This window comes from Ranitomeya variabilis, chromosome 6 (genome assembly GCF_051348905.1).
Source record: "Ranitomeya variabilis isolate aRanVar5 chromosome 6, aRanVar5.hap1, whole genome shotgun sequence".
Classification (NCBI taxonomy): Eukaryota; Metazoa; Chordata; class Amphibia; order Anura; family Dendrobatidae; genus Ranitomeya; species Ranitomeya variabilis.
Window position 1 is genome coordinate 383596319 of NC_135237.1, and position 1153433 is coordinate 384749751.

The following is a 1153433-nucleotide window of genomic DNA, read 5'->3' on the forward strand; positions in this document are numbered from 1 at the left end:
TTCATTTGGTGCCCTTGCCTAAGTTGCCGTCCTCTTCCGAGTTGGTTCCTCTGTTTTTTCAAAATGTGGTTCGCTTGCATGGTATTCCGGAGAATATCGTTTCTGACAGGGGGACCCAGTTCGTGTCTAGATTTTGGCGGGCGTTCTGTGCTAGGATGGGCATTGATTTGTCTTTTTCGTCTGCGTTCCATCCTCAGACTAATGGCCAGACTGAGCGAACTAATCAGACCTTGGAGACTTATTTGAGGTGTTTTGTGTCTGCGGATCAGGATGACTGGGTTGCCTTTTTGCCGTTGGCGGAGTTTGCCCTCAATAATCGGGCTAGTTCTGCCACTTTGGTTTCGCCTTTCTTTTGCAATTCGGGGTTTCATCCTCGCTTTTCTTCTGGTCAGGTGGAGTCTTCGGATTGTCCTGGAGTGGATACTGTGGTGGATAGGTTGCATCGGATTTGGGGACAGGTGGTGGACAATTTGGAGTTGTCCCAGGAGAAGACTCGGCATTTTGCTAACCGCTGTCGTCGTGTTGGTCCTCGTCTTCGTGTTGGGGACTTGGTGTGGTTGTCTTCTCGTTTTGTCCCTATGAGGGTTTCTTCTCCTAAGTTTAAGCCTCGGTTCATCGGCCCGTATAAGATTTTGGAGATTCTTAACCCTGTGTCCTTTCGATTGGACCTCCCGGCATCTTTTTCTATCCATAATGTCTTCCATCGGTCATTATTGCGCAGGTATGAGGTACCGGTTGTGCCTTCCGTTGAGCCTCCCGCTCCGGTGTTGGTTGAGGGTGAATTGGAGTACGTTGTGGAGAAGATCTTGGACTCCCGTGTTTCCAGATGGAAACTTCAGTATCTGGTCAAGTGGAAGGGCTACGGTCAGGAGGATAATTCTTGGGTGACAGCCTCTGATGTTCATGCCTCTGATTTGGTCCGTGCCTTTCATAGGGCTCATCCTGATCGCCCTGGTGGTTCTTGTGAGGGTTCGGTGCCCCCTCCTTGAGGGGGGGGTACTGTTGTGAATTTGGTTTTTGGGCTCCCCCGGTGGTCGCTGGTGGTACTGGACTTGTGTGCTTCACTTTCTCTGTTCACCTGTTTCCATCAGGATGTGGGAGTATCCTATTTAGCCTTGCTGCTCAGTTATTCTAGTGCCGGCCATCAATGTAACCAGAGCCTTTCTGTTGCATGTTCCTGCTTCTAGACTACTATCAGCTAAGTTGGACTCTTAGTCCTAAGTTTGTTTGCATTTTTGTTCCAGTTCACAGTTATGTTTTGTTTCTGTAGCTGGAAGCTCTTGTGGGCCGAAATTACCACTCCGGTGTCATGAGTTGACACATGAGTCTTAAAGTAATTTCTGGATGGTATTTTAATAGGGTTTTCAGCTGACCGTGAAGTTCCCTATTGTATCTTCTTACTATCTAGTAAGCGGACCTCGCTTTGCTGAATCTACCTTCATACTGCGTATGTCTTTTCCTCTGAACTCACCGTCAATATATGTGGGGGGCTTCTGTCTCCTTTTTGGGGGAATTTCCCTAGAGGTAAGCCAGGTCTGTTTTTTCCTCTATTAGGGTTAGTTAGTTCTCCGGCTGGCGCTGGGCGTCTAGGGATAAAACGTAGGTACGTCACCCGGCCACTGTTAGTTGTGTGGTAGGTTTAGCTCACGGTCAGCTCGAGATTCCATCACCCAAGAGCTAGTCTGTTATTTAAGTTCTCTGACGTTCCCTTGCCATTGGGAACCATGACATACGGGCACCTCATAGTCCGCCATACAGCATTATGGGCAACCACATAGTCCTCCATACAGTATTATTGGCCCCATATAATGCTCCTCCATGCAGTGTTATGGGCACCTCATAGTCCTCCATACAGTATTATGGCCAACCACATAGTCAGCCATACAGTAATATTGCCCCATATAATGCTCCTCCATACAGTATTATTGGCCCCATATAATGCTCCTTCATACAGTATTATGGGCACCTCATAGTCCTCCATACAGTATTATGGCCATCCACATAGTCTTCCATAAAGTATTATGGGACCCCGCTCCTCCATACAGTATTATTCATCCCCGCTCCTCCATACAGTATTATGGGCAACCACATGGTCCTCCATACAGTATTATTGGCCCCATATAATGCTCCTCCATACAGTATTATGGCACCTCATAGTCCTCCATACAGTATTATGGCCAACCACATAGTCCGACATACAGTATTATTCGCCCCATATAATGCTCCTCCATACAGTATTATGGGCACCTCATAGTCCTCCATACAGTATTATGGGCAACCACATAGTCTGCCATACAGTATTATGGGCAACCACATAGTGCTCCATACAGTATTACGGGCACCTCATAGTCCTCCATACAGTATTACGGGCAACCACATAGTGCTCCATACAGTATTACGGGCACCTCATAGTCCTCCATACAGTATTATGGGCAGCCACATAGTCCGCCATACAGTATTATGGGAAACCACATAGTCCTCCATACAGTATTATTGGCCCCATATAATGCTCCTCCATACAGTATTATGGGCACCTCATAGTCCTCAATACAGTATTATGGCCAACCACATAGTCCAACATACAGTATTATTTGCCCCATATAATGCTCCTCCATACAGTATTATTCGCCCCATATAATGCTCCTCCATACAGTATTATGGGCACCTCATTGTCCTACATACATTATTATGGCCAACCACATAGTCCGCCATACAGTATTATTGCCCCATATAATGCTTCACCATACAGTATTATTCGCCCCATATAATGCTCCTTCAAACAGTATTATGGGCACCTCATAATCCTCCATATAGTATTATGGCCAACCACATAGTCCTCCATAAAGTATTATGGGCTCCATTAAATGCTCCTCCATACAGCACATCATGGGCCCCCTGCTCCTACATACAGTATTGTGGGCCCCTGTTGTGAATTCTGTTCTTGGGCTCCCTCCGGTGGTTGTTAGTGGTAGTGCAGTGGTCTCTGGATTGTAAGCAGGGCAGGTGTTTCTGCTTATTGCAGCTCTATTAGGTATTTAGGGTTTTAGGATCCTTCAATCCCTGCCAGTTGTCCATTGTATCTTGGAGGGATTGCATCTCTGTCTGGCTCCACTTGCCCTGCTGATATTTCTGCTAAGATAAGTGTCTTGTTTTTGTTCTCTGTAGCACGCATGTAGTGTGCTTTTATGTGCAGTGCAATCTATTGTGTTTTTTGTCCGGCTAGACTTTGGATTTTTCTGTCATGCTGGATTCTTTGGAGATGCAGATATACATCTTATGTCTTTAGTTAGATGTAGTAATAGCATATTCTGCTGTGGATTTTTCTAGAGTTTTAATACTGACCGCTTAGTACTCTGTCCTATCCTTTTCTATTTTAGCTAGAAGTGCCTCTTTTGCTAAACTCTGTCTTTTCTGCCTGTGTACGTATTTCCTCTTAAACTCACAGTCAATATTTGTGGGGGGCTGCCTATCCTTTGGGGCTCTGCTCTGAGGCAAGATAGGATTTCCCATTTCCATCTTTAGGGGTATTTAGTCCTCCGGCTGTGTCGAGGTGTCTAGGCCATGTTAGGTACATCCCACGGCTACTTCTAGTTGCGGTGTCAGTATTAGGATTGCGGTCAGTACAGGTACCACATACTCCAGAGATAGTCTCATGCGGCTCCAGGGTCACCGGATCATAACAGTACAACTGGCCAACAATGAGATAAATGCATCTCAGAAGAAGGGAAGAAAAGTGCTGAGCCATTTTTTTTCTGTAGTCTGTTTTGTCTTTCCTTCCCTCTTTTCCTCTGGGTGACTGAAGAGCTGTGTGCTAGCATGGATGTTCAGGGATTAGTTTCTCGTGTAGATCAACTGGCTGCTAGGGTACAGGGTATTTCCGATTATATTGTTCAGACTCCGGTTTTAGAGCCGAGGATTCCTACTCCTGATTTATTTTTTGGGGACAGGTCTAAATTTTTGAGTTTTAAAAATAACTGTAAACTGTTTTTTGCTCTGAAACCTCGTTCTTCTGGTGATCCCATTCAGCAGGTGAAAATTGTCATCTCCCTGCTGCGTGGCAATCCTCAGGATTGGGCATTTTCCCTGGAATCTGGGAATCCTGCCTTGCTTAATGTAGAAGCTTTTTTTCAGGCTCTAGGGTTATTGTATGATGAACCAAATTCTGTGGATCATGCTGAGAAGACCTTGTTGACCCTGTTTCAGGGTCAAGAAGCGGCAGAATTGTATTGTCAGAAATTTAGAAAATGGTCTGTACTGACTAAGTGGAATGAGGATGCTTTGGCGGCAATTTTCAGAAAGGGTCTTTCTGAATCTGTTAAAGATGTTATGGTGGGGTTTCCCACGCCTATTGGTCTGAGCGATTCTATGTCTCTGGCCATTCAGATTGATCGGCGCCTGCGTGAGCGCAGAGCTGTGCGCGCTGTGGCGTTGTCCTCAGAGCAGATACCTGAGCCTATGCAGTGCGATAGGATTCTGTCTGGAGTGGAACAACGGGGATTCAGACGTCAGAATGGGTTGTGTTTTTACTGTGGTGATGCTTCTCATGTCATTTCGGTCTGCCCTAAGCGTACTAAGAGGATCGCTAGTTCAGTTACCATTGGTACCGTACAACCTAAATTTCTGTTATCTGTGACATTGATCTGCTCATTGTCGTCATTTTCTGTCATGGCGTTTGTAGATTCTGGAGCCGCTTTGAACTTAATGGACTTTGAATTTGCTAGATGTTGTGGTTTTCCCTTGCAGTCTTTGGAGAACCCTATTCCTTTAAGGGGCATTGATGCTACACCTTTGGCTAAAAATAAATCCCAGCTTTGGACACAGGTGACTATGTGCATGGCACCAGCCCATCGGGAGGATTGTCGCTTTCTGGTGTTGCATAATTTGCATGATGCTATTGTGCTGGGTTTTCCATGGTTGCAGGTACATAATCCAGTGTTGGACTGGAAATCTATGTCTGTGACTAGTTGGGGTTGTCAGGGAGTTCATGGTGACGTTCCTTTGATGTCAATCTCCTCTTCCCCCTCTTCTGAAATTCCAGAGTTCTTGTCTGATTTTCAGGATGTGTTCGATGAGCCCAAGTCCAGTTCCCTTCCACCGCATAGGGACTGTGATTGTGCTATTGACTTGATTCCAGGTTGTAAGTTTCCTAAGGGCCGACTTTTCAACCTGTCTGTGCCTGAACATACCGCCATGCAGAGTTATATTAAGGAGTCTTTGGAGAAAGGGCATATTCGGCCATCTTCTTCACCATTGGGAGCGGGATTTTTTTTTTGCCAAGAAGGATGGCTCCTTGAGACCCTGTATTGATTATCGCCTCTTGAATAAAATTACAGTCAAATTTCAATACCCTTTGCCTTTGCTTTCCGATTTATTTGCTAGGATTAAGGGGGCTAGTTGGTTTACTAAGATTGACCTTCGAGGGGCATATAATCTTGTTCGTATAAGGCAGGGTGACGAATGGAAAACTGCGTTTAATATGCCCGAGGGCCATTTTGAATACCTTGTGATGCCTTTCGGGCTCTCAAATGCTCCATCTGTTTTTCAGTCCTTCATGCATGATATCTTCCGGAATTATCTTGATAAATTCATGATTGTATATTTGGATGACATTTTGATTTTTTCCGATGATTGGGAGTCTCATGTGAAACAGGTCAGGATGGTATTTCAGATCCTTCATGATAATGCTTTATTTGTGAAGGGGTCTAAGTGTCTCTTTGGAGTGCAGAAGGTTTCTTTTTTGGGCTTTATTTTTTCTCCCTCATCTATAGAGATGGATCTGGTTAAGGTATAGGTCATTCATGATTGGATTCAGCCCACGTCCGTGAAGAGTCTTCAGAAATTTTTGGGCTTTGCTAATTTTTATCGCCGTTTCATTGCTAACTTCTCCAGTGTGGTTAAACCCCTGACCGATTTGACGAAAAAGGGCGCTGATGTGACAAATTGGTCCTCTGCGGCTGTCTCTGCCTTTCAGGAGCTTAAACACCGATTTACTTCTGCCCCGGTGTTGCGTCAGCCAGATGTTTCTCTTCCATTTCAGGTTGAGGTGGACGCTTCTGAGATTGGGGCAGGGGCCGTTTTGTCTCAGAGGAATTCTGATGGTTCCTTGATGAGGCCATGTGCCTTCTTTTCCCGAAAGTTTTCGCCTGCTGAAAATAATTATGATGTCGGCAATCGGGAATTGTTGGCTATGAAGTGGGCTTTCGAGGAATGGCGACATTGGCTTGAGAGAGCCAAGCACCGTATTGTGGTCTTGACCGATCATAAAAATCTGATTTACCTCGAGTCTGCCAAGCGGCTGAATCCTAGACAGGCTCGATGGTCTTTGTTTTTCTCCCGTTTTGATTTCGTGGTCTCGTATCTTCCGGGTTCTAAGAATATTAAGGCTGATGCCCTCTCTAGGAGCTTTTTGCCTGATTCTCCGGAGGTCCTTGAACCGGTCGGCATTCTAAAGGAAGGGGTGGTCCTTTCTGCCATCTCCCCTGATTTGCGACGGGTTCTTCAGGAATTTCAGGCTGACAAACCTGACCGCTGTCCAGTGGGGAAACTGTTCATTCCTAATAAATGGACTAGTAGAGTGATTTCGGAGGTTCATTGTTCTGTGTTGGCTGGTCATCCTGGTATTTTTGGTACCAGAGATTTGGTTGGTAGGTCTTTTTGGTGGCCTTCTTTGTCACGGGATGTGCTTTCTTTTGTGCAGTCCTGTGGGACTTGTGCGCGGGCTAAGTCTTGTTGTTCCCGCGCTAGTGGGTTGCTTTTGCCTTTGCCGGTCCCTGAGAGGCCTTGGACGCATATTTCTATGGATTTTATTTCAGACCTTCTGGTTTCCCAGAAGATGTCGGTTATCTGGGTGGTTTGTGACCGGTTTTCTAAGATGGTTCATTTGGTGCCTTTGCCTAAGTTGCCTTCCTCCTCTGATTTGATTCCATTGTTTTTTCAGCATGTGGTCCGTTTGCATGGTATTCCGGAGAATATTGTGTCCGACAGAGGTTCCCAGTTTGTTTCTAGGTTTTGGCGAGCCTTTTGTACTAGGCTGGGCATTGATTTGTCTTTTTCTTCCGCATTCCATCCTCAGACAAATGGCCAAACCGAGCTAACTAATCAGACTTTGGAAACTTATTTGAGATGCTTCGTGTCTGCTGATCAGGATGATTGGGTGGCTTTCTTGCCATTGGCCGAGTTTGCCCTTAATAATCGGGCTAGTTCGGCTACCTTGGTTTCGCCTTTCTTTTGTAATTTTGGTTTTCATCCTCATTTTTCTTCAGGGCAGGTTGAGCCTTCTGATTGTCCTGGTGTGGATTCTGTGGTTGACAGGTTGCAGCAAATTTGGGCTCATGTTGTGGACAATTTGGTGTTGTCTCAGGGGGAGGCGCAACCTTTTGCTAATTGTCATCGGTGTGTTGGTTCCCGGCTTCGGGTTGGGGACTTGGTCTGGTTGTCTTCCCGTCATGTTCCTATGAAGGTTTCTTCCCCTAAGTTTAAGACTTGGTTTATTGGTCCTTATAGGATTTCTGAGATTATCAATCCGGTTTCTTTTCGTTTGGCCCTTCCGGCATCTTTTGCCATCCGTAATGTTTTCCATAGATCTTTATTGCGGAAATATGTGACGCCCGTTCTTCCCTCTGTTGATCCTCTGGCTCCTGTGTTGGTTGATGGGGAGTTGGAGTATGTGGTTGAGAAGATTTTGGATTCTCGTTTTTTGAGACGGAAGCTTCAGTACCTTGTCAAATGGAAGGGTTACGGCCAGGAGGATAATTCTTGGGTTTTTGCCTCCGATGACCATGCTGCTGATTTGGTTCGGGGCTTTCATCTGGCTCGTCCTGATCGGCCTGGGGGCTCTGGTGAGGGTTCGGTGACCCCTCTTCAAGGGGGGGTACTGTTGTGAATTCTGTTCTTGGGCTCCCTCCGGTGGTTGTTAGTGGTAGTGCAGTGGTCTCTGGATTGTAAGCAGGGCAGGTGTTTCTGCTTATTGCAGCTCTATTAGGTATTTAGGGTTTTAGGATCCTTCAATCCCTGCCAGTTGTCCATTGTATCTTGGAGGGATTGCATCTCTGTCTGGCTCCACTTGCCCTGCTGATATTTCTGCTAAGATAAGTGTCTTGTTTTTTGTTCTCTGTAGCACGCATGTAGTGTGCTTTTATGTGCAGTGCAATCTATTGTGATTTTTGTCCGGCTAGACTTTGTTTGGATTTTTCTGTCATGCTGTATTCTTTGGAGATGCAGATATACATCTTATGTCTTTAGTTAGATGTAGTAATAGCATATTCTGCTGTGGATTTTTCTAGAGTTTTAATACTGACCGCTTAGTACTCTGTCCTATCCTTTTCTATTTTAGCTAGAAGTGCCTCTTTTGCTAAACTCTGTCTTTTCTGCCTGTGTACGTATTTCCTCTTAAACTCACAGTCAATATTTGTGGGGGGCTGCCTATCCTTTGAAGCTCTGCTCTGAGGCAAGATAGGATTTCCCATTTCCATCTTTAGGGGTATTTAGTCCTCCGGCTGTGTCGAGGTGTCTAGGCCATGTTAGGTACAGCCCACGGCTACTTCTAGTTGCGGTGTCAGTATTAGGATTGCGGTCAGTACAGGTACCACATACTCCAGAGATAGTCTCATGCGGCTCCAGGGTCACCGGATCATAACAGGCCCCATGCTTCTCCACACAGTATTATGGGACCCTGCTCCTCCATACAGTATTATGCATCCCCGCTCCTCCATACAGTATTATGGGACCCCGCTCCTCCATACAGTATTATGCATCCCCGCTCCTCCATACAGTATTATGGGACCCCGTTCCTCCACACAGTATTATACCCCCCCGCTCCTCCATACAGTATTATGGGACCCCGCTCCTCCATACAGTATTATGCATCCCCGCCCCTCCATACAGTATTATAGGACCCCGTTCCTCCACACAGTATTCTGCCCCCCCGCTCCTCCATACAGTATTATGCATCCCCGCTCCTCCATACAGTATTATGGGACCCCATTCCTCCACAGAGTATTATATGCCCCCCGCTTCTCCATACAGTATCATGGGAGCCCACTCCTCCACACAGTATCATGGGACCCCGCTCCCCTATACAGTATTATGCCCCCCCGCTCCTCCACACAGTACTATGCCCCCCCGCTCCTCCACACAGTATTATGGGACGCTGCTTCTCCACACAGTATTATGCCCCCCCACTCCTCCACAGTGTTATGGGCCCCCCGCTCCTCCACACAGTATTATGGGACCCCGCTCCTCCATACAGTATTATGCATCCCCGCCCCTCCATACAGTATTATAGGACCCCGTTCCTCCACACAGTATTCTGCCCCCCCGCTCCTCCATACAGTATTATGCATCCCCGCTCCTCCATACAGTATTATGGGACCACATTCCTCCACAGAGTATTATATGCCCCCCGCTTCTCCATACAGTATCATGGGAGCCCACTCCTCCACACAGTATCATGGGACCCCGCTCCCCTATACAGTATTATGCCCCCCCGCTTCTCCACACAGTACTATGCCCCCCCGCTCCTCCACACAGTATTATGGGACGCTGCTTCTCCACACAGTATTATGCCCCCCCACTCCTCCACAGTGTTATGGGCCCCCCGCTCCTCCACACAGTATTATGGGACGCTGCTCCTCCACACAGTATTATGACCCCCCGCTCCTCCATACAGTATTATGGGTCCCCCGCTCCTCCACACAGTATTACGCCCCCCCCAGCTCCTCCACACAGTATTATGCCCCCCAGCTCCTCCATACAGTATTATGGGCCCCCTGCTCCTCCACACAGTATTATGCCTGCCCCCGCTCCTCCACACAGTATTATGCCCCCCCACAGTATTAGGCCCCCCGTACAGTATTATGCCCACACCCCCCCGCACAGTATTATGCCTCCCCCCGCTCCTCCATAATTATGAGCCCCAGACATAAAGAAAAAAAAAGTACTCACCTCTCCCGTTCCCGCCACAGGTCCGGTACACTCAGTGTCTCTCTGGCTCTGCAACACTCAGGACAGAAAGGCTGAGCGCGCAGTGATGATGTCATCGCACCCTCTGCCCTGAGACGTCGCAGAGTCAGAGGGCACAGAAGACACTGCAGCTGCCGCCGGAACCAGGAGAGGTGAGTATTAGAAGGGGGGCCCGATGCCAGCGCTGGCACCGGGGGGGGGGGGGCCCTGGTCGTGACAGTGGTCAACGCTGCCCGAAGATTTAAAGGGCATGCGTCCCTTTTTTTCTTTCTTCCTCCTCCACCTCTCTGGGGCGGGGCCCACCGGCATTTCACCGGTGTCCTGGTGGGCCAGTCCGACCCTGAGTAGAAGGTCTGATGGAAAGACTATTAGATAAAGAAAGAGCAGAGCAGCTAAGAGCACAACATAGATGTGCCAATTATTACCCTCCACCAGCCTTGTCTACTGTATTCACCTGCACTTGTTAACCTAGTTTTCTTTACCCCCTTGCCAACTAGGCTGTTTTTGCAGTTTCTTCTTCTTCTTCTTCTTCTTCTTCTTCTTTTTCCTCCTCTTCCTCCTCTTCTTCCTCTTCCCAAACACAAGAAACGACATTTTGGAGCTCAGACTTTGATGACATTTTGTGTGGGTGCCATGTCACATTTACAGAGTGCTTGAGGTGCCAAAACAGTAGAAACCACCCACAAAGTGACCCTATGTTGGAATTGATCTAGTGTTTTCCTGGTCTGTGAAATTTATACAGAACTCATGTGTATAATGTCACTGGTGATCACTGTATTACCTGTACACTGACACTATACACAGAGCTCCTGTGTATAGTGTCACCGGTGATCACTGTATTAGCTGTACACTGACATTATATACTGTATACGATTTACAGAGCTCCTGTGTAAAATGGCACTTATGGTTATACTAGTATTGTGTTTTTTTATTAATTACCAGTGTTGCAGTATACGGTCACTATGTGGTCCAGCCATGGTGTGGCAGTGTTTGTCCCTTGTATGTGGTATTATTCAGTCACTATTTGGTGGTAGCATGTGGTCCGGCCATGGAGTGGTGGTATTTGTTTATTGTACAGTATGTGGTACTGTTCGGTCACTATGTGGTGGTAATATGTGATCTGGTCATGGTGTGATGGTAATTGATCCTTGTATGTGATATTATTCAGTCACTGTAGGGTGGTAGTATTTGGTCCGGCCATGGTGCGGTAGTATTTTTCCCTTGTATGTGGTATTATTCGGTTACTCTGGGGTGGTAATATGTGGTCCGGCCATGGTGCAGTGGTATTTGTCCCTTGTATGAGGTATTATTCTGTCACTATGTGATGATAATGTGGTCTGGTCATAGTGTTGTGGTGTTTGTTCCGTGTATGTAGTATTATTCGGTCACTGTGTTGGTAATATGTGGTCCGGCCATGGTGTGACAGTATTTGTTCCTTGTATATGGTATTATTGTTAATTTTAAAAAAGTGTATGTGACACATTCCCTGAAAGATAAATAAACAAAAATATACCTAAAAAGAGTACAGGATATTTTAATAAATGTTTAATAGGTTAAAGTAGGGCCCGGCCAAAAGAGTCTATCTTGTCGTGGTGGCGGCTTAAAAAATCTTTTGGCCAAAACAAAAGCTGATGGCTATGTGTGTGATTTGGTGTTCAATGGGAACTGTTAATATATGATTACGGAGGACATGTTGCAGAAGTGGAGTTCTTCCAAGAGTGGGTGGTGGGACTGTGTAAGGTTGGAGGCGGAGTTGAGGTGGAGCCTGGGCAAAGTCTCACGGGGGCCCAAAAATGTTGCCAGTATGGGGCCCTAAAGGTCCTGGTGGCAGCCCTGCATGCTCTATGTGAAGAAAAGAAGGAAAACCAGCTCACCCCCCTGTGGCTTCACTTCTGGAGTCCGTGATCAACGCTGCTGCAAGAGCTCAAGCAGACAAGGAAAGGGAAAAGATCCAGCTCACAGGACACCTATCTCCAGTAATATTACAAATTCCTTTATTCCAAAATGATTAAATCATTTAGCTATCCAAGTAAGTGTTTGATAGCATATAGAGCTATATACAATATATATATATATATATATATATATATATATATATATATATATATATATATATAGTCCATGCTAGTGGATGGGGGAACATGCGGAAAATGGCTATGGTTACCAGACGCGTTTCAAATGTTGTCCATGTTCTTAAACTTAGTATGAATCACCATGTTTAAGAAAGTATGCCCATGTGTCAGACCTTTAGTGTGAACAGTGGAGCAGATTCCTAGCAGATAGAAGAGTTTACAAATCCGCAACAAATACACAATACATTTGCAAACAGAATCCACATTTTACTTGATTGTATTATACAGTAAATTGCTGCAGTTTTGCAGAATCCACACCACCAAATCCTGGCAAACATGCCACGACAAGTGGGCACATGTGTGACAGTTCTTCCACAAATATTGGCCTATATACGAGAGCTGATAAAAGGTAAAGCACACAATGATTACCAGAAACAGTAACTTCGTATCTGGAAACAACATATGCAAGTACATACGGGGGAGAGAAGAACAGTTACAGAAGTAGCATAGGAAAAGGCAAAGAATGAAACAAAAACAGGCATTTAAGTCCGGAAGCAATAAAATGAATATTGCCTATAAGAAGAAAATGCCGCAGGCTGTACATTAAATGGCAGGCTGACTTTAAAGAACATAACTGCAAATAAAATCTATTCTTGCTCAATAAAATGTCACATCGTACTGTAACACAACAGGGGTCTCCAAACCAGACCTCCTAAAGTGTCAGCGCATACAGCCTGGAGTGTAAGTGTATAGATAATGGTGGCCAATAAGAGCCTAGATGAGTCCGGAGACAACCAACGCCTGTCGTACGCAGACATACTGGGAGTCTTATACATAATGGACATGTGGCCGAAAACAACATAATCAAAATGTGCAGTAAGAAAATCTCATATAGTAATTATATAGCAGTAATGTAAATGTAAATTATTCAGATAGTATCTGCTTGCTCCCAGCAGGGCTCCAGCCTGCGGCATTTTACTGTTTGCGTTTTCATTACAATATTAGGGATTTGTGTCAGGCGAATTGGAGGGGGCAAGGCTTGTGTGGCTAAACTTTAGGGTCACCATGGCTAATTCTGGGGATAGCACACAGTGTGGAATACTCTGACAGGCATTATGGCTGATCTAGATTGTGTGCCCAACAGGGAGAGTGAAGATAATGTCTGTAAGGTGCTGTGGAATATGATGGTGTAATATAAGTATGTAAAATATATACTGATAGTGCCATAGATAACCCTGATGGGCACTGTGATTGATACTGGCTGTACTAAAGCTGACAGTGATGGGCACTGGTTTATACTGGTTGTATTATAGCTAACAGATAGAAATAGATTGGCACTGCTATAGAGCATTGCAGGATTGGCTGGTAAAATTGGTGTATGCACTAGTTTCTGTGCTATGAAAGTGGAGCGCCCCCAGTAGGGCTATGGGGTACTCGGAGCCGGGCCCTTCGGTTCTCGGCAGGGATGTCACGGGGGCTGACCCGGTCCGTGGCTCTAGGGACGTCCGTTGTAAATGGGGGAATGGTCTTTAAAGGGGAAATGTTCGTGACACCACCTATGGTATTCGGTCAGGGTGACTGACGCTGCTTAGGGGTCCGCTGGGGATGATGTGATGGCAGCTAGATGGTATACCTTCCCACAGGTGAAGTGTATCCCCAGGGCTTCCCAGAGTGTAGATGGTGGATGGTGGATGATGTAAGGCGCAGTGAATAACGAGGACACAAGGTTGCAGTCTCTTTACATTTAATGAAGGCTTCAGCATCCACAGTCCAGGGCACAGACCACAGGGTAGGCAGAGTCCGGCCGGTCTGAAGGCAAATCCAGAGTTCCCTTATCCAGGTGGAAATCAGTAGCCTTCCTCTAGCGCCTGGGTGTTGTAGTACCTCCCTGCTGAGCTTATCGGTAAGGTTCTCACAACTGATGTTGGTGTTCTAGATGTTATTTCTCCTTCTCTCTGTCCCCCTGATGGAATGGATAGGACAAACCCGTATGACTGGTGGCCTGAGGCTTTTTACAGGCACTCTATCATGCCCCGGCCCCCACAAGTTGCCACCGTGCCTCCTGGGTATGGATCGGGCAGCTATCATGGAATTAACTGTCCTGCCGGTCTCTGGAGCAAGGCTTGGAGACATGTACTCCCTTGGTGTTCTGGTTACCGGATTCTGCGCCTCAGAAAGGAGGCAGCCTTTTGCAGGGCAGAACTCCTTCTGCATTCCTCTCTTTGTGCTATGACTTCGTTTCTCACCCTCTACAATACAGTTCTCTTTCGTGTCCTTCCTTAGGATGCTGCCGCACGTGGGGCAGGCGCAGCTCCGTGGCCTTCTGTCTAGGCCTCTGACAGGATCCCACCCCTGTCAGGGACCCCTCTGTCTGCAGCTCTTTGATATTCCTCCTTCCCTCTGGCTGCCCGACAGGGTGCTGCCTGGGTGAAGCCCAGTCAGCTTCTGCCTAACTTCCTATCCAGCCCACCAGTTTTACCTAATTGTGAGGAGTGCCCTAATAGATAGGAGCGCAGCTCCCTCTGGTGGACTGGAGTGTGAAGTGTGTTGTGTGGTTTGTGATACCTGGTAAAGAGATCTCCTTTATTGCCTTCAGATGTAACATCACTCCTCCTGGTGGAAGAATGACATTACTGCAACGACCAGAACTCTGGGGCGCTGCACTAGCCTCTTAAAGGGAACCTGTCAGCAGGATTGTGCACAGTAACCTACAGACAGTGTCAGGTCGGCGCCGTTATACTGATTAAAATAATACCTTGGCTGATGAAATTAATCAATATAATGGCGCAGACCTGACACTGTCTGTAGGTTACTGTGCACAATCCTGCTGACAGGTTCCCTTTAATGTATATGGCAGCTGTATGTATAGCTTTTCTGGACCAGATGTTTTGCCCAGTGCGTGTACTTCTAACCTGTTTTTTTCCAATTGTACAGTGCATCATGGAAGGTTAGTGATTACATGTGACCCCTGTGACCTGGCTACACGTGCATGTTAGAAGGCGCGCACATGTCCATACGTGTGGTGTGAAATGTACAGTGCTCCGCTCACATATTATCTATGAATTGCTCCATCTCCTGGGATCTTTTTGCCTTTCTTACTCCTGGGGAGGACTATGGATATGGATGTGATTTACAAATCTCAGTTTACACATTATGGGCTGCGCACAACTTGGGATTCCTCTGCAGTTAGCACTGATGGAGCTGAGCAGTGATCATTAGTAAGATGGGGCAGGGATCAGGAGCTGTGTGACCGGAGCAGCAGCCTGGCATCACTGGGCACTGACACAGCCATCCTCCTCCTCAGCACTGCTCAGCTGTGGAACAAGTGCAGCTCCATCCCGGGGGCTCCTGTGCTGGGACCCTTCCAGGCTGACAGCATAGAAAGAAGGCGGAACAGTGTGTCCTCAGGACAATAGCTCAGCTCAGGGCTCCGGCACACAGGCACCAGCCGCACACTGAGGTAGAGGGGTCCAGCAGTGGGGGCTTTACTTGTGGTGCTGCCCCCTCATCCCCCCACTGACAGCAGTGCACAGGCGGAATCCTTACTCTGAACATGGCACACTCTCACTGATCTTACCATGAGAATATTCCCTGGCAAATGGCTGAGAATAAAGATCTGCAAAAAGAACACTGTCCTCCTCCTGCTCTTCTGGGCTTCTTGCTGGATTTTCGTGAGCACTTTTCTGTTTGTCCACAGGAGCATGTTCTCAGATCGCTGCACTGATGAGGAGAGTAAGAAGATCCTGGCAGGACTGGTATGTAGCCCCCTCCTGGCCATAACTGATGGGCACCAGCTACCCCTGGGCCCACTCATGCCCTGGTCAGAGCACTTCCATGGCAGGGGGTGCTGGGGTCTCTCACATAGGATTCCTTCCCATAAGTAACTTGCTTGGAGTTTGTGGGATTAGTCCAGGATGCCACCCGAATCCCTAATCATGCCCTGTGTGTATGGGAGTAATCCCCATAGTCCTGTCTTACCAATATTCAGTGTTGCTTATTTGATTGGTTGTTTAAGTAATTGACTAATGTCTTCTAGGAGATGTGACTGACATTACTATGGTGGTATAGTGTGTAATGGGGAACTAAGAGATGGATGGATACAGAAGTGGCTCTTTGTAGCTATCTATCATCTATCTATTATCTATCTACAGTGGGGGAAATAAGTATTTGATCCCTTGCTGATATTGTAAGTTTGCCCACTGCCAAAGACATGAGCAGTTTATAATTTTAATTAATTTTAAGGGTAGGTTAGTTTTAACATTGAGAGATAGAATATCAAAAATAAAATCCAGAAAATCACATTGTATACATTATATACATTTATTTGCATTTTGCAGTGATAAGTATTTGATCCCCTACCAACCATGAAGAGTTCTGGCTCCTACAGACCAGTTAATGCTCCTAATCAACTTGTTACCTGCATTAAAGACAGCTGTCTACATAGCCACCTTTATAAAAGACTCCTGTCCACAGACTCAATTAATCAGTCAGACGCTAACCTCTACAACATGGGCAAGACCAAAGAGCTTTATAAGGATGCCAGGGACAAGATCATAGACCTGCACAAAGCCGGTATGGGCTACAAAACCATAAGTAAGACGCTGGGTGAGCAGGAGATAACTGTTGGAGCAATAGTAAGAAAATGGAAAAAATACAAAATGACTGTCAATCGACATCGATCTGGGGCACCATGCAAAATCTCACCTCGTGGGGTATCCTTGATCATGAAGAAGGTGAGAGATCAGTCTAAAACTACACGGGGAGAACTTGTTAATGATCTCAAGGCAGCTGGGACCACAGTCACCAAGAAAACCATTGGTAACACATTACTCCTTAAAGGTTTAAAATCTTGCAGTGCCTACAAGGTCCCCCTGCTCAAGAAGACACATGTACAGGCCCATCTGAAGTTTGGCAATGAACACCTGGCTGATTATGTGAGTAATTGGGAGAAGGTGCTGTGGTCAGATGAGACAAAAATTGAGGTCTTTGGATTTAACTCAACTCGCAGTGTTTGGAGGAAGAGAAATGCTGCCTATGACTCAAAGAACACCGTCCCCACTGTCAAGCATGTAGGTGGAAACATTATGTTTTGGGGTGTTTCTCTGCTAAGGGCACAGGACTACTTCACTGCATCAATGGGAGAATGGATGGAGCCATATATCGTAAAATCCTGAGTGACAACCTCCTTCCCTCCGCCAGGACATTAAAAATGGGTCGTGGCTGGGTCTTTCAAGACAGTGACCCAAAACATGCAGCTAAGGCAACAAAGAAGTGGCTCAAAAAGAAGCACAATAAGGTCATGGAGTGGCCTAGCCAGTCTACAGACCTTAATCCCATAGAAAATGTATGGAGGGAGTTGAAGCTCCGAGTTGCCAAGCGACAGCCTCAAAATACTAATGATTTAGAGATGATCTACAACGAGGAGTGGACCAAAATTCCACCTGACGTGCACATGCACAAACCTCATCATCAACTACAAAAAACATCTGTCTGCTGTGCTTGCCAACAAGGGTTTTGCCACCAAGTATTAAGTCTTGTGTGCCAGAGGGGTCAAATACTTATTTCTCACTGCAAAATGCAAATATATTTCTATAATTTATACAATGTGGTTTTCTGGATTTTATTTTTGATATTCTATCTCTCAATGTTAAAATTAACCTACCCTTAAAATTATAGACGGTTCATGCCTTTGTCAGTGCGCAAACATACAAAATCAGCAAGGGATCAAATACTTATTTCCCCCACTGTATCTATTTATTTGTAAGTGTTACAGTTACACTAAGTATTGGAAAGTGATTCTTGTTGCACAATGTTGCAGCACACCGGATCTTACTTGGCAATGTGTATAATACATGTGAGTGTTAGTAAATACTTGCATTTGTTTGTTTTATTTCTCTTTTTAGGTTATTTTTGTATGAAAAATGTTAGAAAGTTTTATCAGTGAAAGTAGAGAGGTTGCACCTGATGACCACTAGATGGCACTGTATGGCCCTTATGGCACAGCGGGATAAATTGGGATAGAGCATCGTTGCTGTACAATGAAGGCACTAGCCCCCCAAGCGTTTTGGAGATACAACATTTTAGAAGCGATTATTGGCTTTCAATCACAATTTTGTGTAGTTGTTGTTTTCTTGCGATTGTTTTGTTTGAATGGATTTATAAGGAAGCAGTGATTCCTTTTGCCCTTTCAACTCCAATATGCAGCGGAGTTCAGGGCGACAGTTTCGGCTCAGTCACACGACCGTGTTCCTTTTTGGTTTCTCTTAAAAAGGAATTATTAAAAATGGAAGGCTCCAGCATGCCATCTGTTGTAAGGAGAGATGAGAGAATAGATGTGCAGGACTCCGGTCCATCAGCCAGGTCAGTTTGCCATGGCCACAAGGGGGCAGCCCTGCGAGCCGCCGCTTACCTGCTGGAATCCCTGGCGCAGCATCATCGTTGTGGCGTGATGGCGTCATGAATGTATGATGTCATGCTGAGCCTGCAAAATCAGAAGAAGCACTGGGGAAGTTGGCAGGAAATCTGCGGCTCGCAGCGCTCCCATCCAGGGGCCACTGAATACTGACATGGCCTCCGCACCAGGGCCCCACGAATCGGTTTGCTCATCTCTGGTTTCAGTGGAGACTCATAGACTTTACATGACCACGTCTGATTAGAAAAATTCCGCCATGTGAAGGCTGTCCGAAACGTATTTCATTTGTTGTTGTTCTACATTCCTCTTTAAGAACACAGATGAACATATAGGAACAAATATATTAAATAATTTTGGCACCTTAGGGGACTTTTACTGACTCCTTATTTCCTTGCACTCTGCTAGCCGCAGAATGAGTGAACTGAGAATCTGTCAGTGAGCTCCTTCTGATAAGAATCTGTAACTTATTTTTATGTAACTCTTTTCTGACCTCCTATGTATTGATCTATGATCACAAATCAGCTGAACATAAATTTCTGCAGCCACTCTGTCACTGCTGATTTCGAGCCTTGACAGTGTGCAATGTCAGCAATAGTCGCGGTCACCTGCCAACTAACATCTTTTCCTGATTAAGAGAAGCAGTTGAGAATCTAGCCGGCATATGATCGGAACTGTGAAAATCAGACACTTGGTGTCATGTGTTGTCTTCTGAAGCTGACAAAGGAGAGCAATTCTTATAGCGTGTATATTGCTCACTGTCAGGCTAGGACACTTTATAGTCACATAGAGTGACTGCAGACGGTACACACCTGGAAAAAAGCTTTAACTTTGATGTTTTCTTAAATTGGCTTAGAGGAGCTCAGATAACAGAGTTACAAACCATTCCTAGCTCACTGACACATTCTTAGCTAACTCATTCTGCAGCTTGCAATGTGCGGGGAAACAAAGGGCCTGTAAAAGCCAAGTAGTGCAACATTTTTTATGAAACCCAATTGAAAAAACTATCCTTAGCCTACAATATATGCATTTTTTGGAAACAAAAATGTTTTCATATCCTTTAGGTCTCTTTCAGACGTCCGTGATTTTTTACGTTTTCAAAAAAACCGTCTGAGTTTCATCAGCATTTTGGATTTGAGTTTCTTCAGTATTAGGTCAGTGTTAGATTTTTGCATCAATGTTTCATCGGTGATTTTCACATATAGAAAGAGTAATAAATAAAGGACAAAGCATCTAATATACATCACAGTGTTAGTCACGGGCCGCACATGGCTGCACAATGACGCCATCTCTGTGCTGTTTGTGATTTTCACAGACCCATCCATGATCAAAAACGGACTTGTCTCTGTGATTTTGTATGGCCACAAGGTCCGGAAAAAACCCACCGACGTGTGAACAGCCCTTAGACCATAACGTTATGTGTTCTACAGTGGGTACAGAAAGTATTCAGACCCCTTTACATTTTTCACTTTTTGTTTCAATGCAGTCATTTGGTAAATTCAAAAAAGTTCTTTTTTTTCTCATTAATGTACACTCTTCACCCCATCATGACTGAAAAATAAACAGAAATGCAGAAATGTTAGCAAATTTAATTAAAAAGAAAAACTGAAATATCACATGGTTATAAGTATTCATACCTTTTGCTCAGACACTCATATTTAAGTCACATGCTGTCTATTTCCTTGTGATCCTCCTTGAGATGATTCTACTCCTTCATAGAAGTACAGTTGTGTTTAATTAAACTGATAGGACTTGATTTGGAAAGGCACACACCTGTCTATATAAGACCTCACAGCTCACCGTGCATGTCAGACCAAATGAGAATCATGAGGTCAAAGGAACTGGCCAAGGAGCTCAGAGACAGAATTGTGGCAAGGCACAGATCTGGCCAAGGTTACAACAGAATTTCTGCTGTACTCAAGGTTCCTAAGAGCACAGTGGTCTCCATAATCCTTAGATGGAGGAAGTTTGGGACCACCAGAAGTCTTCCTAGACCTGGCCATCAGCCAAACTGAGCAATCGTGGGATAAGAGCCTTGGTGATAGAAGTAAAGAAGAATCCTAAGATCACTGTAGCTGAGCTCCACAGATGCAGTAGGGAGATGGGAGTCAACTAAGTCAACCATCACTGCAGCCGTCCACCAGTCGGGCCTTTATGGCAGAGTGGCCTGACGGAAGCCTCTCCTCAGTGCAAGACATATGAAAGCCCGCATGGAGTTTGCTAACAAACACATGAAGGACTCCCAGACAATGAGAAATAAGATTCTCTGGTCTGATGAGATGAAGAAAGAACTTTTGGTGATAATTCTAAGGCTGCTTTCACACATCAGGTTTTTGCCGTCAGGCACAATCCGGCTACTTTTGAAAAAAACGGATCGTTTTTTTTCTGCCGGATCCTTTTTTTTCTCATAGAGTTGTATTAGCGCCGGATTGCACCTGATCACCACATGTTTCATCCGTTTTTTGACGGATCCGTCTAAAATTAGTTTTCCGGCGGCCGGAGAAAACGTTCATAGGTAAGTTTTTTCTGTGCAGCAAAAAAACGCCAAGCGACGGTTCCAGCGATAAACGGATGAAACTGACATGTGAAATGATGAATCTGGCTTCTGAATCCGGTTTTCCATGCATTCTCCATACAGTCATGCAAAATTTCCATTCTGGGGTCTCTCTCTCTCTCTCTCCTTTTCCCAGGAACAGGAAGTCCAAACTCTCTCCCAGGGTTCATTTAAAAAAAACAAATCCGTTGCATCAGTTTTTCACAATTTGCAAAGGATCCGTTTTTTTTACAAATTTGACGGATCCTGCCTGATGGCAAAAACCTGATGTGTGAAAGTACAAGCCTAAGCGGCATGTGTGGAGAAAACCAGGCCGTGCTCATCACCTGCCCAATATAATCCCAACATTGAAATATGCTGGTGGCAGCATCATGCTATGGGGTGTTTTTCAGCTGACGGGGACAGGACGATTGGTTGTCATTGCAGGAAACATGAATGCGGCCAACTACAGGGATATCCTGGAAGGAAACCTCTTCCAGAGTGCCTTCCAATAAGACAATGACCTTAGCTAAGCACACAGCTAAAATAACAAAGGAGTGGCTTCAGAACAACTCTGTGACCATTCTTGACTGGCCCAGTCAGAGCCCTGACCTAAACCCAATTGAGCATCTCTGGAGACCTGAAAATGGCTGTCCACCAACATTCACCATCCAACCTGATGGAACTGGAAAGGATCTGCAAGGAAGAATGGCAGAGGATCCAACCAGGTGTGAAAAACTCATTCCCAAGAAGACCCATGGCTGTATGAGCTCGATGAGCTCAAAAGGGGGCTTCTACTCAATACTGAGCAAAGGGTCTGAATACTTATGACCATGTGATATTTCAGTTTTTCTTTTTTTTAAAAATTGCAAAAATTTGTACATTTCAGGTTTTTTTTCAGTCAGAGTGCAAGTCTGAACGAGACCTTAAAAATTTAATTTGCTCTATTTAGAAGAAAAGAAGATACTGGAAGAAAATAACAAATGAAAGCTTTCTAGGAGCTGATTGCAGTTGATGAATATTATCTGAGATTAGGACCAGATGTTTCCCCCCATGTGGGGTGTCTGTGCTTCGTACTAGGTCGGGCTCTGTTTCTGTGTAGCTTTAGTACACTTACCACATTACAGCATAAAGTGGATGTTCAGTTGTGAGCTCACGTTTTACAGCAATCATTACTACACCATGGGTATTGCTATTTATTATTTTTAACGCTGGCTGTTTGGTTGTTTTTCTCTTCTACATCAGCAATGATGAGTGACTGCAGCTTACTTGATTGAATTGTTTTATGCACATACAAAATGGAAAATTTTAGAAAACTTTAGAAATGCATAGCAAGGGCTCATTCAGACGTCTGGTTTTTCTGTACTATTTCTATCCGTGTTTTTCACTGCTATGTAGTATAGACTTTGGGGCTGTTCAAGTGTTTGACTTTTTTTTGCAGACGTTTGTCAAGGAGACATGTCTGATGTTGATCTGAGAGTTGGGTCAGAATTGTCAGTGCAAGTCTGAATTTGCAAGTCATAAAAGAAAAATCAGACAGCACTGGGATGCCATCTGTAGGTTGTCTATTTTTCATAGACTGTTTGAAGGTAGAGAAACTGCTGTTGTAAGCATTGAATGCAAATGATAGCATTTCTGTTGTAATGTTTAAAGCTAAAATGGATGGTTTTGTCATGTTTAGAAAGTTAAAGCTCACCTGCAGAACAACATGGTGATGGTTTAGTGGCCCCAAACCTACTGACAGGTTCCCTGTACAACACAGAATTGAAAGATATTTTATCATTGTACATGTGTTAGGCTCATCTTGTGAGGTGGATTTTCCAAGCCCAAAATCCGGATGGGCATATGGACCACAGGCGCTGGTGCAGCAGGTAGGTGAGGCACGCGGAGACATGTAGCAGAGGTACTGGAGACTGCAGGCGGACAGGAGACTGAGAAAAGGTCATTGAGATATTGGAATCTGCAGACAGGAGACATCATGGAGACTGTAGACAGGCAGCAGAGGTTCTGGCAGCCTCAGGCAGACAGGAGACGTCCTGAAGACTGCAGACAGGTAGCAGAGGTTCTGGTAGCTTCAGGCACACAGGAGACATCCTGGAAACTGAAGGCAGCTAGCAGAGATCCTGGAAGCTGCAGGAAGATGACATCATGGAGACCGCAGACTGTTAGCAGAAGTGCTAGACGCTGCAGGCAGAAAGGACTCAAACACATGTGTGTGTCTTGTTGAGCCTTATTTAGTCTCAGGCAGATGATCACATGGGGTTACGCCGGGCCATCTGCAAAGTCTGACGTGGCGCACAACATGGTTTAGAGGGCTGGGTTGAGGGAATCAGAGCCCAAATCTAGGACAGGTATGTAACGACATTTGTTATTTCAGTTCTGTTGCCCATAGCAAATATTATTTATTTGATAATATTTGATATTATACCTTCTATTGAAAACATTTCCTATATTTTCCAATTTTCTATACAGCAGTAGCCTCATACAGTAGGTCATTATGTTTCAACGTGGCTTTTGGCATGATATGCGTCATTGGCAGCTTGTATTGCTATAAGTAGATTATATGTAAATGTATTTTTATTTTGATTGTTTAGCAAACTAAAGCTGCATCACCACCGACCCAATTACTAGCATAAATTACTAGTTACATTGTGACTATCATGTTAGCACTTGCGGACTGAGTAAAACTGAGTAAAACTCTATGGCTGGAATAACTATACTGTATGTTTTCTTGGAAAACCTATCTGCTATTCACTTGCTGCCAAAAGGGATAAAGAAAGGACAAGGTCTATAAATTAGAACAAACCATGATGTTACATTCCCAGGAATGAGCAGTCAGGGTCAGATGGGTGGCTCACATAGCTGCTAATGCAAACATGGCTAGTTTTATACCACACATGAAGCTGTCAGTAAAGTGGCGTGCTTTCCTCTCCTTTGACTATTTTTAATGGGAGTCTGTCACCAGGTTTTTGTCACCTAATCTAAGAGCTGGATAATGTAGACACGGAGACCCTGATTTCAGCAATGGGTCACTTACTGAGCTGCTTGCTGTAGTTTTGATAAAAATCACTGTTTTATCGGTTCACATGATAAAATAGAGTCTGCTTATTTGGCACATAGTCTGGGTGTGGCGGTAAGAAGACCTCCTGTGCGATGTCTCCAGACTAAGCCGGTATGCTGGATGCTATCCAACCTGTATGTCCTGAACTGTCTCTAAAATGACTTTGTTGGAACTGTTTAATTTGTTTTGCCTGCACTGAAATGCTGTTTATCCCCAACTTTCGAGTTATCTTCGGCCTCAGGCTATGTGCCCATGTTGTGGATTCGTGTGTGGATTTTTCCACTCTGCGTTTTACCTGCGGATTAACCGCAGATTTCCTGAGTTTTTTGTGTGGATTCCACCTGCGGTTTTACACCTGCGGATTCCTATTGAGGAGCAGGTGTAAAACGCTGCAGAATCCGCACAAAGAATTGACATGCTGCAGAAAATAAACTGCAGTGTTTCCGTGCAGTATTTTCCGCAGCATGTGCACTGCCGATTAGGTTTTCCATAGGTTTACATGGTACTGTAAACCGCATGGAAAACTGCTGCGGATCTGCAGCCAAATCCGCAACGTGTGCACATACCCTCAGAGGTCCCAGGTGGGAGATATCATGTTTTCTATCACAGTTTTACCACTATATTGAGATGAAACATGGCCTGAATAGCTTCATACATCTGAGCAGTATTACGTTGGAAGTGTTAGAATGGCCTAACGGTGATGTATGTGAGTGAATGAGTTGTGTTTGTCTCTTTGCTATGATGCCGAAAATATATCTCCCATACACATCAGATCAATGCAAACCCCAATATTCATCACTGACCACTGACTTCAGAAAGTCTGAGGTAATTCTTTTGAACAGAGGAAGCTCCTGCCTCGGAAGTGTACTTCTCTGACTCTGAGTATAGGAATTCTAGACTTAGTGACTGGCACTCAAAGCAAATCTATGTTGTAATTACCTAGTCACAGCAGGAGGTCCTGCAATGAGGGTTGAAGTGTTAGTTCTTTTCATTTCCCCAGTTACAATTAGTTCCTCACTTCCCTAGTTATACTTAATCCCATATGTTCAGGGTAAGGGTGATATTTCCCCTTTACGGAGATGTCTTTATGGATTTTACATTTTTTTTCTATGACAGTTAAGTGGTTCTAGAAAATTAGGCTAATTGAGGCAATGTGTAAACCAGTCATGGAAGCAGGGGAAAGAAGACTAGGCTGACCAGTTAGAGGCACGTGTACTACTGTATATAAGCTGGGCACATCAGGAGGCTATTTTTATATACTTAGTGCTAATACATTCGCACAGGAGCGTCATATTCCCGGCCACGATGTGAGCCACCGAGTAGTAAAAAGAGTAAAGGGCGAAACGCGTCAAGACGATATGACATAGGTGCTTGGGACTGTAACATCACTTTCCAGCACCAGTATTAGTTACGTTCTACGAGTCCCTGAATGAATATAAAGGGCAGTGTGTGCTTTAGGGAAGGTGTGTAAAAGGAATGGATAAGAACAGAGGTGATCTCTCCACAGACTCTAAATCATAGGCAGTGTATTATCGTATTATCTATATAATTGACACTAGTTTAAACTGTTGGTACAGATTGGGGTCCTGTGAGTTTCAGTTTAAATATATTGTACACGAACAATCCTTTTCATGTGAGAGGTCAATGTGCAATAAGTTAACCAGTAAAGAATATTTTACTTTCATAATCGAACTAAGTTCTTCCTTATCTACCACAACGATCTGGGGTCCCTATACCATCCTACAGTATGCAACCTGAGTAAGAATTATCCGAGTAAGTCAACACCCCAGGAAAGCCCAATACTTGGTGTTAAGGGCAGAAACACAACTTCTCAGCCAATGCGCTTCCTTGCTAGGGCCTTGCATGTATAGACATCTTACTTACTAATACAAATTGTCTTTTCATAGAGGAAGGGGACTAGAACTCTAGTGCCGCCTATTGGAAGAATCTCAATTTGCAGACACTGTGTTTCGGGGTACTGCCCCTCGTCAGTGCAAAGTGGAGATCTGGTTTGGCTGATTGAGAGGCGTCTGACCGGGATCCAAGAAGTATCAGACGCCTCTCAATCAGCCAAACCAGATCTCCACTTTGCACTGACGAGGGGCAGTACCCCGAAACACAGTGTCTGCAAATTGAGATTCTGGTTTGGCTATTATCCTAAGTCAGGTGACAAGGCTCGTTAAAGGGTCGACATTGACTGTTAGGATTGCTACTTCCAATAGGTGGCACTAGAGTTCTAGTCCTCTTCCTCTCTGAAGAGACAATTTGCATATTTCGCAGAGGAGCATTGCGGCTTTAAGTCTCCTCACCTCGACATGCTTATCATGTCACTCTCCACAAGGAGAAACGATGCTTCTTGGATCCCAACTCACTAATACAGAAAGCAGAAAGTCATTGACTTCTGAGCAGAGAAAGGCAGAAGAAAATGCTGCAAGCAGCATGGTGGTTTTATTATTATTGGACTTATTGCAGTGGCATTGCAATCTTTACTTTTAATATATATATCATGAACCTTGCTCCTATTTCTCCCTCCTTAAATTATACTTGCAAATATAATCCAAAGCCATAATAAGTCTTTCACATAAAAAGAAAAGATCATTAAAATTCTTATATGTGCACAATAACAATGACATTTTTATTACAAAAGAATTCACGTTGGCATGATATACAAGGAGACATGAGAAGAATGATAGAACATAGGCTTTAAAGTTTGACACGTTGGTTCACCTTGCAGCTACTTATCAGACTGTATAAGGGAATATATTAGGAAATACATAATGCCAATTTATCATAATTGCTCTCTTTGACTGGGTTATATATCATACAGTGCTGCTGGAGAATAAATGAATCTACAACGTACTGACAGACCGAATGTTAGGGCTCATGGCTTTATTATGGCTGTGTATTATACAGAGCTTTTTATTGTACCTAGCTAGGTCTTTAATTTCATATTATTTGATAATTGCATATGATTCCAACAGGAAAAAACTGGCATGCTCCTGTTACATACACGCCCTGACACGCTTTCATGATATCAGTTTAGACAGTGAACACCGCTGCCCTGTGCCACCAAGTAGCGTAGCAGCAGAAGAAGCAGAACTGATATCACTCGGCAGCACATTCCCTACTCCGCTTCTGATCCCAAAATGGGTGTGTCCTCTGGGCAGCGCATTTGTTGTCAGCAAAGTTCCCTTTTATTGCTCCTCGTTCTGGATGGCGTGACCACTGCCCAGCCGTATCGTAAAGTTTTAATTTATTCACTCAGGCCTTGATGGCCAGTCAATAGCTGAACATAAGCAGCACCAATTACTGAATGTTACTGGCCAATAGGAGCGCATGCTGCCTTATTTCAATCTTGTTGGCAAGGTCATAACTTTGCTAGTTATAAGGTTTGATATTACTGTTCTCTGATTCTGATACCTGGTCTGGTTTGTTAACACTACATTTTCTGTCTGATCTTTGAATTATTTTTACCTATTGCCTACCCTTGACGGAATTCTCTTACCTGTCAATTTGTACACTGACTGTACTCTCCTAGTTCTGACCATTGCTATCAACCTAACTTCAACCCTGATTTCTGATTTTGCACTGTTTATGTCCTTCTGGTTCTCATTCGGCTTCTGGACTCTTTTTTGCTAACCCACTCCACCAGCCAGTAGCTACTTCGTAGACGTAACCCAGGGGCCATTGCAGTAGATACGAGATTCCTCTACATTGGTGAAAGTGTGAAGCCTGAAGCATTCTTTGTGACCTCCTCAGTGGAATAGCTAGAGCAAAAACTGTCCGTGAAAGCCTCCTTTAGATTTTCCAGAACATCACAGCTCTATTAGAGTTTGTATGTTCTGAGGTATTTACCCTTAGGCCGGCGTCACACTTAACGTATTAAAAATCGGTCCGATTCTCTCGGGCCGAGAGTCGCACAAGTGTTCTCTGTATGGTCATCTGTGTGTAATCCGTTTGCAATGCGATGATACGATTTCCTCGCATCTATGTATCCGTATGACATCCGTATGCAATCTGTATGCAATGCGATTTTAACATGAGCTTTTACATACAGCAGTTCTCTGTCATTTACACATCATTTTAAAATGAAATATTCTTCAAAACACACACACACACATATATATATATATATATATATATATATATATACATACACTGTTAAAAAAAAAAAGGAACATTACACTCCCTGACAGAAGTTATGTCGCTTATCCATGTTATGTAAATTAAAGCTTATAACCTGACATTAAATTCATCTATTGGTTGTATAAATGATTCTTTTGAAAGCTGAAACTCTCCAAAATGCGGTTTAAGTTAAGAAAATAAATTGTCAGCAATGCAGAAATATTGATCAGTTAATGGACACAGAGTGGTCAGATTTTGGCAAGACAAATGTTTTGTCACCTGGTCGTATAATGCACCTAATCCTAGTTTAAATCCTCACCTGTGCTCAGTAAATGATCAGTTAATTAGTGTGTGTGTATGAAAAGAAACTCAGCACCCCAGATCTTCACTTGAACTGCAACTTGAGCTCTGAAAACATGCCAAAAATCCACCCTGTGACCAAAGCCTGGATTATCAAGAGGCTGAAGACCAGATCCACTGCAGAGGTGGCTGGCAGCTTTAATGTGTCACAGCATGAAGTACCAAGAATGAAAAAAATGATTTGAAGAGATTGGAGATGTGTTTGACAAGCCCAGGTCCGGCAGACCCCACAAGACAACTGCTCAGGAGGAACGTTTGTTGGTTAGAAAATCCAAAGCAAGCCCCTCTTCCACTGCAGCAGAGCTCCAACAGGCCTGGTCACCTCAAGTCCCTGTGTCAACTAGAACAGTTTGTAGGATTCTATCTCAAAATTACTTCCATAATCAAATCAGTGCTCAGAAGCCAGCACTAAACAAAAGGCAAATAAAAAACCGTGTGACATTTGCAAAGTCCCACAGCCTGCTAAACAGATGGACACTGGAAAAGTGGCAGAAGGTGGAGTTCTCTGATGAAACTTCAGTAGAATTACACTACAGCTGCCGCAAATACTGCAGGAGACCTACTGGAGCCCATAAGGATCCAAAATACACGCAGAAAACAGTTACATTTGGTGGTGGAAAGATCATGGTCTGGGGTTACATTCAGTATGGGGGTGTGCAAAACATTTGCAAGGTGGAAGGCAATATCAATAGCCTAAAATATCAAGAAGTATTAGCTACCTCTTATATTCCAAATCATGAAAGGGGTCAAATTCTGCAGCAGGATGGTGCTCCATCTTATACATCCATCTCTACAACAAAGTTCATCCAGGCAAAAAAGGTCAAGTGCTCAAGGACTGGCCAGCCCAGTCACCAGACATGAACATCATTGAGCATGTTTGGGGTAGGATGAAAGAGGAAGCTTGGAAGACAAAACCAAAGAATCTAGATGAACTCTGGGAGGCATGTAAGACTGCATTCTTTGCTATTCCTGATGACTTCATTAATAAATTGTATGAATCATTTTTGAACCGCATAGATGCAGTCCTTCAAGCTCATGGAAGTCACACAAAATATTAAATATGACTCTAATAGCACCACAACATCATTCACCAATGTTATGCAACATATATTTGTATTTTAAGTTAATTATTTGTTTGAATAACACATTACTTTCTGTGGGCGACAAAACTTTTGTCTTGCCAAAATCTGACCATTCTGTGTCCATTAACTGATCAATATTTCTGCATTGATGCCAATTTATTCTCTTAACCTAAACCACATTTCAGAGGGTTTCAGCTTTGAAAAGAATAATTTATACAAACAATGGATGAATTTAACATCAGGTTATAAGCTTTTATTTACATAACATGGATAAGTGACATAACTTCTTTCAGGGAGTGTAAAATCCCACATCCTAGATATCACTAAATAAAATACTCCAGTTGTAAATCTTTATTCATTACATAATGGAATGTGTTGAGAACAATAAAACCTAAACATTATCAACGTAAATCACAACTAATATCTCACAGAGCTCTGGAATTGGAATGATGCTTAAAATCAAAGTGGAAACTGAAGTTACAGGCTGATCCAGGCTGAGTGGAAATGGCTCAAGACAAGGAAATAATGCTCAGTAGTGTGTGTGGCCTCCACGTGCCTGCATAACCTCCCTACAATGCCTGGGCATGCTCATGATGAGGCGGCGGATGGTCTTCTGAGGGATCTCCTCCCAGACCTCGACTAAAGCATCTGCCAACTCCTGGACAGTCTGTGGTTCAACATGACATTGGTGGATGGTACGAGACATGATGTCTCAGATGTGTTCAATCGGAATCAGATCTAGGGAACAGGTGGGCCAGTCCATAGCTTCAATGCCTTCATCTTGCAGGAACTGCTGACACACTCTAGCCACATGAGGTCTGGCATTGTCCTGCATTATGAGGAACCCAGGGCCAACTGCACCAGCACATCATCTCACATGGGGTCTGAGGATCTCATCTTGGTACCTAATGGCAGTCAGGCTACCTCTGGTGAGCACATGGAGGGCTGTGCGGCCCTCCAAAGAAATGTCACCCCACACCATTACTGACCCACTGTCAAACCGTTCATTCTGAAGACTGTTGCAGGTAGCAGATCGCTCTCCACGGCGTCTCCAGACTCATGTCTGTCACATGTGCTCAGTGTGAACCTGCTTTCATCTGTAAAGATCACAGGGCGCCAGTGGCGAATTTGCCAATCCTGGTGTTCGGTGGAAAATTCCAAGGCTCCTGCATGGTGTTGGGCTGTGAGCACAACCTCCATCTGTGGACATTGGGCGCTCGGACCATCCTCATGGAGTCAGTTTCTAACTGTTTGTGCAGACACATGCACATTTGTGGCATGCTGGAGGTCATTTTGCAGGGCTCTGGCAGTGCTCCTCCGGTTCCTCCTTGCACAAAGGCTGAGGTAGCGGTCCTGCTGCTGGGTTGTTGCCCTCCTACGGCCCCACCACATTTCCTGGTGTACTGGCCTGTGATGTGGTCTTTGGTCCTCACCTGCAGAACCACTCCTTTATTGAGTGTGTCTTGATAATTGCCAATAATTTCCATCTGTTGTCTATTCCATTTGCACAACAGCATGTGAAATTGATTGTCAAACAGTGTTGCTTCCTAAGTGGACAGTTTGATTTCACAGAAGTTTGATTTACTTGGAGTTATATTCTGTTGTTTAAGTGTTCCCTTTATTTTTTTTAGTTTAGGGTCACTTAGAAATGTCCTTATTTTTTAAAGAAAAGAACAGTTTTTTCCAATGAAGCTAACATTAAATGATTCAGAAATACACTCTATGCATTGTTAATGTGGTAAGTGACTATTTTAGCTGCAAACATCTTGTTTGTAGTGCAATAACTTCATAGGTGTATAGAGGCCCATTTTGAACAACCATCACTCCAGTGTTCTTATGGTATTTTGTGTTTGCTAACTGTGTAAGAAGGCTAATGGATGGTTAGATTACCCTTGAAAACCCTTGTGCAAGCATGTTGGCACAGCTGAAAACAGTTTGGCTGATTAGAGAACCTATAAACCTGACCTTCCTTTGAGCTAGTTGAGAATCTGGAGCATTACGTTTGTTGGTTTGGTTCCATTAAACTCTATAAATGGCCAGAAAAAAAGATCTTTCATGGGAAACTCGACAGTCTTTTCTTGTTCTTAGAAATAAAGGCTATTCCATGCAAGAAATTGCCAAGAAGCTGAAGATTTCCTACAATGATGTGTACTACTCCCTTCAGAGGAGAGCACAAACAGGCTCTTACTAGAGTAGAAAGAGAAGTGGGAGGCCCCGGTGCACATCTGAGCAACAAGACAAGTATAAGTACAGCTCCAGCCTGGACCAACCAGGCTGTCTACACAACTCTTAAGGAGAGCAGTAGTAATCAGCTGGAAGAGTATAGCCCCTATATATAAAACATAACTTTTACTAATGATAGTTAAAATTTGAACAAACAAATAATACCCAATAAACAAAGGTGCTCACGACGAAAACTGTGCAGATAAAAAACTGGTTGGATCTCACCAATTGCAGATTGGAGTGCCACATAGATGAATGCGGGTCTCCGGGAGGGTCCAGCAATAAAACGTAATGGAGCAATGTGTAAAGGGATGGGGAACCGTTGTCTAATCCCCTGTCGTGCCCCAGCATTGACTCCTGTCCTTACAAGGACAGGCCCAGATGAGCCCTATACTGGACGCCCCCCACCAAGTATGTTAAAAAGTAGCGCCTCCCAAGGGGTAGTCACCGGGAATGGTTTTCACTTCACAAGTGTGCCCTGTCAGGTTTAATAAGTGGGATTTCTTGCCTTATAAATGGGGTTGGGACCATCAGTTGTGTTGTGCAGAAGTCTGGGGATACACAGCTGATAGTCCTACTGAATAGACTGTTAGAATTTGTATTATGGCAAGGAAAAAGCAGCTAAGTAAAGAAAAACGAGTGGCCATCATTACTTTAAGAAATGAAGGTCAGTCAGTCCGAAAAATTGGGAAAACTTTGAAAGTGTCCCCAAGTGCAGTGGCAAAAACCATCAAGCGCTACAAAGAAACCGGCTCACATGAGGATCGCCCCAGGAAAGGAAGACCAAGAGTCACCTCTGCTTCTGAGGATAAGTTTATCCGAGTCACCAGCCTCAGAAATCGCAGGTTAACAGCTGCTCAGATTAGAGACCAGGTCAATGCCACACAGAGTTCTAGCAGCAGACACATCTCTACAACAACTGTTAAGAGGAGACTTTGTGCAGCAGGCCTTCATGGTAAAATAGCTGCTAGGAAAACCACTGGTAAGGACATGCAACAAGCAGAAGAGACTTGTTTGGGCTAAAGAACACAAGGAATGGACATTAGACCAGTGGAAATCTGTGCTTTGGTCTGTTGAGTCCAAATTTGAGATCTTTGGTTCCAACCACCGTGTCTTTGTGCGACGCAGAAAAGGTGAACGGATGGACTCTACATGCCTGGTTCCCACCGTGAAGCATGGGGGAGGAGGTGTGATGGTGCTTTGCTGTTGACACTGTTGGGGATTTATTCAAAATTGAAGCCATACTGAATCAGCATGGCTACCACAGCATCTTGCAGCAGCATGGTATTCCATCCGGTTTGCGTTTAGTTGGACCATCATTTATTTTTCAACAGGACAATGACCCCATACACACCTCCAGGCTGTGTAAGGGCTATTTGACCAAGAAGAGGAGTGATGGGGTGCTATGCCAGATGACCTGGCCTCCACAGTCACCAGACCTGAACCCAATCGAGATGGTTTGGGATGAGCTGGACCGCAGAGTGAAGGCAAAAGGGCCAACAAGTGCTCAGCATCTCTGGGAACTCCTTCAAGATTGTTGAAAGACCATTCCCGGTGACTTTTTTGTTAAGTATATAATTCCACATGTGTTAATTCATAGTTTTGATGCCTTCAGTGTGAATGTACAATTTTCGTAGTCATGAAAATACAGAAAAATCTTTAAATGAGAAGGTGTGTCCAAACTTTTGGTCTGTACTGTATATATATATATATATGTGTGTGTGTCTTATTGACATGTGTATATATATGTATTCTACGTGTATATTTCTATTCTATCTATTTTGTTCTAACCTGTCAGAGTGACTTTACTGTACACCGCACATGAATTACCGGCTTTTCAAAGGACACCAGTGCGGCACAAGCATACTGCGAGTGCTGTCCTTTTTTTTTTCTTGCACCCATAGACTTGCATTGGCGAGACTCGGCCAATTAAGCTAAAATCGCAGCATGCTGCGATTTCACTCGCACGTAGAATACGCCCAAGATAAAAAATGGTGATGTGAGCTTCCCCATAGACGTTTTCTCCCATAGCACTCGTCCGTGTTATACGCTAGTGTGACTCCGGCCTTAGAAGAATTGTCTATACTAACGCACCGAATTTTTTTTTTTTTTTTTTAATTACTGCACAATCTTTGTGCAGTGTACATAAGACTTGCCTATTAGAAATTGTCCACTTGCAGGAGCGTGGCACGTATCTGAAGTGTGAAACAAGGGTGTTCAAGTTGTGGAACTTCCAGTGAAAATTCCTTTTTTCCCACTTGATCTGGGGATCCCCCTCTTATTACCTCCATATGTACTAATATAACTTATAGAAATGGTCTGTACAAAGAGGAACACCTTTTTATTGTATTCCCTAGAGAAGATTTAAGATGAACTTGTGCTTTAAATGAACACCTAGGAAAAGGCGAGAAGAATTTTTGCATATTCCTACAGTTGCATAAAATAATTATCTAAAATTTGGTAAAAATGAAAGGACTCAGTTTTATTTCTAGTCTTAAAACTTAAGTATGAGTTCCTTTTCTTCCACTATTAAGGTGTTCAAGAAACAAGAAAAGGCATAGCCTACGGCTATTGAGCTGTAGCTTAAGTAATGGATACTGAGGTCAGAGGCGACAGACTTCAGGTGCAAGCTTTTTGTAGTATGTTTTTGTCATTTTGTGTTAAACTACAGGTCTGGGAAACAGAAATTGCACCTTTTCACTTATGTATTACACAAGTATTATGTATGAGCTTGGACATATGTTATTCTCTACCTATAAAGAGGCCTGATAATCGAGATCTCTCACAGTCCAGATACTGTGCCCAATGCCTAATCTAACAGATGTTTCGTGGGTGCCATACACTCAATGAACATGGCTTGCTGGTGAATTATTTCTTCTGCAATATACTCTTTACTTTTTATTAGCATGCAGATTACAAACTTTGTGAGCTCATGTACGTGGGTGTTCAGTACTAGATAACATATGGCACCAATAGACACAATGGGGTACATTTACTAAGACCATCTAATTTTTTAGACAGTGTTAACTTGGGCTCAAAAGCTTCAGAAAAACTCTTCTGTAATGTACGTAATATATGGATATGTACTGTATGACAAACGATACATGCTCTGTACAGAAAGCAGCGATTGAATAAGAATCGTTTTAGAACTGGGAATAAATCATGGGTTCACAGTGGTTAATAGCCACAGACTAATATAGGATGATGCACAAGCAGTCACACACGTCTGACTCTTCAGTGTGACATTCCCCTGTTTTTAGCTTAGTCTGTAGTTTATCTTAATAGTGCAGGATGTTGCCCCGGGTTCATTGTGTTAAAGGTGCAGAAAATGATATTCTATACTCTTGATTAGTGAAGCAAATCACTCAGAAGCAGACTGCAGAAAAAGTGTTTTCCTGCTCGAGGCCTGCATAAATAGTACAGGTCAGTAGAAGCCATGCCTATGACATATTCGTCATAGAATATCTGTAATTCCAAACTGTTTTTAATCTTAGGTCCAAAAATAATATTTAAATTTGATTTCCATTACAGTGGGTGTGAAACGATTCGCAGGTCCTGGTCTATCAGCCACTTAAGTAATCTGTATTCCCTGTATCTATCTATCTATCTATCTATCTATCTATCTATCTATCTATCTATCTATCTATCTAGTATGGCAAGTATACTATACAAAGTAAACTCAATTATCTGGACACCTTAATTATTGTTGTTAGATGTCTCAGCCACAGTAATTGCAAATAGGTGCATATAAGCACACAGCCATGCAATCTCCATAGACAAACACAGGTATGGGTTGTATTGTACAGCTCTATGACATTAAACTTGACAAAGCCATTGAGGAAGTTTTGTAGCCTACACCTCATCAATGCAGATTACACGTCGGACCTTCTTGACCAAAGTCACAATCCAATCTCAAAAATTCTCCTTTTCCTGAATGGTCACAAATTTCCAAGGACACGTTGCAAAATCTCGTAGAAAGCTTGGTGGCTGTCACATACTTTTGGCCATGTAGTGAATATGACTTACGGTAATTTATATATATACCTTGTATGCAGAAGAGGATCTTTAATATATTTGCCTAGAAATATTGTCTATAGTATAAATTACTCCTAATGAATATTTCCCTCTTTAAATTAACCTGAACTTAAATGACCTCTTCATCAATTTTTGATTTTTAGTGAAACAATATAACTAAGGACATCTATTATTGATCAATTCATAAGTGTTCAGTTTTAAATTCAGAATTTTTGCCACTAATTACCAGAGTATATCATGTTTTTATTGCATTTATTATGATTAAATATTGTTAAAGCAATGACCTATTATTGACAACTATAAAATTGAATCTCAAAGTTACAATTAGCTTTTAGTTTGATTGCTTAAGTGACTATTGCACTGCCAGGAATCATCTTCTGTATTAACTTCAGAAAGTAAACCTATAGATGACACAATGTGCTTTATTTGGAAGCTATGTCATGCATTTCTTTTACTGAATTCTGTTTCTTTTGTGACCTGACAAATACAATTTAGAATTATATGGTCGAAACTAGTGTAAGCCAGATTAAAGCTGATTTCATATGCCTGACATTTATAGACCGAGCATGGACCACAGTGTCCGCAATGGCCACTGGCACTTGACCTGACCATACCAGCCTCATAGGCATATCTGGGGCTGTTGAGATCACTATTTTATGGTTGTGGTTACTTTGAGGAGGCTGAATACTTCAAAAGATTATTATACTCAAAGGAGACACAAAAGTGTATTTGTCACAGATACACCCAAGATGGCACAGAATAAATGAACAATAATATAACCTCCTATCCTGGACACCTGTTAACTTCACAAACTGTCCCAACTGTTTCATCAACTCAGGCTGTTGTACACCCTAAGGCCCTTAATCTCAAGGCGTCCACTTTGTTCATTCTTCCATAAGTTCATTTTCTCAGGGTATGTCAACAACTGAATGAACTATTTTGCTCAGCTGTAGCACACTGCAAAAGTCAATTCTTTAAGCTACTCCTCTGGCCTCTAGACAACCAGTCCTATGCTGAGCTCATTCCTAGTGCTCTCAGAGTTGGTGCATTTAACTTTACTGACTGGACATAGAATAGATCTGCACTCTTGATTCCCACCAAGTTGACATAATCTAGCACCGCCTAACTCCACCAAGGCCAGTGATACTGTCAGTCAACACTGCTTGAACGTCAGTCTCCACTGTTCATCTGCAAATATCCTCCAAAATTAGTCTAAAAAACCCTCGGTCTTGTAAGTGGTTGCTGAGCCTTCTCTGATGGCTTGCTAGTAGTGTTGAGCATTCCGATACTGCAAGTATCGGGTATCGGCCGATACTTGCTGTATCGGAATTCCGATACCGAGATCCGATATTTTTGTGGTATCGGGTATCGGTATCGAAACAACATTAATGTAAAAATGTGTAAAAGAAAGAATTAAAATAAAAAATATTGCTATACTCACCTCTCCGACGCAGCCTGCACCTTACCGAGGGAAGCGGCAGCGTTCTTTGTTTAAAATTCGCGCTTTTCTTTCCTTTACTGAAGTCCCGGCTTGTGATTGGTCGCGTGCCGACCATGTGGCCGGGACGCAACCAATCACAGCAAGCCGTGACGTAATTTCAGGTCCTTCAGGATTTTAAAATTACGTTCCGGCGTTGTGATTGGTTGCGTCGCAGTCACATGGGCAACGCAACCAATCACAGCAAGCCGTGACGTAATTTCAGGTCCTTAAGGATTTTAAAATTACGTCCCGGCTTTGTGATTGGTTGCGTCGCAGTCACATGGGAGACGCAACCAATCACAAGCCGTGACGTCACGGGAGGCTGGACACGCGCGCATTTTAAAATGGGCGCGTGTCCAGCCTCCCGTGACGTCCCGGCTTGTGATTGGTTGCATCGCGATCAACCAATCACAAGCCGGGAGGCTGGACACGCGCGCATTTTAAAATGAGCGCGTGTCCAGCCTCCCGTGACGTCCCGGCTTGTGATTGGTTGCCTCGCGGTCAACCAATCACAAGCCGGGAGGCTGGACACGCGCGCATTTTAAAAAATTTAAAATGCGCGCGTGTCCAGCCTCCCGGCTTGTGATTGGTTGACCGCGACGCAACCAATCACAAGCCGGGACGTCACGGGAGGCCGTGTTTGGGGGCAGACAGCTGGAAGGACAGGACCCGGTATTATCAGCGGGGTAGAGCTGCCCCCACCGGTATACACAGCGACCGCCGCTACAGCAGAGGGGCCGGTAATAATCCGACGGAGAAAGAACAGAGATTGAGAGGGAAATTCGAAACCAGCAATTTAAAATGCGCGCGTGTCCAGCCTCCCGGCTTGTGATTGGTTGACCGCGAGGCAACCAATCACAAGCCGGGACGTCACGGGAGGCTGGACACGTGCTCATTTTAAAATGCGCGCGTGTCCAGCCTCCCGGCTTGTGATTGGTTGACCGCGAGGCAACCAATCACAAGCCGGGACGTCACGGGAGGCTGGACACGCGCTCATTTTAAAATGCGCGTGTGTCCAGCCTCCCGTGACGTCACGGCTTGTGATTGGTTGCGTCTCCCATGTGACTGCGACGCAACCAATCACAAAGCCGGGACGTAATTTTAAAATCCTTAAGGACCTGAAATTACGTCACGGCTTGCTGTGATTGGTTGCGTTGCCCATGTGACTGCGACGCAACCAATCACAACGCCGGAACGTAATTTTAAAATCCTGAAGGACCTGAAATTACGTCACGGCTTGCTGTGATTGGTTGCGTCCCGGCCACATGGTCGGCACGCGACCAATCACAAGCCGGGACTTCAGTAAAGGAAAGAAAAGCGCGAATTTTAAACAAAGAACGCTGCCGGTTCCCTCGGTAAGGTGCAGGCTGCGTCGGAGAGGTGAGTATAGCAATATTTTTTATTTTAATTCTTTCTTTTACACATTAATATGGTTCCCAGGGCCTGAAGGAGAGTTTCCTCTCCTTCAGACCCTGGGAACCATCAGGAATACCGTCCGATACATGAGTCCCATTGACTTGTATTGGTATCGGGTATCGGATTGGATCCGATACTTTGCCGGTATCGGCCGATACTTTCCGATACCGATACTTTCAAGTATCGGACGGTATCGCTCAACACTACTTGCTAGCTTTTCTTCAAAGGACCCTGTACACAGCTTTTCAAAGACTGCAATCACATCTAATTCATGTCAGTTTAGGCTAGTCATGCTCTAAGTTTGCCATGATTCCTACAAGTGGAATAGGCCCAAGATTGATCGTAGCTTCCTTAGGTTCTTCAGAATGACTGTAATTACTCTTTTCTTATTAATGCCAATCCTTTCTTTTTCTTAACCTCCATACTCTTTCTAGCTGCCTCTTTTGTAAAAAGTGAGAACAGCACAGAAAAAACAAATTCTGGGTGCAAAGCCTCTTTTGTGGCTACATGGTTGTGAACAACATTAGTGCCACCGCATGCAACTTTCCCATGTGAACCAAGCTCCTTTTCAGTTTACCATATCTCTTGTGTTAGTGACTGACAGCCCAAAAGACTGGCGAGCTTGGCAAGTCAGGGAGATAAGGATCCGGCATGGTCGATTTCGGTCTGCCTATTCTTCTGTTCTCGGTGATATAAGCTGATGCCAGAGGAGTCTGATAGTGGCTTCCTCATAGAAAACACAGGATCGCTCAGCCGAACCAGTGCTCCTATGTATGGAAGTGACAGTGGAGCTAGCTATTGGTCAAATGCTCACCTGAACCATTGTTTGATTTGCATATTTTTATTGTGTATGTAGGAAATTGGTCAGTACATTCAAAGAAACAGGTAAGCAACAATAAAGCATACTAATGCAGACCATATGAAGCAAACATGGAGAGTCTACAGTCCCACCCTCCGTATAGATAGGAGTATAAGTGTCTCATTAGATTATAAAAGGTTTGTTTGCAATCTTCAGCTAGGAATATGTTTTGGTACAATTAATAAGTTTTTTTGTAAATTTGCATAATTAATTATTAGTGATGAGCGAATATATTCGTTACTCGAGATTTCCCGAGTACGCTCGGGTGACCTCCGAGTATTTGTAAGTGCTCGGAGATTTAGTTTTCATCGCCGCAGCTGAATGATTTACAGCTACTAGCCAGCATAAGTACATGTGGGGGTTGCCTGGTTGCTAGGGAATCTCCACATGTAATCAAGCGAACAGATGTAAATCATTCAGCTGCTGCAAGGAAAACTATGTCTCCGAGCACTTACAAATACTCGGAGGACACCCGAGCGTGCTCGGGAAATCTCGAGTATGGAGTATATTCGCTCATCACTATTAATTATCCTAAAACAAATTATTGTATCAATTCTTTAACCCCTTCCCGACGTTTGACGCCACGTAGGTGTCATGAAAGTCGGTGCCAATCCGACCTGTGACGCCTATGTGGCGTCATGGAATGATCGCGTCCCTGCAGATCGGGTGAAAGGGTTAACTCCAATTTCACCCGATCTGCAGTGACAGGGGGAGTGGTACTTCAGCCCAGGGGGGGTGGCTTCACCCCCCCGTGGCTACAATCGCTCTGATTGGCTGTTGAAACTGAAACAGCCAATCAAAGCGATTTGTAATATTTCACCTATAAAAATGGTGAAATATTACAATCCAGCCATGGCCGATGCTGCAATAGCATCTGCCATGGCTGGAGACCCTGATCTGCCCCCCCCCACTGCCACCGATTGCCTCCCCAGTCGTCCTTTCTGCCCCGTCCTCCTGTCCGCTCCCCTCCGTCCTCCTGTCCGCTCCCCCGTCCTCCTGTCCGCTCCCCCCGTGCTCCGATCCCCCCCCGTGTTCCGATCCCACCCCCCCATACTTACCAAGCTCCGATGTCCCTCCCGGTGTCCGTCTGTCTTCTCCATGGGCGCCGCCATCTTGGAAAATGGCAGGCGCATGCGTAGTGCGCCCGCCGAATCTGCCGGCCGGCAGATTCATTCCCTGTACATTTTGGTCGCTGTGATAGGTTCTAAACGATCAAAATAAAAAAATAGTAAATATCCCCCCTCTTTATCACCCCCATAGGTAGGGACAATAATAAAATACAGAAAATATAATTATTTTTGTTTTTCCATTAGGGTTAGGGTTAGGGGTAGGGTTAGGGTTGCACTTAGGGTTAGGGTTGCACTTAGGGTGAGGGTTGCACTTAGGGTGAGGGTTGCACTTTGGGTTAGGGTTGCACTTTGGGTTAGGGTTGCACTTTGGGTTAGGGTTGCACTTAGGGTTGCACTTAGGGTTAGGGTTGCACTTAGGGATAGGTTTGCACTTAGGGTTGCACTTGGTGTTGCACTTAGGATTCCACTTAGGGTTAGGGTTGCACTTAGGGATAGGGTTTCACTTAGGGCTAGGGTTGCACTTAGGGCTAGGGTTGCACTTAGGGTTGCATTTAGGGTTAGGGTTGCACTTAGGGTTGCACTTAGGGTTAGGGTTGCACTTAGGGTAAGGGTTGCACTTAGGGTTGCACTTAGGGTTAGTGTTGCACTTAGGGTTAGGGTTCCACTTAGGGCTAGGGTTGCACTTAGGGCTAGGGTTAGAATTAGGGTTAGGGTTAGAATTAGGGTTAGAATTAGGGCTAGGGTTGGAATTAGGGTTAGAATTGGGCTATGTGCACACGGTGTGGATTTGTCTGCGGATCCGCAGCGGATTGGTCGCTGCAGATTTGTAGCAGTTTTCCATCACGTTTACAGTACCACGTAAACCTATGGAAAACCAAATCCACTGTGCCCATGGTGCGGAAAATACAGCACGGAAACGCTGCGTTGTATTTTCCGCAGCATGCCAATTCTTTGTGCGGATTCCGCAGCGTTTTACACCTGCTCCATAATAGAAATCCGCAGGTGGAATCCACACAAAAAACACTGGAAATCCGCGGTAAATCCGCAGGTAAAGTGCAGGGCATTTTACCTGAAGATTTTTCAAAAACGGTGCAGAAAAATCCACACACAAATCCGCAACGTGAGCACATAGCCTTAGGGTTAGGGTTGGAATTAGAGTTAGGGTTGGAATTAGGGTTAAGACTAGGGTTAGGGGTGTGTTGGGGTTAGGATTGTGGTTAGGGTTGGGATTAGGGTTTGGGGTGTGTTGGGGTTAGTGTTGGAGTTAGAATTGAGGGGTTTCCACTGTTTAGGCACATCAGGGGGTCTCCAAACGCGACATGGCGCTACCATTGATTCCAGCCAATCTTGCGTTGAAAAAGTCAAATGGTGCTCTCTCCCTTCCGAGCCCCGGCATGTGCCCAAACAGTGGTTTACCCCCACATATAGGGTACCAGCGTACTCAGGAGAAACTGGACAACAACTTTTGGGGTCCAATTTCTCCTGTAACCCTTGGGAAAATAGAAAATTGCGGGCTAAAAAATTATTTTTGAGGAAAGAAAAATGATTTTTTATTTTCATGGCTCTGCGTTATAAACTTCTGTGAAGCACTTGAGGGTTCAAAGTGCTCACCACACATCTAGATAAGTTCCTTTGGGGGGTCTAGTTTTCAAAATGGGGTCACTTGTGGGGGGTTTCTACTGTTTAGGCACATCAGGGGCTCTGCAAACGCAACGTGACGCTCGCAGACCATTCCATCAAAGTCTGCATTTCAAAACGTCACTACTTCACTTCCGAGCCCCGGCATGTGCCCAAACAGTGGTTTTCCCCCCATATGGGGTATCAGCGTACTCAGGAGAAACTGGACAACAACTCTTGGGGTCCAATTTCTCCTGTAACCCTTGGGAAAATAAAAAATCCTGGGCTAAAAAATTATTTTTGAGGAAAGAAAACTTATTTATTATTTTCACGGCTCTGCGTTATAAACTTCTGTGAAGCACTTAGGGGTTCAAAGTGCTCACCACACATCTAGATAAGTTCCTTTGGGGGTCTAGTTTCCAAAATGGGGTCACTTGTAGGGAGTTTTTACTGTTTAGGCACATCAGGGGCTCTGCAAACGCAACGTGACGCCCGCAGAGTATTCCATCAAAGTCTGCATTTCAAAACGTCACTACTTCCCTTCCGAACCCCGACGTGTGCCCAAACGGTGGTTTACCCCCACATATGGGATATCAGCGTACTCAGGAGAAACTGGACAACAAATTTTGGGGTCAAATTTCTCCTGTTACCCCTGGGAAAATAAAAAATTGCGGGCTAAAAAATCATTTTTGAGAAAAGAAAAATTATTTTTTATTTTCATTGCTCTGCGTTATAAACTTCTGTGAAGCATTTGGGGGTTCAAAGTGCTCACCACACATCTAGATTAGTTCCTTGGGAGGTCTAGTTTCCAAAATGGGGTCACTTATGGGGGAGCTCCAATGATTAGGCACACAGGAGCTCTCCAAACGCGACATGGTGTCCGCTAATGATTGGAGCTAATTTTCCATTCGAAAAGCCAAATGGCGTGCCTTCCCTTCCGAGCCCTGCCGTGCGCCCAAACAGTGGTTTACCCCCACATATAGGGTATCAGCGTACTCAGGACAAAGTGGACAACAACATTTGGGGTCCAATTTCTCCTGTTACCCTTGGAAAAATAAAAAATTCTGGGCTAAAAATCATTTTTGAGGAAAGAAAAATTATTTTTATTTTCACGGCTCTGCGTTATAAACTTCTGTGAAGCACTTGTTGGTTTAAAGTGCTCACTATGCATCTAGATTAGTTCCTTGGGAGGTCTAGTTTCCAAAATGGGGTCACTTGTGGGGGAGCTCCAATGTTTAGGCACACAGGGGCTCTCCAAACGCGACATGGTGTCCGCTAACGATTGGAGCTAATTTTCCTTTCAAAAAGTCAAATGGCGCGCCTTCCCTTCCGAGCCTTGCCGTGCGCCCAAACAGTGGTTTACCCCCACATATGAGGTATCCACGTACTCAGGAGAAATTGCCCAACAAATTTTAGGATCCATTGTATCCTGTTGCCCATGTGAAAATGAAAAAATTGAGGCTAAAAGAATTTTTTTGTGAAAAAAAAGTACTTTTTCATTTTTACGGATCAATTTGTGAAGCAACTGGGGGTTTAAAGTGCTCACTATGCATCTAGATAAGTTCCTTGGGGCGTCTAGTTTCCAAAATGGGGTCACTTGTGGGGGAGCTCCAATGTTTAGGCACACGGGGGCTCTCCAAATGCGACATGGTGTCCGCTAAAGATTGGAGCCAATTTTTCATTCAAAAAGTCAAATGGCGCTCCTTCCCTTCCGAGTTCTGCCGTGCGCCCAATCAGTGGTTTACCCCCACATATGAGGTATCAGCGTACTCAGAACAAATTGGAAAACAACTTTCGGTGTCCAGTTTCTCCTTTTACCCTTGGGAAAATAAGAAAATTGTTGCTAAAAGATAATTTTTGTGACTAAAAAGTTAAATGTTAATTTTTTCCTTCCATGTTGCTTCTGCTGCTGTGAAACACCTGAAGGGTTAATAAACTTCTTGAATGTGGTTTTCAGCACCTTGAGGGGTGCAGTTTTTAGAATGGTGTCACTTTTGGGTATTTTCAGCCATATAGAACCCTCAAACTGACTTCAAATGTGAGGTGGTCCCTAAAAAAAATGGTTTTGTAAATTTTGTTGTAAAAATGAGAAATCACTGGTCAAATTTTAACCCTTATAACTTCCTAGCAAAAAAACATTTTGTTTCCAAAATTGTGCTGATGTAAAGTAGACATGTGGGAAATGTTATTTATTAACTATTTTGTGTCACATAATTCTCTGGTTTAACAGAATAAAAATAAAAAATGTGAAAATTGCAAAATTTTCAAAATTTTCTCCAAATTTCCGTTTTTTCACAAATAAAGGCAGAAATTATTGACCTAAATTTACCACTAACATGAAGCCCAATATGTCAGGAAAAAATAGTCTGAGAATCGCTAGGATCCGTTGAAGTGTTCCTGAGTTATTACCTCATAAAGGGACACTGGTCTGAATTGCAAAAAATGGCGAGGTCATTAATGTCAAAATAGGCTGGGTCATGAAGGGGTTAAGAAATTCTGGGATATATCTGAAAGTTCAGCTAATCACAATTCTATGCAAATAGTCCTAGCACATATGTGTGTATGTTATAATTATTGCTAATCTAGTATGTAAATTGACACTACAATACATAATTACCTATACATGATGTATATATACATGATAAATATATATACTTAATATTCATGTTTCCTAATTTTTAATCTTTTATTTCCCATGCGTAGTGCAATGATTACAACACCAGAGCTGTGACCGGAGATCTATGTGAAGATCTATGTGTGACTGAAAAACTGATGTATAAGCACTGTCTATATTACCAACGGGGAAAAAAAGTTCTACAAGCTGACTGGCAAGGCATATCAATAATCCTGAAATCCAAAAATGATGCCTTTTTCCAATTCCAAGCTCCAGTCTTCTTGGATGAATCTGATGCTCAATCTCTTACAGACACAGAACTTTTGGTAATGGTAGCTGTGGAAATTAAAAATACTCTGGGTTTGGACTTGCCTAACAGCACTTTACTACCTCTGTGGCCTGAAATTAAACATAGTCCTAACTGGAGAGTAGAACTTGCAAGTATGTGGTCTTTATACCAACAAGAAGAATATTTAATCTTTAATTTGCTTCAGGACTTCAGTAGACATGTCCTACGTGTGGTTGGGACCTGTGGACATTTCTATGCAGTAGAGTTTCTCAGTGCTGGACACTCCTGGAAACAAAATCTATTTTCCTTGGAAGAAGTTGTTGGTCAGTGCAAAACAGGTGAGGAAAAGATGAACGCTCTCCTTGATATTGCCATCAGTTTCTTAGATATGGTACATCAGTTTGACAACGAGTTTTCTCATCGGCTCCACCTTTGTGATGTCAAACCGGAGAACTTTGCTATTAGAAGCGACCTCACTGTAAGTTTGTTTCCTTGCAATAACAGATCTACCTCTCCCCTGCTGAAAAACCTGCACCACATACCCAGATTTAAAGAAAAAAAAGAGAATGCAAGATGGCTTAAAGTGGCTGCACGGGACTGAGATGCTGATAACTTAAAATTAGGATGGGTCATAAATATCAGATTGGTGGGGGTACGATACATTAGGTCCACAGGACTGGTGTATCACTATTCTGAACACTGAGCAGCCGACATTACTGTGTACTGTGGCTCAGATCAAATTGTCTTCAGTGGTACCCGAGCTGCAGCATCCAAGAACGGCTGCTCAACTGTGCACTGATTGTTGTGTTCCAGCTCTGTACACTTTTGGCTGACTTGGCTCCAAGTATCAACTGAACAGTGGGGGTGACGAGTATCGGACCCTCACCAACCTGATATCGATGGACTATTAAGAATAGGTCATCAATATCTTTGCCGCAGAAAACCGCTTTAACTCCTTGCACTCTCACAGACACACATATGTGGAATGATTACCACAACTAGAGTATAACGGCTTGTGCAGGGATTTTGGCATCAGTATCTTGGCTTTAAAATTATACCAGTTTGAAATTGATAATTTTATTAATATAGCACCACGATATTACTCAGCACTTTACAATTATTGGCTCTAGATGGAGATATTCAGGAGCAGCATGAAAAGTTTCACTTTATGGATCTGTGTAATGAAGAGTAGGGAGGAGAGAGTGACAAGTTAGAGCTGATAGGAAAAGTGCCACCAAATTGACACTGAATGATCTCCCTGGAAGCTATCCAGACAAGACTTCATGGGAGACATTCACCAGAATTGTGCCTTGAAAATGATCAGACTTGTCCATTTTGATCCTTCACCACTTTTATAAAAAGTATGTGCAGCTAAGGTTGCTCAGTTTCCGCATGGACAGGCTGAGATTTAACAAATTTATTATTCATTATAATTCTTATTATTAAGTTCCTCTATGAAATTACTCCAGTGAGTTTTTCCTAAGAACTGTTTTAATATAGTGATTTTAAGAAAACGTGACCCCTGATTGAAAAATTTACTAGAATCTGGATCGAGTGATTTTTGGTCTGTTGTGTTCCGACAATTACATGAAGATATATGCATGTAGACGTAAGTGGTATGTCTGGACTCTGCACATCTTGAACCTTTATTTTTCATCGGAGTTGTTTGCCAATTTTCTGCTTGAGTTAGTCTTTTAGTTGCAAACATAAATGTTTATGCAAGTTTTACAGAACATCATGCTAATACGAAAAATTCATGGTATTTATGTACATATTCCTTTAATTCAACCCCATAAATTAGTCCAACTGTATGTGGACAATAGGGAAGACAATTGTGTTGCATTAACGATTGGAAAAAGAAATGCTTCTTTCTCTTAACTGCATTATTTTAATAATGTGTACAGATCTTATGGTATCAGCAATATTGAGTAATATATTTGCAGTTATAGCCAAGCAAATTAACAGGGAAAAACACTTACATTTTGGCTTTGAAAAACCTATTACATAATTATATTGAATATTTCATATTGAATGATACATTGATGTATTTCTTTTAGTTTGAAGAGTCTGAAAAGGAGATTTAAAAAGTAACTATTGGGAAAAAGTATTTAAAACAACAAAGTCATTACCCTTTGAAATGTGACCTAAAGGGTTTGTTTGCAGCTTTGTCGTAGGCAAGAAGTAAACAGTGTAAGGAGCTGGAACAGCACAGGTCCCACTTCACTAAGGGATGAGCTGCAGTGTTTGGGAACGGCCATTACACCGTGTACGGAACTGTGCTATTTCAGCACCAATCCCAGTGTACATACAGCTAGAGCTACTAATAACTGATTGGTTGGGGTTCCGGTTGTCAGACACCTACCAATCTGATGGTAGTATCTCAGAGTTAAGGTTATGTGCATATGAAATTTTATTTGAGAAGATCAAGACCAAAACGGTTCTCATGCAGAAACCACTTCAGGAAATGATCCTTATACAGTATGTGGTGTATTCTTAATTTTTTTTTTATTCTTTATTTCAATTTTCAAATAACAGAACTGGTGTTCAGGATGAAATTAACGTTTAAATGCATGAGATAAAGAGTGATGCATGTTGCAAATAGTATATCACACCATTTAAGTCTCTACTATAACAAATCATGAGCATAACAATGATACAAAAAACATTGAGAAAACAGTTTCAGGACTAAGAAAAAATAATCCCTTGTTACTGCCCTACAATGTAGAGAAGACAAAGGGGTTAGGTATTATGAATTAAAGAGATGTGACTTAGGACCTCATAGTATACATTGTCTGGTAAAGAGATTATGAGAAGAGAGGAAGGATGTTAGTTTCTTTATAAAAGGCTAAGATGGGTTGTTACTCAAGGTAACGGACTCGACCACTGCTGCGCATGCAAGGGACCCAGGAGGGGGGGGGGGGCTAGAGAAGATACAGCGTATCCCAGACATGGGCCAAAAAAGATGAGAGACTAGAGAAAAAAAAAAACGACAGATATGAAGGGTAAGAGGCAAAGAGCAATTGGGAATTTTATTTGAATTTTATTGAAGGGCTTGAAAAAAGTTAATCCAATGAAGCCACGAGATTTGAAATTTTTCATGCGTGCATGATTCCCAACTAGACAACTCTTCTAGACAATATAAATCATGTACTTTAGCAATCCACTCCTTCAAAGTAGGGGGGGACAGCTGTTTCCAGCGTAGAGAAATCAATTGTTTGGCGGCTGCCAGCAAAAGAGAAAATGTCTTGAGGAGTAAGGTTACGTTTCGTGTTTTCTTAATTTTTTACATCCTGAAGGTGTTTTTTTGTAAGCATATTATCATTATCATTTCCTGAAGTGTTTTGTTGACATTTTCTTGAAGCTTATTAAAAGTTTTTTTATGGATTTTGAAAAACATGCACATAGATGCATGTAAGTAAGTATATAATCCTATCAGACGTATGTGCCCAAAGTATGTGGACTTATCCTTAGCATATACCATGGGTGTCATGATCTCTGCAGGCAGAGATCATAGCAAGCCTATAGAGGGACAAGCTCTCGGAAGATGGAACTATACTGACCATGAACTAAGCCTGCCGCGCAACTAGAAATAGCCAGGTAGCATTTCCTATTTATTGCTAGATGCCCAGCTCTGGCCTAAGACCTAAATAGCTAGCAGAGGGAAATATAAGACCTGGCTCACCTCTAGAGAAATATTCCCAAGAAGACAGTAGTCCCCCACATATAATGACGGTGAGTTCAGATGAAACAACAAACGCAGCAGGAAAATAGTCTTAGCAAATTTGAGGTCCGCTTACTAGATAGCAGAAGACAGATAGTATACTTTCATGGTCAGCAGAAAAACACTAACAAAACACCATCCAGAGATTACCTTAAACTCTGGCATTAACTCATAACGCCAGAGTAGCAATCCCTGATCAACGAGAGCTTTCCAGACACAGTAACAAAACTTCAGCTGTGAACTGGAACAAATAGGCAAAATGAAACATGGACAAAAGTCCAACTTATCTAGTAGTTGTCAGAAGCAGGAACAAGCACTGAGAGGCATCAGATAACATTGTTGACCGGCAAGAAACCACCAGAGAAATGAGCTTAAATAGCGACACCCACTACTGATGGAACCAGGTGAAACAGGAAAGAGGATGACAAGTCCAATTCCACAAGCGGCCACCGGGGGAGCCCAGAATCCAAATTCACAACAGTACCCCCCCCTCAAGGAGGGGGCACCGAACCCTCACCAGATCCACCAGGGCGACCAGGATGAGCCCTATGGAAGGCACGAACAAGATCAGAAGCATGAACATCAGATGCATTGACCCAAGAATTATCCTCCTGGCCGTAACCCTTCCAGTTGACCAGATACTGGAGTCTCCGTCTGGAAACACGAGAGTCCAAAATTTTCTCCACAACGTACTCCAACTCACCCTCAACCAACACCGGAGCAGGAGGCTCAACTGAAGGTACAACAGGTACCTCATACCTGCGCAATAACGACCGATGAAAAACGTTATGAATGGAAAAGGACGCAGGGAGGTCCAAACGGAAAGAAACAGGATTAAGAATCTCCAATATTCTATAAGGGCCGATGAACCGAGGTTTAAACTTAGGAGAAGAGACCCTCATAGGGACAAAACGAGAAGACAACCACACCAAATCTCCAACACAAAGCCGAGAACCAACACGACGATGACGGTTGGCAAAACGCTGAGTCTTCTCCTGGGACAACTTCAAATTGTCCATAACCTGCCCCCAGATGTGATGCAATCTCTCCACCACCGCATCCACTCCAGGACAATCCGAGGATTCCACCTGACCGGAGGAAAATCGAGGGTGAAACCCCGAATTACAGAAAAACGGGGACACCAAGGTGGAAGAGCTGGCCCGATTATTGAGGGCGAACTCTGCCAATGGCAAAAAAGCAACCCAATCATCCTGGTCAGCAGAGACAAAACACCTCAGATATGTCTCCAGGGTCTGATTAGTCCGCTCGGTCTGGCCATTAGTCTGAGGGTGAAAAGCAGACGAAAAAGACAAATCTATGCCCATCCTAGCACAGAATGCCCGCCAAAATCTAGACACAAATTGGGTACCTCTGTCAGAAACAATATTCTCAGGAATACCGTGCAATCGGACAACATTCTGAAAAAACAGAGGAACCAACTCAGAAGAAGAAGGCAACTTGGGCAGAGGAACCAAATGGACCATTTTAGAGAAACGGTCACAGACCACCCAGATGACAGACATCTTCTGGGAAACAGGCAGATCTGAAATAAAATCCATCGAGATGTGTGTCCAAGGCCTCTTAGGAATAGGCAAGGGCAACAGCAGTCCGCTAGCCCGAGAACTACAAGACTTGGCCCGAGCACAAATGTCACATGACTGCACAAAGACTCGCACATCTCGTGACAGGGAAGGCCACCAGAAGGATCTTGCCACCAAATCCCTGGTACCAAAAATTCCGGGATGGCCTGCCAATGCAGAAGAATGTACCTCAGAGATGACTCTACTGGTCCAATCCTCCGGAACAAACAGTCTATCAGGCGGACAACGATCCGGTCTATCCGCCTGAAACTCTTGCAAGGACCGCCGCAGATCAGGAGAAACGGCCGACAAAATTACTCCCTCCCTAAGGATACCTGTGGGTTCAGCATTACCAGGAGAGTCCGGGTCAAAACTCCTAGAAAGGGCATCTGCCTTAACATTCTTAGAACCCGGTAGGTATGACACCACAAAATTAAAGCGAGAAAAAAATAAAGACCAGCGCGCCTGTCTAGGATTCAGGCGCCTGGCAGTCTCAAGATAAATCAAATTTTTGTGGTCAGTCAATACCACCACCTGATGCTTAGCCCCCTCTAGCCAATGGCGCCACTCCTCAAACGCCCACTTCATGGCCAAAAGCTCCCTATTCCCAACATCATAATTCCGCTCTGCGGGCGAAAATTTGCGAGAAAAGAAAGCACAAGGCCTAATGACGGAGCAGTCGGAACCTTTCTGCGACAACACTGCCCCAGCTCCGATCTCCGAAGCGTCAACCTCAACCTGAAAAGGCAGATTCACATCAGGCTGACGTAACACAGGGGCAGAGGCAAAACGGTGCTGAAGCTCCTGAAAGGCCTCTACAGCATGAGGGGACCAATTAGCAACATCAGCGCCATGTCTGGTCAAATCAGTCAGTGGTTTAACGACATCCGAAAAACCAGCAATAAATCGGCGGTAAAAGTTGGCAAAGCCCAAAAATCTCTGAAGACCCTTAAGAGAGGAGGGCTGAGTCCAGTCACAAATAGCTTGCACCTTGACGGGATCCATCTCAATGGAAGAGGGAGAAAAAATATACCCCAAAAAGGAAATTTTCTGGACCCCAAAAACGCACTTAGACCCCTTCACACATAAAGAATTAGACCGCAGAACCTGAAAAACTCTCCTGACCTGCTGGACATGAGAGTCCCAGTCATCAGAAAAAATCAGAATATCATCCAGATACATTATCATAAATTTATCCAGAAAATCGCGGAAAATATCATGCATAAAAGACTGGAAAACTGAAGGGGCATTAGAAAGACCAAAAGGCATGACCAAATACTCAAAGTGGCCCTCGGGCGTATTAAATGCGGTCTTCCACTCATCCCCCTGCCTGATCCGCACCAAATTATACGCCCCACGAAGATCAATTTTAGAGAACCACTTAGCACCCTCTATACGAGCAAACAAATCAGTAAGCAATGGCAATGGGTATTGGTACTTAACAGTGATCTTATTCAGAAGCCGATAATCAATACATGGTCTCAAAGAGCCGTCCTTTTTTGAGACAAAGAAAAACCCAGCTCCCAAGGGAGAAGAAGATGGACGAATATGTCCCTTTTCCAAAGACTCCTTTATATATTCCCGCATAGCAGCATGTTCCGGCACAGACAGATTAAACAAACGACCCTTTGGATATTTGCAACCCGGTATCAAATCTATGGCACAATCGCACTCACGGTGCGGAGGTAACGACCCAAGCTTGGGTTCGTCAAAGACGTCTTGATAATCAGAGAGGAACTCAGGGACTTCAGAGGGAATGGACGACGAAATAGAAACCAAAGGTAAGTCCCCATGAATACCCTTACATCCCCAGCTCAACACAGACATTGCTCTCCAGTCCAAGACTGGATTGTGAGACTGCAACCATGGCAATCCCAGTACCAAATCGTCATGTAAATTATACAGCACCAGGAAACGAATAATCTCCTGGTGATCCGGATTGATACGCATGGTTACTTGTGTCCAGTATTGTGGTTTATTATTAGCCAATGGGGTGGAGTCAATCCCCTTCAGAGGAATAAGAGTCTCCAAAGGCTCTAAATCAAAACCACAACGATTGGCAAAGGACCAATCCATAAGACTCAGAGCGGCGCCAGAGTCAACATAGGCGTCCGTGGCAATGGATGACAAAGAGCAAATCAGGGTTACAGACAAAATAAACTTAGACTGAATGGTGCCAATGGAAACAGACTTATCAAGCTTCTTTGTACGCCTAGAGCATGCTGATATAACATGAGTAGAATCCCCACAATAGAAGCACAATCCATTCTTCCGTCTAAAATTCTGTCGCTCGCTCCTGGACAGAATTCTATCACACTGCATACTTTCTGGCGTCTTTTCCATAGACACCGCCAGATGGTGCACCGGTTTGCGCTCCCGCAGACGCCTATCAATCTGAATAGCCATTGTCATGGACTCATTCAGACCTGCAGGCACAGGGAACCCCACCATAACATCCTTAACGGCATCAGAGAGACCTTCTCTGAAAGTAGCCGCCAAGGCGCACTCATTCCACTGAGTAAGCACAGACCATTTACGGAATTTTTGGCAGTAAACCTCAGCTTCGTCTTGCCCCTGAGATAGTGCCATCAAAGTTTTTTCTGCCTGAAGTTCCAAATGAGGTTCCTCATAAAGCAAGCCCAAGGCCAGAAAAAACGCATCCACATCGCGCAACGCAGGATCCCCTGCTGGCAATGAGAAGGCCCAATCTTGAGGGTCACCCCTGAGCAAGGAAATCACAATCCTAACCTGCTGAGCAGGGTCTCCAGCTGAACGAGACTTCAGGGACAAATAAAGCTTACAATTATTTCGGAAATTCTGGAAGCTAGCTCTATTCCCTGTGAAGAACTCCGGCAAAGGAATTCTCGGCTCAGATACTGGAGCATGTACCACCAAATCTTGTAAATTTTGTACTTTCGTGATGAGATTATTCAAACCCGCAGTTACACTCTGAAGATCCATTATTGTCAGGTGCACACAGAGCAATACAGAGATTAGGAGGAGAGAGAGAAAAAAGACTGCAGCAAGGCAAACTGGAGGAAAAAAAAAAAAAAAAAAAATTCCAGCAGACTTCTTATAACTCTCCTTTCTCAACCTGGGTGTTTAACACTTTATGGGCCGGTCAAACTGTCATGATCTCTGCAGGCAGAGATCATAGCAAGCCTATAGAGGGACAAGCTCTCGGAAGATGGAACTATACTGACCATGAACTAAGCCTGCCGCGCAACTAGAAATAGCCAGGTAGCATTTCCTATTTATTGCTAGATGCCCAGCTCTGGCCTAAGACCTAAATAGCTAGCAGAGGGAAATATAAGACCTGGCTCACCTCTAGAGAAATATTCCCAAGAAGACAGTAGTCCCCCACATATAATGACGGTGAGTTCAGATGAAACAACAAACGCAGCAGGAAAATAGTCTTAGCAAATTTGAGGTCCGCTTACTAGATAGCAGAAGACAGATAGTATACTTTCATGGTCAGCAGAAAAACACTAACAAAACACCATCCAGAGATTACCTTAAACTCTGGCATTAACTCATAACGCCAGAGTAGCAATCCCTGATCAACGAGAGCTTTCCAGACACAGTAACAAAACTTCAGCTGTGAACTGGAACAAATAGGCAAAATGAAACATGGACAAAAGTCCAACTTATCTAGTAGTTGTCAGAAGCAGGAACAAGCACTGAGAGGCATCAGATAACATTGTTGACCGGCAAGAAACCACCAGAGAAATGAGCTTAAATAGCGACACCCACTACTGATGGAACCAGGTGAAACAGGAAAGAGGATGACAAGTCCAATTCCACAAGCGGCCACCGGGGGAGCCCAGAATCCAAATTCACAACACATGGGGTAGCTGGTTAAGCTTTTTTTCAGTTAAGGCTTCTGTTGGAACTGATGAAAATACGTATTTCAGACAAGCCTCGCACTAAGTAGGATATGACTGCACAAAGTGCTTATAGTGAGAGTGGCATTCTACCCAGGGTTGTCAGGTAAACATCTGGAAACACCTTCAATGACTCTTCCATATTTACACAAATGCTAGTGTAGAGCAGTTTTCTTTTTAGGCACACTTTACCGCTTCCATTTAGATTTAAGATCCCTTTTTGTATATGTACAGAGTCTAGGCTCAGGCTCACATGTTATTACACTTTTCATCTATGTCCTGTTATCAGATGATCAGTCTCTTTTTCATGGTTCATAAATAGTTCATATGATCTAATTTTTTACCTTACTATGTTTTTATTTATAATCTCACTGTAGAACTTGAACCTGTCATCTTTCATCTGCCTAACCAATTAAATTCCACAGTGGATATTAACTGCGGCCTTTAAATGGTTAAACTGCATAACGTTATCTCTCATCATGGCAGTTTTAGGTGATGGTAGGGGGTACTAACTGTATAAATACAGCCAACGACCACCACATATGAAGTGGGCTCAGCTTTTGAGTGTCCTCCATACATTCCCTACTGACATCACATATCACAAATGGATTAAATTCACTGAAGTGAATGGTTATAATGGCACATGTCAAGTTAGAATATGTTTGTAAGTGTAAAGTCTGCCGGCGCCTCCGCAAGGTTCACATCCTCCCACCATGCAGGCATGCCAACTTACCCACTGTACCATCCTCCTGAGCTGCCTCCTCATTCCCTGTGCATGCCGCTTTTTTAATATATGCATATTGAAGTGAAGAACACCCTCCACAACATTTTTAACAAATTTTCAACTCACATATATTCTATGTTTTGGCTATCTTCTTTCAGAAGACCATGGCCCGAGTCATCAAAGCTTTTATGCCAGAATTCTGACAATAAAAGATTTGAAAAGTCTCACAATTTTGGCACAATGCGAGACTGTGTTAAAATTTTGCAACTTCTGGCGTTCTCATGACATTTTTGGCCACCTCCGAAAAAGTGAGCAGACATGTGGTGGGTCGGGTATATGACAAAACTTCTCATCAAATTCATGATAAGTGACAGTGTTCCTTATGCCACAAATGTTACTCTAGACTCCAACACACCTCCTCATCAAAACCAATGTAAAAAACACCAGTCTTGAAGAATCAGGGCCCAAACCTTTTAGACAACCATATTTTGCATGGTCTCACATATTATTCATAAATGACAAGCAAATCTACCACAAGCATGTGGTTATCAAAGCATCAGGTAAGAACATAATGTTATTCAAATGTATTACATATTACCAGTGAAAATTGTTCCCGGTACCGGTATTGCATTCCTTTTAGGATTTATACAACTAAAGATTGAAGTGTGCTATTTGACTCAGTACTAAATGAAATTAAATATACGGTATGCTTGTTACTGTGGCTGAACCAATTTAATAGTCACAATGAACTATTCGGTAGATGTGCCAATGCTATATTCTTGTTGGCTTGCAAAGTCATGACTATGTAAGATTGAAAATCTATCACTTAATTTCTTCAATCTTGATCCACACCCTTCACTTGGATTTCTCCAGTGTTTTGTTGGATAAAATGACAATGTTTTCATTGCTAATCTTAGGATTCATCCTCAAAGTATGTGCTCATTTTTATTCCATTGCATAAAGGAGGAAGGATCATCAGTGAGCACAGGCGAAAATCTTTAACTCTTGTCAAGGAGAATATACATTTATTATTATTATTATTATTATTTATTGTTATAGCGCCATTTATTCCATGGCACTTTACATGTAAGGAGGGGTATTCTTAATAAAAACAAGTACAATAATCTTAAACAATACAAGTCATAACAGGTACAGGAGGAGAGAGGACCCTGCCCACGAAGGCTCACAATCTACAAGGGATGGTTGAGAATACAGTAGGCGAGGATACAGCTGGTCATGCAGCGGTTTGGTCAATCGGTGGTTACTGCAGGTTGTAGGCTTGTCGGAAGAGGTGGGTCTTCAGTATTATTATAAAGTATACATATATACTTATCTAGGCACAGTAATATAGAGGAGTGCAAACAGCTCCGAGTATTTAGTAAGGTAGAGTGCTGGGTTTTATGGCAAATCTGAAACTGTTGCACAAGTCCTGTGTAGCAGAATGACCTGCAGCATCTGCAGGGATGGCAACAAGAGTCCAGAGACCCTTGAAATGGCGGGAACCGACGGACCAGCTATATTATCAATAAGGGAGCGCTGAGCTCATTTCTCAGAGCTCACACCGTGATTCCCCCTCAGGTACCTCCAGGATATAGCTGCACTGCTCCGTCAGTCCCTCCAAGAGCAAAGTCCACAGCTTCCATGTGTTTAGACAAGATCTGTTTGTTCACCTTTAATATTTTCATTGAAGCTGTAGAGTTTCATTAATATAGAATAGTGTTTATGTATTTGTTAGCAGAAATAACTTGACCATTGATAATCCCATAATGAGCAATACCATTATCATTGTTCCTCTCTTGCTTACATACCTTATGCTACCATATCAAGAATGGTTGTGCATCACAGTTTAGGTATCATGGCTTTTCTATATTTGCTAAGGGTACCGTCACATTAAGCGACGCTGCAGCGATAGCGACAACGATGTCGATCGCTGCAGCGTCGCTGTTTGATCGCTGGAGAGCTGTCACACAGACCGCTCTCCAGCGACCAACGATGCCGAGGTCCCCGGGTAACCAGGGTAAACATCGGGTTGCTAAGCGCAGGGCCGCGCTTAGTAACCCGATGTTTACCCTGGTTACCAGCGTAAAAGTAAAAAAAACAGCCAGTACATACTCACCTGCGCGTCTCCCAGCGTCTGCTTCCTGACACTGACTGAGCTCCGGCCCTAACAGCACAGCGGTGACGTCACCGCTGTGCTTTCACTTTCACTTTAGGGCCGGATCTCAGTCAGAGCAGGAAGCAGACGCTGGGAGACGCGCAGGTGAGCATGTACTGTTTGTTTTTTTTACTTTTACGCTGGTAACCAGGGTAAACATCGGGTTACTAAGCGCGGCCCTGCGCTTAGTAACCCGATGTTTACCCTGGTTACCAGAGTAAAACATCGCTGGTATCGTTGCTTTTGGTGTCAAACACAACGATACACGGCGATCGGACGACCAAATAAAGTTCTGGACTTTATTCAGCGACCAGCGACATCACAGCAGGATCCTGATCGCTGCTGCGTGTCAAACTAAACGATATCGCTAGCCAGGACGCTGCAACGTCACGGATCGCTAGCGATATCGTTTAGTGTGACGGTACCTTAAGTCTATGAAAAGATAAGATTACAGATAGTAACTTTTTTTGAATGTTTCTGTATTCAGTGTATCACACATAGTCCTATGCTTAATTACATAATATCATGTTTCTAGGTGTTAAATTAAAGGCATATTTCTCATCAGTTACTTTTTTTTAGAACAGGCTACTATGCGGGGGGGCGTGGCTTGCTGGGGATCAGGAGCAGACCTGTGGCACGGGAGCTCCTGCAAAATCCCTCATTATTAGCGGCATATTGCTTACTTTTTGGGAGGAAACCCCTCTAAACCTTATCTAAAGCGATCAGGAACAGGACGCAGGATAAAAAAACGGATTTAATGAAGGCACAAATGATACCAAGACATGCGGACCCCAGCCGCGACCCTGTGGCGGGCCTGCACACACAGGAGAACAGACATCTGCATACGACTGTGCCATTGGGCCCCAGATCAAATTCGGCTATAAGAAGTCCGCAGGACGGGCGCATATCCACAGCGGCCCCCGCACTGAAAACCAAGGGACCCCCCAGTGTTTCTGCACGGACAGGAGCTACCTCCATGAACAGGCCTAAAGCCGCGGCCACGCCTGAACCAGAGGGGCCGAGAAGGAGAGAAGCTATAACTCCGCCCACGACTCCGCCCACAGTATACGGCAGCCACACTCCTAAAGAGAAGAACGGGAACCCGGCAGCAGGAAGAACCACGGGGAGGCCGCTACTACGGATGACTCCCGCCCTGAGGTACACGGGACCCTCTACCCAGCTTTCCAGGACAGGCACGACCTCCAGGAATGGACCGAGATCTGCAGCCCTGCGTGTGCCGGTGGGGCGGGGAGGTAAGCGAGACACTAAAGCCCCGCCCACAGCTCCACCCACAGTACACCGCAGCAGTGCTCCCAGTAAACGGAGCCCTGACCCGGCCGCAGAAGAAACAGCAGGTGAAATATCGCCACAGGTGGCCCCCGCTCCGAGGCACATGGGACCCTCTTTTCCATCCCCGGGGACAGGCAGGATCTCCGGGATTGACGCTGCGGCTCTGCACACACCGGCGGAGACGGGGAGAGGGAGAAGGAGCAAGGCCCCGCCCACAGCTCTGCCCACGGCACACAGCATCTCCGCTCCTAAAAGTCTGACCCACAGCCTCAGGTAGGCTCTCACTGCAGGCGACTCCCACTCGGGGGTCACGGGGGTCCTGTGCTCCGTACTCTTGGACCGGCGTGGCCTCCGAGAAAGATCCAGGGGCTGTGGTCCTTCATATGATGGAGGGGCCGGGGAATGGCAGAAGAGATGAAACTCCGCCCACAACTCAGCCCACGGCTTGCAGTGATACCGCAGGCAGAGTAGCAAATAGGAAGGCTGCAAGCCGCGCACTAAATTATGATGCCCCTGCATTTGTACACCAGCCCAGACACCAGGAGATAGAGGGGCTCGGGACTAAAGGTCCTAATACAGCACCGACTAGGCCGGATACTGCATCACAAACAAATCGCTACCTACAAGCAACACCATTACAGAGACCAGCGATGGTACCAATCAAGCGGGGGACTACATCACAGAAACCACATGCTCTTACCCCAGTATAGAGGGGGCGAGAACTACAGAAAGTCTTCCCACTGAATTATTTATAGACAATTTATTGAAGGATTTCTGTGACCATTTTAACAAAAAATTGGAGGAACAATCCCTAATGCTAGATAAAGTCATACTCTCTTTTAATCCGCCAAGCACTGGATCATCTCGTACGGATACAGCACCTGAGTCATACATAAAGGATGCATTGACATCCATTGCGGAAAGCCTGGATTCCTCCTCGTCCTTGTCTTCCTCAAGGTCTTCCCTCCGCGATCATTCTTCATCAACACATGATTCATACGCTCCTTCTGTACACTCTTCAGACAGCAGTATGGAGGACTTAACCCCCGGGAGATGTGATCTTCCCCATTCGGATCTTTTACCGGCTCCTCCTGTGTCCTCAGCTTTACTAGAAAGTCTGCAAAGAGACATAGACTCACTCAAATGTAACTTGGCAATTCTCGAAGATCATAGACGTAGAAGCAACGTGAAAATCAGGGGAGTTCCGGAGTCCGTTAAACCCCCCCACTTGAAAAACTATATTCACAAAATGATCTCTAAATTTATTCCTGACATCAACGATCCCAATATCATAGAAAGAGTCTACCGAATTAAAAGACCTATGTCCCTCCCATCAGATGTGCCAAGAGACATTATTGTCTCCTTTTTCCCAGCCCGGGTTAGGGGTAAACTGTTTGACCTCGCCTCTGAAAAAAGCTTTCTGCTCTCCTCATATGGCGACCTGACATTCTTCAGAGACTTGTCCAAAGACACTTTGAAAAAGCGACGAGATTTTTCACCAGTTACACGGGAGCTCCGGAGGTTCCATTTTGCTTATTCTTGGTCGCTTTCCTCTACTCCTTTGGTGAAGCTCTTGACCGGAACTGTACATATTGCATCCCCTTTGGAGGGTTTGTCCTTCCTGCAGCAACATGGTCTGAAACCTTCTGAAACCCACAAGGGTCCCACCTGAATTGTAGTCCTGTTCTACACATATTGTCATCTGTTATTGCTACACCTCTTACGGGTTATGGATGTGTTCCGTCGCAATAGTTAGCCTTGATTATGAGCCAGACATTTTTGCCGCCCACATAGTTGCAGGGTCACCCAAGGGTGTTCCCGGACATGATAAGCTACAATATAACATACGTTAAGCTTGGAGTTCACGACAGGCCTTCGTTTTCTATTACCTATTGATTAATATTGTCTTAGATGCTTACTTAGCGAATCTGCACAGTATTTCTTATGTCATTTTAATAGCTTACTGCGTTATTTTATTTCACCTACTATGTTTATACTAACCTACTATATGATCGCCTGTCTCCCCTACTGCTATAGGGGTTTATTTTCCTTTCCACCATATCCCTCCCCTTCCCATTTGTCCCTTCCTGACCTACCCCTCCCAGTTAAAAGTTAAAATCCCAATACAAATATTTGAAAAAGAACAGGCTACTATGCAAATAACCTTAGCTAATGAAAATATTGATATCTACAGTGTAGCAAAGCCAGATAAGCTAGGGTTAAATCCTAGCTCTCCAGGTTCTGATTAGGCGCACCTAACTAGCTCACCATATAACCTGGCTAGGTGTTCACCTTAGTCAATTGGGGGAAGCTGACTAGAGTGAAATGTATTGGAGCTGGAGAAAGAGATAAGCAAGAATCCCTCGCTAGGAAGAGCCTGCATCGGCACTTTGCAGAGAACCGCAAGTATCAGTGGTTTCTTTTGACAGTAGCACTTGTGTTTGACCTAACTGGGACTAGCTCAGTGGTGAATAGCTAGGGTCTGTTCTGTTTAGTTACCACCTGGACAAGGCTAGGGATTTTGTGTTTATGATTTTGTATTGGTATTGTGTAACCAGACCAGTGGAAATAAATGTCACATTGTTTTGACCCAAGAATCCAGTGCCTATGTGTGTTAGGGCTGACGGAATGCACCGAGTAAATATTGAGATAATATAGGTGCTTTTGCAGCCCGTGGTCCACCGTGCAGGAGTGGAACCTGCTGCTAGTATATGGCAGCACTATATGGCGGTACAACGCCTGAATAGACACGGGTTCAGGCACCCAGTCTATATAGGAGCGAGCTCTGTTGCTTCACAGAGTCGCCGAGATTAGGATAACGCTGTGCCCTGTTAACCTCACAGAGGATCACAGCTAACTAACAGAGCAGGTAGCATACAGTGGTCATACCGTCAGCATACCACACAAACAACTCTTCTCCAGAGGTGCTGGAATTCTAGTGGCTATACGCCAGCCCTAAATTCACAGACACAAACTCCTCTCCGGAGGTGCCGGAATTCTAGTGGCTTTACAGTTGACCCTGAACATATGCAGACACAGACCTCAAGGTAGCTAAGCTCATAAACATAGGTTGATACTAGCGCATGGCCGTGCGGCCATGTGAACCTTTTGTAGAGAGAGCTCTCCAGGACCTTCCTAGTGGTCCAATAGGAACCGCTTCAGGACCTGAGCATGTGACCCCCGACTTCCAATAAGAGGTCATCCCCTGGGCATGCTCAGTAGTGGAAAAGCAGGACTTAGTCCCAGGGGCATCTGCTCGCTGCAGAACAGTGCTGGCTACAATGGCTGAGCCTGGAAGATCAGCAGCAACCAAGCGCACAGTATCTGCCTGAGCCAGATGCTGGGACCAATGTCTCTGCTGAGCAGGCTCCACTGTGGCTGAAGAAGAATGGGAGACCGCAGCGGAGGTGGCTCAAGATTCCCCCTGTGCAGCAGCGGGAACTCGACACCTAACATTACCCCCCCTTAAGGCCCCCCTCTTTGGGCCTTGCTAGTCTTAAAGGCAGCAATGAGTTGCGGAGCCTGAGTGTGCTCAGCAGGCTCCCAGGACCTGTCCTCTAGGCCATAGTCCTTCCAGTCCACCAAATAAAATTTTCTGCCACGTACCACCTTACACCCCTAGATAGCGTTCACTTCATAATCATCCGTAAATGAACCCGATGTCCCGGCAGATGACTCAGAAAACCGGGACATGTGAACGGGCTTTAGAAGAGACACATGAAAGGTGTCGGTGATACCTAGGCGTGGAGGAAGGGCCAGATGGTAGACCACAGGGTTAACCTGTTCCAGGACCATGAAGGGACCCAAGTAGCGAGGTGCAAACTTAGTGGACTCGCAGCCTGATGTTACGGGCGGAGAGCCACACTAAGTTGCCAGGAGCAAAGGTCAGAGCGGGGTGCCGATGTGCATCGGCGGAGGACCTCATTCTCTCCTTGGAGGCCCGGATGGCATCCTGAGTGCTGTCCCAAATGTCCCATGCCTCCACAGCCCAGCCCACCCTGGAATCAGTGGAAGACATGGGTATAGGCACAGGAACCCGTGGATGCTGGCCGTAATTAAGAATGAATAGGGTCTGACCAGGGGAGTCGGCTACGGCATTGTTTAGCACAAACTCCGCCCACGGTAGCAATGATGCCCAGTCATCCTGCCAAGCAGAAACAAAATGTTGCAGATATGTGACCAAGGTCTGGTTGGCCCTCTCTACCAACCCATTTGTCTCGGGATGGTATGCTGAAGAGAGATTCAGCTCGATGCTGTGTAGACGACAGAGCTCTCTTCAGAACCAAGACGCAAACTGGGGACCCTGTTCACTGACAATTTTGTTCGGCTTACCGTGTAGGCAGAAAATGTGTTTTATAAACAACACTGCCAAGGTCCGTGCAGAAGGTAGCCGTGGAAGAGGCACCAAGTGCACCATTTTAGAAAATTGGTCAGTGATAACCTAAATGATGGTGCAGCCTTGGGACTTAGGTAAACCCACCACAAAGTCCATCCCGACCATCTCCCAGGGCATGTCTGCCACCGGTAGGGGGTAAAGTAACCCAGCTGGCTGTTGTCGAAGAGACTTATTCTTGGCGCAGGAGACACATGCCCGAATATAGTCTCCAACGTCATGGGCCATATGCAGCCACGAGTATGTCCTCGCCAGAAGCTCAGATGTCCTTTTGGTCCCAAAGTGTCCACCCACCCTGGACGAGTGAGCCCAAGAGAGGACCTTTGATGGCACAAAAGTCTTGCCCGAGGGCACAGACTCTAGCAAAACCAGAGCCACGGTCCTCAGAAGGGACAATAAGCCGAGGTTCCTCCTCCTCCACTGAGGACAATACGGAGCGGGAGAGAGCATCGACACGAATGTTCTTCTCTCCAGAGAGAAAATGGAGAGTGAAATGGAACCGGGAGAAGAACAGGGACCATCTGGCCTGGCGAGAATTTAGCTGCTGGGCAGCCTGTATATATACTAAATTCTTGTGGTCGGTGTGAATTTGGAAGGGAAAGCGAGCCCCCTCCAGAAGGTGTCTCCACCCTGAAAAAGCCAACTTCATAGCTAGCAACTCCCTGTCCCCGATTGAATAATTCCTCTTCGCCGGTGTGTAGGTCTTAGAGAAAAAGAAGCAAGGATGCTTCCGACCTTGAGCATCCTTTTGGAATAGGACTGCTCCAGCACCGACAGATGAGGCATCCACCACCATTATGAAAGGTTTATCTACATGGGGATGATGTAGAATGGGAGCGCTAGCAAAGTGGGACTTAATAGAGAAGAAGGCCTTGGAGACCTCCTCCGACCACAATTTGGGATTTGCTCCCTTTTTGGTGAGGGCAACCAAGGGAGCTACCAAAGTTGAGAAGTGGGGAATGAACTGGCGATAGTAATTAATGAACCCCATAAAGCGCTGCACCGCTTTGAGAGAATGGGGTTCCTGCCAGTCCATCATAACCTGAAGCTTGGCAGGATCCATAGCCAATCCCTGGGTGGAGATGATATAGCCAAGGAAAGGCAAGGACTCCTGCTCAAACACACATTTCTCCAACTTGGTGTAGAGGGAGTTTGCCCATAGGAGGTCGAACACTTTGCAAACATCTCTCCGGTGGGAGTCTATATCTGGAGAGTAGATGAGAATATCATCCAGATAGACTACAACCGAGGTGGAGAGCATATCCCGGAAGATATCATTCACAAAGTCTTGGAAAATGGCAGGAGCATTACAGATCCTGAAGGGCATCACCAGGTATTCATAGTGCCCGTCCCTGGTGTGAAATGCCGTCTTCCATTCGTCCACCTCACGAATGCGAATCAGGTTGTAAGCACCCTGCACAACAAGTTTAGTAAATACCCTCGCTCCCCGCAACCTATCGAATAGCTCTGATATCAGAGGCAGAAGGTATTTGTTCTTAACGGTGATGGCGTTAAGACCCCTGTAATCAATGCATGGACGTAGTTCTCCGTTCTTCTTCTGCATGAAGAAGAACCCAGCTCCTGCAGGTGACACTGACTTCCTAATGAATCCTCTTGCCAGATTCTCCTGGATGTATTGGGACATCGCCTCCGTCTCTGGGAGAGACAGGGGATAGACTCGACCCCGAGGAGGCTCTGCACCAGGCAAGAGGTCAATAGGACAGTCATAGGGGCGGTGGGGCGGAAGGGTCTCTGCAGCCCTCTTGGAGAATACATCTGCATAGGGCCAATAGTGCTTGGGGAGAGAGGAAAGATCTGTGGGTACTTCAGTAGTAGCAACCTGAACGCACTTCCTCAGACATCTGCCCTCACAAGATTCACTCCATCCCAAAATTCTCCCTGAGGACCACTCTATATGAGGGGAGTGGTAACGTAACCAGGGTATCCCTAGCAGAATCTCGTCTATTCCCTCGGGAATGACAAGAAGGGAAATAATCTCATGATGGGATGGAGACATAGATAATGAAAATGGGATGGTCTGGTGTGTTATTTGTGAGGGCAGTGTCAACCCATTCACCACTCGTACAGTCACCGGCTTGGCGAGCATCACCAGGGGTATTGCGTGGCATTGGGCGAAGGCAGAGGACATAAAATTCGCCTCCGCCTCAGAATCCACGCAAAGCACGACTGTAAGAGTGGATGGGCCTATGGTAATTGTCGCCTTGAAGGATAGTTTGGAGGAAAACATCGCCGTGTCTAGTGTACCTCCTCCAACAACCACTAGACGCTGATGTTTTCCCGACCGCTGGGAACATCTGGAGGCAAGATTTCCTGACTGCCGGCAAACATGACAGAGCTTGAGTGCACGAGCGGTCCGAGACTTAGATCCCGCTCGTGATACCTCCATGGCCTCATGTGACTCGGATGCCCGGACCGGAGATTCCAAAGGTTTGGCTAAGGTGAGAGCCAGCCAAAACCTCTGCCTACACTGGGCTCACTCTAACCTTCGCTCGCTCGAGGTCAATGCGAGTTGATACAGTTAGCTCCTCCAGTGTGGCGGGAATCTCCCTGGTGGCCAAAGCGTCCTTCACATGGTCAGCCAGCCCTCTCCAAAATATAGGTCTGAGGGCTTTATCCGGCCACTCCAGCTCAGATGCTAAAGTCCGGAAGTGGACGGCAAAATGGCTGACCATGGATGAGCTCTGGGTCAATGCCAGCAGTTGGAGCGCCGTATCATGGGTGACTCGAGGTCCTAAAAAGACCTGTTTCAGAGTGCTCAGAAACAATGGAGCACTCTGCACCACATGATCGTCGTTCTCCCACAGTGGCGTAGCCCACTCCAACGCCCTGTCCGACAAGAGGGATATAATGAATCCCACTTTAGCCTGCTCTGAGGGGAAACATGTAGCCAGGAGCTCAAGGTGTATCGCACACTGGTTCACGAATCCACTGCATGACTTGCTATCGCCAGAGTACCTATCTGGCAGCGGGAGGCGGGATAAGGTCGGAACAGAGGTGGCAGTGGACAAGCTAGCTGCAGCCACGCTAGCAGCCTGAACAGCTACTGCGGTAACATCCACAGCTGAGGTTGTGTGCTCGAGAGCCTCCAACCTGCCCTCCAGCTGCTGGATGTACCACTGCAGTCGCTTTTCGTCCGCCATACTAGCCAGACCCTGGCTCTAGTATACTGTTAGGGCTCGCGGAATGCACCGAGTAAATATTGAGATAATATAGGTGCGTTCACAGCCCGGGGTCCACCGTGCAGGAGTGGAACCTGCTGCTAGTATATGGCGACACTATATGGCGGTACAATGCCTGAATAGACACGGGTTCAGTCACCCAGTCTATATAGGAGCGAGCTCTGTTGCTTCACAGAATCGCCAAGATTAGGATAACGCTGTGCCCTGTTAACCTCACAGAGGATCACAGCTAACTAACAGAGCAGGTAGCATACAGTGGTCATACAGTCAGCATAGCACACAAACAACTCCTCTCCACTGAGGTGCTGGAATTCTAGTAGCTATACGCCAGCCCTAAATTCATACACAAACTCTTCTCTGGAGGTGCCGGAATTCAAGTGGCTATACAGCCGACCCTGAACACATGCAGACACAGACCACAAGGTAGCTAAGCTCATAACCATAGGTTGATACTAGCGCATGGCCATGCGGCCATGTGAACCTTTTATAGAGAGAGCTTTCCAGGACCTTCCTAGTGGTCCAATAGGAATCGCTTCAGGACCTGAGCATGTGACTCCTGACCTCCAATGAAAGGTCGGCCCCTGGGCATGCTCAGTAGCGGAAAAGCAGGACTTAGTCCCAGGGGCATCTGCTCGCCTCAGAACAGTGCTGGCTACAATGCCTGAGCCTGGAAGATCAGCAGCAAACAAGCGCACAGTATCTGCCTGAGCCAAACGCTGGGACCGATGTCTCCGCTGAGCAGGCTCCACTGCGGCTGAAGAAGAATGGGAGATCGCAGCGGAGGTGGCTCGAGATTCCCCCTGTGCAGCGGCGGGAACTCGACACCTAACAATGTGAAAGTTACCTAATGCCTACCTGAGAGGATGAATCCCTACACTATGGATATAAGCTCTTGTGTGGTTATGAAGCTTTAATGGTATGGAACAAAAATTAAAAGGCTCAGCTATTTAGCACAGTCTTCCTGTCATGGGTGTGTCAGATGCTGCAAACAGTCGCTCTGCATCTAGCTTAGCTGTAGAAGGTCTCTGCGTTTGGCATTGCAGACGTCGTCTTAATCCTTCTGACTTTTGGACCCAGTGGCCACCTCCCTCTGGCTCTAATTGACACACCTGGACCTGGGTGTTTATAGACTCCCAGTCTGCTTCAGGAAGTCACCAGTGATATTCACATTTTACCTTATGAAGGCTTGGAGCAATGGCAATCAGGTAACTTCTTCTCTTGTGCTGTTGGAGGACGTTTGGTGTTAACTCTAAGTCTACTCAAGATAAGTTGCTTCCCCCTTGTTTGTCTCCCTTCTTCTCTTTAGTGTACAATGGGGACTGACCAGCGCTCATCCCTCCTACTCAGGTCCTAGCTAGGGATATACTCAGCTTAGGTTCCTGCTCGGCAATTGTAGTGCAACCAATATAGGTATGGTAGGGGAGACAGGGTACTATTAGATCTGCCTAAGGGACTCTACTTCCCCTTTCCCTAGCATTTAGGCTTCATTCTCCTCTTCCCCTTGTGTTGCACTTAGTCTTCCTGCACTGTGCGTGACACTTTCTTAAGAATACCTTACACTTTTATACTTAAAGCTCCTTTGCAGATACATGAGTCTCTCTATCTACTCTTTAGCTGGATCCTGCACTTAAGCTGTTCGGTTACAGAAAAAGGCACAATGACTTCAATGACATATAGGGTAGAACAATGACCCCAAGATTTTTTCCCCCTGAATCCAAGAATTATAACTGAAATGCATAAAAATAATCTTTGTAATCTCTTGTTTGTTTTTTTTAATTTGTTGGTTTGGCTTCTAGAATTTTATTTATCAAAGTTCTTAGCAAGCTACAGAATGCCGTTCACAATAAAACTGTCAGATTAGCTGCCTGAAAGATCAACTCACCAGCTCTTCTCTTTTTTCTCCTGAATGATCTTGTAAGCTGACTTATGATTAAATCAAGGTGAAAATTTTTATTTTTTCATATCAAATGATATTTCAGGAGAGGAGAGTGAGGAGCTAGAGAACAAAGACATTAGACAGTTAATCTCAAGTACTCCCTGTGAATGACATTCTGCAGCTGGGTATGTACTCTGAATCTGTGATATGTCAAAGCTGAAAAAAAATATTTTTAATAAAATTTAACTAAAATATTTTTAAACAAAATGCATGTTAGTGAAAATTTCCCAAAGATGTCCATGCTTTATTTTTTAAATATTGTTCACATGGTCAATACTATAGCTGTGACATCTCCACCTGGACCTGCTCTTGTGATAGCTTCTTTTGTCACAAGGCACTGCCCGATTCATCCTGTGTGCAGCACTGGTGATGGAGGACACCAGACGCTCTGGGTAGTGTAGATATTGTCCAGCCACAAAGGCAAATGTGACTGGGACCTTTAGTGCCATCCAGACTGGCAGAATGGTTGTGTGTGGTGTTCAGAAAGAGTAATTATTTCCCTGCTGCGACCAATGGCACAGCACCACACCCTACTAAAGCTTCCAGCTTATTACTACAGTGGACAGTTAGAGATTTACTGGCTCTGGGGCACTTACGTTGTTGAACTTCTGTTTAGCTTGTTTTATACTCAGACTGTAGAGACCCCGATGTAGCGCACCAGGGCAATAATGCAACAGACATGACTTAATGGGTGAAAATCTGTCATCGTCAAATACCCTGTTGCACATTCACAGGCAAGTCGTCCAACGATCCGTAACATATTAATGCATCCTTTCTTTTCATTTAACTGCTGCTGTGACTTGTAAATCTAGGAGAAATTACAAATGTAATAACAATTGTATAAAAACTGGAAGGAGTGTGGGTCAAGGACCTCCAGGACCTGAATGGGGTAAGAGGAGGAGACTGGGCCAGTGCTGTCTCTTAAACCGAAGGGAAGGGGCTGTTATTGGCTAAAACAGGGGAACATACTAAAACTACCCTGAACTATAGGGGTGGGAAGAAAGGCACCAACAAGATCCCATAATGCATCTTTCTTATATAGTACAGCGCCTACCAGACTGCAGAGACACCAATGCAGCACATCATGGAGTTTTCCTTCCCACATCTACTGTATAATAACTAAATAAGGCAACAGACACGACTTGATGGGTGAAGGTCGGTCACAGCTTTATTATTTTGCTTCAACAGTCAGAAAGGCACTTAACTCTTATAACCATGCTCATCGCCAAATGCGCCGTTTGCAAATTCACAGGCAAGTCAGCAAATGAGCCATAACATATCAATATGTCCTTTCTTTTCATTTAACTGCCATGGAGGATTAGGTGTACACCTATCCAGGACTCTGACCCCCATCCATCAAAAGCAGCACCTGTTTGATCCCGTCCTGAAGGTCAGACAAGAAGATGCCGGGCTCAATGTTTGTCAGGTACATGTCGACAGGCCTTATCAGAGTGGAATTATTGCCTTCGAGCTGACGGTGACATACTACAACACCAAATCTTTCCTTCACAAATTTTGACATGTGGGCATTAATCTTACGCCTGGTGGGTTCAATGGCCATCTCTGGCTCCCTGTCATACTCCTCTGGGGACAATTGCAGACTATACTAATATGATCTCAGGGAAAAAACATTAAAATGTTCCATATCTGACTAGGCATAATGTGCTTGGATATCTGAGTGCTCGGATGTTCTGAGCATTATCCGGTGCTCAAATTTCAAACTCGAATCCTTGCATATTTGGCACCTGTTACACAGCCAATAAGCATTTGTGAATTGCCTGTGAGTTACTGTTTACTGTAATGCTGTAACCATCTTGGTAGTGGCATTACTGTGATTAGCTGGCCGTATGACATCAGGGGTTATAAAAGGAAAGGCATCTCCATGCTCGACACACTAACGCCATTGCACAGCTCAGGGACAGTTATTATTGGAGGGAAAGAGTGCTTGTTCAGGGCTATGTGTGCACACTTGAACAAATCAGATTCATCTAGCATTGATACTTGTGCTGAAGCTGAACCCTCAGATTTTGATTTTGTCCTAAGTCACATTTCAAGGGTCGTTAAAAAGTCAATGGTGACTTGTAGGATTGCTGTTTCCAACAGATGGTGCTATAAACTTCAAGTCTTCTTCCTTTCTGAAGAGGCTATTTGCATACTGTATATAAGGCAAAATGTATAAAGGATTTTTTAAAAATAATAATTTAAGTATGCCATTATTGAAATCTGTAATAAAATATTGGAAATGTCAGTATAATTTATGAAGGAAGCAAGAACTGCCAAAATATAATGGGAGAGGGACTCAGATACACCCTGTATTAAGAGATAAAGGAGGGCCTCATACACAGTCTGTTCAAATTTTCATGTAGTGGTACTCCTAGTCTTATAAAAACTATGCACTAAGTGAAAAGCCTATATAAAATTACAAGCAGGGTAATCAATAAACCCCTGAAGGCACCAACTGTAGTACCTCATTCAAATATTGTGAACAAAGTGTAGTTGTGGTACTTCTACACTCATAAAAGCTGTGCACACAGTGCAAAGTCTGCCAGAATTTACAAACAGGGTCATCCATACACAACTGAAGACACCAACTGGAGTGTCTCATAAAGAATTAAGATAGTGTAGTTGTGGCACTTCTACACTTGTAAAGGCTTTGCACAAAGTGCCCAGCCAGGAAAAAATGATAAGTAGGGTCATCCAGTGACCCTTTAAGGCAACAACTGGCGGGTCTCATTTAAAGATTGAAGGTTAAAAACACTTTATGTGCTGCTGTCATCTGGTGTTGTTGAAAAGTTGAGAGTGAGCCTGTCAGTAATTTCTGTTGACAGCTGAAAGTGCCTGTCTCTTTTGAACCACCCCGAATGCACTAAAAACCCGCTCAGGCAAGATACTAGCAGAAGGGCAGGACAACAGCTCAAAGGCATAGAGGTACAGCTCATGGCAAGCGTTCAGCAGTGAAAGCAGATGGCGGTATACAGTTCAAATCCTCTTCCTCTCTGAAGAGGCAATTTGCGTATTAAATGTCCCAGATAACCATTGCACGACATATAAGCCAGAGCTGGTATGTCACTCTCCACAAAAATAGATATTACTCCTTTGGCCTTATATACATGTCATTATACAGGAAGGAATGTTTATTAACATTTTTCCCTGTAAACTCAAATTTCTTGTAAATTTTTGAATGTTTTATTGAGAGTCCTTAAAATGAAGTAAAAGTGTGACACCATTGTTCTCCGCCGTGACCTGGGAGTCAGAGATGCTTCCAGGTGTCTTCCCCATGCTGTTCTTCCATTCAGCACTTTTTCTATCCTTTTTAATATTTTCACTGCCACCCAGACCTCTTTGTAGAGTCTCCCAGAAAAATACTCGGATTTCCCATTGACTTCCATTATACTCGTTACTCGAAACGAGCATCAGAGCATTAGGAATTGCTCAGTTCGAATAACGAGTATCCAACCATTTTAGGGCTCACTCATATCTATGTCTGACCTTATCATTGTAATTAGCTCAGCTATTCTGTATGAGCAAAGGTTGTTACCCCTGCGTGCAGTACCAATACCAAGACCATTTGCCTCTCTCGCAATCTCAACTGTCGTGAATTCCATTCTTGGGCTCCATCCTGTGGTTGCGAATGGTATTTTTGGGAGTTCTGCTCTTGGGCTCCCTCTGGTGGTTTCAAGTGGAACTTAGCAGCTGCTGTCACTAATCGGTTCCCTGGCCTTGTTATTTAACTGGGCCTTTGGCTGTAGTTGATGCCAGCTGTCAATGTTTTTCCTGTGGATTCAGTCCTTTCCTGGAAGTTCTCTGTTGGCCAGTCCATTTCAGCTTAAGATAAGTTCTGCTAGTTTTTGGGTTTTTCCCTGCTTATGACCTTCTGTTCAGTTTAAGTTATGTCTCTTTTGTCCAGCTTGTCATTATGAAATATTCCGGCTAGTTGGAAGCTCTGGGGTTGCAGATTTGCCCCTCCACACCGTGAGTCGGTGTGGAGGTTATTTTTGTAAACTCTGCGTGGACATTTAGTTTTTATACTGACCGCACAGTAGCCTTTTCTATCTCTGTCTATTTAGATAGCATTGGCCTCCTTTGCTAAAAATCTAGTTTCATTTCTGAGTTTGTCATTTCCCTCTCCACTCACCGTTAATATATGTGGGGTGTTGTGATCCTAGTGGTAGAGGATCTCAAATATACAAACTAAGTCTGCTAACACAAAAACTAGCTCATAGGGAGGTGGTAACTAGGCTGACCGAATATCTGATCCTAGCACACAACTAACAGTAGCCAGGGAACGTGCCTACGTTGATTCTAGACGTCTCGCACCAGCCAGAGAACTAACTAACCCTTTCAGAGAAAATAAGACCTCACTTGCCTCCAGAGAAGGGACGCCAAAGATGAAATACAAGCCCCCAACAAATAATAATGGTGAGGTAAGAAGAAAAGACAAACGTAAGTATGAACTAGATTTAGCAAAGTGAGGCCCACTAAATAATAGCAGAAAATAGAAAGAGAACTTATTCTGTCAGCAAAAAACCCTATCAAAATATCCATGCTGAATATCCAAGAACCCCCGCACCGACTAACGGTGCAGGGGGAGAATATCAGCCCCCTAGAGCTTCCAGCAAAAATCAGAATCACATTGTAACTAGCTGGAACAAAATATCAGAAATGCGGATAAACAAAAATAAGAAAGCAGGACTTAGCTTATCTTGCAAAAGGCAGGAGACAGGAGCCAAAAGACTAGACTGGTAACATCGATTCCAGGCACCATACTGAGTTTCCAGGAAGTCTAAATAGGAACACCCAGGCCAAACGACCCAGGTGGGTAAAAACCTGGAGACAGACAATCCAAGTGTCATACCGCTAGAGAACACAAGAGGGAGCCAAGAAATACAATTCACAACAGTACCCCCCCTTTAAGGAGGGGACACCGAACCCTCACCACAACCACCAGGATGATCAGGATGAGCCGCGTGAAAAGCACGAACCAAATCGGCCGCATGAACATCAGAGGCGACCACCCAGGAATTATCCTCCTGACCATAGCCCTTCCATTTGACCAGATACTGAAGCCTCCGTCTAGAGAGACGAGAATCTAAGATCTTCTCCACCACGTACTCCAACTCGCCCTCAACCAAGACCGGAGCAGGAGGGTCAACCGCAGGAACCACAGGCACAACATACCGCCGCAACAAAGACCTATGGAACACATTGTGAATGGCAAATGACACCGGAAGATCCAAACGAAAAGAAACTGGATTAAGGATTTCCAAAATTCTATACGGACCAATAAAGCGAGGCTTAAACTTAGGAGAGGAAACCTTAAGAGGGACATACCGAGAAGACAACCAAACCAAATCCCCAACACGAAGTCAGGGACCCACACCGCGGCGGCGGTTGGCAAAACGCTGAGCCTTCTCCTGTGACAATTTCAAGTTGTCCACCACATGACTCCAAATCCGCTGCAATCTATCCACCACGGAATCCACCCCAGGACAGTCAGAAGATTCAACATGCCCCGAGGAGAAACGAGGATGAAAACCAGAATTGCAGAAAAATGGCGAAACCAAAGTAGCGGAACTAGCCCGATTATTGAGGGCAAACTCAGCCAATGGCAAAAAGGTCACCCAATCATCCTGATCCGCAGAAACAAAACATCTCAAGTAAGCCTCCAGCGTCTGATTAGTTCGCTCTGTTTGGCCATTAGTCTGAGGATGAAAGGCAGATGAGAATGATAAATCAATGCCCATCTTAGCACAAAAAGATCGCCAGAACCTGGACACAAACTGGGACCCTCTGTCAGACACGATATTCTCAGGAATGCCATGCAAATGAACCACGTTCTGAAAGAATAAAGGAACCAGATCGGAAGAGGAAGGCAACTTAGGCCAGGGCACCAAATGGACCATCTTGGAAAAGCGATCACACACCACCCAGATGACAGACATACCTTGAGAAACCGGAAGATCTGAAATGAAATCCATGGAAATGTGTGTCCAGGGCCTCTTCGGGACCGGCAAGGGCAAAAGCAACCCGCTGGCACGAGAACAGCAAGGCTTAGCCCGAGCACAAATCCCACAGGACTGCACAAAAGAACGCACATCCCGCGACAAGGAAGGCCACCAAAAGGACCTAGCCACCAAATCTCTGGTACCAAAAATCCCAGGATGCCCTGCCAACACCGAGGAATGAACCTCAGAGATAGCTCTGCTGGTCCATTTATCAGGAACAAACAGTCTATCAGGTGGGCAAGAGTCAGGTCTTCCAGCCTGAAATCTCTGCAACACACGTCGCAAATCAGGAGAAATGGCCGACAAAATTACTCCCTCTTTAAGAATACCAGCTGGCTCTGAGACTCCCGGAGAGTCAGGCACAAAACTCCTAAAATGAGCATCTGCCTTCACATTCTTCGAACCAGGCAGGTATGAAACCACAAAGTCAAAACGGGAGAAAAACAACGACCAACGCGCCTGTCTAGGATTCAGGTGCTTAGCAGACTCGAGATACATCAAATTCTTGTGATCAGTCAAGACCACCACACGATGCCTAGCTCCCTCGAGCCAATGACGCCACTCCTCAAATGCCCACTTCATGGCCAACAACTCCCGATTACCCACATCATAGTTCCGCTCTGCAGGCGAAAACTTCCTAGAAAAAAAAGCACAAGGTCTCATCACAGAACAACCAGAGCCTTTCTGCGACAAAACAGCCCCTGCACCGATCTCAGAAGCGTCTACTTCAACCTGAAAGGGAAGTGAAACATCAGGCTGGCACAAAACAGGCGCCGAAGTAAACCGGTGCTTCAGCTCCCGGAAAGCCTCTACGGCTGCCGGAGCCCAATTAGTCACATCAGAAACTTTCTTGGTCATATCCGTCAAAGGTTTCATAACGCTAGAGAAATTAGCAATAAAACGACGGTAGAAATTAGCAAAACCCAAGAATTTCTGAAGACACTTAACGGACGTGGGTTGGGTCCAATCGTGAATAGCTTGGACCTTGACTGGGTCCATCTCCACTGTAGAAGGGGAGAAAATGAAACCCAGAAAGGAAACCTTCTGCACTCCAAAGAGACACTTTGAGCCCTTCACAAACAAAGCATTATCACGCAAAACCTGAAACACCATCCTGACTTGCTTTACATGAGAATCCCAATCATCAGAAAAAACCAGAATATCATCCAGATAAACACTCATAAATTTATCTAGATACTTCCGGAAGATGTCATGCATAAAAGACTGAAACACTGAAGGGGCATTAGAAAGCCCAAAAGGCATCACCAAGTACTCAAAATGACCTTCGGGCGTATTGAACGCAGTTTTCCATTCATCTCCCTGCTTAATGCGCACAAGGTTGTACGCACCACGAAGATCTATCTTGGTGAACCACTTAGCACCCTTAATCCGAGCAAACAAGTCCGACAACAGTGGCAAAGGATACTGAAATTTGACCGTGATTTTATTCAGAAGTCGATAGTCTATACAAGGTCTCAAAGACCCGTCCTTTTTGGCTACAAAAAAAAATCCCGCACCAAGAGGGGAAGAGGATGGACGAATATGTCCCTTCTCTAAAGACTCCTTTATATAAGAACGCATTGCAGCATGTTCAGGTACAGATAAATTAAATAAACGTCCCTTAGGAAATTTACTACCAGGAATCAAATCTATAGCGCAGTCACAGTCCCTATGCGGAGGATGGGCACTGGACCTGGACTCACTAAATACATCCTGATAGTCCAACAAATACTCCGGAACTTCAGAAGGAGTAGAAGAAGCAATAGACACCGACGGGGAATCGCAATGAATTCCCTGACAACCCCAACTTGACACAGACATTGCCTTCCAATCTAAGACTGGATTATGGGTCTGTAACCATGGCAGACCTAAAACGACCAAATCATGCATTTTATGCAGAACAAGAAAACTAATCACCTCCCGATGTTCAGGAGTCATGCACATGGTCACTTGTGTCCAATACTGCGGCTTATTCTCCGCCAATGGCGTAGCATCAATTCCTCTAAGAGGAATGGAATTTTTTAAAGGCTCCAGGACAAAATCACAGCGCTTGGCAAATGACAAGTCCATAAGGCTCAGGGCAGCACCTGAATCCACAAGCGCCATAGCAGGGTAGGAAGACAATGAGCAAATTAGAGTCACAGACAAAATAAACTTAGGATTTAAATTACCAATGGTGACAGGACTAATCATCTTTGTAAGGCGTTTAGAGCATGCCGAGATAACATGTGTAGAATCACCACAGTAAAAACATAACCCATTCTGACGTCTATGATTTCTTCGTTCAGCTCTAGTCTGAATTCCATCACATAACATTGAGTCAGGTGCCTGTTCAGACAGCACTGCCAGAGGATTAGCAGATTTGCGCTCCCGCAAACGCCGATCTATCTGAATGGCCAAAGCCATAGAATCACTCAGACTTGTAGGAATGGTAAAACCCACCATCACATTCTTAATGGCTTCAGAAAGGCCATTTCTGAAAATTGCGGCCAGAGCACACTCATTCCACTGAGTGAGCACGGACCATTTCCGAAATTTTTGGCAATACACTTCAGCCTCATCCTGGCCCTGAGAGATAGCCAGCAACGCTTTCTCTGCCTGAATTTCAAGATTGGGCTCCTCATAAAGTAAACCGAGCGCCAGAAAAAACGCATCAATGTTTGCCAATGCCGGATCTCCTGGCGCCAATGCAAAAGCCCAATCCTGAGGGTCGCCGCGTAAGAAAGAGATAACAATTTTAACTTGCTGAGCTGAGTCTCCAGACGAACGCGGTCTCAAAGATAGAAACAATTTACAATTATTCCTGAAATTCCTAAATTTAAATCGATCACCAGAGAAAAGTTCAGGAATAGGTATCTTAGGCTCTGACATAGGACTGCTAGTAACGAAATCCTGAATGCCCTGCACTCTTGCAGCAAGCTGATCCACACTAGTAATCAGAGTCTGAACATTCATGTCTGCAGCAGAGCTTCAAGCCACTCAGAGAAAAAGGGGAAGAAGAAAAAAAAAACAAAAAAACTCAGAACTTCTTTTCTTTTAATCCCGCTTCAGCAATGCATTAATGGCCTGGAATTCTGTTGTGATCCTAGTGGTAGAGGATCTCAAATATACAAACTAAGTCTGCTAACACAAAAACTAGCTCATAGGGAGGTGGTAACTAGGCTGACCGAATATCTGATCCTAGCACACAACTAACAGTAGCCAGGGAACGTGCCTACGTTGATTCTAGACGTCTCGCACCAGCCGGAGAACTAACTAACCCTTTCAGAGAAAATAAGACCTCACTTGCCTCCAGAGAAGGGACCCCAAAGATGAAATACAAGCCCCCAACAAATAATAACGGTGAGGTAAGAAGAAAAGACAAACGTAAGTATGAACTAGATTTAGCAAAGTGAGGCCCACTAAATAATAGCAGAAAATAGAAAGAGAACTTATTCGGTCAGCAAAAAACCCTATCAAAATATCCATGCTGAATATCCAAGAACCCCCGCACCGACTAACGGTGCAGGGGGAGAATATCAGCCCCCTAGAGCTTCCAGCAAAAATCAGAATCACATTGTAACTAGCTGGAACAAAATATCAGAAATGCGGATAAACAAAAATAAGAAAGCAGGACTTAGCTTATCTTGCTAAAGGCAGGAGACAGGAGCCAAAAGACTAGACTGGTAACATCGATTCCAGGCACCATACTGAGTTTCCAGGAAGTCTAAATAGGAACACCCAGGCCAAACGACCCAGGTGGGTAAAAACCTGGAGACAGACAATCCAAGTGTCATACCGCTAGAGAACACAAGAGGGAGCCAAGAAATACAATTCACAACAGTGGGGGCTATCTTTCCTTTGGGGGTTTCTCTGAGGCGAGATAGTTTTCCGCTTCCATCTTCAGGGGTAGCTAGTTCTTAGGCTGTGAAGAGGCGTCTAGGCAGAGAGGAACGCTCCACGGCTATTTCTAGTGTTGGTGTTAGGAGTAGGGATTGCGGTCAGTAAAGCAACCACCTCCTCAGAGCTAGTACATTATTTGTTTTACCCACCAGGTCATTTCAGTGCTGCTCCGTAATCACTAGGTCATATCAGTGATTGCTGTCTGTGGAGCTGCCACCTCCTCTGAGCTTATCCATGATTGGTTTTACCCACCAGGTCATCTCAGTACCGCTCCGTACCCACCAGGTCATAACACTCAACCTCTTGAGGAGAGCTTTGAGGCCATTGCAATTCTCTAATACCTCTCCAGTTGAAATCAACTCCCTGGAAACAAAGCCCAGATTCCACCCGCATTGTTGACATTCAGCCCGTTGCGCTGCTCAAAATATGTAGGAATGGCCAAACGGCCCAATTGTTGACCTGAAGACACCTAGGAATAGAAATGAAAGAGCATTAAGTTAACAAATCAGGTCTTATATACCTTGCAAAACAATGAGAGCACCAGCAGTCTATACTCTGAACTTCCATTTCAGGTAAACTTGCCCTACAACTACCTACCTGTGGCCGTTCCTATGTGAAAAGAGTGTGTCCCATAATCCTTTGGCTGAGCTCCAGCAACTATTAAACATTAATTAAAAATGTACTGAAACTGGTATATCATGAATGGGGAGCCATACAAATGGAACAAGAAAAAACTACCTCTACAGCTAACAAGTAATTAGTTGCCAACTAATTTGACTGGGCAAACTAGGCCCTATACCGAATGCAACAGCATACAAGTGTCCTTACCCATTGGAACAGCTTTTAATATGTGAATATGGAGATGTATTGCGTTATCAGCTACAACCACATCTTCAGAAAGTAAACCAACGCTTGGGCTATTTTTTGATCGTAGAAACAGTTCACTAATACGTAATGCTCCAAAAAAGGAAATTCCAAACGCAACACAGACAAGAGTGTTGACTAATTGGAAATGGCATATTACTGCCATGAGAGAAATAATACGGCTCAACAAGGATAAAGACATGGGGCGTCTACATTATATGCTGGTTTGAAACTTTATCCAGCCCTTCAAAGCCTGTCTAATAATTCGATTTACTAACATTTAGTAACAACTGGCCATTCTAGTAAATGGAAATAAAATGCCACACCCGATAAGCGCTGTTGTGCTGATGACCCTGATATACCCGTACTGAGGAGCTGTAAATTAACTCAATAGTTACATCCAATTTGAATATATAACAATTGTCCACAGGTCTACCCTCAATTAAGGGGCACCACTCCTCCTATGCCTTACCATAATCCTGCCATGAGGCAACAGAGGATTGGGCTAGTGGCATCAACTGTTCGCTATTAAATTCCAGAAGGAGGGGGGCAGGGCAAGCCCAACGGATGGTCATTGGGGAAGAGCTCTCTGAAAACCTGCCAATTAAAATTTGACAATGAGTTAGCAAGGGTGTTATTAACTTAAGGGACATGCCGAGCCTGGAACCATATATTGTGGTTTAAACATAACAGTGTGAGCTGGCGGGGAAGACCCAGTACAGAAACAGAAGAGGAAGACATATGGTTTATGCAACGCATCACATTGGCATTTTCTGATTGAAAACAAACTTTCTTATTTGATTGATACCCACTCCAAAGTTCTACCGCTGCTATTATAAGAAATAGTTCAAGAAAGGTGTAATTTTGGCACATTCCTTGCTCCTTCCAATAAGTTGACCATAAACCTGCACACCACTGATCACCAAAAATCGCTCCAAAAACACGTGTGACAGTTAATGGAATGTAAAAACTTTTTCCAAATTTCCAAGTCAGCCAGTAATGACCTGTTAATTCTAATTCTCTGACCGGGCTGTGACATGCCTTTTTTTTTTGCTAATGACAGACAGCAAAAGAAGACGCTGCCAACAGGCATAACAGGCATAACCTGACAGGCAAAAAGCAGTAAACCCAGTAATGATTGCATATGCAGGAGTGTTGCCTTCCTTATGGAACAGAAACATTCAAACAGATGCAGGTTTTTTTTTATCTTGCCTGATATCTTACAGGGTGGTAAGAGGACCAACAGTTTTTTGGACTACAAAGGAAAAGGAACACCAAAATGTCATTAAATCATTTTAAATTTATCAAGTAAATACTGACCTAAATTAGAATTTTTTCGACTGACGAATAGGAATTCATCCAAATAATGGATGATGTACCTACTGCCAGTTTCGGACATGATGACCCAATCCAAGAAGGAACTGGATAATTCAAAATAGTAATATGAAATGGAACAACCCATTGGTAGAGATGGTCGGACTGGACCCTTAGTTGTTCGGGTCTGGGAGGTTCGGCGGAACAGTGAAAAAAGGTTCGGCTCAGGTACCATAACAGAACCCGGACCTCATTCACTTGAATGGGGAGCCTGAACATGCAGTGTTTGCCACACTGTCATGAACATGACACCACTACAAACATTACTTCTGATCGGCGATAAAATCATTACTGCTGGTCAGACAGCCACAGTTCCCATGCTGTCAAATAATCGGAGGTAAAAAGATAACCTCCGGTCACTGGCGTCGGCTGATGGAACTACTGCTCCCATCAACCTACGCCTGTTACTGCTAATAACAGGGAGGGCAGACTGCAGCTGATGGGAGTATTCATCAGCCGGCGCTGTAAATAAGTAATAATAATAAAAAAGTGGGGGGCTCCCCCATATTTTTGATAACCAGCCAGGCAAAACTGGCAGCTGGGGGCTGCAACCCACAGCTGTCAGCATTAGCAAGGTTGGTTATCAAGAGTAGAGGGGTCCCCACACTGTTTTTTAAATTACTTAAATAAATAATTTAAAAAAACAATGTGTGGTCCCCCCCCCCCCCCCCCCGTTTTTGACAAGCAGCCTTGAAAAAGCAGACAGCTGAGGGCTGGTATTTTCAGGCTGCATTGATATTACCCCACCCAGCCTAAAAACAGCAGCCCTACAGAAAAGGCGCGTCTATTGGATGTGCTAATTCTGACGGTTTGCCCGGCTCTTCCCACTTGCCCAGTAGTAGAGGCAAGTGGGGTTCATATTTGTGAGGTTGATGTCAGCTTTATATTGTCTGGTGACATCAAGCCCACAGCTTAGGAATGGACAGGCATCTAAAAGACACCTATCCATTTTCTAATCCTATAGTTATATTGTAATTAAACACACAGCCAGGATAAAGTTCTTTAATTGAAAGATTGACAGACTCCTTTAATTATTCTAAATTAAATTATACTCATGTCATTGACCATTAAATTGAATCCTTTGTCTCCTGTAATAAAACAAAAATAAAAAAAAACCAACCATATTCCTCACCTGTCCGTCGTTCTGTCCCACGCCATAATCCATGTCTGAGGGATAAACAGTTTTCAGCCTGGACTGTGCCAAGATGCACAATGTATTCATTATGTCAATGTATTCATTATTTTAAATATTATTTCTTGTACCTTCATCTAAATGAGACCACAGGGAGCTAATCCCACAGAAAAATGCATCCTTGTGTACACTAGCCCAATGTGTTATCACTTTATTATTAGTCATTACTGGACTGGCTGGCGCGAATAATTGCTCTAGTAATGCCTTAAGGCCAGAAACCAATCCGGAATCTTCACTTTTCCCTTTTTCCAATAAATCACACTCACCCATGTCTGCAGCTGGAGGAGGGACTCAGACTAAGGGTACCGTTACACTAAACGATTTACCAACGATCACGACCAGCGATACGACCTGGCCGTGATCGTTAAGTCGTTGTGTGGTCGCTGGGGAGCTGTCACACAGACAGCTCTCCAGCGACCAACGATGCCGAAGTCCCCGGGTAACCAGGGTAAACATCGGGTTACTAAGCGCAGGGCCGCACTTAGTAACCCGATGTTTACCCTGGTTACCATTGTAAATGTAAAAAAAAAAAACCAGTACATACTCACATTCCGGTGTCCGTCAGGTCCCTCGCTGTCTGCTTCCCGCACTGACTGTGAGTGCCGGCCGTAAAGTAAAAGCAGAGCACAGCAGTGACGTCACCGCTGTGCCCTGCTTTCCAGCCGGCACTCACAGTCAGTGTGGGAAGCAGACGGCGAGGGACCTGACGGGACACCGGAATGTGAGTATGTACTGTTTGTTTTTTTTTACATTTACAATGGTAACCAGGGTAAACATCGGGTTACTAAGCACGGCCCTGCGCTTAGTAACCCGATGTTTACCCTGGTTACAAGCGAACGCATCGCTGGATCGGTGTCACACACACCGATCCAGCGATGACAGCGGGAGATCCAGCGACGAAATAAAGTTCCAAAAGATCTGCTACGACGTATGATTCTCAGCGGGGTCCCTGATCGCTGCTGCGTGTCAGACACAGCGATATCGTATGGATATTGCTGGAACGTCACGGATCGTACCGTCGTACAAAGTGTCACTGTGAGACGGTACCCTAAGGGAGAAACTCTGGCACCAGGATGGGCAGACTTATAAGGTAGGTCCAGGCTGGAAGCCCTGGGGGATGCCATTGGTTTAGCCAGGTCAGAAGCCCTGGAGAATGCCCTCAGCTTGCGTCTTTCACCAGGAGGACAATGCTGGTGATCGAGGCTCGCTGACGCAATGAACGACTCCAGTGATGATAGAGAGCTCCATCTCGAGGACTGGAATCTGAGCCACTTCCTGTGGGATCTGAACCTCTGGCTCGAATGCTTGGAACGTTTACTGCGCTGACCTGAAGGACGTTGTCTATGATGGTGGTATGAAGAAGTGGAAGAGAAGGAAATAGATCTATGGTGTCTACGTGTGTCCCGTCTACCTCTGTGGGGAGGGGCAGTAAAGGCAGGAGCTTCTAAATTAATATCAGAGGGAATAATTGAAGCTATAGGGACAGCAGAATTAGGGGTTAATGAATCCTTTTCTAACTGAGCATCACTGTGCATGCCCAAAGATGCTGTGAGCACAGTGTTGCTGGGCTAATATGAGTCTGCCAATATTCTGTTAATCTGGTATTTATTTCAGCAGGCAGGGAGTTAGATGGCTCCTCTATAGAACCAGAGGTGGAACTACTATTTCTTGCACCCATGATATTTAACTGTAGCACAGACACTGAAGGGGTATGTGCAGGTGGTCATGTGGGTGGCTGATATGCAGGAAGAGTGGCACTAAATGAGAGATGCTGATGCCAGGGCAGAGCAGAAATGAGACTTGGCACCGAAATTTGAAAACTAGCTGAGAACAGTGTGCAGCGAGAGAGAACCAGGATAGAATGGGCGAGTCTAAACTCCCTGTATGAAGTGCATGAGAGCTCCCGGCCGCTAGCAGAGCGGGGAGCTATCTCTTAGATGCAAAGGAAGGCGGGAATGACTTGGGGACCACCAGCCTTCAGACGGCACCATTCCTGCAACTGGGGGTGAGTGTCAACTCAGTTGGGGGTGATCGGTTACCGACAGCAGGGGGGAGCATTAGTTGGGACAGGGAGATGAGTGCTGAGTCCTGAGATTAGGAATTGCAGCCAGTGCTCACCTTCCTGTGCTACTTGTGCACGCAGTAGCACGATTAAGGGATCTAATATGACGATGACCTCCGGGATCCCAATGGGGAAGAGGAGGAGACTGGTTCAATGATGACTCTTAAACCACAGGGAAGGGGCTTTACTAGCCAGTTAGGTTTGTTATTGGCCAAAACAGGGGAGCATACTAACACCACCCTGAATTATGGGTGTGGGAAGGAAGTCACCAACAAGATCCCATAAAGATAGAGGCATTGCAGTCAGAGACACTTTCCTTATAGAGTACAGTGCCTTCCGTTCTTCTGTTGGTCCTTTTATTTCTTCTGATGTATGATTCTGTCCCTTGTCTTCACTACTGATTCAGAACCACCAACCTGACTATTCCTATCAGCCTGCTCCACTGGCCAGCGGCTACTCTTAGGACTCAACCCAGCTCCCTGTGTAAATCCTCATCCCTGTCCAAGGTTTGAATGGTGAAGGCCAGAGCTCCCTCAGGAGCTGATAGAGTAGCTATTGTAAAGTTTATCCATAGAACCCCTATTTAGAGCTGTCAGGCGACCACGGACAGAGCCTTAGTACAATAACTGTATGTACTGCAGCTGATTGTTACTGCACTTGCATTAACATCCATTTTTCCATTGTAAACTGTGGGTGGCTTAGATTTTTATTGATCTGCACATTTGACAACATAAAATTGGGATACTGACTTGACTGCTTAGATTTTATGTTTGGCATAAAGACCAGTACATTACAAGCTAGTTCACACAGATCATTCTAAGTTTGAAGTATGGAAAAAAAGGAGGATCCGTGGCATAAGATCGTGGTCACAGAGTTTGTGACCGGGACTGTGCGGGTGAGGGGTCTGCCAATGCCAGTGCAAACTTCAACTGGATGTACATGCAGGTGACTGGGGGAGCATGGCAGTGGCATCAAGAGCTCCCGTCGCTTGCATGCTGAAGTCAGCTGCTGGCTTTAGAAGAGGACGCCGCTTGGCAGGGGAGCAGAGCAGAATTATTTTTTTTCTATGCATTAAAGGTTAGCTGCAGAATAGTAGACATATGTACTAGGATGGGGGACATATGTACTAGGCTAGGCCCAAGATGGGGGACAAATCTGCCAGGAAGGAGCTAAAGATGCAACGTGTATGTCCTTATAGTATTTTGAACGCTACAAAAGCCCATACATTAGACCAACGTGCGATTGGGGGCTCAGGTCCAAATCTTGCACCGATGCCCGTCAGACTCTAATTACGCCACTGAGCAAGGTGTTTAGCAAAAGAAAGTATTTCCTTTTGCCTTCTTCTAGAAACCAGAAACAAAACAAAATACTGAAAGAATTACATAAATCTGAAATGTGCTTGTGTCATCTAGTCCAGACATATTAAACAAATTCATGTTTTTCCTGAATTAACTTAAAAACATGGAAACTTGGCGAAACAATAGGGCACATTTCCTCCACAATAAAGCAGCAACAACCTACTTTTAGAATCCTTGATTATGTGTTCAACTGCAAACTAAAAGATTTACTCTTTTGAGGGCACAATGAGACATTGTATTTAATAACCACCATCTGTAGACAGAATTTCTCCTACAATGGAGACTGGGTGACCTCCTTGCCCGCAACATGTTTTGTCTAATTCATCCTTATTTCAGATGAATGCACATTATTCATACAATATACTGTAAAATACACATTTTTTTACAATGCAGCCTCCAAACTAAATAGCTAAGACTGTAACTTTTGGCAGAGATTAATGTCTTTATTTCCTTAGTCAGATTACACTTTCTTGCAAGGTGCGTTATGGCTCAACAAATCAGCCAAATTCATCCTTACACTCAAGCAGCTGCATCTGGACTAGCCTTCTTATATGGAAAGGCAATACTGCTGCAAATATTAGAATAAGTAATTACAGGGCAGATCAATCCTAGTGGAAGCTTTGCTCATTCATAAACAGATTGAAAGAAAAATGTTGAGAGGCACATTATCTAGATTGCTGCATGTAATTGGATGCTGCTCTCATCTGCGCTGGTCTAGAGTCATAAGAGCGGATGACCCTGCTTCACTAGTTTATTCGAAAAATACAAATGATCCTGTGTAGAAAACTGCAAGGACATAAATTTACAGCAGTCCCATTCACAGGCCATTTCCCTTAAGATAAAAAATGACTTGTAAATAAAAGTCCTTGACTTGTGTCCTTCCATAAAGACAGGGTAGCCTTAACTTTCCAAGACATCCATTGCCTTGTGACTTATAGCCATGGAGAGAAGAATTTAGTTACAATATAAATACAAACATCTAAAGCCAACAGAATTCTTAAATCAGCTGTATAGATAAATTAGAACAACACAAGTTAAAATCTGTATAAAATAAGTAAAGTCCTTACCATGGTGTAAATACAATGAAACCTCTAGAGACCACCAGTGAAAGTTGCATGGAAAACTGGTCTTCTGGGGGGTGGTCTTGAGAAAAAAGATGGCTGGCATACATAGTAGCAAATAGAGAAATGGTTGCACTCAATTGTACTAAAGCAAATGAATGTGTGACACATGAATTGTGAATAGCAAAATGGCTTGTGAAATATATGAAAAAACACATGAGATGCTTAGCACAAAATTCGGCCAAAAAATGTGAGCCCATCTACCAACGTCAAGGTAATCTCATGGATCGGATGGGTCCCTGACCTGACTACCTAGTGTGAACACTTACCTCTGGCTAATGTCATGAAAAAGCCTGTATTTATAGGCAGGTCGGATTTTAATTACATCCAAACACATTTGATTCCGACCTTCCTATAATTGCAGGCTTTACCATGTTATTAGCCATAGGTAAGTGTTCACACTAGGCAGTCAGGTCAGGGACCCATTCGATCCATGAGATTACCTTGACGTTGGTGGATGGGCTCACATTTTTGACCAAATTTTGTGCTAAGCATCTCATGTGTTTTTTCATAGATTTCACAAGCCATTTTGCTATTCACAATTCATGTATCACACATTCATTTGCTTTAGTACAATTGAATGCAACCATTTCTCTATTTGCTATGTAAGTCTTTTTTGGTTAGCACCAGTTCAGACTAGTTCTTTGTTCAGTCAGTTTATCATTACTTTCTATGTTATACATAGTATATGGTGGAACGCTGACAGATAAAATCCGATTTGGAAAAAAAGTGGTCCTGAAGAGGTGGTTGGCGGGAGAGGTTTCACTATATTACTTATCTGAAAGTTAGCCATCACATTGTTCATGAAGTCCTGTTTGTAGTCAGCATAGTGTTGAGCAAGATTAGTTAAACTGAATGATATACAGATGTGTGGGAAATTATTGAGCATATTGTATTCCTTTAATTGAATTGTGCCTCTTTCTACTCTTAGTGTTACAGTTGGAGGTTCAACTGAAAGTGAACCTGTCGGCAGGATTGTGCACAGTAACCTACAGACACTGTCAGGTCGGCGCCGTTATACTGATTAAAATGATTCCTTGGTTGATGAAATCTGTCTTGTGGTTGTTGTTTAATCATTATTAAACAACAGGCCTGTGGCGGCGGCCTGTGGGGGGTCTTCATGTGGTGCTCTGATTAGGTATTCATCAGTATGGCTTATAAGTTATAACAGGCAATTGATCCCTCACTGATCTGCCCCCTAGTTTACATGCATAGAGTATGACTTAAAAAAAAATCACATTCATCAGGCAGGCTGTAGTGTAGCATGATAAGGTGGATAATATGGCTGTTTTCATTTTATTTATACATATGGCTGTGTTGGAAAAAAATTATCTTAGTCAAAATGGCGCCGCCTCCGGCACCTGCGCAGTAGCATCTATCGCGTTCTGATAGATCTCATAGATACTACTGTGCAGGTGCCGGCGCCATTTTGTCAGAGAAAATCTTGATGGAGCCTAATTTTTTTTTCCTTTTTAGTAGACTGGTTGCAGAATCTTCTGTGACTAAAATCCATCCCATACTTCTGAATGAGGTTTCTCTTCCAACATATGCATGGATCTTTATAAACTTAATACACATGTATGGAACATTTTTAGAAATTTCTGCATCAAATCTGCCATTTGTGTTGTCTACCAGGTGCTCAGACATATTGTTGATTGGATAGAAAGATTACTGGTTGGGGCTGCAGAAAACCCATTGGTCATGGTAGACATACTGTAGTTGCTAATGACAAAGTCAGAGATAGACGGTCCTTTAAAATTATTTCAGAGAGCTATGAGAGATTGCGAAGTCCAGGACCTCCAAGGTGGTATTTTCAGAAATAATTCCAGTGCCGCAAACATCACTAGAAAGATGGTGGAACTTAAGCAATTAAAGAGAACCTGTCACTTGGTCAAAAGTCTCTAGTTTTTGCTTTTATTTTTTTTTTTCTTGCTGCTCTCTAAGCAGTCCGTTTATAATTTATTTATTTTAATCTGCCATGTGGTTCCAGAGACATGAGCCTTTTCATTTCATGCAATTTTTGCACTGGGATTCTCAAACAAAGTGTCATCAAAAAGGAAGTAGCAGAAAAAAGCAGTTAGATAGTGTACTGAGGGAAGGATAGGGAATTCTTAATTAAAGTATATTAGAAAAAAAGATTAGAGTATAACATAATAGAATTTAGGATGAAAATAAAATTTAGTTTTGGACCACCCCATTTAAACAATGCGCACCCATCCTGTATTATATAGTGCCCTCTTGTTATATAATTTTTTCTTATTACATAGTATCCTCTATCATGTATAGTGCTATGTTATTTATTGCGCTGTGCATAAGGGAAAAAACTGTCTCTGTCATTTTGCGTGTGCACAGGTCCACCAGAACCCCTGTGTTAATCATGTCACTGATCACATGATCTATCAAAGGGCATCATATGACATGTCACATGATACATCATGTGCTGTGGGGGCCCACACCCTCTAAACTGCCCGGATCACTGGCAACTCTTAATTCGACCCTGGTAGCACTAATAAATATTTAAAGAGTAGCTTCACTTTTGGTCGATTTTTTTCATATGTTTTAGGCTGTGTTATTCTGAGGAGGTCAGTGGGGTCTTGGACCTGAGTCACCCACCAATTGCTCCCTGCATAAAAAATGACACTCACACTATCCCACTTATGGTGATGGCCTTCTCTAACATTGTGCCTACATTATGAACTCTAACCTCCACACTGTCCTCTTCTTCAGTGCCTCTTCCAACAATGCCCCTTCTTTACACTGTGACCCCTCTTCACACATTGTACTCCCTCCAAATTGTGCCAACACAATGTCCCTCCTTTTGTATAAAAAGAGAAAAACTTTTCAGCTCACTCAGTAGAAACATTAGTCTGTAGTCCACACAATGTCTGAGCAAGGAAAAAACATCTCTGTCTGACGTTGAAACTTGTGCACATGGAAAGAAAAGTCCAGCTCCAGGAATAAAAAGGATCAGCATGCTGAAGTCTAAGAGTGCCGTTTGTGCTCGAAACGCATCCAGCGACTACATGGTAGCTTCCATCCAAATGAGGTAATTTTTCGCTTGTCAGCAGTTTTCCAAATTTTAATATGTTTAAATAAATTTTTGATACTTCTTATTCCTGGAGCTGGATTTTTCTTTCCATGTGCACAACCTCCTTTTGTATACTGCCTCCTATACTGTGGCCTTACTGAATCTTCAATTCCACTAAGGAGCACTTATCTTCCCCTCCTTTGTTGCGCTCTATCACACACAGTCTGCACCCCCATTTACCCTCCACACATCCAGTACCCCTATTTACTCACCACACACAGCCATTTCCCTCATGTACCCTCTGCACCCTATGTACTCACCATATACAACCTGCACTCCCATATAAAGCATATACAGCCTGCTTGCCATGAACCCGCCATATACAGCCTCTACCCTCATATACAACCTGCACCCCATGTACCCCCATATACAGCCTGTACCCCCTATGCAACCTGCATGGCCCCATATACAGCCTGGACCCCATTTGCAGAGTACACATCGCATATACAACCTGCCCTCCCCCATATACAACCTGCGCCCCCATAAGCAACCTGCATGGCCCCATACACAGCCTGGACCCCATTTGCAGACTACACATCCCATATACAACCTGCCCTCCCCCATATACAACCTGCACCCCCATAAGCAACCTGCATGGCCCCATATACAGCCTGGACCCCCCATATGCAAACCACAAAAAGAGGACTTAAAATCCTCTAAAAATCTATTAAAAGAACACCAGAAAAAAGGCAGAGATGCTTACCAGCCCAGGCCTCAAAACAAATGCATGAGGGTGCAGTATACATACGGACTGTATCTTGTTGTGCACTGGTGTACCAAACGGCCAATCCCTGATTGTAGGCTGGATGTCTCATCGGTATTACTGCACCTGTGTAGCCGCCATCTTTAATTGGGTCCATAGCACCCTGATGCATTTGTTTTGAGGCCTGGGCAGGTGTTTTTTTTTATAGATTTTTGGAGGATTTTCAAGTCCTCTTTTTGTGGTTTTGATGTTAGAGTAGGACTCACAAAACACGACTCTTGACCCTTGCGAGCTTCCGTATTTTGGCCATAATATCAACTAATACCTCACATATATTGCTATGTGTTTTTTGCACTTTATATTTTTTCACTGTGCAGTTGGGCCCAGATGGGGATGCATTTTAGTTAGCACTGGGCAGCCCGCCTGGGCGTCATTAATAGGCTGTGAGCCAGATGCTCTATGTGTGAACATTGCCACACACAGACTGTATCTTTTTGTGCACTGGTGTACCAAACAGCTACCCACTAGGGTTGAGCGACTTTCATTTTTTAAAGATCGAGTCGGGTTTTGTGAAACCCGACTTTGTCCAGAGTCGAGTCGAGTGCAGTCGGTCGATTATCGCTAAAAGTCGGGGATCAACCGAAACACGAAACCCAATGCAAGTCAATGGGGAAGCATAGTCGGCAGTGAGTGGAGGCCAGGAAAACACCTACAGTGCCCATTTTAACCCCTTCATGACCTTGCCGTTTTTTGCAATTCTGACCAGCGTCCTTTTATGTGGTAATAACTCAGGAACGCTTCAACGGATCCTAGCGATTCTGAGATTGTTTTTTCGTGACATATTGGGCTTCATGTTAGTGGTAAATTTAGGTCGATAATTTCTGAGTTTATTTGTGAAAAAAACGGAAATTTGGCAAAAATTTTGAAAATTTCGCAATTTTCACATTTTGAATTTTTATTCTGTTAAACCAGAGAGTTATGTGACACAAAATAGTTAATAAATAACATTTCCCACATGTCTACTTTACATCAGCACAATTTTGGAAACAAATTTTTTTTTTGCTACGAAGTTATAAGGGTTAAAATTTGACCAGTGATTTCTCATTTTTACAACAAAATTTACAAAACCATTTTTTTTAGGGACCACCTCACATTTGAAGTCAGTTTGAGGGTTCTATATGGCTGAAAATACCCAAAAGTGACACCATTCTAAAAACTGCACCCCTCAAGGTGCTCAAAACCACATTCAAGAAGTTTATTAACCCTTCAGGTGTTTCACAGCAGCAGAAGCAACATGGAAGTAAAAAATGAATATTTAACTTTTTAGTCACAAAAATGACCTTTTAGCAACAATTTTTTATTTTCCCAAGGGTAAAAGGAGAAACTGGACCACGAACGTTGTTGTCCAATTTGTCCTGAGTACGCTGGTACCTCATATGTGGGGGTAAACCACTGTTTGGGCGCATGGCAGGGCTCGGAAGGGAAGGAGCGCCATTTGACTTTTTGAATGAAAAATTGGCTCCAATCTTTAGCGGACACCATGTCGCGTTTGGAGAGCCCCCGTGTGCCTAAACATTGGAGCTCCCCCACAAGTGACCACATTTTGGAAACTAGACCCCCCAAGGAACTTATCTAGAAGCATAGTGAGCACTTTAAACCCCCAGGTGCTTCACAAATTGATCCGTAAAAATGAAAAAGTACTTTTTTTTCACAAAAAAATTATTTTAGCCTCAATTTTTTTCATTTTCACATGGGCAACAGGATAAAATGGATCCTAAATTTTGTTGGGCAATTTCTCCTGAGTACACCGATACCTCACATGTGGGGTAAACCACTGTTTGGGCACATGGTAAGGCTCGGAAGGGAAGGAGCGCCATTTGACTTTTTGAATGAAAAATTATCTCCATCGTTAGCGGACACCATGTCGCGTTTGGAAAGCCCCTGTGTGCCTAAACATTGGAGCTCCTCCACAAGTGACCCCATTTTGGAAACTAGACCCCCCAAGGAACTCATCTAGAGGCATAGTGAGCACTTTAAACCCCCAGGTGCTTCACAAATTGATCCGCAAAAATGAAAAAGTACTTTTTTTTCACACAAAATTTCTTTTAGCCTCAATTCTTTCATTTTCACATGGGCAACAGGATAAAATTGATCCTAAAATTTGTTGGGCAATTTCTCCTGAGTATGCCGATACCTCATATGTGGGGGTAAACCACTGTTTGGGTGCACGGCAAGGCTCGGAAGGGGAGGCGTGCCATTTGACTTTTTGAATGGAAAATTAGCTCCAATCGTTAGCGGACACCATGTCGCGTTTGGAGAGCCCCTGTGTGCCTAAACATTGGAGCTCCCCTACAAGTGACCCCATTTTGGAAACTAGACCCCCCAAGGAACTTATCTAGATGCATAGTGAGCACTTATAACCCCCAGGTGCTTCACAGAAGTTTATAACGCAGAGCCGTGAAAATAAAAAAATAATTTTTCTTTCCTCAAAAATGATTTTTAGCCCAGAATTTTTTATTTTCCCAAGGGTAATAGGAGAAATTGGACCCCAAATGTTGTTGTCCAGTTTGTCCTGAGTACGATGATACCCCATATGTGGGGGTAAACCACTGTTTGGGCGCACGGCAGGGCTCGGAAGGGAAGGCACGCCATTTGGCTTTTTGAATGGAAAATTAGCTCCAATCATTAGCGGACACCATGTCGCGTTTGGAGAGCCCCTGTGTGCCTAAACATTAAAGCTCCCGCACAAGTGACCCCATTTTGGAAACTAGACCTCCCAAGGAACTAATCTAGATGTGTGGTGAGCACTTTGAACCCCCAAGTGCTTCACAGAAGTTTATAACGCAGAGCCATGAAAATAAAAAATAATTTTTCTTTTCTCAAAAATGATTTTTTAGCCCACAATTTTTTATTTTCCCAAGGGTAATAGGAGAAATTGGACCCCAAAAGTTGTTGTCCAGTTTCTCCTGAGTACGATGATACCCCATATGTGGGGGTAAACCACTGTTTTGGCACACGTCGGGGTTCGGAAGGGAAGTAGTGACGTTTTGAAATGCAGACTTTGATGGAATGCTCTGCGGGCGTCAGGTTGCGTTTGCAGAGCCCCTGATGTGCCTAAACAGTAGGAACTCCCCACAGTTGACTCCATTTTGGAAACTAGACCCCCAAGGGAACTTATCTAGATGTGTAGTGAGCACTTTGAACCCCCAAGTGCTTCACAGAAGTTTATAACGCAGAGCCATGAAAATAAAAAATGTGTTTCCTTTCCTCAAAAATATTTTTTTAGCCCAGAATTTTTTATTTTTGCAAGAGTAACAGGAGAAATTGGACCGCAAAAGTTGTTGTCCAGTTTCTCCTGAGTACGCTGATACCCCATATGTGGGGGTAAACCACTGTTTGGGCACATGCCGGGGCTTGGAAGGGAAGTAGTGACGTTTTGGAATGCAGACTTTGATGGAATGGTCTGCGGGCATCATGTTACGTTTGCAGAGCCCCTGATATGCCTAAACAGTAGAAACCCCCCACAAGTGACCCCATTTTGGAAACTAGACCCCCCAAGGAACTTATCTAGATGTGTGGTGAGCACGTTCAACCCCCAAGTGCTTCACAGAAGTTTACAACGCAGAGCCGTGAAAATAAAAAATCATTTTTCTTTCCTCAAAAAAGATGTTTTAGCAAGCAATTTTTTATTTTCACAAGGGTAACAGGAGAATTTGGACCCCAATATTTGTTGCCCAGTTTGTTGTGAGTACGCTGATACCCCATATGTGGGGGTAAACCACTGTTTGGGCACACGTCAGGGCTCGGAAGGGAAGTAGTGACATTTGAAATGCAGACTTTGATGGAATGGTCTGCGGGCGTCACATTGCATTTGCAGAGCCCCTGATGTGCCTAAACAGTAGAAAAACCCCACAAGTGACCCCATTTTGGAAACTAGACCCCCGAAGGAACTTATCTAGATGTGTGGTGAGCACTTTCAACCCCCAAGTGCTTCACAGAAGTTTATAACGCAGAGCCGTGAAAATAAAAAATAATTGTTCTTTCCTCAAAAATTATGTTTTAGCAAGTAATTTTTTATTTTTGCAAGGGTAACAGGAGAAATTGGACCCCAACAGTTGTTGCCCAGTTTGTCCTGAGTACGCTGGTACCCCAAATGTGGGGGTAAACCACTGTTTGGGCGCACGTCGGGGCTTGGAAGGGCGGGAGCACCATTTGACTTTTTGAACGCAAGATTGGCTGGAATCAATGGTGGCGCCATGTTGCGTTTGGAGACCCCTGATGTGCCTAAACAGTGGAAACCCCTCAATTCTAACTTCAACACTAACCCCAACACACCCCTAATCCTAATCCCAACTGTAGCCATAACCCTAATCACAACCCTAACCCCAACACACCCCTAACCACAACCCTAACCGCAACACAACCGTAACCCTAATTCCAACCCTAATCCTAACCCTAATCCCAACCGTAACCCTAATCCCAACCCTAACCACAACTGTAACCCCAACACACCCCTAACCCTATCTGTAACCCTAACCACAAGCCTAATCTTAACCCTATTTCAAACCCTAGCCCTAATTCCAACCCTAACTCTAATTCCAACCCTAACCCTAAGGCTATGTGCCCACGTTGCAGATTCGTGTGAGATTTTTCTGCACGATTTTTGAAAAATCTGCAGGTAAAAGGCACTGCGTTTTGCCTGCGGATTTACAGCAGATTTCCAGTGTTTTTTTGTGCGGATTTCACCTGCGGATTCCTATTGAGGAACAGGTGTGAAACGCTGCGGAATCCGCACAAAGAATTGACATGCTGCGGAAAATACAATGCAGCGTTTCTGCACGGAATTTTCCGCACCATGGGCACAGCGGATTTGGTTTTCCTTAGGTGTACATGGTACTGTAAACCTGATGTAAAACTGCTACGAATTCGCAGCGGCCAATCCGCTGCGGATCCGCGGCCAATCCGCTGCGGATCCGCGGCCAATCCGCGGCCAATCTGCTGCCGATCCGCTGCAGATCCGCTGCCAATCCGCGGCCAATCCGCTGCCAATCCGCTGCGGATCCGCGGCCAATCCGCTGCCAATCCGCTGCAGATCCGCGGCCAATCCGCTGCGGATCCGCTGCCGATCCGCTGCGGATCCGCGGCCGATCCGCTGCGGATCCGCGGCCGATCCGCTGCGGATCCGCGGCCGATCCGCTGCGGATCCGCGGCCGATCCGCGGCCGATCCGCTGCCGATCCGCTGCCGATCCGCTGCGGATCCGCTGCAGATCCGCTCCGGATCCGCGGCCGATCTGCTGCGGATCCGCTGCGGATCCGCGGCCGATCCGCTGCGGATCCGCGGCCGATCCGCTCTGTGCGCACATGCCATAACCCTACCCCTAACCCTAACCCTACCTGTAACCCTAACACTACCCCTAACCCTACCCCTAGTTCTAACCCTAGTTCTAACCCTAACCCTAGTGGAAAAAGAAAAAAAAATATTTTCTTATTTTATTATTGTCCCTACCTATGGGGGTGATAAAGGGGGGGGTTTATTTATTATTTTTTTATTTTGATCGCTGTGGTAGAACCTACCACAGCGATCAAAATGTACCTGTAATGAATCAGCCAGCCGGCAGATTCGGCGGGCGCACTGAGCATGCGCCCGCCATCTTGGAAGATGGCGGCGCCCAGGGAGAAGACGGACCGACTTCGGGAGGCTCGGTAAGTATGAGGGGATGGTGGGGGGGTGGATCGGAGCACAGGGGGGGGGATCGGAGGACGGGGGGAGCGGACAGGGGGACGGAGGGGGGTACCGGACAGAACGGAGGACTGGGGAGGAGATCGGGGGCGGTGGGGGGGGCCAGAACATGATTTCCAGCCATGGCAGATGCTATTGCAGCATCGGCCATGGCTGGATTGCAATATTTCATCATTTTCATAGGTGAAATATTGCAAATTGCTCTGATTGGCTGTTGCACTTTCAACAGCCAATCAGAGCGATCGTAGCCACGTGGGGGCAAAGCCACCCCCCCTAGGCTGAAGAACAACTCCCCCTCTCCCTGCAGATCGGGTAAAATAGGAATTAACCCTTTCACCCGATCTGCAGGGATGCGATCATTCCATGACGCCACATAGGCGTCATGGGTCGGGAAGGGGTTAATGCCAAAAGCATCCATTCTTGTTTCTGAAGCTTGTCAATCTTAATTAACTTTATAATAATAGTTGTTCAATGGAACTTGGGGGTCATTTGGCAAAAGTTGTGGGGGGTAGGGCTGGTTCAAGGTTTTAGTGGGCCCAGGAATCGTGGACTACGTCACGGCGGTGGAGCAGGGAGAGGTAAGTATTTCAATGTTGCAAGTGCTGTGATCCTGAGCAAGCAGGGGGGCACACTTGTTCGCATTGGCACTGGCACAGGGCCCCTCAAAGTACAGCGGTGTGTTTGCACGGCGGCGGCGCCTCCCACCAGCAGCGACACTTTTGCGTACTCTGAGGGGCCCTGTGCCAGTGACGTCGCCAACGAGTATGCCCCCCCCACCTGATGAAGGAACCTGCACTTTCATCTGCACCTTCCTCTTTGTCCCTGTGTAAGGTGGTATAACATGCGGGAAGGGGAACCTTACTTTCAGCAGGGTCAGATTCTGGCTGTGTAGAGTGCAAGGGGAATGTAGTGGTCTAGGTCAATGTACCAGCAGACTCATCTAGCAGTGGCTGGGCAAAGGGCAGGATGAGGAGGAAACAGATATAGGGCCAAAGAATAAAGTAGGCTAAATGCAGTTCAAAATTGGTAACAGGACTAAACAGGCGGCATTGCTTTGTTCAGTGGAGTAGCAAACCCAGGAGCAGCAGACACTGTTTTAAGGGCCCAAACACACTAATAGGCCAAATGCAGTTTAATATCTGATACTTTAGGCCAAAAGCCTAAGACTGAAGCTCAGCTTTATTCAGTTGAGGGCAAACACCAGGGAGGGGCAGACACCGTTAGTAGGCCCTAACCACCAATTTTTAAAAACACAGCACTTAATGAGAGCCAGAAGGTTGAAGCTCAGCTTTATTCAGTTGAGGACAAACACCAGGCAGGGGCAGACACCGTTAGTAGGCCGTAACCAAAGTTGAAGGCCAAATGCAGTTTAATATCTGATACTATAGGCCGAAAGCCAGAAGGTGGAAGCTCAGCTTTATTCAGTTGAGGGCAAACACCAGGGAGGGGCAGACACCGTTAGTAGGCCCTAACCACCAATTTTTAAAAACACAGCACTTAATGAGAGCCAGAAGGTTGAAGCTCAGCTTTATTCAGTTGAGGACAAAAACCAGGCAGGGGCAGACACCGTTAGTAGGCCGTAACCAAAGTTGAAGGCCAAATGCAGTTTAATATCTGATACTATAGGCCGAAAGCCAGAAGGTGGAAGCTCAGCTTTATTCAGTTGAGGGCAAACACCAGGGAGGGGCAGACACCGTTAGTAGGCCCTAACCACCAATTTTTAAAAACACAGCACTTAATGAGAGCCAGAAGGTTGAAGCTCAGCTTTATTCAGTTGAGGACAAAAACCAGGCAGGGGCAGACACCGTTAGTAGGCCGTAACCAAAGTTGAAGGCCAAATGCAGTTTAATTTCTGATACTATTGGCCGAAAGCCAGAAGGTGGAAGCTCCGATTTAGACGGTGGAGGACAATTTGAATTAGGGACTGCAGACAGACTTAGTAGCCTGTCCCCTGTGGACCATGCTTCCACCACATTAACCCATTACGCCTTAATGGACACGTAATCTTCCGTGGCCATGCCTACAGGTCCATGCGTCTGTTGTCAGGTGCACCTTTGTACTCACAGATTGCCAGAGTGCATGGACAATGCGGTCTTTTACATGCTGGTGGAGGGTTGGGATGGCTTTTCTCGCAAAAGAAGTGTCGACTGGTTAGCTTGTAGCGTGGTACAGCGTAGTCCATCATGGCCTTATTAATAGTAAATAAAATATATAACTAGGCTCTATGAACTTTTAAATAGGTTCCAGGGGTACACGGGCAGCATTGGTGTGGTCAGTGGAGGAGTATTGCAAGTAGGGGCCGCAGACAGGCTATCAAAGGCCTAAAATAACAAACAATAGGCAGGCATGGCAGTTTTAAATCGGTTACATGGATACACAGGCAGGCAGCATTGTGGTCAGTGGAGGAGTATTGCAAGTAGGGGCCGCAGACAGGCTGTCAAAGGCCTAAAATAACAAACAATAGGCAGGCATGGCAGTATAAAATCGGTTACATGGATACACAGGCAGGCAGCATTGTGGTCAGTGGAGGAGTATTGCAAGTAGGGGCCGCAGACAGGCTGTCAAAGGCCTAAAATAACAAACAATAGGCAGGCATGGCAGTTTTAAATCGGTTACATGGATACACAGGCAGGCAGCATTGTGGTCAGTGGAGGAGTATTGCAGGTAGGGGCCGCAGACAGGCTATCAAAGGCCTAAAATAACAAACAATAGGCAGGCATGGCAGTTTTAAATCGGTTACATGGATACACAGGCAGGCAGCATTGTGGTCAGTGGAGGAGTATTGCAAGTAGGGGCCGCAGACAGGCTGTCAAAGGCCTAAAATAACAAACAATAGGCAGGCATGGCAGTATAAAATCGGTTACATGGATACACAGGCAGGCAGCATTGTGGTCAGTGGAGGAGTATTGCAAGTAGGGGCCGCAGACAGGCTGTCAAAGGCCTAAAATAACAAACAATAGGCAGGCATGGCAGTTTAAAATCGGTTACATGGATACACAGGCAGGCACTCCAGGCAGCATTGTGGTCAGTGGAGGAGTATTGCAAGTAGGGGCCGCAGACAGGCTATCAAAGGCCTAAAATAACAAACAATAGGCAGGCATGGCAGTTTTAAATCGGTTACATGGATACACAGGCAGGCAGCATTGTGGTCAGTGGATGAGTATTGCTGGTAGGGGCCGCAGACAGGCTATCAAAGGCCTACAATAACAAACAATAGGCAGGCATGGCAGTTTAAAATCGGTTACATGGATACACAGGCAGGCACTCCAGGCAGCATTGTGGTCAGTGGAGGAGTATTGCAAGAAGTGTCTGACACAGTTAGTACTCCCAAAAAATAAATAGATGTTAATGTCTCGCAAAACAACTATAAATAAAAAAAAGGGTGGCATGCTTAGGTACAGGGGTGGGCTCATCTGCAGAGTTTATGACAAAGTAATTTGGCAGTAAATTAGTATATACTGGTGTCAATATAGGACACTGACCCAGACTACTGTAACTATCATCATAGATGTCAACAAATTGGTATTGATTGTCAGTGCCAGGCATTGAATGATGTCAGCGCATAGACTAAACATTGGTGGAGCTGTGCGAGATAATTTGGCACGTGGTAGAGCACAGTTTGAGCTGGGGGGGGAACTCTCTTGTGGCCGACGGTACCGCCCCAGGGCCCCTCATGTTACAACGGTGTGTCTGACGTTGGGTGCGCACCACCACCGCCAGAGACACTACATTGTACTATGAGGGACCCAGTGGCAGTGCCGTCGACCAAAAGCGAGCACACCCACCTCTTCTGACAAACAGCACTGTAACTAACGGGTGCTTGCGCCAAGTGTCGAGAGTGAGACAACGGCCCCGTGGGGGGAGTTTTCCCATTGGGGGATGTGTAAACATGTCGTATGCTGGTCAAACAGCTGCTGCAAATTAAGAGATTTTAACACTCAGTAAGACCAGTCCACAAGCAAGACCTTTTTATAGGAAAGCTAGGTGTCAGCCGGGAAAGGTGGGGCAAAATAATTTGAAATCCAGGAGTGGTTCATTTTAATGAAGGTGAGATCATCCACATTTTTGGTAGCCAGACGAGTCCTTTTTTCGGTTAATATTGAACCAGCAGCACTGAATACTCTTTCTGATAGCACACTAGCTGCTGGGCAAGCAAGCTCCTGCAAAGCATATTCTGCCAATTCAGGCCAGGTGTCTAATTTGGATGCCCAGTAATAAAATGGGAATGACGGTTGAGGGAGAACATCAATAAGGGCTGAAAAATAGTTAGTAACCATACTGGACAAATGTTGTCTCCTGTCACTTTGAATAGATGCTGCAGTACCTGTCCTGTCTGCGGTCATTGCAAAATCACTCCACAACCTGGTCAGAAAACCCCTCTGTCCAACGCCACTTCTGATCTGTGCACCTCTAACACCTCTGCCCTGTAGCCCCCTGCAGCTCGTGTGAGAACCATCACCGGCGCTGTGTGCTGGGAATGCCTGAATCAAGCGGTCTACAAGAGTAGCTTGTTTGGTTGCTAATATTTGTTCGAGGTTCTCATGTGGCATAATATTTTGCAATTTGCCTTTATAGCGAGGGTCAAGGATGCAGGCCAACCAGTAATCGTCATCGCTCATCATTTTAATAATGCGTGGGTCCTTTTTGAGGATACGTAAGGCATAATCCGCCATGTGGGCCAAAGTTCCAGTTGGCAAATCTGCGGTTGTGCTGGTTTGAGGGGCAGTTACAGGCAAATCTACGTCACTTGTCTCCCTTACAAAAACAGAACCCGGCCTTGCAACGCCACTAATTTCTGTTGGCCCAGGAGAAGCTTCCTCATTAAAAAAGTACTCATCCCCATCATCCTCCTCGTCCTCCTCATCCTCTTCGCCCGCTACCACGTCCTCTACATGGCCCTGACTAGACAATGGCTGACTGTCATCAAGGCTTTCCTCTTCCTCGGCTGCAGACGCCTGCTCCTTTATGTGCATCAAACTTTGCATCAGCAGATGCATTAGGGGGATGCTCATGCTTATTATTGCGTTGTCTGCACGAACCAGCCGTGTGCATTCCTCAAAACACTGAAGGACTTGACACAGGTCTTGTAGCTTCGAACACTGCACACCTGACAACTCCATGTCTGCCATCCAACTGCCTGCCCGTGTATCCTCCCACAAATACATAACAGCACGCCTCTGTTCGCACACTCTCTGAAGCATATGCAGTGTGGAGTTCCACCTTGTTGCAACGTCGATGATTAGGCGATGCTGAGGAAGGTTCAAAGAACGCTGATAGTTCTGCATACGGCTGGAGTGTGCAGGCGAACGGCGGATATGCGAGCAAAGTCTGCGCACTTTGAGGAGCAGGTCGGGTAACCCCGGATAACTTTTCAGGAAGCACTGCACCACCAGGTTTAAGGTGTGAGCCAAGCAAGGAATGTGTTTCAGTTGGGAAAGGGCTATGGCAGCCATTAAATTCCTTCCGTTATCACTCACTACCTTGCCTGCCTCAAGATGTACAGTGCCCAGCCATGACTGAGTTTCTTTCTGCAAGAACTCGGACAGAACTTCCGCGGTGTGTCTGTTGTCGCCCAAACACTTCATTGCCAATACAGCCTGCTGACGCTTGCCACTAGCTGTCCCATAATGGCACACCTGGTGTGCAACAGTGGCAGCTGCGGATGGAGTGGATGTGCGACTGCGGTCTGTGGACGAGCTCTCGCTTCTGCAGGAGGAGGAGGAAGAGGAGGAGGGGGGGCCAACGCCTACAGCCAACTCTTTCCTTGACCGTGGGCTAGGCAGAACTGTCCCAATATTGCTGTCCCCTGTGGAGCCTGCATCCACCACATTCACCCAGTGTGCCGTGATGGACACGTAACGTCCCTGGCCATGCCTACTGGTCCATGCATCTGTTGTCAGGTGCACCTTTGTAGTCACAGACTGCCTGAGTGCATGGACGATGCCTTCTTTAACATGCTGTTAGAGGGCTGGGATGGCTTTTCTAGAAAAGAAGTGCCGACTGGGTAGCTCGTAGCGTGGTACAGCGTAGTCCATCAGCGCTTTGAAAGCTTCGCTTTCAACTAACCGGTAGGGCATCATCTCTAATGAGATTAGTCTAGCAATGTGGGCGTTCAAACCCTGTGTACGCGGATGCGAGGATGAGTACTTCCTTTTCCTAACAAGAGTCTCATGTAGGGTGAGCTGGACTGGAGAGCTGGAGATCGTGGAACTAGCGGTGGTGCCGGTGGACATGGGTGAGTGAGAGAGGGTTGGAGATGGTATTCTTGCCGGTGCCCTACATGCAGTGTTTCCTACTACTAACCTGGTGATTCCCTGACTGCTTTGGCCTGGCGACGAAAGCTGCACAGATACTGCAGGTGGTGTGGGAAATGGTCGGCTTACAGGGAGGGAAGGGATGTAGCGTTGCTGACTAGCTTCATTGGCCGAGGGTGCTGCAACCTTTAAGGACGTTTGGTAGTTAGTCCAGGCTTGCAAATGCATGGTGGATAAATGTCTATGCATGCAACTTGTATTTAGACTTTTAAGATTCTGACCTCTGCTTAAGGTAGTTGAACATTTTTGACAGATGACTTTGCGCTGATCATTTGGATGTTGTTTAAAAAAATGCCAGACTGCACTCTTTCTACTATCGGATACCTTTTCAGGCATTGCAGACTGAGCTTCTTTAACCGGATGGCCACGCTGTCCTCCAACTGGTTTAGGTTTTGCCACGCGTTTTTGGCCAGATACGGGCCCGGTAGATGGAACCTGTTGTGATGTTGATGCCTGCTGCGGCTCCTCCTCCTCCGCTTCAGAACTACTGCCGCCTGCACCCTGTTCCCCCAATGGCTGCCAATCGGGGTTCACAACAACAACAACAAGAGCTCCATGGAGTAACCTGTTGTGTCGACTGACGCATCCTTCACTGTTGTTTTTAGTGAAGGACACAAGGAAGCGACTTGTTCCTGACCGGGAGCATCCACTGACAATGCACTGCTCTGACATTTGGCACTTTCTGAGGAGGAGGCGAAAGAGTTAGAGGCAGAGTCAGCAATGAAAGCCAATACTTGTTCCTCCTGCTCCGGCTTCAAAAGTGGTTTTCCTACTCCCAGAAAAGAGAGCGTTCGAGGCCTTGTGTAGCCAGACAACGAACCTGGCTCAACAACTCGAGACTTAGGTGCTGTACTGCTTTTACCACGACCACCTGATGCTCCACCACCACTACCATCATTACCAGCTGACAATGACTGCCCACGGCCACGACCTCTTCCACTAGACTTCCTCATTGTTTGCAAAACGTAACCAAAGTAACGCTATTTGTTACTGTAAAACAACTTATCAGGTGAACTCAAACTTCTGTAGGATTTATATATACCTTTATAGGTGCCTGACACTGAAAGGAAAATCAGGCCCAATGTTACACACTAGGTTTTCTGTGCCCCAATAATTTGAGACAGATGGCACACACAGGACCAGCACTCAAGCAGAAATGCCAATCTTAATCTCCCACTATTTTTTTTTTTTTTTTTCTGGGAGAATTTACCCTAAAAAAACAAAAAATGGCCAAGTATTACACAGTGTTTTCGGTGCCACACAATGACAGACAGATGCCACACACAGCAATGGCACAGAGGTAGACCTGCCAATATTTATCTCCCACTAATTTTTTTTTGGGAAAAGGGAGAATTTAGCAAAAAAAACAAAAAATGGCCAAGTATTACACAGTGTTTTCGGTGCCACACAATGACAGACAGATGCCACACACAGCAATGGCACGGAGGCAGACTTGCCAATATTTATCTCCCACTAATTTTTTTTTTGGAAAAGGGAGAATTTAGCAAAAAAAAAAAAAAATGGCCAAGTATTACACAGTGTTTTCGGTGCCACACAATGAGAGACAGATGCCACACACAGCAATGGCACGGAGGCAGACTTGCCAATATTTATCTCCCACTAATTTTTTTTGGGGAAAAGGGAGAATGTACCCAAAAAAAAAAAAAAATGGCCAAGTATTACACAGTGTTTTTGGTGCCACACAATGACAGACAGATGCCACACACAGCAATGGCACGGAGGCAGACTTGCCAATATTTATCTCCCACTAATTTTTTTTGGGGAAAAGGGAGAATGTAGCAAAAAAAAAAAAAAAATGGCCAAGTATTACACAGTGTTTTCGGTGCCACACAATGAGAGACAGATGCCACACACAGCAATGGCACGGAGGCAGACTTGCCAATATTTATCTCCCACTAATTCTTTTTTTGGAAAAGGGAGAATGTACCCCAAAAAAAAAAAAAGGGCCAAGTATTACACAGTGTTTTCGGTGGCACACAATGAGAGACAGATACCACACACAGCAATGGCACGGAGGCAGACTTGCCAATATTTATCTCCCACTAATTTTTTTTTGGGAAAAGGGAGAATTTAGCAAAAAAAAAAAAAAAATGGCCAAGTATTACACAGTGTTTTTGGTGGCACACAATGAGAGACAGATACCACACACAGCAATGGCACGGAGGCAGACTTGCCAATATTTATCTCCCACTAATTTTTTTTTTTGGAAAAGGGAGAATGTACCCCCCCCCAAAAAAAAAAGGCCAAGTATTACACAGTGTTTTCGGTGCCACACAATGAGAGACAGATACCACACACAGCAATGGCACGGAGGCAGACTTGCCAATATTTATCTCCCTGCAGTTATCTCAGAAAAGTATGGCAGGCAGCTATAAAAAGGACGGCTGCACACAAAAGTGTGGACAAACACACAAGATAGCTGTGCAGAAAGGAAGGAAAAACAGGATTTGGGCTTTGAAAAAAGCAGTTGGTTTGCACAGCGGCGTACACACAGGCGCAGCAACGCAGCTATCAGGGTCAGGGAGCCTTCTAGTGCAGCCCAATGAGCTACAGCGCTGAGGAAAAAAAAATTTAGCTTCCACTGTCCCTGCAATCAAAAGGTGGTGTTGGACAGTGGAAATCGCTACAGCACAAGCGGTTTGTAGCTTTATGTACCCTGCCTATCACTATCCCTGCTTCCGAAGAAGCTGCAGCAACCTCTCCCTACACTCAGATCAGCAGCAGTAAGATGGCGGTCGGCGGGAACGCCCCTTTATAGCCCCTGTGACGCCGCAGAAAGCAAGCCAATCACTGCAATGCCCTTCTCTAAGATGGTGGGGACTGAGATCTATGTCATCACGCTGCCCACACTCTGCGTCCACCTTCATTGGCTGAGAAATGGCGCTTTTAGCGTCATTGAAACGCGACTTTGGCGCGAAAGTCGCGTACCGCATGGCAGACCCCACACAGGGATCGGCTCGGTTTCATGAGACGCCGACTTTGCCAAAAGTCGGCGACTTATGAAAATGAACGATCCGTTTCGCTCAACCCTACCACCCACTGATTGGAGGCTGGCTGTCTCATCGGTATTACTGCCCCGTGTAGCTGCCATCTTTAATTGGGTCCACTGCACCCTGAGTGCATTTGTTTTGAGGCCTGGGCAGGTAAGCGCTCCCCATATACAGGCTGCACCCCCATATACAACCTGCATGGCCCCATATACAGCCTGGACCCACCCATATTCAGCCTGCACCCCCTATACAACCTGCATTGCCTCATATACAGCCTGGACCCCATTTGCAGACTACACGTCCCATATACAACCCGCCCTCCCCCATATACAGCCTGTACCCCCATATGCAGCCCCTGGGTGCCTAAAGGGTGCCCTGGTCTTAGGTAACAATCCTCATTGGTTTTTCTGTGTTGAGCACGGAAGCTCTAATCTCTGATTACCATTGTAATACAATACACTTTAGCGCAGTTTGGTGGCAAGTGGGGTAAAGACTTTACAAAGATGTTTAGTCCTGATAACAGCCTGTTAAAACCTGGACAATGTGTAGATCACTCTGAGCTTAATTTTATGTGATGAAACTACCATAAGACTAAGCAATTCCAGCTGGGGATCAGATGTTTGGTTTGGATTCAATTCAAGTTTTAACTTGTTCTTTATAACCAGCTGTAAAAGCTTGATACGGTCCTTTGCGAGTAAAAGTATGCCATTATTAAGCTCATCTACATTATAGAATTGTTTTTTTTAATGTAAGAAAGAACACAAGACATGTAATTCACCCTCCATCTATCGCACCTAATAAATACAGAGGCCATAAATTAAAGCTACTACTCCAAAACGTATGTTTCTTGTCTTTCTCCTGTCTTTGAATAAGTCAAAGACTAAAGTGACCTTCTTGGTACCCCATGATTAATATATTAATTTATGCAACAAAAACAGTAGAAACTGCAGGAGAATACTTAAAGAAAAAAAATGTGTAGTAAACCAGGTCGTTCCAAAACTCCTTTAATCATGAATACAATAGTCCTGATTTCTTGAAATTTTGGCATATGACAAACTATTTTTACCTTCAAAAAAGAGTTTTATTTTAGATCCTGGACAACCTTAAGTCAGACCATGCCCCGTGGAAAACTGTGTATTGTTGAACCACCTTCATAGTAAAAAAATGTTTTTATCTACAGTTGTCAGCATTTAAAGCCAAATTGTTGTTGTTAAAAATAAACTATCACATGTGCATACACGACGAGTGGCATCATTTATGGCCATTATGCCATTTTTAACATTTTTCACAATTTTTTTCTTCTTTAGGCTTTATCTATAATTGTCAGTGTTTCTTCTGCTAGTGAGTCAAGACTAGTTGTTACAATGTCTCCCATATACTGAATACCCAGAGAAGAGATGATCCTTCTCTCTTGTAGTACTGCACATGGTAACTGTGAATCCAGCACTGCTTGCAATATAAGACTCTTAACTAGATCTTTCAGCAGCACCTCCATGTGTCTCTACCTCTGTCTCTCTCAAACAGCTTCACCCTCCATAGTCATCCTATGGGGTAATTGTAGACTAATTTCTTACCGAGAATATAATCAGTCTCGTCTCTAATGACAGATTTTCAATAGCCATGATCAGTTTAGGAGAGAATGAAGTATATATTTTTAAAAGGATATAGTAGAAAGTGTATTATATTTGCTTGTACTGTCAAGTTATGCAAGACACAGAGCGGTAGGATCAATGAGTATCCCTGCATCGCATTATTAACACTGGAAAATTAAAAGGCCGACTATACTAATGATAATTAAAACGAATTTATGTCTTAAAGGATTTTGTCCAATATACTGGCTTTCTCTTTGCAGTGCTACCACTATGTACTGCTTCAAAGGTGCTATTATTTTGTTGAAAAGAAGACTGGGCTATGTAAGAACCCGCTTCAATTAATGTAATTAACATATTGCTTGTTACAATTTCCAGATCGTCCTTGGCTCTGCTTCCTGCCTTTGTCTCACTCTGTACCAACCAGAAAGAAACCAAGTCTTATAGCTTAATAGAAACATTATTCCTGTCCATGAAATACATAATGAGGCATCTAGTCTCATTCTGGATTTTAGTTCTCTGTTTCTAAATTGCAAAAAAAATCGTAATATGGATGAACTTAGACAATCAGTAACAGTCTGTTCGCAGGATACCTGGGACTCCCAGCAGTTGCAACCCTGTAAATAATATTGTACCATTTATGACCATCAGTCATCTTACAGGCAAAATTATAACTTGACTGCTGTTTCTACTGTGTTTTTAATAATCAGGGTCTTCTGATTATATAAAGGGAAACTGTCGGCTCCCTAGGATGCCTAAAATCATATCGCATGTCTTTATTCAAACCTTAATATATTTTCAAGCAAAGCCCTTTTGGTAGCTTTATGCTTTATCACAATAAAATCATTTTTATAACTTGGCCTGGGATATGCTAATTAGAAGATGACTATTCATGGGTGTACTGTTTTCTCCAGAGTAATTGTTCCATGAAACATTGTATGGAGGACAAGGGCGTCTAGGGGAGGGAGAGTGAGCTCACCGTTACAATGATGGACGTATGTGGAGCGCCCGCTAGGACCATGGGGTACTCGAAACCGGGTTCGACGGTTCTTAAGGGGGTAATCACGGTAGCAGTGACCCAGTCTGTGGCCCTGGGTATCCAATAAGAGTCAATTAAAGGGGAAGGGGCAATACAGTTTCTAGGGAATTTGTTCATAATGCCACCGTTCGGCAATGGATGGCCGACACTGCGGTTCCGGTCCACTGGGACAGCTGGTGATGCAGTAGAGTTGGTACAGCTCTCCACAGGTAGAGCTAGGCCCCAGGGCAGTGATGGTGTTAAGTGTGATGGTGGATGTTGTGGTGCAGGGAAGGTGGCGCAGAAATAATTCAGAGGACACAGCAGGATGCAATTTCCACACTTTACTCACAGTTATTTATGCAATCCCCTGCCAGGTGCTGTGTCCTCTGGGTCTGTGGTCCAGTCAGCTCTCTGGTAAATTGGGGTACACTTTGCCAGAACCCCCTTCTTATGTTCCTTTCCTGGCCATCTCACTGTGCTGGCTCCTGCCTCTCCTGCCCTGCACCTTCACACACAAAACAGCAGCCTTGGATCCTGTCGGGCGATGTCCTCTTGGTCCCCTTGATCCTATATGGCTGCCTTTTCAGCGAGTGTGTGGTTGTGGCACGTACAGATACCACAGCCTCCAGCTGGCTAGCTGAGCTTTGTAGTTCTCCACTAGTCTGGGGGCTGGTTCCCCCACTGCGACCTGGTCCTTCCACCCAACTACAGTAGGCGTGGATACGGGCCCCACGGGTGGATTCCTCACTACCCGTGCCCCTAGAATCCCTTCTTCCTCTCTCACTCTCTGGAACTTATCTCTCTCTGTCCTCTGGTGCTGGGACGAGCTCCTCACTCCTCAAGTCCCCAGCTTCATCTGTCTAACTCCCTAACTAACTCCTCCCTCTTGTTTCCATGGCAACTCCTCAACTGTTACACTCTCCACCTACACCTTCTACCTAGTCCTTCCCTGGCCTGGAGAGGTCTAGTGTTGGATGCTAGTGTGTGGGCACTGTTAGTGTCCCCTCCTTACCCTAGAGTGGAGTACCACACCTCTGGCTGAGGTGCAGTACTTCTGTGGGGAATAAACCCTCAGGGGCGCCGCATATGCAGTTCATTGTCCCGCACGGAACAGCCCAGTGTGCGGTTTGAAGAAAAACAAGGAAAGATGAATCCAGCTTATAAGTAAGGCTTTCATTAGCGGAAACGCGTAGGTCTAATTTCTGCACTACTGGACGATATGCACACTCTCTACATTTATTTTTAGGTGAACAAATAAACGTGGATTTTACTCACTTCAGTCGACTTGGTTCCGCTGGATTCATTGTTCCTGATGAAACATTGTATCACGCCCCTTTGTGCATGAATGCCATGATTTCCAGGACTTATCTTCACCGCCAGCTCTTTGCATATGTCTGCCTCCGTGACATGGGCAGTGAAGCTGAGTGTAAGAACCAAATCTTCACCGCCAGCTCTTTGCATATGTCTGCCTCCCTGACATGGGCAGTGAAGCTGAGTGTAAGCACCAAAGCTTCATCGGCGCACTGCACATTTGAGGGAAGCAGTGGTGATATACAGTAGGACACATCCAGCCATGAGATTTGCCGAGCTGGCGGTGATGGGTGGCTGAGCCTGGCATCATCACTAACTCCTTTGGCATGCACAGTACATTGATGAAGTCAGGGGGCATACACCCAGCTTATTGCACATTGCCAGGGAGACAGAGATGACACCGTTATTACAAATCATGTCACTCACGCCCTCAGGGGGGTGATAATATGATTAGTGGGACGATTAGTCTGAGGAAAACAATGACCCAATGACAAGTCACACAGTAATTAGCATATCACAGACCAAATAACAAAAATATTTTATGGTGATAGACAAAGTAATAATTCAATATTGGGTAAAGTCTAAGGGTACTGTCACACAGTGCAATTTTGATCGCTACGATGGCACGATCCGTGACGTCGCAGCGATCGTATGATTATCGCTCCAGCGTCGTAGACTGCGGTCACACGTTGCAATCACGGCGCCGGAGCGATGCCGAAGTCCCCGGGTAACCAGGGTAAACATCGGGTTACTAAGCGCAGGGCCGCGCTTAGTAACCCGATGTTTACCCTGGTTACCAGCGTAAACGTAAAAAAAACAAACAGTACATACTTACATTCCGGTGTCTGTCCCCCGGCGTTCTGCTTCTCTCCACTGTGTAAGCGCCAGCCGGAAAGCACAGCGGTGACGTCAGACGTCACCGCTGTGCTCGCTTTCCGGACGGCCGGCGCTCACAGTGCAGAGAAGCTGAGACGCCGGGGACAGACACCGGAATGTAAGTATGTACTGTTTGTTTTTTTTACGTTTACGCTGGTAACCACGGTAAACATCGGGTTACTAAGCGCGGCCCTGCGCTTAGTTACCCGATGTTTACCCTGGTTACAAGCGAAGACATCGCTGGATCGCTGTCACACACAACGATCCAGCGATGTCAGCGGGTGATCAAGCGACGAAAGAAAGTTCCAAACGATCTGCTACGACATACGATTCTCAGCAGGATCCCTGATCGCTGCTGCGTGTCAGACACTGCGATATCGTAACGATATCGCTAGAATGTCACGAATCGTACCGTCGTAGCGATCAAAGTGTGACTGTGTGACAGTACCCTAAGATACAGAATAGAGCGGCACCAGGTAAGGAATCTTCACAGGTCGTGCGATAGGGAAGCATATGAAACTCACAGCTGGACCAATAGCAGTTAATGCATATAGGGAGGTGCTCAGCATTTGTGATCGAGAGTAGAACTTTCAAAATGTAACCAAAATGTAACAGATGCGGCACTCACCCAGGAAATGCTGAGATCAATGTCCTTTATTCGCCGTGTGCAGCTTTAGACATACATGGAGAGGTGGCAGGAAAGTGTGTAGGGTGCGGGGAGACAGAAGCGGACGACGGCCGTTTCACGCAAGTGCGCTTCCACGGGTCCACTTGCGAACTCTAGGTAGGGTTGGGGTCACACTTGAGTGTGCAATGCCAGAAACTCGCATGAGTCTCTCGCCTCAATACCCGGCACACCCGCCGGCTCTCGGGACCGGAGCGTGTGGCTGCATGTGTTTCTATGCAGCTGTACCCTCCGGTCCCGAGTGCCGGCGGCAGTGTCGGGTATTGAGGCGAGGGACTCGTGCGAGTTTCTGGCATTGCACACTCAAGTGTGACTCCGCCTAACACATACTCTCAGCAAAGTATTAATGTAATACAATTTCCCTTTAATGTCAGTGTGTGACTTTTGTACAATGAATGACAAGCAAATGCTTTGTTTGATGCCCAGCAGCATTTTGGAGTAAAAAACTTTGCACATTTCTGCTACAAATATAAAACAGTTGTGGAAAAAATACATACCGAGCCACTTTATGGACACATAAAAAACTGGCCAATGTTAAAAAATGACACAGAAAAATGATCATTGTGTACACATAGACCATAGATAAAACTAAATGTAGCTTGCTTAATGAGGAAAATTTTCTCGCTAGAGATGCCGTCAGCATTCTGGAATTTCAGCTGCTCATCTTGGAAAGTAAAACTTGGCCCAGTTTGTGACCCCAAGCTGCACATAACATCAGTTTACATATAGATAACTATTTCAATGTGGTTACAGCCAAAACTCTTAAAAATAACAACTCAAACTTCCAATAGCCAGGGCCAAATTGCAGAGGTCTCATCACTTGATATTTAGTTGACCGCAGGTAACAGGTTTCTGCTTGGCTCTTAGTTGTGTGACTTCACATATTTTATCTACATTCTTCCAGTCTTCTCTGCTTGTTTTTTGGCACACCAGAGCATTGCTATGTACAATATGTTTTTTTTATAGTTTTTTTTTTTTTAAACTTTGGACCAAATTTATAAAAACTATCGTAGCTAGCTTTTTATGCTGTTTTAATACAGGATTAAAAATGCAAACATTCGCATACCCAAAATTTCGGGCTTCAATCCTTTATTTTCCATCAGTCTGGGGTTGCTTCAAAAATGTGTGCTACTGCTCAGCAACAATTAATATTAGGGATGAGCAATTTGTTTTGCTCTGCACTGACATCTAGTCTGGTCCTCAATGACAACCGGTCTTCACGTCCGTACCCAGCATCCTAAGCCTGTCATTCTGGACATATCTGGCGCTTACTAGAATCAACGATGTTATGGCATTATGTGAGACTTCAAAGAGCGTCATGATGTATGTGATGATATCATCATATTGTCACGGGGCCTAAAACACAATGGTATTACCAAGAGAATCGGATTATACGCCAGATAACGGCAAAGAAAATCGAACTGTTGATCTCAAGTTGGCATATTCTGATGATATACCATCAAAAACTCACATGGAAAAACTTACTTAAGAGCATAGAGAAAAAATAGTGATAGTGATGGTTGCCTAGTCATAATAATCTAGCCATTGGGTTGATGTTCCATAGATATTTCATTGCAGAAGGAATGGGGCTGTAATTTCTATATGGTATAAGCACAACAGAGAATAGAGCCATGAAAGTCATAACCTGCTTGTCATCCTGTTGTCATTTACTTCCGAATGTTAGACTTGTGATATAATATTGAATTATTATTTTGATGTAATTTTTTCTATATCGTTATCTATAGTATTTAAATAGGCATACCGTGCTCAGCAATAATGAGTACAGCCCCTTTGATAAGTAAGATTTTAATTAATGTCTCACTTAACAGGAGAACAGAGATGGGCAAACCCAAACAGTAAAGTTCGGCGTCCATACCGAACACCTACTGTTCGGCCAGGGACATCATACACGGACTTCACCAGGAAGTCTGTATTACTGTTTGGGTTCAGCTGCCCGAACACCAGGTGTTTTTCGTGCTGTCTTGTGCATGACAGCGCGGCAAACACCGCTTCTGATCGGCGGTGAAACCATCCCCGCCAGTCAGAGAGCTGCAGTTCCCACACTGTCAAAAGACAGCATGAGCGCTCAGCTGTGATTGCAGGTATAAAGTTTACCTCCGGTCACTGAAGGGTCAGCTGATGGGACAGCTGCTCCCATCATCCGACACCTGCTGCTGCTCTTAACAACGAGAGCAGGAGCGGCGGATGGGAGTATTCATCAGCCCCCACATGTACTCAGCCTGGCTAATAGCTGTAAATCATTCAGCTGCGGCGATGAAAACTTAATCTCCGAACACTAACAAATACTCGGAGATCAACTGAGCGTGCTCGGGAAAACCAGAGCAACAAGTACACTCGCTCTTCACTACTAGTTATTAAGAATAGAGGGGTCCGCACTCCATATATTTTAATTATTTAACCCCTTCACGACATGCGCCGTACTAGTACTGCACATGTCGTGTCTCCCCCTTTGATGTGCTCCGGCGCTGAGCCCACATCAAAGTCGCGACATGTCAGCTGTTTTGTACAGCTGACATGTGCGAGCAATAGCGGCATGTGGAATTGCGACCCACCCGCCGCTATTAACTAGTTAAATGCCGCTGACAGCGGCATTTAACTACCGCTTCCGGCCATCGAGACGGAAATGCGCGCATCGCCGTCCCCCGTCATGTGATCGGGGGTCAGCGATGCATCGGCATGACAACCTGAGGTCTCCTTGAGACCTCTATGGTTGTTGATGCTGGCTTGCTGTGAGCACCACCCTGTGATCGGCACTCATAGCAAGCCTGTAATTCAGCTGCATAGGAGCGATCTGATGATCGCTGCTATGTAGCAGAGCCGATCCAGTTGTGCCAGCTTCTAGCCTGCCATGGAGGCTATTGAAGCATGGCAAAATTAAAAAAAAATGTTTTAAAAAATATGAAGAAAAAAAATAAATATAATAGTTTAAATCACCCCCCTTTCGCCCCATTCAAAATAAAACAATAAAAAAAATCAAACATACACATATTTGGTATCGCTGTGTTCACAATCGCCCGATCTATCAATTAAAAAAAGGATTAACCTGATCGCTAAACGGCGTAGTGAGAAAAAAAATCAAAAAGCCAGAATTACGTTTTTTTGGTCGCAGCGACATTGCATTAAAATGCAATAACGGGCAATCAAAAGAACATATCTGCACAAAAGTTGCATCATTAAAAACGTCAGCTTGGCACGCAAAAAAATAAGCCCTCACCCGACCCGAGATCCCGAAAAATGGAAACGCTATGGGTATCGGAAAATGGCACAATTTTTTTTTTAGCAAAGTTTGGAATTTTTTTTCACAGCGCTCATGCAGCCCCACTGAAGGGCACTGCCACCACAAAGTTTCACTGTAGACACAATGCATTTTACTTTTTATTCCTCACATTTGTGACACTATAGAGTTTTGAAGCCTTAGGTTACTAAAATATTTATCTTTGTCTCATCCATCCAGAATATAGAATCCCAATAGTCTTCCTATTTTTTAGCATGGGCCCTTGTAAATTGTTGGTGTTCTTTTTATGCACAGGCTTTTGTGAGGCTTCCTACGTGGACGACACTCATGCATGGCATTCCTCTGCAGTGTACACTGAATGTTGTCAGTGGAAACAGCCACCCCAGTTTGGTTTTTAACATTTTTAGCTAACTGCAGTGAACTTTCATGTCAGTTTTCTTCAACCCTTCTCATCAGAAGACTCTCTTGTTGGGTGTTAATTTCAGTGGTCAGCCTAGATGTTTCTCTACAATTGTTGCAATTCCAGCTTTGTTACATTTTTGTAGATCTTTTGCTACACTATTCTGACTGATAAGAAAGCATTCTTGATTTTTCTTATAGCCTTCACCTTTGTTGTGTAAAGACATTTTTTTTCTCAGGTCTTGTGACATTTCTCTTCCATTTGGGGCCATTGCTGACAGCATGAAATGGGAAGGGGTTTTCTTTGTTAGGTAATGCTCTTTTGTAGTGAACTGTCTACTGGACAATGAATAATAATCAATAATTAGACTTAACTCTGGTTGAATTCTTGTTAATTAGAATTTTGTTGTCTAAACTTTTGCCTTGCTCCTAAGACTTTCATTTGGGTGTTATCATTTTACTAACATGGTCTTGAATGAATTTGTTAGAAAAATAACATTTTGGGGTATGCAAAATAACATATCTTGATTACAATTAATGGTACATATTGTGGGAGTATTTTGTAGTATGGCATCCCAAGGAAAATGTTGATTATGAAAGGAAACTAAAGGTTTTATGACAACTCTGTTAGGATGTACTCATTTATGCTGAGCACTGTATCTCTAAGGTGAATTATATTCCTACAAAAAAAGCTGTAAAGAACAAAATAATAAATAAAAGTGCTTGTTCTTTCCCACAAAACAGGATTAGATAAAACAGCCACTGAGAAGAACCCATATATTTATGGATGTCATATAGGTCCATTCATTGTGGACATTCTTGTGTCATCTGGAATTGACGTCTCCTTGTACATCAACCCATTAGACATGAAAGAGTTCCCACTGTCTGGAAATGGTTGGAATTTACTATATGCCATGTAAAATCTAATAAATGGGGCACGTTAGTAATTGTCATATGTTTTGGTGCTTCAAATAATTATTTTATAACTTACTTCATTGTCATTGCACAAGTAAATGCAGAAAAATCAAGTTATGATTCAACTCAACTTGTAAACTCTTAAGTTCAGAATCAATGATTCTTTCATATAAACCAGAGACATTCCTGTAGAAACTTGTGTCTGGAGTTTGTCTAAGGAATGTGACATGTAAAGGTTGTCATGAAGAATACAAATGACTAGGCCTTTCATTCATGTTGTATGTTATTGATTGCAGGTGGTGGCCATTGATATGGATATGGCATTTTTTGAACCTAAAATGCAGAACATACTGGAGCAGAAATGTACATCTGATAAGGACTGCAATTTCTTTGACTGTTTCTCAACTTGTGACTTAAAGACTTACATGTGTGGAGCACAAAGAGAGAATAGCAATCTACAAGTAAGTGGTTTACAAGCAAAGTACAGATATATGTTGTGTTATTTAATACTGCTCATTTTTCTAATATTGACTCAAAATAAATATACTGTAAGTGTAGGTTTCATTATGGTTGTCATTTGGTTAAAGGGGATTTCTCTTAATAAACTGGTAAAATTGCAAAATGATTAGAAGAACAAACAATTTTGCAATAATCCCCTTATTTAACAATCCACTCCGTTAGCTTTAATTTTATAGTTTATTTCTCATTGCCTAGGTTACCAGCCACTTCTTCAGTCTATCAGAGGTGGCTGGTTTCCAAGGCAAGGAGCACACACTTCCAAGCTTTTTGCTTTACAGATTGCAAGCGCTGCTCTGAAGCTGGTCAGGTCGCTGGATTGAGCCAGCTTCATTTGCCCTTCATTCCTCTGATGCTGCAGAGGCAGCTTTGCCTTAAAGAGCGCACAGTTTAGGCCAGCGCTGCAACTGTGCAGCAGAACGAACTGTCAATCTACAAGAAAGCTCCAACCCTTAGCAAGAAGAAAGCCTGGAAATCAGGGAGCAGTGAGCTGTTAAACAAAGAGGACGAGAGCGACCATTTAAAATGTTAAAGTAATTAAAGAGAATAAAATAGTAATACTTGTTTTGTGGTATTTACCGGGATACTAAATGTAAGTTCTGGAAGCACATATTTTTGCAAAGAGAAAAAAACCATCTAATCTTAACCCTCTTTATTTTGATATGGTTATCATCAGAGGGGATAGCATTTAAGTAAGAATGGGGAATTGTGTGCCTGTTGTTCTGTTGCAGAGCAGTTAAGGAAGCTTTCTGTTGCAGCAAGCAGCTTCACATGACTAAAATGAGATAAACTCATACACAGCATATCACAAAAGTGAGTTGATACCACACATTTTTGTAAATATTTTACTATATCTTATATATATATGGGATTACACTGAAGATTAGTGATAGGCGAACGGGCCAGACGGGTCCAGCAGGTTTGGCCAAACACCAAAAAAAATGTTCGGTACCCAAACCCAGACCACAATCAGATAAATGGGGCCTGAGCATCTGCATGACAGCACAGCAAACATGGACTCTGATCGGCAGTATGGTCATTACCGCTGGTCAGAGAGCTGCAGATCCCACGCTGTCAGATGACAGTGTGAGCCAGCAACTGTGACCAGCAGTAAAAAGGTTACAACTGGTCACAGGTGTCTGCTGATGAGAGAGTACTACTCGCATCAGCCTATGCCTACTGTCGCTGATGGCAGCAAGAGCAAGCGCCACTGATGGGAGTATTCATCAGCTGGCACCTGTGCTATAAATAAATGTAAAAAAATGACGTGGGGTATCTTCTATTTTTGATAACCAAAGTAGGCAAAACTGACAGTTGTGAGTCACAACCCTCATCTTTCAGCTTTATCATGGCTGACTATCAAGTATAGAGGTGTCCCATACCGTTTTTAAAATTAATAAATAATAAATAAATAATTTAAAAAAACGGCGTGGGGTCTTCCTTACTTTTGACAACCAGTGAAGCTAAAGCAAATAGCTGTGGGCTGGTATTTTCAGACTGGGGACTCCGAAGGTGCCATGAATATTGCCCCCACAGCCTAAAAATAGCAGCCTGCAGCCACCCCAGAAATGGCGCATCTATTTGATGCACAAATTCTGGCGCTTTGCCCGACTCTTCCCATTTGCCCTGATGTGGTGGAAAGTGGGGTTGATGTCAGCTGTTTTATGGCCGCTGACATCAAGCCCTCAGGTTAGTAATGGAGAGGCATCTATAAAATGCCCCAATTACTAACACCATAGCTAAATTATAAAAAAGAATCAGTCAGATTAAAATCCTTTAATTGAAATAATGACACAGACTGAAATAAAAATAAAAATGCACAGTTGTGCTCACCTTTACGCCTAATCCATTGAAGCCATTGTCACCTGTAAAAGACAGAAAATAACAAACAACCATAATACTCACCCATATGTCTAATTCACCAATGTACATGTCCCCTGGAAAAGAAGAAAAATAATAAACAACCATCTTGTCCGACGTGCAGATAATCCAAACTGTCCCATGACGATCCAGATGGTTTGGAGAACAAAACTGAGTGTTCACAAGCCTGCAATCACATATAGTGACTGAAAACTTGTAATTTAAGATCGGACAACCCCTCTAACCATTGAGCTTCAATGCCCAAGGACTTTGGATTTAAATATTGGACAGAACAAGGTAATTTAATATGAGCAAGCCATTAAAAATGTTGCTATTATTTTCTTTTTGCTATTTCTGTATTATTTTAATAGTTCTGAAAATAAATAATTAGAGTAGTTTGCAAGGGAATAAATGTTAGCTCCTATGGAATGTAATGCAATGCAATAAATGGAAATTTGAGACAGGGCTTGATACATGCCCACCATGAGTCTACCATAATATTGGTGTAACAATGTGGCACAGGGACCTTTTTGCCCCCTCATTTTTAGTTCTGCTGCCCCTCTTATAGCTATGCCTCTAACAATTTATTGAGTAAGGTGTGAATGTGCTACCATTGAGCTTTTGTAAAAATGAAAATGATTAGCACTAAATGGGTTGAGCTGGAAAACTCTGTTCTTAAGACCTGTTTTTTTGAGCTTATGCCTCCATGGTTAAAAGCTATAATAAATCCATTCTGGAATCATCAAAAGAAACCCTATCCATTATGTATAAGCTAATAAAGTCTAGATGACATGGAACTCATGATGTGAGAGCTCTCCATGTGCCATCACACGTGCCTTTTAGTTCTCAGAATGACAGTAGATGTAAAATAGATCTACCTTTGTTACTGTGAACACTAAACAGCAAGAGTGATGCAAAGGCAATACTCAGATGGAACAGCGGATTTCTCGTAACACTTTCAGTTCTATAATAAGTCAAACTAATAAAATGCAACTCCATAAATACATCACAAATTCATACAATAGAAATGAAAATAAATAAATATCAAAAATGACAATCTGTGCAATTCTATAAAGAAATGCTGTACATACAGAACATCAAAATACACATTATATAATATACGGTAGATACTTCTCACATATACATTATATACCTGCATTCTCTATGACTGCTTCACGCAGCTTCATATTACAGCATCTTGGCCACTTGTGGAGAAACAGCATCAGGTCGATACACTGCCCACTCATCACTTCTTTACAATACATGCTGTTTATTGATTATTTTAAAATTTCCTCAGCACACAGTCTCTGCACTTTTGGCCTCCAGGCCCTGTTTAATATCATATTAAAATCAGTTTTTCTCCAAAGAGTTCTGCATTTTTTTGGAAATCAGCCCAGATGGATAGAAATGGCTTAGCTATTAGCCACAATTAGCTGCCTGCAGTGATATTTCATATGTGGCACTTTATATTTAGCTGAAAATAAAGCATCCACAGCCATTACTACTCTGCGAGCTATACTTTGAGAATGGACAAATAAAGCAACAAAACAATCCACTCTCTTATCTTTAACTCAATATTATATCCAAAGGGGAAGTTAGTGGCAAAAACATTACTTGTAAATTGTAATTAAAATGAGTTTTTGAGTATGCAATATCCCACAGTAAAAGTACTGTAAAATATGTGTATGTTAATGTAACCATGCACAGCAATATTTACAGTGGGTATGGAGAGTATTCAGACGCCTTTAAATTTTTCACTCTTTGTATCATTGTAGCCATTTGGTAAATTCAAAAAAGTTCATTTTTTTCTCATTAATGTACACTCTGCACCCCATCTTGACTGAGAAAAAACAGAAATGTAGTAATTTTTGCAAATTTATTAAAAAAGAAAAACTGAAATATCACATGGTCATAAGTATTCAGACCCTTTGCTCAGACACTCATATTTAAAGGGAACCTGTCACCCCCAAAATCGAGGGTGAGCTAAGCCCACCAGCATCAGGGGCTTATCTTCAGCATTCTGGAATGCTGTAGATAAGCCCCTGATGTATCCTAAAAGATAAGAAAAAGAGGTTAGATTATACTCACCCAGGGTCGGTCCCGGTCCCGGTCTGGTCCGATGGGTGTCGCGGTCCGGTCCGGCGCCTCCCATCTTCATCAGATGATGTCCTCTTCTGGTCTTCACCCTGTTGAGGGCAGAGCAAAGTACTGCAGTGCGCAGGCTCCAGGCCTCTCTGACCTTTCCCGGCACCTGCGCATTGCAGTACTTTGCTCTGCCCTCAACAGGGCAGACAAAGTATGCCTGCGCTGGAGCCGCAGCATGAAGACCAGAAGAGGACGTCATCCTATGAAGATGGGAAGCCCCGGACCGGACCATGACGCCCACCGGATCGGACCGCCCGCCCAGGTGAGTATAATCTAGCCTCTTTTTCTCATCTTTTAGGATACATCGGGGGCTTATCTACAGCATTACAGAATGCTGTAGATAAGCCCCTGATGCTGGTGGGCTAAGCTCACCCTCGATTTTGACGGTGACAGGTTCCCTTTAAGTCAAATGCTCTCCATTTCCTTGTGATCCAACTTGAGATGGTTCTACTCCTTCATTGGACGCCAGCTGTGTTTAATTAAACTAATAGGACTTGATTTGGAAAGGCACACACCTGTCTATATAAGACCTGAGAGCTCAAAGTGCATGTCAGACCAAATGAGAATCGTGAGGTCAAAGGAACTGGCCAAGGAGCTCAGAGACAGAATTGTGGCAAGGCACAGATCTGGCCAAGGTTACAACAGAATTTCTGCAATACTCAAGGTTCCTAAGAGCACAGTGGCCTCCATAATCCTTAAATGGAAGAAGTTTGGGACCACCAAAATTCTTCCTAGACCTGGCCGTCCAGCTGAACTGAACAATCGTGGGAGAAGAGCCTTGGTGAGAGAGGTAAAGAATAACCCCAAGATCACTGTGGCTGAGCTCCACAGATGCAGTAGGGAGGTGGGAGAAAGTTCCACAAAGTCAACTATCACTGCAGCCCTCCACCAGTCAGGCCTTTATGGCAAAGTGGCCCATTGGAAGCCTCTCCTCAGTGCAAGACATATGAAAGCCCGCATAGAGTTATGAATATCTTCAACTAGAGACTTCACTGGTCAGTCACTGTATCTCCTGGACACTTAAGCAATACACTGAAACTATATGCAGAGCACTTGTGTATAATGTAACTGGTGAGCCAGTTACTTACCTGTACACTTACACTATACACTGTATATTATGGACAGAGCTACTGTGTATAATGGCACTTATGGTAATTTTAGTATTGTCTTTTTTTTTTTTTACTAATGATCAGTATTATAGTATTCGGTCACTATATGGTGGTAATATGAGGTCTGGTCATAGTGTGACACTAAGTAAAGAAAAATGAGTGGCCATCATTACTTTAAGAAATGAAGGTCAGTCAGTCTGAAAAATTGGGAAAACTTTGAAAGTGTCTCCAAGTGCAGTGGCAAAAACCATCAAGCGCTACAAAGAAACTGGCTCACATGAGGACCGCCCCCGGAAAGGAAGACCAAGAGTCACCTCTGCTTATGAGGATGTTTATCCGAGTCACCAGCCTCAGAAATCGCAGGTTAACAGCAGCTCAGATTAGAGACCAGGTCAATGGCACATAGAGTTCTAGCAGCAGACACATCTCTACAACAACTGTTACAGTAAGTGGCGACTTTGTGCAGCAGGCCTTCATGGTAAAATAGCTGCTAGGAAACCACTGCTAAGGACAGGCAACAAGCAGAAGAGACTTGTTTGGGCTAAAGAACACAAGGAATGGACATTAGACCACTGGAAATCTGTGCTTTGGTCTGATGAGTCCAAATTTGAGGTCTTTGGTACCAACCACCTTGTCTTTGTGCGACACAGAAAAGGTGAACGGATGGACTCTACATGCCTGGTTCCCACCGTGAAGCATGGAGGAGGAGGTGTGATGGTGTGGGGGTGCTTTGCTGGTGACACTGTTGGGGATTTATTCAAAATTGAAGGCATACTGAACCAGCATGGCTACCACAGCATCTTGCAGCAGCATGCTATTCCATAAAAGGAATCCTCCATCGCTTCCAAGCATGACATCACTCTCCCCATGAGGAAAGCAATGCTACTGTGACGACCAGGACCCTGGGGCACCACACAACACCTGACACCCCATAGAGTGAGTTCATCTTTCCCTGTAAGTTTACAGGATGAGTGTGTCCAAGGCCCCCGACATCTATATTGAAATTCCCACAGGCCATTACAGTAATCCCTGCCTAGGCTAGCCTGCAGCCTCAGCGGTTATAACCCTTGATAACATGCATGAATATAAAATATATTTAATCCCTTAGAGTGTCATGGAGCAGAACATCAGCTCCACCATTACTACAGATATATGAATTTAAAAAATGAATATTGTATGAGGGAAATTAGGTGTCTCAATTTGTTAAGGCAATCATAGTTGGGGTCATTTCTTGTGGGGCTTTGGAATTGTCACTAAGGCCATGTGCACACGTTCAGGATTTTTCGCGTTTTTTTCACGTTTTTTCGCTATAAAAACGTGATAAAAACGCTAAAAAAATGCTTACATATGCCTCCTATTATTTACAGGGTATTCAGCATTTTTTGTGCAAATGTTGCATTTTTTTCCACGAAAAAATCGCATCGCGGAAAAAAAAGCAACATGTTCATTAAAAATGCGGAATTGCGGGGATTCCGCACACCTAGGAGTGCATTGATCTGCTTACTTCCCGCACGGGGCTGTGCACACCATGCGGGAAGTAAGCAGATTATGTGCGGTTGGTACCCAGGGTGGAGGAGAGGAGACTCTCCTCCACGGACTGGGCACCATATAATTGGTAAAAAAAAAAGAATTAAAATAAAAAATAGTGATATTCTCACCTTCTGATGGCCCCCGAAGTGTTCCCGCCTCTCCCGTGCATGCTCTCTCTTCCGTTCCTATAGATGGTGTGGTTCAGGACCTGTGATGACGTCGCTGTCTTGTGATTGGTCGCGTGACCGCTCATGTGACTCACGCGACCAATCACAAGTCGCGACGTCATCGAAGGTTCTGAACCACACCGGCATCTATAGGAACGGACGCCGCTGAGATCGGCTGTCTGCAGAGGGTGAGTATAACCATTTTTTTATTTTTTTTATTATTTTTAAACATTCCATCTTTTACTATAGATGCTGCATAAGCAGCATCTATAGTAAAAAGTTGGTCACACTTGTCAAACAGTATGTTTGACAAGTGTGACCAACTTGTCAGTCAGTTTTCCAAGCGATGCTGCAGATTGCTTGGAAAACTTTAGCATTCTGCAAGCTAATTACGCTTGCAGAATGCTAAAAAAACCGCGAAAAAAACGGAAAAAAAACGCAAAAAAAAAAATGCGGATTTCTTGCAGAAAATTTCCGGTTTTCTTCAGGAAATTTCTGCAAGAAATCCGGACGTGTGCACATACCCTAAAATGAAGGAATTTCATTAGGGTTTCGTAGCTGGCTTGGGTCATGACTAGTGTTGAGCATTCCGATACCGCAAGTATCGGGTATCGGCCGATACTTGCGGTATTGGAATTCCGATACCGAGATCCGATACTTTTGTGGTATCGGGAATCGGTATCGGGATTAATATCAATGTGTAAAAGAAAGAATTAAAATAAAAAATAGGGATATACCGTATATACTCGAGTATAAGCCGACCCGAGTATAAGCCGACCCCCCTAATTTTGCCACAAAAAACTGGGAAAACTTATTGACTCGAGTATAAGCCTAGGGTGGAAAATGCAGCAGGTACCGGTGAATTTCAAAATTAGAAATAGATACTCCATACCATTCATTATGGCCCCATAGATACTCCACATAAAGCTGTGCCATATATACAATGCTCTGCACCGTTGCCCCATAGATATTCCACATAAAGCTGTGCCATATATACAATGCTCTGCACCATTGCCCCATAGATAGCTGTGCCATATATATAATGCTCTGCACCATTGCCCCATAGCTGTGCCATATAGTGCTCTGCACCATTGCCCCATAGCTGTGCCATATAGTGCTCTGCACCGTTGCCCCATAGCTCTGCCATATAGTGCTCTGCACAGTTGCCTCATAGTTGTGCCATATAGTGCTCTGCACCGTTGTCCCATAGCTGTGCCATATAGTGCTCTGCACCGTTGCCCCATAGCTGTGCCATATAGTGCTCTGCACCGTTGCCCCATAGCTTTGCCATATAGTGCTCTGCACCGTTGCCTCATAGCTGTGCCATATAGTGCTCTGCACCGTTGCCCCATAGCTGTGCCATATAGTGCTCTGCACCGTTGCCTCATAGCTGTGCCATATAGTGCTCTGCACCGTTGCCCTATAGCTGTGCCATATAGTGCTCTGCACCGTTGCCCCATAGCTGTGCCATATAGTGCTCTGCACCGTTGCCCCATAGCTGTGCCATATAGTGCTCTGCACCGTTGCCCCATAGCTGTGCCATATAGTGCTCTGCACCATTGCCCCATAGCTGTGCCATATAGTGCTCTGCACCGTTGCCCCATAGCTGTGCCATATAGTGCTCTGCACCGTTGCCCCATAGCTCTGCCATATAGTGCTCTGCACCGTTGCCCCATAGCTGTGCCATATAGTGCTCTGCACCGTTGCCCCATAGCTCTGCCATATAGTGCTCTGCACCGTTGCCCCATAGCTCTGCCATATAGTGCTCTGCACCATTGCCCCATAGATAGCTGTGCCATATAGTGCTCTGCACCGTTGCCCCATAGATAGCTGTGCCATATAATGCTCTGCACCATTGCCCCATAGCTGTGCCATATAGTGCTCTGCACCATTGCCCCATAGATAGCTGTGCCATATAATGCTCTGCACCGTTGCCCCATAGCTGTGCCATATAGTGCTCTGCACCGTTGCCCCATAGCTCTGCCATATAGTGCTCTGCACCATTGCCCCATAGATGCTCCACATAAATCTGTGCTGCTGCTGCTATAAAAAAAAAAAAAACACATACTCACCTCTCTTGCTTGCAGCTCCTCGGCGCCATCTTCCCGGCGTCTCTCCGCACTGACTGATCAGGCAGAGGGCGGCGCGCACACTATATGCGTCATCGCGCCCTCTGACCTGCACAGTCAGTGCAGAGAGACACCGGGAAGATGGCGCGGCGCCCGGCGTGTGGAACGAGGACAGGTGAATATGTCATACTTACCTGCTCCCGGCGTCCCGCTCCTTCCCCGGACAGCTGTCTTCGGTGCCGCAGCCTCTTTCTCTATCAGCGGTCACCGGCACCGCTTCATTAGAGAAATGAATAGGCGGCTCCGCCCCTATGGGAGGTGGAGCAGCCTATTCATTTCTCTAATGAGCGGTCCCACGTGACCGCTCAGGGGAAGAGGCTGCGGCACCCGGAGACAGTGGGACGTGCAGGGGGGGGCGCCAGGAGCCCCGGAAGCAGGTAAGTATATGACAGTGCTCACCCGCCGACCCCACCACCGATCATGACTCGAGTATAAGCCGAGAGGGGCACTTTCAGCCCAAAAATTTGGGCTGAAAATCTCGGCTTATACTCGAGTATATACGGTACTCACCTCTCCAGCAGCCCCTGGACTTTACCGCCGTAACCGGGAGCCGTTGTACCTAAGAATGCGTGCTTGAAGGGCCTTAGATGACGTCACGGCGCTCTGATTGGTCCATAGCGGTCGCGTGACCGCTACGCGACCAATCACAAAGCCGTGACGTCACCTAAGGTCTTTCAAGCGCTTGAAAGACCTTAGGTGACGTCATGGCTTTCTGATTGGTCGCGTAGCGGTCACGCAACCGCTACGCGACCAATCAGAAGCTGCGGACGTCTTCTAAGGTATTTCAAGCGATACTTGGTGTCCCATTGACTTGTATTGGTATCGGGTATCGGTATCGGATTAGATCTGATACTTTGCCGGTATCGGCCGATACTTTCCGATACCGATACTTTCAAGTATCGGACGGTATCGCTCAACACTAGTCATGACTAGGGTTGAGCGAAACGGATCGTTCATTTTCATAAGTCGCCGACTTTTGGCAAAGTCGGCGTCTCATGAAACCCGACCCGATCCCTGTGTGGGGTCGGCCATGCGGTACGCGATCTTGGCGCCAAAGTCGCGTTTCGTATGACGCGTTTAGCGCCACTTTTTCAGCCAATGAAGGAGTGTGGGCAGAGTGATGACATAGGGGTTAGGGGTGTGCACGGCCATCATCATTTTATCGCTTGTGCGCAGTAGGGATTTGCAATGTTAACACGAGATTTTCTGTGCTGGGACGGAGGGGGGGGGGGGGGGGGAGAGAGAGAGAGAGAGAGAGAAGAAAAAAAAAATTAAAAAAAATCCCCATTGACGTGCACAGGGTTTCGTGTTCCGGCCGATCCTCGACTTTTCGCAGTAATCGGCCGATTTCGCCCGACTCGACTTTTCAAAAAGTCGGGTTTCGCAAAACATGACTCGACCCTAAAAAGGTCAAAGTCGCTCAACCCTAGTCATGACGGCTACAAATACAGGGGTGCTGTAAACAGGAGTGAAAGGATGTGGATTTTAGGGAAATATATTGTGATGCATATAAATTGGTTTGATGAGCAAGTAATTGTAGGACTTTTGTGGAAACATAAATTGGAAAAATTCAAGTGGGGTCAAATTGGTGACATCTAATTTTATTCCACGGGTTGCATTAAAAGGGGGAGTTTGAACGGAACATGCATTGTGGGGATACCACAGTGGAGGGGGGACTGCAGGACTTGGTACTGCCTCTGACTATTCAGCAATGACAACAGACTCCGCTACAATCAGGCTGTGGAATCCCATGGAGGAAGAGGAGTCATCACTGTCTAAAAACTGTTCTACTTCGGAAGCAGATTCAGTTTCACTGCTGGAGCAAAGCAGAGAATATGCCTGCTCCTTGGTAAACATTCTGTAGACCATAATTTTATTTTATATGAGTGACTAACAAAAAATAAAAAGTAATATAATCTATCACTAGTAAGCCTAACATAAGTAGTATTTTTTTAAAATCTTTTTTTTACTTTAAACCTAACCCTAAAGCCTAGCCCTAAGCCTAACCATAAAGCATAACCCTAAAGCCTAACCCTTACCCTAACCCCAGCTAAAGACAAAGAAAGAAAAATTATAAAATAAAAAAAAGTAAAAAATTTAATCTGACTAGGGATGACAAATATTGGGGTTTTGATCACTGTGATAGGGTCAATCACAATGATCAAAAGTCACAGACTACCCAGGGAACCCTCGACCTCCTGGTACCTCTCCACTAGGCCTACCAGGTCATCTGCATTTTGGGGATCTCCCTGGGCAACCCAGGACTGAATCGGCTTCTGCAGAGAGTTCATAAACCGATCCATGACCATTCTCTTGACCATCTGGGCTGGGTTCAAGTCTCTGATTGCAACCACTCTGGACCTGGTGCAGAAAATCAAACATTTGTGACCGGGGAGGTTTATCACTGTAAAAGTCCCAGAGATGGGCCCATTGTCCCCTGACTGCCAGGGTTATACCAAGCTGAGCCATGATCTCAGCTTTAAGTTTGTCATACTCTTGGCGTCTTGTGGGGCCAAATCAAAGTATGCCTTCTGTGGCTCTCTGGTCAGGTACGACGCTAGAACCTCCACTCACTTCTTCTGTGGTAGTCTCTCATGTTCCGCCACCCTCTCAAACATGGCCAGGACTGCCTCGACATCATCCCCGGCGTCTTGTGGGGCCAAATCAAAGTATGCCTTCTGTGGCTCTCCGGTCAGGTACGACGCTAGAACCTCCACTCACTGCTTCTGTGGTAGTCTCTCATGTTCCGCCACCCTCTCAAACATGGCCAGGACTGCCTCGACATCATACCCGGAGTCATCTTTTGCAATGCCCCTCTCATGGTTTTTCTCACCTGGGTCTCGTCACTTTGGCCTGGAGGTGGTGCTGCTTCTCTGAGAATCATGTTAGAGGGAACATCACCTTGATTTTAACCATATCAGCATCTATGATGCAAGTACAGTTGAATGCGTGATGCGATGGGGGGGCGGAGTCGTTACTGATTCATGGGCCCCATAGTGGCCGCATGCTTTGCTGCTATTAGCGGCACACCACTGGGTGGAGGCCCCATGGGGAGTGTGGGGCCCTAGGAAAATGCCTAGCTTTGTCTGCCGCTAACACAAATCATTTGCCAAAGATATCAATGCAAGTTATCCACAACATGGGACTTAGGCTGGTTTCACACTTGCGTTTTTGTCTGCAGCGTTTTTTGCAAAAAAAACGCATGCGTTTTTTCCCCCTATATTTAACATTGAAAACGCATGCGTTTTTTTGTATGCGTTTGGTCGCGTTTTCAAACGTTTTTTTTCTGCATGCGTTCATTTTCAAAAATGCAACCTGTAGTATTTTTTTGCGCGTTTTTTTTACCGCGAAAAAACGCATGCGTTTTTTCACGGCAAAAAAAATGCATTGCTGTCTATGTAAACGCATGCGTTTTTAAGGCTACGTTCACATTAGCGGCGGGCGCCGCAGCGGCGCCGCATGCGTCATGCGCCCCTATATTTAACATGGGGGCGCATGGACATGCGTCGCACTTGCGTTTTGCGCCGCATGCGTCGCTGCGGCGCCCGCGTCCGGGCGCAGAGGACGCAGCAAGTTGCATTTTTGCTGCGTCCAAAATCAATTAAAAAAAGGACGCATGCGGCGCAAAACGCAGCGTTGTGCATGCGTTTTGCTGCATTTTTGTTTGCGTTGTGCGCTGCGGCGCCGACGCTGCGGCGCACAACGCAAATGTGAACGTAGCCTAAGCACATGCGTTTGTTTGCGTTAAAAACGCATGCGTTTTTATAGAAAAAAAACAGAAAACACTGAAAAGTCACCCACCACCATCAAGGTGATAAAGGGATCCAAACCCTAACCCTAACCCTACCCCAAACCTCACCCCTAACCGTTTATTGAACATTTTCTGACAGTCATAGTGCCACATATTTCAGTGCAACGTATTTCAATGCCACGTATTTCAATGCCACGTATTTCAGTGCCACGTATTTCAAGGCCACGTATTTCAATGCCACGTATTTCAGTGCCACGTATTTCAGTGCCACGTATATAAGTGCCACATATTTAAGTGCCACGTATTTCAGTGCCACGTATTTCAGTGCCACGTATTTCAGTGCCACGTATTTCAGTGCCACGAATTTAAGTGCCACGTATTTCAGTGCCACGTATTTAAGTGCCACGTACTATAAATACTATAACTACGTGGTTATACGTGGCACTTAAATACGTGGCACTTATATACGTGGCACTTAAATATGTGGCACTTAAATACGTGGCACTTATATACGTGGCACTTAAATACGTGGCACTTAAATACGTGGCACTTAAATGCGTGGCACTTAAATACGTGGCACTTGTATACGTGGCACTTAAATACGTGGCACTTATATACGTGGCCATTGATTAGGGTTAGGGGTAGGGTTAGGGGTAGGGTTAGGGGTAGGGTTAGGGTTAGGGGTAGGGTTAGGGGTAGGGTTAGGGTTAGGGTTTTTTGGTTTTTTCTTGTTTTCTTGTGTTTTTCTATAAAAACGCATGCGTCTAAAAAACGCATGCGTTTTACCGCGTTTTTTCACACATGCGTTTTTTTTAAAAACGCATGCAGATAAAAACGCAAGTGTGAAACCAGCCTTATATGCAACTTGTTTATTTACATAAAGTATAACATGTTCTGGAGAGGGATGACTCTTTTCGGGGTGGCCATCCTGCTTTTGACAGGACAGTGATGAGTTTGACCTGGAGAATAATTTCTTGATAGTATTTTTGATAATTTGTGTTGGAATATTTTACACCCGGTCCAGGTCTCGTACCTTTGTGGGCCCCAAGCTGTCCTGCTGCAGCCCCTGTTTCCTCTCTTCCCCCTGCTTCCTGTAGCGCGTCCAGCAGGTCCTCGGGTAGAGTGCTTAAGTCGCGCGTGCTCCCTGTCTCTTAAAGACACAGCGCACATTTTTAAAAAAGTACTTCTGACCAATGGCGTGTTAGTAATTACTATTTCTAGCCCCTCCGCCATAGGGAGGGTGCCGGAGCAACAAGTATCCTTTGTTGCTAGCTTACGGTTTCGGCTAGTGTGTGCTTTTGCTTCTGAAGTGTTCTGCCAGTGCTCCGCTTACACTGTTTGTCTCCACAGACTATCAGCTACCTGTTACCCGGCTATCCTGGACGACAACAGTTCTGTCCATGCTAGTTCTGTCACATCCCGCCATTCAGCCATCTGCACCTCTGGACAACGCCAGTACCACCTGTGTCAGCTCCACGACATCTGTTAACCCTGCTTGTCTGTCCCACTGGGACAGCTGCAATGTGGCCAGGGTCCAACTGGAGGTAGCACCCGTGTCCTCCAGGCATTCCACTCCGACCCTGTATGAGGGGTCTTATCAAGGGTGTCTGGGGCTCACGTAGTCATGCCCCCTTTGGAGCCCCCTGGACCATGGTCCCGAGGTTCCACAAAAATATCAATAAAAAAACGAATATGAACTTCACCACCTGTGCCTCCGCTTCCATTCATTACATGATTATGAGCATTTTAAATATCAATAAAAAATTTGAGTTTTATGTAGTCATTGCCATTATGTAGTGATTGCCTGTATTACCATGATTTTTCTAGATCACTTTATTAACCTAATGCTTGTTATTTATTGCTGGCTGTGTCTGACTAATTGCTGTGATGTCTCATTAATGAATGCACGTCATATACTCATGTTTTAACAATGCAAGCACCATCAGCTTAGGAAGCATATTACTTTCAGACCACCTGTACATGGCTTCTCAGCTGTTGACAGCTGTAGATGTTGTGGTCAACCAATGACAGCAGGGATGTCATAGCTTTATAGAATTTTGGCAACAGGGTCAGAACCACAACACTGGCAGCTGACACCATACTGAGAGCCATATCACTGGTACTTGGCACTGGGTCGAGATCATATGACACACAAGTTCTTGGCACTATGGTCTGCATTGTTTCCCAGTACTAGCAAAATATCATTTTAGCTTGGCACTTTTCAAACTAAAATTCTCAATTCAGTTTTTCAGTGTGTTTTTATTATTTTTTCAAAACTGATATGGTATGACACCACCACTTATAATTGAATGTATTTGTAAGAGTGTTCATAATTGCTTTGCCATCCTCTTGCAAAAATTTTAAGCACTTATGCCAGCTGAACTCCACTGGTATGTTTTGGCTGTCCAGAACTGAGATATTCTTTACTGTTTCATATGGATAACTATTAACCATGTTGTGGTGGTTATCTATTCCATGTCATTTGATACATTATGCATTTTCCATCTGCAATGTGCTATTGTTAGTTAGTATTGCGTCATTTCAGTTATTTACACACAGTGACATCTATCTGGTGTCTGATGGTTATTACTGACATTTATATGCGCAGGGTGCAACTGAGTTGAGATGGATGTGCAACAAAATGTGAAACATTGCTTGGGTGATTCAAGTGAATGATTATCACATGAGAGATATGTCCAGTTGAGTATTGCCTAGGAAGGATGCTGATGGTAAGAGTGAGAAGATCTAGGTGTTTCTATCTAGAAGCAAGGGTTGTGCTGTGGCCTTTGGGAGCTGTTGTGACATAGTTGGGAGAGAATGCGTTGTTGGATTAGTCGCCTAAGTGCATCCACACCCTCTGATAACAATGCAGTCACCAGAAAAAGACATTATTAATCTGCGATTAATCTGCAAGTTAATAGTGTTATTAACCTGCCCAGGACCCGCACTTAGCCAAACCCTGTACCAAGAAAATTAACTTTATTCACCCGGCAACATTCCGATTTCAGTCGCTGGGGCGGCACCAGTACTTTTTCAGTCACTGCTCTGAGTATACAGAGTGATGGCTCTAACCACAACCCCGGACCTGACTAACAGCTGGCCCCAATGCAGAGCGAGAGTCAGTCATGGCCGGAGGTGACTGAACACCACATCATTTTCTCCCCACAGCGCACGGCTAAGTGTGAGCACAGAGCATAACTCTATTAACCTGAAGATTAACCACATGCAGACAGGTAGGATGAATAGCGCAAAGAAGCAGCAGTGAGTTACCTGCACTACAGTTAGCTAGCAAGTGTGGATAGCACTTGTTACACAAGCTGCTCTACCCCACAGCTATTGAGAGGGCCACAGATGAGCATGCAAAACTGTTCAGCCTAAACAGCAGTGCAACACCAATACCTATGTTATAAATAGAGAGGGTGAGGATTACTACCAAAAAAGGGAGCAGATAGGATTGTTTCTGTGGGGTTAGGGTGCATCAGCCAATAAGCAAAGCTTAGCAAAGTACAGGGGCAAAGAGATAGCGTACACATCAGGAAATCTGTATAGACACCTGACTGTGAAGAAGGTTAGGTCAGAAGTAAGTAAGTGAAAAGGGGCTTAAATCGGAGCAGAGAATGAGTGTGCTGTGCTGCAGAGAGTGATACAGACGAGTAAATAAGGAGCTGCTGAGGAGATTGCACAGACTGTACACGAGTAAATAAGGAGCTGCTGAGGAGATTGCCAGCACGCTATGCAAAATATTGCAAGTGCCAATTCACTGTTGTAAATATCAATTGTCTACCTCTGTTTATACAGAGACTTGTGAAATGATGGAAACCACCAAGCTCATTGCCTCTTGTAAGGCTCTGTAATCACCACATTTATTGCCTTTCATGAGTAGAGCTGTTATTGAACAGTCTCCTGTGCACGCCTGCATTTCTTTTGGCATCCTTGAGGTGAAAACCACACTACCACCAAAAGCCATGATCCTATATTCTTAAAAATGCACACCACCACCAAACATACCCCTTACAAATGTAATAAATTAATACAAATGATGGTGTTGGTTTATTATCATTTGGGGACCTATGCAGATATTGGTAAGATACCTGTTGGATTCAATATTCTTTTTGTGATTACAGAGCAGATTAATAGAGGAGTTTATTTAAAATTGGAGTAATTTACGATGAGCACCATTTAGGTAATAATCATCATTAGGATTTACATCCTGATAAATCTTTTGTGGACTAAAAACAACATTGGTTCAGAAGTGGCTCTCCTTGGAGAAGTGACAGAAAATATTCATTAATGCGTAATGCTCAGTGTTACTCCTAAAGCTTAGTGTCACGTACACACTTCTCAGTGCGCGATGTGGGGTGCGCCAGCATGATATAATTCATCCTCTCACTCAGTCTTGCACTCAACCGCTGTTATAGGCTATAAAGTGAGCATAAATCACACCCCGTCACAGTCCACACCCGGCTACACAACATGCTGCCATTACTCATCAAATACATGGGGTGATGAGTCCTCAAAATATGCTACTGTCTGACAATCAAAAATGTCACACACTCTGTGAAAGGCTATGGATTCCTTAGCGCATATAAGGACCATACAAGGACCAAACTTACTAAAGTTATAAGCTTTAATATAAAAAATACAGTGCTTTCAAATGTACATACGGTAAGTGCTCTGAGACCCAGCGTTGCCACCACTGAGAAGAATCCTTTGTTTTTAGGCCACTGCCTTCACAGTCACTATTTTCCATAAGGTTGTACTCTAGAATAGATAAGGCTCCCTCTTTAAATATAGAATAGAAATGTGCAGATTACTGTAAATTTGGTTTTGATGAAAGACAACACTCAAGAATACTCCTAGGAATTATCTTACAATAAAAAACATGTCAGCAGACAAGGAAATCAATTTTATACTGCCCGATGACACCTTGTTATTAGATTAAAATATAAAACCTTACATTTGTGAAAGATTTAGTTTATGGAAATCTCATCCATCTCAAAGAAAGGAAAGACAAAAACAAAGGTTATTATGGTACAAAATCTGTAATGGGATGTTTCGAGATTCTGAAGTTCTGAAGGAGAGGTTATAAAGACAATTGATTTTATGTGCTTGACATTTTTTTTATTTCATAACATAATCTATTAAATTTTTCTTCTTCTAGGTCATCTGTGACAAGATATTCCGACGCTGGTTTACTCTTAGTATTATGGGGTCTGTGCATCCCTTTCCCTTTAAAGCTGAATTACATAAGGCTGTGCAGCAATGTGCTGAATCTACAAATATGGAATCACTCTTTTCGGACTTGTATTCATTGCTACAATTGAGTCAAAAACAGTTACATAGAGGAAATGTGTGAACTCTGAAAAGTGATATGACCAGAGAATGGCCATGTGATGTTGGCATTATTTTATACATTTAAAGGCACAAGACATTAAAATAAATAAGTATTATTGGAAAACTGTTAATGTTATGTAGTTTTTACCGATTTATTAAAATCTACCAGCAAAATATTTTAAATGTAAACATTCTAGACATGTCAACTGATTTAGACTGGTCAATGACGTGGAGCATAAACCCAGTTAGGTTAACTTTTGTCAAGTAGGGCTAGATTATAGGGAGGGCGCATATGTATTAATATTTTATGACTCTTTAACAATACATTTGTAACTCAAGAGCTACAATGAAGATAGAAGTCTTGCAGGATCCCCAGCTTTTAGGAAGATGCAAAGTATCTAACCTGGAATTCACTGGCTCATCTACCCTCATAACTGCCATAGATATTAGTAATTATCTCTATATCCATTTACAACATATCTAGACTTCACTTATATTACATATTTATTTTTCAGATTTAAGGTAGGTTTTTATATTTTTTTCATTACTGTAAAATATTGATGTAAAAGTATTTGCTTCAAGATGGCTGCTAATATAACAGATACTGTATGCTACGTATTATTTTGAATTGTTCCAGATTTACCAAAAACAAAATGCCAGACAAATTCAATTGTACAATTCAGTTGAAAACCAAACAAATATTTTCACCTGTAAAAAGAAAATGAAAGTAAAATAATAATAAAAAATAAGTAAAATAATGATGTATAAATATGCACACCATTAAACTACTACTTTGTTGAAAAACCCTTTGAACGTATGACAGAATTGATTATTTTTGGCTTCTTTTATTAAAACACTGGAGGTGCTAAAGTTTTAAGTTGTGTTTGAAATATATGACCAGAGCAAAGCAGCACTCCTAAACCTGGGACACATGCAGTAGATAACCGGAGGACTGTAAATACAGCATGCAAAAGAGCTCTTCCCCTTTAAAATGCATTTTAAATGAGTTATACAGTGACATAGGCGACTTAGACCCTTTAAAAATCATACTAGAACAGTATCAGTTACTGGTGCAGTGCCTTAGAAGAGAACTTTTAATTCACATGCAAATGAGGGGCTTTCAAAGCACCCTTGGGTTGGCCCGCTTCTGATTGACAGAGCTCGCTTTTCAGAGCAAGCACTGTCTAAATGCTGCTGACTTTTGTGCGTATGCATACTGACAATGCCTGTGGCCAACTGTGTGGACAATTTCAAATACTCCTGCTGAAGACACTCACTACACTAATACAACCGAAGCATAGCGAGCGTCTTATAAGAAAAGGAGATGGTGGAGAATAAATACATGGTGCTCCTCAGTTTACTCCATCACTAACTAGGTGATTATCTTTGTGCAGTGTTGGCAGAGGGAGACAAGGAGAAGAATGCTCTCATCCACTGAGTGCACGCGGGCTCAGGCACAGGCGGTGTCAGTGCAGTGCGCATGTGTATAAACGCCAGCAGCCTTAATAGACAATGCTCGCTCTGGTAAGCGAGTCCTGTTAATGACAAGCAGGCGAAGCCCCCAAAATGCAAATGAGGAGGGATAATGGTGCACCAAATTCTTGGCCATGCCAAAGATGCACTAAAGCCCATAAATTTGCATATGGAGTAAAAGTTATTTTCTCAGGGACTGTACCAGTAACATATACAGTTATAGTATGATTTTTTTTTAGGAGACAAGCATCCTATAATGCTTTATAACTCATTTAACATGAATTTTGGGGGTGACCGAATCCCTTTATTATCTTTTCACCAGAAGTGTTGCATTGAGCTAATATTCTCAAATGGTGATGAATTGAAACAGTGAAGAGAATATTCCCAATAGCATTTGTCCTGCCAAAATTACCAGGTGATCCCCAAGCTTTTAGAATAATGGAGAGTAAAGCTTAGCATATAACTCTAATGTTAGTGTTGGTAATATTTTAGAGTGGTCCTATAGCGTTGCTTGTCTCCAGTCATGTGACCATTGTAATGACCCATTAAAATGTCCATAGTAACTTTGTAAGAAGAAACAATATTTTGTTGTCCACCCCTTCCCATCACTCCACCCTGTCTTTTTGCTGCAAAATGATGACTTCATTTTTTCATTAATTTTGCTATTTTTATATTAGGATTAGGGTTAGCCTTAAGTCTCCCCGTAATAACGAAATACAATTGTACATTATAAAAAATATATATTTGGCACTTCCACAATGATATTGACCCATAAAGAAAATAATGGTGGAATTGCTTTGTTTTTATATCCACTCAGAAGTATCAAAATTACTAAATAAATTATATGTACATCCAAATCGTTCCATTACAAGCTATGACTACACTGACAGTACTGGCTATTAGAATATGGTAACAGAAAAAATTACCAGTACTTTATTTTCCATAAAATATGTTTTATTCTTTTAAACTCACCAAAACATACAAAAAGCCAACATACGGTATATGAATGCATCCAACCATAGAAAAAGGTTTACTTGTTATTTTTACCTAATTGTTAATAGCAAAAATGGTATGCAGGGATTTACTCTCTGGTAGGCATTAGGCCTTAGGTAGCATTCACTCAAGCAATGCAGTTTTTATCCAAACACGTGCAGTTTTTATTACTTTGCACAAGTTGCACAGCACCAAAGCAAAATGATAAATATAAATCCCTAGCCTTGTCCAAGCGCTAACTAAACAGGACAGACCCTGGCTACTCATACATGGCTGAGCTAGCTCCAGCTCGATCAAACAAAAGAGCTATTGCCCATAGCAGCTACTGATATTTGTAGTTCTCTGCACAAGGCTTGTGCAGACTCTTCTCAGAGAGGGATCCTGGCTTTCCAACACAAATCCAGTCTGGTGCCCACGGTCTGTGCATTCACCAGATAACAGGTTTGCTTGTGCTACATCCAGCAGACTGACTCCCCAGTCACTCCATTCAGAGAGAGGCACTGGCACATCTCTCTCAGCTGCAGCTCACATCTTGGCTGGACTCTCACCTGCCGTCACACATTCCACTCTGCTTCTTAGAGAAACACTGCATGTGCTTCTATCAAACACTGCAGAACTGTCCTTCCCAGCTACACGACAGGTAGAATTGCTTTGTTTCTAGATGCCCCTTTAAAAATAAAGAACGTCAAATAATAAGTTATTGTACCTCACAATTGTGCTCATTTCAACCAGTCCTGGAGAAAACATGAAAAACATGATGGCCCTAGCAATGCAACTGAAAAAAAATAATTGCTCGGCCTTTATGGCCAAAACTAAGCTGGTGCTGTAAGAGGTTAGAAAGTAAGTCTGCGTCTGCTAATGATAAAAGTGACGGACCAAGCATCATACCTATGTATTCGTGATTTTTTCTAATACTTTAAACCTGCTTTCAACACTTGCAAATGGTTTCACAGACACTTCATCTGTATATATTTAATCCTTTGCATCTAGAGAAAAAGGTCCACTCTATCATAAAGGCTAAATGATTTATAATAGCTATATTGTATAATGCTGCTGCTCCTGATACAGAAAGATGAAGAACAACATGTATGTACTCTTTGCTGAGCTGGCATAAAACACAGGCACTAGAAGAAATTCAACAGCCCCCAAAAGATAAATTGTCAGTCAATTACATTTAGCTTCTTTAACATATCAGTGTCATCGATTTCTTCAGTTGAGTGAATGGATTGCACTTACGATGTAATTAAGAGTGCCTTATGACGGTTCACAATGTGCTTTGGCTTTAAAAATTAAGTAATCCACAAAGCATTTAAGTAGGCCCCATTGATTCAGTCATTTACCATTTAGGAGTTGATAGGAAATTGCATAATGAATTTATCAAAACGATACTTTTACTGCTTCCAGGGAAATAAATATTTAACTTAATTAAACACTGATGTAAATAAATGTAATTAGACATTTGTGTGTGTGCTTAGAATTTCCTTTTCCTCTTCCTTTATAACGATGAGTTGTCTTTATTTTGTTATATAAATAAAACACAATTATGTCGTGAATATCATTATCTGTAATTCCCTAATATATGTGATCTGATGCCAGAACAAGCAAGCTAAGGGGAAAATTGAATATTCATTTTAACCTTTGAGTCTGGAAAAAAACTGTAGACTATTGCAGTTTACCCTGATTGTCCTGATTTCAGATAATGGACCCATAGTGGTCACTGATGGGACATCAACAGCCCCTGCAATATTTCCTAATGACAAGGCCAGTGTAATGCCCCTGTCTTGGCTGGGCTCCGCTCCCTTCCCCTATGGCACCACCCTTTTCTATGCTCTACGTCGGATTCTACATGTTGCTCAGTGTGTTACTGACATCATCTCACTAGGCCTTTTAAAGCACAATTGGACACACCTCTGTGACTGACTATTAAGGCTGTAGGGTGGTCTGCTGCCATGTGTTTGGATTTTACCTACATACATCTTCTAGCTATTATCTCCTCAGACTTCTGTGATTTCTGCAACTCGCAACTAGCTTCTTAAACTGGTACCGTACGTGATGAAGAAAGATTGGTTTTGAAATGCGTTAGTTGCTTTCATAATAAAACATTTTTATTTTTGTAATAACTGCATATGTCCCAGAGGCATGGCTATAGGTTCAGTAGGGGGTTGAAACTTTTGCGATGGCCCCTATCCAGGTAACCAAGATTACAACTACAGTGGCGTGCCATATAGTGGTAAATACCAGTCCTGCAGAACATGTAAGAGATTACAGCACAGTTATAGATGGTGACTTACAGCTGACATTCTTTCTTATGGGGTAGTTCACTTTTCCCGTCATTTCCATCTTGACCAGACAACCATAACATTTCTTCCAGGCAGGACTCAGCTGCAGAGATTACAACAAAGACACATTTGACTTCTCACATTTCCAGCACCCTCCCCATGTATCCCCAACCTGCATAAATTCCTCATTCTGCTGATACCCCAATGCTGAGCCACTGCTGCTGAATGTGTCCCTATTACTGCACCTGCTGTTTGACACAAATACAGTGATCCTCTTAGCGCCCCATATAATGCCAACCACTGTGCCCTTTACAAATTAAAATGCCTCCTGTGTGCTTTCTAGATGGTAAAATTGCTTCCTAAAAGATTAGAAAATATTAATGCAAATGCCCTGGAAAACAGTGTCCACATTTTGTTCCTAGAAAGTGATAATGCCCCATGTGCACCTTTGACAGTCACAATACTCTGAGTGCCCCGATAATGCTTCTTAAGTGCCTATTTAACTTTTAACAATATCCTCTGAGTCACCCCTATGTAAAGCTCCCCTATACACAATATGATGGGCCCAAAGCTTCCTGTATACAGTATGATGAGCTCACAGCTCCCCTATACACAGTATAATGCCCCCACAGCTCCCCTATAAACAGTATGGTAAGCCCAGAGCTCCCCTGTACACAGTATAATGAACCCCACAGCAGTCCTCACACTGCATAATGGCTTTCATATTAAGTCTTACTCTGTATAATGGCCCCCACAGTAGTCTCTACACCTTTTGATGGCCCCTACAAATTGCCCCAAATTTTAAAATAGCCCCCACATTAGCTCCATGCTTTATAATGGCTCCCACACTTTATAGAATCCCCTAAAGTAGTCCTCTAAAGTATCCCCCACACTGTATGAGGGCCCTCCACAGTAGTCCCTACAATGTATGAGTGGCCCCCCACAGTAACCTACACATTGTATGAGGGGCTCCCATATTTTCTTATACCCTCACAGTCACATGATGCCCCAACTGTGCTGATTCAGTTAAAGACAATGGTAACTCTAGGTAGACCCCCATGAGTACGGGGCCTGGGCCCCCCAGTAGCTACCCTACTGATATGTACTATTCAATAGCGCTGCGTCACTTCTGTTTTTTTGTTTTTTTTCACTTTCCATAGATCCATAATAAGGCACCACTCAAGGAGTTATGATGGCGACAATAAAGTTAAATCTTTATAGTACTCAGTGTATTAGGACCTTATACTGTTCAAGACAACCAAGAAGTTGCACATTGCAACTGTTTTGAATTAAATTCCTACAATGACTTGTAAGCTATTGTTTCTTATGGTGCATTGCATTGTCAGTAAAAAAAATGTGTTTGACACTATGATGCCCTTTTCAACTTGTAAACTCTTAGCATTATAACACCAGAAGTTGCTAAATGTTTTCACAGATTTCATATTGATGAAAATTGTTTGAATTCCCCTTTGGACTGTTAGCCTACCCATATCACTACCTAACAGTAAAAATGTCCATTATCTAGAATTTTTAGAATTTCCTAAATTAGCTTCTATAAAAGACTTATAAGCTAGAAGTTGCATATAATATATAAGTAATGGCATTCACTAGCATGTGCTATGTTCACACTAATTTGCTGTATGCATGTTATAGGACATTAGATGACTTTCTGCTTCTCTCCATACACTCAGCTGCAGGTTTCATTCATTCATTACACAGACTAAAATTTAGAATGCTTCTCACTTCACAAAAATGTGAGTAATGTAAAGAACATTTGCTAAAAATACAAAAAGAACATTATCTGTCAGAAAATGTCAAAGTTCTTATTGACTTTAAAATATGGATTTATAAATCTTATTCATTTTTTATGTGGAAGACACTTCAGCCCTCGTGAAGTTTTCAGGGCTTAACTTAACAGTCATTTATCAAGTTTCCTGTATACAGGTTTACAGCTCGAGGTCTAGGAGAGAGATGATTGTTTTGATATATAGCAAAAAGCTTTGAATCTTTTTCCAAGTATTTAGTAATTATTTATACTGTTTATGTGACAGGTGAACTATAGATCTAAAATGCAGTGTAGCTGAATATGAAAATAGCAAGGATTTCTTTTATCAGTCTATTTAAAGAGTCCTGTATTGTAAACATTTTATACTATGAAATATGTTTGACTATGTACTGTATATATTTTCACACACAAATACAACAGGAACAGTGGATCCGCATGAATATACTATAGCTATGTGACTAAAACAAACAACAGACAAGTCAATTAAATTTTAACAAACTGTAGCTTTTCAAAAAATGTAAAGTTTGGGCACCCCTGGTCAAAATTACTGTTATTGTGAACAGTTAAGGTACCGTTACACTAAGCGACTTACCAACGATCACGACCAGCGATCGTGATCGTTGGTAAGTCGTTGTGTGGTCGCTGGGGAGCTGTCACACAGACAGCTCTCTCCAGCGACCAACGATCAGGGGAATGACTTCGGCATCGTTGAAACTGTCTTTAACGATGCCGAAGTCCCCCTGCAGCAGCCGGGTAACCAGGGTAAACATCGGGTTACTAAGTGCAGGGCCGCGCTTAGTAACCCGATATTTACCCTGGTTACCATTGTAAAAGTAAAAAAAAAAAACAGTACATACTCACCTTCTGATGTCTGTCACGTCCCCCGGCGTCCACGCACTGCTGCAGAGAGCTTTCCCTGCACTGAATGTGTCAGCGGCGCCGGCAGTAACAGTGGTGACGTCACCGCTGTGCTCTGCTTTATGGCCGGCTGGCGCTCACAGTCAGTGCAGGGAAAGCTCCCTGCAGCAGCGCGTGGACGCCGGGGGACGTGACAGACATCAGAAGGTGAGTATGTACTGTTTTTTTTTTACTTTTACAATGGTAGCCAGGGTAAATATCGGGTTACTAAGTGCGGCCCTGCGCTTAGTAACCCGATGTTTACCCTGGTTACAAGTGAACACATCGCTGGATCGGTGTCACACACGCCGATCCAGCGATGACAGCGGGTGAGCAGCGACGAAATAAAGGTCTGGACTTCTAGCTCCGACCAACGATATCACAGCAGGATCCAGATCGCTGCTGTGTGTCAAACACAACGAGATCGCTATCCAGGACGCTGCAACGTCACTGCAACGTCACGGATCGTTGTCGTTCTCGTTGAGTGTGACGGTACCTTTAAGCAAGTTGAAGATGAAATGATCTCTAAAAGGCCTAAAGTTAGAGATGACATACAGCTCTGGAAAAAATTAAGAGGCCACTGCAAAATGTTGAGTTTGTCTGATTTTTCTCTTTATAGGTATATTTTTGAGTAAAATGTAAAATTGTTCTTTTATTCTATAAACTTCTGACAACATGTCTCTGAATTTCCAAGCAATACATTTTGTATTTTTTTTCTGACAAAGAAAAATGGTCAAAATTTTAAATTTTAAAAACCCCCCACTGCTTTCAGACCTCAAATAATGCAAAGAAAACAAGTTCATAATCATTTAGAAACAACAATACTAATGTTTTAACTCAGGAAGAGTTCAGAAATCAATATTTTGTGGAATAATCATGATTTTTAATCACAGCTTTCATGCATCTTGGCATGCTTTCCACCAGTCTTTGACACTGCTTCTGGCTCAGAAATGTAAGCAGTTCTTCTTTGTTTGATGGCTTGTGATCTATCATCCTCTTGATTACATTCCAGAGGTTTTCAATGGGGTTCAGGTCTGGAGATTGGGCTGCCCATGACAGGGTTTTGATGTGGTGGTCTCTTAATTTTTGCCAGATATATATCTATATATATTGTACCAAAGCAAAAAAAGGACTCAATTGGTATCACTGCATCAGGAATGACTTGCCCCATAAAACTGTCACACTAGTTAACCCCTTCAACGAACACCATAAAAAGGAGCAAAAAACTGATTTTCATCATGCCGAACAAAAAATGAAATAAAGTGCCATAAAAACGAATGTAAATAAAAATGGTATCACTGAAAACGTCATCTTGTCCCACAAAAAAAGCCAACCTACAGCTCCATCAGCACAAAAATAAACAAGTTATAGCTCTCAGAATATAGTGATGCAAAAATAAATTAACATAATATATAAAAATGTGTTAGCTCTATAGCCTTACTGACCCAAAGAATAAAGCTGCCTTATCAATTGTGCCCAAAAATCATACCAATAAAAGCTCATCCCTCAAAAAACAAGCCCTCACATGACTTTGGCAGCAGGAATATGGAAACATTATAGCTTTCATAATATGGCAATGCAAAAACTAGTTTTTGCAATAAAAAATGCTTTTCAGTGTGTGACAGCAGCCAAACATAAAAAAAATATTAATCTGGTTTACTATTACTATAATCACACCAACCCAAAGATAAATTCCTGGAGGGGCCTAATTTCCTAAATGGGGTTACTTCTGGGAGATTTCTACAGTTTAGGCACATCAGGGGCTCTCCAAACACAACATGACACCTGCAGACCAATCTATCAAGGTCTGCATTACAAAAACATCACTCCTTCCCTTCTGAGCATTGCCGTGTGTCCAAACAGTAGTTTTTCCCCACATATTTGGTATCTGCATACTAAGGAGAAATTGCTCAACATAGTTTGTGGTCCATTTTCTCTTGATATCCTTGTAAAAATAAAAAATTGGGAGATAAACAGGGCAGAGAAGTACGTCTCCATAGAAGTGCAGAAGAAGAAGCAAACAGGAGGGTGGGGATAATAAGAAGATGGGAGGTGTCGGACCAAGACCATTGACACCTATCGGACTGAACCGCCCTGCAGGTGAGAATAAGCCAGGTCGGGTTGGGGGCTTATATACAGCATTATACAGTATTTTATTTCATGCAGTATGCTGTTTGTTTACTGCAGGATATTTGATAATTTTATTTCTGTCTTTGGTTTCTCGGTTCTGCGGGGCTAAGTGTGACCATGCACTTACATGCTGCACGCACACCAGTTTATATCCCAGTTCATACCTTTGGGTTTAAAAACAGAATAATTCAAATTTTGCCTCATCCACTGATCTCTAGTTTTCTGGCATTAAAGAGGCTTATTAATCGGGGAAAACCACTACAATGTTCAGGGCATGCTGGGACTTGTAGTTTATCAACAGCTTGAGAGCCATATGTTGTAAATCACTTGTTCAGAGGTTCTTCATGAAATGTCACTGGTTTTAAAAAGTTAAATTGGGTACATATATCTGTTGAGCATTAATCATAAAAATATTGCTTTTCTTAATCTGCTTTGTTTCTGAAGATTCAAGGTGCATGTCAATTGTATAAAAACACGCCCTTTCCATCAAGCATTAAAGTATATAAAATTGTGCAATGCAGTCAAATCAGGATAAAGAACAGAACATTTTTATTTAACCCCAAAAAGTTCAAAATAGGATTACATACCAATAAAAAAACACAAATCTGAAAACCTTCCTCCCTTGGCTGCAACTCTAGCCATGTCTTCTTCAGAGAACTAAAAATGTAAATCCTACTAATATAAACAGAATAGTCATTCCCAGAGCTTTACACACAGAGTAAAAACATTGTAAGCAAGTCACACATAGCTAAAGAAGTTCAAAAACAGAAAATGAAATTTGCAAATCCAAATATTTTATAGTATATGCCTCGAGGAGATATAGTGAGGTTTTGATCCATCGAGGGATGTTTGTAGCTCGAAACATCACTGAAAAGATTATTAACTTCTTGACTTAAAAAAGTGTGTATCGGCTGCAGAAAATATGCTATATTTACTAAATTCATAGAAGAACAATACAAATTTGTGGACTGAGCGTAAATGGGCCTCAGACAATGGAGATTATCAGTCTCTTACCATTCACCAAAGTGATGACACACTTGAGTTAATTCAACACTTTGCTTTTATTTTCTATCATTCTACTACCTTTTAGGATTATGCAATTGTTCTTATGGGTTAAGCAAGTCAGGACAATGGTTAACTGGCCTTTGAAAATTACTTTTCTGAGCCTGATATATATTCGGAATTGTCACATCCCTTCTATGTAGGTCCTCCAAAATGGAACATTCTGGAGAGGGTGACAATAAGAAGCCTCTATTGGATCTCAATGCTTTTCCCTCAAATTATTTTTTTTTTATTCAATAATGAATATTAAAACATTTCTAAGAGTTATAACATTTAAGGATGCAAACTAAGAACTCATTATACAAACCCCAATAGATTTTCCTACTTTTACCATCTAGCGTATACCCTGTGTTTTTTCTGCTGTGTTTAATAGTTATAGGCAATTGTCATGCTGCTGCAGTCCAGTATAGTGCAACCTCCACCAGGGGGAGCTTGAGAGGGAAGTAAGACTGCACACACAGAGCAGCAGCACAGACGCCACCAAGTGGCGAGAGAGTGGTCAGACAAGCCAAGTCAAAAAAGTTAGAAGCAGAAGTACCAATAGTAGCAGCAGTATACGTGGTCAGGAACAAGCCAGGGGGTTCAGCAACAGTCAGAAGTGGATAAGACAAAGACAGAAGGCAGAAGCGAGTGCGAATATGAGCCAAATCAAAAACCAGAGAATCAAGCCAACAAACAGGGAAACAGTGAGAAAAAGGGCAGACAGAGGGAGTAAACAGACACATGGGCAAGTCAGGGATCACAGCAGGACAGATAAAGAGCTACCAGATTCAGGCTCACACGCCAAAGGCAGAACTATAGCTGACACCACCAGTAGGATGCATCAGAGCTAAATAGCACACCTGAACCCAGAATGAGGCAGAGCAAAGTTAACCCTTGACATGATCCACCTGGAAAAAGGGCAGACAGGAATAAACCCTGGAACGGATCATGACAGCAATGTTTTTCACCAAAATTATAGTCCTTACACTAATCATATACACTCATATTAGGGTAAACACTTCTGACTGAATAGAATATACAAAAAAACAGGTCTAGGGTATGGCCTGGTATTAACCCCTTTCTGATATAAGAAGCACTATCCTGTCGAGGTGGTATGGGCCCGTATGACCACCGACGGGATAGTACGTCATCACCGATCAGCCACCTCATGGGGGGAGCGCGGTCGATCAGGGCCGGGTGTCAGCTGACTATTGCAGCTGACATCCGGCACTACGGACTGCTCCTGGCACATTAACCCACGCAACACTGCGATCCATTGATATAGGGAAGCATTGCGCAGGGAGGGGGCTCCCTGCGTGCTTCTTTGAGACCCTCGGAGAAACGCGATGTGATTGCGTTGCTCCGAGGGTTTCCTACCTCCTTCTCTCTGCATACCCCGGATCAAAAATGGCTGCGGGGGCCTTCCGGGTCCTGCAGGGAGGTGGCTTGCAAGCGCCTGCTCAAAGCAGGCGCTGGCAAACCTCCCTGCAGTGCCTGTCAGATCGCTGATCTGACACAGTGCACTGCAAAGTGTCAGATCAGCGATCTGACACTATATAGTCATGTCCCCCCTGGGACAAAGTAAACAAGTAAAAAAAAAATATTTACAAGTGTAAAGAAAAAAAAATCCTAAATAAAGAAAAAAAAATATTGTTCCAATAAATACATTTCTTTATCTAAATAAAAAAATAATAAAAGTACACGTATTTAGTATTGATGCGTCCGTAACGACCCAACCTATAAAACTGTCCCACTAGTTAACCCCTTCAGTGAACACCATAAAAAAAACGAGACAAAAAACAATGCTTTATTATCATACCGCCGAACAAAATGTGGAATAACATGCGATAAAAAAGATGGATATAAAAAAATGGTACCGCTGAAAACATAATCTTGTCCTGCAAAAAAACGAGCCGCCATACAGCGTCATCAGCGAAAAAATAAAAAAGTTATAGTCCTCAGAATAAAGCGATGCAAAAATAATTATTTTTTATATAAAATAATTTTTATCGTATAAAAGCGCCAAAACATAAAAAAAGATATAAATGAGGTATCGCTGTAATTGTACTGACCCAAAAAATGAAACTGCTATATCAAATTATAACAAACGGTATAAACGCCCCCCAAAAAGAAATTCATGAATTGCTGGTTTTTGGTCAGGGGTGTGGTTAGGGTTATGATTGGGATTAGGGTTGGGGGTGTGTTGGAGTTAGGGGTGTGGTTAGGGTTGGGATTAGGGTTAGGGGTGTGTTGGGGTTAGGAGTATGGTTGGGATTAGGGTTAGGGGTGTGTTTGGGTTAGGGTTTCAGTTAGAATTGGGGGGTTTCCACTGTTTAGGCACATCAGGGGCTCTCCAAACATGACATGGCGTCCGATCTCAATTCCAGCCAATTTTGCATTGAAAAGTCAAACGGCGCTCCTTCCCTTCCGAGCTCTGCCATGCGCCCAAACAGTGGTTTATCCCCACATATGGGGTATCAGCGTACTCAGGACAAATTGCACAACAACTTTTGTGGTCCAATTTCGTGTTACCATTGGGAAAAAAAATTGGGGGCGAAAAGATCATTTTTGTGAAAAAATATGATTTTTTATTTTTATGGCTCTACATTATAAACTTCTGTGAAGCACTTGGTGGGTCAAAGTGCTCACCACACATCTAGATAAGATCTTTAGGGGGTCTACTTTCCAAAATGGTGTCACTTGTGGGGTTTTCAATGTTTTGGCACATCAGGGGCTCTCCAAACGCGACATGGCGTCCTATCTCAATTCCAGTCAATTTTGCATTGAAAAGTCAAATGGCACTCCTTCCCTTCCGAGCTCTGCTATGTACCCAAACAGTGGTTTACCCCCACATATGGGGTATCAGTGTACTCAGCACAAATTGCACAACAACTTTTGGGGTCCAACTTCTCCTGTTACCCTTGGTAAAATAAAACAAATTGGAGCTGAAGTAAATTTTTTGTGAAGAAAAGTTAAATGTTCATTTTCCAAACAACATTCCAAAAATTCCTGTGAAACACCTGAAGGGTTAATAAACTTCTTGAATGTGGTTTTGAGCACCTTGAGGGGTGCAGTTTTGATAATGGTGTTACACTTGGGTATTTTCTATCATATAGACCTCTCAAAGTGACTTCAAAGGTAATGTGGTCCCTAAAAAAAATGGTGTTGTAAAAATGAGAAATTGCTGGTCAAATTTTAACCCTTATAACTCCCTAACAAAAAAAATGTTGGTTCCAAAATTGTGCTGATGTTAAGTAGACATGTGGGAAATGTTACTTATTAAGTATTTTTTGTGATTTATCTCTGTGATTTAAGGGCATAAAAATTCAGATTTGGAAAATTGCTAAATTTTCTAAATTTTTGCCAAATTTGTTTTTTTCACAAATAAACGCAGGTAATATCAAAGAAATGTTACCACTATCATGAAGTACAATATGTCATGAGAAAACAATGTCAGAATCATCAGGATCCATTGAAGCGTTCCAGAGTTAGAACCTCATAAAGGGACAGTGGTCAGAATTGCAAAAATTGTCCCGGTCATTAACGTGCAAACCACCCTTGGGGGTAAAGGGGTTAAAGAAATGGAATCGTATTTAATGTATAAAACTAATATTTTATTGAATCAATTAAAAAAAACAGTAAAATCAGAAGAGGTGCTGAAAACTTGAGGGTGACAAAATCTAATTTTGTATTTACAAGAAAGGTAAGCATATAGCAGTGTTGTGGTTACAAATTCAATCCAGATAACAATAGCAAACTGACATTATCGATATTTACAAAAAAGGGCACATCATATGAGAAAAATTCTCATTTAAATTGGGTTTATCTGGATATTCTTTACAACAAAACCTCCTAGCTATGGATATAGAGGAGATGTAATGATAAGAAGACCTGTCAGGCAGACAGAGGGAGAAGGAGGAACATCGGAGCTGCAGACAGAGGTCCCTGTCAGGGGTGGGATCCTGACAGATTAAGTACAAAGAAAGAAAAAAAGCCAGCTCACCGATATATGCAAGAAGCACGGAACTTCGTCCTGACTCGACGTGATGCAAATCCAAGTAAAAGAGAAAAATGTTCCAGCTTCTTTGATAAAATGTAAAACTTTAATCCATCATATAAAATAGTAGAGGACACACTCCTGGGACAATGCCATATCACAAGTGAAGAAAGCTACGCGTTTCGACCATACGGTCTTTGTCACAAATATGATGGATAAAAGTTTTACATTTTATCAAAGAAGCTGGAACATTTTTCTCTTTTACTTGGATCCTGACAGAGACTTAGCAAGAGATAGCACGTTATGGAGCTGCACCTGCACCTCATTGCGGCAGCATCCTAAGAAAGGACAAGAAATGAAGTATATTGTGGAGAAGTGAGAAACGAGATCACAGCACAAGGAGATAACACCAGGAGGAGTCTTGCCTTAAGACCGGCAACATCCTTCTGAGGCGCATAGCCGGTGGCCGGAACACTGAGGGAGTAATAGGCTCTACGCATTACTTCAAACAACGGCAGGACAGTTAATTCCAAGTTGGCTGCCCAACCTTTAACCTAATGAAGACAACGGAGGCAAATTGTGGGAGAGGGGCGTCTCTAGGGTCCCTATAAAATAGCTCCAGGCCTACCCCGTCATACGGGTCGTCCTATCCATACCATCTGGGGGACGGAGAGAGAATATCAGAAACATACACGACAGTTGTGAGGACTATCCCGTGGTGCTCAGCAGGGAAGTACTACAACACACAGGCGCTAGTAGGAAGGCTACTGATTTCCACCTGCAAAGGGAACTCTGGATGTGCCTTCGGACTGGCCGGATTCAGCCAGCCCTGTTAGCAGTGCTCTGGATTGTGGACGTTGAAGTCTACAGTAAAAGGTAAAGAGACTGCAACCCTGTGTCCTCGTTATTTACTGCGACCTACACCATCATCGTTTACCTTACTGGGAAGCCCTGGGGACATACTTCACCTGTGGGAAGGTATTCCATCTAGCTGCCATAACATCACCCCAGCGGACCCCTAAGCAGCGTCGGTCACCCTGACCGAACACCACAGGTGGCGTCACGAACACTTGACAAACTACATCCTTTAATTGGGCGCCCCTTAGCAGGGCCACGGACCGGGTCAGGCCACCGTAACATCCCCAGAACCGAGACAGAGGGACCCGGTACCGAGTACCCCACTGCCCTGCGCCTTGGGGCGATCCACTGCGAAATATGTTGGCACTATATAAAATACAAATTGTTATTGTTAATATATACAGTAAGTGCTACTCATAAATATGATAAGTGAATGTATAGTGTGAGGCATACATTTTATGTTGGCTGCATATATTTGCTGCCCATGGATCTAGCCAGTAAAAGTAAAATGCGTGGCGTAAAAATTTGTAAAAAGTGTTCATATACTGTATATGCTACTCATACATATGGTAAGTATATATAAAGTGCAGTTCATAAAGGATTGCATAAAGAGTTCATGTTGCAATACTTGCAACCAGATTTCTATCTGACTGTCACTGTCAAATCTAGTCAGTATGTATAATATGCATGGCATATACATTAGCATAGAGATTTCACTTACCGTATATACTCGAGTATAAGCTGAGATTTTCAGCCCATTTTTTAGGCTGAAAGTGCCCCTCTTTTATACTTGTGTCATTGCCCCAGGGGGTCGGCGGGGGAGGGGAGCGGCAAGAGTGGTGGCTGTCACACCATAGTCACCTGCTCCTGGCGCGGTCTCTGCACTTCCCTGCTTCTACGCTGGCTTCTGGCGCCCACAGCTCTTCCTGTGTTCAGCGGTCACGTAGTACCGCTCATTAAAGTAATGAATATGGATGCGACTCCACTCCCATAGGCATGGCGCGCATATTCATTACTTTAATGAGCGGTACTATGTGACCGCTGAACACAGGAACACGCTGCCAGCGCGCTCCGGAGACCATCAGAGAAGCAGGGACTTGCAGAGAGACCACGCCAGGATGGGGTGAGTATGACGGGGTAGGGTGAGCCATGCGATATTCACCTGTCCTCGTTCCACGTGATGACGTGGTTAGTGCGCACCCTCTGCCTGAACAGTCACTGCAGAGACCCAGAAGACACAGCGGTGCGTGGCGGTGGAACGGGGACAGGTGAATATTGCTGGGGGCCTGAGCCAGTGGCAACTCCGGCACCAGGCCCCCATAGCACGCCGATGACCCTGCCTGCACAGGACGAGAGGTGAGAATGTCATTTTTTTTTTTAATCACAGCAGCAGCATACGGGACATATTATTCCATGGAGCATCTTATGGGGCCATCAACCTTTGTGCAGCATTATATGGGAATAATATTCTATGGAGCATCTTATGGGGCCATCATTATCCTTTTATGCAGCATTAAATGGGGCATATTTTAATATGGAGGATCTTATGGGGCCCATCATGAACTGTATGGAGCATTACATGGGGCTCCTGATTTAATATGGATATTCAAAAACACTTAACAATTAATTTTACTTTTATTGGTATCTATTTTTATTTTTGAAATTTACCAGTAGCTGCTGCATTTCCCACTCTAGGCTTAAACTAGAGTCAATAAGTTTTCCTATTTTTTTGTGGCAAAATTAGGAGTCTCGACTTATACTCGGGTCAGCTTATATTTGAGTATATATGCTGTTCATGGGATATAGTAAGTATATATAAAGTGCATGGCATCCAGGTTTGCATCATGAATTCATGCTGCAAAATTACAATCAAGTTGTCAGGATTTGAACCCAGCAGTTCTTGTGCACCAGGTGGCAACCTGTTATGACCCCAATGGCGAGGGTCTCAGAGGAACGTGGAAGTCTGCAGAATACAAAAATCCAGCTCATAGGGCAGTGGTAACTGGGTTGACCATATATCTACTCCTAACGCCAACACTAGAAGTAGCCGGGGATCATTCCTACGTTGATTCTAGATGACACGCGCCAGCCGGAGAATCTAGCTACCCCTAGTAGAGGAAAACAAAGACCTTTCTTGCCTCCAGAGAAGGGGACCCCAAAGCTGGATAGAAGCCCCCCACAAATAATGACGGTGATGTAAGAGGAAATGACAAACACAGAAATGAACCAGGTTTAGCACAGAGAGGCCCGCTTACTGATAGCAGAATAAAGAAAGGTAACTTATATGGTCAACAAAAACCCTATCAAAATCCACACTGGAAATTCAAGAACCCCCGAACCGTCTAACGGTCCGGGGGGAGAACACCAGCCCCCTAGAGCTTCCAGCAAAGGTCAGGATATAGATTTGGAACAAGCTGGACAAAAATACAAAACCAAAACAAATAGCAAAAAGCAAAAGGCAGACTTAGCTGATATAACTGGAACCAGGATCAGTAGACAAGAGCACAGCAGACTAGCTCTGATAACTACGTTGCCAGGCATTGAACTGAAGGTCCAGGGAGCTTATATAGCAACACCCCTAACTAACGACCCAGGTGCGGATAAAAGGAATGACAGAAAAACCAGAGTCAAAAAACTAGTAACCACTAGAGGGAGCAAAAAGCAAATTCACAACAGTACCCCCCCCTTAGTGAGGGGTCACCGAACCCTCACCACGACCACCAGGGCGATCAGGATGAGCGGCATGAAAGGCACGAACTAAATCGGCCGCATGAACATCAGAGGCGACCACCCAGGAATTATCCTCCTGACCATAGCCCTTCCACTTGACCAGGTACTGAAGCCTCCGCCTGGAGAGGCGAGAATCCAAGATCTTCTCCACCACGTACTCCAACTCGCCCTCAACCAACACCGGAGCAGGAGGCTCAGCAGAAGGAACTACAGGCACAATGTACCGCCGCAACAAGGACCTATGAAATACATTGTGAATAGCAAACGACACAGGAAGATCCAGACGAAAAGATACAGGATTAAGGATTTCCAATATCTTGTAAGGCCCAATAAAACGAGGTTTAAATTTGGGAGAGGAGACCTTCATAGGAACAAAGCGGGAAGAAAGCCACACCAAATCCCCAACGCGTAGTCGGGGACCCACACCGCGGCGGCGGTTGACAAAGCGCTGAGCCTTCTCCTGTGACAACTTCAAGTTGTCCACCACATGATTCCAGATCTGCTGCAACCTATCCACCACAGAATCCACCCCAGGACAGTCAGAAGGCTCCACATGACCCGAAGAAAAGCGAGGATGGAAACCAGAGTTGCAGAAAAAAGGCGAAACCAAGGTGGCGGAACTAGCCCGATTATTAAGGGCAAACTCAGCCAACGGCAAGAATGTCACCCAATCGTCCTGATCAGCAGAGACAAAACACCTCAAATAAGCCTCCAAAGTCTGATTGGTTCGCTCCGTCTGTCCATTAGTCTGAGGATGGAAAGCAGACGAAAACGACAAATCAATGCCCATCCTACTACAAAAGGATCGCCAGAACCTGGAAACGAACTGGGATCCTCTGTCTGACACAATATTCTCAGGGATGCCGTGCAAACGAACCACGTTCTGGAAAAACACAGGAACCAGATCGGAAGAGGAAGGCAGCTTAGGCAAAGGAACCAAATGGACCATCTTGGAGAAGCGATCACATATCACCCAGATAACGGACATGCCCTGAGATAGCGGAAGATCAGAAATGAAATCCATGGAGATATGTGTCCAAGGTCTCTTCGGGACAGGCAAGGGCAAGAGCAAACCGCTGGCACGAGAACAGCAAGGCTTAGCTCGAGCACAAGTCCCACAGGACTGCACAAATGACCGCACATCCCTTGACAAGGAAGGCCACCAAAAGGACCTGGCCACCAGATCTCTGGTGCCAAAAATTCCCGGGTGACCTGCCAACACCGAGGAATGAACCTCGGAAATGACTCTGCTGGTCCACTTATCCGGGACAAACAGTCTGTCAGGTGGACAAGACTCAGGCCTATCAGCCTGAAATCTCTGCAACACACGTCGCAGATCCGGAGAAATAGCTGACAAGATAACTCCATCTTTAAGAATACCAACAGGATCAGCGACTCCAGGAGCATCAGGCACAAAGCTCCTAGAAAGAGCATCGGCCTTCACATTCTTTGAACCTGGTAAATACGAGACAACAAAATCAAAGCGGGAGAAAAACAATGACCAGCGGGCCTGTCTCGGATTAAGGCGTTTAGCAGACTCAAGATACATCAGATTTTTGTGATCAGTCAAGACCACCACACGATGCTTAGCACCCTCGAGCCAATGACGCCACTCCTCAAATGCCCATTTCATGGCCAACAACTCCCGATTGCCCACATCATAATTTCGCTCGGCAGGCGAAAACTTCCTAGAGAAAAAGGCACAAGGTTTCATAACAGAGCAACCAGGGCCTCTCTGCGACAAAACGGCCCCTGCCCCAATCTCCGAAGCATCCACCTCAACCTGAAAGGGAAGTGAGACGTCAGGCTGGCACAAAACAGGCGCCGAAGTAAACCGGCGTTTCAACTCCTGGAAAGCCTCCACGGCAGCAGGAGCCCAGTTAGCTACATCGGAGCCCTTCTTGGTCATATCCGTCAAAGGTTTCACAATGCTAGAAAAATTAGCGATAAAACGACGGTAGAAGTTAGCGAAGCCCAAGAACTTCTGAAGACTCTTAACTGACGAGGGCTGAGTCCAATCAAGAATAGCTCGGACCTTGACTGGGTCCATCTCCACAGCAGAAGGGGAAAAAATGAACCCCAAAAAGGGAACCTTCTGTACACCAAAGAGACACTTTGAGCCCTTGACAAACAAAGAATTTTCACGCAAAATTTTAAAGACCAACCTGACCTGCTCCACATGCGAATCCCAATTATCAGAAAAAACCAAAATATCATCCAGATAAACAATCAAAAATTTATCCAGATACTTCCGGAAAATGTCATGCATAAAGGACTGAAAAACTGAAGGCGCATTGGAGAGCCCAAAAGGCATCACCAAGTACTCAAAATGACCTTCGGGCGTATTGAATGCGGTTTTCCATTCATCACCTTGCTTAATGCGCACAAGGTTGTACGCACCACGAAGGTCTATCTTGGTGAACCACTTGGCACCCTTAATCCGGGCAAACAAGTCAGACAACAGCGGTAAAGGATACTGAAATTTGACAGTGATCTTATTTAAAAGCCGATAATCAATACAAGGTCTCAAAGATCCGTCCTTTTTTGCCACAAAAAAGAATCCCGCACCAAGAGGGGAAGAAGACGGACGAATATGTCCTTTTTCCAGAGACTCCTTGATATATGAACGCATAGCGGTATGTTCAGGTACCGACAGATTAAACAGTCTTCCCTTAGGAAATTTACTGCCTGGGATCAAATCTATAGCACAGTCACAGTCCCTATGAGGAGGCAGTGCACTGGACTCAGACTCACTGAAGACATCCTGATAATCAGACAAATACTCCGGAACTTCCGAAGGCGTAGAAGAAGCAATAGACACAGGCAGGGAATCCTCATGAATACCACGACAGCCCCAACTTGAGACTGACATAGCCTTCCAGTCCAGGACTGGATTATGGGTCTGTAACCATGGCAGCCCTAAAACGACCAAATCATGCATTTTATGTAAAACCAGGAAACGTATCACCTCGCGGTGTTCAGGAGTCATGCACATGGTAACCTGAGTCCAATACTGCGGTTTATTTGCTGCCAATGGTGTAGCATCAATACCCCTAAGAGGAATAGGATTTTCTAATGGTTCAAGAGTAAATCCACAGCGCTTAGCAAATGAGAGATCCATGAGACTCAGGGCAGCACCTGAATCTACAAACGCCATGACAGGATAAGATGACAGTGAGCAAATCAAAGTTACAGACAGAATAAATTTAGGTTGCAAATTACCAACGGTGACAGGACTAACAACCTTAGCTATACGTTTAGAGCATGCTGAGATAACATGTGTAGAATCACCACAGTAGTAGCACAAGCCATTCCGGCGTCTATGAATTTTCCGCTCATTTCTAGTCAGGATTCTATCACATTGCATTAAATCAGGTGTCTGTTCAGACAACACCATGAGGGAATTTGCGGTTTTTCTATCACATTGCACCGAATTAGGTGTCTGTTCAGACAACACCATGAGGGAATTTGCGGTTTTGCGCTCCCGCAACCGCCGGTCAATTTGAATAGCCAGTGCCATAGTATCATTCAGACCTGTGGGAATGGGAAAACCCACCATAACATTCTTAATGGCTTCAGAAAGGCCATTTCTAAAATTAGCGGCCAGTGCACACTCGTTCCAATGTGTCAGCACGGACCATTTCCGAAATTTTTGGCAATACACTTCAGCCTCGTCCTGCCCCTGAGACATAGACAGCAAGGCCTTTTCTGCCTGAATCTCAAGATTGGGTTCCTCATAAAGTAAACCGAGCGCCAGAAAAAACGCATCAAGATCAGCCAATGCCGGATCTCCTGGCGCCAGCGAAAAAGCCCAATCCTGAGGGTCGCCCCGTAAGAACGAAATAACAATTTTTACTTGCTGAGCAGAATCTCCTGATGAACAGGGTCTCAGGGACAAAAACAATTTACAATTATTCACGAAATTCCTAAACTTAAACCTGTCTCCGGAAAACAGTTCAGGAATCGGTATTTTAGGTTCTGACCTAGGATTTCTGATAACATAGTCTTGTATGCCCTGCACACGAGTAGCCAGCTGGTCCACACTTGTAATCAAGGTCTGGACATTCATGTCTGCAGCAAGCATAGCCACTCTGAGGTAAAGGGGAAGGAGAAAAAAAAAAAAAAACTCAGAATCTTCTTTCTTATAATCCCTCTTCTGCAATGCATTAAACATTTAATACTGGCCTGGCAAACTGTTATGACCCCAATGGCGAGGGTCTCAGAGGAACGTGGAAGTCTGCAGAATACAAAAATCCAGCTCATAGGGCAGTGGTAACTGGGTTGACCATATATCTACTCCTAACGCCAACACTAGAAGTAGCCGGGGATCATTCCTACGTTGATTCTAGATGACACGCGCCAGCCGGAGAATCTAGCTACCCCTAGTAGAGGAAAACAAAGACCTTTCTTGCCTCCAGAGAAGGGGACCCCAAAGCTGGATAGAAGCCCCCCACAAATAATGACGGTGATGTAAGAGGAAATGACAAACACAGAAATGAACCAGGTTTAGCACAGAGAGGCCCGCTTACTGATAGCAGAATAAAGAAAGGTAACTTATATGGTCAACAAAAACCCTATCAAAATCCACACTGGAAATTCAAGAACCCCCGAACCGTCTAACGGTCCGGGGGGAGAACACCAGCCCCCTAGAGCTTCCAGCAAAGGTCAGGATATAGATTTGGAACAAGCTGGACAAAAATACAAAACCAAAACAAATAGCAAAAAGCAAAAGGCAGACTTAGCTGATATAACTGGAACCAGGATCAGTAGACAAGAGCACAGCAGACTAGCTCTGATAACTACGTTGCCAGGCATTGAACTGAAGGTCCAGGGAGCTTATATAGCAACACCCCTAACTAACGACCCAGGTGCGGATAAAAGGAATGACAGAAAAACCAGAGTCAAAAAACTAGTAACCACTAGAGGGAGCAAAAAGCAAATTCACAACAGCAACCCTTCCCTCTGAGCTATTCAGCTCACTGGACAGTTCCTTGCTAAATCAGATACTATGACCTGTGTTGTTCCTGATGTCTCCAACCTGAGATCCTAAGGTCTCCATCTGAAGTTCCTGATTGGCTCACCCTGTGATCGCCTGATTGAGCACCCTACTTAAACCCGGCACTGCACTTCCTTCTTTGCGAGATTATTGAGCTCCCAGCCTTTAGTCTAGCTTCTTCCCACCTGCTGCTTATCCTCAAAATCCTACTGCTGCTCCGTGTACTGACCTCTGACTATATCCTGACTACGATTCCTGCTTATCCTTCCAATTACATTGCTGCTTGGTGTACCGACCACTGGCTATATCCTGACGATGCTACCTGCTGGTGCTGCCCCTAGTAGTTGCAATATCACTACTCCAACTCAGGTCAGTCCATAACAGAATAATTTCGCACACAAAATTGATTCTGCTGCAGCCCAACTGAGGAAGCAAGTCACTGAATTTCAGAATTTTAGTGCCACATACCAAGAAAAAATTTCTAAGTTGCAAGCACAGGTGTTGGGTCAGCAAAAGGAAATTATTTAGTTGCTGAGGCAACATCTGGATTTGCACAACTCAGGTTCAGAATCAAACACACAACACATGCCGCTGCCCGCAAAAATTCAGTGGGGATCGTTATTATTATCATGGATTCCTTAATCAATGTCGTATCTATTTCCAGATGCAACCTTCTCCATTTACCAGTGATAGGAAAAAGGTTCTTTTCATCATTAATCTCCTGACTGATGAGGCTATTGCATGGGCATCACCTTACGTGGAAAAGAACTCTGACCTCCTAAATGACTTAAGGTACCGTCACACTCAGCGACGCTGCAGCAATATAGACAATGAGCCAAACGCTGCAGCGTCGCTGTTTAGGTCGCTGTAGAGATGTCAAACACAGCAGCTCCAGAACGATGCAGGAGCGATCCTGTGACGTAACGGTGACTCATTTATCGTTCTCACAGGTCGTTAGCTCCATGTAATACATTGCTGGCATTGTTGCTTTTGCTGTCAAACACGACGATACACGCCGACCTGACGACCAACTAAAGTTCTGGACTTCTAGCTCCGACCAGCGATATCACAGCGGGATCCAGATTGCTGCTGCGTGTCAAACACGAGATCGCTAACCAGGACGCTGCAACGTCACGGATCGTTGTCGTTCTCGTTGTAAAGTTGCTGAGTGTAAAGGTACCTTTAGTTTCCTTCATCAATGCTATGGATGAAGTGTTTGATGACCCTAATCATTGTCTACAGCTGAAAGCAAATTGCATACCCTACTTCAAGGGTGGCGCTCTGTATCTGAATATACCTCCAAATTCGGCCGCTGGGTGGCAGACACACCACATGGAATATAGTTGCCCAAAAGAGTCAATTTCGACAAGTATGATCAGAACTAATTAAGGATGAACTTGCAAGATTTGACACCCCTGATAATTTAGAGGACTTTATTCAACTATTCATCCGAATTGATCAGAGACTCATTGAAAGAAGAAAGGAAAGACTGTGAGTATTTGGAAAAGCCTCTAACTACTCCTTTACTTAGCATTAAAACACCAACAGGAAATGGAAAGTGTTCTTGAACCTATGCAAATTAATGCAATCCATAAACCTCTCTCTGCAGAAGAGAAGGAGAGACATACAGAAAATGTATGCCTCTATTGTGGGGGCACTGGACATTTTGCTATCAACTGTCCTAATAAAAGGACCATAGATTTCAGAAATGCCAAATCTGAAAGCGATTTAGACCTTTTTGAACATCCAAATCCGGTTATGTAGACCATCTCATCTGTAATGCAGGATAAAGGCAAAGAGCAATCACCATTGTCTCATTTTGTCATTCCCATACAGGTCATAATTGGGAGCCAAAAAATACAATGATCTGTCATGTTAGATTCTGGAGCAGGAGGAACTTTTATGGAGTTACAATTTACACTTGATAATAACATAGCAAGTTGGACTAAATCCATGCCAATCGATATGGTAACTGTGGATGGATCACCTTTATCTTCTGGTCCTGTTACTCACAAGACAATTAAACTTAAATCTGTATTGAACTGAATAATCATGAAGCTGTTAGTTTCCATCTTATTTTCTCTCCAAAAATTCCAGTTATTCTAGGAATTCCCTGGTTTTAAATCCATAACCCATCTATCAACTGGGCATCAAGGACCATTACCTTTCCCTCTGAGTACTGTAAGAACAATTGACATGCTAATTTATCTGTTCTCAAACAAATTCAAGTATTTGACATTTTTCATCAGAATGATGATAAACTACAGTACTACCTCAGTACCAGCAGTTCAGTGAGGTCTGCAGTAAGAAGAAAGCCAACTGCCTCCTCATCGCTCTTACGACTGTCCCATTGAATTGCTTCCTGGAGCATCCATTTCATTTGGGTGAATTTATAATCTTTCTGAACCGGAATTAAAAGTACTAAAGGAATACCTATTTGAAAATTTAGAGAAAGGCTTCATTCAACCTTCTTCTTCGCCAGCTGGAGCGCCCTTGTTTTTAGAAGAAACAAGGATTCAACTCTGCGGCTTTATGGATTAAAGGGAAAAAATAAGAGTATCATTAAAAATCGCCACCAACTCCCCTTATTTCCTGAGTTGCGATTTTTACCAAACTCGATCTAAGAGAGGCTTATAATTTCATATGCATTCGGCCGATTGATGAGTGGAAAACTGCCAGAACTAGATATAGACATTTTGAATACTTGGTTATGCATTCGGCCTTAGCAATACCCCTGCCACCTTTCAGCACTTCATTAATTATGTTTTTTGAGATTTCTTGGATCGATTTGTCATTGTTTATCTCGATGGCATACTTATATTTTCAGATACCTTGGAGGTGCATGGCAGGCATGTCCAGTTAGTCCTGAAACGTCTACAGGAGAATCAGCTCTATACCAAACCCAAATAATGTGAAATTTAACAAACCAGGACTCAATTCTTGGGATATATCATCTCAAACCTTCTGGGACAGAGTGGTAGTTGATTGGCCTACCCCAATAAATCTAAGACATCCAACGCTTTATAGGATTTGCAAATTTCTACAGAAGATTCATTAACGCCTTCACTCCCTTTTTCATTTTTGCATTTCTGTTTTTTCGCTCCCCTTCTTTCCAGAGCCAAGCCATAACTTTTTTTACGTTCCTGTCAATATGGCCATGTGAAGGCTTGTTTTTTGTGGGATGAGTTGTACTTTTGAACAACACCATTGGTTTTACCATGTCGTGCACTCGAAAACAGGGAAAAAAATTCCAAGTGTGATGCAATTACAAAAAAAATGCAATTCCACAACTGTTTTTTTGATTTTATTTTACCATGTTGAAAAAATGCTAAAACTGACCTGCCATTATGATTTTCCAAAGTTTGTTAAAAAAAAAAAAATTGCGTCATTTTCTGTGACCTGTAACGTCTCCATTTTTCGCGTTCTGGAGCTGGACGAGGGGTTATTTTTTGCATGCCAAGCTGACAATTTTAATTATGTGGTTACGATCTTTTGATTGCCTGTTATTGCATTTTAATGCAATGTGGCGACCAAAAAAACGTAATTCTGGCGTTTTGACTTCTTTTTGCTACGCAGTTTACCGATTGGATTAATTCTTTTTATAACTGGATAGATCAGGTGATTCTGAATGCGGTGATACCAAATATGTGTATTTTTTTGTTGTTTTATTTTGAATGGTGCAAATGGGGGGGTGATTTGAACTTTTATATTTTTTGTAATATTTTTTAAAACATTTTTTTTACTTTTTGCTTGCTTCAATAGTCTCCATGGGAGATTAGAAGCTGCAGTTGTCCAATCGCCTCTGCTACACACCAGTGATGATCAGTTTTTAGAATGATGTCACTTTTGGGTACTTTCTGGCATGTAGACCTCAAAATCACTTCTAGCAGTTTTGTAAATCTTGTTAGAAAAATGAGAAATAACTGGTCAACTTGTAACCCTTATAACTTCCTAACCAAAAAAAAATCTAAATTTTACTAATGTAAAGTAGACATGTGGGAAAATGTTATTTATTAACTATTTTGTGATTCTCTGATTTAAGGACATAAGAATTAAAAGTTTGAAAATTGTAAAATTTCCATTTTTTTTCACAAAGAAACACAAATCACATTGAAGCAATTGCACCACTATCATGAAGTACAATATGTCACGAAAAAAATCTAAGAATCAGTGGGATCCATTGAAGTGTTACAGATTTATGCCCTCATAAAGTGAAGCTGGTCAGAATTATAAAATTTGGCTTGGTCATTATTTGGCTTGGTCACTAAGGGGTTAAAAGACGTTGCTGAAATGTTTGTTTTTTGTTGTGGAATTGTCATGTTTCAGCACTTACAAGAACAAGTTTTTGTATTGTGCTTTTGATTATTATGGACTAAAAGCATACTATAAAAAAACAGCACTAAATCTAAACATCTAAACCAACAATGCATAAATATATATAGATATATAAAAAAGCAAAAAATGCAAATAACTTAGTAGATTGCTTTTGGCTTTAAGACCATGAATCCATTTTTCCACCTTTTGAAGTCCAACAGGAAAACCACAGATCGATTCCGGGAGGTTATGGAAAGTGAGCTGAAGAAGTTATTTGACATCACAGTAAAAAAGAAACATAAACTATGTTCCAAATACAGTCTCTGAAAGAGTTCAGATCATTACACTACATTGTAACAAAAAATGTAAGTTTAGGAGGGAATGGTCATTGTGATGAGCGATGCTGTAACTAGTAGATGACACCTATGTGAACATGTCCTCCAATGTGACATTGACTCTCAAGCATGAAGTGATAAATTTGTTAAGCAGCTGCAGCTTAACTCCTTGAGGACTGAACCACTTTGTAGATTAATGACTGGGCCTCATTTTTTAAATCTGACCAGTGACTTTCTGAAGTTATAACTCTAGAATGCTTCAATGGATCCCACTGATTCTGACATTGTTTTTCGTGACTTACTGCACTTCATGAAAGTGGTAAAATTTGTACAATGTAACGTGTGTTTATTTCTAAAAATATCAGAAATTTGGTGAAAATATTGAAAAGTTCACAATTTTCAAAATTTAATTCTTATGCCCTTAAATCGGAGAGTTTTGTCTCCCAAAATGCTTAATGAATAACTTTTCTCACTTGTCTACTTTACATAAACACAATTTTTGAAGCATAACTTTTTTTTTTGTTAGGAAGTTAGAAGTATTAAAAGCTGATCAGCAATTTCTCATTTTTCCAACAAAATTTACAAAACTTTTTTTAGGGACCACATAATATTTGAAGTGACTTTGGGGCCCTATATGACATAAAAAACCCAAATGTTAAATTATTATAAACACTGCACCCCTCAAAGTCCTCCAAACCACATTGAAGTTTATTAACCTTTCAAGTGCTTCACAGGAATTAATGGAATGTGGAAAGAAAAAATGAACATTTTATGAAAAATTTAATTTAGCCCCAATTTTTTTATTTTCACAAGAGTAACATGAAAGAATGACCGCGAGGTCATCCCAGGTGATTCACGCAATGCATCCCTGGGAATGGAAGCCGCTGCGTGCACCGCTGAGAGGCGGGAGGACTCCGGGGGCCATCAGATGGTAAGTTTTTTATTTTAATTTTTTTTTTACAGAAATATGGTTCCCAAGGGCCTGGAGGAGAGTCTCCTCTCCTCCAGACCCGGGTACCATCCGCACATGAAGCGCTCACTTTACGCATGGGGGGCATAGCCACATGCGTAAAGTGAGCATTTCAATGCAATCCTATGGCTGCTGAATCGCTGCAGTTCCACAGAAATAATGAACATGTTGCGGATTTTACCATATGTGATTGCATGGGAATGCGGTTTTTAAGCGTTTTTATGCGTTTCCGCTGTGGCAAAAAACGCTGCAGAAACGCATAAAAAATGCAACGTGGGCACACAGTCTAAGAAGGGTTTTTGAGATTCTTTGATCTGTGGGGGCATCTGACTCCTAGCACTCTAGTCATACTCATAGCTCAGTCGTACCTGGATAAAATATTAGAGGAATGGGCACATTCATTCAATCAGTAACCAAAGGAGAGACAGGAGTTAATTCTTCCACAACCATCTTTATGATCAAATTCATTCAAATACATGAATTAAATAAAAAATGAAGCATAAAAAACAACTAGGTAAAAAAAGGAAAAGAATAAACAAAATATGAAAATGCCACAGTGCTGATTGATTGCATGTATAATCTATGGTTTAATGATTCATACTTCCAGTAATATTTAAAATTAAATGCACTTTCATGCACAGGTTTGCACCAAGCTAGTATAAATACCATTAAAGTCAATTAAATTTGGACTTTGCAGACACAACATGTCAGTGTAGGTTTATACCACATTGTCAGGAAAGTGTACTATCAGCAAGTGAAGCAAATTAAAATAAAGATTTTCTGTCTGAAGGGAGGGATTGGGGAGAAGGGAGAAAGAAGATAAAAATGCAGAAATGTCTAGAGCGATAATAAAACTGTCAGATGTCTGCATTATAGCCCCTGGAGTAATGGAATTATGCCTACATATTGTTGTTTTCTTTTTGCATGTCCTGCTGACTGAAGAATAAAGTGAAGGCAAAAAACGATATAGTCTATGTAAAGAGCAACAGGAGTAAATGCAATCATACCAAACAATCCCAAGATATATGCATAATGATATCTTTTTACATAAGGCATCATGATTATGGAGGCTGTATGAGGACACACTGAGTACCTGGAATTTCGTATTTTACAACTTTAGGAACTTAGTGCTTCATACTATGATTTATTACAGAGATATAGTCTTCAAGAACAATCCATCCAGATGTGAAAAGTTCTTTAATATGAAATCCAACAAAGCCAATTTCAGTTTTCTTTCTGTAGGTCTTATCGAATCAGACACAAAAATTACTCCTGTAAACTTATAGGTGAAATATAAAGTAAAAAAAAGTATATGGAACGCCCGCCAGGGCCGTGGGGTACTCGGTACCGGGTCCAGTACTTAAAGGGGATGTCACGGAGGCAGCAAAAAGGGAAAGTTCTTAAAGGGGTTTTGAACAAAGTTTGTGTTCGTGACGCCACCTGTAGTATTCGGTCAGTAGGGACCGACGCTGCTTAAAGGGGTCCTATGGGGTGATGTTATGACAGCTAAGATTGTATAACTTCCCACAGGTGAAGTAGGTCCCCAGGGCTCCTGGTGTGTGTAGATGAGGATGGTGAGTGGTGCAGTAAAGAACGGAAAACACGGGTTTGCAGTCTCTTTACCTGGTTTACTGAAGACTTCAGGCAGCCACAGTCAGGGCACCAGATTACAGGTACAGGCAGGGTCCGGCCAGCTTGGAAGCGAATTCAGAGTCCCCTTTACCAGGTGGAGATGAAAGCCTTCCTACTAGCGCGGTGATGTAGTCCCTTGCTGCTTATGGCTTCTGACAAGGTCCTCACAGTTCTCTCTGTCCTCCATAAAGGTGGGACATAAACCTGTATGACAGGTGGCTCGAGCCTTTTACAGGGTCTCTAGCATGACCCGGGCCCTATGCGCCACTGTGTCTCCTGGGTATTAGGATGGACAGGTAACGTTTAGTCCAGCTGTCCTGCTGGTTTCTGCTGTGCCTCTTAGAGTCCGACACAACCTCCCTCGGTCTTCCGGCTACCTCTATCTGCGCTCTCCCAGGGAGGTAGCACAGTCGCAGCTGTCCTCCCCAAAGGGCACTCTCCTTTGCTTTGCTCTCCTGCATGCTCACTAAACGCTGTTCTCCCTTCCGTACTCTCTCAATCCTGGAGCTGCAGCACCTCTGGCTGCACTGCCCCTCACACGTCTCTCTGCCTCAGACTGCTCCAGTCTGCTGTCTGGCACTAAGTAACTCACTTTCCCTCCAGACCAGAATATACATCTAGGGGAGCCACCCACAAGCTGGATCAGAGCTCCCCCTTCTGGTCTGGAGTGTGAACATGTTGCGTGCTTCGTGATTACCTGATGAAAGAGATTTTCATTCATTTCCAAGCGTGACATCACTCTCCCAGTGAGGAAAGCAATGCCACTGTGACAACCAGGACCCTGGGGTGTCACATATATTACACATAAATTACATTAAATTTCCAGTAGATGTGATTACGGCAGTAGTACGACCCCATACAAAAAGTAATAGGGCTTCAATAGAGATACATAATGCATCTACTATATCCCTATGTGTCTCTGAATTTATGTGAGGTCACATAGGGTTTTTTCGTTGGATTTTGTAATAAGTCTAAACTTGTGCACTTTATGACCACATATATATGTACAGAGATCAGAGTAGCCTTAAGTAAATTCCTAGTGTATAAAAATAGCACCAATTCATATGTCCTTGAACCATTGATCTTGTTTGGATCATAATACCCTGGCTGACAAGTCGATCTCTTAAGAGAGCTAACTCAGGTCAAGAGACCACCGGTTAGGCCAGTTTTTGTGATCTAGGCATGGTCAGCGTTGTGTTTGACAGACATGTAAGATCGGCTTAAAAATATCATGGTTAAGTGATTTTTCTTTTTAAATCACAAGCTGGAGGATGTTGTGAAGAATATTATAAATTTAACTGTCAACATTTTCTGCAGGCCAAAGTGACTGCTGCCAGTCTGTTCATGTCCATATTGTGGCCTATAATTTATATATCACTTTTATTTATTTATGATTAACCCCTTTCTGCCATTGGACGTACTATTCCGTCCATGTGGGGTGGGCCCTAATTCCCAAGGACGGAATAGTACGTCCAGCGCGATCGGCCGCGCTCACGGGTGGAGCGCGGTCGATCGCGGCCGGGTGTCAGCTGCCTATCGCAGCTGACATCCGACACTATGTGCCAGGAGCAGTCACGGACCGCCCCCAGCACATTAACCCCCAGCACATGATCGCGGTGTGCCGGCGGTACAGGGAAGCATCGCGCAGGGAGGGGGCTCCCTGCGGGCTTCCCTGAGACCCCCGGAGCAACGCGATGTGATCGCGTTGCTGCGAGGGTCTCTTACCTCTCCTCCCTGCAGCAGGCCTGGATCCAAAATGGCCGCGGCATCCGGGTCCTGCAGGGAGGGAGGTGGCTTACCAAGTGCCTGCTCAGAGCAAGCGCTTGGTAAGCCTGCAGCACTGTAAGTCAGATCGCCGATCTGACAGAGTGCTGTGCAAACTGTCAGACCAGCGATCTGTGATGTCCCCCCCGGGACAAAATAAAAAAGTTTAAAAAAAAATTTCCACATGTGTAAAAAAAAATAGAAAAAAAAAATCCTAAATAAAGAAAAAAATATATATTATTTCCATAAATACATTTCTTTATCTAAATAAAAAAAATCAAACAATAAAAGTACACATATTTAGTATCACCAATTTTGCGTTGAAAAAGTAAAACAGTGCTCCTTCCCTTCCGAGCTCTCCGGTGCGCCCAAACAGGGATTTACCCCAACATATGGGGTATCAGCGTACTCAGGACACATTGGAGAACAACTATTGGGGTCCAATTTCTCCTGTTACCCTTGGGAAAATACAAAACTGGGGGCTAAAAAATAATTTTTGTGGAAAAAATTTTTTTTATTTGCACGGCTCTGCTTTATAAACTGTAGTGAAACACTTGGGGGTTCAAAGCTCTCACAACACATCTAGATGAGTTCCTTAGGGGGTCTACTTTCCAAAATGGTGTCACTTGTGGTGGGATTCTACTGTTTAGGTACATTAGGGGCTCTGCAAACGCAATGTGACTGTCACGATCCAATTTTGGATTTGTGGCAGATCTGGTTTACCTCAGTTTAAGACCTTTTTTCCTTTCTGGTCATTGGGGTTAATGCAGTTCCCCCCCCCGGGTGGCCGCTGGTGTTATTGCATTGCTGCTGGGTCAGCTGATGTTTTTGGTGACCACTCCCTTCATCCTTTAAGAGGTCACCTGGTTCATCAGCTGACTGTCGGTGTTAGTTCATTCTAAAGCGACCAAGCTGGGAGAAGGAGCTTGCTGGGAACTGTTGTTCTACTGCTGCGTCCAGTGAATCTGGTGTTACTTCCTGCTGTTCTGTGCCTTGCAGCATAAGCTAAGTGTTGTTTACCTTTACCTTGTCTGTATTTCCTATATTTGAATTGTTTTGCCCTGTACACATTATAGTGTTTTCCTGTGTGACTGCGGCATGGTGCGTTTATTAGTTTCCCCTGTCTGAGCTTTCTGTAGGGGTTGGTGAGAGGTCTTATCACTGGGTGGCGGGTGGAGGTTTGTTATGATCCTTAGTGGCTGAGGATCACGAATAGACCAGCAAGTGAATAAACTAAGGACAAGCTCTAGGGAGATGGTAACTGGACTGATCGCAAATCTGAACCTATCCAACACAAATAGAGGTAGCCGGTGAACGTGCCTAAAAAATCCCTAGACGTCTCGAGCCAGCCTGAGGAACTAGCTACCCCTAAAGAGAAAGAAAGACCTCGCTTGCCTCCAGAGAAATAATCCCCAAAGATATAGAAGCCCCCAACAAATATTAACGGTGAAGTAAGAAGAAGGCACATACGTAGGGATGAAATCAGATTCAGCAAAAGAGGCCCACTAGTACTAGAAAGCAGAAAATAGAGCAGGGGTCTATGCGATCAATAAAAAGCCCTTACAAAATATCCATCCTGAGATTTCAAGAACCCACGCACCAACTAATGGTGTGTGGGGAGAAACTCAGTCCACTAGAGCATCCAGCAAGCGAGGAAATCACATTTTAGCAAGCTGGACAAGAAAACATGATAAACACTGCTGATCAAAAAAATGAGCAAACAAAACTTAGCTTGTCCTGGATGGACATGGAGCAAGGTAGTCAGAAGGAATCTGAGTAGCACTGATTACATCAACAGCCGGCAACAAGTGGAAGTAAAACAGAGCTATATAGGAACCTCCCAGAGGATAACGAACCAGCTGATAGCCAGAGACCAGCAGGATAACAAACAAAGCCACCAGGGGGAGCCTAAAGCAAAAGTCACACCATACCACCAGTGACCACAAGAGGGAGCCTGAAAACAGAGTTCACAACAGTACCCCCCCCTTAAGGAGGGGTCACCGAACCCTCATGAAGACCCCCAGGGTGATCAGGATGAGCCACATGGAAGGCACGAACCAAATCGGCCGCATGAACATCAGAAGCGACAACCCAAGAATTATACTCCTGACCATAGCCCTTCCACTTGACCAAATACTGGAGCCTCCGTCTAGAAACACGAGAATCCAAGATCTTCTCCACCACGTATTCCAATTCTCCCTCAACCAGCACCAGGGCAGGAGGCTCAACCGGAGGAACCACAGGTACCACATACCTCCGCAACAACGAGCGATGGAACACATTATGAATAGCAAATGATGCCGGGAGGTCCAGACGGAATGACACAGGGCCAAGGACTTCCAGAATCTTATAAGGACCGATAAACCAAGGCTTGAACTTAGGAGAGGAGACCTTCATAGGAACGAAGCGAGAAGACAACCACACCAAGTCCCCAACGCGAAGTCGGGGACCCACACAGCGACGGCGGTTGGCAAAGAGCTGAGCCTTCTCTTGTGACAACTTCAAATTGTCCACCACATGATTCCAAATCTGATGCAACCTATCCACCACAACATCAACTCCAGGACAGTCAGAAGGCTCCACCTGACCCGAGGAAAAACGAGGATGAAACCCCGAATTACAAAAAAAAGGAGAAACCAAAGTAGCAGAACTAGCCCGATTATTAAGGGCAAACTCGGCCAAAAAAGTAACCCAGTCGTCCTGGTCAGCAGAAACAAAACATCTTAAATAAGTCTCCAAGGTCTGATTAGTTCGCTCGGTTTGGCCATTCGTCTGAGGATGGAAGGCCGAAGAAAAAGACAATTCAATGCCCAACTTAGCACAAAAGGTCCGCCAAAATCTAGACACAAACTGGGATCCTCTGTCAGAAACAATGTTCTCAGGAATCCCGTGCAAACGAACCACATTTTGAAAAAACAGTGGAACCAACTCGGAGGAGGAAGGCAACTTAGGCAAGGGCACCAAATGGACCATCTTAGAAAAACGATCACACACCACCCAGATGACAGACATTCTCTGAGAGACAGGGAGATCCGAAATAAAATCCATGGAAATGTGCGTCCAAGGCCTCTTCGGGACAGGCAAAGGTAACAGCAAACCACTGGCACGAGAACAGCAAGGCTTCGCCCGAGCACAAATTCCACAAGACTGCACAAAGGAACGCACATCCCGTGACAAGGAAGGCCACCAAAAAGACCTGGCCACCAAGTCTCTGGCACCAAATATTCCAGGATGGCCCGCCAACACCGAAGAATGAACCTCGGAGATGACTCTGTTGTTCCATCTATCCGGGACAAACAGTCTCTCCGGTGGACAGCGGTCAGGTCTATCCGCCTGAAACTCTTGCAGCACACGTCGCAAATCTGGGGAGATGGCAGACAAAATCACCCCTTCTCTAAGGATACCAGCCGGCTCTGAATCTCCAGGAGAGTCAGGCACAAAACTCCTAGAAAGAGCATCAGCCTTCACATTCTTCTAACCCGGCAGGTACGAGACCATGAAATCAAAACGAGAGAAAAACAACGACCAACGAGCCTGTCTGGGATTCAGCCGCTTGGCCGACTCGAGATAAATCAAATTCTTGTGATCAGTCAAGACCACCACACGATGTTTAGCTCCCTCGAGCCAATGTCGCCACTCCTCAAATGCCCACTTCATAGCCAACAGCTCCCGATTACCGACATCATAATTCCGCTCGGCAGACGAAAACTTTCTTGAAAAGAAAGCACATGGCTTCATCACAGAGCCATCAGGGCTTCTCTGCGACAAAACAGCCCCCGCTCCAATCTCGGAAGCATCAACCTCCACCTGGAAGGGAAGTGAGACATCTGGCTGACATAAGACCGGAGCCGGAGAAAACCGATGCTTCAGCTCCCGAAAGGCCTCCACAGCCGCAGAAGACCAATTAGTCACATCAGAACCCTTCTTGGTCAAATCCGTCAAAGGCTTAACAACGCCAGAAAAATTAGCTATGAAGCGACGGTAAAAATTAGCAAAACCCAAGAACTTCTGAAGACTCTTAACAGATGTAGGCTGCGTCCAGTCATGAATAGCCTGAACCTTGACTGAGTCCATCTCAATAGTAGAAAGAGAAAAAATGAAACCCAAAAAAGAAATCTTCTGGACTCCAAAAAGACATTTTGAGCCCTTCACAAATAAAGCATTGTCACGCAGGGCCTGAAAGACCATCCTGACCTGCTTAACATGAGACTCCCAATCATCCGAAAAAACCAGAATATCATCCAGATACACAATCATAAACTTATCCAGATATTCACGGAAGATGTCATGCATAAAGGACTGAAAGACTGAAGGAGCATTAGAAAGTCCAAAAGGCATCACCAAGTACTCAAAATGGCCTTCAGGTGTATTAAATGTAGTTTTCCATTCATCACCCTGTTTTATACGCACAAGGTTATACGCACCACGAAGATCTATCTTGGTGAACCAACTAGACCCCCTAATGCGAGCAAACAAATCAGTTAACAATGGCAAAGGATACTGAAATTTGACCGTGATTTTATTCAAAAGGCGATAATCAATACAGGGTCTCAGGGAACCATCCTTTTTAGCCACAAAAAAGAATCCTGCACCAAGAGGGGATGAGGATGGGCGAATATGTCCCTTCTCTAAAGACTCCTTTATATAACTCCGCATGGCAGCATGCTCCGGCACAGATAAATTGAAAAGTCGTCCCTTAGGAAACTTACTACCAGGAATCAAATTTATAGCACAATCACAGTCCCTATGAGGAGGTAGAGAATTGAGTTTGGGCTCCTCAAATACATCCTGGTAGTCTGGCAAAAATGTAGGGACTTCCGAAGGAGTGGACGAAGCAATTGACACCACAGGAGCGTCACCATGAATTCCCTGACAACCCCAACTTGACACCGACATAGCTTTCCAATCCAGGACTGGATTATGAGTCTGCAACCATGGTAGACCCAACACGACAACATCATGCAAATTATGCAGTACAAGAAAGCGAATCACCTCCTGATGAACAGGAGTCATGCACATGGTCACTTGTGTCCAGTACTGAGGTCTATTCGTAGCCAATGGTGTAGAATCAATTCCCCTTAGTGGAATAGGGAATTTTAAAGGCTCCAAATCAAAACCACAGCGCCTGGCAAATGACCAATCCATCAGACTCAGGGCGGCACCTGAATCTACAAAAGCATTAACCGGGTAAGATGACAGGGAACAAATCAGGGTAACAGACAAAATGAACTAAGGCTGTAAAGTACCAATGGTGACAGATTTATCAACCTTTTTTTTGCGCTTAGAGCATGCTGAGATAACATGAGCTGAGTCACCACAGTAAACCCATTTTGCCGTCTATAATTTTGCCGTTCACTTCTGGTCAGAATTCTGTCACATTGCATAGATTCAGGTGTCTGTTCAGAAGACACCGCCAAATGGTGCACAGGTTTGCGCTCCCGCAAACGCCGATCAATCTGAATGGCCAGAGTCATTGACTCATTCAGACCTGCAGGCGTAGGGAACCCCACCATGACATTCTTAATGGCTTCAGAAAGACCTTCTCTGAAATTTGCAGCCAGGGCACACTCATTCCACTGAGTAAGCACCGACCATTTCCGAAATTTCTGGCAGTACACCTCTGCTTCATCTTGCCCCTGCGAGAGGGCCAATCATGTTTTTTCAGCCTGGTTCTCAAGATTAGGTTCCTCATAGAACAATCCAAGGGCCAGAAAAAACGCATCCACACTAAGCAATGCAGGATCCCCTGGCGCTAATGCGAAGGCCCAATCTTGAGGGTCACCACGCAAAAAGGAAATGATAATCTTAACTTGCTGAACGGCATCACCAGAGGAACGAGGTTTCAAAGAAAGAAACAACTTACAATTGTTCCTAAAATTCAGGAACCTAGATCTATCTCCAGAAAACAACTCCGGAATAGGTATTCTAGGCTCTGACATAGGACTGTGAACAACAAAATCCTGAATACTTTGAACCCTAGCAGCAAGATGATCCAGACTGGAAGCCAAGCTCTGGACATCCATGTCAGCAGCTGAACTCAGAGCCACACCAAGATTAATAGGAGGAGAGAAGCTAGCCACAGCAGCTAGACACACGGCAACAAAAAAAAAAAAAAAAATTTCTCAAGGCTTCTTTTCTCCTGCTTCTGCCATGCAATTAACACTTTATAGGCCGGCTGTACTGTTATGATCCTTAGTGGCTGAGGATCACGAATAGACCAGCAAGTGAATAAACTAAGGACAAGCTCTAGGGAGATGGTAACTGGACTGATCGCAAATCTGAACCTATCCAACACAAATAGAGGTGGCCGGTGAACGTGCCTAAAAAATTCCTAGACATCTCGAGCCAGCCTGAGGAACTAGCTACCCCTAAAGAGAAAGAAAGACCTCGCTTGCCTCCAGAGAAATAATCCACAAAGATATAGAAGCCCCCAACAAATATTAACGGTGAAGTAAGAAGAAGGCACATACGTAGGGATGAAATCAGATTCAGCAAAAGAGGCCCACTAGTACTAGAAAGCAGAAAATAGAGCAGGGGTCTATGCGATCAATAAAAAACCCTTACAAAATATCCATCCTGAGATTTCAAGAACCCACGCACCAACTAATGGTGTGTGGGGAGAAACTCAGTCCACTAGAGCATCCAGCAAGCGAGGAAATCACATTTTAGCAAGCTGGACAAGAAAACATGATAAACACTGCTGATCAAAAAAATGAGCAAACAAAACTTTTGGATGGACTGGGAGCAAGGTAGTCAGAAGGAATCTGAGTAGCACTGATTACATCGACAGCCGGCAACAAGTGGAAGTAAAACAGAGCTATATAGGAACCTCCCAGAGGATAACGAACCAGCTGATAGCCAGAGACCAGCAGGATAACAAACAAAGCCACCAGGGGGAGCCCAAAGCAAAAGTCACACCATACCACCAGTGACCACAAGAGGGAGCCTGAAAACAGAGTTCACAACAGTACCCCCCCTTAAGGAAGGGTCACCGAACCCTCATGAAAACCCCCAGGGCGATCAGGATGAGCCACATGGAAGGCACAAACCAAATCGGCCGCATGAACATCAGAAGTGACAACCCAAGAATTATACTCCTGACCATAGCCCTTCCACTTGACCAAATACTGGAGCCTCCGTCTAGAAACACGAGAATCCAAGATCTTCTCCACCACGTATTCCAATTCTCCCTCAACCAGCACTAGGGCAGGAGGCTCAACCGGAGGAACCACAGGTACCACATACCTCCGCAACAACGAGCGATGGAACACATTATGAATAGCAAATGATGCCGGGAGGTCCAGACGGAATGACACAGGGCCAAGGACTTCCAGAATCTTATAAGGACCGATAAACCAAGGCTTGAACTTAGGAGAGGAGACCTTCATAGGAACGAAGCGAGAAGACAACCACACCAAGTCCCCAACGCGAAGTCGGGGACCCACACAGCGACAGCGGTTGGCAAAGAGCTGAGCCTTCTCTTGTGACAACTTCAAATTGTCCACCACATGATTCCAAATCTGATGCAACCTATCCACCACAACATCAACTCCAGGACAGTCAGAAGGCTCCACCTGACCCGAGGAAAAACGAGGATGAAACCCCGAATTACAAAAAAAAGGAGAAACCAAAGTAGCAGAACTAGCCCGATACCATACCACCAGTGACCACAAGAGGGAGCCTGAAAACAGAGTTCACAACAGAGGTTTCAGCTTAGTACTGAAACAGGACTCAGGGTCAGGCCTGGTGGCCCAGACATGCACACCTTCAGTGTAAACTCTGGGAGAGGGACAGACAGGGTTTCCCTAGTTTGAGGGATATTGCAGGGGCATGGGTAATCAGCTGTAGTCTACCCAGTACCCCCGTGACATTAACACCGACCATCACATGTTTTCTAGTGAGCCATGGCTCAAATGCAGGCCTTTGCCCAACTGCTCCAGACTCTCACCACTGAGCTCAAGGATCTGCGTGGTGAGGTGGTGCAGCAGCTGCAGCAGTTTTTGGGGTTCTGGGCCTCGGCTCAGGTACAGGCTCTACCAGAACCCAAGATATCTCTCCCTGACAGGTTTTCTGGAGGGAGAGATAAATTTTTGGTTTTTAAGGAGGCCTGCAAGTTATACTTCAGGCTCCGCCCTCGTTCATCAGGGAGTGAGGAACAACGGGTGGGAATCATCGTTTCCCTTCTTAAAGGTGATCCACAATCCTGGGCCTTCTCCCTGCCGACTGCTTCACCATCTCTACGGTCAGTGGACGAGTTTTTTGCAGCTCTGGTGCTGGTATATGGTGACCCGGACGGCGTCTCTTTGGCGGAATCCTGACTCCGTAAGATCAAGCAGGGGGGCCGGCCGGCGGAGGACTACTGTTCAGAGTTCAGGAGGTGGGCCACTGACACACAGTGGAATGACCCAGCCCTTAGGTGCCATTTTGTGCAGGGTCTGTCCCCTAGGTTGCAAGATACTCTGGTACAGTACACCGCTCCCAAGTCGCTGGAGGCCACCATGTTCCTTGCCATCAGGGTGGATAGACGCTTGAGGGAGAGGCATACACCAAATGTGCCCCCTGTAGTCCTTGCTAGGGAGGAGGACACACCTGACCAGGCGGACGAACCCATGCAGGTGGGAGGAGTTGGTTTCCAAACGGGGTTGTCTGGGGTTCACCGTGGTGTAGGGGCATGTTTTTACTGTGGGCAGATTGGTCATTTTATCAATGTATGCCCAGCTCGCGCCAAAATTCCTGTTCCATCTAAAAAGCCGCGTCCCCCTGGTTGTGTGGAAGGAAGCGACCAGGGAGTGTATATTTCCTCCATTTTCTCGTCTCAGTGTACCTTACCTGCTGAGGTGGTTGTTGGTGGGGTAACTGAGAATGTTCCGGTGCTTGTGGACAGTGGAGCAGTAGTCAATTTGGTGGATGCTCATTTTGTCCAGACCCATGGCCTGATGAGTAGGTCACTAGCTAGTCCCCTAAGAGTCCAGGCCATTGACTCTATCCCGCTCAGCCAGGGGAGCACTACCCATGTCGTAGACAATATACATCTGCGTATAGGGGCTTGTCATGAACAGTCCCTGTCATGCTACGTCTTGGAGGGCATACCAACTCCCATGGTCTTAGGGCTCCCTTGGTTGAAAAAACACAACCCGGTCATAGACTGGCGGTCCAGAGAAGTAGTCAGCTGGGGTCAGTCGTGTGAGGACTGCTGCCCAGGAACTATGATCTCTGCCGTCCTTCTACAACCTACCCCTTCTACTCCAGTGGGGGCAGTAGAGGTACCTGAAGGGAGTAGGGGCAAGACTCTACCCTCACTACATTCTAAACCGGTATGTCAGAGACCTCTTAGGAGGAGGGGTCAGAGGAGGGTGGTTGTTCCACCGATGCATAGTGGGGGAGTGAGTTTGGTGACACAGGGGGACGCCTCTGTTGTCGGTTCTGTAAAGAGTTCACCATCTTGTGGCAGACGCATGCGTGAAAATAAACATTCAGGTCCAGACCTGTGTGTGAATGATTACGTATGGGTGTCCACCAAAAATATCAGGTGGAAGTGTGGAACTAGAATCTGGAGTTCAAGGGTAATCGGGCCATATCAGGTGTCAGCCATTGTCAGTCCGAAGACTTACCAGTTGGAGTTACCCTCGGTAATGCCCATACACAACTCATTCCACAGGTCGGCGCTCTGGAGATTTGTGCCGCCTACGTTGTTATCTCCATCGTGCTGTGTCCACCGTAAACCTGAGGGTCAGGTGACTGAGGAGGTGAACTCTGGTGAATCGAGACGTTCTCACTGTAGGTTTTTTACTGGTGAGGACCAGTGTTGAGCGTCCAGAGGCCTCTAATTGAAAGGGGGGTACTGTCACAATCCAAGTTTGGATTTGCGGCAGATCTGGTTTACCTCAGTTTAAGACCTTTTTTCCTTTCTGGTCATCGGGGGTTAATGCAGTTCCCCCCCCCCCCCCGGTGGCCGCTGGTGTAATTGCATTGCTGCTGGGTCAGCTGATGTTTTGAACATCCTCCTTTGACGGAGGGCGACGGAGCAAAGGGACGAAGCCATAGGGAGAGTGCAGGGCATTTGTATATACAGGGGTAGTTGTGGACTGCCCTTGTAAGGGCAGGAGCATTGGGGATAGTTTATTGTTAGCCCCATAGGGAATGACATAGGGACTGTCTTCCCTTCGCCTTCTGGATATCTGCCTAACAAGGGAATATCCGGTGCTCCGTCGCCCTTTGTTGTGGAATTGGTAAGACCATTCCTTTATTATGCTTAAGAAGTATCAGTAGGCATTTCTTACAGTGTGTGCCATTACTGTGTTTTTTTGTGTTCTGTTATGCGACTGACTGTAGTTGCTGTAATCGTACAAACAGTCTTACAGTCCTCTTATATTCCATACCTCAGTAATGTGTTTCTCGTCAGCATTATTGCAGTCGGGATCCTTTTAATCCTGTGAGGGGCTCATCAGTCTCTAGGGACCATTACACCTCATGGTGGAGACTCTGCCCCAGTTTGTGTGTTTAGTTCACTTGGGTGACTTGCTTTTTACGGTACTTTAAACTATTAAAAGTTACGTTTTATATGTATCCCATTTTTGCTAAATATCGGGTTACTAAGCGCAGGGCCGCGCTTAGTAACCCGATATTTACCCTGGTTACCATTGTAAAAGTTAAAAAAAAACAGTACATACTCACATTCTGATGTCTGTCACGTCCCCCGGCGTCCACAGGGTTAAAACTGCTTTCGGCAGGAGCGCTGCTAATGCACGCGCTGCTGCCGAGAGCTTCCCTGCACTGATTGTGTCAGCGCCGGCCGTAAAGCAGAGCACAGCGGTGACATCACCGCTGTTACTGCTGGCGCTGACACATTCAGTGCAGGGAAGCTCTCGGCAGCAGCGCGTGCATTAGCAGTGCTCTTGCCGAAAGCAGTTTTAACCCTGTGGACGCCGGCAGGGGACGTGACAGACATCAGAATGTGAGTATGTAGTGGTTTTTTTTTTTTTTACTTTTACAATGGTAACCAGGGTAAATATCGGGTTACTAACCGCGGCCCTGCACTTAGTAACCCGATGTTTACCCTGGTTACCCGAGTGCTGCTGGGGGACTTCGGCATCGTTGAAGACAGTTTCAACGATGCCGAAGTCGTTCCCCTGATCGTTGGTCGCTGGAGAGAGCTGTCTGTGTGACAGCTCCCCAGCGACCACACAATGACTTACCAATTACCGTTGGTAAGTCGTTTAGTGTGACACCAGCTTAAGTCTGCATTCCAAATGATGCTCCTTCCCTTCTGAGCTCTGCCATGCGCTCAAACGGTGGTTCCCCCCACATATCGGGTATCAGCATACTCAGGACAAATTGGACAACAATATTTAGGGTCCAATTTCTCCTGTTACCCTTGGAAAAATACAAAACTGGGGGCTAAAAAATAATTTTTGTAGAAAAAAAATATTTTTTATTTGCACGGCTCTGCGTTATAAACTGTAGTGAAACACTTGGGGGTTCAAAGCTCTCACAACACATTTAGATGCGTTCCTTAGGGGGTCTACTTTCCAAAATATTGTCACTTGTGGGGGCTTTCTACTGTTTAGGTACATTAGGGGCTCTGCAAATGCAATGTGACGCCTGCCGACCATTCCATCTAAGTCTGCATTCCAAATGGCGCTCCATCCCTTCCGATCTCTCTCATGCGCCCAAACGGTGGTTCCCCCCCACATATGGGGTATCAGCGTACTCAGGACAAATTGGACAACAACCTCTGGGGTCCTATTTCTCCTGTTACCCTCGGGAAAATACAAAACTGGGGGCTAAAAAATATTTTTTGTGGGAAAAAATGTTTGTTTTATTTTTACGGCTCTGCATTATAAACTTCTGTGAAGCACTTGGTGGGTCAAAGTGCTCACCACACCTTTAGATAAGTTCCTTAGGGGGTCTACTTTCCAAAATGGTGTCACTTGTGGGGGGTTTCAATGTTTAGGCATATCAGTGGCTCTCCAAACACAACATGGCGTCCCATCTCAATTCCTGTCAATTTTGCATTGAAAAGCCAAACGGCGCTCCTTCCCTTCCGAGCTCTCCCATGCGCCCAAACAGTGGTTTACCCCCACATATGGGGTATCACCATACTCAGGACAAATTGTGCAACAACTGTTGGGGTCCAATTTTTTCTCTTACCCTTGGTAAAATAAAAAAATTGAGGGCAAAAAGATTATTTTTGTGAAAAAAAGTTAAATGTTCATTTTTATTTAAACATTCCAAAAATTCCTGTGAAACACCTGAAGGGTTAATAAACTTCTTGAATGTGGTTTTGAGCACCTTGAGGGGTGCAGTTTTTAGAATGGTGTCACACTTGGGTATTTTCTATTATATAGACCCCTCAAAATGACTTCAAATGAGATGTGGTCCCTAAAAAAAAATGGTGTTGTAAAAATGAGAAATTGCTGGTCAATTTTAACCCTTATAACTCCCTAACAAAAAAAAATTTTGGTTCCAAAATTGTGCTGATGTAAAGTAGACATGTGGGAAATGTTACGTATTAAGTATTTTGCGTGACATATCTCTGTGATTTAATTGCATAAAAATTCAAAGTTGGAAAATTGCGAAAATTTTCAAAATTTTCGCCAAATTTCTGTTTTATTCACAAATAAACGCAGGTAATATCAAAGAAATTTTACCACTGTCATGAAGTACAATATGTCGTGAGAAAACAGTGTCAGAATCACCAGGATCTGTTGAAGCATTCCAGAGTTATAACCTCATAAAGGGACAGTGGTCAGAATTGTAAAAATTGGCCTGGTCATTAACGTGCAAACCACCCTTGGGGGTGAAGGGGTTAATTTTGTCTTCCCAAGAAAAAAAAATCAGGTTGGCAACTTTGACAAAGGTATTATCCCTTAGAATCATTGCTTCTAGAACAAAATATATGTGTGCATACAAGAACCAGTGCAGTCTGCATGGAAGCACATGGAGATTGCTAATAAATATTGCCAAAATACCATATGTTTTTAAGTGTTTAAAAAAAGTTAAAAAAAACACCATCTCCAAAATCCCAGTTTTTCATTTAAGAAAATATACTTTAAAAAGACACATATGATGTATCATTGTATCTGTAACAACATTTGCTATATTACTATGTCAATAATTATCCCTCATGGAGAATTATTATTATTGTTTATTTTTATAGCAACATTGACTCCATGGTGCTGTACATGAGGAGTGGTTACATACATAACACATACAAATTACAATTAACAATTTATTAGTGACAGACCAATACAGAGGGGAGAGGGCAAGGCTTACATTCTACAGGATAATGGGGACAATGAGGAGGGAAACATTAGGTTCGGGGGTTTCAACAGTTCCAGTGTTGGTGACGCGGCAGCAGGGTCATTGCAGGCTGCAAGCTATTCTGAAGAGATGAGTTTTCAAGTTCCTCTTCAAAGTTCCAAATGTAGGGGATAATCAGACAAGTGCACAGAATTATGGAGGATGAGGAATATGTGGGAGAAGTCTTCAAGGTAATTGGGTGAGGAAGGTACGAGTGTGGAGGAGAGAAGAAGGTCTTGGTAGGACCGTAGATTATGCATGAGAAGATATCGGAGATTAGTTCAGAGATATATGGGGAGACAGATTTGGACGTCTTTGTAGGTCAGTGTTAGCTGTTTGAAGTGGATACATTGAGGAATTGGGAGCCAATGAAAGGATTTGCAAAGGAGAGAAGCGGAGGAGAAGCGAAGACAGGTGGATTAGTCATGCATCAGAGTTAAGGACAGACTGGAGATGTGCGAGAGTGTTATAAGGAAGGCCACAGAGGAGGATATTGCAATAGTTGAGGCGGGAGATGATGAGAAAATCCACTAACATTTTAGTAGAATAATTATTGAGGAAACAACGGATTCTGAAAATATTTTTGAGTTGGAGGTAACATGAGGTGATGAGAGCTTGGATATGTGGTTTAAAGGACAAGGCAGAGTTGAGGACTTCTCCTAGGCAGCGGACTACAGGGAAAAGCGTGATGTTATTTATAGTGATAGAAAGATCATGGTAAGGAAGGTGGGTGACATGGAGGTTGAGCTTTAGAGAGGTGAAGTCTAGGCCAGAGAGGTAGATCTGAGTTTCATCAGCGTATAAATGGTATTTGAATCCATGGAACTTTATCAGTTGTCCCAGGCCAAACCTAAAGATGGAGAAGAGAAGGTGTCCTAACACAGAGCCTTGAGGAACTCCAACAGAGATGGGATTTGATGAGATGAAGAGGTAGTGTGGAAGTGTTAGAGAGGAATGAGATCCAGGAGAGGGCAACATCTCTGATACTGAGGGAAGGAAGGATCAGTAGTAGTAGGGAGTGGTCGACTGTGTCGAAGGCAAAGGACAGATCTACAAGGAGGAGTATAGAGAAATGTCTGTTAGCTTTGGCAATAAGCAAGTCAGTGATAATTTTGGTTAAGGCAGGTTTGGTGGAGTGGTGGGGGCAGAAGTTGGAAGGTTGTTAATGAGTAGGCTAGATGAGAAGGTGGGAGGAAAGTACAGTGTGGGCATGCTTTTCGAGAAGTTTTGAGGTGAACAGGAGCAGTGATATGGGCCGATAACTGGATGTAGAGGTAAGGTCGAGGGATGGCTTCTCCAGTATAGGTGTAATTGTGGCATGTTTAAAGGCAGAGGGGAAGGTACCAGGAGTTAATAAGTTGAAAAGATGGGTTAAGGCTGGGAAAATCATGGTGGTGAGGTTTTGAAGGAGGTGGGATAGGGTGAAGTACACAGTGGGGTGAGGTGTGATTTGGAGAAGAGATGAGTAAGCTTTCCTTAAATGATGATGTAGAGGAAAGTTAGTGGGCAGAGGTCTGGTATACATAAGGGTTGTGGTGATTGAGCAGTAAAGACTTACCAAATTTAGTCGATCTTGTTGAAGTGTACAGCTAAGTCTTCGGCAGAGAGGAGGGCGTTTGAAAGGGGCACTGTTGGGTGGAGGAGGAAGTTAAAAGTGTTGAATAACTGCTTGGGGTGAATTGATAATGAGGATATGAGGATTGTAAAGTATTTCTGTTTAATAGTGGTGAGAGCTGACTTAAATTTGAACATTGCTTTTTTGAATGTGGTGAAGTCTTCCTGTAAATGAGTTTTCTTCCAGTGCCGCTCTGCAACCCTGGACACTCATCGAAGCTTTATAGTGAGGTTAGTGTGCCGGGGCTGTCTACTGATTCGTCGCACTGGAGAGAGGCAACTGAGTCAATAGCTGATGTGAGTGTAGCATTGTAGAAAACAGTGGTGCTGTCTGTGTTGTGGAGTGAAGATATGGAGGACAGTGGAACAATAGAGTTAAAAAGTGTGTTAGTGTCGAGGTGTGTAACATTTCTGCCAGGGGTGGACATACCGCCGGTGTAGCCCAGAGATGGAGGGGGATCCTGCAGGGTGGCTAATAATGAGGGCAATGCACTCGTGTGGGGGGGGGGGCAGGAAGTGATCCCTGCAGCTCCGCTGCCTACAGGAGAAAATGGCAGCAGAGGGCTCTGTCTTTTGCATCCTGCTCAGCGCTTTCTGTCTGACATAGGCGCTCAGCTGGATGAGAGCAGCATTCAGAGTGCATCTGTGTCAGAGATAAAGCTACCAGCGATGCTGCTGCTGCGGGAGAACATGAGAAGAGTTGAGTCGTGATTTTTTTTAACAATACATTGGTGGAATTGAGGGAGAACAATGATTGAGTCGGTGGAGAGGGCAATTATAGAGGTGGTGGAGAGGGCAATGATGGAGGTGGTGGAGAGGGCAATGATAAGATGGTGGAGAGGGCAATGATGGAGGAGGTGGAGAGGGCAATGATGGAGGTGGTGGAGAGAAGAGATGAACAAATTTGATCAGGTCAGGGCTTATTCAGGAAGCTATAGCGCTTAACGAATAAGCTGCAGAGGGAACCCGGCTTCCTGGATCGCTCGGGCTGATCTGCTGTTCAGCTCTGCAGCTGCATGTGTCACGGCTGTGTGACAGTCATGACACATGCATGGAGAGCCTGTTTATTATATAGCTTCCTCTGCTGTTATGTACAGGGTTGTTCCTTACATAGTGTATTCTTGTTATTCACAGCTCCCTGTCTTATTACATAGTCTTCTCTTGTTATATATAAAGTGACTGCTGATGATCACATGACCTGTCCATCAGCTCCTCCAATAGAAAAGAAGCTTTCCCATGCTCCATCATCATTGCATTATATGTTTAACAAGACAGGATGGTGATGTGCCTGCCAGGGTCATGGGGTACCCGGAATCAGATCGGACAGTTCTATGGGGGAGGTCACAGGGCCCTGAGCCGTTTCCGTGGCCCTGGCTGTGTCATAAAATGGAGGATAATTCTGTGGTGTTTGGTCGTGACGCCAACTGTGGTGTTCGGCAATGGGTGGCCTACGCTGCGGTTTAGGTCCACTGAGGCTGATGGTGACACAGCAAAGATGGTTCAGCCCCCCACGGGTAGAGCAGGGCCCCAGGGCAAATATATTTGATTATTCAGATGGTGGTGAACGTTGGGGTGCAGAGAATAAGTGAAGGACACAGAGGTGGAATTTTCTTTACCTTTTACTTGAAAGTCGATGCAATCTGGGGTACCAATTACAGATGACGGATTGAGTGCTGCTTGCCTGGAGGCTTTCAGGGGATCCACCCTACCAGGTGGGGTTGGGGACCTTCCTTCTATGCTCTCTTTTAGGGTCCCTACTGCTTGTAGCTAAGCTGCAGCCCTCTCCTGCATGATGATTTCTAACCTGTATGGCAGACAGCGTGAGCATATTTCATGGGCACTGTCCTTTTCACTGTCAGACCCGGGCTCTTGGTCTGCTACCGTGCCTTGAGGTGTTCAGTGTGGCCAGGGAACTTGCAGTCCCCTGCCCTCCAGATACGGCTGTCAGGGCGTACAGCACCCGTCCAACCAAGGACTCTGGCATCCCTTTTTGTCAGCGCTCCACTCTGGGGTCAGCTAAACGCAATTTTTATTCCCCTGAGATCTTGTCTCTGCTCCTATCCCTTCCCTCTCCACAGATCAACTGCCAACTCTCCTCTCTCACTGTTCTGTCAGGAGGTCCAGCTGGCTCCCATTTCCATGACAACTCTCCTGTTTACTCTCTCAGCTGACTTCTTTCTGACTCACTAACCCCACCAGCTGGCCAGAATTTATAAGGAAGCTCCCGTTTCTGACCTGGAGCAGGAATTGACATGTACACTGTGTTACCTGGCATGGGGACCTTCCTTCTTGCCACCAGGCATCACCCCTAGAGGAAGGCAATGTCACCATGGCAACCGGACTCTGGGGGTGCCCCATCCCCCCCCCCCCCAGTTAAATTCAGTACTCCCGGACTGAGGTAACATAACAAGAACTGTGAGCAACAACAATTAATAAAAATCTACAAAGTTTTAAAAATGTAAAAATTATCGAAACCTAAAAAAAAACAACACAGTTACTGCATCGACCAGTCCTTACGCTGCTGTCCAGAAATTGTCTTTGTCCTTGTACCTGGGGTTTGGTTGGTGGGAACCGCCTTAACCCACATTGTGGCTACAGGGCACTCTGTAGACGGGCTTGGTTTTTCAGCCACGCCGGTGGCTTATTTTCAAGGCCAAGTTGGGGTAACTATTTACAAATAAAGTCCTGACTACACATAGTCCTGTGGCCCAATTGGCCTTCAACTGTTTTTTAGGAATACTCATAAAGTTCATACTGTAAGTCTCTGTAGACTCTCATGCTTAATGGTTGCAGCTATACATTATTATTAACTTATTTACACTATGTATTCTCTATAACGGACAGGGATCTGACCTCTGGTACTACGAGTGGATCTACGCAGTACAGGTATCTCCAATGACTTGACCTGTTCTCTAGTGTCTACTGCTGGTGCAGCGAGTGCACTGGTCACTATGCTTTAAGTGGACCTGTATAGTATTGGTATTCTGGACTGCCTTCTCCTGACTTTTAGACTCACCATGAGACTGACAGATTTGCTGATAGCAGTGGGCAGATTTCCGCTTTCCACTGCAGATGTGGCATCTGTTACTGGAACCATTTCATTAAGAGTCTCTGCTTCATCTGATGCAGTAGGTGTCACGCCGCTGTCGCCGCCTCTCCATACTCACCAGTCTTCGGCGTTCCAGCATGCCTCCTCTCCTGCGGTGTCCTCTTCTCTGCTCTCGCTCCCGGCCGCTCCTCCCCATCGGGCGCGCGCACACACTAGTTTCTTCACTGCGCGTGCGTACCGTTGATCTTCACTGCTGGCACTCCTTCCTCTCCTCTCAATCGTCCTGGAGGATCTTCACCCGGAAGTGCTCCCTCGCATCGATAAGTAAGCAGCTCTCCTCCTTTCCTCTGTGCCAGTAGATCATTTGTGTTTCACATGTGCTCCTGGTCCCCCGCTTCTTCCGCGTAGTCCTTCCTCCTTCTGATCTTGTTCCTCTGCCTTCGGCGCCATACCTGTGTCTCTTCCTATTCCCCCTGGGTTCCTCCGTGCCTGGTCTCCTTCTGTCCTGTACCCCCTGTCCAGTGTCTCTTTGGGTCTCTGCAAGTCCTTCCTGTTTTCCACTAATCTTTGTAGCCGGGCACCTTTATGGTCCTGTGTCCCTGCAGCCACTGCCTATACAGTTCAGCTTCTCCTCACCCCTGCCCTCTCTCCCTTGTCTCTACCTAACTCTCTGTGTCCCTCTAGGTTTTCCTTTTAGTACCACTACGTCTTTTGGTCCTTTTCTGTATAGCCTTCCAGCTTCCGTGGCGATAGTCCCTCACGGGCCTGCCCCTAACTCTCCCTGTATAGGGGGCGGTCCACCAGGTCAGCTCGTCCGTGAGGGGTTCGTCGTCGCGGTCCAGAGGGTCCACTTTACGTTATTTTCCTCGTGCAGCGTCACAGTAGGCTGGTAAAAGGTTAGGACTGGTACTAGATAGCCTGATTCACTTGTGTCCAGGACCGAGGAAATTCTCCAAGGATAGTATGGATCTTCTCTTCCACCACTACTGTGTGCCGAGGGGTCTTGGACTTCCTCTTTGTCTTTCAGTTGATCAGGGCACACTTTTAGATGATCTCTTGAGACTATGAGGTTTCTCCTCCATCCTTGCTGATGAGGCATACCTTGGTGTTATTAAAGTCTGAAGGTATACCGGTGTATGGCTCAGCCTCCCACTGGTCATCTAGTTTGTGAACTCGTCGCTTTCTTTTGAGTACTTGTTCTCCTGGTGTCCAAGGAACTGCAGGGGCGTGTGTGTTGATTGTAATTCCTTTCCTGCCTCTGTGTTGCCTGGGACTTTTCTGCACACATTCTTGCACCTTGCGGTACTGTTGCTGCCGCTCCGTATCCAAGTCTGCATCTGTTGATGTCGTCTCGGGTGTTAAGACTCCCATATCCAAATCAATGCGTAAATTGCAAGGTCTTGCCTTCATCAGGTAGGCCGGAGTGCAATTGGTGGAGCTTACTGGTATATGATTATATAGGTCTACCAGATCTGGCCACTTCTCTGGCCACTGGTTTCATTCTTCCAGAGGTAAGGTCTTCAATAGGTCAATTACCACTTGGTTCATCTTCTCACACATGCCATTTGTCTGTGGATGGTACGGCTTCGTCCTGATTTTATTGAAACCATACATGTTACAGAACTCCTGGAACACTTCTGCCTCAAAGGCTGGACCTTGGTTGGTGAGCACTTGTTCAGGGTAACTGTGCGGTCGACAAAAGTGTTGTTGAAATGCCTTGGCCGCTGTCTTCGCTGTTTGGTCTTTAACCGGCACGACTACTGAGAACCTTGAGTAATGGTCAACGATGGTCAGAGTGTAGGTGTAACCAATCCTACTCGGAGTCAACTTCACACGATCCAGAGCTACCAGTTCAAGCGGCTGCTTCATGATAATTGGCTGTAATGGGGCTCGCTAGCTGTTATGGTTTTTCCTGTGCAGGTTGCATGGGCCACATTCTCAGCACCACTTCTCAATGGCTCTCCTCATGCTAACCCAAGTGAATCTTTCACAAAGTAGGACCTCCAACTTCATCCACCTGAAGTGTCCTGCTCCATCATGGTAAGCCTCCAAGACCATTGGCGCATCCCGCTTCGGGACTACCACCTGCCAGACCAGTTCATGTGTGTACAAGTTGATGTTCCTCCGACACAGCTTACCCTCATAGATGAACAGCTTGCCTCTCTCCTTCCATAGCTGCTGTGCTTCCTGTAGGGCACCTGGACCAGGGTGTGAATCAGCTTGTATCAGCAACTCCTTTACTAGGTGAACGGCTGGGTCACTATCTTGCATCTCTGCTCACTCATGATGTGGTAGTGGGTTCAACGTTGCCTCTCGTACGATATAGCGCTTATTCCTCACCCCTTGGGAGCGCTGGGCCGCAACTGGATGGGGGGAAGGCTGGTAACTTGATTTCTTCCAGTTCTTCTGGATCTTCTCCCCATCTGGTGAATTGTGCATCCTGGACAGTGCATCAGCATTAGCATTCTAATGTCCTGCTCGGTACTTGATGGTAAACTCATAGTTGGACAGCCGGGCCATCCATCGCTGCTCAAGTGCACCTAGCTTTGCTGTTTCAAGGTGGGTTAATGGTTTATTGTCCGTGTAGATGGTAAACTTCGCTGAAGCCAGGTAGTGCTTGAAGCACTCCTATACCGCCCAGACTATGGTGAGGAACTCCAGTTTAAAGGCACTGTAATTGTTGGGGTTCCTTTCAGTGGGATGAAGCTTCCTGCTGGCGTAGGCAATCACTCTCTCTCTGCCTTTCTGCACTTTTGACAGCATTGCTCCCAATCCCACGTTGCTGGCGTCAGTGTAAAGTACAAATGGTTGGCCATAGTTAGGGTAGGCCAGGACCTCATCTCCCTTGAGGGCCAATTTTAACCAGATGAAGGACTCTTCTATCCTTTTGTTCCACTCGAACGGAAGACTTTTGTCCTTGGCCTTCTTGGATTGGCCCACTAGAAGATGTTGCAGGGGTGCAGCTATTTTGGTGAAGTCCTTGATGAATCTCCAGTACTAGCCTACCAATCCAAGAAACTGCCTTACTTCATGAATGGTGCTGAGTCTTTGCCTGACCCGGATAACGGTGACTTTGTCAGGGTCTGATGCCACACCTTCCGTGCTTACCATATGGCCTAGGTACTTGAGCTTGAGCTTCAAAAGGTGACATTTGGATGGCTTTACTATCAAACCAAAGTTGGACAGGGCTTTGAATACCTCGGCCAGGTGCTTCAAGTGGTCGTCATAGGTCTTGAAGAAAACGATGAAGTCAGAATGGTTTCAAAGTTCTTGTGCCCAAGGCAACACTCCAACATCCTCTGGAACATCCCTGGTGCGTTGCAAAGCCCGAATGGCATGTAGTTAAACTTGGAGAGGCCCATTGGTGTCGTGGAGGCGGTCTTCTCTTTATCCGCCTCCACCATGGGAACCTGTCAATACCCACTGGTGAGATCTAAGGTGGAGAAATAGTTAGTGGATCTCAGTGCAGCTAGTGACTCCTCAATTCTAGGTAATGAGTAGGCGTCCTTGTGCGTAATGCTGTTAATTCGTCTGTAGTCAACACACATTCTTATGGTAGCATCTTTCTTTCTAACGAGGACTAACGGAGCTGCCCAGGGGCTACAATTATCTCTGATTACCCCAGCCTCCTTCATCTCTCATAACATACTCTTGGCACATTGATAGTGTGCTGGAGGTACAAGCCGTTACCTCTCTTTAATGAGCGGATGATCTCTGGTGAGGATATTGTGTTGGACCCCTTTTGCCTGCCCACAGTCTAGAGGATGTTTGCTGAAGACCCATTCAAATTCTCGAGCCACCCGGTAAGCCCCATGTTTTGGTGCAAAGGGGTGAAGTCAGTGCCTACGTGTAGCTGCTGACACCAATTCTCCAGCTGCCCTTCAGAGCCATTGTCTTCCACCTGATCGGATGGAAGCAAGGGTTCCGCTGCCTCTATTGCATTGTTGCTGACAGGGAACAGTTTAGCAAGATTGGCAAACCGAGGTAAATGGACCTCTCTCTTCCTACAATTCAAGATGCGCATTGGTACTCTCCCATTGCGGACATCATCTACCCCTCTGGCTGTCAGGATAGTGGGCCTACTATCAGAGTACATGAGTTCTACCAGGGCTTGGTAATCTTGACCCCTGAGGCCTATTGCTGCCCAACACCAAATTAACATTTCACTTCTGGGAGGTACTGCAATGGGGAAAGAATCACTAAGGCTGGTTTCACATTTGCATTTTTTGCCGCTGCGTTTTAGCGCAAAAAAAGCATGCGTTTTTTTTCCTATATTTAACATTAAAAACGCATGTGTTTTTTTGTATGCGTTTTGCCGCGTTTGACGACGCATGCGTCTTTTCTATGCTTGCGTTTTGTTGCAGAAATGCAACATGTAGTAGTTTCTAGAGGCGTTTTTTTGCCGCAAAAAAACGTATTGCTGTCTATGTAAATGCATGCGTTTTTAAGCACATGCGTTTGGTTGTGTTTTAAATGCATGCGTTTCAATAGAAAAAAACAAGAATACACACTGATAAGCCACCCCCCACCATCAAGGTAATAAAGGGATTCAAACCCTACCCCTAACCCTACCCCTAACCCTACCCCTAACCCTAAAGCCGGTAATTCAATTGCCGGCTTTTCATTTCTCCTGCCTAAACCCGACATGATATGAGACATGGTTTACATACAGTAAACCATGTCATATCCCCCTTTTTTTTGCATATTCTACACTACTAATGTTAGTAGTGTGTATGTGCAAAATTTCGGCGCTGTAGCTATTAAATTTAAGGGTTAAATCGCAGAAAAAATTGGCGTGGGCTCCCGCGCAATTTTCTCCGCCAGAGTGGTAAAGCCAGTGACTGAGGGCAGATATTAATAGCCTGGAGAGGGTCCACGGTTATTGGCCCCCCCCTGGCTAAAAACATCTGCCCCCAGCCACCCCAGAAAAGGCACATCTGTAAGATGCGCCTATTCTGGCACTTGGCCACTCTCTTCCCACTCCCGTGTAGCCTGCAGAATAAAGTTGGCATGTCAATTAAACTAAAAAATAAACTGTGTTAAAAAATAACATAAAAAAATTGTAAAGAATTACTGTTTCCTTTGCCCATCCCACATTCAATTTATGGATCCTGGAATGCAATGACGAAAGAATGAAGAAAAATAAATAAAAAAATATATATAAAAGACCAAAATGGGTGTGCACTTAAGAGTTTAAATGGTTGTCTGCTTTAAAAGGTCCATAAGAATGAACGTTCCTGAGAATTGTAAAATATAAATGTAAATATGCCATCAATCAGCCAACAAACAAACCAGCATTTTTTTCTCAGTTGATTGCTGATTTACCGTATTTTCCGGCGTATAAGACGACTTTTTAACCCCTGAAAATCTTCTTAAAAGTCGGGGGTCATCTTATACGCCGGGTATCGTCTTGTACGCTGGGCTCTGAATATCCTGTTCATGACACCAAAATGACACACCCGCCAGGGCCGTGGGGTACCCGGAATCGGACCAGGCAGTTATATGGGGGAAGTCACGGGGTCGTGATCTGTTTCCATGGCCCTGGCCGTGTCATAAAATGGAGGATAATTATGTGGTGTTTGGTCGTGACGCCACACGTGGTGTTCGGCAATGGGTGGTCGACGCTGCGGTTTATGTCCACTGGGGCTGATGGTGATGCAGCAAAGATGGTTTAGCTCCCCATGAGTAGAGCGGGGCCCCAGGGCAAATATATTTGATTGTTCAGATGGTGGTGAATGTTGGGTTGCAGAGAATAAGTGAAGGACACAGAGAGGTGCAGTTTTCTATACTTTTTTCTTGAAAGTAGATGAAATCTGGGGTACCAATTACAGATAACAGATTGAGTCTGGCTTGCCTGGAAGCTTTCAAGGGATCCACCCTGCCAGGTGGGGTTGGGGACCTTCCTTCTGCGCTCTCTTTTAGGGTCCATGCTGCTTGTAGCTAAGCTGCAGCCCTCTCCTGCATGATGATTTGCAACCTGTATGGCAGACAGCATGAGCCTATTTAAAGGGCACTGTCCTTTTCACTGTCAGCCACGAGCTCTTGGTCTGCTACCATGCCTTCAGGTGTTCGGTGTGGCCAGGGAACTTGCAGTCCCCTACCCTCCAGATTCGGCTGTCAGGGCATACAGCACCCACCCAGCCAAGGACTTTGGCGTCCCTTTTTGTCAGAGCTCCGCTCTGGGGTCAGCTATATGCAGTTTTTGTTCCCCTGAGATCTTGTCTCTGCTCCTGTCCATTCCCTCTCCACAGACCAACTGCCAACTCTCCTCTCTCACTGTCCTGTCAGGAGCTCCAGCTGCCTCCCGTTTCCATGACAACTCCCCTGTACTCTCTTGGCAGACTTCTTTCTGACTCATTAACCCCACCTGCTGGCCAGAATTTATAAGAAAGCTCCCCTTTCTGGCCTGGAGCAGGAATTGACATGTACACTGTGTTACCTGGCATGAGGACATTCCTTCTTGCCTTCAGGCATGACATCATCCCTTAGATGGAGGCAATGTCACCGTGACAACCGGACTCTGGGGTGCCACATAGGTATGTAATAACGACAGGGCTCCATATAATCCAATATGTAAGGGACGGTGCTGTATATAACAAGAGAGGGCACTGTGTAATAAGGGATGGCAATATACACAATAAAGGAGACTTAGACTATGGCCGGGGTCATATATGCGAGTGTGATGCGAGAAACTCGCTCCAGTTTCTCGCGTTGAACTCGCAAGTGTGACACCGGCCTATGCAAGATATGTGTTATGATCCTGGTGGTAAGGAACACATGAACTGACCTGATGGGTAAACCAAAAATAAGGACAAGCTCTGGGAATGTGGGAACTTTACTGACCGCAATTCTGATCCTATCAACAAACACTATAGGCAGCCGTGGAGCGTTCCTAACTCGGCCTAGACGCCTCGTTCACAGCCTGAGAAACTAGCTACCCCTAGAGAGAAACAAAGCCTCACTTGCCTCAGAGAAATTTTCCCCAAAGTGTAAGCAGCCCCCCACAAATAATAACGGTGAGATTAAGGGGAAAACACAAACATAGAAATGAAAATAGGATTTAGCAAATGAGGCCCGCTAATAACTAAATAGTCAGAAGATAGCAAGGAATCTGTGCGGTCAGTATAAAATACTACAAAAGTATCCACGCAGAGAATACAAAAAGACCCCCACACGACTCACGATGTGAGGGGCGCAACTCCGCACCCCAGAGCTTCCAGCTAGCAATCAAATAGCATATAAGCAAGCTGGACTGAACTCATAACATACTGAGAAACATTTTCAAAAAGCAATGAGCAAAAATGGACTAGCATAAACTTAGCTTCGCCACGAGGAGACAGGTCACAAGGGAAGTCCCAAAGAGATCTGAACCAGTACTGAATACAACGACAGCAGGCAACAAGTAAAGGTCCAGATGGAGTTAAATAGGCAGCAGGCCTAGCAGGAAATGAGGCAGCTGGAGTCTAGCTACAGACCAGCCGTAACACTAAAAGCCACCAGAGGGAGCCCATGAACAGAACTCACAAAGTACCACTCATGACCACAGGAGGGAGCCCGAGAACGGAATTCACAACAGTACCCCCCCCTTGAGGAGGGGTCACCGAACCCTCACCAGAGCCCCCAGGCCGATCAGGACGAGCCAAATGAAAGGCACAAACCAAATCGGCAGCATGGACATCAGAGGCAACAACCCAGGAATTATCCTCCTGACCATAGCCCTTCCATTTAACCAAGTACTGAAGCTTCCGTCTCGAAATACGAGAATCCAAGATCTTCTCCACCATGTACTCCAATTCTCCCTCGACCAACACCGGAGCAGGAGGGTCAACAGAAGGAACCACAGGCACCACATACCTCCGCAACAATGACCTATGGAACACATTATGAATGGCAAAAGATGCTGGGAGGTCCAAACGAAATGACACCGGATTGAGGATTTCTAAAATCTTATAAGGACCGATGAAACGAGGTTTGAACTTAGGAGAGGAAACCTTCATCGGAACATAACGAGATGACAACCATACCAAATCCCCCACACGAAGTCGGGGACCCACACAGCGACGGCGATTAGCAAAGCGCTGAGCCTTCTCCTGTGACAACGTCAAATTGTCCACTACGTGGTTCCAAATCTGCTGCAACCTATCCACCACAGAATCCACCCCAAGGACAGTCAGAAGGTTCAACCTGACCTGAGGAAAAACGAGGATGAAAACCAGAATTACAAAAAAAAGGCGAAACCAAAGTAGCGGAACTAGCCCGATTATTGAGGGCGAACTCAGCCAATGGCAAAAAAGTCACCCAATCATCCTGATCAGCAGAAACAAAACATCTCAGATAAGTTTCCAAGGTCTGATTAGTATGTTCGGTTTGGCCATTCGTCTGAGGATGGAAGGCCGAAGAAAAAGACAAATCAATGCCCATCCTAGCACAAAAGGACCGCCAAAATCTGGACACAAACTGGGACCCTCTGTCAGACACAATGTTCTCTGGAATACCATGTAAACGAACCACATTCTGAAAAAACAGCGGAACCAAATCAGAGGAGGAGGGTAACTTAGGCAAAGGCACCAAATGGACCATTTTAGAAAAACGATCACAAACCATCCAGATGACAGACATCCTCTGAGAGACTGGAAGATCCGAAATAAAATCCATGGAAATATGCGTCCAAGGCCTCTTCGGGACAGGCAAAGGCAAAAGCAAACCACTGGCACGAGAACAGCAAGGCTTGGCCCGAGCACAAATCCCACAGGACTGCACAAAGGAACGCACATCCCGCGACAAAGAAGGCCACCAAAAGGACCTAGCCACCAAATCCCTGGTACCAAAGATCCCAGGATGACCCGCTAACATTGAAGAATGAACCTCAGAAATAACTCTACTGGTCCATCTATCCGGGCCAAACAGTCTCTCCGGTGGACAACGGTCAGGTCTATCGGCCTGAAACTCCTGCAGCACCCGCCGCAAATCAGGGGAGATGGCGGACAAGATCACCCCCTCTCTGAGGATACCAGCCGGCTCAGAAACTCCCGGAGAGTCAGGCACAAAACTCCTAGACAGGGCATCAGCCTTCACATTCTTTGAGCCCGGAAGGTATGAAACCACGAAATCAAAACGGGAGAAAAACAGCGACCATCGAGCTTGTCTAGGATTTAACCGCTTGGCAGACTCGAGATAAATCAAATTCTTGTGATCCGTCAAGACCACCACGCGATGCTTGGCTCCATCAAGCCAATGTCGCCACTCCTCAAATGCCCACTTCATTGCCAACAACTCCCGATTACCAACATCATAATTCCGCTCGGCAGGCGAAAACTTTCTAGAAAAGAAAGCACATGGTCTCATCACCGAGCCATCAGAGCTTCTCTGTGACAAGACAGGCCCTGCTCCAATCTCAGAAGCATCAACCTCGACCTGAAAGGGAAGAGAGACATCAGGCTGACGCAAGACAGGAGCCGAAGAAAACCGACGTTTCAGCTCCTGAAAGGCCTCAACGGCCGCAGAAGACCAATTAGTCACATCAGCACCCTTTCTAGTCAAATCCGTCAAAGGCTTAACCACACTAGAAAAATTAGTGATGAAGCGACGGTAAAAATTAGCAAAGACCAAGAACTTCTGAAGGCTCTTCACCGATGTAGGTTGAGTCCAGTCATAGATGGCCTGGACTTTAACTGGATCCATCTCGATAGTAGAAGGGGAAAAAATAAAGCCCAAAAAAGAAACCTTCTGGACTCCAAAGAGACATTTAGAGCCCTTCACAGACAAGGCATTGGCACGCAGGACCTGAAACACCATCCTGACCTGCTTCACATGAGACTCCCAATCATCAGAAAAGACCAAAATATCATCCAGGTACTGTAAGAAATGTAAGACTATTCTTACTGAGTGTATTGGGGGACACTCGCTTGGCCGTGATATTCAGCACACGGGCACGGGTTTTTAAAACCAAAACAGTCCATACGGTTTATTACGGTGTCATAAACCGGGCTATGCACAGTTCCTTATGTACATTTCATGAAACACAACAGGCACCAACTGGTGCTATTAACTTGCAGCTTTAAACACTTCATTTACGGCTTTGACTCACGGACACCAAACCTGCTGGATCTCTCACTTCGTTCAGTTATCATGGGTGTCCGTACGCCGAACAGTTCACCAATGTCCCAAGTCAAAAACAGCACATGTGACTCCGGGTCATGGTCTCTACACACGCTGAACCTCACTCCGTTCAGTTGCCGTGGGTGACCACACAGTTCATAGAACTTCACAAGCACTAACAGTCTGTATAGTACCTGATGGGAGCTCCTGCTCCACCTGCTGACTCCTTGTCAGTCCACTCCTCCTGGGGAAACTGCCTTACGGGGTTCACCAACTTGCCTGGCCGGCACACATCAGTCAGTCCAGAGCTACCGAAGGCCGGTAGCTTCCCCAGGTTCCACTGTGTCCTGCTCAGGGATCCGGTCCTCCTCCCAGGACCTCCCACGCCAGCAGGTGCTCTCCAGGAAGCCTCCTCCCAGGTCTTCCAACACAGGAGCACACACGGCCCACACACAGGCCCACAGGAACCATACACAGGACCATACACAGGGCCCTCAGGACCTTCACCACTCAGGTCCACCCACTGGAACCACACAGGAACATGTGACCCACACCCTGGTCACGTTATGTACCTGTAACCACACCCACAGTAATGGATCACATGGCTGGTCACGTGATCCTGACATCACTGCAGGTCTATTCTCACGGCCTCAATACAACTCCGTGCACATACCGGGGAGACCATGCAGCGCCCCCTACCTGTTACAGGGGTCACTGCATCACAGTACACAATCATGAATCTATCCAGATACTCTCGGAAGATATCGTGCATGAAGGACTGAAACACGGAAGGGGCATTAGAAAGCCCAAAAGGCATCACCAAGTACTCAAAATGACCTTCGGGCGTATTAAATGCTGTCTTCCATTCATCGCCCCACTTTATACGCACAAGATTATAAGCTCCTCGAAGATCTATCTTGGTGAACCAACTACCCCCCTAATCCGAGCAAACAGATCGGACAGCAGAGGCAAAGGGTACTGAAATTTGACCGTGATTTTATTTAGAAGGCGATAATCTATACATGGTCTCAGAGAACCATCCTTCTTGGCCACAAAAAAGAACCCTGCACCCAAAGGTGACGAGGACGGACGAATATGCCCTTTCTCCAAAGACTCCTTTATATAGCTCCGCATAGCGGTATGTTCTGGTACAGATAAATTAAAAAGTCGACCCTTAGGGAACTTACTACCAGGAATCAAATTTATGGCACAATCACAATCCCTATGAGGAGGTAGGGCACTGGATTTGGGCTCATCAAATACATCCTGGTAATCCGACAAAAATTCAGGGACTTCAGATGGAGTAGAAGAAGCAATTGACACCAAAGGAACATCGCCATGTACCCTTTGACAACCCCAACTTGACACAGACATTGCTTTCCAATCCAGGACTGGATTATGAACCTGCAGCAATGGCAGACCCAACACGACAACATCATGCAAATTATGTAACACCAGAAAGCGAATAACCTCCTGATGTGCAGGAGTCATGCACATAGTCACTTGAGTCCAGTACTGAGGCTTATTCTTGGCCAATGGCGTAGCATCAATTCCCTTTAGTGGAATAGGGAATTGCAATGGCTCCAAGATAAAACCACAGCGCCTGGCAAATGACAAATCCATCAAATTCAGGGCAGCGCTTGAATCCACAAAAGCCATAACAGAGTAGGATGACAGAGAGCAAATCAAAGTAACAGACAAAATAAATTTAGGCTGTACAGTACCAATGGTGACAGACCTAGCGAACCTCTTTGTGCGCTTAGAACAATCAGAGATAACATGAGTGGAGTCACCACAGTAAAAGCACAACCCATTCTGACATCTGTGATTTTGCCGTTCGATTCTGGTCAGAATCCTGTCACATTGCATAGACTCAGGCTTCTGTTCAGAAAACACCGCCAGATGGTGCACAGGTTTGCGCTCCCGCAAACGCCGATCAATTTGAATGGCCAAAGACATTGACTCATTCAGACCCGCAGGCGTGGGGAACCCCACCATAACATCCTTTAGGGCTTCAGAAAGACCCTTTCTGAAAATCGCTGCCAGAGCACACTCATTCCATTGAGTGAGCACAGACCACTTCCTAAACTTCTGACAGTAAACCTCTGCTTCATCCTGACCCTGAGAGAGAGCCAGCAAAATCTTTTCTGCCTGGTCTACTAGATTAGGTTCCTCATAAAGCAATCCAAGCGCCAGAAAAAACGCATCCACATTTAGCAATGCAGGATCTCCTGGCGCCAGGGAGAATGCCCAATCTTGAGGGTCACCACGTAACAAAGAAATAATAATTCTAACTTCCTGAGCAGGGTCACCAGAGGAATGAGGTCTCAGAGAAAGAAACAATTTGCAATTATTTTTGAAATTCAAAAACCTAGATCTATCTCCAGAGAACAGCTCAGGAATTGGTATTTTAGGTTCTGACATAGGACTGCGAACTACATAATCCTGAATGCTTTGTATCCTTGTAGCAAGCTGATCCACACAAGAGGACAGACCTTGAATGTCCATATCTGCAGCTGAGTCCTGAACCACCCAGAGATTAAGGGGAGGAGAGAGGCTAAACACACTGCAGAGGAAAAAAAAAAACCCCAGAGCTTCTCTTATCCCTCTTTTGCGATGCATTAACACTTTAATGGCCTGCTGTACTGTTATGATTCTGGTGGTAAGGAACACATGAACTGACCTGATGGGTAAACCAAAAATAAGGACAAGCTCTGGGAATGTGGGAACTTTACTGACCGCAATTCTGATCCTATCAACAAACACTATAGGCAGCCGTGGAGCGTTCCTAACTTGGCCTAGATGCCTCGTTCACAGCCTGAGAAACTAGCTACCCCTAGAAAGAAACAAAGCCTCACTTGCCTCAGAGAAATTTTCCCCAAAGTGTAAGCAGCCCCCCACAAATAATAACGGTGAGATTAAGGGGAAAACACAAACATAGAAATGAAAATAGGATTTAACAAATGAGGCCCGCTAATAACTAAATAGTCAGAAGATAGCAAGGAATCTGTGCGGTCAGTATAAAATACTACAAAAGTATCCACGCAGAGAATACAAAAAGACCCCCACACCGACTCACGATGTGAGGGGCGCAACTCCGCACCCCAGAGCTTCCAGCTAGCAATCAAATAGCATATAAGCAAGCTGGACTGAACTCATAACATACTGAGAAACATTTTCAAAAAGCAATGAGCAAAAATGGACTAGCATAAACTTAGCTTCGCCACGAGGAGACAGGTCACAAGGGAAGTCCCAAAGAGATCTGAACCAGTACTGAATACAACGACAGCAGGCAACAAGTAAAGGTCCAGATGGAGTTAAATAGGCAGCAGGCCTAGCAGGAAATGAGGCAGCTGGAGTCCAGCTACAGACCAGCCGTAACACTAAAAGCCACCAGAGGGAGCCCATGAACAGAACTCACAAAGTACCACTCATGACCACAGGAGGGAGCCCGAGAACGGAATTCACAACAGATATGTATGTGTGTGTGGCTGTATATATATCTGTAGCTTTGTCGGAATAAGGTGGGGGCCCAGGCACATTTTTTGCACAAGGCCCCCAATCTGTCAGTGTCCGCCACTGGTTTCTGCGATGGTGAGCTAGATGAAAGACTTGAGGGGCAGGTGAAGTGGACAGAGAAGAGAATGTAAGTAAAATGACACAAACAAGAAAAATGGAAAACAATAATGCAAGAAATAATGTTTTACTCATGCTGTTTCACAAAAAAATTAAATAGTTACCAAAAAGTTGTATTTATAAAAAAAAGGTACCAACCAAAGCTACAGCTTGTAACACAAAACACAAGCTCTCCTAGAGCTCATTAAACTAAAATTATCAAAAAGTTATTACTCTTAGAAAATGATGAAAAAAATATTTTCGTTAAAATTGATTGAATATAGTTTTTTAAAAGTTATTTTCTTGTGAAAAAGTAGCAAATCGTAAAAAAACAATACAGATTGTACATCACTGTATTCATACTGACACATATTAAAAAACTATACCATTATTTATCCCGCATGCTGAAGTCTGTAAGAAAAGAAATATAGAAAACAATACAGATTACTGTGTATTGCATATTCAGCCAAATGCACAAACAAAAGTAAAACGTAAATAAAATGTCATAACTACCCAAAAATGGCAACAGTAAAAAACACAGCTTGTTCAACAAAAATAATGCCTCATACAGCTCTATCTATGGAAAAGTTTCAAAAGCCATAGGTCTAGGAAAATGGTAAATTTCTCCCCTAAATGCATTTTTTTGTATTGATTTTTTTATGTAAAAGCTGTAAAAGAAGAGGAAGCATATATAAATTGGGTAATGTCATTATTGTATTGACCTGCAGAATAAAGTTGGCATGTCAATTAAACTAAAAAATAAACTGTGTTAAAAAATAACATAAAAAAATTGTAAAGAATTACTGTTTCCTTTGCCCATCCCACATTCAATTTATGGATCCTGGAATGCAATGACGAAAGAATGAAGAAAAATAAATAAAAATATATATATAAAAGACCAAAATGGGTGTGCACTTAAGAGTTTAAATGGTTGTCTGCTTTAAAAGGTCCATAAGAATGAACGTTCCTGAGAATTGTAAAATATAAATGTAAATATGCCATCAATCAGCCAACAAACAAACCAGCATTTTTTTCTCAGTTGATTGCTGATTTACCGTATTTTCCGGCGTATAAGACGACTTTTTAACCCCTGAAAATCTTCTTAAAAGTCGGGGGTCGTCTTATACGCCGGGTATCGTCTTGTACGCCGGGTGTATATGGTGGGTGAGGGGGGGGAGTGGTCCTGATGATGACGAGGGGGCGTCTCACAGGAAAGTGCGTGGAGTATCCCCCATTACCTCATCGTAGCGCTGCAGCGTGGGGTCTCTGTGCTGGGAGCGGCGGCTGCTGCTCCTCTTTGTGCCGCGTGGGTGCTGTGCTGTGGGGCGGCGGCTCCTCTTCTGCAGTGTGGGGCCTCTGTGCTGTGGGGCTGCGGCGGCGTATCTTCATGCAGTCAGTCGGGGCTCCTCCGGCATCTCCTTAAAGCTCCATTGCTATGATGCAGTGGCCTCCGGGAAAATGGCCGCTGCTCAGATTCAGATCTCGTCTCCCGAGATCTCGGGACGAGATCTGAATCTGAGCATGCGCTGCCCCCAGCAGCCATTTTCCCGGAGGCCACCGCATCGCAGCAATGGAGCTGCCTCCGGGAAAATGGCCGCTGCTCAGATTCAGATCTCGTCTCCCGAGATCTCGGGACGAGATCTGAATCTGAGCATGCGCCGCCCCTAGCGGCAATTTTCCCGGAGGCCACCGCATCGTAGCAATGGAGCTGCCGGCGGGGCCTCCGGGCTTTAAGAAGATGCCGGAGGAGCCCCGACTGACCGCATGAAAATACGCCGCCGCCGCCCCACAGCACAGAGGCCCCACACTGCAGAAGAGGAGCCGCCGCCCCACAGCACCCACGCGGCACAAAGTGGAGCCGCCGCTCCCAGCAGAGACCCCACGCTTCAGCGCTACGATGAGGTAATGGGGGATAGTCCACTCACACTTTCCTGTGAGACGTCCCCTCGTCGTCATCGGGACCACTCCCACCCAAAAGGCACATATTCACCGGCCCTATAAGACGACATACGGCGTATAAGAAGACCCCCGACTTTTAAGAAGATTTTTTATTTTAACTGGAAAAGTTGGGGGGTCGTCTTATGCGCTGGAAAATACCATAATTCTCACAAGAAAATAATAAATTTTCGGCAGAACGTCGCTTTGTGTCCACAGCAAGTGCTGCCCTCATGATGCAAACTTTATGGGAATGAATGATTGTATTATCTCTGATCCCTGTAACTTTTTACATTTTCACAATAACAACTGCATATAAAACAAGTGTCGATCATCATGTTACATCTTTTATCAGGTTTGTTGAGACAGTTAATCGACAATTTATCAAAATGTTATTAGACGAAGTAATTTTTGTTTAAGTGTTTATTCAGTATATTTATTGATGCTGAGATTTCGGATGCCTAAAAGTTATTTATAGCTATTTCTTATTTTGTTATAAACTGCTCTGTCTATAAACGCATAGACGGTTGTTTCTTCTTGTATATTTTGGAATTGATATTTGGACAGTAGGTCTGCCAGTTATGTCATTATAAGAAATACTGTAAAAATATTGACCAGAGTTAGTGGAAAATGGTAATTTAAGAGCTGTTCAGTAAATAAAGCAAGTATGGGAAATGAGTGCTGCATTGACTATCAGATAGTGCAGCCATTATTCTACTTATTTATTTATTTCGCACCCGTTGCTAAGTTGCTGACAATGACTCTAGTACCAAGACTGCAGCTAGAGCATACTAATGAGCTGGACTGTATCTTTGCTCATTAAAGGCTAGACAAAACTCATTAAACATTCCGTACGAATCTTTTTGCCAAACTTTCACTCCTTTGGTTGCTGACACTGACTGCCAATTGTAGTTTTAAATTATATTGCTTATTTACTGCACTGGAGATTTTCTTGAGAAAAAATAATCCAATCTTGCTTTATAATTATAAACTTCTGACATAAGTGAATGAAAAAAAAAAATAAACATTTTGACCAGTAGTGACATAAGAGATAAGAATGGTACATTAAAGTGTCCTATACATGCTAGACCTTACATGATCAGTTGTATATCTCATTTTATATTGCCATATACGGTAGATTTTAAATTGCCTGGGAGTTTAGCTCCAACTGCTAGAATTGGAGACTACATTTCCCCATAACTTCACCAGCACATCCACAGTCTTGTGCAGCGGGGGCTGATAATCCCATGCATCTATATATGAGTTTCAGAGAATTACTGATAAATGCTATTGGCTGGAATATCTCAATAAACAATAATGTTGCGTGAAACACATTAGACCCTGCACCATATAATCGCATAGTGAAGTACTGAAAAGCTTTTTTTAAGTAAGAAAAATAATTATGAATGTGAAGTGTCTTTTAATAATATAATAATAATCTTTATTTTTATATAGCGCTAACATATTCCGCAGCGCTTTACAGTTTTGCGCACATTATCATCGCTGTCCCTGTTGGGGCTCACAATCTAAATTCCCTATCAGTATGTCTTTGGAATGTCTTTTCTTCCTCCCTTATCTTCTTCCCTTCCTATATTCTTCCCTTCTTCCTCCCTTATTTCTTTCTTTCCTTCCCTGTCTCCTACCTTTCATATTTATTCCTTTGTGAAATAATTTTGAAAAGCCAAGGAAAATATTGACATAACATTTCCTCTTCATATTTCTTAGTTAAATTTTTTGCACCCTTAATTCAAAAGTTATATCTTTTAGTTTTTTGTTTCCCCTGTGACAGGGTCACTGGCACAGTATATGATGGGAGATATGTGTCACTGCACATAATGGTGTCAGTAATGTGAAGCCAGGATTTTTTCCTCCAGCACACTATGTGTTGTGAGTAGGGTTGAGCGAAACGGATCGGACAAATTCAAAAATCGCCGACTTTCGGCAATGTCGGGTTTCATAAAACCCGACTCGATCCTAGTGTGGGTTCGGCCATGCGGTCGGCAATCTTCGTGCCAAAGTCCTATTTCGTATGACGCGTTCAGCGCCATTTTTCAGCCAATGAAGGAGGACGCAGAGTGTGGGCAGCGTGATGACATAGGTCTCGGTCCCCACCATCTTAGAGAAGGGCATGACAGTGATTGGCTTGCTTTCTGCGGCGTCACAGGGGGTATAAAGGGGCGTGCATGCCGACCGCCATGTTACTTCTGCCGATCGTAGCATAAGGAGAGATTGCTGCAGCTTCATCAGAAGAAGGGATATAGTTAGGGAGGGAAGATTAACCCCCAATCCGCTTGTGCTGTAGCGATTTCCACTGTCCAACACCACCTTTTTTTGCAGGGACAGTGGAGGCTATATCTTTGTGCATCAGCTCTGTAGCTTATTAGGCTGCCTTATAAGGCTCCCTGATAGCTGCATTGCTGTTTGCAAAGCTGCTGTGCAAACCAACTGCTTTTTTAAAAGCAAAAATCCTGTTGCTCCTTTCTGCAGTTATCTTGTTTATTTGTCCACACTTTTGTGTGCAGCAGTCCTTTTTGTTGCTGCCATACTTGTCCTGAGATCATTGTAGGGAGATTGAAATTGTACTACAGTCCTTGGATTTTTTCAGATATCTTCCAGCCACTTTCTGCCACTTACATTGTGTTGTGTTATACACTGGGCCTGAGTTGTGGTGCAGTTTCCCCCCCAAAAAAGGCAGATTCAAATTGTCACAAAGTGGATATACGTCAGTTCTGTTAGTTTGTCGTATATCAGCCAGCCACGTTCTGCCACTTACATTGTGTTGTGTTATACACTGGGCCTGAGTTGTGGTGCAGTCTCCCCCCAAAAAAAGGGAGATTTAAATTCTCAACAAGTTTATATACACCTTCTACCTTGTTTTACAGTACCATATAATGGTTGTCATTTTGGTTAGATTTTCCCAAAAATGAGGAAGTCTGGTGAAAGAGCCCATGGGCGGTCGTTGCCAGCTGGTACTGAAGGTGGTGGTGGTGGTGGAACATCTGGTGGTAGTGGGAAAAGCAAAATAGCACCTAAGGCTGGAGGTGTTGAGCCAGCGTCATCGTCTGGCTACACAAGGCCTCGAAGGCTCCCTTATCTTGGAGTAGGAAAACCGCTTTTAAAGCCGGAGCAGCAGGAAAAAGTTTTGGCTTTCCTTGCTGACTCAGCCTCTAGCTCTTTCGCCTCCTCTTCAGAAAGTTCAAAATATAAAAGCAGCGAGTCGTCAGTGGATGCTCCCGGTCAGGAACAAGACATTTCCTTGTGTCCTTCACCCAAACCAAAAGTGAACGATGCGTCAGGCGACACTACAGGTTACTCCATGGAGCTCTTTACACATACCGTGCCTGGGTTAGAAAGGGAAATTGTTAACTGCCCATTACAAGATGAATCGGACATGGAGTGCACTGATGCACAGCCACAGCTAGATTATTATGCTGTTCCATTGACTCAGATCACTACATTGCCCTCGCAGTGTACTCAGCCAGAATCTGACCCTGATGAGACTATGGTACCCCATCCCGAACGCTATAGCACCTTACACGGTGACACAGAGGAAGGTGCACATGACATTGAAGAGGAGATGATAGATGACCCAGTTGTTGACCCAGATTGGCAGCCATTGGGAGAAGAGGGTGCCACTGCCAGTAGCTCAGAAGCAGAGGTGGATGATCCGCAGCAGCCATCTACATCGCAACAGCTGTCATCTGGCAGGCCCGTATCAGGCCAAAAACGTGTGTCAAAAACAAAAACAGTTTTAGGACAAGGTGGCCATCCGGTGAAAGTAGCACAGCCTGCAATGCCTGAAAAGGTATTCGATAGTAGGAAGAGTGCAATGTGGCAATTATTTAACCAAGATCTGAATGATCAGTTATCTGTAAGAAATGTTCAAAGACCTTTAGCAGAGGGAAGAATCTTCAAAATTTAAATACAACGTGCATGCGTAGACATTTAACCAGCATGCACTTGCAAGCCTGGACTAACTAACAAACGTCACGTATCGTTGGTGCACCTGCTCAGAATGAATGTAGTCAGCAATGCTACATTGCTTCCCTCACTGTAAGCCCACCGGTTAGGACACCACCAGCAGCAAATGTGGAGGTATCATCGCAAGGCCAAAGTAGTCAGGGAATCACAAGGTTATTGGTAGTAAACACTGTATGTAGGCCAACATCAAGAATACCATCACCAACCCTCTCTCAATCCTCCATGTCCACCACCACCACCGCTAGTTCCACCATATGCAGCTCTCCAGTCCAGCTCACCCTACAAGAGACTCTCGTTAGGAAAAGAAAGTACTCATCCTCTCATCTGCGTACACAGGGTTTGAACACCCACATTGCTATACTAATCTTGTTAGAGATGATGCCCTACCGGTTGGTTGAAAGCAAAGCTTTCAAAGACCTGATGGCCTATACAGTACCATGCTATGACCTACCCAGTCAGCACTTCTTTGCGAGAAAAGCCATCCCAGCCCTCCACCAGCATGTCAAAGACCGCATTGTCCATTCCCCCTGTATATTTTAACTATCATCTATCATTTCAACAAATTTGTATTGGCAGTGCCATTGAAGGATTTAACAGCACAGACTACACAGTTGTGGAGCAGGGAGAGGTAAGTATTGCAAGTGGTAGAGCACTGTTCGAGCTGGGGGGAACACTCTCTCGTGGGCGACGGCACTCATAGTACAATGAAGTGTCTCTGACGGTGGTGGTGCACAACCAACGTCAGACACACCGTCGTAATATGAGTTGCCCTGTGCCAGTACCGCCGTCCACGAGAGTGTCCCCGCCAGCTCGAACAGTGCTCTACCACTTGCAATACTTACCTCTCCCTGCTCCACCACTGTGTAGTCTGTGCTGTTAAATCCTTCAATAGCACTGCCAATACAAATTTGTTGAAATGATAGATGATAGTTAAAATATACAGGGGCCCTGGCCTCCATTTAGACCAGTTAATACTTTGCGCCTACTACCACTGTCTGCTACTCAGCAGAGGAGCCCACCCCTGTACCTAGCTATGCCACCTGTTTATTTATGAACAATTTTTTTGGCAGACATTTAGCCCACTTTATTATTTGGGCCTACTAACTTAGTCTGCTACTCATTACAATTTTCCAGCACTAAGCAAAGCAATGTCGCCTGTTTATTTATGAACAATTTTTTGGCAGACATTTAGCCCACTTTATTATTTGGGCCAACTAACTGTGTCTGCCACTCATTACAGTTTTCCTCCACTGAACAAAGCAATGCCGGCTGTTTAGTCCTGTTACCACATTTGAACTGCATTTAGCCTACTTTATTATTTGGGCCTACTAACTGTGTCTGCCACTCATTAAAGTTTTCCTCCACTGAACAAAGCAATGCCGCCTGTTTAGTCCTGTTACCACATTTGAACTGCATTTAGTTAATACTTTGCGCCTACTACCACTGTCTGCTACTCAGCAGAGGAGCCCACCCCTGTACCTAGCTATGCCACCTGTTTATTTATGAACAATTTTTTGGCAGACATTTAGCCCACTTTATTATTTGGGCCTACTAACTTAGTCTGCTACTCATTACAGTTGTCCTCCGCTGAACAAAGCAATGCCGCCTGTTTAGTCATGTTACCAATTTTGAACTGCATTTAGCCTACTTACTTTTTTGGGCCTGCTAACTGTGTCAGCCTCTCATTACAGTTGTCCTCCGCTGAACAAAGCAATGCCGCCAGTTTAGTCATGTTACCAATTTTGAACTGCATTTAGCCTACTTACTTATTTGGGCCTACTAACTGTGTCAGCCACTAATTACAGTTTTCCTCCACTGAACAAAGCAATGCCGCCTGTTTAGTCATGTTACCAATTTTGAACTGCATTTAGCCTACTTACTTTTTTGGGCCTACTAACTGTGTCTGCCCCTCATTACAGTTGTCCTCCGCTGAACAAAGCAATGCCGCCTGTTTAGTCATGTTACCAATTTTGAACTGCATTTAGCCTACTTACTTTTTTGGGCCTACTAACTATGTCAGCCTCTCATTACAGTTGTCCTCCGCTGAACAAAGCAATGCCGCCAGTTTAGTCCTGTTACCAATTTTGAACTGCATTTAGCCTACTTACTTATTTGGGCCTACTAACTGTGTCAGCCACTACTTACAGTTTTCCTCCACTCAACAAAGCAATGCCGCCTGTTTACTCCTGTTACCACATTTGAACTGCATTTAGCCTACTTTATTATTTGGGCCTATATCTGTATTTCCTCCTCATCCTGCCCATTGCCTAGCCACTGCTAGATGAGTCTGCTGGTACATTGACCCAGACCACTACATTCCCCTTGCATTCTACACAGCCAGAATCTGACCCTGCTGAAAGTCAGGTTCCCCTTCCCGCATACTATACCACCTTACATGGGGACAAAGAGGAAGGTGCAGATGAAAGTGCAGGTTCCTTCATCAGGTGGGGGGGCATACTCGTTGGCAACGTCACTGGCACAGGGCCCCTCATAGTATGCAAAAGTGTCTCTGCCGGTGGGAGGCGCCACCCGCCGTCAAACACACTGCCGTACTTTGAGGGGCCCTGTGCCAGTGCCAATGCCAATGAGTGGGCCCCCCTGTTTGCTCAAGATCACAGCACTTGCAAAGTTGAAATACTTACCTCTCCCTGCTCCACCGCAATGACGTATTCCGCAATTCCTGGGCCCACGAAAATCTTGAGCCAGCCTTACCCCCCCACAACTTTAGCCAAATGACCCCCAGTTTTCAATGCCTAACTATTATTATAAAGTGAATTAATATTGACAAGCTTCAGTACTAAGAATTTAAGTTTTTTGGCATTAACATGGGCACTGTAGGAGTTGTCCTGTCCTCCACTCACTGCCAATTTTGATTCCCCATTGACTTGCATTGGGTTTCGTGTTTCAGTCGGCCCCCAACTTTACACAATAATCGGCCGATTTCACCCGACCCGACTTTTGACAAAGTCGGGTTTCGCGAAACCTGACTCGATCCGAAAAAAGTAAAAGTCGCTCAACTCTAGTTGGGAGGATTAAATTAAAGTTGCCGACATGGGCTGGTTTTAGGTGGAGACCTATAGAGTAGAAAGGTGTCCACCATATCTCCACCTGCAGAGCCGACACCAGCATGTGTACTGACAGGACCTGGGATAATGTCGCAGTCATGTCATCATCACATGGTCTGGCTTAGATAAGCTTGACTTGAGAGACAGTGTGTGTGTTTGGTTTGGAGAGAGCAAGACTCCAAATGTCAGCTCCAGGTGGAGCGGAATACACCTGGTGGTCTGAGCAGGCAAATCCCTCAGACAAGTGAACTTTGTCATATGTTATCTTTTTTTGTTTTACCGTTATGCCAGAAAGGCTGTTTATTTTGCTGAACGCTGCTATGGTCTATGCTGCCCATAAAAAACCTGCAGGTGATTTACTACAAGAAACTTTCCTGTGTCTACCTTGGGACACAGCTGAGTGTGTCAACCCCTCACATCCCATAGCATCCAGAGGGTAATTAGGTGAATTCACACTTTGAAAACCTCATTGTTTCTAGTATTCAACTAAAGAATCCTAAACTAGTAATATTTTAGGGCATTTATGTTCAATGTTTGTCATGGAATTGACATGTAGCAATCACACATTGTTGACATATCCTATGAAGGAACAATAATCATTGTTTTTCCTATAGGGTCTCCTGCAGTTACTGACAGTCACCATTTCTTTAACCATTTCCAGCAAATGAACGCAACTGTGCAGGGAGGTGTGCCCATGCCATAAGCAGCAGATGGTATCGGTACTACACAGTGGAGCTGCAAGTGCTAGTTTCAATCCCAGCACTTTGCCCCTCACAGGCCACTGTCAGTAGTGACAGCACCATATGAGGGGTTTAACAGATGGAGATCATTTCCTTTCTTACCCAATTGGCACCCCCGTAGCATGATTGCGGGATGCTGATGGGTTGCTATGGCAACAACTAACAAAAGCCTCCATTTCTGGCTCATCCCTATCAGATTTGTGGACCAATAGGTTACCAGTCAAACACTAACAGGTCAGTTAATGATGAACTGCACCACATACCACATATGCAGTATAATATTATTATTATTCAACACAGTCTTGAAAAAGATTTTTTGCAAAAAACGTCAAATGCAATAATGAATACACACTACTACTTAAATAAAGAGTAGAAAAGACGATATAGCAAAATGTTAAAATATTATAAATTTATTGAAATATGATTAAAATGCTATAAAAATACCAAACAAGCTATAAGAGCCACACAGAGGAAGAACACACAGACAAAGACCTATGGACAATGCCAAATGAATATTTATGAGCCAGGTATGATTGAAGAATTAGTGCCACAAATGATGAAACTTTCATGCGCAAACAGATATATAGTCAGCCTGACATGATAATTATAAAAATGATGCAACTTATGTGCAAAACAATGCTACAAAAACTGCCGACTAGCAAATGCTAATAAAGTGTCTGGTGCATCCTACAAACAAATGAAACTGAATGCACCCGCATGTATGAACGGTGCTTATACAAACTGTCAGATACAAATAAATAAATGGCAACTGAATAGCAAAGAGGCTACAAAAAATATGTGTGCACAAAAAATACTAAGTCTGAATAAATATGTGTGCACAAAAAAATGGTAATAATAAGTAGGGTTGAGCGAAACGGATCGTTCATTTTCATAAGTCGCCGACTTTAGGCAAAGTCGGCGTCTCATGAAACCGAGCAGATCCCTGTGTGGGGTCTGCCATGCGGTACGCGACTTTCGCGCCAAAGTCGCGTTTCAATGACGCTAAAAGCGCCATTTCTCAGCCAATGAAGGTGGACGCAGAGTGTGGGCAGCGTGATGACATAGATCTCAGTCCCCACCATCTTAGAGAAGGGCATTGCAGTGATTGGCTTGCTTTCAGCGGCGTCACAGGGGCTATAAAGGGGCGTTCCCGCCGACCGCCATCTTACTGCTGCTGATCTGAGCGTAGGGAGAGGTTGCTGCAGCTTCTTCGGAAGCAGGGATAGTGATAGGCAGGGTACATAAAGCTATAAACCGCTTGTGCTGTAGCGATTTCCACTGTCCAACACCACCTTTTGATTGCAGGACAGTGGAAGCTACATTTTTTTTCCCTCAGCGCTGTAGCTCATTGGGCTGCCCTAGAAGGCTCCCTGATAGCTGCGTTGCTTTGTGTGTACGCCGCTGTGCAAACCAACTGCTTTTTTCAAAGCACAAATCCTGTTTTTCCTTCCTTTCTGCACAGCTATCTTGTGTGTTTGTCCACACTTTTGTGTGCAGCAGTCCTTTTTATAGCTGCCTGCCATACTTTTCTGAGATAACTGCAGGGAGATAAATATTAGCAAGTCTGCCTCCGTGCCTTTGCTGTGTGTGGTATCTGTCTCTCATTGTGTGGCACCGAAAACACTGTGTAATACTTGGCCATTTTTTTTTGGGGGGGGGGTACATTCTCCCTTTTCCAAAAAAAAAATTAGTGGGAGATAAATATTGGCAAGTCTGCCTACGTGCCATTGCTGTGTGTGGTACATGTCTCTCATTGTGTGCCACCGAAAACACTGTGTAATACTTGGCCATTTTTTTTTTTTGCTAAATTCTCCCTTTTCCAAAAAAAAAATTAGTGGGAGATAAATATTGGCAAGTCTGCCTCCGTGCCATTGCTGTGCGTGGTATCTGTCTCTCATTGTGTGCCACCGAAAACACTGTGTAATACTTGGCCATTTTTTTTTGTTGTTGCTAAATTCTCCCTTTTCCAAAAAAAAAAATTAGTGGGAGATAAATATTGGCAAGTCTGCCTCCGTGCCATTGCTGTGTGTGGCATCTGTCTGTCATTGTGTGGCACCGAAAACACTGTGTAATACTTGGCCATTTTTATTTTTTTTTGGGTACATTCTCCCTTTTCCAAAAAAAAAATTAGTGGGAGATAAATATTGGCAAGTCTGCCTCCGTGCCATTGCTGTGTGTGGTATCTGTCTCTCATTGTGTGCCACCGAAAACACTGTGTAATACTTGGCCATTTTTTTTTTTTTTTGCTAAATTCTCCCTTTTCCCAAAAAAAAATTAGTTGGAGATAAATATTGGCAAGTCTGCCTCCGTGCCATTGCTGTGTGTGGCATCTGTCTGTCATTGTGTGGCACCGAAAACACTGTGTAATACTTGGCCATTTTTTTTTTTGGGGGGGTACATTCTCCCTTTTCCAAAAAAAAAATTAGTGGGAGATAAATATTGGCAAGTCTGCCTCCGTGCCATTGCTGTGTGTGGCATCTGTCTGTCATTGTGTGGCACCGAAAACACTGTGTAATACTTGGCCATTTTTATTTTTTTTTGGGTACATTCTCCCTTTTCCAAAAAAAAAATTAGTGGGAGATAAATATTGGCAAGTCTGCCTCCGTGCCATTGCTGTGTGTGGTATCTGTCTCTCATTGTGTGCTACCGAAAACACTGTGTAATACTTGGCCATTTTTTTTTTTTTGCTAAATTCTCCCTTTTCCCAAAAAAAAATTAGTGGGAGAAAAATATTGGCAAGTCTGCCTCCGTGCCATTGCTGTGTGTGGCATCTGTCTGTCATTGTGTGGCACCGAAAACACTGTCTAATACTTGGCCATTTTTTTTTTTAGGGTAAATTCTCCCAGAAAAAAATAAATAAATAGTGGGAGATTAAGATTGGCATTTCTGCTTGAGTGCTGGTCCTGTGTGTGCCATCTGTCTCAAATTATTGGGGCACAGAAAACCTAGTGTGTAACATTGGGCCTGATTTTCCTTTCAGTGTCAGGCACCTATAAAGGTATATATAAATCCTACAGAAGTTTGAGTTCACCTGATAAGTTGTTTTACAGTAACAAATAGCGTTACTTTGGTTACGTTTTGCAAACAATGAGGAAGTCTAGTGGAAGAGGTCGTGGCCGTGGGCGGTCATTGTCAGCTGGTAATGATGGTAGTGGTGGTGGAGCATCAGGTGGTCGTGGTAAAAGCAGTACAGCACCTAAGTCTCGAGTTGTTGAGCCAGGTTCGTTGTCTGGCTACACAAGGCCTCGAACGCTCTCTTTTCTGGGAGTAGGAAAACCACTTTTGAAGCCGGAGCAGGAGGAACAAGTATTGGCTTTCATTGCTGACTCTGCCTCTAGCTCTTTCGCCTCCTCCTCGGAAAGTGCCAAATGTCAGAGCAGTGCATCGTCAGTGGATGCTCCCGGTCAGGAACAAGTTGCTTCCTTGTGTCCTTCACTAAAAACAACAGTGAAGGATGCATCAGTCGACACAACAGGTTACTCCATGGAGCTCTTTACACATACCGTTCCTGGGTTACACAGTGAAACAGTTAACAGGCTATGCCCATTAGAAGTTGAATCGGACATGGAGTGCACAGATGCACAGCCACAGCCAGATTACTATGCTGTTCCTTTGACTCAGACCGGAACATTGCCCTCGCAGTGTACTGAGGCAGAATCAAAACCAGCGGAGACTATGGTGCTCCGTCACGAACGCAATACCACCGGCTTACACGGTGACACAGACGAAGTTGCACACAACATAGAAGAGGAGGTCATAGATGACCCAGTTGTGGACCCCGATTGGCAGCCATTGGGGGAACAGGGTGCAGGCGGCAGTAGTTCTGAAGCAGAGGAGGAGGAGCCACAGCAGGCATCAACATCACAACAGGTTCCATCTACCGGGCCCGTATCTGGCCAAAAACGCGTGGCAAAACCAAAACCAGTTGGAGGACAGCGTGGCCATCCAAAAGCTTGCAGCACCCACGGCCAATGAAGCTAGTCAGCAACACTACATCCCTTCTCTCCCTGTAAGCCGACCATTTCCCACACCACCTGCAGTATCTGTGCAGCTTTCGTCGCCAGGCCAAAGCAGTCAGGGAATCACCATGTTAGTAGTAGGAAACACTGCATGTAGGGCACCGGCAAGAATACCATGTCCAACCCTCTCTCACTCACCCATGTCCACCGGCACCACCGCTAGTTCCACGATCTCCAGCTCTCCAGTCCAGCTCATCCTACATGAGACTCTTGTTAGGAAAAGGAAGTACTCATCCTCGCATCCGCGTACACAGGGTTTGAACGCCCACATTGCTAGACTAATCTCATTAGAGATGATGCCCTACCGGTTATTTGAAAGCGAAGCTTTCAAAGCGCTGATGGACTACGCTGTACCACGCTACGAGCTACCCAGTCGGCACTTCTTTTCTAGAAAAGCCATCCCAGCCCTCCAACAGCATGTTAAAGACCGCATCGTCCATGCACTCAGGCAGTCTGTGACTACAAAGGTGCACCTGACAACAGATGCATGGACCAGTAGGCATGGCCAGGGACGTTACGTGTCCATCACGGCACACTGGGTGAATGTGGTGGATGCAGGCTCCACAGGGAACAGCAATATTGGGACAGTTCTGCCTAGCCTACGGTCAAGGAAAGAGTTGGCTGTAGGCGTTCGCCCCCCCTCCTCCTCTTCCTCCTCCTCCTGCAGAAGCGAGAGCTCGTCCACAGACCGCAGTCGCACATCCACTCCATCCACAGCTGCCACTGTTGCACACCAGGTGTGCCATTATGGGACAGCTAGTGGCAAGCGTCAGCAGGCTGTATTGGCAATGAAGTGTTTGGGCGACAACAGACAAACCGCTGTTGTGAAATTGGATTTTGGGCTCCCCCGGTGGCCACTGGTGGAATTGAACTGGTGTGCATCATCCTCTCTGTTCACCTGTTTCCATCAGGATGTGGGAGTCGCTATTTAGCCTTGCTCCTCTGTCACTTCCATGCCGGTCAACATTGTAATCAGAAGCCTTTCTGTGCATGTTCCTGCTGCTAGACAACTCCCAGCTAAGTTGGACTTTAGTCCTCGTTTGTTTTTGCATTTTGTTCCAGTTCACAGCTGTAGTTTCGTTTCTGTGTCTGGAAAGCTCTTGTGATCTGAAATTGCCACTCTGATGTTATGAGTTAATACTAGAGTCTTAAAGTAATTTCAGGATGGTATTTTGATAGGGTTTTCAGCTGACCATGAAAGTGCCCTTTCTGTCTTCCTGCTATCTAGTAAGCGGACCTCAATTTTGCTAAACCTATTTTCATACTACGTTTGTCATTTCATCTAAAATCACCGCCAATATATGTGGGGGCCTCTGTCTGCCTATCGGGGAAATTTCTCTAGAGGTGAGCCAGGACTATATTTTCCTCTGCCAGGATTAGTTAGTCCTCCGGCCGGCGCTGGGCGTCTAGGGATAAAAAACGTAGGCAACGCTACCCGGCTACTGTTAGTTGTGCGGCAGGTTTAGTTCATGGTCAGTTTAGTTTCCATCCTTCCAAGAGCTAGTACTTATGTTTGCTGGGCTATGTTCTCTTGCCATTGAGAACCATAACAGTTTGACCGGCCGGAAAGGGTTAAATTAATTGACAGAGAAAGGAGAGAAAAGAGAAGTCTGCTGAAGATTTTTTTTTTTTTTTTTTCCCCTTCCCTTCAGTTCTGAGTGTGCTTGTAATTGAATCTCTTGCAAGTCTGCCTATATTGCAGCCTTTCTCTCTCTCTCTCTCCTTCTAATCCTGGAATGGCTCTGTGTTCACCTGTTTAAAATGGATATTCAGAGTTTGGCTGCAGGTTTGAATGATCTCGCCACGAAAGTTCAAAATTTACAAGATTTTGTTGTTCATGTTCCTATATCTGAACCTAGAATTCCTTTGCCTGAATTTTTCTCGGGGAATAGATCTTGCTTTCAAAATTTTAAAAATAATTGCAAGTTGTTTTTGTCCCTGAAATCTCGCTCTGCTGGAGATCCTGCTCAGCAGGTCAGGATTGTGATTTCCTTGCTCCGGGGCGACCCTCAGGATTGGGCTTTTGCATTGGCTCCAGGGGATCCTGCGTTGCTCAATGTGGATGCGTTTTTTCTGGCCTTGGGGTTGCTTTATGAGGAACCTCAGTTAGAGCTTCAGGCGGAAAAGGCCTTGATGTCCCTATCTCAGGGGCAAGACGAAGCTGAAATATACTGCCAGAAATTCCGTAAATGGGCTGTGCTTACTCAGTGGAATGAGTGCGCCCTGGCGGCGAATTTCAGAGAGGGTCTCTCTGATGCCATTAAGGATGTTATGGTGGGGTTCCCTGTGCCTGCGGGTCTGAATGAGTCCATGACAATGGCTATCCAGATCGATAGGCGTCTGCGGGAGCGCAAACCTGTGCACCATTTGGCGGTGTCTACTGAGAAGACGCCAGAGAATATGCAATGTGATAGAATTCTGTCCAGAAGTGAACGGCAGAATTTAAGACGAAAAAATGGGTTGTGCTTCTATTGCGGTGATTCAACTCATGTTATATCAGCATGCTCTAAGCGTACTAAGAAGCTTGATAAGTCTGTTTCAATTGGCACTTTACAGTCTAAGTTTATTCTATCTGTGACCCTGATTTGTTCTTTATCATCTATTACCGCGGATGCCTATGTCGACTCTGGCGCCGCTTTGAGTCTTATGGATTGGTCCTTTGCCAAACGCTGTGGGTATGATTTGGAGCCTCTTGAAACTCCTATACCCCTGAAGGGGATTGACTCCACCCCATTGGCTAGTAATAAACCACAATACTGGACACAAGTAACTATGCGGATTAATCCGGATCATCAGGAGATTATTCGCTTTCTTGTGCTGTATAACCTACATGATGTGTTGGTGCTTGGATTGCCATGGCTGCAATCTCATAACCCAGTCCTTGACTGGAAAGCTATGTCTGTGTTAAGCTGGGGATGTAAGGGGACGCATGGGGACGTACCTGTGGTTTCCATTTCATCATCTATTCCCTCTGAGATTCCTGAATTCTTGACTGAATTTCGTGACGTTTTTGAAGAACCTAAGCTTGGTTCATTACCTCCGCACCGGGAGTGCGATTGTGCCATAGATTTGATTCCGGGTAGTAAATACCCTAAGGGTCGTTTATTTAATCTGTCTGTGCCTGAACATGCTGCTATGCGAGAATATATAAAGGAGTCCTTGGAAAAGGGACATATTCGTCCTTCGTCATCTCCCTTAGGAGCCGGTTTTTTCTTTGTGGCTAAGAAAGATGGCTCTTTGAGACCGTGTATTGATTATCGGCTTTTGAATAAAATCACGGTTAAATATCAATATCCGTTGCCACTGCTGACTGATTTGTTTGCTCGCATAAAGGGGGCCAAGTGGTTCTCTAAGATAGATCTCCGTGGGGCGTATAATTTGGTGCGAATTAAGCAGGGGGATGAGTGGAAGACCGCATTTAATACGCCCGAGGGCCACTTTGAGTATTTGGTGATGCCTTTTGGTCTTTCAAATGCCCCTTCAGTCTTTCAGTCCTTTATGCATGACATTTTCCGTGATTATTTGGATAAATTTATGATTGTGTATCTGGATGATATTTTGATTTTTTCGGATGACTGGGACTCTCATGTCCAGCAGGTCAGGAGGGTTTTTCAGGTTTTGCGGTCTAATTCCTTGTGTGTGAAGGGTTCTAAGTGCGTTTTTGGGGTTCAAAAGATTTCCTTTTTGGGATATATTTTTTCCCCCTCTTCCATCGAGATGGATCCTGTCAAGGTTCAGGCTATTTGTGATTGGACGCAACCCTCTTCTCTTAAGAGTCTTCAGAAATTTTTGGGCTTTGCTAACTTTTATCGTCGATTTATTGCTGGTTTTTCTGATGTTGTTAAACCATTGACTGATTTGACTAAGAAGGGTGCTGATGTTGCTGATTGGTCCCCTGCTGCTGTGGAGGCCTTTCGGGAGCTTAAGCGCCGCTTTTCTTCCGCCCCTGTGTTGCGTCAGCCTGATGTTGCTCTTCCTTTTCAGGTTGAGGTCGACGCTTCTGAAATCGGAGCTGGGGCAGTTTTGTCGCAGAGAAGTTCCGATTGTTCCGTGATGAGACCTTGTGCCTTTTTCTCGCGTAAATTTTCGCCCGCCGAGCGGAATTATGATGTTGGGAATCGGGAGCTTTTGGCCATGAAGTGGGCTTTTGAGGAGTGGCGTCATTGGCTTGAGGGGGCTAGACATCAGGTGGTGGTATTGACTGACCACAAAAATCTAATTTATCTTGAGTCCGCCAGACGCCTGAATCCTAGACAGGCGCGCTGGTCGTTGTTTTTCTCTCGGTTTAATTTTGTGGTGTCCTACCTGCCGGGTTCTAAGAATGTTAAGGCGGATGCCCTTTCTAGGAGTTTTGAGCCTGACTCCCCTGGTAACTCTGAACCTACAGGTATCCTTAAGGATGGAGTGATATTGTCTGCCGTTTCTCCAGACCTGCGGCGGGCCTTGCAGGAGTTTCAGGCGGATAGACCTGATCGTTGCCCACCTGGTAGACTGTTTGTTCCTGATGATTGGACCAGTAAAGTCATTTCTGAGGTTCATTCTTCTGCGTTGACAGGTCATCCTGGAATCTTTGGTACCAGGGATTTGGTGGCAAGGTCCTTCTGGTGGCCTTCCCTGTCTCGAGATGTGCGAGGCTTTGTGCAGTCTTGTGACGTTTGTGCTCGGGCCAAGCCTTGTTGTTCTCGGGCTAGTGGATTGTTGTTGCCCTTGCCTATCCCGAAGAGGCCCTGGACGCACATCTCGATGGATTTTATTTCGGATCTTCCTGTTTCTCAGAAGATGTCTGTCATCTGGGTGGTGTGTGACCGTTTCTCTAAGATGGTCCATTTGGTTCCCCTGCCTAAGTTGCCTTCTTCTTCCGAGTTGGTTCCTCTGTTTTTTCAAAATGTGGTCCGTTTGCATGGTATTCCGGAGAATATCGTTTCTGACAGAGGAACCCAGTTCGTGTCTAGATTTTGGCGAGCATTCTGTGCTAGGATGGGCATAGATTTGTCTTTCTCGTCTGCTTTCCATCCTCAGACTAATGGCCAGACCGAGCGGACGAATCAGACCTTGGAGACATATTTGAGGTGTTTTGTGTCTGCGGATCAGGATGATTGGGTTGCTTTTTTGCCTTTAGCGGAGTTTGCCCTCAATAATCGGGCCAGCTCTGCCACCTTGGTGTCTCCTTTTTTCTGTAATTCGGGGTTTCATCCTCGATTTTCTTCTGGTCAGGTGGAATCTTCGGATTGTCCTGGAGTGGATGCTGTGGTGGAGAGGTTGCATCAGATTTGGGGGCAGGTAGTGGACAATTTGAAGTTGTCCCAGGAGAAGACTCAGCTTTTTGCCAACCGCCGGCGTCGGGTTGGTCCTCGGCTTTGTGTTGGGGACTTGGTGTGGTTGTCTTCTCGTTTTGTCCCTATGAGGGTTTCTTCTCCTAAGTTTAAGCCTCGGTTCATCGGCCCGTACAAGATATTGGAGATTCTTAACCCTGTGTCCTTCCGTTTGGACCTCCCTGCATCTTTTTCTATTCATAATGTTTTTCATCGGTCATTGTTGCGCAGGTATGAGGTACCGGTTGTGCCTTCCGTTGAGCCTCCTGCTCCGGTGTTGGTTGAGGGCGAGTTGGAGTACGTTGTGGAAAAAATCTTGGACTCCCGTGTTTCCAGACGGAAACTCCAGTATCTGGTCAAATGGAAGGGATACGGTCAGGAGGATAATTCTTGGGTGACTGCCTCTGATGTTCATGCCTCCGATTTGGTCCGTGCCTTTCATAGGGCTCATCCTGATCGCCCTGGTGGTTCTGGTGAGGGTTCGGTGCCCCCTCCTTGAGGGGGGGTACTGTTGTGAAATTGGATTTTGGGCTCCCCCGGTGGCCACTGGTGGAATTGAACTGGTGTGCATCATCCTCTCTGTTCACCTGTTTCCATCAGGATGTGGGAGTCGCTATTTAGCCTTGCTCCTCTGTCACTTCCATGCCGGTCAACATTGTAATCAGAAGCCTTTCTGTGCATGTTCCTGCTGCTAGACAACTCCCAGCTAAGTTGGACTTTAGTCCTCGTTTGTTTTTGCATTTTGTTCCAGTTCACAGCTGTAGTTTCGTTTCTGTGTCTGGAAAGCTCTTGTGATCTGAAATTGCCACTCTGATGTTATGAGTTAATACTAGAGTCTTAAAGTAATTTCAGGATGGTATTTTGATAGGGTTTTCAGCTGACCATGAAAGTGCCCTTTCTGTCTTCCTGCTATCTAGTAAGCGGACCTCAATTTTGCTAAACCTATTTTCATACTACGTTTGTCATTTCATCTAAAATCACCGCCAATATATGTGGGGGCCTCTGTCTGCCTATCGGGGAAATTTCTCTAGAGGTGAGCCAGGACTATATTTTCCTCTGCCAGGATTAGTTAGTCCTCCGGCCGGCGCTGGGCGTCTAGGGATAAAAAACGTAGGCAACGCTACCCGGCTACTGTTAGTTGTGCGGCAGGTTTAGTTCATGGTCAGTTTAGTTTCCATCCTTCCAAGAGCTAGTACTTATGTTTGCTGGGCTATGTTCTCTTGCCATTGAGAACCATAACACACCGCGGAAGTTCTGTCCGAGTTCTTGCAGAAAGAAACTCAGTCATGGCTGGGCACTGTACATCTTGAGGCAGGCAAGGTAGTGAGTGATAACGGAAGGAATTTCATGGCTGCCATAGCCCTTTCCCAACTGAAACACATTCCTTGCCTGGCTCACACCTTAAACCTGGTGGTGCAGTGCTTCCTGAAAAGTTATCCGGGGTTACCCGACCTGCTCCTCAAAGTGCGCAGACTTTGCTCGCATATCCGCCGTTCGCCTGTACACTCCAGCCGTATGCAGAACTATCAGTGTTCTTTGAACCTTCCTCAGCATCGCCTAATCATCGACGTTGCAACAAGGTGGAACTCCACACTGCACATGCTTCAGAGAGTGTGCGAACAGAGGCGTGCTGTTATGTATTTGTGGGAGGATACACGGGCAGGCAGTTGGATGGCAGACATGGAGTTGTCAGGTGTGCAGTGGTCGAAGCTACAAGACCTGTGTCAAGTCCTTCAGTGTTTTGAGGAATGCCCACGGCTGGTTAGTGCAGACAACGCAATAATAAGCATGAGCATCCCCCTAATGCGTCTGCTGATGCAAAGTTTGACGCACATAAAGGAGCAGGCGTCTGCAGCCGAGGAAGAGGAAAGCCTTGATGACAGTCAGCCGTTGTCTGGTCAGGGCCGTGTAGAGGACGTGGTAGCGGGTGAAGAGGAGGAGGAGGACGAGGAGGATGATGGGGATGAGTACTTTTTTAATGAGAAAGCTTCTCCTGGGCCAACAGAAATTAGTGGCGTTGCAAGGCCGGGTTCTGTTTTTGTAAGGGAGACAAGTGACGTAGATTTGCCTGTAACTGCCCCTCAAACCAGCACAACCGCAGATTTGCCAACTGGAACTTTGGCCCACATGGCAGATTATGCCTTACGTATCCTCAAAAAGGACCCACGCATTATTAAAATGATGAGCGATGACGATTACTGGTTGGCCTGCATCCTTGACCCTCGCTATAAAGGCAAATTGCAAAATATTATGCCACATTAGAACCTCGAACAAATATTAGCAACCAAACAAGCTACTCTTGTAGACCGTTTGATTCAGGCATTCCCAGCACACAGCGCCGGTGATGGTTCTCACACGAGCTGCAGGGGGCTACAGGGCAGAGGTGTTAGAGGTGCACAGATCAGAAGTGGCGTTGGACAGAGGGGTTTTCTGACCAGGTTGTGGAGTGATTTCGCAATGACCGCAGACAGGACAGGTACTGCAGCATCTATTCAAAGTGACAGGAGACAACATTTGTCCAGTATGGTTACTAACTATTTTTCAGCCCTTATTGATGTTCTCCCTCAACCGTCATTCCCATTTGATTACTGGGCATCCAAATTAGACACCTGGCCTGAATTGGCAGAATATGCGTTGCAGGAGCTTGCTTGCCCAGCAGCTAGTGTGCTATCAGAAAGAGTATTCAGTGCTGCTGGTTCAATATTAACCGAAAAAAGGACTCGTCTGGCTACCCAAAATGTGGATGATCTCACCTTCATTAAAATGAACCACTCCTGGATTTCAAATTATTTTGCCCCACCTTTCCCGGCTGACACCTAGCTTTCCTATAAAAAGGTCTTGCTTGTGGACTGGTCTTACTGAATGTTAAAATCTCTTAATTTGCAGCAGCTGTTTGACCAGCATACGACATGTTTACACATCCCCCAATGGGAAAACTCCCCCCACGGGGCCGTTGTCTCACTCTCGACACTTGGCACAAGCACCCGTTAGTTACAGTGCTGTTTGTCAGAAGAGGTGGGTGTGCTCGCTTTTGGTCGACGGCACTGCCACTGGGTCCCTCATAGTACAATGTAGTGTCTCTGGTGGTGGTGGTGCGCACCCAACGTCAGACACACCGTTGTAACATGAGGGGCCCTGGGGCGGTACCACCGGCCACAAGAGAGTTCCCCCCCCCCCAGCTCAAACTGTGCTCTACCACGTGCCAAATTATCTCGCACAGCTCCACCAATGTTTAGTCTATGCGCTGACATCATTCAATGCCTGGCACTGACAATCAATACCAATTTGTTGACATCTATGATGATAGTTACAGTAGTCTGGGTCAGTGTCCTATATTGACACCAGTAAATACTAATTTACTGCCAAATTACTTTGTCATAAACTCTGCAGATGAGCCCACCCCTGTACCTAAGCATGCCACCCTTTTTTTTATTTATAGTTGTTTTGCGAGACATTAACATCTATTTATTTTTTGGGAGTACTAACTGTGTCAGACACTTCTTGCAATACTCCTCCACTGACCACAATGCTGCCTGCCTGTGTATCCATGTAACCGATTTAAAACTGCCATGCCTGCCTATTGTTTGTTATTTTAGGCCTTTGATAGCCTGTCTGCGGCCCCTACTTGCAATACTCCTCCACTGACCACAATGCTGCCTGCCTGTGTATCCATGTAACCGATTTAAAACTGCCATGCCTGCCTATTGTTTGTTATTTTAGGCCTTTGATAGCCTGTCTGCGGCCCCTACTTGCAATACTCCTCCACTGACCACAATGCTGCCTGGAGTGCCTGCCTGTGTATCCATGTAACCAATTTTAAACTGCCATGCCTGCCTATTGTTTGTTATTTTAGGCCTTTGATAGCCTGTCTGCGGCCCCTACCTGCAATACTCCTCCACTGACCACAATGCTGCCTGGAGTGCCTGCCTGTGTATCCATGTAACCGATTTTAAACTGCCATGCCTGCCTATTGTTTGTTATTTTAGGCCTTTGATAGCCTGTCTGCGGCCCCTACTTGCAATACTCCTCCACTGACCACAATGCTGCCTGGAGTGCCTGCCTGTGTATCCATGTAACCGATTTAAAACTGCCATGCCTGCCTATTGTTTGTTATTTTAGGCCTTTGATAGCCTGTCTGCGGCCCCTACTTGCAATACTCCTCCACTGACCACAATGCTGCCTGCCTGTGTATCCATGTAACCGATTTAAAACTGCCATGCCTGCCTATTGTTTGTTATTTTAGGCCTTTGATAGCCTGTCTGCAGCCCCTACTTGCAATACTCCTCCACTGACCACAATGCTGCCTGGAGTGCCTGCCTGTGTATCCATGTAACCGATTTTAAACTGCCATGCCTGCCTATTGTTTGTTATTTTAGGCCTTTGATAGCTTGTCTGCGGCCCCTACTTGCAATACTCCTCCACTGACCACAATGCTGCCTGGAGTGCCTGCCTGTGTATCCATGTAACCGATTTAAAGCTGCCATGCCTGCCTATTGTTTGTTATTTTAGGCCTTTGATAGCCTGTCTGCGGCCCCTACTTGCAATACTCCTCCACTGACCACAATGCTGCCTGCCTGTGTATCCATGTAACCGATTTAAAACTGCCATGCCTGCCTATTGTTTGTTATTTTAGGCCTTTGATAGCCTGTCTGCGGCCCCTACTTGCAATACTCCTCCACTGACCACAATGCTGCCTGGAGTGCCTGCCTGTGTATCCATGTAACCGATTTTAAACTGCCATGCCTGCCTATTGTTTGTTATTTTAGGCCTTTGATAGCCTGTCTGCGGCCCCTACTTGCAATACTCCTCCACTGACCACAATGCTGCCTGGAGTGCCTGCCTGTGTATCCATGTAACCGATTTAAAACTGCCATGCCTGCCTATTGTTTGTTATTTTAGGCCTTTGATAGCCTGTCTGCGGCCCCTACTTGCAATACTCCTCCACTGACCACAATGCTGCCTGCCTGTGTATCCATGTAACCGATTTAAAACTGCCATGCCTGCCTATTGTTTGTTATTTTAGGCCTTTGATAGCCTGTCTGCGGCCCCTACTTGCAATACTCCTCCACTGACCACAATGCTGCCTGCCTGTGTATCCATGTAACCGATTTAAAACTGCCATGCCTGCCTATTGTTTGTTATTTTAGGCCTTTGTTAGCCTGTCTGCGGCCCCTACTTGCAATACTCCTCCACTGACCACACCAACGCTGCCCGTGTACCCCTGGAACCTATTTAAAAGTTCATAGAGCCTAGTTATATATTTTATTTACTATTAATAAGGCCATGATGGACTACGCTGTACCACGCTACAAGCTAACCAGTCGACACTTCTTTTGCGAGAAAAGCCATCCCAACCCTCCACCAGCATGTAAAAGACCGCATTGTCCATGCACTCTGGCAATCTGTGAGTACAAAGGTGCACCTGACAACAGACGCATGGACCTGGAGGCATGGCCACGGAAGATTACGTGTCCATTAAGGCGCAATGGGTTAATGTGGTGGATGCATGGTCCACAGGGGACAGCCTAATAAGTCTGTCTGCAGTCCCTAATTCAAATTGTCCTCCACTGTCTAAATCGGAGCTTCCACCTTCTGGCTTTCGGCCTATAGTATCAGAAATTAAACTGCATTTGGCCTTCAACTTTGGTTACGGCCTACTAACGGTGTCTGCCCCTGCCTGGTGTTTGTCCTCAACTGAATAAAGCTGAGCTTCAACCTTCTGGCTCTCATTAAGTGCTGTGTTTTTAAAAATTGGTGGTTAGGGCCTACTAACGGTGTCTGCCCCTCCCTGGTGTTTGCCCTCAACTGAATAAAGCTGAGCTTCCACCTTCTGGCTTTTGGCCTATAGTATCAGATATTAAACTGCATTTGGCCTTCAACTTTGGTTACGGCCTACTAACGGTGTCTGCCCCTGCCTGGTGTTTGTCCTCAACTGAATAAAGCTGAGCTTCAATCTTCTGGCTCTCATTAAGTGCTGTGTTTTTAAAAATTGGTGGTTAGGGCCTACTAACGGTGTCTGCCCCTCCCTGGTGTTTGCCCTCAACTGAATAAAGCTGAGCTTCCACCTTCTGGCTTTTGGCCTATAGTATCAGATATTAAACTGCATTTGGCCTTCAACTTTGGTTACGGCCTACTAACGGTGTCTGCCCCTGCCTGGTGTTTGTCCTCAACTGAATAAAGCTGAGCTTCGACCTTCTGGCTCTCATTAAGTGCTGTGTTTTTAAAAATTGGTGGTTAGGGCCTACTAACGGTGTCTGCCCCTCCCTGGTCTTTGCCCTCAACTGAATAAAGCTGAGCTTCCACCTTCTGGCTTTCGGCCTATAGTATCAGATATTAAACTGCATTTGGCCTTCAACTTTGGTTACGGCCTACTAACGGTGTCTGCCCCTGCCTTGTGTTTGTCCTCAACTGAATAAAGCTGAGCTTCAACCTTCTGGCTCTCATTAAGTGCTGTGTTTTTAAAAATTGGTGGTTAGGGCCTACTAATGGTGTCTGCCCCTCCCTGGTGTTTGCCCTCAACTGAATAAAGCTGAGCTTCCACCTTCTGGCTTTCGGCCTATAGTATCAGATATTAAACTGCATTTGGCCTTCAACTTTGGTTACGGCCTACTAACGGTGTCTGCCCCTGCCTGGTGTTTGTCCTCAACTGAATAAAGCTGAGCTTCAACCTTCTGGCTCTCATTAAGTGCTGTGTTTTTAAAAATTGGTGGTTAGGGCCTACTAACGGTGTCTGCCCCTCCCTGGTGTTTGCCCTCAACTGAATAAAGCTGAGCTTCCACCTTCTGGCTTTCGGCCTATAGTATCAGATATTAAACTGCATTTGGCCTTCAACTTTGGTTACGGCCTACTAACGGTGTCTGCCCCTGCCTGGTGTTTGTCCTCAACTGAATAAAGCTGAGCTTCAATCTTCTGGCTCTCATTAAGTGCTGTGTTTTTAAAAATTGGTGGTTAGGGCCTACTAACGGTGTCTGCCCCTCCCTGGTGTTTGCCCTCAACTGAATAAAGCTGAGCTTCCACCTTCTGGCTTTCGGCCTATAGTATCAGATATTAAACTGCATTTGGCCTTCAACTTTGGTTACGGCCTACTAACGGTGTCTGCCCCTCCCTGGTGTTTGTCCTCAACTGAATAAAGCTGAGCTTCAACCTTCTGGCTCTCATTAAGTGCTGTGTTTTTAAAAATTGGTGGTTAGGGCCTACAAACGGTGTCTGCCCCTCCCTGGTGTTTGCCCTCAACTGAATAAAGCTGAGCTTCAGTCTTAGGCTTTTGGCCTAAAGTATCAGATATTAAACTGCATTTGGCCTATTAGTGTGTTTGGGCCCTTAAAACAGTGTCTGCTGCTCCTGGGTTTGCTACTCCACTGAACAAAGCAATGCCGCCTGTTTAGTCCTGTTACCAATTTTGAACTGCATTTAGCCTACTTTATTCTTTGGCCCTATATCTGTTTCCTCCTCATCCTGCCCATTGCCCAGCCACTGCTAGATGAGTCTGCTGGTACATTGACCTAGACAACTACATTCCCCTTGCACTCTAGACAGCCAGAATCTGACCCTGCTGAAAGTAAGGTTCCCCTTCCCGCATGTTATACCACCTTACACAGGGACAAAGAGGAAGGTGCAGATGAAAGTGCAGGTTCCTTCATCAGGTGGGGGGGCATACTCGTTGGCGACGTCACTGGCACAGGGCCCCTCAGAGTACGCAAAAGTGTCGCTGCTGGTGGGAGGCGCCCCCGCCGTGCAAACACACATCGCTGTACTTTGAGGGGCCCTGTGCCAGTGCCAATGCGAACAAGTGTGCCCCCCTACTTGCTCAGGATCACAGCACTTGCAACGTTGAAATACTTACCTCTCCCTGCTCCACCGCCGTGACGTAGTCCACGATTCCTGGGCCCACTAAAACCTTGAACCAGCCCTACCCCCCACAACTTTTGCCAAATGACCCCCAAGTTCCATTGAACAACTATTATTATGAAGTTAATTAAGATTGACAAGCTTCAGAAACAAGAATGGATGTTTTTGACATTAAAATGGGCACTGTAGGTGTTTTCCTGGCCTCCACTCACTGCCGACTATGCTTCCCCATTGACTTGCATTGGGTTTCGTGTTTCGGTCGATCCCCAACTTTTAGCGATAATCGGCCGACTGCACTCGACTCGACTCTGGACAAAGTCGGGTTTCACAAAACCCGACTCGATCTTTAAAAAATGAAAGTCGCTCAACCCTAGTCACCATTACAACTAGAGGCAACACGGGTAGATGAACGAAGGAACACTTAGCTTGAGGAGACCACAGCCATATCACACCAGCAATCCTCCGATGGTCCTCAGGGAAGCCAATAACTTACTATTAGAGTTTCCAACAAGGCTGAGGTAAGTAGAGCTAACACCAGCAGCATGCTGCAGATGCTGAATGAATTTAAACCCTCACCAGACTGTCTAATCAGCAGCAATTGCTGGGTCCTAAAGAGAGATAGATATCGTTCCACATCACAGATACAAAATTTAAGAAGGTGCTTGAGCTTATCGAAATGACCTTCTGCAGCCAGATCCAGGACCAATGTCAGTCACCCCTCACACCCGTGAAATCAGGGTGCAGGACTGTATTACTACGTACTATGTCAGAAAGTGGTTAATATATATTAAATTGGTTGTCCCGGTTTGATAAAAAAGTCTGCAAGCACTCTGAGACTGCTGACTGCTGAACAGACTGCTGAAATGTGACAGTGTGCGGTAATGAAGCAAAGACAGAAGAAGATGAAATGCAAACTGAATTGCTTATGATCACGTTCACAGATGATTAAAGTCTACAAAGATTGTGCTGTGTTTTTCTGAGATATTTGGAGTAGTCCTTATGTAATCAACATTGCCTATGTTGGTTGCATTGGACCATTAAACACAATTGCACATACTAAAAGCTAAATAAGTGCAAATTTAAAAAAGTAGGTAAAGAAGAGAAGAGCAGTAGAGTACAATGCAATTTTTCCTAGAGTAAGTGTAGCATAGTTAGAGATTATTTCCCTTGAGCTACAGAGCCAACATTAAGTTAATAAATGAATAAAACTAATGTTCTTAAAATAAGTAAAAAAAGGTTGTGCTCAAAATCAGTGGTAGACATTACTGCAAAGAAAAACTGTATCTTGTAATAAATAAATTTGTAGTAATAACTGGAGCTTGATTTGTTAGGAAAAACAAAGATAAATAAGGGTAATATGAACGGTTATAGGATCTATAGAGGGGTTGGAGCCATTTGCCCAAGTACATGTTTTTTTTAACAACATGGTTTACACCAGAGGTGTCAAACTGCGTTCCTTGAGGGTCGCCGACAGGTCATGTTTTCAGGATTTCCTTAGCATTCCACAAGGTGCTGGAATCATTCTGTGCAGGTGATTAAATTATCACCTGTGCAATACAAGGAAATCCAGAAAACATGACCTGTTGGCGGCCCTCGAGGAATGCAGTTTGACACCTCTGGTTTACACGCTTTGTTTTGCTAAAATGGACAAGCTGTTTTTATGCATTTATACTCTAGACACACTCTGGATAGTTGAACTCCACACGGCATATACAGTACATTGCAGCCTTCATTTTGAATTAGTTTCAGTGGCACCCTGATTCAAAAAAGGGATCCTAGTACTTCATGCCTCAATGCAGTAAAGTCTCAAAATCAAAAGAAAACATGTTAAGCATTCATTTGTTCCTGTGGCTCTCCGGACATGACTACTACCAGTATGACTTCAGCTAAACAGAATTGCACTTGATTTCTTGATTTCCCTTTTCAAGTCGTATTATAGTGAGTATGAACGATGGATCTGACCTTTAGACACTTGTAATACATAGCAGATGTGAATAATTGCTTAATTAAAAGGCTCTGACTTAAATGTAGACATGTGGATTACAAGTCTACCGACTGGAACAAAAAATAGGAAAATGAAAAACAGGAACTAGACTGTATTCATAATTCAACATCAATGTGCTCTCACTTTACAAGTGGAAGCAATTCCTATAAAAGTAAAACAGGAGTGGGAAAATGAAATACCAATGAAGGACTGTCTTTTATAGTAGCATTATAGTAGCATGCACAGTATTCTGCCACTGAGGCAAACTAAGGGCGGTTTGATATTTATCTACATGCAAATACAGCTCTGGCAAAAATTAAGAGACCACTGCACAGTTTTATAAAAATCAGCTTCTCTACATGTCTGACAGCCATTCCATTCCAGTGTCAGTTGAATTCCAACCAGAGCACACCTCATTCTACTTAACCCCTTCACCCCGAAGCCTGTTTTAAACTTCCTGACCAGGCCATTTTTTTCAATTCTGACCACTGTCTCTTTATGAGGCCATAATTCTGGAATGCTTCAACGGATCCCGGTGATTCTGAGAATATTTTCTCGTGACATATTGTACTTTATGATACTGGTAAAATGTCTTCGATATGACTTACGTTTATTTGTGAAAAAAATGGAAATTTGTCAAAAATTTAGCAATTTTTTAAATTTTAATTTTTATGCCCTTACATCAGAGAGATATTTCACAAAAATTAGTTCATAAATAACATTTCCCACATGTGTATTATGCATCAGCACAATTTTGGAACCAAAATATTTTTTTGTCAGGAAGTTATAAGGGTTAAAAATTGACCGGCGATTTTTAATTTTTTCAATAAAATTTCCAAAACCATTTTTTTTAGGGACACCTCACACTTGAAGTCACTATGAGGGGTCTATATGACAGAAAATACCCAAAAGTGACACCATTCCAAAAAGTGCACCCCTAAAGATACTCAAAACCACATTCAAGAAACTTATTAACCCTTCAGGTGCTTCACAGGAGCTGAAGCAATGTGTAAGGAAAAAATGAACATTTAACCTTTTAGTCACAAAAATGATCTTTCGGCAACAATTTGTTTATTTTCACAAATATAAAAGGAGAAAATGATCCAATATAGTTGTTGAGCAATTTCTCCTGAGTATGCAGATACCCCATATGTAGGGGAAAACCACTGTTTGGATGCATGGCAGGGCTCGGAAGGGTAGGCACACATTTTAACTTTTTGAACGCAAAATTGACAGGAATTGAGATTGGATGCCATGTCGCATTTGGAGACCCCCCTGATGTGCCTAAACATTGGAATCCCCCCACAAGTGACCCCATTTTGGAAACTAGACCCTTTAGCGAACTTATTTAGCTGTGTGGTGAGCAGTTTGAACCTCCAGGCTCTTCACAGAAGTTTATAGCGTAGAGCCGTGAAAAAAAAAGTTATATTTTTTCCACAAAAATGATCTTTTGGCAACAATTTTTTTATTTTCAAAAGTGTAAAAGGAGAAAACGGTCTGCGAAAATTGTTTAGAAATTTCTCCTGAGTACGCCGATATCCCATATTTGGGGGAAAACCACTGTTTGGGCGCACGGCAGGGCTTGGATGAGAAGGAGTGCCTTTTGACTTTTTGAACGCAAAATTGGCTGGAATTGAGAGCCAACGCCATATCGCGTTTGAAGAGACCCTGATGTGCCCAAGAATTGGAAAATCCCCACAAGTGACCCCATTTTGGAAACTAGACCCTTTAACGAACTTATTTAGCTGTGTGGTGAGCAGTTTGAACCCCCAGGCTCTTCACAGAAGTATACAGCATAGAGCTGTGAAAAAAAAATTACATTTTTTCCACAAAAATTGATCTTTTGGCAACGATTTTTTTATTTTACAAGTGTAAAAGGAGAAAACGGCCAACGAAAATTGTTAAGCTATTTCTCCTGAGTACACAGATACCCCATATCTGAACAGGGCTCAGAATGGAAGGAGTGATATTTTGGATTGCAGACTTGATGGAATGGTCTGCGGGCATCATGTTGCGTTTGCAGAGCCCCTGATGTGCCTTAACAATGGAAATCCTCCACAACTGACCCCATTTTGGAAACTATACCTCTGAAGCAATTTATCTAGAGGCATAGCTTTATAGCAATAATTATAATGCTTTTGATTTTAATGGTGTATGAATTTTTAATGTGGTGTTATGTGTAAGATGTGCAGGGTACATCACATTATAAAAATGTGTTGTGTCAACAAGGTATAAACTAATTTTAGTAATTTGGTGGTATGTGGTATGCTTTGAAACAATCGCTAATGCAAAGGCCAGGTTTCTCAGGGCAGGTTTCACAATGGTAAGTTGTGGCCTTTCAGATTCCCCTCTTGGAGCATACTCTGCACCGTTTTTGTGATCGGCCTGTCCTCGCTGTTTGGGGAACCTGTCCTGGGAAATGTTGACCTGAGACAATACGGGCACTATCAGATTCAGAAGTACTGGGGCCCTCACCTCCCCGAGTGCTAAACATTAGCACTCTTAGGGTACTCTTTATTATAACGAAACAGAGAGAAAAAAGTAGAGACATAAAATGTAGAAGAAAAAAATGGAAAGAAAAATCAGATGTAAAAAAAAAGTTTGTAAGAAAAGAAACCAGACATTCACTACACTAATACCCTCCCTATAAATTTATCCGACTCTAATTATTTTTTACAAAAGAAAAATGGACGTCACCAACAGCAACAATGCACTTTTTATGCAAGAAAAAAAAAGCTACTTCCCTACCTATAAAACTACTCTGTACATTTTTTTTTTTCTAAAACAAGATCGGTTGTCACTAACGCTGTGATGCTGGCTATACTAACACGCTACCACTAAAACTACACTGTACAATTTTTTTTTTCTCTAAAAGAAGATCGGTCGTCACTAGCGATGTGGCGCCAGCTACGCTACCTTTGTACGTCTAAAACTACGCTGTACTAACTACTATTATTTTTTTCTAAAATAAAATCGGACATCGCATAGACTGCTAAGTCCGCTACACTAACTAGCTAAAAAAAGAAAAATTCCTGTGGCGCAGTCTCTGATCAGCAGCAATACTGATCAAAGTGCTGCAGACACAGGAAGAGGACAAATGCCCTGCGCAGGATGCTGCACACACAAAAAAAGCGCAAAAAAGTGCGCTAAAAATTAAATTGGGCGGGGGGGTACTGGAACAGGGATGGGTGGGACGTCACCAAACACTGACGCCGGCTACGCTGCTTTGCTATGTCTAAAACTACACTGTACTGGCTACTATTATTTTTTTCTAATAAAAAAATTGGACATCGCTTAGACTGCGAAGTCTGCTACACTAACTAGCTAAAAAAAGAAAAATTCCCATGGCGCAGTCTCTGATCAGCAGTGATACTAATCAAAGCACTGCGGACACAGGAAGAGCACAAATGCTCTGCGCAGGATGCTGGGCACAGGAAAAAAGTGCAAAAAGTGCGCTAAAAATTCAATTGGAGGGGAGGGGGGTACTGGAACAGGGATGGAGGGACTGGGAAAGGGGACGTCAAACACTGACGCCGGCTACGTTACTTTGCTATTTCTAAAACTACACTGTACTAACTACGATTATTATTTTTTTCTAAAAAAATTAAAATTCGGATGTCACTTAGACTGCGAAGTCCGCTACGCTAACTAGCTAAAAACAAAAAAAAATCCCGTGGCACAGTCTCTGATCAGCAGCGATAGTGATCAGAGCGCTGCGGACACAGGAAGACCACAACGCCACGCACACGAAAAGGCGCAAAAAAGTACGCTAAAAATTAAATTGGAGGGGAGGGGGAGGGGGGTACTGGAACAGGGTTGGGTGGACTGGGAAAGGGGTGGGGGAGGTGTTGCTGCTGCTGTGATCACAGGAGTCACACAGCAGGCAGATGGCAGCAGAGAGCAGTCAGATCACAGATTTCAGTGAAGAAGCAGCACTTGGAGGCAGGAGATCACCGGGTTGAACGCATTGGCCACCAATGGATTATCTCTCTCAGGTGAGACAGAGGGGCTTAGACAACCGCTCTGCATGCCAAATCTGAGGTAAAGATGGTGTGCAGGGTGGTGATCACTATTTTAGATTAACCCCTTTGGCACTAATTGGTTGAGCAATAGCTTCTAGCCAATCAGTGCCATAGGGGTTAATCAGGTGAGGTGACGTAGTGATCACCCCATCCACTGTGACGGCTGTGATTGGTGCTTTATTGCCATCTTTGCTGTGATTGGCTGGTGAGAATTCACCAGCCAATCCCAGCGATCACCGAGGTAGGGGGGCGGATCAGCCCCACGTGGTGATGTGCCGGGATGGTCTGCTATCAGGAACAGCAGCCATCCTCACCTGATCACCGCGCATTGCAGCACAGTGACCGGCAATAGCAGCGCCGTACTAGTACTACGGCTTGCGGGAGCACAGTTCCCGCAGAGCAATACTAGTACGGCGCACGTCAGGAAGGGGTTAATGTGCTGCTGATTAGATGATCACCTGAACCAAATCTTATTTATCAAAGGAAAGTACAAAAAACACAGCTGTGGTGTTCACAATCCTCTTGCAATAGGACAAGCTGGATGGCAAAACAAGTGCTAGTAATATCCCAAAAGTAATAAGAATGAAAAAATAACTTTTAACCATGCCAAAGGAGTTGAAAAGAAAAGTCTTGAATGAGAAAAAGAAGGGCTCTATTCTGGCATTACTAGCAGAGGAACACAGGGAGTGTCATGTTGCCTCCATCGTTAAAATGTCTAAGACGGCAGTCCATTACAACAAGGTCAAGCAGCAGACATTGGGGACAACAAAGCTACAGACTGGCAGAGGGCGAAAATGACTCTCCACTGAGGGGAATGACCGTCATCTTATTCGAATGTCACTCAGCAACCACAGGATGACATCAAGTGACCTTTAAAAGGAATGGCAAATGGCATGGGGTGAAGTGCACGGCAAGAGCAGTTCATAACAGGCTCCTAGAGGCAGGACACAAGTCATGTAAAGCTAGAAAAAAGCCTTTCATCAATGAGAAGCAAAGGAGAGCCAGGCTGAAGTTTGCCAAAGACCATAAGGATTGGACCATAGAGGACTGGAGTAAGGTAATCTTCTCTGATGAGTCTAATTTTCAGCTTTGCCGAACACCTTGTTGTCTAATGGTTAGACGGAGACCTAGAGAGACATACAAGCCGCAGTGTCTTACACCCACTGTGAAATTTGGTGGAGGATTGGTAATGATCTGGGGATGCTTCAGCAAGGCTGTAATTGGGCAGGTTGTTCTTTGCGAAGGATGTATGAATCAAGCCACATACAAGGTTCTCCTGGAAAAACAGTTGATTCCTTCTTCTCAGGCAATGTTCCCCACTCTGATGACTGTTTTTTTTCCAGCAGGACAATGCGCCATACCACACATCTAGGTCAATCAAGGTGTGGATAAAGGACCACCATATCAAATCCCTGTCATGGCTAGCCTAATCTCCAGACCTGAACCCCATTGAAAACCTCTGGAATGTAATCAAGAGGAAGATGGATAGTCCCGAACCATCAAACAAAGAACAACTGCTTAAATGTTTGTACTAGGAGTGGCATAAGGTCACCCAAAAGCAGTGTGAAAGACTGATGGAAAGCATGCCAAGATGCATGAAATCTGTGATTAAAAATCATGGTTATTACACAAAATATTGATTTCTGAACTCTTCCTGAGTTAAAACAACAGTATTGTTGTTTCTAAATGATTATGAACTTGTTTTTTGTTTTTTGTTGCATTATTTGAGGTCTGCAATCAATGCATTTTTTTGTAATTTTGACCATTTCTCATTTTCAGAAAATAAATACAAAATTTATTGCTTGGAACTTCAGAGACGTTGTCAGAAGTTTATAGAAAAAAAGTACAATTTACATTTTACTCAAAAATATACCTATAAAGAGAAAAATCAGACAAACTGAAAATTTTGCAGTGGTCTCTTAACTTTTGCCAGAGCTGTATATAAGCACACAAATAAACATTAATGCACAGTTACTTTCTGAACACAGACAAAGTCACTGTAAAAAAATCAAATACCAAAACTATATTGCACCCCAAAATAATTCTGCCATACACTACATACTGTACATGTGTGTAACATAGATCTTCTACTACTACTACTACTACTACTACCACCACTACAACTACTACTACTACTACTACTAGTAAATAATAATAATAATAATAATAATAACACACCTGTAATAAACATGAAAAATTTCAATATGGCCATACAGAAGCTAAATAATACACAGGCATACACACACATTGAAGATCACAGCTTACTTTATATACATTTACACCCATGATTTACATACACAGACTTACATTCTGTAGATTCATACACTGATTACACAAATTCATACACTGATTATATACACGCATACACAGATACAGAAACATACCCTCAGGCAGATTCATAACTTAAATAAACAAATCAATGTTCACATTTAGCACTGTGAGGCAGTGACTGGTGTTACAGGTAGGGGGTGCTATATGTTCGTCCCAGGATGTGCACGGAGATGTATTCAGGCCATGGGAGTACATTGCAGTCACAGGTGTTGCTGTGACTGCAATGAGAAATACAAAGTAGAAAGTAAAAAGTGTTAGTCCTGGACAAGCTATTTGTTCAGGGCAGATTTAAGAAAACCTGCTGGGCTTTTGTGCTTTGAAACGAACTACAGGATGATAGTGGTGCAGTTTGTTTTATTCAAACAGCTACGGAAGCTGAGATGTCTGTCACCCACAACGTACACAGGGGGGCAGTTGCTCACAGCAAAATGTCTCGGAGGTGGACCGGCATGTTTATCGGCTGCAATCCCGAGGATATGGATCCTGGCTGGGATCTGGAGGATATTGTGTGCTGTGCATTATTTGTGAGTTAAGCATTAAAGAGACTTTTGCTTTGACCTTTGCTGGATCACTGCCTCATCACTGCATAGGGTGCTACCACTTCACTACATATGATGGAGAATGCGGGCAGTGTGAACTTAGGCATACCCCAAAGCGTGCTGCCTGTCAGTGATTAAGCCTGCAAAGCTGCAGCTCAAGCCTGCTGACAAAATGGAGGAGCTTCTGAAGCAGTTGGTCCTCAGTCAGCAATGGCAGCAGCAAGAAGTACTGCAGTTGCAGCAGCGGCAAGAAGAGCATTGGCAGCAGGAGCAGCTCCAATTGCAGCAGCACAATCACCAGAAACAGCTGCTGTATCAGCAGCAACAGAAGACAAATGAGCTGATCCTGCAACAAATTGCAGCTCTGCAAGGGGCCTCACCAGCTATCCCGATCCGATCTGAGGCCCGGTACAAAGTCCGGACCGTGCTGAGGAAGATGAGTTCTGAGGACTACATGGAGGCCGTCCTCACCATCTTTGAATGCACTGCAGAGCAGGAGAACTTACCGACGTCACAGTGGGCTGAGGTAGTGGCCTCCTTCCTGATGGGAGATGCCCAGAAGGCTTAGTTGGAGCTCAGTCGTGAGGATGCTCTGGACTATGAGAAGCTGAGAGGTGAGATCCTTGCCCAACTTGTGGTTAATACCTATGTGCAGGCTCAGTGGGTGTACAGTGGTCCTTTGTGGAGTGTCATCCCGCCAGGTCTCAGACATTTGGCTTGCTGCAGCTGGTAAAAAAATGGCTCCAGCCTGAGACCTTAATCCCTCTCCAGATGGTAGAGAGGGTGGCGATCGACCGGATGGTGAGGGCTCTGCCAGCAGCCATATAGCGTTGGGTGGGACAAGGGGACCTGGGCACTCTGAACCAGGTGGTTGGTCTGGTAGAGCGGTATTCAACCACTCAGGACTTTATAAGGGACACTGCTCCACTTTGGCTGTCACGTAAGACCCCACCAGCCCCAGAGCAGGGGAAAAGCCCACAAACCTCTCTTGGGGCTCCAGGACTGAGCCCAAGATGAGGGGGTAACCTGAAGTGAAGGTGACAGAAGTCCCATTTCCCCTAAAACAGTCCCAAGGTATAGCCATGCCGCAGCGATCAAGTGTTGGCAGTCCCAAGGGCCCAGACATGTGGCTGCCAACTGCCCCCTGATATCTCAATCCATGGACTGCTGGTATACTCGCCATATGTCTATGTATGCCCAGCAGTACCACCACTACAGGCACTGCTGACAGGAAACCCCAGCTGTGCCAGGTACTCAAGAACGGGTTTGAAACAAAGGCTCTCCTTGACTCAGGGAGCTTAGTGACTTTGGTCCATGGGTCCCTTGTTGCCGGGACAACCTTAAAGGATCGAAAGTGGAGGTGATGGTATCCATGGGGAAATCCGGTAGTACTCGACCGCAGAAGTTAATTTTTCCACACCATGTGGGGACATTAAACATGTGGTGGGAGTGGTGAAGACCGTTCCATATGGGACTGTGCTGGGAAGAGACTTTCCCTTGTTCTGCTCCCTGTGGGAGACAAGGGTTAACCCTCCCATGGTAAATGTTGTGCCGAGTGCAGAACCTAAAGATCCCAAGTCAGGGATACCTGCCATAGGGGTTGCCAACCTAGGGACAGAGAGTAACCCCATAGGTTCCCCCTAGAGGAATTGTCAGGAGAGGCTGAGGATGTTGTTCTGGGTGCAGAACCTAAAGATCCCGAGTCAGGGATACCTGTCATAGGAGTAGCCAACCTAGGGACAGAGTGTAACCCCGATAGGTTTCCCCTAGAGGTTGTAGCAGGAGAGGTCGAGGAGACCCCACTGAATCCCGAGATGGAAATGTCCCCTGGTAAGTTCGGGACATTTCAGTTCCAGGGTCCCATGCGGAGACGCGCGTATAAAAAGAAAGCAGGGAGGAGCCGGGAATGTGTGGTTGCGGAGGTGACTGGGGACATACGCACGAGGAACCCTCTGGCACTGGCCAAGGATGTGGCAGGCAGTCAGGGTAAAATGGATAGAGCTCTGGCTTGACAGCAGCATCGGGAGGCTCGGGTTCAGGTGCGACGTGGTACGGATGTATGCCCTGAGTTGCCTGGGCGGACCGTGGCATTTCAGCATGACATGGCCGAGGCATGTGCAAGGGTACAGAGGAAATGGTACCAAGTGCCCAAAAGCAGGTACTTAGGTCACGGGATGAGCTGTGGGGTTAGTGAACCGCAAATAAACAAAGTCGAGTCCACCCAAAACTGGCCCAAATCTACTGTCAGTCAATAAAGGGGGCGTGTCTTCTGCAATGGAGAACGGGGAGGTGGGCGGAGTAGTGTAGTGATCACTAGCGGGTTGGGGTATACTCGCTTGGCAGCGATAACACTAACAGGAAGACTGCATTCCTTTAAAAGTTCACTTGGGTTTATTGCTCCATAATCCCAGCAGCACAAGCACAAAGTAAACAGCCTTTAGATCCGGCAAAACAACATAACAATGTCCATGAACAGGTCTTTGCTCCGTCAGACCTGTGGCAACACAGGCCTGGTTATGGTCTAGTATTCAGGCTAGGTCTGGAGCCAAACACACACAGTTCCCCAGGCTCAGAGTTACCTGCTTAAGCGGTCCTCAGGTTTCCCAGCCTGGCTTCATATAAGTCCCGTAAGTCCAGAACCCCATTGCTTCCTGAACTCCAAAGGAGCACTGGACCGCTCCAGTCTTACACATGGGCCTCTTCAACATGTGCTGCACACAGGAAACAAAATACCTTCCTGTCTTTACAGGAGCACACCCTTGGGAGGTCTGTGGTTAGCCAGTCCCACCCATCACTTCTGGTTAACCCTAAATCCAGCCCTTTACTAGAAATACAGGTTTGTGGGACTACAAACCCCAGCAACCTGTCCTAGATTTAGATTGCAGCAGATCTCTCTCTGTGCGATACACACCTGTCTCCTCATAAACCATTAGTTCGTACACCAGAGTGGTCACGTAACAAAGTATGGAGAAGAAACGCAAAGTGAAAAGATTCTTGCGTCAACCAATGGTTCAGGTCGCTACTTTGGTTTCTCAGTACAGTGTCGGGCGGGGGTGTCACAGCGTCATGCAGATGCCCTGTCACGCACCCATGTGGAGCGTATAAGTGTTCAACCCCACAGGTTTGAACAGAGGGAGGGGGTATGTGAGGCAGTGACTGATGTTACAGGTAGGGATCTCTTTATGTTCCCCTCAGGTTGCGCATGGAGACATATTCAGGCAATGGGAGTGCATTGCAGTCACAGGCGTTGCTGTGATTGCGATGAGAAATAAAAAGTAAGTGATAGTCCTGGGCAAGCTATTTGTCCAGGGCAGATTTAAGAAAACCTGCTGGGCTTTTGCGTTTTGAAACGGACTACAGGATGGTAGTGGTGCAATCTGTTTCATTCCTGGCCACGTTTTCCATCTGGCTGAAGGTCACAGGTTGCTTGTAAAAACCCCTGAAGCAGAGGGTTGGGTGTGTCAGGGCCAGAGTCAATTTGGTGGTTGCTTAGAATGTAGAGCAAGTTGGCTCTGCAGAGCTCCACCTGTGTGAGGCAACACAGGCCAGCTGAGCCAAACAGCCAAGGGAGCTGAGAGGTCTGGCACCCATAATATACAAAGCGGTGCAGTTCCCCACAACAACTGGTCTCGGAGGTGGACTGGCGTGTTTATCAGCTGCAATCCAGAGGATATGGTTCCCGGCTGTGATCCAGAGGATATCGTGTGCTGTGAATTATTTGTGGGTAAAACATTAAAGAGACTTTTGCTTTGAACTTTTCTGGGTCACTGCCTCATCACTGCATAGGGTGCTACTGCTGCACTACACCACATACATTCATACAGGCAAGTGTTATAGAAAGAAAAACCTGCTAAATATGACAAGGTGTAATAATTCTCATGAGAACACACTGAAACAGTTTTTGAGGCGTGTGACTGAGCTGGGTGGATACAGGAAGTTTCTTTACTTATTATGCAGCTATATATTCAGGTATTTGCTATTATATAAGAAACTACATTTATGCAAGGCATGCCTATAATAATGAAGGCTATAAATAAATGAACACTTCAGAATTCATTGAAGAGTTTTGGAAATAATATGCCTGTGTGCAGTGTATTACCTAGTTTGTCAGTGTTTGACAGAAGGGTGGCCTACCTTTGATAGACTGAGATGTATGACAAGAGACCATTGTTGCTGGGGTGCCTTTGGACAGACATTTAAATTTCTCAAATGTCACTGTATCTATTAACAGTGGCATTTGAGGGTTTTTTGCCGTCAGGCACAATCCGGCGAATGTTGAAAAAAAACGGATCCGTCACAGATTATGAAAAACTGATGCGACTGATCCGTTTTTTCAACAGATCCGACTAGCTGATCCAGCTAATTGGATCCTAAAAAAATCTGAGCATGCGCAGTTTAAAGAAACGGAATACGGCGCGGGAATCTGTAATTTGACGGATCGGGCTCCTTCCAGTGCCCATAGGCTTCCATTCTAGCAAAAAGCCGGAAGCTGTCCGGATTTTCGCCGCAGACAAAAAATGTAACTTTGTACGTTATTTCCAGACGCCGGACAAACACTTTTCGCTGGACGAAAAGTGAGGCCATCTGATGCAATCTGGCAGTAATACAAGTCTATGAGAAAAAAACGGATCCGGCGGCAGCTTTTGCCAGATCCGTTTTTTCAGAATTCGCCGGATTGAGCCTGATGGCAAAAACCTGATGTGTGAAAGGGCCTTATCTGTGTATTACAGCAGACTCTTGCTACGGATGACACGGACACAAATCCTGTGCCTGTTCATCCCTTGGATCATGGATGCAGATTGTGGTAAACTATTTGCTATCTGGATGTATAGTTACATTTGTTTGCGGGAAGAGGTTAATTGGTTAAAAAATTATCCATCTACTTCAATTATTCATACCTATAAATCCCAGTACTATCTATGTGACTTTTAAAAATATAAATATGTTGGTTTTACCTATGTTTTCTAAATACTATTCTATGATAGTAACTATAACATGCTGTACCTTGAAAAAGTATTCATACCCCGTGAAGATTTCCAGATTTCTTCAGGTTACAGCCACAAACTTAAATGTATTTTATTGGGATTTTATGTGATATACCAACACAAAGTAGCAAACATTTGTGAAGTGTAAAGGAAATGATACCTGGTTTTCTAAGTGATTTAATAAATATAAATTTGCAAATTGTGATGCGCATTTGTATACAACCCGTCTGAGTCAATAATTTGTAGGACTACCTTTCGCTATAATTACTGCTACAAGTCTTTTGGGCTATATCACGACCAGCTTTGCTATTTTCAAGTCTTGCCACAGATTCCCAATGGGATTTTGTTCTGGATTGTGACTGAGCCATTCAAACATAAGAATATGCTTTGATCGAAACCATTTTATTGTAGCTCGGGCAGTATGCTTAGGGTCATTGTCCTGCTGAAAGGTGAACTTATTCTCCGGTCTCAAGTCTTTTGCAGCCTCTGACTGACTGGTTTTCTTCCAGGATTGCAGTGTATTTAGCTCCCTCCATCTTCCCATTAACTCTCACTATCTTCCCTGTCGAATGAAAGCATCTCCACAGCATGATTCTGCCACCACCATGTTTGTTAGTGGGAATGGTGCTTTCAGGTTGATGTGCAGTGTTTTTCATTTAGCGCAAAAAAATTCTACTTTTGTCTCATGCAACTAGAGCACCTTCTTCCATATGCCATGTAGGGGACACAGCTAGCATGTGGAAAAAGGTGCAAATCTTTTTTCCTATTGATGTTGCAAGGATAAGTATTCTACATATAATTTTAAAGGGAGTTTCGGCCTTTTTTCAAATTCTCCAAGAATAGAGATACTTATAAACTGAAGAAGCGAGCTATACTTATCACTGTAATCCACTGCTACTATGATGATGACTGCTAGCTCGGAAGCGATGAGTTTGCAACCTAATCACTGAAGCCACTGCATGCAGAGTCAGGTGATAGGTGGTTGGACTAATTCCAAAGTATTGTAAGTATGGCTTATTTCTTTATTTTATAAGCATTACTATACTGTAAACTTAAAAAATATTTGTATGTATTCTGAAAAAAGATAATTCAGTAACTGAAAAAGACAAATAGCTAGTATTTCTACAGCAAAGAATGAAATGATATTATTCCACTTGGAGTTACAGCACCCTCTTTTGGTCATAGATACAAATTATTATTTTTTTTCTGCAAAGTTACATATTGCTTGAAAAGTACACACTTTCCTATCTTCAAACATATGTCTTGACTAACAACTTTTAGTGCTATGTCACAAATATAGCTAGTGGAATATCAACACCTAGTACAAAGGTTGTAGTGCTTTCCAGTGTCAAGAATGTAATCTACAGTATATATATATAATCACCAGTTGGGACTTTTGGCCACTGTCCCTGAATCCCATAAGGCACCACTCCCACAGAAATCAGTGCAGCCAGGAACATGGCCCCACCCCTCACTGTAAAGACGAGGCTGCTGGTTGCTAGGAGATGGCGGAGGCCTCTGCCGCCTGTAGTGAGAGACAGGATCGCTGACATTACGTGTCCTGTGGCGGAGCCCGGTAATAGGACGGAAGGTAGGAGCCTTGTGTGTCCTGTCCTCACTGATATCATATATACCGCACAGTACACAGCGCAGACTGCGGGCGGCATTAGCTACCACTACACTGATTCTCTGCATATACAGCATGCAATGCTCTGTTTTATATACGAGACTTCCCCCCAATAACTCCCGTGCTCTCCCCAGTGGACAGGTGTTGTCTGGTTACAGGGGAGTAGAGTGGCAACTAATAGCTGACCTTACAGCACCTGCAGAGGCTGTCCCCCTGCTTACACTCGCTGAGGTTGTCCACCCAGCTTAAACCTGCAGAGGCTGCCTCTCCCAGTTTACACCCGCAGAGGCTGTCCCCCCAGCTTACACTCGCTGTGGCTGCCCCCCAGCTTACACCCACAGAGGCTGCCCCCAACTTACACCAGCAGAGGCTGCCTCTCCCAGCTTACACCCGCAGAGCCTGCCTCTCCCAGCTTACTCCCACAGGTGGCCTCTCCCAGCTTACACCCACAGAGGCTGCCACCCAGCTTACAACCACGGAGGCTGCCTCCCCCAGCTTACACCCACTGAGGCTGCCTCCCCCAGCTTACACCCACTGAGGCTGCCTCCCCCAGCTTACATCTAGCTCAGAAACAGGGAGGCCACACCCCAGCTTGCACAGAATGCAACAATACAAAGAAAAAAACCCACAAAAATTGAGCTTAACTTGAGTTGGTACACATGCAGAAGTTAAACGTATGTTCACACTGGCCACAAAACATTAAAACCTACAAGAGAAAATGTAAGCAAAAATCCTGATGTAAATAAGTAAAAAAGCAAAAGTGCATTTAAATAACAGAGTTTTTAGTAATACTGTTTTTTGATCAAAAAATAGCACAAAAGCCATCCCACCGCGTCAAGGTAACTCTGATAGGGACAGTCCTACACTGTCTAATATTAAAACCTTACCATGTGTCAATGTTGACCTCAGTGTGAATAAGGGCAGACAAAAGGACTGGGCCCAACCAGGGAACACCAGACTGGGGAAGACTTATATACAATCTCTAGCTCTGAAACAGGGAGGCCACACCCCGGCTTGCACAAAATGCAACAATACAAAGAAAAAACACAAAAATTGAGCTTAACTTGAGTTGGTACACATGCAGAAGTTAAACGCATGTTCACATTGGCCACAAAACATTAAAACCTACAAAAGAAAAAGTAAGCAAAAACCCTGATGCAACTAAGTAAAAAAGCAAATATATATATATATATATATATATATATATATATATATATATACTAGCTGTACTACCCGGCTTCGCCCGGGTTAATGACTGCTGTTAGCAAAATAGAATGTGTTAACAAAAATTTATTCTGCACACAAAAACCACAAAACAAATAGATAGAAATGTAATTATTAAAAGGCAAAAACTAAGCAAATAGAAGCATTTCACAACATATATTAGCTTTGTTATACTGAGAATGTCTTTGTTGCCTATATTAACCAATCAGAGCTCAGGTTAATTAACTGTAGCAAAATAGAAGCTGAGCTGTGATTGGTTGCTATTGGCAGCCTGATAAATCCCCAGCCAACAGGAAGCCCTCCCCCCTGGCAGTATATATTAGCTCACACATACACATAATAGACAGGTCATGTGACTGACAGCTGCCGTATTTCCTATATGGTACATTTGTTGCTCTTGTAGTTTGCTTATTAATCAGATTTTTATTTTTGAAGGACAATACCAGACTTGTGTGTGTTTTAGGGCGAGTTTTATGTGTCAAGTTGTGTGTGTTGAGTTGCGTGTGGCGACATGCATGTAGCGACTTTTGTGAGATGAGTTTTGTGTGGCGACATGCGTGTAGCAACATTTTGTGTGTTGAGTTGCATGTGACAGGTTAGTGTAGCAAGTTGTGTGCAGCAAGATTTGTGCATGGCGAGTTTTGCGCGTGGCGAGTTTTATGTGTGGTGCATTTTGAGTATGTGCAAGTTTTGTGTGAGGCAACTTTTGCATGTGGTGCAACTTTTGTACATGTGGCAATTTTTCTGTGTGTGCAAGTTTTGCATGAGGTGAGTTTTCCATGAGGTGAGTTTTGCACGTGTGGCGAGTTTTGCGTGAGCCTAGTTTTGCATATGGCGAGTTTTGCATGTAGCGAGTTTTGAGTGGTGACTTTTGTGTTTCGACTTTTATGTGGCGAGGTTGGTGTGTGTGTGTGGTGAAATGTGTGCTGAGGGTGGTATATGTGTTCAAGCACGTGGTAGTGTGTGGCGCATTTTGTGTTTGTGTTCATATCCCCGTGTGTGGTGAGTATCCCATGTCGGGGCCCCACCTTAGCAACTGTACGGTATATACTCTTTGTCGCCATCGCTCTCATTCTTTAAGTCCTCATTGTTCACATCTGGCAGCTGTCAATTTTCCTCCAACACTTTTCCCTTCACTTTTTCCCCATTATGTAGATAGGAGCAAAATTGTTTGGTGAATTGGAACGCGCGGGGTTAAAATTTCACCTCACAACATAGCCTATGACGCTCTCGGGGTCCAGACGTGTGACTGTGCAAAATTTTGTGGCTGTAGCTGCGACGGTACAGATGCCAATCCCGGACATACACACATACATACATACACACATTCAGCTTTATATATTAGATATACCTGTATGTAATCTCCTGTATATAGTATATACCTGTGTGTCATCTCACCTATATATAGTATATATCTGTGTGTCATCTCCTGTATATAGTATATACCTGTATGTCATCTCCTCCTATACATAGCATATACCTGTGTCATCTCCTCCTGTATATACTATATACCTGTAGGTAATCTGCTCCTGTATATAGTATATACCTGTGTGTCATCTCCTCCTGTATATAGTATATACCTGTATGTCATCTCCTCCTGTATGTAGTATGTACCTGTATGTCATCTCCTCCTCTATATAGTATATACCTGTGTGTCATCTCTCCTGTATATAGTATATATCTGTGTGTCATCTCCTCCTGTATATAGTATATACCTGTGTGTCATCTCCCCTGTAAATAGTATATACCTGTGTGTCATCTCCTGTATATAGTATATAGCTGTATGCCATCTCCTCCTGTATTAGCCCTCGTTCACACGTTATTTGGTCAGTATTTTTACCTCAGTATTTGTAAGCTAAAATGGCAGCCTGATAAATCCCCAGCCAACAGTAAGCCCACCCCCTGGCAGTATATATTAGCTCACACATACACATAATAGACTGGTCATGTGACTGACAGCTGCCGGATTCCTATATGGTACATTTGTTGCTCTTGTAGTTTGTCTGCTTATTAATCAGAGTTTTATTTTTGAAGGATACCAGACTTGTGTGTGTTTTAGGGCGAGTTTCGTGTGTCAAGTTGTGTGTGTTGAGTTGCGTGTGGCGACATGCATGTAGGGACTTTTGTGAGATGAGTTTTGTGTGGCGACATGCGTGTAGCAACTTTTTGTGTGTCGAGTTGCATGTGACAGGTTAGTGTAGCAAGTTGTGTGCAGCAAGTTTTGCGCATGGCGAGTTTTGCGCGTGGCGAGTTTTATGTGTGGTGCCTTTTGAGTATGTGCAAGTTTTGTGTGAGGCAACTTTTGCATGTGTTGAAACTTTTGTGCATGTGGCAATTTTTCTGCGTGTGCAAGTTTTGCGTGTGGCGAGTTTTGCACGTGTGGCGAGTTTTGCATGTGGAGAGTTTTGCGCGTGGCGAGTTTTGAGCGGCGACTTTTGTGTTTCTACTTTTATGTGGCGAGGTTGGTGTATGTGTGGTGAAATGTGCACTGAGGGTGGTATATGTGTTCGAGCACGTGGTAGTGTGTGGCGCATTTTGTGTGTGTGTTCATATCCCCGTGGTGGTGTGATTATCCCATGTTGGGGCCCCACCTTAGCAACTGTACAGTATATACTCTTTGGTGCCATCGCTGTCATTCTTTAAGTCCCCCTTGTTCACATCTGGCAGCTGTTAATTTGCCTCCAACACTTTTCCTTTCATTTTTTCCCCATTATGTAGATAGGGGCAAAATTGTTTGGTGACTTGGAAAGCGCGGGGTTAAAATTTCACCTCACAATATAGCTTTGACGCTCTCAGGGTCCAGACGTGTGACTGTGCAAAATTTTGTGCCTGTAGCTGCGACGCCTCCAACACTTTTCCTTTCACTTTTTCCCCATTATGTAGATAGGGGCAAAATTGTTTGGTGAATTGGAAAGCGCGGGGTTAAAATTTCACCTCACAACATAGCCTATGACGCTCTCGGGGTCCAGACGTGTGACTGTGCAAAATTTTGTGGCTGTAGCTGCTACGGTTCAGATGCCAATCCCGGACATACATACATACATACATACATACACACACACACACATTCAGCTTTATATATTAGATATATATATATATATATATACACTCACCGGCCACTTTATTAGGTACACCATGCTAGTAACGGGTTGGACCCCCTTTTGCCTTCAGAACTGCCTCAATTCTTCGTGGCATAGATTCAACAAGGTGCTGGAAGCATTCCTCAGAGATTTTGGTCCATATTGACATGATGGCATCACACAGTTGCCGCAGATTTGTCGGCTGCACATCCCAAAGATGCTCCATACAAGGCAGGATGGATCCATGCTTTCATGTTGTTTACGCCAAATTCTGACCCTACCATCCGAATGTCGCAGCAGAAATCGAGACTCATCAGACCAAGCAACGTTTTTCCAATCTTCTACTGTCCAATTTCGATGAGCTTGTACAAATTGTAGCCTCAGTTTCCTGTTTCTTAGCTGAAAGGAGTGGTACCCGGTGTGGTCTTCTGCTGCTGTAGCCCATCTGCCTCAAAGTTCGACGCACTGTGCGTTCAGAGATGCTCTTAGGCCTACCTTGGTTGTAACGGGTGGCGATTTGAGTCACTGTTGCCTTTCTATCAGCTCGAACCAGTCTGCCCATTCTCCTCTGACCTCTGGCATCAACAAGGCATTTCCGCCCACAGAACTGCCGCTCACTGGATTTTTTTTCTTTTTCGGACCATTCTCTGTAAACCCTAGAGATGGTTGTGCGTGAAAATCCCAGTAGATCAGCAGTTTCTGAAATACTCAGACCAGCCCTTCTGGCACCAACAACCATGCCACGTTCAAAGGCACTCAAATCACCTTTCTTCCCCATACTGATGCTCGGTTTGAACTGCAGGAGATTGTCTTGACCATGTCTACATGCCTAAATGCACTGAGTTGCCGCCATGTGATTGGCTGATTAGAAATTAAGTGTTAACAAGAAGTTGGACAGGTGTACCTAATAAAGTGGCCAGTGAGTGTATATATATATATATATATATATATATATATATATATATATATATATATATAATATATAAAGCTGAATGTGTGTATGTGTGTATGTGTGTGTATTTCCGGGATTGGCATCTGAACCGTCGCAGCTACAGCCACAAAATTTTGCACAGTCACACGTCTGGACCCCGAGAGCGTCATAGGCTATGTTGTGAGGTGAAATTTTAACCCCGCGCTTTCCAATTCACCAAACAATTTTGCCCCTATCTACATAATGGGGAAAAAGTGAAAGGAAAAGTGTTGGAGGCGTCGCAGCTACAGGCACAAAATTTTGCACAGTCACACGTCTGGACCCCGAGAGCGTCAAAGCTATGTTGTGAGGTGAAATTTTAACCCCGTGCTTTACAATTCACCAAACAATTTTGCCCCTATCTACATAATGGGGAAAAAATGAAAGGAAAAGTGTTGGAGGCAAATTAACAGCTGCCAGATGTGAACAAGGGGGACTTAAAGAATGAGAGTGATGGCGCCAAAGAGTATATACCGTACAGTTGCTAAGGTGGGGCCCCGACATGGGATAATCACCACACCACCACGGGGATATGAACACACACACAAAATGCGCCACACACTACCACGTGCTCGACCACATATACCACCCTCAGCGCACATTTCACCACACATACACCAACCTCGCCACATAAAAGTCGAAACACAAAAGTCGCCGCTCAAAACTCGCCATGCGCAAAACTCTCCACATGCAAAACTCGCCACACGTGCAAAACTGACCTCATGGAAAACTCGCCACACGCAAAACTTGCACACGCAGAAAAATTGCCACATGCACAAAAGTTGCAACACATGCAAAAGTTGCCTCACACAAAACTTGCACATACTCAAAAGGCACCACACATAAAACTCGCCACGTGCAAAACTCGCCATGCGCAAAACTTGCTGCACACAACTTGCTACACTAACCTGTCACATGTGTGAGCTAATATATACTGCTGATTTATCAGGCTGCCAATTTAGCTTACAAATACTGAGGTAAAAATACTGACCAAATAACGTGTAAACGAGGTCTAATACAGGAGGAGATGACATACAGATATATACTATATACAGGAGATGACACACAGGTATATACTATTTACAGGGGAGATGACACACAGGTATATACTATATAGAGGAGGAGATGACATACAGGTACATACTACATACAGGAGGAGATGACATACAGGTATATACTATATACAGGAGGAGATGACACACAGGTATATACTATATACAGGAGTGTTGTGAACTCTATTTTTAGGCTCCCTCTAGTGGTCACAAGCGGTACTGTGTAGTGTTGTCTTTCTGCAGGTTGGCTGCATCAGCTGGTTCGTTATCCTGGTTGGTTTCCTATTTAGCTCACCTGCATACTCAGTTCCTTGCCTGCTATCAATGTATGCAGTGCTCTTCAGATTCCTTGTGATTACCTTGCTCCCAGCCTCTCCAAGACAAGCTAAGTTTTCGTCCGTTCATTTTTTGATTATCAGCATTCATCATGTTTCTTGTCCAGCTTGCTAAGATGTGATCTCCTCGCTTGCTGGTTGCTCTAGGGGACTGAGTTTCTCCCCCCACACCGTTAGTTGGTGCGGGGGTTCTTGAAATCTCAGTGTGGATATTTTGTAAGGGTTTTTACTGACCGCACAGACCCCTTTACTATTTTCTGCTATCTAGTATTAGTGGGCCTCATTTGCTGAATCTGTTTTCACCCCTGTGTATGTGCCTTCCTCTTACCTCACCATTATTATTTGTTGGGGGCTTCTATATCTTTGGGGATTATTTCTGTGGAGGCAAGAGAGGTCTTTCTTTCTCTCTAGGGGTAGTTAGTTCCTCAGGCTGGCTCGAGACGTCTAGGATTTTTAGGCACGTTCACCGGCTACTTCTAGTGTGTTTGGATAGGTTCAGATTTGCGGTCAGTCCAGTTTGCCACCTCCCTAGAGCTTGTCCTATGTTTGTTACTTAGCTGGAGTGTCGTGATCCTCAACCACTAAGGATCATAACACAGGAGCAGATTACCTACAGGTATATATAGTATATACAGGAGGAGATGACATACAGGTATATGCTATGTATAGGAGGAGATGACATACAGGTATATACTATATACAGGAGGAGATGACACACAGATATATACTATATATAGGTGAGATGACACACAGGTATACAGGTCCTTCTCAAAAAATTAGCATATAGTGTTAAATTTCATTATTTACCATAATGTAATGATTACAATTAAACTTTCATATATTATAGATTCATTATCCACCAACTGAAATTTGTCAGGTCTTTTATTGTTTTAATACTGATGATTTTGGCATACAACTCCTGATAACCCAAAAAACCTGTCTCAATAAATTAGCATATCAAGAAAAGGTCCTCTAAACGACCTATTACCCTAATCTTCTGAATCAACTAATTAACTCTAAACACATGCAAAAGATACCTGAGGCTTTTAAAAACTCCCTGCCTGGTTCATTACTCAAAACCCCCATCATGGGTAAGACTAGCGACCTGACAGATGTCAAGAAGGCCATCATTGACACCCTCAAGCAAGAGGGTAAGACCCAAAAAGAAATTTCTCAACAAATAGGCTGTTCCCAGAGTGCTGTATCAAGGCACCTCAATGGTAAGTCTGTTGGAAGGAAACAATGTGGCAGAAAACGCTGTACAACGAGAAGAGGTGACCGGACCCTGAGGAAGATTGTGGAGAAGGACCGATTCCAGACCTTGGGGAACCTGAGGAAGCAGTGGACTGAGTCTGGTGTGGAAACATCCAGAGCCACCGTGCACAGGCGTGTGCAGGAAATGGGCTACAGGTGCCGCATTCCCCAGGTAAAGCCACTTTTGAACCATAAACAGCGGCACTGGACTGTTGCTAAGTGGTCCCAAGTACTTTTTTCTGATGAAAGCAAATTTTGCATGTCATTCGGAAATCAAGGTGCCAGAGTCTGGAGGAAGACTGGGGAGAAGGAAATGCCAAAATGCCTGAAGTCCAGTGTCAAGTACCCACAGTCAGTGATGGTGTGGGGTGCCATGTCAGCTGCTGGTGTTGGTCCACTGTGTTTCATCAAGGGCAGGGTCAATGCAGCTAGCTATCAGGAGATTTTGGAGCACTTCATGCTTCCATCGGCTGAAATGCTTTATGGAGATGAAGATTTCATTTTTCAGCACGACCTGGCACCTGCTCACAGTGCCAAAACCACTAATAAATGGTTTACTGACCATGGTATTACTGTGCTCAATTGGCCTGCCTACTCTCCTGACCTGAACCCCATAGAGAATCTGTGGGATATTGTGAAGAGAAAGTTGAGAGACGCCAGACCCAACACTCTGGATGAGCTTAAGGCCGCTATTGAAGCATCCTGGGCCTCCATAACATCTCAGCAGTGTCACAGGCTGATTGCCTCCATGCCACGCCGCATTGAAGCAGTCATTTCTGCCAAAGGATTCCCGACCAAGTATTGAGTGCATAACTGAACATTATTATTTGATTGTTTTTTGGTTTGTTATTAAAAAACACTTTTATTTGATTGGACGGGTGAAATATGCTAATTTATTGAGACAGGTTTTTTGGGTTATCAGGAGTTGTATGCCAAAATCATCAGTATTAAAACAATAAAAGACCTGACAAATTTCAGTTGGTGGATAATGAATCTATAATATATGAAAGTTTAATTGTAATCATTACATTATGGTAAATAATGAAATTTAACACTATATGCTAATTTTTTGAGAAGGACCTGTATACTATATACAGGAGGAGATTACATACAGGTATATACTATATATAGGAGGAGATGACATACAGGTATATACTATATACAGGGGAGATGACACACAGCAGGTATATACTATATATAGGGGAGATGACATACAGGTATATACTATATACAGGAGATGACACACAGGTGTATACTATATATAAGGGAGATGACAAACATGTATATACTGAGGTGAAAATGAGAGGTGTGAGGTGAAAATGAAAAGGTGTGAGTGCAAAATGAGAGGAGTGAGGGAAAATAGTGGAGTGATCGGAAAATGACAGATGTGAGGTCGAAATGACAAGTGTTAGGGGGGAATAAGAGGAGTGAGGGGGAAAATAAGAGGAGTGAGGGGGAAAATGAGAGGTGTGAGGGAGAAAATGAGAGATGTGAGGGGGAAAATGAAAGATGTGATGGGAAAATGAGAGGCGTGATGGGAAAATAAGAGAAGTGAGGTGCTATAACTAACCACAGATATTTACTATGCCCAGGCAACGCCGGGCTCTTCAGCTAGTATATATATAATTGCCAGTTGGGACTTCTGACCTCCGTCCCTGAATCCCATGAGGCACCGCAGCAGTGTCACTTGCGCAGGCACAGTTTGCGGCAGCAAGGCCACGAACTGCACCTGCGCAAGTGACATACACGTCTCCGCTATTCCTGTGCATGTGCAGTAACAGCCACAACTGCGCGCTCTACCCGCACATGCGCGGTAACGACACGGCTGTTACTGCGCCTGCGTGGGGAATATCGGAATTGTTCATTTCACTGCACTCCCGATGCGATAGCATTGGGTCTATTTCTAGTTATGTTATAATGAGCAGTTGCAATCAAAAGTATTGAACCCCTAGTGCAAATTAGGTTTATTTGCATAAATTAGAAACTTTTTGTTGCCAGAACAATTTAAATACCTCACTGTTGTGATCTCAGTATTATTCAACCCCTGTATGACAGCCGTCTTTAGTATTTGCTTGTTATGGCCTGCTGCAAAATTGATGCATAGCCCAACACCAGTGTGTGCTGCAATTGCCTTCTTCAAATCTTATTTTAAACAATTATGGGGTTCAAGTCAGGACACTATGAAGTCCAATGCAGAATCCTCCAGAACTTCTTGTGAAACCAAGCTTTAGTGGACTTTGAGGTATAAATATGATAATTGTTCTATTGAAAAGTCCAAGGACACCCAATGATCAACTTTCTCACAGAAGACATGTTGTTTTCTCCTATAATTTCCTGATATTTCATTGAATTCATCTGGCTTTCCACATGTGGCTTGTTTCCTGTGCCAGTGGAAACAAAGCACCCCCAGAGTAGCACTGAGCCACTGTCATGTTTAATTTATGCAGTATGTTCTCTTTCACATATGTGTAAAGTGTCTGAGAGCAGTAGCCGCGGCCAAGCTTCTATCCGGTTTCTCTCGGACTGGGACACCCCTTGTCTGTAAAGTGTCAGAGTGTGCTGTAGTGTGTAAGGTGCATCAAACTCACTTGTATATTACAGTTCTCCGCTACCACTAGGCTATCGTCCACAGGAGCTGCAGCACACAATGCATGGGACACCATTTTCTTTGCAACAGTCAAATTTTTATTAACAGTCCAAGTTCATCAGGTGAAAGAGTGAAATAGGGCACAGCAATTCAGACTTCCTTCCTCCTTAGTACAACTCCTCTTCTGTCCTGCCACCTGTTCACTATGGATTAGCCCCAAACCCATTGGCTTCCTCAGCCTTAGGGATTCATTTTCCACTACGGCAGTGCTCCCAGGACTGGCCATCAGCCCCCCATGTAACTCCATGTACACCGACCTCGTGATGTTGGAAGACCAGGACCATTCCATGGTACCTGGCCTGAGCTCTAGGCTGCAGGTGCTGTTGGAATGTCCATCAGGGATCTCCATTTGGCCTCCTACTGCCTTAAATGTTTGGCTCATGCTGCCATAGCAAACCACCCCACCTGAACTCCACTATACACTTCACTAGTGTCACGGGAAGCCTAGGTAGGCAAGAGCTAATAACCCAGGCCCCTGCGATTTCCCTCAACTCTGGGAAGCCCTGACTGACCCTTCTCCCAGAGTTTACACTGATGGTGTGCATGTCTGGGCCTCAAACCTCACCCTGTCTCCTGTTTCAACCCTAGGCTGAAACCACAACCCACCACCCAGTGAATAGACCACTCACCAATACCCACAGTTAGCACAGACAAGGATAACGGAAAATATGCACCACGCCGCAGTCACACAGGAATACACTATAAGTGCACAGGGCAAAACAATACAAATAAAGGAAGGAGAAAATATGACAAAGGGAAATACACCACCGGATATGAAACTCTTTCTCCTAGACCACCACTCCAGACCGAGATAACCAAGCACACGACAGAAGCTATAATCGGCGACGCCCAAAGCCCAGCAAAACTATTTAAAGGCAGTGGGCGTGACTCAGCCCTCAACCTGAGTACCAGCCAGATTAACCCCGGATAATCTGGATCGAATCTAACCGGCGCCACTGAGCATATAGTGGACGAATGAGGTATTACCGCTGTCTGTCAGACGCCCTAGTGTGAACAGCATCCGACATGACAACTAGCTGCATTTAACCAGGAAATGCCCCCTTCTTATCAGCACTATTGCCCTCCCACTGAGTTAATCCTATTCTTAACCATTTTCTTTCTTATAACCCTATTATCTTTATTCTATACCTTATGCTATCCTAAGCTATACTCACATTATACTCTAACACTTTATAAACTGTTCATCACCATAATACATTATATCACATTACATTAGACATACGTTACTTTCACATATAAAACCGAATGACGATGTTCACATAGTGCGTCTGGTGTCTTCAGGGGCAGGAACAGGATAAGACAGTCCACATCTTCTCTACATATGCTTCACACTTCCTCATCCACACATACCACTGATTCAAAGGCAAACAGTTCCATTTTATTGCTCTACAGCAGTAGCGTAGCTACCTGGGGGGAAGAGGGTGCGGGCGCCCCGGGCCTGGTGCTCTGAGGGGGCCCTCCCGAAGCTACACTACTGTAACTGTATCGGCATGCACAGCGCGCCGATAGTTACATTCTGCAGCAGAGCAGGGAGAATCAATCTACCTGCTCTGCCGCCCGGCCGCTACGGGCCCCTGAGCAGACGGAGGGCCCCGCTGGGGGCCACCGCCCATCATCGCTGGTTTAGCTGTATTGGCTACATGCCGCTACAGCTGACCGCATTGATGGGTGAAGGAGCACTACGCTCCTTCTCCCATCATCCCTCTGTCAGTGTTGGCGTCTGACGTTGCCGACACTGACAGCGGGGGCGATGACGTCAATGCCCGGCGCCCGAGGTCCAGAGATCAGCAGAAGCAGCGCAGGAAGCAGGAAGAAGAAAGGTATTTTTTTTATGTGTGCTGCCACCTTATTACAAGGGTCTGCCTATGGGGGGGCTGCCTCATTACAGGGTCTGCCTATGGGGATCTGCGGCCTTATTACAGGGTCTGCCTATGGGAGTCTGCCGCCTTATTAGAGGGTCTGCCTATAGGGGTGCTGCCTTAGTACAGGGTCTGCCTATAGGGGTGCTGCCTTTTCACAAGGTCTGACTATGGGGGCTGCCTTATCACAGGGTCTGACTATGGGGGCTGCCTTATCACAGCGTCTGACTATGGGGGCTGCCTTATTACAGGGTCTGACTATAGGGGTGCTGCCTTATTACAGGGTCTGCCTATGGGGGCGCTGCCTTATTACAGGGTCTGCCTATAGGGGTGCTGCCTTATTACAGGGTCTGACTATGGGGGCTGCCTTATTACAGGGTCTATGGGGGCTGCATTATTACAGAGTCTGACTATGGGGGTGCTTATTACAGGGACTGCCTATGGGGGTGCTGGAGGCTATCTAGAGGGCCATCATACAGTGTGGAGATTAGAGTGAGGGGGTCATTATACATTGTTGGAGCCATCAAACAGTTTCAGGGCTACTAAGGTGTCAGTATACCGTGTGGGTGGTACTATACAGTGAGGTGGCATTATATTGTGTATAAGAAAGCATCATGCTGTGTATAGGGGAGCTGTACAGGGCGGAGACTCGGGACATTATTAAATGTAAAGTGGGCACTTATTGTTATAGGGGAACTCAGGTTACTGTGACTGTCAGAGGGGCACACAGGACATTATTACTTTCTAGGGGGCAAAATGTGGGCACAGTTTTCTAGGGCATTTGCACCCAGTATTACTATATTATAGAGGGGTGCTTTAGAATTTAGGGGGCACAGAGAACCACACAGCAGGTGCAGTAATAGGGAGACATACAGCAGCAGCGGCTGAGTATTGGGGTATCAGGGGCAGTAATAGGGAAACATACGGCAGCAGCGGCTCAGTATTGGGGTATCAGGTGCAGTAATAGGGACACATACAGCAGCAGCGGCTCAGTATTGGGGTATCAGGTGCAGTAATAGGGACACATACAGCAGCAGCGGCTCAGTATTGGGGTATCAGGGGCAGTAATAGGGAAACATACAGCAGCAGCGGCTCAGTATTGGGGTATCAGCAGGATGAGGAGTTTGTGCAGGTTGGGAATAGATGGTGATGGCTGGAATATGAGAAGTGAAATGTGTCTTTGTTGTATTCTCTGCAGACGAGTTGTGGCTGGAAGAAGTTGTGTCGGTCTGGGCCAAATGGAAAAGACGGGAAAAATGAACAATCGTCATCAGAAAGGACGTCAGCAGTAAGTCATCTGTAACTGTGCAGTGATCTGTTATATGTTCTGTAGGGCTGGTATCTACCACTGACCATATGGCGGTAATATCCATGTTGGTCGTTATATAGAGATTATCTTCAGTAACATCTGTCATCTGCTGAGGTTCTCTTCCACTATTAGGGTGCGTCACCGAGTTGTAATCAAGGTTACCTGGTTAGGGGCCCACTCAGAAGTTTGGCCCCCCCTGAACCAAAACCCTAGCTACGCCTCTGCTCTACAGGACAGAATCCAAGAACTTCTGTGGCTTCTACATATGTCTTGAGCATATGGGAGCAGACTTTTCTAATTCTTTTGAGTCAGTAAAGAAACCACCAGAGACTAGATGGAGGGGGACATGACTTTGGGATGGGTGGACCGAGAACTCCTGCTGCTTTTGTTTGTATTGCGGTGTAGATTTTAACCCCTTCACCCCGAAGCCTGTTTTCACCTAACTGACACGGCCAATTTTTACAATTCTGACCACTGTCACTTTATGAGGTCATAACTCTGAAACGCTTCAACGGATCTTGGTGATTCTGAGACTGTTTTCTCGTGACATATTGTACTTTATGATAGTGGTAAAACTTCTTCAATATGACTTGCATTTATTTGTGAAAAAAACAGAAATTTGTCGAAAATTATGAAAATTTCGCAATTTTCAAATTTTTCGTTTTTATGCCCTTAAATTAGAGAGTTATATCACATAATATAGTTAATAAACAACATTTCCCACATGTCTGCTTTACATCAGTACAATTTTGGAAACATAATTTTTTTTTGTTAGGGAGTTATAAGGGTTAAAAGTTGAAAAGCGATTTCTAATTTTTGCAACAAAATTTGCAAAACCATTTTTTTTACTGACCACCTCACACTTGAAGTGACTTTGAGGGGTCTATATGACAGAAAATGCCCAAAAGTGACACCATTCTAAAAACTGCACCCCTCAAGGTACTCAAAACCACATTAAAAAAGTTTATTAACCCTTCAGGTGCTTCACAGGAATTTTTGGAATGTTTAAAAAAAATTGAACATTTAACTTTTTTTTCACAAAATTTTTACTTCAGATCCAATTTGTTTTATTTTACCAAGGGTAACAGGAGAAATTGGACCAAAAAAGTCGTTGTACAATTTGTCCTGAGTACGCCGATACCCCACATGTTGGGGTAAACCATTGATTGGGCACATGGCAGAGCTCGGAAGGGAAGGAGCGCCATTTGACTTTTCAATGCAAAATTGGCTGGAATTGAGATCGGAACCCATGTCGTGTTTGGAGAGCCCCTGACGTGCCTAAACAGTGGAAACCCCCACAAGTGACACCATTTTGGAAAGAAGACCCCCTAAGGAACTTATCTAGATGTGTGGTGAGCACTTTGAACCTCCAAGTGCTTCACAGAAGTTTATAATGTAGAGCCGTAAAAAAAAATTAATATTAATTTTCACAAAAATGATCTTTTTGCCCCAAATTTTTTATTTTCCCAAGGGTAGCAGGATAAATTGGACCCCAAAAGTTGTTGTGCAATTTGTCCTGAGTACGCTGATACTTCATATATGGGGATAAACCACTGTTTGGGCGCATGGCAGAGCTCGGAAGGGAAGGAGCGCCATTTGACTTTTCAATGCAAAATTGGCTGGAATTGAGATCGGAACCCATGTCGTGTTTGGAGAGCCCCTGACGTGCCTAAACAGTGGAAACCCCCACAAGCGACACCATTTTGGAAAGAAGACCCCCTAAGGAACTTATCTAGATGTGTGGTGAGCACTTTGAACCTCCAAGTGCTTCACAGAAGTTTATAATGTAGAGCCGTAAAAAAAAATTAATATTAATTTTCACAAAAATGATCTTTTTGCCCCAAATTTTTTATTTTCTCAAGGGTAGCAGGATAAATTGGACCCCAAAAGTTGTTGTGCAATTTGTCCTGAGTACGCTGATACTTCATATATGGGGATAAACCACTGTTTGGGCGCATGGCAGAGCTCGGAAGGGAAGGAGCGCCATTTGACTTTTCAATGCAAAATTGGCTGGAATTGAGATCGGAACCCATGTCGTGTTTGGAGAGCCCCTGACGTGCCTAAACAGTGGAAACCTCCACAAGTGACACCATTTTGGAAAGAAGACCCCCTAAGGAACTTATCTAGATGTGTGGTGAGCACTTTTAACCCCCAATTGTTTCACTAAAGTTTAGAATGTAGCGCTATGAAAATTAAAAAATAATTTTTTCTTTCCACTAAATGATGTTTTAGCCCGCAATTTTTTTTCCCCAAGGGTAACAGGAGAAATTGGACCACAAAAGTTATTGTCCAATTTGTCCTGAGTACGCTGATACCCCATACATTGGGGGGAACCACTGTTTGGGCACACGGCAGAGCTCGGAAGGGAAGGAGCGCCGTTTGAAAAGCAGACTTAGATGGATTGGTCTGCAGGTGTCATGTTGCATTTGCAGAGCCCCTGATGTACCTAAGCAGTAGAAACCCCCCACAAGTGACCCCATATTGGAAACTAGACCCCCCACGGAACTTATCTAGATGTGTTGTGAGAACTTTGAACCAACAAGTGTTTCACTACAGTTTATCACGCAGAGCCGTGAAAATAAAAAATATTTTTTTTTCCACGAAAATTATATTTTAGCCCCCACGTTTTTATTTTCCCAAGGGTAACAGGAGAAATTGGACAACAAAAGTTGTTGTCCAATTTGTCCTGAGTAGGCTGATACCCCATATGTGGGAGGGAACCACTGTTTGTGCGCACGGCAGAGCTCGGAAGGGAAGGAGCGCCGTTTGAAATGCAGACTTAGATGAATTGGTCTGCAGGTGTCTTGTTGCATTTGCAGAGCCCCTGATGTACCTAAACAGTAGAAACCCCCCACAAGTGACCCCATATTGGAAACTAGACCCCCCACGGAACTTATCTAGATGTGTTGTGAGAACTTTGAACCCCCAAGTGTTTCACTACAGTTTATAACGCAAAGCCGCGAAAATAAAAAATATATTTTTTTCCACGAAAATTATATTTTAGCCCCCACGTTTTTATTTTCCCAAGGGTAAGGCTGGTTTCACACTTGCGTTTTTATCTAAATGCGTTTTTTTAAAAACGCATGTGTGAAAAAACGCATGTAAACGCGGTAAAACGCATGCGTTTTTTAGACACATGCGTTTTTATAGAAAAACACAAGAAAATGAGAAAAAAACAAAAAACCCTAACCCTACCCCTAACCCTAACCTGAAATACGTGGCACTGAAATACGTTTATATACGTATATACGTATATAAGTGCCACGATATTTCAGTGGCCACGTATTTAAGTGCCACGTATTTAAGTGCCACGTATATAAGTGCCACGTATATAAGTGCCACGTATAAAAGTGCCACGTATTTCACGTAAATGCCACGATATTTCAGTGCCACGTATTTCACTGAAATATCGTGGCACTTAAATACGTGGCACTGAAATATCGTGGCACTGAAATATCGTGGCACTGAAATACGTGGCACTGAAATATCGTGGCACTGAAATACGTGGCACTGAAATACGTGGCACTGAAATATCGTGGCACTGAAATATCGTGGCACTGAAATACGTGGCACTGAAATACGTGGCACTGAAATACGTGGCACTATGACTGTCAGAAAATGTTCATTAAACGGTTAGGGGTGAGTTTAGGGGTAGGGTTAGGGTTAGGGTTTGGATCCCTTTATCACCTTGATGGTGGTGGGTGACTTTTCAGTGTGTGTTCTGTTTTTTTTTCTATAAAAACGCATGCGTTTTTAACGCAAACAAACGCGTTGAGATCGGACGCCATGTCGCGTTTGGAGAGCCCCTGATGTGCCTAAACAGTGAAAACTCCCCAATTCTAACTGAAACCCCAACCCTAACCCCAGCCCTAACCCTAGCCCTAACCCCAACCCTAACCCTAGCCCTAACCCTAGTCCTAACCCTAGCGCTACTTTCACACTAGCGTTTTTTTGCATACGTCGCAATGCGTCGTTTTGGCGAAAAAATGCATCCTGCAAAGTCATCTGCAGGATGCGTTTTTTCCCCATAGACTAACATTAGCGACATATTGACACCCGTCGCAAGCGTCATGTGACGGTTGCGTCGTGTTGTGGCGGACTGCCGGCAGCAACAAACGTTACATGTAACTTTTTTTGTGCCGACGGTCCACCATTTCCGACCACGCATGCGCGGCTGGAACTCCGCACCTCACAATGGGGCAGCGGATGCGTGGAAAAACAGCATCCGCTGCCCCCGTTGTGCGGCGCTTGCACAGTATGCGTCGGTATGTCGGGCCGACGCAGCGCGACGGCCCCGCACTGACGCTAGTGTGAAAGTAGCCTAACGGGAAAATGGAAATAAATATATTTTTTTAAATTGTATTATTTTTCCCTAACTAAGGGGGTGATGAAGGGGGATTTGATTTACTTTTATAGCGCTTTTTGGGCGGATTTTTATGGTTGGCAGCCGTCACACACTTAAATACGCTTTTTATTGCAAAAAATAGTTTTTGCATCACCACATTTTGAGAGCTATAATTTTTCCAGATTTTGGTCCACAGAGTCATGTGAGATCTTGTTTTTTGCGGGACGAGTTGTCGTTTTTATTGGTACCATTTTCGGGTACATGACATTTTTTGATCGCTTTTTATTCCGATTTTTGGGAGGCGGAATGAACAAAAATCAGCAATTCCTGAAATTCTTTTAGGGGGGGCGTTTATACCGTTCCGCGTTTGGTAAAAAGGATAAAGCAGTTTTATTCTTTGGGTCAGTACGATTACAGCGATACCTCATTTATGTAATTTTTTTATGTTTTGGCGCTTTTACACAATAAAAACTATTTTATATAAAAAAATAATTTTTTGCATGGCTTTATTCTGAGAGCTATAACTTTTTTATTTTTCTGCTGATGACGCTGTATGGCGGCTTTTTTTTTGCGGGACAAGATGACGTTTTCAGCGGTACCATGCTTATTTATATCCGTCTTTTTGATCGCGTGTTATTCCACTTTTTGTTTGGCGGTATGAGAATAAAGCGTTGCTTTTTGCCTCGTTTTTTTTTTTTTTTTTTTACGGTGTTCACTGAAGGGGTTAACTAGTGACATAGTTTTATAGGTGGGGTCGTTACGGACGCGGCGATACCAAATATGTGTACTTTTATTGTGTGATATTTTTTTTATTTAGATAAAGAAATGTATTTATGGGAATTTTTTTTTTTTTTTCTTTATTTAGGATTTTTTTTAATTTTTTTTTACACATGTGGAAAAAATTTTTTTATTACTTTTTTACTTGGTCCCTGGAGGGGACATCACAGATCGGTGATCAGACAGTGTGCACAGCACTCTGTCTGATCACCGATGTGACAGGCACGTTCCACAGGCTTGCCGGCGCCTGCTATGAGGATTCTCAGCAGATGCCGGCAAGCAGGGTCAACTCATGACCCGGAAGGAGTCCCGCGGCCATCTTGGATCCGGGGACTCCTTCCAGGTCACCGGAGCAGCGCGATCTCATCGCGTTGCTCCGGTGGGAGAGCGCAGGGAGCCCCCGTCCCTGCGCGATCCCCCTCTATACCGCTGTCACTATTGTGACAGCGGCATCAGAGGGGTTAAATGCCCGCGATCGGCGATAGCGCCGATCGTGGGCATTGCTGCGGGGTGTCAGCTGTCATATACAGCTGACACCCGCACCCGATCACCGCGGCGCTCAGCGCGAGACCGCGGTGATCGAGCTGCCGTACTAGTACTGCGGCTGTCAGTAATGCAGTGCCGGCAGCGCAGTACTAGTACGGCGCATGTCGGGAAGGGGTTAAACAAGAGTGTTGTTGCTTTAAGCGGAAGTTTAGATGTTTGTGCCTGGTGTATTAGGCCGGCCTCACACTGGGCGTAAGACAATACGCCACGTATTATACGTCCGTACTACGGCCGTAATACGGAGAAATGTTCCCAAAATATTGATCCGTAGTCAGGGTGTGTCAGCGTATTTTGCGCATGGCATCCTCCGTATGTAATCCGTATGGCATCCGTACTGCGAGATTTTTGCGCAGGCTTGCAAAACCGACATCTAATGGATTTATGTGCTCAAATGTTCGGGAAAACATATATACAGTATATATATATATATATATATATATATATATATGTCATTGAGACACATATATATATATTCTGTATTTAGATTTCATTCAGCGCGATATCTGTGAACAGCCGGTAATTCAATTGCCGGCTTCTCATTTCTCCTGCACAAACCCGACAGGATGTGAGACATGGTTTACATATAGTAAACCATCTCATATCCCCTTTTTTTTTGCATATTCCACACTACTAATGTTAGTAGTGTGTATGTGCAAAATTTCAGCGCTGTAGCTGCTGAAATAAAGGGTTAAATGGCGGAAAAAATTGGCGTGGGCTCCCGCGCAATTTTCTCCGCCAGAATGGTAAAGCCAGTGACTGAGGGCAGATATTAATAGCCAGGAGAGGGTCCATGGTTATTGGCCCCCCCGTGGCTAAAAACATCTGCCCCCAGCCACCCCAGAAAAGGCACATCTGGAAGATGCGCCTATTCTGGCACTTGGCCACTCTCTTCCCACTCCCTGTAGCGGTGGGCTATGGGGTAATGAAGGGTTAATGCCACCTTGCTATTGGAAGGTGACATTAAGCCAGATTAATAATGGAGAGGCGTCAATTATGACACCTATCCATTATTAATCCAATTGTTGGAAAGGGTTAAAAAACACACACACACATGATTTAAAAGTAGTTTAATGAAATAAACACAGCAGTTGTTGTAATAATTTATTGTTCTCTCAATCCATCAGGAACACCCTCGCTTGGAAAAATAATAAACGCACAAGATACATACCTTCTGGTGAACCGTCACGTCCCACGAAGTAATCCATCTGAAGGGGTTAACTAATATTACAGGCAGGAGCCCTGCTAAATGCAGCTGTGCTCCATGCCTGTAATCCCCGGCGAATGAGTGAAATGTAGGTCATTGACCTACATTTCCTTCAGTCGCGGTGATGCGCCCCCTGGTGGATGTCCTCATATGACCTGGAGCGTGGGAAAAAGTTCCCAGGCTGCAGTTCATGAGAACATCCACCAGAGGGCGCATCACCGCGACTGAAGGAAATGTAGGTCAATGACCTACATTTCATTCATTCGCCGGGGATTACAGGCACGGAGCACAGCTGCATTTAGCAGGGCTCCTGCCTGTAATATTAGTTAACCCCTTCAGATGGATTACTTCGTGGGACGAGACGGTTCACCAGAAGGTATGTATCTTGTGCGTTTATTATTTTTCCAAGCGAGGGTGTTCCTGATGGATTGAGAGAACAATAAATTATTACAACAACCGCTGTGTTTATTTCATTAAACTACTTTTAAATCATGTGTGTGTGTGTTTTTTAACCCTTTCCAACAATTGGATTAATAATGGATAGGTGTCATAATTGACGCCTCTCCATTATTAATCTGGCTTAATGTCACCTTCCAATAGCAAGGTGGCATTAACCCTTCATTACCCCATATCCCACCGCTACAGGGAGTGGGAAGAGAGTGGCCAAGTGCCAGAATAGGCGCATCTTCCAGATGTGCCTTTTCTGGGGTGGCTGGGGGCAGTTGTTTGTAGCCAGGGGGGGCCAATAACCATGGACCCTCTCCTGGCTATTAATATCTGCCCTCAGTCACTGGCTTTACCATTCTGGCGGAGAAAATAGCGCGGGAGCCCACGCCAATTTTTTCCGCCATTTAACCCTTTATTCCAGCAGCTACAGCGCTGAAATTTTGCACATACACACTACTAACATTAGTAGTGTGGAATATGCAAAAAAAATGGGGATATGAGATGGTTACTATATGTAAACCATGTCTCATATCCTGTCGGGTTTGTGCAGGAGAAATGAAAAGCCGGCAATTGAATTACCGACTTTTCACTAACAGCGCTGCGTATTTCTCGCAAGTCACACTGCAGGTCCGTGTGGAATCCGTATTTTTCTCGCCCCCATAGACTTTCATTAGCGATTTTTTTGTGCAATACGCTGACAAACGCAGCATGCTGCGATTTTGTACGGCCGTAGAAAGCCGTATAATACTGAACCGTAATATACGGCTAATAGGAGCAGCCCCATTGAGAATAATTGTGCCGTATGTAATGCGAGTTTTACGGACGTAGTTTCTGCGCTCTTACGTCCGTAAAACTCGCCAGTGTGACGCCGGCCTTACTGTGAGGAGGGTGGGGCTTATATAGGGAGGCAACTCTGGCTCTCCCTCTTTCTCTCACAGGTTGGACAGGAGGAAACATTAAGGAAACATGTCTGCATCTGCAGTTTCAGGGAGTATAATACTGGGGTTATCACCTCACATTATAGCTGATAGGAGTACGTTCACCTCACACATCATATATTAGTGTAGTATCAGCTCCTACATCATATATGGGATCAATTTTACCTCAGAAATTCATGTAGCCTCCATGTTCCCTCATGTGTACCTCCCTGCAGACATGGCTGATATACTACTCCACATTCATCATGTATTAGTGTAGTCTCAGCTCTTACATCTTATTTGGGAGCAATATTACCTCAGAGATGCATGTAGCTGCCATGTTCCTTCATGGGTCTGTTACAAGCTGCCTCACACACTGCAGAGACAGCTCCTGTGTGACCTCCATACAGACATGGCTGTTGTATCACATTTCTGCTGTATTATACAGAGTCTTCATGAGTTTTGGGTATATGTCTGATAGGTCAGAGCGTGGACACATACAGTGTCTGCTATTGCTAGCGCGGAGCTGGGCAGTTACAGGGACTAGTCACTGGTGAGGGGGAGCAGTAACAGTGGATGGTGTATATATACACCGTATATATATGAGGGTAAGAGGCTGCACTTCATGTCTGTGCTGCTGTGTGCTGATTCCCCCCTTCCCATTTATGGAGTCTGGTGACCTGTATGTGACCTCATCTGTGCTACAGTACAGTCTGATGATGCTGGGTGTACAGATCCAGCATAACAGGTTACTCTCACTATATACAGTATATGTGATATATGAGTAAAGGCTCCATCTCTGTGCAGCATGCTTATCATGTATACAGACTTTGAGTGTATGTTAGATCCCGGGTCTCCAGGTTATTTCCCTTGCTGCACATATAATCTGTGCATGACTTCCAAATCCGTGCTTTATTTCTGGAGATATGGCAGCCTTTAGACCTATTATGTTGCATGCTGTCCTGCCTGATATATCCACCCCCTTTTTCTGTATATCTAAGATGGTGGATAGCACAAGCCTGAGTGCATTACCTGGAGCCTTACTATATATATATTTTATCAGGTGTCAATAATTATTCAGGGAGTAATTCAGCACAGGCGTGGTGGTGAGTGGGGCACTAATAACGCAGCATATGGCGGGCAGTGAGTGGACACTAATAGCTCAGCACATGGCGGGCAGTGAGTGGGCACTAATAACTCAGCACATGGCGGGCAGTGAGTGGGCACTCCTAGTGTGATGCTGCACCTTGCTCTGGAGAACACATCATGGGCCCAGTTTTTCAGCCCTGTATATTGTATGTAGGTAGCGTGACTGACTGGGGACAGAGACCTTGCAGTTTTCTGCACATACACTTATGGCTGCAGGCAGCTTATACTAGACCTACATATTATATTTTCTTACGATGTATGTGCAGCTGGTGGTTAGAGAACCTGTCTGTAACTGCTGTAGAGGAGCAGGTGGCTTCTCCTTTATTGTTACAGCATATAACCATACCTCCCAACTTTTGAAGATGGGAAAGAGGGACAAAGTTTGCGGCGCGCTTTGCGCGCCGCGGCAAATTTTAGGCCACGCCTCTGACCACACCCATTCATAATTAGTCACACCCATATCCACATCCCAACCACACCCATTTAGCACTGCCGATCACAGTTTCATATACAATAATTATAAACAAAAAAATATGGCCACACAGTGCCCCATACTGTATAATGGCCACACATGATGCTCCATACTGTACGATGACCACACATGACGCTCCATAATATATAATGACCACACATGACGCTCCATAATATATAATGAACACACATGACGCTCCATACTGTATAATGAACACACATGATGCTCCATACTGTATGACCGCACATGATGCTCCATAGTGTATAATGACCGCACATGATGCTCCAGACTGTATAATGACCGCACATGATGCTCCATACTGTATAATGAACACACATGATGCTCCATACTGTATGACCGCACATGATGCTCCATAGTGTATAATGACCGCACATGATGCTCCATACTGTATGACCGCACATGATGCTCCATACTGTATAATGACCGCACATGATGCTCCATACTGTATAATGACCGCAAATGATGCTCCATACTGTATAATGACCGCACATGATGCTCCAGACTGTATAATGACCGCACATGATGCTCCAGACTGTATAATGACCGCACATGATGCTCCAGACTGTATAATGACCGCACATGATGCTCCATACTGTATAATGGCCGCACATGATGCTCCATACTGTCTAATGACCGCACATGATGCTCCATACTGTATAATGACCGCACATGATGCTCCATATTGTATAATGACCACACATGATGCTCCATACTGTATAATGACATACAGGCACGCAGCTCACACACAGGCACGCAGCTCACACGCACGCAGCTCACACACGCACGCAGCTCACACACGCACGCAGCTCACAAACACATGCAGCTTTGACACAAATGCATCACACACGCAGCCATCACACACACACGCAGCCATCACACACACACACACGCAGCCATCACACACACACACACACGCAGCCATCACACACACACACACGCAGCCATCACACACACACGCAGCCATCACACACACACGCAGACATCACACACACACGCAGCCATCACACACACACGCGCAGCCATCACACACACACACACACGCAGCCATCACACACACACACACACGCAGCCATCACACACACACACACACACGCAGCCATCACACACACACACACACACGCAGCCATCACACACACACACACACACACACAGCCATCACACACACACACGCAGCCATCACACACACACACGCAGCCATCACACACACGCAGCCATCACACACACGCAGCCATCACACACACACACACACGCAGCCATCACACACACACGCAGCCATCACACACACACGCAGCCATCACACACACACAGCCATCACACACACACAGCCGTCACACACACACAGCCATCACACACACACAGCCATCACACACACACAGCCATCACACACACAGCCATCACACACACACACAGCCATCACACACACACAGCCATCACACACACACAGCCATCACACACACACAGCCATCACACACACACACGCAGCCATCACACACACACACACGCAGCCATCACACACACACACACGCAGCCATCACACACACACAGCCATCACACACACACACACAGCCATCACACACACACAGCCGTCACACACACACAGCCATCACACACACAGCCATCACACACACACACACAGCCGTCACACACACACAGCCATCACACACACACAGCCATCACACACACACAGCCATCACACACACACAGCCATCACACACACACAGCCATCACACACACACAGCCATCACACACACACACAGCCATCACACACACACAGCCATCACACACACACAGCCATCACACACACACACACGCAGCCATCACACACACACACACGCAGCCATCACACACACACACACACGCAGCCATCACACACACACAGCCATCACACACACACACCCAGCCATCACACACACACACCCAGCCATCACACACACACACCCAGCCATCACACACACACACGCAGCCATCACACACACACACGCAGCCATCACACACATCACACACACACAATCTCCTCTGTGATGCAGGGGCGGCTGATGATGTCCATGTGCAGCTCTCTGCTGAAGTCTTCAGTCTCCTGCTCACAGCTCTGCACTATCCCGGCACCTCCCCCGTCTCTCCTTCTCTGCCGGGATAGCAGCTAAGAGCAGAAGCCGGAGCTCCGTGCACACACAGCCAGAGGTAGTGAATCGCTGACCTTTCTTCTTGATTGCTGCAGGCTCTCTCCTTCAGCGTGGCAGCGCCGCACAGGGGGCGGGAGGGGGGGGGGGTGTTGCGCGGGCGGTCAGGAGGCAGCTTTTATAAAAAAAAAAAAAAAACAGGCTCTCTCTACGTCCCGGAAGTGGGCGGGGCTTCACCGGCGGCCGCAAATTCGGGATTTTAAATGCCCGAAGCGGGACAGCGGGACCCCGGTGCCAAAGCGGGACTGTCCCGCTGAAATCGGGACGGTTGGGAGGTATGATATAACACAGCATTGCCCATCATCGAATGTATCTGACCTTATGATAGGACATTTTCCAGTATCAACCTGTAATATACCTTGGTTGTAAACTTACATGGTGTTTTCATCTTCACTTATCCCACATCTTGTGCAGTTGGGGGGGGGGACGTCCTTGAAGCTGGTTATAAATTGGTCTGGGGGATCCATTGGGATATGGATTCCTCTTTTTGGAATTTAATTTGGTTCTTGATCTGGTGAATGGTAGAGGGGATTTTCAGCAAGGGTTTGTTGAATCCTCAGGAAGTTCAAGTGAACATTGGAACCCTGTGGTTGTGGTGCTCCCGAGCCAGTGGGGTAACGGCTGGGAGTAATTGGTACATTTTATGTTCACTTTTTATTTGGTAATCACCAGATCTTATGAGCTTCAAGGACTCCTCCCAGCATGTTAATGTTCTTTATGCTTTGATGTTGTATTGTATGTGTAGCGCCCCCACGGCCGCAGGGTCGAGGGGTACCCGGTACCGGGCCTCTGAGTCTCAGTCCTGGGGTTGTCACGGTGGCTAGACCCGGTCCATGACCCTGCTGAGGGGCGCCCAATGAAAGGTGTGGGTGGTGATGATGTAGTGGTGCGGTGCAGGTCGCGGTGAATAACGAGGACACCAGGTTGCAGTCTCTTTACCTTTTTACTGAAGGTTTGGAGGTACCCAATCCAGAACACTGTTAACCGGGCTGTCTGCGACCGGCCAGTCCGAAGGCACATCAGGAGTCCCCTTAACAGGTGGGAATCAGCGTCTACCTTCTAGCGCCTATGTGTTGTAGTCCTTCCCTGCTGAGCACCCCGGGATAGTCCTCACAACTGATTCTGTCTGTCTCTGATCTTCGTTCTCTCTGTCCCCCAGATGATATGGTTAGGACGCACCCGTATGACGGGGTAGGCCTGGAGTTCTTCCGGGACCCTAGAGTCGCCCCTCTCCCACAGCTGCCTCTGTTGTCTGCTTAGGTGATTTGGGTGAGACAGCCAACCTACAATTGACTGTCCTACCGTGGTTTGCAGTAATGCTTAGAGTCTCTTACTTGCTCGGCGTTCCGGCCACCGACTGTTTGCGCCTCAGAAGGATGTTGCCTCGATCTTACAGCACGACTCCTTCTGGTCCTATCGCCTCTTTGCTGTATTCCCGTTTTTCTCACTGTTTGTCCTTTCTTAGGAATCTGTCAGGATCCCATCCCTGACAGGTCCTCTCTCTAGCTCTTCCCTCTTACTTCTCCTTGTCTTGTTGTCCAACCCCCAGTTTTACCAGTGTGTGAGGAGTGGCCTACTAGATAGAACCACTCCCCCTGGTGGCCGGAGTGTGAAGTGTAATGTGTGTGATACCTGGTCAGGTGAACTCCTTTAGTGCAATCAGACGTAACATCACTCCCCTTAGTGGCAGAGCGACGTTACTGCAACGACCAGGACTCTGGGGTGCTGCACTCCCCCCCGGTTAAATCCAGTACTCCCGGACTGGGAAAACAAGAACAACAATACATGTTAACAGAAAACACACAAAATTTTGAAATATCATAAACAATTAAACATAACAGTGCTTCCCTTTATGGGAGGTGAGGACTCTTGAACGTTGCAAAAGTTAGGTCATGCACAGTTTATGACTCTCAGTTCAGTGGTTGAAACAGCGGGGACCCCGGGTAAACAAAGGGGTCCCCTTTTAGAAGTTTTTGGAGCAATTCACTGTCCATTACTCCGTTTGTCCATTTTAAAACCTGTAACAAAAGATATGTACACAAACATTTTCAACTAAATAGCAGCCCTCATTAATATCTCCAAGTTTTGTAGCGGAGGGGAGTTTGATTCTGAGTGCTGCGTGTAGACCTTCGCAGTGCTGGGGTTGCTATTGGCCTAACAGGGCCCGCTATGCTTGCTACCGCTGGTGTAATGCACTGTCTTCTAGCTACGCTTCTAGTGAGTCTGGGTAGCACTGGCAGGCTGGAGCTCTCAGGGCTGCTGCTAGCAACAGTGGGTACGGCAGGTTCGCTGATAGCAGAGGGAGGATTTGCCAGTTCAACGGTCAGCAAGGCATCTTCAGGTAGGGCTTGTTGAGGTTGCGGGGCAGGATGATCTGGTACCACCATTGGTTCTGGTGGGTTCGGCTGGTGGAACATTAGAACAGGTACCACGATGGCCTGATTTATCTGAGTCCAGGACTGGGGAAAGTCACCAAGGACAGTGTGGATCATCTTCTCCTTTTCTACAGGTGGGGAGGTTCCTGGATCCATTTCCCTCGCTCTCAGCTTATCAGGGCAGGCTTTAAGGTGGTCCCTGGATATCACCGTCGAGGTCTCTCCCCCATCTTTGCTGATGAGACAGACTTTAGTATTGTCGAAATCGGACGGCAGGATGGTATACGGTTCCGCTTCCCATTGGTCATGAAGCTTGTGTAGCCTTCTCTTCCGCTTGAGTACTTGCTCATCCGGCGGCAAGGGAATCGCAGGGGCGTGCTGGTTGTGGTCCCTTTCCTGCTTCTGCCTGGCCTGAGCGAGGCTTCTTTCCACGCACTCCTGTACTTTGCGGTACCTTTGCTGCCTTTCTGTATCCCAATCGGCATCCGGCGAGGTATCTTCGGGGGTTAGGACCCCCATGTCCAGATCAATGGGTAACTCGCTAGACCTTCCTTGCAGGTACGCTGGAGTGCAGTTGGTGGAATTTACTGGGATGTGATTATATATGTCCACCAGGTCAGGCAACTTCGTTGGCCACAGGCTCCGTTCCTCTACGGGCAAGGTCTTTAGTAAGTCAATCACCACCTGGTTCATCTTTTCGCACATCCCATTGGTTTGGAGATGGTACGGTGTGGTTCTGATCTTACACCCGTACAGTTGGCAGAACTCTTGGAACACTTCCGCTTCGAATGCTGGTCCCTGATCGGTCAGTACCTTCTCCGGGTAGCCATGGGGCCTACAAAAGTACTGCTGGAAAGCCTTGGCGGCTGTCCTGGCCGTTAGATCCTTGACAGGCACAAACACCAAAAATCTGGAGTAGTGATCCACGATGGTAAGAGCGTAGACATAGCCTGACCGGCTAGGTGTCAGCTTCACATGATCCAGCGCGACCAGTTCGAGCGGCCGCTTGGTGATGATAGACTGCAAGGGAGCCCGTTGGCTGCCACGGTCCCTCCTTCGTAGGCTACATGGACCGCTCTCTCGACACCACTTCTCAATGGCTCTCTTCATGCCAATCCAATAGAACCTCCCTCGGAGAAGCCTCTCCAGCTTCTTCCATCCGAAGTGTCCGGCTTCATCGTGGTAGGCTCCCAGAACCATGGGCGCATCTTGCCTTGGCACTACTATCTGCCATACCAATTTGTGAGTACGTGGGTCGATGCTTCTCCGGCACAGCTTGCCATCATGGATAAACAGTTTGCTTCTCCCCTTCCACAGCTGTTGGGTCTCCTGTGGATCATCTGGGCCGGGATGCAACCCTGCCTGCGTCAAGAGCTCTTTCACCCGACGGACCACGGGGTCACCATCCTGGGTCTCCGCCCATCCGTGGTGGGGCAGGGGATTCAGCGTGGCATCCGGTTGGTTCTTGTGTCTGTTCTTCACATGATGGGAGTTCTGAGTGGCTTTGGGGCAATGGAATGCAGGCAGCTCCACCTCTTCAAGTGCCTCTGGGTCTTCCCCCGTTTCTGGCAAGTTGGGCATTCGGGACAAGGCATCGGCATTTGCATTCTTGCGTCCTGCCCGGTACTTGATGGTGAAGTCGTAGTTGGACAGCCGGGCTATCCACCGCTGTTCCAAGGCCCCGAGTTTGGCGGTATCCAGATGCGTTAGCGGATTGTTATCTGGGAAGACGGTGAATTTCGCTGAGGCCAGTGTTGTGAATTTGGATTCTGGGCTCCCCCGGTGGCCGCTTGTGGAATTGGACTTGTCATCCTCTTTCCTGTTTCACCTGGTTCCATCAGTAGTGGGTGTCGCTATTTAAGCTCATTTCTCTGGTGGTTTCTTGCCGGTCAACAATGTTATCTGATGCCTCTCAGTGCTTGTTCCTGCTTCTGACAACTACTAGATAAGTTGGACTTTTGTCCATGTTTCGTTTGCCTATTTGTTCCAGTTCACAGCTGAAGTTTTGTTACTGTGTCTGGAAAGCTCTCGTTGATCAGGGATTGCTACTCTGGTGTTATGAGTTAATGCCAGAGTTTAAGGTAATCTCTGGATGGTGTTTTGTTAGTGTTTTTCTGCTGACCATGAAAGTATACTATCTGTCTTCTGCTATCTAGTAAGCGGACCTCAAATTTGCTAAGACTATTTTCCTGCTGCGTTTGTTGTTTCATCTGAACTCACCGTCATTATATGTGGGGGGCTACTGTCTTCTTTGGAATATTTCTCTAGAGGTGAGCCAGGTCTTATATTTCCCTCTGCTAGCTATTTAGGTCTTAGGCCAGAGCTGGGCATCTAGCAATAAATAGGAAATGCTACCTGGCTATTTCTAGTTGCGCGGCAGGCTTAGTTCATGGTCAGTATAGTTCCATCTTCCGAGAGCTTGTCCCTCTATAGGCTTGCTATGATCTCTGCTTGCAGAGATCATGACAGTTTGACCGGCCATTAAAGTGTTAAAGACCCAGGTTGAGAAAGGAGAGTTATAAGAAGTCTGCTGGAATTTTTTTTTTTTTTTTTTTTTTTTTTTTTTTTTTTCTTCCAGTTTGCCTTGCTGCAGTCTTTTTTCTCTCTCTCCTCCTCATCTCTGTATGGCTCTGTGTGCACCTGACAATAATGGATCTTCAGAGTGTAACTGCGGGTTTGAATAATCTCATCACGAAAGTACAAAATTTACAAGATTTTGTGGTACATGCTCCAGTATCTGAGCCGAGAATTCCTTTGCCGGAGTTCTTTACAGGGAATAGAGCTAGCTTCCAGAATTTCCGAAATAATTGTAAGCTTTATTTGTCCCTGAAGTCTCGTTCAGCTGGAGACCCTGCTCAGCAGGTTAGGATTGTGATTTCCTTGCTCAGGGGTGACCCTCAAGATTGGGCCTTCTCATTGCCAGCAGGGGATCCTGCGTTGCGCGATGTGGATGCGTTTTTTCTGGCCTTGGGCTTGCTTTATGAGGAACCTCATTTGGAACTTCAGGCAGAAAAAACTTTGATGGCACTATCTCAGGGGCAAGACGAAGCTGAGGTTTACTGCCAAAGATTCCGTAAATGGTCTGTGCTTACTCAGTGGAATGAGTGCGCCTTGGCGGCAACTTTCAGAGAAGGTCTCTCTGATGCCGTTAAGGATGTTATGGTGGGGTTCCCTGTGCCTGCAGGTCTGAATGAGTCCATGACAATGGCTATTCAGATTGATAGGCGTCTGCGGGAGCGCAAACCGGTGCACCATCTGGCGGTGTCTATGGAAAAGACGCCAGAAAGTATGCAGTGTGATAGAATTCTGTCCAGGAGCGAGCGACAGAATTTTAGACGGAAGAATGGATTGTGCTTCTATTGTGGGGATGTAAGGGTATTCATGGGGACTTACCTTTGGTTTCTATTTCGTCGTCCATTCCCTCTGAAGTCCCTGAGTTCCTCTCAGATTATCAAGACGTCTTTGACGAACCCAAGCTTGGGTCGTTACCTCCGCACCGTGAGTGCGATTGTGCCATAGATTTGATACCGGGTTGCAAATATCCAAAGGGTCGTTTGTTTAATCTGTCCGTGCCGGAACATGCTGCTATGCGGGAATATATAAAGGAGTCTTTGGAAAAGGGACATATTCGTCCATCTTCTTCTCCCTTGGGAGCTGGGTTTTTCTTTGTCTCAAAAAAGGACGGCTCTTTGAGACCATGTATTGATTATCGGCTTCTGAATAAGATCACTGTTAAGTACCAATACCCATTGCCATTGCTTACTGATTTGTTTGCTCGTATAGAGGGTGCTAAGTGGTTCTCTAAAATTGATCTTCGTGGGGCGTATAATTTGGTGCGGATCAGGCAGGGGGATGAGTGGAAGACCGCATTTAATACGCCCGAGGGCCACTTTGAGTATTTGGTCATGCCTTTTGGTCTTTCTAATGCCCCTTCAGTTTTCCAGTCTTTTATGCATGATATTTTCCGCGATTTTCTGGATAAATTTATGATAATATATCTGGATGATATTCTGATTTTTTCTGATGACTGGGACTCTCATGTCCAGCAGGTCAGGAGAGTTTTTCAGGTTCTGCGGTCTAATTCTTTATGTGTGAAGGGGTCTAAGTGCGTTTTTGGGGTCCAGAAAATTTCCTTTTTGGGGTATATTTTTTCTCCCTCTTCCATTGAGATGGATCCCGTCAAGGTGCAAGCTATTTGTGACTGGACTCAGCCCTCCTCTCTTAAGGGTCTTCAGAGATTTTTGGGCTTTGCCAACTTTTACCGCCGATTTATTGCTGGTTTTTCGGATGTCGTTAAACCACTGACTGATTTGACCAGACATGGCGCTGATGTTGCTAATTGGTCCCCTCATGCTGTAGAGGCCTTTCAGGAGCTTAAGCACCGTTTTGCCTCTGCCCCTGTGTTACGTCAGCCTGATGTGAATCTGCCTTTTCAGGTTGAGGTTGACGCTTCGGAGATCGGAGCTGGGGCAGTGTTGTCGCAGAAAGGTTCCGACTGCTCCGTCATTAGGCCTTGTGCCTTCTTTTCTCGCAAATTTTCGCCCGCAGAGCGGAATTATGATGTTGGGAATAGGGAGCTTTTGGCCATGAAGTGGGCGTTTGAGGAGTGGCGCCATTGGCTAGAGGGGGCTAAGCATCAGGTGGTGGTATTGACTGACCACAAAAATTTGATTTATCTTGAGACTGCCAGGCGCCTGAATCCTAGACAGGCGCGCTGGTCTTTATTTTTTTCTCGCTTTAATTTTGTGGTGTCATACCTACCGGGTTCTAAGAATGTTAAGGCAGATGCCCTTTCTAGGAGTTTTGACCCGGACTCTCCTGGTAATACTGAACCCACAGGTATCCTTAGGGAGGGAGTAATTTTGTCGGCCGTTTCTCCTGATCTGCGGCGGTCCTTGCAAGAGTTTCAGGCGGATAGACCGGATCGTTGTCCGCCTGATAGACTGTTTGTTCCGGATGATTGGACCAGTAGAGTCATCTCTGAGGTACATTCTTCTGCATTGGCAGGTCATCCCGGAATTTTTGGTACCAGGGATTTGGTGGCAAGATCCTTCTGGTGGCCTTCCCTGTCACGAGATGTGCGAGTCTTTGTGCAGTCATGTGACATTTGTGCTCGGGCCAAGTCTTGTAGTTCTCGGGCTAGCGGACTGCTGTTGCCCTTGCCTATTCCTAAGAGGCCTTGGACACACATCTCGATGGATTTTATTTCAGATCTGCCTGTTTCCCAGAAGATGTCTGTCATCTGGGTGGTCTGTGACCGTTTCTCTAAAATGGTCCATTTGGTTCCTCTGCCCAAGTTGCCTTCTTCTTCTGAGTTGGTTCCTCTGTTTTTTCAGAATGTTGTCCGATTGCACGGTATTCCTGAGAATATTGTTTCTGACAGAGGTACCCAATTTGTGTCTAGATTTTGGCGGGCATTCTGTGCTAGGATGGGCATAGATTTGTCTTTTTCATCTGCTTTTCACCCTCAGACTAATGGCCAGACCGAGCGGACTAATCAGACCCTGGAGACATATCTGAGGTGTTTTGTCTCTGCTGACCAGGATGATTGGGTTGCTTTTTTGCCATTGGCAGAGTTCGCCCTCAATAATCGGGCCAGCTCTTCCACCTTGGTGTCCCCGTTTTTCTGTAATTCGGGGTTTCACCCTCGATTTTCCTCCGGTCAGGTGGAATCCTCGGATTGTCCTGGAGTGGATGCGGTGGTGGAGAGATTGCATCACATCTGGGGGCAGGTTATGGACAATTTGAAGTTGTCCCAGGAGAAGACTCAGCGTTTTGCCAACCGTCATCGTCGTGTTGGTTCTCGGCTTTGTGTTGGAGATTTGGTCTGGTTGTCTTCTCGTTTTGTCCCTATGAGGGTCTCTTCTCCTAAGTTTAAACCTCGGTTCATCGGCCCTTATAGAATATTGGAGATTCTTAATCCTGTTTCTTTCCGTTTGGACCTCCCTGCGTCCTTTTCCATTCATAACGTTTTTCATCGGTCGTTATTGCGCAGGTATGAGGTGCCTGTTGTACCTTCAGTTGAGCCTCCTGCTCCGGTGTTGGTTGAGGGTGAGTTGGAGTACGTTGTGGAGAAAATTTTGGACTCTCGTGTTTCCAGACGGAGACTCCAGTATCTGGTCAACTGGAAGGGTTACGGCCAGGAGGATAATTCTTGGGTCAATGCATCTGATGTTCATGCTTCTGATCTTGTTCGTGCCTTCCATAGGGCTCATCCTGGTCGCCCTGGTGGATCTGGTGAGGGTTCGGTGCCCCCTCCTTGAGGGGGGGGTACTGTTGTGAATTTGGATTCTGGGCTCCCCCGGTGGCCGCTTGTGGAATTGGACTTGTCATCCTCTTTCCTGTTTCACCTGGTTCCATCAGTAGTGGGTGTCGCTATTTAAGCTCATTTCTCTGGTGGTTTCTTGCCGGTCAACAATGTTATCTGATGCCTCTCAGTGCTTGTTCCTGCTTCTGACAACTACTAGATAAGTTGGACTTTTGTCCATGTTTCGTTTGCCTATTTGTTCCAGTTCACAGCTGAAGTTTTGTTACTGTGTCTGGAAAGCTCTCGTTGATCAGGGATTGCTACTCTGGTGTTATGAGTTAATGCCAGAGTTTAAGGTAATCTCTGGATGGTGTTTTGTTAGTGTTTTTCTGCTGACCATGAAAGTATACTATCTGTCTTCTGCTATCTAGTAAGCGGACCTCAAATTTGCTAAGACTATTTTCCTGCTGCGTTTGTTGTTTCATCTGAACTCACCGTCATTATATGTGGGGGGCTACTGTCTTCTTTGGAATATTTCTCTAGAGGTGAGCCAGGTCTTATATTTCCCTCTGCTAGCTATTTAGGTCTTAGGCCAGAGCTGGGCATCTAGCAATAAATAGGAAATGCTACCTGGCTATTTCTAGTTGCGCGGCAGGCTTAGTTCATGGTCAGTATAGTTCCATCTTCCGAGAGCTTGTCCCTCTATAGGCTTGCTATGATCTCTGCTTGCAGAGATCATGACAGGCCAGGTAGTGTTTGAACCTCTCTGTCACTGCCCAGACGATGGCAAGGAATTCCAGCTTAAAGGAACTGTAGTTGCCAGGGTTCCTCTCCGTGGGACGAAGCTTCCTGCTGGCGTAAGCGATTACCCTCTCCTTGCCTTTCTGGACCTGGGACAGCATGGCCCCCAATCCCACATTGCTGGCATCCGTGTACAGCACAAACGGTTGGTCGTATTCGGGGTAGGCCAGTACCTCTTCTCCCATCAGTGCCGACTTTAAGCAAGTGAAGGATCCCTCCAGCCCCTCATTCCAATCAAATGGGGTGTTCCTCCCCTTGGTCTTCTTTGATTGGCCCACCAACAGGTTTTGCAAGGGCGTGGCCATCTTGGTGAAGTCCTTAATGAACCTCCGGTAATAGCCTACCAGCCCAAGGAACTGCCGGACTTCGTGGAGGTTGCTGGGCTTTGGCCAGTCCTGGATCACCGTGACCTTGTCGGGGTCTGGGGCCACTCCTTCGGCGCTCACCACATGGCCCAGGTACTGCACTTTAGGTTTCAGCAGATGACATTTGGACGGTTTCACCTTTAAGCCAAAGTTGGACAGGGCTTCAAACACCTCAGCCAGGTGCTTCAGATGGTCTTCGTAGGTCTTAGAGAAGACAATGACATCATCCAAATACAGCAGTACGGTTTCAAAGTTCTTGTGCCCCAGGCAGCACTCCATCATCCTCTGGAACGTCCCCGGGGCATTGCACAATCTGAAGGGCATGTAGTTAAATTCGCAGAGACCCATCGGTGTTGTGAAGGCCGTCTTCTCTTTGTCCGCCTCCGCCACGGGAACCTGCCAGTACCCACTGGTGAGATCTAAGGTAGAGAAGTAGTTAGCAGCTTTTAAGGCAGCCAGAGACTCCTCTATCCTGGGCAGTGGGTATGCGTCCTTATGTGTAATGCGATTCAACTGCCTGTAATCAACACACATCCTCATTGTACCATCCTTCTTTTTAACAAGGACTAATGGAGCTGCCCAGGGGTACAACTGTCTCTCACCACCCCAGCCTCCTTCATTTCTTGCAACATGTCCTTGGCACACTGGTAATGAGCTGGGGGTACAGGGCGATATCTCTCTTTTATGGGTCGGTGATCTCCCGTGGGGATGTGATGTTGGATCCCTTTCACCTGTCCAAAATCTAAGGGTTGTTTGCTGAATACCTGCTCGTACTCGTGAACCACCCTGTAGGCCCCCTGTTTCTGATGGGATGGGGTGGAGTCAGTGCCCACATGCAATTCCCGACACCAATCTTTCGAGTGCCCTGCAGAACCGTTGTCCTCCGCCACGTTTGTCGGGACCAAGGGTCCAGCTGTCTGTATCACACTATTATTGACAGCGAACAGTTTGGCGAGCGTGGCATACTTGGTGAGGTGGACCTCTTCCTCCCCACAATTGAGGACACGTACGGGCACCCTCCCCTGGCGGACGTCGACCACCCCCCGGGCTGTCAGGATAGTAGACCTATTGTCTGAATATACGGGTTCCACCAAGGCCTGGTAGTCCTTACCCCTGAGGCCTATGGCTGCCCGACACCATATTAACATCTCACTCCTGGGGGGTATCGCGATGGGGTTTGAATCACTCATAGTGACACGACCAATCTCACCACCAGTCAGCTCTACCTGCTGTCTCTGCATCAGAGCTCTGATTTCTTTTTGCAGGGCGCGTTGTTCACTGTGGCCAGCGGTTTCTGCTACCTGTTGCAACAAAACAATAACTTCTGCAAGACAATTTTCTATAACATTAGTACCGATAGTCATCATGGGATTACATTCTCGGTGATCAATATCAACAATCACAATCCCTTGGGCTTTCAATTCCACCTGCCCCACCTTGATGGTGACCTCTTTATACCCCACTTGTGGCAACGGCTGACCATTACTGGCTATTATGGTCAAATCGTCATCGGGTCCACGAGTAATATCGGTGTCTTCCCAATACCGTTTATAAAGCACGTAAGGCATAGTCGTCACCTGAGAACCGGTGTCCAGCAAAGCGTTCATGGGGATACCGTCAACCACTACAGGAAGAACTGGTCGCCCTCCAACGTATTTGGCTCTCCAATGCTGCGGGCCTGATCGTCCTCCTGGGGGTTGGCCCTTTGCCCCAGGGGTTGCTCGTTTAAAGGACAGTACCTTGCAAGGTGGCCCACCTGATGACAGCGGCGGCAGATGGGTCATCCATCCCGATGGAAGCGATCGTCGTCCCGGCCTCTGGTCGGCGGAGTCCTCCTCTGTCGCATCCAAGGGACATCCTCTGGTCTGGAGGCCAGCTGGATCTTCTCCTTGGGGGCCTCCTGTAGGGACTGCACTGTCTGGGCCAGGGCAGCAACGCTCTTGGTCAGCTCTTGCATCTGGAGGCAGAGTCCTGCAGGGGAGTCGTCCTCTAGGCTCTGGGCATCGGCCTCGGCGGCGACTGGGGCATCCGACGCCACCTCCTGGTGGTATGTGAGAGCGGGACGCCTGGGAGGCACTGCACGGCTGGGCTGTCGCTCCTGCAATGCCTGGATAGCTTTATCCTTGAATTGCGCAAAAGTCAAGTCTGGATTTTGCATGGCCAGGAAGTGCAATTGGCCCCGTTGGTGACTGCACAGGAGCCCCTCAATGAACCGCTCCTTCAGGAGTTTATCCTCATCCTGCATGCTGTCGGGGTCACTCTGCTTAATGGCCCGCAGCGCCTCCTGGAGATTAAGGGCATAGTCCTGTAAGCTATCCTGGGGTCTCTGTTTGCATCCATAGAAAGTCAGTTTAATTTCTGTAGCAGTGCGGGTATCGAAGGTGGCTTTAAGCTTTGCAAAAACCTGCTGTGCAGTTCCCTTATCCGCGGCGGGCCAGGACTTCACTTCTCTCAGAGCCGCCCCGAAGAGTTGGCCGATTATCATATGAACCTTCTGAGGCTCCGTCAGGGGATAGAACTCGAGAAGACTGCAGATTCCTTCTTTAAAATCAGTTAATGTGTGCGACTCCCCGGAGTATTGCGGGAGCCAGGCCGCTCCGGGCAGGTACGGCATAGAGAAGGGCATTATGGCCTTTGTGGTAGCGGCAGTGTCCGACTGGCTGATGGGGGCAGCGGGCTCTGCGGCCACCGGTGGTGGTATTAGGGCTGCGGCTACGTCCGCTACGGGGACCGGAGCTGCCTCTGCGTTCACGGCTGCGACCGCCGCCTCCGCTCCCCCTGACTCAGACATGGCTTTCCCTTCCTCCCACTTCCTCCCACTAACCTGCTGGAGGTCGGAGTTCCTCTTCCGGGGTTGGCACTTTGCCGCGCTTTCTCGTTCCGTGCTTCTTTTTGACCGGTTCCGCCCACGAAGCTAAGGCTCCTCCCTCCGTGCGCGGCGATGGCGAATTGTGGCGGGAACTCTTGGCGCAATAACAATGCACAGTCTTTGCAATAAGTCACAGTCCAAACACAATAAATCACAGTTCCAAGGCACACATGACCTGATTCTTTAGGCTTAAGTAGATCCTGTTCATGACGCCAAGTTGTAGCGCCCCCACACGGCCGCAGGGTCGAGGGGTACCCGGTACCGGGCCTCTGAGTCTCGGTCCTGGGGTTGTCACGGTGGCTAGACCCGGTCCGTGACCCTGCTGAGGGGCGCCCAATGAAAGCTGTGGGTGGTGATGATGTAGTTGTGCGGTGCAGGTCGCGGTGAATAACGAGGACACCAGGTTGCAGTCTCTTTACCTTTTTACTGAAGGTTTGGAGGTACCCAATCCAGAACACTGTTAACCGGGCTGTCTGCGACCGGCCGGTCCGAAGGTACATCAGGAGTCCCCTTAACAGGTGGGAATCAGCGTCTACCTTCTAGCGCCTATGTGTTGTAATCCTTCCCTGCTGAGCACCCCGGGATAGTCCTCACAACTGATTCTGTCTGTCTCTGATCTTCGTTCTCTCTGTCCCCCAGATGATATGGTTAGGACGCACCCGTATGACAGGGTAGGCCTGGAGTTCTTCCGGGACCCTAGAGTCGCCCCTCTCCCACAGCTGCCTCCATTGTCTGCTTAGGTGATTTGGGTGAGACAGCCAACCTATAATTGACTGTCCTGCCGTGGTTTGCAGTAATGCTTAGAGTCTCTTACTTGCTCGGCGTTCCGGCCACCGACTGTTTGCGCCTCAGAAGGATGTTGCCTCGATCTTACAGCACGACTCCTTCTGGTCCTATCGCCTCTTTGCTGTATTCCCGTTTTTCTCACTGTTTGTCCTTTCTTAGGAATCTGTCAAGGATCCCATCCCTGACAGGTCCTCTCTCTAGCTCTTCCCTCTTACTTCTCCTTGTCTTGTTGTCCAACCCCCAGTTTTACCAGAGTGTGAGGAGTGGCCTACTAGATAGAACCACTCCCCCTGGTGGCCGGAGTGTGAAGTGTAATGTGTGTGATACCTGGTCAGGTGAACTCCTTTAGTGCAATCAGACGTAACATCACTCCCCTTAGTGGCAGAGCGACGTTACTGCAACGACCAGGACTCTGGGGCGCTGCATATGCTGTTTTAATTCTTATATTGTCCCCTTCATATATTTGCAGGAATGGTGCTTAATTTCATATTACCTAAGATGGTGGATAGCATAGACTGAGTGGATTACCTGGAGCCGGGCAGTTGGGGGGGTCCTTGAAGTTGGTTGCAAATTGGTCTGGGGGATCCATTGGGATATGGATTCTTCCTTTTGGTATTAAATATGGATTTGGATCTGGTGAAATGTGGAGGGGAGTTTCGGCAAGGGTTTGTTGGATCCTCAGGAAGTTCAAATGAACATTGGAACCCTGTGGTTATGGTGCTCCCGAGCCAGTGGGGTAACGGCTGGGAGTAATTGTTGGTACATTTTATGTTCACTTTATGATTGGTAATTTCCAGATCTTATGAGCTTCAAGGATTCCTCCCAGCGAGCTAAGGTTATTTATGCTTTGTTGGGTTATTGTATGTTTGTTTTAATAAAGGTGTGTATTAAGAAAAAAACAACAACACTTATTTGTTTCTTTTTTAGTGTGTCCTTGAAGCTAATTATGATTTGGTCAGTAGGGGTAACCATCTCAGGAATGGACCCTCTGTTTAGGGGGGTATTCATCATAGTATGACCCTTTGTGTGGAGGAGTAAACATCTCGGGTATGGGCCCCTGGATGGAGGGGTGTACATCGTAGTATGACCCCCTGGTATGGAGGGGTAACCATCTTTGGTATGGCACCCTGGTGTGGAGGAGTGACCATCACGGTATGGCCCCCTGGTCTCCAGAAGCATTTATATCTTACGAGACCCAGTTAGGGTAAAGTCCCAGTGGTCATGGCAATCATATTCTACATGCCTACAAATTAAATTGGGTCCTATGAGCTAGGAACAATAGCTAAAAAAAAAAAAAAATAGGCATGCATTTCAATACGATCTGTAGCTTCAAGGACGCTCTCTTTTTTCATGTGACTTGAGAATGCTGAGGCACAAATTTTGACTGTTTATATTGAACAACTCCTGTTTCTTTCAAGGTTGTAGTCTGGACAATGCAATAATCTGGGGCATTAAACTGAAGAGCAATGTACCTAATATGGGTGCCCTGGAGTCAGCGGGAGTGACTAAGGGAAAAGTAATAAAGTGCATCCCGATGCCCTTGAGCCAGTGGGAGCGGCTAAGGGTAAAGAAATCAAGGGCATTAACACGAAGGGCGATGTGCCTATTCCCAATGCCTTTGTCCCAGTTGGAGAGGGTTAATGGTAATTGTTATCAAGTGCCTGTAAAGCAATTAACAATGGCGTGGCAAGGTTATTAATAATGCCTTCGTAGACTTTTCTGCTATAGGCTTATTTCATTTACTATGTCCAAATATTACAGAAATTGTTTAAATTATTTAATGATCGGTTATAATGTTGATATTATATTGTGTATGGCTTTTAATTACTCCTTGTTTATAGTATCTTTCTCTTTATATACACTCATCACTTTTTGGGTAGTAATAGTAAGTGGGTTTAAGAATTGGTTACTACACAGCCCAACAACTGTATGTAATGGTGGTTTCTAGAACTAAAATCTGTGAATTAGTGAGTTATTAGAGCTGGCTACAATACATGCGGTATAATAGTTTTTGAGGCATGACATGTCATTATGCAGGTAGTCAGACTGTGACTACCCCTTTATTATGGTTTAGTTTCTGCATTACCCATTATAGGATCCACATTGCAGGATGTTTAGCGGCTGTTATTTTGCTGTAGTTACCGTATTGTCGATCATAATTTGGTAGTGTTGCATTGTTAAAATTAATCTGTAGTCCTGGAATTTTGTTACTTATATGCAGTCTTTCCATAGCATGCAGAACTGGTTGATGACTTTATTAGGCATGGGTGATTGATGGGGGTCGAGTCCATTCAAGGTGTCAAATGGTCTCCCTGGTGGCGGTTTAGGAGTCAGGTGGAAGTTGCAGACAAGTTAAGGTGGACTCATTTTTACTAATAGAGGATGTAAAACCTCATGGTGGTGAGCAGGCTCGGCTTTGGTGGCCAGCCTCAAGGACGTTGTAATGGTAACATCAACCAGGGGCGGGCACAGTGGTTAAGCACAGGAGTGAGGATAATAGGGTCATTGGTGCCCTGAAAGTTTACTGGCTCTGCTTGAATGGCAAGCCAGTGCGTGCCACCCCTTTATGGCTGTCTGTCCTGGTGCTGTATGTCAGACAGATGGGGAAATCGCAGTACTTGTGAATCCCAATGTACTAGCACTCCACCTGACTCCTACTCTGATTATTTAATCCTGTGATTTAAATAAAAGCTGTGGCCATTTTTACAACCAAAATAATGTGTTTTGTGTATTTATTTTAGTAAGGAGTGGGGTCCATCCCATATCCAAAAGTCAAGAAACCACCGGAGACTAGATGGAGGGGGACATGACTTGGGGATGGGTGGACCGAGAACTCCTGCAGCTTTTGTTTGTATTGCGGTGTAGATTTTAAGCAAGAGTGTTGTTGCTTTTAGAGGAAGTATAGATGTTTGTGCCTGGTGTATTACTGTGAGGAGGGTGGGGCTTATATAGGGGAGGCAACTCTGGCTCTCCCTCTTTCTCTCACAGGATGGACAGGAGGAAACATTACCCGCCCTCCCGCCCTGTTTATAATCTTTGTCCTTAAACTTTTTAATTATTGCTTGTATAATGATAAATGTTTTATTGTATTTTTGAATTTGTCATTGTATATTGTATATCATGTACCAGGTTCAATTGTATATTGGCTATAAAGAGTTATTTGCAGAAACCTTCTAAGCCCAAGGGAAGGGCAATCCTTGAGCCATGGTTCCCTGGAGGTTTCCTCCACAGGGGGTTTTTCCTCTCCTGAGCGCTGTAGGATGACTCTTTGTGAGTCGGGGGTTTGCCAAGTTTAGTCCCATTAATGCTTTTGCAGGGACTTCTAGTTTTTAAAGTTTACAAAAATGATTTAATTATTTAAAAAAAAAAGTGTCAAATGAGACTTGGAATTTATAACCCGCCACGGCTTTGCGGTTTAGGAGTCAGGTGGAAGTTTCAGACAAGTTAAGGTGGACTCATTTTTACTAATAGAGGATGTAAAACCTCATGGTGGTGAGCAGGCTCGGCTTTGGTGGCCAGCCTCAAGGACGTTGTAATGGTAACATCAATCAGGGGCGGGCACAGTGGTTAAGCACAGGAGTGAGGATAATAGGGTCATTGGTGCCCTGAAAGTTTACTGGCTCTGCTTGAATGGCAAGCCAGTGCGTGCCACCCCTTTATGGCTGTCTGTCCTGGTGCTGTATGTCAGACAGCTGGGGATATTGCAGTACTTGTGAATCCCAATGTACTAGCACTCCACCTGACTCCTACTGTGATTATTTAATCCTGTGATTTGAATAAAAGCTGTGGCCATTTTGACAACCAAAATAATGGGTTTTGTGTATTTATTTTAGTACCTAGGTTTACAGTAGTTATGGTGGTTTTAAGGAGTGGGGTCCATCCCATATCCAAAAGTCAAGGTGTATGCAGTGGTGTTTAAACATGGAGAACTCCAATGGTCAGCATTCACCTTATTGTGCAAATGAACCTGCATTGTCTGCTCTCTCCAAATCCAAACTTTTCACATCCACAGATTGTCCCTGCAGACTTCTCCAATCTTCTGCAACACATCCTAATATGCTGCCCTTAAAAATAAGAGTTTTATTATAATGCCCTCTGCATAAAAATATCTGTTCATACTATGCCCTTAATAAGCCTCCTATGGTATATGGCTTCCACAGTGTCTGTCCTTATCAGCTGCACCAGCCACACTGTTTGCCTTAATGAGCTGTAATCACATATTATTTGTTTGCCATTATCAGCTATAACCGCCACACCATCCACCATTATGAACCTTACTAGATGGTGGCGGACCGATTCTAACGTATCGGGTATTCCAGAATGTGTAGGTAGTATATAGCACAGGCTATGTACTATATTGCACAGTGACGTAGTATATAACACAACCGACGTAGTATATAACAGCTACGTAGTATATAACAGAGCTACGTAGTATGTAACACAGCGTACGTAGTTTATAGCAGAGCTACGTAGTATATAACACAGCCATGTAGTATATAACATAGCCACGTAGTGTATTGCACAGATACGTAGTGTATTGCACAGGCACAAAGTATATTGATCAGCCACGTAGTATATAGCAGAGCCACATGGTATATAACATAGCCACGTAGTATATTGTAGAGCCACGTAGTATATTGCACAGGCACATAGTATATTGCACCGCCACGTAGTATATAACAGTCACGTAGTATATTGCACAGCTACGTAGTGTATTGAACAGCTATGTAGTATATTGGTCAGCGACGTAGTATATAGCAGAGCCACGTAGTATATAACATAGCCACGTAGTATATTGTAGAGGCACGTAGTATATTGCATAGCTACGTAGTATATTGCACAGCCACGTAGTATATAACAGAGCCACGTAGTATATTGCACAGTCGACGTAGTATATAACAACCGACACAGCCACATAGTATATTGCACAGCTACGTAGTATATAACACAGAGCACGTAGTATATTGCACAACCACGTAGTATATTGGACAGTCACGTTGTATATTGCACAGTCACGTTGTATATTGCCCAGGTACATAGTATATAGCACAGAGATGTAGTATATAACAGAGCCCACGCAGTATGTAACACAGCCAACGTAGTATATAGCAATGTGGGCACTATATGCGTGGTTAAAATATATGGCAGGTTCTTCTCGCATAGCATCCTTGGCACCGGAACCTGCCGCTTGCACTGCCGAGGACAGCGCGCGACGTCGGAAGGTGAGAATAACCTTTTTTTTTTATTATTATTATTATTTGTAACATTAGATCTTTTTACTATTGATGCTGCATACGCAGCATCAATAGTAAAAAGTTGGTCACACAGGGTTAATAGCAGCGTTAACGGAGTGCGTTACACTGCGGCATAACAGTCTGTTGACGCTGCCATTAACCCTGTGTGAGCACTGACTGTGGGGAGTATGGAGCGGGCGCTGACTGCGGGGAGTAAGGAGCGGCCATTTTGCCGCTGGACTGTGCCCGTCGCTGATTGGTCGCGGCTGTTTTGCCGCGACCAATCAGCGACTTGGGATTTCCGTTACAGACAGACAGACAGAAAGATGGAAGTGACCCTTAGACAATTATATAGATGTTCTCTGTATCTCCACATTGTCTCCCCACCATGCTAACCTCTCTTAATACTGTGCTCCCATGTCATGCTGCTCCCTCTACATATCCATTCTGTATCTCTCTTAACACTATACTCACATACTACTCACCATGCTACCCTCTCCAAACTGTACTCCATCCTCTCACTGCCCCCCTACACAGTATGATGTCTACTATAGCCCCTCAATATACAATTATATGTCCACCACAGATCTCCCATACAGTAAGATGTCCACTACAGTTCACCAATATACAGTATGATGTCCTCTATTGACCCCTATACAGTATGGTGACCACAGCCACCCAAATTAGCTCTCCATAGAGTATGATATCCACCACAGCCCCCACAGTCCGTATAATGACCCCCACAGCCCAACTATACACAGTATAATGGCTCCCAACTGCCACCCATACCATATGGTTACCACAGCCCACATACAGTATAATGCCCTCAACATCCTTCTATACAGTATGGTTACCACAGCCCCTTGTATAATAACCTCCACAGCACCCTATACAGTATGGTTTCTACAGTATGATGTCCCCACCCAGACCCTATGCCATATGATGTCCCCACAGCCTCCAGTAGAATGTCATGAACAGCCCCTAGATTAACCCCTTCAAGACGCAGCCCTTTTTCATTTTTGCGTTTTCATTTTTCGCTCCCCTCCTTCCCAGAGCTGAAGCGATGGCCGGGGGACCACCACGTGTAATAATTATAGGGGATAACTCTGGAGACTCTTTCCGTGGAACAAGACAACTACAGGACACAGTTTTATAAGTGGTAAAGTCTATATTATCACATGGTGATTCAAACAGGTGCAGAGAGAAACTCAAGTCCACAACACTTGGTGTAAATATTAAACGCAGCTTAGCAGTCTATAGGAAACTTCAGAGGAAAATGCAATCAACCAGAAAGTCTATGAAGCACAGTTATTCTTGAGCATCTTGACATGAATAAATCCTTGTCTTAGTCCAAACAGATAGATAAGCTTATAAGGCAGTTCAAGTAATATCTTAGCTCAACCAGGGAGGCCTGGTTAATAGTCTCAGGTTTTGCAGAGCAGCAAACGCTTACATGTCCAGCAAATGCAGATGGAAGTAAATACGAGCAGCAGATGAAGGAGGATTACTGGAAACTGGTGTATGCAGCAGGAACTCAGAGCAGAGTAGCAGGATCACCACACAGGTTCACAGGAGCAGGTAAATAGCCAGGGAGTAATCAGAGGTCAGGAGCTGGATGCAAGGCAGAATACTCTAGCACAGAATGAAGGCTGGGGTGGAGTTTTATAGCAGGAAGACACAGTGCACATGAGACCAAAGACGCCATCTTGGAAAAGGGCAGTAATGCACAAAAGGTAAAAAATGTTCAGAGTCCTGACACCACGGTGCAGGAAGACTACTGTACACAAGATGAGGTGCAAACAACAAAGGGTAGATTTATTGGAAGGCAAGGGATGAAGTGAATGAGGAAGATGCAGACAGGGGTATACAATGGCAAATGACAATTTACAAGAGTTATAAACGTTATCTTTTCCGTAAAATAGCACGGTGCTCCAACTATTACAGACTCAAAATATGTCTAACCAGCAAATGTAAACAATAAACAGGTGATGATGCTACTCTACATATAACCTCCCTGGCCTTTACTAAGCAGGCCACATGGTTCCCGTGTACTGACTATTGAAGCCTACACTAGGCCCTAACAGGTGCACCAAACAAGAACAAACTTAAGGTGATGTTGGAGAATCAGATCCAGTCCCAGGGGGGCACCCAGCAGTCTAATATGGTGGTGTGCACGGCTTTCTGTCAGCTCTGTGAAGCGTGGTCTTCTTGCTTCTGGATCCTTGGGATGCTCCTGAAAACTGTCAATCCCTTCCTCTGTATCTTTGTGGCTCTCTTGCAGCTATATCAGGGCACAGTTCTTCTCTCTTTCAGCTATCAGCACAAAAAGTCCTCTCTGCAGCAGCCTCAGCTCACACACGCTGCTCCAGCTCCACACCTGCACTCTGCCAGACTAGTTCATTACACCGACTATTGCAGGGGAGATGCAGAACATTCCATCATGCCAGACAAGGGGGTGCAGCCTCTTAAAGTGACAGCGTGTTCCTTATTGTCCATAACAGCACCACCCTCTTACATGCCTCCCTTCTTAATGATGGTCATCCTCGGCCATCACAGCATCAGGGTCAAAGTGTAATGGAGGTACATTCAATGCGGAAACAGCACCTATAGAGGAATAAAGTTGCAAAAACAGACAGAGCACACTGTTCTACATATCGGACTGGTGGAACCCCTGCATTAGACCTCTGGGATCTCCAAAGCTCTTGGCTGTCAGGCAAGGCTTGACTATCTTCCAGAGGAACACTTACTGCAGGAGACATTGTGAGCTCTTGTCTGGTCTCGTCCTCGCATGGCGGTACTGGTACATCCATGGGATTACCGTCTCTGTGTGGCTGAGGACCCCCTACTGTGTCAGGGACGGTCCACCACTCATCATCGATTTCACCATCAGGCATGACAGATTCAGGAAGTGGAGTAGCACCTTCAGGCGACAATGGTGTAGAACAGACCTCAGACCAGCAAGGCCGCAGCATATTTCTGTGAAGTACTCTAGGGGCGGATGCCCCAGTCTCAGTCTGTACCTTGTATACAGGGCCGTTAGCATACACTAGCTCGATAACTTTGTATGGCTGTACTTCCCATCTCTCACTTAGTTTTCTCTTGGGGCATTTCTCTCTGACCAATACTCGGTCTCCAGGTTGGAGGGGTAACTCTTGAGTCAGTTTGTGGCCCGTATGTTCTTTTTCTTGCAGCTGCTGACCCGCCAACCGCCGTATCGTTTGCAATCGTTGCCGATGCTCTTTCACCCATGAGGTGACAGTTTGCTCCATCAGCTCCTCTGGCTGTTCCAAATTCAGCTCAAAGATCTCTCGTCCAGCTCTCCCAAACAACAGTAGATAGGGGGTATAACCCGCGGTGGAGTGGACCCGATTGTTGTAGGTCCAGACCAATTCCGGCAGATAGTCTGGCCAACATGCCTTCTTATCCTCCTCCAACGTTCTCAGCATTTGAAGTAAGGTTCGGTTGAAGCGTTCACAAGCTCCGTTGCCTTGAGGGTGGTAAGGGGTGGTCCAGGACCACTCGATGCCATACATATGATACAATTCTTCCATCACCTTGCCTTGGAAACATGCGCCTTGGTCGGAGTGGGTGCGCTTTGGGCACCCATACAACCGGATGAAGTCTTGACAGATGGCTCGCGCCGCCGATTCCGCAGTCTGATCTCTAGTTGGAGTGACTACTGCGAACTTAGAGAAAAGATCGGTCATTACCAAACAGTATTGCAGCCCCTGGGCCGAGTGTCCCACGAGGAGATAGTCGATCATTAAGACTTCTAGCGGTTCCTTAGTTTGTATGGTTTGGATGGGTGCCCTCTGTTCGGTATTCTTAATGAGGTCACATACTTGACATTGCCGGCAAACATCTTCCACCACAAACTCCAACCGGGGGCAATACACATACCGCTGAAACCATTGGTAGGTCTTTGTGGGGCCGAAGTGTGCTCCAAATTCGTGGGCTTCTTTAGCTACTTCTTGAGCCATTCTTCCTGGGATGACCACTTGCCACCTTACTTCCATATCTTTTGGCTGTTGCCTCTTACGATATAGCACTGACTCTCGCACTTCCAGTCTATCCCACTGGTATAACACACTCCTCATTTCAGAGCCCAGATCATCTCTCTTTTGTTTGCCAGGCTTCCGCTTTTGAGTTACCCACCATTTCATCTGTCTCAGCCCTTCGTCTTCATCCTGAACATGTCCCCATTCCTCATTGGTTCTCCCCAGGGACCGGGGTAATGCGCAGGCCTCCCTTCTTGACTGGGCCGCAACCATTGGGGGCTTAAACTTATGAAAGTCTTGGGTTTCTTCCTCTTCGAGTTGCTCATCAAGATCTCTCACTGGAGTCTCCACAGTCACTCTTGACAGCCCATCGGCATTTACATTTTCGGTAGCAGAGCGATAACGGATGGTAAAGTCGAACTTGGCTAGGCGAGCCACCCACCGTTGTTCCAAGGCCCCCAATTTAGCATTCTCAATGTGGGCCAGGGGATTATTGTCTGTTCGAACTTGAACCTCGATACCTGTCAGGAAGCCTGCAAACTTTTTTGTCATGGCCCACACCAGGGCCAGGAGTTCTAACTGGAAGGAGCTGTAATTGTGAGGGTTTCTTTCGCTTTCTTGCAGGGACCTGCTAGCATACCCGATGACTCTCATGTCCATCCTGTATCTGAGAAAGTACTGCATCGAGTCCATGAAGGCTACCATCTGTGTACAACAGGAATGGTTGATCGAAGTCTGGGTAGGCCAAAATCGGGGCTGAAGTAAGGGCATTCTTTATAGCCTGGAAGGCCTCATCTTGTCCCTGTGCCCAGGGGATGTGCTGGGTCTTCGGCACTCCAGCGGTCCCCCTCAACAACTCATTAAGAGGACCCGCCACCTTCGCGTAGTCTTTAACAAACCGGCGGTAGTACCCAGCGAGTCCCAGGAAGGCCTGGAGTTCTCTCACTGTTCGAGGGACTGGCCACTTCTGGATAGCAGCCACTTTTTCTGGCGAGGGTAGAACTCCATCCTGTGACACTATGTGGCCCAGGTTCTCGATCTCTCCCTTGAAGAGGTGGCACTTCTTTGGCTTCACCTTCAGGTTATGAGCCTGCAGTCTTCCAAGTACCTGTCCAAGCCGGGCAAGGTGTTCTTCGAATGAGGCCGAAAACACAATGATATCATCCAGATAGATCATGGTAGCATCAAAATTTAAGTCTCCCAAACACTTTTCCATCAGCCGTTGAAATGTGCCTGGAGCATTGGAGAGCCGAAGGGCTTCAGGTTAAACTCAAACAGCCCCATAGGGAGGATGAAGGCGGTTTTCTGTTTGTCTTTCTCTGCCACGGCCACTTGCCAGTATCCGCTTGCTAGGTCCAGGGTGGAGAAGTACTTGGCTTTCCCCAATGCTGTCAAGGATTCCTTGATGCGGGGCAACGGATACGAGTCTCGAACAGTGCAGGCATTGAGTTTCCTGTAATCTACACAGAACCGGATGGTCCCATCCTTTTTCTTGAAGAGCACCACCGGGGCTGCCCAAGGGCTCTGACTACTCTGCTCCACTCCTGAATCCAGCATCTGCATTTGGATTTTTTTTACCACTTAAATAAAAAATAACCTAGACATGTTTGGTGTCTATGAACTAGAAATAACCTGGAGAATCATAATGGCAAGTCAGTTTTAGAATTTAGTGAACCTAGCAAAAAAACAAAACAAAAAACACCCATGGGATTGCACTTTTTTTGCAATTTCACCGCACTTGGAATTTTTTTCCCATTTTCTAGTACAAGTCATGGTAAAACCAATGATGTCGTTCAAAAGTACAACTCGTCCCGCAAAAAATAAGCCCTCACATGGCCATATTGACGGAAAAATAAAAAAGTTATGGCTCTGGGAAGGAGGGGAACGAAAACACGGAAAAACGGAAAATCCCAAGGTCATGAAGGAGTTAATGATACCACTTTTGTGCAGATACGTTCTTTTGATTGCCCGTTATTGCATTTTAATGCAATGTCCCAGCGACAAAAAAAAACGTAATTGTGGAGTTTAAAATTTTTTTCTCGCTACACTGTTTAGCGATCAGGTTAATCCTTTTTTTTATTGATAGATAGGGCGATTCTTAACGCGGCAATATCAAATATGTGTATGGTTGATTTTTTTATTGTTTTTTTATTTTGAATGGGGCGAAAGAGGGGTGATTTAAACTTTTATATTTTTTGTATTTTTTTCATATTTTTTAAAACTTTTTTTAACTTTTGCCATGCTTCAATAGCCGCCATGGGAGGTTAGAAGCTGGCATAGCCTGATCGGCTGCTTCATAGAAGAAATGCTCAGATCGCTCCTATGTATCTGAATTCCTGAATTGCTATGAGCGCCGACCACAGGGTGGCGCTCACAGCAATCCGGCATCAACAACCATAGAGGTCTCAAGGAGACCTCTGATTGTCATGCCGACGCTTTGCTGACCCCTGATCACATGACGGGGGTCAGCGATGCGCGCATTTCCAGCCGGAAACGGTAGTTAAATGTCGCTGTCAGTGTTTGACAGCGGCATTTAACTAGTTAATAGCGGCGGCTGGATTGCGATTCCACCTGCCGCTATTGCATGCACATGTCAGCTGTACAAAACAGCTGACATGTTGCGGCTTTGATGTGGGCTCACCGCCGGAGCCCACATCAAAGGGGGAAACACGACATGCGCCATACTAGTACGGCGCATGTCGTGAAGGGGTTAACACCTTGTGTCTCCCCTGTTGATGTGGACTCCTGCCCCTGCACATATCAGCTGTTTTGAACAGCTGACATGTGCCTCTAACAGCTGCGGGTGGAATTGCAATCCACCCCCGGCTGTTAACCTGTTAAGATTGACAGCAGCATTTAACTCGAGCTTCTGGGAAGCGCGCTGGAAATCCAGCCTAACGGTGACCCTGTCACGTGATTGTGGGTCACCGAAGGGTCGGCATTACAACCAGAGGTCTCCAGCAGACCTCTATAGTTGTAACTGATGGATTGCTATGAGCCCGATGGTGGGCGCTCATAGCAAGTGAGCATTACTACTATATATAACTTCCCCTTGAGAAAGCAGGGCTGAGAAGCAGCGAAACGCGCGTCGGGGACTTCTGGTGAGCAGTGCTGCATGTGGTGAGGATCCTTCCGCTCCCCTCTCTCCCCTATACCCATCCGTTACAATTATTTAGCACATGGTACATTTATACGGCCACGGTTTTTATGGGCATAGGTGCAATCCATTAGGTTCAAGTTAGGACATGAGTCCTTGTCCTTTAGGAGGTGTAGGGTTGCGGTGGATTTCTCCCAGTTACCACCGTATTTATTCCTAGACAGGGCACCCATCTTACATGCGGCTTGCTCGTTTTGGTTTTAGGTGTCTTTTTACACATCTGTGATCATTGTTTGTAGTGTGTACATGTTAATTGGTGTATTAATAAAGATTGTTTGTACTATTTTTAAACCAAACTCCTGTTAGTCTCTCGTGTTGATATGATCGTGTAAGGAGGTAAATATAGTGACTAGGTAATTTACGATAGTCACGTTATGAGTCTGGATTTTGTTATATTAGACCTCTATAGTTGTAACTGATGGATTGCTATGAGCCCGATGGTGGGCGCTCATAGCAAGTGAGCATTACTACTATATAGAGGCAATCTGATCATCGCCTGTATGTAGCAAAACTGATCAGAAAACTGCAGCCTCTAGTCTACCATGTAGACTGTTGAAGCAAGCAAAAAGTAAAAAAAAAAGTTTTAAAAATACTTAAAAAATTAAAAAATTCTAATTTTTCGCTCCATTCAAACTTAAACAATTAAAAAAAAAAATCAAACATACACATATTTGACATCGCCGCATTCAGACTCGCCCAATCTATCAAGATATAAAAAGAATTAATCCGATTGGTAAACGGCGTACAAAAAAAAGTAAAAACCCCAGAATTATGTTTTTTTGGTCACCGCACCATTGCATTAAAATGTAATAACGGGCGGTCAAAAGATTGTATACATATCAAAATGGTATCATTACAAACGTCGGCTTGACACGCAAATAATAAGCGCTCACCCGGTCCCAGATCCTGAAAAATGGAGACAATACAGGTCTTGGAAAATTACCTTTTTTTTTTTTAAACAAATTTTGTATTTTTTTTTCACCACTTAACTTATCATAATGGCAGGTCAGTTTTAGCATTTGTGGAACATGGTAAAAAAAAATTAAAAAAAAGTTGTGGAATTGCAGTTTTTTTGCAGTTTCACCACACTTGGAATTTCTTTTCTGTTTTCAGGTACACAATATGGTAAAACCTATAGTGTCGTTAAAAAGAGCAACTCGTTCTGCAAAAAACAAGCCCTCACATGGCCATATTGACTGAAAAATTAAAAAGTTATGGCTCTGGGAAGAAGGGGAGCGAAAACCAGAAACGCTAAAACAGAAAAGGACTTTCTCATGAAGGGGTTAATATTTCCCACAGCCTCAGTAGAAAGTCCCACATAGCCCCCAGTATAATGTTAACTGCAGCTGCCTATACGGCATGACGTCCCCATAGCCACAAGTATAATGTTCCCCACAGCCTCCATATAAAATGATGTCCTCACAGCCCAGGTATAATGTCCCCTACAGCCCCAGAATAATGTCCCCACAGCTCCCAGGACAATATGATGTGCCCACCACCCCCTTTATATTGTCCCCACAGCCTCTAGTATAATGCCCCCCACAGCTCATCATATAATATGACACAGGGTAACAGGGGAATCCCCCGGTGGGAGTGGGCCCCTGTGTAGATCTGGGACCCCGTCCCCACTGTATGGGCAGTACTTGGCATAATTCACTTGATTCACTCTGTACAGAAAAAAGCAGCATCTCATCATCCATTAACTACACTACCCAGCTTATTATTTAGAGATATAGGTAAATTTGTGAACAAAGGTAAAATATAGTAAAATATTTGCATGCAGGTGAAAAGTGGGCCCCCCAAAGTCAATGTTACTGGTGGGCCCTTGTCACCCCAGTCCGACACTGCCCACAGCCCCTCATATAGTATAATGTCCCCAACAGCCCCCAAGTATAATGTCTTCAAAGCACCCAATATAATGTCCCCCACAGCCCTTCATGTAATGTACCCATAGCCCCAAGTATAATATAGCTCCCATTCAATAGCCAATAATATAAGAAAAAAAACAAAAAACTTAAACTCACCTAATCCAAGCTGCTCATTTACTATCTCCTTTTCTATCTTGCATAGCAGATGGTGCTGGATGGCACTATGGAATGATGTCATCATGCCACCTGACGTCCCTTGCTTGGCACGGTCCTTCCACAGGGTTCAGGCCAGAAGTAGCCTGTATCTTGCTGGAGTTGGCGGCAGAGCAGGGAGCTGATCAGAGCTGTTCTTAGCTGTTCTTCTCCTGTCATGGAACTCACATCAATTGTATAGTATGAGTCTTAAAGATGCAAATACAAATTAATGCAGGGATGGAAACACAATCAGGGTGCAGGCGGTGAGCAGTGTTAGTGACTCACTGACACTGCTCACCTGTGTGCTTGTGTCCTGCTGTCAGTGTGCTTAATGCCTGCGGATGAAGGAAGTCGCTGGGAGGCTGCAGGCGCAGCACTGTCAGTTTTTTCTTTTTCAAACTGCGCACCCCTCAGGGAGGCAAGAGGTTGCTCCCTAGGTGGTAGGTGAATGCCTACCCTGCCTACCCCTTGTCCCAGCTCTGTATAAGCCTAGTTTTTCAAACAATTTAACAAAAGATAGATAAGATTATTTTCCACATATAATATAAAGGCAGCATTTGAGAAATGTCATCAAACATAGACAACAGTAAATTAAAGTATTTTTTGTAACAGCGCCATTGAATAAAAAAATCAGGTCCTTTATATACAGGTACATGTATGTGATGACCTACTTTAAGTAAGGAAAGATAAATTCGTAATGGCTAATTCAGTTTGGCATTTTTTGTCAGTGCTAAATTTTGATGCATGAGGCCTAATATATATTTATTTTCTCAAAACAAATGCTACTAGAGTCTCTTACTATGTACACGAAAGGGAGAGATCTGTCAGTCTCCTGTATTGGTGCTGGGAAAAGCCAGTTCCCAGTCGGATCTTCAAAGTATATTTTCTCTGAAGCATTTCAGAGAATAATATATCTGGCTGCAATCATGCTTCCTGCAGATTGGGCAGCATGAATCGCATGAAAGGTTCCCTTTGATGAGGTTGTCCACAAATGAACAACTCCTTCTTAAAGGGAACCTGTCATCAGTTTTGGCCGATATAAGTTACAGCCATCACCTTTCAGGGCTGTATACAGCATTCTATAATGCTGTATGTCTGCCCCCAACCTGACCTGTAAGAGTAGAAAAATAACTTTTATTATACTCACCTGTGGGGCGGTCCAGTCCGATGGGTGTCGCTCTTCTTGGCCCGGTGCCTCCCATTTTAATGCGATCTCATCCTCCTGCTTGCTTTGTGTCGCGCTCCTGCGCAGGTGTACTTATCTGCCCTGTTGAGGGCAGAGCAAAGTACTGCAGTGCACAGTGCTGAGAAAGGTCAGAAAGGCGCAGCGCATGCGCACTGCAGTACTTTGCTCTGCCCTCAACAGGGCAGATAAGTACTCCTGCGCAGGAGTGTGATGCCGAGGAGACTGTGTGGATGATGCAGGGACGCGTCATCCACACGAAGCAAAAAGGAGGGCGGTGATCATAAGAAGATGGGAGGTGCCGGACCAGGACCAACGACACCCATTGGACTGGACCACCCCGCAGGTGAGTATAATAAAAGATATTTTTCTTCTCTTCCAGATCGGGTTGGAGGCAGATATACAGCTTTATAGAATACTGTATATCAGCCCTGAAAGGTGATGGCCATAACTTATATAGTCCAAAACTGATAACAGGTTTACATTCATCTGACATTGTTACGTCATAGGAGTGCTGCAGCCTTCAATTATTAGAATAAAAATGTCACATGTATGGTATGAGACACAGCGTCAACATCACTGGAATGGTGCTGAGCCATGAGGGGAGTAAACCTTTTTCATTATATTTGAGTCACACTAGCACTACATGACAGGGTGTTCAGTGTTAAGCCTTTTTGCTTTTACCATACTGGTTTCCATTTTTTTTTTCATATATAAACAATTTGTTAATGTGTTACTATTAATTTATAATATACAAGCTAAAAACAAGTTGAGGAAGGAACTGGAACTACACAGTTTGTGGGCACTGTCATTTTGTGCTACAATATAAAGTATCTGGAACGCTTGGCTGGGAGTTTTCTCTTTGGACAAATGCACAATCGTAATTGTTCAATCAAAACTACTCATTATAATTATATTACTATATTGTAATTATAATATCATATGTAATTATGTCCACTTTAAACCAATTAAATTATTTAGGACAGAAAGAAGTAATGACTGTACCTGCACTAAAAAGTATTATATTTAATTAGAACAAGAAAAAACAAAAAAGGATCTTTACAAACAATCAGTAACCTTTAAGAATCCTAGGCATTTCTATTGAAAACAATATTAAGGAATTGGACTTAGCAACAAAGAAAATAGACCATTTCATATACTCTCCAATGTGTCAAAATGGTATGTTTAGCCTAGATCGAATGCAATGGTAAATTATTTAGCTACTATACATTTTATGCTTAGGATTGATGAATAAATTGCATGATCTTTGCCACAAGTTGTTCTTTTTTGTCTCTAGTTCTGGTAGAAATACCATGCTGCTTGAGCCAGTCCTGTAGATCAGCGTTGTTGACTTTAAATAACTACAAAATAATATGTTTAGTTACTAATTTGTAAGTTAGTCATATGGTTTTCGCAGTAACAAGTTATTACATTATTGCTATTGATTATATATATATATATATATACACATCTATACATTTATATATAAACATCTGGTAGATGGAGGTTGCACTACTAAGACTAAGATATCTTGAGAATAGGGCTGCACTGCACATCTAGGGAATGGAGAGGTGACCGCTTATGTAAAACTCTCTACATTTATTGTACGGGAGTACCAAAAATTGCAAGTACTTTGCTTGAGGTCCCATTCTTGAGATCCGGTTCCCATTGCTGACTGCAGTCAATTCATTCATTGCATTGACCCTTATATTCACAGATACAATGCACTGTATTTCTTTTCTATGCAAACTGTAAAATGATTAGACATAAACTAAAGGACCCATTCCTTAAGGCTGGTGTTGTACATGCCAGTCTTAATGAAGGGGATTGCAGGAGTAACATCTGCACAAATCGTAGATGACCGATCCTTAATGAATTAGGCACATCTTACAAGTGTCGTGCGCCTCCACCAGAGATAAATTCGAGCTAAGAACTGGAGTATTTTTCTGTCATAACTTTTCTTGAATTCGATGAAAGTTTGTGACTTTCTAAGGTGTTTTACATAAAAAATTATACAGTAAATACCTTAATGAATCAATACTTAACGGTTTATGATTTAGGGTGTCTTAATATTTTACTAATTCAATGAACCTAAATGAAGCCTACACGTATACCTTTTTGTACTTATGTGAAGCCCTGTCATAGGACTTCATAGAAGATTGTTAAATTTACAAAACGCTGTAAAATATAGAATTATTTCAGTATATTGTTCCTTCAATCAAACAATAGCAGTTTCGAAACTCAGAGAAACAAAGAAATACATTGTTGAAAAATAGTTTAACATAGTTTTTAAAAATAAAAATGCAAAAGAAGGTCAAAGATTTAATCACCAATCTCTCATTTTTCCATTTTTTAAAAGAGTAAAAAACATTATCAAAATATTAAGTTATTTATCTGGGTGAATGTATTGAAAAAAAGTCAGAATAGCTGCCTTATTTTGTTAATACTTCTTTCCAAATAAAAATGCATAAACAGTGATCAAAAAGTAACTTATTGCTAGTGATGAGCGAATATACTCGTTGCTCTGGTTTTCCTGAGCACGCTGGGTTGGTCTCAAAGTATTTGTAAGTGCTCAGAGATTTAGTTTTCGTTGCCTCAGCTGCATGATTTACAGCTGATAGACAGCTTGAATACATGTGGGGATTTCCTAGCAACCAGGCAACCCCCACATGTACTCAGGCTGGCTAGCAGCCGTAAATCATGCAGCTGCGTCAACAAAAACTAAATCTCCGAGCAGTTACAAATACTCGGAGACGAACCGAGCGTGCTCTGGAAAACCCAAGCAACAAGTACACTTGCTCATCAGTATTTATAACCCAAAAAGGTACCACTGCAACTCACCCTACAAAAGCAAGCTCTATCAGAGCAACATTGACAGGAAGGTGAAAAATTTATTGGTTTCAGAATTCAGTAGGACACCAAGCCAAATTTAGATTTTTACATTGTTGTTTAACGTATTCACATCCTGGGATTGAGTCCTCAGTAGTGATGAGTGAGCATGCTTGGATAAGGTGTTATACAAGCACTCTGTTGTTTTAATAGAGCATCTTCGGCGCCCTCGAATACTATGTTCGAGTCGTCGTGGCCACATGTCTCGCGGCTGTTAGACAGCACCAACACATTATTATTATACATTTATATAGCACCATTTATTCCATGGCGCTTTACATGTGAAAGGGGAAAATATAGACAAGCACAATAAACATGAGCAATGCAATGCACATATAAGTACAGAAGGAGAGAGGACCCTGCCTGTGAGGGCTCACAGTCTACAGGGGATGGGTGAGGATACACTAAGAGAGGGTAGAGCTGGTCGTGCAGCTGTTCAACAGACTAAGGATCACTGCAGGTTGTAGGCTTGTCAGAAGAGGTGAGTCTTCAGGTTCTTTTTGAATGGTAGGTGAGAGTCTGATGTGTTGGGGTAGAGAGTTACAGAGTATGGGGGAAGCACAGTAGAAGTCTTGTATGCGGTTGTGGGAAAAAGAAATAAGCGGGAAGTAGAGAAGGAGATCTTGAGAGGAACGAAGGTTGCGTGTGGGTAAGTACCGGGCGACCATGTCACAGATGTGCGGAGGAGACAGGTTGTGGCTGGCTTTGTATGTCATTGTTAGGGTTTTGAACTGGAGCCTCTGGACAATAGGAAGCCAGTGAAGGGCTTGGCAGAGAGGAGAGGCTGGGGAATAATGGGGAGACAGGAGGATTAGTCAAGCAGCAGAGTGTAGGATGGATTGGAGTGGTGCCAGAGTGCTAGAGGGGAGGCCAGAGAGTAGTAGGTTGCAGTAATCGACGTGGGAGATAAGGGCTTGCACTGGCTTTTTTGTCGTTTCATGGTCAAGTAATGCACAGATCCGGGAAATACTTTTGAGTTTCAGTGGGCAGGAGGAGGCAAGGGCTTGGATATGAAGCTTGAAAGAGAAGGCAGAGTCGAGGATCACCCCAAGGCACCGAGCATGCGAGACTGGGGAAAGTGAGTAGACATTGATGTTCGAGTCGTCGTGGCCACATGTCTCGCGGCTGTTAGACAGCACCAACACATTATTATTATACATTTATATAGCACCATTTATTCCATGGCGCTTTACATGTGAAAGGGGAAAATATAGACAAGCACAATAAACATGAGCAATGCAATGCACATATAAGTACAGAAGGAGAGAGGACCCTGCCTGTGAGGGCTCACAGTCTACAGGGGATGGGTGAGGATACACTAAGAGAGGGTAGAGCTGGTCGTGCAGCTGTTCAACAGACTAAGGATCACTGCATGTTGTAGGCTTGTCAGAAGAGGTGAGTCTTCAGGTTCTTTTTGAATGGTAGGTGAGTGTTGTGATTTTGCTTTTTGCTCCCTCTAGTGGTCATTAGTGATTTGACTCTGGAGCGTCTGTCTTTTCCTATATCCTCACCTGGGCCGTTAGTTCAGGGGCGTTGCTATATAAGCTCCCTGGACCTTCAGTTCTATGCCTGGCATCGTTGAAATCAGAGCTAATCTGTTGTGCTCTTGTCCTCTGATCCTGGTTCCTGTTTTTCAAGCTAAGTCTGCTTCTTTGCTTTTTGCTTTTGTTTTGTTTGGTATTTTTGTCCAGCTTGTTCCTATCTGTATCCTGACCTTTGCTGGAAGCTCTAGGGGGCTGGTGTTCTCCCCCCGGACCGTTAGACGGTTCGGGGGTTCTTGAATCTCCAGCGTGGATTTTTATAGGGTTTTTGTTGACCAGATAAGTTATCTTGCTATATTCTGCTATTAGTAAGCTGGCCTCTCTTTGCTGAACCTGGTTCATTTCTGTGTTTGTCATTTCCTCTTACCTCACCGTTATTATTTGTGGGGGGCTTGTATCTTGCTTTGGGGTCCCTTTCTCTGGAGGCAAGAGAGGTCTTTGTTTTCTTCTCCTAGGGGTAGTTAGATTCCCCGGCTGGCGCGAGTCATCTAGCGATCTCCGTAGGCATGATCCCCAGCTACTTCTAGTGTTGGCATTAGGAGTAGCTATTTGGTCAACCCAGTTACCACAGCCCTATGAGCTGGATTTTTGTATCTTGCAGACTTACACGTTCCTCTGAGACCCTGTCCACTGGGGTCATAACAGTATGCCAGGCCAGTATTAAATGTTTAATGCATTGCAGAAGTGGGATTATAAGAAAGAAAATTTTGAGTTTTTTTTTCCCTCTCTCATTTTTTTTTTTTTCTTTTCCCCTTTACCTCAGAGTGGCTTAAGCTTGCTGCAGACATGAATGTCCAGACCTTGATTACAAGTGTGGACCAGCTTGCCGCTCGTGTGCAGGGTATACAAGATTATGTTACCAGAAATCCTAGGTCTGAACCCAAGATTCCGATTCCTGAACTGTTTTCAGGAGACCGATTTAAGTTTAGGAATTTCAGGAATAATTGTAAATTATTTTTGTCCCTGAAACCTTGTTCGTCTGGAGACTCTGCTCAACAAGTAAAAATTGTTATTTCATTCTTACGGGGTGACCCTCAGGATTGGGCTTTTTCGTTGGCGCCAGGAGATCCGGCATTGGCTGATATTGATGCGTTTTTTCTGGCGCTCGGTTTACTTTATGAGGAACCCAATCTTGAGATTCAGGCAGAGAAAGCCTTGCTGGCTATGTCTCAGGGCCAGGACGAGGCTGAGGTGTATTGCCAAAAATTTCGGAAATGGTCCGTGCTGACACATTGGAACGAGTGTGCACTGGCCGCTAATTTTAGAAATGGCCTTTCGGAGGCCATTAAGAATGTTATGGTGGGTTTTCCCATTCCCACAGGTCTGAATGATACCATGTCCCTGGCTATTCAAATTGACCGGCGGTTGCGGGAGCGCAAAACCGCAAATTCCCTCATGTTGTTGTCTGAACAGACACCTGATGTGATGCAATGTGATAGAAAAACCGCAAATTCCCTCATGGTGTTGTCTGAACGGACACCTGATTTGATGCAATGTGATAGAATCCTGACTAGAAATGAGAGGAAAATTCATAGACGCCGGAATGGCTTGTGCTACTACTGTGGTGATTCTACACATGTTATCTCAGCATGCTCCAAACGTATATCTAAGGTTGTTAGTCCTGTCACCGTTGGTAATTTGCATCCTAAGTTTATTCTGTCTGTAACTTTGATTTGCTCACTGTCATCTTATCCTGTCATGGCGTTTGTAGATTCAGGTGCTGCCCTGAGTCTTATGGATCTCTCATTTGCTAAGCGCTGTGGTTTTATTCTTGAACCATTAGAAAATCCTATCCCTCTTAGGGGGATTGATGCTACGCCATTGGCAGAAAATAAGCCGCAGTATTGGACACAGGTTACCATGTGCATGACTCCTGAACACCGCGAGGTGATTCGTTTTCTCGTTCTACATAAAATGCATGATTTGGTTGTTTTGGGGCTGCCATGGTTACAGACCCGTAATCCAGTCCTTGACTGGAAGGCTATGTCAGTGTCTAGTTGGGCCTGTCGTGGTATTCATGAGGATTCCCTGCCTGTGTCTATTGCTTCTTCTACGCCTTCGGAAGTTCCGGAGTACTTGTCTGATTATCAGGATGTCTTTAGCGAGTCCAGGTCCAGTGCATTGCCTCCTCATAGGGAATGTGACTGTGCAATAGATTTGATTCCAGGCAGTAAATTTCCTAAGGGAAGACTGTTTAATCTGTTGATACCTGAACATACCGCTATGCGTTCATATATCAAGGAGTCTCTGGAGAAAGGACACATCCGTCCGTCTTCTTCCCCTCTTGGTGCGGGATTCTTTTTTGTGGCTAAAAAGGACGGATCTTTGAGGCCTTGTATTGACTATCGGCTTTTAAATAAGATCACTGTCAAATTTCAGTATCCTTTGCCGCTGTTGTCTGACTTGTTTGCCCGGATTAAAGGTGCCAAGTGGTTTACCAAGATAGACCTTCGTGGTGCGTACAACCTTGTGCGCATTAAGCAAGGGGATGAATGGAAAACCGCATTCAATACGCCCGAAGGTCATTTTGAGTACTTGGTGATGCCTTTTGGGCTCTCTAATGCCCCTTCAGTTTTTCAGTCCTTTATGCATGACATTTTCCGGAACTATCTGGATAAATTTCTGATCGTTTATCTGGATGATATTCTGGTTTTTTCTGATAATTGGGACTCGCATGTGGAGCAGGTCAGGATGGTCTTTAAAATTTTGCGTGAAAATTCTTTGTTTGTCAAGGGCTCAAAGTGTCTTTTTGGTGTACAGAAGGTTCCCTTTTTGGGGTTCATTTTTTCCCCTTCTGCTGTGGAGATGGACCCAGTCAAGGTCCGAGCTATTCTTGATTGGACTCAGCCCTCGTCAGTTAAGAGTCTTCAGAAGTTCTTGGGTTTCGCTAACTTCTACCGTCGTTTTATCGCTAACTTTTCTAGCATTGTGAAACCTTTGACGGATATGACCAAGAAGGGCTCCGATGTGGTTAATTGGGCTCCTGCTGCCGTGGAGGCTTTCCAGGAGTTGAAATGTCGGTTTACTTCGGCGCCTGTTTTGTGCCAGCCTGATGTCTCGCTTCCCTTTCAAGTTGAGGTGGATGCTTCAGAGATTGGAGCAGGGGCCGTTTTGTCGCAGAGAGGCCCTGGTTGCTCTGTTATGAGACCTTGCGCCTTTTTCTCTAGGAAGTTTTCGCCTGCGGAGCGAAATTATGATGTGGGCAATCGGGAGTTGTTGGCCATGAAATGGGCATTTGAGGAGTGGCGTCATTGGCTCGAGGGTGCTAAGCATCGTGTGGTGGTCTTGACTGATCACAAAAATCTGATGTATCTCGAGTCTGCTAAACGCCTTAATCCGAGACAGGCCCGCTGGTCATTGTTTTTCTCCCGTTTTGACTTTGTTGTCTCGTATTTACCAGGTTCAAAGAATGTGAAGGCCGATGCTCTTTCCAGGAGCTTTGTGCCTGATGCTCCTGGAGTCGCTGAACCTGTTGGTATTCTTAAGGATGGTATTATCTTGTCAGCTATTTCTCCTGATCTGCGACGTGTGTTGCAGAGATTTCAGGCTGATAGGCCTGATTCTTGTCCACCTGACAGACTGTTTGTGCCTGATAAGTGGACCAGCAGAGTCATTTCCGAGGTTCATTCCTCGGTGTTGGCAGGTCACCCAGGAATTTTTGGCACCAGAGATCTGGTGGCCAGATCCTTTTGGTGGCCTTCCTTGTCTAGGGATGTGCGGTCATTTGTACAGTCCTGTGGGACTTGTGCTCGAGCTAAGCCTTGCTGTTCTCGTGCCAGCGGGTTGCTCTTGCCCTTGCCTGTCCCTAAGAGACCTTGGACACATCTCCATGGATTTCATTTCTGATCTTCCGGTGTCTCAGGGCATGTCTGTTATCTGGGTGATATGTGATCGCTTCTCCAAGATGGTCCATTTGGTTCCTTTGCCTAAACTGCCTTCCTCTTCCGATCTGGTTCCTGTGTTTTTCCAGAACGTGGTTCGTTTGCACGGCATCCCTGAGAATATTGTGTCAGACAGAGGATCCCAGTTCGTTTCCAGATTCTGGCGATCCTTTTGTAGTAGGATGGGCATTGACTTGTCGTTTTCGTCTGCTTTCCATCCTCAGACTAATGGACAGACGGAGCGAACTAATCAGACTTTGGAGGCTTATTTGAGGTGTTTTGTCTCTGCTGATCAGGACGATTGGGTGACCTTCTTGCCGTTAGCTGAGTTTGCCCTTAATAATCGGGCTAGTTCCGCCACCTTGGTTTCGCCGTTTTTCTGCAACTCTGGTTTCCACCCTCGTTTTTCTTCGGGTCATGTGGAACCTTCTGACTGCCCTGGGGTGGATTCTGTGGTTGATAGGTTGCAGCGGATCTGGAATCTTGTGGTGGACAACTTGAAGTTGTCACAGGAGAGGGCTCAGCGCTTTGCCAACCGCCGCCGCGGTGTGGGTCCCCGACTACGTGTTGGGGATTTGGTGTGGCTTTCTTCCCGCTTTGTTCCTATGAAGGTTTCCTCTCCCAAATTTAAACCTCGTTTTATTGGTCCTTACAAGATATTGGAAATTCTTAATCCTGTATCCTTTCGCCTGGATCTTCCTGTGTCGTTTGCTATCCACAACGTGTTTCATAGGTCCTTGTTGCGGCGGTACGTTGTGCCTGTGGTTCCTTCTGCTGAGCCTCCTGCTCTGGTGTTGGTTGAGGGCGAGTTGGAGTACGTGGTGGAGAAGATCTTGGATTCTCGTCTCTCCAGGCGGAGGCTTCAGTACCTGGTCAAGTGGAAGGGCTATGGTCAGGAAGATAATTCCTGGGTGGCCGCCTCTGATGTTCATGCGGCCGATTTAGTTCGTGCCTTTCACGCCGCTCATCCTGATCGCCCTGGTGGTCGTGGTGAGGGTTCGGTGACCCCTCACTAAGGGGGGGGTACTGTTGTGATTTTGCTTTTTGCTCCCTCTAGTGGTCATTAGTGATTTGACTCTGGAGCGTCTGTCTTTTCCTATATCCTCACCTGGGCCGTTAGTTCAGGGGCGTTGCTATATAAGCTCCCTGGACCTTCAGTTCTATGCCTGGCATCGTTGAAATCAGAGCTAATCTGTTGTGCTCTTGTCCTCTGATCCTGGTTCCTGTTTTTCAAGCTAAGTCTGCTTCTTTGCTTTTTGCTTTTGTTTTGTTTGGTATTTTTGTCCAGCTTGTTCCTATCTGTATCCTGACCTTTGCTGGAAGCTCTAGGGGGCTGGTGTTCTCCCCCCGGACCGTTAGACAGTTCGGGGGTTCTTGAATCTCCAGCGTGGATTTTTATAGGGTTTTTGTTGACCAGATAAGTTATCTTGCTATATTCTGCTATTAGTAAGCTGGCCTCTCTTTGCTGAACCTGGTTCATTTCTGTGTTTGTCATTTCCTCTTACCTCACCGTTATTATTTGTGGGGGGCTTGTATCTTGCTTTGGGGTCCCTTTCTCTGGAGGCAAGAGAGGTCTTTGTTTTCTTCTCCTAGGGGTAGTTAGATTCTCCAGCTGGCGCGAGTCATCTAGCGATCTCCGTAGGCATGATCCCCGGCTACTTCTAGTGTTGGCATTAGGAGTAGCTATTTGGTCAACCCAGTTACCACAGCCCTATGAGCTGGATTTTTGTATCTTGCAGACTTACACGTTCCTCTGAGACCCTGTCCACTGGGGTCATAACAGGTGAGAGTCTGATGTGTTGGGGTAGAGAGTTACAGAGTATGGGGGAAGCACAGTAGAAGTCTTGTATGCGGTTGTGGGAAAAAGAAATAAGCGGGAAGTAGAGAAGGAGATCTTGAGAGGAACGAAGGTTGCGTGTGGGTAAGTACCGGGCGACCATGTCACAGATGTGCGGAGGAGACAGGTTGTGGATGGCTTTGTATGTCATTGTTAGGGTTTTGAACTGGAGCCTCTGGACAATAGGAAGCCAGTGAAGGGCTTGGCAGAGAGGAGAGGCTGGGGAATAATGGGGAGACAGGAGGATTAGTCAAGCAGCAGAGTGTAGGATGGATTGGAGTGGTGCCAGAGTGCTAGAGGGGAGGCCAGAGAGTAGTAGGTTGCAGTAATCGACGTGGGAGATAAGGGCTTGCACTGGCTTTTTTGTCGTTTCATGGTCAAGTAATGCACAGATCCGGGAAATACTTTTGAGTTTCAGTGGGCAGGAGGAGGCAAGGGCTTGGATATGAAGCTTGAAAGAGAAGGCAGAGTCGAGGATCACCCCAAGGCACCGAGCATGCGAGACTGGGGAAAGTGAGTAGCCATTGACATTGATGGATAGGTCCCATGGGGGGGGCACAGTGAGATATTGAAAGATGATGAATTCTGTTTTGTCCATGTTCAGTTTTAGAAAGCGAGCAGAGAAGAAAGCTGAAATAGCAGACAGACATTGTGGGATTTTGGTCAGTAAGGACGTGAGGTTGGGTCCAGATAGGTAGATCTGCATGTCATCGGCGTAGAGATGAGACTGCAAACTGTAGCATTCTATGAGCTGTCCCAAGCCAAAGGTGTAGATGGAGAAGAGCAGGAACCCTAGGACTGAGCCTTGGGGAACACTGACAGACAAAGGGGCGAGGTGAGGAGGTGGTGTGGGAGAGGGAGACACTGATTGTTTGGTCTGTTAGATATGACGAGATCCAGGATAGGGCCAAGTCTGTGATGCCAAGAGATGAAAGAATCTGTAGCAGGAGGGAATGGTCGACAGTGTCGAAGACAATAGACAGGTCCAGGAGAAGGACAACAGAGTAGTGCTGCTTGCTCTTGGAGGTTAGTAGGTCATTGGTGACTTTAGTTAGGGCAGTTTCAGTTGAGTGATGCGGTCAGAAGCCAGATTGTAACAGAGGGAGCAGGAGGAGAGGTAGGAGGACAGTTCAAAATGGACATGCTGTTCCAGTAGTTTTGGGGCATAAGGGAGAAGAGATATTGGGCGATAGCTATACCCAGAGGATGGGTAGAGGGAGGGCTTTTTGAGGATGGGTATGATCTTGGCATGCTTGAAGGATGAGGGGAAGACACAAGTTGTGAGTGAGAGGTTGAAGAGGTGTGTTAAGGTTGGGATGAAGACTGTGGCAAGGTTAGGGATGAATTGGCACGGGAGCGGGTCAATCGTGCAAGTGGTGAGATGTAATCTTGACAGAAGGGTGGAGAGCTGATCTTCTGTCATGGTAGCGAAGCTGGTTTTGGAGGAACAGGGTTGAGCAGCTAAGAGGGGCATTGTGGGCTGCGGGCCAAAGCTTTCTCTGATCGTTTCAATCTTCTGCTTAAAGAAAGAGGCAAAGTCTTCAGCAGAAATGAGAGGAGAGGGTACTGAGGGACTGAGAAGAGAATTGAAAGTGTTGAAAAGCTGTTTAGTGTTGTGAGACAGAGAGGATATGAGAAATGAGAAGTAAGTTTGTTTTGTGGCAGTGAGTGTGGACTGGCGAGGACTGCTTGTATGCGATGAAGTGCTCAGTAGAGCGGGATCGCTTAAATCTCCGCTCAGCAACCCTGGAAACCCATCTCAGTTCTTTGGTCAGGCTGGCTAGCCAGGGTTGCCTGTTGATTGTACGAGTTTTGCTATGCGTCAGGGGGGTGGTCGAGTCAAGTGTTGCTGTTATTGTGGTGTTATAAAAAGTGGCAGCAGCATCTGTGTCATGAAAGGAAGCTATGTCTGTAAGCAGGAGAAGGGACTCAGAGAGAGATTGTAAATTGAGGTGTTTGAGATTTCTGCGATGGTGAGTGAGTTTGTGGAGTGGGGGTTGCGCACTAGGAGAGGAGAGGGAAGAGAATGTCAGTAGGTTGGGGTCAGACAGGGGGAGAGGTGAGTTAGTGAGATTAGTAAGGGTAACAGAGGCGGGTGAATATAAGGTCCAGCGTGTGGCCATCTTTGTGAGTGGCCTAACAAATAGGCAATCCCTGCATGTGTTGCAGATGTCAAACACTCACGAGACATGCAGCCACGGCGACTCAAACATAGTATTCAAGTAAGCCGAAGATACCCTATTAACACATGGGCATATTCGGATAACACTTTTTCCGAGCACGCTTGCTCATCACCACTCACTGGTCCTCAGGTGTTGAGCTGGCTCAGGAGCTGAGTTCCCTCCACACGTGAAAGACGAAAGCTATATTACATAGCTCATGTTGTCAGTGGGGCTAGAGTACTGGCTGCGGCTTTTAACCATTTAAACGCAAGTGTCAACCTCTGCTAATGGTATATATATGAAACGTGCTGATGTCTGTGTGCACTGGCTCCCATTGACTGATGAATTAATATGACTTCAGAGGACCCCTGTCACTATGATCTTGGTCAACCTGTGAAGCTCAGCTATAGGGTAAGCTCCTTGGAGACCAATATTTTTACTTTATAGTGAAATTCTGTGGTAGGGCTATTCATAGGTACAAGTGACCAAATGATCACAAATTGAAGTAAATAATGTAAAAAAAAAGAGAAAAATGCTAATTTTTAAAACAAAATTTAAACGTTCACATCACTCCCTTTTTCCTCATTAAAAATAAAAAGGGGAAAGTATATATACTGTATATACATATACAGTTGGGGAAATCAGTTTTTGATCCCTTGCTGATTTTGTAATATGAACAGTCTATAATTTTAAGGGTAAGTTAATTTTAACATTGAAAGATAGAATATCAAAAATAAAATCCAGAAAATCACACTGTATAAATTTTATGAATTTATTTGCATTTTGCAGTGAGAAATAAGTATTTGATCCCCTACCAACTATTAAGAGTTCTTGCTCCTACAGACCAGTTAGACGTTCCTAATCAACTTGTCACCTGCATTAAAGACAGCTGTCTTTCATAGTCACCTTTATAAAAGACTCCTCTCCACAGACTCAATCAGTCAGACTCTAACCTTTACAACATGGGCAAGACCAAAGAGCTTTATAAGGATGTCAGGGACAAGATCATAGCCCTGTACAAAGCTGGAATGGGCTACAAAAACATAAGTAAGACGCTGGGTGAGAAGGAGACAACCCTTGGTGCAATAGTAAGAAAATGGAAGAAGTACAAAATGACTGTCAATCGACATCGATCTAGGGCACCATGCAAAATCTCACCTTGTGGGGTATCCTTGATCCTGAGGAAGGTGAGAGATCAGCATAAAAACTACTTGGGGGGAACTTGTTACCCCCTTCACCCCCAGAGCTTTTTTAGTTTTTTCATTTTTCGCTCCCCTCCTTCCCAGAGCCATAACTTTTTTATTTTTCCATCAATCTGGCCATGTGAGGGCTTATTTTTTGCGGGACGAGATGTACTTTTGAACGATACCATTGGTTTTACCATGCTGTTTAACAGAAAACGGGAAAAAAATTCCAAGTGCGATGAAAGTGCAAAAAAAGTGCAATCTCACATTTGTTTTTTGTTTGGCTTTTTTGCTAGGTTCACCAAATGCTAAAACTAACCTGCCATTATGATTTTCCAGGACATTACGAGTTCATAGACACCAAACATGTCTAGGTTCTCTTTAAGTGTAAAAAAAAAATCCAAAATTTGCTAAAAAAAAAAAAAATGGCGCCATTTTCTGATACCCATAGCGTCTCCAATTTTCGTGATCTGGGGTCGGGTGCGAGCCTATTTTTTGCATGCAGAGCTGGCGTTTTTAATGATACCATTTTGGTGTAGATACGTTCTTTTGATCGCCCGTTATTGCATTTTAATGCAATGTTGCGGCGACCAAAAAATCGTAATTTTGGCGTTTTGATTTTTTCCTCGCTACGCCATTTAGCGATCAGGTTAATCCTTTGTTTTTATTGATAGATCGGGCGATTCTGAAAGCGGCAATACCAAAAAATATGTGTAGGTTTGATTTTTTTTTTTATTGTTTTATTTTGATTGGGGCGAAAGGGGGGTGATTTGAACTTTTATATATTTTTTATTTTTTTATATTTTTAAACACTTTTTTAAATTTTTTTGGCATGCTTCAATAGCCTCCATAGGAGGCTAGAAGCATGCACTACACGATCGCCTCTGCTACATAGAGGTGAAGCACAGATCACCTCTATGTAGCAGAAATTCAGGGTTGCTTTGAAGGCCGACCACAGGGTGGCGCTCAAAGCAATCGGCCATCAACAACCATAGAGGTCTCAAGGAGATCTCTGGTGGTTATGGCAATGCACCGATGACCCCCGATCATGTGACGGGTCAGCGGTGCGAGCACTTCCGGCCGCGCAGTCGGGAGCGCTAGTTAAATGCTGCTGTCAGAGTTTGACAGTGGCATTTAACTGGTTAATGGGAAGGGTGGATCGTTATTACGCTCGCGCTCATTGTGCGCACATGTCAGCTGTACAAAACAGCTGACATATCGTGGCTTTGAGGTGGGCTCACCGCCGGAGCCCACCTCAAAGCGGGGGTTCTGCCAGCTGACGTACTATTCCGTCAGCTGGCAGAAAGGTGTTAATGATCTCAAGGCAGCTGGGACCACAGTAACCAAGAAAACCATTGGTAACACATTATGCCATAAAGGCTTAACCCCTTTCTGCCTTCGGATGGAATAGTACATCCGAAGGCAGATCCCTTGCTTTGATGCAGGGCTCCGGTGGTGACAAAGCCGGGACATGTCAGCTGTTTTGTACAGCTGACAGGTGCCCACAATAGCAATCGCGATTCCACCCGCCGCTATTAACTAGTTAAATGTCGCTGTCAAACCCTGACAGTGGCATTTAACAAGCGCTTCCAGCCATCGGGCCAGAAATGCACGCACCGTTGACCCCCGTCACGTGATCGGGGGTCATCGTTGCATTGGCATAACAACCAGAGGTCCCCTGAAGACCTCTATGATTGTTCATGCCAGATTGCTGTGAGCGCCACCCTGTGGTCAGCACTCATGGAGCATCGCTCCTATGTAGCAGAGCCGATCAGGCTATGCCAGCTTCTAGGCTATTGAAGTATGGCAAAAGTAAAAAAAAGTTTAAAAAAATATGAAAAAAAAAAAAAAAAAATAACAGTTCAAATCACCCCCCTTTCGCCCCATTCAAAATAAAATAATAATAAAAAAATTAAAAAGGATTAACCTGATCGCTAAATAGTGTAACGAGAAAAAAAATTCCAAACGACAGAATTACGCTTTTTGGTCACCACATCATTGCATTAAAATGCAATAACAGGCGATCAAAAGAACATATCTGCACCTAAATGGTATTAAAAATGACAGCTCGGCGCGCAAAAAATAAGCCCTCACCCAATCCGAGATCCTGAAAAATGGAGATGCTATGGGTCTCGGAAAATTGCCAAAAATTTTTTAGCAAAGTTTGGAATTTTTTTCCACCACTTAGATAAAACATAATATTAATGGCAGGTCAGTTTTAGCATTTAGTGAACCTAGCAAAAAAGCCAAACAAAAAACAAGTGTGGGATTGCACTTTTTTTGCAGTTTCACCACACTTGGAATTGTTTTCCCGTATTCTAGTACACTACATGGTAAAACCAATGGTGTTCAAAAGTACAACTCGTACTGCAAAAAATAAGCCCTCACATGGCCATATTAATGAAAAAATAAAAAAGTTATGGCTCTGGGAAGGAGGGGAGTGAAAAACGAAAGCGCAAAACCGAAAAAAGCTCCGGGCATTAAGGGGTTTAAATCCTGCATTGACCGCAAGGTCCCCCTGCTCAAGAAGGCACAAGTGCAGCCCCGTCTGAAGTTTGCCAATGAAAACCTGGATGATTCTGTGAGTGATTGGGAGAAGGTGCTGTGGTCAGATGAGACAAAAAATGAGGTTTTTAGCATTAACTTAACTTGCCGTGTTTGGAGGAAGAGAAATGCTGCCTATGATCCAAAGAACACCATCCACACTTTCAAGCATGAAGGTGGAAACATTTTGTTTTGGGGGTGTTTCTCTGCTAAGGGCACAGGACTACTTCACCACATCAATGGGAGAATAGATGGAGCCATGTACCATAAACTCTTGAGTGACAACCTCCTTCCCTCCGCCAGGACATTTAAAAATGGGTCGTGGCTGGGTCTTCCAGCAAGACAATGACCCAAAACATACAGCCAAGGCAACAAAGGAGTTGCTCAAAAAGAAGCACATTAAGGTCATGGAGTGGCCTAGCCAGTCTCCAGACCTTAATCTCATAGAAAACTTATGGAGGGAGATGAAGCTCTTAGTTGCCAAGCGACAGCCTCAAAATCTTAATGATTTAGAGATGATCTGCAAAGAGGAGGGGACCAAAATTCCTTCCGACACATGTGCAGACCTCATCATCAACTACAAAAAACATCTGACTGCTGTGCTTGCCAACAAGGGTTTTGCCACCAAGTATTGTTTGCCAGAGGGATCAAATACTTATTTCTCCCTGCAAAATGCATATAAATTTATATAATGTGATTTTCTGGATTTCATTTTTGACATTCTATCTATCTCTCACTGTTAAAATTAACCTACCCTCAAAATTATAGACTGTTCATATCTTTGACAGCGGGCAAACTTACAAAATCAGCAAATGATCAAATACTTATTTCCTCCACTGTATATATATATATATATATATATATATATATATATATATATATATATACGGTATATATATATATTGTGGGAATATAGCTCAGCAGGGATCTTTGCTTTGGCCCAAGCAGGTGGCTATGGAGTCACAATGGACAATAGCAGGCTGGTGAGTTCTACACAGATATGTGCCAGGCGTATTTATTGTGCACACTTGTCATACAAAACATGAAATAAAATGTCTAAGGCCGTCTGGCCACTAACTAACAATAAGGTTCTAACTACAAAATAAACCTACACAACAACAAAGAAGTTCATGCAGTCTTAGGGTATGTTTCCACGGTCAGGATGGCCGGCGGTATCGCCGTAGCGGCGAAGCCGCTCGGCGCTAAGCCCCGCCCCCTTTCTGGGACGCGATCATGCCGGATGTGTTAACTCTTCACATCCGGGATGATCGCTCTCTCCCATAGGGCCCTGTGATATGCCTTGCGGGGACGCTGCGTCCCCGCAAGGTGTACGGACATGCTGCGATCTGAAAAGACGCGCAGCATGTCCGGAGTCGCAGGGCCGCCGCGTGCGGGTTTCCACGCATAGTGGAGACGGGATTTCATAAAATCCCCTCCACTATGCTGGAACATCTGGACGCTGCTTGTTTGACGCTGCAGCTCTGCGCAGCGTCAAACAAGTAGCGTTTCCTGACCGTGGAAACATACCCTTACTGTGTCAGCTCTCCCAGACCAGCAGATCAGACTGAGATCCCAGCAGCTCTTGATTATATCAGCTGAAGCAGTCAGGAGACCAAAACCTGGATTGTATGTGTGGAGGGGAAGCACCAGTCCTTTCCACGCTGATTATTAAAGAAACCAGGACCGGATTACAGTGAAATAAACAGCTTCACAATCAATACTGGGAGACATATGAAATGAAACGGGGAGAAACATCTGTTTTCTAGTACTTCTCCCCTTGGCACCTCACACACCCCCTTCCTCTGTTCAAGCCCGTAGGGTCGGACACAACGAGTTGCCAAGCAGTGCGTTCTAGACAACGCATCTGCATTCCCGTGTGCTGCACCTGCCCTGTTCTCAACGGAAAATTTAAAAGGTTGCAATGCTAAGAACCAGCGTGTCACCCTCGCATTGCCCTCTTTTGCCCGGGACATCCACGTTAGGGGTGAATGGTCCGTCACTAGCCTAAATTGGCGACCTAGCAAATAATAGTGTAAGGTGTATAGGGCCCATTTTACAGCCAGGGCTTCCCGCTCAACCACACTGTAATTCTTTTCTGCCCTCGTAAGCTTTCTACTTAGATAGCCCACTGGGTGTTCTTCGCCATTCACTTCCTGCGACAACACTGCACCGAGACCAACACCAGAGGCATCCATTTGGACAATAAACTCCCGTTTAAAGTCAGGGGCAACCAACACTGGTTGGTCACAGAGGACCGTTTTCAAATGTTGAAAGGCCTCCTCTGCTTCTGCGTTCCACTTTATTGTGATAGATTTCGACCCCTTGGTAAGATCTGTGAGAGGGGCCGCGATGGTGGCAAAATGTTTGATGAACCGCCTATAATAACCGACGATCCCTAAAAAAGCTCCAACTTGTTTTTTGGTGACCGGTCGTGGCCAATTCCGAATAGCGTCCACCTTATTGGTCTGTGGCTTTACTACTCCTCGCCCTATGCTATATCCCAGAAAGCGAGCCTCTTCCAATCCCAAGGTACATTTCTTGGGATTGGCAGTCAACCCAGCAGTTTTTACCGAGTCCAAAACGGCTTGTACTTTTGGTAAATGTGTGTCCCAGTCATCACAAAAGACAATGATATCGTCCAAGTATGCAGACGCATACAGGACATGGGGTTTTAGGACAATATCCATTAGACGTTGGAAGGTGGCTGCGGCACCATGCAACCCAAATGGCATATCACGGTACTGGAACAGTCCCTGGGGCGTGACAAAGGCAGTTTTTTCTTTGGCTGAATCCGTGAGGGGAATCTGCCAATAACCTTTTGTTAAGTCAATAGTGGATATGTACCTGGCCGTACTCAGTCTCTCTATAAGTTCATCAACCCTCGGCATCGGGTAGGCATTGAATTTCGATACCTCATTTAATTTCCGAAAATCATTACAAAATCGAATAGTCCCATCGGGTTTGGGCACCAATACGATTGGGCTAGCCCAACCACTCCGGGACTCCTCAATGACTCCAAGCTCTAACATTTTCTCAACTTCCTGGGCAATGGCTTGTCTCCGAGCCTCTGCAATTCAATATGGTTTTAGCCGTACCCGCGCCTGTGGATCAGTAACAATGTCATGTTTAATTAAGTGAGTACGGCCAGGAAGTTCTGAGAAAACCTCTGCGTTTTTCTGTATGAATTCCTTGGTCTCTCGTTTTTGACTTTCGGACAGTGTCTCTGCAATACCCACTTCTGGCAGTGTTACCTGGGGGTCATTTACCATAGATGGTGGTGCCCTTCGAGGTCCATCATCAAGGGCAGCTCCTGCCATTAGACTCTCCCTGTCCCGCCAGGTCTTAAGCAAGTTTATGTGGTAGATTTGTTCGGTTTTTCTCTTGTCTGGTTGATGTATCTTATAATTCACCTCACCTATTCTGTCCAACACCTCGTATGGGCCCTGCCACTTTGCAAGAAATTTATTTTCTACAGTAGGTACTAATACTAACACCCTGTCTCCGGGTTGAAAGACTCGTGTTCTAGCCGCCGGTTGTATACCGTGCTTTGGGCATGTTGTGCACGTTCTAAACATTCCTTAATTATTGGCATGACTGCCTCAATTCTATCTTGCATAAGCATTACGTGTTCAATTACACTACGATAAGGAGTCACCTCTTGTTCCCAAGTCTCTTTAGCAATATCAAACAGGCCTCTAGGACATCGCCCATAAACTAACTCAAAAGGCGAAAAGCCTGTGGAGGATTGGGGTACTTCAGGTATAGCGAACAGGAGATATGGAAGGAGAGCATCCCAATCCCTCCCGTCCTTATCTTCCACCCTTTTCAACATTCCCTTCAGGGTTTTATTAAATCGCTCCACCAATCCGTCAGTCTGAGGGTGATATACTGAAGTACGCAAGTGGGAGATTTTTAGTAGTTTACATAAGTCCTTAAGTATACGAGACATAAAGGGGGTCCCCTGATCCGTTAGTATTTCCTTCGGAATGCCGGTGCGAGAAAACATATTAACAAGCTCCTTTGAAATTGCTTTCGCATTGGCATTCCGCAGGGGTACTGCTTCAGGGTAACGAGTGGCATAATCTAGTACTACCAAAATGTACTGATGACCCCTGGCAGATTTAACTAATGGACCAACTATATCCATTGCTATCTTCTCGAAGGGCACCTCTATTATTGGTAAGGGCACAAGGGGGCTTCTAAAATGTGACATAGGTGCGGTCAATTGACACGTAGGACAGGACTGACAATACTGGGTCATGTCTCCCCCTAGACCCGGCCAAAAGAAACGTTACATAATACGGTGTTTTGTTTTTTCTCCAGCCAGGTGTCCCCCCAAGGGATGTTTATGGGCCAGTTCCAAAACTACCTGGTGGAAGAACTTGGGCACCACTAGTTGCTCTACCACCACTCCTCGTACTTTGTCTATGTGATACAGCATACCTTGTTGCACCGCCACATGTGGGAACTCATTTTGAGCCCCTGGGTACAATGGTCTTCCCTCAGAGACCTTTACATTTTCCCATGCCCTTGCCAGAGTAGGATCTTGGAGCTGAGCGGTCCCGAACTTACCACGGGCCACCTCAAGACCTGGCATTTCTATAGCTTCCCCTAGTTCATCTGCCTCGCCTGCATATACAGCCAGAGGAGTCTACAGATCTGGGAGTTTCCTCTGAGATGGGCCCCCCTTCATCTTGCTGCAATGGCTCAGGGGCTAGCCCCACGGCACCGTCCTCAACTAGAGTGTCCATGCCATTTTTAAGGCTCCACAAGTCCCAAAATAAGGGAAAGTCTCTCCCTAATATTACGTCATGTCCCATAGACTTTAGGACTGCCGCTTGATGTCTTTTGGTTCCTACTGGCGTGGCAAGGGTGACCCAGGCAGTGGGGTAGTTTTTTATATCGCCATGAATGCCCACGGTTAAGTTTGTTAGGGCTCTAGGGTCCACCAAACTGACATGTACCAGAGTTACTTGACTGCTGGAATCCAAGACGACATTCACACTATGGCCGTCGACCTCAAGGCACCACACGTGTCGTTCATTTCCTGTGAGGACCTCTGCAACACAGACTGACTGTACATATAACGAAAGTCACCTCATAGCATTACAGTCCATTGGCTCTGTAGTCATTAGGCAGTTAGCTGCTACATGGCCAAGCCCGCGACATCACCAACACTGTATAGGTCCTTGCCTCCTCGCCGGGGACCCCAGATAGGGTCTGCTGGCTTGCTGTGAGACCGTACCGCCTACATAGTCCTTTATGGGTCTGCTAGCCTTCATTGCAACATTCTCTTCTTTTGAAGACGAAGTAGGTTTCGCAGGATTTTCTGGCGATTTCTTGGGAGCCCAGCGAGGTGATAATGTCCCTTGGAGTAGGTTTTCAGAAGCATTGTAGCGTTCGACCATATTCACCAACTGGTCAGCTGTAGATTGGTCACCCTGTCCAACCCACCTCTGTATCTTAGCGGGTAAGGACCGCAGGTACTTGTCTAGAACAACACGTTCCACCATCTGTGCGGATGTCAAAGTCTCTGGTTGCAGCCATTTTTTTACTAGATGGACGAGATCATGCATTTGTGAGCGGGCTGGCTGATGCTCCTCAAAAGTCCATAAATGTACCCTCTGTGCTCGTACATATGTGTTTACTCCCAGCCTCACCAGGATTTCGCCTTTTAATTTGGTATAGTCCATAGCATCCACTCCACTTAGATCGTAATAGGCCTTTTGAGGATCTCTGCTCAGAAATGGAGCAACCACTTCAGCCCATCTGTCCACCGGTAAATGCTCACGTTCTGCATTACGTTCAAATACGGTGAGATACGCTTCCACATCATCGTCAGCAGTCATTTTAAGCAGAGTCTTTTGTACAGCTTTCTGTGCACTAGCAACACTTTGTGCACGATCCCCCTTATCTCTGGGCTGTCGAACCAAAGCCTGCTTTATTGCATTCAACTGCTCTTGCTGAATCTGGTTTTGCTGGTCCAGGGCTTGCTGGAAGTAAGTATTGGTCTGCTGTTGTTGAACATTTGCCTGCAATAACTGTTTCACTAGTTCCTCCATATTACTGGACTCTTGGCTCTTCAAAAGCACCGGAGCTTTCAGCCAGGACATGCACAGAGTGCTTTCTCTGCAGACACAGTCCAGTAGCCACAATTGCCAGCATTCGAAACACCATTTGTGGGAATATAGCTCAGGGATCTTTGCTTTGGCCCAAGCAGGTGGCTATGGAGTCACAATGGACAATAGCAGGCTGGTGAGTTCCACACAGATATGTGCCAGGGGTATTTATTGTGCACACTTGTCATACAAAACATGAAATAAAATGTCTAAGGCCGTCTGGCCACTAACTAACAATAAGGTTCTAACTACAAAATAAACCTACACAACAACAAAGAAGTTCATGCAGTCTTACTGTGTCAGCTCTCCCAGACCAGCAGATCAGACTGAGATCCCAGCAGCTCCTGATTATATCAGCTGAAGCAGTCAGGAGACCAAAACCTGGATTGTATGTGTGGAGGGGAAGCACCAGTCCTTTCCACGCTGATCATTAAAGAAACCAGGACCGGATTACAGTGAAATAAACAGCTTCACAATCAATACTGGGAGACATATGAAATGAAACGGGGAGAAACATATCTGTTTTCTAGTATTTCTCCCCTTGGCACCTCACAATATATATATACATACATGTGAATTCAAAATATCCACTTAGGAAGCAACACTGTTTGACAATCAATTTCACATGCTGTTGTGCAAATGGAATAGACAACAGATGGAAATTATTGGCAATTATCAAGACACACTCAATAAAGGAGTGGTTCTGCAGGTGGGAACCACAGACCACATCTCAGTACCAATGCTTTCTGGATGATGTTTTTTTCACTTTTGAATGTTGGTTGTGCTTTCACACTCATGGTAGCATGGGATGGACTCTACAACCCACACAAGTTGCTCAGGTAGTGCAGCTCATCCAGGTTGGCACATCAATGCGAGCTGTGGCAAGAAGATTTGCTGTGTCTGTCAGCGGAGTGTCTAGAGGCTGGAAGTGCTACCAGGAGACAAGCCAGTACACCAGGATATGTGGAGAGGGCCATGGGAGGGAAACAACCCAGCAGCAGGATGCCTAACTCAGCCTTTGTGCAAGGAGGAACAGGAGGAGCACTGCCAGAGCCCTGCAAAATGACCTCCTCCAGGCCACAAATGTGCATGTGTCTGCACAAACGGACAGAAACCGACTTCACGAGGATGGTCTGAGTGCCCAACGTCAACATATGAGGGTTGTTCTCACAGCCCAACTCCGTGTAGGACGCTTGGCATTTGCCACAGAACACCAGTATTGGCAAATTCACTACTGGCACCCTGTGCTCTTCACAGATGAAAGCAGGTTCACACTGAGCACATGTGACAGATGTGACAGAGTCTGGAGATGCCGTGGAGAGCGATCTGCTGCCTGTAACATTCTTCAGCATGACCGGTTTGGCAGTAGGTCAGTAATTGTGTGGGGTTTCATTTCTTTGGAGGTCCGCACAGCCCTCCATGTGCTTGCCAGAGGTAGCCTGACTGCCATTAGGTACTGAGATGAGAACCCCAGACCCCTTGTGAGAACATATGCTGGTGTGGTTGGCCCTGGGCTTTTCCTAATTCAGGACAATGCCAGACCTCATGTGGCTGGAGTGTGTCAGCAGTTCCTGCAAGATGAAGGCATTGAAGCTATGGACTGGCCCACCCATTCCCCAGACCTGAATCCGATTGAACACATCTAGGACATCATGTCTCACACCATCCACCAACATCACGTTGCACCACAGACTGTCCAGGAGTTGGCGGATGCTTTAGTCCAGGTCTGGGAGGAGATCCCTCAGGAGACCATCCGCCACCTCATCAGGAGCATGCCCAGGCATTGTAGGGAGATCATACAGGCACATGGAGGCCACACACTACTGAGCATCATTTCCCTGTCTTGAGGCATTTCCACTGAAGTTGGTTCAGCCTGTAACTTCATTTTCCACTTTGATTTTGATTTTGAGCATCATTCCAACTCCAGACCTCCGTGGGATATTAGTTGTGATTTACGTTGATCATTTTTAGGTTTTATTGTTCTCACCACATTCCATTATGTAATGAATAAAGATTTACAACTGTAATATTTCATTTAGTGATATCTTCTGTAGGATGTGGGATTTTAGTGTTTCCTTTATTTTTTGAGCAGTATATCTGTGTGTGTATATATATATATATATATATATATATATATATATATATATATATATATATATATATATATATATATATATATATATATATATATATATATATATATACTTACCTTGTAATGTCTTCACATCCTGTTCCGTCCAGATGTGTCCGGATCCCAGAATTCCAAGCTCATTTTAAAAATTGTCTGTGTCTAACCATGTGCGGAGCATACCACATCTCCTGGGCAGGGGAGCAAGCAAAAGACAATATTGACATTACAGCAGGTGATCACAGAGGATTCATTCTACCAGGTAAAATATTTCACTGACTGTTTTTAAACCTCACAAAATGTATCCTCTGCGATCTCCTGCTGTAATGTCAGCATTGTCTTTTGCTTCCTTCCCTGCCCAGGAGCTGTGATATGTTCTGTACACGGTCAGACACAGACAATTTTAAAAATGAACTTTTGTTCGTGGGAAAACCACTTTAAAAAGCAAATATCAATGCCAACATGGCTTCTCCTAAAAACTATGCCAATGACAATGAAAGGAAAGCAGCAAAGGCACAACGTCGAAGACAACGACAGGCAAATGAGACTTTTGAAGAGCAACAGCATCGCTTAGACAAAAACAATGCATATAGCACATGCAGTAGACAGGTCAAAGAAGACAGCACAGACAAGAGAAGTCAGAACATGGGGAAAGAGAGAGTGTATAGGTGGGTGAGCACATGGGGGAGGAGAGATTCTCAACGCTGCAAAGCCTGCCCCCAACGTGACATTACTGCCATTCCGATGGGATAGCATCGTGCCTCCATCTAATATATATACATATATATATACTGTATATATAATGTATTTGGTAATGCAACATCCTATCTATTAAAATATGGAGTTGGTTAACCAGAACAGTAAGCACCGTGTTAGGTGTCAAGTTCCTGCCTCTGCACAGGGGGAATCTCGAGCCATCTCCGCTGCGGTCTCCCATTCTTATCCAGCCGCAGTGGAGCCTGCTCAGCGGAGATGTTATTCCCAGCATCTGGCTCAGGCAGATACTCTGCGCCTGGTTACTGCTGTTCTTCCAGGTTCTGCCAATATAGCCAGTACTGGTCAGCGGCGAGGAGTAACTTCTGGGACTAAGTCCTGCTGTCCTTCAACTGAGCATGCCCAAGGGAGGACCTTCCATTGGAGGTCTGGGGTCACACGCTCAGGTCCTGTAGCAGCTCCCATTGGACCACTTGCAAGGTCCTTGTCTGCTGCAGCTATATAAGGTTCGCATGGCCATGCGCTAGGATCAGCTTATGTTATGAGCTTTAGCTACTCAGTGGTCTTGTCTGCTTGTGGTCAGGGTCCGGCTGAAATAAGCCACTAGAATACCGGCACCTCCGGTGAGGTTTGTATGGAGAATTCAGGGCTGGCGTAAAGCCATTAGAATTCCTGTTCCACCGGAGAGGAGGTGTTTGTGTGCTTGCTACTCCCTGACCACTGATTTCTTTTGCTATGTTCAGCAGCTGTGTTCCCCTGTGATGCTAACAGGGCACAGCGTTTTCCCTTCTGTGCGACTCTGTGAAGTAACAGAGTTCGCTTATACCGCCATATTGTGCTGCCATTTGCTAGCAGCAGGTTTGTCTCCTGCACGGTGGACCTCGGGCTGCCAACGCACCAATAATAATATCTAAATATACTCGGTGCGTTCCGCCAGCCCTAACACACCGTAAATTTTAAAAAAATCAAATGCCAGAATTGTGTTTTTTGTCACCTCACCTCCCTTAAAAATGTAATAATACGCACCAAGCATCGTATGTCCACTAAATTGTTATCAATAAAAATTTTCAGCTCAACAAGGAAAAACTAGCCCTCACTTAGCCTCATCAACAGAAAAATAAAAATGTTACAGGTCTCAAAAAATGGCAACACAAAGCAAAAATATATATTTTTTGTGATATTCAAATTTTTTGTCACCACTTAGAAAAAAACTGCATGTGTTTGGTAATGCTATAATTGGACTGACCTAGACAATTATGGTCCCAAGTCATTATCACCACACAATGAATGCCTTAAAAACAAAACCCAAAAAACAATGGCGGAATTGCATTTTTTCACCATTTTGTCACAGTTGAATTTCTTTTCCTGTGTTTCAGTACATTATATGATAGAATGGATAATACAATTCAAATGTACAACTTGTGCTGCAAAAAAAAGCTTTCACACATCTATGACGATAGAAAAATAAAAAAGTTATGACTACTGAAAGAAGGCGAGGAAAAAATAAAAGCGCAAAATAGAAAAATTCCTTGGTCCTCAAAGGGTTAAAGTACTAAAACATAAAACGATATAACTTTAATATTGCCAGAATCATAATGACCTACAGAAAAAAGTTAAACAGGATATGCGAGCAGTAAATAACTGTTCAAATCAAGCCAAGCACTGAATTTGCAAGAAATCGTTCTTTATTCAAATGGTCTTGGCAGGATTGAGTAGTTGTGTATATATTTCCACCCACTTGATTCCCATCTATCTCAGCTTTCCATTGGCTCCTCTAATTCCAGAGCTGTAAATCAATGCACAAACGATATATGAAAAAACAAAAAGATGAATAATTGCACTGTACTGCTCGACAACGCCAAGGATGTCCCAAGAATCTCATTAGCATTTTAGAATAAAAACTTTCTGGCAAACACAGCAATGGATTTAGACACTTAGACTATGTGCACACGTTGCAGACTTACTGTGAATCCGCAGCGTTTTTTTCCGCGCAGAAACGCTGCAGATCCTCAAGTGATTTACAGTACAATGTAAATCAATGGAAAAAAAAATGCTGTTCTAATGGTGCGGAAAATTCCGCACGGAAAATGCTGTGGATTAAAAGAAGGAGCATGTTATTTATTTGTGCGGATCTGCAGCGTTTTTGTACCCATTCCATTATAGAAATCTGCAGGGTAAAAATGCATGAAATCTACACAAAATCCGCAGTAAATCTGCATAAAAAACTCATCAAATCCACACCTGCATTTTCTGCCAAGAGATGCAGAATCCGCACAAAAAATTCCAGAGGCAAATCCGCAAAGTGTGCACATACCCTTCGGGTATGTGTCCACATTCAGGAAACGCTGCGTTTTTGACGCAGCGTTGAGCTGCAGCGTCAAAAACGCAGCGTCCAGATGTTACAGCATAGTGGAGGGGATTTAATGAAATCCCGTCTCCACTGTGCATTAAAAAACGCATGCGTTTTTCCCGCAAATACGCACATGCGGTGCGTTTTTTCAGAACGCAGCATGTTGCTACAATGAGCAAAACACGCAGGAACACCGCAGGTGACCTGCCAGTGACCTCAGGTGCATATTTGGTCAGGATTTTACCTGCATAAAATCCTGACCAAAGCCGGAAGCAAACCTGAACGTGGACACATACCCTAAGGCTACATTCTCACGATGAGCGCTTGGTGAGTTTTTGATGTTTGAGATTTTCTGCACTATTTCTGCACCAAATATAGAAATTATGTTAATTTTATTTTTTTACTGCATTTTTTACATGTGTTTTTATCGCGTTTTTGACACTGTATTTTTTGTCTCTTTTTGGGATCCAAGAAGTATCGTTTCTCCTTGCGGAGAGTGACATGTTAAGCATGTCTAGATGAGGAGACTTAAAGCTGCAATGCTCCTCTGGGAAATATACAAATTGTCTTTTCAGAGAGGAAGAGGACTAGAACTCTAGTGCCACCTATTAGAACTAGCAATCCTAATGGTCAATGTCGACCCTTTAACGAGTCTTGTCACATGACTTAGGATAAAAGCCAAACCAGAATCTCAATTTGCAGACACTGTTTCGGGTACTGCCCCTCGTCAGTGCAAAGTGGAGATCAGGTTTGGCTGATTGAAAGGCTTCTGACTGGGATCCGAGAAGTATTGTTTCTGCTTGTGGAGAGTGACATGTTAAGAATGTCGAGATGAGGAGACTTAAAGCCGCAATGCTCCTCTGGGAAATATTCAGAGAGGAAGACATTGATTGCTGCTTCCAATAGGTGGCACTAGAGTTCTAGTCCTCTTCCTTTCTGAAGAGAATATTTGCATATTTCCCAGAGGAGCATTACGGCTTTAAGTCCCCTCATCTCGACATGCTTAACATGTCACTCCCTGCAAGGAGAAATGATACTTCTTGGATCCCGGGCAGACGCCTCTCACTCAGCCAAACCAGATCTCCAATTTGCACTGACGAGGGGCAGTACCACGAAACAGTGTCTGCAAATTGAGATTCTGGTTTGGCTTTTATCATGTGACAAGGCTTGTTAAAGGGTCGACATTGACTGTTAGGATTGCTACTTCCAATAGGTGGCACTAGAGTTTTAGTCCTCTTCCTCTCTGAAGAGACAATTTGTGTTGTCTCTTTTTGCTGAGTCATGTTTTAACCCCTTAACGACCGCCGATACACCTTTTAACGGCAGCAGTTAAGGGTACTTATTCCTCAGTGCTGCTTTTTAACGGCACTGAGAAATAAGGTTATAGTGCCTCCAGCGTCGGAAAGTCATGAACATGATTTGGGTCGGTTTTTACTGACCCCAGTGTTGCGATCACTGTTATTCACGGAATAACAGCGACTGCAAAAAAAAAAGTCAGATTTCCTATTTATTTCTCTCTTCTCTGATATGATCTTGCACACCAGAGGAGAGAGAAATGGGGTCCCCTGAGCCCCTATGGTACCTCTGGATTCCCCTGGTCCCCCAGCTCTGTCCCCTGACCCTCGGTGACCCTATCACAGTGATTAAAATTAAAAAAAATAGTAAATAAAAACCCCCTTATCACCCCCCTTAGTTGGGTAAAATAGTAAAAATAATACAATAAAAAAAGTATTTATTTCCATTTTTCCATTAACCCCTTTACATCCGAGGGTGGTTTGCACGTTAATGACCGGGCCCATTTTTACAATTCTGACCACTGTCCCTTTATGAGGTAATAACTCTGGAACGCTTCAACTGATCTTGGCGATTCTGAGAAAGTTTTTTCATGACATATTGTACTTCATGTTAGTGGTAATATGTGTTTGCTATAACTTGTGTTTATTTGTGTAAAAAATGGAAATTTGGCGAAAATGTGGAAAATTTAGCAATTTTCAAACTTTGAATTTTTATGCCCTTAAAACAGAAAGATATGTCACGCAAAATAGTTAATAAGTAACATTTCCCACATGTCTACTTTACATCAGCACAATTTTGGAAACAGTTTTTTTTGTTAGGAAGTTATAAGGGTTAAAAGTTGACTAGCAATTTCTCATTTTTACAACAAAATTTACAAAACCATTTTTTTTAGGGACCACCTCACATTTGAAGTCCCTTTGAGGGGTCTATATGGCAAAAATACCCAAAAGTGACACCATTCTAAAAACTGCACCCCTCAAGCTGATCAAAACCACATTCAAGAAGTTTATTAACCCTTCAGGTGTTTCGCAGAAGCAACGTGGAAGGAAAAAAATGAACATTTAACTTTTTAGTCACAAAAATATTTTAGCAACAATTTTTTATTTTTATAAGGGTAAAAGGAGAAAATGGACAGATAAAGTTTTCTGCAATTTCTCCTGAGTACATCGATACCCCATATGTGGGGGAAAATCACTGTTTGGGAGCACGTCAGGTCTCGGAAGGGAAGGAAAAATTGGCTGGAATTGAGATCGGACGTCATGTCGTGTTTGAAGAGCCCCTGATGTGCCTAAACAGTGGAAACCTCCCACAAGTGACCCATTTTGGAAACTAGACACCCCCAGGGAACTTACCTAGATGTGTGGTGAGCACTTTGATCCCCCAAGTGTTTCACTAAAGTTTTTAACGCCCGGGTGTGATAATAAATAATCATATTTTTTCCACAAACATGATCTTTTAGTCCCCAATTTTTATTTTCAAAAGGGTAACAGGAGAAATTGGACCCCAAAAGTTGCTGTCCAATTTGTCATGAGTATGCTGATACCCCATATATGGGGGGAACCACTGTTTGGGCGCATGGCAGAGCTCAGAAGGGAAGGAGCACCGTTTGACAAGTGGAACTAATCTACTGTTTCCTGTTATGTAAATTTAAGTAAATAAAATTAGTAGTGCATGGAGGTGTGATACAATTTGAAACATTCTTTCATACACAGGCCAGGTTTTTCAGGGCAGGTGTCGCATTGTTAAATGGTGTCCTTAGGTATTCCCCTTTTGTAACACACTCAGCACCTTTTTGCGACTTACCTTTTTTTCCAGTTTGCGGGACCTCTCCCGGGAAATGCTGACTTGGTACGATACAAGCACCTTCAGTTCCAGAAGTACTGGGGCCCGCTCATTCCTGTGGGCCAAATATCAGGGCCTTAACCACTACCTCCTGGAACTGAAGGTACAATGTATCGGTGTGGCCTGCACATCGTGACAGCAGGAAAGCGTTGAGCATTGTCATTTGTGCGATGTGCACAGCTAGCTTTTTGTACCGCACCTTGGCCTTTCTCAAAGCACTGTACAGTTTGGAGAGTTGATCAGAGAGATCAACGCCCCCCCATGTTTTTGTTGTACCCCAGTACACAGTCCAGTTTGCAGACCTGTGTAGAGGTATCTCGTACAGTGCTGAGGGCGCTACCATCACCGTGTATGGTAGTCAAGGAAAAGGCATCCCTCTTGTTCTTGTACTTGACCACCAGCAGATGGTCACTACATTGGGCTCTTCTGTCACCCCTTCTGAGCATCTGCCCAAGTAGCGTTTTCAGGAGGCCTCTCTGATTTTTGTGGACAGTACCACAGGCTGTGATACCTCGCACAGAGAGGGATTTGAAGAGTAGGATACTGGTATAAAAGTTATCGGTGTAGAGGTGATAACTTATCCAACAGTGGGTGCACCAAATCCCACACAATTTTCCCACTCTCTCCCAGGACAGGGGGACATTCAGAGGGTTCAATCCTGGTGTTCTTCCCTTCATAAATTCTAAACCTGTGGCTGTACACTGAGGTACTCTCACACAGCTTATAGAGTTTAATTTCATACCTGGCCCTCTTGCTGGACAGGTACTGACGGAATGTGAGCCTTCCCTTAAAATGAGTTAAGGATTCATCCACGCAGATGTCCCTTTGGGGCACATACACTTCAGCAAACTTTTTGTTGAAGTGTTCGATGACCGGCCGATCTTTGAAAAGATGTTCAAAGTTAGGGTCATCTCGTGGGGGACACTGCATTATCAGTATAATGCAGGAATTTGTGGATGGCCACAAAACGCGTCCGGGCCATGACCATTCAGAACACTAGACCATTGTATAAAACATCAACACTCCAATATTGCTGAATTTCTGGCTCCTTCAGGAGCCTCATGTGAAGGACCAGGCCCTAAAACTGCATAATTTCAACTGCATGTACAGGAGGCCAGTTAGAAAATGATGCACCGGAGTTTTGTGCAAAAAATTGTCAAGCATATAAATTAGTTTGGCCCACCATGAGGTTAACAAAATCCTCAGAGAAAAAGAATTTGAAAAAGTCTATCTCTGTCAGGCCGGTGGTGGCAAACTTGATTACTGATTCTGCCACAAAATCAGGAAACAGTGGCTTGTACTTTTTGAGGGGTGAGGTCCATACTGGATCCATAATGGGATGCACTGCTTCATCTTCTGGAATGGTGGGTGCTGCTTCCTCCTCTGTCCTGGATCAACTACATGGCGGTTCAGCAGGACCTGAGGTGGAAGATAAAGAGGAAGAGGACGACAAATCTGAGAAATAAAGAAATGTGGGATCCTCTCACTGGCTATCTGTGTTGGAGGCAAGGAAAGCATATGCCTCCTCCATTGAATAGCGTTGTTGGGATGAATGGGATGAATGGGAGGGAGGACTTTTTTTATGAATATGGTGATTGTGTCAGTACCTCATTTTTAACTGTTGGTGTGTGCGTGGGGGGGATAGTGCTTGGTGTAAACTTTTATTCGAAAAGAAAAAATCTAAAAGAAAAAAAGCACAAACAGGGAGAAAAAATGTCTGTGAAAAGAAAAGTGTAAAACAGCAGGCCAGTGCTCTGATGAGTGAACTGCGTCACTAATCAGAGTTCGGTGGCTACTGGATGTGTGCACAGAAGTGGCGAAAAAGAAAAGTGTCTAAAACAGCAAACACGAGCTCTGATGAGTGAACTGCGTCACTAATCAAAGCTCTGCGGTTGCTAAATTAGCGCACAGGGGTGGCGGAAGGGAGGTGAGAAAGAAAAAAGGAAAACAGCAGGCACGAGCTCTGATGAGTGAACTGCATCACTAATCAAAGCTCGGCGGCTGCTGAACGTGCCCACGGAGGTGGCGCAAAGGGGGGTGAAAAAGAAAAGGGAGCACGAGTGTTGATCGGTAAATTGCATCACCAATCAACGCTCGGCAGATGCTAAACGTGTGCAAGGAGGCGGTGCAAAAAGGGGTAGAGGTTAGTAAAAGAGGGGGAAAGGGAAGGGGGGATGGGGGTGGATGAAGAGAGACCGGGCACGGATCAGAGATCAAAACACTTACAGTTGTTGTCTCTCTTCTTTCTTCTGTCTTGTCTTCTTTCTTCAGCAGGGATTGTGGTGTCACAGGCTTCTGTGGCACCACAAAGCGCAGCAGAACAGGAGATCCTGTAGCGTGGTGACCTCACTGCAGCAACCTTCAACTAGTGTGGGGACCTGCAGTGCAGTCACAGATGACATCGATCACACCAATCAGAGCTGGCCCTGGTGATGCCAGTGTTGCTAGGTAGGCAGCGGCCTAGGATCGGAGCTCACAGCTCCGATCCTAGGCAGGGCACAACGCGGACACACCGTGGCTGTGCCCTGTGATTGGCATGAGCAATGTAATCGTCGATTGTGCCAATGAGCAGCTCCAGACCATGCCTGGCCTTTGCTAGGCACTGGCCTAGGATTGGTGCTCTTACAGCACCGGCAGAGCAAAGAGCAGTCAGACCATAGCTTTGCCCTGCGATTGGCGCAATTGATGTGATCATTGATTGCACTGCACCAATTAGAGCAGTTTTCGGCGATGCCTAGCATTGCCAGGCACCAGCCTAGGATCCAGTAGATCGTACTCTATCCTAGTCTGGGACATCACTGTTTCAGGCAATCTGATTGCCTAAAACAATGAGAGAGGCTGCAATTGGCTGTTCAGAATTGAACAGCCAATCACAGCGATCGTTAGTGCCAGTGGGCGGCGATACCCCCAGTATGACACCTCCATCTACGCACAGGTAAGATGGCGCTGAAATTTTAATGCAATCACCACAACTTTGGTCGCAGTGTCGCATTAAACAAATAACGTAATATTCTGTCCATGGTCAAGCCGGCCCAGGTCACACGGACAGAATATTATGTCGGTTAAGGTTACAGTTGGGGCTAGGGTTAGGGCTGGGTTTAAAGCTTGGGTTAGGGTTGTTGCTAGGGTTAGGGTTGGGTTTACAGCTAGCTGTAAACCCAACAGCTAGGGTTAGGGTTGGGCTAGGGTTAGGGTTTGGGCTAGGGTTAGAGCTAGGGTTAGGGTTGGTGCTACCGTTGGGGTTAGCATTGTGTTGGGGTTAGAATTGTGTTGGGGGTTAGAGTTGTGGTGTTGGGGTTAGGGTGGTGTTGAGGTTAGGGTTGTGGTTAGAGTTATGGTTAGGGTTGGGATTAGGGTTAGGTAGGGTTAGGAGTGTGTTGGAGTTAGGATTGGGGTTAGGGCTGTGTTAGGGTTGGAGTTAGAATTGGGGGGTTTCCACTGTTTAGGTAGATCAGGGGGTCTCCAAACGCGACATGGCGCCTGCCATTGCTTCCAGCCAATTTTGCGTTCAAAAAGTCAAAGGGTGCTCCCCCCTTCTGAGCCTAGCCATGCACCCAGTCAATTTCCCCCACATATAGGGTATCGGCATACTCAGGAGAAATTGCACAACAAATTTTGTGGTCCATTTTCTCCTGATACCTTGTGAAAATAAAAAAGTTTGGTTCCAAAGTATATTTTTTGTGAAAAAAGTAAAATGTTCATTTTATCCTTCCACATTGCTTTAGTTCTCTTGTGAAGCACCTGAAGAGTAAATAAGCTTCTTGAATGTGGTTTTGCGCACCTTGAGGGGTGCAGTTTTTAGAATGGTGTAACGTTTGGGTATTTTCTGTCATATTGACCCCCAAACTCACTTCAAATGTAATGTAACATAGTAACAGTAATTAAGGTTGAAGGAAGACCTCAAGTCCATCTAGTTCAACCCATAGCCTAACCTAACATGCCCTAACATGTTGATCCAGAGGAAGGCAAAAAAAACAATGTGGCAAAGAGTAAGCTCCACATTGGGGAAAAAAATTCCTTCCTGACTCCACATACGGCAATCAGACTAGCTCACTGGATCAACGCCCTATCAAGGAATCTAGTATATATAACCTGTAACATTATACTTTTCAAGAAAGGTATCCTGTCCCCTCTTAAATTTTAGTAATGAATCACTCATTACAACATTATACGGCAGAGTTACATAGTTTCACTGCTCTTACAGTAAAGAATCCGTGTCTGTTATTATGCTTAAACCTTCTTTCCTCCAGACGTAGAGGATGGCCCCTTGTCCCTGTCTCAGGTCTATGATTAAAAAGATCAATCAGAAAGGTCTTTGTACTGTCCCCTCATATATTTATACATTAAAATAAGATCACCCCTTAGCCTTTGTTTTTCCAAACTAAATAGCCCTAAATGTAATATAACCTATCTTGGTATTGCAGACCCCCCAGTCCTCTAATAACCTTGGTCGCTCTTCTCTGGTCCCGCTCTAGTTCAGATATGTCTTTCTTATACACCGGAGACCAGAACTGTACACAGTATTCTAAGTGTGGTCGAACTAGTGACTTGTATAGAGGTAAAATTATGTTCTCCCCTTGAGCATCTATGCCTCTTTTAATGCATCCCATTATTTTATTTGCCTTTGTAGCAGCTGCCTGACACTGGCCACTAAATATGAGTTTGTCATCCACCCATACACCCAGGTCTTTTTCATTGACGGTTTTGCCCAGAGTTTTAGAATTGAGCACATAGTTATACATCTTATTACTTCTACCCAAGTGCATGACCTTACATTTATCCCCATTAAAGCTCATTTGCCATTTATCAGCCCAAGCTTCTAGTTTACGTAAATCATCCTGTAATATAAAATTGTCCTCCTCTGTATTGATTACCCTGCAGAGTTTAGCGTCATCTGCAAATAGGTGGTCCATAAAAAAATGGTTTTGTAAATTTTGTTGGTAAAATGAGAAATCGCTGGTCAACGTTTAACCATTATAACATCCTAACAAAAAAAAATGATGTTTCCAAAAATGTGCTGATGTAAAGTAGACATGTGGGAAATGTTATTTATTAACTATTTTGTGCAATATGACTCTCTGATTTAAAGACACAAAGTTTGAAATTCGCTAAATTTTCAAAATTTTTGCCAAATTTCATTTTTTTCATAAATAAACGCAAGTCATATCAAATTTTTTTACCACTAACATGAAGTACAATGTGTCACGAAAAAACAATCCCAGAATCATTAGGATCCGTTGAGAAGTTCCAGAACTATAACCTCATAAAGTAACAGTGGTCAGAATTATATAAATTGGCTCGGTCATTAAGTACAAAATTGGCTTTGTCACTAAGGGGTTAAACAAAGCTGCTTTGTTTTTTATATTTGTTGTTATTTAGCTTTGACCCATTTTATTGATAGTTATGTGCTGATTACATATGTTTTTCATGCATTTCCGCTGTGGAAATGCACTAAACACACGTGTGTTTTTTACCTGCAGAATTTCTTCACCTAATGTAAGCATACGGCGAAAATAAAAACTCAGCATACCAACAAGTAAATTGATGTGTTGTGGATTTGAAGAAAACACCGCAGTTCAGTTTACACTGAGTAAAATAGGAGCATTGTGGGTATGGGATTTCAATAAATACCATCCACTTTTCTGGAACTGTAGTATGCTGCGTTTTTGATGCAGAAAAAATACGCAAAGTCAAAAACTGACTAATAACTCATCGTGGACACACAATCTAAAGGTATGATTTTTGTTAGAATTATCTCTCTTAGGCCGGGGTCACATTTGCGAGTGCAATGCAAGAAACTCGCACAAGTCTCTTTCATCAATACCCGGCACAGCCGCCAGCACTCGGCTACATAGAAATACATGCAGCCGCACACTCCGGTCCCAAGTGTCGGTGGCAGTGCTTCTTATTGATGCGAGAGACTCGTGCGAGTTTCTCGCATTGCACTCGCAAGTGTGACACTGGTCTTACAATGTGCTCTGCTTGGTACGACAAGTCAATTTGTGCTGATTGACATTGTTTAACATTATTTTTAATGAAAATTGTATGCAGGAAAAAAAAATCAAATTGTAAGCAAAAATGGCAGAATTGCATGTCTTTTTGTTACATTAAGAAGACAACTTGTCCCTGAAATAATAAACCTCAACAAAACAAAAAGGAAGCTATTGCTCTTGAAAGTTGAAATTTAAAAACTAAAGAAAAAAAAAAAAGACCTGGTCATTTTTAAATATATGAGTTATTTGTCATAATAGATTTCTGCATAAATACAGTAATTTATATAATTCTGAATTACAGACATCCTGAATAAAGTCTTTAATATTAAAGGGTATTCCGTACTTGTGACAAGAGTCTGCAGTCACGCTGTCATGATTCCCTGTATCTGCCGGAGGCAGTGGGTGATCAGGTAAGCGCATGTATGTGATTTTCATACTCGCAGTTCATGCTAACTAGATACGCTCGGCTTCTCTTCATAGAAATGACATGGAAGAAGCCAGATTCTTCTAGTCGCCATGTGACTGCAAGTAAGCAAATGACATACAGTACATGCAGTCCGGTGACTGACTGTTCTTCATCAGCAATACCGAGGAAACATGACACAATTCACCAGTCTGCAGTCACGTAGGACTCAGCCTGGACAACCCCTTTAAGTCTTCACTACAATGTACACACCTTATTATCTCTTGCTTGCTGTTCTACATCCATTTTCTTTACAGTTTTACTTGTTTTGTATTTCTTGGGAGGCAATATCAAATTCTCTTCCTGTGAATACATTCGAATTGAATATGAAATTACATGAATTCTGTAAATGTATTTTAGGAAAAGCAGCTTGAAATGTAACAACAATAACAGCAATAAATTTATATAGGTCTATAAGGCTTAGAGCTTATTCACATGTCAGAATTTGTCATCGGTGTTTGTATGAACATACAAAGAAAATCTATAATTGGAAGATTGACACCTGTTCTGTGTTTTGGAGACAATCCTGTTTCTAACATAGAAACACTGATGAAATACTGATCAAAACACTGAAGTGTGAATAGAGCCTTAAATGAACCGTTGCATTAACTCCTTCCTGACATTAAGCATATCCATACGTCATGGTTGGCTGGCATTTGCCGACCTATGAGGCATGGATACATCGTGGCAATTCTGCCCTCACATTGGCTATGAACACGCGATCACCATCGGATGTCAGCTGATTCTGAAAAAAAATCCCTCCCGGATTTCAGCAATATGAACAGCGTTCAATATCTTGCTCAACGCCTGCAAGTGTTAACTTTGGAAGTTGCCAGCTTACATCTTGCTCAACGCCTGCAAGTGTTAACTTTGGAAGTTGCCAGCTTACAACAGCATGTGAGTAATTGCCCTGGAATCCGCTCTGAAGAACCTAAGGAGGGTTTGCCTGAATATTTTTCTGGTAAACGACAGGAATTTTATATATTTAAAAATGCATGTTTACTTTATTTTCGGCTGAGACCCAGGTCTTCAGGGGCTAAATTACAGCGTGTGGGGATTATTATGTCATTATTGTGAGATGAGCTGCAAGTTTGGGCATATTCATTGCATCCGGATGACCCTTGTTTGATGTCAGTAGAAGCGTTTTTTTCTGCTACGGAGGTATTATATGATGATCCTGATTGGGTCACTACAGCCGAGGCAGAACTCAGACGGCTGAAACAGGGTTCTAGCGACACTGAGAGATATTGTACCCAGTTCAGACGATGGTCTGCAGAAGTCAGCTGGAATGATCCGGCACTCAAGAGTCAGTTTTTAGCAGGTTTGTATGACAGGGTTAAAGATTTACTCATTGCATATCCTGCACCAGCTAAGCTTGAGGCTGCTATGCAGTTAGCTATCCGGGTGGATAGAAGATTGAGAGATAGACAGAATAAGGAGAAGTTTTCAATTTTGCTGGATCCAGTCTCTCAGGAGAGTCCTGCTGACTGTGGGGAACCAATGCAACTTGGGGCAATGTCCTCTCATTCCCAGGAAAGGAAAAGAAGGTCCTCTGAGGGGCTATGCCTTTATTGTGATAAGGCTGACCATTTTATTAAGCAATGTGAAGGACGCATAAGCAAGGAAAAGAGAAAAAAAAGGTCAATCAGAGTAACCCTCCCGTTCGCATTGCATTTTTACGGTCGGCAGGAGTTTCTTTTTCTGGTAGTTCTACCTGTCGTGGTCATTCGATTTTCAAGTGATGGTGGACTGTGGTTCTGCACTTAATTTGATTGATCAGCAATTTCTAGACAAGTATAAGATTGATTATGTACCTTTAACATGCCCTTTTCCTGTACTGGCGATTGATAACACTCCTCTGGAGCATGGGTGCGTTTCTTGAAAGGTTACTGGGTTTCCACTCACTGTCAATATGGAACACCAGGAATCTTTACATTTGTTTGCACTTGATAAATTGCCTTTTCCAATTGTCCTGGGGTTACCCAGATTAAAAATGCACAATCCTGTACTGGACTGGTCGTCAAGTACGATAAGATCCTGGGGTCAGGAGTGTTATGGGAAATGTTGTGATGTACACATTGCTGCTGTTGTGAAAAGTGAGTTACCTGAAGCCATTCAGGAATTCTGGAAAGTATTTTCAGAAGTGGAGTCACAAGCTCTACCACCTCAAAGAGATTACGATTGTGCTATTGAGTTTGTCCCAGGTGCTACTCTCCCTAAGAGTCGTTTATTTAATCTGACAATTCCCGAGAGAGAGAAGGAATACCTACAGACTAGTCTTGCTGCAGGTCATATAAGACCCTCTAAGTCTCCTATGGCTGTGGATTCTTTTTTGTAAAAAAAAGATTGGGGTCTTAGGCCATGTCTGGATTTCAGGGAGATAAAATAAGATCACTATGCGCAATCCTTACCACTTGCCGCTAATTCTGGATTTGTTTAACCAATTAGTTGGAGCCAAGTGGTTCTCTACGATAGCTCACAAAGGGGCATATAATTTGCTGCTGGTAAAAGAAGGCGATGAATGGAAGACAGCCTTTAATACCCCAGAAGGTAATTTTGAGTGTCTAGTAAAGCCTTTTGGCCTTACAAATGCTCCAGCGTTCTTTCAAAATTTCTGGTAGAGGTAGATGCCTCATCAGTAGGAGTGGGGGCTGTTCTGTCACATGAAGGAGAGAATGGAGTGCATCCCTGTGCGTTATTTTCTAAGAAATTTTCGGAGGGGGAGCTCAACTATGATGTTAGCAACTGAGAATTGCTGGCTATTAAGCTTGTGTTTGAGCATTGGCAACATTTTTTAGAGGGCGCTAGATATCCTGTACAAGTCTTTACTGATCATAAGAATCTGATCTATCTGGATGCTGCTAAATGTTTGAATGCCCATAAAGCCAGGTGGGCATTGTTTTTTGCCCTGTTCCATTTCTCTGTGACATACATCCCTGGGACAAAGAATGTTAAAGCTGATGCTTTGTCTCGAAGTTTCTCCCCAGCGGTTAATACTGAAATGGAGAAATCTATTCTGCAGAGAGGGGTGGTGGTGGCAGCATTAGGTTCTGAGTTGGAAAACAGCATTCTTAAAGCCCAGGATGTGGCACCAACTAACACTCCGTATGGGAGATTATTTGTGCCTAAAGCCCTGGGCAGTGATACAAACACCTGACCCAAGACCAACCAAGCACCAGAGGAAAAAGACCAGCAGCCAGAACACCACAAGAAAATGGCGGATAGTCACAAACTAAACAGATTCTAACAGTACCTCCCCTTTAACGAGGATCACCGGATCCTCTAGGCCGGGCCTTATTCAGAAATCTCCTGTGAAAAGCCTTAATTAACCTTGATGCTGAGATGTCCACAGCTTTCACCCCTGTAATATCTACCATTAGCTTAGTTTGCTCTCAATAATTATATGTGTTCTTCAGCTGGGTGTTCTCCTTTCTTTTGTTGTACTGGGAAGCATCCATCTTTCGGTCCTTTTTCTAAGATTGTGGCGGCGGTGCCTGAGGAGGAGAGTTTTTCTGGAAATTTGGAAAGGGTTTGGACCAGTGTGCACCATAATCTGAAACAGGCTAATAAGGAGGTCTAAGAAATATTTTGACACGAGAAGAAGGGAGGCGAGGTTTGTTGTTGGGGACATGGTTTGGTGGTCCTCTAGGAATCTGCGTTTGAAGATCCCTTCTAAAAAGTTGGGGCCTAAGTTTGTAGGACTCTTCAAAGTGATTCAGATTGTCAACTCGGCAGCGGTGAGATTAGACATTCCTTCGTCCTGGAAAATTAGTTCAGTTTTTCATGTATCTTTGCTGAAGAAAGTTGACACGCCAGATAAGGTGGCTATTCCATCTGCTCCTCCAGTTGATGAGGACTGCGAGTTTGAAATTTCGCGCATTCTTGATTCCAGGTGGCACAGAGGAGGGTTACAGTATCTTGTGTCCTGGAAGGGTTTCGGTCCCGAGGACAATTTCTGGGTGAAAGCTGTGGACGTCTCAGCATCAAGGTTAATTAAGGCTTTTCACAGGAGATTTCCGAATAAGGCCCGGCCTAGAGGATTCGGTGATCCTCGTTAAAGGGGAGGTACTGTTAAAATCTGTTTAGTTTGTGACTATCCGCCATTTTCTTGTAGTGTTCTGGCTGCTGGTCTTTTTCCTCTGGTGCTGGGTTGGTCTTGGGTCAGGTGTTTGTATCACTCTTTATTAACCAGCACCTGCCTTCCAGTCCTTGCTGGACAACAGTGTTAATCTGCTTGAGTTCTAGTTTGGTGCTTTGTTTTGTCTTCTGGGTGTATAATTTGTGCAGTGCTGGGACCTCTGGTTCTGCTAGTATAGTTTTTGTTTTCAGTTGGTTTCTGCAACCTTCTCTGTTCCTTCTATTAGGAGGTGACCCATTTTTGGACCCAGTCCTTATATCTTTCAGTGACCCCCTTTCCCCTATATATAGGTCTTCACTTGAGATTAACCTAGGATTATCGGTGGGTCTATTTGCTAGGAATGGGTCACCCACTCCATCGTAGGGTATCAGCCTAGTCATAGTGCAGGGTCAGTTTTCCCCCTTCTACCCTATTCCTGTGTTGCAGTTCCATAACAGTAGGCTTTGCAGAGCTCAACTTGTGTGAGGCAACACAGCGCCAAGCAGAGCCAAAAGGCCAGGCACCCTCAGCGTACACGGTGGTGCAGTCGCCCATGGCAACCGGTCACAGACTGTCTGTGTTTTTCCCACAATCTGGAGCATCCGATTTACTTTTCCTGTTTTGTGAATAAGCTGTTTATTAAGAGACATTACTTTGAACTTTTCCTGGGTCACTGCCCCATCATTGCACAGCGTGGATACCACTGCACCATGTATGGTTGGAGAATGCGGGCAGTGTGAACTGAGGCATACCCCAAAGTGTGCTGTGTGTCAGTATTTAAGCTGGCAATGCTACAGCTCAAACGTGCTGACAAGATAGAGGATCTTTTGAAGCAGTTGGTCCTTGCTCAGCAGCAGCAACATGAGCAGCACCAGCAGCAGCTGCAGTGTCAGCAGCAGCAGCAAGAGCAGCAGCAGAAGGAGCAGGAGCAGCAGCAAAAGCAGCAGGAAATATTTAAACAGCAAGAGCAGCAGACAAATAACCTGCTGATGCAGCAGATTGTGGCTATGCAAGAGGCAGCCCCACCAGCAACCTCAATCTGTTCAGAGGCTCGATATAAAGTTTGGTCGGCCTTAAGGAAGATGAGTCCTGAGGACGATATGGAAGCCTTTCTCACCATGTTTGAACACACGACAAAGTGAGAGAGCTTGCCAATGACCCAGTGGACAGAAGTGGTGGCCCCCTTCCTGACAGGAGATGCCCAGAAAGCCTGGACTATGGGAAGCTGAAATGTGTGGGCTCAATTGGTTTTCCAGTGGTGTTTTGTGAAGTCGCATCCTGCCTGGTCTCAGGCATATGACTTGCTGCAGTTGACTAAAAAATGTCTCCAGCCTGAGACCTTAAATCCTTTCCAGATAGTAGAGAGGGTAGTGGTCGACCGGCTGGTGAGGGCTCTGCCAGCAGCCATACAGCGTTGGGTGGGACAAGGGGACATGGGCACTCTGGATGAGGTGGTAGGACTGATGGAGCGGTATACAGCCACTCAAGACTTTATACGGGACACTGCTCCACGTCAGCTGTCACGTAAGGCCCCACCAGCTCAGGAGCCTGGGAAAAGTCCACGAACCTCCACTGGGGCCAATCCGGACCATGCCAGTACTGAGAGGGTATCCCGAAAGGAGAGTGACAACAGACCTGTGTCACTTAAATCGGCCCCAAGGTTCCCCCGTGCCACAGCTATTAAGTTTTGGCAGTGCCAAGGGCCAGGGAATGTGGTTGCCAACTGCCTCCTAACAACTGAACCCATGTACTGCGGGTATACTCGACGGGTGTCTATGTATGCCTAGCCAGTCTGTACCACCATTACGGGCACTGCCGGCAGAGAACCCCAACTGTGCCAGTTATTCATCAACGGGTACCTGACGGAGGCTCTCTTGGACTCGGGGAGCTTAGTGACTCTGGTTCATGGGTCCCTTGTTGCCTGTGACAACCCCAATGGGCGTAAAGTGGGAGTGATGTGTATCCATAGGGAACTCTGGGAGTACCCAACTGTGGAGGTTAGGTTTTCAACACCATGTGGGGAAATAAGACATGTGGGAGTGGTAAAGACTCTTCCGTATGGGACTGTGCTGGGAAGAGACTTGCCCCTGTTCTGGTCCCTGTGGGAGACCAGGGTTAACCCTTCCAAGGTAAATGCTATTCCGGGCATGGAACCCGAAGATTCCGAGTTAGGGATACCTGCCGTACGGGTCGTCAACATAGGGACAGAATGTAACCCTGATAGGATTCCGCTAGAGGTATTGGCAGGAGAGGTCAAGGAGACCCCATCGATCCCTGAGCTGGTGGTGTCCCCTGGTAAGTTCAGGACAGCTCATCTTCAGGATTCTACCCTGGCCTGGGCACAAGAATGGGTGGCTGTAATCAATGGGATAGCTCAGCAACTGGGTGCTGAGACAATTTTTTCTCACATGGCTATCCACCAGGAGTTGTTGTGCTGGGTAGATAAAATCCGTGATGAGGTGGTGAAATAGCTGGTGATGCCCCAACCCTACCGTCGGGCGGTGCTCGATATGGCTCACACCTATATGCTAAGAAGGTATTTGGGGGCCAAAAAGATTCAGGAGCGCATTCTGCAGTGGTTTTTTTTACCTGGTCTCCACGCGGCAGTCCAGAGGTACTGTGACACGTGTTCAGTGTACCAACTATCCTCACCCACTGCGAACTACAGGAGCCCATTGGTACCTCTGCCCAGGGCTGGACTGGCCATTTGGCAATTCTGCCAAATGCCAGAAGGGCCTGTCTGGTCATGGGCTGCCTTGACTGCTACATTGTTAACAGAATCGGTGTTTTCAAGATACCCATACTGTTAAGAGTTGTGACGGAGCACAAAGCTAGTCACTCCGTCACATAATCCAGCAGGCCACGGGTATCATTAGAAATATTAGTCTTGTAGTAAATATTCCTTTCCTCCATGCAGGGTAATATTAGTAATATATCCCATCTGGTGCTTGGGGACGGGGACAACATGGGCCTATGTGATTTCAAATGCCAGGGCTGAATTTCATCCCCAGTCCGTACCTGGCTCTGCCCATCATAGAGGTACCATTTGAGCAGATCACATAGGATCTGGTAGGCCCCATAGTGAAAATCGACCATGGCCATCAACATATTCTGGTCATAGTGAACTACGCCACCCGGTACCCAGAGGCGACACCTCTCCGCCACACATCGGCCAAGCTAATAGCCCGCGAGCTATTTGCTGTGTTTTATCGCCTTGGGCTGCCAAAGGAAATACTTACAGATCAGGGGACTCCTTTTATGTCCAAGGTACCCAGGGAGCTATGTAAGCTGCTCCAGATTAAACAGCTACGCACGTCGGTGTACCACTCACAAACCAACGGGTTGGTGGAGAAATTTAATAAGACCCTTAAGTCCATGCTAAAAAAAGGTGGTAGCCAAGGACGGGAGGGATTGGGACATGTTACTGCCCTATCTAATTTTCGCTATCCGTGGCGTCCATGGTGTTCTCTTCATTTGAGCTATTGTATGGCAGGCACCCGAGGGGAATGCTGAACATAGCTAAGGAGACATGAGAACAGAAGCCAATGCTGCTTCATAGTATAATCGAGCACGTGGCGAGCATGCCGCAAAGGATTGCAGCAGTACGGCCCATAGTAAAAGAGTATCTAATGGATGCCCAGGCAGCGCAGAGCTGCATATACAATAAAGAAGCCACTGTTAGCTCCTTTAAAGAAGGGGACCGGGTGTTGGTATTAGTGCCCACCCAAGAGAGTAAGCTCATGGCCAAGTGGCAAGGGCCATATGAGATACGGGGGAAGGTAATAGAGGTGAATTATAGAGTGTACCAACCCGGAAAAATGAAACCCAAGAAACTATACCACATCAACCTGCTAAAAGTCTGGAAGGACCGGAATTCTTGGTCACTCCAGTCATGCCAACAGGGATCCCTCTGGCACTGGCCAACCACCCAGCAGGGGATCTGGTTAAAATAAATGATGCCCTCACCAAACTGCATCGGCGGAAGACTCGGGCTCTCGTGTAGCGGAATACGGATGTATTCTCAGAACTGCTGGGGTGAACCTCTGTGATACAACATGATAGCTTCTCCAAGCATCGGGTAAGGGTACGGATGAAACCGTACCGAGTGCCAGAAGCCCGAAGGCAGGCCATCGCGTAAAGCAAATGCTTCAGTTGGGAGTCATTGAGGAGTCCCGGAGTGAGTGGGTTAGCCCCATTGTGTTGATCCCAAAGACAGACAGGTCATTACGTTTTTGTAATGACTTCAGGAAATTAAATGAGGTATCTAAGTTTGACCTCTATCCAATGCCCCAGGTGGATGAGCTAGTTGAGAGACTAAAGGAAGCCCAGTACTTCACCACACTCGATCTCACCAAAGGTTACTGGCAGGTCCCGTTAACAGCGTCGGCAAAAGAAAAGACTGCTTTTATCACACCAGAGGGTCTCTACCAGTTTGTTGTCTTGCCTTTTGGGTTACATGGGGCTCTGTCCACATTCCAGAGGCTGATGGACAATGTCTTAGAGCCTCATCAAGATTACGCATCGGCATATTATGATGACATAGTCATCTTTAGTACCGACTGGGATACTCACATGTCCCAGGTACAAGCATTGCTGGAGTTTCTCAGAAAAGTGGGGTTACCAGCAAACCCAAAGAAATGCGTGATAGGACTCATGGAGGCCCAGTACTTGGGTTACATGATCATCAAGGGGTTATCAAGCCCCAAGTGAACAAGATTGAGCCATGCAAAACTGGCCCAAACCCTTAAGTACCAAACAGATGAGGGCATTCCTTAGCATTATTGGGTACTACCACCAGTTTATACCAAATTTGGCTGGGAAATCAGCACCCCTAACGGACCTGTTAAGAGGTAAGAAGACTGTGATGGTCCATTGGAATCCTCAAGCGGAGAAAGCATTCTAGTCTCTGAAGTCGGCATTGTGTGGACAGACGGTCCTCATTAGCCCCGACTTCAAGAAAACCTTTATCGTGCCAACCAATTCCTCAGAGATAGGCCTAAGAGTGGTGCTGCCGCAGGAGGTGCATGGGGATGAGCAACCAGTCACCTACTTGATCATGAAACTGACCCTGACAGAGAAAAATTATAGCGTAGTGGAGAAGGAGTGCTTGGCGATTAAGTGAGCCTTGGAGTCCCTATGCTACTATTTGCTTGGGCATCAGTTTCATTTGGTAATGGACCATTCATCCATCGTCTGGATGAGAAATGCAAAAGAGAGGAATGCCCAAGTCAACAGATGGTTCCTGTCCCTACAAAACTTTAGTTTCTCAGTGGAACATTGGGCAGAGAAATCACAGGGAAATCTGGATGCCCTGTCACGAGCCCCCTGTATGGTGACAAATGTTCAACCCCATAAGTTTTAACAGAGGGAAGGGTATGGGAGGCAGTGACCGGTGTTATATGTGAGGGTTGCTATGTGTCCCCCAGGATGTGCAAATGTGCAAAGAAGCATATGGAGGCCGGGGGAGTGCATTGCAGTCATAGGCATAGCTGTGATTGCAAGGCAGAATAGTAGTGTCAGTCTTGGGCCAGCTATTTGTCAAAGGCAGATTTAAGAAAACCCACTATGGGCTTTTATTTTTTAAATGGACTACAGGATGGTAGTGGGGCGGTCCATTTCTTTCCCCGGCCCCAGGTTTTCCATGTGCGGCCACAGGTTTGTTTGTATAAACCCCTGCAGCAGAGAGTTGGGTGTGTCAGTTTTGGTCTTGCATGCAGGCAGAGCAGGTTTTGCAGAGTTCAACCTGTGTAGGCAACACAGCGCCAAGCGGAACCAAAAGGCCTGGCACCCATAGCGGACACGGCAGTGCAGTCGCCCACGGCAGCAGGTAACGGACTGTGTTTTTTTTTCCCCGGCTGCGATCCGGAGGATCCGATTTATTTTTTTTGATTTGTGAGTACGCTGTTTATTAAAAGAGACTTTACTTTGATCTTTTCCTGGGCACTGCCTCATCACTGCACAGCGTGGATACTGCTGCACCACAGATTACAGTGGGGCAAAAAAGTATTTAGTCAGTCAGCAATAGTGCAAGTTCCACCACTTAAAAAGATGAGAGGCGTCTGTAATTTACATCATAGGTAGACCTCAACTATGGGAGACAAACTGTGAAAAAAAAATCCAGAAAATCACATTGTCTGTTTTTTTTATCATTTTATTTGCATATTATGGTGGAAAATAAGTATTTGGTCAGAAACAAACAATCAAGATTTCTGGCTCTCACAGACCTGCAACTTCTTCTTTAAGAGTCTCCTCTTTCCTCCATTCATTACCTGTAGTAATGGCACCTGTTTAAACTTGTTATCAGTATAAAAAGACACCTGTGCACACCCTCAAACAGTCTGACTCCAAACTCCACTATGGTGAAGACCAAAGAGCTGTCAAAGGACACCAGAAACAAAATTGTAGCCCTGCACCAGGCTGGGAAGACTGAATCTGCAATAGCCAACCAGCTTGGAGTGAAGAAATCAACAGTGGGAGCAATAATTAGAAAATGGAAGACATTCAAGACCACTGATAATCTCCCTCGATCTGGGGCTCCACGCAAAATCCCACCCCGTGGGGTCAGAATGATCACAAGAACGGTGAGCAAAAATCCCAGAACCACGCGGGGGGACCTAGTGAATGAACTGCAGAGAGCTGGGACCAATGTAACAAGGCCTACCATAAGTAACACACTACGCCACCATGGACTCAGATCCTGCAGTGCCAGACGTGTCCCACTGCTTAAGCCAGTACATGTCCGGGCCCGTCTGAAGTTTGCTAGAGAGCATTTGGATGATCCAGAGGAGTTTTGGGAGAATGTCCTATGGTCTGATGAAACCAAACTGGAACTGTTTGGTAGAAACACAACTTGTCGTGTTTGGAGGAAAAAGAATACTGAGTTGCATCCATCAAACACCATACCTACTGTAAAGCATGGTGGTGGAAACATCATGCTTTGGGGCTGTTTCTCTGCAAAGGGGCCAGGACGACTGATCCGGGTACATGAAAGAATGAATGGGGCCATGTATCGTGAGATTTTGAGTGCAAACCTCCTTCCATCAGCAAGGGCATTGAAGATGAAACGTGGCTGGGTCTTTCAACATGACAATGATCCAAAGCACACCGCCAGGGCAACGAAGGAGTGGCTTCGTAAGAAGCATTTCAAGGTCCTGGAGTGGCCTAGCCAGTCTCCAGATCTCAACCCTATAGAAAACCTTTGGAGGGAGTTGAAAGTCCGTGTTGCCAAGCGAAAAGCCAAAAACATCACTGCTCTAGAGGAGATCTGCATGGAGGAATGGGCCAACATACCAACAACAGTGTGTGGCAACCTTGTGAAGACTTACAGAAAACGTTTGACCTCTGTCATTGCCAACAAAGGATATATTACAAAGTATTGAGATGAAATTTTGTTTCTGACCAAATACTTATTTTCCCCATAATATGCAAATAAAATGATAAAAAAACAGACAATGTGATTTTCTGGATTTTTTTTTCTCAGTTTGTCTCCCATAGTTGAGGTCTACCTATGATGTAAATTACAGACGCCTCTCATCTTTTAAGTGGTGGAACTTGAACTATTGCTGACTGACTAAATACTTTTTTGCCCCACTGTACATAAAAGTGCTGTCGTCCACAGTTTTGTGCAGTTCTGAAGAGGACACCACTGAACAAAGGCCAGACGGAGTCCAGAGTAAATCTGCTGTCTCATTATAGTGAATGGATCCCTCGGGGTTTCATCTGTCACATCACCCAGAGATTTAGATGGAAACCCCAAAGTAAGTGCTCAGCGTAGAATGCTGGATAAATGTGATCCCAAACGTTATGTAAAATGTTACCAATAAAAGCTGCAACTCAATCCACAAAAAAAGCAAGTCCCCACTCAGATCTGTCATCTGTTAACAAAAATATAGGGGCTTCCATGTTATTGCTAGTGCAAAGGCTCTGGAAAAGCGCAATGACTCCTCACCCGCCAAAAGAAATTCAGCAAATTCTCCGCTCCCAAATCTAAACGCACCCCCTCCTTTCTGAGCCCCAGTGTGTCTATACCACATTCAGCACCCACATGTTTGACATTTCTGTAGTGCTGAAAGCCCACCTAATTTACAGGTGCATGTCTCCAGAAGCATGAGCTGGGCAGATACAACGTACTGGTCACTACAACGGCAGATTGCAATTTTCACTCAGCAACATCCACTACCGCCTGTTTCTCGAAAGCACTCATAGAGTCAAAATCATCACTACATCTGAAGATAAATTCCCAAAGGGTTATAATTTCCAAAATTTGGTCACTTGAGGGGGGTTCTACTTTTCTAGCACTTAGGGGCTCTTTATATGGAATCCGCAAACTAGTCTAGGAAAATCTGTGCTCCAAGAGGCAAATAGCGCTCCGTCCCTCCCGAGTCACTTCGTATGGCAAAGTAGTACTGTACATCCACATATGGGGTATTTCTATATTCAGCAGAAATTGTGGGACAAATTCTGGTGCTACTTTTACCCATTTCCCAGTGTGAAAATGTAAAACTTGGGACTAACACACAATCTTGGTGGTAAAAATGTAAATTATTTTTTTCTTCACTGCCCAATGATATAAAAGTCTGTGACACACCTGTGGTGTCAATATTATCACTGCACCCCTAGATGAATTCATTGAGAGATTTAATTAATAAAATGGGGTCACTTATGGGGGCTTCTGCTGTTCTGGCACCTCATGGGCTCTGCCAATGTACCATGGCACCATAAAAAAAACGCAGCAAAATCTGCACTGTAATATGGCGCTACTTAACTTCTGAGCTTTGCACTGTGCCTCAAAAGTAGTTTTCAACCACATATGGGGTATTGGTGAACTCAGGAGAATTTGCACAACAAACTTTGCAATCCATTTTCTCCTTTTGCCCTTGTGAAAATGCAAATTTGGAGCTAAAAAATGTATCTGGGAAAAATGTGATTTTTTTTTTATTTTCACGGCTTAACGTTATAAACTTCTAGGAAGCACCTGTGGGTTCAAGATGCTCAATTCACATCTAGATAAGTTCCCTAAGGGGTATAGTTTCCAAAATGTTGTAACTTGTGGGGGGTTTCACTGTTTAGGCACATCAGGGGCTCTCCAAAAACGACATGGCAACCACTAATTATGCCAGCATATTTTACATTCAAAAAGTCAAATGGCGCTGCTTTCCTTCCAAGCCCTGTCGTGCACCCAAACAGTTGTTTTCCTCCACATATTAGGTATCTTCGCACTCAGGAGAAATTGCAAAACAAATTGGACTGAGCAATTTCTCTTGCTACCCTCATGAAAATGCAAAATTTGGAGCTAAAAAAGATTTATCTCGGAAAAATGTGATTTTTTTTATTTTCATGGCTTAACGTTATAAACTTCTGTGAAGCACCTGTGGGTTCAAAGTGCTCAATACACATCTAGATAAGTTCCATAAGGGATCTAGTTTCCAAAATGGTGTCATTTGTTGGACGTTTCACCTGTTTAGGCACATCAGGGGCTCTCCAGACATGACTACAACTAATTATGCCAGCAAATTTTACATTCAAAAAGTGAAATGGTGCTCCCTCTATTCCGAGCCCTGCCGTGTGCCCAAACAGTAGATTTCCCCCACATATGGGGTATCAACATGCTCAGGAGAAATTGCACAACAAAATGTATGGTCCACTTTCTTCTGTTACAATTGCGAAAGTAGAAAAAATTAGGTCTAAATAAAAAATATAGTGAAAGAAAAGTAAATGTTTATTTTTTTCTTCCACATTACAAAAATTCCTGTGAAGCACCTGAAGGGTTAATACATTTCTTGAATGTGGTTTTGAGTACCTTGAGGGGTGCAGTTTTTAGAATGGTGTCATTTTGGGGTGTTTTCTGTCATATAGGCCCCTCAAAATCGCTTCAAATGTGAGGTGGTCCCTAAAAAAATGGTTTTGTAAATCGTTGGTTTTAACTCTGATAACTTCCTAACAAAAAAAAAATATGCTTCCAAAATTGTGCCGATGTAATGTAAACATGTGAGAAATGTTATTTATTAACTATTTTGTGTGATATGACTCTCTAATTTAAGGGCATAAAAATGAAAAGTTTGAAAATTGCGAAATTTGCTAAATTTGCGCCAAATTTCCATTTTCTTCACAAATAAATGCAAGTCATATCAAAGAAATTTTACCATTATCTTAACCCCTTTCTGACCTCGGTTGGGATAGTATGTCCGAGGTCAGATCCCCTGCTTTGATGCGGGTTCTGGCGGTGATCTTGAGACCTCTATGGTTGTTGATGCCGGATTGCTATGAGCACCACTCTGTGTAATTCTGCTGCATAGAGGTGATCTGTGCATCACCTCTATGTAGCAGAGGTGATCGAGTTGTGCCAGCTGCTAGCCTCCCATGGCTATTGAAGCATGGCAAAAGTAAAAAAAAAAATATGTTTAAAAAACAAATATATATATATATTTCGCCCTATTCAAAATTAAACAGTAAAAAAATCAAACATACACATATTTGGTATCGCCGAGTTCAGAATCGCCCGATCTATCAATACAAAAAAGGATTAACCTGATCGCTAAACGGCGAAGCAAGGAAAAAAATTGAAACATCAGAATTATGCTTTTTCGGTCGCAATGACATTGCATTAAAATGCAATAACAGGCGATCAAAAGAACATATCTGCACCAAAATGGTATCATTAAAAGCATCAGCCCAGATCATGAAAAATGGAGACGCTACGGGTATTGAAAAATGGCGCAATATATATATATTTTTTTTTAGCAAAGTTTGGAATTTTTTTCACCACTTAGATTAAAAAAAACCTAGACATGTTTGGTGTCTATGAACTCGTAATCACCTGGAGAATCAAAATGGCAGGTAAGTTTTAGCATTTAGTGAACCTAGCAAAAAAGCCAAACAAAAAACAAATGTGTGATTGCACTTTTTTGCAATTTCACCGCACTTGGAATTTGTTTCCCGTTTTCTAGTACATGACATGCTAAAACCAATTATTTCGTTCAAAGGTACAACTTGTCCCGCAAAAAATAAGCCCTCACATGGCCATATTGACGGAAAAATAAAAAAAGTTATGGCTTTGGGAAGGAGGGGAGCGAAAAATGAAAAAATGAAAATACCCAGGAGCATGAAGGGGTTAAAGTACTGTATGTCACGAGAAAACATTCTCAGAATCACCGGGATCTGTTGAAGTGTTCCGGAGTTATGATCTCATAAAATTACAGTGGTCAGAATTGTAAAAATTGGCCTGGTCACGAAGTTGAAAACAGGCTTTGGGGTGAAGGGGTTAAGAATAAGCAGTTTTTTATGGGTACATGAGGAATTATCAGTATTCTTCTAATTCAGCTCCAGAATGGGCAGAAACTAACTACATCTCAAAGATTGTGAGCTCTTATAGGCAAGGTTCTCACTCCCCAATTAAAGGTGTTGTCTGATCTTAAGGCTGAGTCACACATAACGATATCGTTAACGATATCGTTACAATGTCACGCTTTTGGTGATGTAGCAACAATCCCGCTAACGATCTCGCTATGTGTGACAGCGACCAACGATCAGGCCCCTGCTGGGAGATCGTTGGTCGATGGGAATGATCAGGACCTTTTTTTGGTCGCTGATCACCCGCTGTCATCGCTGGATCGGCGTGTGTGACGCCGATCCAGCGATGTGTTCACTTGTAACCAGGGTAAATATTGGGTTACTAAGCGCAGGGCCGCGCTTAGTAACCCGATATTTACCCTGGTTACCATTGTAAAAGTAAAAAAAAAAACACTACATACTCACATTCTGATGTCTGTCACGTCCCCCGGCGTCCACAGGGTTAAAACTGCTTTCGGCAGGAGTGCTGCTAATATGCACGCGCTGCTGCCGAGAGCTTCTCTGCACTGAATGTGTCAGCGCCGGCCGTAAAGCAGAGCACAGCGGTGACGTCACCGCTGTTACTGCCGGCTCTGACACATTCAGTGCAGGGAAGCTCTCGGCAGCAGCGTGCATTACCAGCGCTCCTGCCGAAAGCAGTTTTAACCCTGTGGACCCCAGGGGACGTGACAGACATCAGAATGTGAGTATTTTTTACTTTTACAATGGTAACTAGGGTAAATATCGGGTTACTAAGCAAGTAACCCGCACTTAGTAACCCGATGTTTACCCTGGTTACCCGGGTGCTGCAGGGGGACTTCGGCATCGTTGAAGACAGTTTCAATGATGCCGAAGTCGTTCCCTTGATCGTTGGTCGCTGGAGAGAGCTGTCTGTGTGACAGCTCCCCAACGACCACACAACGACTTACCAACGATCACGGCCAGGTCGTATCGCTGGTCGTGATCGTTGGTAAGTCGTTTAGTGTAACGGTACCTTTAGGCTACGCTAGCTGACTGCAGACTTATGAATCCTCACATAGCGCGCACTGTGACAGGATCGGGTGGTTATGTGACTGCAAGTATGTGATTTACAAACTTTCGGCCATATTCCAACCAGATTTGTCTGGCCTCTCTTACATTGAGTGAGCCTGCAGCCATCTAATTGGCAAGTGACTGCATGTATGAAAATCACATTCTCGTGGTCACACAAATGCAGATTACAAAGGCAAATCCTCTCAAGCGCACAGTGAATTCGCTGCCAAGACAAGACAACCCCTTTAAGACTTGCATCTTTTACACCAGTCTTAATGAAAGGAGCACTGAAGTAAGATGTGCAAATTCATTAAAAGGCATGCATCTCTTAAAAGTATTTTGCGCATCTTTCAACTGCCGTGCGCCACCTCCAGAAATGTTTGTCAGCCATTTTTGCCATGAAACATGCAACCTTTTTTGCAGAAATTATGATTTATTTGCTGGGTGCGCTTGGCCATGCTCTATAGAGCTTCACCCACTTTTCAAAAAATTGAAAGATCTCATATACAGTGCAGGGAATAGTGGACCTCTTGCTCCACTCTTTCTCCCTTAAAGGAGTTGTTCCATATTGTCTGAATTGCTATATATATTGCTATATATATAAACAGCCGCTACTCACCTCTGGTATCGTTCCAGCAACATCAGCACCTGGTCTCCCGAAGCTGGCATGACGTTGCTATTTCACGTGAGCACTACAGTCAATCAGAGGCTGTTTCACTCTCTCTTCCTTTGGACAAGACTAAAGGCTGAGTCACACATAACGATATCATTAACGATATCGTTGCAACGTCACGCTTTTGGTGACGTGGCAACGATCCCGCTAATGATCTCGTTATGTGTGACAGCGACCAATGATCAGGCCCCTGCTGGGAGATCGTTGGTCGATGGGAATGATCAGGACCATTTTTTGGTCGCTGATCACCCGCTGTCATCGCTGGATCGGCGTGTGTGACGCCGATCCAGCGATGTGTTCACTTGTAACCAGGGTAAATATCGGGTTACTAAGTGCAGGGCCGCGCTTAGTAACCCGATATTTACCCTGGTTACCATTGTAAAAGTTAAAAAAAACCAGTACATACTCACATTCTGATGTCTGTCACGTACCCCGGCGTCCACACGGTTAAAACTGCTTTCGGCAGGAGCGCTGCTAATGCACGCGCTGCTGCCGAGAGCTTCCCTGCACTGACTGTGTCAGCGCCAGCCGTAAAGCAGAGCACAGCTCAACACCCCAAAGTAGTGAGTTGCTGCTGCCCCCCCTTTCACCAGATGTCAGTTGTATCCAAAGGAAGTGAGAGTGAAGCAGCCGCTTATTGGGTGTATGGCATAACAACGTCACACATCCTATGAGAAATCCTGGTGCTCAGAAGTGAGTATAGGCTGTTTATATTTTATACAGGGGAATATAGCAATTAAGCAGTGGAAAACCCCTTTAATGTTAATTTGTATAACTGCATTACTGAGCAGTGAAGCTATGAATCCAGAACTTCTTTAAAGCCATGGATTAATGTGAGTGCACTTCATACAAGTGGCAGAAACCTTGCGTGTGTGCTGTTTTCTCTACTTAGTACAATACAATTTAAAATATTATTTTGATTTGAATTAAACTTTAAATCATTTTCCAAGAGATGGAGCACTGTATGAAAGCAGTGCCTCTATAAGTCACTGTTTATCTCTGCATACCTCACATACATATCAATTAATCTTAGAAAAACATTACAGTACCACAAATCTTTTAGACTTACCTGAATATTCTCTTCCTTTAATTGGCTTGCAGCAATATGCTTATTGGATGTTTTAGTAACACTGTGATCTTCCTTTCTTTTATATGAAATGTTGGCAACTATGTCACTTGCGTAGTTTAATTTGCAGGAATCAAATACTTGTGACTGAGAAGGTTCAGAATTCTTTGAGTTTAAGCCAAATTTATCTTTCTTAGGCTCAATGCTAACTGAAAAGCATGACTGCTTTTCTGAAAAAGGAGATGAACATATAAGACCTGTATTTGTGAATACTTCCTTGTTACTTTTCACTTTTATAGATTTGTGTAATACATTGCATGGTGTCTTCTTCTTTGCATCACAGATCTGAAGTAGTGATGCCTTCCTAGGCATAACATCTCTTACACTGAAGTTAGATGTATTATATATGTTTACCTTATCAGAGATATTAGAAACTACGTTAGTTTTATTTCCTTCAGCAATTTTCGTATTATCATTCTGTTTAAATCTTCCCGTCTTACCATGGAAGAAGGGAACATATTTTTGTCCATTTCCTGAATGAGTTGAGCAAATAGGAGGATATGTATTGGAACATTGAGATCCAAGAGACACTTTGTATGATGTAAAGTGTTGTACATACTGTGATACTGGAGGATGCTTTTCAGAACAAGCTAATGGCTGTTTCAATGGAATCTCCTTCTGAGTTATTTCTGTTTGTTCTGAGATGTTGGGAGCCATTGTTAATTTCATTGATGCTGTTAAATTTGTCAGGTAGTTATTACCCTGGTAATAAAAAATATTTCAGATTACGTCAGTTTTCACTTTTTCACTTTATCTGATAAATAACAGCCATCTTACGTATAATATATAGTCAGGGGTGGGATTCAAATTTTTAACAACAGGTCCTCTAAGTCGCGGCGGCCGGAATTTTGGCCACGCCTATTTTCAATAACCCCGCCCATACTAATAAGCCACGCCCAGTGGCACGATTCACATGATGCTCCATACTGTACAATGGCCACACATGATGCTCCATACTGTATAAAGGCCACATATGATGCTCCATACAGTATAATGGCCACACATAGTGCTCTATACTGTACAATGGCCACACATGATGCTCCATACTGTACAATGGCCACACATGATGCTCCATACTGTATAAAGGCCACATATGATGCTCCATACAGTATAATGGCCACACATAGTGCTCTATACTGTACAATGGCCACACATGATGCTCCATACTGTATAAAGGCCACATATGATGCTCCATGCATACTGTATAATGGCCCCCCCTCCCATCATGTATGCATGGCTCATCTCCCCCTCCCTATATGCATAGGTAACTCATCCCCCCCGTATGCGTGGCTCATTTCCCCCTCCCTGTATGCATGGGTGGCTCAGGCACTGGCTCATCTCCCATCCCCCCTGTATGCGTGGCTCATCTCCCCCTCCCTGTATTCATGGGTGGCTCAGGCACCGGCTCATCTCCCATCCCCCCCCCCGTATGCGTGGGCCACGCATACAGGGGGGGGGATGGGAGATGAGCCAGTGCCTGACCCACCTATGCATACAGGAGGGGGAGATGAGCCACGCACTGGCTCATCTCCCCCCCCCCCGGCGTATGCGTGGCTCATCGCCGGCTCCCCAGTCTCATCTTGTATCATGGCTCCCCGTCCACCGCGGACCTCCTACATGCTCGCCGCCGGCTCCCTTCATCCTCCCTGGCTGCCTGGAATGATTCATGATTCATCCCGCCACCCCCCCCCCATGCGTGGCTCATCGCCGGCTCCCCGACGCTCCCAGTCCCATCTTGTATCATTCATGGGCATGGCTCCCCGTCCTGGCCGTCCACCGCGGACCTCCTCCTCCCCGCCGGCTCCCCCGTCCTCCCTGGCTGGAATGATTCATACTCACCTGAGTCACCTCACAGGCTCACACACCGCGTAGCAGAGGAACGGAATCCTCCACCTCGCTCTGTCCCTGCGCAGCACTGCACCGTCCTCCTCGTCCTGTGTGAGCGCCGCGGTCAGGTGGTAACGGTCATTTAAGATGATGAATATTCATGAATATTCATCACCTTAATGAGGCGCCACCATGTGACCGCTCACACAGGGCGAGCTGCAGTCGTGCATCGCTGAGAGCAGACCAGCCGGCACCGCTGGAGCAGGTGAGGTGAGTATGAGACAGGGAGCAGGAGGCATAAGCGGCGACGGGGGTGGGGGGGGCATTTTCAATTACCGGAACGCTGGCAGATAGAAATTTTAGTAAACGGCTGCCCCGTACCGGGTCGTACCGGCTGAATCCCACCCCTGTATATAGTGTATTTTATTTTTAAATCTGTATCTGAATGTTTTAGAGGCTTATCAATTTTATTATACATTCCTAGTACTTAACCTTTAATGCTTAGACAAATGATGACAGGAAATTCCATATAACATTATCAAGTATAAGGTAAAACTAGTGGTCGCAACTATCATGCAGCCAGATGACCCCCAATATAACATAATGCGAATGGCAGGATAATATCCCAGCAATCTACAATACATGCAAAATAACTAAATAAAGCAACTACAAAAAAACAGATAATGACATATAATGCAAAAAGATCTACATATCATAATATAGTATTAACACTAAAAAATAAAATATGATTTTAAGTGTCTATAGGAGCTAGTGAGGATTACTGCTTGATGTGTCAAACAGTTTCACTTTTGTGAATATTGTTTGTTATGGCACATAACAAATACATAATAACCCCTTCCCGACTGACCTATTTTCCACTCTTATTTTTCATCCACTTCTTCAAAGAGCCTTAAAGGGAACCTGTCATGTCCCCAAACTCTGTTAACATGCATATATGGTGGTAATCTGCAGGTTAATATTGTTCTAAAGCTGTCTGGCTCAGTACATAGTGAACGGCAACTGTAAGCATGGCCTGGCCAATTGATTGACAGCCACCTCTGCACTGATAGCATTCAATCAAAGTTTCGTATTAGAACTTGTTTTTTTTTTGCAATACTAGTTTTAGTTTTGAATGAAACTATTCATTTTAGCTTTCAAGGTACCCTAAAATGGGGAACATGCCAAGTGCATTGAAATGGTGAATAAAAACATTAATTTTGCCATCATATTTTGTGTTTTGTTTTTTACGGCATTCAATGTGTGATAAAAATGACATAAAAACATGATTCTCCAGGTCAGGAAATCTTCACACCTTCGGTATTCAGTTAGCATTTTACATCAGTGTCAGCGGAGGTATCGGTAACAATACTGCTCTTCACAGTTGCCGGATGTGGGAGTGACAGCTGCTAAAGCTTATAGAGCCTCAGAACAAGGCTCCATAGGCTTTAGAAGATGGATTTGGGGAACTTCATGGAAAGCGCTGTGTTGGCAGCAGATAAGTCTCTGTACTGTCCCGTCGTTCAACAGGGAATATATATTTATTCAGCAAAAAAGATAACACAGCTTACAACTGGTATTTTTATAGCTTAGGATCTTAGCATCTATTCTGTCAGCTTGCAAAGTGAAATTAAAATTTACTCCAGCCACACACAAACACACTGATGGAACAGTAACTTCCTGGTTCTTCTTCTTTTTTTTTTAAATAGTTCTGCATTACTGGCATCATAATGTTATTGCTGGAGACAGAAACACATACACCATTTAACGTTAGTAAATAGTAGATGCAATACATACAATAATAATCATTATTCCAACATCGCCATTCAACATCTACTTATCCTATTCATCCCATCGTGGTTCTGAATTCTTCAAATTTGGCTCTTGGAAGTGGCTTTATCATAACATTAGCTATCATCTGATCGGTCTCGCAATAAAAAAATTCAGTTATGCCACATTCTATCAAATCACGCAAATGATGTTTAACATCAATGAAACTCATGCATTATTAAACATTAGTAATTAGTATTTGATGCAATATATACAATAATAAGCATTATTCCAACTCGCTGGACTACGTTGGACCTGCATAAAACTTGGTGAAAGAGGGACATTGTCTTGTTTTTATTTCTCTCTTTTTATGTTTTTCGGGCTTCCAATTGTGGACTACGCCGGATTCTATGGACTACATTGGATCAGGGTGAGATTTATTTTTTTTAATAAATTGTTGAACCAAGGAAAAAGTTGGAGAGTGTTTTTATAAATAAAGTATATATGTGTGTTTTTTTGGGTTAGTAATGGGGGTGTCTGATAGACACCTCTTCACTACTAACAATAGGGATTGAAGTCAGCAGCGTTTTTTGACAATTCACAGCTGACATCAACCCCAACAACCATTATCCCGATTGCCAATGCTCCAGGGGATCAGGAAGAGCCAAAGCAAAGTGCCAGAATTGGAGAATCTCATGTGATGCTCCACTTCTGGGCCAGCTGTGGGTTGGTAATTTTAGTCTGGTAAGGGCCCAATAACCATGGACCTCCCCAGCCTGATAGTATCAGCTTACAGCTGTCTGCTTTTCCTTTACCTTTTTTATCTTATTTATTAGGTTAATACATATACAGTAAGCTACATATGCAAGGCACTAATTATATATCTCACACATATCTATTTATCTATCTATTATCTATTTACCTCATCTAACTATTGATCTCTATCTTTGCACATCTTTAAAATATAAAAATCTGTAATTTCCATTCTGCATTGTATGCTGGTATGTGTCACGTGGTCGGCAGATGGATGTCACATGTATATCATTTGTGTTGCCGGAAAAAAACGGACATGTCTATGTGTGGGTCACAACGTCACACGGTCCATGTGAAAAGACAGACATGTACCCGGCCCCGTCAGTTATAATGGGTGTGTGTGTACATATCTCCGATACGTGTGAAAACAGGTGCCTCACGTACCGGAAACACAGATGTGTGAAGGGGGCCTTATAGTGTACATTGCACAGAATAAATAATTTTATACTTTGATAAAACAGCCTGTTGCAGATATGTCAATATCAAATATTTTTATATATTTTTCATTTTTTAAATGTCTGTATTTATTTTATTGGGGGAAATAGGATGATTTGAATTTTTCTTTCAGATTTTAAAAACTTGTAAATAGTAACCTCGTAAATAGTGAATTTAACAATTTGCTATAAAGTTCAGCTGTTGGGGACTACACCACGCCCATGACTGTTGAGGCAACGCATTAACACACACAATTGTGATGCATAGGGGAGGGGTGATGTCTGATTGTATCAATGCCCCAGTGGGATAGTGAAACTGTAGACTGGGGTGACAGTATTTTTGCCCACAATAAAGGTCATGTGGCCAAAAATTACTCCATGCCAGTGCTACATTCCAGCGTAGTGCAGCTGAATGGGAGCTGTTTGGTGACCTCCTAGTCTTCCACAATATCAAGCAAATTGCAGAAAATTACAAATCCATTTGTTACCAACTTTTGGGGATATCATAATCTGATATCTTTTGCCTGCATTATGCTGAATTGCAAAGGGTGGGCCATGTATATGGATACACCTAAATAAAATGGGAATGGTTGGTGATATCAACTTCCTGTTTGTGGTACATTAGTATATGGGAGGGGGAAAACTTTTCAAGATGGGTGGTGACCATGGCAGCCATTTTCAAGTAGGCCATTTTTTAATGCAACTTTATAAATGGCCCACCTAGGTGTATCCATATAAATGTCCCACCCTGTAGAGTGTTGTGCCTAAAATCTTTATGTATCTGCCATGCAAATGCCATGAACAGTGATTGACAGCAGCATTAAAGAGGTTAAGCAGCAGTTTGCTGTTGTTAGCAGTGGGTGCTACGCCACCTGCACTCAAAGGGCCAAATATGTTAAATGGATGTTGGAAAGAGGTTAAGGTTAAAAGAATATAAAGGTCAGGAGTCAAGTATATTCACATATAGTTTTGTGGAAACAGTTTCAATGTAATGGAATTACTTGTTGCAAAGCTATTGACTGACACACTGACACACACAGACATACGCACACACACACAAAACACCTCAAAGACACACTCTCGGTTGTTCATAGACTCATCTGAAAATACTCCAACACACAGACACACACAACCACATTCGAATACCAGTCATATTGTCACTGACGTAGAAATACTATAGATGTGGAATACAAGCTCTTATAAAAAAAGTTTTTTTTTTGTGATGGTTTCCATTCTTTTCATTAATGTACATAAAGTTTTTGGTGTTTAGAAGTTTACATACCCTAGGTTAGAAATGTATTTTCTATTTGATTCAAGTGCCCCCTTGTGGCTACATTCAGCAACTCCTATACATGCGCCAGTCAGTTTGTGTTACCTGTATTAGAGGTCTTGACAATTCTTTAACTGGATAAAATGGAGTATTAGTCATGTTTACTTGAATGCCACACAGATGAGGCATTTTAGACTTGAGGTCATCAACAAAGGTATTCATAACTCTAGTTAAATCCACTCGTGGAAAAAATTGAATAGGCTGGCTTCTTAGGCAAATAAAAGGATATCTGGATCTGAAGTTAAGGTTGAACAGGTGAACCCACACATGCACAATGACACCAAGTGAACAATTTATAATTTTATATTTAAAAAAGATGAAAATAAAGAATGTTTAAAATCCAACTTTACTTAAAAAAACAAAATGTGTCATCTGCATTCAAAAAATGTATTAAGTTACAAAATAGGTTGAACTTAAGTTAGTCGTAGACTAAATTATTATTTGTACAGTCTATAGGTTTATTTGTGTATTGCCTGCAATATTGATGAATTGCAATATCTCAGCTATAAGCAGCTCCACTCTGTCTCCTACAATGATCAGTGCAGTAAATTAGAAATTGCTTGCAGAGTGTGCTCACATGAATCTTCCAGATCCTGTACTTGGGGAGGGTAGCAGCATAAGTAAAAATAAAACAAAAAACTTAGGTCCATACAAAAATATTATCTTTAATTATCTTTTGGTAGTTTATGATATGTTAACACTGAGTTTTTCAGTAGTTTGCAAAGCAGAAACTTTTGAACTCTTCAGTCAAAATTGGTGTTTTTTAACTCCATGTGGTGTTTGGAGACTTTCCGCTTCAAAAATTCCTGAAAAATACTCAGTGTGAACATACCTTTAAACCCCTTCCTGACCTGTGACACAGTGTATGCGTCACGAAAGTCAGTGCCAATCCAACCTGTGATGCAGCGAATGCGTCATGGCAGGATTGCGTTCCTGTGGGCCGGGTTAAAGGGTTAAATGAAATTTCACCCGACCCGCAGGAACAGAGGGACTTGTACATGAGCCCAGGGGGGTGGCTTTGCCCCCCCATGGCTAAGATCACTCTGGTGACCACTTTGTCACCATCCCCCAGGATCCGATTGGAGCTAGAGTCCATGTGACGCTATCTCTCCATTCAGATGTGGAAGGGCGGAGTAAACCATGGCTGCCTCACTGTCTAGCTTCATGCCGTCCGTGGAAGCTGAACAGCAAGGTGCCTGCTTGCTGCCCCGCCGCATACTGTGATCGCTGCCGCCATCATCGCCGCCGCCATCGTTGCTGACAGGTACTCTCCTCTGCTGCCCTCCGCTCTCCCCACTGTCTGCTCCCTTCCCCCTGCCCTGGTGATCACCCCTGATCACCCCCTGCTGCTGCTTTTGGCTCCATCTGCTGCTGCATCTCCTCAGCCTGACAGCCCCCTCCTGCCCCTGGTGATCGTCCCCCTGCCCCAGCGATCACCCCCTGCCCCACTGATCACCCCCCTGATCACCCCTGCCCCCTGATCGCCCTGCTGATCTCCCTCCTGTCCCGCTGATCTCACCCCTGCCCCTCTCATCTGCCCCCTGCCCCGCAGTTCTGCCCCCTGCCCCGCAGTTCTGCCCCCTGCCCCGCTGATCTGCCCCGCCGATCTGCCCCTGCCCCGCCGATCTGCCCCCTGCTCCGCTGATCTGCCCCCTGCCCTGGAGATCTTCCCCCTGCCCGTGGATCTGCCCCCTGCCCTGCAGATCTGTCCCCTGCCCCATGGATCACCCCCACCCTGCTGATCTGCCCCCTGCCCTGCTGATCTGTCCTCTGTCCTGGTGATCTCCCCCCACCCTGGTGATCACACCCCCACCCCAGTGATCACCCGCTCCCGCCCCAGTTTTGCCATTATGGTTAGAGTTGGGCTAAAGTGAGTTGGGCTAAAGTTAGGGTTATAGTTGGGGCAAAAATTAGGGTTAGGGTTGGGGCTATAGTTAGGGTTGAGGCTAAAGTTAGGGATGGGATTAGGGGTAGGGTTAGGGTTAGGTTTGTGGTTAGGGTTGGGATTAGGGTTAAGGGTGTGTTGGGGTTGGGGTTGGAGTTAGAATTCGGGTATTTCCATTGTTTAGGCATATCAGTGGCTCTCCAAATGTTACATGTTTCCCACTGACCATTCCATCAAAGTCTGCTTTCCAAAACGTCACTACTTCCCTTCCGAGCCCTGACGTGTGCCCAAACAGTGGTTCCCATCACATATGGGGTACCAGCGTACTAAGGACAAACTGGGCAACAACTTTTGGGGTCAAATTTCTCCGGTTACCCTTGTGAAAATAAAAAATTGCGGGCTAAAAAATCTTTTTTGTGGAAAAAAAAGATTTTTCATTTTCACGGCTCTGCGTTATAAACGTCTGTGAAGCACTTGGGGGTAAAAAGTGCTCACCACACATCTAGATAAGTTCCTTGGAGGGTCTAGTTTACAAGATGGGGTCATTTGTGCGGGGTTTTTACTGTTTAGGCACATCAGGGGCTCTGCAAACATAACATGACGCCCGCAGACCAGTCCATCACAGCTTGCATTTCAAAACATCACTACTTCCCTTCCGAGCTCCGATGTGTGCCTAAACAGTGGCCCCCCCACATATGGGGTACCATCGTACTCAGGACTAACCGGACAATAAGTTTTGGGGTCCAATTTCTCCTGTTACCCTTGCAAAAATTAAAAATTGCGGGCTAAAAAATAATTTTTTGTGGAAAAAAAATGATATTTTATTTTCACGGCTCTGCGTTATAAACTTCTGTGAAGCACTTGGGGGGTTCAAATTGCTCATCACATATCTAGATAAGTTCCTTGGGAGGTCTAGTTTCCAAAATGGGTTCATTTGTGGGGGAGCTCCAATGTTTAGGCACACAGAGACTCTCCAAACACGACATGGTGTCCGCTAACGATTGGAGCTAATTTTCCATTCAAAAAGTCAAATGGCGCTCTTTCCCTTCCAAGCCCTACCGTGCGCCCAAAAAGTGGTTTACCCCCACATATAAGATATCGGCGTACTCAGGAGAAATTACCCAACAAATGTTAAGATCCATTTTATCCTGTTGCCTAAGTGAAAATGAAACAAATTAAGGCCAAATGAAAATTTTTGTGAAAAATAAGTACTTTTTAATTTTTATGGATCAATTTGTGAAGCACCTGGGGGTTCAAAGTGCTCAGTATGCATCTAGATAAGTTCCTTGGGGAGTCTAGTTTCCAAAATGGGGTCACTTGTGGGGGAGCTCCAATGTTTAAGCACACAGGGGCTCTCCAAATGTGACATGGTGTCCGCTAACGATTTGAGATAATTTTCCATTCAAAAAGTCAAATGGCGCTCCTTCCCTTCCGAGCCCTGCCGTGCGCCCAAACAGTGGTTCTCCCCCACATATGGGGTTTCAGTGTACTCTGGACAAATTGGACAACAACTTTTGGGGTCCACTTTATTTTTTTACCCTTGGAAAAAGAAAAGAAAAAATTGTTGCTAAAAGATCATTTTTGTGACTAGAGAGTTAAATATTCATTTTTTCCTTCCATGTTGCTTTTGCTGCTGTGAAACGCCTGAAAGGTAAATAAACTTCTTGAATGTGGTTTTGAGCACCTTGAGGGGTGCAGTTTTCAGAATGGTGTCACTTTGGGGCATTTTCATCCATATAGACCCCTCAAACTGACTTCAAATGTGAGGTGGTCCCTAAAAAAATGGTTTTGTACATTTTGTTGTAAAAATGAGAAATCACTGGTCAATTTTTAACCCTTATAACTTCCTTACAAAAAAATTGTTTCCAAAATTGTGCTGATGTAAAGGAGACATGTGGGAAATGTTATTTATTAACTATTTTGTGTCACATAAATCTCTGGTTTAACAGAAAAAAAAAATAAAAAATTTGAAAATTGCAAAATTTTCAAAATTTTTGCCAAATTTCTATTTTTTTCACAAATAAGGCAAAAATTATCAACCTAAATTTACCACTAACATGAAGCCTAATATGTTGCGAAAAAACATCCTCAGAATCGCTAGGATCCGTTGAAGCGTTCCTGAGTTATTACCTCATAAAGGGACACTGGTCAGAAATGCAAAAAATGGCCAGGTCATTAACCCCTTCCCAACCTTTGACGCAGCATATGCGTCATGATCAGATCGCGCTACTGCAGGTCGAGTGAAAGGGTTAACTGTAATTTTACCTGACCTGCAGGGACAGGGGGAGTTGTACTTGAGCCCGGGGGGTGGCTTCGCCCCCCTGTGGCTACGATCGCTCTGATTGGCTGTTGAAAGTGAAGTTTTACTTTCACTTTCAATCAGAGCAATCGTAATATTTCACCAATGAAAATTGGTGAAATATTACAATCCTGCCATGGTCAATGCTGCAATATCATCGGCCATGGCTGGAGACCGCGATCTGCCCCCGCCGCCGCCACCGATCCACTGACCCTGTCCTCCATCCTGTCCTCTGCTCCCCTCCATCCTCCTGTCCACTCCCCCATGTTCTGATCCCACCCCCTGTGCTCCGGTCCCCCCCATACTTACCGACCTCCGGTGTCCCTCCTGGCATCCATCTGTCTTCTCCATGGGTGCCGCCATCTTCCAAAATGGCGGGCGCATGGGAAGTTCGCCCGCCGAATCTGCCAGCCGGCAGATTCATTCCAGGTACATTTTGATCGCTGTGATAGGTTCTATCACAGCGATCAAAATAAAAAAAAACGAATAAACCCCCCTTTATCACCCCCATAGGTAGGAACAATAATAAAATAAAGAAAATGTAATTATTTTTATTTTTCCACTAGGGTTCGGGCTAGGGTTAGGGTTAGGGCTAGGGTTAGGGTTAGGTTTAGGGTTAGGGCTAGGGTTAGGGTTGCAATTAGGGTTAGGGTTAGAACTAGGGTTAGGGTTAGAACTAGGGTTAGGGTTAGAACTAAGGTTAGGGTTAGAACTAAGGTTAGGGTTAGAATTAGGGTTAGAACTAGGGTTAGGGTTAGAAATAGGGTTAGGATTAGAACTAAGGCGAGGGTTAGAATTAGGGTTAGGGTTAGAATTAGGGTTAGGGTTAGAACTAGGGTTAGGGTTAGAATTAGGGTTAGAATTATGCTATGTGCACACGGTGCGGATTTGGCTGCGGATCTGCAACGGATTGGCCGCTGCAGATTCGTAGCAGTTTTCCATCATGTTTACAGTACTATGTAAACCTATGGAAAACCAAATCCGCTGTGCCCATGGTGCAGAAAATACCGCGTGGAAACGCTGCGTTGTATTTTCCGCAGCATGTCAATTTTTTGTGCGGATTCCACAGCGTTTTACACCAGTTCCTCAATAGGATTCCGCAGGTGACATCCGCACAAAAACACTGGAAATCCGCGGTAAATCTGCAGGTAAAATGCAGTGCGTTTTACCTGCGGATTTTTCAAAAACTGTGCCGAAAAATCCTCACAAGAATCCGCAACGTGGCCACATAGCCTTAGGGTTAGGGTTGGAATTAGAGTTAGGGTTGGAATTAGGGTTAAGATTAGGGTTAGGGGTGTGTTGGGTTTAGGGTTAGGCTTGTGGTTAGGGTTATGGTTAGGGTTGGGATTAGGGTTAGGGGTGTGTTCGGGTTAGGGTTGTGGTTAGGGTTGGGATTAGGGGTGTTTTGGTGTTAGTGGTGTGTTGGGGTTAGGGTTGTGGTTAGGGGTGTGTTGGAGTTAGGGTTGTGATTAGGGTTACTGTATGGCTAGAGTTGGGATTAGGGTAGGGGTGTGTTGGGGTTAGTGTTGGAGTTAGAATTGAGGGGTTTTCACTGTTTAGGCACATCAGGGGTCTCCAAACGCGACGTGGCACCACCATTGATTCCAGCCAATCTTGCGTTCAAAAAGTCAAATGGTGCTGCCTCCCTTCCGAGCCCCGACGTGTGCCAAAACAGTGGTTTGCCCAAACATATGGGGCACAAGCATACTCAGGAAAAATTGCACAACAACTTTGGAGGTCTAATTTCTCCTGTTACCCTTGGGAAAATTAAAAAATGGGGGCTGAAAACTTATTTTTGTGGGAAAAAAAATTATTTTTTATTTTCACGACTCTGCGTTATTAATTTCTGTGAAGCACTTGGGGGCTCAAAGGGCTCACCACACATCTAGATAAGTTCCTTGGGGGTCTAGTTTCCAAAATGGGGTCACTTGTGGGGGGTTTCTACTGTTTAGACACATCAGGGGCTCTGCAAACGTAACATGATGCCCGCAGACCATTCCATCAACGTCTGCATTCCAAAACGTCACTACTTCCCTTCCGAGCCCTGACGTGTGCCCAAACAGTGGTTCCCCCCCACAAATGGGGTATCAGCGTACTCAGGTCAAACTGGACAACAACTTTTGGGGTCCAATTTGTCCTGGTACCTTTATGAAAATAAAAAAATTGCGGGCTAAATAAAAAATCATTTTTCTTTCCTCAAAATTTTTTTTTCACGGCTCTGCGATATAAACTTCTATGAAGCACTTGGGGGTTCAAAGTTCTCACCACACATCTAGATAAGTTCCTTGGGGGGTCTAGTTTCCAAAATGGGGTCACTTGTGGGGGGTTTCTACTATTTAGGCACATCAGGGGCTCTGCAAACATAACATGACGCCCGCAGACCATTCCATCAACGTCTGCATTCCAAAACGTCACTACTTCCCTTCCGTGCCCCGACGTGTGCCCAAACAGCAGTTCCCCCCACATATGGGGTATCAGCAAACTCAGGACAAACTGGACAACAACTTTTGGGGTCCAATTTCTCCTGTAACTCTTGTGAAAATAAAAAATTGTGGGCTAAAAAAAAAATTTTTGAGGAAAGAAAAATTATTTTTTATTTTCACGGCTCTGTGTTATAAACTTCTGTGAAGCACTTTGGGGTTCAAAGTTCTCATTGCACATCTAGATTAGTTCCCTGGCAGGTCTAGTTTCAAAAATTGGGACACTTGTAGCGTAGCACCAATGTTTAGGCACACAGGGGCTCTCCAAACGAGACATGGTGTCCGCTAACAATTGGAGCTAATTTTTCATTCAAAAGTCAAATGGCGCTCCTTTCCTTTCGAGCTCTGCCGTGCGCCTAAACAGTGGTTTCTGACCACATATGAGGTATCGATGTACTCAGGAGAAATTGCCCAACAAATTTTAGGATCTATTTTATCCGTTAACCCATGTAAAAATTAAAAAATTAAAGCTAAAAAATGTTTTTGAGAAAAAAAAAGGACTTTTTCATTTTTACGGATCAATTTGTGAAGCACCTGGAGGTTCAAAGTGCTCACTATTTAACTAGATAAGTTCCTTGGGGGGTCTAGTTTCCAAAATGAGGTCACTTGTGTGGGAGCTCCAATGCTTAGGCACACAGGGGCTCTCCAAACGCAACATGGTGTCCACTAAAGATTGGAGCCAATTTTTCATTCAAAAAGTCAAATGGCGCTCCTTCCCTTCCGAGCCCTGTCATGCGCCCAAACAGTGGTTCCCCCCCACATATGGGAAAATAAAAAAAATAGTTGCTAAAAGATCATTTTTTTGACTAAAAAGGTAAATGTTCATTTTTTCCTTCCATGTTGTTTCTGCAGCTGTGAAGCACCTGAAGGGTTACTAAACTTCTTAAAGGTGGTTTTGAGCACCTTGTGGGGTGCAGTTTTTAGAATGGTGTCACTTTTGGGTATTTTCAGCCATATAGACCCCTCAAACTAACTTCAAATGTGAGGTGGTCCCTAAAAAAAATGGTTTTGTATATTTTGTTGTAAAAATGAGAAATAGGTGGTCAAATTTTAACCTTTGTAACTTCCTAGCAAGAAAAATTTTGGTTTTAAAATTGTGCTGATGTAAAGTAGACATGTGGGTAATGTTATTTATTAACTATTTTGTGTGACATAATGCTCTGGTTTAACAGAATAAAAATTCAAAATTTGAAAATTGCAAAATTTTCAAAATTTTAGCCAAATTTCTGATTTTGTCACAAATAAACGCAAAAATTATCGACCTAAATTTACTACTAACACGAAGCCCAATATGTCACGAAAAAACAATCTCAGAATCGCTAAGATCCGTTGAAGCGTTCCTGAGTTACTACCTCATAAAGGGACACTGGTCAGAAATGCAAAAATGGCCAGGTCATTATGGTCAAAATAGGCTGGGTCATGAAGGGGTTAAGGTCAAAACAGGCTTGGTCATGAAGGGGTTAACCCCTTAAGAACAGAGCCTTCTTTGGCTTGAATGACCAGGTCCCATTTTCCGAACTTGAAATGTCAATTTATGCGGTAGTAGCTCTGGAATGCTTCTACTTACCCCACTGATTCAGAGAGAAGGTTTATTCTATTAACTCCTTAACCCCCGGAGCTTTTTTCAGTTTTGCCTTTTCGTTTTTCGCTCCCCTCCTTCCCAGAGCCATAACTTTTTATTTTTCCATCAATATGGCCATGTCTTGGCAAGACAAGTTGTACTTTTGAATGACACAACTGGTTTTACCATGTCGTGAACTAGAAAACGGGGGAAAAAATCCAAGTGCGGTGTAATTGCAAAAAAAGCGCAATCCCACATTTGTTTTTTGTTTGGCTTTTTTGATAGGTTCACTAAATGCTAAAACTGACCTATCACTATGATTATCTAGGTCATTACATGTCTAGGTTCTTTTTTATCTAAGTGGTGAAAAAAAATTCCAAAGTTTGCAAAAAAAAAAATTGCGCATTTTTCAATACTCGTAGAGTATTCATTTTTCATGATCTGGGGTTGGGTGAGGGCTTATTTTTTCCGCTCCGAGCTGACATTTTTAATGATATCATTTTGGTGCAGATATGATCTTTTGATCGCCCGTTATTGCATTTTAATGCAATGTCGCAGCAACCAAAAAAAAGTAATTGTGGTATTTTGATTTTTTTCTCGCTACACCATTTATCGATTAGGTTAATCCTTTTTTATTGATAGATCGGGCGATTCTGAAAGCAACTATACCAAATATGTGTAGGTTTGATTTTTTTTTTATTGTTTTATTTTGAATGGGGAAAAAGGGGGTGATTTGAACTTTAATTTTTTTTTTATTTCTTTCATATTTTTAAAAACATTTTTTTTTTTACTTTTGGCATGCTTCAATAGCCTCCATGGTAGCTAGAAGCTGCCACAACTTGATCGGCTCTGCTACATAGAGGCTATGCTCTATAGACTTGGTATGAGCACCGACCACAGGGTGGTGCTCAAAGCAATCCGGGATCAACAACTGTAGAGGTCTCAAGGTGACCTCTGGTTGTCATGCCGACGCACCGATGACCCCCGATCATGTGACGGGGTCACAGGTGCGTGCATTTTTGGTAGGATGGCCAGAAGCACTTGGTAAATGCCGCTGTCAGAGTTTGACAGCGGCATTTAACTAGTTAACAGGTGTGGGTGGAGCAAAACAGCTGACATGTCCTGGCTTTGATGCAGGTTCACTGCCGGAGCCCACATCAATGCGGGGGATACTGCCTTCGGACGTACTATTCAGTCCGATGGCAGAAAGAGGTTAAATATTGAACTTTATGTTAGTGGTAAATTTGGATTGATGTGGTGTTTTAATAAAAATATCAGAAATGTTAAATGTAGATACAGTTGCTATTTTCAAACTTTGAGTGCTTATACCACTAAACTAAATAATCAAACCATGCACACTAGTTACTGCTCAACATTTCTCATACCTCTATTTTGCATCAGCATAATTTTTCAAATGTCTTTTTAATTTGTCAGTATTAGAAGGGTTAAAATTTAGCGCTTTTTTTCTATATATTCAAAGAAATTTACTAATCCAATTTCTTTTGAAGACCTATTCAGTTTTAAAGTGAATTTGAGAGACTTATGTATTGAAAAACCAATAAAATTGACACCAATCTGAAAGCCACACTCCACGTAATATTCAAACTGCAGTTGGGAAATTTGTTAAACTTTAAGGTGCTTCACAGAAATTTATGTGAAGTGGAATTAAAAATCATTTTTTTACTTAAATGTTGCTTTAGTCCCAATATTTTGATTTTCACAAGGTGTAATTGGAGAAAATGGACGCCACAATTTGGTATGCAATTTCTCACAAATAGGGGAAAATATTTCAAGTGTGGTTAAAACAGTTGTTTGGACACATGTCAGAGCTGAACACAAAATAATTGTTATTTGATTTCTGGAGTGGAAATTTAGATGGAATAAATTGCAAACACCATGTCGCATTTGGAAAACAAGTAAAATATTAATTTAGCCCCAAATAAATATTTTTTTCATAAGGGTAACAGGAGAAAATGACTGCTGTTTGGGCATAATAGTGCTCATAAGGAAAAAAGCACTTTATGAGTTTTGGAGCACAAATTTAGAGCATTTCTGCTAGATAACAGGCTGTATGGTCGCATCATGCAACCTTGCAGCCTGCCATCTTGATGTAGCAGAGCTAGACCCATCATGAAACAAGTGGATTATCATCATCTCTGCGGAAAGATGAGGAATATTGTTGTTTGTTTGTTTTTGTAACGCTTTTGCAGATGACAATGGCGTCGGAGAAAAGGGTGAGGTTGTAAGTATGGTTTAATTAAGATATTATTAAAGGAGTCTGTGTCATTCTTTCAATTAAAGGACTTTCTTCTGGGTGTCTGTGTTTTTACACAATATGCACAATATGACTATGGAGTTAGTCAAGGGGGCGTCTTATTGACAACTCTCCATTACTAACCCCGGGGCTTGATGTCACCTGATAATACAAAGTGACATCAACCCCCCAACCATCACCCCACTTGCCACCGCTACAGAGCAACATAGCCCCCCAGCCATCGGCTTTCCATCTGCTGGTTAAGAAAATTACACGGGACCCCACGCCATTTTTTTCAGAAAAATAATCTTTTATTAATTAAATACATGTACAGTAAGCTGCACACACACTGCACTAATTGTATTTGTCACTGACATATGTATATCTACCTATTCTATGTGTATTTATGATATGCAATCCATCTATTCTATCCTGTCGGCTTCTGCAGTGATTTTACAGTACACTGCTGCTGAATTGCCAGCTTTTCTTCTACCTACCTATGCAATATAAATACATACTGTATATATATGAGTGCTGTTCGATTTTTTTTTTCTCGCACCCATAGGCTTGCATTGGTGAGTCTCGGCGCCAATCGCAGCATGCTGTGATTTCACATGCACGCCGAATAAGCCTGAGAAAATTAAACGGTGATGTGAGCTGCCCCATAGATTAACACTGGGCCGAGTGGTATACAATAATTCCTCGCATAGCACTCATCCGTATTCTATGGCTAGATGGTTTATGTTCACAAGCCAAAGAGGTGCTTGGAGCACAGTGGAAGGGGCCATGCATTCCAGTGCACACTTAACCCCTTAGTGACGAAGCCAAATTTTTGAAATCTGACCAGTGTCACTTTATGTGGTAATAACTCTGCAACGCTTCAACAAATCCCAGTGATTTTGATACTGTTTTTTTGAGACACATTATACTTTATGATAATGGTAAATTTTGGTCAATTTGTTTTGTGTTTAATTATAAAAAATATCAAAAATTTGAGAAAAATGTTAGAAAAATAAACAATTTTCAAAATTTGAATAATTATCCCTTTAATCCAGATAGTCATACCACAGCAAACTATTAATAAATAACATTTCCCACATGTCGGCTTTACATCAGCACCATTTGTAAAATGTTCTTTTATTTTGTCAGCATTTAAGGAGGTTTAAAAATGTAGCAGCAATTTTTAATTTTTTCAAGGAAATTTACAAAATTTATTTTTTTAGCGACTTCTCCATGTTTGAAGTGACTTTAGGGGTCTCATATATTGGGAAACCCCCAAACATGATACCATTTTAAAAACAGCACCCCATGGCATATCAAAAACTGCTATCAGGTAGTTTATTAACCCTTCAGGTGCTTTACAGGAATTAATGCAAAGTGGCATGACAGAAATGAAAATGTGAATTTTTTACCACCTAAATGCCGCTAACTTCTGAAAAGATTACTATAGCTGTCAGACTCTTAGACCACTATTTGGTCGTGAATTGCCATTGCAAATATCAGAACCACAAAATCATGATCTGAGGGCACCAATTGGGATAAAGAGGAAGCCCCCACACTCTGTTAACCATATATAATGATGTAGTCACTATTTACAGCAGCATCTAATGGGTTAAACAGATTTGGATGGTGCAAACACTGATTGTGGCTGATACAGCAAGTTGTGAACTATAGTGTACAGCCAACAGCTGTGGGATTGTCACCTGTGTGCGGATGCTATTCTCTTATATCTCAGGTCAGTTAAAAGACGTATTGGCTGTCATTAAGGGGTGACTCAGAATCGGTGGGAGGAAGGGTTCAATGGACTGCGTGGCTCTGCCCACCATGCTCTGAACACCTCATTTAGACATAAGCACAAAAAATTCTTTTTCTAAAACTATCTAGTAAATTTTGAATCTAAAGGTATGTCTCCAAGAACTGCACAAACTCTTAAAAGAAACTGAAACTATAATTACTTTGATACAGATTTTTGGAATTCACAGATACCCTTTAAATTAAATATCCCATCAACTTTTTGCATTTTGCTTATTTATCGGGTAAATAGCAGCCTGTTTACACTGTGGCTGGCATTATAATGTGACTAGTGTTGGGTGAAACCATTTCATTATGGCACTAACACTAGCCACAGCATAAGGGCCAACCACAAAAATATCTCCATACCCATTAACAGTGCCTATAATGCAGCATAGTGCTTCCGGTCCCTCACCTCTTCATTTTGGCCAACAGGTTTTCTGTTCTTCCTTCATAAACCTTTTTTTGCACCTATTTATTCTTTCTCTTTCTCTGTCCATCTGCCCTGTTTTTTCCCCTCCCCTGATTGCTTTCTCTCATTTCTCTTGTGATCTGCCCCTTCTGTCCTGCTCTCTTCTTCCCTCTTCCAACTTCCAGAGGGCACAGAAGATCTCAAATAATGAAATGGTCCTCACTGGCTAGAGCAGTGGGTGGAGCTCGAAGGGTCGTGGCCCTCAGACATCCAAAGCAGTTTCAGTGCACTAGACTTAAAAAAATGCCACTCCTTCAGTAGAACAGCAGAAAGTCACCTGAGGTGATGTACTCATCTTGCCTCATGACAGATGCCGTCCAGGGCTTTTAGTCCTAATGGGAGCACTGTATTTCACAGCACTAATGAAGAGAGTAACTGGGAGTAATATAATATGGAATATGATCCTCTGACTAGTAAAGTTGAGAAACTCTAGAATAAAGCTTACGTCCTTTACATCCAATCTGCTTATTGGGATCCTGCTCAACTATATTTTAATGTGTACATATATTTATAAAATGTAAAAGTAATTGTCCATACAGTGGATACCTGGTTTGGTCAAAAATATTGACCAGTGTAGGATACGTGAATATTGTCTCTCTGATAAACTTGAAGTAAACACTGCAGTATATCACATCACTTTCAGACATGTATGGAAGCTCATACCCATACTGAGGAAAGATTAAAATGTCATCATTTTGATTTTGAACTCTGCACACCTAGTTTTTCTATACAGTTCACAATATACATCTAGAAACAATATACAGTATATATTTTTGTCCATGTATAGTAAAGTATAAGCATTTTTTTTCTAGAGCAAGTCAATAGCAGACAAATCCAAAAGTATGAGTCTATATTTGGAAAAAAAAAAAAAAAAAAGACTTGATTATAACTAGTCCTGTGTACTATTCAAGCAATGGAATTAAAAGTATATCTAAAATTACATGATATTTTTATATCTAGGTTTTTCCACTAAAATGCATTTTGCAATTAAATAAAATGTAAAATTAAGAAACAACTGAGAAAAGTGTTACCAATGTTTTCCAGTAATTTTGAAAGTCTTTGTAGGATTTCAAAGGACATTCTGGTGGAATATCATGACTTAAGTGTACCACTCTGCCCATCTTCATACTATCATGAAAAATACCAAAAGAAATAAGTTAAACTATATGTAGAGTTGTGTGAGAATTCATATACAAAGAATAGCTCAGACTTCTCCCGTTTATATCCTTATATACCACAGTCAATAGCGACCATGTTATCTTAGTGGACTGAGAGTGACTGCAAAATGTCAGCACAAACTAGGTAGTGTCAGAGAGTGTGGTGACATTGATAAGGGTAATGATAACATCAAATTACCAATCTATTTATACATTTCCAGAAAAACTGACAGAAAAGTGGAAAAATTCAGCATTCAAAGAAATGCGTGTTACATAACAATTATGTTGCCATGATAGCTGAGAGACTACTGAAGGGCCTATAGCACTGCCATACTGGTAAACCAATGAAACCCAGCCTGAACAAATAATATTATGTTAAGGACAGCTTGAGACAAAAAAACCAAGTATAAAATAGTTTAAAATAATGTAGAAGGTTTTATTAAGAATAAAAAAATAACATTAATGAATCTTTAATTATAAAAATAAAAACATTAAAAGATAGTTATCTGGTACCCTTTTTGTCTGTAAAAAAAGACTTTGCACGGCTCCATCAATGGAAAAATAAAAAAGTTCACAAGGATATCGAAAGGAGATATAAAAGGAGAGACAAGGGGCGCAGAGTCTAAGTGTAGATGTATATTCACAGCAAGAAATATATATTGTTGCACTCACCCTTTGGATGTCTTGTATGTATATTCAATTGATCCGTATGATGGATCCACGCCTTATAATATTCCGGTATGCAGCACTATTGCAGGAACTATGCCAGCCTTGATCCAAGGATTGCATGTGAATACAATGGTTAGAAAAAAAAAAAAAAAAAAAAAATTTCCTTTCTTGGCGCTTCCGGAAGACAAGGATGATTTGAAGGTTGAGATAATTTGCTCAATACCAAATTTATTAGGACACTTTAATAAGAACAAAACAACGCGTTTCAGCCCACAACGGCCTTCATCAGGTATTATATGTTCTTTTAAAAATGTTTTAAAAGAATGTTATCTTTATAGACTGGTGACTCCTAATACATAGCAGGGGTGTGCCTGAATTAATTGGGATTAACACTCCACGCCAAGTGAGTCAGTGTGATCTTCAACCAATCCTGGTGTATCAAATGTTATAATGGTATAATAAAAAAATAAAAAAATATATAATAAATATATATATATATATATATATATATATATATATATATATATATAAAAATATACAAGACATATTATAAATTGTAAGGTTACACAGCAAATCCTTTTGAAAAGTATTTAAAAAACTATTAAATTACATATCATCTTAGCAAAATTTAAAAGTTAGATAAGTAGAAAAAAAAAATAAAATAAAATAAATAAATAAATAAATGAAAATAAATAAATAAAAAAAATATAATAAAATGAATGAATGGATTAATTAATAAATATGCAAAACATATTATAAACTGCAAAATTACACAGTGGATCCTGTGATCCTTTCCACACATTTGTAAAACAATTAAATAGCATTTTGGCAGAATTCAGAAGGGAAAAAATATGCACAATACTTATACGCACATACATACATACATATATATATATATATACATACACATACATACATATATATACATATATACACACATATATATATATATATATATATATATATATATATATACACACTTTTTTTTTTTGTCTTTCCTCCTTTTTCTCCCTTCCTCTCTCCCTTTCCCCCTTCATCTTTCATTTACCTCTTCTCCCTCTCCATTGTGAATCTCTATACATTTTCCACTGTTTCATTGAGGCCATCGGGATATAAGGTTTTCAATCGGAAAATCCAATAGGACTCCTTTCTATTTAATTTCTGGATTCTGTTGATTTCATTCTGTGGTATTTGCTCCACAGGGGTTACCTTTATGTCAAATTTTTGGTGATGTTTGACCAGAAGGTGTCTGGACAGACTATGTTTTAAAAACCTTTTTTGGTGTTGTGCCTGTGGCCATTCATACGCAATCGCACTGTCTGTGTGGTGCGACCCACGTATTGAAGGCCACAAGCACAAGTGATCACATAAATGACATAGTCACTATCGCAAGTAAGATGTTGATTTATATTTATGGTTTCTCCTGTACTGCTAGATATAATATAGTTTTGTTTATGACTGATGATGTTGCAGCAGTGACACTTTTTAGATCCACATTTGAAAACTCCAAAAGGATTTTGTATAGGAGTCCCTTTAGTATTTAAAGAGGAAAGGGGTTTCCCCAAATTACTAAGAGCAATGATGTTTTTAATTGTAACTCCCCTCCGAAATGTAATACCGGGATACTTAGGTAACCATTGTTTTAAAAAAGAATCCTTTCTTAGGATGTACCAATATTTATTTAAAATCTGTCTTACTTGCACGCTCCCCTGATTAAAAGCTGTGATGAAATTGCATTCCCATCTAGTATTTTTTTCTATAGTGTTTTCATTTTTGTTTTTGCACGTCTTCATTTGTTCGATGTTTGAACTAGAAGGTTGTTTATTGTTTATGAGTTTCTTGTACAGACACTCATTTTGAGTTTTTTTCAAGTTTGTTTCATAAGCTTCTGTTATGAGTTTTTTCGGGTATTTTTTATCCAAGAACTTTTTTGTCAAAATTTTGGATTGTTCTACATAGTCTGTGTCTACCGTATTATTTTTACGGATGCGCCGACAGAAGCGGGAGCCATTCCGAAAAATAAAAATCTAGTCAAAAATATGAAAAAAAGCCATGTGGAAATTAACAATATCACCAAAAAAAAGGAAGACACAATTCACACTAGACAGAATCTTTCCACACCAAATACATCTATCAGAGCATCCAAGGTTATCAAGGACAACATAATTGTGGAGATTAACCCTTCTCCACTTTCTCTGCTAGACAAGGATATCTCACCCATATTAAATAATTCAACACCCATTGCGATTTTGGTAAAAAATCCTGAAATATCATCTTCAAACATTATCACAAATCTCCCCTCCATTCACGAAGCTTCCAATATATCTCTCAACATCAGTGATCTTACTGTACATGAAACTACTGAATCATCATCCATATTCACCACAGTGTTACAAGCAACCACTCCATCCCCTTCACCTGGCAGTTCTCATGTATCTTTTTTAGAGATATGCCCCACTCTCCCACCTCCATTATCGGAGGTGCTTTTACCCAGACTAGAGAGTCGCTCTCTTTCAGCAACACCGCTACATACTCGGGCAAACAATCCCATAACAAATTATTTTTTACGGACCCCCTCCCAGTCAGCAAAAAGAAAAGGAGGTCCCGAGGCACTAGGGGAAAAGGAACCACCAAAAAAAACATTGACAGACACAGAATCAATAAATCTATAAAAACCAAAACCAAAATGATTCATTCAGATTGCTTCAAAAACATTCTTGAAAACGAAAACTCAGACAAAAATAACACGATAAAAATATTCAATCTGTCAGCACACAATTTGACCACAACAGAACTAAAAATCTTATCAAAGGGTCTAAATTACTGCCCCACACAAAAAGCAAGCGAGTTTGACCTATTCTTGGATCTCAATGAATTTGTTCGAAAACTCACTTTAAAACGTCACTTTGCAATTCAGGAGCGAACAGTAGATACAAATAAACTCACGGATAAAGAACCTGTTGATTTGAATGACCATTGCATTCACAAAGAAGTCCAACAGAGGTCCAACTTTAACCCTGTATATCACAGGGGGAGTAGTTTGGACACTTTTTATACATTAGTAGCTGATGAATTTCGCAATTTAAATTCATCAAAAAGTGTAAAAAATTCCATTGACCCCAAATACAAAGCGAACCGAGTCAAACAGAGAAAAAAATATATAAACAAAGAGAAAAACACTGCAAATAGATTTTTTGATATGAAAAACAATATTTCTAGATCAGAGCAGCAAGCTCTCAAGCAATTAAAAAATAACAAAAAAATAGTCATAAGACAAGCAGACAAAGGAGGTGGAGTGGTGATTCAAGACAGAGAAATATATTTGCAGGAAGCCTACAATATTCTATCAAATGAAAAATATTATAAAAAAGTAAATATGGATCCAGCCAAAACATACAATTCAGAATACCATCTATTTATAAATAAAGCCTATTCTCAACATATTATCAATAAAAAAGAAAAACGTTTTCTGACAAACAAAAATCCAAGCACAGCAATTTTTTACCACTTACCAAAGATCCACAAAAATCCCATAGCACCTCCAGGTAGACCCATTATCTCGGGTATCGGATCTTTGACCAGCCAGTTATCCCATTATATAGACTTACATCTTCAGGATCTTGTAAAAAAACTACCATCTTTTCTACTGGATTCTAACCAACTTATAAAGGAATGTAGTTCCCTAAATTGGGAAAAAGATTATTTCTTTATTACACTAGATGTGAACGCTCTATATTCAAACATAGAACACAATATGGGAATCGAAGCAGTAGCCCACTATCTATCTGGGATTCCAGATATGCCACCAGTCCAGAGAGATTTTCTCACAACAGGTTTAAGATTTATATTGGAGCATAATGTTTTTGAATTTCAGGGTGAGCTGTTCCTGCAGCAATTTGGCACCGCGATGGGGACTCGGGTCGCGCCCAGTTTCGCAAATCTCTTTATGGGGCGATTCGAGTCCTCATCGCCTCTCAGCCAAACACCTTATAAAGAAAACATATTGCTATACAGGCGTTATATAGATGATCTTATCATCTTTTGGAAGGGCACTGAAGAATTAGCAATCTCACTTGTAGAGGAACTCAACAAGAATAATTGGGGCATTTCCTTCACATACAATATAAATAAAGAGAAAATCCATTATTTAGATCTAGAAATCAGTCATTCAGGCGAAAAAATTATAACCAAAACTCACTTTAAAAAAACAGATTCTAATGGTTTTTTGGATTTTCGGAGCGCACACTATTCTAAATGGAAAAAGAATATACCGTTTAGTCAATATCGGCGCATCCGTAAAAATAATACGGTAGACACAGACTATGTAGAACAATCCAAAATTTTGACAAAAAAGTTCTTGGATAAAAAATACCCGAAAAAACTCATAACAGAAGCTTATGAAACAAACTTGAAAAAAACTCAAAATGAGTGTCTGTACAAGAAACTCATAAACAATAAACAACCTTCTAGTTCAAACATCGAACAAATGAAGACGTGCAAAAACAAAAATGAAAACACTATAGAAAAAAATACTAGATGGGAATGCAATTTCATCACAGCTTTTAATCAGGGGAGCGTGCAAGTAAGACAGATTTTAAATAAATATTGGTACATCCTAAGAAAGGATTCTTTTTTAAAACAATGGTTACCTAAGTATCCCGGTATTACATTTCGGAGGGGAGTTAAAATTAAAAACATCATTGCTCCTAGTAATTTGGGGAAACCCCTTTCCTCTTTAAATGCAAAAGGGACTCCTATACAAAATCCTTTTGGAGTTTTCAAATGTGGATCTAAAAAGTGTCACTGCTGCAACATCATCAGTCATAAACAAAACTATATTATATCTAGCAGTACAGGAGAAACCATAAATATAAATCAACATCTTACTTGCGATAGTGACTATGTCATTTATGTGATCACTTGTGCTTGTGGCCTTCAATACGTGGGTCGCACCACACAGACAGTGCGATTGCGTATGAATGGCCACAGGCACAACACCAAAAAAGGTTTTTTAAAACATAGTCTGTCCAGACACCTTCTGGTCAAACATCACCAAAAATTTGACATAAAGGTAACCCCTGTGGAGCAAATACCACAGAATGAAATCAACAGAATCCAGAAATTAAATAGAAAGGAGTCCTATTGGATTTTCCGATTGAAAACCTTATATCCCGATGGCCTCAATGAAACAGTGGAAAATGTATAGAGATTCACAATGGAGAGGGAGAAGAGGTAAATGAAAGATGAAGGGGAAAAGGGAGAGAGGAAGGGAGAAAAAGGAGGAAAGACAAAAAAAAAAGTGTGTATATATATATATATATATATATATGTGTGTATATATGTATATATATGTATGTATGTGTATGTATATATATATATATATATGTATGTATGTATGTGCGTATAAGTATTGTGCATATTTTTTCCCTTCTGAATTCTGCCAAAATGCTATTTAATTGTTTTACAAATGTGTGGAAAGGATCACAGGATCCACTGTGTAATTTTGCAGTTTATAATATGTTTTGCATATTTATTAATTAATCCATTCATTCATTTTATTATATTTTTTTTATTTATTTATTTTCATTTATTTATTTATTTTATTTTATTTTTTTTTCTACTTATCTAACTTTTAAATTTTGCTAAGATGATATGTAATTTAATAGTTTTTTAAATACTTTTCAAAAGGATTTGCTGTGTAACCTTACAATTTATAATATGTCTTGTATATTTTTATATATATATATATATATATATATATATATATATATATATATATATATATTTATTTATTATATATTTTTTTATTTTTTTATTATACCATTATAACATTTGATACACCAGGATTGGTTGAAGATCACACTGACTCACTTGGCGTGGAGTGTTAATCCCAATTAATTCAGGCACACCCCTGCTATGTATTAGGAGTCACCAGTCTATAAAGATAACATTCTTTTAAAACATTTTTAAAAGAACATATAATACCTGATGAAGGCCGTTGTGGGCTGAAACGCGTTGTTTTGTTCTTATTAAAGTGTCCTAATAAATTTGGTATTGAGCAAATTATCTCAACCTTCAAATCATCCTTGTCTTCCGGAAGCGCCAAGAAAGGAAATTTTTTTATTTTTTTTTCTAACCAAAATAAAAAAGTTAGGATATGTGCACACATTGCAGATTTGCCTGCGGATTTTTCTGCACTAAATCCGCAGCTCTTGGCTTAAAACGCAGATGTGGTTTTGATGCGTTTTTTGCGCGGTTTTGATGCGTTTTTGATGCGGTTTTGTATGCGTTTTTGAAAGCTAAATAAAGATGTACTATTGAACAAAAAAAAAGATTTGTCATGTCTTGTCCAACCCACAGTCTATTACACACATAGATAGACAGACAGATAGATAGACAGATAGATAGATAGATAGACAGACAGATAGATACTGTAGATAGATAGATGAAATGAGATAGATAGATGTAGATAAATATATGGATAGTTAGGCTACTTTCACACATCAGGCATAATCTGGCGAGTTTTGAAAAAAACGGATCCGCTTTTTTTTCGGCGGATCCGTTTTTTTCTCATAAAGTTGTATTAGCGCCGGATTGCGCTTGATGGCCTCATGTTTCATCCGTTTTTTGCCGGATCCGTCAAAAGAAACTGTTTCCGGCGGATAGAGAAATCGTACAGAGGATAGTTTTTTTCTGCCCGGCGAAAAAATGTGCAGCGACGGATCCGGCGAAAAACGTATGAAACTGAAGATGTGAAATGATGAATCCGGCCTCCGAATCCGGTTTTTCATGCATTTTTTCCATTGAAACCATGTACATTTTCCGTTCTCTCACCCGGACAGCCCGCAGACCACCCGGACAGCCCGGAGACCACCTGGACAGCCTGCAGACCACCCGGACAGGCCGCAGACCACCCGGACAGCCCGCAGATCACCCGGACAGCCTGCAGACCCCCGAACAGCCCGCAGACCACCTGGAGAGCCCGCAGACCACCCAGACATCCTGCAGACCACCCAGACAGGCCGCAGACCACCTGGAGAGCATACAGACCACCTGGACAGCCCGCAGACCCCCAGACAGCCCGCAGACCACCCGGACAGCCCTCAGACCCGGCACAGAGAGATGGCAGACCCTCGGACAGCCCGAAGACCACCCGGACAGCCAGCAGACCCAGCATGGAGAGACAGCAGATCCCTGGACAGCCCGCAGACCCAGCACAGAGAGATGGCAGACCCCCCGACAGCCCGCAAACCACCTGGAGAGCCCGCAGACCACCCGGACAGCCCGCAGATCACCCGGACAGCCCGCAGACCACCGATCAGCCCGCAGACCACCTGGAGAGACCGCAGACCACCCAGACAGCCTGCAGAACACCCAGACATGCCGCAGACCACCTGGAGAGCATACAGACCACCTGGACAGCCCGCAGACCCCCAGACAGCCAGCAGACCACCCGGACAGCCCGCAGACCCGGCACAGATAGATGGCAGACCCCCGGACAGCCCGCAGACCACCCGGACAGCCAGCAGACCCAGCATGGAGAGACAGCAGATCCCCGGACAGCCCACAGACCCGGCACAGAGAGATGGCAGACCCCCCGACAGCCAGCAAACCACCTGGAGAGCCCGCAGACCACCTGGACAGACCGCAGACCACCCAGACAGGCCGCAGACCACCTGGAGAGCCCGCAGACCACCCGGACAGCCCGCAGACACCTGGACAGCGCACAGACCACCCAGACAGCCCGCAGACCCAGCACAGAGAGATGGCAGATCCCCGGACAGCCCACAGACCAACTGTACAGCCCGCAGACCCGGCACGGAGAGCTTGCAGACCCCACCCACACACACACGCACACAGTCACCACCCACACTCTGCCCACACTCTTCCCCCCTCTCGAACTGCAGCGTTTCCTCCTCAGCTAAACTGCAGATCTTTTTTACATCTGCGGTTTTGCTGCGGAAGTGCCCGACTCAATGCAAGTCAATGGGTGCAGAACCGCTAGAGTTCCGCACAAAGAATTGACATGCTGCGGAAAAAACAAAGCTGCGTTTCTGCACAGTTTTTTCCGCAGCATGTGCACAGTGGATTTGGTTTTCCATAGGTTTACATGGTACTGTAGACCACATGGAAAACTGCTGCAGATCCGCAGCATCAAAAACGCTGCGGATCCGCGGTAAAAACCGCAACGTGTGAACATGACCTTATAGGTCTCAGAAAATAAGGACACACATCAGATTCCTTTTAAAAAAGTTCATAATTTCTAATGGCATTACAATATACAGGGTGGGCCATTTATATGGATACACCTGGGTCAGTCATTTATAAAGTTGCATTAAAAAATGGCTAACTTCAAAATGGCCGCCATGGTCACAACCCATCTTGAAAAGTTTTCCCCCTCCCATATACTAATGTGCTACAAACATGAAGTTGATATCACTAACCATTCCCTTTTTTTTTAGATGTATCCATATAAATGACCCACCCTGTATATACAATGGGCAAAATAAGTACTTTCTCTTTCCCCCATGATGGCACCACAGAGAGAGAGGGATCCACCCTCAGGGAAAGGAAACCTACAGGTAAAAAAGGTGGTACCTCTCTCCCACATCAAATCGGTTTCCTGTCCCTGATGGGGAACCTACAGCATACCTGATCGTCGTGGGATGCCGGGGGTCCATCTGGCTGGTTTCAGGCAACGGGGGGCCCTGCCTCAGATGTGGTGGATTCTCCCTCCCCGAAGGCCACGATTCTGGGGTCGGTGGGCCCTGTGCATGTGTGGGGGAGTGGCAGTGAAGCAAGTATCCAGTCTGCCTCTCCCTAAAATCCATAATGGCCGGTAATAGGTGGCGGTGGCTGCCTGGTGTCATACCGCCGGTCCATGGCCCGGGAGGTGGTTGCGGCGGTCACCTACAGGAGGCCCTGCAACTTCAGGGGCAGCGGCGGCTACACCGGCGCTTCCGACACTCCCTCCTGGAGGCCGGGCACCAGTAAAGTGACGCGCGCGCGCTGGCCGCAAGGCATCTCTGGGAGATCCAGAGTGCGCAGGTCTGCTTAGGAAGAAAAAAAGCAGCTAACCTAGGAGGCCGGTGCTCGATTATTTTTCACCATGAGTGAGAAGGAGCAACCGGCAGAGGAAACTCTGCAGTCCCCTCCAAAAAAACGCCAGCAGCAGTGCCATCACCAACAGCGGCAACAGCAGCAAGACGCCTCTTCTCAGGGTCGCAGTTCAGGATCCCAGCACAGCAGAGGCTCCGGTGGATCTGGAAGACCAACAGCGGTTCAAGTCGAGGAAGCAACTCCTACGCCAGAACTGGTATCCCCCTTGGGAACCGGTATCCTCCCTCGGCGCAAGATTTTATGTTTAGCGGCCTAGAACAAAGGTAACAAAGAGCGTTCCCATTAAATGACAAAATACAAGCTTTAATAAAAAAGGAATGGAAGAGGCCAGATAAAAAAGTCCTTTTAACTTCAAAGAGGAAATACCCATTTGACGACCCTGCTTGCTCTTTTTGGGGAATGGCGCCAAAGTTAGATGTTGCCATTGCAAAAGCCTCTAAAAAATTTGCCTTGCCTTTTGAAGACATGGGGACCGTGAAGGACCCCATGGACAAAAAGGTGGAAGTATTCTTAAAGGGTGGAAGGCTTCCGGAGGGGGGTTAAAACCAGCCATAGCTGCCACATGTACCGCCAGAGCACCAATGGTGTGGCTAGATCACCTAGAGTCACAACTAAAGCATAAATCCCCAAGAGAAACAATATTGGACTCAGTCTCAATAATGAAAGGAGCAGCTGCGTTCCTAGCAGACACATCTATAGACTTGGTGAGACTGGCGGCAAGGTCTGCTTCGTTTTCAAATGCAGCAAGAAGGGCTTTATGGCTCAAGTGTTGGCCAGGAGTCCTACAAACGAAAGCCAAACTATGCTCCATTACCTGCGAAGGATAATTTTTATTTGAGCCTACCCTAGATGACATTCTTGAGAAAGCAGGGGACAAGAAAAAAGCTTGTCCGGGGTTTCCCAACCAATCCTATAGACGGCCTTTTCGGAGCAGAAAATGTATGCGTAGAAGGCCCCCTAAAAATCAAAAAGAAGGATGGGAGGATAAAAAATTTAAGGGAAAAGGCTTCATGTTCAACAAACCTGATAACAAAAAACAGGCCCAATGAAGGTGTGCCCCAGGTGGGAGGGAGGTTGACGCACTTTCTTCCAGCCTGGGAAAAAATATCCGGGAGTGTATGGATAATAAATATAATAAAAACAGGGCTGAAGCTGAAGTTCCAAACGATGCCATCTCATCACTTTATCATGACACCACAAAGGAAAGTAGAGGCCGAACAACTGGGCCTTCAAAAAGAGATACAGAGTCTTTTAACAAAGAATGTTCTGCAGGAAGTCCCAGACCAGGAGAAAGGAACGGGATTCTACTTCCTTGTATTTCTTTGAACAAAACCGGATGGAACTTTCAGGACAATCATAAATTAGAAAAAACTAAACAAGTACCTAGTAACTCAAAGTTTCAAAATGGAGACAATAAAAACCTGTGTGAGAACGCTTTATCCGTCTTGTTTTATGACTGTCATCGATTTAAAAGACGCATATTACCATGTGCCAATCCACCCGGATCACCAAAAATTCCTCAGAGTGGCGGTATTAATGCTAGGGGAACTAAAACATTGCCAATTCAGGGCCCCTCCCTTCGGCCTAACCATAGTCCGGAGGATGTTTACAAAACTAATGGCAGAGGTCATGGCTCACATAAGAGAGCAAACTATATTAATAGTTCCATATCTGGACGACCTCTTGGTAATCGGCGAATCCTCCCTCCATTGTAGTCAACAGTTGGACAAAGTGATGACATCCCTGACAAATAGTGTTGAGCGATACCGTCCGATACTTGAAAGTATCGGTATCGGAAAGTATCGGCCGATACCGGCAAAGTATCGGATCTAATCCGATACCGATACCCGATACCAATACAAGTCAATGGGACTCAAATATCGGACGGTATCCCTGATGGTTCCCAGGGTCTGAAGGAGAGGAAACTCTCCTTCAGGCCCTGGGATCCATATTAATGTGTAAAAGAAAGAATTAAAATAAAAAATATTGCTATACTCACCTCTCCGACGCAGCCTGGACCTCACTGAGGGAACCGGCAGCCTTCTTTGCTTAAAATGCGCGCGTTTATTTCCTTCCGTGATGTCACGGCTTGTGATTGGTCGCGTGCCGCCCATGTGGCCGCGACGCGACCAATCACAGCAAGCCGTGATGTAATTTTCAGGTCCTGAATGCCTAATTCTAGGCATTCAGGATTTTAAAATTACGTTCCGGCTTGTGATTGGTCGCGTCGCGGTCACATGGGCGACGCGACCAATCACAAGCCGTGACGTCACGGGAGGCAGGAAACGCGCTCATTTTAAAATTACGTCACGGCTTGTGATTGGTTGCGTGCCGCCCATGTGACCGCAACGCGACCAATCACAGCAAGCCGTGACGTAATTTTAAAATGCGCGCGTTTCCTGCCTCCCGTGACGTCACGGCTTGTGATTGGTCGCGTCGCCCATGTGACCGCGACGCGACCAATCACAAGCCGGAACGTAATTTTAAAATCCTGAATGCCTAGAATTAGGCATTCAGGACCTGAAAATTACGTCACGGCTTGCTGTGATTGGTCGCGTCGCGGCCACATGGGCGGCACGCGACCAATCACAAGCCGTGACGTCACGGAAGGAAGTAAACGCGCGCATTTTAAGCAAAGAACGCTGCCGGTTCCCTCGGTGAGGTCCAGGCTGCGTCGAGAGGTGAGTATAGCAATATTTTTTATTTTAATTCTTTCTTTTACACATTAATGTTCTTTCGATACCGATACCCGATACCACAAAAGTATCGGATCTCGGTATCGGAATTCCGATACCCGCAAGTATCGGCCGATACCCGATACTTGCGGTATCGGAATGCTCAACACTAGTGTTGAGCGATACCGTCCGATACTTGAAAGTATCGGTATCGGAAAGTATCGGCCGATACCGGCAAAGTATCGGATCTAATCCGATACCGATACCCGATACCAATACAAGTCAATGGGACTCATGTATCGGACGGTATTCCTGATGGTTCCCAGGGTCTGAAGGAGAGGAAACTCTCCTTCAGGCCCTGGGAACCATATTAATGTGTAAAATAAAGAATTAAAATAAAAAATATTGCTATACTCACCTCTCCGACGCAGCCTGGGCCTCACCGAGGGAACCGGCAGCGTTCTTTGCTTAAAATGCGCGCTTTTCCTTCCTTCCGTGACGTCACGGCTTCTGATTGGTCGCGTGCCGCCCATGTGGCCGCGACGCGACCAATCACAGCAAGCCGTGACGTAATTTTCAGGTCCTTCTAGGCATTCAGTATTTTAAAATTACGTTCCGGCTTTGTGATTGGTCGCGTCGCGGTCACATGGGCGACGCGACCAATCACAGCAAGCCGTGACGTAATTTCAGGTCCTGATGCCTATTTCTGCATTCAGGACCTGAAATTACGTCACGGCTTGCTGTGATTGGTCGCGTCGCGGTCACATGGGCGGCACGCAACCAATCACAAGCCGCGACGTAATTTTAAAAATGCGCGCGTTTCCTGCCTCCCGTGACGTCACGGCTTGTGATTGGTCGCGTCGCCCATGTGACCGCGACGCGACCAATCACAAAGCCGGAACATAATTTTAAAATACTGAATGCCTAGAAGGACCTGAAAATTACGTCACGGCTTGCTGTGATTGGTCGCGTCGCGGTCACATGGGCGGCACGCGACCAATCAGAAGCCGTGACGTCACGGAAGGAAGGAAAAGCGCGCATTTTAAGCAAAGAACGCTGCCGGTTCCCTCGGTGAGGCCCAGGCTGCGTCGGAGAGGTGAGTATAGCAATATTTTTTATTTTAATTCTTTATTTTACACATTAATGTTGTATTTTACACATTAATGTTGTTTCGATACCGATACCCGATACCACAAAAGTATCGGATCTCGGTATCGGAATTCCGATACAGCAAATATCGGCCGATACCCGATACTTGCGGTATCGGAATGCTCAACACTACTCAACACTACTGACAAATCAAGGTTGGATGTTGAACCTAGCAAAGTCCAGAATTGTCCCAACCCAAGTACAACAGTACTTAGGGATAATGATAGACTCAATCAGGTAAGAATGCCGTCTCTCGGGGGGAAAACATTTCAAACATGATTCAACTGGTAGCACAACTGAAGGGATCCCCAGTCATCACCTTGCGCAAGGCAATGTCCATACTGGGATCAATGGCAGCCTGTATTCCTGCGGTCCATTGGGCCCAGAGTCATACCAGAGATCTCCAGTGGGAGATACTAGAAGCAGAAGCTCGCTTAAAGGGGGATTTAGAAAAGCGCTTAAAAATCTCCTCACAAACAATACGTTCCCTAGCATGGTGGGTGGATCCAGACAACCTAACCAGAGGTGTTCCGTGGGTATGGCCGATATCTATAACACTGACCACCGACTCGAGTCCTTGGGGTCGGGGGCTCATTTAGACAATCAAATTGCTCAGGGGCCATGGTCGGAGGAGGAAAAACTAGTTTCCTCGAACATGAAAGAGCTTCTGGCAGTGAAATGTGCGCTCAACCACGTCCTAGTCTTCCTCCATTCCCACCACGTAAGAATGCTCTCAGACAACAGGGTGATGGTAGCATACTTGAATCACCAGGGGGCACGAGATCTCGATCACTGATGGAGGTAGCAAAATCTATCTTGTTGTTAGCAGAGACCAATTTGCCTTCACTGACAGCCCTTCATATTAAAGGGACAGAAAATCGGGCTGCAGATTTTTTAAGTCGAACACAGATGAAGCAAGGGGAGTGGGAATTGAACCAGGCAGTATTCAATCACATAGTAGAGCTTTGGGGTCTCCCGGAGATAGATCTATTTGCAAACAGCCAAAACCGGAAGACTTGTGCCTTCTGTTCAATCAACCCATGGGAGAGCTCAGTGACCCTAGACGCCTTTTCAATTCCATGGGATTTTCATCTAGCCTATGCCTTTCCCCCAATAGCGCTAATTCCCTTAGTGTTGAGGAAGATTCGGGAGGACAGAGCAAGGGTGATCATGATAGCTCCCTTTTGGCCGAAAAGAGCATGGTTTCTGTGGCTACGGATAATGTCCATAGCAGACCCTTGAGTTCTTCCAGATATCCCGAACCTTCTGTGTCAGGGGCCGTTAAATCATCTGCAAGTAGAGAACTTGCATATGACAGCCTGGAATTTGAAAGGCAGCTTCGAACCAAGAGAGGATTCTCTTCAAACCTAGTTTCTACTCTCCTGTCAAGTAGAAAACTAGTGACTACTAGGGCATATGGAAAGGTTTGGAGGAAATTTTTGTCAGTTTCGGGTGCCAGTTTATCTGAGGAGATTCCAATTCAGAAAGTGCTACAGTTCCTTCAGAAAGAGCTGGAAAAAGGCTTAGCAACAAGCACACTTAAAGTTCAAGTGGCAGCGCTAGGCGCCCTTTACAACTGCGACTTAGCGGGAAATCGCTTGATAAAGAGATTTATTAAGGCCTCAAATAGATCTAGATCAGTTGTCCACCACACTACACCTCCCTGGGATCTAAACTTAGTACTTTCTGCACTGACTAAAGCACCCTTTGAGCCTTTGTCACAAGCCTCTTTAAAAAATAGTATCCCTCAAAACCTCTCTCCTTGTAGCACTAACGTCAGCTCGCAGAATTAATGATATGTAGGCTTTATCAGCGTACCTGCCTCTAACCACTAGATGACAGTGTAGTCCTTAAGACTGACCCATCCTATCTTCCTAAAGTGGCATCTCGTTTCCATAGCTCTCAGGAAATCTCTCTGCCCTATTTCTGTTCAAACCCCAGAAATAGGAAGAACTCCTACACACACTAGATGTTAAAAGATGCTTAATCCAATACCTGTCAGCCAGGGCCGTATTTGCCACTAGGCACTCGAGGGCACATGCCTAGGGCGGGGACAATGCAGGGGGCGGCACCTGAGCAAGTTTAAGAAAAAAAAATTTTTTTTTTTTTTTTTTTTGAAAGTCCGGGGTCGCCCCACCCAGGGGCGCCGCTATAATGAGGTGAGTTGAGCACTTCACCTCTAGTGGCATCCAGTCCCTCAAAACAGGGGGCGGCAGCGCAGCGCCGCCCCCTGCAGTCAGATCAGATGTGCCGGGTAGGTACTAGCAGTAGCCATAAGCATGCCCAGGCAGCCAGGGAGACAAGCTACTTGAACTAACTAAGCACAGCCTGTGGGCGGGGACTGTGGCTGCTTGCCTGCTACACAGTAGCGTAGCGACTGGAGGGGGCCATCGCCCGGGCCCTGTCACATGAAGGGGCCCACCGGGAGCCAGGGCCACTTCTGTGACATACAGAACACAGCATAGGAGCAGAGCAGTATAATGTCTGCTCTGCTCCCATCTGACGGAGACTCTGCAGGCTGCTAGCACAGTGGCCGGCTGCAGAGTCTCCCCCCTGCAGTGAATGGTTTCGCCCCTTCTGACCTGATCATGAAGCTTTTCCCCGGCTGCAGTTCTTCCCTCTGTGCACGCTGGGATTGGCTCAGGCACTCTGGGTCCTAGTGCCCACATGTTGCATTTCACCTAGACACTTCCTGGTCCTGTCTGCAAACGTTATCAGTAAGTGCTGGGGATGGAACATTTTAGGCTTATTAAATTCAGGTATGTCACTGTGATGTGAATGTGAGACCATTGAGGTATTGTGGGGGCTGAAAGTGGGTGAGGGGGGACAGGGTAATGAGGGGGTGGATGTGAGACCATGGGGGTATTGTGGGGGAGGGAGACAGGGCACTGGGGGGTGAATGTGAGACTATGGGGGTGTTGTGGGCGCTGAAAGTGGGTGAGGGGGACAGGGCACTGATGGGGTGAATGAAAGATGATGGGGGTATTGGGTGCTGAAGTGGGGGAGGGGAGGCAGGGCACTGGGGGGTAAATGTGAGACCATGGGGGTGTTGTGGGGGCTGAAGGTGGATGAAGTGGGACAGGGCACCGAGGGGTGGATGTGAGATGATGGGGGTATTGGGGCTGAATATTATAATGTTTAATTATGATATTATATGTGCTCCATCATGTAATATTTGCTGTCTGGGGAGGCTGGAGATGGGGGGATGGTAGGGGGCTTTTGATACGTGCCACCTGGGTCTTTTATGAGTATTAGTATAAGGAGCCGCATACAGTAACCAAGAGCTGCATCACATTTACAGCACCACTCCAGCATTATTATTTATTTCATTGCTGGAGCGGTGCTGAAAATCCGCGTCCCCTGCCTCCTGTCTGATACTCACCTTCTGGCGTTTTCATCTGTTTTTGTCTCCCCTCAGCTCCGTCTCCTGCAGTTTGTGGCCTGTCCGAGGCTCCAGTGTTTCATGAAGCGGCGCAGAGGTCACTAATCAGTGTGAGTCTGTGGGAGCCTCGTTCTGGCCTCTTTCTCACTCTCAGGCTATGTGCACACGGTGCGGATTTGGCTGCGGATTCGTAGCAGTTTTCCATGCGTTGTACAGTGCCATGTAAACCTATGGAAAACCAAATCCGCAGTGCCCATGGTGTTGAAAATACCACACGGAAACGCTGCTTTGTATTTTCCGCAGCATGTCAATTCTTTGTGCGGATTCCGCAGCATTTTACACCTGCTCCTGTATAGGAATCCGCAGGTGTAAAAACGCAGGCAAAATCCTCACATAAAAGCAGGAAATCCGCGGTAAATACGCATGTAAAACGCAGCACATTTTACCTGTGGATTTTGCAAAAACTGTGCGGGAAAAATGTGCATACGAATCCGCAACGTGGGCACATAGCCTCATAGTCTTACATTGAGCGCTTGTGACATAGCTTCTCACTTCTGGCCAGTCAGAAGCCCCACTCACAAGTTTGAGCGTGCCACAAAATAGTGAATACACCGGAGGATGAGTAAATGACTGGGAATGGGGACCTGCGCTTAAAGCACCACTCCAGCGGTGGAAAAAAACCCTGCTAGAGTGGTGCTTTAATAATTTAATAATAAGCAATTTAATACTATAAAGTTGATAAAGGTTTGGAATATATGTCTGCAGTCACTTTATGTGACTGCAGACTGCCAAATCATGACAGGGAGCTGCGGGCCCATCATACTGTGTATAAGGGAGCTGCGGGCCCATCATACTGTGTATAAGGGAGCTGCGGGCCCATCATACTGTGGTAAGGGAGCTGTGGGCTCATCATACTGTGTATGAGGAAGCTACGGGCCCATCATACTGTGGTAAGGGAGCTGTGGGCTCATCATACTGTGATAAGGGAGCTGCGGGCTCATACTGTGTATAAGGGAGCTGCGGGCCCATCATACTGGGTATAAGAGAGCTGCGGGCCCATCATACTGTGTATAAGGGAGCTGTGGGCCCATCATACTGTGTATAAGGAAGCTGTGGGCCCATCATACTGTGGTAAGGGAGCTGTGGGCTCATCGTACTGTGATAAGGGAGCTGCGGGCTCATACTGTGTATAAGGGAGCTGCGAGCTCATACTGTGTATAAGGGAGCTGCGGGCTCATACTGTGTATAAGGGAGCTGCGGGCTCATACTGTGTATAAGGGAGCTGCGGGCCCATCATACTGTGTATAAGGGAGCTGCGGGCCCATCATACTGTGATAAGGGAGCTGTGGGCTCATACTGTGTATAAGGGAGCTGCGGGCCCATCATACTGTGTATAAGGGAGCTGCGGGCCCATCATACTGTGTATAAGGGAGCTGCGGGCCCATCATACTGTGTATAAGGGAGCTGTGGGCCCATCATACTGTGTATAGAGGAGCTGTGGGCCCATCATACTGTGTATAGGGGAGTTGTGGGGGCCTTATACAGTGTATATGGAAGCTTTGAGCTCACCATACTGTGTATAATGGAGCAGTACATGAGGGACTTAGGAGACATTATTAAATGTAAAGTGGGCACTTCAGCATTATTGTATTGTTATAGGGGCACTCAGAGTATTGCGACCATCAGAGTTGCATATTGTCACAATATGGCGGTAAAATCAGTGTTCGTTTTTGTATATAGATTTATTTTCAATAACAGCGAGGTCATATTCTGAGGTTCCCCTATATTCACAATTAGAGTGCGCAACCGTCACTGTAATTCTCTCGTGCCCCCCCCCTCTGTTCTCTCGTGCCCCCATCTATTCTCCTATGCCCCTGGTATTATGCGCTTGTCACTGTCACTAGAATATAGCAGTGATGCCAGCAGGGTAAATCCGACGTCATAAATTGCTTCCTTAATATGACAATGGTACCAGTCCCCCCTGGCTGCCTGCTGTGTGCCCTCTTTGGTACACACCAGGTAAGCACAGGAGCCGCAGGCAGCAGGAGACTGTGTGACCATGAAGGTAAATAGAAGAGGATGTGTTATGTTTGTATTGTATCCTGCCTGGCATTAAAGGGGTTGTCTGAGATGGGGAAATATACAGTATATACATACTAGTTTATTTAAAATAAATCCTACACAGAGAGATATTGCCCTCCTGTCACCCCCAGGAATTCAGCCACAGACCTCTCTGGTGGTCGACAGCGGTTCTGGAAGTGATGACTGCACCATCTGGATGTCACAGAACAGATAAAACCTGTGATTAACTGCAGCGGTCAGGTGACTGTGAGGCTATGTGCACATGTATTTTTGAGGGCTGCGGATTTTTCCGCAGAGGATTTCAGAAATCCGCAGGTAAAAGGCACTGCGTTTTACCACGGGTTTACTGTGTTTTTTTTTTTTTTTGCGGATTTTGTGCGGATTTCACCTGCGGTTTTACACCTGCAGATTCCCATTATGGAGCAGGTGTAAACCGCTGCAGAAACCGCACAAAGAATTGACACGCTGCGGAATGTAAACCGCAGCGTTTCCGCACGATTTTTCCGCAGCATGTGCACTGCGGATTCCGTTTTCCATAGGTTTACATTGTACTGTAAACGCATGGGAAACCGCTGCGGACCCACAGCGGCGGACCCGCAATGTGTGCACATAGCCTTAGACGCTTCTCTGAAGGGGGGCCTGTGCCAGTCACCTGACAGTTGTGGGCTTTAATTTTCTCTTATTTTGCCAAATTTTCAAAAGAGTAAGGGATGGTCTTAAAAAATAAAATTGAAAACCCCCTATTACATTATTTAGTGATTCTCATTTGTGTCGGTGTTCCCCTCTGGTACCAAAAGTGATGTCGACCTGTGCATTATTTACATGACCGCTGCAGCCAATCACTGACCTCACAGTCATTTGCTGTACATAATAGTACGACCACTGCAGCCTGTGATTAGTGGGGGTCAAATGGTGAAGGCCCCTGCAATCATTATTATTTATCGTACATCTGGATACAGATCTACAGTACGTAGCAATTAAAGGGGTGTTCAGGGTTGTAGACATATTTCTGCACTCTATGTGACTTCAAACTACTGAATGCATGTAAAGAGTAAATGTAATGTAAATTGAATGTAAGTAAAGAGTAAACCAGATTTATTTATACTGATTTTACTATGGGGGGGGGGGCGCCATTTTGCAGTTCGCCTCAGGCAGCATAGAGGCTAGGTTCACCCCTGGCCCCACCCACCCACCTCCGTCTTGGCTGCTGCGGGGGGAGGGGGTCTCGGGCGCAGGGCCGCCATCAGGGCATTACAGCCCTGACTACTGTATGGGGCAGAAATGGGTGCTGTACCTTTAAGCAGCAGGCCCAAGTGTATCACGGTCCTGACGCGGGTTATGTGACACGCTGCGCGCTCTTATGTAGGAGCACTGGAGCAGACTGGAGGTGTGAGAGCCCTCAGGAATACTCCGCAGGTGACGGCACAGACAGTAAGGAGTTAACTGCTGTCAGCCCGAGGATTTCCTGTCTCCTCGGTAACAAGGAACCTTTCTGTGTCATCTGCGGGGGAAGTGTTTCAGTGCTGCACTTCTTGTGCTCTGCCAGTACTGTCCCCCATGTGGTGAGAAGGTGACTGGGGGGTTTGTACAGGGAGCATCAGGGGGGTCTGGGGATATTGGGGGTCTCACCTCTGTGCTTGTCTGCCCCCTCAGATGTTGCCTGTCAGAGGGGGGACCCTGCTAAGGTCCATGGCTGCTGTCTGCAGGTAAGAGCCCTTCTGTCCTGTCTCAGCTGCTGTGGCACTATAAGTCTCAGCATGCACATACAGGGGAGACACAGATTCTGGTGATTTACACGTTTCAAGCTGGAAGACATTTTGCTTTTTTGTAGAGAAGCAGGACGGACATGTTTGTGGGAGACGATACTGAAGTCGGCGGTGAGCAGGGAGAGGAGGCGGGCAGTGTGTGAGGACTCAGGAAGCTGCAGAGAGGAGTGAGGTGAGAGAGGAGATGGGAGTCTGCTGATGTGAGTGAGCAGAGGGGAGGCTGGTAAGGGGAGGAGATGAGAGGCTGGTAAGGAGAGATGAGAGGCTGGTGGGGGAGGCTGCTGAGGAGATGAGAGGCTTCTGAGGAGAGGAGATGAGAGGCTGGTGTGGGGAGGCTTCTGAGGAGAGGAGATGAGAGGCTGGAAAGGAGAGGAGATGAGAGGCTGGAAAGGAGAGGAGATGAGAGGCTGGAAAGGAGAGGAGATGAGAGGCTGGAAAGGAGAGGAGATGAGAGGCTGGAAAGGAGAGGAGATGAGAGGCTGGAAAGGAGAGGAGATGAGAGGCTGGAAAGGAGAGGAGATGAGAGGCTGGTGTTGGGAGGCTGCTAAGGAGAGGAGAGGCTGGTGAGGAGAGGCTGGTAAGGAGAGGAGATGAGAGGCTGGAAAGGAGAGGAGATGAGAGGCTGGTGTGGGGAGGCTGCTGAGGAGAGGGGATGAGAGGCTGGTGAGGGGAGGCTGCTGAGGGGAGGAGATGAGAGGCTGGTGAGGGGAGGCTGCTGAGGGGAGGAGATGAGAGGCTGGTGAGGGGAGGCTGCTGAGGAGAGGGGATGAGAGGCTGGAGAGGGGAGGCTGCTGAGGAGATGAGAGGCTGGTCTCATGCTGTATATGGGGAGGCTGTGTGGGGCTCATGCTGTATATAAGGGGCTGCGGGGGGTTTAAAGATATATAGCGGGTGTCAGCATACTTAATTCTCAATATTAAGTGATACAATTAATACTAATTAATATTGAGTAGAATTATTTTCATGCTATTTCATGCTCCACAACAGTCATGGTCTTTCATCTGGCCCCTCGGGGAAATAAATTGCCCACCCCTGATCTAGAGACATGGAGTGAGAAGCCCACAGACGATAGCAACAGATTAGTCCGTTCTCTCACTAAATTACCCATCCAGCTCTTCACACTATTCTCTCTGAAACGTCCGAGCATTGCAGAGATAAACGTCCCTGTTTGCAGTCTGACTGATGCTGCCCGTGGTTTTGGTAGTATGAATCGACTGACAGGTTGCCCTTAAAAATCTGTCAGCCAAACCGTGCAACCGTGGCAGAATCAACTGACTATGTACTGTGTATGAGATCCACCAGATTCTCACATGACAACTAATGGAAAGGTTTGCTAAGGCTACTTTCACATCAGCGATTTTCTCCGTTCGCGGCAGACACTGCAGTTTTTCCGCATCTGTCGCGTAACATATCACTTACGGGCCGGCCACTCTGCGTTCGGCCTCATTCATTCCCTATGGGACTTGTGGACATGTGCGGCACTTGAGGCGAGACAAAAAAAAAACACTGCTAGCAGCATTTTTTTTTCCTGTTGCTGCAAGTACCGCATTTGCCGGATCGCAGCAAAACCGCAAGTGCCGCAAGTCCCATAGGGAATGAATGAGGCCGAACACAGTGTTGTCATAAGTGATCCGTTACGGATGCGGAAAAACTGCCGGATCTGCCGCAAATGTCAAAAATCGCTGATGTGAAAGTAGCCTAAGTCACTGCCGATAGAGTCTGCATTAGTCATACTCGCCAATGGGGGAGGCAGCACGAAAAGTGCCTAGGGCAGCAGAAACTCTAAATACGGCCCTGCTGTCAGCTACGAGGGAGTGTAGGAGGGATAGATCTCTGTGTGCTTTCAGGGTCCAAACAAAGGACATAAAGCATCGAAGGCCACACTGGTGAGATGGATAAGGGATGCCATCATCCTTTCGTACTCTTCCTGTAATGAAGCCATTCCAGAAGGGGTCAGAGCTCATTCGACCAGATCAGTGGCGACCTCCTGGGCAGAGAGAGAGGGAGCATCAATTGAGCAGATATGTAGAGCAGCCACTTGGTCTTCTCCCTCTAAATTTTTTAAACACTACCAACTAGATCTGATTTCTTCTTCAGACCTCACCTTTGGCAGAAGGGTACTGGAGGCAGTGGTCCCCCCTAATGTACATTCTATGAAATTCTCTCCGTGGTGCCGTCATGGGGGAAAGAGAATATCGTAGTTACTTACCGATAACGGTATTTCTCTGATCCCATGACGGCACCCGTACATTCCCTCCCTTCACGTGTGGGTGTGCACACTAGTATTAGTTATTAATATTTAGTCACGCAGTGCCTCTGATAAGCCTAAAATTAAAATATTTTTGTTTGATAACCATTTAAGTTACAGCTGAAGTTCTGTTAAGGCTCTGTACACCAACTGATGTGGGAGAGAGGTACCGCCTTTTTCACCTGTAGGTTTCCTGTCCCTGAGGGCGGATCCCTCTCTCTCCGTGGTGCCATCATGGGATCAGAGAAATACCGTTATCGGTAAGTAACTACGATATTTATACAGGTAACAAGTTTAAACAGGTGCAATTAATACAGGTAATGATGAATGCAGAGTAGAAGGGCTTCTTAAAGAAAAACTAACAGGTATGTGAGAGAGAATTCTTGCTGGTTGGTAGGTGATCAAATACTTATTGCATGCAATAAAATGCTATTTAATTATTTAACAATCAAACAATGGGATTTTCTCATTTTTATTTTTGGATTAAATATATGATGCATGCATGCTATTGAAAGCTTACCTTGGTAAGACATAGCACCAATTACTTGAGCCGCTTTTTTTTCTTATAAATGAACTATTCCAAGTTAATGAACTCTGAAAGCATTCCGAAGCAACATCAAAATCACACAGCTAGATTGAAAAAGAAATAGCATGCAAAATCACACAGCTAGATTAAAAGAGAATATAGCATACATTTTTCTTAAATAATAGGGAATGGTTATTCATGTAATGTTATGTATGAAAATGCTATGTCCGGGCAGTCCCATAGACAATGAATGGAGCTCTCAGCAATCAGTAACTTATCAATAGCGATGTGCGAACCCGAACAGTAAAGTTCGGCGTCCGTACCGAACACCTACTGTTCGGGCAGGGACACCAAACACGGACTTCACCAGGAAGTCCGTGTTACTGTTCGGGTTCGGCTGCCCAATCAACCAGTGTTTGCTGCGCTGTCATTTGCTTGACTACGAGGTAAACACCACTCCTGATCAATGGGGAAATCCACCCCGCAGGTCAGAGAGCTGCGGTTCCCACGCTATCAAAAGACAGTGGGAGCAATCAGATGTGATCGGAGGTATAAACTTTGCTTTCAGTCACTGGTATCAGCTGATGGGACTACAGCTCACATCATCTGACACCTGCTACAGCTAATTACAGTGAGAGCAGGAGCGGCGAATGGGAGTTTTCATCTGCCGCTCCTGCGCTGTAAATAAATAATAATTTTTTAAAAAATGGCGTGGGTTCTCCTGTATTTTTGCTAACCAGGCAGACAAAACTCATAGCTGGGGGCTGCAACCCTCAGCTGTCAGCTTCAGCAAGGCTAGTTAGCAAGAATAGTGGGGTCCCCATGCTGTTTTTTAAATTATTTAAATAAATAATTTAAAAAAACGGCATGGGGTCCCCCTATTTTTGGCAACCAGCCTTGCTAAAGCTCACAGCTGGGGGCTGTTATTCTCAGGCTGCTAAGGGGCCATTGATATAGGCCCCCCTAGCCTAAAAACAGCAGCCCGGCTCTTGCCCTGTAGCGATGGCAAGTGGGGTTAATATTTGTGGGGTTGATGTCACGTTTGTATTATGTGTAGGTGTCATCAAGCCCATGGCTTAGTAATGGAGAGGTGTTTATAAGACACCTCTCCATACTAATCCTATAGTTATATGGTAAATAAAGACACAGGGAGAATAAAGTCCTTTATTTAAAAAAAATAACAGACTCCTTTATTAATCTCAATTAAACCATACTTACTGCATCTAATCTCATGGTCCTTAATTATATATATATTTTTGTGTGACCGTGGCTGCTCAAATCTTTGGGCATCGCTACATGCGATCTCATCTTGCCCTACTTCAAGTTGACCGGACAAGAGTCCGGAATCTTTAAAGGGAAAACTGAACAGCTCTTCAGAGTCTCCAAGTGCGGGATCAGTTGTCTCAGGGCACTCGGCATGGTGGGAGGAAGGAGGATCAAGGTAAGTAATATCAGGTCCACACTCACGGCTACTCAGACTTGACCGTGTGGAAGACGTGGTTTTGGCTAAGTGACTGGAAGCATTATCCGCTATCCAACCAACAACCGTTCCACACTGCTCTGGCTTCAATAGTGGTGTGCTGCGGTCCCCTAGAAACTGGGATAGGAAGGTCGAGCGAGAAGATGTGGGTACTTGTTGTGTCCCACTTTCAGCTTGGCCACGGCCTCGGCCTCTGCATGCACCATCAGCATCACGTCCACTTCCCCATCCCTTGCCTTGTCCATTTTAAATGGACTACTGAAATATTTTAAAAGTTCAATACAAATGTATTAATTTTGAGAAAACTTATATGTGATCAGTATGCCTTAAAAGCAAGTATTTGGAGACCACAGATAGACCGGGAACCTGAGTGAGATAACAGACTGCTTCAATATGTGGCCTGGATTTTGCTCAATTTTTTTAACCACAAAATACTGTACAGACCAAGTGTAGCAGACCAAAACCTGGAATTTGTGCCTGCAAAGCAAGGATTTGGACACCACAGATAGACAGGGCATCTGACGGAGATAACAGACTGTTTCAATATGTGGCCTGTAATTTTTAACTACAAAATACTGTAGAGACCAAGGGTAGCAGACCAAAAAGTGGAATGTATGCCTGAAAAGCAATTATTTGGACACCACAGATAGACCAGGCGTCTGACTGAGATAACAAACTGTTTCAATATGTGGGCTGTATTTTTTTAACCACCAAATACTGTATAGACCAAGGCTAGCAGACAAAAAAAATGTAATGTTTGCCTGCAAAGCGAGGATTTGGACTCCACAGATAGACCAGGCATCTGACTAAGATAATAGACTGTTTCAATATGTGGGCTGTGTTTTTTTAACCACCAAATACTGTACAGACCAAGGCTAGCAGACCAAAAACTGGAATGTGTGCCTAAAAAGTAAAGATTTGGAGATCACAGATAGACCAGATGTGTGTGGCTGAGATAACAGACTGTTTCAATATGTGGCCTGTATTTTTAAAAATTTTGAAAACAACAAAATACTGTATACACCAAAAGTAGCAGACAAAAGACTGGAATGTAGGCCTGAAAAGCAAGGATTTGGACACCACAGATAGACTAAGCCTCTCACTGAGATAACAGACTGTTTCAATATGTGGCCTGTATTTTTGCATCCACAAAATACTGTATAGACCAAGGGTAGCCGACAAAAAACTGGAATGTAGGCCTGAGAAGCAAGGAATTGGACACCACAGATAGACCAGGCGTCTGACTGAGATAACAGACTGTTTCAATATGTGGGCTGTATTTTATTAACCACAAAATACTGTATAGACCAAGGCTAGCAGACAAAAAATTCAATATATGCCTGCAAAGCAAGGATTTGGACACCACAGATACACCAGGCATCTGATGGAAATAACAGACTGTTTCAATATGTGGCCTGTATTTTTTTTATCCACAAAATACTGTATAGACCAAGGCTAGCAGACAAAAAAATACAATGTATGCCTGCAAAGCGAGGATTTGGACACCACAGATACACCGGGCATCTGACAGAGATAACAGACTGTTTCAATATGTGGCCTGTTTTTTTTTTTTAACTACAAAATATATAGAATGTATAGAAATGTATAGAACAAGGGTAGCAGACAGACAAAAAAGTGGAATGTATGCCTGAAAAGCAAGAATTTGGAGACCACAGATAGACTAGGCGACAGACGGAGAAAAAATGTGGCCTTGATGTTTTTTGGCCCACCAAAATTGTGTCAATGAGTAGGATTTGACACAAAAAAATTGGAGTACTAAAATTGTTAAATATTTAGCGCAATGATATGCGATGCGTGTGGCGTACAAATCACAGTGATAAATATAAGAACTGTAGCTAAATATTTTTGGGCCAGCTACAGATTTTTTGGGCAGCAAAATGGTGTCCAAAAATGTTGTAAGACACTCCAAAAAATAATAGTACCAAAAAAGGCCAGAATTTTCTGCGCACTCAAATAAAAATGTTTAAATTGCTAGATTTTCACTCTCTTATATGGAAATGGCATGGCTGTCGTCTGCAGTGTGACCAAGCAAATAAATGTAGAAAAAAGGGGGCTATGGATTGCTTTCTTTCTAATAAAATTAGCAGGTATAAGGTGCAAAAAAACAAAAAAAACAAAACCTAGCCACGGATACCTGCAGCTACGTATATATAAAATATGCAGCAGCGGACAGTAATGGAGTTTTAGAGGTATGCAGTGAGATCTATATACTCACATACAGTGCCAGCATGCCTTGCACTGATGTGGATATGTGCACATAGACTCCCCTGCCTACCTAGCACTGCATTCTATGTACCCCCGAATTAGCCCTAAAAAGGACTGTTGATTTATTAGGATTTGTGGATTGAATACTAGTAGACCCACACTAACAAAAAAAAGTAAGAATCTGACCCTATCTCAGCAGCAGCTCTCCCTACACTAGCTGAGTCCGGAGCAGAATGTGGCGAGCTGGTCGGGTCCAGGTCTCTTATAGACCTGATGACACTGTGCGGCAAGCCAATCACTGTAATACCACAATAAAGATAGATTCGGTATTACAGTGAGTGGCAGACAATTCCTGCATGTTGATTGGCGCTCTAAAAAGCGTCAAAATTAAAAGGAGGAGACCCGAGCTCCCGCCGAATAATCCCGGAAATACTCGTGCTTGACGAGTACATCGAGCATAGTGATACTCTGGGGAGTACCGAGTAGGAGTAGGGGCGAGCACGTTCGTTCATCACTACCGAGGATACAATAGGTGAAGGTAGAGCTGTTGTGCAGCAGTTTGGTGGATAGGTGGTTACTGCAGGTTGTAGGTTTTTTGGAAAAGCTAGGTCTTCAGGTTCCTTTTGAAGGTTTCCATGGTAGACGAGAGTCTTACAGGTGCTTCTCACGAAAGTAGAGTATCATCAAAAAGTTAATTTAATAATAATAATAATAATAATAATAATTTTATTTATATAGCGCCAACATATTCCGCAGCGCTTTACAACTTATAGAGGGGACTTATACAGACAACAGACATTACAGCATAACAGAAATCACAGTTCAAAACAGATACCAGGAGGAATGAGGGCCCTGCTGGCAAGCTTACAATCTATGAGGAAAAGGGGAGACACAAGAGGTGGATGGTAACAATTGCTTTAGTTATTTGGACCAGCCATAGTGTAAGGCTCGGGTGTTCATGTAAAGCTGCATGAACCAGTTAACTGCCTAAGTATGTAACAGTACAGACACAGAGGCTATTAACTGCATAAAGTGTATGAGAACATGATGGAGGAACGTGATTATGTTGTTGTTTTTTATTAATAGGCCACACAGGGATAATTAGGTTAATGCGTTGAGGCGGTAGGCCAATCTGAACAAATGAGTTTTTAGTGCACGCTTAAAACTGTGGGGATTGGGGATTAATTGTATTAACCTAGGTAGTGCATTCCAAAGAATCGGCGCCGCACGTGTAAAGTCTTGGAGACGGGAGTGGGAGGTTCTGATTATTGAGGATGCTAACCTGAGGTCATTAGCAGAGCGGAGGGCACGGGTAGGTTGGTAGACTGAGACCAGAGAGGAGATGTAGGGTGGTGCTGAGCCATGGAGTGCTTTGTGGATGAGGGTAGTAGTTTTTTACTGGATTCTGGATTGGATGGGTAGCCAGTGTAATGACTGGCACAAGGTAGAGGCATCGGTGTAACGGTTGGCGAGGAATATGATCCTGGCAGCAGCATTCAGGACAGATTGGAGCGGGGAGAGTCTGGTAAAAGGTAGGCCAATTAGTAGAGAGTTACAATAGTCCAGACGAGAATGAATAAGTGAGACAGTAAGAGTTTTTGCAGAGTCGAAAGTAAGAAAAGGGCGAATTCTGGAAATGTTTTTGAGATGCAGATAAGAAGAGCGAGCCAGTGATCGGATGTGGGGGGTGAATGAAAGCTCGGAATCAAGGATGACTCCAAGGCAGCGGGCATGTTGCTTTGGAGTAATGGTGGAACCGCACACAGAGATGGCAATGTCGGGCAAAGGTAGGTTTGTAGAGGGAGAGAACACGAGGAGTTCAGTTTTTGACAGGTTCAGTTTCAGATAGAGGGAGGACATGATGTTAGAGACAGCGGTAAGACAATCACTGGTGTTTTCTAAAAAGGTCGGCGTGATAACAGGAGAAGAGGTATATAATTGGGTGTCGTCAGCATAGAGATGGTACTGGAAACCAAATCTACTGATTGTTTGTCCAATAGGGGCAGTATACAAAGAGAAGAGGAGGGGGCCTAGGACTGATCCTTGAGGAACCCCAACAGTAAGGGGAAGGTGAGAGGAGGAGGAACCAGCAAAACAAACAGTGAAGGATCGGCCAGAGAGATAGGAGGAGAACCAAGAGAGAACGGTGTCCTTGAGGCCGATGGAGCGGAGCATAGTGAGGAGGAGCTGATGATCCACAGTGTCGAATGCTGCGGAGAGATCCAAGAGAATTAGCATGGAATAGTGACCATTAGATTTAGCTGTTAGTAGGTCATTAGAGACTTTAGTGAGGGCAGTTTCAGTAGAGTGTAAAGAGCGGAAACCAGATTGAAGAGGGTCGAGAAGAGAATTATCTGAGAGATAGCGGGTAAGACGGGAGTGGACCAGGCGTTCCAGGAGTTTAGAGATGAAGGGAAGATTAGAGACAGGTCTATAATTAGCGGCACAATTTTGATCGAGGGAGGGCTTTTTAAGTAGTGGATGTATGATGGCATGCTTAAATGAGGAGGGAAAAATACCGGAAGTGAGGGAAAGGTTGAATATTTTTGTTAGGTGAGAGGTGACAGCCGGGGAAAGGGACTGGAGGAGATGCGACGGAATGGGGTTGCTGGTGCAAGTGGTCGGGCGAGAAGATGCAAGGAGCCTGCTTACTTCTTCTTCTGTAACTGGTTCAAAGTCAGAGAGTGAACTAGATGCAGTGGGGGAGGGAGGACAATGCTTGGTATGAAGAGATTTATTTCAGTTCTTCAATACGAAAGGTGAAACTCATTTATTATATAGAGTCATTACAAACAGAGTGACCTATTTCAATTGTTTATTTCTGTTAATGTTGAGGATTATGGCTTACAGCCAATGAAAACCCCAAAGTCATTATCTCAGTAAATTAGAATACTTTATAAATGATTTTAAAATCCGAAATATTGGCCTACTGAAATGTACTGTATGTTCAGTAAATGCACTCAATACTTGGTCGGGGCTTCTTTTGCATCAGTTACTGCATCAATGCGGCATGGCATGGAGGCGATCAGCCTGTGGCACTGCTGAGGTGTTATGGAAGCCTAGGTTGCTTTGATAGCAGTCTTCAGCTCATCTGCATCATTGAGTCTGGTGTCTCTCATCTTCCTCTTGACAATGCCCTATAGATTCTCTATGGGGTTAAGGTCTGGCCAGTTTGTGGGCCAAAAAAGCACAGTGATACTGTTGTTTTTAAACCAGGTATTGGTACTTTTGGCAGTGTGGACAGGTGCTAAGTCCTGCTGGAGAATGAAATTTCCATCTCCAAAAATCTTGTTGGCAGAGGGAAGCATTAAGTGCTCTAAAATTTCCTGGTAGACATCAAGTAGCTTGGTGTGCCTCTCCACTTTTCCTCTGGACTCTGGGACCTTGATTTCCAAATGAAATGCAAAATTTACTTTCATATGAAAGCAACACCTTGGACCACTGAGCAACAGTCCAGTACTTTTTCTCCTTGGTACAGGTAAGACGCTTCTGGTTTTGTCTATTGGTCATGAGTGGCTTGACACAAGTAATGCGACACTTGTAGCCCATGTCCTGGATACTTCTCTGTATGGTATTGGTAACTCTTGAAGAAATGACTCTAGCAGTAGTCCACTGCTTGTGAATCTCCCCCAAATTTTGAATGGCCTTTTCTTAACAATTCTTTCAAGGCTGCGGTTATCCTGGTTGCTTGTGCACCTTTTTCTACCACACTTTTACCTTCCACTCAACTTTCCATTATTATGCTTGGATATAGCACTCTGTGAACAGCCAGCTTCTTTAGCAATGACCTTTTGTGGCTTACCCTACTTGTGGAGTGTGTCATTGGCTGCCTTCTGGACATCTGTCAAATCAACAGTCCTCCCCATGATTGTGGAGGCTACTGAAACAGACTAAGGGACCTTTTTTAAACACTTGGGAAGCCTTTACAGGTGTTTTTTTGTTAATTATTCTAACTTATTGAGATAATGACTTTTGGATTTTCATTGGCTGTAAGCCATAATCATCAACATTAATAGAAATAAACACTTGAAATAGATCACTATGTTTGTAATGACTATATAATATGAGTTTCACTTTTTGTATTGAAGAACGGAAATAACTGAACTTTTTGATGATATTCTAATTTTGTGAGAAGCGCCAGTATATGTTGTGGTAGAGTGTTCCAGAGTAGGGGTGATACGGGGGAGAAATCTTGTATTTGATTGTGAGAAGAGGAGATGAAACAGGAGTAAAGAAGGAGATCTTGTGAGGATACGAGGTTGCGTGCAGGTAAGTACCAGAAGACTAGGTTACAGATGTATGAAGGAGACAGGTTTTGGATGGCTTTGTATGCCATGGTTAGGGTTTTGAACTGGAATCTCTGGGTAATGGGGAGCCAGAAGCGAATGACAGAGGGGAGAGGCCGGGGAATAGCGGGGGGAGAAGTGGATTAGCTGGGCAGCAGAGTTTAGAATAGATTTGAGGGATGCAAGAGTGTTAGAAGGGAAGCCACAAAACAGGAGGTTGCAGTAGTCAAGGCGGGAGATGATGAGTGCATGGACTAGGGTTTTTGCAGATTCTTGATTGAGGAATGTACAGATCCGGGAGCTTGTTGGAGTGGGAAGAGTGAGCAGCCATTTACTTTAATGGATAGGTCCGTTGGGGGGGGTCAAGTGAGATGGGGGAAAGAAGATGAATTCTGTTTTGTCCATATTACGTTTTAGGAATCTAGCGGAGAAGAAGGATGAAATAGACATGGGATTCAGGTTAGTAGGGAGGTGATATCGGGTCCAGAGCATTAGATCTGTGTATGTTTATGTATACGCAACACCTATACTTCGCCTGTTGCTGCATGTGGCTATCTGTGGAACTAACTAGCTAGCATTTCCTGCAACCTCCTTTTTTTGGGACGATATGAATAATTTTGATTAAATAAATTAGGAAAAACAAAAAAATGCAGACATATAATTATAAGGTATTTGTGACACCTGCACAAGGCAAATGAAATCAGCGGGGTGTTGCAATTGCTGGCATTTTGTACATGTACCTTCCTAATGACCATTTCTTGTTAAATCCATTTTGGGAAGTGGTAGAGAAGTTTGTTTAAGAAAATGCGGAAAAAAAATGAAAAACTCCTCACACTTAACTATGTAAGTATGTTTTTCTACATCTGTTTTACTAGTCCAGTTTGATAACCATACATGCCACACCAATACTACGGCCTGTTGTCAAAATTGGCTTTCTGGATGTGGTCCTACCTACTTAACATTTTTTGATATGTGATTTTTGGTGAAAGGGATTTATTTGGGGTGAAAACATTGTCAAAGGTAATTATTGTGTTGAAATAATGTATGTCAGAAGCACCACTACCATCACCAGCACCATCAGTCCAGGTAGAAGTACTACCAAACACAGGTCGAAATTGACCTTCCTTGCCTCCCCTTAAGAAGCGTATTAGGAAGCAGAGGGTATTTTAATGTATTTTTAAATTTTTTGTCTCAATCACAGATATTACCTCATACCGTATTATTGTCAGTAGCCCACCCCTGAAATGAGCGTCACTGATGACGCTTCATTTCAGGGAGGGGCCGAAGGCTGTGACAGTGACTGCAGCCTCCACCTTCTGCTCTGATGATGCTTCATTTGAGTATCCCAGTATGCAATGGGGGATCTCAAATGAATCATCATCATACAGGAAGTAGGGAAAAAAAAGAATAGCAGTTAGACAGTGTAGTAAAGGAACCGTAGGGAATTTTTAAAGCAAGTATATTAGAAAATAACTTAGATGATGGCATCAAATAGATAGGGATTTAGATAAAATTTACTTTAGCCTTCAGATCACCCCTTTAGCATCCTCATCTACTGATTTCTGTCGTCTTCTCATCTTCCTCCCTTATGTTATCAGTTAGCCATATGTGTTCCCAGAAAACACACGTGTCCAGGTGTTCATTTGTGGAAAATCATCTCCCACATGTTTAAGTTCAACACAATTGCTGCCGTACCACATGGATTGTATTGCCTTTTGTGAAATTATAGCATTTGCTCAGCTTCCATGGAAATTACCTAGCTGACACTATTTCTTAAAGACAGCTGTTACTGCTTTCTTCATGGCAGAGACCATGGGCTACTCCATGGAATTGACATTGTGCTGTAAGGTGCACTGATGACAACAGGAATTATGACTAGCGACCTTACATGTTATTCAAGGCCCGTTGAGTCAATGTTTTGAATGATGGTGATGCACTACTGCAATATGGTAAGTAGTGTTGAGCATTCCGATACCGCAAGTATCGGGTATCGGCCGATATTTGCTGTATCGGAATTCCGATACCGAGATCCGATACTTTTGTGGTATCGGGTATCGGTATCGAAACAACATTAATGTGTAAAATACAACATTAATGTGTAAAATAAAGAATTAAAATAAAAAATATTGCTATACTCACCTCTCCGACGCAGCCTGGACCTCACCGAGGGAACCGGCAGCGTTCTTTGCTTAAAATGCGCGCTTTTCCTTCCTTCCGTGACGTCACGGCTTCTGATTGGTCGCGTGCCGCCCATGTGGCCGCGACGCGACCAATCACAGCAAGCCGTGACGTAATTTTCAGGTCCTTCTAGGCATTCAGTATTTTAAAATTACGTTCCGGCTTTGTGATTGGTCGCGTCGCGGTCACATGGGCGACGCGACCAATCACAAGCCGTGACGTCACGGGAGGCAGGAGACGCGCGCATTTTTAAAATTACGTCACGGCTTGTGATTGGTTGCGTGCCGCCCATGTGACCGCGACGCGACCAATCACAGCAAGCCGTGACGTAATTTCAGGTCCTGAATGCAGAAATAGGCATCAGGACCTGAAATTACGTCACGGCTTGCTGTGATTGGTCGCGTCGCGGTCGCATGGGCGGCACGCAACCAATCACAAGCCGTGACGTAATTTTAAAAATGCGCGCGTCTCCTGCCTCCCGTGACGTCACGGCTTGTGATTGGTCGCGTCGCCCATGTGACCGCGACGCGACCAATCACAAAGCCGGAACGTAATTTTAAAATACTGAATGCCTAGAAGGACCTGAAAATTACGTCACGGCTTGCTGTGATTGGTCGCGTCGCGGCCACATGGGCGGCACGCGACCAATCAGAAGCCGTGACGTCACGGAAGGAAGGAAAAGCGCGCATTTTAAGCAAAGAACGCTGCCGGTTCCCTCGGTGAGGTCCAGGCTGCGTCGGAGAGGTGAGTATAGCAATATTTTTTATTTTAATTCTTTATTTTACACATTAATATGGTTCCCAGGGCCTGAAGGAGAGTTTCCTCTCCTTCAGACCCTGGGAACCATCAGGAATACCGTCCGATACATGAGTCCCATTGACTTGTATTGGTATCGGTATCGGATTAGATCCGATACTTTGCCGGTATCGGCCGATACTTTCCGATACCGATACTTTCAAGTATCGGACGGTATCGCTCAACACTAATGGTAAGGTGTTTACTAGTTACCTTCACATCAGGAGATGCTTATCTACTCATCCACATCCAACTTGCCAATCCAAATCTGAATCTGTGATCTCAGATGCCATCCGTGTTGTGCCCATTTTTCACAGACTGTTTGATAGAAGAAGCTTGAGAAACGTCTATCAATTTTTTTTTTCAGCCAAGAAAAACTGCTGAAACTGACCAATCTGTGATGGTAAAATTTGACACGTTGACCAGTCTGATGACACTCATCAAAAACACTGACGAAAAACAGACCATTTTTTGAGAACAAGAAGTCACCCATGAGATGAATAATTCTTGGACCATTTTTTTTTACTTTAAAAAGGGAGTAAGTTCCGTCAGTGTTCTGTATAATTAAAAGGGATGTTGGTTACTATCAGTTTCGATTACCATCCATATACTGTAAATAGTGAAGTCCCTTTGAAATAAGGCAGTGTTTGCATTAATGAGTTTTAATCAAGGTTGGACACTGACCTCAACATCTTATATATGAATTTTCATTGCAAATGGCGGCTTTGCAGTATTTGCAATTCGTTGCTATTAAGTTTTTTGAGAAAAATTTGGCAAGGGTAGCGAATTTGAACTTCACAGGATTTGCTCTTCTCCAATAGTCATGCCACAAAAAAAAATAATTCAGACTTCCTAGAATCATAGAATGGTAGACTTGACTCCTGGGTCATCTGGTCCAACCCCCTGCTCAATGCAGGATTCACTAAATCATCCCAGACAGATGTCTGTCCAGTCTCTGTTTGAAGACTTCCATGGAAGCAGAACTCACCACCTCTCGTGGCAGCCTGTTCCACTCATTGATCACCCTAAATGTCAAAAAGTTTTTTCTAATATCTAATCTGTGTCTTCTCCCATTCAGTTTCATCTCATTGCTTCTAGTCTTTCCTTGTGCAATTGAGAATAAAGATGATCCTTCTACAATGTGACAGCCCTTGAGATATTTGTAGACAGCTATTAAGTATCCTCTCAGTCTTCTTTTTTGGAAGCTAAACATTCCCAAATCCTGTAACCGTTCCTCATAGGACATGGTTTGCAGACTGGTCACCATTCTGGTCGCTCTTCTCTGAACTTGCTCCAGTTTGTTGATGTCTTTTTTAAAATGTGGTGCCCAAAACTGGACACATTATTCCAGAAGAGGTCTGACCAAAGAGGAGTAGAGGGCAATAATGACTTCACATGATCTATACTGTATGCTTCTGTTAATACTTCTCAGGATTGCATTTGCCATTTTTGCTGCTGCATCATACTGTTGACTCATGTTCAGTTTATGATCTATTAGTATACCCAAGTCTTTTTCACATGTGCTGTTGCTTAGCCCTACTCCTCCCATTCTGTATATGCTTTTTTCATTTTTATTGCCCGGATGTAGTACTTTGCATTTTTCCTTGTTTAAAACCATTCTGTTAGTTGCTGCCCACTGCTCCAGTTTATGTACATCTTTTTGAATGCGCTCTCTCTCTCTTCTCTAGTATTAGCTATCCCTCCTAGCTTTGTGTCATCAGCAAATGTAATCAGTCTACCCTCAATTCTTTCATATAAATCATTGATAAAGATGTTGAACAATAGAGGGCCCAGCACAGAACCCTGTGGTATTCCACTTGAGACATTCTTCCAACTGGATGTGCAGCCATTTACGACCACTCTTTGGGTCCAATCATTAAGCCAGATATGAATCCACCTAACAGTTGCCTTGTCCATTCCATACTTAGTCATTTTTTCAATAAGGATGGCGTGAGATACTTTGTCAAATTCTTTGCTGAAGTCAAGATATACTATATTTACAGCATTTTCCTCATCCACACAGAATGCAGCCTCAGTGACACATGGTAACCTCGATGATGTCACTGCTGCTCACTGATGCTATACTCGCAGAAGCTCATTCATCAGTGGTTCTCAGCCTAGACAGTCGCATCTTGGCACGGCAAAGGTAGAAAACTGTTTATCCCCAAACATGGATTATGGCGTGGAACAGAACATTGGAAGATGAGGGATATTGTTGTTTTTCATTTTTACCTCATTAGAGGAGACGATGGCTTCAATTGAATGGGCGTTAGGTGAGTAGAACTGTGTTTGTTATTTTTAGATAAAAAGGAAAAGTATGTTTTGTTTTTATTTCAAATAAAGGACTTTATTCTGGTTGTGTGTTTATTTACAATACAACTATAGGATTAGTAATGAGGGCTTGATGTCATCAGACAATACAAACTTGTCATCAACTCCAGAAATATAAACCTCACTTGCCACCTCCACAGGGCAAGTGGGAAGAGCCAGGCAATAGTGATGAGCGAGTGTACTCATTGCTCGGGTTTTCCCGGGCACGCTTGGGTGACCTCCGAGTATTTATGACTGCTCGGAGATTTAGTTTTCATCGCAGCAGCTGAATGATTTACAGCTAGTAGCCAGCCTGAGTACATGTGGGGGTTGCCTGGTTGCTCGGGAATCCCCACATGTAATCAAGCAGGCTAGTAGCTTAAATGATTCAGCTGCCGCGATGAAAACTAAATCTCTGAGCAGTCATAAAAACTCGGAGGTCACCCGAGCGTGCTCGGGAAAACCCGAGCAACTAGTACACTCGCTCATCACTACCAAGCAAAGTGCCAGGATTGGTGCATCTAATAGATGCGCCTTTTCTAGGTGGTTGCAGGCTGCTATTTTTAGGATGGCCAATATCCAAGGCCCCTTACCAGCCTAAGAATACCAGTCTCCTTTAACAAAGCTGGTTGTCAAAAATGACGGGGACCCCACGCCGTATTTTTAAATTATTTATTTAAATAATTTTAAAAAACAGCGTGGGACTCCTCTATTCTTGATAACAAGCCTTGCCGAGGTTGACAGCTCTGTGTTACAGCCTGCAGTTATCAGTTTTGCCTGGCTGGTTATCTGAAATACAAGGGAACCCATGCTGTTTTATTTATTTATTAATAGTGCAGGTGGCAGCTGATGAATACTCCCATCAGCCGCCACCTACTCTCACTGTTATCAGTTGAATACAACTCTCAACATTGGGGAGAATAATGAGAGCTCCCTTCAGCTGGGGAACAATGCGAACAGAACCGCTGCTTACGAGGCATCGGTATGTGTGGTACTGATGTGGCACATGGATGGCACACGTATTCCAAAAATATTACACACACATACACACAGACACTGATATCTCCGGTACTGTTTTTTCCGGTACCGGAAATATCAGGATGTGTAAAAGAGCCCATATTCTTATTATGGTGATGTCCCTCAGTGCTTGCTTACCTGTGCTTTCCATTCTGTGTATTTATTGTAATTTATGTTTTTATATATATCACTGATAAAGATTGGATTTATTTTACTGGCTTACATTTTTATATTTTGGTGTTTCATCTATGGGTACCTGTGAAAGATCGCTCTGTACTCGGATATCATCACAATGGAGAAGATGGAGAAATTAATTTCTCTGTTTTCTCCATACTTGTAATGTGATTCTCTCATGCGAGAAAATTGGAGCACAGTGCACTGATACTTAGATCAAACAGAGTTTGAGTCATGTGCCATTAGCATAATCAGCCTGATTCTCTGGCATGAGATAATATGCGGCAGTTTAAGCGAGCACTGAATCTGAGATTCTCTGCTGTAATATTCTGCTGTAATGCTGAGAATCATTCCTGTAGTTGTGACCCAGCCCAAGGTTATTGTAAGGGGTATGCTATGGAACATGAGATTCTCCAGCATTGTGCAGTGACCGGAGACTGCCCCATACTGTCCAAGTGGAATCCAGTGGAACTAATGGATGGGGAGCGTGTTGCAGGAAGGATGGGTCTAAAAGGAGCACTGGGTCAAGTGACTTCTGTGACACAGCTACTCGATATAAAAGGCTAGAATAGCAAGGTGGTAAAGGAGTTAGCACCAATAAGTGAAAGCAACAGGACATTTGCTGAGAGGGATATTGCAGTAGAGACCAGCAGAGTGTTGTGATCCAGTAACCGGGATCCAAGCACTGCTTGTCAAGACCCATGAACCAGACCACACCGGTCAAGACTTGAGGCTTAGCCCTTAGCCAGTAAAGACCTGCAAACTAGACTACACAGGTCAAGACCTTAGACCCAGCTCTAATTAGTCTTGGCCTGATAGACGACCATCACAGGTCAAGAACTGAAGACGGGGTGTCGACCCCAATCCAGAAGTGTGTCCACTGTGGTGATCAGGAACCTGTCCGTTACTTACAACGCTGATGTATTATACAGGGTTTGGACTGGGGCTGTGCAGCAGACAGAATGGGGGTTGGCCAGTATGAGGAGGGCCGATAGAGTATTTCTTGACTTTATTTGAAGGACTTGTGGCATAACGGGAAATGCAGGTGACCCCCGCCAGTGCCAGTAATCTAAGTGAACCGTATTAGAGAACCATTTTAGTGGCGTTCTTATTGCTGTGAATGTCACACTTACTAGAAAGTACCTAGGTAGTGTTGAGGATTCCTGCAGGGTTATAGAGTGTTTATAGTCATCTTTACTAATATTGTATACTTTAATATTCTATATTTGAACAATTTACTTCCTATAAAACTAACCCCTCCTATCTGTGTTAGGAAAATAAATAGCAAAGTTGGTTACATCCACATTGTCCTTATCTGCGTGTTGCACTCTAATGACCTGCTCAAAATATCATAGGTTCATGTAGATTCATAAGAGTGTACAAAAAAATCACTCAAAGTTTCAACCAGAGACGTGGGACAATTTTTTTCCCCACTTGTCATTCATGTGCAATGTATGTGCTGTCTGTATTCTATCCATTTTTTTTTTTTATAGCAGAAGCTCTATGTTACAGAATTGCATTGTATCCGTGAGAAACTAATGATATACTTGTAAGGATATGGATATGATGCCCACATTTTCTTTCTTGAAGAAACAAGTTCATTCTTGAAATGTGTTGTTGTGATGTAATGTGAATAGTGTCCTGAGTCTTTTGAATATTTTGTGTCATGTGATATGTTAGTATATAATATAATGTAATGTGTTAGTAATGTACAGTATAGGATGTGATAGGTAGTATAAGATAGGTGACTCTAGTCAGATAGTGACGTTAGGGTAAGGTAAGAGTTAATGTCTGGTACTAGCCCATAGCGGGAGGGGCTTAGCGCTAGGGCAAGTGACAGCTTCCTGCAAATAGTTAGTTGGAGTTTGGAGCACCAAGAGAGCAGTGCTGCGAAAGGGTGATTTACAGTAGAGACAAAAGTTCAGGGATAGTGAGATCCTGAAGAGAGAAAAGAGAGAGGGTGACTAACGAGACAGAGTGTCCTTCCGCAGAAGGGTCCTGAGAACAGGACACCACACCATGAACCAAAAAGCTTGGGACGCAGAAGGGGATGGACCTAAGCAGGACTGGATATGATGGGCTAGTGTGTGTGCCAAGTGCAAGGGTTCCAGGGCACCAGTAGTGGAAGAAACAAGAAGCTGAACCACACAGCAAGTAGGAGACTGGCTGATCAGGACTGTAGCGTTGAAGCTGGGTGGTGGTGAAGTATGGAGAAACCAGTGTGACTCGCTAGCCCTGCAGTAACCTATAATTGGAAGGATGTGTAACAAGTAGTTTGTTACACTACTCGCTACAGGTGGCCTGTATGGTTGCAAGGCCCTCAAAGCTACAACTCACACATCCAGCCAGAACCCACTCTTTCAAGTAGCTCACCGTGGCATGACAGGAGAAGATGAGTGCCTTCCTCGCGCCTACTGCCCCCCACCGTGCTACATACTGTATCTCAGTATAGCATCCGTTTTTTTTTAATGCACCCACAGACTTTAATAGGTGAGTCTCATATGATTTATGGAAGAAACTAGTGTATGCTTTCTCATCTGCACTGCCCAATTGAATAATATTGATCCGAGTGCTGTCCATTTTTTTTACAGAGAGCACTCGGACTGAAAGAACAGTCTTGTAAACAAGCACTTAGGCCATGGACAAGTGTTCAGTATTTGGTCAGTATTTTACATCAGTATTTGTAAGCCAAAACCAGAAGTGAAACAATCAGAAGAATAGTATAATGGAAACACTCTTCCAAATGACAACCCCTACACGCTGATTAGAGCAAGAAAAAAGGGGGGGAAACTAGTATTTTGTACCAAATAAATAAATTTTATTCAAGAAATACAATAAATAATGAACAGAATAATACTGCCAAAGCAGGAATAGGGGATCCTAAGTTAACTTACTGACAACCAGTAGTAGGAAAGGGATTGTAGTACAGCCACCTCATTTGTATAATAAATAAGAATTCAGTAAGGTTAAATTAACAATCACAAGAATCAAAGGCTGTTTTGTAGCCAGGTAAGCTATTCCAATGCATGAAGTATAAAATAGCTCTAATGCACAATTTATTAGACACTGTTCTCATGCGAGGTAATGATATTCAGCAATGTTCTCATGTGAGATAGTGATAGCAGCATGTGGCATGTGGCGATCACCCCTGACGAAGGTGTGATCGCCGAAACGCGCGTTGGGGCGGAGGCGCGTCCCCAGGAGTCTCAGTCCTCTGTGCGGTGGGTACTCTGCGGCAGCGATAATTCATACATTGTTTATACTCCTTGCACATGTCTTTAGCTTGTGATAGTGGATGGGTGCCTTTTTTGTGGCCGTGTTATGGTATTTATACTTCCACTATCAATGCATAGGTGTTGCTTAAAGGCTGTCCGCAGTGCAGTTTCCCAAATGGCTATTTCGCTTATAGGCATATTTCTGTTATGTATATTTTGTTTTTTATTTTTTGTTTTCTCTTTTGCTGATTTTTTCTATAGCCAGTATATTAATATATCACTATTTCTTCAGTGGACGGTTCTTCCTGGGTACGCGCCCCCTGTTATCTATACAGTATTACCTTTGTAGTGTCACTAATTGTCCCTCCTCTCACTTGGTTTTTATTATCACCTAATAAAGTTGATATTTTTGCATTATACTTTGTCGGACCATATATCATCATTTGTTCTGTGTTAGCTTTGTATATGACTATGTAGAGGTAAAGTGTCAATAGTGCAAGACCACAAGTGGGCTCAAAGTGCGTAACTCTGGAACACTTAAATGGATCCCGGTGATTCTGAGAAAACTTTTTTTGTGACATAGTGTACTTTATGATAGCGGTAACATTTATTTGATATGACTTGCGTTTATTTGTGAAAAAAGCAGAAATTTGGCAAAAAATTTTCAAATCTCTCAATTTTCAAACTACATTTTTATGCCTTTAACCCCTTCCCGACATTTGACGTACTATCCCGTCGAGGTGGGGTGGGCCCGTATGACCGCCGACGGGATAGTACGTCATCACCGATCAGCGGCGCTCACGGGGGGAGCGCGGCCGATCGCGGCCGGGTGTCAGCTGCATATCGCAGCTGACATCCGGCACTATGTGCCAGGAGCGGTCACGGACCGCCCCCGGCACATTAACCCCCGGCACACCGCGATCAAACATGATCGCAGTGTACCGGCGGTATAGGGAAGCATCGCGCAGGGAGGGGGCTCCCTGCGGGCTTCCCTGAGACCCCCGGAGCAACGCGATGTGATCGCGTTGCTCTGAGGGTCTCCTACCTCCCTCCTCGCCGCAGGTCCCGGATCCAAGATGGCCGCGGCATCCGGGTCCTGCAGGGAGGGAGGTGGCTTACCGAGTGTCTGCTCAGAGCAGACACTTCGTAAGCCTGCAGCCCTGCACAGCAGATCGTCGATCTGGCAGAGTGCTGTGCACACTGCCAGATCAATGATCTGTGATGTCCCCCCCTGGGACAAAGTAAAAAAGTAAAAAAAAAATTTTTCCACATGTGTAAAAAAAAAAAAAAAAAAATTCCTAAATAAATAATAAAAAAAAAAAATATATTATTCCCATAAATACATTTCTTTATCTAAATAAAAAAAACAAAACAATAAAAGTACACATATTTAGTATTGCCGCGTCCGTAACGACCCAACCTATAAAACTGCCCCACTAGTTAACCCCTTCAGTAAACACCGTAAGAAAAAAAAAAAAAAAACGAGGCAAAAAACAACGCTTTATTACCATACCGCCGAACAAAAAGTGGAATAACACGCGATCAAAAAGACTGATATAAATATCCATGGTACCGCTGAAAACGTCATCTTGTCCCGCAAAAAACAAGCCGCCATACAGCATCATCAGCAAAAAAATAAAAAAGTTATAGTCCTGAGAATAAAGCGATACCAAAATAATTATTTTTTCTATATTTTAGTTTTTATCGTATAAAAGCGCCAAAACATAAAAAAATGATATAAATGAGATATCGCTGTAATCGTACTGACCCGAAGAATAAAACTGCTTTATCAATTTTACCAAACGCGGAACGGTATAAACGCCTCCCCCAAAAGAAATTCATGAATAGCTGGTTTTTGGTCATTCTGCCTCACAAAAATCGGAATAAAAAGCGATCAAAAACGGTCACGTGTCCGAAAATGTTACCAATAAAAACGTCAACTCGTCCCGCAAAAAACAAGACCTCACATGACTCTGTGGAGCAAAATGTGGAAAAATTATAGGTCTCAAAATGTGGAGACGCAAAAACTTTTTTGCTATAAAAAGCGTCGCTGGTTTCACACTTGCGTTTTTGTCTGCAGCGTTTTTTGCACAAAAAAACGCATGCGTTTTTTCCCTATATTTAACATTGAAAACGCATGCGGTTTTTTTGTACGCGTTTGGTCGCGTTTTCAAACGCATGCATTTTTTTTCTGCATGCGTTCATTTTCAGAAATACAACCTGCAGTATTTTCTTGCGTTTTTAAGCACATGCGTTTGTTTGCGTTAAAAACGCATGCATTTTTTCGAAAAAAAAACAGAAAACACACTGAAAAGCCACCCACCACCATCAAGGTGATAAAGAGATCCAAACCCTAACCCTAACTCTACCCCTAACCTCACCCCTAACCGTTTAATGAACATTTTCTGACAGTCATAGTGCCACGTATTTCAGTGCCACGTATTTCAGTGCCACGTATTTCAGTGCCACGTATTTCAGTGCCACATATTTCAGTGCCACGTATTTCAGTGCCACGTGTTTCAGTGCCACGTATTTCAGTGCCACGTATCACATATTTCAGTGCCACGTATCACGTATTTCAGTGCCACGTATCACGTATTTCAGTGCCACATATTTTAGTACCACGTATTTCAGTTGCACGTATTTCAGTGCCACGTATTTCAGTGCCACGTATTTCAGTGCCACGTATTTCAGTGCCACGTATTTCAGTGCCACGTATCACGTATTTCAGTGCCACGTATTTCAGTGCCACGTATTTCAGTGCCACGTATTTCAGTGCCACGTATCACATATTTCAGTGCCACGTATTTCAGTGCCACGTATTTCAGTGCCACGTATTTCAGTGCCACGTATCACGTATTTCAGTGCCACGTGTTTCAGTGCCACGTATTTAAGTGCCACGTATCACGTATTTCAGTGCCACGTATTTCAGTGCCACGTATTTCAGTGCCACGTATTTCAGTGCCACGTATTTCAGTGCCACGTATCACGTATTTCAGTGCCATGTATTTCAGTGCCACGTATTTCAGTGCCACGTATTTCAGTGCCACGTATTTCAGTGCCACGTATTTCAGTGCCACGTATCACATATTTCAGTGCCACGTATTTCAGTGCCACGTATTTCAGTGCCACGTATTTCAGTGCCACGTATTTCAGTGCCACGTGTTTCAGTGCCACGTATTTAAGTGCCACGTATCACGTATTTCAGTGCCACGTATTTCAGTGCCACGTATTTCAGTGCCACGTATTTCAGTGCCACGTATTTCAGTGCCACGTATTTCAGTGCCACGTATTTCAGTCACGTTTAGGGTTAGGGTTAGGGGTAGGGTTAGGGTTAGGGCTAGGGTTGGAGGTAAAGTTAGGGTTGGGGCTAAAGTTAGGGTTGGGGCTAAAGTTAGGGTTAGGGTTTGGATTACATTTACGTTTGGATTAGGGTTGGGATTAGAATTATGGGTGTGTCAGGGCTAGGGGTGTGGTTAGGGTTACCGTTGGGATTAGGGTTAGGGGTGTGTTTGGGTTAGGGTTTCAGGTAGAATTGGGGAGTTTCCACTGTCCAGGCACATCAGGGGCTCTCCAAGCGCGACATGGCGTCCAATCTCAATTCCAGCCAATTCTGCGTTGAAAAAGTAAAACAGTGCTCCTTCCCTTCCGAGCTCTCCCGTGCGCCCAAAAAGGGGTTTACCCCAACATATGTGTTATCAGCGTACTCGGGACAAATTGAACAACAACTTCTGGGGTCCAAGTTCTCTTGTTATCCTTAGGAAAATAAAAATTTGGGGGGCTAAAAATCATTTTTGTGGGAAAAAAAAGATGTTTTATTTTCACGGCTCTGCGTTATAAACTGTAGTGAAACTCTTGGGGGTTCAAAGTTCTCACAACACATCTAGATAAGTTCCTTGGGAGGTCTAGTTTCCAATATGGGGTCACTTGTGGGGGGTTTGTACTGTTTGGGTACATCAGGGGCTCTGCAAATGCAACGTGACGCCTGCAGACCAATCCATTTAAGGCTGCATTCCAAATGGCGCTCCTTCCCTTCCGAGCTCTGTCATGCACCCAAACAGAGGTTCCCCCCCACATATGGGGTATCAGCGTACTCAGGACAAATTGGACAACAACTTTTGGGGTCTAATTTATCCTGTTACCCTTGTGAAAATACAAAACTGGGGGCTAAAAAATCATTTTTGTGAAAAAAAAAAAGAATTTTTATTTTCACGGCTTTGCGCTATAAACTTTAGTGAAACACTTGGGGGTTCAAAGTTCTCAAAACACATCTAGATAACTTCCTTGGGAGGTCTAGTTTCCAATATGGGGTCACTTGTGGGGGGTTTGTACTGTTTGGGTACATTAGGGGCTCTGCAAATGCAACGTGGCGGCTGCTGACCAATCCATTTAAGTCTGCATTCCAAATGGCGCTCCTTCCCTTCCGAGCTCTGTCATGCGCCCAAACAGTGGTTCCCCCCCACATATGGGGTATCAGCGTACTCAGGACAAATTGGAAAACAAATTTTGGGGTCCAATTTATTCTGTTACCCTTGTAAAAATACAAAGCTGGGTGCTAAAAAATCATTTTTGAGAAAAAAAATAAAAATTATTTTCACGGCTCTGCGTTATAATCTGTAGTGAAACACTTGGGGGTTCAAAGCTCTCAAAACACATCTAGATAAGTTCCTTAGGGGGTCTACTTTCCAAAATAGTGTCACTTGTAGGGAGTTTCAATGTTTAGGCACATCAGGGGCTCTCCAAACGCAACATGGCGTCCCATCTCAATTCCAGTCAATTTTGCATTGAAAAGTCAAATGGCGCTCCTTCCCTTCCAAGCTCTGCCATGCGCCCAAACAATGGTTTACACCCACATATGGGGTATCATCGTACTCAGGACAAATTGCACAACATTTTTTGGGGTCCAATTTCTTCTTTTACCCTTGGGAAAATAAAAAATTGGGGGCAAAAAGATCATTTTTGTGAAAAAATATGATTTTTTATTTTTACGGCTCTGCATCATAAACTTCTGTGAAGCACTTGGTGGGTCAAAGTGCTCACCACACATCTAGATAAGTTCCTTAGGGGGTCTACTTTCCAAAATGGTGTCACTTGTAGGGAGTTTCAATGTTTAGGCACATCAGGGGCTCTCCAAACGCAACATGGCGTCCCATCTCAATTCCAGTCAATTTTGCATTGAAAAGTCAAATGGCGCTCCTTCCCTTCCAAGCTCTGCCATGCGCCCAAACAATGGTTTACACCCACATATGGGGTATCATCGTACTCAGGACAAATTGCACAACATTTTTTGGGGTCCAATTTCTTCTCTTACCCTTGGGAAAATAAAAAATTGGGGGCAAAAAGATCATTTTTGTGAAAAAATATGATTTTTTATTTTTACGGCTCTGCATTATAAACTTCTGTGAAGCACTTGGTGGGTCAAAGTGCTCACCACACATCTAGATAAGTTCCTTAGGGGGTCTACTTTCCAAAATGGTGTCACTTGTAGGGAGTTTCAATGTTTAGGCACATCAGGGGCTCTCCAAACGCAACATGGCGTCCCATCTCAATTCCAGTCAATTTTGCATTGAAAAGTCAAATGGCGCTCCTTCCCTTCCAAGCTCTGCCATGCGCCCAAACAATGGTTTACACCCACATATGGGGTATCATCGTACTCAGGACAAATTGCACAACATTTTTTGGGGTCCAATTTCTTCTCTTACCCTTGGGAAAATAAAAAATTGGGGGCAAAAAGATCATTTTTGTGAAAAAATATGATTTTTTATTTTTACGGCTCTGCATTATAAACTTCTGTGAAGCACTTGGTGGGTCAAAGTGCTCACCACACATCTAGATAAGTTCCTTAGGGGGTCTACTTTCCAAAATGGTGTCACTTGTAGGGAGTTTCAATGTTTAGGCACATCAGGGGCTCTCCAAACGCAACATGGCGTCCCATCTCAATTCCAGTCAATTTTGCATTGAAAAGTCAAATGGCGCTCCTTCCCTTCCAAGCTCTGCCATGCGCCCAAACAATGGTTTACACCCACATATGGGGTATCAGCGTACTCAGGACAAATTGCACAACATTTTTTGGGGTCCAATTTCTTCTCTTACCCTTGGGAAAATAAAAAATTGGGGGCGAAAAGATCATTTTTGTGAAAAAATATGATTTTTTATTTTTACGGCTCTGCATTATAAACTTCTGTGAAGCACTTGGTGGGTCAAAGTGCTCACCACACATCAAGATAAGTTCCTTAGGGGGTCTACTTTCCAAAATGGTGTCACTTGTAGGGGGTTTCAGTGTTTAGGCACATCAGGGGCTCTCCAAACGCAACATGGCGTCCCATCTCAATTCCAGTCAATTTTGCACTGAAAAGTCAAATGGCGCTCCTTTCCTTCCGAGCTCTGCCATACGCCCAAACAGTGGTTTACCCTCACATATGGGGTATCAGCGTACTCAGGACAAATTGTACAACAACTTTGGGGGTCCATTTTCTCCTGCTACCCTTGGTAAAATAAAACAAATTGGAGCTGAAATAAATTGTGTGTGAAAAAAAGTTAAATGCTCATTTTTATTTAAACATTCAAAAAATTCCTGTGAAACACCTGAAGGGTTAATAAACTTCTTGAATGTGGTTTTGAGCACCTTGAGGGGTGCAGTTTTTAGAATGGTGTCACACTTGAGTATTTTCTATCATATAGACCCCTCAAAATGACTTCAAATGAGATGTGGTCCCTAAAAAAAAATGGTGTTGTAAAAATGAGAAATTGCTGGTCAACTTTTAACCCTTATAACTCCGTCACAAAAAAAAATTTTGGTTCCAAAATTGTACTGATGTAAAGTAGACATGTGGGAAATGTTACTTATTAAGTATTTTGCGTGACATATGTCTGTGATTTAAGGGCATAAAAATTCAAAGTTGGAAAATTGCGAAATTTTCAAAATTTTCGCCAAATATTCGTTTTTTTCACAAATAAATGCAAGTTATATCGAATAAATTTTACCACTAACATGAAGTACAATATGTCACGAGAAAACAATGTCAGAATCGCCAAGATCCGTCAAAGCGTTCCAGAGTTATAGCCTCATAAAGGGACAGTGGTCAGAATTGTAAAAATTGGCCCGGTCATTAACGTGCAAACCACCCTTGGGGGTGAAGGGGTTAAATCAGAGTCATATCGCACAAAATAAAAGTTGACCAGCGATTTCTCATTTTTACAACAAAATTTGCAAAACCATTTCTTTAGGGACCACCTCACACTTGAAGTCACTTTGAGGGGTCTATATACCAGAAAATGCCCCAAAATGAAACCATTCTAAAACTGCACCCCTCAAGGTGCTCAAAACCACATTCAAGAAGTTTATTAACCCTTCAGGTGCTTCACAGGAATTTTTGGAATGTGGAAGGAAAAAATAAACATTTACTTTTCTTTCACAAACATTTTCCTTTAGACCTAATTTTTTTTTACTTTCGCAAGGGTAACAAAAGAGAATGTAACATACATTTTGTTGTGCAGTTCATCCTGAGCATGCCCCCCCCATATGTGGGGGAAAGCTACTGTTTGAGCACATGGCAGTGCTCGGAAGGGAAGGAGTGCCATTTGATTTTTTTAATGTAAAATATGCTGGAATAATTAGCGGTTACCATGTCGCGTTTGGAGATCCCCTAATGTGCCTAGACAGTGGACATTTTGCCTAGTGATATACCTATCTGATTGTGTGGGGGTATTTTACTCTATTCTGATATACTTTGAAACCCCAGGGTAAAAGATTTATCCCCATAAGTCACCCTTATACATAAAAAATAATGTTTCATATAAATTTATCTTTTTCGATCCCTTACTAATCTCATTTGAAGAAGTCTGCAAAACTATAACTACGTTTCCACAGATACTCTTTGATCAAAAAGGATATTTCCGGGGAAAACGACCTCCCGCGCATGCGCACTGAAATACACAGGACGCCATACAATCTAACACATGGTCCAGACCTGACCTGACTGCTGCACAGCTGGTATGAATTTTCTGAATATCAATTACTAATTGTTATATATATATATATATATATATATATAAGGACGATATGCAACATTCTTCACTACTTACCCTGAGGAAGATACACTCTTGTGTCGATACGCGAGGGTCCATGTACCCACAAAGCCAGACTGCTAAGGGCAGTGGGGTACTCGGTACTGGGTCCTTCTCAGTTCAGTGGATGTTACGGTGGCCCGACCCGGCCCATGGCCCTTTGAGGGGCACCCAATTAAAGGTGTAGTTTGTCTGGTGTTCGTGACGCCACCTGTCGTATTCGGTCAGGGTGACCGACGCTGCTTAGGGGTCCGCTGGGATGATGGAATGGCAGCTAGATCGTATACCTTCCCACAGGTGAAGTATGTCCCCAGGGCTTCCCAGATGTGTAGGTGATGATGGTGGAAGCTGTAAGGCGCAGTGAATAACGAGGACACAAAGGTTGCAGTCTCTTTACCTTTTACTGAAGACTTCAGCACCCACAGTCCAGAGCAATAGTCACAGGGCAGATGGAATCCGGCCGGTCCGAAGGCACATCCAGAGTTCCCTTATCCAAGTGGAAATCAGTAGCCTTCCTACTAGCGCCTGTGTGTTGTAGTACCTCCCTGCTGAGCACCACGGGATAGTCCTCACAACTTTCGTAGATGTCTTTGATGTTCTCTCTCTGTTCCCCAGATGGTATGTGTTACGGGGACGCGGGGTCAGTGGGTGCTCTCGTCCGCTGGCCCGGCTGTCTTTAGCAAGACTGCATGGACCACGGCTCATACCACTGAACGCCCGCTCTATCTCCCAGTGGGCAATACACTACACAGACAACACAGGGTTAAGGTAAAACAGGGTGGCAATACTTTATTAAACCACAGCACACAATAGCAAACAGAACATTCCCAACATGCCTGGAATTGTATGGGTACATGGGCGCATATAAAATATCACTGCGTCTCCTCGTATTTCCAGTATGACATGATGTGAGAGCTCCCAGGGTCGCTACTCCATCTGTGGATGAACGCACAGAGAAGGGGTAATGACAAGCATAGGGAGATGACCAACAACTGTCCATAGAGTCCATACAAGGTCCAAAGCCAGTTGACACGATGTTAGAGCTCCCAGGGTCGCTACTCCATCTGTGGATGAACGCACAGAGAAGGGGTAATGACTAGCATAGGGAGATGACCAAGAACTGTCCATAGAGTCCATACAAGGTCCAAAGCCAGTTGACATGATGTCAGAGCTCCCAGGGTCGCTACTCCATCTGCGGATGAACGCACAGAGAAGGGGTAACAATAAGAATAGGGAGATGACAAGAACTGTCCATAGAGTCCATACAAGGTCCAAAGCCAGTTGACACGAGAGTCACCACCTGGCTTATCTGACCATCTCCATGGAACCAGGCGACCAGCGGGTCCCAACCCTGGCTTTCTCCAAACATATCCATGGTTCAGAGATGGTGACTGGATCAGATCTGTGTCCTTCCAACCGGAGCCGAAAACCCCTAGGTTGTATCCTATAGAATCATAGATCAGTGTCCCTCGTGATGGTGCCATGATGAATTGGCTGCAGTCCTTTCTCTTGTCTGTTGGGTGGTTTGCAGAATGTCTGGCTCTTAGCTCTGTGTTACTTCAGTCTCTTTATACCCAAAGCATGTAAGCTACCCTTAGAACCACCCAGGGTCTTTCAGTCCAACATCAAGAAAAGGTAAACAATGGGGATGGGATTAACCCCTTAATGACCGCCGATACGCCTTTTAACAGCGGCCGCTAAGGGTACTTAAACCACAGCGCCGTTTGGAAAAAGTGAATAGCGCCCCCCAGAGCCGGATTTTCTTTGGGGTCTCGGTTGCCGAGAACATGATTCGGGGGTTTTTACCGACCCCCGAGTTGCGATCGCCGGCATTTAACCGTTTACCGGCGGTCGCAGCCAAAAAAAAAAAACGCGATTTGCCATTTAATTTCTCTGTCCTCCGATGTGATCGCACATCGGAGGACAGAGAAATAGGGTCCTCGATAGCCCGCCAATACTCACCTATCTCCCCCGGTGCTCCTCGTGGCTCCCGATGGGCGCCGCCATCTTTTTCCGGGGAAAAAATGGCGGGCGCATGCGCAGTGCGCCTGCGGCCCGGCACCCGGAAGATCTTTGGGGTCTCGGCTGCCGAGGGTAGCCGAGACCCCAAAGAACATGATCGGGGTCAGTTTTTACCGACCCCTGTTTTGCGATCGCCGGTAATTAACTGTTTACCAGCGACCGCAAAAAAAAAAAAAGCGATCTGTAATTCTCTGTCCTCTGATGTGATCGCACATCAGAGGACAGAGAAATAGGGGGATTCGGGGACCCTATCATACTTACCGGTTTCCCTGGGTCTTCCTGCGTCCTCTCCTGCCGGCCGGCTTCTTCCTATGGAAAGAAAATGGCAGGCGCATGCGCAGTGCACCCGCCATCTGCTGCCATCTGCCGGCCGGCAGGAGAGACACGTTGGGGCTAAAATTAGGGTTAGGGTTAGGGTTGGGGCTAAATTTAGGGTTAGGGTTGGGGCTAAATTTAGGGTTAGGGCTAGGGTTAGGGTTAGGGCTAGGGTTAGGCTACTTTCACACTAGCGTTTTTTGGCTTCCGTCGCAATGCGTCGTTTTGGAGAAAAAACGCATCCTGCAAAAGAAGGAAGGCTGCCGGAAAGAAGCAGGGCTCGTCCGAGGGTGAGTATATACCTAATAGGAATATACTCACCCTTGGCTTCTTTCCGGCAGCCTTCCTTCCTAAGAATGAGCGCGTGAAGGGCCTTAGATGACGTCACGGCTTGTGATTGGTCGCGGCCGCTCATGTGACCGCCACGCGACCAATCACAAGCCGTGACGTAATTCTCAGGTCCTAAATTCCTAGAATTAGGAATTTAGGACCTGAGAATTACGTCACGACTTGTGATTGGTTGCGTGAGCGGTCACATGGGCGGCCGCGACCAATCACAAGCCGTGACGTCATGGAAGGCGCTAAACGCGCTCATTTTAAGCAAAGAAGGCTGCCGGTTACCAGCTGCGATGTCCAGGGGCCTCCGGTGAGGTGAGTATATTAATATTTTTTATTTTAATTCTTTATTTTACACTTAAATATGGATCCCAGGGCCTGAAGGAGAGTTTCCTCTCCTTCAGACCCTGGGAACCATAGTATCCCATTGCACTGCATTAGGTTTCGTGTTTCGGCCGACCCCGACCCCGACTTTTTTATAGGATCGGCCAATTTCACTCGACCCGACTTTTGAGAAAGTCGGGTTTCGTGAAACCGTACCCGATCCTTTAAAAATAAAAGTCGCTCAACCCTAGTGGCCATCCGTCGGCAATACAATTCTATGGACAAAAAGGCATCCTGTGGGCACATTTGCAGGATCCGTTTTTTGTCCAAAACGTCGGATTGCGATGGATGCCCCACGATGCAAGTGTGAAAGTAGCCTTAGGGTTAGCTTTGGGGCTAAAGTTAGGGCTAGGGTTAGGGTTAAATTTAGGGTTAGGGTTGGGGCTAAATTTAGGGTTAGGGCTAAAGTTAGGGTTAGGGCTAGGGTTGGGGCTAAAATTAGGGTTAGGGTTGGGGCTAAAGTTAGGGTTAGGGCTAAAGTTAGGGTTGGGGCTAAAGTTAGGGTTAGAGTTGGGATTAGGGTTAGGGTTTGGATTAGGGTTGGTATTAGGGTTACGTTTGGGATTAGGGTTACGTTTGGGATTAGGGTTGGGATTAGGGTTAGGGTTGGGATTAGGGTTAAGGTTAGGGTTGGGATTAGGGTTAGGGGTGTATTGGGATTAGGGTTAGGTTTGAGGTTAGGGTTGAGATTAGGATTAGGGGTGTGTTGGATTTAGGGTTTTGATTAGGGTTTATGGTTAGGGTTGAGATTAGGGTTGTTTTGGGGTTAGAGTTGTGATTATCGTTAGGGTTGTGATTAGGATTATGGATCGGGTTGAGATTAAAGTTAGGGGTGTGTTGGGGTTAGGGTTGGAGTTAGAATTGGGGGGTTTCCACTGTTTAGGTACATCAGGGGGTCTCCAAACACGACAGCCAATTTTGCGCTAAAAAAGTCAAATGGTGCTCCCTCCCTTCTGAGCTCTGCAGTGCGCCCAAACAGTGGTTTACCCCCACATATGGGGCATCAGCGTACTCGGGATAAATTGGACAACAACTTTTGGGGTCCAATTTCTCCTGTTACCCTTGTGAAAATAAAAACGTGGGGGCTAAAAATCTTTTTTGTGGAAAAAAAATATTTTTTATTTTCACTACTCTGCATTATAAACTTCTGTGAAGCACTTGAGCATTCAAAGTTCTAAACACATATCTAGATAAGTTCCTTAGGGGGTCTAGTTTCCAAAATTTGGTCACTTGTGGGGGGTTTCTACTGTTCAGGTACATCAGGGGCTCTGCAAACACAACATAACACCCACAGACAATTCTATCAAAGTCTGCATTCCAAAATGGCGCTCCTTCTCTTCCGAGCTCTGCCGTGCGCCCAAACAGTGGTTTACCCCCACATATGGGGTACCAGCATACTCAGGACAAATTGGACAACAACTTTTGGGGTCCAATTTCTGTTGTTATTCTTGTGAAAATAAAAACTTGTGGGCTAAAAAATCTTTTTTGCGGAAAAAAAAATATTTTTTATTTTCACGACTCTGCATTATAAACTTCTGTGAAGCACTTGGGCATTCAAAGTTCTCACCACACATCTAGATAAGTTCCATGGGGGGTCTAGTTTCCAAAATGGGGTCACTTGTGGGGGGTTTCTACTGTTTAGGCACATCAGGGGCTCTCCAAACGCGACATGGCATCCGATCTCAATTCCAGTCAATTTTGCATTGAAAAGTCAAATGGCGCTCCTTTGCTTCCGAGCTCAGCCATGCGCCCAAACAGTGGTTTACCCCCACATATGGGGTGTCGGCGTACTCAAGACAAATTGTACAACAACTTCTGGGGTCCATTTTTTCCTGTTACCCTTGGTAAAATAAAAATTTGGAGGCAAAAAGATCATTTTTGTAGAAAAAATGCGATTTTTTTATTTTCACGGCTCTACGTTATAAACTTCTGTGAAGCACCTGGGGGTTTAAAGTGCTCACCACACATTTAGATAAGTTCCTTAAGGGGTCTAGTTTCCAAAATGGTGTCACTTGTGGGGGGTTTCTACTGTTTAGGCACATCAGGGGCTCTCCAAATGTGACATGGCGTCCGATCTCAATTCCAGCCAATTCTACATTGAAAAAGTAAAACGACACTCCTTCTCTTCCAAGCTCTGCGGTGCGCCCAAACAGTGGTTTACCCCCACATATGGGGTATCGACGTACTCAGGAGAAATTGCACAACAACTTTTGGGGTCTAATTTCTCCTGTTACCCTTGTGAAAATAAGAATTTGTGGGCGAAAAGATCATTTTTGTGTAAACAAATGCGATTTTTTATTTTCACGGCTCTACGTTATAAACTTCTGTGAAGCACTTGGGGGTTCAAAGTGCTCACCACACATCTAGATAAGTTCCTTAAGGGGTCTAGTTTCCAAAATGGTGTCACTTGTGGGGGGTTTCCACTGTTTAGGCACATCAGGGGCTCTCCAAACATGGCGTCCGATCTCAATTCCAGCCAATTCTGCATTGAAAAAGTCAAACGGTGTTCCTTCACTTCCAAGCTCTGCGGTGCGCCCAAACAGTGGTTTACCTCCACATATGGGGTATCGGCGTACTCAGGAGAAATTGCACAACAAAATTTGTGGTTAAATTTCTGTTTTTACACTTGTGAAAATTAAAAAAAATGGTTCTGAAGTAAAATGTTTGCAAAAAAAAGTTAAATGTTCATTTTTTTCTTCCACATTGTTTCAGTTCCTGTGAAGCACGTAAAGGGTTAATAAACTTCTTGAATGTGGTTTTGAGCAGCATGAGGGGTGCAGTTTTTAGAATGGTGTCACACTTGGTTATTTTCTATAATATAGACCCCTCAAAATGACTTCAAAGGTGATGTGGTCCCTAAAAAAACATGGTGTTGTAAAAATGAGAAATTTGCTGGTCAACTTTTAACCCTTATAACTCCCTAACAAAAAAAAATGTTGTTTCCAAAATTGTGCTGATGTAAAGTAGGCATGTGGTAAATGTTATTTATTAACTATTTTTCGTGACACATCTCTCTGATTTAAGGGCATAAAAATACAAAGTTTGAAAATTGCAAAATTTTAAAAATGTTCGCCATATTTCCATTTTTTTCAGAAATAATCGCAAGTAATATCGAAGATATGTTGCCACTAACTTGAAGTACAATATGTCACAAAATAACAGTCTCAGAATCAGCGGGATCTGATAAAGCGTTCCAGAGTTATAACCTCTTAAAATGACAGTGGTCAGAATTGTAAAAATTGGCTCGGTCATTAAGTACCAAATTGGCTCTGTCACTAAGGGGTTAAGTATATTAGCATATAAGCACACATCAACAAACAAAGCTCAACACACTCAATGTACAGTCACCACTACAGTCTTAGGGTACTGTCACACACTGCAATTTTGATCGCTACGACGGCACGATCCGTGACGTCGCAGCGATCGTATGATTATCGCTCCAGCGTCGTAGACTGCGGTCACACGTTGCAATCACGGCGCTGGAGCGATGCCGAAGTCCCCGGGTAACCAGGGTAAACATCGGGTTACTAAGTGCAGGGCCGCGCTTAGTAACCCGATGTTTACCCTGGTTACCAGCGTAAACGTAAAAAAAACAAACAGTAAACAGTACATACTTACATTCCGGTGTCTGTCCCCCGGCGTTCTGCTTCTCTCCACTGTGTAAGCACCATAGCCGGAAAGCACAGCGGTGACGTCAGACGTCACCGCTGTGCTCGCTTTCCGGCCGCTGTGCTTACACAGTGCAGAGAAGCTGAGACGCCGGAGGACAGACACCGGAATGTGAGTATGTACTGTTTGGTTTTTTTACGTTTACGCTGGTAACCACGGTAAACATCGGGTTACTAAGCGCGGCCCTGCGCTTAGTTACCCGATGTTTACCCTGGTTACAAGCGAACACATCGCTGGATCGGTGTCACACACAACGATCCAGCGATGTCAGCGGGTGATCAAGCGACGAAAGAAAGTTCCAAACGATCTGCTACGACATACGATTCTCAGCAGGATCCCTGATCGCTGCTGCGTGTCAGACACTGCGATATTGTAACGATATCGCTAGAACGTCACGAATCGTACCGTCGTAGCGATCGAAATTGCAGTGTGTGACAGTACCCTTACACTGTATGTTAAATGGTATCAGTCTGCAAGTCTGTCCTCTTGAACCACCAGACATAAACACTTAAATGCACAAGCCAATGTTACAGATGAAAATTCAGTTCTTATTGGTTTGCAAAAACGTTGCTGTCTGGGTAATTAAGATACAATCTGGTTTCTTCACACTCCTCCCCCATCTTAATTAACCAGACATGGTAGGCTTCCGATCATCCAGTTTCCTTAGAGCATATTCCATGCGCTCCTTACGAAAATAAACTCCATACGCAATTGAAGAGTAACAACTGGTATCCATTGGGTCCACGAATGGCTTCCTCCGCATTCCGTAGTTCCTGCTTTAATTTTATTCAATCTGTTGAAACTGGAACATCTCCTGTAATTTCCATTTCTTGTTGAGGTCATATAGCCACTCTGGTCCTCTTCCCAAGGCCGATTTGGTGGGGTTGGATATAGTGGCATCCAATGCCTGCTGTGCATGCCTCATCAATGGTCTGCTGGGTCTGTCTGTATACCTCCCTTGTTGCGGAGCCCTGGATGGTGTGTGAGAACACCAGTCCCCTGCAGCTCCCCCGGTTCCACCGGGCTGAGTAGTGTCCCACTGCTGCCACCAATGTTATGGAGACGCGGGGTCAGTGGGTGCTCTCGTCCGCTGGCCCGGCTGTCTTTAGCAAGACTGCATGGACCACGGCTCATACCACTGAACGCCCGCTCTATCTCCCAGTGGGCAATACACTACACAGACAACACAGGGTTAAGGTAAAACAGGGTGGCAATACTTTATTGAACCACAGCACACAATAGCAAACAGAACATTCCCAACATGCCTGGAATTGTATGGGTACATGGGCGCATATAAAATATCAATGCGTCTCCACGTATTTCCAGTATGACATGATGTCAGAGCTCCCAAGATCGCTACTCTATCTGTGGATGAATGCACAGAGAAGGGGTAATGACAAGCATAGGGAGATGACCAAGAACTGTCCATAGAGTCCATACAAGGTCCAAAGCTAGTTGACACGAGAGTCACCACCTGGCTTCTCTGACCATCTCCATGGAACCAGGCGACCAGCGAGTCCCAACCCTGGCTTTCTCCAAACATATCCATGGTTCAGAGATGGTCACGGGATCAGATCTGTGTCCTTCCAACCAGAGCCGAAAACCCCTAGGTTGTATTCTATAGAATCATAGATAAGTGTCCCTCGTGATGGTGCCATGATGAATTGGCTGCAGTCCTTTCTCTTGTCTGTTGGGTGGTTTGCAGAATGTCTGGCTCTTAGCACTGTGTTACTTCAGTCTCTTTATACCCAAAGCATGTAAGCTACCCTTAGAACCACCCAGGGTCTTTCAGTCCAACATCAAGAAAAGGTAAACAATGGTGATAGGATTAAGTGTATTATCATATAAGCACACATCAACAAACAAAGCTCAACACACTCAATGTACAGTCACCACTACAGACTTAAGGTGCCTTCACACTAAACGATATCGCTAGCGATCCGTGACGTTGCAGCGTCCTGGCAAGCGATATCGTTTAGTTTGACACGCAACAGCGATCAGGATCCTGCTGTGATATCGCTGGTCGTTGAACAAAGTTCCGAACTTTATTTGGTCATCAGACCGGCGTGTATCGTCGTGTTTGACACCAAAAGCAATGATACCAGCGATGTTTTACACTGGTAACCAGGGTAAACATCGGGTTACTAAGCGCAGGGCCGCGCTTAGTAACCCGATGTTTACCCTGGTTACCAGTGTAAAATGTAAAAAAACCAAACACTACATACTCACCTTCGCATCCCCCGGCGTCCGCTTCCCACACTGACTGAGCGCCGTAAAGTGAAAGTGAAAGTACAGCACAGCGGTGACGTCACCGCTCTGCTGTTAGGGCCGGCGCTCAGTCAGTGCAGGAAGCGGACGCCGGGGGACGCGAATGTAAGTATGTACTGTTTGTTTTTTTTACATTTTACGCTGGTAACCAGGGTAAACATCGGGTTACTAAGCGCGGCCCTGCGCTTAGTAACCCGATGTTTACCCTGGTTACCCGGGGACCTCGGCATCGTTGGTCACTGGAGAGCGGTCTGTGTGACAGCTCTCCAGCGATCAAACAGCGACGCTGCAGCGATCGGCATCGTTGTCGCTATCGCTGCAGCGTCGCTTAATGTGAAGGTACCTTTACACTGTATGTTAAATGGTATCAGTCTGCAAGTCTGTCCTCTTGAACCACCAGACATAAACACTTAAATGCACAAGCCAATATACAGATGAAAATTCAGTTCTTATTGGTTTGCAAAAACGTAGCTGTCTGGGTAATTAAGATACAATCTGGTTTCTTCACAGTATGGATAGGACAACCCGTATGACGGGGTAGGCCTGGAGCTATTTTATAGGGACCCTAGCGTCGCCCCTTTCCCACAATTTGCCTCCTTGTCTTCTTAGGTATTAAGGTTGGACAGCCAACTTGGAATTAACTACCCTGCCGATTTCTGAAGTAATACGTAGAATTAATTACTCCCTCGGTGTTCCGGCCACCGGCTACGCGCCTCAGAAGGAGGCTGCCGATCTTGGGTCAGGTCTCCTCTCGGTATTATCTCCTTGTGCTGTGACTTCGTTTCTCACTCTCCACAATATACTTCGCTTCATGTCCTTTCTTAGGATGCTGCCGCAATGGGTGCAGGCGCAGCTCCGTAATTGTTGTGAATTCCGCTCTTGGGCTCCCTCCGGTGGTTGTAAGTGGCACTTTTGTGAGTTCTGCTCTTGGGCTCCCTCCGGTAGTTTTGAGTGGAACTGCTGCTCCTTGGATTTAGCAGTCAGCAGCTGCTTCCACTGATGGTCTTTCTGGCTCGGCTATTTATCCTGGCTCTATCCTTCAGCCTGGGCCAGTTGTCTATGGTTCCTGGTTGGAATCACATCTCTGCTTGGATTTCCCTGATATTCTGACCAGTTCAGCAAAGATAAGTCCTTGCTTGTTCTTTTGCTGTCCACATATTGTGGACTTAATCGTTCAGCTCTTTCTATGTTTTTTCTTGTCCAGCTTGTCAATATGGATTTATTCAGTTATTATTATTATTATTTATTTATATAGCACCATTGATTCCATGGTGCTGTACATGAGAAGGGGTTACATACAGAATACAGATATCACTTACAGTAGACAGACTAACAATGACAGACTGATACAGAGGGGCGAGGACCCTGCCCTTGCGGGCTTACATTCTACAGGGTTATGGGGAAGGAGACAGTAGGTTGGGGGTTGCGGGAGCTCCGGTGTTGGTGAGGCGAGCTTTGGTAGTGATGAGGAGGCAGCGAGGTCAGTGCAGGCTGTAGGCTTTCCTGAAGAGATGAGTTTTCAGGTTCCGTCTGAAGGATCCGACTGTGGTTGATAGTCAGACGTGTTGGGGCACAGAATTCCAGAGGATGGGGGATATTCGGGAGAAGTCTTGGAGGCGATTGGATGAGGAGCGAATAAGTGTGAAGGAGAGAAGGAGGTCTTGGGAGGACCGGAGATTACGTGAGGGAAGATATCGGGAGATTAGTTCAGAGATATATGGAGGAGACAGGTTATGGATGGCTTTGTAGGTCAGTATTAGTAATTTGAACTGGATACGCTGAGGGAATGGGAGCCAGTGAAGAGATTTGCAGAGGGGGGAAGCGGAGGAGTAGCGAGGAGAGAGATGGATTAGTCGGGCAGCAGAGTTAAGGATGGACTGGAGAGGTGCAAGGGTGTTAGCAGGGAGGCCACAGAAAAGGATGATGCAGTAGTCAAGGCGGGAGATGATGAGGGCATGCACAAGCATTTTAGTAGATTGAGGGTTGAGGAAAGGACGGATTCTGGAGATATTTTTGAGCTGGAGGCGACAGGAGGTGGAGAGAGCTTGGATGTGCGGTTTGAAGGACAGGGCAGAGTCGAAGGTTACTCCGAGGCAGCGGACTTCGGGTACGGGGGAAAGCATGATGTCGTTGATTGCGATAGATAGGTCAGGTAAGGAAGATTTGTGGGATGGAGGAAAGATGATGAGTTCAGATTTGTCCACATTGAGTTTGAGGAAGCAAGAGGAGAAGAAGGAGGATATGGCAGATAGGCACTCTGGGATTCTGGACAGCAGAGCGGTGGCGTCTGGGCCAGAGAGGTAGATCTGAGTGTCATCAGCATAGAGGTGGTACTGGAATCCATGGGACTTTATGAGTTGTCCCAAGCCAAGTGTATAGATTGAGAAGAGTAGGGGTCCTAGAACAGAGCCTTGGGGGACTCCAACAGAGAGAGGGTGGGATGAGGAGGTAGTGTGGGAGTGGGAGACGCTGAATGTGCGGTTGGAAAGGTATGAGGAGATCCAGGATAGGGCGAGGTCTTTGATGCCAAAGGAGGAGAGGATCTTAGTAGGAGGCAGTGGTCAACTGTGTCAAAAGCAGAGGACAGGTCTAGAAGGAGGAGTACAGAGTATTGTCCAGTAGCTTTGGCGGTAAGTAGGTCGTTAGTGATTTTGGTCAGGGCAGTCTCAGTTGAGTGATGGGGGCGGAAACCAGATTGTAGATTGTCGAACAACAAGTTAGATGAGAGGTGGGAGGAGAGTTCAGCATGGACGTGCTGCTCCAGGAGTTTGGAAGCGAATGGGAGCAGCGATATTGGGCGATAGCTGGACATAGCAGTTGGATCGAGGGTTGGCTTTTTAAGGATGGGCGTGATTGTGGCATGTTTGAACGCAGAGGGGAAGGTGCCAGAAGTTAGTGATAGGTTGAAGAGGTGGGTTAGGGATGGGATAAGTGTGGTGGTGAGGTTGAGGAGGAGGTGGGATGGGATGGGGTCGAGCGCACAGGTGGTGAGGTGTGATTCGGAGAGGAGACAATTAAGCCCCCCTTCAGTGATGTTGGATAGGGAGGTTATGGGGTTTGGGCATTGGTTAAGCTGGAAGCTCTGGGAAGCAGATTTACCCTCCACACCTTTAGTCAGGTGTGGAGATTTTTGTAAACTCTGTGGTGGATTTTTCTAGTTTTTCGAGGCGGAGGCTTCAGTATCCTGTCAAGTGGAAGGGTTATGGCCAGGAGGATAATTCTTGGGTTGTTGCCTCCGATGTCCATGCCGCCGATTTGGTTTGTGCCTTTCACTTGGCTCGCCCTGATCGGCCTGGGGGCTCTGGTGAGGGTTCAGTGACCCCTCCTCAAGGGGGGGTACTGTTGTGAATTCAACTCTTGGGCTCCCTCCGGTGGTTGTAAGTGGCACTTTTGTGAGTTCTGCTCTTGGGCTCCCTCCGGTGGTTTTGAGTGGAACTGCTGCTCCTTGGATTTAGCAGTCAGCAGCTGCTTCCACTGATGGTCTTTCTGGCTCGGCTATTTATCCTGGCTCTATCCTTCAGCCTGGGCCAGTTGTCTATGGTTCCTGGTTGGAATCACATCTCTGCTTGGATTTCCCTGATATTCTGACCAGTTCAGCAAAGATAAGTCCTTGCTTGTTCTTTTGCTGTCCACATATTGTGGACTTAATCGTTCAGCTCTTTCTATGTTTTTTCTTGTCCAGCTTGTCAATATGGATTTATTCAGTTAAGCTGGAAGCTCTGGGAAGCAGATTTACCCACCACACCTTTAGTCAGGTGTGGAGATTTTTTTAAACTCTGTGGTGGATTTTTCTAGTTTTTTATACTGACCGCACAGTATTCTGTCCTGTTCTATCTATCTAGCTAGACTGGCCTCCTTTGCTACATTCTGATTTCATTCTGCGTATGTCATTTCCCTCTCCACTCACAGTCAATATTTGTGGGGGGCTGCCTTTCCTTTAGGGATTTTCTCTGAGGCAAGATAGCTTTCCTGTTTCCATCTTTAGGGGTAGTTAGTCCTCCGGCTGTGACGAGGTGTCTAGGGAGTGACAGGAACATCCCACGGCTACTTCTAGTGTTGTGATAAGCTCAGGAACTGCGGTTAGTACAGGTACCACCTCCTCCAGAGCTCGTCCCATGTTGCTCCTAAACCACCAGTTCATAACAGTACAACTGGCCAAAAATGAATTAAATGCATTTCAAAAGAAGGAAAAAAAAGTTCTGAGCCATTTTTTTTTTTGCAGTCTGTTTTGCCTTTTTTTTCCTCTTAATCTCTGGGTGGTTCAGGATTTTGGCACTGGCATGGATGTTCAGGGTTTGTTTTCTCGTGTGGATCAACTTGCTGCAAGAGTACAGAGTATCCAAGATTATGTTGTCCAGACTCCGGCTTTAGAGCCTAAAATTCCTACTCCTGATTTGTTTTTTGGGGACAGATCTAAGTTTTTGAACTTTAAAAATAACTGCAAATAGTTTTTTGCTTTGAAACCCCGTTCCTCTGGTGATCCCATTCAGCAGGTTAAGATTGTCATCTCTCTGCTGCGTGGTGACCATCAGGACTGGGCATTCTCCCTTGAATCAGGGAATCCGGCATTGCTTAATGTAGACGCATTTTTTCAAGCGCTCGGATTATTGTATGACGAACCTAATTCTGTGGATCATGCAGAAAAAACCTTGTTGGCCCTATGTCAGGGTCAGGAAGCGGCAGAATTATACTGCCAGAAATTTAGAAAATGGTCTGTGCTCACTAAATGGAATGAGGATGCTCTGGCAGCAATTTTCAGAAAGGGTCTTTCTGAAGCCCTTAAAGATGTTATGGTGGGGTTCCCCACACCCTCTGGTTTGAGCGAATCTATGTCTCTAGCCATTCAGATTGATCGGCGCCTGCACGAGCGCAAAGTTGTGCACCATATGGCAGTGTCCTCTGAGCGGAGTCCTGAGCCTATGCAATGTGATAGGATTTTGACTAAAGCAGAACGGCAGGGATTCAGACGTCAGAATAAGCTGTGTTTTTACTGTGGTGATTCTGCTCATGTTATTTCTGATTGCCCTAAGCGTACTAAGAGGGTCGCTAGGTCTGTTACCATCAGTACTGTACAGCCTAAATTTCTCTTATCTGTGACCCTGATTTGCTCATTATCGTCCTTTTCTGTCATGGCATTTGTGGATTCAGGCGCCGCCCTGAACTTAATGGACTTGGAATTCACCAGGCACTGTGGTTTTTCCTTGCAGCCTTTGCAGAGCCCTATTCCTTTGAGGGGCATTGATGCTACACCGTTGGCCAAAAATAAACCTCAGTATTGGACTCAGCTGACCATGTGCATGGCTCCAGCACATCAGGAAGATTGCCGTTTTCTGGTGTTGCATAACTTGCATGATGTTGTTGTACTGGGTTTTCCATGGTTACAGGAACATAATCCGGTGCTGGATTGGAAATCTATGTCTGTGACTAGTTGGAGTTGTCAAGGGGTACATTGTGACGTTCCTTTGATGTCAATTTCCTCTTCCCCCTCTTCTGAAGTCCCTGAGTTTTTGTCGCATTTCCAGGATGTATTTGATGAGCCCAAGTCCAGTTCCCTTCCTCCACATAGGGACTGTGATTGTGCTATTAACTTGATTCCTGGCTGTAAGTTCCCTAAGGGTCGACTTTTCAATCTGTCTGTGCCAGAGCATGCCGCCATGCGGAGTTATGTCAAGGAGTCTTTGGAAAAGGGGCATATTCGTCTGTCTTCGTCACCATTGGGAGCGGGATTCTTTTTTGTTGCCAAGAAGGATGGCTCCTTGAGACCCTGTATTGATTATCGCCTTCTTAATAAGATCACGGTCAAATTCCAATACCCTTTACCTTTGCTTTCTGATTTGTGTGCTCGGATTAAGGGGGCTAGTTGGTTTACTAAGATTGACCTTCGAGGGGCATATAATCTTGTTCGTATTAAACAGGGTGACGAATGGAAAACTGCATTTAATACGCCCGAAGGCCATTTTGAATATCTAGTGATGCCTTTCGGGATTTCTAATGCTCCTTCTGTATTTCAGTCCTTCATGCATGATATTTCCGCAATTATCTTGATAAATTCATGATTGTGTATTTGGATGATATTTTGATTTTTTCCGATGATTGGGAGTCTCATGTGAAGCAGGTCAGGATGGTATTCCAAGTCCTTCGTGATAATGCTTTATTTGTGAAGGGGTCTAAGTGCCTATTTGGAGTTCAGAAGGTCTCTTTTTTGGGTTTTATTTTTTCTCCCTCGTCTATAGAAATGGATCCTGTTAAGGTCCAAGCCATTCATGACTGGATTCAACCCACATCGGTGAAGAGCCTTCAGAAATTTTTGGGCTTTGCTAATTTTTATCGCCGTTTCATTGCCAACTTTTCCAGTGTGGTTAAGCCCCTGACCGATTTGACGAAGAAAGGCGCTGATGTGACGAATTGGTCCTCTGCGGCGGTTGAGGCCTTTCAGGAGCTTAAACACCGATTTACTTCTGCCCCTGTGTTGCGTCAGCCGGATGTTTCTCTTCCTTTTCAGGTTGAGGTTGACGCTTCTGAGATTGGGGCAGGGGCCGTTTTGTCTCAGAGGAATTCTGATGGTTCTTTGATGAAACCGTGTGCCTTTTTTTTCCAGAAAGTTTTCGCCTGCGGAGCGCAATTATGACGTTGGCAATGGGGAGTTGTTGGCTATGAAGTGGGCATTTGAGGAGTGGCGACATTGGCTTGAGGGAGCCAAGCACCGCATTGTGGTCTTGACCGATCATAAGAATCTGATTTACCTCGAGTCGGCCAAGCGGCTGAACCCTAGACAGGCTCGATGGTCCCTGTTTTTCTCCCGTTTTGATTTTGTGGTCTCGTATCTTCCGGGATCTAAGAATGTTAAGGCTGATGCCCTCTCTAGGAGTTTTTTGCCTGATTCTCCTGGAGTCCTTGAGCCAGTTGGCATTCTTAAGGAAGGGGTGATTCTTTCTGCCATCTCCCCTGATTTGCGGCGGGTGTTTCAGGAATTTCAGGCTGATAAACCTGACCGCTGTCCAATGGGGAAGCTGTTTGTTCCTGATAGATGGACTAGTAAGGTAATTTCTGAGGTTCATTCTTCAGTGTTGGCTGGTCATCCTGGGATTTTTGGTACCAGAGATTTGGTTGCTAGGTCCTTTTGGTGGCCTTCCTTGTCGCGGGATGTGCGTTCTTTTGTGCAGTCCTGTGGGACTTGTGCCCGGGCCAAGCCTTGCTGTTCCCGCGCTAGTGGGCTGCTTTTGCCTTTGCCAGTCCCTGAGAGGCCCTGGATGCATATTTCCATGGATTTTATTTCGGATCTTCCTGTTTCCCAGAAGATAAAAAGCAAAACAGGCTGACAGCACTCACTGTTCAATAGAGCGCTCGTTCCACATCCAGAGAACCGTCCTGGATTCCAGCAAACCAAATAATGTATAATGAACAGCGCTCCATCCAGGTGTAAAAGTCTTCAAGATGAACTTTATTTAAGCCATGGTTCAATGCGACGTTTCGACCACAACATTGATAAAGACCATGGAGCGCTGTTCATTATACATTATTTGGTTTCCCAGAAGATGTCTGTTATCTGGGTGGTTTGTGACCGGTTCTCTAAAATGGTCCATTTGGTACCTTTGCCTAAATTGCCTTCCTCCTCTGATTTGGTTCCATTGTTTTTCAGCATGTGGTTCGTTTGCATGGCATTCCGGAGAATATTGTGTCTGACAGAGGTTCCCAGTTTGTTTCTAGGTTTTGGCGGTCCTTTTGTACTAGGATGGACATTGATTTGTCTTTTTCTTTGGCGTTCCATCCTCAGACAAATGGCCAAACTGAGCGAACTAATCAGACCTTGGAAACCTATTTGAGATGCTTTGTGTCTGCTGATCAGGATGATTGGGTGGCTTTCTTGCCGTTGGCCGAGTTTGCCCTTAATAATCGGGCTAGTTCGGCTACTTTCGTTCCGCCTTTCTTTTGTAATTTTGGTTTTCATCCTCGTTTTTCTTCAGGGCAGGTTGAGCCTTCTGATTGTCCTGGTGTGAATTCTGTGGTGGACAGGTCACAGCAGAGTTGGACTCATGTGGTAGACAATTTGACGTTGTCTCAGGAAAAGGCTCAACGTTTTGCTAACCGCCGTCGGTGTGTTGGTCCCCGGCTTCGGGTGGGGGATTTATTCTGGTTATCTTCTCGTCATGTTCCTATGAAGGTTTCTTCCCCTAAGTTCAAGCATTGGTTTATTGGTCCTTATAAGATTTCTGAGATTATCAATCCGGTGTCTTTTCGTTTGGCCCTTCCAGCCTCTTTTGCCATCCATAATGTTTTCCATAGATCTTTGTTGCGGAGATATGTGGTGCCCGTTGTTCCCTCGGTTGATCCTCCTGCCCCGGTGTTTGTTGAGGGGGAGTTGGAATATGTGGTGGAGAAAATTTTGGATTCTCGTTTTTCGAGGCGGAGGCTTCAGTATCTTGTCAAGTGGAAGGGTTATGGCCAGGAGGATAATTCTTGGGTTGTTGCCTCCGATGTCCATGCCGCCGATTTGGTTCGTGCCTTTCACTTGGCTCGCTCTGATCGGCCTGGGGGCTCTGGTGAGGGTTCGGTGACCCCCCTCAAGGGGGGTTACTGTTGTGAATTCCGCTCTTGGGCTCCCTCCGGTGGTTGTAAGTGGCACTTTTGTGAGTTCTGCTCTTGGGCTCCCTCCGGTGGTTTTGAGTGGAACTGCTGCTCCTTGGATTTAGCAGTCAGCAGCTGCTTCCACTGATGGTCTTTCTGGCTCGGCTATTTATCCTGGCTCTATCCTTCAGCCTGGGCCAGTTGTCTATGGCTCCTGGTTGGAATCACATCTCTGCTTGGATTTCCCTGATATTCTGACCAGTTCAGCAAAGATAAGTCCTTGCTTGTTCTTTTGCTGTCCACATATTGTGGACTTAATCGTTCAGCTCTTTCTATGTTTTTTCTTGTCCAGCTTGTCAATATGGATTTATTCAGTTAAGCTGGAAGCTCTGGGAAGCAGATTTACCCTCCACACCTTTAGTCAGGTGTGGAGATTTTTGTAAACTCTGTGGTGGATTTTTCTAGTTTTTTATACTGACCTCACAGTATTCTGTCCTGTTCTATCTATCTAGCTAGACTGGCCTCCTTTTCTACATTCTGATTTCATTCTGCGTATGTCATTTCCCTCTCCACTCACAGTCAATATTTGTGGGGGGCTGCCTTTCCTTTGGGGATTTTCTCTGAGGCAAGATAGCTTTCCTGTTTCCATCTTTAGGGGTAGTTAGTCCTCCGGCTGTGACGAGGTGTCTAGGGAGTGACAGGAACATCCCACGGCTACTTCTAGTGTTGTGATAAGCTCAGGAACTGCGGTTAGTACAGGTACCACCTCCTCCAGAGCTCGTCCCATGTTGCTCCTAAACCACCGGTTCATAACAGTAATGCCCTATCTCATGCTTGGCCTCTGTCAGGATCCCACCCCTGACAGGGACCCTCTGTCTGCATCTCAGATGTTCCTCCTTCTCCCCCTGTCTGCCTGACAGGTCCTTGCTGGGTCGAACCCAGGTAGCTTCTCCCTAACTTCCTATCCAACCCACCAGTTTTACTCGTGTGTGAGGAGTGCCCTAATAGATAGAAGCAAGGCTCCCCCTGGTGGACTGGAGGGTGAAGTGTGGTGTGTGACTTGTGATACCTGGTAAGGTGCACTCCTTTAGTACCATCAGACGTAATATCACTCCCCCTGGTGGAAGAGCGACATTACTGTAACGACCAGGACTCTGGGGCGCTGCATTCCCCCCCATTAAATCCAGTACTCCGGGACTGGGAAAAGAAGAACAACAATACATGTTAGCAAAAGACATACAAAATTTTTGGAATGCTTTAAACAAATTAATTTAACAGTACTTCCCTTTATGGGAGGTGAGGACACTTGAACGTTGCAAAACAGAAACATATTTACATTGTGCAAAGGCAATTTGAAAACAGTTATTATCTATCTATGGAACTAATTACCCATACAGGTATCCTATCTACTAAGTGCTATAACAATAATTTAACATTTTTCTTTATTCTTACTTCTTCCACATATGCAGGACTATCTGTCTACCCCTCACGGGCCTACTGCATTTTCCTTTAGCCTATTCCTTCAAAACCTAGCAATTACTTTAACTTCAATTTTATTTAAAGTACATCATTAAACATTTTCTATTCTTGACTACATACTATCACTATGTAAGAACATCATTTCTATCTAACTACTTAAGGCAACATTATCTAAGTGCAACAAGTAAACATTCCCTTTAAGAGGGAATCTCAAGTCCTTTTTGAGGTAGTGCAAGCAATCAATTTGCAAGTCAATTATCACTTGTAAAAACAACAAGAACAGGAACAGTCTCTTCAAAAAGCTCTTCTTTGTAAAACCAGTAGAGAGCACCCTTAAGAAGATGCAAACTATATACAAGTAGTTTGTGAATCATTCACCGTCCATGATTCGGCAGTCCTTTAGAACAATGATGAACTTTGTGCAAATAAAACTGGAAACAATAGGGATCCCGGGTAAACAAAGGGATCCCTTTAAGAATTACCCTTGACGGGTTTTAGCAGCAGTAACAAACAGTTAACTATTTACATACTGTCGGTGTTTCGAGGCTTAGTTGGACGGCTTCCAGGGCTGCACCTGGCACATAACCCTTCTTGGCCTGGGAAGGGTGAGGTCCAGGATTATACCCGGTGCTGGATAAACACCGTTAGTCCGTCTTTCATGTACGGTTAAGTCATGCGCAGCGATGGAGGTCTGCATAGCTTGAGTATGGGCATTTGCTGCAGCAGAGGTAGCGGCTGCTGCAAGATCAGTCACTGGAACGGAGTCAGTAGCTGTGGCACGAGCAGTCGCTGGAGTGGTGTCGGTCATCAGGGCAGGGTCGTTCTTCATACCTGCTTCAGGTGCGGTCCCTCCGGTGCCGGTCTGCTCCGTCTCCGCTGATGTCTGGAACGCTGGTTGCAGGGCCTTGTGCTGCGGCGTTGTCATCTCTGTTTGCAGCATCTCGCTTTCCGGCAGGGCCTTGCTTTCTGGCTTCGGAGCGCTGGAACTTCTTTCTTGCTCCGGACCGGACGAGGCTGCCAACAGACGTCTTGTGAGGCTCCCGATAAAGGTCTTCTTCCACCCGGCCTCAGTGCTCAGCTGCGTCCGCAGGAGTTGGTCACTGAGCTCTTCCACGCTGGCCTGCAGGAAGGCAGGGCCAATGGGAAATGCCTGGCTGCGGTGTCTCTCCAAGTGGCTGGGGGAGTCCTCTGCTCCGACCCCACACTCTGGTCCCGGGTGGCTGGCCATGGCATCCTCCACGTGGCTTGCCTCTTCCTGGTCCTTTTTCTGCTCTCTCCTCCTGGGGCGGTATCGCTTTTGTTGTCTCCGCCCACCATTGAGGATCAGGAGGCAGATCTCGGCCGCTGACGGACACGTCCTCAAGGTACAGAGATATTTATACTGGGCGGCCATTGTCTTTCGCGCTTCTCAGTTCGTTCATGCCCACAACTCCACACCCTTCTTCTTCTTCTGCGCTCCTCGTGGCGCTGTAATGGCGGCAATTTTTGGCGGGAATTTTGGCGGCAAATGATAATACACAGTCTCAAGTAAATCACAGTTCCAATACAGTTCTTAGGCACACATGACCTGATTTTCAGGCTTAAGTAGATCCTGTTTGTGATGCCAAAGATTGGAGCGCCCCCACGCGTAAGGGCAGTGGGGTATTCTGTACTGGGTCCTTCTCAGTTCAGTGGATGTCACGGTGGCCCGACCCGGCCCGTGGCCCTTTGAGGGGAGCCCAATTAAAGGTGTAGTTTGTCTGGTGTTTGTGACGCCACCTGTCGTATTCGGTCAGGGTGACCGACGCTGCTTAGGGGTCCGCTGGGGTGATGGAATGGCAGCTAGATGGTATACCTTCCCACAGGTGAAGTATGTCCCCAGGGCTTCCCAGATGTGTAGGTGATGATGGTGGACGCTGTAAGGCGCAGTGAATAACAAGGACACAAAGGTTGCAGTCTCTTTACCTTTTACTGAAGACTTCAGCACCCACAGTCCAGAGCAATAGTCACAGGGCAGATGGAATCCGGCCGGTCCAGAGTTCCCTTATCCAAGTGGAAATCAGTAGCCTTCCTACTAGCGCCTGTGTGTTGTAGTACCTCCCTGCTGAGCACCACGGGATAGTCCTCACAACTTTCGTAGATGTCTCTGATGTTCTCTCTGTCCCCCAGATGGTATGGATAGGACAACCCGTATGATGGGGTAGGCCTGGAGCTATTTTATAGGGACCCTAGCGTCGCCCCTCTCCCACAATTTGCCTCCGTGTCTTCTTAGGTATTAAGGTTGGACAGCCAACTTGGAATTAACTGCCCTGCCGATTTCTGAAGTAATACGTAGAGTTAATTACTCCCTCGGTGTTCCGGCCACCGGCTACGTGCTTCAGAAGGAGGCTTCCAATCATGGGGCAGGTCTCCTCCCTGTATTATCTCCTTGTGCTGTGACTTCATTTCTCACTCTCCACAATATACTTCGCTTCGTGTCCTTTCTTAGGATGCTGCCGCAATGGGTGCAGGCGCAGCTCTGTAACGATCTATCTCGTGCTTGGCCTCTGTCAGGATCCCACCCCTGACAGGGACCCTCTGTCTGCAGCTCAGATGTTCCTCCTTCTCCCCCTGTCTGCCTGACAGGTCCTCTCTGGGTCAAACCCAGGTAGCTTCTCCCTAACTTCCTATCCAACCCACCAGTTTTACCCATGTGTGAGGAGTGCCCTAATAGATAGAAGCAACGCTCCCCCTGGTGGACTGGAGGGTGAAGTGTAGTGTGACTTGTGATACCTGGTAAGGTGAACTCCTATAGTACCATCAGACGTAATATCACTCCCCCTGGTGGAAGAGCGACATTACTGCAACAACCAGGACTCTGGGGCGCTGCACTTGCCTTAAAGGGATGACTGTCTGACTAAAATGGGGCTAAATATAAGCTGACCCTGATCTTGCTGACCCTGATCTAGGTTTAGATATATCCATTGCAAGAATATCTTTGAGTAGGTATCAATATTTGGATTATGTTATAGTCTACTTTATTGTTATTCATCTATGGACATTATTAATGGTGGCAATTGCATGAATATACATTGTATTTTGGACATGGCATATACTTTGTCTTAATCCTTGACTGAGTTATTTATAATCCTGTTGTTACAGTATATAGCAAGCAATTTTGTATTATTGGTTGGTGGGTCTATGAGTATTTGACTCTTTATTTTGGATCTTTTTCTCAGTGCAATATCCATGTAGGATTTGTAAGTGTTTTTAAATGTATTGTATGTTTCTTTCCAATAAAATTGTAAATTTTTATGGTGATGCCTTGTGGTCTGCATATATCTTTTCTTTTTCATTGGAGTTTATGCTTTATATATGCAGTAGGTGATCCCAACAATATGTATTAGATAGATGGTGCCCGCATACATATTTCATAAACAGTGGGAACCCCCAACAAGAGACACCATTTTGGAAACTAGACCTCTTAGGGAACTGATCTAGATGTGTTTTGAGCACCTTGAACCCACAGGTGCTTCACAGACATTTATAGCTTAGAGCCGTAGAAATAAAAAAATAAATCAATTTTTTCCCAAATAATTCTTTTTTGGCTCCATATTTTGCATCTTCATAAGGTTAACAGGAGAAATTGCTCTATACAATTTGTTGTGCCATTTCTCCTGAGCACACCGATACCCTATATGCGGGGAGAAACCACTGTCTGGGCGCACGGCAGGGCTTGAAAGGGAAGGAGGGCAATTTGACTTTTTGAATGCAAAATTTTATGGAATAATTAACAGACACCATGTCGCGTTTGAAGAGCCCTTGATGCTCCTAAACAGTGGAAACCCCCCATAAGTGACCCATTTTGGAAACTAGACCCCTTAGGGAACTTATCTAGATGTGTATTGATCCCCTTGAACCCCCAGGTGCTTCACAGAAGTTCATAACATTAAGCCGTAAAAATAAAAAAAATAATATTTTTCCCACAAAAATCTTTTTTAGGTGCAAATTTTGCATTTTTGCAATGGCAAAAGGAGAAAATGGACCTCAAAGTTTGTTGTGCAATTTCTCCTGAGTTCACCGATACCCCATATGTGGTCAAAAACTACTTGTGAGGCGCAGTGCAAAGCTCAGAAGGGAAGTAGCGCCATATTACAGTGCAGATGTACCCCATAAGGGACCCCATTTTGGAAATTTTAACCCTTTGGGAATTTATCTATAGATGTAGTGATGATTTTGACTCAATGGGCATTTTCCTGAAACAAGCAGCAGTGGATGTTACTGAGTGAAAATTGCAAATGGCCGTTGTAGCGACCAGTACTTTGCAGTCACCAGTACGTCATGCCCAGCCCATGCTTCTGGAGACACGCACCTGTAAATTAGGCGGGCTCTCATCACTACAGAAATGCCAAACATTTGGGCACCTATTGTTGTTTAAACACAATGGGGCTCAGAAGGGAGGGGGCATTTGGATTTGGGAGGGGACAATTTGCTGAATTGTTTTTGGCGGGTGAGGAGCCATTTTGCTTTTCCAGATTCTTTGAACTACCAGTAACGTGGGAGCCCCCTATATTTCAGAGGACAGATCTGAGTGAGGGCTTGCTTTTTTGTGGACTGAGTGGAAGCTTTTATTGGGAACATTTTACATAACTTTTTGGATCACATTTATCCGGCACTCTACGCTGAGCATTTCCATCTAAATCTTTGAGTTACGTGATTCAGATGAAACCCCTGATGACTATAGTGAGGCAGCACAGTTACTCTGGACTTCATTTGGCCTCTGTTCTGTGGTTTCATTTTTTTCAGAAGTGCACAAAAACGGCACTTTTATGCAATCCTAAAAAGATGGACACCGCTGGATCACAGATCCTATGGCGCTCACAGTACCTCCATCTGCCTCATTATAGTGAGTCTTCCACCAGAGGTTCTGTTTGAATCACGTATTTCAGAGATTTACACAGAAACCCCAGTGCAAGCACTCAGCGCAGGATAAATGTGCGCCGAGCCTTACTGCGATCTTTCGGAGGCAGAATTAATGTGAAGAATTGATTTTATTTATTTTTTACGCCATTCCTTGAGCGGTATAAGTGATTAGGCAACTTTATTCTTCGGGTCAGTGCGATTACAGTGATACCAGATTTATATCTGGTTTTTATGTTTCGCTGCTGTCACACACTAAAAGACGCTTTTTATTGCGAAAACTAGTTTTTGCATCACCATATTTTGAGAGCTATAATTTTTCCATATTTCAGGCGATAGAATCATGTGAGGGCTTGTTTTTTGTGGGGCGAGCTGACGTTTTTATTTGTACCTTTTTCGGGCACATGACATTATTTGATCGCTTTCTATTCCGATTTTTGGGAGACAGAATGAATAAAAACCAGCAATTCAGGAATTGCTTTTGTTTTTTGTCTTTTATACCGTTCTGCGTGTGGTAAAATTGGTAAGGCAGCTTTATTCTTCGGGTCACTACGATTACGGCAATACCTCATTTATATGTTTTTTTATGTCTTGTAACTTTATAATTTTTCTGCTGATTTGTTTGGCACCTTGTTTTTTGCGGGACAAAATTACGTTTTCAGCGGTACCATTTTTATTTACATGCGTCATTTTGATCACGTTTTATTCCTTTTTTTGTTCTGCGGTATGATGATAAAGCAGTTTTTGCCTCGTTTTTTTTTTTTTTTTTTTTTAATGGTGTTCACTGAAGGGGTTAATTAGTGGGACAGTTTTATAGAGCGGTTTGTTACGGACGTGGTGATACCAAATATGTATACTTTTATATATTATTTTTACTTACACAAATAAATGTATTTATTGGAAAAATATTTATTTATTTATTTTTTCTTTATTTGGGGATTTAAAAAAATATATATTTTTACACATTAGTATATAAATTTTTTTACTTTGTTAAATTGTCCCAGTATGCACAGTATGTCCCACTGTGCACAGCACAGTGTCAGATCAGCAATATGACAGGCAGGGAAGGAGGCATGTCGGCGCCTCCTCTCAGCAGACGCTGACAATCCACCTTCCCTGAGGACCCGAAAAGACCCCGCAGCCATCTTGGGGCCGGGGGTCTCCATGGAGACCATGAGAATAATGCGATGACTGCACGATGCCCCTCTATGTCGCTGTCATAATTGACAGCGGCATTAGAGGGGTTAAATGCTGGTGATCGATGCTAGCATTGCTGCAGAGTGCCAGCTGTCACATGCAGCTGACACCCGTACGCGATCACAGCGGCGATCGCGGCTCTGTACTGCTCCTAGCACAAATGTAGTTCCCGCAGAGCAGTACTAGTATGACGCATATCGCGAAGGCGTTAATATGAGAGTCCAGAGTGACTGCTTCAAATACATGCAGCTTTCACATTAAGGCCATGTTCACACATTCAGTATTTGTTCAGTATTTTACATCAGTATTTGTAATAAAAAACCAGGAGACTTAAGAGCAGACAGGGTGTTGTCAGATCTGCCTTAGGGCTCATTTCCACATGCGAGGCACACGTCCGTATCTCGCATGTGGAAACCAAGCTGCGGAGCCGGCACTCCAGAGCGGAGCGTGCGGCTCCATGTGTTCCTATGCGGCCGCACGCTCCGCTCCCAAGTGCCGGCACCAGAGCTTGGTTTCCACATGCGAGACACGGACGTGTTTCTCGCAAATGGAAACAAGCCCTTAGGGTCTCCACTCCCCCTTTCCTAGTGTTTGGGCTCCACCACTCTCTTCCCATGTTATGCACCTAGCTTCTTCCTCACCTAGCATGACAGATCCAATTCTCTCAGATGAGAGAATTGTAGCATAGGTGAGAAGATGGAGAACAAAATTTCTCCATCTTTTCTATTGTGTGAGTTTGCAGAAATCAGACTGCACTCGAAAGTCATCATCAGAGTACAGTCCGAAGTTTTCCTCACACCCATAGACTTAAATGGGTATCATCTGATTTGTGCTGTAAATTTTTTCTCATGCTGAAATCACTATGAGAAAAAAACGCAGATCAGCACTGCCTTATAGAATAACATTGGTCTGAGCTCTATCCAATGAAATATCAAGTAGCACTCGTCAGATGTATACACTCGTGTGAGCAAGCCCTCAAAATGAGTTCTGCATCACTGCTGTAACTTCAATCCAAGCTGAGATAGCACCATTAGGACATATTTATTACATTTTTGGCTACTAAATTACCACCCTGCAAGGATGCATGAGATACATCACTGGCAGTAAAGGTGTTAATGTGTAGATTTGGATAATTGTCTTTATCATATTTTTAATAAACATATTTTACCACAGATTTCCTTACCCTCACCATAAAATAAAAAATTACCTGAAAAGGTGGCAGCCGAATTGCATGCACTTGCACTGTTATAAATAGTTGATTATCCAATACATTGATGGAGATTGCTGAAATAAACATATTTATGGAGAAATAAATCATAACAATGATGATAATCAAAACTACAAATTAGTGTTACAAATGAAACAGTAATTAGCACTAATTATGTTGAATAGAAAAACAGATATCCTTTTCTCCGGATAGTTGCAGGGCCTCATTCCCACAATGAGTCTTTGGTGTTGCAGATTTTCTGCAGAATTTCTGTACATATTGGGAAAATTAGGTTACTTGCCATTTTGCCATGCGTTTTTGACACTATTTTTTGTCTCTTTTTGGTGTGTCTTGTTTATGCAGCGCCCCAGAGTCCTGGTCGTTGCAGTACTGTGGCTCCGCCACTATGGGGAGCTATGGTGCGTCTGATGGCACTGAAGGAGTTCATCTGATCAGGTATCACAGACACCAATACATTTCACAGCTGGGCCTCCGGGGGGAGCTAAGGGTGCTATTCATTAGGCCACTCCCCACCATAGTGGGTAAACTGGGGGTCAGGCAGGAAGTTAGATCAGAAAGCTGACTGGGTTGGAACCAGGCAACACCTTGTGGCAGAGGGTGTTGTGGGGGAAGATACAGTAGGGTCTCTGTCAGGGGTGGGATCCTGACAGAGGCTTGGCAACAAGAAAGAACGTAACGGGACCGTGCCTGCTCCGGGTAGCGGCAGTCCCCAAGAAAGGATTAGAAGCGAGATAGATTGTGCTGAGTGAGAAACGAGATCACGCAAAGGAGAAATACCAGTAGGAGTCGTGCTGTAAGACCGAAGCAACATCCTACTGAGGCGCACTACCGGTGGCCGGAACGCCGAGGGAGTAGAATAATATTCAGCTTCAAGCAATACTCCAAACCACGGCAGGACAGTCAGTCTAAGGCGGGCTGTCTAACACATATCACCTATGCAGTCTTGGGGGGCAACTTGTGGAGAGGGGCGACTCTAGGGTCCCGGAAGAGCTCCGAGCCTACCTGTCAAACGGGTGCCGTCCCAACCAGAACATCAGGGAGGGACGGAGGATTAGCAGAACATCATCTAATCGAGTTGTGAGGGAACATCAGAAACAGACACAACAGTTGTGGGGTACTTTCCGTAAGCACAGCAGGGAAGGACCACAACACATAGCGCTAGTAGGAAGGCACCGATTTCCACCTGTGAAGAGAACTCTGGAGGTGCCATTGGACCGGCCGGACTTGCGCAGCCTGGTGAACCGTGTTCCGGACTGAGGACCCAGAGATCTTCAGTAAAGAGGTAAAGAGACTGCAACCTGGTGTCCTCGTTATTTACTGCACCGCACCACTACAGCATCCCCACCATCATCCACACCTAGTATTCACTGTGCGCCCCACGGCAGGGTCACGGACCGGGGCCTAGCCGCCGTGACAACCCCAGAGCAGAGACTCATACAGGCCCGGTACCGGGTACCCCTCGGCCCTGCGGCGGTGGGGGCGCCACAACTTGGCGTCACGAACAGGATCTACTTAAGCCTGAAGAATCAGGTCATGTGTGCCTTGGAACTGTGATTTATGGTGCTTGGACTGTACGTTATTGCAAGGACTGTGCTGCGCCATTTGCCGCCAAAATCCGCCGCCATTGCAGCGCTGAGGAGAGCGCAGGAAGAGAAGAGGGGCGTGAAGTGGGCGTAGGCAAGCTGGAGAGCGCGAACAGCAATGGCCGCCCAGTCCAAATATTTCTGTGTCCTGAGGACGTGTCCGTCAACAGCTGAGGTCCGACTCCTGATCCTGTTTGGAGGGTGGAGACCATGGAGACGGGGCCGCCCACGAAAGAGACCGCGGGAAGAAGACGTTGGAGAGGAGACAAAGATGGCGACGCCGGAGGCACCGCGCGGGAATGGTCGAACCCGGAGAGAGGCTGGACAGCCCGAGGTGGCTCAGGATACGCCGTCACTGCGGGAGCTGACCCTGACGGAGCCAGCGATGGGCCGACCCCCCCGGCCGCCGTCGGAAGAGTGTATGGCCGCAGCCGAGGCCCGGCGGATCGCTGCCCGCCTGGAGGCCGATGCCCGTGTGACTGCTCAGCTGGGCCAGCCCACGGAGGTCTGCTTGTCTCCGATGTCCCCTGCTCCTCTCAACCCGGTCACGGCTGAAAGTGCGCCGCAGACACCGGGCCTGAAGCTCATGCCTGAGGCCGAGCACCTGCGGCGCCTGATGGCTGCATGGCGAGCCCGACCACAACCGGTAACCCAGGTTGACTTAACCACTGTTGAGGAGCCCCCCTTGTCCCACTGGGGTGTAGTGGTCTCCTTCAACCCCCGACATGGGCGCGGGGTTATCCAGGAGATCGGGGAGCCGCTACAAGTCGACGTGGACCGAGAGGAGGTGGAACCTTGCAGTGGAAGGTTTGATCGCGACCTGGAGCCGGGTGATGCCGTCACTTACACCAGGTGGAGGAGAGCAACCGGCGAAGCAGGCTGGATGGCGCGGGGCGTCCAGCGGTGCGTTGCGCTCCAGGCCGCCGCTGTAGCTCCCGAAGATAAACCTCCCGCCAAAAAGACAACGGAACCTGATCCTGTGGAGCAGCGAGGGACCCGGACCTACCGTGCACCGTGGGGGCGTGCTGGATCCTCGGTAAAAAGAACCTCCCGGCGAGGGATCCTGTCGTTGTTGGGGCGGGACCCGATCCTTGAACCAGCAGGACGATCCGTTGGTCTGGTGATGCCCGGGAGGAAACCATCTTCCTCCCCGAAAAACGAGTAAGCATAATGCTTTAAAGATGTACATAGTTTTTAATTGTTTGTCTCCTGATTTTTGCTGTTGAACCCGTCCAGGGTTAACTCTTAAGGGGATCCTTCTGTGGACCTGGGATCCCTATTGTTTTGCTTTTGTTTGTTTTTCTAAAGTTTGCACAAAGTTTACAGAACTGCTGAAATCATGAACAGTGCGTGATCCGAACTCCTTGTATATAGTTTGCACCTTATTAAAGGCGCCCCCTACTGGTTTTACTTAAAGAAGGACTCTTTGTGAAGATACCACACTGGAACCTTTGCTGAGTATGGACTGGTAGCTTGAGAAGGCGTGCTACCTCATAGAACCTTGGTCCCCTCTTAAAGGGGATGTTCATTTGTTGCGCTTAAACCGTGATATTGCTTTAAGATTGGACGCAGTAATGTCTTGACCAAAGAAAGTGATGATAATGTTTACATGAGAAAGTTATATGTATTTAATTAGTTAATTGTGAAGAAAAGCTGATGATGTTCTCTGAGAAGGAAAGAGTGAAAGATAGAAGAAGGATGCAGTGGGCCCGTAGGGATAGACGTGGTGTCCAGCATGCATGATAGAAAGAAAGATAATGAGAAGGCTTAATGTTCAATAGAAAATGTTTTGATAATGTTGAAAGATAGTTAGGATAGAAGGTAAACCCTGAGTCCTCATAGGAGTCATGTAGAGATGGCTCAGTGCTCTTAAACTGAAAGTAATGTTATGTTCTATACTGTGTATAGTAGTTGAAAAGGCAGTAGGCCCTGGCTGAACGGGGCGGTCCTGTAACAGAAAGGAGAGGCAGTAGGTCTGGTGCCGATAGGACAGGTGGTCCTGCAGATCTAAAGAAGGGGAATGAAAAAGTTAAACTACCTTATAATGTGATTATAGGAAGGTCTTTAGTGGGTTCAGAGTGTATATCCTTAAAGGCAATGTTAAATTATTGTTCAACAATTTTGCACTTAGTAGAATACCCGGTTGGGTAACAGGAGTTATTTATAGCCTGTAATTTATAATGTTAACCATGTTTGTAACGTTCAAGTGTCCTTACCTCCCATAAAGGGAAGCCTGTTCAAGTATACTTATTGTTATTGCACTCAACAAAACTGTATGTCTTTTTGCTAACTTGTATTGTTGTTTTCTTCCCAGTCCCGGAGTACTGTGTTTAACCAGGGGGGAGTGCAGCGCCCCAGAGTCCTGGTCGTTGCAGTACTGTGGCTCCGCCACTATGGGGAGCTATGGTGCGTCTGATGGCACTGAAGGAGTTCATCTGATCAGGTATCACAGACACCAATACATTTCACAGCTGGGCCTCCTGGGGGAGCTAAGGGTGCTATTCATTAGGCCACTCCCCACCATAGTGGGTAAACTGGGGGTCAGGCAGGAAGTTAGATCAGAAAGCTGACTGGGTTGGAACCAGGCAACACCTTGTGGCAGAGGGTGTTGTGGGGGAAGATACAGTAGGGTCTCTGTCAGGGGTGGGATCCTGACAGAGGCTTGGCAACAAGAAAGAACGTAACGGGACCGTGCCTGCTCCGGGTAGCGGCAGTCCCCAAGAAAGGATTAGAAGCGAGATAGATTGTGCTGAGTGAGAAACGAGATCACGCAAAGGAGAAATACCAGTAGGAGTCGTGCTGTAAGACCGAAGCAACATCCTACTGAGGCGCACTACCGGTGGCCGGAACGCCGAGGGAGTAGAATAATATTCAGCTTCAAGCAATACTCCAAACCGCGGCAGGACAGTCAGTCTAAGGCGGGCTGTCTAACACATATCACCTATGCAGTCTTGGGGGGCAACTTGTGGAGAGGGGCGACTCTAGGGTCCCGGAAGAGCTCCGAGCCTACCCGTCAAACGGGTGCCGTCCCAACCAGAACATCAGGGAGGGACGGAGGATTAGCAGAACATCATCTATTCGAGTTGTGAGGGAACATCAGAAACAGACACAACAGTTGTGGGGTACTTTCCGTAAGCACAGCAGGGAAGGACCACAACACATAGCGCTAGTAGGAAGGCACCGATTTCCACCTGTGAAGAGAACTCTGGAGGTGCCATTGGACCGGCCGGACTTGCGCAGCCTGGTGAACCGTGTTCCGGACTGAGGACCCAGAGATCTTCAGTAAAGAGGTAAAGAGACTGCAACCTGGTGTCCTCGTTATTTACTGCACCGCACCACTACAGCATCCCCACCATCATCCACACCTAGTATTCACTGTGCGCCCCACGGCAGGGTCACGGACCGGGGCCTAGCCGCCGTGACAACCCCAGAGCAGAGACTCATACAGGCCCGGTACCGGGTACCCCTCGGCCCTGCGGCGGTGGGGGCGCCACAACTTGGCGTCACGAACAGGATCTACTTAAGCCTGAAGAATCAGGTTATGTGTGCCTTGGAACTGTGATTTATGGTGCTTGGACTGTACTTTATTGCAAGGACTGTGCTGCGCCATTTGCCGCCAAAATCCGCCGCCATTGCAGCGCTGAGGAGAGCGCAGGAAGAGAAGAGGGGCGTGAAGTGGGCGTAGGCAAGCTGGAGAGCGCAAACAGCAATGGCCGCCCAGTCCAAATATTTCTGTGTCCTGAGGACGTGTCCGTCAACAGCTGAGGTCCGCCTCCTGATCCTGTTTGGAGGGTGGAGACCATGGAGACGGGGCCGCCCACGAAAGAGACCGCGGGAAGAAGACGTTGGAGAGGAGACAAAGATGGCGACGCCGGAGGCACCGCGCGGGAATGGTCGAACCCGGAGAGAGGCTGGACAGCCCGAGGTGGCTCAGGATACGCCGTCACTGCGGGAGCTGACCCTGATGGAGCCAGCGATGGGCCGACCCCCCCGGCCGCCGTCGGAAGAGTGTATGGCCGCAGCCGAGGCCCGGCGGATCGCTGCCCGCCTGGAGGCCGATGCCCGTGTGACTGCTCGGCTGGGCCAGCCCACGGAGGTCTGCTTGTCTCCGATGTCCCCTGCTCCTCTCAACCCGGTCACGGCTGAAAGTGCGCCGCAGACACTGGGCCTGAAGCTCATGCATGAGGCCGAGCACCTGCGGCGCCTGATGGCTGCATGGCGAGCCCGACCACAACCGGTAACCCAGGTTGACTTAACCACTGTTGAGGAGCCCCCCTTGTCCCACTGGGGTGTAGTGGTCTCCTTCAACCCCCGACATGGGCGCGGGGTTATCCAGGAGATCGGGGAGCCGCTATAAGTCCACGTGGACCGAGAGGAGGTGGAACCTTGCAGTGGAAGGTTTGATCGCGACCTGGAGCCGGGTGATGCCGTCACTTACACCAGGTGGAGGAGAGCAACCGGCGAAGCAGGCTGGATGGCGCGGGGCGTCCAGCGGTGCGTTGCGCTCCAGGCCGCCGCTGTAGCTCCCGAAGATAAACCTCCCGCCAAAAAGACAACGGAACCTGATCCTGTGGAGCAGCGAGGGACCCGGACCTACCGTGCACCGTGGGGGCATGCTGGATCCTCGGTAAAAAGAACCTCCCGGCGAGGGATCCTGTCGTTGTTGGGGCGGGACCCGATCCTTGAACCAGCAGGACGACCCGTTGGTCTGGTGATGCCCGGGAGGAAACCATCTTCCTCCCCGAAAAACGAGTAAGCATAATGCTTTAAAGATGTACATAGTTTTTAATTGTTTGTCTCCTGATTTTTGCTGTTGAACCCGTCCAGGGTTAACTCTTAAGGGGATCCTTCTGTGGACCTGGGATCCCTATTGTTTTGCTTTTGTTTGTTTTTCTAAAGTTTGCACAAAGTTTACAGAACTGCTGAAATCATGAACAGTGCGTGATCCGAACTCCTTGTATATAGTTTGCACCTTATTAAAGGCGCCCCCTACTGGTTTTACTTAAAGAAGGACTCTTTGTGAAGATACCACACTGGAACCTTTGCTGAGTATGGACTGGTAGCTTGAGAAGGCGTGCTACCTCATAGAAACTTGGTCCCCTCTTAAAGGGGATGTTCATTTGTTGCGCTTAAACCGTGATATTGCTTTAAGATTGGACGCAGTAATGTCTTGACCAAAGAAAGTGATGATAATGTTTACATGAGAAAGTTATATGTATTTAATTAGTTAATTGTGAAGAAAAGCTGATGATGTTCTCTGAGAAGGAAAGAGTGAAAGATAGAAGAAGGATGCAGTGGGCCCGTAGGGATAGACGTGGTGTCCAGCATGCATGATAGAAAGAAAGATAATGAGAAGGCTTAATGTTCAATAGAAAATGTTTTGATAATGTTGAAAGATAGTTAGGATAGAAGGTAAACCCTGAGTCCTCATAGGAGTCATGTAGAGATGGCTCAGTGCTCTTAAACTGAAAGTAATGTTATGTTCTATACTGTGTATAGTAGTTGAAAAGGCAGTAGGCCCTGGCTGAACGGGGCGGTCCTGTAACAGAAAGAAGAGGCAGTAGGTCTGGTGCCGATAGGACAGGTGGTCCTGCAGATCTAAAGAAGGGGAATGAAAAAGTTAAACTACCTTATAATGTGATTATAGGAAGGTCTTTAGTGGGTTCAGAGTGTATATCCTTAAAGGCAATGTTAAATTATTGTTCAACAATTTTGCACTTAGTAGAATACCCGGTTGGGTAACAGGAGTTATTTATAGCCTGTAATTTATAATGTTAACCATGTTTGTAACGTTCAAGTGTCCTTACCTCCCATAAAGGGAAGCCTGTTCAAGTATACTTATTGTTATTGCACTCAACAAAACTGTATGTCTTTTTGCTAACTTGTATTGTTGTTTTCTTCCCAGTCCCGGAGTACTGTGTTTAACCAGGGGGGAGTGCAGCGCCCCAGAGTCCTGGTCGTTGCAGTACTGTGGCTCCGCCACTATGGGGAGCTATGGTGCGTCTGATGGCACTGAAGGAGTTCATCTGATCAGGTATCACAGACACCAATACATTTCACAGCTGGGCCTCCGGGGGGAGCTAAGGGTGCTATTCATTAGGCCACTCCCCACCATAGTGGGTAAACTGGGGGTCAGGCAGGAAGTTAGATCAGAAAGCTGACTGGGTGGAACCAGGCAACACCTTGTGGCAGAGGGTGTTGTGGGGGAAGATACAGTAGGGTCTCTGTCAGGGGTGGGATCCTGACAGAGGCTTGGCAACAAGAAAGAACGTAACGGGACCGTGCCTGCTCCGGGTAGCGGCAGTCCCCAAGAAAGGATTAGAAGCGAGATAGATTGTGCTGAGTGAGAAACGAGATCACGCAAAGGAGAAATACCAGTAGGAGTCGTGCTGTAAGACCGAAGCAACATCCTACTGAGGCGCACTACCGGTGGCCGGAACGCCGAGGGAGTAGAATAATATTCAGCTTCAAGCAATACTCCAAACCGCGGCAGGACAGTCAGTCTAAGGCGGGCTGTCTAACACATATCACCTATGCAGTCTTGCGGGTCAACTTGTGGAGAGGGGCGGCTCTAGGGTCCCGGAAGAGCTCCGAGCCTACCCTTCAAACGGGTGCTGTCCCAACCAGAACATCAGGGAGGGACGGAGGATTAGCAGAACATCATCTAATCGAGTTGTGAGGGAACATCAGAAACAGACACAACAGTTGTGGGATACTTTCCGTAAGCACAGCAGGGAAGGACCACAACACATAGCGCTAGTAGGAAGGCACCGATTTCCACCTGTGAAGAGAACTCTGGAGGTGCCATTGGACCGGCCGGACTTGCGCAGCCTGGTGAACCGTGTTCCGGACTGAGGACCCAGAGATCTTCAGTAAAGAGGTAAAGAGACTGCAACCTGGTGTCCTCGTTATTTACTGCACCGCACCACTACAGCATCCCCACCATCATCCACACCTAGTATTCACTGTGCGCCCCACGGCAGGGTCACGGACCGGGGCCTATCCGCCGTGACAACCCCAGAGCAGAGACTCATACAGGCCTGGTACCGGGTACCCCTCGGCCCTGCGGCGGTGGGGGCGCCACAACTTGGCGTCACGAACAGGATCTACTTAAGCCTGAAGAATCAGGTCATGTGTGCCTTGGAACTGTGATTTATGGTGCTTGGACTGTACTTTATTGCAAGGACTGTGCTGCGCCATTTGCCGCCAAAATCCGCCGCCATTGCAGCGCTGAGGAGAGCGCAGGAAGAGAAGAGGGGCGTGAAGTGGGCGTAGGCAAGCTGGAGAGCGCGAACAGCAATGGCCGCCCAGTCCAAATATTTCTGTGTCCTGAGGACGTGTCCGTCAACAGCTGAGGTCCGCCTCCTGATCCTGTTTGAAGGGTGGAGACCATGGAGACGGGGCCGCCCACGAAAGAGACCGCGGGAAGAAGACGTTGGAGAGGAGACAAAGATGGCGACGCCGGAGGCACCGCGCGGGAATGGTCGAACCCGGAGAGAGGCTGGACAGCCCGAGGTGGCTCAGGATACGCCGTCACTGCGGGAGCTGACCCTGACGGAGCCAGCGATGGGCCGACCCCCCCGGCCGCCGTCGGAAGAGTGTATGGCCGCAGCCGAGGCCCGGCGGATCGCTGCCCGCCTGGAGGCCGATGCCCGTATGACTGCTCGGCTGGGCCAGCCCACGGAGGTCTGCTTGTCTCCGATGTCCCCTGCTCCTCTCAACCCGGTCGCGGCTGAATGTGCGCCGCAGACACCGGGCCTGAAGCTCATGCCTGAGGCCGAGCACCTGCGGCGCCTGATGGCTGCATGGCGAGCCCGACCACAACCGGTAACCCAGGTTGACTTAACCACTGTTGAGGAGCCCCCCTTGTCCCACTGGGGTGTAGTGGTCTCCTTCAACCCCCGACATGGGCGCGGGGTTATCCAGGAGATCGGGGAGCCGCTACAAGTCCACGTGGACCGAGAGGAGGTGGAACCTTGCAGTGGAAGGTTTGATCGCGACCTGGAGCCGGGTGATGCCGTCACTTACACCAGGTGGAGGAGAGCAACCGGCGAAGCAGGCTGGATGGCGCGGGGCGTCCAGCGGTGCGTTGCGCTCCAGGCCGCCGCTGTAGCTCCCGAAGATAAACCTCCCGCCAAAAAGACAACGGAACCTGATCCTGTGGAGCAGCGAGGGACCCGGACCTACCGTGCACCGTGGGGGCGTGCTGGATCCTCGGTAAAAAGAACCTCCCGGCGAGGGATCCTGTCGTTGTTGGGGCGGGACCCGATCCTTGAACCAGCAGGACGACCCGTTGGTCTGGTGATGCCCGGGAGGAAACCATCTTCCTCCCCGAAAAACGAGTAAGCATAATGCTTTAAAGATGTACATAGTTTTTAATTGTTTGTCTCCTGATTTTTGCTGTTGAACCCGTCCAGGGTTAACTCTTAAGGGGATCCTTCTGTGGACCTGGGATCCCTATTGTTTTGCTTTTGTTTGTTTTTCTAAAGTTTGCACAAAGTTTACAGAACTGCTGAAATCATGAACAGTGCGTGATCCGAACTCCTTGTATATAGTTTGCACCTTATTAAAGGCGCCCCCTACTGGTTTTACTTAAAGAAGGACTCTTTGTGAAGATACCACACTGGAACCTTTGCTGAGTATGGACTGGTAGCTTGAGAAGGCGTGCTACCTCATAGAAACTTGGTCCCCTCTTAAAGGGGATGTTCATTTGTTGCGCTTAAACCGTGATATTGCTTTAAGATTGGACGCAGTAATGTCTTGACCAAAGAAAGTGATGATAATGTTTACATGAGAAAGTTATATGTATTTAATTAGATAATTGTGAAGAAAAGCTGATGATGTTCTCTGAGAAGGAAAGAGTGAAAGATAGAAGAAGGATGCAGTGGGCCCGTAGGGATAGACGTGGTGTCCAGCATGCATGATAGAAAGAAAGATAATGAGAAGGCTTAATGTTCAATAGAAAATGTTTTGATAATGTTGAAAGATAGTTAGGATAGAAGGTAAACCCTGAGTCCTCATAGGAGTCATGTAGAGATGGCTCAGTGCTCTTAAACTGAAAGTAATGTTATGTTCTATACTGTGTATAGTAGTTGAAAAGGCAGTAGGCCCTGGCTGAACGGGGCGGTCCTGTAACAGAAAGGAGAGGCAGTAGGTCTGGTGCCGATAGGACAGGCGGTCCTGCAGATCTAAAGAAGGGGAATGAAAAAGTTAAACTACCTTATAATGTGATTATAGGAAGGTCTTTAGTGGGTTCAGAGTGTATATCCTTAAAGGCAATGTTAAATTATTGTTCAACAATTTTGCACTTAGTAGAATACCCGGTTGGGTAACAGGAGTTATTTATAGCCTGTAATTTATAATGTTAACCATGTTTGTAACGTTCAAGTGTCCTTACCTCCCATAAAGGGAAGCCTGTTCAAGTATACTTATTGTTATTGCACTCAACAAAACTGTATGTCTTTTTGCTAACTTGTATTGTTGTTTTCTTCCCAGTCCCGGAGTACTGTGTTTAACCAGGGGGGAGTGCAGCGCCCCAGAGTCCTGGTCGTTGCAGTACTGTGGCTCCGCCACTATGGGGATCTATGGTGCGTCTGATGGCACTGAAGGAGTTCATCTGATCAGGTATCACAGACACCAATACATTTCACAGCTGGGCCTCCGGGGGGAGCTAAGGGTGCTATTCATTAGGCCACTCCCCACCATAGTGGGTAAACTGGGGGTCAGGCAGGAAGTTAGATCAGAAAGCTGACTGGGTTGGAACCAGGCAACACCTTGTGGCAGAGGGTGTTGTGGGGGAAGATACAGTAGGGTCTCTGTCAGGGGTGGGATCCTGACAGAGGCTTGGCAACAAGAAAGAACGTAATGGGACCGTGCCTGCTCCGGGTAGCGGCAGTCCCCAAGAAAGGATTAGAAGCGAGATAGATTGTGCTGAGTGAGAAACGAGATCACGCAAAGGAGAAATACCAGTAGGAGTCGTGCTGTAAGACCGAAGCAACATCCTACTGAGGCGCACTACCGGTGGCCGGAACGCCGAGGGAGTAGAATAATATTCAGCTTCAAGCAATACTCCAAACCGCGGCAGGACAGTCAGTCTAAGGCGGGCTGTCTAACACATATCACCTATGCAGTCTTGGGGGGCAACTTGTGGAGAGGGGCGACTCTAGGGTCCCGGAAGAGCTCCGAGCCTACCCTGTTGTGAAATTGGATTTTGGGCTCCCCCTGTGGCCACTGGTGGAATTGAACTGGTGTGCATCATCCTCTCTGTTCACCTGTTTCCATCAGGATGTGGGAGTCGCTATTTAGCCTTGCTCCTCTGTCACTTCCATGCCGGTCAACATTGTAATCAGAAGCCTTTCTGTGCATGTTCCTGCTGCTAGACAACTCCCAGCTAAGTTGGACTTTAGTCCTTGTTTGTTTTTGCATTTTGTTCCAGTTCACAGCTGTAGTTTCGTTTCTGTGTCTGGAAAGCTCTTGTGATCTGAAATTGCCACTCTGATGTTATGAGTTAATACTAGAGTCTTAAAGTAATTTCAGGATGGTGTTTTGATAGGGTTTTCAGCTGACCATGAAAGTGCCCTTTCTGTCTTCCTGCTATCTAGTAAGCGGACCTCAATTTTGCTAAACCTATTTTCATACTACGTTTGTCATTTCATCTAAAATCACCGCCAATATTTGTGGGGGCCTCTGTCTGCCTTTTGGGGAAATTTCTCTAGAGGTGAGCCAGGACTATATTTTCCTCTGCCAGGATTAGTTAGTCCTCCGGCCGGCGCTGGGCGTCTAGGGATAAAACGCAGGCAACGCTACCCGGCTACTGTTAGTTGTGCGGCAGGTTTAGTTCATGGTCAGTTTAAGTTTCCATCCTTCCAAGAGCTAGTTCTTATGTTTGCTGGGCTATGTTCTCTTGCCATTGAGAACCATAACAGTTTGACCGGACCAAAAAAGGGTTAAATTAATTGACAGAGAAAGGAGAGAAAGGAGAAGTCTGCTGAAGATTTTTTTTTTTTTTTTTTTTCCTCAGTTCTGAGTGTGCTTGTAATTGAATCTCTTGCAAGTCTGCCTATATTGCAGCCTTTCTCTCTCTCTCTCCTTCTAATCCTGGAATGGCTCTGTGTTCACCTGTTTAAAATGGATATTCAGAGTTTAGCTGCAGGTTTGAATAATCTCACCACGAAAGTTCAAAATTTACAAGATTTTGTTGTTCATGTTCCTATGTCTGAACCTAGAATTCCTTTGCCTGAATTTTTCTCGGGGAATAGATCTTGCTTTCAAAATTTCAAAAATAATTGCAAGTTGTTTTTGTCCCTGAAATCTCGCTCTGCTGGAGATCCTGCTCAGCAGGTCAGGATTGTGATTTCCTTGCTCCGGGGCGACCCTCAGGATTGGGCTTTTGCATTGGCTCCAGGGGATCCTGCGTTGCTCAATGTGGATGCGTTTTTTCTGGCCTTGGGGTTGCTTTATGAGGAACCTCAGTTAGAACTTCAGGCGGAAAAGGCCTTGATGTCCCTATCTCAGGGGCAAGACGAAGCTGAAATATACTGCCAGAAATTCCGTAAATGGGCTGTGCTTACTCAGTGGAATGAGTGCGCCCTGGCGGCAAATTTCAGAGAGGGTCTCTCTGATGCCATTAAGGATGTTATGGTGGGGTTCCCTGTGCCTGCGGGTCTGAATGAGTCCATGACAATGGCTATCCAGATCGATAGGCGTCTGCGGGAGCGCAAACCTGTGCACCATTTGGCGGTGTCTACTGAGAAGACGCCAGAGAATATGCAATGTGATAGAATTCTGTCCAGAAGTGAACGGCAGAATTTTAGACGAAAAAATGGGTTGTGCTTCTATTGCGGTGATTCAACTCATGTTATATCAGCATGCTCTAAGCGTACTAAGAAGCTTGATAAGTCTGTTTCAATTGGCACTTTACAGTCTAAGTTTATTCTTTCTGTGACCCTGATTTGTTCTTTATCATCTATTACCGCGGATGCCTATGTCGACTCTGGCGCCGCTTTGAGTCTTATGGATTGGTCCTTTGCCAAACGCTGTGGGTATGATTTGGAGCCTCTTGAAACTCCTATACCCCTGAAGGGGATTGACTCCACCCCATTGGCTAGCAATAAACCACAATACTGGACACAAGTAACTATGCGGATTAATCCGGATCACCAGGAGATTATTCGCTTTCTTGTGCTGTATAACCTACATGATGTGTTGGTGCTTGGATTGCCATGGCTGCAATCTCATAACCCAGTCCTTGACTGGAAAGCTATGTCTGTGTTAAGCTGGGGATGTAAGGGGACGCATGGGGACGTACCTGTGGTTTCCATTTCATCATCTATTCCCTCTGAGATTCCTGAATTCTTGACTGAATATCGTGACGTTTTTGAAGAACCTAAGCTTGGTTCATTACCTCCGCACCGGGAGTGCGATTGTGCCATAGATTTGATTCCGGGAAGTAAATACCCTAAGGTCGTTTATTTAATCTGTCTGTGCCTGAGCATGCTGCTATGCGAGAATATATAAAGGAGTCCTTGGAAAAGGGACATATTCGTCCTTCGTCATCTCCCTTAGGAGCCGGTTTTTTCTTTGTGGCTAAGAAAGATGGCTCTTTGAGGCCGTGCATTGATTATCGGCTTTTGAATAAAATCACGGTTAAATATCAATATCCGTTGCCACTAATGACTGATTTGTTTGCTCGCATAAAGGGGGCCAAGTGGTTCTCTAAGATAGATCTCCGTGGGGCGTATAATTTGGTGCGAATTAAGCAGGGGGATGAGTGGAAAACCGCATTTAATACGCCCGAGGGCCACTTTGAGTATTTGGTGATGCCTTTTGGTCTTTCAAATGCCCCTTCAGTCTTTCAGTCCTTTATGCATGACATTTTCCGTGATTATTTGGATAAATTTATGATTGTGTATCTGGATGATATTTTGATTTTTTCGGATGACTGGGACTCTCATGTCCAGCAGGTCAGGAGGGTTTTTCAGGTTTTGCGGTCTAATTCCTTGTGTGTGAAGGGTTCTAAGTGCGTTTTTGGGGTTCAAAAGATTTCCTTTTTGGGATATATTTTTCCCCCTCTTCCATCGAGATGGATCCTGTCAAGGTTCAGGCTATTTGTGATTGGACGCAACCCTCTTCTCTTAAGAGTCTTCAGAAATTTTTGGGCTTTGCTAACTTTTATCGTCGATTTATTGCTGGTTTTTCTGATGTTGTTAAGCCATTGACTGATTTGACTAAGAAGGGTGCTGATGTTGCTGATTGGTCCCCTGCTGCTGTGGAGGCCTTTCGGGAGCTTAAGCGCCGCTTTTCTTCCGCCCCTGTGTTGCGTCAGCCTGATGTTGCTCTTCCTTTTCAGGTTGAGGTCGACGCTTCTGAAATCGGAGCTGGGGCGGTTTTGTCGCAGAGAAGTTCCGATTGCTCCGTGATGAGACCTTGTGCTTTTTTCTCGCGTAAATTTTCGCCTGCCGAGCGGAATTATGATGTTGGGAATCGGGAGCTTTTGGCCATGAAGTGGGCTTTTGAGGAGTGGCGTCATTGGCTTGAGGGGGCTAGACATCAGGTGGTGGTATTGACTGACCACAAAAATCTAATTTATCTTGAGTCCGCCAGACGCCTGAATCCTAGACAGGCGCGCTGGTCGTTGTTTTTCTCTCGGTTTAATTTTGTGGTGTCCTACCTGCCGGGTTCTAAGAATGTTAAGGCGGATGCCCTTTCTAGGAGTTTTGAGCCTGACTCCCCTGGTGATTCTGAACCTACAGGTATCCTTAAGGATGGAGTGATATTGTCTGCCGTTTCTCCAGACCTGCGGCGGGCCTTGCAGGAGTTTCAGGCGGATAGACCTGATCGTTGCCCACCTGGTAGACTGTTTGTTCCTGATGATTGGACCAGTAAAGTCATTTCTGAGGTTCATTCTTCTGCGTTGGCAGGTCATCCTGGAATCTTTGGTACCAGGGATTTGGTGGCAAGGTCCTTCTGGTGGCCTTCCCTGTCTCGAGATGTGCGAGGCTTTGTGCAGTCTTGTGACGTTTGCGCTCGGGCCAAGCCTTGTTGTTCTCGGGCTAGTGGATTGTTGTTGCCCTTGCCTATCCCGAAGAGGCCCTGGACGCACATCTCGATGGATTTTATTTCGGATCTTCCTGTTTCTCAGAAGATGTCTGTCATCTGGGTGGTGTGTGATCGTTTCTCTAAGATGGTCCATTTGGTTCCCCTGCCTAAGTTGCCTTCTTCTTCCGAGTTGGTTCCTCTGTTTTTTCAAAATGTGGTCCGTTTGCATGGTATTCCGGAGAATATCGTTTCTGACAGAGGTACCCAATTCGTGTCTAGATTTTGGCGAGCATTCTGTGCTAGGATGGGCATAGATTTGTCTTTCTCGTCTGCTTTCCATCCTCAGACTAATGGCCAGACCGAGCGGATGAATCAGACCTTGGAGACATATTTGAGGTGTTTTGTGTCTGCAGATCAGGATGATTGGGTTGCTTTTTTGCCTTTAGCGGAGTTTGCCCTCAATAATCGGGCCAGCTCTGCCACCTTGGTGTCTCCCTTTTTCTGTAATTCGGGGTTTCATCCTCGATTTTCTTCTGGTCAGGTGGAATCTTCGGATTGTCCTGGAGTGGATGCTGTGGTGGAGAGGTTGCATCAGATTTGGGGGCAGGTAGTGGACAATTTGAAGTTGTCCCAGGAGAAGACTCAGCTTTTTGCCAACCGCCGGCGTCGGGTTGGTCCTCGGCTTTGTGTTGGGGACTTGGTGTGGTTGTCTTCTCGTTTTGTCCCTATGAGGGTTTCTTCTCCCAAGTTTAAGCCTCGGTTCATCGGCCCGTACAAGATATTGGAGATTCTTAACCCTGTGTCCTTCCGTTTGGACCTCCCTGCATCTTTTTCTATTCATAATGTTTTTCATCGGTCATTATTGCGCAGGTATGAGGTACCGGTTGTGCCTTCCGTTAAGCCTCCTGCTCCGGTGTTGGTTGAGGGCGAGTTGGAGTACGTTGTGGAAAAAATCTTGGACTCCCGTGTTTCCAGACGGAAACTCCAGTATCTGGTCAAATGGAAGGGATACGGTCAGGAGGATAATTCTTGGGTGACTGCCTCTGATGTTCATGCCTCCGATTTGGTCCGTGCCTTTCATAGGGCTCATCCTGATCGCCCTGGTGGTTCTGGTGAGGGTTCGGTGCCCCCTCCTTGAGGGGGGGGTACTGTTGTGAAATTGGATTTTGGGCTCCCCCTGTGGCCACTGGTGGAATTGAACTGGTGTGCATCATCCTCTCTGTTCACCTGTTTCCATCAGGATGTGGGAGTCGCTATTTAGCCTTGCTCCTCTGTCACTTCCATGCCGGTCAACATTGTAATCAGAAGCCTTTCTGTGCATGTTCCTGCTGCTAGACAACTCCCAGCTAAGTTGGACTTTAGTCCTTGTTTGTTTTTGCATTTTGTTCCAGTTCACAGCTGTAGTTTCGTTTCTGTGTCTGGAAAGCTCTTGTGATCTGAAATTGCCACTCTGATGTTATGAGTTAATACTAGAGTCTTAAAGTAATTTCAGGATGGTGTTTTGATAGGGTTTTCAGCTGACCATGAAAGTGCCCTTTCTGTCTTCCTGCTATCTAGTAAGCGGACCTCAATTTTGCTAAACCTATTTTCATACTACGTTTGTCATTTCATCTAAAATCACCGCCAATATTTGTGGGGGCCTCTGTCTGCCTTTTGGGGAAATTTCTCTAGAGGTGAGCCAGGACTATATTTTCCTCTGCCAGGATTAGTTAGTCCTCCGGCCGGCGCTGGGCGTCTAGGGATAAAACGCAGGCAACGCTACCCGGCTACTGTTAGTTGTGCGGCAGGTTTAGTTCATGGTCAGTTTAAGTTTCCATCCTTCCAAGAGCTAGTTCTTATGTTTGCTGGGCTATGTTCTCTTGCCATTGAGAACCATAACACTACCCGTCAAACGGGTGCCGTCCCAACCAGAACATCAGGGAGGGACGGAGGATTAGCAGAACATCATCTAATCGAGTTGTGAGGGAACATCAGAAACAGACACAACAGTTGTGGGGTACTTTCCGTAAGCACAGCAGGGAAGGACCACAACACATAGCGCTAGTAGGAAGGCACCGATTTCCACCTGTGAAGAGAACTCTAGAGGTGCCATTGGACCGGCCGGACTTGCGCAGCCTGGTGAACTGTGTTCTGGACTGAGGACCCAGAGATCTTCAGTAAAGAGGTAAAGAGACTGCAACCTGGTGTCCTCGTTATTTACTGCACCGCACCACTACAGCATCCCCACCATCATCCACACCTAGTATTCACCGTGCGCCCCACGGCAGGGTCAGGGACCGGGGCCTAGCCGCCGTGACAACCCCAGAGCAGAGACTCATACAGGCCCGGTACCGGGTACCCCTCGGCCCTGCGGTGGTGGGGGCGCCACATTTACATAAAGCTGCCTTGTTTTTCTATGTTTCCTGTTATTTGGCTTTGACAAACCTTTATTGATACAGTCCTGTGGGGATTACATGTATATTTAGTGCATTTCTGCAACGTTTGCTGCCTGCAAATTCAAATTCACCCATAAAACCCAGCGTACCCACAATTTGAGATGAGCAAACCTTTTAGGGTATGTTCCTACGGTCAGGAACAGGCAGGGCTTTGGATGCAGCATATGTCTGCTCCATCCATAGCGCTGCCGGCTTTTGAACGCAGGTGATTCTGCATGTGTTCATTGAACCGTGCGGAATCACCATGCCCAATACATTGTACGGTGACATTTATCTTGCGGAGACTGAATGCCTCCGCAATATAAATTGACATCTGGAAAGATGCGCCGCATGTGCGTCTCCGAAAGGAAGCTGCGGGTGCCGGTGCATGCATAGTGGAGATGGGATTTCTTCAAACCCCATCCACTATGCTGTAACATCTGGCCGCTGCGGGTTGGACGCTGTGGATGTATGCAGCACCCAACCCGCAGTGTTTACTGACCATGGGAACATACCCTTTAGGCTTGGTTCTGCTATTTTCACCCAACTTTCTGATGCTCGCCAAACGAGTACAATGAATAGTTTGCCAAAGATAGCCGAACACCATTGAAACCAATGGAAAGCAAAACCAAATGCATAGACAACACCTTCAGGGGGGCCCAAAAGTTGCCAAAACAGCTCAAATTAGGGGTAGACAACAAGAAAAGTGGCATCAATTGACCCTTCAATTGCACTACAAATAAAAAAGAAAAAAAAAAGTTGACATGGGTTCCCCTGTATTTTATGATAACCAGCAAGGCAAAACTGAAGGCTTTGGGCTGCAACCCTCAGCTTTCAGTATTAGCAAGGCTCGTTATCAAGAATAGAGGGGTCACCATGCTGTTTTTTAAATTACTTAAATAAATTTTAAAAAGTGGCGCAGGGGGTCCACCCCCCCTTTTTTTGACAGCCAGCTAAGCTAAAACTGAAAGCTGGGGGTTGGTATTCACAGGCTGGTAAGTGGCCACAAATATTGCCCCCAGCCTAAAAATAGCAGCCCGCAGCCATCCAGAAATAGTGCATCTATTAGATGGGCTCTTCCCACTTTCCCTGTGGCAGTGGCAAGTGGGGTTCATATTTGTGGGGTTGATGTCACCTTTATATTGTCATCTGACATCAAGCTCAGAGGTTAGTAAAGAAGAGGCATCTATAAGAAGCCCCCATAACTAAACCCATAGTGAAATTGTATGAAAAACCCAGACCCAGAATAAAGTCCTTTAATTGAGAGAATGACATAGACAGGAGACATTGGCTTCTGTGAAATGGGCAATGACATGAGTATGGTTTAATTTAGATTCATTAAAGAAGTCTGTGTCATTCTTTCAATTTAAAGTACTTTATTCTGGATGTGTGTGATTTTCATACAATATCACTATGGGGTTAGTAATGGGGCGTCTTATAGAAGCCTCTCCATTTCTAACCTCTAGGCTTGATGTCAACTGACAATACAAAGGTGACAACAACCCCCCCAACTATCACCCCATTTACCACAACAGGGCAAGTGGAAAGAGTCGGGAAAAGAGCCAGTAATGGCACATCTAATTTTAATGCCTTTTCTGGGGAAGTTGCAGGCTGCTATTTTAGGTTGGGGGCAATAGTCATGGCCCCTTACCAGCCTGAGAACACGAGCACCCAGCTGTCTGCTTTAGCTTGGCTGCTTGTCAAAATACGGGGGAACCCCAAGCCATTTTTGAAAATTATTTATTTAAATAATTAAAAAAATACATCGTGGGTACCCCTTTGTCCTTGATAACCAGCCTTGCTAAAGCTGACAGCTGGGAGTTGCAGCCCGCAGCTGGCTGTTTTGCCTGGCTGGTTATCAAAAATACAAATGTCATTTTTAAAACTATTTATTTAGTTATAGCACAGGCAGCAGCTGATGAATGGAGATGAGCGAACCTTTCAAGGATTAGTTCGGTTCAGCAAACATCCCAACACCTTCAGGAGGATCAAAAAGCTGCCAAAATAACTCAAATTAGGTGAAGACACCAGGAAAAGTGGCATCAGTTGACCCAGAGCACAAATAGTATAATTGCGCAGCATGGATGCATGGGCCAGGGCATGGACCAGAATTTCTAGATTACACATTGATCAGTAACAGCTGAGTGAGTGACAGATGTAGGGTTGGTGCTCTAAAAGCCCTGCCAAATTAAGGCAACACACATGAAGGAGACCCAGTGTGGAGTCCAGACATTTCTAAAAATTAGGGTCAGACTCCAGGAAATGTGACATCAATTGACCCATTTAGGTGGTTATGGGAGCTGTGATACCTCATGCAAAAGCTCAAACTGCTTTTTTGTTCAGCAACACTCAGGTGGCACAAATATCAGAAATGTTAGAAACATTTAAGGGTAGTAACACAAGTAGTTGATTGATCAATTCACCCACAGTAGAAATTTGATGATATCACAGCAGCAGTCCGCCATGGGTCATTCATGTGGTATTAGGGTCTGGGCCAGCATTTACAGCTTTGAATTTACGTTTTAATTAAGACAACTTGGGTGATGGACCAGTGTATGCCTGTTGTGCTGGGAGACCTGATACCTCATACAACAACTCAAACTGCTTTTTGCTCAGCCACACTCAAGTGGCACAAATATCAGCTTGGCAGACCACTAATGTTAGAAACATTTAAGGATAGTAGCACAGGTAGTTGACTGAAAGTAAGTGCAGGCCTGTCGGTCTGGGAGCCCTGCTGCTACAGGCAACACACATGAAGGAGACCCAACTTGGAGTCTCCACATTTACAAAAACTATTGCCACACACTAGTAAAGTGGCATCAAATTTCCCAGAGTAGAAATAGTTTAATGGGGTTCTGACACACATTCCACTACAGGCAACCCACTAGATGAAGACTTAACTTCGATTCTCCACATTTCCAAAAATTAGGAGCAGACACCACTAAAGTGACATCAATTTCCCCAGAGTAGAAATAGTATAAGGGTATGTGTCCACGTTCAGGTTTGCTTCAGGATTTGGTCAGGATTTTATGCAAGTAAAATCCTGACCAAAAATGCACCTGAGGTCACTGGCAGGTCACCTGCGGTGTTCCTGCGTGTTTTGCTCATTGTAGCAACATGCTGCGTTCTTAAAAAACGCACCGCATGTGCGTTTTCGCGGGAAAAACGCATGCGTTTTTTCCGGCACAGTGGAGACGGGATTTCATTAAATCCCCTCCACTATGCTGTAACATCTGGACGCTGCGTTTTTGACGCTGCAGCTCAGCACTGCGTCAAAAATGCAGCGTTTCCTGAACGTGGACACATACCCTAATGGGCTCTGCCACCCCTTTAACTACACCAGATGTTAACCCAATTTGGAGTCTCCACATTTCAAAAAATTGTTTGTAACATCAGCAGCAATAGCAATAGCAGGCACAGAAGCCACAACAAAGGTGTCACAGACTGCAATAATGCGAGATCAATGAAGAACACTAAAAGCTACACCATCGCCTAGTTGGCCCAGTCTGTGACTGGGGTGCAAACATCATTAGAGATCCATTACTTGTTCAATTTGATGAAAATTAGGCGGTGTAAACTTTCAGGGGACAGCAGGAGGCGCTTATCCGTCAGGACACTACCAGCAGCACTGAAGACATGTTCCGAGAGGACACTGGCCGCCAGACCTGATAAAACCTCCAAGGCATGACAGGCGAGCTCAGGACAGAAAAAAATCGCAGAATGCTGTGATTGTCTTCATTTATCGGAAAAGACTCGCCAATGCAAGTCAATGGGTGTGATAAAAAAAATCTCACAGCACACGTACCATGTGTGTGCCATCCAACTTTTATGCACTTATCTCATAGAAAACCCAACATTTCATCAGCCAAGTACAGTAAAATTGCAGTGTGACAAGTCAGAATAGAGTAGAAAGAATATATATACTCATAGAATAGATAGCTACAAATATGTGAGTGACATATATAATTAGTACAGTGCTTGCTTGTGTAGCTTACTGTTATTAAATTAATAAATGAAAGGAAAAAATGGCGTGGGATCACCCAAAATTTAAAAACCAGCAGAGGGAAAGAGGACAGCTGGGGGTTGATTTTTATAGCCTCAGGAGGAGGTAATAAACATGGAGCTTCCCAGCCTATTAATATCATCTCACAGCTGTATACTTAGCTTTTTTTTACTGGTTATTAAAATAGGGGACCTCCCAAAAAATGATGTAGGGTCCCCCTCTTATTAATAACCAGCAAAGGCTAGTCAGGCAGCTGAGGGCTGATATTAATAAATTAGGAAGGTGCCATGGCAATTGGCCCCCTCCCAGACTAAAAACATCAGCTCTCAGCCACCCTAGAAATGGCGCATCGATAAACTGCACCAATTGTTGCACTTAGCCTCACATTTCCCATTTGCCATGGTGTGTTGACATGTGAGTCAATAGTATTGGGGATGACGTCAAGTTTTGTATTGGCAGCTGACCTCAAGCCCAGGGGTTGGCAATGGAGAGGTTTCTATAAGACACCCCCATTACAAACCCCATAGTCATATTGCAAATAAAAACCACCCAAAATAAAGTCATTTAATTGACATTAAGACACTGACACCTTTATTTTAATGAAAAATAAAAAAGCAGTTATATTCACCTTTACGCCTAAGTCACTGTCCCGTATAAAAGACCAAAAATAATAAACAACCATATCCCTCACCTGTCCGATGTGAAGATAACTTTCTGATGCCCATGTACCCTTCTGATTGCCAGGCCGAACGCTCGCATCATGCCAATGTCCAGCATGGCATTTCGATGTAGTAGAGCTAGACTCGTCAAGGGAAAAATGGATTATATTATTGTTGGATTGGTGAGGAATATAGTTGTTTTTTTTTTCTTTCACAGGGGACATGGGCATCGGAGGATTATCTTCATGTCAGACAGGTGAGGGATCTGGTTGTTTACTATTATAAGCTTCAGTGGATTAGGTAAAGGTGAGTACAAATTAGCTTTTTTATTTTTTATTAAAATAAAGGTGTCAGTCTTTATTTCAATTAAAAGACTATCAAAAATTCAAGTCACCTCAGGACCCTAATAAAAAAGTACAAAAATTAAGATTTTCTAAAAAAAAATAAAGAAATAAAAAAATATTAAATTAAGATATTAAATTAATACCTATGCTAAAGGCCCTAAAATGCAATAGAAAGCAAAATGTCATATGTATCCCATAATAGTATAGATAATAAAGCCAATCTTCTACATAAAAAACATTCCCACACAGGACAAGGAGTGGAAAAATATACAAGTTACGGGTCTTGAAAATCGGTGACACAAATGTCAACATAGCCATACTGACCATAGAATTCATGTTGCCATGTCATTTTTACCTCAAAGAGAACACCATAAAAATAAATCCAGTACATTGTATAGTAAAAATAAATGGTATCGTTCAAAATTTCAACTTGCCCCGAGAAAAAACAAGCATTATATGGCTATGTCAAGGAAAAAAAAAAGTTATGGCTCTGAGAAGATGAGGAGTAAAAAAACAATGCACAAAACCAAAAAAAATTTGGTCATAAAAGAGTTAAAATGTTGTCCCTGTATGGGCATGACACTTCATAGACCATCAAGTCGTTACCTATCTTCTCTCCTGAATTCCGCACTGGGCATGGGCTCCTTTCAATTTTTATATCATTATATCAGTTACTCATACCGTACATAATAAGTAACAAATAATATTTCCCACATGTCTACTTTACATAGTAATGCAGCGCCCCAGAGTCCTGGTCGTTGCAGTACTGTGGCTCCGCCGCTAAGGGGGGCTATGGTACGTCTGATGGCACTGAAGGAGTTCATCTGACCAGGTATCACAGACACCAATACATTTCACAGTCTGGCCTCCAGGGGGAGCTAAGGGTTCTATTTATTAGGCCACTCCTCACAGTCTGGTAAAACTGGGGGTAAGGCAGGAAGTTAGACAGAAAGCTGACTGGGTTGGAACCAGGCAACACCTTGTGGCAGAGGGTGTTGTAGGGGAAGATTCAGAGGGGTCCCTGTCAGGGGTGGGATCCTGACAGAGGCCTAGCGAACAGAGAGAACGTTACGGGACCGTGCCTGCACGATATAGCGGCGGTACCCCAAGAAAGGATAAGAAGCGAGATTTATTGTGCTGAGTGAGAAACGAGATCAACGCAACAAGGAGAATACCAGTAGGAGTCGTGCTGTAAGACGAGGCAACATCCTACTGAGGCGCATAACCGGTGGCCGGAACGCCGAGGAAGTATAGAGCTCCAAGCCAAACTTCAAACCCACGGCAGGACAGTCAGTTACAGGTGGGCTGTCTCACCCAGACCCAGGAAGACACAGGGGGGTAACAACAGGAGTGGGGCGACGCAAGAGTCCCGGAAGAGCTCCGAGCCTCCCGTCATACGGGTGCGTCCTAACCGTAAGATCAGGGGGACGTAGAGGGAGAACATCAGAATCGAGTTGTGAGGGAACACGAGAAACAGACACAACAGTTGTGGGGTACTATCCCGTAAGCACAGCAGGGGAGGACCACAACACAAGCGCAGGAAGGTAGGCACAGATTTCCACCTGCAAAGGGAACTCTGGAGGTGCCATCGGACCGGCCGGACTTGCGCAGCCCTGTTAACCGTATTGCGGATTGAGGACTCAGAAGCCTTCAGTAAAGAGGTAAAGAGACTGCAACCTGGTGTCTTCGTTATTTACTGCACCGCACCCCCCACCACCATCCACATCTATTATTGTACGCCCCTCAGCAGGGTCACGGACCGGGCCTAGCCACCGTGACAACCCCAGAGCAGAGACTCAGAGGCCCGGTACCGGGTACCCCTCGGCCCTGCGGCAGTGGGGGCGCTACAACTTGGCGTCACGAACAGGATCTACTTAAGCCTGAAGAATCAGGTCATGTGTGCCTTGGAACTGTGATTTATTATACTTGGACTGTGACTTATTGCAAAGACTGTGTAGTGCTACTGGCCGCCAAAAGTTCCAGCCAAAACCCGCCGCCATTGCAGCGCCACAGGGAGCGCAGAGGTAGAAGGAGGGCGTGCCATGGGAGGAGACTACCAAAGCGGCGCCAGAAGTAGCGACCGCCCACTCCGACTTCTGCGAGATGCCGACTTGCCCAGCAGCAGAGGAGAACCGCCCCCTGATTTGCAACGGCGGGAACAAGGTGAAGAGGGAGCTCGACCTTGGAGAAATGGCGGAGCCAGGTGCATGCGTTGCCGCCGAATGCCAGACAGCGACGAGGAGCAGCAAGTGCCCGAGCAACGGCGAAGTGATCCCGGCTTACCCACACCTATCAGAGGCGGACTCGCGTCCACCGCCGGTGAAGGACCTGAACTCCTTGGAGCCGCCAGTGGAGGAGCTGAGCCTACCTATCCCAGCCACGGAACCATGGAGGGCGGAGCCACATCAAGAGGCCACTCCGAAAGAGCCGCAGTCTGGGCTGCAGCCGATTCCAGTGTCCTCGTCAACGGAACAGATCGACATCGGTGGAATCACATCAGGCGCAGGTATGGATGGCACCCCTACTCCCCCGAGCGATCCGGCTCCCCTGACCGATCCCGCTCCTGTGACCGCTCCTCGCCCCAGCAATAACTTTACTCTCGGTGGAACGGGTGATCCTCACCCCCGACGCGATGGGGAAGCTGGTGCCTCCACTACCGACCAAGATGGGAGAACCCATGGATGTGGGCCCAGATGGGGTGGTCCTCCGGTGGGACACCACCTGGACCGGGCCGGATGGAGCCCGGGAAGAGGGCCTCACTCTTGCTGTGCTCACTTGGGAACAGTATAAACAATGTCTGATCCTACATTGGAAAAACTGAGAAGAGACCGAACAGACTGATCCAATAGTGGTACGACGCCCAAAGCCTGCGCACGGCAGGAAAGACGCAGTAAAGCGGGGATCTGTGCTGGCCTTTCACCCAAAGCGGGGTTGGGGCTCCACACAGGAACCGGGACTACCGACTGACATCTTCGTTACTAGTTACGACGTGAAAACTCCCTGCTGTAACCAATATGGTGACCCATTGCAGAAGGGGGATCAGGTGACCTACACCCGCCACCGGAGTGCGCAAGGGTGGTGCGCTTGGAATGTCCGACGCTGTGAGCCAGAAGAGGTGTCACCTGTTGCCCCGACCATGACTAATCCGGGCTTGACAGATCTTGTTACTCTCACCACCGTCCGCCTTGTGGCGGCTACCGAACTTGCAAACAGGGTTAGTGTTGTGAATTAGACTTTTTGGCTCCCTCTTGTGGTTACTAGTGATATGACTCTGGGATTGTCTTTCCTCAGTTTGGCACCCACCTGGGTCGTTAGTCCAGGGGTGTTGCTATATAAACTTCCTGGATCCTTAGTCCAGTGCCTGGCATCGTTGTAATCAGATCCTTTCTGTTTGCTCCTGTCTGCTGCTCCTTGTTCGTGCAAAATTAAGCTAAGTCCTGCTTCTTTGTTTTTTGGTTATTTGCTTTGCTCTTATTTTTGTCCTGCTTGTACTAAATGTGATTCCTGACTTTGCTGGAAGCTCTAGGGGGCTGGTGTTCTCCCCCCGGGCCGTTAGACGGTTCGGGGGTTCTTGAATATCCAGCGTGGATATTTTGATAGGGTTTTTGCTGACCATATAAGTCATCTTACTATATTCTGCTATTAGCTAGTGGGCCTCTCTTTGCTAAATACCTAGCTCATTCTTACGTTTGTCTTTTCTTCTTACCTCACCGTTATTATTTGTTGGGGGCTTGTATCCAACTTTTGGGGTCTTTCCTCTGGAGGCAAGAAAGGTCTTTCTTTTCCCTTCTAGGGTTAGTTAGTTCTCCGGCTGGCGCGAGACGTCTAGAACCAACGTAGGCACGTTCCCCGGCTGCTGCTATTTGTGGTGCTAGGATTAGATATATGGTCAGCTCAGTTACCACTGCCCTATGAGCTGTTTTTTTGTGTTTGCAGACTTAGTAATTATTTCTGAGACCCTCTGCCATTGGGGTCATAACAGTATGCCAGGCCAACATTGAATGTTTTATGCATTGCAGAAGTGGGATAATAAGAAAGGAAATTCTGATTTTTTTTTTTTTTTCCTCTCTTCCTCCCCTTTACCTCTGAGTGGCTTGTGCTTGCTGCAGACATGAATGTCCAGACCTTGATTACAAGTGTAGACCAGCTTGCTGCTCGTGTGCAGGGCATACAAGATTTTGTTACCAGTAGTCCAATGTCTGAACCTAAAATACCTATTCCTGAACTGTTTTCTGGAGACCGATTTAAGTTTAGGAATTTCAGGAATAATTGTAAATTGTTTCTATCTCTGAGACCCCGTTCATCTGGAGATTCAGCTCAGCAAGTTAAAATTGTTATCTCTTTTTTACGGGGCGACCCTCAGGATTGGGCTTTCTCGCTAGCGCCAGGAGATCCGGCATTGGCAAATATTGATGCGTTTTTTCTGGCGCTTGGATTGCTTTACGAGGAACCCAATCTTGAAGTTCAGGCAGAAAAAGCCTTGCTGGCTATTTCTCAGGGCCAGGATGAAGCTGAAGTGTATTGCCAAAAATTTCGGAAATGGTCCGTGCTTACTCAGTGGAATGAGTGTGCTCTGGCCGCAAATTTCAGAAATGGCCTTTCTGAAGCCATTAAGAATGTGATGGTGGGTTTCCCCATTCCTACAAGTCTGAATGATTCCATGGCGCTGGCTATTCAAATTGACCGGCGTTTGCGGGAGCGCAAAACCGCTAATCCTCTGGTGGTGTTGTCTGAACAAACACCTGATTTAATGCAATGTGATAGAATTCAGACTAGAAATGAGCGGAAAAATCATAGACGTCAGAATGGGTTGTGTTTTTACTGTGGTGATTCTACACATGTTATATCAGCATGCTCTAAACGCCTAACAAGGGTTGTTAGTCCTGTCGCCATTGGTAATTTGCAACCTAAATTTATTTTGTCTGTGACTTTAATTTGCTCATTGTCTTCTTACCCTGTTATGGCGTTTGTGGATTCAGGTGCTGCCATGAGTCTTATGGATCTGTCATTTGCCAAGCGCTGTGGTTTTGTTCTTGAACCGTTGGTAAATCCTATTCCTCTTAGAGGTATTGATGCTACGCCATTGGCGGAAAATAAACCGCAGTTTTGGACGCAGGTAACCATGTGCATGACTCCTGAACATCGGGAGGTGATTCGTTTTCTTGTTCTGCATAAAATGCATGATTTGGTCGTTTTGGGTCTGCCATGGTTACAGACCCACAATCCAGTCTTGGATTGGAAGGCAATGTCTGTGTCAAGTTGGAGCTGTCAGGGAATTCATGCTGATTCCCCGCCGGTGTCTATTGCTTCCTCTACTCCTTCGGAAGTTCCTGAGTATTTGTCTGATTATCAGGATGTATTCAGCGAGTCCAGGTCCAGTGCTCTGCCTCCTCATAGGGACTGTGACTGCGCCATAGATTTGATTCCAGGTAGTAAATTTCCTAAGGGAAGACTATTTAATCTGTCTGTACCTGAGCATGCCGCAATGCGTTCGTATATCAAGGAGTCTCTGGAGAAGGGGCATATCCGTCCATCCTCTTCCCCTCTTGGTGCGGGATTCTTTTTTGTGGCCAAGAAGGACGGATCTTTGAGACCTTGTATTGACTATCGGCTTCTGAATAAAATCACTGTTAAATTTCAGTATCCTTTGCCTCTGTTGTCGGACTTGTTTGCCCGGATTAAAGGTGCCAAGTGGTTCACCAAGATAGATCTTCGTGGTGCGTACAACCTTGTGCGCATTAAGCAAGGAGATGAATGGAAGACAGCATTTAATACGCCCGAAGGTCATTTTGAGTACTTGGTGATGCCTTTTGGGCTCTCTAATGCTCCCTCAGTGTTTCAGTCCTTTATGCATGATATTTTCCGGAAGTATCTGGATAAATTTATGATTGTTTATCTGGATGATATTCTGGTTTTCTCTGAAGATTGGGACTCACATGTGGAGCAGGTCAGGATGGTGTTTCAGGTTTTGCGTGAGAATGCTTTGTTTGTTAAGGGCTCAAAGTGTCTCTTTGGAGTACAGAAGGTTCCCTTTTTGGGGTTTATTTTTTCCCCTTCTGCTGTGGAGATGGACCCAGTCAAGGTCCGAGCTATTCATGATTGGACTCAACTCACGTCAGTTAAGAGTCTTCAGAAGTTCTTGGGTTTTGCTAACTTCTACCGTCGTTTTATCGCTAATTTTTCTAGCGTTGTTAAACCTTTGACGGATATGACCAAGAAAGGTTCTGATGTTGCTAACTGGGCTCCTGCAGCCGTGGAGGCGTTCCAAGAGTTGAAGCGCCGGTTTACTTCGGCGCCTGTTTTGTGCCAGCCTGATGTCTCACTTCCCTTTCAGGTCGAAGTGGATGCTTCAGAGATTGGGGCAGGGGCCGTTTTGTCGCAGAGAGGCCCTGGTTGCTCGGTAATGAGACCATGTGCTTTCTTCTCTAGGAAGTTTTCGCCTGCTGAGCGGAATTATGATGTTGGCAATCGGGAGCTGCTGGCCATGAAGTGGGCATTTGAGGAGTGGCGTCATTGGCTCGAGGGTGCTAAGCATCGTGTGGTGGTCTTGACTGATCACAAAAATTTGATGTATCTCGAGTCTGCTAAACGCCTGAATCCTAGACAGGCCCGCTGGTCATTGTTTTTCTCCCGTTTTGACTTTGTGGTCTCGTATTTACCAGGTTCAAAGAATGTGAAGGCTGATGCTCTTTCAAGGAGCTTTGTGCCTGACTCTCCTGGAGTCGCAGAACCAGTTGGTATTCTTAAAGAGGGAGTTATCTTGTCGGCCATTTCTCCTGATTTGCGACGTGTGTTGCAGAGATTTCAGGCTGGTAGACCTGACTCTTGTCCACCTGACAGACTGTTTGTTCCTGATAAGTGGACCAGCAGAGTCATTTCCGAGGTTCATTCCTCGGTGTTGGCAGGGCATCCGGGAATTTTTGGTACCAGAGATCTGGTGGCTAGGTCCTTTTGGTGGCCTTCCTTGTCACGGGATGTGCGGTCATTTGTGCAGTCCTGTGGGACTTGTGCTCGAGCTAAGCCTTGCTGTTCTCGTGCCAGCGGGTTGCTCTTGCCCTTGCCTGTCCCGAAGAGGCCTTGGACACACATTTCCATGGATTTCATTTCGGATCTCCCGGTGTCTCAGGGCATGTCTGTCATTTGGGTGGTATGTGATCGCTTTTCTAAAATGGTCCATTTGGTGCCTTTGCCTAAGCTGCCTTCCTCTTCCGATCTGGTTCCTGTTTTCTTTCAGAATGTGGTTCGTTTACACGGCATTCCTGAGAATATTGTGTCTGACAGAGGATCCCAGTTTGTTTCCAGGTTCTGGCGATCCTTTTGTGCTAGGATGGGCATTGATTTGTCGTTTTCGTCTGCCTTTCATCCTCAGACTAATGGACAAACGGAGCGAACTAATCAGACTCTGGAGGCTTATTTGAGGTGTTTTGTTTCGGCAGATCAGGATGATTGGGTGACCTTCTTGCCGTTGGCTGAGTTTGCCCTTAATAATCGGGCTAGTTCCGCTACTTTGGTTTCGCCATTTTTCTGCAACTCTGGTTTCCATCCTCGTTTTTCCTCGGGACATGTGGAGCCTTCTGACTGTCCTGGGGTAGATTCTGTGGTGGATAGGTTGCAGCTGATCTGGAATCATGTGGTGGACAACTTAAAGTTGTCACAGGAGAAGGCTCAGCATTTTGCCAACCGCCGCCGCGGTGTGGGTCCCCGACTTCGTGTTGGGGATTTGGTATGGCTGTCTTCTCGATTTGTTCCTATGAAGGTCTCCTCTCCTAAATTTAAGCCTCGCTTCATCGGTCCTTACAAGATATTGGAAATCCTTAATCCTGTGTCCTTTCGCTTGGATCTTCCGGTGTCATGTGCCATTCACAACGTGTTCCATAGGTCTTTGTTGCGGCGGTACGTTGTACCTGTGGTTCCTTCTGTTGAGCCTCCTGCTCCGGTGTTGGTCGAGGGCGAGTTGGAGTACGTGGTGGAGAAGATCTTGGATTCTCGTCTCTCCAGACGGAGGCTTCAGTATCTGGTCAAGTGGAAGGGCTATGGTCAGGAGGATAATTCCTGGGTGGTTGCTTCTGATGTGCATGCGGCCGATTTAGTTCGTGCCTTTCACGCTGCTCATCCTGATCGCCCTGGTGGTCTTGGTGAGGGTTCGGTGACCCCTCCTTAAGGGGGGGGTACTGTTGTGAATTAGACTTTTTGGCTCCCTCTTGTGGTTACTAGTGATATGACTCTGGGATTGTCTTTCCTCAGTTTGGCACCCACCTGGGTCGTTAGTCCAGGGGTGTTGCTATATAAACTTCCTGGATCCTTAGTCCAGTGCCTGGCATCGTTGTAATCAGATCCTTTTTGGTTATTTGCTTTGCTCTTATTTTTGTCCTGCTTGTACTAAATGTGATTCCTGACTTTGCTGGAAGCTCTAGGGGGCTGGTGTTCTCCCCCCGGGCCGTTAGACGGTTCGGGGGTTCTTGAATATCCAGCGTGGATATTTTGATAGGGTTTTTGCTGACCATATAAGTCATCTTACTATATTCTGCTATTAGCTAGTGGACCTCTCTTTGCTAAATACCTAGCTCATTCTTACATTTGTCTTTTCCTCTTACCTCACCGTTATTATTTGTTGGGGGCTTGTATCCAACTTTTGGGGTCTTTCCTCTGGAGGCAAGAAAGGTCTTTCTTTTCCCTTCTAGGGTTAGTTAGTTCTCCGGCTGGCGCGAGACGTCTAGAACCAACGTAGGCACGTTCCCCGGCTGCTGCTATTTGTGGTGCTAGGATTAGATATATGGTCAGCTCAGTTACCACTGCCCTATGAGCTGGTTTTTTGTGTTTGCAGACTTAGTAATTATTTCTTAGACCCTCTGCCATTGGGGTCATAACAGGTTAGCCTTCAGATCCAGACACCGAGTGATCTGACGGCACCTGAGAGATCAACCACTGGTACTGACACCGCATCGACCGCGGATCACAGACCACCCCCTACATTACAAGAAGACTGAGTAAGCAAAAATGCTTTATTGAATGTACATAGTTAATTGTTTTCACTGCTTTGCTGCTAAAACCCGTCCAGGGTTAACTCTTAAAGGGATCCCTTTGTTGACCCGGGATCCCTATTGCTTTTTGTTTGTTTTCTACTTTTTGCACAGTTATCAAAGGACTGCCGAATCATGGATGGTGAATGATTCAAAAACTGATCTTGTAAATAGTTTGCACCTTCTTAAAGGTGCTCTCTACTGGTTTTATAAGCGAAAGGACTCTTTGCGAAGACACTGGTCGCAGAGCCAGCATCGGAGTCCTTACTGCAAACAGACTTGCAGCTTGAGAAGTTGCACTACCTCATAGAGACTTGGTCCTCTCTTAAAGGGGATGTTCATCAAAAGCACTTAAAGAATGATGATGTTTTGAAAGAAAGTACTGATAATGCTGATATGTAAAAGTTATATGTAGCTAACTGGTTGATTGTAAGAAATGTTTAATAATGTTAATAGAAGAATGAGGACAGGAAGTGAACCCGTACGGGGTTAGTTAGTGAGTCCTCTTAGGAGCCATATAGAGATGGCTCAGTGATCTTGAACTGAAAGAAAAATGATATGTTCTATACTGTGTATAGTAGTGGAAGGACAGTAGGCCCAGGCGGAAAGGGGCGGTCCTGTATAGAAAGGAGAGGCAGTAGGTCTGGAGCAGTTAGGACAGGCGGTCCTGCAGATGTAAAGAAGGAGAATGCATAAAAGTTAATCAGCCTTATATGTGATATAAGAAGGTCTTTAGTGGATTTAGCGAGTACGTCCTTAAAGGCAATGTTAAATTATTGTTCAAAGATTTTGCACTTAGTAGAATACCCGGTTGGGTAAGAAAAGTTATTTAAAGTATTTAACTATGTTTGTAACGTTCAAGTGTCCTCACCTCCCATAAAGGGAAGCTCTGTTAAAAGTTTACTTGTACTTGCATTTTCAAAATTGTATGTCTTTTTGCTAACTTGTATTGTTGTTTTCTTCCCAGTCCAGGAGTACTGGATTTAAACGGGGGGGAGTGCAGCGCCCCAGAGTCCTGGTCGTTGCAGTACTGTGGCTCTGCTGCTAAGGGGGGCTATGGTACGTCTGATGGCACTGAAGAAGTTCATCTGACCAGGTATCACAGACACCAATACATTTCACAGTCTGGCCTCCAGGGGGAGCTAAGGGTTCTATTTATTAGGCCACTCCTCACAGTCTGGTAAAACTGGGGGTAAGGCAGGAAGTTAGACAGAAAGCTGACTGGGTTGGAACCAGGCAACACCTTGTGGCAGAGGGTGTTGTAGGGGAAGATTCAGAGGGGTCCCTGTCAGGGGTGGGATCCTGACAGAGGCCTAGCGAACAGAGAGAACGTTACGGGACCGCGCCTGCACGATATAGCGGCGGTACCCCAAGAAAGGATAAGAAGCGAGATTTATTGTGCTGAGTGAGAAACGAGATCAACGCAACAAGGAGAATACCAGTAGGAGTCGTGCTGTAAGACGAGGCAACATCCTACTGAGGCGCATAACCGGTGGCCGGAATGCCGAGGAAGTATAGAGCTCCAAGCCAAACTTCAAACCCACAGCAGGACAGTCAGTTATAGGCGGGCTGTCTCACCCAGACCCAGGAAGACACAGGGGGGTAACAACAGGAGTGGGGCGACGCAAGAGTCCCGGAAGAGCTCCGAGCCTCCCGTCATACGGGTGCGTCCTAACCGTAAGATCAGGGGGACGTAGAGGGAGAACATCAGAATCGAGTTGTGAGGGAACACGAGAAACAGACACAACAGTTGTGGGGTACTATCCCGTAAGCACAGCAGGGAAGGACCACAACACAAGCGCAGGAAGGTAGGCACAGATTTCCACCTGCAAAGGGAACTCTGGAGGTGCCATCGGACCGGCTGGACTTGCGCAGCCCTGTTAACCGTATTCCGGATTGAGGACTCAGAAGCCTTCAGTAAAGAGGTAAAGAGACTGCAACCTGGTGTCTTCGTTATTTACTGCACCGCACTCCCCACCACCATCCACATCTATTATTGTACGCCCCTCAGCAGGGTCACGGACCGGGCCTAGCCACCGTGACAACCCCAGAGCAGAGACTCAGAGGCCCGGTACCGGGTACCCCTCGGCCCTGCGGCAGTGGGGGCGCTACAGTAACATACATAGTAACATAGTTATTAAGGTTGAAGGAAGACTTTAAGTTCAACCCATAGCCTAACCTAACATGCCCTAACATGTTGATCCAGAGGAAGGCAAAAATAAACCATGTGGCTAACAGTAAGCTTCACATTTGGGAAAAAAATTACTTCCCGACTCCACATACGGCAATCAGACTACTTCCCTGGCTCAATGCAATATCAAGGAATCTAGCGTATATAGCCTGTAACATTATACTTTTCCAGAAAGGCATCCAGTCCCCTCTTAAATTTTAGTAATGAATCACTTATTATAACATCATATGGCAAATAGTTCCATAGTCTCACTGCTCTTACAGTAAAGAATCCGTGTCTGTGATTATGCTTAAACCTTCTTTCCTCCAGACGCAGAGGATGCCCCCTTGTCACCGTCTCAGGTCTACGAGTAAAAAGGTCATTAGAAAGCTCTGTACTGTCCCCTCATATATTAATACTTTAAAATAAGATCACCCCTTAGCCTTTGTTTTTCCAAACTAAATAGCCCCAAGTGTAATAACCTATCTTGGTATTGCAGACCCCCCAGTCCTCTAATAACCTTGGTCGCTCTTCTCTGCACCCGCTCCAGTTCAGCTATGTCTTTCTTATACACCGGAGACCAGAACTGTGCACAGTATTCTAAGTGTGGTCGCACTAGTGACTTGTATAAAGGTATAAATATATGTTCTTCTCATGAGCATCTATGCCTCTTTTAATGCATCCCATTATTTTATTTGCCTTTGCAGCAGCTGCCTGACACTGGCCACTAAATGTGAGTTTGTCATCCACCCATACACCCAGGTCTTTTTCATTGATGGTTTTGCCCAGTGTTTTACAATTAAGCACATAATTATGCATCTTATTTGCTCTACCCAAGTGCATGACCTTACATTTATCCCCATTTATCCCCATTAAAGCTCATTTGCCATTTATCAGCCCAAGCTTCTAGTTTACATAAATCCTCCTGTAATATAAAATTGTCCTCCTCTGTATTGAATACCCTGCAGAGTTTAGTGTCATCTGCAAATATTGAAATTCTACTCTGAATGCCCCCTACAAGGTCATTAATGCATATATTAAAAAGAAGCGGGCCCAATACTGACCCCTGTGGTACTCCACTACTAACTCTGACCCAGTCCGAGTGTGCTCCATTGATAACCACCCTTTGTTTCTTATCTATGTGCCAGCTCTTAACCCACTTACACATATTTTCCCCTATTCCCATTGTCCTCATTTTATGCATCAACCTTTTGTGTGACACAGTATCAAAAGCTTCTGAAAAGTCCATATACACTCCGTCCACTGAGTTCCCTTGGTCCAGTCCGGAGCTTACTTCTTCATAGATACTGATCAGATTAGTCTGACAGGAACTGTCTCTAGTAAACCCATGTTGATATTGAGTCATGAGGTTACTCCTCTTCAGGTACTCCTGTATAGTATCTCTTAGAATACTTTCCAGGATTTTGCTCACAGTAGAGGTTAAGTTTACTGGCCTATAATTTCCTAGTTCAGTTTTTGTCCCATTTTTGAATATTCGCACCACATTTGCTATACGCCAGTCCTGTGGTACAGACCCTGTTATTATGGAGTCTTTAACCCCTTCCCAATCTTTGACGCCACGTAGGCGTCATGAAAGTCGGTGCCAATCCGACCTGTGACTCCTATGTGGCGTCATGGAATGATCGCGTCCCTGCAGATCGGGTGAAAGGGTTAACTCCAATTTCACCCGATCTGCAGGGACAGGGGGAGTGGTACTTCAGCCCAGGGGGGGTAATTTCCACAGCCACCGATCGCCTCCCCAGTCCTCCTTTCTGCCCCGTACTGTGGTCCGCTCCCCTCCATCCTCCTGTCCACTCCCCCGTCCTCCTGTCCGCTCCTCCCATGCTTCGATCCACCCCCCCGTGCTCCGATCCCCCCGTGCTCCGATCTCCCCCCCTCATACTTACTGAGCCTCGCGGTGTCTGTTCGTCTTCTTCATGGGTGCCGCCATCTTCCAAAATGGTGGGCTCATGCGCAGTGCGCCCTCCGAATCTGCCGGCAGGCAGATTCGTTCCATGGTACATTTTGATCACTGTGATCAAAATAAAAAAAATAGTAAATGAACCCCCCCCCTTTATCACCCCCATAGGTAGGGACAATAATAAAAATAAAGAAAATATATATATATTTTTTCTTCCCCCACTAGGGTTAGGGCTAAGGTTAGGGTTAGGGCTAGGGTTAGGGTTGGGGTTAGGGCTAGGGTTAGGGTTAGAACTAGAGTTAGGGTTAGATTAGACTATGTGCACACATGGTGCGGATTTGGTTGTGGATCCGCAGCGGATTGGCAGCTGCGGATTCGTAGCAGTTTTCCATCAGGTTTACAGTACCATGTAAACCTACTGAAAACCAAATCCGCTGTGCCCATGGTGCGGAAAATACAGCGCGGAAATGCTGTGTTGTATTTTCCGCAGCATGTCAATTCTTTGTGCGGATTCCGTTTTACACCTGCTCCTCAATAGGAATCCGCAGGTAAAATCCGCACAAAAAACACTGGAAATCCGCGGTAAATGCGCAGGTAAAACGCAGTGCCTTTTACCTGCGGATTTTTCAAAAATGGTGCGGAAAAATCTCACACGAATCCGCAATGTGGGCACATAGCCTTAGGGATAGGGTTGGAATTAGAGTTAGGGTTGGAATTAGGGCTAGGGTTGGAAATAGGGTTGATTAGGCTTGTGGTTAGGGTTAGGGTTGTGTTGGGGTTAGAGTTGTGGTTAGGGTTGGGATTAGGGTTAGGGGTGTGTTGGGTTAGGGTTGTGGTTAGGGGGGTGTTGGGGTTAGGGTTATATCTAGAGTTGGGATTAGGGTTTGGGGTGTGTTGGGGTTAGTGTTGGAGTTAGAATTGAGGGGTTTCCACTGTTTAGGCACATCGGGGTCTCCAAACGCAACATGGCACCTCCTGTTATGATCTGGTGGCCTAAGAGCAGCATGAGACGTACTCTGGAGAAGGTGGTACCTGTACTGACCGCAGACCCTGAACTTAACACCACAACTAGAAGTAGCCGTGGAATGTACCTAGCATTCCCTGGAAATCTCCACACAGCCGGAGGACTAATTACCCCTAGAGATAGAATAGGGAAAACTATCTTGCCTCAGAGAAAATTCCCAAAGGACAGACAGCCCCCACAAATATTGACTGTGAGAGGAGAGGGAAAAAACATACACAGACTGAAATCAGAATTTAGCAAAGGAGGCCACTTCTAGCTAAATAGAAAGGATAGGACAGAGTACTATGCGGTCAGTATTAAAACACTAGAAAATATCCACCACAGAAAATACAAAAACTCCACAGCTAACTAAAGACATGGAGGGTATATCTGCATCTCCAGAGATACCAGCTTGGCTAAACAAATCCTTATACAGACCAAGATGGACAAGACAAAAAAACATGGAAAAGAACTGAACAATAAGGCCCCAGCATGTGGACAGCCAAAAAATCAAGGCCAGAACTTATCTTTGTTGAAAAGAACTGCAAAGCAGGAGAGACCAGGCAGAGATGTGAATCCTCCAGGAACAATGGACAACTGGCACTGACTAAAGGGTGAAGCAAGACTAAATAGCCCAGTCAGATTTGCAGAAAGTGAACACACCTGATAAATGCTGCGATTCAGAGACAGCAGCACTACCACTTACAACCACCGGAGGGAGCCCAAGAGCAGAATTCACAACAGAACCCTCCCCTTGAGGAGGGGTTACCGAACCCTCACCAGAGCCCCCAGGCTGATCCGGAGGAGCCAAATGAAAGGCACAAACCAAATCATCAGCATGAACATCAGAGGCAGCAACCCAAGAATTATCCTCCTGGTCATAACCCTTCCATTTGACAAGATACTGAAGCTTCCGCCTCGAAAAACGAGAATCCAAAATCTTCTCAACCACATACTCCAACTCCCCATCAATCAACACCGGGGCAGGAGGATCAACAGAGGGAACAACAGGCACCACATATTTCCGCAACAAAGATCTATGAAAAACATTATGGATGGAAAAAGAGGCTGGAAGGGCCAAACGAAAAGACACTGGATTGATAATCTCAGAAATCCTATAAGGGCCAATAAACCGAGGCTTAAACTTAGGGGAAGAAACCTTCATAGGGACATGACGGGAAGACAACCAGACCAAATCCCCAACCCGAAGCCGGGAACCAACACACCGACGACGGTTAGCAAAACGCTGAGCCCCCTCCTGAGACAACACCAAATTGTCAACAACATGAGCCCAAATTTGCTGCAACCTGTTAACCACAGAGTCCACCCCATTACAATCAGAAGGCTCAACCTGCCCCGAAGAAAAACGAGGATGAAAACCAGAGTTACAAAAGAAGGGTGAAACCAAGGTAGCAGAACTAGCCCGATTATTAAGGGCAAACTCGGCCAATGGCAAGAAAGCCACCCAATCATCCTGATCAGCAGACACAAAGCATCTCAAATAAGTTTCCAAAGTCTGATTAGTTCGCTCGGTTTGGCCATTTGTCTGAGTCTGAAATGCAGAAGAAAAAGACAAATCAATGCCCATCCTAGCACAAAAGGCCCGCCAAAACCTAGAAACAAACTGGGAACCTCTATCGGACACAATATTCTCCGGAATGCCATGCAAACGAACCACATGCTGAAAAAACAACGGAACCAAATCAGAAGAGGAAGGCAACTTAGGCAAAGGTACCAAATGAACCATCTTAGAAAACCAGTCACAAACCACCCAGATAACTGACATCCTCTGGGAAACCGGAAGATCCTAAATAAAATCCATAGAAATATGCGTCCAAGGCCTCTCAGGGACCGGCAAAGGCAAAAGCAACCCACTAGCGCGGGAACAGCAAGGCTTGGCCCACGCACAAGTCCCACAGGACTGCACAAAAGAACGCACATCCCGTGACAAAGAAGGCCACCAAAAGGACCTACCAACCAAATCTCTGGTACCAAAAATCCCCGGATGACCAGCTAACAGAACAATGAACCTCCGAAATCACTTTACTAGTCCATCTGTCAGGAACAAACAATTTCCCCACTGGACAGCGGTCAGGTTTATCAGCCTGAAATTCCTGAAGAACCCGTCGTAAATCAGGGGAGATGGCAGAAAGAATCACCCCTTCCTTCAGAATACCGACCGGCTCAAGGACCCCAGGAGAATCAGGCAAAAAGCTCCTAGAGAGGGCATCAGCCTTAACATTCTTAGAACCCGGAAGATACGAGACCACAAAATCAAAACGGGAGAAAAACAGGGACCATCGGGCCTGTCTAGGATTCAGCCGTTTGGCAGACTCGAGATAAATCAGATTCTTATGATCGGTCAAGACCACAATACGGTGCTTGGCCCCCTCAAGCCAATGTTGCCACTCCTCAAATGCCCACTTCATAGCCAACAACTCACGATTGCCGACATCATAATTGCGTTTCGTAGGCGAAAACTTTCGAGAAAAGAAGGCACACGGTTTCATCAAGGAACCATCAGAATTCCTCTGAGACAAAACGGCCCCTGCCCCAATCTCAGAAGCGTCAACCTCAACCTGAAAAGGAAGAGAGACATCCAGCTGACGCAACACAGGGGCAGAAGTAAATTGGCGTTTAAGCTCCTGAAAGGCAGAAACAGCCGCAGACGACCAATTCGTCACATCAGCGCTTTTCTTCGTCAAATCGGTCAGGGGTTTAACCACACTGGAGAAGTTGGCAATGAAACGGCGATAAAAATTAGCAAAGCCCAAAAATTTCTGAAGGCTCTTCACGGGTGTGGGCTGGATCCAATCATGAATGGCCTGAACCTTAACCGGATCCATTTCTATAGATGAGGGAGAAAAAATGAAGCCCAAAAAAGAAATCTTCTGTACTCCAAAGAGGCACTTAGACCCCTTCACAAACAAGGCATTATCACGAAGGATCTGAAATACCATCCTGACTTGTTTCACATGAGACTCCCAATCATCTGAAAAAAATAAAAATATCATCCAAATATACAATCATGAATTTATCAAGATAATTCCGAAATATATCATGCATGAAGGACTGAAACACAGATGGAGCATTAGAGAGTCCGAATGGCATTACAAGGTATTCAAAATGGCCTTCGGGCGTATTAAACGCAGTTTTCCATTCGTCACCCTGCTTAATACGAACAAGATTATATGCCCCTCGAAGGTCAAACTTAGTAAACCAACTAGCCCCCTTAATCCTAGCAAACAGATCAAAAAGCAAAGGCAAAGGGTATTGGAATTTGACCGTGATCTTATTCAAGAGGCGATAATCAATACAGGGTCTCAAGGAGCCATCTTTTTTGGCAACAAAAAAAAACCTGCTCCCAATGGTGAAGAAGACGGCCGAATATGCCCCTTCTCCAAGGACTCCTTAACATAGCTCCGCATGGCGGTATGTTCTGGCACAGACAGGTTGAAAAGTCGGCATTTAGGGAACTTACAGCCTGGAATCAAATCAATAGCACAATCACAGTCCCTATGCGGTGGAAGGGAACTGGACTTGGGCTCATTGAACGCATCCTGGAAATCTGACAAAAACTCAGGAATTTCAGAAGAGGGGGAGGAGGCAATTGACATCAAAGGAACGTCACCATGAACCCCCTGACAACCCCAACTAGTCACAGACATAGATTTCCAATCTAATACCGGATTATGCACCTGTAACCATGGGAAACCCAGCACAATAGCATCATGCAAATTATGCAACACCAGAAAACGACAATCTTCCTGATGTGCTGGCGCCATGCACACGGTCAGCTGTGTCCAAAACTGAGGTTTATTTTTAGCCAACGGTGTAGCATCAATGCCCCTCAAAGGAATAGGACATGCAAAGGCTGCAAGGGGAAACCACAACGTCTGGCAAATTCTAAGATCATTAAGTTTAGAGCGGCGCCTGAATCCACAAATGCCATGACAGAAAATGACGATAATGAGCAGATCAGGGTCACAGATAACAGAAATTTAGGTTGTACAGTACTGATGGTAACAGAACTAGCGATTCTCTTGGTACACTTAGGGCAATCAGAAATAACATGAGCAGAATCGCCGCAGTAAAAACACAACCTATTCTGACGTCTGAATCCTTGTCGTTCAGCTCTAGACACAATCCTATCACACTGCATAGACTCAGGACTCCGCTCGGAAGACAATGCCATAGTGTGCACAAGTCTGCGCTCGCGCAAGCGCCGATGAATCTGAATGGCCAGAGACATAGAATCACTCAGACCAGCAGGCGTGGGGAACCCCAGCATAACATCTTTAACGGATTCAGAAAGACCCTTTCTGAAGATTGCCGCCAAGGCATCCTCATTCCATTTAGTCAGTACAGACCATTTTCTAAACTTCTGGCAATATGATTCTGCCGCTTCTTGACCCTGAGACAGGGCCAACAAGGTCTTTTCAGCATGATCCACTGAATTAGGTTTGTCATACAATAACCCAAGCACCTGAAAAAAGGTGTCTACATTAAGCAACGCCAGATTCCCAGGTTCCAGGGCAAATGCCCAATCCTGAGGGTCACCATGCAGCAGAGATATAACAATTTTAACCTGCTGGATGGGATCACCTGAGGAACAGGGTTTAAGAGCAAAAAACAGTTTACAGTTATTTTTAAAGCTCAGAAATTTGGACCTATCCCCAAAAAACAAATCAGGAGTTGGAATTCTAGGCTCTAAAACCAGAGTCTGAACGATATAATCGGAAATACCCTGTATAGCAGCAAGTTGATCCACACGAGAAGCCAATCCCTGAACATCCATACCAGCGCCGAACTCCTGAGCCACCCAGAGGTAAAGAGGGAAGAAAAAAAAAAACACAACAGACTACAGAAAAAAAAATGACTCAGCACTTTCCTTCCCTTCTTCTGAGATGCGGTTAACTCATTGGGGCCAGTTGTACTGTTATGATCTGGTGGCCTAAGAGCAGCATGAGACGTACTCTGGAGAAGGTGGTACCTGTACTGACCGCAGACCCTGAACTTAACACCGCAACTAGAAGTAGCCGTGGAATGTACCTAGCACTCCCTGGACATCTCGACACAGCCGGAGGACTAATTACCCCTAGAGATAGAAAAGGGAAAACTATCTTGCCTCAGAGAAAATTCCCAAAGGACAGACAGCTCCCCACAAATATTGACTGTGAGAGGAGAGGGAAAAAACATACACAGACTGAAATCAGAATTTAGCAAAGGAGGCCACTTCTAGCTAAATAGAAAGGATAGGACAGAGTACTATGCGGTCAGTATTAAAACACTAGAAAATATCCACCACAGAAAATACAAAAACTCCGCAGCTAACTAAAGACATGGAGGGTATATCTGCATCTCCAGAGATACCAGCTTGGCTAAACAAATCCTTATACAGACCAAGCTGGACAAGACAAAAAAACATGGAAAAGAACTGAACAATAAGGCCCCAGCATGTGGACAGCCAAAAAATCAAGGCCAGAACTTATCTTTGTTGAAAAGAACTGCAAAGCAGGAGAGACCAGGCAGAGATGTGAATCCTCCAGGAACAATGGACAACTGGCACTGACTAAAGGGTGAAGCAAGACTAAATAGCCCAGTCAGATTTGCAGAAAGTGAACACACCTGATAAATGCTGCGATTCAGAGACAGCAGCACTACCACTTACAACCACCGGAGGGAGCCCAAGAGCAGAATTCACAACAGCCTCCATTGATTCCAGCCAATCTTGCGTTCAAAAAGTCAAATGGTGCTCCCTTCCGAGCCCTGCCGTGTGCCCAAACAGTGGTTTACCCCCACATATGGGGCACCAGCATACTCAGGACAAACTGGGCAACAATTATTGGGGTCCAATTTCTCCTGTTACCCTTGCGAAAATAAAAAATTGCTTGCTAAAACATAATTTTTGAGGAATGAAAAATTATTTTTTATTTTCACGGCTCTGCGTTGTAAACTTCTATGAAGCACTTTGGGGTTCTAAGTGCTCACTACACATCTAAATAAGTTCCTTGGGGGGTCTAGTTTCCAAAATGGGGTCACTTGTGGGGGGTTTCTACTGTTTAGGCACATCAGGGGCTCTGCAAATGGAATGTGACGCCCGCAGACCACTCCATCAAAGTCTGCATTTCAAAACGTCACTACTTCCCTTCCGAGCCCCGACTTGTGCCCAAACAGTGGTTTACCCCCACATATGGGGTATCAGTGTACTCAGAACAAACTGGGAAATTACTATTGGGGTCCAATTTCTCCTGTTACCCTTGTGAAAATAAAAAATTGCTTGCTAAAACATCATTTTTGAGGAAAACTAATTTTCCATTCAAAAAGTCAAATGGCGCTCCTTCCCTTCCGAGCCTTACCATGTGCCCAAACAGTGGTTTACCCCCACATGTTAGGTAATGGTGTACTCAGGAGAAATTCCCCAATACATTTTAGGATCCATTTTATCCTGTTGTCCATGTGAAAATTAAAAAATTGAGGCTAAAAGAATTTTTTTGTGAAAAAAAAGTACTTTTTCATTTTTACGGATCAATTTGTGAAGCACCTGGGGGTTTAAAGTGCTCACTAGGCTTCTAGATAAGTTCCTTGGGGGGTCTAGTTTCCAAAATGGGGTCACTTGTGCGGGAGCTCCAATGTTTAGGCACACGGGGGCTCTCCAAACGCGACATGGTGTCCGCTAAAGATTGGAGCCAATTTTTCATTCAAAAAGTCAAATGGCGCTCCTTCCCTTCCGAGCCCTGCCGTGAGCCCAAACAGTGGTTTACCCCCACATATGAGGTATCAGCGTACTCAGGACACATTGGACAACAAAGATCGTGGTCCAGTTTCTCCTTTTACCCTTGGGAAAATAAAAAAATTGTTGCTAAAAGATCATTTTTGTGATTAAAAAGTTAAATGTTCATTTTTTCCTTCCATGTTGCTTCTGCTGCTGTTAAACACCTGAAGGGTTAATAAACTTCTTGAATGTGGTTTTGAGCACCTTGAGGGGTGCAGTTTTTGGAATGGTGTCACTTTTGGGTATTTTCAGCCATATAGAACTGACTTCAAATGTAAGGTGGTCCCTAAAAAAAATGGTTTTTGTAAATTTTGTTGTAAAAATGAGAAACCACTGGTCAAATTTTAACCCTTATAACTTCCTAGCAAAAAAAAAATTTGTTTCCAAATTGTGCTGATGTAAAGTAGACATGTGGGAAATGTTATTTATTAACTATTTTGTGTCACATAACTCTCTGGTTTAACAGAATAAAAAATAAAAATGTGAAAATTGTGAAATTTTCAAAATTTTCGCCAAATTTCCATTTTTTTACAAATAAACTCAGAAATTATCGACCTAAGTTTACCACTAACATGAAGCCCAATATGTCATGAAAAAACAATCTCAGAACTGCTAGGATCCGTTGAAGCGTTCCTGAGTTATTACCTCATTAAGGGACACTGGTCAGAATTGCAAAAAACGGCCCGGTCATTAAAGTCAAAATAGGCTGGGTCATGAAGGGGTTAAAGATTAAAAATAATGGTCTACCAATGACTGTACTTAATTCCTGCAGTATTTGGAGGTGTATCCCATGTGGGCCCAGAGATTTGTCAATTTTAGTGATTTTTAGACGCCGCTGTACTTCCTGCTGGGTTAAGCAGGTGACACTTAGGTTATGTGCACACGTTCAGTATTTGTCGTGTTTTTTTCGCGTTTTTTCGCTATAAAAACGTGATAAAAACGCGAAAAAAATGCTTACATATGCCTCCTATTATTTACAGTGTATTCCGCATTTTTTGTGCAAATGTTGCATTTTTTTCCGCGAAAAAAATCGCATCGCGGGAAAAAAAAGCAACATGTTCATTAAAAATGCGGAATTGCGGGGATTCCGCACACCTAGGAGTGCATTGATCTGCTTACTTCCCGCACGGGGCTGTGCACACCATGCGGGAAGTAAGCAGATTATGTGCGGTTGGTACCCAGGGTGGAGGAGAGGACACTCTCCTCCACGGACTGGGCACCATATAATTGGTAAAAAAAAAAAAGAATTAAAATAAAAAATAGTCATATACTCACCTTCGATGGCCCCCGGAGTGTTCCCGCCTCTCACCGCTGCATGTTGCCGCTTCGGTTCCTATAGATGGTGTGGTGAAGGACCTGCGATGACGTCGCTGTCTTGTGATTGGTTGCGAGACCGGTCATGTGACCGTTCACGTGACCGCGACGTCATCGAAGGTCCTGAACCACACCATCTATAGGAACGGACGCCGCTGAGGATATCGGCTGTCTGCAGAGGGTGAGTATAACCATTTTTTTATTTTTTTTATTATTTTTAAACATTCTATCTTTTACTATTGATGCTGCATAAGCAGCATCTATAGTAAAAAGTTGGTCACACTTGTCAAACACTATGTTTGACAAGTGTGACCAACCTGTCAGTCAGTTTTCCAAGCGATGCTACAGATCGCTTGGAAAACTTTAGCATTCTGCAAGCTAATTACGCTTGCAAAATGCTAAAAAAAACGCGAAAAAAATTGGAAAAAAACGCAAAAAAAAAATGCGGATTTCTTGCAGAAAATTTCCGGTTTTCTTCAGGAAATTTCTGCAAGAAATCCTGACGTGTGCACATACCCTAAATGGGGAATTATTTTTATCACTGATCATATTGTCTGCCATGGGATTTTCTTGTGTAAATACTGTTGAAAAAAAGTCATAGCATATTGGCTTTTTCCTCATCCACCCAGACTATTTTTAAGGGGGCCAACACTATAAATTTTTAGTTTCTTACTATTTATGTAGTTAAAGAATAGTTAGGGATTATTTTTACTCTGTCTGACAATGAGTCTGTTAGGTGTCAAGTTCCCACCGCTGCACAGGGGGAATCTCAAACCATCTCCGCTGTGGTCTCCCATTCTCCTCCAGCCGCAGTGGAGCCTGCTCAGCAGAGACGTTGGTCCTAATGTCTGGCTCAAGCTGATACTGTGTGGCTGGTTACTGCTATCATTCCAGGCTCAGCCATCATAATCAGTACTGATCAGCGGCGAGCGGGCACTCCTGGGACTAAGTCCTGCTTTTCTTCTTCTGAGCATGCCCAAGGGATGACTCCCATTGGAGGTCTCGGGTCACATGCTCAGGTCCTGTAGCAGCTCCTATTCGACCACTAGGAAGGTCCCAGAGAGCTTCCGCTATAAAAGGTTCGCATGGCAGTATGGCCATGCTCTAGTATAAACCTGTTATTGTGTGTGTGGATGTATGCCTGTTCTGGTGATTGCTCCTTAATCATTCCCATTCCTAGTGTTGTTTAATGCTTGCGAATGTTGGAGATACCTAGCACCTGACAGTGCTATCCTAGACACAAGAGCACGATCCTACTGCGTCAAACCAGCAGCGACTGCCAGTGCGGCGCCGTGCGCAATCAGTGTGCTTTCTTAGCCCTAGAGGCGTCCACCAGAGCGGCGCTGTACGCACTCTGTGCATTAATCTTTAATCAGTCCTGACAACCGGTCAGTGTAGGGTGGGAACTCCTGCTTGATTTCAGCATCTGACTCAGGGCATCCTCAGGCGCAGGCTCAAAAGCCACCGAGGGTCAGAGCGAGATCAATCACCAGCATAGTAGGGGTGAGTTTCAGGGATCCCACTAGCGTCCATCTGCTGAACCCTGTGACGGCTAACAGGGCACAGCATTTCCTTTGCTTCCCTGTGACTCTGTGAAGCAACAGAGTTCGCATCAGTTCGTACACGGAACCCGTGTTTATTCTGGTGTAGTACCGTCCGCCATATAGTGCCGCCATTACCTAGCAGCAGGTTCCATCTCTGCATGGTGGACCCCGGGCTGCAACCGCACCTTTTACTATCTTTATATTTATTCGGTGTGTTCCACCAGCCCTAACAGAGTCTCTTTGTCTCACTCTTTGCAGCCTTGATTTGATTTTTACAGAATTTATTTCATTTTCTGTATTTATTTAATGCCTCATCACTACCTACTTGCTTTAATTCTCTAAAAGCTTTCATTTTGTCACGTATTGCACCCCTTACAGGTCTATTTAGTCATAGTGGTTTCCCTCTATTTCTAGCATGTTTATTCCCATACGGTATATATTGTGCACAGGTCCTATTCAGGATGTTAATAAATGTCTCCCATTTTCTTTGTGTATTTTCTCAGGATATCGTCCCAGTTAATTACACCAAGATCATCTCTCATCAGTTGGAAATTTGCCTTCCTGATGTTTAGTGTCCTTGTAACCCCTCTACTACACCTCTTATTAAAGGATACGTCAAAACGTATGATTTTGTGATCACTATTACCCAAGTGACCCCCAACCCTTACATTTGATATGCGGTCTGGCCTGTTGGTTAATATTAGGTCTAGCAGTGCCCCCCTTCTTGTTGAGTCCTGAACCAGGTGTGAAAGGTAATTGTCTCTCATAGTTGTCAAAAAACGATTACCTTTGCTGGAACTGCAGGTTTCTGTTCCCCAATGTATTTCAGGATAGTTGAAGTCCCCCATAATAATGACTTCTCCTTGAGTTGCAGCTTCATCTATTTGCCTTACAAGGATATTCTCTGTTGCTTCCATTATTTTTGGGGACTTATAACAAACCCCTAACAGTAATTTATTATTTTTCCCCCCTCCCCTTATCGCCACCCACAGGGACTCTAATTTTTCATTAGATTCACCTATATTATCGCCCAGGAAGGGTTTTAAGGATGATTTCACATATAGAGACACACCTCCCCCCTCGCTTATCTGTACGGTCATTTCTGAACAGACTATAGCCCTGTAAGTTAACAGCCCAGTCATGGCTCTCATCCAGCCATGTCGCAGATATTCCCACCATCTCATAATTATGCTCCAACAAAATTAATTCTATTTCCTCCACTTGTTGGTGAGGCTTCTGGCATTAGTATACATGCACTTTATGTATCTCTTTGCACCTCTATTCTTTCTTTTTCAAACGTCATTTTATTTTTATAGAAAGATTAAAAGTTTAGCAGCAATTTTTCACTTTTTCAAGAAACTTGCAAAATCTTTAAAGTCCAGATTCAAATGGACTTTGAGGGACGTATATATTGGAAACTCCCCAAATGTGATACCATTTTAACCACTTCAGCCCCCAAGCCTATTTGCACCATCATGACCAGGCCAAATTTTACAATCCTAACCAGTGTAATTTTATGTGGTAATAACTTTGGAACGCTTCAGCGGATCTCACTGATTCAGAGAATGTTTTTTCGTGACATATTGTATTTCATGATACTGGTTAAATTTTTCCGATATGATTTGTGTTTATTTGTGAAAAAAATGGAAATTTGGAGAAAATTTCGCAATTTTCAAACTTTTATTTTTTTTGCACTTAAATAAGAGAGTTATGTCACACAAAATATATAATATATTAGCTGTTTCCAGCCAGCTAACGCTCGGCACGCTCATCGCTATCTAATTAACGCTGCTGGTGATTAAACTAAAGTAAATAATGACAACATTCAATAGCGCTTACGCAGGTGGTAAATTAACTTAAAATGAAGTTATTAACAATAATAATCACGTGTGGTAATGTGGGGGGACGGAGCCTCATGTGGTAATGTGGGGGAAAGGAGCCTCGTGTGGCAATGTGTGAGGACGGAGCCTCATGTGGTAATGTGTGGGGATGAAGCCTCATGTGGTAATGTGGAGGGATGGAGCCTCGTGTGTTAATGTGTGAGGACGGAGCCTCATATGGTAATGTGTGGGGACAGAGCCTCGTGTGGTAATGTGTGGGGACGGAGCCTCGTGTGGTAATGTGTGAGGACGGAGCCTCGTATGGTAATGTGTGGGAACAGAGCCATATGTGGTAATGTGTGGGGATGCAGCCTCGTGTGGTAATGTGTGAGGATGGAGCCTCATGTAGTAATGTGTGGGGACGGAGCCTAGTGTGGTAATGTGTGTTGACGGAGCCTCGTGTGTTAATGTGTGGGGACGGAGCCTCGTGTGGTAATGTGTGAGGACGGAGCCTTGTATGGTAATGTGGGGGGCGGGATTATGTATGGTAATGTGGTGGTGGGGCGGGATTATGTGTGGTAATGTGGTGGGGGCGGGATTATATGTGGTGATGTGGTGGGGGCGGGATTATGTGTGGTAATGTGGGGGGTGGGATTATCTGTGGTGATGTGGTGGGGGCGGGATTATGTGTGGTAATGTGGGGGGTGGGATTATGTGTGGTAATGTCGTGGGGGGCGGGATTATATATGGTGATGTCGTAGGGGGGGCGGGATTATGTGTGGTGATGTGGTGGGGGGCGGGATTATGTGTGGTAATGTAGTGGGGACAGGATTATGTGTGGTAATGTGGTGGGGGGGCGGGATTATCTGTGGTAATATGGTGGGGGCGGGATTATGTGTGGTGATGTGGTGGGGGGCGGGATTATGTGTGGTGATGTCGTGGGGGGACTATGTGTGGTGATGTGGTGGGGGGGCGAGATTATGTGCTGTAATGGGGTGGGGGGTGGATTATGTGTGGAGATATGGTGGGGGCACGAGATTGTGTGGTAATGTGGTGGGGGGGCGGGATTATGTGTGGTGATGTGGTGGGGGGAGCGATTATGTGTGGTAATATGATGGGGGCAGGATTATGTGTGGTAATGTGGTGGGGGTGGGATTATGTGTGGTAATGTGGTGGGGGGGCGGGATCATCTGTGGTAATGTGGTTGGGGGCGGGATTATGTGTAGTAATGTGGTGAGGGGTGGGATTATGTGTGGTGATGTGGTGGGGGGCGGGATTATGTGTGGTAATGTGGTGGGGGGCGGGATTATGTGTGGTAATGTGGTGGGAGCGGGATTATCTGTGGTAATGTTGTGGGGGACGAGATTATGTGTAGTAATGTGCTGGGGGGCAGGATTATGTGTGGTAATGTGGTGGGGGCGGGATTGTGTGTGGTAATGTGGTGGGGGGATGGATTGTGTGTGGTAATGTGGTGGGGGCGGGATTGTGTGTGGTAATGGGGTGGGGGGCGGGATTATGTGTGGTGATGTGGTGGGGGGCGGAGCTACTGTGCAGAGGGCAGGATTAGCGACTAATCACGCTGCCTTATATATATATAAATAATAAATATATAATATAAATATATAATATACAGTGGGGCAAAAAAGTATTTAGTCAGTCAGCAATAGTGCAAGTTCCACCACTTAAAAAGATGAGAGGCGTCTGTAATTTACATCATAGGTAGACCTCAACTATGGGAGACAAACTGAGAAAAAAAAATCCAGAAAATCACATTGTCTGTTTTTTTATCATTTTATTTGCATATTCTGGTGGAAAATAAGTATTTGGTCAGAAACAAAATTTCATCTCAATACTTTGTAATATATCCTTTGTTGGCAATGACAGAGGTCAAACGTTTTCTGTAAGTCTTCACAAGGTTGCCACACACTGTTGTTGGTATGTTGGCCCATTCCTCCATGCAGATCTCCTCTAGAGCAGTGATGTTTTTGGCTTTTCGCTTGGCAACACGGACTTTCAACTCCCTCCCAAGGTTTTCTATAGGGTTGAGATCTGGAGACTGGCTAGGCCACTCCAGGACCTTGAAATGCTTCTTACGAAGCCACTCCTTCGTTGCCCTGGCGGTGTACTTTGGATCATTGTCATGTTGAAAGACCCAGCCACGTTTCATCTTCAATGCCCTTGCTGATGGAAGGAGGTTTGCACTCAAAATCTCACGATACATGGCCCCATTCATTCTTTCATGTACCCGGATCAGTCGTCCTGGCCCCTTTGCAGAGAAACAGCCCCAAAGCATGATGTTTCCACCACCATGCTTTACAGTAGGTATGGTGTATGCTCTCTAGCAAACTTCAGACGGGCCCGGACATGTACTGGCTTAAGCAGTGGGACACGTCTGGCACTGCAGGATCTGAGTCCATGGTGGCGTAGTGTGTTACTTATGGTAGGCCTTGTTACATTGGTCCCAGCTCTCTGCAGTTCATTCACTAGGTCCCCCCGCGTGGTTCTGGGATTTTTTCTCACCGTTCTTGTGATCATTCTGACCCCACGGGGTGGGATTTTGCGTTGAGCCCCAGATCGAGGGAGATTATCAGTGGTCTTGAATGTCTTCCATTTTCTAATTATTGCTCCCACTGTTGATTTCTTCACTCCAAGCTGGTTGGCTATTGCAGATTCAGTCTTCCCAGCCTGGTGCAGGGCTACAATTTTGTTTCTGGTGTCCTTTGACAGCTCTTTGGTCTTCACCATAGTGGAGTTTGGAGTCAGACTGTTTGAGGGTGTGCACAGGTGTCTTTTTATACTGATAACAAGTTTAAACAGGAGACATTACTACAGGTAATGAGTGGAGGAAAGAGGAGACTCTTAAAGAAGAAGTTACAGGTCTGTGAGAGCCAGAAATCTTGATTGTTTGTTTCTGACCAAATACTTATTTTCCACCAGAATATGCAAATAAAATGATAAATAAACAGACAATGTGATTTTCTGGATTTTTTTTTCTCAGTTTGTCTCCCATAGTTGAGGTTTACTAACTATGATGTAAATTACAGACGCCTCTCATCTTTTTAAGTGGTGGAACTTGCACTATTGCTGACTGACTAAATACTTTTTTGCCCCACTGTATATCATTTCCCACATGATTACTTTATATCAGAATAATTTTAGAAACCTATTTTTTTTGTTGTTAGTAAGTTATAAGGGTTAAAAGATGACCAGCAATTTGTAATTAAAAAAAAAATTACAAAACCATTTTTTTAGGGACCACATCACATTTGAAGTGGAAGGTTAACATGAAAAAATGGACCACAAAAGTTTTTGTGCAATTTCTCCTGAGCATGTTGATAGCCCATGTGTGGGGGGAAAAAACACTATTTGGTCACATGGCAGGGCTTGGAAGGGAAAGAGCGCCATTTGACTTTTGAATACAAAATTTGCTGAAATAATTAGAGGAAGCCATGTCGCGTTTGGGGAGCCCCTGATTGCCTAAACAGTGGAAACCCACCAAAAGTGACAATATTTTAGACCCTTCAGGGAACTTTTCTAGATGTGTGTTGAACACCTTGAACTCAAAGGTGCATCACAGAAATTTATAACGTTGAGACATACAAATAAAAAAAATCAAATTTTTCCCACAAAAATTGTATTTTAGTCCCAGATTTTTTTATTTTCACAAGGTAACAGGAGAAAATGGACTGCTTAGTCATACGGCAAGATACAGGAGGCTCGGAGTTCTGTTTGCCTCTTGGAGCTCAGATTTTCCTAAAATAGTTTACAGACTTCATATACAGAGCCCCTAACTGCTAGAAGAGCAGAATCTCATCTCAAGTGACCCCATTTTGGAAATTATACCTCTTTGGGAATTTATCTACAGGTGTAGTGGTGATTTTGACTCAATGGTTGTTTTCCAGAAACACGCAACAGTGGATGTTGCTGAGTGAAAATTGCAAACTGCTGTTGTAACGACCAGTATATTGTAGTGACCAGTGACCAGTACATTGCGCCCAGCTCATGCTTCTTGAGACACGCACATGTAAATTAGGCAGGTTCTCATCGCTACTGAAATGCCAAACATGCAGACTCTAAATGTGGTTTAGGCACACTGTGGGGTTCAGAAGGGAGAAGGGCATTTGAATTTGGCAGTGCAGAATTTGCTGAATTTCTTTTAGGGGAGGGTGAGGAGCTATTTTGTTTTTCCAGAGCCTTTGTGCTAACAGTAACATGGAATCCCACTAAATTTCTATTGACAGATGAAGGACCTGAGTGGGGACTTTTTTTGTGGGTTGAGTTGAAGCTTTTATTGGGAAGATTTTACAAAATGTTTGGGATCACATTTATCCTGCGCTCTACGTTGAGCACTTACTTGGGGGTTTCCATGTAAATCTCCTAGTGGTGTGATGAAACACCTGAAGGATCCATTCACTATAATGAGGGAGCAGAGTTACTCTGGACTCTGTCTGACCTCTGTTAAGGGATGTCTTTTTAATCAGAAGTGCACAAGACTGTGGCAGACCGCATTTTTATGCACGACTAAAAAGACAGAAACTGCTGGATCATTGGCCAGACAGTGTCCACAGTGTCTCCATCTGCCTCATTACAGGGTATCTTCCGCCAATTGTTCTATCTGACAAGTAAAAAAGGCAGCACACTGCAGCGCTAAGACATGCAAACATGAAACATGAAAACTGAACTGCAATACTGCACTAGAAATATGAAAAATGAGAGCGTTTAGCGCATAAAAATGGCCAATTTTATGTGTACCTGATAGCCCCTTTACGGCATCTCTCGTATATCAGGTCCTACGCTTGCCTACCTCGCTGAGAATAAACGTCTCCATGTGAATGGGTACCTGTGAAAACCTCTTCCTAGACTCATATTCTCTCTCTCTGTGGAGGGGTACTGGACCTACTGCGATTAAAACACCTGGGCTAGGAGGCGGAGTGCTCAGTCAGAAGGCTAAATAATATATTTGAAAAAACTGACCGTCACATCCATACATAGACTAAGTGTGAACAGGTGCTGAACCTAGAGTAACCAACTCATATACAGTCAAGTAAAAAAGGCAGCACACTGCAGCGCTAAGACATGCAAACATGAAACATGAAAACTGAACTGCAATACTGCACTAGAAATATGAAAAATGAGAGCGTTTAGCGCATAAAAATGGCCAATTTTATGTGTACCTGATAGCCCCTTTACGGCATCTCTCGTATATCAGGTCCTACGCTTGCCTACCTCGCTGAGAATAAACGTCTCCATGTGAATGGGTACCTGTGAAAACCTCTTCCTAGACTCATATTCTCTCTCTCTGTGGAGGGGTACTGGACCTACTGCGATTATATTATTTAGCCTTCTGACTGAGCACTCCGCCTCCTAGCCCAGGTGTTTTAATCGCAGTAGGTCCAGTACCCCTCCACAGAGAGAGAGAATATGAGTCTAGGAAGAGGTTTTCACAGGTACCCATTCACATGGAGACGTTTATTCTCAGCGAGGTAGGCAAGCGTAGGACCTGATATACGAGAGATGCCGTAAAGGGGCTATCAGGTACACATAAAATTGGCCATTTTTATGCGCTAAACGCTCTCATTTTTCATATTTCTAGTGCAGTATTGCAGTTCAGTTTTCATGTTTCATGTTTGCATGTCTTAGCGCTGCAGTGTGCTGCCTTTTTTACTTGACTGTATATGAGTTGGTTACTCTAGGTTCAGCACCTGTTCACACTTAGTCTATGTATGGATGTGACGGTCAGTTTTTTCAAATAAATTGTTCTATCTGAGTCACACACACCATGTTCCAAATTGTTATGCAAATTGGATTTAAGTGTCATAAAGATTTAATTGTTTTGTTTTTTCAAATAAACTCATGGATGGTATTGTGTCTCAGGGCTCAATGGATCACTGAAATCAATCTTAAACACATGTGATAATTAGTTTTCCAGGTGATTGTAATTAAAGGAAAACTACTTAAAAATGATGTTCCACATTATTAAGCAGGCCACAGTTTTCAAGTAACATGGGAAAGGAAAATGATCTCTCTGCTGCCTAAAAGCATCAAATAGTGCAATGCCTTGGTCAAGGGATGAAAACAATGATATTTCCCAAAAACTTAAGCGTGATCATCGTACTGTTAAGAGATTTGTGGCTGAATGTGAGCACAGATGTGTTTGTGCTGATAAAGGCATAATGAGGAAGGTTTGTGCCAGGCAAGTTCATCGGATTGAGAGAGCAGCTGCTAAAAAGCTATTACAAACCAGCAAACAGATATTTGAAGTTGCTGGTGCCTCTGGAGTCCCTCAAACCTCAAGGTGTAGGATCCTTCAAAGGCTTGCTTTGGTTCATAAACCTACTATTCGGCCACCCCTAAACAGTGTTCACAAGCAGAAACGGTTGCAGTGGGCCCAGACACACATGAAGACTAATGTTCAAACAGTCTTGTTTACTGATGAGTGTCGAGCAACCCTGGATGGTCCAGATGGATGAAGTTGTGGATGGTTGGTGAATGGCCACCATGTCCCAACAAGGCTGCGACATCAGCAAGGAGGTGGAGGAGTCATGTTTTGGGCTGGAATCATGGGGAAACAGCTGGTAGGGCCCTTTAAGTTTCCTGAAGGTGTGAAAATGAAATCTGCAAAGTATATTGAGTTTCTGATTGACAACTTTCTTCCATGGTATAAAAAGCAGAAACGTGCCTTCAGGAGCAAAATCATCAGTGTGGCAGTTAGCTGGGTGACAGATAGAAGGCGGGGTAGAGGGAAGAGTGCTAGGGAGGCTAGTCCTGATCTGGCACACCCCAATAAGTTTGCTAAGTTGGCAGATGAGGGGGGTGCCAGTACAGGGGTAGCACTGCTGCAGCCAGGCATGTCCTCTGAAAGCCGGAGGAGTGACTGCTCCAGTAAGGAGGGAAAAAGGAGAGCAGGGCAGGCCAGACAGGTGCTGGTAGTGGGGACTCAATTATTAGGGGAATAGATAGGGCAATCTGTCACAAAGACAGGGATCGTCGGACGGTGTGCTGCCTACCTGGCGCTCGAGTCCGACACATCGCTGATCGGGTGGACAGATTACTGGGAGGGGCTGGTGAGGACCCAGCGGTCATGGTGCACATTGGCACAAATGACAAAGTTAGAGGTAGGTGGAAGGTCCTTAAAGATGATTTCAGGGAATTAGGCTGCAAGCTGAAAGCAAGGACCTCCAACGTGGTATTTTCCGAAATACTGCCTGTACCACGTGCCACGCCAGAGAGGCAACGGGAGATTAGGGAGGTTAATAAGTGGCTCAAGAATTGGTGTAGGAAGGAGGGGTTTGGGTTCCTGCAGAACTGGGCCGACTTCTCAGTTGGCTACAGGCTCTACGCTAGGGACGGGCTGCACCTCAATGGGGAAGGTGCAGCTGTGCTGGGGGAGAAAATGGTTAGAAGGTTGGAAGAGTGTTTAAACTAGGGATTGGGGGGGAGGGTATTCATTTTATAGGAGGGGAAGATAGTGCAGATAGAGACCTGGGCACAAATAAGGAAGTTGGGGGTGGCGGTGGCATGGGGGGTGGGGTTAGAACAGTTAGTAATTTAAGAAAGAATAGAGATACAGAGAGTAACATCAAGTGCATGTATACTAATGCCAGAAGCCTCGCCAACAAAATGGATGAATTAGAACTAATGTTGTTGGAGCATAATTATGACATCGTGGGGATATCTGAGACGTGGCTGGATGAGAGCCATGACTGGGCTGTTAACTTGCAGGGCTATAGCCTGTTCAGAAATGACCGTACAGATAAGCGAGGGGGAGGGGTGTGTCTATATGTAAAATCTTCCTTAAAACCCATCCTGCGTGATAATATAGGTGAATTTAATGAAAATGTAGAGTCCCTGTGGGTGGAGATAAGGGGAGGGGGAAAAAATAATAAATTACTGATAGGGGTTTGTTATAAATCTCCAAAACTAATGGAAGCAATGGAGAATATCCTCGTAAAGCAAATAGATGAAGCTGCGACTCAAGGAGAAGTCATTATTATGGGGGACTTCAACTACCCTGAAATAGATTGGGGAACAGAAACCTGCAGTTCCAGCAAAGGTAATCGGTTTTTGACAACTATGAGAGACAATTACCTTTCACAACTGGTTCAGGACCCAACAAGGAGGGGGGCACTGCTAGACCTAATATTAACCAACAGGCCAGACCGCATATCAAATATAACTGTTGGGGGTCACTTGGGGAATAGTGATCACAAAATAATAAGTTTTCATGTAACCTTTAATGAGATGGGTAGTAGGGGGGTGACAAGGACACTAAACTTCAGGAGGGCAAATTTCCAACGGATGAGAGAGGATCTTGGTGCAATTAACTGGGACGATATCCTGAGACATAAAAATACACAAAGAAAATGGGAGACATTTATTAGCATCCTGGATAGGACCTGTGCACAGTATATACCGTATGGGAATAAACATACTAGAAATAGGAGGAAACCAATATGGCTAAATAGAGCTGTAAGGGGCGCAATAAGGGACAAAAAGAAAGCATTTAGAGAATTAAAGGAAGTAGGTAGTGAGGAGGCATTAAATAAATACAGAAAATTAAATAAATTCTGTAAAAAGCAAATCAAGGCAGCAAAGATTGAGACAGAGAGACTCATTGCCAGAGAGAGTAAAAATAATCCCAAAATATTCTTTAACTATATAAATAGTAAGAAACTAAAAAATGACAGTGTTGGCCCCCTTAAAAATAGTCTGGGTGAAATGGTGGATGAGGATGAGGAAAAAGCCAATATGCTAAATGACTTTTTTTCATCAGTATTTACAAAAGAAAATCCCATGGCAGACAAAATGACTAGTGATAAAAATTCCCCATTAAATGTCACCTGCTTAACCCAGCAGGAAGTACAGCGGCGTCTAAAAATAACTAAAATTGACAAATCTCCGGGCCCGGATGGGATACACCCCCGAGTACTGCAGGAACTAAGTACAGTCATTGATAGACCATTATTTTTAATCTTTAAAGACTCCATAATAACAGGGTCTGTACCACAGGACTGGCGTATAGCAAATGTGGTGCCAATATTCAAAAAAGGGGCAAAAACTGAACTCGGTAATTATAGGCCAGTAAGCTTAACCTCTACTGTGGGTAAAATCCTGGAGGGCATTCTAAGGGATGCTATGCTGGAGCATCTGAAGAGGAATAACCTCATGACCCAGTATCAGCACGGGTTTACTAGGGACCGTTCATGTCAGACTAATTTGATCAGCTTCTATGAAGAGGTAAGTTCCGGACTGGACCAAGGGAACCCAGTGGACGTAGTATATATGGACTTTTCCAAAGCTTTTGATACGGTGCCACACAAAAGGTTGTTACATAAAATGAGAGTAATGGGGATAGGGGAAAATATGTGTAAGTGGGTTGAGAGCTGGCTCAGGGATAGGAAACAAAGGGTGGTTATTAATGGAGCACACTCGGACTGGGTCACGGTTAGCAGTGGGGTACCACAGGGGTCAGTATTGGGCCCTCTTCTTTTTAACATATTTATTAATGACCTTGTAGGGGGCATTCAGAGTAGAATTTCAATATTTGCAGATGACACTAAACTCTGCAGGGTAATCAATACAGGGGAGGACAATTTTATATTACAGGATGATTTATGTAAACTAGAAGCTTGGGCTGATAAATGGCAAATGAGCTTTAATGGGGATAAATGTAAGGTCATGCACTTGGGTAGAAGTAATAAGATGTATAACTATGTGCTTAATTCTAAAACTCTGGGCAAAACCGTCAATGAAAAAGACCTGGGTGTATGGGTGGATGACAAACTCATATTCAGTGGCCAGTGTCAGGCAGCTGCTACAAAGGCAAATAAAATAATGGGATGTATTAAAAGAGGCATAGATGCTCATGAGGAGAACATAATTTTACCTCTATACAAGTCACTAGTTCGACCACACTTAGAATACTGTGCACAGTTCTGGTCTCCGGTGTATAAGAAAGACATAGCTGAACTGGAGCGGGTGCAGAGAAGAGCGACCAAGGTTATTAGAGGACTGGGGGGTCTGCAATACCAAGATAGGTTATTACACTTGGGGCTATTTAGTTTGGAAAAACGAAGACTAAGGGGTGATCTTATTTTAATGTATAAATATATGAGGGGACAGTACAAAGACCTTTCTGATGATCTTTTTAATCATAGACCTGAGACAGGGACAAGGGGGCATCCTCTACGTCTGGAGGAAAGAAGGTTTAAGCATAATAACAGACGCGGATTCTTTACTGTAAGAGCAGTGAGACTATGGAACTCTCTGCCGTATGATGTTGTAATGAGTGATTCATTAATTAAATTTAAGAGGGGACTGGATACCTTTCTGGAAAAGTATAATGTTACAGGGTATATACACTAGATTCCTTGATAAGGCGTTGATCCAGGGAACTAGTCTGATTGCCGTATGTGGAGTCGGGAAGGAATTTTTTTCCCCATGGTGGAGTTACTCTTTGCCACATGGGGTTTTTTTGCCTTCCCCTGGATCAACATGTTAGGGCATGTTAGGTTAGGCTATGGGTTGAACTAGATGGACTTACAGTCTTCCTTCAACCTTAATAACTATGTAACTATGTAACTATCTTCATGCATGACAATGCACCATATCATGCTGCAAAGTCATTGGCTGCTATGGGCATAAAAGGAGATAAAGTCATGGAGTGGCCACCATCTTCTCCTGACCTCAACCCTATAGAGGATCTTTGGAGTATCATCAAGCAAAAGATCTATGAGGGTAGGAGGCAGTTCACATCAAAACAGCAGCTCTGGGAGGCTATTCTGACTTCATGCAAAGAAATACAAGCAGAAACTCTCCAAAAACTCACAAGTTCAATGGATGCAAGAATTGTGAAGGTGATATCAAAGAAGGGTTCCTATGTTAACATGTAACTTGGCCTTTTAGGATGTTTTGGAGTTAAATAGCTTTTTTGTTCAGTGAATGTGACCTCCTAATACTGCAAATTCAACAAATGAGCATTTTCAGTTCTTTAAAACATATCAAATGTTTATAAATTCTACTGTGCCTAATAATTTGAAACAGTGCATTTTGAGGTTTTATTCATTTTGGAGAGCATTTCGGACACAGTTATAAAGTGGGGGAAATAAGTATTTGATCCCTTGCTGATTTTGTAAGTTTGCCCACTGACAAAGACATGAACAGTCTATAATAATAAAGGTAGGTTCATTTTAACATTGAGAGATAGAATATAAAAAATAAAATCCAGAAAATCACAATGTATAAATTATATAAATTTACTTGCATTTTGCAGTCAGAAATAAGTATTTGATCCTCTACCAATCATTAAGAGTTCTGGCTCCTACAGACCAGTTAGACGCTCCTAATCAACTCGTTACCTGCATTAACCCCTTCCCGACCTTTGACGCCACGTAGGCGTCATGAAAACCCGTGCCAATCCGACCTATGACGCCTATGTGGCGTCATGGAAAGATCGCATCCCTGCAGATCGGGTGAAAGGGTTAACTCCTATTTTACCCGATCTGCAGGGAGAGGGGGAGTTGTACTTCAGCCCAGGGGGGGTGGCTTCACCCCCCCGTGGCTACGATCGCTCTGATTGGCTGTTGAAAGTGAAACAGCCAATCAGAGCGATTTGTAATATTTCACCTATGAAAATGGTGAAATATTACAATCCAGCCATGGCCGATGCTGCAATAGCATCTGCCATGGCTGGAGACCCCGATCTGCCCCCCCCACCCCACCGATCGCCCCCCCAGTCGTCCTTTCTGCGCCGATCTCCTGTCCACTCCCCTCCTCCCTCCTGTCCGCTCCCCCGGTCCTCTTGTCCGCTCCCCCGGTCCTCCGATCCCCCCCCCATGTTCCGATCCCACCCCCCATACTTACCTAGCTTCCATGTCCCTCCCGGTGTCCGGCCGTCTTCTCCATGGGCGTCGCCATCTTGGAAAATGGCGGGCGCATGCACAGTGCGCCCGCCGAATCTGCCAGCCGGCAGATTCATTACAAGTACATTTTGATCGCTGTGGTAGGTTCTATCACAGCGATCAAAATAAAAAAATAATAAATAAACCCCCCCCCTTTATCACCCCCATAGGTAGGGACAATAATAAAATAAAGAAAATATTTTTTTTTCTTTTTCCACTAGGGTTAGGGTTAGAACTAGGGTTAGAACTAGGGGTAGGGTTAGGGGTAGGGTTAGGGTTACGGGTAGGGTTAGGGTTAGGGGTAGGGTTATGGCATGTGCACACAGAGCGGATCGGCCGCGGATCCGCAGCGGATCGGCCGCGGATCCGCAGTGGATCGGCCGCGGATCCGCAGCGGATGGGCTGCGGATCCGCAGCGGATTGGCCGCGGATCCGCAGCGGATTGGCCGCTGCGAATTCGAAGCAGTTTTCCATCAGGTTTACAGTACCATGTACACCTAAGGAAAACCAAATCCGCTGTGCCCATGGTGCGGAAAATTCCGTGCATAAACGCTGCGTTGTATTTTCCGCAGCATGTCAATTCTTTGTGCGGATTCCGCAGCGTTTTACACCTGTTCCTCAATAGGAATCCGCAGGTGAAATCCGCACAAAAAAACACTGGAAATCTGCTGTAAATCCGCAGGTAAAACGCAGTGCCTTTTACCTGCAGATTTTTCAAAAATCGTGCGGAAAAATCTCATACGAATCCGCAACGTGGGCACATAGCCTTAGGGTTAGGGTTGGAATTAGAGTTAGGGTTGGAATTAGGGCTAGGGTTTGAAATAGGATTAAGATTAGGCTTGTGGTTAGGGTTACGGATAGGGTTAGGGGTGTGTTGGGGTTACAGTTGTGGTTAGGGTTGGGATTAGTGTTACGGTTGGGATTAGGGTTAGGATTAGGGTTAGGGTTGGAATTAGGGTTACGGGTGTGTTGCGGTTAGGGTTGTGGTTAGGGGTGTGTTGGGGTTAGGGTTGTGATTAGGGTTATGGCTACAGTTGGGATTAGGATTAGGGGTGTGTTGGGGTTAGTGTTGAAGTTAGAATTGAGGGGATTCCACTGTTTGGGCACATCAGGGGTCTCCAAACGCAACATGGCGCCACCATTGATTCCAGCCAATCTTGCGTTCAAAAAGTCAAATGGTGCTCCTGCCCTTCCAAGCCCCAACGTGCGCCCAAACAGTGGTTTACCCCCACATTTGGGGTACCAGCGTACTCAGGACAAACTGGGCAACAACTTTTGGGGTCAAATTTCTTCTGTTACCCTTGCAAAAATAAAAAATTACTTGCTAAAACATAATTTTTGAGGAAAGAACAATTATTTTTTATTTTCACGGCTCTGCGTTATAAACTTCTGTGAAGCACTTGGGGTTTGAAAGTGCTCACCACACATCTAGATAAGTTCCTTCGGGGGTCTAGTTTCCAAAATGGGGTCACTTGTGGGGTGTTTCTACTGTTTAGGCACATCAGGGGCTCTGCAAATGCAATGTGACGCACGCAGACCATTCCATCAAAGTCTGCATTTCAAATGTCACTACTTCCCTTCCGAGCCCTGACGTGTGCCCAAACAGTGGTTTACCCCCACATATGGGGTATCAGCGTACTCACAACAAACTGGGCAACAAATATTGGGGTCCAAATTCTCCTGTTACCCTTGTGAAAATAAAAAATTGCTTGCTAAAACATCTTTTTTGAGGAAAGAAAAATGATTTTTTTATTTTCACGGCTCTGCGTTGTAAACTTCTGTGAAGCATTTGGGGGTTGAACGTGCTCACCACACATCTAGATAAGTTCCATGGGGGGTCTAGTTTCCAAAATGGGGTCAATTGTGGGGGGTTTCTACTGTTTAGGCATATCAGGGGCTCTGCAAACGTAACATGATGCCCGCAGAGCATTCCATCAAAGTCTGCATTTCAAAACATCACTACTTCCCTTCCGAACCCCGACGTGTGCCAAAACAGTGGTTTACCCCCACATATGGGGTATCAGCGTACTCAGGAGAAACTGGACAACAACTTTTGGGGTCCAATTTCTCCTGTTACTCTTGCAAAAATAAAAAATTCTGGGCTAAAAAAATATTTTTGAGGAAAGGAAACACATTTATTATTTTCACGGCTCTGCGTTATAAACTTCTGTGAAGCACTTTGGGGTTCAAAGTGCTCACCACACATCTAGATAAGTTCCCTTGGGGGTCTAGTTTCCAAAATGGAGTCACTTGTGGGGAGTTCCTACTGTTTAGGCACATCAGGGGCTCTGCAAACGCAACCTGATGCCCGCAGAGCATTCCATCAAAGTCTGCATTTCAAAACATCACTACTTCCCTTCCGAACCCCGACGTGTGCCAAAACAGTGGTTTACCCCCACATATGGGGTATCAGCGTACTCAGGAGAAACTGGACAACAACTTTTGGGGTCCAATTTCTCCTGTTACTCTTGCAAAAATAAAAAAATTCTGGGCTAAAAAAATATTTTTGATGAAAGGAAACACATTTTTTATTTTCACGGCTCTGCGTTATAAACTTCTGTGAAGCACTTGGGGGTTCAAAGTGCTCACTACACATCTAGATAAGTTCCCTTGGGGGTCTAGTTTCCAAAATGGAGTCAATTGTGGGGAGTTCCTACTGTTTAGGCACATCAGGGGCTCTGCAAACGCAACCTGACGCCCGCAGAGCATTCCATCAAAGTCTGCATTTCAAAACGTCACTACTTCCCTTCCGAACCCCGACGTGTGCCAAAACAGTGGTTTACCCCCACATATGGGGTATCAGCGTACTCAGGAGAAACTGGACAACAACTTTTGGGGTCCAATTTCTCCTGTTACTCTTGGGAAAATAAAAAATTGTGGGCTAAAAAATCATTTTTGAGAAAAGAAAAATTATTTTTTATTTTCATGGCTCTGCGTTATAAACTTCTGTGAAGCACTTGGGGCTTCAAGGTGCTCACCACACATCTAGATTAGTTCCATGGGAGGTCTAGTTTCCAAAATGGGGTCACTTGTGCAGGAGCTCCAATGTTTAGGCACACAGGGGCTCTCCAAACGCGACATGGTGTCCGCTAATGATTGGAGCTAATTTTCCATTCAAAAAGCCAAATGGCGTGCCTTCCCTTCCGAGCCCTGCCGTGCGCCCAAACAGTGGTTTACCCCCACATATGGGGTATCATCGTACTCAGGACAAACTGGACAACCACATTTGGGGTCCAATTTCTCCTATTACCCTTGGGAAAATAAAAAATTCTGGGCTAAAATTCATTTTTGAGGAAAGAAAAATTATTTTTTTATTTTCACGGCTCTGCGTTATAAACTTCTGTGAAGCACCTGGGGGTTATAAGTGCTCACTATGCATCTAGATAAGTTCCTTGGGGGGTCTAGTTTCCAAAATGGGGTCACTTGTAGGGGAGCTCCAATGTTTAGGCACACAGGGGCTCTCCAAACGCGACATGGTGTCCGCTAACGATTGGAGCTAATTTTCCATTCAAAAAGTCAAATGGCACGCCTCCCGTTCCGAGCCTTGCCGTGCACCCAAACAGTAGTTTACCCCCACATATGAGGTATCGGCATACTCAGGAGAAATTGCCTAACAAATTTTAGGATCCATTTTATCCTGTTGCCCATGTGAAAATGAAAGAATTGAGGCTAAAAGAAATTTTGTGTGAAAAAAAAGTACTTTTTCATTTTTGCGGATCAATTTGTGAAGCACCTGGGGGTTTAAAGTGCTCACTATGACTCTAGATGAGTTCCTTGGGGGGTCTAGTTTCCAAAATGGGGTCACTTGTGGAGGAGCTCCAATGTTTAGGCACACAGGGGCTTTCCAAACGCGACATGGTGTCCGCTAACGATGGAGATAATTTTTCATTCAAAAAGTCAAATGGCGCTCCTTCCCTTCCGAGCCTTACCATGTGCCCAAACAGTGGTTTACCCCCACATGTGAGGTATTGGTGTACTCAGGAGAAATTGCCCAACAAAATTTAGGATCCATTTTATCCTGTTGCCCATGTGAAAATGAAAAAATTGAGGCTAAAATAATTTTTTTGTGAAAAAAAAGTACTTTTTCATTTTTACGGATCAATTTGTGAAGCACCTGGGGGTTTAAAGTGCTCACTATGCTTCTAGATAAGTTCCTTGGGGGGTCTAGTTTCCAAAATGTGGTCACTTGTGGGGGAGCTCCAATGTTTAGGCACACGGGGGCTCTCCAAACGCGACATGGTGTCCGCTAAAGATTGGAGCCAATTTTTCATTCAAAAAGTCAAATGGCGCTCCTTCCCTTCCGAGCCCTGCCGTGCGCCCAAACAGTGGTTTACCCCCACATATGAGGTATCAGCGTACTCAGGACAAATTGGACAACAACGTCCCTGGTCCAGTTTCTCCTTTTACCCTTGGGAAAATAAAAAAATTGTTGCTAAAAGATCATTTTTGTGACTAAAAAGTTAAATGTTCATTTTTTACTTCCATGTTGCTTCTGCTGCTGTGAAACACCTGAAGGGTTAATAAACTTCTTGAATGTGGTTTTGAGCACCTTGAGGGGTGCAGTTTTTAGAATGGTGTCACTTTTGGGTATTTTCAGCCATATAGAACCCTCAAAATGACTTCAAATGTGAGGTGGTCCCTAAAAAAAATGGTTTTGTAAATTTTGTTGTAAAAATGAGAAATCACTGGTCAAATTTTAACCCTTATAACTTCCTAGCAAAAAAACAAATTGTTTCCAAAATTGTGCTGATGTAAAGTAGACATGTGGGAAACGTTATTTATTAACTATTTTGTGTCACATAACTCTCTGGTTTAACATAATAAAAATTCAAAATGTGAAAATTGCGAAATTTTCAAAATTTTCGCCAAATTTCCATTTTATTCACAAATAAACTCAGAAATTATCGACCTAAATTTACCACTAACATGAAGCCCAATATGTCACGAAAAAACAATCTCAGAATCGCTAGAATCCGTTGAAGCGTTCCTGAGTTATTACCTCATAAAGGGACACTGGTCAGAATTGCAAAAAACGGCAAGGTCATTAAGGCCAAAATAGGCTGGGTCATGAAGGGGTTAAAGACAGCTGTCTCACATAGTCACCTTTATAAAAGACTCCTGTCCACAGATTCAAGTAATCAGTCAGACTCTAAGGCCGGCGTCACACTCAGCGTAAGACAATACGGTCCGTTTTTTACGGCCGTAATACGGCCGTAATACGGAGAAATGTTCCCAAAATAGTGGTCCGTATGTCATCCGTAGGCAGGGTGTGTCAGCGTATTTTGCGCATGGCATCCTCCGTATGTAATCCGTATGGCATCCGTACTGCGATATTTTCTCGCAGGCTTGCAAAACCGACATCTAATGGATTTATGTGCTCAAATGTTCGGTAAAACATATATACAGTATATATATATATATATATATATATGTCATTGAGACACATATATATATATTCTGTATTTATATTTAATTCAGCGCGATATATGTGAAAAGCCGGTAATTCAATTGCCGGCTTCTCATTTCTCCTTCACAAACCCGACATGATATGAGACATGGTTTACATACAGTAAACCATCTCATATCCCCCTTTTTTTTGCATATTCCACACTACTAATGTTAGTAGTGTGTATGTGCAAAATTTGGTTGCTGTAGCTGCTAAAATAAAGGGTTAAATGGTGGAAAAAATTGGCGTGGGCTCCCGCGCAATTTTCTCCGCCAGAGTGGTAAAGCCAGTGACTGAGGGCAGATATTAATAGCCAGGAGAGGGTCCATGGTTATTGCCCCCCCCCGGCTACAAACATCTGCCCCCAGCCACCCCAGAAAAGGCACATCTGGAAGATGCACCTATTCTGGCACTTGGCCACTCTCTTCCCACTCCCGTGTAGCGGTGGGATATGGGGTAATGAAGGGTTAATGCCACCTTGCTATTGTAAGGTGACATTAAGCCAGATTAATAATGGAGAGGCGTCAATTATGACACCTATCCATTATTAATCCAATTGTCTGAAAGGGTTAAAAAACACACACACACATTATTAAAAAGTATTTTAATGAAATAAACAAACAGGTTGTTTTAGTATTTTATTGCTCTCTCAATCCATCTGGAAGACCCTCGCTTGGCAAAATAATAAACCAACAATATACATACCCTCCGAGGATCTGTCAGGTCCCATGAAGTAAATCCATCTGAAGGGGTTAAATCATTTTACAGCCAGGAGCTGCGCTAAAGCACTGCTCGTTGCTGTAAAAACCCCGGGTGCTGAAAGGAAAGCTGGGTGATCTGTACTTACATTGAGTTGCGGTGATGCGCCCTCTGGTGGATGAACTCATGAACTGCAGCCTTGGAAAAGTTCCCACGCTCGAGTTCATATGAGTTCATCCACCAGAGGGCGCCTCACCGCGACTCAATGTAAGTACAGATCACCCAGCTTTCCTTTCAGCACCCGGGGTTTTTACAGCAACGAGCAGTGCTTTAGCGCAGCTCCTGGCTGTAAAATGATTTAACCCCTTCAGATGGATTTACTTCGTGGGACCTGACAGATCCTCGGAGGGTATGTATATTGTTGGTTTATTATTTTGCCAAGCGAGGGTCTTCCAGATGGATTGAGAGAGCAATAAAATACTAAAACAACCTGTTTGTTTATTTCATTAAAATACTTTTTAATAATGTGTGTGTGTTTTTTAACCCTTCCAGACAATTGGATTAATAATGGATAGGTGTCATAATTGACGCCTCTCCATTATTAATCTGGCTTAATGTCACCTTACAATAGCAAGGTGGCATTAACCCTTCATTACCCCATATCCCACCGCTACACGGGAGTGGGAAGAGAGTGGCCAAGTGCCAGAATAGGCGCATCTTCCAGATGTGCCTTTTCTGGGGTGGCTGGGGGCAGATGTTTGTAGCCAAGGGGGGGCCAATAACCATGGACCCTCTCCAGGCTATTAATATCTGCCCTCAGTCACTGGCTTTACCACTCTGGCGGAGAAAATTGCGCGGGAGCCCACGCCAATTTTTTCCGCCATTTAACCCTTTATTTTAGCAGCTACAGCAACCAAATTTTGCACATACACACTACTAACATTAGTAGTGTGGAATATGCAAAAAAAGGGGGATATGAGATGGTTTACTGTATGTAAACCATGTCTCATATCATGTCGGGTTTGGGAAGGAGAAATGAAAAGCCGGCAATTGAATTACCGGCTTTTCACGAACACCGCTGCATATATCTCGCAAGTCACACTGCTGGTCCGTGTGGAATCCGTATTTTTCTCGCCCCCATAGACTTTCATTGGCGTATTTTTTGCGCAATACGCTGACAAACGCAGCATGCTGCGATTTTGTACGGCCGTAGAAAGGCGTATAATACGGATGCGTTATATACAGCTGATAGGACCTGACCCATTGGGAATAATTGGGCCGTTTGTTAGGCGTGTTTTACGGACGTATTTTATGCGCTCTTACGTCCGTAAAACTCGCTAGTGTGACGGCAGCCTAACCTCTACAACATGGGCAAGATCAAAGAGCTTTATAATAATGTCAGGGACAAGATCATAGACCTGCAAAAAGAAGAGATTACAGACACAATGTATCATTTGCAGAGCCACTGAGGTACCAAAACAGCAAAAACTCCCACAAGTGACCACATTTTGGAAACTAGAACTATCAAGGAATTCATCTACGGGTGTTTTGAGCTTGTTGAACCCGTAGCTGCTTCACAGAACTTTTTAAAATGGGGATGTGAAAATGAAAAAAAAAAATTCCTCTAAAATGTTATTTTAGCCCTGAATTTATAATTTTCACGATGGGTAATAGGAGAAAATGGGCCCCATAAATTGTTAAGCATTTACGGCTTAGAAAGGCAAAGAGTGTTATTTAATTTTTGGAGTGTAAATTTCTATGGAATAGATTGTGAATGCCATGTCGCACTTGCAGAGCCCCTGAGATGTCAAAACAGTAGAAACTCCCCACAAGTGACCCCATTTTTTTAAAACTAGACCCCGCAAGAAATTCATCCATTGGTGTAATAAGCATTTTTAACCCCTTAACGTCCAGAGGTATTGTTGTTTTTGCATTTTCCTTTTTTTGCTCAACTTCTTCCCAGAGCCATAACTTCTTTACTTTTTGGTCAAAATGTCCATGTGATGGCTTGTTTCTTGCAGGACAAGTTGTACCATTGGTTTTAACATATCATATACTGGAAAATGGGAAAAAAATCCAAATGCGGTGAAATTGCAAAAAAAAAAGTGCAATCCCACAGTTATTTTTTTTTTTTAAACCATGTTCACTAGATGCTAAAACTATCTTACCATTATGATTCTCCAGGTCATTACGAGTTCATAGACACCAAACACGTATTGGTTATCTAATATATAAAGCTGAATGTGTGTGTGTGTGTATGTATGTATGTATGTATGTATGTCCGGGATTGGCATCTGAACCGTAGCAGCTACAGCCACAAAATTTTGCACAGTCACACGTCTGGACCCCGAGAGCGTCATAGGCTATGTTGTGAGGTGAAATTTTAACCCCGCGCTTTCCAATTCACCAAACAATTTTGCCCCTATCTACATAATGGGGAAAAAGTGAAAGGAAAAGTGTTGGAGGCGTCGCAGCTACAGGCACAAAATTTTGCACAGTCACACGTCTGGACCCTGAGAGCGTCAAAGCTATATTGTGAGGTGAAATTTTAACCCCGCGCTTTCCAAGTCACCAAACAATTTTGCCCCTATCTACATAATGGGGAAAAAATGAAAGGAAAAGTGTTGGAGGCAAATTAACAGCTGCCAGATGTGAACAAGGGGGACTTAAAGAATGACAGCGATGGCACCAAAGAGTATATACTGTACAGTTGCTAAGGTGGGGCCCCAACATGGGATAATCACACCACCACGGGGATATGAACACACACACAAAATGCGCCACACACTACCACGTGCTCGAACACATATACCACCCTCAGTGCACATTTCACCACACATACACCAACCTCGCCACATAAAAGTAGAAACACAAAAGTCGCCGCTCAAAACTCGCCACGCGCAAAACTCTCCACATGCAAAACTCGCCACACGTGCAAAACTCGCCACACGCAAAACTTGCACACGCAGAAAAATTGCCACACGCAGAAAAATTGCCACATGCACAAAAGTTGCAACACATGCAAAAGTTGCCTCACACAAAACTTGCACATACTCAAAAGGCACCACACATAAAACTCGCCACGCGCAAAACTCGCCATGCGCAAAACTTGCTGCACACAACTTGCTACACTAACCTGTCACATGCAACTCGACACACAAAAAGTTGCTACACGCATGTCGCCACACAAAACTCATCTCACAAAAGTCCCTACATGCATGTCGCCACACGCAACTCAACACACACAACTTGACACACGAAACTCGCCCTAAAACACACACAAGTCTGGTATCCTTCAAAAATAAAAATCTGATTAATAAGCAGACAAACTACAAGAGCAACAAATGTACCATATAGGAATCCGGCAGCTGTCAGTCACATGACCAGTCTATTATGTGTATGTGTGAGCTAATATATACTGCCAGGGGGTGGGCTTACTGTTGGCTGGGGATTTATCAGGCTGCCATTTTAGCTTACAAATACTGAGGTAAAAATACTGACCAAATAACGTGTGAACGAGGGCTAATACAGGAGGAGATGGCATACAGCTATATACTATATACAGGAGATGACACACAGGTATATACTATTTACAGGGGAGATGACACACAGGTATATACTATATACAGGAGGAGATGACACACAGATATATACTATATACAGGAGAGATGACACACAGGTATATACTATATAGAGGAGGAGATGACATACAGGTACATACTACATACAGGAGGAGATGACATACAGGTATATACTATATACAGGAGGAGATGACACACAGGTATATACTATATACAGGAGCAGATTACCTACAGGTATATAGTATATACAGGAGGAGATGACACAGGTATATGCTATGTATAGGAGGAGATGACATACAGGTATATACTATATACAGGAGATGACATACAGATATATACTATATATAGGTGAGATGACACACAGGTATATACTATATACAGGAGATTACATACAGGTATATCTAATATATAAAGCTGAATGTGTGTATGTATGTATGTGTGTATGTCCGGGATTGGCATCTGTACCGTCGCAGCTACAGCCACAAAATTTTGCACAGTCACACGTCTGGACCCCGAGAGCGTCATAGGCTATGTTGTGAGGTGAAATTTTAACCCCGCGCGTTCCAATTCACCAAACAATTTTGCTCCTATCTACATAATGGGGAAAAAGTGAAGGGAAAAGTGTTGGAGGAAAATTGACAGCTGCCAGATGTGAACAATGAGGACTTAAAGAATGAGAGCGATGGCGACAAAGAGTATATACCGTACAGTTGCTAAGGTGGGGCCCCGACATGGGATACTCACCACACACGGGGATATGAACACAAACACAAAATGCGCCACACACTACCACGTGCTTGAACACATATACCACCCTCAGCACACATTTCACCACACACACACACCAACCTCGCCACATAAAAGTCGAAACACAAAAGTCACCACTCAAAACTCGCTACATGCAAAACTCGCCATATGCAAAACTAGGCTCACGCAAAACTCGCCACACGTGCAAAACTCACCTCATGGAAAACTCACCTCATGCAAAACTTGCACACACAGAAAAATTGCCACATGTACAAAAGTTGCACCACATGCAAAAGTTGCCTCACACAAAACTTGCACATACTCAAAATGCACCACACATAAAACTCGCCACGCGCAAAACTCGCCATGCACAAATCTTGCTGCACACAACTTGCTACACTAACCTGTCACATGCAACTCAACACACAAAATGTTGCTACACGCATGTCGCCACACAAAACTCATCTCACAAAAGTCGCTACATGCATGTCGCCACACGCAACTCAACACACACAACTTGACACATAAAACTCGCCCTAAAACACACACAAGTCTGGTATTGTCCTTCAAAAATAAAAATCTGATTAATAAGCAAACTACAAGAGCAACAAATGTACCATATAGGAAATACGGCAGCTGTCAGTCACATGACCTGTCTATTATGTGTATGTGTGAGCTAATATATACTGCCAGGGGGGAGGGCTTCCTGTTGGCTGGGGATTTATCAGGCTGCCAATAGCAACCAATCACAGCTCAGCTTCTATTTTGCTACAGTTAATTAACCTGAGCTCTGATTGGTTAATATAGGCAACAAAGACATTCTCAGTATAACAAAGCTAATATATGTTGTGAAATGCTTCTATTTGCTTAGTTTTTGCCTTTTAATAATTACATTTCTATCTATTTGTTTTGTGGTTTTTGTGTGCAGAATAAATTTTTGTTAACACATTCTATTTTGCTAACAGCAGTCATTAACCCGGGCGAAGCCGGGTAGTACAGCTAGTTTTTTATTAAAGCAGTGAAAAAAATTCCAAAGTTTGTTAAAAAATAAAATTGCGCCATTTTCCAATACCTGTAGCGTCTCGGGTTGGGTGGGGGCTTATTTTTTGCATGCAAACTGACGTTTTTTAATTATCACCTTTTGGTGCAGATATGATCTTTTGATCATCCGCTATTGCATTTTAATGCAATATTGCGGCGATCTAAAAAACCTAATTCTGGCGTTTTGACTTTTTTCTCATTACGCCGTTTAATAATCGGGTTAATTCTTTTTTCATATTGATTGATCGTGTGATTCTGAATGGTGCGATTCCAAATATGTGCATGTTTGATTTTTTTATTGTTTTATTTTGATTAGGGCGAAAGGGGGGGTGATTTGAACTTTTATATATTTTTTGTAAAATATTTTTTAAAACTTTTTTTTTAACTTTTTGCAGGCTTCAATTGTCTCCATGGGAGACTAGAAGCTGCAGTTGTCTGATCGGCTCTGCTACATACAGGCGATGATCAGATCGCCTGTATGTAGCAGAAATGCCCACTTGCTATGAGTGTCGACCACCGGCAATCCAGCTATGACAATCAGAGAGGTCTGCTGGAGACCTCTAGTCTTCATGTCAACCCATCGGGGACTCGCGATCACGTGACGGGTCACCGATGGGCGGGATTTCCAGCACGGCTGCCGGAAGCGCGAGTTAAAAGCCACTGTCAGAGATTGACAGCGGCTTTTTACTAGTTAACAGCCATGGGTGGATCGCAATTCCATCCGCAGCTGTTGTGGGCACATGTCAGCTGTATATATCAGCTGTTATGTGCCCAGAATGGTGCGGGCTCAGCATCGGAGCCCACATCAAACAGGGGGAGCCTGACATTGGCATACTATTATGCCCATAGTTGGAAAGGGGTTAACCTACAGGTGATTCACAAAACTTTATAACATTTAGATGTGAAAACAAAAAATTACATTTTTTCCACCAAAATACTGTTTTGGCACCAAATTTGTAATTTACACGAGGGGTAATAGGAGGAAATGGATCACATTATTTGCTATGCAATTTTTACTGAATTTGGCAGTACCTCATATGTAGTTGTACACTACTGTTTCGGCACATAGCAGGGATCAGATGGGAAGGAATGCTACTTGGCTTTGGGAATGCAGATTCCATTTGAACAGATTGTGAGCTTCCATTAGCGAAGTGTGGCACCTTAGGCGTTTGGGTACCACAGTGGTATTGCCTTCCTCCAGGGGAGGGTGATGTCATAACAAAATCCACCAAAAACAAATGCGTCAGGATCCTCAATTACCAGCAAAACCAAACAAGAAAAAACAAGGAACTCTTAAAGTATAACTTTTAATATATAAAGTTTAAAAGCGTTTTTCCAAAATTGCAGACAAGTAACAAAACTCTAAATATACCATAGGGAAAAGTTAATAAAGACAAATAATATGTCCTATTTGGCCCTACAAATCAACTATAATGGCCCCTGCCTGACAGTGGAGGTTGGCACCCTAAGTTTCAGTGGTAGGCGCCCCCACTCCGAGGCGACTTGCCTTACTGTCCCTACAAAACTCTATAGTCACCTAACAAATGTGTCCCAATACACCCTTTGCCCAAGTGAAAAAAACACAAATTTTTTTTTCAAAAAATGAAAAAAATGAAATAATGAATGAAGCGAGTAGATTCCACAGATAACACAGGTCAACAAAAAAAAATTTTTTTTCTGGTGTCCAAAATATTTTAATGAATTTGGGGTATTTTTGGGGTGCTGATTCTGAATATGCTATCAGTTTTGCCAGATTGGCTCAAGTTTTTGACATTTTTGGTATCTTATTTATAGCACTTGTTGGTAAATGCGACGCATCATCTCATTAATTTCTTTGGATTAGTACTTGAACTGAGCAGTTCTCAATATAGTTTTGTGTTAATTAGTGTTCTAAAAGTTTGTTCATAGCTTGATTTTTGCACTAACTTTATGTTGTTGTCTGTTTTCCAGTGAAAAGCATGAACTCATCAAGAAGAAGTTGTCTTAACGATTCAGACTCATTCTGTTACATTTGTGGTGAATACACACTGCCAAAACATAGAAGAAACATAACAGACTTCGTAAAAAAAAGTGTATTTTGCCTATTTTGGGGTTATGCTTGGGGCCCAAGACAAGTTTTGGGCACCACACATAGTGTGCAAAGCATGTATCGAATTATTACGAAAATGGAGCAAAGGACAAAGAAAAAGCTTCAAATTTGGTGTTCCAATGGTGTGGAGAGAGCCAAAAAATCATCATGATGACTGTTATTTCTGTGCAGTGCAGGTGCAAGGATTCAATAAGCATAAGAAACGAAAATGGGAGTAACATGGAATCTGCAAGAAGGCCTGTCCCTCATTGTGAAGATGTGCCTGTACCTGTGTTTCCCATAAATAACAGTCATCATGATGATTTTTTGGCTCTCTCCACACCATTGGAACACCAAATTTGAAGCTTTTTCTTTGTCCTTTGCTCCATTTTCGTAATAATTCGATACATGCTTTGCACACTATGTGTGGTGCCCAAAACTTGTCTTGGTCCCCAAGCATAACCCCAAAATAGGCAAAATACACTTTTTTTACGAAGTCTGTTATGTTTCTTCTATGTTTTGGCAGTGTGTATTCACCACAAATGTAACAGAATGAGTCTGGATCGTTAAGACAACTTCTTCTTGATGAGTTCATGCTTTTCACTGGAAAACAGACAACAACATAAAGTTAGTGCAAAAATCAAGCTATGAACAAACTTTTAGAACACTAATTAACACAAAACTATATTGAGAACTGCTCAGTTCAAGTATTAATCCAAAGAAATTAATGAGATGATGCGTCGCATTTACCAACAAGTGCTATAAATAAGATACCAAAAATCTCAAAAACTTGAGCCAATGTGGCAAAACTGATGACATATTCAGAATCAGCACCCCAAAAATACCCTAAATTCGATGAAATATCTTTGGCACCAAAAATGCTGTTGACCAGTGTAATTATTGCTCTATTAGGCTCCAAAAAATGGGAGAAAAATGGGGAATAATACCCCCCCTTTTTTTTACAAAGTATTCATGTCAATCTAAAGGCGAATATGGTGTGAGACTGTGTACTTATCTAATTTGTTCTGCAATGTTATTAGAGGGAAGCAAAAACAATGAATCTGCATTCCATATCACACATTTTTCATTCTAAGTCACCAATGATTACCATTTGTATAAAGTATTGCAGATAATCAATACCCATTTAGATGAACATACAGAGTGGAGTTTGCTATCCACAATGGGCCACCGATCGAACCCAACAAAAATCAGAAACCACTTTTAGACATAATAGTTCAAATAGCCTCCTACAAGCACCACCTCCAAAATGTCATATATTCCCCTTTAATGGGGTTTCTTTTACCACTTTATCGTGATCTGCATATTTGAGGCTAGTGATACTCATTAGTTCATGCCACATCAAAAAATTATGCTCAGATAGCCATATACTCATCCGTGCTGTGATGTAGGAGGTCACTGTCACACTGGGTCATCTGTTATGGTGACCTGGTGGTTAGGAGCACTAGGAATGACCTGATGAGCAAACTAGTAATACAGGACCAGCTCTGGGAAGTGGGAGCTCTGCTGACCGCAACCCCTAATCCTATCACAACAACTAGAAATAGCCGTGGAGCGTACCTGACTCTGCCTAGACGCCTCTTCACAGCCTAAGAGCTAACTACCCCTAAAGATAGAAAATAAAGCCTACCTTGCCTCAGAGAAATTCCCCAAAGAAAACAGGCAGCCCCCCACAAATATTAACTGTGAGTTAAGATGGAAGTCACAAACACAGGAATGAAATAGGTTTCAGCAAAGGAGGCCAGACTGTTGTGAATTTGGTTTTTGGGCTCCCCCGGTGGTCACTGGTGGTACTGGACTTGTGTGCTTCACTTTCTCTGTTCACCTGTTTCCATCAGGATATGGGAGTATCCTATTTAGCCTTGCTGCTCAGTCATTCTAGTGCCGGCCATCAATGTAACCAGAGCCTTTCTGTTGCATGTTCCAGCTCCTAGTCTTCTGATCAGCTAAGTTGGACTCTTAGTCCTAAGTTTGTTTTGTATTTTTGTTCCAGTTCACAGTTGTGTTATTTTTCTGTAGCTGGAAGCTCTTGTGGACTGAAATTGTCACTCCGGTGTCATGAGTTGACACATGAGTCTTAAAGTAATTTCAGGATGGTATTTTAAAGAGGGTTTTCAGCTGACCGTGAAGTCCCCTTTTGTATTTTCCTACTATCTAGTAAGCGGACCTCGCTTTGCTGAACCTACCTTCATACTACGTATGTCTTTTCCTCTGAATTCACCGTCAATATATGTGGGGGGCTTCTGTCTCCTTTTTGGGGGAATTTCTCTAGAGGTAAGCCAGGTCTGTTTTTCCTCTATTAGGGTTAGTTAGTCCTCCGGCTGGCGCTGGGCGTCTAGGGGCAACGTAGGTACGCCACCCGGCCACTATTAGTTGTGTGGTAGGTTTAGCTCACGGTCAGCTCGAGATTCCATCACCCAAGAGCTAGTCCTTATTTATGTTTTTCTGACGTTCTCTTGCCATTGGGAACCGTGACACCAGACTTAACTAAACAGACTGAGGATAGAAAAGGCAACTTTGCGGTCAGCACAAAAAACTATAAAAACCACGCAGAGTGTGCAAAAGAGACCCCCGCACCGACTCACGGTGCGGAGGTGCCACTCTGCATCCCAGAGCTTCCAGCTAGCTTGGCAAAATCATGATAGCAAGCTGGACAGAAAACAGAGATAAACAATTTAACTAGCAGGGACTTAGCTTTTGCTGGAGTAGACAGGTCATCTGCAAGATCCAAGAGAGAACTGAACCAGTACTAGAACATTGACAGCTGGCATCAAGTAACGATCTGAGTGGAGTTAAATAGAGCAGCCAGCCTAGAACTAAATGAGGTCAGCTGGAGAAGGAACCTCAGAACCAGCAGCTCCACTCACAGCCACCAGAGGGAGTCCATGGACAGAACTCGCCGAAGTACCATTCATGACCACAGGAGGGAGTTCGAGAACAGAATTCACAACAGTACCCCCCCCTTGAGGAGGGGTCACCGAACCCTCACCAGAGCCCCCAGGCCAATCAGGACGAGCCAAATGAAAGGCACGAACCAGATCGGCAGCATGAACATCAGAGGCAACAACCCAGGAATTATCCTCCTGACCATAACCTTTCCACTTGACCAGGTACTGAAGCTTCCGTCTCGAAATACGAGAATCCAAAATCTTCTCCACCACATACTCCAACTCTCCCTCAACCAACACCGGGGCAGGAGGGTCAATGGAGGGAACCATAGGAGCCACATATCTCCACAATAACGACCTATGGAACACATTATGGATGGCGAAAGAAGCTGGAAGGTCCAAACGAAATGACACAGGATTAAGAATTTCAGAAATCTTATAAGGACCAATGAACCGAGGCTTAAACTTAGGAGACAAAACCTTCATAGGAACATAACGAGACAACAACCAAACCAAATCCCCAACACGAAGTCGGGGACCAACACAGCGACGGCGGTTAGCGAAACGTTGAGCCTTCTCCTGGGACAATGTCAAATTGTCCACCACGTGAGTCCAAATTTGCTGCAACCTGTCCACCACAGAATCCACACCAGGACAGTCCGAAGGCTCAACCTGCCCTGAAGAAAAACGAGGATGGAAACCAGAATTACAGAAAAAGGGCGAAATCAAAGTGGCCGAGCTGGCCCGATTATTAAGGGCGAACTCAGCCAAAGGCAAGAAGGACACCCAATCATCCTGATCAGCAGAAACAAAGCATCTCAGATATGCTTCCAAAGTCTGATTGGTTCGTTCGGTTTGGCCATTTGTCTGAGGATGGAAAGCTGAAGAAAAAGACAAATCAATGCCCATCTTAGCACAAAAGGACCGCCAAAACCTTGAAACAAACGGGGAACCTCTGTCCGACATGATGTTCTCCGGAATACCATGCAAACGAACCACATGCTGGAAAAATAATGGAACCAAATCAGAGGAGGAAGGCAATTTAGGCAAAGGTACCAAATGGACCATCTTAGAGAAGCGATCACAAACTACCCAGATGACCGACATCCTTTGAGAGACAGGGAGATCCGAAATAAAATCCCTGGAAATATGCGTCCAGGGCCTTTTCGGGACCGGCAAGGGCAAAAGCAACCCACTGGCACGAGAACAGCAGGGCTTAGCCCGAGCATAAATCCCACAGGACTGCACAAAAGAACGCACATCCCGTGACAAGGAAGGCCACCAAAAGGATCTAGCCACCAAATCTCTGGTACCAAAGATTCCAGGATGACCAGCCAACACCGAACAATGAACCTCAGAGATAACTCTGCTAGTCCATCTATCAGGGACAAACAGTTTCTCCGCTGGACAACAGTCAGGTCTATCAGCCTGAAACTCCTGCAGCACCCCCTCTTTGAGAATACCAGCCGTCTCAGGAACTCCCGGAGAATCAGGCACAAAACTCCTTGAAAGGGCATCAGCCTTCACATTCTTAGAACCCGGAAGGTACGAAACCACAAAATCGAAGCGGGAGAAAAACAGCGACCATCGAGCCTGCCTAGGATTCAACCGCTTGGCAGACTCGAGATAAGTCAGATTCTTGTGATCCGTCAAGACCACCACGCGATGCTTGGCTCCTTCAAGCCAATGTCGCCACTCCTCGAACGCCCACTTCATAGCCAACTACTCTCGATTGCCCACATCATAATTGCGCTCAGCAGGTGAAAACTTTCTAGAAAAGAAAGCAAATGGTTTCATCACCGAGCCATCAGAACTTCTTTGAGATAAAACAGCCCCTGCTCCAATCTCAGAAGCATCCACCTCGACCTGAAACGGGAGCGAAACATCTGGCTGACACAACACAGGGGCAGAAGAAAAACGACGCTTCAACTCGTGAAAAGCCTCAACGGCCGCAGAGGACCAATTGACCACATCAGCACCTTTCTTGGTCAAATCAGTCAATGGTTTAACAACACTAGAAAACTTAGCGATGAAGCGACGGTAAAAATTAGCAAAGCCCAGAAATTTCTGAAGGCTCTTCACAGAAGTAGGCTGAGTCCAATCATAAATGGCCTGAAATTTAACAGGGTCCATCTCGATAGTAGAAGGGGAAAAAATGAAGCCCAAAAATGAAACCTTCTGATCTCCAAAGAGACATTTAGATCCCTTCACAAACAAGGAATTAGCACGAAGGATCTGGAACACCATTCTGACCTGCTTCACATGAGACTCCCAATCGTCCGAAAAGACCAAAATATCATCCAAATATACAATCATGAATCTATCCAGGTACTTTCGGAAGATGTCATGCATAAAGGACTGAAACACAAATGGAGCATTAGAAAGCCCGAATGGCATCACCAGGTACTCAAAATGGCCCTCGGGCATATTAAATGCTGTTTTCCATTCATCGCCCTGTTTAATACGCACAAGGTTATACGCCCCTCGAAGATCTATCTTAGTGAACCAACTAGCCCCCTTAATCCGAGCAAACAAATCAGACAGCAGAGGCAAAGGGTACTGAAATTTGACGGTGATTTTATTGAGAAGGCGGTAATCTATACAAGGTCTCAGAGAACCATCCTTCTTGGCCACAAAAAAGAACCCTGCTCCCAACGGTGACGATGACGGGCGAATATGCCCTTTCTCCAAGGACTCCTTTATGTAACTCCGCATAGCGGCGTGTTCTGGCACAGACAAATTGAACAGTCGGCCCTTCGGAAACTTACTACCAGGAATCAAATTAATTGCACAGTCGCAATCCCTATGAGGAGGTAGGGCACTGGATTTGGGCTCATCAAATACATCCCGGTAATCCGACAAGAACTCAGGGACTTCAGAAGGATGGGAAGACGAAATTGACAACAATGGGACATCACCATGTACCCCTTGACAACCCCAACTAGATACAGACATTGATTTCCAATCCAATACTGGATTATGGACCTGTAGCCATGGCAAACCCAAAACGACCACATCATGCAAATTATGCAACACCAAAAAGCGAATATCCTCCTGATGTGCAGGAGCCATGCACATGGTCAATTGAGTCCAGTACTGAGGCTTATTCTTGGCCAAAGGCGTAGCATCAATTCCTCTCAATGGAATAGGATACTGTAAAGGCTCCAAGAAAAAACCACAGCGCCTGGCAAACTCCAAGTCCATCAAATTCAGGGCAGCGCCTGAATCCACAAATGCCATAACAGAATAGGACGACAGAGAGCAAATCAGAGTAACGGACAAAATAAATTTTGGCTGTACAGTACCAATGGTGGCAGACCTAGCGAACCGCTTAGTGCGCTTTGGACAATCAGAGATAGCATGAGTGGAGTCACCACAGTAAAAACACAGCCCATTCTGACGTCTGTATTCTTGCCGTTCAGCTCTGGTCAAGGTCCTATCACATTGCATAGGCTCAGGCCTCTGCTCAGAAGATACCGCCAAATGGTGCACAGTTTTGCGCTCACGTAAGCGTCGATCGATATGAATGGCCAAGGACATAGACTCATTCAGACCAGCAGGCGTGGGGAATCCCACCATAACATCCTTAAGGGCTTCAGAAAGACCCTTTCTGAAAATTGCCGCCAGGGCACACTCATTCCACTGAGTAAGCACAGACCACTTTCTAAACTTCTGACAATATACCTCCGCTTCATCCTGACCCTGACACAAAGCCAGCAAGATTTTCTCTGCCTGATCCACTGAATCTGGTTCATCATAAAGCAATCCAAGCACCTGAAAAAATGCATCTACATTACGCAATGCACGATCTCCTGGCGCAAGGGAAAATGCCCAGTCTTGAGGGTCGCCACGCAGCAAAGAAATAATGATTTTTACTTGCTGAATGGGGTCACCAGAGGAGCGGGGTTTCAAAGCAAGAAACAGTCTACAATTATTTTTGAAATTCAGGAACTTAGATCTATCTCCAGAAAACAAATCAGGAATTGGAATTCTGGGTTCTAACATCGGATTCTGAACTACATAATCTTGAATGCCTTGTACCCTTGCAGTGAGTTGATCCACACAAGAGGACAGACCTTGAATGTCCATATCTACACCTGTGTCCTGAACCACCCAGAGATTTAGGGGAAAGGAAAAACAAAACATGCTGCAGAGGAAAAAAAAAATGGTCTCAGAACTTCTCTTATCCCTCTATTGAGATGCATTAACACTTTACTGGCCAGCTGTACTGTTATGGTGACCTGGTGGTTAGGAGCACTAGGAATGACCTGATGAGCAAACTAGTAATACAGGACCAGCTCTGAGAAGTGGGAGCTCTGCTGACCGCAACCCCTAATCCTATCACAACAACTAGAAATAGCCGTGGAGCGTACCTGACTCTGCCTAGACGCCTCTTCACAGCCTAAGAGCTAACTACCCCTAAAGATAGAAAATAAAGCCTACCTTGCCTCAGAGAAATTCCCCAAAGAAAACAGGCAGCCCCCCACAAATATTAACTGTGAGTTAAGATGGAAGTCACAAACACAGGAATGAAATAGGTTTCAGCAAAGGAGGCCAGACTTAACTAAACAGACTGAGGATAGAAAAGGCAACTTTGCGGTCAGCACAAAAAACTATAAAAACCACGCAGAGTGTGCAAAAAAGACCCCCGCACCGACTCACGGTGCGGAGGTGCCACTCTGCATCCCAGAGCTTCCAGCTAGCTTGGCAAAATCATGATAGCAAGCTGGACAGAAAACAGAGATAAACAATTTAACTAGCAGGGACTTAGCTTTTGCTGCAGTAGACAGGTCATCTGCAAGATCCAAGAGAGAACTGAATCAGTACTAGAACATTGACAGCTGGAATCAAGTAACGATCTGAGTGGAGTTAAATAGAGCAGCCAGCCTAGAACTAAATGAGGTCAGCTGGAGAAGGAACCTCAGAACCAGCAGCTCCACTCACAGCCACCAGAGGGAGTCCATGGACAGAACTCGCCGAAGTACCATTCATGACCACAGGAGGGAGTTCGAGAACAGAATTCACAACAGTCATCAGTGAGCCACATATAAGCGACATCCCAAATAGTATCCCCGTGGGAGTAGCGGGGGTTCATCAGGGAATGTTGGCCATCGCAGTGGAATAGGGCTGAAAAAACACCACTCTTCCCCTTCTTATATACCTTACTAAAAATGCCGCCCGTCGCTCCTTTCAGGATCCACTTCTAGGGGTACGCCACTGCTCCCTGATGACCGGAAGCTGCGCAATAGAGCATGCGCAATCGGACACGAGTCCTGTGGAACGCATCCCGGTATTAGCTTCCCGGGGTACGTCCCCACTCACTGGTGACAGGAAGCTGCGCAGAAGAACTGCGCAATCGGACCTACGTTCTGTGGAACGCATCTGCGCTCCACCAAATGGTGCACCAACATACATCTCCAAGCCGGAAATTACGTTTCACAGTCTCAAATACCACGGCAGCATTTTACAGGGGCAACAAATCAATCACCACCAAAAGCAATATATACAATATACATGGCATCGGGCGCACATGCGCTCAAATCCTTATAGAGACAATGATATGTAGACAAAAGGAACTATTACTATATGGGTATTATCCCTGTAATGCCACATATTGTGAATGTGAGCAAAACGTATGTAATTAGAGCGGGTAAATACAACCCTGAGGGGGCCAAATACACAAAAACATACATGAACAAAAAACAAAAAAGGAACAACAAATATAAACAAAACAAATAAACATTGTCAGTCAATATAACAAAAAATAAAAATATATAAATATATCAGGCAGTAATGATGCCTCAAAGGGACAATAAGTAGCTCTAAATGAAGCTTGTAAAGGACATCTGTTCATTCAGACCCATCGGGCTCACTGACTTTAACAGATAAATCCACCTGGTTTCTCTCTGAACAATTCTATAATCCCAGTCACCCAATCTCACTGATGGAGGGATAACCTCAATAGCAACAAGGGATATTGAATCCAAATCCCCCCCGATGTACCTCAGTCACGTGTCTAGCCAGAGGAGTGTCCCTGCTATGCCTGATATCCCCCAAATCTTCCCCAATACGTACGTGTAAGGCTACGTTCACATTTGCGTTCGGCGCCGCAGCATGGGGGCGCATGTACATGCGTTGCACTTGCGTTTTGTGACGCATGCGTCGCTGTGGTGCATGCGTCAGGGCGCAGAGGACGCAGCAAGTTGCAGTTTTTTCTGCGCCCAAAATCATGCAAAAGTGGACGCATTTGTCACAAAACGCTGCATTGTGCATGCGTTCACATTTGCGTTGTGCGTTGCATCGCCGATGCTGCGGCGCACAACGCAAATGTGAACGTAGCCTAACTCGTGTTTCGTTTTCCCAACGTAGTCCTTTGGACAGCTACAGGTACACAGATATACCACTCCTGTCATCTTGCAGTTGGCAAACTGTCTCATATAAAAGGACCTGTTGGTAACCGAGCTTTTAAATGTCTTGGAGGGCCGCACATACAGTATTTACAAAAGGAACAGTGCCCACATTTAAACGTACCCTTCGATCTATTAGAAAGTCACGTATTTGGTTTCTTTGGGGGACAAAAATGACTATGAACGACCAAATCCTTAATTGATTTCCCTCTTCTGTACGTGATAGAGGGATATGGGGAAATGCAATCAGCAATATCCGGGTCTGACCTCAAAATCTGCCAATGTTTCTTCAAAATATCGTATACCTTCTTGGAATGGTCATCATAAGTGCCTATGAGAAGTGTAACAAGTTTTGTATCACGTTCCATTCTTGGTACCAATAAAGATGTGCGATCAGCATTATAGGCAGTCTCATAGGCAGAACTGATGACGTCCTCAGGGTATCCTCTATCTCTGAAACAATACCTCAGATCTAGTGACTTGGCTTCAAAATCACCCATTGAACAAAAGTTTCTCTGTAACCTAAGGAATTGCCCTTTTGGGATACCTCTCTTCAATGGGGGCGGATGATGGCTTTCCCACCTTAAAAGGCTATTTGTGGCCGTGGAATTCCAAAAGATTGTGGTATTCAATGTGCCATCCTTTTGTCTTGAGATAAGGATGTCAAGAAAAGTAATCCTGGCCATGCCAATCTCATAGGTAAAAGTTAATCCCCCAATATTTGTATTGAGGTACTGCATGAATCCAGTAAAATAATCAACATCCCCTTTCCAGAAAACCAAGATATCATCGATATATCGGCCCCAGAAAACAATTCTGGGGCCCCAAGTCACATCCTCAATCCTAAAGACAAAGTTATCCTCACACCAGTCCAGGAGCTGATTAGCATAAGTGGGGGCACATGGGCTCCCCATCGCCGTGCCCCTGAGCTGGTGGTAGACCTTTCCGCCAAAAAGGAAATAGTGCCACTGTAGGACAAAGCCCAACAAGTCAATCAAAAATCTATTATGTGGCCCAAAATGGTCTCCTCTCCCCCCAGATAGAATTTTACCACTTCCAGGCCATCTCTATGTTGGATACTACTATATAGTGCCTAAACATCAATTGAGGCAATAATGGTATCTGAATCTATTGTGATACCTCCCAGTTTGACAAGGAGGTCTGTAGTATCCCTGATGTAGGAGGGGAGGGCTAATACAAATGGGCGCAGTAACTTGTCCAAATAGATGCTGGAATTTTGAGAGAGGGCATTAACCCCAGAGACGATAGGACGTCCCTTCAATGGGTCAATGCCCCTGTGCACCTTCGGAAGTGCATAAAAAGTTGCAATAGTAGGAAATTTAGGCAGAAGAAAGTCAAACTCGTTTTTAGATATTAATTTCAAATGAAGAGCTTGTGTGAGAATCTCAGATAATTCCTGAGTATATTTACTCGTAGGATCGCATTTCAAAATTTCATAGGAGGAACTATCCGATAAAATTGATAGACACATGTTTACATACTGCGGTAGAAAGATTTCAACTAGAAATCAAGTATAGGAAACATAAACGTTTCTTGAAGGACTGCTCTGAATTTAAGAACAAACAAGCATATCCTGCTCTCAAGACCGTTCCAACACCAAGTGTGGAGGTATCATCCTCTGATATCGAATCATCTGATTCGGATTCGGCACCAAGAGGTTAAGTGCCCAGACAATTCCCCAGGAATAGGGGACGTGGCAAACGAGGCCGAAGATGGGAGGCACGTGGGTCAGAGAGGGTGTTTCCTTCTACCTCCTCCTCATCTGCCTCTTTTTTGGAGGATTGGGGAGGTCTACCCTATCACTTAAGAAACCGTGTCCCCAACAATTCACAGAAGTAGGGGATTCCCCAAGAACGAATCACTTAATTAATCTTTCGTCCTGTGATCTTACTTGGACAGAAAGAAAAGTGCTTATGAAGGGTCTTATGTTTGTTCCCACTTCAAGATTTGACCCCTTTAATTGGATTAAAGATTTCAATTTATTTATCGGAAAACTTAAATGGAGACGTTTTTTTTCTAAAAAACGATCTACAGAAGTGCCGAGATTTGGGTATTAAGTATGATGAACTAATTGACCTAGAATTACTAGGGGTATGGGAGAGGGTCCCTTCACAGAGCTCAAACCTACTAGCAAAAGAATGCCACCACCTAGTGACTATGGAAGTGTTGAGATCTTTTTAAAGTTGGTGACTGATGAGATCAATAGGATAAATCCTATTCTTGAACCAACTCATTCTAAGGGCCCCTTCACACTGGTCGATTCTGCTACGATTACGACGCATTTGCATCATATTCGACATCGCAGTACGAGCTCGTAGCCAGCGGTCACACTCTACGATGTTAACGCTTTTTCTGACGTAGTTGCGATGTGAACGTCACGCGTCGCAATCGTACGCTACCCTTCACACCGCCATAGTCCTACGACTCCGAGCGTGACGTATTACCAGCATGGGCGTGCTAAAACGTCACGCCCAATCAGGAGACAGGTATGCGGAAGCCCAACCCACGTAGTCGCATTACGAGCTCGTATGACCGCCGTCACATACTACGATTTCGACCGCCACAGCGAGACATTTACGACGAAAGAAAGTTCTGCTCTTTCTTTCACATCGTACGATGCTGGGCTGCGTCGCAGATCGTAACGCCATGTCACACTTTGCAACCTCGGAACGAGGACGGATAAACGTCACAAATCGAACGCTCGTTCAGACTTTGATTGCACAGTGTGAAGGGGCCCTAATCTGTCCGGGATTAAAAGAGAGGCACTTGAGACTTTAAAGAACAATACCTCCATTGTAATTAAGCCTTCTGACAAAGGCGGGAATGTTGTTGTGATGGACAGTGGGAAGTATGTAAACATGTGTCTATCAATTTTATCGGATAGTTCCTCCTATGAAATTTTGAAATGCGATCCTACAAGTAAATATACTCAGGAATTATCTGAGATTCTCACACAAGCTCTTCATTTGAAATTAATATCTAAAAATGAGTTTGACTTTCTTCTGCCTAAATTTCCTACTATTGCAACATTTATGCACTTCCGAAGGTGCACAAGGGCATTGACCCATTGAAGGGACATCTTATCGTCTCTGGGGTTAATGCCCTCTCTCAAAATTCCAGCATCAATTTGGACAAGTTACTACGCCCATTTGTATTAGCCCTCCCCTCCTACATCAGGGATAATGGTGACCTCCTGGTCAAACTGGAAGGTATCACAATAGATTCAGATACCATTATTGCCTCAATTGATGTTGAGGCACTATATAGTAGTATCCAACATAGAGATGGCCTGGAAGCGGTAAAATTCTATCTGGGGGGGAGAGGATTCCATTTTGGGCCTCATAATAGATTTTTGATTGACTTCTTGGGCTTTGTCCCACAGTGGCACTATTTCCTTTTTGGCGGAAAGGTCTACCACCAGCTCAGGGGCACCGCGATGGGGAGCCCGTGTGCCCCCACTTATGCTAATCAGCTCCTGGACTGGTGGGAGGATAACTTTGTCTTTAGGGATGAGGATGTGACTTGGGGCCCCAGAATTGTTTTCTGGGGCCGATATATCGATGATATCTTGGTTTTCTGGAAAGGGGATGTTGAGTCCTATACTGGATTCATGCAGTACCTCAATACAAATATTGGGAGATTGACTTTTACCTATGAGATTGGCATGGACAGGATTACTTTTCTTGACATCCTTATCTCAAGACAAAAGGATGGCACATTGAATACCACAATCTTTCGGAAACCCACGGCCACAAATAGCCTTTTAAGGGAAAGCCATCATCCGCCCCCATTGAAGAGAGGTATCCCGAAAGGGCAATTCCTTAGGTTACGGAGAAACTGCTCTTCAATGGGTGATTTTGAACCAAGTCACTAGATCTGAGGTATCATTTCAGAGATAGAGGATACCCTGAGGACGTCATCAGTTCTGCCTATGAGACTGCATATAATGCTGATTGCACATCTTTATTAGTACCAAGAATGGAACGTGATACAAAACTTGTTACACGCCACATAGACACTTATGATGACCAATCCAAGAAGGTATACGATATTTTGAAGACACATTGGCAGATTTTGAGGTCAGACCCGGATATTGCTGATTGCATTTCTCCATATCCCTCTATCACGTACAGAAGATGGAAATCAATTAAGGATTTGGTCGTTCATAGTCATTTTTGTCCCCCAAAGAAACCAAATATGTGGCTTTCTAATAGATTGAAGGGTACGTTTAAATGTGGGCACTGTTCCTTTTGTAAATATGTGCGGCCCTCCAAGACGTTTAAAAGCTCGGTTACCAACAGTTCCTTTTATATGAAACAGTTTGCCAACTGCAAGACGACAGGAGTGGTATATCTGTGTACCTGTCCAAAGGACTACGTTGGGAAAACGAAATGCGAGTTGCGCGTAGGTATTGGGGAAGATTTGGGGGATATCAGGCATGGCAGGGACACTCCTCTGGCTAGACATGTGACTGAGGTACATCAGGGGGATTTGGATTCAATATCCTTTGTTGCTATTGAGGTTATCCCTCCATCAGTGAGATTGGGTGACTGGGATTATAGAATTGTTCAGAGAGAAACCAGGTGGATTTATCTGTTAAAGTCAGTGAGCCCGATGGGTCTGAATGAACAGATGTCCTTTACAAGCTTCATTTAGAGCTACTTATTGTCCCTTTGAGGCATCATTACTGCCTGATATATTTATATATTTTTATTTTTTGTTATATTGATTGACAATGTTTATTTGTTTTGTTTATATTTGTTGTTCCTTTTTTGTTTTTTGTTCATGTATGTTTTTGTGTATTTGGCCCCTTCAGGGCTATATTTACCCGCTCTAATTACATACGTTTTGCTCACGTTCACAATATGTGGCATTACAGGGATAATTGTCTCTATAAGGATTTGAGCGCATGTGCGCCCGATGCCATGTACGGTATATTGTATATATTGCTTTTGGTGGTGATTGATTTGTTGCCCCTGTAAAATGCTGCCGTGGTATTTGAGACTGTGAAACGTCATTTCCAGCTTGGAGATGTAAGCTGGTGCGCTGTTCGGTGGAGCGCAGATGCGTTCCACAGAACGTAGGTCCGATGGCACAGTTCTTCTGCGCAGCTTCCTGTCACCAGTGAGTGGGGACGTACCCCCGGAAGCTAATACCGGGATGCGTTCCACAGGACTCGTGTCCGATTGCGCATGCTCTATTGCACAGCTTCCGGTCATCAGGGAGCAGTGACGTACCCCCGGAAGTGGATCCTGAAAGGAGCGACGGGCGGCATTTTTAGTAAGGTATATAAGAAGGGGATGAGTGGTGTTTTTTCAGCCCTATTCCACTGCGATGGCCAACATTCCCTGATGAACCCCCGCTACTCCCACGGGGGGGAAACACGTTGGATAGTATTTGGGATGTCGCTTATATGTGGCTCACCGACGACCCAGTGTGACAGTGACCTCCTACATCACAGCACGGATGAGTATATGGCTATCTGAGCATTATTTTTGATGTGGCATGAACTAATGAGTATTACTAGCCTCAAATATGCAGATCACGATAAAGTGGTAAAAGAAACCCCATTAAAGGGGAATATATGACATTTTGGAGGTGGTGCTTGTAGGAGGCTATTTGAACTATTATGTCTAAAAGTGGTTTCCGATTTATGTTGGGGTCGATCGGTGGCCCATTGTGGATAGCAAACTCCGCTCTGTATGTTCATCTAAATGGGTATTGATTATCTGCAATACTTTATACAAATGGTAATCATTGGTGACTTAGAATGAAAAATGTGTGATATGGAATGCGGATTCATTGTTTTTGCTTCCCTCTAATAACATTGCAGAAGAAATTAGATAAGTATACAGTCTCACACCATATTCGCCTTTAGATTGACATGAATACTTTGTAAAAAAAAAGGGGGGGGGTATTATTCCCCATTTTTCTCCCATTTTTTGGAGCCTAATAGAGCATTAATTATCTGTGGAATCTACTCGCTTTATTCATTATTTCATTTTTTTCAGTGGTTTTTTATTTTTTTTTTTGTGTTTTTTTCACTTGGACAAAAGGTGTATTGGGACACATTTTTTAGCTGACTATAGGGTTTTGTAGGGACAGTAGGGCAAGTCGCCGCGGAGTGGGGGCGCCTACCGCTGAAACTTAGGGTCCCAACCTCCACTGTCAGTCAGGGGCCATTATAGTTGATTTGTAGGGCCCAATAGGACATATTATTTGTCTTTATTAACTGTTCCCTATGGTATATTTAGAGTTTTGTTACTTGTCTGCAATTTTGGAAAAACGCTTTTAAACTTTATATATTAAAAGTTATATTTTAAGGGATCCTTGTTTTTTCCTGTTTGGTTTTGAGGGTGATGTCATGCCTAGAAACGAGGAGGATCCCTTTGACAGGTAACCTGTACAATCAACACGTTCTGACTCCAGGCCAGAAGAGGGAGCTCTAGACCCGGTTTCAGGGGAGCTTCTCTAGATTTATATATTCTGGCTTGGAGGAGGAGTTAGTTAAATTGTGTGAAACAGTGAAGGAGGAAGGAGCAGAGGAGAAGTGAGGTGCTGGAGGGGAGCTGCGATTGGGCTCCCTCCATGCTGAAGCTCAGAAACTGGATACCGGAAGTCCGAGGCTGTGTGGGACTGTAAGCCCCTCAGCAGAAACCAGAGGGCAGGAGATTGAAAGTACAGTGCCTTGTGAAAGTATTCGGCCCCCTGGAACTTTTCAACCTTTTCCCACATATCATGCTTCAAACATAAAGATGCCAAATGTAAATTTTTTGTTAAGTTGAATGAAATGTATTGGTTATTTTAAATTTTTGTGGAAATTCAAAAACTGAAAAGTGGGCCGTGCAATATTATTCGACCCCTTTACTTTCAGTGCAGCAAACTCACTCCAGAAGTTCATTATGGATCTCTGAATGATCCAATGTTGTCCTAAATGCCTAATGATGATAAATATAATCCACCTGTGTGTAATCAAGTCTCCATATAAATGCACCTGCTCTGTGATAGTCTCAGGGCTCTGTTTGAAGCACAGAGAGCATCATGAAGACCAAGGAACACAACAGGCAGGTCCGTGATACTGTTGTGGAGAAGTTTAAAGCTGGATTTGGATACAAAATGATTTCCAAAACTTTAAACAAGGAGCACTGTGCAAGCGATCATATTGAAATGGAAGGAGTATCATACCACTGAAAATCTACCAAGACCCGGCGTTCCTCTAAACTTTCATCTCAAACATGAAGAAGACTGATCAGAGATGCAGCCAAGAGGCCCATGATCACCCTGGATGAACTGCAGAGATCTACAACTGAGGTGGGACAGTCTGTTCATAGGACAACAATCAGTTGTACACTGCACAAATTTGGCCTTTATGGAAGAGTGGCAAGAAGAAAGCCATTTCTCAAAGATATCCATAAAAAGCGTTGTTTAAAGTTTGCAACAAGCCACCTGGGAGACACAACAAACATGAGGAAGCGGTCACATACCAACGCGAAACGCGCGTCGGGGCACATATCCAGGACTAGGACGGACCTCCACTGACATCTATGGGTAAATTAATCCCTGCACTTTAATATGATTATGTCTTTGGATGTGATACGGTAAATGCGGCATGGCAATGTATAGTGTGCTGTATAGTGGAGGTTGTGTTGCCACTATTTCACACATGTGAGCACACATACTAAGCAATGGCTGTCACACATGTGATATAAACTGCAGTTACCGCAATAATTAGGATATGAAAGTACTGTCCTATGTATCTGGAACTTTTGGCGCACTTTGATTTAGTCACCATTTCACTTTTGTGATATAATATATATGATGTCTTTTAGTGTTTTACATATTCTCTAATAAATACAGTTTTATGATACCTTTTTTGTTTAGTTCATTTGACTCCTGTTCCTCCTAGTTAGCTATGATATATTGAGTCGTAATGTGCAGTTATTTACTGACGCTCTAATTTATGTAAACATGTGGAAGAAGGTGATCTGGTCAGATTAAACCAAAATCGAACTTTGTGGCAACAATGCCAAACGATATGCTTGGTGTAAAGGCAACACAGCTCATCACCCTGAACACACCATCCCCCTGTCAAACATGGTGGTGGCAGCATCATGGTTTGGGCCTGCTTTTCTTCAGCAAGGACAGGGAAGATGGTTAAAATTGATGGGAAGATGGAGGGAGCCAAATACAGGACAATTCTTGAAGAAAACCTGTTGGAGTCTGCAAAAGACCTGAGACTGGGACGGAGATTTGTCTTCCAACAAGACAATGATCCCAAACATAAAGCAAAATCTACAATGGAATGGTTCACAAATAAACGTATCCAGGTGTTAGAATGGCCAAGTCAAAGTCCAGACCTCAAATCCAATCGGGAATCTGTGGAAAGAGCTGAAAACCGCTGTTCACAAACCATCTCCACCAAATCTCACTGAGATCGAGCTGTTTGCCAAGGATGAATGGGCAAGAATTTCAGTCTCTCGATGTACAAAACTGATAGAAACATACCCCAAGCGACTTGCAGCTGTAATCGCAACAGAGTATTAAGTTAAAGGGACCGAATAATATTGCACGCCCCTCTTTTCAGTTTTTGAATTTCCACAAAAATTTAAAATAAACAATAAATTTCTTTCAACTTCACAATTGTGTTCCACTTGTTGTTGATTCTTCACCAAAAATTTACATTTGGCATCTTTATGTTTGAAGCATGATATGTGGGAAAAGGTTGAAAAGTTCCAGGGGGCCAAATACTTTCGCAGGGCACTGTAACTTGCCCACATCTACACCCTGAGGTACAGCAATATACAGAGCCCAGAGTCACCTTGAATAGAGACCCCTATAAAAAGGCTCACGTTGCCTACTATGCAGGTACTGTCCCAGGACAGAGAGTGAGAGAGGAACTTGAAAGAAGCCATAGGCAGCAAGGGACTATTATATAGTGCATAGTGGAAGTCTCCCAATCTGACCTCGCAGGGGGAATTCAACTTGTTTCCAGGCTGCCTGGACTCCACCGTCACCTGTTGCTGGTACCCTGGTCTGTGGCCATAAACCACCAGTAAAACAAGTAAAGAGACCTTGTGTCCTCTGATTCTTGCTGGCACCACACCATCTTTTCCTACTATACCAGGAGCCCTAGAGACCCAGCCTCACCTGTGGGAAGCCATACCATCTTTGCTGCAGTGCCATCACTCCCCAGAGGCCCCCTTTAAGCAGCGTCGGTCACCCCTGACCGAATACCACAGGTGGTGTTACGAACATTTCTTATTCTAATAATCCCTTTAATGACCTTCCCTTTAATTTGGACTCCCAGGGCCACGGACCGGGTCGCTGTCACCGTGACTTCCCCTTTAATGAACACCAGAGCCGATACCGAGTAACCTCTAGGCCCTGGCGGGCGCTCTAAACTTGGCGTCACGAACAGGACTCATGCCCCGGCATCGCCGAGTACTGTGTGCCATAGGCTGAGTTAAATTTGTGTGTAAGCTGCCATTGCCACGCCGCGTGGAGCGCGAGGAGAAGAAGGAGGCATACCTTCATGGGTGGAGTATGAAAAAGAGCGTGGAGAGGAAGCGGCGCTCCGTGCTGAGAGGTACACGAGTGAAGAAGCAGGAAGCCCTGGACGGAGAACCGGAAGGAGCACTGTACCGAGTGCCGGTGGATCCACTGCAAATTCTGGTGACAGGACGTCAGGCCGGCTTGAGGTTAGCATGGGGGAAGGGATATGTCCGACCCGGGACGAGATACAGCGGCAGCTGAAGCCGCAAGCCCCATGATGCCACCAGGCCCCGCAGTGGCCGCAGCCCCTGTAAACTGGCCAGACCCAGCCACAGCTACAGCCCCCATAATGCCGTTATCCATGCCCTATATACCTGGAGGGGCCTGGCTGCCCCCATACTCGGGGGAGTCCCACACGCTGAGTGACTTTAAAGAAAGACTCTGCAGCCTATTTGAAGTATACCCCCTGACGGAACCTTAAAAGGTCACCATCCTAACTGGTAAATTAATTTGTGCAGCACAAAGTGAAGTAAAATCCTGGCTGGATATTGAAAAAGGAACTGTGGAGCAGATATTAGCCAAAATAAAAGACAATTTTGACACTCGCACTGCTGCAGAAATCAAGATGAGGTTCTTTGGGTGTAAACAAAGGGTGCAGGATAGAATACGGGACTATGCCCTTAGTCTCCAGGAGGCACTGCGGGTCATTAAGCAGGTCGACCCCAACAGCGTGCAGGATGGGGACAAATTATTAAAAGAGCAGTTTATTGAAGGACTCCTGTCTGGCACCCACAGGACACAGCTGCGCATCCTGGCCCTGCCAAACCCTGACCTGAACTTTGAACACTTTAATGTCTCCTCCACCTCCCCCAATACATTCTTCATTATTTTTAGTTGTTTTCCTTCATGTAGAATTAACCTACAAGGAAAGAAAGGGTTTATTTTAACTCCGATATTTGTGTCCCATTGACTTGCATTGGTATCGGGTATCGGTATCGGCGATATCCGATATTTTTTTTATATCGGCCGATCCAATCCGATACCGATATTTTCGGATATTGGAAGGTATCGCTCAACACTACAGATAACCAATTCATGCAGCTTTACATGAACACCCGATTCTTACACTATGGCTGGTCTGAACAACGAAAGCAATTGTTACCATCCACTTCCCGTGTCTCCCCTTTTTCCTCATAGTTTGTAAGCTTGCGAGCAGGGCCCTCACGCCTCTTGGTATCTGTTTTGAATTGTGATTATTGTTATGCTGCAATGTCTATTGTCTGTACAAATCCCCTCTATAATTGTAAAGCACTGCGGAATATGTTGGCGCTATATAAATAAAATTATTATTATTAAGAACAAGCGCAATGACAGGTGAGAAGCCTCACTAAACCCATTGCCCCACCATGGATGGGCAGATATGCAGGATAGCGATCCAGCAGTCTGTCTGGTAAAACAGCTGCTTGTGACGGGGTATGCGACAGAGCAGGAAGAGACACCAGGCTGATAAACAATCCAACAAGATTTATTGAAACAGGGAACTGGGACAACACAAACAAAAGTAATTCTGCAGCATCCGTAATGAGTCCACAATGAGTCCACACAAAGGGAGCAGATCCGGCGGAGCCACCTGGTAATCCGACGCCAGGGAAAAAACAAATAATCGTGGGATGGGTTCACTGGATTCAACAGATGAGGAGCATAACACCATTCCACATGGCAGCTTTTAACCCTCCACACAAGGGCACCAGGATCTTGCCTCAGTATAAGATCACAGCCCTTCGCAAGTCACCACACAATTGAATCAGCCAACACATGAGTCTATTGTTCTGTGTCCTGGGATCCACCCCTCCATGGGGGAGGGCTCTCCCCTACTGGTTGTTGAATCAAGCCTGATTACATGGCAATCCAGGGACACAGGCCAGGGGAGGGACATGCTGTTACACTGCTGACACAAGCCAATTCATACCCTGGTCCAGATGCTCCATAATAGATTCAACAATTGTGGAAGGAGAAGGGCAAATTGTTTATCTACGATGGTAAGCTGTGTCGGAGGTATATCGACCCACGCACTCACGATTTGGTCTGGCAGGTGATAGTCCTGAGACAAGATGCGCCAATGATCTTGGAAGCGTACTACAATGGAGCAGGACACTTCGGATGGAAGAAGTTGGAGGTCCTACTTCATGGGAGATTCTACTGGATTGGCATGAGAAGAGCCATTGAAAAGTGGTGCCGAGAGTGTGGCCCACGCAACTTGTGCAGAAAGGACTGTGACAGCCAGAGGGCTCCCCTACAGCCCATAGTCACCAAACAGCCACTGGAACTGGTAGCTTTGGATCATGTGAAGCTAACTCCAAGCCGGTCAGGCTATGTCTATGCTTTGACCATAATGGACCATTACTCAAGATTCCTGGTAGTCGTGCCTGTTAAGGATCAAACAGCAAAGACGGCAGCCAAGGTATTCCAACACTTTTGTCGACCACATGGTTACCCTGAAAAGGTACTCACCGACCAAAGTCCAGCCTTTGAGGTTGAAGAATTCCAGGAGTTCTGTAAGGCTAGTTTCACATTTGCGGTAGAATCCGCAGTGTTTAATCCGCAACCTGAAACGCACGATAAACCGCATGCAAACTCGGTAAAAAAAAGCAACGTTTGCATGCTTTTCCATGCATTTAGCATGCATTTGCATTTTCTGTGCGCATGGTGGAAAATTTAACAGGAGAAAAATCTAGATAAACAGACACCGCCAATGGGACTACAGTGGGCGTGTATTATGGGATATCTTTATATAGACCAGGGGTCAGGAACCTTTTTGGCTAAGAGAGCCGTAAACGCCACATATTTTGAAATATAATTCCGCGAGAGCCGTACAATATGTTTAAAGGGCCATTGACAGATCAATCGCTCCAATGTTCACTTAGTACAGCAAGGAATGCTCCTCCCTGCTGTATAAAGCCACAACTGGACTGAAACAATGGTAATTAGCAGTAAAAAAATTAAATAAATAACTTACATTGTGAGCTTGCGATGCATGACATCAGTCCAGCAGTCTGGCTTCTTCTTTTTCCTGCGCATGACTGGAAGCTGGCATTCTTCCCACCTGATGTTGAGAGAATGCCAGCTTTGAGGCATTCGCAGAAGAAAGAAGCTGGAATGTTGGACATGTCACACAACGCATTGTCAGTTATGTCAATTATCTATTTTATTATTTTACAGCGAATTATTGTTTAGGTCCAGCGGTGGCTTAGTGCAGCAGAGAGGAACACTCCTTTGTGTACTAAGTGACCGCTGGAGCAATTGTATCTGTCAGTGGCCCTTTTAAAAGTGTTGGTCTTACAGAAAATGAACAAAAAAGAGAGGCTCAGACCCATAGGGAACTAAAGCATTTACTACTTAAAGTGGTACATACAAGCAGGCACACCCAGCGTAAGTTCTGGCGTTGGCACATTGGAGCGGAGCTGTGCAGCTCCATGTGTTCCTATGCGGCCGCACACTCCGCTCTGGAGTGCCGACGCCAGAACTTGGTTCCCACATGCGAGACACGGATGTGTTTCTCGCATGTGGAAACAAGCCCTAAGTGCCATTATACACAGGAGATCTGTACTTAGTATGCAGCGTCTGTGTATAGGTAATACAGTGATCACCGGTGACATACACAGGACCTCAGTATATAGTATACAGTGTATAGGTAACACACTGACTCACCAGTGACGTCTCTAAGTGAAGTCCTTCATCTTTCATCCCGCACAGACCGCCATCACTTCATCCAGCCAGGACTCGTCTCTGCAGGAAATAACACAGTTATCACGAGTTCCACTTGCAGAACACATTACTTAATTTTCCCAACTTCTACATTACACCACATGAAGAAGGCGACATAGTGTCAATCTACACAGTAATAGGACCGCCCCGCCATTTAAAACAGTATACTCAAAAAATAAAATAAATACATCCCTGCAGTAATAATATCCCTTAATTAGCCCCTGTGGTAATAATATTCGCCATCCTGGCCCCCGTGTGTCTCATTCCTGGCTCCAGCCATATGTTCTCCCATCCTGCCCTCATGAGTATCCATCCTGCCCCATATGATCTTCCCATCCTGCCCCATCTGTCTCCATCGTATCCATCCTGCCCCATGATCCTGCCCCATCTGTCTCCAATCCTGCCTCCAGTGTCTCCAGTCATGACGCCATGTCTGTCATCCTGCCCCGTGTCTCCAATCATGCCCCGTTTCTCCATTCTGCCCCTGTGTCAAGCATTCTGCCCCTGTGTCCAGCTTTCTGCCCCTGTGTCCAGCTTTCTGCCCGTGTCCAGCTTTCTGCCCCTGTGTCCAGCTTTCTGCCCCTGTGTCCAGTTTTCTGCTCCTGTGTCCAGCGTTCTGCTCCAAAGTCCAGCGTTCTGCCCCAATGTCCAGCTTTCTGCATCAGTGTCCAGCGTTCTGCCCCAATGTCCAGCGTTCTGCCCCAGTGTCCAGCGTTCTGCCCCTGTGTCCAGCGTTCTGCCCCCGTGTCCAGCTTTCTGCCCGTGTCCAGCTTTCTGCCCCTGTGTCCAGCTTTCTGCCCCTGTGTCCAGTTTTCTGCTCCTGTGTCCAGCTTTCTGCCCCAGTGTCCAGCGTTCTGCCCCCGTGTCCAGCGTTCTGCCCCCGTGTCCAGCGTTCTGCCCCCCGTGTCCAGCGTTCTGCCCCCGTGTCCAGCATTCTGCCCCAATGTCCAGCGTTCTGCCCCAGTGTCCAGCGTTCTGCCCCAGTGTCCAGCTTTCTGCCCCAGTGTCCAGCTTTCTGCCCCAGTGTCCAGCGTTCTGCCCCCGTGTCCAGCGTTCTGCCCCCGTGTCCAGCGTTCTGCCCCCGTGTCCAGCGTTCTGCCCCCGTGTCCAGCGTTCTGCCCCAGTGTCCAGCGTTCTGCCCCCGTGTCCAGCGTTCTGCCCCAGTGTCCAGCGTTCTGCCCCCGTGTCCAGCGTTCTGCCCCAGTGTCCAGCGTTCTGCCCCAGTGTCCAGCTTTCTGCCTCAGTGTCCAGCGTTCTGCCCCAGTGTCCAGCGTTCTGCCCCAGTGTCCAGCGTTCTGCCCCAGTGTCCAGCATTCTGCCCCAGTGTCCAGCTTTCTGCCCCAGTGTCCAGCGTTCTGCCCCCGTGTCCAGCGTTCTGCCCCCGTGTCCAGCGTTCTGCCCCCGTGTCCAGCGTTCTGCCCCAGTGTCCAGCGTTCTGCCCCCGTGTCCAGCGTTCTGCCCCCGTGTCCAGCGTTCTGCCCTCGTGTCCAGCGTTCTGCCCCAATGTCCCTTCTGCCCCCCTGTGTCCAGCTTTCTGCCCCCCTGTGTCCAGCTTTCTGCCCCCCTGTGTCCAGTTTTCTGCCCCCCTGTGTCCAGCTTTCTGCCCCCCCTGTGTCCAGCTTTCTGCCCCCCAGTGTCCAGCTTTGTGCCCCCTGTGTCCAGCTTTGTGCCCCCCTGTGTCCAGCTTTCTGCCCCCCTGTGTCCAGCTTTCTGCCCTGGCCCCCCCCCCCCCCCCCCCGATCGCCGCTCTCAATAAAAAAAAAAACAAAACAAGTTTTACCTGACCGCGATCCTGCTCTGTCTGGTTATCGGTGGGGGCGGCCATCTTCCTGAGGCCGCGCGTGCGCAGGTGGAGCGCTCTGCTGCCTGGGGCTTCAGGAAAATGGCCGCGGGATGCCGCGCATGCGCAGATGGAGATCGCGGTGGCCATTTTTCTGAAGCCGAGATGCGAACAGGTAAATTCTGCGCCGCCGGCGACCCGCCCCCCGCATTGTGCCGCCCCCCGCATTGTGCCGCCCGGGGCGGCCCGCCCCCCCGCCCCCCCCTTCCTACGCCACAGGCTGTCTGCGAGCCAGATACGGCCATCAAAAGAGCCATATCTGGCTCGCGAGCCATAGGTTCCCGACCCCTGATATAGACCCTTGTACTGCTGAAATCTTCACAGTTTGCTACTGTATCCTGTGTCATGATGGATCTTCCCATGGAGAGCTTTTATTTCATCCTGGATTTACCATAAGTAGCAAGCTGTTTCTTGCCTGTGCGTTTGCTTGGGAGCAACAAAGAAATCGAGAAAGACAGAGAAGGACATGGTGTCGGAGTTTTTGGAGACTCCCCATTATTGAACTCCGGGAGAGTTGTGGAGCCTACCACAAGCTATATTGCGAGCTTAATGCCAACCCGGACAAATTCCTGGAATATACCAGGATGTCTCAAGAGACTTTTCAGGATTTGTTTGGTCGTGTCCAAGGAGCCATCCGGTGATAGGACCCCCAGCTCCGTAGAGCGATTCCTGCAGAGTAACATCTCCTGGTCACACTAGGGTACGTAATAATTCTAAACAAATGCCTGTCATAATTATTATTGGTCTGCCATGTATTATTTGTGTTTTCCTTTATGTGTTTAGCTAAACACCACCATAAATAGAATTGTTCGTATTTTTTTATTTTTTTTTTCTTTCAGATTCCTGGCTACAGGAGAGAGCTTATCATCGCTCCACTTTCAGTACCGGCTTGGAATTTCAACCTTGTCTGGAATAGTTGCGGACACCTGCCTGGCTTTGTGGAACATTCTCCGGGATTAATTTATCCCCCTAAGCACCGCGGACATGTAGATGGAAATTGTCAACAAATTCTGGAGTGTGTGTAATTTCCCCAACTGTTTGGTAGCAGTGGATGGAAAGCGCATACGGATTACCAAACCCGCCAGATCTGGATCCGAGTACTTTAACTACAAGAAATATTTTTCTGTAGTGCTCATGGCAATAGCAGATGCGGACTGTCGCTTTATCGCCGTGGACATTGGAGCTTTTGGCTGTGGCAATGATTCCCAGACTTTCAAGTACTCGGGTATGGGCCGACATTTGTATGGCAAAAATTTTTATTTTCCCCTGCCACGACCTCTCCCCAACACTCAAGGCCCACCGATGCCATTTGTTATGGTTGGGGATAAGGCCTTTCAGATGTGTGAAAACCTTCTGAAGCCATATTCCAGTCAGGACTTGAACCACACTAAAAGAATTTATAACTACAGTCTGACCAGGGCCCGAAGAACAGTTGAGTGTACCTTTGGGATTCTTGTCTCAAAATGGCGCATTTTTGGGACAGCCATTAGTCTAAAAATGGAGACAGTCGATGAGGTTGTCAAAGCCTGTGTGGTTCTCCACAATTACATAATGGCTAAGGAGCGACCCAACATTGAACTGGATGAACCATTTGCAAACCCATTGCCAGATTACCAGCATCACCCTCTGCGGTCAACTGTTGAAGTTGCCCACATGCAGAAGCAATTTGCTGCCTATTTTGTTTCTGACATCGGACGTGTGCCATGGCAAGATAATATTGTGTAAAATTTGCTGTTGGGTGTGGGTCTGTACCAGTTATGTTTTAAATGTTACTAATATTTTTTGTTAATAAACAACGTGTTTTGATACCTGTACCGACTCTCCTATGTCTTTCCTCTAAAACCACTTATGTTGTTACTGGTAAGGTAGTTGACGTCATTACATCCTGAATCTCTTCTGCAGTATTTATTGGATGCAGACTGAAGAGACAATGGAGGCATAATGCAAAGCAGATCTATACTCACCAGTTCATGTGTGAGAAATAATGACTTCATGATGCACAAAACCCAGCCTCATAAATTCACTATTTCTGACACCTGTCCAGGTGAGTATAGATATGCCTTGTATGACCTCCATCGTCTCTTCAGTTTGTGTGAAATAGATTACGTAGACTGAAGAGAAAATAGAGGTTATACAAGGCAGTTCTCTACTCACCAGGTCAGGTGTCATAAATAATGAGTTCAAGACGCAGAGTTTTGTGCATCATGAACTCACTATTTATGACACATGACCTGTTGAGTATAGATCTGCTTTGTATTACCGCCATTGTCTCTTCAGTCTGCGTCACATAGATTAAGCAGACTGAAGAGATTATGGAGAAAATACAAGTAATATTAGTTTTTCACAACTCATAGCTCCATGCTAAACACACAAAGCTGCAGTGTTCTACTTAATAACTCCTGGAGCTATGAGGTGGCAAAAAAACAAAGTGTACGGCGCAGTGTATTTATTCGGTGCACGGTGTATATTGCTTGCCAGTGGCGAAATACACAAATAACCAAACAGTATTGGGGCAAAAAACTATTAACATTTATTTAAACCAAAAAAAAAAATAACTGCGCCAGCTTGGGGTAAGGTGATTGAACTGGGGGGGGGGGGTGTAGCTATGAGGCCTGGCTGACTGAAGACGAAGCAGGGGTTGCAGGAGAAGGGGCAATTAAACTAGTGGGGTCAGGGAGTGCAGGGATGGTGCTAGAGGCATGGGAAGGCAGAGACACACTGGAAGGGTGAGACAAACCTGACATCACAGACACATTGGGAGGCTAGGGGGGAGGGATAGCAATAGTCCGCATCTTTTTCTTTTTCCCTTTTTGGGATCGGCGCTGCGGTCTGGGGAGCCTCGGTGGGCTCATTTCTTGTGGCCCGGTCATGGTGGCCGACCTGTCATGGTCCGTGTACTGCTGCTGCTGCATGGTGGTGGTAGTAGTGGGGAAGGCCATGCCAGGGTTTGGCTGCTGCTGCTGCATGTTGGTGGTGGGGAAGGCCACGCCAGCCAGGGTCCGTGTGCTGCTGCTGCATCCTGGTGGTGGTGAAAGCCATTCCAGGGTCCGGGTGCTGCTGCATGGTGATGGCAGTGGAGGATATCCAAGCAGGAGCAGCAGTTGGCATGGTGGTGGCGGTGGGCTGTCCAACAGCACTCGGCATGGTGGTGGCGCTGTAGTGGTGTCCGGCAGTGTTTGGAATGGTGGCGGCTGTGCAGTGGTATGCAGCAGAGCTCGGCATTGAGGTCAAGCATGACAGTGTTGGCACAGGTGGAAATGCCACCACTGCCTGCTGAATATACCGAGTCCGCTGCATAGCCTGCACGTAAGCAGCATTGAAGGCCTGCATGACACTAAGCTGGAGATCAGGATTAAGGTGTTCCGACATGCCCTGTTCAATTTGATTGAAAAAATTATGTGCTGGCCTCTGGAGGTCGGCTTTCACTTGGTCAAGGCTTCTGGTGACATCCTGGATAAGTGTATTCATATGGTTTAAGCAACGATCCAGTCTGTCTCCCATCGGCTTGAGTCCATCATGAAAGATCGAGCTCAAATGCAAAAACTCGGGCATGAGTGACCTGTCCGAGGACCTCTGCCGCTGCTGGGAAGAGCCCCCAAAAAAAGAGGCAGAGGACTGGGACAGGGGAACACCTGATGGACCAGCTTCCTGGTCTCCAGTCTGTGTTGCAGGCCCACTTGCTGTTGCGCTGCTGGATGGCTGGTACGGGTCCGTGACTGTTTGATGAAGGACCGCTCTAGAACCAGGGTCAAGAGTGCTGCTTCAGTTGCTGTGAACAAAACAAACAAAAAAAATTAGTACAAAACATTTATAATAGTAAAAGCACCAACTCCTGGGGAAAAGAAAAAAACAGATTATACAATACAACACAATCCAATGCACCACAAAAATACTTACGTTCGCTGGGCAAGGACCGGTCTCAAAAATGCCAGCATGTGGTGATGCTTATATTTTCTGATCCTTGCTCCAGAACCACTGTGAACCCGGCTCTCTTGACGAAGGTTCTTGTTGAAGCGATCCTTCATCGAACGCCAACGTGTTCTGACTTTGAGGACTGTTGAATAATAAAAATAATGGTTAGACAATGCACTTTTGGTCGGGATCACACAACTGTGTGTGCTGAGAGAAACTCTCAGGAGTTTCTATCATCACACACAGTTGTGTGATCCCAGCCAAGGTCACTGCTGCATCACACCGCATTGCAATACTTACGAAATGCCTCACAGGTTCTTTCCAGTCTCAGAGCTTCATCCAGTCTGCAGAGTTGTGGACTGCAAATGCCCACTCCCTCCTTTTATCAGTTTGTATGTGGGGGTGGATAATCAGTGTCTAGACATGTTTTCCTGTGGTAAAACGCATGCGTTCACAAACGCAAACAAACGCATGTGCTTGCGAACACATGCGTTCTCATAGACTGTAATGCGCTTTTTCGCTGCATTCCTTCCGCTAACAACCGCATACGTTTCGAGGCGGCAAATTCACGCCCCTGAAATTACAACATGTAGCATTTACCGCATCAAACCTGGCAAAATGCATCCAATCGCAGGCACCTGCGTCCCTAATGTTAAAGATAGGAAAACGCAACACATAAAAACGGAACGGAAAATTGCGGCACAAAGGCTGCGGACGCAACCGCAAATGTGAAACCAGCCTAACCTGTACGGATGCAAGAAGATCAGGACAACGCCATACCACCCACAGACAAATGGCATGTGTGAGAAGATGAATCAGGTGGTAATTGACTTACTGAAGACCTTGCCTTTGGAAGAGATAAACCTTTGGCCAGAGAAGTTGCCGGACTTGGTAGATCTGTACAATCATATCCCGATGAATTCCACCAACTGCACTCCAGCCTACCTAATGAGAGGAAGACCTAGCAAATTACCTGTTTACCTTGATATGGGAGTCCTAACACCAGAAACACCATCACCAGATGCAGATTGGGATAAAGAGAGGCAGCAGAAATACCGCAAAGTACAAGAATACGTGGAAAGAAGTCTGTCCCAGGCAAGACAGAGGCAGGAGAGAAACTATATCCAGCATGCCCCTGCAATTTCATTGTCACCAGGTGAACAAGTTCTAAATAGGAAAAGAAGAATGCACAAACTTGATGATCAGTGGGAGGCAGAACCATACACCATCTAAGGGTACCGTCACACAGTGCCATTTTCATCGCTACAACGGCACGATTCGTGACGTTCTAGCGATATCGTTACGATATCGTTGTGTCTGACACGCTACTGCGATCAGACATCACGCTGAGAATCGTACGTCGTAGCAGATCGTTTGGAACTTTCTTTCGTCGCTTGATCACCCGCTGACATCGCTGGATCGTTGTGTGTGACACCGATCCAGCGATGTGTTCGCTTGTAACCAGGGTAAACATCGGGTAACTAAGCGCAGGGCCGCGCTTAGTAACCCGATGTTTACCCTGGTTACCAGCGTAAACGTAAAAAAAACAAACAGTACATACTTACATTACGGTGTCTGTCCTCCGGCGTCTCAGCTTCTCTGCACTGTGAGCGCCTGCCGGCCGGAAAGCAAGCACAGCGGTGATGTCATCGCTCTGCTTTCCGGCTATGGTGCTTACACAGTGCAGAGAAGCAGAACGCCGGGGACAGACACCGGAATGTAAGTATGTACTGTTTGTTTTTTTTACGTTTACGCTGGTAACCAGGGTAAACATCGGGTTACTAAGCGCGGCCCTGCGCTTAGTAACCCGATGTTTACCCTGGTTACCCGGGGACTTCGGCATCGCTCCAGCGCCGTGATTGCAAAGTGTGACCGCAGTCTACGACGCTGGAGCGATAATCATACGACGCTGCGACGTCACGGATCGTGCCATCGTAGCGATGAAAATGGCACTGTGTGACGGTACCCTTACAGTCAAACTTTGATAACACCTAGGTGTGTCTCATAAGCAAAGATGGAGGAGAGACCTCAACAGCTGTATCAAAGGATTATCTTAAGATATGCCCTGACCAACTGAAAGACAAAGAGGAAGACCAAGATAGCCCTCAAGCCACAGAAGAGGAGGAAAAGAGAATCTATACCATTCTTGGAGATTTTCCCCAGTCATGGACTCAAGTAAATCAGGCTATAGTGATGCCCATTTTGACCTTTCCGCAGTTGGAAATACCAGAAAGAGATGTGACTCAAAACCAACCTGAAGTAGAAGTGACTCTACACCAGCGGGCTCAAGCAGCAGACGTCACACCAGCAGTGGAGCAAGAGAATCCACCCCCTGCTATCGGCGAATCTGTCATGCTCACAGTGAGCAGAAGTACTCATAGAAAATCAGGTATACCTGAGCTACGTAGAGTCACCAGTAGCATAGCCATAAGAGAGTGCACTACACCAGTGGCAGCAAGTATAGTGAATCCGGTTAGGTCACTATCAATCCCTGTACTGCAAAGATCTACTCGTAGTACCAGAGGTCTGATACCAGCCCGTTACATGGACTAAAATATAGGATGTCAATAATTGTTGCTACCTGTTTAAAAATGTTTGATTAGGCTTATTGAAAGTTTAAAATGGACAACAGGGTAATGGAAGGTGAATTACCTAAAAACTTTACTGTAACTAGTTGGCACCTCCTAGGTGCACCTTATTGGTTTTACCACGTGGCCTGGCGGGCGCTCCAGAAGCCCCCGTGGTGCCCAAAACAGTAGAACCTCCCCACCCTATCATTTTGGAAGCTAGACGCTTCATGGAATTCATCTATTGGTGTACAGAGTATCTTTAACCTACAAGGTGATTCACAAAGCTTTATAGCATTTATATGTGAAAAAAAATTACAGTTTTTCCATGAAAATATTGATTTAGTACCAAATTTATAATTTACACTAGGGGTAATAGGAGAAAATGGACCTCATAATTTGTTGAGCAATTTTCCCAGAATATGGCAGTATCTTATGTGAGGTTGTATACTACTGTTTGAACACATGGCAGTGATCAGATGGGAAGAGGCACTACTTTAAAGATTCCATTTGAATAGACTAGTTGGCCCGTGCGAAATGTTCGCACATTGGTTGTCGGCGCAGGCAATTTCATTCTATGGGGGCTGTGCTGTAATACATTCTATGGGGGCTGTGCTGTATTACATTCTATGGGGGCTGGCTGCATTAAATTCTATGGGGGCTGGCTGCATTACATTCTATGGGGGCTGGCTGCATTACATTCTATGGGGGCTGGCTGCATTACATTCTATGCGGGCTGGCTGCATTACATTCTATGGGGGCTGGCTGCATTACATTCTATGGGGGCTGTGCTGTATTACATTCTATTGGGGGGGCTTTATTACATTCTATGGGGGTTGGCTGCATTACATTCTATTGGGGGCTTTATTACATTCTATGGGGGCTGGCAGCATTACATTCTATGGGGGCTGGCTGCATTACATTCTATTGGGGGGCTGCATTACATTCTATGGGGGCTGGCTGCATTACATTCTATGGGGGCTGGCTGCTTTACATTCTATGGGGGCTGTGCTGTATTACATTCTATTAAGGGGCTTTATTACATTCTATGGGGCTGGCTGCATTACATTCTATTGGGGGGCTGCAATACATTCTATGGGGGCTGGCTGTATTACATTCTATGGGGGCTGGCTGCATTAGCTATAGGGGCTGGCTGCATTACATTCTATGGGGGCTGGCTGCATTACATTCTATGGGGGCTGGCTGCATTACATTCTATGGGGGCTGGCTGCATTACATTCTATGGGGGCTGTGCTGTATTACATTCTATTGGGGGGGCTTTATTACATTCTATGGGGGTTGGCTGCATTACATTCTATTGGGGGCTTTATTACATTCTATGGGGGCTGGCAGCATTACATTCTATGGGGGCTGGCTGCATTACATTCTATTGGGGGGCTGCATTACATTCTATGGGGGCTGGCTGCATTACATTCTATGGGGGCTGGCTGCTTTACATTCTATGGGGGCTGTGCTGTATTACATTCTATTAAGGGGCTTTATTACATTCTATGGGGCTGGCTGCATTACATTCTATTGGGGGGCTGCAATACATTCTATGGGGGCTGGCTGTATTACATTCTATGGGGGCTGGCTGCATTAGCTATAGGGGCTGGCTGCATTACATTCTATGGGGGCTGGCTGCATTACATTCTATGGGGGCTGGCTGCATTACATTCTATGGGGGCTGGCTGCATTACATTCTATGGGGGCTGTGCTGTATTACATTCTATGGGGGCTGTGCTGTATTACATTCTATGGGGGCTATGCTGTATTACATTCTATGGGGGCTGGGCTGTATTACATTGTATGGGGGCTGTGCTGTATTACATTCTATGGGGGCTGTGCTGTATTACATTCTATGGGGGGGCTGTATTACATTCTATGGGGGCTGTATTATATTCTATGAGGGGTGATTGCATCATACTCTATGAGGGGGCTGCATTATACTGTATCGAGGACTATGGGGAATACATTATACTATATGAAGAACTATGGGGTGCATCATACTATGGGAAGTGAATTGTACTACATGGATGACAATGGCGGTGCATTATACTATATGGAGCACTATGAGGAGTGTATTATACTATTTGGAGGACTGTTGCAGTACATTATACTATATGGAGGACTGAGGAGTGTATTATACTATATGGAGGACTGAGCGGTGTATTTTAATATATGGAGGAGTATGAGAAGTGCATTATACTATATGGAGGACTGAGGATTGTATTATACCATATGGAGGACTGAGGAGTGTATTATACTATATGGAGAACTGAGGAGTGTATTCTACTATATGGAGGACTGAGGAGTGTATTATACTATATGGAGGACAGAGGAGTGTATTATACTATATGGAGGACTGAGCAGTGTATTTTAATATATGGAGGAGTATGAGGAGTGCATTATACTATATGGAGGACTGAGGAGTGTATTATACCATATGGAGGACTGAGGAGTGTATTATACTATATGGAGAACTGAGGAGTGTATTATACTATATGGAGGACTGAGGAGTGTATTATACTATATGGAGAACTGAGGAGTGTATTATACTATATGGAGGACAGAGGAGTGTATTATACTATATGGAGAACTAAGGAGTGTATTATACTATATGGAGGACTGAGGAATGTATTATACTCTATGGAGGACTAAGGAGTGTATTATACTATATGGAGGACTGAGGAGTGTATTATACTATATGGAGGACTGAGGAGTGTATTATACTATATGGAGAACTGAGGAGTGTATTATACTATATGGAGGAAAGAGGAGTGTATTATACTATATAGAGAACTAAGGAGTGTATTATACTATATGGAGGACTGAGGAGTGTATTATACTCTATGGAGGACTAAGGAGTGTATTATACTATATGGAGGACTGAGGAGTGTATTATACTATATGGAAAACTGAGGAGTATATTATACTATATGGAGGACTGAGGAGTATATTATACTATATGGAGGACTGAGGTGCACATTATAATATATGGAGGACTATGGGGTGTATTATACAAAACAAGCAAAATGCTGCCTATTCATCGAGTGATTGGATTTTTTATGTGGGAACAGAAATCCTTCTTCTCAGCAGCACATCGCCGGTGTAAACTGTAGATGTGCTGCTGATAACATGATACTGTATGGGGACAGATTGATCTAATTGTGATTGTTCTGTTCCCTTCATTCTTTCTCAGTTGGTGTTAAGAGGCCGGGAAACAAGCGAACGACTTCAGTATTGTCAATCACACTCGTTTAGCGGCCTGACATCAGTGCATATAAATACAGCAGAAATGCTTTGCAGGGAGATGAGGCAAGGATGATGACAGTTGTAGTTAGCACCCGACGCCTGGGAATGGCGCTAACTCTACTGCTTTTCCCAGCCGACAAAGCATTTAATTCTGGTATGTGTAATAATTTTTAGGGTTGATGTCAGCTGCTATCAATCCCTGGTGTAAGTAATGGAGAAGTGTCTATCAGACACCCCCACTACTAGCCCAGACCTGGCGAGACCCAGCGACTCTGAAGAGCGGTGATGGTAGTAACAGTACTGCTCTTCACAGTCGCCGAGCTCAACTCAAGACCCGAAATATCTGAAGAGCGGTGACGTCACCGGGTCTCGTACTGCGTAGCGGAACCAAAAGTGGCTGTAGGCAAAGTTTATGGAGCATCAGAATGTGGTTTCATAGCATTTGGTTGTCTCATCCCTTCATTATCTACGAGATCCAGTTATGTAGGTAAAGTAGTGGCTTTTCTTGGTACTGCAACTAAAAGCAATAAATAGGACTGAGCTGTAATGCTGGATACAGCTGTAATTATGTTATATAGTCGTGTTACACTCCCCTCACTTCTTGTAACCTACAAGTGTACAAAGATATTATACAGTCACCATGTGACAAGTGGGCCTGTGTAACTTCAAATGCAAGGGCTGAATTTTAGTCTCAGTCAGCCCTGTCTCCCACACATTGTGCCCAGCTTCTGATTCTGGAGACACACACCTCGTAATTTGTTAATTAGGTTCTCCCATCTACAATAATGTTAAAGATGTGGCTGCTTACTGCGGTTTAAGCACAGTGGGGCTCAGAAGAAGGGGCCATTTGGAAGTGTAAATTTCTCTAGATTTTATTTGAGGGGCTGGGAGCTGTGTCGCTTTTCCAGAGTGTTTGTTCTACCAGTAACCTGGGATCCACTATTTTTCCAGTGATAGAGGACAGACCTGAGAGGGGGCTCGTTTTGTGCAGGATAACTTAGGGTTTCTATTGGTAACATTTTAGGATTCATAACATTTTTTGATCACTTTCAGTATAAGGCTGGGATCACATTTTTGTGTTCTAAGCTGAGCACTTACGTCGATATTTCTATGTAAATCTGAAGAAATTATACCTGGGAAGTCCTTGACTGTCACCAGAAAAGGCAGTGTTCACCGACCTTTATTGATGGCCCAGGTTTTTCTAGACTGAAGTGCCGGGAGGCTGTTAAGGGAAGTGGGAGTGTCCGTGAATGTCAGCACAAATGTTTTATTAGAGACAATTTGGGGCAGTTTGTCACCAAATAAGTTCCTGACAACCCTTCCAGATCTGGTGCCTCATGTGATTAAAATGTCAATAACTTGCATGTCAATGTCATGCATGATGACAATGTGTTTCTTTGTACAGCAAGCATCAGTGCTAAGGGTGATGAGAACAGGCACAGGGATAATGAAGTAGGTGGTCCCGTGCAGCTGACCAGTGTCACGAAGTACTGTGACATGCAAAGTGGTAGCTGCCACATGAGTAGCACGGCCCTGGAGGTATTAGGGGAGGATAGGGACAGGCATGAAGATGATAAAGTAGGTGGTCGTGTACAGCTGACAAGTGTCACGACCAACTGCAACATGGCCGGTTGTAGCTGCCCCATGACTAACACTACTCTTGAGGTATTAGGGGAGGAAAGGGAGAGCCATGGGGATCATAAAGGAGGTGGTCATGTGCAGCTGACCAGTGTCACAACCAACTGTGACATGACCAGTGGTAGCTGCCTCATGAGTAGTACTGCTCCTGAAGTATCAAGGAAGACAGGGAATGTTTTATCCCCAGGATGGTAGAAAATTCTGTTCCATAGCCTGTCAGGGTGATTGGAAAGAGGTACCCATTACTTGTCAGGGTGATTGGAAAGTGTTATCCACAGCTTGCCAGGTCGAGGGAAAATTGTTAGCTACAGGAGTCAGGGTGATGGGAAAGCGGTATCTATACCATCTTCACAAGGGTACCAGGAAAAAATGTACTCCATAGTGTTGGGTGAGCACTAATAATGCTCGGGTGCTCATTGCTCGAGTCGAGCAAAATGGAATGCTTGGGTGCTCAACCCGAGCAACGAGCCAAATGTAAGTCTATAGGAAACTAGAAAAGGGAGGGACTATAAATTGCGGAAATCAATGGGAAAAGGGCTCAAATGACATGGCAACAGTATAGGGAAGACACCTGGAAGCATTTCTGACTCCCAGGTCACTGCTGTGAACAATGTTGTCAGAGTCTTACTCCACTTTTACAGACTCACAATAAAACGCATAAAAACGAAACTAAAATGGATTTTCCTTGGAATAATAATAATAATAATAATTTTATTTATATAGCGCCAACATAGTAACATAGTAACATAGTAACATAGTTAGTAAGGCCGAAAAAAGACATTTGTCCATCCAGTTCAGCCTATATTCCATCATAATAAATCCCCAGATCTACGTCCTTCTACAGAACCTAATAATTGTATGATACAATATTGTTCTGCTCCAGGAAGACATCCAGGCCTCTCTTGAACCCCTCGACTGAGTTCGCCATCACCACCTCCTCAGGCAAGCAATTCCAGATTCTCACTGCCCTAACAGTAAAGAATCCTCTTCTATGTTGGTGGAAAAACCTTCTCTCCTCCAGATGCAAAGAATGCCCCCTTGTGCCCGTCACCTTCCTTAGTATAAACAGATCCCCGGAGAGATATTTGTATTGTCCCCTTATATACTTATACATGGTTATTAGATCGCCCCTCAGTCGTCTTTTTTGTAGACTAAATAATCCTAATTTCGCTAATCTATCTGGGTATTGTAGTTCTCCCATCCCCTTTATTAATTTTGTTGCCCTCCTTTGTACTCTCTCTAGTTCCATTATATCCTTCCTGAGCACCGGTGCCCAAAACTGGACACAGTACTCCATGTGCGGTCTAACTAGGGATTTGTACAGAGGCAGTATAATGCTCTCATCATGTGTATCCACACCTCTTTTAACCCCTTCATGACCCAGCTTATTTTGGCCTTAATGACCTTGCCGTTTTTTGCAATTCTGACCAGTGTCCCTTTATGAGGTAATAACTCAGGAACGCTTCAACGGATCCTAGCGATTCTGAGATTGTTTTTTCGTGACATATTGGGCTTCATGTTAGTGGTAAATTTAGGTCGATAATTTCTGAGTTTATTTGTGAAAAAAACGGAAATTTGGCAAAAATTTTGAAAATTTCGCAATTTTCACATTTTTAATTTTTATTCTGCTAAACCAGAGAGTTATGTGACACAAAATAGTTAATAAATAACATTTCCCACATGTCTACTTTACATCAGCACAATTTTGGAAACAAATTTTTTTTTTGCTAGGAAGTTATAAGGGTTAAAATTTGACCAGTGATTTCTCATTTTTACAACAAAATTTACAAAACCATTTTTTTAGGGACCACCTCACATTTGAAGTCAGTTTGAGGGTTCTATATGGCTGAAAATACCCAAAAGTGACACCATTCTAAAAACTGCACCCCTCAAGGTGCTCAAAACCACATTCAAGAAGTTTATTAACCCTTCAGGTGTTTCACAGCAGCAGAAGCAACATGGAAGTAAAAAATGAACATTTAACTTTTTAGTCACAAAAATGATCTTTTAGCGAAATTTTTTTTATTTTCCCAAGGGTAAAAGGAGAAACTGGACCACGAACGTTGTTGTCCAATTTGTCCTGAGTACGCTGATACCTCATATGTGGGGGTAAACCACTGTTTGGGCGCACGGCAGGGCTCGGAAGGGAAGGAGCGCAATTTGACTTTTTCAATGAAAAATTGGCTCCAATCTTTAGCGGACACCATGTCGCGTTTGGAGAGCCCCTGTGTGCCTAAACATTGGAGCTCCCCTACAAGTGATCCCATTTTGGAAACTAGACCCCCCCAAGGAACTTATCTAGATGCATAGTGAGCACTTATAACCCCCAGGTGCTTCACAGTAGTTTATAACGCAAAGCCGTCAAAATAAAAAATAATTTTTCTTTACTCAAAAATGATTTTTAGCACAGAATTTTTTATTTTCCCAAGGGTAATAGGAGAAATTGGACCCCAAATGTTGTTGTACAGTTTGTCCTGAGTACGATGATACTCCATATGTGCGGGTAAACCACTGTTTGGGCGCACCGCAGGGCTCGGAAGGGAAGGCACGCCATTTGGCTATTTGAATGGAAAATTAGCTCCAATCATTAGCGGACACCATGTCGCGTTTGGAGAGCCCCTGTGTGCCTAAACTTTGGAGCTCCTGCACAAGTGACCCCGTTTTGGAAACTAGACCTCCCAAGGAACTAATCTAGATGTGTGGTGAGCACTTTGAACCCCCAAGTGCTTCACAGAAGTTTATAACGCAGAGCCATGAAAATAAAAAATAATTTTTCTTTTCTCAAAAATGATTTTTTTAGCCCACAATTTTTTATTTTCCCAAGGGTAACAGGAGAGTACGCTGATACCCCATATGTGGGGGTAAACCACTGTTTTGGCACACGTCGGGGTTTGGAAGGGAAGTAGTGACGTTTTGAAATGCAGAGTTTGATGGAATGCTCTGCGGGCGTCAGGTTGCGTTTGCAGAGCCCCTGATGTGCCTAAACAGTAGGAACTCCCCACAAGTGACTCCATTTTGGAAACTAGACCCCCAAGGGAACTTATCTAGATGTGTGTTGAGCACTTTGAACCCCCAAATGCTTCACAGAAGTTTATAACGCAGAGCAGTGAAAATAATAAATGTGTTTCCTTTACTCAAAAATATTTTTTTAGCCCAGAATTTTTTATTTTTGCAAGGGTAACAGGAGAAATTTGACCCCAAAAGTTGTTGTCCAGTTTCTCCTTAGTACGCTGATACCCCATATGTGGGGGTAAACCACTGTTTGGGCACACGTCAGGGCTCGGAAGGGAAGTAGTGACATTTGAAATGCAGACTTTGATGGAATGGTCTGCGGGCGTCACATTGCATTTGCAGAGCCCCTGATGTGCCTAAACAGTAGAAACACCCCACAAGTGACCCCATTTTGGAAACTAGACCCCCCAAGGAATTTATCTAGATGTGTTATGAGCACATTCAACCCCCAAGTGCTTCACAGAAGTTTACAACGCAGAGCCGTGAAAATAAAAAATCATTTTTCTTTCCTCAAAAAAGATGTTTTAGCAAGCAATTTTTTATTTTTACAAGGGTAACAGGAGAAATTCGACCCCAATATTTGTTGCCCAATTTGTTGTGAGTATGCTGATACCCCATATGTGGGGGTAAACCACTGTTTGGGCACACGTCAGGGCTCGGAAGGGAAGTAGTGACATTTGAAATGCAGACTTTGATGGAATGGTCTGCGGGCGTCACATTGCATTTGCAGAGCCCCTGATGTGCCTAAACAGTAGAAACACCCCACAAGTGACCCCATTTTGGAAACTATACTCCCCAAGGAACTTATCTAGATGTGTGCTGAGCACTTTCAACCCCCAAGTGCTTCACAGAAATTAATAACGCAGAGCCGTAAAAATAAAAAATAATTGTTCTTTCCTCAAAAATTATGTTTTAGCAAGTAATTTTTTATTTTTGCAAGGGTAACAGGAGAAATTGGACCCCAACAGTTGTTGCCCAGTTTGTCCTGAGTACGCTGGTACCCCAAATGTGGGGGTACACCACTGTTTGGGCGCACGTCGGGGCTTGGAAGGGAGGGAGCACCATTTGACTTTTTGAACGCAAGATTGGCTGGAATCAATGGTGGCGCCATGTTGCGTTTGAAGTCCCCTGATGTGCCTAAACAGTGGAAACCCCTCAATTCTAACTTCAACACTAACCCCAACACACCCGTAACCCTAAATCCAACCCTAACCCTAATCCTAACCCTAATCCCAACCCTAACCACAACTGTAACCCCAACACACCCCTAACCCTATCCGTAACCCTAACCACAAGCCTAATCTTAACCCTATTTCCAACCCTAGCCCTAATTCCAACCCTAACTCTAATTCTAACCCTAACCCTAAGGCTATGTGCCCACGTTGCGGATTCGTGTGAGACTTTTCCGCACGATATTTGAAAAATCTGCAGGTAAAAGGCACTGCGTTTAACCTGCGGATTTACAGCAGATTTCCAGTGTTTTTTTGTGCGGATTTCACCTGCGGATTCCTATTGAGGAACAGGTGTAAAACGCTGCGGAATCCTCACAAAGAATTGACATGCTGCGGAAAATACAACGCAGCGTTTCTGCACGGAATTTTCCGCACCATGGGCACAGCGGATTTGGTTTTCCATAGGTGTACATGGTACTGTAAACCTGATGGAAAACTGCTACGAATTTGCAGCGGCCAATCCGCTGCGGATCCGCGGCCAATCCACTGCAGATCCGCGGCCAATCCGCTATGGATCCGCGGCCAATCCGCTGCGGATCCGTGGCCAAATCCGCACTGTGTGCACATGCACTAACCCTAACCCTACCCCTAACCCTACCCCCAACCCTACCCCTAACCCTAACCCTAACCTTACCCCTAGTTCTAACCCTAGTTCTAACCCTAACCCTAGTGGAAAAAGAAAAAAAAAATATTTTCTTTATTTTATTATTGTCCCTACCTATGGGGGTGATAAAGGGGGGGGTTTATTTATTATTTTTTTATTTTGATCGCTGTGATAGAACCTACCACAGCGATCAAAATGTACTTTGTAATGAATCTGCCGGCCGGCAGATTCGGCGGGCGCACTGCGCATGCGCCTGCCATTTTGGAAGATGACGGCGCCCAGGGAGAAGACGGACCGACTTCGGGAGGCTCGGTAAGTATGAGGGGGTGGTGGGGGGGTGGATCGGAGCACAGGGGGGGGGGATCGGAGGATGGGGGGAGCGGACAGGAGCACGGGGGAGCGGACAGGGGGACGGAGGGGGGTACCGGACAGAATGGAAGACTGGGGAGGAGATCGGGGGCGGTGGGGGGGTTGAACATGATTCCCAGCCATGGCAGATGCTATTGCAGCATCGGCCATGGCTGGATTGCAATATTTCACCATTTTCATAGGTGAAATATTGCAAATTGCTCTGATTGGCTGTTGCACTTTCAACAGCCAATCAGAGCGATCGTAGCCACGTGGGGGCAAAGCCACCCCCCCGGGCTGAAGTACAACTCCCCCTCTCCCTGCAGATCGGGTGAAATAGGAGTTAACCCTTTCACCCGATCTGCAGGGACGCGATCATTCCATGACGCCACATAGGCGTCATGGGTCGGATTGGCACCGACTTTCATGACGCCTACGTGGCGTCAAAGGTCGGGAAGGGGTTAATGCACCCCATGATCCTGTTTGCCTTGGCAGCTGCTGCCTGGCACTGGCTGCTCCAGGTAAGTTTATCATTAACTAGGATCCCCAAGTCCTTCTCCCTGTCAGATTTACCCAGTGGTTTCCCGTTCAGTGTGTAATGGCGATATTGATTCCTTCTTCCCATGTGTATAACCTTACATTTATCATTGTTAAACCTCATCTGCCACCTTTCAGCCCAAGTTTCCAACTTATCCAGATCCATCTGTAGCAGAATACTATCTTCTCTAGTGTTAACTGCTTTACATAGTTTTGTATCATCTGCAAATATCAATATTTTACTGTGTAAACCTTCTACCAGATCATTAATGAATATGTTGAAGAGAACAGGTCCCAATACCGACCCCTGCGGTACCCCACTGGTCACAGCGACCAAGTTAGAGACTATACCATTTATAACCACCCTCTGCTTTCTATAACTAAGCCAGTTACTAACCCATTTACACACATTTTCCCCCAGACCAAGCATTCTCATTTTGTGTACCAACCTCTTGTGCGGCACGGTATCAAACGCTTTGGAAAAATCGAGATATACCACGTCCAATGACTCACCGTAGTCCAGCCTATAGCTTACCGCTTCATAAAAACTGATTAGATTGGTTTGACAGGAGCGATTTCTCATAAACCCATGCTGATATGGAGTTAAACAGTTATTCTCATTGAGATAATCCAGAATAACATCCTTCAGAAACCCTTCCAATATTTTAAGAACAGTAGAGGTTAGACTTACTGGCCTATAATTTCCAGGTTCACTTTTAGAGCCCTTTTTGAATATTGGCACCACATTTGCTATTCAGCAGCACTTTAGGGTACCGTCACACAGTGCCATTTTCATCGCTACGACGGCACGATCCGTGACGTCGCAGCGTCGTATGATTATCGCTCCAGCGTCGTAGACTGCGGTCACACTTTGCAATCACGGCGCTGGAGCGATGCCGAAGTCCCCGGGTAACCAGGGTAAACATCGGGTTACTAAGCGCAGGGCCGCGCTTAGTAACCCGATGTTTACCCTGGTTACCAGCGTAAACGTAAAAAAAACAAACAGTACATACTTACATTCCGGTGTCTGTCCCCCGGCGTTCTGCTTCTCTGCACTGTGTAAGCACCATAGCCGGAAAGCAGAGCGGTGACGTCACCGCTGTGCTCGCTTTCCGGCCGGCAGGCGCTCACAGTGCAGAGAAGCTGAGACGCCGGGGACAGACACCGGAATGTGAGTATGTACTGTTTGTTTTTTTTACGTTTACGCTGGTAACTAGGGTAAACATCGGGTTACTAAGCGCGGCCCTGCGCTTAGTTACCCGATGTTTACCCTGGTTACAAGCGAACACATCGCTGGATCGGTGTCACACACAACGATCCAGCGATGTCAGCGGGTGATCAAGCGACGAAAGAAAGTTCCAAACGATCTGCTACGACGTACGATTCTCAGCGTGTTGTCTGATCGCAGTAGCGTGTCAGACACAACGATATCGTAACGATATCGCTAGAACGTCACGAATCGTGCCGTCGTAGCGATGAAAATGGCACTGTGTGACGGTACCCTTACATTATAGAGGGGATTTGTACAGACAATAGACATTACAGCATAACAATAAATACAGATCAAAACAGATACCAAGAGGAGTGAGGGCCCTGCTCGCAAGCTTACAAACTATGAGGAAAAAGGGGAGAAACGAGAGGTGGATGGTAACAATTTCAAAATATGTTAAGGAATATCCTTTCCAGGGTAATGACTTGTATATAAGGCAAAATAAATAAACAAAAATGCTCCTCCTCACCTTGGGCTATGTTCACACGTAGCGTTTTTGATGCGTTACTGAACTTTAGCATTGCTTTCAACTAAGACAAATACATTCACTGGGAAATGTAATTTTAACATTTTACAACCTTGTCTGGCCATGTGATGTGTGACACATCATCAGACACATCCTGTTTCATTTATGATGGAGTGACTCTGAAAGTCACAAAGCCTATTTTTATAGGGCCAACAGGCAGCCTTTACTATTCTTAAAGGGCCAGCAGTTGGACCTCACTATTCTTAGAGAGCCATCAGCCGGCTATGCTTTGTTGTTCCTTCCCATTATTAAACACTGGGTCTCCTATACTATTATTGCGTATACAGTGAGTGGCAGGGCTGCTCAAAATTTGGACGCACCCCAATACCCCTTTGAAGAGAAGTACAGGAGGGCCTCCTGAAAACAATGTTCCCATTATTAAGAAGTGGGTCTCCCGTACTGTTTGCCTATGCAGTGAATGCAAGAGCTGCCAAACATTTGGACGCACCATAATACCCCTTTGAAGAGACGTACAGCATTGCCTCCTGAAAACAATGTTCCAATTATTAGGAAGTGGTTCTCCCATACTGTTTGCTTATGTAGTGAATGCAAGGCCTGCCCAAAATTTAGACACACCCCAATACCCCTTTGAAGATACGTACAAGAGGGCCTCCTGAAAACAATGTTCCAATTATTAGGAAGTGGGTCTCCCATACTGTCTGCCTATGCAGTGAATGCAAGGCCTGCCCAAAATTTAGTCGCACGCCAATACCCCTTTGAAAATACATACAGGAGGGCCTCCTGAAAACAATGTTCCCATTATTAGAAAATGGTTCTCCTATACTGTTTGCCTATGCAGTGAATGCAAGGCCTGTCCAAAATTTAGATGCACCCCAATACCCCTTTGAAGAGATGTACAGGAGGGCATCCTGAAAACAATGTACCCATTATTAGGAAGTGGTTCTCCCATACTGTTTGCTTATGTAGTGAATGCAAGGCCTGCCCAAAATTTAGACGAACCCCAATACCCTTTTGAAGAGACGTACAGTACAAACCAAAAGTTTGGACACACCTTCTCATTTAAAGATTTTTCTGTATTTTCATGACTATGAAAATTGTACATTCACACTGAAGGCATCAAAACTATGAATTAACACATGTGGAATTATATACTTAACAAAAAAGTGTGAAACAACTGAAACTATGTCTTATATTCTAGGTTCTTCAAAGTAGCCACCTTTTTCTTTGATGACGGCATTGCACACTCTTGGCATTCTCTTGATGAGCTTTAAGAGGTAGTCACTGGGAATGGTCTGCCAACAATCTTGAAGGAGTTCCCAGAGATGCTTAGCACTTGTTGGCCCTTTTGCCTTCACTCTGTGGTCCAGCTCACCCCAAATCATCTTGATTGGGTTCAGGTCTGGTGACTGTGGAGGCCAGGTCATCTGGCGTAGCACCCCATCACTCTCCTTCTTGGTCAAATAGCCCTTACACAGCCTGGAGGTGTGTTTGGGGTCATTGTCCTGTTGAAAAATAAATGATGGTCCAACTAAACGCAAAGCGGATGGAATAGCATGCCGCTGCAAGATGCTGTGGTAGCCATGCTGGTTCAGTATGCCTTCAATTTTGAATAAATCACCAACAGTGTCACCAGCAAAGCACCCCCACACCATCACATCTCCTCCTCCATGCTTCACGGTGGGAACCAGGCATGTAGAGTCCATCCGTTCACCTTTTCTGCGTCGCACAAAGACACGGTGGTTGGAACCAAAGATCTCAAATTTGGACTCATCAGACCAAAGCACAGATTTCCACTGGTCTAATGTCCATTCCTTGTGTTCTTTAGCCCAAACAAGTCTCTTCTGTTTGTTGCCTGTCCTTAGCAGTGGTTTCCTAGCAGCTATGCTACCATGAAGGCCTGCTGCACAAAGTCTCCTCTTAACAGTTGTTGTAGAGATGTGTCTGCTGCTAGAACGCGGTGTGTCATTGACCTGGTCTCTAATCTGAGCTGCTGTTAACCTGCGATTTCTGAGGCTGGTGACTCAGATAAACTTATCCTCAGAAGCAGAGGTGACTCTTGGTCTTCCTTTCCTGGGGCGGTCCTCATGTGATCCAGTTTCTTTGTAGCGCTTGATGTTTTTGCCACTGCACCAGGGCCGGTGTTATGCACAGGCAGACCAGGCAGCTGCCTGGGGCCCCCGCTCCTCCAAGGGCCCCCTTCTGGTTCTACAATGGAGCTGGCTTACAATTAAAATAACACAAGGCAGTGCTTCCCTTTGCAGAAGAGGCAGATATAAGTGCACCTGTCTTATCTGTTCTGCAATGTGAGCGTTTCCTGGCTCAACGAGATAGTGAAAAAACATGTCGTTCCTTTATTCACTTCAATAATATATGTGGAGGATAAAAACATCAGCAACAACAGGAAAAAAACAGTATCTGTTTTTATTCCTGTTGTTGCTGATGTTTTTATCCTCCACATATACACTCACCGGCCACTTTATTAGGTACACCTGTCCAACTTCTTGTTAACACTTAATTTCTAATCAGCCAATCACATGGCGGCAACTCAGTGCATTTAGGCATGTAGACATGGTCAAGACAATCTCCTGCAGTTCAAACCGAGCATCAGTATGGGGAAGAAAGGTGATTTGAGTGCCTTTGAACGTGGCATGGTTGTTGGTGCCAGAAGGGCTGGTCTGAGTATTTCAGAAACTGCTGATCTACTGGGATTTTCACGCACAACCATCTCTAAGGTTTACAGAGAATGGTCCGAAAAAGAAAAAAAATCCAGTGAGCGGCAGTTCTGTGGGCGGAAATGCCTTGTTGATGCCAGAGGTCAGAGGAGAATGGGCAGACTGGTTCGAGCTGATAGAAAGGCAACAGTGACTCAAATCGCCACCCGTTACAACCAAGGTAGGCCTAAGAGCATCTCTGAACGCACAGTGCGTCGAACTTTGAGGCAGATGGGCTACAGCAGCAGAAGACCACACCGGGTACCACTCCTTTCAGCTAAGAACAGGAAACTGAGGCTACAATTTGTACAAGCTCATCGAAATTGGACAGTAGAAGATTGGAAAAACGTTGCTTGGTCTGATGAGTCTCGATTTCTGCTGCGACATTCGGATGGTAGGGTCAGAATTTGGCGTAAACAACATGAAAGCATGGATCCATCCTGCCTTGTATGGAGCATCTTTGGGATGTGCAGCCGACAAATCTGCGGCAACTGTGTGATGCCATCATGTCAATATGGACCAAAATCTCTGAGGAATGCTTCCAGCACCTTGATGAATCTATGCCACGAAGAATTGAGGCAGTTCTGAAGGCAAAAGGGGGTCCAACCCGTTACTAGCATGGTGTACCTAATAAAGTGGCCGGTGAGTGTATTATTGAAGTGAATAAAGGAACGACACGTTTTTTCACTATCTCGTTGAGCTGGATGTTTCCTTCTTCCTTGAGCAGTATATGGGGCCAATTATATACTGTATAGAGCATTATATGGGGAACATTAAGTATGGAGCAATATATGGGGCTCATTATGTATGGAGCAATATATGGGGCTTATTATGTTTGAAGCCTTATAAAACCTGGAGCAGGCCCTGCTCATAGGCCAGTGCAAAGGGGGGGGGGGGTTGTTTCTTCTTTTGGAGACCACCAGCTGTTCAAGGGTGACTGATGGGTCATGATCCTTGGAAAAAGGTAAGCACATTAGAAGAATGAGAGCTTTCTCTCTGTTGCCACCTATTGAAGTGCCAACTTCTGGAGGAGAACTAATTTATATTATAAATGCAAAGCTGCCTATAAGGATTGCCAGATAATGGGCAGCACAGTAGAAGTTATTATATATGGTGAGTAACCTAGGGTTTTTGGTAAATTGTTTTTACTGTCAAGGTGATGTCACAGTGCTGCCGGCAATAACCGATACTGGGAGAAGCGGCAGAAACTCAGCACTGGACTCGATTACAGCAAGGAAAGCAAAATTAAAAAAAACAAAACTGCGCCTGAAGACATGGATTATTGAAACCAGAAAACCTCTTTAGAGGACTTGGCAATTATCTATTTTTGCACTCTGATTTTTTTTTATCCAAGAGCCATAACATTTTGATTGTTCCATTGAATTGTAGATTTGAATTAACTTTACCATAAAATGTTCTGGAACAATAAGCAATTCCACATTGGTCCCCATCATTATTCCTCAGCCTGTGTACAGAGGCTGGGAAACAAGTGGCGAATGACCTCAATATTGTTGATCACACTCGTTTAGTGGCCTGAAATCAGCATATGTAGCTGCAAGCAAAATGTTTATGTGTGATGTGCAATATGTTAGTATTTGGGGCCCCATTTTAAACTTTTGCCTAGGGCCCCACTTTGCCTAAAACCGGCCCTGCACTGCACTTGGGGACACTTTCAAAGTTTGCCCAATTTTTCAGACTGACTGACCTTCATTTCTTAAATTAATGATGGCCACTCGTTTTTTTTTAACTTAGCTGCTTTACAAATTCTAACAGTCTATTCAGTGGGACTATCAGCTGTGTATCCACCAGACTTCTGCGCAACACAACTGATGGTCCCAACCCCATTTATAAGGCAAGAAATCCCACTTATTTAACCTGGCAGGGCACACCTGTGAAGTGAAAACCATTCCCGGTGACTACCTCTTGAAGCTCATCAAGAGAATGCCAAGAGTATGCAAAGCAGTCATCAAAGCAAAAGGTGGCTACTTTGAAGAACCTAGAATATAAGACATAATTTCAGTTGTTTCATACTTTTTTGTTAAGTATATAATTCTACATGTGTTAATTCATAGTTTTGATGCCTTCAGTGTGAATGTACAATTTTAATAGTCATGAAAATACAGAAAAATCTTTAAATGAGAAGGTGTGTCCAAACTTTTGGTCTGTACTGCATATGGATGTCATAGGTTGTGTCCCTCCCTTTGATGCGGAAGTTCACAGGAGATGCTGATTTCTGCTACACATAGTAGGTGTGAAGCCCTGCTTTAGGTCTCCTAAATAGACTATTGAAGCAAGTAAAAAGGAAAAAAATTGTTTTAAAAAATATTTTAAAAATGTAAAAGTTCAAATCACCCCCCCTTTGCCCCATTTAAAATAAACAAAATAACAAATACACATATTTGGCATTGCTGCATTCATAAATGTCTGATCTATCAAAATATAGCAACAATTAATCCGATTAGTAAAGGGCTTAAGAAGAAAAAAATCAAAATGCCATAATTCTTTTTTTTTGTCTCCGCAACAATGCAATAAAATGCAATAACAGGTGATCAAAACATCGTATCCACACCAAAATGGTATCCTCAAAAATGTTAGCTCGGCATACAAAAGATAAGCCCACAACCAGCCCCAGATCATGAAAAATAGAGACGCTATGAGGTTTGTTTTTTAATACAAAATTAGGATTTTTTTTTCACCACTTAAATGAAAAAGAATCTATACATGTTTGGTATCTGTGTACTTGTAATGACATGGAGAATCATAATGACAGGTCAGGTTTAGCATTAAGTGAACATGGTAAAAAAAACTAAATAATTGTGGAATTGTACTTTTTGTAACTTCACCGCACTAAATGGTAAAATCAATGGTATCATTCAAAATCACAACTCGTCCCGCAAAAAACAAGCCCTTAGGCCGGTTTCACATGTCTGTTTTTTTCCAGTACCGGAAAAAAAAGGGTACTGGAGATATCCGTGTCCGTGTGTCTGTGTGTATACTATGTGTGGCACATGTGTGGCAACTGTGTGCCACCCGTGTGCCGCATCAGTACCACATGGAAATAGGCCGGGGAAGAAGCGCTACAGCAAGCGCTGTTCCCTGGTGACAGGTAATGAAGTTAGCTGTCATCATTCTTCCCTGCTCTGCTGGCGAGCAGAGGAGAATGATAAATGTTATAATAAAGTCTGAACGACAGCAGGTGGGGGGCTTTTGGGACTGTTACCCCTATCATCCGACACCTGCTGCTGCTAATAACAGTGACAGTAGGTGCGGATGATCGAGGTATTCCACAGCCGCTGCGCTGTAAGGAAACAAATGAATGAAAAAGCCGAAGTGGGTTCCCCCTTGTTTTATTGAACCAACCAGGCAAAACTCACAGCTGGAGGCTGCAACCCTCAGCTGTCACCTTCTGCAAGGTTGGTTATCAAGAATAGAGGGGTCCTCATACGGTTTTTTAAATTATTTAAATAAATAATTTAAAAAGCCGGCGTGGGGTCCCCCCATTGCTGACAACCAGCCTCGCTAAAGCTCACAGCTGGGGGCTGCTATTCTCAAGCTGGTAATGGGCCATTGATATAGGCCCCCCCCCCAGCCCGCAGCTGCCCAGAAAAGGCACATCTATTAGATGCGCCTTTTCTGGTGCTTTGCCCGGTTTTTCCCACTTGCCCTGTAGCAGGGCAATTGGGGTAATATTTGTGGGGTTGATGTCACCTTTCAGGTGACATCAAGCCCACGACTTAGTAATGGAGAATCGTCGACACCTATGCATTACTAATCCTATAGTTATATATTAAATAAAGACAGGGCCAGAATAAAGTCCTTTATTTGAAAAAATTACACAGACTCCTTTAGTGTTCTAAATTAAACCATACTTACTGCAACACCTAATTCCCCGATGCCCTTGATCTCCTGTAATAAAAGTCAAATAATAAACCAACCATATACCATACCTGTCCATCGTTGTGTCCCACGCTGTAATCCATGTCTGGGGGCTAAATAGTTTTCAACCTGGACGGTGCCAAGATGTGACTGTCCCGGCTGAAAACCCACTGGTGAATGAGCTGCTGAGAGCACAGCATCATTCACCAGTGGTGAATTCATCTAGGGTTGTAGTGAGCATATTGACACCATAGGTGTTACACAGAATTTTGTGAGGAAACAAATAATACATTTTTACCATTATAATGTTGTTTTAGCCCTAGATTTTTCATTTTCATAAGTGGTAATAGGTGAAAATGGACTCTACGTTTGTTAACTTCTTGTAAGTGCGGTAATACTCCATATGTGGCCAGAAACTACAGTTTGGACAGTTTTGAAAGGAGTGCTGTTTGACTTTTGCAGTATAAATTTTCCAGGAATAGCTTGTGGGTAACTTTTGAAGAGCCCTGAAGGTGCCAGAACAGGAGATTTTCTCTAAAAGTTGACCTTATTTTGGAAATTACATCCCTCTAGGAATTTATTTCTGGGCGTAGTGACTATTCTGAATTCATGGGTGCTAAAGAGAAGCAAGCCGTTTGTGTTGCAGAATGAAAGTTGCATATACAGTAGTATGAAAAAGTGTTTGCCGCCTTCCTGATTTCCTATTCTTTTGCATGTTTGTCACACTTAAGTGAACCTATCAGCAGGATTGTACTCAGTAAACTACAGACAGTGTCAGACTGGCGCTGTTGTACTTATTAAAAGGAAACCTTGGTTGATGAAATCTGTCTTGTGGTTGTTGCTTAATCCTAATGAGCAGTTTTCAGTTAATGAGATTCTAGTTCTTCGGGGTGGGCCTATGGGTGGTCTTCATGTGGTGCTCTGCTTACATATTGATCCTTCTAGGCTTACGACTGCATAGAAAATGGTTTGAAAAAAAAATTTACATTCATTAGGCAGGTGCAGGTGCTGATACTGTAGCACGATACCATGGATAATACTGTATGTATTTATTTGATTTTGTCATATAATTTTGTTTGAAAAAAAAATGATCTTAATCAAAATGGTGCCGGTGGCCACACCTGCACAGTATCATCATTCGGAAAGCGATAGATGTTACTGTGCAGGTGCTGCCACGCAGCACCATTTTACCAGAGAAAAAAATTGTCTCCATCAAAATGGCGCAGGCAGCACCTACTCAGTAGTATCTATTTGATCACTGATAGATGCTACTGCGCAGGTGCCACCGGCTCCATCTTGATGAAGCCAATTTTTTTTTCTTTTACAAAATGGCTGTGGTGTTTTAAGATTTTTTTACCATCAAAATTGTATGACAAAATCAAATACTGTAAGTGCATGCATATTATCCATTGTATCATGCTACAGCGCAGGTGCCACCGACGGCACCCACCTGATGAGTATTAATTTTTTTTTCAAACAATATTCTATGTAGTATGTAAAATAGGGTGCAGGACACTGAAGGAAAACTGAAAGCTGCAAATAAAAATTAAGGAACAAACACAGGACGGATATCATCAACCAAGGTTTCATTTTAATCAGTATAATGGCGCCAACCTGACACTATCTGTAGGTTACTGAGCACAATCCTGCTGACAGGTTCACTTTAAATGTATACGCCAATACGTCTTTTAACTGACCTCAGATATCAGAGAATAGCATCTCCATACAGGTGACAATCCAGCAGCGGTCGGCTGTACACTATAGCTGACAACTTGCTGCTTCAGCCACGATCAGTGTTTGCACCTTCCATATCTGTTTAACCCCTTAGATGCTGCTGTCAATAGTGACTACATCAATATAAATGGTTAATAGCGTGTAGGGGATACCTCTTTATCCCAATTGGTGCCCTCAGATCATACTTTTGTGGTCCAGATGTTTGTCATGGCAATTCATGACCAAATAGCGGCCTTAGAGTCTGACGGCTGTTGTAACCTGTTCAGAAGTTAGAGACATTTAGGTGGAAAAAATACACATTTTCATTTCTGTCATGCCACTTTGCATTAATTCCTGAAAAGCACCTGAAGGGTTAATAAACTACCTGACAGCAGTTTTCAATATGTCAGAGGGTGCCGTTTTTAAAATGGTATAACTTTTGGGAATTTCCCAATAAATGGGACCCCTAAAGTCACTTCAAACATGGATAAGTCCCTAAAAAAATAAATTTTGTAAATTCCCTTGAAAAAATGAAAAATTACTGCTACGTTTTTAAACCTCCTAAAATTCTAACAAAATAAAATAAAATGTTACAAATGGTGCTGATGTAAAGCAGACATGTGGGAAATGTTATTTATTAATGTTTTGCTTTGGTTTGACTATCTGGATTAAAGGGATAATCATTCAAAGTTTGAAAATTGCTATTTTTTTAACATTTTTCTCAAATTTCAGATATTTTTAATAAATAAACACAAAACATATCAACCTAAAGTTACCATTATCATAAAGTATAATATGCCACAAAAAAACATTCTCAAAATCACTGGGATTTGTTGAAGCGTTCCAGAGTTATTACCACATAAAGGGACACTGGTAAGATTTTAAAAATTTGGCTCCGTCACTAAGGGGTTAAGGGAAAAAGAAATCCAAACCTACAGGGCTCTGTGTGAAAAAGTGATTGCCCCCTAATCCTAATAACTGGATGGGCCACTCTTAGCAGCAACAACTGAAATCTCGAATTTGTGATAACTGGCACCGCCTCCTATTGCAGCATTATCGTCCCTGGCACCTGCGCATTAAGGTTTTTTTCGGGCATTCGCAGTGGCGCTGCCCTTTGTACTTACAGCGCAGGCACCGGGGACGATAATGCTGCAAGAGGAGGCGGCGCACGGCGCGCACAGGCCCGGAGTGACGGCTGTGCTCCGTCTGATTAGGAAGGAGAGTCCCGCCCCCGGGACGGTTTCAGGGTATGAGGGGGCACATTTTATAAACGTTTATTTCAGCGTGTGCAGGAATCATAACTAAAAGAGCCACCTTGTCAGAATGCAGCATTTGTGCTGCACAAGGTGGCTCTTTTAGTTACAAATGCCTGAGGGGGGTGGCAGGTTTCCTTTAAGATGTCTTTCAGACAAGGGATATTGATGACCTATCCTGTTTGAAGCTCTGGTTGCATCCGGATGTTAGCAGAATACTGACCTGGAACAGTACAGCTCAGTGCATTGTATAATGGATGTTCTCAGGGGTGGCAGCTCAGTTCTTATTGAAATAAATATAACTGTTTAAAACATATATGACAAGAGTTTTTTAAAGGTCGTGCCTTTCCAAAAAAATAGTTAATCCTAGCTGTGATTTTATTTTGCTTTACTGTCCCCTAACAATTGTGAAGTAATTTTTGGAAGTAAACCAGCAAGTCTTAACAATACTGTTTGACATGTGGGGCAAATGTTCAGTCTGATGTTATAGCCATGTATTCATATTCAACTAATAGCAGTACAGAATGAATGCATAGAACTGGTGGTACATACCCCACAAGTCCCCTGCCAATAATACCCTGAATGAAAGAGGAATCTATATATATAATCGTCTAAGGTCCACTTCTGTCTGTTTGTCTGTCACGGAAATCCTGCGTCGCTGATTGGTCGCGGCCGGCTGGGCGCGACCCATCAGTGACAGGCACAGTCCGGCCGCGAATTGGCCCCTCCCTACTCCCCTCCAGTCAGTGCCCCCTCCATACTCCCATCCAGTCAGCGCCCACATAGCGTTTTAGCAGTCCGTTAAACGGACTGCATTACACCGCGGCATAACGCGGTGTAACGCAGTCTGTTAACGCTGCCATTAACCCTGTTACCGGGCGCATCGCCAACGCATGCCATACTAGGCATGCGCTAGTGATGTGCCGTCATTCTGTGACAGACCCGGAAACGCTGCCTGCAGCATTTCCGGGTCAGTCACCGCTTTTGACAAGTGTGACCAACTTTTTACTATTGATGCTGCTTATGCAGCATCAATAGTAAAAACATATAATGTTAAAAATAATTTAAAAAAAAATTGTGATATTCTCACCTTCCGGCATCCCCGCAGCTTTTGCCGCTCCTCGATGCTCCGTTCCCAGTGATGCTTTGCGGTAATGACCCCAGATGATGTAGCGGTCTCGCAGGACCACTACATCATCACGGGTTATTGCCGCAAAGCATCACTGTTAATAGACCTGGTGGGAGCATCGCTAAAGGCCTGGGCTGGATCTGGGGGCTGCCGGAAGGTGAGTATATAACTATTTGTTATTTTAATTCTTTTTTTTAACAGGGATATGGTGCCCACACCGCTATATACTACGTGGCTGTGTTATATACTACGTGGGCTGTGCTACATACTACTTGGGCTGTGCTATATACTACGTGGGCTGTGGTATATACTACGTGGGCTGTGCTATATACTGTGTGGGCTGTGCTATATACTGTGTGGGCTGTGCTATATACTACGTGGGCTGTGTTATATAATACATGGGCTGTGTTATATACTACATGGCTGCTATATACTGCATGGGCTGTGCTATATACTACATGGCTGTGTTATATACTACGTGGGCCGTGTTATATACTACGTGACTGTGCAATATACTACGTGGGCTGTGCTATATACTGTGTGGGCTGTGCTATATACTGCGTGGGCTGTGTTATATACTGTGTGGGCTGTGCTATATACTATGTGGGCTGTGTTATATACTACATGGGCTGTGTTATATACTATGTGGCTGTGTTATATACTACTTGGCTGTGTTATATACTACGTGGCTGTGCTATGTACTACGTGGCTGTGCTATATACTACGTGGGCTGTGTTATATGCTATGTGGGCTGTTATATACTACGTGGCTGTGCTATATACTACATGGCTGTGTTATATACTATGTGGGCTGTGCTATATACTATGTGGGCTGTGCAATATACTACGTGGCTATGCAATATACTACGTGGCTGTGTTATATACTACGTGGCTGTGTTATATGCTACGTGGCTGTTATATACTATGTGGGCTGTGTTATATGCTATAAAAAGCAAGAGAAAAATGAATGGTACTAGGACCAAAGTGGATACTCACTGATGAAGCAGGTTAGCTGAGTCTACAACACCCCATGCGGTAACTCTACAGGAAATTTGTGTGCTTGCTTGAAAGAACATGTGTAGTCAATCCAAAAGTAGACAAAATAGCCGCACCACACAAATCTTCCTTATCTTTAAAAACCTTTGTCCGTTATTACAAACATTGTGATGTGGACATGGTTACAAAGGGCAGGGCAGCTGTAGATCAAGCGGGTGCAATCAGTGGACGACAGCCATTTCGCGTGTTGCATGCTTCAACGGGTCCAAGTTGGACCCATTGAAGCGTGCAACACGCGAAACGGCCATCGTCCATTGATTTCACCAGCTTGATCTGCAGCAGTCCTGCCCTTTGTAACCATGTCCACATCATAATGTTTGTAATAAAGAACAAAGGCTTTTAAAGATAAGGAAGATTTGTGTGGTGCGGCTATTTCTTCTACTTTTGTGTTATATGCTATGTGGCTGTGTTATATGCTACGTGGCTGTGCTATATGCTACATGGGCTGTGTTATATACTACGTGGGCTGCGTTATATGCTATGTGGCTGTGCTATATTTCTCTGCTGTATCTGTGCATCATGAATCTTGGTATGTGTTAAAGGGGGGGCCCACTGAGACTCTTTAGCCCGGGGCCCTCAAAAACCTGGAGCTGACCTTGGCTTCACTGATTGGCCGCGCCCAGCCACGCACAACCAATCAGCAACAGGCGAAGTCCGGCCGCGAATTGGCGCGGGATTTGAACCAAGCTTTGCTGATTGGTCGTGCCCGGCTGGCCGAATCCTGTGTAATTATTGCATTATTCTTAAATCTTCATAAATAAACTACATACATATTTTAGAATACCCGATGCATTAGAATCGGGCCACCATCTAGTGTTCTATATATTTTGTGTTTTTCTTGACAGAAAATATTAAATATTTTCACTTCCCATTATGATTAGCATAGTTTACTTACCAACTGCATCCTGCTTTCCCGATTTTGTTAAAAAATCAGCCCCTTTAAGACATAAATTTTAACTGTTCAGTTACAGATAACAATAAGCAGATTTATACATCTACAATACAACATTTATAGTGGTTTCACAAACTGGGACTATATAATAATCCAGCTTAGAATTTTTACATAAATTTAGTCTAGATAGAGTCGCAAAAAGCAATAAATTTATTCCAGTGATGCTGGAAAAACATGGCACATCTTTAAAGGGAATCTGTCATCCCCTAGACGATTCTGAGCTATTAGTATGGGCATACAGGCAATAGAATGGTTAAACCAGTGTTACCTGTATGCCTCATAGCTGTGGTGTAGATCTTGAGAAATGCAGCTATAATTAGAGATGTGCAAACCTTTTAAGGTTCGATTTGGTACAATTCGCCGAAAGTTTAGACGTTCGCTGAACATGTTCGGCGAATGTTCCCGAACCCCATTAAATTTAATGGGGGGCCAAACTAAACATATACACAACACTAGAGATGGGTGGACACCTGAATGTTCGAGTCCGGTGGGTTCGACCCAAGCAGTTATAAAAAGTTCGGGTTTGGGTACCAGAACAGTACCCGGACCTGAACCCGCACTCCATTCACTTAAATGGGAGCCCGAACATCCAGTGTTTGCCATGCTGTCATGCTCCCATCAGCTGACACCTGCTGCTGCTAATAACAGTGAGAGCAGGAGCGGCTGAGGGGATACTGTAAATAAATAAATGAAAAACAAACACGTGGGTTCCCCTGTATTTTTGATAAATAGCCAGGCAAAATTCACAACCCTCAGCTGTCAGCTTCAGCAAGGCTGGTTTTTAAGAGTAGAGGGGTCCCCATGCCGTATTTTTTAATTATTTTAATAAATAATTTAAAAAAACAGCGTGAGGTCCCCCCATTTTTGACCACCAGCCAAGCTAAAGCAGACAGCTGGGGGTTGGTATTCTCAGGCTGGTAAGGGGCCATGGATAGTGCCCCCACGGCCTAAAAATGGCAGCCCAGAGACACCCAGAAAAGGCGTATCTATTAGATGCGCCAATTCTGGCGCTTTGCCCGGGTCTTCCCACTTGCCCTGTAGCGGTGGCAAGCGGGGTTCATATTTGTGGGGTTGATGTCACCTTTGTATTACTAATGGAGAGGTGTCTATAAGTCACCCATCCAATACTAATCTTATACTTATATGGTAAATGAAGAAACAGCCAGAATAATGTCTTTTATTTGACTTAAAACAAAACACACTTTTACTTTTTTTATTTAAAAATAACAAACACAGTTATACTCCCCTAACGCCTAATTCTGCTGAATCCTTTGTCTCCTCAATGTAACCTTATTCTTCATGCACCATATTCAAACACAAGGCACAAGAAAAAATCTCTGGAAGTTGACACAAAAGTATTTAAAAAAAACCAAACACTACAATAGTTTATTAATTTATTTAAGACAGGAGTATAATAAATACTGGAAAAACAGAGGTTGAAAGAAGGATCACTAATAGCATACATGGCAAACAATTTCAAATATCAAAGCATAATACAAAATGGCAACCAATTAATAAATGGCAAATTATATTGATAAATTAAATATTAAATACTCATATCAAAATATTAATTAAATTGCATAGTGCCAAGAAATAGTTTGCAGCATAATTATTACATTAATGCCATTAATATCACAATTGGCCACTAGGTTGTGCTGTGACTCTCAAAAAAAGAGAAAAAAAATGCATGTATATAATGCCAACATCTAGCCAAACACATATATACCAGCGTTTTAAGTACAAATCTATATGTGAATGTTTAAACTATGCATATATTATAAGGTGCAGTGTTCAGTCCCAATAAATACATGTTGCTGTTTATAAATCAAACCAGAAGGGGCGAGAGGTTTAGGTCCTAATACAACACACTAAGCGGACTTTGATTCTTACAGGTAATTATTTGTGGTGTTTAAAAATTCCATTCATTAATCATATCAGCCACTTGTATTTCCTACTTTGCAGGACACAATCTGGTTTGATTTATAGACAGCAACATGTATTTATTGGGACTGGACAATGCCAATTGTGATATTAATGGAATTAATGTAATAATTATACTACAAACAATTTCTTAGCACTATGCAATTTAATTAATATTTTGGTATGAGTATTTAATATTTAATTTATCAATATAATTTGCCATTTATTAATTGGTTGCCATTTGGTGTTATGCTTTGATATTTGAAATTGTTTGCCATATATGCTATTAGTGATCCTTCTTTCAACCTCTGTTTTTCCAGTATTTATTATACTCCTGAACATTTTTTATCATGTCTTGAATAAATTAATAAACTGTTGTAGTTTTTTTTTTTTTAAATAATTTTGTGTCAACTTCCAGAGATTTTTTCTTGCGCCTTGTGTTTGAATATGGTGCATGAAGAATAAGGTTGTATTGTTAAACTAGTAGGAAGTGCTGGCCCTCGTTTATGGGCATTCTTACTGATTGAGGACTTGTTGGTTTGATCCTTGGTCTCCTGTAATAAAACAAAATAAAAAAACAACAATATTCCTCACCTATCTGTCGTTCTGTCCCACACCGTGATCCATATCTGGGGGATAAACAGTTTTCAACCTGGTCGGTGCCAAGATGCGACTGTCCGTGCTGAGAACCACTGGCGAATGAGCTGCTGCGAGCACAGCATCAGTGACTAGGAGTGACATCATCAAAGTTACTGCCGGTCACTGAGGCTGCATTCTCAGCTGGGTGACCTCGTTGAGATCTCCTCTAGCATTGTGAGAAAGTCTCATGGTGCAGAGGCGAGATCATCGCAGTTCACCCAGAGAATTTCACTGTGGTGAACTCGCCTCTGCACTTAAACAAATTAGGCCTCTGGATGAACCACAATATTAGGCCTGACAAATTTTAAGTGGAACTGTGGCCTTCTGATATCTCAATGCAACACAGTTTTATCACAAACTATTTGGATTAGCAAATTGAGCCTCCACCCTGAATACCAATATTAGGCCTAACGATTTTTAAGTGTGATAAAACTGTGCTGCAGTGAGAAATCAGAAGGCCACATTTCCAAATGATTTGGCTTAGACAATTGGGCCTCACCTCGAGAGTCACCCTTCTACTCTTCTTGCCCTGACATCACAGTACAATCCGCGTGCACCTCGAGTATCTGAGTCTTATTAGGATCACCTCTGGTAGTTAACGCTTTGTGACAAGGATCTGGATTCTGCTCGGACCCTACTTTGAAAATTTTGGGGAATCAGTGCAGATTAGTGTTGAGCGATACCGTCCGATACTTGAAAGTATCGGTATCGGAAAGTATCGGCCGATACCGGCAAAGTATCGGATCCAATCCGATACCGATACCCGATACCAATAAAAGTCAATGGGACTCATGTATCGGACGGTATCCCTGATGGTTCCCAGGGTCTGAAGGAGAGGAAACTCTTCTTCAGGCCCTGGGAACCATATTAATGTGTAAAATAAAGAATTAAAATAAAAAATATTGCTATACTCACCTCTCCGACGCAGCCTGTACCTCACCGAGGGAACCGGCAGCGTTGTTTGCTTAAAATTCGTGCTTTTCCTTCCTTACGTGAAGTCCCGGCTTGTGATTGGTCGCGTGCCGCCCATGTGGCCGCGACGCGACCAATCACAGCAAGCCGTGACGTAATTTCAGGTCCTTCAGGATTTTAAAATTACGTTCCGGCTTTGTGATTGGTCGCGTCGCGGTCACATGGGCGACGCGACCAATCACAAGCCGTGACGTCACGGGAGGCTGGACACGCGCGCATTTTAAAATGCGCGCGTGTCCTGCCTCCCGTGACATCACGGCTTGTGATTGGTCGCGTCGCCCATGTGACCGCGACGCGACCAATCACAAGCCGTGACGTCACGGGAGGCTGGACACGCGCGCATTTTAAAATGTGCGCTTGTCCTGCCTCCCGTGACGTCACGGCTTGTGATTGGTCGCGTCGCCCATGTGACCGCGACGCGACCAATCACAAAGCCGGAACGTAATTTTAAAATCCTGAAGGACCTGAAATTACGTCACGGCTTGCTGTGATTGGTCGCGTCGCGGCCACATGGGCGGCACGCGACCAATCACAAGCCGGGACTTCAGGTAAGGAAGGAAAAGCGCGAATTTTAAGCAAACAACGCTGCCGGTTCCCTCGGTGAGGTCCAGGCTGCGTCGGAGAGGTGAGTATAGCAATATTTTTTTTATTTTAATTCTCTTTTTTACACATTTTTACATTAATGTTGTTTCGATACCGATACCCGATACCACAAAAGTATCGGATCTCGGTATCGGAATTCCGATACCCGCAAGTATCGGCCGATACCCGATACTTGCGGTATCGGAATGCTCAACACTAGTGCAGATGCTTTCCTCCTCTGGATTCTGTGAATCTTTTTAGCAGACATCTGATGCCCATGGAATAGAATGTGTGAATCATGAATCAGTTGGGTGTTTGGAAATTTGTGACGTGGGGGAAGCAAGGGAGATTGGGGTGCCGGCTCTGAGGATTGTACTGTGTGTGATTTTAAGGTGGTGGAAGAGGAGGAGAGGCCTCTTAATGCAACGCTTGCCATCCACTGGAGCACATGCTCTTTCTGAGCTTCATCTACAAGGCGGACCGCTGTGCAGCTGCCAAAGAAAGGGAATTGAGTAGCCCGTCCAGTAGCAGATGTTTTCAGTGGTCTTTGGATAGGATGAGATGGTGTTTCTTCAGTTGAACTTTCATTAACATTAACACCTAATTCACGACCTTGTTTTTCCCCACTCATGTTATATGTATCCTTTCCTTCTTTTCATCAGCTGTTTCACAACCATAGACCCAGATCTGTCAGCCAACTGTCACTAAATTAATAATCAGTATTTATTGGCTGATATAGGGTGGCTAGACCACACAAAAGATTTTGATTTTGAAATGAGGTCTGGTGCCTGCACCTGACTATTATCCCAAACAATTTGTATTATGAAATGAGGCCTGGTGCTTGCAACACATTATTAGCCCAAATGATTTATATAATGAAATGTGGGCTGGTGGAGGAACCACAGAACTAGCAGAAAAGATTTTGATTATGAAATGAGGTCTGGTGCTTGCACCAGACTATTATCCCAAATAATTTGGATTATGAAATGAGGCCTTGTGCCTGCATCAAACTAGTATCAAAAATGATTTTGACTATGAAATGAGGCCTGGTGCCTGCAACACATCAGCACAAAGGATTCATATTATGAAATGTAGGCTGGTGGAGAAACCACAGAACTAGCACAAAATAATTTGTTTATGAAATAAAGTCTGGTGCCCGCACCAGACCATTATGCCAAACAATTTGGTCTATGAAATGTTGTCTGGTGCCTGCACCAGACTATTATCCGAAAAGATTTGGTTTATGATATGAGGCCAGGTGCCTGCACCAGACTGTTGTCCCAAATGATTTTGATTATGAAATGAGGTCTGGTGCCAGCATCAGACTATTATCCAAAATTATTTGGATCATGAAATGAGGCCTGGTGTGTGCACCAGACTATTATCCAAGATTATTTGGGCTATGAAATGAGGCCTGGTTCCTGAAACACATCATTAGCACAAAGGATTTATATTATGAAATGTGGGCTGGTGGCGGAACCACACAATTAACACAAAAGATAATAAATATGAAATTAGGATGGTGCCTGCATCAGACTATTATCTGTTATGGTTCTCAATGGCAAGAGAACATAGCCCAGCAAACATAAGAACTAGCTCTTGGAAGGATGGAAACTAAACTGACCATGAACTAAACCTGCCGCACAACTAACAGTAGCCGGGTAGCGTAGCCTGCGTTTTATCCCTAGACGCCCAGCGCCGGCCGGAGGACTAACTAATCCTGGCAGAGGAAAATATAGTCCTGGCTCACCTCTAGAGAAATTTCCCCGAAAGGCAGACAGAGGCCCCCACAAATATTGGCGGTGATTTTAGATGAAATGACAAACGTAGTATGAAAATAGGTTTAGCAAAATTGAGGTCCGCTTACTAGATAGCAGGAAGACAGAAAGGGCACTTTCATGGTCAGCTGAAAACCCTATCAAAACACCATCCTGAAATTACTTTAAGACTCTAGTATTAACTCATAACATCAGAGTGGCAATTTCAGATCACAAGAGCTTTCCAGACACAGAAACGAAACTACAGCTGTGAACTGGAACAAAATGCAAAAACAAACAAGGACAAAAGTCCAACTTAGCTGGGAGTTGTCTAGCAGCAGGAACATGCACAGAAAGGCTTCTGATTACAATGTTGACCGGCATGGAAGTGACAGAGGAGCAAGGCTAAATAGCGACTCCCACATCCTGATGGAAACAGGTGAACAGAGAGGATGATGCACACCAGTTCAATTCCACCAGTGGCCACAGGGGGAGCCCAAAATCCAATTTCACAACAGTACCCCCCCCTCAAGGAGGGGGCACCGAACCCTCACCAGAACCACCAGGGCGATCAGGATGAGCCCTATGAAAGGCACGGACCAAATCGGAGGCATGAACATCAGAGGCAGTCACCCAAGAATTATCCTCCTGACCGTATCCCTTCCATTTGACCAGATACTGGAGTTTCCGTCTGGAAACACGGGAGTCCAAGATTTTTTCCACAACGTACTCCAACTCGCCCTCAACCAACACCGGAGCAGGAGGCTCAACGGAAGGCACAACCGGTACCTCATACCTGCGCAATAATGACCGATGAAAAACATTATGAATAGAAAAAGATGCAGGGAGGTCCAAACGGCAGGACACAGGGTTAAGAATCTCCAATATCTTGTACGGGCCGATGAACCGGGGCTTAAACTTGGGAGAAGAAACCCTCATAGGGACAAAACGAGAAGACAACCACACCAAGTCCCCAACACAAAGCCGAGGACCAACCCGACGCCGGCGGTTGGCAAAAAGCTGAGTCTTCTCCTGGGACAACTTCAAATTGTCCACTACCTGCCCCCAAATCTGATGCAACCTCTCCACCACAGCATCCACTCCAGGACAATCCGAAGATTCCACCTGACCAGAAGAAAATCGAGGATGAAACCCCGAATTACAGAAAAAGGGAGACACCAAGGTGGCAGAGCTGGCCCGATTATTGAGGGCAAACTCCGCTAAAGGCAAAAAAGCAACCCAATCATCCTGATCTGCAGACACAAAACACCTCAAATATGTCTCCAAGGTCTGATTCGTCCGCTCGGTCTGGCCATTAGTCTGAGGATGGAAAGCAGACGAGAAAGACAAATCTATGCCCATCCTAGCACAGAATGCTCACCAAAATCTAGACACGAATTGGGTACCTCTGTCAGAAACGATATTCTCCGGAATACCATGCAAACGGACCACATTTTGAAAAAACAGAGGAACCAACTCGGAAGAAGAAGGCAACTTAGGCAGGGGAACCAAATGGACCATCTTAGAGAAACGATCACACACCACCCAGATGACAGACATCTTCTGAGAAACAGGAAGATCCGAAATAAAATCCATCGAGATGTGCGTCCAGGGCCTCTTCGGGATAGGCAAGGGCAACAACAATCCACTAGCCCGAGAACAACAAGGCTTGGCCCGAGCGCAAACGTCACAAGACTGCACGAAGCCTCGCACATCTCGAGACAGGGAAGGCCACCAGAAGGACCTTGCCACCAAATCCCTGGTACCAAAGATTCCAGGATGACCTGCCAACGCAGAAGAATGAACCTCAGAAATGACCCTACTGGTCCAATCATCAGGAACAAACAGTCTACCAGGTGGGCAACGATCAGGTCTATCCGCCTGAAACTCCTGCAAGGCCCGCCGCAGGTCTGGAGAAACGGCAGACAATATCACTCCATCCTTAAGGATACCTGTAGGTTCAGAATTACCAGGGGAGTCAGGCTCAAAACTCCTAGAAAGGGCATCCACCTTAACATTCTTAGAACCCGGCAGGTAGGACACCACAAAATTAAACCGAGAGAAAAACAACGACCAGCGCGCCTGTCTAGGATTCAGGCGTCTGGCGGAATCAAGATAAATTAGATTTTTGTGGTCAGTCAATACCACCACCTGATGTCTAGCCCCCTCAAGCCAATGACGCCACTCCTCAAAAGCCCACTTCATGGCCAAAAGCTCCCGATTCCCAACATCATAATTCCGCTCGGCGGGCGAAAATTTACGCGAGAAAAAAGCACAAGGTCTCATCACGGAGCAATCGGAACTTCTCTGCGACAAAACCGCCCCAGCTCCGATCTCAGAAGCGTCGACCTCAACCTGAAAAGGAAGAGCAACATCAGGCTGACGCAACAGAGGGGCGGAAGAAAAGCGGCGCTTAAGCTCCCGAAAGGCCTCCACAGCAGCAGGGGACCAATCAGCAACATCAGCACCCTTCTTAGTCAAATCAGTCAATGGCTTAACAACATCAGAAAAACCAGCAATAAATCGACGATAAAAGTTAGCAAAGCCCAAAAATTTCTGAAGACTCTTAAGAGAAGAGGGTTGCGTCCAATCACAAATAGCCTGAACCTTGACAGGATCCATCTCGATGGAAGAGGGGGAAAAAATATATCCCAAAAAGGAAATCTTTTGAACCCCAAAAACGCACTTAGAACCCTTCACACACAAGGAATTAGACCGCAAAACCTGAAAAACCCTCCTGACCTGCTGGACATGAGAGTCCCAGTCATCCGAAAAAATCAAAATATCATCCAGATACACAATCATAAATTTATCCAAATAATCACGGAAAATGTCATGCATAAAGGACTGAAAGACTGAAGGGGCATTTGAAAGACCAAAAGGCATCACCAAATACTCAAAGTGGCCCTCGGGCGTATTAAATGCGGTTTTCCACTCATCCCCCTGCTTAATTCGCACCAAATTATACGCCCCACGGAGATCTATCTTAGAGAACCACTTGGCCCCCTTTATGCGAGCAAACAAATCAGTCAGCAGTGGCAACGGATATTGATATTTAACCGTGATTTTATTCAAAAGCCGATAATCAATGCACGGCCTCAAAGAGCCATCTTTCTTAGCCACAAAGAAAAAACCGGCTCCTAAGGGAGATGACGAAGGACGAATATGTCCCTTTTCCAAGGACTCCTTTATATATTCTCGCATAGCAGCATGCTCAGGCACAGAGAGATTAAATAAACGACCCTTAGGGTATTTACTACCCGGAATCAAATCTATGGCACAATCGCACTCCCGGTGCGGAGGTAATGAACCAAGCTTAGGTTCTTCAAAAACGTCACGATATTCAGTCAAGAATTCAGGAATCTCAGAGGGAATAGATGATGAAATGGAAACCACAGGTACGTCCCCATGCGTCCCCTTACATCCCCAGCTTAACACAGACATAGCTTTCCAGTCAAGGACTGGGTTATGAGATTGCAGCCATGGCAATCCAAGCACCAACACATCATGTAGGTTATACAGCACAAGAAAGCAAATAATCTCCTGGTGATCCGGATTAATCCGCATAGTTACTTGTGTCCAGTATTGTGGTTTATTGCTAGCCAATGGGGTGGAGTCAATCCCCTTCAGGGGTATAGGAGTTTCAAGAGGCTCCAAATCATACCCACAGCGTTTGGCAAAGGACCAATCCATAAGACTCAAAGCGGCGCCAGAGTCGACATAGGCATCCGCGGTAATAGATGATAAAGAACAAATCAGGGTCACAGAAAGAATAAACTTAGACTGTAAAGTGCCAATTGAAACAGACTTATCAAGCTTCTTAGTACGCTTAGAGCATGCTGATATAACATGAGTTGAATCACCGCAATAGAAGCACAACCCATTTTTTCATCTAAAATTCTGCCGTTCACTTCTGGACAGAATTCTATCACATTGCATATTCTCTGGCGTCTTCTCAGTAGACACCGCCAAATGGTGCACAGGTTTGCGTTCCCGCAGACGCCTATCGATCTGGATAGCCATTGTCATGGACTCATTCAGACCCGCAGGCACAGGGAACCCCACCATAATATCCTTAATGGCATCAGAGAGACCCTCTCTGAAATTCGCCGCCAGGGCGCACTCATTCCACTGAGTAAGCACAGCCCATTTACGGAATTTCTGGCAGTATATCTCAGCTTCGTCTTGCCCCTGAGATAGGGACATCAAGGCCTTTTCCGCCTGAAGTTCTAACTGAGGTTCCTCATAAAGCAACCCCAAGGCCAGAAAAAACGCATCCACATTGAGCAACGCAGGATCCCCTGGAGCCAATGCAAAAGCCCAATCCTGAGGGTCGCCCCGGAGCAAGGAAATCACAATCCTGACCTGCTGAGCAGGATCTCCAGCAGAGCGAGATTTCAGGGACAAAAACAACTTGCAATTATTTTTGAAATTTTGAAAGCAAGATCTATTCCCCGAGAAAAATTGAGGCAAAGGAATTCTAGGTTCAGATATAGGAACATGAACAACAAAATCTTGTAAATTTTGAACTTTCGTGGTGAGATTATTCAAACCTGCAGCTAAACTCTGAATATCCATTTTAAACAGGTGAACACAGAGCCATTCCAGGATTAGAAGGAGAGAGAGAGAGAAAGGCTGCAATATAGGCAGACTTGCAAGAGATTCAATTACAAGCACACTCAGAACTGAGGAAAAAAAAAAATAAAAAAATCTTCAGCAGACTTCTCTTTTCTCTCCTTTCTCTGTTAATTAATTTAACCCTTTTTTGGCCGGTCAAACTGTTATGGTTCTCAATGGCAAGAGAACATAGCCCAGCAAACATAAGAACTAGCTCTTGGAAGGATGGAAACTAAACTGACCATGAACTAAACCTGCCGCACAACTAACAGTAGCCGGGTAGCGTAGCCTGCGTTTTATCCCTAGACGCCCAGCGCCGGCCGGAGGACTAACTAATCCTGGCAGAGGAAAATATAGTCCTGGTTCACCTCTAGAGAAATTTCCCCGAAAGGCAGACAGAGGCCCCCACAAATATTGGCGGTGATTTTAGATGAAATGACAAACGTAGTATGAAAATAGGTTTAGCAAAATTGAGGTCCGCTTACTAGATAGCAGGAAGACAGAAAGGGCACTTTCATGGTCAGCTGAAAACCCTATCAAAACACCATCCTGAAATTACTTTAAGACTCTAGTATTAACTCATAACATCAGAGTGGCAATTTCAGATCACAAGAGCTTTCCAGACACAGAAACGAAACTACAGCTGTGAACTGGAACAAAATGCAAAAACAAACAAGGACAAAAGTCCAACTTAGCTGGGAGTTGTCTAGCAGCAGGAACATGCACAGAAAGGCTTCTGATTACAATGTTGACCGGCATGGAAGTGACAGAGGAGCAAGGCTAAATAGCGACTCCCACATCCTGATGGAAACAGGTGAACAGAGAGGATGATGCACACCAGTTCAATTCCACCGGTGGCCACAGGGGGAGCCCAAAATCCAATTTCACAACAATTATCCCAAATAATTTGGACTATGACATGAGGTCTGGTGCCTGCACCAGACTGTTATCCGAAATTATTTGGATTATGAAATGAGGCCAGGTGTCTGCACCAGACTATTATACAAAATGATTTTTATTATGAAATTAAGTCTCATGCCTGCACCAGACTATTATCCCAAATGATTTGGATCATAAAATGAGTCCTGGTGCCTGTGCAGCGCCCCAGAGTCCTGGTCGTTGCAGTACTGTGGCTCCGCCGCTAAGGGGGGCTATGGTACGTCTGATGGCACTGAAGGAGTTCATCTGACCAGGTATCACAGACACCAATACATTTCACAGTCTGGCCTCCAGGGGGAGCTAAGGGTACTATTCATTAGGCCACTCCTCACAGTCTGGTAAAACTGGGGGTTAGGCAGGAAGTTAGAGAGAACGCTGACTGGGTTGGAACCAGGCAACACCTTGTGGCAGAGGGTGTTGCAGGGAAAGATTCGGTAGGGTCCCTGTCAGGGGTGGGATCCTGACAGAGGCCTGGCAATCAGAGAGAAGGCTACGGGACCGCGCCTGCACTTCATAGCGGCGGTGCCCTAAGAAAGGACAAGAAGCGAGATTTATTGTTCTGAGTGAGAAACGAGATCAACGCAACAGGGAGAAATACCAGTAGGAGTCGTGCTGTAAGACCGAGGCAACATCCTACTGAGGCGTAACTAACCGGTGGCCGGAACGCCGAGGAATTACAGAGCTCTAAGCATTACTTCAAACCAACGGCAGGGCAGAGAGCTATAGGCTGGCTGTCTCACCTACATCACCTACGCAGACATAGGGGGCAACTTGTGGAGAGGGGCGACTCTAGGGTCCCGGAAGAGCTCCGAGCCTTCCCGTCATACGGGTGCGTCTTACCATAAGATCTGGGGGACGAGATTAAGAAGAACATCAGAATCGAGTTGTTGTGAGGGAACACGAGAAACAGACACAACAGTTGTGGGGTACTATCCCGTAAGCACAGCAGGGGAGGACCACAACACACAAGCGCTAGAAGGAAGGCACAGATTTCCACCTGCGAAGGGAACTCTGGAGGTGCCATCGGACCGGCCGGACTTGCGCAGCCCGGTTAACCGTACTCCGGACTGAGGACCCAGAAGCCTTCAGTAAAGAGGTAAAGAGACTGCAACTTGGTGTCCTCGTTATTTGCTGCCACCTGCATTGCATCACCACAACATCATCACCATTTTGCACACCTATCTTTGTACGCCCCCCCAAGCAGGGTCACGGACCGGGTCTAGCCACCGTGACAACCCCAGAACAGAGACTCAGAGGCCCGGTACCGGGTACCCCTCGGCCCTGCGGCAGTGGGGGCGCTGCACCTGCACCAGACTATTATCTGAAATGATTTTGATTATGAGATGAGGTCTGGCGCCTGCACTTGACTATTATCCCAAAGATTTGGATCATTAAATCAGTATTTATATGCTGAGATACTGTGTCTGGACAACAGAATTAGCACAACCGATTTAGATTCTGAAATGTTGCCTGGTCTCTGGCCCACAATGTTAACACAAATTATTCAGATTCTGAAAAGTGGCCTGGTTTCTGGTCCAGACTGTTAGCACAACCGATTTAGATGTTGAAATGTGACCTAGTCTCTAGCCCACATTATTAGAACAAATGATTTATATGCTGGAAGGTAGATTTAAAACAGGATTCTATCTAAACTAGCTGACAGTAAACCACCTAGCTAACTATCTGACTTTGCAGCAGCAGCATGAGAAGCCTCTCTGCGCTGTTACACTGACAAAATGGGGCAAAACCAGCATGTCCAGTTTTTATATGGAGAGGGACATGTGACTTCAGCAGCCAATGATGGAGACCCTCGTGCGTGGATGTTGTGGATGATTTCTGCACCCTGATTGGCTGCCGGAATGTACACACAATAAGTTTTTAAAGAAAAAAAAATTACACTCCTCAGCTCCTCTGACCAAGACACATCCCCTCCCCTTGTCAAACATGTCCCCCTGTTCACCCCGCTCATCATACAGCACCACTATACAAGCCAAAGTCAGAACAAAAGCATTAGTGGAGTCGAACGTATTTCGAACAAGTTTGTTCGCCTCTAGTTAGAATTAGAGATGAGAAAATTTGTAGCATTTTTACTCAGTCGGCAAAATTTGGTCACAGTTCGGTAATTCATTGCGCTTCCACTAATGCTTTTGTAATTACTTTGGCTAGGATAGTGGTGTTGTATGATAAGCGGAAGTAAGAGGGAATGTGTTTGATGAGAGGATGAGGGGAGTCTAGGTCAGAGGAGCTGTGGAGTGTAATTTTTTTCTTTTTTTTCCCTTAATAACTTAATATGTGTACATACCGGCAGCCAATCAGGGTGCAGAAACTATCCACAACGTCACCACACTAGGTCTTATGTAATTGGCTGCTTACATGTCCCTGTCCATTTAAAAAGCGGACATTTTGTTTTGTTGGGGCCATTTTCTCAGTGCCACAGTGCAGAAAAGGCGCTCCTGGTAGTGCTGCTGCTGAAAGTGAACTTGTTAGTTAGCTATTTAGGATCCAGACCTGTGTGAAATCGATCTTCCACCATCTAGCTAGATTGTGCTAAAACTGTTGCAGTCTCAGGAGGCCCTATTTGATAATCAAAAACGTTTGTGATAAAACTATGTTGCAGTGAGAAGTCAGAAGGCCACATTTCTACTTAAAAATCATTAGGCCTAATATTGGTCTTCAGCCAGGAGGCCCAATTTGCTAATCCAAATAGTTTGTGATAAAACCGTGTTGGAGTGAGAAATCAGAAATCTATATTTCCACTTAAAAATCATGAGGCCTAATATAGGGGTTCAGCCAGGAGTCTCTATTTGCTAATCCAAATTATCAGTGATAAAACTGTGTGGCAGTGAGAAATCATATGGCCACATTTCGACTTAAAAATCATTAGCTCTAACATAGGAGTTCAGCCAAGAGGCTGTATTTGCTAATGCAAACCATTTGTGATAAAATTGTGTTGCAGTGAGAAATCAGAAGGCCATATTTCCTCTTAAAAATAGTTTGGGCTTAAGAATAAACAATTATTCTTAAACAATTAATGAACCTAACAGACATCCGTGATAAATCACACCCAATATTCATTGCGGCTAGCATGGCATGGAATAGACTATCTAGGCCAAAAAAGAGATCAAATAGCCTTAATTCTCTGGGTAGCATACCAATTTCCTTTATCTTCGCCTTATACAATAAGACTGTCAATTCCCTTTGGGCGGAGCATAAAATCACAAAACTCAGAGACACACAAGATTGAAGAAGTTTCCACTCTTTTAACATCATTTTTTTGAGAAGCAGCAGCAAATCTCATCTGCAACCCAGATTATAACATTTTTTGGAGCTATAGTTACATACATGGATGGTTCAATCTCAATACTGAATTTGTCAAGGCTCCATTCATGTTAAAGTGGGAAGAAGAACAGCAAAACACATTCTCCACAGTTGAATGGGAAAATATACATACATATACAGTACTTGCTCCTCTACAATTTCCATGACCCTACAGGAATCATATTTCAAAATGATTTCAAGATGGTACTTGACCCCTGCAAGGCTATCCTTAATGAATAATCAAGACTCTCCGGACTGTTGGAGAAACTGCGGCTAGTGGGGCAATCTGTTACATATACTGTATAGACTCGAGTATAAGCCGAGATTTTCAGCCCAAAAAAATCGGATTATACTCGAGTCATGGAAGGCGGGGGGGTCAGCGGGTGAGGGGGAGCGACGTCTGTCAAATACTCACCTGCTCCCGGCGCTCCTGGCGTGGTCCCTGCATGTCCCAAGTCTCCGGGAGCGGCAGCTTCTTCCCCTGTTCAGCGGTCACTGGTACCGCTCATTAAAGTTATAAATATGGACTCCACTCCCATGGGGGTGGAGCCGCATATTCATTACTGTAATGAGCGGTGCCATGTGACCGCTCACTACAGGAAGAAGCTGCCGCTCCCGAAGACCGTGGGACATGCATGGACTGCTCCAGGAGCGCCGGGAGCAGGTGAGTATTTCATATTCACCTTTCCACGTTCCACCGCCGCCTCGTCTTCCGCGTCCTCTGCAGTGACTGTTCAGGTCAGAGGGCGCGATGACATATTAGTGTGAGCGCCACCCTCTACCTGAACAGTCAGTGTGGAGAAACGGGACGCTGAGGAGCAGCGGGCAGCGACGAGAGGTGAGTATGTCATTTTTTTTGTGCAGCAGCAGCAGCATTACATGTGGCACAATGCTATATGGAGCATCTATGGGGCCATAAAGAACTGCATGGAGCATTATATGGGGCATCTATGGGGCCATAACTACATGGAGCATTATATGGGACATCTATGGGGCCATAAAGAACTGCATGGAGCATTAAATGGAGCATCTATGGGGCTATAACTGCATGGAGCATTATATGGGGCATCTATGGGGCCATAAAGAACTGCATTGAGCATTATATGGGGCATCTATGGGGCCATAAAGAACTGCATGGAGCATTATATGGGGCATCATGGGGCCATAATGAACTGCATGGAGCATTATATGGAGCATCTATGGGGCCATAAAGAACTGCATGGAGCATTATATGGGGCATCTATGGGGACATAAAGAACTGCATGGAGCATTATATGTGGTATTTATGGGGCCATAAAGAACTGCATGGAGCATTTTATGGGGTATTTATGGGGCCATAAAGAACTACATGGAGCATTATATGGGGCATCTTATGGGGCCATAAAGAACTGCATGGAGCATTATATGGGGCATATTTTGTATGAAGCATCTTATGGGGCCATAATGATGTCACGGGAGACCTAGGCAGGAAAGAGCTAATAACCCGGGCCCCTGCGATTTCCCTCAGACTAGGGAAACCCTGACTGTCCCTCTCCCAGAGTTTACACTGATGGTGTGCATGTCTGGGCCTCCACCCTCGCCTTATCTCCTGTTTCAACCCTAGGCTGAAACTACCTCCCACCACCCAGTGAAGACCACACTCCAATACCCACAGTTAGCACAGACAAGGATAACAGAAAAGTAAGCACCACGCCGCAGTCACTCAGGAATACACTATAAATGCAAAGGGCAAAACAAATACAAATATAGGAAGGAGCAAATAAGACAAAGGGAAATACACCACCAGCAACAATTCTCCAACTACTAGCTCACCACTCCAGACCGAGATAACAACGCACAAGACAGAAGCTATAATCGGCGACGCCAAAATGTTCAGGAGAACTATTTAAAGGCAGTGGGCATGGCCCAGCTTCCAATCCGAGCACCAGGTAAATTAACCCGGGACCAGCAAGATAAAATCTAGCCGACACTAATGAGCGCTGTTGTGAAATTGGATTCTGGGCTCCCCCGGTGGCCACTTGTGGAATTGAACTTGTGTGCATCATCCCCTCTGTTCACCTGCTCCTATCAGTATGTGGGAGTCGCTATATAACCTTGCTCCTCTGTCAGTTTCTTGCCGGTCAACAATGTAATCAGAAGCCTTCTGTGCTTGTTCCTGCTACTAGACAACTCCCAGCTAAGTTGGACTTTTGTCCTTGTGTGTTTTTGCATTTTGTTCCTGTTCACAGCTGCTGTTTCGTTACTGTGTCTGGAAAGCTCTTGTGATCGGAAATTGCCACTCTGGTGTTATGAGTTAATGCTAGAGTCTTAAAGGAATATCTGGATGGTGTTTTGATAGGGTTTTCTGCTGACCATGAAAGTGTCCTTTCTGTCTTCCTGCTATCTAGAAAGCGGACCTCGATTTTGCTAAACCTATTTTCATACTACGTTTGTCATTTCTTCTAAAATCACCGCCAATATATGTGGGGGCCTCTGTCTGCCTTTTGGGAAAATTTCTCTAGAGGTGAGCCAGGACTGTCTTTTCCTCTGCTAGGATTAGGTAGTTCTCCGGCTGGCGCTGGGCATCTAGGGTTAAAAAACGTAGGCATGCTACCCGGCCACTTCTAGTTGTGCGGCAGGTTTAGTTCATGGTCAGTATAGTTTCCATCTTCCAAGAGCTAGTTCTCATATATGCTGGGCTATGTTCTCTCGCCATTGAGAATCATGACAGTTTGACCGGCCCAAAAAAGGGACATATTCGTCCTTCGTCATCTCCCTTAGGAGCCGGTTTTTTCTTTGTGTCTAAGAAAGACGGCTCTTTGAGGCCGTGTATTGATTATCGACTTTTGAATAAAATCACGGTTAAATATCAATATCCGTTACCACTGCTTACTGATTTGTTTGCTCGTATAAAGGGGGCCAAGTGGTTCTCTAAGATTGATCTCCGTGGGGCGTATAATTTGGTGCGAATCAAGCAGGGGGATGAGTGGAAAACCGCATTTAATACGCCCGAGGGCCATTTTGAGTATTTGGTGATGCCTTTTGGTCTTTCAAATGCCCCTTCAGTCTTCCAGTCCTTTATGCATGACATTTTCCGCGATTATTTGGATAAATTTATGATTGTGTATCTGGATGATATTCTGATTTTTTCGGATGACTGGGACTCTCATGTCCAGCAGGTCAGGAGGGTTTTTCAGGTTTTGCGGTCTAATTCCTTGTGTGTGAAGGGTTCTAAGTGTGTTTTTGGGGTTCAAAAGATTTCTTTCTTGGGATACATTTTTTCCCCCTCTTCCATCGAGATGGATCCTGTCAAGGTTCAGGCTATTGGTGATTGGACGCAACCCTCTTCTCTTAAGAGTCTTCAGAAGTTTTTGGGCTTTGCTAACTTTTATCGTCGATTTATTGCTGGTTTTTCTGATGTTGTAAGACCATTGACTGATTTGACTAAGAAGGGTGCTGATGTTGCTGATTGGTCCCCTGATGCTGTGGAGGCCTTTCGGGAGCTCAAGCGCCGCTTTTCTTCCGCCCCAGTGTTGCGTCAGCCTGATGTTGCTCTTCCTTTTCAGGTTGAGGTCGACGCTTCTGAAATCGGAGCTGGGGCGGTGTTGTCGCAGAGAAGTTCCGACTGCTCCGTGATGAGACCTTGTGCTTTTTTTTCCCGTAAATTTTCGCCCGCCGAGCGGAATTATGATATTGGGAATCGGGAGCTTTTGGCCATGAAGTGGGCTTTTGAGGAGTGGCGTCACTGGCTTGAGGGGGCCAGACATCAGGTGGTGGTATTGACTGACCACAAAAATTTAATTTACCTTGAGTCTGCCAGGCGCCTGAATCCTAGACAGGCGCGCTGGTCGTTGTTTTTCTCTCGGTTTAATTTTGTGGTGTCGTACCTACCGGGTTCTAAGAATGTTAAGGCGGATGCCCTTTCTAGGAGTTTTGAGCCTGACTCCCCTGGTAATTCTGAGCCCACAGGTATCCTTAAAGATGGAGTGATATTGTCTGCCGTTTCTCCAGACCTGCGGCGGGCCTTGCAGGAGTTTCAGGCGGATAGACCTGATCGTTGCCCACCTGGTAGACTGTTTGTTCCTGATGATTGGACCAGTAGAGTCATCTCTGAGGTTCATTCTTCTGCGTTGGCAGGTCATCCTGGAATCTTTGGTACCAGGGATTTGGTGGCAAGGTCCTTCTGGTGGCCTTCCCTGTCACGAGATGTGCGAGGCTTTGTGCAGTCTTGTGACGTTTGTGCTCGGGCCAAGCCTTGTTGTTCTCGGGCTAGTGGATTGTTGTTGCCCTTGCCTATCCCAAAGAGGCCTTGGACGCACATCTCGATGGATTTTATTTCGGATCTGCCTGTTTCTCAGAAGATGTCTGTCATCTGGGTGGTGTGTGACCGTTTCTCTAAGATGGTCCATCTGGTTCCCTTGCCTAAGTTGCCTTCTTCTTCCGAGTTGGTTCCTCTGTTTTTTCAAAATGTTGTTCGTTTGCATGGTATTCCTGAGAATATCGTTTCTGACAGAGGGACCCAATTCGTGTCTAGATTTTGGCGGGCATTCTGTGCTAGGATGGGCATAGATTTGTCTTTTTCGTCTGCTTTCCATCCTCAGACTAATGGCCAGACCGAGCGGACTAATCAGACCTTGGAGACATATTTGAGGTGTTTTGTGTCTGCGGATCAGGATGATTGGGTTGCTTTTTTGCCTTTGGCGGAGTTCGCCCTCAATAATCGGGCCAGCTCTGCCACCTTGGTGTCCCCGTTTTTCTGTAATTTGGGGTTTCATCCTCGATTTTCCTCCGGTCAAGTGGAATCTTCGGATTGTCCTGGAGTGGATGCTGTGGTGGAGAGGTTGCATCAGATTTGGGGGCAGGTGGTGGACAATTTGAAGTTGTCCCAGGAGAAGACTCAGCTTTTTGCCAACCGCCGTCGTCGTGTTGGTCCTCGGCTTTGTGTTGGGGACTTGGTGTGGTTGTCTTCTCGTTTTGTCCCTATGAGGGTTTCTTCTCCTAAGTTTAAGCCTCGGTTCATCGGCCCGTACAGGATATTGGAGATTCTTAACCCTGTGTCCTTCCGTTTGGACCTCCCTGCATCCTTTTCGATTCATAATGTTTTTCATCGGTCATTGTTGCGCAGGTATGAGGTACCGGTTGTGCCTTCCGTTGAGCCTCCTGCTCCGGTGTTGGTTGAGGGTGAGTTGGAGTACGTTGTGGAAAAGATCTTGGACTCTCGTGTTTCCAGATGGAGACTCCAGTATCTGGTCAAATGGAAGGGATACGGTCAGGAGGATAATTCTTGGGTCACTGCCTCTGATGTTCATGCCTCCGATCTTGTCCGTGCCTTTCATAGGGCTCATCCTGATCGCCCTGGTGGTTCTGGTGAGGGTTCGGTGCCCCCTCCTTGAGGGGGGGGTACTGTTGTGAAATTGGATTCTGGGCTCCCCCGGTGGCCACTTGTGGAATTGAACTTGTGTGCATCATCCCCTCTGTTCACCTGCTCCTATCAGTATGTGGGAGTCGCTATATAACCTTGCTCCTCTGTCAGTTTCTTGCCGGTCAACAATGTAATCAGAAGCCTTCTGTGCTTGTTCCTGCTACTAGACAACTCCCAGCTAAGTTGGACTTTTGTCCTTGTGTGTTTTTGCATTTTGTTCCTGTTCACAGCTGCTGTTTCGTTACTGTGTCTGGAAAGCTCTTGTGATCGGAAATTGCCACTCTGGTGTTATGAGTTAATGCTAGAGTCTTAAAGGAATTTCTGGATGGTGTTTTGATAGGGTTTTCTGCTGACCATGAAAGTGTCCTTTCTGTCTTCCTGCTATCTAGAAAGCGGACCTCGATTTTGCTAAACCTATTTTCATACTACGTTTGTCATTTCTTCTAAAATCACCGCCAATATATGTGGGGGCCTCTGTCTGCCTTTTGGGAAAATTTCTCTAGAGGTGAGCCAGGACTGTCTTTTCCTCTGCTAGGATTAGGTAGTTCTCCGGCTGGCGCTGGGCATCTAGGGTTAAAAAACGTAGGCATGCTACCCGGCCACTTCTAGTTGTGCGGCAGGTTTAGTTCATGGTCAGTATAGTTTCCATCTTCCAAGAGCTAGTTCTCATATATGCTGGGCTATGTTCTCTCGCCATTGAGAATCATGACAGAGCGCATAGTGGTCAAAAGCGGAATTACCGATGTCTGTCGAACGACCTGGTCTGAACAGCGTCCGACATGACAGTACCCCGCCTTCTACGAGGGACCCCAGGGCCCTCACGGCTTATAGGACCCGGCTTGTCCGGATGGCGGCGGTGAAAAAACCTGACCAGCCGATCCGCATGAACGTCCGAGGCTGGTACCCAGGACTTCTCAGGCCCATAACCACGCCAGTGTACCAAGTACTGTAAAGTGCGGCGCACTACACGAGAGTCAACCACCTTGGAGACTTCAAATTCCAAATTACCATCCACCAAAGACTGGAGGTGGCATAGGCGCCGCGTCCACGGAACCCACCACCTTCTTTAAAAGAGACCTGTGGAACACGTTGTGTATCTTATACACCATAGGAAGCTCCAATCGGTACGCTACTGGGTTAATGACGGCGGTGACCCTAAATGGACCAATAAACCGTGGACCCAATTTAAGGGATGGTATTTTGAGTCATGTTTTTTGTGGATAACCACACCCAGTCATCCACACTCAGGTCCGCACCTGGCACACGCCTACTGTCAGCCACACGTTTGTACCTAGCACCCACACTCAACAGGTGCTGTTTAACTCTCCTCCAGACTGATGATAATTGTGCTCCTAACTGGTCTTCCTCCGGGATGCCGGAAGAGCCCCCCTGACTCAAAGTACAAAATTGAGGATGAAGCCCGTAAACACAAAAAAACGGAGACTCCCCAGACGACTCCTGGCGGTAATTATTGATGGCAAACTCAGCCAAAGGAAGAAACTTCGACCACTCCTCCTGGTTATCCGAAACAAAGCAGCATAAGTACTGTTCCAAATTTTGGTTCATACGCTCGGTCTGACCATTTGACTGAGGATGAAACGCCGAAGAATGAGACAACTTGATCCCCAGCCGTGAACAAAATGCTTTCCAAAATTTTGCCACAAACTGAGACCCCCTATCAGAAACCATGTCAGACGGAACCCCATGAAGTCTGACCACCTCCTGCACAAATACCTGAGCCAGAGTCTTAGCGTTAGGCAACGAAGGCAAAGACACAAAGTGCGACATTTTTGAGAACCGATCAACAATCACCAAGATGACCGTGTTCCCAGCTGAGGAGGGCAAGTCAGTGATAAAATCAATGGAGATTTCCGCCCATGGCTTACTAGGTACCTCGAGAGGAAGTAGTGTGCCAACAGGACGGGAGCGGGGCGTCTTAGTCCTAGCGCACGTGGTGCAAGCTGACACGTATGAGACCACGTCCTGTCGGATCTCGGGCCACCAAAACCGACGTGACACCAACTGCAAGGTACCCCTAACCCCTGGATGGCCAGCCAGGACAGCATCATGATGCTCCGCCAAAACCTTTAAGCGGAGATGAACCGGTACAAACGTTTTGTTGACGGGAAGCTCAGATGGTACCTCCTCCTGGGCCTCGGCAATCTCAGCCTCGGTAGTGAGAGCCGAAACCACAACACCCTTTTGGAGGATGGGTACTGGATCTTCCCGAGGCTCTCCCCCCGGAAAACACCTGGACAAAGCATCCGCCTTAGTGTTTTCAGAACCAGGTCTGTAAGTGACAACAAAGTTGAACCGCGTGAAAAACAATGCCCAGCGAGCCTGCCTGGGAGACAGACGCTTGGCAGACTCCAAATAAAGCAAATTCTTATGGTCGGTAATAACAATAACCTGATGAACCGACCCCTCCAAGAAGTGTCACCATTCCTCAAAGGCCAATTTGATTGCCAACAACTCTCTGTTGCTGATATCGTAGTTACGTTCGGCGGGCGACAGTTTCTTGGAAAAATAGGCGCATGGACGCAAACCGCTCAAGGATGAGCCTTGTGACAGCACCGCCCCCACACCAACCTCAGATGCATCGACTTCTACAACAAAAGGCTTCGATACATCTGGCTGTACCAGAATGGGAGCCGAAACAAACCTGTTTTTAAGAGATTCAAATGCGCACACAGCAGCCTCAGGCCAAACGGAGAAATTGGTACCCTTTTTAGTCATGTCAGTTAGCGGTTTAGCAATGATAGAAAAATCCTTGATAAACTTCCTATAGTAGTTAGAAAACCCAAGAAACCGCTGAAGTGCTTTTAGGTTATCAGGCCGTTCCCAATGCAACACCGCTTGCACCTTAGCGGCGTCCATTTTAAACCCAGAAGAAGACACAATATAGCCCAAGAAAGGCAACTCCTGTACCGAAAATACACATTTCTCCAGTTTTGCATATAGCTTATTCTCTCTGAGAAGCTGTAACACCTGCCTGACATGATCTAAATGAGTATCATGGTCGCAAGAATATATGAGGATGTCATCTAGGTACACAATAATGAATTTCCCCAAAACATGCGAGAACACATCATTAATGAAATGTTGAAACACTGCAGGTGCGTTTGTCAACCCAAATGGCATCACCAAATTTTCAAAATGACCCTCAGGGGTATTAAAAGCCATCTTCCACTCATCACCTTGACGGACTCTTATGAGGTTGTACGCCCCCCTGAGGTCAAGCTTGGTAAACCACTTAGCACCTGCCACCTGGTTGAACAAATCCGGAATCAATGGCATAGGGTATGGATCACGAACCGTAATCTGGTTTAACTCCCTGAAATCCAGACACGGCCGTAGTCCACCATCTTTCTTCTTAACGAAGAAGAACCCTGCTGCCACAGGAGAGGATGAAGGCCTGATGTGCCCTTTGCTCAAACTTTCAGCAATGTAATCCTTGTCTCTCCGGACCGGAGATGTTAAACATCCTTGCTTTAGGCAACTTGGCCCCTTGTTTAAACCTGATAGAACAGTCATAGGAGCGATGTGGTGGCAACTCTGAACAACCCTTCTAAGAGAACACATCCACAAAATCCAGAAGTGACTCAGGAATGCTTGGAGTCACAGCAGAAACACATGTGGCCAAGCAATTCTCCTGACAGAAATCACTCCACTGAATTATGTCCTGAGTTTTCCAGTCAATAACCGGGTTGTGTGTAGGCAACCATGGAAAACCCAGAACCAATTGTGCTGGAAGACTCTTGAGCACCTTACATGTAACCTGCTCGAAATGAAGAACCCCAATGTGGAGTTTAACCTCAGCCACAAACTCAGTAATCTCCCCCTGTGGAAGAGGAGCAGAATTGATGGTGACCACGCGGATAGGATGAGGCAGTTTTTCGATCCTAAAACCAGCAGTGTGCGCAAACTCCTCATCAATGAGATGTGTGGCAGAACCACTATCCACAAAAACAGTGATTGGCAGCTCTCTGCCAGCGACAACAACTTTGGCAGGGAGCATGCACTGAGAAACCATCATGAAGGATATACAGTTACGTCCATATATATTTGGACAGAGACGACATTTTTCTAATTTTGGTTATAGACATTACCACAATGAATTTTAAGCAAAACAATTCAGATGCAGTTGAAGTTCAGACTTTCAGCTTTCATTTGAGGGTATTCACATTAAAATTGGATGAAGGGTTTAGGAGTTTCAGCTCTTTAACAAGTGCCACCCTGTTTTTAAAGGGACCAAAAGTAATTGGACAATTGACTCCAAGGCTATTTCATGGACAGGTGTGGGCAGTCCCTTCGTTATGCCATTCTAAATTAAGCAGATAAAAGGCCTGGAGTTGATCTGAGGTGTGGTGCTTGCATTTGGAAGGTTTTGCTGTGAAGTAAACATGCGGTCAAAGGAGCTCTCCATGCAGGTGAAACAAGCCATCCTTAAGCTGCGAAAACAGAAAAAAAAAACATCCGAGAAATTGCTACAATATTAGGAGTGGCAAAATCAACAGTTTGGTGCATCCTGAGAAAGAAAGAAAGCACTGGTAAACTCATCAATGCAAAAAGACCTGAGCGCCCACGTAAGACAACAGTGGGGGATGATCGCAGAATCGTCTCCATGGTGAAGAGAAACCCCTTCACAACAGCCAACCAAGTGAACAACACTCTCCAGGAGGTCGGCGTATCAATATCCAAATCTACTATAAAGAGAAAACTGCATGAAAGTGAATACAGAGGGTTCACTGCACGGTGCAAGCCACTCATAAGCATCAAGAATAAAAAGGCTAGACTGGACTTTGCTAAAAAAACAACTAAAAAAGCCAGCACAGTTCTGGAAGAACATTCTTTGGACAGATGAAACCAAGATCATCCTCTACCAGAATGATGGAAAGAGAAAAGTATGGCGAAGGCGTGGTACAGCTCATGATCCAAAGCATACCACATCATCTGTAAAACACGGCAGAGGCAGTGTGATGGCTTGGGCATGCATGGCTGCCAGTGGCACTGGGTCACTTGTGTTTATTGATGATGTGACACAGGACAGAATCAGCCGAATGAATTCTGAGGTATTCAGACCCACACTGTGTGCTCAGATCCAGCCAAATGCAGCCAAACTGATTGGTCGTCATTTCATACTACAGATGGACAACGACTCAAAACATAAAGCCAAAGCAACCCAGGAGTTTATTAAACAAAGTGGAATATTCTTGAATGGCCAAGTCAGTCACCTGATCTCAACCCAATTGAGCATGCATTTCACTTGTTAAAGACTAAACTTCAGACAGAAAGGCCCACAAACAAACAGCAACTGAAAACCACCGCAGTGAAGGCCTGGCAGAGCATCAAAAAGGAGGAAACACAGCTTCTGGTGATGTCCATGAGTTTAAGACTTCAGGCAGTCATTGCCAACAAAGGGGTTTCAACCAAGTACTAGAAATGAACATTTTATTTAAAATTATTTAATCTGTCCAATTACTTTTGGTCCCTTTAAAAACAGGGAGGCACATATTAAGGAGTTGAAACTCCTAAACCCTTCATCCAATTTTAATGTGGATACCCCCAAATGAAAGCTGAAAGTCTGAACTTCAACTGCATCGGAATTGTTTTGTTTAAAATTCATTGTGGTAATGTCTATAACCAAAATTAGAAAAATGTTGTCTGTGTCCAAATATATATGGACCTAACTGTACATAAGCTCAGATTGGACTCCTCCACACTCTCTGAGCTTAGAAGTTTTCCGCCGTTGCGTTTTTCCTTGACAGCAAAGGACAGATATTAATAAAATGACCAGTTTTACCGCAGTAAAAACAGGCTCCCTGCTTCCTGAGTACAGGGGCTCGATTCTTTACATGTGATACACCTGCGACTTGCATAGGTTCCGTGGGCTCACCTGCAGCAACCTCACGTGAACCTAAACCTTCACCCACAGGCGGCGTCTCATGAACCCCCTGACGCAAGCGGCGATCAATGCAGACAACAAGACTCATAGCGGAATCTAGTGAAGCAGGAGTCTCGTACATCAGAAGGGCTTTTTTAACCCTATCAGAAACTCCATGAATAAAGTTACTCCGCAGCGCGGGATCATTCCACTGTGTGTCGACCGCCCAGCGGCGAAATTCAGAACAGTAATCCTCTGCAACACGCTCCCCCTGGCAAATAGTGCGTATCTTAGATTCTGCTAGAGCCATTCTGACCGGGTCTTCGTAAATGTGTCCTAGAGCAGAAAAAAAACTCTCCACCGAGTCAAATGCAACAGAATCAGACGGCAAAGAAAACGCCCATGCTTGGGGATCCCCGCTTAATAATGACAACACCAGGCCCACACGCTGAGCCTCATTACCGGAGGAGATCGGGCGCATACGGAAATACAGTTTGCAAGCTTCACGAAAAGAAACAAATTTACTGCGTTCCCCAGCAAATTTTTCAGGCAAAGGAAACTTAGGCTCAGCAACTTTACCTGTAACTCCAGCTTGCACATTAGACACTGCTAGTCCCTGTTGCTGCACTACCCCCCTTAACTCAGTGACCTGTAGGGACAGCTCCTCCAACTGGCGGGTTATGGAAATCATGGGATCCATGGAAATAATGTTGGCCGATTATAATGTCACGGGAGACCTAGGCAGGAAAGAGCTAATAACCCGGGCCCCTGCGATTTCCCTCAGACTAAGGAAACCCTGACTGTCCCTCTCCCAGAGTTTACACTGATGGTGTGCATGTCTGGGCCTCCACCCTCGCCTTATCTCCTGTTTCAACCCTAGGCTGAAACTATCTCCCACCACCCAGTGAAGACCACACTCCAATACCCACAGTTAGCACAGACAAGGATAACGGAAAAGTAAGCACCATGCCGCAGTCACTCAGGAATACACTATAAATGCAAAGGGCAAAACAAATACAAATATAGGAAGGAGCAAATAAGACAAAGGGAAATACACCACCAACAACGATTCTCCAACTACTAGCTCACCACTCCAGACCGAGATAACAACGCACAAGACAGAAGCTATAATCGGCGACGCCCAATGTGCAGGAGAACTATTTAAAGGCAGTGGGCATGGCCCAGCTTCCATTCTGAGCACCAGGTAAATTAACCCCGGACCAGCTAGATAAAATCTAGCCGACGCCAATGAGCGCATAGTGGTCAAAAGCGGAATTACCGCTGTCTGTCGAATGACCTGGTCTGAACAGCGTCCGACATGACAAATGAACTGTATGGAGCATTATATGGGGCCTATTTTGTATGGAGCATCTTATGGTGCCATAATGAACAGTATGGAGCATTGTATGGGGCATATTTTAATATGGAGCATCTTATGGAGCCATCATAAACTTTATGGAGCATTATATGGGGCTCCTGATTCAATATGGATATTCAAAAACACTTAACCTACTGATGTCTCAATTAATTTTACTTTTATTGGTATCTATTTTTATTTTTGACATTTACTGGTAGCTGCTGCATTTTCCACCCTAGGCTTATACTTGAGTCAATAAGTTTTCCCAGTTTTTTGTTGCAAAATTAGGGGGGTCGGCTTATACTCGGGTCGGCTTATACTCGAGTATATACGGGTATTCTGGAACTGCCCCAAAATAAAGCCGCTGTGGGTAAGAATCTCCAATTTAGCAAATAAAAATTTAAACTTACCCCACAATTGGCCTTACTCTCATTGAGCATAGACCAAATAAATCCCTCTCTCAGACCAATCATTTCCCATATTCTTTTAGTAACAAAGAACTTGATTGCCTATAATTGGAAAAGTCCCACCCCTCCCTCAGTTCAAGAAATAATCGGCAGTATCGCTCTTCATAGAACGTATGAGCAAAAGTTTTCTAGAATTAACAATGGTTTCAAAAAATTTACCAATAAATGGACCCGCTGGTTAGAGGTTTTTCCGTAATCTATGTGTTTTATAATGGGTATTGTACTTAACTGCTCCAATTGTTAAACTTACGCCTATTAATTCATGACTATATCACAAGTGTTCCTATAGCATATATCTGATTACATGGGTACTTATTCAAAGTATTCCACTTTTGTCTTCTTACACCCTTTCCTTTTTTCTCCTCTCAGTTTCCCTTATCCCATTTTCCCTTTCCCCTCCCTTCCCCATTACCCCTCCCCCTTGAGTTATGAAAAAAAATGTCAATAAAACTATTGGAAAAAGAAAAAAAAATTGTTTGGGCTAATAGATGGGTTCAGCCAGGAGGCCTCATTTCATAATCCAAATTGTATAGGATAGTAGTCTGGAATAGGCACCAGACTTCATTTCATACTCCAAATCGTTTGGGATAACTGTCTTGTGCAGCCGCAAGGCCTCATTGGACAGCTATCCACGCTGAGTTAGAGCAATGACTGTCTCCACTCAACCTCGAGTCAGGGAAGGTCGTGTGCGATAATGGAGTAAACCTGATTATGGACCTACGCCAGGGCAACCTCACACATATGCATTGTATGGCTCACATCCTCAACCTGGTGGCACAGCAATTTCTCCACCACTATCCCGGCCTGGATGCCCCATTGCAGAAAGCACTATCGCTGTGTTCACTTCCGCCGATCGCATCACTACAGAGGTCTTCAACCAACCGGTTTACCGTTTGATTTGCAATGTTCCAACACAGTTGAAATCCACTCTGCACATGTTGCAGAGACTGTGGCAGCAGTGACGAGCCCTGGGGCAGTATGTCCTTTTGCATTGCCTGGGACAGTGCAGTACGGATGTTTTGCAAATCACGCTTGAAGAGTTGGCACAGTTTGAGGAACTCTGGACCCTTCTGCACAGATCTGAAATGGCTACTAAGATGGTTAGCGCTTACAATGCCATCATCAGCATCACTACTGCAATCATCTACACTTTGAATAGTCTGCGTGGTGGTGGTCCCAGAGCAAGAGGTGGAGGAAGAGGAGGATGCAGAAGGGAGTAACAATATCTCAAAATTCTGGCCTGTCATCGCACAGGAGGGTGCCATGGAAGGGTGGATTACAGCGATTGAGGGGGGCTCATGGTGCCAGACAAACTGTTAGTGAAGGTGCAGGAGTCAAGGAACAAATGCGGAGGACAAGGAGGAAGAGGTGATGGACGCACAACAGTCAGGAGATGAAGAGTATAATGATCCCCTCTCTGTTGTCCGTGGTTGGCAGGAGGGGATGGGGAAAACAAGATTGAGTGTTACTCCACCACCAACACACCATGAACTTGGACCTCATGGAATCGCCCAATACATGAGCGCCTCCTTGCTGCACTATCTTCAATATGATGCCCATATTCTTAGGGTTAGAAATAGTGCTGGGTTGCCACTCTGTTAGATCCATGGCGCAATAGTAAATTTTGCCATATGCTTTCCCCCTGGGAGGGGACGCGCTCATGCTGGAGTATCGAAAAACGTTTGTAGACAATCTTACGAGTGGTTTTCCCCAAGACAGCAGTGAGGCACACAGTGTGCATTGCAGTTCAAGACGTCCAACCCCGGGAACGTGAAGGCGTCATCGCAAAAACATTAGCAGCAGCAGTGGAAGTAGCATTAGCAATTTCTGTGAGTCTTTTTACACATTTTTTTAGACCAACCCATGCACCAGCAGTACAGAGTACAAGTTTGACACGTTGTGAACAACTGAAGAGGATGGTGCAGGAGTATCTGGAGCTCAATATCAATGCTACTAGGGGAAATTTGGACCCTTTTGCGTTTTGGTCTTCGAAAATGGAAGAGTGGTTTGAGCTCACCTGTCACGCCTTGGAGGTTTTGTCATGCCTGGCAGCCAACGTTCTCTCAGATCGTGTCTTCAGCGTGGCTGGTGGTGTCCTGACTGATAAACGCATCCAGCTGTCCGCTGAAAGTGTAGACTGCCTAACTTTTATCAAAATGAACCAGTCATGGATCTCCAATGACTTCGGCACCCCAGTTGCAGACTGCACAGACTAGGTGTTGTAGTTGTTTTTAGTGTGATGCATTGATTTTGCATTATTGCAGTCTGTGACACATTTTTCATCACTTCTGCTGTTGCTACTGCTGCTGATGTTACAAACATTTTTTTGAAATGTGGAGAATCCAAGTTGTATCTCCATATCATGGGTGGCCTGTAGTGGATGGTGTGTAAGAGGCCTATTATACTGTTAATACTCTGTGGAAATTGATGCCACTTTTGTAGTATGTTACAATAATTTTCTACCAATAGTACTCTATGAAACTGATGTTTGTGCCATCTGAGTGTGGCTGCGAAAAAAAAAATGGAACTGTTGCATGAGGTATCAGGGCTCCCTGCAAAGAAAGCTTACACTGCTCTCTTACACACCAGGTCTTCATTCAAACTTCAATTTAAAGCTGTAAATGCTGGCACAGACCCTAATACCTCATGCATGGCTCATGGATGTCTGCTTCTGTGCCATTATAAAATCTTCTACTGTGGGTCAATTAATCAGTCAACTACCTGTGTTACTTTCCTTACATTTGTATACCAATAGTACTCTATGAAACTTTTGTTTGTGTTAACCGAGTGTGGCTCCGAAAAAAAATTGGAACTGTTGTATGATGTATCAGGGCTCCCAGCAAAGAAGGCTCTTGATAAGGCATTGAAAATTTTTAAATTTTACTGCTCTCAATGCATTCCACTATGTAATGAATAAAGACTTGCAACTGGATTATTTAATTCAGTGATATCTAGGATGTGGTATTTTAGTGTTCTCTTCATTTTTTTTTGAGCAGTGTATATTGATTTCACAAGATATTTTCTCAAGATTTTGTGAATGAAAAGTAAGGTCATATCCATCCTTCCACTCACCCCAGACCTTTATAACCAGCTTACTGGGGCTAAGTGGTTTTCTAAACGTGACCTTAGAAGGGCTTACAATTTGATACACGTCAAGAAGGGTGATGAGTGTAAAACAGCATTTTTTAATGTCGGAGGGTTTATTTGAAAATCTTATCATGCCTTTTGGGTTTACCAATGAACCAGCAGTATTTCAAAACTTTATGAATGATGTCTTTTCTGACTGCATTTGGAGATTTGTTGTAATTTACCTTAATTATACAGTGGGTACGGAAAGTATTCAGACTCCTTTAAATTTTTCACTCTTTATTTTGTTACAACAATTTGGTAAATTCAAAAAAAGTTATTTTTTTCTCGTTAATGTACACACTGCTGGGGTTCTTGACTTAAAAAAAATAGAAATGTAGAAATGTTTGCAAGTTTATTAAAAAAGAAAAACTGTATAAGTTTTCAGACCCTTTGCTCAGACACTTATACTTAAGTCACATGCTGTCCATATCCCTGTGATCCTCCTTGAGATGGTTCAACTCCTTCATTGGAGTCCAGCTGTGTTGTATTACTCTGTACATATATATATCTATAGTATTGGCTACATGTTTTGCACCGTTATTGTTGATAGAGAAAGTGAGTTCCCCGGCCGTTCATTACATATAGTGCTAGGGGGGAGTAGTACCCTAAGTTGGCCACTAGATGGGGGCATTATTAGTGGGATAGTAATAGTTAATTTTAGGAGGGACATGGTGGGATAAGTAGTGAGGTTTTCCCGGGTTTAGGCAGTTGGGGCCAGGGAGCCCGCGTGGAACACAGAGCTGGCTAGCCCAGGGCAACACCGTGCCCCGCAACGTTTGTCAGAAGAGTGGGCCCAGCAGTCAGTATCCAGGGGGCCAGGGTACAGAATGAAGCACAGCAACATCAGAGATAGCGGTGCAGTATAAGTGGGACTGCAGTGCTTTGGGAAGAAGGCTAAGCCGAACGGGAGCAAAGTATCCGAGATGTGGCAGATTTTTGAGTGGGTCACTATTCTAAAGACCGGTGCGAAACAGCAGAGAACACCCCCACGAGAAGCAGGAATTCTGTGTATTGAAGACACTGAGGGACCGGAGGAAACGAACCGTCCTGGTGACAGGCTTAGCGGCAGAGAGAAGAGGCAAGGGAAAGCGTTGCCAATTGTTATAATTGACTGTAAAAAACACCATAAGAGGAAAGACCTCCACTATTCTAAACAAAAAACACCAGTATACAGGCAGAGATGCTTACCTGTTCAAGGCCTCCAACAATTGCACTAACCAAGGTGCAGCGGACCCAAGTTAAGATGGCAAATACACAGGTGCAATAATACCGATAATGCAGCCACCCTACAATCAGGGATTGGCCGCTTGGTGCACCTGTGCAAACAAATAGTCTGTATGTGGCGTGTTCACACAGGAATGCAAAGTATACGGCTCAAAGCCTATAATGACGCCATGTAGCGGGCTCACCATAATGCATCCTGTGTGAACAGAGGCCACAGTGTACAGAGCCATCTAGGGCCCAGCTGCACCCTGGAAAAATGTACAGTGCACCAAAAACATAACAATGTATGCAAGGTATTGGTCGATATTATGGCCACAATATTTAAACTGCCAACCCGCGTCAAGGGTCCTTACATATTGGCAGTCCTAATCTAAAAAAACACCATAAGAGGAAAGACCTCCACTATTCTAAACAAAAAAACACCAGTATACAGGCAGAGATGCTTACCTGTTCAAGGCCTCCAACAATTGCACTAACCAAGGTGCAGCGGACCCAAGTTAAGATGGCAAATACACAGGTGCAATAATACCGATAATGCAGCCACCCTACAATCAGGAATTGGCCGCTTGGTGCACCTGTGCAAACAAATAGTCTGTATGTGGCGTGTTCACACAGGAATGCAAAGTATATGGCTCAAAGCCTATTAATGACGCCATGTAGCGGGCTCACCATAATGCATCCTGTGTGAACAGAGGCCACAGTGTACAGAGCCAGCTAGAGCCCAGCCGCACCCTGGAAAAATATACAGTGCACCAAAAATATAACAATGTATGCAAGGTATTGGTCGATATTATGGCCACAATATTTAAGCTGCCAACCCGCGTCAAGGGTCCTTACATATTGGCAGTCCTAATCTAAAAAAACACCATAAGAGGAAAGACCTCCACTATTCTAAACAAAAAAACACCAGTATACAGGCAGAGATGCTTAACTGTTCAAGGCCTCCAACAATTGCACTAACCAAGGTGCAGCGGATCGAAGTTAAGATGGCAAATACACAGGTGCAATAATACCGATAATGCAGCCACCCTATAATCAGGAATTGGCCGCTTGGTGCACCTGTGCAAACAAATAGTCTGTATGTGGCATGTTCACACAGGAATGCAAAGTATATGGCTCAAAGCCTATTAATGACGGACGCCACCTTGGTTAGTGCAATTGTTGGAGGCCTTGAACAGTTAAGCATCTCTGCCTGTATACTGGTGTTTTTTTGGTTATAATCGACTGTGCCCTGGATAATGCTGTGTTAAGTAAAGAAGTTGAAGTTAAAGTGAAGCCGGACTGTGACTCTTTAATTGCGAAGCCATCTGTAGGGAACACACTCTCGTGCCAGGAGATCCCAGATGACACAGAGACGCAGCAACGAGGTACTTAGAAAAGAAAACATGATCTTGTGCTGGGAGGGGGCCAGGGGGTGATACAGGGGTTACTGTCGGTCATGAGAGCAGCCCTGGCCCTGGTTTCCTACAAAGGCACACACCTGTCTATATAAGACCTCACAGCTCACAGTGCATCTCAGACCAAATGAGAATCAAGAGGTCAAAGGAACAGGCCAAGGAGCTCAGAGACAGAATTGTTGGAAGGCACACAACTGGCCAAGGTTACAAAAGAATTTCTGCAGTACTGAAGGTTCCTAAGCGCACAGTCGCCTCCATAATCCATAAATGGAAGAAGTTTGGGACCACCAGAAGTCTTCCTAGACCTCGCTGTCCAACCAAAATGAGGAATCATGGGAGAAGAGCCTTGGTGAAGAGGTAAAGAAGAACCCCAAGATCACTGTGGCTGAGCTCCACAGATGCAGTAGATAGATGTGAGAAAGTTACACAAAGTCAACTATCACTGCAGCCATGGTGGTGGCAGCATCATGCTATGGGGGTGTTTTTCACCTGCAGGGACAGGATGACTGGTTGCAAACCAGGTTGGAAGGAAACATGAATGCGGCCAAGTACAGAGATATCCTGGATGTAAACCTCTTCTGGAGTGCTCTGGACCTCATACTTGGCCAAAGGTTCACCTTCCAACAAGACAATGGCCCTAAGCACACAGCTAAAATAACAAAGGAGTGGTTTCAGAACAACTCTGTGACCATTCTTGAATGGTCCAGCCGGAGCCCTGACCTAAACCCAATTGAGCATCTCTGGAGAGACCTGAAAATGGCTGTCCACCAACATTCACCATCCAACCTGAAGGAACTGGAGATGATCTGCAAGGAAGAATGGCAGAGGATCCCCAAATCCAGGTGTGAAAAACTTGTTGCATCATTCCCAAGAAGACTCATGGCTACACTAGCTCAAAAGGGTGTTTCTACTCAATACTGAGCAAAGGGTCTGAATACTTATGACCATGTGATATTTCAGTTTTTCTTATTTAATAAATTTGAAAAAATGTCTACATTTCTGGATTTTTTCCAGTCAAGATGGGGTGCAGAGTGCACATTAATGAGAAAGAAAATGAACTTTTTTGATTTACCAAATGGCTGCAATGAAACAAAGAGTGAAAAATTTAAAGGGGTCAGAATTTTTTCCGTACCTACTGTATATACTTTTTTTCGTCTGATGTGGACATGAGGAACATTTCCATGGAGTATTACATAGATTGAGGGAAAATCCTTTGCTTGACAAAATTTAGAAAATTATTTTTTCCGTTCAGGATTAGGGAAGTTTCATTTTTGGGACAACTTTTATTGGCTGATGGGTTTAAAATGGATCCTGGGAAGGTGCAAGCTATAATAGATTGGGTTCAACCTAGTGACCTAAAAGCACTGCAACATTTTTAGAATTTTCCAACTATTATAAAAAATTCATTAAGGGGTTTTCTCAGATTGTTAAACCTCTTATTTACCTCACACAACAACAATTCATTGTGGAGGTGGATGCTTTAGAGGTCGAGGTAGGGGCCGTTTTATCTCATGGGTCCAAAACTCAGAGTAATTTTTGGAGGGGCAGTTCATCAAATCACTGTGGTCACAGACCATAGGAATTTAGCTTACATTGAAACCGCTAAAAGGTTCACCCTAAAACAGATGGTCCTTATTTTTCTCTAGATTCAAGTTCTCTATCACATTCTCTGGGGTCCAAGAATGTGAAGGCTTACACATTGTCAAGCAGTCTTGATTTACTCTTGCCTCCGGAACCTCCATCCTCCATTCTCCCTAAGGGAATTGTGGCTTCTGTGGTATCCCCGAAGTTGGAAGCGGTGATCCGTAAAACTCAGTCATTGGCCCCCATCCACCACTCCAATGATCCAAGTTATTTGTACCTGTGTACTTAAGAGTAGAGTTTCATGATTTCCTCTTGAGTGGTCATCCTGAGGTCACAGCTACTCAAAAAGCTATTTCGAGATTCTTTTGGTGGCCGTCTATGAATAATGATGATATTAAAGATTTTTTATCCGCTTGTGAAGTCTGTGCACTCGTTAAAGTCTCTGTGTTAACCGGCCGGCCAGTTAAAGGGACTCTGTCACCTGAATTTGGAGGGAACAATTTTCAGCCATAGAGGCGGGGTTTTCGGGTGTTTGATTCACCCTTTTCTTACCCGCTGGCTGCATGCTGGCTGCAATATTGGATTGAAGTTCATTCTCTGTCCTCCGTAGTACATGCCTGCACAAGGCAATCTTGCCTTGCGCAGGCGTGTACTATGGAGGACAGAGAATGAACTTCAATCCAATATTGCAGCCAGCATGCAGCCAGCGGGTAAGGAAAGGGTGAATCAAACACCCGAAAACCCCGCCTCTATGGCTGAAAATTGTTCCCTCCAAATTCAGGTGACAGAGTCTCTTTAATTTGCTCCATTGCCTATTCCAGAAAGACAATGAACTCATCTGTCCATAGACATCATCACGGATTTCCCTCTTTCTGGTGAGAAAGCTGCTATCTCAGTGGCGGTTGACTGATTCAGCAAACAAGCTCATTCTGTTCCTTTGTCAGTATTACCTAATGCAGAGACAATCTCAAAGAAGTTAATTTCTCATATTGTAAAGTTACATGGGATCCATGTTAACATTTTGTCTGATAGGGGAGTGCAATTTGTCTCAAAATTCTGGAGATCTTTTTGTAATCAACTGGGGATTAAGTTGTAATTTTCTTCTGCTTACCACCCTGAAGCCAACGGTCAAGTTGAGAGGACAAATCAATCTTTGGATCAAATTTTAAGGTGATTTGTGGAGGCTCAGCAGGAGGACTGGTCCTCACTTTTACTTTTCGCTGAATTCACCTTTAACAGTTGGGCACATTATCATTTTTCTGTAATTATGGTTTTCATCCTCATTTTAGAGAATTTTGTAGGATTAGTTCTGAATGTCCTGTAGTGGAGGTCGCTGTGCAGAGACTTGGGGGTGTCTGTAGGGAGGTTCTGATGAATATTGGAACCACTCAGATTCTCCAAAAACGGAAGGCCGATGGAAAATGTTCAGGGTTTGGTTATCTCCAGTGGTGTTTAGATTAAAGCTCCCTCCATCCCTTTGCATCCCAAATGTTTTACATGTCTCTATTAAAGGAGTTTGTCCCTTCGGCAGTGTCTCTCTCACCTCTCTGGTTTCAGTAAATGGTGTCTTAGAGTATGAGGATCAGAGGGTTGTAAATTCTCAAAAGGTCCAAAATTCCCTCCAATACCTCATCTTTTGGAGTGGATATGGACCAGAGGGGAGATACTGGATCCCAACTCGAGATGTGAAGTCTGATCAGTTAGTCAGGGACTTGCATCTGAAATTTTTTGTTATCTTTGTTGCTGAATAAATATAGTGTCACTGATGAATGGCTAGACAGTACAGTGATTAATACACTGCCAACAATCAATTTTTGTATGTTCTTAATTCAATTACTATTAAAAATAATTTGTTCAAAGGTATATATAAAGAGGAATAACAAATGGTTCAAGAATCTTTTACCTTGAATTAGAATATGTCCAGCTTTATTCCAGTAGGGAGCAAGTCGCACTGTGATTGTGTAAAACAGACAAGACTGAAGCATAGCTGGAGTAACTCTTTCAGGCCTTTCCATCTGAGGTAAGCACAAAAACTTATGATCAATGGCTGTTCTATTTGTTTCCAAAGGAAACTAAGTGCTGTCATCAAAAACAATTGGTCCTTACGTTCCGCAGAGAACAATGAACATGAATGGTGTGAAATAGTTACATTACATCCTTTGAGCCTGAGACCTGAGGTTAAACTTGAAATATTTTGTATAATGAAATCTATGTTACCATATATACTTGTGTATAAGTAGACCTAAGTATAAGCCGAGGCACCTATTTTTGCCTCAAAAACTTGGACAACTTATTTATTCGAGTATAAGCCGGATATGCATTGTCCCTAATCGCCGTTATTAACCATATATATAATGGCGACCGCAAAAAAAAAGTCAGATTTTCCATCACACATCAGATGAGAGATAAATAGGGTCTCCAATCCTGCCCGGTACCTCCCGGTGTCCCTGGGTCGTCTTGCTTCCCCCCATGTCTGCCAGCATCTTCTTCTGTCTTCAAAGGGAGATTTGTAGTTAAAATTCTGCGCTGCCGCTAAGATGAATTTCAGGAGAGTATAGTTGATTCACAGTGGTTTTATTCAACGCGTTTCAGGGGTCTCGTGCCCCCTTCATCAGGAAATACCACACAGAATATACAGGCATCACAGGTATAAATAGTTTTGCTAGGTTAAAAAAAATGAGCTCCATCAGGTCAGATGACTCAGTGTCAAAGTTCAATGATAACACACAATTAACAATTCAAACGATTAGAGAGGTATATATAATGAAAAAAATGCAATGACTTCTTTTATATTTCTAGACAATAGTTCCAAATTTGCAACATTAAGGAGGAAATAAAAAAAATAAAAAAAATAAAAATAACGATCTCTACTTAAATGGACAAGAACCTGTAAGAAAAGGAGTCACTCCAGTTCAGAAGCGAATGCCTTACAGATGAACTACTGTGTGGAATCAACGAGCTGCTATTTTCTTGTCGAAAATCCATTGGAATCTTTACATTGAATGTGGAATAAAATCATGTTTTATTATTTTCCATTAAAAAATATAAATATATATATGAAAATTAATTTGTGGTGGTTTGGGGTGATCTAAAATTACGAAAATTATAATTAGTGAGTTTAAAAATGCGTCATGTACGTAAGAGTAACAATTTAAGCAGCGAACCAGCGCTCAAAGTGAGTGCAGAAACAAAGTGAAAGTGACATTTCACCTGTCCAAGGACCAAATGATAGACATCATATTTAACAAGAGACCATATAACATTGCCAAGGGAGGGGAATGAATGAATACACAGCACTCAGTGACCACAAAGAATAGCAGATAAAAAGGGACTCATGGCAGCAGAGAAAAAGAGGATTGAGTTAAAGTACTGTCACACAGTGCAATTTTGATCGCTACGACGGTACGATTCGTGACGTTCTAGTGATATCGTTACGATATCGCAGTGTCTGACACGCAGCAGCGATCAGGGATCCTGCTGAGAATCGTACGTCGTAGCAGATCGTTTGGAACTTTCTTTCGTCGCTTGATCACCCGCTGACATCGCTGGATCGTTGTGTGTGACAGCGATCCAGCGATGTGTTCGCTTGTAACCAGGGTAAACATCGGGTAACTAAGCGCAGGGCCGCGCTTAGTAACCCGATGTTTACCCTGGTTACCAGCGTAAACGTAAAAAAACCAAACAGTACATACTCACATTCCGGTGTCTGTCCCCGGCGTCTCAGCTTCTCTGCACTGTGAGCGCCTGCCGGCCGGAAAGCGAGCACAGCGGTGACGTCTGACGTCACCGCTCTGCTTTCCGGCTATGGTGCTTACACAGTGGAGAGAAGCAGAACGCCGGGGACAGACACCGGAATGTAAGTATGTACTGTTTGTTTTTTTTACGTTTACGCTGGTAACCAGGGTAAACATCGGGTTACTAAGCGCGGCCCTGCGCTTAGTAACCCGATGTTTACCCTGGCTACCCGGGGACTTCGGCATCGCTCCAGCGCCGTGATTGCAACGTGTGACCGCAGTCTACGACGCTGGAGCGATAATCATACGATCGCTGCGACGTCACGGATCGTGCCGTCGTAGCGATCAAAATTGCACTGTGTGACAGTACCCTTAAGTGCTCCTGTCAGAAGGGGTCATTACACCCTGTGAAGCTGCCACAATCAGCACCAGCTCCCAGGATTTAATCCCAAGAGTAAATAAACCATTGTTCAGGACACAGTTGTGATGGAGACAATTTGTATGGATTAAAGGAGTGAAAGTTCTCCTCTTCAGGGCAGACTCAGACTATGCCCACATGAAGAATTTGATCAATACAGGGCAGAGGAAGAAGAATTTTCTTGTAAAAAATATAAAAATAAGAGGAATTACATGGAATAAAGGCAGAAATTACAACTAAACATATCAATGAATGACTACAAGATAATCCTAAATGAAAATGTATATTTAAATCTTAAATGGCTCAAAGCACAAAGGATTAAAAAATCAATCATAACTATACAAATAAAAATATAAATATAGATATATCAAATTCATAAAAAAGGGGGGAGGGCTGTGCATTCAGATAAAACCTTGGTAGTTTCATTAAATAAATATATATATATATATATATATATATATATATATATATAAATAGGGGAAAAAAATAAAAATATGCACTATTCAGATGAACTTAGTGAGCTAAGTTCATCTGAATAGTGCATATTTTTATTTTTTTCCCCTATTTTTATATATATATAAAAATATTTATATATATATATATATTCCTTTTCTCTGCTGCCAGGTGTCCCTTTTTATCTGCTGTTCTTTGTGGTCACTGAGTGCAGTGTATTCATTCATTCCCCTCCCTTGGCAATGTTATATTGTCTCTTGTTAAATATGATATCTATCATTGGTCCTTGGACAGGTGAAGTGTCACTTTCACTTTGTTTCTGCGCTCACTTCAAGCGCTGGTTCGCTGCTTAAATTGTTACTCTTATGTACATGACGCAATTTTAAACTCACTAATTATAATTTTCATAATTTTAGATCACCCCAAACCACCACAAATGTATTTTCATATATATATATATATATATATATATATATATATATATATATATATATATATATATATATATATATATATATATATATATTTTTTTTTTTAATGGAAAATAATAAAACATGATTTTATTCCACATTCAATGGATTTTCGATAAGAAAACAGCAGCTTGTTGATTCCACACGGTAGTTCATCTGTAAGGCATTTGCTTCTGAACTGGGGTAATTCCTTTTCTTACAGGTTCTTGTCCATTTAGGTAGAGATCGTGTTTTTTTTTTATTTCCTCCTTAGGCCATGTTCACACTTTGCGGCGTCCCTCTGCGGGTTCTCCCGCAGCGGATTTGATAAATCTGCAGGGCAAAACCGCTGCGGTTATCCCTGCAGATTTATCGCGGTTTGTTCCGTGGTTTCCGCTGCGAGTTTCTGCCTATACTATTGATGCTGCATATGCAGCAATATGCAGCATCAATAGTAATGTTAAAAATAATAAAAATTGGTTAAACTCACCCTCTGATGTCCGGATCTCCTCGGCGCTGCACCCGGCGGTCCGGTTCCAAAGATGATGTGCGAGAAGGACCCTTCGTGATGTCACGGTCATGTGACCGCGACGTCACAGCAGGTCCTGTTCGCACAGCAACTCTGACCGGCCGGCCGCGTGCAGCGCTGAGAGGTGAGTATAACATGATTTTTTATTTTTATTTTTTTTACCCCAAATATGGTTCCTAGGGCCTGGAGGAGAGTCTCCTCTCCTCCACCCCGGGTACCACCCGCACATTAGCCGCTTACTTCCCGCAACGTGGGCACAGCCCCATGCGGGAAGTAAGCGGTTCAATGCATTCCTATGGGTGCAGAATCGCAGCGATTCTGCACAAAGAAGTGACATGCTGCGGGTTTTGAACCGCTGCGTGTCTGCGCGGTTTGCGGTTTCCATAGGGTTTACATGTAAATGGCATCGGTTCCGCGGTAAAAACCGCAAAGTGTGAACATGGCCTTAATGTTGCAAATTTGGAACTATTGTCTAGAAATATAAAAGAAGTCATTGCATTTTTGTCATTATATATACCTCTCTAATCGTTTGAATTGTTAATTGTGTGTTATCATTGAACTTTGACACTGAGTCATCTGACCTGGTGGAGCTCATTTTTTTAACCTAGCAAAACTATTTATACCTGTGATGCCTGTATATTCTGTGTGGTATTTCCTGATGAAGGGGGCATGAGACCCCTGAAACGCGTTGAATAAAACCACTGTGAATCAACTATACTTTCCTGAAATTCATCTTAGCGGCAGCGCAGAATTTTAACTACAAATCTCCCTTTGAAGACATTAATTTCTCTGGTCGGTGAAGACCTGTGGATCTGCAGCAGCCGCTATCTACATGCTCTAATCTCATCCTAACCAGGTGAGCAAATTTGGTGTATATTCTCCTCTGTGTAACGTGGATAAGACCCTATTGCGCTCTTTGTCTCCCCATTGTTTTGCAATAGCATCTTCTTCTGGTAAGAAAATAGCAGGCGCATGCACACTGCGCCCGCCGAGATCTGCCGGCCAGCACCAGGCAACAATAGATTTTTCCTATTGGTTCATTTTGATCACTGTGATAGACTCTATCACAGTGATCAAAATAAAAAAAATAGTAAATAAAACCCCCCTTTGTCACCCTTTTCATTAGGGAACAATACTTAAATAAAAAATAAATATGTGTGATGCCCCAGGGTCCTGGTTGTCACAGTGACATTGCTTTCCGCACAGGGAGAGTGATCTTTTATCAGGTAACCACAATGCATACAACATGTTCACACTCCAGACCAGAAGGGGGAGCTCTAAATCTGTTTAAGGTGAACTCCTCTATAAAGACATCCTGATCTGGAGGGAAAGAGTTCAGTTTCAGTTTCAGTTCAGAAAGTGAGAGACACAGAAGAGAGCAGACTGACATAGAGTGTCAGAAGGTCTGAAGGGGCCTGTAGTCTGAAGTACTGAGGCTCCTGGAGGAAGAGACATTGAGAAAGCCGAACATTGTTCAGTGAGTGTGCAGGAGAGCGAAGCACAGGAGAGTAACATCAGGGGAGACCAGCTATGAGCAGGCTGCCTCCCTCTGAAGCGCAGATAACCGGTAACCGGACCACCGAGGTTGTAAGGACTCTACGACTTACAGCAGAGACCGGCAGGACAGCTATTCTGACTCATGGGTATGTAGAACGCAGTGGTGCCTGGATAGACCTATTCTTTTGGGCGCTTCAGTATTGACCTGTACTCACGTTCATACCGATTTATCAGATAGCTTAACTCAGCCACGTTCTCATGTAAGAAGACTCCAGGAAAAGAGGATTGCTTTAACTGAAACTCTTGTATTATGATGAAAGTAGCAGGTAAAAAGGAATATTCAACAGAGGACATGTAATAGGATGCATACAGATATGGGGATGATGACAAAATGGAGAATAAGGGCGTGAACAAACATACATCACAGGACTACAGTGAGAGAGTTGGGACAAAATACAGGGAAAAGCAAACTTCTGTCTAGAAAGAAGGATAGAACACAAGCAATGCAAACATTAAATGATTTCTCAAGTCGTGGGACATGACACTCCCCGTCTGAAATCCTTGGATTTCACGATGTCCGTAATTTTTCGAAGTCGTTCGAACCTGAAAAAACAAGAGGAAGAAAACATGCATGCAATAATAAACATAAAAGATTTTTAAGTCCAACTCGTTGTTGTTGACCCGTAGATCACACCGAAAGATAAGTTCAAGTATATAAAACCCATCTTCAGATTGGGGAAGCCGCAAACATGCAAACTCTTCCACCAACCCAGAATCCAATGGGAATGTTAAGGTTTCAATCCAATGGAAAATGTCAACATTCAATAAACTGGGGAATGAGGAGGAATGCTCCCCGCCGTGAACAACGTCCAGGAGCATGTTCAGTTCATGTGATGTCCTCCTTTCGTAGAAGCAGCACGAGTTCAGTGACCGGGCGGAAGAAGGTTCGGGTAGAGCCCCCTTTTGTCACCTTAACTTCTACCTTACGAGTCTTTCCGTCCTCACCGGGTAGGACCTTGGTGATAAGTCCCATTGGCCAGTCATTACGATGAGCCTCTTTGTCCTTTAAGAGAACAAGGTCTCCTTCTTGGAGATTGGGACTGGGCGTCTGCCATTTGTGACGGTTTTGAAGCAAGTGTAAATATTCGGTCTTCCAGCGATGCCAAAACACATTAGCCAGGTGTTGAACTTGTCTCCACTGACGTTTGTAAATGTCCTTGTTATCGAAATTCCCAGGTGGGACTGTAGCGGCTCCAATCTTCTGTGTAAGGAGTGTAGCTGGAGTAAGTATCGTTGGAGCATCGGGGTCGGATGATACTGGAACCAAAGGTGTAGCATTTATTATGGCTGACACTTCTGCGAGGAAGGTGACCAGAACTTCATGAGTAAGGGGAAGTTTATGGTCCAGCAACATGGAGTCGAGGATCCTTCGTGCAACACCAATCATGCGTTCCCAAGATCCACCCATGTGTGAAGAGTGTGGAGGGTTGAATACCCAAGTGCATCCATTGTCGGACAAGAAGTTGTCAAACTGCAGTTCCTTGCAGGCTCCTACAAAGTTTGTGCCGCAGTCGGACCGGAGTTGTTTGGCAGGTCCCCGGATGGAAAAGAATCTTCTTAGGGCATTGATGAAGCTGGAGGTATCCATGGATTCAATAACCTCGATGTGAACTGCACGGATACTGAGACAGGTGAATAGGACAGCCCATCGCTTACTGTTCGCGGCTCCTCCACGGGTTTTCCTGGTAACAACCGCCCATGGCCCGAAGACGTCTACACCAACATATGAAAACGGTTGGTCCATGCTCAGTCGATCTGCTGGGAGGTTCGCCATTTGTTGTTGTTGGTGTTTTCCTCGTAACCTTCGGCACTTGACACATCTATGGAGAACTGAAGAGACGCACCTCTTCATTCCCATGATCCACAGACCAGCAGACCTGATGGCACCTTCAGTAAGATGTCTGCCTTGGTGCTGCACTCGTTCGTGATAGTGCCGAATCAACAGAGTAGTGACGTGATGTCGACCTGGAATGATGATAGGGTTCTGCTCCTTATCGTATAGGTCTGATTTACTTAAACGTCCTCCCACTCTTAGAAACTTGAGATGATCGACTACTGGATTCAAGTCGAGTAGAGTGCTGTTTTTGGACACGCTGACTCCCTTGGTAATACTGCCAATCTCATGTGAATATTCTTCTTGTTGCACACACCTGATGATAACTTGTTCGGCATGGTCTATGTCGTCGGCAGTAAGACGACTCTTACACACGTGCCAACCATGGCACCCTGAGGGCTTGTCCTTTGTAAAACAGCGAGCAATGTGAATGAGACGAGCTACAGTTCGTACAACGGAGGACCAGCTTGAAAAGCGTTCAAAACGATGAGACTTCAAACCTTGCCTAGATGTCATTGAAGTATAGTGAGCAGAGATAGTTTGTCTTATCTCCTTGTCAGATTCTGGTTCCACCAGCTCATAAGCATTTTTGGTGTTGTTCGCACAGAAATCTTCGTACAGGAGACTGGGAGGCGTTAACCACATGTTGTCATCAAGCTTAGAAGCAGCTGCGAGTCTTGTACCTCGGTCGGCTGGGTTTAAATCGGTGGAGATGTGATGCCACTGCTCAGGGGTAGAAAAACTTCTGATGCGCTCTACTCTGTTGCTCACATATGTATAGAACTGCTTTGTTTGGTTGTGAATGTACCCGAGTACCACCCTGCTGTCAGTGTAGAAGGTAAAGGAATCAATTGTAATGTCCATTTCGTCTTGTACAACTTCAGCAATTTCTACTGCCAATACCGCAGCGCAAAGCTCGAGTCTGGGTACAGAGTGTGCAGGCTTTGGAGTTAATTTGGCTTTACCCAGGATGAAACCACAATGTGTCTTGTTTGCTCCTAAGGTCATCAGATAAGCTACTGCGGCTATGGCTTCTGTAGATGCGTCAGAGAAAATATGGACTTCTCTTCTGATTGCGGTCAAAGGTGATCTTGGAGAATAACAACGTGGGACTTGGAGTTGCTCTAAGAACTTCAGAGACTTCTTCCACGCCTCCCACCTTTGCTGTTTCTGAGTTGGGAGCGGGGTGTCCCAATCCGTGTTCTCGGCCGTAAGCTGTCTTAACAGTATCTTGCCTTGAATAGTGATGGGTGCTACAAACCCGAGAGGATCATAGATGCTATTTATGACAGATAGGACTCCTCGTTTGGTAAAGGGTTTGTCATAGGGTGACACTTGGAAAGTGAAGGTGTCCCGTTTGATATCCCACAGTAGACCAAGGCTGCGCTGTGTTGGAGGAACATCGGAACCCAAGTTGAGGTCCTTTAGGTTTGTGGCATGGTCCTCAGATGGAAACGCGTTCATTACCTCTTGACTGTTAGAGATAATCTTGTGGAGTCTGAGGTTTGATGTGGATAGCATTTCCTGTGTTCTGGAGAGTAGGTCAATTGCATCTTCGCTTGTGGGCAAGGACTTGAGCCCATCGTCCACGTAGAAGTTCTTCTCTACAAATTGCCGAGCATCGGAACCGTACTCTCTCTCACCTTCCTGGGCTGTCCGTCTCAGTCCATAGATCGCCACAGCAGGTGAGGGACTGTTGCCGAAGACATGGACCTTCATCCGGTAGTCTATGACCTGATTGTTGACGTTGTTGTCCTTGTGCCATAGGAACCTAAGATAGTTTCTGTTGTCTTCTTTCACAATGAAGCAATGAAACATCTGCTGAATGTCGGCCATTATGGCAACAGGTTCTTGTCTGAAGCGGATCAATACTCCAAGGAGGCTGTTGTTCAGGTTGGGCCCAGTTAGGAGCAGGTTATTGAGAGAGAGGCCTTCAAACTGAGCACTGGAGTCAAACACCACTCTGATCTGATTAGGCTTGCGAGGGTGATAGACACCAAAGGATGGAAGATACCAACATTCTTCTCCCTCCCTCAGTGGTGGCGCAGGTTCAGCATGATTTCTGTCAAAGATGTTCTGCATAAAGTCAATGAAATGCTTCTCCATCTCTGGTTTCCTCTTTAGGGTACGCTTTAAGGATGAGAACCTTGCAGTTGCTTGCTGCAGGTTGTTCGGCAACCTCACTCTTGGGAAACGAAAGGGTAAAGGAGCTACCCAACTGTTGGAGTCGTCTTGAACAAATTCTTTATCCATAACTTTTATAAATTCTTTATCTTCCCTTGTGGGTGCCAACTTGTTGTCATTACTTGTGGAATCGAACACTGATGACCCGAGGTTTTCTTCCCAGGACTGGAGTGTGTTCATGTTGTTGAAGGATTCCTGTTGCCACTTGGTGTTGCTCACTTTCTCTTTCACCCAGTAGTGATGTGGGCATGGTTGGAAATGGGTGCTGCGACCATTTGACAAGATGTGTGTCTTGTAAGAGGAGATGTTGTTAGGTCTCTTCATCTTGTGTATGCAAACATTGCCTATGATTACCCAGCCTAGATCTAAGCGTTGGGCAAATGGTGCATCGTGTGGTCCATTAATTTGCTGACGCACCTTGTGCAGCCGGAGGATGTCTCTGCCAAGCAGAATCAGGATATCTGCACTGTTGTTGAGGGCTGGTATCTTGTTTGCTATCCCCTTGAGATGTTGGTGATGAAGAGCAGCCTCTGGCGTTGGGATCTCTTCTCGATTGGATGGAATCTGGTTGCACTCGACCAGTGTAGGTAACGGTATCTCGACGGTGTTCTCGAGAGATGTCGCTGTAAGACCACTGGCCCTTCTCCCATAAACCTCTGTAACACCACTGCAGGTACCTAAGGTGTAAGGGTAGGCATTTCCCTTTAAGTTAAACATATCAAAGAGTTCTGACCTTGCAAGTGATCGGTTGCTCTGATCATCCAGAAGGACGTACACCTTCACGGCTTTCTCTGGGTGACCGTTGGGATATACGTTCACCAGGCAAATCTTCGCACAGGACTTGTCCCAGAGGTCTTCTCCGCAGACTTCTGTGCATGAAGAAGATATTGTGGTATGGCTTGCAGTTTGAGCTGCGTCCTCCCCGCCATGGCTCGTGGTGGGGGAAGGAGTAAGTGTAGAGTCAGGACGGAATGGGTGGAGTGCTTGTACGTAGTGTGGATGGGACACTCACGATTTGGGTTCTCTATCTTTTCACCTTTGTTACTCTTGTCTGGGGGTGATGTTGGTAAGGGAAGAATATCCGTCTTCTTCACTGACACTGGACCCCTGCGGTTTCTATCATTCGAGCGTGCGCTCACGTATTTAGAAGGAGGTGAAGCTGGGCCACTGTATTCTTCATAGGAAAAGCTTGGGTCGTTCTTGCGCTCTGCCACATCTTTTATAAACTCACAGAAGTAGGAGAACGGAGGAAATGACACTTGATGGTCTTTCTTGTATTTTGACCCTAGTGTAGTCCACCTTTCTTGTACGTTGTATGGTAGCTTGGAGATAATGGGATTTACTCCACGAGCAGTGTCCAGATAGCTGAGGCCAGGTAGGTGGGTGTCTGCCTTGGCCAGCTGGAGCTCTAACAGCAAGTCACTGAGCTCTAGGAACTTTGAACTGTCCTTGCTTGATATCTTTGGAAAACTCTGTAGACGCTTGAACAGTGCATCCTCTATGGCTTCTGGACTGCCAAAGTTTTTCTCTAGTCTTTCCCATGCAGCCATGAGACCAGCCATTGGATTACTGATATGTACAGACCTGAGTCTCTTGACACGCTCTGTGGATTGTGGTCCTAGCCATCTGATTAGCAGGTCCAGCTCTTCGGCAGCAGTGATGCCGAGGTCACTAGTTACGGTTCTAAAGGCATTTTTCCAACCTCTGTAATTTTCAGGTTGGTCGTCAAACCTTGTGAGACCGGTTTTAGTAAGTTCGCGGCGAATCATGTACCTTGCGAAGTCGGACATGTCTGTTCTTTCTGACTTAGGATGCACGAATGTGGGCTGAGCGGTGTTGTACATAGGAGTGGAGACGTCTTGGCCTTGAAACGTGGGTAAGTATGGAGTGGCATATGCATTTAGTCCAGCAACCGGTTTGGTGGGTATAGTCTCTGCTACATGCGGAGCTGGCACTATGCGGTTGTCGAGAGTATAATGACCTGCCGGTATATTGGGTTGCGTGTAGATAATAGCCTGTGGAGTTTGATGAGATGCAGGGTCTTGGCGCATACCGGAATACGAAGGAAGTTCAAGTTTGGGAGCATTGTACTGACCTTGAGTGTAGGGTTCTGTAAGTGGATCGGCATCCTGGTGCCCTGGAGAAGCATGAACGCCATCAGGAGTGTTAGTGATGATCTGCGGTTCGCCATTTTGGCTTAGCACGTAGTCTCTTGTGCGTTCAATAGGGTCCTTTGCCTCCACTTCACACAAACTGATGCTGTCTCTTTGACTCCCACTGATAGCTCGCTCCAGGATCCTTAACTCCGCCATGGCTGTTGCGTGCTCACATTCCTTCTCCAGAGCTTCCTTGCGTGCTGCATCCGCATCCATGGCTGCTCTCCTTTGTGCTGCATCCATTTCTGCTCTCTTTTGTGCTGTGGCTGCGTCCATATCTGCTCTCCTTTGCGCAAAGGCTGCTTGTATCTTAGACGTTTCTGCCTTAGCACGTGCCCTTATAAGCTGCTGGCTGAGAGTGGAATATTTTGATGAACTTGACCTAGATGAGCGTTTTGAGTGCTTAGACGATTTGGATGAGCGAGATGATGCATCTGGTGTCTGTGCAATTTTAGCCTCTATCTTGGTTTTAATGTCACGTACGGTGCAGTCCCTTTCAGAATTAAGTTGCTTGAAACTTTGCAATTCGTTTAAAGTCTCTGGCAGATTCAGTTTTTTCAGGAGAGTAATGTATTGGTAAGTCTTCTCCATATACATTTGGTATGCTGTGCATAATTGTTCTAGGACTCCCTCTAGTGGTAACTCATGAGAAGCAGGCCTTGATACAGTGTCTATGTGACTCAGCACTTTCTCCCACAGTGAAGACACATCACGATATACGACACCTTTTGCAGTCTCTAAATTCTCCATGACTTTCCATGTAGGTTTAACTGTACGTTTTCCTCTTTCACTAGCTGGTGGATGGGGATCTGGGTCTCTGTCCTGTGTTTGTAAGTCTGGTAGGGACATTGTATTCCTTGCTTCAGACATGATTTGCTTGCAGGCAGGAAGAGTGGATGATGAGGGTTATACTTCTCACTGTTTATCTGCAGTGTGTGCTTCTATGCACGCTGGGGTCTGGCTGGGAACTGGGTTACTGTGTATCTGGGAAATGTCTTTTTCCACTGAGGTTCAGCACAGACCTTGAGTTACTGTCTCTGAAGGCAGGATATTCCTTTTTACTATTCTGACTCATGGGTATGTAGAACGCAGTGGTGCCTGGATAGACCTATTCTTTTGGGCGCTTCCGTATTGACCTGTACTCACGTTCATACCGATTTATCAGATAGCTTAACTCAGCCACGTTCTCATGTAAGAAGACTCCAGGAAAAGAGGATTGCTTTAACTGAAACTCTTGTATTATGATGAAAGTAGCAGGTAAAAAGGAATATTCAACAGAGGACATGTAATAGCATGCATACAGATATGGGGATGATGACAAAATGGAGAATAAGGGCGTGAACAAACATACATCACAGGACTACAGTGAGAGAGTTGGGACAAAATACAGGGAAAAGCAAACTTCTGTCTAGAAAGAAGGATAGAACACAAGCAATGCAAACATTAAATGATTTCTCAAGTCGTGGGACATGACAACAGCTGAATTGCAAGTTATCTGTCCCCACATACACCTGAAGGCACGGTGACACCCTTACAGGCTGGGGCGTGCTAGAGTCCCTATAAATATAGTTTCTCCGCACACTCTAATGAGGTCGTGTTTAGGGTTGAGCGACTTTCATTTTTTTAAGATCGAGTAGGGTTTTGGGAAACCCGATTTTGTCCAGAGTCGAGTCGAGTGCAGTCGGCCGATTATCGCTAAAAGTCGGGGATCGACCGAAACACGAAACCCAATGCAAGTCAATGGGGAAGCATAGTCGGCAGTGAGTGGAGGCCAGGAAAACACCTACAGTGCCCATTTTAATGCCAAAAACATCCATTCTTGTTTCTGAAGCTTGCCAATCTTAATTAACTGTATAATAATAGTTGGGCATAGGGAATTGGGGGAAAGTTGTGGGGGGAGTAGGGCTGGCTCAAGTTTTTCGTGGGCCCAGGAAATGCGGACTACGTCACGGCGGTGTTGCAGGGAAAGGTAAGTATTTAAAAGTTGCAAGTGCTGTGATCCTGAGCAAGCAGGGGGGGGCCCACTCGTTCGCATTGCCACTGGCACAGGGCCCCTCAAAGTACGGCGGTGTGTTTGCATGGCGGGGGCGCCTCCCACCAGCAGCGACACTTTTGCGTACTCTGAGGGGCCCTGTGCCAGTGACGTCGCCAACGAGTATGCCCCCCCACCTGATGAAGGTACCTGCACTTTCATCTGCACCTTCCTCTTTGTCCCTGTGTAAGGTGGTATAACATGCGGGAAGGGGAACCTTACTTTCAGCAGGGACAGATTCTGGCTGTGTAGAGTACAAGGGGAATGTAGTGGTCTAGGTCAATGTACCAGCAGACTCATTTAGCAGTGGCTGGGCAATGGGCAGGATGAGGAGGAAACAGATATAGGGCCAAAGAATAAAGTAGGCTACATGCAGTTCAAAATTGGTAACAGGACTAAACAGGCGGCATTGCTTTGTTCAGTGGAGTAGCAAACCCAAGAGCAGCAGACACTGTTTCAAGGGCCTAACCACACTAGTAGGCCAAATGCAGTTTAATATCTGATAGTATAGGGCGAAAGCCAGAATGTGGAAGCTCAGCTTTGTTCAGTTGAGGACAACACCAGGGAGGGGCAGACACCTTTAGTAGGCCGGAAAAGCCTATTGCATTTTTTAAAATGGTAATTTGGAGCAGAAGGTTGAAGCTCAGCTTTATTTAGTTGAGGGCAACACCAGGGAGGGGCAGAAGCCGTTAGTAGGCCCTAACCACCATTTTTTTTTTTAAAACCACTTAATGAGAGCCGGAAGGTTGAAGCTCAGCTTTATTTAGTTGAGGACAACACGAGGGAGGGGCAGAAGCCGTTAGTAGGCCCTAACCACCATTTTTTTTTTTAAAACCACTTAATGAGAGCCGGAAGGTTGAAGCTCAGCTTTATTTAGTTGAGGACAACACCAGGCAGGGGCACACAGACAGACACCTTTAGTAGGCCGGAAAAGCCTATTGCATTTTTCAAAATGGTAATTTGGAGCAGAAGGTTGAAGCTCAGCTTTATTTAGTTGAGGGCAACACCAGGCAGGGGCACACAGACAGACACCTTTAGTAGGCCGGAAAAGCCTATTGCATTTTTCAAAATGGTAATTTGGAGCAGAAGGTTGAAGCTCAGCTTTATTTAGTTGAGGGCAACACCAGGGAGGGGCAGAAGCCGTTAGTAGGCCCTAACCACCATTTTTTTTTTTAAAACCACTTAATGAGAGCCGGAAGGTTGAAGCTCAGCTTTATTTAGTTGAGGACAACACCAGGCAGGGGCACACAGACAGACACCTTTAGTAGGCCGGAAAAGCCTATTGCATTTTTCAAAATGGTAATTTGGAGCAGAAGGTTGAAGCTCAGCTTTATTTAGTTGAGGGCAACACCAGGCAGGGGCACACAGACAGACACCTTTAGTAGGCCGGAAAAGCCTATTGCATTTTTTAAAATGGTAATTTGGAGCAGAAGGTTGAAGCTCAGCTTTATTTAGTTGAGGACAACACCAGGCAGGGGCACACAGACAGACACCTTTAGTAGGCCGGAAAAGCCTATTGCATTTTTCAAAATGGTAATTTGGAGCAGAAGGTTGAAGCTCAGCTTTATTTAGTTGAGGGCAACACCAGGCAGGGGCACACAGACAGACACCTTTAGTAGGCCGGAAAAGCCTATTGCATTTTTTAAAATGGTAATTTGGAGCAGAAGGTTGAAGCTCAGCTTTATTTAGTTGAGGACAACACCAGGCAGGGGCACACAGACAGACACCTTTAGTAGGCCGGAAAAGCCTATTGCATTTTTCAAAATGGTAATTTGGAGCAGAAGGTTGAAGCTCAGCTTTATTTAGTTGAGGGCAACACCAGGGAGGGGCAGAAGCCGTTAGTAGGCCCTAACCACCATTTTTTTTTTTTAAAACCACTTAATGAGAGCCGGAAGGTTGAAGCTCAGCTTTATTTAGTTGAGGACAACACCAGGGAGGGGCAGAAGCCGTTAGTAGGCCCTAACCACCATTTTTTTTTTTAAAACCACTTAATGAGAGCCGGAAAATTGAAGCTCAGCTTTATTTAGTTGAGGACAACACCAGGGAGGGGCAGAAGCCGTTAGTAGGCCCTAACCACCATTTTTTTTTTTAAAACCACTTAATGAGAGCCGGAAGGTTGAAGCTCAGCTTTATTTAGTTGAGGACAACACCAGGCAGGGGCACACAGACAGACACCTTTAGTAGGCCGGAAAAGCCTATTGCATTTTTCAAAATGGTAATTTGGAGCAGAAGGTTGAAGCTCAGCTTTATTTAGTTGAGGGCAACACCAGGCAGGGGCACACAGACAGACACCTTTAGTAGGCCGGAAAAGCCTATTGCATTTTTCAAAATGGTAATTTGGAGCAGAAGGTTGAAGCTCAGCTTTATTTAGTTGAGGGCAACACCAGGGAGGGGCAGAAGCCGTTAGTAGGCCCTAACCACCATTTTTTTTTTTTAAAACCACTTAATGAGAGCCGGAAGGTTGAAGCTCAGCTTTATTTAGTTGAGGACAACACCAGGCAGGGGCACACAGACAGACACCTTTAGTAGGCCGGAAAAGCCTATTGCATTTTTCAAAATGGTAATTTGGAGCAGAAGGTTGAAGCTCAGCTTTATTTAGTTGAGGGCAACACCAGGCAGGGGCACACAGACAGACACCTTTAGTAGGCCGGAAAAGCCTATTGCATTTTTTAAAATGGTAATTTGGAGCAGAAGGTTGAAGCTCAGCTTTATTTAGTTGAGGACAACACCAGGCAGGGGCACACAGACAGACACCTTTAGTAGGCCGGAAAAGCCTATTGCATTTTTCAAAATGGTAATTTGGAGCAGAAGGTTGAAGCTCAGCTTTATTTAGTTGAGGGCAACACCAGGCAGGGGCACACAGACAGACACCTTTAGTAGGCCGGAAAAGCCTATTGCATTTTTTAAAATGGTAATTTGGAGCAGAAGGTTGAAGCTCAGCTTTATTTAGTTGAGGACAACACCAGGCAGGGGCACACAGACAGACACCTTTAGTAGGCCGGAAAAGCCTATTGCATTTTTCAAAATGGTAATTTGGAGCAGAAGGTTGAAGCTCAGCTTTATTTAGTTGAGGGCAACACCAGGGAGGGGCAGAAGCCGTTAGTAGGCCCTAACCACCATTTTTTTTTTTTAAAACCACTTAATGAGAGCCGGAAGGTTGAAGCTCAGCTTTATTTAGTTGAGGACAACACCAGGGAGGGGCAGAAGCCGTTAGTAGGCCCTAACCACCATTTTTTTTTTTAAAACCACTTAATGAGAGCCGGAAGGTTGAAGCTCAGCTTTATTTAGTTGAGGACAACACCAGGGAGGGGCAGAAGCCGTTAGTAGGCCCTAACCACCATTTTTTTTTTTAAAACCACTTAATGAGAGCCGGAAGGTTGAAGCTCAGCTTTATTTAGTTGAGGACAACACCAGGCAGGGGCACACAGACAGACACCTTTAGTAGGCCGGAAAAGCCTATTGCATTTTTCAAAATGGTAATTTGGAGCAGAAGGTTGAAGCTCAGCTTTATTTAGTTGAGGGCAACACCAGGCAGGGGCACACAGACAGACACCTTTAGTAGGCCGGAAAAGCCTATTGCATTTTTCAAAATGGTAATTTGGAGCAGAAGGTTGAAGCTCAGCTTTATTTAGTTGAGGGCAACACCAGGGAGGGGCAGAAGCCGTTAGTAGGCCCTAACCACCATTTTTTTTTTTTAAAACCACTTAATGAGAGCCGGAAGGTTGAAGCTCAGCTTTATTTAGTTGAGGACAACACCAGGCAGGGGCACACAGACAGACACCTTTAGTAGGCCGGAAAAGCCTATTGCATTTTTCAAAATGGTAATTTGGAGCAGAAGGTTGAAGCTCAGCTTTATTTAGTTGAGGGCAACACCAGGCAGGGGCACACAGACAGACACCTTTAGTAGGCCGGAAAAGCCTATTGCATTTTTTAAAATGGTAATTTGGAGCAGAAGGTTGAAGCTCAGCTTTATTTAGTTGAGGACAACACCAGGCAGGGGCACACAGACAGACACCTTTAGTAGGCCGGAAAAGCCTATTGCATTTTTCAAAATGGTAATTTGGAGCAGAAGGTTGAAGCTCAGCTTTATTTAGTTGAGGGCAACACCAGGGAGGGGCAGAAGCCGTTAGTAGGCCCTAACCACCATTTTTTTTTTTAAAACCACTTAATGAGAGCCGGAAGGTTGAAGCTCAGCTTTATTTAGTTGAGGACAACACCAGGCAGGGGCACACAGACAGACACCTTTAGTAGGCCGGAAAAGCCTATTGCATTTTTCAAAATGGTAATTTGGAGCAGAAGGTTGAAGCTCAGCTTTATTTAGTTGAGGGCAACACCAGGCAGGGGCACACAGACAGACACCTTTAGTAGGCCGGAAAAGCCTATTGCATTTTTTAAAATGGTAATTTGGAGCAGAAGGTTGAAGCTCAGCTTTATTTAGTTGAGGACAACACCAGGCAGGGGCACACAGACAGACACCTTTAGTAGGCCGGAAAAGCCTATTGCATTTTTCAAAATGGTAATTTGGAGCAGAAGGTTGAAGCTCAGCTTTATTTAGTTGAGGATAACACCAGGCAGGGGCACACAGACAGACACCTTTAGTAGGCCGGAAAAGCCTATTGCATTTTTCAAAATGGTAATTTGGAGCAGAAGGTTGAAGCTCAGCTTTATTTAGTTGAGGGCAACACCAGGGAGGGGCAGAAGCCGTTAGTAGGCCCTAACCACCATTTTTTTTTTTTAAAACCACTTAATGAGAGCCGGAAGGTTGAAGCTCAGCTTTATTTAGTTGAGGGCAACACCAGGGAGGGGCAGAAGCCGTTAGTAGGCCCTAACCACCATTTTTTTTTTTTAAAACCACTTAATGAGAGCCGGAAGGTTGAAGCTCAGCTTTATTTAGTTGAGGACAACACCAGGCAGGGGCACACAGACAGACACCTTTAGTAGGCCGGAAAAGCCTATTGCATTTTTCAAAATGGTAATTTGGAGCAGAAGGTTGAAGCTCAGCTTTATTTAGTTGAGGGCAACACCAGGCAGGGGCACACAGACAGACACCTTTAGTAGGCCGGAAAAGCCTATTGCATTTTTTAAAATGGTAATTTGGAGCAGAAGGTTGAAGCTCAGCTTTATTTAGTTGAGGACAACACCAGGCAGGGGCACACAGACAGACACCTTTAGTAGGCCGGAAAAGCCTATTGCATTTTTCAAAATGGTAATTTGGAGCAGAAGGTTGAAGCTCAGCTTTATTTAGTTGAGGGCAACACCAGGCAGGGGCACACAGACAGACACCTTTAGTAGGCCGGAAAAGCCTATTGCATTTTTTAAAATGGTAATTTGGAGCAGAAGGTTGAAGCTCAGCTTTATTTAGTTGAGGACAACACCAGGCAGGGGCACACAGACAGACACCTTTAGTAGGCCGGAAAAGCCTATTGCATTTTTCAAAATGGTAATTTGGAGCAGAAGGTTGAAGCTCAGCTTTATTTAGTTGAGGGCAACACCAGGGAGGGGCAGAAGCCGTTAGTAGGCCCTAACCACCATTTTTTTTTTTAAAACCACTTAATGAGAGCCGGAAGGTTGAAGCTCAGCTTTATTTAGTTGAGGACAACACCAGGCAGGGGCACACAGACAGACACCTTTAGTAGGCCGGAAAAGCCTATTGCATTTTTCAAAATGGTAATTTGGAGCAGAAGGTTGAAGCTCAGCTTTATTTAGTTGAGGGCAACACCAGGGAGGGGCAGAAGCCGTTAGTAGGCCCTAACCAAAGTTGAAGGCCAAATGCAGTTTAATTTCTGATACTATAGGCCGAAAGCCAGAAGGTGGAAGCTCCGATTTAGACAGTGGAGGACAATTTGAATTAGGGACTGCAGACAGACTTAGTAGGCTGTCCCCTGTGGACCATGCATCCACCACATTAACCCATTGCGCCGTAATGGACACGTAATCTTCCGTGGCCATGCCTACAGGTCCATGCGTCTGTTGTCAGGTGCACCTTTGTACTCACAGATTGCCAGAGTGCATGGACAATGCGGTCTTCTACATGCTGGTGGAGGGTTGGGATGGCTTTTCTCGCAAAAGAAGTGTCGACTGGTTAGCTTGTAGCGTGGTACAGCGTAGTCCATCATGGCCTTATTAATAGTAAATAAAATATATAACTAGGCTCTATGAACTTTTAAATAGGTTCCAGGGGTACACGGGCAGCATTGGTGTGGTCAGTGGAGGAGTATTGCAAGTAGGGGCTGCAGACAGGCTATCAAAGGCCTAAAATAACAAACAGTAGGCAGTCATGGCAGTTTTACATCGGTTACATGGATACACAGGCAGGCACTCCAGGCAGCATTGTGGTCAGTGGAGGAGTATTGCAAGTAGGGGCCGCAGACAGGCTATCAAAGGCCTAAAATAACAAACAATAGGCTCATTGCAGTTTTACAGCGGTTACATGGATAGACGGGCAGGCAGCTTGGTGGTGAGTGGAGGAGTATTTAAAGTAGGGACCGCAGACAGGCTATCAAAGGCCTAACATAACAAACAATAGGCTCATGGCAGTTTTACAGCGGTTACATGGATACACGGGCAGGCAGCTTGGTGGTGAGTGGAGGAGTATTTAAAGTAGGGACCGCAGACAGGCTATCAAAGGCCTAACATAACAAACAATAGGCTCATGGCAGTTTTACAGCGGTTACATGGATACACGGGCAGGCAACTTGGTGGTGGTGAGTGGAGGAGTATTTAAAGTAGGGACCGCAGACAGGCTATCAAAGGCCTAAAATAACAAACAATAGGCTCATGGCAGTTTTACAGCGGTTACATGGATACACGGGCAGGCAGCTTGGTGGTGGTGAGTGGAGGAGTATTTAAAGTAGGGACCGCAGACAGGCTATCAAAGGCCTAAAATAACAAACAATAGGCTTATGGCAGTTTTACAGCGGTTACATGGATACACGGGCAGGCAGCTTGGTGGTGAGTGGAGGAGTATTTAAAGTAGGGACCGCAGACAGGCTATCAAAGGCCTAACATAACAAACAATAGGCTCATGGCAGTTTTACAGCGGTTACATGGATACACGGGCAGGCAACTTGGTGGTGGTGAGTGGAGGAGTATTTAAAGTAGGGACCGCAGACAGGCTATCAAAGGCCTAAAATAACAAACAATAGGCTCATGGCAGTTTTACAGCGGTTACATGGATACACGGGCAGGCAGCTTGGTGGTCAGTGGAGGAGTATTTAAAGTAGGGACCGCAGACAGGCTTCAAAGGCCTAACATAAGAAAATGGGCTGGCTGTAGGCACTTTATAATTGGTTCCAGGGGTACACGGGCAGCAGTGGTCTGGTCAGTGGAGGAGTATTTAAAGTAGGGACCGCAGACAGGCTATCAAAGGCCTAAAATAACAAACAATAGGCTTATGGCAGTTTTACAGCGGTTACATGGATACACGGGCAGGCAGCTTGGTGGTGAGTGGAGGAGTATTTAAAGTAGGGACCGCAGACAGGCTATCAAAGGCCTAACATAACAAACAATAGGCTCATGGCAGTTTTACAGCGGTTACATGGATACACGGGCAGGCAACTTGGTGGTGGTGAGTGGAGGAGTATTTAAAGTAGGGACCGCAGACAGGCTATCAAAGGCCTAAAATAACAAACAATAGGCTCATGGCAGTTTTACAGCGGTTACATGGATACACGGGCAGGCAGCTTGGTGGTGGTGAGTGGAGGAGTATTTAAAGTAGGGACCGCAGACAGGCTATCAAAGGCCTAAAATAACAAACAATAGGCTTATGGCAGTTTTACAGCGGTTACATGGATACACGGGCAGGCAGCTTGGTGGTCAGTGGAGGAGTATTTAAAGTAGGGACCGCAGACAGGCTATCAAAGGCCTAAAATAACAAACAATAGGCTTATGGCAGTTTTACAGCGGTTACATGGATACACGGGCAGGCAGCTTGGTGGTGAGTGGAGGAGTATTTAAAGTAGGGACCGCAGACAGGCTATCAAAGGCCTAACATAACAAACAATAGGCTCATGGCAGTTTTACAGCGGTTACATGGATACACGGGCAGGCAACTTGGTGGTGGTGAGTGGAGGAGTATTTAAAGTAGGGACCGCAGACAGGCTATCAAAGGCCTAAAATAACAAACAATAGGCTCATGGCAGTTTTACAGCGGTTACATGGATACACGGGCAGGCAGCTTGGTGGTGGTGAGTGGAGGAGTATTTAAAGTAGGGACCGCAGACAGGCTATCAAAGGCCTAACATAACAAACAATAGGCTCATGGCAGTTTTACAGCGGTTACATGGACACACGGGCAGGCAGCTTGGTGGTCAGTGGAGGAGTATTTAAAGTAGGGACCGCAGACAGGCTTCAAAGGCCTAACATAAGAAAATGGGCTGGCTGTAGGCACTTTATAATTGGTTCCAGGGGTACACGGGCAGCAGTGGTCTGGTCAGTGGAGGACTAGTGGAAGGAGGGACCGCAGACAGGCTTCAAAGGCCTAAAATAACAAACAATAGGCTCATGGCAGTTTTACAGCGGTTACATGGATACACGGGCAGGCAGCTTGGTGGTCAGTGGAGGAGTATTTAAAGTAGGGACCGCAGACAGGCTTCAAAGGCCTAACATAAGAAAATGGGCTGGCTGTAGGCACTTTATAATTGGTTCCAGGGGTACACGGGCAGCAGTGGTCTGGTCAGTGGAGGAGTATTTAAAGTAGGGACCGCAGACAGGCTATCAAAGGCCTAAAATAACAAACAATAGGCTTATGGCAGTTTTACAGCGGTTACATGGATACACGGGCAGGCAGCTTGGTGGTGAGTGGAGGAGTATTTAAAGTAGGGACCGCAGACAGGCTATCAAAGGCCTAACATAACAAACAATAGGCTCATGGCAGTTTTACAGCGGTTACATGGATACACGGGCAGGCAGCTTGGTGGTGGTGAGTGGAGGAGTATTTAAAGTAGGGACCGCAGACAGGCTATCAAAGGCCTAAAATAACAAACAATAGGCTTATGGCAGTTTTACAGCGGTTACATGGATACACGGGCAGGCAGCTTGGTGGTCAGTGGAGGAGTATTTAAAGTAGGGACCGCAGACAGGCTATCAAAGGCCTAAAATAACAAACAATAGGCTCATGGCAGCTTTACAGCGGTTACATGGATACACAGGCAGCTTGGTGGTGAGTGGAGGAGTAGTGCAAGGAGTGTCTGTCCCAGTACTCCCAAAATATAAATAGATGTTAATGTCTCGCAAAACAACCACAACAAAAAAAAAGGTGGCATACTTAGGTACAGGGGTGGGCTCATCTACTGAGTTTCTGACATAGTAATTTGGCAGTAACTATTTAATGGTGCCAATATAGGACACAGACACAGACTACTTTAAGTTGCATCATAGATGTCTACAAATTTGTATTGTCAGTGCCAGACATTGAATGATGTCAGCGAATAGACTAAAGATTGGTGGAGCTGTGCGACATAATTTTGGACGTGGTAGAGCACATTTTGAGCTGGGGTAGGGGGGAACTCTCTTGAGGCCGGCGGGACCGCCCCAGGGCCCCTCATGTTACAACGGTGTGTCTGACGTTGGGTGCGCACCACCACCGCCAGAGACACTACATTGTACTATGAGGGACCCAGTAGCAATGCCGTCAACCAAAAGCGAGCACACCCACCTCTTCAGACAAACAGCAGTCTCACGGGTGCTTGCGCCAAGTCGCGATACCACGGCCCCGTGTGGGGAGTTTTGCCATTTAGGGAGGTGTAAACATGTCGTATGCTGTACAATCAGCTGCAGCAAATTAGACATTAGAAAAGTAATTCACAGGCAAGAGCTTTTCATAGGAAAGCTAGGTGTCGGCCGGGCAAGGTGGGGCAAAAGATTTCGAAATCCAGTTGTGGTTCATTTTAATGAATGTTAGATCGTCAACATTTTGGGTAGCCAGACGAGTCCTTTTTTCGGTTAATATTGAACCTGCAGCACTGAATACTCTTTCTGATAGGACACTTGCTGCCGGGCAAGCAAGCTCCTGCAATGCATATTCTGCCAATTCTGGCCAGGTGTCTAATTTGGAGGCCCAGTAATCAAATGGGAATGACGGTTGAGGGAGAACATCGATAAGGGATGAAAAATAGTTAGTAACCATACTGGACAAATGTTGTCTCCTGTCACTTTCAATTGATGCAGCAGTACCTGTCCTGTCTGCGGTCATAGCAAAATCACTCCACAACCTGGTCAGAAAACCCCTCTGTCCAACGCCACTTCTGATGTGTGCACCCCTAACACTCCTAGTCTGCTGCCCCCTGGAGCTCGTGTGAGAACGATCACGTGCGCTGTGTGCTGGGAATGCCTGAAGCAAACGGTCAACAAGAGTTGATTGTTTGGTTGCTAATATTAGTTCCAAGTTCTCATGTGGCATAATATTTTGCAATTTGCCTTTATAGCGTGGATCAAGGAGGCAGGCCAACCAGTAATCGTCATCGTTCATCATTTTCGTAATGCGTGTGTCCCTTTTTAGGATACGTAAGGCATAATCCGCCATGTGGGCCAAAGTTCCAGTTGTCAAATCTCCGGTTGTGATTGGTTGAGGGGCAGTTGCAGGCAAATCTACGTCACTTGTGTCCCTCAAAAAACCAGAACCCGGCCGTGACACGCAACCAATTTCCTGTGCCCCCGGGAAAGGTTCGGCATTAAAAATATACTCATCCCCATCATCCTCCTCGTCCTCCACCTCCTCTTCGCCCGCTACCTCGTCCTGTACACTGCCCTGACCAGACAATGGCTGACTGTCATCAAGGCTTTCCTCTTCCTCTGGTGCAGACGCCTGCTCCTTTATGTGCGTCAAACTTTGCATCAGCAGACGCATTAGGGGGATGCTCATGCTTATTACGGCGTTGTCTGCACTAACCAGCCGTGTGCATTCCTCAAAACACTGAAGGACTTGACACATGTCTTGTATCTTAGACCACTGCACACCTGACAACTCCATGTCTGCCATCCTACTGCCTGCCCGTGTATCCTCCCACAAATAAATAACAGCACGCCTCTGTTCGCACAGTCTCTGAAGCATGTGCAGTGTTGAGTTCCACCTTGTTGCAACGTCTATGATTAGGCGATGCTGGGGAAGGTTCAAAGACCGCTGATAGGTCTGCATACGGCTGGCGTGTACAGGCGAACGTCGGATATGTGAGCAAAGTGCACGCACTTTGAGGAGCAGGTCGGAGAACCCAGGATAAGTTTTCAATAAGCACTGCACCACCAGGTTTAAGGTGTGAGCCAGGCAAGGAATGTGTTTCAGTTGGGAAAGGGAGATGGCAGCCATGAAATTCCTTCCGTTATCACTCACTACCTTGCCTGCCTCAAGATCTACTGTGCCCAGCCACGACTGTGTTTCTTGTTGCAAGAACTCGGACAGAACTTCCGCGGTGTGTCTGTTGTCGCCCAAGCACTTCATAGCCAATACAGCCTGCTGACGCTTGGCAGTAGCTGGCCCATAATGGGACAACTGGTGTGCAACAGTGTCATCTGCCGATGGAGTGGTTGGCAGACTGCGTTCTGTGGAAGAGCTGTAGCTTCTGCAGGAGGACGAGGAGGAGGAGGAGGAGGGGGTGCGAACGCCTACAGCCAACTGTTTCCTAGACCGTGGGCTAGGCACAACTGTCCCTAAATTGATGTCGCCTGTGGACCCTGCATCCACCACATTCACCCAGTGTGCCGTGATGGACACATAACGTCCCTGGCCATGCCTACTGGTCCATGCATCTGTAGTCAGGTGCACCTTTGTACTCACAGATTGCCTGAGTGCATGGACGATGCGCTGTTTAACATGCTGGTGCAGGGCTGGGATGGCTTTTCTGGAAAAAAAGTGTCGACTGGGTAGCTCGTATCGTGGTTCAGCGTACTCCATCAGGGCTTTGAAAGCTTCGCTTTCAACTAACCGGTAGGGCATCATCTCTAACGAGATTAGTCTAGCTATGTGGGCGTTAAAACCCTGTGTACGCGGATGCGAGGATAAGTACTTCCTTTTTCTAACCAGAGTCTCATGTAGGGTGAGCTGGACTGGAGAGCTGGAGATCGTGGAACTTTCGGGTGTGCCGGTGTACATGGCAGACTGAGAGACGGTTGGAGACGGTATTGTTTCCGCCGGTGCCCTAGATGCAATATTTCCTCCTACAAAACTGGTGATTCCCTGACCCTGACTGCTTTTGGCTGGCAAAGAAACCTGCACAGATACTGCCGGTGGTGCGGAAAATGGTGGCCTTACAGTGACGGAAGGGATGTTGCGTTGCTGACTAGCTTCATTGGCCGAGGGTGCTACAACCTTGAGGGACGTTTGGTAGTTAGTCCAGGCTTGAAAATGCATGGTGGTTAAGTGTCTATGCATGCAACTAGTATTTAGACTTTTCAGATTCTGACCTCTGCTTAAGCTAGTTGAACATTTTTGACAGATGACTTTGCGCTGATCAGTTGGATGTTGTTTAAAAAAATGCCAGACTGCACTCTTCCTAGACTCGGATCCCTTTTCAGGGATTGCAGACTGAGCTTTAACCGGATGGCAACGCTGTGCTCCAACAGGTTTTGGCTTTGACACGCGTTTTGGGCCAGATACGGGCCCGGCAGATGGAACCTGTTGCGATGTTGATGCCTGCTGCGGCCCCTCCTCCACCTCCGCTTCTGAACTACTGCCGCCTGCACCCTGTTCCCCCAATGGCTGCCAATCGGGGTCAATAACTGGGTCATCTATTACCTCCTCTTCGAGCTCGTGTGCAACTTCGTCTGTGTCACTGTGTCGGTCGGTGGTATAGCGTTCGTGGCGGGGCAACATAGTCTCATCAGGGTCTGATTGTGGATCTGTACCCTGAGAGGGCAATGTGGTGGTCTGAGTCAAAGGAGCAGCATAGTACTCTGGCTGTGGCTGTGCATCAGTGCACTCCATGTCAGAATATACTTGTAATGGGCATGGCCTGTTAAATGTTTCACTTTCTAAGCCAGGGACGGTATGTGTAAAGAGCTCCATGGAGTGACCCGTTGTGTCGCCTGCTGCATCCTTCTCTCTTGTTGTAGTTTTTGCTGAGGAGGACAAGGAAGCGACTTGTCCCTGACCGTGAACATCCACAAGCGACGCGCTGCTTTTACATTTACCAGTTTCGGAAGAGGAGGCAAAAGAGCTAGAGGCTGAGTCTGCAATGTAAGCCAAAACTTGCTGTTGCTGCTCCGCCTTTAAAAGCGGTTTTCCTACTCCCAGAAAAGAGAGCGTTCGAGGCCTTGTGTAGCCTGACGACGAAACTGGCTCCACAGCTCCAGACTTAGGTGGAATATTTTTATCCCCGTGACCACCTGATGCTCCACTACCACTACCATCATTACCAGCTGACAATGAACGCCCACGACGACCTCTTGCACCAGACTTCCTCATTGTTTTAAAATCTTAACCAAAGTAACTTTATTTGTTGCTGTCAAACAACTTACACGGTGAGCTATAACTTCAGTATGATTTCAATATCCCTTAACAGGTTGGTGAGACCACAAGGAAAATCAGGCACAATGTTACACACTCTGTTTTCTGTGGCACAAAATCACAGAGATGACACACACGCAGGACTGTCACTCAAGCACTAATGTCAATATTAATCTCCCACCTAATTTATGTATTTTTTTTTTTCAGGGAGACTTTAGAAACCAAATAATAAGAAAAAAAATAAATAAATAAATAGGCTTTCTATAGCCCACTGAATGAGAGATAGCACACACAGCAGTGGCACACAAGCCCTGACTGAGGCCAATATTTTTCTCCCACTGATTGATGTAGTGTTTTTGTGTTGAGGTAGATTTTAGAACACAAATCAAGGAAAAAAAAAAAAAAGCTTTCTATGGCCCACTGAATGAGAGAGGTGGCACACCCAGGAGTCAAGACTGGCACACAAGCTGAAAGGGCAATATTACTCTCCCACTGTTTTTTGTATTTTTTTTTTTTTTTTTCAGGGAGACTTTAGAAACCAAATAATATTAAAAAAACCAAAAAAAAAATAGCCTTTCTATGGCCCACTGAATGAGAGAGAGAGGTGGCACACCCAGGAGTCAAGACTGGCACACAAGCTGAAAGGGCAATATTACTCTCCCACTGTTTTTTTATGTATTTTTTGTTTTTTAAGGGAGACTTTAGAAACCCAATAATATTTAAAAAAAAAAAAAAAAAAGGCTTTCTATGGCCCACTGAATGAGAGAGAGAGGTGGCACACCCAGGAGTCAAGACTGGCACACAAGCTGAAAGGGCAATATTACTCTCCCACTGTTTTTTTATGTTTTTTTTTTTTTCAGGGAGACTTTAGAAACCAAATAATATTAAAAAAACCAAAAAAATAAATAGCCTTTCTATGGCCCACTGAATGAGAGAGAGAGGTGGCACACCCAGGAGTCAAGACTGGCACACAAGCTGAAAGGGCAATATTACTCTCCCACTGTTTTTTGTATGTTTTTTTTTTTTTTTCAGGGAGACTTTAGAAACCAAATAATATTAAAAAAAACCAAAAAAATAAATAGCCTTTCTATGGCCCACTGAATGAGAGAGAGAGGTGGCACACCCAGGAGTCAAGACTGGCACACAAGCTGAAAGGGCAATATTACTCTCCCACTGTTTTTTTATGTATTTTTTGTTTTTTAAGGGAGACTTTAGAAACCCAATAATATTTAAAAAAAAAAATAAATAGGCTTTCTATGGCCCACTGAATGAAAGGGAGAGAGGTGGCACACCCAGGAGTCAAGACTGGCACACAAGCTGAAAGGGCAATATTACTCTCCCACTGTTTTTTTATGTATTTTTTGTTTTTTAAGGGAGACTTTAGAAACCCAATAATATTTAAAAAAAAAAATAAATAGGCTTTCTATGGCCCACTGAATGAGAGGGAGAGAGGTGGCACACCCAGGAGTCAAGACTGGCACACAAGCTGAAAGGGCAATATTACTCTCCCACTGTTTTTTTAGGTTTTTTTTTTTTTTTTCAGGGAGACTTTAGAAACCAAATAATATTAAAAAAAAAAAAAAAAAAATAGGCTTGCTATAGCCCACTGAATGAGAGATAGCACACACAGCAGTGGCACACAAGCCCTGACTGAGGCCAATATTTTTCTCCCACTGATTGATGTAGTGTTTTTGTGTTGAGGTAGATTTTAGAACACAAATCACGGAAAAAATAAATAGGCTTTCTATGGCCCACTCAGTGAGAGATGGCACACACAGGGATGGCACTGTAGCAGAAATGCCAATCTTAATCTCCCACAAAAAAAAACAAAAACAAAAAAAAAACGTCCTACAATTACTATCTCCCTGCAGTAATGTAAGCCAGGTATGGCAGGCAGCAATAGGAGTGGACTGATGCACAAATTAAATAAAAAGTGTGGACAAACAAAAAAGATAGCTGTGCAGAAAGGAAGGAACAAGAGGATATGTGCTTTGAAAAAAGCAGTTGGTTTCCACAGTGGCGTACACACAGCAATACAGCTATCACGGAGCCTTCTAGGGCAGCCCAATGAGCTACAGCGCTGAGGGGAAAAAAAAAAAAAATAGCTTCCACAGTCCCTGCACACCGAAGGTGGTGTTGGACAGTGGAAATCGCTGCAGCACAAGCGGTTTGGTGGTTAGTGGACCCTGCCTAACGCTCTCCCTGCTTCTGACGAAGCGGCAGCAACCTGTCCCTAAGCTCAGATCAGCAGCAGTAAGATGGCGGTCGGCGGGAACGCCCCTTTATAGCCCCTGTGACGCCGCAGACAGCAAGCCAATCACTGAAATGCCCTTCTCTAAGATGGTGGGGACCAGGATCTATGTCATCACGCTGCCCACACTCTGCGTTCACCTTCATTGGCTGAGAAATGGCGCTTTTCGCGTCATTGAAACGCGACTTTGGCGCGAAAGTCGCGTACCGCATGGCCGACAAGCACAGGGGTCGGATCGGGTTTCATGAGACGCCGACTTAGCCAAAAGTCGGCGACTTTTGAAAATGATCGACCCGTTTCGCTCAACCCTAGTCGTGTTAGTTGCTTATAAACATTTATTTTAGTCAAAATTATATTGGGGAGCAAAACAGAAATATAAAGTAGGAAGCGATATATACAGACGTTTCGGCTCCACCAGAGCCTTAATCATTGCATCGCTGTGAAAACAAAGAACTTATATAAAAAAAATAATAAAAGGGGTATTGAGAACAAACAATATGAAAAAATGCAGGAATAAAAGAAAAAGAACCATAACATTATTCCCAGTGAACAATAAAACGGTACATAGTGAAAGGGCATATATGTACATAATATATACAATATCATATAAGTCATGATGGACTGGTATCACTTTAAATATGCACATTAGAAAACATATATTACCTTTTCCACAGTCAATATTGGAGTGCAGAATATAAGATAGAGATCCCGCAGAGCCCAGATATGGCTGCAAGGAACAGTATCGTGATTAATACATGTGCCAAATACATCACAAGGGGGAATAAGTTGATAGAGTGATATTGTACCTATTGCTGCAGGACTGCTCATGTAATGTATGTGGGTGGTAACCCAGTGGTAATACGGTATTCTGTGAAGAGATGCGGTGCATGAGCCTCAGACACGCCGCTGACACAGCTAGGCCCGGGAGCGCTGCTTATCCTTCAGGCAGGACCAGGTAACCGATATGTGTATATATCCTTACGAACACAATGTACATCCCTATTGGCACTATGGATAGCGCTTCTCTTACAGGAGAGATAAATCCTAGCTTACATCTCTATATGGGTCTTCATCTCTTCACAGAATACCGTATTACCACTGGGTTACCACCCACATACATTACATGAGCAGTCCTGCAGCAATAGGTACAATATCACTCTATCAACTTATTCCCCCTTGTGATGTATTCGGCACATGTATTAATCACGATACTATTCCTTGCAGCCATATCTGGGCTCTGTGGGATCTCTATCTTATATTCTGCACTCCAATATTGACTGTGGAAAAGGTAATATACGTTTTCTAATGTGCATATTTAAAGTGATACCAGTCCATCATGACTTATATGATATTGTATATATTATGTACATATATGTCCTTTCACTATGTACCGTTTTTTATTGTTCACTGGGAATAATGTTCTTTTTCTTTTATTCCTGCATTTTTTCATATTGTTTGTTCTCAATACCCCTTTTATTGTTTTTTGATATACGTTCTTTGTTTTCACAGCGATGCAATGATTAAGGCTCTGGTGGAGCCGAAACGTCTGTATATATCGCTTCCTACTCTATATTTCTGTTTTGCTCCCCAATATAATTTTGACTAAAATAAATGTTTATAAGCAACTAACACGACCTCATTAGAGTGTGCGGTAAAACTATATTTAATAGTACTTGGGATCAATTGATCCATTACACCAGCACCTCGCAATGTATTGTGTCCTGACCATAAGCAGTGCTGGCTTCTCCTCTTTTTTGTCTTTACATTGGTATGTGGCTGACCACCACTGTTGCCGCGCACGCTGGGTTAGGTACGCCTTTCTTTCTGTGTTCATTGTGATTGATAGGCTGCTGTGCACACACACAGCAGCCCTGCCCTGCCTCAGGCTCTAGTTAATTGTGCACCTGTGTCTCAGCCTGTCTCACCCTTTAACTTTGGTGCTGGTTTGGCAATGTGGAAGCCAGATCTGAAATGTCCGCACAGGACCTGATCGGCCTTTACCTGTGCTTGCCTTTCCGGGCACCAAGGGAGTGATTCTGAAATGCTCCAGGTACAGTTTGCATGTTATGGTAATGTTATTTAATGTGGTCTTTCCTTTTTTTTTTCTCACTCTTAATACATTTAGGAGGCCGTAATGGCACAATGTAAATAAAATACGTAGAGTAGGACTGCCCCATTATGAGAATGCCGTGAAGTGGCGGGGTAGCTCAAAGAATTGATCAATTGTTTGCTAAATGTCTCATATTTGAAATACAGATAGAATTTAGTATGTGCATGTGCACCTTATGCATTGTGTCCTGACCATAAGCAGTGCTGGCTTCTCCTCTTTTTTGTCATGACTTATATGATATTGTATATATTATGTACATATATGTACTTTTACTATGTACCGTTTTTTATTGTTCACTGGGAATAATGATATGGTTCTTTTTCTTTTATTCCTGCATTTTGTCATATTGTTTGTTCTCAATACCCCTTTTATTGTTTTTTGATATACGTTCTTTGTTTTCACAGCGATGCAATGATTAAGGCTCTGGTGGAGCCAAAACGTCTGTATATATCGCTTCCTACTTTATATTTCTGTTTTGCTCCCCAATATAATTTTGACTAAAATAAATGTTTATAAGCAACTAACATGACCTCATTAGAGTGTGCGGTGAAACTATATTTAATAGTACTTGGGATCAATTGATCCATTACACCAGCACCTCGCAATCTTGACAGAGTGCACGCTAAACTTTATCTCTAGAGTCCCTATAAATCGCCTCAAGTCACCAGCCATACGGGTCGTGTCCTATCCTATACAGTGGACAGAGAGAGAACATCTGTGAGGACCTTGTCTGAAGCCACAGGCAGTAAGGAACTACAGCACCACCGCGCTATAGGAAGGCTTTTAACTCCACTTGGTAAAGGGGACTCTGGATTCGCTTCCAAGCCGGCCGGATCTTGCCTGCCCTGTGATCTAGTGCCCTGGACTGTGGCTGCTGAAGTCTTCAGTAAATAAGGTAAAGAGACTGCAAACCTGCGTCCTCGTTCTATACTGCACCATTCACCATCTTCCATCTACACACCGGGAGCCCTGGGGATACACTTCACCTGTGGGAAGTTATACCATCTAGCTGCCATAACATCACCCCAGAGGACCCCTTAAAGTAGCGTCAGTCCCCACTGACCGAATACCACAGGTGGCATCACGAACATAAACTTTATTCCCTTTAAAGACCTTCCCCTTTTACATGGGCGCCCAGGGCCACGAACCGGGTCGCCACCGTGAAATCCCCCTGTGAATAACACCGGACTCGGTACCGAGTACCCCATGGCCCTGGCGACTCGACTCATCTTGGCGTCACGAACAGGATAGACTGACCCTGAGAATCGGGTCATGTGCGCCTAAGAGACTGTGCCTAGTGTGATTTATTAAGAAACTGTGCATTGTGAATTGCCCCCAAAACTGCCGCCATTTCCGCGCCGCATGGAGCGCGAGGGGGAGGAGACATACCTTCGTGGGCAGAGCCAGCCAGAAAGAGTGCAAATAAGGAAATGGGTGCTGCGCTGCGAGGGGGACGCCGGAAGTGAAGACGCCGTACAGCGGATCCAGAAGTGAAGACGCCGCAAAGTGCCAATCGACGCACCAGAGGAACCACTGCAAACTCCGGTGGAGAGACACCGGCCCCTATAAGGTTAGCAAGGGGGGAAGCTATTTCAGACCAGGGGGGAGATATGGTGGCGAACCCAGCCGCAGCCCCTGTGATGCCCCAAGACCTTGTGGGTGACGTAGCCAGACTCCTTGCACCCCCGGGCCCCACCGCAAATGCACATGTAAGGCCCCATCTTGCCACCAGGCCCCACAGCTTCTACCAGCAGGCCGGACCCCGCTGCAGCTACAGTGCCCATCATGCCGCCGTCCATGCCCTATATTCCTGGAGCAGCCTGGCTTACACAATATTCTGGGGAGTCCCATGCATTAAGTGACTTTAAAGAAAGACTCTGCAGCCTATTTGAGGTATGTCCCCTGACCGAGCATCAAAAGGTCAGCATCTTAATTGGACAATTGATAGGTGCAGCCCTAAGAGAAGTGAAATCCTGGCCAAATATGGAAAAAGGAACTGTGCAGCAGATATTTGCTAAACTTAAGACCACCTTTGACACCCGCACCGCTACAGAAATCAAAATGAGGTTCTTTGGGTGCAAGCAGAGAGCACAGGATAGCATACGGGACTATGCCCTTAATCTCCAGGAGGCACTGCGGGCCGTCAGACAGGTTGACCCTAACAGCGTGCAAGATGGAGACAAACTCTTAAAGGAACAGTTCATTGAGGGTCTCCTGTCCAGCAACCACAGGACACAGCTGCGCATCCTGGCCTTGCAAAACCCTGACCTGGACTTTGCGCAATTCAAGGACAGGGCCATCCGGGTGCTGCACGAACCTCAGCCCAGCCGCACAGTGCCCCATAGGTGTCCAGCTCTCACGTACCACCAGGAGGTGGCATATCATCAGATCCCAGTTGAGGCCGAAGCACAGATCCTGGATGATGACTCTCCCACAGGACTACGCCTCCAGGTCCAGGAACTGACTAAATGTGTAGCTGCACTAGCCAAAACTGACCAGTCCCTGCAGGAGTCGCCGAAAAGATCAAGCTGGCTTCCAGACCGGAGGACGTCCCCTGGTGACGACAGAAGAGGATCCCGCCGACCAGAGGGAGCGACGACGATCACTATCACCAGGACATACGACCTATCTGCCGCCGCTGCGACCAGGCAGGACACATCGCAAGGTATTGCAACAGGTGGCCGAAACTGCTGGTTCCAGTGAACAACGTGTTCTGCAGAAAGAAATCAGAGCTCTGGTGCAGAAACAGCAGGTAGAACTATCTGGTGGAGAAATTGGCCGTGCCACAGTGAGTGATTCAATCCCCAATGCAATACCCCCAGGAGTGAAATGTTAATATGGTGTCGGGCAGCTATAGGCCTCACATGTAAAGACTACCAGACCCTGGTAGAACCTGTGTATTCAGATAGTAGGCCCACAATCCTGACAGCCAGAGGGGTGGTTGAAGTCCGCAAAGGGAGGGTGCCAGTACATGTCCTTAACTGTGGAGAGAAGGAGGTCCGCCTAACCAAATATGCCACACTTGCCAAACTGTTTACTGTTGATAATAATGTGATACAGGCAACAGAACCCTTGGTCCCATCCAACCAGGCGGAGGACAATGGCTCTGCAGGACAAATGGAAGATTGGTGTCAGAAATTACACGTGGGCACTGACTCTACACCATCACACCAAAAACAAGGGGCTTACAGGGTGGTCCATGGGTATGAGCGAGTATTCAGCAAACACCCACTAGATTTTGGGCAGGTAAAAGGGATTCAACATCATATCCCCACGGAAGATCATCCGCCCATTAAGGAGAGATACCGGCCTGTACCTCCAGCTCATTATCAGTGTGCCAAAGACATGTTACGAGAGATGAAGGAGGCTGGGGTAATCAGTGATAGTTGTAGCCCCTGGGCAGCTCCATTAGTCCTCGTCAGGAAAAATGACGGCACCATGAGAATGTGTGTAGATTATAGGCAGATAAACCGCATAACACACAAAGATGCATATCCATTGCCTAGAATAGAAGAGTCATTAGCTGCTTTAAAATCTGCTAACTACTTTTCCACCTTGGATCTCACCAGTGGGTACTGGAAGGTTCCCGTAGCAGAGGCGGATAAGGAAAAGACGGCCTTCACCACACCCATGGGTCTCTGTGAATTCAACTACATGCCGTTCAGGCTGTGCAACGCCCCAGGAACGTTTCAGAGGATGATGGAGTGCTGTCTCGGGCACAAGAACTTCGAAACCGTCTTGCTGTACCTGGACAATGTCATCATCTTCTCCAAGACTTAAGAGGACCTTCTGAAGCACCTAGCCGAGGTGTTCGAAGCTCTGTCCAACTTTGGCTTAAAGGTAAAACCATCCAAATGCCATCTGTTAAAGCCCAAAGCACAGTACCTGAGCCATGTGGTGAGCGCCAAAGGAGTGGCACCAGACCCTGACAAGGTCACCATGATCAGAGACTGGCCAAAGCCCAGCAACCTCCATGAAGTCCGTCAGTTCCTCGGGTTGGTAGGCTACTACAGAAGATTTATCAAAAACTTCACCAAGATAGCCGCACCACTACAAGACCTGTTGGTGGGCCAATCCAAGAAAACCAAGGGTAACAATACCCCATTTGACTGGGACGACAGGCTGGAGAGAGCTTTCACTCGATTGAAGTTGGCTCTCACAGGAGATGAAGTACTGGCTTACCCTGAATATGACCAACTGTTTGTGCTGTACACGTACGCCAGCAACATGGGACTGGGATCCGTGTTGTCCCAGGTGCAGAAAGGCAAAGAAAGGGTAATCGCCTACGCCAGCAGGAAACTTCGCCCTACCGAAAGGAACCCCAAGAACTACAGTTCCTTTAAGCTGGAGTTCCTCGCTATCATCTGGGCGGTGACAGAGAGGTTCAAGCACTACCTGGCCTTGGCAAGGTTCACAGTCTTCACGGACAACAATCCGCTGACACACCTGGAGACCGCAAAACTAGGTGCTATGGAGCAGCAAGGGATGGCTCGGTTGTCCAATTACGAGTTCACCATCAAGTACCGTGCGGGGCACAAGAATGCAAATGCTGATGCCTTGTCCAGGATACCCAACTTGCCAGAGATGGGAGAAGATTCAGAAACACTCGAAGAAATAGAGTTGCCAGCTTTCCATCACCCTAAAGCAACTCAGTATTCCCATCATGTGAGATAGAGGCACAGGAACAAGCAAGAAGCCACGTTGAACCCATTGCCCCACCATGGATGGGCAGAGACACAGGACAGTGACCCCGCAGTACGTCTAGTCAAAGAGCTGCTGAAACAAGCCAATTCACACCTTGGTCCAGATGCTCCACAAGAGACTAAACAGCTGTGGAAAGAGAAAAGGAAACTGTTTATGCACGATGGTAAGCTGTGTCAGAGGAGTGTTGACCCACGCACTCACGAGCTGGTCTGGCAGATAGTGGTCCCAAGACAAGATGCGCCAATGGTTCTGGAAGCGTACCACGATGGAGCAGAACACTTCGGATGGAAGAAGTTAGAGATCCTACTTCTTGGAAGGTTCTACTGGATTGGCATGAGGAAAACCATCGAAAAGTGGTGCCGAGAGTGTGAAAATAATTAATTGGGGGCTAAAAAAAACATTTTGCTGGACAAGAAATGATTTTTTATTTTCACGCCTCTGCGTTATAAACTTTAGTGAAACCCTTGGCGGTTCAAAGTTATCACAACACATCTAGATAAGTTCCTTGGGGGGTGTAGTTTCCAAAATAAGGTCTCTTGTGGGGGGTTTCTACTGTTTAGGCACATCAGTTGCTCTGCAAACGCAACATGACGCCCGCAGACCATTCCATCAAAGTCTGCATTCCAAAAAATCACTACTTCCCTTCTGAGCCCCGACGTGTGCCAAACAGTAGTTTTTTCCCCACATATTGGGTATCACCTGTTGTGAATTCTGCTCTTGGGCTCCCTCCGGTGGTTGTAAGTGGTAGTGCTGCTGTCTCTGAATCACAGCATTTATCAGGTGTGTTCACTTTCTGCAAATCTGACTGGGCTATTTAGTCTTGCTTCACCCTTTAGTCTGTGCCAGTTGTCCATTGTTCCTGGAGGATTCACATCTCTGCCTGGTCTCTCCTGCTTTGCAGTTCTTTTCAACTAAGATAAGTTCTGGCCTTGATTTTTTGGCTGTCCACATTCTGTGGCCTTATTGTTCAGTTCTTTTCCATGTTCTTTTGTCTTGTCCAGCTTGATCTGTATAAGGATTTGTTTAGCCAAGCTGGTATCTCTGGAGATGCAGATATACCCTCCATATCTTTAGTTAGCTGTGGAGTTTTTGTATTTTCTGTGGTGGATATTTTCTAGTGTTTTAATACTGACCGCATAGTACTCTGTCCTATCCTTTCTATTTAGCTAGAAGTGGCCTCCTTTGCTAAATTCTGATTTCAGTCTGTGTATGTTTTTTCCCTCTCCTCTCACAATCAATATTTGTGGGGGGCTGTCTGTCCTTTGGGAATTTTCTCTTAGGCAAGATAGTTTTCCCTTTTCTATCTCTAGGGGTAATTAGTCCTCCGGCTGTGTCGAGATGTCCAGGGAGTGCTAGGTACATTCCACGGCTACTTCTAGTTACGGTGTTAAGTTCAGGGTCTGCGGTCAGTACAGGTACCACCTTCTCCAGAGTACGTCTCATGCTGCTCTTAGGCCACCAGATCATAACAATCACCGTACTCACGACAAATTGCACAACAACTTTTGGGATCCAACTTTTTTCGGATCCACTTGAGAAAATAAAAAATTGCGGGTTAAAAGATAATTTTTGTGGAAAAACTTTTTTTTTTTATTTTCACGGCTCTACATTATAAACGTTAGTGAAAAAATTGGCACATCAGGGGCTCACCAAATGTGACATGGCGTCCGATCTCAATTCCAGCCAATTCTGCATTTAAAAAGTCAAACAGTGCTCCTTCCCTTCCGAGCTCTGCCGTGCGCCCAAACAGTGGTTTACCCCCACATATGGGGTATTGGCGTATTCAGGAGAAATTGCACAACAAATTCTGTGGTTCATTTTCTCTTTTTACATTTGTGAAAATAAAAAAACTGGTTCTGAAATGAAATATTTGTGAAAAAAGTTAAATGTTCATTTTTTCCTTCCACATTGCTTCAGTTCCTGTGAAGCACATAAAGGGTTAAAAAACTTCTTGAATGTGGTTTTGAGCACCTTGAGGGGTACAGTTTTTAGTATGGTGTCACTTTTGGGTATTTTCTGTCATGTACACCCCTCAAAGTGACTTAAAATGTGATGTGGTCCCTAAAAAAAATGGTTTTGTATATTTTGTTGTAAAAATGAGAAATCGCTGGTCAACTTTTAACCCTTATAACTTCCTAACAAAAAAAATGTTTCTAAAAGTGTGCTGATGTAAAGTAGACATGTGAGAAATGTTATTTAGTAACTATTTTGTGTGACATATCTCTCTGATTTAAGGGCATAAAATTAAAAGTTTGAAAATTGTAACATTTTTGCCATATTTCCATTTTTTTCATAAATAAACACAAGTCATATTGAAGAAATTTTACCACTAACATGAAGTACGATATGTCACGAAAAAACATTCTCAGAATCAGCGGGATTCGTTAAAGCGTTCCAGAGTTATAATCTCATAAATTAACAGTTTTCAGAATTGTAAAAATTGGCCTGGTCATTAAGCTGCAAATTGTCTCTGTCACTAAGGGGTTAAGCTCATATGACCAATAGTCTATGTCTCTTGACCCCACCGAAGAAAAACATAACAATTCAAGAATCAACATTCAGACTCATACTAACAACAGTCCATGTCTCCTGGCCTACTGAAAGTATACGTCTGGCATAATTAAGATTAAATTATGTGTCATCACAGATGCCCACACAGTTGAAGTTGCAATGACGAGCAGGAGGCCCAATGATGGCACTGACACCCGGCCCGTCCGGCTCACGGGCTCCATAGTGGAAGTTCAGGGAGATCCTGTTTCCCTGCTCTGCAAGAGAATTTAACTGTATCGGCGCGCTGCACATACCAATACCATTGCCCCGGGTGAGCCCCTATGCCCCCTTCCCCTGGTAGCTATGCAACTGTCTCTATGTAATGTGTATTAAATTGTTTTATTTCATGATATAAGTTAATAAAAAAAGCCTTCTCCAAGATGGTGCCGCCTGCACAGTAGTAGTATTCATGCTAGAGTAAAAAAAAATGGTCTCCACTAAGACGGCTTTGATCGTGCCTGCGCATCTTTTGGCGATCTGACAGATGCTACTATGTAGGCGCCGGCGGCGCCATCTTTGAGAATAGCTTGCAGAGCTGCCATTTTATTACTATTACTTATTTTATTACAAAAGCGCATTGACTGGATAGATAAACAACTCGCCACATAGTTCAACTTACCAGTTTTGTGACTTCAATCGCAAAATGCTTATTGGGTATACTTATTGGGTATAATGGCTCCACTGACTTTATTTCCCAGTTGTTCATTTTTCAAATTGATCCAGGAGAATATACTGGTTTTGGAATATTTTCATCAAATCTGGTATAACAATGTCTGTTGCGCAACTCCAATTAAAAGGATAGACAGAGATACTGATGGTTTATCAGCCCCATGCCGGCGAGTCCTGCTTGCACCTCCAATTAGGAGGGCAGACCGGTATAGTGCCACCCGACTTGGCACTATCAAGTTAATTTTACCACTCTATACCAGAAGGGTAGATTGGGGCATTGAGAATTGAATCACTTAGCGTCCGCAAAGACATTTCCAACTAGGAGCCATAACTGGAATTACAGTGGTTTTATACAGCTTAGAGCAGCCATGTCCAACTTGCACCTCCAGCCAGGAGGATAAATTGAATTGTAGATGTTTATCGACTTAAATGCTGAGCAGTTCAACTTATGACACCAGACCAGGAGGATTAACTGGACTTACACTGGTTTTGTTCAGCTTGGCCACAAATCCCACTAGAAAGATAACCTGGAACCTAAATAGTTAATCAGCTTAAATGCCAACCAGTCCAAATTATGACTCCAGATCCTGAAGATTAACTGGACTTTCAATGAATCCTTTGGTTTATCACAACCATGACCAACTCCAACTAGAAGGATAATTGGGACTTAAGGTACCGTCACACTCAGCGACGCTGCGGCGATATAGACAACGAGCCGACCTAAACTAGATCGCTGGAGCGTCGCTGTTTAGGTCGCTGTAGAGATGTCAAACACAGCAACTCCAGAACGATGCAGGAGCGATCCAGTGACATAACGGCGACTCACTTCTCGTTCTCGCTGGTTGTTAGCTCCATTACATCCATTGTTAGCGTCGTTGCTTTTGATGTCAAACATGACGATACACGCCGACCTGGCGACGAAATAAAGTTCTGGACTTCTAGCTCCGACCAGCGATGGCACAGCGGGATCCAGATAGCTGCTGCATGTCAAACACAACGAGATCGCTATCCAGGACGCTGCAACGTCACGGATTGTTGTCGTTCTCTTTGCAAAGTTGCTGAGTGTGACGGTACCTTTAGATATTTTTCTAAGTTAAAAGTCGACCAGTTCAGTCTGAGACTTCTGACTCTGGACTTTCAATAGTTTTATTCTGATTAGAGAAGCCAATTACACCTCCTACCAAGAGGACAAACTGGAGCACAGATGTTAAATGTGGACCAGTTCAATATGCTATCCAGGTAAGAGAGAGATGGACTTGAAATACTGTATATAGTATATATCAATAGCTACTCTCAGGACTGTATTCTATTAAGTCCCTTCACTGTTTGATAGATTCATCACAGATCGCCGGTATCATCCGGAAACCATCCTTACCAATATCAACAGTATTGTTAGTAAAGGGTAGTGAAGCTTTGAGACAGTAGTGAAAACATACCTACAAGCCAGCGGGCTAATTAGTCAAAAGCCATGTGCCTCAAAGTTGTACATAGCACTGAAAGTTGTACTCAACTGAAGGCCTCATCAAGTCACGCCGTGAGGTAGAGACAACCAAAGAAAACCCTAGACACAAGGTGGCAGGCTATTCAACAACTGCTAAGTGGCTATAAAACCCTCAGGCAGACCAAACACCAGACATGACTCAACAGGCCAAAACACAGACATGAGATGCCAGGCCCAAAACACTGTAACACAATGGCCAATGCATCTGCATTGTACCCCTATCCCCTCCATGCAGGGATGCTGACATACTCACCACCCTGGCTGCGCATTGTTGTCCCCGGTTGTGCTCCCTGCTTCCTTCCTGCACTGATTCCTGGCGGGCGCGCCCCCTGCTCTTAAAAGGACAGTGCGCATATAGTAATGCACCTACAATAGTTCACCTATGGCTGGAAGGCATTTATTGTTAGAGTGCACCTGCAAGATGGCTCTCTTCCAATAGCTGTGAGGCATTTTGTTGAAATGGCACCATCCCCAATAGGGAGGTGCCAAGCAACACATTGAGTCATTAGATATTGTGATGCCCTACCAGTGAAGTTATGAGGTCCCCAGGTCCTGGTGTGGCCAGAGCTCTGAACCCAAATCCCTGGTGCCAATGTGTCCAGTGTCCTGAACCTGAAATCCCTGGCCCTTGTGCTGATAGTAAAAAAAAACAAAGTCCGTTTCTTGTGCAGCCAGACTTGAACCCATGGTCCCTGGTTCTTGTGCAGCCAGTCCTGAACCCGAAGTGAACGTGTTCCTATCCAAGTACCCCATGTCTCCGAACTGCTACAACCAGTCTCTGAACACTGAAGCCACATCGGCAGCACCTGTATCCTGAAGCTGCTCTGGTTGTACCTGAATCAGTAGTAGTCTGAACTGAGGCCGAGTCCATATCCATGTCTACATACCTGACCCCTGGGGTCAGCAGCTGGGGCCTTGTGGCACAGTGGTTCCATGAACCACATGTGCCACCTACGTGGTAAAAGTTTTCTTGGCCATGGACCCCACTTATCCTCAGGCATTTCTGCAATCAGAGCTGTGTCGGCAGCTGAGCTATCAGGGAAAAAGCCAGGAAAAAAAAAGTTCGATCTACAGACATTAGATGCCGAATGGAAGCCCTGACATCAGTTGCGTGAGCTCAAGATGCAGTACCTATGGCTGTGGCTATTCGGCCTGAAACTTATGCCTCTGTAGTGGAACCTGACCTGTCGGATCCGCCATACTATAGGGATCCGAAGAAGTGCCGTGGGTTCCTATAGCAGTGTATACGGCACTATACAGTTTTGGGCCATCAGTTTTCTTGCAATCTGGTCAAGGAGGGAATCCTAATGTCCTACTTAGCAGGAGATGCTCTAGCATGGCTCAACCCCTTATGGGAAAAAGGGACACCTCTCATCTTGGGCCTACAGGCCTTCTTGGTGGCCTTCCAAAAGGTCTTCGATGAGCCGAAGTCACGAGGCGTCCTGTCCCCCTGGAAGATCGTGAGTTAGGTCACGTCGAGTAATGAATTGCAGTTCTTTTTAGAGATGGTGTGATTCATGTCCTAGTTTACATGGATTTTCTTTCCTTCAGTTCTGAGCGGGTTAAGGACTCTATCCATGCTGGCTGAGACCATATAGCCTGGTTGTTCTCAGCTGCAGCTGCTTATCATTTACTCTCTCTCCCTATACAGGCTCTGGGCATCTAGTCCTTGTCGGTGAAAGATTAGTCTTCCTGTGCTAAGTGCTGAAGCTGAGTAGTTGGAGTGGAGTTGTAGTAGTGGTGATCTGTTGTTTGCTGTTGCATGCGAGAGTTTATCTCCTGGTCCCTACTCCTATTTAGTTTATTCCTCCTTGACCCTTTCCTCCTTCCTAATGTTGGTGAGTGCTTTTGCATGATAGTGGTTTTCTGTTATCCCTGTTTTGCCTTGTGTCTTGTTTATCTTACATTTCTGTCCAATAGCTCATGGGGGTGGGGAAGGGGACAGATCAGGGTTTAACAGGAGAATAGTAAGGTTGCAGACCCGGGCCTCTCTACCTTCAAGAGTACCCCCGTGATAATGATAGTTAGGCTCCCAGTTCCAAGGACAGTTTGAGGCCTCTCTCCCTTACTAAAGACTGTCCATAGTGTGACAGACGAATTTGGAATCTTTTGCAACATCTTCAATTCCCACTAACCCAGAATGGTGACACGTGTGAGGAAATTGTCACATCTGGCCCATGCCCTTCCAAAGACAACCCATTTCCCAACCTGTTGAGGCAGCTATTCATGCAGAATCCATGAAGGTCGACTGTGCTTGGCTGGCTGAGCAGAACCTGGAACTCAGTCATGAGAAGGGATTGCGGTATAACTGCGGTTGTGTGGAACATTTTGACAGTCATTGCCCTGTGAAGTCTAAAAAACTCCAGAGTCTTGGACCAGAATAAGAGGTTGCTTTTGGCAGGAGTATTCCCTGTCCAATAAAGACTGTGACTGCATCCGTGGCAAGTGGAGGCTTTGGTTCAGCGGGTGAGTTCACTCTGCAAGTCGTGAAGAATCAGTTTCAGATTCCCGTTCGACGGCTCCAGAATCCAGTGAGGGTGTTGTCAAGTGAAGGATAATCCCTACCAAAAAATCATCAAGTCACCCCTATACTACTAGAGATCCAGATAGGAGCATTGCAAACTGAGAAGATTGCCTTCCATGTGATGTCTGGTTTTCCCATAAGACATCCAGAGTGGGAAACGCAAGCGCCCATTCTAGTCTGGAGACCCCGTGTGGTGCTTCATTGGGGATAGTCGAGTCACAAAGATGTCTGGTCCCTATGTGTCCAGGTCAATCAGCTGTGTTGACATCTTCTCTGTTAGGTCTGCTAGTCACCGACTTGCTGTCTGCAGATGTCTCTGAAGGAAGGGAAGCGAAGGCAATGTCCCCACACAGTCCCAACGATTGTACCAATGATTTGCCCCCCAGGAATCTCCCCATCTCGTGGACGTGTCATCTTGGAGACCAGGATGAAATTAGTCCCAGAGAAGGTATCTCCAGTTTCTAGGTGGTCTGATGAAGAGAACGTTAAGGGAGTGGCATCTTCTAAATCTCTGCAATCCCCCAACCAGGTGGAGAAACTCCAGTTGGTCCTTGAACCCCCTGGGTTGGTAGCTCAATGAATGGATAGAGACTTCCCAATGCGCAGTTCCTGGTACTACGCCCGCTTTGTCCTATAGTGAGGATTGCTTGATGGAGAGAAGCATCCTACTCTTGAAGATTGTGAGAGGTATTCACAGAAATTTCCAAAGGCAAAAAAAGATTCCTTAAACAACAAAACAAGACACTATTCATTAAAAGCACATAATACTCGAGAGGAAATAACCTATAACTATAACCTATCAGCAGGATACTGATACATTAAAAATACAGTTATTTATCAATTACTGTATATCCTCGAGTATAAGTCGACCTGATTATAAGCCAAGGCACCTAATTTTGCCACGAAAAACTGGGTAAACTTATTGACTCGAGTATAAGCCGGGTAAGCGTTGTCTCCTCATCCCTATCCTGGTATGCATGGCTCACCATCCCATCCTTGTATGTATGGCTTCCCAGTCCCTGTCCTTGTATGCATGGCATCCCCATCCCTGTCCTTGTATGCATGGCTCCCCATCCCTATGCCTGTATGCATGGCTCCTTATCCCCATCCTTGTATGCATGGCTCCCCAGTCCCTGTCCTTGTATGCATGGATCCTTATCCCAGTCTTTGTATGCATGGCTCCCCAGTCCCTGTCCTTGTATGCATGGCTCCCCCATCCCTGTCCTTGTATGCTTGGCTCCTTATCCCCTATCCTTGTATACATAGTTCCTATAAAAAAAACACATCCTACTTACCTTCCCTGCGTGCCCTCGCTGCATCTTGTTCAGGCGTCAGCAGCTCCTGCGGCCGAGTGATCAAGTGGCCCCGCTTATTAAGGTAAGGAATATTCACTCCATGCCTATGGGAGTGGAAAGGCGTGAATATTAATTACCTCAATGAGCGGGGCCATGTGATCGCTCGTCCAGAAGAGCTGCTGGCGCCGGAACGAATGCAATGAATTTTAATTTCTCTTTAGCAGCGGGCACAGTTACAGCCGCAGCTACCAGCGCCTGCCTCTGTGACTCGCCACTCCCCTCCCCCGCATGTCCTTCTGGAACAATGAATCGTGTATAAGCCGAGGGGGGCGTTTTCAGCTAAAAAAATGAGCTGGAAAACTCGGCGTATACACGAGTATATACGGTACTTTGCTGTCTCTTTGAACACATTCTAAAGTGTTACTGCAATTGCAAATTGCATTCCATATAATCTCTATCTAGTATATGCAGTTAAAACTTAAGCAGTCATTAGCCTTCCAGACATGTTTTATCACACAGGTGTCATCAGGGAAAATGAGGTTATAATGAACTGGTTGGCAGACAGTCTGGTGTTATAAAAGCTTGTGTTGACATCACTGTCAAAAGCCATCCAATCCCTTCCCATTTACCGTGTCCATTCATACTAACCAATAATAGTATATGGCACTATGGGCATTGCTAGGTTTCAGTCAGTTTTTACATCCTACCTTTTCCCATATATCATCCTCAAGCAGCTCTCTACCGTCTAACCAATGATCAAGTGTTTTCGGGGTGTCATTTGACACCATCCTTTCCGCACCACATCCATCATTGTGTGGACCTTGTGGCCGCGTCTGTGCAATGTGATTGCATTCTATAGTGCGTGGTAGACCCGGTATCAGGAGTAATCGCGCTTGGCCAGTATCTTCTTATCCGCATCTGTGCCGTATAATCATATAGGGCGTGCGCATTTCCAATATCGGATTCATTGCGCGTGCGCAATACCTTCCCCAAAGGGTGTCTGTATTCACATCCGAATATCGAAAGACTGACCATCACTTCCAAACAGAAAACAGGTGTGTAAAGATGCTTACTAAGGGTAGCCATCTCCATATATAACTAACAAATAAAGTTTCACTGTGTGGCGAAACATGTCAGCGAGGCTAATGGCTTCTTAAGTTTTAACTGCATATACTAGGTAGGGATTACATGGAATGCAATAGTCAGTAAGATGCTAGGATGTGTTCAAAGAGACAGCAAAGTAATAGATAGCTGTATTTTGAATGTATCAGCATTCTGAAAATAGGTTATAGTGATGTGCATATTAAAAAATAACTGAAGGCAGAAAGCCCATGGATAAACAGCCAGCGTTTGAATGCACTAGCACTTCATTAAGTCAAATTAGTTAATAATTATCTATAGAGAGAGATGGTCTGATAGAGGGATTGCCATTAAGTGAAGCATAAGCACTTTACATATCCATGATTAGGATTGATCTGCTGAACACTGTTTGTTCTTGAGTATTATGTGCTTTTAATGAATAGCGTCTAGTTCTGCTATTTAATCAATTTAAATAAAAGTTATGTTTTATTAGGGTTTTTAATAAGAGATCTATTTTTGCCTTTGGCAATTTGTGTGAAGATTAACATACTCCTAGGCTGACCTTCAAACAGTATTGCTCTGCGATGGTGAGAGGTGTCATTTTTTTCCAGTGGTCAGGGGAAGTTGTGGTCCTGAAGAGAAGACGTGGTAGTCCGTGAAAAGGCGTAGGCCTCCAATTTATCTGCAGCGAGTCCTTGCGGTGTTAAGAAAGAGTCATTAGGCAGTGTGGTCTGGTGGTAACCATTCTACAGGGGATCCAAAACTTAGTAGTCTCAACGGAGCCCAAGTTCGTGTTCGTTTCAGTAACAGTCCTACAGAGGATCCAGAATTTAGAAGTGTGAACGGCGCCCTAGTCTATATTCATGTCTGCGAACCTGACCCCTAGGAACTGCCTAGGAGTGGTACTTGGCGGTTACCTGCAGTCAAGCTTGACTCCATCATCAGGAGCTCCAGTGAACACCTGATAGCCTCCTAGGTAAGCCTGGTCCCGTGGCACAGTAGGTCCACGAACCATATGCCCCACCTGCGAGCTTAGAGAAGTTGTCCACTACAATAAACATTTTTTTTTTCATAAATCTTGCTATTATGTGCCACTGAAAACATCCACTGTCTTTATTTTAGCAATATTACCTTTTATCATGCTGTAGCAGCACATCTTCAGTGCTGGATCCAGCTCTCATGGGGTTAATCGACAACTTCCTTTCTCCTGACTTATTGTGCTCTAAGGCCGGAGTCACACTACAGTGAGATACGGCCGAGTCTCGCAAGTTAAAAACAAGCTCTGGCACTGGCACTCTGGAGCGGAGCGTGCAGCTCCATGTATTGCTATGCGGCCGCATGCTCCGCTCTGGAGTGCCGGCACCAGAGCTTGGTTTTAACCTGCGAGACTCAGCCGTATCTCGCTGTGTGTGATCCCGGCCTAATACTACAAGTTCCATGATGCATTGCACTCGCCTGTAACTCTGCACCTGGCACACCCACTCCAAAACACACCCAAACCCCTCCCTCCTCTCCCCCCTCTATCTTCAAAAAGATTTGTGATGTCATTTCTGTCCAACCTCCTCTTTTACATTTGTCCAACCCACACTCCATTACACACGGATAGATAGATAGATAGATAGATAGATAGATAGATAGATAGATAGATAGATAGATAGATAGATGGATAGATAGATAGCAAATAGACAGATAAGATAGATGGATAGAGAACAAATAGATAGATAGATATGGGATAGATAGATAGACAGATAGATAGATATGGGATGGATAGATAGATAGATAGATACATACAGGTATATCTATGTCTATTTCCATAGATATGTCCATATCCATGTTTCTAAACCCCTTCACTCCTGGAGCTTTTTTTTGTTTATCGCTCCCCTTCTTTCCAGAGCCATAATGTTTCCGTCAATATGGCCATGTGAGGGCTTATTTTTTGCGGGACAAGTTCTACTGTTGAACGACACCATTGATTTTACCATGTCGTGTAACAGAAAATGTGAAAAAAAGTCAAAGTGCGATGAAATTGCAAAAAAAGTGCAATCCCACACTTGTTTTTTGCTTGGCTTTTTTGCTAGGTTCACTAAATGCTAAGGCTGTGTGCACACGTTGCGAATTTGATTGCAGATCCGCAGCATTTTTTGCCGCACACAATTGCATCAAATCCGCAGTGTAGTGCACAACCAATGTAAGTCTATGGGAGCTACAGACTTGTTGTGCACATGCTGCGGAAAAAGCCGCACCGAAACACAGCTTTTTTTTCCCGCAGCATGTCACTTCTTTTGTGCCAAACTGCAGCGTTTATGCACCCCTAGACTTTCATTGAGTCAGGCACATCCGCAGCAAAACCGCAGATGTAAAAAAGATGTGCAGTTTAGATGCGGATGTGGGTCCGAGAAACGCTGCAGTTTGGGAGGAGGGAAGTGTGTGGGCGGAATGTGACGGTGTGCGTGTATGTGTGTGCGGACGGGGTCTGCGGGCTGTTTGGATGTGTGCGGCGCTGTGCGGGGCTGTTCGGGTGTGCGCGGGGCTGTTCGGGTGTGTGCGGGACTGTTCGGGTGTGTGCGGGACTGTTCAGGTGTGTGCGGGGCTGTGCAGGGGGTCTTTTGGGGTGTGTGTGCAGACATCATACGATGGGACTACAAGTATGCAGCATCCAATCTGCAGCTAATTCGGATGTAATCTGGACAGTGGACACACACCCTACACTATCCATACATCTATCAATAGATATATCTATCTATAGATAGATATAGGAATAGGTAGATGTATGCATCTATAGATCTATCTATATGTAGATCTGTCTATCCATTCATCTCTCATCTATGTCTATCTATCTGTGTGTAATTGAGTGTGGGTTGGACAATAATGACATCACAAATCGTTTTTTTTTTTTGTTCAATAATACATCTTTATTTAGCTTTCAAAAACGCATACAAAAACGCACAAAAAACAAGCAAAAACTGCAACAAAAACCGCACCAAGAACTGCATCAAAACCACACAAAAAACCCGCATCAAAACCGCGCAAAAAACGTGAAAAAAAACATGAAAAAAATGCATCCAAAACGCAGTGACGTTTTCTGCAAGGAGATGCAGATTTTGTGCAGAAAATTCTGCACACAAATCTGCAACCTGTGCACACAGCCTAAAACTGACCTGCCATTATGGTTCTCCAGGCCATTACGAGTTCATAGACACCAAACATGTCTAGGTTATTTTTTATCTAAGTGGTGAAAAAATATTCCAAAGTTTGCTAAAAAGAAATAAAATAATTGCGCCATTTTCCGATACCCGTAGCTTCTATATGTTCTGAGATATCGGGTCGGGTGAGGGCTAATTTTTTGCGCACCAAGCTGATGTTTTTAATGGTACCACTTTTGTGCAGATATGTTCTTTTGATCGCCCATTATTGCATTTTAATGCAGTGTCGAGGCGACCAAAAAAGCGTAATTTTGTCTATTGATTTTTTTTTCTCGCTATGCCGTTTAGCGATCATGTACATTTTTTTTGTATTGAAAACAGCTGACATGTTGCGGCTTTGAAGTGGGCTCACCGCGAAGCGCACCTCAAAGCGGGGGATACTGCCAGCTGACGTACTATTCCGTCAGCTGGCAGAAAGGGGTTAATGAACAATATGTTTCAGTTTAAAAAAAAAAAAAAGAAAAAAAAAAATGGCGTGGGCTCCTGCTAAATTTTCTGCGCCAGAGGGGGAAAGCCGACGGCCGGGGGCCAATATTTGTAGCCTGCTATGAATATCAGCCCGCAGCTGTCTGCGTAGCCTTTACTGGCTATTAAAATAGGGGGATCCCAAAAAAAAATGACGTGGGGTCCCCCTATATTTTATAGCCAGAAAGGCTACGCAGACAGCTGCGGGCTGATATTCATAGCCTAGAGAGGGGCCATGGATATTGGTCCCCCCCCCGGCTACAAATACCAGTCCGCAGCCGCCCCAGAAATGGCGCATCTGTAAGATGCGCTAGTTCTGGCACTTAGCCCCTCTCTTCCCACTCCCGTGTAGCGGTGGGATATGGGGTAATAAGGGGTTAATGTCACCTTGCTATTGTAAGGTGACATTAAGCCGGGTTAATAACGAAGTGGCGTCAATAAGACACCTATCCGTTATTAATCCAATAGTAATAAAGGGTTAATAAAACACACATTAGGAAAAAAGTATTTTATTATTCTTCATTTAACCATACTTACCATACTTCAGCGCCTGCAAAAAATGTAAAATAATAAACCGTATACTACCTGTCTGCCGTAGTCCAATTAATAACGAGTGTCCCACGACGATCTCCCCTATAGAACAGTGACATCGGGTGATGTCACTGCTCTATAGGACCCTCAGTAACACACTGACAGGAGACAATGGCTCCTGCAGTGCATCACTGAGGTTACTATAGTTCACTGGTCTCACTTTATGGCAAAAAGCTGCTTGGGAACTTTCTCACACAGCAATGCCATAAAGTGAGACTAGGGACTATTTTTTCACAGGGGCGTAGGAATACACTGTGGGGAATACATTGTGGAAGGATACCTTCCTCCCCTCATTGTGTTCCTGGAGCCCCTGGAGAGTGGTCGCATCAGCAGATGCTCCTGCTCTCCATGGGAGATCATCGAGGGACACTCGTTTTAATTGGATTTCTGCGGATCAGGGAGTATATTGTTTGTTTATTATTTTTATATTTTTTACAGATGACACTGGCTTCGGGGAACAAAATGACAAGTGATGGTGAGTATGTAATGTATGTTATATGTACTGTATGTCTATATGTATGTTGTATGTATGTACTGTATGTATGTACTGTATGTGGCATGTCGCATGATGTCACATGCTGCATGTCGTCGAATGGCGCATGTCGTTGCATGGCGCATATTGTCGCATGGCGCATGTTCTCACATGTCGCATGCTGCATGTCGTTGCATGGCGCATGCTGCATGTCGTCGCATGCTGGTGTCGTCGCATGTTGTCACATGTAGCATGTCGCATGGTGCATGTCACATGTCGCATGCTGCATGTCGCATGGCGCATTTCGTCGCATGGCGCATTTGGTCGCATGGTGCATGTCATCGCATGGCGCATGCTGCATGTCGTCGCATGTTGTCACATGTCGCTTGCTGCATGTCGGCGCATGTTGTCACATTTCGCATGCCGTCGCATGTCGCATGTCGTCGCATGGTGCATGCTGCATGTCGTCGCATGTTGTCGTATGCTGCATGGCGCATGTCGTCGCATGGCGCATGTCGTCGCATGGCGCATGTCATCACATGGCGCATGCTGCATGTCGTCGCATGTTGTCACATGTCGCTTGCTGCATGTCGGCGCATGTCGTTGCATGGCGCATGTTGGCGCATGTTGTCACATGTCGCATGTCACATGTCGCATTCTGCATGTCGTCGCATGGCGCATGTCGTCACATGTCGCATGCTGCATGTTGTCGCATGGTGCATGTCGTCACATGTCGCATGGCGCCGCGTGGTGCATGTCATCACATGGCGCATGCTGCATGTCGTCGCATGTTGTCACATGTCGCTTGCTGCATGTCGGCGCATGTCGTTGCATGGCGCATGTTGGCGCATGTTGTCACATGTCGCATGTCACATGTCGCATTCTGCATGTCGTCGCATGGCGCATGTCGTCACATGTCGCATGCTGCATGTTGTCGCATGGTGCATGTCGTCACATGTCGCATGGCACCGCGTGGTGCATGTCATCGCATGTCCTGTATGTGTGTTCTATGTATGTATGTACTGTATATGTGTGTGTTTTGCTTTTTTTTACATTCAACACATTAGCCGGATGATGGGACTACTACTGTCCCATCATTGGCTAATGTGTCACTGACTGTCACTGTAGCAGGCAGAGCCCAATGGGACTTGTAATGCCTGCACACAGAGACGACGACGCCACACTCCAGCACCTTCGGTTTCACCGCACAGACCCCCGCCGTCGCACAGGCCACCACCACCGCACCGGCCGCCACCACCGCACCGGCCGTCGGTGACGCATCGGCCGCCGCCACGGCACTGGCTGCCGCACCGGCCGCCGCCGCACCGGCCGCCGCACCGGCCGCCGCCGCACCGGCCGCCGCACCGGCCGCCGCACCAGCACCGGCCACCGACGACGCACCGGCATCCGCAACTGCACCGGCCACTGCCGCCGCACATCTCGGCACATGAACGCGGCCGGCCAGCAGATCCCAGCACAGCCCCGCCCGCCCCCAGCACAGCCCCGCAGGCAGCCCAGTCACTCTTGAGTGACTGCTGACTGTGCGGCTGGGACACGCCTGTTGCTGACGTCACGTCAATTTCCAGAGTCTGGAAATTGACGTGACGTCGGCGGAAATTAGCGGTGGCTGCCGCCTGGGCGTCACGTGACCCAGACTCAGCTGCCGCCATAGCGCCGCTCACAGGCGAAAACGGCAACAGAAGGTATTTATAAAATTCATCAGGGACCCCAGGGGGATACATTGGGGGGTTAACTGAAAGTAGTGGACAACCCCTTTAACATACAAATAGAAAAATAACCCCCATAAAATGGAATACTTTATTAAATATTGCACTAAAAAATCCCTATCTAATAATTCAGTATAATGGGGCAGATAACCCCAACATATATACACACACGCCCTATACTGAAAATATACCAACAATAAACATCATAACATGTCCTACTTAGGTGATATAGCACAAGTGGTATATAAAAAATACCTAAAGAGTGTCAGGATATATGTGTACTGCCCCTAATGGTAATGCAGACCTGTAATATATCCCTACCTAGATGCGGGGGTTGGCACCCTAAGAAGATACGAGAACGGCGCCCCCGCTCGTACGATGACTAACCCTGGTCTCCTAGGGATTCCCTATAAGGGATAGACTATGAAACAGAAAGCCAGTTGGCTGTATATAACTTGTAAGAATATGTGATACCGTTAACACAGCATGTCAGGCCCGCATCCCACAATGTGCTGTAAGATAGGGATAGAGGTAAAAGCTAAATATCACAAGTTACCGGACAATAAATAGAAAAATACAAAATATATATTCAGCATACTAAGGAACCGATACCATGAAACATATTAATGCCATAAAAAGCAATAACTAAGGCAAGCCCCCACCACATAAACCTGGAAATGGGCAGATAATGCAGTCAGTTCAGTCGGGAATGCAGCAAGTAATAAAGATACATATTAATGATAATTGTCATATACTCATCTGCTGCAAAAATCAACCCCAGCCAAACGTCCATCCAGCAGTGGTGGCTCATACGATAAATTAGGGCACACCAACTTAACAAAAGACCTCTCAACGCGTTTCCCCCAGACTATGGGTTCATCAGGAGAGTAAGAACATCAGCATGGCAGTAAATGATATATATAGATACATACAAAGATAGGGCTGCAGCGACATACCGGAGGCTATTGCTTAAATAGATGGTCTCCCAGCAAGGTAGTAAAGTACTTCCTAATTCAAGGTGTAAAGTCCGTAGCCGTCCCTCAATCCAGATAAAGTAATAGCAAGTGTAGGTAAATCCATGAATACCGCCATATTGGTGAAGTACACGGCGGCCCCACACGGAAGTGGACAGTGAAAAATGCCTCTATCAGTAAAAACAGGCCAGCAGTGCCCGGTATCAGCGCTACAAACAGCGCATGCGTAGTGCTAGACCAGAAAGGCAGAGTAAAGCCTCACCGACCGCCATAATGGTGGAGTCCAGAGGTGCCTTGTATATATAGTAAGCAGCCGCGCACGCGCCGCACTGCGCAGGCTACATGCGATAAATCCCCATAGACCACCATAATTCTGGGGTCCAGCAGAGACCTAAGGAAGAAAATATACAACCTATATTGCGGCGATAACAGCACAAGACAATGATATTTACTGTAATAGATACACCGGTTTATGAACAAAAGAGGCATAATGGATACATCACTGAATGCGCATACAGACCAAATATGGTAATATACACTCACAACGGTAAGGGAAAGAAGCGCAGGACTATACATACAACACTAATATAGATGGTAAAAAAAGTGAAGCAAATATGCTATATCACAAAAAGATAACTTAACTACCAAAAAATAAACAGGGAAGCAGAAAAATAATAATAAATCACAATTACTATGGAGAAACCACTGATCAATAGAAACCACGAGGTTACACTGCACAGGATCAAATATGGATAAATAAAGATAGCTTAATATAATACACCGGGAAGGATAACCCAAATAAGACTAGCTGACATCAATGAATTGACCCATCACAAAAAACAGCAATAATTTTGCTGCTCATTCAAGCCATAAGGTGCAAGAGTGCGTAGCCTAAAAATCCACTGACATTCCTTTTGGAGGAGCAATTTGTCCAGGTTACCACCCCTGGGATTACGTCGCACAACTTCAAGCACACAAAAAGAGATAGCTCTATCGTTATTGAAATGAACACATCTAACATGCTTCGCTATTGGTGTATCCCGCTTATGTTTTATGTCCCCCAAATGTTCACCGATGCGTCTCCGTAGCTCTCTCTTAGTTTTTCCAATATAACTGAGTGGACACAAACACGTAGCCATATATACTACCCCCTCAGATTTACAATTGGCAAAGTCCCTCATATAGTAAATCCTATCAGATGTGGTGCTCTTGAATGTTTTCTCCTTCCTTACCCATGAACAAAATTTACAGCTACCACACCTAAACGTGCCACACGGTTTACGATCCAACCAGGTACCAGACATTACGGGGCGCTCATAGAAACTATGGACCAGACGGTCCTTGATGGATCTACCCTTTTTATACGTAATTTTAGGGGTAGGGGGGACAAAATCCTTAAGATCAGGATCCGCCCTAAGGATCCCCCAATGTCTTTTCAAGATACTCTGTACCGCATTCGATCTGTTATCAAACATACCAATGATTCTCGGTATCTCGGGTATATCCTCTCCAGGTGGTGGGTGAAGCAAGTCTTGCCGAGAACAACCAGCTGCATGTCTCAGGGCCCCATCCAGAACTGTCCCAGGGTAACCCCTTTGGCCAAATCTACACCTAAGATCATAAGCCTGCTCAGAAAAATCATGATTATTGGAGCAGTTTCTCCTGACACGTAAAAATTGCCCTTTTGGGATTCCTCTACGCAGGGGGCCAGGATGGAAACTATCCCACCTAAGGAGACCATTAGTGGATGTAGGTTTCCTATAAGTCTTAGTGGTAAGTCTACCCCTCTGATCCTTACTAATATTAAGGTCAAGGAAGTTGATGGATTCTTCCTGAATCTCCGATGTGAACCTCATGTTTATGTTATTCTTATTAATACACAGAATGAACTGATTAAACTCGGCAACAGTGCCTGACCAGAGTACGAACACATCGTCGATAAATCTCGACCAAAATAAAATCTTAGGGAACCACCAAGCTTCTTCCACAAAAATAACAGTCTCTTCCCACCAGCCCAGGAAGAGGTTGGCGTACGATGGGGCACAGGAGCTCCCCATCGCCGTCCCCCTGAGCTGGTGGTAAGTCTTGCCAAAGAAAAGAAAACAATTATGATACAATATGAATGTCATTAACTCAACCACAAATTTGTTGTGCGGGATACATTGGGTGGCACGTGTATTAAGAAAAAATTCCATCCCCCTGATACCTGCCTCATGTGGAATAGGATTTACTATATGAGGGACTTTGCCAATTGTAAATCTGAGGGGGTAGTATATATGGCTACGTGTTTGTGTCCACTCAGTTATATTGGAAAAACTAAGAGAGAGCTACGGAGACGCATCGGTGAACATTTGGGGGACATAAAACATAAGCGGGATACACCAATAGCGAAGCATGTTAGATGTGTTCATTTCAATAACGATAGAGCTATCTCTTTTTGTGTGCTTGAAGTTGTGCGACGTAATCCCAGGGGTGGTAACCTGGACAAATTGCTCCTCCAAAAGGAATGTCAGTGGATTTTTAGGCTACGCACTCTTGCACCTTATGGCTTGAATGAGCAGCAAAATTATTGCTGTTTTTTGTGATGGGTCAATTCATTGATGTCAGCTAGTCTTATTTGGGTTATCCTTCCCGGTGTATTATATTAAGCTATCTTTATTTATCCATATTTGATCCTGTGCAGTGTAACCTCGTGGTTTCTATTGATCAGTGGTTTCTCCATAGTAATTGTGATTTATTATTATTTTTCTGCTTCCCTGTTTATTTTTTGGTAGTTAAGTTATCTTTTTGTGATATAGCATATTTGCTTCACTTTTTTTACCATCTATATTAGTGTTGTATGTATAGTCCTGCGCTTCTTTCCCTTACCGTTGTGAGTGTATATTACCATATTTGGTCTGTATGCGCATTCAGTGATGTATCCATTATGCCTCTTTTGTTCATAAACCGGTGTATCTATTACAGTAAATATCATTGTCTTGTGCTGTTATCGCCGCAATATAGGTTGTATATTTTCTTCCTTAGGTCTCTGCTGGACCCCAGAATTATGGTGGTCTATGGGGATTTATCGCATGTAGCCTGCGCAGTGCGGCGCGTGCGCGGCTGCTTACTATATATACAAGGCACCTCTGGACTCCACCATTATGGCGGTCGGTGAGGCTTTACTCTGCCTTTCTGGTCTAGCACTACGCATGCGCTGTTTGTAGCGCTGATACCGGGCACTGCTGGCCTGTTTTTACTGATAGAGGCATTTTTCACTGTCCACTTCCGTGTGGGGCCGCCGTGTACTTCACCAATATGGCGGTATTCATGGATTTACCTACACTTGCTATTACTTTATCTGGATTGAGGGACGGCTACGGACTTTACACCTTGAATTAGGAAGTACTTTACTACCTTGCTGGGAGACCATCTATTTAAGCAATAGCCTCCGGTATGTCGCTGCAGCCCTATCTTTGTATGTATCTATATATATCATTTACTGCCATGCTGATGTTCTTACTCTCCTGATGAACCCATAGTCTGGGGGAAACGCGTTGAGAGGTCTTTTGTTAAGTTGGTGTGCCCTAATTTATCGTATGAGCCACCACTGCTGGATGGACGTTTGGCTGGGGTTGATTTTTGCAGCAGATGAGTATATGACAATTATCATTAATATGTATCTTTATTACTTGCTGCATTCCCGACTGAACTGACTGCATTATCTGCCCATTTCCAGGTTTATGTGGTGGGGGCTTGCCTTAGTTATTGCTTTTTATGGCATTAATATGTTTCATGGTATCGGTTCCTTAGTATGCTGAATATATATTTTGTATTTTTCTATTTATTGTCCGGTAACTTGTGATATTTAGCTTTTACCTCTATCCCTATCTTACAGCACATTGTGGGATGCGGGCCTGACATGCTGTGTTAACGGTATCACATATTCTTACAAGTTATATACAGCCAACTGGCTTTCTGTTTCATAGTCTATCCCTTATAGGGAATCCCTAGGAGACCAGGGTTAGTCATCGTACGAGCGGGGGCGCCGTTCTCGTATCTTCTTAGGGTGCCAACCCCCGCATCTAGGTAGGGATATATTACAGGTCTGCATTACCATTAGGGGCAGTACACATATATCCTGACACTCTTTAGGTATTTTTTATATACCACTTGTGCTATATCACCTAAGTAGGACATGTTATGATGTTTATTGTTGGTATATTTTCAGTATAGGGCGTGTGTGTATATATGTTGGGGTTATCTGCCCCATTATACTGAATTATTAGATAGGGATTTTTTAGTGCAATATTTAATAAAGTATTCCATTTTATGGGGGTTATTTTTCTATTTGTAAGTTATTTTTGGTTTTTCCTCCTAAACATATATTTTTTCATTAGTAAGTCGACAACCCCTTTAACAAACACGAGGTCGGCAGCCAACCACAACACATGCTTTAAGCTTAATTCTGAGAAGATGAACACCAAGCACTGCAGGGATCTGAACTCAGGATCTCCATCTCACAAGACAGGCACCCTACCAGCTAAGCCACAGCAACAGTGCAACACAAATGAGAAATGCAAGGCTGCAAGTTCAAACGAAAAACCGCCAAGCTGCAGGCCACATACGGGCCAACCAAGAGACAGCAGGCCGCAGACCAAGAGAGAAACACCAGACTGTAGGCCAAATGAAAATCACCAGGCTGCAGGCCATGCCATAATCACAGGACCGCAGGACATGCGAGAATCACAAGGAAGCAGACCATGCAAGAATCACAAGGCCACAAGACATGTGGAAATCACAAGGCCACAATACAAATTAGAATCACAAGGCCTCCAGACATGAGAGAATCACAAGCCTGCAGGACATGCGAGAAATACAAGGCTGCAGGCCCACCGAAACACAAGATCCCGACCAGATAACAAGCCCTGGGCCTGACACTGGGCAAGACACAAGGCCCCGGGCTAGACACCAGCCTCAGAGCTAGACACCAGGCCCCAGGCCAGACATCAAACATGAGACAGTAGGTATTGAAACAATAAATCTAAATTCTCACACTATGGCGTTCTATGATTCATGGCTACTCCCTGCCGTGTGCTCAAGGCTCCTATATCCAAAGGACTGGAAACCACATTGAAAGAGGAAGTGAGAGTTTCCTTTTTGTTTTGCACTCTTGGCATCTTGTCCGAGGTAAGCGGCAGATCCCAGTCTCTCAGGTGCTGTCATGGGTAAGGGGAAAATATTCCTGTTCTGAGATAATCTATAAATCTGCCACTGCTATGTGCGGTGCAGGGACATAGTCTGAACATACCACATCTCCTGGGCAGGGGAGCCAGTAGAAGAGTATACAGACAAGTCCACATGGGATTGCAGCTGCTGCTTTCTATGAGGTAAGGCCATGTGCACACGTTCAGTATTTTTCGCGTTTTTTTCGCTATAAAAATGTGATAAAAACGCGAAAAAAACGCTAACATAAGCCTCCCATTATTTTCAGGGTATTCCGCATTTTTTGTGCAAATGTTGCATCTTTTTCCGCAAAAAAATCGCATCGCGGAAAAAAAAGCAACATGTTCATTAAATTTGCGGAATTGCGGGGATTCCGCACACCTAGGAGTGCATTGATCTGCTTACTTCCCGCACGGGGCTGTGCACACCATGCGGGAAGTAAGCAGATTATATGCGGTTGGTACCCAGGGTGGAGGAGCGGAGACTCTCCTCCACGAACTGGGCACCATATAATTGGTAAAAAAAAAAGAATTAAAATAAAAAATAGTCATATACTCACCTTCGATGGCCCCCGCAGTCTTCCCGCCTCTCCGGTGCATGCCGCCGCTTCCGTTCCTATAGCTGGTGTCTGTGAAGGACCTGCGATGACGTCGCGGTCTTGTGATTGGTCGCGTGACCGCTCATGTGACCGCGACGTCATCGAAGGTCCTGCGCACACACACCATCTATAGGAACGGACGCCGCTGAGGAGATCGGCTGTCTGCAGGTGAGTATAACCATTTTTTTTATTTTTTTTTTATTATTTTTAAACATTCTATCATTTACTATTGATGCTGCATAGGCAGCATCTATAGTAAAAAGTTGGTCACACTTGTCAAACACTATGTTTGACAAGTGTGACCAACCTGTCAGTCAGTTTTCCAAGCGATGCTACAGATCACTTGGAAAACTTTAGCATTCTGCATGCTAATTTAGCTTGCAAAATGCTAAAAAAACATGTTTAAAAACAGGCAGGAAAATGATTTACCCCAGAGAGAGAATCAGCTGCAATCCCACATTGTACAGTCTGTATACTTGCTTTTGCTTCCTCTCTTGCCAAGGAACTGTGATATGTTCAGACCATGCCCCTGCACGGTCAGACACAGCCATTCCATGGTGCATAGCAAGGGCACATTTATATGATTATCTCAGCCAGGAACCTGAGGGTATGGGCACACAACATCTTTTTTAAGCAGGAACGTTCTCTAACTCGCCTAAAAAAGAGCGTAGTAAAGGTTAAAAAAAGATAATCATATGCAGTGCAAGGTAAAAACAATTTGCCGAGTATATGTTCAGTCTTTTTAGCTTCATTCAACCACTTCAAGTTTGTAAAGGCGCAAAGCAGATAAAAGAAATGACCTGGCCACTCTTCAGGTGACTTCTGCTTGGAACCACTCATTATTATATAGTATAAAAATATGCAGGTAGCAAAGTTGAAGATGAATATAGACACAACGGTATAAGAAAGAATCTTTATGTTGGTCTTGGCCTGTATATTAACAATTTGAGACCTTGCCCTTTTTCGTATTTGCGTTTCCGTTTTTCGCTCCCCTTAGCCATAACTTTTTTATTTTTCCATCAATATGGCCATGTTAGGGCTTGTTTTTTTGCAGGACAAGTTGTACTTTTGAACAACACCATTGGTTTACCATATTGTGTACTCAACAATGGGAAAAAAATCAAAGTGTGGTGAAATTGCAAAAAGAGTGCAATTCCACAACAGTTCTTTGGATTTTTTTTATCATGTTCACCAAATGCTAAAACAGACCTGCCATTATGATTCTCCAGGTCAGTACGAGTTCACAGGCACCAAACATGTCTAGGTTCTTTTTTATTTAAGTTGTGATCTCGGGTTGGGTGAGATCTTACTTTTTGCATGCCGAGCTGACGTTTTTATTGATACTATTTTGGTGGCGATACGATATTTTGATCACCCGTTATTGCATTTTGATTCAATGTTGCGGCGACCAAAAAAACGTAATTCTAGCGTTTTAACTTTTTATCGCTACACCCTTTAGCAATCAGGTTAATCCTTTGTTTTTATTGATAGATTGGGCAATTCTGAATGTGGCGATACCAAATATGTGTATGTTTGATTTCTCTTATTGCTTTATTTTGAATGGGGTGAAAGGGTGGTGATTTAAACTTTTATATTTTTTTAATATTTTAAAAAACTTTTTTTACTTTTGTATGTAGCGGAATGCCTCACTTGCTATGAGCTCCGTCCCGGGTGGCGCTCATAGTAATCCAGCATTGACAATCATAGATTGGTTGTCCAGGAGACCTCTGGTAGATTGGTAGGAGACCTCTGGTTGTTATGCCAACCCATTGGTGACCCACGATCACGTGACAGGGGTCACAAATGGGCGGATTTCCAGCCCGATGGCCGTAAGCACGCATTAAGTGCCGCTGTCAAAGTTTGTCAGCGGCATTTAATGGGTTAATAGCTGCGGGTGGATCACGAGCAGCTGTTACGGACACATGTCAGCTGTTGGGAGTGCAAGGAAGATAAGTAGAAACATTTATTGCCTTTTTTCTTTGCATTTACTATATGGGGACCATATACAAGGATGGGGGCAATATACCAGGATGGAGGGACATATACCATGATGAGGGCCATATATCAGGATGAGGCCATATATCATGATACCATGATGAGGGCCATATACCAGGATGTGGGAACATATACTGGGATAGAGGAACATAAACTAGGATGGGGGAACATATACCAGATGGGGGTACATATACCAGAATGGAGACATATACCAGAATGGGGCAAGATAAAAAGATGGGGGCCATATACCAGGATGGCGCCATATACCAGGATGGAGGAACATATACCAGGATGGGCAAACATACAGAAGGATGGGGAACATATAGCAGAATGGGGCTATATATGTGGATGGGGCCATATACCAGGATGGAGGCCATATACCAGGATGGAGCCAAATAAAAAGATGGGGGCCATATACCAGGATGGCGCCATATACCAGGATGGAAGAACATAAACCAGGATGGAGGAACATATACTAGGATGGGGGCCATCTACCAGAATGGGGCTATATAATAGGATGGGAGCCATATGCCAGGATGGGGGCCATATACCAGGATGGAGGACATAAACCAGGATGCACTATATGGGGCCATTATACTGTGAAGGACTATATGAGGCCATTATACTGTGGGGAATTGTATGAGGCCATTATACTTTGGGGCATACATGGGGCCATTATATTGTGGGGCACTGTATGAGGATTTTATACTGTGGGGCATTGTATGGGGCTATTATACTGTGGGGCACTATATGTGGTCATTATACTGTGGGGCACTATATGCTGTATTAACTGGAAGCATTGCACTGACAGAGAAGCTTGCTGATCATGCACTGTGCATCATGACATCGGGTCACCATGGTAACGATCTGGACCCCGCGTCATGCCACGGGGTCTCCGATCCAAAGGCAGAGGGCCTTTCAGCCCTCTGCCGACTCCCGGAATGCTGGAATCTCATTCGATTGCAGCATTTCGGGGGTTAAAGTGCCAAGAGCACTGCGTGACCGCTCCTGGAACTTAGGCCGGTTTCACACGTCAGTGGCTCCGGTACGTGAGGTGACAGTTTCCTCACGTACCGGAGACACTGACACACGTAGACCCATAAAAATCAATGCATCTGTGCAGATGTCATTGATTTTTTGCGGACCGTGTCTCCGTGTGCCAAACACGGAGACATGTCAGTGTTCGTGGGAGCGCACGTTTTACACGGACCCAATAGAGTCAATGGGTCCGCGTAAAACACGGACCTCACACGGACATTCTCCGTCTGGGGTCCGTGTGCGTGCAGGAGACAGCGCTACAGTAAGCGCTGTCCCCCCCACATGGTGCTGAAGCCGGTATTCATATCTTCTCTCCAGCAGCGTTTGCTATAGAGAAAATATGAAGAATAGTGTTAAAAATAAAGATCCATGTGTCCGCCGCCCCCCCACTCCCTGTGCGCCCCCCCGCTGGTCAGAAAATACTTACCCGCTCCCTCGCTCCTTCCTGGTCTGGCCGCGCCTCCTACTGTATGCGGTCACGTGGGGCCGATCATTTACAATCATGAATAGTCGGCTCCGCCCCTATGGGAGGTGGAGCCACATATTCATGACTGTAAATGATCGGGCCCACGTGACCGCATGCAGGAGAAGCCGCGGCCAGACCAGGAAGCAGCGAGGGAGCGGGTAAGTATTTTCTGACCAGCGGGGGGGGCGCACAGGGGGTGGGGGGGCGGCGGACACATAGATCTTTATTTTAAACACTATTCTTCATATTTTCTCTACAGCAAACGTTGCTGCAGGGATGATATGAATGGCAGCTTCAGCACCATGCAGAGTGGGTACCACACGCTCCGTGTGGTACCCACTCGCCATACGGGCGGCACACGTGTGCCGCACGTATGGCCTCCGTGAGTTCCCAGGCACACGGACACGGATAACTCCGGTACCGATTTATTCCGGTACCGGAATTATCTGGACGTGTGGGACAGCCCTTAGTACCAGTGTCCCGGTGTCAGCTGTCAGAATCAGCTGACACCCGGAGGTGGTCGTGCAGATGTTATAATCCGTCCCTGGTCAGATAGACCCAGATCACATGGACAGACTATTATGTCTAATGTCAGAAAGGGATTAAGCTACTGCCAGAAGTATCTGGCTGCGGCTTCTCCCCTCTCCCTATGAAGAATATATGATCACATAACCAAGCCGTCATGTGAATGAGGAAGTACAGGAAGATATCTGTCTGATTTGTATAAGCACTTCAAATCCTCATTTAGATTTTCTCATTAGGTAAAAATGCCATACTGCTTAAATATAATTGTAGACAGTGGATTTACTTACTGTAAATTGTTGTTTGTCAGCAAGTGAATGAAGTTTTCCAGTTTCATAGAAAGATATCTAATCAAGCAATACAAATATAAAAATACAGTTCTTATGTTAACTACTTTTTTGTGGTGGGAAAGATACAATATTTATACATTTAAGAATTAAAACCCAAATCACAAAGCCCACTCCACCATAGTATGAGAGCTGGTTTTATTTCTGCATAGGTGTTTGCCATTTGTGTATAGACATTGTACCACAATAGAGCTAAGATTATTGTACAGATACAGTAGCAAATTAAAGCTTACTACATATATAATGATGGATTCACACTTGCTGAAAACTTAAAGTAACATAACCAGCGGCAAGGTGGGCTATGGGCATATACTCCTCCCCCCAAGGCCGGTCCTCTAGTAACTGTCTAGGGTCGCCCAGCTGCCAGGTGCCTCAGCTGCGCTGTATATTGCACTAAAGGGAACCTGTCAGTAGGATTGTGCACAATAACCTACAGACAGCATCAGGTTGGCGCTGTTAAACTGATTAAAATGATACCTTAGTTGATGAAATCCGTCTTGTGGTTGTTCTTTAATCTTTATTTTCATTTTTGAGTTAATGATATGCTCTTGCTCTGAGGCGGCCTGTTGGCGGGGGGGGGGGGGGGGGGGTCTTCATGTGGTGCTCTGATTAGGTATTCATCTGTATGGCTTCTGAGAGGTCACTGATCCCTAGCAACGTAATGAATATTATATATATTTAAAAAAACCTTCCATTCTGCAGGCAGATGCCTGTGCTGCAGCATGATTGCATCCATAATGTGCATTTAATTATTCCTTTTGATGATATGCATAAATTCATAAAAAAAATCAGCTACAAAATGGCACCAGCCGCAACTGCAGTAGCAGCTATCGGTGATCAGTGCCATCTTGCTAGAGAAAAAAAAAATTGCCTCCTCCAAGAAGGCACCACTGGCGATTGCGCAATAGCATCTATCGGATCGCCAATAGCAGCTACTGTGCAGACTCTAGTGGGCCATCTTGCTAAAGAAATAAAAAACTGTCTTCAGATGGCGTCGGCTGCGCCTGTGCAGTAGTATCTATCAGCGATCCGAATAGATGCTGCTGCCCAGGCGTCAGTGACGCCATCGTGGAAGAGGCAATTTTTTTTCTCTAGCAAGATGCTGCTATCGGCGCCTGCGCAGTAGCATCTATCGGAACGCCATTTTCAAAACTGATTTTTTTTTTAAATGAATTTATGGATACCATCAAAAACAATAATTAAATGCACATTATGTCTGCCTGCAAAAGGTTTTTTTTTTATATATATATAATGCTCATTATGTAAAATAAGGGGCAGGTCACTGAGGGATCAGTGACCTGTCAGAAGCCATGCTGATGAATACCTAATCAGAGCACCACATGAAGACCCTCCACAGGTCACCCCGAAGCACGAGCTTAACATTAACTCAAAACTGAAAATAAAGATTAAACAACAACACAAGATCGATTTCAACAATCAAGGTATCATTATAATCAGTATAACAGCGCCAACCTGACACTGTCTGTAGGTTCCTGTGCACAATCCTGCTGACAGGTTCCCAATAAACCCCTTTCCGACATCGTGCGTAATAGTATGCCGATGTCGGACTTCCTCCCTTTGATGAACAGCTGACATTTGCCTCTAACAGCCGCAAGTGGAATCGCGATCCATCCGCAGCTATTAACTAATTAAATGCAGCTGTCAATCTCTGACAGCAGCATTTAACGCTTGCTTTCGGCAAGCGCGCCAGAAATCCCGCCCATCGGTGACCCCGTCACGTGATCGTGGGTCACCCATGGGTTGGCTTAACAACCAGAGGTCTCCAGCAGATCTATATGATTGTCACTGCTGGAATGCTATGAGCGCCACCCGGTGGTCGGTTATCATAGCAAGTGAGCAATTCTGCTACATACTGTGCGTGCGATCTGATCATCGCCTGTATGCAACAGAGCCGATCGGATTATGGCAGCTTCTAGTTTTCCATGGAGACTATTGAAGCATGTCAAAAATAAAAAAAAGTTTTTAAAAATATAAGAAAAATAAAAAATATATAAAAGATCAAATCACCCCATTTCGCCCAAATCAAAATAAAAACAATAAAAACAAATTCAAACATACACATATTTGGTATTGCCGTGTTCAGAATCACCCGATCTATCAATATAAAAAAAGAATTAACCCTATCGCTAAACTGTGTAACGTGAAAAAAATTCTAAATACGAGAATTATGTTTTTTGGGCTGCCGCAACATTGCATTAAAATGCAATAACAGGCGATCAAAAGATCGTATCTGCATCAAAATGGTATAGTAAAAAACGTCAGCTCGGCACACAAAAAAAAAGTCCTCAGCCAACCCAAAATCAAGAAAAATGGAGACGATATGGGTATTGGAAAATGGCGCTTTTTTTAACAAACGATGGAATTTTTTTTCACCACCTAAATAAAAAGAACTTATACATGTTTGGTGCCTAAGAACTAGTAATGACCTTGAGAATCATAATGGTAGGTCAGTTTTAGCATTTAGTGAACATGGTAAACAAAAACAAACAAAAAACAACTGTGGGATTGCACTTTTTTGCAATATCACCGCATTTTTTCCTCATTTTCCAGTACATAATATGTTAAAACCAATGGTGTTGTTCAAAATTACAACCCGTCCCACAAAAACAAGCTCTCACATGGCCATATTGACCGAAAAATAAAAAAGTTATGGCTCTGGGAAGAAGGGGAGCAAAAAATGAAAATGCAAAACCAACCAGATGGGTATTTCCTGAAGGAACTACAGATAGTGCTTTGGAATGGTGCCCGGGCTGCCCCTGCAAGACTTTCACACTTGGGTGCCCCTCAGGCGCTGGTTTGTTAGTTGTAGCCCCTCAGGGTTGAGGCCACTCTGGGTCCGATTTGGTGGGCGGGGTCACTCTGGGTCCAATTTGGTGGGCGGGGTCACTCTGGGACCAATTTGGTGGGCGGGGTCACTCTGGGACCAATTTGGTGGGCGGGGCAACTCTGGGTCCGATTTGGTGGGCGGGGCACCTCAGGGACCGATTTGGTGGACGGGGTCACTCAGGGTCTGATTTGGTGGGCCGGGTCACTCAGGGTCCGATTTGGTGGACCGGGTCACTCAGGGTCCGATTTGGTGGGCCGGGTCACTCAGGGTCCGATTTGGTGGGCCGGGTCACTCTGGGTCCGATTTGGTGGGCCGGGTCACTCTGGGTCCGATTTGGTGGGCCGGGTCACTCTGGGTCCGATTTGGTGGGCCGGGTCACTCTGGGTCCGATTTGGTGGGCGGGGCACCTCAGGGACCGATTTGGTGGGTGGGGTCACTCAGGGTCTGATTTGGTGGATGGGGTCACTCAGGGTCCGATTTGGTGGGCCGGGTCACTCTGGGTTCGATTTGGTGGGCCGGGTCACTGGGTCCGATTTGGTGGGCGGGGTCACTCTGGGTCCGATTTGGTGGGCGGGGTCACTCTGGGTCCGATTTGTTGGGCGGGGTCACTCTGGGACCGATTTGGTGGGCGGGGTCACTCTGGGACCGATTTGGTGGGCGGGGTCACTCTGGGTCTGATTTGGTGGGCGGAGCCACTCTGGGTCCGATTTGGTGGGCGGGGCACCCCAGGGTCTGATCTGGTGGGTGGGGTCACTCTGGGTCCGATTTGGTGGGCGGGGTCACTCTGGGTCCGATTTGGTGGGCGGGGTCACTCAGGGTCCGATCTGGTGGGTGGGGCACCTCAGGGTCCGATCTGGTGGGCGGGGCACCTCAGGGTCCGATCTGGTGGGCGGGGTCACTCAGGGTCCGATTTGGTGGGCGGGGTCACTCTGGATCCGATTTGGTGGGCGGGGCACCTCCGGGACCGATTTGGTGGGCGGGGTCACTCAGGGTCCGATTTGGTGGGCGGGGTCACTGGGTCCGATTTGGTGGGCGGGGTCACTCTGGGACCGATTTGGTGGGTGGGGTCACTCTGGGACCGATTTGGTGGGCGGGGTCACTCTGGGACCGATTTGGTGGGCGGGGCACCTCAGGGTCCGATTTGGTGGGCGGGGCACCTCAGGGTCCGATTTGGTGGGCGGGGCACCTCTGGGTCCGAATTGGTGAGCGGGGCAATAATTATAATATGACTACAGATAGTGCTTTGGAATTGTGCTGTGCTATCACTTTAAGAGCTGATATTATCTGACAAAACCTGTGTGCTGGGCTTATGTAGAGTTCGTAGGCGTTGGCATAGTAACTGGGTCTGACTGCGCATATCAATGAGCTAATCAGCCAGGTGGCAGTTGGCAGTTATTTTGAAATTGCCTCAGAAATCAGGCCATTATACCCTAAGAGGAAATTTCCCTATTGAAATGCATTGAGCAATGCTTTCCAATGGGGGTAAAAAAAAAATTCAAACGCAAATTGCGCCAAAACTACAAATCCGATCGACACGAAAAATACTTAGCACACCTCTCGTGGACGCTGGCTTCGAAATGACACCTCACTGGAGTCTGTGCGTTTAGCGGTTCGGGCCGCATTAATTGCGGAAAAAAGCCTAATAATAATAACTAGATGGGTATTTCCTGAAGGAACTACAGATAGTGCTTTGGAATGGTGCCCGGGTTGCCCCTGCAAGACTTTCACACTTGGGTGCCTCTCAGGCGCTGGTTTGGTAGTTGTAGCCCCTCAGGATTGAGGCAACTCTGGGTCCGATTTGGTTGGCGGGGTCACTCTGGGACCAATTTGGTGGGCGGAGCCACTCTGGGTCCGATTTGGTGGGCGGGGCACCTCAGGGACCGATTTGGTGGGCGGGGTCACTCAGGGTCCAATTTGGTGGACAGGGTCACTCAGGGTCCGATTTGGTGGACGGGGTCACTCTGGGCTCGATTTGGTGGGCCGGGTCACTCTGGGTTCGATTTGGTGGGCGGGGTCACTCTGGGACCGATTTGGTGGGCGGGGTCACTCTGGGACCGATTTGGTGGGCGGGGCACTCTGGGACCGATTTGGTGGGCGGGGTCACTCTGGGACCGATTTGGTGAGCGGGGTCACTCTGGGACCAATTTGGTGGGCGGGGTCACTTTGAGAAGATTTGGTGGGCGGGGTAACTCTGGGACCGATTTGGTGGGCGGGGTCACTCTGGGACCGATTTGGTGGGCGGGGTCACTCTGGGACCGACTTGGTGGGCGGGGCACCTCAGGGTCCGATTTGGTGGGCGGGGTCACTCTGGGTCTGATTTGGTGGGCGGGGTCACTCTGGGTCCGATTTGGAGGGCAGGGTCACTCTGGGACCGATTTGGTGGGCGGGGCACCTCAGGGTCCGATTTGGTGGGCGGGGCACCTCAGGGACCGATTTGGTGGGCGGGGTCACTCAGGGTCCGATTTGGTGGATGGGGTCACTCAGGGGCCGATTTGGTGGACGGAGCCACTCTGAATCCGATTTGGTGGGCGGGGTACCTCAGGAACCGATTTGGTGGGCGGGGTCACTCTGGGTCCGATTTGGTGGGCGGGGTCACTCAGGGGCCGATTTGGTGGGCGGGGCCACTCTGGGTCCGATTTGGTGGGCGGGGCACCTCAGGGTCCGATTTGGTAGGCGGGGCCCCATCAGGGGCTGATTTGGTGGGCGGGGTCCCTCAGGGGCCGATTTGGTGGACGGGGTCACTCTGGGTCCGATTTGGTGGGCGGGGTCACTCTGGGGCCGATTTGGTAGGCGGGGCCACTCTAGGGCTGATTTGGTGGGCGGGGCCACTCTGGGTCCGATTTGGTGGGCGGGGCCACTCTGGGTCTGATTTGGTGGGCGGGGCCCCTCAGGGTCCGATTTGGTGGGCGGGGCCCCTCAGGAGCCAATTTGGTGGGCGGGGCCCCTTTAGGGGCCGATTTGGTGGGCGCAGCCCCTTAGGGGCTGATTTGGTGGGCGGGGCCCCTCAGGGGCCGATTTGGTGGGCGGGGCCACTCTGGGTCAGATTTGGTGGGCGGGGCCCCTCAGGGGCCGATTTGGTGGGTGGGGCCCCTCAGGGACCGATTTGGTCGGCGGGGCCCCTCAGAGGCCGATCTGGTGGGCGGGGCCATTCTGGGGCCGATTTTGTGGGCGGGGCCCCTCAGGGGCCGATTTTGTGGGCGGGGTCCCTTAGGGGCCGATTTGGTGGGCGGGGCCCCTCAGGGACCGATTTGGTGGGCGGGGCCACTCTGGGTCCGATTTGGTGGGCGGGGCCACTCTGGGGCCGATTTGGTGGGCGGGGCCACTTTGGTGCCGATTTGGTGAGCGGGGCCCCTCAGGGGCCGATTTGGTGGGCGGGGCCCCTTGGGCCGATTTGGTGGGCGGGGCCCTTCAGGGGCCGATTTGGTGGGCGGGGCCCCTCAGGGGCCGATTTGGTGGGCGGGGCCACTCTGGGGCCGATTTGGTAGGCGGGGCCACTCTAGGGCCGATTTGGTGGGCGGGGCCACTCTGGGTCCGATTTGGTGGGCGGGGCCACTCTGGGTCTGATTTGGTGGGCGGGGCCCCTCAGGGTCCGATTTGGTGGGCGGGGCCCCTCAGGAGCCGATTTGGTGGGCGGGGCCCCTTTAGGGGCCAATTTGGTGGGCACAGCCCCTCAGAGGCCGATTTGGTGGGCGGGGCCCCTCAGGGGCCGATTTGGTGGGCGGGGCCACTCTGGGTCAGATTTGGTGGGCGGGGCCCCTCAGGGGCCGATTTGGTGGGCGGGGCCCCTCAGGGACCGATTTGGTGGGCGGGGCCCCTCAGAGGCTGATTTGGTGGGCGGGGCCCCTCAGGGGCCGATTTGGTGGGCGGGGCCATTCTGGGGCCGGTTTGGTGGGCGGGGCCCGTCAGGGGCCGATTTGGTGGGCGGGGTCCCTTAGGGGCCGATTTGGTGGGCTAGGCCCCTCAGGGACCGATTTGGTGGGCGGGGCCACTCTGGGTCCGATTTGGTGGGCGGGGCCACTCTGGTGCCGATTTGGTGGGCGGGGCCACTTTGGTGCCGATTTGGTGGGCGGGGCCCCTCAGGGGCCGATTTGGTGGGCGGGGCCCCTCGGGCCGATTTGGTGGGCGGGGCCCCTCAGGGGCCGATTTGGTGGGCGGAGCCACTCTGGGTCCGATTTGGTGGGCGGGGTCACTCTGGGTCCGATTTGGTGGGCGGGGTCACTTTAAGAGCTGATATTATCTGACAAAAGTGTGTCCTGTGGGGTCATGTACAGTTCATAGGCGTTGGCATAGTAATTGTGTCTGACTGCGTATATCAATGAGCTAATCAGCCAGGTGGCAGTTGGCAGTTATTTTTAGAAATTGCCTCAGAAATCAGGACCATTATAAACGTATGGGAAAATTTCCCTATTGAAATGCATTGAGACACTTTTTTCAAACGCAAATTGCGCCAAAACTACAAATCCGATCGACACGAAAAATACTTAGCACACCTCTTGGGGACGCTGGCTTCGAAATGACACCTCACTCGAGTCTGTGAGTTTAGCGGTTCGGGCCGCATTACGTGCGGACTGAATAATAATAATAAGAAGAATAAGTTTACCACGTTCGGATTACAATATAGTGCTTTGTTCCAAAGCACTATAATAATAATAAGAAGTTATCCACGATCGGATTACAATATAGTGCTTTGTTCCAAAGCACTATAAAAATACCTCTGGTCATTAACCCCTTTCTGACATCTGACGTACTATCCCGTCGAGGTGGGGTGGGCCTGTATGACCACTGACGAGATAGTACGTCATATGCGATCGGCCGCGCTCACGGGGGGAGCGCGGCCGATCGCGGCCGGGTGTCAGCTGCATATCGCAGCTGACATCCGGCACTATGTGCCAGGAGCGGTCACGGACCGCCCCCGGCACATTAACCCCCGGCACACCGCGATCAAACATGATCGCTGTGTACCGGCGGTATAGGGAAGCATCGCGCAGGGAGGGGGCTCCCTGCGGGCTTCCCTGAGACCCCCGCAGCAACGCGATGTGATCGCATTGCTCCGAGGGTCTCCTACCTCCTTCCTCGCCGCAGGTCCCGGATCCAAGATGGCCGCAGCATCCGGGTCCTGCAGGGAGGGAGGTGGCTTACCGAGTGCCTGCTCAGAGCAGGCGCTGGTAAGCCTGCAGCCCTGCACAGCAGATCGCCGATCTGACAGAGTGCTGTGCACACTGTCAGATCACCGATCTGTAATGTCCCCCCTGGGACAAAGTAAAAAAGTTTAAAAAAAATTTTTCCACATGTGTAAAAAAATAAATAAAAAATAAATTCCTAAATAAAGAAAAAAAAATATATTATTCCCATAAATACATTTCTTTATCTAAATAAAAAAAAACAAAACAATAAAAGTACACATATTTAGTATCGCCGCGTCCGTAACGACCCAACCTATAAAACTGTCCCACTAGTTAACCCCTTCAGTAAACACCGTGAGAAAAAAAAAAAAAAAACGAGGCAAAAAACAACGCTTTATTACCATACCGCTGAACAAAAAGTGGAATAACACGCGATCAAAAAGACAGATATAAATAACCATGGTACCGCTGAAAACGTCATCTTGTCCCGCAAAAAACGAGCTGCGATACAGCATCATCAGCAAAAAAATAAAAAAGTTATAGTCCTGAGAATAAAGTGATACCAAAATAATTATTTTTTTCTATAAAATAGCTTTTATCGTATAAAAGCGCCAAAACATAAAAAAATGATATAAATGAGGTATCGCTGTAATTGTACTGACCCGAAGAATAAAACTGCTTTATCAATTTTACTAAACGCGGAACAGTATAAACGCCTCCCCCAAAAGAAATTCATGAATAGCTGGTTTTTGATCATTCTGCCTCACAAAAATCGGAATAAAAAGCGATCAAAAAATGTCATGTGCCCGAAAATGTTACCAATAAAAACGTCAACTCGTCCCGCAAAAAACAAGACCTCACATGACTCTGTGGACTCAAATATGGAAAAATTATAGCTTTCAAAATGTGGTAACGCAAAAAATATTTTTTGCAATAAAAAGCGTCTTTCAGTGTGTGACGGCTGCCAATCATAAAAATCCGCTAAATAACCCGCTATAAAAGTAAATCAAACCCCCCTTCATCACCCCCTTAGTTAGGGAAAAATAAAAAAAATGTATTTATTTCCATTTTCCCATTAGGGTTAGGGCTAGGGTTAGGGCTAGGTTTAGGGTTAGGGCTAGGGTTATTGCTATGGTTAGGGTTAGGGCTAGGGTTAGGGCTAGGGTTATTGCTAGGGTTATTGCTAGGGTTATTGCTAGGGTTATTGCTAGGGATAGGGCTAGGGTTAGGGCTAGGGTTAGGGTTATCCTACACTACGCAGCCCAGTAAGTGACACTTTGCTGGAATCAGGGTATCAAGGTCTCTGTCTCTACATTATGCTTCTCTCAGATTACACAGAAATACTTGGGGACAAATTCCTTTTACTGCAAGGTAATGTGCCATTGAAGCATCCAACAACCCTAAACAGTTACTAAGATACCCATTTCTTAGGACCGTCTGGCAGCAGGATGCCATGGCAGTGCTGTACCTTTAAATTCATCAACAAGTCAGGATTAGAGATGAGCGAATATTTCAATGTTCCGTACGGATTACGATGGCTGAGTTTGCAATATTCGCCGATTAATTTGTCGAATATTCGCCGAACAAAACCCAACGCCATTATTATCCATGGGAGGCAAAAACAAATGCATGCACAACACCTTATAACGTCCCCAAATGCTGCCAAACACATCAAATGAGGGACAAACACCAGGAAAGTGGCCTCAATTCACCCACAATACAAATTACAGCATGGCACTGCAGCAATCAGCTAGGGATCAGGTATCAGGGTCTAGGACAAAATTTACAGCTTTCAATTGAACATCATAGTACGACGAGGTGGGTGAGGGATCGATGTAGGCCTCCTTTGCTTGGAGCTCTGATACCGCATGCAACACCTCTACCTGCTTTCATGCTGAGCCACACTCAGGTGGCACAAATATCAGCTTTCTAGACTACCATTGTCAAAAAAATTTAAGGACAGTAACAAACCTCCCAAATTCCACAAATTTAATGAACATGCTGCGTTTTTTTCTGGAATGCAATTCCGCTCAGGAAGACAACGCAGCATGTGCACAAAAAATGCATATTGCATTCTATTAAATAGGATGCTTATTTTGAGCGTTTTTTTTCGCAGTTTTATAGCGTTTTTATAGCGAAAAATCTGCTGCGTGTGCACACAGCCTAACAGAAAAAAATATGGCCACACAGTGCTCCATGCTGTATATTGGCCATACATGATGCTCCATACTGTATAATGGCCACACATGATGCTCAATACTGTATAATGGCCACACAGTGCTCCATACTGTATAATGGCCACACAGTGCTCCATACCATATAATGGCCCCACATGATGCCGCGTACAGTATAATTCCACACATGATGCTCCATACTCTATAATGACCACACATGTGGCTCCATACTGTATAATGGCCACACATGATGCTCAATACTGTATAATGTCCACACAGTGCTCCATACTGTATAATGGCCACACAGTGCTCTGTCATGGTTCCCAATGGCAGGGGAACGTCAGGACACATAAATAACGAACGAGCTCTTGGGTGATGGAATCTTGAGCTGACCGTGAGCTAAACCTACCACACAACTAATAGTGGCCGGGGGGCGTGCCTACGTTTTATCCCTAGACGTCTCTCGCCAGCCGGAGAACTAACTTACCCTAGTAGAGGAAAAAACAGACCTGGCTTACCTCTAGGGAAATTCCCCCCAAAAGGAGACAGAAGCCCCCCACATATATTGACGGTGAGTTCAGAGGAAAAGACATACGCAGTATGAAGGTAGGTTCAGCAAAGCGAGGTCCGCTTACTAGATAGTAGAAAGATACAAAAGGGAACTGCACGATCAGCTGAAAACCTTTTTAAAATACCATCCTGAAATTACTTTAAAACTCATGTGTCAACTCATGACACCGGAGTGGTAATTTCAGCCCACAAGAGCTTCCAGCTACAGAGAATGACTTAACTGTAAACTGGAACAAAAATGCAAACAAACTTAGGACTAAGAGTCCAACTTAGCTGATCAGTAGTCTAGGGACAGGAACATGCAACAGAAAGGCTCTGGTAACATTGATGGCCGGCAAGGCAATGACTGAAGAGCAGGATTAAATAGGAACACCCCACTACTGATGAAAACAGGTGAACTGAGAAAGAAAACAGACCCGAGTCACCAGTACCACTAGCCACCACCAGAAGGAGCCCAAAAGCAGATTCACAACAGTACCCCCCCCTCAAGGAGGGGGCACCGAACCCTCACAAGAACCACCAGGGCGATCCGGATGAGCCCTATGAAAGGCACGAACCAAATCAGAGGCGTGAACATCAGAAGCAGTTACCCAAGAATTATCTTCTTGACCATAGCCCTTCCACTTAACCAGATATTGTAGTCTCCATCTGGAAATACGGGAGTCCAAGATTTTCTCTACAACATACTCCAATTCACCCTCAACCAGCACAGGAGCAGGAGGCTCGGTAGAAGGAACAACCGGCACCTCATACCTCCGCAACAACGACCGATGGAAGACATTATGGATAGCGAAAGATGCCGGAAGGTCTAAACGAAAGGATACAGGGTTAAGAATCTCCAAAATCCTATAAGGACCGATGAACCGAGGCTTAAACTTAGGAGAAGAAACCCTCATAGGGACAAAACGGGAAGACAACCACACCAAGTCCCCAACACGAAGACGAGGACCAACACGACGACGGCGGTTAGCAAAATGCTGAGTCTTCTCCTGGGACAACTTCAAATTGTCCACCACCTGTCCCCAAATCCGATGCAACCTATCCACCATAGTATCCACCCCCGGACAATCCGAAGACTCCACCTGACCGGAAGAAAAACGAGGGTGAAACCCCGAATTGCAAAAGAAAGGAGAAACCAAAGTGGCAGAACTAGCCCGATTATTGAGGGCAAACTCTGCCAACGGCAAAAAGGCAACCCAGTCATCCTGATCCGCAGACACAAAACACCTCAAATAAGTCTCCAAGATCTGATTAGTTCGCTCAGTCTGGCCATTAGTCTGAGGATGGAACGCAGACGAAAAAGACAAATCAATGCCCATCCTAGCACAGAATGCCCGCCAAAATCTAGACACGAACTGGGTCCCCCTGTCAGAAACGATATTCTCCGGAATACCATGCAAGCGAACCACATTTTGAAAAAACAGAGGAACCAATTCGGATGAGGAAGGCAACTTAGGCAAGGGTACCAAATGAACCATCTTTGAAAAACGGTCACACACCACCCAGATGACAGACATTTTCTGAGAAGCAGGGAGATCAGAAATAAAATCCATAGAGATGTGAGTCCAAGGCCTCTTCGGAATAGGCAAGGATAACAACAATCCGCTAGCCCGAGAACAACAAGGCTTGGCCCGAGCACAAACATCACAAGACTGCACAAAAACTCGTACGTCTCGAGACAGGGAAGGCCACCAGAAGGACCTTGCCACCAAATCCCTAGTACCAAAGATTCCAGGATGACCTGCCAATGCAGAAGAATGAACCTCCGAGATGACTCTGCTGGTCCAATCATCAGGAACAAACAGTCTACCAGGCGGGCAACGATCAGGTCTATCCGCCTGAAACTCCTGCAAAGCCCGTCGCAGGTCTGGGGAAACAGCAGATAATATCACCCCATCCTTAAGGATACCTGTAGGTTCAGAATCACCAGGGGAATCAGGCTCAAAACTCCTAGAAAGGGCATCTGCCTTCACATTTTTAGAACCTGGTAGGTATGAGACCACAAAATTAAACCGAGAGAAAAACAACGACCAGCGCGCCTGTCTAGGATTCAGGCGCTTGGCAGACTCAAGATAAATCAGATTCTTGTGATCGGTCAATACCACCACCTGATGTCTAGCCCCCTCAAGCCAATGACGCCACTCCTCAAAAGCCCACTTCATAGCCAAAAGCTCCCGATTACCAATATCATAGTTTCGCTCGGCGTGCGAAAATTTTCGAGAAAAGAACGCACAAGGTCTCATCACGGAGCAGTCGGAACTTTTCTGCGACAAAACCGCCCCAGCTCCGATCTCGGAAGCGTCGACCTCAACCTGAAAAGGAAGAGCAACATCAGGCTGACGCAACACAGGGGCAGAAGAAAAGCGGCGCTTAAGCTCCCGAAAGGCCTCCACAGCAGCAGGGGACCAATCAGTAACATCAGCACCCTTTTTAGTCAAATCAGTCAAAGGTTTAGCAACATCCGAAAAACCAGTTATAAATCGACGATAAAAATTAGCAAAGCCCAAGAATTTCTGTAGGCTCTTAAGAGAAGTAGGTTGCGTCCAATCACAAATAGCCCGAACCTTGACAGGATCCATCTCAATGGAAGAAGGGGAAAAAATGTACCCCAAAAAAGAAATCTTTTGAACCCCAAAAATACACTTAGAACCCTTCACACACAAGGAATTAGCCCGCAAAACCTGAAAAACCCTCCTGACTTGTTGGACATGAGAGTCCCAGTCATCCGAAAAAATCAAAATATCATCCAGATACACAATCATAAATTTATCCAAATATTCACGGAAAATGTTATGCATAAAGGACTGAAAGACTGAAGGGGCATTTGAAAGACCAAAAGGCATTACCAAATACTCAAAATGGCCCTCGGGCGTATTAAATGCGGTTTTCCACTCATCCCCCTGCTTAATTCGCACCAAATTATACGCCCCACGAAGATCAATCTTAGAGAACCACTTAGCCCCTCTTATTCGAGCAAACAAATCAGTCAGCAGTGGCAAAGGATACTGATATTTGACTGTAATTTTATTCAAGAGTCGATAATCAATACACGGCCTCAAAGAGCCATCTTTTTTAGATACAAAGAAAAAACCGGCTCCTAAGGGAGATGAAGAAGGACGAATATGTCCCTTTTCCAGAGACTCCTTAATATACTCTCGCATAGCAACATGTTCAGGTACGGATAAATTAAACAAACGACCCTTTGGAAATTTACTGCCTGGAATCAGATCTATGGTACAATCGCAATCTCTGTGAGGAGGGAGTGAACCAAGCTTAGGCTCCTCAAAAACATCACGATAATCAGACAAAAATGCCGGAATCTCAGAGGGAATAGATGATGAAATGGAAACCAAAGGTACGTCCCCATGAGCCCCCTGACATCCCCAGCTTAACACAGACATTGCTTTCCAGTCAAGGACTGGGTTATGAGATTGTAACCATGGCAATCCGAGCACCAAAACATCATGTAGATTGTACAACACAAGGAAGCGAATCACCTCCTGATGGTCTGGAGTCATACGCATAGTCACTTGTGTCCAGTATTGTGGTTTATTACTAGCCAATGGCGTAGAATCAATACCCTTCAGAGGTATAGGGACTTCCAGAGGCTCTAGATTAAACCCACAGCGCCTGGCAAAGGACCAATCCATAAGACTCAAAGCGGCGCCAGAGTCGACATAGTCGTCCGCAGTAATTGACGATAATGAACAAATCAAGGTCACAGATAGAATAAACTTAGACTGTAAAGTGCCAATTGAAACAGACTTATCAACCTTCTTTGTGCGTCTAGAGCATGCTGATATAACATGAGTTGAATCACCACAATAGAAGCACAACCCATTTTTTCGCCTAAAATTCTGCCGTTCGCTTCTGGACAGAATTCTATCACATTGCATATTCTCTGGCGCCTTCTCAGAAGACACCGCCAAATGGTGCACAGGTTTACGCTCCCGCAAACGCCGATCAATCTGAATAGCCATTATCATGGACTCATTCAGACCTGTAGGCGCAGGGAACCCCACCATAACATCCTTAATGGCATCAGAGAGACCCTCTCTGAAATTCGCCGCCAAAGCGCACTCATTCCACTGAGTAAGCACAGACCATTTACGAAATTTTTGGCAGTATATTTCAGCTTCATCTTGCCCTTGAGATAGGGCCATCAAGGCTTTTTCAGCCTGAATCTCTAAATTAGGTTCCTCATAAAGCAACCCCAAAGCCAGAAAAAATGCATCCACATTGAGCAACGCAGGATCCCCTGGTGCCAATGCAAATGCCCAATCTTGAGGGTCACCTCGCAGCAAGGAAATTGCAATCTTAACCTGCTGTGCGGGATCTCCAGCGGAGCGAGGTCTCAGAGAAAGAAATAATTTACAATTATATTTGAAATTCAGAAAACGAGATCTATCTCCGGAGAAAAACTCTGGTATAGGAATTCTAGGTTCAGATATAGGAGCATGTATAACAAAATCCTGTAAATTTTGAACTTTTGTGGCAAGATTATTCAAACCTGTAGCCAAACTCTGAGGATCCATTTTAAGCAGGTGAGATCAGAGCCATTCAAGGGTTAGAAGGAGAGGGAGACAAAGACTGCAATTAGAGCTGAAATGCAACTGATTCAACTATAGAGCAAACACAGAGGGAAAAAAAAAAAATTTGCAGACTTCTTTTTCTCTCCTTTCTTCTGCCAACAGTTTTAACACGTGGCCGGCCATACTGTCATGGTTCCCAATGGCAGGGAAACGTCAGGACACATAAATAACAAACGAGCTCTTGGGTGATGGAATCTCGAGCTGACCGTGAGCTAAACCTACCACACAACTAATAGTGGCCGGGGGGCGTGCCTACGTTTTATCCCTAGACGTCTCTCGCCAGCCGGAGAACTAACTTACCCTAGTAGAGGAAAAAACAGACCTGGCTTACCTCTAGGGAAATTCCCCCAAAAAGGAGACAGAAGCCCCCCACATATATTGACGGTGAGTTCAGAGGAAAAGACATACGCAGTATGAAGGTAGGTTCAGCAAAGCGAGGTCCGCTTACTAGATAGTAGAAAGATACAAAAGGGAACTGCACGATCAGCTGAAAACCCTTTTAAAATACCATCCTGAAATTACTTTAAAACTCATGTGTCAACTCATGACACCAGAGTGGTAATTTCAGCCCACAAGAGCTTCCAGCTACAGAGAATGACTTAACTGTAAACTGGAACAAAAATGCAAACAAACTTAGGACTAAGAGTCCAACTTAGCTGATCAGTAGTCTAGGAGCAGGAACATGCAACAGAAAGGCTCTGGTTACATTGATGGCCGGCAAGGCAATGACTGAAGAGCAGGATTAAATAGGAACACCCCACTACTGATGAAAACAGGTGAACTGAGAAAGAAAACAGACCCGAGTCACCAGTACCACTAGCCACCACCAGAAGGAGCCCAAAAGCAGATTCACAACAGTGCTCCATACCATATAATGGCCCCACATGATGCCGCGTACAGTATAATGCCACACATGATGCTCCATACTCTATAATGACCACACATGTTGCTGCATACTGTATAATGGCCACACAGTTTTCCATACTGTATAATGGCCCCACATGATGCTCAATACTGTATAATGGCCACACAGTGCTCCATACTGTATAATAACTACACATGATGCTCCATACTGTATAATGGCCAGACATGATGCTCCATACTGTATAATTGCCACACAGTGCTCCATACTGTATAGAGGCCATATAGTGATGATGCTCCATACTGTATACTGGCCACCCATGATGCTCAATACTGTATAATGGTCACACAGTGCTCCATACTGTATAATGGAAACACATGATGCTCCATACTGTATAGTGGCCACACAGTGCTCCATACTGTATAATGGCTCCACATGATGCTCAATACTATATAATGGCCAAATATGATGCTTCATACTGTATAATGGCCACACATGATACTACATACTGTATAATGGCCACACAGTACTCTATACTGTATAATGGCCACATGATGCTGAATACAGCATAATGGCCACATAGTGCTCCATACTGTATAATGTCCCCACATGATGCTCCATACTGTATAATGGTCACAGTGCTCCATACTGTATAATGGCCACACATGATGCTCCATACTGTATAATGGCCCCACATGATGCTCCATACTGTATAATGGCCACCCATGATGCTCAATACTGTATAATGGCCACACAGTGCTCCATACTGTATAATGGCCCCATATGATGCTCCAAACTGTATAATGGCCCGACATGATGCTGTGTACAGTATAAAGGCCACACATGATGCTCCATACTGTATAATGGCCACACATGATGCTCTGTACTGTATAATGGCCACACAGTGCTCTATACTGTATAATGGCCACATGATGCTGAATACAGCATAATGGCCACATAGTGCTCCATACTGTATAATGGCCCCACATGATGCTTCATACTGTATAATGGCCACACAGTGCTCCATACTTTATAATGGCCCCACATGATGCTCAATACTGTATAATGGCCACACGTGATGCTCCATACTGTATAATAGCCAACATGATGCTCAATACTGTATAATAGCCACACATGATGCTCAATACAATATAATGGCCACACAGTGCTCCATACTGTATAATGGCCCCACATTATGATCAATACTGTATAAAGGCCACACAGTACTCCATACTGTATAATGGCCACACAGTGTCCATACTGTATAATGGCCCCGCATGATGCTGCTTACAGCATAATGGCCACACATGATGCTCAATATTGTATAATGTCCACACATGACAAAGCCAGTGTACAATCGGGGCTGTAGATGTGTCCCAGCAGCTATGCTTGCAATGTAGGCAAAGATTTTCACCACCTGTCGCTGTCCACACTGCTGCCTCACAGATCCTGCACATTGCAATGTAGCCCAGCTTTGCGAACTCTGCATGCACTCAGACAACACCATTATCCACTCCATAACTGTTGTAGTATATAAAGGATACATATATATATATATATATATATATATATATATATATATATATACTGTGCCTATGACTAACAGGCTGCACTGGATTGCTCTGGCTAACAGGCTGCACTGGATAGCTCTAACACCACACACACACACGTACCTCAGAATGTCCTCTCTCCCTTTCTGAACCACCGAAGAAGATACCGAAGGGAGTGTGAACTAATACAAGGGGGTGTGTCAGCTGCTTCTCCTGCTGGCTGTGCGGGAGAAGCAGAGCCTCGTGCAGGACTGAGGGGCACAGCCTCAAAATCAGGACAGTCCCGCAGTATGAGGGACGGTTGGGAGCTATGGATAGTAACATGGGTAGTTCAGTACAAGGAAGTGGAGGCTTGACGGCATCGGAGGCATACTACTACAGGCAACATGCCTGAAGGAGACACAGCCAGGAGTCTGTACATTTTCAAAAACTCAGCTCTGAGTTTCTGCTGCATACATCGGTTTCCAGTAATCCTCCCTCTGGCTGCTTGTGTTTGTTTCCATCTGCATTTGCTGGACATGTAAGCTGTTGCTGCTCTGCTTAAACCTGAGACTTTTACCCAGGCCTCCCTGGTTGTGCTAAGATATTATTTGAACTGCCTTATAAGCATATCTATCTGTGTTTGGACTACCAAGGACTTATTCGTGTTAAGTATCCTCAAGAATAATTGTGCTTCATAGACTTTCTGCTTGATTGCATTTTCCTCTGAAGTTTCCTAAAGACTGCTAAGCTGCGTTTAATATTTACACCAAGTGTTGTGGACTTGAGTTTCTCTCTGCACCTGTTTGAATCACCGTGTGATAATATAGACTTTACCACTTATAAAACTGTGTCCTGTAGTTGTCTTGTTCCATGCAAAGAGTCTCCTGAGTTATCCCTTATAATCATTACAAAAAGTGGCATCAATTTCACCATAGTAGAAATAGTATAATAGGGACCGACAGGTCTTCCACTACACCCAATCCAGCAGATGGTCACCCAACCAGGAGTGTTCACATTTCCAAAAATTACTGGCAGACACCACAAAATTGGCATCAATTTCACTACAGTAGAAACAGATAAAGGTTGGACACCCAACCGTGAGCGTTCACATTTCCAAAAATTATTGGCAGACAATTCCAAAGTGGCATCAATTTAACCACAGTATAGATGGTATAATAGGGACCGACAGGTCTTTCACTACACACAATCCAGATATGGACACCCAACCTGGAGTTTTCACATTTAAAAAAATAAGTGCCTGACACCATCGAAGTGGAATAACTGTCACAAGAATAGAAATGGTATAATTGAGACCGACACATCTTCCACTTCAGCCTACACAGCAGAGGTAGACCAACCATGACTGTTCACATTTCCACAAATTTGTGTTAACATCAGCAGCAGGCAAAGCAAGCACAGAAGCCACACTAAAGATATTACAGAGTGCAGCTATGTGACATTAGTGCATCACACAAAAAATGCAATATCATCTGGTCTGTACAGTCTGCGATTGGGGTGTAAAAGTCCTTGGAGAGCCATGATTTGTTCATCTTCATGAAAGTTAGGTGGTCTACACTTTCAGAGGACAGCCGGTTGTGCTTATCAGTCAAGACACCACCAGCAGCGCTGAAGACATGTTGTGAGAGAACGCTGGCTGCCGGGCATAAAACCTCCAAAACGTGTGAGGCGAGCTCAGGCCACTCATCCATTTTGGAAGACCAAAATGTGAAAGGGTCCAAAACCTTCCTGATGGTATTGATAATCTGTTCTAGATACTCCTACACCATCCTCTCCATTCGTTCATCACGTGTAAGACTTGGACTCTGTTGTGCTGGTGCACGAGCTGTTTTAAAAAAAGTGTCAAAGGACTCACAGAAATTGCTTCTTCCACTTATACCACTGCTGCTGCTGCTAATGTTTTGGCTTTGACGAATTGACGTGCCGGAGGTTGGAAATCTAGAGCGGCGATGTGATCTGTGTGCTTCACTGCTGTCTTGGGGAAAAGCTCTCTTAAGGTTGTGTAAAAGTGTATTTCGATACTCCAGCATTCGCTGGTCCCTTTCCAGGGCAGGAAACATCTGGCAAAATTTGGTTTTATAACGTGGATCTAATAAAGTGGCAACCCAGTAGTCAGCAATATTCCTAATCATTACCATACAGGGATCATGTTGCAGATAGTGCAGCAAGAAGGCACTCATATGTCGGGCTCTACCATGAGGTCCAAGCCCATGCTGTGTTGGTGGCTGGTTAACAATGAGGTTCGTTTCCTCCGTCCCCTCCCACCAACCACGAACAACACAGAGGGTAGGATTATCCTGTTCAGCTGACAGTTGCTCGCCCATCACCTCTTCCTCCTCCATTTGTTCCTCAGATCTTGCACCTTCGATAACAGTTTGTCTGTTATCACCAGCCCCCCTCGTTCGCAGTAATCCACTCTCCCTTGGCAACTGCCTGTGTGACGACAGTCTGGAACTTAGAGACAATGTTATCCCTTCCGCATCCTCTCTGCTTCCTCCTCTTCTTCTGGGACCACCATCTAATTCTGCAGGCTATTCAACGTCTGCTCCAGCATATAGATGACCAAAATAGTGATGCTGATGACAGCATCATCTGCGTTAGCCATCTTAGTAGCCATTTGAAAACTGTGCAGAAGGGTGTAGAAGTCCTTAATCTGTGCCCAATCTGTAAACGTGATATGCGCCATGCTTGTACTGTGTTTTGGCCAGGCTTTTTGACATGACATACTGCATCAGGGCTCGTTGCTGCTGCCACAGTTGCTGCAACATGTACAGAGTGGAATGCCACCGTGTCGGAACATCACATATCAACTTATTAACTGGCATGGACAAAGATCTTTGTATCAATGCAAGTCGATGACCTGAGGGGTGCGAACGGCGGAAATCAGAACACAGCTTACGTGCTTTCTGGAGCAACTCACCCAGGCCAGGAAAGTGGCAGAGAAAATGCTATACCACCAGGTTGAGGACATGAGCCTTGCAAAGCACATGTATGAGCTTGCCTCGCCGTAGGACCGCAACCAGTTTTGCACTGTTATCACACATGGCCTTGCCTGGAAGCAGGTTCAGTGGCGACAGCCATTGATCAAACTCAGCCTGGAGAGCTGTCCACAACTCTTCAGCTGTATGACTGTGATCTCCAAGACATATACATTTTAATACTGCCTGATTGCGGTGAGCCCTGGCTGCACACTATGGAGGTGGTGGGGATTCTCTCTGCACTGTTGGAACGCGTGTCTCATTAATGCAGAGGTTGAAGGAGCAGGTGGAGGCCCTAGAGGAGATAGAGGCAGAAGCAGTGGAGGAAGTGTCAAATGTAGAGGTTTGTCCTGCAAGCCTTGGATATTCCAAGACTTGTGGAGCAGCGCCTGCCCCAACAGCCACCAGAGTCACCCAGTGCCCAGTCAACGAGATGTAACGCCCATGGCCATGCTTATATAGCGCCCCCACAATGCAGGGTCGAGGGGTACCCGGTACCGGGCCTCTGAGTCTCGGTCCTGGGGTTGTCACGGTGGCTAGACCCGGTCCATGACCCTGCTGAGGGGCGCCCAATGAAAGGTGTGGGTGGTGATGATGTAGTGGTGCGTGTTGTGAATCCGCTTTTGGGCTCCCCTGGTGGTTGCTGGTGGTACTGGTGACTTGTGTGTCTTTGCTGTCTCAGTTCACCTGCTCCCATCAGTGTTTGGGAGTTTCCTATTTAGCCTTGCTCTCCAGTCATTTCCTTGCCGGTCATCATTGTAACCGGAGCCTTCGGTTGCATGTTCCTGCTACTAGTCTGCTGATCAGCTAAGTGGAATTTGTCCTTTTGTTTTGTATCTTTTGTCCAGTTTGCAGTTTTGTTATTCTCTGTAGCTGGAAGCTCTTGTGGGCTGAAATTGCCACTCCTGTGTCATGAGTTGACACAGGAGTCTTAAAGTAATTTCAGGATGGTTTTTTGATAGGGTTTTCAGTTGACCGTGAAGTCCTCTTTTGTATCCTTCTGCTATCTAGTAAGTGGACCTCTCTTTGCTAAATCTACCTTCATACTGTGTATGTCTTTTCCTCTAAACTCACCGTCATTACATGTGGGGGGCTGCTATCATCTTTTGGGGTATTTCCCTAGAGGTAAGCCAGGTCTGTTCCTTCCTCTACCAGGGGTAGTTAGTCCTCCGGCTGGCGCGTGGCATCTAGGGTTAATCAGGTATGCTCCCTGGCTACTATTAGTTGTGTGGTAGATTTAGCTCACGGTCAGCTCGAGATTCCATCACCCAGAGCTCGTCCGTTATCTTTGTGTTTTGATGTTTCCCTGCCATTGGGAATCATGACAGTATGACCGGCCCGTGTTAAAGTTACTGGCAGAAGAAAGGAGAGAAAAAGAAGTCTGTAGAGTTTTTTTTTTTTTCTCCTATGTTTGCTCCATAGTTGGATCAGTTGTATTTCAGCTCTAATTACAGCCTTTGCCTTTCTCTCCTTCTAATCCTTGAATGGCTCTGATCTCACCTGTTTAAAGATGGATCCTCAGAGCTTGGCTGCAGGTTTAAATAATCTTGCTACTAAGGTTCAAAATTTACAAGAATTTGTTATACATACTCCGATGTCTGAACCTAAGATTCCTACACCAGAGGTGTTTTCCGGAGATAGATCTCGGTTTCTGAATTTCAAATATAATTGTAAATTATTCCTTTCTCTCAGACCTCACTCCTCTGGAGATCCTGTCCAGCAGGTTAAGATTGTGATTTCTTTGCTGCGAGGTGACCCTCAAAACTGGGCATTTTCATTGACACCAGGGGATCCTGCGTTGCTCAATGTGGATGCCTTTTTTCTGGCTTTAGGCTTGCTTTATGAGGAACCTAATTTGGAGATTCAAGCTGAAAAAGCTTTGATAGCCTATCTCAAGGGCAAGATGAAGCTGAGATATACTGCCAAAAATTTCATAAATGGTCTGTGCTTACTCAGTGGAATGAGTGCGCCCTAGCGGCAAATTTCAGAGAGGGCCTCTCTGATGCCGTTAAGGATGTTATGGTCGGGTTCCCTGCGCCTACAGGTCTGAATGAGTCCATGACAATGGCTATTCAGATTGATCGGCGTTTGCGGGAGCGCAAGCCTGTGCACCATTTGGCGGTATCTTCTGAAAAGTCGCCAGAGAATATGCAATGTGACAGAACTCTGTCCAGAAGCGAGCGGCAGAATTACAGGCGTAAAAATGGGTTATGTTTCTATTGTGGTGATTCTGCTCATGTTATATCAGCATGCTCTAAACGCACAAAGAAGGCTGACAAGTCTATTTGCACTTTACAGTCTAAATTTATTCTGTCTGTAACCTTGATTTGTTCATTATCAGTTATTACTGTGGATGCCTATGTGGACTCTGGCGCCGCCCTGATTCTTATGGATTGGTCCTTTGCCAGGCGCTGTGGGTTTGATTTAGAGCCACTGGAAGTCCCTATACCTCTGAAGGGTATTGATTCTACCCCTTTGGCTAGTAATAAACCACAATTCTGGACGCAAGTGACTATGCGTATGACTCCAGACCATCAGGAGGTGATTCGCTTCCTTGTGTTGTACAATTTACATGATGTTTTAGTGCTTGGATTACCATGGTTACAATCTCATAACCCAGTCCTTGACTGGAAAGCAATGTCTGTGATAAGCTGGGGATGTCGGGGGGCTCATGGGGATGTACCTTTGGTTTCCATTTCGTCATCTACTCCCTCTGAGATTCCAGCATTTTTGTCTGATTATCGTGATGTTTTTGAAGAGCCTAAGATAGGTTCTCTCCCTCCCCACAGAGATTGTGATTGCGCCATAGATCTGATTCCTGGCAGTAAATTTCCAAAGGGTCGTTTGTTTAATTTATCTGTGCCTGAACATGCTGCTATGCGAGAGTATATTAAGGAGTCCCTGGAAAAGGGACATATTCGTCCTTCTTCATCTCCTTTAGGAGCTGGTTTTTTCTTTGTGTCTAAGAAGGATGGCTCTCTGAGGCCTTGTATTGATTATCGACTCCTGAATAAAATTAGTCAAATATCAGTATCCGTTGCCTTTGTTGACTGATTTGTTTGCTCGCATAAGAGGGGCTAAGTGGTTCTCTAAGATTGATCTTCGTGGGGCGTATAATTTGGTGCGAATTAAGCAGGGGGATGAGTGGAAAACCGCATTTAATACGCCTGAGGGCCATTTTGAGTATTTAGTAATGCCTTTCGGCCTTTCAAATGCACCTTCGGTCTTTCAGTCCTTTATGCATGATATTTTCCGTGAATATTTGGATAAATTTATGATTGTGTATTTGGACGATATTTTGATTTTTTCTGATGACTGGGAGTCTCATGTTCAACAGGTCAGGAGGGTTTTTCAGGTTTTGCGGACTAGTTCTTTGTGTGTAAAGGGTTCAAAGTGTGTTTTTGGGGTTCAAAAGATTTCTTTTTTGGGGTACATTTTTTCCCCTTCTTCTGTTGAGATGGACCCTGTTAAGGTTCGGGCTATTTGTGACTGGACGCAGCCTACTTCTCTTAAGAGTCTTCAGAAATTCTTGGGCTTTGCTAATTTCTATCGTCGATTTATAACTGGGTTTTCTGGCGTTGCTAAACCTTTGACTGATTTGACTAGAAAGGGTGCTGATGTTGCCGATTGGTCCCCTGCTGCTGTGGAGGCCTTTCGGGAGCTTAAGCGCCGCTTTTCGTCTGCTCCTGTGTTGCGCCAGCCTGATGTTTCTCTTCCCTTTCAGGTTGAGGTCGATGCTTCCGAGATCGGAGCAGGGGCGGTTTTGTCGCAGAAAAGTTCCGATTGCTCAGTGATGAGACCTTGTGCGTTCTTTTCTCGTAAATTTTCGGCCGCCGGGCGAAACTATGATGTTGGTAATCGGGAGCTTTTGGCCATGAAGTGGGCGTTTGAGGAGTGGCGTCATTGGCTTGAGGGTGCCAGACATCAGGTGGTGGTTTTGACTGATCACAAGAATCTGATTTATCTGGAGTCTGCCAGGCGCCTGAATCCTAGACAGGCACGCTGGTCGTTGTTTTTTTCTCGGTTTAATTTTGTGGTCTCATACTTACCGGGTTCTAAAAATGTGAAGGCAGATGCTCTTTCTAGGAGTTTTGAGCCTGACTCTCCTGGGGATTCTGAACCTGCTGGTATCCTTAAGGATGGGGTGGTTTTGTCTGCTGTCTCCCCAGACTTGCGACGTGCTTTGCAAGAATTTCAGGCAGATAGACCTGATCGTTGTCCACCTGGTAGACTGTTTGTTCCTGATGATTGGACCAGTAGAGTCATCTTGGAAGTTCATTCTTCTACTCTGGCAGGTCATCCTGGAATTTTTGGTACTAGAGATTTGGTGGCTAGGTCCTTCTGGTGGCCTTCCCTGTCTCGAGATGTGCCTGTTTTTGTGCAGTCTTGTGATGTTTGTGCTCGGGCCAAGCCTTGTTGTTCTAGGGCTAGTGGGTTATTGTTGCCCATGCCTATTCCGAAGAGGCCTTGGACGCACATCTCTATGGACTTTATTTCTGATCTCCCTGTTTCTCAGAAGATGTCTGTCATCTGGGTGGTGTGTGACCGTTTTTCTAAAATGGTCCATTTGGTGCCATTGCCTAAGTTGCCTTCCTCATCTGAATTGGTCCCTCTGTTTTTTCAAAATGTGAAAACATCGTTTCTGACAGGGGAACCCAGTTCGTGTCTAGATTTTGGCGGACATTCTGTTCCAGGTTGGGAATTGATTTGTCTTTTTCGTCTGCATTCCATCCTCAGACTAATGGCCAGACGGAGCGAGCTAATCAAACTTTGGAGACTTATTTGAGGTGTTTTGTGTCTGCGGATCAGGATGACTGGGTTGCCTTTTTGCCGTTGGCAGAGTTTGCTCTTAATAATCGGGTTAGTTCTGCCACTTTGGTTTCCCCTTTCTTTTGCAATTCAGGGTTTCACCCTCGTTTTTCATCTGGTCAGGTGGAATCTTCGGATTGTCTGGGAGTTGATGCTGTGGTGGATCGGTTGCATCGGATTTGGGGACAAGTGGTGGACAATTTGAAGTTGTCCCAGGAGAGGACTCAGCAGTTTGCTAACCGCCGGCGTCGTGTTGGTCCTCGCCTTCGTGTTGGGGACTTGGTGTGGTTGTCTTCCCGTTTTGTCCCTATGAGGGTTTCTTCTCCTAAGTTTAAGCCCCGGTTCATCGGTCCTTATAGGATTTTGGAGATTCTTAACCTTGTGTCCTTTCGTTTGGACCTCCCGGCATCTTTCGCTATCCATAATGTATTCCATCGGTCGTTGTTGCGGAGGTATGAGGTACCGGTGGTTCCTTCTACTGAACCTCCTGCTCCTGTGCTGGTAGGGGGTGAATGGGAGTACGTTGTGGAGAAGATCCTGGACTCCCGTATTTCCAGATGGAGACTTCAGTATCTGGTTAAATGGAAGGGCTATGGTCAAGAAGATAATTCTTGGGTAACTGCCTCTGATGTTCATGCCTCGGATTTGGTTCGTGCCTTTCATAGGGCTCATCCAGATCGTCCTGGTGGTTCTCGTGAGGGTTCGGTGCCCCTCCTTAAGGGGGGGTACTGTTGTGAATCCGCTTTTGGGCTCCCCTGGTGGTTGCTGGTGGTACTGGTGACTTGTGTGTCTTTGCTGTCTCAGTTCACCTGCTCCCATCAGTGTTTGGGAGTTTCCTATTTAGCCTTGCTCTCCAGTCATTTCCTTGCCGGTCATCATTGTAACCGGAGCCTTCGGTTGCATGTTCCTGCTACTAGTCTGCTGATCAGCTAAGTGGACTTTGTCCTTTTGTTTTGTATCTTTTGTCCAGTTTGCAGTTTTGTTATTCTCTGTAGCTGGAAGCTCTTGTGGGCTGAAATTGCCACTCCTGTGTCATGAGTTGACACAGGAGTCTTAAAGTAATTTCAGGATGGTTTTTTGATAGGGTTTTCAGTTGACCGTGAAGTCCTCTTTTGTATCCTTCTGCTATCTAGTAAGTGGACCTCTCTTTGCTAAATCTACCTTCATACTGTGTATGTCTTTTCCTCTAAACTCACCGTCATTACATGTGGGGGGCTGCTATCATCTTTTGGGGTATTTCCCTAGAGGTAAGCCAGGTCTGTTCCTTCCTCTACCAGGGGTAGTTAGTCCTCCGGCTGGCGCGTGGCATCTAGGGTTAATCAGGTATGCTCCCTGGCTACTATTAGTTGTGTGGTAGATTTAGCTCACGGTCAGCTCGAGATTCCATCACCCAGAGCTCGTCTGTTATCTTTGTGTTTTGATGTTTCCCTGCCATTGGGAATCATGACAGGTGCGGTGCAGGTCGCAGTAAATAACGAGGACACCAGGTTGCAGTCTCTTTACCTCTTTACTGAAGGCCTCAGGATCCTCAGTCCGGAATACGGTTAACCGGGCTGTGGGAGGCGTTGAATACATTACATATGGTGGGGGGTGTCCGTAGTAGGGCTCATTTGGGCCTGTCCTTGTAAGGACAGGAGCTATTGCTGGGGCACGACAGGGGAGTAGGAAAAAGGTCCCCGTCCCCTTTCTTTATTGCTCTACAACCACTGGACCCTTCCCGGGACCCCTGGCATCCATTTGGGTACCCCTGTCCGCAATTGGTGAGATCCAACCAGTTTTTTATATTGTGCACAGTTTTCGGCGTGAGCACTTTATTTTGTTATGTACTGTTTGTCCATTTTAATATTATTAGTAAAGGTTATGTTTTAATTTATGGGTTATACTCTTCCAGCTGAGATTAATTGTTTACCCCAAGAGTTGTGCAACAGTCTGGTTTATCCAAGCTGCAGCTGCTTATTTGCCTCTGTCAGGATCCCACCCCTGACAGGGACCCCCCTGAATCTTCCCCTGCAACACCCTCTGCCACAGGATGTTGCCTGGTTCCAACCCAGTCAGCTTCTCTCTAACTTCCTCTCTAACCCCCAGTTTTACCAGATTGTGAGGAGTGGCCTAATACATAGCACCCTTAGCTCCCCCTGGAGGCCAGACTGTGAAGTGTATTGGTATCTGTGATACCTGGTCAGGTGAACTTCAGCGCCATCAGACGTACCATAGCCCCCCTTAGCGGCGGAGCATCAGTACTGCAACGACCAGGACTCTGGGGCGCTGCACTCCCCCCCCGGTTAAATCCAGTACTCCTGGACTGGGAAGAAAACAACAATACATGTCAGCAAAAAGACATACAATTTTGAAATGCAATAACAATAAGCAAATTTGAACAGAGCTTCCCTTTATGGGAGGTGAGGACACTTGAACGTTACAAACATGGTTAAATACTTTAAATAACGTACTATAAATAACTTTTCTTACCCAACCGGGTATTCTACTAAGTGCAAATTTTTGAACAATAATTTAACGTTGCCTTTAAGAACGTACACACTGAATCCACTAAAGACCTTCTTATAAAACACTATAAGGCTAATCAACTTTTCTTCATTTTCCTCCTTTACATCTGCAGGACCGCTTGTCTATCTGCCCTAGGCCTACTGCCTCTCGTTCGGTTGCGGGACCGCCCCTTTCTGCCCGGGCCTACTGCCTTTCTGCTACTATACACAGTATAGAACGTATCATCCATCCCTCAGTTCAAGATCACTGAGCCATCTCTGTATGGCTCCTAGGAGGACTCACCGACTAACCCCGTATGGGTTGTAGCAGCAGAGGAACACACAGAAAGATGAACAGTTAACTATATACAAATGATGAAGCATTCTTGCTTACTCAATTTCTGGCTGAGCAGGAGGCGGCCTCCTCCCGGGCCTCACCGGGCAAACGGGTCGTGATGGTGTAGTAAAGACCGGTCCCAGTAACGATAGGATCCCTCTTTGGGACACCCTCCTCACTCGTGGGTGAATACGACCCGTAGCGACACGGTGGGTCGGAATCCCCTGGGGTTCCGCGGTGGCTGGTTCCGGCACCTTTTCTGCAGGAGGCTTGTCTTCCGGCGTTCCGGCAGCGGCCTGGAGTGCAACGCACCGCTGGACGCCCCGAGCTATCCAGCCAACCTCTCTCCCCCACCGGGTGTAAGTTACCGCGTCTCCAGGCTCCAGGTCGCGACAGTACCTTCCCCCGCAGGGCTCCACCTCTTCCCGATCCACACGGACCCGCAGTGGTTCTCCAATTTTTTGTATAACTCCCCATCCTTTCCGGGAGTTGAAGACCACCACCACACCCCAATGTGACGGGGGAACCTCCTCAGCTTCCGTCAGGTCGATCTGGACCGCAGGTTGGGGTCTATTCATCCACGCCGTCATTAGGCGCCGCAGATGTTCTGCCTCCGGCAGGATCCTCAGGCCCCGTGCCTGCAGCTCGCACTCTGCCGCGGCCGGGATGGAGGAAGCAGGGGACACCGGAGTTAGGCGGACCTCCGTAGGCTGGCCCAGCCGAGCGGTCACACGAGCGTCGGGCTCCCGGCGGCGTGCTATCTGCCGGGCCTCGGCTGCGGCCACACACTCCTCAGATGGCGGCCAGTTGGGTCTGCCCATCGGTAGCTCCGTAAGGGCCAGTCCCTGTAACGATGGCGCGTCTGGGGCTGTGTCGGGTGGTGCACCCTCATTCTGGGTCGGGTCGTCCCCACGCGGTGCTCCCGGCGTCGCCATCTTTGCTTCCTCCCCAGTGTCTTCTTCCCGCGGTCTCTTCCGTGGGCGGCCCCGTCTCCATGGTCTCCACCCTCCAAAGAGGATGAGGAGGCGGACCTCGGCTGCTGACGGACACGTCCTCAGGATGCAAAAATGTTTAGACTGGGCGGCCATTGTCTTTCGCGCTCTTCAGCCGGTCCACGCCTACTCCACGTCCCTCTTCTCTTCCTGCGCTCTCCTCAGCGCTGTAATGGCGGCTGGTTTTGGCGGCAAATGGCAATCCACAGTCTTTGCAATAAGTCACAGTCCAAGTACAATAAATCACAGTTCCAAGGCACACATGACCTGATTCTTCAGGCTTAAGTAGATCCTGTTCGTGACCCAAGTTATAGCGCCCCCACGGCCGCAGGGTCGAGGGGTACCCGGTACCGGGCCTCTGAGTCTCGGTCCTGGGGTTGTCACGGTGGCTAGACCCGGTCCGTGACCCTGCTGAGGGGCGCCCAATGAAAGGTGTGGGTGGTGATGATGTAGTGGTGCGGTGCAGGTCGCAGTAAATAACGAGGACACCAGGTTGCAGTCTCTTTACCTCTTTACTGAAGGCCTCAGGATCCTCAGTCCGGAATACGGTTAACCGGGCTGTGGGAGTCCGGACGGTCCGATGGCACCTCCAGAGTTCCCTTTGCAGGTGGAAATCTGTGCCTACCTTCTAGCGTTTGTGTGTTGTGGTCCTCCCCTGCTGTGCTTACGGAATAGTCCCCACAACTGTTGTGTCTGTTTCTGAAGTTCCCTCACAACTCGATTATGATGTTCTGCTTCGTCCCCCAGATGATATGGCTAGGACGCACCCGTATGATGGGTAGGCTCGGAGCTCTTCCGGGACCCTAGTGTCGCCCCTCTCCAGTTGTTGCCCCCTATGTCTTCTTAGGTGATTTGAGTGAGACAGCCCGCCTATAACTGACTGTCCTGCCATAGGTTTGAAGTAAGGCCTGGAGCTCAATACTTCCTCGGCGTTCCGGCCACCGGCTACGCGCCTCAGTAGGATGTTGCCTCGTCTTACAGCATGACTCCTACTGGTGTTTCTCCTTGTTGCGTCGATCTCGTTTCTCACTCAGCACAATAAACCTCGCTTCTTGTCCTTTCTTGGGGTACCGCCGCGATGAAGTGCAGGCGCGGTCCCGTAACGTTCTCTCTGTTCGCTAGGCCTCTGTCAGGATCCTACCCCTGACAGGGACCCCCCTGAATCTTCCCCTGCAACACCCTCTGCCACAGGATGTTGTAACAACGACCAGGACTCTGGGGCGCTGCACTTACTCATCCAATTGTCTGTGGTGAAATGCAACCTGGTAGACAGAGATTTAGTAAAGGAATGGGTGATGTTGTCTGCAACATGCTGGTGTAGCGCAGGCACAGCTTTCTTAGGCTACGTTCACATTTGCGTTCGGCGCCGCAGCGTCGGGCGCCGCAGCGTCGCCGCATGCGTCATGCGCCCCTATATTTAACATGGGGGCGCATGGACATGCATTGTGATGCGTTTTTTGACACATGCATCTTTTTGGGCGCATGCGTCAGGGCGCACAGGACGCAGCAAGTTGCATTTTTTGCGCGTCCTTTTTCATACAAAAAAAGGACGCATGCGTCAAAAAACAATGCGTTTTGCATGCTTTTTGCATGCGTTGTGCGTTGAGTCACCGATGCGTCGCCGACGCAACACACAACAACGCAAATGTGAACGTAGCCTTAGAAAAGTAATGGCGACTGGGCAATAGGTACTGGGGGACTACGATGGCCATCAGCTTTCAGAAACCGTTTGTATCTACCAGGCAGAAAGGCAGCATTTCTGTGGCCAACAGATTGGAAATAGTGGAGTTCAACATCTTAGCTTTGTCATACGTAGGAGGAAACAATCTTTTACGTGACCACAAATGCGTAACTGTGGGCTGGCTGCAGTGCTGAGAGAGGGTGGGGTGCGGTGATCTGGACAAACTGCTGGACTGTGAGCGAGGTGTAGGTGGAGATGTTATGGTGGATTGAGAAGGTTGTGGTGTGCTCATTCTCTGAGATCGGTCAAAAACAGCAGGCATGTACCCTTCCATTTCAGCTAACAGTGGGCTCTCAGTCAGCGTGACAGGAGCAGGTAAAGAACCCAAGGTTCTGAGGTCAAAGACCTGCATCTCAGTAGTTGGCATGGTAACAGAGGAGGAAGAAGCAGCAGATGCAATTGATGGGGCACCTGATGGTTGTTGCGGTCCACTGGTCAGCATTTTAGTGCAGTGGAATTCCCAGAGTAACGCATATTGACTATGCATGTGAAGGTTCATACATGTAGTGGTCAAATTATTGTACTTTTTACCTCTACTCAGTTTTTTTTGCAAAGCTAGCAGATTATGTGAGTTGGCTCAACCTTTGCAGTGTCAAAAAAGGGCCAGGCTAGGCAACCCTTGCCACCCCTGCGAGCTGCAGACCCGCAAACGCTACTAGTCACAGCCACAGTTGCGGATGAGGATTCATTGCTCGTTATTATCTTCTGTGTTATCACATTCCTCGCCCTTGGTTTCACCCGCCTCCTCTTCCTGCCTTGACAGCACAGAACAGTCCTCGTGAGCCTCAGATATCTGAGTCTCATCAGGACCACCTCCCCCTCCATGGGTTAACGTCTGATGATGAGGGTTAGGATGCTGTTCGGACCCTACTTCGGCCTGCCCTGGATCCAAGCTAAAGAAATTTTGGGAATCGGTGCAGATTTCCTCCTCTTGACTCTGAAGCTTTTGAGTATACTTCTAATGACTACGGCATAGAATGTGTGAACAGCTTTTCAGACTCACCCATCTGTAGTTCTGTACAGTCAGTTATACGGTTGGAGAGTTTGGGCGTGGGGGAAGCAAGGGGAATTTGGGTGCCACCTCTGTGGACTGTACTGAGTGTGATGTTGAGGTGGAGGAAGAGGAGGAGAGTCCACTTGAAGATGCACTTGGCATCCACTCAAGCACATGCTCCTTCTGGGCCTCATCAACAAGGCGTACCACTGTGTGTCTGTCAAAGAAAGGTAGTGGAGTACCCATCCAGTAACAGAAGTTGTCAGTTGTCTTTGCATAGGACTTGACGTTGGTTCACTATTGCTTTCATAAACATTACCACCTACCCCATGTACACCTTGAACACCAAGCCTAATTCCCCTTTCACCAAGGCCTCGTTTTTCCCTGTCATTTTGCTCAGATAGTGTGGCAGGAGCACAGTATTAGCAACAAAAAGTTACATTTTAAACTCTGCACCACCTCTGCAAACAGCTGAATTTCAGCGACAGTAAATTCCAAGGTGAAATATGGTGTGCTGTATCATGTTAGTCACAGAAGAAAGAATTGTTTGAGTGTGGATGAGGCCTATATGACAAAGAAGATATGCTACAAACAATTTGAAAGTCAGATGTCCCCTACTGTATGACATTAGGAATGCAATAATTTTTGTGGCCTCTGGATCAAGCCTCTATAACACACCACATGCTGCAAACTAGTTGAAAATCAGGTCCCCTACTGTATGACACTAGGAACAGAAGAATTTTTTATGGCCTCTGGATCAAGCCTCTATAACACACTAGATCCTACAAACTATTTTAAAGTCAGGTCCCCTACTGTATGACACTAGGAACAGAAGGATTTTTTGGTGAACTATGGATCAGGCCTCTATAACACACTAGATGCTACAAACTAATTTAAGGTCAGGTCTCCTACTGTATGACACTAGGAACAGAAGGATTTTTGGTGGCCTCTGGAACAGGTCTCTATAACACACTAGATGCTACAAAGTATTTGAAAGTCAGGTCTCCTAGTGTATGAAACTAGGAACAGAACAATTTATTTGGCCTCTGGATCAGGCCTCTACTTAATTTCAACCCAACAAAATGACAAAGTGTGATAAGGTGGGCTGAAAAATTACAATTTTTTTTTAACGTGCCTTAGGTCTGCATAAAGTACCATATCACCATAGCACAAAATGGCAAGATGGCATAAGGGAGGCTTTTTCACATTTAGCTAGTGAAAAAATATTATTTAGAATGCTATACTCGTGCATGGAGATAGATACAGAGAAGACAGGCTAACGGAGCACCAAGCTGGCGGTCAGGGGAGATGTTGATTGAGAAAGGTCCGATGCAGCTCCTGTTGGGTGCCTCAGGAGAGGAATAAACAATGAGTTACAGGATACTCCGGTCACATGGGAGCGCACAGGACACAGATGAAGGGATTAGAAGTTTCTTTGTTTATTGAAATCCACTGGAGGGCTGCATTATATTCTATATAGGGGCTGCATTATAATCTATGAGGGGGCTACATTATATTCTATGAATGGGGCTGCATTATACTATATGAGAGCTGCATTATATTCTATGAGGGGGCTACATTATATTCTATGAGGGAGGCTACCCAACCCCTGCAATATTAAGACATGTACTACCTTATATTATACCCTGATATTAGAGTGTTTTACTGTACAATTGGTGGTCTTGTATTTATTTCTCTAGCGTGAGAAAATATTCAGAAAAATTCCCACGCTACAGTTCATATGAGTTTATGCCACCAGGGGGCGCAGCACCGCAAGTCAATGAAGCTGCATTCCATTTATTCCCTTAGTTTTTACAGCCATGAGCGGCTGCATCAGCAGCATGTTTGAAGCATATGTGGGAAAAGGTTAAAAAGTTCCAGGGGGGCAAATACTTTCACAAGGCACTGTATAATATTAGCAATATCAACACTGCAGCTTCGTAAATTAAAAAAAATATAAAATTACATAAATTATAGAAAAGCAGCTTACAGACATTATCACCAGTATGTGTCTATACTCTTCTGGTATTGGTGATGCCACAATATGATCGAGAAGGAGTAACAAACATCTGAAAAATAGAAATGTTATTGCAAACCTTTAGTAAACATTACTTTCACTAAGATAACAGGATCACATTTTTATTTTTTTGCTTTATGCTAATATTTACTAAATGCTATGATACTAAACAAATTTCTTTATCATACAGTAGACACCAAAGTTTTTGAAGCAGAATACACTTCAGGAAACTGCCGGAGGTGTTTTACCTGAAGCATAATTTTTGGCATCCCTGCGATCGCCAAAAATTAGAAGAAATGAGCACTTGATTAAAGGCTGGAAGCCAGTAGCGTAGCTACCAGGGGGCAAAGGGAGTGGTCGCTCTGTGAATCCCAGCCCCGCAATGTGAATAAATCATAAGTCACTGCGGGGCTGGGAATCACAAGCAGGGCGGCCGCGCAGGCGCAGTCAGCTGGACTGCATATGAGGAAAGACGGGCAGCGCTCACTGCGCCTGCACCAGGCAGGGGAAAAGAGCGCAGGCGCCGGCTATTTTGAAAACAGCAGTGAGGAGGAGGCGGCGCCCGGCGCCAAGAAGATGTGAGTGACAGCTGTGTGGCGTCTAAAGCAGGGGGGAAACACCGGCCTCCTCGACTGAAGACCAGGTATTTCGGACAAATTATAAAACTGATTATTTCTCTAGTTACAGCACCCAGAACTAAAAGAGCCACCTTGTCAGAATGCAGCACTACTGCTGAACAAGGTGGCTCTTTTAGTTTGAAACGACTGGGGGAGGGGTGACAGGTTCCCTTTAAACTATATACAGAGCTCCTGTGTATAATGTCACCAGTGGCAATACTAGTGTTATCAGGATTTTGGTTTTTATTAATGATCAGTACTGTAGTCACTATGTGGTCTGTCATCATGTGACTGTATTAATTTGTATGCGGTAATATTCGGTCATTATGTGGTCTGGTCTGGTTATGATGTTACTCTATTAACCCCTTAACGACCGCCGATTCGCCTTTTAAAGGCGGCAGTTAAGGGTAGTTAAACCACAGCTGTGGAAAAAGTGTATAGCGCCCCCCTAAAGTCGGATTTTCTCTTGTGTCTCGGTTGCCGGGGGTAGTCGAGACCCCAGAGAACATGATTCGAGTCGGTTTTTACCGACCCCGGGTTGTGATAAAAAAACGCGATTTCCCATTTAATTTCTCTGTCCTCCGATGTAGTCACACATCAGAGGACAGAGAAATGGGGTCCCCGATAGCCCCCCGATACTCACCCGTCTCACCGATGCTCATCTTGGCTCCCGATGGGTGCCGCCATCTTTTTCTGGGAAAAAAATGGCGGACGCATGCGCAGCGTGCCCGCCGGCTGGCACCCAGCAGATCAATAAGGTCTCGGCTGCCGGTTTGAGGTTAGGGTTGAGATTATGATTAGGGGTGTGTTGGGCTTAGGGATTTGATTAGGGTTGGGATTAGGGGTGTTTTGGCATTAGGGTTGTGATTAGGGTTATAGTTAGGGCTGGGATTAGGGTGTTTTGGTGTTAGGGTTTTGATTAGGGTTATGGATCGGGTTGGGATTAGCGTTAAGGGTGTGTTGGGGTTACGGCTGGAGTTAGAATTGGGGGGTTTGCACTGTTTAGGTACATCAGGGGGTCTCCAAACGCCACAGCCAATTTTGCGCTCAAAAAGTCAAATGGTGCTCTCTCCCTTCTGAGCTCTGCCGTGCGCCCAAACAGTGGTTTACCCCTACATGTGGGGTATCAGCGTACTCAGGACTAATTGGACAACAACTTTTGGGGTTCAATTTCTCCTGTTACCCTTGTAAAAATAAAAAAAATTGGGGGCTAAAAATCATTTTTGTGGGGAAAAAATGATTTTTTATTTTCATGGCTCTGCGTCAAACTTCAGTGAAACACTTGGGCGTTCAAAATGCTCACCACATATCTAGATAAGTTCCTTGGGGGGACTAATTTCCAAAATAGGGTCACTTGTGGGGGGTTTCTATTGTTTAGGTACATCAGGAGCACTGCAAATGCAGTATGATGCCCGCAGACCATTCCATCAAAGTCTGCATTTTAAAACGCCACTACTTCCCTTCCGAGCCCCGATGTGTGCCCAAACAGTGGTTCCCCCCCACATATGGGGTATCAGCGTACTCAGGACAAACTGGACAACAAATTTTGAGGTCCAATTTCTCCTGTTACCCTTGAGAAAATAACAAATTGCGAGCTAAAAAATCATTTTTGAGGAAAAAAAAAGGATTTTTTATTTTCACGGCTCTGCATTATAAAGTTCTGTGAAGCACTTGGGCGTTCAAAGTGCTCACCACACATCTAGATAAGTTTCTTGGAGGGTCTAGTTTCCAAAATGGGGTCACTTGTGGGGATTTTCTACTGTCTAGGTACATCAGGAGCTCTGCAAATGCAACATGACGCCCGCAGACCATTCCATCAAAGACTGCATTTTAAAACGTCACTACTTCCCTTCCGAACCCCGATGTGTGCCCAAACAGTCGTCCCCCCCACATATGGGGTATCAGCGTACTCAGGACAAACTGGACAACAAATTTTGTGGTCCAATTTCTCCTGTTACTCTTGAGAAAATAAAAAATTGCGAGCTAAAAAAACATTTTTGAGGAAAAAAATGTTTTTTTTTATTTTCACGGCTCTACGTTATAAATTTCTGGGAAGCACTTGGGGGTTCAAAGTGCTCACCACACATCTAGATAAGTTCCTTAATGGGTTTAGTTTCCAAAATGGGGTCACTTGTGGGGGTTTCCTCTGTTTAGGCACATCAGGGGCTCTCCAAACGCGACATGGCAACCGATCTCAATTCCAGCCAATTCTGCATTGAAAAAGTCAAACGGAACTCCTTCTCTTCCAAGCTCTGCCATGCGCCCAATCTGTGGTTCACCCCCACATATGGGGTATCGACGTACTCAGGACATATTGGACAACAACTTTTCGGGTCTAATTTCTCCAGTTACCCTTGTGAAAATAAAGATTTTGGGGCGAAAAATCATTTTTGTAGAAAAAATGAGATTTTTTATTTTCACGGCTCTACGTTATAAACTTCTGTGAAGCACCTGGGGGTTTACAGTGCTCACCATACATCTAGACAAGTTCCTTAAAGGGTCTAGTTTCCAAAATGGTGTCATTTGTGGGGGTTTCTACTGTTTAGGCACATCAGGGGCTCTCCAAATGCGACATGGCGTCCGATCTCAATTCCAGCCAATTCTGCATTGAAAAAGTCAAACAGAACTCCTTCTCTTACAAGCTCTGCCGTGCGCCCAAACTGTGGTTTACCCCTGCATATGGGGTATTGAAGTACTCAGGACAAATTGCACAGCAACTTTTGGGGTCTAATTTCTCCTGTTACTCTTGTGAAAATAAAAATTTGGGGGTGAAGATATCATTTTTGTAGAAAAAATATGATTTTTTTCACGACTCTACGTTATAAACTTCTGTGAAGCACCTGGGGGTTTAAAGTGCTCACCACACATCTAGACAAGTTTTGTAAAGGGTCTAGCTTCCAAAATGGTGTCACTTGTGGGGGGTTTCTACAGTTTAGGCACATCAGAGGCTCTCCAAACGTGACATGGCGTCTAATCTCAATTCCAGCCAATTCTGCATTGAAAACAGCGGTTTACCCCCACATATGGGGTATTGATGTACTCAGGAGAAATTGCACAACAACATTCGTGGTCTAATTTCTCCTGTTACCCATGTGAAAATAAGAATTTGTGGGCGAAAAGATTATTTTTGTGTAAAAAATGTGATTTTTTTTTATTTTCACGGAACTATGTTATAAACTTCTCTGAAGCACTTAGGGGTTCAAAGTGCTCACCACACATCTAGATAAGTTCCTTAAGGGGCCTAGTTTCCAAAATGGTGTCACTTATGGGGGGTTTCCACTGTTTAGGTACATCAGGGGATCTCCAAACACAACATAGCGTACGATCTCAATTCCATCCAATTCTGCATTTAAAAAGTCAAATGGTGCTCCCTCTCTTCCAAGCCCTGCCGTGCGCCTAAACAGTGGTTTATCCCCACGTATCGGGTATCGGCGTATTCAGGAGAAATTGCACAACAAATTTTGTGTTTCATTTTCTCTTTTTACACTTGTGAAAATAAAAAAATTGGTTCTGAATTAAAATGTTTTTAAAAAAATTTAAATGTTCATTTTTTCCTTCCACATTGTTTCAGTTGCTGTGAAGCACGTCAAGGGTTAATAAACTTCTTGAATGTGGTTTTGAGCACCTTGAGGGGTGTTGTTTTTAGAATGTTGTCAAGTTTGAGTATGTTCTGTCATGTACACCCCTCAAAGTGACTTTAAATGTGAGATGGTCCCTAAAAAAATGGTTTTGTAAATTTTATTGTAAAAATTAGAAATCGCTGGTCAACTTTTAACCCTTATAACTTCCTAACATAAAAAAATTTTGTTTCCAAAATTGTGCTGATGTAAAGTAGACATGTGGGAAATGTTATTTATTAACTACTTTTTGTGACATATCTCTCTGATTTAAGGGCATAAAAATACAAAGTTTGAAAATTGCGAAATTTTAATTTTTTTTGCCATATTTCCATTTTTTTCATAAATAATCGCAAGTATTATCGAAGAAATGTTACCACTAGCATGAAGTACAATATGTCACGAAAAAACAGTAAAGTGACAGTGGTCAGAATTGTAAAAATTGGCTCAGTCATTAAGTACCAAATTGGCTCTGTCACTAAGGGGTTAAACCACGGAGGTGTTTTTTGTTTTTTTGCTCCCCTTTCTTCCCAGACGCATAACTCTTTTTAAATTTGGTAAATATAGCCATGTGAGGGCTTGTTTTTTGTGGAACGAGATGTGCTATTGAAAAACACCATTGGTTTTAACATATCTTGTACTGGAAAACGAGAAAAAAATTCCAAGTGCGGTGAAATTGCAAAAATAGTGCAATCCCACAGTTGGTTTTTTTTTTTCACCATGTTCACTAAATGCTAAAACTGACCTGCAATTGTGATTCTCCAGGTCATTATGAGTTCATAAACACACTCCAAACATGTCTAGGTTCTTTTTTATCTAATACAAACAAGTCCTTATTTGATAATTGCCCATAAATCGTGGGCTGCACTTCCTTGACAAGAATTATATATTTTGTATACCTCAACTTAGGGGAACAAAAAATAATTGAAGTGACAAAAACTATTTTTAAAATGTCGAAATGTATTAATTCATTATTAAATTTTTTTTAAGAAAACAGGAAAAAATGTACTGGAAAAATGGAGGTTGTAAATGAGGACCACAATTATCCTTTTATGACAACATATCTGTCAAAACTCAATTCACAGCAGAAAGATATTTTCAAAATCAAAAATGAAGCTTTATCTCAATCCAAAATATAAATGCCAATAAGATGCTTAAGTGATATAATTATTCTCCAATCTATATCATAAATCAATTTTTAAAGTGCCTAGTGCCAAGAGAAATACAATTTCTCACAAAGATTATATCACAGAGTTTGACAGCAGCATTAACCCCTTCACCCCCAAGGGTGGTTTACACGTTAATGACCGGGCCAATTTTTACAATTCTGACCACTGTCCCTTTATGAGGTTATAACTCTGGAACGCTTCGACGGATCTTGGCGATTCAGACATTGTTTTCTCGTGACATATTGTACTTCATGATAGTGGTAAAATTTCTTCGATATAACTTGCATTTATTTGTGAAAAAACGAATATTTGGCGAAAATTTTGAAAATTTTGCAATTTTCCAACTTTGAATTTTTATGCCCTTAAATCACAGACATATGTCATGCAAAATACTTAATAAGTAACATTTCCCACATGTCTACTTTACATCAGCACAATTTTGGAACCAAAATTTTTTTTTGTGACGCAGTTATAAGGGATAAATGTCACCAGCAATTTCTCATTTTTACAACACCATTTTTTTTTAGGGACCACATCTCATTTGAAGTAATTTTGAGGGGTCTATATGATAGAAAATACCCAAGTGTGACACCATTCTAAAAACTGCACCCCTCAAGGTACTCAAAACCACTTTCAAAAAGTTTATTAACCCTTCAGGTGTTTCACAGGAATTTTTGGAATGTTTAAATAAAAATAAACATTTAACTTTTTTTCACACAAAATTTATTTCAGCTCCAATTTGTTTTATTTTACCAAGGGTAACAGGAGAAAATAGACCCCAAAATTTGTTGTACAATTTGTCCTGAGTACGCTGATACCCCATATGTGGGGGTAAACCACTGTTTGGGCGCATGGCAGAGCTCGGAAGGAAAGGAGCGCCATTTGACTTTTCAATGCAAAATTGACTGGAATTGAGATGGGACGACATGTTGCATTTGGAGAGCCCCTGATGTGCCTAAACACTGAAACCCCCCACAAGTGACACCATTTTGGAAAGAGGACCCCCTAAGGATCTTATCTAGATGTGTGGTGAGCACTTTGACCCAACAAGTGCTTCACAGAAGTTTATAATGCAGAGCCGTAAAAATAAAAAATCATATTTTTTCACAAAAATGATCTTTTCGCCCCCAATTTTTTATTTTCCCAAGGGTAAGAGAAGAAATTGGACCCGAAAAATTGTTGTGCAATTTGTCCTGAGTACGCTGATACCCCATATGTGGGTGTAAACCATTGTTTGGGCGCAGGGCAGAGCTCGGAAGGGAAGGAGCGCCATTTGACTTTTCAATGCAAAATTGACTGGAATTGAGATGGGACGCCATGTTGCGTTTGGAGAGCCCCTGATGTGCCTAAACATTGAAACCCTGTACAAGTGACACAATTTTGGAAAGTAGACCCCTTAAGGAACTTATCTAGATGTGTGTTGAGCACTTTGACCCAACAAGTGCTTCACAGAAGTTTATAATGCAGAGCCGTAAAAATAAAAAATCATATTTTTTCACAAAAATGATCTTTTCGCCCCCATTTTTTTATTTCCCCAAGGGTAAGAGAAGAAATTAGACCACAAAAGTTGTTGTGCAATTTGTCCTGAGTACGACGATACCCAATATGTGGGGGTAAACCACTGTTTGGGCGCATAGCAGAGCTCGGAAGGGAAGGAGCGCTATTTTACTTTTCAATGCAAAATTGACTGGAATTAAGATGGGATGCCATGTTGCGTTTGGAGAGCCCCTGATGTGCCTAAACATTAAAAACCCCCACAAGTGACACCATTTTGGAAAGTAGACCCCCTAAGGAACTTATCTAGATGTGTTTTGAGAGCTTTGAACCCCCAAGTGTTTCACTACAGTTTATAACGCAGAGCCGTGAAAATAAAAATTATTTTTTTTTTCACAAAAATGATATTTAGCCCCCAGTTTTGTATTTTCACAAGGGTATCAGGATAAATTGGACCCCAAAAGTTGTTGTCCAATTTGTCCTGAGTACGCTGATACCCCATATGTTGCGGGGAACCACTGTTTGGGCGCATGACAGAGCTCGGAAGGGAAGGAGCGCCATTTGGAATGCAGACTTAAATGGATTGGTCTGCAGGCGTCACGTTGCATTTGCAGAGCCCCTGATGTACCCAAACAGTACAAACCCCCCACAAGTGACCCCATATTGGAAACTAGACCCCCCAAGGAACTTATCTAGATGTGTTGTGAGAACTTTGAACCCCCAAGTGTTTCACTACAGTTTACAACGCAGAGCCGTGAAAATAAAAAATCCTTTTTTTCCCCCAAAACTTATTTTTTGGCCCCCAGTTTTGTATTTTCCCAAGGGTAGCAGGAGAACTTGGACCCCAAAAGATGATGTCCAATTTGTCCTGAGTACGCTGATACCCCATATGTTGGGGTAAACCCCTGTTTGGGCACACGGGAGAGCTCTGAAGGGAAGGAGCACTGTTTTCCTTTTTCAACGCAGAATTGGCTGGAATTCAGATCGGATGCCATGTCCAGTTTGGAGAGCCCCTGATGTGCCTAAACAGTGGAAACCCCCCAATTATAACTGAAACCCTAATCCAAACACACCCCTTACCCTAATCCCAACAGTAACCCTAACCACTCCTCTAACCCAGACACACCCAACCCTATTCCCAACCATAAATGTAATCCAAACCCTAACCCTATCTTTAGACCCAACCCTAACTGTAGCCCCAACCCTAGCCCCAACCCTAACCCTAACCCTAGCCCTAACCGGAGCAATAACCCTAGCCCTATCACTAGCCCTAACACTAGCCGTAACACTAGCCCTAACCCTAGCCTCAACCCTAGCCCCAACCCTAGCCCTAACCCTAACCCTAGCCCAACCCTAGCCCTAACCCTAACCCTAGCCCCAACCCTAGCCCCAACCCTAACCCTAGCCCTTGCCCTAACCCTAACCCTAGCCCTAACCCTAGCTCTAACCCTAGCCCTAACTCTAGTCCTAACTCTAGTCCTAACGCTAGCCCTAACCCTAACCCTAATGGGAAAATGGAAATAAATACATTTTTTAATTTTTTAATTTTTCCCTAACTAAGGGGGTGATGAAGGGGGGTTTGATTTACTTTTATAGCGGGTTTTTTAGCGGATTTTTATGATTGGCAGCCGTCACACACTGAAAGACGCTTTTCATTGCAAAAAATATTTTTTGCGTTACCACATTTTGAGAGCTGTAATTTTTCCATATTTGAGTCCACAGAGTCATGTGAGATCTTGTTTTTTGTGGGACGAGTTGACGTTTTTATTGGTAACATTTTCGGACACGTGACATTTTTTGATCGCTTTTTATTCCGATTTTTGTGAGGCAGAGTGATCAAAAACCAGCTATTCATGAATTTCTTTTGGGGGAGGCGTTTATACCGTTCCGCGTTTGGTAAAATTGATAAAGCAGTTTTATTCGTCGGGTCAGTACGATTACAGCGATATCTCATTTATATCATTTTTTTATGTTTTGGCGCTTTTATACGATAAAAACTATTTTATAGAAAAAATAATTATTTTGGTATCGCTTTATTCTCAGGACTATAACTTTTTTATTTTTTTGCTGATGATGCTGTATGGCAGCTCGTTTTTTGCGGGACAAGATGACGTTTTCAGCGGTACCATGGTTATTTATATCAGTCTTTTTGATCGCGTGTTATTCCACTTTATGTTCGGCAGTATGATAATAAAGCGTTGTTTTTTGCCTCGTTGTTTTTTTTTTTTTTTCTTACGTTGTTTACTGAAGGGGTTAACTAGTGGGGCAGTTTTATAGGTTGGGTCGTTACGGACGCGGCGATACTAAATATGTGTACTTTTATTGTTTTTTTTATTTTATTTAGCAAAAGAAATGTATTTATGGGAATAATATTTTTTTTTTTTTTCTTTATTTAGGATATTTTTTTTATTTATTTTTTTACACATGTGGGGAATTTTTTTGTAACTTTTTTACTTTGTCCCAGGGGGGGACATCACAGATCATTGATCTGGCAGTGTGCACAGCACTCTGCCAGATCTGCGATCTGCTGTGCAGGGCTGCAGGCTTACCAAGTGTCTGCTCTGAGCAGACACTCGGTAAGCCACCTCCCTCCCTGCAGGACCCGGATGCCACGGCCATCTTGGATCCGGGACCTGCGGCGAGGAGGGAGGTAGGAGACCCTCGGAGCAACGCGATCACATCGCGTTGCTCCGGGGGTCTCAGGGAAGCCCGCAGGGAGCCCCCTCCCTGCGCAATGCTTCACTATACCGCCGGTACACCGCGATCATGTTTGATCGCGGTGTGCCGGGGGTTAATGTGCCGTGGGCGGTCCGTGACCGCTCCTGGCACATAGTGCCGGATGTCAGCTGCGATATGCAGCTGACACCCGGCCGCGATCGGCCGCGCTCCCCCCGTGAGCGCCGCTGATAGGTGATGACGTACTATCCCGTCGGTGGTCATACGGGCCCACCCCACCTCGACGGGATAGTACGTCAGATGTCAGGAAGGGGTTAAACTAGTTAACAGCAGGGGGTGGATCGTGAGTCTACCCGTGGATGTTAGAGGCACATGTCAGCTGTTCAAATCAGCTGCCACGTGCGGGAAAAGATATGGGCTCAGCATTGGAGCCAACATCAAAGGGAGGGAGTCCGACATCGACGTACTATTATGCCCGATGTTGGAAAGGGGTTAACCCCTTAACGTCCAGAGGTATTTTCATTTTTGCTTTTTTGTTTCTTGCTCCCCTTCTTCCCAGAGCGATAACTTTTATATTTTTTGGTCAAAATGGCCATGTGAGGGCTTGTTTTATGCAGGTAGAGTTGTACTTTTGAACGACACCATTGGTTTTAACATATCTTGTACTGGAAAACAGGGAAAAAATTCCAAGTGTGGTGAAATTGCAAAAAAGTGCAATCCCACACTTGTTTTTTGTTTGGCTTTTTCGCTAGGTTCACTAAATGCTAAAACTGACCTGCCAATATGATTCTCCAGGTCATTATGAGTTCATAGACACCAAACATGATCTTTTGATCACCCATTATTGCATTTTATTGCAATGTAGCGCGACCAAAAACGTAGTGCTGACGTTTTGAACTGTTTTCTTGTTACGTCTTTTAGCAATCGGGTAAAAAATATTTTTTTTATATTAATAGATCTGGCAATTCTTAACGCGGCAATACCAAGTATGCATATTTTTTATTGTTGTGTGTATTTTATTTTTTTATTGTTTTATTTTGAATGGGGTGAAAGGGGGGTTATTTGAATGTTTATTTTTTTTATAATATTAAAAACATTTTGTTTTACCTTTTGCATGCCCATCCCTAATTGTATGGGTTGGACACTCGACTTGAGCACCACCAGCAGCATTATTCCAGAGTGCCATGTTATTTATCTCCATTCTCCATGGAAGACTAGAAGCTGCACTACTTTGATCGGCTCTGCTACATACAGGCGATGATCAGATCGCCTATACGTATGTAGCAGAAATACTCACTTGCTATGAGCGCCGACCACTGAGTGCTGGAGACCTCTGGTTTTCATGCCAACCCATCGGTGACCTGTAATCACATGATGGGGTCACCGATGGGCGCACTTCCGGAAAGCGCGAGTTAAATGCCGCTGTCAGTGATTGACAGCTGCATTTATTTAGATAACAGAAGCAGGTGGATCGTGATTCCACCCGCGGCTGTTAGAGGCACATGTCAGCTGTTCAAAACGATGATGTGGAAAGATGTGGGCTCAGCGCCGGAGCCCACATCAAAGGGAGGGATTCCCATGAGTTCATACTATTATGCCCAATGTTGGAAAGGGGTTTACCACCTTTGTGGTATTATTCAGTCACTATGTGATGGTAATATGTGGTCTTGTCATGGTGTGGAAGTATTTGTCCTCTGTATGTGGTATTATTTGGTCACTATGTGGAGGTAATGTGTGGTCTGGTCATGGTGTGATTGTATTTGTCCCTTGTATATGGTATTATTCGGTCACTATGTGGTGGTAATATGTGGTCTGGTCATGGTGAAGTAGTATTTGTCTCATGAACTTGTATGTGGTATTATTTGGTTACTATATTGTGATAATATGTAGACTGGTGACGAGGTAGCAGCATTTGTCCCCTGTATGTGGTATTATTCGGTCACTATGGTTTGAAAATATGTGGTCTGGTCACGGTGTGGTGGTATTTTTTCCTTGTATGTGGTATTATTTGGTCACTAGGTGGTGGTAATATGTAGTCTGGTCATGGTGTGGCATATTTGTTTCTTTCATTGTAGTATTATTGGTCTTGGTATAGGGGATTGTGTTATGTATGGAGGTCACTTGTTCTTTCTGACATCAATGAGAAGATTCTTGATTTCCAATAGAGATTAAATATTTGGATGTTTAACCCCTCCCTGTCCTGCACTACTGCACAGTATTAAATATGCATTTACCATGGTTCTACAGTGATAAACAAGTTATCACCTATAAGAAGGCCATGTTCACACATTCAGTGCTTGGTCAGTATTTTGCCTAAGTATTTGGAATCCAAAACAAGGAGTGGGCGATAAATGCAGAAGTGGTGACATGTCTCTATAATACTTTTCCTCTGATTGTTCCACTACTGGTTTTGCCTTACAAATACTGATGTAAACTGCTGACCAAATACTGAATGTGTGAACAAGGCCAAAGGATAAGTGATAAGCTATAGATTGGTGGGGGTCTGACTGCTGGGACCTGCACCGATCTGTAGAATGTGAACTTTTACTCCTTTATCAAGATCTAAGCCAGATTTTGATTTTGTCTTTCCTTTCCTGGTCTGATCATGTCAGGGGTTAACTTTCCCTGCCATGTTCCCATGTCCGGTATGCTATATCTTGGTGCTGCAACCTGTGTGCAGTGCCAGTTATATTGCTTGCCTTCAGCGTGCTAGCTGGCTCTGGTGAGTTTCTGATCTGTCCTGCTGCGTTTGCCTTACTGACCCGTGTCTGTTTACCTACCACCTACCCATCCCTGCTCCTTTATCGTCTGTGTGTTTGGATTCCCCTGTATTGACTTTAGCTTGCCTCTGACCTGATTCTGTCTTTCCCTTCTGGTATCCCTGCTACTAACCGGTACTGACCTTTTGCTTGCATTTGACTGTCAGGACTCTGAACATTTTTTATTACCTTTTTGTGCATTACTGCCCTTTTCCAAGATGGCGTCTTTGGTCTCATGTGCACTGTGTCTTCCTGCTATAAAACTCCACCCCAGCCTTCAGTCTGTGCTAGAGTATTCTGCCTTGCATACAGCTCCTGACCTCTGGTGACTCTCTGGCTATATACCTGCTCCTGTGAACCTGGGGGGTTATCCTGCTACTCTGCTCTGAGTTCCTGCTGCATACACCAGTTCCAGTAATCCTCCTTCATCTGCTGCTCGTGTTTACTTCCATCTGCATTTGCTGGACATGTAAGCTGTTGCTGCTCTGCAAGAACCTGAGACTATTACCCAGACCTCCCTGGTTGAGCTAAGATATTATTTCAACTGCCTTATAAGCATATCTATCTGTGTTTTAGACTAAGCAAGGACTTATTCGTGTCAAGTATCTTCAAGAATAATTGTGTTTTATAGACTCTCTGCGTGATTGCATTTTTCTCTGAAGTTTCCTATAGACTGCTGAGCTTCATTTGATATTTGCACCAAGTGTTGTGGACTTGAGTTTCTCTCTGCACCTGTTTGAATCACCGTGTGATAATATAGACTTTACCACTTATAAAACTGTGTCCTGTAGTTGTCTTGTTCCACGCAAAGAGTCTCCTGAGTTATCTCCTATAATTATTGCAGGATACTCTGGCCTAAAAAAAAAAAGGAGACTGCTGGAATAATGACTGCAGAAAGCAGACTAGAACAGGTGTTTTCCATAATTAGATCACTGCAGAAAGATGTGGAAGGTCTGCAAAAGAAGTTTGGAAGCTTTGAACACAATCAACAGGTGTTTGGACAGACTTTGCAGGACTTAAGCACCCGCATGGCAGCCCAGGAAAACAAACTTGCTGGCATTGAGTCCCAGTATGGACAGGCTTTTCAGGACATAAGCATGCAAATAGCAGCACACTCGACTTTTCCCTCTGGGCAACCGCCACCAGCTAGCCCACCTAAGTTGCCCCCATTCAGATTTAATGGTGATCGCGACAAATTTCATGGCTTTGTGAATCAATGTATGCTATATTTTGATGTGCATGCTGACCATTTTCCTAATGATAGATCCAAAGTATTGTGTGTAATAATGCTGCTGACCGCATGAGCGCTCGCCTGGGCGAATCCGATGATTGAGTCTCGTGACCCAAGGTTAAATAACTTGGATGATTTCTTGGCCGCTATGGCATTAATGTTTGATGATCCTAATCACCGTGCAACTGCTAAATCTGCTTTATTGTCTTTACGCCAGGCAAAACGTTCTGTTATTGAGTATGCTACTGAATTCAGGAGATTAGCGGTAGATACCAATTGGGACAGTTATGCACAATTGCCTATTTTTAAATGGGGTCTGTCTAGTACTGTAAAAGATGAACTAGCTCGCTCTGAGTCACCATAAGAGCTAGAGACATTTATACAGCATTGTGTGCGCATTGACATTCGCCTTACTGAGCGTAGGCAGGAGACATTTGCTGCATATAACCGTATTTCTAACTTTTCACTTCCCTCCAAAGAGCCTGCAGGTAATACATCTCGGGAGGTGGAGGAGGTGCCCATGCAAATTGATTCCGTTCAGAGGCGTGAGATCAATGACCCCCGGGAGCATCGCCTTCGTGAAAGTCTATGTTTCTACTGCGGCCAGTCTGACCACTTCTTGATCAATTGTCCTAAGTGTCCTAGACGGCCTAACAAGGTGCTAGCAGCAGTAGGGGAGTATGACAACTGTGATGATGAATCTGACATCTCTGAATGTAGCCTGCCTTTAAACGCTGTATTCCATTCACTTTCTATGACTTCACCCCCCAAGGAGCTTAAGGAAAAGAACTCTCACTGTTCTCTCCCTATTAAGATCCTGTGTTCAGGACAGTGGATTTCCAGTGCAGCTATGATTGACTCTGGTGCAGGTGGCAATTTCATGGATATCGCATTTGCCAAGGAACATGGTATTGAAATTCAGCAAAGAGCCTCTCCAATTACCATGGAAACAGTGGATGGGTCACCTTTAATCTCTGGGCCTGTGGATCAGGAGACCGTACCCCTTGAAATTTGTTGGAGCCTAATCATCAGGAGCAACTTTCTTTCTTGCTAATTTCTTCTCATTTTCCTGTGATTTTAGGCATTCCTTGGTTGCGTTCTCAGAACCCAATTATCAACTGGGAGACCAAGGAGATTATCTTTCCAACAAGGAGCAACTCAGCGTTAACAGAAGCTGTCCCTGAGTCCACGGCTACGGAACCACATGTACAGGTATTTTCTTTACCTCCAGCATATATGAGTTCTCTGACATCTGTGACAAGAAGAATGCAGATCAGCTTCCTCCACACAGGCATTATGACAGTCCCATTGAGTTGCTTCCTGGGGCAGCTATCCCTTTTGGTAACATATACCCTTTGGCGGCACCTGAGCTTCAAGCCTTAAAGGAGTATATTGATGAAAATCTGGCCAAAGGCTTCATACGTCCTTCTTCCTCACCAGCAGGGGCACCTATCTCTTTTGTAAAGAAGAAGGATGGGACCCTGAGACCCTGTGTTGACTATCGGGAACTCAATAAGGTAACCATACGAAACCGTTACCCTTTGCCTCTGATTCCCGAATTACTGGAAAGAGTCTGCCATGCTAAGGTGTTCTCTAAACTGGATCTTTGTGGGGCTTATAATTTGGTGCGTATTCGTCCAGTGGATGAGTGGAAGACAGCATTCAGATGCCGGTATGGACACTTTGAATCTCTTGTGATGCCCTTCGGGCTTTGTAACGCCCCTGCAACGTTTCAACACCTTGCCAATGACATTTTCAGAGATTTGTTGGACCAGTTTGTAGTGATCTATTTGGATGATACACTAATCTTTTCTGACTCTCTACAGGAACATGAAGAACATGTCAAAACTGTTTTAAGACGTCTAAAAGAGAACCATCTGTATATTAAGCTGGAGAAATGCGAGTTCCATCGTTCTGAGATACAGTTCTTAGGTTATATCATCTCTCCCCAGGGGCTGAACATGGAATCTGGTAAGATTCAGGCTATCCTTGACTGGCCGGTACCTGTTGTGAATTCCGTTCTCGGACTCCCTCCTGTGGTCATGAATGGTACTTTGGTTGGTTCTGCTCTTGGACTCCCTCTGGTGGCTTCGAGCGGAACTGCTGGTCACTGAGGTTGGCTTTATCAGCTGCTCTCGTTTATTGCTGTGCTGGCTTCCCTATTTAACTCCACTCAGATCGTTACTTCATGCCAGCTGTCAATGTATCAGTATTGGTTCAGATCTCTCTTGGACTTCTCTGAGGACCTGTCTACTCCAGCAGAAGCTAAGTCTTTGCTAGTTCATTTGTTGTTACTGCTTTCTGAATATATTTCTTAGTCCAGCTTGCTATCATGATATTCCCTTGCTAGCTGGAAGTTCTGGGGGTGCAGAGTGGCACCTCCACACCGTCAGTCGGTGTGGGGAGTCTTTTTGCTTACTCTGCGTGGTTTTTGTAGTCTTTTGTGCAGACCGCATAGTTCCCTGTTCTATCCTCTGACTATTTAGTGAAGTCTGGCCTCCTTTGCTAAAACCTGTTTCATTCCTGAGTTTGTGACTTTCCTCTTAACTCACAGTCAATATATGTGGGGGTCTGCCTTTACCTTTGGGGAATTTCTCTGAGGCAAGGTAAGGCTTCTATTTCAATCTTTAGGTGTAGTTAGCTCTTAGGCTGTGAAGAGGCGTCTAGGGAGAGTTAGGTATGCTCCACGGCTATTTCTAGTGTGTGTGTGTCAGGAGTAGGGTTTGCGGTCAGCAGAGTTCCCACTACCCCAGAGCTAGTTCCGATTTTGAGTTTACTCATCAGGTCATTCCGGGTGCTCCTAACCACCAGGTCCATAACAGTACAGCTGGCCTTAAAGTGTTAATGCATCTCAAAAGAGGGATAAGAGAAGTTCTGAACCCATTTTTTTTTTCTTTGCAGCGTGTTTTGTCTCTCTTTTCCCCTTAACCTTTGGGTGGTTCAGGACTCAGGTGTAAATATGGATATTCAAGGTCTGTCCTCTTGTGTGGATCATCTCACTGCAAGGGTACAAAGCATTCAAGATTATGTAGTTCAGAATCCAATATTGGAGCCTAGAATTCCAATTCCTGATTTGTCTTCTGGGGATAGATCTAAGTTTCTGAATTTCAAAAATAATTGTAAACTGTTTCTTGCTTTGAAACCCCGCTCCTCTGGTGACCCCATTCAGCAAGTAAAAATTATTATTTCTTTGTTGCGTGGCGACCCTCAAGACTGGGCATTCTCCCTTGCGCCAGGAGATCCTGCATTGCTTAATGTAGATGCGTTTTTTCTGGCGCTTGGATTGCTTTATGACGAACCGAATTCAGTTGATCAGGCAGAGAAAATCTTGCTAGCTTTGTGTCAGGGTCAGGATGAAGCGGAGTTATATTGTCAGAAATTTAGAAAATGGTCTGTGCTTACTCAATGGAATGAGTGTGCCCTGGCAGCAATTTTTAGAAAGGGTCTTTCTGAAGCCCTTAAGGATGTTATGGTGGGATTCCCCACACCTGCTGGTCTGAATGAATCAATGTCCTTAGCCATCCAAATTGATCGGCGTTTGCGCGAGCGCAAAATTGTGCACCATTTGGCGGTGTCCTCTGAGCAGAGGCCTGAGCTTATGCAATATGATAGAACTTTGACCAGAACTGAACGGCAAGAACACAGACGTCAGAATAGGCTGTGTTTTTACTGTGGTGACCCCACTCATGCTATCTCTGATTGTCCTAAGCGCACTAAGCGGTTCGCTAGGTCTGTCACCATTGGTACTGTACAGCCTAAATTTCTTTTGTCTGTTACTCTGATTTGCTCTTTGTCATCCTACTCGGTTATGGCATTTGTGGATTCAGGCGCTGCCCTGAATTTGATGGACTTGGAGTTTGCCAGGCGCTGTGGTTTTTTCTTGGAGCCTTTGCAGTATCCTATTCCATTAAGGGGAATTGATGCCACGCCGTTGGCCAAGAATAAACCTCAGTACTGGACTCAGCTGACCATGTGCATGGCTCCTGCACATCAGGAAGATATTCGCTTTTTGGTGTTGCATAATTTGCATGATGTGGTCGTGTTGGGTTTGCCATGGCTACAGGTTCATAATCCAGTATTGGATTGGAAATCAATGTCTGTGTCTAGTTGGGGTTGTCAAGGGGTACATGGCGATGTTCCGTTGGTGTCAATTTCTGCTTCCACTCCTTCTGAAGTCCCTGAGTTTCTGTCGGATTACCAGGATGTATTTGATGAGCCCAAGTCCAGTGTCCTACCCCTTCATAGGGATTGTGATTGTGCTATAAATTTGATTCCTGGTAGTAAGTTTCCTAAGGGCCGACTTTTCAATTTATCCGTGCCAGAGCACGCCGCTATGCGGAGTTATATAAAGGAGTCCTTGGAGAAAGGGCATATTCGCCCGTCTTCATCACCGTTGGGAGCAGGGTTCTTTTTGTGGCCAAGAAGGATGGTTCTCTGAGACCCTGTATAGATTACCGCCTTCTCAATAAAATCACGGTCAAATTCCAGTACCCTTTGCCTCTGCTGTCTGATTTGTTTGCTCGGATTAAGGGGGCTAGTTGGTTCACCAAGATAGATCTTCGAGGGGCGTATAACCTTGTGCGTATTAAACAGGGCGACGAATGGAAAACAGCATTTAATACGCCCGAGGGCCATTTTGAGTACCTGGTAATGCCATTCGGGCTTTCAAATGCTCCATCTGTGTTTCAGTCCTTTATGCATGACATCTTCCGAAAGTATCTGGATAGATTCATGATTGTATATTTGGATGATATTTTGGTCTTTTCTGATGATTGGGAGTCTCATGTGAAACAGGTCAGAATGGTATTCCAGGTCCTTCGTGCTAATTCCTTGTTTGTGAAGGGGTCTAAATGTCTCTTCGGAGTTCAGAAGGTTTCCTTTTTGGGCTTCAATTTTTCCCCTTCTACTATCGAGATGGATCCTGTTAAAGTTCAGGCCATTTATGATTGGACTCAACCTACATCTGTGAAGAGCCTCCAGAAATTCCTGGGCTTTGCTAATTTTTACCGTCGCTTCATCGCTAATTTTTCTAGTGTGGTTAAACCTTTGACTGATTTGACAAAGAAAGGTGCTGATGTGGTGAATTGGTCCTCTGCAGCCGTTGAGGCTTTTCAGGAGCTGAAACGTAATTTTTCTTCGGCCCCTGTGTTGCGTCAGCCAGATGTTTTGCTCCCTTTTCAGGTCGAGGTTGATGCTTCTGAGATTGGAGCAGGGTCTGTTTTGTCTCAAAGAAGTTCTGATGGCTCTGTGATGAAGCCATGTGCCTTCTTTTCTAGAAAGTTTTCGCCTGCTGAGCGTAATTATGATGTTGGCAATCGGGAGCTGCTAGCTATGAAGTGGGCATTCGAGGAGTGGCGACATTGGCTTGAGGGAGCCAAGCACCGTATTGTGGTCTTGACGGATCACAAGAATCTGACTTACCTTGAGTCCGCCAAGCGGTTGAATCCTAGACAGGCTCGATGGTCGCTGTTTTTCTCCCGTTTCGATTTTGTGGTCTCATACCTTCCAGGTTCTAAGAATGTGAAGGCGGATGCCCTTTCTAGGAGTTTTGTGCCTGATTCTCCGGGAGTCCCTGAGCCGGCTGGTATTCTTAAAGAGGGGGTAATTCTGTCTGCCATCTCCCCTGATTTGCGGCGGGTGCTGCAGGAGTTTCAGGCTGATAGACCTGAACGTTGTCCAGCGGAGAAACTGTTTGTCCCTGATAGATGGACTAGCAGAGTTATTTCTGAGGTTCATTGCTCGGTGTTGGCTGGGCATCCTGGGATTTTTGGTACCAGAGATTTGGTGGCTAGGTCCTTTTGGTCGCCTTCCTTGTCACGGGATGTGCGTTCTTTTGTGCAGTCCTGTGGGACTTGTGCTCGGGCTAAGCCCTGCTGTCCTCGTGCCAGTGGGTTGCTTTTGCCCTTGCCAGTCCCGAAAAGGCCTTGGACGCATGTTTCCATGGATTTTATTTCAGATCTTCCTGTCTCTCAAAGGATGTCTGTCATCTGGGTGGTTTGTGATCGCTTTTCTAAGATGGTCCATTTGGTACCCTTGCCTAAATTACATTCCTCCTCTGATTTGGTGCCATTATTTTTTCAACATGTGGTTCGTTTGCATGGCATTCTGGAGAACATTGTGTCGGACAGAGGTTCCCAGTTTGTCTCTAGGTTTTGGCGGTCCTTTTGTGCTAAGATGGGCATTGATTTGTCTTTTTCTTCGGCTTTCCATCCTCAAACAAATGGCCAAACCGAACGAACCAACCAGACTTTGGAAACCTATCTGAGATGCTTTGTTTCTGCTGATCAGGATGATTGGGTGACCTTCTTGCCATTGACTGAGTTCGCCCTTAATAATCGGGCTAGTTCGGCTACTTTGGTTTCGCCTTTTTTTTGCAATTCTGGTTTTCATCCTCGTTTTTCTTCGGGGCAGGTTGAGCCTTCTGACTGTCCTGGTGTGGATTCTGTGGTGGACAGGTTGCAGCAAATTTGGACTCACGTAGTGGACAATCTGACATTGTCCCAGGAGAAGGCTCAACGTTTTGCTAACCGCCGTCGTTGTGTTGGTCCCCGACTTCGTGTTGGGGATTTGGTTTGGTTGTCTTCTCGTTATGTTCCTATGAAGGTTTCTTCTCCTAAGTTTAAGCCTCGTTTCATTGGTCCTTATAATATTTCGAAATTCTCAACCCTGTGTCATTTCGTTTGATCCTTCCAGCTTCTTTTGCCATCCATAATGTGTTCCATAGGTCGTTGTTGCGGAGGTACATGGCGCCTATGGTTCCCTCCGTTGATCCTCCTGCTCCGGTGTTGGTTGAGGGGGAGTTGGAGTATGTGGTGGAAAAAATTTTGGATTCTCGTATTTCGAGACGGAAGCTTCAGTACCTGGTTAAGTGGAAGGGCTATGGTCAGGAGGATAATTCCTGGGTTGTTGCCTCCGATGTCCATGCTGCCGATTTAGTTCGTGCCTTTCATTTGGCTCGTCCTGATCGGCCTGGGGGCCCTGGTGAGGGTTCGGTGACCCCTCCTCAAGGGGGGGTACTGTTGTGAATTCCGTTCTCGGACTCCCTCCTGTGGTCATGAATGGTACTTTGGTTGGTTCTGCTCTTGGACTCCCTCTGGTGGCTTCGAGCGGAACTGCTGGTCACTGAGATTGGCTTTATCAGCTGCTCTCGTTTATTGCTGTGCTGGCTTCCCTATTTAACTCCACTCAGATCGTTACTCCATGCCAGCTTCCAATGTATCAGTATTGGTTCAGATCTCTCTTGGACTTCTCTGAGGACCTGTCTACTCCAGCAGAAGCTAAGTCTTTGCTAGTTCATTTGTTGTTACTGCTTTCTGAATATATTTCTTAGTCCAGCTTGCTATCATGATATTCCCTTGCTAGCTGGAAGTTCTGGGGGTGCAGAGTGGCACCTCCACACCGTGAGTCGGTGTGGGGAGTCTTTTTGCTTACTCTGCGTGGTTTTTGTAGTCTTTTGTGCTGACCGCATAGTTCCCTGTTCTATCCTCTGACTATTTAGTGAAGTCTGGCCTCCTTTGCTAAAACCTGTTTCATTCCTGAGTTTGTGACTTTCCTCTTAACGCACAGTCAATATATGTGGGGGTCTGCCTTTACCTTTGGGGAATTTCTCTGAGGCAAGGTAAGGCTTCTATTTCAATCTTTAGGTGTAGTTAGCTCTTAGGCTGTGAAGAGGCGTCTAGGGAGAGTTAGGTACGCTCCACGGCTATTTCTAGTGTGTGTGTGTCAGGAGTAGGGTTTGCGGTCAGCAGAGTTCCCACTACCCCAGAGCTAGTTCCGATTTTGAGTTTACTCATCAGGTCATTCCGGGTGCTCCTAACCACCAGGTCCATAACAGGTACCCAAGAACGTTAAGGAGGTCTAACGTTTTATTCGTTTTGCAAATTTCTACAGACGCTTCATTCGAAATTTTTCTGATATTGTCCGTCCCATTACTTCCTTGACAAAGAAGGAAAAGCCCTTTAAGTGGTCATCACAGGCTCAAGAAGCTTTTGATCGGCTTAAGATCTGTTTCACATCAGCACCGCTGTTGATACATCCAGATCCAACACTTTCTTTCACTGTGGAGGTGGACGCTTCTGATAATGCTTTGGGGGCTATTCTCTCCCAAAGAACTGGAGAGAAGGGTCTGCTACATCCTTGTGCTTTCTTTTCCCGTAGACTAACCTCAGCAGAGAAGAATTATGACGTGGGAGACAAGGAGTTGCTGGCTATTATTGCGGCTTTCAAAGAATGGAGGCATCATCTGCAAGGAGCTGCACAACAGATCATAGTGCTAACTGACCATCGCAATTTAGAGTTCCTTAGATCCGCTAGATGTCTTTCTCCTCGTCAGGCTTGTTGGAACTTATTTTTAAATCAATTTAACTTTGTTATCTCGTACCGTCCAGGCTCTCGTAATGGGAAGGCTGATGCTTTATCCCGAATCCATGCTGCGGATTCCGTACCTGGAGCCCCGTCCAAGACCATTCTATCTGATGCCAATTTCATCGGAGTTATCCATGATCAGGACTTGTGGAAGGAGTGCTGGGAGGCCTATGACGGTGATGTATTTCTGGCCAACCCACCTGTGGATATTAATCTTGTCTTTAAGGGTGGCATGTGGTTCAGAGATCGACGTATCTACGTCCCTGAGGTCATCCGTCTGCAGATCCTCAAGTTGGTACATGACTCCAAGTTGGCTGGTCACAGGGGGGTACAGAAGACACAAGAGTTCCTGAGCCGATTCTTCTGGTGGCCAACTTGCCTGAAGGATACCAAGGACTATGTTCTCTCTTGCGAGGTATGTGCCCGTAACAAGACTCCTCATGTGGCACCTACGGGTCTTCTACAACCATTACCTGTTCCTTCCTGCCCTTGGGGGTCTATATCAATGGACTTTATTGTGGAGCTGCCTACATCGGGGGGCATGAATACAATCATGGTGGTAGTTGATCGCCTGACTAAAGCTGCTCATTCCGTGCACCGGCCTCCCCTCAGCTAAAGATACAGTGAACTTGGTTATACAGAATGTCTTTCGGTTGCATGGGGTTCCAGATGAGATCATCTCTGACCATGGAGTGCAGTTCACTTCAAGATTCTGGAAGGGGTTTTGCTCTGCACTCAATATTAATGTCTGTCTCTCTTCTGCTTACCATCCCCAAATGGTCAGACTGAGCGTACCAACCAGACGCTGGAACAATATCTAAGATGCTATGTCAGCCATCTCCAGGATGATTGGTTGGAGTTGCTGCCGTTAGCCGAATTTTCATATAACAATTCTCAGAGCGCCTGCACTAAATTTACACCTTTCTTTGCCAATCTGGGTTATCATCCGTGTATCTTACCTAGGTCTCCAATTAATTCTCCGGTTCCGGCAGTGGAGGAAAGGCAGACTGCGATGAGGCAAAATCTGGAGGTTCTGAAGGAATCCCTGACCACAGCTCAAGAACGTTATAAGAGATCGGCTGATAGATTCCGTAAACCTGCACCCATGTTCAAGGTAGGAGATTCCGTGTGGTTAGCAACTAAGAATCTGAAGTTAAACGTTTCTTCACAAAAACTTGGACAGAAATTCATTGGCCCTTTCAAGATCAACGGTATTGTGAGCTCTGTGGCCTGCCGGCTGAAGCTGCCTAAGACTATGAAGGTACACCCAGTTTTTCATGTATCTTTACTAAAGCCTGTATCTCCTAATACCTTCCAGGGACGTGTTGTGCCACCTCCACAGCCTGTGGTGATTGATGGGCAAGAACAATTTGTGGTAGAGGAAATTGTTGATTCCAGGATTCGCAGGAATCGGCTTCAATATCTGATAAGATGGCAGGGATATCCCCCTGAGGAAGATTCTTGGGAACCTGTGGAAAACATCAATGCCCAACAGAAGATTTCTCGTTTTCATCAGAAATTCCCTGAGAAACCAGGTCCAGGATCGTCCTGAGGCCGCTTCTAAGGAGGGAGTTATGTCAGGACTCTGAACATTTTTTATTACCTTTTTGTGCAATACTGCCCTTTTCCAAGATGGCGTCTTTGGTCTCATGTGCACTGTGTCTTCCTGCTATAAAACTCCACCCCAGCATTCAGTCTGTACTAGAGTATTCTGCCTTGCATCCAGCTCCTGACCTCTGGTGACTCTCTGGCTATATACCTGCTCCTGTGAACCTGTGGGGTTATCCTGCTACTCTGCTCTGAGTTCCTGCTGCATACACCAGTTCCAGTAATCCTCCTTCATCTGCTGCTCGTGTTTACTTCCATCTGCATTTGCTGGACATGTAAGCTGTTGCTGCTCTGCAAGAACCTGAGACTATTACCCAGACCTCCCTGGTTGAGCTAAGATATTATTTCAACTGCCTTATAAGCATATCTATCTGTGTTTTGGACTAAGCAAGGACTTATTCTTGTCAAGTATCCTCAAGAATAATTGTGCTTCATAGACTTTCTGCGTGATTGCATTTTCCTCTGAAGTTTCCTATAGACTGATGAGCTGCATTTGATATTTGCACCAAGTGTTGTGGACTTGAGTTTCTCTCTGCACCTGTTTGAATCACCGTGTGATAATATAGACTTTACCACTTATAAAACTGTGTCCTGTAGTTGTCTTGTTCCACGCAAAGAGTCTCCTGAGTTATCCCCTATAATTATTACATTGACTCTTTGTTTTTTCCATTGATGCTACATTATCTTCTGGTATTGACTCGGCTCTCTGACTACTTCGCTGCCACCTAGTGGTAGTGCCGCTGTATTCCTGTGGGTCTGCCTCATAGTAGGATATTCAGCTCACTCTCCACTCTTTTGCCATCTAGTGGAGTTTGTGCTACTCTGCATTAACCCTCAGTACTACGTCGTGACATTATAACTGGCCACAAATTTATTTTCCTCTCTCTATGGATCCACTTCGCACTCTTGTGGATCAGATGTCAAATTTGACCCAAATGATGCAGGATTTCTCAGTGGAACATAGAGCCCTTGCCACTTCCCATAACCAACTCCAGGTGGCACTTACGGAAGCTGTTAAGTCATTTCAGGGTTTTATGACACAATCAGCCATTAGGTAGTCCGACCCCACTGATATTTCTTTACACTCTCCTAAACCTACGGTCAGGCTCCCAGATACTTTCTCCAGAGAGGAGAAGTTTCATACATTCAGAGAGAGTTGCAAGCTACTTTCCTATCTTAGACTTAGGTCTTCTGGAAATGAGAGTCAACGGGTGGGAATAATTATTTCCTTACTCCGAGAGGGACCTCAAACTTGGACTTTTTCTTTACCTGTTACTGCCCCTGAACGTAAGTCTGTGGATAGGTTCTTTGAGGCTTTAGGACTGATTTATGATGAACCAGACCAGGTGACAGAGAACACGATCATGGGTCTCTCCCAGGGTAAACTCAATGCTGAATGGTATTGTTCTGAGTATAGACGGTGGTCCACCGAGGTGTCTTGGAATGACGCTGCTTTAAGATACCAGTTCAGGAGAGGAATTTCAGATCATCTCAAGGACGCTCTGGCTCTTCATCCACCACCTAGTTCTTTGGAGGAGGGCATGGCTCAGGCCATTCGCATGGATCAGAGATTGCGGGAGACGTAACCCAGCGAGAGGTTCCTGTACACCCTGCTATGTCCAAGGTGATGCCGTATACGGAACCTATGGAGGTTGGGGCCACTAACCTCAAGGAGAAGGGGAGGAAGCAGCGACGCGAAGAGAGACTATGTTTCTACTGTGGAAGTCCGGGACATTGGAAGAAGGACTTCTCCTCTTTTCCACCAACTAACAAGTTGCTGGGAAACGCTTAGGTCTGGGTGATTGTCAAGGAGATCACCCAAACTCCCAGATACCATTTTCCTCATTTCAAAAGATTCTGTTAGAGCTGGAATTTTGTTGTGGACATGGTTACTACTCACTTCATCTTTTGTGGACTGTGGGTCATCTATGAACTTTACTGACTCTAGTCTGGTGTCCAAAAGTAAGTTAGGGACAGTTAGGTTAAAGACTCCCATCCATATAATTGCCATTGATAAGACACCATTGGCTCAAAATGTGGTTAAGTTTGTCTCCGAGGAGTTTCTCCTCAAGGTGGGTTCCTTACACCAGAAACAAATTTCATGTTACATTCTGGATAACCTTTCTGCGGGACTGGTGTTGGTATTCCCCTGGTTACAGTTGCATAATCCTGTTATTGATTGGGTATCTCGGGATACTGTTAACCCCTTCATGACCCAGCCTATTTTGGCCTTAATGACCTTGCCGTTTTTTGAAATTCTGACCAGTGTCCCTTTATGAGGTAATAACTCAGGAACGCTTCAACGGATCCTAGCGATTCTGAGATTGTTTTTTCGTGACATATTGGGCTTCATGTTAGTGGTAAATTTAGGTCGATAATTTCTGAGTTTATTTGTGAAAAAAACGGAAATTTGGCAAAAAATTTGAAAATTTCGCAATTTTCACATTTTGAATTTTTATTCTGTTAAACCAGAGAGTTATGTGACACAAAATAGTTAATAAATAACGTTTCCCACATGTCTACTTTACATCAGCACAATTTTGGAAACAATTTTTTTTGTTGCTAGGAATAGTGTTGAGCGATACCGTCCGATACTTGAAAGTATCGGTATCGGAAAGTATCGGCCGATACCGGCAAAGTATCGGATCCAATCCGATACCGATACCCGATACCAATACAAGTCAATGGGACTCAAGTATCGGACGGTATTCCTGATGGTTCCCAGGGTCTGAAGGAGAGGAAACTCTCCTTCAGGCCCTGGGATCCATATAAATGTGTAAAAGAAAGAATTAAAATAAAAAATATCGCTATACTCACCCTCCGACGCAGCCTGGACCTCAGCGAGGGAACCGGCAGCGTTGTTTGTTTAAAATTCGCGCTTTTACTTGGTTACGTGAAGTCCCGGCTTGTGATTGGTCAGGGCGGCCATGTTGCCGGGACGCGGACCAATCACAGCAAGCCGTGACGAAATTACGTCACGGCTTGCTGTGATTGGTCCGCGTCCCGGCAACATGGCCGCCATTAACCAATCACAAGCCGTGACGTCACGGGAGGCTGGACACGCGCGCTTTTTAAAATGGGCGCGTGTCCAGCCTCCCGTGACGTCCCGGCTTGTGATTGGTTGCGCCGCGGTCAACCAATCACAAGCCGGGAGGCTGGACACGCGCGCATTTTAAAATTTTAAAATGGGCGCGTGTCCAGCCTCCCGGCTTGTGATTGGTTGACCGCGGCGCAACCAATCACAAGCCGTGACGTCACGGGAGGCTGGACACGCGCCCATTTTAAAAAGTGCGCGTGTCCAGCCTCCCGTGACGTCACGGCTTGTGATTGGTTAATGGCGGCCATGTTGCCGGGACGCGGACCAATCACAAAGCCGGGACGTAATTTTAAAATCCTTAAGGACCTGAAATTACGTCACGGCTTGCTGTGATTGGTTGCGTCTCCCATGTGACTGCGACGCAACCAATCACAACGCCGGAACGTAATTTTAAAATCCTGAAGGACCTGAAATTACGTCACGGCTTGCTGTGATTGGTTGCGTCCCGGTCACATGGGCGGCACGCAACCAATCACAAGCCGGGACTCACGTAAAGGAAAGAAAAGCGCGAATTTTAAACAAAGAACGCTGCCGCTTCCCTCGGTAAGGTGCAGGCTGCGTCGGAGAGGTGAGTATAGCAATATTTTTTATTTTAATTCTCTCTTTTACACATTTTTACATTAATGTTGTTTCGATACCGATACCCGATATCACAAAAATATCGGATCTCGGTATCGGAATTCCGATACAGCAAGTATCGGCCGATACCCGATACTTGCAGTATCGGAATGCTCAACACTAGCTAGGAAGTTATAAGGGTTAAAATTTGACCAGTGATTTCTCATTTTTACAACAAAATTTACAAAACCATTTTTTTTAGGGACCACCTCACATTTGAAGTCATTTTAAGGGTTCTATATGGCTGAAAATACCCAAAAGTGACACCATTCTAAAAACTGCACCCCTCAAGGTGCTCAAAACCACATTCAAGAAGTTTATTAACCCTTCAGGTGTTTCACAGCAGCAGAAGCAACATGGAAGTAAAAAATGAACATTTAACTTTTTAGTCACAAAAATGATCTTTTAGCAACAATTTTTTTATTTTCCCAGCGGTAAAAAGAGAAACTGGACCATGGACGTTGTTGTCCAATTTGTCCTGAGTACGCTGATACCTCATATGTGGGGGTAAACCACTGTTTGGGCGCACGGCAGGGCTCGGAAGGGAAGGAGCGCCATTTGACTTTTTGAATGAAAAATTGGCTCCAATCTTTAGCGGACACCATGTCACGTTTGGAGAGCCCCCGTGTGCCTAAACATTGGAGCTCCCCCACAAGTGACCCCATTTTGGAAACTAGACCCCCCAAGGAACTTATCTAGAAGCATAGTGAGCACTTTAAACCCCCAGGTGCTTCACAAATTGATCCGTAAAAATGAAAAAGTACTTTTTTTTCACAAAAAAATTATTTTAGCCTCAATTTTTTCATTTTCACATGGGCAACAGGATAAAATGGATCCTAAATTTTGTTGGGCAATTTCTCCTGAGTACACCAATACCTCACATGTGGGGGTAAACCACTGTTTGGGCACATGGTAAGGCTCGGAAGGGAAGGAGCGCCATTTGACTTTTTGAATGAAAAATTATCTCCATCGTTAGCGGACACCATGTCGCGTTTGGAAAGCCCCTGTGTGCCTAAATATTGGAGCTCCTCCACAAGTGACCCCATTTTGGAAACTAGACCCCCCAAGGAACTCATCTAGAGGCATAGTGAGCACTTTAAACCCCCAGGTGCTTCACAAATTGATCCGCAAAAATGAAAAAGTACTTTTTTTTCACACAAAATTTCTTTTAGCCTCAATTCTTTCATTTTCACATGGGCAACAGGATAAAATGGATCCTAAAATTTGTTGGGAAATTTCTCCTGAGTATGCCGATACCTCATATGTGGGGGTAAACCACTGTTTGGGTGCACGGCAAGGCTCGGAAGGGGAGGCGTGCCATTTGACTTTTTGAATGGAAAATTAGCTCCAATCGTTAGCGGACACCATGTCGCGTTTGGAGAGCCCCTGTGTGCCTAAACATTGGAGCTCCCCTACAAGTGACCCCATTTTGGAAACTAGACCCCCCAAGGAACTTATCTAGAAGCATAGTGAGCACTTTAAACCCCCAGGTGCTTCACAAATTGATCCGTAAAAATGAAAAAGTACTTTTTTTTCACAAAAAAATTATTTTAGCCTCAATTTTTTCATTTTCACATGGGCAACAGGATAAAATGGATCCTAAATTTTGTTGGGCAATTTCTCCTGAGTACACCAATACCTCACATGTGGGGGTAAACCACTGTTTGGGCACATGGTAAGGCTCGGAAGGGAAGGAGCGCCATTTGACTTTTTGAATGAAAAATTATCTCCATCGTTAGCGGACACCATGTCGCGTTTGGAAAGCCCCTGTGTGCCTAAATATTGGAGCTCCTCCACAAGTGACCCCATTTTGGAAACTAGACCCCCCAAGGAACTCATCTAGAGGCATAGTGAGCACTTTAAACCCCCAGGTGCTTCACAAATTGATCCGCAAAAATGAAAAAGTACTTATTTTTCACACAAAATTTCTTTTAGCCTCAATTCTTTCATTTTCACATGGGCAACAGGATAAAATGGATCCTAAAATTTGTTGGGAAATTTCTCCTGAGTATGCCGATACCTCATATGTGGGGGTAAACCACTGTTTGGGTGCACGGCAAGGCTCGGAAGGGGAGGCGTGCCATTTGACTTTTTGAATGGAAAATTAGCTCCAATCGTTAGCGGACACCATGTCGCGTTTGGAGAGCCCCTGTGTGCCTAAACATTGGAGCTCCCCTACAAGTGACCCCATTTTGGAAACTAGACCCCCCAAGGAACTTATCTAGATGCATAGTGAGCACTTATAACCCCCAGGTGCTTCACAGAAGTTTATAATGCAGAGCCGTGAAAATAAAAAAATAATTTTTCTTTCCTCAAAAATGATTTTTAGCCCAGAATTTTTTATTTTCCCAAGGGTAATAGGAGAAATTGGACCCCAAATGTTGTTGTCCAGTTTGTCCTGAGTACGATGATACCCCATATGTGGGGGTAAACCACTGTTTGGGCGCACGGCAGGGCTCGGAAGGGAAGGCACGCCATTTGGCTTTTTGAATGGAAAATTAGCTCCAATCATTAGCGGACACCATGTCGCGTTTGGAGAGCCCCTGTGTGCCTAAACATTGGAGCTCCCGCACAAGTGACCCCATTTTGGAAACTAGACCTCCCAAGGAACTAATCTAGATGTGTGGTGAGCACTTTGAACCCCCAAGTGCTTCACAGAAGTTTATAACGCAGAGCCGTGAAAATAAAAAATGTGTTTCCTTTCCTCAAAAATATTTTTTTAGCCCAGAATTTTTTTATTTTTGCAAGAGTAACAGGAGAAATTGGACCCAAAAAGTTGTTGTCCAGTTTCTCCTGAGTACGCTGATACCCCATATGTGGGGGTAAACCACTGTTTTGGCACACGTCGGGGTTCGGAAGGGAAGTAGTGACGTTTTGAAATACAGACTTTGATGGAATGCTCTGCGGGCATCAGGTTGCGTTTGCAGAGCCCCTGATGTGCCTAAACAGTAGGAACTCCCCACAAGTGACTCCATTTTGGAAACTAGACCCCCAAGGGAACTTATCTAGATGTGTGGTGAGCACTTTGAACCCCAAAGTGCTTTACAGAAGTTTATAACGCAGAGCCGTGAAAATAATAAATGTGTTTCCTTTCCTCAAAAATATTTTTTTAGCCCATAATTTTTTATTTTTGCAAGAGTAACAGGAGAAATTGGACCCCAAAAGTTGTTGTCCAGTTTCTCCTGAGTACGCTGATACCCCATATGTGGGGGTAAACCACTGTTTGGGCACATGCCGGGGCTCGGAAGGGAAGTAGTGACGTTTTGGAATGCAGACTTTGATGGAATGGTCTGCGGGCATCATGTTACGTTTGCAGAGCCCCTGATATGCCTAAACAGTAGAAACCCCCCACAAGTGACCCCATTTTGGAAACTAGACCCCCCAAGGAACTTATCTAGATGTGTGGTGAGCACGTTCAACCCCCAAGTGCTTCACAGAAGTTTATAACGCAGAGCCGTGAAAATAAAAAATCATTTTTCTTTCCTCAAAAAAGATGTTTTAGCAAGCAATTTTTTATTTTCACAAGGGTAACAGGAGAATTTGGACCCCAATATTTGTTGCCCAGTTTGTCCTGAGTACGCTGATACCCCATATGTGGGGGTAAACCACTGTTTGGGCGCACGTCAGGGCTCGGAAGGGAAGTAGTGACATTTGAAATGCAGACTTTGATGGAATGGTCTGCGGGCGTCACATTGCATTTGCAGAGCCCCTGATGTGCCTAAACAGTAGAAACCCCCCACAAGTGACCCCATTTTGGAAACTAGACCCCCCAAGGAACTTATCTAGATATGTGGTGAGCACGTTCAACCCCCAAGTGCTTCACAGAAGTTTACAACGCAGAGCCGTGAAAATAAAAAATCATTTTTCTTTCCTCAAAAAAGATGTTTTAGCAAGCAATTTTTTATTTTCACAAGGGTAACAGGAGAATTTGGACCCCAATATTTGTTGCCCAGTTTGTCCTGAGTATGCTGATACCCCAAATGTGGGGGTAAACCACTGTTTGGGCGCACGTCAGGGCTCGGAAGGGAAGTAGTGACATTTGAAATGCAGACTTTGATGGAATGGTCTGCGGGCGTCACATTGCATTTGCAGAGCCCCTGATGTGCCTAAACAGTAGAAACACCCCACAAGTGACCCCATTTTGGAAACTAGACCCCCGAAGGAACTTATCTAGATGTGTGGTGAGCACTTTCAACCCCCAAGTGCTTCACAGAAGTTTATAACGCAGAGCCGTGAAAATAAAAAATAATTGTTCTTTCCTCAAAAATTATGTTTTAGCAAGTAATTTTTTATTTTTGCAAGGGTAACAGGAGAAATTGGACCCCAACAGTGGTTGCCCAGTTTGTTCTGAGTACGCTGGTACCCCAAATGTGGGGGTAAACCACTGTTTGGGCGCACGTCGGGGCTTGGAAGGGCGGGAGCACCATTTGACTTTTTGAACGCAAGATTGGCTGGAATCAATGGTGGCGCCATGTTGCGTTTGGAGACCCCTGATGTGCCTAAACAGTGGAAACCCCTCATTTCTAACTTCAACACTAACCCCAACACACCCCTAATCCTAATCCCAACTGTAGCCATAACCCTAATCACAACCCTAACCCCAACACACCCCTAACCACAACCCTAACCGCAACACACCCGTAACCCTAATTCCAACCCTAATCCTAACCCTAATCCCAACCGTAACCCTAATCCCAACCCTAACCACAACTGTAACCCCAACACACCCCTAACCCTATCCGTAACCCTAACCACAAGCCTAATCTTAACCCTATTTCAAACCCTAGCCCTAATTCCAACCCTAACTCTAATTCCAACCCTAACCCTAAGGCTATGTGCCCACGTTGCGGATTCGTGTGAGATTTTTCCGCACGATTTTTGAAAAATCTGCAGGTAAAAGGCACTGCGTTTTACCTGCGGATTTACAGCAGATTTCCAGTGTTTTTTTGTGCGGATTTCACCTGCGGATTCCTATTGAGGAACAGGTGTAAAACGCTGCGGAATCCGCACAAAGAATTGACATGCTGCGGAAAATACAACGCAGCGTTTCTGCACGGAATTTTCCGCACCATGGGCACAGCGGATTTGGTTTTCCTTAGGTGTACATGGTACTGTAAACCTGATGGAAAACTGCTTCGAATTCGCAGCGGCCAATCCGCTGCGGATCCGCGGCCAATCCGCTGCGGATCCGCGGCCAATCCGCTACCGATCCGCTGCGGATCCGCGGCCAATCCGCTGCGGATCCGCTGCCAATCCGCTGCGAATCCGCGGCCAATCCGCTGCAGATCCGCTGCCAATCCGCTGCGGATCCGCTGCCGATCCGCTGCCGATCCGCTGCGGATCCGCTGCCGTTTCGCTGCGGATCCGCGGCCGATCCGCTGCGGATCCGCGGCCGATCCGCTCTGTGTGCACATGCCATAACCCTACCCCTAACCCTACCCGTAACCCTAACCCTACCCCTAACCCTACCCCTAGTTCTAACCCTAGTTCTAACCCTAACCCTAGTGGGGAAAAAAAAAAAAAAATTTCTTTATTTTATTATTGTCCCTATGGGGGTGATAAAGGGGGGGGGGTTATTTATTATTTTTTTTATTTTGATCGCTGTGATAGAACCTACCACAGCGATCAAAATGTACTTGTAAGGAATCTGCCGACTGGCAGCTTCGGCGGGCGCACTGAGCATGCGCCCGCCATTTTCCAAGATGGTGGCGCCCAGCGAGGAGACGGCCGGACACCGGGAGGATCGGTAAGTATGAAGGGGTGGTGGGGGGGTGGATCGGAGCACAGGGGGGGTGATCGGAGCACAGGGGGGGGGGATCTGAGCAAGGAGGGAGCGGACAGGAGGACGGGGGAGCCGGCAGGCGGACGGAGGGGACCGGACCCCATAACGGAGGACTGGGGGGGCGATCGGTGGGTGTGGGGGGGGTCACTTTAGTATTTCCAGCCATGGCCGATGATATTGCAGCATCGGCCATGGCTGGATTGTAATATTTCACCAGTTTTTTAGGTGAAATATTACAAATCGCTCTGATTGGCAGTTTCACTTTCAACAGCCAATCAGAGCGATCGTAGCCACGGGGGGGTGAAGCCACCCCCCCTGGGCTGAAGCACCACTCCCCCTGTCTCTGCAGATCGGGTAAAATGGGAGTTAACCCCTTCACCCGATCTGCAGGGACGCGATCCCTCCATGACGCATACGCTGCATCATAGGTCGGGAAGGCACAGACTTTCATGACGCAGCGTATGCGTCAAAGGTCGGGAAGGGGTTAAATGGGGTCCTAATTGTTCTAATGGTTGTCTTTCTGCTGTTCTGGTGTCTTCCGTTAATCTGGAGGGTTGTTGTGAATTTGGATTCTGGGCTCCCCCGGTGGCTACTGGTGGAATTGAACTGGTGTCTTCATCTTCTCTGTTCACCTGTTCCCATCAAGATGTGGGAGTCGCTATATAACCTTGCTGCTCTGTTAGTTGCTTGCCGGTCAACAATGTTATCAGAAGCCTCTCTGTGCTTGTTCCTGCTCCTAGACAACTACTAGATAAGTTGGACTCTTGTCCATGTTTGTTTTTGCATTTTGTTCCAGTTCACAGCTGTAGTTTCGTTACTGTGTCTGGAAAGCTCTTGTGAACGGGAATTGCCACTCTGGTGTTATGAGTTAATGCCAGAGTTTTAAAGTAATTTCTGGATGGTGTTTTTGATAGGGTTTTCAGCTGACCATGAAAGTGTCCTTTCTGTCTTCTGCTATGTAGTAAGTGGACCTCAAATTTGCTAAACCTATTTTCATACTACGTTTGTTATTTCATCTCAACTCACCGCCAATACATGTGGGGGGCCTCTGTCTCCTTTCGGGGTATTTCTCTAGAGGTGAGCTAGGACTAATATTTTCCTCTGCTAGCTTTATTTAGTCCTCCGGCTGGGCTGGGCATCTAGAATCAACGTAGGCATGCTACCCGGCCACTGCTAGTTGTGCGTTAGGTTTAGTTCATGGTCAGCTCAGTTCCCATCTTCCAAGAGCTAGTTCCTATATATGCTTATGCTATGTTCTCTTGCCATTGAGATCATGACAGTTTGACCGGCCCCCAAAGTGTTAATTGTTTGGGCTGAAGCAGGAGAAAAAGAAGTGTTGAAGGGAAATTTTTTTTTTTTTTCCCCTCAGAGTTTTGCTGCCTAGCCCTTAATTGCTGTCTAGCTGCTTCTTACCTCCTCTTAACCCTTGAATGGCTCTGTGTCCACCTGTTTGTAATGGATCTTCAGAGTGTAACTGCAGGTTTGAATAATCTCGCCACGAAGGTACAAAATTTGCAAGATTTTGTTTGTCATGCACCTGTATCTGAGCCGAGAATTCCTTTGCCGGAATTTTTCTCGGGGAATAGATCCGGGTTTCAGAATTTTCGAAATAATTGCAAATTATTTTTGTCTCTGAAATCTCGCTCTGCCGGAGACCCTGCACAGCAGGTCAGGATTGTGATTTCCTTGCTCCGGGGCGACCCTCAAGACTGGGCTTTTTCATTGACACCAGGGGATCCTGCGTTGCTCAATGTGGATGCGTTTTTTCTGGCCTTGGGGTTGCTTTATGACGAACCTCATTTGGAGCTTCAGGCAGAAAAAACTTTGATGTCCCTATCTCAGGGGCAAGATGAAGCGGAAATTTACTGCCAAAGATTCCGTAAATGGTCTGTGCTTACTCAGTGGAATGAGTGCGCCCTGGCGGCGACTTTCAGAGAGGGTCTCTCTGATGCCATTAAGGATGTTATGGTGGGGTTCCCTGTGCCTGCGGGTCTGAATGAGTCCATGACAATGGCTATTCAGATCGATAGGCGTTTGCGGGAGCGCAAACCAGTGCACCATCTGGCGGTGTCCACTGAGAAGTCGCCAGAGAGTATGCAGTGTGATAGAATTCTGTCCCGAAGCGAGCGGCAGAATTTTAGACGGAAAAATGGGTTGTGTTTCTATTGTGGTGATTCTACTCATGTTATATCAGCATGCTCTAAGCGCACTAAAAAGCTTGGTAAATCTGTTTCCATTTGCACCTTACCGTCTAAATTTATTCTATCTGTGACCCTGATTTGCTCTTTGTCATCTATTACCACGGACGCCTATGTCGACTCTGGCGCCGCTTTGAGTCTTATGGATTGGTCCTTTGCCAAACGCTGTGGGTATGATTTAGAGCCTTTGGAGACTCCTATTCCTCTGAAGGGGATTGACTCCACCCCATTGGCTAATAATAAACCACAATACTGGACACAAGTAACTATGCGTATTAATCCGGATCACCAGGAGATTATTCGCTTTCTGGTGCTGTATAATCTACATGATGATTTGGTGCTAGGATTGCCTTGGCTGCAATCTCACAACCCAGTCCTCGACTGGAGAGCTATGTCTGTGTTGAGCTGGGGATGTAAGGGGGCTCATGGGGATGTACCTGTGGTTTCCATTTCATCATCCATTCCCTCTGAAATTCCTGAGTTCCTGTCTGACTATCGTGACGTCTTTGAAGAATCCAAGCTTGGTTCGTTACCTCCGCACCGAGAGTGCGATTGTGCCATAGATTTAATCCCGGGTAGTAAATACCCAAAGGGTCGTTTATTTAATCTGTCTGTGCCTGAACATGCTGCTATGCGAGAATATATAAAGGAGTCCTTGGAAAAGGGACATATTCGTCCATCGTCATCTCCCTTAGGAGCCGGTTTTTTCTTTGTGTCAAAAAAAGACGGCTCTTTGAGACCATGTATTGATTATCGGCTTTTGAATAAAATCACTGTTAAATATCAATACCCATTGCCGTTGCTGACTGATTTGTTTGCTCGCATAAAGGGGGCCAAGTGGTTCTCTAAGATTGACCTTCGTGGGGCATATAATTTGGTGCGAATCAGGCAGGGGGATGAGTGGAAAACCGCATTTAATACGCCCGAGGGCCACTTTGAGTATTTAGTGATGCCTTTTGGTCTTTCTAATGCTCCGTCAGTTTTCCAGTCCTTTATGCATGATATTTTTCGCGATTATTTGGATAAATTTATGATTGTGTATCTGGATGATATTCTGATTTTTTCGGATGACTGGGACTCTCATGTCCAGCAAGTCAGGAGGGTTTTTCAGGTTTTGCGGTCTAATTCTTTGTGTGTGAAGGGTTCTAAGTGTGTTTTTGGGGTACAGAGGATTTCCTTTTTGGGATATATTTTTTCCCCCTCTTCCATTGAAATGGATCCTGTCAAGGTTCAAGCTATTTGTGATTGGACGCAGCCCTCTTCTCTTAAGAGTCTTCAGAAATTTTTGGGCTTTGCTAACTTTTATCGTCGATTTATTGCTGGTTTTTCGGATATTGCTAAGCCATTGACCGATTTGACTAAGAAGGGTGCTGATGTTGCTGATTGGTCCCCTGATGCTGTGGAGGCCTTTCGGGAGCTTAAGCGCCGTTTTTCCTCTGCCCCTGTGTTGCGTCAGCCTGATGTTGCTCTACCTTTTCAGGTTGAGGTCGACGCTTCTGAGATCGGAGCTGGGGCAGTGTTGTCGCAGAAAAGTTCTGACTGCTCCGTGATGAGGCCTTGTGCCTTCTTTTCCCGTAAATTTTCGCCCGCTGAGCGGAATTATGATGTTGGGAATCGGGAGCTTTTGGCCATGAAGTGGGCTTTTGAGGAGTGGCGCCATTGGCTTGAGGGGGCCAGACATCAGGTGGTGGTATTGACTGACCACAAAAATTTGATTTATCTTGAGACCGCCAGGCGCCTGAATCCTAGACAGGCGCGCTGGTCATTATTTTTCTCTCGGTTTAATTTTGTGGTGTCATACCTACCGGGTTCTAAGAATGTTAAGGCGGATGCCCTTTCTAGGAGTTTTGAGCCTGACTCGCCTGGTAACTCTGAGCCCACAGGTATCCTTAAGGATGGAGTGGTATTGTCAGCCGTTTCTCCAGACCTGCGGCGGGCCTTGCAGGAGTTTCAGGCGGAGAGACCTGATCGTTGCCCACCTGATAAACTGTTTGTTCCTGATGATTGGACCAGTAGAGTCATCTCTGAGGTTCATTCTTCTGCGTTGGCAGGTCATCCTGGCATTTTTGGTACCAGGGATTTGGTGGCAAGGTCCTTCTGGTGGCCTTCCCTGTCACGAGACGTGCGAGGCTTTGTGCAGTCTTGTGACGTTTGTGCTCGGGCCAAGCCTTGTTGTTCTCGGGCTAGTGGATTATTGTTGCCCTTGCCTATTCCTAAGAGGCCTTGGACGCACATCTCGATGGATTTTATTTCAGATCTGCCTGTTTCTCAGAAGATGTCTGTCATCTGGGTGGTGTGTGACCGTTTTTCTAAGATGGTCCATTTGGTTCCTCTGCCCAAGTTACCTTCTTCTTCCGAGTTGGTTCCTCTGTTTTTTCAAAATGTTGTTCGTTTGCATGGTATTCCTGAGAATATCGTTTCTGACAGAGGGACCCAATTCGTGTCTAGATTTTGGCGGGCATTCTGTGCTAGGATGGGCATAGATTTATCTTTTTCGTCCGCTTTCCATCCTCAGACGAATGGCCAGACCGAGCGGATTAATCAGACCCTGGAGACATATCTGAGGTGTTTTGTGTCTGCTGACCAGGATGATTGGGTTGCTTTTTTGCCATTGGCGGAGTTCGCTCTCAATAATCGGGCCAGCTCTGCCACTTTGGTGTCCCCGTTTTTCTGTAATTCGGGGTTTCATCCTCGATTTTCCTCTGGTCAGGTGGAATCTTCGGATTGTCCTGGAGTGGATGCTGTGGTGGAGAGATTGCATCAGATCTGGGGGCAGGTGGTGGACAATTTGAGGTTGTCCCAGGAGAAGACTCAGCTTTTTGCCAACCGCCACCGTCGTGTTGGTCCTCGGCTTTCTGTTGGGGATTTGGTGTGGTTGTCTTCTCGTTTTGTCCCTATGAGGGTCTCTTCTCCTAAGTTTAAGCCTCGGTTTATCGGCCCGTATAAGATATTGGAGATTCTTAACCCTGTTTCCTTCCGTTTGGACCTCCCTGCATCCTTTTCTATTCATAACGTTTTTCATCGGTCATTATTGCGCAGGTATGAGGTACCGGTTGTGCCTTCCGTTGAGCCTCCTGCTCCGGTGTTGGTTGAGGGTGAGTTGGAGTACGTTGTGGAGAAAATCTTGGACTCTCGTGTTTCCAGACGGAGACTCCAGTATCTGGTCAAGTGGAAGGGATACGGCCAGGAGGATAATTCTTGGGTGAATGCATCTGATGTTCATGCCTCCGATCTGGTTCGTGCCTTTCATAGGGCCCATCCTGATCGCCCTGGTGGTTCTGGTGAGGGTTCGGTGCCCCCTCCTTGAGGGGGGGGTACTGTTGTGAATTTGGATTCTGGGCTCCCCCGGTGGCTACTGGTGGAATTGAACTGGTGTCTTCATCTTCTCTGTTCACCTGTTCCCATCAAGATGTGGGAGTCGCTATATAACCTTGCTGCTCTGTTAGTTGCTTGCCGGTCAACAATGTTATCAGAAGCCTCTCTGTGCTTGTTCCTGCTCCTAGACAACTACTAGATAAGTTGGACTCTTGTCCATGTTTGTTTTTGCATTTTGTTCCAGTTCACAGCTGTAGTTTCGTTACTGTGTCTGGAAAGCTCTTGTGAACGGGAATTGCCACTCTGGTGTTATGAGTTAATGCCAGAGTTTTAAAGTAATTTCTGGATGGTGTTTTGATAGGGTTTTCAGCTGACCATGAAAGTGTCCTTTCTGTCTTCTGCTATGTAGTAAGTGGACCTCAAATTTGCTAAACCTATTTTCATACTACGTTTGTTATTTCATCTCAACTCACCGCCAATACATGTGGGGGGCCTCTGTCTCCTTTCGGGGTATTTCTCTAGAGGTGAGCTAGGACTAATATTTTCCTCTGCTAGCTTTATTTAGTCCTCCGGCTGGGCTGGGCATCTAGAATCAACGTAGGCATGCTACCCGGCCACTGCTAGTTGTGCGTTAGGTTTAGTTCATGGTCAGCTCAGTTCCCATCTTCCAAGAGCTAGTTCCTATATATGCTTATGCTATGTTCTCTTGCCATTGAGATCATGACAGAGGGTATTTCGTAGTACCTGAAAGATTTTGGAGATGTGTTTTCCGAGAGAGAGGCTGAAGTCTTGCCATCACATCGCCCCTATGATTGTCAGGACTCTGAACATTTTTTACCTTTTGTGCATTACTGCCCTTTTCCAAGATGGCGTCTTTGGTCTCATGTGCACTGGGTATTCCTGCTATAAAACTCCACCCCAGCCTTCGGTCTGTGCTAGAGTATTCTGCCTTGCATCCAGCTCCTGACCTCTGATTACCCCCTTGCTATATACCTGCTCCTGTGAACCTGTGTGGTGATCCTGCTACTCTGCTCTGAGTTCCTGCTGCATCCATCAGTTTCCAGTAATCCTCCTTCATCTGCTGCTCGTGTTTACTTCCATCTGCATTTGCTGGACATGTAAGCTGTTTCTGCTCTGCAAAAACACCTGAGACTATTAACCAGGCCTCCCTGGTTGAGCTAAGATATGATTTGAACTGCCTTATATGCTTATCTATCTGTGTTTGGACTAAGACATTGATTTATTCGTGTCAAGTATCCTCAAGAATAACTGTGCTTCATAGACTTTCTGCTTGATTGCATTTTCCTCTGAAGTTTCCTATAGACTGCTAGGCTGCGTTTAATATTTACACCAAGTGTTGTGGACTTGAGTTTCTCTCTGCACCTGTTTGAATCACCGTGTGATAATATAGACTTTACCACTTATAAAACTGTGTCCTGTAGTTGTCTTGTTCCACGCAAAGAGTCTCCTGAGTTATCTCCTATAATTATTGCAGGATACTCTAGCCTAAAAAAAAAAAGGAGACTGCTGGAACAATGACTGCAGAACGCAGACTAGAACAGGTGTTTTCCATAATTAGATCACTGCAGAAAGATGTGGAAGGTCTGCAAAAGAAGTTTGGAAGCTTTGAACACAATCAAGAGGTGTTTGGACAGACTTTGCAGGACTTAAGCACCCGCATGGCAGCCCAGGAAAACAAACTTGCTGGCATGGAGTCCTAGTATGAACGGTCTTTTCAAGACATAAGCACGCAAAAAGCTGCACAAGTGACTTTACCCTCTGGGCAACCGCCACCAGCTAGCCCACCTAAGTTGCCCCCATTCAGATTTAATGGTGATCGCGACAAATTTCGTGGCTTTGTGAATCAATGTATGCTATATTTTGATGTGCACGCTGACCGTTTTCCTACTAATAGATCCAAAGTATTGTGTGTAATAATGCTGCTGACCGCACGAGCGCTCGCCTGGGTGAATCCGATGATTGAGTCTCGTGATCCACGGTTAAATAACTTGGATGATTTCTTGGCCGCTATGGGATTAATGTTTGATGACCCTAATCGCCGTGCAACCGCTGAATCTGCTTTGTTGTCTTTACACCAGGCTAAACGTTCTGTTATTGAGTATGCCACTGAATTCAGGTGATTAGCGGTAGATACCAATTGGGACAGTTATGCACAAATGCCTATTTTTAAAAGGGGTCTGTCTAGTATTATAAAAGATGAACTAGCTCGCTCTGAGTCACCACAAGAGCTAGAGACATTTATACAGCATTGTGTGCGCATAGACATTCGCCTTACTGGGCGTAGGCAGGAGAAATTTGCTGCATATAACCGTATTTCTAACTTTTCCCTTCCTTCCAAAGAGCCTGCAGGTAAAACCTCTCGGGAGGTGGAGGAGGTGCCCATGCAAATTGATTCCATTCAGAGGCGCGAGATCAATGACCGCCGAGAGCATCGCCTTCGTGAAAGTCTATGTTTCTACTGCGGCCAGTCTGACCACTTCTTGATCAATTGACCTAAGTGTCCTAGACGGCCTAACAAAGTGCTAGCAGCAGAAGGGGAGTATGACAACTGTGATGATGAATCTGACATCTCTGTTGTGGATTCTGTTTGTGGGCTCCCTCTGGTGGTTACTGCTGGTACTGGGTGACTTTGGTGGGTTGCGGCCTTTGGTTTCCACCTGTCCATCAGAGGCTGGGTGTTTCCTATTTTACCTGGCCTTTCTGTCATTCCCTTGCCGGCTATCAATGTATTCAGATGTGCTCTGTTTGGTTCCTGCCTACCTGCTCCCAGATCTTTCAGGATAAGCTAAGTGCTGATTTTCAGTTGTTGTTTTTTTTTGTCCAGCTTGCTTATTATGTCTCTATGCTAGCTGGTAGCTCTAGTGGACTGAGGTTCTCCCCATGTGCCATGAGTTGGCACATGGGTTCTTGTAATCTCAGGATGGTTTTTTGATTAGGGTTTTTTGCTGACCGCTCAGACCCCTTTTGTATCGTTCTGCTTTCTAGTTTACAGCGGGCCTCAATTTGCTGAACCTATATATATCATCTCTATGTGTGTGCCTTCCTCTCATTTCACCGTCAATACATGTGGGGGGCAACTATACCTTTTGGGGTTCATTCCTCTGGAGGCAAGTGAGGTCTTTATTTTCTCTGTAGTACTAGTTAGCTCTTAGGCTGGTGCGTGGCGTCTAGAACCAACGTAGGCACGCTCCCTGGCTATCTCTAGTTGCGTTTGTCAGGCGTAGGGCAGCGGTCAGCCCAGGTTCCATCACCCTAGAGCTCGTCCGATATTTTGTATTACTTTGCTTGTCCCTTGCTATCCCTAGCCATTGGGATTCATGACAGTATAGCCGGCCCACAAAGTGTTAATTGTTTGGGCTGAAGCAGGAGAAAAAGAAGTGTTTAAGGGAATTTTTTTTTTTTTTTTTTTTTCCCTCAGAGTTTTGCTGCCTAGCCCTTAATTGCTGTCTAGCTGCTTCTTACCTCCTCTTAACCCTTGAATGGCTCTGATATTAGCTGTTTAACATGGATGTCCAGAGTTTGGCTTCCAGCCTGAGTAATCTCGCGGCAAAAGTTCAAAACATACAGGATTTTGTTGTTCACACTCCCATGTCTGAACCTAGAATTCCTATTCCAGAGTTCTTTTCTGGAGATAGATCTACCTTCCTGAATTTCAGGAACAATTGTAAATTGTTTCTTTCTTTAAAATCTCGCTCCTCTGGAGACCCTGCTCAACAGGTCAAGATTGTAATATCTTTCCTGCGGGGCGAACCTCAGAATTGGGCATTTGCATTGGCACCAGGGGATCCTGCATTGCTCAATGTGGATGCGTTTTTTCTGGCATTGGGATTGCTCTATGAGGAACCCAACCTGGAGATTCAGGCTGAAAAGGCTTTATTAGCCCTCTCTCAGGGGCATGATGAAGCGGAAATATATTGTCAAAAATTTCGGAAATGGTCGGTGCTTACTCAGTGGAATGAGTGCGCCCTGGCTGCAAACTTCAGAAATGGTCTTTCCGAGGCCATTAAGGATATTATGGTGGGGTTCCCTACGCCTACAGGTCTGAATGAGTCGATGGCTATGGCCATTCAGATTGATCGGCGTTTACGGGAGCGCAAACCCGTGCACCAGTTGGCGGTGTCTTCTGAACAGGCACCTGAGACTATGCAATGTGATAGAATTCAGTCCAGAAGTGAACGGCAAAATTATAGGCGGAAAAATGGATTGTGTTTTTATTGTGGTGATTCAGCTCATGTTATATCAGCATGCTCTAAACGCACAAAAAGGGTTGATAAATCTTTTGCCATTGGTACTCTGCAGCCTAAGTTCATTTTGTCTGTGACTCTGATTTTTTCACTGTCTTCCATTTCCGTCGATGCCTATGTGGATTCAGGCGCTGCCCTGAGTCTTATGGATTGGTCATTTGCTAAACGCTGCGGTTTTAGTCTGGAGCCTCTGGAAGTTCCTATCCCTCTGAAGGGAATTGACTCTACACCATTGGCTATGAATAAGCCGCAGTATTGGACACAAGTGACCATGCGCATGACTCCCGTTCATCAGGAGGTGATTCGCTTCCTTGTACTGTATAATTTACATGATGTACTAGTGCTTGGTCTGCCATGGTTACAAACTCATAATCCTGTCCTGGACTGGAAAACAATGTCTGTGTTAAGCTGGGGATGTCAGGGGGTTCATGATGATGCACCTCCGATTTCAATCGCTTCATCTACTCCTTCTGAGATCCCTGCGTTTTTGTCTGACTATAGGGATGTTTTTGAGGAGCCTAAGCTCAATTCGCTCCCTCCTCATAGAGATTGTGACTGTGCTATAGAATTGATTCCTGGCAGTAAGTTCCCTAAGGGTCGTTTATTTAATCTGTCACTGCCAGAGCATACTGCTATGTGGAATTATATTAAGGAGTCCTTGGAAAAGGGACATATTCGTCCATCTTCGTCCCCTCTGGGAGCAGGTTTTTTTTTTCGTGGCAAAAAAAGATGGTTCCCTGAGGCCTTGTATAGATTATCGCCTTCTGAATAAGATTACAGTCAAATATCAGTATCCACTGCCATTATTGACTGATTTGTTTGCTCGCATTAAGGGGGCTAGGTGGTTCACTAAGATAGATCTTCGCGGTGTGTATAATCTGGTGCGGATAAAACAGGGTGACGAGTGGAAAACCGCATTTAATACGCCTGAGGGCCATTTTGAGCATTTGGTAATGCCTTTTGGACTCTCCAATGCTCCGTCAGTCTTTCAGTCCTTTATGCACAATATTTTCCGTGAATATCTGGATAAGTTTATGATTGTGTATTTGGATGATATTTTGGTGTTTTCTGATGACTGGGAGTCTCATGTTTTACAGGTCAGGAAGGTGTTTCAGGTTCTGCGGGCCAATTCTCTGTTTGTGAAGGGCTCAAAGTGTCTCTTCGGAGTCCAGAAGATTTCTTTTTTGGGGTACATTTTTTCTCCTTCTACTATTGAGATGGATCCCGTCAAGGTTCAGGCGATTTGTGACTGGACACAACCTACTTCTGTTAAGAGCCTTCAGAAGTTCTTGGGGTTTGCTAATTTTTATCGTCGGTTCATTGCTAATTTTTCCAGTATTGTTAAACCTTTGACTGATTTGACTAAAAAGGGTGCTGATGTTGCTGATTGGTCTCCTGCGGCCGTGGAGGCCTTTCAGGAACTTAAGCGCCGGTTTTCTTCTGCTCCTGTGTTGTGTCAACCAGATGTTTCACTTCCTTTTCAGGTTGAGGTTGATGCTTCCGAGATTGGAGCGGGGGCGGTTTTGTCACAGAGAAGTTCTAATGGCTCGGTGATGAAGCCATGTGCATTCTTCTCTAGAAAATTCTCGCCCGCCGAGCGCAATTATGATGTGGGTAATCGGGAGCTTTTGGCCATGAAGTGGGCATTTGAGGAGTGGCGTCATTGGCTTGAGGGTGCTAAACATCGTGTGGTGGTCTTGACTGATCACAAGAATCTCATTTATCTTGAGTCTGCCAGGCGTTTGAATCCTAGACAGGCTCGTTGGTCGTTGTTTTTTTCTCGTTTCAATTTCGTGGTTTCATACCTGCCAGGTTCGAAGAATGTGAAGGCAGATGCTCTTTCCAGGAGTTTTGTGCCTGACTCTCCTGGAGACTCTGGGCCTACTGGTATCCTTAGGGATGGGGTAATATTGTCCGCCGTATCCCCAGACTTGCGACGTGCATTGCAGGAGTTTCAGGTGGATAAACCGGATCGTTGTCCACCAGAAAGACTGTTTGTTCCGGATGATTGGACCAGTAGAGTCATCTCCGAGGTCCATTCTTCTGTGTTGGCTGGTCATCCTGGAATATTTGGTACTAGAGACTTGGTGGCCAGGTCTTTTTGGTGGCCTTCCTTGTCTAGGGATGTGCGTACCTTTGTGCAGTCTTGTGAAGTGTGTGCTCGAGCTAAGCCTTGCTGTTCTCGGGCCAGTGGGTTGTTGTTATCCTTGCCCATCCCGAAGAGGCCTTGGACGCACATTTCCATGGATTTTATTTCTGATCTCCCGCTTTCACAGAAAATGTCCGTTATCTGGGTTGTGTGTGACCGCTTTTCTAAGATGGTTCATTTGGTGCCCTTGCCTAAGTTGCCTTCCTCCTCTGAGTTGGTCCCGTTATTTTTTCAGAACGTGGTTCGTTTGCATGGGATTCCGGAGAATATCGTTTCTGACAGGGGATCCCAGTTTGTGTCTAGATTTTGGCGGACGTTTTGTGCCAAGATGGGCATTGATTTGTCTTTCTCGTCTGCATTCCATCCTCAGACGAATGGCCAGACGGAGCGAACTAATCAGACCTTGGAAACTTATTTGAGGTGTTTTGTTTCTGCTGATCAAGATGACTGGGTTGCTTTTTTGCCACTGGCCGAATTTGCTCTTAATAATCGGGCTAGTTCTGCCACGTTGGTCTCTCCTTTTTTTTGTAATTCGGGGTTTCATCCTCGTTTTTCCTCTGGTCAGGTGGAGTCTTCGGATTGTCCTGGAGTGGACGTGGTGGTGGACAGGCTACATCAGATTTGGAATCAGGTGGTGGACAATTTGAAGTTATCTCAGGAGAAGACTCAGCAGTTTGCTAATCGCCGTCGCCGCGTGGGTCCCCGACTTCTTGTTGGGGATTTGGTGTGGTTGTCTTCTCGTTTTGTCCCTATGAACGTCTCTTCTCCTAAGTTCAAGCCTCGGTTCATCGGTCCTTATAGGATCTCGGAGATTCTTAACACTGTATCTTTTCGTTTGGATCTCCCAGCATCGTTTGCTATTCATAATGTGTTCCATCGGTCGTTGTTGCGGAGGTATGAGGTGCCCGTTGTTCCTTCGGTTGAGCCTCCTGCTCCGGTGCTGGTGGAGGGAGAATTGGAGTATGTTGTTGAGAAGATCTTGGATTCTCGTGTTTCCAGACGCAAACTCCAGTATTTGGTTAAGTGGAAGGGTTATGGTCAGGAGGATAATTCCTGGGTGGTCGCCTCCGATGTTCATGCGACTGATTTGGTCCGCGCCTTCCATAGAGCTCACCCTGATCGCCCTGGGGGTTCTCGTGAGGGTTCGGTGACCCCTCCTCAAGGGGGGGGTACTGTTGTGGATTCTGTTTGTGGGCTCCCTCTGGTGGTTACTGCTGGTACTGGGTGACTTTGGTGGGTTGCGGCCTTTGGTTTCCACCTGTCCATCAGAGGCTGGGTGTTTCCTATTTTACCTGGCCTTTCTGTCATTCCCTTGCCGGCTATCAATGTATTCAGATGTGCTCTGTTTGGTTCCTGCCTACCTGCTCCCAGATCTTTCAGGATAAGCTAAGTGCTGATTTTCAGTTGTTGGTTTTTTTTGTCCAGCTTGCTTATTATGTCTCTATGCTAGCTGGTAGCTCTAGTGGACTGAGGTTCTCCCCATGTGCCATGAGTTGGCACATGGGTTCTTGTAATCTCAGGATGGTTTTTTGATTAGGGTTTTTTGCTGACCGCTCAGACCCCTTTTGTATCGTTCTGCTTTCTAGTTTACAGCGGGCCTCAATTTGCTGAACCTATATATATCATCTCTATGTGTGTGCCTTCCTCTCATTTCACCGTCAATACATGTGGGGGGCAACTATACCTTTTGGGGTTCATTCCTCTGGAGGCAAGTGAGGTCTTTATTTTCTCTGCAGTACTAGTTAGCTCTTAGGCTGGTGCGTGGCGTCTAGAACCAACGTAGGCACGCTCCCTGGCTATCTCTAGTTGCGTTTGTCAGGCGTAGGGCAGCGGTCAGCCCAGGTTCCATCACCCTAGAGCTCGTCCGATATTTTGTATTACTTTGCTTATCCCTTGCTATCCCTAGCCATTGGGATTCATGACAGATCTCTGAATGTAGCCTGCCTTTAAATGCTGTATTCCATTCACTTTCTATGACTTCACCCCCCAAGGAGCTGAAGGAGAAGAACTCTCACAGTTCTCTCCCTATTAAGATCCTGTGTTCAGGACAGTGGATTTCCAGTGCAGCTATGATTGACTCAGGTGCAGGTGGCAATTTCATGGATATCGCATTTGCCAAGGAACATGGTATTGAAATTCAGGAAAGAGCCTCTCCAATTACCATGGAAACAGTGGATGGGTCACCTTTATTCTCTGGGCCTGTGGATCAGGAGACCGTACCCCTTGAAATTTTGTTGGAGCCTAATCATCAGGAGCAACTTTCTTTCTTGCTAATTTTTTCTCCTCATTTTCCTGTGATTTTAGGCATTCCTTGGTTGTGTTCTCAGAACCCAATTATCAACTGGCAGACCAAGGAGATTATCTTTCCAACAAGGAGCAACTCAGCCTTAAAGGAGTATATTGATGAAAATCTGGCCAAAGGCTTCATACGTCCTTCTTCCTCACCAGCAGGGGCACCTATATTTTTTGTAAAAAAGAAGGATGGGACCCTGAGACCCTGTGTTGACAATCAGGAACTCAATAAGGTAACTGTACGAAACCGTTACCCCTTGTGTCATGATCTCAATGGCAAGAGATCATAGCATCAGCATATATAGGAACTAGCTCTTGGAAGATGGAAACTGAGCTGACCATGAACTAAACCTAACGCACAACTAGCAGTGGCCGGGTAGCATGCCTACGTTGATTCTAGATGCCCAGCACCAGCCGGAGGACTAAATAAAGCTAGCAGAGGAAAATATTAGTCCTAGCTCACCTCTAGAGAAATACCCCGAAAGGAGACAGAGGCCCCCCACATGTATTGGCGGTGAATCAAGATGAAATAACAAACGTAGTATGAAAATAGGTTTAGCAAATTTGAGGTCCACTTACTACATAGCAGAAGACAGAAAGGACACTTTCATGGTCAGCTGAAAACCCTATCAAAACACCATCCAGAAATTACTTTAAAACTCTGGCATTAACTCATAACACCAGAGTGGCAATTCCTGTTCACAAGAGCTTTCCAGACACAGTAACGAAACTACAGCTGTGAACTGGAACAAAAATGCAAAAACAAACATGGACAAGAGTCCAACTTATCTAGTAGTTGTCTAGGAGCAGGAACAAGCACAGAGAGGCTTCTGATAACATTGTTGACCGGCAAGCAACTAACAGAGCAGCAAGGTTATATAGCGACTCCCACATCTTGATGGGAACAGGTGAACAGAGAAGATGAAGACACCAGTTCAATTCCACCAGTAGCCACCGGGGGAGCCCAGAATCCAAATTCACAACAGTACCCCCCCCTCAAGGAGGGGGCACCGAACCCTCACCAGAACCACCAGGGCGATCAGGATGGGCCCTATAAAAGGCACGAACCAGATCAGAGGCATGAACATCAGATGCATTCACCCAAGAATTATCCTCCTGGCCGTATCCCTTCCACTTGACCAGATACTGGAGTCTCCGTCTGGAAACACGAGAGTCTAAGATTTTCTCCACAACGTACTCCAACTCACCCTCAACCAACACCGGAGCAGGAGGCTCAACGGAAGGCACAACCGGTACCTCATACCTGCGCAATAATGACCGATGAAAAACGTTATGAATAGAAAAGGATGCAGGGAGGTCCAAACGGAAGGAAACAGGGTTAAGAATCTCCAATATCTTATATGGGCCGATGAACCGAGGCTTAAACTTAGGAGAAGAGACCCTCATAGGGACAAAACGAGAAGACAACCACACCAAATCCCCAACACTAAGCCGAGGACCAACACGACGGTGGCGGTTGGCAAAAAGCTGAGTCTTCTCCTGGGACAACCTCAAATTGTCCACCACCTGCCCCCAGATCTGATGCAATCTCTCCACCACAGCATCCACTCCAGGACAATCCGAAGATTCCACCTGACCAGAGGAAAATCGAGGATGAAACCCCGAATTACAGAAAAACGGGGACACCAAAGTGGCAGAGCTGGCCCGATTATTGAGAGCAAACTCCGCCAATGGCAAAAAAGCAACCCAATCATCCTGGTCAGCAGACACAAAACACCTCAGATATGTCTCCAGGGTCTGATTAATCCGCTCGGTCTGGCCATTCGTCTGAGGATGGAAAGCGGACGAAAAAGATAAATCTATGCCCATCCTAGCACAGAATGCCCGCCAAAATCTAGACACGAATTGGGTCCCTCTGTCAGAAACGATATTCTCAGGAATACCATGCAAACGAACAACATTTTGAAAAAACAGAGGAACCAACTCGGAAGAAGAAGGCAACTTGGGCAGAGGAACCAAATGGACCATCTTAGAGAAACGGTCACACACCACCCAGATGACAGACATCTTCTGAGAAACAGGCAGATCTGAAATAAAATCCATCGAGATGTGCGTCCAAGGCCTCTTAGGAATAGGCAAGGGCAACAACAATCCACTAGCCCGAGAACAACAAGGCTTGGCCCGAGCACAAACGTCACAAGACTGCACAAAGCCTCGCACATCTCGTGACAGGGAAGGCCACCAGAAGGACCTTGCCACCAAATCCCTGGTACCAAAAATGCCAGGATGACCTGCCAACGCAGAAGAATGAACCTCAGAGATGACTCTACTGGTCCAATCATCAGGAACAAACAGTTTATCAGGTGGGCAACGATCAGGTCTATCCGCCTGAAACTCCTGCAAGGCCCGCCGCAGGTCTGGAGAAACGGCTGACAATACCACTCCATCCTTAAGGATACCTGTGGGCTCAGAGTTACCAGGCGAGTCAGGCTCAAAACTCCTAGAAAGGGCATCCGCCTTAACATTCTTAGAACCCGGTAGGTATGACACCACAAAATTAAACCGAGAGAAAAATAATGACCAGCGCGCCTGTCTAGGATTCAGGCGCCTGGCGGTCTCAAGATAAATCAAATTTTTGTGGTCAGTCAATACCACCACCTGATGTCTGGCCCCCTCAAGCCAATGGCGCCACTCCTCAAAAGCCCACTTCATGGCCAAAAGCTCCCGATTCCCAACATCATAATTCCGCTCAGCGGGCGAAAATTTACGGGAAAAGAAGGCACAAGGCCTCATCACGGAGCAGTCAGAACTTTTCTGCGACAACACTGCCCCAGCTCCGATCTCAGAAGCGTCGACCTCAACCTGAAAAGGTAGAGCAACATCAGGCTGCCGCAACACAGGGGCAGAGGAAAAACGGCGCTTAAGCTCCCGAAAGGCCTCCACAGCATCAGGGGACCAATCAGCAACATCAGCACCCTTCTTAGTCAAATCGGTCAATGGCTTAGCAATTTCCGAAAAACCAGCAATAAATCGACGATAAAAGTTAGCAAAGCCCAAAAATTTCTGAAGACTCTTAAGAGAAGAGGGCTGCGTCCAATCACAAATAGCTTGAACCTTGACAGGATCCATTTCAATGGAAGAGGGGGAAAAAATATATCCCAAAAAGGAAATCCTCTGTACCCCAAAAACACACTTAGAACCCTTCACACACAAAGAATTAGACCGCAAAACCTGAAAAACCCTCCTGACTTGCTGGACATGAGAGTCCCAGTCATCCGAAAAAATCAGAATATCATCCAGATACACAATCATAAATTTATCCAAATAATCGCGAAAAATATCATGCATAAAGGACTGGAAAACTGACGGAGCATTTGAAAGACCAAAAGGCATCACTAAATACTCAAAGTGGCCCTCGGGCGTATTAAATGCGGTTTTCCACTCATCCCCCTGCCTGATTCGCACCAAATTATACGCCCCACGAAGGTCAATCTTAGAGAACCACTTGGCCCCCTTTATGCGAGCAAACAAATCAGTCAGCAACGGCAATGGGTATTGATATTTAACAGTGATTTTATTCAAAAGCCGATAATCAATACATGGTCTCAAAGAGCCGTCTTTTTTTGACACAAAGAAAAAACCGGCTCCTAAGGGAGATGACGATGGACGAATATGTCCCTTTTCCAAGGACTCCTTTATATATTCACGCATAGCAGCATGTTCAGGCACAGACAGATTAAATAAACGACCCTTTGGGTATTTACTACCCGGGATTAAATCTATGGCACAATCGCACTCTCGGTGCGGAGGTAACGAACCAAGCTTGGATTCTTCAAAGACGTCACGATAGTCAGACAGGAACTCAGGAATTTCAGAGGGAATAGATGATGAAATGGAAACCACAGGTACATCCCCATGAGCCCCCTTACATCCCCAGCTCAACACAGACATAGCTTTCCAGTCGAGGACTGGGTTGTGAGATTGCAGCCAAGGCAATCCTAGCACCAAATCATCATGTAGATTATACAGCACCAGAAAGCGAATAATCTCCTGGTGATCCGGATTAATACGCATAGTTACTTGTGTCCAGTATTGTGGTTTATTATTAGCCAATGGGGTGGAGTCAATCCCCTTCAGAGGAATGGGAGTCTCCAAAGGCTCTAAATCATACCCACAGCGTTTGGCAAAGGACCAATCCATAAGACTCAAAGCGGCGCCAGAGTCGACATAGGCGTCCGTGGTAATAGATGACAAAGAGCAAATCAGGGTCACAGATAGAATAAACTTAGACGGTAAGGTGCAAATGGAAACAGATTTACCAAGCTTTTTAGTGCGCTTAGAGCATGCTGATATAACATGAGTAGAATCACCACAATAGAAACACAACCCATTTTTCCGTCTAAAATTCTGCCGCTCGCTTCGGGACAGAATTCTATCACACTGCATACTCTCTGGCGATTTCTCAGTGGACACCGCCAGATGGTGCACTGGTTTGCGCTCCCGCAAACGCCTATCGATCTGAATAGCCATTGTCATGGACTCATTAAGACCCGCAGGCACAGGGAACCCCACCATAACGTCCCTAATGGCATCAGAGAGACCCTCTCTGAAAGTCGCCGCCAGGGCGCACTCATTCCACTGAGTAAGCACAGACCATTTACGGAATCTTTGGCAGTAAATTTCCGCTTCATCTTGCCCCTGAGATAGGGACATCAAAGTTTTTTCTGCCTGAAGCTCCAAATGAGGTTCGTCATAAAGCAACCCCAAGGCCAGAAAAAACGCATCCACATTGAGCAACGCAGGATCCCCTGGTGTCAATGAAAAAGCCCAGTCTTGAGGGTCGCCCCGGAGCAAGGAAATCACAATCCTGACCTGCTGTGCAGGATCTCCGGCAGAGCGAGATTTCAGGGACAAAAATAATTTGCAATTATTTCGAAAATTCTGAAACCCAGATCTATTCCCCGAGAAAAATTCCGGCAAAGGAATTCTCGGCTCAGATACAGGTGCATGACAAACAAAATCTTGCAAATTTTGTACCTTCGTGGCGAGATTATTCAAACCTGCAGTTACACTCTGAAGATCCATTGCAAACAGGTGGACACAGAGCCATTCAAAGGAGAGAAAAAAAAAAAAAAAAAAAAAAATTTCAGCAGACTACTTATTACTCTCCTTTCTCAGCCAAGGATTTTAACCCTTTAGTGGGCCGGTCAAACTGTCATGATCTCAATGGCAAGAGATCATAGCATCAGCATATATAGGAACTAGCTCTTGGAAGATGGAAACTGAGCTGACCATGAACTAAACCTAACGCACAACTAGCAGTGGCCGGGTAGCATGCCTACGTTGATTCTAGATGCCCAGCACCAGCCGGAGGACTAAATAAAGCTAGCAGAGGAAAATATTAGTCCTAGCTCACCTCTAGAGAAATACCCCGAAAGGAGACAGAGGCCCCCCACATGTATTGGCGGTGAATCAAGATGAAATAACAAACGTAGTATGAAAATAGGTTTAGCAAATTTGAGGTCCACTTACTACATAGCAGAAGACAGAAAGGACACTTTCATGGTCAGCTGAAAACCCTATCAAAACACCATCCAGAAATTACTTTAAAACTCTGGCATTAACTCATAACACCAGAGTGGCAATTCCTGTTCACAAGAGCTTTCCAGACACAGTAACGAAACTACAGCTGTGAACTGGAACAAAAATGCAAAAACAAACATGGACAAGAGTCCAACTTATCTAGTAGTTGTCTAGGAGCAGGAACAAGCACAGAGAGGCTTCTGATAACATTGTTGACCGGCAAGCAACTAACAGAGCAGCAAGGTTATATAGCGACTCCCACATCTTGATGGGAACAGGTGAACAGAGAAGATGAAGACACCAGTTCAATTCCACCAGTAGCCACCGGGGGAGCCCAGAATCCAAATTCACAACACCCTTGACTCTGATTCCCGAATTACTGGAAAGAGTCCGCCATGCTAAGGTGTTCTCTAAACTGGATCTTCGTGGGGCTTATAATTTGGTGCGTATTCGTCCAGGGGATGAGTGGAAGACAGCATTCCGATGCCGGTAAGGACACTTTGAATATCTTGTGATGCCCTTCAGGCTTTGTAATGCCCCTGCAACATTTCAACACCTTGCTAATGACATTTTCAGAGATTTGTTGGACCAGTTTGTGGTGATCTATTTGGACGATATTCTAATCTTTTCTGACTCTCTACAGGAACATGAAGAACATGTCAAAGCTGTTTTAAGATGTCTGAAAGAAAACCATCTGTATATCAAGCCGGAGAAATGCGAGTTACATCGTTCTGAGATACAGTTCTTAGGTTATATCATCTCTCCCCAGGGGCTGAACATGGAATCTGGTAAGATTCAGGCTATTTTGCAAATTTCTACAGACGCTTCATTAGAAATTTTTCTGATATTGTCCGTCCCATTACTTCCTTGACAAAGAAGGAAAAGCCCTTTAAGTGGTCATCACAGACTCAAGAAGCTTTTGATTGGCTTAAGATCTGTTTCACATCAGCACCACTGTTGATACACCCAGATCCAACACTTTCATTCATTGTGGAGGTGGACGCTTCTGATAATGCTTTGGGGGGTATTCTCTCCCAAAGAACTGGAGAGAAGGGTCTGCTACATCCTTGTGCTTTCTTTTCCCGTAGACTAACCTCAGCAGAGAAGAATTACGACGTGGGAGAAAAGGAATTGCTGGCTATTATTGCGGCTTTCAAAGAATGGAGGCATCATCTGCAAGGAGCTGCACAATTGATCATAGTGCTAACTGACCATTGCAATTTAGAGTTCCTTAGATCCGCTAGATGTCTTTCTCCTCGTCAGGCTTGTTGGAACTTATTTTTAAATCAATTTAACTTTGTTATCTCGTACCGTCCAGGTTCTCGTAATGGGAAGGCTGATGCTTTATCCCGAATCCATGCTGCGGATTCCGTACCTGGAGCCCCGTCCAAGACCATTCTATCTGACGCCAATTTCATCGGAGTTATCCATGATCAGGACTTGTGGAAGGAGTGCAGTGAGTCCTAAGACGGTGATGTATTTCTGGCCAACCCACCTGTGGATATTAATCTTGTCTTTAAGGGTGGCATGTGGTTCAGAGATCGACGTATCTACGTCCCTGAGGTCGTCCGTCTGCAGATCCTCAAGTTGGTACATGACTCCAAGTTGGCTGGTCACAGGGGGGTACAGAAGACACAAGAGTTCCTGAGCCGATTCTTCTGGTGGCCAACTTGCCTGAAGGATACCAAGGACTATGTTCTCTCTTGCGAGGTATGTGCCCGTTGCAAGACTCCTCATGTGGCACCTATGGGTCTTCTACAACCATTACCTGTTCCGTCCCGCCCTTGGGGGTCTATATCAATGGACTTTATTGTGGAGCTGCCTACATCGGGCGGCATGAATACAATCATGGTGGTAGTTGATCGCCTGTCTAAAGCTGCTCATTTTGTTCCATGCACCGGCCTCCCCTCAGCTAAAGGTACAGTGAACTTGGTTATACAGAATGTCTTTCGGTTGCATGGGATTCCGGTTGAGATCATCTCTGACCGTGTAGTACAGTTCACTTCAAGATTCTGGAAGGAGTTTTGCTCTGCACTCAATATTAATGTCTGTCTCTCTTCCGCTTACCATCCCCAGACAAATGGTAAGACTGAGCGTACCAGCCAGACGCTGGAACAATATCTAAGATGCTATGTCAGCCATCTCCAGGATGATTGGTTGGAGTTGCTGCCGTTAGCCGAATTTTCATATAGTAATTCTCAGAGCGCCTCCACTAAGTTTACACCTTTCTTTGCCAATCTGGGTTATCATCCGTGTATTTTACCTAGGTCTCCAATTAATTCTCCGGTTCCGGCAGTGGAGGAAAGGCTGACTGTGATGAGACAAAATCTGGAGGTTCTGAAGGAATCCCTGACCACAGCTCAAGAACGTTATAAGAGATCGTTTGATAGATTCCGTAAACCTGCACCCATGTTCAAGGTAGGAGATTCCGTGTGGTTAGCAACTAAGAATCTGAAGTTAAACGTTCCTTCACAAAAACTTGGACAGAAATTCATTAAGAAATTCATTCAAGATCAACGGTATTGTGAGCTCTGTAGCCTGCCGGCTGAAGCTGCCTAGGACTATGAAGGTACACCCAGTTTTTCATGTATCTTTACTAAAGCCTGTATCTCCTAATACCTTCTAGGGATGTGTTGTGCCACCTCCGCAGCCTGTGGTGATTGATGGGCAAGAACAATTTGTGGTGGAGGAAATTATTGATTCCAGGATTCGCAGGAATCGGCTCCAATATCTGATAAGATGGCAGGGATATATACCCCTGAGGAAGACTCTTGGGAACGTGTGGAAAACATCAATGCCCAACAGAAGATTTCTCGTTTTCATCAGAGATTCCCTGAGAAACCAGGTCCAGGATCGTCCTGAGGCCGCTTCTAAGGAGGGAGTAATGTCAGGACTCTGAACATTTTTAACCTTTTGTGCATTACTGCCCTTTTCCAAGATGGTGTCTTTGGTCTCATGTGCACTGTCTTCCTGCTATAAAACTCCACCCCAGCCTTCAGTCTGTGCTAGAGTATTCTGCCTTGCATCCAGCTCCAGACCTCTGATTACTCCCTGGCTATATACCTGCTCCTGTGAACCTGTGTGGTGATCCTGCTACTCTGCTCTGAGTTCCTGCTGCATCCATCAGTTTCCAGTAATCCTCCTTCATCTGCTGCTCGTGTTTACTTCCATCTGCATTTGCTGGACATGTAAGCTATTTCTGCTCTGCAAAAACCTGAGACTATTAACCAGGCCTCCCTGGTTGAGCTAAGATATGATTTGAACTGCCTTATAAGCTTATCTATCTGTGTTTGGACTAAGACAAGGATTTATTCGTGTCAAGTATCCTCAAGAATAACTGTGCTTCATAGACTTTCTGCTTGATTGCATTTTCCTCTGAAGTTTCCTATAGACTGCTAAGCTGCATTTAATATTTACACCAAGTGTTGTGGACTTGAGTTTCTCTTTGCACCTGTTTGAATCACCGTGTGATAATATAGACTTTACCACTTATAAAACTGTGTCCTGTTGTTGTCTTGTTCCACGCAAAGAGTCTCCTGAGTTATCTCCTATAATTATTACAATGATTGTACTATTAATCTGATTCCGGATGCCAAATTGCCCAAGGCCCGTTTCTTTCTGGCCCAGAACACACTGCTATGAAAGATTATATCTCTAAAAGTTTACGCCAAGGTCACATCCGTCTCTCTGTCTCACCTGTGGCTGCTGGATTTTTTTTGTTAAAAAGAAAGATGGTGGTTTACATCCTTGCCATGATTTTTGGGAACTAAATAAAATTACTGTGAGAAATACCTACCTTCTACAGATCATTCCAGATCTTTACAACCAATTATTTGAGGCTAAGGGTATGTGCACACGTTGCGGATTTGCTGTGGATCCGCAGCGTTTTTTGAGTTGCAGAAATGCTGCAGATCCGCAATTGGTTTACAGTACAATGTAAATCAATGAAAAAAAAAAAATGCTGTGCACACTTTGCGGAAAATCCGCTGCGGTTTAAAAGAAATAGCTTGTCAATTCTTTTTTGTGAATCTGCAGTGTTTTTGTACCCACTCCATTATAGAAAACCGCAGGGGTAAAAACCGCAGCAAATCCGCAAGAAAACCGCAGCAAAAACGCACAGAAAAACGCTGCGGAACCGCACAAAAAAACGCAAGTGCGTTTTCTGCCAGGAGAGGCAGAATCCGCACCAGAAATTCCTAAGCCTAATACGCAATGTTTGCACATAACCTTAGTGTTTTTTCAAGCAGAATCTCAGGAGAGCGTATAACCTTATCTGTATTCAGGAAGGGGACAATTGGAAAACGGCATTTCTCACCTCTGAGGGTTTGTTTCAAAACTTAGTCATGCCCTTTGGCCTTATGAACGTGCCTGCTGTGGTTCAGAATTTCATTAATGATGTATTTTCGGATTTCATTGGGTGCTTTATGGTTGTATATCTGGATAACATTGTTATTTTTTCACCTGACAAAGAATCTCAAATGGGTCATCTACGTGTGGTTCTTCATAGGTAACGGGAGAACTCCCTGTTTGCTAAACCTGAGAAGTGTTTATTTTGCATTCAAGAGCTTTCCTTTCTGGGGTTCATCCTCTCTGCCAATGGGTTTCGTATGGACCCCGGAAAGGTACAGGCCATTGTTGATTGGGTGCAGCCCAGAGACCTCAAGGGTCTTCAGGGTTTTTTGGGCTTCGACAACTATTATCGTAAATTTATCAACGGGTTTTCTGAGGTGGTCAAGCCACTTACTGATCTCACTCATAAGGGGGCTGATCTTAAGGTCTGGTCGTCTCAGGCAGTTGAAGCATTTTTAGCATTGAAGAAGTGTTTTATGTCCACTCCTGTGTTGGTTCAGCCCAATCCGTCAGAACTATTCATTGTGGAGGTGGACGCATCGGAGGTGGGGGTGGGAGCGGTGCTGTCTCAGGGATCCGTCACCTTGACTAATTTAAGACCATGTGTCTTTTTCTCCAAAAAATTTTCTCATGCGGAGAGTAATTATGATGTTGGTAATCGGGAGTTGTTGGCCATAAAATTGGCTTTTGAAGAATGGACGCACTTTTTGGAGGGGGCTGTTCATCAGATCACGGTGATTACGTACCACAAAAACTTGTTTTACATTGAGTCTGCCAAACGTTTAACTCCTAGACAGGTTAGGTGGTCGTTTTTTTTTCACGTTTTCATTTTTCTATCACCTTTCTGCCCAGTTCCAAGAATGTCAAGGCCGATGCCTTATCTCGCAGCTTGGATCCGATTTCACCTCTCGAACCTCCTTCCTCCATTCTTCAGCATGGGTTGGTTATTGCTGGGGTGTCCTCCGAATTGGAGCTTGAAATTCGTGAGGCTCAGTCTCTTGCTCCTCTGTCATTGCCTGATAACAAGCCTTTCGTCCCAGTTCAGTATCGGTTTTGGTGTCATTGGTTAAGGATTCCGGGAGTTTCACGAATCTGCTCTCAGTGGGCATCCTGGAGTCTCGGCTACCCGGAGAGCCATTGCTAAACTGTTTTAGTGGCCGTCCATGTCTTCTGATGTCACCGTGTTTGTGTCTGCTTGTGATACTTGTGCTCGTGCGAAAGTCTCCCATAACCGGCCAGCCGGGAAATTGGTGTCACTGCCAATTCCTGATAGACCCTGGACTCATTTGTCCATGGATTTTATCACTGATCTCCCTCTTTCCAATGGCAAGACAGTGGTTTGGATAGTGGTTGACAGGTTTAGCAAACAGGCGCATTTTGTTCCCTTTGCAGGACTAAATAATGCAGAAACACTATCTAAATTGTTTATTGAGCACATTGCACGGTTGCATGGCGTGCCTCTGAACTTGGTGTCTGACAGAGGGGTGCAATTTGTGCCTAAGTTTTGGAGGGCATTTTGCAAGAGATTGGGTATTAGCTTGACTTTTTCCTCTGCCTACCATCCCAAGACTAACGGTCAGATGGAGAGGACCAATCAGTCTCTGGAACAGATTTTATGGTGTCTTGCCATGTCTCAGCAGGATGATTGGTGTTCCTCGTTGCCTGTGGCTGAGTTCTCATTCAATAATCAGATTAATCAGTCCACTGGCACCTCTCCGTTTTTCTGTAATTATGGTTTTCACCCTCATTTTGGTATATTTTCCAGGCTGGATTCGGGGTGTCCAGGGGCTGATTCGGCGGTTCAATGGTTGGAGAAGGTTGGAGGGAGGTTCAGAAAAACATTGGGGTGGCTCAGGGCAGAAATAAACATTTTGCTGATAAGCAACGATCTGTAGGACCTAAGGGTACTGTCACACTATACGATTTACCAACGATCACGACCTGCGATACGACCTAGCCGTGATCGTTGGTAAGTCGTTGTGTGGTCGCTGGGGAGCTGTCACACAGTCAGCTCTCCAGCGACCAACGATGCCGAGGTCCCCGGGTTACCAGGGTAAACATCGGGTTACTAAGCGCAGGGCCGCGCTTAGTAACCCGATGTTTACCGTGCTTACAGCGTAAAAGTAAAAAAAAACAAACAGTACATACTTACATTCCGGTGTCTGTCCCCCGGCGTTCTGCTTCTCTCCACTGTGTCTGCGCCAGCCGGAAAGCACAGCGGTGACGTCACCGCGTTACCGCTGTGCTCGCTTTCCGGCTGGCCGGCGCTCACAATGCAGAGAAGCAGAACGCCGGGGGACAGACACCGGAATGTAAGTATGTACTGTTTGGTTTTTCTTACTTTTACGCTTGTAACCACGGTAAACATCGGGTTACTAAGCGCGGCCTGGTTACAAGCGAACGCATCGCTGGATCGCTGTCACACACAACGATCCAGTGATGACAGCAGGAGATCCAGCGACGAAAGAAAGTTCCAAACGATCTGCTACGACGTACGATTCTCAGCAGGATCCCTGATCGCTGCTGCGTGTCAGACACAGCGATATCGTATGGATATCGCTGGAACGTCACGGATCGTACCGTCGTAGCGACAAAAGTGCCACTGTGTGACAGTACCCTAAGTTTCTGGTAGGAGATAAAGTGTCTACCAAGAACATACATCTGAAACTTCCCTCTGCTAAGCTGGGTCCCAAGTTTATTGGTTTTTACGAGAACATTGAGGTTGTCAACCCAGTTGCCTTTCGATTACGCTTGCCTCCCTCGCTTCGTATCTACAATGTATTTCATAGGTCCCTTCTTAAATCGCTTGTACCTTCCTCTACTGAGTCTCCACCTCCTCCCGTTTCTGTGGATGGACAAACAGAATATGAAGTTGTACGTATTGTCGACTCTCGAATGTTTCGCTACTCGCTTCAGTACTTGGTACATTGGAGGGGTTACGGTCCGGAGGATCGATCTTGGGTCCCAGCACAATCAGTCCATGCTGATCGGTTGGTGCATGCTTTTCATACACGTTTTCCTGGGAAACCTGGGGTTCTGGTGGCCCCACTTGAGAGAAGAGTACTGTCATGATCCTGGCGAGGTTTTGGTTTTGTCGTTTCCTTTCCCGGTCTGGTCATGTCAGGGGATAAACTTTCCCTGCCTCATTCCCGTGTCCAGTCTGCTATATCTTGTTGCTGCAATCTGTGTGCAGTGCCAGTTATATTGCTTGCCTTCGGCGTGCTAGCTGGCTCTGGTGAGTTCCTGATCTGTCGTGCTGCGTTTATCTTACCCGACCCGTGTCTGTTGACCTACCACCCACCCGTCCCTGCTCCTTTATCCCCTGTGTTTGGATTCCCCGGTATTGACTTTAGCTTGGCTCTGACCTGATTCTGTCTTTCCTTTCTGATATCCCTGCTACTGACCAGTATTGACCTTTTGCTTGCGTTTGACTCTGCTCTTTGTTTTTCCCTTTGATACTGTGTTATCTTCTGGTATTGACTTGGCTCTCTGACTACTCCGCTGCCACCTACTGGTAGCCCCGCTGTATTGCTATGGGTCTGCTTCATAGCAGGATATTCAGCTCACTCTCCACTCTGTTACCATCTATTGGAGTTTGTGTTACTCTGCATTAACCCTCAGTACTACAGCGTGACACCCTTTTAGTATGCAGTGGAATGTACAACTCGACCACTGATCCATTCATTCCCTAAGGGGCTGCACTTGGCTTTTTCTGGAAGCCCCCAAAGAGGATGAATGGAGCTGCAGTTAGACATGCATCTTGCCACTCCATTTTAAAATGGGGATAAAAGTGTCCAGTCACTGATAAAAGCTCTCAATTTCTCCAGTTTCCAATGGTCAGAATCCACCAATCAATAACTTATTGCCTACCTAACCTGTGGATCGGTGATAACTTGCTTCCATCAACGAACCCTTTAATGCAAACTACCGTAATTGTACATTCCACTTATGGTGTGCGTACAGTAGATGTGCAGGAGCCACCTGTGTTTTACAGCCACTATATCGGGGAAAACGGCTAAGTTATTTGCATATAGCTGTGGGGTGGGCCCCTAGGGTCAATTACCCCTGTGGGCCTCAGACACCACAGTTCGACCCTGTGCACAGGAGTTGTTGGGTTCGAGTCCCGACACCAGGAGGATGACAGCTGCACAGACTGAGGATGAGATGAGAAAAAAACAAAAAAAAGACTGGACTGCACTCTATACCAAAAATATAAAAGGTATATTTTGGCATATGCATTGGAATTTGGCTGCTTATATATACAGGTGCATCTTACAAAATTAGAATATCATCAAAAAGTTCCTTTATTTCAGTTCTTCAATACAAAAAGTGAAACTCATATATTATATAGAGTCATTACAGAGTGATCTATTTCAAGTGTTTATTTCTCTTAATGTTGATGATTATGGCTTACAGGCAATGAAAACCCAAAATTCATTATCTCATAAATTAGAATACTTTATAATACCAGCATGAAAAAATTATTTTAAAATCCGAAATGTTGGCCTACTGAAATGTACAGTTGTACTCAAAGTTTACATACCCAGGCAGAATTTTTGCTTTCTTGTCCTTTTTTCAGAGAATATGAATGATAACACCAAAACTTTCTCCACTCATGGTTAGTGGTTGGGCGAAGCCATTTATTGTCAAACTGCTGTTTTCTCTTGTTAAATCATAATGACAACGCAAAACATCCAAATGACCCTGATCAAAAGTTTACATACCCCATTTCTTATTACCATGTATTTTGCCCTGTAACATTAATGACAGCTTGAAGACTTTTGTGGTAGTTGTGGATGAGGTTCTTTATTTTCTCAGATGGTAAAGCTGCCCACTCTTCTTGGCAAAAAGCCTCCGGTACCAGTAAATTACTGGGCTGTCTAGCATGAACTGCGTGCTTGAGATCTCCCCAGAGTGGCTCAATGATATTGAGGTCAGGAGACTGAGATAGCCACTCCAGAATCTTCACTTTGTTCTGTTGTAGCCAATAACAGCTCGACTTGGCCTTGTGTTTTGGATCGTTGTAATGTTGGAACAGTCAAGTGCGTCCCATGCGCAGCTTCAAAGCTGATGATTGCAAATTTGCCTCCAGTATTTGCTGATAATATGCTGCATTCATCTTTCTTTCAACTTTGACAAAGTTTCCTGTGCCTTTGTAGCTCACACATCTGCAAAACATCAGTGATCAACCTGCATGCTTTACAGTATTTTTTCCTCCTTTTGTGGTTTTTGCTGTTAGAGTAGGACTGGCAAGTGTGAGGACTCTTGATGTGGGTTGCCAGCTTACGTATTGTGGCCATAATATTAACTAATACCTTTCATATTTTGATATGTTCTTGTGCACTTTATTTATTTTTACTTTTTGAGGTGCAGTTGGGCCCAGATCGCTTCGCAAATTGTGGCCTCTGTTAGCACAGGACGCAGTACAGTTAGCACTGGGCAGCCCGCCACAGGGAGATTATTAATAGAGCAAACTAAGTGGGTCCAAAGAACAAAGAATATATAGAGACTGGTAGTCGTCCAATAAGACAAATACTAGCCCCAGATGGCACTCCAAGAGAGAATAACTAAAAAAAAAAAAAAAAAAAAAAAAAAGCTAAGTAGATTCGATAAACAAAGAATGTATATAGTAATCTAAGGGTATGTGCACACGATGCAGATTTAGTGCAGAATTTTCTGCACAAAATCTGCATCTTCTGGCAGAAAACGCAGCTGACAATTCCTGCGTTTTTTATGCGTTTTTAGTGCGTTTTTCATGCGTTTTTTGTGCGTTTTTTGCAGTGCAGTTTTGGTGCAGTTTTTAGTGCGTTTTTTATGCTGATTTGTCAGATTTTTTTAAAGCTAAATAAAGAGATACAGTTTAAAAAAAAAAAAATTAAGTGATAAGGGGTTAACGTCACCTTGACATTGTATGGCTACGATCACATTTGCGTTGCATCGGGCGCAGGTTCGGCGACGCATGCGTCATGCGCCCCTATATTTAACATGGGGGCGCATGGACATGCGTTGTCTTGCGTTTTGTGACGCATGCGTCATTTTTGGCGCAAGCGTCAGGGCGCAGAGGACTCTACATGTTGCATTTTTTTGCATCCAAAATCAAGCCAAAAATGGACGCATGCGTCACAAAACAATGCGTTTTTGCATGCGTTGTGCGTTGCGTCGCCGACGCAATGCCCAACAACGCAAATATGAACGTAGCCTTAGGCTACGTTCACATTTGCGTTGTTGGGCGCAGCGATGCGACGCAACCAACAACGCATGTACACAACGCAGAATTTTGCGACGCATGCGTTGTCATAAGATCCTACAGATTGGGAATTTCGGCGCAGGGAAAACGCTACAAGTAGCGTCCCCTGCGCCCTGTCTTGTGCATCTATATGATGCATGCATCGTAAAACGCAGTACAACGCATACCGGCGCATGTCCATGCGCCTCCCTTGTTAAAGATGGGGTGCATGACGCATGCGTCGCCGACGCTGCGCCCAACAACGCAAATGTGAATGTAGCCTAAGGTGACGTTAACCCCAGTTAATAATGGAGAGGCGTCTATAAAGACGCCTATCCATTATTAACCCCTCAAAAAAAATTGGCGTAGGCTCCCGCCCAATTTTCATGTCCAGAAAGGGAAAGCCAGCGACTGCAGGCTGCTAATTTGTAGCCAGGGAAGGGGTTAATCTTCCCAGGCTATGAATATCAGCCCACAGCTGTCTGCGTGGCCTTACTGGCTATTAAAATAGGAGGACCTCAGAAAAAAAATGACATGGGGTCCCCCTATATTTTATAGCCAGAAAAGGCTACGCAGACAGCTGCGGGCTGATATTCATAGCCTAGAGAGGGGCCATGGATATTGCCCCCCCCCCCGGCTACAACTACCAGCCTGCAGCCGCCCCAGAAATGGCGCATCTCTAAGATGCGCCAAATCTGGCGCTTAGCCTCTCTCTTCCCACTCCCGTGTAGTGGTGGGATATGGGGTAATAAGGGGTTAACGTCACCTTGACATTGTAAGGTGACGTTAACCCCAGTTAATAATGGAGAGGCGTCTATAAGACGCCTATCTATTATTAACCCCAAATTACTGAACACAAAAAAAAGACACAGGAAAAAGTATTTTAATATTTTAAATTTTACCATACTTACAAATCCCTTGATGATCTGTAGTCTTTTCCGACGTAGTCCATTAATATCGAGTGTCCCACGATGATCTGCCATGGAGAACAGCCACACCAGGAGACGTGACTGCTCTCCATGGCTGCCAAAACACACTGACAGGAGCTAAAGCTCCTGCAGTGTGCCTGCGCATGCGCGCGAGTTTACCGGAGTTCAATGAACTCCGGGACTCTCGCTTTTTCGACACTGCTGCGTGAGATATTTCACGGCAGTTCAATTGCCGTAAAGTGAGCTCCCGGAGTTCATTTAACTCCAGGAAACGAACGGGCAGCTCCGATACACTGCAGGAGCGATTAACTCCTGCAGTGTATCACCGGAGGACTTCGTGGGACAACCTATACTATGGATTACAACGGAAAAGATTTTTTTTTTTTTCATTTTGGGACAAGGATGATAGTGGATGGTGGCCTTCGGGGACGTATGTGGTGAGTGTAGCGCCCCCACTGCCGCAGGGTCGAGGGGTACCCGGTACCGGGCCTCTGAGTCTCTGCTCTGGGGTTGTCAAGGTGGCTAGGCCCCGGTCCGTGACCCTGCCGAAGGGCGCACAATATCTGATAGATGTGGATGGTGGTGGTGGTGCGGTGCAGTAAATAACGAGGACACCAGGTTGCAGTCTCTTTACCTCTTTACTGAAGATCTCTGGGTCCTCAGTCCGGAATACGGTTCACCAGGCTACGCAAGTCCGGCCGGCCCAATGGCACCTCCAGAGTTCTCTTTGCAGGTGGAAATCTGTGCCTTCCCGCTAGCGCTATGTGTTGTGGTCCTCCCCTGCTGTGCTTACGGGATAGTACCCCACAACTGTTGTGTCTGTTTCTGATGTTCCCTCACAACTCGTTCGGATGATGTTCTTCTCCTCCGTCCCTCCCTGATGTTCTGGTTAGGACGGCACCCATATGACGAGTAGGCTCGGAGCTCTTCCGGGACCCTAGAGTCGCCCCTCTCCTAGTGCGCCCCCCATGTCTTCATAGGTGATGTATGTGAGACAGCCCGCCTGAGACTGACTGTCCTGCCGTTGGTTTGAAGTATTGCTTGGAGCTAGATATATAAATACTTCCTCGGCGTTCCGGCCGCCGGTTGTGCGCCTCAGTAGGATGTTGCCTCGGTCTTACAGCACGACTCCTACTGGTATTTCTCCTCTTGCTTTGATCTCGTTTCTCACTCAGCACAATATATCTCGCTTCTAATCCTTTCTTAGGGCACCGCCGCTATGCTCAGCAGGCACGGTCCCGTGACGTTCTTTCTTGTAGCCAGGCCTCTGTCAGGGTCCCAAACCTGACAGGGACCCTACCGAATCTTCCCCCACAACACCCTCTGCCACCAGGTGTTGCCTGGTTCCAACCCAGTCAGCTTTCTCTCTAACTTCCTGCCTGACCCCCAGTTTTACCCACAGTGGTGAGGAGTGGCCTAATAAATAGCACCCTTAGCTCCCCCTGGAGGCCCGACTGTGAAATGTATTGGTGTATGTGATACCTGGTCAGATGAACTCCTTCAGTGCCATCAGACGTACCATAGCCCCCCTTAGCGGCGGAGCCACAGTACTGCAATGACCAGGACTCTGGGGCGCTGCATGAGTATGTACTACATGTTATATGTTGTATGTAATGTACCGTATATACTCGAGTATAAGCCGAGATTTTCAGCCCAAATTTTTGGGCTGAAAGTGCCCCTCTCGGCTTATACTCGAGTCACGGTTTGTGGCAGGGTCGGCGGGTGAGGGGGAGAGGGCGCTGAGGCATACTTACCTAGTCCCGGCGATCCTGACACTCCCCCTGCCCGTCACACTGTCTCCGGGTGCCGCAGCTCTTCCCCTGTACAGCGGTCACGTGGGACCGCTCATTAAACTTATGAATATGTACTCCACTCCCATAGGGGTGGAGCCCCATATTCATTTCTCTAATCAGCGGTGCCGGTGACCGCTGATAGAGGAAGAGGCTGTGGCACCCAGAGACCAGCTGTTCGGGGGAAGGAGTGGGACGCCGGGAGCAGGTAAGTATCGCATATTTACCTGTCCTCGTTCCACACGCCAGGTGCCGCTCTGTCTTCCCGGCGTCTCTCCGCACTGACTGTGCAGGTCAGAGGGCGCGATGACGCATATAGTGTGCGCGCCGCCCTCTGCCTGATCAGTCAGTGCGGAGAGACGCCAGGACAGGACGCTGAGGAGCTGCAAGCAAGAGAGTTGAGTATGTGTTTTGTTTTTTTTATTGCAGCAGCAGCACCAGCGTTATATAGGGAACAGATTTATAATGAGCATCTATGGGGCCAAACTGAACGGTGCAGAGCATATAGGGAACAGCTATATAAGGAGCATCTATGGGGCCAAACTGAACGGTGCAGAGCATATAGGGCACAGCTATATAAGGAGCATCTATGGGGCCAAACTGAACGGTGCAGAGCATATAGGGCACAGCTTTATAATGAGCATCTATGGGGCCAAACTGAACGGTGCAGAGCATATATGGCACAGCTTTATAAGGAGCATCTATGGGGCCATAATGAACGGTGCAGAGCATATATGGCACAGCTTTATAAGGAGCATCTATGGGGCCATAATGAACGGTGCAGAGCATATATGGCACAGCTTTATAAGGAGCATCTATGGGGCCATAATGAACGGTGCAGAGCATATATGGCACAGCTTTATAAGGAGCATCTATGGGGCCATAATGAACGGTGCAGAGCATATATGGCACAGCTTTATAAGGAGCATCTATGGGGCCATAATGAACGGTGCAGAGCATATATGGCACAGCTTTATATGGAGCATCTATAGGGCCATAATGAACGGTGCAGAGCATATATGGCACAGCTTTATGTGGAGCATCTATAGGGCCATAATGAACGGTGCAGAGCATATATGGCACAGCTTTATGTGGAGCATCTATGGGGCCATAATGAACGGTGCAGAGCAAATATGGCACAGCTTTATATGGAGCATCTATAGGGCCATAATGAACGGTGCAGAGCATTGTATATGTGGCACAGCTTTATATGGAGCATCTATGGGGCCATAATGAACGGTGCAGAGCATTCTATATGGCACAGCTATATATAGATAATATATGGGGCAATAATCAATGGTATGGAGCATTATATATGGCACAGCTTTATATGGAGCATCTATGGGGCAATAATGAATGGTATGGAGCATCTATTTTTATTTTTTAAATTCACCGGTAGCTGCTGCATTTTCCACCCTAGGCTTATACTCGAGTCAATACGTTTTCCCAGTTTTTTGTGGCAAAATTAGGGGGGTCGGCTTATACTCGGGTCGGCTTATACTCGAGTATATACGGTATGTTTTATGTGTGTTAGTGTTTTTAACCCATTGTAGTCAGTCGCCTGACGATGGGACAACTCTCCCATCATCACATTTCGATGGGAGTAGTCCCACCCGACGAATGACTACAATGAGTCACTACTGACACACAGACACACACACAGACACACACACACAGACACTATACATACCATACGCCTCACATCGATCCCCATCCGACAGTACGACTCCGCCCACACACTTCCTCCACATCACTGACGTCACTTCCGTCTGCTGCGGTTTTGACACCCAAATCCGCATAAAAACTGCAGATGGTTTTTACATCTGCAGTTTTTATGCGGATTTGACCCACAAAATGGGAGTCAATGGGTGCAGAAACGCTGCAGTTCTGCACAAAAGAATTGACATGCACTTCTTTGAAATCTGCAGCGTTTCTGCACGGATTTTTCTGCACCATGTGCACAGCTTTTTTTTTTCACATTGATTTACATTGTTATGTAAATCACAGTGCAGTTCTGCAGCGTTTCTGCTGCAGAAAAAAACGCTGCAGAACAGCACTAAATCTGCATCGTGTGCACATACCCTAATAGCCGTCCAGTAAACAAATAGACTACTAGCCCCAGATGGTGACAACGCTACTAGCGCTCAGATCCCCTTTATAATAAGACAGGCAGTGGAGCCCTTACCATTCACACTCTCCACTGAATGGTAAGGGCTCCACTGCCTGTCTTTTTATAAAGGGGATCTGTGCGCTAGTAGTGTTGTCACCATCTGGGGCTAGTAATCTATTTATTTGTTTACTGGACGGCTACTAGATTACTATATACATTTTTTTGTTTATCGAATCTACTTAGCTTTTTTTTTTTTGCTATTCTCTCTTGGATTGCCATCTGGGGCTAGTATTTGTCTTATTGGACAGCTACCAGTCTCTATATATTCTTTGTTCATTGGACCCACTTAGTTTGCTCTGTGATATTCTCCCCTGAAGCGCGGTCAGTCTATTTAACACTTGTCTACTTTTCTATAAGGGTGACACCTACCCCTTATTGACCTTAGCAGCTGAGGGGATTTTAGTGGTGGTTTTCTGCTGCATGGTCAGGTAGCACTTGTGTGTTTTTGTATTTTCAGATTATTAATATGGCTGTGATCCAGATGCTTTGCATTCTCTGTGTGAACACTGCCGCATGCAGATTATCTGTTTGCACTGGTGTGCCAAACGGCCAATCCCTGATTGTAGGCTGGATGTCTCATTTGGTATTACCGCACCTGTGTAGTCACCATCTTTACTTGGGCCCGCTGCACCATGATAGTGCATTTGATTTGACGCCTAGACAGGTAAGAATCTTTGCCTATTTTTTTTGGTGTTTTCTCTAGAATAGTCAAGTTTTTTCCTCTTTTTTCCTCCTTTTGTGGTTTATGATGTTTCTTTCATCATAGACCTTGTTGACCGCTCTCCAAATGTAACGTTTATGGTTGGGGTCAAAAAGTTAAATTTTGGTCTCAGCACTCCAAATTACCTTGTTCCAGAAGTTTTGAGGCTTGTCTCTGTGCTGTTTTGCATATTGTAGGCGAGATACTTTGTGGCATTTGCCCAGTAATGGCTTTCTTCTGGCGACTCGACCATGCAGCCCATTTTTCTTCAAGTGCTTCCTTATTGTGCATCTTGAAACAGCCACACCGCTAGTTTTCAGAGAGTCTGGTATTTCAGCTGATGTTATTTGTGGGTTTTTCTTCGCATCCCGAACAATTTTCCTGGCAGTTGTGGATGCCTTTTTTGTTGGTCTACCTGAGTGTGGTTTTGTTTTAACAGAGCCACTGATTTTCCATTTGTTAATCACAGTTTGAACGCTGCTGACTGGGATTATCAATTCCTTGGATATCTTTTTGTATCTCTTTCCTGTTTTACACAGTTCAACTACCTTTTCCCATAGATCCATTGACAATTCTTTTGCTTTCCCCATGTCAAACAATCCAGAAATGTCAGTGGTTGGATGAAAGATGCAAGAGTCTATCTGGATCCCAGAAACTCACTCAGCTTTTATGCACACACTGCTGGTGTAGGTTCACTGTGTTTTATCAAGACCAAAGTCAGTGCAGCCATCTACCAGAAAATTTTAAAGCACTTCATGATTCCCTCTGACGACAAGCTTTTTGGAGATGGAAATTTAATTCTCCAGCAGGACTTGGCACCTGCCAAAAGTACCAATTCCTGGTTTAAAAACAACAGTATCACTGTGCTTGATTGGCCAGCAAACTCGCCTGACTTTAACCCCATAGAGAATCTATGGTTCTCTATGGGGTATAGTTAAGACGAAGATGAGAAACACCAGACCCAACAATGCAGACCCAACAATGCTATCAAAGCAACCTGGGCTTCCATAACACCTCAACAGTGCCACAGGCTGATTGCCTCCATTCCACGCTGCATTGATGCAGTAACTAATCCAAAAGGATCCCCATCCAAGTATTGAGTGCATTTACTGAATGTACATTTCAGTAGGCAAACATTTCAGATTTTAAAATCATTTTTTCAAGCTAATGTTATAAAGTATTCTAATTTACTGAGATAATTGCTTTTGGGTTTTCATTAGCTGTAAGCCATAATCATCAACATTAACAGAAATAAACACTTGAAATAGATCACTCTGTAATGACTCTAATACATGAGTTTCACTTTTTGTATTGGAGAACTGAAATAAATTAACTTTTTGATGATATTCTAATTTTGTGAGATGAATCTGTAGATCGATGAAGTGTGGTAATAGAACAGTTAAGGGTCGTGGCTTTCATTCATATTGGGAAAACCTGGTGACAGGTTCCCTTTAATCAATATGGGCTTTGGAGACCTGCAGCAATTAAAAAAAGCTCACAGCAATGAACATATGCATAGCAAAACGTGCATATGTTCATTTTTTTCAGTCTTTCATTAGCGACTTTTCAGGCAGGTGACGAAATGACCACCAAAAAATAACAAGTGCAAATACTTTAACCCCTTCATGACCCAGCCTATTTTGGCCTTAATGACCTTGCCGTTTTTTGCAATTCTGACCAGTGTCCCTTTATGAGGTAATGACTCAGGAACGCTTCAACGGATCCTAGCGATTCTGAGATTGTTTTTTCGTGACATATTGGGCTTCATGTTAGTGGTAAATTTAGGTCGATAATTTCTGAGTTTATTTGTGAAAAAAACGGAAATTTGGCGAAAATTTTGAAAATTTCGCAATTTTCACATTTTGAATTTTTATTCTGTTAAACCAGAGAGTTATGTGACACAAAATAGTTAATAAATAATGTTTCCCACATGTCTACTTTACATCAGCACAATTTTGGAAACATTTTTTTTTTTTGCTAGGAAGTTATAAGGGTTAAAATTTGACCAGTGGTTTCTCATTTTTACAACAAAATTTACAAAACCATTTTTTTTAGGGACCACCTCACATTTGAAGTCATTTTGAGGGTTCTATATGGCTGAAAATACCCAAAAGTGACACCGTTCTAAAAACTGCACCCCTCAAGGTGCTCAAAACCACATTCAAGAAGTTTATTAACCCTTCAGGTGTTTCACAGCAGCAGAAGCAACATGGAAGTAAAAAATGAACATTTAACTTTTTAGTCACAAAAATGATCTTTTAGCAACAATTTTTTTATTTTCCCAAGGGTAAAAGGAGAAACTGGACCATGGACGTTGTTGTCCAATTTGTCCTGAGTACGTTGATACCTCATATGTGGGGGTAAACCACTGTTTGGGCGCACGGCAGGGCTCGGAAGGGAAGGAGCGCCATTTGACTTTTTGAATGAAAAATTGGCTCCAATCTTTAGCGGACACCATGTCGCGTTTGGAGAGCCCCCGTGTGCCTAAACATTGGAGCTCCCCCACAAGTGACCCCATTTTGGAAACTAGACCCCCCAAGGAACTTATCTAGAAGCATAGTGAGCATAGTGAGCACTTTAAACCCCCAGGTGCTTCACAAATTGATCCGTAAAAATGAAAAAGTACTTTTTTTTCACCAAAAAATTATTTTACCTCAATTTTTTCATTTTCACATGGGCAACAGGATAAAATGGATCCTAAATTTTGTTGGGCAATTTCTCCTGAGTACACCAATACCTCACATGTGGGGGTAAACCACTGTTTGGGCACATGGTAAGGCTCGGAAGGGAAGGAGCGCCATTTGACTTTTTGAATGAAAAATTATCTCCATCGTTAGCGGACACCATGTCGCGTTTGGAAAGCCCCTGTGTGCCTAAACATTGGAGCTCCTCCACAAGTGACCCCATTTTGGAAACTAGACCCCCCAAGGAACTCATCTAGTGGCATAGTGAGCACTTTAAACCCCCAGGTGCTTCACAAATTGATCCGCAAAAATTAAAAAGTACTTTTTTTTCACACAAAATTTCTTTTAGCCTCAATTCTTTCATTTTCACATGGGCAACAGGATAAAATGGATCCTAAAATTTGTTGGGCAATTTCTCCTGAGTACGCCGATACCTCATATGTGGGGGTAAACCACTGTTTGGGTGCACGGCAAGGCTCGGAAGGGGAGGCGTGCCATTTGACTTTTTGAATGGAAAATTAGCTCCAATCGTTAGCGGACACCATGTCGCGTTTGGAGAGTCCCTGTGTGCCTAAACATTGGAGCTCCCCTACAAGTGACCCCATTTTGGAAACTAGACCCCCCAAGGAACTTATCTAGATGCATAGTGAGCACTTATAACCCCCAGGTGCTTCACAGAAGTTTATAACGCAGAGCCGTGAAAATAAAAAATAATTTTTCTTTCCTCAAAAATGATTTTTAGCCCAGAATTTTTTATTTTCCCAAGGGTAATAGGAGAAATTGGACCCCAAATGTTGTTGTCCAGTTTGTCCTGAGTACGATGATACCCCATATGTGGGGGTAAACCACTGTTTGGGCGCACGGCAGGGCTCGGAAGGGAAGGCACGCCATTTGGCTTTTTGAATGGAAAATTAGCTCCAATCATTAGCGGACACCATGTCGCGTTTGGAGAGCCCCTGTGTGCCTAAACATTGGAGATCCCACACAAGTGACCCCATTTTGGAAACTAGACCTCCCAAGGAACTAATCTAGATGTGTGGTGAGCACTTTGAACCCCCAAGTGCTTCACAGAAGTTTATAACGCAGAGCCATGAAAATAAAAAATAATTTTTCTTTTCTCAAAAATGATTTTTTAGCCCAATTTTTTATTTTCCCAAGGGTAACAGGAAAAATTGGACCCCAAAAGTTGTTGTCCAATTTCTCCTGAGTACGCTGATACCCCATATGTGGGGGTAAACCACTGTTTTGGCACACGTCGGGGTTCGGAAGGGAAGTAGTGACGTTTTGAAATGCAGACTTTGATGGAATGCTCTGCGGGCGTCAGGTTGCGTTTGCAGAGCCCCTGATGTGCCTAAACAGTAGGAACTCCCCACAAGTGACTCCATTTTGGAAACTAGACCCCCAAGGGAACTTATCTAGATGTGTGGTGAGCACTTTGAACCCCCAAGTGCTTCACAGAAGTTTATAACGCAGAGCCGTGAAAATAATAAATGTGTTTCCTTTCCTCAAAAATATTTTTTTAGCCCATAATTTTTTATTTTTGCAAGAGTAACAGGAGAAATTGGACCCCAAAAGTTGTTGTCCAGTTTCTCCTGAGTACGCTGATACCCCATATGTGGGGGTAAACCACTGTTTGGGCACATGCCGGGGCTCGGAAGGGAAGTAGTGACGTTTTGGAATGCAGACTTTGATGGAATGGTCTGCGGGCATCATGTTACGTTTGCAGAGCCCCTGATATGCCTAAACAGTAGAAACCACCCACAAGTGACCCCATTTTGGAAACTAGACCCCCCAAGGAACTTATCTAGATGTGTGGTGAGCATGTTCAACCCCCAAATGCTTCACAGAAGTTTACAACGCAGAGCCGTGAAAATAAAAAATCATTTTTCTTTCCTCAAAAAAGATGTTTTAGCAAGCAATTTTTTATTTTCACAAGGGTAACAGGAGAAATTGGACCCCAATATTTGTTGCCCAGTTTGTTGTGAGTACGCTGATACCCCATATGTGGGGGTAAACCACTGTTTGGGCACACGTCAGTGCTCGGAAGGGAAGTAGTGACATTTGAAATGCAGACTTTGATGGAATGGTCTGCGGGCGTCACATTGCATTTGCAGAGCCCCTGATGTGCCTAAACAGTAGAAACACCCCACAAGTGACCCCATTTTGGAAACTAGACCCCCGAAGGAACTTATCTAGATATGTGGTGAGCACTTTCAACCCCCAAGTGCTTCACAGAAGTTTATAACGCAGAGCCGTGAAAATAAAAAATAATTGTTCTTTCCTCAAAAATTATGTTTTAGCAAGTAATTTTTTATTTTTGCAAGGGTAACAGGAGAAATTGGACCCCAACAGTTGTTGCCCAGTTTGTCCTGAGTACGCTGGTACCCCAAATGTGGGGGTAAACCACTGTTTGGGCGCACGTCGGGGCTTGGAAGGGAGGGAGCACCATTTGACTTTTTGAACGCAAGATTGGCTGGAATCAATGGTGGCGCCATGTTGCGTTTGGAGACCCCTGATGTGCCCAAACAGTGGAAACCCCTCAATTCTAACTTCAACACTAACCCCAACACACCCCTAATCCTAATCCCAACTGTAGCCATTACCCTAATCACAACCCTAACCCCAACACACCCCTAACCACAACCCTAACCGCAACACACCCGTAACCCTAATTCCAACCCTAACCCTAATCCTAACCCTAATCCCAACCGTAACCCTAATCCCAACCCTAACCACAACTGTAACCCCAACACACCCCTAACCCTATCCGTAACCCTAACCACAAGCCTAATCTTAACCCTATTTCAAACCCTAGCCCTAATTCCAACCCTAACCCTAAGGCTATGTGCCCACGTTGCGGATTCGTGTGAGATTTTTCCGCACGATTTTTGAAAAATCTGCAGGTAAAAGGCACTGCGTTTTACCTACAGATTTACAGCAGATTTCCAGTGTTTTTTTGTGCGGATTTCACCTGCGGATTCCTATTGAGGAACAGGTGTAAAACGCTGCGGAATCCGCACAAAGAATTGACATGCTGCGGAAAATACAACGCAGCGTTTCTGCACGGAATTTTCCGCACCATGGGCACAGCGGATTTGGTTTTCCATAGGTGTACATGGTACTGTAAACCTGATGGAAAACTGCTTCGAATTCGCAGCGGCCAATCCGCTGCGGATCCGCGGCCGATCCGCTGCAGATCCGCGGCCGATCCGCTGCGGATCCGCGGCCGATCCGCTGCGGATCCGCTAGTTCTAACCCTAGTTCTAACCCTAACCCTAGCGGAAAAAGAAAAAAAAATATTTTCTTTATTTTATTATTGTCCCTACCTATGGGGGTGATAAAGGGGGGGGTTTATTTATTATTTTTTTATTTTGATCGCTGCGATAGAACCTACCACAGCGATCAAAATGTACTTGTAATGAATCTGCCGGCTGGCAGATTCGGCGGGCGCACTGCGCATGCGCACGCCATTTTCCAAGATGGCGGCGCCCATGGATAAGACGGCCGGACACTGGGAAGGACATCGAAGCTAGGTAAGTATGGGGGGGTGGGATCGGAACACGGGGGGGGGGGGATCGGAGGACCGGGGGAGCGGACAAGAGGACCGGGGGAGCGGACAGGAGGGAGGAGGGGAGCGGACAGGAGATCGGGGCAGAAAGGACGACTGGGGGGGCGATTGGTGGCGGTGGGGGGGGGGGCAGATCGGGGTCTCCAGCCATGGCAGATGCTATTGCAGCATCGGCCATGGCTGGATTGTAATATTTCACCATTTTCATAGGTGAAATATTACAAATCGCTCTGATTGGCTGTTTCACTTTCAACAGCCAATCAGAGCGATCGTAGCCACGGGGGGGTGAAGCCACCCCCCCTGGGCTGAAGTACCACTCCCCCTGTCTCTGCAGATGGGGTGAAAATGGAGTTAACCCTTTCACCCGATCTGCAGGGACGCGATCTTTCCATGACGCCACATAGGCGTCACAGGTCGGATTGGCACCGACTTTCATGACGCCTACGTGGCGTCAAAGGTCGGGAAGGGGTTAACACAACTGTAGTGGATGTAAGTCAAGATGTGCAATGCCATTTATTACAGTCTGAAGTAATAGTTGAACAATTCTGGAAGTAATTTAGAAAGTGAGATAATTCGTTAGGTTCCTAATTTTAACGTTTGAAGCATATGGAGTCTAAGGGGTTACATTTCTCCTTGTGAAGAGTGAAATGCAAGGCCTGGCATGCCAGCGTGAAGAGGCTTATAAGACATGTATGCTTCTCTTGGAAATTAAATATGCAAATTGCTTCTACAGGGAGGAAGAGGACTAAAACTCTAGTGCCAGCTAATGGAAATAGCAATCCTAAAGTCATTATCAATCCTTTAACGAGCATTGCCATATAACTAAAGGTACCTTCACACTAAGCGACTTTACAACGATAACGATAGCGATCCGTGACGTTGCAGCGTCCTGGATAGCGATATCGTTGTGTTTGACACGCAGCAGCGATCAGGATCCCGCTGTGAGATCGCTGGTCGTTGCTGAAAGTCCAGAACTTTATTTCGTCGCTGGATCTCCCGCTGACATCGCTGAATCGGTGTGTGTGACACCGATCCAGCGATGTCTTCACTGGTAACCAGGGTAAACATCGGGTTACTAAGCACAGGGCTGCGCTTAGTAACCCGATGTTTACCCTGGTTACCATTGTAAAAGTAAAAAAAAAAAAACACATACTCACATTCCGGTGCCCGGCATCCGCTTCCCTGCACTCCTCCTGCATCCTGTGTAAGTGCCGGCCGTAAAGCAGAGCGGTGACATCACCGCTCTGCTCTGTGGGAGATGCCGGAGATGTTCGGCGCTGACACAGGATGCAGGAGGAGTGCAGGGAGGCGGACGCCGGGCACCGGAATGTGAGTATGTGTTGTTTTTTTTACTTTTACAATGGTAACCAGGGTAAACATTGGGTTACTAAGCGCGGGCCTGCGCTTAGTAACCCGATGTTTACCCTGGTTACCAGGGGACTTCGGCATCGTTGGTCGCTGGAGAGCCGTCTGTGTGACAGCTCTCCAGTGACCACACAACGACTAAACAGCGACGCTGCAGCGATCGGCATTGTTGTCTATATCGCTGCAGCGTCGCTTAGTGTGAAGGTACCTTTAGGATAACAGCCAAACCAGGTACTCCATTTGCAAACAATGTGTTTTGTGGGTGTTGCCCCTCGTCAGTAATCAGATCTCATACTTTGCACTGACCAGGGGCAACAAACCGAAATGCAGTGTTTGCAAATTGAGATTTTGGTTTGGCTATTATCCTAGGTTATATGGCAAGGCTCGTTAAATGGTCGATATTGACTTTTAGGATTGTTACTTCCAATAGGTGGCACTGAAGTTCTAGTGCTTTTCCGCTCTAAACATGCATTTTGCATATTTAATTTCCCAAAGGAGCTATGCATATCTCATAGTTTCATCCTTTTTTCACTGATCCATTGAGAAAAGTCAATGGATAAATAAAAGTTCAGATAATACATATACCTCCTTCAGCTTTTAAAACTGGATGAGAAAAAAAAAAAGTAACACGGATGTAAACCAGATGACACATATGGAAAAACACTGTTCATTTTAGATGGCAGGGATGTGTGAATGTAGCCTAGTTCTAAAGGCTGGAGTGTGAACAGCTATTTTGATTGTCAGGAGAAACAATTGTCCGCCTCCAATCGTCATGAAAATTATGCAATTGACTAACGAGTCTTGGATGAGATCACGGCTGTTTTCACTACTAGGCCAGTTATTGCGGTTCTCACAGAGGGAGCATAGTATATACATATCCTATTCCAACACATGGAATACATACAGTGGGGCAAAAAAGTATTTAGTCATTCAGCAATAGTGCAAGTTCCACCACTTAAAAAGATGAGAGGCGTCTGTAATTTACATCATAGGTAGACCTCAACTATGGGAGACAAACTGAGAAAAAAAAATCCAGAAAATCACATTGTCTGTTTTTTTATCATTTTATTTGCATATTATGGTGGAAAATAAGTATTTGGTCAGAAACAAAATTTCATCTCAATACTTTGTAATATTTCCTTTGTTGGCAATGACAGAGGTCAAACGTTTTCTGTAAGTCTTCACAAGGTTGCCACACACTGTTGTTGGTATGTTGGCCCATTCCTCCATGCAGATCTCCTCTAGAGCAGTGATGTTTTTGGCTTTTCGCTTGGCAACACGGACTTTCAACTCCCTCCAAAGGTTTTCTATAGGGTTGAGATCTGGAGACTGGCTAGGCCATTCCAGGACCTTGAAATGCTTCTTACGAAGCCACCCCTTCGTTGCCCTGGCGGTGTGCTTTGGATCATTGTCATGTTGAAAGACCCAGCCACGTTTCATCTTCAATGCCCTTGCTGATGGAAGGAGGTTTGCACTCAAAATCTCACGATACATGGCCCCATTCATTCTTTCATGTACCCGGATCAGTCGTCCTGGCCCCTTTGCAGAGAAACAGCCCCAAAGCATGATGTTTCCACCACCATGCTTTACAGTAGGTATGGTGTTTGATGGATGCAACTCAGTATTCTTTTTCCTCCAAACACGACAAGTTGTGTTTCTACCAAACAGTTCCAGTTTGGTTTCATCAGACCATAGGACATTCTCCCACAACTCCTCTGGATCATCCAAATGCTCTCTAGCAAACTTCAGACGGGCCCGGACATGTACTGGCCCCTTCACCCCCAAGGGTGGTTTGCACGTTAATGACCGGGCCAATTTTTACAATTCTGACCACTGTCCCTTTATGAGGTTATAACTCTGGAACGCTTCAACGGATCTTGGCGATTCTGACATTGTTTTCTCGTGACATATTGTACTTCATGATAGTGGTAAAACTTCTTCGATATAACTTGCATTTATTTGTGAAAAAAACGAATATTTGGCAAAAATCTTGAAAATTTCACAATTTTCCAACTTTGAATTTTAATCCCCTTAAATCACAGACATATGTCACGCAAAATACTTAATAAGTAACATTTCCCACATGTCTACTTTACATCAGCACAATTTTGGAACCAAAATTTTTTTTTGTGACGGAGTTATAAGGGTTAAAAGTTGACCAGCAATTTCTCATTTTTACAACACCATTTTTTTTTAGGGACCACATCTCATTTGAAGTCATTTTGAGGGGTCTATATGATAGAAAATACCCAAGTGTGACACCATTCGTAAAACTGCACCCCTCAAGGTACTCAAAACCACTTTCACGAAGTTTATTAACCCTTCAGGTGTTTCACAGGAATTTTTGGAATGTTTAAATAAAAATAAACATTTAACTTTTTTTCACACAAAATTTATTTCAGCTCCAATTTGTTTTATTTTACCAAGGGTAACAGGAGAAAATAGACCCCAAAATTTGTTGTACAATTTGTCCTGAGTACGCTGATACCCCATATGTGGGGGTAAACCACTGTTTGGGCGCATGGCAGAGCTCGGAAGGAAAGGAGCGCCATTTGACTTTTCAATGCAAAATTGACTGGAATTGAGATGGGACGCCATGCTGCATTTGGAGAGCCCCTGATGTGCCTAAACATTGAAACCCCCCACAAGTGACACCATTTTGGAAAGTAGACCCCCTAAGGATCTTATCTAGATGTGTGGTGAGCACTTTGACCCAACAAGTGCTTCACAGAAGTTTATAATGCAGAGCCGTAAAAATAAAAAATCATATTTTTTCACAAAAATGATCTTTTCGCCCCCATTTTTTTATTTCCCCAAGGGTAAGAGAAGAAATTAGACCACAAAAGTTGTTGTGCAATTTGTCCTGAGTACGACGATACCCCATATGTGGGGGTAAACCACTGTTTGGGCGCATAGCAGAGCTCGGAAGGGAAGGAGCGCTATTTTACTTTTCAATGCAAAATTGACTGGAATTAAGATGTGATGCCATGTTGCGTTTGGAGAGCCCCTGATGTGCCTAAACATTAAAAACCCCCACAAGTGACACCATTTTGGAAAGTAGACCCCCTAAGGAACTTATCTAGATGTGTTTTGATAGCTTTGAACCCCCAAGTGTTTCACTACAGTTTATAACGCAGAGCCGTGAAAATAAAAATTCTTTTTTTTTTCACAAAAATGATTTTTTAGCCCCCAGTTTTGTATTTTCACAAGGGTATCAGGATAAATTGTACCCCAAACATTGTTGTCCAATTTGTCCTGAGTACGCTGATACCCCATATGTGGGGGGGAACCACTGTTTGGGCGCATGACAGAGCTCGGAAGGGAAGGAGCGCCATTTGGAATGCAGACTTAAATGGATTGGTCTGCAGGCGTCACGTTGCATTTGCAGAGCCCCGATGTACCCAAACAGTACAAACCCCCCACAAGTGACCAAATATTGGAAACTAGACCCCCCAAGGAACTTATCTAGATGTGTTGTGAGAACTTTGAACCCCCAAGTGTTTCACTACAGTTTATAACGCAGAGCCGTGAAAATAAAAATTCTTTTTTTTTTTCACAAAAATGATTTTTTAGCCCCCAGTTTTGTATTTTCACAAGGGTATCAGGATAAATTGGACCCCAAAAGTTGTTGTTCAATTTGTCCTGAGTACGCTGATACCCCATATGTGGGGGGGAACCACTGTTTGGGCGCATGACAGAGCTCGGAAGGGAAGGAGCGCCATTAGGAATGCAGACTTAAATGGATTGGTCTGCAGGCGTCACGTTGCATTTGCAGAGCCCCTGATGTACCCAAACAGTACAAACCCCCCACAAGTGACCCCATTTGGGAAACTAGACCCCCCAAGGAACTTATCTAGATGTGATGTGAGAACTTTGAACCCCAAAGTGTTTCACTACAGTTTATAACGCAGAGCCGTGAAAATAAAAATTCTTTTTTTTTTTCACAAAAATGATTTTTTAGCCCCCAGTTTTGTATTTTCACAAGGGTATCAGGATAAATTGGACCCCAAAAGTTGTTGTTCAATTTGTCCTGAGTACGCTGATACCCCATATGTGGGGGGGAACCACTGTTTGGGCGCATGACAGAGCTCGGAAGGGAAGGAGCGCCATTTGGAATGCAGACTTAAATGGATTGGTCTGCAGGCATCACGTTGCATTTGCAGAGCCCGATGTACCCAAACAGTACAAACCCCCACAAGTGACCCCATATTGGAAACTAGACCCCCCAAGGAACTTATCTAGATGTGTTGTGAGAACTTTGAACCCCCAAGTGTTTCACTACAGTTTATAACGCAGAGCCGTGAAAATAAAAATTATTTTTTTTTTTTCACAAAAATGATTTTTTAGCCCCCAGTTTTGTATTTTCACAAGGGTATGAGGATAAATTGGACCCCAAAAGTTGTTGTTCAATTTGTCCTGAGTACGCTGATACCCCATATGTGGGGGGGAACCACTGTTTGGGCGCATGACAGAGCTCGGAAGGGAAGGAGCGCCATTAGGAATGCAGACTTAAATGGATTGGTCTGCAGGCGTCACGTTGCATTTGCAGAGCCCCTGATGTACCCAAACAGTACAAACCCCCCACAAGTGACCCCATATTGGAAACTAGACTGTTGTGAAATTGGATTCTGGGCTCCCCCGGTGGCCACTTGTGGAATTGAACTTGTGTGCATCATCCCCTCTGTTCACCTGCTCCTATCAGGATGTGGGAGTCGCTATATAACCTTGCTCCTCTGTCAGTTTCTTGCCGGTCAACAATGTAATCAGAAGCCTTCTGTGCTTGTTCCTGCTACTAGACAACTCCCAGCTAAGTTGGACTTTTGTCCTTGTGTGTTTTTGCATTTTGTTCCTGTTCACAGCTGCTGTTTCGTTACTGTGTCTGGAAAGCTCTTGTGATCGGAAATTGCCACTCTGGTGTTATGAGTTAATGCTAGAGTCTTAAAGGAATTTCTGGATGGTGTTTTTATAGGGTTTTCTGCTGACCATGAAAGTGTCCTTTCTGTCTTCCTGCTATCTAGAAAGCGGACCTCGATTTTGCTAAACCTATTTTCATACTACGTTTGTCATTTCATCTAAAATCACCGCCAATATATGTGGGGGCCTCTGTCTGCCTTTTGGGAAAATTTCTCTAGAGGTGAGCCAGGACTGTCTTTTCCTCTGCTAGGATTAGGTAGTTCTCCGGCTGGCGCTGGGCATCTAGGGTTAAAAAACGTAGGCATGCTACCCGGCCACTTCTAGTTGTGCGGCAGGTTTAGTTCATGGTCAGTATAGTTTCCATCTTCCAAGAGCTAGTTCTCATATATGCTGGGCTATGTTCTCTCGCCATTGAGAATCATGACAGTTTGACCGGCCCAAAAAAGGGTTAAATTACTGGCTGAGAAAGGAGAGAAAAAAGAAGTCTGCTACAATTTTTTTTTTTTTTTCCCTCTAGTTCTGAGTGTGCTCTTAATTGAATCTCTTGCTAGTCTGCCTATACTGCAGCCTTCCTCTCTTTCTCTCCTTCTAATCCTTGAATGGCTCTGTGTTCACCTGTTTCAAATGGATCTTCAGAGTGTAGCTACAGGTTTGAATAATCTCGCCACAAAGGTACAAAATTTGCAAGATTTTGTTGTTCATGCACCTATGTCTGAGCCTAGAATTCCTTTGCCTGAATTCTTCTCGGGGAATAGATCTCACTTTCAAAATTTTAAAAATAATTGCAAATTGTTTTTGTCCCTGAAGTCTCGCTCTGCCGGAGACCCTGCACAGCAGGTCAGGATTGTAATTTCCTTGCTCCGGGGCGACCCTCAAGACTGGGCTTTTGCATTGGCACCAGGGGATCCTGCGTTGCTCAATGTGGATGCGTTTTTTCTGGCCTTGGGGTTGCTTTATGAGGAACCTCATTTAGAGCTTCAGGCGGAAAAGGCCTTGATGTCCTTGTCTCAGGGGCAAGATGAAGCTGAAATATACTGCCAAAAATTCCGCAAATGGTCTGTGCTTACTCAGTGGAATGAGTGCGCCCTGGCGGCGATTTTCAGAGAAGGTCTCTCTGATGCCATTAAGGATGTTATGGTGGGGTTCCCTGTGCCTGCGAGTCTGAATGAGTCCATGACGATGGCTATTCAGATCGATAGGCGTCTGCGGGAGCGCAAACCTGTGCACCATTTGGCGGTGTCTACTGAGAAAACGCCAGAAAATATGCAATGTGATAGAATTCTGTCCAGAAGCGAGCGGCAGAATTTTAGACGAAAAAATGGGTTGTGCTTCTATTGTGGTGATTCAACTCATGTTATATCAGCATGCTTTAAGCGTACTAAGAAGCCTGACAAGTCTGTTTCAATTAGCACTTTACAGTCTAAGTTTATTCTATCTGTGACCCTGATTTGTTCTTTGTCATCTATTACCGCGGACGCCTATGTCGACTCTGGCGCTGCTTTGAGTCTTATGGATTGGTCCTTTGCCAAACGCTGTGGGTATGATTTGGAGCCACTGGAGGCTCCGATACCTCTGAAAGGGATTGACTCCACCCCATTGGCTAGTAATAAACCACAATACTGGACACAAGTGACTATGCGTGTTAATCCGGATCACCAGGAGGTTATTCGCTTTCTGGTGCTGTATCTGGATGATATTCTGATTTTTTCGGATGACTGGGACTCTCATGTCCAGCAGGTCAGGAGGGTTTTTCAGGTTTTGCGGTCTAATTCCTTGTGTGTGAAGGGTTCTAAGTGTGTTTTTGGGGTTCAAAAGATTTCTTTCTTGGGATACATTTTTTCCCCCTCTTCCATCGAGATGGATCCTGTCAAGGTTCAGGCTATTGGTGATTGGACGCAACCCTCTTCTCTTAAGAGTCTTCAGAAATTTTTGGGCTTTGCTAACTTTTATCGTCGATTTATTTCTGGTTTTTCTGATGTTGTAAAACCATTGACTGATTTGACTAAGAAGGGTGCTGATGTTGCTGATTGGTCCCCTGATGCTGTGGAGGCCTTTCGGGAGCTCAAGCGCCGCTTTTCTTCCGCCCCAGTGTTGCGTCAGCCTGATGTTGCTCTTCCTTTTCAGGTTGAGGTCGACGCTTCTGAAATCGGAGCTGGGGCGGTGTTGTCGCAGAGAAGTTCCGACTGCTCCGTGATGAGACCTTGTGCTTTTTTTTCCCGTAAATTTTCGCCCGCCGAGCGGAATTATGATATTGGGAATCGGGAGCTTTTGGCCATGAAGTGGGCTTTTGAGGAGTGGCGTCACTGGCTTGAGGGGGCCAGACATCAGGTGGTGGTATTGACTGACCACAAAAATTTAATTTACCTTGAGTCTGCCAGGCGCCTGAATCCTAGACAGGCGCGCTGGTCGTTGTTTTTCTCTCGGTTTAATTTTGTGGTGTCGTACCTACCGGGTTCTAAGAATGTTAAGGCGGATGCCCTTTCTAGGAGTTTTGAGCCTGACTCCCCTGGTAATTCTGAGCCCACAGGTATCCTTAAAGATGGAGTGATATTGTCTGCCGTTTCTCCAGACCTGCGGCGGGCCTTGCAGGAGTTTCAGGCGGATAGACCTGATCGTTGCCCACCTGGTAGACTGTTTGTTCCTGATGATTGGACCAGTAGAGTCATCTCTGAGGTTCATTCTTCTGCGTTGGCAGGTCATCCTGGAATCTTTGGTACCAGGGATTTGGTGGCAAGGTCCTTCTGGTGGCCTTCCCTGTCACGAGATGTGCGAGGCTTTGTGCAGTCTTGTGACGTTTGTGCTCGGGCCAAGCCTTGTTGTTCTCGGGCTAGTGGATTGTTGTTGCCCTTGCCTATTCCGAAGAGGCCTTGGACGCACATCTCGATGGATTTTATTTCGGATCTGCCTGTTTCTCGGAAGATGTCTGTCATCTGGGTGGTGTGTGACCGTTTCTCTAAGATGGTCCATCTGGTTCCCTTGCCTAAGTTGCCTTCTTCTTCCGAGTTGGTTCCTCTGTTTTTTCAAAATGTTGTTCGTTTCCATGGTATTCCTGAGAATATCGTTTCTGACAGAGGGACCCAATTCGTGTCTAGATTTTGGCGGGCATTCTGTGCTAGGATGGGCATAGATTTGTCTTTTTCGTCTGCTTTCCATCCTCAGACTAATGGCCAGACCGAGCGGACTAATCAGACCTTGGAGACATATTTGAGGTGTTTTGTGTCTGCGGATCAGGATGATTGGGTTGCTTTTTTGCCTTTGGCGGAGTTCGCCCTCAATAATCGGGCCAGCTCTGCCACCTTGGTGTCCCCGTTTTTCTGTAATTTGGGGTTTCATCCTCGATTTTCCTCCGGTCAAGTGGAATCTTCGGATTGTCCTGGAGTGGATGCTGTGGTGGAGAGGTTGCATCAGATTTGGGGGCAGGTGGTGGACAATTTGAAGTTGTCCCAGGAGAAGACTCAGCTTTTTGCCAACCGCCGTCGTCGTGTTGGTCCTCGGCTTTGTGTTGGGGACTTGGTGTGGTTGTCTTCTCGTTTTGTCCCTATGAGGGTTTCTTCTCCTAAGTTTAAGCCTCGGTTCATCGGCCCGTACAAGATATTGGAGATTCTTAACCCTGTGTCCTTCCGTTTGGACCTCCCTGCATCCTTTTCGATTCATAATGTTTTTCATCGGTCATTGTTGCGCAGGTATGAGGTACCGGTTGTGCCTTCCGTTGAGCCTCCTGCTCCGGTGTTGGTTGAGGGTGAGTTGGAGTACGTTGTGGAAAAGATCTTAGACTCTCGTGTTTCCAGACGGAGACTCCAGTATCTGGTCAAATGGAAGGGATACGGTCAGGAGGATAATTCTTGGGTCACTGCCTCTGATGTTCATGCCTCCGATCTTGTCCGTGCCTTTCATAGGGCTCATCCTGATCGCCCTGGTGGTTCTGGTGAGGGTTCGGTGCCCCCTCCTTGAGGGGGGGGTACTGTTGTGAAATTGGATTCTGGGCTCCCCCGGTGGCCACTTGTGGAATTGAACTTGTGTGCATCATCCCCTCTGTTCACCTGCTCCTATCAGGATGTGGGAGTCGCTATATAACCTTGCTCCTCTGTCAGTTTCTTGCCGGTCAACAATGTAATCAGAAGCCTTCTGTGCTTGTTCCTGCTACTAGACAACTCCCAGCTAAGTTGGACTTTTGTCCTTGTGTGTTTTTGCATTTTGTTCCTGTTCACAGCTGCTGTTTCGTTACTGTGTCTGGAAAGCTCTTGTGATCGGAAATTGCCACTCTGGTGTTATGAGTTAATGCTAGAGTCTTAAAGGAATTTCTGGATGGTGTTTTTATAGGGTTTTCTGCTGACCATGAAAGTGTCCTTTCTGTCTTCCTGCTATCTAGAAAGCGGACCTCGATTTTGCTAAACCTATTTTCATACTACGTTTGTCATTTCATCTAAAATCACCGCCAATATATGTGGGGGCCTCTGTCTGCCTTTTGGGAAAATTTCTCTAGAGGTGAGCCAGGACTGTCTTTTCCTCTGCTAGGATTAGGTAGTTCTCCGGCTGGCGCTGGGCATCTAGGGTTAAAAAACGTAGGCATGCTACCCGGCCACTTCTAGTTGTGCGGCAGGTTTAGTTCATGGTCAGTATAGTTTCCATCTTCCAAGAGCTAGTTCTCATATATGCTGGGCTATGTTCTCTCGCCATTGAGAATCATGACACTAGACCCCCCAAGGAACTTATCTAGATGTGATGTGAGAACTTTGAACCCCAAAGTGTTTCACTACAGTTTATAACGCAGAGCCGTGAAAATAAAAATTCCTTTTTTTTTTTCACAAAAATGATTTTTTAGCCCCCAGTTTTGTATTTTCACAAGGGTATCAGGATAAATTGGACCCCAAAAGTTGTTGTTCAATTTGTCCTGAGTACGCTGATACCCCATATGTGGGGGGAACCACTGTTTGGGCGCATGACAGAGCTCGGAAGGGAAGGAGCGCCATTTGGAATGCAGACTTAAATGGATTGGTCTGCAGGCGTCATGTTGCATTTGCAGAGCCCCTGATGTACCCAAACAGTACAAACCCCCCACAAGTGACCACATATCGGAAACTAGACCCCCCAAGGAACTTATCTAGATGTGTTGTGAGAACTTTGAACCCCCAAGTGTTTCACTACAGTTTACAACGCAGAGCCGTGAAAATAAAAAATCTTTTTTTTCCCACAAAACTTATTTTTTGGCCCCCAGTTTTGTATTTTCCCAAGGGTAGCAGGATAAATTGGACCCCAAAAGATGATGTCCAATTTGTCCTGAGTACTCTGATACCCCATATGTTGGGGTAAACCCCTGTTTGGGCACACGGGAGAGCTCTGAAGGGAAGGAGCACTGTTTTCCTTTTTCAACGCAGAATTGGCTGGAATTCAGATCGGATGCCATGTCCCGTTTGGAGAGCCCCTGATGTGCCTAAACAGTGGAAACCCCCCAATTATAACTGAAACCCTAATCCAAACACACCCCTTACCCTAATCCCAACAGTAACCCTAACCACTCCTCTAACCCAGACACACCCAACCCTATTCCCAACCGTAAATGTAATCCAAACCCTAACCCTATCTTTAGCCCCAACCCTAACTGTAGCCCCAACCCTAGCCCTAACCCTAGCAATAACCCTATCACTAGCCCTAACACTAGCCGTAACACTAGCCCTAACCCTAGCTGTAACACTAGCCCTAACCCTAGCCCTAACCCTAACCCTAGCCCCAACCCTAGCCCTAACCCTAGCCCCAACCCTAACCCTAGCCCCAACCCTAGCCCTAACCCTAACCCTAGCCCTAACCCTTACCCTAACCCTAGCCCTAACTCTAGTCCTAACTCTAGCCCTAACCCTAACCCTAATGGGAAAATGGAAATAAATACATTTTTTAATTTTTTAATTTTTCCCTAACTAAGGGGGTGATGAAGGGGGGTTTGATTTACTTTTATAGGGGGTTATTTAGCGGATTTTTATGATTGGCAGCTGTCACACACTGAAAGACGCTTTTCATTGCAAAAAATATTTTTTGCGTTACATTTTGAGAGCTGTAATTTTTCCATATTTGAGTCCACAGAGTCATGTGAGATCTTGTTTTTTGCGGGACGAGTTGACGTTTTTATTGGTAACATTTTCGGACACGTGACATTTTTTGATCGCTTTTTATTCCGATTTTTGTGAGGCAGAGTGATCAAAACCCAGCTATTCATGAATTTCTTTTGGGGGAGGCGTTTATACCGTTCCGCGTTTGGTAAAATTGATAAAGCAGTTTTATTCGTCGGGTCAGTACGATTACAGCGATATCTCATTTATATCATTTTTTTAATGTTTTGGCGCTTTTATACGATAAAAACTATTTTATAGAAAAAATAATTATTTTGGTATCGCTTTATTCTCAGGACAATAACTTTTTTATTTTTTTGCTGATGATGCTGTATTGCGGCTCGTTTTTTGCGGGACAAGATGACGTTTTCAGCGGTACCATGGTTATTTATATCAGTCTTTTTGATCGCGTGTTATTCCACTTTTTGTTTGGCGGTATGATAATAAAGCGTTGTTTTTTGCCTCGTTTAATTTTTTTTTCTTACGGTGTTTACTGAAGGGGTTAACTAGTGGGGCAGTGTTATAGGTTGGGTCGTTACGGACGCGGCGATACTAAATATGTGTACTTTTATTATTTTTTTTTATTTTATTTAGCTAAAGAAATGTATTTATGGGAATAATATATATATTTTTTTCTTTATTTAGGATATTTTTTTTATTTTTTTTTTACACACATGTGGGGAATTTTTTTTTACTTTTTTACTTTGTCCCAGGGGGGGACATCACAGATCATTGATCTGGCAGTGTGCACAGCACTCTGCCAGATCTGCGATCTGCTGTGCAGGGCTGCAGGCTTACCAAGCGTCTGCTCTGAGCAGGCACTCGGTAAGCCACCTCCCTCCCTGCAGGACCCGGATGCCGCAGCCATCTTGGATCCGGGACCTGCGTCGAGGAGGGAGGTAGGAGACCCTTGGAGCAACGCGATCACATCGCGTTGCTCCGGGGGTCTCAGGGAAGCCCGCAGGGAGCCCCCTCCCTGCGCGATGCTTCCCTATACCGCCGGTACACCGCGATCATGTTTGATCGCGGTGTGCCGGGGGGGGCGGTCCGTGACCGCTCCTGGCACATAGTGCCGGATGTCAGCTGCGATATGCAGCTGACACCCGGCCGCGATCGGCCGCGCTCCCCCCGTGAGAGCGGCCGATCGCGTATGACGTACTATCCCGTCGGTGGTCATACGGGCCCACCCCACCTCGACGGGATAGTACGTCAGATGTCAGAAAGGGGTTAAGCAGTGGGACACGTCTGGCACTGCAGGATCTGAGTCCATGGTGGCGTAGCGTGTTACTTATGGTAGGCCTTGTTACATTGGTGCCAGCTCTCTGCAGTTCATTCACTAGGTCCCCCCGCGTGGTTCTGGGATTTTTGCTCACCGTTCTTGTGATCACTCTGACCCCACGGGGTGGGATTTTGCGTGGAGCCCCAGATCGAGGGAGATTATCAGTGGTCTTGAATGTCTTCCATTTTCTAATTATTGCTCCCACTGTTGATTTCTTCACTCCAAGCTGGTTGGCTATTGCAGATTCAGTCTTCCCAGCCTGGTGCAGGGCTACAATTTTGTTTCTGGTGTCCTTTGACAGCTCTTTGGTCTTCACCATAGTGGAGTTTGGAGTCAGACTGTTTGAGGGTGTGCACAGGTGTCTTTTTATACTGATAACAAGTTTAAACAGGTGCCATTACTACAGGTAATGAGTGGAGGAAAGAGGAGACTCTTAAAGAAGAAGTTACAGGTCTGTGAGAGCCAGAAATCTTGATTGTTTGTTTCTGACCAAATACTTATTTTCCACCATAATATGCAAATAAAATGATTTAAAAAAATGTGATTTTCTGAATTTTTTTTTCTCAGTTTGTCTCCCATAGTTGAGGTCTAACCTATGAAGTAAATTACAGACGCCTCTCATCTTTTTAAGTGGTGGAACTTGCACTATTGCTGAATGACTAAATACTTTTTTGCCCCACTGTATATATACACCCCTTTACGGTCACTGCCAAACTGAACAATAACAAAAGGAACTAGCTGCCACCACCAATCGTTTATGCAGGCCATTTGGACACCTACAACAGACAGAGTATTGCTTCAGTGGTGCAATTTATAGAGCAAGAAGAACAAAGCTATTAAATGTTATATATAAAATCTGAAAAGTAGGCAGTGTTTATAAAAAAAAATACAAAGATGTCACAAAAATGGGAACAAAACAGTACAGTATATACAACTAGATGGGTATTTCCTGAAGGAACTACAGATAGTGCTTTGGAATGGTGCCCGGGCTGCCCCTGCAAGACTTTCACACTTGGGTGCCCCTCAGACGCTGGTTTGGTAGTTGAGGATTTGGTGGGCGGGGCCACCACCGGGGCACTCTGGGTCCGATTTGGTGGCCCGGGTCACTCTGGGTCCGATTTGGTGGCCCGGGTCACTCTGGGTCCGATTTGGTGGCCCGGGTCACTCTGGGTCCGATTTGGTGGCCCGGGTCACTCTGGGTCCGATTTGGTGGCCCGGGTCACTCTGGGTCCGATTTGGTGGCCCGGGTCACTCTGGGTCCGATTTGGTGGCCCGGGTCACTCTGGGTCCGATGTGGTGGCCCGGGTCACTCTGGGTCCGATTTGGTGGGCCGGGTCACTCTGACTGACAGCAGGATAAGGGAATGGCTGATAACAGAGAATAGACTGACAGCAGGACAAGGGAATGGCTGATAACAGAGAGAATAGACTGACAGCACGACAGGGGAATGGCTGATAACAGAGAGAAATAGACTGACAGCAGGACAGGGGAATGGCTGATAACAGAGAAAAAGACTGACAGCAGGATGGGGGAATGGATGATAACAGAGAGAATAGACTGACAGCAGGACGGGGAATGGCTGATAACAGGGAGAATAGACTGACAGCAGGACAGGGGAATGGCTGATAACAGAGAGAAATAGATGGGTATTTCCTGAATGAGCTATAGATAGTGCTTTGGAATGGTGCCCGGGCTGCCCCTGCAAGACTTTCACACTTGGGTGCCCCTCAGGCGCTGGTTTGGTAGTTGTAGCCCCTCAGGGTTGAGGCCACTCTGGGTCCGATTTGGCGGGCGGCGCCACTCTGGGTCCGATTTGGCAGGCGGCGCCACTCCGGGTCCGATTTGGCGGGTGGCGCCACTCCGGGTCTGATTTGGTGGGCGGCGCCACTCCGGGTCCGATTTGGCGGGCGGCGCCACTCCGGGTCCGATTTGGCGGGCGGCGCCACTCAGGGTCCGATTTGGCGGGCGGCGCCACTCCGGGTCCGATTTGGCGGGCGGCGCCACTCCGGGTCCGATTTGGCGGGCGGCGCCACACCGGGTCCGATTTTGTGGCCCGTGTCACTCTGGGTCCGATTTGGTGGCCCGGGTCACTCTGGGTCCGATTTGGTGGCCCGGGTCACTCTGGGTCCGATTTGGTGGCCCGGGTCACTCTGGGTCCGATTTGGTGGCCCGGGTCACTCTGGGTCCGATTTGGTGGCCCGAGTCACTCTGGGTCCGATTTGGTGGCCCGGGTCACATTGGGTCCGATTTGGTGGCCCGGGTCACTCTGGGTCCGATTTGGTGGCCCGGGTCACTCTGGGTCCGATTTGGTGGGCCGGGTCACTCTGGGTCCGATTTGGTGGCCCGGGTCACTCTGGGTCCGATTTGGTGGCCCGGGTCACTCTGGGTCCGATTTGGTGGCCCGGGTCACTCTAGGTCCGATTTGGTGGCCCGGGTCACTCTGGGTCCGATGTGGTGGCCCGGGTCACTCTGGGTCCGATGTGGTGGCCCGGGTCACTCTGGGTCCGATGTGGTGGCCCGGGTCACTCTGGGTCCGATGTGGTGGCCCGGGTCACTCTGGGTCCGATGTGGTGGCCCGGGTCACTCTGGGTCCGATGTGGTGGCCCGGGTCACTCTGGGTCCGATTTGGTGGCCCGGGTCACTCTGGGTCCGATTTGGTGGCCCGGGTCACTCTGGGTCCGATTTGGTGGCCCGGGTCACTCTGGGTCCGATTTGGTGGGCCGGGTCCCTCTGGGTCCGATTTGGTGTCCCAGGTCACTCTGGGTCCGATTTGGTGGCCCGGGTCACTCTGGGTCCGATTTGGTGGCCCGGGTCACTCTGGGTCCGATTTGGTGGCCCGGGTCACTCTGGGTCCGATTTGGTGGCCCGGGTCACTCTGGGTCCGATTTGGTGGCCCGGGTCACTCTGGGTCCGATTTGGTGGGCCGGGTCACTCTGGGTCCGATTTGGTGGGCCGGGTCACTCTGGGTCCGATTTGGTGGGCCGGGTCACTCTGGGTCCGATTTGGTGGCCCGGGTCACTCTGGGTCCGATTTGGTGGCCCGGGTCACTCTGGGTCCGATTTGGTGGCCCGGGTCACTCTGGGTCCGATTTGGTGGCCCGGGTCACTCTGGGTCCGATTTGGTGGCCCGGGTCACTCTGGGTCCGATTTGGTGGCCCGGGTCACTCTGGGTCCGATTTGGTGGGCCGGGTCACTCTGGGTCCGATTTGGTGGCCCGGGTCACTCTGGGTCCGATTTGGTGGGCCGGGTCACTCTGGGTCCGATTTAGTGGCCCGGGTCACTCTGGGTCCGATTTGGTGGCCCGGGTCACTCTGGGTCCGATTTGGTGGCCCGGGTCACTCTGGGTCCGATTTGGTGGGCCGGGTCACTCTGACTGACAGCAGGATAAGGGAATGGCTGATAACAGAGAATAGACTGACAGCAGGACAAGGGAATGGCTGATAACAGAGAGAAACGACTGACAGCACGACAGGGGAATGGCTGATAACAGAGAGAAATAGACTGACAGCAGGACGGGGAATGGCTGATAACAGAGAGAAATAGACTGACAGCAGGACAGGGGAATGGCTGATAACAGAGAAAAAGACTGACAGCAGGATGGGGGAATGGCTGATAACAGAGAGAATAGACTGACAGCAGGACGGGGAATGGCTGATAACAGGGAGAATAGACTGACAGCAGGACAGGGGAATGGCTGATAACAGAGAGAAATAGATGGGTATTTCCTGAATGAGCTATAGATAGTGCTTTGGAATGGTGCCCGGGCTGCCCCTGCAAGACTTTCACACTTGGGTGCCCCTCAGGCGCTGGTTTGGTAGTTGTAGCCCCTCAGGGTTGAGGCCACTCTGGGTCCGATTTGGCGGGCGGCGCCGCTCTGGGTCCGATTTGGCGGGCGGCGCCGCTCTGGGTCCGATTTGGCGTGCGACGCCGCTCTGGGTCCGATTTGGCGGGCGGCGCCACTCTGGGTCCGATTTGGCGGGCGACGCCACTCGGTCCGATTTGGCGGGCGGCGCCACTCTTGGTCCGATTTGGCGGGCGGCGCCACTCTGGGTCCGATTTGGCGGGCGGCGCCACTCTGGGTCCGATTTGGCGGGCGGCGCCACTCTGGGTCCGATTTGGCGGGCGGCGCCACTCTGGGTCCGATTTGGCGGGCGGCGCCACTCTGGGTCCGATTTGGCGGGCGGCGCCACTCTGGGTCCGATTTGGCGGGCGGCGCCACTCTGGGTCCGATTTGGCGGGCGGCGCCACTCTGGGTCCGATTTGGCGGGCGGCGCCACTCTGGGTCCGATTTGGCGGGCGGCGCCACTCTGGGTCCGATTTGGCGGGCGGCGCCACTCTGGGTCCGATTTGGCGGGCGGCGCCACTCTGGGTCCGATTTGGCGTTCGGCGCCACTCTGGGTCCGATTTGGCGGGCGGCGCCACTCTGGGTCCGATTTGGCGGGCGGCGCCACTCTGGGTCCGATTTGGCGGGCGGCGCCACTCTGGGTCCGATTTGGCGGGCGGCGCCACTCTGGGTCCGATTTGGCGGGCGGCGCCACTCCGGGTCCGATTTGGCGGGCGGCACCACTCTGGGTCCGATTTGGCGGGCGGCGCCACTCCGGGTCCGATTTGGCGGGCGGCGCCACTCTGGCGGTCGGCGCCACTCCGGGTCCTATTTGGCGGGCGGCGCCACTCCGGGTCCGATTTGGTGAGCGGGGCAATAATTATAATAACACTACAGATAGTGCTTTGAAATTGTGCTGTGCTATCACTTTAAGAGCTGATATTATCTGGCAAAACTGTGCTGGTGTACAGTTCGCAGGCGTTGGCATAGTAACTGGGCCTGACTGCGCATATCAATGAGCTAATCAGCCAGGTGGCAAGTGGCAGGTACATTTCAAATTGCCTCAGAAACCCGGCCATTATAACCTATGGGAAAATTTCCCTATTGAAATGCATTACAATGAGGGGAAAAAACATTTTCAAACGCAAATTGCGCCAAAACTACAAATCCGATCGACACGTAAAATACTTAGCACACCTCTTGGGGACGCTGGCTTCGAAATGACACCTCACTGGAGTCTGTGAGTGAAGCGGTTCGGGCCCCAGAGGAAGAGGCGTGGCTATTGAACGGAGGGTCGGCTGTGTGCTTGGCTGTGGACCGTGTGCTCCTGGGAAGGGAGATTTTTCACCTGGGACTCTTTGCCTGCCCCTTCCCAGGAAGCAAGGACTGTTCCTGGGACTGAGCTTCGGGGCTGAGCCCCTGGCTCCCACCCCCCGGTGCAAGCCGGCTGGGGGTGGGAGGCCTTGCATATCATCGGGAGGCCCCGTGTGTCATCCAGCCAGTCCCAGGAGCAGAAAGCCATGGGAAAAAATGGCAAGAGTTCGGGGGGCCGCAGGCCCCAGAAGACAGGGACCCCTAAGGCCGAGGCCGTGGCGGTTCCTCCTCCTGGAGGAGGAGAGGCGGCCAGTAGAGGTGTGGCGGTGGGCCCCCTGATATGGGGCTCTAAGGTGGCGGGAGAGCCGATCACCAACTACGGCTCCCGGATACACGCACACCTCTACGAATACGGGGAGGCCGCCAAGAAGCTGAGGCTACTCCGGGAGGAGTTGAAGGGAGCCAGGGCAACTGCAAAGTGCCGGCTCCCTGCCTCAAGAAGAGCTGAGGTCTCCGCCACGGTGGAGAGGCTGAAGGGGTCGATAAACTCCCTGGAACAGCGTAGAGCGGAGATCCTGGCGGGAAGCGGCCCCTTCGAGGAGAAATTGCGCAACGAAGACCGGTTTAGGGCCATGACCGGTGGGTCTCCTGAGGGGTCAGGAGACCCCTACCAGGTGGAGAAAGAGGAGGAGGAGGAGGAAGATGGCGGTCCATCTGCGCCATATCCACCTGAAGGCCTGGGGAGTAACAGCACCCAGGTATCGTATAGCGGGATAGCCCCTGAGCAAGTGGCCCTCCCGTCGGACTCCAGTAACTCGGAGGAAAGCGGGAGCGAGGGGGAGGATGGTGGTGGTACCAGCAGTCAGGGGGGCTGCCTCATCCTGCAGCAAGTGCGGCAGATCGAGTCCCCAGCACGGTTTGGCGAGCTGTTGTTTGGGGATGAGGTCTGCGAGGATGAGGCAACCGGGAGGGGGAAAAAACGTAAGAAGGCGAAGGAGTCAGTGGTAGACAAATACGTCTACGTCCCCCTTCCCGGGGCTCCCCTGTCCCGTTGTGCGGAACCCGCTACCCACCCCGGCTCGGGCCCTGTTGTGGGTCCGCAGCGAGGGAGCGGGGAGAGGAAAGTCTGCCCGGATCGGAATGCTATGCCTGGTGGTGGTAGTTCTGATTCGGGCAGTGATATGGAGTGCGGTGCCGGCGGAGCCGGTGGTAATGTTTGTGGTGGAGGTGCTCAGGCCAAGTCCCCTGTGGCAGGGGGGGCTGGCCTGGCACCTGGTGTGCAGTCAGCCAGGGCCGCATCTCCGGCGGCGAGAGCTGGGGTGTCCGGGTCCCCCACATGCGGATCCGCTCATAAGGCTGGATCTTTTTCGGGGACCCGGGGACCAGGAAAGGGCGCGACTAAGTTAAAGACACAATGCAAGGTACTGGTCGCTCCCCTGCCGGTGTCCGTGGCCAGGTCGGGGACCCCCGTGCGTGGAGCCAGTGATGGGTCCGTGCCGGGGGCCCCGCCGCCACTGGATGCCGAGGGGGAGTGGCCTGTGCTGAGGGGTTCAGCGGTGGTGGCGGCTGGTGCGGGGGCTATGCCTCTTGGCGTCAGTACCGTGGGGGGCCCTGGGCGTACCCCGGGGTCTCCGGTGCGGGTGGCGTCGGGGGGCGTGGCTTCCCCAGCTGCGGCCCCAGTTGTCCCCTCCATGCATGTGTCTGGGGCCCGTGAGGGGGGCGTGGCCTCCCCGAGTGTTGCCCGGCCCGCTGTGGTTGTGGCATGCGGGGGGGGTCTGCCCTCCTCGGCTGCTGTCCCACCCGCCGCTGTGGTTGCGGCCGGCGGGGGGGGCGCAGCCTCGGTGGTCGCGGGACCCCCCGCTGTGATCGCGGGACCCCCCGCTGTGATCGCGGCCGGCGGTGGGGGCGTGGCCTGTGCGGCTGCGACCCTGCCAGCTGGTGCTGTGTCCAGCAGAGGGGGCGTGGCCTCGGCGGGTTTACCGCGAGTGGCTCCGCCCACTCCAAAAAATGTCAGTGCTGCGGCAGTTAAAGCCGGCAAGGGGGTGCCGGGGTCCCCTGCCCACTTACCGTCATCTGGTGGTGCGGGGGCCCCGGTCCCCAAGAAGAACATACCGGGTTCCTGTGTGGGGCAGGGTCCGGTGGCAGAGTCCGGCCCTGCTCCAAGTGATAGGAAAGGGAAAAAAAAAATGGTGGTGTCAGCCGAGAGCTCAGGAAGTGCTGCTGCTGCTCCTGAGCCCGGGCAGAGCATACTGACTGGGCTCTGCTCTGCGGCTCTTAAAGGGGCGGCGGCACTCCTGGGCAAGAAGAATGGTGCTGCTGCGCAGAGCACTGTGCAGCAGGGGCCCCCAGCAGGAGGAATTAAAGTAACGCAAAAAGTAAAACACACTGATAACGCCCATAATGTGAATGTGGCCGGGGCGAATGAGGCTGTGAATGATGGTATGGATGGTGTGCTGTGTGCTGGGGATGTGGCGGAGGGGGTGAATGGCGGTACAAATGTTGCGGGTGTGAATGGTGTGGGTGTCAGTGTTGTTGGTGGCGCGGTGGTGGGTGAGGGGGAGGCTGGTCCATCTGCCCCCCCAGCTGCCCCTCCCCCCCCTTCTTTTTCGGCAGTGGTGGCTGGGGCTCCAGGGGGGTCGAGGGGTGCTCAGGGGGTTCCTCGGGGGGTCTCCTCGCCTCTGGGTTCTGGGGACGGCGTTTTGCAGCGCCGTTTTCTGGAAGCCCTAAAAAACGGAGAGCGGTCGATCCTGGTAGAGGGAAGAGAGGTGGACCTGTCTTTCTGGCTGGAGAGACATGGCCTGGCCGCCTTCCAAGATAGAAGGGAGGGGGAAACCGTATGGTCCCTCCCAACAGCCGGGCAGGGGGTGGCGAGGAGGAATGTAGTCCGTCTTCGCTGGAGGGGCAGTGAAGCTTGCCCACCCAGGAGTAGGGTGGTGGAGCTCCTCATGAAGATGGGCTTTGGGGCAGTTGACATCTTTGCCCTAATTCATCCTGCGGCCACCCTCTTCTTCGACATCAGTTTCGTGCGGCCGGAGGGGCTTGAGCTCTTCTGGTCAAATTACGAGCTGGTGAAGGGGGAGCCCGGCTGGCGAGACTTCGCTGTACAAGCGGTGTCTCGCCAAAATGGCGTGAAGAAAGTGACCGTGGTGACCTGTAACGAGTCACTTTCTGGGGTGGATATCCTGACGTGGCTTTCCCGCTATGGGGAAGTCACGGACGTCCCCAAAAAAAATCGGGACGAGTTTGGCATTTGGTCAGGGGGCTGGACCTTCATGATGAAGTTGAAGGTCTCAGGGGGTACTGTCACCCACATCCCTTCCTCGGCATTCATAGGAAGGGACCGGATCCTGATCTTCTACCAGGGGCAGCCGAAGGTCTGTCACAGGTGTGGTGATCCCCGCCACTTCAGCGCAAGCTGCAAGGTGCAGAAATGTGCCTTGTGTGGCGGGGTAGGCCATCTCGCTGCATCCTGTAAGGATATTCGGTGTAACCTGTGTGGTGATCTTGGTCACCCGTACAGCCGCTGCCCTCGCTCTTTCTCCAATTCTGCTGCTGGCCGGGTGGGGGGAGGCCGTGAGGGGGAAACCTCTGGCGGTTCAACCTCTGCCGTGGTAGGCGGTGGTGGCGGGGGAGGGGCTGAGGGGCCAGTGAGGAGAGACAGAGCCCGGGGTCCTGCCCGCCAAAGGAGGCAGGAAAGGCGCCACGGGGGTGGGGGGCAGGGAGAGCCTCAGGCAACTGGGGTAATGTCTGCTCCCCCCTCTGAGGCATCGGCTGTTGTCGCTGAGGCCCCGGGGGAGGCGGAAGTGTGCGAGGAGATCAGGAGGATGGAGAGGGAGGACAACAGGGCTGACTCCGACAACTCCTCCCAGTATGAAAGTGTGGATGAGGAGGTCACGGATCAGCCGACATTAAAACAGGGTGGTAACGCAAACCGTACCAAAAAAAGGGGGAAGAAGAAAAGGAAGGTTGTTAAGCCTTCTGGTCCTTCGCCCCCTCCCCTGACCGTGGGTGTGCCAACGGAAGGGCTCACCGGCTCCCCTCTGGTTGCCCTCTCCAACCGGTTCCAAGCCCTTGAGGACTCTGCTGAGTCGGAGGTCGAGGGTGAGGGGCCGGGGGCGGCACCTGGGGGGCTTTCGGGGGGCGGCGCGGTCTGTCCTCCGGAGGACGTTGTTTCCTCTGGGGGGGGGACTGACCCGGAACCCAGAGGCGAGGATACCAATAAAATGGATACCTCATCCTCTTTAAAGAGGAAGAATATGTCCGATCCAGTCCCTTCTTCGGGGGGGAAAAGTAAAGAGGATGGGGTGGGGAAGAAGAAGGCTGTCTAACTTAATCACCCATGATGGCTGAACTCACCCCGTTGACTCTGGCGTCGATTAATGTCGCCAGCATAAAGTCTGATGCGGCTAGATTTGCGGCCTTTGATTTTTTCACCCGAATTGAGGCTGAAATTTTGTTTTTGCAGGAGACCAGACTAACGGACATGGGGGTCATCCACAAGGCAAAAAAGGAGTGGAGGTGTGGGCCCTCATACTGGTCTCTTGCGGCCGAGCCGTATAGCGGGGTGGCGGTCCTTTTTAAGACCGCTGAGGTGGAATGCCGACGGGTTATTGAGATAGAAATGGGGAGGTGCCTGGTCTTAGACGTCTTCATGAGGGGACAGGAGCTTCGGCTCATAAACATCTACGGCCCACAGTCTAAGTGGGACCGTAAATGTCTCTTCATGAAGATCAAGCCCTTTCTTTTTACGAGCCGGCAGGTGGTCTTCGGTGGGGATTTCAACACCATTACGAGATCCCGTGATAGGGGAGGTCCCGGAGGCCGCCTGGCTTATGATAGCATAGCCCTAAATAGTCTAGCTAGTGAAGCTCGCCTGGTGGATGTCCACATACGGCACACCCCAGGTCACGAGGGTTTCACCTTTCATAGAGGTAGCAGTAGGTCTAGAATAGACAGGTTTTTTTTGAAGGAGGATGCCATCTTTTCTGCAGTGTCCGCCGTTGAGGTGGAGTTCTCCGATCACTGTTTAATTTTCTTTTCTCTGAATGTTACAGAGACCCCCCGGATGGGAAGAGGGCTGTGGAAGCTGAATTCATCCCTTCTGGAAGAGGCGGAGGTGAGACAATCCTTTGAGGCTTTTCTTCAGAGCCAGGTACCGCTTTTGGATCTCTGTAGTACTAAGTCTGAGTGGTGGGAGATCTTCAAGAAAAGGGTGGCGGGGTTCTTCCGTCAGCTCTCGAGCCTCAGAAGTCTGAACAGGCATCGCTTGTATCAAGACCTGAGGAGGAAACTCGAGCAGCTCGTCTCGACTGGAGGTGACCGAGAGGAAATCTCCAGAGTGAAATCTTTGCTCAAGGGGTGTCAGTATGATAGGCACGCATCTTTGGTTTTTGAGAGGGATTTCGGGAAGTACCGCTCGCCCGACCCTTACAGAAACTGTAAGATGTCAGTGAATTGTAAGGTGGTGACAGGACTGATCGACAGTACGGGTTCCCTGAACAGATCCAAATCAGGGATCCTGGAGGTGGTCAGGTCCTTTTACTCACGCCTCTTGAGGAAGAGGGATCTGGATCGAGATGGGATGTCGGCTTTCCTGGCTGAAACTGTTCCTGAGCCAGGAGATGACCCCTCTCTTCATGTTTTGGCCGAGGTAATCAGGGAAGAGGAAGTGAGACTGGCCATTGATGGGCTCCGGCCCAAGAAATCGCCAGGTCCGGATGGCTTAACATCCGAGTTTTACAAGACTTTTAGGGACTCCTTGGTCCCCCTCTTGACTGAGGTGTTTAATGAGTGCCTCTCCTTGGGTGCTCTTCCCAGTTCAATGAGGAAGTCAGCCCTGATTATCTTGTCAAAGGGTAAGGACCCGTCCCGTATCGAGAATTGGCGTCCCATAGCGCTCCTCGATACGGACCGAAAGATTCTGGCAAAGGTGTTGTTTAATCGGCTGGTGAAGTTTGCACCTCGGCTCCTTTCGGGGGCTCAGCACTGTTCTGTTCCAGGCCGCAGTACTTTTAGTGCTGTGCTCGGTGTCCGAGAGGCAGTGGAGCAGGGCATTGCGGGTCGCTGGAAGGGGTACTTGCTGTCCTTAGACCAGGCAAAGGCTTTTGACCGGGTGGATCATGAGTACCTCTGGTCTGTCCTTCTGAGGTATGGTCTGCCGGGGAGGTTTGTAAATTGGTTAAAGACCTTGTATGAGGGGGCTGAGACTTTCCCGCTCGTGAACGGTTGGGTTGGTCACTCTTTTGAGGTGAGCTCCGGGGTCCGTCAGGGCTGTCCTCTGAGCCCACTTTTATACGTGTTCGCGATCGATCCCTTCTTAAGGAGGGTAGATCGTGGACCGTTGGTGGGAGTCGGGATGGACTGGGCGGAGCCGGGGGCCACTCTGAGGGTGGTAGCGTACGCCGACGACGTCTCCCTTTTTGTATCCTCGAGAGAGGAGGCGGATTGGGTCATGTCTGAGGTCGTGCGCTACTCGGAGGCATCCGGGTCCATGATCAACCGGGAAAAGTGCGAGAGTCTCTGGCTGGGAGGGGGAGATCCAAGTTTTGATCTCCCGGACACCCTTCCAGGGCCCCAGTCCTCCGCTAAGATCTTAGGCATCAATTTTGGCCCAGGGGACTATCCCCAACAAAATTGGGAAGGCAGGCTCAAGATTGCCGCCCAGAAGGTGGACCAGTGGAAGGGTTGGTCTTTAACCCTGAGGGAAAGGGTCAGCTTGGCCAAGGGTTATTTGCTTCCTTTGTTAATTTACCTGGGCAGCGTCTGCATCTTGCCAGAGTCTCTCTGGACGCGGGTCTATAGCCTGTTCTTCCAATTGTTATGGGGGAACAGGCTTAACCTAATCAAGAGGGAGGTCACGTACCGCACGAGGAGACTAGGTGGGTTGGGTATGGTCAACCCAGTGGTGTTCTTAGTGAACACCTTTCTTAAGACCAACATTGCCAACCTCTGGACAGAGAGGGCTCCTCCGTGGGTATTCTCCTGCAGGGGATGGTTTCGGCCTTTCTTCCAGGAATGGGAGACAGGAGGGCAGGTGAAGGACCTACGAACACCACATGGACATCTCCCGGCTTATGCTACCCCGGCTCTGAAGGTGATCCGCCGGTGGGGTCTGGGAATGTGGGAAATCAGGACCATGTCGAGGAAATCCCTTGACAGTAGGGTCCTGTTGACCCATTTCCAGAAGCCCCTGGTGCTCAGAGATTGCCCAGGCCGGGATCTGGAGGGGGGGCTCGGGTTGTTAAATTCTTCACGGATCCCCTCGAAGTTTTGGGACTTGGCCTGGCGCTGCTTCCATGGGAGGCTGTATGTGAGGGACAATCTGAAGTACAGGAACTCTGATGATCGGGGTTGTCCCCGTGAAGAGTGTGGCGACATGCTGGAAAGCATGGAGCACTTCCTCCTTCAGTGTCCCTTTAATACAGGGGTCTATAACCGGGTGGGTGCTTCCATAGGCTGGCCTAGGCTGGCATCCCTTTCCTATCCGGAGTGGGCTTATGGGGCATTCAGATCCCTTGGTGGCCGAGATCGGGGCACTTTATTCCTAGTAAGTGTAGTTGTTAGGTTCTACACCTGGAATGCACGGTGCCTAGTTTCAATACAGCATAAAACCCTCCCCCGGGATGAGGTGGTTAGTAACATCTTGGGTGACCTGGGTAAGGTGCGCTCTTTGGAGTTTGGGAGGCTGGGTGCGAGGAGGGCCTCTTGGCTTTGGAGGGGTCTCTCCTTTTAATACGTACCCGAGGGAAAGCTTGGCTTGAGTGATTAGGGGCTTCCAAGGAGTGTGGGAGGCTGGGTGGGAAGGGGGCCTCTTCACTTTGGAGGGGTTTCTCTTCTTACTCTAGGGATAGACTGGTTGTGTGATTGGGATAGGGAAAGATAAGGTGGTGTGGTGTTGAGGGACAGTTATATAGGGATAGATAGGGATAGGGAGGGAAAGTTTAGGGATAGTCAGATAGTTAGCATTGTTAAGATAGGTAGAGTAGGGATAGATAGGGGCAGGTAGGGATAGTTAGGGTCAGCTTTTTGAGGGACAGTCTTAGTTAAGTAGGGACAGGGTGTTTGTGTTGGTGTTAGGGTCAGGGCCTCTTCAGACTCCTATTCCCTGGTGGTGGGCTGATGTGTGGCACGCTTAGCCTTTTTGTTTTGTTCTGGTAGAATTAATGGATATCGGGCTTGAAGGTGCCGAACTTGGGCCTTACAGGTTAAAAGCTGTTGTTTTGGTATTGTGGTATTTTGATGTTGTGTTAGTAAAGTTATGATCTGTAAATAAAATTTTTGTATGTCTGTATTTTATCTTGTGGTATGTATAGTTAATATGTTGTGGGGGGTGTAGTTTAGGTTGGGTGGGGGGTGTTTGTTGGGGGGTTGCATAAGGGCATATGGACCCTGGAAACAATATAAGGGCATGGAAACTTTCATGGACCCGGGGGAAAAAAGTGTGGTGTATTTTTCAGAGGGCATGAACTTGCATGGACCCGTGGTGGCAGTGTGGGTGGAGGGGAAAAAAAAAAAAATAAAAAAAAAAATAAAAAAAAAAAAAAAATAAATAAAAATAAATAAATAAAAAAAATAAATAAATAAAAAAAAAAAAAAAGAATTTGCTGTGTTTAGAGTGTTATAGACTGTTATAGAGTGTTAAGTTTGTATAGCTAGGTTGGCCTTTTCTTTTATTTTTTGGGCAGCATGGGCCAGATTTTCTTTTCTAGTTTTATATGTATATATGTAATTAAATAGTGGGGAGTGTGAGTGTATGTGTGAGTGTATGTGCGAAAGAGTTTTTTTCTTTACTTTATATTTGTCTATTTGTTAGGAAAAATGGATGTGATGATTTTCCTGCTGGGGGTTTCCTAAAGCTGCGAAGTTAAGAGACTCTAAGAGGCGTGGGAAAAGAAAGACTTCTTAAATGCTGGTTTTATTTTTGTAAGATATGTTGTGTATTTCTGTTTTTGTTTGTGTTTTGTATTTTTTATAAATAAAAGAGTTCCTGAAGGAACTACAGATAGTGCTTTGGAATGGTGCCCGGGCTGCCCCTGCAAGACTTTCACACTTGGGTGCCCCTCAGGCGCTGGCTTGGTAGTTGTAACCCCTAAAGGGGTGAGGCCACTCTGGGTCCGATTTGGTGGGCGGGGTCACTCTGGGACCAATTTGGTTGGCGGGGTCACTCTGGGACCGATTTGGCGGGCGGCGCCACTCTGGGTCCGATTTGGCGGGCGGCGCCACTCTGGGTCCGATTTGGCGGGCGGCGCCACTCTGGGTCCGATTTGGCGGGCGGCGCCACTCTGGGTCCGATTTGGCGGGCGGCGCCACTCTGGGTCCGATTTGGCGGGCGGCGCCACTCTGGGTCCGATTTGGCGGCCCGGGTCACTCTGGGTCCGATTTGGCGGCCCGGGTCACTCTGGGTCCGATTTGGCGGCCCGGGTCACTCTGGGTCCGATTTGGCGGCCCGGGTCACTCTGGGTCCGATTTGGCGGGCCGGGTCACTCTGGGTCCGATTTGGCGGGCCGGGCCACTCTGGGTCCGATTTGGTCGCCCGGGTCACTCTGGGTCCGATTTGGTGGCCCGGGTCACTCTGGGTCCGATTTGGTGGCCCGGGTCACTCTGGGTCCGATTTGGTGGCCCGGGTCACTCTGGGTCCGATTTGGTGGCCCGGGTCACTCTGGGTCCGATTTGGTGGCCCGGGTCACTCTGGGTCCGATTTGGTGGCCCGGGTCACTCTGGGTTCGATTTGGTGGCCCGGGTCACTCTGGGTCCGATTTGGTGGCCCGGGTCACTCTGGGTCCGATTTGGTGGACCGGGTCACTCTGGGTCCGATTTGGTGGCCCGGGTCACTCTGGGTCCGATTTGGTGGCCCGGGTCACTCTGGGTCCGATTTGGTGGGCCGGGTCACTCTGGGTCCGATTTGGTGGGCCGGGTCACTCTGGGTCCGATTTGGTGGGCCGGGTCACTCTGGGTCCGATTTGGTGGGCCGGGTCACTCTGGGTCCGATTTGGTGGCCCGGGTCACTTTGGGTCCGATTTGGTGGGCCGGGTCACTCTGGGTCCGATTTGGTGGCCCGGGTCACTCTGGGTCCGATTTGGTGGCCCGGGTCACTCTGGGTCCGATTTGGTGGCCCGGGTCACTCTGGGTCCGATTTGGTGGCCCGGGTCACTCTGGGTTCGATTTGGTGGCCCGGGTCACTCTGGGTCCGATTTGGTGGCCCGGGTCACTCTGGGTCCGATTTGGTGGCCCGGGTCACTCTGGGTCCGATTTGGTGGACCGGGTCACTCTCGGTCCGATTTGGTGGCCCGGGTCACTCTGGGTCCGATTTGGTGGCCCGGGTCACTCTGGGTCCGATTTGGTGGGCCGGGTCACTCTGGGTCTGATTTGGTGGGCCGGGTCACTCTGGGTCCGATTTGGTGGGCCGGGTCACTCTGGGTCCGATTTGGTGGGCCGGGTCACTCTGGGTCCGATTTGGTGGCCCGGGTCACTTTGGGTCCGATTTGGTGGGCCGGGTCACTCTGGGTCCGATTTGGTGGCCCGGGTCACTCTGGGTCCGATTTGGTGGCCCGGGTCACTCTGGGTCCGATTTGGTGGCCCGGGTCACTCTGGGCCCGATTTGGTGGCCCGGGTCACTCTGGGTCCAATTTGGTGGCCCGGGTCACTCTGGGTCCGATTTGGTGGCCCGGGTCACTCTGGGTCCGATTTGGTGGCCCGGGTCACTCTGGGTTTGATTTGGTGGCCCGGGTCACTCTGGGTTTGATTTGGTGGCCCGGGTCACTCTGGGTCCGATTTGGTGGGCCGGGTCACTCTGGGTCCGATTTGGTGGGCCGGGTCACTCTGGGTCCGATTTGGTGGGCCGGGTCACTCTGGGTCCGATTTGGTGGCCCGGGTCACTCTGGGTCCGATTTGGTGGCCCGGGTCACTCTGGGTCCGATTTGGTGGCCCGGGTCACTCTGGGTCCGATTTGGTGGCCCGGGTCACTCTGGGTCCGATTTGGTGGGCCAAGTCACTCTGGGTCCGATTTGGTGGGCCAAGTCACTCTGGGTCCGATTTGGTGGGCCGGGTCACTCTGGGTCCGATTTGGTGGGCCGGGTCACTCTGACTGACAGCAGGATAAGGGAATGGCTGATAACAGAGAATAGACTGACAGCAGGACAAGGGAATGGCTGATAACAGAGAGAATAGACTGACAGCAGGACAGGGGAATTGCTGATAACAGAGAGAAATAGACTGTCAGCAGGACAGGGGAATGGCTGATAACAGAGAAAAATAGACTGACAGCAGTACTGGGAATGGCTGATAACAGAGAGAAATAGACTGACAGCAGGACGGGGAATGGCTGATAACAGAGAGAATAGACTGACAGCAGGACAGGGGAATGGCTGATAACAGAGAGAATAGACTGACAGCAGGACGGGGAATGGCTGATAACAGAGAGAAATAGGCTGACAGCAGTACAGGGAATGGCTGATAACAGAGAGAAATAGACTGACAGCAGGACAGGGGAATGGCTGATAACAGAGAGAAATAGGCTGACAGCAGTACAGGGAATGGCTGATAACAGAGAGAAATACACTGACAGCAGGACGGGGAATGGCTGATAACAGAGAGAATAGACTGACAGCAGGACAGGGGAATGGCTGATAACAGAGAGAAATAGACTGACAGCAGTACGTGGAATGGCTGATAACAGAGAGAAATAGATGGGTATTTCCTGAAGGAACTACAGATAGTGCTTTGGAATGGTGCCCGGGTTGCCCCAGCAAGACTTTCACACTTGGGTGCCCCTCAGGCGCTGGTTTGGTAGTTGTAGCCACTCTGGGTTCGATTTGGTGGGTGGGGCCCCTCAGGGGCCGATTTGGTGGGCGCTGTATACTGCGGGGCTCTGCGCTGTATACTGCGGGGCTCTGCGCTGTATACTGCGGGGCTGTGCGCTGTATACTGCGGGGCTCTGCGCTGTATACTGCGGGGCTCTGCGCTGTATGCTGCGGGGCTCTGCGCTGTATGCTGCGCGGCTCTGCGCTGTATGCTGCACGGCTCTGCGCTGTATGCTGCTCGGCTCTGCGCTGTATAATGCGCGGCTCTGCGCTGTATACTGCGCGGCTCTGCGCTGTATGCTGCGCGGCTCTGCGCTGTATACTGTGGGGCTCTGCGCTGTATGCTGCGGGGCTCTGCGCTGTATGCTGCACGGCTCCGCGCTGTATGCTGCGTGGCTCTGCGCTGTATAATGCGCGGCTCTGCGCTGTATACTGCGCGGCTCTGCGCTGTATACTGCGGGGCTCTGCGCTGTATACTGCACGGCTCTGCGCTGTATGCTGCGCGGCTCCGCGCTGTATGCTGCGTGGCTCTGCGCTGTATAATGCACGGCTCTGCGCTGTATACTGCGCGGCTCTGCGCTGTATACTGCGGGGCTCTGCGCTGTATACTGCGCGGCTCTGCGCTGTATGCTGCACGGCTCCGCGCTGTATGCTGCATGGCTCTGCGCTGTATAATGCGCGGCTCTGCGCTGTATGCTGCGCGGCTCCGCGCTGTATGCTGCGCGGCTCCGCGGTGTATGCTGCGCGGCTCCGCGGTGTATGCTGCGCGGCTCCGTGCTGTATACTGCGCGGCTCTGCGCTGTATACTGCGCGGCTCTGCGCTGTATACTGCGGGGCTCTGCGCTGTATACTGCGGGGCTCTGCGCTGTGTACTGTAATAATAATAAGACTACAGATAGTGCTTTGAAATTGTGCTGTGCTATCACTTTAAGAGCTGATATTATCTGGCAAAACTGTGCTGGCGTGGTCATATACAGTTCGCACGCGTTGGCATAGTAACTGGGCCTGACTGCGCATATCAATGAGCTAATCAGCCAGGTGGCAAGTGGCAGGTACATTTCAAATTGCCTCAGAAACCCGGCCATTATAACCTATGGGAAAATTTCCCATTGAAATGCATTACAATGAGGGGAAAAAACATTTTCAAACGCAAATTGCGCCAAAACTACAAATCCGATCGACAAGAAAAATACTTAGCACACCTCTTGGGGACGCTGGCTTCGAAATGACACCTCACTGGAGTCTGTGAGTGAAGCGGTTCGGGCCGCATTACGTGCGGACTGAATAATAATAAGAATAACTAGATGGGTATTTCCTGAAGGAACTACAGATAGTGCTTTGGAATGGTGCCCGGGCTGCCCCTGCAAGACTTTCACACTTGGGTGCCCCTCAGGCACTGGCTTGGTAGTTGTAACCCCTAAAGGGGTGAGGCCACTCTGGGTCCGATTTGGTGGGCGGGGTCACTCTGGGACCGATTTGGTGGGCGGGGTCACTCTGGGACCGATTTGGCGGGCGGCGCCACTCTGGGTCCGATTTGGCGGGCGGCGCCACTCTGGGTCCGATTTGGCGGGCGGCGCCACTCTGGGTCCGATTTGGCGGGCGGCGCCACTCTGGGTCCGATTTGGCGGGCGGCGCCACTCTGGGTCCGATTCGGCTGGCGGCGCCACTCTGGGTCCGATTTGGCGGCCCGGGTCACTCTGGGTCCGATTTGGCGGCCCGGGTCACTCTGGGTCCGATTTGGCGGCCCGGGTCACTCTGGGTCCGATTTGGCGGGCCGGGTCACTCTGGGTCCGATTTGGCGGGCCGGGTCACTCTGGGTCCGATTTGGCGGGCCGGGCCACTCTGGGTCCGATTTGGTGGCCCGGGCCACTCTGGGTCCGATTTGGTGGCCCGGGCCACTCTGGGTCCGATTTGGTGGCCCGGGTCACTCTGGGTGCGATTTGGTGGCCCGGGTCACTCTGGGTCCGATTTGGTGGCCCGGGTCACTCTGGGTCCGATTTGGTGGCCCGGGTCACTCTGGGTCCGATTTGGTGGGCCGGGTCACTCTGGGTCCGATTTGGTGGGCCGGGTCACTCTGGGTCCGATTTGGTGGGCCGGGTCACTCTGGGTCCGATTTGGTGGGCCGGGTCACTCTGGGTCCGATTTGGTGGCCCGGGTCACTCTGGGTCCGATTTGGTGGGCCGGGTCACTCTGGGTCCGATTTGGTGGCCCGGGTCACTCTGGGTCTGATTTGGTGGCCCGGGTCACTCTGGGTCCGATTTGGTGGCCCGGGTCACTCTGGGCCCGATTTGGTGGCCCGGGTCACTCTCGGCCCGATTTGGTGGCCCGGGTCACTCTGGGCCCGATTTGGTGGCCCGGGTCACTCTGGGTCCGATTTGGTGGCCCGGGTCACTCTGGGTCCGATTTGGTGGCCCGGGTCACTCTGGGTCCGATTTGGTGGCCCGGGTCACTCTGGGTCCGATTTGGTGGCCCGGGTCACTCTGGGTCCGATTTGGTGGCCCGGGTCACTCTGGGTCCGATTTGGTGGCCCGGGTCACTCTGGGTCCGATTTGGTGGCCCGGGTCACTCTGGGTTTGATTTGGTGGCCCGGGTCACTCTGGGTTTGATTTGGTGGCCCGGGTCACTCTGGGTCCGATTTGGTGGGCCGGGTCATTCTGGGTCCGATTTGGTGGCCCGGGTCACTCTGGGTCCGATTTGGTGGCCCGGGTCACTCTGGGTCCGATTTGGTGGCCCGGGTCACTCTGGGTCCGATTTGGTGGCCCGGGTCACTCTGGGTCCGATTTGGTGGCCCGGGTCACTCTGGGTCCGATTTGGTGGCCCGGGTCACTCTGGGTCCGATTTGGTGGGCCGGGTCACTCTGGGTCCGATTTGGTGGGCCGGGTCACTCTGGGTCCGATTTGGTGGGCCGGGTCACTCTGGGTCCGATTTGGTGGGCCGGGTCACTCTGGGTCCGATTTGGTGGGCCGGGTCACTCTGGGTCCGATTTGGTGGGCCGGGTCACTCTGGGTCCGATTTGGTGGGCCGGGTCACTCTGGGTCCGATTTGGTGGGCCGGGTCACTCTGGGTCCGATTTGGTGGGCCGGGTCACTCTGGGTCCGATTTGGTGGGCCGGGTCACTCTGGGTCCGATTTGGTGGGTCGGGTCACTCTGGGTCCGATTTGGTGGCCCGGGTCACTCTGGGTCCGATTTGGTGGGCCAAGTCACTCTGGGTCCGATTTGGTGGTCCGGGTCACTCTGGGTCCGATTTGGTGGGCCGGGTCACTCTGGGTCCGATTTGGTGGGCCGGGTCACTCTGACTGACAGCAGGATAAGGGAATGGCTGATAACAGAGAATAGACTGACAGCAGGACAAGGGAATGGCTGATAACAGAGAGAATAGACTGACAGCAGGACAGGGGAATTGCTGATAACAGAGAGAAATAGACTGTCAGCAGGACGGGGAATGGCTGATAACAGAAAGAATATACTGACAGCAGGACAGGGGAATGGCTGATAACAGAGAAAAATAGACTGACAGCAGTACGGGGAATGGCTGATAACAGAGAGAAATAGACTGACAGCAGGACGGGGAATGGCTGATAACAGAGAGAATAGACTGACAGCAGGACAGGGGAATGGCTGATAACAGAGAGAATAGACTGACAGCAGGACGGGGAATGGCTGATAACAGAGAGAAATAGGCTGACAGCAGTACAGGGAATGGCTGATAACAGAGAGAAATAGACTGACAGCAGGACAGGGGAATGGCTGATAACAGAGAGAAATAGGCTGACAGCAGTACAGGGAATGGCTGATAACAGAGAGAAATACACTGACAGCAGGACGGGGAATGGCTGATAACAGAGAGAATAGACTGACAGCAGGACAGGGGAATGGCTGATAACAGAGAGAATAGACTGACAGCAGGACAGGGGAATGGCTGATAACAGAGAGAAATAGACTGACAGCAGTACGTGGAATGGCTGATAACAGAGAGAAATAGATGGGTATTTCCTGAAGGAACTACAGATAGTGCTTTGGAATGGTGCCCGGGTTGCCCCAGCAAGACTTTCACACTTGGGTGCCCCTCAGGCGCTGGTTTGGTAGTTGTAGCCACTCTGGGTCCGATTTGGTGGGTGGGGCCCCTCAGGGGCCGATTTGGTGGGCGCTGTATACTGCGGGGCTCTGCGCTGTATACTGCGGGGCTCTGCGCTGTATACTGCGGGGCTCTGCGCTGTATACTGCGGGGCTCTGCGCTGTATGCTGCGGGGCTCTGCGCTGTATGCTGCGCGGCTCTGCGCTGTATGCTGCACGGCTCTGCGCTGTATGCTGCTCGGCTCTGCGCTGTATAATGCGCGGCTCTGCGCTGTATACTGCGCGGCTCTGCGCTGTATGCTGCGCGGCTCTGTGCTGTATACTGTGGGGCTCTGCGCTGTATGCTGCGGGGCTCTGCGCTGTATGCTGCACGGCTCCGCGCTGTATGCTGCGTGGCTCTGCGCTGTATAATGCGCGGCTCTGCGCTGTATACTGCGCGGCTCTGCGCTGTATACTGCGGGGCTCTGCGCTGTATACTGCGCGGCTCTGCGCTGTATGCTGCGCGGCTCCGCGCTGTATGCTGCGTGGCTCTGCGCTGTATAATGCACGGCTCTGCGCTGTATACTGCGCGGCTCTGCGCTGTATACTGCGGGGCTCTGCGGTGTATGCTGCGCGGCTCCGCGCTGTATGCTGCGCGGCTCCGCGGTGTATGCTGCATGGCTCTGCGCTGTATACTGCGCGGCTCTGCGCTGTATGCTGCGCGGCTCCGCGCTGTATGCTGCGCGGCTCCGCGGTGTATGCTGCGCGGCTCTGCGCTGTATGCTGCGCGGCTCTGCGCTGTATACTGCGGGGCTCTGCGCTGTATACTGCGGGGCTCTGCGCTGTGTACTGTAATAATAATAAGACTACAGATAGTGCTTTGAAATTGTGCTGTGCTATCACTTTAAGAGCTGATATTATCTGGCAAAACTGTGCTGGCGTGGTCATATACAGTTCGCACGCGTTGGCATAGTAACTGGGCCTGACTGCGCATATCAATGAGCTAATCAGCCAGGTGGCAAGTGGCAGGTACATTTCAAATTGCCTCAGAAACCCGGCCATTATAACCTATGGGAAAATTTCTCTGACTGACAGCAGGATAAGGAAATGGCTCATAACAGAGAATAGACTGACAGCAGGACAAGGGAATGGCTGATAACAGAGAGAATAGACTGACAGCAGGACAGGGGAATTGCTGATAACAGAGAGAAATAGACTGTCAGCAGGACGGGGAATGGCTGATAACAGAAAGAATATATTGACAGCAGGACAGGGGAATGGCTGATAACAGAGAAAAATAGACTGACAGCAGTACGGGGAATGGCTGATAACAGAGAGAAATAGACTGACAGCAGGACGGGGAATGGCTGATAACAGAGAGAATAGACTGACAGCAGGACAGGGGAATGGCTGATAACAGAGAGAATAGACTGACAGCAGGACGGGGAATGGCTGATAACAGAGAGAAATAGGCTGACAGCAGTACAGGGAATGGCTGATAACAGAGAGAAATAGACTGACAGCAGGACAGGGGAATGGCTGATAACAGAGAGAAATAGGCTGACAGCAGTACAGGGAATGGCTGATAACAGAGAGAAATACACTGACAGCAGGACGGGGAATGGCTGATAACAGAGAGAATAGACTGACAGCAGTACGTGGAATGGCTGATAACAGAGAGAAATAGATGGGTATTTCCTGAAGGAACTACAGATAGTGCTTTGGAATGGTGCCCGGGTTGCCCCAGCAAGACTTTCACACTTGGGTGCCCCTCAGGCGCTGGTTTGGTAGTTGTAGCCACTCTGGGTCCGATTTGGTGGGTGGGGCCCCTCAGGGGCCGATTTGGTGGGCGCTGTATACTGCGGGGCTCTGCGCTGTATACTGCAGGGCTCTGCGCTGTATACTGCGGGGCTCTGCGCTGTATACTGCGGGGCTCTGCGCTGTATACTGCGGGGCTCTGCGCTGTATGCTGCGGGGCTCTGCGCTGTATGCTGCGCGGCTCTGCGCTGTATGCTGCACGGCTCTGCGCTGTATGCTGCTCGGCTCTGCGCTGTATAATGCGCGGCTCTGCGCTGTATACTGCGCGGCTCTGCGCTGTATGCTGCGCGGCTCTGCGCTGTATACTGCGGGGCTCTGCGCTGTATACTGCGCGGCTCTGCGCTGTATGCTGCGCGGCTCCGCGCTGTATGCTGCATGGCTCTGCGCTGTATAATGCGCGGCTCTGCGCTGTATGCTGCGCGGCTCCGCGCTGTATGCTGCGCGGCTCCGCGGTGTATGCTGCATGGCTCTGCGCTGTATACTGCGCGGCTCTGCGCTGTATACTGCGAGGCTCTGCGCTGTATACTGCGGGGCTCTGCGCTGTGTACTGTAATAATAATAAGACTACAGATAGTGCTTTGAAATTGTGCTGTGCTATCACTTTAAGAGCTGATATTATCTGGCAAAACTGTGCTGGCGTGGTCATATACAGTTCGCAGGCGTTGGCATAGTAACTGGGCCTGACTGCGCATATCAATGAGCTAATCAGCCAGGTGGCAAGTGGCAGGTACATTTCAAATTGCCTCAGAAACCCGGCCATTATAACCTATGGGAAAATTTCCCATTGAAATGCATTACAATGAGGGGAAAAAACATTTTCAAACGCAAATTGCGCCAAAACTACAAATCCGATCGACAAGAAAAATACTTAGCACACCTCTTGGGGACGCTGGCTTCGAAATGACACCTCACTGGAGTCTGTGAGTGAAGCGGTTCGGGCCGCATTACGTGCGGACTGAATAATAATAAGAACTAGATGGGTATTTCCTGAAGGAACTACAGATAGTGCTTTGGAATGGTGCCCGGGCTGCCCCTGCAAGACTTTCACACTTGGGTGCCCCTCAGGCGCTGGTTTGGTAGTTGTAGCCCCTCAGGGTTGAGGCTTGGTGGGCCGGGTCACTCTGGGTCCGATTTGGTGGGCCGGGTCACTCTGGGTCCGATTTGGTGGGCCGGGTCACTCTGGGTCCCATTTGGTGGGCCGGGTCACTCTGGGTCCCATTTGGTGGGCCGGGTCACTCTGGGTCCCATTTGGTGGGCCGGGTCACTCTGGGTCCCATTTGGTGGGCCGGGTCACTCTGGGTCCCATTTGGTGGGCCGGGTCACTCTGGGTCCCATTTGGTGGGCCGGGTCACTCTGGGTCCCATTTGGTGGGCCGGGTCACTCTGGGTCCCATTTGGTGGCCCGGGTCACTCTGGGTCCCATTTGGTGGCCCGGGTCACTCTGGGTCCCATTTGGTGGCCCGGGTCACTCTGGGCCCGATTTGGTGGCCCGGGTCACTCTGGGCCCGATTTGGTCAACCCGGGTCACTCTGGGCCCGATTTGGTGGCCCGGGTCACTCTGGGCCCGATTTGGTGGCCCGGGTCACTCTGGGCCCGATTTGGTGGCCCGGGTCACTCTGGGTCCGATTTGGTGGCCCGGGTCACTCTGGGTCCGATTTGGTGGCCCGGGTCACTCTGGGTCCGATTTGGTGGGCCGGGTCACTCTGGGTCCGATTTGGTGGGCCGGGTCACTCTGGGTCCGATTTGGTGGCCCGGGTCACTCTGGGTCCGATTTGGTGGCCCGGGTCTCTCTGGGTCCGATTTGGTGGCCCGGGTCACTCTGGGTCCGATTTGGTGGCCCGGGTCACTCTGGGTCCGATTTGGTGGCCCGGGACACTCTGGGTCCGATTTGGTGGCCCGGGACACTCTGGGTCCGATTTGGTGGCCCGGGTCACTCTGGGTCCGATTTGGTGGCCCGGGGCACTCTGGGTCCGATTTGGTGGCCCGGGTCACTCTGGGTCCGATTTGGTGGCCCGGGTCACTCTGGGTCCGATTTGGTGGCCCGGGTCACTCTGGGTCCGATTTGGTGGCCCGGGTCACTCTGGGTCCGATTTGGTGGCCCGGGTCACTCTGGGTCCGATTTGGTGGCCCGGGTCACTCTGGGTCCGATTTGGTGGCCCGGGTCACTCTGGGTCCGATTTGACGGGCGGCGCCACTCTGGGTCCGATTTGACGGGCGGCGCCACTCTGGGTCCGACTTGGCGGGCGGCGCCACTCTGGGTCCGACTTGGCGGGCGGCGCCACTCTGGGTCCGACTTGGCGGGCGGCGCCACTCTGGGTCCGACTTGGCGGGCGGCGCCACTCTGGGTCCGACTTGGCGGGCGGCGCCACTGTGGGTCCGACTTGGCGGGCGGCGCCACTCTGGGTCCGATTTGGCGGGCGGCGCCACTCTGGGTCCGATTTGGCGGGCGGCGCCACTCTGGGTCCGATTTGGTGGGCCGGGTCACTCTGGGTCCGATTTGGCGGGCCGGGTCACTCTGGGTCCGATTTGGCGGGCCGGGTCACTCTGGGTCCGATTTGGCGGGCCGGGTCACTCTGGGTCCGATTTGGCGGGCCGGGTCACTCTGGGTCCGATTTGGCGGGCCGGGTCACTCTGGGTCCGATTTGGCGGGCCGGGTCACTCTGGGTCCGATTTGGCGGGCCGCGTCACTCTGGGTCCGATTTGGCGGGCGGCGCCACTCTGGGTCCGATTTGGCGGGCGGCGCCACTCTGGGTCCGATTTGGCGGGCGGCGCCACTCTGGGTCCGATTTGGCGGCCCGGGTCACTCTGGGTCCGATTTGGCGGGCGGCGCCACTCTGGGTCCGATTTGGTGGGCGGCGCCACTCTGGGTCCGATTTGGCGGGCGGCGCCACTCTGGGTCCGATTTGGCGGGCGGCGCCACTCTGGGTCCGATTTGGCGGGCGGCGCCACTCTGGGTCCAATTTGGCGAGCGGCGCCACTCTGGGTCCGATTTGGCGGGCGGCGCCACTCTGGGTCCGATTTGGCGGCCCGGGTCACTCTGGGTCCGATTTGGCGGCCCGGGTCACTCTGGGTCCGATTTGGTGGCCCGGGTCACTCTGGGTCCGATTTGGCGGGCGGCGCCACTCTGGGTCCGATTTGGCGGGCGGCGCCACTCTGGGTCCGATTTGGCGGGCGGCGCCACTCTGGGTCCGATTTGGCGGGCGGCGCCTCTCTGGGTCCGATTTGGCGGGCGGCGCAACTCTGGGTCCGATTTGGCGGGCGGCGCCACTCTGGGTCCGATTTGGCGGGCGGCGCCACTCTGGGTCCGATTTGGCGGGCGGCGCCACTCTGGGTCCGATTTGGCGGGCGGCGCCACTCTGGGTCCGATTTGACGGGCGGCGCCACTCTGGGTCCGATTTGGCGGGCGGCGCCACTCTGGGTCCGATTTGGCGGGCGGCGCCACTCTGGGTCCGATTTGGCGGGCGGCGCCACTCTAGGTCCGACTTGACGGGCGGGGGCACTCTGGGTCCGATTTGGCAAGCGGGGGACTCTGGTCCGATTTGGTGGGCTGGGTCCGATTTGGTGAGCGGGGCAATAATGATAAGACTACAGATAGTGCTTTGTAATTGTGCTGTACTGTCACTTTAAGAGCTGATATTATCTGACAAAACTTGTGACCTGGTGGGCTGGTAGAGTTTATAGGCGTTGGCATAGTAACTGGGTCTCACTGCGCATATCAATGAGGTAATCAGCCAGGTGGCAGTTATTTTTAGAAATTGCCTCAGAAATCAGGCCCATTATAAACGTATTGGAAAATTTCCCTATTGAAATGCATTGAGACACTTTTTTCAAACGCAAATTGCGCCAAAACTACAAATCCGATCGACACGAAAAATACTTAGCACACCTCTCAGGAACGCTGGCTTCGAAATGACACCTCACTGGAGTCTGTGAGTTTAGCGGTTCGGGCCGCATTACGTGCGGACTGAATAATAATAAGAACTAGATGGGTATTTCCTGAAGGAACTACAGATAGTGCTTTGGAATGGTGCCCGGGCTGCCCCTGCAAGACTTTCACACTTGGGTGCCCCTCAGGCGCTGGTTTGGTAGTTGTAGCCCCTCAGGGTTGAGGCTTGGTGGGCCGGGTCACTCTGGGTCCGATTTGGTGGGCCGGGTCACTCTGGGTCCGATTTGGTGGGCCGGGTCACTCTGGGTCCGATTTGGTGGGCCGGGTCACTCTGGGTCCGATTTGGTGGGCCGGGTCACTCTGGGTCCCATTTGATGGGCCGGGTCACTCTGGGTCCCATTTGGTGGCCCGGGTCACGCTGGGTCCCATTTGGTGGCCCGGGTCACTCTGGGTCCCATTTGGTGGCCCGGGTCACTCTTGGTCCGATTTGGTGGCCCGGGTCACTCTGGGCCCGATTTGGTGGCCCGGGTCACTCTGGGCCCGATTTGGTCAACCCGGGTCACTCTGAGCCCGATTTGGTGGCCCGGGTCAATCTGGGCCCGATTTGGTGGCCCGGGTCACTCTGGGTCCGATTTGGTGGCCCGGGTCACTCTGGGTCCGATTTGGTGGCCCGGGTCACTCTGGGTCCGATTTGGTGGCCCGGGTCACTCTGGGTCCGATTTGGTGGCCCGGGTCACTCTGGGTCCGATTTGGTGGCCCGGGTCACTCTGGGTCCGATTTGGTGGCCCGGGTCACTCTGGGTCCGATTTGGTGGCCCGGGTCACTCTGTGTCCGATTTGGTGGCCCGGGTCACTCTGGGTCCGATTTGGTGGCCCGGGTCACTCTGGGTCCGATTTGGTGGCCCGGGTCACTCTGGGTCCGATTTGGTGGCCCGGGTCACTCTGGGTCCGATTTGGTGGCCCGGGTCACTCTGGGTCCGATTTGACGGGCGGCGCCACTCTGGGTCCGATTTGACGGGCGGCGCCACTCTGGGTCTGACTTGGCGGGCGGCGCCACTCTGGGTCCGACTTGGCGCGCGGCGCCACTCTGGGTCCGACTTGGCGGGCGGCGCCACTCTGGGTCCGACTTGGTGGGCGGCGCCACTCTGGGTCCCATTTGGTGGGCCGGGTCACTCTGGGTCCGATTTGGCGGGCCGGGTCACTCTGGGTCCGATTTGGCGGGCCGGGTCACTCTGGGTCCGATTTGGCGGGCCGGGTCACTCTGGGTCCGATTTGGCGGGCCGGGTCACTCTGGGTCCGATTTGGCGGGCCGGGTCACTCTGGGTCCGATTTGGCGGGCCGGGTCACTCTGGGTCCGATTTGGCGGGCCGGGTCACTCTGGGTCCGATTTGGCGGGCGGCGCCACTCTGGGTCCGATTTGGCGGGCGGCGTCACTCTGGGTCCGATTTGGCGGGCGGCGCCACTCTGGGTCCGATTTGGCGGGCGGCGCCACTCTGGGTCCGATTTGGCGGCCCGGGTCACTCTGGGTCCGATTTGGCGGCCCGGGTCACTCTGGGTCCGATTTGGTGGCCCGGGTCACTCTGGGTCCGATTTGGTGGCCCGGGTCACTCTGGGTCCGATTTGGTGGCCCGGGTCACTCTGGGTCCGATTTGGTGGCCCGGGTCACTCTGGGTCCGATTTGGTGGCCCGGGTCACTCTGGGTCCGATTTGGTGGCCCGGGTCACTCTGGGTCCGATTTGGTGGCCCGGGTCACTCTGGGTCCGATTTGGTGGCCCGGGTCACTCTGGGTCCGATTTGGTGGCCCGGGTCACTCTGGGTCCGATTTGGTGGCCCGGGTCACTCTGGGTCCGATTTGGTGGCCCGGGTCACTCTGGGTCCAATTTGACGGGCGGCGCCACTCTGGGTCCGATTTGACGGGCGGCGCCACTCTGGGTCTGACTTGGCGGGCGGCGCCACTCTGGGTCCGACTTGGCGCGCGGCGCCACTCTGGGTCCGACTTGGCGGGCGGCGCCACTCTGGGTCCGACTTGGCGGGCGGCGCCACTCTGGGTCCGACTTGGTGGGCGGCGCCACTCTGGGTCCCATTTGGTGGGCCGGGTCACTCTGGGTCCGATTTGGCGGGCCGGGTCACTCTGGGTCCGATTTGGCGGGCCGGGTCACTCTGGGTCCGATTTGGCGGGCCGGGTGTCATGATCTCTGCAAGCAGAGATCATAGCAAGCCTATAGAGGGACAAGCTCTCGGAAGATGGAACTATACTGACCATGAACTAAGCCTGCCGCGCAACTAGAAATAGCCAGGTAGCATTTCCTATTTATTGCTAGATGCCCAGCTCTGGCCTAAGACCTAAATAGCTAGCAGAGGGAAATATAAGACCTGGCTCACCTCTAGAGAAATATTCCAAAGAAGACAGTAGCCCCCCACATATAATGACGGTGAGTTCAGATGAAACAACAAACGCAGCAGGAAAATAGTCTTAGCAAATTTGAGGTCCGCTTACTAGATAGCAGAAGACAGATAGTATACTTTCATGGTCAGCAGAAAAACACTAACAAAACACCATCCAGAGATTACCTTAAACTCTGGCATTAACTCATAACACCAGAGTAGCAATCCCTGATCAACGAGAGCTTTCCAGACACAGTAACAAAACTTCAGCTGTGAACTGGAACAAATAGGCAAACGAAACATGGACAAAAGTCCAACTTATCTAGTAGTTGTCAGAAGCAGGAACAAGCACTGAGAGGCATCAGATAACATTGTTGACCGGCAAGAAACCACCAGAGAAATGAGCTTAAATAGCGACACCCACTACTGATGGAACCAGGTGAAACAGGAAAGAGGATGACAAGTCCAATTCCACAAGCGGCCACCGGGGGAGCCCAGAATCCAAATTCACAACAGTACCCCCCCCTCAAGGAGGGGGCACCGAACCCTCACCAGATCCACCAGGGCGACCAGGATGAGCCCTATGGAAGGCACGAACAAGATCAGAAGCATGAACATCAGATGCATTGACCCAAGAATTATCCTCCTGGCCGTAACCCTTCCAGTTGACCAGATACTGGAGTCTCCGTCTGGAAACACGAGAGTCCAAAATTTTCTCCACAACGTACTCCAACTCACCCTCAACCAACACCGGAGCAGGAGGCTCAACTGAAGGTACAACAGGCACCTCATACCTGCGCAATAACGACCGATGAAAAACGTTATGAATGGAAAAGGACGCAGGGAGGTCCAAACGGAAAGAAACAGGATTAAGAATCTCCAATATTCTATAAGGGCCGATGAACCGAGGCTTAAACTTAGGAGAAGAGACCCTCATAGGGACAAAACGAGAAGACAACCAGACCAAATCTCCAACACAAAGCCGAGAACCAACACGACGATGACGGTTGGCAAAACGCTGAGTCTTCTCCTGGGACAACTTCAAATTGTCCATAACCTGCCCCCAGATGTGATGCAATCTCTCCACCACCGCATCCACTCCAGGACAATCCGAGGATTCCACCTGACCGGAGGAAAATCGAGGGTGAAACCCCGAATTACAGAAAAACGGGGACACCAAGGTGGAAGAGCTGGCCCGATTATTGAGGGCGAACTCTGCCAATGGCAAAAAAGCAACCCAATCATCCTGGTCAGCAGAGACAAAACACCTCAGATATGTCTCCAGGGTCTGATTAGTCCGCTCGGTCTGGCCATTAGTCTGAGGGTGAAAAGCAGATGAAAAAGACAAATCTATGCCCATCCTAGCACAGAATGCCCGCCAAAATCTAGACACAAATTGGGTACCTCTGTCAGAAACAATATTCTCAGGAATACCGTGCAATCGGACAACATTCTGAAAAAACAGAGGAACCAACTCAGAAGAAGAAGGCAACTTGGGCAGAGGAACCAAATGGACCATTTTAGAGAAACGGTCACAGACCACCCAGATGACAGACATCCTCTGGGAAACAGGCAGATCCGAAATAAAATCCATCGAGATGTGTGTCCAAGGCCTCTTAGGAATAGGCAAGGGCAACAGCAGTCCGCTAGCCCGAGAACTACAAGACTTGGCCCGAGCACAAATGTCACATGACTGCACAAAGACTCGCACATCTCGTGACAGGGAAGGCCACCAGAAGGATCTTGCCACCAAATCCCTGGTACCAAAAATTCCGGGATGACCTGCCAATGCAGAAGAATGTACCTCAGAGATGACTCCACTGGTCCAATCATCCGGAACAAACAGTCTATCAGGCGGACAACGATCCGGTCTATCCGCCTGAAACTCTTGCAAGGACCGCCGCAGATCAGGAGAAACGGCCGACAAAATTACTCCCTCCCTAAGGATACCTGTGGGTTCAGTATTACCAGGAGAGTCCGGGTCAAAACTCCTAGAAAGGGCATCTGCCTTAACATTCTTAGAACCCGGTAGGTATGACACCACAAAATCAAAGCGAGAAAAAAATAAAGACCAGCGCGCCTGTCTAGGATTCAGGCGCCTGGCAGTCTCAAGATAAATCAAATTTTTGTGGTCAGTCAATACCACCACCTGATGCTTAGCCCCCTCTAGCCAATGGCGCCACTCCTCAAACGCCCACTTCATGGCCAAAAGCTCCCTATTCCCAACATCATAATTCCGCTCTGCGGGCGAAAATTTGCGAGAAAAGAAGGCACAAGGTCTAATGACGGAGCAGTCGGAACCTTTCTGCGACAACACTGCCCCAGCTCCGATCTCCGAAGCGTCAACCTCAACCTGAAAAGGCAGATTCACATCAGGCTGACGTAACACAGGGGCAGAGGCAAAACGGTGCTTAAGCTCCTGAAAGGCCTCTACAGCATGAGGGGACCAATTAGCAACATCAGCGCCATGTCTGGTCAAATCAGTCAGTGGTTTAACGACATCCGAAAAACCAGCAATAAATCGGCGGTAAAAGTTGGCAAAGCCCAAAAATCTCTGAAGACCCTTAAGAGAGGAGGGCTGAGTCCAGTCACAAATAGCTTGCACCTTGACGGGATCCATCTCAATGGAAGAGGGAGAAAAAATATACCCCAAAAAGGAAATTTTCTGGACCCCAAAAATGCACTTAGACCCCTTCACACATAAAGAATTAGACCGCAGAACCTGAAAAACTCTCCTGACCTGCTGGACATGAGAGTCCCAGTCATCAGAAAAAATCAGAATATCATCCAGATATATTATCATAAATTTATCCAGAAAATCGCGGAAAATATCATGCATAAAAGACTGGAAAACTGAAGGGGCATTAGAAAGACCAAAAGGCATGACCAAATACTAAAAGTGGCCCTCGGGCGTATTAAATGCGGTCTTCCACTCATCCCCCTGCCTGATCCGCACCAAATTATACGCCCCACGAAGATCAATTTTAGAGAACCACTTAGCACCCTCTATACGAGCAAACAAATCAGTAAGCAATGGCAATGGGTATTGGTACTTAACAGTGATCTTATTCAGAAGCCGATAATCAATACATGGTCTCAAAGAGCCGTCCTTTTTTGAGACAAAGAAAAACCCAGCTCCCAAGGGAGAAGAAGATGGACGAATATGTCCCTTTTCCAAAGACTCCTTTATATATTCCCGCATAGCAGCATGTTCCGGCACGGACAAATTAAACAAACGACCCTTTGGATATTTGCAACCCGGTATCAAATCTATGGCACAATCGCACTCACGGTGCGGAGGTAACGACCCAAGCTTGGGTTCATCAAAGACGTCTTGATAATCTGAGAGGAACTCAGGGACTTCAGAGGGAATGGACGACGAAATAGAAACCAAAGGTAAGTCCCCATGAATACCCTTACATCCCCAGCTCAACACAGACATTGCTCTCCAGTCCAAGACTGGATTGTGAGACTGCAACCATGGCAATCCCAGTACCAAATCGTCATGTAAATTATACAGCACCAGGAAACGAATAATCTCCTGGTGATCCGGATTGATACGCATGGTTACTTGTGTCCAGTATTGTGGTTTATTATTAGCCAATGGGGTGGAGTCAATCCCCTTCAGAGGAATAAGAGTCTCCAAAGGCTCTAAATCAAAACCACAACGATTGGCAAAGGACCAATCCATAAGACTCAGAGCGGCGCCAGAGTCAACATAGGCGTCCGTGGCAATGGATGACAAAGAGCAAATCAGGGTTACAGACAAAATAAACTTAGACTGAATGGTGCCAATGGAAACAGACTTATCAAGCTTCTTTGTACGCCTAGAGCATGCTGATATAACATGAGTAGAATCCCCACAATAGAAGCACAATCCATTCTTCCGTCTAAAATTCTGTCGCTCGCTCCTGGACAGAATTCTATCACACTGCATACTTTCTGGCGTCTTTTCCATAGACACCGCCAGATGGTGCACCGGTTTGCGCTCCCGCAGACGCCTATCAATCTGAATAGCCATTGTCATGGACTCATTCAGACCTGCAGGCACAGGGAACCCCACCATAACATCCTTAACGGCATCAGAGAGACCTTCTCTGAAAGTTGCCGCCAAGGCGCACTCATTCCACTGAGTAAGCACAGACCATTTACGGAATTTTTGGCAGTAAACCTCAGCCTCGTCTTGCCCCTGAGATAGTGCCATCAAAGTTTTTTCTGCCTGAAGTTCCAAATGAGGTTCCTCATAAAGCAAGCCCAAGGCCAGAAAAAACGCATCCACATCGCGCAACGCAGGATCCCCTGCTGGCAATGAGAAGGCCCAATCTTGAGGGTCACCCCTGAGCAAGGAAATCACAATCCTAACCTGCTGAGCAGGGTCTCCAGCTGAACGAGACTTCAGGGACAAATAAAGCTTACAATTATTTCGGAAATTCTGGAAGCTAGCTCTATTCCCTGTGAAGAACTCCGGCAAAGGAATTCTCGGCTCAGATACTGGAGCATGTACCACAAAATCTTGTAAATTTTGTACTTTCGTGATGAGATTATTCAAACCCGCAGTTACACTCTGAAGATCCATTATTGTCAGGTGCACACAGAGCCATACAGAGATGAGGAGGAGAGAGAGAAAAAAGACTGCAGCAAGGCAAACTGGAGGGAAAAAAAAAAAAAAAAAAAAAAATTCCAGCAGACTTCTTATAACTCTCCTTTCTCAACCTGGGTCTTTAACACTTTATTGGCCGGTCAAACTGTCATGATCTCTGCAAGCAGAGATCATAGCAAGCCTATAGAGGGACAAGCTCTCGGAAGATGGAACTATACTGACCATGAACTAAGCCTGCCGCGCAACTAGAAATAGCCAGGTAGCATTTCCTATTTATTGCTAGATGCCCAGCTCTGGCCTAAGACCTAAATAGCTAGCAGAGGGAAATATAAGACCTGGCTCACCTCTAGAGAAATATTCCAAAGAAGACAGTAGCCCCCCACATATAATGACGGTGAGTTCAGATGAAACAACAAACGCAGCAGGAAAATAGTCTTAGCAAATTTGAGGTCCGCTTACTAGATAGCAGAAGACAGATAGTATACTTTCATGGTCAGCAGAAAAACACTAACAAAACACCATCCAGAGATTACCTTAAACTCTGGCATTAACTCATAACACCAGAGTAGCAATCCCTGATCAACGAGAGCTTTCCAGACACAGTAACAAAACTTCAGCTGTGAACTGGAACAAATAGGCAAACGAAACATGGACAAAAGTCCAACTTATCTAGTAGTTGTCAGAAGCAGGAACAAGCACTGAGAGGCATCAGATAACATTGTTGACCGGCAAGAAACCACCAGAGAAATGAGCTTAAATAGCGACACCCACTACTGATGGAACCAGGTGAAACAGGAAAGAGGATGACAAGTCCAATTCCACAAGCGGCCACCGGGGGAGCCCAGAATCCAAATTCACAACAGCCGGGTCACTCTGGGTCCGATTTGGCGGGCCGGGTCACTCTGGGTCCGATTTGGCGGGCCGGGTCACTCTGGGTCCGATTTGGCGGGCCGGGTCACTCTGGGTCCGATTTGGCGGGCCGGGTCACTCTGGGTCCGATTTGGCGGGCCGGGTCACTCTGGGTCCGATTTGGCGGGCCGGGTCACTCTGGGTCCGATTTGGCGGGCGGCGCCACTCTGGGTCCGATTTGGCGGGCGGCGTCACTCTGGGTCCGATTTGGCGGGCGGCGCCACTCTGGGTCCGATTTGGCGGGCGGCGCCACTCTGGGTCCGATTTGACGGGCGGCGCCACTCTGGGTCCGATTTGGCGGGCGGCGCCACTCTGGGTCCGATTTGGCGGGCGGCGCCACTCTGGGTCCGATTTGGCGGGCGGCGCCACTCTGGGTCCGACTTGACGGGCGGCGCCACTCTGGGTCCGATTTGGCGGGCGGGGGCACTCTGGGTCCGATTTGGCAAGCGGGGGACTCTGGTCCGATTTGGTGGGCTGGGTCCGATTTGGTGAGCGGGGCAATAATGATAAGACTACAGATAGTGCTTTGTAATTGTGCTGTACTGTCACTTTAAGAGCTGATATTATCTGACAAAACTTGTGACCTGGTGGGCTGGTAGAGTTTATAGGCGTTGGCATAGTAACTGGGTCTCACTGCGCATATCAATGAGGTAATCAGCCAGGTGGCAGTTATTTTTAGAAATTGCCTCAGAAATCAGGCCCATTATAAACGTATTGGAAAATTTCCCTATTGAAATGCATTGAGACACTTTTTTCAAACGCAAATTGCGCCAAAACTACAAATCCGATCGACACGAAAAATACTTAGCACACCTCTCAGGAACGCTGGCTTCGAAATGACACCTCACTGGAGTCTGTGAGTTTAGCGGTTCGGGCCGCATTACGTGCGGACTGAATAATAATAATAAGAACTAGATGGGTATTTCCTGAAGGAACTACAGATAGTGCTTTGGAATGGTGCCCGGGCTGCCCCTGCAAGACTTTCACACTTGGGTGCCCCTCAGGCGCTGGTTTGGTAGTTGTAGCCCCTCAGGGTTGAAGCTTGGTGGGCCGGGTCACTCTGGGTCCGATTTGGTGGGCCGGGTCACTCTGGGTCCGATTTGGTGGGCCGGGTCACTCTGGGTCCGATTTGGTGGGCCGGGTCACTCTGGGTCCGATTTGGTGGGCCGGGTCACTCTGGGTCCCATTTGATGGGCCGGGTCACTCTGGGTCCCATTTGGTGGCCCGGGTCACTCTGGGTCCCATTTGGTGGCCCGGGTCACTCTGGGTCCCATTTGGTGGCCCGGGTCACTCTGGGTCCGATTTGACGGGCGGCGCCACTCTGGGTCCGATTTGACGGGCGGCGCCACTCTGGGTCTGACTTGGCGGGCGGCGCCACTCTGGGTCCGACTTGGCGCGCGGCGCCACTCTGGGTCCGACTTGGCGGGCGGCGCCACTATGGGTCCGACTTGGTGGGCGGCGCCACTCTGGGTCCCATTTGGTGGGCCGGGTCACTCTGGGTCCGATTTGGCGGGCCGGGTCACTCTGGGTCCGATTTGGCGGGCCGGGTCACTCTGGGTCCGATTTGGCGGGCCGGGTCACTCTGGGTCCGATTTGGCGGGCCGGGTCACTCTGGGTCCGATTTGGCGGGCCGGGTCACTCTGGGTCCGATTTGGCGGGCCGGGTCACTCTGGGTCCGATTTGGCGGGCCGGGTCACTCTGGGTCCGATTTGGCGGGCCGGGTCACTCTGGGTCCGATTTGGCGGGCGGCGCCACTCTGGGTCCGATTTGGCAGGCGGCGCCACTCTGGGTCCGATTTGGCGGGCGGCGCCACTCTGGGTCCGATTTGGCGGCCCGGGTCACTCTGGGTCCGATTTGGTGGCCCGGGTCACTCTGGGTCCGATTTGATGGCCCGGGTCACTCTGGGTCCGATTTGGTGGCCCGGGTCACTCTGGGTCCGATTTGGTGGCCCGGGTCACTCTGGGTCCGATTTGGTGGCCCGGGTCACTCTGGGTCCGATTTGGTGGCCCGGGTCACTCTGGGTCCGATTTGGTGGCCCGGGTCACTCTGTGTCTGATTTGGTGGCCCGGGTCACTCTGGGTCCGATTTGGTGGCCCGGGTCACTCTGGGTCCGATTTGGTGGCCCGGGTCACTCTGGGTCCGATTTGGTGGCCCGGGTCACTCTGGGTCCGATTTGGTGGCCCGGGTCACTCTGGGTCCGATTTGACGGGCGGCGCCACTCTGGGTCCGATTTGACGGGCGGCGCCACTCTGGGTCTGACTTGGCGGGCGGCGCCACTCTGGGTCCGACTTGGCGCGCGGCGCCACTCTGGGTCCGACTTGGCGCGCGGCGCCACTCTGGGTCCGACTTGGTGGGCGGCGCCACTCTGGGTCCCATTTGGTGGGCCGGGTCACTCTGGGTCCGATTTGGCGGGCCGGGTCACTCTGGGTCCGATTTGGCGGGCCGGGTCACTCTGGGTCCGATTTGGCGGGCCGGGTCACTCTGGGTCCGATTTGGCGGGCCGGGTCACTCTGGGTCCGATTTGGCGGGCCGGGTCACTCTGGGTCCGATTTGGCGGGCGGCGCCACTCTGGGTCCGATTTGGCGGGCCGGGTCACTCTGGGTCCGATTTGGCGGGCCGGGTCACTCTGGGTCCGATTTGGCGGGCCGGGTCACTCTGGGTCCGATTTGGCGGGCGGCGCCACTCTGGGTCCGATTTGGCGGGCGGCGTCACTCTGGGTCCGATTTGGCGGGCGGCGCCACTCTGGGTCCGATTTGGCGGGCGGCGCCACTCTGGGTCCGATTTGACGGGCGGCGCCACTCTGGGTCCGATTTGGCGGGCGGCGCCACTCTGGGTCCGATTTGGCGGGCGGCGCCACTCTGGGTCCGATTTGGCGGGCGGCGCCACTCTGGGTCCGACTTGACGGGCGGCGCCACTCTGGGTCCGATTTGGCGGGCGGGGGCACTCTGGGTCCGATTTGGCAAGCGGGGGACTCTGGTCCGATTTGGTGGGCTGGGTCCGATTTGGTGAGCGGGGCAATAATGATAAGACTACAGATAGTGCTTTGTAATTGTGCTGTACTGTCACTTTAAGAGCTGATATTATCTGACAAAACTTGTGACCTGGTGGGCTGGTAGAGTTTATAGGCGTTGGCATAGTAACTGGGTCTCACTGCGCATATCAATGAGGTAATCAGCCAGGTGGCAGTTATTTTTAGAAATTGCCTCAGAAATCAGGCCCATTATAAACGTATTGGAAAATTTCCCTATTGAAATGCATTGAGACACTTTTTTCAAACGCAAATTGCGCCAAAACTACAAATCCGATCGACACGAAAAATACTTAGCACACCTCTCAGGAACGCTGGCTTCGAAATGACACCTCACTGGAGTCTGTGAGTTTAGCGGTTCGGGCCGCATTACGTGCGGACTGAATAATAATAATAAGAACTAGATGGGTATTTCCTGAAGGAACTACAGATAGTGCTTTGGAATGGTGCCCGGGCTGCCCCTGCAAGACTTTCACACTTGGGTGCCCCTCAGGCGCTGGTTTGGTAGTTGTAGCCCCTCAGGGTTGAGGCTTGGTGGGCCGGGTCACTCTGGGTCCGATTTGGTGGGCCGGGTCACTCTGGGTCCGATTTGGTGGGCCGGGTCACTCTGGGTCCGATTTGGTGGGCCGGGTCACTCTGGGTCCGATTTGGTGGGCCGGGTCACTCTGGGTCCGATTTGGTGGGCCGGGTCACTCTGGGTCCCATTTGATGGGCCGGGTCACTCTGGGTCCCATTTGGTGGCCCGGGTCACTCTGGGTCCCATTTGGTGGCCCGGGTCACTCTGGGTCCCATTTGGTGGCCCGGGTCACTCTTGGTCCGATTTGGTGGCCCGGGTCACTCTGGGCCCGATTTGGTGGCCCGGGTCACTCTGGGCCCGATTTGGTCAACCCGGGTCACTCTGAGCCCGATTTGGTGGCCCGGGTCAATCTGGGCCCGATTTGGTGGCCCGGGTCACTCTGGGTCCGATTTGGTGGCCCGGGTCACTCTGGGTCCGATTTGGTGGCCCGGGTCACTCTGGGTCCGATTTGGTGGCCCGGGTCACTCTGGGTCCGATTTGGTGGCCCGGGTCACTCTGGGTCCGATTTGGTGGCCCGGGTCACTCTGGGTCCGATTTGGTGGCCCGGGTCACTCTGGGTCCGATTTGGTGGCCCGGGTCACTCTGGGTCCGATTTGGTGGCCCGGGTCACTCTGGGTCCGATTTGGTGGCCCGGGTCACTCTGTGTCCGATTTGGTGGCCCGGGTCACTCTGGGTCCGATTTGGTGGCCCGGGTCACTCTGGGTCCGATTTGGTGGCCCGGGTCACTCTGGGTCCGATTTGGTGGCCCGGGTCACTCTGGGTCCGATTTGGTGGCCCGGGTCACTCTGGGTCCGATTTGACGGGCGGCGCCACTCTGGGTCCGATTTGACGGGCGGCGCCACTCTGGGTCTGACTTGGCGGGCGGCGCCACTCTGGGTCCGACTTGGCACGCGGCGCCACTCTGGGTCCGACTTGGCGGGCGGCGCCACTCTGGGTCCGACTTGGTGGGCGGCGCCACTCTGGGTCCCATTTGGTGGGCCGGGTCACTCTGGGTCCGATTTGGCGGGCCGGGTCACTCTGGGTCCGATTTGGCGGGCCGGGTCACTCTGGGTCCGATTTGGTGGCCCGGGTCACTCTGGGTCCGATTTGGTGGCCCGGGTCACTCTGGGTCCGATTTGACGGGCGGCGCCACTCTGGGTCCGATTTGGCGGGCGGCGCCACTCTGGGTCCGATTTGGCGGCCCGGGTCACTCTAGGTCCGATTTGGCGGGCCGGGTCACTCTGGGTCCGATTTGGCGGGCCGGGTCACTCTGGGTCCGATTTGGCGGGCCGGGTCACTCTGGGTCCGATTTGGCGGGCCGGGTCACTCTGGGTCCGATTTGGCGGGCCGGGTCACTCTGGGTCCGATTTCGCGGGCGGCGCCACTCTGGGTCCGATTTGGCGGGCGGCGTCACTCTGGGTCCGATTTGGCGGGCGGCGCCACTCTGGGTCCGATTTGGCGGGCGGCGCCACTCTGGGTCCGATTTGGCGGCCCGGGTCACTCTGGGTCCGATTTGGCGGGCGGCACCACTCTGGGTCCGATTTGGCGGGCGGCGCCACTCTGGGTCCGATTTGGCGGGCGGCGCCACTCTGGGTCCGATTTGGCGGACGGCGCCACTCTGGGTCCGATTTGGCGGGCGGCGCCACTCTGGGTCCGATTTGGCGGCCCGGGTCACTCTGGGTCCGATTTGGCGGCCCGGGTCACTCTGGGTCTGATTTGGCGGCCCGGGTCACTCTGGGTCCGATTTGGCGGGCGGCGCCACTCTGGGTCCGATTTGGCGGGCGGCGCCACTCTGGGTCCGATTTGGCGGGCGGTGCCTCTCTGGGTCCGATTTGGCGGGCGGCGCAACTCTGTGTCCGATTTGGCGGGCGGCGCCACTCTGGGTCCGATTTGGCGGGCGGCGCCACTCTGGGTCCGATTTGGCGGGCGGCGCCACTCTGGGTCCGATTTGGCGGGCGGCGCCACTCTGGGTCCGATTTGGCGGGCGGCACCACTCTGGGTCCGATTTGGCGGGCGGCGCCACTCTGGGTCCGATTTGGCGGGCGGCGCCACTCTGGGTCCGATTTGGCGGGCGGCGCCTCTCTGGGTCCGATTTGGCGGGCGGCGCAACTCTGTGTCCGATTTGGCGGGCGGCGCCACTCTGGGTCCGATTTGGCGGGCGGCGCCACTCTGGGTCCGATTTGGCGGGCGGCGCCACTCTGGGTCCGATTTGGCGGGCGGCGCCACTCTGGGTCCGATTTGGCGGGCGGCGCCACTCTGGGTCCGATTTGGCGGGCGGCGCCACTCTGGGTCCGATTTGGCGGGCGGCGCCACTCTGGGTCCGACTTGACGGGCGGCGCCACTCTGGGTCCGATTTGGCGGGCGGGGGCACTCTGGGTCCGATTTGGCAAGCGGGGGCACTCTCGTCCGATTTGGTGGGCTGGGTCCGATTTGGTGAGCGAGGCAATAATGATAAGACTACAGATAGTGCTTTGTAATTGTGCTGTACTGTCACTTTAAGAGCTGATATTATCTGACAAAACTTGTGACCTGGTGGGCTGGTAGAGTTTATAGGCTTTGGCATAGTAACTGGGTCTCACTGCGCATATCAATGAGGTAATCAGCCAGGTGGCAGTTATTTTTAGAAATTGCCTCAGAAATCAGGCCCATTATAAACGTATTGGAAAATTTCCCTATTGAAATGCATTGAGACACTTTTTTCAAACGCAAATTGCGCCAAAACTACAAATCCGATCGACACGAAAAATACTTAGCACACCTCTCAGGAACGCTGGCTTCGAAATGACACCTAACTGGAGTCTGTGAGTTTAGCGGTTCGGGCCGCATTACGTGCGGACTGAATAATAATAATAAGAATAAGAAGTTTACCACGGTGGAATAACAGTATAGTGCTTTGTTCCAAAGCACTATAATAAGAAGTTTACCACGGTGGAATAACAGTATAGTGCTTTGTTCCAAAGCACTATAATAAGAAGTTTACCACGGTGGAATAACAGTATAGTGCTTTGTTCCAAAGCACTATAATAATAAGAACTAGATGGGTATTTCCTGAAGGAACTACAGATAGTGCTTTGGAATGGTGCCCGGGCTGCCCCTGCAAGACTTTCACACTTGGGTGCCCCTCAGGCGGTCCGATTTGGTGGGTTGGGTCAATCTGGGTCTGATTTTGTGGGCGGGGTAAATCTAGGTCCGATTCGGTGGGCGGGGTCACTTTTGGTCCGATTCTGTGGGCGCGGCCACTCTGGGTCCGATTCGGTGGGCGGAGCCACTCTGGGTCCGATTTGGTGGGCGGGGCACCTTAGGGACCAATTTGGTGGGTGGGGTCACTCGGTCCGATTTGGTGGGCTGGGCACCTCAGGGTCTCATTTGGTGGGCTGGGCACCTCAGGGTCCGATTTGGTGGGTGGGGTCACTCTGGGTCCGATTTGGTGGAAGGGGTCACTCTGGGTCTGATTTGGTGGAAGGGGTCACTCTGGGTCCGATTTGGTGAGCCGGGCCCCTCGGGGTCCGATTTGGTGAGCGGGGTAATCTACTATATAATTGTCTAAGGGCACTTCCGTCTTTCTGTCTCACAACACCGCTACGTCATCATCTCATGAGACCGCAATGCACTCTTGGGACCGGAGCGCGCAACAAGCATCGGGTACCGGCCACTCCAGGTGCAACAAGCATCGTGTACCGGCCGCTCTAGGAGGTGCAACAACCATCAGATACCGGCTGCTCCAGGAGGTGAGTATGTAACTTTTTTATTTTAATTCTTTTTTTTTTTTTTTTAACAGGGATATGCAGTATACTATGTGACTGGACAATATACTACGTGACTGGGCAGTATAACTACGTGGCTCTGCGCTGTATACTGCGTGGCTCTGCGCTGTATACTGCGTGGCTCTGCGCTGTATACTACGCGGCTCTGCGCTGTATACTACGCGGCTCTGCGCTGTATACTGCGCGGCTCTGCGCTTTGTACTGCGCGGCTCTGCGCTATATACTGCGTGGCTCTTCGCTGTATACTACGCGGCTCTGCGCTGTGTACTGCGCGGCTCTGCGCTGTGTACTGCGCGTGTCCGTGCTGTGTACTGCGTGTGTCTGCGCTGTATACTGCGTGGCTCTGCGCTGTGTACTGCGCGGCTCTGCACTGTGTACTGCACAGCTCTGCGCTGTATACTGCGGGGCTCTGCACTGTATACTGTGGGGCTCTGCGCTGTATACTACGCGGCTCTGCGCTGTATACTGTGCGGCTCTGCGCTGTATACTGCGCGGCTCTACGCTGTGTACTGCGCGGCTCTGCGCTGTATACTGCGCGGCTCTGCGCTGTATACTGGGCGGCTCTGCGCTGTGTACTGCGCGGCTCTGCGCTGTATACTGCGCGGCTCTGCGCTGTATACTGCACGGCTCTGCGCTGTGTACTGCGCGGCTCTGCGCTGTGTACTGCGCGGCTCTGCGCTGTGTACTGCGCGGCTCTGCGCTGTGTACTGCGCGGCTCTGCGCTGTGTACTGCGCGGCTCTGCGCTGTGTACTGTGCGGCTCTGCGCTTTACACTGCGCGGCTCTGCGCTTTATACTGCGCGGCTCTGCGCTGTGTACTGCGCGGCTCTGCGCTGTGCACTGCACGGCTCTGCGCGGTATACTGCGCGGCTCTGCGCTCTGTACTGCGCGGCTCTGCGCTGTGTACTGCGCGGCTCTGCGCTGTATACTGCGCGGCTCTGCGCTGTGTACTGCGCGGCTCTGCGCTGTGTACTGCGCGGCTCTGCGCTGTGTACTGCGCGGCTCTGCGCTGTGTACTGCGCGGCTCTCCGCTTTATACTGCGCGGCTCTGCGCTGTGTACTGCGCGGCTCTGCGCTGTGTACTGCGCGGCTCTGCGCTTTGTACTGCGCGGCTCTGCGCTTTGTACTGCGCGGCTCTGCGCTGTGTACTGCGCGGCTCTGCGCTGTGTACTGCGCGGCTCTGCGCTGTGTACTGCGCGGCTCTGCGCTGTGTACTGCGCGGCTCTGCGCTGTGTACTGCGCGGCTCTGCGCTGTGTACTGCGCGGCTCTGCGCTGTGTACTGCGCGGCTCTGCGCTTTATACTGCGCGACTCTGCGCTTTGTACTGCGCGGCTCTGCGCTGTGTACTGCGCGGCTCTGCGCTGTGTACTGCGCGGCTCTGCGCTGTGTACTGCGCGGCTCTGCGCTGTGTACTGCGCCGCTCTGCGCTGTATACTGCGCGGCTCTGCGCTGTGTACTGCGCGGCTCTGCGCTGTGTACTGCGCGGCTCTGCGCTGTGTACTGCGCGGCTCTGCGCTGTGTACTGCGCGGCTCTGCGCTTTATACTGCGCGACTCTGCGCTTTGTACTGCGCGGCTCTGCGCTGTGTACTGCGCGGCTCTGCGCTGTGTACTGCGCGGCTCTGCGCTGTGTACTGCGCGGCTCTGCGCTGTGTACTGCGCGGCTCTGCGCTGTGTACTGCGCGGCTCTGCGCTGTGTACTGCGTGGCTCTGCGCTTTATACTGCGCGACTCTGCGCTTTGTACTGCGCGGCTCTGCGCTGTGTACTGCGCGGCTCTGCGCTGTGTACTGCGCGGCTCTGCGCTGTGTACTGCGCGGCTCTGCGCTTTATACTGCATGACTCTGCGCTTTGTACTGCGCGGCTCTGCGCTGTGTACTGCGCGGCTCTGCGCTGTGTACTGCGCGGCTCTGCGCTGTGTACTGCGCGGCTCTGCGCTGTGTACTGCGCGGCTCTGCGCTGTGTACTGCGCGGCTCTGCGCTGTATACTGCGTGGCTCTGCGCTGTGTACTGCGCGGCTCTGCGCTGTGTACTGCGCGGCTCTGCGCTGTGTACTGCGCGGCTCTGCGCTTTATACTGCGCGACTCTGCGCTTTGTACTGCGCGGCTCTGCGCTGTGTACTGCGCGGCTCTGCGCTGTGTACTGCGCGGCTCTGCGCTGTGTACTGCGCGGCTCTGCGCTTTATACTGCGCGACTCTGCGCTTTGTACTGCGCGGCTCTGCGCTGTGTACTGCGCGGCTCTGCGCTGTGTACTGCGCGGCTCTGCGCTGTGTACTGCGCGGCTCTGCGCTGTATACTGAGCGGCTCTGCTCTGTGTACTGCGCGGCTCTGCGCTGTGTACTGCGTGGCTCTGCGCTTTATACTGCGCGACTCTGCGCTTTGTACTGCGCGGCTCTGCGCTGTGTACTGCGCGGCTCTGCGCTGTGTACTGCGCGGCTCTGCGCTTTATACTGCGCGACTCTGCGCTTTGTACTGCGCGGCTCTGCGCTGTGTACTGCGCGGCTCTGCGCTGTGTACTGCGCGGCTCTGCGCTGTGTACTGCGCGGCTCTGCGCTGTGTACTGCGCGGCTCTGCGCTGTATACTGCGCGGCTGTGCAATATACTTCGTGGACATACATATTCTAGAATACCCGATGAGTTAGAATCGGGCCACAGTCTAATAATCATAAGACTACAGATAGTGGTTTGGAATTGTGCTGTACTGTCACTTTAAGAGCTGATATTATCTGACAAAACTTGTGACCTGGTGAGCTGATGTAGACTTCATAGGCGTTGGCATAGTAACTGTGTCTGACTGCGCATATCAATGAGCTAATCAGCCAGGTGGCAGTTATTTTTAGAAATTGCCTCAGAAACCAGCCCATTATAAACGTATGGGACAATTTCCCTATTGAAACGCATTGAAAGACTTTTTTCAAACACAAATTGCGCAAAAACTACAAATCCGATCGGCACGAAAAATACTTAGCACACCTCTCAGGAACGCTGGCTTCGAAATGACACCTCACTGGAGTCTGTGAGTTTAGCGGTTCGGGCCGCATTACGTGCGGACTGAATAATAAGAATAAGAAGAAGTTTACCACGGTGGAATAACAGTATAGTGCTTTGTTCCAAAGCACTATAATAAGAAGAAGTTATCCACGATGGAATAACAGTATAGTGCTTTGTTCCAAAGCACTATAATAAGAATAAGAAGAAGTTTACCACGATGGAATAACAGTATAGTGCTTTGTTCCAAAGCACTATAATAAGAAGAAGTTTACCACGATGGAATAACAGTATAGTGCTTTGTTCCAAAGCACTATAATTACATAAAATAAAAAGGATAAACAGAAGAAATGTACTAATCCTAATGTCATAGCAATGATGCAGTTTATAGTGGAAGTAAGCACTCCTTTTTGGGGAAACAGACAGAACGACAGCGCACTGTGTCTTCCAAGACTGATACTGATTATAGTTCGGCATTTGCTTTTATTAACAAAAGTCATGCCCACGTGTCTCCCCTCTGGTGAGTTGTTAGAAACTTATGGGATTCCCCAATTGCACAATATCTATGCCCCTGGAAGTCCAGGCAGGAGATATTAATGTCATATGACCTATCAAATTTCCATCTTCCTATATATAGGGAAAATGGCATGGACATTGTCATTCATCTGACCAATATTAATTTGGAGGTGTTGCCACGACCACCCAGTAACATAAGACAATGCATAACATTTGGCACTTCGTTACAATGACTAAAATGTCTCTCATATCTGTCATATCCATGCCGTTTATAAAAACCCCAAGATTTATAATTAGGAGTCTGAACTGAGGCTAAGTTCACATTAGCATATTTGTTCGCAGTGTGTCATCTTCATGCAAAAACGCATGCCAAAACGCATGCTTACGCTGCGTTTTTACTCCGCATCATCTTACGCATGACGCAACAAAACACTGCGTGTGCATGTGCAGCGCTCCAGAGTCCTGGTCGTTCCAGTACTGTGGCTCCGCCGCTAAGGGGGGCTATGGTACGTCTGATGGCACTGAAGGAGTTCATCTGACCAGGTATCACAGACACCAATACATTTCACAGTCTGGCCTCCAGGGGGAGCTAAGGGTTCTATTTATTAGGCCACTCCTCACAATCTGGTAAAACTGGGGGTTAGGCAGGAAGTTGGAAGAGAAAGCTGACTGGGTTGGAACCAGGCAACACCTTGTGGCAGAGGGTGTTGTAGGGGAAGATTCAGAGGGGTCTCTGTCAGGGGTGGGATCCTGACAGAGGCCTAGCAACCAGAGAAGAACGTTACGGGACCGCGCCTGCACGATATAGCAGCGGTACCCCAAGAAAGGACAAGAAGCGAGGTTTATTGTGCTGAGTGAGAAACGAGATCAACGCAACAAGGAGAATACCAGTAGGAGTCGTGCTGTAAGACGAGGCAACATCCTATTGAGGCGCATAACCGGTGGCCGGATTGCCGAGGAAGTATAGAGCTCCAAGCCAAACTTCAAACCTACGGCAGGACAGTCAGTTATAGGCGGGCTGTCTCACCCAATTGACCTAGGAAGACACAGGGGGTAACAACAGGAGTGGGGCGACGCTAGAGTCCCGGAAGAGCTCCGAGCCTCCCCGTCATATGGGTGCGTCCTAACCATAAGATCTGGGGGACGTGGAAGAACATCAGAATTGAGTTGTGAGGGAACACGAGAAACAGACACAACAGTTGTGAGGACTCTCCCGTGGTGCTCAGCAGGGAAGGACTACAACACACAAGCGCTAGCGGGTAGGCACAGATTTCCACCTGCAAAGGGAACTCTGGAGGTGCCATCGGACCGGCCGGACTTGCGCAGCCTGGTTAACCGTATTCCGGACTGAGGACCCTGAAGCCTTCAGTAAAGAGGTAAAGAGACTGCAACCTGGTGTCCTCGTTATTTACTGCAACCTGCACCGCACCACCACAACATCATCACCATTCCCTCACACCTATCATTGTACGCCCCTCAGCAGGGTCATGGACCGGGTCTAGCCACCGTGACAACCCCAGAACAGAGACTCAGAGGCCCGGTACTGGGTACCCCTTGGCCCTGCGGCAGTGGGGGCGCTACAACTTGGCGTCACGAACAGGATCTACTTAAGCCTGAAGAATCGGGTCATGTGTGCCTTGGAACTGTGATTTATTGTACTTGGACTGTGACTTATTGCAAAGACTGTGGATTGCCACTTGCCGCCAAAAGTTCCCGCCAAAACCGCCGCCATTACAGCGCTAAGGAGAGCGCAGGAGAAGAAGAAGGGCGTGGAAGTGGGCGTGAACAAGCTGAAGAGCACGAAAGACAATGGCCGCTCAGTCTAAATATTTCGGCCCCTTGAGGACGTGTCCGTCAGCAGCCAAGATCCGCCTCCTGATCCTCAATGGTGGGCAGAGACAAAGAAAACGAAACCGCCCACGGAGGAGAGAGCGGAAAAAGGACCAGGAAGGAGTCAGCGACATGGAGGACGCCATGGCGAGCCACCCGGAGTCGGAGCGTGGGGTAGGAGCAGAGGACTCCCCCAGCTACCCGGAGGGGCACCACAACCAGGCCTCCACCGCTGATGTTGACTTCCTGCAGGCCGGAGTGGATGAGCTCGGCGACCAACTCCGGCAGACGCAGCTGAGCACTGGGGCCGGGTGGAAGAAGACCTTCTGTTGTGAATTTACCTTTTGGCTCCCTCTAGTGGCTACTAGTGATTTGACTCTGGGTATGTCATTCATTCCTTGTATGCTCACCCGGGTCGTTAGGTCAGGGGTGTTGCTATATAAGCTCCCTGGACCTTCAGTTCAATGCCTGGCAACGTTGATATCAGAGCTAATCTGTAGTGCTCTTGTCTTCTGATCCTGGTTCCTGCTTGATTAAGCTAAGTCTGCTTTCTTGCTTTTTGCTATTTGTTTTTGTTTGCATTTTTGTCCAGCTTGTACATAATCTGCATCCTATCCTTGCTGGAAGCTCTAGGGAGGCTGGAGTTCTCCCCCCGGGCCGTTAGACGGTTCGGGGGTTCTTGAATCTCCAGTGTGGATTTTTGATAGGGTTTTTGTTGACCATATAAGTTATCTTACTACATTCTGCTATTAGTAAGTGGGCCTCTCTTTGCTAAACCTAGTTCATCTCTGTGTTTGTCATTTCCTCTTACCTCACCGTTATTATTTGTGGGGGGCTTGTATCCAACTTTTGGGGTCTTTTCTCTGGAGGCAAGAGAGGTCTTTGTTTTCCTCTTCTAGGGGTAGTTAGCTCTCCGGCTGGCGCGAGACATCTAGCGACCAACGTAGGCATGTTCCCCGGCTACTTCTAGTGTTGGCGTTAGGAGTAGATATATGGTCAACCCAGTTACCACTGCCCTATGAGCTGGATTTTTGTACTTCGCAGACTTGCCGATATCTCTGAGACCCTCGCCATTGGGGTCATAACAGTTTGCCAGGCCAGTATTAAATGTTAAATGCATTGCAGAAGCGGGATTATAAGAAAGAAAGTTCTGAGTTGTTTTTTTTCTCTCTCTCATTTTTTTTTTTTTCTTTTCCCCTTTACCTCTGAGTGGCTTGTGATTGCTGCAGACATGAATGTCCAGACCTTGATTACAAGTGTGGACCAGCTTGCTGCTCGTGTGCAGGGCATACAAGATTATGTTACCAGAAATCCTATGTCAGAACCTAAGATACCGATTCCTGAACTGTTTTCCGGAGACCGATTTAAATTTAGAAATTTCAGGAATAATTGTAAATTGTTTTTGTCTCTGAGACCCTGTTCATCTGGAGACTCCGCTCAGCAAGTAAAAATTGTTATTTCTTTTTTACGGGGCGACCCTCAGGATTGGGCCTTCTCGCTGGCGCCAGGAGATCCGGCATTGGCTGACATTGATGCGTTTTTTCTGGCGCTCGGTTTGCTTTATGAGGAACCCAATCTTGAGATTCAGGCAGAAAAAGCCTTGCTGGCTATGTCTCAGGGCCAGGACGAGGCTGAAGTGTATTGCCAAAAATTTCGGAAATGGTCCGTGCTGACCCAGTGGAACGAGTGTGTATTGGCTGCTAATTTTAGAAATGGCCTTTCTGAAGCCATTAAGAATGTGATGGTGGGTTTTCCCATTCCCACAAGTCTGAATGATTCTATGGCCCTGGCTATTCAAATCGACCGGCGGTTGCGGGAGCGCAAAACCGCAAATTCCCTCATGGTGTTGTCTGAACAGGCACCTGATTTAATGCAATGTGATAGAATCCTGACTAGAAATGAGCGGAAAATTCATAGACGCCAGAATGGCTTGTGTTACTACTGTGGTGATTCTACACATGTTATCTCAGCATGCTCTAAACGTCTTACTAAGGTTGTTAGTCCGGTCACCATTGGTAATTTGCAACCTAAATTTATTCTATCTGTAACTTTGATTTGCTCACTGTCTTCGTATCCTGTCATGGCGTTTGTGGACTCAGGTGCTGCCCTGAGCCTTATGGATCTGTCATTTGCCAAGCGCTGCGGATTTGTTCTTGAGCCATTGGAAAATCCTATTCCTCTTAGGGGTATTGATTCTACGCCATTGGCAAAAAATAAACCGCAGTTTTGGACACAGGTTACCATGTGCATGACTCCCGAACATCGGGAGGTAATACGTTTTCTTGTTCTGCATAAAATGCATGATTTGGTTGTTTTGGGTTTGCCATGGTTACAGACCCATAATCCAGTCTTGGACTGGAAGGCTATGTCAGTGTCAAGTTGGGGCTGCCATGGAATTCATGGAGATTCCCTGCCCTTGTCTATTGCTTCTTCTACGCCTTCGGAAGTTCCGGCGTATTTGTCTGATTATCAGGATGTCTTCAGCGAGTCTAAGTCCAGTGCACTGCCTCCTCATAGGGAATGTGACTGTGCAATAGATTTGATTCCTGGCAGTAAGTTTCCTAAGGGGAGACTGTTTAATCTGTCGGTACCTGAACATACCGCGATGCGTTCATATATCAAGGAGTCTCTTGAGAAGGGGCATATCCGTCCTTCTTCTTCCCCTCTTGGTGCGGGATTCTTTTTTGTGGCCAAAAAGGACGGATCTTTGAGGCCTTGTATTGACTACCGGCTTTTAAATAAGATCACTGTCAAATTTCAGTATCCTTTGCCGCTGTTGTCAGATTTGTTTGCCCGGATTAAAGGTGCCAAGTGGTTCACCAAGATAGACCTTCGTGGTGCGTACAACCTTGTGCGCATTAGGCAGGGCGATGAATGGAAAACCGCATTCAATACGCCCGAAGGTCATTTTGAGTACTTGGTGATGCCATTTGGGCTCTCTAATGCACCTTCAGTTTTTCAGTCCTTCATGCATGACATTTTCCGGAAGTATCTGGATAAATTTTTGATTGTTTATCTGGATGATATTCTGGTTTTTTCTGATGATTGGGACTCGCATGTGGAGCAGGTCAGGATGGTTTTTGAGATTTTGCGTGAAAATTCTTTGTTTGTAAAAGGCTCAAAGTGTCTCTTTGGTGTACAGAAGGTTCCCTTTTTGGGGTTCATTTTTTCCCCTTCTGCTGTGGAGATGGATCCAGTCAAGGTCCGAGCTATTCATGATTGGACTCAACCCTCGTCAGTTAAGAGTCTTCAGAAGTTCTTGGGTTTTGCTAACTTCTACCGTCGTTTTATCGCAAATTTCTCTAGCGTTGTTAAACCGCTGACGGATATGACCAAGAAAGGCTCTGATGTAGCTAACTGGGCTCCTGCGGCCGTGGAGGCTTTCCAGGAGTTGAAACACCGGTTTACTTCGGCGCCTGCTTTGTGCCAGCCTGACGTCTCACTTCCCTTTCAGGTTGAGGTGGATGCTTCGGAGATTGGGGCAGGGGCCGTTTTGTCGCAGAGAGGCCCTGGTTGCTCTACTATGAGACCTTGTGCCTTCTTCTCTAGGAAGTTTTCGCCGGCTGAGCGAAATTATGATGTGGGCAATCGGGAGTTGTTGGCCATGAAGTGGGCATTTGAGGAGTGGCGTCATTGGCTCGAGGGTGCTAAGCATCGTGTGGTGGTCTTGACTGATCACAAAAATCTGATGTATCTCGAGTCTGCTAAACGCCTGAATCCTAGACAGGCCCGCTGGTCATTGTTTTTCTCCCGTTTTGACTTTGTGGTCTCGTATTTACCAGGTTCTAAGAATGTGAAGGCCGATGCTCTGTCTAGGAGCTTTGTGCCTGATGCTCCTGGAGTCGCTGAACCTGTGGGTATTCTTAAGGAAGGAGTTATCTTGTCTGCTATTTCTCCAGATCTGCGACGTGTGTTGCAGAGATTTCAGGCTGGTAGGCCTGACTCTTGTCCACCTGACAGATTGTTTGTGCCTGCTAAATGGACCAGCAGAGTCATTTCTGAGGTTCATTCCTCAGTGTTGGCAGGGCACCCGGGAATTTTTGGCACCAGAGATCTGGTGGCCAGGTCCTTTTGGTGGCCTTCCTTGTCAAGGGATGTGCGGTCATTTGTGCAGTCCTGTGGTACTTGTGCTCGAGCTAAGCCTTGCTGTTCTCGTGCCAGCGGGTTGCTCTTGCCCTTGCCTGTCCCGAAGAGACCTTGGACACACATCTCTATGGATTTCATTTCGGATCTTCCGGTGTCTCAGGGCATGTCTGTCATCTGGGTGATATGTGATCGTTTCTCCAAGATGGTCCATCTGGTTCCTTTGCCTAAGCTGCCTTCCTCTTCTGATCTGGTTCCTGTGTTCTTCCAGAACGTGGTTCGTTTGCACGGCATTCCTGAGAATATTGTGTCGGACAGAGGATCCCAGTTTGTTTCCAGGTTCTGGCGATCCTTTTGTGGTAGGATGGGCATTGATTTGTCGTTTTCGTCCGCTTTCCATCCCCAGACTAACGGACAAACGGAGCGAACTAATCAGACTCTGGAGGCTTATTTGAGGTGTTTTGTCTCTTCTGATCAGGATGATTGGGTGACCTTCTTGCCGTTGGCTGAATTTGCCCTTAATAATCGGGCTAGTTCCGCCACCTTGGTTTCGCCATTTTTCTGCAACTCTGGTTTCCATCCTCGTTTTTCCTCGGGACATGTGGAGCCTTCTGACTGTCCTGGGGTGGATTCCGTGGTGGATAGGTTGCAGCGGATCTGGAGTCATGTGGTGGACAACTTGAAGTTGTCACAGGAGAAGGCTCAGCGTTTTGCCAACCGCCGCCGCGGTGTGGGTCCCCGACTTCGCGTTGGGGATTTGGTATGGCTGTCTTCTCGATTTGTTCCTATGAAGGTCTCCTCTCCCAAATTTAAGCCTCGCTTCATTGGTCCTTACAAGATATTGGAAATCATTAATCCTGTATCTTTTCGCCTGGATCTTCCGGTGTCATTTGCCATTCACAACGTATTTCATAGGTCCTTGTTGCGGCGGTACGTTGTGCCTGTGGTTCCTTCTGCTGAGCCTCCTGCTCCGGTGTTGGTTGAGGGCGAGTTGGAGTACGTGGTGGAGAAGATCTTAGATTCTCGTCTCTCCAGGCGGAGGCTTCAGTACCTGGTCAAGTGGAAGGGCTATGGTCAGGAGGATAATTCCTGGGTGGTCGCCTCTGATGTGCATGCGGCGGATTTAGTTCGTGCCTTTCACGCCGCTCATCCTGATCGCCCTGGTGGTCTTGGTGAGGGTTCGGTGACCCCTCACTAAGGGGGGGTACTGTTGTGAATTTACCTTTTGGCTCCCTCTAGTGGCTACTAGTGATTTGACTCTGGGTATGTCATTCATTCCTTGTATGCTCACCCGGGTCGTTAGGTCAGGGGTGTTGCTATATAAGCTCCCTGGACCTTCAGTTCAATGCCTGGCAACGTTGATATCAGAGCTAATCTGTAGTGCTCTTGTCTTCTGATCCTGGTTCCTGCTTGATTAAGCTAAGTCTGCTTTCTTGCTTTTTGCTATTTGTTTTTGTTTGCATTTTTGTCCAGCTTGTACATAATCTGCATCCTATCCTTGCTGGAAGCTCTAGGGAGGCTGGAGTTCTCCCCCCGGGCCGTTAGACGGTTCGGGGGTTCTTGAATCTCCAGTGTGGATTTTTGATAGGGTTTTTGTTGACCATATAAGTTATCTTACTACATTCTGCTATTAGTAAGTGGGCCTCTCTTTGCTAAACCTAGTTCATCTCTGTGTTTGTCATTTCCTCTTACCTCACCGTTATTATTTGTGGGGGGCTTGTATCCAACTTTTGGGGTCTTTTCTCTGGAGGCAAGAGAGGTCTTTGTTTTCCTCTTCTAGGGGTAGTTAGCTCTCCGGCTGGCGCGAGACATCTAGCGACCAACGTAGGCATGTTCCCCGGCTACTTCTAGTGTTGGCGTTAGGAGTAGATATATGGTCAACCCAGTTACCACTGCCCTATGAGCTGGATTTTTGTACTTCGCAGACTTGCCGATATCTCTGAGACCCTCGCCATTGGGGTCATAACAACCTTCATCGGAAGCCTCATCAGACGTCTGTTGGCAGCCTCATCTGGTCCGGAGCAGGAAAGAAGTTCCAGCACTTCGAAGCCAGAAATGTCATGGTTCCCAATGGCAAGGGAACGTAAAAAACACATAAGTAACGAACGAGCTCTCGGGTGATGGAAACTCGAGTTGACCGTGAACTAAATCTACCACACAACTAACAGTAGCCAGGGAGCATACCTACGGCTTCCTATATGCCACGCGCCAGCCGGAGGACTAACTACGCCTGGTAGAGGAAGAAACAGACCTGGCTTACCTCTAGGGAAATACCCCAAAAGATGATAGCAGCCCCCCACATGTAATAACGGTGAATTAAGAGGAAAAGACGTACACAGTATGAAAGTAGATTTAGCAAAGAGAGGTCCACTTACTAGATAGCAGAAGGATACAAAAGAGGACTTCACGGTCAACTGAAAACCCTTTCAAAAACCATCCTGAAATTACTTTAAGACTCCTGTGTCAACTCATGACACAGGAGTGGCAATTTCAGCCCGCAAGAGCTTCCAGCTACAGAGAATTACAAAAACTGCAAACTGGACAAAAGGTACAAAACAAAAGGACAAAGTCCACTTAGCTGATCAGCAGACTAGTAGCAGGAACATGCAACCGAAGGCTCTGGTTACAATGGTGACCGGCAAGGAAATGACTGGAGAGCAAGGCTAAATAGGAAACTCCCAAACACTGATGGAAGCAGGTGAACAGAAGAAGCAAAGTGCAAACAAGTCACCAGTACCACCAGCAACCACCAGGGGAGCCCATAAAGCGGATACACAACAGTACCCTCCCCTTAAGGAGGGGGCACCGAACCCTCACAAGAACCGCCAGGGCGATCTGGATGAGCCCTATGAAAGGCACGAACCAAATCCGAGGCATGACCATCAGAGGCAGTTACCCAAGAATTATCTTCCTGACCATAGCCTTTCCATTTAACCAGATATTGAAGTCTCCGTCTGGAAATACGGGAGTCCAAGATCTTCTCCACGACGTACTCCAATTCACCCTCCACCAGCACAGGAGCAGGAGGTTCAGTAGAAGGAACCACCGGTACCTCATATCTCCGCAACAACGACCGATGGAACACATTATGGATAGCGAAAGATGCCGGGAGGTCCAAACGAAAGGAAATAGGGTTAAGAATCTCCAAAATTCTATAAGGACCGATGAACCGAGACTTAAATTTGGGAGAAGAAACCCTCATAGGGACAAAACGGGAAGACAACCACACCAAGTCCCCAACGCGAAGGTGGGGACCAACACGACGACGACGGTTAGCAAACTGCTGAGTCCTCTCCTGGGACAATTCCAAATTATCCACCACTTGTCCCCAAATCCGATGCAACCGATCCACCACCGCATCCACTCCAGGACAATCCGAAGATTCAACCTGACCAGATGAAAAACGCGGATGAAACCCTGAATTGCAAAAGAAAGGAGAAACCAAAGTGGCAGAACTAGCCCGATTATTAAGAGCAAACTCCGCCAACGGCAGAAAGGCAACCCAATCATCCTGATCCGCAGACACAAAACACCTCAAATAAGTCTCCAAAGTTTGATTAGTTCGCTCCGTCTGGCCATTGGTCTGAGGATGGAATGCAGACGAAAAGGACAAATCAATGCCCAACCTGGCACAGACTGCCCGCCAAAATCTAGACACGAACTGGGTACCCCTGTCAGAAACGATGTTTTCCGGAATACCATGCAAGCGAACCACATTTTGAAAAAACAGAGGGACCAACTCAGATGAGGAAGGCAACTTAGGCAATGGCACCAAATGAACCATTTTAGAAAAATGGTCACACACCACCCAGATGACAGACATCTTCTGAGAAACAGGGAGATCCGAGATAAAGTCCATAGAGATGTGCGTCCAAGGCCTCTTCGGAATAGGCAAGGGCAACAACAACCCACTAGCCCTAGAACAACAAGGCTTGGCCCGAGCACACACATCGCAAGACTGCACAAAAACACGCACATCTCGAGACAGGGAAGGCCACCAGAAGGATCTAGCCACCAAATCTCTGGTGCCAAAAATTCCCGGATGACCTGCCAGAGTAGAAGAATGAACTTCCGAGATGACTCTAGTGGTCCACTCGTCAGGAACAAACAGTCTACCAGACGGACAACGATCAGGTCTATCCGCCTGAAATTCTTGCAAAGCACGTCGCAAATCTGGAGAGACAGCAGACAAAACCACTCCATCCTTAAGGACACCAGCAGGTTCAGAATTCCCAGGAGAGTCAGGCTCAAAACTCCTAGAAAGAGCATCTGCTTTCACATTCCTAGAACCCGGTAAGTACGAGACCACAAAATTAAACCGGGAAAAGAACAACGACCAACGTGCCTGTCTAGGATTCAGGCGCCTGGCAGACTCCAAATAAATTAAATTCTTGTGATCAGTCAAAACTACCACCTGATGTCTGGCACCCTCAAGCCAATGACGCCACTCCTCAAATGACCACTTCATGGCCAAAAGCTCCCGATTACCAACATCATAGTTTCGCTCGGCGGCCGAAAATTTTCGCGAAAAGAACGCACAAGGTCTCATCACTGAGCAGTCGGAACTTTTCTGCGACAAAACCGCCCCCGCTCCGATCTCGGAAGCATCGACCTCAACCTGAAAGGGAAGAGAAACATCAGGCTGGCGCAACACAGGGGCAGACAAAAAGCGGCGCTTAAGCTCCCGAAAGGCCTCCACGGCAGCAGGGGACCAATTGGCAACATCAGCACCCTTTTTAGTCAAATCCGTCAGAGGTTTAGCAACGCCAGAAAAACCAGCTATAAATCGACAATAAAAATTAGCAAAGCCCAAGAATTTCTGGAGACTCTTCAGAGAAGTAGGCTGCGTCCAGTCGTAAATAGCCCGAACCTTGACAGGGTCCATCTCAATAGAAGGGGAAAAAATGTACCCCAAAAAGGAAATCTTTTGAACCCCAAAAACACACTTTGAACCCTTTACACACAAAGAATTCTCCCGCAAAACCTGAAAAACCCTCCTGACCTGCTGAACATGAGACTCCCAGTCATCAGAAAAAATCAAAATATCATCCAAGTACACTATCATAAATTTATCCAAATATTCCCGGAAAATATCATGCATTAAGGACTGAAAGACAGAAGGTGCATTAGAAAGGCCGAAAGGCATTACCAAATACTCAAAATGGCCCTCAGGCGTATTAAATGCAGTCTTCCACTCATCCCCCTGCTTAATTCGCACCAAATTATACGCCCCACGAAGATCAATCTTAGAGAACCACTTAGCCCCCCTTATGCGAGCAAACAAATCAGTCAGCAAAGGCAACGGATACTGATATTTGACTGTAATTTTATTCAGGAGACGATAATCAATACAAGGCCTCAGAGAGCCCCCCGACATCCCCAGCTTAACACAGACATAGCCTTCCAGTCAAGGACTGGGTTATGAGACTGTAACCATGGTAATCCAAGCACCAAAACATCATGTAAATTGTACAACACAAGGAAGCGAATCACCTCCTGATGGTCTGGAGTCATACGCATAGTCACTTGCGTCCAGAACTGTGGTTTATTACAAGCCAAAGGTGTAGAATCAATACCCTTCAGAGGTATAGGGACTTCCAGAGGCTCTAAATCAAACCCACAGCGCCTGGCAAAGGACCAGTCCATAAGACTCAGAGCGGCGCCCGAGTCCACATAGGCATCCACGGTAATAACTGATAATGAACAAATCAAGGTTACAGACAAAATAAATTTGGACTGTAAAGTGCCAATTGAAATGGACTTGTCAACCTTTCTAGTACGCTTAGAGCATGCCGATATAACATGAGCAGAATCACCACAATAGAAGCATAACCCATTTTTACGCCTATAATTCTGCCGCTCGCTTCTGGACATAACTCTGTCACATTGCATTTTCTCTGGCGTCTCTTCAGAAGATACCGCCAAATGGTGCACGGGTTTGCGCTCCCGCAAACGCCGATCAATCTGAATTGCCATTGTCATGGACTCATTCAGACCTGTAGGCGCAGGGAACCCGACCATAACATCTTTAACGGCATCAGAAAGGCCCTCTCTGAAATTTGCCGCTAAGGCGCACTCATTCCACTGAGTAAGCACAGACCACCTACGAAATTTTTGGCAGTATATCTCCGCTTCATCTTGCCCTTGAGATAGGGCTATCAAAGCTTTTTCAGCTTGAATCTCCAAATTAGGTTCCTCATAAAGCAACCCTAAAGCCAGGAAAAACGCATCCACATTGAGCAACGCAGGATCCCCTGGTGCCAATGAAAATGCCCAATTTTGAGGGTCACCTCGCAGCAAAGAGATTACAATCTTAACCTGCTGGACAGGATCTCCTGAGGAGTGAGGTCTGAGAGAAAGGAATAATTTACAATTATATTTGAAATTCAAAAACCGAGATCTATCTCCGGAAAACACCTCTGGTGTAGGGATTTTAGGTTCAGAAATAAGAGCATGTATAACAAAATCTTGTAAATTTTGAACCTTCGTAGCAAGATTATTTAAACCTGCAGCCAAACTCTGAACATCCATGTTAAACAGCTAAGGTCAGAGCCATTCAAGGGTTAAGAGGAGGTAAGAAGCAGCTAGACAGCAATTAAGGGCTAGGCAGCAAAACTCTGAGGGAAAGAAAAAAAAAAAATTTCCCTTCAACACTTCTTTTTCTCCTGCTTCAGCCCAAACAATTAACACTTTGTAGGCCGGTCATACTGTCATGGTTCCCAATGGCAAGGGAACGTAAAAAACACATAAGTAACGAACGAGCTCTCGGGTGATGGAAACTCGAGTTGACCGTGAACTAAATCTACCACACAACTAACAGTAGCCAGGGAGCATACCTACGGCTTCCTATATGCCACGCGCCAGCCGGAGGACTAACTACGCCTGGTAGAGGAAGAAACAGACCTGGCTTACCTCTAGGGAAATACCCCAAAAGATGATAGCAGCCCCCCACATGTAATAACGGTGAATTAAGAGGAAAAGACATACACAGTATGAAAGTAGATTTAGCAAAGAGAGGTCCACTTACTAGATAGCAGAAGGATACAAAAGAGGACTTCACGGTCAACTGAAAACCCTTTCAAAAACCATCCTGAAATTACTTTAAGACTCCTGTGTCAACTCATGACACAGGAGTGGCAATTTCAGCCCGCAAGAGCTTCCAGCTACAGAGAATTACAAAAACTGCAAACTGGACAAAAGGTACAAAACAAAAGGACAAAGTCCACTTAGCTGATCAGCAGACTAGTAGCAGGAACATGCAACCGAAGGCTCTGGTTACAATGGTGACCGGCAAGGAAATGACTGGAGAGCAAGGCTAAATAGGAAACTCCCAAACACTGATGGAAGCAGGTGAACAGAAGAAGCAAAGTGCAAACAAGTCACCAGTACCACCAGCAACCACCAGGGGAGCCCATAAAGCGGATACACAACACAGAAAGCACTGCCCTGCCGAAAAGCGAGATGCTGCGAACGGAGAGGACAACGCTGCAGCGCAAGGCCCTGCAACCAGCGTTCCAGATCCCAGCGGAGACGGAGCAAATCGGCACTGGAGGGACCGCATCTGAAGCAGGTATGAAGAACGATCCTGCCCCGCCAGCAGAGGCCCTGCTGATAGGCCCCGTTGCGGCACCTTCTCTCCCTGGGACCTATAGACTCCGGCGCCTTACACCCTGGGATCGGGCCACGGGTATGGAGTATTTCTTAAAGACCCCGATCTCGCCGATCACCTTGCCGGGCGAGGTCTATGCAGAGCTACGGCCGCCAGAGCGAGAGTAAACCTCGATGCCATAGATATGTAAATAGTTAACTGTTTCTACTGTTTTGCTGCTAAAACCCGTCTAGGGTTACTCTTAAAGGGATCCCTTTGTTGATCCGGGATCCCTATTGCTTTTGTTTGTTACCCATTTTTGCTCCAGTTATCAAGAGACTGCCGAATCATGGACGGTGAATGATTCGAAAACTGATGTTGTAAATAGTTTGCACCTTCTTAAAGGTGCTCTCTACTGGTTTTACATGAAGAAAGGACACTTTGCGAAGATACTGTTTTTTTTGGAAACATTACCGGAGTCCTTATTGAGAACAGACTGGCAGCTTGAGAAGTTGCACTACCTCATAGAGACTTGGTCCCCTCTTAAAGGGGATGTTCATTGATAGTACTTAGAGAATGATGATGCTCTAAAAAGAAAAGTAATGATGCTGATATGTGAAAGTTAAATGTAGTCAACTAGTTGATTGTAAGAAATGTTTAATGATGTTGATAGAAGAACGAGGACAGGAAGTGAACCCGTACGGGGTTAGTTAGTGAGTCCTCCTAGGAGCCATACAGAGATTGCTGTGATCTTGAACTGAAAGAAAAATGATATGTTCTATACTGTGTATAGTAGTGGAAGGACAGTAGGCCCGGGCAGAAAGGGGCGGTCCTGTACAGAAAGGAGAGGCAGTAGGTCTGGAGCAGTTAGGACAGGCGGTCCTGCAGACGTAAAGTAGGAGAATGCAAAAACGTTGAGTAGCCTTATAATGTGTTATAAGAAGGTCTTTAGTGGATTCAGCGAGTACGTCCTTAAAGGCAAAGTTAAATAATTGTTCAAAGATTTTGCACTTAGTAGAATACCCGGTTGGGTAAGAAAAGTATTTATAGTATGTTATTTAAAGTATTTAACCATGTTTGTAACGTTCAAGTGTCCTCACCTCCCATAAAGGGAAGCTCTGTTAAAAAAGTTTACTCGTACTTGCATTTTCAAAATTGTATGTCTTTTTGCTGACATGTATTGTTGTTTTCTTCCCAGTCCAGGAGTACTGGATTTAACCGGGGGGGGAGTGCAGCGCCCCAGAGTCCTGGTCGTTGCAGTACTGTGGCTCCGCCGCTAAGGGGGGCTATGGTATGTCTGATGGCACTGAAGGAGTTCATCTGACCAGGTATCACAGACACCAATACATTTCACAGTCTGGCCTCCAGGGGGAGCTAAGGGTTCTATTTATTAGGCCACTCCTCACAATCTGGTAAAACTGGGGGTTAGGCAGGAAGTTGGAAGACAAAGCTGACTGGGTTGGAACCAGGCAACACCTTGTGGCAGAGGGTGTTGTAAGGGAAGATTCAGAGGGGTCTCTGTCAGGGGTGGGATCCTGACAGAGGCCTAGCAACCAGAGAAGAACGTTACTGGACCGCGCCTGCACGATATAGCGGCGGTACCCCAAGAAAGGACAAGAAGCGAGGTTTATTGTGCTGAGTGAGAAACGAGATCAACGCAACAAGAATACCAGTAGGAGTCGTGCTGTAAGACGAGGCAACATCCTATTGAGGCGCATAACCGGTGGCCGGAACGCCGAGGAAGTATAGAGCTCCAAGCCAAACTTCAAACCTACGGCAGGACAGTCAGTTATAGGCGGGCTGTCTCACCCAATTGACCTAGGAAGACACAGGGGGGTAACAACAGGAGTGGGGCGACGCTAGAGTCCCGGAAGAGCTCCGAGCCTCCCCGTCATACGGGTGCGTCCTAACCATAAGATCTGGGGGACGTGGAAGAACATCAGAATCGAGTTGTGAGGGAACACGAGAAACAGACACAACAGTTGTGAGGACTCTCCCGTGGTGCTCAGCAGGGAAGGATTACAACACACAAGCGCTAGCGGGTAGGCACAGATTTCCACCTGCAAAGGGAACTCTGGAGGTGCCATCGGACCGGCCGGACTTGCGCAGCCTGGTTAACCGTATTCCAGACTGAGGACCCTGAAGCCTTCAGTAAAGAGGTAAAGAGACTGCAACCTGGTGTCCTCGTTATTTACTGCAACCTGCACCGCACCACCACATCATCACCATTCCCTCACACCTATCATTGTACGCCCCTCAGCAGGGTCACGGACCGGGTCTAGCCACCGTGACAACCCCAGAACAGAGACTCAGAGGCCCGGTACCGGGTACCCCTCGGCCCTGCGGCAGTGGGGGCGCTACACATGCGTTAAATGCGTTTGGAATGTGCTTGCGTTGCTTATGCACATGGTGCAGGTGGTGAAATAATTTCCTGGACATGCGCAGTCTGAAGTACGCATGTGTATTGAACGCATGCGTACGCATGTCCTAGCGTTCCAATGCGTTCCCACAGACAGTAATGCGTTGTTTTGATGCACTCATCCGCATGCGCAAGCCTGAGTATATTTGACTCCTCAAAAAATGCAACATGTTGTGTTTGTCGCACATCGCGAAACGACGCATGCGTACGCAAACGCATACGAACTGATGCAAACGCATGTCACTGCGTACACAATGTTAAATATAGGTACGCAAGATGCATGCGGATCAGTACGCAGGTATGCCCTGCACACATATACGCTAATGTTTGCACACATATACGCTAATGTGAACCCTGCCTTAAGCAGTCTACTTACAGTTCTGTAATGAAGTAATTTTTTGGCACTCAACTTGTAGTAGATGAATTTTTATTAGCAGTCTCTGGTATATGCTTACAGTTCTGTGACACAGGGAAGCTAGGGCCTTAAATTTGTCACCTCCCTCATCCTTCTGCAAGCTGGAGTGGAATCCATGCCTGCGATCTATTAAATGACCAACATTAATTATCTGTTTACAAGAGGATGAGGAAGAGGGGCAGGGGTTCCAAGCCAAAAATAAGGATCATCTGGAAGTCAAAGCCTTTGTTCAATATTCACTATCAACTATGAAATGGCTAATAGATTTTACAATATCATGTATGACATTGATCAATAGTGAACTGGTGAAACTTGTGCCAGATAAGCATAAAAGCTATGACACTATGAATGCTACGATATGTCTGTTGTGGTAAAACTCCATCATATATTTTTATTTAATTACACAGAGAGATATAATGTCTGTTACCATTTTTTCGTTTTTAATAGGATAAACATAGACAATAATTAAAAGGACAGAAACGAAAAACAATATTTACCTGGAAAGTTTTACTTGTTTATTTCTAATATCAGAATGTGATATTTCAGACTTCATAGTTAATTTAACAGCACAAAGACTTTCGAGGTCTGGCAAGTCCCAAAAAAATATTGATTCCTCCATCGGCACACTCCTATAATGATAAACAATTCAACAATGCATACTACCTTGCAAAACTTTGTCTAAGCAGCCTGAAGATGTGCCAAATTTTACATAGTGGTAAATCTTGTTGATAGAAGTGGAACACGTCCAGGAGCGTAACTACGGCAGTTGCTTCTGCAACCGATGCCCAGCGGGTGAGGAGCCTGCCGACAACAGCAAATGCTTCAGCTGGATTCATGTCCTCGGATGCACATTCAGCTGAAGTGTATTGTGGTGCAGACACATTGGGTCCATGCGCAGCAATACATGCTTCGGGCCGATCAGAGACGAGCAACTGACGTCGGTCTGCACGTGACCAGGGGCACATGGCAGTGACGTCATGCGCTCCCGTCACTCGCACGCTGAAGTCAGCTTCGGACTTCAGAAGAGAGCGCCGCATGGTGGGGGAGCTGAGGGAAGGTGTTTTTTTTGTTTTTTTTCTAATCAGTGAGTGCACGGTGGCCGTGACCATACTACTACATGTAAGACTATGGGCTGTGTATTATACTATGTGGATGACTATTGGCTGTGTATAATACTACATGTATGACTATGGGCTATGGATTACACTATGTGGATGACTATAGGCTGTGCTTTATACTACATGGATGTATGGGCTGAGTTTGATCAAAGTGAGATCCGATTCCTTTGTATGAGAAGATGGATAAAAAAAATTCTTAATTTTCTCCATTCTGTGAGTGTGCGGAAATCTCATTTCACTCAGATGTCATCCGAGTGCAATGCCATGTTTTCCACTCAGTCATTGACTTGCACGGCCGAGTGCGATCTGAATATTGGATCAAACTTTGGGCATGTAGCCATTTTTTTCTCTAGTCTCAGTACTAGGAAAAAATTTGGCATGTCCACAGCCACATAGAATAACATTGGTCCCAGTGTGATCCGATGTTTTGCCACATCGCTCTCAGACAGCAAATACGCTGGGGTGCAGTGATATCAATTACAGTGATACCAAATTTATAAAGTATTTTAGGTTCTATTACTCTTGCATGAATACAGCAGTGAGGTCTGTGTGATGGTGTTCAAGAGATTTTAGGAACAGACAAATAAAATTAATGTCCAAAGCATATCCATTTATTAAATGATGCAGAAGGCCCATTTATTATTATGGAGTTCATTTGTGTTCCATTATGTGTCAGTTTTCAGAACGGAAACAAATTGAGCATCACACAGAACTTTTTTTCCGATTCTAAAAACTGCCACATAACTGAACTCACACACCCCAACACATAATAATCAATAATGCAATGGATATGTTTTGGACACAAATTACGTTTCTGTTCCTAAAAAGGACAAATAGAATTTTTAAATGCAGGTATAAATACAGCCTTACACTTTGCAGCAAATACTGGAGTTTCCTCTGGTATTATTTTGGAGTATATACAAATAACAAAAGACTAACCGTCACTTCAAAACGGTAACCAGGTGTGTACAAGTGCAAACTAAGAGTAGCCACCTCCATGTATATTCAACAAATAAAATAGCACTCTGTAGCGCTATAGCATGAACACATGAAAAAGGAATTGCATTACTTATCTAGAAAATAGAAAAAATTGAGAATGCTTAGCGCATAAATTGGCCAATTCATGTGTACCCAGCAGCCGCAAAAAGGCAATTCTCGTTGCTGAGAACCTAACTAAACTGTCACTTCCAAACAGAAAAATTGGTCAATTTATGCATTAAGCATTCTCAATTTTTCCTATTTTCTAGAACAGTAATGCAATTCATATTTTATATATTTCATGTTTTAATGCTATAGCGCTACAGAGCGCTACTTTATTTGTTGGTTATATTTGGAGTATATACAGTCACGGCCGAAAGTCTTGTACTCTTGAAATTGTTCTAGAAATGAAGTATTTCTCCCAGAAAAATTAATGCAATTACAATTTTTTTATACACGTTTATTTCCTTTGTGTCTACTAGAACATAAAAAAAGAAAGAGGAAAAAAAGGCAAATTGGACGCAATATCACACAAAACCCCAAAAATGGGCTAGGCAAAATTGTTGGCACCCTCAACTTAATGTTTGGTTGCACATCCTTTGGAATAAATAAAAGCAATCAATCACTTCCTATAACCATCAACAAGCTTTTTCTCATTCCGTTTTCAGTAAACAGTAGAATGATGTGCTTGACTGAAAAGCTCTATCTTGGTCTCATCTGTCCACAAGATGGTTTTACTGAAGGATTTTGCCGTACTCCCGTATATCTTGGCAAACTGCAGTCTAGCTTTTTAGGTCAGCAATAGGGTCCACCTGGGTCTCCTACCATATGCGCTTCATTTCATTCAACTATCGACAGATAGTTCATGCTGACACTGATGCACCCTGAGCCTGCAGGACAGCTTAAATTTCGTAAAAACCTGATTGGGGCTGCTTATCCACCATCCGGACAATCCTGAGTTGCAACATTTCATCAATTTTTCTCTGCCGTCCAAGTCCATGGAGATTAGCTACAGTGCCATGGGTTGTAAACTTCTTGATTATGTTGTGCACTGTGGTTAAATGAACATCAAGAACTCTGGAGATGGACTTGTAACCTTAAGATTGTTGATATTGTTCTACAATTTTGTTTCTCAAGTCCTCAGACAGTTCTCTTCTCTTTCTGTTCTCTATGCTTAGTGTGGCACACACAGAGACACAATGCAAAGATTGAGTGAACTTCTCCTTTTATCTAGGTTTCAGGTGTGATTTTCATATCCACCTCATGTTACTTGCCACAGGTGAGTTTGAACGAGCATCACGTACTTGAAACAAAGTTGTTTACCCACAATTTTGAAAAGTGCCAACATTTTTATTCGGCTCATTTTGGGGGGTTTGTGTCCAATTTACTTTTTTTCTCATGTCCTTTTGGGGTTGTTCCAATGCACACAAAGGAAATGAACGTGAATAAGAAAACATGTGGAATTGCAATAGTTTTCTGGAACACTTTCAAGGGTGCCAACACTTTTGGCCAAAACTGTATGATAACTTTTTATTACAATTTTTTTTTAATGGTGAGATGAACACCAAAATTTCTACCTGTGTGTACATAGGGCGAGACCTGTCAATCACCTGCTAGCGGTGACGTCAGTGAGGTGAATGGAGTTCATCGGCTATGAACTCCGCTCACATTAATTTACGTCACCGCGAGACACTGATGCTGCGCTATCATGCGCTCAGTGTCTGTGCTAGATGCCAGGCTGACTGCTCGCATCATGGCAACGTTCAGCATGGCATCTTTATGTAGCAGGGCTAGACTTGTTGCTGGACAAAAGGATTATCTTCTTGTCGGACAGGTGAGGAATATGGTGGTTTATTATTTTTTGTCTTTTATAGGGGACATGGACATCGATGGATTATCTTCTCATCGGAAAGGTGAGTATAACTTTGCTTTTATATTTTTAATATTTTAAAATAAATGGTTGAAGGGGGGTAATTTCAAATAAAGGACTTTATTTTGGCTGTGCTTTTTTTGCAATTTGACTATAGGGTTAGTCATGGGAGCGGCTTATAGACGCCACTCTATTACTAACCTCTGGGCTTGATGTCAGTTGCCAATGCAAAGCTAAAACAACCCCAATGCTATTACCCCACTTGCCATCGCACCAGGGCAAGTAGGAAGAGTGAGGCTATGCGCCAAAATTGACAAATCTTATGGATGCGCCATTTCTGGGGTGGCTGAGAGCTGTTTTTAATCTGGGAGGGAGCCAATATCCACTGTCCCTTCCTAGCCTATTAATAACAGCTCACAGCTGTCTGCCTAGCCTTTGCCAGTAATTAATTATACCCTCCTTCCAAGTCATTTTTTTGGGGTGGTCCCACATTTTAATAACCAGTAAAGGCTAAGTATACAACTGTGAGCTGATATTAATTGCCTGGGTTTATAACCCCTTTTCCATGCTATAACCATCAGCCCCTAGCTGTCAGTTTTCCTTCAGCTGGTTATTAAAATTTCAGGGGACCCAACTTTATTTTTTTCTTTAAGATACTGAATTATTAGCTAAATACATGAACATTAAGCTACATACACACTGCACTAATTATATACATTACTGACATATTTCTATCTGACGGGTCACACAGTGAATTTACTATACTATGCTGATGAAATGTCAGGTTTTCTAGATGGGTGCGTAAAAAATCGGATGTCACTTGCATGGTCAGTGTCCTGTGCTATTTTTTTTCCTCACACCCATTGACTTGCATTGGCGAGTCTCGTTGATATAGGCGGCCATTTGCAGCAAGCTGCATTTTTTTTTTAATCGGTCTGATGTGAGCTGACAAAAAAATTGCAGCTGATCAGGGAATAATAGAATGACATTAGTCAGAGTACAATACGATTTTTTATCGGACTGCACTAGCCCGGTTTAGATGAGTCAACACTCGGCAGATACTATGTTCAAACTGCATTTTGTGGAGCGAATCCATTACAACTCTCAAACTGTGTGAATACATTCAGTTTTATGTTTTTTTCTTTTCAGGTTATGAAAAAAGCTTGCTGAAAAATACAGGGTGCAGGTCACTACATAACGGCTGCTCCGATATTCCGCCAACACATTGTGTGGTGTACATTTCCTTCAACTCAGGTTTTTTGTGTTTTTAGATAATAGTAAGTAATGTCAGTATGTAGAGGCCCGATATAATGTATGGTTAACAAACACAATTATCCAGTCACACAGACCGTGTTCCCTCAGTTACACAGTGCAGCTATTAGCTCCTGACTGAACCTTACACCGTCTCTGTGCAGGAAGAATGTGTGAACTCGGACGCCCCACACGGGAGGGAGCGAAGCCCTGACAGGAGTCGGAGGCGCCTCTGACAGGAGATCGATGCCTTGTCACCACACACGGCTCTGCAGCGCCGGCTCTGAAACTTTCCCGCCCTAACGCAACCAATTAGCAATTCACACTTATTCTTCCTGTCCAATAGAAGACGAGAACCTCCTCCTGTCCTGATTGGATGTTTTGGGACCTGCTTTGAACCAATGGGACGACGCCTCAGGGTAAGGGAGGGAAGTGCTGGTCCCGATGCAGGAAGGAGCAGTGAGCTGTACGGACGGGGAGGCTGCGGTCGCTGTGTGTAGATCTCTGACATTATGGCCGACAAGAAGGACGTGAAGTACTACACCCTGGACGAGATCCAGAAACACAATCACAGCAAGAGCACCTGGATCATCCTCCACCACAAGGTGCACGATGTCACCCGCTTCCTAGAGGAGGTGAGTGGGCCGCGGGCAGCCTGTCTGTACAGGGGCGGAGAAGGGCTGCAGAGCTCGTCCTGTACGATCCGGGGTATGGAGGCGCCTGTGGCTGTATGCCCGACCCCAGACGAGGCTCCAGATATCACACGAGTATAGACGTGGCTGATAGAATGTAGGAGTGATCACAAGGGAGCTGTCAGTGAGGGGTGCTAGTGATCCACTGCCGAGGGGTGCTAGTGATCCACTGCCTGTGGGGGCTAGTGATCCACTGTCTGTGGGGGCTAGTGATCCACTGCCTGTGGGGGCTAGTGATCCACTGTCTGTGGGGGCTAGTGATCCACTGCCTGTGGGGGCTAGTGATCCACTGCCTGTGGGGGCTAGTGATCCACTGCCTGTGGGGGCTAGTGATCCACTGCCTGTGGGGGCTAGTGATCCACTGCCTGTGGGGGCTAGTGATCCACTGCCTGTGGGGGCTAGTGATCCTGCTGGTGATTCACTGCTGGGGGATGAGATGTGGGGTAATGGTGATCCCCTGGCTGCAGGGTGAGGGGGGTGCTGATAGTGATTTACCCCCTTCCCCCATCCCATGGCAGAAGAGGTGCTGCTGATGACTCACCCCCTGACCTCTTTCCGGTGTTGCTGTTCAGCCCATGTGGGCTAACATGTACCAATGCGTTGGTGAAACAGTCATTGACCAGTCATAGTTAGTTAATAGCTGGTCATCCAGAAGCTACTTGTGGCCAGTATTATGGCCGCCTTTAGGAACCTTCCTGTCTGCATTCAGAGGCTGAGCTGATTCTGCTTTCTCACATTATTTATAGTGAGAGGCCTGGGGCGATCATTCAGTTACTTACACTGGCCATGTGCTTTAAATTCACACGCCCAGGGGTTTGTTGGTGGCCACCTGCCAGGTTAGGCTATGTGCACACGTTGCGGATTGGCCGCTGCGGATTTGCAGCAATTTTCCATGAGTTTACAGTACCATGTAAACCTATGAAAAACAAAATCCACAGTGCACATGCTGCGGAAAAACCGCGCGGAAACGCAGCGTTGTTTATTCCGCATCATGTCAATTCTTTGTGCGGATTCCGCAGCGGTTTACACCTGCTCCATAATAGGAATCCGCACAAAAAAACGCATAAAATCCGAGGTAAATCTGCAGGTAAAACACAGTGCTTTTTACCTTCGGATTTCTCAAAACAGGTGCGGAAAAATCCGCAGAGGTTCCATCTACGTGTGCACATACCCTTACACTGCATGGGAAATTATAGGACCCCAACTGATCGCCTGTTCTACATATGATGATTCTCCCTTTTGCAAAAGGTTTAGCAACTTGCAGAAGCCGGGAAGCTTTAATGTATCCGTGTCTTAATGTTGACGCCTTGGAGAGGTGTGGGATTGCCGTTGGCTACAAAGCCTCATGACTTTTATTGACTGTGTGTTTTTGTGTGAGAATTTGGCTTGTGTACTATATATTTACTTACACCTTCCAGAAATCACACTGTTAACTGTTCCAGCAACTATCACGTACAGGTCAATATTTCTTTCGTATAGTTGTTGGAGCAAAGTACAGGTATTGTACATGACTTGAGGTCAAATAGCAGGGAAAAAACACAGTATGGCAGCACTGTTTGCATATACCCAAAGTTGAGTAATTGACCAGATATTACTAATTAGATTGCACATTAGTGTATGTACTGTTCATAGAAGTCTATGAATATGCTCAATGTATATATTGGGAGCATACCCTAGCACATGAATGAGTAATCATAGGGTTATGTTCACATGACACCAGAGGTGTTTGTCTTGAAGCTTCTTCTTTGGTGACAAGTTGATCAATCTTTGCAGCAGGTCTGTTGCCGGCTTCTGTTTTACACTTGTATGTATAGTATTGTGTGCAGGAAAGATATATATCTTGGTACCATGTTAGCCAGTAGATAGAATAATATTTGGAATTGAGAGTCCTCAGTGGTTGATACCTTTTTAATGTCTAACTGAAAAGATGGTAACAAATTTCAAGCTTTTGAGACTGTGCATAGAGCTATGCCTGATGAAGGGACCTGCGTAGTGTCGAAAGCTTGCAGTTTGTTACCATCTTTTCAGTTAGCCATTAAAAGGTATCAACCACTGAGGACTCTCAATTCCAAATATTATAGTATTGTGTGAGCGGATTCCAAGTGGAAGCCGCCTGAAGAAGGGCCAGGTCACTTCTTTTAACCGCTGTGTTTAAAAAAATCTGTGAAGAGGTTAAAAGAAAGCTTGAAAGACTGAACCTATGTGCAGCTGGCTATCTTTGCTGTGCATATGTTCATTCTTTTTAGCGTTTCTTTACCGCTGATCAAGGTGAGTTACAGAGCACACTTACCTGAAAGTTTTCTTGTGCATGTACCCCCAAGATTACAAACTCTGTATTTGCAGAGGCGCTTGCTTGTGATACTCATTTCTCATCTGGGCACGGATCTTGATAGAAATCAAACTTTTCCATCACCCCTCAAATTTTATTTTTTAAATGGCCTACACAGCGTTGTATGGGACTTGGACCCTATAACACCCTTGACGTGGCCAAGAGAATGGGCACCATCATGCCTCCTCATTATCCTGATGGACAGTGCTAGCATCCCATAGTGAGCACCGGCTGGCTGCCCCCGCTGCATGTTCTCCTCCCTGTCTCCTTTCTTCTGACTCCTTTTAAAGGGTTCAGTGACCAGTGTTCCTCAACTTTTTAAACAGTATCTATTCAAAACTTAACTATCATTAGGACCATTGAAAAACTTCTTTCCCTTTCTTCTTGCAGGACACGTGCCAGACATTGAGGACCTAGGCGGCAGACCATTGCTCCTCATCATCGTTTAGGCTGTGGCTACACCATGACAAGTTGCACAACACTAACATTGCAGCCACACATTTGATGTACCGTAATTGTTTTCTATTGTGCTGCGGTGTGCACAATAGATAGGTGTGCCACAGAGTCAGAAATGTTTCCAAATGTTGAACATAAAGATCCATAGAGCAACTATTAAGGTGCATATTGAATCAAGAAGTGTTAGGCTTTTAAAACGTTATAACTTTATTAATATACAAAAACTACACACAATAAAACAAAGTAAAACAATGCCTCATCAACTTGAAAAAAATTTTTTTGAAAAATTATTAGTTAAAATGTTGTGGCAGAAAAAGGCAGAAAAATGCAGAAAAGTTCAAAGGCTAGCAGGAGCAGACGGTAATAATGAAATTTCTATAGTTAAATTTGATCTGGCTCAATAGTTCAATACAGGACAGCTGCAGTTACTCAATTTTGTAACAAAAAATGAACTAACACAGTAAATGTGCTCAGCAGCACAGTATTAAGTCAGAGCACTGTGCATAGATTTCAGCAGTAGGTTTCTGAAAAACAAATGCAGACAAGCCGGCCTTTAAGTCACACAATGCAATACAATCTACATGTGCACCTGTGAGGCAGCAGCTAAATTCCTTTAGTATACATCATAACAACAACGAACACCAATGAATTCAAGGTGTCACTTAGCCAATATAAAATAAGTCTTGTAAATACAAGATCCGCTGCTAATCAGTGCATAGCATATGCTATGTGCACGCCCCCAAGAGGAAGCTGGTGCGAAACACGTGTCGGGGTTAGGCCGGCGTCACACTCGGCGTAAGACAATACGGTCCGTATTTTACGGCCGTAATACGGCCGAAATACGGTGAAATGTTCCCAAAATAGTGATCCGTAGGCAGGGTGTGTCAGCGTATTTTGCGCATGGCATCCTCCGTATGTAATCCGTATGGCATCCGTACTGCGAGATTTTCGCGCAGGCTTGCAAAACCGACATCTAATGGATTTATGTGCTCAAATGTTCATTAAAACATATATACAGTGTATATATATATATATATATATATATATATATATATATATGTAATTGAGACACATATATATATATTCTGTATTTAGATTTCATTCAGCGCGATATCTGTGAACAGCCGGTAATTCAATTGCCGGCTTTTCATTTCTCCTGCACAAACCCGACAGGATATGAGACATGGTTTACATATAGTAAACCATCTCATATCCCCTTTTTTTTGCATATTCCACACTACTAATGTTAGTAGTGTGTATGTGCAAAATTTGGGCACTGTAGCTGCTAAAATAAAGGGTTAAATGGCGGAAAAAATTGGCGTGGGCTCCCGCGCAATTTTCTCCGCCAGAATGGTAAAGCCAGTGACTGAGGGCAGATATTAATAGCCAGGAGAGGGTCCATGGTTATTGGCCCCCCCGTGGCTAAAAACATCTGCCCCCAGCCACCCCAGAAAAGGCACATCTGGAAGATGCGCCTATTCTGGCACTTGGCCACTCTCTTCCCACTCCCTGTAGCGGTGGGATATGGGGTAATGAAGGGTTAATGCCACCTTGCTATTGGAAGGTGACATTAAGCCAGATTAATAATGGAGAGGCGTCAATTATGACACCTATCCATTATTAATCCAATTGTTGGAAAGGGTTAAAAAACACACACACACATGATTAAAAAGGATTTTAATGAAATAAACACAGCGGTTGTTGTAATAATTTATTGTTCTCGCAATCCATTTCCAGGCCCTCGCTTGGCAAAATAATAAACGCACAAGATACATACCTTCTGATGTCAGATCACGTCCCACGAAGTAATCCATCTGAAGGGGTTAACTAATATTACAGGCACAGCTGCGATAAACCACTCGCTCGTGCCTGTAATCCCCGGGTGCTGAAAGGAAAGCAGTGATCTGTACTTACATTGAGTCGCGGTGAGGCGCCCTCTGGTGGATGTTCTCATGAACTGCAGCCTGGGAACTTTTTCCCACGCTCCAGGTCATATGAGGACATCCACCAGGGGGCGCATCACCGCGACTGAAGGAAATGTAGGTCATTGACCTACATTTCATTCATTCGCCGGGGGATTACAGGCACGGAGCACAGCTGCATTTAGCAGGGCTCCTGCCTGTAATATTAGTTAACCCCTTCAGATGGATTACATCGTGGGACGTGATCTGACATCAGAAGGTATGTATATTGTGCGTTTATTATTTTGCCAAGCGAGGGTTTGCAAATGGATTGCGAGAACAATAAATTATTACAACAACCGCTGTGTTTCATTAAAATCCTTTTTAATCATGTGTGTGTGTGTTTTTTTAACCCTTTCCTACAATTGGATTAATAATGGATAGGTGTCATAATTGACGCCTCTCCATTATTAATCTGGCTTAATGTCACCTTCCAATAGCAAGGTGACATTAACCCTTCATTACCCCATATCCCACCGCTACAGGGAGTGGGAAGAGAGTGGCCAAGTGCCAGAATAGGCGCATCTTCCAGATGTGCCTTTTCTGGGGTGGCTGGGGGCAGATGTTTTTAGCCACGGGGGGGCCAATAACCACGGACCCTCTCCTGGCTATTAATATCTGCCCTCAGTCACTGGCTTTACCATTCTGGCGGAGAAAATTGCGCGGGAGCCCACGCCAATTTTTTCCGCCATTTAACCCTTTATTTTAGCAGCTACAGTGCCCAAATTTTGCACATACACACTACTAACATTAGTAGTGTGGAATATGCAAAAAAAAAGGGGATATGAGATGGTTTACTATATGTAAACCATGTCTCATATCATGTCGGGTTTGTGAAGGAGAAGGAAAAAGCCGGCAATTGAATTACCGACTTTTCACTAACACCGCTGCGTATTTCTCGCAAGTCACACTGCAGGTCCGTGTGGAATCCGTATTTTTCTCGCCCCCATAGACTTTCATTGGCGTATTATTAGCGCAATACGCTGACAAACGCAGCATGCTGCGATTTTGTACGGCCGTAGAAAGCCGTATAATACTGAACCGTAATATACGGCTAATAGGAGCAGCCCCATTGAGAATAATTGTGCCGTATGTAATGCGAGTTTTACGGACGTAGTTTCTGCGCTCTTACGTCCGTAAAACTCGCCAGTGTGACGCCGGCCTTAGGCAGAGACTGGTGTGCCTTATGTGGCTGGCAGCAGGAAGCATAGCATCGCATTATACTGCCAGGTAATATGTATTTTTGTAGTTTTTGCTTATCTTCTCCATTCTCATATGCTATGCACTGATTAGCAGCGGATCTTGTATTTACAAGACTTATTTTATATTGGCTAAGTGACGCCTTGAATTCATTGGTGATCGTTGTTGTTATGATGTATACTAAAGGAATTTAGCTGCTGCCTCACAGGTGCACATGTAGATTGTATTGCATTGTGTGACTTAAAGGCCGGCTTGTCTGCATTTGTTTTTCAGAAACCTACTGCTGAAATCTATGCACAGTGCTCTGACTTAATACTGTGCTGCTGAGCACATTTACTGTTAGTTCATTTTTTGTTACAAAATTGAGTAACTGCAGCTGTCCTGTATTGAACTATTGAGCCAGATCAAATTTAACTATAGAAATTTCATTATTACCGTCTGCTCCTGCTAGCCTTTGAACTTTTCTGCATTTTTCTGCCTTTTTCTGCCACAACATTTTAACTAATAATTTTTCAAAAAAAATTTTTTCAAGTTGATGAGGCATTGTTTTACTTTGTTTTATTGTGTGTAGTTTTTGTATATTAATAAAGTTATAACGTTTTAAAAGCCTAACACTTCTTGATTCAATATGCACCTTAATAGTTGCTCTATGGATCTTTATGTTCAACAGGTGATTGGAGTGTAGCCCATCCCTTGGCTTGGTGAGATGGGTTTGGGTCATATGTTTACATGTTTCCAAATGTGTCAGATTTTCTTTTGCTCTTTGCAAGTCGCACACAGACACTTGCCATAGACTTCAGTGTAAGTTGCACATCACATGTGACTTGTGTGCAACTTCGGCAGCTGGGCAAAGTCGCAGAGCTAAAATGGTCGCACCACAGACAAGTTGTGCAAATGTTTTTGTCATGTGACTTGTCTGATAGGTGTCATGTGACAGATCTTCCTGTAGCCTCCGCCTTATTGTATAAGGGCTCTCACATTGGCATATAAATCGGACGAGTGCAATCCGATAAAAAATCGTTTGCACTCGTACCGATGTTATTCATTGAAGTATTGTAGATCAGCGTGTATTTTGTTTCTTCGCGGTGTTCTGCTCGAGAAGAACATTGCAGCTCTGAAATTATCTAATGGGTGTGGAAAAAAAACAATTGCATGCCATACGGATCACCATTACAGCATCCGATACTTATGGGCACATTACAACTCTGTAGCACAGGAAACTGCAAGTTGTCCTGTAAAAGATTAATGGCTGCTGAGTAAAAAAAAAACAAAAAAAACTGATTGTATACTGACTGCACACGGATGACAAGTGAGAAAAAATCGTCCCACTCTCCTGGATGAGAATGGAACTGATCTTTATTTTTTTCATTTTTTTTATTTTTTTTTGTCCGCAAGTGTGAGCAAACCCATATGGACAGCATGTCTTCCCGGGGAGTCAGTACCACAACCTGGACCTTAGATGACAGGGGGCCTCACTTGGCGATGTAAAATTTGTTAAAGGGAACCTGTCACCTGAATTTGGCGGGACCGGTTTTCGGTCATATGGGCGGTGTTTTCGGGTGTTTGATTCACCCTTTCCTTACCCGCTGGCTGCATGCTGGCCGCAATATTGGATTGAAGTTCATTCTCTGTCCTCCAGAGTACACGCCTGCGCAAGGCAATCTTGCAGTATGCTTTGCCCAACTGCGGGCATTAGTGCGCATGCGCCGGCGCACTATGTCCCGGAAGTATTTCGCTGTGTTCCCGGGACATAGTGCGCCGGCGCATGCGCACTAATGCTTTTCGGCTTTGCCCGCAGTTGGGCAAAGCATACTGCACGTGCGCAAGGCAAGATTGCCTTGCGCAGGCGTGTACTGCGGAGGAAAGAGAATGAACTTCAATCCAATATTGCGGCCAGCATGCAGCCAGCGGGTAAGGAAAGGGTGAATCAAACACCCGAAAACCGGTCCCGCCAAATTCAGGTGACAGGTTCCCTTTAAGTTTGCGTATTCTCTTGTATAGCCTATATCTTTGTCCAGCTTCAAAACTTTGCTTTCTGTTGGCTCGGTGCTACCGGATGGCCAGTAAACCTGTTCGGCTATGTTCTCTTCATGTTAACACCTACATCTGCCAGATACTTTGGGACAGCCTTCTGCATGTGTTTCTGAAGTAACGGGTCATGAATAGAGCCTAATTTGTAGTTTTCACTTTTTTTTTTTTTTTTTAACATCTCATATACACATGTGTATTTTATACCATCCATCATAATCTGAATTTCATTGTGATTCCTTGAGTACATTGCTGTATATCTACTGATTAGATACTTGAACTTTGTGCACCAAAGTTTTTATGGCGAAACAAAGTGGTTTGTGGTCATTTCCCTCCTCCCCCCCCCACCTCTGGAAAGGGCATTTAAGTTCTGGCAAAAAAATGCTTTTCTATTATGATTTTGATTGGGGTTCAATGTTCTTCACCTGAGTTCATCAGAGTGTAATTTCAAAGTTTAATCTGATGTGGCCATGACTTGAATCAGCTCAGGGTGAGTAAACATTGCATTCTGTGCAAAGGTGATCTTGGCTCGCTCACCGTGGTTAGTCATAGGCGAGGTCAGGTTCTTTCCGCCAGATTCCCCAGTTTACTTGCTCCTGTTTTACAAAGCCAGAAACTTGCTGTGTGACAAGGTTCTTATGGTGAAACTATGAAATGTGGGAGCTCATCCCGAAGACAATCTTGAAATCTTATTCCCTCTGTGCCATAGGAGTTATAGCCTTGCTTAAAGGGAACCTGTCACTTGAATTTGGCGGGACCGGTTTTGGGTCATATGGGCGGGGTTTTCAGGTGTTTGATTCACCCTTTCCTTACCCGCTGGCTGCATGCTGGCCACAATATTGGATTGAAGTTCATTCTCTGTCCTCCGGAGTACACGCCAGTGCAACGCAATATTGCGTCGTGTTGCGTCAGACCGTCGGCACAAAAAAAGTTACATGTAACATTTTTGGGGAATCGTGTCTGCCATTTCCGACCGCGCATGCGCAACCGGAATTCTGCCCCCTCCTCCCTGCACATCACAATGGGGCAGGGGATGCGTTGTAAAACTGCATCCGCTGCCACCGTTGTGTTTTCTAATCACAGTTTGCATCAGAACGTCGCATTGCGACGTGCGGCGTACAACGCTAGTGTGAAAGTAGCCTTAGCTGCGGATGAAACTGTAGATCGGGAGGAGGGAGTGTGTGGGCGGTGACTGTGCGGGTGGGGTCTGCAGGCTGCCGGGGGTCTGCGGGCTGTGCGAGGGGTCTTTGTGTGTGTGTGTGCGTGCGTACAGGTATCGTCCGATGGGACTACAAGTTCCATCGGGCTATGCCTGCTACAGTGACAGTGATTGACACATTAGCCAATGATGAAACAGTAGTGGTCCCATCATCCGGCTGTGTTGAATGTAAAAAACAAAACAAAAACATATACAACATACAGTACATAAAACATAGGACATATAGTACATACAACATATGACATACAACAGAACATATAACATATAGCACATACAACAGTACATACAACATATAGCACATACAACAGAACATACAACATATGTCATACAGTACATACAACATTACATACAACAGTACATACAACATATGACACAGTACAGTACATACAACATATGACATTACATACAGTACATACAACATATGACATTACATACAACAGTACATGCAACATATGACATACAACATTACATACAACAGAACATACAACATGACATACAGTACATACAACATACAGCATTATATACAACAGTACATATAACATATGACACACATTACATACAACATATGACATGACATACAGTACATACAACATTACATTACATACAACATTACATACAACAGTACATACTACAGTCCAGTACATACATATAGACATACAGTACATGCAACATAGAGTACATACTCACCATTACCTAGATCCCCGAAGCCCTTGCTCCCCTGTAAAAAATAATAAAATAATAAACAAACAATATACTCCCTGTGTCCGCAGATATCCAATTAATACGAGTGTCCCACGACGATCTCCCATGGAGAGCAGCCACATCGGCTGATGCGACCACTCTCCAGGGGCTCCAGAATACAATGACGGAAGGTATCCTTCCGCACTGTATCCCTCCGCCTCTGTGAGAAAGAGTTCCTACTCTCACTTGTGGCACTGCGGTGTGTCGGAAAATTCCCATGCAGCTTTGCCTTAAAGTGAGACCCTGAACTCAAGTAACCTCTTCAGTGATGCACTGCAGGAGCCATTGTCTCCTGTCAGTGTGTCACTGGAGGCCCTATAGAGCGGTGACGTCACCCGATGTCACTGTTTTATAGGGGAGATCATCGTGGGACACTCGTTATTAACTGGACTACGGCGAAAAGTGAGTATACGGTTGGTTTATTATTTTTAATTTTTTGCAGGCTGATGAGAATGTTAAGTATGGTGAAATTAAGAAAATTAAAATACTTTTTTCTGGCTGTCGTTTTTTTATTTAACTCTTTCACTACTATAGGATTAGTAATGGATAGGCGTCTTATTGACGCCCCTCCATTAATAACCGGGCTTAATGTCACCTTACATTAGCATGGTGACATTAACCCCTTACTTCCCCATATCCCATCCCACCACTACAGGGGAGTGGGAAGAGAGGGGCTAAGTGCTGGAATTGGCGCATCCTACAGATGCGCCATTTCTGGGGAAGCTGGGGGCTGGTATTTGTAGCCTGGGGGGGGGGCAAATATCCATGGCCCCTTCCCAGGCTATGAATATCAGCCCCCTATTTTAATAGCCAGTAAAGGCTACGCTGTCTGCAGGCTGATATTCATAGCCTGGGGAGGGGCCATGGATATTACCCCCTTCCTGGGCTACAAATATTGGCCGTCGGCTTTCCCCCTCTGGCACAGAAAATTGTGCCGGAGCCCACGCCATTTTTTTTCCTTTTTTTTTTTTTCAATTAAACGTTCATTAATCAACATCGGCCTTGCTATTATATATCTATGGATAAATCTATATATCTATAGATGGATATCTATGGATATATCTATAGATATAACTATAGATATATTTGTAGATAGATATATCTATAGATACATAGATATATCTATCTGGCTACTTTCACACATCAGGTTTCTGCCGTCAGGCACAATCCGTCGAGTTTTGAAAAAAAACTATCAGTTCTTTTTTCTGCCGGATCCGTTTTTTTCTCATAGAGTTGTATTAGCGCCGGATAGTGCCTGATGGCTTCACGGTTCATCTGTTTTTTTGCCGGATCCGTCAAAAAAGCTGTTTCTGGCGGACGGTGAAAACGTACAGAGGAACGTTTTTTCTGTCCGGCGAAAAAACGCCCAGCGACTGATCCGGCGAAAAACATATGAAACTAAGATGTTAAATGATGAATCCGGCCTCCGAATCTGGTTTTTCATGCATTTTTCCATTCAAATAATGCACATTTCTCTCTGTCTCTATATCTATCCATACATAGATCTATAGATAGATACATAGATCTATCTATTCATACATCTATAGTTCTATCTAGATTTATATCTGTATCTGTGTGTAATGGAGTGTGGGTTGAACAAATGTAAAAGAGGAGGTTGGACAAGATATGACATCAGTTTTGTTTGTTTTTTTTTGCTCAATAATACATCTTTATTTAGCTTTCAAAAACGCATACCAAAACGCATCAAAAAACCACGCAAAAAATGCACCTGTGTTTTCTGCTAAGAGCTGCATATGTAGTGCAGAAAAATCCGCAGGCAAATCTGCAACGTGTGCACATACCCTAACTGAGAACAGCATTGCAATAACGCCTGTCTAGGATACTTTAAGAAAAAAATCTGCATAATTTTACATACTGAATTTTTCCTGCGCTGCACTGAAGTTCCCGTGTGGCCAAGTCCGGCAGTGTAGCGAACCTCACATGGACACTTCTCCTCGCGGTCTCTGTTCTGTTCACAGCGCTGGTGATCCTGGTGCTTAGAAGTGGTACTGGTCCCAGGCCTGTATGGTAGAGATGTGGGTGTGTATGATGTTCCTCAGCTTTTGTCCATTTATTCTTCGTTTGAGCAAAGAAGTCCTGGGACGTCTCAGAATTCTATGATCTGTGAACAATAATTTTACACACAAAAAAACCCCCACAACTTCCCAACACCACACCACCTTGCAGTCGTGAACAGCCACAAGCTGCTGTGACTACAATACTATATGAGCAAACCATAATCTTGAAACTTTTTTTTTGTTCTTGCCCCGGATTTGTCCGTATACGGTATTTGCCTCAGATGAACTTGTGATGAGGAATGTCCCGCATATACAACTGTGCTCGTGCCACATAACGTCCATGAGTTCTGTCCCTGCAGAAAATGTTGCTGTGTATACATTGAGAGAGTTTTTGAATATCAGAAACATGAAGAGAAAAACCAAATCCATTGGAGGCAGAAGTGAAACCTCTGTCAAACTGAAAATGTATGTTATGTGAGGCTCTGTTTTTATTGGAGGCTCCATTTGGATTTGTGACATTTGGTGGTAGAGTAGTGCCGTATGCATGGCTGTTCTCATCAAAACGATGGACACCACAATGGAAATTCTAAGATCTTGTGTCAAAAATGGACAAACCCCTGCTATCCTAGGGAAAAATGTAAAATGGCATTGATGGCCTAGTACATCCACCTGTGTAAACAGGTGATATACTGAGAACTTGATGTTCTATATCAACAAAATAATCATATTAAAGAAGCCCGTCCATCAAATGTTTTATCCTCTATTGCAGTCATCCTATTATATAGTACTGTGTTCTTAACAGTTGCTCTTTTTTTTTTTCTCTAGCAATTGCTTCGTTAACTGTTTTTTGCACATGTAGTACAGTCAGCCTGTCTAAAGGTGCCAGAAAACATTGATCGCTTGCATGTAACTTATTGGTAGTCCTTCAACAGCCATGATTGGCTTGTCTAAATGTGGACTACTTATTAATTAGCCCAGTGTCCCCCAACTCCGGTCCTCAAGAGCCACCAACAGGTCATGTTTTCAGGATTTCCTTAGTATTACACGTGGCGCTTGCATCAGCTGGACGACCAAGAATCCCATCACCTGTGTAATACTATGGAAATTCTGAAAGCATGATCTGGTGGTGGCTCTTGAGGGCCGGTGTTGGGGAACACTGATATTAGCCGATGTTCCAGTACTGTAACTTCAGCCTGCTCGTTCTCTGGCCCACATCCGGTTTGAAATGTGACATCAACCCCCATCATGTGCCTGCTGAGGGCAAAATGAGGGTATGATCTAAGATTGGTTTACAACTACCTCAATTTTCTATTTATTTATGGAAATATTATAAGATCAAACTCTTATGATGTATGCCTATGTGTTATAATTTGAGTATTACAACTACGTACTACTCCTCAAAAAATCCTAAGAGGAGTATTTTTATCCTAAATGTTGTGGAGAGTCGGTCTGACAATACTTCTGCGTGGTTGGTAAGGAGGGTTTGTTTCGTCTGCTGCCAGGAGGGGAAGGACACTGTTTCTGTCAAGTAAGCTATCACAGAACCAGCAAGGGGAACACATGGAAGCAATCGACATTCTTTTATAAACTGTTTAAACAAGGAAGGAAGTACAACATGTCCAAAATGTGGAGTACGATATTTTTTTTTTTCTCCCCATTTGTGATGCGACATCTATTCCTATATTGTTTTCATCGATTCTATGTTTTGGTGTAAATGATGGTTGCTGTTAGGAGGAACATCTGTAATGGTATTTACAGATTTTAAAGTGTATTTTTGTTTTATAGGTTCCAAATTGTGGTGTTCAGTTTCAGAATAGTTGCATGGAGAAGAGTTTAATTTTTTCTGATACAGGGCTCCAAGTCTTGTGGACTTTTGACAGCCATCAAAGTAAGAGAAAGTTTGGTCTTCCTGCTTCCTCTAAGGGGGCATTAATATTTCAGCATACGTATTACACACTTAGTTTTACATAGAATAAATAAGATGGTCTGACCACACATCGAGAATATGCAAACATATTAATACCTATGTCCCCTCATTAACGTCACCAGTAAGTGTTCACCATTTCTACTTTCTCTATCCCCATGATGGCACCACGGAGAGAGGGGTCCGCCCCCAGGGACAGGAAACCTACAGATGAAAAAGGGCGTACCTCTCTCCCACATCAGTTGGTTTCCTGTCCCTGACGGGGAACCTACAGCGACGTACCTGAAGGATTCTTCGTGGGATTCCAGGGAGCTGGCCGGTCGGTTCCTGACAGGGGGCGCCCTGTCACGGCTGTGCCCAGCCGGTTTTCTCCCCCCTTTTATCCGACCCTGATGCACCACCACGGGGGTCGGCGGGCCCTACGGGTGAGTGTTGCAGGGGAAGGCAGCGAAGAGGATTCGAGCCTGCCTTCCCCAAAAAAGAAAAAAAAAAAAAAAAAAAAAAAAAAAAAAAAGGGGGAGGAAAGAGGCAGGTGACGGCGGTCACCGATATAGCCTCTGCACCGCTAAAAGGTGCGTGGGGGTAGCGGCGGCTACGCTACCACTATCAGGCAAAGCGCCGCAGGCACCGCTGAACCGCCGCCCAAACCGGAAGTACGGGCCAGGCGGAACGCTAAATCGCGCGCACAGGCGTCCCCATTAATATCCTCCCTATAGGACGCCGGTGCCGCGAACCGGAAGTGACGCGCGCGCATGCGCAGGTGACCACTTTTCCCGGCGGCAAGTTTAAAAACAGCGTCCTCGATAGAGGAAACGTGGCAAACCCTCTCTACTTTGAGAAACACCACTATGAGCGATAAAGAGCAACAAGAGGCACAGGAGTGTGCACAATCTTCACCTGAGGAAGTACTACGTCCGCGCTCACAACATCAGCGCAAGGGGAACGCTTCATCCCAGCAGCGCAGCAGCAGTGGACGCTCAGGGTCACAACGCAGCCGAGTCTCTGGGGGAAATACACGGCCGGTGACGAACCCAGCGGATATAGTCCCGAGGCCAGAGACGGTACCTCTTAAACCGTAAGGGGTGAGTGATCTGCGTGAAAGTAATATTGTAATATGAGATTACTTTTTTATTTTTCCCTAGGGAAGAAAATGTACAGGCAAATCAAAGCACAAAGTGTGTGCGATATGTTCAGAAGAATTACCTCCCTCGTGGGAAAAAAAGCTATGCGGGTCCTGCATAGAAAAAACCATCCAGGAGGAATCTCCGGCATTCGCGTCAGACCTGAAAACCCTAATAAAAAATCAAGTAGAAAGTGCCCTCAAAGGCATTAAGATTCCGAGGAAAAAACATAGATCAGGTCATAAGTCTCCCGAGTCCAGTATAGACAAATCAGAAAGCGAGACATCTGACTCTGGTGATTCATCAACATCCGACACTTCCTCACTATCTTCGGAGGGAGGGCGCAGTTGCTTCCCCATCGAAGAGACAGACGCATTGGTAAAGGCCATCAGAACAACGATGGGTCTGGTAGACGAACGCCCTAAAAGAACAGCACAGGACATAATGTTCAGCGGATTAGAACAAAAGAAAAGAAGAGTATTTCCAATAAATGAAAAAATCCATTCTTTAATCAAAAAAGAATGGAAGAAACCGGACAAAAAAGTTCTCTTGGTCCCCAAGAGAAAATATCCGTTCGATGACCCAGCCTGCTCATCCTGGGGCAAGGCACCCAAACTGGACGTGGCTATAGCAAAAGCCTCTAAAAAGTTCGCTCTGCCCTTCGAGGACATGGGTACTCTGAAGGATCCAATGGATAAGAAGGCGGACACCTTCTTGAAAAACTCCTGGGAAGCGGCAGGAGGAGGCCTAAAGCCAGCCATCGCAGCCACCTGCACGGCGCGTGCTCTAATGGTGTGGCTTGAGCATCTGGATTCGCAACTAAAAGAGAAAGTCCCACGAGAAACAATACAAAAGTCAGTGTCCATGATGAAAGGGGCAGCAGCTTTTTTGGCGGACGCTTCGGTGGACTCAGCAAGATTGTCAGCCAGGTCGGCATCCTTCTCAAACGCCGCAAGACGCGCCCTGTGGCTAAAATGCTGGCCGGGGGACCTGCAAACAAAGACCAAGCTTTGCTCAATACCTTGCGAAGGCGAGTTCCTGTTCGGATCAACGTTGGACGACATCCTTGACAAAGCGGGAGATAAAAAGAAATCTTTTCCCGGGTTCCCCAACCAGTCATATAGGCGCTCCTTTCGGAACAGAAAGTTCATGCGCAGAAGACCTCCAAAAGGAAATAAAGACGGATGGGAAGACAGAAGAAACAAAAACAGGGGCTTCTTGTTCAACAAACCCCCCCCTCCAGATAATAAAAAATCCCAATGAAGGTACTTCCCGGGTCGGGGGGAGACTGGCAGAGTTCCTTCCAGCCTGGGAAAAAATCTCAAACAGCCCTTGGATCCTGGGTATTATACGAGAAGGCCTCAAATTCAAATTTCGCGTCCCTCCCGGCAACTCCTTCATGGTAACGCCTCAAAAACAGTCACTCGAACAGTCAGCTCTCCAGAAGGAGATCCTGACCCTAATCCAGAAAGATGTATTGCAAGAAGTTCCATACCAGGAAAGGGGCACGGGGTTCTATTCTCCCCTCTTTCTCCGGAAAAAACCGGATGGATCGTACAGAACGATCATAAATCTCAAAAAACTAAACAGTTTCCTGGAGATACAACATTTCAAAATGGAAACAATAAAATCTTGCGTGAGAATACTCTTTCCCCGGTGTTTCATGACTGTTTTAGATTTACGAGACGCGTACTACCATGTGCCCATACACAGAGATTACCAAAAATATCTCAGACTGGCAGTGAATATCCAGGGGGAGATCAAACACTTCCAGTTCCGAGCACTCCCCTTCGGGATAGCTATCGCCCCTCGAGTATTCACGAAAGTAATGTCAGAGGTAATGGCCCACATACGGGAACAGAACATCCTAATAGTTCCCTATCTAGACGACCTACTAGTGGTAGGGAACTCATTTCAACACTGCGAACAACAGTTGAATCTGGTCATTGCTTCTCTGTCGAATCTGGGGTGGCTACTAAACATACCCAAGTCCAAAATGGTGCCATCTCGGGTACAGGAATACCTGGGGATAGTCCTAGACTCAAACACGCAGATATGTTATCTTCCCCAGGAGAAAATACAGAAAATGACACAAGCCGTATCACAGCTGACGGCATCCCCAGTGACCACCCCGAGGAGAGCAATGTCACTCCTGGGTTCTATGACGGCCTGTATGCCGGCAGTTCAATGGGCACAACTACATTCCCGGGATCTACAATGGGAGACCTTAAATTTAGGCATATCTCTGCACGGAAATTTAGACGGGCGGTTAACTATTTCTCCAAATACAATACTCTCCCTAGCGTGGTGGGCAGACCCAGGGAATCTAGCCAAAGGGGTTCCTTGGGAGCTACCGACGGAAAAGATTCTAACAACAGATGCAAGTCCCTGGGGCTGGGGAGCACATATAGGCGATCAAGTGGCACAGGGAAGTTGGAACAAAAGTCAGGAGTCAGACTCTTCCAACATGAAAGAGCTGCTAGCGGTAAAACTGGCCCTAACACACTTCCTATATCTCCTGCACGGTCACCACGTAAAAGTGTTTTCGGACAACCAAGTTGTTGTGGCATATCTAAACCACCAAGGGGGCACCAGGTGTCGAGCTCTGATGGAGGTAACCCAATCTATCTTCCACATAGCGGAACACAGTCTAAAGTCCTTGACAGCTCTCCACTTAAAAGGCTCCGAAAACCAAACTGCAGACTTCCTGAGCAGAACATGCTTAAAACAGGGAGAGTGGGAACTAAACCAATCGGTCTTCGATCAGATCGTGAGTCTCTGGGGCCTACCAGTAATAGACCTATTCGCGAACAGCCAAAACCGCAAGGTAGAAACATTCTGCTCAATCGATCCCCGGGGGAACCCTGTAGCTCTAGACGCTTTGACAATTCCTTGGAACTATCACCTTGCCTACGCGTTCCCTCCAATGTCACTCATCCCCTTAGTGTTGAGGAAAATTCGGGAGGAGAGGTCTACAGTGATACTAATAGCGCCATTCTGGCCCCGCAGAATATGGTTTTCTTGGCTAAGAAAAATGTCCATATCAAGTCCATGGGTTCTACCAGACACTCCGAAACTTCTGTCCCAGGGCCCAGTGTTTCACCCCAACGTGAAAAATCTACACATGACAGCGTGGCTTTTGAAAGGAGGTTACTAAGAGACAAAGGGTTCTCTCCCAACTTAGTGTCCACCCTGTTACAAAGTAGAAAACCCGTAACCACTAGAATATACGGGAAAGTGTGGAAAAAATTCATATCGGTATCAGGGGCAGACCCATCCGGGGAAATTCCTATTGGGAAAGTCCTTGAATTTTTACAGAAAGGCCTGGAAAGAGGCTTGGCTACAAGTACTTTAAAGGTGCAGGTAGCAGCCTTAGCAGCTCTGTATAATTACGATTTGGCCAGAAATCGTTGGGTCATGCGTTTTATTAAAGCCTCATCTAGGTCTAGACCCATTCCCCTCCACAACTCTCCCCCATGGGACCTAAACCTCGTACTAAACGCTCTAACCAAACCTCCCTTTGAGCCCCTAACAGAAGTCTCTTTAAAAATTCTGTCTCTGAAAACCACACTCCTAGTGGCTCTAACCTCAGCCCGCCGTGTCAGCGATATACAGGCGTTATCTTCATGCCCGCCCTTTACCCAGATACTTGATGACAGAGTCATCCTAAAAACCGACCCAGCTTATCTCCCTAAAATAGCGTCACAGTTTCACAGAACGCAGGAAATTTCGTTACCCTCCTTTTGTCCCAAACCAAAAAATGAGGGGGAGAAAACACTGCATACCCTAGACGTAAGAAGGTGTCTAGTTAGGTATCTATCAGCCACTAGGGAGTGCAGAAAGGATAGGGCTCTGTTTGTCTGCTTCCAGGGTCCACGCAAAGGACAAAAAGCGTCGAAAGCAACATTAGCAAGATGGATAAGAGATGCCATCGCCCTATCCTACTCATCCTGTGGGACAGCCATCCCAGAGAACATAAAGGCTCATTCAACCAGAGCAGTGGCATCATCCTGGGCAGAGAGAGCTGGCGCATCAATACAGCAGATATGTAGAGCGGCCACTTGGTCTTCCCAATCTACATTTTTCAAGCATTACCGCTTAGACTTGACCTCCTCTGATCCTACCTTTGGGCGAAGGGTTCTAGAGGCAGTGGTCCCTCCCTAATAGCTCTATCTATTCAAATCTCTCCGTGGTGCCATCATGGGGATAGAGAAAATGGTAGTTACCTGCCGATAACGGTATTTCTCTGATCCCATGATGGCACCCGTATATTCCCTCCCTTTTTTTCACACACAGGTGTGCACATTATAAAGTATTGGTCATTAGCTTAGTCACGGTGCCTCTGTTAAGTTTAATAGGTTAAGTTTAAATTGTGTAAATATTGAGTTGCAGCTGAAGTTCTGTATAAGGCTCTGTAATCCAACTGATGTGGGAGAGAGGTACGCCCTTTTTCATCTGTAGGTTTCCTGTCCCTGGGGGCGGACCCCTCTCTCCGTGGTGCCATCATGGGATCAGAGAAATACCGTTATCGGCAGGTAACTACCATTTTTGAATTCCAGATACTCTTATATCTTTCACAAGTAGAGTCAAAGTCCTGTCCTGAATTGTGCTTCAGTACAACGTTCAATGTCCACTGTGGCTTAAGGACAGCACAATCTCTGCCTGACTTCTGAAGAGTGGCCTCATGTCTGTCGTACAGCAAGGCCAGTCATTGCGTTTTAGCTTCAAGGGTAAAACAATATAATATCCTGTACTAGGCTGTTATTCTGGCCTCATGCAAAAGTTTTGAACCGCTCCTTAGTTCAATAGCTAGCACAAAGGCACCAAGATAATACAACTAATAAGTGCAGGAACTGGAGAGTAACATAAATATTTTACATTTAATTCACATCTACTAAGATATACAAAGATACCTTTTGCCAGGCTTGATTTGTTTTCGTCCTGGCTAACAAAAGGTATTACCGTATGTATAAAACATGCTGTATACAAAGATGGTATCAACTAATTCGGCATATGTTGAGCAACAACGTTGAGGCAGAGAAAAAGACCAAAAAATGTAAAAAAAACCAAAACCCAGACAAGATCGACAAATTACATAAAATCAAGATACTAATGTCTAAGCATATATGGAGGCTCACGCAGCAAACCTAATGAGCGTTTCGCTCACCGCTTTATCAGGAGGTGTATCTGTTTTTAACTGAAACCATTTTGTCTTTAATATTTATGGATACTATTTGATCCTTTTCTGACACTTGTCTATTTGCTGGTATGTACAATAACTGTCACAGTATTGTTTTGCCCTCAAGTAGGTTTTAAGATAGGCCTTCTGAGCTCAGAGTAAGAATATCACCAATACGATCATCACTAATAAAATAATATCTAAATATATGTTTATTAAGATAAGAAATAGCGAGTAAGCTATCTTATAAATGAGCACGCACTGCTTACAAGTTGTTGCCAGTCTGCTTCAAAAAACTTTCTGGGAATGCTTAGGCGCACCTAGAGATGCATCTACCATGAGGAACAATGAGCATCGTGTCTCAAGCTGTGTTCTGCATGGTCTCATAGGGCGCTGATGTGACAAGCTCACTCTGTAGCTGCTGACATTGGTGGCTTGCAGAAGCTGCACGTTACAAGATGCTACAGCCCTAAATTGACCCTTCGGATCTTTAGCAGTACGTTACTCTAACCCTCCATCCCAAGGCAGACTTGGTCACAGCCAATGTTACACCACTGGGCATGCCAGTAACTTTTTTTGATTCAAGTTACTAGATTTTGAGATGGGACGTTGATCCTGAGAACTAATCTGGTGGGCTAATTTGGAGCCGTGAATGAATTTTTCCACTGATATGCGGCAATTGGTAACTGCCTTATGAGGTTTTTTTTTTGTCTTCCTCTGGAACATTTTGGGTTATAAGATGAACATGTGTCTCCCCTCAACCTGAAACAGAGTTTAATGGTTGACATCTTTGAAGACTTGTCATATTGATTGCATCAAATTCCTTATAGGGGTTTTACTTTACAACTTTGTGTGTAACCCAAAGTGAGGAATTAAAAAGAAAAAAGTTTCCTTTGAGACTGGCACTGCTTCTGTTACCCCCCCGGTGATCAAGCATGAGCATTGTGACATGACTCCAGCAGCCAATAAGCGGTTGCTGATACACCCCGCAGCCTTCACATTCTACCTGACTAAAACAGAACAAATGGAACTGTCCAAAGGAAAAGGAGGCACTCACCGGTCCCAATATAATGTCCTTTTATTTGGATTTACATTAAAAAACAAAGGCAGGAGAGTTCTGAGTGGAAACTCTCCTGCCTCAGTTTTTTTTTTTTCAATGTAAATCCAAATAAAAGGACATTTTATTGGGACCGGTGAGTGCCTCCTTTTCCTGTTATCCTTTGGAAATGGACATTGTCTTTGTATATTCCATATGGGTTGGCACTAAAGATTCCTAAGATGGTGCACCACCAAATCCCTGTGAAATCGCAGCTGTGCCAATCACCTGTCTTCACTTTAATTACCGTACTTGTTCATTGAAACAGATGGAACTACCAAATGCAAGTGTGACTCCCCCCCCCAAAGCCCTCCATGCACAATAGCTAGGTTACCAAAGATCGGCCGTCACCTGAGAGCATGTGTGTTCCCTGACAGCTGCCGCCAGACATGGAGGAAAGAAAAGTGTCAGCAGTACGAAAGCGGTCATGCCACATCCTTACGGCTGTGTGCACACAGTGCTTTTTTGATTTGACTTCGTGGTGGTTTTCCTCACGGAAATGGGCCAAAACACTATGGAATCCTTAGGCAAGCTAATCCAATGACAATCCTGAAGTTTTGTGCACACGATCAGTACATTTCCTTTGAGTATTTACAGTGGGTTTTTTTTGGTGTGCAGCATGTCAATTCTTTGTGCGTTTCTGCAGCCTTTTTCACCCATTGACATAATTTGTGTCAGTCAAATTCGCAGCAAAAATGCAGATCTTAAAATGTTTGCGGATTTGCTGAATTTTTGTTTGCATTTTTACCGGCTTCCTATGGTCTTTTCCACGCTGTCATCTGTGTGACAGTATGGGAAACACCGCTGCGTGGTTCTTATCTGCGGTTAAGCTACCACCGGTCAGACCGCAAAATTGAGTGTTTCCATGCTGGTGCCACACACCTCAAATCACTGCATGTCCCTGCGTACCCAATGTCAAAGATAGGTGCGTAGGGCAACGCAGGACGCAGTAGGCGGAGCCTGTGCGGAGCTTCACGGGGGAAGTACGCTGCTATACGCATATATGTGAGGGGCTTGGGCCTATGAGCACATCTGACAGATTCGGCTCAGAGATGTGGTTTTCTTTTAGAACCAGAGCCTGATAGCATGCAAATGATTAATGTAAGCAAATTGCTTTTTAAATGTTTTAACGTTTTTCCATTCTGCAAAGGCTTGGCTTTTCTGCACTTGTGAAACCTTTGCTCTGTGGCACACTTATCTCTGCAGTTCAAGGGTGCAGCGGAGCACGGGAGCATGCGTGTGAACGTTCCTAATCCATCTTGTGTACTCAGTTATTTATTTTCTTTCTTGGCTTACATTTTTGCTTAGTCATGTTGCCTGGCCGCGGAGCACGTAGAATCTGTAGTGCAGTCCACAGGGTAGATATGTTCTCAATGTCGTAGAAGATAATGGTCTCTTGTGTGCATTGATTAGAATATGTTCAATATTGAAGTTTTCACCCTGAGCACATCTGATCCTGGGCTGTTAGTTTCCACCCTTCATTGTGGTTATACCTTAATGCAGCACAGATTTTATTACAGGATTACCTCTTGGATTGTTTTGCAATCACTACAGCTCTTTATTCCAGTATATCGTTAATCTGGATTTACAAAAGTTCTCGAGTTCCTATTCATTATTCCTTTTTATTTTTGCACAAACTTTGACACGATTACTCATTCTTTTTGGTTTGCTTGGTCATACCTTTAAAGTCTTCCAAATAACCACTGCAAAAAAAAAAATCCTTATCCACTTCTTTGAGTAGCTGCTCACTTAGGCTACTTTCACACATCAGGTTTGAGAGAGAGAGATGATTTCTTTAAAAAAAAAAACGGAATTGGTCACCGGATTTCATAATTTCACCTCATGTTTCATCCGTTTTTCGCCGGACAGAAAAAACGCTCCTATGTACGTTTTCTCTGGCTGCCGGAAAACTAATTTTCGACGGATCCAGCAAAAACGGATGAAACGTGAGGCCATCTGTCGCAATCCAGCACTAATACAACTCTCTGATCTGCTGCCGGATCCGTTTTTTTTTTTTTTTTTTCAAAAATTCGCCGGATTGTGCCTGACGGCAAAAACCTGATGTGTGAGAGTAGCCTTATGCAGAAACCATGATAAATTGAGTGGGCACAACCTGAGTGACCACCAACATCTTTCCCTCGACTACATGACCTCTTGATGTTGCAGAATCTGCACAGAATATTCAGTGTGGCCGCAAGAGAAATTGACCTGCTGCAGATTTGGAAAACACCCCACAGGTCAGTTTATGCAGAGTGGGGAAAAATGGGAAAAAAAAGCACAATGGGCATAAGATTGCAATAAATCTCATCTAGAAAAAAAAAAGAAATGGATCCAGCACCTCTGTTAAAATCCCAGGCTTTAGTTCATGCTTTTAAACATAGTATCAGGGTAAAGTTCACACTTGACATGGATTGTATATCATATCCGAGGAGACAGAAATTCAAAAACAGAGGTGTTGCGTTTCAAAGCGATGTTTCTTAATCATAACCTTATTTCAACTTTCTCCAGGTAACCACACCTCTACACACTTTTGATTAATCCAATTATAAGGTGCAGCACCTGTGATGTAGATGGAAAAGAAAAAAACACACAAATCATGATAAAATCATATATCTAATAAAAGCATAGAGAGAAATGCTAATCTAATACCCATATTAATAGTGTAGGATCAAATCTGATCTTTTATTTAAACCTGTAGGGTAAGAAGTGTTCAACATTAGAATCCAAAAAGCTTCAGGGTTCAGTAAAGCCCTCCTGCGATCTCCCCCTCTAGTAGAGAGTTAAAACCAAAGAAGTCAAAGTTTTTTAAACTCCCACTATGTTCCTTCAGAAAGTGTTTTGAGACATTAGAGGGGTTAATTGCCTCAGGGTTCGTGGAGTCACGTATATGATTGTTAATTCTGTCTTAATTTGCAAGTAGTACAGTGGACATGCCTAACATTACAGTCTGTGCATTGAATACAGTGTATTATAAATCTACTACAATGTATAAATTGTCTAATATAGTGTATCTTATTTAATGTAGTTAGATTTATATCTTCAGTTTGTTTTGCAAGGAATGCATTTATCGATGCCGTGTTTATGAAAGCCTCATCTACCTAAAAAAACACACCAAAAGTTCATCTTAGGAAGGTTTTACTGCATGTGGCTGACACTCACTCACGGGAAGGCCCCCTTGTCTTGTCATAGACGTACACAGTAATTAAATCCACATGTGAATGTTGGCCACGTGCAGTAGCTGCAGTGTGCGGTCCCAGCATTTAATATTCATCAAGGGTGGGGCAGAGTTGGCTTTAAAGGTTTACCCATTATTTTAAAACCTTACTCTCCTTGCAAAGTAAGTATAAGGCTAAAGTCACACTAGCGATTTTAAAATCCGTGTGATTTTGATGCACGAAAGTCAGGCGTCTTTCATGCAAGTACAATCCGATATTTTTTTTTTTCTTTTTTCCACACCTAGCATCCAATTTACATCGGAATGCAGTTTGATTGCTATCCGACTGCAATGCAATTTTTAACATGAGCTTTTACATAGAGAAACGTTTGAATATTCTTCAAAGCATATAGATAGAATAAAAGCCAGCAGTTCAGCAGCCGCGTACTGTAAAATTGCAGCAGGAGCTGACAGGTTAGAATCAGATGATTACATACAGTAAATACACATAGAATAGGTAGATATATAGATGTCAGTGACCTACACAATTAGTGCAGTGCGTGTGTGTGCAGCTTACTGTACATGTATTTAATGAATGAAAGATTATTTTTCTGAAAAAAAAAAATGACATGGGCTTCCACGTAATTTTAACCAGCAGAGGGAAAGCTGACTGCTGGGGGCAGATGTTTATAGCCTGGGAAGGGGGTAATACCCATGGAGCTTCCCTGGCTATTAATATCGGCTCACAACTATACACTTAGCTTTTACTAGCTATTAAAATGAGGGTCCCTATTAAAGAAAAAAATGACATGGGGACCCCCTACAATTGATAACCAGCAAAGGCTATGCAGGCAGCTGCAGGCTGATATTAATAGCCTAGGAAGGGGCCATGAATACTGGTCCCCCCCAGGCTAAAAACATCAGCCCTCAGCCACCCCAGAAAAGGCACATCTCTAAGAAATATAGGGGAGGCTTTCCTCCACTCAGTACTGTACCCGCTGGTCCCCTGGCATCAGTATTTGGCTTGGGATGTCACGTTAGTGCTGCAGTCTTTATATTCTGTCTGAATAGGAAGAAGCATATTTGGAAAAGTAAAGGCTACTGATTGGTTGAAACTGTCATGTGATGCCCCTGCTTGATGTTGTTGCTAGGAAACAGAGGAATAGTATAAAGTTGGTTTCTTTCTTTGTTTAGATTTTTTTTTTTTTTTTTTTTTTTTTATTACTCATTTTAAGGTTAACTTTTAAAATCGGTAAAATTAAAACAAAGAAATAATGTAAATCCTAAAAAATTATTAGAACACTTATAATTATTACATTGTATAATTTTATATTTTCCAACTGGCATCTATTATGTATGTCCATGTGACAAGAGAATAGTGGTTACATAATGTATATCCACTGTGCATGGCCATGCCTGCATTGGTGGAGGCGTTTGGCTCTAGTTGGCGGCATCGGTGGAGGCGTTTGGCTCTAGTTGGCGGCATCGGTGGAGGCGTTTGGCTCTAGTTGGCGGCATCGGTGGAGGCATTTGGCTCTAGTTGGCGGCATCGGTGGAGGCGTTTGGCTCTAGTTGGCGGCATCGGTGGAGGCGTTTGGCTCTAGTTGGCGGCATTGGTGGAGGCGTTTGGCTCTAGTTGGCGGCATCGGTGGAGGCGTTTTGGCTCTAGTTGGCTGCATCGGTGGAGGTGTTTGGCTCTAGTTGGCGGCATCGGTGGAGGAGTTTGGCTCTAGTTGGCGGCATTGGTGGAAGCGTTTGGCTCTAGTTGGTGGCACTGGTGGAGGCGTTTGGCTCTAGTTGGTGGCATCGGTGGAGGCGTTTTGGCTCTAGTTGGCGGCATTGGTGGAGGCGTTTTGGCTCTAGTTGGCGGCATTGGTGGAGGCGTTTTGGCCCTAGTTGGCGGTATTGGTGGAGGCGTTTTGGCTCTAGTTGGCGGTATTGGTGGAGGCCTTTTGGCTCTAGTTGGTGGCATTGGTGGAGGCGTTTTGGCTCTAGTTGGTGGCATTGGTGGAGGCGTTTGGCTCTAGTTGGTGGCATCAGTGGAGGCGTTTTGGCTCTAGTTGGTGGCATCGGTGGAGGCGTTTTGGCTGTAGTTGGCGGCATTGGTGGAGGCGTTTTGGCTCTAGTTGGTGGCATTGGTGGAGGCGTTTTGGCTCTAGTTGGTGGCATTGGTGGAGGCGTTTTGGCTCTAGTTGGTGGCATTGGTGGTGGCGTTTTGGCTCTAGTTGGCGGCATTGGTGGAGGCGTTTTGGCTCTAGTTGGCGGCATTGGTGGAGGCGTTTTGGCCCTAGTTGGCGGTATTGGTGGAGGCGTTTTGGCTCTAGTTGGCGGTATTGGTGGAGGCCTTTTGGCTCTAGTTGGTGGCATTGGTGGAGGCGTTTTGGCTCTAGTTGGCATTGGTGGAGGCGTTTGGCTCTAGTTGGTGGCATCGGTGGAGGCGTTTTGGCTCTAGTTGGTGGCATCGGTGGAGGCGTTTTGGCTGTAGTTGGCGGCATTGGTGGAGGCGTTGTGGCTCTAGTTGGTGGCATTGGTGGAGGCATTTTGGCTCTAGTTGGTGGCATTGGTGGAGGCGTTTTGGCTCTAGTTGGTGGCATTGGTGGAGGCGTTTTGGCTCTAGTTGGTGGCATTGGTGGAGGCGTTTGGCTCTAGTTGGTGGCATTGGTGGAGGAGTTTTGGCTCTAGTTGGCGGCATCGGTTGAGGCGTTCTTTTGGCTCTAGTTGGTGGCATTGGTGGAGGCGTTTTGGCTCTAGTTGGTGGCATTGGTGGAGGCGTTTTGGCTCTAGTTGGTGGCATTGGTGGAGGCGTTTTGGCTCTAGTTGGTGGCATTGGTGGAGGCGTTTGGCTCTAGTTGGTGGCATTGGTGGAGGAGTTTTGGCTCTAGTTGGCGGCATCGGTTGAGGCGTTCTTTTGGCTCTAGTTGGCAGCATCGGTGGAGGCAGTTGGCGGCATCGATGGAGGCATTTGGCTCTAGTTGATGGCATTGGTGGAGGCGTTTTGGCTCTATTTGGCGGCATTGGTGGAGGCATTTGGCTCTAGTTGGTGGCATTGGTGGAGGCGTTTTGGCTCTAGTTGGTGGCATTGGTGGAGGCGTTTGCCACTAGTTGGCAGCATCTTTTGCATATTTAGGCAACATAAATCCAAAGTAAAAAAACAGCGTAAATGCTTGCTCTGTGCACAGTAGTATACAGATACAGTGGATAGACCATCTTATGTATAGCTCATGACATTGACCGGAAAGGACTGGTCTCCATTGTTTACTTTGGCAGCTTCTTTTATTGCGGAATCACCTTCAAATAGATAATACAAATTAGAGAGGAATGTAATTTCATATTTTGTGCGTTTCGCAGATGCTAATAAGCAGCCAACTCATTTACGATCTGACATGGAAATATGCAGAAGAAAATGGCTGTGAGAACGCCCAACATACATGCAGTTGTTGACTAACTAAAAACAAAGCCATCATCTACCAGAGAATAGTAGCTGCACTGTGTGGGTTCAAGCTGTTCAGGAACCGTGAGCGAACAAAGGCATTTATAATTGTAGGAAACATATACAGTGCATTGAATGGAGCCGCTTGAGCAGAACAATCTGAACGTTACATTTTCTTGGAGGTCGCGCATCATTTTCCTGCAGACAGTAATCTGTGCTTGAGGTCAGACGCCACAGATGGCCGCAGACAGAAGGATCCAATTAATGACAATCGCCTATGATAATTATTATATCTATGTGACTAAAACTGTCCAAAGTGTGTTGTACTTAACTAAAGCAACATACTGTGTTAAATCCTGCCACGAAGGCTGCCATAGCTGTGTATAAGGAAAAAACCTAAACTGGTACCTTTTTTATGTTGGGTGCATTGTTCTCCTGCCCTGTGTTTTGTGGAATATGCCTTTGTGTTCTCTTTAACCATGTCAGACTTAAAGACAGAATTCCTTATGATGACAAGAAAACTAAGTTAATTGTGATGTGTTGATTTCAGCATCCTGGCGGGGAAGAAGTTCTCCGAGAACAGGCTGGAGGGGATGCCACAGAGACCTTCGAAGACATTGGACACTCTACAGATGCCAGAAACATGTCAAAAGACTTTATAATAGGAGAACTTCATCCCGTGAGTGACCTTATGTTTTGTTTAGGCTTTATGTGCAGCACCATACGATGATGACAGAAGACAGTGAGGTTCCCTCAACTATTATATTGTGTTCCTCTTACAGAGGATTTATCCTAATCTAACATACTTGGGTCTAAAGAGATGATGGTAAAGTAGCAGAGGCGTAACTAGAGTCGGATGGGCCCCAGTGTGTAATTTGGACCTGGGCCCCCACCTAAATGTTGGTCTGATGTATTATCCCTTGTAGTGTTCTAAATCCTATAAAGAAATGTCCCCTCCCCCTGTATAAAGTCCTTCAGTTTGTATTAATTTAACCCATCATGGGCTCCTTCCTTCCTGCTAAAAATGTTCCCTATGTTGGCCCCCTTCCTTGTATAATGTCTCAGCTTAAATACACCCCCCCCCCCCCCTCCCAAAAAAAAAAAAATATTCTTTTCAATGTTTCCTGCTTCCATGACACACAGTGGCTTCTTCTATAGCCAGTGCAGAGGCCAGCCGCTGACTTCACCATGCCTGCTATGGGAGACGTATGACATCACTGCTATGTGCCGCTGCTGGCGTCTGATTGGACAGCGGCGTGTATTGCGATGCAGGGAGCTGGCGGGTTTTTGCTCCACGATGCACTTCAGCTGTGCGTCCTCTGATACTCATCCACCTGAAATTTCTGCTGGTGCCGGTGGGCCCCTCTGTAACTACGATCATTGCGCTCCTGTCTAGCACATACTAGAATATTTACAGAAAGATTAAACAAATAAGAAAAGTCGTCTAGTCATGAGCCTAAAAATGATATCTGTCCATATCTACAGGCAATGATTGCTATCTTAATTGCCCCCAGGGCTTGGGCTGTGTGGCTTTTTAGCTTGTCTCCATTAGAGAAGATGTGTAATGTGTGACTAAAGTTTATCTACGGTGCCTGTTAGGCTACTTTCACACTAGTCCGTCGGTACGGGCCGTCGCAAACCGACGGACAGTGTGTTAAGTAGCACAACGGGGGCAGCGGATGCAGTTTTTCAACGCATTTGCTGCCCCATTGTAATGTCTGGGGAGGAGGGGGTGGAGTTCCGGCCGCGCATGCGCATGTCGGAAATGGCGGACACGACGCATAAAAAACCGTTACATGTAACTTTTTTTGTGCCGACGGTCCGCCAAAACACGACGCATCCGTCGCACGACAGATGCGACGTGTGGCCATACATCGCAATGCGTCGCTAATGTAAGTCTATGGGTAAAGAACGCATCCTGCAGACAACTTTGCAGGATGCGTTTTTTCTCCTAAACAACGCATTGCGACGTATTCCAAACTACGCTAGTGTGAAAGTAGCCTTAGTGGTCTATGGTAGTCTGAGACACCTCCAGGCTCCTCATTGGTTCTGGCTGCTCCCCTTTCCAACCTCTTCAGATTAGCTGCTGTGTACAGATTCCGTAACCGGCTTGGCAAAATGTCATTGTGAAGGGCAGTGCTAGGAAACAATTCTTTTTAAAGCACCACTCTCTAATTTTATATTTTTTTGTTTTGTCACTGGAGTGGTGGCAATAATATACGTTCCCTGCCCTTAGTGATATACACCTGCTGCCTTCTTCGGTTACCTGTGCCACTCTGGTCATTCTTCTGCAGGCTGTGACCTGCCGGATCCCTCCAGTATTAGGAAGTCTGAGAGCCAGAATGAGGTTCTCACAGACTTGTATTGAGATCTTATGACACTTACCGCTGGCTTCCGGTTAGTCAGAAGCTGTGGTCACAAGATGGCAGAGCGAGACCAGAGTGGCGCCAGGAACAACCGAAGACTGCGGCTGGTAAGTATTTTACCAGAGAGTAATACCACTCTAGTGCTGAAAACCGCTGGCGCGGGGCTTTAATTAATTCCTGTAGATGTAAATTTAGTAAAGCAAAGATGTGACTTTCTTTACCATTAAATAGTATTTGTCTGCAAACAATGTGAGGGCAGCATATTATACCTACATGTTCTTACACCTATTAGCCAATCATTGGGAAACATCAAAAATCAGAACACGGAAGCAAAAAGCCAATAAAATTACCAAATTTTTATTAGAACAAAATTTTTAAAAACATTACTTAAACAACGTAGTTGTTGGTATAAAGATAGGGATACAAATATGCAAAAAGCCACCAAAAAGAAGGTAATGAGTTGCTATTAAATCAATCATTGCCCTTAAGACCGTTGTAAACTCAGAAGAAAGCTAAATAAGGCCAAGTGGACTAGTAGTATGTGATAAATCAGGCAATATATTTTGCAAGACATCTAAATGTGGGTATCAAATTTGGAGGAAACATGTTGAAGCATTACCTTTAAGAGGTGGCGGCACCCCGACGTGCGTTTTGCGTATAGCTGTGTCTCAGGGAAAGTGCGTGCAATGTTTATAGTATCTGCCTATGAGAATTTTGCTGCCATTTCTTTGTGGTATTCATTCATAGATTTTTCAATATATGCATTTTTAGGTAAACATGTCTAACTTTGGCATAAATTAGAGACCCATAGACATATATAGCACTTTCCTTTCCTTGGGCTTAGATTTTTTATTAGGAAGCTTTGGTTTTGGCTCCTCTGTATCATATAACAGGCCCTTTATGCCTTTGTTTGCTAACAATAATATTTTATAGCAATTTTTTCACTCTTTATTGATTTATTAGCAACTCATTACCTTCTTTTTGGTGGCTTTTTGCATATTTGGAAGTTTTGCCGTTGATCTAGACAACTTTCTTCTTTGATATATTCTATTAGCCAATCAGTTTGTGTCATTTGGCTATCAGAGCAATTGAAAGCTACACTGGATACGTTAGTGATACGTTTGTATAATTCAGAAGCATTGTATCCTCATAAGGTCTCCAGTGCAGGCTTATGTGATGGCCGGTGGGATAGCGGGCCTGTGCATATGCCATTTTGTCCTTATGTATGTCAGACTGATGAAAAGCCCACCTCAATATAATGCACCTTTAACAAATGAGCCGATGCCCCACAGGACAGTCACTGAGTACCCCTAGGGCCACATGGTGTTAAACCACTTACAAATTTGTCCCAGTCCCCGCTGCTTGAGAATGGTCTTCATGTCTTGTTAGAACCCTAGAAGAGAGGTTATCAATAACTGACATTATGGAGTGTAAATATTTTTCCATAGTATTCAGCAGAGCATTATTACATATTTTAATATGGAAGCATTTTTTCCCCCGCAGGATGATCGATGGAAGATCCAGAAACCAACGGTGAGTGTTACGCTGTAACTGTCTGGGCTTCTGCTATGGATACTGGATCTGATGGTGATACTGCCATTCTACAGAGGCTAGGATTCTTGCTGCTTTCCCAGCATCGCTAGGCCCTCGCTGTGTGTGTGTGTGTGTGTGTGTGTGTGTGGTGCTTTCTTCCATGTTAAATCCAATACTTATCTCTATGCGTAATACACTGGTAATAGAGGGGTTCTAATATTTAGGCCATAGACCTAAATCCTGTTAATTTTGTATGTTGATGGTCCGCAGCTAAGGGATTTTATCCCAGCACTATTGTGGTCTGACCTTTAGGACCTGTACAACAGGCTGCAGAACTATTGTTATCGTGCAAGTAAAAACCGTGTCCGGGATGCAGCCCTCCAGCCACCACCACTTTCTGCACAGGGAATGTTTGGCACCCCAGTCACTGCGAACCACAGAGTCCTGCTTACGTCGAAACCATAAAAAGCTTTTAGCTTTGCAGTTGTGATTTCTGGTAATAACTACCAGATCTGTTACATGAAAAATGCCAACCTCACGCGCCATTCACTTATAATGGAGTCTGCACCTTTGTCGGGGATAAATAGCGCGGCATGTCACTGTATTCCTCTTATCAAGAGTTACCGAATCTGTAATGGCGTTTCTTACGTAGATGTGAACAGAGCCTATCTGTTTACATGTGCCGAGCAGCGACACTATACGACCGCCAATCAGTAAACTTTTACTACTCGTGGTCATGTTATAGCCTGTTCACACAGGCTGACCAAAGTCACATTGCGCATTGAGCGATCTACTCTAGATTGCCATAGTTCTCGCAGTGTGAGGCCTGTATACACCAGACGATGCACAACCTAGGACCATTATTATTTTTTGCTGTGCAAAAGATAATTTTGCCTGATGAACAAGAATTTTGCTCGATCATCGGGTGATCGACAGCCTGTTAACACAGCAAGATAATTGAAAATAAGCGTTTTTTAACAACTCCTATTGTGAAAATGCTGCTTTAAGGTCATCCTGCACAGTGAGGTCCCTGGCCACCCAGCTCTGCAGGGAACTGTTCCCATCCCTATTCATTTACAAGACTCTGCACAGCTGGATGAACGGAGGCGGGCAACGCTACCCTGGTGCCACATCCACTACATTCACACTATTGGTGGTCGCCCCACTTATACAGTGATGGCGTACCCTAGCAATCTGCTGTTACTTTATAATTTTGGAAAACTCCTTTACGGGGACCTGTGACTAGGTCAAAAGTGGACAATTTTGGTTTTATCTTTATCCCTGCTACTCCCCCGAATGTGTCTTGGGAGGGTTTATTTTATTTTTATTTCTTTTTTTTTTTTCATAAATTCGCCCTTCCTTCTAGTGAGATGCTCCTAGAGAATCCTAGAAGACCGTAACATTCGCTCCGAATAAAAAATGTCTGTACCTCTGGAACCATATGGTGGATTACTTAGGACATAAGATCAAAAACTGGTGACCGGACCTCCTTTCACTCTAGATTTGATTCTATTAAAATAGGAATATATCCAGGCTAAGGGTGTGTGTATTTATGAATGTCGGACAGGGTAAACCATAAACCCCAACCCCTATTTTTATGTCCTATGAATGTTTTCGAAGCCATTTCTGCTAATAAAAATGTATGTTGAAACCCACATTTATTGCAAGTTTTTATTATTGAACATTGAATCATTTGTTTGTTTTTTTCAGGAAACGTTTATTACCACTTCTGAATCGGACTCGAGGTATTTCCACTTTTACCATAAACTTGTTATTTTGCAGTGAGTCTTCAGGTTGGGTTCTCCATGTGTCAGTGGCTGATAGTCTTCTCACTGGTCGTTTAGTTGCCTGGAGTTTACAGTTCATCTTTGCCTTATGGTATCACCTCTCCATGCTTTCTGGGGTCTGTCATCTAAGTAATAAAGTAAAAGGATACAATCTGAATGAGAAGAGCTGTAGTGTAAAGCATTTGTGATGGATAAGATAATGGGGGGGATTTCAGGAAACCTAAACATGCTCTCTGTCGTGCATCATTTTCGGGTGTATTCTCCTACTGGAGGGCACACTTGGATGCAGTCTACTATGTGTGTGTCCATCTCCAGTAGGTATACACTTCTGAAATGATGCACATCAGAGGGCACTTTCTCTGTCGGCATCATTGTAGTCTATTGCCCCGTTGACAAATCCCGTTTTTTGTTCGGGGTTTCGGATGGGACTCGCTAACATGGAGAAAAGCGCAATGTGAAAACGCCATAAATGTCTGTAGCATTTATTTTATCTCTTGGAAAAATGAAAGAATAACTTTTTACCATTTTAATGTGATTAATATAAACGTGCAGGCAAATGTTCATTATTTCTGCTAGAGTTATGTAACGTAAAGTTGTTCTTTTCCGCTAGTCCCTTAAATGTAGGTTTCCAAGGTCATCTGTAAGGTAGTCCTTAATACAACAGAAACAGGATTGGATTTCGGAGACGAGGCCTCATTTTTGGCCTGAATCTCAGCCTGACGGCTTTTGGCTGGGTTTCCTGCTCTGACCTCCTCCTACATTTGCTTTGCACATAGTGTAAATACTGAGCCCTGCCTTCCAGATCATTCTTTCTGCTTTCAGGCCTGAATAGAGGTCTTCGTGTTATGTCCCTGTAGAGGGCAGGTGGAGAAAGAAGTCTGCTGGGTGACGCTCCAGCACATGGCTGCAGGCTGGTCAGAGAGAGGCTTTCTTTTCACAACTTCTCCTGTACAGTGGAGGAAAATCTAGCCAATATGTTACTGCCTGCCATCTTGAAGGACTATAATGTATAGAGAAACCCTAGTAGATTAATTATACTAATTGTGAAACTTGCTTGGTTTTCCTTTACACAAAGTACAAACAAAATGGTCTTTTCACCCTACTGTTTAAAATCATATAACCAAGTGTGATGTATCATCAGTGCAGAAAGGAAATGTGTGTAGTAGATTGAATAGACTTTAATGTAGTGAAGTTGAGTATAGCCTATTTTCTGTCATTTGGAGGTGATGTTATATAATGGTACAACATGGTCGTAAGGTTTTTTAAATAAACAATTTGCATACATGGCGCTCGTGCACACAATGTACCTACATAAGTGTGTCTGCACATACATACACATACCCATTTACAGTGACATACTTTTAGGAGGACATATACCTTAACTGTGTAGGACTCCGTATAACAAACTGCTCACATTAACCTTCTCCCATTTTCCGCTTCTAGCTTGTGGAGTAACTGGATTATCCCAGCAATATCCGCTGTCATTGTTGCCTTGATGTATCGTTTTTATATGGCAGAAGAGTAAAACTCGTCCACAGAATTTCCAGAACAGTTTCCGGTCCAGACCCAAAAGTCGAGCATCATTCTAAGATGGCCTATTATGTTTCTGATCTGTGTTTGTATGAAGTCAGACCTCGAACCCTTTAAAGATATTTTATATTTAGTTTTTAAATGGATACCTACAGTCTGGCCATGTACTGAAATGTGGATGGACTCGTGAATGGTGATGGAAACTGAATTTGTGGTTACAAATACAGTGTACGTAATGGTTTCCTTGTTTCCCTCCCCCTTAAAATTTTTGGACATGATCATCAACAATCAGAAAAATCCTTTAGTGGGAAATGATAAATCGGATCAAACAATTTTACATTTCATGCCTGTTCTATGGTTACTGTACCTATTCGAAAACATCCAATAAATATAAATCTGAAGTCTCAGAAATTGTGCTAAACCTAATAATATGCAGTAAAGCCTAACCCGATGTAGTTTACAGAATGTTTCTGACAGCTGCCCCCTTCCATAATGTGTTCAGCGGGGTATGACGACTATCTAAAGACCACTTGACTTCCTCTGGTTACCCACCATCTGAGTACAAGTTACTCCACCAGAGGTTGTGTTGGCATTCTAAGATTTCTCAGCTTTGTGCTACAGACAAGATCAGGCCCGTACTTGGATTCCAGGGGTCATGGGGAGTCTGCTTAGGCTGCCTTCACACATCAGTTTTTTGCCATCAGTCGCAATCCGTCGAATTTTTGAAAAAAAAAAACTGATCCAGCAACTTATGCCGCCGGATCCATTTTTTTTCTCAGACTTTTCTTAGCAACGGATGGCCTCATGTTTTATCCGGATCTGGATTCGTCGAAAATTGTCGGTCCAGCGGCCAGAGACGAAGTAATGTTTTTTGTGTCTGTCGAAAAAAACACAGTGACGGGTCCGGCTCTTGCTAGACTGGAAGCCTATGGCGCTGGATCCGTCAAATGACGGATTCCGGTTTTTTAAACTGTGCATGCTCCGATATATATATATATATATATATATATAATGCTAAAAAATATATATATATATATATATTTTTAGCATCCAATTAGCCAGATCAGCTAGTTGGATCCAGCAGAAAAAAAAAAACAAACGGATACGTTGCATCAGTTTTTCACAATCTGCGATGGATCCTTTTTTTTTTTTTTTCAAAATTCAACGGATTGTGACTGATGGCAAAAAACTGATGTGTGAAAGCAGCCTTACATAGATGGGGAATCCAATTGTGTTATTAGAGTTGTGTTATAAAGGAGTTGTCCAGGACTACAATATTAATCACCTATAAATCACTACTATCAGATTGGTGGTCCAAGACCTCACCAAGCGGCTGTTGGCAGAGCCAGCGGCTCCTGAATGTCAAGTGTCCACACACTGTGTATTGGCCGTTCTCCATTACTGCATCGCTCCTATTATTCAAATCATTGGGAGCTGCGGATCAGTACACTGGGAAATTCTGTTGTCCGCAGGGCCTGCTATCAGCTAATATTGGGTATGGCAGGTCAAAGGCCGGCAGAAGCCTGTGTAATGCAAATCGACCATCGCCTCTGGGTACTAGATTCTGTTTTTAATTTTCTAGGAAGCAAGAAATAAAAAAAGAACCAATTTTAAAGGACCGGTGAGCCCCGTCATTGTCTTTGTGGATATAAGAATCATTGGCTGTGATGGTTGTCGGACCCACTAATCTGATTAAGGATAGATCATTAGTAGAGAGAATCAGAAAGATTTGCACTGTTACCTTGGTACCCCTTGGGAGCAGTGGAAACTTACTCGGCCGACAATTGAATGCTGTCCTAGTTGCACCTCTTTCTATTACAATCCCTAGTGCAACCTTTGCTGCTTAGGTTGTAGCCTTGGACAACTGCTTTATAATGACATCCAAATGCAGCGACGCCAATTACCAAGACCTCTCTGTAAGTGTTTACTTATGGTATCACCTGTAAGAATTCTGCATTCTGTGAAATGTCAGACCACTGATCTCACAGAGCCTTGTACACAAAGCAATTCGGTCCTTGTACCTAAGCCTTGTATATTTGGGTTTACATTGATATTCTCGGTCCCGTCCTTAAACCCAATGTTCTTGCTCGTCCAAGGAATTGATGACCTCATCTGACTGGTAATTTTAAATGAAAAAGGTGAATGTGAGAATCCCTCTTCTGTAATGATTTGATCACATTTTAGACTAACGTGTATAATTGATGTTAGTCCATCCAGATCCAAAAAAGAAGAAACAGCAAAATGTTGTGGATTGTGATGCAGTTTTGATTTCCAAACTCGATTTAAAACTTTTTTTTTTTTTTTTAAATTCCATTTTTACTTATTTTTAATAATCTCTCTGTATAATGCTTACACTTAGGAATATGAGCAAGTAACCATTATTATTGCTGGTTATCGATAATCTACTGTATTGCATTATTTAGTTTAGACACACTACATTCTTTAAAGTTAGTGTCCACCCTTGAATGATATGTGCTCTACTTTGGTGATGTAGATCTTAACCTGTAGTGCAGAGACAATGCGTTACATTTTAGGATTGCGTCTGCCTTCAGCCCCCTGTATAGTGTTTTATATTCTAAGTAGTAATGAGTGAGCGTGCTCTAATAAGGTGTTATCCGAGCACGCTCATGTCCTAATCGAGTATTTTTGGCTTGCTATTGTTGCCGTGGCTCCATGTCTTGCATCTGTTCGACACCTGCAGGGACTGGCTAACAAATGGGCAACCCCTGCATGTGTTGCACCTGTCGAACAGCTGCGGGGATTCGAGCATTATTTTCGAGCACACTGAAAACACTCGATTGTGACACGAGTGTGCTCGGATAACACCTTCTCCGTGCACGCTCATTCATCACTAATTCTGAGCTCAGTAATAACATGATATACTGGAGGCTACGCATCTGTAGAGGTCATGTCAGGAAGCCAAAGTTCTACTCTAAGGGAATCTGTTGTTGCCAGGTTTATGCTGCCTTATCTGAGGGCAAAAGGTGATCTGATCTGTCGTTTATCTCTATGGCGTAGTTTAAAAAAAAAAAAAAAGTTTATTTGGGCAACAACAGTCAAGTGATGTGTGCTTAGGAGTAGTGATGAGTAAACGTCCTTGGAAAAGGTGTCATCTGAGCTTGCTCGGGTGCTAACCGGGTGACTTTGGCTTGCTCTAAAAACGTTAGTTTCCCTGTGCCTGCATGTCTCTCTGCTGTTCGTCAGCCGCAACATATGCAGAAATTGCTTCACAAATAGGTAATCCCTGCATATGTTACATATGTCGGACAGCCGTGAGACATGCAGCTGCGAGGACTGGAACATATTTTTCAAGCACTCCGAAGACACTGTTAGCACTCGAGCATGCTCAGGTAACACCTTATCCGAGCATGTTTGCTCATCGCTACTCAGGAGTCCTGTTAATAATGTGTACAAGATAAGAAGTCCTCTGTGTTTTACCTGTCTGACTCCATGCTGCCATCCAGTTGTTGATTAAGAGCCTTCTCCCTATGCACAGTGATGAGTGAGTTAGGGTTAGCCCACCACTCATGAATGCAAGGACTTCTGTGTTCCACATTACACTGCATCTTGTGATTTTATGAAAACTCATGATGACAAGTCTGCCACACTGCTATAATTGGGGTGTCTGTCCCTTCTTTATAATGCCCTCGGGGCACTATAACCCTGGAACATATTTCCTCTAAAGTAAACCTGTCAGCTGTTTTGGCCGATACGAGTTACGGCCATTACCAATTTAGGGCTAATATACAGCATTCTATAATGCTGTATGTCTGCCCCCCAACCCGACCTGTAAGAGAGAAAAATAACTTATTATTCTCACCTGAGGGGCGTTCCGGTCCGAGGGGTGACGCTCTTCTTGGTCCGGCGCCTCCCATCTGCTATCGATGCTGCCCACCTTCTTGCTTCATGTGGATGACGTGTCGCTGCGTCATCCGTACAGTATCCTCAGCGCCGTGCTCCTGCACAGGCGTACTTATCTGCTCTGTTGAGGGCAAAGTACTCGACAGGGCAGATAAGCACGCCTGCGCAGGAGAGCGGTGCCGAGGAGACTGTGGATGATGCAGCAACGCGTCATCCGTATGAGCATGAAGCAAGCAGGAGGGCGGCATCACTAGCAGATGGGAGACGCCGGACCAAGAAGAGCGACACCCCTTGCACCGCCCCGCAGGTGAGTATTTTTCTTCCCTTGCATTTCGGGTTGGGGGCTTATATACAGCAATATAGAATGCTGTATGTAAACCCTGAAAGGTGATGGCCGTATCTTATATCGACCAAAACTGCTGACTGGTTCACTTTAATCTGCTTATGCTTTCGCAAAAAGTTTGAAGACCTGTGCCGGAAGAGGAGAGAAGGTCCAACTGCTTTTAAAGATTTTTATTTTTTTTAACCAGCACAGCTCTTTCAAGATACTTGGATATAGGTAAAACAGAATTCAAGGTTGGATATTCTCTTGAAGCCTTATATGAATTCTGTATGCGATACATATATAGTCTTTTATATATGATTTGATTATAATTACGGATATTAAAAATCATTTAAAGGGACTTTTTAAATCTTTTTCTCTTTTTCTTAAGGAGCAATTTTAAAGAATTCAGCTAAATTTCTAAAGCAAGTTGACTTTCTGTTTTTTGTAATTTAACTTTTCTCGTACTGTTGCCAAAATGTATACATATCTTGTTCTTAAATATTACCTGCTACATTTGCAAAGTAAGTTCAATATTCATTGTATACAAGTTATACCTTTTACATAAGACAAGGCTGATTTTAAAAGGAAAATGGCAAGTACTTAAATCGGTAATAATAAATTTAAAACGATTTATAGATGTTATGTTTTCTTTTTGTTTGGTGTTCATTAAACTCCATTTGTATCATGGCTTGAAAGGAGTATGTATAACTCATACATATCCTCCAATCAGAAACCAGCGAATCCACACAGTGCATATGGGGGGATTCCTAAACCAGCGGTCACTGTGGCAGTAGACTTATCAATTTGGACCAGACAACTCCTTTTAAATGCAGATAATGCTAATCTGTAGTGTGTCTAATGTCTTATCGGAGCATCATGGAGTGCTCGTATATTATGTTTGAGTACCTGCGGCTACATGATTTGCTGCTGTTAGACAGCCTGAACACATTCGGGGACTGCCTGTTTATTAGACAGCCTCAGCACCTCTGGGGATTCCCTAACGGCTGAAAATCATGCAGCCGCAGGGACTCTAACATAATACTCCAAGATGCTCGGATAACACCCAAGCGTGCTCTGATAAGACGTTATCTGAGCATATTTGCTCATCCCTAATAATCTGTCAAAATACCAGGGATTCTCCTAGCAAAGATTCAAATGGTGTAGAACGTCTTGCAGACAATACTCCATAGGAAAAGGAATGCAAAGTAGCTCTTTAGATAGAATCGGACTTCCAGAGTAGCTACCTATAAATGGCAGTATGGAGACAACGTCTGCACAGAAAGTAGTCTTGAGACTTGGGAAATTGAATAGTTTTAACTTGTCTGCAGCACATTAAGCTTAAAGGGAATCTTCTTGGAAAGAAGCAGCCAAGAAGGCTAAACCCAGCCACATCAGGCTCTCTGTGTACAAAGTCCATTGACCGTGATATGCTTATCATAGGGGGAGGGAACATTGCCAAATTGGTGTAGTCCAGCCATGTTAAGGTACCGTCACATTTAGCGACGCAGCGATCTAGACAACGATGCCGATCGCTGCAGCGTCGCTGTGTGGTCGCTGGAGAGCTGTCACACAGACAGCTCTCCAGCGACCAACGATGCCGAAGTCCCCGGGTAACCAGGGTAAACATCGGGTTACTAAGCGCAGGGCCGTGCTTAGTAACCCGATGTTTACCCTGGTTACCAGTGTAAATGTAAAAAAAAACGAACACTACATACTTACATTCCGGTGCCTGTCACGTCCCCTGGCGTTCTGCTTCCCTGCACTGTAAGCGCCAGCCCTAAAGCAGAGCGGTGACGTCACCGCTGTGCTCTGCTTTACGGCCGGCCGCCGCTGACACAGTGCAGGGAAGCAGAACGCCGGGGGACGCGACAGACATCGGAATGTAAGTATGTAGTGTTTTTTTTTTTTTTTACATTTACACTGGTAACCAGGGTAAACATCGGGTTACTAAGCGCGGCCCTGCGCTTAGTAACCCGATGTTTACCCTGGTTACCAGTGAAGACATCGCTGAATCCGTGTCGCACACGCTGATTCAACGATGTCAGCGGGAGATCCAGCGACGAAATAAGGTGCTGGCCTTCTAGCTCCGACCAACGATGTCACAGCAGGATCCTGATCGCTGCTGCGTGTCAAACACAACGATATCGCTATCCAGGATGCTGCAACGTCACGGATCGCTAGCGATATCGTTGTTCAGTGTGAAGGTACCTTTAGTCTCTTAGTGATAAATCCTTCAGTTAGTAAACAGCACACACTGACAAGTGACACATCCCTAAATTCTGTGTTTCAGCCTCTATCCCCTGCTGTCTTCAGATTACATGGCAAAAACCTGCTGTCCGTTTCCCTTCAAAGGAATCTCACAGTCCAAGCATACCCCAGGAATCTCCCCAATGTAATAGTCAAATCAATTGAAGACGGCGCTCATCAGGACGTCCCAGATATACACTCACTGGCCACTTTATTAGGTACACCTGTCCAACTTCTTGTTAACACTTAATTTCTAATCAGCCAATCACATGGCGGTAACTCAGTGCATTTAGGCATGTAGACATGGTCAAGACAATCTCCTGCAGTTCAAACCGAGCATCAGTATGGGGAAGAAAGGTGATTTGAGTGCCTTTGAACGTGGCATGGTTGTTGGTGCCAGAAGGGCTGGTCTGAGTATTTCAGAAACTGCTGATCTACTGGGATTTTCACGCACAACCATCTCTAGGGTTTACAGAGAATGGTCCGAAAAAGAAAAAAAATCCAGTGAGCGGCAGTTCTGTGGGCGGAAATGCCTTGTTGATGCCAGAGGTCAGAGGAGAATGGGCAGACTGGTTCGAGCTGATAGAAAGGCAACAGTGACTCAAATCGCCACCCATTACAACCAAGGTAGGCCTAAGAGCATCTCTGAACGCACAGTGCATCGAACTTTGAGGCAGATGGGCTACAGCAGCAGAAGACCACACCGGGTACCACTCCTTTCAGCTAAGAACAGGAAACTGAGGCTACAATTTGCACAAGCTCATCGAAATTGGACAGTAGAAGATTGGAAAAACGTTGCTTGGTCTGATGAGTCTCGATTTCTGCTGCGACATTCGGATGGTAGGGTCAGAATTTGGCGTAAACATGATGAAAGCATGGATCCATCCTGCCTTGTATGGAGCATCTTTGGGATGTGCAGCCGACAAATCTGCGGCAACTGTGTGATGCCATCATGTCAATATGGACCAAAATCTCTGAGGAATGCTTCCAGCACCTTGTTGAATCTATGCCACGAAGAATTGAGGCAGTTCTGAAGGCAAAAGGGGTCCAACCCGTTACTAGCATGGTGTACCTAATAAAGTGGCCGGTGAGTGTACATTCTTTTATTCCTCGATTTGAGTATAGCAGCCTTTGGACCTTTTATGGTCTTTTTCAAGCAAACCTATAACCCTCAATATAGACACTTATGTACACCATCGTGTTGTGATTAACCAATATCTGTTTGGATACACCCCCTAATATAATGGCATACAAATATAACAAGTGGTTAGATGTCAATATCACATAATAATTTTGTGACTGTATGTGATCCAACATGTGGTTGTCTACACCTGGGTCAGTGTTGCAGTTTATCAATACATTTGAGCTCATAGTTGTCTAGAGAAATTTTCTCAAAGGTTCAAATTTGTATCTAATATAACAATATTTAGAATTGAGAGTCCTCAGTGGTTGATACCTTCTAATGGCTAACTGAAAAGATGGTAATAAATTGCAAGCTTTCGAGAATACACAGGTGTAGTCTCGAAAGCTTGCAATTTGTTACCATCTTTTCAGTTAGCCATGAAAAGGTATCAACCACTGAGGACTCTAAATTCTAAATATTTTTCTATCTACTGGCTAACACGGTACCAAGATGTATATCTTTCCTGTATTTAATATAACATTATTTTTATCTATAATAGGACATTCGAGATGGATCTCTATAGAATATATAGATCAAGAACTTTTTACTTAAAACTGGGAAGTATCCTAACTATGAAAAAGGACTGCTCTTGCTGGTATTGCCAACACGTGACCACAGATCCTGGGTAGCCGGACCCATCAGTGGTAATCATGGTTCTTGTAACTAGGTAGCGCACAACAATATGTCACGTTGGTAGAGCTGAAACACGTTATCCTTCAAGTAGGGCATCTTACTATGATTGATCAACTATGCTTGTCAAGGTATATTGTTGATCTCTCACCATGTGTTGGTTTTGATTGTTTTATGATTATTATGTGATCTTGACATTTAGCTATTTGTTATATTTGTATGCCAATGTATATATGCCAATGCATATACATACAGGCATAACCAAAAGTGTTGGCACACTTGCAGTTGTCCCAGAAAATTCTTACAATTGCACTTTTTTTTTTCACACAAAAAAAGTGTATATTGGAACCATACAAAAACAGGAAAGAAAAAAGGCAAATTGGACATAATTTCACACACAACTCCCAAAATGGCAGGACACAATTGTGCGTAAACAACTTTGCATCAAGCATGTGATGCTGGTTCAAACGCACCTGTGGTGAATAACTGGTGCATGCAATTTGAAAATCACACCTCAAACCAGATGAAATCTGGGAGAGGCTGATCTTAATCTTTGCATTGTGTGTCTGTTTGCCACACATTAGAATGGTGAACAAAGAGAAGAGAACTTTCTGAGCACTTGGGAGCCAAAATTATTAAAAAATTTCAACAGTCTTAAGGTACCTTCACACATAACGATTTCGTTAACGATATCGTTGCAACGTCACGCTTTTTGTGACGTAGCAATGATCTCGTTATAGTGTGACAGCGACCAACGATCAGGCCCCTGCTGGGAGATCGTTGGTCGTAGGTAATGATCAGGACCTTTATTTCGTCGCTGATCACCCGCTGTCATCGCTGGATCAGCGTGTGTGACGCCGATCCAGTGATGTGTTCACTTGTAACCAGGGTAAATGGGCAGGGCCGTGCTTAGTAACCCGATATTTACCCTGGTTGCCATTGTAGCCAGGCCGTAAAGCAGAGCGCAGCGGTGACCTCACCGCTGTACTGCCAGCGCTGATACATTCAGTGCAGGCAAGCTCTCGGCAGCAGCGCGTGCTTGCCGAAAGCAGTTTTAACCCTGTGGACACCGGGGGACGTGACAGACATCAGAATGTGAGTATGTAGTGTTTTTTTTTTTTTTAACTTTTACAATGGTAACCAGGGTAAATATCGGGTTACTAAGCGCGGCCCTGCACTTTTGTTTACCCTGGTTACCCGGGTGCTGCAGGGGGACTTCGGCATCGTTGAAGACAGTTTCAACGATGCCGAAGTCGTTCCCCCTGATCGTTGGTTGCTGGAGAGAGCTGTCTGTGTGACAGCTCCCCAGCGACCACACAAAGACTTACCAACGATCACGGCCAGGTCGTATCGCTGGTCGTGATCGTTGGTAAGTCGTTTAGTGTAACGGTACCTTTAAGGTTACAAGTCCATCTCCAGAGATCTTGATGTTCCTTTGTCCACGGTGGGCAACATAATCAAGAAGTTTACAACCCATGGCACTGTAGCTAATCTCCCTGGACTTGGACAGCAGAGAAAAATTGATGAAGGGTTGTAATGCAGGATAGTCTGAATAGTGGATAAACAGCTCCACTCAAGAAATTCAAGCTGTGCCGCAGGCTCAAGGTGCATCAGTGTCACTATCCAGAAGGTTGCCGCTTCTGACACAAACATAAAAAAAGCTAGACTGCAGTTTGTGAAATGTGCGTGACTAAGCCAAAATTCTTCTGGGAAAGCATCTTGTGGACAGATGAGACCAAGATAGAGCTTTTTGCTAAAGCACATCATTCAACTGCTTACCGAAAACAGAATGAAGCCTACAAAGAAAACACAATTCCGCCACAATCAAATATGGTGGCGGATCAAAGATGTTTTGCTGCCTCTGGCACTAGGTGTTTTGACTGTGCAAGGCATCATCAAATCTGAAGACAAAGGATTTTGGGAGGTAATACAGTGCCCAGTGTCAGAAAGCTGTGTTTGCATACTCGGTCATGGATCTCACAGCAGGAAATTGACCTCCAAACATACGTCAGGAAGCAAAAATGAATGGAAACGAAGCTCTGGAGAGTTCTGAAGTGGCCAGAAATGGGTACGGATCTAAATCCCACTTAACACCTGTGGAGAAATCTTAAAATTGCTGTTGGGAGAAGTCACCCTTCAAATATGAGAGACCTGGAGCAGTTTGCAAAAAAAGAGTTGTCCAAAATTCCAGTTGAGAGGTGTAAAAAGCTTGTTGATGGTTGTAGGAAGTGAATGATTGCAGTTATTTATTCCAAACGGTATGCAACCAATTTTTAAGCTGAGGGTGCAAACAAGCTTGTCCAGCCCATTTTTTGTTTTTTTGTGAAATTCGGTCCAATTTTTTCTCTATGCTGTTTTGTTCCAATACACAAAGAAATATATGTGTAGCAACATGTGTAATTGCAATAATTGTCTGGGTGAAATATTTAGTTCTGTGGAATAATTTAAACAGTGCCAACAGTTTTAGTCATGACTGTATGTGTCTGTGTTAATGGGTTATGTTAGCTTGAAAAAGATCATATAGGTCGAATTATTGCTGTGTTTATATGAAGGAATAAAAAATTCATATTCAAGATTTCCTGATGAGCGCTGTCTTCAATTGATATGACTTGGAATGTGATCCAAACCAAAGATACCCATGCATAGACTACTTGGGAGTAATTGTTACTCATCAGTGCAAAACAGAGAGGAATTGGTTTTGTTTACCGTTATGATTTATTAAGGTTCTTTCATGAATAGCTACCTATAGGTGGCAATAGAAAAACTGTTCTCTACCTTCTGGAAGTGAGCTAAGGCTACTTTCACACTAGCGTTAACTGCATTACGTCGCAAATGCGTCGTTTTGCCGAAAAAACGCATCCTGCAAAAGTGCTTGCAGGATGCGTTTTTTCTGCATTGACTAACATTAGCGACGCATTTGCGACGCAATGACACACGTCGCAACCGTCCTGCGACGGTTGCGCCGTGCTGTGGCGGACCGTCGGGAGCAAAAAACGTTACATGTAACGTTTTTTGCTCCCGACGGTCCGCTTTTTCCGACCGCGCATGTGCGGCCGGAACTCCGCCGGAACTCCGCCCCCACCTCCCCGCACTTCCCCGCACCTCACAATGGGGCAGCGGATGCGCTGGAAAAATGCATCCGCTGCCCCCGTTGTGCGGCGGGGACAACGCTAGCGTCGGGGACCTCGGCCCGACGCACGGTGACGGGCCGAGCCCGACGCTAGTGTGAAAGTAGCCTAATTTGTATAAATCTAATGATGCAAAATGATTAAAAAAGTTAACAGTAAAATTATGATAAAAGTAAAATGTTACCCATTTTGTTTTTATGCCTATACTGGGGATTTTCTGTCAATTAAAAAAATAAGTCCTGAAGAATCCACCCCTTAATGACCACCAATACGAATTAAAACTGACCTGTGTTATAAGAGAATAGCATACTCCAACGGGTGACAGTCCAGCAGCTGTACACTATAGCTGACACCGGCTGTAAGCTATATCTGACAACTTGCTGCATCATCCATGATCAGTGTTTGTCTTAATTACTGCGGTTAATAGTGACTACAGCATCTAGATGGTTAACAGTGTGGGGGCTCCCTCTTTAACTCTATTGGCACCATGAGATCTTTATTGTGTGGTCCTGATGTCTGCGGTGGCAATTCAAGGCCAAATAGCGGCCTTAAAGTCTTCCAGCTATAGCAGCCTGTTCAGAAGTTAAAAACCTTTTAGATGGAAAAAATATTTTTTTTCATTCCAGTCATGTCATTTTCCATTAATCCCTGAAAAGCACCTGAAGCATTAATAAACTACCGGAATGCAATTTTAAATACGTTGAGGGGTGTTGTTTTTAAAATGGTATCACTTTTGGAGGATTCCAATATATAGGACCCCAAAGTCACTTCAAAACTGAATTGGTCCCTAAAAAAAAAAAAAAAAGTTTTGGAAATTTCCTTGAAAAACCTGAAAAATTACTGCTACATTTATTATTTTTTTTTAAACCTTTCAAAATGTTAACAAAATAAAACAATATTTTACAAATGGTACTGAAGTAAAGTAGACATGATGGAAATGTTACTTACTATTGTTTTTGTGTGGTATGACTATCTGGATTAAACCCCGGAGCTTTTTTGGGGGGTTTCGTTTTTCGCTCCCCTTCTTTCCAGAGCCATAACTTTAATATTTTTCTGTTAATATGGCCATGTGAGGACTTGTTTTTTGCGGGACGAGTTGTAGTTTTGAACAACACCATTGGTTTTACCATGTCGTGTACTCGAAAACGGGAAAAAAATCAAATTGCGGTGAAATTGCAAATAAAGTGCAATCCCACACTTGTTTTTTTATTGTTTTTTTTTTCTAGGTTCAATAAATGCTAAAAATTACCTGTCATTATGATTCTCCAGGTCATTACGAGTTCATAGACACCAAACATGTCCAGGTTCACTTTTATCTAAGTGGTGAAAAACAATTCCAAAGTTAGCTAAAAAAAAGCCGCGCAATATTCTGTTACCCGTAGCGTTTCCATTTTTCATGATCTCAGGTTGGGTGAGGGCTGTCAGCGTTTGACAGCGGCATTTAACTAGTTAATAGGCGCAAGCAGATCGCGATTCTGCTGGCGCCTATTCCGGGCATGTCAGTTGTTCAAAACAGCTGACATGTTGCGGCTTTGAGGTGGGCTCACCGCTGGAGCCCACCTCAAAGCGGGGGATACTGCCAGCTGACATACTATTCCGTCAGCTGTCAGAAAGGGGTTTAAAGTTTAATCATTGAAAGTTTGAAAATTGCACATTTTTTTTTATTTTTGTCAAATTTCTGATTTTTTTTAATAAATAAATGCAAAACATGTCACCCTAAGTTTATCATTATCATAAAGTATAATGTGTCACGAAAAAACAGTCTCCAAATCAATGGAATATGTTGAAGCGTTCCAGAGTAATTACCACATAAAGTGACACTGGTCAGATGTAAAAACTGTGGCCCGTTCATTATGGGGTTAACTCTTTAGTAATCTTTAGTTACCTTTGTCTCCTAATGTATGCTAACTTACATTAGATATGTTCACAAACGTCATTACTGAAAAGAATGTTTTTATTAAGGTAAGGACTAATTTATACTCCCACTATTCAAGCTCGGTACGGTCTTCACACTGGCTATAGAAAATGGTTGGATTCATAGAAAATGTTTCATATCGTATTCAGTTGCCATAGTGATAAAATCCCAGCATACATTATGTAATCCCGGCCGAATTCCCAGGGCTCCCAAGGAGTCCTGCAATGGCGATCGCCAGAAGCCTTGTGGCAAGTGTGTAAGGCGATCTTACAATAGATCTGAAAACATTGACATTTATGTAATTGCGCGCTGAGAAATTCTGTGATCGCCTTTGTTCAGTGCTATGCCACAGAGATATGTTGCACCATATGTGATGTAGAAATACATAATTTCCCCTAATGTGCTCCATTTATACAGTACTGCCATATATACTCATTGTTTCACGTATACTCTAAGGCCATGATTCAAAACCTTCTCCCACTGTAGCAGAGATGTTTCTAACTAGGAAAGATTTAATAGAAGCCAAGTCTCCATGCCCAAACACAAGATATTTAACTGTATTTGAGTGTCCTCACCACCTGATTCCTTAGGTTATGGCTGAAAAAATAATGAAGTGGTAGCCACTTCAGATGGGGCAGACTTTGGCAGCCATATCCTTGTGTACTTGAGCAAAAATGTGGAAGACTGTTGGGAATATTTTTGGATGCAACTTCGGTCCTTATGTTGGGTTGCTGAGGAACCTTGAATATAGACTACCGTTTGTATCTTCATCCATGATTGTATGATTACAGAATCGTCTGTGTGTATTAGTTACTATTTTTCAGGGTCTACTCTGGACTAAGATAAAGACAAAATGAGCAAATGTCCTGTCTAATATATAATTGCCTAGAATACTACTTCCTGCAATTTGTGCCAACTTCCGTGGCTTTGTCCGGAGCTAATGTCCGGAGCTAATGTCCGGAGATTAATTGCCTAGAATACTACTTCCTGCAATTTGTGCCAACTTCCGTGGCTTTGGCCGGAGCTAATGTCCGGAGCTAATGTCCGGAGATAAGTGACGTCACCAGTGTCCTACACCCAGGCAGAGCACAGTGGCCCCAGGCAGCATATGGGGCCCAAGGCAGAGCACAGGGGCCCCAGGCAGCATATGGGGCCCAAGGCAGAGCACAGTGGTCCCAGGCAGCATATGGGGCCCCAGGCAGAGCACAGTGGCCCCAGGCATAGCACAGGGGCCCCAGGCAGCATATGGGGCCCCAGGCAGAGCACAGTGGCCCCAGGCATAGCACAGGGGCCCCAGGCAGCATATGGGGCCCCAGTTAGAGCACAGTGGCCCAGGCAGAACATGGGGCCCCAGGCAGAGCACAGGGGCCCCAGGCATCATATGGGGCCCCAGGCAGACCACAGGGGCCCCAGGCAGCATATGGGGCCCCAGGCAGCATATGGGGCCCCAGGCAGAGCACAGGGGCCCCAGGCAGCATATGGGGCCCCAGGCAGAGCACAGCGATATTTTGGACCATTGTGCGGTGTTTCAGACCCCCTGTGTGATGTCTGGGGCCCCGTTCTTAAGTATATTAAATATTAAAGTAACGTATATTAAAGTATATTATAGATCAAATTTGACACGTTTATGAGCACCATTGAGTGATATACTCAAGAATGACATAATTTTTCAACATTTTATGGTTTCAAACTGTAAACACTCAGAGTTTTTTTTACTTCAACCAGAAAACCTTAACGGTTCATAAAAAACTTGACTGTTCAGGATATGATAAGTCATAGTATTCTGAATCTTTAACTTATAAAGATACCTTTACATGGGGTGATTATTGGTTCCAGAGAGGCTTTCGGCCGATAATCGTACACATGGCTGGTGACAGGACAATACAATATAAACGTTCAAAGGTAAACACTGATAACATTAAAATCTAATATATAATTGCCTAGAATACTACTTCCGGCAATTTGTGCCAACTTCCGTGGCTTTGTCCGGAGATAATGTCCGGAGATAAGTGACGTCACCAGCGTCCTACACCTGCTCAGGGTGGACGAAGATATATGACTTCGTGGTGCGCGGCACTTTTCTGATTGGTTGCCGCCTGCCGCGAGCAACCAATCAGAAATGTGCCGTACTGTGACACACTCCGCCCGCCATTTTCGTGTGATTTTTGAATTTTTACCTCACAGCAAGTTTGTACTGCGTGGAGGCGGTCCCAGTGACGTCGCTCTTCAAGCTCCTGCCGAATTTCGTCAAAAAAATGATAATACCATTTACCAAAACTATATATATTTAGTTGTGAAGTGGTTCAGTGACATTTTCACACCAATTTTGAACTTTTGTTTGGTGTTTTCTCCATATACTGCCTATTATTCACTGACTGTTATACTGAGAGACTGCCGTTTATTAACCTCTTCTTTGCCACACTGGGTATATTGTTCTATTATTTGCCACATAAGGACATTGTCCATTATTGCCCAGCAATTTTTCTGCAATATAAACTGCCTATTTATTAATATCTGCATTCCTGCAAAGAACTATTGCCTATCATTAACTGGCTATTTTCCTACTACCTGACACTGCCTCTTATTAACCTGTTGTTTGCCACCACCACGTTTAAAGCTGTTTAGCTTAGCCAACATGAGCTCTAATAGTAAGGATACTAATGACACACAGCCCAAAGCTGCTGATGGCGCACGTAAGATTAGGTCTGATATAAAGTATACTAATAATGCAGAGCAAAAAGACGCCGATGCCGCACGTAAGCGCAAACAGCGTGCTAACAAGAGTACAGAGGATAGATGCAAGCGCCTGGACACTGTTAAGTATACTAATGACACAGAGTCCAAAGCTGCTGATGGCACACGTAAGATCAGGTCTGATATAAAGTATGGTAATGATGCAGAGCGAATTGCCGCCGATGCCGCACGTAAGCGCAAACAGCGTGTTAACAAGAGTAAAGAGGATAGATGCAAGCACCTGGATACTGTTAAGTATACTAATGACACAGAGTCCAAAGCTGCTGATGGCGCACGTAAGATCAGGTCTGATATAAAGTATGGTAATGATGCAGAGCGAAAAGCCGCCGATGCCGCACGTAAGCGCAAACAGCGTGTTAACAAGAGTACAGAGGATAGATGCAAGCGCCTGGATACTGTTAAGTATACTAATGACACAGAGTCCAAAGCTGCTGATGGCGCACGTAAGATCAGGTCTGATATAAAGTATGGTAATGATGCAGAGCGAAAAGCCGCCGATGCCGCACGTAAGCGCAAACAGCGTGCTAACGAGACTACAGAGGACAGACACAAGCGCCTGGACACTGTTAATGCTGCTTGCAATAAACGCATTACTAATGAGTCTTTTGAGGACAAAACTAATCGATTAAGTAATAAAGCTGCTGCTGCACGCTCTCAACGTTGCAAACATATTTCCACGTCCTCAGTTATAGATTCTGCCCACAATACAGCTTCTTTGTCTCCATTCATAGAATGTGTGCAGCCTGAAGCTCCTTTAACCGTTGGTAAATCTGCACGTAAGCGTAAACACTGTCCTACTTACACTCCAAATGATAAACGCCGTCGCCTGCACACCGTTAAGTCTGCTTATAAGACATACTTCACACCTGACTCTTCTAAGGCAACAAACAAACCATTACCAAATGCAGCTGGTGCACGCCGTGAATGGCGCAAAAAAAAAAACGCTTGCACCTCCATATTAATAAACCCTGACCACGATACACCTTCCAACTCCTCAGTGATTGAATCTGTGGACAGTGAAGATCCTCTACCAGGTCCACGTTTTATATATGTTGGCTTACAGAAACATTCCAATGCTCCGTTACCACAACCTGTACCTCAACATCCTACAGGTTTTACTAATGATGACAGTACCATAGTAGAACACTCCTGTGGTCCTATGAACTATTTATGTGAACATTGTCAAGCATTACATTTTAATGCTGAGATACCAGCAGATAAAAATTTTACTCTGTGTTGTCACAAGAGTAAAGTGCATATACCTATACCCCAATATCCCGAGGTCTTTAAACGATTGCTGACAGGGGAGAGTGAGTTCAGTAAGAATCTCATGGAAAATATTCGTAGTATTAACAGCTCATTTGCTTTCGCCTCCATGGGTGCCAATATATCCCCTCCACCTGGACATGGCCCTTACTGTTTCCGTATACATGGACAAATATATCATCGTACTGGAACCCTACATCCCAGTGATGATCAAGTTCCAGCTTATGCCCAACTGTATATTTTGGATACCGCTACCGCGAATGAACAACGTTTAAACTGTGAACAAAATCAAAAATGTCATCCCACTTTGATGAGTATAATTGCTCTTCAGTTAGACAATGTGAATCCCTTTGTTGCTGCCTACAAAATGTTACGAGATGTGGAACATGAAGAACATCTTAAAGCTGAAGCTAATGGCACTCTTATGCCAAATATCATCATGGCCCTTAAACAAGATCGGAATCAAGACCCTCGCCGATATAATAATCCAACTGTCAATGAAGTTGCTGTCGTATTTGAAAATGACAATGGAGAGCCACCATTTAATCGTGATATTTTAATACATTTACAACCGGACCCCAAAAATCCTTTGGCGCCAAGAACACAACAGGTCAGCATTCTACACAGTAATTTAGATGCTTTACTCTATCCTTTATTTTTCCCTTACGGAGACCAGGGCTGGCATGATGGCCTCAAGCAACAAGGGCAAAGTCCACGCAGAGTTACACAACTGCAATATTACTGCTATGTGCTGTCTGTCCGTAATCAGTTTAATCCACTCCTGAATGGTGGCAAACTCACTCAGCAGTACTTAGTGGATGCTTATGTGAAAATCGAGGCAAATCGCCTAAATTATATCCGTCAACACCAAAAGGATTTGAAAGTAGAGGATTATTGTGTACTCCAGGAACATCTCCAGAAAAAATCCATTGAGAAGGGCATCCCCATTGGAAAAACGGTCATTTTACCATCTTCGTTTGAAGGCAGTCCCAGGAATATGCAGCAGCGGTACCAGGATGCCATGGCTATTGTGACTAAATATGGTCGTCCTGATCTATTCATCACCATGACCTGTAATCCGAAATGGAATGAGATTACTGAGAATTTGCAACCTTGGCAGCGTGTGGAACATAGACCTGATTTGGTGGCACGTGTTTTCAAAATAAAACTGGAAGCACTCTTACAAGACATTAACAACGGATTATTTGGGAAAGTTTGCGCTATGGTTCATGTAATTGAATTTCAAAAACGTGGCCTTCCACACGCTCACATTTTGATTATTATGGACAGCAACTCCAAATTAAGGACTGAGGAGGACATAGACAATACAGTGTGGGCTGAAATTCCCAATCCTACCCACTACCCTCACCTCCATAAAATTGTTCTCCAACATATGATTCATGGTCCGTGTGGAGAACACAACCCAAATTCTCCCTGTATGGATCTGGGGAAGTGTACAAAAGGTTTCCCTAAAGATTTGCAACCAAGAACCATCATAGCTAAGGACGCCTATCCTACTTATCGCAGACACTTTGGCCCATCTTTTCAACACCATTCTAACATGATTGACAATTCGTGGGTGGTTCCATATAATCCGTTCCTGCTATTAAAATACAAGTGTCATATAAATGTCGAAGTTTGTGATTCCATTCAGGCTGTGAAATATTTATTTAAATACGTCTACAAAGGACATGATAAAGCCAATCTTGAAATCTGCCAGACTAACATCCAACATGATGAAACACACCAATTCATGGATTCAAGATATGTCAGTGCACCAGAGGCAGCTTGGCGAATATTCTCATATCCAATGCATAAACAATCTCATAGCATCATTCGCCTTGCTGTACATCTACCGCATTCTCAGCCACTCTATTTTCATGAGGATGACTCTATTGGAAACATCAAACAAAAGCTCCATCAAAATTCTACACTTATGGCCTACTTCAAGCTTAATCAGAACGACCATCATGCTCATATTTATTTATACCGTGAAATTCCCGAAAACTATGTTTGGAAAGAAGGTTCTTGGGAAGTTAGAAAGCGAGCAGGTGGTTCTGTGATTGGACGAATGTATACTGTCAGTGTGAAAGACCAAGAACGCTACTATTTAAGATTGTTATTGTTACATGTGAAAGGTGCAACCAGTTTTGACAGCATAAAAACTGTACACGGAGTCACACATGAAACCTTTAAAGATGCGGCATTAGCTCTTGGCTTACTATTTGATGGTAGGCTGTGGAGAAACACATTACTTGATGCCAGTATTCTCAACATGCCAGCACAGCTACGTGACATGTTTGCCTACATTTGTATTTTTGGTCCTCCAGCTAAACCTCGGGACTTATGGGATGAATTTAAGGAACACTTTGTAGAAGACTACTGCCATGCATACCACTCCGACACTCTGGAGTGTGTCAATTGTGAAGGCTATGCTATGACAGATGTCCAACATGTTCTTAAAGCTCATGGCAAAACTTATACTGATTTTAATTTGCCACGTCCAGTCAAGAAACAACACCTCCTCCCACAGTATGATAAAGATTATGAGTTATCAGCAGCTGCTGAAATGAAAGCTACTCTAAATGAGGACCAACTTTTTGCTTTTGATGCTATCACTCAAGCTTTAGAAGACACTAATTCTACAGCAAAGTGTTTTTTCCTTGATGGTCCTGGTGGCAGCGGAAAAACGTACCTATATCATCTACTCCTACATCAGCTAAGAGGACAAGGAGACATTGTGTCACCTGCTGCCACTACTGGAATTGCCGCCAACTTGCTACAAGGTGGACGAACCATTCATTCTCTTTATAGGATTCCAATTCCTGTGAATGAAACATCTGTTTCCAGGATTAAGAATGATACCGATGCAGCAAAAGATTTGCACAGCACTAAACTTTTTATTATTGATGAGTGCACAATGCTATCCAAATATGCATTGCATGTCATTGATAGAGTTTTACGTGATGTCATGACAACAAATGTAGCTCACAAAGAAAAAACACCGTTTGGAGGTAAAGTGATTGTTTTTGGAGGCGACTTTAGACAATGTCTTCCTGTCATCCCTCATGGGACAAGAACTGATGTTGTAGAGAGCTGTATAAAATATTCACAACACTGGCAACATTTTACTCGCCTGCCACTTATTAACAACATGCGCTCCATTGATCCTCACTACAGCAGTTGGTTGCTTCAACTGGGAAATGGTGAACTATCTAATGAACATAATCTTGGAGATGATGTAATTGAAATTCCTCCAGACATGGTATGCACTGGCTGTTTAATAATTGAAATTTTTGGAGATAATCTTTGTATTGATGTGAATGACACCGAAAGCATAAATACAGCTGCATCTCATGCAATTTTATGTCCAAAAAATGAGGACGTTGAGAAAGTCAATTCCCAAGTCATGGATTTATTGATAGGTGACTATACTGAATATATCAGTGATGATTCCATCGATCCTGATGAAGCTGATGACCTCGATCAATACCCACTTGAGTTTTTGAATTCACTAACACCAACTGGAATTCCTTCACATCGGCTGAAACTTAAAATTGGCACCATTGTCATGTTATTACGTAATCTGAACACGAACAAAGGTCTCTGCAATGGTACGCGGCTCATTGTCACTGCCTTACATGCCAATATCATACTGGCTAAAGTAATTAGTGGGTCAGCAGCAGGAAATGTGGTATTCATTCCACGAATTGATTTGTGTCCATCAGAGACTGGATTACCTTTTAAATTAAGACGGAGACAATTTCCCATCAAGCCCGCATTTGCAATGACCATAAATAAATATCAAGGCCAGACCCTCCATCGAGTTGGCATTTATCTACCAGAACCTGCTTTTGCCCATGGTCAATTGTATGTTGCTTTTTCCAGGGTGAAGCAATGTAGCAATGTGAGGGTTAAAGTGGTTAATACACCACTTCAAGGACAATTATTGGCTGATAGTACTAAAGTCTTCACACGTAATATTGTGTACAAAAATATTTTAGTTTAAAGTTACTTTTCTTTTTTTTCATTATTCAGTTTTTCTAATAACATAGACAGCAATAGGTAAATTCTATGTATAGAGATAAGGAAAAAAAACAAAAACAAAAAAAAATTAGTGTAGCCATAGACATATAGATTTTAAGTACTTATGTAGGAAATACGTATATAACATACGTACTCATTAGCATATAGGGTTAATAACTCTATATCATATCTACATAAATTTAGAAATATGATATATCAATACATATTTTTATAGGTAAGTAGAACACATATTAAGTACAAGATGTAAGATGTGTATCATCCAAATGCCTGTATTTGGTGATAGGAACCTGTATTTGAAGCTCCAGCAGTATAGCTGCTGAGAGATTTCATTTTGTTTTTAAAAAGGGTGAGGTTTTTGTGAACAGGTAAGAGACGGGTGGGATGGCTGTTCACACACATCTCTATCTCCAGGTGTGTTCTGTACATAGAAATAGATATATAGATAGGTACATATTTAGATAGATAGGGAAAGAATAGAGATTTTGCTTTCACATCAACATTTTTCTGCTATTTGGAGAATTTATGGTGGAAAAAAGGCTATTTCTGCACTTCCTGCCTAAGGGCTGACCCACGCCACTCTTGCTGTAAGTTGCATGCAATGTATACGGAATTTGTACTTCACTTGCGGCAGGTGCGGCACATGTGGTTTCTGCAGTTTTCGCCACAAAATCTCCACTTACCAGTGTTTTTGTTGTGGCTGCATTTAATGCAATTGCCGAAGCCGCGTTTGCCGCATTTACTGCAAGTTAACTCCAAGCTTCATCTACATTGCATGGCACTTGCTGAAAGTGTGTTGTAGGTCAGTTGTTTGGTGCCAAGTGTGGAAGTTGTATTGTTTTTAACATTACTTCTGCAAATATCAGAAACATGCAGATGTGAAAGAGGTCTGAGTATTAAGAAATAGGAATCAGTTAGTTAGGACCCATCAGTTCAAAGGCTACCGTGACGTGGTTGATGGGCATGTTTATATTAGCCCATCGGTGTACTATGAACGTTGATTTCTTAAATTTTACACTTCTGTAAAAATAAACACAAAAAATTTGGGTACACAAAAAGGCTTTTATTTCTGTTGTACCTATTAGAATTATTTAAAATGAAGGCTTAGCTAAGCCCAAGAGATGATTAAAAACGTTTCATACCAACCCATCAGATGTAAAATTACTGTGAAAATACCTCATGGGCACACAAGTATGCGCCAGTATGGGTACTAAGAGCCCTTCCACATAATAATGAAATATTTTAAAATGTCATAGAACATACCAATATACATAGTTATTGATACATATTATTTATTATTTACATTATTGTTCTTAAGCAAAGAACCGTTGTTGTGGCATTTGCCACAACACGCAAAGTTGTCGTCTGATGTCTTTCATCCCTCTCCTCATAAGCATGTTCATGGATCCTGTGTAACTGTACCTTAAATAACAAGAATTGTCAAGAGCTGGTGAGTGCAGCCATTTTTTGTTCTTTCTTACTATTATTTATTAATTGTATTATTCTTACATTTGAATAAATAAAGTATATATGGATTCTAGACTCCCGATTCTTTAGAATCGGGCTGCCATCTAGTAGTAAATAAATAAGCAGCAGTAGTGTATGAAAATAACATGGGGTACTTAGTTTACGTTGTTTTGATAAAAAAAAATGTAAAAGCCATCCCACCACATCAAGGTGACCCTACTCCAGGTGATCCTAATCTCTAGCATTAAAATCTGGACACCCAGCAGTGGGGAGCTATAAAAACTTAATGTCCAGCTCAAAGAATATGGAGGCCACTTTCTTGTGTGCAGTGTGTGCAAAAACCTGAAACAAAACCTACGCAATGTGTAGGCACACTTTTACTATTTATTTACTGCAGGGCATTTGCTCATTTTATCTTTATCTTAGACTTTGTCTGTTTAGTGGCCAGTGTGTACATATGCCTACACATTGCATGCACACCCCCGTATATTGCAGGTTTTTGTTCTTGATTCCTGCTTCCCTTTTTCTCCAAAAGGATGAAATTTTGTCTAATTATAGCTCTGAAAGTTGAGCGGAATGGTGCAGATTTTGCTACAGGTCAAATGACAAAAGCCCACTTCATGCACTGGTCATGTGAATAAAGCCGTAAAATCATTTATGAACCCCTGAGCTTCAAGTCAGGTAATCTGTACATTATATTAATTGTAATAACATTAATGTTATTTCTGATGCATAACCTTCTCAAAACCAAAAGCTTAGATGACTAAATGCTCACAAGTAGTGTTGAGCGATACTTTCCGATATCGGAAAGTATCGGTATCGGAAAGTATCGGCCGATACCGTCAAAATATCGGATCCAATCCGATACCGATACCCGATCCCAATGCAAGTCAATGGGACGAAAATATCGGAATTAAAATAAACCCTTTCTTAACTTGTAGGTTCATTCTACATGAAGGAAAACAACTAAGAATAATGTAGGATGTATTGGGGGACGTGGCGGAGACATTAAAGGCACAGAGGTTTAGCCCAATGTAATAGAATAGCAGGATTTTGTTTTGTTTTTTATGACGTTCGGCGGTAGAAAGATTTTGACTATGTTAATTTTTTTTTTATTTTGTCAGATATTGATGTTTCACTACTTCCACGCCCTTCACCTTCTTTTTTACTTCTCCCACACTTTCTTCTTCATTATCTTCATCATCAGCTTCTTTGACATCAACTTCTTCACCTTATTCATCTTCTTCTTCATCTTCTACCTATTATTTTTTTGGTTACATTGTTCATATTCTTTTTATTTTACTATTATCTTCATCATATTCTACTTCTTCATCATATTCTTATTTGTGACAGGCATTCCCGTAGTTGTTATCTATAAAAGTTTGAAGATTACACCTTCCGTTCTGCCTGTCACAAAACAGTTACATTTGTCCGCGTTCAGTTTGGCCTGCAGCATCAGGCTTTATCCAGGGGCACCACGAGGAGGAACGGACTCACCCCCATACACTGCTTAGTCTTCTTCTGCTTATAATTTAGATAATATTTTTTGCTCTGATATTTAGTGTTATGCTTAATGTTCTTCTGCTCTTTGTTCTGCAGCCTCTTGTTCTTCTGCTTCTCGGTCTTCCAGGTCGTCGTCGTCTCCAGGGTCGTCGTCTCCGGGGTCGTCGTCATCGGGGTGGTCTTCAGGGTCGTCGTCTCCGGGGTCGTCGTCATCGGGGTGGTCTTCGGGGTCATCGTCTCCAGGGTCGTCGTCATCACAGTGGTTGTCGTCTCTGGTGTCGTCGTCATCTTAGGGGTGGTCTTCCGGGTCATCGTGTTTAGTCTCTTGAACTTGGAAATGTAGCAGAAGGTACAAGAAGGCTGAGAAAATGCCGAGAACCAGCTGATGGAACTGGAACTCGGATGGCTACCCGAAGGTCCAAGAGCCAATGGAACTACCGAGGACCAGCTGACGTTACTGGAACCCGGTTACTAAGCAGGAGGTACCCGTGCCTGAAAGCACTACCAAGGACCACCTGACGTTGGTGGAACTCGGATACCCAGAGGGAGGCACCTAAGCCAAAGGCTCTGCCCGGAACCAGCTGACGGTACTGGAACCAGGATGGGGAGCAGAAGGTACAAGAGCAAAAGACACTGCCGAGAACCAGCTGACGGTGCTGGAACCCGGATGGGTAGCCGAAGGTCCAAGAGCCAATGGAACTACCGAGGACCAGCTGACGTTACTGGAACCCGGTTACTAAGCAGGAGGTACCCGTGCCTGAAAGCACTACCAAGGACCACCTGACGTTGGTGGAACTCGGATACCCAGAGGGAGGCACCTAAGCCAAAGGCTCTGCCCGGAACCAGCTGACGGTACTGGAACCAGGATGGGGAGCAGAAGGTACAAGAGCAAGTGTCTGCGTGGCTTTTGCAGGACACGATGCCGGCTGCACAGCAGGGGAACAGCTGGCGGTGCTGAACCCCACTGACACATTGGCTGGTGTTTTTCTCTGTGCAGCTAGCAGTACCGGGCCCCAACTGGCGGTGTTAGAGCCCGGGGTCAGCAGGAGGAGAAGATGGAGCAGAGTGTAGGCCGAAGCCTGCACTGGCGGCAGCTTTTGGGTCTGTTGTGCCTGCGTGGCAGTTGCAGGACACGTTGCCGGCTGCACAGCAGGGGAACAGCTGGCGGTGCTGAACCCCACTGACACATTGGCTGGTGTTTTTCTCTGTGCAGCTAGCAGTACCGGGCCCCAACTGGCGGTGTTGGAGCCCAGGGCTCTGCAGGGGGAGCAGAGTGTAGGCCAAAGCCTAATTGAACAAATTTCAAAGGTAACCTTTAACCCCCCTCAGGGGTTACAAAGTAGAAGAGCCACAGCTTATGCAGCAGTAGTGCTGCACAAGTCAAAGGTTGCTCTTTTAATTTCGCTCCTTGCACACGCTGAATGAAACACGTATAACATTTAGCCCTTTAAACAGTCAAACTGTGTTGGAGGCGCGAGTTCCCTTTGTAATGAGACGCAGCACAGATGTCAAGAATCCCACCTTGGTGCTGGGTGCAGCCTCCTGAGCGTTGTTATTTGCTGTACAGGAGTCTGCGCTGTCGTGTGATCCCCTGGCCTAGCGCTGTTAGCGCTGCCCATGTTCTGGCATCATTTAATGTCGGCCGGTGCGGTTCGCGATGACCATGAATCCCAGCCCCGCAGTGTCTTAACATTGTTAAAACACTGCGGGGCTGGGATTCAGGGCCTGGCGCAGCACATATGTTCGCCTCTGACACTCGGGTCCTTACACCCGCTTCAGACTGTGCGGCGTCATCTGATCCCTTATCGCATGCCACGGCCATGAAGCCGCACAGTCCGCAGAAGGCGGAAGGAGATGAGGGACAGGCGAACTGATGCACTGATCATGCCCGTCAATCACACCCTCGCAGTCCCAATAAATAAGACAACGAGGGGCGTTGTGTGGGTCAGGGCGGCCGCGGAGGCGCAGGCAGCCAAACAATGATGCCAGAAGACGGGCAGCGCTACCAAGGGGGTTGCAGCGTGTCATTACAAAGGAAAGTCACACCACCGGGACGGTTAAATGGTCACACAGAGGACACATTTTAGACGTGTTTTCAGTTCCACCTGTGCGAGGAGAATACGTTTATGATCCACCTTGCACACATGCAGCATTACCGCTGTACAAGGTGGCCTTTAAAACGTACAAACGCCTGGGGGAGGGGGGACAGGTTCCCTTCAATTTCAGTTCTTGTGTCTGCGTGGCTTTTGCAGGACACGATGCCGGCTGCACAGCAGGGGAACAGCTGGCGGTGCTGAACCCCATTGACACATTGGCTGGTGTTTTTCTCTGTGCAGCTAGCAGTACCGGGCCCCAACTGGCGGTGTTGGAGCCCGGGGTCAGCAGGAGGAGGAGATGGAGCAGAGTGTAGGCCGAAGCCTGCACTGGCGGCAGCTTTTGGGTCTGTTGTGCCTGCGTGGCAGTTGCAGGACACGTTGCCGGCTGCACAGCAGGGGAACAGCTGGCGGTGCTGAACCCCACTGACACATTGGCTGGTGTTTTTCTCTGTGCAGCTAGCAGTACCGGGCCCCAACTGGCGGTGTTGGAGCCCAGGGCTCTGCAGGGGGAGCAGAGTGTAGGCCGAAGCCTAATTGAACCAATTTCAAAGGTAACCTTTAACCCCCCCTCAGGGGTTACAAAGTAGAAGAGCCACAGCTTATGCAGCAGTAGTGCTGCACAAGTCAAAGGTTGCTCTTTTAATTTCGCTCCTTGCACACGCTGAATGAAGCACGTATAACATTTAGCCCTTTAAACAGTCAAACTGTGTTGGAGGCGCGAGTTCCCTTTGTAATGAGACGCAGCACAGATGTCAAGAATCCCACCTTGGTGCTGGGTGCAGCCTCCTGAGCGTTGTTATTTGCTGTACAGGAGTCTGCGCTGTCGTGTGATCCCCTGGCCTAGCGCTGTTAGCGCTGCCCATGTTCTGGCATCATTTAATGTCGGCCGGTGCGGTTCGCGATGACCATGAATCCCAGCCCCGCAGTGTCTTAACATTGTTAAAACACTGCGGGGCTGGGATTCAGGGCCTGGCGCAGCACATATGTTCGCCTCTGACACTCGGGTCCTTACACCCGCTTCAGACTGTGCGGCGTCATCTGATCCCTTATCGCATGCCACGGCCATGAAGCCGCACAGTCCGCAGAAGGCGGAAGGAGATGAGGGACAGGCGAACTGATGCACTGATCATGCCCGTCAATCACACCCTCGCAGTCCCAATAAATAAGACAACGAGGGGCGTTGTGTGGGTCAGGGCGGCCGCGGAGGCGCAGGCAGCCAAACAATGATGCCAGAAGACGGGCAGCGCTACCAAGGGGGTTGCAGCGTGTCATTACAAAGGAAAGTCACACCACCGGGACGGTTAAATGGTCACACAGAGGACACATTTTAGACGTGTTTTCAGTTCCACCTGTGCGAGGAGAATACGTTTATGAGCCACCTTGCACACATGCAGCATTACCGCTGTACAAGGTGGCCTTTAAAACGTACAAACGCCTGGGGGAGGGGGGACAGGTTCCCTTCAATTTCAGTTCTTGTGTCTGCGTGGCTTTTGCAGGACACGATGCCGGCTGCACAGCAGGGGAACAGCTGGCGGTGCTGAACCCCACTGACACATTGGCTGGTGTTTTTCTCTGTGCAGCTAGCAGTACCGGGCCCCAACTGGCGGTGTTGGAGCCCGGGGTCAGCAGGAGGAGGAGATGGAGCAGAGTGTAGGCCGAAGCCTGCACTGGCGGCAGCTTTTGGGTCTGTTGTGCCTGCGTGGCAGTTGCAGGACACGTTGCCGGCTGCACAGCAGGGGAACAGCTGGCGGTGCTGAACCCCACTGACACATTGGCTGGTGTTTTTCTCTGTGCAGCTAGCAGTACCGGGCCCCAACTGGCGGTGTTGGAGCCCAGGGCTCTGCAGGGGGAGCAGAGTGTAGGCCGAAGCCTAATTGAACCAATTTCAAAGGTAACCTTTAACCCCCCCTCAGGGGTTACAAAGTAGAAGAGCCACAGCTTATGCAGCAGTAGTGCTGCACAAGTCAAAGGTTGCTCTTTTAATTTCGCTCCTTGCACACGCTGAATGAAACACGTATAACATTTAGCCCTTTAAACAGTCAAACTGTGTTGGAGGCGCGAGTTCCCTTTGTAATGAGACGCAGCACAGATGTCAAGAATCCCACCTTGGTGCTGGGTGCAGCCTCCTGAGCGTTGTTATTTGCTGTACAGGAGTCTGCGCTGTCGTGTGATCCCCTGGCCTAGCGCTGTTAGCGCTGCCCATGTTCTGGCATCATTTAATGTCGGCCGGTGCGGTTCGCGATGACCATGAATCCCAGCCCCGCAGTGTCTTAACATTGTTAAAACACTGCGGGGCTGGGATTCAGGGCCTGGCGCAGCACATATGTTCGCCTCTGACACTCGGGTCCTTACACCCGCTTCAGACTGTGCGGCGTCATCTGATCCCTTATCGCATGCCACGGCCATGAAGCCGCACAGTCCGCAGAAGGCGGAAGGAGATGAGGGACAGGCGAACTGATGCACTGATCATGCCCGTCAATCACACCCTCGCAGTCCCAATAAATAAGACAACGAGGGGCGTTGTGTGGGTCAGGGCGGCCGCGGAGGCGCAGGCAGCCAAACAATGATGCCAGAAGACGGGCAGCGCTACCAAGGGGGTTGCAGCGTGTCATTACAAAGGAAAGTCACACCACCGGGACGGTTAAATGGTCACACAGAGGACACATTTTAGACGTGTTTTCAGTTCCACCTGTGCGAGGAGAATACGTTTATGAGCCACCTTGCACACATGCAGCATTACCGCTGTACAAGGTGGCCTTTAAAACGTACAAACACCTGGGGGAGGGGGGACAGGTTCCCTTCAATTTCAGTTCTTGTGTCTGCGTGGCTTTTGCAGGACACGATGCCGGCTGCACAGCAGGGGAACAGCTGGCGGTGCTGAACCCCACTGACACATTGGCTGGTGTTTTTCTCTGTGCAGCTAGCAGTACCGGGCCCCAACTGGCGGTGTTGGAGCCCGGGGTCAGCAGGAGGAGGAGATGGAGCAGAGTGTAGGCCGAAGCCTGCACTGGCGGCAGCTTTTGGGTCTGTTGTGCCTGCGTGGCAGTTGCAGGACACGTTGCCGGCTGCACAGCAGGGGAACAGCTGGCGGTGCTGAACCCCACTGACACATTGGCTGGTGTTTTTCTCTGTGCAGCTAGCAGTACCGGGCCCCAACTGGCGGTGTTAGAGCCCAGGGTCAGCAGGAGGAGCAGGGGGAGCGGAGTGTAGGCCGAAGCCTGCACTGGAGCAAGTTGAAAGGAAACCTTTAACCCCCCCCCCCCCCAGGCGTTTGTAGCTGGAAGAGCCATCGTGTACACCACTAATGCTGGAAAAGGTAAACTTAGCTCTTTTAATTATGGTCCTTGCAGATGCTGAACCTAACACTTATGAAATGTGTCCCCTCACAGCGTTCAACCGTCCGGTAGGTGGAACTTTCCTTTGTCATGTGACGCAGCACAGCCGTCATTTTTACCCCCTTGGCGCCGTGCGCCGCCTCCTCAGCGTTGTTTGAATCTGTCCCGGAGCCTGCGCTGTTAGGTTACCCCTTGGCCATGCACACATTTCGCGCTGCCCGTCTTCTGACATCATTTGCTGTCAGGCTGGCTGCGCCTGTGTGGGTGCGCTGTCCGAGATTCAGCCTCGCGGTGTCGTGTAATGTAATCCCACCGCGGGCCTGGGATCCGTGGCCATGCGCAGTGCATATCCTCACCTCTCACCCCCCTCCCTACGGCTTCTTCAGACTGTGCGGTGTCACGGCCGTGGCATGCTATTAGGGATCAGCTGACACCGAACAGTCTTTAGAAGCCGTAGGGAGGGGAGTGAGAGGCGAGGATATGCACTGCGCATGGCCACGGATCCCAGGCCCGCGGTGGGATTACATTACACGACACTGCGAGGCTGAATCTCGGACAGCGCACACACACAGGCGCAGCCAGCCTGACAGCAAATGATGTCAGAAGACAGGCAGCGCAAAATGTGTGCATGGCCAAGGGGTAACCTAACAGCGCAGGCTCCGGGACAGATTCAAACAATGCTGAGGAGACGGCGCACGGCGCCAAGGGGGTAAAAATGACGGCTGTGCTGCGTCACATGACAAAGGAAAGTTCCACCTACCGGACGGTTGAACGCTGTGAGGGGACACATTTCATAAGTGTTAGGTTCAGCATCTGCAAGGAGCACCACGAAAAGAGGCACTTTTTCCCTTTGCATCATTACTGCTGCACAAGGTGGCTCCTTCAGTAACAAACGCCTGGGGGGGGGGGACAGGTTCCCTTAAATTTAACTTGTTGTGCCTGCGTGGCGGTCGCAGTACACGTTGCCGTATACACAGCAGGGGAACAGCTGGCGGTGCTGAACCCCACTAACACATTTGCGAGGTGTTTGGCTCTGTGCGTACAGCACTTCTGGACGGCAACTGGCGGTGTTGGAGCCCAGGGACAGGTGGAGGAGGAGGAGGTTGGAGGAGGTTGGAGGAGGTAGGAGGGATTGCCACACACACAGCAGGGGAACAGCTGACGTTACTGAACCCCAATAACAGAGGAGGGACTGTTGACTGTGCGTACAGCACTTCTGGACGGCAACTGGCGGTGTTGGAGCCCAGGGACAGGTGGAGGAGGAGGAGGTTGGAGGAGGTTGGAGGAGGGATTGCCACACACACAGCAGGGGAACAGCTGACGTTACTGAACCCCAATAACAGAGGAGGGACTGTTGACTGTGCGTACAGCACTTCTGGACGGCAACTGGCGGTGTTGGAGCCCAGGGACAGGTGGAGGAGGAGGAGGTTGGAGGAGGTTGGAGGAGGTAGGAGGGATTGCCACACACACAGCAGGGGAACAGCTGACGTTACTGAACCCCAATAACAGAGGAGGGACTGTTGACTGTGCGTACAGCACTTCTGGACGGCAACTGGCGGTGTTGGAGCCCAGGGACAGGTGGAGGAGGAGGAGGTTGGAGGGATTGCCACACACACAGCAGGGGAACAGCTGACGTTACTGAACCCCAATAACAGAGGAGGGACTGTTGACTGTGCGTACAGCACTTCTGGACGGCAACTGGCGGTGTTGGAGCCCAGGGACAGGTGGAGGAGGAGGAGGTTGGAGGGATTGCCACACACACAGCAGGGGAACAGCTGACGTTACTGAACCCCAATAACAGAGGAGGGACTGTTGACTGTGCGTACAGCACTTCTGGACGGCAACTGGCGGTGTTGGAGCCCAGGGACAGGTGGAAAAGCAGAGGAACACAATGTAGGCCGAAGCCTGAGAAAGTCGAAAGGGAACCTTTAACCCCCCCCAAGGCGTTTGTAGCTGAAAGAGCCAGCTTGTGCAGCACAAAAGATGCAAAAGGAAAAGGTGGCTCTTTTCATCATGCTCCTTGCAAACACAGAACTAAACACTTATAAAATGTGTCCCCTGCAACCGTAAAACCGTCCTGGAGGTGGGACTTTCCTTCGTAATGTGACGCAGCACAGCCGTCATTCCTACCCCCCCCCGGCGACGCACACTGGCTCCTCAGCGATGTTTGATTCTGTCCCGGAGCCTGCGCTGTTATGTTATCCCGTGGCCAGGCACACTTAGCGCTTCCCGTCTTCTGGCATCATTTGGTGTCAGGATGGCTGCGCCTGTGCGGCCGCGCTGGCAGAGAGCCCGCCTCGCAGTGTCTTCTGATTTAATCCCACCGCGGGCCTGGGATCCATGGACATGCGCAGTGCATATCCTCGCCTCTCACTCCCCTCCCTACGGCTTCTTAAGACTGTGCGGTGTCACGGCCGTGGCATGCTATTAGGGACCAGCTGACACCGAACAGTCTGAAGAAGCCATAGGGAGATAAGTGAGAGGTGGAGGTTCAGATATGCACTGCGCATGTCCATGGATCCCAGGCCCCCAGTGGGATTAAATCAGAAGACACTGCGAGGCGGGCTCTCTGCCAGCGCGGCCGCACAGGCGCAGCCATCCTGACACCAAATGATGCCAGAAGACGGGCAGCGCTAAGTGTGCCTGGCCACGGGATAACATAACAGCGCAGGCTCCGGGACGGAATCAAACAACGCTGAGGAGCGGGTGCGCGGCGCCGGGGGGGTAGGAATGACGGCTGTGCTGCGTCACATTACGAAGGAAAGTCCCACCTCCGGGACGGTGTTACGGTATCAGTGGACACATTTTATAAGTGTTAAGTTCTGCGTGTGCAAGGTGCTAAACAAAAATAGCTACCTTTTCCTTGTGCAGCATTACTGCTGCACAAGGAGGCTCTTTCAGTAACAAACGCCTTGGGGGGGGGGGGGACAGATTCCCTTACATTTCAGTTGTTGTGTCAGCGTGGCGGTCGCATGACACATTGCCGGCTACACATCTGGGGATCAGCTGACGTTACTGAAACCCAATAACACTGGGTCGTATGTTTTGACTGTGCAGACGGCACTTCTGAGCCTCAACTGGCGGTGTTGGAGCCCAGGAATTTAAGTTCAGGTGGTAGAAAGATGAACACAACAGGAGACCTGGATAACGTATACAGTGACCTAATTATTTAATCAGGAGGAGGAGTGGCAAATTCCTGCGAGATCCAGGCCTTGTTCATTTTCAGGAAAGTAAGCCGGTCAACGTTATCGGAGGATAGTCGCATGCGACGGTCAGTTAGTACACCACCTGCAGCACTAAAGACACGTTCCGATAATACACTGGCCGCAGGGCAAGACAGCACCTCCAATGCATACTGGCTTAGCTCTGGCCATGTATCCAGCTTTGAGACCCAAAACTTGAAAGGGGAAGAGCCGTCTGGGAGTACAGCAAGAGGGCAAGACATGTAGTCTGTCACCATCTGACGGAACCGTTGCCTCCTGCTGACTGGAGCCGTCTGTGATGGTGTAGACTTTTGTGGGGGGCACAGAAAACTGTGCCACAGTTGGGCCATACTGGTCTTGCCTTGGGCAGAGGCACTGCTACTGCTCCCTCTTTGTGCAGAGCCTCCACCACTGCCTGGACGCACTGAGCTGCTTTGGAATGCACTAGCAGCACTTCTCTCAGTTGGAATGGAGAAGATGATGGAATTGACCAGTGTGTCTTGGTACTCCCGCATTTTTCGCTCCCGGTTCAACGGTGTGATGAGGCTTTCTACGTTGTCCCGGTAGCGAGGATCGAGGAGGGTGAACACCCAATAATCAGACATGTTGAGAATGTGGGCGATGCGGCGGTCGTTTCTCAGGCACTGCAGCATGTAATCCACCATGTGCTGCAGACTGCCAACTGCCCAAGAAACGCTGTCCCCTGCTGGAGGCGTGATCTCTGCCCGCTCGTCATCACCCCACCCTCGCTGTACACACTGAGTACTGGACAATTCGGTAACTCCCTCCTCTGGACGGACGTCTTCCTCCTCCATTGACTCCTCCTCATCCTCCTCACAAACTGTCCCCTGCCTACGCGTTTGTGAGGAACCACGTGGCGCTGACTGTCCAGAAGATGATGGAAATGGTGAATCCTCATCCTCCACCTCTTCCACAACATCATCCCTTAGCGCTTGCAGTGATTTTTCAAGCAGGCAGATAAGGGGGACAGTCATGCTGACTAGTGCATCATCTGCACTTGCCATCCGCGTGGAATAATCAAAGGGACGCAAAACCTGGCAGACGTCATTCATAGTGGCCCACTCTGTGGTTGTGAAGTCTGTACGGCGCTGACTGCGACTTTTTTGCGCCTGAAGCAGCTGGTACTCCATTACAGCTTGCTGCTGCTCACACAACCGCTCCAACATATGTAACGTGGAATTCCACCTGGTAGGTAGGTTACATATGATGCGATGTTCCGGCAGGCGGTGTCGGCGCTGCAGAGCCGCAATGCGCGCTTTTGCCGTGCTGGAACGCCGCAAGTGAGCACACTCTAGGCGGACCTTGTGCAGCAGTGCATCAAGATCCGGATAGTCCCTCAAAAAGCTCTGCACGACCAAATTGAGCACATGTGCCAGACATGGGATGTGAGTGAGGTTGCCGAGGCCCAGAGCTGCCACCAGATTTCGGCCATTATCACACACTACCATGCCTGGCTGGAGATTCGCTGGCACAAACCACACATCGCTCTCCTGCTTGATGGCATTCCAGAGCTCCTGCGCTGTGTGGCTACGATTCCCCAAAAAAATTAATTTCAACACGGCCTGTTGACGTTTGGCCACGGCTGTGCTCATGTCGGTCATAACAGGTACACGTTCATCACGGGTCCATGTGGAGGTGGACTGTGACGGCTCCTGCAGCGATGATTCTGAGGAACTGGTGTAAGAGGAGGAGTCAATGCGTACAGAATGGATTCCTGCAATCCTTGGAGTGGGCAGGACACGTCCTGCGCCACTCGCACGGTCTGTACCCGGCTCAACGACATTAACCCAATGGGCAGTGAGGGAAAGGTATCGCCCCTGTCCATGTTGACTGGTCCACGCATCGGTGGTGAAGTGGACCTTGCTACTGACGGCGTTCAGTAGCGCGTGTTTTATGTGTCCCTCCACATGCTTGTGCAGGGCAGGGACGGCTTGCCTGCTGAAGTAAAAGCGGCTGGGCACATTGTACTGTGGGACTGCCAATGACATCAAGTCACGGAAGCTGTCAGTCTCCACCAGCCTGAATGACAGCATTTCCAGTGACAGAAGTTTGGCAATGCCTGCAGTCAGAGCCTGTGCTCGTGGGTGGTTTGACGAGAAAGGCCGCCTTTTCTCCCATGCCTGTACTACCGATGGCTGTAGACTGGGCTGGGAGTGTGTGGATGACTGGGAAAGTGGTGCTGCGGGTGGAATTACAGCGGGTCTCTGGACAACAGGGCCAGAGGTTCTTCCACGGCGATCCTGGGAGGAAGCCGAACCAGCTGCGTGTGAGCTAGAGGAAGAGGCAACACGAGCTGAAGAGGTGGTAGCTGCCGCTGTTGGTTGGCCTACCTCTTCAGTGTGTTTTTCTAACTCCGCCGGGTGCCTGTTGTGCACATGTTTCCACATGTTGGAGGTATTGAGGTTGCTGACATTTTTCCCTCTTTTGACTTTTTGATGACACACGTTGCATCTGACATAGCAAATGTCATCTGCAACTGTGTCAAAAAAGGACCAGGCACTGCAAGTCTTGGGAGCGCCCTTTTTAGCTTTTGGAAGAGACATGCTCCTAACGGGTGCCAAAGCGGAGGCTGCAGGATCCGCAGTCTTCACCCTCCCTCTCCCTCTTTGGGCCGTACGGGGAATCTCTTCCTCAGAGCTGCTCCCATCACCTTCCTGTCCCTCACGCCAAGATGGGTCGAGGACCTCATCATCTACACTACCCTCTGCCCCCAACTGCTCCTCCTGGGTAGTCTCAGCAGCAGAGCACGCACCAGTAAGTGGCACCTGAGTGTCATCATCAGCTGATGCGGCCTGCGATGTGGTGACCGGAGCCACTGGCCCACCCGCCTCTTCAGAGGAAGACAGAAAAAGCTGTTGGGCATCACTGCACCCTGCCTCTTCTTCCATTTCTCCAATGCTGCTTGGCTGGCCCCCTGTTTCCAAGCCAAGAGATTCAGAGAACAGAAGTAGAGATGGCTCCTGTCCTGGGCTCTCTGTCTGCCTGGGCAATTTGGCAGGTGGTGAAGAGACAGATGGCTGCTCTCCAGTGCTCTGTGTCTGAGAGGATGTGGCACTAATGGAAGTTGATGCATTAGCTGCCATCCATCCGACAACAGCTTCAATTTGTTCTTGACGCAGCAGCGGTGTACGGCGCTCTGACACAAAGCTGCGCATGAACGACTGTTGCCTGGTGAAAGTGGGTGCTGATGAGTCACCGGTGCCCGCAGCAGGCACAGAATCCCCACGTCCCCTCCCTGCTCCGCGCCCACGCCCACGCCCACGTGCCTTACTCACTGCCTTCTTCATCTTGGTTGACTGATAAAGATAAGCAGAAAAGTACTAACGGATTTGTGTGCTTATTCCTGAGCAACTCCTCCTAACAGGTATAAGAAACACTAATTTTCTAAAGTGTGGACTAGACTTTAATATGAGCTAATGTGGCCTACACAAATGTAAAGTGGTGTAACTGGTGCGTTTGGTGAACTTTATTATTTATTTCTTTTTTGGGGGCTGAACTGACAACAGATAGAGCTGCAGTCACACGGAGACCGTGCAGACAGACGTAAACGGCGCTGCAAGGCCCAAAAACCCTCCTCTACTTTATCCTATGTAGTGTTTTTCCACAAGTTAGCTGGAGACGGGTGGAAAGACACTAATAGGATTTTTTTAAATAAATTAGCAGCAACCTACACTACTTGAAAAAAAAAGAAAATTGATTTGGCGGTATGACGCAGTGAACAACCCTGAGCTGGAGACAACCAGGCTATGGCTGCTCACAGACTACAGGGCGAGCTGCAATCACACGGAGACCGTGCAGACAGCCGTAAACGGCGCTGCAAGGCCCAAAAACCCTCCTCTACTTTATCCTATGTAGTGTTTTTCCACAAATTAGCTGGAGACGGGTGGAAAGACACTAATAGGATTTTTTTAAATAAATTAGCAGCAGACTACACTACTTGAAAAAAAATTAAAATTGATTTGGCGGTATGATGCAGTGAACAACCCTGAGCTGGAGACAACTAGGCTATGGCTGCTCACAGACTACAGGGCGAGCTGCAATCACACGGAGACCGTGCAGACAGCCGTAAACGGCGCTGCAAGGCCCAAAAACCCTCCTCTACTTTATCCTATGTAGTGTTTTTCCACAAATTAGCTGGAGACGGGTGGAAAGACACTAATAGGATTTTTTTAAATAAATTAGCAGCAGACTACACTACTTGAAAAAAAATTAAAATTGATTTGGCGGTATGACGCAGTGAACAACCCTGAGCTGGAGACAACCAGGCTATGGCTGCTCACAGACTACAGGGCGAGCTGCAGTCACACGGAGACCGTGCAGACAGCCGTAAACGGCGCTGCAAGGCCCAAAAACCCTCCTCTACTTTATCCTATGTAGTGTTTTTCCACAAATTAGCTGGAGACGGGTGGAAAGACACTAATAGGATTTTTTTGAATAAATTAGCAGCAGACTACACTACTTGAAAAAAAAAAAAAAAGAACAGTATGAGGCAATGAACCACCCTCCCTGAACTGAATACAACCAGCTATGGATGGCCTATGTGGCTGCACTCAGACTAGAGAGTGGGCTGCACTCACACACACACACACACAGACCTTGCAGATCGCTGTGAAAACAGCGCTACAAGGCAAAAGCAAGGTGAATAGTAGGTGAACACAGCGGTTGCTAAATTAGCCTTTGGAAAGCACAAAGAAGCAAATCGCTATCTCTAAACTGTCCCTCAGTCAGCAAACAGCGTCCTGTCACTAACTGAATTCACAGCAGAGTGATCGCAAAATGGCGCCAGCGACTTTTAAACTGCAGCATGACATCATTTCAGCAGCCAATCACAGCCTTGCCAGTAGTTTCATGCCCTCCATGCTAAACAGGATGTGCCCACACTTGGAATCATTCTCATTGGCTGAATTTCTGCATTTTGAATCTTTGAACTTCCGATTCCGGTATCCGATACGCGGCAAGTATCGGAATCCCGGTATCGGAATTCCGATACCGCAAGTATCGGCCGATACCCGATACTTGCGGTATCGGAATGCTCAACACTACTCACAAGGCTTTCAGTCTACAAATAATTGTTCTGAATGTCACTTTTCCAAAACTACCAAGGATTTCGTTTTTTTAGTCACTATGTACTCTCCCTACGTAACTGTACCCTGAATTTCAGGTGTTTTACTTTTAATGCCACTGTATCTCTCTTTACAAGCACTCATGTTCCAAGGCGATCCACTGTCTATACCACACACCCCAATGCCTGAGGACTATTCCTCCAAGCCATGTTTCATGACAACAGAGCAACCAGTCTTCTGCTATAGTCCATGCCACCTCATGGACTGTCTGCGTCCTCTACAGGAATTCGAGGTATAGGCACCACTCTCACCCACACTTGTTCCTCACCTGTCAAGCAGCAGCCCGCATGGGATACCTCTCAGAGATTACTATTCTTATTAGTCAAACATTGATTATATTGATTTAACCCACACGTGGCCAGTGTCTGGTATGTTTCTCGAGTGTATGTGGCATGTGTCTAGTGTGTGTTTGGAATGTATGGGTATGTGGCATGTAGTTATAATGTGACTGGACTATATGTGGCACACGTCTAGCATGTGACGAGTATATTTGGCATATGTCTAGCTTGTGAATAGATTCTATGAAACGTGTCTACTGTGTGACTATAGTATATGTGGCATGATTCTATTGTGTGGCTGGAGTGTATGTGGCATACCTCAATTATGTGATTGGAGTAGTTATGTGCAGTCCGGCTCTTCTTGGTGATTTGGATCTGCTCACCAAGAAGAGATGGCTCTTTTGGATCCTGATAGACACCTCTCCATTTCCAACCCCCTGGCATCAACTCCAAAATATGACTATGCTTGCCAATGCACCAGGGCAAGCAGGAAGAGCCGAGGCAAAGTGCCAGAATTGGCACATCTAATGAATGCACCATTCCTGGGGCGGCTCTGGGCTGTTATTTTTAGATTGGGGACGACCAAATATGCATGGCCCTTCCCAGGGTAAAAATACCAGCCCCCAGATGTCTCCTTTAGCTTGGTTGGTTATCAAAATTGGGAGCCCCACGCCATTATATTAAACTAGATGGCAGCCCGATTCTAAAGAATCGGGAGTCTAGAATCCATATATACTTTATTTATTCAAATGTAAGAATAATTTGGTGGGCGGGACCCTCGGCCTCCGATTTGGTTGGCGGGGCCCCACGGCCTCCGATTTGGTGGGCGGGGTCCCTCTGCCTCCGCTTTGGTGGGCGGGGACGCTCGGCCTTCGATTTGGTGGGCGGGGCTCCTCGGCCTCCGATTTGGTTGGTGGGGCCCCTCGGCCTCCGATTTGGTAGGCGGGGCCCCTTATCCTCCGATTTGGTGGGCGGGGACCCTCGGCCTCCGATTTGGTGGGCGGGGCCCCTCGGCCTCCGATTTGGTGGGCGGGGCCCCTCGGCCTCCGATTTGGCTGGCGGGGCCCCTCGGCCTCCGATTTGGTGGGCAGGGACCCTCGGCCTCCGATTTGGTGGGCGGGGCCCCTTGGCCTCCGATTTGGTTGGTGGAGCCCCTCGGCCTCCGATTTGGTGGGCGGGGACCCTCGGCCTCCGATTTGGTGGGCGGGGCCCCTCGGCCTCCGATTTGGTGGGCGGGGACCCTCGGCCTCCGATTTGGTTGGTGGGGCCCCTCGGCCTCCGATTTGGTGGGCGGGGACCCTCGGCCTCCGACTTGGTGGGTGGGGCCCCTCGGCCTCTGCTTTGGTGGGCGGGGCCAGGCCCCTCGGCCTCCGCTTTGGTGGGCGGGGCTGCTCGGCCTTCGATTTGGTGGGTGGGACCCCTCGGCCTCCGATTTGGTGGGCGGGGACCCTCGGCCTCCGATTTGGTGGGCGGGGACCCTCGGCCTCCGCTTTGGTGGGCGGGGCTGCTCGGCCTTCGATTTGGTGGGGGGGGCTCCTCGGCCTCCGATTTGGTGGGCGGGGACCCTCGGCCTCTGATTTGGTGGGCGGGGACCCTCGGCCTCCGATTTGGTGGGCGGGGACCCTCGGCCTCCGATTTGGTGGGCGGGGACCCTCGGCCTCCGATTTGGTGGGCGGGGCCCCTCGGCCTCCGATGTGGTGGTCGGGGCCCCTCGGCCTCCGCTTTGGTGGGCGGGGCCAGGCCCCTCGGCCTCCGCTTTGGTGGGCGGGGCCGCTCGGCCTTCGATTTGGTGGGCAGGGCTCCTCGGCCTCCGATTTGGTTGGCGGGGCCCCTCGGCCTCCGATTTGGTTGGCGGGGCCCCTCGGCCTCCGATTTGGTGTGTGCTGTGCCTGGGGCCACTGTGCTCTGCCTGGGGCCCCATATGCTGCCTGGGGCCCCTGTGCTCTGCCTGGGGCCCCATATGCTGCCTGGGGCCCCTGTGCTCTGCCTGGGGCCCCATATGCTGCCTGGGGCCCCTGTGCTCTGCCTGGGGCCCCATGTTCTGCCTGGGGCCCCTGTGCTCTGCCTGGGGCCACTGTGCTCTGCCTGGGGCCCCATGTTCTGCCTGGGGCCACTGTGCTCTGCCTGGGGCCCCATAAGCTGCCTGGGGCCCCTGTGCTCTGCCTGGGACCACTGTGCTCTGCCTGGGGCCCCATATGCTGCTTGGGGCCCCTGTGCTCTGCCTGGGGCCACTGTGCTCTGCCTGGGGCCCCATATGCTGCCTGGGGCCACTGTGCTCTGCCTGGGGCCCCATATGCTGCCTGGGGCCCCTGTGCTCTGCCTGGGGCCACTGTGGTCTGCCTGGGGCCCCATATGCTGCCTGGGGCCCCTGTGCTCTGCCTGGGGCCCCATATGCTGCCTGGGGCCCCTGTGCTCTGCCTGGGGCCCCATATGCTGCCTGGGGCCCCTGTGCTCTGCCTGGGGCCCCATGTTCTGCCTGGGGCCCCTGTGCTCTGCCTGGGGCCACTGTGCTCTGCCTGGGGCCCCATATGCTGCCTGGGGCCCCTGTGCTCTGCCTGGGGCCCCATATGCTGCCTGGGGCCCCTGTGCTCTGCCTGGGGTCACTGTGCTCTGCCTGGGGCCACTGTGCTCTGCCTGGGGCCCCATGTTCTGCCTGGGGCCACTGTGCTCTGCCTGGGGCCCCATAAGCTGCCTGGGACCACTGTGCTCTGCCTGGGGCCCCATATGCTGCCTGGGGCCCCTGTGCTCTGCCTGGGGCCACTGTGCTCTGCCTGGGGCCCCATATGCTGCCTGGGGCCACTGTGCTCTGCCTGGGGCCCTATATGCTGCCTGGGGCCCCTGTGCTCTGCCTTGGGCCCCATATGCTGCCTGGGGCCCCTGTGCTCTGCCTGGGGCCCCTGTGCTCTGCCTGGGGCCCCATGTTCTGCCTGGGGCCCCTGTGCTCTGCCTGGGGCCACTGTGCTCTGCCTGGGGCCCCATATGCTTCCTGGGGCCCCTGTGCTCTGCCTGGGGCCCCATATGCTGCCTGGGGCCCCTGTGCTCTGCCTGGGGCCCCATATGCTGCCTGGGGCCCCTGTGCTCTGCCTGGGGCCCCATGTTCTGCCTGGGGCCCCTGTGCTCTGCCTGGGGCCACTGTGCTCTGCCTGGGGCCCCATATGCTTCCTGGGGCCCCTGTGCTCTGCCTGGGGCCCCATATGCTGCCTGGGGCCCCTGTGCTCTGCCTGGGGCCCCATATGCTGCCTGGGGCCCCTGTGCTCTGCCTGGGGCCCCATGTTCTGCCTGGGGCCCCTGTGCTCTGCCTGGGGCCACTGTGCTCTGCCTGGGGCCCCATATGCTGCCTGGGGCCCCTGTGCTCTGCCTGGGGCCCCATATGCTGCCTTGGGCCCCTGTGCTCTGCCTGGGGCCACTGTGCTCTGCCTGGGGCCCCATGTTCTGCCTGGGGCCACTGTGCTCTGCCTGGGGCCCCATAAGCTGCCTGGGGCCCCTGTGCTCTGCCTGGGACCACTGTGCTCTGCCTGGGGCCCCATATGCTGCCTGGGGCCCCTGTGCTCTGCCTGGGGCCACTGTGCTCTGCCTGGGGCCCCATATGCTGCCTGGGGCCACTGTGCTCTGCCTGGGGCCCCATATGCTGCCTGGGGCCCCTGTGCTCTGCCTGGGGCCCCATATGCTGCCTGGGGCCCCATATGCTGCCTGGGGCCCCTGTGCTCTGCCTGGGGCCCCATGTTCTGCCTGGGGCCCCTGTGCTCTGCCTGGGGCCACTGTGCTCTGCCTGGGGCCCCATATGCTGCCTGGGGCCCCTGTGCTCTGCCTGGGGCCCCATATGCTGCCTGGGGCCCCTGTGCTCTGCCTGGGGCCACTGTGCTCTGCCTGGGGCCCCATAGGCTGCCTGGGGCCCCTGTGCTCTGCCTGGGACCACTGTGCTCTGCCTGGGGCCCCATATGCTGCCTGGGGCCCCTGTGCTCTGCCTGGGGCCACTGTGCTCTGCCTGGGGCCCCATATGCTGCCTGGGGCCCCTGTGCTCTGCCTGGGTGTAGGACACTGGTGACGTCACTTATCTCCGGACATTAGCTCCGGACATTAGCTCCGGACATTAGCTCCGGACATTAGCTCCGGACATTAACTCCGGACATTATCTCCGGACATTAGCTCCGGACAAAGCCACGGAAGTTGGCACAAATTGCAGGAAGTAGTATTCTAGGCAATTATATATTAGATTATTTAAACACTTTTTAAAAAATAGCATGGGGCCTCCCTATATTTAACCCCTGCAACCCGAAGCCTGTTTTATCCTTCCTGACCAGGCCAAATTTTACAATTCTGACCATCGTCACTTTGTGGTAATAACTATGGGAACGCTTCAACGGATCCCACCGATTCTGAGGTCTTTTCTCTTGACACATTGTTCTTCATTATAGTGGTAAAATTAGTTTGATATAACTTTCATTTATTTGTGAAAATATCGGAAATTTGGCGAAAATTTTCCAAATTTCAAACTTTCCCACATGTCTGCTTTACATCAGCACAATTTTTGAAACATAATTTTTTTGTTAGGATGTTATAAAGGTTAAAAGTTTACCAGTGAGTTCTAATTTTTTTTTCAAAATGTACAAAACCATTTTTTAGGGACCACCTCCCATTTGAAATGACTTTGAGTGGTCTATATGACAGAAAATACCGGGTCCAATGGAGTATAATGGGCCCATATATTGCTCCATACAGTTTAATGGGCCCCATATAATGTTCCATACAGTATAATTAGCCCCATATATTGCTCCATATAGTATATTGGACCCATATAATACTCCATACAGTATATAATGGGTTCCATATAATGCTCCATAAAGTATAATGGCCCCAAATAATGCTCCATACAGTTCAATGGGCCCCATATATTGCTCCATAAGGTATTATGACCCCATATAATGCTCCATACAGTATAATGGGCCCCATATATTGCTCTGTACAGTATATAATGGCCCCATATAATGCTCCATACAGAACAATAGGCCCCATATATTGCTCCATACAGTATAATGGACCCAATATATTGCTCCATACAGTATATAAAGGTTCCGTACAATGCCTCATATAGCACAATGGCCCCATATATGGTTCCATACAGTATATAATAGGCCCCATATAATGCTCCATATCGTATATAGTAGGCCCCATATTATGCTCCATACGGTATATAATGGGCCCCATATATTTCTCCATGCAATATATAATAGAACCCATATAATGCTCCATACAGTACAATGGACCAATATAATACTCCATACAGTATAATGGGCCCCAGATCTGATATACTCAGCGTCTTCTGACTCACTGCAGTGCTCAAGACAGAAGGCGCGCTGTAGTGACATCATCGCGCCCTCTGCCCTGAGACATCAGAGTCGGGGGGCGATGATGACACTGCAGCTACTGAGAATTTGGAAAGATGTGTATTTGAGGGGGGCTCGGTGCTAGTGTTGTCACCGGGCTCCCCGACTCAAGGGCCCCATAGTGTGTGTCCCCCATTCGCCCAAGGCCCCCAGCACTTGCCGGGGTTCGCCAGTTGGTGCCGCCGGTGATAGTCATGATGGTGGGTCAGGTCTGCGTGCGTGGTTGCACGCCCGTGCCTCCTGCACATTTAAAGGGCCCATATCCCTAAAAACCTTTTTTTTTTTCTTCTTCCTTCCTCCTACTTTTCTCTCTCTGGGGCCCTCGGGTGAATTCTACTTTGGTTGTGACCATAATCCAGAAGTGGAAGGAAGATCATTTCAATATAAACCAACCACGACCAGGTGCTCCCCGTATGATTTCAGAGTGAAGAGAATTTTCAGAAGAGTTGTACAAGAGCCAAGGACCACCTGTGGAGAGCTACAGAAAGACCTGGAATCAGCTTGTACAATTTTTTCAAAGAAAACAAAAAGTAATGCACTCACTCTCAAAGGCCTGTATGCACAATCCCCAAACAAGACTCCATTGTTGAACAAAAAGCATGTTCAAGCACATTTAAAGTTTGGTCAACAACATTTAGACAAGTTTGTGAAATACTGGGATACTATATTGTGGCCAATTGAGACCAAAATTAAACCCCTTATATGCCATAATACACACCATGTTTTAAGGCCAAAAGACAGTGCATATCACTCCCAAAACACCATACCAACAGTGAAGTGTGGAGGTGTGAACATCTTGGTGCCGGGCTGCTTTTCAGCATAAAGCTGGCAAATTTCATATAATTAAAGGAAGGATGAATGGAGAAATGTACTTAGACATTCTTGATAAAAAGCTGCTGCCATCTAGGAGGATGATGAAGATGAAACAAGGGTGGAAATTTCAGCAAGACAATGATCCCAAGCATAAAGCCAAGGAAACTCTCAACTGGTTTCAGATAAAGAAAATAAAACTTCTAGAATGGACCAGCCAATCACCTGACCTGAATCCAATAGAAAATGAATGGAAGGAGCTAAATCTCAGAATTCATAGAATCTCATGGAACCTTCACAATTTGAACAGTGTTTGTGTGGAAGAATGGGCCAACATGACACCAGAGCAATGCATGTGACTAGTTTCTCTATACAGGAGGAGTCTTGAAGCTGTTATCAACAACATAGGCTTTTGTATGAAGTATTAAATTTCAGTAAGCATGTTTAATACTTTTTCTCTGTGTCATTTCTCATTATTACATATAACTTAATTTATGGACATATATGGTTTGATTTTTTTGCCTGTGTTGTTGCTGACATCATATGTCAATAACATATTTAGAAATATATTTACTTAGAAAATTGGTGAGTTATTTAACACTTATTTAATCCGCTGTATATATTCCCTTCCTTCCACAGACAGTTTTAATTTTTGTGCATTCATTTTTTTTCTCCCCTTCTTCCAAAAAATAAAACTTTTATTTTTCTGTCAACATAGCTCTATGAGGGCTAGTTTTTTGCAGAATGAGTTATAGTTTTGAATGACAATATTTGCTTTAACATTCATTGTACTGGAAATGAGAATACAAATTCCAAGTGCAATAAAATTGTGAAAAAAGCAGCTTTTATTGTATTTTTTAATAAAGATGTGGTAACCAAAAAAATGCAATTGTGGCGCTCTTTTTTTTTTGTTATAAAGTCTACTAATTGGGCAACTATTCTTATATTTTGATAGATCCAACTTTAAAGTGAACCTGTCACCAGGTTTGGCTGATAAGAGATACGGCCATCACCTTTCAGGGCTGATATACAGCATTCTATAATGCGGTGTATCTGTGCCCAACCCGACCTGCAAGAGAAGAAAAATAACTTTTATTATACTCACCTGCAGGGATGTCCAGTGAGATGGGTGTTGCTCTTCTTGGTCCAGCGCCTCCCTTCTCCTTGCAATGCTGCCCTCCTGCTTCCTTCATGTGGATGACACATCTCTTCAGCATCGTGCTCCTGTGCAGGCATACTTCTCTGCTCTGTTCAGGGCAGAGCAAAGTACTGCAGTGCGAAGGTGCCAGGAAAGGTCAAAGAGCCCCAGCACCTGTGCAGGGCAGAGAAGTACGCCTGCGCAGGAACGCTGTGCCGAGGAGTCTGTGTGGATGATGAAGGGACACGTCATCCACATGAGGCAAGCAGGAAGACGGGGCTCATAAGAAGATGGGAGGCACCGGACCAAAACCAGCGACGCCCATCGGACCAGACCGCCCCACAGTTGAGTATAATAAAAGTTATTTTTATTATCTTACAGGTTAGGTTGGGGGCAGATATACAGCATTATAGAATGCTATATATCAGCTCTGAAAGGTGATGAGGTTCACTTTAATGAAAGCGGCAATACCAGATATGTATATTTTTTGTTTCTAAATTTCTTTATTTTGAATGGGATTCAAGCTTTTATACAGTATTTCTTATTATAATTTTTAGAGTTCAAAAACTTTTTTTTACTTTATATTTTAGTCCCTTTAAGGGACTTGAACTAGCAATTGTCTGATTGCTTATGCTACTGTATATACTGCAATACCACAGTATTGTTGTGCATATGGTGAAAACCTCCGTCTCCTTTGAAGCTCAGCATATAGCTGAGCTTTAGGTATCAAAATGGCAGCATTTAGGGCCAAGAGCAGGCCCACAGATACCATGAAATCTTAAGAGCATCCCATGATATGATGGTAGCCGAAATCCATTAGCAGCAGTGTGTGTGTGTTCCATTTGGGTGCCACTGTCAGCACAAGCAGCTATAAGACACAGATGCCATCTATTTAAAATAGTTGGTTTCTGCAGTGTGTGGAGAGACCTCAGCTACTTGGCCTCTCTACACACGATCGATCACCCCTGCAATCAGGTACGTATACATGACATTACGTTGATGGCAATAGCATAGCTACTGGAGGGGCAGATAAGCAGTCACCCTGGGCCACTGATTCAGAAAAGCACACCAGTAGCGACTGGTGCTCTTAATTGTATAGGCATACACATTACGCCGATGCATTTAAACTCTGCGATAGAGCAGAGAAACAGAGACAAGAAGGCCCTCTTAAAGAGTGCAGGTTACTGATGGGGTCATCATACAACATGGAGGTCACTAAGGGGGCCATCATACAGTGTTGCTGCTACTATTTGGGTCATCAGGGGCAGCACGGTGGCTCAGTGGCTAGCATTGCAGCCTTGCAGTTCTGGAGTCCTGGGTTCAAATCCCACCAAGGACAACATCTGCAAGGAGTTCTCCCTGTGTTTGCATGGGTTTCCACCTGGGTACTTTGGTTTCCTCCCACATTCCAAAGACATACTGATAGGGAATTTAGATTGTGAGCCCCATCGGGGACAACGATGATAATGTGTGCAAAACTGTAAAGCGCTGCGGAATATGTTAGCGCTATATAAAATTAAAATTATCATCATACTGTGTGGGGGCTATTTTGGGGCTATAATACAGTGTGAAGGCTACTTTGTGGACCATCATACAGTGAAGGGGCCACCATATCATATGGGTGCTAATGTGGAGGCCGTAATACAATTTGGAGGCATCTGTGAGAGCCTTCATATACAGTAGGGGCTGCAAAGATGGTCATCATACAGTGTGGGGGCTATTAAAAGGACCACCATATATAGGGGGCTACTAAAAGGGCCATCATACAGTGTGGAGGTTACTGTGGGGCCATCAAACAGTATGGGGGCTACTGAGGTGACATCATACAGTGTATAGGGAGCTGTGAGCCCATCTTTATGCGTATAGGGGAGCAGTGGTGACAGCATATTGTGTATAGGGGAGCTGTGGGGTCATCATGCTGTGATAAGGGAAGCAGTTAGTGCATTATACTGTATATAAGAGAGCTGTACAGAGGAGGAATCTGGAGAAATGTTAAATGGGCATTTATTGTTAAAGGCGCATTCAGAGTATTGTCTCTGTCAATTACTTTCTAGGTGGAAAAATGTGGCCACTCTTTTTTTGGGCACTTGTACAGGGCATTAATATTTTCTAGAGAAAAATATTACCATCTAGAGGGCTAAAAGGAGGCATCTTACTTTGTAAAGGGCGCAGTGATGAGAATTACTGTGTGGCGAAGTAATAGGAGCACTGTTTTTGTGCCACATAAGAGATCCTGTAGCAGTAACACACATGGCAGATGCAACTCAGCATTCGGGTGACGGCAGGATGAGGAATTTGTGCAAGCTTTGAATAGATGGGGACAGTGCTGGAAATGCAAGAAGTCAAATGTGTCTTTGTTGAAACCTGTGCAGATGCTTCATGCTGAAGAAGTTGTCATGGTGGTCTGGGCAAGATGGAAAATATGGGAAAAGTGACTGACTCCATTAGAAAGATCATGGGCTGTAAGTGACTATATGCAGTATAACTGTATTGTAAGGACTGGTAACTAACTACCACTATATGATCACCATATGGCGGTATTATTGGTGTTGCTTTTTGTAAAATGATTTCTTATCAGTAACAACATGGTCATCTTCTGAGGTTTTCCTAGTGTGCTCCAACATAGTTGTAAACATGGTTACCTGGTTAGGGGCCCACTTAGAAGTTTCACTCTCCTTCAACCTTAGCTGAACCCATAGGTACGACACTTGTTAAGGAGATATACAATATATACAGTACATCTGCATTTTTGTCACCATAAATGCGGCAACGGCCCAGGCTGACTTATAGCACATGAGACCCAAACCTGTCAGTGTCTGCTCTTGCCAGGCTGTAACTATAACTCTGTATGCATAAAAGATTTCTACCTCAACATGGAAGGGGAATATTTACTATATGTCAAGTTACACTATAAAACTGTGCTAGACCAATTTCTGCTCAGTAATTCATTGAAAGAGTTTGGATGCCTTTCTTGACAGCAATTATTATATATTTTATTTGTACAAGATTGCTGGAATTTTTCTCTAATAGCAATAATATTACCTTGATTTAACTTCATGAACATGTGTCTGTTGTATCCTTATTTCTGACATCTGGGGTGTGTTAATGTACCTTAGTAATTATGTCATTATTTTACTAATTTTCCCACCACTGTTATTATCATATCTCCAGCAATTGTCTTAACGATTCATCTATAAATGAAGAACCATAAACCATCATTAGTGGCTCAACAACATTTTTTTAAAAAACAGGAATGATGGTCCTCCTCTGGGGTAAATATAAAATGTTTAATTTACCACTGAGCAATATTTCCCAAATTATTGATAGAAATAATCTACACATGCTGTAGTTGAAGTCACAATTATTCAAACCCCCATTGCAAATTAGGTTTATTGGCAAAATTGAATATACCAGTCAAAGAAAAATAATTTAAATAGCTCAACATGTCTAATACAAAAAGTGATTTCTCCAAGTTCAACACAAATGCCACTTTTAATGATTATTGCAGTCTTATTGTTATATCACTTCATGACAACCATTTTAGTACTTGGTAGAGCACTTTTGGCTGTTATGCAAATGTAATGCATAGCCATACACCAGTTTCTGACAGTGCTCCTCAACAATATCAGTGCATCCAGTTCACTAATATTGTTGGGTTTGCATGCTGCAACTACCTTGAAAGACTTTCTACTCAGTGAAATCAGGATTCTGAAATCAAGCCTTGGTGATCTTTGATGTATATGTTACTGATCATTGTCCTGTTTGCAGGTCCAGTGATACTAAAGCTTCAGTTTCCTCACAAAAGGTATGACATTTTCACCCAGGATTTTCTGATAATTGATTTAACCCATCTTACCCTCCCCAAGTGTAGCAGATTTCCAGTGTCAAAGGAAGCAGGAAAGCAGCCCCAAGATGTCACCAAGCCTCCTCCATGATTCACTGTAGGCAGGGTGTTATTTTCAGCATATGCTTCGTATTTCTCCTCCATTATCTATTCTGATTCCTAAGCACCAAAATGATCCAGTTTTGGTTCATTGTTCCACTCAATAAAATCCCAAATTCTCTTTGGCTTATATATATATGGTTTGGAGCATATTGGAACTGAGTGTTTTTGTGCTTTTGGGTGTCAGTAGATGTGAATGTAAGGAGAAGACCCGGACCAGGCCTACCTACTCCGTGACGGATCCAGAACTGTCGGGGCTGTCACTCAGGTTTCATGGGGGAAAGCTTAAATCCCCGGACCGACCTCTGCAGGTAGGAGTAGGGGACATGGCTAAGATAAAAGGGCCACAGCGTGTGGCAAATCAGTTATTTGCCGTGGGAACGTGCATCACGCAGGAGGGCAGTGTCAGCGCTTCTGCGGGTGGGCCAACTGCCAGAGTGGGCAAAAACCAGCAGAGGCAAAAAGCTGTTAATAGAGACTGCTGACAACAACGTACAGTTAGGTCCATATATATTTGGACAGAGACAACATTTTTCCAATTTTGGTTATAAACATTACCACAATTAATTTTAAACAAAACAATTCAGATGCAGTTGAAGTTCAGACTTTCAGCTTTCATTTGAGGGTATCCACATTAAAATTGGATGAAGAGTTTAGGAGTTTCAACTCCTTAACATGTGCCACCCTGTTTTTAAAGGGACCAAAAGTAATTGGACAGATTCAATAATTTTAAATAAAATGTTCATTTCTAGTACTTGGTTGAAAACCCTCTGTTGGCAATGACTGCCTGGTCTTGAACTCATGGACATCACCAGACGCTGTGTTTCCTCCTTTTTGATGCTCTGCCAGGCCTTCACTGCGGTGGTTTTCAGTTGCTGTTTGTTTGTGGGCCTTTCTGTCTGAAGTTTAGTCTTTAACAAGTGAAATGCATGCTCAATTGGGTTGAGATCAGGTGACTGACTTGGCCATTCAAGAATATTCCACTTCTTTGATTTAATAAACTCCTGGGTTGCTTTGGCTTTATGTTTTGGGTCATTGTCCATCTGTAGTATGAAACGACGACCAATCAGTTTGGCTGCATTTGGCTGGATCTGAGCACACAGTATGTCTCGGAATACCTCAGAATTCATTCGGCTGCTTCTGTCCTGTCACATCATCAATAAACACTAGTGACCCAGTGCCACTGGCAGCCATGCATGCCCAAGCCATCACACTGCCTCCGCCGTGTTTTACAGAGGATGTGGTATGTTTTGGATCATGAGCTGTACCACGCCTTTGCCATGCTTTTCTCTTTCCATCATTCTGGTAGAGGTTGATCTTGGTTTCATCTGTCCAAAGAATGTTCTTCCAGAACTGTGCTGGCTTTTTTAGATGTTTTTTAGCAAAGTTCAGTCTAGCCTTTTTATTCTTGATGCTTATGAGTGGCTTGCACCGTGCAGTGAACCCTCTGTATTTACTTTCATGCAGTCTTCTCTTTATGGTAGATTTGGATATTGATACGCCTACCTCCTGGAGGGTGTTGTTCACTTGGTTGGCTGTTGTGAATGGATTTCTCCTCACCATGGAGATTATTCTGCGATCATCCACCACTGCTGTCTTCCGTGGGCGCCCAGGTCTTTTTGCATTGATGAGTTCACCAGTGCTTTCTTTCTTTCTCAGGATGTACCAAACTGTAGATTTTGCCACTCCTAATATTGTAGCAATTTCTCGGATGGGTTTTTTCTGTTTTCGCAGCTTAAGGATGGCTTGATTCACCTGCAAGGAGAGCTCCTTTGACCGCATGTTTACTTCACAGCAAAACCTTCCAAATGCAAGCACCACACCTCAAATCAGCTCCAGGCCTTTTATCTGCTTAATTGAGAATGACATAACGAAGGGATTGCCCACACCTGCCCATGAAATAGCCTTGGAGTCAATTGTCCAATTACTTTTGGTCCCTTTAAAAACAGGGTGGCACATGTTAAGGAGCTGAAACTCCTAAACCCTTCATCCAATTTTAATGTGGATACCCTCAAATGAAAGCTGAAAGTCTGAACTTCAACTGCATCTGAATTGTTTTGTTTAAAATTCATTGTGGTAATGTCTGTAACCAAAATTAGAAAAATGTTGTGTTATGACCCCAATGGCAGAGGGTCTCAGAGGTTATTACCAAGTCTGCACACACAAAAAAACAGCTCATAGGGCAGTGGTAACTAGGCTGACCGTGTAACTGATCCTAGCACAACAAATATCAGTAGCCGGGGAACGTACCTACGTTGGTTCTAGACGTCTTGCGCCAGCCGGAGAACTAACTAACCCTAGAAGGGAAACAATAGACTTTTCTTGCCTCCAGAGAAAAGACCCCAAAAGTTGGATACAAGCCCCCAACAAATAATAACGGTGAGGTAAGAAGAAAAGACAAACGTAAGAATGAACTAGGTTTTAGCAAAGAGAGGCCCACTGACTAATAGCAGAATATAGGAAGATGACTTATACGGTCAGCAAAAACCCTATCAAAATTTCCACGCTGAATATTCAAGAACCCCCGAACCGTCTAACGGCACGGGGGGAGAATATCAGCCCCCTAGAGCTTCCAGCAATATCAGGAATCACATTTAGTACAAGCTGGACAAAAATAAGAGCAATGCAAATAACCAAAAAATAAGGAAGCAGGACTTAGCTTATTTTGCAAAGAACCAGGACCAGCAGACAGGAGCAAACAGAAAGGAACTGATTACAACGATGCCAGGCACCAGACTGAGAATCCAGGGAGTTTAAATAGCAACACCCCTGGACTAACGAACCAGGTGGGTACCAAGCTGAGGAAAGAAAATCAAAGTGTCATGTCGCTAGTGACCACAAGAGGGAGCCAAAAAGTTCAATTCACAACAATGTTGTCTCTGTCCAAATATATATGGACCTAACTGTATCTGGTCCCCGCTGACATCGCTGACCGTGAGTGACAGGACGCCCAGTCAGGACATAAGCCTGCGCACGCATCGATGGGAGAATTGGGTCACCTGCTGTGAGGGGTTTCCCTTTGTACCTGAATCGAGTTGCTCATTGTCCCTGTACACTGACAGGGGGAAAGACTGTGCTCAGTCCAGCTCATCATTTCCTGACACACCGATCATCGACCGGACCACGAGGAATCACCGCTGCCGCCAGGATCCAGGACACCATCTTTTCCAGGACCATACTGGACCCCTTATGCGCCACTGCTTTGGCGCCAATGTCCACATCCTGAACTAACCACATTCTGAAGTCGTCAGACTGATAAGTTTGCTATCCTTGAACTTCCTACCCTATGCTTCACACGCGCTTCCCCTGAGTTACGTCCCCTGTGTTCCTTTATATTGTTTTATCTGTTTTCTCCCTGCGAGGAGTATACCTGTTAAATTAAACCCCACGTTAACACTTGCTCTGCCTCCGACCCATTACTGCATCTTCCTACCTGCTCACATGTACATCTTGGATCTTGCATTTATTATGCATCTTATTGTTTAAACTTAAAGCACAGTGCATGCTTCTAACAATCTTGCTGCAGAGCGTTTGCAGTCATTTGAGGGTTTTTGATCCCCTGTCTCCTTAGGAATCTGGTGGTAATTGTTGATAGCCTCCTGCTTCTGCCACGTCCAGGAAGTGTATGCAGTGTTACTATAACTTTGAATTTATGAGCTATGCTTCCTCCATGGACTGGTAGGCTGAGAGTGATTGCTATATTGGTATTGCTGCACCTGTGTTTCTGCCATCATTAATTGGGTCCGCTACACCCTGTCAGTGCATTTGTTTGGAGGCCTGGGCAGGTAATCATCTCTGCTTCTTTCCTCTGTGATTTTTTTTTTTTGGAGGATTTTTAAGTCCTTGTTTTGTGTCGGAGACCTCTGGTAATTGTTGATAGCTTCCTATTGTTGCCACGTTCAGGGAATGTATGCAGTGTGCCTATAACTTTGATTTTACGAGCTATGTTTCCATCTGCATCTCTATGAATATTTAATGTCTTTGCTATCTTTATGTATCCTTTTTCTTGTTTGTTCATATTTGTAAAATGCAATAAAATGTCAGTCAACAGACCCATAGCCAGTCTAAATACAATGGTTCCTGAAAGTTTCTGAACCATACAGAATTTTTAATATTTTTGCTTAAATTTGACTTAAAATTTGACTTAAAACTACATGATATTTGAACACAAGTCCTAAAATAAAGGATAAATAGAACCAAATCAAACAGGTGAGTCAAAAATATTAGACATGATTTCATTTTTTCATTGAGTAAAATGAACCAAGGCAAAAGTACGTTAACATTTAGGATTAGCAGATTATTTGATGGTGAAATTAGAGTCTGGTGTTTACAATAATTGGGACGACAGTTTGGCGGAGTTGGTGACCTGTTATATTTAACGAGCAGGGATCTTTCAAAGGGCTCACACTCACTTGCGAGAAACTCAGATGAGTCTCGCATGTTAATACCCAGCGCTGCTGCCGGCACTCAGATCGGAGCATGTGGCCGCATAGGAATACATGCAACTGCACGCTCCACTCCTGAGTGCTGGGTGCAGTGCTGGGTATTAACATGCGAGACTCATCCGAGTTTCTCGCAAGTGAGTATGAGCCTTAAGTCTGACCCTCACAGCACATTACTGGAAATATATCCAGACACAAAGAAGACATCAGAGAATCTCAGAACAGTTGTTGGTGCTTATGAGGCTGGAAAAGGTTACAAATGATCTCTAAATAGTTTTTTCTCCATAAATCCACAGTTAAACAGATTGTGTACAAATAAAGGAAATTCAAGACCAATATTACTGTCACAGCTCATTCGGTGAGGTGGATCCTCTAAGCCTCTGATCTGGGTGGGCACATGGACCCTGGGCATTGTTGCAGCGAGCAGGAAGGCACCTAGGCTGCAAGGACTGCAAAGGGCCACCAGGAATCGAGCATCGGCAGACGATTGTAGATGAACCTAGCAGGAATGAATGCAAGCACGAACACATAACATAAATAGCACAAATGGTGGAGTACCCCTAACATAGGGCTAAAAGTGTTTGAAACCCAATTACCAATCACAACAGAGGGCAGCAGACGCAGGGGAAGAAAGCATGGACTGGGACAGATGTGTAATAATTACCTTCTCCTGAAGTGGTTGACCAAGCAAAGATTAATAGAAGAAAAAAGAGAGCTCACCATTTTAACTGGTAATGACATCAGCTGAAAGGAAACATTGACAGTGGGTACTACAGTATATTCTGTTGCAAGCACAGCAATAACAGAAAAAAGGATCATACTATGACTATAATGGGAGTGGTGGAACCAATGTGTCCTGGTCCCTGGAGAGCCTGGCATGGAGAGAGTGGCTCAAAAAGAAGCACATTAAGGTCATGGAGTGGCCTAGCCCATAGAAAATTTATGGAGGAAGTTGAAGCTCCGAGTTGCCAAGCGACAGCCTCGGAATCTTAATGATTTAGAAAAGATCTGCAAAGAGGAGTGGACCAAAATTCCTCCTGACATGTGGGCAAACCTCATCATCAACTACAAAAAAGTCTGACTGCTGTGCTTGCCAACAAGGGTTTTGCCACCAAGTATTAAGTTGTCTTCTCTGCCAGAGGGATCAAATACGTATTTCTCACCACAAAATGCAAATAAATTTATATAATTTATACAATGCGATTTTCTGGATTTTATTTTTGATATTCAAGGGATCAAATACTTATTTCACCCAATATATATTTATATCTTGTTTCCATTTGTTTTGTATTATCAGTTATCCATTTACATCAGCCTTCTTTGCCTTCCCCGATTTCTCTTTATCCCATAGATTTTGTACTCCTTTATGGACATGGCACTTTGGTGTTGCTTTTCTCTCCCATTGTAAATAATTATGTTTTGTTTTTTTAGTTGGCGCCTGTTCACACTAGCTTGGATTAAACCTTTTTGGACATGTGCTCTCCCACTCCCAATAGCCACAGGTGATTTTAAGTAGTTAGCTGGTCCATTCCTGACCCATAAATTGTAGGCTTTTTTGCCCAGGAGAGGTGACAAAACCGGACAGGGACCCAATTACATAGGACACCTTGACATGGCAATTGGGCTCACATACATTGGCCAATTTATGAGCAAAGTACCTTCCTTTTTTTCAAAGCAATTTTTGCAGATAAATATTTCATGTGTACATTATATAGCCCTTTTTTTCCTATTTAATACTAATCTGATCAATTTCTATGAAGAGGTAAGTTCCGGACTGGACCAAGGGAACCCAGTGGATGTAGTGTATATGGGCTTTCCAAAAGCTTTTGATACGGTGCCACACAAAAGGTCGATACATAAAATGAGAATAATGGGGATAGGGGAAAATATGTGTAAGTGGGTTAAGAGCTGGCTCAGGGATTGGAAACAAAGGGTTATTAATGGAGCACACTCGGACTGGGTCGCGGTTAGCAGTGGGGTACCACGGGGGTCAGTATTGGGCCCTCTTCTTTTTAGCATATTTATTAATGACCTTGTAGGGGGCAATCAGAGTAGAATTTCAATATTTGCAGATGACACTAAACTCTGCAGGGTAATCAATACAGAGGAGGACAATTTTATATTACAGGATGATTTATGTAAACTACAGTAGAAGCTTGGGCTGATAAATGGCAAATGAGCTTTAATGGGGATAAATGTAAGGTCATGCACTTGGGTAGAAGTAATAAGATGTATATCTATGTGCTTAATTCTAAAACTCTGGGCAAAACCGTCAATGAAAAAGACCTGGGTGTATGGGTGGATGACAAACTCACATTTAGTGGCCAGTGTCAGGCAGCTGCTACAAAGGCAAATAAAATAATGGGATGCATTAAAAGAGGCATAGATGCTCACGAGGAGAACATAATTTTACCTCTATACAAGTCACTAGTTCAACCACACTTAGAATACTGTGTACAGTTCTGGTCTCCGGTGTATAAGAAAGACATAGCTGAACTAGAGCGGGTGCAGAGAAGAGCGACCAAGGTTATTAGAGGACTGGGGGGTCTGCAATACCAAGATAGGTTATTACACTTGGGGCTATTTAGTTTGAAAAAACGAAGGCTAAGGGGTGATCTTATTTTAATGTATAAATATATGAGGGGACAGTACAAAGACCTTTCTAATGATCTTTTTAATCATAGACCTGAGACAGGGACAAGGGGGCATCCTCTACATCTGGAGGAAAGAAGGTTTAAGCATAGTAACAGACGCGGATTCTTTACTGTAAGAGCAGGGAGACTATGGAACTCTCTGCCGTATGATGTTGTAATGAGTGATTGATTACTTAAATTTAAGAGGGGACTGGATGCCTTTCTTGAAAAGCATAATGTTGCAGGTTATATATACTAGATTCCTTGATATGGCGTTGATCCAGGAAACTAGTCTGATTGCCATATATGGAGTCGGGAAGGAATTTTTTTCCCCAATGTGGAGCTTACTCTTTGCCACATGAGTTTTTTTTGCCTTCATCTGGATCAACATGTTAGGGCATGTTAGGTTAGGCTGTGGGTTTAACTAGACAGACTTAAAGTCTTCCTTCAACCTTAATAACTATGTTACTATTTTATATGGCAGTAATGCATTTTCAATATTCTAGAGTAATCATTCTTGATAAATAATGGTGCAACCTTAATTATTTTTCAACTTAAATGTTTTTTTAGCTGGCGCCTGTTCACACTAGCTTGGATGTGCTGGTCTTGTTCTCTATTTGCTTTTTTACTTGTCATGTTTTTCTGAATTATCGCACTAAAGATTGTTCATATTTTTGATACGCTCCTGTGTCCAGTCTGTTCTTGGGTTATCATTATAGTTATGGATGTGCGCTAAAAATAGACCGGATTTTCTCTTTTTGGGTTACTAATATTGTGTTGCGGTCACAACTCAGGAGGCCCCTTTTGCTAACCAATATTGTTAGGGCTAATATTGGTGTACATGCAGTAGTCCACATTTCCTAATCAATATTGTTTGGTCTAATACTCTGATACAGGCACCAGACCTCATTTCATAATCCAAATCTTTTGGGATAATACTCTGATGCTGATGCCAGGCCTCATTTCATAAAATAAATCCTTTGTGTTAATAATGTGTTGCAGACATCAGGCTTTATTTCATAATTAAAATTTTACTTTAATTGTTTGAACATATATTTTAACATCATATAAGAATAAATAACAAACAATAAACACTGATTGAAAAGAACAAAGGAACAGAAACCAAAGTGGGATATCGAGATTTTCTATGTATGCAATAACATTATCATTTCCAGTGTAGAAATTACTCTTGTCACCAGTGTAAGATCTGAGAGGACATTCCTCAATAATGTGCTGAATTGTTTGATGGTTAGCTCCACAGTCACAGGCAGGAGAGTCAGATTTTCCCCAATTATTCATAGGATCTGCACAGACACCAAAGTTTGTTCTGATATGATTCAGATTACCCCAGGTTTTCCTTGGTAGATTGAAGCTTGGTGGTGGATTCTGTGGGGAAACGTTTGAAGCTCACCATCTACTGCACTGACCCAAAGTTCACGCCATTTCTCTTCTAATTTGAAATCATGTTCATGCAGAGTAATTGCGGTTTGGATAGGTGGATGTCTTGATTTCAAATCATTTGGCCTAATACTCTGGTGCAGGTACCAGACTTCATTTCATAGCCCAAATCGTTTGGGATAATACGCTGGTGCAGGCACCAGACATCATTTAATAATACAAATTGCTTTAGATAATAGTCTGGTACAGGCACCAGACCTCTTTTCATAATCCAAATTGTTTGAGATAATGCTCCGGTGTAGACATCAGACTTCATTTCATAATACAAATCATTTATGGATAATACCTTCATTTATTTTCCCGAAAGTTAATTTTGAGGAAGCTACACCATAAAGACCACGAATCATCAGAATTTCTAACTGAGACGGAAAGAGAAACATTACGTATCCTGGAGGATTTGTTGGAGGAACAATCTCCGACACCTCAAGGTAGGTTTCCACCTGCCATCATGCCCAGATCAACAAGTTTTCCCACCTTGTCACTGTGCCCAGCGGTGGAGATTTTCACGAAACTGGTATCTGAAGATCTCAAAAAACTTTCATCCAAACAACATTATGATAATCTTACACATAGCCAACTGTTAGTTATAAAAGAATTACAATCTTACAAAGATGTGGTGTATAAGCCAGCTGACAAGGGGGGAAATATCGTGATCTGGCCATGTAATAAATACGAAAAAGAGGCATTTCGCCAATTTAAAGATACGGCGACATATACTAAATTAACGTATAACCCATTGTCTTCTTTTCTCTTCGCCACGACAGCACCCACTGAGAGAGAGGGTTATCCGCCCCTAGGAACAGGAAACCCTATGGAGAGATAAAAAGGGGCGGTCCCCTCGCTCCCACAGTTTGGTTTCCTGTTCCTACGGGAATCCATGGAGAGAAGAGGATACCTAGCCTGGATGCCGCCTGCGCAGTTTACCTTAGAGGACGGCAGGGGCTCCAGAGCTGGAAGCAGCGTCGGGGGTCCTGACTCAGTTTCCCCCCTCTGCTGGCAGACGCCGTGAGGCCAGGACGGGTGGTTGCTGGCTCTCGGGATACCAGCCGGATTTGTCTGCGGGAGCAACGCTGTGGTGCGGTCAGCGTCGCGCCGTCCTCGGCGGACGCATACACAGCATGGAGCCCCAGTGTATTCCCCCGGAAGTACAGGTAAACTTCCGGGGTGATGGAGGAGGAGGACAGCGCCTGCGCTGACACCGGCGGCAGCGCAGGCCCATACAGTATGGCCGCGACCCGGAAGTGACTAGCGCTTCCGGGTACAACCGGAAGAAGATGGCGGCCCCCATATGAAAGGACGCCGGCGATGTCGCTCCGGCGTCCACTATGGATTCTGCGCAGGACGCTGTGATGTCTTCGTTAGAAGCCACCGCATCCACTCCACGCAGCCATGCCAGCACCAGCCGCTCTAAGCAGAGCGGATCTTCTAGAAAGAGCAAGTCGGATCGTGTTATTCCTCAACCCGTGCCTCAGTCTCCTCCTCACCAGCCGGTACCTTCACAAACAGCTTCACTGGGTGAGTGTATATCTACCCTATTTAGGCTGATTACTGTTCCCTCTCCCTCACACCCTAGGCCAAAAGAACTGAAAAAACGAAACACAGACAGTGTGCGTTATGTCTCCAGCCCCTTCCGGATAGTCATAAAAAGAGGCTGTGTAAACCGTGTATTGACTCTACCCTGCGGGAAGAAGCCTCGGTTGGATCTGAGGATATTAGGGTCATGATCAGGGAAGAATTACGGGCCGTACATAGTTCTAACAAAGAGCCGCGTACTAAAGTGAAAAAAGGGTACGTTTCCCCTATGTCTGACCAGTCGTCTGACAGAGAAAATGCAGACTCGGACATTTCCCGTGAATACGTTTCCTCTGATGAGGATCAAGATACATGCTTTCCCACCGATAGCATTGATAACCTGGTAAAATCAGTCTGCAACACCATGGGTATTGAAGATTCTAAGGTCCCTAAAACGCAGCAGGATATCATGTTCGCTGGTCTGTCAGAAAAGAAAAGGCCCTCCTTTCCTGTAATATCAGCGGTAAAAGATTTAATCAAGAAAGAGTGGGAAAACCAGGGGCAAAGGGGTTTACCACCAACCTCAAAAAGACGTTATCCCTTCAATGATGACGAGTTCTTATTATGGTCAAAAGCCCCGAAGGTGGATGCGGCAGTGGCATCCACATCCAAAAAATCCTCACTGCCCGTGGAGGATTCGGGTTCATTACAAGACCCATTAGACCGCAAAACCGACTCTCTTTTAAAAAGAGCTTGGGAGTCATGTACGGAAGCCTTTAGGCCGGCAATATCGGCTACATGCACCGCTAGGTCCATGCTAGTCTGGTTAAATGACTTGGAAGAGGGACTAAAAAGCGGTCTCTCTAGAGACAGATTAATGTCCTCTATACCCCTGATCAGAGGGGCTACAGCCTTCCTGGCGGACTCATCTGCTGACTCCATACGCTTAGCGGCTAAGTCAGCGGGACTCACGAATGCAGCACGTAGAGCCCTGTGGCTTAAAGGATGGAAGGGTGATCCCCAAACAAAATCTAAATTGTGTGGCCTCCCGTGTCAGGGTGAGTACCTGTTTGGTACTAAACTAGACGAAATCTTAACTAAAGCGGGAGAGAGGAAGAAGGGCTTCCCTAACGTTAATTACCTTCCATCCTATAGGAGAGCATTCCGGAAGCCCGTGTTTAATAAAAGGAAAGATTTTAAGAACCAAGACCGATGGGCCACTAGAGACACCAAACAAAGGGGTGCATTCTTTGGGAAGCGCCCTTTCAAACCTGAGGACAAACCCCGTTAGAGCGGATCTACCTGTGGGAGGTAGATTATCCTCCTTCTCAGATAAATGGCGGCTGATAACATCAAATAGTTGGGCAAATGATCTTGTCACCTCCGGCTTAAAATTAAAATTTTCCCGAGTCCCTCCGGACTCATTTCTATTGACTTCATTAAAATCTCAATCACAACAGGACGCATTGGAGCAGGAAGTAATGAGTCTTCTGTCCAAGGGGGTTCTGGTGGAAGTTCCACTTCTTCAGGAGAGCAAAGGGTTTTACTCCCCTTTATTTCTAATACCAAAACCGGATGGATCATTCAGAACCATTATAAACCTTAAAAAATTAAACACCTTCTTAGAAAATCAAACCTTTAAAATGGAGTCTATCCGATCCACCATAAAACTCCTGTTTCCCCATTGCTTTATGACGGTTCTGGACTTGAAAGATGCGTATTACCATCTCCCAATCTTTAAAAAACATCAACAATATCTCCGCGTTGCGGTTATCATAAAAGGATGTATACGACACTTTCAGTATGCAGCAATGCCCTTTGGACTATCAATTGCTCCAAGGGTATTCACTAAACTAATGTCAGAGGTCATGTCATATCTAAGATTAAAAGACACCCTCATAATCCCATACCTAGACGACCTTTTAGTGGTAGGAAAATCCCCCTCACAATGTCAACAAAGATTAAGTCACATGATTTCATCCTTGCAGAACTTAGGATGGATAATAAATTGGGAAAAATCTCGGCTGATCCCAACGACTCGGCAAGTATTTTTGGGGATTATATTAGATTCTATAACTCAAAGATGTTTTCTCCCAGAATCTAAACAAATAACGGTGGGGAAGAAAGTTCAGGCTATACTAGATAAACCTATAATTTCCCTTCGGGAAGGTATGTCCTTACTTGGCTCCTTCACGTCATGTATCCCGGCGGTTCCATGGGCCCAATTCCACTCGAGATGCTTACAGTATGCAATTTTACATGAGGAGATAAAATTACAAGGACGGTTAGACGGTAAAATTTCCCTTTCTAATGACGTAATCCAATCCCTAACCTGGTGGCTACAACCAGATCATCTAATTAGCGGGGTTCCCTGGGATATTAAACCCTCAAAAATAATATTTACGGATGCCAGCCCTCATGGTTGGGGAGCACACTTGGGGGACCAGGTTGTCCAAGGGTTGTGGTCGGTTTCGGAGTTAGACGATTCGTCTAATAAAAAAGAACTAAAAGCCATCTATCATGCCCTATGTGAATTCCTCCCACAGTTGCACGGAACACATACCAGGGTACTCTCAGACAATATGACATCGGTGGCTTACGTCAACCATCAAGGCGGAACGAGATCAGGCACTCTCATGTCTATAGCCGAAAACATCTTGACTATAGCCGAAAACCATCTTCTGTCCTTATCAGCGCTACATGTCCGAGGGATAGACAACGCAAAAGCAGACTTTCTCAGTCGTCATACCCTCCATCAAGGGGAGTGGGTGTTAAATCGTCGGATATTCAATATGATAACTATAAAATGGGGTATACCCGACATAGATCTCTTTGCCACAAGAGACAACAGGCAAGTAAAAACATTCGCCTCAATGTTCCGAGCAGACAACCCCGATGTTCTCGACGCCCTCCAGATTCCATGGACATTTCAGAAAGCATATGCCTTTCCCCCGATGATTCTTCTTCCAACAGTCATCAGGAAGATAAGAGAGGACAGAGCGAATGTAATCTTGATCGCTCCATTCTGGCCAAAGAGACCATGGTTTTCCCTGCTCAGAGCCATGTCCATCTCGGATCCATGGATTCTCCCAGAGAATCAAGATCTGCTTTTCCAGGGGCCCTTCAACCACCCTCATGTGAAGGGTCTACGGTTGACAGCCTGGGATTTGAGAGGCAGCTGTTAAAACTAAGGGGCTTCTCTGATAAAGTAATCGATACCCTATTGCTGAGTAGGAAGAGATCCACTACATCGATCTATGTAAAAATATGGAAAAAATTTTTAAGCCTCTATCCCTCAGCCCTCTCAAATGAAATTCCAGTCCCTATAATTCTTGAATTTCTCCAAAGAGGATGTGATTTAGGCCTTTCAGTTAACACCTTAAGAGTGCAAGTTTCTGCGTTGGGGGCTTTGTATAGTCACAACATTGCGGGGAATAGGTGGATATCCAGATTCATCTCAGCCTGCCAGAGAGCAGAACCAGTCCATATTCCCAACTCACCTCCTTGGGATGTTAATCTGGTCCTTGAAGCCTTAACAGATCACCCGTTTGAGCCTCTACATTCTGCTCACATTAAACATGTCTCCCTCAAGACTGCTCTTCTTGTCGCCTTAGTATCGGCAAGAAGGGTAAGTGACATACAGGCACTATCAGTAGATCCTCCATTTATGTCAATATTGCCAGATAGGATTGTCCTAAAAACAGACCCTTCCTACTTACCTAAAATGTGTACTAAATTCCATAGGTCTCAAGAAATTCTTCTTCCTACCTTCTATAATAACCCTACTAATCAGGAGGAAGAAAAGTACCATACTTTAGATGTGAGAAGGGCTGTGATAACCTATCTAGACAGGACTAGTCCCTGGAGGAAGAGCAGGGCTCTCTTTGTTTCCTTCCAGGGTCAAAGGAAAGGAGCTGGTGTTACTAAGGGCACATTATCCCGATGGATTCGGGAGGCGATATACCTGGCCTATTCAGCTAATGGGGAAGATCCACCTGAGACTGTGAAGGCACATTCCACCCGGGCGATAGCATCATCCTGGGCAGAGCGAGCAGAGGTTCCGATAGAACTCATATGTAAGGCCGCAACCTGGTCGTCCCCTACTACCTTCTATAGTCACTATAGACTAGATTTATCTGCCTCCACTGACCTGTGTTTCGGTAGATCAGTTCTTAACACAATAATCCCCCCCAAATGACTATCTCTGAAAGTCTCTCAGTGGGTGCTGTCGTGGCGAAGAGAAAACACCGGATTACGTACCGGTAATGCTCTTTTATAGAGCCACGACAGCACCCCTTCACTTCCCTCCCTTATTTATTAGTTTGCATATGAGCACGGATAAGGGTGATTGGTTCTTGTAAATATTAGTAGTCTAAGAAAAAATGATAAATAAAATTGCCTACTAATACTGGTGGGCGGTTCCTCGCAATCTCTGTAACCCAAACTGTGGGAGCGAGGGGACCGCCCCTTTTTATCTCTCCATAGGGTTTCCTGTTCCTAGGGGCGGATCCCCTCTCTCTCAGTGGGTGCTGTCGTGGCTCTATAAAAGAGCATTACCGGTACGTAATCCGGTGTTTCTCATCTCAGTTACAAGCTATACTTATCAGAGCTGTGGAGAACAATGTAATCAATAAAAAGGTTATTGAGGGATTGACAGTCAGGTACCCCAGAGTGCCTACGTTTTATCTCCTACCCAAGGTCCACAAGGACGCCGACAATCCTCCGGAACGTCCGATCGTGTCAGACATCGATAGTCTTTGTGACCCTGTATGTAAATTTATAGATTTTTACCTTAAACCATTGGTCGAAGTTTTACCTTTGTATGTCAGGGACACGACGGACGTCCTTACACGGATGGACGGCGTCCTTGTGGACCCTGGTGTCCTCCTGGTCACTGCAGACATCCAGACTCTGTACACTGGTATAGATCACGAGCACGGATTGGAGGCGGTCCGCCTCTTCCTCAGCACCTCCGACCTGGGCAGCCCTCTCTGTGATTTTATTCTCGAGCAGCTGCGCTTTGCCCTCACCCATAACATTTTTGTTTTCAAAGACGTCTATTACCTGCAGAAGCGTGGCACAGCCATGGGCGCGGCCTGTGCGCCCTCATATGCTAATCTCTTCCTAGGTTACAGGGAGAGATTTCTTTTTGGCGATGAGGGGGCATGGGCCGCCGACCATGTGCTGTGCTGGCTCAGGTATATAGATGATATTCTATTTTTGTGGGGGGGATGGCGCAGCAGCTCGAGATATTTATGAGTCAGCTGAACGATAACCCGTTTAACATTTGTTTGACGTATAAATATGACATTGGTCATATTGATTTCCTGGACATCACTCTGGAGATTGATGGCACACGCCGCATCCAGACTGATGTCTTCAGGAAACCAACTGATGTGAACGCAATGCTTCATGCTGACTCGGTGCACAACCCAGCAACCGTGAGGGCCATCCCGGTCGGACAATTTCTGAGAGTGAGGCGGATCTGCTTCACTGAGGATAAATTTCAAGCGCAATCCATGGCTCTTAAAGCACGTTTTGAAGCACGCGGCTATAGTCGCAGGAGTGTCAGGCATGGCTATGACAGGGCCAGGAGGACACAACGTAGGGATCTTCTGTATCCTACAGTGGATAAAACCAGGAGTGGGCTGAGGGATGAAAAAATTAGATTTATAACAACATACAATCACGAATGGGCTAATATAAGAGAAATTCTTACCAAACATTGCTCGGTCCTTTCTACAGAGCCATCCTTTGGTCCTGCCCTGGGTGCCTTCCCCTCCATGACGGCCAAGAGGTCTCCAAACTTGAATAATATGCTCGTTCGGAGTCATTACATCCCCCCCTGCGAGTAATCCTTTTGGTACTAGGGGTCCCCTCTTGAGATGTTTCCAATGTGGCTACTGCGTGGCATGCACTAACATTTTACGCACCTCGTCTTTTTCATCATCTGATGGGTCCAGGACATTTTCTATCAGATACCATATTTCGTGCGCCACGACAAACGTAATCTACTACGCCACGTGTGGGTGTTCGTTAATCTATATCGGCTTAACATCTAGGGAGCTCCGCATCCGCACTAGAGAGCATGTGCGTGATATCCAGGCAGCAAGGACCGCCGTCGATGCCTCTGGCCTGAAGACGATCCCCCGTCACTTTAAACTATTTCACAACTGTGACGCGGATTCGCTTCGGGTCAGGGGCATCGATTGTGTGCATTTAGGCGCACGAGGGGGTAACTATAAAAAAATACTGGCACAGCGTAAGGCCACCTGGATTGTACGGCTTAACACTGTTGTGCCTAAAGGTTTGAACGAAGCTCTTAGTTTCTCCTCATTTCTGTAATTATCTGTGTCATTTATTGATATCTATATATATTTGCCAAATTACATTTCGGCGAGTTTATTTTGTTATATGTTGACTTTCTCACTCTCCTGTTACCTCATCCAGCTTCCCTCTATGAAAGCAGGTTTTCATCCTGGCTTCCGTTTTTATTATTTTTATGTTTCACGTTTTGTTATGTTTTTTTCACTTAAACCCTTTTTCCTTTATATTTTTTTAGTTTATTTCGCCTTGAAATGCCGTTTAGGATGTACTTCATCTTTTCATCTATGGACAATTGGGTTTTTGTACCGCTATACTGGACTTGACATGATTCTCAATCATGGACCCAGAAGACTGAAGCCTCACGACCACCCGGAATGATATATATATATATATATATATATATATATATATATATATATATATACAGTATTGATTACGGGAGCTTCGCTATGAGGCTCCATTATGAATCCTTGTATGGCTCAATCTGGGGTGGGCTTGCTTCGGGTATATGGGTCCTTTTGATTGATATGTGTCTTTTCCTATGTTCGTTTGTATTTTCTGGTATAGTATGGTCTTTGAATTAATCTATTTTTTCTCCTCTCTTGTCCCTTTATCTGGTCACTTTATATCATGTTGCAGTTTGGTGGGTGTCACATCTAGACTTACATCTTACCCATGGCTGTGCGCATGCGCCTGTTCGGTCCGTGCTTTCCTGTATCGGTGCGGCGTCTTCACTGCCTCCCTCACGTGACTGGGGGATTTCCCTCCCCGCTTGCGTGTATGGATGCTTGATGCCGGTCTCTGATGCAGGACCTGCGGATCGACCGGCGCATGCGCCGCTTTTTGCCGGGTTTCCATTGGCTTGCATACACCATGTGACCGGTCACATGTATCTCCACCAATCGTATTTGAAGGTCCTTTTCACCGCTTTATTGCACTTCCCCTTGAGAAAGTACATACACCAGAAGCAAAACGCGCATCGGGGGTTTTCTTTTTGCCACGGTTCCAGCCCAGTGTGTGTTTCAGCCTGTCCTTCAAGTGGTAAGCACTGCTCAACGTTTTTTAACACCCTATTTAGGACCATTGACTGTTTGCAGCAGCTGCCACTATGAACTATTTTGCATTAGCAGCTTCACATTTTCTGATTTGCTTATAGATAGGGCTTTTTGCACACCTGGGGTTACCTGTTTTTTTTAATCATCCTTATGCACCTTACACTTCTTGAACTTTTGTATTCATTTATATTATGTATTAATGTTTTGTGTACTTAAATAAAAATTATTATCTTTTTAACCCAATTTACTCCTTTTTCTCTTTGTATTACTCTTAAACATGGAGTGGGTTGCCTTTGTTCCAGGCTTTGGGTCTCTCCTCACTATTTAGTGTTGACAGCCCTTCGTTTTCAAACATGTGTTCTGGTTCTGTTATATCATTTAAGGATAATAGTCTGGTGCAAGCACCTGTCATGCTGGATGAGGGAGAAGTAAGGTGCACAACAACAAGAAGAGGAAGGGGGAAGCCCAAAGACTAGGGACGGGAAGTGAAGACCCCTAGGCAGATCAAACAACACCCTGTCTGCCCTAAACATCTCTAAATAGGTTCCGCACCTATCACCGAGCAGGAACCTAATCCCTGCCTTACCCTAGCGATAGGCCCTGGATAGGGAGGGAACAAGGTGGGTGCTAGTCAGCCCCTACTACAACTAGAGACAGAAAGGGTGAACAAACGAGGAATTACACTTAGCTTGAGAAGACCTCCGAGATATCATGTCAGCAATCACCCAAAAGGCTCAAAGAAGAAGACACTAGGCAGCTGCTAGTACTTCCAACAAGACAGAGGGAAATTGAGCTAACACCAGCACTCTGCTGAATAAACTGAATGTATTTAAACCTTCACCAAAGGTGTGTTAATTAGCAGCAGAAGCTGGAGGTAAATGCTAGGTCCTAAAGAAAAAAGGATATCACTCCATAACAGAGATGCAAAAGTCAAACAGGTGCTTGTAAAGCTAATTGCAATAAACTTCTACAGCCAGATCCAGGATGACTGTCTGTCACACCTGACACACCCGTGACAGCACCAGACCTCATTTCATAATAAAAAGCATTTGGGATAATACACTGGTGCAGTCACCAGGCCTCATTTCATAATCAAAATCTTTTATGCTAATTCCGTGGTCCTGCCTACAGCCCACATTTCAGCATCTAAACCTTTGTGCTAATTGTGTGGTCCAGCCACCAGTCCACATTTCAACATACCGTATTAATCTTTTGTGCTAATTCTGTGGTCTAGCCACACTTTATCAGCCAATTAATACTGACTATTAATTTAGTGACAGGTGACTGACAGGTCTGGGCCTAGGGTTGTGAAACAGCTGGTTAAAAGAGGGGAAGGGTACATCCAACATGAGTGGGAAAATAGGCTTGGTGTGCGAGGTGTACCTGGGGTAGGTGGAAATGTTACTGAACTTTACTGAACACACACTGGCTCGTGCTATCCAAAGACAACTGACAACTTGTGTTCCTGGACGGGTTAATCAACTCAGTTTCTTTGGCAGCCACACAGTGGTACGTCTTGTAGATGAGGGACATAAAGAGCATGTGGCCTCTTCTCCTCTTCCTCCACCTTAACACCACACACAGTACAGTCCTTGGAGCTGGTACCAGAATTACCTGATATAGAAGGGTTAATGTTTTGCCTTTAATTTTCCTTTTGCCTTTAATTGTTAGAATTTGCTAGAATTTGTTCTTATGATGCAGTAGTCTTGTAGTCTCCGATTCAAGGATTTTATACATATTATCTTATATGTTTTCAATAGTCAGCAAACAACGTGTTCTTGGTACATGGTAAATAAAGGTCAGCATGACCCGGGGTAACGGGGGGCTGCATGAGTTACATTGAGTTACATTTGTTGTAAATGGCATAAAATACTGCTTTGTGTTTCATTATATCAGATAAAGTGACATGCTCACAACCTGTGTGCAGTTTCCTTTTTCTCCAAGCGCGCTTGTCAATGAAGGGTGTAACCTCCTGATTTGGCCTCACTGGTGATCTGGCATATCTGACATTGGGTCAGAATGCAAACAGTGAGGTGTACCTGGGGAAGGTGTTAATGTTACTGAAAACGTTACTGAACACACACTGGCTTGTGCTATCCAAAGAAAACTGACAACTTGTGTTGCTGGACGGGTAAATCAACTCAATTTCTTTGGCAGCTGCACAGCGGTACGTCTTGTAGATGAGAGACAGGAAGAGCATGTGCTACAGTGGATGGCAAGTGCTTCATCAAGTGGCCTCTTCTCCTCTTCCTCCACCTTAACACTACACACAGTACAGTCCTCAGAGCTGGTACCAGAATTACCCTTGTTTTCTCTTCGCCACGACAGCACCCACTTGAGAGAGGGGATCCGCCCCTTAGGAACAGGAAACCCTATGGAGAGAATAAAAGGGGCGGTCCCCCTCGCTCCCACAGTTGGTTTCCTGTTCCTAAGGGAACCCATGGAGAAGAGGATACCTAGCCTGGATGCCGCCTGTGCGGTTTACCTGTGAGGACGGCAGGGGCTCCAGTGCTGGAAGCAGCGTCGGGGGTCCTGGTGTCAGTTTTCCCCCCTCTGCTGGCAGGCTCCGTGAGGCCAGGGCAGGAGGTCACATGGATCACGGGCAGGAGGACGCATCAGCGGGCCTGCGGCAGATATTCATGCTCCGATGCGCGACGCTGCTGCTAGCGATATGCGCGAGTGTGTAGCTGCCATTTGGCTCCCCTGGAGGTGATATGGAAGCGTCCAGGGCGAGAGCAGAGGAGAGATGACGCCGGGCAGTGCACACAAGATCCAAGATGGCCGCGACCCGGAAGTGGTGAGGACTTCCGGGTTCAACAGGAAGAAGATGGCTGCGCCCAGCATTGAATGACGCCGGCTCTGATTCCTCGGCGTCCAAGCATGGCGACGCCACCTCAGGACTCAGCGGTGCTTTCAGAAGTCACAGCTAACTTCCCTCGCAGCAGCGCATGCAGCGGACGAAATTCCTCCTCAAAGAGCACAAAAGAGAAGAGATCTGACCGATCTTCATCTCAGCCTGTGCTTGCATCTCCTCCTCTACGGCCGGTACCTTGACCATCTGCTTCACTGGGGTGAGTGTGTACCCTCCCTATTAAGCTAATCATGGCCCCTCTTATTTATATACCCTAGACAAAAAGATCGAAATCGAAGCACAGACAATGTGCCTTATGTACCCAGCCCCTCCCGGATAATTACACAAAGAAAATGTGTTATGTCTGTATTGAGAGTGATCAGGGACGAGTTACGAGCGTTCCGTAGTTCAGAAAGTATTCCTGAAACTAAGAGCAGGAAGTATAATTCTCCAAGATCAGATCATTCTTCTGATAAGGAAGATACGGATGTGTCCCTGGAATATAATTCCTCGAAAGGGGAGCAAGATATGTGCTTTCCTACAGACAGTATAGATAATCTTGTCAGGTCTGTATTTAACACCGTGGGTATAAAAGAAAGTAAAGACCTTAGGACACCGCAAGATATAATGATCGCAGGATTGTCAGAAAAGAAAAGGCCTACCTTTCCCGTAATAACACCAATCAAAGATCTGGTTAAGAAAGAATGGGAGAGTCAGGGGCAGGGAGGATTACCATCGTCATCAAAGAGGCGTTATCCCTTTAAGGATGAGGACATGTCTGTGTGGGTTAAAGCCCCGAAGGTAGACGCAGCGGTGGCATCTATGTCCAAAGAATCCTTGCTGCCTGTGGAAGATTCTGGTTCCTTACAAGACCCCCTAGATCGCAAAGCTGACTCTTTGTTAAAACGGGCATGGGAATCATGTACTGGGGCATTCAAACCGGCTATATCAGCTACATGTACGGCAAAGTCCATGTTAGTCTGGCTTAATGACCTGGAGGAAGGTCTAAAAAGGGGGCCTGTCTAGAGAAAAACTGATCTCTTTAACCCTAATCAGAGGCGCTACAGCATTTTTAGCGGACTCATCTGCAGACTCTATCAGGTTGGCTGCCAAGTCAGCAGGCCTCACTAACGCGGCCCGTCGCGCCCTGTGGCTAAAAAGGTTGGAAGGGAGACGCCCAAACAAAAATCAAATTATGTGGCCTTCCATGCCAGGGTGAGTACCTTTTTGGTACAAAGTTAGATGAGATTCTAACTAAGGCGGGTGAAAGAGAAAAGGGATTCCCTAATAGCTTTTTCCATCTTATAGGTGAGCATTCCGAAGACCCATCCTTAATAAAAGGGATTTTAAAAACCAAGACCGCTGGGCCAATAGAGATAACAAACAAAGAGGCACCTTTTTCGGGAAACGTCCATTTAAAATGGAAGACAAACCGCGTTAGTGCAGATTTGCCAGTAGGTGGCAGATTGTCCTTTTTCACCACACAATGGTGTGCAGTTACATATAACTCCTGGGCAACTAGCCTCATAACTTTAGACTTAAAATTAAAGTTTGCCCGAGTCCCTCTGGACTCATTCCTATTGACTTCTTTAAAGTCTGAAGCCCAACAACAATTTTTGGAACAGGAAATAATTCATCTCCTATCCAAGAGAGTATTAGTGGAAGTTCCGTTCCATCAGAGGGGAAAAGGTTTTTACTCCCCTTTATTTTTGATCCCAAAGCCTGACGGATCATATAGGGCTATAATAAATCTTAAAAAAAAAAAAAAAAAAAATTGAATCTCTTTCTAGTAAATCAAACCTCCAAGACGGAATCAATTAGGTCCACAGTAAAACTTCTATTCCCTGGGTGCTTTATGGCAGTCCTCGACCTAAAAGATGCATATTACCATCTACCAATTTATATTGAACATCAGCAATATCTGCGTGTAGCAATCATGATCAAGGGGCAAATACGTCATTTTCAATACACAGCAATGCCCTTCGGACTGTCAATAGTTCCCGGAGTCTTTTCTAATGTCGGAAGTAATGTCGTTTTTAAGATTAAAAGATACCCTCATAGTTCCATATTTAGATGACCTTCTGGTGGTAAGAAACTCCCCCTCACAATGTGAACAGCCCCTATCTGATACGATCTCATCTCTACAGGAAATGGGATGGTTAATTAACTGGGAAAAATCCAGATTATCTCCAACAACCCGTCAGACATTTCTGGGTCTTATCCTAGACTCTGAATGTCAGCGATGCTTCCTCCCAGAATCCAAACAGTTAAAAATAAAAAAGAAAGTACAATCAGTTATTAATAACCCGGTAATTTCCCTTAGAGAAGGTATGTCTCTTTTGGGTTCCTTTACATCATATATTCCGGCGGTTGCATGGGCTCAGTTTCACGCTAGGCGGTTACAATACACAATTTTACGGGAAGATGAAAAATTGCAAGGCCATTTAAGTAGTCGCCTCTGCCTCCCATTAAATGTGTTAGTCTCTCCACTGGTGGTTAGAACCAGACCATCTGATCGGTGGAGTCCCCTGGGTGATTAAACCTTCAAGAATAATTTTTTTCTGACGCCAGTCCTACTGGTTGGGGAGCACATTTGGAAGACCAGATAGTTCAGAGCCAATGGTCTCTTAGTGAGTCGAAGGATTCCTTTAATGAAAGAGAGCTGAAAGCAGTTTATCATGCCATATGTAAATTCCTTCCACAGTTACACGGAACTCACACAAGGATACTGTCAGACAACATATCCGTTGCATATATAAACCATCAAGGAGGAACCCAATCGGGAACTCTCATGTCTAAAACAGACAAGATCCTATCTATGGCCGAGATACATCTCCGGTCTTGGTCGACATTGCATGTCAGAGGAGTGGAAAATTCGAAGGCAGATTTCCTCAGCCGTCACTCTCCACCAAGGAGAGTGGGAACTCAGTCGGCATATCTTCAAGATGATAGCCAAGAGGGGGGGCACCCCCGACATAGACCTGTTTGAAACAAGAGGCAACAGACAGGTCAAAAAGTTCGCTTCATTGTTCCTGTCCGACAACCCAGATATCCTAAATGCTCTCCAAGTTCCATGGACATTCCGACAAGCTTATGCCTTCCCTCCATTAATACTCCTTCCGACCGTAATCAGGAAGATAAGGGAAGACAAAGCGAGCATAATCCTAATAGCACCATTCTGGCCCAAGAGGCCATGTTTTTCGTGCCTCAGGGCCATGTCGCTTGCAGATCCATGGATCCTTCCAGAGACTCAGGACCTTCTCTCTCAGGGTCCCTTCAACCACCATCATGTGAAGGGCCTACGGTTGACAGCCTGGTGTTTGAAAGGCAACTATTAAAACTAAGGGGGTTTTCAGAGAGATTGATTGATTGATACCCTTCTACTTAGTAGAGAGAGGTCTACAACAACCATATATGTGAGAATATGGGGAAAAAATTTCTAACTTTCTACCCTGCAGCTCTATCAGAAGAAATTCCTATTTCTGCAATTTTAGAATTTCTTCAGAAAGGACGTGACTTAGGCTTATCGGTCAGTACACTAAAAGTGCAGGTTTCTGCTCTAGGAGCTCTGTATAGTCACAATATTGCAGGAGACAGATGGGTAGCACGGTTCATCTCAGCATGCCAACGGGCAGAACCAATCCAGATTCCCCACATGCCACCATGGGATCTTAATCTAGTTCTAGAGGCCCTAACAGGGGGACCATTCGAGCCTATACACTCAGCCCATATAAAGTATGTTACTCTTAAAACAGCTTTCCTTGTTGCTTTAGTATCAGCCAGAAGAGTAGGCGATATTCAGACGTTATCGATAGATCCTTCCTTTCTGTCAATTTTCCAGGATAGGATTGTCTTAAAAACAGACCCTTCTTACGTACCTAAAGTACGGACCAAGTTTCACAGATCCCAAGAGATCTTCCTTCCTTCCTTCTATAGTAATCCCACAAATCAGGAAGAGGAAAGGTACCATACTTTAGATGTTAAAAGAGCAGTAATAGCTTACCTAGACAGAACTAGCCCCTAGAGGAAGAGCAGGGCTCTCTTTGTTTCCTTCCAGGGCCACAAGAAAGGTTCTGGTGTCACGAAGAACACGTTGTCTCGATGGATTTCGGACGCAATTTGTCTGGCCTATTCAGCAAAGGGGAGAATCCGCCCGAGACTGTAAAAGAACACTCTACCCGTGCGATGTCTTCATCCTGGGCTGAGAGAGCGGAGGTTCCAATAGAACTGATATGTAAGGCCGCAACCTGGTCTTCTCCTACTACCTTCTATACTCACTATAGATTGGACTTGTCTTCCTCATCTGACTTGTCTTTCGGTAGATCTGTTCTTAACACGGTGATCCCTCCCAAATGACTATCTCTGTAAGTCTCTCAAGTGGGTGCTGTCGTGGCGAAGAGAAAACACCGGATTACGTACCGGTAATGCTCTTTTATAGAGCCACGACAGCACCCCTTCACTTCCCTCCCTAATAAGTAAATTTTATATATGAGCACTGATAAGGGTGAATGGTTCTTGTAGTTAGCTATACTTATGTTAACTAAAGATAAACGATGATATTGGATTGCCTACTAAATCTGGTGGGCGGTTCCTCTCATTCTCTGTAACCCAACTGTGGGAGCGAGGGGGACCGCCCCTTTTATTCTCTCCATAGGGTTTCCTGTTCCTAAGGGGCGGATCCCCTCTCTCAAGTGGGTGCTGTCGTGGCTCTATAAAAGAGCATTACCGGTACGTAATCCGGTGTTTCTCCCTGCGGCACAACTCTCCAACTGCCCAACTCACCTATAGTACAAATCGTATAATTGTGCAACATAAATGCATAGGGAGGGGCCTGGGTCAGGAGTTAGACCTGCATTTAAAGCTTAAACCTTGATCAGTAACAGGTGGATGAGTGACAGGTGTAGGTCTGGTGCTCTGAGAACCCTGCCAAGTTCACACAACACACATGAAGGAGACCCAACTTGAAGTCCAAACATTTCCAAAAATTAGGGGGAGACACCACTAAAATGTCATCAATTTTCCCCATAGTAGAAATAGTATAAAGAGGCTCTGACACCCCTTCCACTACAGGCAAGCCATCAGACAGAGAGATAACTTGGAGTCTCCATATTTGCAAAAATTGATAGTAGCATCAGAACCAGTAACAACAGCAGGCACAGAAGCCACAACAAAGGTATCACATCCTGCAATAACGCGTATCTCTGAAGACATGTTCTGAGAGAATGCTGGCTGCTGGGCACGGCAAAACCTCCAAGGCATGACAGACGAGCTCAGGCCACTCTTCCATTATTGAAGACCAAAATGCAAAAGGGTACAAACTGTCCCTGATAGCATTGATATTGAACTCGAGATACTCCTGCACCATCCACTGCAGTCGTTCACAATGTGTTAGACTTGTACTCTGTACTGCTGGTGCATGGGCTGGTCTAAAAAATGTGTGAAACAACTCACAGAAATTGCTAATGCCACTTACGCTGCTGCTGCAAATGTTCTTGCGTTGACAACTCGACTTTGCCAGTCTATAACTGCGATGCAAGCTGTGTGCCTGACTGCTGTCTTGGGGTAAACCACTCTTAAGATTGTGTACAAATGTGTTTTAATACTCCAGCATTTGCGCTTTCCATTACATGGGGGTGGGGGGGCATCTGGCAAAATTTACTCTTGTAATGTGGATCTAACCGAGTGGCAACCCAGTAGCTAGCAATATTTATAATCCTAACAATACAAGCATAATGTTGCAAATAGTGCACCAAGAAAGTGCTCATATGTGGGATGCTTCCATGAGGTCCAAGTCTATGGTGTGTTAGTGGCAGGGTAACACTCAATCTTGTTTCCTACATCCCCTCCCGCCAACCATGGACAACAGAGGAGATCAATATCCTCTTCATCTCCTGACTGTTGCATGTCCATCACTTTTTCCTCCTCATCCTCCCCATTTGTTCTTGACTCCTGCACCCTCACTAACAGTTTGTCTGGTACCATGACTTTCCTTCGATTGCTGTAATCCACCCTCCCATGGAACCCGCTTGTGCGATGACAGTCCATAACTTTGAGATATTGTTATCCTTTCCGCATCCTCCTCTGCTTCATCCTCTTCCTCTGTGACAACCACCTCTTCCCGAAGACTATTCAAAGTGTGCTCAAACATGTAGCTGACCTCAATCGTGATGCTGATAACAGCATAGTCAGCTCTAACCATCTTAGCAGCCATTTCGAAACTGTGCATAAGGGTGCATAGGTCCTTCATCTGTGCCCACTTCGCAAGCTTGATTTGCACCACATCCATACTGTGTTGGCCCAGTTTTTGCAAAAAGACATACTGCACCAGGGCTCATCGCTGCTGCCACAGTTGCTGCAATATGTTGAGAGTGGAATTCCACCATGTTGGCACATCATATAACAAACAGTTAACCGGTAGGCCGAAAGACCCCTGTAGTGACGCAAGTCGATGACCTGCAGGGTGCGAATGGCAGAAGTGAGTGTTTTCTGCAGTAGCACATTTAAGCCAGGATAGTGGTAGAGAAATTTCTGCATCACCAGGTTGAGGACATGAGCCACTCGAGTCATGTGTGTGAGGTTGCCACCGCTTAGGGCAGGCAACAGGTTTGCACCGTTATCACGCCTGCCCATCCCTAAATCTAGGTTCTATGCTCAAACTTGGCTTGGATAGCTGTCCACAACTCTTGAGCTGTGTGACTACGATCTCCAAGGCATATTCATTTAAACACTGATTGCAGTGAGCCCTGGCTGCGCAGTACAGAGGTTTTTGGGATTCTCTCTGCAGTGTTGGAATGTGTATCTCATTAAGGGAGAGGTTGAGGGTGCAGGTGGAGGCCCTAGAGGAGGTGGAAGAGGCAGAAGCAGTGGAGGAATTGTTAGATACAGAGGTTTTTCCCGCAAGCCTAGGTGTCTATTGATACCACCTTGGCGTCTAGTGGTTTAGTTCACCATCCCTTGTTGTGTAGTGGTTTAGTTCTCCATCCCCTGGTGTGTAGCGCATTAGTTATCCAACCCAAGGTGTTAGCATTTTTACTTCCCCAACCACTGTTCTCTATTAGTTTAGTTCTCCATCTTCTGGTGTGTATTGGTTTAGTTATGCCACCCTAGGTGTTTAGTAGTATAGTTCTCCTACCCCTGTTGTCTCGTAGTTTAGTTCTCCATCCTCTGCTGTGTAGTGGTTTACTCTGCCATCCTCAAGTGCCCTGCAAGCCTTGAGGACTCTAATACTTGTGTAGCGGGCTCTTCTCCGCCTGCCCCGACAGCCACCAGAATCATATGCAGCGCCCCAGGGTCCTGGTCGTTGCAGTAATATCATTCTCCTCTAGGGGGGAGTGATGTTATGTTTGGAGGTAATAAAGAAGATCTCACTATCAGGTAACACCAACACACAACACACTTCATACTCCAGTCCACCAGGGGAAGCTATGCTCCTATTTATTAGGGCACTCTTCACAATTAGGTAACACTGGTGGTCTAGATAGAAAGGCAGAGAGATGCTGGCTGAGCTTCGCTCAGGCAGTTGCTGGCTGAGCTTGGCTCAGGTAGTTGGTCCCTGAAAGGGGTGGGAGCCTGTCAGAGGCTGAGACAGAAGGACACGGAGCTGTGCCTGCCCTAAGTGTGGCAGTTCCTAAGAACGGACCCTGAAAGAGAATTGTATTGTAGAGAGGGTGAAGAAGTCATAGCAAAGGAGTGGATACCAGGAGGAGTTCTGCACTACACAGGCTGTCTCCTTCTGAGGTGCAGGATCCCGGTAGCCAGAACACCGAGGGAGCAGCAGTCCTTTATGCCTTGCTCCAGAGACCGGCAAGACAGCTAATTTCATGTTACTGATCCGCCCCTACACCCAGGAGGCAAGGTGGCACCGCTTAGAGGCTGGGGCATGATACAGTCCCTGCAAAACGCCTCAAGCCACCAGTCATGGGTTTGTCCTATCCATCTGGGGGACAGAGAGAGAGACATAACATCTACAACATCTGTGAGGACCTTATGAGAGGCTTAGCAGTGAGGTACTACAACACCACGGTGCTAGAGGAAGGCTACTGATTTCCACCTGGATAAGGGGACTCTGGATTTGCCTCCAAACCGGCCGGACTCTGCCAGCCCTGTGATCTGGTGCTCTGGACTGTGGATGCTGAAGCCTTCAGTAAAGGTAGAGACTGCAACCTTGTGTCCTCATTCTTCAATGCGCCTCATGCCATCCATCATCTACATACTGGGAAGCCCTGGGGATACACTTCACCTGTGGGAAGGTATACCATCTAGCTGCCATAACATCATCCCAGCGGACCCCTTAAAGCAGCGTCGGTCACCCTGACCGAATACCACAGGTGGCGTCACGAACATTTCCCCTTTAAAGACCTTTCCCTTTTACACGGACGTCCCAAGGGCCACGTACCGGGTCAGCCACCGTGACATCCCCCTGTGAACCGCAGGACCCGGTACCGAGTACCCCACTGCCCTTGGGGGCGCTCCACATATAGTGTCCAATCAACGAGATGTACTCCCCTGCCCATGCTTGCTTGTCCACGTGTCAGTGGTGAAATGCAGCCTGGTAGACATTGATTTTTTCAAGGAATAGGTGATGTTGTCTGTGACAAGCTGGTGTAGTGCAGGCACAGCTTTCTTACATAAGTAATGGTGACTGTGAAACTGGCACTGGGGGACTTCAATGGGCATCAGCTTTCGGAAAGCATCTGTACCAGGCAGAAAAGCGTCATTTCTGAGGCCAACAGATTGGAGTTGATGAAGTTCAAGCTGTTAGCTTTGCCATGTGTTGGAGGAAACAATCTTTTAAGTGACCAAAACTGTGGAACCGAGGGCTGGCCGCTGTGCTGAGAAAGGGTAGAGAAGGGAGAACACGAGAGACTGCTGGACTGTGATTGACGTGCAGGCAGAGATGTTATGGTGGATTGAGAAACGTGATGTGCTTTGTGTCTAAGATCTGTCAAAAACAGCAGGCATGTCAACTTCAACTTCTGTAACAACTGATGGACTTTCATTCACCTTGATGGTAGCGAGTAAACAGGTGGAGGTTCTGCGGACATAGACTTACATGTGAACACTTGCCATTGTGTCGGAGGAGGAAAAAGCAGCAGATGGGGTTGATGTGGTGGCAAGTGTTTGGCGAGGCACATGTAACACCCCAGGGTCCTGGTTGTTACAGAGGCATTGCTTTCCTCACAGGGAGAGTGATGTCACGCTTGGAAGCTAAGGAAGATCTTCTTTTTCAGGTAAACACAAGCATACAACATTTTCACACTCCAGGTCAGAAGGGGAGCTCTGATTCAGCTTATGGGGGTCTCCCCTATATAGATATTCTGCTCTGGAGGGGAAGTCAGTAAGTGAGAGGAAGGAGTGAGTGCCAGACAGCAGACTGGAGCAGTCTGAGGCAGAGAGGAAAGCAGAGGGGCCGTGCAGCCAAGAGGGTGCCGCAGCTCCTGGACAGAGATAGCACAGAAAGAAGAACAGTATGCAGGAGGGCAGAGCACAGGAGATTCAGACCTGGGGAGAATAGCTGCGGCTGAGCTACCTTCTTGCAGAGCGCAGACACCAGTAGCTGGAAGACCGGGGTTGCGTCGAACTCCAAGTAGCACAGCAGAAACTGGCAGGACAGCTGGACTACATGTCACCTGTCCACCCTAACACCTGGAGACACAGTGGCACATAGAGCCTGGGTCGTGATAGAGACCCTGTAAAAAGGCTCGAGCCACCTGTCATACGGGTTAATGTCCTACCCTTTAAGGAGGACAGAGAGAACAGTGAGGACCTTGACAGAAGTCACAGGCAGCAAGGGACTGCATCACAGTGCTAGTAGGAAGGCTTCTAACTCCACCTGGTAAAGGGGACTCTGAACTCGCTTCCAAGCTGGCCGGACCCTGCCTGTACCCGTGATCTGGTGCCCTGGACTGTGGTTGCTTGAAGTCTTCAGTAAACCAGGTAAAGAGACTGCAAACCTGTGTCCTCAGTTTCTTACTGCACCACCCACCATCTTCATCTACACACCGGGAGCCCTGGAGACCCAACTTCATCTGTGGAAAGTTATACCATCTTAGCTGCCACAACATCACCCCAGTGGACCCCTTTAAGCAGAATCGGTCATCCCTGACCGAATACCACAGGTGGTGTAACAAACAAACTTTATTCTCAAAACCCACTTAAAGACATTCCCTTTTACTTGGGCACTCAGGTCCACGGACTGGGTCGCCGCCACCATGACATCCCCTTTAAATACCAGACCTGGTGCTGAGTAACCCTAGGCCCTGGCGGGCCACTCACACACTAGGCCACATTTTAGCTCAGTGAGATTCCCAGAGTAATACATGTTGATCACACATGCGCCAATTTATGCATTTAGTAGTCAAAGTTTTGGAATTTTTTGCCTCCTCTGGGTCTTTTTTTTTACAAAGTTGCCACATAAAGTGAGGTGGGTCATCCATTTCGGTCTCAAAAAATGGCTCAGGCTAGGCAACCCTTGTCACTCATGTGAACTGCAGACCCTCTGTCACGATGTGACATGACCCAAAGGGGGTAGGTCAGCAGATGGCACAGAATACACACAGCTGGATGGAAAAGGGGGAGGAAGGCCCTATCAATATGGAAATGAAGGAATGGTCACCTCCTGCTCAAACCTGAGCCTGTCCCTGCACTCCCCTAATGCCCTAAGTGGGTCCTTCCCCCCCGTGCCATCAGGATCCTCATCCCTTGCTGTCACCTCACACTGCCCTAGCTATTGCACTGGTTGGCAAGGGGTACTAGCCTCACCACTGCAGATGGTACCACACGGGATAGTGACAAATACAAAAGGGAGAAGGAGTAAACTCAGCATTTAGCATCCAGACACCGCTGCCAAGCTCGACACCACAGATAGCACAGCAACCAGAGGGAGAGATACCTTGGGTTCCAATTGAGCCTGCACCTGAGCCAAGACCCAGAACCCTGACAACTGCTGAAGCTGCTTCACCAGAGGTGGATATACCGCATGTGCAGCCCATGCAGCTGCACTGGGGCCCAGAAGTGAAGGAGGGCCCCTGCAAGTTGGCTAATAATGAGGGCAATCTGGCCTTCTTATCCAGCCCTGAGGCTCTGGGGGGCCCCTGGCCAGATTGCCCTCATGTATGGTGGGCAGGGAGAGACCCTGCAGCTCCACTTTATAGGTAGCAGAGTGGAGCTGCAGGGGTCCATCCTGCTACCTGCCCGGTCCACGCTTCCTGTCTGACACATCAGTTAGTGATGCGGCTGGATGATATCATCATTTAGCGCCAAGGCCACTGTGCCAGAGAAAGGAAGCTGCAAGCGACGGTAATGCTGTGGGAGAGCAAGCAAGGTGCTGTGTGTGTGTGTGGAGATGAGTGGTGGTGTGTGTGTGCTTGTGTAGTGCTGCAGGGAAACATGCAGAGAGGTGAATGGTGCTATGTGTGTCTGTGTGTTTGTCAGTGGAGGACAGGGCAATGATGGGGGTGATGTGGGGGAAGGCAATGATGGGGTGACATAGAGGGCAATAATGGGGGAGAAAGCAATGATGGAGATGGCAGAAAGGACAATGATGGGATGGTGGAAAAAGGCAATAATGGGGTGGTGGGGAGGAGGAAATGATGGAGGTGGTGGAATGGGCAATGATGGGGGTGGTGGGGGGAGAAGGCAATGATGGTGGCAGTGGAAAGGAAAATGATGGGGTGGTGGGGGAGAAAGCAATGATGAAGGTGGTGGAATGGGCAATGATGGGGTGGTGGGGAAAAAGGCAATGATGGTGGTGGTGAAAGGACAATGATGGTCGTGGTAAAAAATGGCAATAATGGGGGTGGTGGCAGAGGAGGAAATGATGGAGGTGGTGGAATGGGCAATGATGGGGTGGTGGGGGTGAAGGCAATGATGGTGTCAGTGGAAAGGACAATGATGGGGTTGTGGGTAAGGAGGCAGTGATGAAGGTGGTGGGGAAGAAGGCAATGATGGAGGTGGTGAAAAGGGCAATGATGGGGTGGTGGGGGAGAAAGAAATGATGGATGTGGTGGAATAGGCAATGATGGGGTGGTGGGGGAGAAAGCAATGATAGAGGTGGTGAAGAGGGCAATGATGGGGGTGGGGGAGAGGACAATAATGGGATACGGGGAGAGGAAGAAAATGAGGGGCGTAGGGGATTGGGATGGGAGGAAGGGGGATTTTTTATGGATTTAGGAACAGGGGGAGGGGGAGGAAGACGTTATCGCTTATTATGCTTATTATGTTTAACATAGTCCCTTGGTATATAGTGTACCCACTTATTATGTATAACACCATCCTTAGTTACATAGTATCCTTTTTCATTATATAACAATAACACTGTCCCTTATTACGTACCGTCTTCTCTAGATATATATATTGTGCTGTCCCTTATTATATAACTTTCTCTGCTGTTATGTACAGTGCTGTCTCTTACATAGTGTGTTCTTGTTATTGTTGTTATTCACAGCGACCTCTTTTATTACATAGCCCCCTCTCTTGTTAGATATAAAATGACTGCTGATGGAGCCGCCGGTGACCAGATGACCAGTCCATCAGCTCCTCCAGTAGAAAAGAAGCTTTCCCATGCTCCATAAGCAGTCATTGCATTATACATCTAATAAGACAGGACGGTATATGATAAAAAACAGGGCTGTATATAATCCAATATGTATGGGACGGTGCTGTACATAACAAGAGAGGGCACTGTACAATAAGAACAAATAGAAGAAAAAATCCAGCTTCCAAAAATATCAAAATTTATTGAAGATAAAATCCAAGATCCAAAAACATGGTTCACAGGAGAAGAAATGGCAGCATGCTACATGTTTCGAACAATAAGAGATCTGAAAAGACGTTTAATGACGCGTGAAGCTTATTGGATGTTCTGCCTTAACACTTGCTATCCCATGGGTTTAAATGCTCGCAAGGAAATTATGTTTCATTACTGAGAGATTTACATTGTTCAGTTATATTATATGTTTTTTATTTGCACATTATGTATATTTTTTGTCTGTTTTTTTTATTGGTTTTCCAGTTTTTTGTGACACTTCTGCGTTTTTTATTGTATATAATCACTGTTGCATCAGGTGGTGGATTGATTCACTGTGATTTCTCACAGCTGTTATTTAAACCTCATTCTGGTGCATGGTGAGCAGCTTTGAAAAAGAACTTATTGTTCGAAACATGTAGCATGCTGCCATTTCTTCTCCTGTGAACCATGTTTTTGGATCTTGGATTTTATCTTCAATAAATTTTGATATTTTTGGAAGCTGGATTTTTTCTTCTATTTGTTCTATTACCTTACGTGAAGACTGCACGTTATCCGGGCTTCCCCACAACAAATGCCTAGTAGGTGAGCTGGTTTTGTTACATTTTTTTTTTTCTTCTGTTATAGTCCAGTTTTGAAACCGTGCACACCATGAGCCTGTAAAAACAAGTGTTTGCCTTGTTAAACATTTTTGTGCTCTAAGGCATATATATATTTTTTTCTTTTCTCCTTTTTTGTTTGTGGGTTTTTTGAAATATCTTTATAAAATGAATGAAAGTCCAGAAAGAGCTCGTAAAGCTGCTCAGTTGTTCTCAATGGATTTATCTTCCACAATTGATGGGTCTGAGTCAGACCTTTTCAGCACAGACGTTAGTAAGCTTGAAAAACTGATGATAAATGAAATGAAAGTGTGGTGGGATTTTACTACATTGGACAATTATGTGCAAAAAGAAATGATCCCTAGAGGTCTGCGCATCAAGAAAATTCCCACCACCACATATTCACAGCAGTTTGTGCATGAATGGAATATGATCCTAAGTAATTGCTCTATCCAGCTAATGCAATTAATTATGAAATATGAGGACACCAAGCTGAAAAATATTCAGTCAGAAATTAATGACATTAAAACTAGCTTGGTAAACAAAGATACTATTAAATATAATGAGGAATTAAAGAACATTAAAATATCTCTATCGAAATCAGAAGATTTAATCATGAGTCGCAAGAAAAATAAATTTCAACGTGACTTAAGAGACTATCAAACAAATCAGGTATATGAATGGGGCAGATGGCAGAAAGTACATAAAAGCCCTCGCCCAATCCTGAAACGTACTAATTCCTCTGATGTATCTGAGCGCCGAGTTTCTTTCAGCTCCTCAGACATGGATTCTATGGATAATGGGTCTACTGGAACTGGTGGTGATGAAAATATCAATCAAAGTATGGACAACACCAATACCTACTACCGTAGACCAAGAAGATTTAATTCAAAAAACGCAAGAGGCGCGGGGGCCGCAAACACCGCAGGAAACTATCGCATGGCTACCCGCAACAGAAAGTAACATCTTTTTCAGGTGATTTTTCTAACATTTTAAATATTTCTAGTTGTGATCTCTCAGTTGAACATTTGCAAGTGTTGTCCTTGGGACTCAAATATGCACCGGATCTACGGTTTGATTTATTTCACACACTGATGGATATTAACAGATTTATTCGTAATTTGACAGTCAAAAGACATTTTTTTAAACAGGAATCAACTGTCACCACGGATACCTCTGTTGTCAGCAATGAATTTTGTGACCTCATGTTTAATGAACAATGTCTCATGAGAAATCTGAATGACCTGAATGGTTTCAATGTATCTTTAATTAGAGATGTAAATCAAGCTGATCAATTTATAACAAAAAATCCATCATTTTACCCTATTCAATCAAGAGTGGACTGCATGGACAGATTTCAAGCTGTCATTGAACGAGATTTGAGATCTTTAGACACATATGTCCAACAAAATACATACAAAGGCAATTTAAATTGGAAACAGCGCAAGGCTCTCCAAGAAATTAAAAAGATGGATGAGATCACTATAAAAAAGGCAGACAAAGGTGGCCTGATCGTTGTCATGGACACTTTGACTTATAAAGACCAAATGAATAATCTCTTGAACGATAGTACAACGTATAAAAAACTGCCTTCAGATCCCACATCGGCTTACAAAAAGGAACTGTTCAGATTGATTGATGATGGTGCAGCTTTGGGTGTCTTAACTAGAACACATGTTGAGTATCTTAAGGTTGATTGCCCCACTATACCTACAATATATGGTTTACCCAAGGTACACAAAGGTACTACACCTCCACCAATGCGCCCTATATTATCAGGGATGGGTTCGCTAACGGAACATCTAAGTCAATGGGTGGACTCCCTATTACAGCCATTGGTTGTGAGGGTTCCAGGTTTCCTGAGAGACTCAAGAGATGTTTTACATCAGCTCTCCAATACTGTATGGTGTGATGGATTTCAATGGATAAGTTGTGATGTCATCTCATTGTATACCTGTATTCCACAAAATATTGTCATTCAAGCACTTGAATTCCATCTGCATAAGTATAGTAATTATACCAGTGATCTGTGCAATTATGTTATACAGGTTATCTTTTTCTTAATGACTCACAACTAGGGTTGAGCGAAACGGGTCGATCATTTTCAAAAGTCGCCGACTTTTGGCTAAGTCGGCGTCTCATGAAACCCGATCCGACCCCTGTGCTTGTCGGCCATGCGGTACGCGACTTTCGCGCCAAAGTCGCGTTTCAATGACGCGAAAAGCGCCATTTCTCAGCCAATGAAGGTGAACGCAGAGTGTGGGCAGCGTGATGACATAGATCCTGGTCCCCACCATCTTAGAGAAGGGCATTGCAGTGATTGGCTTGCTGTCTGCGGCGTCACAGGGGCTATAAAGGGGCGTTCCCGCCGACCGCCATCTTACTGCTGCTGATCTGAGCTTAGGGACAGGTTGCTGCCGCTTCATCAGAAGCAGGGAGAGCGTTAGGCAGGGTCCACTAACCACCAAACCGCTTGTGCTGCAGCGATTTCCACTGTCCAACACCACCTTCGGTGTGCAGGAACAGTGGAAGCTATTTTTTTTTTTTTTTCCCCTCAGCGCTGTAGCTCATTGGGCTGCCCTAGAAGGCTCCGTGATAGCTGTATTGCTGTGTGTACGCCACTGTGGAAACCAACTGCTTTTTTCAAAGCACATATCCTCTTGTTCCTTCCTTTCTGCACAGCTATCTTTTTTGTTTGTCCACACTTTTTATTTAATTTGTGCATCAGTCCACTCCTATTGCTGCCTGCCATACCTGGCTTACATTACTGCAGGGAGATAGTAATTGTAGGACAGTTTTTTTTTTTTTTTTGTTTTTTTTTTGTGGGAGATTAAGATTGGCATTTCTGCTACAGTGCCATCCCTGTGTGTGCCATCTCTCACTGAGTGGGCCATAGAAAGCCTATTTATTTTTTCCGTGATTTGTGTTCTAAAATCTACCTCAACACAGAAACACTACATCAATCAGTGGGAGAAAAATATTGGCCTCAGTCAGGGCTTGTGTGCCACTGCTGTGTGTGCGCTATCTCTCATTCAGTGGGCTATAGCAAGCCTATATTTTTTTTTTTTTTTTTTTTTAATATTATTTGGTTTCAAAAGTCTCCCTGAAAAAAAAAAAAAACCTAAAAAAACAGTGGGAGAGTAATATTGCCCTTTCAGCTTGTGTGCCAGTCTTGACTCCTGGGTGTGCCACCTCTCTCCCTCTCATTCAGTGGGCCATAGAAAGCCTATTTATTTTTTTTTTTAAATATTATTGGGTTTCTAAAGTCTCCCTGAAAAAAACAAAAAATACATAAAAAAACAGTGGGAGAGTAATATTGCCCTTTCAGCTTGTGTGCCAGTCTTGACTCCTGGGTGTGCCACCTCTCTCCCTTTCATTCAGTGGGCCATAGAAAGCCTATTTATTTTTTTTTTTAAATATTATTGGGTTTCTAAAGTCTCCCTGAAAAAACAAAAAAAACCTAAAAAAACAGTGGGAGAGTAATATTGCCCTTTCAGCTTGTGTGCCAGTCTTGACTCCTGGGTGTGCCACCTCTCTCCCTCTCATTCAGTGGGCCATAGAAAGCCTATTTATTTTTTTTTTTAAATATTATTGGGTTTCTAAAGTCTCCCTGAAAAAAACAAAAAATACATAAAAAAACAGTGGGAGAGTAATATTGCCCTTTCAGCTTGTGTGCCAGTCTTGACTCCTGGGTGTGCCACCTCTCTCCCTCTCATTCAGTGGGCCATAGAAAGCCTTTTTTTTTTTTGGTTTTTTTAATATTATTTGGTTTCTAAAGTCTCCCTGAAAAAAACAAAAAAAACATAAAAAACAGTGGGAGAGTAATATTGCCCTTTCAGCTTGTGCGCCAGTCTTGACTCCTGGTTGTGCCACCTCTCTCTCTCTAATTGTGGGCCATAGAAAGCCTTTTTTTTTAAAAAAAATATTATTGGGTTTCTAAAGTCTCCCTGAAAAAACAAAAAAAACCTAAAAAAACAGTGGGAGAGTAATATTGCCCTTTCAGCTTGTGTGCCAGTCTTGACTCCTGGGTGTGCCACCTCTCTCCCTCTCATTCAGTGGGCCATAGAAAGCCTATTTATTTTTTTTTTTAAATATTATTGGGTTTCTAAAGTCTCCCTGAAAAAAACAAAAAATACATAAAAAAACAGTGGGAGAGTAATATTGCCCTTTCAGCTTGTGTGCCAGTCTTGACTCCTGGGTGTGCCACCTCTCTCCCTCTCATTCAGTGGGCCATAGAAAGCCTTTTTTTTTTTTGGTTTTTTTAATATTATTTGGTTTCTAAAGTCTCCCTGAAAAAAACAAAAAAAACATAAAAAACAGTGGGAGAGTAATATTGCCCTTTCAGCTTGTGCGCCAGTCTTGACTCCTGGTTGTGCCACCTCTCTCTCTCTAATTGTGGGCCATAGAAAGCCTTTTTTTTTTTTTAAAATATTATTGGGTTTCTAAAGTCTCCCTGAAAAAACAAAAAAAACCTAAAAAAACAGTGGGAGAGTAATATTGCCCTTTCAGCTTGTGTGCCAGTCTTGACTCCTGGGTGTGCCACCTCTCTCCCTCTCATTCAGTGGGCCATAGAAAGCCTATTTATTTTTTTTTTTAAATATTATTGGGTTTCTAAAGTCTCCCTGAAAAAAACAAAAAATACATAAAAAAACAGTGGGAGAGTAATATTGCCCTTTCAGCTTGTGTGCCAGTCTTGACTCCTGGGTGTGCCACCTCTCTCCCTCTCATTCAGTGGGCCATAGAAAGCCTATTTATTTTTTTTTTTAAATATTATTGGGTTTCTAAAGTCTCCCTGAAAAAACAAAAAATACATAAAAAAACAGTGGGAGAGTAATATTGCCCTTTCAGCTTGTGTGCCAGTCTTGACTCCTGGGTGTGCCACCTCTCTCCCTTTCATTCAGTGGGCCATAGAAAGCCTATTTTTTTTTTTTTTAATATTATTTGGTTTCTAATTCTCCCTGAAAAAAAAAAAAAAACCTAAAAAAACAGTGGGAGAGTAATATTGCCCTTTCAGCTTGTGTGCCAGTCTTGACTCCTGGGTGTGCCACCTCTCTCCCTCTCATTCAGTGGGCCATAGAAAGCCTATTTATTTTTTTTTTTAAATATTATTGGGTTTCTAAAGTCTCCCTGAAAAAACAAAAAATACATAAAAAAACAGTGGGAGAGTAATATTGCCCTTTCAGCTTGTGTGCCAGTCTTGACTCCTGGGTGTGCCACCTCTCTCCCTTTCATTCAGTGGGCCATAGAAAGCCTATTTTTTTTTTTTTTAATATTATTTGGTTTCTAATTCTCCCTGAAAAAAAAAAAAAAACCTAAAAAAACAGTGGGAGAGTAATATTGCCCTTTCAGCTTGTGTGCCAGTCTTGACTCCTGGGTGTGCCACCTCTCTCCCTCTCATTCAGTGGGCCATAGAAAGCCTATTTATTTTTTTTTTTAAATATTATTGGGTTTCTAAAGTCTCCCTGAAAAAACAAAAAATACATAAAAAAACAGTGGGAGAGTAATATTGCCCTTTCAGCTTGTGTGCCAGTCTTGACTCCTGGGTGTGCCACCTCTCTCCCTTTCATTCAGTGGGCCATAGAAAGCCTATTTTTTTTTTTTTTAATATTATTTGGTTTCTAATTCTCCCTGAAAAAAAAAAAAAACCTAAAAAAACAGTGGGAGAGTAATATTGCCCTTTCAGCTTGTGTGCCAGTCTTGACTCCTGGGTGTGCCACCTCTCTCCCTCTCATTCAGTGGGCCATAGAAAGCCTATTTATTTTTTTTTTTAAATATTATTGGGTTTCTAAAGTCTCCCTGAAAAAACAAAAAAAACCTAAAAAAACAGTGGGAGAGTAATATTGCCCTTTCAGCTTGTGTGCCAGTCTTGACTCCTGGGTGTGCCACCTCTCTCCCTCTCATTCAGTGGGCCATAGAAAGCCTTTTTTTTTTTTGGTTTTTTTAATATTATTTGGTTTCTAAAGTCTCCCTGAAAAAAACAAAAAAAACATAAAAAACAGTGGGAGAGTAATATTGCCCTTTCAGCTTGTGCGCCAGTCTTGACTCCTGGTTGTGCCACCTCTCTCTCTCTAATTGTGGGCCATAGAAAGCCTTTTTTTTTTTTTTTTTAATATTATTTGGTTTCTAAAGTCTCCCTGAGAAAAAAAAATAAATAAATTAGGTGGGAGATTAATATTGACATTAGTGCTTGAGTGACAGTCCTGCGTGTGTGTCATCTCTGTGATTTTGTGCCACAGAAAACAGAGTGTGTAACATTGTGCCTGATTTTCCTTGTGGTCTCACCAACCTGTTAAGGGATATTGAAATCATACTGAAGTTATAGCTCACCGTGTAAGTTGTTTGATAGCAACAAATAAAGTTACTTTGGTTAAGATTTTAAAACAATGAGGAAGTCTGGTGCAAGAGGTCGTCGTGGGCGTTCATTGTCAGCTGGTAATGATGGTAGTGGTAGTGGAGCATCAGGTGGTCGTGGGGATAAAAATATTCCACCTAAGTCTGGAGCTGTGGAGCCAGTTTCGTCGTCAGGCTACACAAGGCCTCGAACGCTCTCTTTTCTGGGAGTAGGAAAACCGCTTTTAAAGGCGGAGCAGCAACAGCAAGTTTTGGCTTACATTGCAGACTCAGCCTCTAGCTCTTTTGCCTCCTCTTCCGAAACTGGTAAATGTAAAAGCAGCGCGTCGCTTGTGGATGTTCACGGTCAGGGACAAGTCGCTTCCTTGTCCTCCTCAGCAAAAACTACAACAAGAGAGAAGGATGCAGCAGGCGACACAACGGGTCACTCCATGGAGCTCTTTACACATACCGTCCCTGGCTTAGAAAGTGAAACATTTAACAGGCCATGCCCATTACAAGTATATTCTGACATGGAGTGCACTGATGCACAGCCACAGCCAGAGTACTATGCTGCTCCTTTGACTCAGACCACCACATTGCCCTCTCAGGGTACAGATCCACAATCAGACCCTGATGAGACTATGTTGCCCCGCCACGAACGCTATACCACCGACCGACACAGTGACACAGACGAAGTTGCACACGAGCTCGAAGAGGAGGTAATAGATGACCCAGTTATTGACCCCGATTGGCAGCCATTGGGGGAACAGGGTGCAGGCGGCAGTAGTTCAGAAGCGGAGGTGGAGGAGGGGCCGCAGCAGGCATCAACATCGCAACAGGTTCCATCTGCCGGGCCCGTATCTGGACCAAAACGCGTGTCAAAGCCAAAACCTGTTGGAGCACAGCGTTGCCATCCGGTTAAAGCTCAGTCTGCAATCCCTGAAAAGGGATCAGAGTCTAGGAAGAGTGCAGTCTGGCATTTTTTTAAACAACATCCAACTGATCAGCGCAAAGTCATCTGTCAAAAATGTTCAACTAGCTTAAGCAGAGGTCAGAATCTGAAAAGTCTAAATACTAGTTGCATGCATAGACACTTAACCACCATGCATTCTCAAGCCTGGACTAACTACCAAACGTCCCTCAAGGTTGTAGCACCCTCGGCCAATGAAGCTAGTCAGCAACGCAACATCCCTTCCGTCACTGTAAGGCCACCATTTTCCGCACCACCGGCAGTATCTGTGCAGGTTTCTTTGCCAGCCAAAAGCAGTCAGGGTCAGGGAATCACCAGTTTTGTAGGAGGAAATATTGCATGTAGGGCACCGGCGGAAACAATACCGTCTCCAACCGTCTCTCAGTCTGCCATGTCCACCGGCACACCCGAAAGTTCCACGATCTACAGCTCTCCAGTCCAGCTCACCCTACATGAGACTCTGGTTAGAAAAAGGAAGTACTTATCCTCGCATCCGCGTACACAGGGTTTTAACGCCCACATAGCTAGACTAATCTCGTTAGAGATGATGCCCTACCGGTTAGTTGAAAGCGAAGCTTTCAAAGCCCTGATGGAGTACGCTGAACCACGATACGAGCTACCCAGTCGACACTTTTTTTCCAGAAAAGCCATCCCAGCCCTGCACCAGCATGTTAAACAGCGCATCGTCCATGCACTCAGGCAATCTGTGAGTACAAAGGTGCACCTGACTACAGATGCATGGACCAGTAGGCATGGCCAGGGACGTTATGTGTCCATCACGGCACACTGGGTGAATGTGGTGGATGCAGGGTCCACAGGCGACATCAATTTAGGGACAGTTGTGCCTAGCCCACGGTCTAGGAAACAGTTGGCTGTAGGCGTTCGCACCCCCTCCTCCTCCTCCTCGTCCTCCTGCAGAAGCTACAGCTCTTCCACAGAACGCAGTCGGCCAACCACTCCATCGGCAGATGACACTGTTGCACACCAGTTGTCCCATTATGGGCCAGCTACTGCCAAGCGTCAGCAGGCTGTATTGGCTATGAAGTGTTTGGGCGACAACAGACACACCGCGGAAGTTCTGTCCGAGTTCTTGCAACAAGAAACGCAGTCGTGGCTGGGCACAGTAGATCTTGAGGCAGGCAAGGTAGTGAGTGATAACGGAAGGAATTTCATGGCTGCCATCTCCCTTTCCCAACTGAAACACATTCCTTGCCTGGCTCACACCTTAAACCTGGTGGTGCAGTGCTTATTGAAAACTTATCCTGGGTTCTCCGACCTGCTCCTCAAAGTGCGTGCACTTTGCTCACATATCCGACGTTCGCCTGTACACGCCAGCCGTATGCAGACCTATCAGCGGTCTTTGAACCTTCCCCAGCATCGCCTAATCATAGACGTTGCAACAAGGTGGAACTCAACACTGCACATGCTTCAGAGACTGTGCGAACAGAGGCGTGCTGTTATTTATTTGTGGGAGGATACACGGGCAGGCAGTAGGATGGCAGACATGGAGTTGTCAGGTGTGCAGTGGTCGAAGATACAAGACATGTGTCAAGTCCTTCAGTGTTTTGAGGAATGCACACGGCTGGTTAGTGCAGACAACGCCGTAATAAGCATGAGCATCCCCCTAATGCGTCTGCTGATGCAAAGTTTGACGCACATAAAGGAGCAGGCGTCTGCACCAGAGGAAGAGGGAAGCCTTGATGACAGTCAGCCATTGTCTGGTCAGGGCAGTGTACAGGACGAGGTAGCGGGCGAAGAGGAGGTGGAGGACGAGGAGGATGATGGGGATGAGTATATTTTTAATGCGGAAACTTTCACGGGGGCACAGGAAATTGGTTGCGTGTCACGGCCGGGTTCTGGTTTTTTGAGGGACACAAGTGACGTAGATTTGCCTGCAACTGCCCCTCAACCAATCACAACCGGAGATTTGACAAGTGGAACTTTGGCCCACATGGCGGATTATGCCTTACGTATCCTACAAAGGGACACACGCATTACGAAAATGATGAACGATGACGATTACTGGTTGGCCTGCCTCCTTGATCCACGCTATAAAGGCAAATTGCAAAATATTATGCCACATGAGAACTTGGAACTAATATTAGCAACCAAACAATCAACTCTTGTTGACCGTTTGCTTCAGGCATTCCCAGCACACAGCGCACGTGATCGTTCTCACACGAGCTCCAGGGGGCAGCAGACTAGGAGTGTTAGGGGTGCACACATCAGAAGTGGCGTTGGACAGAGGGGTTTTCTGACCAGGTTGTGGAGTGATTTTGCTATGACCGCAGACAGGACAGGTACTGCTGCATCAATTGAAAGTGACAGGAGACAACATTTGTCCAGTATGGTTACTAACTATTTTTCATCCCTTATCGATGTTCTCCCTCAACCGTCATTCCCATTTGATTACTGGGCCTCCAAATTAGACACCTGGCCAGAATTGGCAGAATATGCATTGCAGGAGCTTGCTTGCCCGGCAGCAAGTGTCCTATCAGAAAGAGTATTCAGTGCTGCAGGGTCAATATTAACCGAAAAAAGGACTCGTCTGGCTACCCAAAATGTTGACGATCTAACATTCATTAAAATGAACCACAACTGGATTTCAAAATCTTTTGCCCCACCTTGCCCGGCCGACACCTAGCTTTCCTATGAAAAGCTCTTGCCTGTGAATTACTTTTCTAATGTCTAATTTGCTGCTGCAGATTGTACAGCATACGACATGTTTACACCTCCCTAAATGGCCAAACTCCCCACACGGGGCCGTGGTATCGCGACTTGGCGCAAGCACCCGTGAGACTGCTGTTTGTCTGAAGAGGTGGGTGTGCTCGCTTTTGGTTGACGGCATTGCTACTGGGTCCCTCATAGTACAATGTAGTGTCTCTGGCGGTGGTGGTGCGCACCCAACGTCAGACACACCGTTGTAACATGAGTGGCCCTGGGGCGGTCCCGCCGGCCTCAAGAGAGTTCCCCCCTACCCCAGCTCAAACTGGGCTCTACTACGTGCAAAATTATGTCGCACAGCTCCACCAATCTTTAGTCTATTCGCTGACATCATTCAATGTCTGGCACTGACAATACAAATTTGTAGACATCTATGATGCAACTTAAAGTAGTCTGTGTCTGTGTCCTATATTGGCACCATTAAATAGTTACTGCCAAATTACTATGTCAGAAACACAGCAGATGAGCCCACCCCTGTACCTAAGTATGCCATCTTTTTTTTTGTTTTGGTTGTTTTGCGAGACATTAACATCTATTTATATTTTGGGAGTACTGGGACAGACACTCCTTGCACTACTCCTCCACTCAGCACCAAGCTGCCTGCCCGTGTATCCATGTAACCGCTGTAAAACTGCCATGAGCCTATTGTTTGTTATTTTAGGCCTTTGATAGCCTGTCTGCGGTCCCTACTCCTCCACTGACCACCAAGCTGCCTGCCCGTGTATCCATGTAACCGCTGTAAAACTGCCATGAGCCTATTGTTTGTTATTTTAGGCCTTTGAAGCCTTTCTGCGCTCCCTCCTTCCACTAGTCCTCCACTGACCAGACCACTGCTGCCCGTGTACCCCTGGAACCAATTTTAAAGTGCCTACAGCCAGCCCATTTTATTGTGTTAGGCCTTCGAAGCCTGTCTGCGGTCCCTCCTTCCACTAGGCCTCCACTGACCAGACCACTGCTGCCCGTGTACCCCTGGAACCAATTTTAAAGTGCCTACAGCCAGCCCATTTTATTGTGTTAGGCCTTCGAAGCCTGTCTGCGGTCCATACTTCCACTAGTCCTCCACTGACCAGACCACTGCTGCCCGTGTACCCCTGGAACCAATTTTAAAGTGCCTACAGCCAGCCCATTTTATTGTGTTAGGCCTTCGAAGCCTGTCTGCGGTCCCTCCTTCCACTAGGCCTCCACTGACCAGACCACTGCTGCCCGTGTACCCCTGGAACCAATTTTAAAGTGCCTACAGCCAGCCCATTTTATTGTGTTAGGCCTTCGAAGCCTGTCTGCGGTCCCTCCTTCCACTAGGCCTCCACTGACCAGACCACTGCTGCCCGTGTACCCCTGGAACCAATTTTAAAGTGCCTACAGCCAGCCCATTTTATTGTGTTAGGCCTTCGAAGCCTGTCTGCGGTCCATACTTTAAATACTCCTCCACTCAGCACCAAGCTGCCTGCCCGTGTATCCATGTAACCGCTGTAAAACTGCCATGAGCCTATTGTTTGTTATGTTAGGCCTTTGATAGCCTGTCTGCGGTCCCTACTTTAAATACTCCTCCACTCACCACCACCAAGCTGCCTGCCCGTGTATCCATGTAACCGCTGTGAAACTGCCATGAGCCTATTGTTTTTTTATGTTAGGCCTTTGATAGCCTGTCTGCGGTCCCTACTTTAAATACTCCTCCACTCACCACCACCAAGCTGCCTGCCCGTGTATCCATGTAACCGCTGTAAAACTGCCATGAGCCTATTGTTTGTTATTTTAGGCCTTTGATAGCCTGTCTGCGGTCCCTACTCCTCCACTGACCACCAAGCTGCCTGCCCGTGTATCCATGTAACCGCTGTAAAACTGCCATGAGCCTATTGTTTGTTATTTTAGGCCTTTGAAGCCTTTCTGCGCTCCCTCCTTCCACTAGTCCTCCACTGACCAGACCACTGCTGCCCGTGTACCCCTGGAACCAATTTTAAAGTGCCTACAGCCAGCCCATTTTATTGTGTTAGGCCTTCGAAGCCTGTCTGCGGTCCCTCCTTCCACTAGGCCTCCACTGACCAGACCACTGCTGCCCGTGTACCCCTGGAACCAATTTTAAAGTGCCTACAGCCAGCCCATTTTATTGTGTTAGGCCTTCGAAGCCTGTCTGCGGTCCATACTTCCACTAGTCCTCCACTGACCAGACCACTGCTGCCCGTGTACCCCTGGAACCAATTTTAAAGTGCCTACAGCCAGCCCATTTTATTGTGTTAGGCCTTCGAAGCCTGTCTGCGGTCCATACTTCCACTAGGCCTCCACTGACCAGACCACTGCTGCCCGTGTACCCCTGGAACCAATTTTAAAGTGCCTACAGCCAGCCCATTTTATTGTGTTAGGCCTTCGAAGCCTGTCTGCGGTCCATACTTCCACTAGGCCTCCACTGACCAGACCACTGCTGCCCGTGTACCCCTGGAACCAATTTTAAAGTGCCTACAGCCAGCCCATTTTATTGTGTTAGGCCTTCGAAGCCTGTCTGCGGTCCATACTTTAAATACTCCTCCACTCACCACCAAGCTGCCTGCCCGTGTATCCATGTAACCGCTGTAAAACTGCCATGAGCCTATTGTTTGTTATGTTAGGCCTTTGATAGCCTGTCTGCGGTCCTTACTTTAAATACTCCTCCACTCACCACCTAGCTGCCTGTGTATCCATGTAACCGATGTAAAACTGCCATGACTGCCTACTGTTTGTTATTTTAGGCCTTTGATAGCCTGTCTGCGGCCCCTACTTGCAATACTCCTCCACTGACCACAATGCTGCCTGGAGTGCCTGCCTGTGTATCCATGTAACCGATGTAAAACTGCCATGACTGCCTACTGTTTGTTATTTTAGGCCTTTGATAGCCTGTCTGCGGCCCCTACTTGCAATACTCCTCCACTGAGCACAATGCTGCCTGGAGTGCCTGCCTGTGTATCCATGTAACCGATGTAAAACTGCCATGACTGCCTACTGTTTGTTATTTTAGGCCTTTGATAGCCTGTCTGCAGCCCCTACTTGCAATACTCCTCCACTGACCACACCAATGCTGCCCGTGTACCCCTGGAACCTATTTAAAAGTTCATAGAGCCTAGTTATATATTTTATTTACTATTAATAAGGCCATGATGGACTACGCTGTACCACGCTACAAGCTAACCAGTCGACACTTCTTTTGCGAGAAAAGCCATCCCAACCCTCCACCAGCATGTAGAAGACCGCATTGTCCATGCACTCTGGCAATCTGTGAGTACAAAGGTGCACCTGACAACAGACGCATGGACCTGTAGGCATGGCCACGGAAGATTACGTGTCCATTACGGCGCAATGGGTTAATGTGGTGGATGCATGGTCCACAGGGGACAGCCTACTAAGTCTGTCTGCAGTCCCTAATTCAAATTGTCCTCCACTGTCTAAATCGGAACTTCCACCTTCTGGCTTTCGGCCTATAGTATCAGAAATTAAACTGCATTTGGCCTTCAACTTTGGTTAGGGCCTACTAACGGCTTCTGCCCCTCCCTGGTGTTGCCCTCAACTAAATAAAGCTGAGCTTCAACCTTCCGGCTCTCATTATGTGGTTTTAAAAAAAAAAATGGTGGTTAGGGCCTACTAACGGCTTCTGCCCCTCCCTGGTGTTGTCCTCAACTAAATAAAGCTGAGCTTCAACCTTCCGGCTCTCATTATGTGGTTTTAAAAAAAAAAATGGTGGTTAGGGCCTACTAACGGCTTCTGCCCCTCCCTGGTGTTGCCCTCAACTAAATAAAGCTGAGCTTCAACCTTCCGGCTCTCATTATGTGGTTTTAAAAAAAAAAATGGTGGTTAGGGCCTACTAACGGCTTCTGCCCCTCCCTGGTGTTGTCCTCAACTAAATAAAGCTGAGCTTCAACCTTCCGGCTCTCATTATGTGGTTTTAAAAAAAAAAATGGTGGTTAGGGCCTACTAACGGCTTCTGCCCCTCCCTGGTGTTGCCCTCAACTAAATAAAGCTGAGCTTCAACCTTCCGGCTCTCATTATGTGGTTTTAAAAAAAAAAATGGTGGTTAGGGCCTACTAACGGCTTCTGCCCCTCCCTGGTGTTGCCCTCAACTAAATAAAGCTGAGCTTCAACCTTCCGGCTCTCATTATGTGGTTTTAAAAAAAAAAATGGTGGTTAGGGCCTACTAACGGCTTCTGCCCCTCCCTGGTGTTGTCCTCAACTAAATAAAGCTGAGCTTCAACCTTCCGGCTCTCATTATGTGGTTTTAAAAAAAAAAATGGTGGTTAGGGCCTACTAACGGCTTCTGCCCCTCCCTGGTGTTGCCCTCAACTAAATAAAGCTGAGCTTCAACCTTCCGGCTCTCATTATGTGGTTTTAAAAAAAAAAATGGTGGTTAGGGCCTACTAACGGCTTCTGCCCCTCCCTGGTGTTGTCCTCAACTAAATAAAGCTGAGCTTCAACCTTCCGGCTCTCATTATGTGGTTTTAAAAAAAAAAAAAATGGTGGTTAGGGCCTACTAACGGCTTCTGCCCCTCCCTGGTGTTGTCCTCAACTAAATAAAGCTGAGCTTCAACCTTCCGGCTCTCATTAAGTGGTTTTAAAAAAAAAATGGTGGTTAGGGCCTACTAACGGCTTCTGCCCCTCCCTGGTGTTGTCCTCAACTAAATAAAGCTGAGCTTCAACCTTCCGGCTCTCATTAAGTGGTTTTAAAAAAAAAATGGTGGTTAGGGCCTACTAACGGCTTCTGCCCCTCCCTGGTGTTGTCCTCAACTAAATAAAGCTGAGCTTCAACCTTCCGGCTCTCATTAAGTGGTTTTAAAAAAAAAAAAAATGGTGGTTAGGGCCTACTAACGGCTTCTGCCCCTCCCTGGTGTTGCCCTCAACTAAATAAAGCTGAGCTTCAACCTTCTGCTCCAAATTACCATTTTAAAAAATGCAATAGGCTTTTCCGGCCTACTAAAGGTGTCTGCCCCTCCCTGGTGTTGTCCTCAACTGAACAAAGCTGAGCTTCCACATTCTGGCTTTCGCCCTATACTATCAGATATTAAACTGCATTTGGCCTACTAGTGTGGTTAGGCCCTTGAAACAGTGTCTGCTGCTCTTGGGTTTGCTACTCCACTGAACAAAGCAATGCCGCCTGTTTAGTCCTGTTACCAATTTTGAACTGCATGTAGCCTACTTTATTCTTTGGCCCTATATCTGTTTCCTCCTCATCCTGCCCATTGCCCAGCCACTGCTAAATGAGTCTGCTGGTACATTGACCTAGACCACTACATTCCCCTTGTACTCTACACAGCCAGAATCTGTCCCTGCTGAAAGTAAGGTTCCCCTTCCCGCATGTTATACCACCTTACACAGGGACAAAGAGGAAGGTGCAGATGAAAGTGCAGGTTCCTTCATCAGGTGGGGGGGCATACTCGTTGGCGACGTCACTGGCACAGGGCCCCTCAGAGTACGCAAAAGTGTCGCTGCTGGTGGGAGGCGCCCCCGCCATGCAAACACACCGCCGTACTTTGAGGGGCCCTGTGCCAGTGGCAATGCGAACGAGTGGGCCCCCCCTGCTTGCTCAGGATCACAGCACTTGCAACTTTTAAATACTTACCTTTCCCTGCAACACCGCCGTGACGTAGTCCGCATTTCCTGGGCCCACGAAAAACTTGAGCCAGCCCTACTCCCCCCACAACTTTCCCCCAATTCCCTATGCCCAACTATTATTATACAGTTAATTAAGATTGGCAAGCTTCAGAAACAAGAATGGATGTTTTTGGCATTAAAATGGGCACTGTAGGTGTTTTCCTGGCCTCCACTCACTGCCGACTATGCTTCCCCATTGACTTGCATTGGGTTTCGTGTTTCGGTCGATCCCCGACTTTTAGCGATAATCGGCCGACTGCACTCGACTCGACTCTGGACAAAATCGGGTTTCCCAAAACCCTACTCGATCTTAAAAAAATGAAAGTCGCTCAACCCTACTCACAACTATTTTTCCTTTGATCAGCAGTTTTTTCTCCAATGCAAAGAAGTTTCTATGGGAGGTAAACATTCACCATCCGTTGCAAACTTGGTTATGTCATATTGGGAGGAATTGTTTTTTTATTCGGACTGTAACCCATTTCTGATGGACATATTCTGGTATGGTAGATACATCGACGATTTACTCTTCATATGGAGTGGCGATGTGTTTGCCATACCAGAGTTTCTTGTCCATCTTAATTCTAATGACTTTAATCTTCGCTTTACATGTAGTCATAATTCACATGTGATTTCTTTTTTGGATTTGACATTGCGCAGCACTGTGGGCCATGTTATTACTACCTCTACATTTCACAAACCATTATCTGGTAATAGCATCTTACATGCGTCCAGCAGTCATCCTGGACATACAATAAAGTCCATACCAGTGGGTGAGCTTACCAGAATAACCAGGAACTGTAACGATGCCAGTATTTTAAAACAAGAGACCGATCTGTGCTGTAAAAAATTAGACAAAAGAGGCTATTCTAAGTGGGCTCTCGATAGAGCTAAAAATATAGTACAACAAAAAAAACGCAGCGATATGCTGTTACCAAAAAATAAGGAGAATAAACTTTATCAAAATAAAAATTTTTTTTGCTCTATTAAATATAGTCCTCAATACAATGACATCAAGTCTCTTATTTTGAAAAACATTCCTATCCTGTATGAGGATGAGACTCTCTCCAAAATTCTGTCTCCTGGCTGTCAGGTGATTGCAAAAAAGGCTACTACTCTTTCTGACATTCTTTCACCCAGCCTATTCAAATCCAGTAAAGTCTCCCACACATGGCTACACCACAGAGGTTTTTATCACTGTGGTGTTTCCAAATGTCGCACATGTGCCCATTCTGCTGTTACGCACTCTTTTTTTGATAGCAGTGATAAACAAGAACACAAAATCCAGCAATTTATTAACTGCAATAGTAAGAATGTAGTTTATATGATAACATGCATTAAATGTAAATTAAGTTACATAGGCTGTACCACTCGCATGTTAAAGACACGTATCTCTGAACACATTACTGACATTGTTGTTCTTACTAATAATAATCGCTCTGTATCTCATGCCTCCAAGCATTTTATCACCAGTCATCAAAGAAGCACTGCATTCCTTCGGGTTGTCGGCATTGAGAAGCTTGCGATGACATCCAGAGGAGGAGATCTGAAAAGACGTTTAATGACGCGTGAAGCTTATTGGATGTTCTGCCTTAACACTTGCTATCCCATGGGTTTAAATGCTCGCAAGGAAATTATGTTTCATTACTGAGAGATTTACATTGTTCAGTTATATTATATGTTTTTTATTTGCACATTATGTATATTTTTTGTCTGTTTTTTTTTTTTATTGGTTTTCCAGTTTTTTGTGACACTTCTGCGTTTTTTATTGTATATAATCACTGTTGCATCAGGTGGTGGATTGATTCACTGTGATTTCTCACAGCTGTTATTTAAACCTCATTCTGGTGCATGGTGAGCAGCTTTGAAAAAGAACTTATTGTTCGAAACATGTAGCATGCTGCCATTTCTTCTCCTGTGAACCATGTTTTTGGATCTTGGATTTTATCTTCAATAAATTTTGATATTTTTGGAAGCTGGATTTTTTCTTCTATTTGTTCTATTACCTTACGTGAAGACTGCACGTTATCCGGGCTTCCCCACAACAAATGCCTAGTAGGTGAGCTGGTTTTGTTACATTTTTTATTCTACTGTACAATAAGGGATGGCAATATACATCATAAAGGAGACTATACAGTATCTATACATATATGTGTGTGTGGCTATATATATATATATATATATATATATATATATATATATATATATATATATATATATATATATATATATATATACCGTATATATATATTTCACATGCTGTTGTGCAAATGGAATAGACAACAGATAGAAATTATTGGCAATTATCAAGACACACTCAATAAAGGAGTGGTTCTGCAGGTGGGGACCACAGACCACATCTCAGTACCAATGCTTTCTGGCTGATGATTTGGTCACTTTTGAATGTTGGTTGGGCTTTCACACTCGTAGTAGTATGAGACGGACTTTACAACCCACACAAGTGGCTCAGGTAGTGCAGCTCATCCAGGATGACACATCAATGTGAGCTGTGGCAAGAAGGTTTGCTGTGTCTGTCAGCGTAGTGTCCAGAGGCTGGATTCACTACCAGGAGACAGGCCAGTACAACAGGAGACGTGAAGAGAGCCATAGGAGGGCAACAACCCAGCAGCAGGACGGCTACCTCAGCCTTTGTGCAAGGAGAAACAGGAGGAGCACTGTCAGAGCCCTGCAAAATGACCTCCCTCAGGCCACAAATGTGCATGTGTCTGCACAATTGGTTAAAAACCGACTCCATGAGGATGGTCTGAGTGCCCGAAGTCCACAGATGAGGGGTGTGCTCACAGCCCAAGACCGTGCAGGACGCTTGGCATTTGCCACAGAACACCAGGATCAACAAATCCGCCACTGGCACCCTGTGCTCTTCACAGATGAAAGCAGGTTCACACTGACACATGTGACAGATGTGACAGAGTCTGGAGACACCATGGAGAGCGATCTGCTGTCTGCAACATCCTTGAGCATGATCGGTTTGGCAGTGGGTCAGTAATGGTGTGAGGTGACATTTCTTTGGAGGGCCACACAGCCCTCCAGGTGCTCGCCAGACATAGCCTGACTGCCATTAGGTACCAAGATTAGATCCTCAGACCCCTTGTGAGACCATATGCTGGTGCGGTTGGCCCTGGGTTCCTCCTAATGCAGGATAAAGCCAGACCTCATGTGGCTGGACTATGTCAGTAATTCCTGCAAGATGAAGGCATTGAAGCTATCCACTGGCCTGCCCGTTCCCCGGACCTGAATCCGATTGAACACATCTGGGACATCATGTCTCGCACCATCCACCAACATCACGTTGCACCACAGACTGTCCAGGAGTTGGCAGATGCTTTAGTCCATGTCTGGGAGGAGATCCCTCAGGAGACCGTCCGCCGCCTCATCAGGAGCATGCCAAGGCATTGTATGGAGGTCATACAGGCACGTGGAGGCCACATACACACTACTGAGCATCATTTCCTTGTTTTGAGGCATTTCCACTGAAGTTGGATCAGCCTGTAATTTGATTTTCCAGTTTGATTTTGAGTATCGTTCCAAATCCAGGCCTCCGTGAGATATTAATTTTGATTTGTATTGATAATTTTTATGTTTTATTGTTCTCAACGCTTTCTACTATGTAGTGAATAACGATTTACAACTGGAATATTGTGCTACTGTGGGTCTATTGATGCCACTTTTCTTGGTGTCTGCCTCTAACTTTTGGAAATGCTTGGACTCCACGTTGGGTCTCCTTCATGTGTGTTGCCTGAACTTGGCAGACCTCCCAGAAACCTAGGCCTACACCTGTCACTCATCCAACTGTTACTGATCAGTGTTTCAGCTAGAAATGCTAGTCCAAGCCCTGTCCCATATATCCATGGTGTGCAATTAAACTATTTGTACTCTGGGTCAATTGTTGCCACTCCTCCTGGTGTCTGCCTCAAAGTTGAACTGTTTGGGAAGCTTTTTGGCGCCCTTAAGGTGTTGTCTATACATTTGGTTTTGCCTCCCATTGAATTCAATGGGGTTCAGGCATGTTCGACAAACCGTTTGGCGAATATGTTCAGTGAGCACTGGGACGTTCGCCAGACCAAAGCTTCAAATTTTCATTCATCTATTGTCTGGAGTACATTGGTATATAACCCTCAAAAATCTTGTTAAAAAGTGTGTAGGTATTATTTTGCTCACCCATAGACTATTCCGTGGTCTGGAATTCATTTCCTTGGTATATAACCAAGTAGTACCAATACATGACAATTTGAACAGTGTGTATGAGGCCCCCCTTTATGCCTAATACAGGGTGTATCTGAGTCCCTTATTTTTGGCAATTCTTGCTTCCTTCATGAATTACACTGAAATTTCCTATTTTTTTTAATAAAATTATTAATTTTGGTTTACTTAAATTATAGATTTTTTATTTTTTTTAAATTTTGCCTTGTATACAAGTGATTATAAAGGAAAAAATGCAATTTCTTGTTGGTTTGGAATGTTTAATTGTCACTCCTTAACCCGTTAACGACCAGAGGTATTTTTGTTTTTGTATTTTCGTTTTTTGCTCCCCTTCTTCCAAGAGCCATAACTTTTTTATTTTTCAGTCAAAATGCCCATGTGAGGGCTTGTTTTTTGTGGGACGTGTTGTACTTTTGAACAACACCATTGGTTCTAACATATCTTGTACTGGAAAATGGAAAAAAAATTGCAAGTGCGGTGAAATTCCTAAAAAAGTGCACTTCCACAGTTTTGTTTTTTACCATGTTCACTAAATGCTAAAACTGACCTGCTATTATAATTCTCCTGGTCATTGCGAGTTCATACACACCAAATATATCTAGGTTCTTTTTTATTTAAATAGTGAAAAAAAATCCAAACTTTGGTTAAAAAAAAAAAAGAAGCACAATTTTCTGAGACCTGTAGAGTCTCCATTTTTCAGAGACTTGGGCTGGGTGAGGGCTTATTTTTTGTGTTCCGAAATGTTGCTTTTATTGATAGCATTTTGGTGTAGATATAATCTTTTGACTGCCCGTTATTGCATTTTACTGCAATGTAGCGGCGACCAAAAAAAGTAACATTTTAAATTTTTTTTTTTTCATTACACCGTTTAGAGATCGGATTAATAATTTTTTTATATTGATAAATCGGGAGATTCTGAGCTCGGTGATACCAAATATGTGTATATTTGATTTTTTTTTATTGTTTTATTTTGATCGGGAGATTCTGAGCGCGGTGATACCAAATATGTGTATATTTGATTTTTTTTATTGTTTTATTTTGAATGGGGCGAAAGGGGGGTGATTTGAACTTTTTTTTTTTTTTTTTTTTTTTTTACTTTTTGTATTCTTCAATAGTCTCCATGGGAGGCTAGAAGCTGCAGTTGTCTGACCGACTCTGCTACATACAGGTGGATGAACAGATCGTGTGACGGGGTTACTGAGAGTCGGGATTTCCGGCACGCTTCTGGAAAGCCCGAGTTAAATGCTGTTGTCAGAGATTGACAGCGGCATTTAACAGGTTAACATCCGGGGGTGTACTGCGATTCCATCCGCGGAGAAAATTGCGTGGGAGCCCACGCCAGTTTTTTCCGCAATTTAATCCTTTATTTTAATAGCTAGATTCCCCAAATTTTGCACATAGACACTTCTAACATTACTAGTGAGGAATATGTAAAAAAATAAGGGATATGAAATAGTTTACTGTATGTAAACCATGTCTCATATCATGTCGGGTTTGGGAAGTAGATAGCAAAAGCCGGCAATTGAATTACCAGCTTTTCTGCTATCTAGCGCTATATGAAATATAAATATATGTATATATATGTGTCTCACTGACATATATAATATATATATTTAGACTGTATATATGTTTTTACTAATATTTGAGCCCATGGATCCATTCTATGTCCGTTTTGCAAGCCAGCGAGAAAATATCGCCATACGGATGCCATACTGATGCCATACAGATGACACACGGATAATTTGATGCGAGGAAATCGCATCCTCGCACTGCACATGGATCACTGTTTTGTAAACATTTGTGCGATTCTCGTCCGTGTAAAATGGACCGTATTTTTATACGTTGTGCGTGTCCCTGGCCTGAGGCTAGTTTCACATTTGCGGTAGAATCCGCAGCGTTTAATCCGCAACCTGAAACGCAGAATGCATGCAGTAAAAAAAATGCTGCGTTTGCATGCTTTTTTATGCGTTTTGCATGCGTTTGCATTTTCTGTGCACATGGTGGAAAATTTAACAGGAGAAAAATGTAGATAAACAGACACCGCCAATGTGACTACAGTGGGCCTGTATTATAGGATATCTTTATATAGACCCTTGGACTGCTGAAATCTACAGATTTTGCTACTGTATCCTGTGTCATGACAGATCTTCGCATGGAGAGCTTTTATTTCAACCTGGATTTAAGTATCAAGCTGTTTCTTGCCTGTGCGTTTGCTTGGGAGCAACAAAAAAAATAGAAAACGACAGAGAAGGATACGGCTTAGGCGTTTTTGGAGACACCCCATTATTGAACTCTGGGGGAGCCGTGGAGCCTACCACACACTATATGGCGAGATTAATGCCAACCCGGACAAATTCCCGGAATATACCAAGATGTCTCAAGAGTCTAACGGGATTTGCTTGGTCGTGTCCAAGGAGCCATCCGGAGACAGGACACCCAGCTCCGTAGAGCGATTCCTGCAGAGGAACATCTCCTGGTCACATTAAGGTACGTAATAATTCTAAACAAATGCCAGTCATAATTATTGTTGGTCTGCCTTGTATTATTTGTATTTGCCTTTATGTCTTTAGCTAAACACCATAGTAAATATAAGAAAACTGACTGAACAGCAATATAGTCTGAACTGGTGCATAACCAGAAAAGTCATATAGCAAATAGATCAATGGCTGCACTCAAAATTTACTGTGCTAAGGCAAGGAAATGTGCAATACATGAAATGTGAATAGCATAATGGCTTGGGAAATTTATGAAAAAACACATGAGATTCTTAGCACAAGATTTGGCCAAAAGTTGTGAGCCCATCCACCAAACGTCAAGGTAATCGCAAAACAGATGGGTACCTGAGCTGACTGCCTAGTGTGAACACTTACCTATGGCTAATAACATGGTAAAGCCTGCTTTCATAGGAAGCTCAGAACCAACTGTGTCTGGATGTAAATTTCCCAAGCCATTATGCTATTCACATTTCATGTATTGCACATTTCCTTGCCTTAGCACAGTAAATTTTTAGTGCAGCCATTGATCTATTTGCTATATGACTTTTCTGGTTATGCACCAGTTCAGACTATATTGCTGTTCAGTCAGTTTTCTTATATTTACTATGTACTATTTTTTCTGACTTGAACGCCCCGCCCTTCACCATGTTGTGATTTTAATTACATCCAGACACAGTTGGTTCTGAGCTTCCTATAAAAGCAGGCTTTACCATGTTATTAGCCATAGGTAAGTGTTCACACTAGGCAGTCAGCTCAGGTACCCATCCGTTTTGAGATTACCTTGACGTTTGGTGGATGGTCTCACAACTTTTGGCCAAATCTTGTGCTAAGAATCTCATGTGTTTTTTCATAAATTTCCCAAGCCATTATGCTATTCACATTTCATGTATTGCACATTTCCTTGCCTTAGCACAGTAAATTTTGAGTGCAGCCATTGATCTATTTGCTATTTAGCTAAACACCACCATAAATAGAATTGTTTGTAATTTTTTTTTTTTTTTTATTTCAGATTCCTGGCTACCGGAGAGAGCTTATCATTGCTCCACTTTCAGTACCGGCTTGGAATTTCAAACTTGTCTGGAATAGTTACGGACACCTGCCGGGCTTTGTGGAATGTTCTCCGGGATCAGTTTATCCCCCTACCCACCGCGGACATGTGGATGGAAATTGCCAAAAAATTCTGGAGTGTGTGTGATTTCCCCAACTGTTTGGGAGTGGTGGATGGAAAGCACATACGCATTATCAAACCCGCCAGAACTGGATCTGAGTTCTTCAACTACAAAAAATATTTTTCTGTAGTGCTCATGGCAATAGCAGATGAGGACTGTCGCTTTATTGCCGTGGACAATGGAGCTTTTGGCCATGGCAATGACTCCCAGACTTTCAAGAACTTGGATATGGGCCGTCATGGGTATGGCAAAAAATTTAATTTTCCCCTGCCACAACCTCTCCCCAACACTCAAGGCCCAACTATGCCATTTGTTATGGTTGGGGATAAGGCCTTTCAGATGTGTGAAAACCTACTGAAGCCATATTCCCGTCGGGACTTGAACCACACTAAAAGGATTTATAACTACAAACTGACCAGGGCCCGAAGAACAGTGGAGTGTACCTTTGGGATTCTTGTCTCAAAATGGCACATTCTTGGGACAGCCATTAATCTAAAAATGGAGACAGTCGATGAGGTGGTCAAAGCCTGTGTGGTTCTCCACAATTACATAATGGCTAAGAAGCGACCCAACATTGAACTGAATGAACGAGTTGCAAACCCATTGCCAGATTACCAGCATCACCCGCTGTGGTCAACTATTGAAGTTGGCCACATGCGAGACCAATTTGCTGCCTATTTTGTTTCTGACATTGGACGTGTGGCATGGCAAGATAATATTGTGTAAAATGTGCTGTTGGGTTTGAGTCTGTACCAGTTATGTTTTAAATGTTACTAATATTTTTTGTTAATAAACAACGTGTTTTGATATCTGTAACGAGTCTCCTACAGTGCCTACAAGTAGTATTCAACCCCCTGCAGATTTAGCAGGTTTACACATTTGGAATTAACTTGGCATTGTGACATTTGGACTGTAGATCAGCCTGGAAGTGTGAAATGCACTGCAGCAAAAAAGAATGTTATTTCTTTGTTTATTTTTTTTTTTAAATTGTGAAAAGTTTTATCAGAGGGTCATTTATTATTCAACCCCTCAACCCCCCATAATTCTGTTTGGTTCCCCTAAAGTATTAAGAAGTAGTTCAGGCACAAAGAACAATGAGCTTCACATGTTTGGATTAATTATCTCTTTTTCCAGCCTTTTCTGACTATTTAAGACCCTCCCCAAACTTGTGAACAGCACTCAAACATGGTCAACATGGGAAAGACAAAGGAGCATTCCAAGGCCATCAGAGACAAGATCGTGGAGGGTCACAAGGCTGGCAAGGGGTACAAAACCCTTTCCAAGGAGTTGGGCCTACCTGTCTCCACTGTTGGGAGCATCTTCCGGAAGTGGAAGGCTTATGGAACTACTGTTAGCCTTCCACGGCCTGGACAGCCTTTGAAAGTTTCCTCCCGTGCCGAGGCCAGGCTTGTCCGAAGAGTCAAGGCTAACCCAAGGACAACAAGGAAGGAGCTCCGGGAAGATCTCATGGCAGTGGGGACATTGGTTTCAGTCAATACCATAAGTAACGTACTCCACTGCAATGGTCTCCGTTCCAGACGAGCCCGTAAGGTACCTTTACTTTCAAAGCGTCATGTCAAGGCTCGTCTACAATTTGCTCATGATCACTTGGAGGACTCTGAGACTGACTGGTTCAAGGTTCTCTGGTCTAATGAGACCAAGATCGAGATCTTTGGTGCCAACCACACACGTGACGTTTGGAGACTGGATGGCACTGCATACGACCCCAAGAATACCATCCCTACAGTCAAGCATGGTGGTGGCAGCATCATGCTGTGGGGCTGTTTCTCAAGGGGCCTGGCCATCTGGTCCGCATCCATAGGAAGATGGATAGCATGGCCTACCTGGAGATTTTGGCCAAGAACCTCCGCTCCTCCATCAAGGATCTTAAGATGGGTCGTCATTTCATCTTCCAACAAGACAACGACCCAAAGCACACAGCCAAGAAAACCAAGGCCTGGTTCAAGAGGAAAAAAATTAAGGTGTTGCAGTGGCCTAGTCAGTCTCCTGACCTTAACCCAATTGAAAACTTGTGGAAGGAGCTCAAGATTAAAGTCCACATGAGACACCCAAAGAACCTAGATAACTTGGAGAAGATCTGCATGGAGGAGTGGGCCAAGATAACTCCAGAGAACTGTGCCGGCCTGATCAGGTCTTATAAAAGACGATTATTAGCTGTAATTGCAAACAAAGGTTATTCCACAAAATATTAAACCTAGGGGTTGAATAATAATTGACCCACACTTTTATGTTTAAAATTTATAAAAATTTAACTGAGCAACAAAACTTTTGGTTTGTAAGATTTATGCATCTGTTAATAAATCCTGCTCTTGTTTGAAGTTTGAAGGCTCTAACTTATTTGCATCTTATTAAACCTGCTAAATCTGCAGGGGGTTGAATAGTACTTGTAGGCACTGTATGCATTTCCTCTAAAAACCACTTAGGTTGCTAGTGGTAAGGTAGTTGACATCATTACATCCTGATTCTGTTCTGCAGTATCTATTGGATGCAGACTGAAGAGACGATGGGGGTATAATACAAAGCAGATCTATACTCACCAAGTCATGTGTGAGAAATGACTTCATGAGCACAAAACCCAGCCTCATGAATTCACTATTTCTGACAACTGTCCAGGTGAGTATAGATATGCCTTGATAAAAAAGGAGAGAAAAAAAAGGTGACGGCACCACTTTGCAGCAAAGTCTGATAATCACATATGTGGCACAAATGCATCAACTATACCATAGGATACAGGGTGCTTATCCAAGAAAAAACATCATAAAGAGTATGCAGATAATAAAAAAAATCGATAGCACTCACCGATCCTACAAAATCTTGCTTTAGTTCGACGTTTAAAGCATCATGGCCAGGAGAACAGATGAAGGAGTTTGTGAGCCAGTGCTGACGATGGCCATTTCGCGCTCAACAGCGCCTTGTATGACCTTCATCGTCTCTTCAGTTTGTGTGAAATAAATTACGTAGACTGAAGAGAAAATGGAGGTTATACAAGGCAGTTCTCTACTCACCACGTCAGGTGTCATAAATAATGAACTTTTTGACACATGACCTGTTGAGTATAGTTCTGCTTTGTATTGCTGCCATTGTGTCTTCAGTCTGCAACACAGATTAAGCAGACTGAAGAGATTATGGAGAAAATACAGGTAATATTATTTTTTTACAACTGATAGCTCCATACCAAACACACAAAGCTGCAGTGTTGTACTTAATAACTACTGGAGCTATGAGGTGGCAAAAAAAACAAAGTGAACGGCGCAGTGTGTTTATTCGGCGCACGGTGTGTGTTGCCGGTGGCAAAATACACAAATAACCAAACAGTATTGGGGGAACAAAACATTAACATTTATTTATAAACAAAAAACCAAAAACAAATTAATTGCGCCTGCTTTGGATAGAGTGACGGAACTGGGATGTGTGTAGCTGTGAGGCCTGGCTAACTGTAGACGACGCAGGGGTTGCAGGAGAAGGGGCAATTAAAGTAGTGGGGTCTAGGAGTTTGGGGATGGTGCTAGGCCCATGAGAAGGCAGAGCCACACTGGAAGGGTGAGACAAACCTGACATCACAGACACATTGGGAGGTGAGGAATAGAGATAGTCCGCTGCTTTTTATTTTTTTCCTTTTTGGGATCGGCGCTGCGGTCTGGGGAGCCTATTTCTTGCGGCTTGGTCATGGTGGACGACCTGTCAGGGTCTGTGTGCTGCTGCTGCTGCATGGTTGTGGTGGTTGGGAAGGCCATGCCAGGGTCCGGCGGCTGCTGCTGTATGGTGGTGGTGCGGAAGGCCATGCCAGGGTCCTGCTGCTGCATGGTGGTGGTGGGGAAGGCTGTGCCAGGGTCAGCTGCTGCATGGTGGTAGGGCAGAAAGCCATTCCAGGGTCCGGGTGCTACTGTTGCTGCATGGTGACTTTATAACAGAAACCGACACTAAGGACGTAATTGTGGGTAAAAGAATCCCTTCTACCGGACGTGCCCATTGCACTCCAACGGGAACAAAAAGGGGGCAAAACTCCCCTATAAATATAAACCTATAGATACCAAAGAGCATAATTCCCCATACCAATAATATGTAACATGGTCAATTAAATATAAAACCAATAAATTTTATTAACAGAAGTACAAACACATAAAAAAACAAGTGTTGAGGATAAGGTGCATGACTACAAAAGACACCAAAAGGGGATGCACACATTAATAAAGTACAGGTGCAAAAGCACAACCGTATATGGCATATAATAGATAACATGAAACTGGCAAAGGTTCATAAAATGTGTGCACACATAATGAAGTCAGTAACCCTATCCTAAGGCTGTACCATGTCGATACTCACACCCACCCATATTGCAGCCTGCCCAAAAGAAGTAAGTCAGTAAAACTAAGCCACGGACCATGCGTAGTGCTTACCCATGTGTGCAATCTCCTCTATAAGGTGTCCAAATGATAGCTGCTTCATGGTGGTGGCAGTGGAGGATGTCCAAGCAGGAGCAGAAGTTGGCACGGTGGTGGCGGTGGGCTATCCAACAGCACTCGGCATGGTGGTGGCACTGTAGTGGTGTCCGTCAGTGCTTGGAATGGTGGTGGCCGTGCAGTGGTATGCAGCATGATGGCATTGAGGTCAAGCATGACAGTGTTGCACAGGTGGAAATGTCACCACTGGCTGCTGAAAATACCGACTGTGCTGCGTAGCCTGCACGTAAGCAGCATTGCAGGCCTGCATGACACTAAGCTGGAGATCAGGAGTAAGGTGTTCCGACATGTTTCTCTATTTGATTGAAAAAATGATGTGCTGGCCTCTGGAGGTCGACTTTCACTTGGTCAAGGCTATTAATAGTGTACTTGGTCAAGGCTAGATAAGTGTATTCATATGGTTTATGGCACTATCCAGTCCGTCTCCCATCACCTTGAGTCCATCATGAAAGACCGAGCTCAAGTGCAAAAACTCAGACATGAGTGACCTGTCCGAGGCCCTCTGACGCTGCTGGGAAGAGCCCCCCCCCAAAAAAAAAAAAAAAAGAAAAGAAGAGGCAGAGGACTGGGACAGGGGATCACCTGATGGACCAGCTTCCTGGTCTCCATTCTGTGTTGCAGGCCCACTTGCTGCAGCACTGCTGGATGGCTGGGACAGGTCCGTGGCTGTTTGATGAAGGACTTCTCCAGAACCACGGTCAAGAGTGCTGCTCCATGTGCTGTGAAAAAAAAACAAAAAAACATTAGTACCAAACATTTACAATAGTAAAAGCGTCAACTCCGGTGGAATAGAAAAATACAGATTAGGCAATACAACACAACCCAATACACCACAAAAAATACTTACGTTCTCTGGCAAGGACCGGTCTCAAAAATGCCAGGATGCGGTGATATTTATATTTTCGGATCCTTGCTCCAGAACCACTAGGAACCCGGCTCTCTTGACGAAGGTCCTTGTTGAAGCGATCCTTCATCGAACGCCAACGTGTTCTGACTTTGAGCACTGTTGAAGAAAAAATAATGGTAAGACAATGCACTTTTGGCTGGGATCACACAACTGTGTGTGATGAGAGAAACTCTCAGGAGTTTCTCTCATCACACACAGTTGTGTGATCCCGGCCAAGGTCACTGCTGCATCACACCGCATTGCAATACTTACGAAATGCCTTGCGGACCCGAGCCGGGGCGTTGTCCCAGCCATCCCACATCGCTTGGGCCACCTCATTCCATAGCCGCCGGATCGTCATGTTGTCCGAGTGCTGCAGAACCCGGGTGTCCCACGACGGGACTCGCTCATGGACCAGGGAGATGAGGATGTCATTGTCACTGAGGTCCTCATCCCGTTCCAGAACCTATAAAATAAATAAATACATTAATGTTTAAGACATTAACATAAGGAAAAGAAAGAAAACAACAGAGACAGAAAACAAGGCAGCATTATTCAAAGTCAAGAAAAAAATGGAGTCAATAAGAAAAAGGTAAAGAAAGAGCAAAGTAAAGAAATCAATAGTCAAGAATAGTAAAGTCAGGATACAATAAGCAGAGTACAATCAATCAGGTATACTTACACGCCGCCTTGCCACACGACCGTGTCCACGCTGCTCCTACTCGGCCTCTGCCGCAGTTGAAGAACTGTTCTAAAAATTGTCACATGTGTAGATGTGACAGAGAATACTTACCAATCTGAAGAGGTGAGTACGCACTTCACTTTCATTTCCACCTTGTGCAGGCCCAAGACGTTGCTCCTCCTCTGAAGAAGAAGACATTCAGATGCATGCAGCAAGAAAAAAAATACAGAAATTATTAGGACATATAGAGACAGAAAAAATAAAATAAAGACATTGGCTTTGATACTCATATTGTTCAGAGCGTAGATTCCTCCCAGTTTCTTTCCAGAGTCTGTCTGCTCTTCTTCCCAGTCTGCTGAGTAGTGACCTGCAAATGCCCACTCCCTACTTTTATCAGTTTGTATGTGGGGGGTGGCTAATCAGTGTCTAGACAGGTTTTCCTGTGGTAAAACACATGCGTTCACAAACGCAAACAAATGCATGTGCTTGCGAACACATGCGTTCACATAGACTGTAATGCATTTTTTCAACACATTCCTTCCGCTAACAACCACATACGTTTCGAGGCAGCAAATTGACGCCTCTGAAATTACATGATGTCGCATTTACCGCACCAAGCCGCAGACAACGAAGCGGCGCATGCGTTGTCAAACGCGGCAAAACGCAACCTATCGTAGGCACCTGTGTCCCTAAAGTTAAAGATAGTAATACATGAAGCAAGCGGATGTATGCGTCCAAAAGGCTGTGGACACAACCGCAAATGTGAAACCAGCCTTAAGTGGTCTGTGAACATTTTTGTGATCTGTAAAACTGCAAAAAGGCTTTTAAAAATTTTGTAGGCCTCCATTTCTCAGACCTAGTGTTATGTGGTCTGAGAACATTTTCGTGATCTGTTAAACTGCAAAAAAGCTTTTAAAAAATGTTGCAGTCCTCCATTTTTCAGACATACTGTGTTACTTTGTCTGTAAATATACAGGTCCTTCTCAAAAAATTAGCATATAGTGTTAAATTTCATTATTTACCATAATGTAATGATTACAATTAAACTTTCATATATTATAGATTCATTATCCACCAACTGAAATTTGTCAGGTCTTTTATTGTTTTAATACTGATGATTTTGGCATACAACTCCTGATAACCCAAAAAACCTGTCTCAATAAATTAGCATATTTCACCCGTCCAATCAAATAAAAGTGTTTTTTAATAACAAACAAAAAAAACATCAAATAATAATGTTCAGTTATGCACTCAATACTTGGTCGGGAATCCTTTGGCAGAAATGACTGCTTCAATGCGGCGTGGCATGGAGGCAATCAGCCTGTGACACTGCTGAGATGTTATGGAGGCCCATGATGCTTCAATAGCGGCCTTAAGCTCATCCAGAGTGTTGGGTCTTGCGTCTCTCAACTTTCTCTTCACAATATCCCACAGATTCTCTATGGGGTTCAGGTCAGGAGAGTTGGCAGGCCAATTGAGCACAGTAATACCATGGTCAGTAAACCATTTACCAGTGAGTGGTTTTGGCACTGTGAGCAGGTGCCAGGTCGTGCTGAAAAATGAAATCTTCATCTCCATAAAGCATTTCAGCCGATGGAAGCATGAAGTGCTCCAAAATCTCCTGATAGCTAGCTGCATTGACCCTGCCCTTGATGAAACACAGTGGACCAACACCAGCAGCTGACATGGCACCCCACACCATCACTGACTGTGGGTACTTGACACTGGACTTCAGGCATTTTGGCATTTCCTTCTCCCTAGTCTTCCTCCAGACTCTGGCACCTTGATTTCCGAATGACATGCAAAATTTGCTTTCATCAGAAAAAAGTACCTGGGACCACTTAGCAACAGTCCAGTGCTGCTTCTCTGTAGCCCAGGTCAGGCGCTTCTGCACCTGTAGCCCATTTCCTGCACACGCCTGTGCACGGTGGCTCTGGATGTTTCCACACCAGACTCAGTCCACTGCTTCCTCAGGTTCCCCAAGGTCTGGAATCGGTCCTTCTCCACAATCTTCCTCAGGGTCCGGTCACCTCTTCTCGTTGTACAGCGTTTTCTGCCACATTGTTTCCTTCCAACAGACTTACCATTGAGGTGCCTTGATACAGCACTCTGGGAACAGCCTATTTGTTGAGAAATTTCTTTCTGGGTCTTACCCTCTTGCTTGAGGGTGTCAATAATGGCCTTCTTGACATCTGTCAGGTCGCTAGTCTTACCCATGATGGGGGTTTTGAGTAATGAACCAGGCAGGGAGTTTTTAAAAGCCTCAGGTATCTTTTGCATGTGTTTAGAGTTAATTAGTTGATTCAGAAGATTAGGGTAATAGGTCGTTTAGAGAACCTTTTCTTGATATGCTAATTTATTGAGACAGGTTTTTGGGGTTATCAGGAGTTGTATGCCAAAATCATCAGTATTAAAACAATAAAAGACCTGACAAATTTCAGTTGGTGGATAATGAATCTATAATATATGAAAGTTTAATTGTAATCATTACATTATGGTAAATAATGAAATTTAACACTATATGCTAATTTTTTGAGAAGGACCTGTATATGTGATCTCAGTGAAAAATGGCTTTTAAAAATTGTGTAGGCTTCTATTTCTCAGACAAGCAATGTTACTTTAACCCGACAAGGAAAATCTCCCACAATAATATTAAATAAACTTCAAGCAGATAAACAACCTATTATCCGACCAAAGAACCACTTGAAATAATTAGAGAAAAAATCATATTAAAATTATAAATATTTTATTTGACACCAATAGAACAATACACAAAAATATTTAAAAACAAGAGGAGCAGTTTATAACATTCAAAATGTCACCAAGTATATATAAATCCAAAAGGATATTTTTCTTTTATGGTATCAAGTACTGTTAGCAAAAAACTTTTTAGCTGCAATACCACATTGGTGTATATCCACAGTGGGACATGAATAAAGGGAAATGCATATTAGGATATATGCCAGAGAAAAATCAATGGCATTTCGTGTACTACAAATATTTATCAAAGTAAGCAGCTTTAGAAATAATTAAATAAAAAAGTGCATAGTGCATAATGCAAATACTAACCAGTACTCATGATAAGTGTGCCAATACTGCCTCCTCACACTCCAACGCGCGTTTCACACGTTTTGCTTCCTCAGGGAGTGACGCTTATTATGAGTACTGGTTAGTATTTGCATTATGCACTATGCACTTTTTTATTTTATTATTTCTAAAGCTGCTTACTTTGATAAATATTTGTAGTACACGAAATGCCATTGATTTTTCTCTGGCATATATCCTAATATGCATTTCCCTTTATTCATGTCCCACTGTGGATATACACCAATGTGGTATTGCAGCTAAAAAGTTTTTTGCTAACAGTACTTGATACCATAAAAGAAAAATATCCTTTTGGATTTATATATACTTGGTGACATTTTGAATGTTATGAACTGCTCCTCTTGTTTTTAAATATTTTTGTGTATTGTTCTATTGGTGTCAAATAAAATATTTATAATTTTAATATGATTTTTTCTCTAATTATTTCAAGTGGTTCTTTGGTCGGATAATAAGCAATGTTACTTTGTCTGTGAATATATCTGACATCTCAGTGAATATTTTTTTTAAATGTTGAAGAATAAAATTTTTGTGATCTATAAAACTGCAAAAAAAGCTTTTAAAAATGTATAGGCCTCCATTTTTCAGACCTAGTGTTATGTGATCTGTGAAAATTTTTGTAATCTGTAAAACTGCAAAAAAGCTTTTAAAAATGTTGTAGGCCTCTATTTCTTAGACTTAGGCCACATTCATACGTTCAGTATTTCCCATCAGTATTTGTACGCCAAAAATCTGGAGTGGGTGAAAAATGCATAAGCGGTGACGTGTTTCTATTATACTTTTCCTCTGATTGTTTCACTCCTGGTTTTGGCTTACAAATACTGATGTAAAATACTAGCCAAATACTGAATGTGTGAACGTGGCCATACAGTGTTAGGCCAGTCTCACACGTCCAGATAATTCTGGTACCGGAATTATCCGTGTCCGTGTGCCCCTACGTTTCTGGTGTACATCAGTGTGGCACTCTTGCGGCACCCGTGTGCCCACTGGGTACCACACGCACCGTGCTGGGTACCACACATACCAGCATCTGGTGCTGAATCCGCGATTCATATCTTCTCTGCAGCAGCGTTTGCTGCAGAGAAGATATGAATAATAGTGTTTAAAAGAAAGATCGGTCTGTCCGCCGCCCTCCCACCCCCTGTGCGCCCCCCCGCTGTTCTGAAAATACTCACCCGCTTCCCTCGTTGGCTGTCGCTGCTTCCTGTCCTGACCGCACCTTCTACTGTATGCGGTCACGTGGGGCCGCTCATTTACAGTCATGAATAGGCGGCTCCACCCCAATGGGAGGTGGAGCCACATATTCATGACTCTAATCGGCGGCCCCACGTGACCGCATACAGTAGAAGCCAAGGTGCGGCCAGGACAGGAAGCAGCGACAGCCAACGAGGGAAGCGGGTGAGTATTTTCTGAACAGCGGGGGGGCGCACAGGGGGTGGGGGGGCGGCAGACAGATAGATCTTTCTTTTAAACACTATTATTCATATCTTCTATGCAGCAAACGCTGCTGCAGGGAAGATATGAATGGCGGCTTCAGCACCATGTGGGGGGACAGCGCTTACTGTAGCGCTGTCTCCTGCACGCCACAGGGACTGCACACGGAGAACGTCCGTGTGCGGTACGTGTTTTACACGGACCCATTGACTTTAATGGGTCCGTGTAATACATGCGCTCCCACGAACACTGACATGTCTCCGTGTTTGGCACACGGAGACACGGTCCACAAAAAATCAATGACATCTGCACAGATGCATTGATTTTAATGGGTCTACGTGTGTCAGTGTCTCCGGTACGTGAGGAAACTGTCACCTCACGTACCGGAGCCACTGACGTGTGAAACCGGCCTTACTTTGTATGTGAATATTTCTGCGATCTGAGTGAACAAAAGCTTTTAAAAATTTCTCAGACATACGGTGTTATGAACATGTTGTGAACATTTCTGTGATCTGTAAGCCTGCTAAAAAGGTTTCAAAAATTTTGTAGGCCTCCATTTATCAGTCATACAGTATAACGTGGTCTGTGAACATTTCTGTGATCTCTAAAACTGAGCATTGAAACATTTTTCTGGATTGCATGTGATTGTCATCAATACACTTTTGTGTTCTTTCTGTTATATTACAGTGGAGCAAAGTCACAAAAACCGCTTTGACTGCTGCAGGTGACCACTTTTTTTCTTTTATTAAAAAGAAACTTGATTTCAAGAAACCTAGCAATTACAAAGTGCTGGTGATGGTGTGTAAAGGGCTACAGAGGACAGTTTATACCCTGCTAGCCTTACGCATGCTTCTGTGTCCTTGAAAGTGTTGGTACTTTTCATATGCTTGGTAAATACTATGTGTTCTGTTATGACTGATTTATATGTATTGATATGTATTGTGTATTTGATATGTATTGCCTTTAATGCTGGTATAATGTAATGTACATATATTCCTGTGATTGTAGGGAAAGTATAGAATTAAGTAAGTAGTAGGGACTAGAATAGTCCACTAGAGGAGCCAATGTAGGAATAACAATAGGATAGAATGATAGGAACTAATTAATTAGCAGGGGCCAACTGCATAAGATAGAGAGCTTCATGCTTTTGGTTAGAAGGGCCAGGGTGCCTGGGCAGTGTGAAGGGCGAGGGAGCCCGGGCAGTGCAGAAGGGCATCAGAGCCTGGGCAGGGCAGTTGAGCCACGTAACGTTCTATAAGTGAAGGAGCCCAGCTCGTCCAAGACCTAAAGATAATGTTTGCTAAGAAGCAGAGGAATGCAGGACAGCTGTGTCATAATGGTGGTCAGCTACTTAGGAAGACGCCTTCGTGTCTGGTGCGAAACGGACCGGGAACTCCTACAGTTAGTCAGACTGGTCAGACAAAGTGCTGCGTTACCAAGGACAACGGAGTGACACGGAGGTATTCATAAAGAAGTGAGGGATAGCACAGGGACAGAAAATGATGCGTCTTGTGAAGTAACCTGTACTGTGCCTAATTGTGAACTGGACGAGCTGAGAATGGAACGAAGTAAAATTGTTTGTTTGAAGTTGGAACCTGACTGTCTCACTTTTTCTGGAATCTAAAGCAAGAAATTCCCAGCAAATCAGAGAAGACCCAGAGGGACAGGAAAGCGGACAAAAAGGTGCGCTAATGATGGGTCATTGTATACATGTGATCGAGGCCCAGGGTTCGCTAACGCAGACCCCTTTGGGAGCCACGACTGCAGCCCTGGCTTCCCTCACAGGTGCACACAGATGCCGATGATGTGGGGCACTAGTGATTATGCCTGTTGCTGGAGCTCAAGAAACACACCCATCTACAACACATAGGTTCCTGTCCCACTTTGCAGGGAGGCATGGTGCACCACTTCTCAAGCCAGAGCAGTGCGAACAGGTGATATCAGATAATACTTCCAGCAGGCTTGGCAGCACCACACAGTCTTCCACATGGTCCAGTCTCACTGTCACAATGTGACTTGTCCTGGTGTGACACGACCTGGCGGGTGGTCGGTCACAAAATGGCGAAACACACAAGGGTACACCAGGGACACTTTAATAACGGTGGGCCCTGTCGGTAGGGAATGGGGAATGGGCACCTCCTGCACTCACCTGAGGCTGTGCCCTGATCTTACTACAGTCCCTATATGGGTTCTTTCAACACGTCGCCGACCAGGATACCTAGTCCCTCACTTGCCCTGCTCTAATCCCTACGTAGGGAACTGGCAGGTGAGAGCACTGGTCCCACCGCTGCACTAATACAACACAGGGAAAGTTACACAACAAAGGGACAAAGAAACAATAACTCCACACTTAGCTTTCTCTGCTGCAATGCACCACACAGCAGAGTAAGGCAGAGTAAGGCACCTGGAATGAGTATTCAGCTGTAGAACCACAGCACACAGCAAGCTCCTATTCCAGCAAGGTTGGTATCCAAAGGACCTGTATAACCAACAGTCAGCTGGTGCACCAGGTGACCTTTTAACGGAAGATGGGAGTGGTCACCACCCACATCAGCAGAACAAGCTGCAATGCAATTACACCAGCGGCCACCAGAGGGAAAAACTGCATTAACCCCCGATGACCTGAAAGGAAAAAAGGTTTTAATCTGAGGGAAACCAGATCTGCCACAGATCCAAACATGGATCGTGACAGTACCCCCCTTGTTGTAGAAGGACGGCAGAGGCAGTTGCCCCTGGGCAGCAGCCTCATACGACTGATCCCAGCTGATCACTTCCCTTGACTGCCAATCTATGACCGGGTTGTGTTTTTTCAACCAAGGGAGTCCTAAAATGATGGGTGTTTGTATTCCCCCCAAGACGTAGCACGACAGGAACTCCTCATGAGTCCCTATATGCAGGTGTATATCATCCACGACTTGGGTCACCCACCCCTGGCTGAGTGGTACGGAGTCAATGGGCTGGACGCTTAGGGGTTTAGTTAGTGTTCTACACCTCAGGCCATGGGTCTGGACAAAATGAGCATCCACCAGATTGACACCTGCTCCACTGTCCACAAGCACCGGTATACACTCAGTTGCCCCGCCAACCACTAATTCAGCTGACAGGTTACACTGAGGAGATGATATGGAGGAAATACACACTCCCTGGTTGCCTGCCTCCACATGACCAGGGGGATGCGGCTTCTTAGGTGGTACAGGTATTTTGGCGCGAGCTGGGCAGACACCGATAAAATGACCAGTCTGCCCACAGTAAAAACATGCCCCCACACCATGGCAAACCGCAGGCAACCCCGTTTGGGAAACAACTCCTCCTACCTGCATGGGTTCATCCACCTGCCCTGGTGTGTCCCACTCCCTAGCAAGGACTACCGGAGACACATTAGGTGTATGTCTCTCCCTCAAATGTCTATCTACCCGGATGGCAAGGGACATGGTGGCCTCCAATGACCTGGGGGCGGCATACTGCACAAGAGCATCCTGCAACCTTGGAGACAGACCCTGCCTAAAATGGCTACTAAGGGCAGGGTTATTCCACTGTGTGTCAGTGGCCCACCTCCTGAACTAGCTTTCTCTGCTGCAATGCACCACACAGCAGAGTAAGGCACCTGGAATGAGTATTCAGCTGTAGAACCACAGCACACAGCAAGCTCCTATTCCAGCAAGGTTGGTAGCTAAAGGACCTGTATAACCAACAGTCAGCTGATGCACCAGGTGACCTTTTAAAGGAAGATGGGAGTGGTCACCACGCACATCAGCAGAACAAGCTGTAATGCAATTACACCAGCGGCCACCAGAGGGAAAAACTGCATTAACCCCCGATGACCTGAAAGGAAAAAAGGTTTTATCTGAGGGAAACCAGATCTGCCACAGATCCAAACATGGATCGTGACACTCACCATCCTAAGGTCTGGATCACTTAACCCCTTAATCAGGGTCAGACTGGCCCACCGGAGAACTGGCATACAGTGCCAGCAGCTGCCTAGGGCCCCTGCTGCTCCAGGGGCCCCCAGCAAGTGGGGTGTCGCTAATAGCGCACACCACGCAGCTGCTATGGGGCCCCCGGTACCAGCAGTGGGTGACAGGAAGCCTAAGCCTGTCCCCGCTGCTAAAGTGAAATGAATATTCACGCTTCCCCACGCCCCCATGGGCGTGGAGAGTAGTGAATTCATTTCACTATAATAGCGGGCAATGTTTGCCGCAAATTGCGGCTAAACACTGCCCGCTATCAGAGCCCGGAGACCAGGGCCCCCCCGCTTCCTCAGGGGCCCCAGCTCACATGGCCGCTATGGAGCCGCAAGCCAGGGGTCCCGGCGCCAACGCGCTCCCCAGCTCTCGTTAATGGGGAGAGAGCATCAGATGATGCTCCCTCTCCCATGATTCCCCTCGCCGCAGACATACAGCGGGTGCGTGATGACGTCACTTCATCGCGTACCTGCTGTGTGTGAGGCTGACAGCAGTGCAGCTCCTGACATCGGAGCAGAGCCGCTGCTGGAGTCAGCATGGGAGCAAGGAGGAGAGGTGAGTATTTTGTATTTTGTTTTTTTTTAATTATTGAGCCCTGGATGTATGGGGGGTGACCTGCATGATGCCCTATGGGGCAAGGGGGGTTGAGCTGCATGATTCCCTGTGGGGCAAGGGGGGTGAGCTGCATGATGCCCTATGGGCAAGGGGGGTTGATCTGTATGATGCCCTATGGGGCAAGGGGGGGTGAGCTGCATGATGCCCTATAGGGCAAGGGGGTGAGCTGCATGATGCCCTATGGGGCAAGGGGGTGAGCTTCATAATGCCCTATGGGGCAAGGGGGGGTGATCTGCATGATGCCCTATGGGGCAAGGGGGGTGAGCTGCATGATGCCCTATGGGGCAAAGGAAGTGATTTGCATGATGCCCTATGGGGCAAGGGGGGTGAGCTTCATGTTGCCCTATGGGGCAAGGGGGGGTGAGCTGCGTGATGCCCTATGGGGCAGGGGGTGATCTGCATGATGCCCTATGGGGCAAGGGTGAGCTGCATGATGCCCTATGGGGCAAGGGTGAGCTGCATGATGCCCTATGAGGCAAGGGTGAGCTGCATGATGCCCTATGGGGTAAGGGTGAGCTGCATGATGCCCTATGGGGCAAGGGTGAGCTGCATGATGCCCTCTGGGGCAAGGGTGAGCTACATGATGCCCTATGGGGGAGGGAGCTGCATGATGCCCTATGGGGGGAGTGAGCTGCCTAATGCCCTATGGGGGAGTGAGCTGTATAATGCCCTATGGGGGGAGTGAGCTGCTTGATACCCTATGGGGGAGTGAGCTGCATGATTCCCTATGGGGGGAGTGAGCTGCCTGATACCGTATGGGGAGGGTGAGCTGCATGATACCCTATGGGGGGAATGAGCTGTATGATGCCCTATGGGGGGAGTGAGCTGCCCGATACCCTATGGGGAGGGTGAGCTCCATGATGCCCTATGTGGGGGAGCTGTATGATGCCCTATGAGGGTGAGCTGCATGATACCCTATGAGAGGCGGCAGCGTGATACCCTATGTGGGGCTACATTATATTCCATGAAGAGGCTGCACTATATCTTATGAGGGAAGTTGCACTATACTCTAAGGGGGCTACATTATACCCTATGGGGGGCTGCATTATACTCTGAGGCTGGTTGCATTATATTCTATGGGGGGCTACATTATATTCTATAGGGGGCTGCATTATATAGTCTGCGAGGGGGATACATTGTACCCTATGAGGAGGTTACTTTATTTTCTATGAGGGGGCTACCCCAACCCCTGCTACATAATTAAGACGTGTACTACCTTATATTATACCCTGATATTAGCGTGTTGTACCACACAATTGGTGGTCTTGTATTTATTTCTATGTAGCTACATAGTCGGCCTCAAGAATGACTTTCTCTGGTGGGCCCAAGGTGCCCCAGTCCGACGCTGCCCTTAATGACCCCAGCTTTTTTCAGTTTTGCATTTTCGTTTTTGGCTCCCCCTCTTCCCAGAGCATAACTTTTTTATTTTTCCGTCAATATGGCCATGTGAGGGCTTATTTTTTGTGGGATGAGTTTTACTTTTAAACACATAATTGGTTTTAGCATGTCATGTACTAGAAAACGGGAAAAAAAATTCCAAGTGCGGTGAAATTGCAAAAAACGTGCAATCCCGCACTTGTTTTTTGTTTGGCTTTTTTGCTAGGTTCACTAAATGCTAAAACTGACCTGCCATTATGACTCTCCAGGTCATTGCGAGTTCATATACACCAAACATGTCTAGGTTATTTTTTATCTAAGTGGTAAGAAAATTCCAAACTTTGCTAAAAAAAAACAAAAATCGCAATTTTCTGATACCCGTAGCATCTCCATTTTTCATTATCTGGGGTTGGGTGAGGGCTTATTTTTTGCGTGCCAAGCTGACATTTTTAATGATACCATTTTGGTGCAGATACGTTCTTTTGATCGCCCGTTATTGCATTGTAATGCAATGTTGCGGCGACCAAAAAAAGTAATTCTGGCATTTTGAATTTGTTTCTCGCTACGCCATTTAGTGATCAGGTTAATCCTATTCTATTGATAGATCGGGCGATTCTGAATGCAGCGATACGAAATATGTGTATATTTGATTTTTTTATTGCTTTATTTTGAATGGGGTGAAAGAGGGTAATTTAAACTTTTACATTTTTTTCCACTTTTTTCATATTTTTTAAAACATTTTTTCTCTTACTTTTGCCATGCTTCAATAGCCTCTATGGGAGCCTAGAAGCTTGCATAGCCTGATCAGCTCTGCTACATAGGAGCAATGCGCAGATCGCTCCTATGTAGTAGAATTGCTCACTTGCTATAAGTGCGGACCACAGGGTTGCGCTCACAGCAATCCGGCATCAACAACCATAGAGGTCTTCAGTATACCTCTGGTTGTCATGCCGATGCATCGCTGACCCCCGATCATGTGACGAGGGTCAGCGATGCGTGCATTTCTGGCCCCATGGCCGGAAGCGCTACTTAAATGACGCTGTTCGAGTTTGACAGCAGCATTTAACTAGTTAATAGCGGTGGGTGGATCGCGATTCCACCCTCCGCTATTGCGGGCACATGTCAGCTGTTCAAAACCTGATCTTCATTCCTGCCACCATGTTGAGTTCCAGAAGACTAGTGATCCCACACTAGGACACCCTGAGGAGCTCTTTACCACTACATTTCTTGATTGTGGCCTCTCAACCTGCATGCTCCGAGAGGGAGAGAACGATGCCCAAAACTTATAGCAGCCACGGCCACAGGAACATGACGGTGGGAATGGCAAATTTGGGATAATGAGTAGGATGATGATAAGAGACAGTTGCTGCTAAGTTTTGTTGTTGTTAAGTCACGAAGCCAGAGGGGAGGACCAGGGTGCGTTGGTTGAAGATGAGGTGGTGGATGACAAAGTCACTGACCCAACCAGGGAAGCTGGCATGCAGAGCGAGGCCAGCAATGCAGAGGGGGAAGAGATCGAAAGAACAGAAACAGACAGGAAGAGGCAGTGGGGTGACCAGAAGAAGAAGGTGGGCAACTGTTCTGCAGAGCACTGACAGTCATGAATTTCTCTGTCAAAGAGTTAGCTTTTCCCCAGTCTCGCACTTTTTTAAAAAGAGTTCTGAGATAAACAAAATGGCCATTTGCAACCTGTGCTATGCAAACATCTCCAGGGACCTGACCACTAAGAACTTAACCACCACCATCATGATTAGGCACATGTGACTTAAGCACCCGACTGGGTCCATGATTGGTGCCATTGGGTAACACAGATGCCATATCCCCAGTGCTAGGGTGCTTCCCAATCCCCTTCCAAAACACTGGTGCAGATGCCTCCTGCCCTGCAACTATCCTTGCTCATTCAGACTTACTATCATCAGGGACTTCCAAATCCTTGTCCCAGCCCAGCGTTCAGCTGTCCCTACCCAAGGCCTTGGAATGAAAAAGAAAGTTCCCAGCCACCCACCTAAAGGCCAAAATGCTAAATGGGCAAATTTCCAGGCTGCTTGCCATGAAAATGTTGCCATTTAGGCTGGTAGACATGGAGGATTACCTTCAACTTATGGCAGCAGCCGTCCCTCCGTACTTGGTCCTCAGCGGCCTCTTTTTCTCCCGGAGTGGCATCACTGCCTTATACCAGCATGTGTCCAGGAGTGTCATGTGTGCCCTAACCAACACACATACTGGCATTGTTCACTTAACGAGTGACACATGGACAAGCCCTTGTGACCAGGGACACTACATTTCTCCGATGGCACTATGGGTGAACATTGTGGAGACTGGGGCAGAGTCACACCCTGGCACGTTGCATGTGCTCCTGATGCTGAGGATTGCTGGCCCTACTTCTGTCAGGGTTTCCTACATCTTCTACAGCAGTTCCTGCCCCCACTCCTTCTCATCCTTCATCCCAAATGTGGTATCTCAGAGGACTTCATCCACATCAGCCGGAAGCTGGAAGCTCTGCAGCACTGTCTCAGAGAAGTGGCAACAGGCTCTGCTGAAGCTCATTTGTCTAGGAGACAAACCGCACACTGCAGGAGAGTTATTTAAAGGAGTAACAGACCAGACAGATCTGTGGTTTTTGCCACTGAACCTCCAAACCTGACATGGTGTGTGATAATGTACGTAACCTGATGGTGGCTGTGAAGCTTGGCAAACTCACACACGTACCATGCTTGGCACATGTGCTCAATTTGGTAGTTTAGCGGTTTTTGAAAACAAACCCAGATTTGCCAGAGCTTCTTGATAAGGTTCGTAGCGTCAGCGCCCATTTTTGCAAGTCAGATACAGCTGCCGCCACTCTGGCAGCCCTGCAGCAGCGCATGCAAGTGGCAGCTCAGACTGGTGTGTGATGTCACTAATGGAACTCCACATTGCATTTGCTGGCAAGGCTTTGTGAGCAGAAGAGGCCAGTGGTTGAGTACCAGCTCCAACACACTGGTCGGTATTCTAGTCACATAACTGAAGAGTGGGTATGGATGTATGACATTTGCTTTATTCTCCAAGGGTTTGAGGACTGCACAAAGATAGCAAGCAGCAATGATGCCATAGTCAGAGCAACTATCCCACTTATGTGTCTACTTAAACAGTCGCTGCTCACAATTAAACATGAAGCTTTGCATGTGAATCACGTGGGGATGAAGGAAGAAATAACAGAGATTGTAGCCAGCCAATCCTCATCTCATCTGCCTAGCGCAGTTTGGGTAACAATGAGGAGGTGGATGCTGAGTAGAAGGAAGAGGAAGATCAGCAGCTAGTGGCTAATGCAACAGAAGCTAGTAGCCACACAACCTTTGTACTGTCTCTCTTATGAGTATGGGCTGAGGCTGGGAATAAGGAGGAAAAGAGGGAAGAAGAGGAGATGGAGAGTCATCTGTTATGATGACCTGGTGGTTAGGAGCACTAGGAATGACCTGATGAGCAAACTAGAAATACAGGACAAGCTCTGGGAAGTGGGAGCTCTGCTGACCGCAACCCCTAATCCTATCACAAACAACTAGAAATAGCCATGGAGCGTACCTGACTCTGCCTAGACGCCTCTTCACAGCCTAAGAGCTAACTACCCCTAAAGATAGAAAATAAAGCCTACCTTGCCTCAGAGAAATTCCCCAAAGAAATAAGCAGCCCCCCACAAATATTGACTGTGAGTTAAGATGGAAGTCACAAACACAGGAATGAAATAGGTTTCAGCAAAGGAGGCCAGACTTAACTAAACAGACTGAGGATAGAAAAGGTATCTTTGCGGTCAGCATAAAAAACTACCAAAAAATCACGCAGAGTGTGCAAAAGAGACCCCCGCACTGACTCACGGCGTGGAGGTGCCACTCTGCATCCCAGAGCTTCCAACTAGCCGGGCAAAATCATGATAGCAAGCTGGACAAGAAAAACAGTGGTAAACAAATAAGCTAGCAGGGACTTAGCTTTTGCTGGAGTAGACAGGTAATCTGCAAGATCCAAGAGAGAACTGAACCAGTACCAGAACATTGACAGCTGGCATCAAGTAACGATCTAAGTGGAGTTAAATAGAGCAGAGCCTAGAACTAAACGAAGTCAGCTGAGGAAGGAACCTCAGAGCCAGCAGCTCCACTCACAGCCACCAGAAGGAGTCCATGGACAGAACTCACCGAAGTACCATTCATAACCACCGGAGGGAGTTCGAGAACAGAATTCACAACAGTCATCATCATGGTGGAGAAAGGGACGTGTTGGCCATATGGAGCTTGTCACAGATGGCTGACATTTTGTACCGCTGTCTTTCCCATGACCCTCATGTCACATTCATGTTGGCAAAAAAAGCATACTAGTGGTTCACCTTGCTAGACCCACGCTACGAGAAGAATTTTGCATCTCTTCTTCCTGAGGTGGAGAGGTCATCTAAAATGGTGCTATAGCAGAAAGTGATTGTGGAAAATATGTTGAAAAAATTCCCATCAGACAACACTAGCAGCAGGGGGTAAGCTTCTTTGCCCAACCAAGGAGGAGAGGCAAGGGAGACACACAGCAGAGGCAGGGGTACACTGTCAAAGACATGGGTCAGTTTCATGACATCAGCCCAGCGCCCAGGGCCTGATTACTGGGTATTTTTGACAAGGAAGGAACATTTTTTAATGATGGTCAAGCAATACATGGCCGACCAAACCTAATTCTGATGTGATTTTCAACTATTGGGTCTTAAAACTGGATACCAGGTATGAGATGGCCTTCTATACATTGGAGGTGGTGTGCTGCCCTGCTGCTAGCATTTTGTCTGAGTGGGGTTTTAGTGCCATCGGGGAGGTTATAAGAGACAGGTGCTTTTGCCTGTCAACAGAGAATGCAGACTGGCTCACAGTTATAAAAATAAACAAGGCTTGGATTAGCCCACACTTTTCCACACCACCAGATGACAGCAGCACATAAAGTGTTTGTAACATTCAATATTTTAATTATGCCCACCAGTTGTTGCTTTTCAGGGTTCTATGGATGACCCTCTTCATAATTTCTGTCTGGCTTTGCAATTTCTGCAAAGCCTTTATGACTGTATAAGTACATGAACTATACTTTCAAAATGTTTTTGCTAAAAATGTTGATATGGATTCAATGACTCACTCATACAGTGTAACACTGTTATTGTTGCATTATAGTGGTATGTAAAACATACAAAAAACTTAGAAAAATAGTTCAGGATTAAATTAATTACTCATCCATACAGGATTGCATGCTTTATATCACATTTTTGTGGTATATAACAGTAGAAAAAAAGTGTTTGAAAATTTTGCTTCTTTCTTCACATTTCTTACCCAAACAATATTCTATTTTCTGTGGTACATTTTTGTGATATATAAGATGGAAAAAATGTTTACAAATTTATCTGGGTTAAATTTGTCAGCCATACAGTATTACCTGTGCTTTCGTTGGTATGTAATCCTCCAAAAACTTTTTCAAAATTTTATTAATATTATAATACTCACCTATAGATTATTCTGTGGTCTGGAGAACATTTAGTTGCTATACACTCACTGGCCACTTTATTAGGTACACCATGCTAGTAACGGGTTGGACCCCCTTTTGCCTTCAGAACTGCCTCAATTCTTCGTGGCATAGATTCAACAAGGTGCTGGAAGCATTCCTCAGAGATTTTGGTCCATATTGACATGATGGCATCACACAGTTGCCGCAGATTTGTCAGCTGCACATCCCTGATGCGAATCTCCCGTTCCACCACATCCCGAAGATTTCATGTTGTTTACGCCAAATTCTGACCCTACCATCCGAATGTCGCAGCAGAAATCGAGACTCATCAGACCAAGCAACGTTTTTCCAATCTTCTACTGTCCAATTTCGATGAGCTTGTGCAAATTGTAGCCTCAGTTTCCTGTTCTTAGCTGAAAGGAGTGGTACCCGGTGTGGTCTTCTGCTGCTGTAGCCCATCTGCCTCAAAGTTCGATGCACTGTGCGTTCAGAGATGCTCTTAGGCCTACCTTGGTTGTAATGGGTGGCGATTTGAGTCACTGTTGCCTTTCTATCAGCTCGAACCAGTCTGCCCATTCTCCTCTGACCTCTGGCATCAACAAGGCATTTCCGCCCACAGAACTGCCGCTCACTGGATTTTTTTTCTTTTTCGGACCATTCTCTGTAAACCCTAGAGATGGTTGTGCGTGAAAATCCCAGTAGATCAGCAGTTTCTGAAATACTCAGACCAGCCCTTCTGGCACCAACAACCATGCCACGTTCAAAGGCACTCAAATCACCTTTCTTCCCCATACTGATGCTCGGTTTGAACTGCAGGAGATTGTCTTGACCATGTCTACATGCCTAAATGCACTGAGTTGCCGCCATGTGATTGGCTGATTAGAAATTAAGTGTTAACAAGAAGTTGGACAGGTGTACCTAATAAAGTGGCCAGTGAGTGTATAATCCTCCAAAAACTTGTTCCAAATTTATTGGTATCATATTACTTAGGCCGGTTTCACATGTCAGTGGCTCCGGTACGTGTAGTGACAGTTTTCTCACGTACCGGAGACACTGACAAATGAATGGGTCTATGCACATGCCTGCGTGTTTTCACAGACCGTGTGTCCGTGTGCAAAACACAGAGACATGTCCGCTTTTCTCCAGCAGCACGGTCTGCAAAGCGTCCCTCACACGTGCACACGGAGAACAGTGTGCACTCTCCTCCATGTGCACGTACCGCCGCAGGATAAACAGCACTACAGTTAAGCGCTGTCCCCTGCGTGTGGTGCTGAAGCCGGCATTCGTCCCTTCTGTCCTGCTCGGCTGAAAGCAGCGCTTGCAGGAGAGAAGGGATGAAAGATCAATTTTTTTTTTGTTAAAAATAAAGTTTGGGGACACCTCCCGCATCCCACACCTCCCCACCCCCCGCGCACCCGCCCACTTGCAGAGAAATACTCACCCAGCGGGCGCACGGGGGGTGGGAGGCGGGAAGTGACCCCAAACTTTATTTTTAACAAAAAAATAAATATAAAATAGATTTTTCATCTCTTCTCTCCTGCAAGCGCTGCAGGGGACAAGAGATGAATGCCGCCTTCAGCACCACACGCTGGGGACAGCGATTACTGTAGCGCTGTCTCTCCTGCACGGTCCGAGTGGTCCTCAGGCGGCACACGGCTGCCGCACGTGTGCCACACTGATGTGCTACGTGAGCACACGGACACACGGACACCGATAACTCCGGTACCGTTTTCTCCGGTACCGGAATTATCTGGACGTGTGAGACTGGCCTAACTCATAGGGAATTACGTCTTCTTGGGAACATTTCATGTTCAAAATTTATTGATATCATATTGCTCGCCCATAGGACATTTCATCTTCTTGGGTATATTTTATTTATTTTACTCCTTTATATAGCACCATTAATTCCACAGTGCTTTACATACATTATCGGCACTGTCCCCGATGGGGCTCACAATCTAAATTCCCTATCAGTATGTCTTTGGAGTGTGGGAGGAAACCAGAGTACCTGTAGGAAACCCATGCAAACACGGGGAGAACATACAAACTCCTTGCAGATGTTGCCCTTGGTGGGATTTGAATCCAGGACTCCAGCGCTGCAGTGCTAACCACTGAGCCACCGTAGCACCCTACATTTTATTGCTATAAAAGCACCAAACAAAGCGTTCAACAATTTATTTGCATTATAGTGCTCACCTTTTGACTATTCCATGGTCTGAATACATTTACTTGCTATATAATCCTTCAAAAACGTGTTCCAAATTTATCAGTATCAAATTGCTCACCCACAGGGTATTACATCTTCTATGGTACATTTCGTTGCTATAAAAAGGTAAAGAAAAAGTGTTCAAAATGCAGCAGTATCATAATACCCACCCATAGGGTAGAATCCAAAAAAAGAAGGGAGTATAAAAAAACCCAATTAAAATTAAAAATTTTATTAATATAAATATTAAAATAAAATTAATGGCAAAATATTACACATGAGTTTCAAAAAAGGGGGAAAAAACACTAGACAGAGTGACAGCTGAGCAGTATGGCTTTACAAATACACCATAATTATAACAGGTAAGGCAAATGTACACAATTATTATAGTAAAAATAGAATATATGTCCCTTGTAAGCAGGTAAAAAAAGGGGTAAAGTGCTATTGCATATGTGCAAAACAGGTTGCTGCAAAAATGGCAAGTGTACACTTGTTCAAAATGCAGCAATATCATATTACTCAGCCATAGGGTAGAATCCAAAAAAAGAAGGTAGTACAAAAAAAAACCAATTAAAATTAAAAATTGTATTAATATAAATATTCATACAAACCTATTACATTGCCAGCTATGGTGCTCTATAACAGTTGCAACCAGTAGGCTTTTTTCCATATGATCACCATTATTTGTTGCAGGGTGTGCACTTATGTGGGCTGTGTATAATAGCATTAAATTGTTCTTCTACTCCTTTCAAGCATTGGACTGTTGACGTGACCGTTTTTTTGTTTGCACAGACCAAACGTCCACATGAAAAAAAACTTCAGCATGCACTATTCACTCTATATTTCGGATGATATCTATTCAAGTCTGTGGCTGAAGCAAAAAATAAATCAGATCCCGTACGGATAACATCCAATTTTTCTGGATTTATTGCAATACTTAACATAGAAAAGTGTTTTTAGTTATCTAAATTTTACAAAATGGTGATGTCTAAAAACAAATTCCATGTGAATGCCATACGGATGGCTTACAGATGGCATACTGATTACAATACAGATTAAATACTGTGCTTCGTTCACTTCAGGTTTAAATACACAAGTGGCCAATACAAAAAATATTTTCAAAAGCCATTTCATGCAAGATCCCCTAAAAAGTCAAGTGGGCACTTCCTCCAACTGGGGAAGGAAGGTTCAATCACAAGAGGAGATAAGGCTTCTTTACAATGAGGACTATTAATCTGTAGATGGGCCTAACTCAGGCGCTGGTCACAGCGGGAACCCTTGATGGCTTCAAAAAATACTTTTTTTTAGACGAAAATAACAAATGCTCATGTAAATCAGTAAAGCTCATTTTTGAATGTTTTTGGTCCAGTGGATCAAACAATTGGAATCAAGAGAGAAGGATTAGCTGTTTTGGGATGGACTGGACAATGCGTTGCGGTTCTGATTGCACCCCTTCCCATCCATCGGTTGAACTTGATGGACATTTGTCTTTTTTTAATGACATTAACTATAACTATTTCAAAACATTGTAAATACATGTAGCTTAAATTTTATTTAAAAAAATACTCCAAAATGCAATATCACAATAACAACAAATCATACATGGGTTTCATCTCTAACTAGACAGAAAGATCATCTCCATTATAAAATCCTTTCATTGGTCAAGTTAGCAAAAGTCCTTTACACCTCCGACAGCAAGTGACCTACATTTGATCTCAAGTGTCGTAATTATCAACTTTTTGATATAAATAGGTGCACTCAGCTGGTGTATAATACGGGCAACTCATAATTCTTCCATTTCCAGAACCATTGGATTTGCATGGCCATCGTTTTGTAATGATGGTGATGTAGCAACTTGATTTTCTTTCGCATGGCCTTTGTCATCTTCTGATATCATTGGCCTCAACTTATCGCATGAGAAGATGAGGATAAACCGTAACAGACAGGCCATAGAGCTCACAGCGATGATCACAGCTGTAAAAGGTAAAAGCAATGTTAGGACAATTAGAAGGTAAATGTTTGCGTTATCTATATTTTGTACATGAAAACCAAAAGAGAAAAAAAACATCAGTAATAATATGGTTAAATATCTTTTTCCGAGAACATCAATTAATAACTCACACTTCAACTACTGGAAATCTTCACCATTGAACAGAGTGTTGTTTTAAACGTTATGGACACATTTGGGCTATGTGCACACGTTAAGCATTTGCTGTGGATATTTCTGCATCAAAAGTGTTTCTTTTGGAAAGAAAAATGTGAGTTTTTCAGAATTTTTCATGCATTTTTCCTATTCATTAGAATGTGTGAAAAATGCTGCAAAAATGCTGAAAGAATTGACATGCTTCAGATTTGCATCTGCTTCAAATCTGCAAGGAAAAAGTTAATACAGGATTGATACAAAGCTCCTAATCCTCTGTATTGGCATAATGAACAATTTAATTCTGTCCACCTTTAGCCATCACTAGAGGGAGCTGAAGAGCTCACTACATACTGTTTTATAATTGAGTTACAGATGAAGATGGCACGAGTTGCTGAATCCAGTGCTTGGCTGCAGCGGTCAAATGTGCAGTACTCAGGATGTCAGCTCTGCAGCCTGTAAACAATCCCTGGGAGCGGTGGTGGAGAGCCAGTTGTGGAGCAGAGGTTGGTAGTGAGTAATGTTTCTTATTTCTAGCCTGTGGAAGCCTATGGGGTAGAAAAGTCAAATTGTGGAAACCCATTTCATTTTGTATAGGATCTATTGATAGTTTATTAAAGGTCATGCTCTTTTAAAGAGCTAATCGCAGTGGTATAAATTCAGCTGTAAAAAATGTGTATTGTATTTGTGGCAAATGTGCAGCAGACATCAATAACTGCTGTGTCTGAAGTCACAAACAGTCTGGCAGTGAAAGAATCGTGACGAAGGACAGTCCTCGGATAAGACGTTATCTGAACATGATCGGGTGGTAACAGAGTGGGTTCGGCGTGCTTGAATAATATGTTCGAGTCCATGCGCCTGCATGTCTCGCGGCTGTTAGACAGCGGTAACACATGTAGGGATTGCCTGTTTGTTAGAGAATCCCTGCACGTGAGACATGCACCTGCGGGGACTGAAACATATTTTTCGAGCACGCCGAAGACACTCAGCACACGAGCATGCTCGGATTATCAATTGCTTATCACTACTAGAGAAGCATTCTCATGTTTTTTCTAATTCCCTAAACCGGACTGAATGTGTATGTAATGAAGGGCAAGTACAATAAAACACTTTCCGATCGCTGTCTGCCTCAGTTTCCAGCACCACTCTGGTCCTCTGCTCACTCATGCAACCGAAATTCCGACTCGTATGGGTGCGCATGCTCCGATTTGGGGATCCACTTGCAGCATGCTGCTATTTTTTTCTCATGCCAAATTATTATGGAAAAAAACAGTAGATCTGCACTGACCCATAAAATAACATTGGTCCGAGTGCTATCCAATAAAACTCAGCCATGTTAAACTCTCTTCTGAGTGAGCCCTTACAATGAGGCTCCATAGGTTAACGTACATGGTAAAAGCAACTTGTGGCTCACATATTTACCACTTAATGATCCGTTAGAAGAGGACCGACCTTGGAAACCAGGGAAGAAGATGATCATGAAATGTATTACCGCACTTACACTACATTACACACACAGACTGGTTTAGGTAATCAAAAGAACGCTTCTTTAAGAGCAAACAATACATGATATGAACCCCTGTATGCTCAGTATACTGTACATGAGGGTGTTTGGTTTGAGACAAAAACAAACCATCTATGTTTGAGCATAGAAAGCCGTGCTTGTCATTACCACTTATGCAAACATCAGCTGCACCCTACTGAGAAAGACATAACTATGCAATACACATGAAATACCCTCAGGCTTTCTTTAAGAGCAGCCATGTAATTTTCAAAGGAGATATGTCTTGAGATCCAAGTTTGTGGAGTGTTGGCAATGTCTCAGGTTTCCTTAGAGCTTTTGAAAATGCTAAGAAAGCAGATTTTTGGTCATATGGCATATGTAGTAATCTAAGTTCTAAATACTGTGCATATGTAGTAATCTAAGTTCTAAATACTGTGAATAAACATTGTGTGTGAATGTCCTGGGGCGTCTTGTCTGCATAAAATTCTATATGATAAGTCCAAACAATTCTATGTACATACCCCACATCTACATCACAATAATGTATCCGACCTAAGCTATGCTGGTGATTTTCCTCCGAATAATCACACATATTTGGGTTAAGTGGTCACATACACTTATGAAGAAATACTATTAACTTACAATTTCGGGGTTAATCTGCAGGATAATAGCATTCTGAACTTGCCTGGCGTCGGCACCTAGACCTCCACCAGCACTTAGACCTCCACTGCAGGGTAGCGTTCAGATTTCAGACACAGGGGCGGCACCAGCACGGGTTCAGTCACCGCTCTGTGTATAGAGAGTGGCTGTGTCCGCACCCCCCGCAGTGACTGACAGCAGCTCAGTGTAACACTGCTGGGTTTATACCTTGTTTCTTCGGCATTACTTTTGCATGTCTTGGCTTTAACCCTTGCTCCTGTCCCCCTAACTTGAAGGGATACTGTAGTCTGTTACCTGTATGGATACAGCTCAGTTCCTTGTACTGCTGCGTAGCTGTACATGTGCTGTGATGTCTTTGGCCTGCTGCATGACCACCCACATGTGCGGTCCCTGGCTGCCGCTGTGGAAGCTATCAGCAGCTTGCAAGGTCCTCTGCAGCTGGTGGACAACTTTCCACGTGTGTTCAAGCTAGCAGACACTGCCAGGTGCCCTAAGTCACAGTTACTGTGCTATCTGTGCTGTAATGGTTTCTGTTTGTGCTTAGGGTGCACGCGGCCACACCTACCCTGCTTTTATCAGGGTTTGAGTGTGCACCTGTGTTGCTTTCCTCAGCCTATCGCTGAGGAGCAGCTTCTATATAAACTCCCTCTTTCCTGTTGGGTGTTGCTAGAGCATTGCGTTGTGTTTCTGTGTCTTGCCTTGTGAGTTAGGTATTCAGCTCCCGTTCTATCTTCAGTATGTTCTGGGAGAGCTGATACCTGTCTTCCGCCTGTTCTGAGGGCAGAGTACCCAGAACCGCCTATCCTGGAGGCTGCATATCCAGATCTGTTTGTGTTTTGTTTTTCCGCCTATTCTAGGGGCAGAATACCCAGACCCGCCTATCCTGGAGGCTGCATATCCAGTACCTGATCCTGTCTGAACTGTGTCCATTGTGTTATGTTCCTGAAGTCCTTTTGTGTGGCACCCCGCACCCAGTGACTGAACTTTCAGGGCTCATCTTTTAAAGATGGAGTCCGGTGTTCTTGCTGAGCTCTTACTATGCTGTGCTCAGCCTTCCATGCGGTGCTAACCCCGTCTGGCCCAGTTCCAGTCCGGCAGTGCTTGCACCATCATACTTGAGTTCCTTCATTTGAGTAAACTTTGTTTCTTCATACCTGAAGGTGTGCGGTGTAATCTAGTTCTGCATATCGCCATCTTGTCCACATGCTCAGCTGCCACAGACCCTGCTCACTGCCCTTCCCTATTCTGGGTAGGTCCAGGTAACTCTATGTGGTCCAGTGGGTCCACATTCCATTCCCACTAGGGACGCTCACCCCACGTCGTTATGTCCTACGCGGAGGCATCGGCTCGGCCGCATCTACGGTCGCAGCCGTAAATCAGCATTAGGGCCAGCTGTCAGTGACACTTCAGTTCATGCAATGGCTTTCCTTGCTCTTATTAGAATGTGCACATTGTACATTCAGCAAGGCAGCAAAACCATGAATGAGTACATATGGAAATAAGGAGTAAAGAAATGTATGTGAAAATAAACAGATTATATATTATACCTCTTCAAAGAACTTTTACTCTAATGACTAGTGATGAGTGAATGTGCTCGCCACTACTCGTTACTCGCCCGAGTATCACTATGCTCGGTGTACTCAACGAGCATAGAGCATTTCCGGGATTACTCGTCGGTAACTGGTATCTCCACCCAGCATTTTTGGTGGACTTTAGAGACCCAATCATGCTGCAGGGATTGTCTGCCAGGCCATGAAACGCCGCAGCCATCTTTGTTGTGGTCATGCAGTGATTGGCTTGGCCGCACAGCATCATCCCGAGTATAAGAGACCTGGCGCCGCCCTGCTCGCCGCATTCTGCTCCGGAATCAGTGAGAGTAGGGAGAGCTGCTGCCAAGAGAGGTTCAGAACTCCTAAATCCACAACTCCTGGGAAACCAACAGTCCTTTTTTACGGCTAATTCGTGAGTCCCGATATTGCAGCGCTAGGTAGGCAGGGCACAGCATATCCACATCAGTGCAAGGCCTGCAGGCACTGTATGTGCGTCCATTGCTCCCACTGCATCCCTTCCAAAGCTCCATAACAGTCTGCTGCTGCAGCTTGTTTACTATATACCTAGTTGCATTTTTTTTCCCAAAAAATTCACCCCCCAAAAAAATATATACAGTCTGTTTTGTCAGACTGAGGCCTGTTTAAAAATCATAGTTTGTCAGGCATACGTAGCATAGTTGTGTGCTAGTCTTGAACCACTTTTTTTTGTTGTTTGTTTTAAATTCACCAAAAAAGGCCTCATATATCTGCGTGCTCCAAGTTTGGTCAGTTTGGCCAGAGGACCACTTTTTTTTGCTGTCTGTTACTGTAATTATATACAGCACTATTTAGAATAAAAAAGCCACATATTTGCCAGTGTGGTATTTCCGTGACAGCCCTCATATATCTGCGTGCTCCAAGTTTGGGCATTGTAGGCCGGTGGACCACTTTTTTTGCTGTCTGCTACTCTACTTAGATACAGCACTATTTTGCATAAATAAACTTGCCAAAAAAGCCCCCCAAAAATTGAATACAGTCTGTTATGTCAGGCTGAGACCTGACCGGTGTATGGCTTTGAAAAATCGTAGATTTGCAGGCATACTGATCAGATATTATTTCACTACTAATAAATATATTTGTGTTGAGCATTTGAAATTGTGAAGTAGTCCATTTAAAATGGGCAAGGCAAGGGACGGGGAAGCGGACGTGATGATGATGGTGCATGCAGAGGACGAGGCCATGGCTAAGGTGAAAGTGGGCAACAACAAAGACCCACATCTTCTCACTCGACCTTCCTGTCCCAGCTTCAAGGGGACCACAGCACACCACTATTGAAGCTAGAGCAGTGTGAAATGGTTGTTGGTTGGATAGCCGATAATGCTTCCAGTCACTTAGCCACCACCACCACCACCACCACCATGTCTTCCACACGGTCAAGTCTGAGTAGCCGCGAGTGTGGCCCGGATATTCCTCACCCTGATCCTCCTTCCTCCCACCATGCCGAGTGCCCTGAGACAACTGATCCCACATTTGGACACTCTGAAGAGTTGTTCAGTTTTCCATTTCAAGATTCAGAACTCTCGGCTGGTCAACTTGAAGTGGGGACAGATGAGATCACATGTAGAAATGCCCAAAGCTTTGACCAGGCCTGGTCATGCCATGCAATGGGGGGAAAGTGTCAGAAGAGGTGGACAATGATGAGACACAATTACCAGAAGGTCAGGAGGAGGAGCAGGGTGTTGATGTGGAAGACGAGGTGGTGGATGACTATGTGACTGACCCATCCTGGCAGGAGGACATGCCGAGTGAGGGCAGCAGCACACATGGGAAAAGGGGCATATCACCCCAAAAGGCAGGAAGAAGCAGTGTGGTGGCCACAGACAGAAGGCGTGCATCCGCTCCCCGTAACACCAACATGAGGGAAGTTGCCATTCCAACTGTTAGATCTTCCCGAGTCTGGTTATTTTTTAAAGACTCTGCTGTTAACCCCAAACAGGCCATTTGCAGCACCTGCCATGCCTGCAGGGGTAGCAAAATAGCAGGGGTAGCAAAACAACCAGCCTGACCACCACCAGCATGATCAGGCATATGGCAGCAAAGCACCAGACCTTGTGGGCCGAACCCTAGGCTCCAGGACCACTGCCTGTAGGTCACACCACTACTTCTTCCACTGTTTTGTGTAGAAGCCAATCCCTAGTACACCGTGCATGTGAAGATGCCTCTAGCCCTGCACCTGTTGTGGCCCACAGTCAAGCAGCACCATCATCAAGCCCATCCACGTCCTTGTCCCAGCACAGCCTTCAGTTGTCTATAACCCAGTCTTTGGAATGCAAGCGGCCACAGTCCTAAATAGGGTTGAGCGACTTTTATTTTTATAGGATCGGGTCGGGTTTCACGAAACCCGACTTTCTCAAAAGTCGGGTCAAGTGAAATCGGCCGATCCTATAAAAAAGTCGGGGTCGAGGTCGGCCGAAACACGAAACCCAATGCAGTACAATGGGATACTATGGTTCCCAGGGTCTGAAGGAGAGGAAACTCTCCTTCAGGCCCTGGGATCCATATTTAAGTGTAAAATAAAGAATTAAAATAAAAAATATTGCTATACTCACCCTCTGACGCGCCCTGGTAGTAATTGGCATCTTCCGTTCCTAAGAATGGCGCTTGAAAGACCTTTTGATGACGTCACGGCTTGTGATTGGTCGTGGCGGCCCACGTGACCGCTCAGCGACCAATCACAAGCCGTGACGTAATTCTCTCAGGTCCTAAATTCCTCATTCTAGGAATTTAGGACATGAGAATTACGTCACGGCTTGTGATTGGTCGCTGGCGGTCACGTGGGCTGCCGCGACCAATCAAAAGCCGTGACGTCATCGAAAGGTCCTTCACGCGCTCATTCTTAAGAAGGAAGGCTGCCGGAAAGAAGCCGAGGGTGAGTATATTCCTATTAGGTATATACTCACCCTCGGACGCGCCCTGCTTCTTTCCGGTAGCCTTCCTTCTTAAGAATGAGCGCGTGAAGGACCTTTCGATGACGTCACGGCTTTTGATTGGTCGCGGCGGCCCACGTGACCGCCAGCGACCAATCACAAGCCGTGACGTAATTCTCATGTCCTAAATTCCTAGAATGAGGAATTTAGGACCTGAGAGAATTACGTCACGGCTTGTGATTGGTCGCTGAGCGGTCACGTGGGCCGCCGCGACCAATCACAAGCCGTGACGTCATCGAAAGGTCTTTCAAGCGCCATTCTTAGGAACGGAAGATGCCGGTTACCAGCGGCGATGTCCAGGCTTCATCGGAGAGGTGAGTATATCAATATTTTTTATTTTAATTCTTTATTTTACACTTAAATGTGGATTCCGATACCGATTTCCGATATCGCAAACATATCGGTACTCGGTATCGGAATTCCGATACCAGATTCAGAAGATCGCCGACCTCATGGCCGACCCCACACAGGGGTCGAGTCGGGTTTCATGAAACCCGACTTTGCCAAAAGTCGGCGACTTCTGAAAATGGCCGACCCGTTTCGCTCAACCCTAGTCCTAAATTTTTATATTTATCTTCTGCTTGCACTAGAAATGCTGCCTTTTAGGCTCATTGAGACGGAAGCTTTCCGAAACCTGATGGTGGTGGCCGTCCCAAGGTATTCGGTCCCCAGTCGCCACTATTTCTCCCGGTGTGCCGTACCAGCATTACACCAGCATGTGTCCCACAACATTACCCATTCCCTCAACAATGCTGTTACAGGGAAAGTCCACCTAACCACGGACACATGGAGAAGTGCTTGTGGGCAGGGACGGTACATCTCACTAACGGCACACTAGGTTAACATAGTGGAAGCCGGGACCCAGTCGGACCTTGGGATGGAACACATCCTCCCCATGCCAAGGATTGCTGGCCCTACGTCAATCAGGGTTGTTCCCACTGTCTACAGCTCCTGCACCAATTCCTCCTCTTTATCCTCCATCTCTGAAATCAACACATCAGTCAGAAGCTGGAAGCACTGCATCACTGCCTCAGCCAAGCGGAAACAGGCTGTGCAGAAGCTAATCTGCATAGGAGACAAACCGCACAATGCAGAAGAGTTGTAGACAGCACTGAAAGAGCAGTCAGATGTTTGGATGACACCGCTGAACCTACAGCCATGCATGGTCGTGTGTGACAATGGCCATAACCTGGTGGTGGCTCTGAGGCAAGGTGATCTCACGCACGTACCTTGCTTGGCCCATGTGCTTAACCTCGTGGTTCAACGTTTTCTGAAAAGCTACCCCAAGCTGCTGGATCTGCTAGTGAAAGTACGCCGTCTGTCTGCCTATTTTAGAAAGTCAGCTACAGCTTCAGCCGCCCTTTCCGTGCTTCAGCAGCATTTGCAGCTTCCAGCTCACCGGCTGGTGTGTGATGTCCCCACACGATGGAACTCTACGCTGCATATGTTGGAAAGGATTTGTGAGCAGAAGAGGGCACAATTAAACAAGGATGCTCACAATTAAAGAGGATGCATTGCAGGCAGAGCATGAGGACATGGAGCAAGGAACCAGAACCATATAGGGGGATTACACTCAGCCCAGCCTCATGCGCTATAGACGGTACTACAAACACAGCTGTCATACTGTTTCTCAGCCGGGATGGCCTGAGGACAGGGAGGAGGAGGATGAGGATGAGGAGGAGGACAGCATGGTCAGTTGTCCTGTTGGTGAGGACACGGAAGTCTTTCCTGTTAACAGTCTGGCACGCATGGCTGACTTTGTTGCGCTGCGTTTCACGTGACCCTTGCATTATAAAAATTTTGGGTGACACTCATTACTGTTTGTGACACTTCTAGACCCACGCTACAAGGAGAACTTGCAATCTCTTCTACCAGAGGCTGAGAGGTGTACTAAAATGTTGCAGTATCAGAGGGCCCTTGTAGCGGAATTACTTAGAAAATTCCCATGTGAGAACTCTGGAAGCAGACGTCAGAGTTTGTTGTACCATCAAGGAGTCCAAGCGAGAGAGACAGAAGTACAATCCAGCTCAGGCAGGGGAACAATGGCAAAGTTCTGGGACAGTTTTCTCAGTCTCTCCCATCTTGACAGCACAGAGGCAAGGGGTGCCATCACAAGAAGTGCAATGTTTGGGAAGATGGTGAAGGAGTACCTTGCAGATCGTACAAACGTCCTCCGTGATTCCTCTGTGCCTTTTAATTATTGGGTATTCAAGCTGGACATGTGGCATGAACTGGCTCTCTACGCCTTGGAGGTCTTGGCCTGCCCTGTTGCTAGCATTCTGTCAGAGCGGGTTTTTAGTGCCGCTGGTCAAATTATAACAGATAAGCGCATCCGCCTGTCAACTGAAAATGCTGACAGGCTGACTCTTATAAAAATGAACCAGGGCTGGATTGGGAAGGACTTCTGTATACCACCGAATGAAAACAGCTAAACGTAACCTCAAATACATTCTCTCTTTTGGGCAGGTATATTCTCATGCACCTCTCCACAACCACACATGTATAAGTTTCCAGATTTGGTCTGTTTGTTGTTATCCTCCTCCTTATCCTCATCCTCATCATCCAGAACCACTACATGATCAGAGTGAACGTGCTCTGTACTGTTATAGGTCAGTGAATTGTGGGCAAGGGGGCTGTGATGGCACTATTTTATTTTGGAAAAAAAAGACCCCACATTGGGGAATTGGGCATGATGTTACACTGGGCCTACTTCTTAATTCTGTCTCCTGCAATGTGCTCTTTAACTGCCACTAGATCACCAGGGTGAACATGCTCTGTACGGTGGATTTTGGGCAAGGGGGCTGTGACGGCACTATTTTATGTTGTAAAGAAAGGACCCCACATTGGGGAATTGGGTATGACATTACATTGGGCCTACTTCTTAACTCTGTCTCCTGCAACGTGTTCTTTAACTGCCACTAGATCACCAGGGTGAATGTGCTCTGTACGCTGCATTTTGGGCAAGGGGGCTGTGATGGCACTATTTTATTTTGTAAAGAAAGGACCCCACATTGGGGAATTGGGCATGTCATTACATTTGGCCTACTTCTTAATTCTGTCTCCTGCAATGTGTTCTTTAACTGCCACTAGATCACCAGGGTGAACGTGCTCTGTACGGTGAATTTTGGGTAAGGGGGCTGTGATGGCACTATGTTATTTTGTAAAGAAAGGACCCCACTTTGGGGAATTGGGCATGACATTAAATTGGGCCTACTTCTTAACTCTGTTTCCTGCAATGTCTCTTCCTTATCTCCGACGACATGACCTGGGTGAACATGTTCTGTACTTTTATAGGCCCCAGAATTTTGAGCAAGAGGGCTGTGATGGCAATAGTATATTTTTAAAAAAGGTATCCCCCATTGGTGAAACCACATCATTGTTGGCAAAGACTTCATAACATTTGTGTACCTTAAAGAGCTCACTTGAAAAGCTCCTTTTTTGTGTTGCCTGGTTGCTCACATTGGACACAATACACTTAATATTTAAATTTGATAAAGCAATGCTGTTAGTTTGGCTCAGTAGTTCATTACAAATATTTCTTTGTCGACTATATTTGTTTCTCTCCTTGAGAGGCAGAACTTTGGCTGCCTCAAATGTACAAATGACGAATATACAAATGGCGATTTGAAATCCAGATTAAAATACTGTATACCGAATGCATTCAGACAATCACATAGCTGCATTTCTTGTAAAACATTTACAGATGTGACAGACAATGATCATAGTGATACAATCTTAAGAAATGTTTGTTTATTCACTTCACAAACAGTTCTAAAGCTCTATATGTTTGCTGTTTGTCATTGTAAAACATTAAGGTTTACTGAAATTCTGCCTGTTGTGGTTTGATCTAAATCCTTCTGGCTTTTATATTCTAGGGGTTTATGGCCCCTCGTCTGATGGCTCCATGATATCTCAGTTTCATACAACCTTGAAAGCTGGCCACTTGAAGGTCTGGGTGAAACTAGAGTTACTACATAATGTAAATCACAATATAAGACCAGAGAAACATGACTAAGACAGATGCCAAAACTGGGGTACCTGTACATGTACAGTGTGCTGATACCTGCATAATTGGGGACACCCATGCAGTGTAGGTAATCTCCCAGGGGTTCTCTATCTTGGTGTTGCTTCTCTGATATTCCAGACGAATGATGTTTAAAAGCCTCTTGTGGATGAGGATGATGTAAGTGTACTGTATGTAGTTCATCTTCATATATATGTAATGACTATATGTATTTAATCCTTATATGTACTTATTAACCTTTGTATGTTAACATATACAAAAGTGTACGCACTCACACTATTCAATCATACTATTCCTTGAATTTTGTAGTTTGCAATAAAATTGCATTGTATTGCAAGTATTAGCCTTATTTAAAGCCGTATCTGAAACTTAGTGTTAAAAACATGGCAAATAAAATTGCCAAATTCTCCTGTAAATAATTCAGCATTGAGGGAACCATCATACCATTAAAAAACATGAGTGGATTTTCATGGGCCCATCCAGTATGTGGGTTCCAAGGTGTAATGGGGTGCATATGACTATGCAGCAGGGCTGGCCTTGCTGCCAATGTATAAAACAAAGGAGTACGGGAGTACAAAATGAATATTGTGAAGTGGATTTTCATGGGCCCATCCAGTCTGTGGGTTCCAAGGCGTAATGGGGTGCATATGACTATGCAGCAGGGCTGGCCTTGCTGCCAATGTGTAAAACAAAGGAGTACGGGAGCATAAAATGCATACTGTGAAGTGGATTTTCATGGGCCCATCTAGTCTGTGGGTTCCAAGGTGTAATGTGGTACATATGACTGACTATGCAGCAGGGCTGGCTTTGCTGCCAATGTGTAAAACAAAGGAGTACAGAGTACAAAATGCATATTGTGAAGTGGATTTTAAGGGGCCCATCCAGTATGTGGGTTCAAAGGCTTATTGGGGTGCATATGAATTGGTAGCAGGGCAGACCTCGAATTCAATGCAACACTTTTTCAGGAGTCCCCCTTGGACATCTTATGAAAGGGGTATTGTGGTGCGTCGTAATTCTTGGCAGCCCATCCACTCACAGAATAGGCTACAACAGTTTAGGAGACCCACTGTTTAATAATGGCCCTTTAAGAAGATTAATGCCGCCTGATGCACCAGAAAAATAGGCTCTGTGACTTTAAGAGTCCCTCCTTCATTAATTAAACAAGATGGGTCTGCTTATGTGTCACACACCACATGGCCAGCTAGGGTTGTTAAATGTTACAATGAAATTTCCCAGTGAATGCATTTGTAGTGGTTGAAAGCAATGTTAAAGCTGAAAAACGCTTCAAAAACGCTGCGTCTGAACTAAGCCTAAGTGGGGGAGGAAATTTTCGGTCTGAGGTTAAATATTTGGCCTTACAGGCAAGTCATTAACCTGCAAAGGATGTACCTTGACATATTTCCCAGCAAAATCCATTTTGGTTTAGTTTTAGTGTGTTTTTTGTGGCACCAAGAAAAATGGCATGAATCTCGGAAAAAAAAGTTTACAGCTGTGAACTAGGAGTCAGGAATGCTTCCAGGGGCGATCCCCATGATGTCTCTGTGTCATTTGAGCAGTGTTTCCATCATTTTCAGATGTTTTTAGACCTTAAAAGGACCCCCGGGGGGATTGCGGTAAAAATACTCAGGTCTCCCATAGACTTACATTGGGCTCGTTGTTCTGGCCGAGAACCCGAGTATTCCAATCTGCTCGACCCGAGCAACGAGCACCCGAGCATTTTAGTGCTCGCTCATCACTACTAATGACAGCTTTACACACCTTTGGCATTTACTTAAGTAGCTTCATTATGTAATCACCTTCCAATGAACAGAAATGCCTTGTCAACAATCCATTTGTGGAATGACTGGACTTTAGAAAGTGTTTTCGACTATCAGATGTGTTTTGCAGAGGCAGTGTTGGTACATACAGTTCTGAGCCCTATTTTACAAGGGCTGTAAGCCAGAATATGGCAAGAACTACTCTCAACTAAGTAAATAGAATTAACACACCTTTTTTTTAACTCCTTCACCCCAAAGCCTGTTTTCACCTTCCTGACCAGGCCAAATTTTTCAATTCTGACCTCTGTTACTGTACAAAGTAATAACTATGGAATAATAATAATAATTTTATTTATATAGCGCCAACATATTCCACAGCGCTTTACAAATTATAGAGGGGACTTGTACAGACAATAGACATTACAGCATAACAGAAATCACAGTTCAAAATAGATACCAAGAGGAGTGAGGGCCCTGCTCGCAAGCTTACAAACTATGAGGAAAAGGGGAGACACGAGAGGTGGATGGTAACAATTGCTTTAGTTATTTGGACCAGCCATAGTGTAAGGCTCAGGTATTCATGTAAAGCTGCATGAACCAGTTAACTGCCTAAGTGTGTAGCAGTACAGACACAGAGTGCTATTAACTGCATAAAGTGTATGAGAACACGATGTGAGGAACCTGATTATGGTTTTGTTTATTTTTTATTTATTTTTTTCATGGGCCACACAGGGATAGTTAGGTTAGTGCGTTGAGGCTGTAGACCAATCTGAACAAATGAGTTTTTAGGGCACACTTAACACTGTGGGGATTGGGTATTAATTGTATTAACCTAGGTAGTGCATTCCAAAGAATCGGCAGTGTAAAGTCTTGGAGACGGGAGTGGGAGGTTCTGATTATTGAGGATGCTAACCTGAGGTCATTAGCGGAGCGGAGGGCACGGGTAGGGTGGTAGACTGAGAACTTGTCAATGGATCTCACTGATTCTGACATAGCTTTTTCATGACATATTGTACTTCATGATAATGGTAAAATTTCTTTGATATTACTTGCGTTTATTTGTGAAAAGATCAGAAATGTAGCAATTTTCAAACTTTTAATTTTATTCCCTTAAATCAGAGAGCAATGTCACACAAAATAGTTAATAAATAACATTTCCTACATGTCTACTTTACATCAACGCAATGTTTGAAACATAATTTTTTTTTGTTGGGAAGGATTTCACATTTTTACAACAAAGTTTACAAAACCTTTTTTTAAAGGACCACATCACATTTGAAGTGACTATGAGGGCCTATATGACAGAAAATACCCAAAAGTGACACCATTCTAAAACTGCACCCCTCAAGGTTTTCTAAAACATATTCTAGAAGTTTACTAACACGTCACAGGAATTAATGGAAAGTGGAAGGAAAAGAAACATGTAACTTTTTTCACAAAAATTTTACTTTAGACCCAATTTTTTTTCGCTTTCAAAAGGGTAACAGGAGAAAATGGACCATACAGTTTGTTGTGCAATTTCTACTGAGCACCCCAATACTTAATATGTGGGGAAAACCACTGTTTGGGCACACGGCAAGGCTCGGAAGGGAAAAAGCACCATTTAACTTTTTGAATGTAAAATTTGCTGGAACATGTCACGTTTGGAGAGCCCCTTATGTGCCTAAACAATGAAACCCCCCACAAGTGACACTATTTTGGAAACTAGACCCCTCACAGAACTTATCTAGATGTGTGGTGAAACCTCAGGTGCTTCACAAAACTTTATAATGTTGAGCCGTGAAAATAAAAAAAATCACATTTTTCCCACAAAAATGTTTTTAGCCCCAAATTTAGCATTTTCATAAAGGTAACAGGAGAAATTGCACCATACAATTTTTTGTGCAATTTCTCCTGAGTACGCCGCTACCCAACATGTGAAATAAAACTACTGTGTAACTTGAAGGGAAGCAGTGCCATTTGACATTTTGAATGCAAAATTTGCTGGAATAATTAGCGGACCCCATGTCGTGTTTGGAGAGCCCCTGATATGCCTACACAGTGGAGAACCCTACAAGTGACTCCATTTTGGAAACTAAACCCCTCAGTGAACTTATCTAGATGTTTGGTGAGCACCTTGAAACCGCAAATGCTTCACAAAAGTTTATAACGTTAAGCCACGAAAATAATTAAAAAAAAAATCACCATTGGGCAGTGAAGAAAAAATAATTACATTTTTACCACCAAGATTGTGTGTTAGCCCCAGATTTTACATTTTCGAAATGGGTAAAAATGGCACCAAAATTTGACCCACAATTTCTGCTGAATGTAGAAGTACCTTACATATGGCTGTACAGTACTGCTTAGCCACCTGGCAAAACTTGGGAGGGACGGAGCGCAGATTCTCCTAGAATAGTTTTCAGACTCCATATACAGAGACCCTAAGAGGTAGAAAAGCAGAATCCTCTCTCAAGTGACCCCATTTTGGAAATTATACCCCTTTGAGAATTTATCTACCGGTGTATTGACGATTTTGATTTCATGGGTGTGTTCCAGAAACAAGCTGTAGTGGATGTTGCTGAATGAAAATTGGTAATCTGATATTGTAGTGCCCATACATTGTAGTGCCTAATATGTTGTAGTCACCAGTACGTTGTACCTAGTATGCCCAGCTCGTGCTTCTGGAGACACACACCTATAAATTAGGTGGGCTCTCATCGCTACAGAAATGCCAAACATGTGGACACTGAATGTGGCTCAGGCACACTGGGGCTCAGAAGGGAGGGGGCATTTGGATTTGGGAGTGCAGAATTCACTGAATTTCTTTTGAGGGAAGCGGTAAAATAATGCTTTTCCAGAGCCTTTGTATTACCAGCATTGTGGAAGCCCCCTATATTTCCTTTAACAGATGACAGACCTGAGTGGGGACTTGCTTTTATTGTGGATTGAGTTGAAGCTTTTATGGCGAAAATTTTACAGAACATTTAGGATCACATTTATCCGGCGCTCTACGCTGAGCATTACTTTGGGGTTTCCATCTAAATATCTGAGTAGTGTGACAGATGAAACCCCCGAGGTATCCATTCACTATAATAAAAGCAGCAGGGGTTACTATGGACTCAGTCTGGCCTCTGTTCAGCAGTGTCCTTCTTTTAAGAAATGCACAAGACTGTGGTCGACTGTGTTTTTATGCACACCTAAAAAGATGGCGTCCACAGTGCCTCCATCTGCCTCATTATAGGGAATTTTCCACACGGGCATTCCATCTGAATCCCGTATTTCGAAGATTTACATGGAGACCCTGGTGTAAGCGTTCAGTGCAGAGTGCAGGATAAATGTGAGCCAAGCCATACTATGATCTTTGAAAGGCAGGATGATCAAATTAACAGCAGGTGAAGAATTGGTTTTACTTATTTTTTTATGCCATTCCTTGCAAGGTATAAGTGATTAGGAGACTTTATTCTTTGGGTCGGTGAGATTTCAGCGATACCAGATTTATATCGGGTTTTTATGTTTGGCAGCTGTCACACAGTAGAAGATACTTTTTATTGAAAAAAATAGTTTTTGCATCCACATATTTAGACAGCTATATTTTTTCCATATTTTTGCTCACAGAGTCATGTGAGGGCTTCTTGCGCAATGAGTTGACACTTTTATTGGCACCATTTTTGGGCACATGACATTTTTTTTATCGCTTTCTATTCCGATTTTTGAAAGCCAGAATGAACAAAAACTAGCTATTCAGGATTTTATTTATACCATTCCTCATGTGGTAAAATTGATAAGGCAGCTTTAGTCTTCAGATCAGTATGATTACGGCGATACCACTTTAATAACATTTTCTTGTATTGGCACTTATACTCAAAAACTATTTAATAGAAAAAAAAATGTTTGCATCAATTTATTCTGAGCTATAACGTCTTTATTTTTTCCACTAATAGAGCTATATCGCAGCTTGCTTTTTGCGGGACAAGATGATGTTTTCAGCAGTACAATTTTTATTTACATTCGTCTTTTTTATCACATTTTATTACACTTTTTGTTTGGCGCTTTGTTGATAAAGCATAGTTTTTGCCTTATTTTTTATTTCTTTTATTTACAGAGTCTACTGAAGGGGTAGTGTAACAGTTTTATAGGTTAGGTTGTTCGACGCAGCAATACCAAATATGTGTACTTTTTTTTTTTTTTACATAAACGTATTTATTGGATTAATATTTTTTCAATTTTTTTGTTATTTATTTCGGGATTTTAAAAAAAATATTTTTACAACTTTTAATAACTTTTTAAAAAACTTTTTTACATTGTCCCACAATGGGATATCATCCTTCCACTGACATATCACTGATCTGATACTCTGTAATGATTCTGCCCTGCAGTGCATCAGAGCAGTGTCTGACTGGCAGGGAGGAGGCATGTCAGCTCCTGCTCTTAGCAGGCACTCACAGGCCACCTTATCTGAAGGACATTGTGGCCATCTTGCGGCCTGGGGTCATCATGGAGACCATCGGTGCATCGCATCGTGCTGTGCAGATGGGAGATCACTCCCTGTGCGATGCTCTTCGATGTCATTGTTACTAATGACAGCGGCATCAAAGGGGTTAAGGGTCCACACTCTGTGCTAGCACTGACTGTAGGCTTGCTGCAGGCGTTGCATCGTGAGCCCAAGCAATCGCGGCACCGTATATATACTTCTCTTTGCAGGAACGCAGAGCAGTATATATTCTGAAATGCAGTCATGAAAACTATCATGATGAATTTCCAGTCTTAAAAAACACACCTACAGTGGGGAAAATAAGTATTTGACACACTGACGATTTTGCAAGTTTTAACACCTAGAAAGAAAGGAGAGGTCTGTAATTTTTATCGTTGGTACACTTCAACTGTGAGAGACAGAATCTTAAAAAAAATCCAGGAGGAGAAACACTGATAAGGACTTGCTGCATTCTACCATTACAATGAGTGAGAAGACAAGCAGTACAGTGACAGAGCTTGTATCTATTCAGCACTTAGAGGGTTCATGTGTCAAGATCCATTTTTGGATTTGTGGCAGCTCTGGTTCCACTATGTTTTAAATTAAAAAGCTTTTTCCTTTCAGGCCAGCGGGGGTTAATGTCATTTTCCCTTGCTGACATCCTGCTGCAACTGCAGAGTTGCTAGGTCGGCTGATGTGGGTGGTGACCACTCCCATCATCCTTTAAATGGTCACCTGATGCATCATCTGACTGTTGGTGATAGAGTTTCTCTATGGAGACCAGCCTTGCAGTTGCAGCTCACTGGTGTCAGCTACTTCTGGAGTTTGGAGTTCTGTTTCTGTGTCATCTGCAGTATGGAGCTTGGCAGCAGAGTCTGGAAGCTAAGTGTTGTGTTTATTTCTTGTCTGTCTTGTGTTTGTTACTATCCCCTGTGTTTGTACCATCTGCAGTGGTGAGGCTAGCACCCTTGCTGGCCAGTGCATTAGCAAGGGCAGTGTGAGTTGACAGCGAGGGACTAGGTTCATGAAGTCGGTGGGAGGGAAGGACCCACTTAAGGCATTAGGGGAGTGCAGGGGCAGGCTTAGGTTAGAGCAGGAGGTGTCCATCCCTCATTCCCTACTATTGGTAGGGCCTTCCTCACCCCTTTACATTGAGTGTTTGTTGTGCCGTCTGCTGACCATCCCTCTGTTGGGTCATTACATTTCGTGACAGCATGTCTACGACAATTTTATACTTGCATACTGAAGGGGTTGTTAGCCCTGTAAAAGTCACAAGTCTACACTTGTTCAGCATCTAGGTTGTATACAACGCCCCATACATCTCTAGTGATGACACATGATATGCAACTGCTGGACTGGAGCCAATCACTAACTACAGCTGCAGTAGTCACATATATCAACATGTCATATCTGGGGGTCCAGGGAAGTGAAGTCTTGGTTGCAGAAGGATGCTGGTGAAAGACTACTCATTTTATTATTTACCTTAATTATAGGTTGTTTAATAATAAATAAATCATGGAGTAGGACAACCCTTTAACACTGAAGCTTGATACTTGTAATAGAAAATGGGAGAAATTTACCAAGGCTGGCAAAAAGTGGAGCGGCTACCCAACCAGGTAAAAAAGGACTTAGAGTCTTAGACCAATGAAATGTAGCATTTCTTTTAGAGAAAGGAACATTGGTTCACAGGACTCTGGTCCATCAGCCAGGTCAGTAATCTATGATCTGCAAATCTCCTTACCTCCAGGTATTCCAGCTCTACTTTTTATTAGCTGGGCTGGCATGATGTCATCACAGCAGTGTGATGTCATGTCAGCCCAGCCAAGCAAAAGAGAAGCTGCAGATGATAGGAGGTAAGGAGATTCGCAGGTCCCTGACCTAGCCAGTGAACCGGGGTCCTGAGAATCGATTCTCTCATCTCTAGTTTCATTCGTTGCTATGTACAAATCTTCTCCTTGGCACAAGTTTATATAAATCTCCCCCAATATTTTTTCCTTAATAATTTTTCTGCCCGATTAGTCAATGACAACAGATAGATCTTGTCAGTCATAGAAAGTATAAATATAAAAAAGCATACATTAAAACTGCCTTACCATTCATCATTTCATTGTCAGAAAATTCTGCGGTCTCATCAACCCCAAGAAAGATGCCAACTGAAGCAACAACAGCGACAGGGTAAATGGTAACTGTGTAGCGCACATACTTCTCAAAAAGAAATATTTCCATCAGGAACCTTGGAGATAAAGACACTGAACTGTTAACAAGCTAAATTTTTTATATGTGAATTCGCCATACACAAAATATAATGGTGTGTAGCATTTATTCACTAGATCGCCTATTCTAGATGCAAATTTCACTGAATGCCACAAGAAGTCAGTGTACAAGGGTCTCCCATATATCATCATGGTAGCAATGGAGAATGCCAACCTGAAAGTTGCAGCATGCCATGTTGATGTCATTATTTGGGCTGTTGAGTGCACCTCATTAAAATGAGTTTTTTGCCTTTTTAATGAGTTTGTTAATTTTATTATCTATTTATATCATGTCCAAGGCAAAAGACAGCAGACCACATTTTACCATTTGAAAAAAAAGAATCCTTGCACATTCAGGGAGATTGTATTAGATTGCTAACATTGTATTTCAGCCATAGCAGTGGAAACAAATCATCTTGCTTTTATCATAAGCACAGATCATATTAAATGGATGTTGCTGAATTTCCAAATAAGGAATACGGTCATCTTATTTTTTTTAAGTTAATTTTCAGGAATCATGAATAGTATAATTAGGTTTACACAACTCTGACATTCCATACACATAGCCACATAGAAGAGATGGGTTGACATATTAGGAATAATGTAACGTGCTTCTTGGAGACAGAATAAGTAATTTTTATCCCCATTGTGAGTATAGTCTGCTGTAAGTCCTACAATTTGGGAGGATTAAAAACATTATTGGCGTCATCAGAGTCAGACCATTTTTAGTTTTGTAAATGTGACTGGTATAAGGCTACTTTCACACTAGCGTCATACTCGGCCCGTCGCAGTGGGTCGGGCCGACGTACCGACGCTAGCGTTGTATGCGCCGCACAACGGGTGCAGCGGATGCTGTTTTTCAACGCATCCGCTGCCCCATTGTGAGGTGCGGGGTGGCGGGGGCGGAGTTCCGGCCGCGCATGCGCGGTCGGAAAAGACGTTCGCGACGCACCAAAAAACGTTGCAAGCAACGTTTTTTGGTGGCGACGGACCGACGCAACACGACGCAACCGTCGCACGACGGTTGCGACGTGTGGCAATCCGATGAAAAACGTCGCTAATGATAGTCTATGGAGAAAAAACGCATCCTGCATGCACTTTTGCAGGATACGTTTTTTCTGCAAAACGACGGATAGCGACGTGCAGTGCACGACGCTAGTGTGAAAGTAGCCTAAGAGGGGATGGATAAGATATCTAAACATCGTGTTGTATTATGTGCTTCTAAGGCCTCTTTCACACTAGCGTCGTGCACTGACGCTAGTGTGAAAGTAGCCTAAGCTCCGGCACTGAGCCCACATCGGTCCACCCGTGGCTGTTAACCCGTTAAATGCCGCTGTCAATCTCTGACAGCGGCATTTAATGTGATCGCGCCAGAAGCGTGTCACTAATCCCGCCATCGGCGCCCGTTTAACATGACCATGATTCGTCAATGGGTTGGCATGACAATCCGGGGTCTGCAGGAGACCCTTGTGGTTGTCATTACCGGAATGATATGAGCGCCGCCCAGCGGTCGGCGCTCATAGCAAGTGAGCATTCCTGCTATATACAGGCGATCTGATTATAGCCTGTGTGTAGCAGAGGCGATCGGACAACTGCAGCTTCTAGCCTCCAATGGAGACTATTGAAGCATGCAAAAAGTAGAAAAAAAATGTTTTTAAGAATGTAAAAAAAATTCAAAAAAACATAAAAGTTCAAATCACCTCCCATTCGCCCCATTCAAAATAAAACAATAATAAAAAATATACATATTTGGTATTGCCACATTCAGAATCGTCCGATCTAGCAAGCTATAAAAAGAATTAATCTGATTGGTATATGGTGTAGCGCGGAAAAAATAGTCAAAATGCCAGAATTGCATTCAAATGCAATAACGGGCGATAAAAGATCATATCTGCATCAAAATGGTATAAACAAAAACATCAGCTCGGTACGCAAAAAATATGCCGTCACCCAGCCCCAGATCAGGAAAAATGGAGATGCTACTGGTCTCAGAAAAGGATGCTATTTTTTTTATTTTTTTTTTTTTAAACAAGCTTTGGATTTTTTTTTTCACCTTTTAAATAAAAAAGGATCTATACATGTTTGGTGTCTACTAACTCGTAATGACCTGTAGAATCATAAAAACAGGTCAGTTTTAGCATTTGGTGAAAACGGTAAAAAAAAAAGTCCAAAAAACAGTTGTGGAATTGCACTTGGAATTTTTTTCCCGTTTTCGAGTACACGATATGGTAAAATCAATGGTGTCATTCAAAAGTACAACTCGTTCCACAAAAAACAAGCCCACATATGGCCATATTAACGGAAAAATAAAAAGGATATTGCTCTGGGAAGAAGAGGAGAGAAAAACAGAAGCGCAAAAACAAAAAAGGGCTGCAGCGTGAAGGGGTTAAACGGATAAGTAATGGTTGTTTTTTCATTTTATAACATTTTTTACTCTTAAGTTTCAAAATTAATTTTCTACTTTAAACATTACATATTTTACATACTTGAACTTGCTGCCGACAAGTATGGATGTGATTCCGGAGACACTCAGAGATCACTCAAAATCCTGCTCTGATGTACTCACTTCTACAAGCAGCACTGCTCATCCTTGAAGGCGTGTGCACCTCAAAGAATCAGGAGACTGTCTCCAGCAGGTAACCTCAAGACTACACTGTGTTCCAAATTATTATGCAAATTGGATTTCAGTGTCGTAAAGATTTAATTGTTTTGTTTTTCAAATAAACTCATGGATGGTATTGTGTCTCAGGGCTCAATGGATCACTGAAATCAATCTGAAACACATGTGATAATTAGTTTTCCAGGTGATTCTAATTAAAGGAAAACTACTTAAAAATTATGTTCCACATTATTAAGCAGGTCACAGGTTTCAAGCGATATTGGAAATAAAAAGGATCTCTCTCTTCCTGAAAAGCATCAAATAGTGCAATGCCTTGGTCAAGGGATGAAAACAATAGATATTTCCCGAAAACTTAAGCGTGATCATCATACTGTGAAGAGATTTGTGGCTGAATCTGAGCACAGACGTGTTCGTGCTGATAAAGGCAGAATGAGGAAGGTTTTTGCCAGTCAAGTTAATCGGATTAAGAGAGCAGCTGTTAAAAAGCCATTACAAACCAGCAAACAGTTATTTGAAGCTGCTGGTGCCTCTGGAGTCCCTCGAACTTCAAGGTGTAGGATCCTTCAAAGGCTTGCTGTGGTGCATAAACCTACTATTCGGCCACCGCTAAACAGTTTTCACAAGCAGAAATGGTTGTAGTGGGCCCAGACATACATGAAGACTAATTTTCCAACAGTCTTGTTTACTGATGAGTGTCGATCAACTGTGGATGGTCCAGATGGATGGAGTAGTGGATGGCCACCATGTCCCAACAAGGCTGCGACGTCAGCAAGGAGTGGAGGAGTCATGTTTTGGGCCGGAATCATGGGGAAACAGCTGGTAGGGCCCTTTAAGGTTCCTAAAGGTGTGAAATTGACCTCTGCAAAGTACATAAAGTTTCTGACTGACAACTTTCTTCCATGGTATAAAAAGGAGAAACGTGCCTTCAGGAGCAAAATCTTCTTCATGCATGACAATGCACCATCTGAAGCTGCAAAGAAAACCTCTGAGTCATTTGCTGCTATGGGCATAAAAGGAGATAAACTCATGGTGTGGCCACCATCTTCCCCTGACCTCAACCCTATAGAGAACCTTTGGAGTATCATCAAGCAAAAGATATATGAGGGTGGGAGGCAGTTCACACCAAAACCGCAGCTCTGGGAGGCAATTCTGACTTCATGCAAAGAAATACAAGCAGAAACTCTCCAAAAATTCACAAGTTTAATGGATCCAAGAATTGTGAAGGTGATATCAAAGAATGGTTCCTATGTTAACATGTAACTTGGCCTGTTAGGATGTTTTGGAGTTAAATAGCTTTTTTGTTCAGTGAATGTGACCTCCTAATGCTGCAAATTCCACAATTGAGCATTTTCAGTTCTTTAAAACTTATCAAATGTTTAGAAATTCTACTGTGCATAATAATTTGGAACAGTGCATTTTGAGTTTTTATTCATTTTGGAGATTATACTGTTATCATTGGGAGGTTTCTCAATAAAATTCAATGTATAATCTAACGGGTGATGACTTTTATTAGACTGACTGTCATTTGCCCCGACCTTTTAGGAAAATCTGAGAAAAATGTAATTTGCATAATAATTTGGAACATAGTGTAGAGGGAATAATGCTGGTTTTAATGAATCAAGGCCTACAAGGCAGTAATCCACTCTATGTACGGGCTCATAGACTTTCTATTAAGTCTGTACATGGTTCTGTGAGCTCATCTTAGTGTTGTAAGCAACCAACGGAGGTCACAGAATACAGACCTTCACTGAACGGCAGCATGTTTAAGTATGTACATCATAAAATGAAAATGGTAGGTACCATTTAATGTTCCAAAAAAGCAGTTACTCATCCACTCATAATTAGATTATAAGGTATTATTGTGTATTAGCATATAAACCCTTTAGGAAACGTAAATCACAACCTGCACACAATGAACCTGTGATCAGAACTTACCAGAATGAGATTGCAAATAAAATAAGGCCGAGAACCACGCTGCTGATGTATGGGTCATCTACATGGCTAACATTATGCTTCAGTATAATCCCAAAATTGACAAGTGTAGCAATGGAAGTCCATGTGCCATATGTAGCTAATCCATTATGTACCTAGGAAACAGACACAAGACTTTTAAATAATTCAGAAAAAAGTATGCGCCACTCACCATGGCAGCTTGAATGAAAAGTCCTTAATTTCATGACTTTCATCTTAGATGGTAAGGTGCAGAGGGGTGCGGAGAGAAAGGAGAGAGGACGACGGCCATTTCGCATTACAATGCTTCAACGGGTCCAGGTGAATGACTAATTAATAAGTTCTTCCTTTAAAAAGGCTGAACATTTCTATTCCTTCCGTCATCGGACTTAAAGTAGGATAGATTTCTTTCTAGTGGACAATAAGACATTGGGTTGATGCTTATCAGCGAATATTGTTCCGATTTCATGGTCGGATCATGCCCCTGTATCCCTGAAATTAGCTCTGCGTCACCAGGCTAACCCATCCTCCAGATGGCGGCTGAACACGTCTCTCCTTCTGAAATGAACAGGTAGTAAAGAGAGTGTCAGCGGGACTTACACATTATTTCCATGAAAATGATAATGGAGAAGTAACTGGTGAATCCCTGTGGTCAGCGCATAAGGCTGTTATAAGGGGAATTTTTTTACAGCAAGCATCCTATTTGAAGCGCAACAGAGAAAAATATAGAGACAGCCTCATTTCCCGTCTCAAGCAATTAGACTCTGTAAATAAAGCATCCCCATCTCAGGCATTGTCAGAAGAGATTTGCAATATTAGATTTAAATTGAGAGAGAATCTCTTGTCGGTGTGTGAACATAACTTTAAAAAGCTTAAATCAAAATTCTATGCAACTGGGGACAGAGCCGATGCAGTTTTTGCCCGCAGGGTCAAGAAAAGAGAGGTAAAATCCGGGATTGATCATCTGGTGAACCCCCAGGGGAAACATATTAGAAACCCAATGGAGACTGTGAATGAGATTGTAGGTATTATTCTCAACTTTATAATTTAGGGGAAGATCCCGATACACCCCATCCCTCTCCAGTGGCGATTAATCAGTACTTGCAAAGGATTAACTTACCAAAGGTTTCCCAGGAACAATTAAATTTCCTGAACACGCCTTTGCTAAAGAGGATCTTTGGACCACCATTAGGTCCACCAGAGGTCATAAGGCTCCGGGTCCGGATGGGTTACCAAATGAGTATTATGATCAGTTCCAGAAGATTCTAACCCCCTTACTTCTATGTTTGTATACAATATGGTGGGATAAGGAGTCTATATCTAAAACTAATTTAGAAGATATGATTTCTACTCTGCCAAAACCAGGGAAATCTCCGTGTCCTAGCAACTTCAGACCTATTGCACTCCTAAATTGCGATGTAAAAATTTTCTCTAAAATCTTAGCTTTAAGATTACATCACATTATTCCCACATTCATTTTCCTGGATCAGGTTGATTTTGTGGCAGGTCGAAAAACAAAAGATGGGACATGCAGAATGATTAACCTAATTAAAGTGGCGAAGCTTTGTGGACTCCCCAGTGCTTTCCTGTCTTTGGATGCTGAAAACGCTTTTGACAGGGTGAACTGGGGATATCTTAGGAGTGTTTTGACGAAGTTTGGCTTAGTGGGCCCCATATGGTCAGCGATCTGTGCCATGTATTCTAACCCCAATGTTAGGGTTTTGTCGTCGGGATTCTTGTCAAACTCATTTGCAATTTGTCGGAACACGACAGGGCTGTCCCGTCTTCTATCATCTTCGCTTTATGTATGGAGCCATTATCTGAAAAAGTACGAGCTTCTCCGAATATAGTGGTGAATATATGATGGTGCTAAGATTTTATATTATTTTAGGTGTATTCCAGTCAGAGTTCCTATTAGATTTCTCTCATCTCTTCAAAGAATGGCTAATCATTTTATTTGGGCTCATAAAAGACCAAGGGTGGCTAGAAAGTTGATGTATTACTCATAGGATGCAGGAGGAATGGGGGTCCCTAACTTGCTTGCATATCATAGGGTGGCAGTCCTTGTTGGGGCAAGAGACTGGTGGCTAATGGATAATGCTCATAAGTGGCTACAGATCGAAGCATTTCATGCTTGTAGGTGCTTAACTCGTCTTACACTAGAAAGTGAGACAATTAAGAAAACTTTGTTTACCCCACCCCTCCCGATGATGGCGGTTACTATAGACTATTGGGGACAAATAGCTCGAAGTTATTAAAAATCCCCCTCACCGATGTATCTTTGAAAGCTGTTGAGCAGCATATCCCTTACATTGGCCTGCATAATTGGATCAATGCGGGGATTGAAAGTCTTCAGAACTTGATGGATGGTTCTGAACCTCCTCCCCTTTGACCAACTGTCCTCAAAACATCCAGGTATATGACGTCTATTTGCAAATTAGGCATCTGATCCACACATGACCAGAGTTGTAATATTAAGACTCCCTTGGACCACAGGTTTAATGGGTATATTCCGATACCGGAGTTGGGATCTAGCGGAATTTCTATCCTATATAGTGCTTTGAATACACCAGCTGTTGATACTAAGTTACCATATATGATTCGGTGGGAGGGGGAGCTAGGCATATCTCTTGACCTGGAGACATGAAGGGAGGGTTTAAGAGAGGTGCAAAGAGTATCATCTTGCCTAAATCACCTGGAACAGTTAAAAAAGTGCACTTAAGGTGGTACCAATGTCCGTCGCAGTTAGCTCATTTTGGTCCTAACCAATCTCAGGTGTGTTGGAGAGCTTGTGGGCAAAGGGGGACACTGGGCCGTATGTGGTGATCTTGTCCGGTTACATCTCAATTTTGGGTAGATATTGGTGATCTAATATGAGAGGTCCTTGGGGTAGAGTTGGTTTTGGAGTCCAATATGGGAGTTTTACATATTGGCATAGATAAAATACCTCAGGTGCTTAGAGGTTCTTTCTTGCATATTTTGATAGCAGCCAGGTTAGCTCTGGCAGCTAGGTGGAGGGAGACGAGTTTGCCATCCATAAAAGAGGTGATTGAGAAAGTTAATATAAATTGCCAATATGAATTGGCATTGGCTCATTCCATCTCAGCTAAAAAGAGAATTCAGAGTATATGGATAGGATCTAAGGCTGGATAGGCAGAGGTCAGCCCCTTTCCACTGAAAATGTAAAATCTTATTTCACCCTATGAAACTTACATTATTGGGATTATGTCATCATGCTTTAACCTGGGAGTTCCCGTGATGTCACTGTGGGATGGTGAAGAAGTCATATTTTAATGAGTATATGTAGAATGTGTACAGGTACCTATCGTAAATTGTTATTGTATGTATTTGTGGGTTTTGTTTGACCCTTTGTGTGTTCTAAATTTTCTGAAAATTTAATAAAAATTTATTGGTTAAAGGGAATCTGTCACCTCATTTTTCGTATATTTCGTAAAGATTATACTCACCCAGGGGCAGTTCGGTGCGGTCCGGGTCCAATGGGTGTTGCAGATCCGGGTCCAGCGCCTCCCATCTTCATGCGATGACATCCTCTTCCTTGTGCAGCACCCCAGAGTCCTGGTCGTTGCAGTACTGACGCTCCGCCGCTAAGGGGAGTGATGGTACGTCTGATGGCACTTAAGGAGTTCACCTGACCAGGTATCACAGACACCAATACACTTCACAGTCTGGCCTCCGGGGGGAGCAAAGGGCACTATGTATTAGGCCACTCCTCACAGTCTGGTAAAACTGGGGGTTGGATAGAAAGTTAGACAGAAGCTGACTGGGTTGGAACCAGGCAACATCCTGTGGCAGAGGGTGTTGCGGGGGAAGATTCAGGGGGGTCCCTGTCAGGGGTGGGATCCTGACAGAGGCCTAGCGAACAAGACAAAACGTTAAGGAACCGCGCCTGCACTACATCGCGGCGGTATCTCAAGAAAGGACATAAAGCGAGGTTTATTGTGAAGAGTGAGAAACGAGATCATAGCAAAAAGGAGATAACACCAGTAGGAGTCGTGCTGTAAGATCGAGGCAGTATCCTACTGAGGCGCGTAGCCGGAACGCCAAGGAAGTATTGGGCTCCAAGCATTACTTCAAACCAACGGCAGGACAGTTAATTATAGGTTGGCTGTCTCACCTAAATCACCTAAGCAGACATAGGGGGCAACTGTGGGAGAGGGGCGTCACTAGGGTCCCGGAAGAACTCCAGGCCTACCCGTCATATGGGTGCGTCCTAGCCATATCATCTGAGGGACGGAGAACAACATCAGAACAGATATAAGTTGTGGGAAAGAACATCAGAAATAGACACAACAGTTGTGAGGACTATCCCGTGGTGCTCAGCAGGGAAGTACTACAACACACAGGCGCTAGAAGGTAGGCACAGATTTCCACCTGCAAAGGGAACTCTGGAGGTGCCATCGGACTGGCCGGTCTCAGACAGCCCTGTTTAACCGTACTCTGGATTGAGGATCTTGAAGCCTTCAGTAAAGAGGTAAAGAGACTGCAACCCTGTGTCCTCGTTATTCACCGCGACCTGCACCACTACCTACACCGTTCATTGGACGCCCCTTAGCAGGGTCACGGACCGGGTCTAGCCACCGTGACAACCCCAGAACTGAGACAGACAGGTCCGGTACCGAGTACCCCGCGGCCCTGCGTCTGGGGGCGCTCCACTTGCTTCTGTCGTGGTCATGCACAGGCGTAATTCTCTGCCCTGTTGAGGGAAAGCTCAGAGAGGCCCAGCACCTGCGCACTGCAGTACTTTACTCTGCCCTCAACAGGGCAAATCAGTACGCCTGCGCAGGAGTTGCGACAGGAAGCAAGGAGGATGACATCATATGAAGATGGGAGGTGCCGGACCCAGACCTGCGACACCCATCGGACCCGGACCGCACCGGATCGCTCCTGGGTGAGTATAATCTAACTTGTTTTTCTTACCTTTCTTGTTACATCGGTGGCTTATTTACAACATCACAGCATGCTGTAGAAAAGCCCCTAATGGTGGTGGCCGCAACTTATATGTGAAAAATGAGGTGACAGATTCCCTCTTAAAAAAAAAAGCTGAACATGTGATTTAACCATATACATATACAATCAAACAAAAATGAAATAAAATAACTAAAAAACATTATTACTATTATTATTTATTATTATAGCGCCATTTATTCCATAGCGCTTTACATGTGAGAAGGGGTATACATAATAAAAAACAAGTACAATAATATTAATCAATACAAGTTATTATGAATCATCACATACAAAAGCATTTTAACTTTTACTGTTATTGCAACAAAAGAAAAAAAATTAAGAAAAACTTTTTTTTTTCACAAAAGTGTCACAAAAACATTGACAAATCAATCTTGTCTTTCAGACTTATGGGACCCTTAGCCTGCATTTTGAGAATCCATTTGGCTTCTTGTTTCAATAACAAATCATTCCGATTGCCTCCTCTTACAGGATTCTGGATTATTCCAAGCCCTGCGAAGCTCAGGGTCGGAATTCTGAAATTTTGTTATGTGATTTATTAAGAGATTTATTAATCGCTGGGAACCTTTCCTGAGGAGATAGATTGATATTGTTCACAGAATCTTGTTTTTAGGGGTCTTATAGTTTTTTCCTATATAAAAAAATTTGCAGGGACAGAAGAAAACATACACTACAAATTGAGTCCTACACAAGACATTGCATATCCTCTGACAAGTCTGGCATATATCTAAGGCTGGTTTCACACGTCCGTTTTATTCTGGTACAGGAAAAAATGGTACTGGAGATGTCAGTGTCCGTGTGTGTAATGCTTGCAGCACAAGTGTGGCAACCGTGTGCCACATAAGTAACACATGCACGGGCGCCTGAAAAGCAGCGGTACAGTAAGTGCTGTGTCCTGGCTCCGGGTGCTGAATATGGCTCTCATCATTCTCCCCTGCTCTGCCGGCGATCAGTGCGAGCAGGGGAGAATGATGAAAGTTATAATCAATTGATAACAGTGACAACAGCTTATGGGACTATTACTCCCATCAGCCTACACCTGCTGCATTAATAACAGTGAGTGCAGGCGGTGGCTGATGGGAGTATTCATCACCCGCCAACTGCGCTATAAATAAATACATTTTTAAAAATGTGTAGGTTCCCTTGTATTTTTGATAACCAGCCAGGCAAAACTCAAGAACAGAGGGGTCCCCATGCATTTTTTTTTATTTAAATAAATAATGTGAAAAAACAGTGTGGGGGTCCACCCTAAGTTTTGACAACCAGCCTTGTTAAAGCTGAGAGCTGAGTGCTGGTATTCTCAGGGTGGTAAGGGGCCATAGATTATGCCCCTTCCAGCCTAAAAATAGCAGCCCGCAATTTTGCCCAGCTCTTCTCACTTGCCCTATAGTGGTGGAAAGTGGGGTTCATGTTTGTGGATTTGATGTCACTTTTGTATTGTCAGGTGACATCAAACCTACAGGATAGTAATGGAGAGGTGCCTATAAAACATCTATCCATTACTAATCCTATAGTTATATGGTTATTAAAGACACAGCCAGAATAAAGTCTTTTATTAGAAATAAAACAAAACACACTTTTCCATTTTTAATAAACACAGTGATACTCACCTAACCCGATTCCACTGAATCCCTTGTCTCCTGTAATAAAACAAAAATAAAAAAACAATATCCCTCACCTGTCCGTCATTCTGTCTTATGCAGTAATCCATGACCGTGGGGGCTAAATAGTTTTCAACCTGCACAGTGCCAAGATGCAACCGTCCAGGCTGAGAACAACTGGTGAGTGAGCTGCTACAAGCACAGCGTTAGTGACTAGTGCTGACATCATCATGGTTACCGCTGTCAGTGAGACTGCATTCCCAGCCGAGCTGAACTGTGGTGACCTCAGTACCATGGGTAAAAGTTATTGATGAGGTCACCGCAGGTCAAGCTCAGTGACTTCACTGCAAATCACGATGAGAAACTCTACAGGGCAAGTGGGAAGAGCTAGGAAAAGTGCTAGAATTGGTGCATCTAATAAATGCATCTTTTCTGGGTGGCTGCGGGCTGCTATTTTTAGGCTGGGGCGGCCCAATATCCATGGCCCCTTACCAGTCTGAGAATAACAGACCCCATCTGTTGGCTGGTTGTCAAAAATGTGTGGGACCCCACGCTGTTTAAAATTATTTAAATAATTTTAAAAAAATTGCTTGGGGACCTCTCTATTCTTGATAACCAGCCTTGCTAACGCTGACAGCTGAAGGTTGCAGCCACCAGCTGTGAGTTTTGCCTGGCTGGTTATAGAAAATACAGGAATATGACAGATTTTTTATTTATTTATAGCGCAGGTGGCGGATGATGAATACTCCTTTCAGCTGCTCCTGCTGTCACTGTTATTAGTGGCAGCAGCTGTAAGCTCACGGGAGTAATAGTCCCATCAGCTGCTGCCTGCTGTCGCTGTTATCAGTTGAATATAACTCTCATTATTCTCCCCTGCTAGAGCTGATCGCCGATAGAGTAGGGGATAATGATGAGAGCTGTCTTCAGCACCCAGCGCCAGAGAACAGCGCCTACTGTACTGCTGCTTCCCAGGTGCTGGTACGTGTCACACAGATGACAACCTAGTGTGCCATCCGTGTGCACATATGCAGGACATTTTGAGGCCCATGCTGCTGGTAAAAAATGGACAAGTCTACGTATGGGTCACATAGACACACAGTCCATGTGACCACATGGACATGTGCACAGCAACATAGATTTCAATGTGTCTATGTGTGTAAGTGTCTACGGTACGTGTGAAAACTGTTGTGGGGGAGCACCAGGGCTGTAGTCGTGGCTGAGAATATCTGTTTACATGCGCCCTGGTCTCTGCCATATGAATACAATGTCCCAAAGTCAGCATACCTATCTCTCTGCTTCGCACCTTCAGGGTCACCTCTGGTCCATTGCAGGCTCACCCCCAATGATTGCGCATAAGTAGAGACAGAGTCCAATTCCAACTTTAAACGTAGAACTTTACTTGTTTTCAATCGCTGCCCATCCACATCAGTTACAGCATCAACACAGAGTTCTACACCATTCCCATTCCTCCCTTTCCCTGTGCTCTTCTCTATGTCCTTCAGTTTGTACCCGGTTTGCCCCGTCTCAACCAGTACTGCAGCGTTCTCCCTGTTCAGCTTCACTACGTTTAGGAGTTCCCTAGTCCATTTCACATGGACATGAAGGCCTCTGCCCATGTAGAAAACTGCCACATCTTGGAGCGACCTGCGTTATAAGTCTGCTGCATTGCTGGCTCACTGGCCCTGGATGGCTGGGCTCTTCGTTTGAAATGTTTCGGAGCCGCCTGCCCTGACTGGGCTCTATGGCCCCTACTGATTAGAAACAGGAAAACCCTCTAGCTTATCCACGGTTGGCTCCTCCTATGTAAACTACTGTATGTACACTAATGTACCCTCTCTAGTGTCCACCTTGAGGTACTGCACTTACCCTATCTACACAACATATAAATATATGTACATAGCAGCATCAGAAACATTATATATACACTCACCGGCCACTTTATTAGGTACACCATGCTAGTAATGGGTTGGACCCCTTTTGCCTTCAGAACTGCCTCAATTCTTCGTGGCATAGATTCAACAAGGTGCTGGAAGCATTCCTCAGAGATTTTGGTCCATATTGACATGATGGCATCACACAGTTGCCGCAGATTTGTCGGCTGCACATCCCAAAGATGCTCCATACAAGGCAGGATGGATCCATGCTTTCATGTTGTTTACGCCAAATTCTGACCCTACCATCCGAATGTCGCAGCAGAAATCGAGACTCATCAGACCAAGCAACGTTTTTCCAATCTTCTACTGTCCAATTTCGATGAGCTTGTACAAATTGTAGCCTCAGTTTCCTGTTCTTAGCTGAAAGGAGTGGTACCCGGTGTGGTCTTCTGCTGCTGTAGCCCATCTGCCTCAAAGTTCGACGCACTGTGCGTTCAGAGATGCTCTTAGGCCTACCTTGGTTGTAACGGGTGGCGATTTGAGTCACTGTTGCCTTTCTATCAGCTCGAACCAGTCTGCCCATTCTCCTCTGACCTCTGGCATCAACAAGGCATTTCCGCCCACAGAACTGCCGCTCACTGGATTTTTTTTCTTTTTCGGACCATTCTCTGTAAACCCTAGAGATGGTTGTGCGTGAAAATCCCAGTAGATCAGCAGTTTCTGAAATACTCAGACCAGCCCTTCTGGCACCAACAACCATGCCACGTTCAAAGGCACTCAAATCACCTTTCTTCCCCATACTGATGCTCGGTTTGAACTGCAGGAGATTGTCTTGACCATGTCTACATGCCTAAATGCACTGAGTTGCCGCCATGTGATTGGCTGATTAGAAATTAAGTGTTAACAAGAAGTTGGACAGGTGTACCTAATAAAGTGGCCAGTGAGTGTATATAAAGGGGTGGAGCATCACATGGTCCCAGCACACCCCTTACACTGTCACCACACATCCCGGAGACATGGACGTGTGAAATAAGACAGGTTAAGGCTATGTTCGCATGTTGCGTTTTTCTGTGCAGGCAAAACTTGCTCTTTTTGGAGTAAAAAAAGCTGCGCACAAAAAGCAGGTTTTGCTGCGTTTTTGCTGTGGCTTTTTTTTTGCTACGTTTTTATTGTCTATTGTACATATGCTGATAAAGTTTAGTGCCCCAAAAAAACATGATGCAACTTCCTTAGGTTTTTGCACCAAAAATGCATCAAAACCTCATTCATGGGCATTTTGCTGCGTTTTTGCACTTACTCATTGTTTTCTATGGGTAAGAAAACACTGAAGGAAGTGACATACTGCAGTTTACAAAAACGCAGCAGTTTTCCAAATGAGTCAGGATAAAAAAACAATGTGTCTGCATGAGATTTCTGAACTCTCATAGCTTTTGCTGGTATAGTAAAACGCACCTTAAAATTTGCATCAAAAAAGACAGCAAAAAGTAAAGCCTAGTTCTGTACGACTACAGTGACATAAAGAGCAAGAGCAGTTTATCAGCCTTTCCAAGGTATGGGAGTGATCATGCCTGCTGTAGTACAGGCGGATACAATATATCCATGTAACTAACTCTCCTTTGCTGTTTCACTCCAAGCTTTGCATCAAAGCAGTGCAGAACCACAGATGACCAGCAGGTGGTGCAAGATAACTTTCTATAGTTACTATTTGTATCTGTCACAGTTATTACATTCAGTTCCAGATCTGTTTAAAACAATGTGACAATTAGGCAGAAATCACGGTAGTATTTGTGAGCTATTATCACAAAGGTCACAGAAGATTTCTATGGTAGTCTTTTCTTACTGGCAAGAATAAATCTAAGGCATTATCCCCCTTCCAAAGAAAAACAAAAACAAACTTTAGTAACTGTTTTATATTCAGTAGCATCATTATAACTAAATGCAAGTGCTGTAAAGTTCAAAGAGGTGCAAAGCGGGGTCACTGTTCAAAATTTGCAATATTTTGGCAACTTCTATAAGAGTTGATAGTATGAGATACAGGTCAGCAGTAGACTGTTACTGGATATTACTTAACAATGAAAATCAGATCTGTGAACACACAGACTTGCGCCCAAAAAATTTAGGCTGTCATTAAAATCAGTCTATGCAAAATCGTATATCCAATCATAAAATTGCCATATAATTACAAGCAACTCACCAAGAAGGACATGAAATTCAAAAAACGACACAGAAAAAAGGCAGCCATAGTTACCAGCATCATGTCACTATATTAAATGCATTACAGGATAAGAGCAGGCCCCGCAATAAAGGCGGAGGCAGCTCGATTGCAAAATAGTGATGAAACAACCAGTCACACCGACCATTCAAGGAGGGAGTTGTGGCCAAATATTATAAATGTATATACAATATTATACACAGATATGGCTTCTATAGGACGTCAGTCACACAGATATGTGTCGTACACAGTATCTGGCTTACAGCCTATTAGTGACACCCGTGATGTTGTATCAGGCAGGCTGCCCAACACATGTAAGTACACCCCACTCAAAGGACAGACATCCCAATTACCCAGTCAGTACTAAAGGGTCTGGCTGCATCCTAAAAGATATAAGAATAAGAAATAAAAAAGATGTATGAAATACAGGAGGTACTGGATGATATTTTAGCCAAAATATTCAGGTTGCGAACTCTGTGCACCTTGTCACAAATCTTACTCCAGTCAGGGACTGGAGTAAGATTTCCGCCCTATGGAATGCCAGAACTCATAGTAAATTTCACAAGCCATGACATCACCATCATCCCACCCGAGGTTTGTCAAAATGGGAAACTGTTGTGAAAACTTCACAATTCACAACATTTTTGTGCAACTCAGCATTGCACAAACATTTTGCAACTTTTCAAAGCAATTTACACTAGAATTCTGGCATAATCACTTTGATAAATCAGGGCCATAGTGTTTAATGTTAACCCCTTAACCCCAGGAGCTTTTTTTGGTTTTGCGTTTTCGTTTTTCGCTCCGCCTTGTTTCCATAGCCATAACTTTTTTTATTTGTCCATCAATCTGGCCATGTGAGGGCTTATTTTTTGTGGGACGAGTTGTACTTTTGAACTATACCATTGGTTTTACCATGTCTTGTAACAGAAAACAGGAAAAAAAATCCAAGTGCTGTGAAATTGCAAAAAAAGTGCAATCTCACACTTGTTTTTTGTTTGGCTTTTTTGCTAGGTTCACTAAATGCTAAAACTAACCTGCCATTATGATTCTCCAAGTCATTACATGTTCACAAACACCAAACATGTCTAGGTTCTTTTTTATATAAGTGGTGAAAAAAAATCCAAACTTTGCTAAAAAAAAAATTGTTTTAAATTGTGCAATTTTCCGATACCCATAACGTCTCCATTTTTTGTGATCTCGGGTTGAGTGAGGGCTTATTTTTTGCATGCCAAGCTGATGTTTTTAATAATACCATTTTTGTGCAGATACGATTTTTTGATCGCCCGTTATTGCATTTTAATGCAATGTCACGGCAACCAAAAAAAGTAATTCTGGCGTTTCGATTCTTTTTCTCACTACGCCGTTTAGCGATCAGTTTAATCCTTTTTTTACTTGATAGATCGGGCGATTCTGAACACGGTGATACCAAATATGTCTATGCTTGATTTTATTTTTATTGATTTATTTTGAATGGGGCGAAAGGGGGGTGATTTGAACTTTTATATTTTTTTCATATTTTTAAAAACTTTTTTTTTTTTACTTTTGACATGCTTTAATATCCTCCATGGGAGGCTAGAAGCTGGCACAACTTGATTGGCTCTGCTAAATAGAGGTGATGTTCAGATCGCCTCTATGTAGCTGAATTGCAGACTTGCTATGAGCGCTGACTACAGGGTGGCACTCACAGCTATCCCGCATCAACAACCATGGAGGTCTCAAGGAGACCTCTGGTTGTCATGCCGATGCTCCGATGACCACCGATCATGTGACGGGGTCACCGGTGCGCATATGGCCGGAAGCACTTGTTAAATGCTGTCAGTTTGACAACAGCATTTAACTAGTTAATTGCTGCGGGCGAATAGCGATTCCACCCACTGCTATTGCGGGCAGATATCAGCTGTTCAAAACAGCTGATGTGTCCCGGAATTTTAGGTGAGCTCATTGCCGGAGCCGGCATCAAAGCGGGGGAAACTGACATCGGCGTAATAGTATGTCTGATGGAAGTAAGGGGTTAATACCACATCGCAGGCTACAGGCCATAACAGTCAAGTTCAGAATGACTGTCAAGAAGTAGGACATGTCCATATAGAAATTCACTAATCTTAAAAGGATTCCCTGATCTTCAGCTACACGTCTCCAGTTACTGTATGTGACTGCAGACTTGTGAATCCTCACATTGCATGCACTGTGTGCTGTGAGGATTCTCAGTTCCGGGAATGGGAGGTCTTGTGACCACAATTATGTGTTATGCATACTCCTAGCCACCTTCCGACTAGACTGTTTCCGGTCTCGCTTAATGCAAATGTATCTAGCGCCCGTCTAGTCGGAATGTGGCTGGGGAATGCATGTCCCATACTTACGGTCACAGGATAGCTCACTCCTGCGACTACAGACTTTTAACTTAAGGCCAGACAACATCTCTAATGCATGATCATATCCCCTTCTCCATTCTTATCTGATTTGTAACGAATTACAGAAATGGCCAGATATGTTTTGTGTGATGCACATTCTGCTTTAGGGATGTTAGATAAGTATTTTTTGACCTGAAACAACTGAATTGATGATGCAATATCTACACTATCCCACTATATAAAGGGGTAGTTTTCCTGCACTTTATGAACAAAGAAACATAATTCATGCACTGTACTATACTGTTACATGACGAATGCAAACAACACCAGAAGAACCCCCCCCTTCCTGATTATAATATGATCCGTCTGGTTTCCATTATGGTGGCGCAGGATTTCAAAAGCACAGGTGTCACCATGGCCTTATAGATAATAAAACATAAGCAGCATTTTCCAATAATACAATTTCCAATATTCATTACAAAAAAATTCAACATAGTCAGTGGCAGCACAATCTGAGCAGCTCTAGCCACATTAAAAAAAAGTTCTAAAACAATGTTAGCACTTTCTATAGGCAAACTGATAGAACAAGAATATGGGGCAAGCAGTCAGGATGACATCACTGCATCACACCCGCCTTTGGCATAGCCTTGGTGTGGTGCGGCAAGGACTGCCCTCTGCTCTGCCATACTATTCAACTTTGTCCGCATCTTATGCATGCTGATACCGTTCCTAGTGGCAGGGCAAAGGGGTCTCTTGTCCTATCAGCTTAGCTCAATTGAAGCTCATGGGGTTGAACTTCAACATTATACACATTAGAGGTGGACATACTATTTTTGCAATCTGTGCAGCCACACAGAGACTCAAAAGGTAAAGGGTCCACTTTCACCTGCAAATGATGAACTATGACACTCCTAAGAACCCACATACTGTTCTTGTAAGCGACCTTCTTCTGTCTGTCCCTGATACACATGGCATGGTGCCATATTTTTCTAAACCTAAACAATTACTATAATACAATATTCGTACCATTGCGTGATCAGTTATTCTAATATATTGACAATAAATAGCTTTTCGGCTGAAGCTGCAGACATTATTTTTAGGTATGCTTACCAATATTCTGATGCACCACAGATCGAAAGGCTGATTTTGTGACATCCAGTCTGCATACCGGTAACAATTTCTATATGACATGTGAAGCATTAGGAAGATGGTTATTGGTATTAAAGCTAAGAAGACATTCGCATATATAAGGAGCCTGTGGAAAAAAAGGGAAAGAAAATTAGGAAGTTTTGCTAATCCATCAATATATACTTAACGTATAGACAAGACCGACATATACATGACCTATCTTTAGGACAGGCCATCAACACCAGATTGGCCAGAGTCGTCATATTGGCATCATGGGCAGTACTTGCACTTCCTATGGCTCGGGATGCCACGATGTCGCAGTGCAACACACATTATGACAGTTGTGGGACCCAAAAAAAACCAGGAGGCACCCAGGATACCATCTCCGAGGATACTGGAAGACTGTACAAGTCCAGCTGCCACAGAAGATCAGACCTGATGCTAGAATAGGGCAGCGCAAAAGTTTTATTCAACTCTAATACACAGTGCATGGATCAGTCCGTAGCTCCATAGCTTCATACATTGTGTAGTGACTTTTCTTGGGTTCTGTAGGTTAGCGCAAATTCACTTCAATAAGACTTGAACTCTGGTATTCCGACTCTGCACACTGTGTACTTCCAGCAGCCATGTGAGTGGGTGACCAGTTTCAGCCCCCTACCTATCTGATATTGATATGAACAAAACAAGGCTGCACGGCACTCCAATATTCAGGGATGCACGAATAGGATGCTACTCCAGTATTATGCAAAAATAGATTCGGCACACCCAATGCAGATGCAGAAAACAGAAATAATTTTATTGGTATGGGTACATCAACTGTTTGAAAATATTGACGTTTCGGCCAGAACTAGGACTTCATCAGAACTACAAATAGTAACAGAATTTTATTTTGTTGTCAAGGTAAAGCACAATTTCAATACAAGGATAGCGACCACTATACATAGTTTACAATACACAAAAAGAGAAAAAAAAATAAAATAAAAATTCCATTGCTTATACATTCATATGCTGTAGATAAAGTTCCATTTTAATATTCAGTAGGTGCAGCATGATATATAAATTCACTATGCAAAATACTATAGCTGATCTCCCTTTAGTTTTCAGAGGAGAAAAAACAAAAAAATTAGATCACATACATTCATGTACACCTGAGCTGTAAGAAAAGGGGGGGGGGGGCAAGAAACAGACATGTTTATACATCCCCAAAACACAATGGTAGCATAGGTACAATAAAGCATTCAATGCAGTGTCACTATGTATAGTGGTTGCTATCCTTGTATTGAAATTCTACATTACCTTGACAAAAAAAATTTCTGCTACTATTTGTAGTTCTGATGGAGGCCTAGTCCTGGCTGAAACATCAACATTTTCAAACAGTGGATTTACCCATACCAATACAATTATTTCTAAGTTTTCTGCATCTGCATTGGGTGTGCTGCATCTATTTTTGCATGACATTGATATGACCTATCCAATGGATAAATATATTCGTCCTGGTACTGTGCTTCTCTGAAAATAAGACATGGTCTTATATTATTTCCAAAAAATAATATAAATAATATAAATTTCCAAAAGGAATTTTACCTAATGTATATGACACATAGATGTGGTATCAATTCCTTTTGGAAATTGTGGGTCTTATCATGTGATGAATCATTGTGGTTTGTCCTGATGAAGAGGTATGAACACCTTGAAACGCGTTGACAAATAAAAAGCACATCCATACCATTTTGGTCTCTCATTGTATATTGGACCTCTGTCAGCGTGGATTTATATCCACTTTTCCTACAAGTTTGTCTTCACATTGGTGGATCTGTCTGCAGCAACGTATCTCAACAAACTAGCATGGGGTTGTGACTTTCACAGCCCCATGAGGTGAGCAAATCCCGTTTTAACACTTTCCTTTATAAATCAGATAAGACCATATTGTGCTTACTGTCATTCCAGTTTTCATGTCATTTGAGCTTTGCTTCTGCAGTATCAGACAGACGCAGTAGCACTGAAACTGATTGGATCAGGCTTGTGAGCAGCGCTTGCAGCCTCTGATAGACTGCACTGGTGGCTGGTAACCCAGGCAATGAGAGTATACTATAAAATTAAAAAGTCTCACCATTTTGAATAGCAGAGTGGATCTACTATATAATTGTCTAAGGGTCACTTCCGTCTGTCTGTCTGTCTGTCCCGGAAATCCCAAGTCGCTGATTGGTCGCAGCAAAACAGCCACGACCAATCAGCGACGGGCACAGTCTTGCGGCAAAATGGCCGCTCCTTACTACCATGCAGCATCAATAGTAAAAAGATCTAATGTTAAAAATAATAAAAAAATAAACAATAGTATATACTCACCGTCAGTTGGCCCCTCGGATCCAGAACAGGCCTTTCCCGCTCCTCGCGACGCTCCGGTGACCGCTCTATGCATTGCGATCTCGCGAGACCGCTACGTCATCATCTCACGAGACCGCAATGCACTCTTGGGACCGAAGCGCGTGAGGAGCATCGCCTAAATCCGGGGGCCAACGGAAGGTGAGTATATAACTATATTTTAATTCTTTTTTTTTTAACAGGGATATGATGCCCACATTGCTATATACTACATGGGCTGTGCAATATACTACGTGGGCTGTGCAATATACTACATGGGCTGTGCAATATACTACGTGGGCTGTGCAATATACTATGTGGCTGTGTTATACACTACATGGGCTGTTATATACTACGTGGGCTGTGCTATATACTACGTGGGCTGTGTTATACACTACGTGGGCTGTGTTATACACTACGTGGGCTGTGTTATACACTACGTGGGCTGTGTTATACACTGCATCAGCTGTGTTATACACTACGTGGGCTGTATTATACACTACGTGGGCTGTGTTATCTGTTATATGCTACGTGAGCTGTGTTATATGCTATGTGGGCTGTTATACACTCCGTGGGCTGTGCTATATACTCCGTGGGCTGTGTTATATACTACGTGGCTGTGCTATATACTCCCTGGGCTGTGCTATATACTACGTGGGCTGTGCTATATACTATGTGGCTGTGCTATATACTACGTGGCTGTGCAATATACTCCGTGGCTGTGCTATGTACTACGTGGCTGTGCTATTTACTACATGGGCTGTTATATACTACATGGCTGTGCTACATACTACGTGGCCGGCCACGAACAATCAGCGACAGGCGCAGTCCGGCCACGAATTGGCACGGGATTTGAACCACACTTCACTAATTTGTCGCGGTTGGCTGAATCCTGTGTATTCAATGTATTATTCTAAAATCTTCATAAATAAACTACATACATATTCTAGAATACCTGATGCATTAGAATCGGGCTACCATCTAGTTTTTAATAAGAGGTAAACTGCAGGGTTGCTTGTTTTCATAAGCACTTTCAAATTTTACCCATTTATCAAGATGAGACGACCACTTTAAATACCTGCAACAATAATAGCTAAACATAGATTTCCCCAATAATATGACACTATGATAGTAATACTTACTCCCTGTCCCACAGGAAGAGCCAGCCAATATTAAGGAGATTGTTAAGTATCCATAAAGCAAAAAATTCAGGTGGATGAATTGCTGGTTGGAGGTAGATGCGGCCCCTTTTATTGCTAAAACAAAATGGAGATTTGTTAGTATAGTGTGGAATGTACATTAGATAGATATTATATGATTATCACAAATATTCCCGTTAAATCGTAATGGCCAAAAAACTGATAATAGGTTAATAAAAAAATGTTCTCCTCTTCCAAAGCAGATAAGTTGTAAAAATGGAAGAGTTTTACAGATGTGGTGTGTCGAGTGTTGAGTGGTCACTAGTGATGAGCGAATATACTCGTTTCGCTCAACGGATCCTAGCGATTCTGAGACTGTTTTTTCATGACATATTGGGCTTCATGTTTGTGGTAAATTAAGGTCAATAATTTTTGCGTTTATTTGTAAAAAAAAAATGGAAATTTGGCAAAAATTTAAACCAGAAAGTTATGTGACACAAAATAGTTAATAAATAACATTTCCCATATGTCTACTTTACATCAGCACAATTTTGGAAACAATTTTTTTTTTGCTAGGAAGTTATAATGGTTAAAATTTGACGAGCCTTTTCTCATTTTTACAACAAATTTTACAAAACTATTTTATTAGGGACCACTTCACATTTGAAGTCAGTTTGAGGGGTCTGTATAGCTGAAAATACCCAAAATTGACACCATTCTAAAAACTGCACCCCTCAAGGTGCTCAAAACCACATTCAAGAAGTTTATTAACCCTTCAGGCGTTTCACAGCAGCAGAAGCAACATGGAAGGAAAAAATGAACATTTAACTTTTTAGTCACAAAAATGATCTTTAAGCACCAATTTTTTAATTTTACCAAGGGTAAAAGAAGAAAGTTGATGTCCAATTTGTCCTGAGTACTCTGATACTCCATATGTGGGGGGAACCACTGTTTGAGCCCACGGCAAGGCTCGGAAGGGAAGGAGCGCCATTTGATTTTTTGAATGAAAAATTGGCTTCAATCTTTAGCGGACACCATGTCACGTTTGGAGAGCCCCTGTATGCCTAAAGATTGGAGCTCCCCCACAAGTGACCCCATTTTGGAAATTAGATACCCCAAGGAACTTATCTAGATGCATAGTGAGCACTTTGAATCCCCAGGTGCTTCACAAATTGATCTGTAAAAATGAAAAAGTACTTTTTTTTCAAAAAAATTTCTTTTAGCCTCAATTTTTTCATTTTCACATGGGCAACAGGATACAATGAATCCTAAAATTTGTTGGGCAATTTATCCGGAGTACACCAATACCTCATATGTGGGGGTAAACTACTGTTTGGGCGCATGGCAAGGCTCGGAAGGGAAGGAGTGTCATTTGACTTTTTGAATGAAAAATTAGCTCCAATCGTTAGCAGACACCATGTCGCGTTTGGAGAGCCCCTGTATGCCTAAACATTGGAGCTCCCCCACAAATGACCACATTTTGGAAACTAGACCTCCCAAGGAACTTATCTAGATGTGTGCTGAGCACTTTTTACCCCCAAGTGCTTCACAGAAGTTAATAACGCAGAGCCGTGAAAATAAAAAATCTTTTTTTCCCTCAAAAATTATTTTTTAGTCCGCAATTTTTTATTTTCTCAAGGCTAACAGGAGAAATTGGACCCTAAAAGTTGTTGTCCAGTTTGTTCTGAGTATGCTGGTACCCCATATTTGGGGGTAAACCACTATTTGGGCACACATCAGAGCTTGGAAGGGAAGTAGTGACGTTTTGAAATGCAGACTTTGATGGAATGGTCTACGGGCGTCACATTGCGTTTGCATAGCCCCTGATGTGCCTAAACAGTAGAAACCCCCCAAGTGACCCCATTTTGGAAACTAGACCCCCCCAGGGAACTTATCTAGATGTGTGGTGAGCACTTTGAACCCCAAGTGCTTCACAGAAGTTTCTAACACGCTCTGTGTGAAAATAAAAAATCATTTTTTCCCACAAAAATTTTTTTTTAGCCTCAATTTTTTATTTTCCCAAGGGTAACAGGAAAAATTAGACAAATTTGTTGTGTAATCAATTTTTACTGAGTACGCTTATGCCCCATATGTGGGTAAACCACTGTTTGGGCACACGTCGGGGCTCGGAAGAGAGGGAGCACCATTTGACTTTTTGAACGCAAGATTGGCTGGAATCAATGGTGGCGCCATGTCGTTTGGGACCCCTTGATGTGCCTAAACAGTGGAAACCCCTCAATTCTAACTCAAACACTAACCCCAACACACCCCTAACCCTAATCCCAACCCTAACCATAACCCTAACTACAACACACCGCTAACCCTAATCTTATCCCTAATTCCAACCCCAACCCTAATCCCAACCCTAACTCTAATTCCAACCTTAACCCTAAGGCTATGTGCCCACATTCCGGATTCGTGTGCAGATTTTTCCGCACCGTTTTTGAAAAATTTGCAGGTAAAACGCACTGCATTTTACCTGCGGATTTACTGCAGATTTCCTGTGTTTTTTGTGTGGATTTCACCTGCGGTTTTACACCTGAGATTCCTATTGTGGAGCAGGTTTAAAACGCTGTGGAATCCGCACAAAGAATTAACATGCTGCGGAAAATACAACTCAGCGTTTTCGCGCTGTATTTTCCGCACCATGGGCACAGCGGATTTGGTTTTCCATAGGTTTACATGGTACTGTACACCGCATGGAAAAATGCTGCGAATCCACAGCCAAATCCGCACTGTTTGCACATACCCTAATTCCAACCCTAATTCTAACCCTAATTCTTACCCTAACCCTAGTTCTAACCCTAACCCTAGTTCTAACCCTAACCCTAACTCTAGTTCTAACCCTAACCCTAGTTCTAACCCTAACCCTAACCCTAGTTCTAGCCCTAACCCTAGTTCTAACCCTAACCCTAATTCTAACCCTAACCCTAGTTCTTTCCCTAACTCTAGTGGAAAAATAAAAATAAATATACTTTCTTTATTTCATGATGTTCCCTACCTATAGAGGTAATGAAGGGGGGGGGCTATTTACTATTTTTTTTTATTTTGATCACTGTGATAGAACCTATCACAGTGATCAAAATGAATGAACGAATCTGCCGGCCGCCAGATTCGGCGGGCGCACTGCGCATGTGCCCGCCATTTTGGAAGATGGCTGTGCCCATTCTAGATGTCGGACGGACACCGGGAGGGACCCCGGAACTCCGAAGGTACGGGGGGTGGGATCGGACAGCGGGGGGGCGCCGGACAGGACGGAGGGGAGAGGAGGGGAGAGGAAGGCAGCGGAGGACATAATGGAGGGGAGGAAAGACTGACGGCGGCAGCAGATCACGGCTGTCAGTCGGTGGTGAGTGCAGATAGGGGTCTCCAGCCATGGCCGATTGTATTGCAGCATCGGCCATGGCTGGATTGTAATATTTCACCAAGTTTCATTGGTGAAATATTACAAATTGCTCTTTCAATGGCCAATCAGAGCGAACGTAGCCATGGGGGGCAAAGCTACCCTCCCTGGGCTTAAGTACCACTCCCCCTGTCCCTGCAGGGGTGTCACAGGTCAGATTGGCACCGACTTTCATAATGCCTACGTGGCGTGTCAGGTCGAGAAGGGGTTAACTAAAAGAGCCATCTTGACAGAATGCAGCATTAGTGCTGCACAAAGTGGCTCTTTTAGTTAAAAACGCCTGGGGGGGCAAACTGCGCATGCCCAAGAAAAAAACGTACAGCGCAGGCGCTGGGGCCAGAGCAGAACACACAGGCGACTGCTGTGTGTTCACTTCCTCAAAGTGGTTGCTGTTGCGGCTGCTGCTCCGACCGCGAAAGGTCGTCTGGCAAGCGAGGGACGCACCGCGGTGGTCACTGACAAGGCGGTAAATCTGGGAGCACCCATGTGGGACGTTAATGAAGGCAGAGGAGGCGGAGCCTGGTGCGCAGAGGCCCTGAGTGATGGCTGGGAGGCGTTTCTGTCCGGGGGAAAAGACATGCCCCCAGGTCTATTTCAAGGTGTCAGGGACAAATTATAAAAGCGATTATTTCAGCAGTGGCAGGGACTCAAACTAAAAGAGCCACCTTGACAGAATGCAGCATTAGTGCTGCACGAGATGGCTCTTTTAGTTAAAAACGCTTGGGGGGGTAACAGGTTCCCTTTAACCCCTATGAGACAAAGCCCTTTTTCATTTTTGCGTTTCTGCTTTTTGCTCCCATTCTTCCCAGAGCCATAACTTTTATATTTTTCCTTCAATATGGCCATGTGAGGGCTTGCAGGGCAAGTTGTGTTTTTGAACGACACCATTGGTTTTACCATATCGTGTACTCAAAAAAGCCAAAAAAATTCCAAGTGCAGTGAAATTGCAAAAAAAGTGCAATTCCACAAGGTTTTTTAAATTTGTTTTTACCATGTTCATCAAATGCTAAAACTGACCTACCATTATGATTCTCCAAGTCATTAGGAGTTCATAGACAGCAAACATGTCTAGGTTCTTTTTTATTTATGTGGGGAAAAAAATCCAAAGTTTGTAAAAAAATAAATAAATAAATACAATTGTGCCATATTCCGATACCCGTAGCATCTCCATTTTTTGTGATTTCGGGCTAGGTGAGGGCTTATTTTTTGCGTGCTGAGCAGACATTTTTATTGATACCATTTTTATGCAGATACGATCTTTTGATTGCCCGTTATTGCATTTTAATGGAATGTTGGAGTGACCAAAAAAAGGTAATTCTGGGTCTTTTAATTTTTTTCTCGTTACGCCGTTTAACGATTGGGTTAATTCTTTTTTTATATTGATAGATCGGGCAATTCTGAATGTGGCGATACCAAATATGTGTTTGTTTGATTTTTTTATTGGTTTTTTTTTAATGGGGCGAAGGGGGGGTGATTTAAACTTTTTATATTTTTTTTAATTTTTTTTATATTTTTAATAACATTTTTTTTAACTTTTGGCATGCTTCAATAGTCTCCATGGGAGACTAGAAGCTGTCATAACCCGATCGGCTCTGCTACATACAGGCGATGATCAGATCACATGTATGTAGCAGAATACCTCAGTTGCTATAGGTGCCGACCACCGGCAGTGCTCATAAAAAATCCGGCAGGGACAACCATAGAGGTCTGCAGGAGACCTCTGGTTGTCATGCCAACCCATCAGTGACCCGTGATCACGTGACGGGGTCACCGATGGGCGGATTTCCGGCGTGATTGCCAGAAGAGCCGCGGGTGTATCACAATTCCACCCGCGGCTGTTCCTGGCTCAAAACAGCTAACATGTGTCGGGAAAGATGTCGCTGCTGGAGCCCACATCAAAAGGTGAGACACGACATGCGCCGTACTAATATGGCGAATGTCGTGAAAGGGTTAAGCAATGTTTTCCTTCAAAGAAAGAATCATTTGCGATTCTGTGCTGTAATGTCTGTATAGTTTTTTTTTCTCCCCCCTCCAGCCCAAGAGATATGGTATGATCAGACCATGCCCTTGTACTGTCAGACACAGCCATTACACAGTACACAGCAGGGGCACATTCATAAGATTATCTCAGCACAGGGACATTTTTTTAACACATCCAATTGGTGAAATTATTTTTATTCCAAAATCTATTGATTAAAAATAACTTTGTGGGGCAACCCATTTAACAGCACTCCCCATTTTCTATCAAGAGGGAATTCATGGCAGAGTCTCAGTACCTCCAGAGGTTTTGGGCCACCAAGCTTCCAAGCAGCTCTCTAACAGCTTTACAAGATGGAGCTTTAGGGTATGTACACACATTGCAGAATGTTGTGCGGATTTTTCCGCACTGATTTTAGTAAATCCGCAGGAAATCCGCACTGCAGAATTACCGTGGATTTATCGTTGTTTTTGTGCGGATTCCACCTGCGGTTTTACACCTGCAGATTCCTATTATGGAGCAGGTGTAAACCGCTGCGGAATCCGCACAAAGAATTGACATGCTGCGGAATAAACAACGCTGCGTTTCCGTGCATTTTTTTCCGCAGCATGTGCACTGTGGATTTTTTTTCAATAGGTTTACATGGTACTGTAAACTCATGGAAAACTGCTGCGAATATGCAGCGGCCAATCCGCTGCGGATCCGCAGCAAAATCTGCAGCATGTGCACATAGCCTTATAACTGTGTAACCTAAAACTGTTTCCAGAATATATTCTATGTACACATTACTTTTCTACTATGTTTCCCTGGAAAGCCATGATGTTAACACTGCATGTTCCATTACTGTATGTCTGGAAATGTGACCCACAATAATTCTTCTTTGTGTACACAGTGTTCACACTTTTGAAAAACAACACAAAAAATATATAATGAAGCGGAAAAAAAAAACTTAGTGCATTCTGCAATTACCTTCTGAATAAAGTCGAAACCACATAGATGATCCAGAGTCCATTCCAAATATATATAATCGACCATATGGAGAACGTCCAGCCTGCAGGTGTGGCATCAAGTGGGTAATTGGCAGAAATATTGCCGGCAGTTGTGAGGAATAGGTCTAATTATATAAAATAATTAGAATTTATTATGAAGACAAAACTGCTTAAAAAACTAAATAAATAAAAATAAATAAATCAATAGTCAAGCAAAAACATGTACAATGTATTCTGTCCTCTTGGAAGGTTTTCTACAAGATTTTGGAGCGTGTCTGTAGGAATTTTTGCCCAGTAATCCAGAAGAGCATTTATGAAGTCAGACATTGATATTAGATGAGTGGGTCTGGCTTGCAAGCTTCAGTCTACATGGTCCAAATATGTTCGATGGGGTTCTAGTCAAATCTCTGTGCAGCCAGTCAACTTTTTCTACACTATACTTACTTTACAATAACTTTATGGATCTTGCTTTGTGCAGTGGGCCTGTAATAATTATAGGGGATAACTCAGGAGACTCTTTGCATGGAACAAGACAACTACAGGACACAGTTTTATAAGTGGTAAAGTCTATATTATTACACGGTGATTCAAACAGCTGCAGAGAGAAACTCAAGTCCACAGCACTTGGTGTAAATATTAAATGCAGCTTAGCAGTCTATAGGGAACTTCAGAGGAAAATGCAATCACGCAGAAAGTTTATGAAGCACAGTTGTTCTTGAGGATACTTGACACGAATAAGTCCTTGTTTTAGTCCAAACACAGATAGATATGCTTATAAGGCAGTTCAAGCAATGTCTTATCTCAACCAGGAAGGCCTGGGTGCTAATCTCAGGTTTAAGAAGAGCAGCAACAGCTTACATGTCCAGCAAATGCAGATGGAAGTAAACACGAGCAGCAGATGAAGGAGGATTATTGGAAACTGGTGTATGCAGCAGGAACTCAGAGCAGAGTCGCAGGATAACCACGCAGGTTCACAGGAGCAGGTATATAGCCAGGGAGTCACCAGAGTCAGGAGCTGGATGCAAGGCAGAATACTCTAGCACAGACTGAAGGCTGGGGTGGAGTTTTATAGCAGGAAAACACAGTGCACATGAAACCAAAGACACCATCTTGGAAAAGGGCAGTAATGCACAAAAGGTAATAAAAATGTTCAGAGTCCTGACATTACTCCCTCCTTAGAAGCGGCCTCAGGACGATCCTGGACCTGGTTTCTCAGGGAATCTCTGATGAAAACGAGAAATCTTCTGTTGGGCATTGATGTTTTCCACAGGTTCCCAAGAGTCTTCCTCAGGGGGATATCCCTGCCATCTTATCAGATATTGGAGCCGATTCCTGCGAATCCTGGAATCAATAATTTCCTCCACCACAAATTGTTCTTGCCCACCAATCACCACAGGCTGCGGAGGTGGCACAACATGTCCCTGGAAGGTATTAGGAGTTACAGGCTTTAGTAAAGATACATGAAAAACTGGGTGTACCTTCATAGTCCTAGGCAGCTTCAGCCGGCAGGCCACAGAGCTCACAATACCGTTGATCTTGAAAAGGCCAATGAATTTCTGTCCAAGTTTTTGTGAAGGAACGTTTAACTTCAGATTCTTAGGTGCTAACCACACGGAATCTCCTACCTTGAACATGGGTGCAGGTTTACGGAATCTATCAGCCGATCTCTTACAACATTCTTGAGCTGTGGTCAGGGATTCCTTCAGAACCTCCAGATTTTGCCTCATCGCAGTCAGCCTTTCCTCCACTGCTGGAATCTGAGAATTAATTGGAGACCTAGGTAAGATACAACCCAGATTGGCAAAGAAAGGTGTAAATTTAGTGGAGGCGCTCTGAGAATTGTTATATGAAAATACGGCTAACGGCAGCAACTCCAACCAATCATCCTGGAGATGGCTGACATAGCATCTTAGATATTGTTCCAGCGTCTGGTTGGTCCGCTCAGTCTGACCATTTGTCTGGGGATGGTAAGCGGAAGAGAGACAGACATTAATATTGAGTGCAGAGCAAAACCCCTTCCAGAATCTTGAAATGAACTGTACTCCACGGTCAGAGATGATCTCCTCCGGGACCCCATGCAACCGAAAGACATTCTGTATAACCAAGTTCACTGTATCTTTAGCTGAGGGGAGGCTGGTGCACGGAACAAAATGAGCAGCTTTAGTCAGGCGATCAACTACCACCATGATTGTATTCATGCCCCCCGATGTAGACAGCTCCACAATAAAGTCCATTGATATAGACCCCCAAGGGCGGGAAGGAACAGGTAACGGTTGTAGAGACCCGTAGGTGACACATGAGGAGTCTTGTAACGAGCACATACCTCGCAAGAGAGAACACAGTCCTTGGTATCCTTCAGGCAAGTTGGCCACCAGAAGAATCGGCTCAGGAACTCTTGTGTCTTCTGTACCCCCGTGACCAGCCAACTTGGAGTCATGTACCAACTTGAGGACCTGCAGACGGATGACCTCAAGGACGTAGATACATCGATCTCTGAACCACATGCCACCCTTAAAGACAAGATTAATATCCACAGGTGGGTTGGCCAGAAATACATCACTGTCATAAGCCTCCCTGCACTCCTTCCAAAAGTCCTGATCGTGGATAACTCTGATGAAATTGGCATCAGATAGAATGGTCTTGGACGGGGCTCCAGGTGCAGAATCCGCAGCATGGATTCGGGATAAAGCATCAGCCTTCACATTACGAGAGCCTGGACGGTACGAGATAACAAAGTTAAATTGATTTAAAAATAAGTTCCTGACAAGGAGAAAGACATCTAGCGGATCTAAGAAACTCTAAATTGCGATGGTCAGTTAGCACTATGATCTATTGTGCAGCTCCTTGCAGATGATGCCTCCATTCTTTGAAAGCCGCAATAATAGCCAGCAATTCCTTGTCTCCCACATCGTAATTCTTCTCTGCTGAGGTTAGTCTACGGGAAAAGAAAGCACAAGGATGTAGCAGACCATTTCTCCAGTTCTTTGGGAGAGAAAAGCCCCCAAAGCATTATCAGAAGCGTCCACCTCCACAATAAAAGAAAGTGTTGGATCTGGGTGTATCAACAGCAGTGCTGAGGTGAAACAGATCTTAAGCCGATCAAAAGCTTCTTGAGCCTGTGATGACCACTTAAAGGGCTTTTCCTTCTTTGTCAAGGAAGTAATGGGACGGACAATATCAGAAAAATTTTGAATGAAGCGTCTGTAGAAATTTGCAAAACCAATAAAACGTTGGACCTCCTTAACGTTCTTGGGTACCAGCCAGTCAAGGATAGCCTGAATCTTACCAGATTCCATGTTCAGCCCCTGGGGAGAGATGATATAACCTAAGAACTGTATCTCAGAATGATGGAACTCGCATTTCTCTGGCTTAATATACAGATGGTTCTCTTTCAGACATCTTAAAACAGTTTTGACATGTTCTTCATGTTCCTGTAGAGAGTCAGAAAAGATTAGTATATCATCCAAATAGATCACCACAAACTGGTCCAATAAATCTCTGAAAATGTCATTAGCAAGGTGTTGAAACGTTGCAGGGGCGTTACAAAGCCTGAAGAGCATCACAAGATATTCAAAGTGTCCATACCGGCATCTGAATGCTGTCTTCCACTCATCCCCTGGACAATATGCACCAAATTATAAGCCCCACAAAAATCCAGTTTAGAGAACACCTTAGCATGGCGGACTCGGACTCTTTCCAGTAATTCGGAAATCAGAGGCAAAGGGTAACGGTTTCGTATGGTTACCTTAATGAGTTCCCGATAGTCAACACAGGGTCTCAGGGTCCCATCCTTCTTTTTTACAAAAAATATAGGTGCCCCTGCTGGTGAGGGAGAAGGACGTATGAAGCCTTTGACCAGATTTTCATCAATATACTCCTTTAAGGCTCGAAGCTCAGGTGCCGCCAAAGGGTATATGTTACCAAAAGGAATAGCTGCCCCAGGAAGCAGCTCAATGGGACAGTCATAATGCCTGTGTGGAGGAAGCTGATCTGCATTCTTCTTGTCACAGATATCAGAGAACTCTTTATATGCTGAAGGTAAAGTAAATACCTGTACATGTGGTTCCGTAGCTGTGGTCTCAGGGACAGCTTCTGTTAACGCTGAGTTGCACCTTGTTGGAAAGATAATCTCCTTGGTCTTCCAGTTGATAATTGGGTTCTGAGAATGCAACCAAGGAATGCCTAAAATCACAGGAAAATGAGAAGAAATTAGCAAGAAAGAAAGTTGCTCCTGTTGATTAGGCTCCAACAAAATTTCAAGGGGTACGGTCTCCTGATCCACAGGCCCAGAGATTAAAGGTGACCCATCCACTGTTTCCATGGTAATTGGAGAGGCTCTTTGCTGAATTTCAATACCATGTTCCTTGGCAAATGCAATATCCATGAAATTGCCACCTGCACCAGAGTCACTCATAGCTGCACTGGAAATTCACTGTCCTGAACGCAGGATCTTAATAGGGAGAGAACAGTGAGAGTTCTTCACATTCAGCTCCTTGGAGGGGTGAAGTCATAGAAAGTGAATAGAATACAGCGATTAAAGGCAGGCTACATTCAGAGATGTCAGATTCATCATCACAGTTGTCATATTCTCCTACCGAAGCTAGCACCTTGTTAGGCCACTTGGGATACTTGGGACAGCTGATTAAAAAGTTGGTCAGACAAAAAGTGGCAGTAGACATAGACTTTCACGAAGGCGATGCTCCCGGTGCTCATTAATCTCGCGCCTCTGAACGGAATCAATTTGCATGGGCACCTCATCCACCTCCCGAGAGGTTTTACCTGCAGGCTCTTTGGAAGAAAGGGAAAAGTTCGAAATAGGGTTATATGCAGCAAACTTCTCCTGCCTACGCTCAGTAAGGCGAATGTCTATGCGCACACAATGCTGTATAAGTGTCTCTAGCTCTTGTGGTGACTCAGAGCGAGGTAGTTCATTTTTTACAATACTAGACATACCCCTTTTAAAAATAGGCAGTTGTGCATAACTGTCCCAATTGGTATCTACCGCTAATCTCCTGAATTCAGAGGCATACTCAATAACAGAACATTTAGCCTGGCGTAAAGACAATAAAGCAGATTCAGCGGTTGTACGGCGATTAGGATCATCAAACATTAATGCCATAGCGGCCAAGAAATCATCCAAGTTATTTAACCGTGGGTCACGAGACTCAATCATCGGATTCGCCCAGGCGAGCACTCGTGTAGTCAGCAGCATTATTACACACAATACTTTGGATCTATCAGTAGGAAAATGGTCAGCATGCACATCAAAATATAGCATACATTGATTCACAAAGCCACGAAATTTGTCGCGATCACCATTAAATCTGAATGGGGGCAACTTAGGTGGGCTAGCTGGTGGGGGTTGCCCAAAGGGTAAAGTCACTTGTGCAGCTATTTGCGTGCTTATGTCCTGAAAAGCCCGCCCATACTGGAACTCTATGCCAGCAAGTTTGTTTTCCTGGGCTGTCATGCGGGTGCTTAAGTCCTGCAAAATTTGTCCAAACACTTGTTGATTGTGTTCAATGCTTCCAAACTTCTTTTGCCGACCTTCCACATCTTTCTGCAGTGAACTAATTATGGAAAACACCTGCTCTAATCTGCTTTCTGCAGTCATTGTTCCAGCAGTCTCCTCTTTTCTGGCTAGAGTATCCTGTAATAATTATAGGGGATAACTCAGGAGACTCTTTGAATGGAACAAGACAACTACAGGACACAGTTTTATAAGTGGTAAAGTCTATATTATCACACGGTGATTCAAACAGGTGCAGAGAGAAACTCAAGTCCACAGCACTTAGTGTAAATATTAAATGCAGCTCAGCAGTCTATAGAGAACTTTAGAGGAAAATGCAATCACGCAGAAAGTTTATGAAGCACAGTTATACTTGAGGATACTTGACACGAATAAGTCCTTGTTTTAGTCCAAACACAGATAGATATGCTTATAAGGCAGTTCAAGCAATGTCTTATCTCAACCAGGAAGGCCTGGGTGCTAATCTTAGGTTTAAGCAGAGCAGCAACAGCTTACATGTCCAGCAAATGCAGATGGAAGTAAACACGAGCAGCAGATGAAGGAGGATTACTGGAAACTGGTGTATGCAGCAGGAACTCAGAGCAGAGTAGCAGGATAACCACACAGGTTCACAGGAGAAGGTATATAGCCAGGGAGTCACCAGAGTCAGGAGCTGGATGCAAGGCAGAATACTCTAGCACAGACTGAAGCCTGGGGTGGAGTTTTATAGCAGGAAGACACAGTGCACATGAGACCAAAGACGCCATCTTGGAAAGGGGCAGTAATGCACAAAAGGTAATAAAAATGTTCAGAGTCCTGACAGGGCCACAGTCATGCTGGAACAGAGACGGACTTTCCCCAAACTGTTCTCACATAGCTGGAAGCTGACCACTGTATAAAATGTCCTGGTATCCTGAATCATTAACATTTCCTTACACTGGAAATAGAGGACCTAGACCAACGCTTGAAAAAAAAAAAAACTCCAATGCATTATCTCTCCTTCATAGTCCAGAGGTGTTCTGCATCATACCACTTTATCTGAAGTTTAGAATTGTGCTTGGTGATGTAAGGCTTGCATGCAGCTTCTCGGGCATAGAAACCCTTAGGCCGGGATCACACATACGCGAGATACGTGCGAGTCTCGCAGGTGAAAACCCAGCTCTGACGCCGGCACTCCGGAGCGGAGCGTGCAGCCGCAAGGCAATACATGGAGCTGCACGTTCCTCTCCGGAGTGCCGGCACCAGAGCTGGGTTTTCACCTGCGAGACTCGGCCGTATCTCGCGTATGTGTGATCCTGGCCATAAAACTCCCAGCACACAGTTTTGTGATAATGTTAATGACAGGGGATCTGCAGCAATTGAGTCAGTTGAGAATTGGCGACATGCATTATACAGCTTAGCACTTGGTGACCCGGCTGTGTAACTTTGCATTGTCTGCCACTTCGTAGCCAAGTTTCTGTGATTCTAATAAACTTTCACTTTTCAATAATATCACTCACAGCTGATTGTGAAATATTTAAAAGTGAAGACATTTCATGACCTGACTGGTTACATTGGCGTTATCCAATTATAGATTACTCTCCAATTCAGTTAGCTCTTTAGAACAACCCATTGTTTCATAAAAGACTATAAAAGTAGTAGTGGCTACGGGGTGGATGTTACATGTTGCATATTTACGTGCCAAAGGTTAAAAATGCATAAAATAGTCACTTTCCTATTATGTTACTGCTGCATATTCCTTATATATTCATATTATTTAATAACAACATTCGTTATGACATGCTGCTTCCTGTATGACATGCCAGGCTATGACTAGAAGAGGTCAGCAAAGAACCAGAGCATTCCATTCAGCGTCTGTTACAGATGTAGCAGAACTGAATGTGTTGAATTTGTTCTTTAACTCTATAGCGCTGTACAATTTGTTCTATACAAAGAGCCAAAGTGTTATAAAGGACAAACTAAACTGTAAATTTGCATCTCGTTCTAATCCCGGAAACAATGTAATCACATGACCTTATGGTTTCGTACTTCATTTCCGGCTTTCCATTATTACTTCTTGTATTATTCCAAACAATTCAGTAAAGCTTGTGTAACCAGTGCGACTCCACTAACGTAAATGTAACTATCTGATTCCAGTTATCAGGGAGGTGTATGTGTTACTTACCTTTTTGAGCTATGGCTGACAAGATATTGAAAACCACAGTGCAGATGTAAGAGATGAGCGAGAGGCAGATGAGGAACATCAGCACTACGTTATATGTCTTCTTCATTGTGCCAGGTGAATTAGAGCCAAAGACATGGGCTTAGGTAGGCCAAAAATCGCCTGCTGGATGGTGGAATCTCCGCGCTGGGCTTATATACATGAACTGGAACAGGAAAGTTGTATAAACATGGAGCTTATCTGTGAGACTTTGTACTTAAGTAGTAACGAGCCTTATGAAACATCATTAGCTTTATTGAAGGCAATGAGCTCCACTTGTGTAGCAGTAAAAATATGCGTAGGAAAGAAAAGCCTAAAACCTGTCAGTAAACATAAGCTTCCTGATTAGATAGTAACTAAAGGGAATTTATTATAAAATAATTTATATTTTTATTTTGTTATTGTTAAAACAGATAGAAATAGGAGACAATATGGCGCCTAATAATAAATAATTCTATGCCCCATATACTGCATTCAATGGTAGGGCAGAAATCACATTATAGTAGGAAAAATAGTTAAGGTGACAATATAAATCAGCTAGATGGTCAATTCTGCCAAAATCAAGGAATTCAGATGATTTTAGGGGCCAAAATAGTTTGATCTATTTTAGCCATTTTTACATAATATACCACAAATACTTACTAAATATGAATCCCAGCACTGGGACATCCTCCTATCAGTAATGTAGGGGTAATCTGGCTCGTTCTGCTAGCTGAGCAGCTACTGGCAACGGCTTTAAAGGGATATATTTTCCATCTCGAAGACCCCATCCTAATATGTAGCAGTTGTAATAATATTAGCAAATACCACCAAATTCTGATTCGCTATGTGAAGGCATTGCATTAGCTTAGGTATCCATGGTTACGACCACTGATATAGTGACAGTTAGTTAGTTGTCAGTCGTCGTAACCATGGGTACCTAAATTACCTACTGCAGTGCCCTGCACACGGGGTAAGCGACATTGTGAGCCAGAAGAATCATGCTACATGTCTAATTGTTGGTGTTTGCTAATATTATTATTATTATTCCTACTAGATATTGCAATAGGATCTTGGAGATGGGAATACCGCTTTGAGTGGAAAAGCAAATAAACGGGATTCCACCACCCCAATTCTTTATATGCATTTGTAGCTCTTTAAAAAAAAGTCAAGCAATTCCTTTACATGGCCAGTCCGTTCCACTGCTCTGAAGCATCTGTCACTCCAGCTCTATTTTCTGTCCAACACTTCCTCCTCCTTTGCTTGATATCATAGAGCATACAGACTGTCAGTCAAGAAGAAGGGCCATGTAAAGGTAGTCCTGGACTTGTCTTTGAAAGCGCTAAATGAGCATATACAGGGAGGGTTAGGGCATGCAGGTCATAGAAACCTGAATAAAATATTAGCTTTATATATGCAATCCAATCTTTTATTCCAGAGTAATCCAATTTTTTCTTAAATTGTATATGAGCTGTTAAGATCTATGGGCCGGACACTGATCTCCCTGAGAATCTGCCTCCAGAGCTTATTTTAAATGCTTACCAGTGTGAGACATGTAATGACTGACAGTCTACATGTCTCCCTCTCACTGGTAATGCCCCATTTCATTTAATATAAGCTGTAGAGGCAGATTTCAAGGGAAATCTGTGTCAAACACCAAATCTTAACAGCATATTTACATATTAATCAAAATGTGGATTTCTCTGGAATGAGACATCAGATTGCAGCTATCAAGATACTAATTTATTCAACAACAAACAACGGATTTCTTCACCTTCAGGTAACAATGTAATCAGCATTACAGAGTAATTACTGCCATGTTTGTACTTTACATTACAAAATCGTGCTGACAGGTTCTCTTTAACTATTTCATGTTGTGGGTGAGGTTCCTTGTCTAAGACCTACAAGTGCCATGAAAGTAATGGCTCCTTATACAGGCTGATTCAGTTGGAAATGACTGCATCAAAGTGTAAACTGAAGGAAGGAAGGGAGCGACGGAAGCAGATGTATGTTCTCACCCTTGAATTCTGTTGGATTTAAAGGGATTCTGTCAGTAAGATCAACCTTCCTAAGTCGTCTATATGGGCACGTAGGCCATCACTAATGTTATAAATCCACTGTAATATCCCCCCCAGGGCACTTTAAAGTATGAAATATGGTAATTACTTTAAACTAGGGAATTGCTCAAAATGCTGTTCCCTAATATAGCCTTTTTAGTGTGTCTGGAAGAATTTTCAATCTCTTTGATATGAAAGATGATGAAAATTGGAAATAAGCTGATTGATTCTTAAGATTTCCCCTGATACGTGTTTATTTTACTTGTATAACACGGTCCATTTAGCAGCCATATTACATTAAGGCACGCTGAGTTATGTAAATTTGCAGCTTGAGCGAAGCTGTCTGGAATGTCTTACACGGAAAATGTTACTGCCGAAACTCCAACCTTTAATACTGAGAAGCGGAATATAACATATGTTTCTGTCTACCGAACAATAGCTGCCATCCAAATATTTCTAGCTGTGGAATCCAAACAAAACATATAACAGCAAGGTGGCTGCATTAATGATACAAGCAAACAGATGAAGTTGTCAGGAAGTGTGAAATTTGTCGTTTTGCTGAGCTGCACATGTATACAATTAGATAAAGATGTTCTTTTATGTTTTTATTGTTTTCTGGTATTAAGCAGGTGGATGTGAGTGCAACAAGTTAGAGTTGAGGGCGTATTTTAACTCAGGGTCGACATCATTTTTGTATGGTCTGAAGATTTAAAAAAAAAAAAAAGAGATACCTGAAGTATTAATTCTACTATGCAACATAGGCCATATATGCAGCAAATTTTCTATGAGGATAATTTGCTACATATAACAGTTCCAGCATTGTACATAAGAATTTTGAAATGTTATGTAATGGCTTTCATAAGCTAAGAAGAAATGCAGATATGACATCAGCAGCCTGACAATTCATGCAATGCTGAGAGTGAAATCTCTGTTAAAACACTTGTAAGGTGCTTGAGGGAGGTAGTCATGGGTGAGCTGCTGCTTCTGCTCACTCTGGCACCCTACAGACAAAATGTGTCCCACTCTCAGTGCGCTGCTGTGTGTGGGATGCATCACACTTATGGCTCATGGACCTCCACTGGCTCCAGGCTTTCATCTTCAAGAACCTTCGCAGCTGACAATCCAGGGGATACTAGGATATTGACTTTGTTAAAACAGTCAAACTTTTACTTGGCAGCTGGCAGTCATTACACTCAGGCATATAGGATAAGGCCCAATGGGTTACAGTTTTCCCCACAGTTACTGGACTTAACTTCAGCCCCAGTTCTTGTTGTGGGTAGAGCATCCCTCTTGCTAACTCCTTTAGCACTAGGAATTCTTCTCCACCACAAGCAGTGCACCTGGATTCCATCACCTCCTGCCTTTGAGAGCTTGAGTCCATGTTTCCCTGCAGCTCCGCAAACTTAATGTACCCAAAGGCCCTGATGTCCATCTCGAGGTTCCCAGGCTGACAGAAACTCACACAGAAGGGTTATTTGGAAATCCAATGCCCTGAGTTACAGGCTCATGTTGTCACTAGCAGCCTATTTCATGTCACCGATGCTGTCAATTCATCATCACCTTTTCTCTAACTAGCTTGACACATTCTGAACTTGACACTCCCAGCTCCCCCTTCCTAATCTTGGCCAACTGCTACAGTTATAGTAGGCTAAACAGCAGCCCCAGAGAGTTTTACTCTCAGATAACATACATGAATATAAAATATATTTAACTACATGTAACCATTTGGGGTGTCAAGAAGCAGAACATCACCTTCAACATTCCTACATTCCCCCACACTTTAATTATGGTTGTCCTCGACCATACTTTACCATAAAAGACAAGTTACTACATAGATCATAAAACATTGTAAAAACATTTGGCTAAAAGCTTGTCCTGACTAGAGATGAGCGAACTTGTTCAGAAAACGTTCGCCGATCTCAAATGTGGAACAAACTTAGCTTATTTGGTTTTGTGTTCGGATTCCCAAGTATTTTCTCTCAAATTGGGCAAAATTCAGCCACAGTTCAGTAAATGATCGCCTTTTCACTAATGCTTCTATTAGGACTTTGGCTAGGATAGTGGTGCTGTATGATGACAGTGGTGACATGTTTGATGAGAGAAGGGGGTGAGCAGAGGTGGGAAAAGGTGAGTAGCGGCAGACTGTAGTTTATTTTTTAACGTAATGGGTGGAGAATCCAGCAGCCAATCAGGACTCAGAAACCATCCATAATGTTCAGACACAAGGGCTTCTGTCATTGGCTGCCAAAGTCACATGTAAAAAGCGGACATGTTGTTTTGGTGCCATTTTGTCGGTGTAACAGCGCAGAGATGCTGCTTCTGCTGCTGAAAGTAGTCAGCTAGTTAGATAGGCAGTTTATTGTCAGCTAGTTCAGCTAGATAGGATCCTGTGTGAAATCGACCTTCTAGCATCTATCTTGTTTGTGCTAATAGTGTGGTGCACCTTTTTTTCTTAAGCCATTCAGTGATGGACTTGCTGGTGGGTTTTGAATCATTGTCCTGCTGCATAACTCAAGTGTGATTCAGCTTAATGTCATGAACAGATGGATGGACACATTCTCCTTCTTTTTTGGCAGACAGCAGAATACATGGTTCCATTTACCTCAGCAAGTCTTCCAAAACAGCCTCAGACCATCACAGTAGGACAACCATACTTTACTCTTGATATGTAGTGTTGAGCATTCCGATACCGCTAGTATCGGGTATCGGCCGATACTTGCGGGTATCGGAATTCCGATACCGAGATCCGATACCTTTGTGGTATCGGGAATCGGTATCGGGATTAATATCAATGTGTAAAAGAAAGAATTAAAATAAAAAATAGGGATATACTCACCTCTCCGAAGCAGCCTGGACTTTACCGCCGTAACCGGGAGCCGTTGTACCTAAAAATGCGCGCTTGAAGGGCCTTAGATGACGTCACGGCGCTCTGATTGGTCCGTAGCGGTCGCGTGACCGCTACGTGACCAATCACAAAGCAGTGACGTCACCTAAAGTCTTTCAAGCGCTTGAAAGACCTTAGGTGACGTCACTGCTTTGTGATTGGTTGCGAAGCGGTCACGCGACCGCTACGCGACCAATCAGAAGCTGCGGACGTCTTCTAAGGTATTTCAAGCGCTTGAAAGACCTTAGGTGATGTCACTGCTTTGTGATTGGTCGCCTTAGCAGTCACGCGACCGCTACGGACCAATCAGAGCGCCGTGACGTCATCTAAGGCCCTTCAAGCGCTCATTCTTAGGTACAACGGCTCCCGGTTACGGCGGTAAAGTCCAGGGCGCGTCAGAGGGTGAGTATATCCCTATTTTTTATTTTAATTCTTTCTTTTACACATTGATATGGATCCCAGGGCCTGAAGGAGAGTTTCCTCTCCTTCAGACCCTGGGAACCATACAGGATACCATCCGATACTTGGTGTCCCATTGACTTGTATTGGTATCGGGTATCGGTATCGGATTAGATCCGATACTTTGCCAGTATCGGCCGATACTTTCCGATACCGATACTTTCAAGTATCGGACGGTATCGCTCAACACTATTGATATGATGTTCCTTTTCTGAAATGGTGCATAATGTCTACTCCAGATGTAATGGGAAATACACCTTCCAAAAAATTCAACTTTTTTCTCTTCAGTCCACAAAGTATTCTCCCAAAGGTCTTGGGAGTCATCAAGATGTTTTCTGGCAAAACTGAGACTAGGCTTTATGTTCTTATTGCTCAGCAGTGGTTGTCATCTTGGACCTCTGCCATGCAGGCCATTTTTGCCAGTCTCTTTTTTATGTGGAGTCATGAATACTGAGGCAATTGAGCCAAGTGAGGTCTGCTATTCTTTGGATGTTGTTGTGGGGTCCTTTGTGACCTCTTGGATGAGTCGGTGATGCGTAATGTTGGTTGGCCGGCCACTGCTGGAAAGGTTCACCACTGTTCCATGTTTTCACCATTTGTGAGTAATGGCTCTCACTGTGATTCAATGGAGTCCCAAAGTTTGAGAAATGGCTTTATAACCTTTTACAGACAGATAGATCTTAATTACTTTGTTTATCATTTGTTCCAGAATTTCTTTGGATCGCTGCATGACGTCTAGCTTTTGAGAAACTTTTGGTCTACTTAACTTGTCAGGCAGGTCCTATTTAAGTTATTTCTTGATTGAGATTAGGTATGGCAGTAACCAGACCTGCATGTTGCTAGGGAACTCAGCTTCCCTATGATATGATAAACCACAGTTAATATGTGTTTCAAGGAGGGGGGCAATCACTTTTTCACACAGGGCCCTGAAGGTTTGGATTTTTTTCCCTTAATAATAAAGACCTTCATTTAAAAACTGCATTTTGTGTTTACGTGCATTATCTTTTTCTCCTATTTAAATTTGTTTGATTATCTGAAACATTTAAGTATGACAAACATGCAAAAGAATAAGAAATCAGGAAAGGGGCAAACACTTTTTGGCACAACAATATAGCTATATCCATATTGTGACAAAGGCACTGGTAAGTTAATGGAGGGCAGATGTGTGTCACTGCGCTTAATGACGTCAGTGATGTGAAACCAAAGTATTTTCCTCCAGCACACTACGTGTTATGAGGGTTAAGTTAAAGTTTCATAAGTGGGCTTTTTTTGTGGACATCTATAGAGTTGGTTGGAAGATGTCCACCTTATCTCCATTTGCACTGCCGTGTACTGACAGGACCTGTGTGATGTCACAATCATGTGGTCAGTCTCATGATGGATAGGAGTCACATGGTCTAGGATTTAAGTGACGGGCTTTCCAAGACAACAGGGTGCAGTGTACCTGGAGAAAAAGCACTCCAGGAAAGTGTTTGTGCCTGTGTGGCATGTTAAGGACCATGGACATTGTACCCTTGAGCGGGTTGAACCCTGCTAGAAGGACTGTGCTTTGTTTTGTTATTTTGCCCATAGGGCCATGTTTATTTTCCCCCCTGACTGGTTTATCCTGCCTCAATAAACCAAGAACGTTCTTAAAGAGACAGTGTTCCATTTATACCTCTGTGTCCAGCCGAGTGAGATACAGTATATACCCTGCAAAATGACCTCCAGCAGGCCACAAATGTGCATGTGTCTGCACAAACGGTTAGAAACCAACTCCATGAGGATGGAGTGAGAGCCCGACATCCACAGATGGGGGTTGTGCTCACAGCCCAACACCATGCAGGTGTGCATTTGCACACAGAACACCAGGATTGGCAAAGTCACCACTGGTGCCCTGTGCTCTTCACAGATGAAAGCAGGTTCACACTGAGCACATGTGACAGACGTGACAAAGTCTGGAGATGCCATGGAGAGTGATCTGCTGCCTGCAACATCCTTCAGCATGACCGGTTTGGCAGTGGGTCAGTAATGGTGTGGGGTGGCATTTCTTTGGAGGGCCATACAGCCCTCCATGTGCTCTCCAGAGGTAGCCTGACTGCCATTAGGTACCGATATGAGATCCTCAGACCCCTTGTGAGACCATATGCTGGTGCAGTTGGCCCTGGGTTCCTCCTAATGCCAGACCTCATATGGCTGGAGTGTGTCAGCAGTTCCTGCAAGATGAAGGCATTGAAGCTATGGACTGGCCCTCCCATTCCCCAGACCTGAATACGATTGAACACATCTGGGACATCATGTCTCGCACCATCCACCAATGTCAAGTTGCACCACAGACTGTCCAGGAGTTGGCGGATGCTTTAGTCCAGGTCTGGGAGGAGATCCTTCAGGAGACCATCCGCCGCCTCATCAGGAGTATGCCCTGGCGTTGTACGGAGATCATACAGGTTGGATCAGCCTGTAACTTCATTTTCCACTTTGATTTTGAGCATCATTCCAACTCCAGACCTCTGTTGAATATTAGTTGTCATGTACGTTGATCATTTTTAGGTTTTATTGTTCTCAACACATTCCACTATGTAATGAATAAAGATTTAAAACTGGAATATTTCATCCAGTGATATCTAGGAAGTAGGATTTTAGTGTTCCATTTATATTTCTGAGCAGTGTATATATATATATATATATATATATATATATATATATATATATATATATATATATATATATACACATATACACACACACTATATATATATATATATATATATATATATATATATATATATCTCAAAATATAGCAATAATAAATATAAAAATGTGATGTTGAAGAGCACAATAATCAGTATAAGTTTGGCTGTCGCACAGTCAGGGACCGAGATGACAATGCTCATAATGAGAGCTGTATCGTCTCGGCAAACTCACTTAGAGGGAATGTGTAATCAAACTTTTTTTAACAATTAAAACAATGTAAAATATTAACCCCTTTCAGCCATTGGACGTACTATTCCATCCATGTGGGGTGGGCCCTAATTCCCAAGGACGAAATAGTACGTCCAGTACGATCGGCCGCGCTCACGGGGGGAGCGCGGCCGATCGCAGCCGGGTGTCAGCTGCCTATCGCAGCTGACATCCGCCATTATGTGCCAGGAGCGGTCACGGACCGCCCCCGACACATTAACCCCCGGCACACCGCGATCAAACATGATCGCGGTGTGCCGGCGGTACAGGGAAGCATCGCGCAGGGAGGGGGCTCCCTGCGGGCGTCCCTGAGACCCGCGGAGCAACGCGATGTGATCGCGTTGCTGCGAGGGTCTCTTACCTCCTATCCCTGCAGGCCCCGGATCCAAAATGGCCGCAGTGCTGCATCCGGGTCTTGCAGGGATTACTTCCGGGTGCAGACCAGGCTCTGGTAAGCCTGCACTGCCCTGCAGCAATGGAGTGCTGTGCAAACTGTCAGATCAGCGATCTGTGATGTCCCCCCCTGGGACAAAGTAAAAAAAGTAAAAAAAAAATTCCACATGTGTAAAAAAAAAGAAAAAAAAATTCCTAAATAAAGAAAAAAAAAAATATTATTCCCATAAATACATTTCTTTATCTAAATAAAAAAAAAATCAAACAATAAAAGTACACATATTTAGTATCGCCGCGTCCGTATCGACCCGACCTATAAAACTATATCACTAGCTAACCCATTCAGTGAACACCGTAAAAAAAAAAAAAAAAACGAGGCAAAAAACAATGCTTTATTCTCATACTGCCAAACAAAAAGTGGAATAACACACGATCAAAAAAGACGGATATAAATAACCATGGTACCGCTGAAAACGTCATCTTAGGCTACTTTCACACTAGCGTCGGGCTCGGCCCGTCGCCGTGCGTCGGGCCGAGGTCCCCGACGCTAGCGTTGTCCCCGCCGCACAACGGGGGCAGCGGATGCATTTTTCCAGCGCATCCGCTGCCCCATTGTGAGGTGCGGGGAAGTGCGGGGAGGTGGGGGCGGAGTTCCGGCGGAGTTCCGGCCACGCATGCGGAAAAAGCGGACCGTCGGGAGCAAAAAACGTTACATGTAACGTTTTTTGCTCCCGACGGTCCGCCACAGCACGGCGCAACCGTCGCAGGACGGTTGCGACGTGTGTCATTGCGTCGCAAATGCGTCGCTAATGTTAGTCAATGCAGAAAAAACGCATCCTGCAAGCACTTTTGCAGGATGCGTTTTTTCGGCAAACCGACGCATTTGCGACGTAATGCAGTTAACGCTAGTGTGAAAGTAGCCTTATCCCGCAAAAAACGAGCTGCTATACAGCATCATCAGCAAAAAAATAAAAACGTTATAGTCCTCAGAATAAAGCGATGCCAAAATAATTATTTTTTCTATAATATAGTTTTTATCGTATAAAAGCGCCAAAACATAAAAAAAGTTATAAATGAGGTATCGCTGTAATCGTACTGACCTGAAGAATAAAACTGCTTTATCAATTTTACCAAACGCAGAACGGTATAAACGCCTCCCCCAAAAGAAATTCATGAATAGCTGTTTTTTGGCCATTCTGCCTCACAAAAATCGGAATGAAAAGCGATCAAAAAATCTCCCGTGCCCGAACATGTTACCAATAAAAACGTCAACTCGTCCCGCAAAAAACAAGACCTCACATGACTCTGTGGACTCAAATATGGAAAAATTATAGCTCTCAAAATGTGGTAACGCAAAAAATATTTTTTGCAATAAAAAGCGTCTTTCAGTGTGTGACGGCTGCCAATCATAAAAATCCGCTAAAAAACCCGCTATAAAAGTAAATCAAACCCCCCTTCATCACCCGCTTAATTAGGGAAAAATTAAAAAATTAAAAAATGTATTTATTTCCATTTTCCCATTAGGGTTAGGGTTAGGGCTAGGGTTAGGGTTAGGGCTAGGGCTAGGGTTAAGGCTAGGGTTAGGGCTCGGGTTAGGGCTAGGACTAGGGCTAGGGTTGGGGCTAGGGTTGGGGCTAGGGTTAAGGCTACAGTTAGGGTTGGGGCTAAAGTTAGGTTTAGGGTTTGGATTACATTTACGGTTGGGAATAGGGTTGGGATTAGGGTTAGGGGTGTATCTGGGTTAGAGGTGTGGTTAGGGTTACCGTTGGGATTAGGGTTAGGGGTGTGTTTGGATTAGGGTTTCAGTTATAATTGGGGGGTTTCCACTGTTTAGGCACATCAGGGGCTCTCCAAACGCGACATGGCGTCCGATCTCAATTTCAGCCAATTCTGCATTGAAAAAGTAAAACAGTGCTCCTTCCCTTCCGAGCTCTCCCGTGCGCCCAAACAGGGGTTTACCCCAAGATTTGGGGTATCAGCGTACTCGGAACACATTGGAGAACAACTTTTGGGGTCCAATTTCTCCTGATACCCTTGGGAAAATACAAAACTGGGGGCTAAAAAATAATTTTTGTGGAAAATTTTTTTTTTTTTATTTGCACGGCTCTGCGTTATAAACTGTAGTGAAACACTTGGGGGTTCAAAGCTCTCACAACACATCTAGATGAGTTCCTTAGGCGGTCTACTTTCCAAAATGGTGTCACTTGTGGGGGGTTTCTACTGTTTAGGTACATTAGGAGCTCTGCAAACGCAATGTGACGCCTGCAGACCATTCCATCTAAGTCTGCATTCCATATGGCGCTACTTCCCTTCCGAGCCATCCCATGCGCCCAAACGGTGGTTCCCCCACATATGCTGTATCAGCGTACTCAAGACAAATTGGACAACTTTTGGGGTCCAATTTCTCCTGTTACCCTTGGGAAAATACAAAACTGGGGGCTACAAAAATAATTTTGGGGGGAAAATTTTTTTTTTTAATTTTCACGGCTCTGCGTTATAAACTGTAGTGAAACACTTGAGGGTTCAAAGCTCTCACAACACATCTAGATGAGTTCCTTAGGGGATCTACTTTCCAAAATGGTGTCACTTGTGTTTTTTTTTACTGTTTAGGTACATTAGGGGCTCTGCAAATGCAATGTGACGCCTGCAGATCATTCCAAGTCTGCATTCCAAATGGTGCTCCATCCCTTCCAAGCCCTCCCATGCGCCCAAACAGTGGTTCCCCCCCACATATGGGGTATCACCATACTAAGGACAAATTGGTCAACAACTATTGTGGTCCAATTTCTCCTGTTACCCTTGGGAAAATACAAAACTGGAGGCTAAAAAATAATTTTTGTGGGAAAAAATGTTTGTTTTATTTTTACGGCTCTGCATTATAAACTTCTGTGAAGCACTTGGTGGGTCAAAGTGCTCACCACACCTCTAGATAAGTTCATTAGGGGGTCTACTTTCCAAAATGGTGTCACTTGTGGGGGGTTTCAATGTTTAGGCACATTAGTGGCTCTCCAAACGCAACATGGCGTCCTGTCATGATTACCCCAATGGCAGGGAAATAAAAATAACAAAACGGACTAGCTCTCGGGTGATGGAAACTAAAGTTGACCGTGACCTGAACCTGACACAACACTGGAAGTAGCCGGGGAGTGTTCCTACGATGCCCTAGACACCACGCGCCAGCCGGAGATCTAACTACCCCTATCAGAGGAATATACAGGCCTGCCTTACCTCCAGAGATGAACCCCAAAAGGAGATAGCAGCCCCCCACAGATATTGACGGTGAGTTCAGAGGAAATGACATACGTAGGATGAACAGCAGATTTAGCACAGTGAGGTCCGCTTTCTAGATAGCAGAAGGATAGGAAAGAGTTACTTCACGGTCAACTTCAAAACACTACTCAAAAACACCATCCTGAAATTACTTTAAAACTCCAGTGACAACTCATGCCACTGGAGTGGCAATTTCAGTCCACAAGAGCTTCCAGCTACAGAGAGTCACATTACAGCAAGCTGGACAAGAAATAGCATAAACTAGAAACAAAATTCAACTTAGCTGAACAGGAACTTGAGGCAGGAGAATGCAACAGAATGCTACTGATACATTGTTGGCCGGCATAGGACTAACAGCCAAGCAGCCTTAAATAGGAAACTCCCCTAATGGGTGGCAACAGGTGATCAGGGATAGAAGAAGGCAAATAAGTGGCACTACCATAAAACACCACCGGGGGAGCCCACAAACAGAATTCACAACAGTACCCCCCCCTTAAGGAGGGGGCACCGAACCCTCACCAGAACCACCAGGGCGATCTGGATGAGCACTATGAAATGCACGAACCAAATCAGGAGCATGAACATCAGATGCTGTCACCCAAGAATTATCCTCCTGACCATAGCCCTTCCACTTAACCAGATACTGAAGTTTCCGTCTGGAAACACGGGAGTCCAAGATCTTTTCCACCACATACTCCAATTCACCCTCAACCAGCACAGGAGCAGGAGGATCAGCAGAAGGAACAACCGGTACCTCATACCTCCGCAATAATGACCGATGAAAAACATTATGAATAGTAAAAGGTGCTGGGAGGTCCAAACGAAAGGACACAGGATTGAGAACCTCCAGAATCCTATAAGGGCCGATAAACCGAGGCTTAAACTTAGGAGACGAGACCTTCATAGGAACAAATCGAGAAGACAGCCAAACCAGGTCCCCAACACAAAGACGAGGACCAACACGCCGATGACGATTAGTAAACTGTTGAGTCTTCTCCTGGGACAACTTCAGATTGTCCACAACCTGTCCCCAAATCTGATGCATTCTATCAACCACAGCATCTACTCCAGGACAATCCGAAGACTCCAATTGACCGGACGAAAAGCGAGGGTGAAACCCTGAATTACAAAAAAATGGAGAAATCAAAGTGGCAGAACTGGCCCGATTGTTAAGGGCAAACTCTGCCAATGGCAAAAAATCAAGCCAATCGTCCTGATCAGCGGACACAAAACACCTCAAGTAAGTCTCCAAAGTCTGATTAGTACGCTCAGTCTGGCCATTAGTCTGAGGATGGAATGCAGACGAAAAAGACAAGTCGATGCCCATCCTGGCACAGAACGCCCGCCAAAATCTAGACACAAACTGAGTACCCCTGTCAGACACTATATTCTCAGGAATACCATGCAAACGCACCACATTCTGAAAAAATAGAGGGACCAGCTCAGAGGAGGAGGGCAATTTGGGCAAAGGTACCAAATGAACCATCTTGGAAAAACGGTCACACACCACCCAGATGACAGACATCCTACGAGAAACAGGAAGGTCAGAAATAAAGTCCATAGAGATGTGCGTCCAAGGCCTCTTAGGAATAGGCAAGGGCAACAACAACCCACTGGCCCGAGAACAGCAGGGCTTAGCCCGAGCACAAACATCACAAGACTGCACAAAAATACGCACATCTCGAGACAAGGAAGGCCACCAGAAGGACCTAGACACCAAATCCCTGGTGCCAAAAATTCCAGGATGACCTGCCAATGCGGAAGAGTGAACCTCCGAGATAACTCTACTGGTCCAGTCATCAGGGACAAACAGTCTACCAGGCGGACAGCGATCAGGCCTATCCACCTGAAACTCCTGCAAAGAGCGCCGCAGGTCTGGGGAGACAGCTGACAATAACACCCCATCCTTCAGGATGCCAGTAGGTTCGGAATCACCAGGCGAGTCAGGCTCAAAACTCCTAGAGAGGGCATCCGCCCTCACATTCTTAGACCCAGGCAGATATGAAACCACAAAGTTAAATCGGGAGAAAAACAACGACCAGCGCGCCTGTCTAGGATTCAGACGCCTGGCTGACTCAAGATAAATTAGATTCTTGTGGTCAGTCAAGACCACCACCTGGTGTCTAGCACCCTCAAGCCAATGACGCCACTCCTCAAATGCCCACTTCATGGCCAAGAGCTCCCGATTTCCAACATCATAATTTCGCTCAGCGGGCGAAAACTTTCGAGAGAAAAACGCACATGGTCTCATCACTGAGCAGTCAGGACCTTTCTGCGACAAAACTGCACCTGCTCCGATCTCGGAAGCATCTACTTCAACCTGGAAAGGGAGCGACACATCAGGCTGGCGCAACACAGGAGCAGAAGAAAAGCGGCGCTTAAGCTCCCGAAAGGCCTCCACAGCCGCAGAGGACCAATTAGCAACATCAGCACCCTTTTTGGTCAAATCAGTCAAAGGTTTAGCAATGGCAGAAAAACCCGCTATGAATCGGCGATAGAAATTAGCAAATCCCAAGAATTTCTGAAGACTCTTTAGAGAAGTAGGTTGTATCCAATCACAAATAGCCTGAACCTTAACAGGGTCCATCTCCATAGATGAAGGGGAAAAAATATATCCCAGAAATGAAATTCTCTGAACCCCAAAAATACACTTTGAGCCCTTTACAAAAAGAGAATTAGCTCGCAAAACCTGAAAAACTCTCCTGACCTGTTGAACATGAGATTCCCAGTCCTCCGAAAAAATCAGAATATCATCCAAATACACAATCATAAATTTATCCAGATATTCACGGAAAATATCGTGCATAAAGGACTGAAAAACGGAAGGGGCATTCGCGAGACCGAAAGGCATTACCAAATACTCAAAATGGCATTCAGGCGTATTAAATGCGGTCTTCCACTCATCCCCCTGCTTAATCCGCACCAAATTATACGCACCACGTAGATCGATCTTAGTGAACCACTTAGCCCCCTTTATGCGAGCAAACAGATCAGTCAGTAAAGGTAACGGGTACTGGTATTTAACTGTAATCTTATTCAGAAGTCGATAGTCGATACAAGGTCTCAATGAACCATCCTTTTTACCCACAAAGAAAAACCCTGCCCCTAGAGGAGACAACGAGGGGCGAATATGACCCTTTTCCAAAGATTCTCTGATATACTCCCGCATAGCAGTATGTTCAGGTACAGACAAATTAAACAAGCGACCCTTAGGAAATTTACTACCGGGAATCAACTCAATAGCGCAGTCACACTCTCTGTGAGGAGGGAGAGAATCAATCTTAGGCTCCTGAAAGACATCATAAAAATCTGACAGAAATGCTGGGATCTCAGAGGGAGTAGATGAAGAAATGGGAACCAAAGGTGCATCCCCATGAATCCCCCGACATCCCCAGCTCAACACAGACATTGATCTCCAGTCCAAGACTGGATTATGAATTTGTAACCATGGTAATCCAAGTACTAAAACGTCATGTAGATTGTATAACACAAGGAAACAAATAATCTCCTGATGGTCTGGGGTAAGATGCATAGTCACTTGTGTCCAATATTGTGGTTTATTGCTAGCCAAAGGTGTAGAATCAATACCCTTTAGGGGAATAGAAACTTCCAGAGGCTCTAAATCAAACCCACAACGCTTGGCAAAGGACCAATCCATGAGACTCAGAGCGGCGCCAGAATCCACATAAGCATCCACGGTAACAGATGACAAAGTACAAATCAATGTCACGGACAAAAGAAATTTAGACTGCAAGGTACCCATAGAAAAAGATTTATCAACCTTTTTATCAACCTTTTTTATGCGTTTAGAGCATGCTGATACAACATGAGCTGGATCTCCACAGTAGAAGCACAACCCATTTTTGCGCCTGTAATTCTGTCGTTCGCCTCTAGACAAAACACTATCGCATTGCATATGCTCTGGTGCCTTTTCAGAGGTCACCGCCAAATGGTGCACAGGTTTTTGCTCAGAAGATACCGCCATATGGTGCACAGGTTTTTGCTCAGAGGACACCGCCAAATGGTGCACAGGTCTTTGCTCAGAAGATACCGCCATATGGTGCACAGATTTGCGCTCCCGTAAACGCCGATCAATCTGGATAGCCAATTTCATGGCATCATTCAGACCTGTAGGCACAGGGAACCCCACCATGACATCCTTCACGGCATCAGAGAGACCTTCTCTGAAATTAGCTGCTAGAGCGCACTCATTCCATTTAGTAAGTACCGACCATTTACGAAATTTTTGGCAATATATCTCAGCTTCATCTTGCCCTTGGGAAAGAGCTATCAAGGCTTTCTCAGCCAAAATCTCTAAATTAGGTTCTTCATAAAGCAACCCCAAAGCCAGAAAAAACGCATCTACATTTACTAACGCAGGATCCCCTGGCGACAATGCAAATGCCCAACTTTGTGGGTCACCCCGCAGTAGAGAAATAACAATTTTAACCTGTTGTGCAGGATCACCAGCAGAGTGAGATCTCAGAGACAAAAACAATTTACAATTCTCTCTGAAATTCAAAAAACGGGATCTGTCTCCGGTAAAAAATTCAGGCATAGGGATCTTAGGTTCAGACATTGGAGCACGTATAACAAAATCTTGTAAGTTCTGGACCTTTGTAGCCAGGTTATTCAGACCTGCAACCAAACTCTGTGGATCCATGATTCAAACAGGTGTAACCAAAGCCATTCAGAGATTAAGAGGAGAGGAAAAAAAAAAAAGGCTGAAGACTGCAGTTTAAGCAAGGAGTACAAATGAGCAAACTAGGGTACACTTTCCAAACACAGAAAAAAAAAAACCTTTTCACATCCTTTCCTGCTTTAGTGCATAGTTTTAACACATTGCGGCCGGCCAAACTGTCATGATTACCCCAATGGCAGGGAAATAAAAATAACAAAACGGACTAGCTCTCGGGTGATGGAAACTAAAGTTGACCGTGACCTGAACCTGACACAACACTGGAAGTAGCCGGGGAGTGTTCCTACGATGCCCTAGACACCACGCGCCAGCCGGAGATCTAACTACCCCTATCAGAGGAATATACAGGCCTGCCTTACCTCCAGAGATGAACCCCAAAAGGAGATAGCAGCCCCCCACAGATATTGACGGTGAGTTCAGAGGAAATGACATACGTAGGATGAACAGCAGATTTAGCACAGTGAGGTCCGCTTTCTAGATAGCAGAAGGATAGGAAAGAGTTACTTTACGGTCAACTTCAAAACACTACTCAAAAACACCATCCTGAAATTACTTTAAAACTCCAGTGACAACTCATGCCACTGGAGTGGCAATTTCAGTCCACAAGAGCTTCCAGCTACAGAGAGTCACATTACAGCAAGCTGGACAAGAAATAGCATAAACTAGAAACAAAATTCAACTTAGCTGAACAGGAACTTGAGGCAGGAGAATGCAACAGAATGCTACTGATACATTGTTGGCCGGCATAGGACTAACAGCCAAGCAGCCTTAAATAGGAAACTCCCCTAATGGGTGGCAACAGGTGATCAGGGATAGAGGAAGGCAAATAAGTGGCACTACCATAAAACACCACCGGGGGAGCCCACAAACAGAATTCACAACAGCGTCCCATCTCAATTCCTGTCAATTTTGCATTGAAAAGTCAAACGGCGCTCCTTCCCTTCCGAGCTCACCCATGCGCCCAAACAGTGGTTTACCCCCACATATGGGGTATCAGCGTACTCAGGACAAATTGTACAACAACTTTTGGGGTCCAATTTCTTCTCTTACCCTTGGGAAAATAAAAAATTGGGGCGAAAAGATAATTTTTGTGAAAAAATATGATTTTTTATTTTTACGGTTCTGCATTATAAACTTCTGTGAAGCACTTGGTGGGTCAAAGTGCTCACCACACCTCTAGATAAGTTCCTTAGGGGGTCTACTTTCCAAAATGGTGTCACTTGTGGGGGGTTTCAATATTTAGGCACATCAGGGGCTCTCCAAATGCAACATGGCGTCCCATCTCAATTCCAGTGAATTTTGCATTGAAAAGTCAAATGGCGCTCCTTCGCTTCCGAGCTCTGTCATGCGCCCAAACAGCGGTTTACCCCCACATATGGGGTATCGGCGTACTCAGGACAAATTGTACAACATCTTTTGGGGTGCATTTTCTCCTGTTACCCTTGGTAAAATAAAACAAATTGGAGCTGAAGTAAATTTTGTGTGAAAAAAAGTTAAATGTTCATTTTTATTTAAACATTCCAAAAATTCCTGTGAAACACCTGAAGGGTTAATAAACTTCTTGAATGTGGTTTTGAGCACCTTGAGGGGTGCAGTTTTTAGAATGGTGTCACGCTTGGGTATTTTCTATCATATAGATCCCTCAAAATGACTTCAAATGAGATGTGGTCCCTAAAAAAAAATGGTGTTGTAAAAAGGAGAAATTGCTGGCCAACTTTTAACCCTTATAACTCCCTAACAAAAAAAAATGTTGGTTCCAAAATTGTGCTGATGTAAAGTAGACATGTGGGAAATGTTACTTATTAAGTATTTTCTGTGACATATCACTGTGATTTAATTGCATAAAAATTCAAAGTTGGAAAATTGCGAAATTTTCAAAAATTTCCATTTTTTCACAAATAAACGCAGGTAATATCAAAGAAATGTTACCACTATCATGAAGTACAATATGTCACAAGAAAACATTGTCAGAATCACCAAGATCCGTTGAAGCGTTCCAGAGTTATAACCTCATAAAGGGACAGTGGTAAGGATTGTAAAAATTGGCCTGGTCATTAACGTGCAAACCACCCTTGGGGGTGAAGGGGTTAATGTTTACTTTTTTGTAAAATTATTATTTTTATACAATTATATAAAATATGAAAAATTATTTTAAAAGGATTACTATTTTCCACTTTTTAAACACTAGGGGAGAAGCTGCTGAAATTTTCCATGAAAATCTAGTACACAGCTAGCTCGCATTACGACTGGAGTAATAGTGAACGGGATCTGCTCCTATATGTTTGAAGATCCTTCTGGGAGTTTGCAAAAGGATAAGGAAGGATGAAATTTAGGATCACAGCGCAGAAACATTTTGTTGGTGACTGCAAAGTGATACCAAGATGTGGACAGTGTCACTGAGGACGGCCGGCAGCGCCGATTCTTTCAGTGATGCTCGCTGTATGACATGCTAGGATTAGACACATGGGCTGTATCCAGGCTTGGACTGGCCCACCGGAGAACCGGAGGATTCTCCGGTGTGCCCAGGCACTAACACCTGCTGGCATACTGTCCAGCAGCTGCCTAGAGCCCCACTGCTCCAGGGGCCCCCAGCCAGTGGCTATGGGGCCCCTGAGCCAAGGGTGCCCACCCTGTGCCAGTAGCAGCAGCTAGAGACAGGATCCTGTCCCCGCTGCTAAAGTAAAATGAATATTCATGCTTCCCCACACCCCTATGGGTGTGGAGAGGCGTGAATACCATTTCTCTTTAATAGCGGGCAGCGTTAGCCGCAGGCTGCAGCTAACACTGCCCGCATGTAAAGCCGCACCACACACACACTCACAAAGCACCACACACATACACACACGCAGGCACACAGACTCACAGAGCAGCTCAGCTCACCTCCCGGCATCCTGCTTCCTGTCTGAGACAGCCCAGCTGGATGATATCATCATCCGGCGTGCTGTCTTAGTCAGAAAGCTTCCGGCGAGGAAGAGGCTGCTGGGATGAGCTGCTGCGGGGAGGTGAGCTGTGATGTGTGCCTGCGTGTGTGTGTGTGTGCGTGTGTGTCTGTGTGCCTGCGTGTGTGTGTCTGTGCCTGCGTGTGTGAGTGTGTCTGTGTGCCTGCGTGTGTGTGTCTGTGCCTGCGTGTGTGAGTGTGTCTGTGTGCCTGCGTGTGTGTGTGTGATGAGCTGCGGTGAGGTGTGTGTGTGTGGTGGTGAAGGACAATGATATTGGTGGGGGGAGACGATGATGGAGGTGATGGGCAATGAATGAGGTGACAGGCAATAGAGGTGATAAGCAATGATGGAGGTGATGGGCAATGATGGAGGTGATAGACAATGATGGTGGGGAGGCAATGATGGAGGTGATGGTCAATGATGGTGGTGGGGGAGGCAATGATGGAGGTGATTTGCAATGGTGGAGATGATAGGCAATGGAGGCGATAGACAATAATGGTGGGGAGGCAATAATGGAGGTGATGGGCAATGAAGGAGGTGATGGGCAATGATGGTGGTGGGGGGAGGCAATGATGGAGGTGATGGGCAATGGTGGTGGGAGGCAATGATGGAGGTGATGAAATGGGCAATGATGGAGGTGATGGGCAATGATGGTGGTGCAGGAGGCAATGATGCAGGTGGTGGAATGGGCTGTGATGGAGGTTTTGGGGGAGAATGATAGGGGTGGAGGGGGAGAAGGCAATGATGGAGGTGGTGATGAGGACAATAATGGGGCTGGAGAGGGGCTGCATTATACTTTATGAGAGGGCTACATTATATTCTGTGGGGGGACTGCATTATTCTCAGGGGACTACACTACATTATATTATGGGGCTACATCATATTGTATGAGGGGGCTACAGTATACTCTATGGGGGTTGCATTATATTCTGTGGTGGGGTTGCATTCTCTCAGGGGACTACTTTATATTCTGTGGTAGGCTGCATTATACCCTATGAGGGTGCTACATTATATTCTATGGTGGGGACTGCGTTATACCTGAGGGGGTTGCATTATATTTTGTGAGGTGCTGCATTATATTCTATGAGAGGGGACTGCATTATATTTTATGAGGAGGCTACATTATGTTCTGTGAGGGGGCTACCCCAACACTTGCTACATAATTAAGACGTGTAGTACCTTATATTATACCCTGATATTAGCGCTTTTTACCGCACAATTGATGGTCTTGTATCTATTTCTATGTAGCTACATAGTGGGCCCCAAGAATGACTTTCTCTGGTGGGCCCAAGGTGCTCCAGTCCGACGCTGACTGTATCATGTGCCAGGATAAGATACACAGACTGTAACATGAGCTTGGATTAGACATGTGTAACACCCCAGGTAACCGGTTGTTACAGTGATGTTACCTTCCTTTCTGAGAGGGTGATATCATGCGTGGAGGCAAAGAGGATTCTCTTTACCAGGTAAGCACACACATGCAACACATTCTGAATCCAGGTCAGGAGGGGGAGCTCAGGACTCGGATTCAGGGGAGCTTCCCCAGCTTTAGGTATCCTGGTCTGGAGGAGGAGTTAGGTAGTTGGTCCAGGGAGACCAAGGAGAGCAGTCGGAGAGAGACTGGGATAGAAGCAAGTCTGTGAGGCAGACAGCGGAGCCGTGCAGCCAGGACTGAGCTGCTGTCAGGACTCTGAACATTTTTTACCTTTTGTGCATTACTGCCCTTTTCCAAGATGGCGTCTTTGGTCTCATGTGCACTGTGTCTTCCTGCTATAAAACTCCACCCCAGCCTTCAGTCTGTGCTAGAGTATTCTGCCTTGCATCCAGCTCCTGACTCTGTTAACTCCCTGGCTATATACCTGCTCCTGTGAACCTATGTGGAGATCCTGCTACTCTGCTCTGAGTTCCTGCTGCATACACCAGTTTCCAGTAATCCTCCTTCATCTGCTGCTCATGTTTACTTCCATCTGCATTTGCTGGACATGTAAGCTGTTGCTGCTCTGCAATAACCTGAGACTATTACTCAGGCCTCCCTGGTTGAACTAAGATATTATTTGATCTGCCTTATAAGCATATCTATCTGTGTTGGGACTAAAACAAGGACTTATTCGTGTCAAGTATCCTCAAGAATAATTATGCTTCATAGACTTTCTGTGTGATTGCATTTTCCTCTGAAGTTTCCTATAGACTGCTAAGCTGCGTTTTATATTTACACCACGTGTTGTGGACTTGAGTTTCTCTCTGCACTGGTTGAATCACCATGTGATAATATAGACTTTACCACTTATAAAACTGTGTCCTGTAGTTGTCTTGTTCCACGCAAAGAGTCTCCTGAGTTATCCCCTATAATTATTACAGCTGCGGCTCTTGGAAAGGACGAAAACCTGAAGGGCTGTTGTATGCAGTGGAGCATTGAGGAAAGGAGCACAGGAGTGGAAAAAGGGCTCAGAGGGGAACTGTGACCGGGCACCTTCAGAGCCGAAGTGCATAAACCAGGCACCGGAGCCCGAGGCTTTAGTGGGCTCTAGGACACTTAGCAGAAACGGAGGGCACTAAACTACATGTTAACTACCCGCACCAAGCTTGAGGTACAGCAGTACTCTAAGAACCCGGATTGTGGTAGAGACCCTATAAAAAGGCTCAAAGTGCATACCGCGCAGCCAGCTGTTCCAGGACAGGAGAGAGAAGATACCTTGCCTGAAAGCTACAAGCAGCAGGGGCCTCGCCATCTTAGTGCAAGTAGGAAAGGCTTACAGACCTCACCTGGGAGAGGGGTCACCTTTGCCTCCAAACTGCCCGGACCACATCACCACCTGTGCCTGGTACCCTGGACTGTGGACTAATACCACCAGTAAACCAGGTAAAGACTTTACAACTTGTGTCCTCCACTTATTCGTCAGCATACAACATCTTTGCTACACACCTTGGGAGCCCTGGGGACCCCTGCTTCACCTGTGGGAAGCGTCACCAACCAGCCGCCATACCATCACCCCAGAGGACCCCTTTAAGCGGCATCGGTCCCTACTGACCGAGAACCACAGGTGGCATCACGAAAATAGACTTTCACAATACCCCTTAAAAGACCGTTCCCCTTTAATTGAGTCCCAGGGCCACGGACCGGGTCGCAGCCACTGTGACATCCCCTTTAATTGCGACCGGACCCGGTACCGAGTATCCCCATTGCCCTGGTGGGCGACTCACATGCAGAATGTATCATGCTCTGGGAATAGATATGCAGAGTGTATCATGCTCTAGTATTAGATACATGGACTGTATCATGTGACAGGATTAGATATGCAGAGTGTATCATGCACTGGGATTAGATCCATGGCGTGTATCACATGCTGGGATTAGATATGTGGAGTGTATCACACAGGATGAATTTAGATACATGGAGTCTAACACACAGGCCCTGATTAGATGAAAAGCTCAGCAGACTGTATCGCACATGATGGGCTTAGATGCAGGGCTTGGTGGACTGTATCACGCATGATGTGATTAAATACAATGCTAAATAGAGTGTATCACACGTGATGGGATTACATACAAGGCTCAGTAGACTATATCTATAATATAAAGGTAGGAGCGTCACTCTGTCCGAAACCTTTATAGACTGCGCAAGCGCGATGCTCCTAGCATTAGATTATAGATACAGAGTCCGTATTCAAGAAAAAATGGCGCCGGAAAGCGCAGACTGCGCTGGCGCCAAAATCTGTGTCACAATCCCACCCATATCACTTAGTTTCCACCCCCACAGTGTCCCCACACCCCCTGATTCTGGCCCATAAATGTCCCCCTGCTCCCGGAATCAGGGGCGTGGGGACACGGTGGACACGATCCCCCCTTCATGACATTGCAGCAGGTCATGCCACAGCAATTACTTATGCCCCCTCATTCCAGCGCATGAGTCTCCCCCTGCTCCTGGAATCGGCGCCTGCACAGTCCGCGCTTTCCGGTACCATTTTCGTGAATACATACTACAGTGTGTCTTCAAGAAAATGGCGCCGGAAAGCGCGGACTGCGCATGCGCCGATTCCGGGAGCAGGGGAACATTTATGAGCCAGAATCAGGGGGTGTGGGGAAACGGTGTACACGATCCCTCCCTCATGACGTTGTGACAGTTTATGCCACAGCAATTACTTACTTAGGCCCCCTGATTCCAGGGCATGAATGTCCCCCTGCTCCCGGAATCGGCGCCTGCACAGTCCGCGCTTTCTGGCACCATTTTCTTGGATACTGCAGTGTGTCTTCAAGAAAATGGTACCGGAAAGCGCGGACTGCGCAGGCGCCGATTCATGGAGCAGGGAGACATTTATGGGCTGGAATGAGGGGCCGTGGGGACACGGTGGACACGATCCCGCCCTCATGACGTTACTTACATACATCTGAAGAGATACTGCAGCGCGGACTGCGCAGGCGCCGATTACTGCGTCACAATCCCTCCCTCTCATGATGTTGTGGCATTTCTGCCCACATTATTGATTTTGTTACAGATATCAGGAGCATGTGTCAGAATATCTACACTATACAATACATCAGCAAAGCTACCAAGTAACTTTCTAAAGAATATATAACACACGTCTGTGGAGCAAGGCAGCCACTTTCGACTCAATATCACCACAGTGTCTGTTGCCATCACTGATTAAAACGGAGGCAGGATGGGAGCAGCACATGACAGGATGGGGACGTAGGATGGCAGCAGCACATGGCAGGATGGGGATGTAGGATGGCAGCAGCACATGGCAGGATGGGGACGTAGGATGGCAGCAGCACATTACAAAATATGGGAGCAGAATGACAGCACCACATCACAAAACGGGGGCGCAGGATGGGAGCAGCACATGACAGGATGGAGGCGCAGGATCAAAGCAGCACATGACAGGATGGGGACCATATACCAATATGAATGCTCGCCACCCGGGCGTAGAACGGGTTCAATAGCTAGTCACATATAATGGGATTAGATACAAGGCACTGTCATGGTTAGGACATGGTTAATGTCCTGTTCTCTTTGGGTTAATATGGTTGACCTCTCTTTCAAGATGGGAGGGGTATTTATACTCGCTCCCAGCTGGGGTTCTTTGTCAGCTATACCTTGTTTTGGTTTGTGTGCCTGACTCCTGGAGTGTATGTTCAGTCTGCACTGTGTTTACCTTGCTTTCTGTGCGTTTCTCTGTTTGCTATTCTGGATTCTTGACCTCTGGCTTTGCTTCTGACTATCCCCTGTCTCGTCTCTTTGGTACCTCGTGATATTCTGGCCCAGATCTCTGATTGTTTGGTATTTCTCTAAGTATTTATCTCTTCTCTGTTCCACAGCATCTGGCTCTGCCCCAGACCTCTTCCCACTCTGTCACATGTCTAAGATCCTGTTGGTTAACTGGTCACTCTGTCACATGTCTAAGGTCCTATGGGTGGGTTTTCAAAGCAGGCCCACTTTGTGCCGTTTCCTGCATTACTTTCTGCTGAAACCTTAGCTCGTTTGTTCATTCAACATATAGTTCGGTTGTATGGGGTCCCTGTGAATGTGGTGTTTGACAGGGTTGTGCAATTTGTTGGTAGATTTTGGAGGGCTTTTTGTAAGAAGTTGGGGGTTACGTTGTCATTCTCTTCTGCTTATCATCCGGAATCTAACGGACAGTCTGAACGCACCAACCTGTTGTTGGAACAAATTTTGAGATGTTTGGCCTTTTCCAGACAGGAGAACTGGTGTGAGGTATTATCCATGGCAGAATTTGCGTTCAACTGTCGTATTAATCAATCTACTGGTAAATCTCCTTTTCAGGTCAATTATGGGTTTGTTTAGCAGTTTGGAGAATTTTCTCGCATGGATTCTGGTTGCCCTGGTGCCAAGGGTTTGGTGCTACAGTTAAGAACCCTTTGGATGGAGGTTCAGGGGAACATCTCCAAAGCCCAAAAGAGGTACAAACATTTTGCGGACAGGAGGACGGGGTCAGCTCCTACACTTACTGTGGAGGAGAAGGTGTGGTAGTCTACTTGTAACATCAAACTTAAAGTACCATCTATAAAGTTGGGCCCCAAGTTTATTGGTCCATACAAGATTATAGAGGTGATCAACCTGGTAGCCTATAGATTACAATTGCCCACTTCCTTCAAAATATCTAATGTCTTTCACAGGGCCCTATTAAAACCTGTGGGGACGGTTAGAGAAGATTCCTCATCCAGTGTTCTGCCAGTCTTGGTAGAGGGTCAGCTGGAATACGAAGTAGGGCGCATCATTGATTCATGGTGGATGCGTTGAAGGCTTCAGTACTTAATACATTGGAAGGGATATTCTATTGAGGATCGGTCATGGGTTCCGGCCAGTTCTGTGAATGCTGATCGACTGGTGTGGACTTTTCATGCCAGATACCCTGAGAAGCCTGGGGGTCCATTGGCCCCCCCATTAAGGGGGGGTACTGTCATGGTTAGGACATGGTTAATGTCCTGTTCTTGTAGGGTTAATATGGTTAGCCTCTCTTTCAAGATGGGAGGGGTATTTATACTCGCTCCCAGATGGTGTTCTTTGTCAGCTATACCTTCTGTTTTGGTTTGTGTGCCTGACTCCTGGAGTGTATGTTCAGTCTGCACTGTGTTTAAACAAACACAAAAAATGAGGCTAATGAAAGCCGTAGCCAGCTCACCGATCATTGCAGGTGCACGGAGCTCATCTTGGATCCAGACGGAGGAATCATAGCAGAAAAAAAGGGAAGGTGCTCCAGCTCCATAAAAATGCGAATCTTTATTAGTTCATTTAAAATGAAATAGCAGTGAAAATCCTTGCCTATGAACAAAAGCCTAGGTGTGGAGCACATGCGACGCGTTTCGATCGCTCTCGATCTTAATCAATGCATGAACCTTCCAGTGATGCGGTAATTCCTATATAGAACTATTTGACCAATCCCATGAATGACTAACATCACATGACTATTACCACAGGTCCTTCAAAAGGAAAAAATCCGTTCCAACTATACATATAAAATCAGTATAAATTCCACAAAATAAAATAAAAAAAAGTCACGTTTTTTCTCCTCAAGCACAACTTTTTTTCTTTTGAGAACATAACATATGAACAAAAAACCGGAGTTCCGATGGGGGCGAAGTATTCCCCTTCTTTGGCGAACTTAACGGTGGCCTATTGGGAGCAGAAATACATTTACTGCACTGATAATCCATTTTGCGAGTCCTTGGTCTGGTATGGCAGATACATAGATGACACCCTAATTATTTGGGGGGGTGAGGTATCTGCCGTACCAGACTTTGTGGAATATATCAACAGTAATGAGTATGGGATTAAATTTACCCACAAATGGGATCGCAGTGAGATATCTTTTTTGGATCTGGTCTTAATGGGGTCTGAGAATAAAGTAATTAAAAGTAAAACACACATTAAGCCCCTAAGTGGGAACACCGTTCTGCACGCAAAAAGCAGTCATCCGAGACATACTACCAAGTCCATCCCAGTGGGGGAATTCATTAGACTTAAAAGAAACTGTAGTGAGGAACAAACTAGAGCTAATGAATTTAACTGTTTAAAAACTAAATTAAAAGAAAGAGAATACCCCAATTGGACATTAGAGAGAGCACGAAAAATTGTTGAGAATAAACCAAGGGATAGTCTTTTGGTAGCAGATCCAGTAAATAAAAGAAAAAAAGAGGCTAAAAGAAATAAGCCATACATCTGCTTTCAATTTAGTACCCAGTTTAGTGAAATTAAAAAAATCATACAAAGCAGGTTACCTATCCTATTAGAGGATGACATGCTCTCAGAAATTCTTAAAGATGGGCTCAATGTGGTGGCGAGAAGAGCACCAACTATTGGCAGCTCGCTATCTCCTAGTCTATTTCTATCTCAGTCAGTTTCCAAAACGTGGCTAGAATGTAAAGGTTTTTTCAGGTGTGGTGTTACCGCTTGCAGTACTTGCCGTAGTGCACTAATTAAAAACAATTTTCAGAATAAAGAAAAAACTAAAACATACTACATTAAAGATTTTATCAATTGCCACACAAATAATGTGGTTTATAAAATTGACTGTACCATGTGTAATATGTCATATATAGGGTGCACTACGAGGAAGTTAAAAACAAGAGTAGCAGAACATCTGAGAGATCTAAATAATAGAAATGTCACAAATAGGAATATGTCTGCGGTTGCCAAACATTTTCTTACATGTCATGCTGGAGATGTATCCATGATGACTATTCAGGGCATAGAAAGGGTTATTCCACCAAAGCGGGGAGGAGATGTCAGAAGACGACTTCTCACAAGGGAAGCCTTTTGGGTATATAATTTGCAAACAAGATATCCAGGTGGTTTGAATCGTAAAAATGAAATTATGTACCATTACTCATAGCTCTTTCTTTGTACTATTTGTATATTTTCCTAGGATGCATATGATTTGTATTTTATTTTATTTTGTGGAATTTATACTGATTTTATATGTATAGTTGGAACGGATTTTTCCTTTTGTAGGACCTGTGGTAATAGTCATGTGATGTTAGTCATTCATGGGATTGGTCAAATAGTTCTATATAGGAATTACCGCATCACTGGAAGGTTCATGCATTGATTAAGATCGAGAGCGATCGAAACGCGTCGCATGTGCTCCGCACCTAGGCTTTTGTTCATAGGCAAGGATTTTCACTGCTATTGCATTTTAAATGAACTAATAAAGATTCGCATTTTTATGGAGCTGGAGCGCCTTCCCTTTTTTTCTGCACTGTGTTTACCTTGCTTTCCCTGCGTTACTCTGTTTGCTATTCTGGATTCCTGACCTCTGGTTTTGATTCTGACTATTCCCTGTCTCGTCCCTTTGGCTCCTCATAATTTTCTGGCCCAGATATCCGATTGTTTGGTATTTCTCTAAGTATTTATCTCTTCTCTGTTCCCCAGCATCTGGCTCTGCCCCCTATCCTCCTCCCACTCTTTCACATGTCTAAGACCCTGTTGGTTACCTGGTGACTGTCACATGTCTAAGGTCCTGTGGGTGACCAGGTTAGTCCCCGTCCTTTAGCTCAGCTCCATGGCTGCTGTGTGCAGCTCTCTCCGCAGCATTAATACCCGGGAGCTGTGACAGGCACAAAGAACTGTATCCCACAGGCTAGGATTACAGACAGGGCTCAGCGGACTGTGTCACACAGGATGAGATTAGATACAGGCTCAGTGGAGTGTACCACACATGATAGGATGAGATATAGGGCTCAGAGGACTGTATCACACATGATGGGATTAGGTACAGGGTTTAGGAGGCTGTATGATACATGATTGGATTAGATACAGGGCTCAGAAAACTGTATAACACATGATGGGATTAAATACAGGGCTCAGTAGACTGTATGACACATAATGGAATTAAGTTCATGACTCTGCTATGTCATCATAAGTCCTGTCTTACAGACATCTGAAAGAAGCTTTCCGCAGAGCTGAGTCAGAATTCAGAGCACAGCAACATGATGATTGCACTATTGTACTCTGAACACTGCAGAGCTAACACTGGAGGTGAACGCAGATCGGCAGCCTAGTATTCTACAACTAATCCCAGGTTATCGACCTGCTCTGACTGCTGGAAGAAGTCATCTCTGCAATGCTGCTATCATGGCTTCTAGCAGCCCAGCAGTGACAACAGCTAGGTAGCCTCACATTAGTAGTATAACGTCAGGCTGCCAACCTGTGTTTACAGCCATGCACCTCCCAACACCACTCATGGCAGAGCAAGGTGTGAACAGTGACAGGGGAAAGTTGTAGCTCAGAGCACCGCTCTGGACTTCCACAAAATAGCCAAAAACACACCTGGATTCCCCCACAACTGTGACCTGGACAGTGCATGTAGGATACGCAGTTCACAGCTGAGGTAGCCACAGTGTAGAAGATGCAGTCAGACACAAACTGTATATCCTATGGCCTGGAGCTGCCTTATTTGTGGTGTGTAAATGTTGTCCTCAGACACTTATTCACCATCATAGAAAAATAGCAGCCCCCAACAGCTGCAGCTAAATTAATAAATGTTAAAGCACAACATTTAATTTTCTATTTCAAAATATTCAGATAATCAATAATTATTAATACAAAAATATAAATTGTGACACATCCCCTTTATCCCCTTCAAGACCTTTGACAAATAGGTATTTCAAAAAGGTCATGTTCTTGCCTTTGACACAGGTTCTGAAGCTTAGCCCGAATCTTTCCTTGCATATTACAGCTGATCCGATTAGCTGTCATGTGCCTGTAACAGCCGCTGGTGGATCCAAGATCCACCCACAGCTGTTAACCAGTTAAATGCCAATTACTAGTGTTGAGCGATACCGTCCGATACTTGAAAGTATCGGTATCGGAAAGTATCGGCCGATACCGGCAAAGTATCGGATCCAATCCGATACCGATACCCGATACCAATACAAGTCAATGGGACTCAAGTATCGGACGGTATTCCTGATGGTTCCCAGGGTCTGAAGGAGAGGAAACTCTCCTTCAGGCCCTGGGATCCATATAAATGTGTAAAAGAAAGAATTAAAATAAAAAATATCGCTATACTCACCTGTCCGACGCAGCCTGGACCTCAGCGAGGGAACCGGCAGCGTTGTTTGTTTAAAATTCGCGCTTTTACTTGGTTACGTGAAGTCCCGGCTTGTGATTGGTCAGGGCGGCCATGTTGCCGGGACGCGGACCAATCACAGCAAGCCGTGACGAAATTACGTCACGGCTTGCTGTGATTGGTCCGCGTCCCGGCAACATGGCCGCGATCAACCAATCACAAGCCGGGAGGCTGGACACGCGCGCATTTTAAAATTTTAAAATGGGCGCGTGTCCAGCCTCCCGGCTTGTGATTGGTTGATCGCGGCGCAACCAATCACAAGCCGGGACGTCACGGGAGGCTGGACACGCGCCCATTTTAAAATGCGCGCGTGTCCAGCCTCCCGTGACGTCACGGCTTGTGATTGGTTGCGTCTCCCATGTGACTGCGACGCAACCAATCACAAAGCCGGGACGTAATTTTAAAATCCTTAAGGACCTGAAATTACGTCACGGCTTGCTGTGATTGGTTGCGTCGCCCATGTGACTGCGACGCAACCAATCACAACGCCGGAACGTAATTTTAAAATCCTGAAGGACCTGAAATTACGTCACGGCTTGCTGTGATTGGTTGCGTCCCGGTCACATGGGCGGCACGCAACCAATCACAAGCCGGGACTCACGTAAAGGAAAGAAAAGCGCGAATTTTAAACAAAGAACGCTGCCGCTTCCCTCGGTAAGGTGCAGGCTGCGTCGGAGAGGTGAGTATAGCAATATTTTTTATTTTAATTCTCTCTTTTACACATTTTTACATTAATGTTGTTTCGATACCGATACCCGATATCACAAAAATATCGGATCTCGGTATCGGAATTCCGATACAGCAAGTATCGGCCGATACCCGATACTTGCAGTATCGGAATGCTCAACACTACCAATTACTAAAGGCAGCATTTAGCACACATCAGGCACAAACGCGTGACAAGCCCCTCTCCTATGAACGCCAGCTCGAGGCTGGAATCCATAGGAGATCGTGATTTTTGCTACAAATAACAGGTCAGAATAAAGTTTTTTTGGCTGCCACAACATTGCAATAAAATGCAATAATGGACAATCAAAACATTATATCTACCCTAAAATGGTATTAATAAAAACATCAGCTTGTGGTTCAAAAAAACCTCATCCAGCCCTAGATCATGAAAAATGGAGACTCTACAGGTCTTGTAAACTGGCGACATAAGTAAATTGCTTTTCTTACAAATTTTGGATTTTTTTTCACCACTTAAATAAAAAAGAACCTATACATGTTTGGTATCTGCGTAGTTGTACTTACCTGGAGAATCACATTGCCAGGACAAGAGAGGAAAGTAAATCCAGGTCACCACGCCGTTGTAATGGAAGATCCCGGTTGGAGTTCTCTGGAGGGTGCCGATCCTGCCGGTGAGGAGGAGTATGATCCAGCACTGCCCTCCAGGTAATATCAAATTATTTTATTTTATTAGTAATCCATTAAAACAACACCTGACACATTTCTGGCACACAGGGTGCCCTTAGTCATAATTTTATCACATCTCCATATTGCCAGGACAGTTTTAGCATTTAGTGAACATGGTAAATAAAAAATTGACAAAACAATTGTGGAATTGCACTTTTTTAAAATTTTATCACGCTTGGAATTTTTTTTTCCTGTTTTCCAGTATGCTATATGGTAAAATCAATGGTGTCATTCAAAATTATATCTCACCCTGTAAAAAAAGCCCTCATATGGCTATATTGACGGATAAAAAAGATATGGCTCTGGGAAGAAGGGGAGTAAACAAAGAAAAGTGCAAAAACGGAAAATCGCAAGGTCATGAAAGGGTTAAATACTGCACTCTGCATAAGAATCTGCGGAACCTACAAAGGCTACTTCGCTAGCTGCTGGGTGGACACTCATTGCACCCCTGCACTGTTCCAAGGAAACGGCATTAGAGTGAAAGAAGAATTTTTGCGCCGCAATGGAATTTGGGGATGTGGGCAACAACCCCTGAGCCCACCACCACTCTGCAACGCTATATTTAGGCAGTCTATTAGTGCTCGTGTCTTCCATATTTGGAATTTGTATTCTAAAATTCATTGTTCCGCAATATTTTTCACAGTTTTAATGATTTTTTCTTACACTTTTTTTGTTTTAAATTAGTTTAATACTCAAGTTAAATTGAGATTCTTTGCAAGCTACTGACTGCAATGCAGATGTTTCCTGATAATGAGAACATTGTTCTGCTTCATCAGAACATTGTGAACCTGTGTCTGTAGGCCAAACTTTATCACAAAACGAATTGCTTTTCGGAGGATATTTTCCCCGCTCAGAGGTTGCTATATCCGCACTCTTATGTATTTTCAGAGGCACACTAATCTGCACATATATCTAGTTAAGTGATCAGATAATTCAGCACACTAAGCAATCAAGTTAATCTAAAGCCAAAAGAGCAGTTGATTAAAGAATCAAACAATTGTCCTCCAAGGGAAAATGTTCTTTCGTTGTCAGACAAAATGAAAATAAGATCTACAGAAGGAATTTTACAGTATAAGTTAACATATAATTTAGAATTAGGGGCCACAGAAGACTGGTATTAAGACTTTTGCATCTATTGTAAAACTTAAAGGCATATTTAGTTTCAAATACGATTCTTGATATTGAAATAAAGTTACATTTCCATGCAGTTTATTCTCAGTGTGTGAATCTGCTATTGTGTGCCTAATAATCTAACAATCGGGTATCAAGTACCCAAACACACCACTCTCGCAAAAAAGTGTTTAGAAAAATTAACAAATTTTATTATTAAAAACACAGAAAATAGTAAAATCTCATATTCATTAAGAGGAAAGGATGAGTACCCAAGTATAAAGCACAAAAAAGTGATACAGGAAATAGTATACAGGCTTCTGGGATCATATAGTCCGTGTCATAACATATGGGCATCCCAAATATATAAGCCCTAGTCTAAATAGACCTAAAGTGCATAGTGCCAAGTTCCCAGTTCAATTAAACACATATAGAATGCCTGACACATACCCATGTGGTGAGCCCATCCTTAGTATCACACACGTTCCGACGTACGTTTCGCGTCTTCCGCTTTCTCAAGGGAGAAAAAGATGATTGTGCATTTCTCCCTTGAGAAAGCGGAAGACGCAATTTTTCTAAACACTTTTTGCGAGAGTGGTGTGTTTGGGTACTTGATACCCGGTTGTTAGATTATGATAGGTTAACACACCCCTATATTTAATGCTTTGATGGATAAACCTTCCTTGTTGGAGGTTCCTATATATGTAGCATTATTATGTTTTTGGACAGTTTTGTATGTGTGCCTAATAATGTAGCAAAGTTATAATTTCTCTCCGACAGACGTGTCTATACAGACTATGGCAGCATGCTTGATGATGGTACTTTGACATACTCATAAATGACTGGAAACTGATATCCATCATCAACTTTTCAATCAGTTTTGTTAAATTGTAAAGCAAAAATAAAAACACTGCAAAAAAATCCAGCCTTAAACTAGGTTACTAGCATTCTTATGAGCGCTCATTTTATTATAATCCGGCAATGTAAACAGGTTGTCGATCTCCTGACAAATGAGGAAAAACTCTTGTATGGTGAGATTATTTTTAAGCAAGCTTGAAAATGATAATTCTTGGCAGCACATGATCCTGTGCAAACAGTCCATGGGCTGCCAAGAACAATGACAGCTTATGCACACGGAATGACCTGATATTGATCGTTCTGTGCACATTGGAAATATGGTCTGTCTGTCTAAGGCCTCATTCACATGCCATGTTGCGTGTACATGTTATATCTCTTTTTTCAACCAATACAGCATTTATCCATTATAATCTACTAGCTATTGAACCCGTTCTACGCCCGGGTGGTGAGCATTTATATTGGTATATGGTCTCCATCCTGGTATGTGCTGCTCACATCTTTCTCTCCCATCCTGTCATGTGCTGCTCAATCCTGCGCCCCCATCCTATCATGTGCAGCTACATCCTGCGCCCCCATCCAGTCATATGCTGCTGCATCCTACACCCCCATCCTGTCATGTGTGTGCCCCCATTCTGTCATGTGCTGCTCCCATGCTGTCATGTGCTCCCATCCTGCGTCCCATCCTGTCATGTGCTCCCATCCTGCACCCCTATTCTGTTATGTGTGCGCCCCCATACTGTTATGTGCTGCTCCCATCGTGCGCAATCATTCTGTCATGTGCTGCTCCCATCCTGTGCCCCCATTCTATCATGTGCTGCTCCCATCCTGTGCCCCATTCTGTTGTAATGTGCTGCACCCATTCTGCCTGTTCCTGTTTCCATTCTGCCATATGTTGCTCCCATCTTTCTCTCTCCGGCTCTACTGCCCGAGTGCGGCTGTACTGAGTGCGGGCGGCTGTGCGTGGCGGTGCTGAGTGCGGGCGGCTGTGCGTGGCGGTGCTGAGTGCGGGCGGCTGTGCGTGGCGGTGCTGAGTGCGGGCGGCTGTGCGTGGCGGTGCTGAGTGCGGGCGGCTGTGCGTGGTGGTGCTGAGTGCAGGCGGCTGTGTGTGGCTGTGCCGAGTGCGGGCGGCTGTGTGTGGCGGTGCTGAGTGCGGGCAGCTGTGTGTGGCGGTGCTGAGTGTGGGCGGCTGTGCGTGGCGGTGCTGAGTGCGGGCGGCTGTGCATGGCAGTGCTGAGTGCGGGCGGCTGTGCGTGGCGGTGCTAAGTGCGGGCGGCTGTGCGTGGCTGTGCTGAGTGCGGGCGGCTGTGCGTGGCGCTGCTAAGTGCGGGCGGCTGTGCGTGGCGGTGCTGAATGCGGGTGGCTGTGCGTGGCTGTGCTGAGTGCGGGTGGCTGTGCGTGGCGGTGCTGAGTGCGGGAGGCTGTGCGTAGCGGTGCTGAGAGCGGGCGGCTGTGCGTGGTGGTGCTGAGTGCGGGCGGCTGTGTGTGGCTGTGCCGAGTGCGGGCGGCTGTGCGTGGCGGTGCTGAGTGCGGGCAGCTGTGTGTGGCGGTGCTGAGTGTGGGCGGCTGTGCGTGGCGGTGCTGAGTGCGGGCGGCTGTGCATGGCAGTGCTGAGTGCGGGCGGCTGTGCGTGGCGGTGCTATGTGCTGGCGGCCGTGCGTGGCTGTGCTGAGTGCGGGCGGCTGTGCGTGGCGCTGCTAAGTGCAGGCGGCTGTGCGTGGCGCTGCTAAGTGCGGGCGGCTGTGCGTGGCGGTGCTGAATGCGGTGGCTGTGCGTGGCTGTGCTGAGTGCGGGCGGCTGTGCGTGGCGGTGCTGAGTGCGGGTGGCTGTGCGTGGCGGTGCTGAGTGCGGGCGGCTGTGCGTGGCGGTGCTGAGTGCGGGCGGCTGTGCGTGGCGGTGCTGAGTGCGGGTGGCTGTTCTTGGCGGTGCTGAGTGTGGGCGGCTGTGCGTGGCGGTGCTGAGTGTGGGCGGCTGTGCGTGGCGGTGCTGAGTGCGGGAGGCTGTGCGTGGCGGTGCTGAGTGCGGGAGGCTGTGTGTGGCGGTGCTGAGTGCGGGTGGTGCTGAATGCGGGCGGCTGTGCGTGGCTGTGTTTAGTGCGGGCGGATGTGCGTGGCGCTGCTGAGTGCGGGCGGCTGTGCGTGGCTGTGCTGAGTGTGGGCGGCTGTGCGTGGCTGTGCTGAGTGCGGGCGGCTGTGCGTGGCGGTGCTGAGTGCGGGCGGCTGTGCGTGGCGGTGCTGAGTGCGGGCGGCTGTGTGTGGCGGTGCTGAATGCGGGCGGCTGTGCGTGGCAGTGCTGAGTGCGGGTGGCTGTGCGTGGCGGTGCTGAGTGCGGGCGGCTGTGTGTGGCGTTGCTGAATGTGGGCGGCTGTGCGTGGCGGTGCTGAGTGCGGGCAGCTGTGCGTGGCGGTGCTGAGTGCGGGCGGCTGTGCGTGGCAGTGCTGAATGTGGGCTGCTGTGCATGGCGGTGCTGAGTGCGGGCGGCTGTGCGTGGCGGTGCTAAGTGCGGGCGGCTGTGCGTGGCGGTGCTGAGTGCGGGCGGCTGTGCGTGGCGTTGCTGAATGCTGGCGACTGTGCGTGGCGGTGCTGAGTGTGGGCGGCTGTGCGTGGCTGTGCTGAGTGCGGGCGGTGTGCGTGGCGGTGCTGAGTGCGGGCAGCTGTGCGTGGTGGTGTTGAGTGCGGGTGGCTGTGCGTGGCGGTGCTGAGTGCGGGCGGCTGTGCGTGGCGGTGCTGAATGTGGGCGGCTGTGCGTGGCGGTGCTGAGTGCGGGCGGCTGTGCGTGGCGGTGCTGAATGCGGGCGGCTGTGTGTGGCGTTGCTGAATGCTGGCGGCTGTGCGTGGCGGTGCTGAGTGCGGGCGGCTGTGCGTGGCTGTGCTGAGTGCGGGCGGTGTGCGTGGCGGTGCTGAGTGCGGGCGGCTGTGCGTGGCGATGTTGAGTGCGGGTGGCTGTGCGTGGCGGTGCTGAGTGCGGGCGGCTGTGCGTGGCGGTGCTGAATGCGGGTGGCTGTGCGTGGCTGTGCTGAGTGCGGGCGGCTGTGCTGAGTGCGGGCGGCTGTGCGTGGCGGTGCTGAGTGCGGGCGGCTGTGCGTGGCTGTGCTGAGTGCGGGCGGCTGTGCGTGGTGGTGCTGAGTGCGGGCGGCTGTGCGTGGTGGTGCTGAGTGCGGGCGGCTGTGCTGAGTGCGGACGGCTGTGCGTAGCGGTGCTGAGTGCGGGCGGCAGTGTGTGGCGGTGCTGAGTGCGGGCGGCAGTGCGTGGCGGTGCTGAGTGCGGGCGGCTGTGCGTGGCTGTGGTGAGTGCGCGCCATTTTCTTGAAGACACACTGCAGTATCCAAGAAAATGGTGCCAGAAAGTGCGGACTGCGCAGGCGCCGATTCCGGGAGCAGAGGGACATTCATGTCGCCGGAATCAGGTGGCGTTAGTTAGAATTGCTGCGTCCTGAGTGCGGGATCTGTCCACATGTCCCGTTTCCAGCTGATAAATGTCCCCGTGCTCCCGGAATCGGCGCATGCGCAGTCCGCGCTTTCCGGCGCCATTTTCTTGAAGACACACTGCAGTATCCAAGAAAATGGCGCCGGAAAGTGCGGACTGCACAGGCGCTGATTCCGGTAGCAGAGGGACATTCATGGCCCCGGAATCAGGTGGCGTAAGTTTGAATTACTGCGTCCTGAGTGCAGGATCTGTCCACACACCCTGTTTCTGGCTGATAAATGTCCCCGTGCTCCCAGAATCGGCGCCTGCGCAGTGTGCGCTTTCCGGCGCCATTTTCTTGAAGACACACTGCAGTCTTCAAGAAAATGGTGCCGGAAAGCGCGAAGTGCGCAGGCGCCGATTCCGGGAGCAGGGGGACATTCATGGCCCGGAATCAGGTGGCGTAAGTAAGAAATTGCTGTGGCATGAACTGCCACAGCATCATCAGTGCGGGATAGTGTCCACACGCCCCCTGTTTCCGGCTCATAAAAGTTCCCCTGCTCCCGGAATCGGCGCCTGCGCAGTCCACGCTTTCCGGCGCCATTTTCTTGAAGATGCAGTCTTACAGAAAATGGCGCCGGAAAGCGCGGACTGCGCAGGCGCCGATTCCGGGAGCAGAGGGACATTCATGGCCCGGAATCAGGTGGCGTAAGTAAGAAATTGCTGTGGCATGAACTGCCACAGCATCATGAGGGCAGGATCAAGTCCACCGTGTCCCCACGTCCCCTGTTTACGGTTCCTAAATGTGCCCCTGCTCCCGGAATCGGCGCCTGCGCTGTCCGCGCTTTCCGGCGCCATTGTTTTTTTTCTAGAATACGGACACTGGCTATAATCTAATGCTAGGAGCATCGCGCTTGCGCAGTCCATAAAGGCTTCGGACAGAGTGACGCTCCTACCGTTATATTATAGATGGTGTTGTTCACGTGTCTGTGTGTCTGTACAAAACACATAGACATGTTGATTTTTTTCCAGATTTTTTTTCCATAAGCACAGATGACAAAGGTCAATACAAATCTAAGTGTCCGTGAAAAACACATTCGATGCACTAATGGCATCCGTGTGCCATCCATGTGCTGTTTATTCATTATTTATTATGCATTGCTTATATAGCGCTATCATATTCCGCAGCGCTTTACAGACCTTATCATAACTGTCCCAATTGGGTTTCACAATCTAAATTCCCTATCAGTATGTCTTGGAGTGTGGGAGGAAACCGGAGAGTCCGGAAAAAACCCATGCATATGTAGGATGGGGCAGCTGAGGCATGGGTCCCGGGTGCTGCGGGCAGGAGGGCTCGTGCTGCCTAATGCAGTGGTCTGATGTGTCTCCACAGACTGGGAGTTGACAGTTCTCTGAGCTGGCTGTCATGCTGACAGCCAGCTCACAGAAGGTGCAGCGCACCAGCTCTCAGTGATTAATCAGACACAAGTACAATTGAAGCTCTGACCTCCAGGTCAGAGCGATGTCAGCAGAGTAATCAGGTCAGGTGATCACGCTGCTGATGTCACATTAGTGGAGCTGAAAACACCGAAGATGGGGAAGAGATTTAGTGTAACGGAGTTGGGGGGTATTTACTGCCTGGGGGATATTTACTGTGTGTGGGGGGGTGTATTTAATGTGTGTTGAGTGGGTATTCACCGTGTAAGGGGTTATTACTGTGTGTGTGGAGGGGGTATTCACTGTGTGTGGGGAGTTATTACTGTGTGGGGGGTATTTTCTGTGTGTGTGGTGTATTTACTGTCTGTGGTGATATTAGCTGTGTATGGAGATTTACTGTGATAGAGGTATTTAGTGTAACAGGACTTGGGGAGATTTGGTGTAACAGGGAGATGATTTGAGGACACATTTTGGGGAGCAAAAAAGGGGCAAGTGCAGACACACTATGGGGAGTGGGAGAAATTTGAAGACACAATATGAGGAGGAAGGGGTGAGATGGGGCATATTTGGGGGTATGGGTGTGGACACAGTTTGAGGAGCAAGGGGAAAATGTATGCGGGCATAGTATGGGAAGCGAATGTGATGGGATAGGTGCGGATACAGTATGGGGAGTCGGAGGGGTGTGTGAGGAGGCAGTATGGAAAGTGAGAGGGTAAATGTGTGAGGAGACTATTGAGGGAAATAGTGTGAGGAGACAGAAGGGAAGAAAAGTGTAAGTGGGCACACAATAGAGATTGAGTAGTGTGGGGCGTAGCATGTGGGAACAGTGTAAGGGCACAGCCAGGATCTTCAGGATTCAGGGATCTTTTGTGTAGTCGCCGGTGACTTCCGCTCCAGCGACCTCCGGTGTGCGCTGTTAAGGTGGTCTCCCCACTTCCTCCCTAATTAGTAAAACACACCAATGTTGACAGGGTATCATAAAATTATTATTACAATAAAAATAGACTATATAAAAATTGAATAAAAAATACCCAGAAAAACACCGAGTGTGTTAATAGTGTAGTGAGACACTACATTTAACTAGAGAAATCGTGCTCATCACATAGCAAGGTCAAGAAAGTAATCACAACAGGGACTGTAATTATATGAATATCCGTTTATTAGGTACCAATTATTAAAATATACAATACAATATTAAAATCAAGAATAATTGAATATATGTGTATATGATATACTAGTACCCATAACTATCTGGCTGCCATAATAAATAATATATCACTATTGCCAAGGTGTTGCCAAGGTCACTAGGACGCACCAGCTATGATCGCCAGGCTCCGGCTGTGCATGCGCACCACTGGAGGTGCACCATGGACGTATAGAAAGTAAATTATAAATATAAACATGCGATCAGCATGTGGAAGATATGGGAGCAAGGATAAAGGAAGGGGAATACTTAAATATATGTTACAACATAATCTGTATATACAAAGGAAAGAGGGGGTGTGGCCATGATGATATTTAGATCCTGGGGACATATTAGTTCATATCGCCAAGTACTGTTACGGCTGCGCAACAATGGTATCACTTGAGCGCAAAATATAAAGAGACAAGATGCGCCCATATAATAGAATAATATATAATCATGCACAGCATCTATTTATAACACGTGCACATATTATGCACATATCACGCACATAATCATACGTGCACCACCAGTGATACCATGTGGAGAAAAAGAGAAAGAAAGAGAAACAACACCTGTGTCTATATCATAAAAATATTAATATAAAATATAAGCACCTTAGTCAATTTATGATACGTGCTGATTCACTAAGTGCAAATATAATATTATGAAATATATATATATATATACCTAATAGTATGTTTCATACAACATAAGTATATAGCCTTGTGCACTTTGTATATAACAAAAGAAAAAAAAGAAAAAATGAAAAATAATTATAATAAATAAGTAATGCTTCTAATTAAATTGCAAACAAAAATGAAGAAAGGAGGTGAAAAAAAAGGGGGGGGGGGGCAAGTCCATTCCTTCCGAAAGGTACCCGACTGTATCTAGAGCAAATGATTCACAGTTTCACCCATATAGGGGACTAATTTCCATCCAATAATTTTCATCTTTAAAGGACTGAAGATTCTGACTTCCCGCATACCGGCTTCCGGATCACAATGGAGTCAAATGGACAGAATAATCAATAAGGTAAGTATTCACAATGACCTACTGTATAAATATATAATAAGAGTTAATACCCATAATTATATATATAATATCCACTGGATAAAAAATATAAAAAACGTATATAAAAAGAAATATATATATATAAAAAAAATTGAAAATAAATATGTATATGTCATCATTAAAATAGTAAAATTGACACATATGCACAAATTATCATTAACTAACAAACAAGAGATAAAAAGTAAAATTAACACACAATCATCACAAGAACGGAGCAAAACTCAGGTTCTCGTTTAAGCCATTCGGGTACACTGTATCTAATAACCAAATCCATTTAGTTTCAAGTTTAGCCAAAGGTACACTAATTTTGCCACCCCTTTCGTTAAGTTCAATTTTGTCAACACCAAACACTCTCAGAAGGGAAACATCACAATTATGATGTATTTTAAAATGTTTCGGTATTGTTTTCAGCAGATTAACATCTTTAATGTCCTTTGCTGCCTGTATCCCGAGTACGTGTTCGCGAGTGCGAACTTTCAGTTGGCGGGTCGTCATCCCTATATATATATGAGAGAACAGGGACATTGGGCAAAATAGATTACTGCTTTTGATGTAGACGTAATGGCATGTTTTATCTTATACGTGACAGTGCCCTTGGCAGTAGTAAACATTTGGGATCTCATAATATTTGGGCAGGCCACACATTTATCGCATGGTCTGCATCCCAATGTCGGTTTAGTTTTAGTTAAAAAGGAGGCGGAAGGTTTAGGATTTCCCACATAATGGCTTTTCACCAACGAGTCTCCCAGATTCCGTGACCTTCTGAATGTTATATTAGGGCGTTCCCCAATATATTGTGCCAATATTGGGTCACTCTGGAGGATAGGCCAAGATTTTGTCAAGAGATGGCGCATTAATTCCAACTGACCATGAAATTGAGTAATATATCTAATCAGTTGTATTGCTGATTTTGTTTATATGGAGTATAGGACTTGATGTCGTGTGGTATGTTTCACCCTACTAAAAGCCTTTTTAATCGATCGGCGGCTATAGCCCTGCTCTAAAAAACTGGCCTTAAGGTCAGCTGACTGTTTCACAAAGTCCTCTTCATTAGAGCATATCCTTCTAAGGCGTAGAAATTGTCCAATGGGTATAGACCTTATCATAGCTTTAGGGTGTGAAGATGTAGCGTGTAGATATGAATTTACTGATGTGGGTTTACGGTATAGGTCAGTAAATAGAAGGTTATCCTTACCTCTCATTACACACACATCCAGGGACTCAATACAATTAGGATCACATTTGTAAGTTAGATGTATACTACATGAGTTTTGATTTAACTGACACATGAAAGTTTCAAGTACTTCCCTAGACCCCTGCCAAATAAAGAAAATGTCATCAATGAAGCACACCCATAGAGGGATGTGGTCCACTGATGACATGAGGTCAGATACAAGGAGGTCCCTCTCCCACAGCCCCAGGAATAAATTTGCATACGCAGGTGCATATGAAGCACCCATTGCGGTGCCCTGGAGCTGTAGGTAGAAGTCCTTTAAAGATGAAAATTATTGGATGGAAATTAGTCCCCTATGTGGGTGAAACTGTGCATTATTTGTTCTGGATACAGTTGAATACCTTTCGGAAGGAATGGACTTGGCCCCCTCCTTTTTTCCCCTCTTTTCTTCATTTTTGTCTGCAATTTAATTAGAAGCATTACTTATTTATTATTATTTATTATAATTATTTTTCATTTTTTATTTTTTCTCTTTTGTTATATACAAAGTGCACAAGGCTATATACTTATGTTGTATGAAACATCCTATTAGGTATATATATATTTTTCTTAATATTATATTTGCACTTAGTGATTTAGCACGTATCATAAATTGACTAAGGTGCTTATATTTTATATTAATATTTTTATGATATAGACACAGGTGTTGTTTCTTTCTTTCTCTTTTTCTCCACATGGTATCACTCGTGCTGCATGTATGATTATGTGCGTGATATGTGCACATGTTGTGCACATATGGTTATGTGCATAATATGTGAACGTGTTATAAATAGATGCTGCGCATGATTATATGTTATTCTATTATATGGGCGAATCCTGTCTCTTTATATTTTGCGCTCAAGTGATACCATTATTGTTGCGCAGCCGTGATGGTACTTGGCGATATGAACTAATATGTCCCCAGGATCTAAATATCATCATGGCCACACCCCCTCTTTCCTTTGTATATACAGATTATGTTGTAACATATATTTAAGTATTCCCCTTCCTTTATCCTTGCTCCCATATCTTCCACATGCTGATCGCATGTTTATATTTATAATTTACTTTCTATACGCCCATGGTGCACCTCCAGTGGTGCGCATGCACGGCCGGAGCCTGGCGATCATAGCTGGTGCGTCCTAGTGACCTTGGCAACACCAGGAACTACCCTGTGCGTCCGGTCACATGACGTGGTTAGCGTTGATTTCCGGGGCATCTGGGCAGCGCATGCGCCATACAATTGCAGCTGCAATCATCAGCGTTACATACAATTAGTGCAATATATAAACCACGCGGATACATAACACATACACCCTCTGACGAAGGAACAGTGCGTCCGAAACGCGCGTCGGGGTGCCCTATATCCTACTGGCGGTCCATATTTATCTATCTATATATATTTGAAGTAAGTGTCTTTTTACAGAGCCTATTAATTAACACCTTAAGCACCTTTTTGCATTGGTTTGCACCTAATATCTATTGCACTATCACTTGATTTTTTGCTTGTCCATCCTATGTTGTATTATGCACATTGTAGCACATTTTTATATATATAATACATTTTTATTTAATTGTTTTTTATATTGGCCTTATGGATAGTGATATATTATTTATTATGGCAGCCAGATAGTTATAGGCACTAGTATATCATATACACATATATTCAATTATTCTTGATTTTAATATTGTATGGTATATTTTAATAATTGGTACCTAATAAACGGATATTCATATAATTACAGTCCCTGTTGTGATTACTTTCTTGACCTTGCTATGTGATGAGCACGATTTCTCCACTTCCTCCCTGCATAGTCATTGCCATGTACACATGGTTCCTAAAGATGACTGTGTAGGGAGGAAGTGGAGACAGCATATTATCAACGAGCACACTGGAGGTCACAGTGACTCCTGGCGCCAGCACAAAAGATCCCTGAATGCAGCACCCCTAGAAGGGAGGATCAGGTATGTATTTCTGAGGGGGTGCAGGGTGCAGGCACAGGATTCCGGGGCCATAACTGACGCTGATGGGAGGAGAGGAGGAAGGGATTTCTTCCAGGCACCGTACGCCTCAGAGACTGGCAGAAATCATTAACATAAATATTTCTCACATCAAGACCATTATTATGATGCATACAGGTAAGTCTAGTATAACATTTCTATTACCTGTATGTCCATATTAATAGGTCATACATGTTCCGGAGGGTGAAACATTCCCTTTAAAGAGGTTGTCCACTTCTAGGAAAAACTCAGCTTTATCAATTCAAGACCCAATTAAAATGAAACAGGGAAAACTCACCTCCTGCAGCCGCAACGTTCCAGCTATGTTGGTAATGCTGATCCTTGGAAAGGGACATGACTTGTTATGTCACGTGCAAGCTCTGATAAAGTAATAAAGGCTGCAGTTGCCGTGCAATCATTTATTGGCTCCAGCCTGCAGGCGACACAACAAGTCAAATCACTGGGAAAAGAGGAACTGACATTGCTGGAACGGCAGAGCTGCAGGAGATGCGTATGGACTGGTTTTAATTGGACTCCCAAAATAATTAAGCAGGAGTTTTCCACTAGTAGAGAACTCCTTTTACCCCTTAATCCCATATGACGTACTATCCCATCGAAGTGACCTGGGACTTAATTCCCAGTGAAGGGATAGTACGTCATAGTGGATCGGCCACGCTCACGGGGGGAGCGCGACCTATCGTGGCCAGGTGTCAGTTGACTATTGCAGCTGACATCCGGCACTATGTGCCAGGAGCAGTCACGGACCGCTCCTGGCACATTAACCCCAGGCACACTGTGATCAAACATGATCGCAGCGTTCCGGTGGCACAGGGAAGCATCGCACAGGGAGGGGGCTCCCTGCGTGCTTCCCTGAGACCCTCGGAGCAACATGATGTGATCGCGTTGCTCCAAGAGTCTCCTACCTCCTCCTCCCTGCTGACTCCAGATCCAATATGGCCACGGGGCTGCTTCTGGGTCCTGCAGGGAGGTGGCTTGCTAGCGCCTGCTCAGAGCAGGCGCCTGCAAGCCTCCAGCAGTGCACATGAGATCGCTGATCTGACACAGTGCTCTGCAAAGTGTCAGATCAGCGATCTGACCCAATAACATGATGCCCCCCCTGAGGCAATGGTGTAAGGTGAAAAAAAAAATATTCACATACGGTATGTAAAAAAAAAAAAAAAATCCTAAATATTGAAAAGAAACATATATATTGCTCCCATAAATACATTTCTTTATCCAAAAAAAAAATAAAAGTACACATATTTTAGTATTGCCGCATCCGTAACGACCCCACCTATAAAACTGTCCCGCTAGTTAACCCCTTCAGTGAACACCGTAAAAAGAAAAACCGAGGTAAAAAACAACGCTTTATCATACCACCGAACAAAAAGTGGAATAACACGCGATCAAAAATACGGATATAAATAACCATGGTAACGCTGAAAACGTTATCTTGTCCCGCAAAAAACGAGCCACCATACAGCATCATCAGCGAAAAAATTAAAAAGTTATAGTCCTCAGAATAAAGCGATGCCAAAATAATTATTTTCTCTATAAAATAGTTTTTATCGTATAAAAGCGCCAAAACATAAAAAAATATAAATGAGGTATCGCTGTAATCATTCTGACCCGAAGAATAAAACTGCTTTATCAATTTTACCAAACATGGAACGGTATAAGCGCCCCCCCAAAAGAGATTCATGAATAGCTGGTTTTTGGTCATTCTGCCTCACAAAAATCAGAATAAAAAGGGATCAAAAAATGTCACATGCCCAAAAATTTTACCAATAAAAACGTCAACTCAATCCGCAAAAAACAACATCTCACATGACTATGTGGACCAAAATATGGAAAAATTATAGCTCTCAAAACATGGAGACGCAAAAACTATTTTTTGCAATAAAATGAGTCTTTTAGTGTGTGACAGCTGCCAATCATAAAAATCTGCTAATAAACCCGCTATAAAAGTAAATCAAACCCCCCTTCATCACCCCCTTAGTTAGGGAAAAATAATAAAATTAAAAAAATGTATTTATTTCCATTTTCCCATTAGGGTTAGGGTTAGGGTTGGGGCTACGGTTAGGGTTAGGGTTGGGGCTAGGGATAGGGTTGGGGCTAGGGTTAGGGTTGGGGCTAGAGTTAGGGTTGGGGCTAGAGTTAGGGTTGGGGCTAGAGTTAGAGTTGGGACTAGGGTTAGGGCTAGGGTTAGGGTTGAGGCTAGGGTTGGGGCTAGGGTTAGGGGTGTATTGGAGTTAGGGGTGTGGTTAGGGGTGGGATTAGGGTTAGGGGTGTGTTGGGGTTAGGGGTGTGGTTGGGATTAGGGTTGTGGTTGGAATTAGGGTTAGGGGCATGTTCGGGTTAGGGGTGTGGTTAGGGTTATGGTTAAAGTTGGGATTAGGGTTAGGGGTGTGTTTAGGTTAGGATTTCAGTAAGAATTGGGGGTTTCCGATCTCAATTCCAGCCAATTCTGCGTTGAAAAAGTAAAACAGTGGTCCTTCCCTTCCAAGGTCTCCCATGTGCCCAAACAGGGGTTTACCCCAATATATGGGGTATCAGCGTACTCAGGACAAATTGGAAAACAACTTTTGGGGTCCAATATCTCTTGTTATCCTTGGGAAAATAAAAATTTGGGGGGCTAAAAAAAACATTTTTGTGGGAAAAAAATGATTTTTTATTTTCACAGCTCTGCGTTATAAACTGTAGTGAAACACTTGGGGGTTCAAAGCTCTCACAACACATCTTCCAAGTTCCTTGGGGGCATACCAAATAAGCCCTCAACTACAAACACGGAGGACCGTGAGAATCAGGACAACCTACAAAAATAGTCCTCCAAAAAAGATCACATAAAAGTAATTTTAATTGAGCCATGTTAAAACATAATTAAAAAAGGGATGACATTTATACAAAAAGGACAAGCAAACATTGGGCAGAAATATGCAACAGGTCCAACAATAGTAATATTTGTATATATAAGATCAATAATAAGCCATCATAAATAAATAGCACAATGCTAGAAAGTGCATCAAGTGATAAAGTGCATATGCATTTGGACCAATAGCAAAACAAGGAGCTGGGTGCAACTAGTTCAGTAATGAAATGCAGTAAATAATAAGCACAGTTGCTTAAGAATCTTATTTAGAGATATTCTTCTGCACATCATAATCATAAATGGAATAGAGTAGAGCAGAGTTCATAGAGGATATTTAGGCTGATGAAAACACATAGTTACCCACGATCCAGGCTGCCACAACGTACCCCCTGACGTGCGTTTCGAGAATCTCTTCCTCAGAAGGGGTGCACCACACATCTAGATAAGTTCCTTGGGGGGTCTAGTTTCCAATATGGGGTCACTTGTGGGGGGTTTCAATGTTTAGGCATATCAGGGGCTCTCCAAACGCAACATGGCATCCCATCTCAATTCCAGTCAATTTTGCATTGAAAAGTCAAACGGCGCTCCTTCCCTTCCGAGCTCTGCCATGCGCCCAAAAAGTAATTTACCCCCACATATGGGGTATCGGCGTACTCAGGACAAATTTCACAACAACTTTTGGGGTCCAACTTCTTCTCTTACCCTTGGGAAAATAAAAAATTTGGGGCAAAAAGATCATTTTTGTGAAAAAATATGATTTTTTATTTTTACGGCTCTGCATTATAAACTTCTGTGAAGCACTTGGTGGGTCAAAGTGCTCACCACACATCTAGATAAGTTCCTTAGGGGGGTCTACTTTCCAAAATGGTGTCATTTGTGGGAGGGTTCAATGTTTAGGCACATTAGGGGCTCTCCAAACGCAACATGGTGTCCTGTTATGATCCTAGTGGCTGAGGATCACAAAACGGACTAGCTAAGTTTATGAAAATAGACACGAGCTCTAGGGAGGTGGTAACTGGACTGACCGCAAACCTGATCCTAACCAACACACTAAAGGAAGCCGGTGAACGTGCCTAAAATCCTGGACGTCTCGACGCAGCCTGAGAAACTATCTACTCCTGGAGGGAAAGTAAGACCTCACTTGCCTCAAGAGAAATCACCCCAAAGATATACGAAGCCCCCAACAAATAATAACGGTGAGGTAAGGGGAAAACACAAACGTAGAAATGAAAACAGATTAAGCAAATGAGGCCTGCTAATACTAGATAGCAGAAGACAGATAGGGAACTGTGCGGTCAGTAAAAAACCCTATGCAAAATATCCACGCTGAGAATACAAGAACCCCCACACCAACTAACGGTGTGAGGGGAGAAACTCAGCCCCCTAGAGCTACCAGCAAGCAAGGAAATCACATATTAGCAAGCTGGACAAGAAAACAAAAATAAACCAAGAAACATATGACCACTGATGGTCAAAAAATGAACCAAGCAAAACTTAGCTTCTCTTGAAGAGACTGATAACGAAGGACTGCAGGAGAGCTCCAAAATAGCACTGAAGACATTGACAGCAGGCAACAACTGAGAGTCCAGGTGAACTAAATAGGAAACCAGCTAAGAGATAACGAGACAGCTGATCCTGCCTCAGACCTGCAGAATGACACAAAGAACCACCAGAGGGAGCCCAAAGACAGCACTCACACAGTACCAGTTGTGACCACAAGAGGGAGCCCAAAAACAGAGTTCACAACAGTACCCCCCCCTTGAGGAGGGGTCACCGAACCCTCATCAACACCCCCAGGGCGATCAGGATGAGCCACATGGAAGGCATGAACCAAATCGGCCGCATGAACATCAGAGGCGACAACCCAGGAATTATCCTCCTGACCATAGCCCTTCCACTTAACCAAATACTGAAGCCTCCGTCTAGAAATACGAGAATCCAAGATCTTCTCCACCATGTACTCCAATTCGCCCTCAACCAGCACCGGACAGGGGGTTCAACAGAAGGAACCACAGACACCACATACCTCCGCAACAAAGACCTATGGAACACGTTATGAATGGCAAACGACGCTGGGAGGTCCAAACGAAATGACACCGGGTTAAGGATTTCCAAAATCTTATAAGGACCAATGAAGCGAGGCTTGAATTTAGGAGAGGAAACCTTCATAGGAACATACCGAGAAGACAGCCATACCAAATCCCCAACAAGTCGGGGACCCACACCGCGACGGCGGTTGGCAAAGCGCTGAGCCTTCTCCTGTGACAACTTCAAATTGTCCACCACATGGTTCCAAATCTGCTGCAACCTATCCACCACAGAATCCACCCCAGGACAGTCAGAAGGCTCAACCTGACCCGAGGAAAAACAAGGATGAAAACCAGAATTGCAGAAAAAAGGCGAAACCAAAGTAGCAGAACTAGCCCGATTATTAAGGGCAAACTCGGCCAATGGCAAAAAAGTCACCCAATCATCCTGATCAGCAGAAACAAAACATCTTAAATAAGTTTCCAAGGTCTGATTAGTTCGCTCGGTTTGACCATTCGTCTGAGGATGTAAGGCCGACGAAAAAGACAAATCAATGCCCATCTTAGCACAAAAGATCCGCCAAAATCTGGACCCAAACTGGGATCCTCTGTCAGACACAATATTTTCAGGGATGCCGTGCAAGCGAACCACATTCTGAAAAAATAGAGGAACCAAATCGGAGGAGGAAGGCAACTTAGGCAAGGGCACCAAATGGACCATTTTGGAAAAACGATCACACACCACCCAGATGACAGACATTCTCTGAGAGACTGGAAGATCCGAAATAAAATCCATGGAAATGTGTGTCCAAGGCCTCTTCGGGACAGGCAAAGGCAAAAGCAAACCGCTGGCATGAGAATAGCAAGGCTTAGCCCGAGCACAAATCCCACAGGACTGCACAAAGGAACGCACATCCCGCGACAAGGAAGGCCACCAGAAGGACCTAGCCACCAAATCTCTGGTACCAAAAATCCCAGGATGGCCTGCCAACACCGAAGAATGAACCTCGGAAATAACTCTGCTGGTCCATCTATCTGGGACAAACAGTCTCTCTGGTGGGCAACGGTCCGGTCTATCCACCTGAAATTTCTGCAGCACTCGTCGCAAATCTGGGGAAATGGCAGACAAAATCACTCCCTCTCTGAGGATACCAGCCGGCTTTGAAACTCCCGGAGAGTCAGGCACAAAACTCCTAGAAAGAGCATCAGCTTTCACGTTCTTCGAACCAGGCAGGTACGAGAACACAAAATCGAAACGGGAAAAAAACAACGACCAACGAGCCTGTCTAGGATTCAGCCGCTTGTCAGACTCGAGATAAATCAGATTTTTGTGATCAGTTAAGACCACTACACGATGCTTAGCTCCCTCAAGCCAATGTCGCCACTCCTCAAATGCCCACTTCATAGCCAACAACTCCCGATTACCAACATCATAATTTCGCTCGGCAGGCGAAAACTTTCTTGAAAAGAAAGCACAAGGCTTCATCACAGAGCAATCAGAGCTTCTCTGCGACAAAACAGCCCCTGCTCCAATCTCAGAAGCATCAACCTCGACCTGAAAAGGAAGAGAGACATCAGGCTGACACAAAACTGGAGCCGAAGAAAACCGGCGCTTCAGCTCCCGAAAAGGCTTCCACGGCCGCAGGAGACCAATTAGTCACATCAGAACCCTTCTTGGTCAAATCCGTCAAGGGTTTAACCACGCCAGAAAAATTAGCAATGAAGCGACGGTAAAAATTAGCAAAACCCAAGAACTTCTGAAGACTCTTAACAGATGTAGGCTGAGTCCAGTCATGAATAGCCTGGACCTTGACTGGGTCCATCTCAATAGTAGAAGGAGAAAAAATAAAACCCAAAAAGGAAACCTTCTGTACTCCGAAGAGACATTTTGAGCCCTTCACAAATTAGGCATTAGCACGCAGGACCTGAAATACCATCCTGACCTGCTTCACATGGGACTCCCAGTCCTCAGAAAAGACCAAAATGTCATCCAGATACACAATCATAAATTTATCCAGATATTCTCGGAAGATGTCATGCATGAAGGACTGGAACACAGAAGGAGCATTAGAGAGTCCAAAAGGCATCACCAAGTACTCAAAATGGCCTTCGGGCGTATTAAATGCTGTTTTCCATTCATCCCCCTGCTTAATGCGCACAAGGTTATACGCACCACGAAGATCTATCTTGGTGAACCAACTGGACCCCTTAATCCGAGCAAACAGATCAGACAACAATGGCAAAGGATACTGAAATTTGACCGTGATTTTATTTAAAAGACGATAATCTATACAAGGTCTCAGAGAACCATCCTTCTTGGCCACAAAAAAGAATCCTGCACCAAGAGGGGAGGAGGACGGGCAAATATGTCCCTTCTCTAAAGACTCCTTTATATAGCTCCGCATTGCGGCATGTTCTGGTACAGACAAATTAAAAAGTCGTCCCTTAGGGAACTAACTACCAGGAATCAAATTTATAGCACAATCACAATCCCTGTGAGGAGGCAGGGCACCGGATCTGGGCTCATCAAATACATCCTGGTAGTCCGACAAAAACTCAGGGACCTCAGAAGGAGTGGAAGAAGCAATTGATACCAAAGGAGCATTGCCATGAATCCCCTGGCAACCCCAACTTGACACAGACATAGCTTTCCAATCCAGAACTGGATTATGGGCCTGCAGCCATGGCAGACCCAACACGACAACATCATGCAAATTATGCAGCACAAGAAAGCGAATCACCTCCTGATGTACAGGAGTCATGCACATGGTCACTTGAGTCCAATATTGAGGCTTATTCTCAGCCAATGGTGTAGCATCAATTCCCCTCAGTGGAATAGGGAATTCCAAAGGCTCCAGGACAAAACCACAGCGCCTGGCAAACGACAAATCCATCAGATTCAGGGCAGCACCTGAATCCACAAAAGCCATAACCGAGTAGGATGACAAAGAACAAATTAAAGTAACAGACAAAATGAATTTAGGCTGTATAGTACCAATGGTGACAGGTTTAGCGATTTTTTTAACGCGCTTAGAGCATGCTGAGATAACATGAGTTGAATCACCACAGTAAAAGCACAACCCATTTTGACGTCTATGATTTTGCCGCTCAATTCTGGTCAGAACTCGGTCACATTGCATAGACTCAGGTCTCTGTTCAGAAAACACCGCCAGATGGTGCGCAGATTTGCGCTCCCGCAAACGCCGATCAATCTGAATGGCCAAAGCCATTGAGTCACTCAGACTTGCAGGCGTGGGGAACCCCACCATAACATTCTTAATGGCTTCAGAAAGACCTTCTCTGAAATTTGCAGCCAGGGCACACTCATTCCATTGAGTAAGCACCGACCATTTCCGACATTTTTGACAATACACCTCAGCTTCATCCTGGCCCTGAGAAAGAGCAAGCAAGGCCTTTTCTGCCTGGTTCTCAAGACTAGGTTCCTCATAAAGCAGTCCAAGCACCAGAAAAAACACATCCACATTCAGCAATGCAGGATCTCCTGGCACCAGAGAGAAGGCCCAATCTTGAGGGTCGCCACGTAACAAGGAGATAACAATTTTAACTTGCTGAGCGGAATCACCAGAGGAACGAGGTCTCAAAGATAGAAATAATTTACAATTATTCTTAAAATTCAGAAACCTAGATCTATCTCCAGAAAACAACTCAGGAATAGGTATTTTTGGCTCTGACATAGGGCTATGAACAACAAAATCCTGAATGCTTTGCACCCTTGCAGCAAGATGATTCACACTAGAAGTCAGACTCTGAATATCCATGTCTGCAGCTGAACACAAAACCACCCAGAGATTAAGGGGATGAGAGAAGCTGGACAGACTGCAGCAAAGATAGAGAGAAAAAAAAAAATTGTACTCAGGGCTTCTCTTATCCCACTTCTGCGATGCATTAAACACTTTTTTGGCCTGCTGTACTGTTATGATCCTAGTGGCTGAGGATCACAAAACGGACTAGCTAAGTTTATGAAAATAGACACGAGCTCTAGGGAGGTGGTAACTGGACTGACCGCAAACCTGATCCTAACCAACACACTAAAGGAAGCCGGTGAACGTGCCTAAAATCCTGGACGTCTCGACGCAGCCTGAGAAACTATCTACTCCTGGAGGGAAAGTAAGACCTCACTTGCCTCAAGAGAAATCACCCCAAAGATATACGAAGCCCCCAACAAATAATAACGGTGAGGTAAGGGGAAAACACAAACGTAGAAATGAAAACAGATTAAGCAAATGAGGCCCGCTAATACTAGATAGCAGAAGACAGATAGGGAACTGTGCGGTCAGTAAAAAACCCTATGCAAAATATCCACGCTGAGAATACAAGAACCCCCACACCAACTAACGGTGTGAGGGGAGAAACTCAGCCCCCTAGAGCTACCAGCAAGCAAGGAAATCACATATTAGCAAGCTGGACAAGAAAGCATTAAGCTACTTATGGGTAGCGGCATTTCTCGGAGGCCCATGACAGCACGACGAGAGATGGGATCCGCCCTTCAGGAACAGGAAACCTACAGATACAAAAGGGCGGCACCTCTCCCCATGCATCAGTTGTATATTAGAGCCTGAGAGGACTACCGCGGTTAGTAGCACACAAGTATACATTATATATATTATATACAGTTTATATACCAAATCAAATTCTCGTAATATAACAAGAAATCACACGTGAGATCTATATATCTCATTAAAGGAAGTGCAACCCCCACGTGAAATAGGGAGGGAACTAAGGGTGCTGTCATGGGCCTCCGAGAAATGCCGCTACCCGTAAGTAGCTTAATGCTTTACTCGGACTCCCATGACAGCACGACGAGAGATTTACAGAGATGTAACACTACCTTAGGGAGGGACTATAGCTTGCAGCACCCTTAACCCGAAGGTGAGATCAGAGGAGGCCCCTAAATCCAACCTATAGTGTTTAAAGAAGGTGGACGGGGATGACCATGTGGCCGCCTTACATATCTGGTCGATTGATACTCCAGATTTTTCCGCCCATGATGTAGCCATGGCCCTGGTGGAATGCGCCCTCAGATTCTGCGGAGCCGGACCTCCACCTGCAGTATAAGCCAGAGAGATAGCCTCCCTAATCCACTTCGCTAGTGTGTACTTCGAAACTCTAAGCCCTTTCCTAGGACATTGGAAGGATAAAAATAACGCATCCTCTCTCTTCCAAGCGTTAGTGACTGTGATATATTCTAACAGGCATCTCCTAACATCTAACGTATGGAGTAGTTCTTCCTTAGTATTAGAGGGATTAGGGAGAAATGATGGTAACACTATCTCCTGTGATCTGTGAAAATGTGAGGCCACTTTTGGCAGATAGGCTGGGTCCGGTTTGAGGATTACTCTGTCCTGTAGAAACTCTGTATAAGGGGAGAGTCTAGAGAGTGCCTGTATGTCCCCAACTCTACGAGCAGATGTTATTGCTACTAAAAATGCTGTTTTGAGGGACAACAATTTAACTGAAGCCGAATGTAAGGGCTCAAACGGTTCTCTAGTCAAGGCTGAAAGGACTAGGTTGAGATCCCAAGGTACCGACCTGTTCTTGTGTATAGGTCTAGCTCTACTAGAAGCTTTTATGAACCTTGATACCCAATAATTATTAGCAATGTTACAAGAAAACAGGGCCCCTAGGGCTGAGACTTGTACTTTTAGCATACTTGTAGATAAGTTTAGCTCTAACCCCTTCTGCAGGAATTCTAAAATTTGGTTAATTGGTAACCCTTCTTCAATTCTAAAATCTGAAGAGGCCAAGAACTTCCTCCAGGTTCTAGAGTAGATCTTTGTTGTTATATTTTTTCTACTCTTCATAAGGGTATCAATTAAATTCGGGGAAAAACCTCTGTTTTTTAACAATGACCTCTCAAACACCATGCCGTCAAATGGAGCCCCTTCACCTGTGGATGGGTGATCGGACCCTGGTGGAGTAAATTTGGAATGTCCGGGAGTACCCAGGGGTCTTCCACCGACATGGTCCTGAGCCAAGCGAACCAAGTCCTCTTGGGCCAGAAAGGGGCGACCAGTATGACCCTTGCTCGGTCCTCCCTTATTTTCCTGACCACAAGAGGTAACAGGCCCAGCGGTGGGAACGCATAAGCCAATTGGAAGTCCCATTTGATCAGGAAAGCGTCCACTGCCAATGGATTTTCCCTGGGATTCAGGGAACAGAATTTTTTTGTTTTTCTGTTGTCCCTGGTGGCAAATAGGTCCACCTGTGGATGACCCCACATGTGGACGATCTGACCGAAGATGTCTCTGTTCAGGGACCATTCTCCTTGTTTTAAGGTGTTGCGGCTCAGAAAGTCCGCTTTTATATTTTCTTTCCCCTTTAAATGTAGAGCAGTTAAAGATAGTAAATGGCTCTCTGCTGTCTGGAGAAGGCGGTCTGCTACTTCCATGAGAGATTCGGAATGTGTTCCACCCTGGTGGTTTACGTAGGCTACTGCCACCTGGTTGTCGGAGAGGATATTGACATGGTGACCCTGTAGATACACGAGGAGTTTTTTAACTGCCAATTCGATAGCCATTAACTCTCTCTGATTGGAAGAGGCTGATGTTTGAGGGTCCCATAGCCCTTGTACTACGATGTCACCCATGTGTGCCCCCCATCCCGTAGGGCTGGCGTCAGTTGTTATTACACGAGTCACATGTGTCACCCAGGGAACTCCTGCCGACAGATTGTCTTCTACTAGCCACCATCTGAGAGATGTAAGTACTACCGGACTTAACGTCACCTGACCCTGCAAGGACCCCTGTAAGGCTCTATCATTGTCCAGAACCTCAAACTGTAAAGGTCTGGTATCGAATTGGGCCCAACGGACGGCAGGAATGCACGAAGTTAGGGATCCTAACAGTGACATAGCCTGTCTAAGGGTCATGGATGGTTTATTAATCGCCTTTAACACCTGTTGTTGAATGTGGAGTAATTTATCAGGCGGCAGACAGCATTGTTGGGTCTCTGAATTTAATAACAGTCCAAGAAATCTCTGAATTTTTAGGGGCTGTAAACGGGATTTGTCATAATTTATAATCCAGCCCAGATGTTCTAGTTTGGCTATGGCTGTCTTTGCTTGCGAAAGGCAATGATCTGCTGAATTCCCCACAATAAGGAAATCATCCAGATAAGGCGTTATGAGGATATTGAATTCCCGCAAATGTGCCATAACCTCAGCGACTACTTTAGTAAACACCCTAGGTGCTGCTGAAATGCCAAAGGGAAGGGCTCTAAATTGAAAATGACGAACAATTCCCTCTATAGACACCGCAACCCTTAGGAACCTCTGGAAGTTCTCATGGATAGGTACATGATAGTATGCGTCCTTAAGATCTACAACTACCATAAAGCAGTGTTTGAACAACATCTTTATTGTAGTACTGATAGACTCCATTTTGAAGGTTTTATTAACCAGGAATTCATTAAGAGATTTAAGATTAATGATGGTCCTAAATGACTTATCTGGTTTTTGAATCAGAAATAGAGGAGAGTAGAACCCTCTTCCTCTTTCTGAATCTGGAATCTCAATCAGCACCTTTTTAAGACATAAATTCATGACTTCAGCTTCCAAAGCTGTCTGTTCAATAGAGGAGGAACGTAAGGGGGTTAATTTAAATTTATCACGAGGCCAATGGTTAAACTCCAGTCTCAGACCGTCTGATATAATGCCTCGGACCCAGTCACTATTAGTGATGTCAGACCATGCGGAAGAGAAGGCTGCCAATCTCCCTCCCACAGGGATTGCTAGTCATTGGTCTGACTTTTTACGTTCTTTTGAGGAACGGCGGAACATGTAGCCCGTACCTCTCCTGCGTCTATCCTCCCATCTAAAATTATCTCTAGAGGGCGAGGATACGCGCTTTCTTCCGCGACCAAATCTCCTCCTGTTGAAAGGGCGACGGTAGGATGCTGATGTTAAATTGGGGAACTTCTTCTTGTCATCCCCTGCTTTCTCAAGCAACTCATCCAGAGTTGGTCCAAAGAGATATTCCCCTTTGCATGGGATGGCGCAGAGCTTGGATCTTGATTGAATGTCTCCAGACCAACACTTTAACCATAAGGCTCTACGAGCCGCATTGGAAAGACCTGCTGCCCTGGCCGCCATTTTGACTGAGTCTATAGAAGCGTCCGACAGGAAGGCCGCTGCATCTTGAATTACGGGGAGCGCATTTAGGATTGTATTCCTAGATGCGCCTTCCTTAAGTTGTGACCCCAACTGGTCTAGCCAGACCATTAGCGATCTGGCCGTACATGTTGCGGCTACTGCTGGTCTCAACGATCCGGCCGCCATCTCCCAGGTACCTTTAAGGAAGGTGTCCGCCTTCCTATCAAGAGGATCTTTAAGGGACCCCATGTCCTCAAATGGTAGTGAGGCTTTCTTTGATGCTTTCGCCACTGCAGCATCTAATTTAGGGGCCTTGTCCCAGGTAACCACCGCTGTATCCTCAAAGGGGTATCTGCGCTTCAATGCTGGCGGCAATGAGCCTCTCTTTTCAGGTTTCTTCCACTCTCGTAAAATTAAATCCTGAATCTTATCGTTCACCGGGAAGGATCTACGTTTTCTATGATCCAACCCACTGAAAATAATCTCTTGCTTGGAAGGTTGAGTTTTAGGCTCTTCCAGGCCCATCGTGCCTCTGACCGATTTAACTAATTTGTCAACACGGTCCAGAGGTAGGCAAAATCGGCCAGAGTCCTCTTCAGATGAAGAGGAAGAGGGAATAGAGGCATAAGAACCTTCTTCTCTTTCTTCCTTCGAAGAATCAGACACCAGGGGAGACTTATGCTTTGAACCACCCGCCTGGGATAGGGAACGTAGAGATTCCCTTACTTCCATGCGGATCATCTCCTTTAAGCTGGTTGCATTGGCAGATTCTTCCGCTACCTAGGGGAGGACAATAAGGGTGGTAACCTCAACCGACCTGATGTCACTCAACCCCCACTACTCCTGTAGACCTCACCGTCTGCTGTATACAGGTGGCGCATAATTTTTTGGGGTAAGAATCTGGTAAGGGGGTCCTGCAGAGGGCGCACTCCTTATGTTTCGTCTTGCCTGAACTCTTCTTCCCCTAAAATGACAAAGTATAAGGGGCCCCATCACTGAGTGAACATTCACGTAGATCACTTACCAGTGCACGCCACAAACAGGTACCGGAATACGAGGGGGTTGTTTGCTAGTCGATGCTCTGGATCCCTGCTTGGATGAGCTTTTACGACCAGACTGGTCACTCCCGACATGCTCCAATCCTTTGGGCTTTTGTCGCACTTCATCCAGCAGCAGAGGCTGCTGCTCACCATCACTTTCCTCCATGATGAACATGTGACCAAAAGCAGGGTTCTAAATCCAACACCTGCTTAAATTCCCCCCGGAATCCGGTCAGCAGACTGCCAGGCACCATCCCATTGGTCCCTGCTGTTCAGGCTGCAGCTGGATGGTGAGCGGGTGTTGCGATGAATCCGGCGTTCAGGGTCCGATGGGCGCCGCCATCTTGGATCGACTGCGCATGCGCAGCCATCCTGCGACCCGGAAGTGCTCTCTGACTCTGCTCCCGACGTCACCGCTGCCCGGAAACGCTCCAGCACATGCTGAGAGCGGCGCAGGACGCCGGGAACGGCCAGGAGCGCTCCGGACGGCTCCAACTCCTGACGCTGGCACATGCAAAAACCCGCAGCACCGTCGCCCAGCCTGAAGGGACGGGTATACATACCTGTGCCGGCGCTGATGGAGGCAAGAAGATCCACCGGACTCTGCTCCCTGCTGCCAAAACGCCACCGACATGCAGTCCAGCCTGGACCACCGTGGCGTCTCCAGGGACTCCCGCACCGGCTGAGGTAGGAGACCCCCTCGCTACCTGATTCGGCCGGCCGGCCTGGGTCCTATAGGATTTTCCATCTGTAGGAATCTGTCCCTCCAGGAACAGGAAACCAACTGATGCATGGGGAGAGGTGCCGCCCTTTTGTATCTGTAGGTTTCTTGTTCCTGAAGGGCGGATCCCATCTCTCGTCGTGCTGTCATGGGAGTCCGAGTAAAACAAAAATAAACCAAGAAACATATGACCACTGATGGTCAAAAAATGAACCAAGCAAAACTTAGCTTCTCTTGAAGAGACCGATAACGAAGGACTGCAGGAGAGCTCCAAAATAGCACTGAAGACATTGACAGCAGGCAACAACTGAGAGTCCAGGTGAACTAAATAGGAAACCAGCTAAGAGATAACGAGACAGCTGATCCTGCCTCAGACCTGCAGAATGACACAAAGAACCACCAGAGGGAGCCCAAAGACAGCACTCACACAGTACCAGTTGTGACCACAAGAGGGAGCCCAAAAACAGAGTTCACAACAGTGTCCCATCTCAATTCCAAGTATAAGAAAACTGACTGAACAACAATATAATCTGAACTGGTGCATAACCAAAAAAAAGTCATATAGCAAATAGATCAATGGCTGCACTCAAAATTTACTGTGCTAAGACAAGGAAATGTGCAATATATGAAATGTGAATAGCATAATGGCTAGGGAAATTTATGAAAAAACACATGAGATTCTTAGCACAATATTTGGCCAAACGTTGTGAGCCCATCCACCAAAACGTCAAGGTGATCTCAGATCGGATGGGTAACTGAGCTGACTGCCTAGTGTGAACACTTACCTATGGCTAATAACATGGTAAAGCCTGCTTTTATAGGGAGCTCAGAACCAACTGTGTATGGATGTAATTAAAATCACAGCATGGTGAAGGGCGAGGCGTTCAAGCCACAAAAATAGTATATACTAAGTATAAGAAAACTGACTGAACAACAATATAATCTGAACTGGTGCATAACCAAAAAAAGTCATATAGCAAATAGATCAATGGCTGCACTCAAAATTTACTGTGCTAAGACAAGGAAATGTGCAATATATGAAATGTGAATAGCATAATGGCTAGGGAAATTTATGAAAAAACACATGAGATTCTTAGCACAATATTTGGCCAAACGTTGTGAGCCCATCCACCAAAACGTCAAGGTGATCTCAGATCGGATGGGTAACTGAGCTGACTGCCTAGTGTGAACACTTAGCCATTATGCTATTCACATTTCATATATTGCACATTTCCATGTCTTAACACAGTAAATTTTGAGTGCAGCCATTGATCTATTTGCTATATGAGTTTTTTTGGTTATGCACCAGTTCAGATTATATTGTTGTTCAGTCAGTTTTCTTATACTTAGTATATACTATTTTTCTGGCTTGAACGCCTCGCCCTTCACCATGCTGTGATTTTAATTACATCCATACACAGTTGGTTCTGAGCTCCCTATAAAAGCAGGCTTTACCATGTTATTAGCCATAGGTAAGTGTTCACACTAGGCAGTCAGCTCAGTTACCCATCCGATCTGAGATCACCTTGACGTTTTGGTGGATGGGCTCACAACGTTTGGCCAAATATTGTGCTAAGAATCTCATGTGTTTTTTCATAAATTTCCCTAGCCATTATGCTATTCACATTTCATATATTGCACATTTCCTTGTCTTAGCACAGTAAATTTTGAGTGCAGCCATTGATCTATTTGCCATCTCAATTCCAGACAATTTTGCATTGAAAAGTCAAACGGCGCTCCTTCCCTTCCGAGCTCTGCCATGCACCCAAACAGTGGTTTATCCCCATATATTGGGTATCGGCATACTCAGGACAAATTGTACAACAATCTTTGGGGTCCAGTTGCTCCTGCTACCCTTGGTAAAATAAAACAAATTGGAGCTGAATTAAATTTTTTGTGAAAAAAAGTTAAATGTCCTTTTTTTTTAACATTCCAAAAATTCCTGTGATACACCTGAAGGGTTAATACACTTCTTGAATATGGTTTTGAGCACCTTGAGGGGTGCAGTTTTTAGAATGGTGTCACACTTGGGTATTTTCTTTCATATAGACCCCTCAAAATGACTTCAAATGTGATGTGTTGTAAAAATGAGAAATTGTTGGTCAACTTTTAACCCTTATAACTCCCTAACAAAAAAAATGTTGGTTCCAAAATTGTGCTGATGTAAAGTAAACATGTGGGAATTGTTACTTATTAAGTATTTTTTGTGACATATATCTGTGATTTAAGGGCATAAAAATTCAAAGTTGGAAAATTGCGAAATTTTCAACATTTTCGCCAAGTTTCTGTTTTTTTCATAACTAAACGCAGTACAGTACAGTATGTCACGAGAAAAAAAAGTCAGAATCATCAGGATCCATTGAAGCATTCCAGAGTTATAACCTCATAAAGGGACAGTGGTCAGAATTGTTAAAATTGGCCCGGTCATTAACTTGCAAACGACCCTTGGGGCTTAAGGGATGAAGAATACCACAATTTGGATATTTTTTTTTTTTTAGTCGGACCAAAAAATTGTCAGCACAACTGTTTTGTCATGCAAAAATAACTTAACGACCTTGAATGTGGTGGGACATACAGCTTTGTTACACTGGCCAAGACTGGTAAGGTAACACATTGCTGGAATCAGGGTCTTATATTGTTGTCAGATGGGGTAACAAAAACCTGGAACAGATTCCCTTTAAACCTGGTCAGACTTGCTACAACTTGCCTGGTGAATAAGGTTTCTTGCTTCCTGTTCTTTTTTTAAGGTGTTTATTGCTTGCACACTTGGGTTTGAACAGTACTTTTTCCTTACTCAAGGGTTTTCTGACAATGGTAGTCTCAATCGATTCTGACACCTTGTTTAAACTGATTTCTATAATATTTTAAATTACAAGTCACTTTTTAAAAAACCTTTTCAGCATCTACTGTAAATTACAAAAAAATTGTTTAATTTATGAATATTTTAGTGATCTGCAGTATTCAGAGATTTTATCACTTTGCACATCATCTTTTATGATGAGGATTTATGTTGTATAAACCTAAACTGTGAAATGCATAACTAAAAGAATGACAAGCCTTCGCATTGCCTTACATAAACATAAGCATTTTCTGTTATGCCCCTTAACATTACCTCACACGTGTTTTACATGAGCACTCAGGTTACAAAAGAAGATTACACAAGTTGTACAATTATACAATCACTTTGGCATGCATATAATGGGGTAGAAAGAAAATAAGGGTAGCATTTTCATACAACATACACAACAATGTTTATCGAATGTCATATGTATACAGTATCTCAAACCTGCTGTATGTTATGTACATCCAGGCAAAGACTGGCCCACCAGAGTTAGGAGTGAATCCCTGGTGGACCACCTTGGTACTTCTCTACATCCTCCACAGTCCACTCTATAACCTTCTTTTCATTGAAAATGTAGTAACCCTTACTCTTTAGAGGAATGTTTTTGAGATGTTGCTCTGTTTTATGAAGTTTATCATGCACTCACTTGCCTTGAGCAAATGCACAGAAACATATATATGAATCTGTGTAAGGCGTCCTTCACATGTTCGTTTTTTAAGGACCGCAAATACGGACATACGTACACCCATTATATTCAAAATGACAAAATGTGTCCGGCACATGTGCACATGGATGACACATGGATAATCCGTGTGTCATCGATGTGACACGGACCAGCGCCTGGGAAAAAATGGTACAGTTAGCTCTGTTTCCCGATGTCAGGTGCTGAAGACAGCTCTGTTCATCGTCGCCTGGTGTTCCTGAGATCATTGCGACCAAGCAGCAATGATGGGAGTTGTATTCAGCACCCACTGTGTACATTATGTATAAAATAAATATATATTTAAAAAAATGACATGGGCTCCCATGTAATTTTTTGAACCAGCAGAGGGAAAGCTGGGAGACCAGGTGACAATGATGAGAGCTGCCTTCAACACCTAGCGCCTGGGAACAGCTAACTGTACTGCTTTGCCCAGGTCACTAGGGTGACACAACGACACGGACAGCAAACGGATACACAGATGTCATATACGTACATACTGATGGCACACTGACACGAACCATGGATCTCACCAGTACTGTTTTTTTCCAGGGGGCCTAAGACATACAGAATGATACTCTTCATATTTGGCCCCTTGTGATGGTAGTCCAATTCATCACTGATGGTATCCATAGTTGACCTTTCTTGTACGTTGTTACTTTCTGTTACAGCTCCTCTCCTCTCTTTTTTTTAACTTTGGATTTGTTTTTCTCTTCTTGTAGTTTTCACTATTTTTTTCCTAATTTAAGAAAAAGATTGGCCCTTCCTGGAAGTTACGTCTTTTAAGAGAAAAAAAATGGTGATGTACCCAACCTTTCTTTACACTGAGGATAACAGCGAAAACTGCCATTTTTCGGATCAACTGGGGTTTGTAAAAATGGAAAGTTGCAGTTGATGGATGTGGGTTTTTTTATACATCCAAATGATGTAATTAAATTTTACATCCAGCAGAAATGCTTCTAGCAAGTTACATTTTTAATCCTATAACCTCTGTATAATTTAATTTTAATGAGTGGAAGTTCTTCAGAAAATCATT

General features: G+C 45.4%; 4 protein-coding genes and 1 long non-coding RNA gene across 7 annotated transcripts; 3 read left to right on the forward strand and 2 right to left on the reverse strand.

Annotated features, from left to right (window-relative positions):
* Positions 1–15364: 15364 nt before the first annotated feature.
* On the forward strand, positions 15365–134195 carry DIPK1C (divergent protein kinase domain 1C). The gene is made up of 4 exons (XM_077270090.1): positions 15365–15787; positions 45006–45683; positions 115152–115316; positions 133224–134195. The coding sequence occupies exons 1-4, from the start codon at positions 15611–15613 to the stop codon at positions 133416–133418; spliced, it is 1215 nt and encodes a 404-aa protein (XP_077126205.1). The 5' UTR covers positions 15365–15610; the 3' UTR covers positions 133419–134195.
* Positions 134196–295566: 161371 nt separating this feature from the next.
* C6H18orf63 (chromosome 6 C18orf63 homolog) lies at positions 295567–866076 on the reverse strand. 3 transcript variants are annotated; one of them, XM_077270091.1, is made up of 14 exons: positions 865944–866076; positions 861075–861206; positions 709915–709993; positions 675815–675871; positions 612704–612815; positions 575557–575598; positions 445522–445598; positions 393448–393557; positions 369711–369807; positions 369262–369347; positions 355983–356166; positions 349710–350468; positions 331704–331793; positions 295567–295908 (listed from the first exon to the last, which is right to left on the reverse strand). In XM_077270091.1, the coding sequence occupies exons 2-14, from the start codon at positions 861194–861196 to the stop codon at positions 295786–295788; spliced, it is 1938 nt and encodes a 645-aa protein (XP_077126206.1). In that variant the 5' UTR covers positions 861197–861206; positions 865944–866076; the 3' UTR covers positions 295567–295785. The 3 variants fall into 3 exon arrangements, with proteins under 3 accessions (XP_077126206.1, XP_077126207.1, XP_077126208.1); XM_077270092.1 differs by lacking the exon at positions 675815–675871; XM_077270093.1 differs by lacking the exon at positions 861075–861206 and having other exon boundaries at positions 865944–866070.
* LOC143781189 (uncharacterized) lies at positions 390291–390898 on the forward strand. Its single transcript, XR_013216610.1, has 3 exons — positions 390291–390483; positions 390567–390619; positions 390745–390898. It is a non-coding gene; the product is annotated as an uncharacterized LOC143781189 (long non-coding RNA).
* Positions 866077–866262: 186 nt separating the features above from the next.
* Positions 866263–901969, forward strand: CYB5A (cytochrome b5 type A). Its single transcript, XM_077270094.1, has 5 exons — positions 866263–866429; positions 894893–895021; positions 898212–898241; positions 899952–899986; positions 901472–901969. The coding sequence occupies exons 1-5, from the start codon at positions 866307–866309 to the stop codon at positions 901551–901553; spliced, it is 399 nt and encodes a 132-aa protein (XP_077126209.1). The 5' UTR covers positions 866263–866306; the 3' UTR covers positions 901554–901969.
* Positions 901970–1033495: 131526 nt separating this feature from the next.
* Positions 1033496–1090404, reverse strand: LOC143782555 (uncharacterized). The gene is made up of 7 exons (XM_077270095.1): positions 1090154–1090404; positions 1082461–1082605; positions 1076114–1076227; positions 1072593–1072737; positions 1058444–1058595; positions 1053730–1053869; positions 1033496–1034559 (listed from the first exon to the last, which is right to left on the reverse strand). The coding sequence occupies exons 1-7, from the start codon at positions 1090257–1090259 to the stop codon at positions 1034369–1034371; spliced, it is 993 nt and encodes a 330-aa protein (XP_077126210.1). The 5' UTR covers positions 1090260–1090404; the 3' UTR covers positions 1033496–1034368.
* Positions 1090405–1153433: the final 63029 nt, after the last annotated feature.

What these genes read in the sequence shown, in the direction of transcription:
- DIPK1C (XM_077270090.1), top strand. Translation starts at nt 15,611, where the DNA reads ATGAGAATATTCCCTGGCAAATGGCTGAGAATAAAGATCTGCAAAAAG. An exon ending in AGAAGATCCTGGCAGGACTG is followed by an intron (nt 15,788 to 45,005) that starts GTATGTAGCCCC and finishes TCCCATGCGTAG; the next exon opens with TGCAATGATTACAACACCAG. An exon ending in GAGAGAATAGCAATCTACAA is followed by an intron (nt 115,317 to 133,223) that starts GTAAGTGGTTTA and finishes TTCTTCTTCTAG; the next exon opens with GTCATCTGTGACAAGATATT.
- C6H18orf63 (XM_077270091.1), bottom strand. Translation starts at nt 861,196, where the DNA reads ATGGAGGAATCAATATTTTTTTGGGACTTGCCAGACCTCGAAAGTCTT. An exon ending in AAACAAGTAAAACTTTCCAG is followed by an intron (nt 709,994 to 861,074) that starts GTAAATATTGTT and finishes TCTATTTTTCAG; the next exon opens with ATGTTTGTTACTCCTTCTCG. An exon ending in AAAATTACTGGAAAACATTG is followed by an intron (nt 369,348 to 369,710) that starts GTAACACTTTTC and finishes ATCTTTCCTCAG; the next exon opens with TATGGGTATGAGCTTCCATA.
- CYB5A (XM_077270094.1), top strand. Translation starts at nt 866,307, where the DNA reads ATGGCCGACAAGAAGGACGTGAAGTACTACACCCTGGACGAGATCCAG. An exon ending in TAATAGGAGAACTTCATCCC is followed by an intron (nt 895,022 to 898,211) that starts GTGAGTGACCTT and finishes TTTCCCCCGCAG; the next exon opens with GATGATCGATGGAAGATCCA. An exon ending in GGAAGATCCAGAAACCAACG is followed by an intron (nt 898,242 to 899,951) that starts GTGAGTGTTACG and finishes TGTTTTTTTCAG; the next exon opens with GAAACGTTTATTACCACTTC.
- LOC143782555 (XM_077270095.1), bottom strand. Translation starts at nt 1,090,259, where the DNA reads ATGAAGAAGACATATAACGTAGTGCTGATGTTCCTCATCTGCCTCTCG. An exon ending in GTCAGCCATAGCTCAAAAAG is followed by an intron (nt 1,082,606 to 1,090,153) that starts GTAAGTAACACA and finishes TTATATAATTAG; the next exon opens with ACCTATTCCTCACAACTGCC. An exon ending in TGACAATGAAATGATGAATG is followed by an intron (nt 1,034,560 to 1,053,729) that starts GTAAGGCAGTTT and finishes TACCTTTTACAG; the next exon opens with CTGTGATCATCGCTGTGAGC.